The sequence below is a fragment of the Carettochelys insculpta genome, chromosome 14 (assembly GCF_033958435.1).
Source record: "Carettochelys insculpta isolate YL-2023 chromosome 14, ASM3395843v1, whole genome shotgun sequence".
Taxonomy (NCBI): domain Eukaryota; kingdom Metazoa; phylum Chordata; order Testudines; family Carettochelyidae; genus Carettochelys; species Carettochelys insculpta.
The window spans coordinates 18,731,021-19,884,453 of record NC_134150.1 but is presented as its reverse complement, the minus strand read 5'-3'; the positions used below and the strand labels follow the sequence as shown (position 1 = coordinate 19,884,453).

Genomic DNA, 1,153,433 nt, shown 5'->3' with positions numbered 1-1,153,433 from the left:
TCAATATTGATAGCCATAGAAGTTCTGTTCAACGTAAGCAAGTATATGAGACTCTGGTCCTAAACGATAACTTGTGTGTCATTTCTCACATGACCTTATCAGCAAACTAAGGAAATACAAGCTAGATGGAGCTACTACAGGTGGGTGAATAATGGTTGGATAATTCTTCCCATAGAAGGCATATCAAGTGGGTCACGTTGGGATTAGTTCTGCTCACTATCTTCAGCCATGATTTAGAGAATAGCACAGACAGTACACTTAAGAAGTTGGTGGATGATACCATGCTGGGAGGATAGGCTAAAATTCAAAGTGATCTGGACAAACTTGGGAAATGGACTGAAGTAAACAGGATGAAATTCAATAGGGATAAGTGCAAAATACTCCCCTTAGGAAAGAACAAATCAGTTGTACCACGGGTGGTGGATGAACACAGGGCTGGGTGAGGCAAGCCCCCAACCCAGCCACCCAGGACCAATGGTAGCCAAGCAACCTCCCTACTTCAGAAGCAGAACACCTCTACCCCAATAGGCAATACATGGCCCTGACAGACCCATAGGGGGAAGGGATGGAGTGAGCTGGGCTATGCCCCTGCAGAAGCATGGGTGGGGGTAGCCACAGTCTTCCCTGGAGTATGGGAAGGACAGGGAGACGCCCAGCCTGAGACGGCACATAGCATGTGGCCCTCCTGGCCCCAAAGCACAGGAGGTGCACAGCACCAGCCCCAAGAGGGCTGAAGTCCAGATGGGCACAGGAAACTGGGGAAGAAGTGCTGAAGGTGGGGATTGGGGCAGAGCTGGTAGTCTGGGGCAGCACTGACTTCGCCTCTTATCCACACCCCTCATGAGTTGTACGCATATGGAATGGGAAATGACAGCCTAGGAAGGAGCACTGCACAAAGGGCTCTGGGGGTCATAGCGGACCACAAATTAAATAAGTCAAAAGTGCAAAACCGATGCTAAACAAAGCAGCACAGCATTCAGAGAGGTATTAACACGAGTATTGAAAGAAAGACAAAAAAATTATTCCACTATACTCCACCCTCATTCGGGCTCAACTAGAGTACTATGTACATTTCTGGGTGCCACATTTCAAGAAATACGTGGACAGCCTGGAAGAAGTCCAGAGGAGAACACGAAATGATTAAGTAATCTAGAAACATGGTAAATGAGGCAAAATGAGGAGAAGTGGGTTTATTTTGTCTTTTCTCCCAAATGAGAAGAGAACTGTTTGCAAGGACATAAAAGGTTGTTAGGAGGCGGGAGAAAAATTATTCTCCACTCTGAGGGTAAGACACAAAGTATGAGCTTAAATTGCAGCAAAGGTGGTTTATCTTGGACATTAAGACAAACTTTGTCACGATAGTTGAAGTGGAAGAAATTTCCTTGGGAAGCTGTATATATGGCCCCTTTATGTCTCACGAGATGGTGCTTAGCAGCGGCAGTGAAGATCTACGGGCAGTGTTTGAGTCTGCAGCTTCTTTTGTGGGTTATTCATCCAATACTGGATTTACACAGTCGACTGCAGTAACTGCATTTCTATTTCCTAATTCTTGAGTGTGAGAGCTTTTCCTTCCAAGATGAAGTTCTTTTGTGTGGCTTGCATATATACTATCAAAGGATGACATGCCCTTTCATAGCAGGCGTTGCCAGGTATGATCTGATTATGTAGATTTCCAGGATTTTGCTTTGGTCTTCCTCTTGTTCTCGACCCACGTGACAGTTCACTGAAGAGGATTTCTTTGGGGAGATATTCATCACCCCTTCTGCTCACGTGACCTAGCCATTGTAGTCTTCAGCTGTTGAGGATCACTAGGAGGCTGGGTATGCCAGATCTTGACAGGACATCTGCATTTGAAACTTTGCCTTGCCAGTTAATATTCATAATTCTGCAAAGGCAGCGAAGAAGGAAGGTGTTCAATTTTTTCTCCTGGTTTGAGTAGGTGGTCTATGCCTCAGAGCCATATAGCAGGATACTCAATACACTTGCCTGGTAGATTAGTATCTTTGTCTTCACAGTCAGCTTAGGATTGTTCCATGCACGTTTTGTAAGTCTGCCAAAAATACTAGCTGCCTTCCCAATTCTGATGTTCAGTTCTTTGTCTGTGGAGAGGGTTTGTGGTTACAGTAAATCCAAGGTAATAGAATGGGTTGTTATCCAGAATGACATTGGGTTGCTGAGGTATACCTTGAGTGAATACAACAGTTTTCTTCATGCTTATGTCAAGAGAAAACATCTTGCAGGCTCTGGATAGAGAATCCATCTGTGACTGTAGCGTGCCTTCATTATGAGTGATGAGATCTGCATCATCTGTGAAGAGGAGTTCCCTAATGAGGGCTTTCCTGACCTTAGTTTTTGCCTTGAGTCTTGCAAAGTTGTAGAGAGAGCCATCTAATCTTGTGTGGAGAAATACCTCACTGCGTGAGTTTTGAAATGCGCAATTGAGTAGAACTGAAGAATATGCCAAAGAGCGTAGGGGCAAGAATACACCCTTGTTTGACCCTGCTGTTCATTGCGAACACTTCTGATGTAGATCCATCATATTGCACTGTTGCTTTCATGAAAGGATATTATGAGCTTGAGTAGGATTGGTAGGCAGCCAATCTTGGTTAATACTTTGCATAATTGTGATAGCCAAGATTGGCTAGGAGGCTGTGAAATCTCTATTACCAGAGATTTTTAAGAGCAGATTAGACAAAACACTGTCAAGGATGACTGAGATAATACTTAGTCCTGTCATAAGGGCAGGGGACAAGAGTAGATGAGTTCTTGAGGTCCCTTCCAGTCCTACAGTTCTGTAATTCTTTTCATTCGGGTCTTTTTACAGATTAACAGGTGCTTTGGCTGTTGAATTACCTTAAACTGCTATTGGGCAGATTTGAAAGCTCAAGCATCAAGAGTGCAGCTTTGATGTTGATACAGAATGACCATGCAGAACTGTATGACAGAGGGCCAAAGCTCCTGAAATCAGCAATGCTAAAATTTCATCTGAAGAAGGTATAACTAATGACAGCATACATTACCAGGCTTGATTGTATAGGGAACAAAAGTAAAAATATCACTGATTACTTTCAATACACACAGAAAATGCCTTGATGTTTCAATAGTAACAGAGCGATAGCCATGTTAGTCTCTATTCTATCAAAAGAAAAAGGCAGTCCAGTACTTATTTTGTTAGTCTTTAAAGCACTACTGGACTGCCTTCTTCTTTTGATGCTTCAAGTGTGCACATGTTTACAACAGCACTTCATAAATTCATTAAGGATAATTTTTAAGAAACTCCACAGAAGTCAAGAGCGTTACACAAAGGATGAACTAGACTCCCTTTGCTTAACTGCCTTTGGATTTTCTTTGAACATTTGGCTTCTCCAGGGAATTTTATGGTTGTGAATTTAACAGCTTTCACTAACGTTGTGTGTTCCTAGTATAAACATTTCAAAGTCAGGCTGAGGTTTAATCCTGGCAGAGACCATGTATAACCAAAACAAGCCTAGCATATAAAGAAAGGTGGTCTATCTCATTTTGCCTTCCATTTTATTTCTATATTTGTGAGCTGAGTGAGGAGAGTGCAGAGCTTCAAGATTCACAGATTATCAGTCAAGAATCAGTGCAGATGGCATGCTGGCTGGTGAGAGAGAGTGTGGGCTAGCTAGTTTACAGTCTAGCTTCTGCCAGCTGTAAGTTTGGCCTCTGCACACTGGAAACTGCAGCCAAACCACAAGTATGGGGGGACAAGTAGTCTGGCTAAAACTGCAGTGTATAACAGGATGATGACAAGGTATCTTTTTCTACCTTTCCTCTACCCCCTTCTACTGTTTCTTCTTTCTTGAAAATATCTAGGTATACACTTGGGCTACATCTACATAGCTTTCCTCTCATGAGAGGGGAATGCAAATGAAGGAACCTGACGCTACAAATGAAGCATTGATTTACAAACCTCATGCTTAATTTGCATAATCTCACATGATCATGCTGTTGGGAGAGATTACGGTGGGAAAAGAAATAAAAAATAACCCAGCCATGTAGATGGGGTTCTGCCAGCAAAAACCCCCTTCATCAACAGACCCTCATCCCTGGGAAAAAAAATGAGGTATAAGGGTCTGTTGACGAAGGGGGCTTTCACCAACAGAACCCCACCTACAAGGCTGTTCTGGGGGTGGGGGGGTTCACCAAAATCTCTCCCAACAGTGGGATCATGTGAGATTATGCAAATGAATCATGAGATTTGTAAATTATTGCTTCATTTGCAACGTCAGGTTCCCTCATTTGCATTCCTCTCTCGCGACAGGAATGCTGTGTACCTGTAGCCTTGGAAAATAGAGATGTGCAAGCAAAGAAGTTCTCTTTTCAGGTACACTTCCAAAGAGTTTGGGCTCTCTGGCCCTTTCCCTGGCCTTTCCAGAGTTTCCCCTCCCAGTATCATTGGAAACCATCAGCTTAAACTTTGGTCTCATTCTATTCTACTAGCAAAACCCACCGGGGAGAACCAAGAATTGTCCTCCACCTTCTGTATAGTTTTAGATACCATTAGAATAGGCCCATACCCTACCGTACTGCACACCTTTACTTTACACTTACATAGTACTTCACTATTACAGTGAGTACGTATAGCATTTTTCAGCCTTAAAATTATTTTTACATTCAGTAAAACCTTAGAGTTACAAACTGACCAGTCAGCCAGCCACATACCTCATTTGTAACCAGAAATACACAATCAGGCAGCAGCACAGACATGCGAAGAGGGAGGAGGGTATTCTGGAAGCAAGTACAATACAGTACTACTTGACTTACACCCTTGTACTCCAGGGGAAGCACAGGTCATCTACAAGTCTCCTCCACTTCACTCTGTCTTGAGGCAAAACTTCTAGCTGACTCCAGGAGTACCCCAGTTGTCCTTCAGTCTCAGTAGATCTTCCTCAAGTTCTCAGATCTTCCTCTTTTGCATTTTCCTGGCAGATTCCATGTGAGAGCTTGAAGGGCTATGCTGGGTGATGGTTTTCTGAGCGTGTGGCGTAGCCATCCCCACTTTCTTCTCTTGATTTCACATCAATTGGCTCTTGTCCTGCTCCTTATTTGTGACAAAGTCCTGCCATTCGATGTGAAGGATGTACCTCAGGCATCTGTTTATGAATGTCTGTAGTTCGTGTTTTGAAGACTTTTTAGTCTGTCAGGTCTCACATCCATACGAGAGCGCACACTTCACATTTGTGTTGAAGAGCTGCAGTATCATCTTAGCAGACATTATTTGTGAACTTCATATAGAACAAAGATCCTTGAATGAAGCTGTTGCTTTCCCTGTCCTGGCACTGATACCCTTGTCTGTTCCTCCATCTCTGCCCATAATCCTCCAAGTAGGTGAACCTCTTCACATCTTCCAGGTCATCCCCTCCCAATGTGGTGATGGTGGTGTTGTACTGGTTGATCCTTATTGTCTTGGTCTTTCCCTCGTTAATGCTCAGTCCAGTGATTGAGGCAGTTTTGTCTAATGTTGTGACCTCTTCTTCCATGCTTTCATGTTGGTGTGAAAGGAGGGTGACATCTTCAGCAAAACAAATGTCCTCTAGCTGTTTGAAAAGTGTCCACTGAGTGCCCCATCAATGGCCAACTGTTGTCCTGCTCATACCACCATCCATTGTGATCAAGAACAGGAAAGGTGACAACAGGCACTGTTGTCACACTCCACTGTATGCTGAAGGAAACACAGTACTAAGTTGCATGTAAAATTGCTTAAAGAGGGAGGGGAGTTGTCAAAAGTTTTGACAAGGTAAGGAAATGGTTTCTGAACTTGTTTAATTTTAATTAAACTGGTTAAAAGCATCACTTTGTTTCTGCAGAGTGATGTTTCAAACCTGAATTAAGTCTATGTTCACTTGTAAAAGAACCATAATGTTAGGTTCAGAATAAAACATTTTGGAGTAATGAATGTGCATTACCAAAATATTTGCAACTCAGTCTCTACTGTACAGGTTTTAAGAACTCTCTCTGTTATGATTTGTGAACCCTCATGTAAATTCACATAGGGCCTTGATGACAGTTATCACAAAAGCTCATCACCTCATAAATCATTCTGTTAGTCTTTCAAGTGCTATAGGACTGCTTTTTTGTTTTGTGAAGATACAGACTATTGCAGTTGTCTCTCTGTGACTATAGTTAATTAGTATTAGCCATCTCCCAGAGGCCAAATTCCACATTATCACGTAGGCCACATCTGCTCAGGTGAGTGAGGGTTTGCAGGAGCAGGCCCTCAGTTTTCATTGCAGTGGGAGTTTGGCCTAGGTAAGTACTGTAGATTTTGGCTCAAAGGAGGCAGCTAGTACTGATGACAAAGAAAGGTTATAACAGAAAATTAAAACTGTAAAGTCTGTAAAGATCTCATGAATATTCAAGCACTGAAAAAAAGCACCCAGTGTATGCTGCCTGATTGAATTTAAAAAAAAAAAAAACCATGAGTGGTCGCAACAGATGAGACCTAACACCAAGGTTACAGCTGATGTGTCAGATGGGAAAAAAATTCACTGATAAGAGTGAAATGGATGAAATTTGCCATTTCTCCATTTGGCAGTATACAGCCATTCAATGCAAGCTATTAAAAAAATCCATAGCCCTACATACATGAGGAAAGTGTCAGAACTGCAACCAGATCAGATTTAGGGCAGAGCACAGAATGCTATTTTGTCAGCAGATTCTGAATCAGGGACTCGCCTGTTTCTGTGAGTGGATGCAACCCTGGACCAAGGTCACAAAAATCACATGCAGACCAGGATCCTCACTGCCCCACCTGTACCAACCTGGAGCCCTCTCCTGCACTTCGTTTCCTGCCCCCTCCGCAGCCCACACCCACCCCTGCATCCAACCCCATTCCCCATCCCAGTTAAAGCCAGTGACCTTGGGGAAGAGTGAGCCATGGTGGGAAGGGGGCTGGGAGGGGGGCAGTGTCTCAGAGAAGAGGCATGGCATATGCATTCAGTTTGGTGCAATTAAAAAGTTGGCAATACTATTCAAAGGTGGCAATCTGGTGGGAGGAGCATCCCAGTTCCATTTCCTCCACATCTCAAGCATTCCGTCTGCTATGTTTTTTCTTCTCCCTAACATAGTGTGATGTACCCATCACACAGTGATATCATTACTTTGGCCAGGGTGGAGACATGCCAGCTGCTTCATGGGATCTGCAAGGAGTCTGCCAGCCTTGTTGTTCAGTGCTGGTGGCCACAGAGTTAATGGCCCAGTCAATGGAGCTGCCACAATCCCCTTTTGATGGGGGTATTATAGTCAAAAACCAGACACCGAGCTGCTCATGCTGCTTGGTACTCCAAACCCTGGCCCTGGCATTTAGACTAATATATATGCAGAAAAGCGGCTGTTGGGGCAGAGGTGGGCCGTGGAGTTTTTATATCTTCTTGGTGGCGGGGGAGAAGGGTAGAGACTCCTCACAAAGATGAAAGCTAAAAGCCCTGGTCTAGAAGCACCAGGGCAACATGCAGAAGAGCTGAGGCTGTGACAGCTTTTAGAATGCTCCCCTGCAATGTTTTAACTCCAAGAACCAATGTGGGAAAGGTACAGAGCCCAGGTCCCAAACCCTTATGGGAAATACAATATCAGCAGGGAGGAAACCTGTTTATATCCAGTTTACTGACCATCCCCTTTGGAACAAGAAAGTTGTCAATTATGACCTGTGGGGTTTTCCACATCTTACAGCACTCGGTCCAGAGCCATGTCCCTCCCAATTTATCAAAAATCAGCTGAAAAAAAATTCATGCCACACGCACACACCCTTTATCAATCCAAAAGTACTGCAGGTGGCTTCAACTGCAAGTTTCAGATACACCAGTGTTCAAAAGGAACACAGATGCCTTAAGACCCTGGGGTGGGAAAAACTCCCATAAAAAGACCAAAAATGGCTTTCAAGTGTGTCTTCAGAACACAAGACCCATGCTCAGGGTTTTCTGTAACAGCTGTGTTTTAAAAAAACACACACAACCCTTGAAATTCCACAATAATAACCTATTACTAAGTCCCTGGAAGTAATGAAATGTCATCTAAATTTCCAAAACCCAGGAGTGAAGGTGGGCAAAAAAAGACACTGTCAAAAGCAGTTTGTGCTTCATTTGCCCCTCAAGGGATGTGGAGAAAAGAAGATTCTTAGATAAGAAAACAGCACAAAATATATTTGACCCTTTACTGAAGAAGTGATCACAACTGGCAGAGGATCCATCTGTTTTCCACAGACACCAGCGTATTTGCCACTCTGACAGCTCATCACTAGAGACATTATTTATTCATGCTTTCGTGGTTCTCTGCACAGACTATTCGAACATGCCTTTGGTAATTAATGTCACACCACTGACAGAGAATGAGATCTCTCAGTGGAGTGCACCTCACTGTCCTCATACGTGTTACACAGTGTTCCACAAAGTTGGTCATGTAATGAAAACCCAGCAGAGAATGTGTTGCATGACGACAATAGTAGACCTTGCCAAGCAAGCGTCTATAAAACTGTGTTCCCCTCCCTTCCCCCCAAGGTGAAGAATCCAAAGTAATTTCATGTGATTTCTATAGAAGAGTTACAATTCACGAGTTTCTATGTAATCAGTCATTATTGCAGTTTACTGAAAATGGGACTGCTCACAATTGAAGTTTATTCATATAAAATGTAAGAGATTATAAGTGTAAAATCAAAACATTTGTTTTTGCTGGACCCTGGAGTCCAGGATCCAGCAGAAAATAAAAGTTATAATAAAATATTTAGAATTAATGGTCCAACTTAAAAATGCTGCTCATAAACATCATTCCATCTACCGCATTCAGTTAGCTAAAATCTGATGAAAAGTCCATGACATGCAGATCGGGGTGAGGGGTGGAGGAGGGTCTAGTTAGGGTCACCAGATAGCCAGGGTGGAAAATTAGGGTGAGGGTGTGGACACAAAGCCTCAACTATCAGGACTGTCTGTAAAAAAAGAAAAATCAGAATATCTGGTAACCCTAGGTGGAGGAGGAAGTATCTACCTCCCCAAGCAGCTCCTCACAAAGTCAAATAGCAGAAAGACGTTGTTGGAAAGGGCTGCAGAACCCTCAATCACAGTTGAGGGTTGAGGTCCTAGGTTTTAGATGACAATGTTGTGTAGGATTTTTTATTCTCCCTTCACAACTTAGGTTTGGGCAGAGGACGTGGCCTTTTCCCTCTCATGTGGTTCCACAGAATTGCCTTCCTCAAGCGTTCAAAAAGGACAAGTCAGGCCTCCAAAAACTATGATACCAGCATAAAAGAAGACAAAAAATGAAAAAAAAATAGTTGTGTGTTCTTTTGTGTGTCCTGGGTTTTGAGCCTATAGGATGAACTCAGGTCATATTGTCGCCAGGGTCTTTAAAGAAGACATCCAATATTATAGGACAGGCAATAAAATTAAGAGATGGCAATACAAGTCATAAGGCTCAGATGAATGTGGGAAGAGTCATTCATTTCCTCAGCACTGTGAGATAACACTATCACTATTAAACCTTGGTACACAGCTAGAATAAGACTACCTGCCTTTCCTGTGAATGCTTCAGTGCTGTCTCTTCAACAACCAATAGTGGTGTATGTCAGAGAGCTCTCCATAGGATTTATGAAAATATGCTTATGAATATGACAACTGGAATATGTTTTACGCAAAATACTTCTTATAAGGCATCACTAGAAAAGTTATAATCTGCTGAATATGATATTCCCATTTGTATGCATGTATCATTTCTGTATCTGAAGCTAGGAATATCAACTGTAGATTTATCATCAATGTGTTCATGTTGGAAAAAACCTATTACTAGCCCATCAGAAACAATGAAGAGGCCAGACACAGAGCTAATAACCTATTAGCAAGAGATCACTGGAGGAAAATATTCTTCCTGTAGCTGTGCTACACTTCTATTGACTCACGAACTCTGGGGTGCTACAAAGACACGTGAACAAGTCACCTGAACCTGGAATCCATCTTGAATTTTGTACTTTTCCACTGGGTGGTGGGGGGAAGTTAAAGGTTTCCCCCTTTAAGGATATTCTGTGAGGTGTAGGGAAGTAAACAGTGATTGTCTTCAGTTGGCTTTACAGACTGCCTCCCCATCACCAGGAGATACTTGAAAACACTGAGAAACCAATGAATTGTAACAACAGGGATGGGAAAGAACTGCTAGACCCAGGTCAGAAAGGACATCTCTGGCCCGAAAAGGAGTTCACCTAAAAGAACAAAAAACAACAACCAGGGTGAATTATTTGTAACATATTTTTTGGTGTATTAAGTTTTGTTTTTATCTTTTGTTTAATAACTTACATTGCTCTGCCTTCTCTCTCTCACAATCATTTAAATCCTACCTGTTCTACTTAAAACAATCACTTTTGTTTATCAATAAACAAAATGTTAATCATTTTTACCTGGCAAGAGTAAGCAGTTCTGCATCTCTCTTTATCCTGAGAAAGAGGACGAACAATATGAGCTTGCTGTGCATAAAACTTTCCAGAGTATGATAGATTTCTTCTTGCATTCAGGTCCCACTGCAGCTGAGTACGTGGGTACTGAGGCAAATCCCTTTGGCTGAGCAGATCTCAGAGTCTATATTTCACTGAATACATAGAGTTGTGATCCCATTTCTGTGTCAGAGCTTGTTTAGCAAAACAGAGTTAAGGGGCCACCCAAATAGGTCAGGAAAGTGAGATTTCTGCATATCAAGTGGCAGTCACAAGAGAGAGTCTCCGACACTGAACCCATCACAGTGCATACTCAAGAACTGTGTCAGATTTTCCACAGTAAAGCTCTAAACCATGGTTTTAGGTTCCATTATAAATCCAAAGCTCAGACCAGACTCACTGAAAGATTCGTTTGAATTCATGCAGCTTTCAAGCCCAACCTGGGCTGACACAGGGGGACATCAATATTCCATAGATCCAATCTTGTGAGATGCTGAGCAAATGACAAATGAAGATGCACCTGGGTGCCAAGAGCATTCGAGGATGTTTTTGCCAGGAAACTGAGTCAAGTCAAAAGGATGGAAGGTATTTCAAAATGTTTTTGATGCAATCCCATCAATTTAAAAAGAAGTTCATCAGTTTATCTTTCCACTATGAATTCATTCAAACCTGAAACTGAGTAAACGGCAAAAGCCCACATTAACTAGGAATGCTATACTTACAGACTACTAGGTTCCTGTTTTCCCCTCCTAAACTAGGCATGCAGAATAAACATTTTAAGTACACAAGGAGTAACCCCTCGACATGACTCAGTGCAACAGCAAATGTTTTTCATAATTACTAAACAAGATCAGCAAATGCAATGGAAGATAAATCAATCCTTCCCTTTCAGATTTTCTTAAAGCTAAATATTCTCAGGGTTTGAATATCCAGGCCTTTTTACTTTGTGATTCTGAAGCTGCAAAGTTTGCCATGAAATCCACCTTAGCTCACTTCAGAATACACTCTAGACTCCAGTTTGATATCCTCTATTACGCAAGACTAAAGAGCCTTGTAAGAGTAACTTAAAATGCAAACAGTGTAAATTAATGCAGATTGTACTTCCTGAAACATACTCTCCTGGAGGCAGGAGTTGCCCAATTCATTTCATTTCAATAGCTATTAAATCTAAAGCCTAAAGATGACAATTTAAATGTTAACATTAAGTATTTCATTGCTTGTAATTTTAGTACAGCAGGATGATTTATATTTCCCAAACCTAAACTGTGTCTCAAACCTCTCTAGATACCTTCAGCCCCAACAATCTGTTACGCATTAAGGTTCCAATCCAGCAAAGTTTGCAAGATGCACCAATGACTGAATGCAAACACACAGGCAGTTTCTAGATAAGGATTTTAACCAGAATAATTCCTGAAGATCTCTACATGTGACACTGAAGATTTTTCCTAAAAACTTATAGATGAAGTTAACTACTGAACCTCAGGGCTTCTTCCCTGAAGTCTTCTTCCAGGCCTGATTTAGGGGTTTCCTTCTCTAGTTACCTTCTCCCTTCAGGGACACTCCATTTTGCAGGCCCCTCTAATTCCTGGAAGTGACCTCAAGAGGTCATCAAGTTCAGTCACCTGCACTCACAGCAGGACCAAGCACCATCAGGGTGGATCTAGAGGTTTGTCTAACCTGCTCTTAAATATCTCCAATGTTGGAGATTTCACAGCCTCCCTAGGCAATTCCAGTGCTTAACCATCCTGACAGGAATTTTTTCCTAATGTTCAACCTAAACCTCCCTTGCTGCAGTTTAAGTTCTTACACTTCATTTGAGTCTTCCATGCTAGATCTAATCCTTTATTGTGTCTCTTCCCCTTCAGGTGCCACAGAATGGACCAACTGGGCTTTCTAGAACTTACATAAAACTCATCACACCATCTTTATAGTGGCAGAGAGCCTAACACAGCAGGTCCCAACCCCCTAGATATACCCTTCCATTTTGAGTGTGAGCCATTGATAACTACTTGGAGTATGCACTTTCACTCAGTTGTGCACCCCCTAACGGTAACTTCATCTGGATTTCATTTCCAGAGTTTGCTCATGAGCATGTCAAGTGGATCTGTCAAAAGCCTCACTAAAAAGGAAGGAATAATCATATCTACAGCTTCCATCCTAGCAGTTAGGCATGTAAGCTTGTCACAGAAAATTAGGAAAAAATTCATGGCAAACCAACCTGACAAATCCATGTCATCTATACCTTATATTCCCAAGGTCTTTACAAAACTGATAGTTTAATAACTTCTTCCAGTATCTTTTCAGGTATCTAAGTCAGGCTAACTGGTTCGCAATTCCTTGAGTCCTCTCTGTTCACATTTTTAAAGATAGGTATTATGCTTGCCCTTCTCTAGTGAGGTCCCAGAATTCCTGTCCTCTAAGGCCGCGGCCACACTCGAGTGTGATTTCGAAATGGCTTATCCCTATCTGATATTTCAAAATAAGTGGCATGGAAGCTACTACACATGAAATGCAGATCAAAGTTGCGATCTGCAACATCGCAATGACACCGAGTCATTTCTAAATGGAGCGGCTACACTGCCACAGCCTCATTTCGAAACAGGGCAGGAAATGGTGTTGGCAGGGTCAAATGGCCGCCAAGCCCTTCCTGGAGCATGGGCAAGCCAACCCCTTAAAGGGCTCCTCCCAAAAACATCCTCTGTGCACATGCTGAGGACCCTGGCTGCTTGCAGCACGCGACCTCCAGCACAGCACTCGGCAGAGCCTTGGTTAGCCACCACACCACAGCCTGCCATGGACCTGCAGCACTTCACTGACGGGGACACCTTGGACATCGTGGCCAGCCTCATGGCCATCCTGACAGCATGCCATATGAGACTACGTGCTGCCCGACTCGTGGCCAGCTTCCTGCAGGCTCACCCCACGCTGCATCCGGAGCACCCCGTTCCACCCCCGCCGTCGCCTCTGGTGGTACCCCACCAGTGGGGAATGGTGGGATGACATCGTCCTAGGAGAGTGGGACAACGACCAGTGGGTCCGCAACTTCTGGTTGACTCGGGCCACCTTCATGGAGCTGTGCCATTGGCTGGCACCAGCACTTCGCCACCAGGACACCCACATGAGGCCCGCGCTCCCCCTGGAGAAACGAGTGGCCATCACTCTGTGGAAGCTAGCCACCCCGGACAGCAACTGCTTGGTTGGCCACCAATTCAGGGTGGGGAAGGCCACCATCGGGGTCACCCTCCTTGAGGTAAGGCACCCGGGGCCACACACCCACAGTGGGTTCCTGGGGAGGGGGATCCCACGGAGGGGGTTCCCAGGGAGCGGGGCCCCCATATGCTACCACACACTCACAGGCGCCTGTGCCCTCTACCCTACAGGTTGTCGCTGCCATCAACAGGATCCTCCTGTGCCGCCCGATCTGCCTTAGGGAGGTGGACGCTGCCATGGCCAGCTTCCAACAGCTGGGATTCGCCAGCTGCATCGGACAGCACCCACATCGTCATCCAGGCCCCACCACACAGCTGGGGGCAGTACGTCAACCGCAATGGCTACCACTCTGTCGTCCTCCAGGCCCTCATGGATGCCTGAGAACATTTCACCAACGTCTGTGTGGACTGGCCGGGCAGGGCCCACGATGCCTGCATCCTGTGGAACTCGTGGCTCGGCCGCAGGATGGCAGAGGGCTCCTACATCCCCCCATGGAAGCTGCTGGTCGCGGACAAGACCATGCCCCTGTGCATTGTCGCAGTTGCTGCCCACCCACTCCAGCCCTGGCTAATGCGCCCCTACATGGTACACGCCATGAGAACCAGAACCTCTTCAATGCCTGCCTCAATCACTCCAGGAACACCATACAGCGGGCATTCAGCCATTTGAAGGCACGTTTCAGGTGCCTCTTCATGCACCTGGAGGTAGGCCTGCACAGTGTGCCCGTGGTTGTGCGTACCTGCTGTGCACTGCATAACCTCGTGGAGAGCGAGCAGGAGCTCTTTGTGGCACACTGGGCAGCTGAGGCCGTGCCCTCCTCCCAGTTCTCTCACCAGCTCCGCCCTTGCCATCCCCACCCGAGGCAGGGCATATACACCATTAAATAAATTCAAGTGCTATGTTTGGAACAGAAAGAACGTGTGACTATTTACTGGGTGGGGGAACTATTTACATGGGGACAGGGGGGAACTATTTACATGGGGAGGTGGGGGGGGCCTCAGTCCTTTGTCAGAGTGCCTGGTCGGGAGCCACGACGACCCCTGGAGCCATGACCACCCTGGGTCCAGGGACGACGGCGGGGCCGGGATGGGGCAGGTGGAACAGGGAGGTAGGGCTGGACTGGGGTATCTAGGGGCTCAGACTCATGGGGAGGAGTGGGGGGAGCCACAGACGGGCAGGGCTCACCTGGCCACAGCCAGCACACCAGCTCCCGCCGCGTGGCTGGGGTCATGTTGGCTGGGAGCAGAGCTGCAAGGGCTGGGGGGGTGGAAGGGGCACAGGGGGCTGGGGAACAGGGAGGAGCTGAGGAAGACGGGGGTGGCGGGGGGGAGGAGGGCGGCTGGGACAGAAGGGCATGCTGTGGGAAAGGCCATCCACGGAGCGGGCGGCTGGGCCAGGCGGTTGGCGATGGCCTGGGTCAGGGTGTCGAGATACCTGGCCACCCAGTCCTAGGCCGCCCGCTCCATGGAGAGCCATTCCCGCAGCAAGTCGTTCTGCTCCCGCCATGCAGCCGTGTGGGCTGCTGCCAGATCATCTGCCCAGCTGCGGCAGTGGCTCCTCCCACCACGGCGCCCAGTCTGGGGAGGTGTTGCCCTTTCACCCTCCTCTGCTGCTGTGGGGCTCCCAGGCACATCCAGGGGGCTGGGGTGGCTGGCAGATGCCAAGGCTGTGAAGACATAAGGCGAGAGGGTGGTGCCCAATCAGTCATGAGCCCAGGTACCATGGGCCAGCAGCCTTGTCCCCACCGCCATCCCACCCTGCTTGTGGGGAGGGGCTCTGGGGTGGCCTGTCTTCTGTGGAGTCCATCAATGCGGAGTTGTTAGAGTGCTTGCCCCAGCTCTCCCAGGCTTCTGACCCTCATGGCAGCCCATGGCCCTGTGGGGACCCCACCCGGCAGCAATGATGGCCACCCCTGGGTCCCTGGCCCGTGGCCGTGTGCCCAGGCCTGTACTGGCTGCATCAGGGACTGCCCTCTCCTCTGCATGACCAGTGCACCCCACGCCCGGTCCTACCTGAGGGTTCCTTGGGTGGTTCAGGGGAGGCGCAGGTGGAGGTAGCCTGGCTAGGGCCCTGGGAGGGCTCATCCATGCACTGTGGTCCCTAGCTCCCGCTGTCACTGTCCCCGGTGCCAGTAGGTACCTTTGGGGTCTGCAGTGGGGGAGGGGGCATTGAGGATCCTGGCTGGGACTCTTCACCCTGCCCCTCTGGCTCTGCTGTGTCCAGGGTCTCTTCAAGTGGTGCAGCCTCCCTGGGTCCCAGCAGCTGGTGGAGCTCCCTGAAGTAGGGGCAGGTGTCTGGCGCTGCCCTTGACTGTCTGGCTAAGTCCCTTGCTCAGGCATAGCCCTGCCGGAGCTCCTTCATTTTGGAGCGGATCTGGTCGGGAGTTTGGAGGGGGTGGCCCCTTGCAGCGAGGTTGCTGGCGAGGTGGGCGAAGACCTCCGCATTTCTCTTCCACCCCTCCGTCCTGAGCAGGATATCCTTTTCCCCTCAGACAGCCAGCAGGTCCCGGACTTCAGCTTCCAGCCAGAGGGCCCCCCTCCTCTTTGGGGGCTGCCCAGAGCCCTGCCACCTGGACCCCTTGGCTCCACGAGGACCCTGGGGGTCTTGGCTGCTGGCCATCAGTCTGGCCACAGTGGGGTGTTGCTTTCTGGGGGTGCTAGGGAGTGTCATCTGGCCACCTTGTGCTCCTATGGCTGCCAGCACACTCACAGCTTCCTGCACAGGGTTTGTGTGTCCCTGCAGCTTTAAGGCACCCGCAGCTGACAGCCATAGAGCTCTGGCTGCTGGTGGGAGGTGCTGGCTCTGTGGAGGACTTTTCATTTTGAAATGGCAGCCAGGGAGCGGTTGCACACATTTAATTTCGAAATTAACATCAAAATGAGGCGTTATTCCCAAAACGGGAGTGGCATAACCATTACGAAATGAACGCCTTTTAATTTCTAAATTAATTTCAAAATGAGCAGTTGCTGTGTAGCTGCTCTCCTGCTCATTTCAAAATTGCCCCTCATTTTGAAAATTATTTCAAAATGAGCTGCAAGTGTGGCCACAGCCTAGGAGTTGTTTCTACTTTGGTAGAGTACCAAGACATGCTAGATAGGAGCAGTACAAAATAGTTGAATGAAAAGTAGGTTTTAGCATATCGTAATTAAAATAAGCTTTTAGGAAAGTTACTAAATTAAATTATCTTCAGCATTTTTTCCCTCTACAAAATGGGCCTCTTCTTGAGAATTCCCTACAGTGGCAGCCCTATGTCCCCAAAAACAGCACAGCTATTTAAATACCTGTGGCAAGATGTCACCAGTGCTTACATAAGTGTTATTAGCTTTCTAGGTGATCTGTGAAACGTGTTCAACTGAAGAGATTCCGCACCCTCAGGTGCTTGTAGTTTTCTATTTGTTGGCAGCACCGTATTTTAAATAGACAATGTTCAGACACCTAAGTTTGTATATGGAGAGCAAAAAAAAAAAGCTCTGAAGAAAACAAGCAAAAGACTAGCCTACAGGCACAACATGCAAGAAGCAAAGTCTCATACTTAAAACGTCCCTGGAGAACATTACATTTTTATACTTGTTTTTCTTCTGCTGCTATAGAAACATTTGTAGTCCACCTCTATCATGTTAAAGCCTACCCAAGAGAAGTTAAGCTCCAGAAATAAACTTTTATGTATAGGATTTAAAACTATCCATTTTTAAAGTTAGTTCCACACAAAACTTCCAGTTCCTCTCTAGGCCAAAATCCCTGGTGAGACTATACACCTGTTGGGTCACAGTCTCATCTCTCATTGGTGGAGGCAATGCATTATGAGACTTGTATAGCTACCAGTACATAGGGCTCGACAAGCATCTTGCAAAGAACTGTGACAAAGTGATAGTGCAGGGACTGAAATGTAATTCAGGCATATTTGAACACTGCAGCTGGGCACATACACCTAAAACTCAGATGGACAAACAGACATGCACTAACACTGCTCAGACTACAGTGTGGTTTTTGTAATCTGACAACTGGCTTGTGCTATAAACACCTGGGCTACTTATTTGAGCACAGTAGCTCATTGGTCTTCCTGGGCTGGAAGACGGAGACATGCTCCCAAATTTTGTGCGGACATGCAGCACAGGTTACTACACTGAATTTAGAAAGCACTGCAAGTAGGAAGTCAGTTTGTGCAGACATGGTTAAAATCCTAGCTGAAGTTATAGTACCTCTGTAAATATTACTTTTAATAGAGAGCCATTTTAGCTTCAGAAATTGGAGTTCCCAAGTAATTACCCAGTATGAGGTACATGAAACATTTTTTTCCCCCATAATTTTCTCTTGTTCCAAGGAAGAAAATAAGGTTCTCTAACCCTTTTTCCTGGAACAGGGCCCTGCAGCACTGCTTCATCTGTGCTAGCCAGAGGAAAATTTCCAAGAATTCCTGTTCCAACTCATCCTGAAAGGCAACAACGTAATGGCTCTAAGAAAGTTGTTCTCTACCTCTCTTCCCAGGCAGTCTGTACACAGGAGTAAGAGTACATTATCACCCCCTTATTTTCCACATGCAAGACCATACACCAGCCAGAAATGCTCACAATCGTTAGCAAACAGTAAATCTATCTATGGATACGGTAAATTAAAAAAATGGTTTAATCTGAGGGTTTTCAGATGAAGTATCTCAGCAGTTCAGAAAGAGAGTCGCTTAAATTCTTCTGTGTCATCTAAAGTAGCTGAATTAGATGTGAAACTGGAATTACAGCAGGTAGTTTTAGTATTTCAAAGGCAGCATAACTAACTATGTTTAAGTTATGAAGCAATCCGTGCCACTGAATTATTTCAGAACTAGGTAAAGAATAAAAGCAGGTAAGATTTATCACGTAAATTACCATGTATTAGTTACCCTAGCTGACATTTTAATGGTGATGGAAAATGTGAACAAGCTAATGGAGGATTTTCATAAACCCTAGCACATACTTTGCCACATGCAGCTTTGAATGCATAAATTCATGCTTTGGCAATAGTAATGAGACAGAGTGCAGAATCCTGCTGGGCCCTCTTAAACATTTCCTGTGAAAACAATACGCGATTAAAGAATTGCAAACATTCCCCTCCAATTTATTATTGGAGCAGCATTACATACTCCCACTGCATTCTTAAACTCATTCCTGTGAGATGAAATTAAACCTTTACTTGATTAAACACCAGTATCATTTGAAGCCACATGATAGCCAAAATGGCTGCCCCTTGAACATGTTTCATCAAATCTATCAGTCCTTGCAGGAAACCCCACACCTCCACATTACGCTAGTGACTCTGAATACCATAGTAAAATATAATGCATTGGAGCCAGACCATAGGACTATTTTTTTCCAAAAGCAAGAAGTACTGTATAGCCAAAGTTATCAGAAATTAAGGGCCTAAGATTTTGACTCTTAATAAGTGACTATTTCCAAAAGCACTAGACGCCCAGGTATGCAAAAATTAAGTTTAAGGGGGTGGGGGGGTGGTTCAGTCAAAGTTCTACTTCTAGTGTGGTTTGAAGCCAGGACAACAAAATGCTCATTTTTGTTACTTGAAACCCAGCCCTAAAGAGTCTATTAGACCCACCTAGATAAAGACATTGCTCACGTCTACACTAGGAACTAACTTTGAAGAAGTTAACTTTGAAGTTAGGCACAATATCTAAGTAGCCAGCAGAGAATCCACACACATTTCCCCTTACTTCAAAGTAAGGGAGCCCAACTTTGATGTCCTTACTCCATTCCTGGGAATGGAGTAGTGCCCTACTTTGCAGTAGGGTGTGTGTGGACACAACTTTGAAGTTGCTTACTTCAAAGTAAGCAACTTCAAAGTTATTTCTGTAGTGTGGACACAGCCATTCAGTTCTGCAATAAGGAGTTTACTGCCGGATCTGGGCCAAAGGAGTCTAACACTCTTCACTCAGGTTCACAGTAAGATTGGTGGAGGCGGAGAAAAGTAGGACTTTAATCTTTGCTTCATCAGGGGGCGGGGGGGGGGATGGCGGGGCGATGAATTAGTGACCCGCAATAGGCAGGATTGACAAGTAAAACTAAAAGGCTATTTAGAGGATCAAGAGAACCCAAATTAGACAAATCAACGTTAACAGGAGACTTGAGAAATTAAGATGTTGCCCTTCACTGACTTATCTATGATGTTATTACACCTGGTTAAAACCCAGTATTTGAGTCAGACTATTACATCACATCACTGGCCAGGCCTCTCTAAAGGCTGATCTTGACCTTTCCATTTTCCACATCTTTCATTATTGTTTTTAATTGTAGTCATTTTACAGGTCACCTGCAAATTGACAGCAGTAACATCTGCCATACCGAGGACTTGGGAGGTTAGTAATATCTTGCAGGCTGTTTCCATTTGGAGAAGAAATTGATAGTGAAGTCAGGTATTTCTTCGATGGAATCCAGTTTATTTACAGACAATATACAAAGTCCTGTTCCCGTAAACCCTCCACGAATCAAAGGGGAGGCTGCTTCTACCTGATAGACTATGACAACTGGGTTTTTTCTGTGCCAGGTCGAACACTGGACCAAAAAGGATGCAGGATAGACCTCCATCACAGAGCACACTTCACCCATGGACTTCTGAACTATGTTAGAGATGAAGAGATGACTTTCCTTTATGAGCGACACCCCCAAGGACATTTATGAACTGAAATTAATGCCCCCCCACCTACATGCAGGAAGAGGTGGGCTACACCCGTGGCTTTTGAACTTTGCTTGCTTGCCACTTTAACTCACGCTCAACCCCCAAATCAACCATACTTTATCATGTTAAAAAGCACCTTTTGCTTAGGTTTTAAAACATTCTCCATAATACCACTCCTATAAAATTTTTGAAGAGCTGAAACCTTTTAGCAACTTTGCTATTTAGCTGTTTGGTCTGATCCACATATGACACTAAGTTTTTTTCCTTTTGACAAAAAAAAATAAAAGGAATATTGTAGACTTCTGATGGAGCTGGTAGTGATCAAATCTTCCCAGTTCTGGATATTTTCTGCTCAGTTTCAACCTTTCTTCAAATATGTCAAATTGGAACATTATGAACTTGGGGGAGATTTGGAATCAGATGTGAAGCAGGACTTGAACCAGCCTTTGGAAGTGAGTGAAAGAGACAAGCTACAAAATATGGACCGACCTAAGAGATATTCAGATCCAATGTTTGTCTGGATCCATCTCTATTTAGCAGTCAAAAGTCTCTGTCTCTGCCAAGAACACTTCAGTGAACATTTTTGTCAGCTCTCATCTTTTATTTTAAACAGTTTGTTTACTGTGTTCCTTTGCGGTCTACAGCAAGCACTGTTTATGCTAAAGCATTGGTTCTCAAACTACCATCCGCAGACCATTGCTGGTCCCCAGCTGCCTTGCAAGGCTCAGGGCTCTCCGCATTCACCTACAGCAGAGACCTCATGCTGCCACTACAGCTCTATGGCACCCCCTCAGTCCCTTCCTCACCCCCATCAGGTTGTTGCATGAGCACCAGCTTACCACTGCAGACAAGGGAGGCAGCCCCTCACACCACAACCAGACCAGTTTGCATGAGAAAACAAAAGGACTGCTATCATCGACAGTCCCTGCACTCACATCCCTCTCCCATGACCTGGCCAGCTCCTCCAACCCTGGTCAGCTCCCTGCACTCTTAGCCCCCTCCTGCCTAGACCCCCACCAAAGCCTGCTCCTGCACCTCCATCCCTATCCCATTCCTCAGAAGCCCACTCCCCACCACAATGCCTAGAGGGGCCTACAAAATCCAGTAGCCACAGGACCCCAGAAGAGTCAGTCTGGAGTGTGGGAAGCCCTGAACCTTGGTCCTCCCTCTTCCACTCCCTGGGGCAAAAGAGCAAGGGGGAATGAGGTGTCTCAGTCAGGGGCCACATCACTGAAGGTTGTGGAGGGGTTTTTGTTTTTTCTGCTCCCCTTTGTGTCACCTGACCCACAGAAAAATCAGTTGGGAAAGTGACCCCCAACCAAAAAAGTTTTCCCACGCCAGCATAAAGAAAGAAAATGTTGAAATCTTTTGTTTCAGGCATAAAATTCATATTTGACTTTTGAAACAAAGTTTGGTAAACTAACATTATGCAGTTCAAACAGATTAAGTGCTTTATGTTTTATGCTCCAGTAGCCTAAATATGAATAAATTTGTATTTAAGGTATTTAGAGATAAGTAATTACGTTTTGTCATCACGTGTGGTTAGCTAGTGGGCCACAAGCCAAAAGTTTGAGAACCACTGTGCCATAGCCTCATGCTCCAAGTATCCACTTTCTAAAAATTATTTCCCATGACGAGGTGGCTTGTTTGTTATTACACTTTATATTATAGACACATCGTCAATGCCCTAGATGCAGCAAAGACAGTTCCTCTGAAGGGCTCATAACCAAAGCAAAGTAAAATACACCATTTTCCCTCAAGCTGGATCACTAAGAAAATGATCTCTTCTGATTTATTCTATTTAGAGTGTTTACATTTTTTTGTTAATGTTTTGTTGATTCTTGTATCTTCCGGTCTATGGGAAGATCATAATGTAGCAACTGGTCAAGTCAATGTTCTGATAACAATGTTTCTGAAAGTGTAGAAGAAACTGGAAAAATAGTGCTCATAATTTAGAGCTAATCACATACACTTGGGAGAAAGTGAACAAGAAAATGAGAACTACTGCCCAGAGTCCATGGTTATTTCCCTCCTGCAGATCCAAACCTCATGCCTAGACCTCCAGCTCAGAACTCAACCAAAAGAGGAGGCCTTCTTGGCCCTCCATTTCCTCGACCTGATGGTCTATTGGTGATGGATTCTCTTTCCTCCTGCCCCTCAAAACAAAAGTAGCTCTCCAACCTGTGCCAAGGCTACTGTCGAGCTGGCGGCAGCTACTGGCTCAAGTATGCATCTGAAGCAGCACCTGGGTCAAAGCATTGCCATCTCGCTGACAAGGAAGCACCTCAGTAGCCATGATAACGGATTCGTTTTGGACCCAGTGACCTCCCAACAATGTGAGGCCACCCTCACTGGAGTAGTGAAAAGCTAGGCTAGGAGATTTCCCTCTCCAACACCTCCAAAGTTTGCAACTTCAAATCAGCTTGAGGGTTTATAGCATTAAGATACAATCTATAATTACATGATTACCTTCTATTTCTCCATAGGATTGTTGTCCCATTTTGTCCACAGGATGGGCACACCAAGAAAAATTAAGTTTGCCCAGGCAACTGTAGCTCTGGTATTTTTTGTCAAGTGCTTGACTTTTCAAGGATAAAGTGTGCTTTAAATTTCAATTGTATGAGATACATGAAAGAATAAACACATGGGATTCTAATATGGTACTATGGTGCAAATTTTACAATACACACTTTACTTTTATCAAACACACACAAATATACTCATGCACCCACAAAACAACAAGAAAGGCAAGCGGAGATGGAATCATGGGGACAGAATTCAGTGTTCCCTGCAACCTGTGCACTTTAGTCACTCAGGAAAGAATAAAATGCCACCCAGCTAATTAGAGCACCAACTTTCACGCATACCAGGGCATACACAAAAAAATGTATTCTGCACATGGATGGAAAAGATTAGACGGAACATTGACAATGCCTTGAAACTACTCATATATATATGCACTGATGTTGAGCTAGGATGTCTAGGCTGTATCGAAGACCCAGTCAAGAAAGGAAAAGGATGATTTTGTTTAAAAGTGTTCAAGTGTACAAGATTTGTTTACAATATGACATGCACAATTCTGAGAAAAAGCTGCATTGGGAGAGCATTTTGCTTAAAAAGCAGGGAGATGAAAATGGCAAAATGACTGACTCATTGGCTACTTTCAGTGAAGTAAACAGCAACCCTGCTATGCTGTGATTAGCCTCTGCAGAATAGATTGTGAATATTGATGAGTGTCTCATTAGTTAATGAAAACAGAACAATTGCCTGTGGAATTATTTCCCCACTGTTATGAGTGTACAAGTTTATTAAGTATTCATCTGCTGTTATTTGTGCAGCTGATCTCCATTTCTCCTCCTGTGAGTTGAAGTACTCTGAGTACAGCTAGTTCAAATTCCAAAAAGATACTTGCAATGTGTTCAGATACAAAGGCCTACATGAAACCAAAGTTAGGCCAGTACCAGAGAGGGATAACAGTTATTTAATATAGGTAGCACAGTGTTTGTTGATACAATTGTAATACCAACTACACTCACTTCACTACATTCTAATTCTGAAAGGGAGATTCTGATTCAGTCAAAAGAAAGACAGCAGCTCCCACACTATTTCCTTGCATTCCAGAGCTATTAAGAAGCCTCAGCATTTCAACCTCAGTACTTAAAATTTGCCAGAAATACAACTTCGTAATAATATTTTGCCTTTGTTATTTTAAGTTTCACAGGCAACACATTTTTTTTTTAACAGAATTACGAAATTTGACCCTGGATCCTGTGACACAGACAGACACACACACAAACTTTACACATCCTCTTAATAGTCCCTTTGACTCCCATTAGGACTAACAGTTCATAAGGACAAACACCTAGGCTAAGCTTTGCAGTTGTGCCTATGCAATTTTAGGGACCTTAACACCCATTCCATCAGCCCCACCAGCATGACAGACACCCTTAAGATCAAAGTGGACATCCCTAATTCCCTCTGCAGAGTTCTTTGCCAAGGATGACTGTTATTACTCCAACTGGAATTTGGCCAGCACAGCAGAGTCAACATCCAAGTTTCTGCAGAAAGAGCCATGGGCTCTTTAGTGACCATGTTTAAGCAAAGCTGTGCGTTTTCTCTCTCTCACCTGTCATGTATAAACCATCTACACAGGCATTATCGCCCCCATGAGTCAGGGACAGCATGATTTTGGCGGGAATGGGCTGTATGATAAAAATCCCCACAGACACATGAAGCTTTAAATTGTCATTGCTTGCCTATTGGCAGCACTGTAACGGTTCTTTTTGACCTGTAGCTCCCCGGGGAATTTGAATCTGCTCATGAATAATTCATAAGGACTTGCAGTGAGGTCACAGCTACCCGGAATCAAGTGTTGTGATTGGTCATTTTTTGATCCCCCTTGGAATTCTAAATGCAGATAACTTATGCAGATTACCTCATGAATATTTATGAGGGATCTCTATATAAGCAGGGCACGCAGCCCATTCCAGACAGCCCTGGACGGGAAGGCGTGGCTCGCAAGAGTGTCCACCAAGTCCCTAGGCCAGCCCTTCGGGGCAAAGACTGAAGCAGAAGACCCAAGAGAGGCGCAAGACTGTCACCACCCAGAGGGGCGCAAGACTGTCACCAGCCTGTGACATACGTTACTTTCCTTTGAACTGGCCCTTGGCCCAGTTTACCTGAGACCACGTCACAGTCTGGTATTAAAAGTGGTCATCTTCCTGTTGATCCAAGTAAGTGTATACTGATATTAGAATAGGACTGGCAGTAATACTTCCCATTCCTTCCTAGTGTATTAATAAACCACTTGTGTTTTACATATCTCTGTTGCTCTCCTCGACCTCAGTCTTCCCGGGGGGTGCCAGTGTAGGTCCGCATCTTCTGGGGTGCGCCTCAACAAAGGCTGCGGGGGCGGCTTCCGGGACTTAAAAGGTGGTTAGGGTTTGTTTTGTGGCGTCTTCCCACCACCTGTCGGGGGCCCAGCATTGCTGAAGACGCCACGGCATTGCTGGAGAGTCCCTGGGCATCACCCCAGTGAAATAACATTGCAGTGAAGCCTGAATGAAATTCTCAGGCATTTTCCAAGGCATCTCCTCGTGTAACATTGAGACATTTATGTCATAAAAGGCATTGATGGAGCTGCACAGAGTGCAGCTGTGGTACTCCAACGACTTGTCAAGATGCCAGTTTCTTTTAAGCAGTCACTAGCCTGTTTGTACCCTTTATTACAATGTAACATTGTAATACACACTTGGTTCCATTACTTAACTTTCACTTACCACATGGATATTATTTTTAAAGAGTCATTGTAGGTACCAAAAACAGCCCTGAATGGCAAAGATAAGCCATTCAAAAACAGGAGTTTTAGCTCTTAAGGGCACAGTTTGAATAGTGGCCAAAGACATTCTTATAGAAACAGCACAGTGCTGACCAAGAATGTATCACAGTTATTAATTTATTTGCTGCTGTCAGATATATTGTTGATTTTTTTAAAACCTTGTACAGACTGAACTTCTGTAGTCTCGCATCCTGGGTGAACTCACCAACACCATCAAGAGAATTTGCTGGACCACAGAAGGTCAATATTGTCTAGCAGATTACCAACATTTCCATTGCTTACAGGGCTCTTAGAAGACACTTGGGGTAAATTACAGCTAAACAACAGCACAGAACATAAGTGGTTGTCCCACTAACTAAAATCATGACAGATTACGGATGTTGCCAGATGAGAGTTCCAGATTAGAGAGATTCAGCCTGTGCTCATTCCTCCTTACCAGGCTACTTTGGCTGAACAGCAAGATGCCCAGTGACTTTGCACTACAAATAGTTTTAAAGAGTTAAATTTAACTTTGCAACCGTGCACTGAAGTATAACTTTGGTAATATGTGGTTGTTCAGGAATGAGAAGCAAATAGGATCCCATTGAAACACCATGAATAGTAATAGAGAGATAGCCATGCTAGTCTATATACTATGAAAACAAAAAAGCAGTTCAGTAGCACTTTAGACTAACAAAATAATTGATTAGGTGATGAGCTTTCATGGGACAGACCCACTTCTTCAGGTCAGAAGAATTATTTTGTTAATCTTTGAAGTGTGACTGGACTGCTTTTTTTGTTTTCATTGAAACAATATGAATGACTTTCAATTCAGTTATCCAAATGAAGAATTAAAGCTTATATTTGCATGAAAATAAATGGAGTACTACCTCCCCAACTTATCCTCATAAGTCATGAAGGGGTCTAGAACTACACACTGCTTGAAAAATCAGAGGGTTCCAAAATTTGTTCCTTTGTCTTACAGATTATTTAGAATGAATGTAATTGTAACCCTTTTGGATTTACTATCAGTAAAAGCATCAAGTAGGTCATCTCAAGGGCAATTTTTCTGAACTGATATGGATGAAGTCCTTTATACTTTGCTGGCACAATGTTCAAATTCAGTTAAAACTTGGAAGTATATGGGGGAAAAATCACTGAGCTTACCAAACCTAGATAAATGTTTAGCTTTGTTTATCTTTTGTGAAGAACAGGTCACAGGTAAAAATATTCTTAGCTAATGTCTTGACTAGTTTCTGAGGACAAGATGGGGCTAGTGGGTAGGCACTGGACCAGGAAACAAATGTTTTTTACCACCTGTGCTGCTACCCTTTTGTACGACCTTGGGCAAGTCACTTCATTCTCTGCCTTAGCCTGGCCTGTCTATTTAGGAGGTAAACTTCTAGGGATTACTATAATGTAGCTAATCCATTAGATCCTTAGAAGGAAGCGGTAAGAATTGCTTTGGAGGGGAAAAAGAAGATATTGCAGCTGAGGGCTCATATGTTAACACCCGTGCAAACTAAGGTTGTACGGAGTTCCAATGTTATCAATAAGCAAAAGGGAAGATTGCATTATGAAAGGGGGAAATATTCTGTGGCAATAAAAAAAACAGAAATAAAGGCAGCAAACAGGAAATAAGAATCATGGTTCTTCCATTCCACATATTCTTTGTGCTCTTATAATTTTAAATTCTATCTTGAAAAGCTGAAGTAATTAGTTTCCAAAGGGCCAAAAGATAGCATGGATGGTTGCCATAGGTACTTGGGTGAGGAATTGAAATACATATTGTACATAATCTGTGCTATGCTTTTGAGCTTGAGCAGAGTAGTACTAACCTACTAGGGAAACCCAGCAGACACATACTGGTCAGACAGAAATAAATTGCTGTTGTTCTGTGATCTCTAAGTGCCCCCAGCTAGTCCGTTCATGCAAAAGGTCTCTGTTAACTCACAGGCAGAGAACAAGTCTCCTACATCGCACCTCCCTGTCGAAATTCTGAAGAGCCCTGACTTGAGCACACCTTGCACCCAAATCACTCACAAATTCCTGCCCAAGAAAAATCTTACCTTTACTCAGAATCCTTGTAGGCCATTACCAATCCATTACCAGACAGAGACTTGTTTCAGTCATATGAGAAATTTACTCCCCCAAAGAGCTAAACATACTTCTGCAGCACTTGTTACCCCTGGTCTCCTGGGACAGCTGAGAAGCAAGCCCCTGAGGTGTAAGAATTAACAGCCCAATGTTTAAGCAACCAACAGTTACTAGTGCGAGCCTGCTGGATGTTGCAAAGAGCAGCAGCTTGAGGGCACACACCTGACACTGCCAAGCTGCTCCCCTGGCAGCTAGTGAAACAAGCTGACAGCAATTTAGTTGTTATATTGGGGCCAGCTGCAGAAAAAGGAGCTTTAAATCCATGAAAAACAAAAGATGAACTGGGCAGGAAAACTGAGCAGGTGCCTTTTCCAATTGGCTCTAAATGTGAATTCATATACAGCAAAGAGACAAAAATCATCATTTCCTCATTGCAGGTTTGGCTCAAGTAAAAACAATACAAGGTTCAGCCTGAGCCTTCTCCCCAGGCTCCGCAGCTGCTGGGATTCTTATTTGAGAACAGCTCCTCTTTCTCTCCCTTACACCAGGTAGGCCACGGTCACCAACAACTAGAACATGGAGTTCTAACTGGTTTGGGCTGGAGACTATCAAGTGCCAGCATTTTAGCTACCCCACTGTTATGCTTCTCCTGCCCTCTGCCTTGGAGTTACCTGCCAGGAGCCTCCTGCTTATTGTGCCAAGCGGGGGAAGATGGAGTGAGCAGGGTGGAGCCTCAGAAGGGGGACAAGGAAGGAAGAAGGTGGGGAAAGGGTATTTTGTTCAGAGGTCATTAAAGCAAAACCCCTGCTAAAAGCAGGACCAATCCCAACTAAATCATCCCAGCCAGGGTTTTGTCAAGCCAGGACTATAAAATCACTAGGGATGAAGATTCTGCCACCTCCCGAGGTAACGCGTTCCAGTGCTTCACCACCCTTCTGGTGAAATCATTTTCCCTAATATTCTACCTAGACTACCCTCCCATCCCCCACACACTGCAACTTGAGACCATTCATTGCTCTTTTTTCTGTCATCTATAGGTAGATCCTGGGTTGCATGTAAATTCAAAAAGTCATCTTGTGCTTGAAAAGATGGGAGCCCACTGAATTAGGCTAACAAGCCGCGCATGAGCCAGCAGAATCCACACATCCCTTTTGTAGCTGGAACAATACCTGCTTTCAGGAGGCAGCATTTCAGACCAACCCATCTCTTATTACAGACATTCAGACTCTGAAGCTAGGGAAGCCAAGATTAATTTTTTTTTTTTTGGCCCTCTCGTGCATATTTGTGAATTGGAATTGATTCAGACCACAACGACTCTTCTTTCAAGTCATCACTCTCAACATGCCCATCCATTAGCTAAAACACCACGAGAATAAGGGCCTCTCATCTATCAAACCAGCTGCACTACTCTGCTTTAAAAAAACCCTAATACTAGTTTTATTGAAACCAGCATCTATCGTCTTTACTGATGCAGGGTAGAATAATTTAAACTTATTGCAGTGCTATAACCTTTATAGTCTATTGGCTGGAACGTTTTGAAGCTCCTTTTTAAACATAAGAAATCCAATACACTTAAATCATTTTGCAGTCTGAAAGCCCAGAACCCAGATCATTTTCAAACTCAACTATTTCTCAAGGTTAAAAATTAGCTATTGATTTTACAATCTCTATCAAAAACTAGAACAAAAATTCAAAATTCTCCAAAGTTTTTTTAAACAAATGTGTCTGTAGAGTTATTTTTCACCTGTTTCTAGCCATCTAAAACAGAGACAAAGGGAGGGGAGGGGGAACAGAATGAACCTTTTCCTAAGTGAAAGTGTGGCAGGTAGACAGCCCTGACAACTCAAGTGGAGACGTCAAGTAATGCTACTTCTGGCGGGATGATTAAGGCACTAGACTGGAACTTGGAGATCTGGGTTCTATGACTAACTCTGCCACAGACTCACTAGGCAAAAAAATGAATGACAGAGCCAGGATCAATTAACTCAGGCTCATGCTATAGAGCTAAAAATAGTGTCATAGGCCTCTGTGCTCGGGCTGGCCCCAGGCCCAGAGACCCACCTCCTCCACAAGTCTCAAAGCTCACACTCCAGCTGAAGTTGGAACTTCTCCACTGCTATTTTAAACACACACACACAAAATAGCACAAGCCTCATAACTTAGAGCCTGGAAAGCCTGATTCAGGCTGAGACTCTGCTGTGGTAGCTTTTTTGCAGCATAAACCACACCCTCGGTGGCCTCCAGCAAGGTCAGTTAATCTTTGTGTACCTCAGTTCCCCATACATAAAATGGGAATCTATATCATCCATTGTCTTTTGTATTTAGCTTGTAGACAGACCTGGGCAAGAAATGATTTTCTTGCATTTCAAACATATCAACATTTCCCACTCAAATCAGGATGAAAAGTGAAAACCCCAAGATATTTACAACCTGAAAATTTAAAAAAAATAAAAAATCTGGTTTATATTGAAGTATTTTGTTTTGATTCTGACCTGAATTAGTATTTACTACAGGTTGTACCTTCCTCATCTGCACCAGATGACTGCAGGTCAGGTGGGCTGCCTGGGGCAAGGGGGTGCTCCTGCCAGACTTCCCTGCAGAGCTGCTGGGCTCCCATCCCCCACATCCAGCAGGGGTCCCTGTGGCTGGTTTAATATTAATAGTCACAGTTACCAGAAAAAAAGTTTCAAATTCTGCCAAGCCTAATGATCTCATGTGCTTCCTACCATGTTACTCCAGAAAACAAACAGAGAAAAAGTCAACAGGGTCATTAAGGGACATGAATGTACTAATAGTGACAGATGAGGTTGACATTGCTGAAGGCCTGAATAAATTATTGGCCTTAACATTCATGACAGAAGCTGAAGGACATCCCTGACAGACATTCTCCTAGAGGCAGATGGCCTGGCGAGTGAAGTGTTAGAAAGGCTTTGTTTATCTGCCTCATACCACAGTTAGACAATTAGAACTATTAAAAGCTGACATGGTATCAGGCTCAAATGAGACTGCTGAAGGAAGCAACATGGAAAAGAAAAGCTTTCGGCATTGATCTGTGAGAGCTTATTAGCTACATAACCAGGGAGAAAGGGAGATTTCCAGGGCAATTTGTGTGTGCTCCACAGAAATGTCCATGTGCACTTAGAGTGAAAGTTAAAAACCCAGGACCAGATTTAAACTAGCTTACGTCAGGCAGAGGGTAAAGTAAGCAGGTGTGGCTTGGTGTGTAGCAGAGGCAAGAGCTAGCTGAGCTGCACCAAAATCCAGCTGGGAGCCAGTTAAAGAACTGGCAGGGATCCGGTTTGCAATAGAACAGCACCTGAAATAAATTTTAAGTTACTTTCACCCCTGCTGTCAGGAGAAATCCAGGCATGGGCACCTGGGACAGAAAGTCCTTCAGGAGGGATGGCTAAAGAAGACCACTAACACCTCGTCTGTGGAGGAGACCCTCTAGCGGTCAATATATCCCGACCATAACAAAGCAAAACCAAAGCCAGGTGCTGTGTTCATCTAACATATCATCTTAGCTGTTTCCCTCAGCATGACGCTTGCGGAGTCCTGCTTGTCAACTAAAGGTGCTCCTCTCTGCCTCCCCATGGGAAACACTGCCTGCCCTCTGCCGGATCATCCCTGCATCCCAGAGATTTACTTACCAGGGAAAGATGTTGCTTACCTGTCTGTGTACCATCCTATGGTGAATCTCACCTCTTACAACATTGGCAAGTAGACAAAGGAGGCAGAAAGTGCTACCATTAGTTTAAGATCTAGTCCGACAAAAAAACTCCAGCAGGTGAATCCCCAAACCCCATCACCTCAATGGATCTCTGCATGTGCATGAGCCTTTTTGTGTGGAACAGCCTGCAGGATCCAGACCTTAGGAATTAATCAAACTCGGTATCATTCTACAATCATTGTGCTGTGGTCCGTAGTTCAACTGTGGCTGAGGATGGACTGCAATCAAAGGCCCAAGCCAGATCTGAAATCAAACCTTAAATGAAAAACTTTAATGTATTGCACCTAATAATCTCCATTTGGGATTGCTGAATGCATAACTTCTCCTCCACATTAATTTAGTGTAACTCATTAGCCTTTATTGATAAGTAATGTTTAAACATATTTGTTGTTCAACGATAATAGATAAAGCAAGCTATTGATTAGTATTATTCCCACACAACTTCCCTTCATGGGAATGTCAGAGCTGCCTTTCAACTCTGACACTCCAAGTGCAGAGAATGGGGGCCTGCAAAACCTTAAAAATACCTCGCTTCAACAGGTTCTGCTTAAAAAAAGCTCCCAAGGTCACATATTCCCTGAACCGCAGGGAATAATTACCACCACCACCACCAAGTGAAAAAGCCCCCCTGAAAACCCAGGAAGATATATTTAGATATCTCCCTGTAGGGTAACCCGCACACTTCATCCTTTCCTTAGGAGATAGCTTGGAAATAAAGAGCTGTAATCGGATAGCTGACCCTTTGGTCTAGGGATGTACGCAGACACTCCTCTCGGACACAGGAATCAAATCATTACCTTAAAAAGTAATTTATCCACAAAAAATGAAAAAAATACGAAGAACATAAATAAGCATACTTGCTTGCTAGATGTAATTAAAGCAATTAAAGATTATCAGTATTAGAGCACAGAGAATTACTTCCCCAGCATTCAGCTTAGAAGTTACAGAGTACAGCAGAAAAAAAAACCATCAACTAGGCTGAGAAGTCTCACATCAAATCCAAAATAAAAATAACTTGTTTGCATCTAACTAAACATTTCATTTCTACTTACATATCTATGCACCGATTATGAAGCAGCCAGGATATTTACGTGATTTATTTATCCTTTTTAAGGCATCTTGTCCGTGTGTCTCAGCTCCAGCCCAGCACAAAGACCTCCCCTCTGTCAGCAGGCCACTGCTTTAGTTCAAATATCCCTCTTTTCTCCCAGTGGCTTACCTGGCTGCCTCCCAGAGATCCCTTTCTCTGCCTTAAACCTTTACAGGCATTCATTCATGAAAAGGAAGCTGCAGACTCGCTGGTTAATTGGCTTGATCACAGCTCAGAGTCAACACACCAATAATCATGAATTTCACCCGAGTCGTTTTGTTCAGCTATTCAGATAATTTAAATGATCTTTTCTACATATCAGAAATCAATATGGAGACATTTGCAAGAGTACTTATGGTTTAAGAAATACAATGCAAACCACAACAAATGGTTGATATTAGTTTAGTTTATCGGACCCAGCAAACATTTAAAAAAAAATCCCAGGAAAAATAAAAATTTGTTGCCAAGCTGTCATTAATAGAATACCCCACTGTATTCTAGTGGTCCTAATCCTGCGCATTCTTCAGCATACATGCAACTTTACATCCTGGAATGGTCCCATTGGCTTGCACTTGCACATTCATTTCGGTGAAGTTACGCATGTGCATGAGTGTTTGAAGAAACAAGGGAGTTTGGATTATTAGGCATCAATAGAATTTCTTTGTATGAATTTTTGTTTCTGAAATTGACTACTGAACAATGAGCAACACACTCCAGGATGAATTTTCCCTCTGCCTATGATATTGACAAAGCCAATATTGGAATAGAGCATTCAGTTCTGGTGTTCACATTCCAAGAAGTATGGTGAAAAAAAATCAGAACAAATCACAGAAAACAGAAAACATTTTTAAACAGGAGAAAATGCCTGAAAAGACCTCTTTATACTGCAGCTGGGAGCATGCACCCCAGCATGCAGAGACAGGCACACACCAGCTCTTCTTGAGTTAAGAGCTAAAAATAGCTAGGACCAGCACAGGCAGCAGTCTGGGCTAGCTGCCCGAATTCAAAGCCACCCCACCCCTCTGAGCGCATACTTGGGTAGCTAGCCTGAGTTGTGGCCCATGCTACCCCTAGCTATCTTTGGCGTGATAGCTCAAGCAAAGCTAGCACGTGTCTGTCTTTCTCCTGAGCTGAAGAAATACCTTCCCAAATGTAGACATAGAGACAGACTGGGGGCATGTCTTCCCTCTGTAGAAGATCAATGCTAAAGCAGTCGATCCTCTGGGATTCAGTTTAGTGCATCTGGTAGGGAATGGAGCTGGGGGATTCTTTCTGCTCTCTTCTGCCTCACCATCTCCTGTGAGGATGGTGTTTGGTTGCTGAGCGGAGGAGTGAGGTTGGCCTTGCTGGTGTTTGCTCTTCCACAGGAGAAAGGCAAGGGAAAAACATCCATTTCCAGGGGTAGATTTTCCACATTTTTCAGGGACTCTGCTTACAACTAAGCAATTCCCAGGACTTGAGTTCCTGCCTACCAAACACTGAGAACAGGAAAGGGGAAGCTGGTGTAAAGGACACCCACCAACTGGAGAAAAACTGTAAAGTCCCAACTACACAGTTTGCTTTGGTTCCCAAGAGCAAATTCTAGACCAGAATAAATCAGCTCAAGGCACTGGGTAATAAACAGCTGGGGTCTCTTCAGCTCCAGCCACTTAGGAAGGGATAGAACACAGCCTACCCTCCCTTTGTGCCAGGTTATCCTGTCTTTCCAGAACCCGGCCCAGTTGAACCAACTGATAAACATGAATCCATCTCCCACCCAAGGACCTTCACACTGGGTCACACATGCTTACAGTGAGCACCAGAGGAGACTGCTGCACCAACACACACTAGTGAACAAGCTACCATCACTGTGCAATGACACAGCCCACTGACACTGTTACAACATACATCAGTACAGCTGGGCTGCGGCAGTGCTCGATGTGTAGACATACGACCTGTGTGTACAATCTTGAGGGAGATTGAAATAACCATCACAGCTAGCAGGGCTGAGGATAGACTTCACTGGGCATGGTGGGGGAAGGGAGGTGGTTCTAGGGTTACCAGAAGGGGTGGGGCCTTAGGAGGGGTGGGTGGGGCTAGAGGTTAGCTTTGCCCCAGCCAGCCCTTCAGCACTGCTGGGGGTGGGCCACCCAGGGCTGCAGCAGTATTTAAAAGGGGCACAGGGTGCTGGACACTGCCACGTGAGTGGCAGTGGTTGCCAGAGGCCCCGGGGCCTTTAAAACTACTGGACCTGGCGCAACTACCTCCTTTTTACTCCCACTGTTGGCAGCCCTCTCAACTAGCATCACAGAAATTATGGACGACTTCAACTGCCCACTTATAAACTGCCCAAACACTCCAATGGGACAAGGCTTAGTGAAGCAATTCAATGACATTTAAATGGTGCAAGTAGGTCTGCAGCACTAACAGACACCAACGAACAAGTTACCATCCTCATAGAATGGCTAGCGACAGTGGAACATCACAATAACAAAGAACAAGTTTAAGAAAGACCTGCTGGGTTCATAGAAAAGCTAATAAGAAAACACAAGAGGAGAGGGTATTCTCTATTAGTCCTATACAACAGACAGGAAATGGTTCAAGAAGTGACTGTAGTTGAGCCACTGTGTTAGTGAACATAATTACACACAATTTCTGCCAGGAAGGAGTTATGTCAGGTATTATCAAGGTAGCACTAATCAAAACAGTCCTGGACTCAAATGTAAGGAAATTAAATTCTTTACACCTACTGTTGAGGCTACTGAAGCAGCCCTAGCAGAGTCATAAAAGACAAACATCCCTGAACAGAAGGGAAACAAAAAAGGGAGGGGGGGCATAGGAGTCAACAGATATCAAGTTGTTTGACAGAATATGAAAATCCAACCCACGTGAAGCCGATAGATGGGGACTAAAGAAAAGTGAGAACCAGTTGACAAGATTTATTTGGACTTTCAAAAAGCCGTTGACAATTTACCTCAACAAGAGGCTATTGAGGAACTAAGTAACCATGGCTCGAGAGGCAAAATACTGGTGCAAATTGGGAATGGCCTGTGAGACAGAACACAGAGTTGAAGTGAATGGTCAATTTTCAACATGGCAAAGGGTTAACAAGGAAGAGCCACCAGGTGCTCTACTAGGTAGTCCCACCTGTAGGGCCTGGGGTGGCTGCTGTTTGCAGCCCTCTCCCATGCAGCTAAGACTACAGCTGGCGGCTTCCTCAAGAACACCCACAATAGGTCTGTCCTGTCTGCCTCCTTTCAAGCTATCTGGATCCTTTCTAAGCTCCTTCTCCAGCTGGAGCATCAGCTGCCTCCTGGCAGAGCTACTGGGGCCCAGAATTGCACCTAATATTTTAATGTTTTCTGTCTCATTGGGGGTGTTATATACTGTGCCCCTATATTCAGGCAAAGCCAAATGCTGGGATAGTCCCAGTATCGATGCATTAGTACATTTAAAAAGAATGGCTGTGTTCATCATCTCCCTTTATTTTGCAGAGACAGCCCTTACGTTGGAGAACAGAGAATACGAACACCGCAGCTGGCTGGCCATACAGGCCATTGCTTGGGAGCCAAGCGAGCGACAGCTTTGCCATTGAGAAGGCAGAGCAGTTCTCCCTGTGGGGTTCAGGATTATGTTCCTCAGAAGCCCAGGCAGAATCCTGAAAGCAGATTTATAAAGGAGCTGTTTACCAAACCCATTTTGTTCATTTGCATTCCCCACCACCCTGTGGGGCTTTCCCTTTTGCACATTTGTCAGTATTATGTTCTGGAAAAGCAGATTTGCGGGTACGTGCCACCTGTGCTGTATGCTGCCACGCTTTCCTCTTCTGTCCCCTCTAACTGAAACAAGTTGCATACCTCTCTGTACATGAGCAAATTTGATGGGTAGAGCCCTAGATGGGGGAAAAAATGGTATCCACATCTGCAAAAATCAACGGCAGATATCAGCGTCCACATCTGCAAACGTGGACACTGATGGATATAAAATAAAGCAGATTATCTGCAGATTTGCAGAGTTCTAGATAAAAAAAATTTGTATCCGCACCAGTATCCACAAAAACGAGCCAGGGATATCCACATCCTCCCGTGCAGATGTGGATACACACAAATATAAAAACAGATATCTGTGGATTTTCAGCGGTCACAGGAACCTGCGTTTTCAAGTTCCTCTTACTTGTCTGTTATTTTCCTCATACTTGGAACGCTTTCATTATTAATGAATTATTTCCTATGCATATTCCAGGAGGAGTGGAGGGTAAATAAAGTACTAATGCATAAGACACTGTCTTCACAAAATGACTGAGACAACTTACAGAAACCCATACCAAGAAAGCATTATAGCAAAGAAATCGTTGTGGTAAGTAATTTGCAACTGAATGATACAGGCTATATTTCCCAGTAGCCTGATTTATATGAGCTTGATTTGTTTAGGTGTTGAAATGGTACACCAGCATATTTCCCATTCCAGACAAAAAGCAAAAAGCTATGAAGATTCTCCCATGGTGGAATAGCAAATTTAAAACAGCCTCTTTTGGGTGTTGCTATAGTATCCAGCTGCTTTAAGTGCTAATGCTGACACTTCAAGAGCAGACTACATGAAGTATTTGTGCAATCACGTTTTGTCCATAGATAGATCTCATTTTCACCAAAAAAGAGCTTATATCACAGGAGAGACATCTGTTTTATTCACCCCACTGGGAGTGCGAATGTAATTATACATGGCTTTCAACTGCATGAGGCAGGAGACTGAATCTGCACCACGAATTCTTAAAGGCAATGCCTTGTCATTACCCTCTGCTGCACCTGTTCTATGGAGTGAATCAAGAGAGGGTTTCGCTCTTCAGGGCTGTCAGTCCAGCACCAGCGCCTGTGTTAAATTATCTCAGAAAAATCCCAGTTGCTTAAGTATTTGATCATATCAAACATTCATTTAATCTTAGAATTTAGAGCATGTAAATATTGTTAGATGGACATCAAGTCTCCAGCCCAACAGGATGGCTCCAGTCTGATGCTAAACCCTGACATGGCCCCAGGACCACAACTCACTGTCAGTAGAGTGAGTATGCTGGGTCAGTGTTCAGGATCTTCACACAATCTGACCCCTACAGACTCTCATCCATTTTTTTCCGAAATCTATTTCTCAAGGTATTTGTATAAATTCTATGGAGGCTGCTACCGAAACCGTAAAAGGATTTAAAATGGCAAAATGTTGGCTGGTGTAAGTTAGGCCTTGTCTACTCTACCACTTAAGTTGCTAAAACTTGTCACTCGGGTGCAACTATTCCACTAACACAAGTGGCAGTATGTGCAACACCACATAAGCAGGAGAGCTTCTCCCACTAACATAGCTACTGCCACTAATTGGGAGTGGTTTAATTATGCTGAAAAGTGAGCTCGCACCTATTGCCATCAAGCTGCTGCATGCAGCCCTGCCAAGGTGGGGGGGCAAAGCAGACAATTGCCCAGGGATTTAAAGAGTTCTAGGCCAGCAGCAGCTGCTGCTGTCCACACAGCTCTTAGGGCTGCCTAGGGAGTCCCAGGATGACCCAATAGGGCTGGATAGGAGGCACTGTGGTCCGGAAGGTGCTGAGAGCCAGCTGCCCTCAGTCCTATCCTTTCTGGGAGGGTGGGACCACCCACCCACACACCTTTTCTATAGCTCTTGACTCCCCTGGCTATATGAGAGGTCTTACAGGTGTCCAGCTGCATTGGTACAGCTGTGCTGCTCTAAACTCTATAGTGTAGATGTGGCCTTAGTCTATTTGTGACACTGACCCTCTTAATAAGATCAACTCTTGGGGTGGTAACAACTACCTCACAGTACTGATCACTAGCTCATCATGTCAGCTGAAGCTAGGAAAAGGATAGCACCAAAACTCCAGATCCAAACTTCTTGTCAGTCTAATGAGAATAGTCAAATTTTCTGGGTCTGAATCACACCTCCGTTTTGGCAGAGAAAACCTGGATTTACCTAGAATTTCAGTATTTTCAGATTCAGTTAACTATATTAGTAGGTTGGAGCTGCAAGTATTAATTCAAAGGGTAGACCTCAAGTCCTAATCCCAGATTTTGCCAGGGGCCACTCTCTATTCTGCATATATATTTAGTGTGCAATAAAATGTGTAGCTGAGTTTTACCAAAATGATCACTCTGGAATAATAATGTCTTAACACACTGCACAGCAAGAAAGTTATTTATGTCTGAAAATCTATTCAAGTCAGTCTAGGTTTAAAGAGAAATTTTTGGACACAATTGGTTGTCCAAAACTTAACATAAATACTTCCTGAAACACTAAATTATGATCCAATAGTTCTCCACTTCAGAGTTTTCATTCCTACTGAATATTCTGCAGCTGCAATGTACATTTAAAAAAACTCACTCTTTACAAAATAAGGAAATTTTACACCCAGATACTAAAGTCTATCTGTCCATGGACTTGAATTACATTTTCTCTTCTCATTTAAATTTAATAAAGCTAAGTTATTTATAGCACGTTTAAAAAATTATGGAAAACTTGCCCCATCTTTAGCTAGCTCTGTATCGCCACAGTTACACAGTGAAATGCAAGTCAGGCACCACATTAATTCAGGGAGCACAAAAAGGTCATTATAGCTAAATCACAAAGAAGAGGCTTCCCAGTCTATGCTCATCTAACAGGAAAAGCATCTTAGAATGTCATTCAAAAAGTGAATCCTCACTTACGAAAAATAATGGAGACTGGGGAAGAGTGGATAAAAAACAAATAGGCTGTGTCTGAATGGATATGTAGGTATTTTTCCCCACATACACTTGAGACTGAAGTAATAGAGAATAAAAAAAAAATCCATCCCTTTTAGTCTGGTTAAGTTATGTTTTTAGTTCATAAGGTTCCATGGAACATCTTATTGCAGAAACAGGTCAGATCTTAAGCTAGCACAGCCTTCCCACAAATGTTTCTCCTTTGAGCACATTATGGCCTTAGTTTTAATTGTTCATATACTCAATTGCTTAATTTTTCCCCTCTTGCTTTGCCTTTGCATCTGCTTTGTCACTTATTTTCTCCACTTGCCATCACTTTTGCCAGCCAAGTGGCCCACCTACTGTTGATAATTTCATCATGCTAATTAATTGCCTTTTTAAATTTAGATTACTGCCTAGCTCAAGAACTTCTCATGCTGTCTTATCAGAGTTGCTTCATAGTCCACTAGTCTACTCTGAAGATGTTCTCCATCTCATTAGCCAAATCATAGCTCACTTGTGCTAATAAACAAAAGCAACATGCATTGATTAAATACCTCCTTCTTTAAGGAAGCTATTTAGGATGCTTTCTTCTGAGCAAAATGTTCCCCAGCTGTTTGAAGTTCTGGTCTGACTCTTTGGTTTGTCTCTTTAGTGAAGTGATGTGCTTCATTGTAATTAGTTTTCTCTGTTAAAATCTATTTTTCTTGAATGTTAGTAAAAGAATCAGAAATTCTGTTAGCTAATTTAATTCATTAATAAGTAGAACATTGCCAGACAACTGACTTATCTTGTTACATTTGTGCCTGCAAAAAATAGTTACTTGTTTCATCTAGATCTGATGTGGCATATTTTAATCTCCAACTCTAAAAGTTATTTAATTGATGAGTCTCACTTTGACTAAAAAATTCCCTATGTGTATCTGAATATGATTATAATTGACATAAAAGGACAACCAAAATCTCACCTACAATTTGGTGTTTTAAAAATTCTTTTCTGACACAAATGTACAAATTTAATATTTTTCTCTTTAAAAATAGCCTGGACTTTTAAGCTCATGCAACCTTCAAATACTGTAATAAACTATTATGTAAGTGCCAGGCAGGGGAGGGAAAGAAAGCAAACAGATGTTAGGAAACAGATTCCAAATGATTACATTTCTAATTTCCAATGGATTACTGTTATGTACTAGAAGTTGGTGAACAATGGATAGCAAAATATTTTTTCATTTACAAATGTTTATTCATGTATGTCCTAAAACTTTGAATTTGGAACAAATGTGATAGTCCACATAATTTAGTAAGTATTGGGATGACTGGGCATTTTGCAGCAAATTTTGAAATGAGTGTAATTGGTGTACAATTCATAGAATGTTTGTTCTGGTTCCTCAACTGGTTTGGCCTACCCTGTTAGGCATGATACTGACTAGCAAAAGCCATTTTGATTCACTTTCTTAGAGACAATGTTTGCATTTTGTATGTTCTATCCACTAAAAGATTGCCTTTATTTGAACAGTGGTAGAATAACCCTTCATTTCTTGGTCATGACCACGCCAAATGAAAATTGCTGCAAAGCAACGAAAGAGCATTCAGTTGTACCACCATGGAAGAACTTATACATGGTGCCTTCAGAGGTTGGTCTCTCTCATAAGCACTTTCACTTGGTGGGGGGAAAAGGGATAAAAGATTTTGGCATGCAGAACCTAATTCAGATCCCTTTTCCAAACTCCTGACTGTTGTACCCCCACTCGTCTTTTCTCTCTTCCTCAATTCTGAGAGAGGCTATTTCTGTTGCTCAGTCAGCGTCACTCACTGTGAACTTCCTCAAGATAGTTGCCATGGTACTTTGAGAACCTTAGAAGTAAATTTAACCTGTCTGCAGGGGAGAGGGATAATGGGGTTGATTCCTAATATTCTGAGGACATTAAAACTGCACAGAACAAGCAAGTAAGAAGTAGGATGAGCATTTTCTCCAACCTTTTCTAGTCTTATTTATACATTAGAAAAAGGAAAAATTATAGAAAATCCTTGACCAGGGCTTCTTTAACTATGCTCTGTGACAGCTTCCAGGAAAAAGATTTGGTACAATATCTCACAAATAGCAGCTGCTCATAACCAATTACAACTGTCAGTAAATAACTCTGATTATTTGTGAACACAGTGTACACTTCATCTGTAATGCTCATCCTTACAGTTTGTCTGCCCCTAACAATAGCTTTGGAACTGAAGAACGTAGTTCTTTCATATAGCACTTTGCTGAATAGAAAAGATGAAAAAATTTTTTTGAAAAATTATAAGCTAGTCAGGCACTTGTCACATGTTTGAACTGGATTCATCAATCTGATTTCCTTGAGGTTGTGTATCTAGAGCTTTAAGCATCTTTCAGCTAATGTAGAGCAGAGGTTTTCAAGCTACATTGCACCACAACCCACTTCTGAAAATACAAAATTACTTCACAACCTCAGGAGAAAGGACTGACGCTTGAGCACATCCTAACTCTGCTACCCCAGGGCCAAAAACTGGAGCAGCATTACTCTAGGCAGGGGAGCTGCCCTGATGCTACAGGGCTCCAGACTCAGGAAGGGGTCCTGCAACCTGGGCCCCTGCCTCCCACAGCTGAAGCTTTCAGGTTTTCATTTAGGCCTTGGTAGTAGGGCTCAGGCATCTGCCCTGGGCCCCACCAAGTTTAAGCTAGCCATGATGACCCCATTCAAAGCATCCATTCTGGGGTCTCAGCCCACAGTTTGAGAACCACTGATCTTGAGAAAACTACTCGGGGGAGGGGGGGAAGTTTACATTTCTCATCAGTGCTTTGGTGGTATTCATCAAAATCTTAGTTCAAGAACTGACAGTACTTTGTTCCCCTCTTGCCTAATAAAATCAGGCTCCATCATTCAAGAAGCAGTGTCATTCTCTCCTCTAACTCTCTAGAATCAAGTATTGTTCTCCATTCTGAGTCATCTTCAAAGTAAAACTTTTTCCTCCTCCCCTTGGACATAAAAAATCGTCTCTACTTTTCACGTTTGACTTTTTTTGCCTGTCTGCCTCTAAAATAATTCAGTGTGTAACTCAGAATCTCTTCTCTTGGGGTAGGGCTACACAGTAGCCTTAGCTCAAAATGAGTTATGCTATGTGTGTTGCACAAATTGCATAATTTATTTTGACGCAACATGTTTCAAACCTAGTGAAGGCCACACTGCCCCGGGGTTCGAAATAAGTGCTTATATTAAACTTCCTGGTAACTCTGGTCCAACAAGGGTTACCAGGAACAAAATAGCCCTGCTACTTTGCATGCGGTGTTTGAATGTTGAAGCAGAATCAATAGTGTAGCCTTAGCCTTGTGGATTTTTTTTTCCCCTTTATGCTGCTGAATGACGTTATTTGTCCAGTTCCAGATGCTGACAAGCAATACTGAGTTTGTACAACAATCAGTGCTTTGCATCAATGTGCTTTAGTTTAAAGTTCCCTGTAAGCTGAGCACTTGGACAGACACTGACGAGAGAGATTCAAATACCGCCCAACTGATCAGGAGAGCACCCCCTGTGTGCAGTACGTTTCTCTACCGGTGGTACAGATCCATGCATGCCTCAGTGCACAAAGCAAAACTTATTACTCACGTGGATTATCTCTGTTGTACTCACATCACAGCTACAAGTGTCGGGTGCACTTGGATGAGGTAAGATCTTACTCCAATCCCAACAGGGATTGTGCTCCAAAGTCATTAACACCCAGCTGCACAAAGGGGCCTGACCCAGACACAGAAGTGTATGAATTCTGTTTTTAGGGACTACTCCATTTAAAATCCTTGCTTAGCTGCCACATCACCCTGTAAATGCCCAAATTTAGTAACTGTTTGCAGGAGAAGCCCTCTGGATGCCTACATGTCTACCTGTGACCATGCACGCTGTAGCCTCACTCTGGACATGCCTAAGTCCCAGGCCACTCCATGAACCAGAAGACACAAGATTGCAGCCACTTTCTCCAGACCAATTAATATCGACTCTAATAGCAATATTTCAGGCCACGACTGAGGGAATCCCACCATAGACTATCCCCTGTAGTGGGAAGGGCATTAACATGAGAGGTGCGCCATCCGTGGTGCACAGTGCCCACCCACCCACACAACCCAAGGACCCAGAAACCCAGTCAGCATCCTTGCTTAAGACACATTCCTCTTACCAGAATCTCCCATGGGCTGACTCAGGCAGTTCCCTCCCTAGCATTCTGCTGTTATGAATGGGATAGTAAAATGCCTCCCTCTCATTTGCAGACCTAACAGCAAAATCCTTAGCAGCTGCAGCCATCCAGAACATCTTGTGTTAAAATACATGTACTTTAGAAACCTAATGGGGGCGGTGAGGGAAAGAGAAGTTACTCACCATAGTAACGATGGTTCTTCGAGATGTGTGCCCGTGGGTGCTCCACAATAGGTGTCGGGCTCGCCCTGGCGCCGCAGATTGGATCTTTCCAGCAGTTTCTGCCGGACCGCGCATGCGCCGGCGTGTGCCGCTCCCCTGCACGCGATCCAGTCCCCGCCAGTTCCTTGACCAACCGCCTCGGATGCTCCTGAAAAACATCAAACAGAGATCCGAAGTGGGGAGGATAGGCAGGTGGTGGAGCACCCACAGGGACACATCTCGAAGAACCATCGTTACTACGGTGAGTAACTTCTCTTTCTTCCTCGAGTGTCCCCATGGGTGCTCCACGATAGGTGACCACCCAGCAGTAACCCAAGAAAGGAGGTGGGTAATCGGGTTATGTGCAGCTTGCCCCCAAAAGGACCGCTGTCGAGAGGTGGGTATCCTCTTGGAATACCCGGTGTAGGGCATAATGCTTGGCGAAGGTGTCATAGGATGACCAGGTCACAGCTCTGCAGATGTCTTTTAGTGCGATGCCCTTGAAAAAGGCTGTTGATGCCGCCACCGCCCGGGTGGAATGAGCCCTAGGCGGGGCCAGTAAAGGAGTCTTTCGAAGTTCGTAGCACATCTTTATGCAGGACACAATGTGCTTCGAGATTCTCTGTGAAGAGAGACCCTCTCCTTTTGACCTGGGAGCGAGAGAGACTAAGTCTGTCCGTTTTCCGGAAGGACTTAGTTCTGTCTATGTAGAAGGCCAACGCCCTCCTCACGTCCAGGAGGTGCAGGCGTGCCTCCTTGCTGGAGCTATGAGGCTTCGGGTAAAACGAGGGTAAAACTATTGGGTCGTTAAGATGGAACTCTGAAGAAACTTTCAGAACAAAGGCTGGGTGCAGCCATAAGGTTACCGCCTCCTTTGAGAATACCGTGCAGGGCGGCGTTGCCATAACTGCTGCGAGCTCACTCACCTTGCGAGCTGACGTGATTGCAAGAAGGAAGGTTGTCTTGATCATAAGGAGACGGAGGGAAACCATGGCTACGGGTTCAAAGGGTGGTCCCGTTAGCGCGCTGAGCACCAGGTCCAAGCTCCATGATGGTGGAAGCAGTTTCCGAGGTGGGTACAGGTTTACAAGCCCCTTCAGGAACCTGGTAACAATCGGATGGGCAAACACTGTGGGCCCTTCCTCTTCATGCCGAAAAGCCGATATAGCGGCGAGATGGACCTTCAACGAGGAGAGGGAGAGCCCGCCTCTCTTGAGGTCCAGTAAGTATTCTGGAATGACAGGTATAGGCACTTCAAGGGGAGCTAACTGCTTGGTGGAACACCATGCAGTGAATCGAGTCCATTTCTGTTTGTAGGTCTTCCTGGTGGAGATCCTTCGGCTACTTTCCAGGACTTGTTGTACTCCCTCCGTACATGTACTTTCTAGGGAGCTGAGCCATGGATTAACCATGCTTGTAGGCACAGGCATCGGGGGTGTGGATGCACTATGGACCCCTGGGCCTGCGTGAGCAGGTCCAGCGCTACCTGAAGGGGAAGCGGTGGACGATCCGACATGCGGAGAAGCAAGGGGAACCATTGCTGTCGATCCCATGTGGGGACCACTAGGATCATGCAGGCTCTCTCCCTTCTGGCTTTCTGCAGGACCTTGTGGATGAGCACCGTGAGGGGGGAAACACGTAAAGCAGTGGGCCCTTCCACGAAATAGCGAACACGTCCCCCAAGGACCCCTGCCCCAGTCCTGCTCTGGAGCAGTATTGGGGGCACTTCTTGTTGTGCTGAGTGGCAAACAGGTCTATCTGGGGAAACCCCCAGGCATGAAAAATCAGTCGTAGCAGATCGGCCACTCATGTGTGAGTGCGAAGTGCCTGCTCAGCTGGTCTGCCTTCACATTGTGAGCGCCTGGTAAGTACGAGGCTTTCAACGTTATATTGTTGGCGATGCACCAGTTCCACAGCCGGACTGCTTCTGCACATAAGGCACAGGATCGAGCTCCGCCTTGTCGATTTATATAAAACATGGTGGAGATATTGTCTGTATTGATCCCGACTACCTTGCCTTGTATGTGGTCTTGAAAGTGTTTGCAGGCGTTGAATACCGCTCTGAGCTCCAGTATATTTATATGCAGTGACTGTTCCGCAGGGGACCACAGTCCTTGCATCACCTTTTCGCCAATATGTGCTCCCCACCCTATGTGGGAAGCGTCGGTGGTGAGAAAAATAGAGATTTGTGGTTGGTGAAAGGGTACCCCCTGTTAGCATGTTCTTGGGGTTTACCCACCATTGCAGGGATCTGCGCACCTCTGTTGTGGGCGACACCACCTTGAGGACGGTATGGGATGCTGGCTTGTAAACGCTCGCCAGCCAATGTTGTAGATTGCGCATATGCAATCTGGCGTTCTGTACTACGAACGTTGCCGCTGCCATGTGGCCGAGCGGCTGCAAGCACATTAAAACCAGCACCGTGGGGCTGTATGTAATGACTTGTACCAGGGAACCGATTGTGCAAAAGCGAGCGTCGGGTAGATAAACCCTTGCTGTGATAGAATTTATGCATGCCCCTATGAACTCTATTGTCCTGTGTGGGGTCGATCTTTGACTTCGCAAGGTTGATGACCAGGCCCAGCGAAGAAAACGTGTTTGCTGTTACGCGTATCATGTGTAGTACCTCCGCCTTCGAGGCCCCTTTCAGTAGGCAGTCGTCCAGATATGGGAATATAAATACCCCCTGTCTGTGCAGGTAGGCTGACACCACTGCCAGGGTCTTGGTAAAGACTCTGGGGACCGAGGAGAGGCCGAACGGCAGAACCTTGTATTGGAAATGTTCTTTGCCAACCATAAACCGGAGAAAACATCTGTGAGCCAGGTGGATTGTTATATGAAAATATGCATCTTGTAAGTCGAGGGCTGCAAACCAATCTCCATCGTCCAGTGCCGTGAGTATAAAGGTAACTGTGATCATCCGAAAGCGTTGTTTGCGCAAGTACCGGTTGAGGCCTCGAAGATCTAAGATGGACCTCCAGCCTCCTGTTTTCTTCTCTGTGAGGAAGTATCGTGAATAAAACCCTTTCCCCTGGAGTCGCTCCAGCACTCTTTCCACAGCCCCTATAAGCATCAGGTGGTCCACCTCGTGCTTGAGTTTCGCCTTATGGGAGGCATCCCTGAGATGAGGCCTGGGCGGAGGGAGCGACTGAAAGGGGATCACGTAACCCGTGGCTATGATCTCTAGTACCCACTTGTCTGTGGTGATCTTTTGGCATTGTGAGTGGAACAGTCAGAGGCGATGATGGAACATTAATTGAGGATGACATTGCGCGATGGTAGTAATAGTGCAGCCCTCGACCTGTCCGTCAAACTTGTTGCCTTTGGGCCTGCCCCGAGGATGCACGGCCTTGTTGGGAACGTCGCCTAGGAGTTCTATACTGTTGTTGCTGTTGATGCCGCCCTTGGTCGTAGCCCCGTTGGTACTGACCACGCTGAGGTTGGTACAGGTATCGCCTTTGTTGAGGGTAATACTTTTTCTTTCTGTATGGAGGGGTATAAAATACCCAGGGTTCTGAGTGTGGCTCTTGAGTCTTTACTGGAATGAAGGACCGAATCAGTTGACTCTGCAAACAACTTCTGCGTGTCGAAAGGGAGATCGACAATTTTTGCCTGCAGATCCCTCAGGATACCCAATGTCTGGAGCCAGGATTCCCTGCACATGACCGCTGCCATAGCCGTGGAGAGTGCTGCCGTGTTCGCTACGTCCAGGGCGATCTGGACTCCCGTCCTTGAAGCTGCATAGCCCTCTTGCACGATGGCCTTCAGCACTGGCTTCTTATCTTCTGGAAGTGAATCCATGAGAGAAGTAAGCCTGGAGTAATTGTCGAAATTGTGGTTTGCTAGATGTGCTGCATAATTAGCCACTCTCAGCAGCAGGGTGGAGGAGGAGTATACCTTTCTGCCAAATAGCTCTACCTTCTTGGCATCTCTATCCGTTCCCCCCGCTTTGTACTGGGAAGTCTTCGATCTCTGCTGAGACGATTCTACCACCAGAGAATTTGGTTGTGGGTGACTAAACATGAACTCCATGCCCTTCGCCGGCACGAAGTATTTCTTATCCGCCCTCTTGTTTATAGGTGGAGCGGAAGCCGGGGTCTGCCATATGGTAGTAGCAGACTCCATGATTGCTTCGTCGAGCGGGATAGCGATTTTGGACGAGGCCGGAGGCCTCAGGTTTTTGAGGAGCTTGTGGTGCTTCTCCTGCACCTCTGCTGTTTGGATGCCTTGCATGAAAGCCACCCTTTTAAACAGCTCCTGAAACTGTTTGAGGTCATCCGGGGGGGCAACAACCCCGGGGGCCGTAGCCTCGTTGGGGGAGGACAAGGAAGAACCACTAGGGTAGACCTCCCTTGAACTCTCAGGGTCCTGCTGCCAGTGGTACACCCTCTCACTGGAGGCTTGTGAGGGAAAATCTCAGGGGTTCCAAAATCAGCTCCCCTTGAGACAGCTGTGTTTCCATCCCTGTCCGTGAGTGCCTACGGGGGTACTGGGCGGTCGAGGGGGACCTGCCCCTGGGTGTATGCCTGTGGTGTCTATGCCCGGCGTGATAAGGACAACCGTGGCAGCACGGGCATGGTTCCTGGGATGAAGACCTGGACCACTCTCAAGGTGCATACCCCCCGATGTCTGGGGGAGCAAGATCGTCTGGATGACTGAGACAATGGTGAAACTGGTTTGTGGTAGTACTCAAGACGGTCAAATCCCAGAAAAGGTGAGGGTGGCCCAAGCCATGGTGACGCTGGCTGGAGGAACGGAGGAGGCGGCTCTGGGTAGGCTGGGGGAGACCCATGTCTCCTGGTTGGTGTACGCAGCATAAGGGGAGGACTTGTTGAGAGCAGCCCTGCAGCCCTGTCCAGAGAAGGGCTGCGGTGCCGGGTTTTCGCTGCTGCCTTTCCCCTCCCCTGTGGGGATCTCAACCCCACTGTCGGCACCGCGCTCAGCGCGCTCATCTGCGGTGCCGCGCGGGTGGTCTCCTCCTGTGCCTGCAGGCTACGTGCCTGTTGGCCCTGCACCATTGGTGCCGCGGGGGTCTGTGCTGCTTGCGGCGGTGCCACCAGTTCCGGCGCTTGGCTGGCCACCGTTCAATGCGCAGGCCGGCTGCTTAGTAATCGGAGGCTCAGCCTCTGCCACGTGTGCTGCTGCGCTGCCGCTTGCTTGTGACTGCGGCTGGGGGCTGTGTGCCATGCCTGTCCTGCTCACTGTGACCGCCGGCAGGGATCAGGCTGGAGAGAGCTTCCTCCGTTTCTGCACCAAGGGGGTGAGGGACACCGCCTTCCTTTTATGGAGCCCTGGGGGTCCCTCCGGTTGAGGCCTCTCCGGCACGTCTGGCTGGAGGGCCTTATCAAACAGCAGCATTTTCAGCCGCATTTCTCTATCCTTTCTGGCTCTGGCCGTGAGCTTTGCACAGAAGGAGCATTTCTGGGTGGCGTGTGATTCCCCCAGGCACCTAATACATTGACTGTGCCCATCAGAGGCCGGCATAGCTTTGCAGCACAACTCACACTTCTTGAATCCTGAAGAGGACATTGTGGTGAGTCTTTGAGCTGTTAATAGGGTACTTAGCACCTTCTCTGTGCCTGTTCCCCTCTAACCGACTCCAGCCTGCCGCAGCAGGAGGCCTACTGGCCTTCACGTCCCCGGGTTGCCCCGCTCCTCCTTCTCGTTACTAAGACTTTCTACTTATATTATATATATTTTTTTTTTGCAATAAAGAAAAACAATTTAACTAAGAACTCTGAAAAGAAACTCTAAAAGTCTGAAAAACTCTAAATACGCTGACTCTGGCCGCAGCCTGAGCAGATTCCATCTGCAGCCGATGGCGGTAAGAAGGAACTGGCAGGGACCGGATCGCGCATGTGGCCGGGAGCGTGCAGGGGAGCAGCGTATGCCAGCGCATGCATGGTCCGGCAGAAACTGCTGGAAAGATCCAATCTGTGGCATCGGGGCGAGCCCGACACCTATCGTGGAGCACCCACAGGGACACTCGAGGAAGAACCAATGCTCACTCATGCGTTTGAGGGTTTTGGTTTTGTTTGGTTTTGTTTTGCAAAGTCCTTCATTGATTTGGAAGAAAGCACAATTTAAAAAAATCCAAACAGGTTCACTTACGGGATCACTTAAGTACTGTACAGCAAACAGCATGTGCACATCTGTGTATATAACCAAAGCAGCAGAACAAAAATTTAAGTAAAGAAACTAAATCCAGGAATGACAATATGCAAGTAGAAAAAACAAACTACAATTGAAATCTAGCTTGTTTAACGACTCCCTCTGAATTTAAGTATTCTGATTAAAATAATCTAGGATTAAGATTGCATAAATCAATTAAATGGTTTCTTTATATTCAATATGTGTAAGGATGAATTTTAAGAGCATGCAAAGAACAAAAATGCAGTTTAATAAGAAAACATCCAATGAATGTGAATAAAGTGCTTGACAGGTGAAGGATGCTATAAATTTGTGATGCTAATAGGCACTGAAATGCGTGCCATGTTGTTTCAATACTTTTAAGCTTGAAAAGCTGATACAGGGACAGTTCCAAGAACAGAAAATTAACAGAAATACAGGTAAAAAATAAATGGCTGCTGCTGTATTACAAAGCCAAAAGTATCTCGCTCTCTCTCTCATATAAAAATACCATTAATTTTGAAGCTGGTCTAAAATGAAATGTTGTATTTGAGTTTCGTGAAAAGAAACTGGCAATCTACAGTTTGTCTGCAGATTATCCACAGATAATCTTCCTCTATCTGGACTGCTTAATACCAGCACAGAAAACAGAGACCAGACTGCCCCACTTCCTACTTTCTGGAAATTCAGGGCCAAATCCTTAATGCTTGCTCCCACACTACCTGCCTTACCATGCCTCTTATATCACTGTGGTAGTGTAAACCAGTCCTATGCAAGGTAATACAAATCATCTCTTCCATTGGCATTATCCCAAATTGGGAACAAATCCCACAGATTTCGGAGGTATTGTTTTTAATGCAAGCAGTGCCATTGTTAAGGTCTTTGATGTTCTGCCTAACCAGCCACAGAAAAATGTTCTTAATTGATGCCTGTTCTTAAGGATGCATGGTTATAGGCAAATCAAATCCTCCTGGCAGACTGGAATAGTAGGAAAGAGATCTTGGTCAGTAATTCTATACTTTACATAGCTTTATACAATCACTTCAGCATGAAAAATGTTATTCCACTGCTCCTTCAAATTGCAGTTATGGACTTAATTGTACAGATCACTTGTTCTCCAGGCAAACTATATTAGATATTCCTCAAATCAAATTTCTTCTCTATTCAACTGTCAAAAATTGTCATCTGTAGTCCTAGAAATAGTACTTGTAGGGACAACCCCACATCTAATTCAAAAGTCAAAACTGAGGCATACAATCTGGCAGACAAAGCACACGCCGAAGCCAAGCACTAGTCTGCTGAATGTATGGTTACCTTTACACGTGGAAGGGCCGATCGTGTTCACAGCTAAAATGTACATGGTTCGTCATTCAATAAAGCAACAATAATCACCTCTGGATGTTCTCCCACAGCATCAGCAGCTTGCTTTTATGAACAGGAAAGACATCATGCAGAACGCCTGATGCTTAGCCCTGTTGTCCAGTCCATCTCTAAATATAATTCGCCTTCATTTTCTTACAGTACATCTCTTATTACTGGTGTTGAAGTCCGTTTGGGAACTGTATTTTTCAGTCCCCTTATTTCTATTTAAACTCAAGCTCTGCATATGCCTCCCCTGGACTAGAGCGATAAAACAGGAGAAACAGCATCTGAACCAAAGCAAAGAGGACTCAAGAAAAGGATTTCCTGCAGAAATTTTCCAGGGCCACTCATCTGAATGTTTAGATTCACTGGAAGAAGGCAGATGAGGGAGGTAATGTTAATAGATTTTATAGCCCAAAGGGATCACAATCTTTTAGTTTGATTTCCTGCATAAGAGAAACTGTAAAGTTTCACCCAATAAGAATGCTGCCAGGCCCACAAATGTCTTCAGTTCAAAGACAGATCATCAATATGGGTTGGTTGCATCTCCAGTACAGAAAAATAGATTTTTCTCCTCATGATGTGACACCACTATGCATGAGAGAAAGCAAGTGGTGCATATTAGAGGAGTGGAAGCAGGAGAGGATGGAGGCAGTGGCACGCTGATTGAGCAAAGATGTTCCAAACCTGAGGACTGTGTGGGGAAACCATCAGGATGCCACTTAATTAAGGTGCTTGGAAAGAAAGCTGGCCAAAGTGGCAACAAAGGCGATTAAAGCAGGGAGGCAGAGCAGGAGCTTGTTCAATGCCTTTCTGAAATATTGTCACTAATGACATTAACAGACGTGCTCCAGTTTAAAGAGATTTTGCAGGCAAAAAACCTCCGCCATAAAAATTAATGCAAATAAATTCTATTGAACAGAGAGTACAGAAGAGGCTGGTTAGACTACTAGCCTAAGGTTTGTCTGTTTGTTTCCCCAAAGACTTGTGCATTCACTCATGAGGGCTCCAAACCCCAGATTATGGGACAATGTGTTACTCAGCTCTGTCCTGTCCCTTCCATTTTGTATTCAATAATTGTGTGTTCATTGAGCCTGTGAAGGGGTAAGAACAACTCTGAAGTCCAGTGGTCAGGGCATTCACTTGATAGATGGGTCACCACAGCTCAAACCCCTTCTTACCAGGCAAATAGGAGCCTTGAACCAGGCGCCCACATCCTTGGTGAACCACCTAACACAGGGATGGGCAATAATATTTGGTGGGGGGAGGGCATGCCAAGAATTTGGTAAGCAGTCAATGATATTAATGGAGGGGTGGGGTCTGGGATGGAGTTTTGGTGCAGAAGGGAGCATGGGGTAAGAGATTGGGGTACAGGAAGGGACGTGTGACCTGGGAGGGCATTTGGGTGAAGGAAGAGGTGCACGTTACAGATACATCCCAGGAAACTGGAGCTTCTACTGAAATGTAAAGCAGGGAATTTTCCACTATAGGATTCAGTGCGCCTAACGGGGATGCATTCCACAAAGTCCTCTAAGTCACCTATGAGACAGAGTGGGAAACCTTATCCCATAGCAAACAAAGGAATACAGGAGCGTTAGGTTCCTGAACCTCAGAGATGCAATGCTATGGCTCTGAACCCATCCTACTGAGCAACCAAAACAATGACTCAGCATTCTTGATAACAGCACTCCCGGTCATTGGCAATAGTCCAAGATGGTGAGCACTATCAACAGAACTCTCACCTCTTTTAACATGCTTTATAATGGCCGCTTACTTCACTGACTCCACTCATTCTGCTGGCACTGGCATTACGCTTAGAACTGCAGGTTTCCAGCAAAAACAAATTCTGAAGCTTCAAAAGTTGTGAAACAGAACTGGATAGCACAGCTTAGCACAAAAGACTAGCAGGTATTCTACTGATAATTCAGCCAGTGAATCACCATTTGACATTGAACAAGTTATTTAACCTTGTTCTGTTCCTCTATATGAAATTGGGATAATAGGTATATATTTGTGACATGGTTTGAGATCCACAGATGAACAGTACTATACAAACAATATAGTATTAAGCTTTTTATGCTTGGCAAGTGAAAACTGGGAAGGGTTATGCTTATATGTTAGACAAATTTCTCCTCTGACCTAAACACCACATCTGGATCTGGACGGGACAAGACACTCCCAAAGGCAGAAGGTGTTTTGAGATGAGGAACCATTGATCCTGCAACCTATAAGCATGCCATGAATTCAGGGGAACTGCGAAGATGTATTATGTCCCCTCTTCCTTTGCCTAGGAAACAAAGGGTAGGAATAAATGGTTTTCAGAAAGGAAAGTTTTAACTAGTGGTGTCCGCCAAGGCAGGACTGCGTGAAATTTCAAAATTGGCCTCCCTCCCCAGATTACCTCTCCTGTCTGCCCAGCCCCACCGCCTCCTTCCCAGCACTGTGGCAAGGAAGCAGAGCCAGCCATCTGTGTGCCAGTAGCTGCAGCCCCACCTGAAACTTGAGGTCACTGCCTGCAGCCATACCATGCTGCACTACTCAGCTCTTGCTTTGCCCCACCCCACCCCACTGCTGGTCCTCCCCCAGCCAAGGGAGCCTGGAACTTTGCAGCCAACTTTGCCTGGGCTTCTCTGGATGCCCTGGGAGTTGATGCCAGAGAGTGCAAGGTGCAAGCACTGGCCATTGGGGGAGCATGGAAGTGGTGAGTAGAGGTTCAGTCAACAGAGGCAGGGGGTGAGACCCAGTTGTCTGTGAGGAACCCCAGCCAGCTCCTTCCCTATGAAAGGCAGGAGCAGGTATTTGCCCTATGCTTCAGTTAGGCAGAGTGCTGCCCCTCCTGGGAGACTTGCCTGCAGTGTGAGCCCTGCTTAAGGTGATGCTCATAACTTCTTAGAACAGGGATGCACAAAATGGGGAGGCATGAAATTTTATAGGTGGGAGCAGCGCTCTTGGTCTGCCTCCCTTCACCCCCCAGCCACCACGGGAGCACCTCGCGTCACTTCCGGGAGACCTCTGCTTGCCTCTGGAGCTGTTGGGGAGGTGCCACTGCCAATTACAGGGACAACAAGTGGGGCCAGATGCAAAACATTTGCTCGCCTCTGCCCCCAGGCTCCATACTGGGACTAATCCTATTCAAGCTATTTACCCCTTTCTCCAGATCATTTATAAACAGTGATGTGGCAATATTTGCTGATACTAAACTGCTCAAGATAGTTAAGAACAGTACTTTTTCCTGTAAAAAAAACAAAACAAAAACACAAAAACAAAAAACAAAAAACAAAATGAGGAGTCGGTACTCAGCTGGTTTCCCAACCCCACTTCCCAGTCAATCCCACTGCTGGGGCTACTGAAGTGCCAATACTCAGTACCAGCAACTACTGGCAGAAAAAAAGAAAAGCACTGGTTAAAGATCTCACAAAACTAAGTGATTGGGCAACAAAAAGGCAAATTAAATGTGACGTTGATAAATGTAAAGTAAGGCACATTGGAAAAATAATGCCAACTATACATACAAAATGATGAGGACTAATTTAGCTATAACCACTCGAGAGATCTTGGAGTCATTGTGGATAGTTCCCTGAAAACATCCACTCAGTGTGCCACAGTTGTCAAACAAACAAAGAGAATATTAGGAAACATTTAAAAAGGTATAGAGAATAAGAGAATATTTTATTGCCCCTCCATAAATCCATGGTATGCCCACACCTTGAATACTGCATACCAGTCTGGTCGCCTTGTCTCAAAAAAAGATATGTTGGCATTGGCAAAGATTCAGAAAAGTGCAACAAAATGATTAGGGTTTTGACATGAGTGCCATATGAGGAAAGATTAAAAAGAGACTTTTTAGCTTGAAAAGAGAGGAGGAGACTAACAAGGGATATGATAGAGGTCCATAAAATCATGACAGGTATGGAAAAAGTGAATAAGAAAAAGTTATTTGTTCCCAGAACATAAGAACAAGGGGTCGATAAATGAAATTAATGGGTAGCAGGTTTAAAACAAAAGGAAGTTTTCCTCCACACAGCACATGGTAGCCTTGTGGAACTCCTTGCTAGTGGCTATTGCGAAGACCAAGCCTTTAACAAGGTTCAAAAAAGAACTAGATAAATTCATGGAGGTTAGATCCATTAATGGCTATTAGTCAGGATGGGTAGGAATGGTGTCACTAACCTCTGTCAAAGGCTGCAAACGGATGACAGGAAAGGGATCACTTCAAGATTAGCTCTTTTGTTCACTCCCCCTGGGACATCTGGCACCGATACGGTGACCATCTCTCCCGTATTAGGTGGGACGGTCCCATATTTGCAATGCCCAAAAGATGCCCCTACTTATTTTTTTAAAAGGGACTAATTGACCCGTATTTGCCCTCCGGCCTCCCCGTGTCAGCTGACCTTTTCCGTAAGCAGCTATGCAGGTGCAGCTGCTGGCAGGAGTCACTTCCCCGAATCTCAGTGAAGCAGGGGAGCATGGGCAGCTGCCATTTCCCTGGGGACTCCCGGAAGCACCAGCAGCTGCTGCTTCCCCAGGGGCTCGGGGAGTGCCAGCGGCTGCTGCCTCCTTTCTGGATCCCGGGGGCTTCGTTGAGCCAGGAGGAGCCACCTCTCCCCCACATATCTCCCTGTCCTGTATTTGGGAAAGGGAGATATGGTTGCCTCAGGCATTGGCCACTCTCAGAAGACAGGATACTGGATTAAAATGGACCCAATGTGGCTGTTCTTATGCCTACAGTAGAATATGCACTTCTGAGTAAATAAACGGGAGGACAAATTAATTACAGATAGGCCCAAATTGAGAGTAGATTTGAATTCAGAGGAAGATTAAATCCAAATTTTATGCTTGGGCTCATCTCACGTAGGACTGGCTTACACTGCTCTAAGGACACAAGAGCCAAGGTAAAAGGCAGGAAAAGTGGTAGGCAGTCTGTTTGTATTAGACTCTGCAGCCAGGAGGATACTGGATCATGCCCACATCCACCCTCATATAGTTATTTCATTTAGTTATTTACCAAGAATTCCTCTGCGAGCATCTCTATGAGCTGGAAATTCTATGATCATGTATTTGCATGCATGTGGTTAATGACATAAGTGGTGTCACTTTTGCACAGAAATCAGCTGGGATAGTTTCTGGCTTCTCACAGCAGTTCATTAACATGTGATACAACCACTCCCGCAGTTCAGAGTCAAACCCTACATAAATTACTTACAACTGATTTAAATTTGCCAGCCGTTGATATAAAATGCAAAATATTGTAGACAGTACAGCAGTTCCAAACAGTGAAGGGTTCTGCGGGGTTCTGAGTGCGATCACAAACTATAGACTGTATCTTTCCTGTCTCACCACTATGGGCAGTATCAAAACAAAAAGCAGTCAAGTAGCACTTTAAAGACTAGCAAAATGGTTTATTAGGTGAGCTTTCGTGGGACAGACCCACTTCTTCAGACCATAGCCAGACCAGAACACTATGGGCAGTGGTTATGAGAGATAAGGGGAAGCAGCTCAGCTGCTCACCTCTTATCTCTATTTTGACTGTTCCTGACTGCTCCCACAGCAGCTTGTTGCAGCTTGCAGACTGGTGGCTCTTACCCAAAAGTGGATCTGTTAGCTTAACCCTTCCAGATTGCCAGACCTATTAATATAACATTGAACCTTTGAAAAAGCCATTTTAATAGTAACTACACCAAACAGGCATGTGCCAACCCTATTTACTGAGTAAAACAGTAATGCATTACTATCCCTACAGAAGCTTAGTTTAAATTTTGATTTAAATGTGTCATTAGCTGCTGGCTGACAATTATGAAACTACATCTCTCAAAAAATCCTTGCATAGGTATTTAGATACACAATCTGAATATTCAGCTTTAGCCTTAAACACTTAGATCTTAATACATTGTTTTTTAAATAAATTCTTCAAAAGACCACCCTTATCTAAAAACACATTTTAATTTTAATTACTTTAGCACAAAAACTTGCTTCCAAAATCCTCCTGTCCTGTTTGTCTACCCCTACTCTCCTTTCACCCCCTTAAAGTAACAACATTCCTTTTCTTCCAGCTATCTGAACAAATTAGTTTCCCTTTTAAAACTAGTTCAAATAGAATTAAGTGAACCCTTCACCAAAATTAGCACCTTACTAAGATATCAAGTCCTTTGATGTGCTTAAAATCTTTGGAAATGTATTTTAACAAAGTTATAGTTAAATTTAATAAAAATGTCTGGTTATGAAAAAATCTCACAAAATAAATTAGTGTTCCTTCCCCCCCCCCCACAAAAAAAATGAACTTTATGAACATCCTAAACTACTCTGACTAGTTAATTTAAAATAAAGTTTTAGTTTCAATGAGTTTAAAGATGTAATCTGGAATGATTAGTTTATGAAGGCTTAATGGTGTATTTAAAAATAAAATTAGAAATACTGATGGAGAAAATGCAAATCAGAAAAGGGCTGCATCATGTATTCCATAATATTTAATATTGTATTCAGCAGGACAACTGGCTTGTCCTTATTACAAAGTTTTTGCAAATCTCTCTCTGAAAAACTTCAGAGCATATCAAAAAACCGAAGATTGACGTTTTTATTCCCAAATGTAGTGCTTTCAATTCATCAGTGCTGCATGTCCAGTCTTCATAATCTGTCATGCAGTTGAAAACATGCTCCATTTTCTTTAGGAAGAAATTTTAGTGGAGTGTTTCCCCCTCCACTGTACCAATGCAACTATACAACTACGGTACAGAACGTAAAGAAATACTCAATGTACACATGATAGTTGTTGGAGTCTGTGCCAAGTAATAAGAAGAGAGACAGAACTGACTAGTATCAGTCTTCTGTTCCCCTTTTTATTGCAGAGAGCCAAACCCCTGCTCTCTGTATATTAGCATAAGGTAATACAGCAGAAATTTAGCACTTTATAGACTAACAAAATGATTTATTTGGTGATGAGCTTTCATGGGACAGACCCGCTTCATCTGATGCCATAGTCTATCGCACAAAAGCTCATCTCTAAATAAATCATTTTCTTAGTCTTTAAAGTGCTACATTTGTGCTGTTTTGTTTTGTTGGAGTACAGACTACCATGGCTACCCGTCTGTTACTATTTAGCATAAAATAATGTTAGCTAACATAATATTGTGACATCATTGGCTATTGTGATCTGTACCAATTATTCTAAGGTTGCACGGGATGGATGCAGAAGGTCATTGATGAGAAATTATATAGGAAGATACATCCAAAACAGAACCTACTGCAGAAGGTTATACAATGGAAGCCACAGCTATTCGAGCATATCTGCAGAATGAACGGCCAACGAAAAGTCAAGAACCTGGTATTCGGCGTAATGGATTATTTGAATAGGAGAGGCAGACCCCACAGAGAATGGGCAAATGATATATGGTAGACTGGTGTGGAGCTAGTCTACAGAAATTAAGCCACTCCACACTGGACAGGGAAAGATGAAAAGAAATAGTGAGGGATGCATCAGACACCAACAGGAGCTGAACCCATGGTGGTTGATGATGAGGAGGAAGAGGAGGTTGCACAGAAAAGGGAGGCACAAACAGGGAAGATAGCATCTCATATTTGCTAATTCCAAAAATAAAAGTAGATTTGACGCAGACCTACTTATCTGCATCCAAAGAAGATTGCAGATTCTTTCTGTTTCATTCATAACTGATTTTATCAGATGTGTCACAGTTCAGAAAACAGCCCCACTTCTATTCATATATTACTTAAAGTCTCTCAATTTGTATTCAGGGATGAAAATTGCAAGCTTTTTTACCCAACCCTTTCCCCACAGACCTTCCGCTTTAAATGTGAATATTAACACAGTTGTCCCATATATGTATGGGATACAAGCTCACTGTTTTTCTATCATTTGCATTGTGTTCTGATTTTCCAGGTCAGAATGCAGGGCTGGGTTTTCTTCCCTTTAATTTTCCTGTATTGTTTAAGTGTTAGCATGAGGCACTGACTGCTCAATTTCAGTAACTCTGAATACAGTAAAAAAGCTGCAGCTGTCAGGAAGTCACAAAACACAATGATTCATGAACACAAGTTTGTAAACCAACATCAGAACCACAGAACAACTTTAGAAGAATAAATCAGTAAGATTTACACACAGTCACTGCTATGTTCTCTCAGAGATCATGGCTGCCCACATTTTCATGTTATTTTCCTCTGCCCATAAGCAGGTCGTGAATTCAGGTGAACCATGAAGATGTATTATGCATTTCTATCTCTCCTTACAGTAGAATATGCACTGCTGAGTAAACATAGGAGGACAAATTAACTACAGATAAGCCCAAACAGAAAGAGCAGATCTGAACCACCTTGAACTCTGAGGAAGATCAAATTGAAATTTCATGCTTGGGGTCATTTCAAGATAGGCCTGGCACAGAACAACCAAGTCCAAATGACCTCAAGCTTTAGAGCTCAGGCTGATCTTGAATATTAATCATATGAAAAGAAGAACAAATTATGCCCTTCAGCCTTCACAGTAGAAACAAACATCTGGAAACAGAAGAGTACAAGCTTTCTTTTAAAGTAACGAGTTTCGTTTTCAAATGTGCATCCCATGACTGACATGTTCTGTTTCCAGCTACCAATGGAATAGGTATTTGTTCAGTGTTACATAACAGCTTTGAACATAACAACTGAAAAGCACCAGCTTTGAAATAAGTACAATGAAACTACTCAAGCCAGGCACAGCACATCACGGAACGAAAAAGGGATGGGCCCCAAGGTTCCAGATAGCCTGTCTAAATCAGACTCTACAGGCAAAATGGCTACAAGTCCTGGGAATATTCAGTTTTTACAGAGAAATGTGAGGAGAAATTATCGTCTTTTGAGACCATCATTCAGCTATGAACACAGGCCACACTGATGGAAACGTGCCCCAAAAATTTAAAAGCAGAAGGAAGCTGTGCAAACCTAGCACAATAATGAGCCTTTCCTGTGTCTGTCTTAGGGATAAGACACCCTGCCAGCCATATGTAAACCTGACAGCACTAATACCTCTCTCATAGAAACAGAGGGTTGGCAGAGATCTTAGGGGCTCATGGAGTCCAACCCCCACTGCTAAAAGCAGGACCAATCCCAACTAAACCTTCCCAGCCAGGGCTTTATCAAGCTGGGACTTAAACCTCTAGGGAAGAAGATTCTATCACCTGCCTCGGTAACCCATTCCAGAGCTTCACCACTCTCCCAAACTTGCAGAAAACAGCAGGCACATTAGAAAGCTGTATTTATGTAAGAAGTACTGCAGAAGGGCGACTGTCAGGACTAGAAATGTACTAGTCATACATACGTGGGATAAAGATGGCTAATGATATCTTTCAAGCACACCAAAACATGGAGCAGTATTTGAATAAAAGGGCATGTGGTAAAATACTCTTTTGAAGACTAGATCTGAAAAACACCGACACAGCTCAAATCATCCGACACCTGTGTTTTCTATTTTCATTCCTTTCAAGTTTTAATTTTCTGCTGGCAAGTTCAGGCCAGCAACAGCTGGTGAGACGTTCCAGTTGTTCACCTGGAATTACATGAAGATACCATGCCGGCTCACCAGGTGGACTCCTTGGACCATAAAACACAGGTTAGTAGTCTGCAGTCAGGTGGTTAGTCACATGCTGATAGCTCTCCTTGTTTTTAGTTGCTGAAAATAGAAAATAACATCAACTAAGTATTCAAATCATGGGAGGGAAGGGGAGGCATGGATCTGTCTCATCTGAAGTAGGAGGGGAAAAACCATGTGCTAAATGGCTAATTAACTTGAATGAGCAAATCAATCCTTTAAAAAAAAATCTACTTCTTTATCTGATTAAAGTGGGGATGGCTGTTCTCTCGGTTAGTGGAGCCATCCTTCAGCAAGCTAAATCATCCATCGCTGTGCACTGAGATATCCCATTGCTATCAGAATCACTCCTATTCAACCAATATTGAAAGGGATCAGGATTCAAGGTAAGGCATGCAGCACCCTCACGTCTCAAGTCACTTCCTGACAGGGTCAAGCCCAGAATATGTATTTCTCACTATGTCTGAGCTCTCTAGCCTAATGCCTGTAATATAAAACATGCTCAGGGCATGATGTTAGAAGATGAGCTCGAGTGATATATATCATTCTAGAGAGAGGTATAGTAATTTTAATTACATTTCTTTTCTCCATTCCCCCTAGACTTCATTCACTCAAGGGATGATGCAGTGGTAAATGTATGTCACATATTAGCTCTCACACTTACTACTGTAAGAATTACAAACTTTCCATGCATCTCTTATTTTTAATAAAAAAGTAAAACCTTAAGTCAGACAGCAAAGTAGCATCTAACATTAAATTGTTCACTCAGTTTAATCTAATTCTTTGTCATGAGTCGTGTCAGTATAAACGGATCTTAAATCACATTTTATCTGCAGTTCCAGCTGAAACTTTAGCCTTTTATTACAACATCAGAAACAGGGCAAAGAGTTATCCGTCCTGGGAAGAATTTTTAATGAAAAGGGAAAGCTGAAGTCAGAGGGGCACTGGTTGAAGTGCAGCTCCCAGCGACAGAGCACTCCAAAGGTATGGAAACCATTTTTTTTTAGAATTTTCTAGAGCCTTATTTTTATTCCTTTTTAAATCAGTGGGCAAGCTTCCAGCAGGACCAGTGATAAGAGGGACAGCTCCACAGTGAGCAACCTTGGTCCTTACAGTTGTCTTCAGGCACGATTCAATAAGGTTGCCTAAAAACCATAGCTAACTGTGGCAGGGGCTGCCCTGTATGGCTACTGATTCCACATTCTTAGCCCTTGCCTGGGGGTAAAGAACCTTTCTACAGTCCTTTGGGAGGCAGGAATCACTGAAACATAACCACCAGTAACAATCACCTTCATCAACAAACATTTCAAGTGCCCTGCCACAGGAACACCTTCTTGCCAACCAGAAAACCTCTCTTTTGGGGGTCTGAGGGACTCTTTCATGCCATGCCACGCAAAGGTACAGCTCCCATGCAAACCAGCTGTTCCCTGAGCCAATGTTACAACCCCAAACTAAACTTCTGAGGGTGATGTGTCTCTTCAGCAGCCACACTATGGGGAGCAGGCAAAGGCACTACCCAAATCTCCACCACTTCCGTCAGCCAGTGGAGAGCTGACAGCAGGAAGTAGGGTTGGGATTTCCTGTCAGTAAAGAGGCCAGAGGCAGTGCTCCCACTGACCTGTGCACTTCAGCAGCCACTCAGGAGACTCCAATGCTGCCCATGTAATTAGCAGATTACTCAACACTGTTTATTTTTCTCCTGGTGGGGGCCATCATACGTCCCGGTGCACATGAAAAAAATTATTCCACACATGGATGGAAAAGATTAGAGGGAACATTGGCCATGGGGACAGAGGGCTCATTTCACGGTGCTGATATGTGGATTTAACTTTAAAAAGGTGTGTTTTAAGTGGTCAAAAGAGGTAGAAGACAAAAAGCAGAAACCGATAGAACACAAAAACACACAAACTAAGCTAGATTCACTAAAGAAACTGGTTACAGAAAATCTAGGGCAAGGAATTGTTTGTGTAGAGGTCTCTCTCCAGCATGGGTATATAAGTGCTTTCAAGTATTAACTTGGTTGGGTAGGCAGAGGTGAAGCAAACTGAAAACTGTTTTCCTCCCCTGCTGTATATAGATTTTCCATAAAACAGGAATCCTTCATCTGCCTTCCCTACTTCCCAAGGGAACAGTTCAGCAGTGCAAGATGCAGGTTAGTGTCAGTTGACCAGATCACTTAACATTGTAGTATCAACAGGACAGTGACCAACTGCAACTGTGACGGATACCAACCAGGGGTCACAGTCAGGGAGCGCTCTCATTGCTTCCCCTACTCTGCTTTCACGGAGCTTTCCTTGGACTCCCACCAAGAAGGAACACGGTCAGGACTTCTACCACTTTCCCCAACACGGCCTTGCTTCCCTCCTGTCATGCGACAGAGGAGACTGTCACCAGGAGTTCAACTGACTGCAGCTGGACAGAAGGATGTGAGACAGCTGCCAAGGCACATGATGGAGGATGACGAGTGACCATGTCACGGGAAGCTTTGGCTTCCACCGTCTGATGGACTGAGCTAGTTTTTTTTTTGTTTGTTTGTTTGTTTGTTTGAAATCTTAGGACTTATCCCCAAGACAGGCAAATTCCTCCCATTTCTGTATTTACTTATGTTGCCAGATAAAGACCTCTGTGTTATGGGTGTTTGCTCAGGGGCTACATATTGACTAAAGTATAATTTACCCACCACATGTATCTGGTGCAAGGCGGGCTACAATGTATAACTAACCATGTTCAGTGTTTGTTAGTGCTGTAACCCCCCTCTGTGCTGCCAGTGACCTGTGTGTTTTATTTCTTATCCTGTGCAATTTGCTTGCTAATTAATTGTGAATATTCACTCAAATCTCTGCACCCGTCAGTGACGGTACAGAGCACCCACAGGAAGGATACGCCTTTACACAGTCCACTGTCCACACTGATGGGCCATCAGGCCTGTGTGCCTTGTCCACTGTTGTACATGAAGTGTTGGTAGTGGATAACACCCAAGGTAGCATATATGAACACATTTAGATTGGTCAGTATTCCAAACTTCAGATATTTAAAGAACACATGAATACAAATGGGATAATCACATTCAGTAAATCATAAACCTTCCAAATCATGTCTTACATGAGCCATCTTGCATAACGTATATTTAGTTATGTCATAACCATATCACAAGCACATTTTCATCAGACTATGGAATACCAGCTCACAGAAACCCAGAACAGTTACAAAGAATACCCCAAAAACCTCCCAGCGACCTCTACCTAGTTCAATCAGCAACAAAGGGTCCAGTGGCACCTTATAGACTAATAGAAAAGTTTTGAGCATGAGCTTTCGTGAGCAAAGACTCACTTCATCAGATGCTGGTCATGGAAATCTGCAGGGCCAGGTATAAATAAGCCACAGCAAGGCTGGGGATAACAAGGTTAGCTCAGTCAGCAAGGGTGAGGCTTACTACCAACAGTTGATCTGGAGGTGTGAACACCAAGGGAAGGGAAGCTGCTTTTGTATTTAGCCAGCCAATCGCAGTCTTTGTTTAATCCTGAGCTGAGGGTGTCAAATTTGGAGATGAATTGTAACTCAGAAATTTCTCTTTGGAGTCTGGTCTTGAAATTTTTTTGCTGTAGGATAGCCACTTTTAAGTCTGCTACTGTGTGGCCTGGGAAATTGAAGTGCTCTCCTACGGGTTTTTGTATATTGCCATTTCTGATATCTGATGTGTGTGTGTTTATTCTTTTATGTAAAGACTGTCCAGTTTGTCCGATGTATATAGCAGAGGGGCATTGCTGACACATGATGGCATAAATTATATTGGTAGATGTGCAGCTGAATGAACCCACAATGGTGTGGCTGATCTGGTTAGGTCCTGCAATGGTGTTGCTGGTGTAGATATGTGGGTAGAGCTGGCAACAAGGTTTGTTGCATGGATGGGTCCCTGAGTATTTCCATGACCAGCATCTGATGAAGTGAGCCTGTGCTCACGAAAGCTCATGCTCAAAACTTTTCTGTTAGTCTATAAGGTGCCACTGGACCCTTCGTTGCTGTTACAGCTCCAGACTAACACAGCTACCCCTCTGATACTAGTTCAATCAGTGGATAATTGGAGCCAAACTGCAGAAATCAGGTCATATGAAAAATAACTTTCAGCTTCCATTTGGATTGTTTTAGATAGGTTGTTCATTTGATTGGATGCTTTTCCAAGGAGCTGAGCAGCTATCCCCTGTGGCACTGGAGAGTGCCCAACACGTCTGGAAAAATCAGATTGCTATGGTCTCAGAAAGTTTCTGTTAACGTTCCCAATAAAGGACAAAACTCAGCAGCATAGCGATGGGTCTTGAGAAACCACATGACAAAGGGGGTGGAGGACAACTATGGACCTGATTTTTAAAAGTGCAGAGCATCTGCAATGCCAGCTGACGCCCAGGGTGCTCCCTTCTGAAAACCGGGCATGAGCAAACTGCTTGTTACAATCATATCATGAGACCAGCATCATCAAAAGTGATGCTTGAGGTGAGGGTCTTCCATTTTTGGATGTCTAATCTGATTCCCTTTGAGGCCCAGTGATGAAGGGAGAGGCAGGACAGAGCGGGCGGTTACCTCAGTGGCCAGAGCTCCTGGCCACCACCCCCACAACTGCAGCAGCAGCAGCGGTCAGAGCCCCAGGCCCTTTGAATCAGCACCAGAGCCGTAGCCTTGCACAGCACGCTCCAGGCAGCGCTGAGGTAGGCACAACACTGGATGGCATTGCAACTGCCTTAGGGAAGCTGGTCTCAGCCTTCCAGGAGTTCAAAGCAGCCTCCCCACCCCACTGTGCTCAGGATGCCAGTGGGACTGTCAGCCCCACAAGTCACTTTTACAGTAGCCCGAATGTCAAAGGGCTGCTGCATAACTCTTCCTGAATATCAGGCCCCTTTTAAAGTATCTTGAGTTGGGTACCCGACATCACTAGCCACTTTTGTAAAGCTTGGCCACACTAACAGAAGAGCACTACCATGTGCTGAGCAGGCTGCATTTTTTTTGTGGGTGGGGCGCATTTCCTACTTATAAAAATATCAATCTTCAAAAACAACAAGAAACCCAGTGGCACCTCATAGACTAACAGATATTTTGGAGTATAAACTATCATGGGCAAAGACCCACTTCCTCAGATTCCATTTCAAGCCAAAGTCACATTACACATCAGTAAAACACAGCGTGGTCAGCCCTAAAAAAAGGTTTTTATTGGTCTAAAATTTAGGAACTAAGGTTTTAATTGTCTTGCCTTCCCCCAACCTTAGCTGAACCTCTGTCCTCACCATCCCATGCCAGACAATTTCCAAAAGACACCGTCATTTAAGATCAACTTAGTTATTAAACTTTTAACCTGATCTCTTAAACGTAACTGGACAACTGCCTGTCTTCGATTTTACAATTGTAGTTTATTACCCCATGAAATTATGTGGCTGTGAACGTAACACCACATTATCCACAGTAAAACTCCTCAACCGTAACAAAGACAAATCTGAAAGAGCCGACTGTGAAGAGGAAAGTGGTCACTAGGCTCCAGTTACAGAGCCAAATTACACACTAGCTCAGACTGACGAGCAAGGGTTTTTAGCTCCAGTGTCAAGAAAGGTACAATCCACAGTCACTGGAGTTGCACAGTTCTCCTCAAGGGGGCTATTTGTTCTGCTGAATATTTATCACCAGAGGTGACATTCAATTTATTAATAATGGGTAATAATTGATGGCCCTTCTGTGAGTCTACAAAACAGGTGTAGAGGTTTGGCAAGATTTTCCACTACGGTTTCCTTCAAGTCAAGCTGGAGGCATGACAAAAATGTGTTTATTACTGGGGAAGAACGAGGGTCGGGACAGGACAGCGTCCAAGTTAACTCATTTCTGCAGTGGTGATTAGAAAGCAGACAAATTAAAAAATTGAGTCAGGAGATAGGCAACCTACCCAAAATCGTTGAGGTGATCCTGTTATTCCTGTTGCAGAAATTTGGGAGATTGAATGTCATACCTGGTGAAATCAGATCCAAGGGAGAAAATATGATCTCTGATAATTTAGAGCAAAAGACGGTACATATTTTATCCCAGGCTTCTGCATGGTTTTGCTCTTTCACCCTGGGCAAGTCATGTAACTGTTCATTGCCCTAACTCCCATTTGTGAAATGGAAATAATACTCATTCAGCTCTGAGACACCTATAATTGTACTTTGAGATCCTCAGATGAAAGGCAATAAATGAAAGCGCAAATTAACATCACCATCTGCCATCTGCAGATGAAAGCAGCTATAGATCTGCTGCCACGGCTGCTGCTAAATAGAAATGAGAGCAATGGGTTAGAGAAAAGTTCTCTTAATATGCGGTGAATTTCTTTGCCAAAAGCTTCCACCTTTAAATGCTCTCAGAACAAAGTGATGAGGATCCTAGCTCTCCTTACTGTCACACTGCTGAAGTAGAGAAGTATTGTCCTCAAGGTCACAAAGCAACACCAGGGTAAACCCTAAGCTAAAACAAGTAATACTGCTCTTTCCCTGGACGGTATTTTTCCCATTTAAGAGACATTGGAAACTTGATCCTCAAATGGCATAGGCTGGCAAAGCCCCCAAATCTGTGCCATTTTCTCCTCAAATAGGATTTTTTCTGTTCTGTAACACTCATTTAGATGCTGTTCGCTCTCGCTTTGGCCTTCAAGACGGGCAATGAATGTTTTATGAGAAAAAAAGAAGGTGGGTGTCAAGCTGTTGGTTATAACAAAAGTGAGATCAATTTCTCTTTCGCCTGCCATCTGTTCTTTGTCATAAGAAAAAGTTAAGTGAATTTTTTAATTGCCTAAACTGTGAAGTGATATATACCCACTTATTGATTTCACTTAACTTACCTTGTTAATCATTTATTGAGTTTTAAAAAAAGCTCCGGCACTATCGATTGGCTTCAAAAGGCTGTTTAAGCCTTCGGCTCTCAGCTATGGTATTTCCAGGCAGAAGATATTTTACGTCATCTTTATTGGCCTAGATGAAGACACAAATATCAATGGTTAGTTGTGAGCGGCTGTACGGGCGAGGGGTCCTTTGGGAAGAAAGGACTTAAAAACAAGAATATAGATCCAACTGCTATCAGGCTGGAGAAATTAATATAGTTCATCATGCCATAATGGCCATGGTTCAGGACAAGTGAGCATGAGGGAAAGGTACATGTGCTGCATTTTTGCTCTGTGACCTTTGCAGCCTTGTGGAAATCCCAGCATGACTGTATTTGCTCTTTTCAGTGAAGAGATAACTGCAGCCAAAAATCACCCCTGAAGCCTCCATTCCACCAGCAGCATGGTGCCCATTGATGCACCTGTATGGAGACCCCCAACTTACACTTGTATCAGCCATCAGTGCAACTGACTTCAGGTGAGGGGCACATGGCTGAAGAGAACATTCAGTAATACTACTTGGCTCCAGTCATCTAAGAGGTTTTATTGTTTTATATTGTGGCAGTGCCTATGAGCCCACGTCATGGTCAAGGACCCCCATCGTACAACACTTGCACAACCCAAGTAAAAAGGCAGTCCTTGCCCCCACAGGGCTAAGTGTAAGACAACAGGTGAACACAATAGAGAGGGAAGAGATATTTATTAGCTGGAGAGACAATGGTCTCAGCACACCCCAGCCTATAGGATTTGTCCCTTCAAAAACACAGCTGTGGCTCAGGGTAATAACGTCTAAAGTGAGAGGTAGAGGATAAAATTCGTTCAAAAAGAGATTGTTTCATTTTCTGGGCAAACGAGGCAGCCAGTAATATATCTTAAAAATACAACTCCTAAGGATAGTACAGCAGTTGTTTCTTGGCTAGTGTAATTCCCTGGCCTCTCCCATATGACTCCCTCTCTTCATATTTCCTTGTAATGGTTAATTACCTGGCTTGGAAATTGATATCACACCAATTTGTATCAGTTCCTTATAAGGGGAGCCTTTTAGGATACTAGACTCACTAACAGCACATTTTCTTTCTTGGCTTAGAGTGGTGCAACAGAATCATCCCATCCACTGCAAAAGACTGACAAGTTTTGGATGCATACATTTTACATGCATTAAAATCAGACATTCACCCAATTTTACAAATTAGGGAAATCCCTCTGTAATATGGATTTATGGTGTCCATTTTAAAGGAAGTGGGTTATTTCAAGGTAGAGATGACAATTGTCTTTAGATGAACAATCTTTTGAAACACATTAGTCTGGGCACAAAGACCGAGGAGGCAATTCTTTGTTAGTAGTTTCCTACTAATGGATTTTCAAAGAGTAAGGGAAAAGTATGCTGGGCATTTAATAGAGATACTATGATGAATTGCAAAAATGCTCTCACCTTTTGCATCTCAAAACAGGATGTGCTTCACTGACAATTATAGTAAGACACAAGCACAAAGCCAGTAAAAATTTTTCACCAATTTCAAAGTTACTTATGAAAACCAAATTAAAAATATTTTAGCTGTGTTGAAACAAAAATGAAATGTTTAGGAGAGCAAAAATTAAAACCTTATTTCAGAGACAGTTAATGTGACTACAGTCTATTTACCAAGTCTGCAACAGACTGAGTATCCCTCAAGGATAATAGACTTACAGACCAGGATATTACTGAGACACTGCAGTTTACTTACATGCAGAGCCCTACAAGAGTCCAGGACAATAAAGTTAAGCAGGTTCATGCCAAGAAATTTTCACAGACAAAAAATTTTTGTAAGCCAATATCACCTAAAAAGCTGGCTGTGAATTCAAGCTGTGTATTTGTTGGCTGTATATTTTAATAAGTTCATGCAAAGAAATTTTTGTAGACAAAAAATTGTGATAAGCTAAAATATCCCTTATAAAGCTGACTGTGAATTTATTAAGTACACTTGACTTAAGAGAAACATTTACTTATACCTGTAGAGTTTTGTGTGTACCATAAAAAGTGAGGTAGAACTACAATTTGCACGGTTATAATTTATTACAGACTGATTAGATTAAATTTTTTAAAAAATAGTTCTGAAATTCAGCACATTTTTATACGCTAATAAAAGTTCAAAATAGTTTATCAAAGGCTGGATATACAAAGATTCTTGAATAAAAATAAGATTTGCCCCAGACTAAGATGCAGAGGTTTTAAGATACACCTTACTATACTGCAGCTGAGCAGGAATTTTGTACATATTCAAGTTTTCTTGCCAATCTGTACTCTCATTCTCTCCTTTAAAAATGCAATCTATGGCACCATCACCACTCCGCTACAAGCTGCTCACTGAAATGAAATCCAGCTTCAACAGAAGGAAGTGACTTGCTGACAGGTCCTACATGCTTATCCTTTGGATTGGCAGTAGGACACTCTCTCACATGGCCTCCACTTGCACCCTACTGGAGCCTCTCAATGTTTAATGTATTTATCTTCACAACACCCCGTGAGATAAGAAAGTATTATCTTCCTTTACGGGCAGGGAACTGAAGCAGACATTTTGGACTAGCAATCAGATCTAGGCTCAATTCCTGACTTGTACCAGCACTCGCATGCAACTTAAGGCAATAACTTAATCGGTCTCTGCCTCGGGCTCCTGGCTGCATAGGAAAAAAGTTCAGTGTTCCCACAGCCTGTGGGTCTTGAGATCTTAAGTCATCACAACTATTCTTCTGCCAAATTTCTGTGTAAAACTTTGCCCAAAGAGGTTAGGGGCTTCAGGTTACTAATTTCTACCCTGGCCAGATAGGAATGATATTACCAATTCCAGAGAACATTGCTTGTTAAGAGTGGTACAGTGTCCCTAGGTTACATACATATGACCTAGCTGTGCCAGAAAACCCTGTACAAAACCACACTTGGCCTAGTCAAAGCTTGGAAACTGTTTATTGCATTGCAAGTCCCCACCTCAAAAGAGCAAGGCCTAACTAGGCTTAGATTTAAATACAGAGCACAAAAGCCTGTTGAGGTGATATTGTGCACCTGCTCTACCCATTTACATTATTGGTATGACCAGGAGGACAGGGTCAGTCAAGGGTTACTGGAAATGTTTTCTGCCTTAGCTGGGAGACTTGCCAGAGGCACTCCCCTACCCAGCCCAAGGCACACAATGTCATAAAAAGTAGTACATGAAGGCCTTTGGAGCCCATGCTCCTTGTGTGAGAAGAGGCAGAGTCAAGAGAGGGCAGATGTATGCTTGGCGGGTGGTAAGTGAACAAAGCAACTACCATCAAGAAGCTGGAAGCCAAAGCAGAGGTTCCCAGGCGTGTGTTAGACACTGCTACGACATTAACAGTGAGCTAGTTTTTTGAGGGTGCTGTTTACCTAACTCTGCTCCGTTTGAACTCAAAGGGAGTTGGAGTTAACACTGACCTTTGGAAAATGCCACCACAAAGCATCTGAACAGTTCTTGAAACCAAAGCTCTTGGCAACAACATTCATTAGCCTGCTTTTCAGCAGTGTGAACACGAGCACCGGGGAGGCAGGTTCTAAACTGGGGAATATAAAAGACACTCATGCTTTATAGTGTGACTTACATTCACACACCAGGTTGGCAATAATTTTTGCCTTCACAAATGTTGGAAAGGTGTCCTGAGCCACACCTCTCATCACTGAAATTATGGACCATCTAATTCCAAGGGTGGGCAAGATACAGCTTACAATTTATCTCCCACTACAGGGGTAGCCACAGGGTCTGGAAGCCACGAGCCTAGAGCCCTTTAAATGGTTGCTATTTAAAGGGCTTCCAGCCCTCTGCCACTACTGTTTCACCTGGCTGGGTGCCCACAGATATTTTAAAAGCCTGGAGCGCTCACTCCCAATGCTACGCCAGTAGTGGGATATAAATTCTGTGTGGGTCAGATGCAGCCCACGGGCCAGATCCAAGCATTAGGCAGGCTGGATCTGGCCTGTGGGCTGTATCTCGCCCACCCCTAGTCTGATCTCATCTTAGATACCGATGGAGAAGCTAGTTGCAAATTGCATAGCTTGGTGGGTCAACGTGTTCTGACGAAGCTCCTCTTCTAGGTTGGTGGCTCCCATGCTTTTTGATGTATTTGCTTCAAAGGCTCATAGTGTCCCTCCGTTTAGACATCAGTTTGCTCTTTGGTGAGCTTCTCTCATCATTGGCTACCGTAGGGAAGAGAGAGGAGTCCAAGTTCCATAGTGCCTGCTGCCCCTCCCAGTGATTCGTGCAGGGCAAACCCCTTCACCAGTATCAGTCCTCCTCCTGTGCTGGATAAGGAACAGGAGAATGGGAGGAGGCCAGGCTCACCCTGGGTGCCTGCGACAGTAACTGCCTGCAATTTCTCAGGCATCAGCTGCTTGACAGCCACAATGCCTTGGGCCACTTCTCCACAGCAGTCTCTAGCATCTTCCTTGCCCCAGGCTGTTCCTTCTGCTACCTGCTTGGGCTTGCTCCTCTCAGATTCTCCACAGCTCCTTTTCTCATCCACTCCTCACTTGCATTGAGCCAACAGAAAAGGAGCCCTTTTTAGAGCCAGTCGGCACTGATCTTTCATGGACTCCAGATGTCCCAAGTAACCTGGTTCCCTTGAATCTGGAACCCTAATTAGCTCCAGATGTTTTAATTGCCCTTATTGCTCTGATTGATCCTAGCAAGTTCCTGGGGGTTTTGGATTAGCCCTTGGTAGTTTACCCTGGGAATAGGGATCTATTTAATTTAGAGCTAATATAATTTTCCTTCTATCACTCTTCTGTAGCCCTCTAGTCAGACCTTGTCACACCATACATAATTTTGCTGGCCCTTGACAAAAGTTTTTGCCTCATCTTTCTTCAGCATACCTACCCTCCCAACCTCAGAAAGCGATCTGTGAATGGAAGGCTACTAAAGTTAAAGTGAAGAAGCTGTCACATGTCAGACAGCCTGGATCCATGATTTATTTAGTGCTTTGATGTTCATAAGCACTACAAAAGATGCCAAAAGAGCAACCCACTCTTCCACAGTTTTGTCTGTCACATGCAAAAAAGGATAACATTCTAATTCAAATGGCAGTACTCTGCTTTCTCTTTTTCTCTAGCTAGAAATATGGACCTCATTTGAAGGAAAATTCCAACTCTAAAGCAGCAGATCTGAAGAGATAGATGGGGCAAAACCATAGAACTACAGCCCTTTTTTTTTTTTTTTTTTTTTTAATACCTGTTCTTCAATTAGGATCACAGACAGACTAAAATCACACCCGCTATGTGCATAAACCTCCAGAAAGAATAAAATGGTTTGTGTGACATGAATTTAGAGACAGACAGTCTTAGAGGTAAAGTCTTCAAATCAGATATTTAAACAGAGGCCATGACAAAACTTTTGTATATTTGTTGACTACCACAATTACAAGGCACTATGCCTAATAAAATAACTGGATTGAAAAGTGGGATCTCAATTCTCAGCGACAATCAGCGGAAATGAATATTAACTTGCGTGTCTAAGTGGAAAAACATGCAAAAGGTGGTACAGAAAGGCAGGGAACAGCAATAAGTTTTCTATAGTTCTATTGGCAGTGCAAATTACAGTAAGCAAAACAGAACACTGACCAAAAAAAAAGTCTATAAGTTTCTTTTCCCCTTGGCACCAACAACTAACTACATAAAACAGAGGAAGTCACCACTTGACTGAGATTGGGGTGAAGAATGTTAAACAGTCAATTAACCATCAATTTTTAAACAAGCTATGCATTTCATTTCTTGCTTTACTTTGTATTAAGCTACCTTCCAAAGTCTTCTGCGGCTAATATTGTGATTATTTGATCATCCCAACAGCAGCAACTGGTGACATTTTACACCTCATGGGACTTCCAAGTCCTCACTCACAATCTAAGTTACAAGAAAGCACATTTGTAAATCTTAAAAAGTAAAAGGATAAAGAATTACCCCAGAAAGGTTCTATAGTAGTTATTGGACTATATTCTCACTCTGTGCATGGTTTTCCACCCCCCAGGTTAAGGCCAGCTAGGAACTTTAGAGTGGTCACTCTATCTTCCATTAACCTTGTGAAGCATACAAGTGACTGTCTGGCAGGTTTAGATCTATACGTTTTATTGATAAAAACTTCCGTGGGCGAGAGGAAAAAATTCCAAGTGAAAACTACATTTGTTATAATATTTCATTCACTCCTAGAAGCATGACCTGATGCCACAAATATGTTCTCATCCGGCATTGTGTTACACAACTAAATATGTAACGCATACAAACATGTTACTTTTATCCCTTTTCATTGAGAGCAGGGCAACTTTTTTTGGATTGGGGGGAGGGCCCCACAGGAAGCAAAAAAAAAAAAAAAAGAAATCAGTCAAGGACCCCACAGGAAACAGTCAAAAAAACCCTCCCCTTATTCTCTTCATACACCAACCCCAGGCTGGTAGATTTGGTGGGCCCTGCTAGGTTCTGGGGTGGGGCCACAAAGTGAGGGATTCAGTATGTGGGTGGGGGCTACCAGGTAGCCGGCTTGAGGTCAGGCTGGCAACCCAGATGAGGATCCCCAGTGCTGGGGAATGTATTTTCCCCACACCAATTTAGATAGTATGGCAATGCAGAACACTACCATGGCTAAGGAAAAGGCACACTGATATTTTTAGCACTAGGTAGTATAGAAGCTACGTACAGACAGACAGACAGACACAGACACAGACACACATATTGCTTTGAGCAATACCATCTTTTCAGATATTCACTTGGTTTCCTAATAAATCTTGTAACTATATGACTAGTAACCCCCAATGACTTAATAAATGATTGAGAAATATGCTAATTATAAAAAGCCTTTATTAACAGATGAAAAAAGTGCCATGCAAGAATTACATTGAAGTCAGAACCAATTCAGTCACGGTTAAACAAAATGGGGGGAATTGTATTGTTGCAACTGTTGCCCACCTTCCCCACCGGGTGCTTTTTTTTTTTTTAAATTTAAGTGTATAGTTAGATAAATACTATAATAAAAAGATAAGTACAGGGCTAATTAAGAAAGAGCTTGTGGATCAGCAAGGTCCATACAAGGTTTCCATGCTGGAGTTCTGTTTTTCACATCAACTGCAAGGAAGCAACTTCACCTGGCCAACATGCACATGGTTAAAATAGTCTTGAATTTCCTCACATTCAAGCAACATAATGAGAAGCAGATGAGTCAGGCTACCTTCTCTAAGAGTAGCAGTGAACACAGCTTGTGCAAATCATTTACTCTAATGGCATTTCAATTCACGAGAGTCAAAAGAGGAACGTGCCAAAACTTCCTTTCCCATTTCGTTTAAACTGATTGCCCACAATAGAAACAAACATTTCCTGAGACATTAAGTTGTCATCAGCCTGTGTGATTCCCAGTTCACTCAGCCTTTTCTTGAGCATCTGTCTCTTCTTTACAGACCTTGCAGCAAGTTCATTTGCAATTTCATAATTGCCTTCAGTTTGTTCAGAAATCACAGCTTGCCCATGGAGCTCCAATTCATCTGTTGCACATTCACGTAACTCTTCATGTCCCAAGTCGTCTTCATGTTTTGTCTCACTATTTGACTGAATAGTCTGTGTATTTCCTAAATCCAAAAACAGTGATGAAGTTAGACTGTACAGATGTCAGAAGGAGCTGAAATAGTATCAGATTTAAAATTCATGGAAATGTAGGGACTTTAAGTCTTATTAAACTGTTTCAAGTATTATATAATTTCAACTACATTAGCTCTTACCAATAAGAGGCAATTCTTTCAATTCAAATGTGAGGATACAACTCCATGGTTATGTCTACACTAGCCAAAAACTTCGAAATGGCCATGCAAATGGCCATTTCGAAGTTTACTAATGAAGCGCTGACATACATATTCAGCGCTTCATTAGCATGCAGGCAGCCACGGCGCTTCGAAATTGACGTAGCTCACCACCACGTGGCTTGTCCCGACGGGGCTCCTTTTCGAAAGGACACTGCCTACTTTGAAGTCCCCTTATTCCCATCTGCTCATAGGAATAAGGGGACTTCGAAGTAGACGGGGTCCTTTCAAAAAGGAGTCCCATCTGGATGAGCCGTGCAGTGGCGAGCCGTGTCAATTTCGAAGTGCCGCAGCCGCCAGCATGTTAATGAGGCACTGAATATGTATTTCAGCGCTTCATTAGTCAACTTCGAAATGGCCATTTGCATGGCCATTTCGAAGTTTTTGGCTAATGTGGACACGGCCCATGAGTTTTGTAGAAATAAGTTTTTGAACATGAATAGGAGTATGAGCTTTATGCAAAATAGAACAAGTAATCGACCATTCAAGATCCATTGAATGTGTACATTTTATTTATGTGTATGTATCATTCTTTGATGTGAAGTTAGAAATATGAAGTGTAAACCTGCTTATTAGTCTAGATCTTGTAGTGAAGGCCATTAATGGTGCTTAAGGGACTTAATGGCCCAGTGGGCAAGACAATGATCTGTAAATAGTTTTGTTTTTCTTGTAAGTCCAAACTGTGGTTGGCCCTACGAAGACATGTGACCATGCCACCTACTGCTGGAATCCATTCTGAATTTGGTATTTTTCCATTGCAGTGGGGAGAAAATAAAGGATTCTTGACCAAGGGAAATTCTATTTGTGGGAGCAAAAGCAAACTGATTGTCTTCAGCTAGCAACACAAACTGCTCCCCTCCACAAGAAGGCACACAAAGAGGCCTGGAAACAAAGAACACTAATAAGCAGAGAAGCTGTTAAGACTGTTAGAGAAAAGATGAATTCTGGCTTGAAGAATTTTACCTCAAATAAAGACTATGGTAGAAAAAATGTGTTTTGTAACAATTTCTCTTCAGCCACGTCTACACTGGAGAGTTCTGTAGCTGAAACTCAGGGAGCAGCTACAATCATAAAGCCTTCCATCTACAGTGTTGTAGCCAGACAGAGTCTCCCCCTTACAAGCCAGCTTGCTCGTTGCCCCCGCCCACTGAGGAGCACACAGGGCACGGAAATGGCTGCTGACAGCACAGTCTTTGATGCCCTCATTGAGGCCCAGATATGCTGGCTTATCGTGACCCTGAGAAGCAGAAAGTACAGCTAGAAGGCTAACAGGCCAGACTGTCAACATGAGAGGGGGGGTGAACCCTCAAGAAATCACCCCAGCTGGCATTGATCAATATGATGCACACACACAATCACCCAGAAGGGGACGTGCCCCACCCGCACAAAAGAATGTCCTGTACTCCTAAATTGTTTATCTCTTGTCTTACAAGTGCAAACTAAGTAGAAATGCCCTTGTAACAAACTGGAGTCACAAAGACAGACCAGTATGATCTGGCACCATAGATAAGAAAGAGACTACATAACCCAAAAGGGGTATAAAAGATGGGTCCAGCAGAACTCTAACTGAGTGCATTTCAACCAACTTCCTGCTGGTCGGGTCAGGTGATTGCCTCCCGAGGTCCACTACTGGGGACGCCCAACCTCGTATTCGTCTTTCCGCGGAATTGAGTGACCGATCCGGCTTGGCTACGCTGGTATCGAGAGACGCAGAGAGGGTAAGATACACCCATGCTAGGTCTCTGACTTTTTTTTGTGCACAGCTAAAGAATTAGAGCTCTGTAACTAGATGTCATTGTGCCAAGATATCATTGCGTTAGATGATCACAGATATCTTTGTATTGGATTGTAACGTAACTTGTTAACACCTGTACTTTGCTAGCATATAAGAAGTAAACAATAGCCTTTTGTAACCGCACGCTTATAACTGTAGCTTTAATAAACTTGTAACTAGTTAAGATCCAAGCCTAACTATTTTGTTAACCCTTTTGTCACTGCAACACAGCCGGCACAACAAAAGAACTTTAACCGTTTGGTTACTACAGCCTGGCCGTGGGTGAGTGTGCTAGGAGCTGCCTGCTCTAACAGTAAAAAAACTGGGTTACTTAGGACCCAGGGGAGTACCTCACCACACATTACCTGGCCACCGGCTAACAAGTGTTAACAGAACTCGGCTTCTGCCTTGACAGAGTTATCCCTCAAAAATTTCAGGCATAACTGTCGACCGAGTGCTATTGACACAAAGTATGGTGTAGACACTTCTGTTGACAGAGTGGGCTTCCGGTTGCCAGGCAGCCCCCTGCGCAGAGCTGCCATCCCACTTTCTGTCACCAGAAGGCAGTGCAGCCTCGCAGTCCTCTGTCAACACAGCAAGTTTTGTGTAGCAGCAATCTGTAGACAGAGGTTCCATCAAGGTTTCTCTGTCAACAGTAACATCTGTCAACAGATGCTTCTAGTGTAGTAGACCCAGCCTAAGGCTATGTCTACATGGTGCAGCTTTCCTGTGCTAATGTTAATGAGCAGCCTCGAAATTGCAAATGACCACTCATTAGCATGGTCCTGCAGCTCATTAGCATATCCGCACAAGAGCTCAGTCTCGGCAGAGGGGGGTGCCAGCAGGGGCACATCCACAGGGCCTCTTTACTGCCAGCACCCCTCTCTGCCAAGATCGAGCTCTTGCATAGCGATGCTAATGAGCCACAGGACCATGCTAATGAGCAGCCACTTGCAATTTCAAGGCTGCTCATTTCCATGGATCTGTCAGGAAAGCTGCATTGAATAGACCCCAGCCTTAGTGTATGAGGTTTAGCTTGCATGTTTCATTTATTTTAGCTTAGTACAGTACTTTAAGCTGTCTGTCACCTCCTGCAGCTGCTCCCATCCGACTTTTGATATTTAATAAAATCACTTCTCCTTACCAACAAACCCAATGTAAATAATTGTTAACTGTGGGAACAACAGCTGTGCATATATTTCACTGATAGAGAGCAAACTTGATGAGTTTCTTTGAGTAAATCTGTTATATGGCGTAAGACGGCTTTATTGGTGTTTGGGTCCCTATCTGGGGCTGTGTTCCTGGGTGCTGTCAAGTCCCCGTAACTGAGTCCTAGCAGAGCTGAAGAGTTATTAGTGTCTATGTTGCTCTGAGCCTTTGCTGGGAGTGACCAGAGCTTCTGGCCCAGCAGGACAGGGTGGTGGGGCACCTCAGAGTGCAGATAAGCAGGCTCAGTGGTATGATCAGCAATTTGGGTGACAGTCTCAAGGAGACCTCTGTGAGCCAACCCATGAGAGCAAATAAAGGTGCAGTACATATAGCACAGAAACCATTGCCAGTCAGGTGGCAATTGGTATAGCCAATGACAATTTGGTACAAAGTTAAAAACCAAGGTAGAGCTTTCGAGGTGACTGCCAGTGGAAACGGTAAAGTGGCAGTGAATATTTTATGAAAGTTTCAAAAGAAAAATTGACCAGCTTCTCTTTATCACCCTTCAACTAACAGTTTTAATGATAGCTCCATACATTCCAAGCATACAAGTATGATGCTTAAAAAAGAATCTCAGGACTGTTAAATTTAGAGAGAGAGAGAAAGAGAGAGAGAGAGAGAGAGAGAGAAACACACACACACCCCGAGTGGGGATTACGCATTGCAACTGAGAGCTTAGTATCGGTCTTTGAAATAAGATGTGGAAAGTACAGGTTGTCAAGTGTTATTTATGCGGGGGAACCACGACACTGGGAGGAATAAACTAGATCTAACGACTGTCACTTCTGCCATAGGGTGGAAAAGGAGAGCTGAGGATTAATATGGATAGGGGAGGGTTGTGGGAGGAATATGCCCTCTTAAACTCAGACACACAGACCCAGCTACTCATTTAGAGGGGAGACAGATGGAAAAGGCCTCAAGGATAAATGTTGTAACGGCAGAGAATCTCATTTTAAATGGCTAAGTAGTCAGGATCTTCTGAAAGACCATCATACCAGTCACCTGATGCTTATTCTGGGCACTGGAAGCAAGTTTGTACAAATGTTTTAACATCATGGGATTAAAAAAAGTGAAATTGATGTGCACCCTGCAGCTACATCTGAATAGTCCTTTGCAGTAGCTCTGATCTGGGGTCCTCTGATAAAAAAAAAAAAAATAGGGAATTCCTAAGTAGACTCATTTTTCTCCTTATTAGAAAGTTTAAGGCCTGTCTGCCTACTTACACACCATACATTTTCTAACTATTTTACAGAAACAGTAGATTCACCACTATTGTTAGACTCCTATTAAATCAGTAGAATAAATACCTTCTGAAGTTTTGGCTGCAATGTGTTTTACAGCAGAGGAAGCTGTAGGTTTAACCAAGACAACGCCATATCCTTCATTATTATGAATTACATTGTTTACCATGGTTATCTTGGCAATGTCATATTGCTCATCTAAGAAATCCTACAGCAAAACACAAAGGTAAAGAAAGATTTAGGTAGCAAATTCTCATGTGGAATTTCAACGGTGTCTTATCTGAAAAAAATGGTAACAAAAGAATTACATCATTGGTATATTTAAGGGAAATACTGAAATAGACACTATTTTCCTTGTTGCAACCATGAAACGGAGGGACTATTTTGCTATAAAAGACAAAAATGTTAAGTTCGCTATTATCAGTGTTATTGTACCTTCACTTTCAAAGAAATTAAATCAAAGAGTAGTGACATGAGATAACAAAATCAGAATAGTTTCTGGTAGGTATCAGTCCCAACAGGTGCGGTCTTGATAACTGATTAGAACATATTCCATCAGGAACTCACTTTTATGAGGATTCCCTCTTTGCAGTGGTGTATGCCATTGCCCAGCAGGGTGCATGAGCTACCTGGATATATTTCAACACCAGCACCCTGTAAATTCAAGAGACATGTTGTAAGTGAGTCAGCAAGTTTCAAGTACAACGCATTACTCCGAAGCGGGCCTTTGTCTCTACTAAGTGGCTATATGATAAGCATATTTCCTCCAGCTATAGAGCTTAGTAATTTAAGGGGATAGCTGGCAGATGCTGTTCATGGTTCAATCCCCATTGGCAATGTGATTTTGACCAGAACACACACATTCTCCTGAGACAAGATTGCCTGATGCCACATGCTCAGAGATGTATTTGCTCTTTAATACACCTCACAGTCCTGAGAAAGCCAGTGAATTTTCTGTGATGTAAAACTGCTAGATTTTGAGTATCACATTGCAAGAATCCATAAGTAATCTCTTCAAAAAAGGCAGTTCACCTGGAGACAGAATATTAGACAAGAGGCAAGGGAAGGGGAACAGAAGCTGAGACAGCCTGTGCCTTTTAAATGCAAAGGAAACTGCCTGATCTCGGCACTAGCCAAGATAGAGGCTGAGCCAGCCACTTCATATCTACTTGGGGCAGGAGGGTGGAAGGGGCTGCAAGTAACCAGTAATACTAACCGATGCTTATCTGTTAGTTGTGTAAACAGATACTCTGTTACATCCCTACAAGTCATCCCTTTTCCAGGGTCTATGATTCACTATTTGCCCAGAGAAAGCTTCATTTTATGCAAGCTAGAGTTGTGTCTCCAAAAACATTTAAAAGTTTGTCCACACCTTGGCACCATAGAGATCGGAGTTCTTCATTAATAGCTCCGCTGATGTTCGCACTGTAACACCTGTGGTCTCACACTGTAGCACACAGTTCTCCAATGTGGTTTTTCCATGATGAACACCTGCAATCAAAGACACCCAATGTCAATGTTAGACATCAGGCTTAATAAAAAAAAGAAAGAGTACGATGATCTGTAACTACAGGAATTTTCCATTCATCAGACCAGACAGATGCTGTAATGAAGCCATATTAGATTAGTATCTTAAAGAAACATTTTTCAGCCAAGCCTGAGGTACATGCCATGATTCAGCCTTTATAACAAGTACGCCACTCCAAAATGCTTATTTTCTGGATAATAAGGCAACAAAAGTTAAAGGAAAAATTCCACACACATTCAGGAACACACTGCTGCAGTGCAGCCAGTCTGCAACATAGCAACGGCGGCAACAGTAGCACCATCGGAGTCCAAAATTAGGAAGGATCAAGAAAATGTATGTGAGATCCTCCAGTGGCAAATATTCCATTAAAAGACTATTTTGCCTTACACACAGGTGCACCCTGATGCTTGTTTCCACTGGGGAAAGGTGTTCAGCCAAAACAAGTGGGTGCAGTTAGGACTTTTCAGTTTAGAAAAGAGGAGACTGAGGCAGGGATATGACAGAGGTATATAAAATCAAGAGTGGTGTGGAGACTGTGAATAAAGAAAAGTTATTTACTTGTTCCCATAATAAGAACTAGAGGGCGCCAAATGTAATTAATGGGTAGCAAGTTTGAAACTAATAAAAGGAAGTTCTTTTTCACACAGTGCACAGTCAACCTGTGGAATTCCTCACCAGAGGAGGCTGTGAAGGCTAGAACTATAACAGAGTTCAAAGAAGAGCTAGATAAATTCATGGAGGTTAGGTCCATAAAAGGCTATTAGCCAGGTGGTATCCCTGGCCTCTGTTTGTCAGAGGCAGGAGATGGATGACAGCAAATAAGTCACGATCATTGTGTTCAGTCCACCCGGCATCGGCCACTGACAGCAGACTGGATACTGAGCTAATGGACCTTTGTCTGACCAAGTAATGGCCATTCTTAGCTCCTTAGGACAATGCACATCCTCAGTCGCATTTTCAGCCCTCACCCCAAGGCTAATGCAGTCCAACTAAACATCTAAGTAATCAGGCTGCTCAAGCCTGGGATATGGGGACCACTCCCACGCAGAGCTGCAGCAGGATCAGAAATGTAGAGATAATTTTCAGGTTTCAACACCCAGAAAATTAAAGCAAATTTCAGAAGAGTTAGAGCTAGCCAGTCTAAATGTAAACAAAACAATGCAATGAAGAAGTCATAAGTGATTTAGTCTACAGGGGCCTTAGAGACAATGAGTTCACTTTTTACATAACTGTTGCCAAATAACTCCCAAGTATGTGTGATGAGTGCATGTGATGGGCATGTTAATACAATTAGTGGGAAAATCTACAAGCAGGCCAATAGTTTTGGAGGTCACATGCTCAACCTACTGGAGGAGCACCCATCCATTACTGCTCACCGGTGACAGAGCAAAGACATACATTGGAAAAGTTGTGAAAATACAGATTTGGTCATTTAAGGGTCCCATTTATACTGGCTCCTCCTGTGGCTTTAATATCCAGCTACACGATAAAAAGCAGATTGGACTCTCTTATTTCTTTAAGAGTTACTACTACTTCACGTGTTTACTAGCTGCCACCCAAATAGAGTTTTGTCAACTAACAGGATAAACGGAACAGGAGAAAGAAGCGGTCTTACAATAAAATAATCCCTATAATGGTATACCTAAGACCAAAGCAATTATACATATGGATATTTTCATATGCCAGTGCATATGTTGTGATCCTGTGGACATGAGCTGGATTGCACAATTACACTGATGCAAAAACCTAAGATGTGGATGCACAAATGAGTGCACGCAGTACTACTTCCCATTTCTTAATTTCATAAAGTGAGCCCGTTTAAACTCACCTATAATAGTGGTTTGTACTAGTACAACTAAAAACCAAATAGAAAACTTGCACTGGTGTAACTAACATGGTCTAAGCCCTTTATTACAAAGGAACCATTAGAGGGTCAGTAGCCTGAGATCTACTCTTCAAGTTTTGGTTTTTTACTGACTGCAGTAATTTCCCCATATTAACCTCTATTCCCTTCTTTATGAAGATATTTTACCTACATTGATAAAATATGAAATAGCTACATGAAGGTGTTAAGCATTTTAAAGTGATTTATTAATTTAACTCCACTTAATGAAGTGATAATTAGCATCTTCCCGAAAGGCAGAAAGGCAGGACGCAGTAGCTATATCTTCAGACGAAACTGGGAGCTAACTTTTCCTTAGATGATAAAAATTTGCCCGGAGCAACAATATATTCCGAAGTATAAGGAAAATGGCCTGTAATGGAGCCTGGTTTTGCTTACCAAAAAATGCAGATTCAACTGAAGGATTTACAGGCTGAGAAAAATCTTATTACTCTGAGCCCTAGGAAGGCAGCGCTGCTTTCTCAGGAAGCAAAGGGATCAGGCTCTTGATTGCTGGATCAGATCAATAGGAGAGGTAAAGTGACATGAGGCACAATTGCAATAAGCTGCCAGTCAGAGGGTAGGGAACAAAATGAAAAGCTAGACTGCTTAGAGCTACAGAACGGAGCTGCTAATAACAAGGGTGGGGCGTGGGTCTACTCGACAGCCCTGTAAACATTGTCTGAGAGAAAGTGACAAAAGGAGAAGTATCCAACTGAGCAACCTTAGGGCTGAGACTCACTTTGAATGTGCTGCCAGGGAGCAGAGACGTTGTGGTGACTGAGGAGAGGCGAGACTGGGTCAGGAAGAGTCAAATACTTCCAAGGCAATTCTCTTTGCCAGTAAGGCAATGAGGTTTCATTCTCCAGCAGGGGCTACGTAGCCGTTCTTAGAGGCAGGTAGACTTAGCAGACAGGACTATTTGATTAGATTGTTTGTGCTCTTTTAAGCAAGATAAAGCTTGAAAACCAGAGACTATATTCAGATTGTTCAAAGGCTGGGAGATGTTAAATTCCAAACCCCTTGTAATCCATGTCAGTGGTATGCAACCTGTGGATCACGACCCCCTTGGGGGCTGCAGCTCCGGAGGCACAAGCGGCTCTTTAAAGAGCCACTTGCGACTCTGAGCGCTACCACCACTGACTCCTCTTGTGGCTCTGGAGACTGACAGCACTTAAACAAAGCCTGCAGTTAAAACCAGATTTAGGCAGCCTCCAGAGCCACAAGTGGAGTCAATGGCAGCAGGGAGCCCCAGAAGAGGGGGCCGGCTGGGCAGTGAGCTAAGGCTGCAGGAGAGCTGGGGGAAGGGTGGCCGAGCCCGCCTGCCGGAGCTGAGCTAAGGAGGCAGCAAGGGGGAGCAGCAGTGAGAGGCAGCAGCCATGGAGGAGCAACACGTGGAGCTCATCGTTTCAGTCAGGTAAAACCTGGAGGTGGGGAGAGGGGTGAGAGTTTGGGTCTGATGGAGGGTAAAGCCTGGGGATAGATGGGAGGAGGGTTGGGGGCTGGTAGGGGTTAAGCCTGGAAATGGAGTGCTGGGTTTGGGGCTGATGGGGGATAAAGCTTGGGTACAGGAGGGTAGATTTGGGAGCTGAGGTGGGTAAAGCCTGGAGATGGGGTAACAACTTTCCATCTGGTACAAATTATTGCATGAGCACTGTTCTTAAAAAACAAGGGTGACAAAAAGTACAGTTTGACATTATTTATTAATGACTGTCATATTCACGCGAATTGCAGCTCTTGAAGTACTGATTTTGTAACTGAATTTGAAAAAATAGCTCCTCTCACTATTTCGGGGGTCACGACACAAGGGCAATAAAATGAGAGTGGTGGTTGGAAGGGGAAAAAAAAGGTTACACACCATCGATCAAGGTAAAGACATCTTGAAAGCATGACGTTTATAACAATAGGACCCTTTTACTATGCAAGACAATAAGAGTCTACTACCGGAGGCAAACTTACAGACTAGAAAGCTTTAATTACACCAGTAATTATGAAAGCATAGAATTGGACGAATGTTTCCTTACATACTTAAGATCCCCTCTACTCCATCATGCTGAACCAGCTTCAAATTTGAGATTCTGATATTCTCCCCTGTGCAGTCAACAAAGTTGTCTCCTTTACCCCTCTTTTCTATCACAATATCATCTGGCAGGCCATACCCTGAAAGAGAAGTGGAAAAACAAAACAAAAACAAGTTAGTACCTAGGATTCATTGGTGGACACATCTGAAGACATTAAAATTAAAGTTAAGACTATAACTTGAGTTCTGGTTTAAGTTTTATACACATCACTCAGGTAGGTCCAAATGCTCCCTGCTCTGCCAGGCCCCCTGAACTGACAGGGATACCACTTCTGAAGCACACAAGGAAGGTTCAAGTCTCCCAGGTGGCTGCTTCACTCAAACCTCTGCTGCCTCATGACAGAGGTTTGAGATGGAGGGCAACACAGAAACAGCAATGTTCATCCATTGTAATACTGACTTTTATATTGAAGTGAAACAAGTTAAAACACGACTATTGTGATTTCCCAGAGAATTCAAGTAAAACAACTATCTTTAAAGCAGATCACAATACCGATTAACTAAGCCATCCACTGAAAGTTATCAGCAATTAAAACCTTCATTTCTTGCATGGTAAGGATATTCTACTGAAAAAGTTGGCAATAATTTTTAAAGAAGTCAGATATAAAAGAATTAGCTCTCAAGATCTCTGAGGGTGATGAGAAACAGAAATATTTCCCTCACCACTGATGTACATAAAGCCTACTGAGGTACGCTATGCCATCTGATTCACAGTGTGCAGCAAGAATACACAACTGGGGATAGGAAATCAATACTGTATCCGGCTAAAACATAACACCACAGAAACCAAAAGGCAAATTATTGCCCAAATGCAAGGATATCACGATTAACACCCCCTGGAAATGGCATACAGATCTCTAATGACAGGTCAGGTCCGGCCCTTGAAACAGCTTAAGAGCAAGAAAAATCCTAGAGAAAGGTGGGAACTGAAGGAAACCTTTTCCCCATCCCTCTTGCTCCACTGTACAAAGTGTCTGAAGAGTCTCCTCTCTCTATGGGTTTTAGGGAGCATATAATTATTTTAAACTTCCCTCTTTGTTAAGTACAGGACCCAACACTTGCTTTTATCGTGTCTTGTTCCTAATCTATTTATAGAAGCACTTCTCTTACTGACTTATTTCCCTTCCTAGATGTAGCTCATTTTGTGCCTCAGGCCACCATTCTGATTTATCCCTACAGACTTGTATTTTTTGTTCTCCTCCCTGGCAATTTCTCCATGTTTCCACTTGTGGGATTCGTTTGCAGGTCATTAAAGAGCTCCTAATGGAGCTAATGGGCTGTGTCCCATTCTTCTAGTCTTCTGATGGCATTTGGTGGGTTGTTTGTTGAGTCAGGAGTCTGTGAAATAGGCCTGCCTGTGGACTGTGCTTAATTATACAGCAGCTGGAGTTTATGCAATCACTGTACAAAGATGAAACAAACATTTAGTATCTCTGATGCAATGAAGATTATGGAAGGGTAAAATTGCCTGGGTTTGTTCTTTCCCTTGCACCTCTTATTGCAACAAAAGGAAACTTATCTGGATGCCTGAACTGGGGGCTTCATGCTAGCATTTCTTTGACATTTAATGCAAACTCAGTTCCTACTAAGAACTACACCTCCTTAAAAGTTTTATTTACCTGTGAATTGGTCACCCTCCCTCTCATTGTGCCTTAGAATAAACAACAGAAGGCACAATTAAGTGGTATTATTCCTTTGACAAATTTCCCCACCCCCTTGTGCCAAGAAAGCTACCAAAAAGTACTAACGACTCAGGTTACAGCCAGTGAGATTTTACTTGATGCTCCTGTTTGGGTCATTTTCAGCAGCTACTACCACTACAATTTTCCATAGCACAAGCCCATATAGAAAAATTGCCTGACAGTTGCTCATTCAAAGAGTAGTGCCTATTAAAGTGACCTTACTGATATGCATTATTCTTTAAAGCAGAGTTGTGATTTCTATCCCTATCACTATTACTTTACCCCCTGTATTACCCTTTACTCAAAGGCAGGACAATATCTGTCAAATACCACCCACAAGAATTTCAGAACAATAGTATTCTTGCTGATGAATAAAGCAACGTATTGAGGCCCTTTATCCAGAAGATGTATTGCATACAGGCATGTATATCTATATAAATCAAACTCATACAAGAAAGAAAATTATAGTCATAAAACAAAAAATATGCAAGAAAATATAGTAGGGAACAGCAGGAAATTAAATTCCAAGCCTTCTTCCCATTAAGTAGTTTTGACAGATAAAGAATGCAGCTTAAGCAGTTTCTGAACAGTTCATACTGATATATGGGTTATTCTGTAACAAGCTGCATTCATTAAGTTATGTGGTAAACTGGTAACAGGTGGGAATGCCTGTAGCTAAGGCATTATCAAATAACTGAAAGATATCTCCGCTGATTATCGAGAGCGAGACCAATATTTCAAAGGAGGAAGTAAAAAGAGCAGTGAAATGTCTAAAGAACAAAAAGACCCCAGGAAATAAGATCAGGGAGAGATGACTAAAAATGGCAGAGAAAGTACGATTCGGGAAGTACACTGGACTATGAAATTTAGCATAGAAAGAAGGGAAGGCACCTAAGGAATGGACAAGATCTGTGCTAGTGACAATACACAAGAAATGAAGTCTACTGGAGTGCAAGGACCCCAGAACGATTGCCTTAACGAGTCATCTAGGCCGGATGCTGCTGCTGATGGTGATATAAAGACTAAGACCACAGATAGAACATCTAGCAGATGAGCAAGTGGCGTTCAGGAAAAATAGAAGTTCCATATAGCAGATACTGGCACTAAGATTGATAGCACAGAAAGCCCAACGAAAGAACAAGACCATCTACACTTGCTTTGTCAATTTTCAGAAGGCGTTTGACAGTATAGATCAGAAAGTGACTTGAGCAGTGTTGGAGTTGTACCGAGTGGATGGCAGACCAATACGGTTGTTGAAGGACATCAGTGATGAAGTGGAGACAGCGGTGAGAACATGTGGAAAGTTGGGAAGTTGGTTTAGAATGAGGAGAGGTACGAGACAAGAAGATCCAATATCACCGAGTATCTTCATCGCGCATCTAGAGAAAATGATGGACAAGATCAAGGAAGAGGGAAAAGGGATATCTATGCATGGGATAAGAATTAACAGCCTGAGGTCTGTGGATGATGTAGTTACTGAGGAAGATGAGGAGAAGCTAGTGAAAATGGTGCAGATGCTAACCGAGGAAGGGAAGCAGTACGGACTGATTATGAACAGTGATAAAACAAGAACAATGGTATCTGGAGATAAGGAAATCAGAAGGAAGTTCAGCATAGATGGGATTGAACTAGGAAACAGAAGTTCACAAATCTGGGGAGCAAAGTAATGTATGATCTAGACTAAGGAAATAGCGAGAAAAATAGCAAAAGCAAGAGTGAGTTTGAAGGCAATGGGTAAGATCTGAAAAAGCAAAGCGATTAGCTTAGGAACAAAGCTGAGCATCTTGAAAGTGTGCATTCAGCAGCATGCTGTATGGATTAAAACGAAAAAGGAGTCATGTAGCACTTCAAAGACTAGCAAAACAATTTAATAGGTGACGAGCTTTTGTGGGACAGACCCACTTCTTCAGATCATAGCCTTACCAAAACAGACTCTATATATAAAGTACAGAGGTCTAAAAATTGTTATCAAGGTTGACATATCAGAAAAACTGTTAAGATTGGCAAATCAGAAGAGCAGAGGGACAGCAGGGGAGGGGTTAAAAGTTAGATAAAACAAAGTATGTAAAAAAGAGTCCTTATAATGGGTCAGGTAATTGCTGTCCGTGTTGAGACCATGTGTTAATGTGTCGAACTTGATTATGAACGTTAGTTCTGAGAATTCCCACTGTAGTAGGAAGTCTGTCATGTCCAACGATGACATCTTGAGCTTGCACAGGCTCATCGGTTGTGGACTCACATGTGGCTGAGGGAGTCCAAGTTTTGAACGGAATGGGCATTCACAGTGGGGGCAAGGGAATTGTCCTGGTTCTGTTGGTGCAGCTGCTGCTGTTGCTTTCCTCTCATGAGCATCAATGAGGTGTACACGTTGCTGCTTTTCAAAGTTGACATACGCATGTTGTATGAGAGCACACGAGCCTGTTCAGTCTTTTGCATGCTGCTCTAGCTGATCTGGTTTTAAACCAGCATGAGCAATGTTGACCTTCACGCAGCCTCTATACCTCTTGCGAGGCCTACCTGGATTCCTTTTGCCCTGGGAGAGTTCACCATAAAGGAGTTGCTTAGGGATTCTTGACTCCTCCATTTGTATGACGTGCCCTGTCCAGCAAAGCTGGGCTTTCAGAATCATAGCTTCAATGCTAGTGGTTCCTGCTCTGTCCAGGACTTCCAGGTTAGAAACTCTGTCTTGACGTCAAATGTGCAGTATTGGCCTCAGGCTGCGTGTGGGGAAGTGCTCCAGCAGTTGTGTGGGGAAGTGCTCCAGCAGTTGTGTGGGGAAGTGCTCCAGCAGTTGTGTGGGGAAGTGCTCCAGCAGTTGTGTGTTTTCTGTATAAGGTCCAGGTTTCACAGCCATACAGGAGGCTGGCCAGGAATACAGCCTTGTACACTTTCAGTTTAGTGGACTGTCAGATATTGCGCTGATTCAACACTCGTGCTCTCAGACATCCTAGTGCCCGGCTGGCCTGGCAGATTCTGCCATTGATTTCTTTGTCAAGGGAGCCATCATTGGCTATCACACTGCCAAGGTACTTGCACTCCTCCACTGTTTTTAACTCTGTTCCTTCAATAAAGATTGAAGCGGGGAGAGCAGCAGATCCTGGAGCAAGTTGAAACAGTACCTCCGTCTTTCCTAAGCTGATGGTCAAACCAAGGAGGCGAGTGGCATCAGCAAACTTGCTGACGATGAGCTGGAGATCAGATTCCTTGTGTTCCATAAGTACGCAGTCATCAGCAAAAAGGGCTTCCAGGATGAGCCTTTTAAGCCTCTTGGTTTTAGCATTCAGACGACAAAGGTCAAAAAGCAACCCATCAAGTCTGTATTTTATGTAGACTCCATGGCTGAGGACACACGTCAAAAAGAGGCTGAATGACACTGGGGCCAGCACAACCCTTGCTTCACGCCATTAGATATCTCAAATGGATCTGAGGACTCACCATTTGAAAGAACAAAGCCAGTCATGTCACTGTGGAACAGGTGTATGAGGTTAACAAATCTTCTCGGGCAGCCAAGTTTTGACAGGATAATCCACAGGGCTTCTCTGTTGACTGTGTCAAATGCCTTGGTCAGGTCTATAAAGACAGCGTACAGATCCAAGTTCTGCTATATGCACTTTTCCTGGACCTGACAAACAGCAAAGATCATGTCAATGGTGCTGCGGCCTGGGCGAAAACCACACTGTGCCTCTGGTAGATTCTCCTCTTAGATGCTGGTGATCAGACAGTTGAGGATGACTCGAGCCAAGATCTTCCCAGCAGTACAGAGAAGGGAGATACCGTGGTAATTTTCACTGTCAGCTTTGTTGCCCTTGTTCTTGAACAGCGAGCTAATTGTGGCATCCTTAAAGTCTTTGGGCGTATCTTCTTCTTCCCAGATGCTGATTAAGATGTTGTGAAAGGCTTCAAGTGACACTGGTCCTGCCGCTTTGAAAATTTCAGCAGGGATACTGTCCATCCCAGGGGCTTTGCCAGAGCTGGTCTGGCCGATTGCCTTTTTGACCTCATCCATTGTCGGGGGCAGGTCAAGACTGTCTATTGCGGGTTTCTGAGGGATCTAGTCTAGGGCCACAGGGTTGACAATGGAGGGTCTGTTGAATATGTTGCCGAAGTGCGCTCTCCACCTATTGTTGATGCTGTTCTTCTCCCTTATAAGGGTCATGCCATCTGCAGACAGGACAGGTGTACTTGGCTTTGAAGGTCCATATATAGCTTTGATAGCACTGAAGAACATCTTGGGAGTTCTTGGTGTCAGCGTAGTATTGGACATCATCAGCTTTACACTCATCTTGCATTTTGTGAAGTGCCATTTGTGCCTGGCTCTGAAGGTGTTTGAAACGATCACATTTGGAGATAGAGGATTGATCGTTTTGCCATGCAGAAATGTGTTCTAAGACCTTCATGACAGCTTTGTCATTTTCATCAGACCAGTTCTGGTGAACTCTTTTTCAGTCCTAGTGTTGACCTGGCTGACTCTGTCACCAGGGTTTTGAACTGGTCCCACTTTTGTGTAGGGTCTCCAGTCAGAGGTCCATGGGACATCAGCACTTCACCAAGGCAGGCTGCGAATTTCTTGCGATGACCAGTATGGTGCCGCTTCCCAATGCTGAAAGGAGCATCTGACAACCTTGAGCTTCTTGCGGTGCAGGGGTGTGATGTGGAGCATAAGGACTGATCGGACAAGCCTATGATCAGTCCAGCACTCAGCTCCCTGCATGGCCCTAGTGATCTTAACATCTCAAATGTCCCACCTGTGACTGATGACCGTCAATCAGGTGCCACTGTTTTGATGTTGGGTGCATCCATGTGGTCTTGTACTTATCGGCTTGCCTGAAGAGAGCGTTGGTAATTGTCAGGTCATTTTCTGCACACAAGCTCAGCAGGTGGCCATTGGCATTTATGTTACCAACACCATGATGCCCCAGCACCCATTTCCAGGTCCGAAAGTCCTTGCCGACCCTGCCCTTGAAGTCACCCAATAGAAGAAGCTTGTCACTAGGAGGAGTTGATTTCACAAGATGGTGTAGGTCCTTATAGAAACTCTCTTTTGCTTCATCACTGCTAGTCAGTGTGAGGCCATAAGCGCTGATGACTAACAAGGTGATAGGTGTTGAGGGGGAAGCAGAGCTTGGTCAGATGCTCACTGACGTAAGTTGGTAGGTCAGGAAGCTGGTGCAGAAGTGATGTCTTGATGGCAAGTCCTACTCCGTGGATTCTGTCTTCATTTTCTGGCCTGCCTTTCCAGAAGAAGGTGTAACCTCCTTTTGGTCCACAGATGGATCCTTCCTCTGCCAGTCTGGTCTCGCTCAGGGTAGCTACGTCAACATTATAACATGCCAGTTCTCTTGCTATGAGGGCCGATCTTCTCTGAGGCCTCAGAGCATTCTTCCTGTCCAAGAGGGTGCGAACGTTCCATGCCGTAAATATCTTTTCACTGTTTTTCGACCACTGTGAGGGTAAAATTTCCAGCTGTGGCATGCTGGCCATTTTGGTTGGGACAAGCAATTTTTGGGACACGTTTTCTAGTCCCCTCCCTCATTTTGAGGGTGAGCAGTGCTGTTCCTAAAAAGGCCTGCTCAGTCGCCTGGGATGCTGCTGAACTCCTCTGGTGTCCCGGGGTCAGAGTCGAGCAACCAAAGTCCACAGGCCGCCTACATGCAGGTTTGGAGCTACAACTCCCAGTGGTCACCTCCACCTGTCGCTTCAGCCCTCCACCATCACCGTAGGACTTTGAGGTAGACAGAGGTGATGAGCATGTGCAAAGAACCTGTGCGGGAGAATGTTTAAAGTGGAAAAGCTGTTGCACAGGGGCAGTTCCACTCTCTCGACCACAGAAGTCTGGTTCTATTGGTATGAAAAGTCATCGCAGCTGGGACTTCCTAGGCTGCAGTGGATGGCCATGCCATCTTTGGTGCCTTGTCATGCCCTTCTCTCTCCACAGAGCGTTGCAGAACCACCTTCCTGGTCATTGGATCTTGCTTTTGATCTCATCCGCCCAGTCCACCAAGGCCGACTTTGCATTCTGGGATAGGCAATTCCCTATCTCACCGCAGGTTTCAGACCTGCCGGCTGCCCTCACCTGGTTTAGCCCACCTGTCCAAGCAGTTTATCGGGGTGTGGCCGCTGTATGCTACAGCTTCTTGGAGCCACAGGTGAGAGCTGGGTGCCAGGTGGGGACCAAAGGTGCACCAACTGCCCTGAAGAGACACGACAAGTCCCCACACCAGAGGTGCTACCCCATTCCCTCTGCAGATGGCTGTTAAAGTCCCATTTCAGTAGAACACAAACTTTCAGGTCTAACAGATGGCCCATTCCATTAAAGTGCTGTACGACAGGTCTATGTATTTGGAGTTTTTTGATGTCTCTTCTATGTCCGTTCATTCTTTGACAAAGGGTGTTTCCAGTCTGTCCTATATACATGGTGTGTGGGCATTGCTGGCACATGACATATATGATGTTAGTTGAGGAATAGGAGAATGTGCCTGTGATTCTGTAATTAACGTGGTTAGGCCCAGGGATCGTATCTCCAGAACAGACATGGACAAAGTTGGCAACAGGGCTTGTTGCAAGGAAAAATTCCAGGATTAGTATTATTGTGGTATAGCCTGTGGTTGCTAGTGAGAATCCTGATAAGTTTGGGAGGCTGTCTATAGGAAAGTACAGGCCTGTCACCTAGGGCCTTCTGAAGTGTGGCATCATGACTTAGGATAGGTTGTAGGTCTTTAACGATGAGTTGCAGTGGTTTGAGTTGCGGGCTGTAGGTAATGACATGTGTTGTGTCATTGGCTTTTTTTGTGCCTATCTTGGAGAAATTGGTTTCTGGATATTTATCTGGCTCTGTCAATTTGGTTTTTTTTGTTGGTTTTTTTTTTTTTTGTTTTTTTTTTTTTTAAAAACTTCTCCCAGTGGGTAATTCAGGTTTATAAATGTTTGGTAGAGATCTTGGCGTTTTTGGTCTGTCAGTAGGATCCGAGCAGATGCAACTGTATCTCAGGACTCGGCTGTAAACGATGGGTCACATCGTGAGTGCAGGATGGAAGCTAGAAGCACATAGGTAAGTGTAGCGGTCAGTGGGTTTCTGGTAGAGAGTGGTATTGATCAGGCCATCAGTGATTTGTACTGTAGCGTCTGGGAAATGTATCTCTCATGTCAAGCGGTCAAGGCATAAGTCTCAGTGGAATCCTTTCAGAGTGTCTTTACTGTGCACAGGTCCAAATGATAAAGATGTCATCAATGTATCATAAGTAAAGGAGGGGTAATATTCAACATGTTGTACGGATGTGAGAAATGGGTGATAATGAAAGATTCAAAGAGAAGAATATTGGCATTTGAAATGAGTTGTTATAAAAAGATCCTGAGAATTGGATGGATGCAGAAGGTCACTAACGGGGAATTATATTGGAAGATACCGCCGTAAGTGACGGCTATTTGGCTATATTTGAAGAACGAATGACAAACGAAAAATCAAGAACCTGGTATTTGGAATATTGGACTGTTCGAATGGGAGAGGCAGACCCCACAAAGAATGGGTAGATTATATAGTGCATTGGTGCGGCACTAGTCTACAGAAACTAAGCCACTCTGTACTGGACAGGGAAAGATGGAAGGAAATAGTGAGAGAGGCATCAGACACCAACGGGTGCTAAGCCCTTGGTTGTTGATGGGTGGTGGTGATAGTAATCAAGAAGGCATTACTGGGAGAGATACAAAGACACAAAGTATCCTAAGACAAGGCTGGAACATTTGATTTTAAAGCTATTGTGAAAAGCACAGAAACATTTGTTGAAAAGATGCTATAAGCATATATATATTTGCCTATTTGGTTCAGCAACATAAACAAGGATCTGAACCCATAATGAATGACTTCTTTTCTATTCTGCTCTATATGGTATAGCATCATCATGCATGCTTGTAATCTGTCCATTAATCAGCTTCCACTTCTGAATGAATACAGGATGAGCCTCTCTCATCCAGCACCCTCAAGACCTGACCAGTGCCAAACGAGAGAATTTGCCAGACTATGGGAGATCGATATTATCTAGCAGCATTACCAACACTTCTGTTGCTTACCAGGCTCTTGGGAGACTTAGGGGTAAATTATAGATACATAACAGCACAGAACACAGAGTCAGGACTGGTGGCTGGAAACAAACTTTAAGGGACCACAGGAAACTTGGCCACGCCCGTGATAACTGGTCATAAAGCAAACTGAAAGCATGAGAGATTATGGATGCTGCTGGATGACAGATTGCTGGACTAGAGCAGTTCAACTTGTATTTCAATGCAGCATGTTTTAAGGCCTTGACCTGTCCTTTATTTCAGTAAAGTTACCCTCAACCTGAGCAGTACAGTCTTCACAATGTCCTTCTCCAGAAGATTAATAACCCCAATTTTATAAAAGGGGAAAATGAAGCAGAGAAGTGAAGTGGCTTGCTGAAGAGCACACAGGTGGCAAAGAAGAATAGAATTCAGGTATTTGCAACCACCAACCTAATCCACTAGGCCAAATTACCACTTATTTGCAAAAGCAATAAATACAAAATGCAGAATAAGTACTAGCATACAATCATGTATCATACTGTGTTTAATCACATGAGCCAAGTGTATTTTGCAGAACTTTCTCCTGGCATCAAAGGAGAAACTAGCTTCTTTGATGATTCACAAAATTCAATTAATGCGCAGCAAGTCCTCTTCTTAACTCTAAATGAGGATCTACTGTATAGATGAACCACCAAAGGCACAGGTCTACTGTACACTATTTGTATTTTAGAACCAGTGTTTTGCAATTTGATTTAATGAGTATAAAAATCAGCTAAGTCCAGCCTTCTTTATATACTATTGCCTGAGTCTGCCCGCTAGATAAACAAGCGGGCAATGACTAAATGATTTCATCCAAGTAAAAGCATGATAACACTAAATTAGGGATAAATGTATTCGTCTGAAGTCCTATAAATACCCATTTGCAGCTGTAGCGCACACATCCTTCATTAGCACAAACTGCAGCAGACAGTGTTCAGTGTGTTTGAAACATACGCCTGGCACCAAAAGCAAGATTTCCGCAGGAATGGAAAGGCATTGGTGGGGGGGGGGGGGGGGAAAACAGTCAACCAGCAGCCAAGGGTCCCCTCCTGAAGTTATCCAATCCCTTTGCCCAGTTTGGTGTACTTGATCTTCCACACTTACAAGAACCTCCTACTTTATCTTAAATCAATCCAATTGTGCCATAGAATTTGTATGGGTAGATATTCCATGCTTGAACAACAAGAGTACAGAAGTAGAAATATATTGTCAGCCCCCTGACCAGGATGATAGTCATGACTGAAATACTCAGGGAGATGAGAGGCTACAAAGGCAGAACACACAATAATGGGAGTCTTCAGTTAGCCTTATATTGACCAGTTACATCCAGGCAAGGATGCAAAGGTAACATTTCCAGACACCATAAATGACTGCTTCTTGGAGCAGCTTGTACTGGTACCCACAAGGGAAGAGTCGATTCTTGATCTAATCTCAAGTATAACCCAGAATCTGGTCCAAAAAGTGCATGTAGCTGAATTGCTCAGCAATAGCAACTACCATCATCATCAACCACCACCACCACGGGCTCAACGCCCGAAGGTGTCTCATGCCTCCGTCACTATTTCCTTCCATCTTTCCCTGTCCAGCGCGGAGTGGCTTAGTTTTTGTAGATTGGTGCAGAGCTAATCTACTACAGTAGGGTCTCAACATTCATGAGGGTTCTGAGCACAGAACCCTCACCAATGCTGACTTTTGTGAAGCAGCGGGGAGCCCCAGGGAAGCCACAGCAGCTGCTAGCACTCCCTGCCCTACAGAAGTCACAGCAGCTGCTGGTGCTCCCAGCCCCAGAGAAGCAAGGCCACTCGCAAATAATTGAATTTGCGAATGCGGCAATCGCAAATGTCAAGACCTACTGTATATCATCTATCCATTCTCTGCTTCTCCTATTCGAGCCACCCATTATGCCAAATACCACGGTCAATAGCAACTTAGAATTTCATTTAACAAGAAAACCCCCAACTTAACATTTAATTTTGAAAAGGGGAACTACAGAAAAACTAACTTTAAGCAGACATTAAAAGGAACAATTACAAGGGTGAAATACACACAAATTGCATGGAGACTATTTAAAATGTACCATTTTAAATAGAGGTCCAAACTAAATGTACACTTCATATTAAGGAAAAACAGGAGGGTAAAATTATTTCACTCAGAGTAAGAGGCAGAGGCAAAAAAGCAGCATTTAAATATTGGAACTAAAATCCTACTAAAAACAGAAAAGAGCATAAACTGTCAAATATAAAAGTACAGGGTAGGTGAAGAAAGAATTTGAAGAGCAACTAGCTAAAAACAAAAAACAGCAAATATAATCAAATACATCAGAACCAAAACGTCTACCAATCAATTAGTGGGGCCACTGAACAATCAGGTACTAAAGAAGTATTCAAGACAAGGCCTTTGCAGAAAAACTGGATAAATTATTTGTATCAGTCTTCACTGCACAGAGTTAGTCAGGGAGCTCCCCAGGGCCCAGGCATTCTTTTTAGGTGCCAGATCTAAGGAACTGTCCCAGACTGAGATGCAGAGGTGTTTTTGGAACAAACTGATGGACTCAACAGCAATAAAATACCAGGGCCTGATGATATTGACCAAAGAGGTGGGAAGGAATTTAAACATGAAACTGCAGAACAACTAACTTTGGTATGTAACCTATCACTTAAATCAGCTTCTGCAACATATAATTGTAGGGCAGCTAATCCAACACTCATTTTTGGCTCCAGAGGCAATCCTGGCAATTACAGGGCATTGAGCCTACCGTCAACACTAGTCCAAGTGACAAACTAGAATTAATAGACAAAAAACACGGTATGTTGAGGGATAAGTCCACATGGAAAATCGTGCCACCCCAATTTATCAGAATCTTTTGAAGGTGCCAAGAAGCATGTGAACAACTATGATCCAGGTGATATGGTGTACTTGCACTTTCAAAAAGCCTTTGACATGGCTGCTCACAAAGGCTCTTGAGCAAAATACAGAGTTATGGGATAAGAGGGAAAGTCCTTCCATGGATCAGAAGCTGGTTATAAGGCCAGGAAAAGTGTAAGAATAAATGGCAAGTTTTCACAATAGAGGGAGAAAAATAGCAGGAACCTGTGCTCGTAAACAAATTCAATAATGATCTGGCAAATGGCATAAACAGTGAAGTGACAAGATGTACAGATGACACAAAGTGACTCAAGACAGTTGAGTCCCAAGCAGACTGCAAAGAGTTTAAGGAATCTCTAAATTGGCTGATTGGGCAACAAAATGGCAGATTAAATTCAATTTTAAATGAAAAGAAATGGATATTAAAAAATAATTCCAGCTATACTAACAAAATAAAGCTTGAGTTAGCAGTTGTTACCCAGTCAATGAAGACAACGGAGTCACTGCAGATAATTCTCTGAAAATAATCTGCTCAACATGTGATAGTCAGCAAAGCTAAGAGCATGTTCAGAACCATTAGGAGAAGGATAGATAGAAAATACCACACTGCCATTATATAAATCTATGGTATGCCTAGATGTTGAATATTAAGAGCAGTTCTGGTTATCCTACCTCAAGATACATTAGAATTGCAGAAGACACAAAGAACAGCAACAGTCACAATGGGTGGTGAGGGGGTGGAGCAGCTTCAACATAAGATTTAAAAATATGGACTCTTCAGCTAAGATGGGACATAACCTAAGAGAGATATCAAAGAAGTCTCTAAAATGTTGAATCAGATGGAGAAAAGAATAGGGTGTTGTTGTTTACTCCTTCACATAAAACAAGAACAAGGGGCCACCCAAAGAAGTTCACTAGCAGCAGGTTTAAAAACAAACAATAGGAAGTCGGATGGATAAAAATCAATACTTTTTAAAGCTGAAACATCAGTTTGATTTGAGTTGGATTTTTATTTCATTATTTAAATATTCCTTTTAAAAATAAGACTGTTGAAAAAGAAATCTGACTTTACTAAAAAATACATGAAGGATCAAAAATATAATTTCTTAAGACATTTAATCCACAAGCCTCTAATAAAAAACCTGAGGTAAAAGCTGCTTTTCTACATACAAGAAGAATGAGAGGGAAAGAGCTTAGCTTTTCACGTCAACCTGTATAAATATGGCATGATACGTTATGTACTATATTACGGGCTTGTTCTGCTTAATAAAAATATGATAGGCTGTTTTGTATGTTATTTAAATTCCAGTTACGATCCTAATGCAGCTTGACATGTCATGGGGAAAAAGTTAATTATCTAATAAATAAGCAATGTATCTTCCACCATTTAACATATCAAAAACGTGCAAGAGAATCTGAAAATGTTAAGCTATATAATAGCTTAAATAAAAGTAAATTGTTATAATGTAGTCCTAGGGTGTACCACATCCAGTTTAAAGTTTCTAATTAGTTGTGAGTCAACATGCTTTAATGGTTGTATCAACCCATCAGAATGCACCTGTACACTAACTGAAGTACAAATGGAAAAGCTGATTAAAATTGATTTAAATCAAGGCGTTCCACTGATTTAAAAGTATTCCCTGAAAAGAAATACTTTTTCACACAATGCAGTCAACATGTGGGACTCATTGTTCTGGTAGATTTTCAAGACCCAAAGTAAGAAATGAATTAGATGCATTTAGGTCTCAAGATAGGTTCACCAACTGCTTTTAGTCAAGTTAGTCAGTTGGTGCATTACCAGGATGTTGCTGTCTCTAAACTACAGCTCTACACAGGACTGGGATCCCAGTGGACCTGCTGCCATAACAGCCAGAGTGGGTAAAATGTATTTTGTTGTGGATGGACTGCATGGGCAAAAATCCTAAAGTGCTGTAATTCATAGAAAAATATTTTTTAATAAAAAAGTTTTAATTTAAGCATGGACTAGAAAGATTTGATATCTATAATAATGGGAACAAAAGCACTTTTACATGGCGTAAGCAAGGTATGTTTTATTCTTTTGGAGAAATATTTTCTCTGGATTCATTTTATTTTTTTTTTTAAATATTAAAAACTACATTAACAAACGTTAAGCAGTACGGGAGAATCTACTTAAAGGTTTTTATGGGCAGAAGCGGGATAAAAATTCACTAAAAGTAGGAACAGGTAGGAATGGGTATTGTGAGACAAGTTGAACTTCTCTCGTCTGGCACCCTCAGGACCTGACTGTTGCCGAACAAGAGAAGTTGAGGGATCATAGGAGGTCAATATTGTCTAGCACAAACACTTTTCACTGCTCACTGGGCTTTTAGAATAGTTACAGAGAGGTAGCCACTTCAGTCTGTATTCTAACAAAACAAAACAGCAGTCATGTAGCATTTTAAAGACTAACGATGATTAGGTGATAAGCTTTCATGGCACAGACCCACTTCCTCATATCTACAGCACTTCCAGTCCAGACTCAGTTATATAGCACAGACATCCAAAAAATTGCAATAAAAACTGACAAATCGAATCAAATGCATAGAACTGGGGCAGGGGGCTCTTAGAAGGCATTGGGGGTAAATTACAGCTAAATAGCAGCATAGAACATGGACAGCCAGGGCTGGTGGCTGTAAACAAACTTTATGGGGCCATAGGAAACTTGGCCACACCCATAAGTGGTCATCCAGCTAACTAAAATCATGCTGGACTATGTATGTTGCCAGATGAAAGTTCAGGATTAGAGAAGTTCAACCTGTACAGCACAGGAGAAACATTACAGAAACTGTCCCACACAAGGTTCTAGTCTAAACCTCCCACTGCCAGAAGCTAGGGCTGAATGACAGGGCATGGCTCACACAAAGGGCCCTCTTCCCCCTGCACCACTGTCAGAGGTTCAGGTATTAGGCAAGATGTATTGCTCTGGTCCCAGATGCCTGTTCTTACGTACCTTCTAGTGCAATTGAGTCAGTAATGCAGAACATGCCATCTACAATGTAATGACCAGGACAGATGATGACGGTATCTCCTTCATAGCAGGCATTGACAGCTGTCAGTGGATCACTGTGGAACTGTAAGACAAACACTTAAATCAGCTGCAGAAAATGGCATGAGTTTATGCCAACAGAGCCCCTTTTAATTCGAACATTGCTACAGTCAAAACGTTACTGCCTTTGCTTAAAGGATACCCATTTTCGTAGCATTCATAGAATACAATGAACACTTTGTGCTCAGAGTGTTTTGCATGTAAAGGTCTCCAGGTACTTTTAGAACAGCAAATCTGCCTCAGAACAGCCCTGTAAGAAACATCGCTCCATACAGAGGAGAAACTGAGGCAGAGAAGAATTAAGTGCCACATGATAAAGAACCACAGTGCAAACTGAATTTGCCTATAAATGCAGTGTTGGCAGTTCTGCCCACAGTGATCTACCCTCATTCACAAAGAAAACACAAGGCAAAGGGAGAAACAACAAAGCGGGCTAGATGGGAGCTAGTCTAGACACCCTCACTGCTGGAGCTGACCCTGCTAAAAGAAGAATTAAATGATGTTGCTGTGGCACTGTGTAATCTGCCTGGCAGACATTTTGCATTGAACTTAAGACTTCAGTCCCCAAACGGGGGCAGGCTGGCACCTATCACAAGCATTACAATAGGATTCTATTCTGAGCAGTGACTAAAAATGGCATAATGAGTTCCATTCTTATTGCCTCAGTGACTGTTTTGAGGCACACTACAGCAGCAGTTCGGAAAGGCCAAATTAGACTTGCAGGTGCTTGGGCAATTAAATGACCAAGCAATTAATTTAAAAGAAACACTGACATTTTTGGAATTGAATACAGTAAAACCCTGAGTTATGCGGAGGTTGCATTCCTGCAACCCTGCGTAACTCAAATTTTTATGCAAGTCAGGGTGGGGAGCTGGGAACTAGGCTGCCACTTGATTCCCAGCTCCCCACCACTTGTGGGACACAGGAAACCAAACAGACTATCAGGGCTGGTCAATTTCCTGACTGCTTCTCCCTGCCTTCCCCCAGCCATGCTGCTGTCAAGCTGACAGCCACACCACTGTGGGAAGGCAGGGAGAAGGGGCTCTTAGTCTGCCTAGCTGCCCGCAGCTATGGACAGCTAGGCAGGCTGACAGCCGCAGAGCAGCTTCAGCTTGTGCGTAATTTTCCTTAAAGCGACTTACGTGCACCTTGAAGCTGTGTATTTTGAGGGTTTACTGTAAAAATTCTGTTTATTCCCAACTAACAGAATGCAGATAACTCCTAAATGGCTTTGAAGGTATGGGAAACCCAAAGCAGTAAAACCATACATTTTCACAGAATTAAGGCAGCACTCAAACACAGATGGAGCAGCTATGTTGAGGTAAGTTCCTTTCTCCTACCCTCTGTCTATTTACCAGTAGAACCAGATCTCCTCAAAATTTCTAAGAAATACCTTTAAAAATTGGGCACCAGGTACATTAAAACTCAAAGTAACACGTCTTACTCAAAATGCTGCATTATGACATTGCTCCGGGAATGCACAGTAGTATCCCCATTTCCCACCCACAGAAAGGAAAGTGCTTGTAAAGTATTTAGCAGATACAAGTTAGAGGTTTCATCCATCTTTAGTCACTATTTATACTACAGTTGTGGGATTAAGGTCTCCTTATAGTAGGCTTTGTAAATACAGAAGTAAACACTGTGGAAAAAAAATTAATCCAATGGGGAAAATGGAGAATGTGTTTTACCTGTATTTCTAGCTCTTCACCACAGGTCTCAGGACAAAGCTTGTCCCTGAGCAGAGACTGCAACAGATTTGCCATTATAGTAGAAGCTACAACATGAGTGATCTTCGTACCCATTGGACGGGAGCCTTTGGCTTGGAGACCAGTGTGCTTCTGGTAACCAAACACATACCTGAAACAGACAAAAAGCCATCAGTTCAGTCCTGATGGAGACCGTTTTCTATCTGGTTCTCCACCCCCATACACACACAGTACCTCAAGAGGGGATTCTCAATGAGCTTTAGCTTTTGCTTCAGATGCTCCATCTCATCATACAGCTTCAAGCCTTCCACCATGGAAACATTTTCAGCCTCAGAATCAGAGTCACTGCTTGATATGCCACTCCTCACATTTAAGAACTTCCTGTACAGTGCTTCACACTGAGACAGCAGACTGTGGTAATCAGCAATGAGTCCAGAAGGGACACGATCCTCCAGTATGTCATAATGCCTACAATTCAAAGGGTCAGAGATTTAGTGCTCCTCATTTTCCCAAAGCAGAAAGAACCTATCTGAATCCACGAGAATCTTTCCACTGACTAAAATAGGCTTTGAGTCAGAATTCTAAGCTCACTGCGCTATGACACTACAGCTCAAAGGGGCCTGGGTGATAAAGCACATTTGTCTCAATATACCATGTCCCATTGTTACAATGCACACTCGGTTATTGGTGTTTAAAGAGTACTCAGCAAAAAGGAGAGAGAGAGACTTTTTTTAAAATAAAGATGTACTTTTAAAACCACAAAAAAAAAGTGCCAGAAACCTTCAGAGGTAACCACATTTCCAAGAAGTATTTTTAATTCACTATTTAAATATTGACTAGATAGCCTTTTAAAGCAGCATAAATTGGTGGGAACAGCAGCAATAATGCAGCAAATGCTGACTTTGAAATAGCAAAAGCAGAACCTTTTCCAGCACCAACCCTTGGCCCCAATCTCAGGAAAAGTGGGGGAGCCAACAATTCTAAGCGCAAAAGCAGGCTTACAAAATATAATGTACCATCAAATATTTTTTCCACCCAAGAGATGAAAAAACACTCCTGCTAAGTCTAACAGTCTCCTCTCAGCCAGACAGAAGCTGGCTTGTTGAAGATTTCAGAGTGATGGTACCAACCATGGTCACACCAGAAAAAGATCAGACAATGAAAAGATACTGAAAGCAAAATGAGACAAACCCTTCTCTGTTTTTGCCATAGCAGGAGGTGAAACCAAGAGAACATAATGTAAATAATTTTACACCCAGTTACTAAGGGGTGCTGATGGGAAGAAGAAAACATCCAAGGAAACTTAGGGTCAAGACAATTCCCTAAATCAAGTTTCAAACACTCAGATGTTCCGGTAAAGGACAGTCTAAAAATGTATTACAAAAAGAGTCAGAATCATATACATCTATTTGGCTGTAATAACCAGGCAGGAAAAGGTACAAAATCCTTACAGCTAAAACAGGTGTGTGGTGATATTACAAGATGCACATGCCTGGTACTAACACCTGAATATATTTCAAAGCGGAGAGGAACTAGAAAGTTGATTTTTAATGTAATATAGAAAAGTACAATACTTAAAGAAAACAATGGAAACTGTACTCAAGTTGATTCTAAATTTGTCTTAATTTTAGAACTGACCACTCTGTAGACAGATACAGGAGAACTTCAGAGTCACACATACCAGAATTATAAAACCCCTCACTTGGGACTGGAAATATGCATTCAAGCAGCAGAAACCACCCACTAACCCAATCACCCCACCTCAAACACACACCCCCCACGGAAACTATTTGTTTCGTTTAACTGAACATGGTTAAAAAAAAATCAGCATTTTGCTTTATTGTATTAAGTCTATGTTCACTTGTAAACTTTTGAAAGACCAACAAACATTTTGTTTAGACTTACAAACATTTCAGGTTTATGAACCACCTCTATTTCCCCTCGCATTCATAACACTGAGGCTCTTCTATAAAACAGTTATTTTACCAAGCTTCTGTGAGATAATTTACATATTTATCTGTTTTACAAGACCAGAACTTATATTTTAAAAGTAAATAGAGATAAAACTTACAGTACAAGTTTTAAACTAAGCTCACGGGGAAGTTTCTGAATAAGAATGTAAAACACTGCATGTCTACAGACATAGAAGTATGTATATTACTGATATTTTTCAATCATGTCAGTGCTTATATCAGAGCAGAGAACATATAAACTTCTTTGTGGCATAGAATACATGCTTTTCTCAAGCACAGTGTTGGGAATGAGAAAGTAAAATATTTACTCTACATTGCAATACAATGCTGAAGCATTATGGCTCCCCTTAGGTTCCTCTCTAAAAATGCTGTTAATTCCCTTTTCAGCCCATTAGATATCATTAGAAAAAGGTATGTTTGCATGGGATTACACTCCTGTTTCATTAGATGTGAAGTATTTTTCCTCTAAGGAAAAAAGCAACTCCTTCCTTCTGCCTCCCCATCTGCTTGCATCAGACACAAACACATTACAAGTGTTTATTTCCACATGTAATATTTCCAGACCTCAAATGTTTCCTTCTAGTTTGTAGGAGTTCTTCCTAATGTAGGTACAACATGGAACTGAACTGTCATAATGAACTCCATTTCAAAGAATCTCCACTTCAGAGTCACCACAATATGAAAACTGGATAGACATGCAATGTGCTTTCCTGAGTTCCTATTTTCAATAAACTATGCACAGAAAAAAAGAATTGAGGAAAACAGGCATGAAAATTAATGGACCCACATACTGTTAAAGACAAGGAAAAGGTCCCAGTGACTCACTCTCCAGTGATTCATTTCAGGTATTTAAAAAATGAATTTCTAATATTTCCAGAATGTGCCCATGTGGTACTGTTGAAATGCCATATGGCTGGATAGTATTAAAAAGTCACATTCAGTAAAAAAAACCCAGCTGGGAAACGAATGTGCAAGCCTCCTTCAGCATCACTGTTTTTTATATTTTCCTCTATATTCTGTCCCATTTGCGTCCTTTTTCCACACCCAGAGGTGTCTTAATTAGGCTTACATTTCACACTTGAAGTCAAACTACTCATTTAGTAACAGAGGTAGCCTTGTTAATCTGTATTCTAACAAAACAGAACAGAAGTGGGTCTGTCCAACGAAAGCTCATCACCTAATAAATCATTAGGTTAGTCTTTAAAGTGCTACATGAATGCTGTTTTGTTTTATATTTGAAATAGGCTATACTTGGTTTTGGAACGCCATCTAATGGAAGGAAGAGGGTTGTGAAAGACAAGGCTAAAAAATAACTGACAATTAAGTTACTATCCTTGGATCTAGTGCCAAATTATCCTTGGATCTAGTGCCTGACAATTTGAAGACACAACAGCCCTGCTTTGTTAATGAAGAGTTTTGTATGATTTCTGTTTGGTCCGTCATTACTTTCAGACTTTCCCTTCCAGCATTTCTTAACTTAATGTTAATGAAAGTCACTTACAGTCTCAGGCGAGGTTCAACACATCTGACAAAATAATCAAAGTCATCCTCATCTTCTTCATCCCAACTCCTCCATATGTGCTGGTAGAAAAACCTTTTGAAATAAAGCAAAGTCACTTCTCGCCTTCCTTCAAGCTATTCAGTATGCAGACACTTGTTTCATATTCCTCACCTGCTGTAAACGCTGTGGGTTAAGTGTTCAAAAATGTCTTGAATGACTTAAATGCTGAAGTTCCACTCGTTTCAACTAAACATAGGGGAAGCACCTCAGTCACCTTTTGAAAATGGGACTTGTATTCTTAAATGACTTAGGCATTTTTGAAAAGTTTGCCATATATGGCACTATACCTCCTCTGAACTTCCACATTAAGATTGAACGCTTATTCCTCAAATGCTCCTTCTTCTGGGCTTTGAGTTATCAGACATCTAAAGCCATTGCAAGGGGAGGATACAGAAGCAATAATCTAGGGTCTTGGCTTCTCACCAGAACATGGTCCAGGAGAATGAGGCCCCCTCACCTGCATTTAGTCTTTAACCTTGTAGCTCTTACTGATCAGTTATTCTAAATCCTATCAAGTGTGCGTATTGTGGGGGAGAAGAAGAGGGCCAGAGAAAGAAAGGGAAAAAAAGATCATACAGGAAGAGCAAGAAAATAAGCAGGGAATTTAGACTCAGGAATGCATCAAAGCGGCAGCAAATATGGGAGGTGTAGAGCATGCACACAGCAAGAAATGAAAAAGTGAGATCAGGAAGAGAAAAGAAAAGCTTAACAAGTGCAGGGAAAGAAACTGCGATGAATTATGGGGGTGGAAAGGAGGAGATAAGAAGATCTAATAAAATCAAGTAACAGTGTTACATCTTTTAAACTTAGTAGAAAATTACTTAGTAATGAGCTACAAGGAAACCCAGCAGTGTTTTTCTTCAGTGTTTTATACACCTCTGCATCCTTACAGCAATTCATATATCTGTGTGGTGTGAAACAGATATCCTATCATCCGGCATTCCATCATCCCAAACTCTCAAACAACCAACATTTTAACAATAAGTAAATTTTAGTTAGGTTTTCCATAAGTACAGTACAGTGAAAGTGAATAAAAATAAATACAGCAAATACAGCGTAAGTTTACAGTGACTACTACTGGTGTTGGTAAATAAAGTACTCTGCATACATTTGTGTTTCTTAACATCTAATCTTGTTTTTCTTTAGTGTTATGCATTGCTAGGTATACCTCTCTAGCATCCAGAATAGTTGAATATTCAGCAACCTCCTGGTCCCGGGGCTGCTGGATATGGAAGAGTTTAATGTATAATGCCTAAACTGACACTATTAAAGTTAAAGTAGTAACCACTCAGGAGGCAATCAGCCGTTTATGACCTTCACCTACCTGACATGTTCTATGGCCAGGGCTGTCTGGTCAAACTCTCCTGAGTCATCAAACACAACCCACAGCTCCTGCAGTGGTAACCGATGCTCTTTCAGCTGCAAGAGCTCTTGCATACACTCCAAGGTAAAGGTGCTAACATGGGAGTCGCACAGGTAAGGCTCACTGAGCTGAACCACTGCTTTTAGAGCCACATACTCCACATCCGCAACCTGGTATGAACAACACAGTAATTAGGGTGGCTTTGGTGCGTTTGGAAAAACCAAAGCCCCACACAACACATTTACTCTTACTGGAGAAGCCAAACAGAAACTCTGTGAACATGAACTTATTTAAAACATTGTTCATGGCATTTTATAGCAGAGATGTTTGAGCACATATATTTGACTTATAACCCCAAAATAAGCTTCTTGCTTAGCTAATACATTCATATGCATAGAATGCTTCCCACCTTCCAAACACACTGAACAAACACTGCACCTCATAATGAACCAGAAGTCACTACAATTTCTTTTTTTTTTCCCCCCAGCCTTTTCCCTTTACAGAGGCAAGAGTTAAGCGCCCGATTTTTGGATATCCCCAGTCATCACGTGGTAGCTCTCTTGGAGCAGAGGGTGCTCTGAAAAAAAAAAAAAAAAAATCAGGATCCAGGTGTTTTGCAGTAGCCCACACAGCAACTCAGTGGAATTGCCAGAAACAGCAAGAATTCCTGTGCACTAATCCCCTACTTAGACCACAATCTTTGGCCAGAAAGTACTTCAACAGGGGCCGCATGTGGCACTGGGAACCCTAAAAAACAATTTTAGTGACGGGACAAAGCTATTCAAATGCGAGTCTATGTTGATCGGAAAAAACTAACAATTTCCATTCCTCTACAAAGAGGAGCCACTCATATGTTTGCATGCTTCTACTTATTTTAAAAGTGTAACATGCTTTCTGGTATTTAAGTGAGGGATGGAGCTATCACTTTTTTAAAACAAGGGTTAAAAGCTAAAAAAATCGGGTTCATGTAGAGTAGAAGGTTCACACAAAGGCAACATATCTCTGACAGGCCTTATGAGACACAGCCAAGAGGGATCTCCTAGTACAGACTTTAAAACGACCATAAGCAGCAGGAGAGCACGTATGCAGGGCAGATACCAGGCTGCGACAAGGGAATTAGAGAGGGAGGGTTTTATTGACAAAACCTAGGGTCTAAGTCTGATTTCTGAATTCAACGAGACTGAATTCCTACCTCCTGCTCTTAGCCTGCCTCCCTCAGTCCCTGCTTCTGTTCCTCTGTCTGCACTCTCCTGTAACTCCATCACAGAATTGCAGAACTGGGCTGGAAGGGGCCTTGAAAGGTCACTAAATCCATAGCCCTCTGATGAAACAGAGCAAAGAATACCAGGATCATGTCTGACAGGTTTGTCTAACCTGTGCTTCAGACTCTGCTATTTCCCAAGGATGGCATTTCCCAAACTAATTTGGCCACGGAACAATTTTGGCCTTGGAATATACTGATGGAATACACACATGCAGGTTGGTGGACGGAAGGGTTTCATACCAAAAACTGCTACACATAATGCTCAAAAGTTGATTTAAGAGTTCAGGGTTATTTTAGATGTCTTATTTTAGAAGGAACAAAAAGCAAGAGAAAATCACCTGAATGAACAACTTCTGATAGGAGGATGGTTAGCAACCCAATAATCAAGTATAAAAATGAAAAATCAAGTACAAGTCCAAAAGAAAACATTGATATAACAGCCGAAAAAACTGTTTTGTACAAAAATAGAAAGGACAATATTGTTCAAAAAAGAACTGTCCTTCCTTAAATCTTAAAAACATTTTTATGAAAAAGAAATGCAAAACAAATTAGACATGGAAAATATTTTTAAATGCTGTGTTTTTCTAAATGTTATTTTTATTTTTATAGCAAACTACTAGAAAATAAAAATAAGTAGCATTTGTCAGGTTTTTGTAATGGGAAGAGTTTTTCGTATCTTTTGATCACAAACCCGCTTAATTTTTGGAACAATGCTAGAAAGTTGGATCCTCATATCAGGTGCAGCATCATTTGATTTCTCTGACCACAACTCATGCCGAAACAATCTGAACTGACTGACTGTTTTGGCACTAGTCTCATAATTACACTATTATGATCGCTTTGTCAATATTAATATAGCTACAGTCTAAATACTGTTCAAATACCACATCTAACAAAGGTGGTCTGTGCCCATGAAAGCTTACGTTCCAATAAATCTGTTAGTCTGTACGGAGCCACGGGACTTCATTGCTTTTATTCCAATACCTTAGTATTTTCGATGCACATAATTTCCTACTCAATATTTTAGAAGAAAAAATATTGTTGCATCAGTCCCCCGCTCATGGAACACCTATGCAAATCACGTGGAACACCAGTGTTCTATGGAACACAGCTTGGGAAAGGCTGCCCTAGGGAATCTATTTCAGTTCTTAACTATTTTTATAGCTAGAAATTTTACTTAATAGTTAACCTGAATCTCCCTTCTGCAAGATAAGCAGATTATTTGTTGCCGTACCCACAGTGAACTCAGAGCAACTAACCTCTGTCCTCTTTGTAACAAGCTTCTACAGACTCATGAGCCCCCACCCAGCCCTCTCTAATGCAGGCTAAACCTGCCCAGTTATTTCACACTTTCCTCAGAGGTCACATTTTCCAAACCTCTCCTCTGGACTTTCTCCAGTTTGCCCACATCTTTAATGTGTCCAAACTGGACACCGCATTCCAGCTGGCTCCCTGCCAGTGCCAGACAGAGCAGAACAATTACCAGCCATGTCTTAGGCCATGTCCACACTACAGGCATTATAGTTATGGTGGCAAACCTATGCCTGTAACCTCACAGGATTGCCAGGTGTCTGGCTTTTGACTGGAACGCTCAGTTAAAAATGGATCCTGGTGGTTCTGGTCAGGGCTTCTGACAGGCCCATGCAAAGTCCAGTCAGCCATACAGCTGGGCTCTCAGCAACAGCCAGAACATCCAGTTTCTAAGCAGAGAGGAATCTCCACATGCTGGCCCTGTCCTGAGATCTGGGGCCACCACTCCCATGGGCCAGGAACTATAGCAGATGAGAGCTAGGTACGGTGTGGGTAGGGAAGTGCCTGCAGGCACAGAGAGCACACAGAGGCCCCTGGCTGCTCATGTGCCTAGGGGCCGCAGTGACATGCCAGCCAGTTCCTGGGAACCACCAGAGCCAGCATCCCAACCCTCTGCCCCCACCCTTCAGCCTCTTCTTGCACCCCAAAACCCACATCCTCAACCCTACCGCCCCAGTCACAGCCCACTCCCCCAGCCATACCTCAACCTTTGTCCCAGCTCTGAGCCCCCTCCTGCACCCCAAACTCTTCAGCCCAGAGTCCCTCTCATGCCACAAACCCCACATCCCCAGCCCCACCCCAGGGCATGGACCCCAGCTAGAACCCTCACCCCTTCTTGCACCCCATTCCTGGCCCCCAACTAAGGGGTGAATGAGTGTGGGGGAGTGAGCAACAGAGCAAGAGGAGATGGAGCGAGCAGGGACACACTGCGTTCTTTCTACCACTGTACCTCACTGTTCACCTGTTCAGCTCGTGATCCACTGTATCCCTGAGGGGCTTAGGTAGTACTGCTGCCTTGCCAGTTATTCCCCATTTTGTAGCTGTTCATTTCATTTTTCCTTAAGTGTAGCATTTTGCACCTGTCTTTATTAAAATTCACCCATAGGTTGGGAAACCCTGCCTTACAGTATCAGTTTCTCTAGTTCACTTAGAAGAATGCCATGTGGAAATGTGTCAAAGGCCGGAACAAAATCAGGATGCATCACATCTACTGCTTGTGCCCTATCCAGTGGCTCTATCAAAAAAAAAGAAACTAAATGGATTTGGCATGATATGCTCTCAACAGCCATGATGGCTATTTCTTATCCTCCAAGTGAAGAGACTGTATAATAATTTAATAATTTGTTTCAATATTTTTCTGGGCGTCAAAGTTGTGACTGGCTTCCGATTCCTTTTTTGTATTTTTGACAACATGTACAGGCTGAACCTCCAGTCCAGCACCCTCACAACCCGACCAATGCCGAACGAGAATTTGCCAGGCCATGGGAGATCAATACTGCCTAGCAGCATTAGCAGCATTTCCACTTCTTATTGGGCTCATAGAAGACATTTAGGAATAAATTATACCTAAACCACATCACAGAACACAGAGCCAGGACTGGTGACTGTAAACTTTACGGGACCACAGGAAACTTGGCCACAATCATGATAAGTGGTCATCCAGCTAACTAAAAGCATAACGCATTACAGATGTTACCAGATGAAAGTGCGCTGGACTAGAGAGGTTCAACATGTACAATTCTGACTTTCTACAGATTTCTAGCCCTCACCCATTGTCCATGAGTCATCCCTCAAATGTTTCACATCTTCCCTTATTTTTCCTCCTCCAATTTCCAGAACAGCCCCCATTTTTTTATTAAAATCTACAGATTTGTGTCACCCAGTTACAGACCTTCAGTCCCCTGCCTCTTCACACTAAACCCCTCTTCCATGTAACCCAGACAGACTTAAACACTGATATATTCCAAAGGGGACAGCAGCAGTGAGGCATTATTGCCAGTTAGCATAGATGTAGAGAAGGCTACAGTGTCATTTTGGAAGCCTGGTTTTTGCTTTATGCACCTTGGGGGAAAACCCACATCATTAGGCACCTGCTCTCAAAGCCAGGAAAATCCATTTATCAACCAGAAAACATGACATGCAGCATCAGCAAATTCTGAACTACCAAAACTGTGACAGTCAACACACAAAAGCCTGTGCTTTCAAACCCTGGTTTATGCACCTCGGCATCCTTACAGTGATTCAAATATCTGTGTGGTCTGAAACACACATCCCTGAAGAACTGATACTATAACTGAAGCAGATCTAGCTTATTGCAAAAGACTTCAATGCTATGCATTGTTTAAATGAGGAAATACTTAAAACATGTTAAGTATTCACATATACATATACATGCACATATACTGCACACGCACATTTCAGCTCCAGAGATAAGCAATTTCCAGGGCCAAAAAAACAAGAGAAGGAAAATTCCATGTTGACACCATGTTTTCTGGACTTAAAAACCGCAGAGTGCACAGGAGATGAAATCCATTTAAATTCAGGCTTGAGTAGGTTCAGCAGTTCTTTGATTCAACAGACCAAGGTGCAAATGGACAAAAAGAACCAGTGTGCAAATGCTTTTCAAAGGCCCAGCCATCAGAACAAAAATACTATCCCTGTCATCATCCTGCAAATTACCACAATAGTAACCCTCTAACTGCAGCTCTGTACAGCATGAGAGGCAGTCCTATGGATAACCACATAGCAGTAGTACAGCAGCCTAACAGAGCCAACTGGGACACCACTGCGCCAGGCAGTGAACACATAAGACAGTCCTGGCCCCAATTTGTAACATGCTTTGTGCAGATTGTAGGCATGAGGGATAGCAACTAATTGCACCTCATGGGAGTGTCAGTGTTTAAGTTTCTGTATGTTACAAGTATCAGAGAGGTAGCCGTGTTAGTCTGTAGCTTCAAGAACAACAAGAAGTCTTGTGGCACCTTATAGACTAACAGATATTTTGGAGCATAAGCTTTCGTGGGCAAAGACCCGCTTCATCAGATGTATGTTGCAAGTTGCTCTCCTACGTTTTCATGCCCAATAGACACTAGCACTCAAGCCGCTGCAAGCAGTAAAATAGCTTCTTGCCTAATGCTCTGCCCTCCACACTGACAATTAGATGTGAAAAATATGCTATTTTCTATCAGCTCATAAACTTTAATTAAAAAGAAGCGATTTGCCTGTTAGCAGTGAAGTAAAGCGATGTTAATTGAAGACAAATGTCTAGCAACTGAATTACATTTACCTCGACCAGCACCTCAAACACATTAGTGCGCCAGATTGCTTGCCATCCAGATGGTTCAAGGACCTTCTCTAAGTACTCAGCTGTGAATTCTTTTACCTCAGAGGCTTTGCAGTCAGCTAAAATTAAATTAAAATCACTTACAATACATATTTATGCAATAAAAGGACAAAAGCAATCAAGTTCACACATGAGTAATCCAAGGGAAGCTGCAGATGATGGGGTTTTAGTGCTCCTTTATTACATCAAAAGTTGGCTACAACTTTGTTCCACTCAGTCTTTTTATTTATTTGTGTTGCTGTAGGTGGCTCAGATCCCCAGGCACAGACCAGGACCTCATTGTGCTTGAGGAGCAAAAGAAAAGGGTCTGTCCCCAAACATTTAGACCAAAGGCCTGGAGAGCTAGCAGAGGTGCTCTCTCAGCCCCCAAAAAGCTTCGGAAAAAGAACAACTACCCCAACTCCCCAAATGTCTCATATCAGTGGAGGAGGGACATGAACTATTACCAAAAATCCATTTCCCTTTTAATTGTTCAGACTTCAGTCTCATATTAAAATCCCACTAGTTCTAGTCCTCCAGCTAAAAGAATATAATATTTTAAAGTAAGAGTACAAGGATCTTGAGAGTCTCAATGCAATCATTAATTGTCCACTCCTGTACTCTTGCCACTAATTACCATGCTATGAGCGGAGGATGGTGCAATTTAAAAGGACAAATATACACGCCTTAAAACTGAATGACCGGAAAAAGCTGACATTACTGAGATCATGACAATAGGGAATTTTAGAAATAGAAAGGTCACTCACCCAAGATGTAATCCTGATAAGCTTTAAATCGCTCATAAAACAAAAGGTGATTTGTTTGGAAGGTGTCTGGGAAAAGCGCATTCCTGTCTGGCACAATCCTTCCTAAAATGGACCCATATTTGTCATGACTCCCATAATCACTGCAGCTGTCATCATCATCATCTCGGAACAACTCTGAAGGGAAGAAAGTTACAAACTCAACTCAAGCACTGTTCACTCTTTCCTCTGTCCCAGGGATCTAATGCCAAGAGTGAAACCTACACATGCCTCCTCTCTAGGACCACACGTTAATTTACTCTTGCAGGGGAAGGTAAACAGCTAACTTCAGCTTTCCTTTTGTCAGAGGTACATGCACTTGCCAAAATAGCACAACAAATAGTGTCTCCCTATCAGTTGGCTACAGATTTAAAACAGGATTTTTAAAACTGAGATTGAGACCTTTTTCTTTCATTAGGTGTCCCACAGAGAAGGTCTAACAGACTTTCATTAACAGAATGGGTTTCCCCCACTGTAATTTCTAATTTCATTAGAAATACCCAAGACTGGCAAGCCTATGTTGCCAGATGACCTCTTGCACAATCCACTTCTTAACCAAAAGGGGCAGAGATGTTCAATTACATACAAGAGTGTGCAGCCCACACCTCTCCAGCCACAAGCGCCTTAACAAGACATACAAAATCAAGTTTAGCTAAAAATATCTCCCCCTCAATAGTCCAGTTCTCTAGTGTATGTCAGTTTCACGAGCTCAGAGGTCACCTCATGCTCTCTACACTGGAGACCAGCAGGGTTTCTACCTAACAGTTCAATAGTTCAGCGTGTCCCTTCTACCAATGCTGACTTGGGAATCAGTGCTATTTTGTCAAGTCCAGGAGGCCACTGGAAGTCACAGATTCCACAAGTTCCACGACTGCTATGACTAAACTGCAGTCATACGCGTGGATGATACACACAGGGAGCTTATAGGGAACGCTTCATGTGTAGATAACTCGCAGGGAATCATTTCTCAGAGAAACACTTTTCATGTGGCTGCAGACCTCCTGGGCACAGCAACATGGGGAGGGAGGAGAGAAGGGGAAAAGCAAAGCACTGTGCCCTCCCTAGTGCTCCTAAATGCACCACCTTGGACCACACCTCTGGAGACAGGTGGGGCACAATGCTGAAGGAGCAAGATAAGTTCTCAGCCTATACACAGGCAGTGGGACTCTGGGTTGGTGGCTGATGGCAGGCTCAGACAGTGGGAAGTAGGGAGTCTGGCAGCATAGAACAGGGCTCCAGCTGTGGTGTTTCAGGTGCTGACCCCACAGTTCTGGCCATACAACCCTAACTTTCAGCCAAGAGGCAGCAGGTTATGCAGCACCAGACACTGATGGCAGTTACTGGCTTCAGGCACTGACCTGCAGCCACCCTTAGCATTGGCAGCATGGCCTGGGACCTGGGCAACCCTGGGCTCCGGCAGGCAACAGCCCCAGCAGCAGATCCCTGGTCCCAGATGTGGGGATGCAGATTCCCAGTGGCAGGCTCCACCTCCCGGCCCTGGACAATGAGCTTGAGTGCTGGCTATGTGGGCGGGGGGAGAGACCAGCAGTGCAGCCACCAGCATTAAGCCTCCTATAGCTTCACAACTAACCCCTGTAGCACCTTCAAGATTAAGGCATTTTCTGGACAAGTGTCACACTGACAACGATCTGGGTGACTGAAGAGCAAAGCCCAGAGAGGCCATAGAGAGGCATGCCCCAAGCCCCACCCTTGTCCGCGGGAAGCCGAGCCTAGAGGAGCGTTCTCACCTCGGAGGGCCCCGCCGGGCTGGGGATCGGGCACGTTAGCGGCTGCCCCATGGGAAGAGGAAGGCTATTCCCATAGGGCCGCATGGCGGATTGCGGACTAGGCGGGGGACTGAAGGGCGGGCTGCAGGGAACCCGACCCGGGGGCGCGGATGACCGAAGCACAGGGCGCTATCCCCGGGGGTGCAAGGGAGGGTGAGCGCGAGGGCACGTTCCCGGGGAGCATAGGGGGACGATACCTGGCTTCCGGCCCTGCACGTTCTCCTGCAGCCCCCCACTGCCAGCGGCCAGCGCCAGCTCCTGCGCCTGTCCCGGCTCCCGCTGCGCCATTACCGCCCGGCGCTCCCCCAGCCGGCCTCGCAAATTTCAAACTTTGCCGGCAGCGAAGCCGCCCACACACGCAAGCACGACGGAGGATTCTGATTGGTCGCGAGGCGCGCAGCGGGCGTCGTGGGAGCCAATGGGCAGCGGGCAGATAGCCCCGTGGAACGTCGACCTTCGGAAGCTTCGGGGGCTTGCCGGGCGGGGGGCGGGCGCTGAAGGGGGTCACGTGGTGAGATCAGAAGGTCGGCTGCGGCTGGGGCTCGCCACATGGGGGTAGACGGGGCTGCGCGGGCAGCTGGGGTGAGCTGCGGAGCGCTGCAGCCAGGCTGGATGGGCTGGCAGCGCGGTAGCTGCCCGTCTGTGCACCCACCCAGGCCAGCCAGCAATCGGAGCTGAATCAAAATTGTGACACCGGCTTCGTTTTACTGTAAGGCCTTAAAGACGAACGATTTTATTTATTATGTAATGAGCTTCCGTGGGTAGTGCCCACTTCATCATACCCAAGAAAGCTCAGTACCTAATAAATAAAAGTGCTAGTCTTTCAGGTGCTACAGGACTGCTTGTTTTGTGTGACCCGACAGACTAACACGGCTACTCCCAGAGATTAGTCCAATTTAAGCACAGAGCCTATTGTGCAATTTTTTATTACTGTGAAAGACCTTCATGGTCAGGGCTCCTCATGCAGCTCTTTCATGACTTCGTTAAGGCTCCGGATGTTAGAGTTGCAAAGCTGAAAACAAACACCTCCTGGTTATTTTTCATAAAGGGTAAAGGTCTAAAATCCCAAAAATGAACAACTCGTATCTAAATAGCAAACTGTGTGATCTCAAAACATTGGGTAACTCACCCGAGCGTCTTCCAGAGAAAGAGAACAAACAGGAGCGAAAGTCAGTGAGAGAATGGTACAAACATACTCATGTTAAGTGTGAGTAAATAGAACACGTTCCAAGTTTGTGAATGTCCTGCAGTAAATATATATCACATTACAAATCAAATGTGTGCTCTGTTCTTAAAATAGGGGATTACAAAAAGTATGGTTTGGCGTTATTTATTAAGGACCATCTTGTACTCGCACGCATTGTGGCTCTTGCATTACCGATTTGGAAAAAATGTGTCTTCTTGCTATTTTGGTTGCTGACCTCTGAGCTAGGGATACCATTTATGCACATCCCAGCTAGCAGCCACTGATGGACCTAGACTCCATGGCTGGGTCTACATGTTCCCCTTCCTTTTGAAAGGGGCATGTTAATGAGCAGGTTCAAAATATGCTAATGAGGTGCTGCAATGAATATACAGCATCTCATTAGTGTAATGGGAGCCACAGCAATTCAAAAGTGCGGCTTTTCGAATTGCGCACCGCCCATGGACACAGAACCTTCCAAAAGGACCCCCCCCCAGTTTTCAAAAGCCCTTCTTCCAATCACCAAATAGCCCCCAGCCCATAAATTTATCTAGGTCATTTTTTAAACCAGTTTTGGCTGCTAGCTTAGAGTTCCATAGGCTGGCTCTGCGTTGTATGAAGAAATACTTCCTTTAAAAAAAAAAATGTTGCCTGTTGATTTCATTTGGTGGCCCCTACCTGTGGTGTTATGCGAAAAAAAACAACATTACTTTCTTGACACAAGTCATGTTTTTATAGATCACTATCATATTCCCCCCTTTAGTCAGCTCTGAAAAGTCAGTCTTATTACACTAAGAAAATATGGTAGGCACCCAAAAAAATACTATCTGATATTATCATAAGCGGCATTAAAGGCAACAAAAATTAAAGTATCTGTGTCCAGTGGATCATATCATTGAGCACACAGAAAGTTGGTGTCACAGCACAGTTTAATACCAGATAGGATAATTTTGCTTAGACTAGTTTTGTAATGGTGCTACAGCTGTTTGTAGGACCGTTTTCCAAATCAGTCTATTTGTGTGGACAGCTGGATTCCAGAAGATCTGCTTCTGACAGTGAAGGCATCTTAAGTCAGTTACAAACTATGTAATAAAGGACCCAAAACAAATCTTTGTAGCAACAACAAAGGTTAGGTGATTGGAGTTATTTTTAGATGAATGGAGATCTAATATTAATAACTGCATTGTTTTGTCAGTGCCTCCTTGAAAAACGATTTTAACATGATGTGCTCTGGTTATTTGCAGACCGGAGCCTAAATTTCTATTGCCTTGCACTCTGCAACATCCTTTACATTAGTGCAAAATGAAAGTGGTGGTATGAAATGCTACTAAATCAAAAAGGAAACGTAACCAGGAATGTCAAAGACATACTAGCTGGGTCTACACATAAGCGTCCTTTTGAAAGGGCAAAAATCTAAGTTCAGAGGTTGAAATAGCAGTTTGGGGTGGGCAAAGCCACCGTTGGGGCTGTACTTATGGAGGTAAGGTGGGGGTGGGGCTGGGGCAAAGGGAACCCTCCGCTGCAAGGGACCAGATGGGGCAGGGGCTGGATGGGTGAGGGGCAAGGGGCTAGAAGTGGTGGGGGCTGGACAGGAGGGGGGCAGAATGGGCCCAAGTTGGGGAGGGAGATGGCCACCACATCCCCACTGGAGCACATGCCCCCTGCAGGTCGTCAGGGCCATCGATGAGATGCTGCTCCCTAGGGGCGTCCGCCTGGGGGATCTGGACAACACCATCGCCAGCTTCCAGGACCTGGGCTTTCCGAACTGCATCAGCACTTTGGATAGCACACACATCCCCATCTGCGCCCCACCACACCGCGCTGGTCAGTACATCAACCAGAAGGGCTACCATTCGGTGGTGCTCCAAGCCCTGGTGGACGCGAGGGGCCGGTTCACCGACATCTGCGTGGGCTGAGCTGGCTGCACCCACGATGCCTGGGTCTTCTGGAACTGCGGCCTCTGCCGGTGCATGGGGGCTGACACCTTCATCCCCTAGCAGGAGATCCGGTGGCAGAGGACATCACCATGCCACTCTGCATGGTGGCAGATGTGGCATACCCCCTTCAGCCATGGCTCATGAGGCCATACACAGGACACCTTGACCTCACGTGGGAGGCATTCAATCAGTGCCTCAACCACGTGGTGGAGCGGGCCTTCAGGTGCCTAAAGGGGCGGTGGCGGTGCCTCCTCATGCAGCTGGAGGTCAGGGTCCTCAACGTGCCCCAGGTGGTGGGTGCCTGTTGCATCCTCCACAATGTCGTGGAGGGAAAGGGGGATGCCTATGTCCCCGGAGTGGGCCCTCCGGCTGGCACCGACTATGAGCAGCTGGGCATTGCCCCCATCCACCAGGCCCAACAAGATGGCCACCGCATCCGGGAGGCCCTCAGGCAGGCCTTAGCCAATGGCCACCTCTGACCCACCTGCACATCCACATCCCACACACATCCACCACCCACACCAGCACCGCAGGCACACATCCACCACCCACTGTCCCCCTGAGGAGCACAACACGGAATGGTGAACAATAAAAGAAACAATTATCTATACTATTTTCATTGTTAACTTTATACAGGGTGCAGGGGGAATCTAACTTGGAGGGGGGGCGGGGCAGGAGTGGTGGGCCACAAGCCCCGTCGGCCCCTGGAGCCCCTGCCTCCCCAGATGCAGGGTCTCCAGCGGGGAGGAGAGGGTGCGGGTAGCACCAGCAGATATTGCTGGCGAGTGGGCCTGGTGGGGGCAGAGGGGCCAGGCTCAGTGGGGGGAGCTGCCAGGGGGCGGGCAACAGCAGCTGTATGGTCCCGGAGGATGTGGCCAATGTCCGCCAAGGTGGTCAGCAGCCTCTCCCAGGCTGCCCTCCTCCACTCCATGTCGGCCTGGGTGAGCCTCAGGTGTTGCTCGGCCACCTCGGCCTGGCGCTGGCTGGCTGGGTCCTCCTCGGCCTGGTGGGGGGCCCTCTGGCCACAGCCCTGCCGGCGCACTGCCTGGGGTGGCATCTGGGCACCTCCAACGGCTGCGGGGGGGCTCTTGGGTACGAGGGATGGCACAGGGCTCTCCCGGCCCACAGATGGTGTGGCTGTGTGGAGAGGAGGAGAGCATGTCAGTAATATGCCCCCGATGGAGGGGACCTGGCTGTGGCCCACCCGCCCGAGCCCACTCCATGGGACACCCCCCCCACAGGCTGGGCCTCCTGACCTGGGGTTGCGTCCAGGGGTCTCTCATGCAGGTGGCCCTTCCTGGCCTGTGGTGTGAAAGCCCCAGGCGCTGTCTGGCACTGACCGGCCGCCACTCCATGTGGTTTGCGGCACCGTCCACTGAGGGCGGGAGCTGGGCATCGCTGGTGTACCACTGCGGGGTGCCACATCAGGGGCCTGTGTGTGGCCCGGGACCACCGGTCCTGTGTGCGGGCGACTAGCTGTTGCATCACCCCCACCCTGTGGATCAAGTGTGCGCCCCCTCCCTGTACATACCGGAGGGTCCCTCGATGACATCCAGGGATGTCCAGCTCCCAGTCGCCCAGCGGGAGGAGCAGGAGGAGATGAGGATGGTGAGGTCCCCCTCCTCACTCAACCACTCGGTGGTCCCCTCACCCTCCTGGGTCCCTGGCCCAGCCTGCTCCTCCTCCTCCTCCTCCAGCTGCAGCTCCTCGCTGGATGTGTCCAGGAATGCCAGGGGTGGGGGGCATATGGCTGGAGCTGCCCCGGAGTGGCTGGCCTGGTCCCTGGCCTGGGCATAGCCCTGCCGCAGCTCCTTGACCTTGGAGTGTACCTGCTCTGCAGTATGCTCCAGGTAGCCCCTGGTGTGGAGGCCCTGCGCCAGTAAGCAAAGGCAATAGCATTGCGCCACTTCACCCCCATGTGGTGCAGGACCTCCTCATCCTTCCACAGGCCGAGGAGGTCCTGCAGCTCCCGCTCCATCCAGGAGGAGGCCCATTTTCTTTTCTTTCCCTAGGAGCCCAGCAGGGGCTCGGAGGGGAGGCTGTGTGGCTCACGGCAGGGCTGGCTGTTGGCCATGCTGTGGCGCTGGAGCACGTGGGGAGGCAGCTCCTAGCACACTCTCAGCTTTCTGCTACGGGTTTCCTGACTGCGTGTGGCTTTAAGGCAGACGAACGCAGGGACCATAGAGCCCCGCTGCGGCTCCAGCTGACCAGTGCCATGGCTGACCCATATTGTGAAAAAGTGGATTGTGGACCATCTACATGTGTACTCTTTTGATTTAGTGTTTCGAAAGGGAGCGATCTTCCTGATACGGGATCGGGGTTCGGATTTCAAAGTCTGTGCCCCGTTCTTTCGATTTGCTTTCGAAAGATGGGTTTACGTGTCGAAGTTCCTCCCGCTCTTTCGAAAAAGGGCCACTTATTTCAATTTTTTGTGCACGTGTGGACACAGCTACCTAGACTTCAGCAAGGCTTTTGACACAGTCCCATGTGATATTCTGATAAGTAAGCTGAAGACATGCAGGCTGGACAGAACTACCATTAAGTGGATACATAACTGGGTAAACAACTGCAAACAAAAAGTTACTGCTAATGGAATGCTGTTGAATTGGAGAGAGAGCTCGTGTGGGGCTCTACAGGGATCTGTGCTGGGTCCGGTATTGTTTGACATCTTTATTAACGACCTATGCGTAGGTACAGAAAGCATTGTGATAAAGTCTGCAGATGACACAAAGCTGGAGTGTGACACAATTGCAAAAACTTTGGGGACTAGAGCTAAAATTCAGAGAGGACTTTATAAATTGAAGAACAGGGACATAACAAAATGACATTTATCAAAGACATATGGAACATGCTGCACTTAGGGAGGAAAAAACAAATGCACAAATACAAAATGGAGAACTGGCTTGAGAGCAAACGCCGATGACAAGGGTCCAACCCTAACAGGAGTCAGCAATGCAATGCTGTTGCCAAAAAAACAATATGCACAGTGCTCTAAGATTCTGTCCCCAAACCATACATATGTGGTTTTAGGTTGCACTAACAGAGACCTAAGATGCAAGGCACAGGAGCTAATAGTACTGCTGTACTCCACACTGGTTAGCCCTCAGCTGGAGTACTGTGTCCAGTTTTGTTCATCAGTGGATAGGATGGAAAGGATCCAAAGGCAAGTGACAAAGATGAACAAAGGGTTGGAATGCAAGCCAGATGAACAAAGGCTGAAGAAACTGGGTATATTTGACTTGGAAAAGAGTAGACAACTCATGTGCTCCATGGACCATCCACCCAGAGCAGAGGGTGAGAAGCAGCTGGTTCCACCATCTCCAGTGCCTACTCAGATGCAGCTATTAGGCATAGGGGGAGTCCAAGGCCACAGTAAATTAAGACTAAAACTGCAATACCTATTTATTGTAATCCTGTAATGAAATAAATATTAAATAAAAATATTAAGAGAACTAAACATATCGGGCTCTGACCCTGCAAAGACAAGTGTGTGAATAATCCTAGTCCTGATTTCAATGGGACTAATCAGATGTGAAATGTCACTAATATGTGCTTAATTTTTTGTAGTGTTGGGACCTTATAAACTAAATTCACCATACATTCATCATTTTCAAATAATTCCCTGTTGTAGTATAAAGGAGTACGTTTTAAAAAATGAGTAATACTTTATTCAAATATTTTCCAACATGACCTCATTGTCTTTAACAATACAAACATCAACATCTTGTTAAAAAGCAATGGACCTTTCGAAATGATTTTACAAAGTTCAGGGTTTGTTTGGGGAAGGAGGGTTTGCTTTAATTTAAATGGCCACAAGGGGGCCACCTCACATTTCTAATAGTATTTCAAAATGTATTTAGCTACTAGTTTTTTTCACATTCACCATGGGTGCATCTACACCACAGTTCTGTTTCAAAAGAACATCTTTTGAAAGAGAACATTGAAAGATGCTTTTTCAAAACGAAGCATCCACACACACCAGCGGGGACCAAAGGTTCAGACCTTCCTTTCGAAAGGCCCCCAGTGCAATTTCGAAAGAGAGCGTCCACACATACCAGGGCGCTCTTTTGAGAGAGCAGGGGCAAGAATGCCATGGGCAGGGTTGCATGGTGGATGAGCCCTTCTGGTTATCGGTCTTCACACAGGCCTCAGTCTGCACACACAGAGGGCCAACAACCCTGTCCCCAGGCAGAGAGAGAGAGAGAGAGAGAGAGAGAGAGAGAGAGATCAGAGGAGGCATCCCAGGCCCCCATGGACCCCGAGCAGAAGCACCCCAGCATTGAGGTTGTGGCCAGCACACTGGCTGCAGTCCTGGCTGCTGTGCTGTAGCAGCTCCGAGTGGCCATTCTACAAGCCGCCCTCCCAGAGACCGTCCTCAGGGCGCGATGTCCCCAGCCGGTCCCCCACGTCACCCACTGCTTGTGGAGCTTCCCCACAAGCAGCGACTGGTAGGACCAGCTGATGCTGGAGGACTGGGGTGAAGACCAGTGGCTACAGAACTTCCAGATGACCAAGGGGACATTTGTGAAACTGTGCCACTGGCTCACCCCAGTCCTCCAGCACCGGGACACCCACATGAGGCTGGTGCTCCCCCTACAGAAAAGGATGGCCATCGCCCTTGGGAAGCTGTCCATCCCAGACAGTTACTGATCCATCAGCCACCAGTTCAGGGTGGGCAAGGCCACCATCGGGGCAGTCTTCATCGAGGTAAGCCATGGCCGGGTCACACCCATACTGCAAGCGTGGAGCAGCGGGCAGCGGGCACACCAGCAAGGGGCACTATCGGGGAGTGGTGGGACAGGGGTGGGGAGCAGTGGGTGTGCAAGTTGCAGTCAGGCCACACTCATGAGCATGCCCCCTCACCGCCCTGCAGGTCGTCCGTGCCATCAACAAGGTGCTCCTGCGGCAGCTGATCCACATCAGTGACCTGGATGACGCCACATGTGGCTTCCCCAACCGCTTTGGGGCCTTGGACGGCACCCACATTGCCATCAGGGCCCCGGAACACAGTCACAGGGCCTATGTGAATTGAAAGGGCTACCACTCTGTGGTCCTGCAGGTGCTCATCGATGCCAATGGCCGGTTCCAGGACATCTGCGTGGGCTGGTCTGACTTTGCCCATGATGCAAGGGTTTTCAGGAACTTGGGACTGAGAGGCCGCATGGCTGAGGGGACCTTCCTCTCCCAGTAGGAGCTGCCCATCGGGGACACGACAATACCACCATGTATTGTGGCGGATGTGGCCTACCCCCTGCAGGCCTGGCTCATGAGGTCATACACGGGGCACATCAAGCCAAGCCAGGACCGTTTTAATGAGCGGCTGAACTGGGCCCACAATACCATGGAGCAGGCATTCAGCCGCCACAAGGGGCGCGTCAGGTGCCTCCACACGAGGCTGGAGGTGGGCCTGGCCAACGTCCCAGCTGTGGTCAGGCCCTGCTGCACCCTGCATAACCTCGTTGAGGCCAAGAACGAGCCCTACATGCAGGCACAGGCCGCCAAGCCGGGGCATGGGTACGAGCAGCCCCCTACCGCCCTGTGCCACCCGCCCCAGCAGAAAGGGGGTGCGGATCCGGGAGGTCCTGGCCAGGCCTTTAAGCAGGGGGCATGGTGAGCCCCCCCCCCCCCCCCCGGCCGCCCTGCACACACACACCACCATCCTGCACGCTCACACAGGCACACACGCACACACACCACCACACTGTACACTCCCCTTCCCACCACCACCACCACAACCACCACACATGCACAGGGGACATGGGGTAGAAAACAAAAATAAACATTTTAATATAAATAACAAAGTGTGAGTCTTTTTTAGGCAACTATTTACGGGGGGGCATGGAATGGGTGATGGGGTGGGGGGTAACTACGGGGGGTGGAACAGGTAACGGGGGTAGGGAGTAACTATTTAGTGTAGCGGCACCGGGTGGGCTCCCAGGGAGGAGGGCAGCATTAGAGGTGGAGGGGCGGGTGGGTAATGGGCAGATGGGGGATGGTGGGGTAAGGGTGGGAGGAGCAGCTGTAGGAGTGGGTGGCGATGGGGTGTCAGGTGGGGCCCAGCAGCCAGCCACAGCCTGGGTCAGGGTGTTAAGGCTGCCCACCACCCAGTCCCAGGCCTGCTGCTCCATGTGCAGCCACTCCTGCAGTAAGCTGGAAAGGTCCCGCAGTGCTGCAGTGTGGGCAGCCTCCCCCGTGTCCTCCTCCACACCCAGGTGTCGCAGGCGTACGGCCCGTGCAGGAACGACACAGGGTCCGTGTTGCTCTCCCTCACCCTCTGTGGTGGGGCTGGTCCAGCCACTGACTACAGGAGCTGTGGAGACAAAAGGAGAGAGCAGAGGGGCCATGAGTCCCAAGCACAGAACCTTGTGACCCCCCCAGCCGGGTGCCCTGTGATGCCCATGTCCTGAAGTTCCCTGTGTGGGTGCCAAGGGCATGGGCTGCCCCACGCTGCCCCCCTCGGTCCCTCCACAGCCATACGGCCTCTGATGCTGACCTGCCCATGTGGCTGAGCACCACGTGTCGGCCCCTCCTCCAGGCCAGGGGAACGCAGCTGTCTGGAATCCATAGGCCCCGGGCTGGCGAGCATGTGGGGGGCTGCAGCAACCCTGGGCAGGACCGAATGCCCCCTCCCCAGTGCCAGGGTGGCTGGTGTGCCAGCCACCTACCTGTGGGTCCCTCCAGGAAGTTGGGTGAGGTACGGGTAGTTGGAGCCCGGCTGGACAGCCCAGATAGGATGTCGATGATGAGGGCCCCCTCACTTTAGCCCTCTTCTTCACTGGTGGCGTCCACCCTCCGTGCGTGCCTGGTGCTGAGCGTGGGTCCGGGACGGTCTTCCCCATCTGTCCCTGTCTTGGGCTCCTGCTCCAATGCCAGGACCATCATGTCCAGTAGCACGGCTGGGGATCCTGTCTCCTTGGGCCCAAGGAGGCAGTCCAGGTCTTTATAGTAGGGGCAGCTGATGGGCACTGCCCTGACCGCCCAGCTGTGTCCCAGGCCCTGCAGTATCCCTGGCACAGCTCCTTCACCTTGGACCTCATCTGGTCCAGGGTCTGGGTGGGGTGACCCCAGCTGGTGAAGCCTGTGGCGAGGCGCTGGAAAGCCACCACGTTCCTGCACCGTATCCCTGTCTAGTAAAGAACCTCCTCATCTGCCCAGAGGGCAAGGAGGTCCCACACCTCTGCATCAGTCCAGGAGGGGGCTTGGCACTTGGGGGGCTTTCTACCCTCCTGGGAGGGCTCCCTGGTTCCTTTGGGGGGCCCCTGTAGTGGGCGGGGGTCGGGGGTGCTAGCCACGGTGCTGAGGAGGGCGTTTGCTTGGCTGCAGCGTCATTGCAAGGAGCTGGCTGTGCAGCAGCATAGGGTCCCTGCTGCCTGCACACTCTCAGCTTCCTGCCTGAAGGTTTCTGGGAGCCTGCATCCTGAAACGCAGCCGGACACTGGAGCCATAGAGCTCCGCTTGTGCTGGGAGCAGCGCTGCCAGCTGATTGCAGTCATGGAGGACTGCCTCTTCTGAAAGAGCGGGCGACGGAGCATCTCCACTTGCTATCTTTCGAAGGAGGGCGCTCTTCTCATCCCGGGAACAGAGGACCGACTTTGAAAGAACGGGGGAGTTATTTCGAAGTTAATTTCGAAAGGGCACCATGTGTGTAGATGCTCTGCAGGTTCTTTCGAAAGAACTCGGTCTTCCGATCTGGATTTTGAATGTAGTTGCTAGTGCAGATGCACCCTTTCAGAATGTCAGTTATTTGTGCAACACCAGCACAACCTTACTAGGAATTTTCATGTTCAGAACAGGATGACAGCCTGATTCATCACTGCAATGTAACACTTTTATACTAAAGCAGATCCACTGCAATCAAGTGTTGCACCAGTGTCAGAACAGAAGAAAATAATAGTGGTTCAAAATATGAGTCTTTTCTATAGTCTTTAACCCTTTTACTGCATTCTTGATTTTAATCATGAAATGTTGCTCTCTCATAAAGGAGTCTAAAATTAAAATTAACATATTTAAGTCCTCAAAAGATGATGAATAAAACAAGGAGTCCAAGAGTGAAATCCCGGGCTCTAAAGTCAATTTTAAAACTCCCAATGACATCATTTGGATTAGGATTTCACTCCAAATTTCAGACACAGGCTCCATAACAAGGCAGCCTGAACTTGAATGATCAAATGACTGAAGAAGCTGTGCAGTACTGTTTAACCCATCCGGTAGCAGCAGCTCCATCTGGGTTGAACATCTCTAAACCTTTGAAATAAGCAACAAACTGCACAGTCAAGTTCAAGGGTATTTATTATTAGGATCATCAATGGTTAATATGCTATAACCACCACAATCTTCCCCTTTGGTCTTAGAATTAGGAAAGAGATTTTGCACGGTAATTTAAGTAAAAGAATCTTTTTGAGAGAAAAGACAGTTTAGCTATCGTCAACTGATGCTCCATTGAAATTAAGTAGTGGCAGATCGCTGAAATGTAACTTCGAAAATACTACAAGAAGGAGAAGATGGAGCAAAGGATGGGGTCAGGATGTGCTGGCAGCATTCCCCAGTCACTGTTCCCTTTAGGCTCCTGGCTGGCTGGAAAGCTCAGAAACATGGTTAGAACAAAGTATTTCAAATAGCTGCTTAACACAACGTATTTAAAATTGTTTAACTGCCTTCAGACCGAACATCTGAAATTCCTCGTGTGTTTTCCTTAGGGCATCTCCATGTTAGCGCTTTCAGAGGTGATTAATCCTGACATAGTTCTTTCACCTTTGAGCGAGCCTGGGCCAAGGTCCATGCAGGATGTGCTCAGGTGCAAAGGCCAGTGGGCAGCCAGCCATAGGCGGGGACGTTCCACCTCTTCCCCGTCGTGTTCCTGAGGACATCCTCCTCGTACCAGAGGCCCAGCAGGTCTCTCAGTTCTGGCTCTGTCCAGGATGGACCCCTCTTCTTTGTGCCTGGGGAGCTCCTTGGGACTGCGGGGCAGCTGGCTCTGTGCCATGGGTTTCTAGTCACTGCCTGATATAGCTGTGAGGGCATGGGACTGTGAGGTTTTTCTCCTTGCTGCCTCCATGCTCGGGTCTCTGGGGTTCCCTGCACCTTTAAGGCAGACGGACACAGGGAGCATAGACTAGAGCATCTAGCGCTTCATAGCATCTCCGTGATTCAGCTGGCCAGAGCCATGAAGGACTCCTCTGTTGAAAGAAGGGCTCACACAGTGTCTACACACACTTTTTTTGAAAGATTCTTCCTGATCTGGGAGCAGGAGACTGCCGCCGTAGGAAGAGCTGCATTCTTTCCATTTCCCATCAAAAGAGCACGTTTTGTGTGTAGACGCTCCATGGATTCTTTCAAAAAGGCCCGGCTCTTTTGAAAGAGCTCACTAGTGTAGACATAGCCCTAGTGGGGTGCAATTTGAAACATATAAGCCGCATCTACACATGCACGCTACTTCGAAGTAGCGGCACCAACTTCGAAATAGCGCCCGTCACGGCTACACGTGTTGGGCGCTATTTCGAAGTTAACATCGACGTTAGGTGGTGAGACGTCGAAGCCGCTAACACCATGAGGGGATGGGAATAGCACCCTACTTCGACGTTCAACGTCGAAGTAGGGAACGTGTAGTCGTTGTGCGTCCCGCAACATCAAAATTGCGGGGTCCTCCATGGCGGCCATCAGCTGAGGGGTTGAGAGACGCTCTCTCCAGCCCCTGAGCTCAATGGTGGCCGCGTGGAGCGGCCCCTTAAAGCTCCCCGCCCCCTCCCTTCCTGTGCATGAAGCTGAGAGAGCATGCAGGCAGCAGCAGTAATGCGGCTAGATTGCACGCTCCTCCGCAGCCACCCACACCCCCACCCAACACGATGGCTGCCCAGCAGTCCCCCCAGCGCCCCCAGGGGACACCCCCCAAGGGGAGCCAGGGGTCCCAGCCCAGCAGCCAGCCAGGGAAGCGGCAGCAGGGCCCCTCCTGGACGGAGGCCGAGCTTCGGGACCTGCTGGGGCTCTGGAGAGAGGAGGAGGTGCTCCAGGTAATGGGGAGCAAGAGGTGCAACGTGGATGTGTTTGCTCGGCTGGCCGAGGGCCTGGCCACCTGGGGTCACCCTGCCCGCACTCCGGATCATGTCCGGAGTAAAGTGAAGGAGCTGCGGCAGGGTTACACCCGGGCCGGGGATGCAGCCGGCCGATCTGGGGCCGCCCCCATCACTTGCCCCTTTTACAGGAAGCTCAGGGACATCCTGGGCCCCTGGCACACCTCCTCCCCTCCGGCCACTCTTGATACCTCGGCCGAGGAGCCCCAGCAAGCCCCGGAGGCGGAGTCCGCCCCGGAGGCAAGCCCCGCACTCTGGGGGCCCCCCCAAGAGCCCACCCCCGGGGCACCGGAGGAGGGGGAGTCCTCCTCGAGTGACGGGGGGCTGCACATCATCATGGCCTCGAGGAGCTCCAGCTGGGCGTCTGCCCCCCAGGTGTCCCCCAACCGTGGGAGTGGACCATCAGGTATGTACCCCCCCGGTGCACACCCCCGGGGTTGAGGGGCAGGGGTAATAGATATCACCAGGGCCCTCCACATGCCCAGATGACCATGGCCCAAAGGACAGCAGTGGCATGTCCCTCACAGGAGTGCATCAGCCCCTGGCCCCCCCAGCACGACAGTGCCATGCCCCATCCCCGGGGCTGGGGGGAGCGGAACCTCTAGGGTCCCCCGGGGGGAGGGGGTGGGACACCCAGCAGCAGCAGCAGCAGCATGTGATGGAGTGGGGGGAGTGCAAATGCGAGACTCAGGCTACCTATGAGAAACAAGCAGAATAGCTCCCAGTGGCTCAGGATGATGCTGGGGCTACAACTGGCAGGTTACACCTCTGCCCTGAACAAAGAGGAGGAGCCGAGATGGGTTTGAATCGGGGGCGGCAGTTAGAGGCTAGGGGAAGGGAGCGCTAGAAGGCAGCCAGCCTGAGGAGGGGGAAAGCTACACCCCAGAGGGGCACCCCTCGTGGTCTTCTCCCCAGGACGGGTTGGAAGGACCGTCTCAGACTGCTGTACTGTCGCTTCTGGGAGAAACTGGGCATCTGTTGCCTAGTAAACCTCCTGTCGTACCTGCTGAGTTGAGAGTCACTCCTGCCAGCGGACGGGGTGCAGTGCAGGGGGACCCCTGAACCCCATCACAGCAGCATCTCCTGGGGACGGGGATGGGGAACCTGCAGCAGCGGGGTGGGGGGACAAGGGCCATGGCTCGGGGCCCACACTAACGGCTGTCTCCACTCTTCTTCCCCCCTCCTGTGTTCCGCAGCTGCACCATCGGAAGGACCGGTGAGCGCCGGTGAGGCGTCAGTGGTCCCGGAGAGCCCTCCGAGGCCATCACTCCAGGCCAGCCCCTCGGCGGAGCAATGACCGGCCCCACAGCAGGGAAGATGGCGGACGCAGCACCACCAGCCGCCGGCGACGGACCCCCAGCTGCTGGCCCTCCACCGTCGGCAGCTGGAGGTCGCCGAGAAGCGGCTGCGGGTGGAGGAACGCCGCCTCCACCTCCAGGAGCGGGCCCTGGCCTGGCGCCAGGAGGCATGGGGGGCCTACATGTGGATCCTCAACTGCATCGCGGACTCCCTGGCCCCCCAGGCCATGCCAGCCGCCGCAGCACCCGCCCTGCCTGCTCCACCCGCTGCGCCATCCGCCGTCACACCGCCACCCGGGGCCATTCCGCCGAGGGGGACTTGGGGCCAGCTGACATTCGCCAGCCGTATCTCCCGGTCCGCCTGGCCCCCAGCCAGCCCCGGCCAGGGCTGCAGCCGAGGCGGGGATCCCAGCTGCCCACCCCCAGCGCTGGACTGTAGGGGCATGGGGCCCAGGAAGTGGCCCCCCCTGTATATATTCCCCCCAGTTTATTGTTCTTTTCTTGTAAATAGTTTGTATTTGTGACCCATTACTTTGCTGATCCTTACCCCCCATGTAAATAGTTCTCCCCTTCCTTGTCTTCCCCTTTCATGTTATCCCGATTTTTATAATGTATATATATTTATCAGTTTGATTTCCCCTGTACATAGTTTGTCTTGTTCAGAATATTTATAATAATAATAATAATAATAGGATAAGAGTTGTAGTAAAGAAAATGTTTGAGTTGACAACTGTCTGCTTTTATTTTTACAAGAAAAGTGGCGGGGTGCTCTTGGGTGCTCTGTGGTGTGGGCGTAGGGGCAGGGAGTGTTGTGGAGGGTGAGGGGGGGTGTAGTGAGGGTCCTGCCAGCGTTCACCCCGCGGCCTCATCGAACTGGGCCCGCAGGGCCTCCCAGACCCGGGTCCATTCGGGGTCCACCTGGCGACTGGGGGCAGCGGGTCGCTGCACATCAGCCCTGCCGGCCTCCACAGCCCAGCCCTGAAAGAAGGCCTCCCCCTTGCTCTCCACCAGGTTGTGGAGGGCGCTGCACGCGCCCACAATCTGGGGGATGTTGGTGGGGCCCGCATCAAGGCGGGTGAGGAGACACCTCCAGCACCCTTTGAGGCACCCAAATGTGTGTTCCACCACCTGGCACGTGTGCTTCAGGCGCTGGTTGAAGCGCTCCTGGCTGGCAGACAGATGGCCCATGTACGGGTGCATGAGCCAGGGCCGGAGGGGGTATGCCGCATCTGCAATGACGCAGAGGGGCATGGTGGTGTCCCCCACAGGGATCTCTCACTGGGGGATGTAGGTCCCCGACTCCAGCCGGCGGCACAGGCCCGAGTTCCGGAATACCCAGGCGTCATGGGTGCTGCCAGGCCAGCCCACATAAATGTCCAGGAAACGGCCCCGGCTGTCCACCAAGGCCTGGAGGACCACTGAATGGTAGCCCTTCCTGTTTATGTAGCATCCTCTACTGTGTTCCGGGGCGCGGATGGGGATGTGGGTCCCATCCAGAGCCCCGAAGCAATTGGGAAAGCCCAGGGTGGCAAAGCCCGCGATGGTGGCATCCGGGTCCCCCAGCCTCACGAGCCTGTGGAGGAGCAGGGAGTTGATGGCATGGACGACCTGCAGGTGAAGCACATGGGAGAGCACCAATGAGGGGTGTGCAGGGTGTGTGTGGCCCTCCCCTGCCAGGGCCCCCCTCCCCTCCCCTGCCAGGGCTGCCTCCCCCTCCCCCCCGTGGGTCCTCTTACCTGCATGAGGACAGCCCCGACGGTGGCCTTGCCAATGCCAATCTGCTGGCCCATGGATCGGTAGCTGTCTGGAGTGGCCAGCTTCCAGACAGCGATGCCGACCCCTTTCTCCACGCTGAGGGCACGCCGCATGAAGGTGTCCTGGTGTCTCAGTGCGGGGGTGAGCCACTGGCATAGCTCCAGAAATGTCTGCCGGCTCATGCGAAAGTTCCTGACCCAGCGGTCATCGTCCCACTCGCCGAGCACCAGCCGCTCCCACCAGTCGGTGCTTGTGGGGTAGCTCCACAGCCGGCGGCGTGTGCGGTGGGGGCGGGTTGCTGCAGGGTTGGGGGTTGAGTCCTCCTCCCCTGCGGGCAGCTCCTCCTCTGTGGCAAGGAGGTGCTCAGCTGCCTCCTGCATGGCATGGAGCAGGGCGAGCACTGCTCCTACAGGGGCGGCTGTGTGGACCTCTGGCTGCTGCTGCTGCTGCTGCTGGGGGTCCATGACTGCGTCGCTCGAGGTGTGCGTGCCTATGGCTCTGCAGACCGCGTGCTGTGCAGGGTGCATGTGTCTGGGAGGGGCCCTTTAAGGGAGCGGCTAGCTGTTGCCCCGGAAGCGCTAGTCCGCCCTGTGACCCTGTCTGCAGCTGTTCCTGGCACCCTTATTTCGATGTGTGCTACTTTGGCGTGTAGACGTTCCCTCACAGCGCCTATTTCGATGCGATGCTGCGCAACGTCGATGTTGAACATCGACGTTGCCAGCCCTGGAGGACGTGTAGACGTTATTCATCGAAATAGGCTATTTCGATGTCTCTACATCGAAATAAGCTACTTCGATGTAGCGTTCACACGTAGACGTAGCTATATAGGGCTAAAGTCTACCCTCAAGTACACAAATCACTTACATCGAATCAATAGCAGCAGTGTGTGACTCTAAGAGCAGAATTTCACCCTTCACAAAATCAGCCTTCAAAAGGAACTGTATTTGCAAATTATGTATCTGAGCCTTAATTATGATTTAGGAGTTTGTGCATCTATTTATAACACAATTTCTGCACATGATGTGAGATTTGATATGATATTTCCCTTGTTTAAATAGTAAAGTGACTGTTATTCACATAATTCCTTTACTATAAATCAGCTGCATTAAAATGCTGACACTTGTGTCCTGTTTCACAAATAATAATGTCTCTTCTGGGAAGGAATCTTTACTGACTAAATGGAGGTTTTGAACTCAATCTCCACTGTACATACTGAGCAAAATTGTATTCATGTTGTACACAGAATGAGATGGGGGAGTGAAGTAAGGGACAGAAAGAAAACAAGGAAGGATCTTGGAAAAATCAAATGAAAGTGAGAGGAGAAATGGACTGTAAGGCTACGTCTACACGTGAACGCTACATCAAAATAGCTTATTTCGATGAATAACGTCTACACGTCCTCCAGGGCTGGTGCCATCGACGTTCAACGTTGACGTTGGGCAGCACCACATCGAAATAGGCACTGCGAGGGAACGTCTACACGCCAAAGTAGCACACATCGAAATAAGAGTGCCAGGAACAGCTACAGACAGGGTCACAGGGCGGACTAGCGCTTCCGGGGCAACAGCTAGCCGCTCCCTTAAAGGGCCCCTCCCAGACACATGCAGCCTGCACAGCACACGGTCTGCAGAGCCATAGGCACACACACCTCGAGCGACGCAGTCATGGACCCCCAGCAGCAGCAGCAGCAGCAGCAGCAGCCAGAGGTCCACACAGCTGTCCCTGCAGGAGCAGTGCTCGCCCTGCTCCATGCCATGCAGGAGGCAGCTGAGCACCTCCTTGCCACAGAGGAGGAGCTGCCCGCAGGGGAGGAGGACTCAACCTCCAACCCTGCAGCAACCCCCCACCCCACCGCACACGCCACCGGCTGTGGAGCTACCCCATGAGCACCGACTGGTGGGAGTGGCTGGTGCTCGGAGAGTGGAACAACGACTGCTGGCTCCAGAACTTTCGCATGAGCCAGCAGACATTTCTGGAGCTATGCCAGTGGCTCATCCCCGCACTGAGGCACCAGGACACCTTCATGCGGCGTGCCCTCAGCGTGGAGAAAGGGGTCGGCATCGCTGTCTGGAAGCTGGCCACTCCAGACAGCTACCAATCCATGGGCCAGCAGTTTGGCGTCGGCAAGGCCACCATCGGGGCTGTCCTCATGGAGGTAAGAGGACCCATGGGGGGAGGGGAAGGCAGCCCTGGCAGGGGATGGGGGCCCTGGCAGGGGAGGGCCACACACACCCTGCACACCCCTCATTGGTGCTCTCCCATGTGCTTCCCCTGCAGGTCATCCACGCCATCAACGCCCTGCTCCTCCACAGGCTCATGAGGCTTGGGGACCCGGATGCTGTCATCGCGGGCTTTGCCACCCTGGGCTTCCCCAGTTGCTTCGGGGCTCTGGATGGGACCCACATCCCCATCCACGCCCCAGAACATAGTGGAGGACGCTACTTAAACAGGAAGGGCTACCACTCAGTGGTCCTCCAGGCCTTGGTGAACAGCCAGGGCCGTTTCCTGGACATTTATGTGGGCTGGCCTGGCAGCACCCATGTATTCCGGAACTCGGGCCTGTGCCGCCGGCTGGAGTCGGGGACCTACATCCCCCAGTGGGAGATCCCTGTGGGGGACACCACCATGCCCCTCTGCGTCATCGCAGACGCGGCATATCCCCTCCGGCCCTGGCTCATGCACCCGTACATGGGCCATCTGTCTGCCAGCCAGGAGCGCTTCAACCAGCGCCTGAAGCACGCGCGCCAGGTGGTGGAGCGCACATTTGGGCGCCTCAAAGGGCGCTGGAAGTGTCTCCTCACCCACCTTGATGCGGGCCCCACCAACATCCCCCAGATTGTGGGCGCGTGCAGCGCCCTCCACAACCTGGTGGAGAGCAAGGGGGAGGCCTTCTTTCAGGGCTGGGCTGTGGAGGCCGGCAGGGCTGATGTGCAGCCACCCACTGCCCCCAGTCACCAGGTGGACCCCGAAGGGACCCGGGTCCAGGAGGCCCTGCGGGCCCAGTTCGATGAGGCCGCAGGGTGAACTCTGGCAGGCCCCCCACTGCACTCCCCCCATCCTCCACAACACCCCCTGCCCCTACGCCCACACCACAGAGCACCCAATAGCACCCCCCACACACTTTTCTTGTAAATAAAAGCAGACAGTTGTTCGTCAACTCAAATATCTGTAGAACTCTTATTATTATTATTATTATTATTATTATTATTATTAACAAGACTAACTATTTACAGGCAAAATGTAACTTATATATATATATATATATGTATTATAAATAGGGATAAGATGAAAGGGGAAGACAAGGAAGGGGAGAACTATTTACATGGGGGGGTAAGGATCAGCATAGTAACAGGGGTCAAATATACAAACTATTTACAAAATAACATTAAACTGGGGGGAATATATACAAAGGGGGAGGGGGGAGGCCACGTCCTGGGCCCCACACCCCCTAATGTCCAGCGCCGGGGGTTGGCGGCCGGGATCTCCACCTCGGCCTCAGCCCTGGTCGGGGCTGGCTGGGGGCCGGGCGGACCTGGAGATATGGCCGGCGGGTGTCAGCTGGCCCCAGGTCCCCCTCGGGGGAAGGGCCCTCGGTGGCGGGTGGTGGTGCGACAGCGGATGGAGCAGCAGCTGGAGCAGCGGGTGGAGCAGCAGGTGGAGCAGGCAGGGCGGGCGCAGCGGCGGCCGGCGTGGCATGGGGGGGCCAGGTAGTCCGCGATATGGTTGAAGGTCCGCATGAATGCCCCCCCATGCCTCCTGGCGCCAGGCCAGCGCCCGCTCTTGCAGCTGGAGGCGGCACTCCTCCACCCACAGCCACTGCTCGGCGACCTCCAGCTGCCGACGGTGGAGGGCCAGCAGCTGGGGGTCCGTCGCCGTCGGGTGGTGGTGCTGGGTCCGCCATCTTCCCTGCCGTGGGGCTGGTTGGTCCTCCGCCGAGGGGCTGGCCTGGAGTGATGGCCCCGGAGGGCTCTCCAGGACCACTGACGCCTCGCCGGGGCTCTCCGGTCCTTCCGATGGTGCAGCTGCGGAACACAGGAGGGGGGAAGAAGAGTGGAGACAGCCGTTAGTGTGGGCCCCGAGCCATGGCCCTTGTCCCCCCACCCCTCTGCTGCAGGTTCCCCATCCCCGTCCCCAGGAGATGCTGCTGTGATGGGGTTCAGGGGTCCCCCTGCACTGCACCCCGTCCGCTGGCAGGAGTGACTCTCACTCAGCGGGTACGACAGGAGGTTTATTAGGCAACAGATGCCCAGTTTCTCCCAGAAGCGACAGTACAGCAGTCAGAGACGGTCCTTCCAACCCGTCCTGGGGAGAAGACCACGAGGGGTGCCCCTTTGGGGTGTAGCTTTCCCCCTCCTCAGGCTGGCTGCCTTCTAGCTCTCCCTTCCCCTAGCCTCTAACTGCCACCCCCGATTCAAACCCATCTCGGCTCCTCCCTCCTCTTTGTTCAGGGCAGAGGTGTAACCTGCCAATTGTAGCCCCAGCATCATCCTGAGCCACTGGGAGCTATTCTGCTTGTTTCTCATATGTAGCCTGAGTCTCACATTTGCACTCCCCCGACTCCATCACATGCTGCTGCTGCTGCTGCTGCTGCTGCTGCTGCTGCTGGCTATCCCACCCCCTTCCCCTGGGGGACCCTAGAGGTTCCGCTCCCCCCAGCCCCGGGGATGGGGCATGGCACTGTCTTGCTGCGGGGAGGGTCAGGGGCTGACGCACTCTTCTGAGGGACATGCCACTGCTGTCCTTGGGGCCATGGTCATCTGGGCATGTGGAGGGCCCTGGTCATATCTCTTACCCCTGCCCCTAAACCCCGGAGGTGTGCACCGGGCGGGGGGGTACATACCTGACGGTCCACTCCCATGGTCGGGGGACACCCGGGGGGCGGACGCCCGGCTGGAGCTCCTGGATGGCAGGACGATCCTCAGGCCGGCGTCACTGGAGGAGGACTCCCCCTCCTCCTCCTCCTCCTCCTCCTCCTCCTCCAGTGCCCCGGGGTGGGCTCCTGGGGGGACCCTCGGGGTGCGGGGCTTGCCTCCGGGGTGGACTCCGTCTCTGGGACCTGCTGGGGCTCCTCAGCTGAGGTATCAAGAGTGGCCGGAGGGGAGGAGGTGTGCCGGGGGCCCAGGATGTCCCTGAGCTCCCTGTAAAAGGGGCAAGTGACGGGGGCGGCCCCAGATCGGCTGGCCGCATCCTGGGCCCGGGCGTAACCCTGATGCAGCTCCTTCACTTTACTCTGGACATGATCCGGAGTGCGGGCTGGGTGACCCCGGGCGGCCAGGTCCTCGGCCAGCCGAGCGAACGCATCCACATTCCGCCTCTTGCTCCCCATTACCTGGAGCACCTCCTCCTCACCCCAGAGCCCCAGCAGGTCCCAAAGCTTGGCCTCCATCCAGGAGGGGCCCCGCTGCCGCTTCCCCGGCTGGCTGCTGGGCTGGGACCCCCGGCTCCCCTTGGGGCGCTTGGGGGGCTGGCGGGTGGCCATTGCGTCGGGTGTGGGTGTCTGTGGCTGCGGAGGAGTGTGCAGGCTAGCTGTGTGTTACTGCTGCTGCCTGCACGCTCTCTCAGCTTCCTGCACAGGAAGGCAGGGGGCAGGGAGCTTTAAGGGGCTGCTCCATGTGGCCACCATCGAGCTCAGGGGCTGGAGAGAGCGCCTCTCAACCCCTCAGCTGATGGCTGCCATGGAGGACCCCGCAATTTCGATGTTGCGGGACGCACAACGACTACACGTTCCCTACTTCTACGTTGAACATCGAAGTAGGGCGCTATTCCCATCCCCTCATGGTGTTAGCGACTTCAACGTCTCGCCACCTAAATTCAATGTTAACTTCGAATTAGCGCCCAACACGTGTAGCCGTGACGGGCGCTATTTCGAAGTTGGCGCCGCTACTTCGAAAGAGGCGGCACATGTAGACGCAGCTTAAGACTGAATACATTGGAGGAGGAACAAAGATGGAAAAATTCTTGCAAAACAGAGACGTGAAGGAAGATGGTATTAAGAGAGGAAAGTGGAAGAACGGAGATGGAGAAGGTTTAATCACAAGAATGAGAAGAGATAAACAACATTTGTCTGAAAAAAAAAATTTCGAAAGAGGAAACAAACCTAGCTTGGTCTAAAATAATAAAATCAGAAAATCCTTTCCTAGTAAAAGGATGTACTAAAGGAAAAGCTCGTACACAGAAAAATACATGATCTACAGCCATGTCTCTCAATCTTTTCCAACTACTGCATACCTCTCAGGAGTCTCATTTGTCCTTCCTTCCCCCCTCCTCCCCCAGGTTTCACTGCACTTAAAAACTACTTGCTTACAAAATCATATGTAAAAATTCAAAATCGTCAGAGTACATAACTATTGAAAAATTTCTTACTTTCTCATTTGTACCATATAATTGTAAATGAAGTAGAATATAAATATTGTTTTTATATTTCAGTGTATAGTATCTACAGCAGTATAAACATGTCATTAGCTGTATGAAATTTTCATTTGTACTGACTTCACTCATGCTTGTTATGCAGCCTTTTGAAAAACTATGAAAATATCTAGATGACTTGATGTGTCCCCAGAAGACAGAAAGTAACAGAAATACTTCCCTGACAGATCATATTTTCTAATGGACAATACATCGTAACTTCTAAATTACTTAGCAAAATCTTCACTCATTCATGTATTAGCTTGCCACAAACAACTTTCTATATAACTCTTCTCATGAATGAAGTATCCAAACACTTGAATGCTAATACCTAAATTGTATTGTTAAATTTATTAATCTTATTTGTTTTATTGCTGATTCTGTATTGTAAGTATTATATTACAAGTTGAAGCTCTCTAATCTGGAACTCTCTCATCCAGCCCCTGTAATCCAGTATGATTTTTAGTTAGCCAGATGACCACTTATCATGGATGTGGCCAACTTTGCCATGCTTCCATAAAGTTTGTTTACAACCACCAGCCCTGGCTGTCAGTGTTCTATGCTGTTATTTAGCTGTATTTATTCCTGCCTTGTAAGAGCCCAGTAAGCAGTGGAAGTGTTGGTAACATGCTAGAAGATATTGACCTCCTGTGGTCTGGCAAATTCTGTCATCCGACACCCATCAGGTCCTGAGGGTGCTGGACTAGAGAGATTCAACCTGTACTTTTTAACCAACCTTTGTACTTTGGGATAATTTATGCATTGTACCCAGATATGCAGACACTCTTGTTAAACTATGTATTATATATATTTAACATTATCTTTAAATCTATTCAGAGAGGAGAAGAAACAATACAAATGCAGGAAAGACAAAGAGATAACTAAGAAGAGAATGGACTTGGGGCCTAAGCATGAGACATGCAGTAATTCAATTGTTCTATTTCTGGCTTTGCCACCAACTACAGTTATGACCCTTGGCCAAATCACTTAACTGCTTCCTGCCTCAGTTTCCCCATCTCTAAAATGGGGATAATAATACTTAACCTACCGCATGTGCCATTAATTTGTTTGCAGACAACTTTAATGTGTGTGAATGAAAGGTTTCATATAACTTCAGATTATGGTTAATTGATGTGTTAAACATAACCAACATTTCTCATGGCTGACCTTTCAACTGTCTTTTGCAGCTGTACAAAATGTAAGTCATCATAAGCCAAAGTAAATTGAATTTAGTGAAGAAACCCAATTAAACCCTTTTGAACCAATATAATTTCATTCTCTCTAAAAGGTCAAAGTAAATTATTTTTAATGAAACATTTTGGCAATTCACATCTCTGACTTTTCTAGCTCAGATCCTCCTTATCCAAATGTGCACACACACATGTGCATGTCAAAAACAGAATCATGCTCCTGGGCAGCACACAATGGAGGCTGGGAGGGGCTAAAACTCCACAAACTTTAAGATGCCAGGAGACAGGGCAGGGTGGATTTAGTACCCCTGGAAAAAACTCTCTCTGCCATGGGCCTCAGGCTGGAGAAAGAGGGGTGGGGCCATAACAAATTTCTTTTCTCAGGACTGCAACCCAGGGAGGGGAGGGAAGGAAGTGGGAACAGCAACCGGGGGCAGAGCCATGGGCTCAGGTGCAACCAGTGCTGAGAGCTCTGCCACAGTCTCTCTCCCTGCTGTGATCTAGGTCACTCACTCATGCTAAACACTCTTAAGCCTATGGCCTAGTATGGCTAAGCTAAAATCTGACAGGTCTTGGCCTGTAGGCCTTGCACTACAGCCATGCCTACTATGCTCATTGCTTCAAAACAGTTATCAATCCTGTGGTTCAGGATGGAGGTGCCCCAGTCCGGTGTCTGCATTCAGACCCCAAAGCTCAAGGCTCCCCTTTGCAGTGGGCGACCAGGTTCAAACTGATGCTCTGACCAACAGAGCCCTGGCCCATGGACCCCAGCAAAGAGCAATGGCAGCTGCAATGAGCCCATGGCAGGGTGGAGTATTTGAAGCCCTGAGCCTCACAGGCCAGATTAGGCAAGCCACAGGCCAGATCCAGCCCATGGGCTCTTCTGGGATCTGAGCGGGGCAGAGAGTGGCTCTGGGCTCTGCTGCCGCTCGCTGCTGTTCCCCCAGCTGGAGGAAGGAAAGCGGAGCAGCAGCAGCTGTTTTGGCAGCTCTGCCTGGAAGCTTCATTGTGGCCAATCAGAGCAGCAGAGGTGGTGCCTGACAGCAAAGCGAGGGGGTGCAGAGCCAGGTGTGTCTGGGGAGTGAGCAGGTAAGTAAACCCCCCGTGCCCAGACCCTGCGTCCCTTATCACCTCCCAGCCCTGCTTCTGCTCCTCCCTCCCAGACCTCCTACCCCCTACCTGACCCCTCTCCAAACCCACACTCCAAACTCTCCTCCCCTCTTCTCTTGCACCCTCCTCCTACACAGCCCCTAAAGCCCTGGTGCCCTATAGTCAAGCACCACATGAGTGAGTCAGTGAGGAGGTTTTTTGTTTTGTTTTGTGTTGTTTTGTTTTGTTTATGTGCTTCTCTGGCTGATTTGTCTACGGGTCAGTGGATCTGGACCCAAAAAGTTTCCCCCCTAGCTATACTTCTATAATCCTACAATTTAAATGTATTTAGCATACATTGATTACATATGAAATAGCGCATAAATTGACCATAATATCACCTCATACAATGATAAAAAGTAAGGAAAAAAAATGAACGCATTGGCTACAATTGGAGCCACACATTTCATTGAACTGGAAGGGACCTTGGGAGGTCATTCAGTCCAGTCCCCTGCCCTCTTAGCAGAGCTAAGCACCATCCTTTTTTTTTAAATCTATTTGCCTCAGATCCCTAAATGGCCCCTTCAAGGGCTGAGCTCACAGCCAATGCTCAAACCACTGAACTCTCGCTCCCCCATCCCACATCTTTCTTGGCACCCTGAAGAGCTTCAAAGATTCCTACTCCTTCACTTGCTGGGGGTTTAATTCCCACACATCACTATTGCCAAACCCCTTTATTCTCAAACATACAGGTTTCATTTTATCAGTCTTTGTAGGCAGCCCTCAAGCATGTGACAAGTTCTTGTCTTTGTGCTCACAAAAGTTGCCACTTAGGATTACATTTCCAGTCTCTTGTCCACACGTTTTGCGTTCCAACCTAACAAGCCCTGTCCTTTGCCCAGTAAAAACAGTGTTTACGTGGAAGCAGGATCAGGCCCAATACATGGATTTTTTTTTTTTTTTTACTTCATGATTTATTGTTATACATATATTGGGTCAAATTCTCCTCTGAGCCAGGTTTTATCTTGGGTTAATAGGAACTATTTATTATGCTGAGACTCAATAGTGAGGTACATAACTGCATGAAATTCACTCCTGTGCTAGGTCCATGAACTTCATAAGTCTTATTTTGAAATCTGAAATCTTACGCACAAGATCTGTGAATCCCATAAGTGCCCTCAAAAATAATATCCCTCCCAACTATTAAACCAGGGGTAAAACCTAAGAAGGGTTATCTGGGGGCAGTCTCTTCTTTGGATGCTCTGAAGTCCTGGTCAGAAATCGGGGTAGGGGAGGGAGGCGCCATACACCGCTGATATTACACAGGAAAACCTGACGGTTTCAGTTCTATTGTAGCACTATAATTGAGAGCATAACATTTGATCTGTGTCAAGAAAAGCAGTGTAACAGACAGATTTTCAAACAGCGATTACAATTTACATTGGATATGTACCACACACGGATTGAAATAAAACCAAAAAAGCAGTTAAGTTGCACTTTAAAGACTAACTAAATATTTTATTTATTAGGTGATGAGCTTTCGTGGGACAGACTCACTTCTTCAAGCTCATCACCTAATAAATTATATTGCTAGTCTTTAAAGTGCTACTTGACTGCTTTTTTGTTTTGATCAAATACAGACTAACACAACTAGCTCTCTGTCACTATGGATTGAAATAAGTAGACTTTGCACAAGTATGAAAGTTACACAGAGTCCAGCTTTCAAATGAACACCAAGGTTTACTTAATAGAGGCATGCTATTGTATTGTGTATTGAGCACTGCATGATCACATGTTGCCCCTTTCAGAATTATCACTGCCCTTGATGGCCACATCTACACTAGCAAGTTCTTTTGAAACATTTTTTGAAAGAATAGTAGCAGAGAGAAAGCCATGCTAGTGTATATACTATCAAAACAAAAAGCAGTCAAGTAGCACTTTAAAGACTAGCAAAATAATTTATTAGGTGAGCTCTCGTGGGACAGACCCACTTCTTCAGACCATAGCCATACCAGAACATACTCAATTTATTAGCTGAGCAATATTAGGTGAGTAATACTGAGTCTGTTCTGGTATGGCGATGATCTGACGAAGTGGGTCTGTCCCATGAAAGCTCATCACCCCTAATTAATTATTGTGTTAGTCTTTAAAGTGCTACTTGACTGCTTTTTTTTTTTTTCCAAAAGAAGAGGGCTCTCTTTCAAAAGATCCTGTGGCCCGTCTACATGCAAAAATCTTACTTTCAAAAGTAAATTGAAAGAACGCAGTGCCTCTTTCAACAGCACTCTACCCCTTCCAGATCAGGAAGAAGATTTTTTCAAAAGGAAGTGTGTGTAGATGCTCCGTGGGGCCCTTCTTTTGAAAGATTTTTTGATCCCTGGCCCGTTCTTTCGAAAGAACAGGGGATGCATGGACACTCTTTATCGAAAGAGCAGATCAATCATTCAATCTGCTTTTTTGTGTGTGGATACACTCTTATGAAAGGAGTTTTTTTGGAAGAGATCTTCTAGAAGAACTTCTTTAGAAGGATATCTGTCGTGTGGATGTGGCCAATGTGAGTAGCCATTATTGCAGCCACTGCCACCCTGTCCCTCTGGAGCCATTGACCATCCCTTCAAAAAATATCAGAAATGGCTTGGTTCACAATGATTAAAGACAAGGATGAAGTCATGATTACTGCAGAGGCAGAACACAGCAATTCATTAGATATCATTATGTGAGGAAGAAGGCCTTTGTGGAGAGAAAGAAAATTGTTTATGTTGATGATTTTGAATGATAATGGCACCTATTTACACACTGCAAACAAGACCAAATTAAATTTCTTAATGATGCGGATGAATGCAGTGGTGGGTGGTGGGGTATGTTGCTTTGTTTCAGCTACAATTTTGGACATGGTGTCTAAAAGTGATTCCTGCTATAACTGTGTGATAGCTCAAGTGCTCCAAGGTTCCTTTTCAAAGCTCTGACGTACTGTGATCTTGAGGACCACAGAGGTGGAATTAGCAGTGCTGACTCCAAAAACGTAGCTGCTAAAGACTCACAAAAAGAGATCAATTAGCATGATGTGATTTCTAACAAGCCCTTGTCAAAACAGCGTCTGACAGCATGTAACACGCTGTAAATGATGGGAAGGGTTTGAAGCATCTGAACCCTGCCGCGTGGATTAAGAACGGTGTGTAACAGTTAATCAGTTCATTTTGGATATTGTGGGCCGGATAGCAGGTTATGCCAATTTGCATCATCCAAGGCTCTGCCTCTTGCTGAAATATAGATTTATGCCACTGCCGTGGATGAACTGGTTAATAAAATCTACTGAAAATCCTGATTTGTGTAATAATCTGGTGATTAATTTACACATAATTTAAAAAGATATATTTGAAAACACTCACACAAACCCAAACTAGGAATAAGAGACGCTAGGGCAATTAACCATTACAGCCAACTAGCAACAGAAATTATGGATTTTTCATCTCTTGAAGTCTTCACATGTAGACTTAATTCCTATCTGACAGAAAATTCCCCACTGCCCTGTGGGTAGGTTTGGGAGACCCAAAACTATGGAAGTAAACCCAGACAGAAAATCTGGAGTGGAGACACTAAGGCGGTTAACAGGGAGGATTCATCAAACCTGCTTTCCGGCATCTCTTTGCAGTCACCCCAGTTCCAAACATACCGACTTCTGTTTTTCCTTTCAATTCAACTGGGGCGACCGAGAGGGGGACAGTGCCACTCGGACAACACACTTGCTCCAAACACAAGCCCAGGCAATGCAGCATGTAAGAGGATGCCAATGGAGAGGACACGCCACCCTTGTTGATAGAATGAAAACAACATGGGAAGTGGCAGTTATGGGTTCTAAGCCCTCCTCAACTAGCAAAGAGGAGGATGCCATAGGTCACTGTCATCAGTGGGAGGAGTCATTGGGCTCCACTGGTCAGCCACCACATGCCTCAATCTGAGCAGCCCCCTGGTCAATAAGGTGCTGACCCACCACATCTGCCTCCCTCTTTGGGTGCACAGGGAAAAACCAAAAATTGAAAAGTAGATGTAAATGACATACCCGCCAAAAACTGAAATAATGAATCAACAGGCAGGGGCTGGACTGGATGACCTTCCAGCCCTAGGATTCTGTGATTCTATGAAAGTAAATACAAATAAACATAGCAAACGCAGTATAAGTTTACAGCGTACAGTACTACTATTGTTGGTAAATAAAGTACTCTGCGTACATTTGTGTTTGTTTCTTAATATCTAATCTTGTTTCTCTTTAGTGTTATGCATTGCCAAGTACACCTCTCTAGTATCCAGCATATTTGAATATCCAGCAACCTCCCAGTCCCAGGGCTGTCGGATATGAAAGAGTCTACTGTACTTACCGCTGAGTAGAGTGCCTGACCCAACTCCCATTGAAATTAAGTAGAGACTATTAATTTTATTTAGTGGGAGTTGACTCAGGCCCTTAATACTTCAAGAACAGTTCTGCTGTCTTCAGCGTACCTTCTCAAGTCAGTAAGCACTACCTCCAAGTGTCTGTAAAATCCCACTCCAGTTACGTGGGTTTTATGTAAATGGCTACAGTTAATTTAAAAATCAAACCACTGATGCATATGAATAGATCCATTTTTTCTTTCATTTCTTCACATTTGTCAACAATGTATTTCACCCTGCCACTGTGCTTGCATTCACATTGGGGCCCAAGCATATGAGCTGTTATCCTTTGTTTCACTGTTTAAATCAGTGGGTCTCAATCAGGGATAAGTGTACCCCTGGGGTATGCAGGGTACATTAACTCAGTGTTTCTCAACCTTTTTATGAATAAACATTTGGACTTATTTTCTGTTCATCTAATTTTTATTTATCTTTTTTGCATAATCAGAAGAATGATGGCAAATTTATTGCCTGTGAGCAGTTTTTTCCAACCAAGCAGTTACAATTAAGTTGTTTAAACAAATTTGTTGCAATGGTAGAAAAAAATTTGTGTGTCTGAAAACTGTGGTACTGGGGATACTTATAATTTTTTTTTTTAAAGAAAGAAGAAACTTTATAAAAAAAGTTTGAGAAACACTGGTTTAAATTATACTTCATAAGAGCAAATAAGACAGACAATCTACTCAGTCACTGGATTTTTAGAACATTGTGTACTCATCAAGTAACAAAAGTCATGCACTTTGTACTTTTAAAGCTTCCCTAGACAAACTGCTAATCCCCAGAAATACCTGTCATCACAGACTATCTAGCTTTTAAAATTTATTCCAAACCCTTTATAACAAAGCAACTGAAAAATTCACCATCCAAAACCATATTCTTCAGTAATTTCTAAAACATCTTTAATCAGTGCCTTTTTTAGCTAGTACTCAGCCAGCTCCCCACCTCCTACCCCCAGCCAATCCCATGGCTGGGGTTGCCGAGGTGCCAATACTCAGTACTGGCAAGTACTGGTACAAGAAAAGCATTGTATTTAATTCTGAAATGAAGTATCTTTGTAACATTTCCTATAACTATATAATGATGCATATAAAACAATATTTATCATTTTAGTCAAATACAATTTTACTTCTCCCTGGCTTTAGAAATGTCTACACTCTTCACATTGTTTGTAAGCATTTATGTGGCACAGCTCATCATTTTGTAGCAATGCAGAACACTGTGTGCTTGCTTAGATACTGTTGCTATTTCTGTACAGTCAGGGGGCACAAATGCAGAATGTACATGAAGCTCTTATTTCCAGACCATCAGTACTGGCTTCATGAAAAACTAGCCAAAGATTATCCTTTAAGAAATAACATTACTAATAAACTACCCACTTTGTTAACTTTATTTCTGAATATTAAAACAAAACAAAAACCCTGAAGACCCTACATTCATCACACATAACCATTATAGTTCATTAAAACAGCCATCAACAAAGCAATCACTGCAGCTAGACATGCATGAAAAACTTTCCCTGCTGACAAACCAAGGAAAAAACTGGGGTGATGTCAAATTTGTTCAAAATCAAACATCTGGCACATTTTCCTAAAAGGCTGTGTATTTTTTCATAATGTTGAGAGCTTGGCTTTTCACAGCTTATAGTCAACAAGCACAATACAAACCCCAGCCCCTTTTCTAAAATATTTGTATGGCTCCTATCACTGTATCTCAGTGCCCTGGCCCCAGATTTTAATGTGTTTAGCTTCACAACAGCCCTGTGAGGTAGGGTAGTGCTGTTATCCCATTATACAGATGAGGACTGAAGCGCAAAGAGGTAAGTGACCTGTCCATGGTCAGACAGGAAATCCATTGCAGAGCAGGGAATCAGACTCCTGTCTCCAAGACCAAACTAGTGACCCAACCACTGGTGCAGCCTTCCTCTGTGGAGGGTTGTACTTCCAAAAGTGGGGTCAGAAAAAAAAATGCTTAAAAAATAAAGGGGACTAAAGCTTTATTCTTCACTGTGGGGCACCATTTTTAGTCATCTGCAACCACAAAAAGTGAACACATGATCAGAGTCTAGGTTCAGGTGGGCACTAAGTGGCCTGCAGGTTGGATATGGTTCACAAGCATTAGCCCCTGGTGGACCACCAGGTGCTTGGTTTATCTGCATTTGACAGGTATGGCCTCTTGCAACTCCTATTGGCCGTGATTCATCATTTCCCACCAGTCTTAGCCCATGCCTCTTCCCACAACTCCCACTGGCTAGGAATGGCAAACCACAGCCAATGGGAGCTGCCAGCAGCCGTACGTGTGGCTGCACAGGTTTTAAAAAAAACATGCGTCGGCCCACCAAGGGCTAACCCTGTCAAACACTATCTGACCCTCGGGCCATTTATTGCCCACAGCTCATCTAGGTACATCAGAATTTTACCACTGAAGTCAATGAACTTTGGATCAGGCCCTACTTGATTACCAACTGCAATGGCAGATGAAAAGCACTGTTGACACGTGAGGAGATACACTCTGGAAGGAAAAAACCAAGCCAGCATTGCACATGAATAGATCATGATTTTTAAATGAGGCCACTCGGAAGCGTGCCCTAAATGGCACTGGACACAGCTCGGTGGGTATCAGCAGGTACAAACGCACACAATATTAAAGTATGTTAGAAATGGGATAAAAACCCACCAAACCTGATATTAAGTCATCAAACAAATGAGGGGACACTCTCACCTGAAATACGGTGTTTCAGTCTGGTCACTCTTTCAATGAAGGACAGAGCAGAAATGGAAGGGGACTCAGAGATAGGTGTGATGAGGATCTGAGGTCTGGAAAGATTTTGCACCTTGTAAAAAGGGCCCCGGGGTGTCTACACATGCTTTTTTTTAAAGAAGATTTTGAAAGGAGGTGCTCTTCCTGCTCTAGGAGCAGAAGAGACCTTCTGGACGAAGAGCTGCATTCTTTCAATTTCAGATTGAAAGAGCGCATGTTGTGTGTTGATGCTCCATGTTGTCTTTCAAAAAGGGGCCAGATTTTCCAAAAGTACTTGCTGGTGTAGACATAGCCCCAGAGTTTACTTAAATAAATTTTAATCCTACTAAGGGATACAAACTTTCAAGCGTTACGTTAGAAAAACCCAACCACTAACTAACATGACTAGAAAGAAACTTCCCCTATGAACAGATGGTTCATAATTGTTATCTATGGCAGTGGCTCCCAACAGGGTATATGCCAGTGTTCCCTCTAATTTCTTCCATCCGGGGTGGAATACATTTTGGTATGTGCACTAATACATGTGCGGATGTGCACCACCAACAGAAATACATGCTGCCAGCTGTGGGCTCTTGGCTAATCAGCTGGGTGGCACCTGGATCTCTCGGGGGCAGCTGCCCAAGTGCTCAGGTTACAGGAAACACTGATACACACAGAGGTCTGCCTGGGGGTACATCCAGACATCTAGGCATTTGTCTAGTTTTACAGCCAGCTCCATTTTAAAAGTACTAGCAAAGCCAGTATGAACTAAAATTTCACATAATTACAAATTTCACATAATTATTGCACTAAATTGTAGGCACAATATTTATATTCCAACTGATTTGCAATTATATGGTTAAAAACAAGAAAGTAAGCAATTTTTCAGTAACTGTGTGCTGTGACACTTCTCTATTATGTCTGGTTTTGTAAGCAAGTAAATTTTAAGTGCAGTGAAAGCTGGATATGCAAGACAAATTAGACTGCTGACAGAGGTCTGGGAAGGCTGAGAGAGCTGCTGCTCTACAAGTTATATTACAGCTTCCTCTGAAGCATTTGGAAGCTGCTGAGCCTGTCAGAGACAAGATAGTGTATTGCAGGGGTAAGTAACCTTTGTGGGGTCAGAGGCCACTGACCTGTAGGTGGAATACTGATCTAAGCTGGTATGCCAGTGTCTATGTTCCTATATATAAGTAGCCTATTGGGTGTAGCCACAGGCTTCTGATTCCTTACAGGGAATTTTTTTTTTTTGGACCCCATTTAGGCTTCATTTGTTTTACAACCAGAAGGCTATATCAAAGAAACAATTTCACAAGTAACAAAAGAAAAGCAAAGAGGTTGATTGTACCCATTTGGTTGCTCAGGATGTGTTGTTTCTTCTTTCAGGAGATAAAGTTGCTTAGAAAAATACAAAAGGTGAAATGTGTAGTGCCTGACACTCCTTTCCTTTACACCAGTGCTATGTTTGTGTAAATCTGTTGATTTCAGCTGAGTTTCTCCAGATTCACAAGGACTAAAATAAGATTTGAGGCCATCCTTTCCAGAACATGTCATGTCGACTTTAAAATTAACTTTTTCATCTGTAAATTGTTTTCATGGTTTTATTACATCTCTAAGTTAAGCTGTGATTCACCACACCAGCTACTGGAAAGGAACTATAATTTCTTAAGAGTTTAAGGGCCATTTTAAACTCCATCTAGGCTTACACAGACTACTTGAACTCACAAGGACAAATTCAGAGATGATTTAGGGCCCCCTTATATTAATTCAGGCTCCCATATACCAACTTTACCAAAGTCAAAGGAAGCTAATACCGTATTACGCCAATTTTGAGTCTTTTCACCCTCAGTCTTGTGGCTATGAGTGGGATTAAATGAGTGCAATGAAAATCCAATTTACTGTAAGTGGTTGTTGGACATCACTTTTGAATTTGGTCTTTCATCTCTTGGTAAAGCAACCTTTTTCAGACACAAGTTATTGTGAAGATGATATTTTTTCAGATGAACATAAACTATTAATTGTGTTTAAAACATCTTCTGTAGTTATAGTGAGATACTAATGATTGAGAAATCAGTATTCTCCAGTAATTGTACTCAAGTTTATTATGTGAATAGTGTATTATGGTCTATTTACAAGGTAAGATCTTTGGGGCAGGGATCTGGTCTCTTCCATGACTGTAAACCACATAGCAGAATATTGGCACACAAAAAAATAAATTAATAGAAAAATATTGAAATGGTCCCACTATAGTGTGCTTTTTAAAATACCATATGCAAACAAATATTTTTAATTGTGCAGTACGATTTTGATCTAAATCACATTGGATTCTGTCTTCTCTATTTGTACGTTTCCAAGCTCAAAGATCTTTTCTGTGTACATTAAAGAGGTGATGGTCTGGCACCTGATTGTTAAGGGCCTGATCATCTTTGCTGGGAGTTTTGCCATTGGCTTTAACAAGAACAGTATCAGACACAGCTACATCTGTGATGTGGTAAGAGGGCTGACCTCAAATGAACTGACAGTCTGCTAGTCATCTACAGACTTACTTTATTGATATCCTATTAAAAAGGGCTCATATTCCCATGAATTTTAGTACTATTTTCATTCTATTTAGTAAGAGAAATGTGCCAGTAACAAGTTGTGGATAACCCCTTTATATGCATAAAGGTCAATTAACTGGCACCCATAGGCAAATATTTGTTTTGATATATTTCTATAGAAAGTACTTGTGTTTTTCTCCTGATATAGTGAGCAGTATATGCACTGGGTTATTTTACTCTAACCTAGTGTTTCCCAGTTTTATTTGGCCATGGATCCCTTTTAAACTTGAAAGAATTTTGCAGAACTCCTTTCCCAGGCTCCACCTCCCTCTGCCGCCAAACCAGCTCCCCATCTCCAGGCTTTACACGCCTCAGACCCCAAATCTGCCCCCATTCCCAAACTTTTGCCCCCCCCCCACAAATCTACCTCCCCATCCCCAGGCTTAACCCCTCTCAGCCCCAAACCTGCCCTCCACCCCCAGGATTAACCCACCTCAGCCCCAACTGGCCCCTGGGACTAACCCATCTGTAGCGCTGGCTGGGGAGCCTACACCAGGTGTACACATGCACCCAGAAGAAGGAAAGCTGGAATGGAGGTGTGCCACTGGTGGGCAGTGAGCTCAGCCATGCCCACCAAAGTGGTGTGGCTGCTCGGGTGGTGGGGTGAGTGAGGGGCGCTCTGTGGCTCCCTGCCCTGCCACCACTGAATTAGTGGAACTAAATTCAGTTGGTTTAATGGTCAGAACCCTCCTGCCGCCCCGCTGACCGTTAAACCAATTAAATTTAGTTCTACTGTTTCAGTGGCAGCAAGGCAGGGAGCTGCAGAGGAGTCACCTATTGTAATGGAATTCACCTCACAGAACTCTTATTTTCACTTTGTGGAACCCCGGGGTTCCATGGAACACCATTTGGGAAACACTGCTCTAACCTGAGACTATTGAATGTTCTAACGATGGCCAGGTTGATCATGGCTGCTGTGCTTGCTGTATGCACATGGTACATCACAGCAGCCCATTAAGTTGAAGGGTGTGTTAATGAACACTTGCAGCATGGAAGGTGCAATGCAAGGCTAGCATCAAATGTGGGTGAAGTCATATCATACCATAAGCTAACACAACCTATTACATTAGAAATCATTTCACAGGCCAAAGGACAACCAGACAAAGGATAAGAAAGAAAATAGTCACAAAGAGGTAAAGTTCGCACAGCAGTTCAGTGGCAGCAGAACACAGAATAGCACCTGAGTCTCAGTCCATTGCCTTATTTACTGGCCCAGGCAGAAAAGGTAAACAAGGGTTTCATACTTAGAGTGTTACAGCCTTGAGTCAAAGCTGACTGTTTCATTTGTATCTAGGCATAGTTTACTGTAAATGGGCTTTATTCATCTTCCCACCCACTCTAGAGAGCAGATGGAAGCTGTGACTCCATCCTCTTTCCAGTCATCTGAACCCTATGACTACATCGAGAGTGAGCTGTCAGCAGAAGTTGCTGTCAGAAGTTTCCAACAAAACTTCTGTCTACAAATCGCAGCCACACACGAGAGTGGATTGCTCTGTCGATCGGCGCTGTTGACAGAGAGCAGTCACAGTGTCCGGCTCCACAGAACAGCCAACCGGAAACACAGAAGGGCCCCCAGAGCATCCACACAGATTTTTTTGTTGACAGATTCTGTCAAGTAAGGCATTCTGCCTCTTGGGGGTGAGGTAGAAGGCTGTTGACAAAAAGTGCTGAGTTCTGTTGCCAGTATGCATTTTTAGTGTGAATGCTCCACGCGCTTTGTCAACAAAACACTAGTTTTTGTCAACAAAACCCTCTAGTACAGATAGAGCCTATTGTGCACTGAAACTAGTTCCCCTCAGAACCACTCCATGTTCTCCAGCAGGTTTTCTGCTGATGGGGATCCAGACCCATTAGTTGACAGTCTCACAACCTCTCCCCATTGAGGTGAAGTGACAGAACCACTAGCTGAGTCAGTGTGAGAGCTAGGTCCATCCCTCACCTTTATGTATTTCTGCAGACTTTCAGACTGGCATTTGGTGGACGTGTACTACCATCTGCAAGATGTTTAATTCATTATTAGCTTTTGACAGTCCTTGATCTTGGTCCTTTTAAGCTGTTAGTCAGGGGTTGAGGAGAGAGAAACAGGCCTTTTGCATTACTCAGTGCAGATTCACTGGCATTCTCAAATTAGTAGTTCTCACACTAGTATATTGGCCAAGCTTCATGGGTGTTCAAATGTGTCAAGCTAGCAAACAGCCAGCATTAATCTTTGGAGAACATTCCACACAACAGACACGTTGGCAATGCAGTGGCCAGACAAACATTCCCAAATTGATTTAATCCTTCAAATGCTGAGGAGTGAATAGAAGATTTAGGCTATATCTACACTACAGCAATCCGTTGACAGAAATTACTGTCTGAAGGAGATCGTCCGGCAAAACTTCTGTCAACAGATCACATCCACACACATAAGCAGATTGAAAGAGCAATCCACTCTGTCGACAGAGAGCAGCTAGAATGCCCGGATGCTCTCAACAGAATGGTCAATCATAAGCTCAGCAAACAGGGCTACCCAGTGACTTGGAAGCCCTGTTTGTCAACCGAGGGCCCCCCAGAGCATTGACACGGCTTTATTGTTGACAGAAACTGTAGACAAAGGTGTTATTCCTCATCATGGAGGGACAGAACGTTGTTGGAGATGCTGAGTTTTGTCAACACAGTGTCAATGGTGAATCCTTGGACTTTAGAGTCCCTCAGCGAGCGGGACTCATTAAGCAAACTTTCTGTACTTTGGGTGTGGTATATCAATGCCAAACCAGCCCCTTATTAAAATGGAAAAATTGTGCTTTGATTCGTGGTTTGGCCATGGTCAGCCGGGAATGGAGCTTCCAAGTGGGTCAACTGAAAGCTCAAATGGAAGAAGCTGTGAGAGAAAAGTGGGAGCTGGAAGCAAAACTCCAGCAGCAGGCAGTGGAAAATAAGACAAGGGTCTACAATGGTAACCAGCTTAATGCTGCAAGTGTCACAGCTCGAACAACAGCTGAGAGACTTGCACTTCCAGGTATCAGAAGCTGCGAAAGAAGTCAGTTTAAAAGAATATCAGTTAGCTGAACCTCAAGCTGCTGTGAGGCAGCTAGTGAGGGAGGTTGGTACCCCATGGGCAGAAGCAAATCATATTTCCAGTCAATTACAAATCAGTAAGTTAAAGCAGCAGCTTCAGACAAATAAGGGAATGGAAGCTGCTGTCCAAACCAATCCTTTGGCAGTGTTTAACACTAGGAATTTGGGATGGATTTTGGGGAAGATCCATTGCCTCCTTAATCAGAGAAATACCCCGTGGAGCCGTCTGCTCCTGAAAGCGATGAAGGCAGGGTGGCAGGGAGTTGCAATGGCCCAGTCGTCACCACTGTAACCTCTTATGGGGGTAACCACCCTCCAATAGTTAAACAGGAAAGGAAAACATTGACTCCAGAACAAACTAGGGTGATGGGGACGCAGGTGGGCCAATGCACAACGGAAACAGCACTTAATTGGACGGCTAGACTGTGTGTCACCCCTAGTCTAAGTCAAGAGGATGTAATACCCTTTTCAGAGAGTGTATGTCAGCAGACGATTTTAATGAGCTGCCTTATCATATTTTGACTAATGCTCGAACTAGTCAATTTAACTTGTAAAAATGCATGTTTAAAATGTATTTTCCGCATGAGAATATTGTTGGCAAAACATACACTGAAAGGCAAAGAGATACTGAATAGCCAGAGACATATTTCATAAGAAAAAAATTGTTATTTGGCTAATGAGATTTGTTGAGCTAAGGAATGATGTAATTCATTATGATACCCCCGAACTGAGAGAATATTATTTTCAATGTTTGTCTCCTGGAATAAAACTAGGATTAGGGCCGGTAGACCTGAGAAACACTCCCCTAGTGTCATTAGAAACTCAGGTTAGAGAAGTATATGATTTACAACAGCTAACCAGTCCTGGGTTACATGCAAAAAGAGTAAAATAGATGCGTTTTATTCTGAAGACAAAACTAAGGGTAAAGAGATACATGGAAAGTCACCATCTGGATTTAAACAAAGTAATCATCTATTTGTGGGAAAATCAGAGAAGACTAAAATTATGAAAAAGCTAATTTCTAGAAGACTATCAAAATACAAAACGGGATCAAATTAAACATCTGAATGTAGATGAACTGTTTTAGCAGCTAGCAAGGTATGAGATTACAATGCAAATAGTGTGCAAGGAAACAGGTCAAGGTGCCTCAACTAACAACGCCTTCTGAGGAGGCCAAGCTTCTCAGACCCAAGAAATTGTCATCCCTATTTTACAAGGTCAGTGGGGCAGACCAATCATCAATGTAGTATATCAAGGGAAGTTTGGTGTATTACAACAAAAGGCATTGGTGGATACTGGGGCATCTGCTAGCCTGATCTGCACAGAAGCCTGCCCTGAAGCAAAAAGACTACCAGTTAGTGAAATTAAAGCTCTTCAATCTCATAATGGAAAAGATAGCACAACACCTTTGGTAAGTAATGTTAGTTATTCAATTGGGCATTTGACCATGCGGGTTACGTTAGGAATGCAAGATCTAGATGGAACGGGTATCTTAGGAAATGATTTATTAAAAAAAAATTAAATAGTGGCTCTACCTAATTATGTAATCCATGAGGGTGATGAAAAGGAAGAAGGAGTTATTGTCCCTGCTGCTCACAGAATTAGTGCAGTAAAGGCCCTTCAGAAATTGCATATGCCTGAATGGGAAGAGGATGTTAAGCTCATTGCTGCTAAACATCTGTCTGTGTTTGCTACTACCACTCGTGGATAAGTGCAAGCTTTAATAAAGGTGGAGGGTCCAGATCCAAGACCACAAAGACAATACACGTTTCCAGCAGAGGCGAAAGAAGGAATCAGATCTACAATAAAAGCATTGCTAGACCAGGAGGTGCTTGTTCCTTGTGAGAGCCCATGCAATTCACCAGTTTGGCCAGGGAGGAAGGCAGATCAGCAAACATGGAGACTCACCATGGACCACAGAAGCCCAAACCATGTGACACCAAGGATGGCACCTGCAGCGGTGAAGTTTCCAGAAGTGATGGCAGCTATTGCAGCTGGAATGTGCCAGTTTTCAGTCTTGGACATTTCTAACACTTTCTTTTCAATTCCTGTACATCCTGCTTCCTGGTATAAGTTTGCCTTCACTTATGAAGACGTCACTTTCACATGTGTGCCATAAGGTTTTCACAATGCTCCTACCATATGTCATTGGCTAGTGGCACAGTAGTGGAAGAGCTTGAAGCATGCTGGTGTTATAATGAGCTATGTGGATGATATTCTGATTGCCACTATTGATAGGGAAAGCAACCCAGCAGCATTAGAAGGAGTATTAACCATGTTGAAAAAGGCTGGATTTCTGATTAATCCTGTGAAGGCCCAATTAGTACAAGAAGAAGTAACCTATCTAGGAGTGCATCTGGGACTGACAGGCAGGAAACCTGATCAAGGTCGAATAGAGCTAATTTCACAAATACCAGCCCCTAAGGATGTCAGCAGTCTGAGATCGTTCCTAGGACTGGTGGGCTTCTGCGGGGATTACAAAACAAAAGATTTCAGGAAACTATCCACAATGATTTCAAGATTTCTTTCTTGAGTGGTAGTATCTTAGACCCTGTCATTTTGTATGCATAGCTGGGATTATATTTTGTTATGTGGCTTTCTTTGTATTTATCAACAGTGAATTCCATCTGTCATTATGTTGCTAAATCACAAAGGAATCTCACAAAACTGTGCAACACTTTGCAGTCTGCTTTGGACTTAACTATTTTGAATAACTTTATATCATCTGCCAATCTGAATAAGCAGAACAGGAGAGGTCCCAGTGCAGGCCCCTGGAGCACACTGCTATTTATTCCTACTCTTTGTTTCCAGTCTTTAAATGGATTATGGGGCAATGTTTTCATGATCATCCAATTACCCAGGAAAACTCACGACCTACTGAATTTGTCAGTCTCTAAGGTGCTACAGGACTGCTTATTATTTGTGAAGCCTTTTGTTTTCTTGATCACCTTGCATCCCTCTGTGTGTAAATAAACTCCCTGCTCCAAAGGCAAAACTGGAAGCAGCACAAGCTCTGTTGCAGTTAAGAGCTGCCTCTGGGGCTAGGGCATGCCCTTTAAGCAGGCCTCAGGTATGAAATACTGGTGTTCAAACTTCAGAGAGGGCTACAACCCCTATCACCCCAAATGGTGCCTCTGCAGGCGATGCAAGTGGCAGCATCAGCAACCACAGTGGCCCAAGCTTGTCCAGAGCACAACTAAAGATGAGCCAGTAGAAGCCACAGGACTGGAAAATTTATGAGACAGTGAAGAATCTGGCATTGATCTGGCTTGTCTGTGGATGCTGATCTCAGTGGCGGCCCACAACCTGTCCCCAGACCCCAGTTTCTACACTGCTCTTGGCCTGGTCCCAACTCCACAGCCAGCTATGTCCCTTGGTAACTGTTCCCAACTATATCTTTAACTACCAGGCCTGACCACCTAGAACTCTAAGCCTGACAGTGTCCACTGCATCTTTGTCTTGAACCTGCAAACTATGCAGCTTCCTATAAGACAGCCAAGAGATATAGAACTCCAGAGCCTTGTCTACACTAGACTCCTTCTAAAATTTTCCACTGTTGATACCACCAATTCAATACTACTGACAATTGCAGTGATGGGAGCACTAACAAGCACTGTTCACTGACATTTTGATCATCCCCTATCCAGTGTTCCCTGGGCAGAATACATTTTGTTATGTGCACCAAGCCATGTGGGGATGTGCACCACCAGGAGAAACACATGCTGCCAGCTGTGGGAAGCTGTGGGCACTCTGCTAATCAGCTGGGTGGCACCTGAATCTCTCCTGGGGTGGTCATCCAAGTGCTCAGCTTACAGAGAACACTGCCACAGGAGGGGCCTGTTTCTTCCCTGCAGTCCCCGCAATGGCATGCTAGGTATATTACGTTCAGGATGCACTGTTCCTAGTGACGTTCTGCACACTTTCTGGGATAAGAGGGACGTACCTTCCCAATGTCACACAATAGAACACTTCTAATAAGTCTGACAATGATCAATACTTCTGACACTGCTGGAACTAGAATTCTTGCCAAGGTTTCCAAGAAATCACACCCCTAGACCACATATGGCCCTATTTATCATCAGAAGACCTCAAAATGTTTTATTTTCCAAAGCAGAACAACAAGGATCTATTTCACCTCTGAGAAGGTTTATTACAGAGGGAAAAATTGTTGCTGGTCAGAGCCATCAAATACTGACAGTAAGAAGGTATTTGATTCACTGCATCAAAAGACAGGACTTCTATTTCCTAGCCTCAGGTGAACCTGGCACATAACTTAAGAATATCCAGTATTTACAGACATTTACTGTCTTCAAACCACAATTCAGTGCATGAGAGGCAACTTCTGTAAGCCAATCAAATACTGAAAAATATGATGCTCTGCATAATATCATGTTACAACAAAGGACCTAAAGGGTTTCAAAAAGATTGTAGTAAAATGAAACAGTCCACACATGCCTACCTACCTCGAGAATTTATGTAAATATACTTTAGTGAGAGCTCATATGGCGAGAGTAAATGTTGAAGTGGCTTTGCCATTAATAACCAGAGGCTAACACCTACAGGGGTCAGCAACCCCACACATGTGCTACTGTTGACACATGAGCCAATTTTAAATGGCACGCAGCCCTGCCCCTCCTCCCTCAAAGCACTCAGGAGCGGGTTGGAACCCTCACCAGAGCACAGGCACTGGGAAGTTTGTGTTCAAAGGCAAATTAATGTGGGGTGGTTTTCTGTTATTGTTATTTTAATTTAAAAAATAAGTGGTTTACAAAGAAATGAAATATTTGTGGTTTTGTAGAAAGGCATTCATGATGAAAGACAGCCTGAAGCTCTCAGTGAAAGACTCCTTTCTTTACTTTGTCCCTCAGAAATAAATTTACATTTCCACTAACAAAACTGAATTAATTAGACCTCATTCTTCTAAAGCCCTAATTATAATTGTGTATTCTTACAGCCTTATTCATAAGAATTATAGAGCAAACTGCCAGGTGTGTCATTGATGGGCTTTATTTAATGCAACTGTTGTAAGTAGGACTTTCAGCGACTTTAAAAAGTATCGCTGGCACTCGGGCCATACATAGAGGTCGAAAGGTCAAACTCTGACACTCTGCTTGGAAATGTTGATTGCTTCAGAAGTTCATGCAGCTGAATAAACATAAAATGAGGTGGGACCCTGACCTTGGGAACTGCCAGGTACAATACAAAGAATTTAAGGATGAGTGTAACCAGTGGCACTGAGAGCTGCAGCAGGCCCAGAGGCAAGGTGGGAGGGGATCTGCCCCAGAAGGGAGGGGCCAAGAGTGGAAGGGGCAGGGTTTAGGGCATATATGCCATGGTGATGGTGGGTAAGTGGGAACCCTCTATGCATCCCTCTACCGTAGTCTCTAACTCCTATAGGAATTCAAAGTTGGCTAGCCCCTGTACACACGCTATGCGCCTTGGAAACCTCCAGGAATCAACCCATTTTAATAATCTGTGGCATAAATCTAGCTCCAAACTAACCATTATAAATAATATGCAGCTAATGTACTTAAATTAGAATTAATCCTTTACTTAACAAATTAAAGATACAGACTTTTCAAGGACTAAGATTCAATATTACCTCTAAATTAAATCCACAGGGTGCGGTTTGGCAAAATCAAGTAACAAAGTATACAGCAATAAATGAAACGTAACTAGTTGGCATCTACCTCATTTACCGGCCCAGAGCGTACACGTCTCTGAATTTCAAAGTCCCAGGCACTTGCATGGGTGCGCTCGAAGATTGGCAGCTTGAGTGGAGACAGCACTGTGTAGGTTCTGTGAATCAGTTCAGCCAAGGCAGCAAGCTGTGCAACCCACTGAAACTGGAGCTGGGCCCACCAAGTACCAGCAGCTCTGGGTCCTGGTTCAATGGGCAGATCACTCTGCCTCTCTTGAGACTCAGAGTAGGTCTCTCTGCTGTGCCCCTGCTTTGTGAGCACTTTCCCAATCAAGAGTCAGTTACTCACAGTTCCTTCCCTGCAGACCCTGCTCAGCCAGCTGCAGGCACAAGAAGAGTCTCTCCTCCGCAGGGAAAATCACCAGGAGTGAAGCTCCTTGCTGGATCAAAGCCCCAAAAGGGCATACCAGCAACAGCTCCTGGTATGGACACAACTCCACACCAGCCATCTGGCTCCTCTCCAAAATGGAGCCCACCAACCACCATTCCTGGGTGAAAACAGTTTGTCCCCTTTTTCCCAAAGCATCATGGGTCTTGTAGTGTCTAGGGCTAAATTGCAGGACACAGGATCTTCCCAGTAAATCTCAAGGGCTCCTATAGTAAAGGGCCCTATATGAGGAATGAGGGTGAAAGCCCAAAGGAAGGATAGGCAATAGCAGTAAGTATAAAAAAGAGAGAGTGGAAGATGGATATAGACAAGGTGCTTTGCACCTGGGCAGACAGAAATTGTTCCAAATGCAGGAACCTTAGTGAAAAAAGGCAGGAAGCGGAGATTGTCCAGAGCAGGAGTGTGAAAGTGGAGACAGGTGGTCAAACCACATTTTGTGTGTATCAGAAAGGACTGGATAGCAGTATGCACCAGTGCTTGGGCATAGAGTGCTCTGGAAAAATCAGATTAGCACCCCCATTCAAAGTATGTGTTATAGTTTTATAATCTTAATCTGATATTATTTATCTAATCCTCCTGTGGCAGATTACTTCACAGTTAAAAATCTGACAGAAGTAATATGATAAAATGGGTACCTCTCTCACCCCTCTACCCTACAAATACATTTATCTTGATAGCAGTTACTATGGTTTCTAAGTGCTAAAGATAGCACCTCCATTTTATGCCCAGTGCTATTTCAGAGCCACTTCTAATTTTTCATATCACTAATGACTTGGAAGTGCAAATAGCATGCACTAGCACAGGAAACCAGTAACAAAATTATTGCATTGTGTAGATCCGGCTATCTAAACTCTTTCTAACTTCTGTGATACTTTGCCTATCATTCAGAAATTTTCAATCAATTTAATACCTACCTAGTACTTGCTCATAGGTTTGATTTTGGGTGATATATCATTATATTTTAAAACTATATTAATAACCTGCCAACTTGCTATTATCAAGTATGCCTGATGTCTGTCATTAGACTAGCTGTGTTCAGTGTGTTGCCATGTTGGTCCCTGGATGTTAGAGAGATAAGGTGGGTGGCATAATACATTTTATTGAAGCAACTTCTGTGGGTGAGAGAGGTCTTCATGCCATACAGAGCTCTTCTTTGGGTCTGTGACCCACTGCACCCCTCTTTTTGCTCCAAGACTATAGAAGTTTTACTAGGCCACTCGCTTGAATGGTGCCTTACAACCTGCTTACACTGCAATGACCTGTTGCACCTTGCATTCTGCTGAGATGCTGGGAGTTCCTTTTGCAGATCTGAAGAAGAGCTCTGTGTGGCTCAAAATCTCATCTCTCTCACCAACCAAAGTTGGTCCAATAAAAAGCTATTATATCACTCAACTTGCCAGACTAGGTGTACATTAAGGTCAAAGACTGCATCAATTCTTTTCTAAATGAAACAAGGGAATTAATGTTGCCATAACTATATACCCTGCCCTATTTCTGTCTTGTGAGCCAAAATTGCTCTCATAACTGCTCCACACATTACATCATAGTCAGCAATTCCTGAATTACTAGAGGAAACTGCATTTCTTCAATGCTAATTCAGGGTGATGTTTAATTAATCACAAGACATTAAATACCAGAACTTTTAAGTTCCCCAATATATCATATAATTAATGATCAGACTAAACAATTAATTGTAATAGTTTTCAAGTGCCATATTAAAACATTATAGCTAGAGCTATGGTGCATAGGTAGTGACTGCCTCACTGACCTATGGATGTTCAATGTATGTATTACAAATTAGCACATACATGGTTCTATGTTGGCACCTTCTATAAATTACAATTTACAAGCAATGCTCACAAACTATTGTAGTGAGATTTTCTTTGAGTTCTTGTTTATCTAAAAGGGTAGATTTTACCCTGAAAGTAAAACACTTCCCTCTGGAATTTTCGGTTTACATTTTATACACACTTCATGTATTATAACACAATGTTTGGGAGTCAAGAATTTTGTTGTGAAAAACAAATTGTTGTGACAAACACCCTCTCTTGCCCACTATGAAATAAGCCCTAAGACATGACAAAACAAACATGAAATTCCTTTTTCTCATGCACGCTCCCAAAGACTTTCCCAAGTGTCAGATACGCTAAGCATTATTTTTAGAATTGATCTGAAAAAGAAGTTTGGGGTTTGAGGTTTGTTTTGTTTTGTTTGAAGTCTACACTTTAACACTTCATCTTCATTTACAGTGCTTTGGCTGGATCTCTCTCTCCATCACTGCCTCCCTCACGTATTGCTAATCTTGTTACACTGAATAAGAGACAATACAATCACCTCTGATTGCTGGTGCATATGAAGGAAAGACAGAGACTTTCCAAAATACAAGGAAGAGTTCATAGGGCAAAGTACTTTAATGAGGATGGGGCTTTTACCACATTTAGGGAAAGATTTTTCCATTAGCCTAATTTCCACTCCCATAAAGTCAGGGGCATTTTAGCACTGACTTCAGTGGGAGCAGAGTGGCTAATCCTGAACATTTATGAAAAATCTCATCCATAATGAGATGAGACAGGATGTCTGTCTCTGCCTGGTATTTTTCCCTTTCTCCAGCTAGAAATACCAAGTAGCCTGGCTGGACATAGGTGAGTTACTGATCACACCCTATGTGGAAATATTTGCTAAGTAACACTGAGGTGCTTATTTCTTCTAGAAATGGGACTAGGGGCATGTATTCACTACAGGAAAGATCAACCCTGCTGTGCTCGATCTTCTGGAGTTCAATTTAGCATGCCTAGTAGGGATGCCCTAACTCGAACTTACAGAACACAGTATGCCTGCTCCTCCTTAGGAGTAAACGAAGTCAACGGGAGCATTTGCTCCCATTGACTTCCCTTAGTGGAGACGGTGCAGAAGCCCAAATTACAGTATATCAACTCCAGCTATGTAATTAACATAGCTGGAATTATGTACGTTAATTCAACTTTCTGCTGGAGTGTAGTCCTGCCCTCAGTCTCTGCACCAGAGGTAAGTCTCTCCTCTGCCCCAGGCTTTGGAGAATTTAAAATCTGAATCTGAACACCACAACTTAGTCCCATCTTCCAACTAAAGAATGCCCTATCGTTTAAAAATATTGAAAATATTTTGTGTCTGATGCTGTACAGACTGAACAGTGGGTATCACTGGACATCAGCCAAAGGCAGCTGAACCAGAGAGGAGCGTGGCTAAGGAGTGAGAGCCAGTACCCACATCCCTTGGTTTTGCAGCTAGCTATCCTTGAAGATGGTTTGCTTTATAAGTAACACCCATACCAGCTCTGAACTGAAAAACATCCCGCTAAACAGTGGCACAAACTATTTTTTTGCTATTGGTGATACCACAACAAGTCAAGAATATTGAGGGCTGTGAGAATTGATTACTGTCCTAGGCAGTTGCATGAGCTGTGGGACGAGACTGAAATAAAGCATACAGCTGATGTAGCACAGTAGAATGGTGGAAGGATGCCCCTGTAATATATTGTAGGTTCTGTTTTTCAAACCTTCTTGCTTGTGTGTCAAACACAGTACGAAAAGATGTGAACTGAGTGGATTCCTCCAGCCATGTCCTCAGTGAGATCAAGGTCTTTTTAAAATAACCTGATGACTTGTAACAGTACCACACAGCCTCTTGACCAGGAGACTTGGTATAATATTTTTATAGGAGATTCCAGCAGGGCTGTATCTGTGCTGGCATCTCATGCAGAATGCACAACATGCCTGATTACTTGTAATTATTTGATACCTACCCTGTCATCTTTATTCATTCTGCTGGCTTCCCATGAATTGGTGTGTTGACTTTTAGCTGGTCTCAATGATTTGCATTCCTTTTAAAACCTCACATCATTTGATCCTCCTGGTAGAGATTTGCATTCTCACACCAAACACCTATTTGCGGTGCCCTCATGGCACCATAGGTTATCTTGTGACTGAGTCATTATTGTGTTGAACAAGTTCTGGTTCTGCAAATTGCACTGCAGAGTGCTAGGGTTCACCCATAGGGTTTAATTTGCAGGATTGGAGTATTTACATATTTATTGGAAAAAACTCTTCTCTTCCAGGAGTCTATGTTTGAAATCATTCTCCATCCTTCTGACAACTCCTATGTAATAATATCACCATACCTTTTACATATCGGGTGTGATTTTTAACTTATAGGCCAGATTCTGAACCCAGTTTTTATAAACATAACCCTCAGGCAGAGGACTGTGCATTCAGACTGGTGTAAGACAGGTCAGAATCTAGGCTCATGTATTTTCCAAAGTTTTATTTTGCTAATCATATTTTCTTCCATTTGATTAGAGCCTAATGGCAGAGGCTTGTATCTTCAGAAATTAGAATTTCACTATACCTGTTATATGTATAGTATAGTTTAAACAGATACCCGTCAGGGTCTAGTTCTTACGCTGGCTTCAGGTAAAGACAGACTTTGATCCTGTTATCACTGCTGGATAGCACCTTACTTCACAATTTGTCCTATTGACTTCAGTAGGACTATTCACAAACTAAGGTGCTGTTGGAATTATTAATGTCAGATACTACTAGACATTAATTTAACCCTACAATCTTCCTTTATACAACTGCAGTAAAGCTGCCTAAAAAAAAAAAAAACTAAACAAGCAATTTACTACATCCAAACAGTGGTACAGCATTCTAGGTAAGGCCCCACTTAACTCACAGTATTGCAAAAACTGCAGAATCTGCCTTACCAGGCTTCCACCTCAGTTTTGACAATGGGAGCACTGGCCACTCTGTTGCTGAGGGCCAGAGCCTCCACACTCAGCTCCAGGCAGACACTGTCAGTCTGGGGCCCGCACTCCCAGACCCAGGCGGTCAACAGCAGGAGAGCCCAGAAAGTTACTAATGGACTTTATTATGGCAAACAAAAAGGTCCTTTATTACTTTTCTGCAGTTGTTCATGGCTTGCGTGCAACTCAGCTGCAATTTTTGACAATCATTTCAACGTTCTAGTAGGGTCTTAACAGTGAGGTGGTGTGGCTTTCCCCCACCCCAGAACCAGAGTAAGCCTCCCAGAGGCTTTGCTGGGTGGAGCCAGAGCACCCCCCACCCAAAAGTGACACAGCAGGCGGGAAGTGCCAAATGCAGGGCACAAGGTTCATTGAAAGGGTGGCCTGTGATCCGAGCATAGGGCGCTGGCTGGGCCAGGAGCCGAAAATCCAGATGAGTTCACCAGCCACCCTGGCCAGACCCCAGAGGCGCATCTGGCCTGCCACTTGCCTACTACCCAGAGGCCCCAGATCTACCTGGGTCCCTTGACTTGCTGCATCCACCCTACTTAGAAGGTACTGATATGCCCAAGCTTACCAACCTGCTGGCTTCCTGCTCCCCAGAGGTTCCCAACCTGCCTGAGCCTACAAACCTGCCACCAGCTGCCTACTCTGAGGATGTGGACATGCCTGAGTCTCCAGACCTGCCATCGATCACTCACCCTGAGGACATGGACTTGTCCAATCTCCCAGATGACCCCAAGCGGGACTCCCTGCTGATGGAACTGAACCTGATAACTGACTGCGGCCTCACCCTGCCCCAGGGAAGGCTCCTTCTGTCCTGCTTGCCTGCAGCCCCAGTTAAAGGGGAACTGAGCCCCCCACTTCCCCTGAGGGGGCAAACTATCCCATCCAACACCTCTACAGACTTATTTATAAGCACTGATCAAAATACTTACACAGACTAAACACAGGAGTTGTTAGACCTATGTTGGGCAGCTCCAACTCGGTCAGGCAGTTACGAGCAATGAGTCCCTCATGAGTTTACACTCTATACCAGAGGCGGTGAACCTACAGCCCACAGGCCAGACCTGTCCCCAGTTTAATTTGACCCCGCCCACAGGTAGTCTTCATTCCCTGGACTGGAAGTCCCAAACATCTGGAGCATAAGCACCCACTCACCCTACTGCTGGGGGAAGCCCTGGACCTTGACGCTTAGGGAGTACAAGTGATGCTGGAGGGGGAAGCTCTGAGTTTCAGCAGCCCCCTGCAGGGCTGGAACACGAGCACCAGCTCACCCCACTGCTGAAGGATTGGGTGGCGGGGGGCAAGCTTGGGGCTGCCTGAGGCACTGCACTTGTCCAGCCACTGGATTCGTGGGTTAGTGGGGAACCATGTTGCCTGACCAGCCAGGCACTGGAGCAACTGGGATTGCTCTTCCCAGCCACTTGAGCACCACCGCTGCAGCCTGGATACACCCAGGGTGCTGGCAACATCCAGAGCCCTGCCCGCAGTCAGCCAGTCTGCTAATCTCTTACCAGTGCACTGTACCTGGGTTCACTGGCTTATTTCTACCTTTGCATTAAGCCATATTTATTCAAGGCTTTCCTGTGACTTTTAACAAAACCAGCCCTTTACATGCCCTGTGACTTTTAACAAAACCAGCGCTTTTTTTCATTAAATTACACTAAGTAAACCCTTTTCTACCCTATACGTGCAATTCAGCATGAGGCAAGGCATCAGACTCCAGGCCTAATGTCCTGCTTAGCAACAATTATAGGATAGGTAGGGTTTCTGTGCCCAAGAGAAAGCCAATTTCTGCTTAGACTAATCCATTTCTAAGAAATGGGGAAGCCTTTTCAAACTCACAAAGAAAGTAACAAAGGGCTACAAGTAAGTGTACATAAGTATAATACTGTATAGCCTTTGTACTCCAGATCACACAAGGCAGGGAAGTAGTAGGGTGTGGGAAAGGACAAGAACCCAACAGTGAATCGGCAAACAATTACATGACACTTGTGTTCTTTAGTTACAAGATTTAGTCATTGGCTTTTAATATGAAGTGTTGTCTTGTGTCCTTGAGCGATATTAATCACTGAGCAAGGACAGTACAGGTTTAAAAAAAAAAAAAAGCGAAGGGCCTGATCCTGCTTCCTTTTAAATCAATAGGAATTATCCCATTAGTTTGTGACAGAAGGATAGCAGTGTTAGTCTGTATTCTATCAAAACAAAAAAGCAGTCAAGGAGCACCTTAAGGACTAACAAAATGATTTATTAAGTGATGAACTTTCCTGGGACAGAATTGGGTCTGTCCCACGAAAGCTCTTCACCTAATAATCATTTTGTTAGCCTTTAAAGTGCTACTTGACTGCTTTTTTGTTCCCATTAGTTTTGTGTGAGCAGGAGCAGGCTCCTACCCTGTCTTGGTTCCTCCATCACATAGGGCATTTGCTACAGGTGTGAAAAGGCAGGGATGGCTGGTCCCATAGCTTCTTGCTGCCTAGCATAGGGTTTGTACACCATCACACCCTGCCAGGGAACAACAAGCTGCTGCTAATATATTTCATGCTATATTTGTCTGACAGAATGTTCTTCCCGGAGACAATCCATTAACCTGTGAGTCACAGGGATGACACATGTATTGCATGGCCCAAACTTCAGCTTCTCCAATCCTATCTATACACACACACAGAAATCTGAACTTTCTTCTGAGGGAGCCATGGTATGTTCCTGGTCAGCATACTGGGTTTGCTCCATAGGAGAGATGAGTCCCGTCTCCTCATTTTAAAAAAAGGCGATGGGATCAGAGAAAATGAAGGAGACAGAAGCTGGTTGATTCAGGGGTTTTCAGTATGAAGACGATCGGAAAGGAACCATACAAATTTACATAATTGTAAGTACAAATTCAATAGGACCTCATTCAGGACAATATTTGAGCACATGCCTAATGGTAAGTGTCGAAGTGGTGTTGTCGGCTGTTGTTGCTCTAATATCCTGGGAACATTGTAGGTGAGGTAATTTTGATTGGTCCAATTTCTGTTGGCTGGGAAAGAGACACAGAGCCAGAGGTGAGAGTAAGCGGGGGGCAGTGTGGTGCACAGCCCCAGCAAGAGCTGGCTGAGCTGCAGCAAAAGCCAGCCAGGAGATATTTAAAGAGCTGGCAGGGACCCACGCTGCAATAGGATGGAACCTGTAAGAAGTTATTTTAAGTTATTTCCACCCCTGCATACAATCATATTAAAATCAATGGAAGTACTCATATGCTCAACGTTAAGGACGTGTTTTGGTATTTTTTCTGACTCGGGCCCCAAAATCAATTTGGTGAACTGGGATCTAAAAGTGAATATGAAAAGTTTGGACAGACTTTCACTCTAATCATTTCTAGGCACCTGTCCCATCCAGTAAATAAGATATAGAAAATACTACACTGTTTAGAGACATGACTAAATCAGTATTACGTACAGACATGGCATACTTTTCATGGTCCAGTGGATAAACTAACACATAAAGACATGGGGGAAATTAAAGTGACAGGCACACACAGTGGGTCTCATGTGCTAAGTCACCAGCAAGTGAAAAAGAAATTAACGGAAGCCACCTGTATCCACAGAGCTCTTTCCAGTTGTTAGAAAATGATGAGTAGAATATGACATTCACTGTCAGCTTTTCTTCCAGGCTTGAGGGAAAGAGCTGCTGATTTCAGAAGCAAATCTGTAGCCACTCTCTCTCGCAACCATGAAATGCAGAGAAAGGTGGGGAAAAAAAGGAAGATTTAAAAAGAAATCACTGGGGAAAGAGAAGAAGAAAAGTATTGTAAAAAGGAGGGAAGAACAACAGAAGAATGTAGAAAGAGCTGGAAAAGGTAGGGGAAAAAAAGATAAAAGAAGTAGGGAAAGACAGAAGGAAAAGCATATCAAGGAAAGACAGAAAACAATTATGTGTTTGTGTCACCAAAATCCCCAGAGATCCAGACTTCATGGTTATACCCACTGTACACATCATTGAAAAACTTGTCATACCTATTCAGAGTGCAAGTTCTTTGGGGAAAGGACTGATGCAGGGGATGGAGTGCAACATATAAGCGGAATCATTGAGACCAGTGCAGGGGTCTGCAACCAAAACAGCGAGAAGAGCCATTTTTTCCAATTCAGTTACAAAAACAATACATCAAGAGCCGCAATGCATGTGAATATGAGACAGTCCCTACTAAATAACATCAAACCGTGCTTTTTTGTAGCCCCTGTTTCAGGAACAGCGCACTCACAATGATTTGTACCAGTTAGAAATTTTAAGTTACTTTCACCCCTGGATTGGAAAGCAAATGAGGACAAGGAAAACGCTGTGCCTTGGGACAGGCTCTTAAGCCTGGAGGAGCAATGTTTGCATCAACCCTTCATGCTGAGGAGGAGGAACTGGGCAGCAAGTTCCCTTCAGGTGGCGCTCAGTGTCACACCTGCTTTCCCAGCCACAGCCGAAGCACCGGCCTTGCTTAGCATCCTACGAACTGACGCTGCTGCCAGTTTGGGGCAGCCTGAGCTCCCATACTCCCAGGGGCAGGGGCGTGTGGACACAGCAGCTGGCCTGTGCGAGACCTGGTGCCAGTCCCTGCCCATCCATCAGGCCAAAGCAGTGTGTCCTGCCTCCTCCCTGCCCTGTGCGCTGTCGGTGGAGTGGGGAGCCCACCTGAGGTGAGTTCTGCAGCCAGGCCTTGCCTGGGGAGTCCTTGTCACCCATGGCAGAGACAGATGGAAGGGTCAATTCCCCCACCAGCCCCCCACACCCATTCCGGCTTCTCCTCCCCTTTGAGCCTCCCAGATCTACTGACCTGCACTGGGCAGAGGGAGGAAGGGAGCTGGCTGGAACCAGCCAATGTGGAAGACACCAGTGGGCAGGGGAGGGAGGATGTAGAGTTGCCCCCTCTGGGGCCAGACAACTCTCTTCTGGGGCCCGATGGAATCATTGCATCTACAGGTGCTGCCGCCGTTGGCTCATGTCGATCCCTGCCCTGCCGCCACTGAAATAATAGAACTAAATTCAGTTGGTTTAATGTCCAGATCCCTCCCACCCCCATGCCAGCCGTTAAACCTACTGAGTTGAGTTCTACTGTTTAAGCAGCAGCAGCATCCAAAGCTGCAAATGACTCCTCAAAAGGGCCTCATGCAGCTCCAGAGCCATAGGTTGCCAACCCGTGGACCAGTGGTTCTCAACCAAGAGGGTACATACAGAGGTCTTCTCATCTAGATAATTGCCTTGCTTTAAAATAGGTGACATAAGAAGCACTAGCAGAATCAATACGTACTCAAATTTCATACGACTTCTCTACACTGCTCTAAACACAGAGTACAATGTTTATATTTCAAATGATTCTATAGTTACATGGCAAAATGAGAAAGCAAGCAATTTTTCATCAACAATGTGTGGTGGCCCTTGTATTTTCATGTCTGCTTTTGTAAGCAAATGGTTTAAGGGAGGTGAAACTTGGGAACACAAGACAAAAATCACATTCCTGAAAGGAGAGCAGTACTCCGGAAAACTTTAGAGCCAATGTTACAGAGCATCAGCTCTGAGGCAGGGACAGTCATTTACTGTTGGCACCAGACCCAGCACAACGGGAGCCTAAGCTGGCTGGCCCACAGTTCCATTGATAGATAAATGTTAATCAGTAGGAGTGATTGCTGAGGTCACATTAGTTCAGATGGAGGCAATTACATTTCCTTATTTTATTTTTTGCACCTATAAAAGGGAAACAATGGAGGAAATGAGTTAAGGAACCTGGACATATGGAAAAGGAAGGAAGGAAAGAAGGCCGGGGCAATATTGAATGGGAAGAGAAAATTGGGGGAGAAGGACAGGGAGAGGAGAGATGAGGAGGATGCTGAGGGCAAGAGGAGAGAGGGCATTTTTGCATGTTTAATTATCAAGTTTTGTGTTACATAGTTTTCACAGCAAAGATGTTTGTCTCTACACAATTTGTGTTAACTTCAATAGGGCCTGGGTTTTACCCGTAAGGTTTGGGTGTCAAGGGCCGCAGAACTTGCCTCTATGGGAAGAAAGACCAAAACCTGCTAATTCCCACCTCTACCATTCTCTGTACCAGTATTCTAACCACTCAATTTAAATGAACATTACTGATTTGGATGGGTAACCATGTTAGTCTGTAGCGTCACAAAAAACAAGCAGTCCTGTAGCACCTTAAAGACTAACACATTGATTTATTAGGTAATGAGTTTTTGTGGGTAAGACCCACTTCTTCAGATTTAGAATTCTGAAGAAGTGGGTTACCCATGAAAGCTCATTACCTAATAAATCAATAGGTTAGTCTTTAAGGTGCTACAGAACTGCTTGTTTGTTGCTGATTTGATCTTTCTTCACAACGAAAGGAGCATTTAAAATTATTTTGAGCAGACAAGATCTTTGTTCAGAGCACTGATATCTGTTTTCATCTGTGAAGATTAAAACTATTTTTGCTTAGGAAATGTGAATTACAATTCCTGTCCTAGAGAAAATGAGGTATATGGATATCTATTGCTAAAAATCATGGTTTTCAAATGTCATAAGTATGTGTGTTTACACATATCTCTGTAAACAGATATAATTTAACTTAGCTTAAGAAATATTTTATACAGTTTGAGAAGATCAGGAAATTAAAATGCCTCTTCTCACTTCTATTTGTATTTATTTAGTTTGCAAGTGTGTATTTCACAGTGAAATTAGAATGTTATCCCATGAGATTTCATAACCAGCAAAGAAATTGTATTCACAAGCTCAATGTAAAACTTCATCTGAATGAGTGAGATACTCGTAAATTCCCCTTTGCCCTGTGCTGATAATATGCTACCGTACTTCCTGCTTCTTGTCATTATCAAGATGGATGACACTTAAAAAAAGAAAAAACAGCTTAGACTTAGCATCCCTGTAGCTTTGGAGATAAAAAAATTCTTTCCTGATCCTACAATTAGAGCGCCATTGAAGTCAAACCCCCAGCTCCAAAGAGCTTACAGTCTAAACCAGAGGTGAGAAAACTTTTTATATTGGGCCCCACTTTTCATTCCTGCAATTAGCAGCCCCCCGCCAGCCTCCAACCTGTCTAATGTAATCCAACTTTGGTTATGTTCATATGAAAAAAAAAAAAAAAAGAAAAAGGAAAAAAAAACCTTGGCACATTTGAGAAAATAGGTCTGCAGAATGTAAAACCTATAGTAACGGGTATATAAATGTGCATGCACACACATAAAAACAGTATCAAGTATAATAAAAGGATTACAGTACAATTGCAACATTTTTAATGAGCTGGATGAGCCTGAGACCCAGCAGCCGATCGTGCTGTGCCCCCTTTCTGAAGTTGCAAACACTCCCCAGGCAACCTGCCCCCCACTTTGCACACCACTGGTCTCAACCAGTGACTTTCAACCTTCCCGGACTACTGTCTCCATTTCAGCAAAGTTGGTTTTGTCTTTTGTGCCTCAAGTTTCCTCTTTAAAACTATTTGCTAACAAAAAAATCAGACACTCGCTGCACACTATGGCTATAAAGTGCTGACTTTTGCATTTTTACCTTTCACTTTTAAAATAAATCAAGTGGAATATAAATATGGAACTTACATTTCAGTTAGGGTGACCAGAGAATAAAATCATGACTGGCCTGATATTTAATTCTTTGTCCCATGTCCTGACCGACATAAAATCAGGACACCGTTTGTCCCAATAGTCAGGTGGGGAGGTGAGTGGCAGGCAGGGAGGATATGGTGGTGAGAAGAACAGCAGGAACGGGTGAGGAGACAAGTGGTGGGCAAGCAGGAAGGTAGGAGGGCAAGGAAGCAAGTGGTGGGTGAGGGGCAGTGGGGGAAGAGGCTCAGAGGGGAGTGGGTGGCAGGGGGTGAGAGGAGGCAAGCACCATTAGGGGCCTAAGGATAGCCATAACAAGCTAGCGTTGGGGCAGGAGGAGGATGAGGAGGGCTGTGCTGATGAGGGGAGTTGAGTATAGAGGGCTGGGCGCTTGGACAGAGTGGAGGCAGAGCCAACAAGGCCCCAATATTTTACTGTAAAGACCTCATCACCCTAATTTCAGTATATAGAGCAGTATAAAACTAGTTTGTACTGACTGCTAGTGCTTTTTATGTAGCCATTGGAAACACAAAAAATCCAGATAGGCTGATGTGTCCCCAGGAAGACTTCTTCATAGTCCTAGGGATCTGTGGACCTCTGGCTGAGAAGCTCTGGTCCAAATAAGACTGTACAAACTCAGGCCTCAGTCTTGCAGCTGGATTTTCTTGGGCAGAACCTGGCACCTGTGTCAAACCCCACTGGTTTCCGTGAAATATCTCCCATGCAGCGTTCAAGAGTAGGCTAGGCAAATATCTGTCAGGAATGAGCTAGATGGTGCTTGGCCCTGTTGTGAGAGCTGGGGATTTGACTTGACGACCTCTCAAGATCCCTTCCAGCTGCAGTATTTTATGGACAGAAGCATCTGCCCGCTTGGAGACAATTGCAGGGTTGAAGTTCCTCAAACCAGTTCCTGCTCTGACCAAAGTTATTGTCATACCTGGGGGAGGAGGGGGAGGCAAATTACATGTTCTGTAATTTGTATTGCATAGTGCACATATTGTACATGTCACAAAAGTAGATGGAATTCATTTGAACAATTACCACAATGTCATCTGTCTTCATGTGTTCAGCTTGAAAGCCATTAACCTTAGCACTACTGTCCCCTTTGTGCATGATTCAACTAGAATTTGCACTGAGGTAGTAAGATACATTGTTCTTATAGTCATTCATCTAAATTTTAGCACTAAAAGGTGTGAAACTGTGGTCTGCAGACCATCAAGATGCACAGAGCCTGCCTTGGAGGACTGCAAAATGAAATGGTTTGAGAGCAAAGCCAAGTATTGGTGGGGGGGGCCCTTCACAGGATCTCTTAGGAAGTCCTCCACTGAAGAAAAAGTTGAAGCACCATGGCCTCAGTACCAAATGCAGTGATCCAACTCATTAATAGTGCTAGACAAAAACTATTCTTAATTAAAGAGAATCAGAGTAAAGAAGAGAAGACTCAGAGGATGCCAGTGACTGGTAGATATTCAAGTACATCTGAGGAGAGAACTGATTTCCTAGATGACTCAGTCGTAGAGTTAGAGGTGTCAGGGTCTAATTCTAAGCTGGAATGGACCCCGCTGTCATCCACCACTTCCTCAGCAGCACACTCTTTAGCATACTCCCCACAACCACAGGTATTTATGCCACTTCTGGGGGAAGAGTTGTGTCTGTCGCCAGAATAGCATCATAATGTCAGTATTTCTGGGGAGATGCCCCAGACCAACCATTGGCTGTCTTGCATTTCTGGTAGTTCTGCCACAGCTCCTTGATCTTCACATGGCACTTCTGAGTGTGCCTGTTGTAACCTCTCTCTATCATGCCTCGCACTATTTTTGCATAAATATCAGCATTCCTTTAGCTGGATTTGAGCTGGATTACAATGGCTTCTTTGCCCCATGCTGAAAAGAGATTCAGGATCTCCTAATGCCTTCTGCTGGGGCTCTTAGGCAATCCTGGGAACCATGGCTACAACGTGTGCTAGGTGTGCTGCTGGGATCTGATCCACACATCTGTTCACCATGCTGGCCAGAGAGGCAAGGAAATTTCATCAAAATTCCCAGGCTGATGACCACCACCTCCTGACACCTATTTCCAGCTCCCCTGGAGAGCAGCAAGGACAGAGCAATGACTAGAAAGGGCACCTTGAGGGGCATTGTGGGACAGTTTCAGGGGCTAATAAAATCAATTTTAACCATGGTTAATCTACACTGTTTTAACTCGACACTGCAAATCAATTGTTTGAGTAACTTCATTGGGAAGTCACCAGTAAAGAAGTCAGCATTACAGCCACTTAGAATCAACTTACTGAGCGCTGGCGTGTAGATAGACAATTTTTAAAAATCGACCATAGAGCCTTAAATTTATCTCCTAGTGTAGACTCAGCCTTAGTCCATCTGTGTGCCATTGCAGGACTATTGGTGGCCTATTCCAGACCAATCCAGTTTCAACTATCTCATATAACAAGATTACCCCATACTTTTGGGAGGTTATTTCACATTCAGTTCAATTTAGGACATTTTCCTGATATTTCGTCTAAATTTTCTTTTGCCTAATATGATTTAATTACTACCAAGATGAAACGAAACTAAAAACAGCTTTGGTGAATGATTCCTGCAGGACTGGTTTTTCCAAGATAGAGCATTTTCCAGCTGCTGAACTACTAGATGGTAGAGTTAAGCCATCAGTTAGCTCCTCTGAAAAATCCTACTTGTGGATTGGGTGGACAGTGGGCCTTTGTCCTCTACAGGCCAGAAGAAGGATGCATGCTAAACAATTCCCAAGTATCCAGGAGAAGTCCAGGATAAAATGTACCTGGTCTTCTGTGTGATGGCTCCCCCACTTCCCCATGCTTTATGAAAATAGGAATAGTAATATACGTAACTGGGAGATACTTTGGACAAAATACATCATCAATTTTAATGCTACAATTTGCTGGATCTGTATATTCTATTTTGGTGCATGTGTCATTCTTCAATGTGAAGTTACAAATGTGATATGCAAGTCCGTTTACAGTTTTAGAAGTGCTGATGAGAGCTATTACTCATGCACCAGAACCCTAACAACTGGGTGATTAACTTAACAACTTGTAAACAGCCTTGTTTGTCCTGTAAGTCTAGAAGGTGGTTGGCGCCAGAAGGACATGTGACCATACCACCTAGTATTGAAAGCCATTTTGATCCAATGGTTTTCCATGGGAAAAGGGTTGTAAAACACAGATTTTCTGCACTGAGAAAAAGACAATTTAAGCAATGGGAAGCTATTGGTTTTTGTCTTCATCCTGCCTTGGGAACATCCTTACATGCCCTATAAGGAAACAAAGAACTATGAAAGGCTGTTGACCCAAATCAGAGAAAAAGAACAGATTAGGTTTGAAGATTTTATCTGAAATAAGAACAGCTATTTACAGTAAGAATCTGTATGTATTAGGTTTCTCAGGGAAGTTAAAACTAGTTATTTGTTTTCATTTCAATTTAGTAGCTTACTTATAACCACTTAAATTCCACTTTTATGTTTAAAAAAACTCTTGTTTATGATCAAGCCGACTGTAAATAATTGTTTACGCTGGAAGCATGACTGTGCGTAATCAGCCTCTCTTTGATAAAGAGTGCTTGCCTGAAATGTGCACAGAAAGAGACAAATTGATTTGCGGTTTTGATCTCTTTTGGGGGCTTGGTTTCCTGGACATTGCCCCATAGAACAGCATCCTCCCAGAGCTGAAGTGGATCAGTGTCTGCGTTGCTCAGTGGCAGTAACCCCAACTCAGTGCCTTGTCTGCGGGGTTCAGGAGGAGACCAGAGGATCTGGCCCAGCTAGACAGTGTGGTGGTGTTCCCCAGAGAGCAAAAAGGTAGTTGTCAGTGGCATGATCAGCACACTGAGGAACAATCCCAAAGGGTCTTCTGTGATCAAGCCCCATCATACTCTGCATCTTTGAAGACTGCAAAAGTGAAGGAATGAGTGTAAGGCCCTCACTTTGGGCTGTGGGACATGAAGTAAGTAGGGCTTGGGGACTGACTACTTTAAGTTTTACATAATCTTCTATCCCATATTTGTGCAAGCCACGGAAAGTTTAGTTTTGGGGACAGTTTCAGGCTTTTGGGGAGGAGGTGAATAAAAAGAAATTAAAAAAAAACATTCAAAATTTCACTGAAATTTGAAAAAAAATTATAGAACTTTGAACAATTCCAACCAGCTCTACCCAAAATATTTAAATAGTAGTTCTGTCTTTGCTCCCTGAGCCATATTTTCATTGCCTCCTTTGTGCCTTACATTTTTCGAGTTCTTGTAGAGAGGTTTTTGGTTTTGATTTCTCCAGTTAGCAAGAAATTTATTTGACAAGACATTTGACATGGAGGATATTGGGAGGTTACAGATGCTCAGCACCTTATGATTTAGCTGAAACTCTTTGTTCAAGAGACCAAAAACTTGCAAACTCTTCATTTGCAATTGGAAAAAAAGCCAGTTCAAGTATAGGAGTGCTATTAAACATAAAGCCATGCCCAAGCAGTAGCACATATGAGTATTCTCAGTAGTTATCTTTTAGCTTGTTTGCACCAAAGCTGGCTTGTGGAAAGATATAGTTACTTGCTTGGAAGTGTTCAAAGTAATGTTGCCAAATCCCATGCTATAGTACCAGGTGTGACCCAAGTACCCCAGTGCCAATTGGAAAAGGGCATGGGAGATGCACAAAGTTTTACAGGGGTCTCCTGGGTCATATCTATGCATAATTCATTATGTAGTACCCAGAGGTACTAAGACTCATCTGGGGTGAGTGAAGTCTCTGCTCTACAGCCTCAGGTGAGAGCCAGCTGGCCTTTAGCTCATGTGGTAGAGTGCAGGGCGTCTCAGTGCCTCTGCGTACTACAGATGAATGACTGAAGCTTTCGCATAAGTAATTTAGAAGTTAGGTCTAAAAGGGAGTGCTTGTGTAGCCCGTGGTCACTAGTATCATGGAGCTGGCCTTCAGCAGGCACAGACAGGGGTTCCTAATGCTAAGGGCAGATGATGCCTCACATTACTGGGTACACCCAGAAAGTATCATCACAGGTGAGATAGCATGGCAAATCTTGCACCACCACCCTTGTATGGAGGGAAATCCAATGGAGAAAGCAAACCATATACACCTTCTTGAGCACTCTTGCTTTCCAATAGGCTTAAGCCCTTTTACATTCCACCCTTTCAAATTTAAAAGTTTATCTCAAATCAAGAGGAGAGCAGGGATATTTCAGCCATTCATTTTTGCCTGAGGATAAACACATAAACAGAACACACCATATAGACATAATCATGTCAATTGCACAGTACTCAAGAAAAAGGAGACACGGGATGACATTGCCATGGAGACACATAAGTAATAAATCTCCATCAGTTCTAATGATATTCAAGAGGACAAAGCGCTGTTGTAGAAGCCACTAAAGCAGTTTTAATAGATTCACAAATATAAGGATAGAGTTGTTGTAATTACATCTACATTTTACTGAGAAATTTCAATTGACCAGTTGTAAATCTGATGACTGAAAAAAAATGAACTCTATATCCCCATCTACTTCGCATCTTTTTTGAAAAAGGTTTAGGGAAAATGTTACATAACTTAGTCTAATTTTTGGTACGGAAACATTTGTCAGTGGCAATGCACACCACCTAGAATGCTGTTCTCCTATGGCCTTTTACAAGAAATCCTATGGAAGTAATTTGGGGTATTCCTATCCTGATCCAGGAGATGTGAGGTTTCAGATTTTAGGACACCCATCATTTCACCATACCTTAAATTAATTTTACATAAGTTTAAAAGCTCAGCATGGTGAAAAGATGCAATGCAGATGGTTGTATTAGCAATCAAAACAAAGGATTAGAGAGAGAAAATGATGTGTAGGGGAGAGAGAAAGAAAGAAAGAGAGGTATGACTAATTTTCTAATGACCTTCAAGTTAGGTCCCCAATGCAGGCTTTGTAATTTCAGGAGATATCTGATGATTGGTATACATATAAAGAGCTTTGTGCATACCGACAGTGGCACACTCAAAACTTGAAGATGTAATTCAGATATCATATTTTATAATGCGATCCTGAAGTTCTACAATCCTGAAAAATATCACTAGCAACTTGTCATTTACAAGCTATGCACAATCGGGCCCTATCCAGGGGAAAGGGAAGAGGCATGGGCAGGATGACCCTTTGGCCCAGGCCTCAGGAGACAGAGGGACCTCAAATTTTGACATATTTCTAGCAAGTTATTTTATTACGCAACTTCCAGTTATGACAGGGACAACAAAATAAAATACTTGCAAAAATTGATTTAAATCGTTGTGGGACCTTGACCCTTCATCAATTTTTCACCCATTTATGAGTCTTCATCTGTTTCATTGGAAACTGGAGTAGCTTCTGTGATTAGTGATTCTGCGTTATGAAATGCTGTTTAAAGTCTTTGCACAGTTTAGAGTTTTTAAAGTTGTAATTAATTCTGTTATTGTCAAGTGATTTTGCTTGGTTTGAGGAGGAGTTTAATCTGTAAATTAGATGTTTATCTCTGCATGGGAGATTTTCGTATGCCTGTTTTTTCTCATATCTCTTTGTATACAATACCTATATCAGACTTAGCTGGAAGCTACCTCTTCAGCCAGTTATAAATTCATTTTTAAAGGCTTTTTTGTGACAATACACTTCGAATACCAGTTGTTTAATAAACTTTATATCTAATTTGGCAATCACCCCATGTTCATATTCCTAATAACACACCAGTTATTAGGGGAATTTAATAATGGGACTATGTTAGCAGATGAAATTTCAAGACTTTTAAATAAGGCTATAAGTGCTGCTGTAAATAACACCCCCAAACCATTATTATATAATATTCATTGCAAAGTATATACATTTAAAACTCTATATAGCCAATAGCCTATAGAAAAGGTGTTTATTATGTGTTACTGTGTTTGAAAAGAATCCCTTTTTAAAAATAAAGTGAAGATTTGAAAGTGGTAAAAGTAAGTCAGCAAAAGCAACAGAATAAAACAGCAGCTAAGAGTTTAAAATCATAACATCATTTCCTCACTTCTGTCATTAGAAGGTGGCCATACTGACAGTGACACTTCCAGTGCTGATGATGAAAACTTTGAACCCACAAATGACATCTCAGTGCCACTGCTTCAAAACGAGGAGGTCATCATCGATCAAGGCACAGAAATACCAACAGAAGCAACAGAAATAGAATCTATGCTTGATTTAAAGATTGTGCAGGCAGCAAATGAGGATGTTGGAGTTGCTGTGCAACAAGAGCAAAATCTTATGACTAGCACAGTGTCACAACCCTGGCATCAAAACCTGATATTGGAATTCTTGATAAGAATGATGTTGCTCGAATGCAGTCATTTCTCAAAGCTAGTTGTTTTCAGGCTCCAAATAATATACTAAAAGATGCTGAAAAATCATGTTTGTTCCCCACTCATCTGCTGACAAAAACTCTTTCAAATGGAGAGATCTACACAAGAGACTGGCTCTGTACCCTGTTTCATTTTTGACAGTAATACTCCAAATGCATCAGTATTGTCTGATTAATTTGGCTGGAGCATCAGTAGAGGTTGGAGGAAACTGAAAGATCAAATATTTGTACATGAAACTTCAGTATCACATAAAGATATCTATGTTACATGGAAATCAGTGAGTAAAGCAGCACTCACTGACAGGTCAATTGAAAACTTACTCCTGAGTGAAATAAACAAAGAAATTGATAATGGGAAAAAGCTCTTTGAGTGCATATTGCATGTCATTTCTTTTCTTTTGAATGGGGATTGGCTTTGTTTGGTTCCAGGCAATATATCAGTGACTCTACAATGGATAACTTTCCTGGTATACTTGAGCTTTTATCAGGCCATATTAAGCATGTTCATGAATCACAAGCAAGTGGAAAAATCATACAAGTCCATTTTCTGTCTACCAGAATAAAAGATGAGTTTATTGAGCTGTGTGGGACATTTGTGCAAACAATTCTTGAAGAGATATGACATGCAAAGTACTTTTCAATTATTATTGATGCAACTCCAGATTGTTCTCAAAAGAACAGATGACCTTGTTTGTTTGATATGTTAAAATTGCAGGAAGTTCAAAGGGTTCAATTGCAGAACAATTCATTTTCTTCAATAATGTCACAAAAAATGGAAAAGAAATTGATGCTCGTGTATTAGAAATTCTGGAAGACTTAAAATTAAATTTTCTAGCCTGCATTCGCCTAGCCTATGATTATGGATCCAATATGGCTGCAAAGTACAATGGTGTACCAGCAGTCCTTCTTGAGCAAAATCCAAACTGTATATTCTCCAGTGGTGGCAACCAAACACTAAGGCTATGTCTACATTGTAGGGTTTTTTTTTCCAATGTTATTTACCTCGACATTCTAATGTCTAAATAAGTAATGTTGGAAAATTGCATTCACTCTGCCACAGTACTGCAAAAGGGAACATTATCATTCACATAAGCCGATAATCACTGTGCTTTGTTCACACACACTGCTTTTCAACCTTGAAAGGGAGGGATCGGCAAAAGTCATCTGCAGCGCTGTAGAAATTGTTTCGAGGGGAAAGCCCTCTTAACTAGAATTATCCTGCTTGGCTGTGTGAATGATTTGTCAGGGGAGGGCGTTTCCAGCAAAAAGGTTGTTGGTTTTTTTTCCCCTAAAACAAAACAAACAGTGTAGACAAGCCCTAAATCTTGTCAGCATTGTTTGCACTGAATCATGCCGGGAAGCAATCACATACTTCGGAACAATCCAGCAGTTGTACAACCTCTCCAGTAGCAGTGGGAAAACGTAGGAAATTGTGAAGCAGCAAATGCCTGTTTCCCTTCATGTCAGGCTGACAATGAGATGGTCAGCACAAATTGACGGCATTAAACCAGTTGCACAGCATTTGGACTCTGTGATTAAGAATATCACCACAGAGAAGGACCTAGAGAAGAGAGTCATAGGGATAGCCATTGCTGTAGAAGAGGCAATTGAGCAGACTGTTCCAGAAGAAAAGATCAGTAAGAAGTGGATTACCCAGGAGACACTGAATTTGGTTCAAGAGAAGAGAGCGTTGAAGATCAGAAGAGATGGTTCCGAGATGGCAGAACAGCAATATAGGGTGAAATGCAATGGGGTAAGGAAAGCAACCAGAAAGGATAAGTGTGAAGATATAGAGAGGTATTATGGTGAATGTAAGACCAGGGAGGTGTATAAGACAATTAGGAATATTAACAGGAAATGGCAACTGAAACAGATGGTGATCAAAGATGAGAACGAAGAAGTGCTCATGAACAGGGAGAAGATTGTGCAGCGATGGACGAGATATTGCACCGATCTATACAAAGCACAGTTGGACCTGAGTGTCTTAGAGAGACTGACTGAAGAACTGAAAGAGAGATCTCCACCCAGCATCAAGAGCGAGACTGATATTTCGAAGGAGAAAGTAGAAAAAGCAGTGAAACAGCTAAGAAAGAAGAGCCCTGGAAATAATAAGCTCACAGGAGAGATGATCAAATACAGCAGAGAAAGCATGATTCAGGAAATACACTGACTATGTAATATAGCATGGAAAGAAGGGAAGGCACCTAAGGAACAGACAAGATCTCTGCTAGTGACAATACCCAACAAAGGAAGTACATCAGAGTGCAAGAACTACAGAACGATTGCCCTAACGAGTCATCTAGGCAAAGTGCTGACGATGATACTGACGGAAGGACTAAGAACACAGATAGAAGAACATATAGCAGATGAGAAAGCAGAGTTCAGAAAAGATAGTGCCCATATCTGATGTATGGTACTTCTAAGACTGATAGCAGAAAAAGCTCAATTAAAGAACAAGAACATATACACTTGCTTCATCAATTTTCAAAAGGCATTTGACAGTATAGATCAGAAAGTGACTTGGGCGGTGTTGGAGTCATATGGAGTGGATAGAACACTGATACAAATGTTTGAAGGATATCAGGGACAATGTGGAGGCAGCAGCAAGAACATGCAGGGAGTTGGGAAGTTGGTTTAAAACAAGTAGAGGTACCAGACAAGGAGATCCAATATCACCAAGTATCTTCATCACACATTTGGAGAGAGCAACGGACAAGACCAAGGAAGAGGTAGAAGGGATATCTGTGCATGGGAAAAGAATTAACTTGAGGTTCACGGATGATATACTTACCATTGAGGAAGATGAGGAGAAGCTAGCGAAAATGGTGCAGGTGTTAAATATAGAAGGGAAGCTTTATGGACTGATTATGAACATCGATAAAACAAAAACAATGGTATTTGGAGATAAGGAAACAGGAAGGAAGATCAGTGTGGATGGTATTGAACTCGAAAATGTAGAGAAGTTCACATACCTGGGGAGCACCATAACGTATAATCTAGACTGTAAGAAGGAAATAGCAATTAGAATAGCAAAAGCAAGAGCGAGTTTAAAGGTTATGGGTAAGATCTGGAAAAGCAAAGCAATTAGCTTAAGAAAGAAGCTGAGTGTCTTGAAAATGTGTATTCAGCAGCATGTTGTACGGATGTGAGACATGGGTGATAATGAAAGATTCGAAGAGAAGAATGTTGGTGTTCGAAAGGAGTTGTTACAGAAAGATTCTGAGAATAGGATGGATGCAGAAGGTCACCAATGAGGAATTATATAGAAAGATGCAGCCAAAAGAGAACCTGCTGCAGAAGGTTATAAAAATGGAAGCAACAACTATTTGGGCACATTTGCAGAATGAACGACAAAACAAAAAAAATCAAGATCCTGGTATTTGGCATAATGGATGGTTCAAATAGGAGAGGCAGACCCCACAGTGAATGGATAGATGATATAGTATATTGGTGCAGAGCTAGTCCAGAGAAACTAAGCCACTCTGCACTGGACAGGGAAAGATGGAAGGAAATAATGAGAGAGGCATCAGACACCAACAAGCGCTGAGCTCATGGTTATTGATGATGATGATGATGATGATGAGAAAGGCTTTAAATGAGCTTGAATCTTCTCCTTTCACAGCACAGGCTCACACTGAGCTTAAGCCAGTTCAGAAGTATACATCCAAATTTGAATGCATTTTAATGTTGTCCATGTGGATGAAGCAGCTAGAAATGATCTGAAAAACTAATCTTGTAATTGAAGCACACAATGCTACATTAGATATTGAGAGGGATAACACTGAATGGCTGTGCCTACACTAGCCAAAAACTTCAAAATGGCCACGCAAATGGCCATTTCAAAGTTTACTAATGAAGCACTGAAATACATATTCAGCGTCTCATTAGCATGCAGGCAGCCACAGCACTTCGAAATTGATGCGGCTCACTGCCACACAGCTCATCCAGACAGGGTTCCTTTTCGAAAGGACCCCGCCTACTTCAAAGTCCCCTTATTCCCATCTGCTCATAGGAATAAGGGGACTTCGAAATTGACTTGGCTCGCAGCCATGTGGCTCATCCAGACAGGGCTCCTTTTTGAAAGGACCTGCCTACTTCGAAGTGCTGCGGCCGCCCGCACGCTAATTAGGTGCTGAATATGTATTTCAGCGCTTCATTAGTAAACTTTGAAATGGCCATTTGCATGGCCATTTCGAAGTTTTTGGCTAATGTAGACGTAGCCAATGGCTTCTTAAAAGATCTTCAAAAGTCATAGTCTTTTCTGAGTCCAAATCAGTAGCACTGCATGTTGACATTTCATCTGAGTTTTCCATCAATCACAGCTTAAACTCTCAATCTGATACAGAAAAGCACTATCAACCAATGGGATTTTTTTTGTTGTTGTTATTGACTCCGTCAAATCTAGCCTTGCATGTCAATTTGAGTCACTGAGAAAAATTTGTACCCTTTCTTGGATGCCTTTGGGAGTTCAGAGAACTAAGTGATCAAGATCTATATTCAGCAGCCGAACAGTTTCAAAAAAGGTATAACCAGTGCCTTTTTTTGTGCCAGTACATGCCATTACTGAGTACCAGCACCTAGGCAGTCCCAGCCACAGGATTCCCAGCTGGGTGGCAGGGGGTCCCCACCAGCTCAGCAGCTGGGAGCTGGCTGGGCCGCAGAGGCCTGCCAGTGGCCCCACCTCGGGAACTCCTTCTAGGACATGGGAGGGGCCAAAGACAGCACTGGGTACAACAACAAAATTTCAAGAGCTCTCTGTGACAAGATTGTCTTCCTAAATGTATACATTCCACCAACTTTAAATCAGACTGTAAGCCAGAAGAACTGCTTCAAGAAATATCCAATCTCAAATTGTTGACTATTTCCTAATATCACGGTTTCAATATGTCTTTTTGTCAGTCTCCCTGCATCAGCAGCTTTGGGTGAATGCACATTCAATGTCTTAAAACAAGTGAAGAACTATCATCGTTCTACAATGCGACAAGAGTGTTTGAAAAGGTTTGCAATGCTTAATATTAAAAGTGATGTTTCATGTAAATTAAATTTTTCTTCAATTACAAATGGAATTTGCATACAACAAACCCAGAAAAACATCCCTAAAATGGAGAGTTTTGTTTGCATTGGAAACTCTCAATTAAAGTTACGTTTTGAATATACATGCTATTGGCATAATCACTTAATTGTTAATAAATACATGTCTCGTGTTCATTTTCGTATATTCTTTTGGTTGTAATATGACACTGTGGATAAGACGTTAAATACACCAGGACCTCAGGATCTGGCTGGGCTGCGGCTTCTAAACACAAAGTGACCTGGACCTCTGTCATTCTCTGAGATGGCCTGCGCACAATACTACAAACAGGCAGGACAAGGGTCCTTAGGAAGTTTTCTACTTCTAACCTTAAAGGTGCTTTAAACAGCAGGTATGCTATATGTTATATTAAGTACCTTAGGTGACACAATGACTGAGGAAAAGAAACACTCAACTCTAGGAGATGATACCTTCACACAAAGTTAGAAATGCAAGGATCTAGAGTTAGATACTTGTTGTCTTTGAAGTCAATGGAAAGATTCCTACTGACTTCTATGGGTTTTAGATTAGTCCCTTTGTTCACTCATCTCTTCACAAATATGCAGCTGCCAACTTTAGCAAAACTTTCTGCTCAGATCTGGATTGTTACTCCCATAGATTGTGCAGATGTGTTAGGAGGATGACCATTAGAATGCTGTAGATGTAAATAATTTACAAACCAGGAAGACAAACCACTAATCTGAGGTGTTTATAATCTGAGTCAGGTAAATAAAAATCTAGACAATAAATGATCAACAGAAAACTGAACTGGGAGTTGGAAAGTTGAGAGAAAGCAGTGGATAAGGAAGGGTGATTTGAATAAAAGAGCAAGGAGTGGAGGCATATTTGGCACACAAGAAGGGAGTTTGTGTCAAACCTAGGTAAAGAAGGCTGTGTCCACACATGGGCCCCTCCTTTCAGAGGGGGCATGTTAATGAGGCAGTTTGGAAAATGCTAATAAGGCACTGACATGAATATGCAGTACCTTATTAGCATAAGAATAACCACATGTGATTCAAAACTGCCACTTTTAGAACACATGCCGCCAATGTAGACAGGGGCTTTACGAAAGGACCCTCTGACTTTAAAAACCCCTTGTTCCTATTTGGTTTTAGTTAGAAGGGGCTTTTGAAGTCAGGAGAGTCCTTTTGAAAAGTCCATCTACATGGGCAGTGTGCTTTCCGAAAGCATCACTTTCGAATCATGCACAGATGCTATTATGCTAATGAGGTGCTGCATATTCATGTCAGTGCCGCATTAGCATCTTCCAAACTGCCTCATTAAAAAGAGTGGATGCTCACCTGAGCATGATGAGATGCTTTCCTGGAGGCCAATTAAATTGTAATTAGCACTGGTAAGTAGACACTTACTCCATTATGCAATTGAAAGGGGCGAAATCAGCAAAGGTCGCTTGTTTTGGTGGAGTTACTATTCCAAGGTAAGTGCCCTTTTATTCCAGAATACAGTAGCAACCCCTGCATAAGTCAAATTTCAGGCAACTGGGGAGAGACAGGAAATTCCTGCCCTGGTCACTTTCCTGGCTCCAGGGAGCAGAGGAGAGCAGAACCAGGTGGCAGCCTGGCTCCCAGCTCCCCTCCACTCCCAGAAGCCAGAAAACTGCCCAAGGCTGGTGTGCTGGTCAGTTTTCTGACTCCTGCAAGTCCAGGGGAGCTGGGAGCCAGGCTGCCACCTGGTTCCTGGCTCCCCTGGGCTTTTAGGAGATGGGAAACTGACCACTACACAAGTGCTGGTCAGTTTCCTGGCTCTCAGAGTGGTGGGGAACCAGATGCAGCTTTGCCCTGGCTTCCCTGGCTCAGGAAAGCTGGGCAGGCAGACAGCTATGGTGGTATGGCTTCCCCCAGGTGGGAAAGCTGGGGAGAAGCCACGTCACTGAGGCTGTCTGTCCACCCAACCTTCCCCAGCTGAGCAAAGCCTGGGAGCAGCCATCCCACCACAGCTGTCTGTCCACCCAGTTTCCCCCAGCTGGAAGCAGTGTGTCTTCCCCCAGGTGGGGAAGCCGGGGACTGGAGAGGGGATTTCGACTTGTGCTTAACTCACAAAATTGCAAGTCGAAATCGAGCATGTTGGGCTTTTACTGTAACAGGCTCGGTTGTGTGCATGCAAGTGGTTTTCTTACAGAAAAAAGGTGTTTTCATGGAAAAAAAGCTCCAGTGTAGACAAGCCTTGAGACTGGTTCTCTGAATGACTGCAGTGTGGCTCAGAGCACCATTTTTCCCCAATGAGAGCAATTACAGGGTCAGGTTAGTTACAAAAAAAAAAAAAGTTATTTCCCACCATTGTACAGGTGCTTGCATATCAGGAATTGTATTATTCATTTGTGTTTTGTGCTTCTCTTTCCATTCTCCTGTCAATTATCCACGGTTAGTGATGTTCCCACCACTTGACAACTCTCTCCTTCTTAGTTCCCAATTCATTGTCAGGATATGAACATGCTGTCCTGCATTATCCCTTTGTGATGTAATACTTGTCCCATAAGTAGTCTCAGCAGGGTAGCTGTGTTAGTCTGTAGCTTCACAAAGTGACCCTAGGTGACACTCGGCTTCAGAGAGCCTATGCTTCTGAGGCTGCTTTGCAGGATGATGAATTACACTGAGAGTTCTATCATTGAAAGAGTTTCCTTGTTAGATTTTTTTTTATTATATTTGATATTATAGTTCACCAGCTCTTAAGGGACATGTCAAATCTCATGTATTTGACATTATGCCTTGTCTCTATTATCTTATCACTCATTTATTGTCTATTTTCTATCTCATCCATCATTAGCTGTTACTACTATTCCCTATAGCTCAGACCTGTAGCACAACCTACTTTTTCCATTGCAGAAATTGTGACATCTTTCGGGCTTAATTATTGCCATCATTAAGGGCATACTTATACTCCATGGAAGTCTTAGCTATTTCTTATGCATGGATTATTAAAGGGTTTAATTGAGACTCAACAATGGATACTGAACAATAAAGGACTCAAATTCCACACACACACACTTTGTTATTAGCTCTTCGTTTTATGAAATAATCCAAGTTAGTTCATTTCAAGATGTCTATTAGAAAGGGTTTAAATAAACTTTTGGTATACATTTTACTACCACTTCATATTGCATGCTAATTATTAAATTGCAAAATATACTTTTCCCACCAGAATGTGTGACTAAAGCTGCATTCCTCTGAAACCAGATTACCACTAAACTTCTCATTCATTCCTTTATTTCATCCATTTGTTTATTATTCACGTAAACGTACATGGTCTTTGAAGAGTTCATCTACACTATAAGATATGTAACAGCAACGAAGGGTCCTGTGGCACCTTATAGACTAACAGAAAAGTTTTGAGCATGAGCTTTCGTGAGCACAGACTCACTTCTGCAGATTTCCAAGACCATCATCTGATGAAGTGAGTCTGTGCTCACGAAAGCTCATGCTCAAAACTTTTCTGTTAGTCTATAAGGTGCCACAGGACCCTTCGTTGTTGTTACAGATCCAGACTAACATGGCTAGCCCTTCGATACTATAAGATATGGGTGTTAGTAGGGGAGGGTTGGTGGGAATGGGGCCTAAAAAAACAGTGATATGGTGCAGCCATGCCCGGAGATGGAGCCAGATTCAGGAACCAAATACCACAGTTAAGGATCAGAACTGGAGTCACAAACTGGATCCAAGGTTCAGAGCCCAGGACAGGAACAAGTTACCTGGAATGTGACGTGGCACGGGCAAAGGCAGCAGTAGGGCTGGAAACAAGCAGTCTTAGGTGCTATCACAGGCAAATGCTTGGCGCAACCACTCAATTGCTGCTGGGCTTAAAAGCTGATCCGTTGCCTCTTCCAGTCATTCGGGCATCCTACTATAATAGGTTGGTTGCACTCATTAGGTTGCTGGGACACTGGGTTTGCCCATTCCTTACAGTGTCAAGAACTTTCAATAGCTTTCAGATTCTTACATTTTTAACTATGTAGGACTGTACCTCAAAGGCATGCTAATCACAGAATCACTGAATCACAGGGCTGGAAGAGATCTCAGGAGGTCATCTAGTCCAGCCCCCTGCTTCAAGCAGGATCAACCCCCACTAAGTCATCCCAGCCAGGACCTTGTCCAGCTGGGACTTAAAAACCTCAAGGGATGGAGAATCCACCACCTTTCTAGGCAACGCATTCCAATGCGTCACCACCCGCCTGGTGAAGTAGTTTTTCCTAATAGCTAACCTACACCTCTCCTTCTTCAACTTCAGACCATTACTCCTTGTTCTGCCATCTGACACCACTGAGAACAGTTTCTCACCCTCCTTTTTAGAGCTCCCCTTCAGGAAGTTGAAGGCTGCTATTAAATCACCTCTAAGTCTTCTCTTCTGTAAACTAAACAAGCCCAAATCCCTCAGCCTATCCTCATAGGTCTTGTGCTCCAGACCCTTCATCATTTTTGTTGCCCTTCGCTGAACCTGCTCCAGCAAATCCACATCCTTTTTATACTGGGGGGCCCAAAACTGGACACAATATTCCAGATGTGGCCGCACCAGTGCCAAATAATTACTTCTCTAGATCTGCTCAAAATGCTCCTCCTAATGCACCCTCATATGCCGTTAGCCTTCTTGGCTACAAGGGCACACTGTTTACTCATGTGTGTATGGGAGACGTGAAATTAGTAAAGGGGATTATTGTAACACATATCCTGTCAGAGAAAGACTAAAGGCCACAGACATAACCCTACAAGCTAAATCCTTTAAATTCCCATTGAACTTAGAGGAAGGTTTACCAAAATGGAGGACTAAGCATGGGCCGCAGGATCCATTCCAGCAAAAAAAAAAAAAAAACACCTCAGAAAAGGATTTCATATATAATGATTTAAGAGTTTCCTATTTTCCTCTAAGAGAAACATGGAAAGTTGTTTAGCACCTCAAGTCAAGGTATATTTTATTCTAAATAAATGGTATATAACTGAACTTTCCACTAAAATCATATCTGAGCCAAAATTAAAGAACAACGATCTTCATTAGCAAGATGGATTTTTTCTTTTTTAAACAAGCAAGGCTGGGCTTTGACATTTTCTTCATGGTAAGGGGTAAGCTTTGAGGAACAATGAAAGAGTTTTTAGACACCTACACTTTCAGTCTGCAACACAAACTCACTGAGGTTCCCACAGTCAAGAAACTTAAAAACACCTTCTCGCATACCTATTAAAATGCTGCTATTTTGTCTTCCATTTCTCCTCCCTTCCTCAAATCAGTGCGAGAGTTGGGCACAAATCAGAACATCAAATCTCAGTACTGCCACATTTCAGGGGTTGTTAATTCAAGTAACATCAGGTACCACAGTTTCCATTTTCTTATGTTAGTTCTGTGTTAGCTCCAAAACAGGAAGACACCGACCTCTTTTTCCAACATCTAATTCAGATGCTGGTCCAAGTGATGCAAGTCTAAATAAAAACAACTCACTATGCATAGTTTCTGCTATTTGATGCCAATGGCTTAAGAGAAAATTTTCAAGATTTCAGTGCCATCAATACTAAACACCAGATTCTCGTGCTATGCTGTGCTGAACTATGATACTAACAGACAATGCTTTTTTTTTTTTTGCTTAAAAAAAAAAAAGAGGAGCCAGTAGTCGGCCAATTCCCATTACCCCACCCCCAGCCAATCCCACAGCTGGGGCTGCCAAGGTGCCAGTACTGAGTACTAGCACAAAAATGTTCTGCTAACAGAACCTCGATGTGGATGAAGATTTGCACAATGCATCTTTGACCAATCTGTGGCTAATTCTGACAAGCTTTTCTTTATTATTGAAAATCCATTTATTACAACTCTTTACTTCTAACATCCACAGGTGCCTGGAAACTCTATTTATGAGCATTAATTTAAGATGTTCCTACAGGTTGAACTTCTCTAGTCCAACACCCTCAGAACCTGAGCTCATAGGAATAAGGGGATTTTGATGTTGGTGGGATCCTTTGAAAAGGCCCCAGGCGTAGATGAGCAGCACGGGAGCAAACTGCAGCACTTTTGAAGTGCCACAGCCACCAGCATGCTAATGAGGCACTGAACAAGCATTTCAGTGCCTCATTAATATTCTACAATTTGGCCATTAGCATGTCCATTTCTAAATTTTTACTAAGTGTGGACATAGCCAATTTGTTGGACCATGGGAAGTCAATATTGTCTAGCAGCATTACCAACATGCCCATGCCTTTCTGGGGTCTTAGAAAACATTTAGGGGTTAATTATATCTAAATTACATCACAGAACACAGAGAGAAAGGACTGGTGGCTGTAAACAAACTTTATGGAACCACAGGAAACTTGGCAACACCCATGATGAGTGGTCATCCGGCTAACTAAAATCATGCCAGGTTATGAATGTTGCCAGATGAGATAATGCCGGACAGCAGAAGTTCAACCTGTATTTTAAAAAAAAAAATCCTCTGTTGTTATGCTGCCCGATATAACAAACCACATCCCCATCATTTCTGGGAAAGAAAAAAAAAGCAATTTTTATTTCTATGGGAACCATAGATTTCAGAGTACTGTGATGTAATCATAGTCTGCACATTTGTAACTCAGCAGCCCACTCTTTACGTAGAGTTACCATATTATATAACAGTGTGTTACTTCTTTGCATTTCAGATACTCTGTCTACAGCTATTGAACTCTGCCAAGCAATGCACATGTAGCACACAGGCGCTAAAGTGAATAGTTTTAATATATACAAGTAGAGTTCTTTGAATTGTACAATTAGGGTGTTTTTATCAACCTGACTTCTTCGGAAAATGGAGAGGTTTAATCTCTCAGAATACATCTAATAAGAGGGCAGAGATGTCTGTAACTTTGCTCAGAGTACACTTTGCACTCACAGCACAGGAATATTTATCAGTCACTCATTCAGTTAAGCTCTTTATTCTGGAGAAGAAAGAGTGCAGAACTCCCTACCACCACCACCCACCCACACCTTACATTGGTATGGGAATTTCTTCTCTTCTCTTCCTTATGAAACTGGATCAGCCATAAGCATGCAAGTAAGGAGCTGATTCAGTCTCAGAAGCCATTCCCAACCTAAATAGGTATAAAGAGTACTGGAGGGTTTTCACCCCCTAGAACTGCCCACCTGGCTGCATTCCACATGTCCTGCATTCACAGTAAGGATAGATATTTTTCCCACCACTTATATTGAGGACACACATTGTTAAAAGCCTCACAGCTGTCATAGCTACTGTCATACGACACCTTTACCTATATTCAAAACAAAAAGCAGTCAAGTAGCACTTTAAAGACTAGCAAAATAGTTTATTAGGTGAGCTTTCGTGGGACAGACCCACTTCTTCAGACCATAGCCAGACCAGAACAGACTCAATATTTAAGACACAGAGAAGAAGTGGGTCTGTCCCACGAAAGCTCCCCTAATAAACTATTTTGCTAGTCTTTGAAGTGCTACTTGACTGCTTTTTGTTTTGATAGTGTATAGACTAGCACGGCTTCCTCTCTGTTACCTATATTCAGTGCATGTTATTAAATCTATAGAGTCTGTGTTAACACATTTCATCCAGGAATTTTGCAGGGATACCAATCTCTCATGAGATACAAATATCTGCCCTAGCTGTTGAGGCTACATAAGCACCACCAGACATAACAGCAATGCACGTGATTCATGTGGGGATAGTTGTTCTTTAAAGGTCCGATATGAAACTCATTTAATTCAGTGTAAAAATGTCCATTAACTTCAGAGCAGCCAGGGGCCTAGGCCAGACCAGTATTCTCAAAAGCAAGCCCAGCCCTATCAGCGTTTGAGCCCAGCTACAATCAGAATTTTGCTAGTGATGGGGGCCCAGGCTAAATTGGAGGAGTGTTTTAACCTGGCATATGGGATTGCAATACGACTCCAGTTTGGACCAAGTCAAGACATTCAAAAACGGGAGCCTAAAATGAGGCATTTAAGTCCATATTTAGGGTCCTAAAAGGTATTTGTAGTAATGAGAAGGCCTGATAATCAGCCTTGGGGTAAGCATATAGGCCCACAACCTGAACAAGACCTGAACAATAAAGCTACTACCACCTCAGGCCTAAGCAGCACAAGGAGTTAACCATGCTGACATAAAGTGAAAAGACAAACACAGGTCCTGCTCACAGGAATTTGGCAGAGACAGGGCTGATAAGAACCATATTCTAAATACCAGGAGGTAAGTGATACACGTAAACATTCCAGAAAGATAACAGGACATTTTGCATGGTACCAGTATATTCCCCTCAGTTGAAGAGGTACATTCTGACCCAGGTTCAGTACAGGGTCAGGATGACAGCATGATGAATAGCATTGTTTTGGTTGTACCACCATCTACAAGGTAATGGCGATATCTGGTTACGTCAAGGGGTGTTACTCTCATAGGTTTAAGGGGTTGCACCTAGAATACATGATGTACACAATTTATTTGTACCTGTGTATTGAAATGTCACCTTTTGGGGTTGCATTGTCCAGCCTGGGGACAGGTGGGGCACTCCTGCCCATCGGATTGTGCCAAGTCCATTGTCACAGCATATGTATGCAGTAGTGTAAACTGTAGATGCCTAATCTAGGCACCCAGGAGCCCATGGACCATACATCAATGACAATAAACCTGGTTTCAGTGTCTTCGTACCTTAATGATCTGTGGGTTTTGGGCACTCTCAGAAGACTAGTGTCAGCTAACTGCAGGGCCTACACTGCATTCCAACGAAAACACACGCATGCAGCCAAAGGTTATCAACACAAAAGGGAGCGGAACAGACGTCCAGACAACGCACCAGTAACAGAGTCTGACTACAGTATTCTGTTCTAAAGACCCATAAACTAGTCTGAAATAGCAAGCTGCACCTTTTTACATAGGCTGGGTCTACACAACAGAGTTTTGTTGACAGAAGTTACTGTCAGGACATATTTCCTGACAGAACACGTCCACACCTAATAGAGGCTCCCCCTGTTGATGCCCTTTGTCAGAGAATGGCCAGACTGCCCAGCCCCCTGTCAAAAGAACAGCCAAGCAGAAGCTCTGCAAACAGGGTTGTCCGGTGAACCGGAAGCCCCCACTGTCAACAGAGGGCCTCTCTGCTCTCTTCAAGCATCTGCACTATTTTTTTGTTGACAGAATCTGTCGACAGAGGTGTTTTGCCTCGTACGGGAGCAACTTAACTCTCCCAACAAAACTGCTGCATTCTGTTGACAGCTTCTCGACAGAATGCATTTGTAGTGTGGCTGCTCCATGAGTCTTGCGGACAAATCCCAGTTTTGTCAGCAAAACTCTGTAGTGTAGACACAGCCGTAGGGAGGGAACTTTATGTTTTTCAAAGCTACCATTTTATGGGTTGTATTCTCATGATGCTGTGTATATATCTGTAAGGGAGGTACTTTGATAGGTCAGTCAGTGTTCCAGATCTTCCAGCTGAAGAGCTAGAAGTAGGGACAGTTATTAGACAGGCTGGAGCATTTTCCTACAAGCTGCCCATACACCTTTTAAAACATAAGCGATAGGCCCTGTAAGAAAGCAGAACAGTAGGCTCAGTCTATCCTGTATGCTGTGTAAAAGAAATGAACTGCCAGCAGTTTTTATTTCAAGCAATACTAGATTATCCTCTGTAATGAAACACAGAACTGAATATGCTCATGTTGGAAAAATAGCACTTATTTTAGTGATAGGAAATGTATTAGACCTACAAATCAATTCCTTATGTGATGGAGGACCTGCACAAACAGCTCCTTAGATGTTAACAGCAATCAATACATCGTTTTGTAACCACGAGTCAAGCCAGCTGAAGCTTCTACGTACCTTGCATTCCATCCTCATTAAAATGCAATTACCTAAAACGTAAAAGATTGTGCAATATGGTAGATTATTGAGGGACCAATTAGAAAGCATATCATATACAAACCTATTTCCTTCTAACGTAGCAAAATGCCTTTTTAAACCATTTAGCTCCTTGGAAATTTATGGCAGTCTAGCCTGGTCACCTCCTATGGAGGCATAACATTGTCAGGATCTCTTCAGGCACAAGGAGAAGCCACTGCAATGTTGGCTTTTGAGAAGTAAGTGGGAATCCTATCCTTTCATAAAATATATGGTGACTTATTATAACATTTTGAGATAGCCCCACCACAACAAAACAATTGGCATACATGTCATACTGAGAAAATATTTAGTAAGGAAACTAATTTTGGTTGCAAATTTCCAAGCAATTATAATAAGTAAGTAAAACCATCTATTCTAAAATTATTGAAAGCAGACCTTGGCTGCTAATGAGAGGGCCCCCTCAGCTGCACTCAAGGGTGGGTCTGGATTCCCCTACCAGCCACTGGGGAAGTGGCATGAGGCAAACAGCAGAAAGCAGACTTCCAGGACCACCAGCCTTGGAACACTTTGATAGCTCAGAAGGGGAGGATGAGAATGACCCGCCCACAGAGCCAAGTCACAAAAAAGAGAAAGCTGCAGATCTTGTAGTAAGATAGTCTGCAGAGTGAGAGAAGACAGCTAGAGACACCCCCAGAGTAAGGTACACAACCTGGTCAGAGCTAATCCCCAGAACAACCAGGAGGTAACTTTTTTTTCCCTGGTGTGCTCATAAGGGGGCCCTCATTAGCAGCCAAGGTCTGTGCTACCTCGTACTTTCTTGCTCTCTCCCCTTCTCTGGGTTTCCCAGCAAAAACTCCCATCTCCCAAGGAGAAATTACAGGCTACTTATTTCTATAGCCCCCAAAATGCCTTCTTTTACCACTCAGCTTTGGGCTCCCTGGGGTGGGCCCACCTCTCCCTGCTTCTTTGTGTGGTCTATGAAAGCAGCAGGCTGGGAAGATGGCGATCACCCTGCAGGAAAGCCTCCTTCTCTGCGAGCACCAGGGCCAGGTAAAGTGGGTGGGTCTCTGGGGGATGGAGCCACTCTGCTCCTGAGCTTCCACTGCTCTGCCCCCTCGGAAGGCAGAATCCCTGCTCTGAACTGGCTCAGTGTTTGGAAGTAGGCTGTGGAGGAGTTCTGGGGGATGTGCTGGGATGGGATGAGTCAGGCAGTTTTGGTGCGACTGAAAGGGGCGGTGCTGGGCAGGGGTGGTGTTGTTCAAGGCACTGTGCATTTTTAGGGGGTGGGTGCTGAGCATAGCAGTTCCCGGGGTGCTAGGTGGGCAGGCTGTTTGATGCAGGATGGGCCCACCCCACAGGAAAGGGATACACAGGCAGCACAGAACTGGGCAGGCCCGGGTGCAAGTGCTGGTTTGTATATTATGCCCTTACAATGCATGGAGCAGGGCCGCCCCTGCTGTTCCATTCCTCATTGCCCCGGCCTGCCTCCTTGTGCCACAGTCCATTGCCCCCACAGAGGCCCACAAATGTGTGTGGAACCAGGCCCACAAAAAGTTAATCCAGTTCTGCCTTCTACCACTCCCCTGCCAACCCTGAAATATTCATTAGTTTCAACCACGTAGGGATTAGGGCTCCATACCAGCTGTGAAGTGCAATCAGGCCTGCTGAGACTGAATGGCCAAGAACTCAAATGGCTGCCAAGCAAATCTTCATAGGAGCTTTAAGAGAGTGATTCTGCCCAGCAAGAGAATGTTTCCAGCTCTGAGGCCCAGGAGCAGGACATGTCAAAAGCACTGTTGAAACTTCTGGCAAGGACCCACTTCCCCCCGCCATAGAACAGAACACTTGATCAAAGGTGTGCAAACAAGTGAAAGCAGAAACACTGAATTATGACCCCCGTTCAGCCACCACCCTCCAGAGAACAAAACCAACCCAAAGGTGATAACCCACTGGAACAGCCGTGTTATGATTGTCTTTAATGTGTTCAGTGTCACAGAAATGAACAACAAATGACCTGTAGGTCAGCATGGAGGAGACAAAACTTATGTCAATTGCAAGACAAGGATGAGGTAAAGATGAAACTCAAAGACAAAGAATTAGAACAAATGGAAAAAAAGTGTACATCTTTGGAGGACTGGTATCAAAGAACTGGAAATTTTGAAGACAATATTGAAAGAAGAATCTAACTAGCACCTGTTGCACACAGAAAACTCCATAAGATCCAGAAGGCTGAAAATATTTAGAGAAAAACATAGGAGACAATTGTCATTTCAATGCTACTGTAAAGGTCACAGTGCTGGAATATGAAGAAAGATAATAAAGAAAATAGATTGAATTCAGAAAGGAACAAGCTTGGAGAAAAGCTGAGAATTTCAAGACTGCAGAAAATAAAAATGAATTGATAAGAAAATTGCTAGTGCAAGAAATGTTGCTGTCACAGAAGATCCAGTCAAGGTGATTGTGATGGCTTGAACATGCGTCAAGAACAGGCACAGAAACAATACCATAAATTGCAATGCATACCAGATTGCAAGGAGCTAGAAAGAGAGGAAGGCGGAGGATGCCTTGCATAGACACAAGGAAGAGTGACAGAACAAAAAGGTTCAAAAATTCACTAAGCCATGAAAATGGCATAAGCGGGAACGTAGGGAAAAAGATAATTCAGACTCATCTTCCTTGCTGAGATGATAGATGGGAATCAAAGAAGAAAGAGAAGAGAAGTTACTACATAATTTTATTTCTGCGGCTTTCTGAAAGTAGATAAAGAATAAAAAGTGCCAGCAGCAGCAGGACAATAGTGTCCAAATTATTTCTTCTCCATTAAATCACAACATGTCCCCATGTAATTTCCTTTTTTATGCTAATATTTTCTGTAGCAATATAAGGGCAAGAAAAACAGATAGACTGTCAGTATTAAAATACCAGTTCCTAGAAGGGCCTGATTTGTTGATGTCTTGTACCCTGTGTAGTCATCTATACAAAGCGAGTGTAGAAGCTGTTATTCTGAGAGGGCACAGTTTTTACACACGCACAAATCAGTCTCAGTGTGTTTAGCCATGCTGTGTTAAAACTAAAACATTTTTGCTTATTTCTAGTTACTGGAGTCAAAACACTGCTTTGCAGTTTTTTCTGTATCTCCTTCTGCCAGAGTATCTAAACTCTAAAACTGAGCAAATTCTGAATGCAGACAGACAGAATCTGGACCCAGTTGAAGCTGCTCTGTGCCATTCTGATTGTGCAGAGCTGGTCCTGGAAATTCTCCAGGCCTGTGGGAATCCCTAGGCTTTAGTCCTGCTTATTTCCTTTTGCTGGGGTGTGTCAGAGGCATGTCTGGAGAAAGGAGGCACGGCCAGACAGCCACCTTCAATCCTTTTGCACACACAGCCCCCTCAGATCCACACTGTGCATAGTATGACGCTCCTGAAAATCTAACTTCTCAGCTAAAAAAAAACCTGCAGGAAAAGAACATGATCGTTTGCAATAGATATCAAAAATAACAAGTTCTACACATTCCAAGGATGACACACTGGCAACACCTGAATCTTATGTTTGAAACAGATTATTTTATATGGCTTTCTAAGAATGTCTCTTAGCAAAGCCAAGTTCTTAGCAGGAAAATCATATTCCCAGCAAGTGAAAAAAGGCTTTAGATTTTTCTTTTTTCCTGATTCCCAAGCGAGCTGACCTAGTAAGAAAACCTCACATAACAGGACTCTGTTGTGGAGTTCATTAACACGAAGGTGGAGAAATACAGGCCTTTGGCTCTGTCTTCCTAATCAGAAACTGGAAAACGTTCTGCTTGATTACATATACTCTGGGATGGTTCGGAAAAGACGTGCACTCCGATCAAATCAGGCTCATCCAAATGGCGAGTGCTGAGCTCCCTTACTTTAGAAGCCACACAAAACAAAAGAGCCAAAGTTGTTGACCTGCTTGTGTGACATGAGAGTCTGTGAGAGAGATAATTGATCATGCATGGCATGCTGAACCACATGCACTGTCGCATCACATTACATCAAAGAGGAAGGTACAGCCAAAATTGCCACAAACTATACTCAGGGGCTTGTTGTACACAGCAACCTCCAAGGGCTCCATCCTCTAGCAATGGCCGTGAAACGGGTGAGTGCATTAGTAATTCCAGGTGTGAATACTATTTCTTAGAGGAAGTGAAGATCAGGTGCTTATTTTTTTATGTGATAAAGCCCCTACTATAAAAATGCCTGTTCCAGCACCTTTTTACCAAATGAGTGACTTACATCCAGCTCATAGGGAAGAATGATAACCATGGAAATACTCCACTACGCTATTAGCACTGAATTTACGTTGAATAGACCCTGACTGTATAACAATTGCTTTGCATCCCAGATTTTCATGAAATTCCAGAAGTAACAAAAGGCAGCAAACACTATGTTCTCAGAGTGGCAGCTGTGTTAGTCTGCAGCTTCACACACACACAGGCTACATCTACATGTGAAGCCTACATCAAAATAGCTTATTTCGATGTAGCAACATCGAAATAGGATATTGCGATGAATAATGTCTACACGTCCTCCAGGGCTGGCAACGTGGATGTTCAACATCGACGTTGCGCAGCACCACATCGAAATAGGCGCTGCGAGGGAACATCTACACGCCCAAGTAGCACACATCGAAATAGGGATGCCAGGCACAGCTGCAGACAGGGTCACAGGGCGGACTAGCGCTTCCGGGGCAACAGCTAGCCACTCCCTTAAAGGGCCCCTCCCAGACACACTCAGCCTGCACAGCACGCGGTCTGAGGAGCCATAGGCACACAGACCCCGGGCGACGCAGGCATGGACCCCCAGCAGCAGCCAGAGGTCCACCCAGCCCTCCCAGCAGGAGCAGGGCTTGCCCTGATCCATGCCATGCGGGAGGCAGCTGAGCACCTCCTTGCTACACAGGAGGAGGAGCTGCCCCCAGGCCAGCAGGGCTCAACCCCCAACCCTGCAGCACCCCGCCCCCACCCCCGCCTCACACGCCGGCGGCTGTGGAGCTACCCCACCAGCACCGACTGGTGGGAGCGGCTGGTGCTTGAGGAGTGGGATGACGACCGCTGGCTCAGGAACTTCAGGATGAGCCAGCAGACATTTATGGAGCTGTGCCAGTGGCTCACCCCTGCACTCAGGCACCAGGACACCACCATGCAGTGTGCCCTCACAGTGGAGAAACGGGTCAGCATCACTGTCTGGAAGCTGGCCACTCCAGACAGCTACCGATCCGTGGGACAGCAGTTTGGTGTCGGCAAGGCCACCGTCGGGGCTGTCCTCATGGAGGTAAGAGAACCCACGGGGAGAGGGCAGGGCAGGGGAGGGGGGCCCGGGCAGAGGACAGCAGGGGAGGGGAGGGGAGGAGAAGGGAGGGCAAGGCCAGGCCACGCACACCCTGCTCACCCCTCATTGGTGCTCTCCCATGTGCTTTCCCTGCAGGTTGTGCGTGCCATCAATGCCATGCTCCTGCACAGGCTCGTGAGGCTGGGGGACCCAGATGCCACCATCGTGGCCTTTGCCACCCTGGGCTTCTCCAATTGCTTCGGGGCTCTGGATGGGACTCACATCCCCATCCGCGCCCCGCATCACAGTGGAGGACGCTACATCAATCGCAAGGGCTACCATTCTGTGGTCCTCCAGGCCTTGGTGGACAGCCGGGGCCGTTTCCAGGACCTTTATGTGGGCTGGCCTGGCAGCACCCACGACGCCCGGGTTTTCCGGAACTTGGGCCTGTGCCGCCAGCTGGAGGCAGGGACCTACATCCCCCAGCAGGAGATCCCTGTGGGGGACACCACCATGCCCCTCTGCGTCATCGCAGATGCGGCATACCCTTTCCGGCCCTGGCTCATGCACCCGTACACGGGCCATCTCTCTGCTAGCCAGGAGCGCTTCAACCAGCGCCTGAACCACGCGCGCCAGGTGGTGGAGCGCTCATTTGGCCGCCTGAAAGGATGCTGGAGATGTCTCCTGACCTGCCTGGATGAGGGCCCCAACAACATCCCCCTGATTGTGGGTGCCTGCTGCGCCCTGCACAATTTGGTGGAGAGCAAGGGGGAGGCCTTTTTCCAGGGCTGGGCTGTGGAGGCCGACAGGGCCGACGTGCAGCCACCCGCTGCCCCCAGTCGGCAGGTGGACCCCGAAGGGACCCGGGTCCGGGAGGCCCTGCGGGACCACTTCGATGATGAGGCTGCAGGGTGAACTCTGCCAGGCCCCCCACTGCCCACCCCTTCCTCCACAACACTCCCTGCCCCAACGCCCACACCATATAGCACCCAACCGCACCCCCCTCCCACTTTTCCTGGACAAATGACAGCACGCACTTGTGGCTGAACTTAAACTGCTTTTTCTTTTAGAACTTTTTCTTTAACTATAAATAAAACAAGAACAAACTATAAACAACATGTGTGGAACAAAAGTAATGTGTACAAATAAAACAATAGTAATAAAAAAGTTTGTTCACTAATAAAAAGAAAACCAGGGATGATAAAGGGGAGAACTATTTACATGGGGGGGACGGGGCAAACGGGGGGCACAAATTAATAAGTCACAACTATATACAAGGGGGGGCCACGTCCCGGGCCCCTCGCCCCTAAAGTCCGGCACTGGGCGTGGGCGGCTGGGAGCCCCGCCGCAGCCGCAGCCCTGTCCGGGGCTGGCTGGGGGCGGCGCGGACCGGAAGATATGCCCGGCGAGTCTCAGCTGGCTCCAGGGGTCCCTCAGCGCTCCGGCCCTCAGTGGTGGGTGGCGGGGCGATGGCAGACGGGACGGTGACGTGCGGAGCAGCTGGTGGTGCGGCGGGTGGAGCAGGCAGGGCAGGCGCTGCGGCGGCCGGCGCGGCATGGGGGGCCAGGTAGTCCACCAGGCGGTTGAAAGTCTCCATGTAGGCCCCCCATGCCTCTTGGCACCAGGCCAGCGCCCACTCCTGCAGTTCGACGCGGCGTTGCTCCACCCGCAGGCACTGCTCTGCCACCTCCAGCTGCCGATGGTGGATGGCCAGCAGCTGGGGGTCCGTCGCCGTCGGCTGGTGGTGGCGCGGGGTCCGCCATCTAGCCCGCCGTGGGGCCGGTCGGTCCTCAGCCGAGGGGCTTGCCTGGAGCGATGGCCCCGGAGGGGTCTCCAGGACCACTGATGCCTCACCGGCGCTCTCTTCCGGCCCTTCCAATGGTGCAGCTGCGGGACACAGGAGAGGAGGAGGGAAAGAAGAATGAAGACAGGCGTTAGTGTGGGCCCCAAGCCGTGGCCTTTGTCCCCCCAGCCCTGTGCTGCAGGTTCCCTATCCCCGTCCCCAGGAGATGCTGCTGTGATGGATGGGGTTCAGGGGTCCCCCTGCACTGCACCCCGTCCCCTGGTGGGAGCGACTCTCACTTCACTCCGCAGGGTCTGACAGGAAAGGTTTCTTAGGCCACAGATGCCCAGTTTCTCCCAGGAGTGACAGCACCAGCTGTCAGAAGAGACAGTCCTTCCAACCCGTCCTGGGGAGAAGACCCCAAGGGGTGCCCCTCTGGGATGCAGCTTTCCCCCTCCTCAGGCTGGCTGCCTTCCAGCTCTCCCTTCCCCTAGCCTCTACCTGTGGCTCCCACCCTCCCCCCCCAATTCCAAGCCAGCTCGGCTCCTCCCTCCTCTTTGTTCAGGGCAGAGGTGTCACCTGCCAGCTGTAGCCCCACAATCATCCTTTGCCCCTGGGGGCTATTTGGCTCTTGTTGCTCATATCTAGCCTGAGTCTCCCTTTTGCACTCTCCCCACTCCATCACATGCTGCTGCTGCTGCTGTTGCTGCTGCTGCTGCTGTGGGCTTTCCCACCCCCTCCTCCCGGGGGCCCCTCGAGGTTCCGCTCCCCCCTGCCCCGGGGATGGGGCATGGCACTGTCGTGCGGGGTGGGGCGGGGCAAGGGCTGATGCACTGCTGTGAGGGACATGGCCCTGCTGTCCTTGGGGCCATGGCCATGTGAGCATGTGGGGGGGCCCTGGACACATATCTATTACCCCCCACCCCTCAAGCCCAGGGGTGTACACCAGAGCGGGGTACATACCTGTCGGTCCACTCCCACAGTCCGGAGATCCCCGGGGGGCGGAGGCCCTGCTGCTGCTCCGGGATGGCAGGAGGATCTGCAGCCCGGATTCTGCGGAGGAGGAGCCCCCCTCCTCCTCCTCCTCCTCCTTCTCCTCCTGCCGCGATGGCCCGGGGGTGGGCTCCGGGGGGGGCCCCCGGGGTGCGGGGCTTACCTCCGGGGCGGACTCCGGCTGAAGGGCCTGCTGGGGCTCATCGGCCGAAGTATCAAGGGTGGCCGGAGGGGAGGAGGTGTGCTGGGGGCCCAGCATGTCCCTGAGCTCCCTGTAAAAGGGGCAAGTGACGGGGGCGGCCCCAGATCGGCCGGCCGCATCCCGGGCCCAGGCATAACCCTGCCGCTGCTCCTTCACCTTACTCCTGACGTGATCAGGAGTGCGGGCAGGGTGACCCCGGGCAGCCAGGCCGTCGGCCAGCCAAGCGAACGCATCCGCGTTCCGCCTCTTGCTCCCCATTACCTGGAGCACCTCCTCCTCGCTCCAGAGCCCCAGCAGGTCCCGCAGCTCGGCCTCTGTCCAGGAGGGGCCCCGCTGCCACTTGCCAGCCTGGCTGCCCGCCTGGCTGGGCTGGCTGCGCTGGATCCCCTTGGGGGGGGTCCCCTGGGGGTGCTGGGGGGGCTGCCGGGCGGCCATTGATGGTCCTGTGGCTGCTGAGGGACGTGCAGGCTGGCCACGTGTCTGGGCTGCTGCCTGCACGTTCCCTCAGCTTCCTGCACAGGAAGGGAGGGGGAGGGGACCTTTAAGGGGCCGCTCCACGTGGCCACCATTGAGCTGAGGGGCTGCAGAGAGCGCCTCTCAACCCCTCAGCTGATGGCCGCCATGGAGGACCCCGCAATTTCGAAGTTGCGGGACGCGCAATGACTACATGGTCCCTACTTCGACGTTGAACGTCGAAGTAGGGCGCTATCCCCATCTCCTGATGAGGATAGCGAATTCGACGTCTCGCCGCCTAACGTCGAAGTTAACTTCGAAATAGCGCCCGACGCCTGTAGCTGTGACGGGCGCTATTTCAAAATTAGTGCCGCTACTTCGAAGTAACGTGCACGTGTAGACACGGCTACACACATACACACACACACACACACACACACACACACACACACACACACACACAGAGCAAGCTGTCCTATAACATCTTAAAGATTAACAATTTTGTTTATTAGGCAATGGAAGCACATTACCTAATAAATAAAATTGTTAGTCTTTAAGGTCTACAGGACTGCTGGTGTTTTACATTAAGTTCTAAGGTCATTTGTAATCAAATATTTTACAAGAAACAACAATACTTAGTGAATGAAATGCACATCTATAGGACCAATGGCAAGATGCAAAGCTGAACAACAGAACCAGCTGGCAATATGAGCTGAGGATCACACTATTTGCACTTTCCTAGAAAAAAGATAAACGCGGATGACTGCTTTTGTCTTTCTTTCATTTCATTGTTTGAAAGCTGCGTGTTCCTGTTTGTGTACACACTCACACAAATACCACTGCCTATCTTGCGGCTCAATATTATCCCTGTTTGTTTGTGTTCCTGATCAGTCTGTTTGTATCCATCTGTTGCCTCATTTTATATTTAGGCTGTAAGCTCTTTGGTGTAGGGACAATTTTTGTTCTGTAGTAGTATAGTCCATAGCACAATAGGGTCATGGACCATGACTGGATTCCTAGGTGCTATAAAAATACAAATAAATAGTAAATAAGGCATATTTAAACATGTATTTCTACCTAGGTATACACATTCAGGTATGTATCCTGCCCTGTAAGGTACTGAGCAACTTCCATTCTTACTGGATTGAATGGGAAAGGGGAGGACTCAGTACCATACACAATCAAGCCAAAAGCATACACTGGGGAAGTAGCTTAAATCTATTCTGGAAAGCACACATCCTGACTCCACATCCTCTGAAATGACCCCCATAGAGCCATAAGATGGTAACAACTAGAACAGACCCAGTGTATTGGCTAAATACAACATTTAACTAATTTCCCAGGTATCTGTGGACTAGCAGGTTCACTGAATCATGTTCAATGCACTATGGAACTGGTCAAATAACAGAAAAGATTATTCATAAATAAATTACTTGACACAAACTGATCTTCATTGAATAAGGTATTTTCTAAATACTATTTAAACCGGTGCAGAAACAACTTGCGGTCTCTGCCAAACTGACCTGTACTTCAATTTTGAGCTGGTGATTTATTGAGAAGGGTTTTACATTTCATTAACCTATGCCTGAGTCACTGAATGCCCCATTTATTTTCCTCTGTCATTTAAGTAAGTGAGCCTCTCAGGTCATCTCTCCTACCCCAACCTTAGCTAAGAATTAGTGTAAATACATGAAACATCAGAGTGTGACACAGAGGAATAACTCAGGCAGCGCACATGGCAGATTGCTAATATACGTACTAGTCATCTGACAATTCAAAGCCTTGACAGCATTAATCTTGCATTCAAAATCCCATTCAATGGAAACAGAAAGAAATATTAAAGTAATGAAAATAATAGGAAGAGTTGTGGGGTGAAGATGGTACAATAGGTAAATATGAATCAATACAGAAATTGAGAAAACAAATTATAATGTGGATCTACTCACGTCCTATCACGCTTGTAAGTCTTCCAGTGAACACTAAATAAATCATGAGTGAAATCTCTCACGTACATCCCAGCTGAGCAGTTACGGCATTAGGCTGCGTTCCTGTAAACTGTTCCTGTGTCAGGAAGATGAAGCTCCCTTGACATCCATTTGTGTTTTAGGTAGACATAGGAATCTGAGTTTGTGGAACAGATTACCAGAGCAGGATGTTAATGTGAAATCAAAGTGCAATAAGTAATGCAGCATAAGGCTAAAAACCACTAACCCAGCAGAGCATCAATAGAAGTGGCTCATACAATATATGAGCCCTCCCAATTTATTTGCTGTCATATTGGATCCAAGAGAGAGGCATGTGGTACATAAGAGATGTTCATAGACTAACAAGAGGTGGGGCCAAGGTGGTATTATTTGGAATTTGAACTGAGCTTAGGATATGATCTGGATTCAAGATCAAATTAGGGACAGTGTTTGCATCTGATTGCACCAAAAACATATGATCCAATCTTGCAAAAACAGTAAGACTACAAAACAACAGAAATCTCATGATCATGTGAGATTTCTGCTACTTAAAGTTTTCTATTTTTTCTCTCTTTTTATTTAAACTGTAATTATTTTGGTTTCTGTCACTCTTCTAGCTTTTCCCATTTTCACAGATAAATTTTGATTCTGGCCTCCATACATCCATACCACTTTTGTACAGTCAGTTTCCAGTACATTACTGAATTCCAGCCAGGTTCCTTTAATTAGAGCTGTCATTTCCTGCAGTACCTAGACAAAACTAAACAAGTGAAGAATGGAATGGCAATTTTAACTTTGCATTTTCTTATGTTTGCCACCTGAAATTTAATTGGTGACAGATAATTCAGCTAAAATGCTTGAGAATGACAATAATCAATGCTTCTCTCTGAATTAGCTAAGATGAATAAACATTGATTGCTATATAACGCTAGATCACACAACTTCAATGGTCACTGCACAAAACAAGGCTTTTGTCCATAGTCATTGGAACAAAATTAGTAGTTTTATTAAGGACCCAAGGGACTCCAGATACCAACTGATTTCATATGTTCCTTAATGAGCCTCACACTGCACATCTCATATGTTAGATTTTACTTCCTTGGTTTTTACCAATATTGTTTTCAGTTATCATGGTGCTGGAACTGATTCTGTCTTCAGCAATTATTAAAGTGAAGACTGGATTAAGCAGTTCAAGCAGGTGATAACCCTACTAGCCCATGGATTTAAAGATAAGAGGCCAAATCCAAAAGCACTCAGGGGTAGCCTATCTCTACTCTCACTGAAACCAATGATAAAACTCCATTCAATTGTCAATAAGAGCAGAGTTATGTCAAGAGTCATTTGTAGACCCTATTCACGCTGAAGAAAGGAACAGACCTGACAAGGAGTTGCAAAATTTGGCCCAATGCAGTCAAATATTGGGGAGGAGGAGGTAAAATATAGCATAAGATAGCAAGTATAGAGTTTAGTATGGCCACTGTTCCAACTGCTAGATTTCCATGAGAACCAACTATTTTTGCATTGAACCTAAATGCTCCCTTTATGGAGGAAGCGCAACTGCATTAATAATGTAGGAATGGCAAGCAGGGCAAAACACAAGAAAAGGAAAGAAGGGAAAGAAGAATATTTCCTCCTACTCTGTATTTACTTCCTTTGGCTTTAAACAAGATTTTTAAGAGGCATCCTGCAAGCACTTTTTCACTGGAAATACCAGAGGTGAACTTTGAAATAAATGGAACAGATTATGTTAAAAAAATTATATTTTGTACACACACACAAAATACAGCACAGAGGGATGCACTTTAGTGATCTACATTGTTGTTCTCTTATCTGGGGACTGAATCTCTTCCCAGCTCTTTACTCATTCCTTCTAAGGAATTGTTGTTTATCTGTAAGTGTGGAATGAAAGCAGGATATGACACACCAATCCTCCTGGTGGCTCTGAGAGGTGAATTTTATGTTCATTTTTATAAAGGCTGGAGATTTTCATCAAGTACTGTCAGGTGCTCTATTCAAATAAATTGTAGCAATCAAATAGAGATAGAAACATTTTCAGGATGTTGTAAGAGATGGGGCAGAGCTGGCCAATCTTATGGCATTGAACAGGGAACCATAACCAACAGCTATAGCTCATACATCACCCAGAAAAAAAAAAAAGATGCCAGCAATAAAAGGACATGCAGCAAAGGAAATGTCCCAACAATTCCAGCTAATCAAAGACACGATTGTTAGCTTGCAAAAGAAAAACTATATGAAATCAACTTGACTCAATATTTTGCCTATGAAGTTATTTATGAAACATCATGAGATAAGCCTTATTATTTTCAAATATTCTCCCCCTCTATAACCTGACTCTAAATCCAGTGAAGCCAATAGGAATCTTTCCATTGACCTCAATGGGATATGGAGCAGGTCCTAAATAGTGCACCTCTTCCATTCCTACATCTTACAGAATAGGTCATTGATGACCATTTGCCAGAATCACCTGCCCAGGGTGATCTTTTCCAATTCTGACCAGGTGTACCCCATCTTTTTAGTGTCTGCCTTCAGGTCCCTATGTTTTCTAAATATATCAGTAAGAAACTTTTTCTGCCTAAAAAAGGAAACAGGACCACTTGTGAACACATATTTGCAGTGAAGAGCCCTTTCAGGTATTTCAGGGGTACCCTCTTTTCCTTGTGGGTTCCAGCTTAAGGCTTGCCTTGTGATGGTGGTTGGTTTTCTGAGGGTATGTCCAATCCATCGCCATCTTCTCTTCCCGATTTCTTCTTTGACAGGAAGTTGGTGAGTCAGTTGCCACAGGTCTTGGCTGTTGACGGTGAATGGCCAGTGAATCTGAAGGTTTTTACAGAGGCGGTTATTGATGAATGTCTGGGTTTTTTTAAAGTCATCTTCATTGTTTTCCAAGCTTCTGCTTCATATAGTAGTACTGATTTGACAAGCAGGTCCTAAACTAGCTATAATTTAATCTAGTGGTGTGTGTGATTTTAGGGACTAGTTTTAGTCTGTCAGGTGCTTTAATCTGAAGAGGCTCCCATATGCATTGAGTGCTGGGTGCTGTCAGAACTCCGATACATATTGGTGATCTTTTCAGAAATCAATTTCTTATGCTTACTGGCTTGCACAATCCAGAAGGTGTATTTTCTCAGTATAAATTTGCTTGCCTTGGCTTTCTGCTTGCCATTTTATTGCCCATTTTATTCAGCTGTGAAAGTAATGATAGACATCATCAGGGAAGCAGTAGATCTGCCCGTATAGAAACTGTTCTGACCCTTCTTTCTATGCTTTTGTGCCAATAGTCAGTTACTGTAAAAGTAAAGGGTAATTTCATCTGCCTCCTACACAGGCTGTTATGGTTTTTAGAAAATGTGAAGGAAGTTTTTCGATTAAAAAGGACTAACTGTGAAAGTACAAAGAAAATAAAGAAATAAAAAAAATAAAAACCTCAGAAGCAGACCTTTTTCTTTCGCCTTTCCATGCAGCCATCACTAAGCTCTAGTCGTGAAAGAAAAAAACATTTATTTGCTTTTTAAATCAGGGATCTCTCTGTAAAAGTTCTCTGACTACAATATCATAACACAGCAAAAAAAAAGAGATCAATTCACATTTCAAGTGGGAAAGCTAAAAAAAAATCAAATATGCTTTTGCAGCGTATAGTAGTATTGCTTGTAACTAGGTCACACTTTCAGTGTCACTTCTCTTTTCATAGACTTTCACTTCTTGATTCCTCAACTCCTCAAAGGGCCCTTTACTGCAAATATGTATTCACAAGTGGCTCTGTTTACTTTTTTAGGCAGAAAAAGTTACTACTGATCTATTTAGAAAACATGTCTGATCCCTTATGTATTATAGAGAGGAGAATATTATAGCTATCGTGAAGATATAATGCCTAGCTTCCATTAATCTTAATGGGACCTGGACATCCAAAACACTCATTCTCAACAATGTACAAGATAATGCATAGATGACAGCAGGCTCTCTTTTCAAAATGACTAATAGAAATTAATGGATCCAAGTAGCCAATATAATCACTGTCTGAAGAATCAGAAAAATTGTAGAAGATATTAATTGTGCTATCACTCTCTATATTCCACAGAAGGTAAATTATGTGTTTTCCATGCAAGACAGAATTTGTTATTCATCTTACACAGACTGAAAACTGATTTTAGTAGCTGAACTATGATAGGTATAAAGATGTATTATTATTACTAATAAAGTAGTAATATGAAGTTGCTTAATCTCTCCTTCTTTCCCCTTCCTCTGCATGGATAATTTAGGTACTTATGCAAAGTATGGGATTATCTAATGGGCTGGATTTAAGTTATTGTCCCTTTTATCCAGCGGAGAAATCATGATTGTGAGTCTGGGTACATCCAACATGTAATTTGCAAGGAGGCGGCCAAACACCACACATACCAATTCCTTCTTTCAGAATCTGAGCCCAGGACTAGTGTCCACTTCCAGGGGAACCACTCTGCCCCATGAGTGTATGCTAATCAGGAATCAAAGAAGAGAGATTATATTGCACCTCTCAGAATTTCCTATCTCCCCCAGCTGCCTCTACATCAAACTTTGTATAACCCAAAACTAACAACACCACAGTGGCTGTGGCTGCACTTTGCCAAAAATCTCGAAAGGGCCATGCTTATGGCCAAATCGAGAATACTAATGAGGCCCAACGGGGCCTGAAAGACCCTGCTACACAGGATACAGCTAATAAGAATAAGGGGATTTTGATGTTTGTGGGGTCCTTTTGAAAAGGACCCTGTGTAGATGAGCTGCGCTCCGTCAAAATGCGGCACATATGAAGTGTCGCGGCTGGCAGCATGCTAATGAGGTGCTGAATATTCATTTCAGCACCTCATTAGTATTCTCTGATTTGGCCATTAGCATGGCCCTTTCAAAATTTTGGCCAAGTGTGGCCACAGCCAGCATGTATTCCCATGAGTCAAAATTTGCCTGTGGGCTAAAAAAAGGAATTTGGAAGACAATGAATAACAGCATTACGTGATGACACCTGCCATAACAATACATTTAAAAACTTTACTCACTCTTAATGGGGCTATCACTTTAAATGCATATAGTTTTACAATATTGCCTGTTTTCATAGTGTTGGGATCAATAAATGTCTATTATAGCTTCTGAAATGTAAGTTAAAGCACACTGGATATTGAAGCAATACTGTTGAAATAAATGTATCATGTGTAGCAGGGTTTCTCAGGCCCCTGGGCCCCAGACCCTCTTGTTCTGCCCACAAACTAGGTAGAGACTACTCCAGTTGCAGGCACTTTTACGTGTAACAAGTCTTACCACCTTCTGTGTTACAATTCTTGGTTACAGTAACCCCTCCAGTTACCCAATTTAGCTTCTCCCCTTTCTGGACTCTGGGGCTGTGAGCCTGTAAAGGCAAACCTCCAGCTACAGGGGAAGCAGAGCCTCCCACGTCCTGATTCCTCCCCTTTCCCTCTCTACCATTCATGCACTCCCTTCTTTTCAGTACCAGCTTTCTTATATAACCCTCTGCTCAGGGAGCTCACAGCTGCCCACCATCAGGCCTGGGTTTGCTCAGTCAACTCCCGCTACCCTTTTTGGGTGGGGCCACCATAACAGAGCTCTGGCTCAGACTCTCTGGCCAGTAGTCTGTCACACATGTTATTTGGAATGTGTTTTCTTAGTTGCATCTCTAATAAACCCATCAGAAATAATTGTGCTAATGTGCAATGACATTTGCCTGGTTTGAGGTTTTGTTACAAGTTTAAACATCAGACTAGACTTGCTCACACTCACAAATCTTATATTCAAAAACAGCAATATTAATATATGTAACCTAGAGCTCAGGACAAGAATGGTGGTAATGGACCCAATAAAACACATGTGTGTGTAGAACTTTGAGTAGTCCCACTGGCTTTTAAAAAAAAAAAGATTTTTTTAAAAGTAAGATTGCATATAGTTTCATTACATACTTTCACATTAAAGTAGCATTAATTGTCTCTCTGCCATTGATGCTAATGGGAACTACATGCTTCGATTAATTCACGTTAATCTGGTATATCCCAGACTGTGGTGGAAAGAAGCTGGCTGGACTATTGTGTTTACTACAGACAGAGCACACATCTGAACTTTACAGTTTAGCTAGTATTATTTTTATGAACCTCTCTAATGCAAATCACTTTTAACAATACTTCAGAAGAAAGCATTTTGCAGAAGCTGAGAGTCTCCAAATGCCCATCAAGTGCAAACACCCTACCAAATAATTGGAAAAAGGTTTGAAAGGCTGCATGACTTGCCCACAATTCCTGGTCTATGGCAGAGTCAAGAACTGAGCAGAAGTCTCCTGGGTGTCTAATCTATGCTTTAATATTTCCTCTGGAATTAGTTAAACCTGTGTTTTTTGGGCATTGCAAAAAATGTTTGAAATTAGGGTCTGATTCAAAATACATTGAAGTCAGTGGAAATCTTCAGGTTATAAAACGTCATAAATTGTAGATTTATAGCTTTGAATGCTACCTTGTAAATTTTATTACCAGGTATGATGGTAAGTATACTGCTGATCTTTTGTTTTGCTGTACAATGGACTAATTATATTTCCTTGTGTGAAAAAAGCCATTCCTCATTATACCTGTTGATAGCTCTGTATGGAAGAAAACCTGTAGGTAATTTAAATTGGGAGGGATAACTCTAATCTGAATTTGTCAGTAACTAGAGTCTGAAAGACAGTTTCCAGCCCTGAGAGGTTCAAAGTGAACTGTCACTGGGAATTCATAGTCAGACACATAGTAGTTTCATTCTGACAGGACCATAAATACCTTATCATTATGAGACACACTTGGGATTTGATGTGAGAGGAATTGATGTCAGAGTTTGCATTTGCAGTGTACATCTTCTGCTGCAATGAATATATTTTTCCCAAGTGGATGTTATGTCCCTTCACTTGTTGCCATCTGTGCTTTTTACTTTTAGTGTCTCATATTTGTATAAATCTGATATCTATGTTAAAAATAGTGGGCTCAGGCAGTATCTTGTTTTCCCCTTAGTCAGATCCAACTTTAACGTTCATCTCATATTTTGACACTTGTCAGTGTTTCTACAACAAAATCCAGTCAAGCTGTCCTAGCCCTGAAACTTCTTCAGACACAAACCACATCTCTCTCACCTAAGCACAGCTTTCTGACTGTTCTTTATCATTGTAATTTATTCTGCATAGCTATGTTACGCTACAGATATCTATCAAAAGAAGCCCTTCTGGAAGATCTCTTCAGAAAGAATTTCTTTCGAAAGAGTGCGTCCACACACAAGAAAAGCAGTTCAAAAGAGTTATTTGCTCATTTGAAAGAGAGCATCCATACAGCCCCCACTCTTTTGAAAGAACGAGCAAGTGATTGAAAAATTAGGCCCCATAAGGACTTCACTTTTGAAAAAAAGGGCCTGAGGAGCATCTACACGTTTTCTTTCAAAAGAAGCTTTCGAAAGGGGGAGCTCTTCCTGAAATGGGAAAATAAGAGCAATTTCAAAAGGAGCACCCCATTCTTTCAATTTACTTTTGAAACAGCACTTTGTGTGTGTAGACACTCCATGAACTCCTTCAAAAGAGCCCACTTCTTTCAAAAAATCTTTCAAAAGAACTTGCTAGTGTAGACACAGCCAATGTGTGTGACTCCCTGTGGAACATAATATTGTCTGAGTTCAAAGGGTGTCCTGCTTTTTCCAATATTTCCTATCTTTCCCCCTTTGCTAATGCAATAAATGGATTTTTCTCAGCTCTATTAAGCTGAGGCTGGGGCTCAACTCTTTGCCTACTATCCTGGCACCTCACTTTCCTCCCTGGTTTCATGTAAAGGCGAAAACATGAAAGCCCAGACCATAAATCCTTGAGCCTTCCAGCTGCAAACAAAGGTAATAAAGCTTGATGGAAGCGGCATGCTGTCTTGTGTTACAAAGTGGCACAGGGAATTCTAAGGCATTAGATAATGCAAGAAAGCACCATGCCAAGTGAAGTTGAATTGCATTTAATAAAATCATGGATTGTATAGACAAAGTAAATAAGGAAATGTTATTTACTCCTTCTCATAATACCAAAACTAAGGGTTTCTAAATGAAATTAATAGGCAGCAGGTTTAAAACAAACACCCAATCACTGTACACCTGTGGCATTGCTTGTCAGAGGATGTTGGGAAGGCCAAGACTAGAACAGGGTTCAAAAAAGAAGTAAATATGTTCATGGAGGATAGGTCCACAATAGCCAGGATGAGCAGGGGTAGTATCCCTATAGCCTCTGTTTCTCAGAGCTGGTAAAAGATGACAGGAGAGTAACTAACGACCCATCCCTGTGCACAGATGGACAAATTTGGGTGGGGTTTAATTCCTTCTGGGGGTTGATTTCCTAAGTGCTGTGCCCTAGAACTGCATCCACCCTACAGCTGTGGTTAAACAGTGTCTGCACTGCTCTCGGGGGGGGGGTGGGGGGGAAGAGGGGGAGTAATGCCACCTCTGACCTTGGCTGGGAGAAACCAGCGGCTCTGGCTCAACAGGACTGGGGAACCTCAGAGCGCAAGAAGGTAGGTATCAGTGACATAATCAGCATCCAGGGAACATCCCACGTCATCTTCTGTGACTGCAGCCCATCAAAACATGGGCCCGTACCACAGCTGTGCCCACTGCAGCTGCAGCTGCAGCAGCCATGGATGGGTGCTTCTCACCTGGCCCCAAGCAGTTGTAGTGAGAGAGAACCAGGGTTGTCCTCTCTCCCAAGGGGCATAGTGAACCCCGCATCCCCAGAACAACGATTTAAATGAAGAAAAACAAAACTCATTTGCTTTAAGGACCTGAACAACACCAGGTAAATCTTCTAGGAGTATAATAGTTATGAATCAGCCTGGCAAGGCAGCATGGATAAAGCTAATTGAACAACTGGTTGCCAACCAAAGGTTCTCATTTCAGAGTAGAGCAGCACTCCACAAGTTCTTTCTCTAATTCCTCTAAGTCCATCTTGTACTGGCAATATGGCTGTACTCCTTTGAAACTAGCGTACTGCCATTCTAACATATGGACATATGCATTAACATGAAGAAAAGCAGCAAATGTTAGCAATCAGTGCTGCGAGTCACAGTTCTAGTAAACAATATACTTAAGCAACTTTGGAACATACAAATCTGAAGGGAAAGATCATCTCCCATTCCTTCTTAGAACTGGAAAGGCTATGAAAATTCAACTCTTGGTGCTAAAGACAGAGAAAGTACATTTTCAGTGAAGTTAGCAGGTGAGAGCATATTAAAATATCTGTTCAGGAGGAGTTCTCTGTGGAAAAACTTGCTAGTTTGGGGAAAATAAGATGCGGAAACCAGAATGAATTTCTAGGTCATATCCAGAGAATATCAATTACAGCATGAAAGGAGATGTTTCAGAATTACAAATGAATATTGGATTTCCTGGTTGCATTGAATTGTTGATTCTGCTATTTAGAATATTTAGACTCACAGAATCATAAAATTAGAAGGAAGTGCTAGGGTCGTCTAGTTCAGGGGTCAACAACAGAAATAGCAAGAAGTACCATTTTTTTCAATTTCAGTTACAAAAATCAAAACTTCAAGAGCGACAATGCAATATGAGACAGCTCCAGATCCACAGGTTGCCAGCCTCCAAGAAGGATTTGTACCTAAACCACCCAAAACAGATGGCTATCCAGTCTCCTTTTGAAAGCCTCCAGTGAAGAAGCTTCCACGACATCTTGAGGCATTCTGTTCCATTGTCCTGCTATTCTTAGTTACAAAGCTTTTCCCCAGAGATTTATTCTAAAACTTCTGTGCTGTTGTTCGAACCCACTGTCTTTTGTCCTGCCTTTTGTGGCAAAAGAGAACAACTTTTCTCCATCCTTTTTTTTTTAGCAGCCTTTCAAGTATCTGAAGCCTCTACCACATCCTCCTTTTAATCTCCTCTTTTCCAAACTAAGCATATCCAGTTCCCTCAGCCTTTGCTCATATGGCTTGCATTCCATCCCTTTCACCATCTTTATTTCTTGCCTCTGGATCCTTTCCTGTTTCTCTATGTCCTTTCTATAAATTGCTGAATAAAAATGGACACCGTATTTCAGTTGAGGCCTAACTAGTGCCGACTTGAGTGATGCAATCATCTCCCATGATCTGCATGCTAGGTCTCTGTTAATGCAAGCTAAAATTGCATTTTTTGGCTACTCTGTCTCTTTGCTGACTCCTGTTGAGGTTGTCATCCACCATAACTCCAAGAGCCCTTTCAGCAATGCTACTGCTAAGCCATTTTCCCTCCATTCTGTATTTGTGCATTTGGGATTTTTTCAAACTGAACATTTTATACATTGCTCTAGTAGCTTTGCAGGTATTGTAGTTAGATGGACAGATCTTTATTTTCCCAGCTCTCCTTTTCCCCCTTCTTTTAAGATCAGCACCATGTTAGCTCTTCTCCAGTCTTTTGGGACGTCTCCAGTCACACATGAGTTTATTACCCTCAGCTGAATTGCATACAGCACCCTGATTTGAATTCATTCAGATTGGTCAGAAGAGCTCTGATGTCTTCTTTACTTACCAGATGCCAACCGTGATAATTTCACTAGTCATCCAGGCACATGATTCTATTATTCTTTATTCTTAAAGCAGACTAGGTCAGTGGTTCTCAACCAATGATTTCCAAACCTTGCAGGAAAGCAAAGGTATTCCTAGGGATACGTCACCTCATCTGGGCCATGTTTAGACTGTGTCACTATTTCAAAATAATGTGCAACACCTGGGCAACACAAATGGCATAAATTATTTTGAAATACCTTATTCCAAACTTAGCACCATCCAAAAGGTGCTGAAGTTTGGAAAAAGGGGTTATTTCAAAAGTTCCATTACCCCTCTCGTGACGACTGCACCTGCAGTCTAAACATAGACCTAGATATTTGCCTAGTTTTACAAAAGCACTAGGCGAGGCAGTACAAAGTAATGTTTCATGCAAATAATGACTTGTTTATTGAGCTCTAGATACTATGCACTGAAATCTAAGTACAATATTCCAATTTAAGATCCCTCCTGAGTAGGGGCTTGGGACTGACATCCAGAGAGATGCCTCTTTCCCATCACAGACCTGCTACGGCAGACAGAAATGCCTTTTCCCACCAGCCCAACCCAGCCCTGCCATTGACAAGTGTGAGGTTCCCCTCCCCTGGCACAGACCTGCCACAGAGAGGGGACAGGTGCCACCTCCTCCACCCCTCATCCAGACTAGCCTGGACCCATTGTGGTCATGGAATGGTGCTCCTCCCCTGACTCTGCCCCATTGAAGGTGCTGCAGCTGTTGAGAAGCACCTCTCATCTAATACCAAACTGCTGCAGTGAAGGAGAGTTGGGGGTATTCCCCTCCAAGGGCAGCCTGTACTCAGGCTCACCAATAGATGAAGGCAAAGGGGCCAGTCTTTTAGGGGTCAGTGAGCTTAAGAGAGCCCAGGTTGCCACTGCCACAGCCCTGCCTGTGCCTTTTAAATAGCACTGTTGTAACAGTATGGTAGGACTGCAGGGTGACTGGGACCATAGATCCATAGTGCTAACTGGATCCATAGAGCTGCAGGGCAGAAGGGGGACCTGCAGGTTGTAATCATGTGAGTAGGGAAGGGAGAGGTGGGCTGGGAACGGAGGTGGAGCTGGCTGGGAAGAGAAGAAGGGGGCCGAGCTCTGGGGTAAAGTTGAGCATGGGGCTATGGGGAGAGAGGGCTGAGTGGGGCAGAGGAATTGGGCTGAGAAAGGAAAAGACGGGAGGTAATGGGAGAAGAGGTAGGCAGGGACAGTGGGGAGAAAGGAACCAAGTGGAGAAGCCACAGGACCACTGGGGACAAAGGTGGGTTGGAGGGCAGAGAAGTCAGGGACAGAGCTGGGCAGCAGGTTGCTGGGATGGCAGAGAGGAGAAGGAGCAGAGCTGGGCACAGGACAGCTGGGGGTTAGAGCTGTGCAGGTGGATGACTGGGGTGGCAGAGAGGGGAAGGACTGTGGGAGGAGCACATCCAGGCAAGGAGGGGGATAGGGTTGTGGCCAGCCAGGGGGCTCTGTGATTGAGGGGTGTGCTCAGGGTTTCCCTTGGCCAGAGGTGGCTCTGTCTAAGAGGTGGGACAGGGGACCCATAGATTGTGCTGCCCCAGAGTCCAGAATTCCTGTCAGTGGAACTGCCTGCACTCCAAACCTCCCAGAACCTGCATTCCCAGTCAGAGACCTCATGCCCCCACATCCCAACCAGCCCTGAGCCTCTCCCTCATCCCTGGTCCTGTCCCAAAACATGCACTCCAGCTGGAGCCCTCACTCTCCCCAAAGCCCCCTTCCAGACTCCAAACCTTTCAGCCTCACCCCCACTACATACTGCCCACGTGAGGAATGAATTATGTTATGTACACTTAAATGGATGTGATGTGTCACACTTCACCTCCATATTGATGCATATAACAAAATTGATTCTTCAGATGGACATAAAAATTAGAGGGAACAGTGATTCTAATAGATGGATTTTATAATTGTAAGATCAAAATGGGAAACTAAGCAGTTAATCAATAATGGTGTGGTGTGACACTTTTGTATTTTTATGTCTGATTTTATAAGCGAGAAGTTTTTAAATTTCATGAAACTTGGAGGTATTTAAGACAAAAATCAGATTCCTGAAAGGGATACAGTAGTCTGGAAAGGTTGAGAGCCATGGGTACAGATGAACTGAAGAGAACAGACTACAAAAGATGAGAGAAGATGGAGGTATATTAAGGAGACAGGAAAAAAGAGGAAATGGGTTACAGTTTGGGACCCTATGGTTTGTGTAATACTTTCATTGGTAATGGAGAATAAATAGATCTTTGTCTGGGACTCTGTCCTGCATGCACTGGTTGCAATAACAGGTGTTCAGACCTTCCTAAGTGTCATACTATCCAGAAATTAGTTAATGATTACACCTTTTGATGTTGGCAACATCAGCAAAACCGCTACAGTGAAATATTAATTCAGGAAGCAGCTTCAATGGGACAAATGGAAATGGCAATAATGGTTGCAGTGAATGGATAACATAAATGTCCAATAATTAAAAGGATAAATTCCTGAAAATACACAATAGAAGAGAAGAGCTGTTTTGCTTACGTTGGCCTTCCTTTTAAAATATTTAGCATGGTTAATGGGGGTAACTGCTTGGTAATCATGTGAAAATCATATCAGTACCACAAGATAATGGTCACCTCAGACATTTTACCTGCAAGCTGGTTTTCTAAACGTTTTGGTTGAATTATACTCCTGCTCTTTGAAAAAATATCAAATCAAAGTAGTGTTTAAGAAAATTCACAAGTTTTCTAGAGGAAGGGATTAGGGATAGACAGCCATTAAAACAACCAAACCAAAACACACAGGGAACTGCGGGAGCATGGAACTGGGTAATTCTCCCCATCTCAACTTGTAACATAAGAATCTTGGGGCAACTGTAAATGTGGTGCTGGATTACTGACATTTTAACTTGTGCTCTGCCTCCTTAGCTGCACACAGTTGGATTTCTGTTCCATTGTGTGCAAAATAGAACCTTGCCAAATCATGAAACTGAACGGAAAATGGATCAGAGGGCAGGCAGTTTACAGATGCCAAGATTATGCTGCTGTGGGTATGCCAGGAGCTCAGCCAGCATGGGTGATGTCATACTCCCCGAAAGCATGTGAAGCAGTACTAGTGCTTTTTTTCTAGAAAGAAGGTACCAGAACTCAAGTCTGATGATTCCTTATAGGGGTTAAGATGTTAAATTTTAATGCCCTGGTCCCTTCATTGCTGCGGGACCAGCGGGGCTCCTGTCTGGTCCCCACACTGCTGCAGAACTGGTACTGAAAATTTTTCTGGTGTTCTAACCGAAAAAAAGGTGCTGGAACTCTGTTCCAGTGTGTTCTGCCAGAAATAAAGCCCTGAGAAGCACCATGTTACCACTCCACCACACCCTGGCTTTAGTAATGCTGTTTAACAGGGCTAGGAAGATACTAGTAACTACCTAGTGGTGCTCATATTACTGTCCACTCCCAACTCTGAGTGATCTATAAATCTCACCACTTTGCAGCTTATCGAGATTCTACTGCACATTTGTTCAATACAGAATTTTTTTAAAAAGTTGTGTGCATCTGCATGCTCATTAAGCCATAAGATTCAGTAAGCTATATTGGGTCCCTTTGCTTGTAGCACAGATCAGAGGGGTGCTACTGTACTTCTTTACACATGTGAGAGAGTGGGAACAATAATATTAAATTGAAAGGAATCATGCTATTTGTCTAGAGATAATGGGGGAACATCAAACAAAAACATATGAATATATGTGGAAATGAAACACTGATTTATCAAAGTGGAAGAAAAAAAGTAGGAAATGAGTATGATAGAATTCAATTTCCCCCCACTTATTTAATTAGAACCAGATCTATCTAATAAAAGATTTTCATTTATTTAGTTGATAAATCTATGAGTTGTCTTTTCAAGCAGCCCAAAAATCTGCTCTCTTTGCCACTGACAGTGAAACTACTTTCTCTATCAAATACTGAAATTTTGTTATTCTGTGCTACTAGCAGATAGAAGAAGAAAGATGTCACCTACCTGAACAATCTGAAATGGCATGATTAATAAGTAAACCATTCTTTCAATAATATGCTACAACTGAAAAGTTTCCTTTTATAAGAAAAGCCCTTCTGTACTGTGGCTATATCTATTCTAAAGAATTTTACAAAAAACACTCTCAGTTACCTGTTAGTGCTATCACCAACAGGAGACCGTGGGTAAGCAAGGCTGTGGTCACATCCAGAGTTCTGAGCACCATATCAATTAATTCCAATTAAAGATGTTTTGCATTTGCACTGTTTCGGATACCTGTATTTGAATCACTTGACTAGACAGAATAATCAATGAGGTTTGTAGCACATTTTGTTCCTTCAGATACCCATCTTCAGAAGTGACATGACATCACTGAATTAGTAGTGGACACAAAACTTGCATTAATAATTTGACAGATGTCACCTTTTCTCTTTTTTGCTAGTTGCTTATGAACAGATTGTGATTCTCAAAAGTACATTACTCAAAATTAGTTGATGAATAATTTCTGCAAATTATTCTTGGGTGTTGCTCATTTGCAAAGAGATTGTTGTGGGAACTACTTGAAATTCAAGATGGCTTGATTGGCTACGTGACTCACATGGCAAGTCTCTCACTAAGTGGTGATCAGATTAAATATAAGCATTTGTGATTACAAATTCAGAATTCCTGTAGTGCAAATAGTCCACAATATTCACACAAAATGTGCTTATATCAGCGAATGACCCATCTGATGAAGCTGGTTTTACCCATGAAAGTTCATGACCTAATAAATTTGTTAGTCTCTAAGGTGCCACAAGTCTGCTTGTTGCTTCCCCAGCTTCATTCACTAAAATGTGCACAGAAAACAAACAAAAGGACCACAAACTCCATCAAAGTGAACCTATTTAAAAGTTCAAATGATTAATAATGTGGACTTTGCAGTTTTCACCCAGTGATAAAAATCAACCAACATAAACTGGCCACAGCTGTAACATCAATACCATATGGGATGCATTTAGGGGCAATAATTTCCCAAACAGAATCATGAAGTGGCTTCATAAAGAATATGCAAGAGAAAAGTCAGAAGAACCCTCCATTTTAGGATTTATTCTCTAATTAATCCAAAATAATCTAGATTTTTTTAAAACTTGGAACTCTGGAGGTTTTTGAGATAATCCAAATTTAACAATTTTCAGGGTATACTGCAAATAATAATACCACCATCTTAATAGGCTCAGATTCCGTTTCCTAGATGACATGATGGGTAGATAGCTAGCTATCAAGTTCCACAAGTAGAACTGGTCTTAATGCTATTGAAGTTTAACTGTGTTTATTGTATGATTAATTCACATTAAGGCATAGGTGTCCTTGGTGTTCATTTTAAAATGAAATAAATATATTCACAGCATATGGCTAAGTGCATCTATTCCCTGGCTTTCTCCTTTATTATTTGTTTGTTTCATTTCCAATGATGTACTTACTCTTTTTAACGTGTTAGTTATGCTTAGAGGGCCTAATCTTCAAAAAAAAATTCAGCAACCACAAGCTCTAATTGAGAACAGTGGGAACAATGGTAGCCTCTGGGTGCTGAGCACTTTTGAAAATCCAGATTTGAGTTGATTGTGCATGGTTAGTTATATTGCTCTATGTTAGTATGAAGACTATATTCTATTGTATGCTGTCTGAAAGCCTTCACCTCTGAATTTCAACTAAGTTAAAAGATATTTATACTTGGATTTAAATTTTACATAGTGCCAAGGGCTTGAGAGTACCTATGTTAAAAGAAAGACGCATTACTCATAGTTAAATAGTTTAATATTTCAGTACTCACCCATATCTAATACTGTAATTTGGTAAATAGAGAAACAATCGCTGTACAGGTTGAACCTTTCTAGTCTGGCATCCTAGGGACCTGACCAATGCTGGATGAACGAATTTGACAGACAACAGGAGGTCAATGTTGTCTAGCCCATTACCAACACTTCCGTTGCTTACTGGGCTCTCAGAAGACATTCAGGAAAAAATTACAGCTAAATTACAGCACAGAATACTGATAGCCAGGACTGGTGGCTGCAAACAAAAATCTAGGGGACCAAGGGAAACTTGCCCACACCCATGATAAGTGGTCATCCAGCTAGCTAAAATCTGTAATCTAGCATGCTGGTTTACAGATGTTGCCGGATGAGAACATTCTGGATTAAAGAGGTTCAACCTGTACTTTTAGAAGAATAATCTACAATAAAACAGCATAACCAGAAAAATGTTTTTACAGTGTACACATGAAGTAATTAAAAGAAAATTAATATAACTTTTCCATTTGTCCCAAAAGACCCTAAGGCTCTTGCCATTCAGATGCCTGTGAGAATTCATATGTCACTAAAAGCTATTTTTATTTCCAAGCAGACAGAAACACAAGAAATGAAGAATAAGCAGAAAAAGTGAAAAGTAAAGTGCATTAAAAAATGGTTCAGGTTTAATAAGACTTGTGAACAAAGTTATGGGCAAGAACAGTTCTGCATGTAGACACTATTCCAGAGTAAGAAACGACATGCTGAACCCCTCTGGTCCAGCACTGTCTCATCTGGAAAATTCTGTAATCCAGCATGAATTTAGCTAGCCAGATGAACACTTATCATGGAAGTGGCCAAGTGTCCCTTAGGCCCATAAAGGTTATTTCCAGCCACCAGTCCTGGCTCTTAGTGTTCTGTTCTGTTATTTAGCTGTAATTTACCCTAAATGCCTTCTAAGAGCCCAGTAACGAGTGGAAGCGCTGGTAACGCTGCTAGACAATACTGACCTCTTGTCATCTCGCAAATTCTCTCATTTGTTTTAATGAAAATCAGAGCCATGCAAACCCAGTATCAGGTAGTAATTTCTATTAAAACTACCTAATTTATAGATTCATTGACATCAGAGGTCACCATTAGCTCATCTTGTACATCACAAGTGATTGTCACTCTGTTATCCCTGTATTGAACCCATTAACTCATATTTCAAGTATAAACTTGTGTTTAGCTAAAGTATACCTTCAAAGAAAGTCATTGTCTTGATTTGAAAATAAAGTAATGAGGAACCCACCATTGCCTTGGTAATTTGTTCCAATGGTCAGTCATCCTCACCATTAAAGTGTATACCTTATTTCTAAAGTGAATTTGTCTGTCTTCAGCTTGGTTCTTAACACTTTTCATGCTAGATTAAAGATCCCCTTGATAACTGTTTTTTCTCCCCATGGAGGTATTCATATGTGTAATCAAGATCTTGGTCTTATTTTTGATTGAGCTTTTCCAAATATTTATTGTAAGGCATTTTTTTCCAGCCCTTTAATCATTGTTGTGACTCTCTTGTTCACCTTCTCCAATATTTCCGACAACCTTTTAAACCATTTATTTCCCTCCCTTTTTTTTCATTATGTGGTTTTATTTCTTTGATTTAGGAAGACAAAGATATAGGAGCATCTCAACAGCTAGTACATATTACCCTTCGACCTCATTAGCGGCATAAACGTGGGGCGAGATGTAGAAAGGTGATAGGAATAGAAATAAATCCATTGAAGAGTTATGCTGATTTACACCAGTTGAGGAATTGTCATGGAGTTTTTACTCTCAATGATGACAAAAGCTAGCTTTTGGGATATGCTCTCTGCGAAAAGGGGGCCAGTTTGTGTTATTGAGCACATGTACAAGCATTCACATGAAGAATAACCAATTTATTAAAAGAGCTTTTTCTTTTCTTCCCCCAATATCGATATGAATAGCTTGTTCTCCGTGTCAGTGCAATTGGTTTTGAAATTTGTTATGGCAAACTGTAGATTTATGCAAATCCTCTTTTATATAGAAGAGATATTATCCAATGTGAAACGGTGGTTGAATTGTATAAGGAATAAATGCCTCTAATAGTTCCCTTGGACCAAACACCACCTTCCTTAATTACAGAGATTGGCCCACTGAAGTCAAAGGGACAAAAGCTGACCTTCGAAGAGTGTGTAACTCTCACTGACAGAAAGCAGAGTTGTGTGCCCCTATCTTAGGGCAGAACATAGCTTAGTTGTGTCTGCTCTGGATTTTTTTTTCCTTTTTGTCTGGTTCATTTTCTCTTTGTGTACAAATAAATCATTTTTGCACATTTTTCCTTTACCCTGTCTGGGTTATTTGAAGGGTTTTCGCAAAGCCTACTGTGTGGGAAAATGACTGAAAGTGTTAGTTCAATGTTATTTCTAAATACCTGCTCAAGTCCCTAGCTCTATATTACGCAGTTGCTGGTTATTCAATAGCTCTTGAAAAGATTGTTTATGTTGCTGTTTCACACTGTATTAAAGAGCAACCTAAGATTTCCATCCTTAGCATTGAGAATGAGGTAAGGCAGGAGAGAGAGTCACCAGCTTTTTTCTGGGCAACATGAGCCACTCACGGAGGTAAGGTGTTTACTGACTCCCTAACTTCGAAGGCAGCCGTTAGATATGTTACCTGGCTGGACTTTGTTCCAGGCGATGACCAATCGAGAGGGCAAGGTGTGGAGGTGGTGGAAACTGCATCCCTGGAGGTTTTCAAGTCTGGGCTTGACAAAGTCCTGGCTGGGATGATTTAGTTGGGGTTGATCCTGCTTTGGGCAGGGGGCTGGACACGATGACCTCCTAAGGTCCCTTCCAGCCCTAGGATTCCATGATTCTAATTCAACTAATTCTTTGGCATCTGCCCGCCCTCCCCGCCCCCCGTCCCCATCAACTCGGGGGCAGCTTTGGCAGACTGTGAGGAGAGGCTGAAGGGAACCCAGCGGGGCAGCGGCTGGCCAGGCGCAGTAGCTCAGGGGGCGGGTGCCCCAGGCCAGACCCATTAAAGGCCCCTGAGCACCTGCCCTCTAAAATCCCCCTCAGGTGCCTCAGGCTGGCAGCTGGTGACTCCCAAGAACCGGGCCGGCCCTTGGCTACCCCAGGGCGCGGCAGAGCCGCAGAAGGGGCCGGGACGCGAGGCGGGAAACACTTGTCCGCCGCCTCAGGCCGAGCGCCCCAGTGAGGGCGGGCGGGAACTGCGCTCACCGCCTAGCGGCTGGGCTGCCGCGCGGAGCCCCTCCTCGGTGGCCCGCTCGAAGCGCCCCCCCTCCCCCGCGCCAGTCCCCGCCTCCCCCGCCGGCCCGCCGCTGCCCCGCGAGTGGGAGGAAGAAGAGGAGGAGGGACCGGAGCGGAGGACGCAGCCCGCAGCGAAGTTACTCCAGCGCCTCAGGCTCCGCTCGCAGGCAGAGCGCGACTCGCCCTCTGAGCCGGCGGCTGCCCGCTGGACGGGCCGGGATGGCGCGTCCCTGAGCCCTGCGCCCAGCGCCGCGGCCATGGCCGGGCTCAACCTCTCCAGCCGCCACGAGGCGCTGGGCGAGGCGGGCGCGGGGCAGCAGCCGCTGCAGCCCCCGGGCCAGTTCTCCGCCGGCCTGGCGGCGCTGCTGGCCGCGCTCATGGGGCTGCTGGTGCTGGCCACCGTGCTGGGCAACGCCCTCGTCATCCTGGCCTTCGGCGTGGACCGCAGCCTCCGCACGCGGGGCAACTTCTTCTTCCTCAACCTGGCGCTCGCCGACCTGCTGGTGGGTGAGTGCTGCATCCGCGGCGCCGGGGGACGGGGCGGGGCGGGGCGGGGCAGGGGGTCCGCCCGGGGATGGGACGGGCTCATTCCCTCGGCTCGGCTCCGGCCGGCGGCTGCAGGGGGGGCCCGACCCGCCTTCGCCGGGGCGCTATGAGCCCCGGCGGCGCTGAACTCTCGCTCCGCAGGTGGCTTCTGCATCCCGCTCTACATCCCGTACGTGCTGACGGGCGAGTGGAAGTTCGGGCGCGGCTTGTGCAAGCTGTGGCTGGTGGTGGATTACCTGGTGTGCACCGCCTCGGTCTTCAACATCGTCCTCATCAGCTTCGACAGGTTCATTTCCGTTACCCAAGCGGTAAGGGACCGGGCTCCGCCGGGCGGGCCGGCTGCTTACCGGGCGATAGGAGCCGCTAGCGACGTGGGGCGAAGGAGGGAGGGTGTCGCTGCCCCCGGCGGTCGGCGCGGTTCGCAGCACCACGGCCGACCCCGCTCCAGCCCAGGGCTGAGCAAACTCTTTACACTGTCCCGGCAATTAGCACCGCTCCCCGCACCTGTCCAGTGTAACCCAAGCAAGGGAAATTTCGGTTATGTTCACTTTCTTTGTGCACAGGTCAGAAAATGAGCCTGCAGAATGTAAAATGTTCGCTAATGGGTATATAAATGTGAATACACACATATGCAAACAGGCAGAGTTCAACATTTTTAATGAGATGGATGAGCCTGAGACCGAGCAGCCCTTTCAAAATTTCCCTCCAGGGGGCCCACCCCCCAGTTTGCACACCCCTGCTCTAGCAACCTCCCAGGACCAGAGAGCTCCACAAAACGTAGCAAAGGGGAGACTAGTTTGGGTGTGGTGGAGAGAGACAGTAGACCCCGGATTTAGGTGAGGGTTCTGTTCCCACACACCCTCGTGTAACCCAAATGTCACGTAAGTCCGGGGTAGAATGCATGTTTTGCAGCTGGGAAGCAGCAGGAGCACCTGGAGCTCCTTTTTAAAGGTAAGTCCTGGGGTGGGAAGGGCAGTTGGAGAGGCTGAATGGAGGGATAGGGTGGGGGTTGAACTGGGACTGCACAAGGCCAGGGGTTTGAACTGGGGCTGGGGGAGCAGGATTTTGAGTTGCACTTAACTCACGCCAATGTGAGTTAAGCGCAACTTGAAATTGCATATTTCAACGGTTTATTGTACTTGGAGACCAACTCAGTCTGGTTTGGTACACAAACTGTGGGTGGGCAGAGCAAGGGGAGAGAGGCATGGGCACAGTCACAAAAAAGCTGTTGAGCTTGTCAGTGAAAGGCAATCACAAATACCCATTAACTTGCACAGGGGACATTTCCCTCATTTTACAGCAAGTCATCCCTACTTCTCTTAATAGTTAGGCACTCCATGAAATGACCTGTTTGTATGGAGAGAGGGCCACGCATATAGGTGCATGCTGAGTTTTCCCTTTATGCATCATGGCACTGCTGTTGGTTCTGATTTTGTTTGGAAAGCAGTCAGCTTTCCCAAAATATTGATTTTAATATCTATTACTAGTCACAGACCACAGAATAATAAACCTGGAAGGTATATGGCATGCAATAATTTTGGTGACCATAGCCTGTCATCCCAAATTAAACATTACAGCCTTTCCATACACCTCAATAAATATTTGCGGAGGTGTCATATAAGTTCAGTTCCTCAGGTGTAAACATAATTTACTTAACTAATCCCAGCAGATAAAATATTACAACCAAGACACACAGTTCACTCCCACTGTATCCTCCAAGAAGGCAGTGCTGCTACAACAACACACGTGCAACCTCTGGCAAGGAGAACTGGGACTAGAATAGGGCTGGGCAAAAGACACTGTGGGCCGGATGCAGCCCAAGTAATCCAACTGGCCTGCAGAGCCTCTGCCGGCTCCCTGCATGTGCTCCCTTGCACCACCCCCACCTGGAGAACAGCTGGCAGAATGCTAGGCAGGAAAGGTGTCTTCTCAAACTACCTTTGCCTGCCCCTAGCAGCTCCCATTGGTCACTTTCTGTCCAAGAGGAGCCTCCTGTTTGCAGGACAGGCAGCATGTTAAGTATCCCCCCCTCACCTTCAGGTCAGAGCAGCACACCAGGCCCCAGCAGCTGCTCTGAGCATGTGGGGAGCCCGGAAAACAGGGAGCCTAATTAAGGCACCTGTTGGGCCTACTGGCCAGGAACTGTCCAAGTAAGTATCTCCTGGCCATAGCCTGCTTTTGGCACCCCCTATACCCATACCCTATGTAATCCAAATGCTCTGCACTTCTGCTTCTGCACCCATACCCTTTCCAGAACCTGTGCTCCCTTCCACACCTCTCCATGTCAAAACCCACGTCCAGACCTTGTACCTCACAATCAAAATCCCTGCATCCCCTCCTATACCCTTCTCCAGGCAGAATCTTTTCCTGCATCCATACTCCCTCCTCACACCCTACACCCTCTCCTTCACCCAAACTCTCTCCCAGATCCCATACCCCTTCCTAAACCCCAGTCCCTTACCCCAAGCTCCCTTCTGCACCCAACATCCATCCCAGACCCTGCACATTCTCTGTTACTATCATGGAAGACTGCAGCGCTTGACCACCTACTAAATTCTTGGTGTGCCCCCCCGCATCAAAAATTATTGCCCACTACTGAGCCAGAACAAAGAATATTCTTTGTCAAGTATCATTTTCTCCCAAACTTGTGTTCCGCACAATTCACAAATGTCTGAAGCATTGGTGTGAGTACAATTCTTTGTCCACAGAACATGGACAATCAAGCATCTGGTAGGCTGTTTGTTTTATTAAATGGTGGGTATTAGAAAATAAGTGGCTAGGGTGGTTTTAGTTTTAGTGTGTTTCGCATGAAAGGTTTCTCATTTTTGATAAGTGTGCTCCACTGGTACAACACAAATAAAAAGAAAACAAAGGAGTCTTTAGTGTAGCTATTGGTTATTGGATTGTTCTGGAGAGCACAAGCATAATTTGTTACTTTTCTTACTGCTTAGGTGAGCTACAGAGCTCAGAAGGGGATGACAAGAAATGCCATATTAAAAATGATAATCGTATGGATTGCAGCTTTTCTTCTCTATGGACCAGCCATCATCAGCTGGGAGTATATAGCTCAAAAAAGTATAGTCCCAGAAAGAGAGTGCTACGCTGAATTCTTCTACAATTGGTATTTCCTAATGATTGCTTCTACTATTGAATTCTTTACACCTTTCATTAGTGTTACATACTTCAACTTAAGCATCTACATCAACATCAGGAAGCGCACACCCCTGCGAAACGAAAACCTAGCACCTGGTCAAGAGGACTGTGAAACAAATTTTCAAGGGAAAAAAAGAGAGCATGTAATATTTTTCATAAAACCTACCAACAGCCAGAAAGATAAGAAAAAGAAAGCAAGTAGCCTTTCACCCACTAGACCCTGTGGCTCCAGACTCAGCCTACATAAACTTGATAGCCAGTCCTTAGATTTTAAGGTCGGTCAAGAGTTACCACCCTTACACGTGGCTCTTGAGACTAAACCACCACGGGGCAATTTTTACAAAGCTATAGAGAATGTTTGCAACACCACAAGGAGAACAGATATTACCAGCAGCATGGCAAACAGAGTTAGACTTTCCCGGGACAAACGCATAGCTAAGTCTTTAGCAATCATTGTGTGTGTGTTTGGTTTGTGCTGGGCTCCTTATACGCTTCTGATGATCATTAGAGCTGCTTGTCATGGGCAATGTGTGCATCATTCTCTCTATGAAATTTCCTTTTGGCTTCTGTGGCTGAACTCAGCCATTAACCCTGTTTTATACCCTCTGTGCCATATGAGCTTTAGAAAAGCTTTTATAAAACTGCTGTGTCCTGGTAAGGCTAAAATTCATCCCCATGTGTTTATGTAAAAACGTCAAGGAAACAAGCATGTTATAGCAGAAACACTATTTCTAAAAGGAACGTAGTGGTGCTGGGTCAGCATAGGACCATGAAGGAGGGCTACCCCTGGCTTCTTTAAATTAGTGTAGGATTAAGAAAATTTTAAGGTCAAAAATACAAATCAGAGAACCACAACCAGGAAGTGACTAAGGTTTTTTTATTCAAAGCAGAATGACATGCAAAAAAGTCTAACAGCACTCCTTTGAAAAATAAAGTAAAATGTTTTCAAAGCCTTTAACCTTTAATACTTTCAGGTGTTATCAGGTTAGGGTTTTTTCCTTAAAATATGTAATATCATATATGACATAGAATTCCCTACAGTACCTTTGCAGTGATAAAGCGTAGATGACTTCTGCAGGCCACAAAAATAGAGAGTACATAAAGTAAAAATAGTGCAAGAGTTAGTTTATATATACAGTCTAGTTTGCAAATGACTCGATTTACAGTATTTTTATTCCTCCATCAAATCAAAATTTCAGAAAGTTTAACAAGTTGTGTGGATTTATCAATATGTAAGCAGTATTGCAAATTACTGTATAAGCATTTATCAACCAACAATGCTGCACTGAGGACCTAAGCCTAAATTCACTAAATTTAATCACAATGTCCCTTGGTTTGCGAGTTTCATGTAGGAGCCCAAATGCGCATTTTCATGTAGAATCACACCATCATGCTCTTACTTGTATTAAATGCCATAGCTAAACAGCAGCTTACCTCTTTGATACTTGTGTGTCTATAAGAGTTAAAACTGTAAGTGAATATATATCAAATGAATAAAATACATTGGGTAAGTAACTAGAAGGTTTAACAGTTACTAACACTGGAGGGATATGGAAATGTGTATTACTCCAAATATGAGCATTGCTAATGTGTCTCATTATTCTGATATTGAAAGACAAGACCAATAGAATGACAAAAAATAGGGGCTAGTAAGAGTCTAACTTTGGGGTTTTTTTGTATCATGTTAGCAGTCTTAGTAGAGTAAGGCATATCATCAATGGGTATTAGGATCAAAGTTGCAGAGAGATACAAAAACACATGCCTCAATGACGTGTGGTAGCACAGCAGCGTTTACCCACAAGCATCTTTTTAATCTATAGACAATACTTAATATTTTTCTGCATCTTGCCATGCACAATTATTGTTTGAACTAAAACTTTGTATTGGACTACAGCTGATTTCCTGCTACTGCAAAGTTAAGTCAATGAAAATTTGTGAACAGACATTGGTTTAAATTCATTTTTAAAAACACTCAAATCTTTCAAGTCTAAAGTTACATGAAGTTAGATCAGACATATTCAATGAAAGAATCCAGGGCAATGCCCCAAAATAAAAAATACAAAGCATCCTTCTGCAGACAAAAATGGTTTCTTTAAGTGCAGTGGCCCATCAGAAAGTTACCAATGTTAAGTGAACGCATTGATACATTAAGCCCAATACAAAACTAGACTCAGGTTCCCTTCCCATGTCATTCTATCAAGAATGTTAAACAGCAGAGTCCCTACCCTTGCAGGGATTAAGACAGGGCAGTGGTGGGGGAGGATGAAGCACCAGGGAAAGATTTAAGATTTTTTTTGTTTTTAAATAATCAAATATCCGTAAGGGATTTGCCACCAAATACTTGTTTGAAACAAATCCTGTCCTTAGCAAACAGCTGTGCACCAAAGCAAGGTAGGGGACAGAGACTGACCAGCAATGGAATGTCAGTGGCATGGCCATTCCATAACCAAAGAGATAGTTGTGTAGGTAGTCTAAATAGTACTTTGTCCTGCCATAAGTGCAGGGGACACCCTTCAAACCTTATGAGTCTATGAAATACCAAAACTTATTAATGCAGTGAAATTCACTAAGTACCCACAGAAGACACAGTTCCACTGCATGCTCCTCAGTCCTACAAAAGTACTGCAATGGTTCTTCTGTGTTCTGGTGTATATAGTTCTCATCTCCCCTATGGGGAAAACATCAAATCTCACTGAATGCCAAAAACAACATCTACGCTTTAACCATGCTGTTCTGAGCACTGAAACTCACAAAAGGTGTAGTTTCTCAGATTCCAGGAGAACATTTCCCCCATGATCTTCCTCTGCATTGTTATCCAACTACTTATTGACAAACTGGAGAAGGAAAAAAACCACACTCAGTTGAATAACAGTACTCATATTTGTCCACTACCATAGCAGACAGATCAGAAGACCATCTTATATTATATGCAGCCTGTGAATCAGTTTTTAAATGTTACTTTCTAAAGTGTCTATTAAAATATGTTTAAAAGAATTGTGTAAGCATCATTAAATAGTTGACATAATACTTATACCAACTTCCTGGCTCCAGTATACATAGTTTGGAGTGAGAAGTGAATGTGGTAAAATGGATCTTCCTCCAAGACTTGGACAATTGTGTTCTCACTGGATCATACATAAGAACAGCCATACTAGGTCAGGCCAAAATGTCCATCTAACGCAGTGTCTCATTTCCAGTAATGGCCAATGCCAGCTGTTCCAGAGGGAATGAACAGAAAGCGAAGTTACTCACCTGTAATAATGATGCTTCTTCGAGATGTGTCCCCGTGGGTGCTCCACAATAGGTGTCGGGCTCGCCCGGCGCAGCAGATCAGAAATCTTCCAGCAGTTTCTCCTGGATCACGCATGCGCCGGCGCGTACCGCACCCCCGGCCGCGTGCACGATACAGTCCCCACCAGTTCCTTGACCAACCGCCTCAGATGCTCCTGAAAAACACTAGACAGAGATCCGAAGCGGGGAGGATGGGCAGGTGGTGGAGCACCCACGGGGACACATCTCAAAGAACCATCGTTACTACAGGTGAGTAACTTCTCTTTCTTCTTCGAGTGGTCCCCGTGGGTGCTCCACAATAGGTGACTACCCAGCACTAACCCAAGTAAGGAGGTGGGTAATCAGTTTATGTGCAGCTTGCCCCCGAGAGGACTGCTGTCGACAGACGGGTATCCTCTCAGAATACCCAAGGCAGGGCATAATGCTTGGCGAAGGTGTCATAGGATGACCAGGTCGCCGCTCTACAGATGTCTGTTAACGCGATGCCCTTGAATAAGGCTGTTGACTCCCGCCACCGCCCTGGTGGAGTGAGCCCTGGGTGGGGCCAGCAAAGGAGTCTTTCGAAGTTCAAAGCACATTGTTATACAGGGCACAATGTGCTTTGAGATTCTCCGGGAAGAGAGACCTTCTCCTTTTGACCCAGGAACGAGAGAGACTAGAAGCCTGTCCGTTTTACAGAAGGACTTAGTTCTGTCTGTGTAGAAGGCCAACGCCCTCCTCACATTTAGGAGATGCAGGCGTGCCTCCTTGCCGGAGCTGTGAGGCTTCGGGTAAAACGAGGGTAAAACTATTGGCTCGTTAAGATTGGACTCCGGAGAGACTTTTTGGAACAAAGGCTGGGTGCAACCTTAAGGTTACCGCCTCCTTTAAGAATACTGTGCAGTGCGGCATTGCCATCACTGCCACGAGCTCACTCACCCTGCTGGCTGACGTAGTTGCAAGGAGGAAGGTTGTTTTTATCGTAAGGAGATGTATGGGAACTGTGGCTAATGGTTCAAAAGGTGGACCTGATAGCATGCTGAGCACCAAGCCCAAATTCCACGATGGTGGAAGCGGTTTCCGAGGGGGGTACAGGTTTACCAGCCCCTTCAAGAACCTGGTAACGATAGGATGGGCAAATACCATGGGCCCTTCCTCTGTATGCCGAAAAGGCTGATATAGCAGTGAGGTGGACCTTTAGCGAGGATAGAGAAAGCCCGCCTCTCTTGAGGTCCAATAAGTATTCTAATATTACAGGTATAGGAACGTCAAGGGGAGCTAACTGCTTGGCGGAACACCAGGCTGTGAAACGAGTCCATTTGTGCTTGTAAGTCCTCCTGGTGGAGGTCCTTTGGCTACATTCCAGGACTTGTTGTGCTCCCTCCATACATGTGCTCTTTAAGGAGCTGAGCCATGGATTAGCCATGCTTGTACGTGCAGACCTTAAGGGTGCGGGTGCACTATGGACCCTTGAGCCCGCGGGAGAAAGTCCGGCGCCACCGGTAGAGGGAGCAGTGGGCGGTCCGACATGCGCAGAAACAAGGGAAACCATTGCTGCCGATCCCAAGCGGGACTATGAGTATCGTGCGAGCTCTCTCCCTTCTGGCTTTGTGCAAGACCTTGCGGATAAGCACTGCGGGGGAAACGCATAAAGTAGGGAGCCCTTCCATGAAAAACATGAATGCGTCCCCCAGGGACCCCCGCCCCACTCCTGCTCTGGAGCAGTGCTGGGGACACTTTTTTTTTTTTGTTGTACTGAGTGGCAAACAGATCGATCTGGGGAAACCCCCATGTACGAAAAATGCGCTGTAGCAGATCGGAGCGGATCTGCCATTCGTGCATGATTGCAAAGCGCCTGCTCAGCTGGTCTGCATTCACGTTGTGCGTGCCCGGCAAGTACGAGGCTTTCAACGTTATGTTGCTGGCGATGCACCGATTCCACAATCGGAGTGCTTCCGCACATAGGGCACGGGATCGTGCTCCTCCTTATCGATTGATGTAGACCATAGTGGAGGTATTGTCGGTATTGAATCCCGACTACTCTGCCATGCAGGTAATCTCGAAAATGTTTGCAGGCGTTGAACACTGCTCTGAGCTCCAGTATGGATATGTGCAGTGTCTGTTCTGCAGGGGACCATAGCCCTTGTGTTACCTTGTTGCCGATGTGCACTCCCCATCCCATGTGGGAGGCATCGGTAGTAAGAAAAATAGAAATTTGTGGTTGGTGAAAAGGCACCCCCACTCGCAGATTCTTGGGGTTTTCCCACCACGCCAGGGATCTGCGCACCTCTGTTGCGGGCGACACCACCCTGTGGACAGTGTGGGATGCCGGTTTGTAAACGCTCGCCAGCCAATGCTACGGGCTTGACATGTGCAACCTGGCATTCTGTACCACAAACGACGCTGCCGCCATATGGCCCCGCAGCTGTAGGCATGGTAAGATCAGCACCGTGGGGCTGTATGTAATGACTCACACCAGCGAACTGATTACGCAGAAGTGGGCGTCGGGTAGGTACACCCTTGCTGTGATAAAGTTTATGCATGCCCCTATGAACTCTATATGTTGTGTGGGTTCGGACTTTGACTTTGCGAGGTTGATGACTAGGCCCAGCGAAGAAACGTGTCTGCTGTGACGCGTATAATGCGTGAGACCTCTGCCTTCAAGGTCCCTTTTAGCAGGCAGTCGCCCAGATATGGGAAAAATAAACACCCCTTGTCTGTGCAGGTAGGCTGACACCACTGCCAGGGTTTTGGTAAGACTCTGGGGGCCGAGGAGAGGCCAAACGGAAGAACCCTGTGCTGGAAGCGCTCCTGGCCGACCGTGAAGCGGAGGAAGCGTCTGTGTGCCGGGTGGATTGTTGTTATATGAAAGTAAGCATCTCGTAAGTCGAGTGCTGCAACCCAGTCTCCATCGTCCAGTGCCATGAGTATCAAGGCAACTGACCATCTGAAACCGTTGCTTGCACAAGTAACGGTTGAGGCCTCGCAGATCTAAGATGGGCCTCCGGTGTCCCGTTTTCTTTTCCGATAGGAAGTAGCGTGAATAAAAACCTTCCCCTGGAAGTATTCCGGCACTCTTTCCACCGCACTTGTGAACATAAGATGGGTCACCTTCTGCTTGAGCCTCGCCTCGTGGCAGAGCCCCTGAGGTGAGGCCTGGTGGGAGGCTTCGTCGGTGAAAGCGACTGGGAGGGGATCGCGTAACCATGGCTATGATCTCCAGCACCCATATGTCTGTGGTGATCTTTTGCCATTGGGAGTGGAACGGTCTGAGGCGATGATGGAACATGAGATGAGAGTGGCATTGAGCGAGGGTATTGATAGTGCAGCCCCCGACATACCCATCAAACTTGTTGCCTTTAAGGCCTGACCCGAGGGCGTACAGCTTTGTTGAGAACATCGCCTAGGGGTTCTGTACTGTTGCCGCTATTGATAACGCCCGTGGCCGTAGCCCCGTTGATATTGAGCATGCTGTGTTTGTAAGCATAGTGTCTTTGCTGAGGATAAAATTTTCCCCTCCTGTATGGGGGAGTATAAATGCCCGAGCTTCTAAGTGTAGCTCTCAAGTCCTTACTGGAGTGAGGGACCGAGTCTGTTGAGTCTGCAAAACAGCTTTTGTGTATCAAAGGGAAGGTCCACGATCTTCGCCTGTAGGTCCCTCGAGATACCCGACATCTAGGGCCAGGATTCTCTGTGCATGACCACTGCTGTAGCCGTTAAGCGTGCCGCCGTGTCCAGGGCAATCTGGACTCCCGTCTGCGATGCTGCGTAGCCCTCTTGAACCATCGCCTTTAACACCGGCTTTTTGTCTTCCGGGAGTGAATCCATGAGGGGAGTAAACCCGGAGTAATTATCAAAATTATGGTTTGCTAGGTGTGCCCATAATTTGCCACTCTCAATAGCAGGATAGGAGAGGAATATACCTTCCTGCCCAACAGCTCTAGCTTCTTATCTTTGTCTGATCCCCCGATTTGTACTGAGAAGCCTTTGACCTCTGCTGGGACGACCCGACCACCAAAGAATTTGGTTGTGGGTGACTGAAGAGGAACTTCATGCCCTCTGCCGGGACGAAATTTCTTATCCGCTCTCTTGTTTGTAGGTGGAATAGAGGCTGGGGTCTGCCATATAGTAATGGCTGACTCCAGAATGGCTTCGTCCAGCGGAATAGCAATTTTGGATGAAGCCGGGGGTCTCAGATTTTTCAGGAGTTTGTGATGTTTCTCCTGCACCTCTGCCGTTTAAATGTCATGCGTGAAAGCTACCCTTTAAAACAGCTCCTGAAACTGTTTAAAGTCATCCTGGGGAGAGACATCCCCAGAGGCCATAGCCTCATCTGGGGAGGATGAGGAGGAACCCCTAAGGTAAACCTCCCTCGAACCCTCGGGTTCCTGCGGGCGATGATACACTTGCTCGCTGGAGGATTGTGAAGGAAAGTCTCGGGGTTCTAAATTTAACTCCCCTTGAGACAACTGTTTCCGTCCCCGATCGGGAGCGCCCACGGGGGTATTGAGCAGCCGGGGTGGGGACCTGCCCCTGGGTGCAGGCCTGTGGTTTATCTGTGTCCAGACTGATAGGGACGACCATGACAGCACAGCAAGGGTCTGGAGATGGAGACCTGGACCACTCATGGGGTGTGTACCCCTGATGTCTGGGAGAGCAAGAACTCTGCGGCAACACCGATAGAGGTGAAACTGGCTTGTGACAGTACTCCAGGGGGATCCAATCCCAGAAAATGGTGAAGGTGGCCCAAGCCGCGGTGACATCGGTTGGAGGAACGGAGGAGGCGGTTTTGTTTTTTTTTTCCTCCTCCTCTTGATGGGCCGGTGGAGACACAGGCCTTCAGTGCGGCGTGTGTATCGCAGGGGGAGGGCTTGGTGTTAACAGCAGTGCAGCCCTGTTCAGAGATGGACTGCGGTGCCGGGTTTTTGATGTTGCCTTGCCCCTCCGCTGCGGGGCCAGCACCGCCCCCTCCCCTGCCGGGAATCTTGGCCCCGCTGTTAGCACCGCGCTTGGCCCCGTCAGCTGCGGTGCTGCGCGGGTATCCCCCTCCGGTGCCTGCAGGCTCTGTGCCTGGCACCCCTGGTGCCGCCTATGATGGTGCCGCCGCCTGAGTATGCGGCCGGTAGCTGTGTGCTCCGCTCGTCCTGCTCGCTGCAGATGCCTGGCAAGGATCGAGCCAGGGAGAGTTCCCTCCATTTCTGCACTTGAGTGGGAGGGGTCAGAGCACAGTGAGAACGCGGCCAGGTAGCCTGCAATTCCCGCAGGCGTCGGATGCCTTCGCTATGCCCCACGGAGGCCGGCATAGCTTCACAGCATGACTCACGCTGTTTAAAATCTGAAGAGGCCATTGTGGTGAGTCCTTTATTGTTAAGAGGGTACTTAGCACTTAATCCGTGCCTTTCCTCCTCAAAGAGTGATCACCAGCCTGCAGCAGCGGGAGGCCTAATGGCCTTTCACCTCCGCTCCATTCTTCTCCGCTCCTCTCTTTTTTTTTTTTTTGCCGGTATTCTTTGTCTTTGCTTTCTCTCTCTCTCTCTTTTTTTTTTTTTAATAACCGAAAAACAAATTACACGTGGGAAAAAAACCACTAAGTAATCTGACTCTGGCCTTAGCCTGAGTGGATTCCGTCTGCAGCTAATGGCGGTTGAGAAGGAACTGGCGGGGACCGGATCGTGCACAGGGCCGGGGGCGCGCAGGGAGGCGGCGCGCGCGATCCAGGAGAAACTGCTGGAGGATTTCCAATCTGTTGCACCGGGCGAGCCCGACACCTATTGTGGAGCACCCATGGGGACCACTCGAAGAAGAACAGGTAATTAAGTGATCCATCCTGTTACCCCTTCCCAGTTTCTGACAAGAGGCTAAGGACACCATTCCTGCCCATCCTTGCTAATAACCATTGATGGACCTATCCTCCATGAGTTTATCTAGCTTTTTTTGAACACTGTTAAAGGCCTGGCCTTCACAACAGCCTCTGCCAAGGAGTTTCACATGCTTACTGTGCACTGTGGGAATACTTCCTTTTGTTTTAAACTTACTGCTTATTAGTTTTATTTGGTGACCCCCAGTTCTCTTGTTGTGAGAACAAGCAAATAACTTTTCGTTATTCACTTTCTCCACACCAGTCATGACTTTAGAGAGATCTATCATATCCCCCGTAGTCTTCTTTTCTAAACTGGTGAGTCTTTAATCTGTCCTGATATGACAGCTGTTCCAAACCCTTCATAATTTTTGTTGCCCCTTTTCTGAACTTTTTCCAATTCTAAGATATCTTTTTGAGAGGAGACCATGCCTGCATACAGTATTCAAGATGTGAGCATACCATGGACTGATAGAGGCATAAAGCTACTTATTCTCTATTCCTTTTAAGGATTTCTTAGGGTTTGCTTTTTTGACTGCTACTTCATACTGAGTGGATGTTTTCAGATAATTATCCCAAACTACTCCAAGATCTGAGTGGTAATAACCAATTTAGTTGCTATCATTTTATATGTATATGCTTAGTTAAGCTCTACCAGATAGGCCTTTAGAATTCCTATCCTGCTTGTGGAGCTCTATTGTTTACAAAGGGGGAAAATGGGTTATTCTTATTTCTTAGCTCCCCCACAACCTACCAACTCTTACTATAAAGATAACTCACTAAACTTTGAGTGGAGATTGATTATAGACCAGAATTTACAGAGTTATAGACTAGTAGCATAATAGCAGTCTGTATAGACTGTACTTGGAAGACCAAAAATGCCAATGCTAAACTTTTCAAATTAGGGACCCTGGCTAAGGATACTGCTGGGCTTCTGGCTGGGAGCTGCCCACGTAAATGCCTTCTGGCAAGAGCCTACCACAGCTTCTACCTCCCCTCCCTGAACCCTATCCCACATCCTCTGCACTCCCTTTCCCAAACCCTGCCCCCTCCTATGCCCATTTCTCTAGGTCACACCCTCTCCCCTCAGACCTTGCACCCCAATCCCTCTGCACACTTTCTGCAGGTCACAACCCTTTCCGAGACCCCACACTCCCTCCTACACCCCTTTTCCAGGTTAGAATCCTTTCCTGCACCCATACCCACTCCTGTACCCTGAAAGTCCCCTGCCCCAGGTCACAACCTGCTCCTTCACTCAAACTGTCTCCGAGATCCCACACCCCCTTCTGCACTCCACTCCCTTACCTCAAGCTCACTTCTGTACCCAACCTCCATCCCAGACCCCACACCTCTTCCATTAATATCATGGAGAAGTGTGGGCCATGACCTCTTACCAAATTCTTGGAGTGCCCCCCGATCAAAAATTGCTGCTTACTGCTCATAAGTGAACATGAGCATTTATCTAACATCAGAATTCAATTAGCCATTTCATAATCCTGCTGTCTTCATTCATTGAAACAGCAGCACACACTCTCCTCATTAATTTGCACTTTAAATTTCTTGAATCGCAGGCGGCATCATAGAATTTCTTTTATTTGAACATTAAATGAAACCAACATTAGACATACAACCAGAGTTAATAGCAACTTTATTGTTCCAATGGTGCAAAATCATGATACTCAATAAACTTGTGTAATGCATTTTCCCCTAAATTTACAATAATGGTTATACATATACTCTATAGATCACAATTTCTCTATTTTAATACTATTTGGAACAAAATTATCTTGATAAATACGCCCTGTGCACAGTACTGGCCCTCAGTGAATATCAGAGCCCTAATATGCAAAATATAATTTTATTTCTGAGCATGGTGTTTTAAAACTCTCCAAACATGCATTAATATATTCTAGTTTTTAGGGAAAATATCACACAGACTTGACTTGCACTAAAAGAAAAGCTCAAGCATAATCCAACCAACATCAGCCCCCAAAATCAAATACTCTATTAAAGGGGGGAGAGAAAAGAAAAAGAAAAAGAAAAAAAAAACAAAAACAGATCACTTTGAGATGGATAGCCACTGCCAGGTTAGAGTTCCATAATGCTACAGAAGCAACCATGAACATGGACCAAAAAGATAGGTTAGAACTGGGAATAAAAAGAGCCCTAACATGTCACATGAATTTTAAAGAAACAGGTCCAGTCATGCTAATTCATGATCCAATCGATAGCTGCTGGTCCAATCTGAACACCTTTCAAATTTGTTAACATAGTGAATGCAAGTGTCTGGAAGTGCTGAACTGACCATATCACATTTAAATGCATTGTAACCTAACTTGGCATTTCTGAAAGGCACAGTCTATTAAATCTATCATAATAAAAAGACATACTGTGTGTAAATGGAAGGACAGAAATAAGTACAGCATGTGCATGTCTGTGCAAGTGTCTTCTTTAAAGGACAAGACCTTCATAAATTGGCCCTTCAGATTCTGGTGATTCCCGCCTCAAACGCAGGTGCTCCAGTGTGTTATGAAAATGTTTATTAATTTGTTCTGTTTCTTCAGTAGATTCAAGGTTTGGAAGGTCTTCTCGTATCTTTTGTATGAGCTGATTCAAAACTTGAACTGTCACCTACAATAAATATTTTTATATATACATATATAGAGAGAGAGCGAGCGCGAGTGTGCACATGCTAAATCCTAGTAGTAAACGACAAGGGTAGACATTTAACAGAGATCTTAATTATTTCACCCATATAGACTTGTCCTCTGACTGCAAAATTTGAGGCAAGTGTGGTAGAGCAGCAAGAACTATTGCAGACTTATGTGACAGTGCCTCCACTAACCCATCATTAACATAATTAACAATGCTTCTTACCTCACGAGTCTGCCAAAACTAACTTGGCAACATTAAAACAGTTCAAAATCCTTTGGTGTCATAATTTTTTTTACAAGTTTATTAATTTCCATTAGGTTTTCTAATAATCTTGGATTTAGAGCAGCTTCCATTATAAATACACACTTCTGGGACTGCTTTTTCCCCTCTATCAGCATTATTTGGCAAGTGTAAAAGAGAACTAATTGTCACAACAAGGTCTACTGTGGGTTCATCTACACTACGTTTTGGGAGTAAGGGAATTTCAAAGTTGCACAGGTACTTCAAAGTGCCTGCAGCTAGACTGCTTGCCAACACTTCAAAGTTAGCAACTTTGAAGGTCATGTGGTGAGAATTATGCTAATGAGGTGCTGCATATGCAGCGTACCACCTCATTGCTATTCACAGATCTGGCTCATTTACATGTTCCCTTCGAAGGAGGGGCTAGCGTAGACAATCCCTGTGCGTGTCAATTCAGGTTTGAGAATCCAGGGGAAAATGTGTCAAAATAAAAATCACAGGGAAAAAAAAAAGGGGTCCTTGGAAATTAAAAGTTTTGAAACTGTGCATCTTGGAAGGGCTTATTAAGTTCAAAGCAGCCTGTGTAGCATCTTAGCCACTGGAAACTAATTAGGCAGTAAACTCCTGCCACCTTAGTTCACAGCAACATCATCATGAAACAAAAAAATTGTAAAAGTTACCCCACACTTCTTCCCCAAATCACATACCATACTGCATCTGAAATCCATTTAAGTCTGTACAATACCAAAAGCCCTACTGATGAGAAAATAAAAGTTTACATTTGAAAAATATTAGAACCAGTTCTATCACTGGGTAGAAACATTCTCCTCTGACAGAATTTTTTTTCCCTTTCACATACAAGCAAGATGTACAAAATTAAACATGCCACCTACAACAAAATTAAACTTAAATGTTAGGATTGGAGTGCTAATAACGTGATTACCCAGCCTTAGCTCCTGATTCATCTTCACTTACAGTGGGCTCATGAGTATGTGAAGAACTTTTACTGAGCATCTACATTTTAGATGCCTTGTCTGCACCTTGAAATTAGGCTGACCTAGCCATAATCACCCCGTGTTGTGAAATTTTCAGAAAGATGTAGTTAGGTCAATCTATTTTCTAGGGTAGAATTCTTGCACTGGCCTAGCTGCTCAGGGAGGTCTATTACCTACATTGACCAAAGGAATGCCCCCTCTGTCAATGTAGAAAGGTCTATACAACAGCAGCACAACCCCCCTCCCCACCCGAAAAAAACTAGAGACAAATGGCAATTGCAATAACAAGGCCTGGTTTATACTAGGAGAGAAAAATGATTTAAGATATGCAAATATAGCTACGAGAATTGCACAGTTGAATCTACTTAGCTAAAGTCTATTTTGGCCACAGTGCCACAGCAGAAGCTCAAATGGGAGAAACTCTCTGGTCTATTTCCCTTACTCCCTATGACTGCCTGAAGTACCAGGATTGATGTTGGCACCACCACAGTTCAATTTAGCACATTCCCACTCGGTGTGCTAAATCAAACCCTGGGAGATCGACTGCCAGCATGTCCATCTTCTCATAAGCGTGGACATAACTTTAGAAAAGAGGGGATCTTTTTCACATATATAAAAAACGGTTTCACTACTTTGACAAGATGACAAAACAAAAGGCAATATCCAATAAGAGGTGCTGTGGGATGCATATAAAATCATCTAGAAGAGCTGGGTCTAAAGTCTAACGTAAGGAATAAACTTCAGATTAGGACTCTAAGATAAGACTTATGGTTCTATATTAGTTCTTCACTTACCGCATCATTTTCCTTTTCATAAAAATAGATATATCTGTTCAGAATTTCTATAAAAAGCTGAACTTGAAGTGAAGGATCCATGCACTGATTTGCTATCTTTAGAGCCTTTTTCAAGCATTCCATTACTCTCTTTCCTCCATGAAGCTAAAGACAGAGAAAACAAGATTTTACACGTATGGCCCCAACACCATTCCAACCAACACAGGAGCAGCCAACACACACCCATGTGCCAAGCACCTTGCTTAGCTTGAGCAAAAAGGACATTCAAAACCCCTACATAATTTCACTCACTCAGGCTGCTGCTACACTACCACTCTCCCTTAGGAAGTTCCGTGGTAATGAGGTGCTAACGTGCATATGCAGCACCTCATTAGCATAATGGCAGCTAAGTGAACAGACTTCGGATTGCAGATTGACAGTGAAGATGGGGGCAGCTTCAAAATAAGCACCCCACTTCAATATCCCCTTACTCCCACAAAACTAGATCTGAGTAAGGGAATGTTGAAGAGGGAAGCTTATTTCGAAGCTGCCCCCTTCTCCTCTGTCAATCTGCAATTCAAAGTCTGCTTGGGTGGTGCTGTTATGCTAATGAAGCAGTGAATATGCACGTTAGCACCTCATTAGCCTGCTTCAAATTGCCTCATTACCATGGCACCTCCGAGAGGAGAATGGTAGTGTAGCAGCAGCCTTAGTAAGACCATTCAAGCACTCAGCACTTTATCAGGTGGCAAAAGCTTTCATTATTAACCCTATTTAAATTTCTGAACAAGTCAATCTGGCAGAAGTTTGTTGCTTGATCTTTGCAGAAAGGGGCCTTTAAAATTTAATTTGAGGAAAATCCTTTCAGATACAGGAGATTAAAGGATTAAATTTTTCCTTTTTTTAAAAATCAGATCACAATTTTTTCTACCTATGACACAGAACTATATTAAAGTCAGACATACCAAATTTGGTTATGTTTTCATCAAGGATTGCTGCTTTCAGTTTGAAAATTTATTTTGGGAATCCACTTGGTCATTTTGGAAAAAAAAGTTACCTGCCCAGCGTGCATAACAAAAATCTTCCGAATCTTCAGTAAACATTAAACACATCAATATGTAATGTGGCTTATTTACTATTCATTTCCACTTCCACTCAAGTCAATATTTTTCTATTGGTCCGTTCTTAAAAGCATGCTTTTCAAAATTTGTATTATTCAGCGGTTCATAACTTTTCATTACAGAGATTATTTTACTCACTTTGTAGTTCCATCAAGCCAAGTTTTAGGTAAGTCAAATTTAGTAGTTTTGTAATATATAACATAAAACAGACTTTACAGGATCATCACTTAAAAAGATTCTCACAGACAGGAGAAAAATATGATCACACAAAACTACCTGAATGCAAATGTGAAAGTAAAAATTAATGTTGCGTTCATTCAACTTCGACTTGAGTATTTCTTTTAACAGTGCAAGCTTAGTACTGCATCAGTTGTTTGTGTGTGCTATTTTACACACTGGCATCTAGCATCATACACTGATTACAGAAGGTATCAGAGGTATTTCAGTTGCTATGATTCTGAAAACCTGTTGCAGGAATGCCAGTAAGTAGTAATACAGCTTCATAAGATTTTTATTTTAATTTTACTTCTATCTTTCTATACAGTTTTTTGTACTGCATTTTAAGAGTTTCTTCTAATAGCTGAAGGACAACTTTCAATTCCCATTAGACTTTTTAAAAAAAAATATCTATGAAACCAAAACCACTCTTTTGGGGGGGGGGGGGGGGGGGGAAAGGAGCCAGACACTCAAATTATGGGAAAATACCTTAAATTTTTGTGAATATGCCCTCCTACCTCCTCTCCATTTTTGTCAGTGTTTCGGCCAGACCAAAAGAGATGGGCACAAGTGCTTACAGCCCGGCACTGGTCCGGCTTCTTAAGCAGTTTTGAAGCTGCCAGTGCACACTGAGTCCTCAAAGGCTCATGGTTCTCCTCACTGAAGCATTTCATCCTTTCAAATGTTCCAATTATCAAGGTGATTGCAGCCAGCTGTGCTTTTGAATCACTGATTTCATCTTCATACAGAGAGAATGCCTAATACAGCCAAAGGAGATTAAACAAATCCACAATTACTGTTCTTTACAGCAACATTAGCAATGGGAATGTAAATGTGCTCTAAAAGCTCTCTGCAGCTTTGTGGGTAGAATTCCATATATAGTTTTAGGCTGAACACATTGTAAACAGGCCAGATGAATTCCGGCATGATTAGAAACAAGCTAGAAGCTGGGCAGCGGCAGCGCCGGGGTGGGGGTGGGGGGGCGGGTGCAACGACAACGACATCACAAAACAAACATGCAAAAGCCTATCACACACAGGCAAAACAAATATGCAAATCTGTCTTAAGCATCTGTCCACCCACACAAACAAAATAAACAAACAAAAAGCCAGTAGCCAACTATAAATCTTTAAAATCCTCTCAGAGCTTTAGTAAAGCTTTGCTGAGCCTTCAGTTAAAACGGCTCTCTGTTACTACTTAAAACAAGGTACTTATTACAGATGGCCCTTGGTGTAAGCTCCACAGTGTGGCCAGAAAATGTTAAATTGTACAGGGGAAGATAAAGCCAAACAAGGGTAAATTAATGACCCAGGGTTGTGACTCTCACTGGTATCTGTAAAACAGTAATTCAAGTGTCTCATGAGGAAAAAAAATCTCCTATTTAAAAAACCCTGCTTACATACACCCCCTTCCCCCCCACCCCAACACTCAACCTCACTGTCATGGAACAAGATCAGTACATGGACTTCTCAAAAGTCCCACACCATGCACAATTATGAAGTTGAACATAGCACATGCTGCACATCCCCACTATCCAGACCTTGCTTTGGAGGGCAGGGGAGAGGAGGTCATCTTTCAAAAGGTAATCAGGTAAGAGAGCAGGAGGTGATAAGGGGAAACCACAAGTTGGCCTCCCTCAAACATTCATTGTTTTCCAGTAATCTGATTGATGTGAAGTGAAATTAGCCCAAGGAATTACTCAGCATGAAGCTATGAAATAAATGAAGTTACTTTTCAGATAAAAGGCCTGTTTAATGCAAGTTTTGTGAATTTTAGCAGCAAGACCCAGTATGAAAGCTCAGCACTAGCTTCTGACGCTTACTGTAAAATGTCTTGAGGTTGGCTCCACACCTACAGAGAAGCAGCTGGAGTTCTGGACTAAGCCTAGAAATTTTGCTGAAGCAATGGTGTATCATCACCTGTTTTCAGAGATGGGAGCCAGAGCCCTCATTGCAGCATGGGGCTGGGAGCCAGAGCCCCTGCAACAGTGCAGAGGCAGAAGGATGCTGTGGGGCTGGAAGACAGAGCCCCCGCTGCCCCAGCTGCAGGAACCTGGCCAGGTGGAAGGGGGTGGGGAAAGCAAGGAACCAAAAAAAATATTGTGAAGCAACATATATGGCTTCTTCTGACCTTATTCTCCAATAAGATGAGTGCTGCTGTAGCAAGTAGCACTGCAGTGCTCCAAGAGTTGCAACACTGAAGCACTGGTTTAGGCAGGGAGAAGCAAGACTTAAAATTTGGCTAAGAACAAAAACAAGAGAGTCAGAAGTTCCTTTTTGAAGAGGACCAGCTGCTACAAACATGCCTTCAGTGATCTTTGCAGTTAAATTTCAGATTTAATTTCACAGCCAACAAAGAGAGACTAGCCAAGCCAAGGTGTTTAGAGTAATGCAGGTGCAGGGAAAAAAAAAAAAAAATATCAGTAACCTCCTTGTTAGCTGGTAACAGAGAGGTAGCCATGTTAATATGTATCAAAACAAACAAAAAAATCTTTGTTACCTGGGACATAAATTCATAGGCCACTGTTTCATGATTTTCAAAACCAATTTCCCCAGCAGCCAGAGCTCCTTGTAGAAAAAGCCGCAGAGGCAGTTCTGCCAATTCTGCCTTGATCAGCGCACTGATGGTCTGATGTGCAAATGAGAAGATCTTCTGGCATTTCTTTTCCCACTTGTCATCCTAAAGAAATAAGGTTAAGTCAAAGCTTGGACTAAGCCCCTGCAATGGCAAAAAGAGTACAACTCACGAGAGCAAAATAATCAAGACATGATTATCTCATCCTTTGTCAACTGATCTTGTTCACCTTTGCACACTAATTAAGAAAGCAGAAGGTTCAGTCACATGAGAACAGGTAACCCTACAAAAATCTGTCTGCACTACAATGAAAGACCACTGAGAATTCTAGAGCAGGATACAGAAAACCTTCCATTTATGACATCTCAAAAACAGCCCTAAATTTCACCCTCCCCACCAACATTTTGGAGCTTCACTTCAGAAAATGTACACCCAATTTTTGGATGCAACTACCGTGATTATGCTTAAGCAAACCAGCCCAACCACAAAACAGTGTATGTGTACATGATGTTGTGAACAAGGATTACTATAAAATATAATCTTAAATTACATAAGAGATTCTGATGCTCATCCTGTAAATATTTTGATAAGGAATGTTCTTACATGTCCAGTACCAATTAATGTCATACAAAGTGTGGAACAAATGTTTCACTGCAACAAGAAGGTCTTCAGATAAAGTGGGATTGCTAGTTTTCAAGGGGCCAGAATGGAATGAACTCTGCAGAATTTTCTCCACGTGTGCAATTTATTAACCACCACTTAATAATTAATCTGAGAGAATTACCTGCCTCAAAAAGGGCTAACATTTTAAAGATTATTTTAAATTTTATGTACTTTTAGAGTTACAAATATCTAGCTTGATTTTAAGTAACAATTTCATTGATGTCACCCGAGGTATGCTCCCTTAATTATTCACTGCATGATACTGTCAGCCACCTTCAATATCAGAACATAATGCAGAGCTATCCAAGGTTATATCCAATTTTTGTTCCATAAAATGTTGGGCAGAGTGGATTAAAAACTATGCACTCTCAAGGGCTTTGAGAAGATGAAGAAATCAGATTTTAAATACCTTACACCAAATTTTTAAACTAAACAGTAACTTTAGCCAAAAAGAGAAGGCATTTTTAGGAGAGTAGGGCTAGAAGCACATACACAAAATGTGCATAACTCACCACTTTGGAATTCTCCTTGTAGCGAAAGGCAAGCTGATAAGCAGCAAAAACCAAAGGTGCCAATGTGAAACGAATACGTTGGTTCCCACCTGCACCAAAGTGTTTCCGGGCAGTGTTTAAAATCTTTAAAAAAAAAAAAAAAAAAAAAAAGACAAATTATTTTCATAACCCTGAAGGCATTTTCACGTTTGTCTTCTGTACCATATAATAGCTTGTGCCTTTAAGGGTTAGGGAATTCTTGTCAATGAATCACTGTATGCTGGCTTTAGAGCTCTCCGATAAAAATCTACTAACAAAAATCCGACAAAGGTCTATGTGAAGAGATTCCTAAGAGCAATTTAAAACTTTATTTTAGAAAACATGAACATACATGCACACGTGTACAGCACGTGCACAATCCCTTCTGGCAAGACTGTTGCTTAGAAGGAGTATTAAGAGTTGAGAACCCAGGGTTGGGAGCATGTTTTATGCACACACATTCATAGGTTGAAAGATCAGAGAACAGCTTGCATATGCATAGAGAAACCTGTTTTGACTGTATATAACAAGCTACTTCAATGTCTCTTGTATGTCTTTTTGTTTAGGATTGGAGTTCTATACATCTATAGGTTATTTTCCATTCCTTCAAGTGCTGATAAGTGCTTAAGATATCAATCTTTGCACAACACACCAATAAACACTAAAGCTAAGTCTCCATGGCAGGACCTATTTCAGGATACTGCAGCATCCTAAACACCTGCCCCATGTCTATGGCAACATGCCCATCATTTTAAAATTATAGGTGCTCTATTTCAGCATTCCAGTACACCTCACTGCAGGAGAAGTATGGGATGCTTTGAAACAGTACTTTAATTCGACATGTGGTGCCGTTTAGACAGACTGACTATTTCGTCACGTGGTGCTATTTCAAGTTCAGGCTGTCATGTAGACATAGCCTACGTGACACTGTCAGTCTCAGAACCTGACCCAAAAATGGCTCCTGAATTGTGCAACATCATTTTGTGGGCTTATCTTCAATGCAACAGTTTGATTTGAGGCTAGTATCTCACGCTAGCAGAGAGCCCAATGCACACAACCCTCAGCATTGAGAGTTATTGGATAAGCAGCTAATGAGATACGCTAACTGAGCTGTGTCCTGGAACTGCATCCCCACTGCATTATAGTTCAAGCATCAGCCGCAAATGAACTTCAATCCATGCACAAACTGGCCTGCAAGTTAAGGGTAAATCACCACTAAAAACTCTAGCATTGTGTGCTTATACACATTATATACAGGAATCAGATTAAAGACAACTTATATCTTGAGCTAACACTGTCGTGAAGACAAACGTCAACTTGGTACTATTAACCTGTCAGAAAGACAGGATAACCACTTAAATAATATTTCCCTTTAATAACTATAAAAATAGCTTTTTCCTTTTGTTATCCCTTTCTTTTATATTGTGTTGTATTTCTGATACACTCATGGCATTGAGTCATTAAATGGATCATGCTTCTTAGAAACATAAAAAGTGTTTCCAACTGTGTGCATTAAAAGGACCTCCCTGTGAAGTGCACCCTATCCCTTTCCTACACCCCATCCCTAGAGCCTGAACTCTAGCCCATGCCCAAAATGGCTACACCACAGAAACAACTCTTTAGCCTGGAGAAGCTGACTTGGGCTCTGGCTAACTGCAGTGCAGACATATCTTTAATCTTTGTGTGACTCTCCTCACACTGTGCCCAGCAGAAAAACAAACCATACTGGCATAAGAAAACAGAATTTGCTCAAGCTCAAGACTGTCATGTCAATATGTTTCAATTTACCTCATCAGGAAGAGCAATGGAAGTGTAGAGCAAAGTGGAAAGAAGAATTAAAATAAAAGCTGAGTAGTGACAGGTGACTTTGGTTAATATCCATAGAGGAGAAGGCTTATACTTCTGACATTTCCAGAGCTTTTGGAAGAAAAAACTTCCCCACCCCGCAAATCACCCAGACCTTCCCCCACAACCCGCTCCTAGGCCCTACTCCTCACCAGCCCCTTCTCCTCCCCAACTCGCTCCTGCGCTCTTCCTTTCCACCCAGACCCACATCTCAAGCCTGCTTCCTGACAGTCCCCTCCACATTGAACCCCTCATGTTGGTCCCCACCCCAGAGCCTAGAGGGTTTCACAAAATCTACTAGCCCTGACCCCCACCAGACTCTGGGTCTAGTGTGCCAGGGGAGTGTCTTGTTTTTCAATCAGTGAGTTTTTAATTTATTTTGCTTTTCACTTGTTTGGTCGCTGACTGATTTTTCTGTGGGTTAGTGCTCCCAACTCAAAAAATTTCCCCACCCTGATATAGAGCTAGGTGTCTTCACATGCAAAGAACTCATTTTCAAGGGCTGCTACATTGTGTCACAGGTGCATTCTTAACCTGTCCACAGGTCAACTGGACCCCAGAACTTGCAAAGAAGTTCACGTATCAGTGAAAATATAGCCCTTTTCAGTAAATCTTGGTGGTTACCAGGACAGAAGTTAAGCATCCATTATCTTTAAATTTATTATGATACCTAAGATGTGTTTCTGCCACTTCCTCTTTTCAATAAAGAGAGTTTCACTTACAAGTTTAATTAGGCCACAAACTTCTAGTTCTCTCTTCCACATACACGCCTCCCCAGAAGTTGGTTGCATCTGCCCATGAATTAACCCTTTTCATAGTTCTACCACACGCTAGCTCTAAAGCCAGTTTATCAAAAAAGAACTCTGCTCGGTGCTGTGAAATGTCCATAAGCAGGATGAAAAGCCTGGGCTAAAGTAGTTATGGTTTTTCTATTATAATAAAAAAAACACTCCATAAAGAATTGTCAGGAGTCTAGGCATTCTTCCAAGAATGAAAAGAGAACTGAATATATCATAATACAGTAAACCCTCAAGTTACACTGGGATTGCGTTCCTGCAACCTCCACATAACTCAAATTTTTGTGCAACTGGGGTGGGGGGAGGAGAACAGGCAGTAGCCTGGTTCCCAGCTCCCTGGGCTTGCAGGAGCCAGGAAACTGAGCAGCCAGCCCATCAAAGCTGGTCAGTTTCCTGGCTCCCAGAGGAGCAGGGAGCCTGGACCCAGGGAGCAGCCTGGTTCCCACTTCTCCCCTACTCTAGGGACCCAAGAAACTGACCAGCCCGCATGGCTGGGGGAAGGATGTGGGCAGCTAGGCAGGCTTACAGCTGCAGAGCAGCTTCAAGTTGCACTTAACTCACAATAAAGTGAGTTACACGCAACTTGAAGCCCCGTATTTTGAGTGTTTACTGTAGATAAAAAAAATTGACCAAATCATTATTATGGAAATTAAAAGCACAAATCTTTGTTTTAAGAAAGCCATGAAGTCAGATAATTATCAGCCTATTTGCTTTGCAGACTCACAGCCAAAAGAAAATGTACACTGCCCAGTAAGACTGCCAGAGAATGGCAAGTTCCTAAACAAATTCTATTATAATTGGAAACTGAAGTGACCTTGTAGCAATGCATTTTTTTTTAAAAAATGAAAAGTATAGATAATCTACATTAAGGGCTCAGAACTAAATGTCACAGTTCCTATAGTCACGGGAGCTTTTTCAGTATACCAAATTCCTAGTACGATTTAAGAGTTTGATATACAACAAGCTGATGAGCAATCTGACTTCCACATACAAAGAGTCGCTTCCTTCATGGCTCCATACATAAAGTCTATACGTAAATGCAGAGAAGTGGGTGAATTAATATTGTTTATTCGACTAATATGTTAGCTAGAGACATCAACTCTTATGCCACAGAGAACTCTTTTTCAGAGCTGACAAAGATACTTAGAGCACCACCGCTAAATTCAAAATGGAACAGATTATTTTGCACATACTGTAAGGGACCATTCAAGGGAATGGCCTGGTAAAAACCTTGAGGGTTAGTGAGTTGCTCAAAAATTTGTCTCTCTCACCAACAGAAGTTGGTTCAATAAAGAAAATATTACCTCCTGCACTGTCTCCCCCTCATATCCTGGCATCAACAGTGCTACAACTACACTGCATATATAACTAAAAAGCAGAGTACATAGTAGACCATTTATTCATCTCATCAATTATTCACTCCTTGAGCTCTGAATGCATCCCAGGTGTTGGTCTCATTTGCATTCAACTTACACTGCTTTCTGTACAAGAGACAAATTTCAAGTCCTATATTACATGCAGAAAACTGTCAGCATCCCTCAGTATCTGAGACAATGGGCTTTTTTCCTGAAATTTAAGAAAATGCTGATTATGCAAGTCTCTTGATGCTCATCAATAAGCCATTAACTTTTCTTTCCCCTTACTTCCCTGTATTTTGACAGCTTTTAAAAAAGCAATTTGCAGAACTCTACCCAAAAATCTATTTTAAAGAAATGCTTCAAGGACTACTTTCTTGGTCTGTGTGATTGATCATGACCAATTTTTAATGGAGGAAGAACGTAAGTAAACCTTTTTAAAGACAACTACAGCTTCAGTTCAAGCATACTAAGTAGTATTTACGCAAATCATTCAATAATGAAACTTGAGGAAAATTCAATGCAGTTGTAAAAACCATTTCCATTAAGATGATAATCATTATCTTATTTTCAGTTACCAACGGGGCTCATACAGCTTCTCTTAATGGCATAAAAATTATCTTTAGACTCAGAACCAAGGCAACTTCAGACCATTTATGAAACACCTACCCAGCTCACATTAAGACAAAGAATGAGTGAAGAGAAAGGTAGATTTTAATGCTACATGTAGGTAGAAACACTATTTCCCATACTACAAAGAGAATGCTCTCCCCATGGAAATTTAGAAATCTGCCTCAAAACTTTAGCAGCTAGGATGGCCTGACACCATAAGAGAGGAGGCCTCCTAAAAAGAAGGGTTTTCACATATATAAATAACCACCAGACAAGGTCAATCAATATGGGTTGCAATAGCTCCCTACTGGTCTATAAGCACTACGTGCAGTCATTGCTAGCATATGTTTTTAAAGTCTCTCACTGGAAAAAGTTTGCGCTAAAACTGAAAACTAAATGAGCATCACACCAGTGTCCTAAAAATACCAACCCATCATCTAAGGATATTTTCTGCTTCTCTCCGAGAGCACGGATATTGAGTCCTTCAAGTTGACTATTCAATCAATATTAAATAGACTGTTCTTCAGAAAGAGTAGCCAATACACAAGAACGCTCTATTCCTAGACTGGACTGGCTTCTGCTATTCACACTTTAAGTGGAATCCTTTTCTCTAAAAGGTTATAGGGAACTTAGACCAAGACTTTGTGATCTGGGCATGATGATTACTTCATTTTCCATGACCACCCTCCATCCATCTACAGGGATATAAGTCACTAGTAGGCTTGTGCATGAAGACTGGATTTAAAACTCTTTAGGAAAAGGAGGCCAAGTACCGTTATCTCCATTTTACTAACAAGGAAACTGAGGCACATCCTGCAATACTTCAAATAAAGTGAAGGGTCATGGAATTCTCTATGCCTCCTTTTGGAAAAGTTCTCTCGATCATGAATATTCATTCATGTTGTTTTGACACCTTATGTTAAATTTAGAGGTATAGCGGATCAGACTCAGTACACTGACCCAAGTCTCCCAACCAGTCCTCCCTCTAACTTTTTCCAATCAGTGGGCAAAATAAATTTTGTTATGTGCACCAACAACAAACACATGCTAGCCACTGTTGATGGCTGAGCACTCTACTAATCTGGTGGACAGCATCTGAATCTCTCCTGGGTGATAACCCAAGCACTGAGCTTACAAGGAACACTTCTCCCAACCCTTTCAATTTGTACATTCTGCTGTGATTCCACATGAAGTAACTAAATTTGTAGTGGGGCTGGGCAGAGGTGGAGGGTAAAGTAACTTTGTGATGCTAGTCTTTCTTCGGCTGGGATAGCAATCTCATGGTTTTACGGAATACCATCAAATTGCTTTCTGGACACTCAGTTATTAAATTGTAAATTGGTCTGAAGAAGGGGTCTGTCCCACGAAAGCTCACCTAATAAGTTATTTTGTTAGTCTTTAAAGTGCTACTTTACTGCTTTTTCATTTTGATAGTATATAGACTAGCACAGCTATCTCTGTTACTTACTAAATCGTAATAACACATGCGCTTTACTTTCAACATTTAGTTGAAACTAAATTAAAGGTCAAAAATATTTAAGTATTTATAGTGACAAGTGTTCAGAGTTCTAATAAGAAGATGGAATTTGAAAAGATGAAGGGTAAATAACTCAAGAGGATAATGTACTTCACATCAGGGTATGTCTACACTATAAAATTAAGTCGAAATGAGCAAAGTCGAATTTGTAACACTGGCTTTTATAAAGTTGGAGTTCCGCACCTGCCCACAAAGTCAACTTAGTGCATCCCCACTAATTGCCAAAGTTCGACTGCTGCAGCAGTGCATTGTAGTAACCTATCCCACTGTCTCCTAAGCCCCGTTGCAATCTGGGTTTTTTCACTGCTGCATTATGGGGAAAAAATTCCCCACAAATTGTGGGAGTGTGATGCCATCTTCCCACACCACATTGCCCACAAAACAAACAGCTGTTTTTCAGAAGTCTCCTTCCCCAATGAGATACTTTTTGAGTTGTCTGCATCAAGGAACTTGTAACCAAATGTGCCCTGAAGCACCCACTGTCATCTTCCCTGACTGCATTGCCATCATCCCCCTCACTTTGAACCCAAACGGCTAATTTTCAGAAGGAAATTAGGAAAAGTGGGGAATCTAAGAGGGCATCTGTGTCCAGAGGTTAACATCACTCAGAAAAAGAAGGAGGAAAGAGTGCCTTGCTTTCTAGTGGTTAGGCTCTCTTCTCCCATTGAAAATCATGTGAACAGGCACTTGGAATACATGCAGCAAGGTAAGGAGGGAATTCCAAAGGGCTTAGTTGTGTACTAAAAGTAACTGCCTGTGTGTGTGAGGGAAGGAAGGGAGAGCACACAAGCTCCATTCACAGTGCAGCAAGCCAGGGAGCTGTCAATCCCACATACGAGGGTGCCTGGTCTCCTCAGTGGTCCCTTCTGGGGAAAGAACACCTGTACATTTTCTGCATTCAGTATGGCTGTGCACCTCTGTTCTCCCCTCAAGAAATATTTTGCCTGCAAATAGCAATGGTGCCTTTCCCTGTTCTGTGCCATAAAAACAGGAACCTCGCTGGTCCCCTGTGGAAAGAACACCAAAGTGCTGTGATATGTTGAACTGATACCTTGAATTCAGGTCAGCACCCAAGAGGACCGGCAAACATGCTCAGGCTACAATTATCTACGAGCCTTTCCCAGGTCTGGTTGTGCCATGCTAACAGGTATGTCAGTTCTCTTGGGGGAAGAACACATTTCACAGGGCAGGGAGTTGTTTTCCCCCCTGTGAAAATATAGCAAACAGGACACTGCAGAGATCATATGGCTCCTCCTTTGAGGCTCCTGTTAACATGGTGCAGGCATGTTCTACTCACACGCTATCTGCAAGGAGAGACACTCTACAATTGCCTCAATGTGCCTTACAGCCAGCATACACATGCGTATGCAAGATGGCTCATAATGCTTCTTCATTCCCCAACAAAACTGAAAGTCACTTCAGACAAGTTGGTCTTTATGATAGAAATATCAATAGCCATAAATCACTCTTGCGCTTCTGCAGCATAAAGTTTCACAAGCGTCAGTCTGTGCATAGGCAAGTTTAAGTGCTCTGCCCCTACTCAATAAGATCTAAAAATTACTACCCATGTCTCCAGCTGCATTAAAATGCACCTTATGAACAAACGATATTCTAAATTATTACATAGGTGACATTCTGAAGTGCTTAGAATGCATCACAAAGTATTAAAATCATACCAGATACTGTTGATCAGGGTCATCTGAACGTAGAAGATGAATGAACCTTCCCACAAGGCTCTGCTCATCAGCAAAGTCTTCAGGGTCAGGATCTTCAGCAGGCTGATCTGGTTGATCCTGGATCAGCGTTGATACCAGATTCATAATTGCATCAACCTGTAAGGAAGTCAACAAAACATACCCAACCATCTTAGAGTGGTATCAAGCAAGTAATAAACCACTAATCTGAGAGGAGGCCATTCATCGAACCCTGCCAGAGCAAACCAGAGTTACTGTCAGGAATGCACAATTACTATTACTATTTCAAAGAACAATTAGCAGCACCCAAAGCACAATGGGAAATAAGACCATTATTACATTATATTAAAGATTCCTTAGTTTATCCTACTTGGAAGGGTGCCCCCTCATAACAGCATCCACTCTACTTGAACTGATTTCATTTCTGCCAATATGTGTAAGGCACTTGAAACTTTTTTTTTTTTTTTTTTTTTTTTTTAAAAACACCTTAGGTTAAAATAAAAATCAATGGTAAATTTACTTTTAGCTAGACACATTACATCATCTCCTCCCCCCACTCAGCTCTCCTCCATTATTAGCTGATTTCCTCTGATCACAACTTAGAGGTTAAGGCAAAGTGCACCAGGGTGATGTGTGACGATGACCTAAAATTTTTTTTTTTTTGGGGTGGGGGGAAAGGAGGGACACTATAACTCTACCAAGTATAGTAAAGAAAACCCATGTACTAATTAAGCTGTGGGTAGAGCACCCTTTTGAGAAGGGAGGAAAAAAAACTCAACCCACAAAGTCAGTGTTTGTCTCCTACACATCACAAAGAAAAAATCATTAAAAACACTAAAGTTTGTGAGAGTTAATATTTAGCTGTACCCTTTCATACCTGTTCTTGGGACACGATTTCTGTGTTATAATCCAGTACATTGCTAAGCACATAACAACTCATGCTCTTCCTGGACTCATAATCAAAGTATTCGAAGAGTGGGTGGAAATGCTTTAGTTTCAGAACTGTCAGGATATTGTTGTATGTATCAACTGGAATCTTCAGAAGTCTAGTTAGCTCTTTTGAAACAGCACTGCTTGTTGCTATACTAGAATATAAACAGCAACACACAAAATTAGAAATTTCATATGTTGACTGATATTAAAAAAAGTACTGGCAGCTCCAAGTGGGAATGTGCGTTTCACAAGAATATAGTTTCAACGTTCAAATGTATGTTCAATCACTTGCCTGGAGTGGGACAGAAAAATCCCTCTACACAGGCAATCTTTGATGGCAATTAACCTGGAAGTTAGGCACAAAACCTGTCTCCAGTATATATTCCAAGAAGTGGGTCTACACACTAGAGCTAGCCTCACAGATCAGAGTGGTCATAGCACTGCATTAACAGATACCATTCCAACTGGAGGACCAGAATAGTTGTACCTACGCCATCCCACCTCTCCATCCTCTTTATAGGGAATGCATAGTAGCGTGTTCTCCCATCACTAGATCACTGTGAACCTCAACAAAAAGAACTCGGCTACATGCAGGCCACATAAACCCTGGTGAGTCTCCAAACCCTCCTCTCCTGCAACCAACCCCAAAATGGGATCAATTGTACTGCATTAAGGTCCTCTATGCCTCCACATGGGAACTAAGGTTTGCCCATAAAGTGACGCATTTGCAAGTGGGGGTGAGGGGACTGTGGAAGAAGTATTTGATACCAGAACACCGTGAACTGAACTGACCTAGCAGAAGCATCATCTGCCAGTTAGATCCCATCATAAATAGTGATACAAAAATACTAAAACATGCAATTTTTAGAGATAAAGATTTGTTGATGTCACTTTAATACTGCAGTGTGAAGTGTTCCTCAACTCTAGAGATCACTGATTTTCCTTAGAAACTTACTGGAAAACGTTGAAGATCATATATCATAGCCTTCCAGAAATAATCCAGTATTACTGCTATATAACTTGAACGCTGCCCACCCACCAGGATATCTTATAAAAAGACCTGTGTATCTGCGATAAAGGTTAGCACCAATTACCAACCTACTTTATTCAGGGTCCCTTCATCAGTAACTTCAGGGCATGTCTACACTGCATTGAGACACCCCCAGCTGACATATATCAACACACTTGGGCTAAGGGGCTCTTGAATTGTGGTGCAACCATTCAGACTCTGAGACCTCAACACAGTAGGATACCACAGCCTAGGCTACAGCCCAAACTCAGTGTCTACCCCTACAGTTCAACAGCCCACTCAGCCCCATAAGCTGAAGTCAGCTGGCACAGGCAAACCCTGGGTGTCTAACTGCAGACATACCTTTAGAGGTCAACCATTATCATCTTTGAAGAGTGAAGTTATCATTAAGCCTTCAAACACTGCATTTTACAGTAGCAAATAAACGAATACTTAAGGTAGCATGCCAGTTTCCTCTAGATTGGCTAAGGAGTAAGGGTTTGGAGAACGATATTTTAGAAACACAGACTATACACAGCTGCTCCCAGGAAAAATGTCAGTGTCACAAGAAAATGAGTATTCACTTACTGCTCCAGATTAAGTTTATTAAAGATTTCCACAGTTGTCTCCAACACTTTATCAACATAGTCAACACGATCTGGATAGCATTTCATAGCTAGGTTAATAAGCGATACTTGTAATGACACCACATCCTCTGAAGGCATGTCTTGTCTAGACTGAAATTTGAGACAACACAAGTTAGATTTGAGGGGAACAGCTTGTTCCTTGTCAAAGGCCAGCTTTGCTTCTTATATTCATAACACACCTGTATAACAGTGGCCACCTGCTGTGAAAAGATGTCAAAAAGCTTAATGTCTGCTGGGATCCCTGGTCCATCTTCACGGTGAGCAAATAAAGCTAACCTGAGAACAGAGAAAAGAAAGATGTTCATTCAGCTTAGAGTCTCCTTACTTTACTGTGACAAAGAATTAAACGCACACAAAGAAAAGAGGGATAGGGATAGTGTCACATTCATTGACTCAGTGTCTTAATACCTACTGGACGTGAGTGGGAAGTTTGCGGTAAAGGTCAGAAGGCATAGCGGTCTTCATAAAAGTAAACTAGCACAGCCAGGGAAATAGTGGCCCCAAGAAGAGAGACTGAGAATGAATGTTGACATAAACAGGGAGGAAAGAAAATAATGGAAGAGAATGGGAAGTTTCAGTACCATACACCCTCAATTTGCGCAAGAGTTACATTCCTGGAAAACCAGGCGTAACTCAAAATTTGCGCAAGTCGAAGGGGCAAGAGGGCAGACCTACCATCTCAGCACCAGCTGCTGCAGTTGGGAGCAGGGGATCTGCCTGTGAAGGGGGAAGAGAGCTGGCAGAGCACTTTGCTCAGCCAACTCTGCGCTGGAGTACCACCACTGGGGAGGTGGGGGCGGGGATCCCCTTGTCGACAGGGAACCCATGTTAAAAGTCTGGTGACTGCCTGGCTGTGAGCAAGCTCAGCTGCAGCAATCGCAGTTGCCAGGTCTGTGGGGGGGTGCAGCCAGACAGAACCCCCCCCTTTTGCTCTACTCCACTTTGCCTTCCCTAGGTGCTTCAGAGCACAAAAGGGTTAAAAGGAATAGCCCAGCCCTGGAATGCCCAACAGCACAGATCCACTGTCTCTGAAGCTCAGGAGCAAAGCTGATAACAATGGGCTAATTAACAGCCGGGCCTTGGACTGCCCTTGGCTCATCACCATCAGTTGATTGGCCTGCACTGCTTGGTCCCAGACAGGAGGAAAATCTCCGGCCCATTAAGAAACAAATGCCCTCAATTGTCTACCTCGCAGGTGTGAACTAAGCCCTTGAACTCCCTGTGAGAACTAGCATCAGACAGGTTAATTCAATTGAAACAAGGAAGAAGCCTACGTGACCCAATGGGTATAAAAGAGGAGTCCAGCAGACCCCCTGTTTGAGCTCCAATCATCTTTCCTGCAGGACAGGAGGGTGGGGTCTCCCCAGGTCCCCAGGGACGCCTGACTCCTGGAGGGAAAAAAGGGACAAAGGACTTCTTCCCAAGTGATTGAGAGAAACTGGCCAAGCCACATTGGTAACACAGCGGTGAGAATAACACCTACTAGGTATTTTATCTTTTTTTTCCTTTTGCGCGCATTTAACAAGTACAGATATATAAATTAGAGTGTATGCTAGCTATTTGTAATCAAAGTATAAACCTTGTAACAATTGTAACCACAAGAGCTTAACTCGCTAGGTAAACAAACAAAGCAACATTGTGACCATAAGAGATTAACTTGTTAGATAAATAAACAAAGTAATTGATTAAGTGGTAACCTGACTCCTCCCGTTACTGTGCAAACCGAACACAAAACAAAGAACCCAACTGCTTTCAGCTGCTCTAAGCCTGGTCACTCGTGGGCTCTGCCCTAGCAGTCGAAATCTCATATTAATACAAGGGCATAAGTGGCATCTCACCTGACCATCGGCTAACAGAGGGAGGCAATCCCCCTGTGAAAAGGAACCACACCTGGCCTGGGGTACCCTCAGTGCTGTTGCAGGGGGGCTCAGAGGTGGCCCCTTGTTAACAGGGATCCCCTCATTAAAAGGATGATGTCTGGTGGAGCAAAGCTCTACCAGAAGCAGCAGCTGCCACCACACAGGCAAGTGGAGGAGATCCCCTTGTCAAAAGGGAACAGATCTTCCCAAGTCCCGTCACCAGGACAGGGGGTGGGTGGGGGAGCACCTTGTTAACAGGGATCCCCGTGAAAAGGCTGCTGGCTGGTGGAGCTCAGCCAGAGGCAGCAGCTGCCACCGCACAGATGAGCGGGGAGGAGATCCCCCACCAAAAGGGAACAGAGCTAGCATGGCACTCGGGACGGTGACAGCACTCAGGAAGATTTGTTTGTGTTTGACAGGGGGATGGCCTTCCCCCTCACCTGTGCAGCAGCAGCTGCTGCCTCTGGCTGAGCTGCGGGAGCTTTGCTGCACCAGCCAGTAGCCTTTTAACAGGCAGATTCCTGTTAACAAGGGGATCCCCTGACCCTCCTCTCCCAGCAACTGCACTCAGAGGAGCTGGCTGTGCTAGCAGTTCCCTTTAAACAGGGGGATCTCCTCCCCCACCACACCTCTGCAGCAGCAGCTGCTGCCTCTGGCTGGAGCTTCCGGGGTCCCCCTCCAAAGGCGCTAATGTGCGATACACATGTGTCAAATGTGCGTATCTCGAGATTTTATGGAATGTCTTTGAATTCATATTTCTAAATATGGAGCATATATCTACGTCCTGCAGGAGAGGACAGTCACACAATGGTCGTGTCCTGATGCAGCCACAACTAATTTTATGTTATTGCTGAGAAAACATTATTTCATCTCCATACTGGCCTCAAAGAGAGAAAGGTGCATTAAAGATAAATATTGACAGCTACCTGTATGCTCATGAAAACAAAAAATTTAGATCAGCAAGTACAGGACATCTACTGCTTGTATAGGGCAAAAACATGAAGCAAAATTATGACTGAAAGCAGTGATTAGTTTTTTTTCCAGTGTTAGAGAGAATGAACATCCGCTATGAATGTGAGCAAGACGAGGGGAAATTTATCTGTTTTGTATGACTCAGTCAGCTAGAATTATGCACAGTAGTTACAATTATAATAAACCATTCATGCTCATAGCACTGTCTCAATATTTAAAAAGTTAGATGGGAAAACAGGATGTGTTAGCAATGAGGGACAACACACACACTTTGAAAGAACAGGAAGCCAGTAACGTTTGCTTTGCTGTGTGCTAACAATACAGAGATTCTGCCAAGCTCAAAGCAATGCCACTTCATTACTTTCTAGCTACTGTGCTGTAAGTTTTCTTTCCACTGCCTCATAAAAAGGAGTCATTATGGGTGGGGGGGGAACAAAAACAAACAAAAAAAAACCCATCACACTACCCTCACTGAGTGGAATCCACTTTAAACAAGTTAATCATCTGCACTACTTGTGATGTCTGAAACTGGATTTCAAAAAGTCTCTCTCTTATAAATACCAGCAGAGGCAGGTGAGAAAAGTGAACCTCCCTCTCTCTGTTTCCCAACCTAGGGAATAATTTAATTTAGAGGCTGCAAGGTGACATGAGTCAGGATCAACCCATCCTCACACAGCTGTGGTAGCACGTTTGCAGAGGAGCAGGCAGCTTCCTAAAAGCCAAAACATCATCTCTTCCTGCTCCTGCAGTGGCCATAAGACAGCTGGCCATGACGGCAGTAAATATATCAAGAGCTGCAGAGTTGGGGCAGAGAAAGTCTGACAGCACAGGTCACAGTATCCTGGCCAGCAGCACAACAAGAGGCAGCATTTCTGCATGCTGTGGACAGAGGTAAGTCAAGGAGGACTCCTAAACTACAAACCAATGTGACCGTTTACAGAAAGACAACAAGAAGTTTTTTCTAAAGTGTGGTAGTTAGATTTAAAAACTTAAAAAAACAAACAAAAAACAAACAAACAAACATAACAGGAGTTTAGAAAAGCCCTTTGGGGAACAGATGTAAAAAACTCTACTGGTTAACTGTGAAATTAAGAACAAATTACTTTTACCTTTGCAAACTAATTACTACTTCCCTACACAACACTGAAGACATAAATAAATGGTTGGAGCTCACAAAGGCTCAAAAACAAAAAAGACTGCACACATGACAGTTTCTGATATTTAACCACCTGTTTCATGTGTCCACATAAAATCTCTTACTTATTGGGTGCGTCTACACTAGCCAGCTACTTCGAAGTATCCAGCACAACGTCGAAATAGCACACGTCGCGTCTACACATGCTGTGTGCTATTTTGACGTTGAAATTGACGTTAGGCGGTGAGATGTCGAAATCGCTATTCCCATCCGAAGATGGCAATAGCGCCCTACTTCAACATTCAGTATCGAAGTAGGACATGTGTAGACGATCAGCTTCCTGCTACTTCAAATAGCGGGGTCCTCCATGGTGGCCATCAGTTGAGGGGTTGAGAGACGCTCTGTCCAGCCCCTGCTGGGCTCTGTGCTCACCACGTGCAGCAGCCCTTAGCCCAAGCTTCTGGCTGCTGCTGGGGATCCATGCTGCGTGCACAGGGTCTGCAACCGGTTGTCAGCTCTGTGGATCTCGTGCTGTGCAGGCCAAGTGTGTCTGGGAGGGGCCCTTTAAGGGAGCGGTTTGGGGCTTTGCTGGCCCCTTATTTCGATGGGGAGCACTTGTGTGTGTGGACGTTCTGCATTTCCTCTAGGGCGGCTCCTTTCGACGTTCTCCGTCGCTACTTCAACGCTGAACGTCAATGGCACCAGCCCTGGAGAACATGTAGACCATACGCGAAGTAGCCTATTTCAATGTTCTTACTTCGAAATAGGCTACTTCGACATACTGTGCTAGTGTAGATGTAGCCATTGTGATTAAGTTCATTCATTCATTTCCTGGAGATGGCCAGGAAAAAACCATCAACCAGGACTCACAAGTCACCAGTTGTCCTGGATGGAAAGTTTAAAAAAAAGCACGCACAATTAGTTTTTTAAATACTGGTTGAACCTCTCTACTCTAGCACTCTTGGGACCTGACCGGTGCCAAGCCAGAGATTTTGCTGAATCATAGCAGGTCAATATAGTCTAGCAGCACTACTAACACTTCCATTGCTTAATGGGTACTGAGAAGACATTTAGGAGTAAATCAGAACACCGAGAGCCAGGACAGGATGCTACATACTGATTTTATGGGATTACAGGAAACTTGGCCACACCCGTGATAAGTGGACACCCAGCTTTCTCAAATCATGCTGCACTATGAATGTTACTGCTCCAGAGAGGTTCAACCTGTACTGTATCTATGATGAAAGAAATTAATACATAAGCAATATAAGGTAAGCATGTGCTTATCTAGTAAAATGAAATCATTAAAGACCAGCTATTCATGAACTGAAATTGAAATTTGGAAGATACAGAAACAGTTAAATCGAACAGTAGGAGAAATCAAAGAAACAAGACTAGCAGACCCTCATCTGTTTGTGTTCAAATACTGTAAATTCTATTTAGTCAGTATTTATTACAAGTAAATCCTTCCTCATACTCACCTGTCAATTAAAGCAATAATAATGTTTTTCACATTCACATTTTGGTGCAATTCTGCACAGGCTCGGAGAAAAGGATTCAAGGTCTGGAGATGAAATTCGTCTGGGAAAACCTAAAAACACACATCAAGAATCATCATACTTCACAGCAAGACACACCTCTATTCACTCACATCTCAGGACACTATTTAGAATTTGAAGAAAATAGCTGCCTGATGATAACACTTCACACTATGAAAGAGACAAGTCTTGAAGTCACTTCAGGGCTCCATGCAAAAAGCAAAGCAGAAATGAACTGAGCACAAAATGAAGCAGATGAGGACCGCACAGGTCTCACAGCACACAAGCAAAATTGTTACCATCAATCATTTGTACTACGGACATGCCTGCCCTAAAAAAAACACGTAAGCTTCCTTAACAGACAATAGAGAGGAAAGAAGAGCAAATGGGATACACTAGCTGCAGCTTTGAGTGTTACTCCTCCAGCTTTCCCCACCAGCTGCAGTCTGCAAGGGAAGCACTGTGCTGGTAACAGGAGACTGGCAGGGCAGCAGAGGTCAAGGCAGGGACAAGATCGCCCCAGAACCCCAAACAAAAACTGTTTAATCCTTCCTGAGGAAGGAGTGACAGCAGCTGTGGCCATATAAAGAATAAGAAGGAAATGAGAAGAGGAAAATTAAGCGGCCTAATGCTCACAAAGCAGCATGCAGCTTTAGCCAATAGACTGAGATTAACATTTTGGCAGCTCTTACAAAAAAAAAAAAAAGTATATTAAAAAACAACAGTAGGAAAAAATGCTTCCCAGAAGCAATCATATGGACCAACAAACAGAAATGCAAGTAAATATTAATATTTTTTTTACACAGGTCAACTGCTTAGCGCCTACCCCTCACCTCCCAACAAAACAAATACCAGATACACCACACTACAATACTTCCATGCACTTTACAAGCCATTTATTTTAAAAACTTTGGAGACCCCAACTATCAAGTGAAGCTAGTTTTGCACCTTTCCGCAGCTTACCTGAATAATACATTCCATGAGATACTCCTGTGCTAGAGCATCCCTGCAGTTCACTACTTGCTCCAATATTCCAGGCAAAACAATCTATAGAGGAAGAAAAAGGTTGCAATATTTTTCTTCCCATTGAGTGCCTCAGTTTACACAAATCCTTTTTAAACAGTGCAGACTTTAGAGTTCTAGTCAGATCTTCTCTCACCAGGCAAGTATTGAGCTATAAATCACACGTGTATAGGGACACTAAAATTGTAATGAGGAATTTAATGCCTGTTCTTAGTGAAAACATCCAGTGACATTTTTTAAAAATGGGCTCATGCATGTGCTCACTCCCTCTTACCCAGCGGGTCAGCAATGGGTAAGTCCTCTTATAGAAATTGCATGGTTTACAATGCATTTCTCTATTACTTTAGACCAGTTATTCTCAGAACTTTTGTACTGGTGAGGCCTTTCACACAAGAAGCATCTGAATGTGACCCCCTTCAAATTAAAAGCAGTAACATATTTAAAAGTTATAAACACTGAAGGTGATGTGAGGTTAGTGGGTGGAGCTATTTATTTGAAGATGTAATAACTTTCATAGACAATGGTACTCTTGATTCCTGTTTCAATCATCTGGTGAATACGGACACAATTAAGTGTTAGATGAAAGAAATCTCACCTGTTTATACCTCTCCACATTAACGCCTTCCAACTGACTAAGGCGTACCAAGTTTGTTCCCACCAGAATTCTCAGTTCCTGCCTTTCCCGCTCCCTTTTCTCTCGATCTCGACTGTGTCCTTGGTGTTGCATCCGCACCCAGAGTTTGTTCATCTCAGCAAAGTTCAGCAACACAAAATCCATGGAATCACTGATGTCCCCAGTGGTTTCTTCACTAAAATCAGGTCAGTCATTAAAAATATAAATATTTTGACTTCTACTGAAGGGTTTGGGGGTTTTTTTGGTTGTGGGGAAGCAGTGGGGTTCAAATCAAAGATGTGTTACAACCTCCCATTCGAAACAGAAAGAAAGACATTCCCACCATGAGCTTTAAAGTGAGATCAGTTATAGGACAACGTATTTGTACAGTAAACTCTTTCTTATCTGGCAGCCCTAGGACTGGGAGGTTGATGGATATTCAAATATTCTGGATTATGGAGAGGCATACCGAGCAATGCATGAAAACACTAAAGAAAAACAAGATTAGATATTAAGAAAAAACAAAAATGCAGGCAGAGTACTTTGTTTACCAACAGTAGTATTGTACACTGTAAACTTATACTGTATTTATTTGTATTTACTTTCACTATACTGTAGTTATGGAAAATGTAACTAAAATTTACTTATGGTTCAAATGTCGGTTATTTGATTGTTCCCAATGATAGAATGCTGGATACGAGAGAGTTTACTGTAGATCCTTCTTTTAAGCAGCCAACAGACTCAACCTACATTATCATTTGAACCATGTTAGAAAAAACTGGGATGGACAAGGGCAATAGGAGATTATCGTAAAATATTTATATGCTTACTTTGCCCCCATCCACAAAAACCAGAAAACATTTTGCAAACCAGAGATATGTTTAAAACATGAAATATTCTCTACTGTAGAAAGACTCAGAGGTATAGCCATATTAGTCTATAGCTTCATACACAACAAGAACTCCTGTAGCACCTTAAAGACTAACAATTTTATTTATTAAGTAACGAGCTTTTGTGGGTAAGACCCACTTCCTCAAATTTGGAATAGACAAGGAGAAACCAGGGTTTACAAGGATGGGGAGAGGAAGGAGGCAAAGAGAGGGTTTACCTGTCACTAACAGACCCAGTAGAAACAGCAAGTTAAGTGGGATGTGTGCCAGTCCAGCAAATATCAAAGGGTGGGAAAATATCCCTTGTAATGCCTAAGATAATGGCAATCCCTTTTAAGGCCTAGTTTAAAAACGCATCAAATTTGCAAATAAATGCTAATTCAGATGTCTCCCTCTGTAACCATGCTGTGAAATCCTTTTGCAGAAGAATGGATACTTTTAAATCCTTTACTGAATGTTCAGGGAGGTTAAAGTGATCCCCTATAGATTTAGGTGTATTCCAATTCTTGATATCAGATTTACGTCCATTCATACTTTGGCACAAAGACTGTCCAGTTCGTCTGATGTACATGGCAGAGGGGCACTGGTGATAGCACATACCACTTTAGTCAATGTGCAGGTGCATGAGTCCCTGATCGTGTGGCTGCTGCGGCTAGCTCCAGTGATAGCATCACTAGTATTGACATAGGGACAGAACTGGCAATGGGGCTTGTAGAAAGTCACTGTAGAAAGTTTACAGCTTACACCTAGAAGATGAGAGTCCACTTTATCTTGAATACTCCTTTTCACAGTAAGAAAAACAAACAAGGGTACAAGCCAATATAAAGGCCAATAAAATCAGCTGTTACTGACCAAGTTCTCCAGTCATTTTTGGGAAGTATGGAGGAGACTGAACACAGGATTACTTTTATGCAAAATGAGGATATGCTGTTTTGACCAATGGACCTTTTTAAAGCTATTATTATTTCAAGCAAAATACCGGGGGAGGGTTTGCCCAAGCATACCTAGCATCTTTTAAGCTCACATGCCAGGAATTAATCCATCAGATCATCACTAGAGTCTGGACTTGCAGAGTCTGCCCAAAATACATTAAAAACTTTATCCCATATATGCACCTATTTCAAGCCCTACAAGATCACAGAGAATAAACATTTATGTATTCCTAGCATAAAAGTGCTCATCTGCATTTGCATCACATTCCACTTACTCTGTCTGTTCCCCTTCATCTGGTAAAATATTCCTGGTGCACTGAAGAAGGTAGTTTCGAAGAAACAAGCCTCTTAGAGGATGCTGGACACCACGGCACATTTCCACCAGATCTTTCAGGATATCTTTTCTGGACTGAGGAAAGGACTTGACATAGACAACTCCTACTGTTATCAGTAGATAGCTAGGAGGGGGAAAAACAAAGAAATTCTTATTAAAATGAAGGATTAAGTATAATACTGGAAAAAAGTTGCACTGATATTTCAGTAAAATAGTTTGACCAGAGGCAAGTCTATCCCTCTCATCTTCACAAGATACTTGGAAAGGATGAGAAGGAATTGTCTAAGCAATGTGCTGAGCACGGCCTTAAGAGCGGGTGGGGAAAGAAAATTTTCCACCTAAATCTGGGTCATATCAAACAAACACTTGGTTCTATTATAATGCTTTATGTATTCAAAAGGATTGTACAGACTTTGATTAGTGCTCACAATGCACACCATTTCACTAGTAGGTAAGAATTATCTCCCATTCATAGACAGCGAAAATAAAAAAGTGACATGAGGCACTCAAGGACACAAAATAACCTAGGTGCATACTAGGACTGGAATTTAGACCCTTTCAACACCTCAGCCCCCTACTCACTCCAAGCAGCACTGCCTTCCTCACACACAGCTGCTTGCAGGACTGAAAGCTAAATGAACAAGAGTTTAAGGAAGGCTACATATTCAGGACAATTAGTAAAGCTAAAACTTTGCTGTAGTCTCAAGTACAGGTTGAACCTCTCTAATCCAGAACTCATGTCCGGCAATACCCATAATCCAACATGATTTTTTGTTAGCCAGACGACCACTTATCCTGGGTCTGACAGAGTATCCTGTGAGCCCATAAAATCTGCTTAAAGCCACCAGTCCTGGCTTTCAGTGTTCTGTGTGGTGTTATTTAGCTGTAATTTACCCATAAATGTATTCTAAGAGCCAGTAAACAATGGAAGTGTTGGCAATGCTAGACAATATTGACCTCCTGTGGTCCAGCAAATTCTCTCATTCAGCACCAGTCAGGTCCCATGAGTGCTAGATGAGAGAGGTCCAACCTGCATGTGAATTCAGTTATTTCATCATTGTATGCATTGACCTTCTTTCTAATCTTAAACTCTCTTAAGAGAAGCAAGGGCCTGAAAAAGAAATTTGAAGTTAGTTCCTTTTCCAAATAACAAAAAAAGGGAAGTGAAATTTTTAAATGTATGATCTTCTACTCTCACGTGATGTGTTTTTTTAAAACAAGCTTTTCAATACTGAGTTTGCTGTGGACTGATTTAAAAGCTTTTATTAAAAAGATGTTAAAGATATACAAAGGCATGCCACAATCCTCTTTTTAAAAGAGCATAAGTTATGGGACTATAGAATATATTTTCAGTGGTATTTTTTTCCCCTGTACCCTATGCCAACAACTGAACATAAGGAATTGGAGAAAGAAGCCACCCATTTATCTTTATGCATTCAGCTGTGTACAAAAAAAAAAAAAAAATCAATCAATTTAGGCCAGCTAAGATTTGGCACTTAAAATGTCAGTTATGCTGACGAAGATGAAAGGTATTTTTAAAATGAGGTAAATACGAATACATGTTTCTAAAAGATGATTAACAATTAAGACTCTGGACAAAACTATATATATATATATATATTTTTTTTTACTCCACTTCACTTAGCTGCTAATAAAACAAAGTACCTGACTGGAAGAATTCAACTACAGGTTAAACACTGCGTTAGCCCAGCACACGCTCATCCCCAAGCCAGAAGTTTTAATAAACATCATTCACTAGTTAAAGTTTCTTAGCACTCATTTACTTACAGTCTTGGGATTATATTTCCAGCATACTGTACTAGTTCATAAAGATCTGCCACTTTTCTTCCCTTGGCAAATTCATCCGTCAGATATACCTCCAGATAATGTAGTTCATCAGAAATAGCCATATCTTTGCTCTTATGGTTAAGGATTAAACATGATAATTACAATAAGAGTAAATGCCCATGCATATCAGAACAATACCAAGAGTAAGATAAATGCTCCAAAAAGCTTACAATCAGAACCAGACAGTCATGCACAAATAGCTGTAAATTTTTCACAGGGCATCACTGCTGAAAGTCTGAATTTACAAGCAGAAATATTTGAAGGAGAAAGGAGGGGAGTCAGAATTTATTGGGGGGGACAGAGTACTGCTATTGAAGGTGCAAGCAAAGGCATGCAGAGCAAAGGAAAGAGGGGCAGGAGAGGCAGAAGGTGGTCATGGCTTTCACAGAGCAATATCCCCAACTTAAGAAGTATGTAGTGGGAAAGTCTCTGCATGTCAACAGCATGTCTGCTGCATAAAAAGTTACTAGATGTTCTCTAATTTGACATAGAGCATCAAAGGGAAGTAAACGCACTGCTCTCTCAACTTTTAGAAAGGAAAAACTAAATGTCTTCAGCAGTTCTTGTGGGGTACACAAGACTGTTGTACTGACTCTAAAAAGCCTCCTAGTTTTGCCCTGAAAAAAAAAGGGAGCCCCCACACTTCTGATGCCCAATCCAGCTCTCACACACACTGTAGTTTTTGTTAATTCCATGCAGGATCTTCAAGAGATCCAGTCTATGGAGTCCTGAAGTGATTATGGCTTAAAAGACACGTAATTACATGGATTTTACTTCATAATACCTCAGATATTTTCCCCATCAACCATTCAAAAGATACAGAGTTCATAATAGCTCTTTGGAGACAGCATAGAAGTCCGCAGCTCACCAAGCATGTTGGAGGCATGTTTCAGAGCATCCATAAGCTTATTTTTGTCCTGAACAGTGAGCAAGAACATACATAAGCAATGCTTGTCATTCCCTAGCCTAGCAAGTTCAGTTTGATTTCTGAAGCAAGTTATTTTTCTAAAATACATTATAAACAGTGTGGGAAAAACAGAGTAAAAATGAAAAAAGTAACCCTCTCGACAGAGAAACTGAGTGTTTAACAAGAAAAGGAGTTTTGTTCTGTGGCTTTTGCTATGGTAATATCGTATATCTGTGGGCTGCTACAAGAAACATTGGAAAAACAGCTTTTTTTTTTTTTTTTTTTTTTTTTTTTTTTTTTTACACACTAGTGTGGCAACCCTTGCCTGTCTACTCCCCAAAACACACAAGCTATCCCACCCTGGAGACCAAAGCAAGACAGTTTTATAACTCTTTAAAGTACTACAGACCAAAGTCTGCCTTCCAGCTCAGTCTAATGATAACCTGTGTGTTTGTCTGGGCTTTAACTCACATGATTTCTGGAAAATTCTGCAAGAATTCAGGTAAAATTCCCCAGCCTGTCTCCCACAACATAAAATTCTGCAATTGTGTGGGTTTTTTTTTAAATGGTAAGTTTTATTTGATTCTCAAGAACAAGAGGTATATTGAGAGTTCCAGATAGTTATCTGGACCATGACACAGCACACTCTTTTTGTACGACTCCTTATCAAAAAACAGTCCACTAGGCTGGTGGGGATTAAGTTTTACATCTAAAGATTCTGTGGGACGCTATTTAAAGACCTTTCAAAGTCAAGTGCCCATAGTTTTCCTTTCAGTAAAAATGGTGATAAATTTAGTTGTGGTTTCTCTGAGGGTTAGAGCTATTATTCCATCCACTTTGGATGCAAGCACATGGACAACGGTTAGAAGAAAATCATTATACGGTTTCAGACTCAAAGCTTCTCACATTCATTTTAAAAATTCAGCTCTAAGTTTTATTCCTTCTTGTAGGGATACAGCCAAATTCCTCACATAGGCTAAGTGGCCTGCTGTTGATGCTCCTCATCTTCCCTGTCTCTTCAAGTTTCCTTCACCAGAGGTAAATAAATGAAAGAAGCTCTCTCAATGCAAGGCCATTGCTTACTGTTTTGCATCACAGCACAATCCACCTAATGCAAGCAACTGAAGCCTTCGGAAGGTCCCCAGTGTACTCTACAGGAGTATTACTCCTGTACAGGAGCACACAGAGGACTCTCCTGTTGAGAAAACATTCAGCAAAATTCTGAAGCTTCACAGAAGGGAAGAAACTTCAGAAAAGCACAGTGGAGGAACACTCAACATTCTGAAAACAAGTGAAACGCATGTTCTTACCATGTCATGGACTACTTACTTTCACATAAAAGGAATGACTACACTGCACACTTCTGTGAAGCTTAAATCTAAAGGGCTGCAGGCTTGAAGGCAACTGCAGATTTCCACAAGAGAATAACATATTCCCTCACTTGTTGCCTGGAATTGCAAGCAGACTGACACTTACTTCCTTGGTTTCTCTCAGCAAAATGTGAAAACTTTGGCCTAGAAAAAAATCAGAAAAATCTCTCTTCCATTTATTTCAGCAAGCAGTGACACTATAAAAAAAGTGCTGCTGTTTCACCCTTTGCTGAAGGTGTTACTTGTATTGGATACGAGGGGTTTGCCACCAATGTTCACCGTGTGCTGGGTTTCGTCATAACAAAACAGTCAAAGAAAGTTTGTATGTACTCAAAGCAGCTAAATTAATTACCTGATTGTATCCAATAAATCAGTCTGCAGCTCATGACAAAGAAAAGAAAGTTCTTCCCAGCTTCCGAAAAAAAAAATAATTCCATTCTACCACTTTGGGGAACGGGAGAAAGAAAAAGCATTTCTTACCAAGCATCGCTTCATCTGGAAAGACTGGACCTTTACAACCTGAATGGCTTCATCCAGGAGTTTTTCCTGCTCATCTTGAGGAGACTGCTGCGTTGTTGGCTGAGAGAAGAAAAAAAAAGACAAGGAGAAAATGACTCAAGTCTATTTATTTATAGTTTGTTCATGTCGGAGTCGGATTCCTATTCTGGACATGAAACATCGTCTGGGCTTCTACAACCTGGCAAACCCCAGATTTACAATTCAGAGTTATTTATTACAGTCCCTCACCAAGGGTACTGTCTATACTTCCGAGACTATGCTGGCACATATGGTAGGATAGTCCACTGAACTCAAACTGAAACAAGTAAAGAGAAAGGCTAATAAGGTAACCAGCAGAAAGGTGGGGTGGGGAGTGGGAAGCTACCTGAAGAGCAGTGCCTTATCAAATTCATGACCATGAAAATCATGTAATGAACTGTGAAAACTGACCTCAATCACAGAACACTAGAACTGGAAGGGACCTTGAGAGGTCATCGAGTCCAGTCCTCTGCCCTGATGGCAGGACCAAGCACCATCTAGACTATCCCAATAGATGTGTCTCTCACTTGCTCGTAAATATCTCCAGTAACAGCGATTCCACAACCTCCCTTGGCAATTTAGTCCAGTGTGTAACCACCTGGACAGTTAAGAAGTTTTTCCCAATGCCAACCTAAACTTCCCTTGCTGTGGTTTATGACCATTGCTCCTTATCCTACCCTCAGAGGCCAAGAAGAACAGTTTTTCTCCCTCCTCCTTGCAACCATCTTTTAGGTACTTGGGTCTTCTCTGTGAAATCTGTTCTTTGGAGTGCTTTTACCTTATACCATACAGATTTCATGGTGGAAGCTAATGTTTCTCAAAATTGGATGGATCCTGGTCCAAAACAGTGCTCAGGGTCACAAAATTATTGTAGGAGATAGTGTTGCTGCCACCTTACTTTTGCGCCGCCTTCAGAGCTGGCTGATTGGAAAGCAGAGGCCACCCAGCTCTGAAGGTAGTGTCCTGCCAGTCACAGTGCAGAAGGGTGGCAACATCATACTAGCCACCCTTAAACTTTTACACAACTGCCTTGAAAGCAGACAGCATCCACAAAGGGTCCCAGCTCTTCAGACATAAGCATAGAGGTAAGAGTGGTCATACCATACCATCTTTACTTATGCACAGCTCCTGGCAGCTCTACCTTGAGAGCTCCTGGCCAGCGGCTGCTGCTCTCCAGTTGGCCAGCTCTAAAGGCAGGGCTACCACCAGCAGTAGCGCAGAAGTAAGGGTAGCTGTGCTGCAACCCTCTCTCCTTTCAGCTCCTTTGAGAGCCAGGAATGTTATGAAATTTCATATTTAAATAGCTGAAATCGTAAAATTTGTTATTTTTAAAAACCTATGATCAAAATGGATTGTAAATTTGGTCAGGGCCAACTCATGAGAAGATCTGTGTTGTGTTGTTCAGCCTAACACAAAAGCAAAATGAAAGGAGATAGGATTGTTCTCTATAAACAGATCAGAGGAACGGATACTATGGAGGGAACAGAGTTATTTAAGGTTAGTACCACTGCTAATACAAGAAGAAACCTGGTCATCAAATTTAGGCTTGAAATTAAACAAAAGGCTTCTTGCCATCAGAACAGTGAAGAACTGGAACAGACTTCCAAATGAGTTGGGGCGGGAGGGGGGGAGCATCTAATGCCATCAAAACATAGGCTATGTCTACACTAGAGCATAAAGTCAATTTTAAAACACTTAATTTGATTTTACAATGTGACTGTCTTCATTGCACAGCCACCACCACCACCACCCGCTGCTGCCATGTGGAAGTTACATTTTTAAGTGGTCACTGCTGGGACTGTGCTTCATGCTCTCCCTTTTTAAAGAATAGTGACTTTAAAAATAAATCTTGTTACCATGTGTATTTCACTGCCTTTGGGCAGTACTGGGAGCACCCTACTGTTGCCATACAGGCAGTCATACAGCCTGGCTCAAGAATCATTTGGGAGGGCAGCAGAATGCGACTGGGGGCTGACTGAGCTAACCTTGTTATCCCCACCCTTGCTCTGGCTTATTTATACCTGGCCCTGCAGACTTCCCAGACCAGCATCTGATGAAGTGAGTCTGTGCTCACGAAAGCTCATGCTCAAAACTTTTCTGTTAGTCTATAAGGTGCCACAGGACCCTTCATTGCTGTTACGGAGTAGATGTGGCTCGGGGGAGGATTTCATAGGAAGGAATGAAGCCTGCTTTTTTAAGAACAATAACCTTGTTACCTAACGAGTTCTGGGAGCATTCGGCCAACTGAACCATTTCAACAGGTTGCTCAACTCGTTTTCTGCACTTCACATTCGTATGGGGTAGCTCCCCACCCCAAGGCTCCATGTGCCTGGTGAGCTAGCCTCCACAGACCATGCATGCAGACAGTGCCATGTCCTGTCCTGTGTGGCGCTTCACTGCTTGAAAGGGCTTACCTTCATTGGGACAGACACAGAAAGTGCTGGGGGGGGACCATATGGAGTGCTCTCCCTTCCCAAATCATGGCTCAAGGCAGGATTTTCTACAAAGGAATGGAACTTGTGGGTTCGCTCTGTCCCTTCCCTCTCATGCACAGGCTAGGGCTTCTTTACCAGAAGAAATAAGGGAATCCCTTCATTCTTTCCTCAACTTTTCTATCTTCTAATGCTGCCTTAACTTTTTTCTTCTCTTCTGAAGCCGCTACTACTTCTGACGGGCTAATGGCTCCTGCCAGAAACTACTAGACACCAACACCCTTTGAGATTCTTTCATTCTCTTCTAGTCTTAGGGATTCATAATGCGTCTGGAGCTACTACTTCGAAAGGCATTCTCACATCACGTCGGAGACATCAGTACAAGGGCCTCCCTAGAGCATTCTTCACTTCTATGTAGTGACAACTCACAAATTTCTCGCTTTCTCTCTCTCTTTACTTCAGACCTGGCTCCTTCATCCAGATACAATGAAAACGTGGTAGTTTCTCTCGTCTTGCAAACAATATGAAGTCTTATTAGTTTTTAATAGTTGCACAGATTCCTGTCTGGTGTATTTTCACTGAGGAAGGGATGCTAACCTCTAGAAACCAATGCCCTCTGTCTTTCCTTCACTACTTCTGAGTCATGCTAACCACTAGACACTAAAGACCTCTGGGAGTCCATCATTTTCCTTCTTTTCTTTTGAATAATATGAACGCTTTCACTAGTTGCACAGACACACTATATTCCACTTGGGTATCATGGGCTTCAGCTACTGAAGCCATAGGTTTGGTGTACTTTCACTGGGGAGAAGACACTTCTGAAAAATGGCTGTTCCTCACTTCTGTGTGGTGATGGCTCACAAATCTCTCTCTCTAGCTCAAACCTTGCTCTTTCAGCCTCTCTCTTCACTTGTATTTAATGTCAATTTGAAATCTCTTTTGTAAAAGCTGCCTTTCTGTAAAGATGATTTTCCACGGTGGCGGAGGGGGAGAAGCTGCCTCTTTCCATACTGCAGACAATTCAAAACAATTTCTCTCACTGGGGAAAGAGACTTCTGTAAAAACGTCTGTTTTCAATGGCGGGGGGGAAAATGAGGCCAATAAACTTATTGGAAATATCTGACATCACATACCCACAACCACTTGCGGGGCAGTTTTTTTCCCCATAACAGACCGGGACTAAAATCCAGAATACAATGGGCTGAAGAAACTGTGAGACAGGGGCCCACAATGAACTACTGCAACTGGCAAACTTCGGTGATTTAGTGGGGATGCACTAAGTCAACTTTGTGGGCAGGTAAAAATCTAGTGTTACGAAGTCAACTTTATTTCGTAGTGTAGACGTAGCCTTAGCTTCATAAATTTATACATGGGATGGTGCAGGACTGTCTAATGACATGTAGCTGATCTGCAACTGATAGCAGCAGATATTTCCAATAACTGAAAATGGGACACCAGATGAGGACATCTCTGTTACTATAGAGAATTCAACACAGAAGAAGTCAGACACCTGGGAAGTTATACACAAACTCAAGAGCCAAGTGAACACCATAGTTGGGTTATGAAAGAATTTTCAAGCCAGAGATGAAGGATCTATTATGTGTGGTGGGGATGGTAAGGATCTCTGGCCTGCAATGTCAGGGAGATAAGAGTCCATGATGGCTCCTTCTGACATTCAAGTCTATGAATCTGTATGCAGGTGGCAGCCTATTCCAACAGAAAGGGATTTTCTTTTTATGGAGAAACACTACCTTCATGAGCAAAAGTTAACTATGCTGATGGAATCACAGCTCTATTGGTCACTGGTGTGTTTCCCCCCAACCCCCCCTCCCCCCGCCAACATAACTATGCAAATTCAGTGCAACTTCTCCTAGTTGAATAGACCTTACACATTGACCTTCAAATGAACCCCTGGAAGTCTTACGTTCTTTAGATGTCCACATATCTGAGAGGCAGTGATTAGAGAGAGGAAGGTAGTAATACAGAGCTCTATGGCTAAATGGCACCAGCTCATAGCCAAGTTACCCTCCAAAAAGGAACATGTGGTTTTGCCCACTTTCTGTAGGCTCACATCTGAATTGTGATGTCCATTCTGCTCAGCCATAGGCTTTTTTGCAGGTGGAAGATACGTGATCAACTTTCATGAATGATAGGAGTGACTTCCAGCTCTGCATATCTTCTCCCACTGCTGTGAAAGAGTGATTTTTGCCTCAAGGATGATCAGAGGAATACAAGCGTCTATTGACTAGGGGATTCCTTTAGAAGCGAAGCCATCTTTAGAGAGATGCACCTGTACCCTCTACCACAGACCTGATGAATGTACAAATTAGTAGTGCTTCTGAAGAGGAAAGTAGGGATCACAAAATGTGTGTTGCCACATTAATATAGGTATTCACCATAATCTTGCAAATATAGGAACACATCTTCACCTTCTTCAAACCTGGACCCACTTTTACAGAGAGAGAGCGAGCAAGAGTTAGATTATGTAGGTCCATTTTTGTAGGCATTACAATAAAGATGAGCACAATAGGAAAACATCCAATCAAATTTGTTTCTCCACAGCAAGGCCACTGAATATGAAGGAATCAAGTCTAATGGTCACTTAGGATCAGCTGGTGCAGGACCTCGTGAGAAACATTTTTGTCAGAATGAAGCACGGAGAAGCTATTGGCTGTACTACTAGTGCTATACAGTGCACATTTAAAAACAGAATATACAACTGCTCCCCTCAGCAGAGCATTACGAGTAAAGTCCCACAAAACCAGTTCAAACCCATTAACATTTATCTGTGCACAGACTTACAAGTTGTTACTTGAATAGCAAAGTTTGCCCAGGAAAGACTGACAGATTACAAGTGCAGTACACTCTGACAGGTAACAAACACATCATTAGAATGTTCAGCTCCCTCAGTAAATGACCCTAAAATACGACTTTCCTGTGTTCTCTGATTTTTATTTCCCTACTTCATAGCTCTTTTCCCCAAGGAATCCAGCAAGCTTCAGCTCTGAAATAATCTGGGTCCTTCTCATTGAGTTAGATGTCAGACAGCTTTTGGAGCCTGTCACCATTTCAACAGAGAACAAATGATCTTTTCACTCATACCAAGGCTAATGGGATCGTGACATATCCATGGAGACACTAGAAATCACTGAATCAGTAACATGCAGTCAAGAGGACACATTACACATTAGGTACAATATCACAAGCACATCCATACCAAAGAAACAAGCGCAAAATACTCCCTGACTCTACCCAAAATAACACCTCCCTTGTTATTTGCCAACCTAATAGTTTTAATTGTATTACCTCCTCTGCTCACATACTAAGCAGAAAAAGATTTAACGGTATTATACAATGTTTTGAGACTTTGCACATTAACTCATCTTATTTATTGCTACTTTTATATTAGTATCAACTCCAGACTCATTTCTGAAATCACACATCTGTTTCACTAGTTAAAACACCACCTTCCAAAATCCCTTGCACAGCAAGCATCTTCCTATGCTACATGCACTTTGAAGAAATATAGTAAGCTTAGGTTGTGCAACAGCAAGTTTGAAAGTGAAGCAAAAAAATATGCGTCAGGCTGCAATACCTGAAGTGCAAGACAAGGCATCAGTTTGTATTATTCAAATTTCTAACAAGTTATCTCCTGCCCCATTTTCTGGCAAAAGGAAATAACTGTTCTACTGAAGAAACCTCATCTTTGAAAGCCTACTCACTTTTTTGTTCTGGAAAGGGAATATCAGAGGGCTACACTTACCACAAAGCAAACATGAGGTACGGAGGAGGAGATGTTTACTACAATTTAGGAATAAATTACTAATTCAGAAGACTGTGAAGCAGAACCACAAAGGTACTGTTTTTATCATGACTAAACAAGTACAAGCAATTTTTGTGTTGTGTTATTTGTGTAACTATGAACCATATTTTTACAGTGAAGACTTAGTTACAATTATGTAAAATTTCTAACCAAGTTCTGTACCCTATAGATAGTCCAAAAAAGGCATGGTTCTCTCTAAGTCCAGGGTGCACAACGGTGCAACATCTACCCATAGCCTGGTCCTACCCAGCCCTTCAACAAAGCAATATGACATACGTGCCTCTGAAACAAGTCAATCTGTCTCAGGAACAACAGACATACATAATTGCAAGAACTCATTCTCTTTTTGAACTATTAATTCAAACTATTTTCCTCCATCCCTAATTTTTTGAGATTTAAACACACAATTTGGCTTTTCTTTTTCCTGAAAGAGGTGAAATTAATTATATTCCTGTTGTAAAAATTTAGGCCTCAAGTAGATAATGCTAAAGCAACATTTGCAGAGGCATATGGCTGCTTACCCAAAACATATAAAAGAGTAACCACCGTGAATTCAAATAATCACATTGAAAAGTAAACATTTGATGTCATCACAACTTATTGCTATTATAATTTCATTATTTCTTTCAGTACAAACACATCTGAGTTAATATTTTTATTTTAAAAGACAGATGTGGTACACGTTACTCCCCAACACAGTCAAGTCACTACAGGTTGAACCTCTCTCATCCAGCACCTGACCAGTGCTGGCTGGACGATGGGAGGTCAATATTGTCTAGCACATTACCAACACTTCCACTTGTTACTGGGCTGGTAGAAGACATTTAGGGGTAAATAACAACTAAGGGTGCGTCTACACTAGCTGGCTACTTCGAAGTAGCTGGCACAACATCGAAATAGCATGCGTCACATCTACACACGCCGTGCGCTATTTCAACGTTGAAATCAATGTTAGGTGGCAAGACGTTGAAATCGCTATACCTATCCGAAGAGGGGAATAGCGCCCTACTTCAACATTCAACATTGAAGTAGGGCGTGTGTAGACAATCCGCATCCCGCTGCATCGAAATAGCGGGGTCCTCCATGGCGGAAATCAGATGAGGGGTTGAAAGACACTCAGTCCAGCCCCCGCAGGGCTCTATGGCTGCTGCATACAGCAGCCCTTAGCCCAGGGCTTCTGGCTGCTGCTGCAGCTGGGGGTTCATACTGTGTGCACGGGGTCTGCAACCGACTGTTGGCTCGGCGGACCTCGTGCTGTGCAGGCCAAGTGTGTCTGGGAGGGGCCCTCTGAGGGAGTGGCTTGCTGTTCCCCCAAAAGGGCTACTCCAGCCTGCGACCCTGTCCACAGGCTTTGCTGGCCCCTTATTTTGACAGGGAGCGCTTGTGTGTGTGGATGCTCCACATTTCCTTCCGGGGCAGCTCCTTTCGACGTTCTCCACAGCTACTTCAACACTGAACGTCAACGGCACCAGCCTTGGAGGATGTATAGATGATACGTGTCGAAGTAGCCTATTTCAACGTTCTTACTTCAAAATAGATTACTTAGGCTACGTGTACACTAGTACACTACATCAAAGTAACAGCACAGAACACAGAGATCCAGGACTGGTGGCTGCAAACAAACTTTAGGTATCATAGGAAACCTGGCCACCACACCCATGGTAAGTAGTCATCTGGCTAACTAAAATCATGCCAGATGAGTTCCGGATTAGAAAGGTTCAACCTGTACTGCTATTCAGCCTACAGTACCAAAGTTAACAAAGAGCCAGGGATTCACATCCCATTTCCAATTAAGTCTCCAAAGGACAGAGATCACTCCCCAAGCATAGTGCAGTCTCCAATGCTTTAAAAAAAAAAAAAAAAAAAAAATGATAAAGCAGGTGTTCTAAAGAAAGACACTTTATTAGTGTGATTAATACACAGGCCCCATCCATGCTAGGAGAAAAAACTGTACTAGTAATCAGTTCAAATGTGGGACATGACAGTGGTATATAGTGAGGTAGAAGGTTCATGTTAGCAGGTCATATAAATGCAAGGCTAGACGGAACCCAGAGAAGTCATCCATTTCCAAGATGTATTTACAGGTTGGTCAGGGACTTGGTGCAGTCTTGGGAAATTTTGTCAAGATAAGGTTCTGTTAAAAATGACACTACCACCTCAGAGAGACAGGATGTGAAGGACCTGACAGATATCAGTAGTGCTAAATTGCTCACTAGATGAGGGAGGAGTATCAGAGAAATCCAGGGACAACATCCTGACTGGAGCCCTTTCATGTGGCTCATAGGATATCCAGATTGGGCAGAATCTAGAGTAGGAATATTAACATTTAACCAGTTTTAGTCCTCGGCACATCACAACCAGGGATGAGCCACCCTCACTGCATTTAATTGGTTAACCGGTTAAACCTGATGTTTAACTGGTTAACTGACTAAGCAGGATTTTACACCCCAAAACCTAAGCTTGCAGTCTTTGCTCTTCTCTTTAAAGAAAAAAAAAAATTTAGTCTTCATACCTACATAGAAACCTTTCCAAATATGAACCAAGCGTAACCAACAACATGATGTCTACCTCATCTAAGTACCAAACTGTGAAAATCAGTGACACTACAACATGAAATACTCCACTATTAATCATCTTTACGGCTAAAGCAAGTTTTCAGCTCTTCATGTCTGAAAAGGAACTTTGTGCAAGCTCACAAGCTTCTCTAACAAAACTGCAAATTATTAGAAAGGACTCACACTCATCTTAAATAGAAAACCAGTTTGTTTTAGTTTTTGCAACATCAAAAATAAGCTGAAAAATTCTTCCATACAAAAAACTTTTTCATATGAAGAGGAAGAACAGAATATTGATGAGAATTTGATGATCCAGAAGTAACATTTTCCAACATCAAAGTCCAGTTCCAGTAAGTTCCTGGCCCAAGATACCCAGCAACAGGTACCCAGGGTGAAAAAGGAAAGTATGTCACTGTCAGCAGTGCCAGAAAAAGATGTGGGGCCCAGATGCAAGAATAAACCACCATACAGAAAACCGTTTATTGAGAGGCATTTATGTGGCTGAAAAGGTGCATATGGCTGAACAACAATCTGGATCAACTGGTTAGTAATTCAAATAATTCACTTTGCAATGCATCATTCTTCAAGACTCTGTCTTTTAGAATAAGTGTGATTTAATGAATCACCAAGTTGTTTGCTTGCTATGCTGAATGTTGCTAGGAAAAAAAAGTTTAGTTTAAACAAGCAATAAAGATTAGATTCTAAATCTAATTATCTATCTCCAATGTACATGATACAGAAAGCTGCAGTAAGAGAAATCTGAGTGTCATTTTATATTACATAATACATGACCCTTATTTTGTAACATCATGGCCACAAACCATGATTGCGATGCCATAGTCTATTCCGGATTTCACTTCCGCATACTTCAGTTTTTCCAAAGGAAATGCCCATTATTTGCTTGTATTTTTTGATGAAAAAATGTCAGTGAGCTCAATGGGTCTTACTCCAAAATTAATGCTAAATGCAACCTTAGATTTTTTGATAACTTGGAATTGGATCTGCATTCTTGCTGAAAAAAAATGTAAAATTATTAACTCAACAACAGAATGAGAACAACTATGCAAAGTCATTTTTGAATTTTGTTTCAGAATCCCATTTAAACATAAGAGACTGTCTATCCTCAACAATTTCAGATTTATTTCCAAAGTACTTTTAGTAGCAGTGCTGCAACTAAACGTATTTCAGACAACAAAATATCAGTTGCAAGCAAAAAATTGTAATCATCTAGTAAAACCACCACCCTAGATGAGCTGGTAGTAAGGACCAGCAAATACCAACAAGACACCATAGACTAAAAGACTGCTCAGTTCACCTATGCCAAATATTCTCCCTGCTAACAACAAAACACTTCTGTTGACATGATTAGTTGTAAGGACTAAACTTAACATTCCACCTGACAGAGCAGACATTGAAGGAAGGTTGACAGAGTATATAGGAAGGAACTTGAACAGTGTGCAAGAAATAATGAAGGGAAATATGCCACTTCAAGCCTTGATGGGCAGAACAATGTACACAACGATACAGTTAGACATGCCTGTGTCACAACAGAAGATATGGGATGCTATCTTTCAGAAACAAACACAAACAAATGGGTAACCACCAAAATATTTAAAAGGAAGTGGCACTGGAAGCTGTAATAAACTGTCCTGGTATGGCTATGGTCTGAAGAAAGGGGTCTGTCCCACGAAAGCTCACCACCTAATAAATTATTTTGTTAGTCTTTAAAGTGCTACTGGACTGCTTTTTTGCTTTAAACTGAACCAACTGTCGCATGCTCAATTTTTGCCACAGACAATGCTGAAAAGATGAGAAAGATATTGGAAGAAGAAATGGAAGGCTGATCCTTAATATATGGCTGCCATGACCATTTAACACATCTTTTAGCCAAAACCTTAAGCACATCTTTTTCAAGAATTAACAAAAGCAGTCACAAAGTAATTCTATAAGTCATTTTACTTAAGCTTTGCTGAAGAGAGCAGAAAAATCAAACACTAATTCCGCCTCATTTTCTTGTGAGCATTCTTAACTTCCTACAATGATGCTGCTTCCACAACAAGAGCATCTCAAAAATCACTCTTCAGTTGTGGCAGTCATAACATATTTCGGGGCTAGAGCAAAACTATTTAACGAAAACATCTGTGCTGATGATGTTTGGAACAAAGTCACTCCCACAAACTGGTGGAAACCATTAGCCAGGCACCTTGAAAAAGGGTTCCGTCAGTTGCTAAGCCAACTTTTCACAGCTGTAGCTTTCTCTGCAGAAACAGAGAATATTTTCACTGTTTGGTATTATCCACTCAAAAACTAAGAAAGTGACTGGGAGTTGAAAAAACAAAATCAGAAAACTCGTATTTCTGTTTCAATCTATGAATCAAAATGACAGTGGGAGTGAGGAAGATGACAGCTAATTGTAGAAGTTATAAGAACTCCATGAGATTTAGTGTTCTGAGGACTGTCTGTTAGAGTTAATGCAGTCTGAAAATTAAAAAGTAGTTTAAGGTGAGCCATCAGCCAGCAACTCAGGAGACTGCTGCAATTGCAAATGTAATATTTAAGATTTAGTTTAATAAAACATAAATGCTGTGTGTTTGTGTGCGTGGTTTTGTTCCTACCATTCCTAGTGTACTATAGCCACATGTGCAGCTTGACACAGGCAATACGTATTGTGTTTTTCTAAATTAATAAAAACAATCAAACAATTACAGAAAGGATATCATCTTAGATGTTGTCAAATGCTATAGTGAACTGTAAATTAATATGTTTTAGTGATCACATTTGCACCATTATTTAAGAAAAATATGAAGTAGTATCAGTGGCATAACTATTTAAATCTATGATTTTTTTCTTGATGATTTAAAATCACCTTGATTTAAAAAAAATCAATACATCCTGGTAAATAAAGTCCACCAGGAAATTATTTTCTCAACCAAGCTTCATGTTCCAACTCAGCCCTATTAGCATGGTTGATGTCCAGTGATGTGCATCAAGTCCCTCAACCCACTGAAGGCATCTGATACCTTAAGTTGTTGCATCAACCAAGCGTAGCATTGACCAATTTCACCTTTGGTCAACACTCCCTTGTTACTTGGGTCCCATATGCTCAGTGCTCTGATGTTCAATGCATGAGCATGAACCTCCTAGTCCCTAGTGCTCAAGGTGTCAGCCAAAGGGGGATACTTCTCTAACTTTCAAGATCGGGCATCATGGAAGGATGGTGTCCTGTTCTTAAAAGACATGGTGACATTCACCACGATGATTTTCTTCCGGGCCTTGTGGGAGACGATGATGTCTGGTTGCAGTTGGTTGTCCATTCCAGCAACGATAAAGTCCATGGGTGGCAGGATAGCTCTAATAAATTGATCTTGGATAGCATTATATCAGAACCACCAGGCTCTGGAATGAAGCTTGCAGCTACACAAGATAGGGCGTAGCATCTTATTTGCACAGTCACACATCCCACATCATTTGCCCCAATTCCTGTTGCAGATGGCTCCATTCAGTAGGATGTAGTTCAGCCAGACGTGGCGGATGAGCCTCTGATCAGCAAATCAGGTGAAGCTGCCTCCAGAGAGAAAGTAGTTGCTGGTGTCCCACTTACACATTATCTCAAAAGCCCTGCCCTAGTCTAGCTTCTGTCTTAGGTTTTCCAAGTAGTGGTACCAGATGTCATCCTTCAGGGTTCTCTCCAGCTTGATTCTGCTTCCTGGAGCGAAATGCTGCACTCCCTGCTCTTCACTTGCGGCAATGGGACTCTCAGTTCCTCGCATTCTTCACACCACATCGAGAGGCAGTGTAGCATTGTGGGCACAAGTCCACAGCAAAGCAAGGTTGCCTTACCCTTCTAAATCAACCCCTTCTGTCACTATAACAAGCATCTATACTAAAACAGCATAGCTCTGCAGCCGTAATACCTATGGTCAGTGTTCCCTGTAAGCTGTGCACTTGGGCAGCCACCCAGGAGAGATTCAAATGCTGCCCAGCTGTTTAGCAGAGCACCCACAGCAGGCATTTCTATTGGTGGTGCACATCTGCACATCCCTTGGCTCACAGAACACAATTTATTCCACAGATGGGAAAAAATTAGAGGGAACATAGGATATGTCCGCTTCATTATCAAACCGTGTATTCTGAGCTAGCCTCCAGACAATCTGGCACTTTACCAAGTACAATACACATGTTTTGTCACCTGACTAGGTAGAATTCCTTTTTAGCTTTCATGTTCACATGACTGTCATAATGGTGACTATGAATTTATAAAAAGGAGATATGCGTGTTTCCTTCTCACTTCCTAAAACACTGGAATGTATTTTAATTAATTTTGTCACTGAGCTTGTACTATACAATCACATTTCAACCTGTATCTATTCTACGTGATATTCCAGGTATAGATTAGCTTGGGTAGCGAATGGTATATATCGTTATAAAAGTGTTAGACCTCAGCTGTAGTGTGGTGTAAGAAGTTACTAAGTACTTGATCTCCAGCAGACCGACTGGCATAAATGGACAGTCTAATGAATATGTGACTAGTCCAGAAAAGGTAAAAGGCGAATTTAAGCTCTCTCAGAACCCAAGAGTAGTGGAATGTACACTGGGAAAGGAGTGCGATTCAAAAACAGCATAAGGCAATACATTTTTCAAACATGTAATTGAACTATGGCATTAACTGCCACAGAAAGTCAATGAGGCCAAGAAATTAACAAGATTTAAAATGTGATTTAACACAATTCTGTTGAAGGGGTCTTAAACCACAGGCTTCAAGGTTTAAGACAAAGAGCAAATTATTCCATATCTGCCCACTACAGAATTATTATACTTTCCTCTGAAGCCTCTGATGCCAGCTGGCTACCTTTAAAGATAGTATAGTAAACTCTTTCATGTCCAGTCCCAGCATCAGGAGGTTGCTGGGTATAAAAATATTCTGGATAATAGAGAGGTATACCTAGCAATACATAACACGAAAGAAAAACAAGATCAGATATTAAGAAACAAGAATGTATGCACAGGATTTTTTGATCAACAGTAGCACTGTACAATGTAAACTTGCGTTTGTTGCATTTATTTGTATGTACTTTCATTACACTGTACTTATGGAACATGTAGCTAAAATTTACTTATGGTTCAAATGGCAGTTATTGGAGCATTCCAAATAATAGTGTGCCAGATATGAAAAAGTTTACTGTACACCTGACTGGATAAAAACCAAACCTGATCTAACAGGACACTTCCTAGGTATAACGTACATAGTAAAGATTGTTAACCAACTAACCACAATGCATTTATATGATAGAAATAAGTTACACATTGAACTTTATCTCATCATTGCCTGACTTGAATGCTTAGCCACACAAGTCCTTCCAGCATATTTCAGATGAAATTTCCCTGCCCCCACAATAGCATTCCTTACCCAGGAGAGATTCTGGAAATCTTTTTTTTTTTGTCCTTCCTCAAAAAATTCAAATCTACGCAGCTGTTAGTTTATAAGATGCGCCACAAGTAAAACAAGACTTTTGTCTCATTCATTGCATACCATCACTAACTTTTCCATAACTTCGTTTGTCGACACCTGAATGCAATGCTGCTTCTCTTAGTTGTACATGTTACAAGTCATCAATAATATTCAACGTAAAACATACCATTAAAAGTTATGACCTGCTTAAAATTGTAAGTCAAAACTTATTTTCAGTAGAATACCTAATAGAGGGTACCCATCGAGTGCTCTCAGAGAGACTCAGAGAGATCTATAAATATAAATTAAGCCCATTACACAGACAAGTAAAGAAATTATGGGCAGATTTTCCTCTCACACTTTATCATGAAAGCCAATCACTGTATTTTCAGTCAATTCCCTACAGATCCAAGGCAACATCACCAAGAGCTGAACTGGACTGAACCCAGTAGCAGTCAGCTAAAGGAATTTCAGCCTTAACAAATAAAAATAAATATGATTTTTTTAACTGCACTGAAAACATAAACAAGGTCTCAGGCTCTATGCTACAGACAATGCAGAACAAAACGCTTAATGCAACAGTGACATTACCGCAAAAGTGAGCCAGTTTTAATGCTAGCTCTTGCTAGGCCTGCCAGGCACCAGTGGCCTGAGCCAGGATAACGTTTTACCGCACTTACTCATGCCCAGGGCACGCTGGCACCGGCCTCCCGTAGACAGGAGCCACCCTACCTCGCTCCCCAAGGCGCAGACCCCTCTGGGGCAAGTGTGCACCGCAGAGAGGGGGACATGGACGAACCTGACCCCTCCCACTTGGGGGCCTGGGCCCTGCACGAGACGACGCCTGCCTCTCACCCCCGCGCAGACAGGCCAACCGCCTCCCCGGGCCCGACCCCACGCAGTGCTGCCGCCGCAAGCTGAAGCAGCTCCCAACCAGCCTGAGACACGAGCGGCCGCCGGCCCTAGACCGCAGCCGGGCCCCGCTCTACTCACCATGATCGCCAGGAGCCCGCAGCCACCACCAGCCCCCGCAGCAACACCAGCCCAGACAGCGTCTCTCTGTCATGTGACTCCGCAGCCCCCTGGAAGCCCCGCCTCGCCGCAACAGCGACCCCTCTTCATTGGTCTACTCCGATGAAGTCAAGGTGTCCGGGCTGATTGGTTCACAAAAGCCGCGATTGACACGACGGACACCCAATCCGTTTTACGAACGCTCCCCGCCAAGGTGGCCGCTCACCTCTCGCGCCGAGAGCGTGCGCCAAGTTCTCGGGAGTGGAGCTGGCGCGCAGCAAGGCGGGACCAGCTGTGGCGAGGGGCGCGCGCGGATGCGGCCCATGGAGCCCGGAGTGATCCAGCGGCTGGCGCCCAGGCTGGGCATCGCGGAGCCCGGAGTTCTCAGGTAGCGGGCGTCAGACACGCGCCCCCAGGGCCCGCCCCGGGCCCAGCTCCTTGCGGGGCCTTCCTGGGTGTCCTAGGCTGGGGTGGAAGGTCGGGGCCCAGGGCTATGGCCGCTTCCCGCCGCCCTCAGTGGGGGGTGGGCTAGCGCTGCGCCCCAGCGGAGCCGGTAACAGGATCTCCGTGTGAGGGACCGAGGGGAGCCGGGCTACGAAACAGTAGCGGGAATGGCAGTCTGGTGTGTTTACACTATGATTCGGTTGGTAGTTACCGCTTCAGCAAGCGACGGCCTGGTTTTAAGCTTGGTAAAAACGCTTCGATTGTGGCACTGGCCCAAAATTATGGCGCTTAAGATTTCACGGGTGCAGGAGAGTCTCGTGCGTGGTCAGACAGTCGCTTAATGACAAGGAGCAGCTGCTTCAGAAAGAGAAAGCTTTGTAACCATTGGAGCACGCATCGGCAGCGTCGCGGGCCGAAAAGCACAAAGTAAACGTCCTTCCATGAAGCTTAAGTTTTCAAGCCGAATTTGTCATACGCCCATCTGTTAATGTTGATGCCTGGTGGAAATTTGTGTAGTCAGCAAAAGCGAAGTGGGATTTTACTTTGTAAAAAGGTGTTTACATTTTAAAATTCAATTAAAATATTTTGTTTTAAAATTGATTTTATCTGCCCTGAGTGAAATAAGTGTTTACCAGTAAAACTGTAATCCTTTCAAAAGCAATTTTAACACCTAGCTTTTAAATAGTACTTTTCATTGTAAAGTAGACCCCCATTATGCCAGGGTTCTGCTCCTGCACACCTTCGCATAACTCAAATTTTGCACAAGTTGTGGGGAGCCAGGAACCAGGTGGCAGCCTGGCTCCTGGCTCCCCTGGACTTGGGGGAGATGGGAAACTGGTGCATGCACTAGCACTGGTCAATTTCTTGGTTTCTGCAAGCCCAGAGAGCAGGTATGGCTTCTCTTGGCTTCCCTCAGGTGGGTAGACAGCCGCAGCAGCATGGCTTCCAGGGAGAAACCATGCTGCTGCAGCTTTCTGCCCAGCTTCCCCAGCTGGGGGGGGCTGGGCAGGCAGACAGCTGATACAGAACGACTTGTCCCCAGTTTTGGGAGCCAGGGGCTGGAGCAGGGAGCTGACAGAGAAGTTGTGCTCCAGCCAGCCCCTGAGAACGCCAGGATTTTGATTTGCGTTTAACTAACGTTAACACAAGTTAAGTGCAAGTCAAGATTGCGTATATCATGGTTTACTATATGATGCCTGGTCCTGCCATGGGTGCAGGGGGCTTAACTTGGTGACCTCTCAAGGTCCCTTCCAGTCTTACGATACTATGATTAGTAGATCTCAAAGCACTTTATAAAGGTCAATATCTCCATTTTACAGATAAGGGAACTAAGAGTAATTCACATAAGTTCACAGGAATGCTAAGCTGGAATAGCATCCAGGTACTCTGAGTCCCATTCCAGGCCCCTGTCCTGTAGGCCATTCCCAGAAAACTCCTTATGTAGACACACCTTTCCTGGATACCTCACTTTATTCCAGAATAATATGCTCAAAGTGCACAGAATATTCTGGAATAATGTGCCCACACTGGAGCTATTCTGGTCAATTTCCCCATGCAGAGAAGTCATAGACCCCTTAATGTTATGTTTGCAAAGAACACAAGACCTAGCTCTAACTATTTAGTGCACAACATAAATAATACTGTCTGAGTCTATGGAGAGTCTGGCCTTTATAGCTTTTGGCATGTCAGTTGCCCTATTTATTTCAGTGGGTGCTAACCCAAATATGGATCATGAACAGTGCTGAAATTTAAAATACCTCACTGCTCAGAACATGTAAGAATGAGAAGGAAATATGTTACTGTAACAATAAACTTAGGTTATGTCTTAACAGCCACAAAACCTCACTCTCACTCACTCTTGTAATAAACTTGTAACATTTCACTAAGTTATGTTAGTCCTCAAAAAAAAAAAAGAAAAAAAAAAAGGGGGGGGCGGGGACAAAGCATGGTCTTTACCAATCTGACCTGGGGGAAAATTCCTTCCTGACAACCTAATGTGATGATGTGCACCCTTGGCTACTGAGACAACACATGAGTGGCCCTCCTTCATCTTGGTTGCTGCAAGGTTGTTGTAACCAAGATGATCTCACTGGATACGGTAGTTATGCCAACTGCACTTGTATCCCTAGAATTTGTGCAGCGTGCCAGTAGAACCAAAGCAGCGCTTTGATTGGATGTAGAGGAGGTGCACAGCTCTTATGGTCAATGTTGTGTGCTATCAGCATGCACCTCATTTCATGAGTCCTTGCTTTACGCGTGTGTCACTTTAGTAATATCAGTAGGAAAAAAATAACGTGTAATAAAACCAGTGGAATCCGGCAACCCTACCACATAGGTAACAGTAAACAAAACGTCTCATGGGCCACACAGTAAACCGCCAGGGGCCACATGCAGCCTTTGGGCATTAGGTTGTCCAACAGTGAATTAGTCCTTGACCATGTAAGCAAGACCCACCAGCTAGATACCTGGGAAAGAATGGTTGCTGCAAAGTTTTTAAGAAAGTAATACTGCTGACCTGATGGAAGTCACTGGCTAAGCACATGGAATGGGAGTTTAATTGAAGTGCTAACCCAACTTTTGACCTCTGGGGTCTCTGTTTTCTTCATTTTAGTTTATTGAACTAGTTCAATTCAATGATGAGTTCATTTTAAAGCTAAGAAACCACTTGGTAATTGAATAAGCAGAAAAGCTTATTTTGCTTTTCCAATCTATAAATGAAAACAAGGTGATAGTTTCTGGTCACCGTGTTCTTCAAAATTTTAGAACGAGATCTGATCCTATCAGTAAAATTAACTACAGCAAATATTTCCTTTGTTCAGTAAAAAAGTTTTCCATGCAAAATAGTGTTGATAAATTTCTTTCTTGTGGCTGGAATATTTTAGTTTTATTTAATAAAATATTTTAAATGCTAATTTTGTACATTTTCAAATATTTTGAATTTCCATCCACCTATAACTTGATACATTTTTGCTTGTGATTGTGTTCTCTGGTAAATAAGAAATACAACATTAACCATTTTTAACATAATAAATATAAAAAATTAGAACCCAAATAAATGTAAATTAAATAAAATTAAGCTATATAATTGCTTGAATAACTGTATAAAATATAGTTGAATCTTCCTGGTTAGAAAAGAAAGTACCACCAAATTTAATGCGAAGCCTGTTTTTAGTTGCAAAGCAATATATTATAATGGCTACCAACCAATAAGAATCAACTTTCTTTAAGAAAATAACTAAAGTACAAATGCAAATATGTTATTTTAAAATTGGTGATTTAAATGAATCCATTGTCACAGGGCTCTGTGTTAGGGCAGGAAGGAATATGGTAATGGTAAGCCAGGTGTAGGTTTGGGACAGCGTCACTTAAAATACTGGCAAACAGATCTATGCAAGGATTCCTACCATTTTTAAGTTTCCTTGTAATAGCAATGGCAGAACACCTTCATGGGGGAAAAAAAGCCAAATTTTGTGTAGATAAGGTTCTTGGCCTAAATGATTCTTCTCGTTATCCACTTCAAATCTGCTGCCTTTATAAAATCTCTTATAGGGATGCACTTGTGTCTTCTAGTCACAAGCCTGAACTGAATACAGTAATTAAATAGGTTTTAATTCACACATTAAATAAAATTAATTTGAAATGAGTTCATGTATGAACTGGCTTTGAAGTAACTAGAGGTGTGAATTATAACAGATTTAGTTACTTCAGTTCCAGTTTGTGAATAAGTAGTCCCTCCATGCCTGCACTGACCTCCCAAGAAACACAATGTTGTCTTCCTTAAATTGCAGCTAACTACCAGAGTTAGAATAAAGATGAGTTGTTGCTTTCACCTTAATTATCCTGAGGGGGCTCAGCATTCTGTATGTGTGTCATGGTTGTTGTTGTTAAATCCAAATAAATATATATGGGCATTCCTCTATAATATTTCAGCCTCACTAAGGCCTGTAACTAAATTCAATCTCTTAACTTCCCTCCAGTGCATAATGTAGGGAAAAGGGTAAATTACTTTGAGTGCTCCTCTAAATTACTTTGAATTTAACTAATATTTTACCGACATTTCCATAGGCTACAGTTTGGTACAGCACATAAACAGTTATGCAAACCAGGCTGCCAGTGCCTCCAGACATATTTAACTGATGTCTCATTTATTTTTATCTTGATTTAAAGCAGACAGTCCTGGATGTGTGTGTTTTAATTCTTGAAAATGTAAATGCCACAAATTTGTAACCTCAGTGTTATTAAGGAATGGCATTTTGTGTGCTTGTGTGGGGATGTTTTGCAGAAAAGCGGAAGAATATTTGCGACTGTCGCAGGTGAAGTGCTTGGGATTACTGGCTCAGATGACAGCAACAAGCAATGCAGTGATGTGCCTGGACCTAGCAGCTGGCTATATGCAACACCCAGTGGACAAAGTAGGATATAACACATGACATGTTTGGTCTTCCCAGTCCTTACCAATGCTGTTAAAATTTGTATTGTGTTTGTGCATATGATGAGGCAGCAAGGAAAGACTATTCCCATTTCTCTACAAAATGGACCAGTCTACGGCTGAGTTCTTCCAATGCTGTTCCAGTTTTCATCAGAGGTTAACAATGAATCTCCCTTAAATTCCTGCGTGAATTCACTTTTTACCCCTTTCTAAGGGTTACATATGGGTGCTAAACCTGTGTGCTCATTTATTGTGAAATGTGATACAAGGCGGCTAAGAAAAGAGAGCAATGGTTTTGTGGATGTCCAACTACCCCTGTGAGCCTGTGAATTTCCAGGTAAGGCAGCTGTCCCCACCATCACAAAAAAAAAAAAAAAGGTAGGTTGGGGACAAGACATAGCTGATTTTCCATATAATCTTTTGTAGATTCCTCCTCCATAAATGGGTGAGTTTTCCACAGCTAGATTCTGGTGCATGGTACTTGACCCTTCATACAAATGCTCAATCATCCCGGTGTCTTTGCTCTCTAAAAGACAGTTAAAAGGGCCAAATCATTTTCCAAACTTGAGCACCAGTGTCACTATCTGAAGATAACTTTGTGTTGAAACACGTGAAATTCCTTTGGCAGTGTGCTATTTTTCCTCTCTACCTTATGTGTGTAACAGATTAAACCAAAAGCAATAATAATAATTTAAAACATAAATAGAAGTTGGCTTACTACCAAATCTATTCTAGTTAGATGGATAAAGTAACAGAAGGGAAGTTCTGCTCACACACATGGTTTTTGTTTTGTTTTGCAAAGAACTACTTAGTTAAACTCTCCGGTTTGAACAAGAGGACTTACCAGAGCTGTATGAAGTCTTTTGAGTGTTTCCTAGGTTTGAACTGCAATCTGGGAATCCGAGATCTGGCGGTACAGTTCTGCTGCATGGAGGCAGTAAATACTGCTTCAAAAATATTACAAAGGTAGGGCATGCAGCCTTTTATTGACATCACTTTATTTGTATTTGTCATGGATACAGCAACTGCTGGAATACTTTGTTCAGTTTTGATGGCCACAATTCAAAGACATTGAAAAGTTGGAGAGAGAACAAAGAAGAGTTATGAGAATGATTAAAAGATTAGAACGCCTGTCTTCTAGTGGCGAGCACATGGACTCAATCTATTTGATGTCATAAAAGAAAGTTAAAGGGTAGCTTGGCTACAGTCTTTTAGTACCCATCCAGGACATAGATATTCAGCAGAGAATATAATAGCACAATCCGCTGTCTGGAAGTTAAAACTAAGCACATTTAGTCTGGAAATAAAGCATAAGTTTTTAACTGTGATAAATAATTATGCACACAATCGGGGATCATGGAAACTTTATTAAAGCAAGATTGGATAATTTGCTAAGAATTATTTTGGGAATGCTTTATGCGCTATATAACTGACGGTCAGACTAGATGGACATAATGGGTCTGGCAGGCCTTGAAATCTGTGAATTCTGGGCTACAAAGAACAGCCTTCACTTAAGTAACTGGTACTCTTCATGGCTGCATTATATTTAAGATTAAAGCTATTGGAAGTTATTTATAGATATTTCCTTGTATAAACAATACAACTGTCGATCTGACAACCATAGATTAAAATAAATGATTTGTCAGCAGTTTCATAATACTCAGAGAATGACATTCTGCCACACCTAAGCCCTATATTAAAGGGTGAGTGGGAATGAAGTGATTAAAAAAACTAGGGGTAGGCCATCGGCACTGAGATCAACTGAATCCAGAGTGGCTTATCACATTTCACAGATGTCATGTACTTGATGTTCTTGAGCATGGTGAGTAGGTGGAATAGAGATTCTTCTGACTCCATCTTCTCCCTTCTATCTGATTTCTTGATTTAAAATAAATATTATCCTGTCTCTGTAAGTTAGGATGCGCTGCCTACCCTCCCACTCCCATCTTTGCCTCTTTCTTCTGTTCTCTGCTTGATTGTTTTGTCTCAACTCCTGGCTGTTTTGTACAAGGTCTTTATACAACACCAAAGTAATCAGCTTTGCCAACTTTCTTTTGAAGCAAACTAAACATGCTGCTTTCCTTTAGGTATGAATCCAGTCTCTCTGAAGTACAACAGAGGGATCTTGATTTATCAAAACCCCTGTTCACAACAGCTGCATTGTTCACAGCCTGCAGGTATGTTCTTCATATTGTTACATGCTACATGAGATTTCCCATTAGTCTAACAACAAGAGCACAAAACCACATTCTTGGATTTCCCCCTAATTCATGCTTTGTTTACATGGTGAAGTTTTCACAAGTGTGAAATGACTGTTACAGTGCAAACAGCTGCTCCAGTCTCCAGAATTCCTTAATACCCCAAAGCCCTGCTAGGTGGTTAAATGTGTCTTGTAGCATTATTCTCAAAACCCGAGATAATCCTGGCAGTGGGCTGAGGCTAATGTCTTCCTTGTCATTAAGTATTCTTCTTAGATGGTGTTTTGCCTTGTAGAAAGAAAATGTTGCAAACGCCTGAACTAGTAGCCATGAGGCAAATCACACAGTTTTAAGTGAATACTTGTTGCCAATGGTATTTAAAGTTTTATGGACGGATGTTTCTATTATGTCACAATCACGTGAAGATTGTCTGTTGGATGTGTTTAACCTTCCATCAGACCTTTCTCCCAAACCAACATAAGAATGTTGCTAGAGGTTTCACCTCCTTCATCTGGCACCCTCTGGACCTGATTGGTCCCAGACGAGGGAATTTGCTGGACAAAGGGTGGTCTTCTGCCCAGTCCTCTTCCCCCACCCCACGTCCAGCCCTGGGGCCCCCTCACCTTCTACTGGACTTTGGCCCCTGCTGGGCTGACCCTGACACACCTCTAGCCAGCTGCAGAGGCTGGTTCCAGCCCCATACTGGACATAGCTCCAACCCTGGCTGTGGCCCTGGCCACGTGGGCATCCACTCCACCCCGACTGGGCTCCCACCATGGCCCCAGAGATACAGACACAGCCCGGGCTGGGCCAGATCCAGCTCTAGGTGGGATGCCAGACGCTGCCCTAGCCCTGCAGGTGCCATCCCTGACCCCAGCTCTGGACTGGCCAGGTAGCCACCATAGTCCTCACCTTGCGGGTGCTTGGTGCAGCCTCAGCTGGGCTGTTAGTGCGATCCAGTACTGTGGGTGCCTGGTCTGGCCCCATAGGTGTCTATGCAGCCACGGTCAGGTTGCCTGCACGGTACTGGATGTGCAGGTGCCAGGTGCAGCCCTGGCCACGCAGAGGCCGTCTCTGGCCGGCTGTGCCTTTGGCCAGGATACATGCCCTGCTGACCTCCCCTGTCTGAGGCAACCAAGCTCCCCTTACTAATCTCCAAACCCAGGGGTCTCATCCAGTAACATCTGTGATCCTTCTGTACAATGAATGTTGCTAGATGAGAGAATTCTGGTTTTGGGAGGTTTAACCTGTAGTTAATATCTTGCATGTGATGGGGAGGCTGACTGCGTTGCTAAGATGGACTAGGTTCATTTGAGTGGGTCATATAGCAGACACATGCCTATGGGATGTGCAGTGATGGTGAGATGATGCCTTGTTTGAACGGGGAACCATTGCAGAAAGTCTAAAGATGAACAAGCTCCAAATAGTCACGTGTTTCTCCGTTCCCCCACTGCACCACGCAGTCTTGCCTTGGAGATGTGGAGCCCCTAAACACCGCGTTTCAGCAGCTTTCAACTTAATATTCATCAGACAATGACAACAGAACCAACATGGATTTTTGCTGTGTATGAACCAGTCTGGGATTACAGGGTACTGTATAGTTCACCAGACAAGCTTTCAAAATGAGAACCTGTCTACTGGGATGAAAGTCCCATTTGGCTCATTGCAGAAGTAGGATTTTTTTGTCAAGAGTCCTGGCCAACTTTCTTCCTATTTAGGTTTCACCCTTAAATTTCAACACGGTGTGACATATTTTTCAGTTTTATATTGCTAAGTATTGTTAGGATTAATTGATCATCATCACAGCTCCCGTGTAAGGCAGATGGGTATAACTTATCTCCCTTTCTACAGAAGTTAAAACTGAGGCAGGGAGGAAGTCCCTTGAGCAAGATCACATAGCGAGTCAGTAGTCAAGTTGGATTACAATTCTGGAATTCTAGGCCACAGCCTTCTGCTTATTCTCCTGCCAGGCAGCGCTACCTATAAATGCATTGATTGACCAGAATTGTGTGTGTTTGAAGATAGTTTAGTTTATTTTCTGAAGGATGCAAACTTCTGTTTTTAAGGTGCTTGAACCTAAAGGTGAATAAGAAGAAAATGATGGATGCCTCTGGGGTGAAGAAGGCAATATTCGATCGACTCTGTGGCCAGCTGGAGGCCATCAGCCAGCAGATCAGCAGTAAGTGTTCAGCCCTCACGGTCTCCTGCTCTGGAATGCAGGTGAGGTAGCCACACTGTTGGGTCTCACAGGGTAACATCCTTCTCTGCACCCTTTCTGGGGATGATCTCCTATGCACATATAATTTCATCTGTTCTCTTTGTGCTGGCTCCTCTGTTCACTCGTGTGTTTTTTCAGTCCATTCTCTGATCACGGCCCTTCTCAGTCTGCAGGGCTATCATGTCAGTCTGTCACCTAGGTCCCCATCTCTTACTCCTGCCTTGTGCTTTCCCCACACATTGAAGCAATTCAAAACTGATGGTTCTTCCTCTATAACATATCAGGTGCTGGCCTTTTCGCCTGCCTTGAATAGTGCAGCTGCTATCTCTGACTGAATCTCCTGTGGTCCCATTCCATTCTATGCATGAGGCAGCTGCCAGAATCATCTTCCTTGCATGTCAGAGCCCTTTTGAGAATTCCAGTCTCATCCTTCTCCAATCAGCAAGTCTGACCTCACTTTCCTTACACAACACTGCCCCATCCCCATTTGTGCACTCTTTCCTCATTGTGTGCCACTGACACTTTGAAACCTGTCACGGCATCTCCTTCCACATTTGGCTGCATTGATTGACGTGCTGGGGAGATGAGAAGCAAGGGGTAGTCCTGCCAGAGTTATCAACGAGAGTAGAGTGAAGGTTCACAGGGACATAATTAAGGCATGAATGTGACCTGTTAAGTGCCCAATTATCCCCAATGACTGTCCATAATTAAATAAATAAAACAGCTCTCTCTTTTTTAACAGGAGACTGTGTTTCATTGGCTCCTCAGCCAGACCAAAGCCAGACGACCTTGTTGGAACTCACTGAAAAGGAAGAAGGTAAGTTATATCTTAATTGTGAAATTAAGATTTGTTGCCTAATAAAGCTTTAGCCAGATAACTGTGGTATAGTGCAGCATGGTTTGAGGCTCTGTTCTCAACATCCCAATGCTTCCACATGTGATCAGATGGTGAAAATGCTGGGAGAATCTAGTGCAGTGGTCCACAAATTATCACGACTTCTAGGGGGCCTGAAGGAACATTCAGGGTGGCGCACAGCAGGACGCATGCCAGACCTCATGGGGAGGGGTAGTGGGGAACGAAGGACATCCAGTTGCACTCTGCCCCTAGTCATGGCTCTAGCCCAGCCACAACTCCTTTACATCCTCCTCTCTGAGCCCACCCTCAGTTCCACTCTGCCCCGAGCCACCACTCCATTCCACCTCTGCTCTGCCCCCAGCCACAGTTCCATTCCATCCTCTGCCCCCCTCCCAGCCACAGCTCTGCTCCACTGCTCTCTGCTCAGCCCCCAGATGTAGCTCCTCTTTACCCTGTGTTCTGCCCCAGCCCAGTTTCTCCCCCATCTCCAGGTCTGTATTAAACCTAAGCTCCTCTGCTGAGGAAGCCGTGGCTGGGGAGCAATGGAGGCAGGGGCGTGGATGGACAGATTCCATTACTGGTAATGGAGGGGGCATGAGAGGAGAAATTTGGGCATCGCTGCCCTAGTGGAAGCACCAAGTTCATGGGGCAAGTCTGTTGGAAAGACGGAGGCCTTTGCCACGCAAACAAAAATAAATGGGTGAGGATGATAGAGTTAAACAAAACTAGAGCTTTATTTAAAAAAACAAAAAATTGGTCATCTGTGTGCATGAAATACACTGGTATGTGCATATTGCAGGGGTCTGAGACTTAGCATTAAGCAAAATACTGCACATGTTAGAGAGCCTTTCCTGAAAGCTTTTCTTCCTGCCTCCTAGAAGATGAAGTTGAGACCCCTCGCAAGCGGCGGAAAAGTGAATCTGAAGCAAAACAAGATTACGAAGAATGGAAAAAGAGAATCCTGGAAAATGCTGCTAAGGTGAAAGCGGACAATGTCTGACTTCAATCTGAGTGCCACTATGCAACCTCACTGTCTCTGGTTTGTAATTTTAAATCCACCTTCACACTAGCACACCTCAGCATGTGAATTAATGGATGGTAACCAGCCACTCTTATTTATTGGAGTGGCAAAGTTTTAAATTGTGAAGCCTGTCATTTTACTACATGGGACCAACATTATGGTGACACACTATTAGTACAGAGTTGGCTGAAGTTTGAAAGGTGGCCCTGTGATGACTTTCTCTCCACCAGTGCAAACCTCAGCTGTAAGTCATGGAGTAGCTGCACTACTTTTCATGAGACAACAGGCCAAATAACTGTGCAGTATTAAGTGACCTCTCAGAAGGCCACATACCCTTGAATTCCAAACTGAAGCTTATGTCATGGTTACCAAGATATAGGGATGAGTCTGTCCGTGAGAAGAAAACTTGTGTCATTGACAAAATGAAACAGAGTCAGATTGTTAATCAGATACGGCTATAGAAAAGTTTAAATAAAGTTTTGCTGTTTTGTGGAACCTAAATGTTTTTAAAGAGTAATAAAGATGCTTTTTCTACATCTGGATATTTAAGAATTTTCCTGTGGTTGGAGGGTTGTTTCTATTACCTGCTTATCACTTTTACTGCATAAATACTATTGGGATCAAAATCTAAATGGGTTAAAAGAAACTTCCTGTACTTACTTAAAATGTTTACTTTCATCAGGTACTAAGGTCTATGCACCTGAGACAAGAGATACTTCAGTCTGCTTGCAGTTTGGGAACAGACTCAAAGCTGCCAGTTACTGGCAACAAATGAATGCCTACTCCCCTGACACTGTCTTCACTTGACACCACATCTGCAGCCAGCCTAATTCAAGTTTTTTTTTCCTCCTGCATTAGATTGCTTTCCTGCCAAAACGTAATCTAAGTTTCTCTCTGGCAAAGCAAGGGTTTAACGTCTACCAAAACAAACCTGACTTTTGGGGTGTCACTTTCCATCTCTGCTCTGGATGATTTGTCTGTCTTCAGAGTAAGCTGGAACTGACTAGACTCTATTTGAAAGAAAAGAATCTTTCAGGTAAGCACAGAACTTTTCCTAGTCGTTGGGCTAAAATGCAGTTGGATTTTCTCAGCTGTGTACCTCCACTGTTGGAAATCAGTTCAGTCATGGAATATTTCTATTGAAGTTTATAAGAATCAGTGCTATGAAAATTGTGAGGACTCCTTGTCTACCATAAAAGCACTATTCTGAGGCTCAGATGTGAACATTAACTGCATAAACTAACCTGCACAGAGATGGTAATTAGAGTTCCTGTTCCTTCACATGGCCAAGTGTGCTGTACCGAGCAGAAAGAGGCTCTTACACTTTACTCTCTACACTTCCAAGGCTGGACTCACTGTAGTTGCCTTAAGGAAGCCTGGAATGTCAGGGGTTGTACAAAGCTGCATTGTGTGTAAATGCACAGAGGACTATAACACGTGGGTGGTATTGCATGTCAGGGGGTTGGGCGTTCTTTGCTTCCATTAGCTGAGAGGTGTGGTTCTGCATTCAGGCCAAAATAACCATTGGAACAGAGCTGTGGAAATTAGTACAACAAAGTGAACTTCCCTTTGTCTCCCTTTCCTGCCCCACATTTCCACACCACACTCTATCAAAAAGCATGACTAGCCTGTTCCAAGCTAATGGGTGCCAGCAGATGTACCTGCTGTTGCTTGGGTCCTTGTGAGGGTTCAGCGCAGGAGTTGGAGGGTGCAGGGGTCACTGCGAGAGGTTAGGAGACCAAGGGCCCTCTGGAGAGACTTGAGGCTGGCCAGGGATGCACTGTCTGACCACTGGTTGGAATCTGGGGGGAACTGTGGCAATGGGGCCTGTGCTGCCCAGCCCTGGCTGGCAGCTCCTCTTCAGAGGCTGGGCAGCACATCCTCAGAGGGCTGGGGCTGGGGCTGCACTGCCCTACCAATGGCTCCTTTTCAAGAAGGAGATGGGGGGGGGGGGAGGACTACAGTGGCAGCCACTCCCTGGTGGGACCACAGGACCCAAGGGTGTGGGGGGAATGGTTTGGGTTGAGGTGCTGGAGTCGGGGGGGGGGGCGGGGTACTTACCTGTGGCTGTTGGCCTGCAACTTGCAGAGACCCAGCCTGCCACTCTCTTACTGGTGCAGCTGCCTCCCTGTGGGCACACTGTAGCCTACCTGTCTTCCCTGGGACTCCCTGCCCTCCCTGTAGTCATTGTGGTGCATAGCTGTTCCTGCTGGCAGCCCTCTCCCTGAGAGACTTTGATTCCAGGCACATCTCATTTCCCTGGCACAGCCAACCACAACCTTGCTTTAAGATAGGATAAAACTAAGCTGCATACCAACTGCGATGGTCCAAGTCCTTACCCTTAAGGAGAGTTCTTGGACAAATGGCTTCGTGGACAGACAGACATGTCTAAAATGCATAGTAGGTCTGCAATGAAAGTGAGAAGCTTGTTCCCAAGGTTAACAAGCTGAGATCCAGCAGAGAATCCCACTCTTCAGCTACGTCCACACTGGGATGCTACATCGACACAGCTTATTTCGATGTAGTGGAATCAAAATAAGCTATTTCAACGAATAGCATCCACACATCCTCCAGGACTGGTGCCGTCGATGTTCAACGTCAATGTTGGACAGCACTACATTGAAATAGGCGCTGCAGGGGAGTGTCTCCACACCAAAGCAGCCCAAATCGAAATAAGGGTGCCAGGAACAGCTGCAGACAGGTCACAGGGTGGACTAGCACTTCTGGGTCAACAGCAAGCCGCTCCCTTAAAGGGCCCCTCCCAGACACACTCAGCCTGCACAGCAAGCGGTCTGCAGAGCCACAGGCACGCACACCCCATGAAGCACCATGGACCCCCCAGCAGCAGCAGCCAGAGGCCCACACACCTGCCCCTGGAGGACCAGTGGCTGCCCTGTTCAGTGCCATGCAGCAGACAGCTGACCATCTTTTATTTTGAGGAAGATGAGCTGTCCTCGGGGGATGAGGAAGCAGCCCCAGACCTTGTTGCCCTCCCCGGCTGCACACGCCGCCAGCTGTGGAGATACCCCACAAGCATGGCCTGGTGGGAGCGGCTGGTGCTCGGTGAGTGAGACAACGACCGCTGGCTCCAGAACTTCAGAATGAGCCGACAGACATTCCTTGAGCTCTGCCAGTGGCTCACCCCTGCCTTATGGCACCAGGACACCCCCATGCAACGTGCCCTCACTGTAGAGAAACGGGTCGGCATTGCTGTCTGGAAGCTGGCCACTCCAAACAGCTTACCAATCTGTGGGGCAGCAGTTCGGCATGGGCAAGGCCACGGTCGGGGCTGGCCTCATGTAGGTAAGAGGACCCGGGGCCAGGGGAGCCCTGGGGGCAGAGGACCAGACACCCTGCACACCCCTCACCCATGCTCTCTCATGGCCTTCCCCTGCAGGTTGGCCATGCAATCAATGCCCTGCTCCTCCACAGGCTCGTGTGGCTTGGGGACCCAGATGCTGCCAGTGCGGGGTTTGCCAGCCTGGGCTTCCCGAATTGCTTTGGGGCTCTGGATGGGACCTATATCCCCATCCGTGCCCGGGAGCACAGCAGAGGACGCTTCCTCAATAGGAAGGGATACCAGTCCGTGGTCCTCCAGGCCTTGGTGGACAGCCGGGGCCGCCTCTTGGACATTTATTTTGGCTGGCCTGGCAGCATCCACGATGCCCAGGTGTTCAGAAATTCAGGCCTGTGCTGCGGGCTGGAGGTGGGGACCTACACTCCCCCAGTGGGAGATTCCCTGTGGGGGACACCACCATGCCCCTCTGCCTCGTCAAAGATGCGGCGTACCCCCTCTGGCCCTGGCTCATGCACCCTTACACGGGCCACGTCACAGCCAGCCAGGAGCAGTTCAACACGCGCTTGAACCATGCGCGCCAGGTGGTCGAGCGCACTTTCAGCCACCTCAAAGGGCGCTGGAGGTGTCTCCTCACCCACCTGGATGCAGGCCTCACCAACACCCCCCTGGTTGTGGGCGCGTGCAGCGCACTCCACAACCTGGTGGAGAGCAAGGGAGAGGCCTTCTTCCAGGGCTGGGCTGTGGAGGCCGGCAGGGCCGATGTCCAGCCACCTGCTGCCCCCAGTTGCCAGGTTGACCCTGAGGGGCTCCGGGTCCGGGAAGCCCTGCGGGCCCATTTTGACCCAGCTGCGGGGTGAATGCTGGCAGGACCACCTTTGGATAAGCCACCCAATACACCCCCCCCATCCTCCACAACACTCCCTGCCCCCACGCCCACACCACAGAGAACCCGAGAGCGTGCGCACACACACACACCCCACTTCTGTGCAATAAATGGAATTTTTTTAAACAAAACCATGCAACCTGTATTAATTATTAACAGGAGAAGGGGGGAACTATGTACATGGGGGGGGCAGGTATAAAACAGAGGTAGAATAAAAACTATTTACACAGATGTGGGGGGAATATGTCCAAAGGAGTGGGCTGGAGGGGGCCTTGGGGGGCAATGTCCTCGGCCACGCACCCCCCTATTGTCCTGCGCCTGGTGCTGGGGGGCGCGACCCATGTCTTGGCCGGAGGCCCAGTCGAGGCTGCGTGGGGGCCGGGAGAACCGGCAGATAGGGCCGGGCGGAGTCCAGAGGCCCATGGTCCCCCTCGGTGGCAGGCCCCAGGATGGCTGATGGTGGAGGGACGGCAGGCAGAGCGGTGGGCAGAGTGGCGGGGGGGGGGCCAAGTGCCACGCACCACGCGATGTCCTCGAAGGTGCACATGAAGGTCCCCCCCTGCCCCCACGCCTCCTGGCGCCAGGCCAGCGCTCGGTCCTGGAGATGGAGCTGCCACTCCTCCACCTGCAGGCGCCACTCGAACACCTCCAGCTGACGCCAGAGGGTGGCAAGCAGCTGGAGGAAGGGGGGGTCCGGGGACACCTGCAGATGGCGCTGCCGCTGTCGGGCTCGTCCTGGGCCTGGTCCGTGCTCTGCAGAGGGGCTGGCCTGCTGGCATGGCCCCGGTGGGCTGTCCAGGACCACACACGCCGCGCCAGTTCTCTCCGGGCCCTCCAATGGTGCAGCTGCAGAACAGAGAGGGGGAAGAGCGGAGACAGCTGTTAGTCTGGGCCCTGACCCATGGCCCTTGCCCCTCCACCCCTCTGCTGCTGGTTCCCCATCCCTGTCCCCCAGAGATGCTGATGATGGGTGTCCAGCTCCCCCCCAGCCCGGGGGACCCTAGGTTCCGCTCCCCCCCCCGCCCCCCGATCCCCAGGGATGGGGCATGGCACTGTCCTGCTTGGGGGGGAGGGGGAGGGGCTGATGGCCTCTTCTGAGGGACGTGCCACTGATGTCCTCGGGGACATGGTCATGTCTCTTGTCGCCGCCCCTTAACCCCGGGGGGGTGGGGGTGTGCACCAGGGGGTACATACCTGACAGTCCGCTCCCACGGTCGGGGGACACCCATCCGGCGGATGCCCTGCTGGAGCCGCGGGAGGGGAGGTTGATTTGGAGCGTGCACGCGCACACACACACACACCCGTCACTGGAGGCCTCCTCCTCCTTCTCCTCCTCCGGTGTCCCGGGGTGGGCTCCTGGGGGGGGGGGCCCTGGGGTGCAGGGCTGGCCTCCGGGGCGGACTCCGTCTCTGGGGCCTGCTGGGGCTCATCAGCCAATGTGTCAAGGGTGGCTTGGGGGTGGGGGAGGTGTACCAGGGGCCCAGGATGGCCCTGAGCTCCCTGTAAAAGGGGCAAGCGGCGGGGGGGGGGGGGGCAGCCCCAAAGCGGCTGGCCATGTCCCGGGCCCGGGCGTAACCCTGCCGCAGCTCCTTTACCTTACTCCTGACATGGTCAGGAGTGCGGGCAGGGTGACCCTGGGCAGCCAGGCCCTCGGCCAGCTGAGCGACCGCATCTGCGTTCCGCCTCTTGCTCCCCATTACCTGGAGCACCTCCTCCTCACCCCAGAGCCCCAGCAGGTCCCGGATCTCGGCCTCCGTCCAGGAGGGGCCCCGCTGCCTCTTCCCCACTGGCTGGCAGTCTGGGAGCCCTGGGTCCCGGGGGGGGGCGGTGCCCTGTGGGCGCTTGGGGCAGCTGGGGGGGGGGGGGTCTGGCTGGATGCCATGGGGTGCAGGGTGGTGGGTTGGGGCTGCTGAGGGACGTGCAAGCTGGGCACATGGCTGTGCTGCTGCCTGCATGAGCGCTCAGCTTCCTGCACAGGAAATAAGGGGGCAGGGAGCTTTAAGGGGCTGCTGCACACGGCGACCATAGAGCTCAGGGGCTGGAGAGAGCGTCTCTCAACCCCTCAGCTGATGGCCGCCATGGAGGCCCCCGCTATTTCGATGTTGCGGGACGCGGATCGTCTACATGTGCCCTACTTCAATGTTCAACGTCGAAGTAGGGCGCTATTCCCATCTCCTGATGAGGATAGCGACTTCGATGTCTCGCCGCCTTACATCGAGTTCAACGTCGAAATAGCACTCAGCATGTGTAGATGCGGCGGGCGCTATTTCGAACTTGGCACGGCTATTCCGAAATAGTCAGCTCCTGTGGACACGGCTTTCTGCATCAAAGCAGGGCATTTAAAGAGGCAGGAAGGTTAGCCTGATTTAAGCTACTTTTGGGTCCTTGCATTGCAAGACTGTGCTAGGCCAACCACATAGTAAGAGCTCAGTTCACCATGTGAGGTACAGCACCTTCACTCCCACTTCCTTACAGGCTGCAGCACAGGCCGGAGGGCGCAAGGCTGCAGCCCCACCCCAACACTGCTGGTGCACTGACACTTGTGGAGCAGTCATCAGGCTGGCCTCCTCAGAGCTTGCACCATGGGAGTCCTCCCATGACTGGGAATTGGGGCTTTTAAGGCTATGGAATGGAGCAAAACTGCCACCCTGAGTGTCTTTTAATCCATCATTCATCTGTATGGGGCTGAGGAACAAAAGGCCTTCGATGTAACAAGGATGCAAGCAAAAGTGTTCTGTAGCGGCTATGTGGAAATAAAGAAATCTGCAGAGAGGTTAATGCCAGGGAAGGGAAGGGAGAAGGAAAACAAGGCAAAGGTGTGAAAGTCTGTCCTCTGCCATCTGCTGGAAGGATATTCTGAAGGGCCTTTCATGGTCAGACTCAAGGTCTGATCCTGAGCTGTGCATCTGGGGCGGGGGAACTAAACTAAACATCCAGGAACTGGGTGCAGACTGCCAGTAGCCTAAAACATAGCATATGACTGAGTGCATACATTCATTCAGCTCCAAGGACAACCTAATGAAGAAACAATGTTGCTATGGCAAGTGATGCATTAAAATTAACCAGTTTCTTAAACGTTTTTCTTTTTCCACCTCACCCACCTGGCTCCACCTCATTTTAAAAAAATTAAGCAGGAAAGTGGACGCATGACTCTTATGTCAACATGGTGCAAGTTAAAATTTTAATAAGTTGATTCAGGAAGAAACCAGAACAGGGCATCCACCAAGCAGTCTCAACTTAGTAAGAAAAGCTGGTAAATGAGATTCCAGAACTTTTCTAAAACAGATTTCATAAAATGGTAGGAGGGGGTCTCACTCTGGGAGACTGAGATGTAGCAGACTAGAGTCACGTCATTAAGGGCTCATGAATGCTGCCTTTGCACTAGACCAATTATTGTATTTCAGACTCAAGAAATAGGTGAGTTTACATTTTTTACTGAGCTTTATTAGTGAATTTCAAAACTATGCATACTAACAAAGTAACTATTTACCTATGTACCATGCAGTATCACTTGGGAGGGGAAATGTGAACAAACTTGGGCCTTCACAGAAGGTGATCCAGCATCAGGATTCTTTCATATAATTTTTGTTGCACTCTCATATAAATGCCAAAAGTGCTGCACAAGTTGTCCAAACTCAAGCCGCTATGGTTAGTGATAAATTAGTTTAATCAGCTCTCAGAGGGGTGTGTCCTCTAGGTAACAACAAAGGAAACACTGTGCCAGCCACCTCAACAAAAATATCTGATAAAACACTAGGGCTGTGGTGTCCAACCAGTTCTGAAGCCGTAGCCACTGTAGTGACTATTGCTATAGTAAACTAGCTACATTATTCTGAAAATATATTTATTGTTCAAGCCACCTAGCCACACTCAACTGGCTAAATAGTCACATGTGGCTAGGGGCTAGAGTGTTGGATACTAAAGAAATACAGTTGGTATTGGGCGTGCATTATATTGGGTGATTGCAGCTTGACAAGCATCAGGACAAAAAAATCTTTGGTTCTCAAACATTAACCATTTTTTTTCCACAACATTAACTTGTTTTTAAAAAAACAGTCAGAAAAGGGTAACAGCTCCCATGTGATCAAAGCAAAGTCAAAGGCTGGCAATTCACTGATCCTCCCTTGCGTCTGCCGAACAGAAACAAAAACCAGTCCGTGTGTTACAAAGCAATAGCTTTTCTATGACACTTCATGACATTCGGCAAAAGTGCTGAACTAAAATATCAGCTTAGAAAACTAAGTGTTCAGGTCCCAGCTATGGAGAAGCATTGACATGTTTAAAATGTACACCCTGAAACTCACACCTGGAGGAGAAACTAAAAGAAACTTGGTTCCTGGAGAGCCAGCGACAGCCAGCTGCACAAGTTTGCACCTCCCAGATCATCGTCCCAGTTGTGCCTCATATGTGGCAGTTGAGCCTAGATTCATACCAATGCAAAGAGCTATTTAAGCAGTTTGACCCTTATAAAAATGTAGCAGTAGGGGATAGTCTGGCCCAACTTGCCCCAGTTTTAAATACTTCTGTAAGCAGTAGGCTGTTTTACAGACTAAGGAGAAAGATACTTCATCTTTCTACTCTGACTAGTGATCATGCATTGTTGTGATGCGCTGGTGCCAAAAAAAAAAAAAAAAAGGGGCAGGGGGGGAGGGACAGAAGACGTTGACTAACTGCATTTCCCAACCCCAGTTTTGTGTCTGGCTATTTTGCTTTGAGTAACAATTATCTCTGCAGAAGATAGAGTACTATTATCCCTCCAAATCTATCACCACTGCCCTAGTGCAATGGTCCAGCACCTCATTAATATAGTCTTAAGGTATCTACAGTGCTGCTGACTTGGCACTTGCTTCTATCATCTACCCTTTGAAGTTATATGAATAACCAAAGATGTCAAAAAGAAATGGGCCTACTCAAGGAACTCGGCTGCTAATTATGAACATATCACAAGGTTATAAATGGCATTAATCACGAACCTTGAGGTATCACTATGTCCAGTTGCTTAGCTCGTGTAAAACGAAACTATGGAAACCCTTGTTTTTTAAAGATCAGTAACACTCATTCTATGTTGGTGTGCTCTGAGGCAGTTCTGATACCTAAGCACACTCATGATACACAACATGAGGATGGCAGGAGTGATGGGAAAAGAGAAATACAGCCAGTCCTTTTCTCTCTGCTGCATCTCTATCTCTAAGGCCTACCGCTCTGCCACAGCAGCTTATGCAAGGTTGACGGACACACTTGGAAACCTCCTCAGCCGATTGGCAGCAGCAACCACATAGAAATGTTTCTGTGAATGAAGAAGAAAACCTACATGTGAGCATAACCACGCCAAAGCATGCTTTGTGATTTATACTGATTCTTTTTCAATCAGGGGCTCCAAACAGTAAATGCAGGGGGTTTTGCTGTTGTTGTTTAGTTTGTTTTTTTGGGCGGGGGTCCCGATTATTTTCCTTGCTCCCAGACCTCTGCGCTCCATACAGCATAGCCTTGTGATGTTCATTCCACTAGTTACTACAGGTTGCACCTCCCTTATCCAACATGCACAGGAAATGACAGGTCCCAAACAAGTGTACTTACCAGATGAGGATAGGGGTCCAGAGCTTCTGCAGCCAGACAGCCCTGCGCTCCACGGCTGCTGCAGCCCCAGCCTCCCACCACCCTCCTCTGGGATTCTGGCTCCAGCCCAGGCTCCCAGGGGCTGCCACAGGGCTCCAGCCAGGCCCTGCCACCACTGCCCCCAACCGCTGTGGGACAGGCAGGGGCTCCAGCTCCCAGCCCCACTGCAGCTCCTGCACAGCCTGCTACTCTCTCATCTGACAACATCCATGGTTCTGCTGGACCATGGATGCTCAGGGACAAGAGATTACTGGATTTGAAAGTTACATCCTGTACACAGTAAAAATAGCATAATGCAACTGTGCCAGCTGAAAAGTAGTGGAGTTGAAGGTTCATGAAGTTTTCATAATACATTTGTAGCCTTAATGAAATTCAGGGATTAATCAGCACCAGTTCTCACATTTTCTTTCACACTTGTCAGCCTTGGGGAAATCAGCTGGCTCTAAGTTCACCTTCATTCTTCTGCAGCTGCTAATTAAGTCAGGGTTATACCTACTACAACACAGTCCCCTTCCTCACAGGGGAGTCATAAATACACTGTCATAGGGGAAGCTATAATGGATAAAATAGGTTAAGCTCCTGTCACTGAATAGTAGCCAGCGTGTTGCAACTCCCATACAACAGACATTAATTACAGCACTTTACGGCCTCAAGATGTCACATGATCGAAGGAAAAGCAGCTATCTATGATTAGAGTCATGAAAATAGTGCTGGAAGAGTGACACTTGACTCCTCTCCATTGGGAACCATGACATACTTTGTACTTGCTCCAGCATACTCTCTGGGGCTATAAAACAGCATTTGTATAATGAACAAAAGTCTGTACACCTCTGTTAGCAAATGTGTAATAAAATAGCTTGGGATGAATACATTTTTAAAAAGCAAATACCTCGAGCAATTCTGGAGCCTGGGAAAGTAAGGAAGGGCTAACTCACTGGGGAACTTTTTCTTATTCTCACTAGTGAGTAAAGTCTGGGTTGGATTTCATCCTCTTCCTTTTGGTTAAATGTTCCAGAGTTGTTGTGTCCCTCCTTTGCAGAATATAATTATCGATCACCTTTCGTAGAAATTCCTACATATCTATTGAGAATGGCTCCAAAACTAGAAATACGCCATCTTCCATCTGGCTGGATTGTAACTCAAGAATGCTAAGTAATTTTCCCAAGGTTGTACAGCGAATGAGGGACTCAGAAGGAATTAGAACCCAGATTTTGCCTTTGCAATGAGTACTACACAAAAAAGCCTTCTGTTGTGTTATTCCAATACAGTATACCCTCGTTTAATGGGCTAGTGGCGGGGAGGGGTGTCCATTAATGCCAAATGTCCGTTAAATCCAGATTTGCAGGTCTGAAGGCACTAGGGAACACTCCTTCTGAGACCTGTGAGGAATGCAGCAGGCTTGAGAGACAGTGAGCTCAGCAGCAGGCTTTTTGCGCTGTTTACAGAGCAGAGCCTCTGGGCTCGCCTGCCACAAACTGCTCAACACTCACCCAATGCTGGGCGGGCACTTCCACAGAAAATAAGTTTCCGTGGGGTGGGCGTGCCTCTACCCAGGGCTCTGGCTGGCAGGATGCCCACCAGCTGTATGGTCTGGGCACCCATCCTGCTGGGAGGAGGTGGCTGGCTCATCTGGCTCTGGTCACTGCAGTGGCTCTGGTGAGTCATCGACATTTATTGTGGTGGGTGGGAGGCCTCTGGCAGACAGTGTTCGTTATTTCCAAAGTCTGTTAAACCAGGGTCCATTAGAATCAAGGGTTTACTGTACTTCGTATTCATTGAAGACAGGCTACTGCAAGTATGCCAATTGAAAAGTAATTGCTTTCGCTTGGAAGGTTACACATTTAACATCAAATAATGTCTGAACCCCTGACTCTTTGGAATTTTACACTATAAAAATTTAGGAACAAAGTATCTACACTCAGAGACGCTGTGAGTTCAAAGGGGAAATGAACATTCAAATCTACAACTGCAAATATAATTCCCAACTTCATATTGCCAGGAGGAGCTCAATGTTTGGAAGAGAATTATGACAAAGGAGGAAAAAGGGCCCTGCCTGCATTGAACTGCAGGTTGAATCTCTCTCGTCTGGCATCCTCAGGACCTGACAGGTGCTGAATGAGAGAATTTGCCAGATGACAGGAAAACAATATTGTCTAGCAGCATCACTAACACTTCCAGTGCATACTGGGCAGTTAGAAGACATTTAAGGATAAATTACAGCTAAATAGTAAGCACAGAACACTGAGAGCACTAGTGGCTGTAAACAAACTTTATGGGACCACAGGAAACTTGTCCGCACCCAAGACACGAGATTGTTCTGCTAGCTAAAAATCACGCCGGATTATGGATGTTGCTGGACCAGAGGGTTCCAGATTAGAGAGGTTCAGTCACTCCTCTTTGGAAATAAAGATGACAGACTTTGTCTGTTTACCTTCCATTTTCTATGAGCCATGTAACGCTGTAGCAGCAACTGGGACTTCAGGCGCAGCTTGGATTTCTGGGCTTTGCCAGGCAGATCCTTTAACCACTCGTGTTTCAGACACTGTGCTGCACTCATCCTGCAACTGGAAAATAATATTTGTGAAGTGCGGTGACGTAAATGTTGCTACCGCTATTACAGTTTACACAGAATCTCCTTGTCTGCTTGTGGTGGGATGCTCCAGCTGCTCTTCTCTACACATTAAAGGCTTTTTTTAAAAATGAAAATAAAACATACACACAAAAGAGATGGAAGAAAGACCCTTTAAAACTGCTAGTCATCTCCGTGCAGAGAAGCAATATGCAGATCAGTTCTCACTCCTATCATCCAGGTGGTACTTAAGAGGTGTGTCAGGTTCTTCTGCACTTGGGTTTTGGCCTGAGTATTGTGCAGTCTTGTTGCTCCATTTTTTTACATGTGATTTTGGAGTATCAGTGGTAGAATACATGCCATTTAAGTAGGACTGTGGCAAGAGCAGTCACACAGAGATATTAACATGTGGTGCTATGTAGTCCGTGTCCCCTGACAATACAACAGCATTCCTTCCTATGTATTTAAGGGTGCTCACCAGTGCCTACAGAAATCAATTAAAACTAATGAGACCATTCATGTGTAAACCAAAGATATGGCTTAAAAGTCTTCTCCTTCAGCTGGCTGGAAACTTCAACCAGCTGCACTCAGCTTGTATTTGTGTTCAGTATTTTGAAGATGTAACAGCTAAATAGCTGATTTTTTAATTTAATTTAGTATGATTAACTACAACATGTAGATGTTCAACAAGGTGCTCAACAGGGACCTCTGAAAACACGAAGTGTAAGAAAATCCTGAACCTTGCCTTTTTTTGGGAGGGGTGGAGGTGGGAAGGAAGGTGCTGCTCTCCCCTGCCCCACAGACTTTGAACTTGCCTTTGAACTTAAGATAGGACTAAGTCCTGCTTTGGCTCAGCTACCACTCAAGGGAAAACATGCCAGCAAAACTGATGGCTCACAGCCTTGTGCATAACATGAGTGGCCACCAGGGGGAGTGATAGCTTGGTGGCTTGAGCCATTAGCCTGCTATATCCCAGGTTGCAAGTTCAATCCTGGAGGGGGCCCTTTAGGGATCTGGGACGAAGAGTTTAAAAAAAAAAAACGTGGGAGAGGCAGGGAGATGATGCTTGACCCTACCAAAATGGCAGGGGACTGGGCTTGATGACCTCCTACTTCCACCTCTATGAGAGATGTGTGTCTCCATTTACTACTATCATCCCTCCTTGTGACCAGCACTGTGTTAGCCGATAGAACAAGCTGTAGCATCAGGTTAGCCCCAGCTGTCTCAGGAGGGCAGGGTTTGCTGTGGACTGTCACTCCGGTCTTCCAGAGAGTGAGAGACCAGCAGCTTGCTACTATACCTAATGAGCAGCTGTCAGATCCAACAGTGCAGCTTGCTTCTAACCATAAAAATCATTAATAATCTGCCCATAATTGTCATTTTTATCCCCAGATCTCCAAGTTCCCTGCACAACCTTAAAACATGATTAATTCCTTTATACTGGTGCGCATCTCTCAGGTTAGGACCCCACAGCAAGTCAGTGGCTGTCAGAAGCAGACTCCCAGCCCTCTGCTCCAGTCCACTAGAGGACAATTACACTTCCCATTTACTGCCCTTCTTCACTTCCCCTGACAAGTCAGTATGAAATCCTATTTGCCTCATTTATCTGACAGTCTGAAAAAAGCCAGTGATCTAAGGGTTCCTTGTTGGCAATTTTCTCCTAGAACCAGGTCAATCGTTCCCATTATCGGTCGGAGGAGTTACAGAATACATGTTCAGCAAGGGAAGATCCTCATTCGGCATCAGCAGTGGACAAGCTGGGCCACATTCTGTCCTGCAAAGCAATGTATACAGCTCCCTTTGACATCAGTGGGAGCTCGGGCTTAAGACTCCAAGAGCACAATTAGGCCCCAGGTGGTTCTGTCCAGTACTTGAACTGGCACTTGTGTAGCTTTCCCACCCACAGCTGCTACTTGTTGCTTTGTGTATTTTGAGGAACATTTCTGCAGTTTGTATCAATGCTTATGAAGAAGTGAAAGCGAGGCCAGAACTAGCCGTGCACGTGAAAGGTTAACAGTACAACTGGTTTCGCATTTCCTCCACTTCACCTCTCCTGCCACAGGCGCAGTCAGTGGGGGAGCCTTGACTGGAAAACACTGACATTTTTATTTGAAAAATGACATTTGTGTCACCGCTGAACTGCCTGGTAGAGCCGAACACGACAAAAGAAAAGTGCTGGCACTAACTTTCAGTCATGGGCTGCCACACATCAGGCCTGCCATCAGGGGGCGGCAAGGGGGTGCAACTGCAAAGGGGCCCGTCATTTCAGAGGTCCCAGCTGCCACTGCTGCTGCAGCAACAGCTTCGGCAGCCAGAAGCTCCAGGCCCCTTTGAAATGCCACAGGAGCATCACTCTACCACTCCCCACAGCTTCTGAGGTCTGAGGGGGCCCAGTGTCACGCTCTGGACAACACTAAGGGCCAAATGCCCTTGTCCCTGCCCCTACTGCCCAAGGCTGTGCCCCTTCCGGAGTGTGTGCAGCCACCCCCGATACCTTGCCCCCAAACCTCTGGGCTGTTGGCTCTGCTGTCATACATACATGGAGGCAGGAAGGACTTATTCTAAGTGGCTGGACAGCTGTGGCGGACACAGAAGAAAATACCTCTTCTCCTTCACAAGCAGCCTGGAAATAAAATCTTTCGCCTCTTCTGAGAGTTGTTCAAATGCTTCGGCATCAAAATCCCAGCTACAGTTCACTATGTAATTCATTGTCTCTGCATCCGTTTCTCCTAGGAATGGTGACAAGCCACTGAGCCTGTAAAAGAGAAATGGGCAGCTGATAATAGGAAGTGTGTGTTTGTCCCCTGTATTCTCACAGTCCCAAAGGCCAATGCAACATCTGCCATGGTAGGGCTTGGGTACTGGTTCAGACTACAGGCTTGTCTACACTTACTGGAAGATTGATGCACTAGTGGTTGATCTTCTGGAGTTCAATTTTGTGCATCTGGTGAAGAAGGGGCAAAATTGACCTCTCTGGGCTCAGCTTCAATCACTGTACTCCCATGCTAGTGCACGCAATAAGAGACAACGACACAATACTAGAGGGGCTCAGTCTTTACTGGGGAAGTAAGTCGATTCTGATATATCAATTCTAGCTATGCAAATGCCCTACCTAGAATTGCGTACCTGAAACCGACTTATATAGACAAACCCCACGTCTTCACTTCTGGGAAGATCAAGGCTGTTGCAGTCGATCTTCTGGGGTTTGATTTTGCAAATCTGGTAGAGATGCACTAGACTGAACTCATAAGGCATCTGCATCAGAACCTGTACTCCAGCTCCTCATTAGGATAAGGGAACCTGATCAGAGCGAAGGCTCCTGTTCACTTCTCACACTGGAGACTGAACAGAAGCCTGACTTAAGGCACATCAACCGCAGCTACATAATTAACATAGTTGGAATTGTGTGCCTTAATTCAGCCATCCCTTTAGTGTAGAACTGCCCTCAGTGTGTAACTCCTCAGGCCAACGGAGTTAGGAGTGTGATGGAGCAATTAAGCTCAGTCACAGGGAAGGGATGCTTCACATTACCCGTTTGCAGCTAATACTGGGGGTCAGAGTTAATGGACACCCCAGGAATTGAATTCAATGGGATGTGAGCACATGCAGCTTTCTCAGACAGGAACAGGACTGTTCACCTGCCTGAGGCTAAGCATGTACACAAGCGCTTTGCTGAACTGGAGCCTAAATCCAGATCTACTCTGGATTAAAATACTGAGCCCAGAATTGTTTCTTCAATAATTTATGACTGGACTCAATTTTTTTTTTTTTGACTTCTATATAAACGTAAATACAAAATGTCCCAGTCCATGGAAACCACCTACAAAAAGCATTGTGATGCTAAGTAGGTAGAGAGCCCATAGAGATGAGCCATCCAGAGCCCACCACCTGAATTCCAGGGAAGAATTTTAATCCCATGTGTGGCTGTGATGTGAATTTTTCAGGCCCAGGAAGTAATTCCACACAAGGCAGGAATAACACCCCTGGATGTGTTGTTGGGTGCAACAGTTAGGGTGGATCAGGTTCCCAAGAGCCTGATTTAAATGCAAAAGTAAGTTCTGGGATCTCAATAGTTCACTGAAATCAGAAATTCTGTTATGTTTCGGGCAAGTGAAACCAGCTTCTCTGAGTAAATGAAACTCGATTTGTTCTGTTTTTATTAACAAACTAGACTGCAAGAAGGCCAAGAGAAAACAGAAGGTTTAAGTATTTAGAATGAAAAGATTGATTGTGTTTCAGGTGTTTAAAGTTGTGTGGCACTGATGTTCCCTTTCATTGGCTCATTTTTTGGGGTAATGAAATGAGTCCAACTGGGAAGACACACTCCTTAGATGGGAATCTCTGAGTCGGCTGCATTCCAGCTCTGCAAATACCTTCCACTGGCCTTTCTTACAGAGCATAGGATGCCACGGGCATGACCCACACAGAAGCTTACTCACAGCATGTACGTGATGACGCCTACACTCCACATGTCAGTTGGGAACGAAACAAAGTCATAGTTCACCACTTCGGGAGCCAAGAATTCAGGAGTGCCAAAATTAACTTTCAGCTTCTCACGAGGTTTGTACCTTCATCAGAGACAAGAAGGGGCATCAGCACTGACAGCAAACTAAGTACACACACTGCACACTTGCAAAAAGAACCGTCACATTGTCCACACGGTAGCAAAGCCATGCAGGCAAATTCTCTACCTAAGACTTTAAAGATTCAGAACATCAGCATGTGCGTCCCCACAGAGAGGTTTTTGTTTTGGTTTGGTTTGGTTTGGTTTTTCAATTCACAGCACTTCCAATCAGTTTGACCAAATGTTTAAGTGAATCAGCCATTTAAATCCGAACAAAATCAAAGAAAGTAAACCATTTCTATTAATTTTTTGCCTTCAGTGAATCACTCTCGTGATACATATTCTAACTGTGGCTCTCTATCCTCAGTACAGGAAATCATAATTATAAACTGCTCATTAACCATCATTTAATTTTATTAATTCAGACACGTATGTCATGGCAAAGAAAGAGCCAGAAACTAATGACAAGAAAAATATGGTTGCGCCTAACAGTTGCATGATTACAAATCAGACATCAAGAATGGTAACATAAAAAAACCAGTAGGAAAGTACTTTAACCTCCCTGGACACCCAACTACAGACTTGTGAAGCTACAGACGATCACGGCTACCCCTCTGAGACTAGTTACAGACTTGAAAGTTACCATACTTTAGCAAAAAATCTTCAGAAACAGACTGCAGCATGAAGCTACTGAGCTGGAATTTATACGCAAATTTGACACCATCAGAAAGGGTCTGAATAGGGACTGGGAATACCTAGCTCCTTACAATGAATTTTCCCCTTTAGGTATTCTCACCTGCCTATGACTAGTGTGAGTGAACCACATCTACCCTAACTGAATTAGCCTCATTAGCATTGATGTAGAACTGTATGTATGTACACTTTCCAGCCAGAAGAAGCTTTCACATCAAACATCTGATGAAGTGAGCTGCAAACCATGACAGCTTATGTCCTAATAAATTTGTTAATCTATAAAGGTGTCACAGGACTCCTCGTTGTTTTTGCTGAAACAAACTAACATGGCTACCCCTCTGACACTTGTCATTAGAATCGCTGCCATTTCTTCTGCAAGCTGCTGTACACCTGCTTGGGGTGATTTAGCTAATAAGATCAATCCAAATGACAGGAACAGTGGGGAATGAAACAACAGGCTGAGGGCACTACAGTTGGTTTCCTGTGTTATTGAAGAAAAAAAAAATCAAATTGGACTAGCAAACATTCCAGGCACATGTAACCAGTTTCTGTCACTGTTCTTACTCAAAAATAATCCCAGTGAATGTCTGGCACACTTTCTAAACAAATCATCCTCAAACTGGAGAGACAAGGTAGGTGAGGTACTATCTTTTATTGGACCAATTTCTATTGGTGAGGGGAATGCTCCATCCCCAGTCCTCAAATTGGCAGATGCAGGGCTTAATTCATGTTGCAGCTACATGCCAGTGTAACTTGCATTTCTCCCTGTGGCAATATGCTCTCCACAAAGTGAGGACAGCTTTAAATTCTGCTAGGCTCCAGAAGAGACTCATGAGCAGACATTGTCCAGAAGATGCACTGAATCAACTTCAATTTTTAGGCAAGTTTGTAGCTATTTTGCTCAGCAGTATCCCAAACCATAATTCACTATGTAAAAAATGTTCCAATCACAGACTTCTGAGCACAGTATAAATGCCCAGATGTAATCCGGAGCTTTGATTATTATTTTTTTTCAGTAACCAGGAGCAGGTTTTACTAGAAGTGAAAGAAATTAATAATTTACTACTTAATATAAGGAAGGGCACAGTCTTGTGGCTGTCTCTTAGGAATAATTCCAGTTAAAATTAATGGAAGTTTTGCTCATGTAACGAGTAAGATCAGGCCATAAATGGGGCTTGTTCAAAATATAAAGGAAAAAACAAACCACTATGTCTAGCAAGGCCATGTTTCCAAACTGTCTTTAAACTTTTATATTGGGCACCTTTTCTCCTCAAGCTGTAACTTTGTTTGTGTATATTTATTTCCACTTTTATACAATCCTTTTAATGAAAAAAGCTCCTTGAGCTGAAATACATGGGTTTAGAAAATAATGTTTAGGTAAATATGATTATTATACTACCACATGACACTCCTTTTCAGCTCTGGAAGGACTAACACATTGGGCTCATACCCCAACATCTCTTGCTTTCATTCAAATATCCTCCTTGACTTTTCCATGAGGCAAGAGGATCAAGCTTCACATCTGCTTACGCTTTGCCCCACCCCCCATATTCTTATTTTTTTTCTGTCTATAAAACTGCATGTCCTCTTTGCTGGTCATTGCAAATATGTAACAATAGCCAAAGTCATAATGAAGAGGGCAAAGATTAATTGTTGACATAACCAACTGCAATGAAAACATTTTCTATACCACTGAGCTGCTACTAGAAAACTGTGGAAGTTTGAAAAGAAATCAAAACCCGTGAAAAATAAAAGAACAGCATATGGATGAAGATTTAATTTTTACACAAAATTTCCCTTAGCAAAACAGCTACACGCCTTCTGGTCAAAGCAGAGCTAATGCGGGTGATGTTTCATAAGGTGAACTGTAAAGGATCAAAAACTTATAACTGTTCAGTAAAATCCTGTTTTCATGGAAACCAGTGGAAAATTTGGCATTAATTACAACAAAGCCAAGGTTTTACCGTCTGACTTTCCTCTAGTTCAGTGAAAGTAAGGGTGAAATATAGCTGCGATAGTAATAACAAGGTCTGTCGAGCCCTTGAAGACCTGGGAAGAAGGTTTGAGTTCTTATTTAAGCTAGAATAATTAGAATACAAGCAATCCTTCAAGAGAATGGGATCAGCATAAAGTTGATGTAGACCATCATTCTTCCACTGTACTCAGTGTTCCTTAGGCCTCGAGTGGAATATTGTATTAAGTTCTGGGTACCACATTTCAAGAAGGATGTGGAGAAAGTCCAGACAAGAGCAACAAGAGTAATTAAAGGTCTAGAGAACATGAGCAATGAGGGAAGACTGAAAAAACTGGGCTTGTTTAGTTTAGAAAAGAGACGACGTAGAGGGGACATGATAGCGGTTTTCAACTACCTCAAAGAGGGTTACAAGGAGGAGGGAGAAAAATTGTTCTCCTTGGCCTCTGAGGATAGGACAAGGAGCAGTGGGCTTAAACTGCAGCAACTGTCAAAGTTGTTAAATACTGGAATAAGTTACCTTGGGAGGTTTTGGAATCTCCATCGCTGGAGATATTTAAGAGCAGGTTAGTTAGACACCTATTGGGGATGGTCTAGGTTGTGTTTGGGCCTGCCAAGACGGCAGGGAACTGGACTTGATGACCTCTTGAGGTCTCTTCCAGTTCTAATATTCTATGATTCAATTATTAATCTTTTTTTGCCTTTCTTCTCAAGTTTAGCTCTCTGATCATTTTTATTGCTCCACTTTGAGTTCTCACTAACTGAGCTATATCTTTGTGATAATGTGGTTCCTAATAGTGAAAACAATCTTCCAGGTACAATCACACCCATGCCAAAGAGGGAATCATTACTGCCCTGTCCTGTGATTTCTTTGTGCATAAAAGCCAAAACTGCATCCTCCATATTGTGGCCATTTCAGAGTGAAAGCTCAGGGTTCAATTCCTACACATGCTCATCTGTTACCCTCATCTGTGAGAAATAGATATTGTGTTAGATAAGGGATAGTGGACTGATCCTCTGTATTTTTCTTTCAAATGGTATAGGCTAGTCATGCATTTTCTTTGTGGACAACTATTTCTCTCAGGGGTTTCATATTGAGGCTCAGCACTGTAGAATCTGAGCACTTTTGATATAAAATTGATAGCAAAGATGACGAGAAGTCCTGCGGTACCTTGTAGACTAAGAGATTTTTTGAAGCATAAACTTTCATGGGCAAAGACCTGTTTCATCAGATGCATGAGTGGGTGGGTTTCAGAGGAGGATTTACACAGGGAGTCTCAGACTAGGGGAGGGGTGATCCTCTGTACTTCTCTTTCAAATGGTATAGTCTAGACATTCAGTACTCTGGCCATCCCCTTGACTGAGACTCCCTCTTTAAATCCTCCTCTGAAACCACCCCGCTCGTGGATCTGACAAAGCAGGTCTTTGCCCATGAAAGCTTATGCTCCAAAATATGTTAATCTATCAGGTGCCACAGGACTTCTTGTGGTGTTTGAAGATACAGACTAACTCGTCTACCTCTCTGATAGCAAAGATGATGTCCCCAGTGAATTTCATGGAGTCGCTGAAGTATAAACTCTCTCTGAAGTATTACTGTGTGTAAATTTGAATACCAGTACAGCACTAGCCTGCAAAAACATCACTGGAAAAGAAAACATAACAGTCAGTGTGCTAAGGTGTAAATTATTGCCTGCAGGAGCATTATGCTTTGCTCATTCATAGTTCAAAATCACTTTAGAGTCACCGAAATGTGTGAACAAACACATCACAAGAATGAAAGAAAAGAAAATATCAATTAATTTTGAGCGGCTCATAACTGAGCTGTCTTACCTCCTCGCTAAACCAAAGTCAATAATTTTAATCTGGTTTCCAGTGTGATTTATGCATAATATGTTTTCAGGCTAGAAAAAGAAAAGAGTATATTTTTAGTTAAATAAATGACTGTGAAATTGCACATGAAACACACGAACAAGAAGATTAGCCAGAAATATTATTTAAAGTGCAAAAAATACAGAACAGTTTCTGTGAAAGAGTTTTAAAATAATGCCAGTTCACATCTTTGTTGGTTCACAGCAGTGAACCCATCAATCACATACATCACATCAGTCTCATCTTCCTGTGATTTACGATAACGGTGGTTGTATTTTTTCCATTTATTTCCTAAGGCTTTGTTCTATCCGTGCACCATTTGCAGAATTCCATTAGACTGATGTTCCTATGTATTTGAGCCTGATTGTGGAGAAAGACAGCATTGGTCCATGGGATGGTTACATTAATGGGACAGAGGAGTGCCTGGAGGCAAGGAAGACACACGGATTTTTGGTACCTTAGGCAAATTATAACTTTGGTGCACCCCTCATTCCATTTAGAGAAACATGAGAAGTCTGGAATGAAACTGTACCTTTTTTTACCTGACATTTGAAACAAGCAATATAAAAATAAATATTTTATTTTTTTTCTACTTTTCATTAATCCTACCAGAGAGGGTAAACGTCCCAGTAGCTTCGAGGACAAGAAGTCCTGTGGCACCTTATAGACTAACAGATATTTTGGAGCATAAGCTTTTGTGGGCAAAGACCTGCTTCACCAGTAGCTGACACTTTAAACTTTTAACCAGTTTGAGTTGTATGCAGGGTTTCTGACTAAAGCTATAAAAAGCTGCATTTCAAGGTGCAACTCTCCTCCTTCCAAAGGAGCTGATTTTGGGGAAGTTATGACAATTTTTGCTCCTTCCTGAATGAAATCTGGTTTTGAGTTGTAGCCCTCTGCACTGGCCATTGGTTTGTGTAAACCTTAGAACTTAACTTTTCATGCTTTTGCTTTCACAGACTGGGCAGTAAATTGTTTGGGACAAAGTTCTGAAGCTACTTTCTGTTCTACTGAATAGTTCCAGCTGAGTTAGAGGCCAGTCCAACAAATCTCTCTTCCAGCATGGAAGAACAAAGGCATGTGTTTATTAATTTCAGCTTTTGAAAAGCTAGATCCACACTATACACATTCTTTGTGGGCACTGCTTCTTTGGGATCTCACCTCAAAACACAGCAGAACAGCACTTGCAGGTCCCTGATGGGCCTTCACTAAGTGAAGAGCAATGTGGACTCAACTGTATGACTGGCCAACACCGAGCTTTTGAGAATGACTGACCTGCCACACCCTGCCCCAGGCAGCAGACCCAGGCAGCACTGTTTAGAAGCTATGCTGTGACATTATAACTGCATTTACATACACAGCTGCGCTCCACTATATGAAATAAATAAAATGACATGACGTTGATGCCGTGTTTTACAAGTACAATATTTGGTATTTTTGTTTATGATAGACAGAATATTTTTATAAATAGAGAAATATTCACTCCTGTCTAACTTGGCCTCCACTTAAACCCTGGCACGGTAGTGGACAGCCTAGTTCACCCATATGGTCTGGCCGGCCCTGCCTACAGCTCTACACTACAAGTTTAGCTGGGAATGTTACCCACAGATCACTGGTTGAAATACTCCATTTCTCCCTTTTAAAAGGAGAGACTCAGTGATGTAGCGAAAGAAGCAGGGAAAACATTCACGGGTTTATACAGATCAGCTCTTCCCCTTGGTTTGTTATTACTCTGGGAGGGTGAGTTCATGGCTCCATCCTCCTCCTAAATGGCTCAGTAAAATGTGTGGGCTTGGCTCTCCTCGGCAGGGATTCCATTCCTTACCACTGCCCTGGGGTGGGGGGGTAGCTATTTTTCCCAGATTTAGCCATAGCAGAGGTATCACATCATGTAATTTAAAGGACTCCTTTTTAAGGGAAGACTGAATGCTCATCTTTGTGTGGAATGGTTTAGCAAGCTAAGTGGCATACACTGTAACACTGGGTTTATTCAAGAATTGCAGTACCTTGAGAGACCAGGAGGCAAATAACGAATGAGCCTATTACAGCTAAACAGCATTTGCTTTTCCACCAAAATTAAATTCCTGTGGGTTTTTTTTTTCATCTCACTTGTCAGGCTGTTAAAGGGGAGTTTATTTAACATGTGTATTGTAGTTGGAGCATTTGAAAATTTTCCACTGTGACAGCTTTTGAAAAGAAAATTGGATTTACAACTAAACAAAATTCTCAGCAGGGAATGACTCCCTTCTACAAAAATGTTCAGCCCTTCACTGAAAAATCAAAAGCTATTTAAAAGATTTTCAAGTTTTCAACAAAAAAACAAATTGTCCACAAACCAAAACACCCACAACTCTTTCCAACCAGCTATAATTACAGTAGCTACTGCACACCAGCCACATTGGGCTACCATTGTGCAAGACACGCTACAAACACATAAAAAATGACAGTCCTTCTGCACAAAGAACTAGTGGAGAATTGCCAACAAAACATATTAGTTTACAGTGGCTCAGCTCCAAGCTGTCAGTGGGAAACACACACACGGATGAACATCAGAAGACACTAAAGAGAGGACAAAAAAAGCAGTCCAGTAGCACTTTAAAGACTAGCAAAATAATTTATTCGGTGGTGAGCTTTCGTGGGACAGACCCACTTCTTCAGACCACACCCACACCAGAACAGACTCAATATTTAAGGCACAGAGAACCAAAAATAGTAATCAAGGCTGACAAATCAGAAGAATATTATCAAGGTGAGCAAATCAGAGAGTAGAGGGGCAGAAGGGCAGGGGAAGTCAAGAATTAGATTAAGCCAAGTATGCAAAAGAGCCCCTATGACGACCCAGAAAATTCACCTCGGTTCAACCCACATGTTAATGTGTCAAATTTGAATATAAAAGAGAATTCAGAAGCCTCTCTTTGCAGACTGTTGTGAAAATTCCTCTTCATTAAAACGCGAACTTTTAAGTCATTAACAGAATGGCCCACTCCATTAAAATGGCACTCCCCCCACACCGCTTCTGCCTCTCTACTCTCTGACTTGCTCACCTTGATAATTTTTTTCTGATTTGTCAACAGTAATTACTTTTTTGGTTCTCTGTGCCTGAAATATTGAGTCTGTTCTGGTCTGGCTATGGTCTGAAGAAGTGGGTCTGTCCCACAAAAGCTCACCTAATAAATTATTTTGTAGTCTTTAAAGTGCTAGTGACTGCTTTTTTTGTTTTGACAGTATACAGACTAGCACAGCTTTCTCTCTGTTACTAAAGAGAGGACAGGTCTTATAATACACACATAGAGGGGCTACTACACCCTCTATTCTTCCAGCTGACAAACCAAGGCACTGTGTAATTCTACACAGTCATGAACTGAAGGCTGTAAAGGAAAAGGAACCTGCTGTTTTTTTCATCAGCTTTAAGATAAGCTATCAAATTAATGTTTAAACATTAAAGAAAAATGAATTTTCAAGCATTACTTCACTGTGGCCAGTGAGCTAAATTAGTTTACCGCATTACAAGAAAAAAATAAGAGGAAGAGAAATTACCCTTTATTTGCTGATCACATACAGCACAAAGTACAGTTTAGCCAAAGACCTGAGCTTACCTACCTTCAGGTCTAAATGGAGAATATACTGCTGATGTATGTAGTGGACTCCTTCACATATCTGTTTTGTAAAAAGGATTGCATCCAGCTCAGTTAGATGATAGTTTTCATCTGTGATTCGGTCGAATAATTCACCACCATCGACACTAAAATATTGATAAGGAAATGTGAACAAACTTTGCATACTCCTCATTAGATTGGGAGTTAGGTACCTAGCTCACTGGAAAATCCCACCAGGCTGCTATCTCCATCTTTGGAAATCTGTCTCTTTCTGTCTCTCCTGGTACTCTTTTCTGCACTCTGTCTGTCTTTCATTCTGGCTGCTTCCAAACACTCCCACTGCTAGAGGTGCAAAGACAGCTCCGGACTTTCTGAACAGCGTTTATGAACCTCTTAATCAAAATCATTCCTCCCTTTCGTTTCTAACTTATCCAAAAAACACACTGTTCTCTCTCTCTCTCGCTTTCTCTATTTTTTTTTTTTTTTTTTTTTTTTTTTTGAGTCTTGTACCCTTATATCATTTACTAGGTTCAGTTCATACAGAATGTATGGGCCAAATCCTCACTAATGAAAAATAAAACATACTGACATTCTTCTCTTAATAACAGATGGGGTATAAAATCCTTCTATGCTCTCTGGGATACAGCTAGTATTCTTACCTTTGGTCTACGTTCTGCAATTGTCAAATATTTCATTTTCTCTTAAAGACTTTGTTTCTAAAGTGCACATTTTTCATTAGAAAATGACAGAAGCTTTCACCGAGGTTACAAAACACTCATAGTATGCCCCACTGCTCTCTTCCCCAACCTTCAACCTATTTTTCTTTAGTTTTACTGCTGACTTGAGCAACCGCTGAGCTCAGAAAAACTGTTGATTCCCCATATCATTTTAACTTACTATTCCATAATCAAGATGAAGTTCTTCTTGCATTCAAATGCATCATAAAGCTGGATCAGATTCACATGGTTTAACTGATTCATGATGTTGATTTCATTTTTCACTTCCTCCTTAAATGTTACAAACCGGAAGATAACCAAGAGTAAATAGCAGCCAGCAAATGCTCCTGTTGGAGCTTGATCAGGAATGCTTTCATGCACATTCAAATACAAACCCTCACACAAAAGCTAGCCATTTCCCCATTCATGCCAAAAGATGTTAGTGCTAGTGTTAGCAAACACCAAATAGATTCACTTGTGTTAGCGAACGCCAAATAGCAGAAACTCACAAATATGGTAAGATCAAACAATCATATAGGATAATAGCAAATATTTGCTCAGGCTGGTTTTGTTATATTTGATACAATGTTCAATGGTAAAGTATTTTAACAAGGAAAGTGATGTGCAGCTGGATTTAGCTGGATTTACACTGTCTGCCCTGGCGGTTCACAAAACCATAGTTACCCTTTCCTTTGCTCCTTTCACTTTTATTATTTTGGCTGCCAGATTAAGACCTGTTGACAACTCCGTGCACTTGTGAACTTGACCAAAACGCCCCCTGTTGATACAGCAAAATACACAGTAAAATGGCTTAGAGTAACTTGCTGCAGAAGACTTTCAAACAGCTATTCTTATCATTGAATAAAAATAGCCTGGTACAAAGTGAACAGAATCAGGTGGTCAGTAGCATGAATCTCCTCTTTCTCTCAGCTTATAAAGGATTAGTTTTATCTTTCCAGCCAGTTGTTCAATTCTTACATTAAAATATTAGGCCCCATTTATATTACTACATTACACAATGACGTGGTAACCTGCGGATATTCTTTTTCGGTCCTGTAATTGTACACGCCTAGTGTCCTTCAGTGACACATTAGTGGATTATATTAACAAGGATATTTCTGGTCTGATCTCATAACTTTTTAAATAACATTAAAGCCAATAACTACAGGACATGCCATTTATTACATGATGGAATTGCCTCCGGCCTCACCCACATATGCTGAGATCCCTAGAAATGATTTTTAAGCACCATCTTTTCTGCCATTGCATCACCATCATGCCTGGGCCTGTTATTTAACTCCATCTGGAAATCAGACTCTCCCCAGTAACAAATAAGTGCAGAAAGGTGAAAAGACTGAAGGGAAATGCTGAACTCGTGTGAAATCCAAGTGCAAGGTCAAAATAATGGTAGTTTCAAACTCAGCCATTAGTGCCCTGAAAGGTGCTGTTCAGCTCTGAAAAATGATTCTAGAAACAGCCTGATGGGGTTCCACATTCTGTGGTTCAGTGACTTCTGTAGAATCATCGAATAATAGAACTAGAAGGTAGCTCACTAGGTCATCAAGTTCAGTCCCCTGCCTGCATGGCAGGACCATGCACCATCTATATCATCCCTGTTAGATATTTATCCAACCAGTTCTTAAATATCTCCAATGATGGAGATTCTACAACCATCCTAGGCAATTTATTTCAGTAATTAACCACCCTGAGAGTTAGGAAATTTTTCTAAATGTCCAATCTAAACCTTCCTTGCTGCAATTTAAGCCCATTGCTTCTTGTCCTATTATCAGAGGCTAAGGAGAACAACTTTTCTCCCTCTTCCTTGTAGCACCCTTTTAGGTACTTGAAAGCTGCTATCATGTCCCCTCTCAGCCGTCTCTTTTCCAAACTAAACAAACCCAATTCTTTTAATCCTCTCTTATAGGTCATATTTTCTAGATCCTTAATCCTTTTAGTTGCTCTTCAATTGCTATGTCAAATCTAATAATTTTTTCAATAGATGCTTTTTCCTCAACTCCAGCAGTGCAAAATCAGAGTGGAATCTGAAAGACAAGTTAGGTTCACGTGTCACTAGCAATGAAGATTGCAGCAAGAACACGGCTGACAACTCTGCTGATGATGCACAAGCCAGAAAAAAATCCAGCTCATTTGCTCCTAGCTGAAGTGTTCTGTAGGGCTAACAGGAACAGAAAGTAAAACTCATTTAATCAATATGCAAATGTACATACATGCAAACCCATGAAGTTACAGTGTACTGTGACTTTACTACATTTCTCACCCCCAACTGCACTTCACAAAATACAAGGAAAATGAACTCTTGTTGGTAACTGTTAAAGTTCATAATGCCACAGGGTGATTTTTATTCAGTGATATAAAAAACAGCATTTGGAATGCTAGCCAGCCAGGGATTCTCAAACATCCCATGGAAGTTTTCTCCATTGGTCAAACTGCAAGAATGAACAGGATTATCAAGGTATCTCGCAGGTCTGCAACGGTGACAATACACATTTGGTAGAACTATTTCAATTACAGAAGACTTCAGGGATCATGAAAGGAAGCTGATTTAAAAAGCGCTCAAGTGATTTTCTTTGAAAACCTTTTGGTCCCACAAGGGAAGGAAGCAAAAAGTACTGAAGGTAAACTGTTGTCTGTGTGCCTGGTAGGAAGCTAAGCAGCAGAAATGTAGCACTTTAAAGACCAACAAAATGATTTATTCTGTGATGAGTTTTTGTCTGAAGAAGTGGGTCTCTCCCACGAAAGCTCATCACAGAATAAATCATTGTGTTGGTCTTTAAAGTGCTACAGTTCTGCTGCAGTACAGACTAACACTGCTACCTCTCTGTTACTGTTCAACATGGTGGGAAGCTGACAGTTTTGTTTTGGTTAAACATTCCACAGGGAGAGGGGCTGGATGACTGGGGACGTCCTGCATCTCCCAGGGAGATGGCTAATCTTCAAGGATGGAGACTAGCTGGAGCATCTAGACAGGTGTTAAACACCACAATGGGAAGGAGCTGTCGTGGCAAATACATGACAAATTTAAACACAGTGAGTCGTGAATAACTGAACCAATGTGGCAAGGCAAATGAAGAGATGAACATTCTCAAGTGTTTAGATACCACTGCTGGAGTCTGGATACTAAGCAAGAGGGATGGGAAATTCTCAGTGGTGTGGAGAAATGTGATATAATTGGCCTTCCTGAAGTCTGGTGGGATAATTTGCATGGCTGGAGGGTTAAATAACATTAGTTGCAACCCGTATAGGAAGGACAGAGTGGGTAAGAGAGGTTGGGGGCTGAAGACCCCTATTATCTGTTATAGAGGTATTGATAACGCAGAAGCACAGGGCCTTGTATGCATGTAGATCAATGTGCTAACTAACAAAGCCCAGGAAGAAGAGCTGGTGGAGGTCTGTTGCAGACAGGCCCATCCCTGGGGTGTTGAGGACTGTCAGGGCAATTGCCCTGAGGCCCAGTGAGTGTCAGCAACCAGAGCCGCAGACCCTATAAATAGCCATGGCATGCTGCAGAGCTCTGGGCAGCACACTCTGGATGGCTCTTGGGAGGGGAGGCATGGTCCAGGTGGCGCCCTGGCTCCGCCCCTTCTGGGAGCATTGAGTCGGCCTCCCCACAACTTGCCTAGGCAACCAGACATGTTGTCAGCTCACCTGGTTGCAGACCCCCAAACCAAACCAGAGAATGGATAAGTTGCTGCTTGAGTAATTGTCCACAATGTATAGAAAGAAAAAAATCTGTTGTTACAAAGGACTTCAATTTGGGAGACATATGCTCAGGTACCTAGAAGCAGGGGCTCTTGAACAGTTTTTATAGTGGGGTTGCTGACAGCCACCAAACCAAACAGCAAGCCCCTTATGTAATGGAAACCACTTCAAGACCTGCAGCCCTGCACCCCCATCCCCACCCTGCCAGCACACACACTCCTGGTTCCAGCACCTATGCATAGAAGTAAAAAAAATACTCATTAGAAATTCTAAAATTCATAGATGATTATCCCACCCAACATAAGGTAATTCTATCTTCAACATCATTATGATAGATGCATTTTAAGCTGATGGCTGACTAGGAGCCAGTGATCATGACCTGGTTCTATTCATTAAGGTAAATGTAAGGACAGTTTGGTGCTCCAAAAGGGATAACCTCCCAAATCTGAGAAAATGATGAATGACATTGACCAGGAGGAAAAATGTAGACCCACAAACGGGAATGAAAACTGGGAATACTTTAGGAAGAGTGTACAGTAGAACCCCAATTATCTGATCCCTGGTTATCCAACATTCTGTTTGATCTGATACCATCCAGGGATAATGTTGGATAATCAGGGCTTGGATAATCTCCCACAGCCCCGTGTCAGTCAGGAGCTGGCTCTGCAGGAATCAGCAGACCATCCCAGGAAGCTGGCTCCATAGCAGCTAGACTGCAGCAGCCAGCAGCCAGCAACCAGTCCTGGGGAGCTGGCTCCATGGAAACTGGCAGCCACCCTGGGGAGCCAACCCCGGGCAGCCAGACTCATGCAGCCCACCCCCACAGCCACTTTTCCCCTCACCCCCGATTATCTGACTTTTTGGGTTACCCTACAATTCATCAGTCCCATTTATGTTGGATAATCCGGGTTTTTCTATATTAGGTGGCCAAAAATCTATGATTCCACAATCAAGAAAGAGGACAACTTTGGCTAAAAGGGATAAATAAGACAGCAATATAAAACAAGTGTAAAGAGGAGCAACAGAGAGCACTCAACATAAATTATAAATTATGAAACACACAAAATTAATAAAAGAAGCCACAAACACAAGGAAAGATCCATGGCTGGCAGGGGTAAGGAAAGAAAGCAGCATTTTTTAGGAATATAAGAAACCCTAGCAATAGTATAGACTCAGTGGAGATGATAAACTTAATAAGCATGCAGAAAAGATAGAAATAGGTATTAAATATTTCTGTTGTGTTTGGAAAGAAGCAAAATGATATATTCATTTCACATGAGGATAATAAAGTATCTTTCAGTCCACTGGTAAGTGAACAGCAGTGTCTAGAGACAGACAGTTTTAAATCTGCAGATCTGTAAAACTTACACACAAGAGTCCTAACATAGATGGCACAGGACTTCTCCAGCCCCTCGCATTAAAGTTTAATAAACCTTGGAATAGCAGGGAAATTCCTGGAGTCTGAAAGGTGCTAATAGTTGTACCAGTCTTCAAAAAATGGCAAGCAAAGTGACTCAGGTAATTACAGGCAGGTTAACCTGATATCAGTTTTCAGCAAAATAATCCAAAAGCTGGTACATGATTCAATTAATAACGAATTAATGGATAAGAATATAATTAATGCCATATAATTAACGGAAACTTGCCACTCCAAAAAATCTTTATTTCATTCTTTGAGACGATAAATTTGGTGGATAAAGGTAACTTCACATATGTCTTCTGTAAGGCAATTGACTTAGCACTGCATGACATTCTGATTAAAAAAATCAGCACAGTACAATATCAATAGTGCACACTTTCAGTGCATTTAGACCTAGCTAACTCCTGAGCATTTCAAGTGGAGTTCAGCAGTAGGCCAAAACTGTTCAATATTTTCATCAATCATCTGAAAGCAAATATAAAATCACTGCTCATAATGTGTGTGTACTGTAATGATTGTTGTGGTGGTAAATAACAATGAAGACAAGGCCCTCATACAGACATACTGTCTGGATCACTTCTATCCATTCAAAACAAATGCATTTTAATACAATCAAATGCGAAGTTATCCAGGAACATCTAAGAACAAGGAATGCAACCAAATGCATTAATACAACCAAACACAAAGTTATACATCTAGGAACCAGGAACAAGTTATACATCTAGGAACAAGGCCATGCCCACAGACTGGGGGACTGTATATTGGAGAGCAGTGAATGAAAAGAATTTAAAGGTCATAGTGCACAGGCAACTCAACACGAGCTTCTAATGAGACTCAATGTCAAAAAGGGCTCATGTGATCCTTGGGTGGATAAATTGGACAAATGAGATAAAACTGGACAAATTCCAATTAAAAAGAGGCATACGTTTTTAACACTGAGGGTGATTAATCACTGAAACAGAATATCCAGGGAAGTGATGGATTCTCCATCTCTTGATATCTTCAGATCATGGCTGGATCTGTCTCTGGAAGATATCTTTAGTTTAAAAAAAAATTACTGGACTCCATATATGAGTAAGTAGGTGAAATTTAATGTCCTGCGATATACCAATTAGAGTAGATGTTCTCACAGTCCCTCCTGGACTTAAACTTTATGACTCTGTGCATTTACATGGTCCTCTGAGAGCTGCAGGCTACATATGATGCCAAGAGCAGCCAATGAAAACTATGTATTTGTAGATACTCTGTGGGCAATGCAAACCTGTAATCACTCTAATCGCTCCTTTTCTGTGTCTTTCAGCTAACGCAGAGATGTTGCAAACTGCATCACTCACAGCACAGCATTACAGAGTGACAGACTTACCCTCCTAACACTTCATGCCGACAGACCGAATAGCATGTTGTCACCTCTGCTTGTTTGACACTCACTATGCGATGTTCAAAGGGAGCAGGAGGAGGAGGGCTGTCATCTACACAGGAGACAGTTCATTCATTGATTTGTTTTCCACCAGTCATTGCACTTTACTTTCATCATCCTCCCCCATCATTTCACTTCCCAGGATACGGCTGTATCAAGATGTCAATCAAAGGCAACCTGATAGGTTAGCTAACTACAAACAGACCTGTTGCGCCTTGATAGCGAGTGTGCTTCTTTTGGCATGTCACTTACTCTACACCTTGACAAAGGTAACGGTCATCATATGCCCACCTTCTTGAGTATCCCTATCCCTCACAAAGTCTCCCCAGAGCCCATCTGATCACTGAGATCACAGAACCAGTCTGCGTTCTGATGCAGATGCAAACACAAAGAGGGTTCTCCCCACATCAGAGTGCTGCTCAACACTGCCATGGGTGAGCAGCGTGTATGGAGGAATATTAGAGGGCAGCACAAGGACTCAGGATATCTTAGGTCCATCCAGGCATTTGTTAACAATTTGGTTTTAACAATACTGCCAAGAAAACCCTTGAAACGAAATAAGGCTCCCATCTTTCTTCCGCCTTTTCTCTTTATTAGAGCCCCATTCAGCAAAGCACTTAAGCAGATGGGTAGCCCCATGGTCTCCAGAATGGTAGGAGTAAAATGTCATGAGAAAGGCATCTAGCTAATACCTAATGACTCAGAGCCGTGTGCTCACTTAGAATCAGGGAGAATGCCTCTCCAAGTAACAGCCTTCACTGCCATCATCAATAGATAAAATCATTTCCTGGAGAGATGTGCCAATAAAGGAGCTCATCCAACTTAGCCTGACCCACAAAGTCAATCTGGCTGTGTCTACACGTGCACGCTACTTCGAAGTAGCGGCACTAACTTCGAAATAGCACCCGTCGCGGCTACACGCGTCGGGCGCTATTTCGAAGTTAACTTCGACGTTAGGCGGCGAGACGTCGAAGTCGCTAACCTCATGAGGGGATCGGAATAGCGCCCTACTTCGACGTTCAACGTCGAAGTAGGGACCGTGTAGACAATCCGCGTCCCGCAACGTCGAAATTGTGGGGTCCTCCATGGCAGCCATCAGCTGGGGGGTTGAGAGATGCTGTCTCTCCAGCCCGTGCGGGGCTCTATGGTCACCGTGGGCAGCAGCCTTTAGCCCAGGGCTTCTGGCTGCTGCTGCTGCAGCGGGGGATTCATGCTGCAGGCACAGGGTCTGCAACTCGTTGTCGGCTCTGTGTATCTTGTGCTGTTTAGTGCAAGTGTGTCTGGGAGGGGCCCTTTAAGGGAGCGGCTGGCTGTTGAGTCCGCCCTGTGACCCTGTCTGCAGCTGTGCCTGGCACCCTTATTTCGATGTGTGCTACTGTGGCGTGTAGACGTTCCCTCGCAGCGCCTATTTCGATGTGGTGCTGCGCAACGTCGATGTTGAACATCGACGTTGCCAGCCCTGGAGGACGTGTAGACGTTATTCATCGAAATAGCCTATTTCGATGTCGCCACATCGAAATAGGCTACTTCGATGTAGGCTTCAAGTGTAGACGTAGCCTCTATGTGCAGGACTCCCTTTGACGTTGCTGCGAGTTCTTTGTGCAAAGCCAGGGAAAATATGGGCAATAGATGACACTGACTAATTTAATACATGCTACATTGTAAGACAGTTGCACACTCCATCTTACACCTTAACCTTCTGATTATTCGTACACATTTGCACCCACCAGCCATTGCTGTAGATCTCAGATCTTGATCAGCACACCTGTTTGGGCAACACTGTTTCTGGCAAAGAGTTCTCCTGTTCCTGTAGCAGCCAGAGATGTGGGGCCAGCAGGTATAGTGAGGGACAAAATGAGTCCTTTCCTGAAAGGTTTTACACTCTCCTTGCCTGCTTATATGAATGCCTGGTTTGCACACCCCCTTACCTTACATGATCATTAATGCATAAATACATACATTTCCTCTCATCTTATCTTCAAAGGATTATTATTCCAAAACTACCTTTAAATTGAATCCATAAGAGCATTTATTCTGAGACTGCAACTGAACAGGAACATTAAAATAAAAAGTCCCATGAATGTGAATTCAGTTGCTGTCTGATGCAGCCAAGTGTGTATACTTGGTGCCTGAATCAATGCTCTCAAACTACAATAAAAAGAGCACTAGTGAGCAGGATTTCATCCATTCAGGGTATAAAATATGCAGGTACCTTAGAATGCCCAGTGTAACAATCTCCAGGTATGACTGTAAGCCACTTACCAAGGATTACTTCATCCTGACTCCCAAACGCTTTGCTGGCTGCTCCTGATGCAGCATTTTCTGGGGCCTCCCCTGCACACTGATTTGCAGGATCTTCTTCCCGTCCTGCACATGCGCTTTCTAACGCTCTACATTCAAAGTCAGATTGAGCATCCTTTGTGCATTCTTTCATTGCCTTTGTTGTTTCTCTGTGGCTTTTCATAGTGGCCCCATGATCTTTTCTTGTAGAATCTTGTTCCACTGTGCTTTCAGAGGATATGGACTTGCAGTTTGGCTCTGACTTCTCCAGGGGCTTTTCCCCTGTCAAGGCTTTGTTCAATAGCATCTGTGGCTTCCCTAATTTGGGTGCCTGTTCATTGTGTTTATTAGCAAGCTTCATCCCTTCTACTTCTTGAATTGAGTCAGTGCTGCTGTTTGGGGGGCATAGATTACGTTTGAATTTGTCAGTCTGATGTTTAACTCCTTCAGCTTCCGAAGATGAGGAGAGAGAGGATTTTACTTTGGAACTTGTACTTCTGTGATCAGCTAGGCTTCCTTCCTTGGCTACTGGAGTCATTTCTTGGGTGTCAGTCATCTGTGCAGTGATGGAAATCCTGCAAAGCAAACATTTCCTTTTTATGCAGATGAACAGTCTTGCTAAATTACCAAAAATGTATTTTTCACATTTTGTTAAAACCCCAGTTCTGTAATAATTTCCCTTCTAAAAATATCAGATACTGGCATTGCTAAGAATACTAAGCAAATGCAATACTTCAGCAACACTTTCAGGATAACATATTGAAAAGACTCAAGTTCCAGAAAAATCTTATTTAAATAATTATTTTAACATGTTAACTTGTACAGATGTCTGCCTTCTCCTGGACATAACATATTTCATACCCAAGGTTCAGATTTTTGTCAAGGATGTTTTTGTCAAAATCATGGACTGGTCTTGGGCAATGAACAAAAATTCACAGAAGCCTGTCTAACCAGTCCATGATTTTTACTAAAAATATCCCTGACAAATTGGGGAGGAAAGAGGGTCCAACACCCACAGCAGCTGGGCTCCCCTCACTACCTGCTATGCAAGGCCATCAATAGGTTTCATAGAGCCCCATGCAGCACTCTTAAACTTCTGCCTCTATTTCCAAAAGCAGCTCGGGAGGGTGTAGATTTTTATTCATGTGATTTTATCATCTTCAGCAATAAACTAATGAAATATTTTTACAGCAAATTTTAAACTAAGGTCCTGTTGACTCACGCAGTAAATTCAGAAACTGACAGTTTATACCTGGATTGGCAAATGCCTTTTTCATATCCGGCATTCTATCATCTGGAACTAGATGTGGCATACCTAGACTTTAGTAAAGTATTTGATACAGTCTCACATGATCTTCTTAACAATAAAGTAGGGAAATACAATGTAAATGCTACTACTCTATAGTGAATGCACAACCGGTTGGATAAGTGTTCTGAGAGAGTAGTTATCAATGGTTCAGAGTTATAACAAGTGGGGTTCCCCAGGGAAAAGTTTGGGGACTGGTTCTATTCAATATCATCATAAAAACAATGAGAATACCTATGGCAACTTTTAGACTAACAGATATATTGCAGCATAAGCTTTTGCCCATGAAAGCTTATGCTTCAATATATCTGTTAGTCTATAACGTGCCACAGGACTTCTCGTTGTTTTTGCAGATACAGACTAACACAACTACCCCTCTGATAAATATTATCCTGAACTATAATGCTTATATACTTATAAAGTTTGCAGATGTTACCAAGATGGGAGGGGTTGCGGGTGTTTTGGAGAAGAAGGTTGTAATTTAAAATGATCTGGGCAAACTGGAGAAATAGCCTGAGGCATGAGATATACTGTTGTATCTTACCTGTATTTCTTTCAGTAAAAGGATGTGTTAATATGAGAAACAAGTATCTCGGAAATAAATAATTTGGCCAGGTATAATGATGTGGGATTGTGGGGGGAGCAAAGGGGGCAATCAGGCCCACCAATATCAAGGTTAAATGGAGCAGTTGCCTGAGCTCCTGGTATTTGAAAGGAGACCAGAGCTCCAGTGCTGCTGTTGATACTTAGGCAGCAGCAGCAGCTGAAGCTCCGGGCCCTTTTGAAGGGCCACATCAGCATTGCTCCAATGCACCATGTGGCTCCAAAGGGGAGAGAGGGGTTCTCAGCGCCATGGTCCAGGTGGTGCTAAGGACTGACTGCCCTAGACCCCTCCCCCTCCCCCTTTTAGGCTGGGACCCACCAGTTCTGGGCACGGAGTTGCACCACCCTCCCACCTTATCCCAGAGCACACAGTAGCTGTTGGCCCCACTAAGGCAGTTGCCCCAGGGCCCAGTATTTCAAAAAGGCCCAGGGCTCCCAGACACCCCTGCAACTACTGTGGCAGTGGCAGACCCGGAGCCTTGGTCCCTCTAAATCACCACAGGAACACCACACAGCATTCTCCAGGCAGTGCTGTGGGCTGAGGAGGGGGCATGACATGGTCAAACCAAGAAGGCCGATGCAGAAATGCCTAAGATAATGCATGCTAGGGGGAAGGGGGTAGGTTTAGCGGATTAAAAAAAAGAAAAAAAGAAAAAGTTAAAAATTACTTAGAAAAATTCACCAGGGCCTGATGAAATGCATCCTAGAATATTTAAAGAACTGATAGAGGAGGTTTCTGAGCCTTTAGCTATCATCTTTCAAAAGTTCTGAAAGTCAAGAGAGATTCCACAAGACTGGAAAAGGGCATATATAGTGGCCATCTATAAAAAGGGGAAAAAGAACAACCCAGGAAACTACAGACCAGTCAGTTTAACTTCTGTGCTAGGAAAGATAATGGAGCAAATAATTAAGGAATTCTTATGGAAACATCTGGAAGATAATAGGGTGATAGGTGACAGCCAGCATGGATTTGTAAAGAACAAATCATGCCAGACCAATCTGTTAGCTTTTTTTTGACAGGATAACAAGTCTTGTGGATAAGGGAGAAGTGGTAGATGTGTTATACCTAGACTTTAGTAAGGCATTTGACATAGTCTTGTATGACCTTCTTATCAATAAACTAAGCTGATACAACTTAGATGGGGCCACTATGGGGGAGGGGGGTTATAACTGGCTGGATAACCGTTCTCAAAGAGTACTTATTAATGGTTTGCAGTCACGCTGGAAGGGCATAACAAGTGCGGTTACGCCGGGATCTGTTTTGGGACAGATACTCCTAGAGAGTATGCTTATTAAATATGCAGATGATACCAAGCTGGGAGGGGTTGCAACTGCTTTGAAGGATAGGGTCATAATGCAAAGTGATCTACACAAACTGGAGAAATGGTCTGAGGTGTACATGATGAAGTTTAATAAGGACAAATGTGAAGTATTCCACTTAGGAAGGAACAATTAGCTTCATACATGTAGAATGAGAAACAACTGTCTGGGAAGGAGTACTGCAGAGAGGGATTTAGGGGTCGTAGTGGACCACAAGCTGAGTATGAGTCAGCAGTATGATGCTGTTGCAAAAACAGCAAACAAGAGTCTGGGATGTATTAACAGGAGTGTAGTGAGCAAGACACGAGAGGTCATTCTTCCACTCTACTCTGTACTGATTAGGCCCAGTTCTGGGCACATTTCAAGAAAGATGTGGAGAAAGTGGAGAAGGTCCAGAGAAGAGCAACAAGAACGATTAAAGGTCCAGAGAACATGAACTATGAGGAAAGACTGAAAGAACTGGGCTTGTTTAGTTTCCGAACGGGAAGACTTAGACGGGACATGACAGCGGTTTCCAAGTATTTAAAAGAGGGTTACAAGGAGGAGGGAGAAAAATTGTTCTCCTTGGCCTCTGAGGATAGGACAAGGAGCAATGGGCTTAAGCTGCAGCAAGGGAGGTTTAGGTTGGACATTAGGAAAAGCTTCCTGTCAGGGTGGTTAAATACCGGAATAAATTGCCAAGAAAGATTGTGCAATCACCATCACTGGGGATATTTAAGAGCAGGTTAGATGGACATTTATCAGGGATCGTCTAGACAGAGTATCATCCTGCCATGAGGGAGAGAACTGGACTGCATGCTCTCTAGAGGTCCCTTCCAGTTCTAATGTTCTATGATTCTATGACATGGATGGAGCACGGGAGGGACATGGACAAGGAGAGAGTTGGGCAGGGGCACAGGCAGGGATGGGGGTGGGGCTGGGGCACTTGTTTACATGTTCTCCCTAGAATCCCCGCACTGGTCACCTGTGATAAAACCGTAAGCAGAGAACATCTCTGCTATCTAGAAAAGGAAACACCTATCACCTATCACAAGTATTGTATCTTCTGTAATAAAGATGTTGAAAAAAAACCTTTTCTACCTTTTGCATAACAAGTTTGTAGTTTTGTTTTCATGGTCATTAGAATCATGATTTCTTTATACTATACTGAGACTCTGTAATTCAGTGGTATTGAGATAAGTCAGCTGGTGTCACTTTTGAGCAAACTGCTCTGACTATCTAGACAAGTGTAAACTTGGCTGGGAACCATGGGCATTTCTCTAACAATTCCAAGCTTTGGAACCGTGTTTTTTATGTTCATGTTCAGGCCTATTGACTTCAATGAGAGCTGGACCCATGTAACTGAGCAAAGAATTTGGCCCGTTTACTCAGACTTCACATGCAAAAATACCTATATGATCACTCTGACTATGAACTCTTCCATAAACAAACTGGAGGAAGATTATTGTTCTTTACATGTTGTTATTTAAAAATAAAAACAAAGTGTCAAGTTTAAGACTGATTAAAATAATTTTTTTGTGAAGTTGAACCTGATATTAAACTAATACGCTTCCTTTGCAGCCCTTGTGTTTGGGGGCTGGAGGGGTTCTGCACGGCCCTCATGTGAACTTGGTGTATGTGAAACGTGCTGCAATAAAATCTTTGGACTCTCCCTTTACTTAGCCACACAACTGGTTGTGGCAATGCAAGCTTCCCGGCTGCACCCTTCCTCTGCACCTCTTCCAGTCTCCAAGCCCTCCCACAGATCAGCCTTCCTTCTAAGACTGTTAACCAGGGTGCCAATTACTGCCACTTGCAGTGATGGTTTTTCCCATGTGGATCTGTGTGTACTGAGAAGCAGACCAAGATCACGTGCATCCAGTTTATTTATTAGGTTCTTCCATCTCCATATGATTGTACAGGTTTAATCTCTCTAGTCTGGCACCTTTGGGACTTGACTGGTGCCGACCCAGACAATTTTCCAAACCATGGAAGATCAATATTTGCTAGTAGCACTACCCATGCCTTTTTGGTTTTAAAAAAAAAAAAAAAAAAGGATGCTGGTACTTATCCAACCCTTCTCCCGCAAACCCCACCAATCCCATGGCTGGGGCTGCTGCTGTAATGCTGGTACTCAGTACCGGCAAGTACTGGCACAAAAAAGCACTGGGTATTACCACATTTCCACTGCTTAATGGGCTCTTAGATGACATTTAGGAATAAATTACAGATAAACAATAAACTGAACACTGAGAACCAGAACTGGTGGCAATAAACAAAGTTTATGCAACTGTGGGAAACTTGGCCACACCCGTGATAAGTGGACATCTGGCTAACTAAAATCATACCAAACCACAGTTGTTGCTGGACCAGAGAATGCCAGACTAGAGAGGTTCAACTTGTATTATGTTCATTTGGGAATACTCCAGTACCTGAAAATACCTCTGAATTGCATAAATAACTAAGGACTACCTAGAGATTAAAGTGCCCATCTTTTATTTAAGGCGCTAGAACGCATTCAAATCCTTTAAGTTAAAAGAAACATTTTCAAATGCACACATACAAAACAGCAGGCATTTTTTTCAGTCTGTGTTCAAATATTGACTTGTATACCTGCATATTGGGATAACTGTATACACAAAAATACATAGGGACCTAAACTGAACATGCACAGATATGTTTTAAAAATGGACCTCTTTTTTCTTTATTTTTCCAACATGCAATTGCAGATTAAATTACAGAACTTTTCTATATCCCTATCCATAAAAAGGGTCAAACAATTGTTTGATACTAAATATGTCATATTCTAAGAAGAAGAAAAAAAATACATTAAATAGGAATGTCTGCTTATAACTTTGGATGGCCAATTTTTAAAATGAGCTGGGCCATGTGATTACAAAGCTAACCAAAAATATTGACTTCTCTGAGGTAGGCAACAGAACTGAACAAGCTTCCCTAAGCCCTGAAATTTTATTAGTTCTATCCTCAGCCAACTGTAGACTCTTCAATTGCAAGACTTTTCTTGCAGACCTATTAAATCCTATATGTGATGTTTATAGAAATAGCCATGGTAGAAAGAAGTCAGCCATTTACAAGGTTCAGTGAAACCAGACACAATTAGAGCAAACCTGTTTCAAATCTCTCTGACTCAGATATGTAATATTAATGATTAGCACTTGCACAGCACTTTCCATCTATAAATATTATCTTTGCATAAATTACTAAGACATCAAGCAGGCTCTCATTCTTCTGCTGTCTGTTTACATAGTTCCCTAGGCTCCGTTTCTAACAAGGCTTTTTCTCCTATGCTATCACATAAGAGCAAAACTGAATAGCCTCGTTAATAATTTGCCTATTTTTAACACATGAAATGTTTCAGATTATACACACAATTACTGACTAGATCATTACCTTGCACATATCACTTCACGCCCCACTCCGGATACAGACTTTGATGTTGATGGCACGGCTTCCATGGATATAGCGGTGAGTGCAGAGGGTTTGTTTTCAGTGTCCTGTGATTTCTGATTAATAGGTTTTCTATGATGTTCTTCCTGTCCTGGGGCTCTGTCCCTATCAGTTGCTTCAGCAGTAACATTCTTGTTTCCCATAGGACCATGGTTTATGAAGAAAAGGCCATCATTCGGAATCAAACGTTTAATTCCAGTCTCTTTCGGTGATTGACAATTCTTAGGGCTATTTGTTTTGCCAGAACCTGCCATTGTTTGCAGCTGTCTTGTCCTTTCCTTACCTTGTGGACCGAGGTCAACTTTGGAGACTACAGTATCGAAAGAGTTTACCGTTTCACATACTCTGTTTTTTTCATCCAGCTTTTCTTCTTGTTTGGGCTCTAAATAAGAGATAGTATTATTCATAATGCTGCAGCCTCCCTCTGACACAAGAAAAAAATATTACATAGTGGTATAGGTTTTAAAAAAATAGGGAGGTACCCAGAGACGTTGGATATCAAAAACCTACCACCATAGTAAAACTAGGGAATGATGCCCCAGTGAAAGGATTAAAAACACACACCAAAACAACTTATGCTTATTAGAAGCATGTTTGACATTTCTGACACTGACACATGCAGGTTAATAAATTACATACTGTCCTTGCATTGCTAGCTTTTCAGCAATGGTAACAGTAAAAATAGAAATGGGATTCCTGAATAAATAAAAACAAATTGATTAAAGAGAGACAAGGTGGAGGAGGTAATATATTTTATTGGCCTAACTTCTGTTGATGGCAAAGATGAACTTTGGAGCTTTACAGGGCCCTTCCCCAGCTCTGGGAAAAATAACCAGCATGTCCAAGCTGAATAGAAGGTAGGACAGGTTGCTAAGCATCCACATGTTGTACGAGATTCCTGAAAATGAAGTAGGCATTTGCCACCTTTGCAGCCATAGGAGAAAAGAAAGTAGTCAGACCTGACTGGACTGAGGAAAAGCTCTGCAAGGATCACAAGGTTTCCCCTCCCACCAACACCTTTTCTCTCCCAGGCCCTGGTACCAAGAGAATTACAACACTACTACAAACAGAAAATTAGCAAGGACTTTCAAAACTAAAAGGACTATATAGGTCAAGATGTGACATGTGATTTGGACTCTGTAATCTCACAAGGCACACCCATCCCAATGTCCCTAGCAGTAGCACTGACAGTGCAAAATGGGCTCTGGGGTTGGGAGACACTAAGACGCAGGTTTCTTGGACCCATTGGAGCTATTCCAATAATTGAAACTGTTTTTAATTATTACTGATGGTGCACGCAAAGAAAAGGCAGCATAAAGATTAAATGACTTCCATTTCCCCCAGATTTCTACTTGTGCAGGCCCTGGAAATCCACGTGATGTTTGTTCACTTTTTAGCCTACATAACACCTCAGCCCAAGTATATGGGGGTGGGGGCGCGGGGAGGGCACTTTTGAGTCAGAGTTCAGACCAGCAGAGTCTTCAGTCATGATTTTTTGGTATTGCTTAAAAGAAGCCACTGGTGACATGTGGGGATGGGATTGTACCTGGGCACTGTTCCCTGTTACAATCACCACTTGTATAGCTCCATTGATGGCAATGGATACAATGGACGACACAAAGGTCTGAATCCAGTTCCTAATGCCACCCCTTGGGCCTTGTTCATAACATTTTCCCTGGACACATGAGATATTCCCAGTTTAAAAACAAATCTCTATTTTTGCCTCTTCATGTGCCTTTTCCCTCTAGGAATTTGCAGATTTTCTATGTATTCTTGCAGTTGTATCCCTGGTGTCTTCCAGACAGACATTGCGCTCTTTTAATTCGCTAAATACAATGGCCAAAGCAAAGAAATACAGCATTAACCCAACAAAGATAATGGCTGCTACTCATTTTAACGAAGCACTGTTGTTGGATTTCGTTTTGGGGTGGAGCGGGACGAAAACTGGGGGAAAAGGGATTTTTGTTGCTTTTGTGGTGGTATCAAACATCCAACACACACTTCTCTGAGTACTTGATAGATCCCGGTACTTAGTTACACCTAGCTAATTCAGTAAAATGCACAGATACAGTGAAATAATTCATCTTTTCTTCCCAACCAATCTCGGATTCCACAGCAGATCTGTTTATCATACATACAGGCGTACATATACCTTCCAAAGACTTCTTGCTTTCCGCCTCGACTCCGCTGTTGCTAGATGCATGCTTTGGTGTTGCACCCTTCTCCTCAGGTTTATCTTTCGCCTAAAAATACAATTGAATGCATAATTAATTGTCAAGGTTAAAGACGTTCATTTGCCACTGGGTCCCTCTAATTCTCTACCTGTGGAGGCAGTTACATGCTGTGAAACTGGTGATAACAACTTAGCTTCATTGCATTCTCAGTTTGCTGCTCCTTCCTTATCTCCCCACCTACAAGGCTTTCTAGCACTTCCAGGGTTGTGAGGCACCTCTAAAACATCTGCCCTTAGCATGAGGAAGCCTCATCTGTGCTTGCTTGGATCCGCTCTCCAGTCCCATGGCACTCCACTCTATTCCTCACAGACCAGTGTTCCCTGGAAATGGAGCACGTGGGCAGCCACCCAGGAGAGATTCAGGTGCTGCCCAGCTGATTGGCAGAGTGCCCACAGTGAGCAGCATGTGTTTCTATTGGTGGTGCACATCCACACATTGCAAAATTTATTCCGCCCGTGGATGGAGAAACTGGAGCACTGCTCACAGGCCCCACTCTCAGGCTACTGATTAGCGGCTGGTACATTCCAACTCTCAAGCTCTTTGAGTGTCTCCTTTGAGCATCCAGCTCCAGCCCACCGGACATTCACCATATTCAGATTTCCTGCGTCCAAAGAAACAGCGCAGCCCAGCTTATCAAGGCCACTTCAGATCACCGCTCTGTGTGACACACAGCGTTCAGATATAATAAATACATTGCAAAATTAATCAATCAATTAATAACCTAATCTATTATATTGTTAGTCCTTAATGTGCTACAGGGCTGCTTTTTGGTTTTTTAGCATTTAGATAGGTTTATAGTGAAATCAAGCAGATGCTCAACTAATGAGGCATGGAGATTTAACAGCACGACTGTAAACAAATGACAAACGTGACATAAAATTGTAACATGCATTCCATAGCCGGATTTAATTAACTGGATATTTGTGTCTCAGGCTGCCATGTTCACACTGAATCTTTGCAGCTTTCTACAACCTCTTTGTCTGTGACTCTCCGTTCATGAGACAGACATGCTGTGAGCTTGCCTTCTAGGGAAAGGATTCAGTGTAATTCCTGGCAATCAGAGATCTAACACAACAATCCTGTCTCTTTTTTCCACAAACAGGGCACCCTCCTGCTGTTGGTTTCATCTAGCAGATTTTACAATCTCTTATTTTGTCCGTGGCTCAGTATATGAGTAGGCCTACATTGTGATGCGTTCCGTATCAGTACATGTACAGCCAGACAGGTAGATAGGCGTCCATTACCTCCTGCCTGAAAGGAAAATTTCCAAAATAGTCTCAGAGGGACAGTCTTTCTAGTCTGTAGCATCGCAAAAAATACAAGCCGTCCTTTAGCAGTTTAAAAAATAACACTTTTATTTATTAGGTAATGAGCTTTCCAAAAAATTTCCCAAAATATGTCACTTCCTGGAGATCTACCTAAATTCAAGACTCTCAGGCTACATCTACACTACTTTTGCCTTTGAAAAGGACAATGCAAATGAGGGAGATCAAAAATGCAAATGAAGAGCTGATTTACAAATCTCACCCTCCATTTGCATAAACTCATGTGAATCACATTTTCAGAAGTGACTCTTTCTAAAGCAAAAGCAGCCATGTAGACAGGGTTCCTTTGAACTTAAACCCCATATTTTGAAAGAACCCCTCTTCCTCAAGCAAAACAGAAAGAAGGGTGCTTTCAAAAACAGGGTTTATTTCAAAGGAACCCTATGTACTTGGAACCCCCTTGTTCTTGCTTTCGGAAAAGACTCTTCCAAAAATGTGATCACACAAGATTATGCAAATGAAGAATGAAATTTGTAAATCAGTACTTCATTTGCATTTTCAATCCCCCTCATTTACATTCCCTATTTGAAAGTGGAATGTAGTCTAGATGTAGCCTCAGAGCATGAATTTTAGTGAGAACAAATAATTATTTAATATTAGCCATACATGCATCACCAATAATTAGGCAACCTGTGGGCCACTTGCTTTTGGTAGATGCCACCAATCAGTGAACTATTGTGAATATTTCTGACCCAGAGGATTCTTGTAAAACACTACCATGTATTCCCCGTGCCCTCTGCCTGTTGGCATTAAGGGTTCCCTGGGTCACCTCCACCAATTTTTTAATAATCCTTTTCCTAAAGCAAAATCTTGTGGAATAATAAATTAACTCTTAGGACTCAAAGCATGTTACTTCCAAAGACTACACCTAGGGAGATTTTTCTTCAAAATACTGTTCTGTCACATAGTTTTAAATCTAAGTCACAAGAGGCACTAGATGAAGAAAATGTTGGTTCCATCTGTCCTGGCTGCTCAGTAGAGATAAACAGCACAGCTTTATATTTAATGTTATTTTACCTTCCAACATGTGAAAGGACCTGCCATTCACTGAGACACAGTGAACTGCTATGGACAGGTGGCTATCCTCTTGGGTGCCAGTCCTGCTAAATACTCTCCCATGTGCTCCATCCCATTGACCTGAAGTTTGGTGTACTCAAAAAAAACTGGATCCTTTTTTGATTTGGCTTAAGTTCATCTCTTTCTCTGGTTGACGACAGATCAGATGGGGAGTGTGGGTTAAACGCTGAATGATGCCCAATCCTTGTTCTAATAAATGACTCATTGAATTCATATCCACTGTTCATCCTCCCTGTACTAGTTAGAAAATGGTAATGAAGACCATAGGAAAAAAAACTACAAAAAGCAGTGAAATCCAGGTGTTAAATATCTGAGCCAGAGAAAATATAATTTACAGCAGAGAACTGATCTCTTCTCTTACTCTACTCAATTACTGAATGTAGCAACAAGCAAGAGTTTCTGAATCTCCAGTATATTTGAACACAAAATTCCAGACACATGCCTTCTGAATATCAGGTCCCATTTAGTTATTTTATGAATGTGAGGCCAACCCTAGAGTCTCACACATACACAATCCTGCAGAAGCCACTGAATCCTATTGTGTCATCAAGCAACTTACAAAAATAAAAACATATGGCATACCTACCCCTTTGCTGATTCATACATTTGATAGGCAGAAGGGACCGTTGTGATTATCTATTCTGATCTTCCACACAACACACGCCATACAACTTTACCAAAATAATTCCACCTTTTAGAAATATATCCGATACTGGCTTTAAAAAGTGTCAGTGATCAAGAATCCACTATGTCACCTTGTAAATTGTTCCAAAGGTTAATTACCATCAATGTTAAAAATGTATATTTTACTTCCAGTCTGAATTTGTCTAGCTTCAAATTCCAGTCTTTGGATCATCACACACCTTTCTCTCCCAGACTTTGGAGACAGTTATCAAACATTTGTTTCCCCTGGAAGAGCTACTACAGGAATCCCTCCATTTATGCAGAAGTTGAGTCCTGGGCAACTGCCAAGTAAATCAAATTTCACGTAAATTGGTGGGGGAAAGTGTTGGGGCAATGCCCAGAATTCCCCTGGCTGGGGGAGCAGGCAGCTGGAGCCTCTGCAGAGCTTTGCTGTCCCCCCCCTCCTCCTGGGAAAGCCAGGGAGCAGCAGCTCTCTGACACTGTTCCAGCCACCTGCTTCCCCTTGCTGGGAGAAGCAGTGTGGCCTCTGGCTCCAGCTGCCAGCTCCCCCAGCGGAGGAAAGCTGGGGGAGCCACATGGCCTGCAGTTTCTCCCAGCCGGGAGGTACCATGCTGCAAGCAGCCATGTGCCCCCAGTCTCCCTCACTGGGGGAGCCGGAGGTTGGAAGTGGGGAGTGGGGTTGGGTGCGGTTTCCATGTACACTTAACTTGCGTTAATGAGAGTTAAGCACAAATCGAAATCGTGCTTCTCAAGGGTTTGCTGTACACGTAATCCTTAACCTTCTGTTTCTTACACTAAATAGGTCGAGCTCATGGAATTAATCACTAGAAGACACATTTTCTAATCTTTTAATCATTCTTCTGGCTCTTCTCTGAGCCTTCTCCAATTTTTCAACCTCTCTCCTGAATATGTAGTGAGGCTGGATAAAGTCACTGCTCTGGTATATGTGCACTATTATAAACAGATGGCTAGGAAGCAGGAACAAGCAAGTACCGTCCACAGGCAGACTCAAACATGGATCCTCTGTGCAGGAGCCTCTACAGTTTGAGCCCAAAGCCAGATGGCTTTCAGTTAAGACTGAAGAGGAGACTCCTCCTTTCTTTCTGTAAGTGGTCTAGGTGCCACTACATGGGACAGTGACCCACACCCCTAGGTGTGTGGGTTACAACTGTGTTCTTTTTATTTGAAACTATAATGTAATACAGTCTCCTGGAGCCTGTTAGGTTTTAAATTCAGTTCTTTATCTTCCAGTTTTATAATGTTTGCAGCAACAAATAAATGAAGGGATGTTGAGGTTCAATATGTATTTGCTTTCCAATAATACATTATAACCATGTCAGCTCTCTCCTGTGCACCACACAGACATACTGCTGTTGTCAAATCTCTCCTAAAAACCTCTGTCTTCCAGCAAGTCTTTCAGTGAACCTAGATGCAAAGGAAGAAATTTAAAAACTAGTTTAATGCTGAAGCTGTTTTTACATGGTCATGTCTACAGTAAGAGGGTTTTGTCGACAAAAGCTGGGGACCATCCAGATTCCCTAGGACTTCTGTCGACGGTAAATTGACAGAACGTAACTCTTTTGTTGACAGCTGTATCCCACTCCCCATGAGGCAGAACACCTCTGTCGACAGAAAGCCAGTCTAGAGGTTCCAGGGGCCCTTCTGTTGACACAGCCCTCTGCTGTGCTTCCGATTGGCTGTTTTGCCGTTAGAGTGGTCGGGCAGTCCAGCTGCTCTCTGTCAACAGAATGGACCATTCTTGCAATCTGCTTTGCAGTTTGGCCGTGATCTATCAATAGAAGTTTTGTCGGAAGATATCTTCCGGCAAAAACTTCTGTTGACAAATCGCTGTAATCTAGATATAGCCCTAGTGTACTATGTACCTGCCTCTCCAATGCGGAGCATGAGCCCTATGAGGCAGGATCCCAGCTGTGTCCAGGTTTCACATGGTGCCAAACATTGCAGGTGCTGGTAATAATCCTGCCTTTGAATCTGGAACACATCAATATTTACAAGCTTTTTCTATGTCTCTTACTATTGTAACACACTTAGGTTGGAACAGATTGCAACACTGGTCCCATATAAATGTCTGACAGGGTTTTTCAATGATCGCAACCCAGTTTCCAACTAGAAATTTCACACACACAAACAAAAATCTCACAGTCTGGTTCAATTCTCAGCCTCTGCATATCTGTACAGAAATGGACTATTGGAACTCTATCTGAAAAACTGCGCAACACCCTCCTGATCTACGCTGAGATCTATTGCTGTCTTGTTTTTTGTAAGAGGTGCAATTAACACTCCACCCAGATATTTTAGTTGCTTTGTCAAGTTATTTTGATTTGTACACCAACATTTATTCAGCTGGGAGCGTTCATAGATTAGTCCCTTGGAACTAAAGTTGTTCCTCAAGCAATAATGTTTTACAGTCTTCCCTATTCCCCTCCCAGGAATGGGAACATGTCCCATATATATCTCATTGTGCAACTTATTCTTTGTGTCTCTTGATGACAAACAAGACTCCACATTAAAAGAGCAGATATTCGCTACAGGTGCCAGTTCATTTGTTAAAAATGAAAGCCATTGAATTCCTAACTGTCCTACTGACATTACAAACCAAATACCACTCATTACCCTTCATAGTTAAGAAATGGTTCTGAGCTGGGGTCCTGTACTCCCTGCCTGATTGAGCGATGGCTGGATAAAATCAATAGAGTTGCACAGATTTAACTGGAAAGCATTAGGCCCACATTCCATTAAAGTCATTGAGGACAGAGTTTGGCTAAATTGTCTTTGTCACCCATAAAACAGAATCCCAGTCAGCCACTCCTCAGCATGTTAATTATTTTTATTCTGCATCTACAGTGGGATTCTGCAAGCAATTTGAAAGTCATTGACCAGAGTAACTGTGGGCAGATTTTATTCCTTACACTGTCAGCTCCACAGTGCAGAGACCTAGCTTTACACGTATTTGAAACCTTCCCAGTATGTCTTCAGTGCAATACCATTCATTCTTCCACCTAATACTAAGAGCATAAAGCCTGAACATACAGACACATCATGTAAGAAATTAACAGGTCAGCCTGGAGCCCATCTTCTTAACAAGAAAAGAATCACGAACAGTAAAATAAAACCAACCTCCACTAGAATTTCAACCAGACTCCCTTTCTTCCAGGGTACAATGCCTCTGAGAATGAAATCCACTACTTGAGAATTTTTTAAGGTCTTTCCCATAAATGCCATCACTTTCTCCATAGTATCAAACATTTTTTCTATCTTTTCCAGCTTCTCCCTGTGCTTCAAGGCCTCTTGCTGTGCAGCTCTCATCAGCTTCAACATCTCTGAGCAGGCACTTTGGGTCTCAGATGGGTGATTGCTGTCCCCAGGTTTTAGGCCTCTCATCACTGTCTCAGCTTTAGATGCTTGGGATGCTGTTAGTCTATCTATGGTCTTTCCTATGTCATCAATGCCGCGGTCCACTTTTTGTAGTTTGCCATTCAGGTCTTCTTGGAAACTCAATAATTTATCTACCTTGTCATTCAAAAGATTCAATTTTTTGTCCATCATGCTTAAGTTGTTCCTTCTTGCAGGCTGCAACCTAGTCACCACATTTCCAGGACCCTCTGCAGGCTCCATGCTGCCCTCAGACATTCTGCCCAGACAAGGAGTCAATGGCAGGGTGATTTGGCTGGCTCCTCATTACGGGTTTAAATCAGACAGGGATTCTCTGAAAACTCATCTTCCTTAGTCACTTCCTTACCCTACAACCAAAGATAAATTCTTTGCCTTATTAGAGATGCTAGGAGTGTGTCGTTGGCCAGTGATCGTGTGAAAAGGTTTCATTTTTGCATTATCTGTGCCTTACTGTGTGCTTTCAATGAAGGAGCTAGTTTGGCAATGGGCTGTTTTTCCTTGGGCCCCCTTGACGTCACAAAACCATTTAAAATTCTTTCTTGAGAGGCTGTTGATAAGCAAGCATTTTAACAATTGATGACGCCCATGGCAAACATCTCTTGGTAGGGGTGGGGAAGGAGGAAGCAAGGATTTTACAACAAACTTTGTTTTCTGCTCTTGAAAAATGCCATTTAAAATATTTCTCTTTTGCTACAGCAAAGACGTATGAGCTTGAATTCAGCTAGGTCGTGTTAAGGGTGAAAAGATTTCAGCCTGGTAGTACTTATGCAAAACACCCTGCACAGATGCACGTTGTGCTCTTTGGGTTGGCTGGCACTTGGTCTTAAAAATAGAGCACAATGACAATGATCTGAAATACGTATCTGGCACCAGCACGTCTCTGTCAACTGAAACAGCTAAAATTAAATTCTTTCTATAGCGTCATGGAAGTGCACAATGTAAAAACAAACCCTACAGCAAGGCATGTCTCAATTGCTTTCATAATTGGCAGCGAAAAAATTAGTCTGGCGTTGTTTATAAAGCATTTGCTACTGATGCGCTTTTGCATCTGAAGTGCAGGAGTGCTGACACCACCACCACAACAATTGCTCTTTGGAGAAAAGAGAAACCTCTGTTTAGATTCACGGATATTCCCCCCTCCTCCCACCCTCCCTCACCACGGCAGTGCTGAGCGTCTCACAAATAACGAGTTTTACCTCACAGCAGCCCTGTGAGAAATGGCACGACAATTATTCCAGTGTGATTGATGAGAAACTGAGGCACAGACACCTTAAGTAACTTGTCTAAGGTCACAGAGGAAGTCTGCGGGGAAAGCATAAACCAAACAGAGATCTCAAACTTAGTTCAAAAACAACGAGAAGTCCTGTGGCATCTTATAGACTAACAGATTTTTGGAGCGTAAGCTTTCGTGGGCAAAGTCCCGCTTCGTCAGATGCAATTTAAAAAAAAAAAGTCTGTTTACACTTGGAGACAAGATGATATCCATCTTTATCTGTGCAAGTTTTTTCATGGATTTCCACCCCATATGGCTAAATACTATGCCTTGCATGGTGACAAGTATCAGAGGGGTAGCCGTGTTAGTCTGTATCTGCAAAAACAACGAGAAGTCCTGTGACACCTTATAGACTAACAGATTTTTTCACCATAAGCTTTCATGGGCAAAGACCCGCTTTGTCAGGACTCCTGGTTGTTTCTGCAGATAAAGCCTAACATGGCTACCCCTCTGACACAATCTCAGTTCAGTGTCTCAGAGTGACCTTTCCTCTCTCCATACACAACAAGCTAAACAAGTTCTGGTCTTTCACACCAATCGATGTTTGTGCCTGACTCCAAGGATGACAAAGCATCCTAAGTCCATTGACGGCAATGGGGCATGAAGTGCTTAGCACTAGTTTAGATCTGCCTTTCTGGGGGTAGGTGGGAATAATAATTTAGGTGAATTTAATTTTTCATGAGAAGACCTTCTGGAAAATAAAATCCTCTGTTTACTCACTGGAAACATCTACAGGGCAACAACAACAGACACACCCCCAACTATCTTAACAACACACCATAACCTATGCTTTGGAGGGACCACCTGTCCAAATAAAGTACACTTTCCTCTGCGCCCACTATTCCTTTTGGTCTGTTTGTTGGGGCTCCAAGTAATTCCATTTGATGTGGTAGGTTCATGATGTCCACTAGGGGCTGGTTACAGAAGTCGGTAACTTGTTCCACAAAAGGCACTGAGCAGGCATCATATAAGAATTTTCTGCCAGCCAGCCTGGGCTGGACTGAACACTGCAACAAGACGTGAAATCCTGTCCCTCTGAAGCCTATGGGAGTTTTAACATTGGCTTCAACAGAGTCAGGATTTTACCTTTGATTTCCACTGCTGGTCAAACTCTCCTCCACTGTGCCTGACTCCAAGTAATGATGTCAATGCCTCACTTGCAAGAGGGCACCTACAATTTAAAATAAGGGTAATAACTGGAGTGAAATACTGCCAAGGAAGTCAAAAGTGTAGTGAATGTGCTACATTTTTCTATGAACAATGAGCTAGGTGTTGGAGTCGCCAACTTTCCAATCAAGGTCACACTTTGAATTCGTTTTCGATATTTATGACGTGACAGTTTCTTCTACCCAGCTTTCAAGAGTAATAAAAATGGACGTTTAAAATGGTATGCTATAAAGCATCTAAAATCTAACTATGAGACTATTTTAATTTAGTGAAATTTCAAGAAAATTTTATTCTATGGCAGAAAAAAATAAGCAATAGGATTTACAGCCATATACTCCATTTACTTCCAATGCCTGTAACTGAAGTTACTCAACAAAGCAGTTTGCAAGTCTATTTGTTAGTGTAAAAATGATGTTCAAGCAGCAGTGCCTCTGAAAATCAAAGCCTAAATTGTAAATTAATCACCACATTTAAATGTTGTCCTATTGATGTTCGTGTATTTAATTTGTTTTTTTTTTAAATGATCCAAAGACCAGAAAAAGAACATAGTGATTAATGAACAAGGTTCTTCTGTTCACAGGTCCAAGTAAAAAGCAACTTAGTCCAATATCATACTCCTAGCAAACACATTTCCACTATAACAAGATAAAAACACACACAGAAGGAGAAATACTTCCTTTTTTGTCAACATAAGGGGTTGCTATAGCTCCCTTAATGGGTGATCTTGAAGTTAACTACAGAAGTAGGATTTAGCTCCTGTATGAAGTAAATACTTTAACAAAGCACCTTCTCTGCCTTGGTGGGTACCACACTTTCAGGTGGACTGCTCACCTTACAGGCTCTTGGCAGCCCTTGGTTTAGATACCTGGAGCACAAACTTGCTGTGTACCATAGACCTCCAGCTATGGGTTTCTTGTAACAACCCAAGTCAAAACCATGAGTGGTGGGAAGCTGGGAACCAGGCAGCAGCCTGGCTGCCAGCTCCCCACTACTTGCAGAAGCCAGGAAACTGACCAGTACTACTGCACTGGTCAGTTTTCCAGCTGCCAGGAATGGCAGAGGCCAGGAATGGCAGAGACCAGGAACCAGGAGGCAGTACTTGTCAGTTTCCCAGCTCCTAGGAGTGGCTAGGAGTCAGGAATCAGGTGAGAACCTGGCCTGGCTCACAGATCACCCTTTGCTTGCCAGAGTCAGGAAACTGACCAGTGCTGCCATGCTCCCCACCACTTGGAAACTGACTGGTGCAGCAGTGCTGGTCAGTTTCCTGGTTCATGCAAGCAGAGGGGAGCTGGGAGACAGGCTGCTGCCTGGTTCCTGGCTTCCCACAGCTCACAGCAGGAAGCCAGGCACAACCAGAACCGGGAGACCCAAAGACAGCAGGGCCCCACTCCCACCTGGTCCTGACTTGCATAGAATTTGACATACGTATGGTTGCCCAGGGCTGCTGTATTCAGCCCACCCTCCTCATTTGGCCAGCATGGGGAAAAAAAGAGGAGACCAAATCCCACAATCTCTGCTGCCCCTCTGAGTAGTTTGGGGACAGGACAGACCCTTTTCCAAATTAGTCCTTCTCCTAGAGATCAGCTCTCTACGGTCAATAGGAGTTGGGGCATCGTTCCCTGTAAGATGAGCCACCCAGGAGAGATTCAGATGCCACCCACCGGATTAGAAGAGTGTCCACAGCCACCCACAGTAGGCAGCATGTGCTTCCACTGGCGGTGCACGTCTACACATCTTGGTGCACACAACAAAATTTATACCGCCCATGGATGGAAAAAACTATAGGGCACAACAGTCGGCCGGGGCCAGGGGTGGTGGGGGGAGGGAGCACCAATCCTGCTCTCTACTCTGAGTTCCAGCTCAGAGACACTGTGATAGCAGCTGTTTGTAATGTCTCCAGTTTCACCCACATGACAGGTACAATTCCCTGGGCCACTTCGCATGGCCCTCTCTAACACCTTCCTTACCACAGAACCTTCCTCCTGGTACCAGACAGTGTTTGTACCTTCCAGACCTTCCACAGCCCCTTCTCACCACACCACCCCTTCCTGCCAGCTCCTTGCACACAGTGAACTAACAGAAGGGGATCTTTTTTAAACCAGTACGAACTGGTTCTTAAATGGCTCCAAGTGTCCTGATCAGCCTGTCTTAAAATGGTTCCAGAAAGTTCCTGATTGCCTTCAGGGCCGCATCTACATGTGCACGCTACTTCGAAGTAGCGGCGCCAACTTCGAAATAGCGCCCGTCATGGCTACACGTGTTGGGCGCTATTGCGAAGTTGAAATTGACAGGTGGTGAGACGTCGAAGTCGCTAACCCCATGAGGGGATGGGCTCTATGGTCACCGTGTGCAGCAGCCCTTAGCCCAGGGCTTCTGGCTGCTGCTGCGGCAGCTGGGGATCCATGCTGCATGCACAGGGTCTGCAACCAGTTGTTGGCTCTGTGGATCTTGTGTTGTTTAGTGCAACTGTGTCTGGGACGGGCCCTTTAAGGGAGCGGCTTGCTGTTGAATCCACCCTGTGACCCTGTCTGCAGCTGTTCCTGGCACCCTTATTTCGATGTGTGCTACTTTGGCGTGTAGACATTCCCTCGCAGCGCCTATTTTGATGTGGTGCTGCCCAACGTTGAAGTTGAACGTCGACGTTGCCAGCCCTGGAGGACGTGTAGACGTTTTCGATGTAGCGTGCACGTGTAGATGTAGCCAATTGTGACAGCTTGCGTATACAAAACAGGAGCACACCGGCATGCATCTGTGTTTGGAGGTGCGGTTCTACCCAATAGAAGATGTGGTTCTTATTAAACTTGTTCGAATGTTTCACAAACCAAATTCCTTTGTTTTGGCCTGGCAAAGAAACACGTGTTTTAGTAATGTCCCAGAATCATTTCTGAATGATTAGTGTGATGTTTATCAGAAGATTGCTGCTTGGAAGGCAGTATTCAATTACTTCTTATGATCACTAATCAGGGAAATACATATCAGGAAAGTTAAAAAGCACAAGGTCACAGAAGTATGATCCTGAGAGCCTCTTGAATGGGGTAGCATCTCCAAGGCACTAGCAATAGCTGGGGCAGGCTGTGGAGCCTACTCCAAGTCCCACTTTGTATTAGGTCAGTGGAAGTGGCCTTACGCTGCCCCATGTTCAGGCTGGGGAGAGAGGGTCAGGCCCATTGCACTAAGCATTACAGGGGATTGTGGGATATGGAATGTAGGTAGAACATAGGATAGGCTGGTAGATTAGATGGGGTTCCTGGGGCTACTTCACTTACAACAGGGCAGGGATGCAGGAGGATGAGTGGGCTGCTCGGGCTGCCAGCAGAGGCAGAATACAGACAGCTCAACCACGGCAGAAAGTTACATTTGTCTGTCTCCCTCTGGGCTGTGCCTTCAGATGTCCCATTGCACTTACCAGAAAGCTTTAGTCTCTTTTGGGTGCTAGAAAGCAGCACAATACAGAGGGTGTCTAGCTCCATGTAACATGCCCTCCCTGACAGTGCTGTCTCAGGCACAGAAAGGTGAAACATGACCACAGTCTTGTCCCATCCAAACCTGCCCTTTTAACTAACGCTCATGCTACTTAACGCCCATCTCTTGCCTAACCATGTGCAGTCAGACAAATTATGGTCTCCTGCTGTTTGGGAGCTGGACAACATAGGGGTGGAGTGGATTTTGCTGTCTGACACAGAGGCAAAAAGCAGAATTTCTGGCCAATAGTCTCAGAGGGCATCTGTGTTAGTCTGTAGCTTCACAAATAACAAGCAGTCCTGTGGCACTTTGGAAACTAACAAATGCATTAAGTCATGAGCTTTTGTGGGTAAAACCCATTTCTTCAGATTTCAACTGCCTGTCATGTCAGTGCTATTACGATTTGCTGGGTCAATCAATATAAGCGCAAAGTATGTGCAGTAGATCTACTAGATCATGGGTGTCCAACCTTTTGGCTTGCCTGGGCCGCATTGAGTGAAGAGGAATTGTCTTGGGCCGCATATAAAATATATAATATAGTTAATGTATATAAATCACATAATAATGTTAAAAGTTTACAATCTTGTGGGGCCGCAATACTAGCTGTCCAGGGCCGCAGGTTGGACATGCCTGCACTAGATAAAAGCACATTCAGTTGTGCGAGGTTGTTTTTGTTTAAAAAATAAAAATAAAAATAAACCTATACGCACTAACAACTAAAAATTTATCAGAAAAGGAAATTAATTGAATCAATGGATTTTGTTGGCTATTTTGCCTTCAGGCCTTGATAGGACTCCTTCATTCAGTTCAATCCTGACGACAACAGCATGTATCTGTGATTCAGGAATTTGGTTCAGTGCTGCATTTTGCTTCAGGTGAGCTGGGAAGGCACCCACATTGGCTAAGGCCATGTCTATACTACTTCTTTTGTTGACATACCTTATGTTGCTTGGGCTGTGAAAACACACACCCCTGCCTGACGTAAGTTACACTGACGGAAGCGCCAGTGGGGAGAGTGCTGTGTCGGCAGGAATGCTTCTCCTGCTGACATGGCTATCGTCACTGCTGGAAGTGGTTTAATCATGTCAGTGGGTGAGCTCTCTCCTGCTACCCTACAGCAGCTACACAAGCAATCTGGTGGAGGTGCATCTGGGCCACAGCCAGCTCACTAGTGTAGACATTACAAAACCTTTCAACACAATTTTTAAATAAAATTAAGTCACTGGACTTCCTATTGCAAAGTATGCTGTGACAATTTTTGGATACCCTAGAAAATGCAATTACCAAAGGCTGAGTTACAGTTAATTAAAAACATCAGTTTGCCATTATATGGTAACAGCACCTTCCTCTCCCTGCCCCTATGACTCTACTTAAAGTGACAAACTAATAATTAACAATGTTGAAAAGTCCAGGACTTGTGTATTTTATTTCCTTGCTTATCTGCAAGCCAGAGGATATGGTCAGCAGTGAGCCAAGCTGCTCACCTAGGCTACATCTACACAGCAGCCCTATTTTGAAATAAAATATTCTGGAATAGCTATTCTGATATAACTATTTTGAAACAACACTGCTATACACAGAAATGTATTTCGAAAGAGCGCCCACCACAAAATGGGTGATGGCCATCTGGGCTTTTGCTCAGTCTTTTGTCCTGGCTGGGGTGGAGCCCCAGCTCTCATTGGCTACGTCTACACGTGCAGCCAACATCGAAATAGGCTATTTCGATGAATAACGTCTACACGTCCTCCAGGGCCGGCAACGTCGATGTTCAACTTCGACGTTGCTCATCCCAACATCGAAATAGGCACAGCGAGGGAACGTCTACACTTCAAAGTAGCACACATCGAAATAGGGATGCCAGGCACAGCTGCAGACAGGGTCACAGGGCGGACTCAACAGCCAGCCGCTCCCTTAAAGGGCCCCTCCCAGACACAGTTGCACTAAACAACACAAGATACACAGAGCTGACAACTGGTTGCAGACCCTGTGCCTGCAGCATAGATCCCCAGCTGCCGCAGAAGCAGCCAGAAGCCCTGGGCTAAGGGCTGCTGCCCACAGTGACCATAGAGCCCCGCAGGGGCTGGAGAGAGAGCATCTCTCAACCCCCCAGCTGATGGCCGCCATGGAGGACCCAGCAATTTCGACGTTGCGGGACGCGGATCGTCTACACTGTCCCTACTTCGACGTTGAACGTCGAAGTAGGGCGCTATTCCTATCTCCTCATGAGGTTAGCGGCTTTGACGTCTCGCCGCCTAACGTCGAAGTTAACTTCAAAATAGCGCCCGACGCGTGTAGACGTGACGGGCGCTATTTCGAAGTTGGTGCCGCTACTTCGAAGTAGCGTGCACGTGTAGACGCAGCCATTGTGAACCTGAGCACTGAAACATTTCTCACACAGCCACGGAGCTAAAAACCTATAACTTTACATACGCACATACATGATACAGACACACAAGTAGCAAACATAGATTCAGGGCATCATCAGCTTTCATTTGATACTTCACGTGGCACCCCTAGCACAATACTTTGGGCATATAAAATGGTTTCCAGACCCAATATAAAAGTCCAGCCATGTGACACCTCTATAGAAGCGGAACTGAAAACACCTTTACAGTACTTTCTTAAGATTTCAAAGCCAAAATAATGTTCTTGGAAGTGGCAGATAGGTAGAACAACTGGAATGCTGGAGAACAAGAAGTGAAAGAAACAAAGTTTGAGGAAACCAAAGATATTTCTGTTCTCTGTGGGGGGAAATCAGAACTTGTACCATTTTGGCTTTGGCCATATACTAATTTAGCCTCCCAATAAGGAATGAACAAGGTCAAATGTTGACAGAGGAAAAAGCGAGCCCCAACAGAGATCAAACAAGCAGCCATCAGATTGCTTTAACTATCAATTCCTTACTCACAGCCTAGCAATAAAAAGATTTTTTATGACATTACTTATCACGAGAGTCATCCTGGTATGAGACACAAGTGTTTTGTAATACACTTATACATAAAGTGAAGTATGACTTATTCTAGTTATATCTCTTTAATCCACGTGGAACAAAAGACCTTCACAACTGGCACCCATCTTTGGAGTCTTAGCTTTGTCATTTTAATAGCTTACAACATGCCTTACGGGAAGGTTGGGATTTGTGCAGGAGGGGCCTGAGGAGACAAAGGGACCTCAAATTTTGACATTTTTCTACCAAGTCATTTCCATTTATTGTTCACCTTGCAATTACAACAGAGACAACAAACCTATATACACTTGCAAAAAGATTATTTAAATCATTGCAGGACCTCGGCCCTTTGTCAGTTTTTCAGTCTCATCTGCATGACTAGAGACTGGGGCAGCTTCTATGATTACTGATTCTGCATTATGAAATGCTATTTGCAGTCCTAGCATATTTAAGAGGTTTTGAAAGTTGTAATTAAGTCTATTACTATCAAGTGATTTTGCTTGGTCTGAGAGTGAGTTCAGCCTTTAAATTAGATGTTTATCTCTGCATAGGAGATTTTCATATTCCTGTTTTTTCTTGTCTTTGTATACAATAACCAGATCAAGCTCAGATGAAATCTATTTCTTCCTCCAGTTCTAGATTCACCTTTAAAGACTTTTTTGTGATAATAAACTTTGGCTTCTAGTTGTTTAATACATTTAATATCTAACCTGGCAACCACCGTATGTTCATATTCATAACACTGCATGAGTTAGAGAAATTTAATAAAGAGAACATGTTATCAGACAAAATTTCAAGACTGAAATAAGATGATATATATCATATGATATCATGTGATATGATATATGACATGATGTGTGATATATGATGTATGGCCCCTTTTCATCTCAAGAGATGGTGGTTAGCAGCAGTGGTGAGGATTTTTTTGACAGTGTTCGAGTCTGCAGCTTCTCTCATGGCTTATCTGTCCAATAATAAGGCTATAAGAGCTACAGTAAATAACCTCCCCACCCAACCATTATTATATTAATTGTGAAGTTCATACAACTAAAACTTTGTATAACCTATAGCCTTTAGCAAATTAATATATTGCATATTACTATGTTTTAAAAAAGACACCTTCACAAACACGAAGCCAAGATTTGAAAGTGCGGCAATTAAGAGATGGTGAAAGCCCCAGAGCGAAGCAGCAGTTAAGAGTTTAAAGCTAATAATATCATTTCTCATAGAAAAGACACCTCAGACATTAGACAGTGACTCTATTGATAGTGACACTTCCCATTTTGGTGATGAAAACTTTCTATTCACAAATGACATTTCAATGCCAGTGCCTCAAAATGAGGAGGTCCATTGGTCAAGGCACAGAAATGCTAATAGCAGTGATAGATGCAGAACCTATGCTTGATTTAGAGACTGTGCAGGCAGATAATGAGGATCTTGGAGATGCTGCAAAAGAAGAGCAAGAATTTATGTATAGCACAGGACACAGTATAACAGTGGCGTTGGAATCTGATATTGGACTGCTTGATAGGAACACTGCTGCTCAAATGCAGTCAGTTCACAAAGTTAGTTGTTTTCAGATTCCAAGTAATATACCAGAAGATGCTGGAAAAAAAAATCATGCTTTGCCCACTCGTCTGCTGACAAATACTCTTCCAAATGGAGAGATCTACACAAGAGACTGGCTCTCTCGGAGGGTGGAAAAGCAGGCTCTGTACTGTGTGCCATGTTGCATTTTTGACAGTAATACTTCAAATGCATCAGGACTGTCTGCTCCATCTGGTTGGAGCATCAGTAGAGGTTGAAAGACCAAATACCTGTATATGAAACGTCAATAACACATGGCTATCAGTGAGTAGAGCAGCACTAGCTCACAGCTCAATTGAAAACCTACTCCTGAGTGAAATAAACACAGAAACCACTAACTGGAAAAAACTCCTTGAACACATATTGTTCTGTTTCACACCAGTCAACATGTGAGTGATCCTACAAATGGAAATTTCTTGGTATACTTGAGCTTCTTAGTAAGAATGACCCACTTTTATCAGGCCACGTTAAGCATCTTCATGAAACACAAGAGAGTGCAAAATGCATGCACATCCATTATGTATCTACCAGAATAGAAAATGGGTTTATTGAAGTGTGTGGGACATTTGTGCAAACAACAGTTCTCCAAGAGATAAGACAAAAGCTGTACTTTTAAATTATTACTGATGCAACTCCAGATTGTTCTTATAAAGAACCAATGATCTTGATTGTTTGACATGTTAAAATTGAAGAAAGTTCAAAGGTTTCAACTGAACAACAATTCATTTTGATCAATAATTTCACAGAAAACTGGAAAAGATAGCACTGCTCATGTATTAGAAATCTTCAAAGGCTTCCAATTAAATTTTTAAGTCTGCGTTGGCCAAGCCTATGATGATGGATCCAGTGTGGCTGGGAAGTACAACAGTACAAACAGTCCTTCTTGAGCAAAATCCAAACTGTATTTTCTCCTATTGTAGCCACCACACATTATATCTTGTTGGGGTTGATTGCGCTGAAGCATGCAAGGAAGCAATCACATACTTTGGAACAATCCAGCAATTGTACAACCTCTCCAGTAGGAGTGGGAAAAAGTGGGGAATTCTGAAGCAGTGACTGCCCGCTTCACGTCACGGCATGTCGACAACAAGATGGTCAGCACAAATTGATGGTGTTAAACTAGTTGTACCGCATTTGGACTGTGAGAAAGGCTTTACATGAGCTCGAATCTCTTACTCTCACAGCACAGACTCACATTGAGCTTAAGTCATTCAAAGTATACATCCAATTTTGAATGCATTTTAATGTCAGCCATGTAGATGAAGATGCTAAAAATCATCCATTAAACCAATCTTGTAATTCAAATATATTATGCTAACATTAGGTGTTGAGAGGAATAAAACTGAATGACTTCTTAAAGATATTCAAAACATTTGTGATCAACGGGATACAGTCCTGTCTGAGTCCAAATCAGTAGCTCAGGATATTGACATTTCATCTGAGTTTTCCTAACATCTTAATATGACACAGAAAAGCACTATTGAGTCTTGCTGTTGTTGTTGTTATTGACTTCTACTGTTTTTTTGTCAGTCTCCCTGCATCAGTGGCTTCAGATGAATGCACGTTCAGTGTGTTAAAACAAAGAACTATCATCATTCTACAATAGAACAAGACAGTTCGAATGGTCTCAAAATGTTAATATTAAACATTGATGTTGCACGAAAATAAGATTTTTCTTCAATTATAAATGAGTTTGCATGTAACAAAGCCAGAAAAGCACTTTAAAATGAAGAATTTTGCTCACAGTAGAAACTCACAATTAAAGTTACACTCTTAATATACATGCTATGGGTATAACGACTTAATTCTTAATAAATAAATGTTTCAACTGTTCATTTCCATGTATTCTTTTGGTTTTATTACGACTCTGGATGAGACATCAAACACGTTGGGGGCCTGAGGATGGGGGTCTCTAAACTCAAAGTATAGGGCCACAGTACAGAGGTTTTTTGAAATAAGATATTTCAAAATATCGTATTTTGAAATAACACTGCTACACACAAAATGCATCTCAAAATAGTACCCAGCTATCTTGAAATAGTATTTGCAGACACATAGAGCTATTTTGAAATAGTGCTATGGGACAGCATTACGCCTTATTTCAAAATAGCGCTATTTCATGTCTTAATAGCACCAGTTTAGAAATATCTATTTTGAAATAGGCATTATTCCTTCTGCAATGAGGGTTACCAATTTCAAAATAACTCACCTACTATTCTGAATTTATTTCAAAATAGTGTGTGCATAGTGTAGTCGCTAGCAAAGTTATTAAGAAATAACAGCTGTTATCTAGAAATAACTCTGTAGAGTAGATGTAGCCAAAGCGGCCTGGGCCTTTGCCATTCTTTGAGAGGGCCTGGCTTTCAGTTCTATTTCTGTTGCGTATTTCCATGCTGTCCTTGTTCTACCTCATCTTCTGTTGCCCATGAGATTCCAATACACAGCTTGGATCATTAGGGTCTTTCCACATGTCCTAGCCTCCTCCATGATTGTATCATCATTTCCTATCCTAACAGTTTGTTTCATTCTCTAAAAGTCTTCATTTGTGGCCAGTTTTCCTGACTATCTGATGTTGAGGATTTCTCTTAAGCAGTTGTTTATAAAAGCTTGGAGTTTAGCTAATAAGATCTAAATAAGTCTTTATAAGTGTCAATGCCTTACATTAAAAAAGACTTTACATTGATGTTAAACATTTGCAGTTTAGTTAGGCGGTCACAGTTTATTTCTGCAGTGTTGCAATAGTGTACTTCAATCTAATTCACAGATCTAATTAATTGTAACAAATCAGGAAAACTTAAGATTTCCTAGATATTCTTGATGTTTTTATTACATTACCTTGCCATAAAATACTGGTCCCACCACGTACATATACGGTCTCAGAATTATTAGCAATGTTTTAAGGGAAATGTACATTTGGAAGCTCCTGAAAGTTAAGTATCTGAGAGGTAGCCGTGTTAGTCTGGATCTGTAACAGCAACAAAGGGTCCTCTGGCACCTTATAATTAAACTTTTCTGTTAGTCTATAAGGTGCCACAGGACCCTTCATTCTGAAAGTTAAGATTATCTTAACAAATGAGTTACATGACAATCAACAGGAGTTGATCAGGTATTTCTAAATAACACTGTTTAACGTTTTCAGGTACAAACCTTCTATTGATGGCAGATGACCTCCAGAAGGGCCCAGTTCAGCTTTTAGGGGAGTCCCTCAGTAATGCTACCTAACCAGCTCGAGCCCCCACCCCATAACCTGTGACAATCTCACCCCCGCCTGCTGGGTGCCCGTAAAGAAAGCTCTTCCCCTCTTGCAAGCAGAGAGTCTGTGATAGAAACAGCTTGTTTAGTAACAGTAGCCTAACAAATTTACACAGTGGCAGATGCAATATGCCTAAACAGAGGAGAGGTATGCCCCCTTTAAGCAAGGCACTGTCCCCAGAGTCTGTTGAGCCAAATATTTATCTACACCCCTCCACCTCTACAGTGTACTTCCACCTCAGCTGTCGACTCACAGTACAGTCTATACCAACCCAGAGTTCATGAGTATGTCAACATGGAGATGCTGCACTGAGGCAGGATCACTAGCCGGCCACTTGCTGCTCCTGCTGGCCACTTGCCTGCTGAACCCACTGGCCATGCCCTGCCAGCTGCTTGCCCGCTGTACTCCACTGGCCACGCCCTGCCAGCCACTTGTCCACTGTATTCTGCCATCCACCCATTGTCCACTGTGCTCTGCCGGCCACCTCGTGCCAGCCACCTCTTGCTGGTGGCTTGTGCACTGTGCTCCACCAGCCATCCTGTCCTGGCGGTTTGTCCGCTGTGCTCCACCAGCCACTTGCCTGATACATTGTGGGTTTGGCTGTAGGCAAAACCTTGTGATTTCAGCTCTCAATGGCTTCAGCTCTGGGCCTAGCCACAAGTGATTTCTGCTCTCAGACTAGCCACAAGAATCTCAGTATCCACCAAGGTGGATTCTCACAGAATAACTACAGAGCACAGCATTCGTCTGGGCTTTAGTTCTGTCTTTGAACAGTGGGGAGAAGCAGTAGTCAAACCAAACTTATAGCTGCAGGGCCCAAAGGCTCCCAACTGGTTCAACTAGTACCCCCTCCCCACTTCTGCTCCACAAGGCTCTGCTAAGGGGAGCACTGTGCGAGCCACATCTTACACAGAGATGACTGCCCGCCCTGCCCTGCCCACCTTAATTTCAAGGATTGGTGATATTCCACAGGTCTTACACTGGGTGATAACATAAGTTGTGACTTTACAACAACAAGTTGCTTACAATAAGCAAAACACCCTGCTGCATGTGCTACCCAGCAGGTCTTGCAAAGAAAACAACTATTTATTTGAACAGACACACCCTGAAGCTCTTCCCCTTCCATGTAAGTGATCTCTAAAGAACACATTCCTCAAATTCCTGCTTCTACTTTCCTTACACATGCATGACTGAAAAATACATTCTAATGCTTCCCTCTAGATTATTTTGTACCTCTGAAGGCAGATTTACCAACAGAACACCTGTTCCTAATTCATATTCACTGACTTTGCTCCAGAGGTTATTCTCACACAGGAGTCCAATATCAATAGCAAGCCAGAGGATTAATGTATCTTTCATTTTCAGCCTTTTCATTTTTTTTCCAGACAGCTGCACTAATATTCACTGAAAAATTTCAAGACAGCATGCAATGTTCTTCTTCTATGAAGTGCATGCAGGGTCTCCCATGTTTCCACATTTCAGTTACATCTTCGTTCAAGTCAATCTCCTCTGGAAAGTGAATACAAAAAAATGGCACTGCTGGGTTCCTGCATTTGTTATTTCCCAGCAACTCCATCTTAGATGTGGTCAGTTTACAGTTTATATCAAACCTCTATCTAATCAAACTGGCAGCATGCAAATTCAGTCAGGGATTTGGAAGGTGGTCTGGGTTCCTTTCTCTCTCATAACAAACAGGAAGTCTCCCCACCACATTAAGGCCTCTGTCACCCACTAGGAAGACCTGTTGTGCTTTTGTGGGTTTGCACAGAGCAGAAGCCATTAAACACTGCTACTAGTGATACACAAGAAGAAATATGATACTTCTCACTCCACTAGCTGTGTAGGCGCTGCAGTAAGATCAACAGGAGTAAAAAAGCAGTGAAAGCTAAAGGTCTTGCATACACAGGGAGCAGGCCTATTGAGTAAGAATAAAGTAGCACTAAAATATTTATGTCTCACTCCAAACCCCATGGAAGTCAATGCAAAGACTCTCGAAGACTTCAGAGGGCTTTAAATCATACCCCCGAGAAAGGTTTCCAAATTGCCAGCGAAATGTTCATCACTTAACTGGCTGGAGACCACCAGCTTTATGTTGCAATTTGGTATTAAGCTCTATTTATCTTCTAATTTGGAGACCACAACAAGGTATTTGCATTTCATCCTGTATGCACATTTGAATTCAGAAATTCTAAAATCAAGCTCTTTTAAAGTGTTCAAATGTAATACATGAGAGCTTCACAACAGGATGTATGCAACAACAGTAGCCCATTCTATACAATCTTCTATTAATCCGTTTGTGGCTGAATGGTCCTTTTTATCTTCCCAGTATCCACTACAACATCCAGCCACAATCATCTTTTTGCTGTCTCATGTTCTGCCATGAATTTCCTTCCCAGTGCTCATAAACATATACCACCCATTGAACCCCTGAAAATGTGACCTGCAAATCAAATCTTTCATTCCATAAATTCTGTTATCTAGTGTTTGCTGACTTTCAATCATCTCTAGTAACAAAGATTATACTGATCATTACATCAAAATGCTCTAAAACAACTCATTTTTACAACCCTCAACAGTATCTTGATAGTTTTCAAAATCACTGAAAAACACACATAGCAATGCTGTAACTTTACAATATTTACCAAACTCTACAGCTACAGGCAGACTTCATTGGTACCAAGACATCAGTTGACATGTTACTGTGGGAATAGGCTACCTGCATGACAAACGCCTCTACAGTTGCTCATTAATTCAAATGTGAAACACCTTACATCAATGAATATATGGGATGCATGACTTCAGGTTACCAGTGGTCCTGAGTGATGTAGCCACAAACAAAAAAATCAAGTTACTTTGATTCTTGGTTCAATTTAGGACTCATGAATACCTAGCTCCAATATTAGCTTTTTCATCTGCAGAATTCAATGAATTTTAAAACGGATCTCAATATTATTATGCCAGTTCTAGAGATGGGGAAACTAAGGCACAGAGGGAGTGAAGGTGACACAAGCAGGTCAGTGCTACAGCTGGGGGTAGAATGCATGTCTCCTGAGTCCCAGTCTACTACTCTAGCCCCTACACCACAATGCCTCCGAACAACAAAAATCCCAGCGACTAAAATCTCAGGAAAGCGTGTAACTGTAGCTCTGGAATTTAATTTTTACTCAGTACAACATTAAGTGCAATTTCCTTCAATGCATGAAAGCCTAGATTATAGCAGCCCTTACCAATGTGTTTTGCATTATACATTAACTTCAAAAACATAAAAATTAATTCCTGAGAAACCTGGCTTAATTTAATTGCATTTCTTTTTGAGAGAAGTCATAGAATCATAGAAGAGTAGGACTGGAAGGGACCTCAAGAGGCCATCGAGTCCAGCCCCCTGCCCTCATGGCAGGACCAAGCACTTTCTAGACCATCCTGAAAGCCATCTATCTAACCTCTTCTTAAATAGCTCCAGTGATGGAGATTCTACCACCTCCCTTGGCAATTCGTTCCAGCGTTTGATCACCCTGACAGTTAGGAACTTTTTCCTAATGTCCAACCTGAACCTCCCCTGCTGCAATTTAAGTCCATTGCCTCTTGTTCTATCCTCAGAGGCAAGAACGAACAAGTTCCCTCCCTCTGCCTTATGACACCCTTTTAGATACATTTTACAAAACACTTATGTTTAATGTAATATTACTGTTCAACATGGGTTTTCCTGAAGGAGAAATCAAAATAAGAATATGAACAGAAAATTATCTCAAATTTTACTGCAGGCAACAAAGAAAAAATGTCATTCCTCAAGAAAATGCAGTTGGGTGGTATATGCCATTAAAATGATGGGACCGATTACACTTTCAGTTACACCAGAGTAACTCTGCTGGCTCTTTAGCAATCAAAAACACTCAGTCTCCTTGGTCACTCTTTGATTAAGTGATCCAACGATAAAAATACTTTACAGTAGTTCTGACTATATTAAAAACATTGCATTATGTGCAGTCAATGTGTTCCCTTAAGATTGCCATGAAAAATCTTGGCTCCATTACAGTTTGTAAAAGTTTTGCTATTGACTTGAACAGGGTCAGAATTTGACCTTTGGTATTAAACATGTTTATGCTATTTGTTATATTTACTATACTTAAAGTAGGGTATTTTCTCAAATGTCATAGGACTTGATAAAACAGTTAAATGAGATAAAAGCATATTTTTAAAAGTGCCTTCTATAGGAAGTTATTTGCGCAAAATTGATTACTTCTTCCAAACAGTCTGAAAAAATGTCCAAAACAATTCTAAGTACTGTTAGACTCTCATAAAAACAGTATGTCCTGCAACTTTTTAAAAAGTTTCTTTTTAAAAAATCTATAATCATTTCATTCTGAGGTTGATACGGATATTTTCAGTGAATGAGACACTGACTGACTCTGCAGAGAGATAGCACTTTCAGTATAATCAGTTTTACTCTCAAATGTGTCAAGGAAAAAAAATCACAGAGAAAAATATTATTTCTCCACTAACTTCCTTCCATTATAACAATCGAAGTGGGACTTCAATGGCAGAGCTAGTATTGAGAGGAAGCATAGCCCAACGGAGAAGTCACTGGACAAGGTGTCAGAAAACCTGTGTTCTACTTCCAGCTCTACCACCCACCACCTGTGTAACTCCGCAAGTCATTTCATTGTTCTGTGCCTACTTCTCCTCTCACCCTTGGTCTGCCCTACCCACATTGAATAAAAGGTATTTGGGGCAATAACTGTTGTTCGCTATAGCATTTCTATGGTACCTAACACCACTGTGTTAATCTCAGATGTTACCACAATATAAGTGATAAGAGATGCACATTTTGCAGATGTTCAATATACCATGTTCAAGTTAACCATGTATCTTTAAGAGCATGCCCAACAAACAGATACAATTTGGCTGAGATTAATATACCTTCTCCCTCATAAAGATTATATCAAGCTCTTGTAACTTTTTGCAAATTTGTTTAACTTTTATGAGCAACTTTATTCTAACATCTCAGACAGTTACAACATCCATTCTAAAGCAACGAGCTGCAATAATGCAAACAAGTCACATCCACATAAATCCACAGCTGCTCAGCATACTAGTCAACATGTCTGTTACTTACAACTTAGCAAAATATGCAATGTTTGTTTCCTCATGTCAAGCACTATTCCCGCTGACTTTAGTAGTCTGAGAAACAATCGTTGTATTTAGAAGATAGTGTCAAAATTACACAGTACTTAAGAAAATGACAGTCCCTGAAGTGACTAACATTACTTCAAAACTAAATTTAAAAATTCTTAAAAGTCCCTTACCGTAAATCTTTTTATGTAATCCGAGACACAAAATCCTCCCATGCTCAAACGAAGGGATCTGTGCAGTGACGATTCCTGATACAAAGTTCCCATTTTTTTAGCTTGTATGGCAGTAACCCAGGAAGCCTGAAACCTTTTACTGAATTAAGCAAAGCCTTGTTGGATCCTACTAGAATTGTGTGTGTGATAAACTAAGCATTTCATCTTATCTGACACTATATGAGGCATTTCAATCATTTCACTTCCTTATCTGTAGTACGAGGTTCTATCTGTAGCCTTACAGCTCATTTCCTGCATCACCGATAAGAACGGAAACAAACTCAGCTGCAGACAATGGCCAAATCACTTGAAGTCAATCAAGAGACCTCTCTAGACTTTTCTGTCTATGCTATTTGTCTCTCTTATTTTTGCCCAGTTTAATTTTTTGTTTGTATATTTAAGAAATATAATTTTGGTTCCAGCTGTCATTCACTGGTGTTGTTCCCACGTTCAGTGATGGACACTAATTCAGTGTTCGCATCAGTGTGATTGTATGTGAACATTTTGCTCTCAGATTTTAGAGGACAACAATGTCATAGGACTTGAGACGAAAAGAGTAAACTGTCAGCCTCCATTTTCACACTCACAGAGTTACTCAGATAGGTACATGCACCTGTATACAAGCTTTTCATAACTTAACACCTGCTGAGACAGGTATTTGAACCTGCAAAATCCCCCACCATCAATGGATTTTATGGGTATAAATTGACATTGAAGTACACACAGGTGAATGATTTCAAGTGCATTACAACCATAAAAGTATTGTGTCAAGCAATTTCGTGCACACATAGCTGGTGGCCGATAAAAACTCATTTAAATGTTTTCCCCAGAACTGAAGTGACAAATCCATTTAAGCCAATATGCACACAAAATGAACCCCGTATTAGGGTCCCCATAAATGACTGCACCTATATTTTGTTTTAGTAAGAATTTACTAAGATTTTAGATGGTAAGTTCTTTGGAGAAGGGACTGTGTCTGTTCATGTTTTCGCACAGTGCTCAGCACAATGATCCTGACAGGGCCCATGGGTATTACTATTCTGTAAATGTTTTCACACCAAAATTTCACATAAAGAAAAAAAGACGTTGGAAAATCTGAGAAGAGAGGTAAGCCCTTATCTCCATTTATCGGGAGATCAGTGCTGCAAACATTGATCTCTCAGTATTTGATTTAGCAGGCCTAGTAAAGATCCACTAAATCAATTGCTGATCACCTCCCCCTCCCCCTCCACCCCATACACCACTGGATTGTGAAAACTAAGGGAAGTTGATGGGAGAGGTTATCCCATCAACCTCCAGCAGCATGGATGCCACAGAAATTCCAACTAAGATATATTGACTCCAGCCACAGGCACTGGAACAATTTGTATAGGGGGGGTACTGAGCACCACTCAACCAAACCGTAAATCCTGTATGTAATGGAAATGTCTTCAAGTCCAGGCTGATGAGTGTCCCCCACATCTCTAGTTCTAGTACAGGGGTCAGCAACCTTTCCAAGGCAGAGTGCCAAAATTTGACCTTTTGACCTCTATGTATGGTCCAAGTGCCCGAGATACTTTTTAAAGTCAATAATAGTCCTACTTACAACAGCTTCATTAATAAATAAACAAAGATGCAGAGCTTTACTGTTTAGGCGATGGTTGGTAGCATTCGCTGGTCTTTTGTTAATCCACAGGTGGCATAGCTTTGAGCAAGCTCCCAGCTGCATGGGAAAGGAGGGGCAGGGCTGAGCTCCCACCTTGCTTGTCGATGAAAATCGGCTCACATGCTGCTCTTGGGTTGCTGACCCCTGTTATCACATCTATGACTCCAGCTATGCTATTTACAGAAGTGGAGGGGAGTATCTTAGCTCAACCTTGTTCCCTAGTGTGGGCCTGGCCCAAGTTCTACAGAAGTAATGACTGAATTCTACTTGCCATTCTCTTCCATGATGCCATTTTCTTTTCCCCATTAATGCAATAATGATAGTAAATAATAGTTTTAGCTCTTTGCAAACAATTAGCTCTGCTTGGAGGAGTGCACTGTAAGAAACTACTTAACTCAGATTACACTGGAAAAGAGTAAAACAGGATCCTGACACAGTAACTGTTTTTCACTTAAGGAAAGTGACTCCCAGGGATATGTCTGAGGCTCCCTGAAGGAACTTTTTGGAATTAGAACTGGCTATGACTTCGCCAACAGAAAAGATGTGTGTTACTGTGGGATAATTAGTGAGTATTAGCTATTCAGCCTTAAAAACATAGTGGCGATAAGACACTGTAAGTCTAGCATGAGGTCAACTGGGATGGTGGGAATAACTTAAGTATCTTGTGGTAAAATCCACAAGTGCCTTGTCTTTATTTGAGATCTTCCAGTGAGACAATTATTGTGCAATAGTTATCTCACTATTAAAAAAAAAAAAAGATGGCATCACTTAAAGAAGTTGGGGGACAGGGCTGAGGCTCTTAATGTCTTGTTCAGAGATGAGACACCTTTTTCTTGCCCCACTAGCCCTCATGTTAATAAGGGGCAGTGGATCCCAGAAATGGGCTAGAAACAAGCTGTAGTAAGGTGGGGGACAGGGGCTGATGGCAGACTTCTTCCATGCAGAAATAACTATGGAAGGAATAACAACAGGCATTGTATGAGCTATATTGGGTAGCTCCCAGGTGAGTTAAGTTAATAAAGTTGCATCCTAGTTAAACCTCATCCCTTGAAATCTTGCTTTTCTTCCTCTATGCCCAGGACAAATGCATCATGTTTTGTTCTTGAGGCACTCCCCACGTCAAAGGACAGGAAAAGGTTTTTATTCATGCTAGGCAGGATGTGTTCTACGGCATCACAAATGATACAGAATGAAAATTAAAATGCAATTAATTTTGAGAGGGTGCAAACAATTGCATGGCTATTCCGTATTTTACAAAGAGATTTTATTACTTAATGTGGCACCAAAAACATGTGGAGCATGTAAGTGTCAAGCCAACTGGGCAAGCTTGCACAACAAAGGGAATCCATTAGGAAATTTGGCAGGGAGGCTGGAACAAGCAGTGTTCAGTCTGCAACCTTCCGTTGGCAGATCTAAATACAGAACGCTAGTGTAAAATGACACCTTACTGCAGTATTTATTAATAATTAAGAATATAATTACGATGATCAGAGCCACCAGCTTTTCCATTTTCTCCTTTTTAACATTTGTAAAAAAACACACAAAGCTTACTTTTCACCTTGTTTGGCTCCTATGGTTCAGACTGTGGAATACTTTACAGAAAGATGTTAAAAGCAACTAACAAAAGCAGTGATTTAACAATGATACTCAGTTTGCAACAGAAGAAAATTAAATGACCCAGTTTCACCAGGAAAACAATGTTTCCTTTTAATATGTTGTATTAGATCAGCAAATAGGAGGCCAATTTTTCCTCTCAGTTGGACTTAAATCTGAAGTGACTTGTCCTCATTTACACCAGCATAAATGAGAACAAAATTTAGTCCTGAGCCTTCAAATGTAGATATTATGAGTTAATTGTAAAAGGCCTTTATTTTAAATCAATTGTTCAACACACAGTCAGACAGTATGTCCGGAATAAAGGCAAAGCTATTGTAAAAACAGGGGACTGAAACCTTGATGTGTTGCATGGAAGCTTCTATTATTGTATGAAATATGAAAACAAAAGTGACAAAAAACCCAGAAGTTACTGCTCTTAATGTATTTGGCTTTCATCTCTCCAAGATGCACATTGAGTTTGAAATTTTGAAATGTATTTATTTCATACAAGATATCTGATATTTCCATCAGTCACTGAACTGTGCAGACATCAGTTAATCGGATTACAACTTGCAGAGCAAAGATTAATACAGTACAGGACAAAAAATAGATTAGGACAGATGGGTTCTTGTTTTCTTGTTTCTTCCATTTTTAAGAACCAATGCAGTGAGGTACTTAACAAGCAACTCCCATTGAAGACAATGGGAAATGAGAGAAAATTCAGTATGTGTAGGTGACTTTGCTCACCTTTCAGCACTTTATCGAGTGCTGACAATGTGGTCAATGTTCTGTAAAACTATGGTCCCCACCTCAAGGAATTTATAATTATCATTCTTTATCTACAGCAGGTTTAAATTAAGTGTAGTTTGGAGCAAATGTAACTTACTTGCTTGAAAAGAAATATCCAAGTAGAAGCTTCAGTTCTTTTGCCCACTGCTTACAATTCAAACTACAGACCATAGGCAGGTTAGCACTCCCCCAGCCCAAAAACTCAAGTACTGATAAAGTCTCTGAAGTATGTACCAAATCCTACTACCACTTACCCTTTCATTCTGCTTCAATCCATGCAGACTAGTACCGGATACCAGCATATAGCAGTGTTCCCAGGACGGACCCAAGGAAACGCAAATGAATGCAACAAACAAAGCACTGTGTATGAGAAAACAGAGCAGAATACCAGTATCTGATCAGAGCAAGTACTCAGGAGGTTGTGAAAAGTGTTTGCAGATGAGACATCCTCTAAGAGCGAATGATTCCTGCATGTCAGAGTCTCACGAGGAGCATATTTCTATAGCTGCTTCACTGAGTATGGATTAATGTTAAAGGTCAGCTCTGAAATCTTCACCAACAAATTAATATTTATTTTACATTGTGGATCCCCTTACATAAGGAAATCTTCCCCCAGGCCAGAAGATTCACATATTTTATTCCATTTTTAAACCTGCAGTATCCTGCTCCCACTATTTGCTTCACAAAGGAAATGGTGAAGCTGCTTCCGTTTAAACAACTGAGACTCGTGCAGATTACTCCCAGTGTAGATATTCTGAGTTAATTGCTCAAGCAACTTTACACCAGAGACAAATTTGTCCTGTAGCCTAATAGTTATAATTGCTGGCAGTTTTCTCATTCTTGAATTACTCTGCCGGTGCTCTGTATGCCAAAATGGGTGGGCATTATGTCTGCAGCTCAGTAAATTAGGGATCACCCACCCAGATAGTAAACACTTTAAAAATAACTCCAGGCATACAAGCCATAAAAGTAGACCAAAAGCATCATTTAGGCCATGTTTATTTTCACACCTACCTCACTCTCGTTAAACATGTGCAGCTAATTATATATGATGCAAAGCAGACTTTACAAAGTAATTCCTGCCCTTATGGCCAGGGGCAGACTTCCAGAAGCAGATCTGGTGCAATTTCACTGAGCAAGGATGGAGGGCAGAATTCGGGAAAGCATGCTGCAGGTCTGTACCACCTAATGGCACACAGCCCTACTCCATGGGGGCAGAACTCACAGCTGCAGGCAGAAGACTAAAGGCAAATGAGATCAGGGCAGGCCAGGGAAGCAGAAGCAGCTGGGTAAGGCCAGATATGCCACTGCATGTCTCTTGTCCTCACTCTACAGCAGAAGCATTGATATAATCAACTCAGGTTCTTTAGGGAGTGGAGAGGATTTTGTTCGTTTGTTTTTTAGATCAGGTCATGTTTTGCAATTGCTTTAAAAAAATTAAACAAATTAAAGTCTTTTCCCAATTCTGTGAGTGCTGTTCCTCCATTTCAGAGAAATGGCTTCATCAGAGCAAGAAGTGTAAATGCAGACTAGTTCTATATACTGTGGCTATGTCTACACTACAGAGATCTTTCAAAAGAAGCCCTTCCAAAAGAACTTCTTTCAAAAGAGCACACCCACACACACAAAAAAAAAAGAGGATCAAAAGGGTGATCTGCTCTTCTGAGAGCATCCACACAGCCCCTGCTTTTTTGAAAGAATGGTCCAGGGATCAAAAAAAAATCAGGCTCCATGAGGACTGCTCTTTTGGGGAAAAAAGGCCTGAAGAGTGTCTATACAAGTTTTCTTTCTAAGGAAGCTTTCAAAAGGGGGAGCTCTTCCTGAAACAGGAAAGGAGGAGTGATTGCAAAAGGCGCACCGCATTCTTTCAATTTACTTTAGAAAGAATGCTTTCTGTGTGTAGACACTCTGCTGGATCTTTCGAAAGAGCCCCCTTCTCTCACAAAATCTTTCAAAAGATCTTGATTGTGTAGATGCAGCCTGTGGGTTTCATTGATTGTAATGTAACTGGTTGGACCCATGTGCATTCTGGGATCTGTACCTTAGTAGGTGACCTGCTGCTTGTCTTCTGTCATCAAATCACAACATTTACTGTACGTATTTTGTTCCTGTTGCTCCAGGTGAAATCACAGAGGACAGTATACTCTGACCACACTGATGCACCTGATGAAGCAGATCTTTGCCCATGAAAGCTTATGCTCCAAAATATCTGTTAGTCCATAAGGTGCCACAGGACTTCTTGTTGTTCTGACCACACTGCGATCAGGACTTGGGTATGGCTGGCAGGCCAGATAGCTGCTTCCAGAACTGGATCTACTGTCTCCTGTACTAAGGTGTAAAGTACAGCCAAAAGCTCTTCTGATGTGGTGAGCAGAGCACACTACTGTCTGTGTAAACAGGGGCAGGGACCCCATAGATGGGGTAAGGGTTAGTGGAAAAGGTTCAGTGCATTGTGGTAATGGGGGTGGAGGACTACTGAAACTTAAGACTTGGCACATGTCCCATAACCCCCATCCACACTGCAAATTGGCAGAGAGCTGGAGCTGTGCCATAACCTAATTCAATTACAACACAGCATACAATGTGTTGATTACAAATATTTGCAATTTTAAAAATGATGACTATTTATTTTTCAATTCACCCCATATAAGCACTGAAGACCAGTCACTTTATCATGAAAATACAACTCACAAATTTAATTCAGTTCTATTTCTTGTTCAGTCAATTGCTAAAACCCAAACAAGTTAGTTGAGATTTACAGGAAAGAATGCAGCTCACTTATTTACAATGGCTCCTGATAGTGAGGTCAGGTGTATGGATGGCACTTTTATAGCCGGCATCGCAAAGTATTTATATGCCATATGTGCTGAACATTTGCTTGCCCTTTCATGCTTTGGCCGTCATTCCAGAGGACGTGCTTCCATGCTCATGATATTTGTTTAAAAAAAACAGCATCAATTAAACTTTTGACTGAACACTTTGGTGGAGAACAGCAAGTTTCCAGCTCTGTTTTATCTACATTCTGCCCTATATTTCAGGTGATAGCACTTTTTCAGTGGTGGCCATTTTAAGAACAATTTTACTGCAGATTTAAAAAAAAAAAAAAAAAACCAACAAAGCAGAGAAGATGTGAGATTTCCAAAGATAGTTATAGGACTCAATCCAAGGTTTAAGAATCAGAAATGTCTTCCAAAATCTGAGAGGGACAAGGTGCGAAGCATGCTACAGAATCTGAATCACCAAAAAAATCAGCTCTCTGCTGGTGGCATCTGACTCAGGTGATCCAAATGAATGTGCATTGGTCTACGCTACTTTGGATCACTATCAGGCAGAACCTGTCGTTGGCATTGATGCACATGGTTGAAGCAAAAAGGGACAGATGACTCTTTAGAATATATGCAACGTAAATATCTTGCAATACCCACTTGCAGAGTGCCCTGAAAATGCATGTTCTCACTTGTAGGTGACATTATCAATAAGAAGGGGGAAGCATTATCTCCCGCAAATGTGAACAAAGTTGTTTGAGTGATTGGCTGCACAAGAAGTAGGACTGAATGGCCTTTTAGGCTTTCAAGTTTTACATTGTTTTGTTTTTGAATGTAGTTATTTTTGCAAATAATTCTATATTTGTATGATCAACTTTCATGATAAAGACTTTGCACTACAGTACTGGTATTTGGTGAACTGAAAAATACTTTGTTTTTTTACTGTGCAAATATTTGTAATAAAAATAAATATGTGAGCACTGTCTGCTTTATATTGTGTTGTAATCAAAATCAATATAAATAAAAGTTCAAAGATATCAAAAAAATAAATGGTATTCTATTACAGGTTGAACCTCTCTAATCTGGAACTCTCTTGTCCAGCAAACTCCATAATCTGACACGATTTTAGCTAGCTGGACAACCACTTATGGGTGTGGCCAAGTTTCCCATGGTCCCATAAAATTTGTTTATAGCCACCAGTCCTACTGTCAATGTTCTGTGCTATTATTTAGCTGTAATTTATCCCCGATGTCTTCTAAAAGGCCAGTAAGCAGGCGATGTGTTGGTAATATGCTAGAAAATACTGACCTTCCATCATCTGGCAAATTCTCATCTGACACCGGTCAGGTCCTGAAGGTGCCAGATGAGAGAAATTCAACCTGTATTTATCATCACAATTTTTAATGATTATCTTTTAAGTGCTTGACTGCCCTAGTCATTTCCTTAAATCCTTGTAACCTGGCTAAGTTATTCAATAGCTTATTATTTTTGACTGGGGAATTTCACTAGCTGTAGAAACTTCGTTTGCCCCTGTAAAAGTCTGAAACTAAACAAAATCTGTAATATTCCAAAAATAAAATAACCCACCATGAAAGGATAGAGATTGGCCTCTTCACATGCTCTGATATTTTAGCTCAACGTACAGTAGCTCTTCTTGGCCTTGTAACCAGTTTTTCCCATGAGTTTAAAATGAGGGAACTAAACTAGCTGTCGTTGATGTATAATACACTTTCTCAGACTCACAGTTCTCACTTGGACTCCTCATTAGGTATTTATTTCATTTACACAATTTTCTCTGACACTGGCCAGAACAGCAGCCACAGCAACATACATAGTAATGAGTTCCTCTATCTCAAAAGGTCGATTAACCCTCCAGGAGAACTTGTAGTTCTGTGCACCTCATTCGCAAAAACCACACATGAAATGCAAAAGCTATCTCTAGGTGTTGGTGGAATTAGCTTCGTCAATCTCTTTACATTTGAAGGTGCATTTTGCATGAATACATACAAGAAGGCGCATGCCTTCTTATTTCCTTGACTACCACTTACAAGATATTTAAACAAGTGAGAGGATGTGTGGTTTAGGAGAGTGCAGAAAACATTAATGGGGAAAGCTGGCGGTCTTTCCTGTCACATTACACTCTCCTCACCATTCTAGCACCCACACAATTGCTGCCTGGCTTTTTCTAAGGCTGAGTTGCTGAAATGAGAAATCCTATCTGTTCAGCATGGAACAAGGCAGCAGAAGAGGTGACATCTAATTTTTCTGGCTCTGCATCCACAGTAGGAGGTGTAAACTCCATTTCCTTTGCAGGGAGAGCCATAGGAAAAAGGTGTGATACCCAGTATTGTGGCTCAGGATAGTGCATGTAATTGATTTTGGTATTGTAGGGTTGATGGATATCTATTCAGGGAGAACATCACTAACTTTGTCCAGTCTAGCCCTTGGAAATATTCCAAGCAAGTTGTGTTTTTTCACTCTGAATAAACTGTGAGAAGTATCTGAGGATATATTTAATTAAGATGAGCACTTCTGAGCCCCTCATTGCTGGTAAGTGGTCATCCTGACAATCCATAGGATGCTGAGACTGCATTAACTTATTTGTAGCCACTTCCACAGAGGGGAAGTCCCTTTTTGGAGGCAGAGGATGCCCAAAAGATAATGATACTCAGGTGCAGCCAACATTGTTCAGTGGCCAAGAACCAGCAAATAAGGGAAGGCCCAGAGATATCAGGAAGACATAATATCTCCATCTACGTGGCCTGTGGCTCACTAAGAGCATACAGGTTAGGGGAAGCAACTGCTGCCCATTCTACAGGGGAGAACCCTCCGCTTCCTTTCAATCCATTTTATTCTGCCTGGCCCCAGTTATCTCTTCCCAAATCCCCCAGGATTCCCTTTCTCCCCAAATATTCCCCTTCTATTTGTCCTTCCAGTTCCCTCTGACCGCACCTCCACCATCCCACAAACATACTTCTGCCCCAGAGATCTCTGAAATGTACATGTTCTGTCTCCCCTCTACTTTACCCTACCCAAAATCTCCACTTGTCTGTCTTTTTCATCCCACCACTGCTTCCCTCTTATGTTCGCCTGTTCTCCTCCCGGCCTGACTCCACACTGCAAGTTCACCCTAGCTCGGCTGTCTACCCTCTCCAAATCATCTCTCATAAACCTCCGACTGGCTCTCCCTGCTCTCCACACCAATGCATCCTTGATCTCCCTGGTCTCTGCCGCCTGTTTGGTTTCCTCTTCAAGCCCCAGCTCTCCCAGCCAAGACTTGTAAGCTAAACATTTTGGATATGGCACCTTTGAGATCTTTTTAAAACAAATGGGAGTGACAATGACAGACCAACACATTGGTTAGTGACCAAATGTCTGGATAATCCTTCAACTCCCTGGGGCACACTTCTTCCATAGGAAGAGTGTGACTGAGCATTGCAGTAGATTAACATATCCCTGAGTGTTTATATTTAATTGCATTTACTGCATTTCCCCTAATTTTCACGTTCCAATCTAGCTCCCTTGCATTACTTTGTAGCTACCAATTTTAGATACTTCTATCCATTTAAATTGTAGGGTATATCATAGCATGAAAAAATAGTTATGTGGTCAAGTGTCAATGTACTTTTTAAAAAATTAAAAAATAAACTTATCAGTATCTAAGATCATCTGTCCATCCTTTTGTCCCCAACAAACCAGAAAATGTATTTCCCTGCCAATTTTGGGCGATATATTTTTACAGCTAGTTTTCAACACATGAAAATTCACCCTAAGTAAAACTACAGAACCAATCCCTAGATCAATCCCTGGCACAGACTAAATCCTTTATACAAGCTAAAAGAGGGCTTAATGACACCTCTAAGAAGGGAAGCTGCAGTTTGTAGATACAATCAAAAGCAACTCCACCACTCAGTCGGAAACTAGTTTGGAATCAATACACTGATGTGATCAAAGTTAAAGAAACTAAGGTTACTCTCATCCAAAACATCACAGGCAGATGTTCTGGTTAAATAAGAGTCTGGGACACCAAAATGACGGATTTTGTTTTTTAATTAATTTCTGTTTGACATGTAGCTGTGTGTGTGTTCCTGCAAGGATCAGGAGTAGTTTCCTGGGAAGGCCGAGAGTACTCGTATATGCAGGATTTTCACTTCACTATGGCATACAGACACTAAAATACCCACTGTTTAGTTTCACTGATTTTTGTTGTTGCCTTTCAGTCTGCCTAAGTTGGTTAGCGGATTTTTAAAAACAAGCTTAGCATTTCAAACTTCATTCCTTTCGGAAGGTTAACTGTAGATCCTCAGTAATTTTAACAAAAGCCCCAGCTGTCACTAAACTATGCACATTAGACAGCTGTTCTTTCTTTCAACAGTTTCTTATGTTCATGTGTTATAAATTTCAGTCACCCCTTGTGTGTTAAAGAAACAGACTACTGACATTATGAGGATGACACATGGTGCAGCTGCTCAACACAGATTAGCATTCTCCTGTACCCAGTGTATCTTCAGTGACAAAGCTATAGCTGTAATTCATGAAAATGCCATAAGCAAGAATAAAATCAACTTCTCTCCCTAGAAATCTTGATTGTTAATAGAAATATATTTAGCACTTCAAAATTTTTCATTTTTCCAGAAAACTAAACAACTAACAAAGAAGTTACCATTAAGTTTAGTGTAACCATAGTAAAGTGCTGCTAGGGCCACAAGTGGCAGCCATGGACCTACCAACAGCACAGTACCATTTGTCTTACGGAATGATGGTACCAGATGGCCCAAAGAAATAAATGTGTATTTCCACAGCATGAGAGAGACAAGAATCACAGAATCACAGGGCTGGAAGGGACTTCAGGAGGTCATCTAATCCAGCCCCCTGCTTCAAGCAGGATCAGCCCCTACTAAGTTTTACCTGCATGCACTAAATGCACAAGGTAGGCATCTCCCTTGCCTTGTCTCAAAGAAATAGATGTAATTGAGAATGAACACTTTTCTTGCTCCTTGGACTGGAGAAGCATGGAGAGAGCTTACACAATCTTTCTCCACCCATGCTGTAGCTCAGGGGTCAGCAAATTTTCTGAGGAGGAGTGCTGAAATTTGACTTTTTCACCTCTATGTACGGTCCAAGTGCTGGTGATACTTTTTAAAGTCACTAATAGTCCTACTTACAACAGCTTCAATAATGAATAATGATGTAGAGCTTCACCGTTCAGATGGCGGTTGGTAGCATTAGCAGCTCTTTTGTTAATCCAAAGGCTTTGAGCAAGCTCCTGGCTGCATGGGAGGAGGAAAGGCAGGGCTTGGCTCCCATGCCAGAGGTTACTGGCCCCTGCTGTAGCTTTCCACAGAGGCAAAGTGGCTTTGAGGATGTTTTCACTAGGCAGGTTGAGTATGCTCACCTGGAATGTGAGAGACCCAGGTTTGAGACCCTGCTATGCTTGGTTTAGTGACCCCCTAATGAGAAATTCTTCTCAAAAATCAGTTAACCAAGCAGGGGGTTAAACCTGGATCTCCAACATCCGAGGCCAATGCTCTAACACACAATACCCACACAAGTACAAAAACATGCATGTTCCTTTCCTCCCTGAATTGAAAAGCTCAGATTTTTTTTAAAAGACAGTGACAATTCGTTTGCAAAAACACCCCATAAATATTCTTTTTGTTCCACTGCAGAACACCACCACATTTAAAACCATCAACAATTGCTATAAAATGGAATAATCATCCACTGGTCTGCTCTCACGCTGAGCGCAGGGAACGGTCATTGTTCTCAAAGAGGTGGGTGTTCAGCACTTTCCAGGATTAGGCCCAATAGGAAAATTCTCAACCCACATCAAAAATAAATTTAAAATATTTGAAAATGAGATTTACCTGGTGTTCCTCATGTCCTTAACTCAATTCTTTTTTGGCAAATAAAATGAAAATGTACATGTTCAATTTGAATTATTGCTCTGGGGTGGGGCTTTGGATGTGGGATTCAATGTGCAGGCTGTACCAGTGAGTGAGGACCACCCCAGCCCTCTCTCATTGGAGAAGCACCTCTCCATGGTCACTGCAGCTCCAGTGAGCACACCTGGAGGAGGGGTGTAGAGGCCCCAGCTGATGCAGGTCCAGGTTCATCTGCTCCTCTGCTCCCCAGGCAGAGTCAGGAATGCAGCAAACTGTCCTCTTTCCCCTCACTCCCTGAAGAAGAACAGCCAGTAATGTTCTCAAATGAATCCAGTGGAGGGGTAGAGGAGCTTCAGCCCCTCCCCTCCCTAAAGGGCACCTGGGGACATGAGAGGCTCAGGGCTGGGGCCATCCCAGGTGGGGAGAGGGACATGCTCCCAGCCAGCCCCTTTCATCTGCCTGAGCCTGTCTCTTTTCTGTATGTTTTTTATGAGAACAATCCCATTCCAGGCACATCCCCTTTTTCTGGAACAACCAAACAACTATTATCTTTATTTAAAATATAACAGGAAGCTGAACACTGAATTTGTAATCCTAGCTCTTATCACGTAGGAGGAGCTCATGAACAGACTCTCTCTCTCTCACACGTATATAGGGCATGTCTACACTTGTGGGAAGATTGACCTACTCATGGTTGATCTTCACAGGTTCCCTTTAGTGTGCCTAGTGGGGACACACTAAATTGAACTGTCATGATGCCATTGTCAACCCTGCTACTCCGGGCAGTCAAGAAGAGCAATGGAAGTTGATTGAAGAGTTTCTCCTGTTGAACACCCACTGTGTGGATAGTGGCAAAAACTGATCTTAGATAAATCAACTATATAATCAGCTATACAATTTGCAACTTGCTTTAAAATTCTGCATACTAAATTCAGTGAAAGGAATCTTTCTCAATGTGATGAAAGAAATGACTAAGTGAATTAGGGAATGTGAAATAACCAGCCATATAAGTTCATCAGCCTCTGGGAGGGATCATAGGAAAAAATTAGTACTGCTCTGCCAACTTGGAAAAGAAGAGGGTTTTTTTTTCATGTTTGTTTTTTAAAAGAAGAAGTTAGTCTAAAAACCCATTGTTCAAAGAGAGGAAGTTAAAACCCTCAGACTTAGTGCACAGAATATGAACCACAAGTGATTCACAGAATGCAAATCACAACAAAACAGGTAGGCAAGAGAAAGAAGCATTGTTAACTTGTAAAGCGATAAAACATTTAGACCAGTGTTTCCTGAAGTATGGTACATGTACCACCAGTGGCACACAAAAGAATTTCCAGGGGCACGTGACAGAAAAATTACTAAAAATCAGGAGACAAGCACTGGGACAGCACTAGGAGAGGGGGTACACCAATAAGACCAAAGCCCCAAAAGGGTATGCTACTCTTAAGTTTGGGAAGCACTAATTTAGTCTAAAAAGGACAATGAGGAACTTCAGAGGGACATAGTAAAAATAGGAGATGCACAGCAATACAGATGAAATTCAGTCTTGACAAAAGTGAGATATTACTTGAAAGAAATAGTTTGAACTACTTAAGATTCCTGAACTCTGAGTTATTTGAAACTACAGCAATGCCTGTGTCTTTTTCCTGAGTGGACATTAAAAGTTTCTGCTCAAAGTAGAATACTAGTCATAATCTGGTTTATATTTTAGTGCAGACAATGGGATAAAAAAATATACCATTGTAAAAGATATGTCAATTTCCTACAATATTTTGGGAGCTATTCTGTAAGAAGTTTGTGTATCACTACGGACCTGGGACTATATGTAATTCCATGGAGGTGGATGACCACAGATGCTTAAAAAACAAAGAATAGTGGAAAGGTAATGAGACAAATTCACCCTAGTGATAACTAACACCTCCAGAGATGTACCACCTTCAAATACAGTTGTTCAAATTGGATTCAAGAGGTCAACAGACAAAGAAAGAACGTTGAGATAAATAATCCAAGTTTAAAAAAAAAAAAAAAAAAAAAAGATCTGATCTAACAAGTTAACAGGACCATCTGTCCAAGGAGAGTCTAAATCCTTCCTGGGAAGAGCTGGAAGGAACTGCACCTATTGTGGTTCCTTTTTCATGGGTGACCTCTGGTAAACTTTTAGCATGCTTGCAGAAACGTATTTTTATATAGTACGTTTTCTCTATAATGCTTTTATCATAAGAATTAAGGTTAAAGGCAGAGCAGTAACGTAACTGCCGGCATTTACATTGTTCATAACAGTCATGATAGACGACAGAGAGGACACAGGTGAAAAACACAAGACAAACCGGTTAAATTGTTTTCTTTGGGGCCTGAACCAAGTCTGTGACAAAACCACAGAACCCACGTTTCCTGATTGTAAATTTTATGCCCTCACCATTATACCACCCTAGCATGTCAAATATTTTCTTCTTCCCCCCAGCCCCCACCTCAGGACCTATCCTATATTCAACTCCTTTCCTATTATAACACAAAATGAGTAGATGTTTGTAAGAATAAAGCAAACTCATTCTTAAGTATTTGTAAGTCATTGTTGAATGCCAGAAATGCACTCCTTTTATGTGTGATATTAATGGACAGACATAAGAAATGAGCAATGATTGTCTATTCAGGCATGTGTACATTGCAATAAAACACCAGTGGCTGGCCCATGTCAGCTAACATGGGTTCAAAGCTTCAGGGCGATAAAATTGCAGAATAGATGTCTAGGTTTGGGCTGGGAGTCACACAGCAGGTTCCCTGAGCCCAGGCTCCAACCAGAACCCAAATAGCTACTATGTAATTTTAGAGCCCCATGAGCCTGAGTCAGCAGACATAGGCTGGCTGAAGTTTTATTGCAGTGTAGACAGCTCCTCTTTGATACAACATCACAGAAACCTTTTATGACTGTCACTCTTTTCCAGTTTGCAAAGCCACTAATAACTCCCATCAGGAGTATTTTCAGCTCTAAACTTACAGCTAAGATAAATAAGTTTTATTTTAAAAAAACATGAAAAGCAAGCAAACTAAAATGATTGTTTCTAGTTGCAGTAGCAAGTATCCCTGTATTCGCATTACTTTTCCAGAATTATGCTGCCATCTAGCAACAGAACAGGGCATATGCAAAGAAACCATAAACTAGAATTTGAACTGTGGAATTTGAATTTCCATTTGATGTTATAACCCACTAATGTCTTGCAATAATCAGGCACCAAAGGGCCAGATTTCTAAAAGGTATTTAGGCATTCTTCCGATTAGTACTACAATGTCTAACTGATTTAAGAGCCTGAACCGCAGCTGAAAAAATGGCACAGCAGTGCAATGCCTTCCTTAATACCGTCAAAATTTAAGTCAAAATGTCTTATTTTAAAGCACATGAAGGTGTAATGGTGGGTTTGGATTTCAGGGCATGGCATAACTTTTCAATGTATACTGTAATAGTTTGGAACAGAAAAAGATCAATTACTGAGCAATAGTAAGGTAAGTAAAGGAATTAAAGCAGATATTAAAGCAATGTTTTTCATGAGAAGTTTGGCTATGCCTATAGCTACAATATTTAAATTAGCTCCGTTAAGTAACTCAGCAAAAGGGAGAATCAATGGGAATATGCTAAGCCAATAATATTAGTTTAATAATAGCATAGTATGCTAGTATTAATTTTTTTCTCCATTCCTTTTAAAGAATACCTCTTAGCAAAGGAATACTTCCCTATGTAACACTACAAGCAAAGGCTGGTGTTACAACAATATTGTCATTGTTGTTTATATGCCCACTTTGCTACAATATGTATTTATTATCTTCTGTAAATGTAACAGCATTGAAGTTCAAAAAAGAATTCTAAGATGAAAAAGAAGTATTCATTTTAAAGGAAAAAAAGAAAGGAATTTCACTGAATAATGCTAGACTACTATAAGAAAATAAATATTTGTTTTATTCTCAGTGGGGAATTAGGACCATGGTAAGCATGAGGGAGAATTAATTCAAACTGGGCCCAAAATGTGGATATTATAAAAATAAACTGAAGTCCAACAGAAATGCTTCCACTTTTTAATGAGTATTAAAACTTTTCTGTAGCAATTGCAGCTTAAGTATAGACCTGAAAGTGAAATGCACTGTAATCAAAAGTGAAAGTGACTTCACTGAAATGAGCTCTGCAAACTAGGACAAAAAGTTAAGTGGTGAAAAAATAAACTGAGAATATAAAATTCAAGATTTAGTAAACTGTTAAACTAATTCTTGACAATTAACTGCTATGTGGCCTTGTGAAAATCAGTTAGTCTTTGTGCTTGTTTACTCATTTATGAAGTTGTCCTATCTACTGCACAGGGGTTCTAAGGATTAATTTGCATTCTCTAATGTGTTTTGCCTATGAATAACATTATTTTCATCCTTAGTGTGAAATAAATACAAGTTCATGGATTAACTGTTGGCTTAAAAAAAAAACTGTCTGAAAGATGCTCAGTGCAAACAGAGAAAAAAATTAGATTAGTGCCGTCACCATTAACCTGTCCTGAGGATGGCTTTATTTTGAAATTTATGATTTAAATTCCAGATTAGATTCTTTGCTAAATAACACCCACCATTGTAGCGAGGTTTGAACCTTTAGTAACTGCAGATAAGAAACAAAACAGTACAAAATGGAAAGTGTCTTCGATTTCCAACGTAACATTAAAAGTCAGGAAAGATGGGATGGTTCTTTATTTACTCTGATTACTGATATGATCAATACTACCAATATCAAGATAGGAATATATAGTCATGCTATACTATAACAGGAGAATTAGGCTGACTAATCTGAAACAACAATGATTCAAAGGCCTCATACAATCACATGCAGAGATACGCCTTTGTATCAAAATAATCTAAATTTAACAAAGAGGTAGGTTAAAAACAAAGCAAATGGAGTATTTCCTGCTTTCTGTCCCTGCCTACAATACACAATAATTTTAACTCCTGGGCAACAGAATGATGTCATCACCCAAGCCATGTCTGTCTGCTGTCATGGGGGTGGAGGCAGGGAAAGGTGCCAGGGCCAGTGGGAAGGTCCCAGGAAGGCTGGGGATGGCCGCACAGCTCCCTCCCCTAGCCCTCGCCCCTCTTCTTGCCCCCCACCCTGGCCCAGGCACTCGCCTAGAAGGGGATTTGCAGGGGGCAGTGGTGGCTGTCAGGCCACAGCAGAGCCTCTCAGAGCTGAGCTCTGTCTGCCACTATTGACTCCCCTGCCCCTGGGCCAGACAGCAGGTTGCTAGTCTCCCATCAGTAGCAGCACTCAGAGCTCAGCTCTGAGTGGCACCTTCTTTCCCTGCCATGGCCTGGGGGCAGCAGCTGGTCCCAGCTCCTTCCCTCGCCCACGGCCAAAGGCGGCCCAGCTCTGCCACATCATCTCCCTTACCAGCACACCAGAGCCACCCACAGCAACCTCCCTCTAGTCTTCCCAGGAGGCAGACAGACGGGGGGGGGGGGGGGGGAGGTGCAGAGAGATGGGCCAGGCCAGGGCAGCTCCCCAAGCCCCATCCCCCCCCAAAGAAAGGGAGGTTAACTAGCACAGGAGCGTCCCTGAGTTGTATTGTATCTTTTGAAGTAGATACAGAAATACCAGTCACCAGTATCACATTTAAAGAGTCAAATCAACTCAACTCGTTAAATGAGCCGCAATAAAGGAGAATGAAGAAAATTGTTGAATCATCACTTGATGATTACTTGCTCTGTTCATTTCACTGGGACACCTGGCAATGGTCACTGTTGAGGACAGGATACTGGGCTAGATGCACCTTTGGTCTGACCCAGTATGGCTGTTCTTATGTAAAATTTCTTGCCAGTCAGAGCCTTAGACATCAGCCAAATGACTTGCCCACAGTCCAACGATAAAACCACATGAACAGATTAAAAAAAAGGGATAAAGGGTGTGAATTTCTGCTTTCAGATTACACCCCAAAAGGCCCACATAATCTGTTTCTTAATAATTTTGTTCATTACAATGTAACAAACCCACATCAGAAGCAATCATAAAAAGACAGCCTCAGTAAACAATTCAAGTTCTTAGACATTCAAAAACAAAGAGAGGAGTCCTGTGGCATCTTAAAAACTAACAACTTTGTTTAGGCATAAGCTTTCTTGGGCAACAATCCACTTCATCGCTGAATTTTTATCCATACAGCCTTATGCCCAAATAAATATGTTAGTTTTAATGGTACCACAGACATCTTATTGTTTCTGCAGATACAAACTAACCCAGCCACCCCTGACACATTCAAACAATTTTCCAGAATGAAAAAATAATGTGTATGAAACACAACTGTAACTGAGCTTTTATACGAAGCTGTTCAAACTATTGACTTAGCTGTCCTAGATGTAGTGAGATTTCATGAATAAATTCATTATCCATAATTTAACAGACTAGCTTCCTCTACTTTGTAATTGAACAGTTTTATTTTTGATTTCTTAATTATGAATGGTTTTATGAGCTTCTTATGTACACTACATATAATGTCGGTTAGTCTGACCAGGTATTATTTTTACAGCTTTTTGGGTAGATGAGTTTACAACCACTGATGGCATGAACACACAAAAATATTTGTGTATGAGGTTAAGAATTGCTTCCTCCAAAATTACACCAATAAAACTCCACTGTGCAAACCTGTGAGAAGGGAGCACAAACAAGGCTAATGCATTTAAATACCAACAAATATTCATGGCAATTTGTCTCCAGTATTTGCTTAGCTGCAGCTAAAAGAGACATTCACAGTAAAAACAGAAAAGAGAGCAACCAAGCAGCTTGGAATGAAAAGAGATAGCTAAACAAACAACTCATATGCTAACACAGAAACCCCATGTGGTCTATTGTAAAATACTTCTTTGCGTCATTTAATCTTACTCGTCATTGTGTTCTAAAAAGGACTTTAAAAATGCAACAATTTGACTCAGACTGAATTGAGTACAGACACTCCCACAGAGAGGCACATCAGAATAAATATTAATGAAAGACAATTTCACTTTATCTAGGAAAAGTAATTCACCATTCAGCATCAGCTGTTAGAAAAAGCAATGCCCCCCACAACAGAGAAGCCACTCTTACAATATTGGGCAAACTGATTTTTATGTCAATAGCAAAATATGTTTTGTTCATTATTTGTATTGCTGTCCATTCTTCCTGTGGTGTAATCACATCAAGTATACCACTGTAACCTGGCAGTAATACTAGTACATTTCTTTAGAATTAAGCCACAGAACAGTCTCATTGGCCATGATGCAAGCAAGCTACAAAAATATTTTACTAGTGCAGAATCCGTTTCCACAAACTTATTCTTTCAGAGTGTTGGGATTACAGAGTACATCATCATCAGTAAGATCGACCCTGCACTGGGCTAACTTTCACCATTTCCGGCAAACAGACAGGTAAGTGCAACTGCACTGCAAAGCCTTTCCTCAGGGCTTTATTAATTGCTCAGGCTTTTACGAATTTAGAAACTGATTTTAAACATAAAGCAACAAACAGACTAACTGTCCTTCAGGGTACTGTCACAGGCCTCTGGGTGTGAGAGTGAGAATGAACTTTGTTTTCCATTCAGGACTCTCAAGTTGTGAAGAGGCATCATTACCTTTTTTTTAAAAACAGAATTTCCCTTTAAGAGGCAGGAAGCCTTGTGTGTTTATCTGTAAGGCACATGATTAGGGAAACAAGGGTGAGGAGTTCTCTGTCACTGAACCAAATTCTGTTGGTGAGAGACAGAAAAACTTCCAAGCTACACATATCAGAGAGGTGGCCGTGTTAGTCTGTAGCTTCAAGAACAACAAGAAATCTTGTGGCACCTTATAGACTAACAGCTATTTTGGAGCATACGCTGTCATGGGCAAAGACCTGCTTCATCAGATGCATGAGTCATCTGATGAAGCGGGTCTTTGCCCATGAAAGCTTGTGCTCCAAAATAGCTGTTAGTCCACAAGGTGCCACAAGACTTGCTGTTTTCCAAGCTACATGAAGCTCTTCTGAAGACATGAAGAGCTCAGAGTAAGCTTAAATGCTTGTTTGTCTCGCCACCAGAAGCTGGTCCAATAAAAAAGATATTACTTCACACAGCTTGCGTCTCTAATATCCTGGGACTAACACAGCTACAATCACACTACATACATGACTAGGAAAGAATATGGGACCTGCCACTGTGTCTCTCAATTTTAAAGAGTTCCAGAGGCCCAAAGGAATCCACGCACATGTGAACTAGTACTTCATGTCATCCTATTATCAGGATAGAAGTCAGAAGTGAGATTAATCCTGTAGAATTAAACACTTCATTATTAACTTAACCTGTGGGGGAAGAGGCCTATTTTACCTACTAATAAGCTTGATTCCTTTTAGAATACTAGTATGTTTCCAGAGATGATAGCTACCCTACAGTAGCTTTGTTTGAATATAGGGGACAGATTGCACTTTTGTTCAATTGAATGGAAAGATTCCAGGAGACTTCAGCGGGAGCTGTGGCAGAGCACAGAGCTTTAGCTCCTAAGATTGCAGGTTCAATGATTCCTGCTGACAGCCCAGGTCTGCTGGTCTTACACAAATGATATGATCATACAGCCAATTGGATATGTTGAGCAGTTCCCATAGTTAGCTTTAGAACATAGGCATGAGCATCCACAACCTGACAGGAAACCACAGAATGATTATTGATGACAAGTAATCAATCAAGACCTCAGTTTCATATCTCATCTGAAAAGAACAGACTATACGAGACAGTCCCTTTACCCATTCTCAAGATGCTACTAATGCAACACAAACCAGATGAATGATTCTGTCCTCAAGATTTCCTTTTTACTGAGCAAACTAATATATCAATATATTAGACAGTATTAAATGAGTGAATAATATCTTAACTGCCTTGAATCAACTGAAAGGAGAATTCACTTTGTTTTACAAGTTGCCATTTACCTCTCTCTCTCTGTATACATATAAGTTTTCTTTCCAGGCAAAAGAATGATGTCATCACATAAATGTGTCTATCGGACACATGGGGGGGTGGAGATGGGGAGAGGACTGCTAGACTAATCCTGAGAGTTCTGCTCCAGAACTTTATTGTTTCTCTCATTGTTTTAGGAAACAATTGTGACCTAATGCTTCCATCTGAAAAAAATCTCTTTTATGCAGATGGAAGCTAAAATATCCAGCTAAAAGAACACAAGAAATACAGATCTGGGTATGAAGTATTTTCTGAAGATTAAGGGAAAGGGCCTAAAACACTGCACTGAAATAAAAGGCATGCAAAAGACAAGAGCTGCATCTGGAAAATTTTACATATTGCAGTCTTGATTCTCAGAAAGTAATTTTTTCCATTGCTGTCAGTTATTTTAAACAAGCACAGCTACATTTAAAAGACATTACACTTCCACCCCTTTCTTCTCTCATTATTTAGCAATCATTGGCTTTAGGTTATTACTGTGATGATTTCTACAAGGATTACTTGAGTGCACTCATTTAGGTTTTATTTACAGTATTTATAACGATTTGCTTCAGCTACCAACCCTAACAGTCATCATACAGAACTTCATTCAGCTGGTCTTTGTCTCGCCTTACTACTTACCATTTGTGACAAAACATTCAGGTTTAGAAAGCAGAAAAACTGTAAGTAAAGGTGAAGAAGACTGTCCTGTTTGTAATTTCTGTACAGATCAGCAGATTGTGTTTTTTTCCACACCCTCTTTTAAAAGGAACACCATCCTTTTTATAATCAACGGTTACTATTAACTTTGTGTTTTACTTTTCCAACTGACAAATTTCCATTTCATCGCCTCTAATTAGTTCAATGGAATGGATGTTAACATACCCTTTGTCTTTCAATCATGTACTGGTATAAAAACATCAGCAGGGTTTGGAAATTTTTTTTTTTGGCCGGAAATCTGTGCTCCTCTCCACCTTCTTATTTCACAGTAAGGCCTCATTAGCTATTCACCATAAAAGAACTGTGTAATCTTATAAAGAGCATTTTGATAACACTTTCTTCAAGACTTACAATATTAATGGAGGTCTAACTTAGATCAAGATATTTGACTGTATCCCTGGAAACAGTCTCATCTTCAATAACGTTGAGTGAAACACACAAAATATTTGAAGTGCCATTCAATGTTTCACAAAGACTTTACCCCAGCAAGACAGTCAAGTTAGTAGATAGGTTATTCCTGTGGGAATTCAGCACAAAAAAAACCTGCAATAAAAAAATTAAACTTCTGCGCATCATATTATCAAATTCTGCAAAATTCTACATTTTATTGTCAAAATAGCACATTATAATCACACCAGTTTCAATTATTTTTGGTCATTTATTTCAAAATACCTGTCAGCAAGTATGTCTGTAACAATACAGACAACAAAAGAGACTCAGGATTTTTTTTTTTTTTTTAAAACAAATAGATTCCTTAGTAGGAACATTAATGGAGAATTTGAGTAATTATTCATTTAAACAATATAATCCCATATTTCCTTCACCCCTTGATCAACACAAAGGCTTGGGGAAATCAAGAGAAATAAAGAAGCTGAAAAAGGGAAGTGGGTGTGAACTTGGGCATGTGGTTGTGTATAGGTGTGAAAAGTATGGAACAAGGTTGCTCTTTTGAAAGTGGTGGGGAGAATTGTTGGGGAGATTTACCATGTAGATCCTGTGATCAGACACCTCTGCCCCATCCCCATGTCCCTCCACCCCACTCAAATACCCCCATTTCCATCCGTATGGCATCCTGCACTGCTTCCCCATCTGTCTCCCCTAACTCAGCCATGCTCCTATCCCTAGGTGGCCCAGCACTCCCTCCCACCATCACCATGTGACTCTGCACCTTCACTCCCATTCAGCCCCTTCTCGTCCTCCACTAACCCTTATAAGCCCATCTCTAATCCCACACAGCTCCATGCCATCTGTCCCCCTCTACCCCAACCCCTGACCTGGCCTGACATGAGCTGTAAAGAAGGTATACTCTTGCTTTCCCACCTGGCCAGGAGTTTGCTGTTCTGCTGGGCAATAAGACAGGCCTGCAAGAACTTTCCAGCAAAAATATTTTTCTGCTAAAAAAATTGAAAGTATATGCTGCTCATTAATTATGCATATGTGCAAAGTAGAAGCTGGAGCTCTACTGTAATATTTCAGTGAAACAGTCTGTACTCTCTTTAACAAATGAGCATAAATACAGGTTGAACCTCCCTCATCCAGCAACCTCAGGACCTGAATGGTGCCAAATGAGAGAATTTGCCTGACCAAGGAAGGTCAATAGTGTCTAGCATATTACCAATACTTCCACTGCTTACAGGTGTAAATTACCACTAAATAACAGCACACAACACTGAAAGTCAGGACTGGCAGTTGCAAACAAGTGTGTTACCACGAGAAACTTGGTCATACCCAAGACAAGTGGTTGTCTGGTTAACTACAATCATGCTGGATTAGAGAGACTGCCGAATAAGCATTCCAGATTGGAGAGGTTCAACCTGTAGAATACAAATAGGATGTTTTTCCAAAACCTATTTTTGACTTACAAGTTCATAGACTTAAAAGGCAAGAATGGACCTGTAGTAGACCCCCTAGCCTCTGGCTGAGTTATTGAGGTCCTCAAAGACTTGCAGAGAATCCACCATTTACACTAGTTTAAATCTGCAAGTCGCCCAGACCACACGCTACTGAGGAAAACAAAAACAAACAGGGCAACGTGACCCAGGACCAAATTCCTTCCCAAACACAGATATGGCAATCAGACCCTGAACATACGTGCAAGACCCTGCTCCCTGACACCTTGGAAAGAATACACTGTAGTAATTAGCAGTCCTCCCATCTCCTATCCAACTCCAGCCATGGGGGATATTGCTGCTAGCAGTCGCAGACTGGCTACATGCCATTGTAGGCGGTCTCATCCCACCCATAAACTTATGAAGCTCAGCTCAAAACCAGTTAGCTTTTTTGCTCCACCCTTGAAATCTACTCCAGAGCTTCAACTCCTCTGACAGCATTAAACCTTTGACTAATATGAAACCTAATCTTATTGGTAGCTAGTTTATATCCATTTGTTTTTGTGTCAATGGCGGTACTAACCTTGATACATTTCTATAGACTCATGTTGATTAACACTCAGATGTGAAAGTCACTGCTAGAAACTGAACACTCAAATGACTGACTACACATATATAATTTAAACTCAGGTAAAAGACACCAGCTAACGTTAACAGAGTGATTCTGTTCATTCTAGAATGCAGAGTTGTGGTAGTCGTGTTGGTTCCAGGATATCAGACACAGAAGGCAGACGAAACTGGTCCAACAGAAGTTATTACCTCATCCACCTTGTCTCTGTTCTTTCTAGAAATACAAATGAAAGAGAATCTAAGGGTTTACCTGCACCACACAATACTTATGATCTCTCCTTAGCAATGAGAAGAAAGGAGAAAGGGTGTAAGAGATCCATACCGTGGTATCAGGACGAGGAAGAGAATGGGACCACATCTCTCACGCTGTTTAGAAGTGGACAGGCCTACCTTCTCCCCACTCACCCTGAGGCCTCACCGAGACCAGCAACTGACAGACCCTGTCTGCTTTTGGCTCCACCTGACTTTGGGCAGAGGGAGCTTCCCTTGCCCCATCAGAACCCCTGAGAAAAGGCGTGGCACTTTGGGGGAAGAGGAGGGGCAAAGCCTCAGGGACACCTGGACCCTTGCCCCCCACCTCCCTGAACACCAATTAAAAGGAGATGCAGCTGGCAGTTACCTCATGCAAGTGATTTCTTTAGGACTTCAGCTGCTTGATTCCACTAAATTTAAGGAGTCAAGTGCAGAAAAGTATCCAGGATTTAAAAAAAAAAAAAAAAGCTATAGAAAACGAATCCTGTACTAAGGAGAGTTCATATGGAACACAATCCCTATGCAAGGTGTTCCCAAGAGAGGAAGTGCTTTGTTTCCGTGCTTACCCCCACTGCGTGACCTTTATAAATGAAGAATCAGAAATACTGATCAAACTGTTTAGAACCATCTTCAAAATGCATAGTTCTTAAACCAAACAAAAAATAAGACCAAGACACCTTAAACAAGCCCTGTAAAAAAGTACTTTCCAATTAATAAAATATCAGAATATCAATTTATTAAAAGTTTAGATGATCTATACATATGTAAACTGTAATATAGTTGAAAAATCTGAAATATTTAATTTTGAAAAGAAAATCTTTCTTTCTGAAAATATTTTAAATATTGCATTTATCGGCAGCAAATCTAACGAAGTGCTCTGGAAATGGTGCATTCTCTCTGTGCATTTATCAAGCATTAGTCTCCAGGGCAGAAAGAACTCAAATGTTGACAATATTGCTTCTTGCTGATGTGCAGACACACAAAAGTCTGTGAGCTCCAAACCAGCAGCACAGATTTAACAGGGAAAAGCTATGGTCCTGGTTGATGAAGACAATATGCCTCTTGGGAGTCCATGACACCTTGGAAATATATTAATTGTACTGCATACAATCACATCACATTGTGCTGATCAGTTAGAGAATAAGCCTTTGATTGATAATTTTTCTGTTTATTTCCGCCAAGGCCACTGAAAACACAAAAGCCTTTTCATCTGAAAGGTTAGCATACATGTCAACTTCTTTCTCTTGTTTCTCTGTAGAAGAAGAAAAAGAAAAATAATCACTATGAAACAACAGCTTTTCTCCAGCTCCTGTATCAGAAGTTTATATATTGGCAACAAATGTTAAATTATTAAAATATGAGACAACATATTAGTAATGAAAAGTGGTATTTCAAGACCAATCAGTTCCCATCAGGAAAAAAGAAGTCACTGAATCAACAGTCTGAAAATAAGTAAGTCTATGCTGCCACTTCACTGTGAAAACACACACATCCCTCAGGGCTCACCCAACTGCAGCAAGTTAAAGCACCAGTGTAAATGTGCTCCCATCACTGTTGGCTACTCCCCTTACGGGGGGTGGTTTGCCTAGTGTGCTCCTACTGTGGTCACACTGTCAGATTAAAGCACTGCCATGGCTGAATTTTAAACTTTTAAGTGTAGACACAGCCTTTGACTCAAAAACCTTGTCTTGAGTGACAAGAAAGATGACTTAGCCTAACGTCACATGGATGATTCCAAACACACAATTAGGAGTCATTAATGATGCCTAATGCTTCCTCCTCTAGGCGAAAGACAACTCTACATTTTGTACCGCAATAACACCTTTCATCAGAGGACATAATATATTACAAAATGAAGGCTCTTGTAAGTAGGAGGACAATCCTTTATAGCATAGGTGAAAGAATGAGATGCTGAAAGGTTAAGTAAGTTATCCAAGATCACTGAGCAGGTTAGGGGCAGAGCCAAGAGAGGAAACCAGGACTCATGACTCAAAGCCCCATGAGGAGTTTCAGACTTCCTGCATTTCAGGAACACGAGGCTTTTCCTGACCTGGGACACGATACCCTCGGGAGCCCGCTTCATACAGATAAACCAACTGTGAGAGCAGGAGGCTGCAGGGGGGTCAACGAAGTGCAAGAGTGAGCCATCAGGGAGCTCACCTGCTGCAGCGCTCCAGCCCTGCAAGGATCCTGTGGTATACATAAGGTGCATAAAACAGTTAAGTAGCTCTGTCACAGCTACCTCTTTTAATTCAGCAACCACCAACGCCGTTGACTCCTGCCCCCAGTTCCTTCCCTGCTCATTGCCCAACATTATGGAAACTCGTTCATCAGTCTCTTAAAGTACACTAACCAGAGAGGGTTAAGAGAGGCTGAGCAGGGACTAGCATGCACTGCAGGAAAGAAATGGAGCATAAATTAGTAGTCTAGCTTTTGGATCTCATGAGGAAATCTGCACCAAATCCCAATTTTCACCCCCTCAGAGAGCTCCTGTATTTTAGCTTACCAGTGTCCCTGCAAGTATATCACGGCATTCAGACAGATTCAGCATTTAGATTTCAGTCTGGGGCCATTTGCTGATTAAAGTTCACAGTGGAAATAACACTGTGGGCAAATACTTAAACACCAAGATTAAAGATTTGGCCTTTCTAGTTCCCCTCCCCTCCCCTCCCCGCACCTCACTACTCAGTGGCTGGATATTATAAAGTCTGTTCAAAGCTATATAGGGCCTTCCAGACACCTACGAAATTACACTTCTCAGGTTCACTGCACAGCAGCACACTTAGGGGGGTACTTGGAGTTGTAGAAGCCAGCACAGATCTCCTAATGCAAAGTTATGCGGAGGTTATTTTAGTTTCAGTACTGGAATTAAAAACACATTCAATCTTGGGAATTCCAGACACTTCAGCTGGATCCCCTGTGAGCTGAGAGGCAGTACTGTCTGCTGTATTCAGGCTGAAGTCAGGCGCAAAGAACCACAGCTATCTCAGCAGCTCTCCCCCCCATAAGTCCACTTTATGGACCAAGTGGGTCTTTGCCCACGAAAGCTTATACTTCAAAATATCTGTTAGACTTTAAGGTGCCACAGGACGACTGCTCATTCTTTACTGCACTCTACCTTCTTCCTTGCTTATTCACTCACCACATTTATAAAGTAACGGATGGCAGGAAAACCCCAAGGAGTTATGTACAGGAAACTCTTCTTTATCCAGCGTTTGAGTAACCGGCACGCTTCAATAACCAGCATAATTCACAACTGAAGCTCTGGGCAGTGGACACCAGGTGGGAGTGCAGAGAAGTGGTATCATGGCTGGGACTTGTGAATTACAGAGCAATGCCCGGCCCCTCAGGGACAGCCCACTCAGCATCCGCCCTGTGTCCCTCTCTGCTGCAGGTGAGTGCAGCCAACAGGCTCCTCTGTTCTCCTGCTCGGTGTCTGCTGCCCAGAGCAGATCCCCACATGGTGCAGTGAGCCCCCGCCCATCGTTAAGCAGCTCCACGCTGTCTCCATCAACAAGGTAAGGGCAGCAGTTGAGCAGAAACCGGTGCAGGAGCAAGGGGTGGGGAGGGGACAGAAGAGCTGAATTTTATTACTGGGGGTGCTACTGACCCTCACCTATGCCCCTCTGTTAACCAGAATGTTTGCACATCTGGCAACCTGCTGGTTCCGGGGCTGCAAGATATGAAAGAGTTTACTGTACAATGTTCCAGCAAAAAAGCATTGTAAGTGATTATTATTCTGTATGAAACATTTGGCAGATTTCAGGCTCAAAAGCTTTCTTTTCCTCCCCAACCTTCCTGTTTCACGTTACTCTAGGCCAAACAAGCTCAGCCATCCAAAACGGTCAGCATTTTCAGAGAAGCTTTTCTAAGTTTCCTCTGCCTCCTTTTTACTGAGCATGGCAGGAGATCTGAAGTACTAGAAGTACTGACGTATACTATCTGAAGTACACCCTTTTCCTCATGCGTGTTCACTTGGAATTCAAGCTCTTTTAGAAAATTAATTTTGCTAAATTACTGTCATATAATTACAGTCTTCTTAACCAAGTAAGCATATACCTTCCAAGATTTTTTCAAATTAATGGCTGTTCCCATGGAAAGACAGTGTTGAAGAACTTACTGAAAAATATAGCTAAATGATGCTACTATGCAGCGGTATCAATCATTAAGGCAGAACTAGTAAGCTACAGCTAGTCTTACTGCAGTTTCACCCTTTTCAGTAGTAACTATTGCACATTTTTAGAACTGGTTGACCTTTTTCAACATGCTATGCATAGCCTCTGATTTGAAAAAAGCTATTAAAACTCTCCTCTCATCTGAAGAGTCTGACTCAGTTCTCTATTATTCACATTTGAGACTTCTCTGAAGGCACGCACAACTATTTTTTGTAAGACACCACAAATGAGAAGTCTTTTGCTGCCAAAACAGAAAATTACACATATCAGTATTTCAGCCCAACAAAATAAAGAGAACTCCATTCTAGCTAAAAGTTTCCCTTTGGTGCGGGGTCTGATCTGTGTAGGCTTAAAACACCACCTTAGTAGCAACCAGAAAAGATTTTTAAAATGCTGAGGAAACCTATCAATCACAATTAGCAGGGTCTAGCAAACAAAAAACAAAAAGCAACAGCCTGCCATTTCTAGAACCAAATTCCACTGACTTTTGGATAGGGAAGTAACAACAACAATAAAAATCCCTCTGAAAAAGAATTTTTTGTTTTCACAGTGAGGACAAAACATTTTATTTGAAAAGAACTAAAAGGGCCTGATGCTTACGATGGATGAACGTCCACTATGTTTCCCCCAACCCCTCAGAAACTCAGACAAAAGGGCTTTGAACTTACAACAGCACAGGGAAAAAAAACCCCAGGGTGGTTAACTTCCAAAAGGTCTTTAACATTCCATTAATTTTAAATGTAAGTTACAGATGTTCTAAAATATGTATGAGAAAATTTGCTCTTTCTTCCCCGTGTCCTCAAAATTGTATATTAAGCTTCAGGATGAATTTTTTTATGACCCAATAAAGTCCTCTAAAAAATTAAATGAACAGGCTCTTGGTACCTAGCCACACAACCACAAAACTGCACAATGAAGGGCTATGAACCATTTAGGCTATGGCTACACTGTCTCCCCAACTCAACTTGCATAAGTTATTTCCAGTTAATTTATTTTGAAGTTGGTACCATCCAAATGGCACTAAAGTTTGAAATAAGCAGCTATTTCAAGGTTTCTGCTACTCCTCTCACGATGAGGGGTAGCAAAACAATACTGCACTAGAAATAGCTTTTTCAACTGCGGCGGGTATCCAGAGTTGTTATTTTGGGAAACATTTGTATCCTGAAATAGCAATAATAGGCTAGGCATAGCCTTAGAGATGTCCATATTTAATGTTGTATGCTGTTGTAAGCATCTAAATGAGGACAGATCCATCAGCAGATAAGTCGATGGTGGGTTTTTCCAAAGTTGCATAAGTCACTTAGGAGTTCTTTTAATTCAAGACAAAAGAGTGCGTGCACCTAAGTGGCCACTTTTGAAAAACCCACCCTGTCTTATTATTACCTGAAAGTACGATATAATTAGATAGGTGACAATAGCAACAGCTTCTTGACAAACTCTCTCCGTCCAACTGCTCCTTAGACATTCTGACTATGTTAATTATTTTCTTTAACAATTAATCAGACTGGTCACTGAGGAATATAAGGAGCTGGTATGTGTTTTCCTCAAACATAAATACTATAAAACCAATTCATTTGGCACCTTCATTTGGAGCTCTCTTGTCTTGTCTGAAGTACTATGTGAAACAAGAGAATTAGTTGTGAGATGCTCTACAGTCTATACTTTCAGGATTAAGGTGAGCATGAATCTCTGACGTAGTCCAGGATCCTACTTCTAGCAGTGACTTACACCTGCTGCATCAGAGAAAAATGAAACTGAATCCATGTGGTCACCTGTATAAAGGTTGATCAAAGAGAAAGCAGGAAGATGGACCTCTCTGACCCTGGCAAACAATTGGCTTACTCCTAGAAACCTAAGAGGGACTGGATCTTATCAAAAGCAGATGTTTGAAACTGTCCTTGCTTCCCCCCAAGAAAGTGAATTAGTTTTCCCATACATAACATCATTGGGTCTAGTCACGAAAAGTTACAGTCACTATGGCACGAAACTTTTTTTCTTCCTCCTCAGACTCTCAGACATTGAGGTCAGAAGGAACTATTACAATCATATGCTAGTCTGACTGCCCACACACTGCAGTCCGCAGAACCTCACCCACCCACATCTGTAATTGACCCCAATCTCTAGCTCAGTTACTGAAGTCCTCAAACCATGATTTACGTACTTCACTTTATAGGGAATCCACTAGTTACTCTAGTTGAACTAATGCTATGTCTTCAATGTGCCCCTTACAAGAGCACAGTTCTGCAACTGCAGCCACCCCACTGGCAACGTAGCTGCTCTCTGTCACTCAGTCCTCCGGGCAACAAACAAAAGCTCCCCAAACGAAGAGTGGTAGCTTTGTCACTGGGAGAGTATCCCCCACCACTGAAGTGCTGTCCCCATGTGTGCATTTCATCACTATTACTTTTGTCATTTGGAGCAGGAGGAGGGACTTTCACACACCTGAGCAACAAAAATTTTAACAATGCAAGAGCAATTCAAAGCCTAAAACTCATCACCAGTTGGGTTAATGCCAGCAAACAATTAAAAAATAAAGAACAAACATAACTTCCTCACATAAGCTTTCTAAGTCTCATACCTCTTTCTTCCTCGTGCTTTTTGGCTGAAGCACTCTTAGGTCTTCCTCTTCCCCGTCTGCTATTATCTGAATGGCTGTTAGATCTGGACCTTCTTCTGTTTTCTAAGTCTTTATTTACCGCAGAATTTATCTTCTCTCGCTTAACTCTTTCTGTTCGTCTTCTTTTGACTTCACTCTTGTTTTCTGTAAACATGAACAGAGAAAGTGTTTTAGGATCACTTTTGTGTCTTTGGAGTCGCTCAGTTTTAGTTCTTAACCCGCCCCCCACCTTAGATCTCTAAACAAGAACGCACAGCCGCCACTTCTCAAGTGGTTCACAACATTTGACTGTGTGTGCACAGCATTCTTTGACAGAGAGCTGAGCAAGCTGTTTGAGGGAAAAACACAGGTCTACCCCTTTGTTAATAACAAAGATTAAGTCTTAGTTGTGATGACTCATATAGCATTTTACAACAAATAAGCAACATCTATCAGCTATACAATGCATAGGAAATACTGAGTTCTTTAAGCCAGTAAAACTAACTACACAGATCAGTTTTCAAATATTCCTGCTGTATCACTTCTGGTGTACTGAAAATCACTGCTCCCATTCCAAGTTTTCTAAATTGTTATTAAGAGATGGATGAAGGAGGCAAACACTAAGGCTGTGTCTACACAGGCACAAATCTTCGAAACAGCCATATTTCAAAGATTGCTAATGAGGCGCTGAATACTCAATTCAGCGCCTCATTAGTAATCTTCAAAATAGCCATGCTAATGGCCATTTCGAAGATTTGTGCCTGTGTAGACACAGCCTAAATCTTGATTTTTTGTTTTTGTTTTGCCATCACTCCTGAAACCATGCTCATATTATACAGAATATATCAGCACAAGACACCAATTCAACTGTACACTTAGTATTTACAACTGGAGCTCCTAAGCTCCAGCTACCATAAGGAACCATTCTATTATGTGGCTGTACCATCCCTGTGGAGCTGTTAGTAGAGTACATACTCTAAGCCTGGGGTAAGCAAACTTTTTACACTGTGTCCCACTTTACCTCCCTGCAATCAGCAGGGTACCCCAAACCTGTCTAATGTAATCCATACCAATGGAAATTTTGGTTATGTTAATATGAAAAAAACTCCTTTCAGCAAGTGTAAGAAAATAGAGAATGCAAAACCTTTATTAATTGGTATATAAATGTGAATACACACACATAAAAACAGTAACATAGTCCAACATTTCTAATTTCACACATAGCCAGTCATGCTGTGCCCACTGAAATTTCACACACGCACCCACCCCCCAACCTCTCTCAGCCCTGCTCTAAGCCAACACGAAAGAGCTCGCCTGTCAAAATAGTTACTTCAGGGGAGAAATGCCTATGTTAGCATAATTTACGTCACTCAGCATGGTATTTCTACACTGCCCCCCCGCCCATGACAGAACTTATACTGACTTAAGCTGTAATGCATACACAGCCTTTGTCAAGTAGCCTTCCCACTTTTCACAGGATAGTTTGGAGGAAAAGCTTTCAAATTTTGCACCTAAGAATTTTTGGTAGCCACCTTTGGACCTGGTTCTACTACTTGCCTTTTGTCCCCATCTCCCAATTTACTATAGACTGGACATATGCCACATCTAGATGGCAGGAGATAGCTAGTGACTATACTACATATTAGAGCCACGTGTATTCACTTTCACTCTGGAAATACACAAGAGCCTTGCATAATAATAATAATAATAAAGTCTTTAACATGCAGATCTGGACTGGTAACTAGTTCCGTTTATCAACTATTAGCTAAACAATGAAAGACGATTGGTGTTTTTTCTAAAACAAAGTCCATAGTTACTTCCCCACAGACTTTGCATTGCAACTCAACATGGTCTGACATCACCATTTTATTTTTTTCCTACAGCTGACAATTGGAATATTTTTCTCATCAGATTAAATTCATATACTCGCTAACCTGATTCTGTGAATCTTCTAAGTCAAGAACATCTACAAACCTAAATCAGATTCCTTTGGGATTCTCCCTGAGTAATGTCCTATTAGTGGCAGACAAATCATTAACAAAGATGTAAAGGAGAAAATGAATCATGCTAGAAAGCATGTCCAACTGATTCCTTGCACATATGTCAACAAAAAGACTTGAATTTAAAACAATTCTTTGATCACGTACTTTAAAGAGGAAAAACATCTTTAATAACTTTTAAGTTCTTCCAAAATATCATTTGTTACAAAGTATTACATGACAGTCTGCTATTTCAGGATTAAGTAAATCAATTCAGTTTAGTTCATTAAAAAAATACAATTTTTTTTTAAATAAAAAAGCTTCAGTCACCAAGTGCTATGAAACCTGGCTTCTCTAGTCATTTATCTTCAAAGAAGAATCAACAGAAAGCTTTCTGTAGGCGTTATATTTGCATGGTGATTAAGCAAGCAGTTATAAGATAAACAATGGATAAAATGTCCGCAACCATCCCTACACAGGAAACGAAAACACCACTTCTTGTCTTTAACTTTGTGGAACAGTAATTTACATTAAAAGTCTGCCTTGCCCCACAGTGTAAAGGAAGAAAATGACAAAAGTTTGTGATACAAGAGGCCACATGGTTTTCCCGCCGCAAAGCAAAAATGTGAATAGGAAAGCCCCTCTATAATATTTACCTGCAGTAGGTGGTGATTTCTCAGCACGTTTGGCATGCAAGAGCTTTCGACTGATAAATATGTAGCCACACGGACATGATTTGCATGCAACAGGAACCTGAAAGAAATGGGGAAAAATATGATTTTGAAATACCACAAGATTTCCTCTGTTAAGAAAAAGTCCCAATTACGAGGCATGTGTGTGCTCCAAGACACTCCTCACATTTTGTTTATACCCCAACATTATTCTGCATTTAAGTTTCATAAGTTATAAACACAATTCCAAGAACCCTCATCCAATTCATCCCTCGGCCCTGACATTTATTAGCAATAAGTGTAAAAGTGTGAAGGGTCCATTCTAGAAGTACACTTTAGGCCAGGGGTACGGAACCCCTGGCCTGCTGCCTCAATCCAGACCCTGAGTCTCAGGGCTCTCCTTCCCAGCATCCAGCACAGTGGGGAGCCCCAAGCCTCACAGGCTTTGTCTGGCAAGCTGGGTCCAGCTCTGGCCCACAGGCTCTGCCAAGGGGCGGAAAGAGCAGGAAGCAGCTCCATGGGGGCCCTAGCTGACGAAGCAGAGGGGTAAAAGCAGCAACAGCTTCAGAGTTTCCTGGAAGCTTTATCCTGCCTGCTCTGATTGGCCGGAATTTCAGGTAAGCTGCGCTCCCATCGTCCAGACCCTATGGCCCTTAACTGCTACTGCTCCTCCTCCCATCAAGACCCGCATCCCACCCTCTCCGGCCCACACCCCCACTCACACTTCCTTCCTACCACCACCTCCCTCCAGGACCCCCCACCTTAACAGACTAAATACCCCAAACCTTCCTGCACCCTTTGTCCCACCCAGACCCCCACCAGCTACCCCTCATTTTTGGCCCCACCCTAAAATGTACTAGCCCTGGCCTACCCCAGCCTCTGGGTCTCGTGTGTGAGGGGAATGAGAGGGGAGTCTCTTTTTGTTGTTGTTTTTCAGGTGAGGACCTCACCAGTGAGGTTTTGTTTAGTTTTTTTTTTTTTCCACTTGTGTGGCCCCCCATCCTGAAAAAGGTTCCCTAACCCTGGCTTTAGGCTGTCACAGATGTTTTGTATCAGTGCTCTGCACCCAAACTCATTCCCTTCAGACACTCAGAGAAAAAGACATGGTGCTCAGTAATGCCAACTTAAAGCAAGCTGGGTAAATTCTAGAGGAAATCCCCACTAAGCCTTTAAAAGGCAACAGGGAATGCATTGTGCTGCTGTTAAGTCTGGATCAAGAAAGAGTTATGTAAATGACTAAAAAACAGAAAAAAAATAAAAAGATGGGGGGGGGGAACAGTGTTAATGCAGGACAATACACAGGAAAAGAACCACGGAAGCCACGGCCATTAAAAAAAACATTGAGACAAATATCTTCCAAGTTTGCTGCTGTTTGCTAAGACCATATAATAGTGAAAGTACAGCTCAAGGTTATAGTTTACACTATCAGATGCACAGGAAACCAATTTCATTGTACTTTTAGCAGAAGAAACACCATAACCAAACCGGTATTTTCAAAGGAAAAAGTTTTTGCTGTACAAACCATGCAAACCATTTTATGCTTTATGTAGCATGACTGCATTTTCTGCACTTTGTGTCACAAGTTTATAAGCACATCACATTTAAGAAAAGTATTTTTTCATAACCAGTCTGGAAACACGAAGTGCAATTCCACATATGGTTCACTTAACTAATAAGCAACGCAGTTCACTAGAAACATGGTTATGTTTTTAATTTGAAAGTGTGGAACTGTGGAATACCTCAAAATGAATGACTTGCATTATGTTCACATTCAATTTTTACCTTTTTCTGAGTGAAGCTGGCAATTAATTTAAATTTCTTATTCTTTGAAAGAAACACTATCCTAGCAGTTACATTACTTTTATTTAACTACTTCCATGCTTTTAGAATCCTGTTTTAGGGGGCTGGGAGCGCCTGACTTATGATAAAACAGCTGATGTACCTGGGTTTATGTAAGTTTTCAGAATAGAAGAATGAGGTGGAATTTGATAGCAGCCTCCAGCTGCTTGAATGGAGGTTCGAAAGTGGATGAAGCTACGCTGTTCTCAGTGGTAGATCAAAAACAAGCATCAACAGTCTAAAGGTGCTGTGTGCAAGGTCTAGTTTGGATACTGGAAAATCCTACTTCACTAGGAGGGTGGTGAAACACTGGAATGGGTTGCCTAGAGTAAGGGTGAGGACGGTCCAAGTCCAGTCCACCACTTGCCTGAGTCTGGACCCTGAGACTCAGGGCTTCTCTCCCCAACATCCAATCCACAGTGGGGTGGAGAGTGGGAGTCCCCGAATCTTGTGGACTGGATCAGGGCACAGGCTCTGCCTGGCGAGAACAGGAAAAAGCAGCAGCGCCACTGCCCCGCAGCTGGGGGAATGGAAGCTCACGACTGCCTACAGACCGTTTGCTCTCCTTCTCTCCCAGGTGTTGTGCACCACCCCCACCCCACCCCACCCCACCCCCACCCCCTGCTGCTCTGACTGGCTGGAATTCTGGCCAAGCAAAGCCATGGGAGGGCAGCACCCTGGGAGAGACAGGGAGGAAAGTCTCTCCACGATGTTGTGCTCCCAGCTGGGGGAGGGGACAGCAGTGGTGACGCAGGAAGATAAGTGCCCCTCACCCAGACTCCTCCACTCTGCTCTTATTCTCCTCTGCCTTTTGCCCAGAGACCCCCACCCTCAGCCTGTTCCTGTACCCTCTCTGCCAGACCTCCCAACCCCCATCCTCTTCCTGCAACCTCTCACCCAGACCCCACACCTGCTCCTTGGCAGCCCCCTCTCACACACTGACTCCTGGACCCACCCTGGGCCCCTAGAAGAATTAATCTGGCCTAGGGGAAGCCCTGAACCTCAGTCCTCCTCCTACACCATCCTCCTGCCTGTGGTGCTGAACTGTGAGGTGTCTAGGTCAGGGTTTTTGTTTTGCATCTCAGTTTTATCTGGCCACCAACAGATTTTTCTGTGAGTCAGTGGCCCCTGACCCAACAAAAGTTCCCCATCCACTCCTGACCTAGGAAGATGATGCAATCTCCATCTTTAGGGCATTTTAAGGCCAGGTTTGACAAAGACCTGGAAAGTTCAGTCCCACTCTGGAGAAGAGAGTTGGACTAGAGGATCTCTTGAGGTTTCTTTCAACACTAAGCTTCTATGATTCTATTTAAAGCTGCCTCACAGTTTGCAAATACATTTGCAAAATTTTAATCTTTTTCCATTGGGCAGCATCTGATCTCAGCCAGACCACCTGTAAGGTACTTCTGTTAAAAGTGAAATTCAGCAAATCCTTGTTTTGCTTACTTGCTCATGCGCCATGGCAAATGGGGAATATATCCATTGTAATTAGGTGCAAATGCTGCAGAACCAGTACAGGAAGCATATCATCTTTTTGTAGAGCCTACACACATAGCTATTTTCAAACAACTCTTTTAGTCTAAGACAGTTGTAGGCCAAGTGGTCACTTATCTCTTTTACTGTATTCTTACACATCATCCTCATGTAATTTAAGCTTCATAATTGAGCACTTCTGTTTATACCTCATACTCTGATCAGGAGGAATTCCATGTGACATTTTAAAAACGTAAATTCAAATTGTTCAAAAATACTTTCCTTCTAGAGACAACTGGGCCTATGTTATTCCACCAGCCCAAAAATAATTCTCAAAACTTGCTTTAATGCACTCTCTGGTATTACAATCTACATAGTTATAATTGCTGTTTTCCTCATTTAACAAGTTTTGAGGCAGTAGCATCAGTTAGCGAAAATTTGATTTTTTATCTGTTGTATCTCCAGAGTGTGGTAAAATGGACAACTTGAAGCAAAATTTCAGAAGAATTAAGCAGTCTTAGTTGCTGCTTTTACCATGAGTACCTCTTTCAATCATTCTTCCAAACATGTCTCTTCCCCAATTACCAGATAAAAGATCCACACAAATGAAAACAGATCACACAAGAGGTATACCAACCACATTGGAAACAGTGTCAAATGCATAACATTTCAAAAACAGTGATTTCTATAATTGTTCAGTTACAGAAATCACAAGTATTATAATTAAGAAAAATAGGCAAAAAATTCAGAGCAAGTGTGATTTTTGCATTATTTACCTTGAACAGTAATACTTTTTGTACACGGTTTGGCCTACCACAAAATGCGACCAATTTACCAAAGAAGGGACTGGATTTGCATTTAATAAACTGAAATGTCTGACAAATGAGCTGCAATCAAAACTAATATTTATTTTTAGATATAGCTTAATGACTGGTATCTGAAATTATAATTAAGGTAGCATAGAATTTCCATTCTACCCTGTTTTTGATTACTCTGTCCAAAGGACTACCTGGGAACTTGGGGAAGAAGGAGAGCTTAAAAGGGAAAACAATACCAGATAATTTTGAATACAAGTACAGGTTGAATTTTGACATAGTCACTTCTCAGAGAAATGCAGGGCTCCAGTATCTTTGAAAGGAAAATGCTATAGAAGTGTAAAGTATGGGTTAAAATGCTGTGACTAGCACTGACAGGCAGTCATCTACCACAAAGTAATAGTTTGCACCAGTGTTCCTGCTACTTTATTCCATTCTTGGACAGAATATATTTTATTGTGTCCACCAAGCCTTGTGCAGATGTGCACCATCAACAGAACTCTTACTGCTGACTGTGGGCAGCTGTGGGTGCTCTGCTAATCAGTTGGGCTGCACCAGAATCTCTCCTAGGTAGCTATTCAAGTGCTCAGCTTACAGGGAACACCAATACCCTTCTATTATTCTATGCAAACTTTGCACTAATTCATTTGCATAACCCATATTAAAAATTAATCTGCTCTTTATTTCATCTCATTAACATTATTTGCCTTGGACTCCTGGATTTACTTCATTAAATGGTTTCGTTTTCTTTGAACACCACATCTGGTGAGTGATTCTAAGAGAGCTCTTTTTTCATGAAAGTTCTGCACGCTTATTACTGGTAGCACAAAAGTCTGAGCGTTTTCCCCAACACCCCTATTCTGAGAGTAGTTGAGAACTGGTAGCACAGGCTGCTTGCCTGTCAACGTCCCAACATAATGTCCTCTACGGAAGGACTGACAGATAACCCCGGTGACTCTTCAGAGAAATATACAACCTGGCCACTTACATATAAAGCTATGGGTTCCACTGGCAGTAAGGTGAGAATTTAGCTTCCTCTACCACATGCCAGGATTTTGCACAAGAGTTTGAGGGCAAAATAATCAGGACACACTGGCAGCCTTTGTGCTAGAACAGCATATATGCATATAATTCTATGCTAGCAGCACGAAGAGCTGCTAGCACAGAAATTCTGTTCAGACACGTGCATACCATTTATTTGAAATAAGCTGAAATAAAACCAGAATGAAATTAGATCATTAGCACCTTTAAAAGAAGAAACTTATATTGCAAGCAAGTATCATAAGCTCCCAACAATATTATTTAGACTGCAAAAATATCACACACTGAAATATCTTTATTCATTTTTATTTCTTTTTATCACCCAGGATGAGAACTGAGCATGGTATTTTTTTTTCCTGGGCGGAGGTAGGAGAGAAGCACAATCATGTCAAGTTGAACATGTCAGCATGTGTAACGGCTAATATTTAAAGCAATTTATAAACACTCATATTAAAATTATATAATACAATAGCTGAGGAAAGAGGGTCTGTACACCCGGCTTCTGTGCTTAATTTATCCAAAAATACAAGATGTGGTTTAAAAATGATAAAACCTGCAGTAACCATATTTAGGTGAACACATTTAACTATATAGTTTAGACATCAGACTCCCAATACTTAGTTACATGACTCATGAACAGTTGTCTAGAGATAGCTGTAGAAAGCAAATACAGGAATCAGTGTATATTCGTTAGTAATTGAGCATTTGGGACAGGCTGCCCTTTCAGCCATCAGATAAGTGTTTCAGTTACTTTCCGATATTGCCTCTTCTGAAGGCACGCCCCAAAAAGCACAGCCTTCCAAACAAGTCTCTAGGATGAACAGAAATGTCTTAAAACAACAATATAGGTTTATTTTAATTAGAAGCCAGGCAAGAATAAGCAAATCAGCAGTTAATGTCAAACAGAACATATCTGATAATATAGGGCTAAAAATGATTAGGTTTATATCTAATACAGAAAATTCTTCAGTAAGTCAAAAATATTTCAGTGTGAACATTCTATTGTAGTGCTATACCATTGTTCCTGTGAATTATGAAAGAGTAAAAATGACTGCTGATTTTCATTGTTTCAAATTAGTGATATGTAAATGGTAACTAGCATAAAGACAAGTTAGGTAGAAATAAAAATGGTAATCATTCAATTTGATTATTTTTGCTATGCAATTTTAATGCTGTTGCAATAGTCCAGCCACATGGCAATAAACCAGTTACAGCTGTTCAACACCTGGAGCAGCAGCTCACAGAACTCCCTAGAGGTTTGACTCAAGACTACATTAGAAATGGGGAGTCCTGTGGCACCATAAAGATTAGCAAATTTATTAGAGTATAAGCTTTCATGGGCTGCAGCTCACTTGGTCAAATGTATCATCCCAAGAAAGCTTATGCCCTGATAAATTTGTTAGTCTTTAAGGTGCCACAGAATTCCTTTTTGTTTTTTTGCTGGAACAGACTAACATGGATACCTATCTGATACAACACTAGCAAACCTTCTAATTAAGCTCCCAACCTGGTCAACTGCAGCAAAGCGAGAGAGAACTACTCAACCAGTAACACACATCTGAGAGTAAGGATCATTCAATGGTAAAAATTGTATTTGTACCATTAATAAACAGTTTAAAATAAGTAGTATGTTAAGTGTAAATAAATAATTCTACATTTTTCACAAAAGCTTTCTGTATAATTCTATGGTGCTAAGAAATGGTTCAAAACATTTAAATTGGATTCCAAACAAAGACTGGACAGAAACAGGCCATACTACACTTGAACAATGGCTCAGAATTAAGCAGTGTATAATTTAAATTCAGGAAACTAGCTCATCTGTTTTTATAACTGAATGCATGTAATCCATGGAGAGCCTTCCTCAATTAACTCTGCAAAAGTTCAACATCCAGTCAGTGCTGTAACGTAAAGTCAAGAACTGACCACTCAAGCTATCCAGAACTGGAGAGGGAAGAGAAGCAACAGAGGGCATCAAAAACATTATGCTCCGTTAGGCAGTCCTGTAGTGGAACACACCACAGTCTTAAGGAAAGGAGAAGCAGCCTCTGGAAGAGAGCTCACCTTCTGAACCCAGTCCAGCTAGGTATGAGATCAGGATAAACACATGGAACATGCCTGGTGTGCCATGCAAAGAGAGAGCAAAGCAGACGGTCAGTGGGATTTCTGTGATGATGAATTAGGAAGTTAGAAGCCATTACTCAATAATACATAAAATGCGCGTTAGGAAAGCTGAAACACGAGGTCCTTGTGGTATCAGAACCTTTGCCCCCCACCATCTACAGTCCGGTGCCTAGCGTTTTCCCACAGTGTCTCGCACCTTCTGAAAAATACCACTGATTCTGTAACAGTGCAGAAATGGGGTGTTTTAAAAACCCTGCTCCCCTGCCTCACGCTGAGAAGAGGCGAGACACACAAAGCCACTTCTCACAGAGCACAACACGACAGATAGCTAGCACAGCAATGGCATAACCCAAACACCCACCAAGCTCCACAGTGCTGCGGTGATGAACGCATATACCCCGAACTGGGGTTGCAAAGATGAGTCTCTCCTCCCTTCATGTGCACTGTGCTGCAGATGTTTGGGATGGGGAAAGCAGCACTATCCAGGCTTGCCCCTCCCAGTGAGACGGGGCAGGGTCGGTGTCCCTTGCCAAAGGGGTCTCACCTGCTGGTCGCACTCCGGGCAGGACTTCGTGGCCATCTTCACTTTCTTGGCCCTACTCGAGGACATGCTCTTGGCTGCCGCTGCTGCTCTTGCGGGGAAGGGGAGCGACTGTCTACGGGCAGCCCCGCCCCCGAGGGACGGGATAGAACGCGGGGCTGGGCGGCCCTCGCGCGCCTCCCACCTCCCGCGGCCGCCCAGAGCAAGTACACGCCTCACTCTCGCCCCCACCCGCGCGACTTCAAGACCCGGCTCGCGCCCGAGCCCGCGCCCACTGCCGCAAACTCAGCCTCAGAGCGCAGCCGCGTTACTCTCCCTGACGTCAGCAAGCTCGGCGGCGAGGCGGGATTTTGCTGGACACCGCCCTGCCAACGGATTGGGCGGTAACCTTAGGCAAGCGGCTCCGTGGGGGTGGGGCGGCGATGGCGTCTTTGGCGCTGAGGGGAGACGGAAGGCGGAGCCCGGGCCGGTTCCGGGTTTACATCTCGGCCGTTCGTGCCGTCGCGTTTCCGCGCGGGGCCCGGGGGATGCAGGTGCTGGAGGCTGCCGGCGGCTCTGGTGCCGGGGAGAAGGGTGCATGCTTAGCCGCCCGTCCCCCTCGCTCAGCACCCGCTGTCGCCCATTGAGAGTCTCGCCGGGGAGGCGGTTGTAACCCCCGCGCGCTCTGGACGGACAGCTGTGTCTGTTGGCGCGGGGGCGCTGCCAGCCCGGCTTGCCACCCTCCCCCCGAAGCCTGGTCCTACCCCGTCCTCCGCGACTGGCTGCTGGTGGTGGGGGGGCTCGCGCGTGGGGGTGCATGTTTAAGTGCCTGGTGGTAACAATTGGGGGTGCGCTGCGTCCCCGTGCTTGGCCAAAAATTGAATTGGTAAATGGGGTGCCCCATGCCTTCTCCTGCCCCTCTGGGTGGTCCTTCCCGCGCCCGCTTTGCTTGCAGGCACCAGTCCCCCTGGGTGCAGCCACTGGGGAAGGTGACCGGAGGTTTCGTTTTTAAAGGGAGAGTCCCAAATTTAAGCTCTTTTGCAGGTATCACTACTTTTTTTTTTTTTTAAAGGGAAGTTGTCCCTTATTTTCTGTGTCTCATCTCCTATCAGTACTGGTGGGTCCTGCTGCTGGCTGGATCCTTCCTCAGTGGCTGCCCCCCACCAGGGGTGAGTGTTAGGGTGCAGTGGCTGATGATGGGAGTGAGTGTGCAAGGCAGGTGGTCAAGCAAAACTAGTTTGTGAAGCTGGTTTATCAGTGCAGTTCCTGCTGTGTGCCAGCTCTTGGCCATGCTGCCTACCCCGACAGCCTTCTCCAGCCAATGCTGGCTTCTGACTGTGATGGCTGGTGAGTGCCCTTATGTCTCCTCTCTGCTGCCCAGCTATCAATGCTTCTCTCTCACTGACTTCTCCTGGCTCTTCCCTTTAACCCCCTCCCTGCTGTTCCCCCTTGATGCAGTGCAACCTGCTCCCTGTGCTGAATGAAGAGTCATCCCAGCTTGGTTAGCAGGCTCCTTCCATTGCCTCTGGCTGGGCTGGCACCTAGGGAAAGCTCAAGCCCTCTGACCTAAGGCCCTGGCCAGGAGGAGCCAAACCCTGCATGTATTAAATCCCCACACAGAACTGTTACAGGGAAGCTTCGCCCCTCAGCTAAGCTCTGGAGTACAAGGGAGGAAGCTATTTCCAGCCTGTTTACATTCTGACCCTGCAGGTTCCCAGGTAGGAGTGCTTAACGCTCTCTTCACAAGTTACCCATACTGTAGTTGTGTCCCTAGGAAGTGTAGGGCTCATCTGTCCCCTAGGTCCCCTCCTATGTTGAGCCACTAATCTGGAAGGCAAGTATCAGAGAGATGGCTGTGTTAGTCTGTATCTTCAAAAACAAGAAATTCTGTGGCACCTTATAGGCTAACAGCTATTTTGGAGCATAACCTTTCATGGACAAAGACCCGCTTCTATCTGGAAGGGTTTGCTGAAGCTGTTAGAGTCAGGCTTCCTGGTGCTGAGTGCATCCTGGGGGCTTAACCCCTTCCTGCCTGCACTTTATCCACGGAACAGGAGGTGGCTGGTTTATGTTGATGGCAAGCAGCAACTTGGAGGTGTCATCTGCCTTGCTACATTGTTTGGGCAGGAAGGGACAAGCTGCTTCTAGCCATAGGAGAGCACGGTGAGGTTGGGTTGGAGGGAAGAGTTGAGCTCTTGAAAAGCAGGCCACATCATCCCTTCCTCACCCCATCCACCTTTGGCTGGAAGCAGCTCCCATCCTTTTCCTTCTGCAAAGTGTGGAAAGGCTGCTGCTTGCCACTTTCTGGTGTGAACCTTGACAGAAATCTGTGGAGGAGGGGACTGTGATTCTGTGTGCTCCCCACATATTGACTTGAGAAGACATGGTGCTAGGAGAGGTTATTCCTTTGCAGAGGTTGGGGGCAGGCAAGGAGGATGGAGAGTGTAGTTTGGCAGATATACTAACATTGTGTCCTCCCAGGTCTTTGGCTCCATCGATTATGATAACCAGAAGGCTGCGTGTGTGTATATGTTCAATTATGTGAGCCTAATGATCACAGCAGACCCCATGAGGTTTCCCAAAGACCACAGACCAGATAAGGATTGAAGATACCCATCCAGGTTTTATTGCCAAGCAAAAGATAACAATAGGCGTTAAGTAAATGCTACTGAACCACTGTGTATAGGTATCTGTCACAATGGACTTATGCAGTCAGTGGGAGTTCCACTGTCCACTGGGTCAGACAAAGACAGTCCCCCACCCGACACCATGTTACATACAGGTGCAAACCAAGCACACCTCACTGCCGATATGTCAGCATACCACCCTCTGATGCTATGTACGTACCACCCACCTCCCTGTACCTCATGGGTTGGTTAGATCATCTCTTATCTATTATACTGTCATTTTAGACCCTTTCTTGAACCTGCATCTGTTCGGTGAGGAGTAGTTATCAAGGTCTTCTAATGAGCTGGTTGTACCATGAGATTTCAGTTTGTACCAATTATTGTTCTGCACCTGGACCAAATACCAATTAGTGTTTTGTACTCTCAACCCTGTTTGTGCCAAGTTTTGTCAGAAGAGGCCTGCCTCTTGCTCACAGGTTAGCTTTGCTTTTAGTCATGTTTTGTCCATTGTTGCTAGGCTTTAAGCCTCAGACCAGGCCTGTGCTGTATGGGCTTAGGCCATCATCTTACAACAGAGAGCACTGCACAGGGAGGTTTGGAGCAGGTTGGTCTGTCATCCCCGTTTCCTTTGGAGAGAGCTATTATGAGAGTGTGTGTGTGTCTTCTCTCCCTGTGCAAATCTTAAAGATAAGAAGGTCAGTCTCTAGCTACATAGTATTTTTTAACAGCAGTTCAGTCAACTTAATGTTTATTTGAATGTTTGAACTACATAATTCTTTGTAATTTCCATTGAACTGGCTTGAATACAAAGAATTTTACTAGGTGTCCCATATTCATCATAGGGCAATATGGTCACCTGGCCCTGGGGATAAGGGTATTGGGGTATAAGAAGCGGGTATGGGCTCAGATGGGCCTGGGCATAAAGGAGTTTGCATGTGGGACGCTAATGCTGGGTGGGGACAGTGGGTTGAGGTGCAGGGTCGTGGTGATGTTTACTCTGTCTTTCTGGCGGTCACTCGATAACTAGGTAGGACATATTCTTGTCATCCTCCTATTTGTAAGTCTGTTGGTGGCTGATCAGTTCAATTCTGGAGCCGCAGATCTTCTCAAAAGGGGCAGGTGTTGGTAGCTGTTGGAGGGGTGTGGAGCAGTTTTTGATGCTCTTTTCCTCTTTTCTGCCTCTTGTGCACTACAGCGTGATCTCTCAAATTGTGCCATCTCCTCATGGATTTGATGTGGCCTGTGTTTTTCAAGAGTTCATCTCTTCCTTCCAGCCCCCATCATGGATTACCGTTCCCCCAAGTATCAACATTGAGGCTGCATTTTTTCATGCTACAGGTAGCTGTATTAGTCTGTAGCTTTGAGAACAACAAGAAGTCTTGTGGCACCTTTTTGCCTCAGTCAGGTGTTCAATTTCCACATTGTTTTCATCAAACCAGTCCTGATGTTTCCTGGACTGGTAGCCAATAGTTGCTCTGCAAGTTCCAATTATGGCATTTTTTAAATTGACACCATTGTTCTTCCATGTCTTCAAGGTGTACTGACCACAGCTTCCTTTGAAGCACTATCTGAAAGTCACTTCATCTGGTGGGGGTCCTTCAAACCTTGTACATTGATCTTTATCGGATTTGTTTCCTATGACCTCTCCGTTAGGTGACAGTCCTAATCACTATTGTGGCTCGAATATGGTGATCTGTTCAGCAGTCATCAGCACTAGTCATTGCATGTGTGAGAAGGCCATCATGCTGATCCCAAGCATGGACGATGACATAGTTTACAAAGTGCCAGTACTTTGATCGAGGATGTTGCCGTAAGGTCTTAAATTTGTTTTTCTGGCAGAAGAGGGTGATCAAAATGATGAGCTTGCATTCCTCACATTTCTGAAGGAGGAGCACTCCATTGGAGTTGCTGTTGTCAACTCCTTCTTTCCCAATAGTAGTCTGCCAGAGGTCTGCCTCTCTTCCAACCCTAACATTGAAATCCATCAAGAGAATAATCTTGTCTTATTTGGGGATATCTTTCAGAACTTCATCCAATTGCGTGTATAACTTCTTCACATCATTCTCAGTGTTTAGAGTTGGTGCATAAGCCTTGATGACTGTTGGTTTTTGGCAAGCTTCAAGCGTCATGAGATGCTTATTGATGCTAACAGGGACTTTCGATAGGATATTTCTCAGTTCATTCTTGATGGCAAATACTACTCCATGAATTCATTTTTCTTCCTTAGAGGTTCTTTTCAGAAAAAGATGTACCGTGTGCCGCCTTCTGTTAGCTGTCTTTCTTCTGGTCTATGCGTTTCTGCCAGGGCAACTATATTGATATTGAATTGTTGCAGCTCATGAGTGATAATTGCTGTGCATCTTTCGGGTTGCTCACTGTCTGGGTTCTCCATTGGAGTCCGAATATTCCATGTTACAAAGTTTACTGTTTGATTTCTACCACATAGATGTGAACCCATTGGACGCAGTTATCCAGTTGAGGGGTGGAGGTGGACTATGTTTATGGCACCTTTTCTAGTTCCCTCCCCAAGTGGGATGAGTGGAGATGATCCTAAATAGGGCTGCTCAGTCGTGGATGCAGCAGCCAGACCTTCCTGACACCTCAGTTTTCAAAACGGAATGAGTGATACATACATCCACTACCTCCATGCTGGCTCATGACTGAAAGCTTCCAGATTTCATAATCCTGCTCTCATGGCCAGTTGCCATAGGCTTAAGTTTAGGAGACTAGTATGCAGAGGAAGATACCTGTGTGTGACTTCTGTACTGCAGCCACCACACAGTCCTTGATGGATAGAAGTCTCAGGTCCAATAGCATGGGAGCCATGATGACTGGGATTTTTCTGTCTGTTGCAGCATATAGCCATTGTAGCATTACCGTTGCTATCCTCTGCCTCTTCTGCTGCTGAGGACCTTTAGTATCATTCTTCGTCTGGACCCTCCCCCTTGACCTTGCTGCCATGGGTGAGCCTGCTGGGAATACAAGACTCCCTATGGCATTGCTCTTGGGTTCACCGGAACACATAAACCCACTCACTACAAGAAGATGATGATCTGGAGAGTGAGGATGCTTACTCCAGCTCCTAGGAAGCACACGCCCCATCCCAGTTGCCTGTAGGCATGTAGGAAGGTATGCAAGGGTGTTGCCACATGCCACACTTATGCCCACAGGATTTCTTCTTGTTCTCAAAGATACAGACTAACACGGCTATCTCTCTGATACTTGCCTTCCAGATAGGCGGCTCACCATAGGGTGGACAAACTGGACTTTTATTGGCTCCGTTGGCAGTCCTGAACAGAACTGCCAGGGTCTCTTTTCAGCCTGGTGTTCCAGTTGAAAACTGGACATCTGGCAACTCTGCTCATGGCCCCAAAATCATTAGGCTGTAACATGTCTAGCAGAAACTCAGGGAGAGAGACCAGAGCAGTGGGGCCAAAGAGGAGAAATTTAGGGCTGACAAAAAGGGTCCATAACAAGGGAGAACAAAGGAATGGCAGCTTGCAACAACCATTGCATTGAAGCAGGTTTAATCTTGTCTCGTAAGTATCATTGCAAAATTCCTTTTTTCACGTAGCCAGCTTCTGTATTAGCAGCAGGAAGGTGTGGAACTGAGAATAGGAAATGGGGTCACCAAGAAGAATGTTTTCTAAAGTGGTTGAAATTAGAAAATCACTGTACTGTTTTTATGAAACCCATAGGTTAAAAAGGTTATCTATCCGATCTTTCAATATAAATGTAACAAATAATAATATTCAAGGATGGTCACATTAGGTATCTTCCTTTCCCAGCTGAGTGCCCCATAAATATAAACATCAATCCTAAAATGAGACAAATTAAACACAAGCTTATTATTTCCAGTATTTTAAAGTAAGGGCTAAATGTGAGTAACAAATACTGGGGAAATATAACAAGATTGGTATTACATACACATTTTAGTGAATTAAAATATGCTCAGCAAAAACATTTTTAAAGTGAGATTTTATAACACATACTATATAAATTATTTGCATCAAAAAATCCAGAGCAAGAAAATTCAGGGGGTGAGAGGTGACTTTTTCTTTTGCTCTGCTTTTCTTTGTTCTTTTTTATAATTGAGTGCCTAGCACTTCAACCTCAGTCATGCTACTGTAAATTTGCAAGTTCAAAATATTTTTTCTAATCCATTTCCATCTTTTTTCCAACTATTGTGCCTGTTATCTGTAGCAAAAAAATCAGCAAATTTGATGTTGAATTATTATTGTTTGTTTTTATTTTTTATTATATTTTGTTCTCTCTTTGTTCTGGGGGGACAGGAGAAATATAATAAGTGTTTATACTATAATATAAACTTATTTGTGACTAAATTTCTCTTTGAATAAGCTTTTTAAAACAATTTGATATAATTTAAATGTTTATTTCGTGTTTGAAAATTGTTTCGAGAAATAGCTTTTAGTGTGAATCTCTTGACTTGTAAAGGTCATTTTTTTCCCTAAAAATGGTTTATAGATGAGATCAGCCTTTGGAGACAAAAACAAAAGGGTGATGAGTGACAAACATTTAATTTTAGCTTTTAATGAATTCTCTTTTGTAAAGAGTGTAATGAAGAAATGGGAGGGAAGGTCTCAATGTAGATTTCACTTTGAAGACTATTGCTTAAGACACACTGAAGTAAGAGCTGACAACAGCATTATAGAGCTGTACTGGGACTGCAGTGTTTCCATGTGGACGGCAATCCATGTACTGTAAGCCTGGCTTTGCACACTATGAAACACGGGACATTTGCAATTACATATCTGTTTTGGTTTTTAATTCACTTTGTGATATCTGGATGAAGGTATTGAAGAAAGTCTTCTGATAAAGTTAATTTTATTGAGGCTCTTATCTGTACAGGTTGAACCTCTCTCATCTGGCAATATTGATAATCCATCATGATTTTAGCTAGTGGCAGATGGCCAATTATCATGGGCATGGCTAAGTTTCCTGTAGTCCCATAAAGTGTGTTGACAGCCACCAGTCCTGGCTCTCAGTGTTCTGTGCTGTTGTTTACCTCTAATTTATTCCCAAAGGTCTTGTAAGAGCCTAGTAAGCAGTGGAAGTGTTGGTCAGGCTACCAGACAATATTGACCTGTGGGTTGGCAGTTTCCCTTGTTTGGCACTTGTCAGGTCCCAAGGGTGCCAGAGGAGAGAAATTCAACCTGTATTTAATCATTTACCACCACAGTTTTTTCCACTGGTCAGATTAAAAAGACAGCATTCTTTTTTTCAGTCAAATCCAAACAAAAGGGTTAGCTCTTTTAATAACTTCTTATTGTAGGCTAGATCTTTCTACAGTTCATAGGTTGAGAATCCTATCTCTTTGTTGCCAGTTTATGCACAAACTAGTGCAAGGAGTCAAAAGATGCCTGGTGCAGTTAAGTTAGTATGCCATTCTGCATAGATTCCTGTTAATTCCCTATGCCTCATTGCTGAATTTTGGGCCCCAGCTTCAGGGTTTCCTTTTTGGGGGGATCAGGAGGAGAAAGTAAAAACAAACAGCTATCTACCCTACATTGATCACCGTAACTTTCAGACTAAAAAGAACCAAATGTAATGATCTTCCCCTGGAAGCTCATGGATTCAATCAAGTTCCAAAAAGTCGTTTTTGGATGTTAAAATGGAGAGAGCAGGTATAATGAAGGGCAGGTCTTCTGTAGAAGAGAGCTGTGTCCAGAGCTCAAAACCAAGAGTCTCCTGAGTTCTGATGCTAGCAGGATATTACTCCCTTTATCGCCTTGGGTAAATCATGGGAAGCTCCCTGCCTCTGTTTACCCATCTATAATGGTGATGATACTCAGAAGAGAGGTTTGAATATTAATGTTTATAAGGTACTTTAAATATGAACAGTGTTAAGAATTATTCTATTAAAAAATGAAAGGATAGCAACGCAATAGTTGGACGCAGGAATGCTAATTAAAATTGGAACGTACTCAAATATATATGCACTGTGCATCAGCAGCATGTTCTTTATTATGCATTTCTGCTCAGTGACAGACTTTAGATGGCTGTGCTTACTTTTCAAGGCAGACTCTGAAAATTTACTATATATCCTATGAACAACTACTAGAATACCAAAACACATAATACTCCCATAAGCAGTTTATAAGTATCAGAGGAGTAGCCGAGTTAGTTTGTATCTTCAAAAACAAAAAGAAGTTCTGTGGCCCCTTATAGACTACCAGATATATACATGTGCATCTGACAAAGTGGGTTTTTGTCCACAAAAGTTTATGCTCCGATATAACTGTTAGTCTACAAGGTGCCACAAGACTTCCCATTGTATAAGCAGTTTACTACTCTTCTTTTCCTGAGGGGGTTCCACATATTGATTAGTTAGTGCAAAGAACCCATAAGACGATATTCAAGCTACGGCTCTGGAAGTAGAGGGCTATTCCTCTCCTCAGCAATTATTTGAACTACGGGCACAAATAACCTCTTCCTGTGACATTGTCTACAGAAGGAATCTGGAACATATCTGTGGGGATCTCCTTGGGGAGAGTCTCTGTTCTCCCAGCCACACACATACTGCTGAGGGAAGACATTGCCTGGGTGAGGGAAAGCTGCTATAACGCCCCAAAACATAGTGGATCCATATTCACTTAAGACCCAGCATGCCAGTCCCTGCTTGTCAAATGCATGACTCCAATGGAGCTACATAGCTTGGGGCTGATGACAAATTTCCAGCCTGAGGGCTCTTAAGAAAAGAAAATACGGTCTCCGGAGTGTGCTGTCTTTTCCAAGTGTGCTGTATGAGACTGGGTAGGGATGGTGACTTCTATGACTCTGGATTTGTTACTTGCCTGCCTCACCTCATAACACCCCCTTTGCTCCATACCCTTTCCCACTATACAGTCCCTAAATGATGGAGAGCCTTTTATATTATCTAGACAAAAGGAGCACAGAGTGCCATAGAGACAGCTGAGCCCCTTTTGCACATGGGAGGGGAGAGAGTTCTATGGAGTGGAAATCTATTGTCATGTTCCTTCAGTGTTTAAAGGGGTCTGTCATAATCTATGAACAGTCAAAAGTAATGTACTCAATGTCAAATTGACTATTTGAGGGTTATGATTAGTGACACAATAATGACAAACTGATGAATCTGTTTGGATTTTGTAATACATGTAGTATAAGGTAAAATAACATAAAAAAGGAAAATTTAAAACCCTAAATATTAAAATATTCAGGACCAGAATTGACAGATCTCTAGGATTAAAACATACTGTAAGAAAAACACAGCTTGAGATAGTAACAGAGAGGTAGCGGTGTTAGTCTGCACTCCAACAAAACAAAGCAACATTATTGACAGATTAAGATGTCGGGGTGAGCAAAGTGGGGAGTGGGCCCCCTCGTAAGAGGGTGTAATTTCGTAAGTGGGGGCAGCATGATCAGCTGCTGTGTCTCAGGCTCATCCATCTCATTAAAAATGTTGAAATATGTTACTGTTTTTATGTGTGTATTCACTTTTTATATATCGATTAATGAAGTTTTTACATTCTACATGCGTATTTTCTTACACATGCTGAAAGGGTTTTTTTTTTTCATATAGAGATAACCAAAATTTACATTGGTTTGGATTACATTAGGTAGGTTGGAGGGGGCTCTGCAGGGATGAAGAATGGGGACCAATGTAAAAAGTTTGCTCACCCCTGTTCTAGAAAGCTTTCTTTCCTGCTCTTGCACCCGGTGAAGTAACATAGTCTAATTTTAATGAAAATAGGAATGGATCCCCCAAAAGAAGAAAATAATATTGCCCTTTCTATCAGCTAGGAAGAATAAGGAGAAAGAGTCCTACATATTACATTGCTAGTGTTTCCTTAAGCACCTATTGTAATTTAATGTTTGTTTAACCTATGAGCTGGCTAACCATCATCAGCACCTAAGATATGTAGTTGAAACAAAGAAATAAATTAGAAAGTCAAGTTACAACTGAAATTCCAAGGAGATAGGAAGCAAGGGCAGGAGAGAGAGGATCTGTTTTAACCAAATGGGTGGGGACAAACAACAAAGGTTCCTTAACATTTCTGAGAGGTATCAGAGCCATAGCCGTGTTACTCTGTATCATTTTATAGACTAACATATTTTGGAACTCCAAAATATCACTCTCTAAGGTGCCACAGGACTTCTCATTATTCCTGAGCAGCTAAAACAACAGAATAAAAAAAAATAAACAAAATGAATGTAATCTAATAAGTAGGCACTGGGAGCCAAGGTGTGAGAGCTATTTCAGCTTTGCCAGACTAGCTTTGTAACCCCAGGAAAAGCATTTTTATCTCTATCTCCGTCTCCATGTCCGTGAACGGAGAATAATACTATTTACTCCAATGTCTGAGTAGTTTAATGAACACCTTTAACGGGCTTTGAAACTGTTAGATGACGACAAATGCAAATGAATGGTGTTTCTAATGTGTCCTTTTATACTGCTTCCTTACTCGGTCCTAGGTGCTGGATGATGCAGCAAAGCCTAGCAGCCATCCTTCAAAACTCCTGTACCACCTCTCACGGAGGATACCGGATATCAGTGCCTTTTTCACCAAGAAACAGCTCCATTATTTACTCGGCAGCCAGCACGTTTACTTAACAGGCGTCTCAAACATGTAGTGTTCGCCGCCCCTCGATTCTTTTGCAGCACCAGTGGAGACAATGAAACACGATGCACTGGGCTGTGCTTTGACGGAATTCTGGGTAGGGTAGTTTTCTGGTGTACCACATAGTGCTGTAGGCAGGCATTGTGGAGAGTTCCTAAGAACTACAAAGCCCACGAACCCGTGCGTCTGCGCAGTGGCTGGTGCAAGCTCTCTCAGTTTTGCATGGTGAGAAAGCGGGCTAATAGCAGAGGTTTGAGCGTCCGTCGGCTCGCATTTCTCAGACGAATGGCTTTCCCCGCGACCCTACCAATGTACTGATACAGATATCTCTTATTTTTATTTTATTTTTCTAACAGTTGTTGCAAAATGGGGGGACTCACTGATAATCTGGCAGCACCGCAGCCTTGGAAGATCAGTTCTGTCAATTGCAATTAAGTTTCCTGAATCTGGATGTGGGAGACAACTGAGCATGCACTTGTAGCTGTGCCTGTACCCCGGCCTCTCTTCTGGTTGCACCTTTTATTCGTCTGTACAGATCTTAATATTTCAAATTTGTAAACATAATTTCGTATTTCGAAGCGGCTACTCGCCAACAGCATGCATCGGTTTGCAGTGCTTGCCAAGCAAACTGCGGCAAGCCCGAGCTGTATGGGGCCAGGGTCCTGCAGGAATGGAAAGAGAGACTTGGCTTTACGGTCCATTACCTCCATGGTGGAGGGGAAACACCACCAACAGCGCTTTACCCAGCTTTCTCGCCCGGGGAGGCGATTCGTGCGCTGGAACAGCGCTGCCAAGGCCTCTGCAGTGAAAATCAAGGAGAAGACGAGCAGGGAGAAAATCCTGACGCTGGAGTCCATGAACCCGCAGGTGAAAGCGGTGGAATACGCGGTGAGGGGCCCCATTGTCCTGAAAGCTAGCGAGATCGAGAAGGAGCTGCGCAAGGTGAGGCGGGGTGGGGGCTCGGGCTGATTCCTTGCCAGCCCCCATAGGATCCAGTCCTGGGCGCCCAGCAACAGGGTAGGGGGGCGGTCCCCCCGTTCTACCGGCCACTAGCGCCGTGTTGTTCCTTCCCTCCCTGCTGGGCCGTGCTGGACTGGGCCAGCCCCTGGCACTCCCCCGCTGTAGCGGCTCCTGATTGGGGCTGGGGAACCCAGCGGGGATCACATGTTCCCGCCGGGCCCTCACGCCCCGCACGTTCCTCGGCGGCGGAAATCGTGGCCCACGGGGGAGGTGGCCTTCGAAGCGGCTCGAGCGCCCACTACTCCGATGCCCGCTGCTCTTCGCCTCGGGGGACGTGAGGTTGTAGCCACGTCTAGCTAAACATTGGCCGCGTGACGTGGGGTGCAGTGAGGCTCTGTATGAAGTGGGCGGTCAGGTGGCAGATCGGTGCTTGAAACGTTTCTCTGACCTTTTGTTAGACTGTGACTCAAAAACGCAACTCATTGGCACCAGTCTGGTTTCTGCGCTTGAGTGGGGAGGGGGAGTGAAAGCAGGTTTTTTTGTCCTAACCCATTTGTGTTCATGGATGTAGAGGGAAAATGACTTGTCATTCTATGTAACTTCTGATTGTCTGGCTGAATGTAGCCCACAGCCTGACATGGGTGCTAGGATCGTAATGGAAATAAATAATATCAATATTTTCCACTCAAATTCAATTGTCCATGTCCTTTTAAAATCTGTGTAGTTTTGTACATATAACATGTAAATATTGCTAATGGTTGCAAAACTAGTCAGGCCTCTTTGGGGCTGGAGGGGGAAAAAGACAACAAACAAATGTTCGCTCCAGCAACTTTTGTTATCATCTCTTGTGTTGTTGTATAAGTCATCTGACACACACACTGCAACAATAGTACAGTAATCCTTCGATTTTACGGACCCCGATTTAGCGGACTTTGGGAACAATGGATATCCGCCAGCCCCTCCCCCAACCTCCATTTCTGAAGTCCGCTTAATTGGCACCCTTAAAATCCTAAATCCCGCCCCCTTCAAAAAGTGAGGAGACTTACTGCAGCCGCCACTTCCAGCTGCCGAACCCTCCACTGCGACCTGGAGTGCCACCTCCAGAGCCACCACGCACTCCTCCCGCCAGAGGCGGAATGCATATGCAGACAGATGGCACTCACATATGCGCCCCATCCTTGGTGGGAGGAGTGCATGGCTGTGGTGGCATCTCCACTCTGGGCAGCTCCAGCCATGCAGCAGGGACCCTCTAGCCACAGGGTGGGTTGAGCAGTTACAGCTGTGGTGGTGGGTTTCACTGGCTCCTCCAGTGGCGGCAGTTCCCGTGAGTCATGGACATTGGGGGAGGGAGCTGGAGAAGCCTGGGGGGGCAGTACACCCACATATTGAACGGACTTTTGGATTTAAAGACACTGCTCACCTCCATTAGTCTGTTAAATCGAGGGTTTACTGTATTTACACTTTTTTCCCTGCTTCTACCACTCCTTGGTTTAGTCCAGTGCTCCTTTATGTTTGCTCAAAAATGGAAATGATCAGTTTTCACTATACCATGGGTGCATTTCAAATATTCACTCTAATTTTAGAGCTGCTGTGCATTCGTGGTGTTCCCTCTTTTAAATAAAGTTAATATCTCTGAAACACATATTATCCCGAGAACTGGAAATGTCTTACTCACATCATCTGTACCTCTCAGAGTTTTGCATACGTCATTCTGCTCTCTGCTATTCTTTCTTTTTTCCCCAAGATGAAATCATTAAGGCAATATCTACACTACATTTTATGTCATCATAATTGGTCATGCAGGGTGGGAGTAAGCCAACCCCCTGAGTAACATAAGTGGTGGTGTGACATTACCATGTCAGTGGGAGAGCTTCAGCTACCTCTGCGGGGTGAGGTGGAGGGGTTGAAGTGGTTAAGTCAACTGGAGGGCTCTCTAGTGTGTGACTCTAATGCAGGGGTGTGCAAAGTGGGGAGGGCCTCCCCTTGAGGGGGCATGAAATTTTGTAAGGCAGGCGCAGCACGATTGCTTTACCAGTCATGGAGGCAGAAGATATATTGCCTCTCTTGCACATGTTGCCTTCCTGCTTTAAAGAGGTAGGTGAAGGCATTGCTGGCGGCAGCAGCAGCAGCAGCAGCAGCTACTTCTCCAACGTCTTCCCTCCTGTTAAGCTGGGAGCATGTCAACAGTGCGGCTTCCCCCTTCCCCCACAGCTTTCAGTTGTTGCAGCTTAGCTGGTGGGGGATGTTTCATCCACCCTTTCCTGTCCAGTCTCTGCCTTGGAAATAGTCTGCATCCCGGCTGTGTAGCCTGTGCACAGAGAAACTCCACTCCCAAGCTCGCCCATCTGCTCTGGGCCCCACATGCCTCTTGCTCAGTGCCACAGTCCTGCTTTCAGTGAGAGCAGCCTGGCTCGCCTGTGCTGGGCCAGGCAGTGACTGGGCTGCGTGAGGGGCTTGTACATATCTTGCCACAGGGCTTCTGCCTGGCCACTAACTGCCGGGAGCCCGTGAACTACAGGCGTGGCTGTGTCTGTTGGCTTCAGGACCCTTGTGCCCTGAGCACTCTGACCAACACTCCCTGGCAGGCAGGCAGGCAGGCATGGTAACAAACACAGCAGGTTTTTCTCTGCAATCTGCGGGAGTGAAAGTGACTTTCATTAGCAAAAAGGACATTGACCCTCTGATGCTTTGACACTGGGGCTTGAGGAGAAAGCCCTGGCAGACTGATAGGCAGTGGGGAACAGCTGGCCTTCTGCCCTCTGCCTAGAACAGGGGTGTGCAAAGTGGGGTCATGTCCCCTTGAGGGGTATGAAATTTCATAAGTGGGGGCAGTGCAATTGCCTGCCTGTCACAGCCTCTGCTGGGTCTCCCCACCCCATCCAGCTAATTGCAGGGATGAAAAAGGGGGGCCCAATGTAAAAATTTTGCTCACCCCTGCTCTAGTGTAGCCCTGGCCTTAGGACTCACAATTTTTAAAGTGATCACTGAGGTGTGTGTCTGTTTTCAGGTATTTCATTTAATCTTTCACATGTGCCCGATGTAAGACTTTGGGCTTGTTGTTTGGAATAATGCACACTTACATTTGGGAGTCATGGATATTTAGTGTGCCTGAAGTCTGGGCCCAGAGTGCTCCAAGTTAGGTAGCAAAATCAGTCTTTGCTTTTGAAAATTTTGGCCTTGACACTTTTTGGTTTCAGATTGCTCATCTGTATAAACAATGGCTGTGTCTACACTTGCCCCCTTCTTTGAAGGGGGCATGGTAATCAGCGTGATTGGAGAATACTAATGAAGTGCTATGATGAATAAGCAGCACTTCATAAGGATAATTCTCCCCATGGCAAATTTTTGGGGAGTAAAGGAACTTTGAAGTAGCGTGGGTACTTTGAAGTGTGCGCGGCTACGAGGCCTACCGGCACTTCGAAGTTGCCACAGGGAGAATTAGCCTAATGACTTGCTGCAATGAATATGCAGCACTTCATTAGTATTCCCTAATCAGACTGATTACCATGCCCCCTTTGAAGAAGGGGGCAAGTGTAGACATAGCCACTGAGAAGTCCTGTGACACCTTATAGGCTAACATTTATTGGAGCTTGAGCTGTTGTGGACAAAGACCCACTTTGTCAGACGCATGGAGTGGAAATTCCAGAGGCAGGTATAAATATACAGGCACATGAAAAGAAGTAAATTACCAATCCAGAGGAAGGCCAGAGTCAATGAGGTCAATTAATTCGGGGAAGACGTGGCCCACTTCCAGCAGCTGATGTGGACGTGTGAACACCAAGGGCAGAGAAATGGCTTTTGTAGTTGGCAAGCCATTCCCAGTCTTTGTTCAGTCCTAAACTGATAGTATGAAATTTGCAAATGAATTGTAGCTCTGCAGTTTCTCTTTGAAGTCTGTTTTTGAAGTTTTTTTGTTGCAGGATGACCACTTTTAAATCTGCTACTGAGTTTAGAGGGAGATTGAAGTGTTCTCCTGCAGGTTTTTGTATGTTACCATTCCTGATATCTGATTTGTGTCCATTTATTCTTTTATGTAGAGACTGCCCAGTTTGGCCAATGTATATGGCAGAGGGGCCTTGCTGGCACATGATGGTGTATATTAGTAGATATGCAGGTGAATGAGCACCTGATGGTGTGGCTGATGTGGTTAGATCCTGTGATGGTGTCACTGGTGTAGGTATGTGGGCAGAGCGGGCACCAGGGTTTGTTCCTGAGTTAGTTACTGTGGTGTGGTGTGGTGTATAGTTGCTGGTGAGACTTTGCTTCAGGTTGGCGGGCTGTCTGTAGTTGAGGACTGGCTTGCCTCCATAGGCCTGTGAGAGCAAGGGATCATTGTCCAGGATGAGTTGCAGATCACTGATGTTGCTCTGGAGAGGTATTAGCTGGGGGCTGTATGTGATGACCACTGGTGTTCTGTTATCTTCCTAGTTGAGCCTGTCTTGTAGCAGCTGGCTTCTGGGTACACATCGGGCTCTGTCAATCAGTTTCCTCACTTCCTCAGGTGGATGTTGTAGTTTTAAGAAAGCTTGGTAAAGGTCTTGTAGGTGTCTCTCTCTGTCTGAGGGATTGGAGCAAATGCGGTTGTACCTTAGTGGTTGGTTGTAGACAGTGGATCATGTGGTGTGCTCTAGATGGAAGCTGGAGGCATGTACATAAGCATAGTGGTCAGTAGATTTCCAGTATAGGGTGGTGTTTATGTGGCCATCACTTATTTACGCTGTTGTATCCAGGAAGTGTATCTCTTGTGGTGACTGGTCCAGGCTGTGGTTGATGGTGAGGGTGGAAACTGTTGAAATCGTGGTGGAATTCTTCAAGAGCCTCCTTCCCATGGATCCAGATAATGAGGATGTGAACAATGCAGCACAAGTACAGGAGGGGCGTTAGAGGATGAGAGTTGAGGAAGCATTGTTCCAGGTCAGCCATAAAAAGGTTGGCATGATGTGAGGCCATGTGGGTGCCCATAGCAGAGCCACTGATTTGAAGGTATAAATTGTCCCCAAATCTGAAGTAATTGTGGGTGAGGACAAAGTCACAAAGCTCCACCACTAGTTGTGCTGTAGCATCACCCGTGATACTGTTCCTTACATCTTGTAGTCCATCTTCATGTGGGATATTGTTGAAGAGCACCTCTACATCCAGGACAGCCAGGATGGCGTTTTCAGGAAGATAACCAATGCACTGTAGTTTCCTTAGGAAGTCAGTGGTGTCTTGAAGATAGGTAGGAGTACTGGTAGTGTAGGGTCTGAGGAGAGAGTCCATATGCAGATAATCCTTCAGTGAGATTGCCAACGCCTGAGAAGATGGGGCATCAGGATTCCCAGGTTTGTGGATCTTGGGTAGCAGACAGAATAACTCTGGCGGGGGCTCTTGGAGTGTGTCTGTGTAGATTTGTTCTTGTGCTTTTGTAGGGAGTATCTTGAGCAGATGATGTAGTTTCTTTAGGTACATCTCAGGGGGCCAAAGGACAGTGGCTTGTAGAATGCGGTATTGGAGAGTTGCCTGGCAGCCTCCTTGTAGTAGTCTGACCTATTCATGATGACAACAGCACCTCTTGTGTCAGCCTCTTTGAGTATAATGTCAGAGTTGTTTCTGAGGCTGTGGATGGCATTGTGTTCTGCGTGGCTGAGGTTAGGGGGCAAGTGATTCCACTTTTCCACAGTTTCTGCCTGTGCACGTCAGTGGAAGCACTCTATGTATAGGTCCAGTCAATTGTTTCAACCATCAGGAGGAGTCCATGCAGAATTCTTCTTCTTGTACTGTTGGTAGGAGGATATCTGGGGGTCAGGGCACTGTTCAGAGTTGTGTTGAAAGTGTTCCTTGAGTCGAAGATGGCAAAAGTAGGCTTCCAGATCACTGCAGAACTTTATTATGTGGGGTGGTCATGGGGCAAAAGGAGAGTCCCCGGGATAGGACAGTCTCTTCTGCTGAGCTAAGCATGAAATTGCATAGATTGACAATATTGCTGGGTGAGTTAATGGTTCCACTGTTGTGGCCTCATGTGGCAAGTAGGAGTTTAGATAGTTTACAGTTTTTTTTTTTCTTTTGTAGAGAAGTGAAGGGTGCATTGTAAATCTCCTGTCTTGTTTTAGTAATGTCCAGCCATGGGGAAGGTTGTTCTTTATGAGAGTCTCCAGTTCTGAAATCTGTTTTGTGATGTTTTGCTGATTGCTGTACAGGATGCTGATCAGGTGGTTCCTCAGTTTCTTTGAGAGTAGATGGCATAATCTCTCACCATAGTCTGTGTGGTGTGTCAATTGGATTTTGTTCCCTCTGTGAGTGTTTTATTTTTCCCATACATTACATTTCAAAAGATTTCTTGGACGTTGCTCTCCAAAACTCACTTGTAGGGTTGTCACTGTCACTCTGTCATACTCTGAAACTTTGTGCTAGCTATGGTTTTAGGAACAAAATGTAAACACTTCCAGCATATTCAGTGACAGTTAACTAGTGTTGCCTTCTGCCTTGATTATGGTTGGAGAAAGCCTTTTTGTGTAACCAGGAAAGCAAACAAATAGATTGCATCCCGTGATACACAAGCTACCTCATTGTCTAAAGAGGGTAATCTTTTGAGAGTCCCTTGTTAACATAAAGTTACTGTTAATGATTTTATTAAAATGATATTTTTAGCTGTTTGGTTTCTGCTTATGTAGCAGAATTTTCTGTATAAAAAGCCTTGGGTTTTCTTTCCCGAAACAGCATGTTATCAATGGCCATCTGCATTTAGGTTCACATGACTATGAACTGTCTGAAGACAAATAGAGCTAACATAGTTTACTGAGCCGGCCAGTGGGAGGAGGAGATGTGAGAAAGCTGAGTAAGTGTATCTGCAAAGAACGTTGTGATCCATCTAAATATGCAAAAGCAGCTGCAATCAACGTTTTCCTTGCTGGCTGTTCTGTTCAAATTGTTCGCTCCTTCTTGCCTTGAATCTTTAATAGCTTTCCTGAGGGGCACAATTATACTTGTAACGTCAGTTCTTTAAACAAAACCCCAACAAGGAGAATGCTGCTGTATACAAGAAGTGGCATTATGTGAACAGAAATTATACAGTCTGAGTACCATAATTTATAGCTGAAATATCTCATGTCGGGTGCCTACTTTAAGTCTCTTTTGGGCTGCAGTGTCACCAGAATGTGGATGGATGACAGTCCTTTTTCCTTCTCACAAAAATCAGACTGTGCATGCTCTGGCCAACTTTAGAGGCATGGCTAAGAAGATGATTGGCTGATCCCCACTGCAAACAGAAGTGAAGCTGATGTGTGAGAAGAAAAAGTTTGTAGGATGTGACAGATGGAGTGTCTTCCCTCTTTGTTGAGAAGGGTTACTAACCCCTTGTCAGTGAAGTTCATGCCCCACAGAAGTTTGAAGAAGCAAGTTGTAGATATTAAAGGCTCTCCCGGAAAGCTTACTGTCTCCAGCCCTTCTGAAATTCGACCTACCATAGAGACTGCTACCAAAAGGCGTGCAGTTAATCTCAGCTGTCCCAGTGGTGCTCAATTAGGGAATGGGTTTACAAAGTAGCAAGGACCCAAAGTATGGAAATTTTATTTTGCAGCTGGTCAAAAAGTGAGGTTTTTCCCTGTGGAAAATTTTGGTCACACTGAAAAATTTCTATTTGAAGACACTATTGCAATGTCTCGAGAATTAAATTTCATGGGCCTTATGAATCAGTTCTTCTCTATGGCTCTGTCCTCCTAGATGGACCATGTTTGCTATGATGCAAGTCATTCTTCTTCTGCTTGCGAAGTCAGCATAGTGCATCATGGGAGACATAGCTCAATTGGGGAACCCAGACCACAGAGAACTGGGGAATAAGGCACCCAGACTTAACACCCCTAAGACACCATGGTGGAATCTCCTGAATGAGAATTCAGTTTTCAGCCAACGATTTCCAGGGCATAGGCACTGACTTCCCTCTAACTGCAGGGCATGGGTGTGCTTGACCTGCCCTCTGCCCCTGCCCTGTTCCCATTCCAGCTCTTGCCTCAAGCCCTGGCTTGTCTTTTCCCCATCCCTCTTCCACGCCCCCCCCCCCCACCCGTATTCCCTCCACTGTAGAGTCTGCAGTTACTCATCTTTAAAGAGGCTCATCTCTAACTTACATCTTATGCTGAGCACCCAATGCAATGTGCTCCATTTGACTATTTTATTGCCACCTCCAAGCAATTGCCAATATGCTTTCCAGAGTCTCAAATACATTCCCCTTAGACTCCTTTGTATACTTTTTTAATATTCATTAAAAATGTTACTCTTGTTCATGAATTAAGTACCAACTTCCCTCCCCAGCTCATGTCATGCATTGGTTCTTTCTCATGAATTCACCCTCTTGCTATTTGTTAAAACCCATCTTCTCTCCTATTGTAGCTACTGAAATGTGAGTTACTGAACCTAAGCCTATATACATTGGTTTTCAGACCACTAAATCAAGTGATCTTCTAACACTAAATCAAGATCACTCGTATTCTGTTAATTGTGGGAAAGCAGTAACATTTCAGTGTCCAACCAATTAAAAACATTTCAAGTCATAATCTCTTGAGTCCATAATTCTGAGTTATAATTTTAAAGAGCAATTATGAAAAAACTCCAAGTTTCATCTTATTGTACCTCAGTGGTGCCAAAGGGGCTGAAGAAAATATTCTTTTTAATGGTTGAATAGGCATCACTTTCTACTTTTTTCTTCCCCTCTCTTATTCCAAGATCGTTGTTGATCAAAACTAAAGCTTTGGGATAGAGACCACATGGCTCAAGAGACTGGTAATGGGTCCTAAAGATTTTTCTCTGTGGGATGCTGATTTGGGTTGATAGCAACTGCAAGTGGCTGTCCTCTGTTGAGTGTTCATTGGCTAATCTGTTATATGCTGGAGAAGGCAAGTCCAGATCCCAGTAAACATGTGTCCTCATCACAAGAAACACCAATCTCTTTGGCACTAACTGGTAGGCAAAATACCGAATGGGCCTGGAGTTTGAAGTATATTGCAGGGGTAAGATCTGCAAATCAGAATTTCAACATATAAAGTGACAATAATATCATCTAACGTGACACTGACAGATTAAGTTGCACATTGTATACAAACGACTTTCTTTACTCATGTGGTCAGTAACAATGTATGTTGGTTCAAGTAAAAATTTATCTTTATTTTACTTTTCATTTTTTTAAGCCACTGGTTCACTTTTTGCACTTGCCCCTGTTTGGACAATGTCAGTAATTAAATCATTTTCACTTTAACAATCTTAAATTCAAGTTTCACGTGCTGTAGTGTTTGGCTTAAAATACTGGTTGGAATATTTGTTTGGTCACTCCTTTTTATCATTTGAGGTTTTTAAGTTGCATGAAAACATTTCTTCTGACTTGCTAGCCAATTTTAAGGATAAATCTCAGTTGACACTCTCCTGGAGCTGTGGAATGGTACAACAAACAGTTTAGATACTGACATGCAGAAATGTGCTTTAACAGTCAAGAAGAAACACAGATGACACTTGATTTATTGATCGCACCCAAACGCAGGATGGCTAGCCTAATACATCCTGAGCAGGGGTAGAAAGAGATGGAAATACATTTCCTGAGAGATAGCTGTTAACTTATCTGAACCATCAGAGCTGTTCTTCCACATTTGCCTGCACATATTATGTAATAGGAAGATACACTAGTGAAATCTTGTTTTCTGTTCTCATTGTGGAAACTCATGTAGATAAGGAGGAAAAAGTTGAATCGTTTTGTTTTTGGCAAATATGACTTCTTTGATGATTTTCCTGCATAAAATGACATTGTTAGTGAGGAGAATGTTGTTATATGCCATGTGCAGTTAGTTTAAAAGTTTGCATGGATAACTTATTTCCTCTGCTTTGATAGGGAAGTGGAAGAACATTCTTCAGAAACAGATTCCACTTTTAGAAAAATCCCCCAAACTTCTAATTTATTTTCAAGGGTAGTTATAACATGCCCGATAAACACTGCCATGTAAGTTCAGCAGAATGCATTCTGCAAGACACATAATTCAGTCCTCTTGTGTGAAATATAATGGCAAAATCTTTTCCAAGTTATTCCACTATAATTTAGAAGTTTCTTTAAGAGGAGACCTAATCACAGGCACTGAGTATTATATAATTCCTTTATTTAAAAAGGTTAAAATAAATGTTATGTATTTTTTTTTAATTTTCATGAACATTCCTTTGAGGAGAATTCCACTGGTTAATTTAAATGAAAATAACAGGAGTATTTTGCAAAATACTATTGTTTGTTTAGTATAGCCACTGGCATTTTGTACCACCAATTACCTCATCCTAGTCCAGGGTACATTAAGGCTCATCCCAGCCATTTCAAGTTAGAATCCAAACTTCTCATTCTCCTTCGCCCTCAGTTATAGTTCTTGTCAGTTTGAATTAGACATGCCTAATACAGACTCAAAGCTGTGGTCTGTGGTAATCAGGTCAATTTTTTTCCTGCCCTACAGATAGTTTAATAAGAAAAGATTATAATGCTAATTCAGGCCTTGAAGTTCTATTACGTGCCAGAGGGTGGTGCTTTTTAGGTCACTTTTTTTTTTTTTTTTTTTAAGTACTTGGCCTCTGGAGTACCCACCTCAATTGTGGTGAATTTTTATTTTCTCGTCCCCATGCAACTTACAACATAGACAAGCTTTGTTTATGTAAGGAATTAAGAAAAGAAGTATTTCCTTAATGCATGCGTAGCTAGAGAGCTGAGACCAGGGAGAGGAAGAGATGGAGATGAAGGTGAAACAGTGACAGTCAAGATATGGCAAAGACTGAAAATAAATATCAGTCCCTGATCAGGTTTCTTAAAGTGTTAGTGGGCCATTTTCAATGAAATAAGGAGAGGGTAGAAGAGGCAGACTGAACATATTTCAAGGGAGATGACACACGCAGTGGAAAAAGAGAGTATTTAATGGGGAAGATGTTTGCAGGTTGTCAGTTGCATCCAGTCCAAGAAGGTAGCAACTGAAAATAATAACTACCTGTAATAACTTCAGTCCAGTTCTAGTAAAAACCTGCCATCCTAGCAACTATCCCTCTTGTTGACAATCTCAGCTGAAGGACCAGAGTGGGTCTTTCATTCCCAGATTTCAGATGAAGCACTTGAGATGAAGGACAGTAAACACAGTTTACTGTGTTCACTAGTTCTTAATCTTCCCCTGGACCCTTGGCCTCTCCTCCCACCTCAAAAGACCACTTCAATACACAGAGGTGTCATGTAGCATCTCTATTTCAAGACCTAAAGTTACACAGCTTCTGTACTTCCTTCATTTACAAAAAAAGGGAATGGGAAACCTTGAAGGAGATATGGAATAGATAAGTTGTTTTGTATAAATTCATTCCTATTTCCTGCATTCCTCTGAAAAGTTTCCACGGCTCTATTAACTCCAGAGTGAAGAAAGGTGAGGGCATATCTGGCAGCTGAGTTCCAGCAATTTGATGATGTTTTTTTTCGCTGGCTAGCTAACTAGAGCTGCACTGCAAGCAATGTATCCAGGCAGCCAGCAGCTCTGCATTCCTGGTCTCCAGTTCTTCAATATCATCGTCCAAATCAACCTCATCCATCTCATCCTCCCTTTGGTTTTGTCTAATAAAACACTGCATGACACTTCAGGAAGTGGCCATGACACATGGGCCATGTCTACACTAGCCCAAAACTTCAAAATGGCCATGCAAATGGCCATTTCGAAGTTTACTAATGAAGCGCTGAAATACATATTCAGCGCCTCATTAAAATGCCGGCAGCCGCCGCACTTTGAAATTGATGCGGCTCGCTGCCATGCAGCTCGTCCAGATGGGGGTCCTTTTCGAAAGGACCCTGGCAACTTCGAAGTCCCCTTATTCCTATCTGCTGTTAGGAATAAGGGGATTTCGAAGTTGCCAGGATCCTTTCGAAAAGCAGCCCCGTCTGGATGAGCCGTGTCAATTTCAAAGTGCCGCAGCTGCCAGCATTCTAATGAGGTGCTGAATGTGTATTTCAGTGCTTCATTAGTAAACTTCGAAATGGCCCTTTGCATGGCCATTTCAAAGTTTTGGGCTAGTGTAGACATAGCCATTGTGTAATGACAATAAGCTATTCAGTATCCATGCTACCCCTGTGCAGTGGTGCGCGCCCGGGTCAGACTTTGGGCAAATGGCCTGAAAAATGGCACGAAATTCCTTGAGACAGCCGTTTGTTTTCCAGCAGCAGGGGGTGGGGGCATTGCACTCTGGGATGATGACAGAAACCCACAAGCACTTGCAGCCCATTTTTTCCCATAACACTGTGACACAAAACCCCAGAATGCAACAGGACTGCAGGCACTGTGCAGTAGATACCCACAGTGCAATGCTGATGCAGTTAAGCCTAGCTAAGGCAGTGGAGACACACTATGTCCACGTTCTGGACATTTGCAGACTCTCATCTTAAACTTTATAAAATCTAGCAGCAAAAATTCAACTTCAGTAAATTCAACTTCATTAAGTAGTGTAGACGTAGCCTAAGGCAAAATTCTGTTCTCCTGCACGGTGCACCAAATCCAACCTTGTAAGCAACAGCAGCTGCCACCATTTTCAGTAGGAGTTTTGACTACATTGCCCAGAACTGATTTTGGCCATTTCTTTTTGTCTTTATTTCATTTTAAATTTAAAATTACCAGTGGGCTTTCTGTTGTCAGTGGACCACCATCTGATTTGAAGAGAACAATATATCCCCCATCCATTATGTCATTAGCCAGAAATGATGCTCGAAGCCAAGGAACAGGAATCCTGATCCAATAAAACTACTGAACACTAAAAATCAAATTTTAATTATGAGGGATCTGTAATTCATTCCAAGCACTTCTCCCGTAATCATTCATGAACCCAGAAGTCTCTGTCTTAACAAGCAAAAAGGGTGTGTGTTTTTAAAATGATTTTGGCTTAAAAGTTTGAAAAACACATTCTTTGAGTTTATTGCTTGAGGGTAAGGTAAGATCTTTCAACACTGTCTTGCCTGTACCCGCTCCATTTCAAAGGAAGCTTGAATGTTACTGTTTGCCTGTTTCTGAATGGCATCATCTGCAGTAACAGAAGTCAACCAAGATCTTGAGAGTTCACGCCCATGGCGATCATTTATTTTTACCATCTAGTCTTTCTGCTACAATCCGCTGATTTCCTAAGAAATGTAACAATAATGTGAGTCCTGTTCATAACACTGGGTGCAGACAAAAGAGGACAGTCTCATTGCTAGGTCCTACAAACCAGTGCACTTAAAGCTCTTTTTCCTTATTTTTTTTTCTCTTTTAAAAAGAGCTCTGCGTACAAGCTAGTGTTCAAGTGCTTTCTCTCTGTTCTCATAATGGATTCAATTCCTCACAGGAGATGTGTGGCTAGAAGAAACAACCAGCTATTTTAGTTTGAGAGATCAAGCATTTTAAGTGCTTGTGGTGTTACTATTAACATTTACATTAGCCAGCATCTCAAAGCCCCTGCCAGGGCCACACTGTCCTATTATCTTTGCACTCATGTAATAGAATATGACACATTTTCTAGCTATAGAGCTTGCAGTCTAACTAGATGAGACACAGTCATTAATAGGCAGACAGTGCAGAAACAAATTGTCCAAAGAACTAGATTTAAAAAAAATTTTATCTTCATTTTTTTTTTCCTGAAGTCATCCTGCTTCACTTCCCTTCCCTCTCTCCTGTTCAGGTACCTCAGCCAACTTGTTCCACCACTGTTGACCCCAAGTGCCTTCCTTTCATTCTGCCCACCTCACTGGGTCAGTTTCATATCCAGTTTGGAGAGAAAGAAGGAGGTGGGAAATAATCTTCAGAATGGGAAGAAATGTATAAAGGGCTCATTGTCGGGGATTTCTGAGTAGATAGGGGGCATTAGGGTCTCCATTGCATCATCCGGCTTCTCTTTCCTCATGGCCCGCCAACAGATTCCATAACTATTTGTTTACCTCAGATTATATTAAGGGGTAGATGTGTAAGACTTTTGTCGCCTTTGGGCAGGGTGAGAAGTGCTTATGATTGTCTGTGCAATTTAATATTTTCATTATCTTACTATGAAATTCTTGCATACTGCACTACAGGTTGTACCTCTCCGGTTTGGCACAGATGGGACCAGTCCTGAACAAGAGAATTTGCTGGACATGGGGAAGTTCCCTATCATGGGTCCCCAAACCTGCAGCAGGCACCCTGCCTCACTCCCCCTACAAAACACACACAGGGCTGCTCGCCCAGCTGCTGCAGGGGATGGCTGGACTCCAGCCCCTGCCTGCACTACTGCGGAGGCAGGGAGGAGAGTTGCAAGAGGGATTCCAGTTCTGGCCATGAGCTGCCCCCTGTGGGGTTGCTGGGGGAGCCAGGCCTCAGCCTCAGGCTGTCTCCCATGGGACTGCCAGGGGAGGCCAGCACTAGTCCGAGCGCTGGGGGATTGTTGGTCCTGTACTGTCCCCAGCTCAGCTACCTGGCTGACCTTCCTGCCCAGGCTCTCTGGTCCAGGAGAGGACCATGGATGTTGATGGACCAGAGAGTGCTGCTTTTAGGAGGTGCAGCTTGTATTTTTCTTTGGTCATTTGCAGTATTCCATAGAATCAAAACTTTCTAAACCCAAAGGGTCAGTGGGGGGTTTCACCTGAGTTTTAGCGGAGATTTATGAGACTTATTTAAAAGCTATCTGTGGCTGAGTTAGATTTTGACTATGATCCAAGGCTTCACTGGTTACTAGGCAAAACTGTTAGCGTAAGAAGTGTGAGGTTAGGATCGTGATTGAGCTGGCCAGTGTGAGTGGGTCAGGTAGAAGTGAAATCCATTTAAAAAGTGTATTGTAGCCTTGATGTCTACCAAGGTCACCGTTTAAACTTGATTTCACTTTAGTTTAGCCCCTCTATAGAGGCTGGATCAAATCTTATCTAAAACCCAATTAATTGGGTCATAATAGCATCTAGAAACTATTGCTAAATTCTGTTTGTTTCATAGTGTAGAAAAGGTTCTCCATAACTTCCAACTAGGAGCAAGGTTCTTTAGATATTCCTAAATTCCTCCTAAACTGGTATGAACTGACTTTAAATATCTGCTTCAAGTCTATTTCTTTTGCTAGAGTTTGTTACTCATTGTGCAAGTGCAGCACTAGGGGGCTCACTCAAGTCAGTAAGGGGCTGTGTATGACATATGATTCTGGGTGCTTGTGTGTTTCCAGTGTTGGTTCAGAGCCCTGGTACCATGCTCACGGCATTGTGGCCTCACTGTAGCTTCCACCAATCAGGTTACTTCTTGTAAGATGAGACCAACAGTCTTCCCAGTTCTGAGTCTCCCAAAAACCCTCTCCCTGACAGCATGCAGTCTCTTTCTCTGAATGTTTAAGTTAAGTTTGCTGCCTCCACAGAGACAGATCACTCAACCTGTTCATTTAGTTGAGGACCTCACCCTTCAGTTTAAGGCAAAGAACTGAGGTAGTTTTGTAATAAAATAAGTATATGTTTATTAACGAAGAACAGCTATGTGTGCAGTGAGCAGGGATCCCAATTTTCTGCGTGTGATGGTGCATTTCACATTCTTTACGGAAGTATGCTTATGCATATAACTGGAAATACTCCATGCAAGATATCTTTTGAAAAGTTATAATCTGCTGAATGTGAATATTCTGTTTGTATATATGTACTGTTTGTCTATTTGAAACTAGGAATAGTGACTTCGTATGAATGCACTCTTCTTGGGAGGAGCCTATTACCAGCCAGTGTTCCCACTAATCTTTTTCATCCATGTTCCAAATACATTTTTTATGTGCACCACCAGGAGAAGCATAAACCTAACTGTGGGTGCTCTGCTAATCAGCTGGGAGGCATTTAAATCTCTCCAAAGCAGTTGCACAAGTGTACAGCTTATGGGGAACACTTCTACCAGCCCATCAGAAGCAACAATGAAGAAGCCCGAAATAGAGCTAATAGCCCAATAGCAAGAGAGAAATGAGTGGGGGAAAACTGTCTTACCCATGAAAGTTCATGACCTAATAAATTTGTTAGCTTCTAAGGTGCTACAGGACTGCTTCTTATTTATGAAGCTTCAGACTAACATGGCTACCCCTCTGAGAATGTCTTCTAGGAAACAAATGACTGTATTAAGAGTAGCTTGCATGTTTTGTTCTATTTTCTTTAATAATCTACATTGTTCTGTCCGCTATCTCTTAATGACCACTTAAATCCTACTTTTTATACTTAATAAATTACTTTTGTTTATTAATAAACCCAGGATGATTATCTCTTTTTATGTAAGAAAGAAGGTGGACAATTTGAACTTGCTCTGTATAAAACTTTATACCGAGTAAGACAGCTTTATCTGGGGTTCCCTTCCCACTAGGGCTGTGCATCTGGGTGCTGTGGCAGATCTCTTTGATTGAACCTTCCCAGAGCTGAGCTGACCTCAGAGTCTGTATTAGTCTGCTGTGGGCTGTGACCCCAACTCTGTGCCAATGCTGGACGGGACTAAACGGTCTGACTCAGTACTATAGGCTGATGGTGTCTGTCAAAAGCATGTATGTGGGCTCAGTGGTATTTCAGTACATCATGTTTCATTATAATAAATAATATGAAATAAATAAACTATACGGATGTTGGTACCTGTACAGCAGTATAAATGCCACCACTCTGCAGTTGTATGCCTTTAATTAATAGCATTTGTTATAACAATACAATTAAGTGGTAAAAGAAGCAAGAGTGTAGAAAAACTCTGTTTCCTTTAGAACTAATAGTGCATTGTGAATTGTCTCACTTCAGGGAATCAAAAAGCCTTTTACTGAGGTCATTAAGGCCAACATTGGTGATGCACATGCAATGGGACAGCAGCCCATCACTTTCCTTCGTCAGGTAATAATTTTGTAAAACAATATTGTTTCTATTTCTATATCATATACAGAATATCACAAAATTTCAGACTCAGTGATTTGCTGGAGGAATTTGTTGTAACTAGGCACTTGATTGCCCCTAATATTACTAACACACAACTACTCGATTGTTTCATTGCTGTTGCCAGTTGTGCTTTATAGCTTGTTTGATTGGATGTTATGTTATACACAGGATGTGACACACGATGCTACCAGTTCAACTTTTCCAGTATTGCCTCTACCATCAAAATGCCAGTAGTTTGTCTCCTAGTAATCCCCACTGTGGCCATCTTTTGCAAGTGAACCTCTACGGTATTGTCCCCATTTTATGCCCCCTGAAATGTCCCGGTATGCCTTCTTCTGCCACTTTGCTCACATCCTCAGCCAGTTATCAGTTATTGGTAATATAGGTAAGGAAAGACTGATCATTTTTTAAACCATCAGTGTCTTTTTAGGGCCTGACTTTTCAAAGGTGTGTACAGGCAGTTGTACTCACCCAATGCATGTTCCTGATTTATGTGTTCAAAAAGCTTCTCAGCCTGCTGACCTATTTTTGCATATGCCTATACAGAATTAAATACATAACAGATCTCAATTCACAAATAGTCAATCTGAGTGTGCACAGTAGGTTTTTGCATGCACAGATTGGTTGCACGCCTCCTTTAAGGACTTTAATATCTTAATATATCAGGCTAGTTTTTAAGAGTGCTTGGATGCTAAACACATGGGTTCTAGTGTAGGAACTGTACAAAAGCAAAAAAAAGTTAATGACTTGTCACTACAAGTACATTTCTAAATGAGCATCTTATGCGTTTACATATGTAAAATCCTCAAATTGCATTGTATTTATTAATATTATGGCATCACTCAAAGGTCCCATTGGGCTCCCATTGTACTGGGAGTTGTACAAACACAGAGGATAAAAACAGTGTGGGCTCACCATTTTCTAAATGTGTATCAGTTTTTAAAAATCATCTAGCAACCTCCATTATCGTTTCTAAAGATAGTAAATGGCCACAACTCATTATAGCAAATTAACACTGATCAGCTAAAGTATCAAATACAGTATACCCTTGCTTTACATGTATTCAGGTTGTACAAAACTTGCCTTAATGTGAATTTCACACAACTTGAAGGCACGTGGCTGTCAGCCTGCCTAGCTTCCCGCAGCTGTGGGCAGCTAGGCAGGGTAAGAGCCCCTTCCCCTGCCTTCTCAGTGCGGTGCTCAGCAGCACTCTGGGAAGGTAGGGGGAAGGCTTTTATCTTGCCTAACTGCCTGGTGCGGCGGGCAGCCAGGTGGGCTAAAACCCCCTTCCCAGAGCAGCACTCCTGTCGAGCTGAGAGTGGCCGCGCTCTGGGAAGGTAGGGAAAAGGGTTTTAGCCCCCCTACATAGGCAGCCCCACCGTGGTCCCAGCTGAGTCCCAACTTGCACAGGGGGCTCCCAGTTTCTGGTACACTATAGCCCCACATAGGGCTTGGGCTCCAGCCCCCAGCACAGCACAGCACACAGGGCTCAGGCTCCAGCCCCATGCCTAACACCTCCATGGACCCTGCCCCAACCTCCACAGACCTGGCTCCGACCCCTGCACACCCCAGCTCAACTCCACCCTCCTGTCCTCCCCACAGCCCTAACCCATCCCAGACTTAACCCCTTGGCCCCAACCCACCGCCCAAGCCTCCCCTCCCCCGACTTGTCCAAAAATTGGGATATGTGAGGATTACATGGAATGCAACCCTCACAGACCCCGAGGGACCACTGTAACTTGCCTGTGATACCCATTCATGCATTAATTCTACTACTATCGCTGCCCAGCAAGGATACTATGGCCCAGCCATGTCATCTTGGTGAATGCACGCAAATTAGAGAGATTAAGACAAATGGAAGCTGCTCTCAGTAGGGACCTCTGGATTTCCCTCACTGTGTGATCTAAATTTCTTCATTATACTTTATTTCCTTTAGCTCAGGGCTCTACTTCTGCCTTCTGCTCACCCTTCTTTTTCTAGTTACATATCTCTAGCAATTACAAATTAGTAAAATAGAGACAAAAATGTTATTTCAGAAAAGTATGATTAGGGTTGGGACTCAGGAGACTGGGATTTATTTCCCACATCTTCCCCAGATTTCCTGTGTGACTATGGGCATGTTATCTTGTGTTCCGATCCTTATCTGTATAACGGCACTAGAAATAAACGCTACCTTTAGCCCATTTTCTGTTAACCATTTTTCAGGGCAGGACTGATCTCTTGCTCTATGGTTGCAGAATGCTTAGCCCAGTGTGGCCTCAATTGCAAAAATCTGTAATGCAATAAGAAAAAAAAAGGCATGTGCTGCTCTCAGCATTATTAATTAGGTTCCAAACTCTGATGACAAATAATACCAGAGCTTTTTTTGTGCCAGTACATGCTGGTACCGAGTACCGGCTCCTCAGCAGCCCCAGGGGAGACTGCTGAGTACGAGCATCTCTTTTTTTTTAAAGGCACTGAATAATAATTTTTATCTTGTTTTTGGGGGGAAGGGGAATATTTTTTTAAAGAACAAGAGTTTGAAACTAAATCTATTGACATTCTTCATCTCAAAGGAGCTAACTTTCACATAAACAACTTAAAAATAACCAGGTCTTTGCCCACAAAACTTATGCTCCAAAATATATATTAATCTTTAAGGTACCACAGGCCTTCTTATTGTTCTTGCAAATGCAGACTAATACAGCTACGCCTCTGATACTTAAAAATAACCAATGGCATTGAACAACCGATAGCAAGAATCACTTTACCAAGTTTTTCTTGTTACTGTAGGTGGTTGCACTTTGTACATACCCAAACCTCTTGGATAGCCCAAGTTTCCCTGAGGACTCTAAGAAGAGAGCCAGACGGATTTTGCAGGGGTGTGGAGGGAATAGCTTAGGTAAGAATTTTATCTAGCATCATTTGTTTTTAAAGTAGGTCTCTTTATTTTCTGTTTTAATATCTTAAACTTGTGTGATAGCATGCAAAGGATGTAATTATATGAACGTGGGCAGGGAGGACTCGTGACTGTGAAGGTGTTTACAAGAGTATCTACTAACAAGATAGGGTTGACGCTGAAAATGGTAGGCAATCATTGGTGCTTGTTCTTGAGACATCAGACAGTAAGCAGATTTATCAGCAAGATGCTTATTATGTACACATTTCTGTAGGGTTCCATATTTGACTTTTCAGAAGGAGGACACCCCTGAGAGGGAGTGTATCTGTATCAGTATCTACCAGCTGACATTGTATTAATGTATTATATGTGCTATGAGAACAGCCATACTGGGTTAGACCATAGGCCTGTCAAGCTCAGTATCCTGTCTTCCGACAGTGGCCAATGCCAGGTGCCCCAGAGGGAATGAACAGAACAGGTAATCATCAAGTGATCAATTCCCTGTCACCCATTTCCAGCCTCTTGGAAACAGAGGTTAGGGATACCGTCCATGCCCATCCTGGCTAATAGCCATTGATGGACATATCCCCCATGAATATATGTAGTTCTTTTTTAAACTTTACTATAGTCTTGGCCTTCACAACATTCTCCAGCAAGGAGTTCCACAGGTTAACTACGTGTTGTGTGAAAAAATATTTCCTATTGTTTGTTTTAAACCTGCCGCCTGTTGATTTCATTTGGTGACCCCTTGTCATTGTGGAGAACTATCCACAATGACACCAAGATCTCTTTCTTGAATGGTAGCAGCTAAATCAGACCCCATCATTTTATATGTATAGTTGGGATTATATTTTCCAAAATGCATTACTTTGCATTTATCAATAGTGAATTTCATTTTCCATTTTGTTGCTCAGTCACCCAATTTATTGAGATCCTTTTGTAGCTCTTTGCAGTCTGCTTGGGACTTAACTATTTGGAGTAGTTTTGTGTCATCTGCAAATTTTGCCACCTCGCTGTTTATCCCTTTTTCCAGATCATTTATGAATATGTTGAATAGGAACAGTCCCAGCACAGACCTCTGGGGGACACCACTATTTACTTCTCTCCATTCTGAAAACCACCTATTTATTCCTACCCTTTGTTTCTGATCTTTTAGCCAGTTACCAATACAAGAGAGGACCTTCCCTCTTATCCATGACAGTTAACTTTGCTTGAGAGCCTTTGGTGAGGGACCTTGTCAAAGGCTTTCAGAAAATCTAAGTGCAATACACCCACAGGATCCCCCCTGTCCACATGCTTGTCGACCCTTTCAAAAAATTCTAATAGATTGGTGAGGCACGACTTCCCTTTACAAAAGCCATGTTGACTCTTCCCAACAAATTATGTTCGTCAATGTGTCTGACAATTCTGTTCTTTACTGGAGTTTCAACCAGTTTGCCAGGTACTGAAGTCAGACTGACTGGGCTGTAGTTGCCAGGATCACTTCTGGAGCCCTTTTAAAGATTGGCATCACATTAGCTATCCTCCAGTCATCTGAAACAGACACTGATTTAAATGACAGGTTACAAACTACAGTTAGTAGTTCTGCAATTTCACTTTTGAGTTCCTTCAGAACTCTTGGGTGAATACCATCTGGCCCTGGTGACTTATTACTGTTTGGTTTATCAATTTGTTCCAATACCTCCTCTAATGACACCTCAATTTGAGGCAGTTTATCAGATTTGTTACCTGAAAAGAATTGTTCAGGTTTGGGAATCTCCCTCACATCCTTAGCCATGAATACTGATGCAAAGAAATCATTTAGTTTCTCTGCAATTGCCTTTTTGTCCTAGAGTACTCCTTTAGCATCTCGATCATCCAGTGGCCTTACTGGTTGTTTAGGAAGCTTCCTGTTTCTGATGTACTTAAAATTTTTTTTTGCTATTACTTTTTAACTCTCTAGCTAGCTGTTCTTCAGATTCCTTTTTGGCCTTCTTAATTATATTTTTATACCTCACTTGGCAGAGTTTGTGCTCCTTTCTGTTTTCCTCACTAGGATGTAACTTCCCTTTTTTAACACATTAGTACAACATGAGTTCATAGATACTGATAGAGAGACACTCTCTCTCAGGGGTGTCCTCTTATTTTATGGTAATCCTAATTTCTGGATAGCTTGTTATGGTAGTATATGGGCACTTCGAAAAATGCTCATTTTTGTAAAGTAGAGGTTTCCAAATTATGGGCTGTGGTCCAAAGGTGGGACACTGATACAGCTGCAGTCTCCAATCAAACTGTTTAGTTTCAGAGATCTTGAAGCATTTAATTGAGTGCACGTTGCCAATGCTTTCTATCATTGCTATTGTTTACATTAAAATGAAAAAGAAACATACATTTTTATTTACAAGGTTATATAGTTTGTATGCATATAATTCAAATTAATAATTTTTCTTCAAGTGGTGTAAATAGAAGGGTGTTGTACCTATTGGAAAAAAGTTTGAGAGCCTGTGATCTAAGGGATATAAATTGCAGGTGCACATGGCTATAAAATATATTTTACCATTGTCCATGTAGTCCTCTTTGTGACAGCTGAAGTCAGCAATGTTTACAGGACAAAGTAGCCCTAAATGAACGTATTCAGGCTCCAAAACAGTTGTGTAAAGCCTCCTGTCCCTCCCAAAGACCCACGTGTATATTTGCATTATAAACATAAATACAGACAACCTTTACCTGCTCAGTGGAGGGTTGAAGGGCAGTTCATTTTTGTCTGTCCAGCAATTCACCCACTGCTTGTATGTGGGAAGTCATGTTTGTTACTCCTTTGAAAACAGTGTTTGAGCCACAGTGTAGTATTGCACAGAATCTGAAGAATCTGATGCACCTGATAAACATCTTTCTCATATGAAAAGAGACTAAGGGCTTGTCTACACTTGCCTCCAGTTTCAAAGGGGGCATGGTAATGAGGATGATGGGAGATTAGTAATGAAGTGCTGTAGTGAATACGCAGCACTTCATTAGGCTAATCCTCCCACATGGCAAATTCAAAGTGTCAGACTTCAAAGTGCTGGCATATGTTTAGCTGCAGGCACTTCAAAGTGCCCATTCTACTTCAAAGTGCCTTTACTCCCCAAAATTACTAATCTCCCATCACCTTGATTACCATGTCCCCTTCAAAGTTGCGGGCAAGTGTAGACCCAGCCTAAGGGTGACATTTCAAAGTATATATTAGGGTAAATGATGCATCTCTTAATTTTTGTGATTGCAGCGCCTCTCTGCTTTGGTTGTCGGTGCTCTAAATAATAAAACAGAATATAATTAATGAGTTGGTTAGCAGTCAGACACACTCAAACAATGACAAACAATTCATCCAGTGTCAGTTCAGCTTTCATTTTTGTCTTTTTGTTTACATGTAGTTCATGATTTTGCATTTTTGTGTTGGTTTTTGTGTGGTCTTCCTAACTCCTCTCCCAGTTTAATTTAGCAGATTTTTTTTGCTTACTGTTCATAATTTTATGACATTTGTTATAAGCCAATATACCAAGCTCCAGACCCCGACCCTGCTCTGTTGAGCACTTCCTGGTGGTTCGTGGAGAAGAGCTTAGATACAAGCTGATGGCTCTCCTCACTTGAACTGCTAAATTGCATTAAAAATGAAAATACTTGAATCCTTTTCTATTAGGGGTCTCTTGATCTCTGCTAAACAGTGAGCAGAGAAATATGAAAAATAACAGTGAACCCATGGATTAAACTGACCTTTTTGTGCAACATGCCTATGCCAAGACCACAAGCTGAAGAAACAATTGTTCTCTTCTGTTGCTGACAGGTGGTTAGTCATGGCCGTGACTTCCGGAGACCTCTGTGACTTCAACCTGTGGTGGTAATGACCTGAAGGGTTCCCTGGCAGGGAACCTCCTCCCCCAGCTCCTGGCTGCTGCAGACAGCAGTGGCATCCCAAAATCCCTGGCTCACACTGGCAGTGTTGAAACCTAGCAGCTTCTAGCCACCTTGGTCTGCAGCTGAACCCCCCAGTCTCCTGCCTGCTCTGGGTCTCTGGAGCTGCAGGCAGTGAGGGTGCCACACAACTTCCACCTGCAGCTTGTAGCAGGGGTCCCTGCAGTTCCCAGCTGTGGGCAGCAAGGGACCCTAGAACTCTGACATCCAGTCCACAGAGGAGTCCCCAGGAAATACAGACAGTGTGGGGAGCCACAGATCTTTTTAGTAAAAGTCACTGGCAGGTTCCATGAATTTGTATTTATTGTTTATGACCAGTTCATGACTTTTACCAAGAATATCTGTGACACAATCTTAGCCCTACTCAAAGGTAACAAGTCTAGTTCAGCTCTAGTGTATACTACAGGGGCAACTGATGCCGCTCAGAGATAATGCTTAGCATGCATAACACTTCACATGTTTAGATGTGTGTTGCAGTATTACATCCTCTAAAACCCTTTGTATTCTGCCTTCCCTTCAAGGTCTCTCTATTATGGAGTGGCCTGCCCAAAATCACATCAGTGGTAGCGCCAAGATTAGAATTCATTGGCTCCTGACATCAGTCCCATGTTGGCTCTAGCCTGGGCAGCCTGAATGTGAAATTCCTTGTGTTTCACACAGTAGGGATGATCTCTGTGATGGAATTTTTTTTCCAGAAAAAAGTGTATTTTAAATCACTTGCAGCTGGTCAGTATAAGTGGGGTTCTGATTGCTTTCAGAAGTCTAAATCTTCAGATAATATGATCATTCTGAACACTAACATTTTAAAAAATATAAATGACTGCTTGTAAAACTTACACAAATGTCCCTGGATAAACAGACACGCTCTACTTTACTGATTGGAATGCAGTTCTGTTGTATGGTGTTTAAAAACTGGCCATGCACATTGAGAAATTCGTGTGACCGCCACGAGTCTCAGGTAGCTGACTAGCCCCCAGACTAGTAAATATTTGTCTAAGATGAGGTGTGTAAATATTTCTGACTGGGAGTTGCTTCTGTCATAGTGCTAAGCATTCGTCATTTCATGTATTGCTGTTTTTTGTCTTGTTATTTTGTAAACATGGTCCTTCATCCTTCTAGACACATCTTTGTGGTCTAAGGAACTTTGATCAAATTACAGCTACAATAAAATTGGTTTCTTGAGCTGGTTTGGCAGTCCAAGATGGGAATGGCCAAACTATCTCAAAATCAGCTATGTCTGGGCCAACCATTCTAATTCCCTTACCGCTTTCTACTGTTGCTACAATTGAAGAGAAGCATTAGGGTTGCTGGTATTTTAACTGCTGTTGACTTAACCTGCTCAGAGCAAATGTAAATGACGTAGTAGTTTAAAGTGTAGTTTGCAGCATATAGAGTGAATCCAGATAATTGCTACAGTCTTTCAATAAAATGACTCGGTGATGGTCAAAGGGAAGAATTCGGTTATGGATCTTATGGCCAGCCAAACTTTTAGAAAATATGTGTTGGCAATCAAATATCTTCTTATTTCATATGTCTTTCAGAAATGTTTATTTCAGGTTTTTAATCTTGACTGTGTTTCTCTCACAATACGGTGAATGTATTACTTCATTTTCTGCTTTAGAAAATTTCTGTAGCCAGGAAATAATAAAACTCATGCGTCCAGATTACCTCATATATCACTAACTTTGGAATTTTACTGCCCCAAACATGGGAATTGAAGTTTTGAAGATTGTGTACCCTAGAATACCTGCTCAGGTTCTCCGTTTTTCACAGGATCTTACAGTGCCAGTCAAGGTGTAAACTGCATCCGTGAAGATGTTGCAGCGTACATTGAACAACGAGATGGAGGAGTTCCTGCAGATCCAGATAACATATATCTTACCACCGGGGCTAGTGATGGAATTTTTGTAAGTGTTAGAGATTTATACGTACACGTATATTGTTACCTTGCTTCCACTAAGGACAACTGCAGGGTTACACTCATATGTATTTTATTAAATGCCACTTTTGGATTAAGAGAAAAGGGGGAATGAGCCTTCACGCACACAACCACACGCTCATACTCTTCTGCATTCATACACTTACACAGGCAAACGCATGCAGGTGAAAAGTTGCAGAGGGAAAGAGGAGGGAGCCAAAGCATAGTGAATCTACTGTGTCTGGCTGCAGTCATGCATCTGGCATAGCCAGCTGGTTGTATGCCCCCTTCCCTTGTCAGCTTGATCTCTTTCTTGTTGGTGTAGTACTCAGGGGCAGTCAGTACCATCCATCCTGGGGAATGGGGGAAGGGCCCAGAATCGGGGCTCTGGGCCACCTCCTGCCTCCCCAGCCAGCTGAGACTAACTCCAGCAGAATGGTGATGACAAGAAAAGAATTCCTATAGCTTTGCACCCATATTTTTGTGTTTCAGTCCATAGCTCTTGACTTGTCCCACTGCCCCAGGATACTGTATGACCATGAGTCATCAGCCAACAGCAGGTGGGACTGTGATTTTCTCTTCATGGGGCCTTTCTCTTTCTTGGGTGGATTCTTTTGCAGGGCTCAGCTCCTGTTATTCTCTGGCCATCAAGGTGCTGCTAGCAGCTGCTAATCCAGGAAGTCTGGCTTCAGGAACTGATTTCATTGCACATCCACCCACTTTCATGCTTTCCTCACTCACACAAAAGAAAGTTCACTTCAGAGACAGCAATTTCTTTTACAAAGGAATGGCCAGGATTTCTCTGACTTATGGTATCTAAAACAATTTCATACTAACTTATAATACTTAATATAGACCTAGCAGCTGCTACAAAACAAAGCTTCTGAAACAAAATATAACTAGGAACAAAGCTAAATCTATGAAATGAAGCTACTGTTGCAAAGCTTAAGGATTGTACAGGCACTGTTGCAAAGTTTACAGAAAGTTATAGGATTTACATCTGCATTGTACTGGACTAAGCAGAGGCTTTATACAACATATATATCCTGTGCATAAACTGTATGTGGTACGTTAGATGTATCCTTCAAGAAATATAGACCTATAGAATATGATTCTGATCTTTGTACAATTGTATGTCTGGTCTCTCTCACACTGCAGTGTTTCTAATTTGATTTATATTGGTCAGTCAATTTATGCGTGAGTAAAAGTGGCAGGAGTTCTGAAACAGACCCATGGACGCTAAAATCTTCATAGGGATAGCTAAAGCTTTTTAACATCTTGAATATGGATTGAGGAGATTAGCATTAGCCATCATGGCTAGAAGATTTTGCTGCACATGACTAAGGGCTTGGCTATACTGGAAAAGCGGTGCTATAGTGCTTCACTGAAGACACTACTACTTCTGAGTGTGCTGTGTCAGCATATTTAACCCACTCCCCCAAGGGGTTGCTAGTAGCTGTACACACTGGGTGCTAGATCAACTTAAGTGTGTCACTTAGGGGTATGGATTTTTTACACTCCTGAGCAATGTAGCTAAACCAACTTAATTTTCCAGTGTAAACTAGGCTTAAAATGTATAGACACTAGAGCTGAGAAGATGATGTTCACTGGAGAAACCAGACCACACAGACAGAAAATTCTTGGAAAACCACTGATCTTATTGAATACTTTAAGAAAACTGTTATTATATAGATTCAGCGGAACCTGCACTCATGGCCAGCCTCCTTATATTAAGCAATTCACTTTAAAGTATTCCCAAAGTTTCCAAAGTACTTACTGGTTGTTCTTTAGCTGAATATCATCTCTGATGGATAGCTAATATATGTTGATCTTTTGCATGATTGCCGAAGATGACTTTAGTTGTATTTGCTTTACTGTAGCTCTATATTTATTTTTGTATCTAGTTTGCAAAACATTTTTAAAATGACATCTTGTGGCACAGTTTGGTATTTCAGTGCTCTGATTTACATCAGTTTCATAGACTCACCCTGAAAAAAGGGTAATGAGTACTGGGTTTGCAATTCCAACGGCTCTGTTGCCAAAGGGACAAGATGTGAGCATCCCATGGTTTTTCATAAAACTTTCTCAGGTATAATGTGTGTAACTATATGTGGTTATAGCAGTACTACCTTTGTTGCTTGTTTTGAATTTGCCACTGATAAGCCTGTAGTTAATGAGTTTCAGCTTCAGCTGACAGTTACAGCTGTTGGTTGTTTATAAAGAACTCTCACTATTGTGTTTGGTCATTATGTGTTATGTAAGATTTGTTATAAAAGACTTTTAACATTCTCTCGCTAAAAGTTGGTGTGAAATGTAGAACCAGCAGCTTTTTTGTCACGAACGCAAGTGATTTTATGCCTCTGTAACTGAGATTTGCCAAGGGCTTTGGGTCCCATTGAGCAGGAGAAAGTCACACAGCAAGCTGTTCCAGAATATACTGTGAATTGTACTATCTGTTTTTTTTTTCTTCTTTTCTTTAAATTCCTAAATTTTTCCAGACTATTCTAAAGATCCTGGTCTCTGGAGGAGGGAAATCCCGAACTGGAGTGATGATCCCAATCCCTCAGTACCCGTTGTATTCAGCAGCCATATCTGAACTAGATGCCATCCAGGTGAACTATTACCTGGATGAAGAGAACTGCTGGGCATTAGATGTGAATGAACTTCGTCGTTCCTTGAATGAAGCCAAAGCATACTGTAATCCAAAGGTCCTTTGTATCATCAACCCAGGAAATCCCACTGGTATGTAATGGTTTCATTTAAATGTTTCAAAGTTTATTTTGTTAACCTCTTTTTCTATGCTGTACATATTTAGGACTTGCTTGTGACTTAGCATTGCATATACATAGCTAGGCTTCAATAATAAAATCAGACTTCTACCATATAACCAGTTTGTCACCCTGAAGTTTAGTTACACGTTTTGATTTACTGAGATAATTTACCAGCTAAACAAGCAAACCTGGGTTCAAAGAACTTATAACCCAGATTTAAATATTTTGTGTATGCATGCTAGAGAGATTTGGGCTTACCCATGTAAAAGCATGTGGGAACTGCAGTGCAAAACATGTCAAAAGAATACTAGTCTTATTCTCAGCTGATTTATTGACAGGTCTGAGAATTAACGTCTCATAAATTCACTGTTATCTCCTATAAGTTAGACTATATGAGGCAGTTGCGACTGGAGACTCTCTAGCCCTGTGCACATTGTGTAGAGTTTCATGTCCGAACTCCCATAGTTTCTTTTTAATGGGAAAAGGGATAAACGTATTAAAAAGGCAGCAGTTTTCCAGGTTCTAGAATGAAAGACTATACATATTCTCTACTAATTGAATTGAATTGCAATTTTTCTTCTCTCATTTTAAATTACAGGTCAGGTTCAAAGCAGAAAGTGCATTGAAGATGTTATACATTTTGCTTGGGAGGAACAACTCTTTCTTCTGGCTGATGAGGTAGTAGAGCATTAGGACTACATACCTTTCTGTGATGAACATACCTCCAGTGCAGCAGAACCACTAGGGACTCAGTTCTCGTCCTTTGTTCCCAAGAAGTGTGATGGTTGATTTTTAACATGGGCATAGAGTATCCCGGTGTTACGTTAAAAGTAGTGAATGAAGGAACCAGCTTTTTAGTCTTGAAGAATTAATTTGAAAAATGTGTGTGCTGGACTTGATCGCAAGGTAAAAAGGGTAGTCCAAGAAGGAAGCAATGCCAGAAGGAAATTGGAGCAACGCCTTAGTCTTGACCTAAAAACTACAGGGTGATATTAACTGTTGGTTTAGATAATTACAAGGAGAGAAACTGGAGCAGGGGTGGGGTGTAGATTGGAAATTAAGTACAATGATGGAAAAACATTAAAATTGGGAAATGACGTACAAAATACTCAAGGGCTACTCAATTAAGTACAATATAAGTTACATTACGCATTTGTTACGCTGGAAGTAACTATCTTATTTCTGTCCTGTAAAGTCTTTTAAGCATTAGTACATTGCAAACTTTCTTCAGAGACTTATGTTCTGTCATTTATTCATATTTGCACAATGTGTAATGTTTCCTCTTATTATGTAGGTTTATCAAGATAATGTTTACTCAGAAGAATGTGAGTTTCATTCTTTCAAAAAGGTTCTGTATGAGATGGGCCCAGAGTACTACAGCAATGTAGAGCTAGCATCCTTCCATTCCACCTCCAAGGGATACATGGGCGAGTATGTTCATCTTTGTTTCTTTATTGTATCACCCTTGAATAGTATTTAGTAGAATTACCTCTTCTCGTTAAGCAGGATCATTTTTTTCACATATGGAGCTGAGTGTTATCCTGTGTCTTCTGTTACTTAACAACTAGTAAACTAGGAAAATGCAGGAGTTTATATGGAATGTTGTATAACTTCTCGGCTAGCCCAATGGTTTTTTGAAAACTTCATAGTTAGTAGAGTACTTTTTAAAAGAGAAACCACCTATCACTGACCTGCCTCCCATACCAGCACGCCAGGCTTATACTAATAAATTCCCAAAATAGATAGTGCAGCCTACTAGGGATGACACAGTGGACTTCTGGTCTACTGACCAGTTCAGGGTTTATTGAATCAGCCTGATTTTATAGAGGGGGTATATGTGTGTGTTTTGTTTCTTATTTGGAGGGGCCTACAGTCAAGAGTAGAGTAGAGAAATGCCAAACTCCTGATCAGGTGGCCTCTGCTTCTGCTGTATTCTTGTGCTCTGAGGAATAACCATCCATGTTAATAGCTAGATTGGGGTGAGCAAAGTCAGGGGCGGGCCCCCTGGGGATGGGGTAAATTTCGTAAGGGGGACACAGCACAGTTGGCTGCTGGGTCTCAGGCTCATCCATCTTATTAAAAATGTTGAAATATGTTACTGTTTTTATGTGTGTGTATTCATATTTATATACCAATTAATAAAGTTTTGACATTCTACTTACTTATTTTCTTACACATGCCAAAGTTTTGGTTTTTTTTTCATATGAACATAATTGAAATTTCTTTTGGTTTGGATTACGTTATACAGGTTGGGGATTGCGGGGGCGGGGGGGCGCTGCTACTTGCAGGAATGAAAAGTGGGGCTCAGCATAAAAAGTTTGCTTACCCCTGGGCTAGACTACCCTCATACTGAAGCTGCATATGTTAATGTCTACACATCATACTCAGTACTTTCTTTGATGGCACTTAGTTTGCCTAATACAGACTGATTTATTTACTTAAACCCTTGTACTCTTAGTGGATCATAGGTTATCTACAAGTCTTTTCCACTTCACTCTGTTTTGGGACAAAACTTCTAGCTGACTCCAGGAGTACTCCAGTTGTTGTTCTTCAGTCTCAGTAGATCTTCTCCATGTTGTCTGAGGTCTTCCTCTTTTGCGTTTTCCATGCGGGTTCCATTTAAGAGCTTGACGGACTATGCTGGTTGATGGTTTTCTGAGACTGTGACCTAGCTATTGCCTCTTTCTTCTTTTGATTTGAACATCTAGTGGTTCTTGTCCTGCTCTGTTCCAAATCTCATTTGTGACCAAGTCTTGCCATTTGATGTGAAAGATGTACCTCAGGTATCTGTTTATGAATGTCTGTAGCTTGTGATTTGAAGACTTTGTAGTATGCCAGGTCTCGCATCCACACAAGAGCACACTCTTCACATTTGTGTTGAAGACCCGCAGTTTTGTCTTCACAGATATTATTTGTGAACTCCATATAGGACGAAGTGTCTTGAATACAGCTGTTAATTTCCTTATCATGGCACTGATATCCTTGTCTGTACCACTGTCATTGCCCTTATTAATCCCCAAGTAGACAAACTGCTCCACATCTTCCAGGTCATCCCTTTCCAGTGTGATGATGGTGTTGTTGAACTGGTTGATCCTCATTGTCTTGGCCTTTCCCTTGTTAGTGCTCAGTCCAGTCATTGAGGCAGTTTTGTCTAGTGTTGCAACCTTTTCTTCCATTCTCCTAATACAGAAAGCAGTTTAAAAATACAGGTTACATATATTGGAGCTAAGCAAGATACTGAAGAGTAATATAAAGTTGAGCTGATGCTCTCTCTTTTTCCTCTCTTGAGGTTGTTTTCAGTAATTAATGTTCCAGCTTATATTCATGGTTTTTTCCCTTCTTTCTCTTTCTTTTTCTCTCTCTGTCTGTCCACTGTATTTTCAGGTGCGGCTATCGAGGGGGTTATATGGAGGTGATTAACTTGCATCCAGAGATAAAAGGACAGCTTGTTAAACTACTCTCTGTTCGCCTCTGTCCTCCAGTCTCTGGACAGGCAGCTATGGATATTGTAGTGAATCCTCCAGTACCTGGAGAAGAATCTTATGCACAGTTCATCAAGGTCAGCTCTAATCCTATTCATGTATTTCTTATTCTGTCCCATTGAAATTACCTTGGTGTGATGAAAACACAAAGAAAGATATCTTTTCAGCCTTCTGTATGGTGGAGCCCTGTAATAACAATGGCCAACACACAACAGCAGGGGTCAGTAATCCCCAGCATGGGTGTCAAAAGTGGTGTGACAGCCAGTTTTCACTGGCACATGAGGCAGGAGCTCAGCCTCACGCCTCCTCCCCCATCCAGCCAGGAACGTGCTCAAAGCCTGTGGATTAACAAAAGACCATCTAATGCTGCCAACCACCACCCAAACAGTAAATGTCTACATCTTAATTTGTTTATTAATTAAGCTGTTGTAAGTAGGACTATTAGCAACTTTAAAGTATCACCAGCATTCAGACCATACATGGAGGTCAACAGGTCAGATTTCGGCACTCTGCCTTGGAAAGGTTGCTTACCCCTGGACTACAGAATAATTGCGAGTACTTATGTACTAGTAGATTAAAATTCTTTGTCAAGGAGCCACAGCACTTCCATCACATGCTTGTGGCTTTTTCATTGAGGTCACCCATTTTTTGAATATAATTTTCTTTCCCCTGTGACTTCTGTGATAAGTGAGGACTTCTACTCAATGAAGAATTACTCAAATAAATGGAGATACTAAATGAGGGTGATTTTGTAAGTGAAAATATATGGTATTCTTATAAACTGAATGCTTACTTGAACAAAGAATAGTATCTTCTCATTTGCACAAATACTGTATCAAATTCAGTTCTTGAAGTTAAAAAATGGATAAAAATGGCCTATTATTTTTAAACAAGAAGTGTTTTCACACAACATGCGAAATCAATCCTCTTGTGAGGAATGTATTAGAGATCTTTCAAACAGAACATGTACTAGCTGTTTTTGGTTGTATGAGTGTGTCTATTTTTTAAAAAAAAAATACAGCTCTTTTCAGGTCATAACTAGAGCCTGATAGGTGGAATTGATAGCTCAAGATATTGTTAATTAGACCTAATTATTGTTCATTAGATCCTGTTTTGCCTCATGATCACCAGCCCAGATCGATGGTGACCAAAAACTTTTGAAAGGAGTTTCTGAGAACTATTCCAAATGGACAAGTGTTCCTCTCACAAAAGCCCACAGTCGATACCCTTGAACATAGTCTCTGCAGAAATCCCACAAACTAAAGGAGTATGGAGGCCGAACGGCTCTCTAATCCTTGGAAATTGGTCTTTCCAGATCAAGCCTGAGGAAGCTGAATGTCCAATTTGAGAAGGCTGACCTGCTGTACTTATTCTGTGTATAAATAAAGAACTCCAGGAATGCCCTCCAGACCTGCTGTTCCAGAAGTCTTCACAAATGCTAAATTCACAGCTACAATTCTTTAAAAATAATATTCCCTCCTTTCCACCCACCTCTTGTGGACTAGCACTCACACCTGAATTCTGGGCCTTTCAAAGCTGGTGTCAACAGCGTGACTTGGCATCTGCTTTGCTATACGTGTGGAATTTCCTATTGGCAATAGAACCCTAGAAGTTCCATTCTAGGGTTTTGGGGTGCTTTGATTGCACATATCTGCAAAAACGGCACTAAAATTATAATGGTTTTAGTCAGTGGGGGGAAAAAGTTACAAATCACAAAAACTTGCCCACACTAGAACACTATTAAACCTTTTGGTTTGCATCCAGTGTTGCACCACAGTTACAGGAAATACATATCCTTTTGTAATTTTCCAGCAGCAGGTATTTAAGACAGAAAATACTAGATTTGACAAGTGCAGTGTTTCTCAAAGTGCACCGTGGGCCTGCTTTGGGAAGGCCACTACTGAGCCTCTGCCACTTTGTTTACCTGCCCTAAAGGGTCTGTATCCACAGGACCTCGCAGTGCCTATTGGCTCCAGTTTTCCATTTCTAGCCAAGGGGAGCTCTGGGAAGTGGCTGCCCAGGCAACACCACTTCCTGCAGCTCCCCTTGGTTGGAAACAGTGAACCGGGGCTAGTGGTTTGTGGCTACATGTCCTTTAAGAAAATGAAGTGATGCAGCCCTCTAGCAGCTTTCCCAAAGTGGGTCAGGGCCCACACTGGCTGTGTCTACACTTGCATTCCTCTTTCAAAAAAGGTGTGCAAATGTGGGAAATCAAAAATGCAAGTGAGGTGCAGATTTCCATATGTGGAGCCTCATTTTTCATATTCTTATTTCGAAAGAAGAAGAGCAGTGTAGACACTGCTCTTTCGAAAGTAAACCCCATCTTCAAAAGAATCCTTCTTCCCGTAAGAAAAGGGAAGAAGGGTTTTTTTGGAGATGGGGTTTAGTTTCAAAAAAGCAGTGTCTACATTGCTTTTCTTCTTTCAAAAGAATATGCAAATGAGACTCCAGATATGGAAATCTGCACCTTATTTGCATGCCTCTTTCGAAAGAGGAATGCAAATGTAGACACAGCCATTGAGAATCACTGGATTAGTGTTTGACTGCTCCATTGTGATTGACATCACTTGGTCCATTTAGTTTGTCGTGAGTATTTGTTATTGCTAATCTTGAATCTATTCTATGTAACTCTTATTTGGTAAACATGGGTTTAAGAAAACATTTTGTTTTTCCAAACTGCAAAACTGTTGAACCAACTTACTATCATAGTTAATCAGCTAAGGACCCATTCAACTCTGTTTTTATTTCCCCCCCCCCCCACACCTCCCCCCTTTTTTTTTTAACAGGAAAAGGAGTCTGTTTTGAACAATCTTGCTCAAAAAGCCAAGCTAACAGAAGACATGTTTAATAAAGTGCCAGGAATTCACTGCAATCCACTTCAAGGAGCTATGTATGCCTTCCCAAGGATATTTATCCCTTCTAAAGCCATTGAGGCAGCAAAGGTCAATCAGCCATTGTCTTCTTATTCTGTGTACACTCCGCACATTTTTACTGGTTGCTCATAATGAGGAATTTTATATCCTGGAATAAAATGAGTGCTTTTCATCTACAAAGAGTGGCTATAGCCAAGAGATTATATCGGTAATAAACATGTGGCAGGCAGTCCTTTCTTCTTCATTTTCTAATTTATTTCTCTTAGAGGCTCAGGTCTGCTCTCAGTTAATCATGCAAATTTTAATTGATTTTCATAGGAGGTATACCTGTGTTAATAAGACGAAAAGTGAGACCCTTTGTGAGATTTCTGATCTGAAATAATGTTTCTGAATCATGCATATAGCTTGGGCATGTTGATTTGAGTACTTTAAAATATAAGAACTTTCTCCAAATTATTATTGAGATGATTTACTGCTCAGCAGATATTTTGGGAAAATCCAATGTGAATGTCTATTTATCTGTGTTCTGGGCAATATTGTGAGGATGGGGGTGTGTGAGTCAATTCATCAAATATTATAACAACTTTAATCTATTAGATGCTTCTGTGAAATTAGATTTAGAATGCCAAAGACCTCTGTTGTTAAAAATCTCAAGGTCTCAGCCAAAGAATGGAGTAGCTATGTAAAAACACAGTGACTGGCTAATTCTGTTCTGTTAAATTGGACTGAGAACCTACATTGTGGAGTGATCCATTTCACCACCCATGGGACATGCTGGCCATCCATTTAGGGAAGAAAATAAAAGAGGTCATAAAGTGCAAGAGAAATATCTGGAAAGAAAAATTAACATAAAAGTGTATTTTGTGCAGTATGATTTTATGTTATAATATTGAGATGAAAAGGTACACCAAAATTTCAATCTGTTTTCTCAGGCTCATAAAATGGCCCCTGACTTATTCTACTGCATGAAACTTTTGGAAGCAACTGGAATCTGTGTTGTACCTGGCAGTGGGTTTGGCCAAAGACAAGGAAGTTACCACTTCAGGTGCAGTATCTGTTGAATAGCAAATTACAGTATTTTGTGAACAACAAGAAGTCTTATGGCACCTTATAGACTAACAGATATTTTGGAGCATAAGCTTATTTTATTTTCTTCACTAATAAGCTCATGCTCCAAAACATCTGTTAGTCTATAAGGTGCCACAAGACTTCTTGTTGTTCTCGAAGCTACAGACTAACACGGCTACCTCTCTGATACTTGTCCCTAGTGTTTTGTGAGAATCTACTTGTTAAAGTTTTTTGCTTTATTAAATAAACTGTTAAGTCTTTTATGGCATGACCTGTATAAAAGCAGGCTTAGATTAATCTAATTTTTTGCAGTACGAACTTCTTATTTTCTTAGGCATACTCTGTGTAGCTAATGATTATATGTAGAGCAGCAGGACTGGTTTTCATTGTATCATTTGAGTTCATGTGGTATTTCCTGACATTGCTGACACTCATTTCAAATTTACAAAACAGAGCACAGTGAGGCATCTAAGGCTACACCTACCCAGCAGCATTATTTCAAAATAATCCATTCTAGAATAGATATTCTGAACTACCTTATTTTGAAATAACACAGCTCCACACAAGAATGCATTTTGAAATAGCATCCAGCTATTTCGAAAGAGCATGTCCATTGGATGCCATTATGGCTTATTTCGAAATAGTGCTATTTCGTGTCTTAACAGTGCCTATTTCAACATAGCTGTTTTGAAATAGGCGTTATTCCTCCTGCAGTGAGATTTATGAAATTTGAAATAAAGCTGTGAGAAGAACTTGGGGATAAGTAGTAACTTATTAGAGAAAAGGAGAAGTTGTTAGGTGAGTTTAAGGTTTAATATTTGGATTCTTTGTTTTGTATGTAACCCTTTGTTTCTAATATTTCTATTTTACTATATTATGAATCTCCATTTGGTAAATACATAAACTTGCTTTCTTTGTAAACAAATTTCAGTGCTGTGAATTAAGTAGTTTTGTGCTGTGAGGAGTAACTAGTAAACTGTGGTGTATTGGAAGGAACCAGTTCTACTTGCCAATAGCTAAGAGAGTTTGCATAGCTGGCTGTTAGAAAAACCACATTTTTACATGTAAAATGAACAAGCTTGATACCGAAGTGTTAAAATAATAAACCTAATAGCCCCCAATGTAATTTTTGTTGTCTTTCCAAAAGTAAGAATCAAAAATGAAAAGCAGACTGTGTTGTAGGGGGACACAAGGAGGTTTTACTCTATTTAAAAAATTAGATGATAAGCCTCTGAATTTTAATGCACAGGTCAGCCAGAACCACAATGTGGCATTTACACTATGTGCACTACTGTAGCTGTAACCAATTCAGAAAACAGCAATCTGTGGAAAATATAGTAAACCCTCAACATGCGCAATTTCAAGTTGTGCTTAACTCCTATTAACGTGAATTAGGTGCAGCTCAAAGTCCCACTCCCCCTGGCCACAGTTCAACCCCTGCCAATCCCATGTGGCCCCCTGTTAACCCCTTTCCCCCAACCCCGCTGACCACCCAAGCACAGCTCCGGCTCAACCCTCCCCACCTTGGTTCTAACCCCAGCTTGTGGTCCCGGTTCAACCTCCCACCCCCTTGCCCAGCTCACCACCTGAGCATGGCTCTAGCTCAAACCCTCCCCACCCCTCCCCGTGCGTGACTCTAGCTCAAACCCCCTGCCCCGGTTCAACCGCTAACCCATGCATGCGGTCCCATTTCAACTCCACCTCCTGCAGCCCTACCCCAGCCCAGGCTTAACCCTCCCCAGTCCCAGGACTTACCTTTCAAAAGGAGCTCCAAGTGCTTCCCCAGCTGCAGAACCTGTGTTCCACCAGAGAAAAAACTGCTTGCAACTCATGCGAAATTCAAGTTACGTGAGGGTGCGTGGGAACATAACCCTTGCGTAAATCGAGGCACTACTGGATATCTTTGGGGGAGGTGTCTTTCAGGTTTCCATTTCTTAAATTAATGATGTTTATTATAGTGTATTTTATCAAATGTTTTACAATACAGTATTTCTCCTCTTTCCCAGAATGACCATTCTCCCGCCAGTAGAGAAGTTGAAGATTGTACTAGAGAAAGTGAAAGACTTCCACATACAGTTTCTTGAAGAATATGCATGAAAGATATGCAGACTCCACCCTCCCACCAAACCAAATGCAAAAAACGATGAAGTATGCACTGAGAATGGCCTGTTAATCGATCTTACAATCCTTCCTGAACAATTAAACCTAATGTTTGGTGTGGGGAGATATTGTTACCTTTTACTGATTTTGAGAGGTGGGTGGGAGGGGGAACTTGAAGTGGGAATGTGAAAAGAGAGTCTAGCAGACTATTTTGTGCCTTGATTGGAAGTTATAATCTTCTACTTCTGGCCTAGTGGGTTGAGGAGGACAGTCACATAGCAAAACTATTCATGATACCGCCTTCTACAGAGCAGAAATGCAAATCGGAGATATTTGCTCAGAAATATTAATTTCCTGTTTGATATTTTCCCCCCAAAATCCTAAAGTCTACTTTCTGGGCAGGGTTGGATTATTGTTGCTGGCTATGAGTATGCAGTAAAGTTGTTACCCAGATCTGATCAAACTGGCAGTTGTTAGAATGTTCATAAAAATCTTTTGCAAGATCATTTTGTGTGACTATTGCATTTGAATTTTACATTATTTCTAAATAAAATCTGAATGGACCATGTTCTGAGGGCAGGGATAGTGCATATGATATATTGTGCTTTGAGTCTTTGATTATGAAACTGAAACTGAAGTGTGGCCATGAGTTAGTTTATCCACACGCAATTCAAACTGGAGTGGATGAGCATGAGAGAACAATAGTATTGAGCATTTCAATCTCAGAACCACTTTGGACAGAGAATAATGAAGTTGAGGAGTCTGTTCACATATGCCATTTGTGGATATTGACTATTGCAAGCAATCAACTTCAAATCACATGTGAACTTTAAGTCTTAAAAATGAGATCCAGCACAAAAATTGTTAAAATTACAGTACCTCTTGATCTTCGGAGAATGATTCTTTGGAAGTGGATGATTAGCTATGGGAGAATGAGCCGTTCACTTTTCTGGTTGTTGGTTTGAATCTAGCCCAATTCTGTAACAACTGAAGTATGCTTCCATCAGACAAATGTTTGCTTGTAGCTTAAAGGAAATGAATTGTTAATTTTAGTCTTGTTCCAAGTGAAAGTGTCCATAGCACACAAACTTCTGTTTATGATGTCCTCAGGAGAGAGGGTAATGGCTGAATGAACATAGAGGCTTGAGCACTCTGAACTCCAGCAAAGGCTCTTCCAGAACAGAATTAGGCATGACAGCATAGCACTATGGAGATACTTGTACTGCCTGCACCACTTATTTTGTGGAGGACCCCTCCCCCCCCCAGAAAAAAAAAAGATGTAGGCTGTTTTGCACTTTTGCCAGTACACACACAAAACTGAAACCTCCCGCTACCAATCATGGAGGCACTAAGTAACTTGGGCTAGTTTTGTCTGAGCAGTTTGTACAAATCACACTTTAGCAACAGCATCTCATTTAATCTCATAATTTAGATCTTATTCTTTATGAGTAAATTAGAAATCTTATTAGTTTCTAACATTGGGTCAAACACTGGAATAAATTGCCTAGGGAGGTTGTGGAATCTCCATCTCTGGAGACATTTAAGAGCAAGTTAGATAAATGTACATAAATCCATGGGCCTGGACCTAATTCATCCAAGGGTTCTGAGGGAGTTGGCGTATGTCATTGACGAGCCCTTGGCCGTTATCTTTGAAAAGTCGTGGAGATTGGGAGAGATCCTGGATGATTGGAAAAAGGTAAATGTAGTGCCCATCTTTAAAAAAGGGAAGAAGGATGATCCAGGGAACTATAGGGCAGTCAGTCTTACATCAGTCCCTGGAAAAATCATGGAGGGGCTCCTCAAGGAAGTCATTTTGAGGCACTTGGAGGAGGGGAAAGTGATCAGGAATAGTCAGCATGGATTCGTGAAGGGCAAGTCATGCCTGACCAATCTGATTAGTTTCTATGATGAGAGAACTGGCTCTGTGGATAGGGGAAAATCAATGGATGTGCTTTGTCTTGACTTCAGCAAAGCTTTTGATACTGTCTCCCACAATATTCTTGTCAGCAAGTTAAAGGAATGTGGATTAGAGAAATGGACGGTAAGATGGATAGAAAGCTGGCTAGAAGGTTGGGCCCAGCAGGTAGTGATCAACAGCTCGATGTCGGGATGGCAGTCGGTTTCTAGTGGGGTGCCCCAAGGTTCGGTTCTGGGTCCTGTTCTGTTTAACATATATATCAATGACCTGGATGAGGGGTTGGATTGTACCCTCAGCAAGTTTGCAGATGACACTAAACTAGGGGGAGGGGTAGATATGCTGGAGGGTAGGGATAGGGTCCAGAGTGACTTAGACAAATTGGAAGACTGGGCTGCAAGAAATCAGATGAGATTCAATAAGGACAAGTGCAGACTCCTGCACTTGGGCCAGAAGAATCCCAAGCATTGTTACAGGCTGGGGTCCAACTGGCTCAGTAGTAGTTCTGCAGAAAAGGACCTAGGAGTTGTAGTGGACGAGAAGCTGGACATGAATCAACAGTGTACCATTGTAGCCAAGAAGGCTAATGGCATATTAGGTTGCATCAAAAGGCGCATTGCCAGTAGATCCAGAGAAGTGATTATTCCTCTTTATTTGGCTTTGGTGAGGCCGCATCTGGAATAGTGTGTCCAGTTGTGGGCCCCCAATTATAGGAAAGATGTGGATACACTGGAGAGGGTCCAGAGGAGGATGACCAAAATAATTAGCAACGAAGGGTCCTGTGGCACCTTATAGACTAACAGAAAACTTTTGAGCATGAGCTTTCGTGAGCACAGACTCACTTCATCAGATGCTGGTCTTGGAAATCTCCAAGAAATTTGCTTGGAAATTTGCTTGGAAATTTCCAAGACCAGCATCGGATGAAGTGAGTCTGTACTCATGAAAGCTCATGCTCAAAACTTTTCTGTTAGTCTATAAGATGCCACAGGACCCTTTGTTGCTGTTACAGATCCAGACTAACACAGCTACCCCTCTGATACAAAATAATTAGGGCGCTGGAACATATGACCTATGAAGAAAGGTTGAGGGAATTGGGACTGTTTAGTCTGCAGAAGAGAAGATTCAGGGGGGACTTGATAACTGCCTTCAACTTACTGAAGGGAGGTTGCAAAGAGGCTGGAGAGAGGCTGTTCACAGTGGTCACGGATGGCAGAACACGGAACAATGGTCTCAAGTTGCAGTTGGGAAGGTCCAGGTTGAACATTAGGAAAAACTTTTTCACTAGGAGGGTGATGAAGCATTGGAATGGTCTACCCAGGGAAGTAGTGGAGTCTCCATCCCAGGGCGTGTTTAAGTCTTGCCTTCACAAAGCTCTGGCTGGGCTGATCTGATGGGTTTGGTCCTGCCTAGGGCAGGGGGCTGGACTTGATGGCTTTTTTAGGTCTCTTCCAGCTCTATTGTTCTATGAATCTATGAAATGTCTACCAGGGATGGTCTAGACAGTACTTGGTCCTGCCATGAGGGCAGGAGACTGGACTCGATGACCTCTCAAGGTCCCTTCCAGTCCCAGTATTCTAGGATTGTATGATTCTATGATTATTTTGCAAGGGTTTTTGTTTTGTTTTTGTTTTAAATACCTGGCTCAGCATGTGGTGCTAAATAAAGAAGTTACAATTCTTAGGAACTAGGAAAATATCAAAAGCATGCCCTGTGTTGTGGGTGGGCAATCATATTTGACAGAGAGGGGCACTCCAAGATTTTGGTAAGAGGTCAAGGGCAGCACTTTTCTGTGTTGGGGTTTGGGATGGAGATTGGGTGCAGAAGGAAGCTAAAGGTAGGTGATTGGGGTGCAGGAGAGGGTGTGGGGTTTAGGTGAAGGAGGGGATTGTGAGCTAGGGCAGGGGATTGGATAGCAGGGGGTGCAGGGTTTGGGATGGAGTTGTCATCTGGAGGAGGAGGAGTAGTGCAAAAGGGATTCGGGTGCAGGGTATGGGAAGGGTATGGATGCAGGAGTGGATTCTGCTCTGGGGGAAGGGTGCAGGGTCTGGGAGGGAGTTGTGAGCTGGCACAGAGGGTAAAGAGGGGTGCAGAGGGTTTAGGTGGTGACCTGAAGCAGGAGAAGTGGTGACCTTGGGCAAGGAGTTGGTGGTCGGGAAGCAGGGATGAGGGGTGCCAGAGACAGGCTGTGGCTGAGAGGTGCTTACCTTTCAGCTAGCAGTCCAGCAGGATCCCAAGGCAGGCTTCCATCCTGCTGCAGCCTCCGGCTCCTCAAAACAGCTGGCTGGAGCTGCAATGATTGGGCTGGGGGCAGCATGCAAAGTCTCTTCTCTCCTCCCACGGCAAAGAGCGTGCAGCACCTAGAAGCAGCTGCCAGCCAATTGTGAGCAGCCTCAGGCTGCAGCAGTTAGAGAGCTTGCCTCAGGGTCGCAGAAGGGCAGGATGGGAGTCAAGATCCAGCCGCAGGCTGCATCTTGCCTGCCTGTGCCCTTTATGGAGTGGATCAGTAGCTTCCTTTCAATTCCTAATGGACAGATGCCCACAACGCAACCACAATTGAAAATGGTATGCTCGTGGGCAGTGTTTCAGAAGCTACATCTACACTATAAAGTTTTGTTGACCAAACAGTTTTCATTAAGAAAATTCATAGAGCATCCGCACTAAAAATGTATTTTGTTGACACACTGTTAACAGAACTCAGCACTTTTGTTTGACAGCCTTTTGCTTCTCCTCCATGAGGCAGAATGCCTTTCTCAACCCAATCAGTCGACAAAAAAAGCTGTGTCCAGGTAGCCCTGAGTCACCGGGTAGCCCTGTCTACCGTGCTTCCAGTTGGCCATTCTGTCAAGAGCGTGGCCAGGCAGTCCAGACAGAGTGATCCGCTTCTGTACGTGGCTGCGATCTGTCAGCCGTAGTTTTGTTGGAAGATATCTTCCAACAGTAACTTCCGTTGACGGACCACTGTGATGTAGATGTAGCCATAGAGTCCTGGAGGTCGAACTAAACTTTTGCTTTTGGAGAGATGTTCTCATTACGTCAGTTGTATTTCAACGGGGAGAGTAGTCTGGGAAAGCTCATGTTGCTTTTACTCGTGAATGAACAGAACGCTTCATTGACTGGCTCTCTGGCACCTTTCAGAAGTACTGATGTAACAACAGATATTTAAAAGTAAATATAGTAAGAGGTCAAAGCATTCAAATTTAAAGAAAAAAGTACTAAAATTGTCAAAGAAATTACATTTTTTTGCTGTTGGAATTTGTCCTCGTGAAATCTTATTTGGGGCTAACGGCCCGTAAGTGGCTGCCGTAACAAGCAAATGGAGTCTGAAAATTCTACAGTCTAAAAAAGGGAAGCTAGTAGATTTTTTTACACTTTTTTAACAGCAGCTTTTTTCATGGAGTAGAATTTGTAGTCTAACAAGCCAAAAGATTTTGTATTTACCTTGCGTTTACACCAAATATTCCTGAAACAATCCAAGGTTTACAATAAACTGGAGACATTCTATATGGGTGTTCAAAGCTGTTTTTTTTAACTCCAGTCAGAGAAACAGTTGTTCTAGGTAACTTTTAGATCTAATGTGAGTTTTCTAAATATTATAGCTGCATCTACATGGCCCCTCCCTTTCTGAAGGGGTATGCAAATGTGGCCAATCAGAAATGCAAATGAGGCATGGATTTAAATATCTTGTGCTTTATTTGAATATCCCATCATGATCTGGCTTCCAGATAAGCCATTTCCAGAAGCCAAGGCAGCTGTGTGGATGGGATTCCTTTGAAAGGGAGAATATGCAAATGAGGTGCAAGATATTTAAATATGCCCCTCATTTGCATTTATGATCAGCTACATTTGCATGCTCCTTCTGAAAGGGAGGGGTTGTGTAGACACAACCTATATGGTGGGTGCCTTTTGTGTTTCTGACACTACAAGGGAGAACATATGTTTTCATGCCTCTCCTCCAGAAGGGTGTATGATTTCTACTGTTCATCCACAATATTAGAATGTACTGTGGCAACTAAAAGTTTTCAGGTATGTTTTTGTAGGACATAACTGAAAAACTAAGAAGGAAAGGCTTATATTTTCTTTATCTTCAATATCTAATTGATAGATAATCTCTACTTTTTAATGCATGTTTCTAAAATTGGTTTACCTACAGGTGCTCCTTAAATTACTGTACTAAGGTTACCTTAGCTGTATCCAAGGCTTCAGGACAATAAAATAGATGTGAAAGTTGTGGTAGTATTTAATCTTATGGGTCATTTGAAAACAACTCTCCAGTTTGTATGATGAAGTATTATCTCCATAGTCTTTCTATAATACAACAAATATTTTTATCAGTATAATGTATGATTGATTTCATACTTCCTCATATCCATCATTCAGTGGACTTGTCATAAACTGCAATTAGTAGAGTTCCCTTTTTCCCATGCACATACAGCAGCATTGCATTCCTTTAGATTGCCTTAATTAAGAATTCATTAAACACTAAAGGGGGCTGGTGTCAGAGGATGGTACTGAAGTCAACTGGCAGCATGCAAAATGGGTTCGCTTATAGGCAAAAAGAAATCTATACAAGAATTAATTATAAAAGAGCCTGTTCAGTACCTTTTTGAAATACAAGGCCTAGGCAGTATTTTACTACATATAAAACTGAAAGGAGCAATTAATCTCAAGTCCTGTTCCTGGAGCCAGAGAAGGAAAGGGGGCTAGATTCTTGCGAGTTGGTAGGGGGATCCAAAGGCCTGGCCTTAGGACAACGTGAGCAAGGCATTTACCTTGGACCCTGTGCCTTCGGGGCTCCGTGTTCCGCCAGGCCAGGCCCCGCTGTCAGCATGCCACCTTGGACCTTGCAAACTCTTTGGCCAGGCCTGGGGGACCAATCCTGCTTTTGTATTATTTAGACACAAAACCAGCCTTTATTTCCCTTATTATTTGCATGAGAGTCAGCAAGCTAAAAAGTCGTTGCCTAACATCTATAGAACCTCTTTAGGGAAATTAGGTAAGGGCTTCTGAATCAAGAATTGTTTATCGTTTATTTGTAGTGGATTTCACATAAGATCACCCTAATTCTGAATAACTGAATAAGTAATTGAAACCACCAATTAGAGATGGGACACCATGTAGGTATGTGCTGATGCAATAAAAGGAAAAATTCTCTGCCTTCATCATGCAGTATGGGATAGGCCCTGGACAAGAGAAGGAAATCTATGTTGGATCCTTCATAAGGATTCCTTTCCAAATCTTTGCTCTAAAGAGGTTAAAACCATGCTGTAAACAATATGGTATATTCCAGCATGCTAAAATAAAATACTTACCTTTCTTCTATTCACTTATTTTTTCTGTATAAAGAGGAAGCTGCCTTTATATCTGCAGTTTAATTGTAAACTCATGTTAAGTACCTGAGGCGTAGCTATACTCATCTGTAATTTCACAAACAATAAGCAGTCCTGTGGCACCTTAGAGACTGAAGGGCATGGGAGAAGTCAGCCTGTCAAAAGAACGTGGTTAACAACTGTATTAATGGACTGCTGGCCTGGGCCCCACATTTAGAATAGTAAATGAACAGGTGTCCAATTACACACTCTCCTTTATGTTATGCTTTCAGATTAAAATATAAGAGAGAGATTTCTTCCTGGTCTGGGGATGGTGGATTGAATCCCAGTGTTACCCATCCTCTTACCCCAGCTGATGGGGAGAGTGCAGGAGCTCCCTGGTCTGACCCCCCTTCTCAGACTATGCTGGTGGGGATCTCTGGTGTGACTTCTCAGCCCAGGCCAGGGGGCTCCCTGCTGTGACCTCTCCTCTCAGCCCAGGCCAGGGGGCTCCCTGCTGTGACCTCTCCTCTCAGCCCAGGCATGGGTCTCCCCAGTGTGACCTTTCCACTGAGCCCAAGCAGGGAGTTTCACCAGTGCAACCTTTCCACTTAGACCAGGCCAGGGGTGCTCCCCAGTGTGACCCCTCTTCTCAGCCCAGGTGAAGGGGGATTTCTTGGTGTGACCCTACCTCTCAGTCCAGGCAGGGAGGGCACCCTGGTATGACCCCCAACTCTCAGCCCAGGTGGGCGGGGAGTCCCTGCTGTGACCCCGCCTCTCGGCCCAGCAGGGGGCGCTGCGCCGTGCCGGGGGACTCGGCGCCGCGCGGCGGCTATAAGCGCTGCGGGCTGCGTGGCGCGGGCTGGGCTGGGCTAAGCTAAGTCGAGTCATGCCGCCGAAGAGGTGCGGGGCCGCGGGCAACAAGCGCAGCGGCGACTCCGGGGTGGAGACGGGCCGGGTCGCGCTGAGCCAGGAGCAGAAGGACCAGCGGATCAGCCTCTTTCTCCGGGGCTTCAACCAGCAGGGTGAGGCGCTGCCCTTCCCTTCCCTTCCCTCCCCTCCCCGGCCCGGCCCGGCCCGGCCCGGACTGGGTAGCGTGGGGGTGTCACTTGGGCTGCGGCCGAGCTGGTCTGTCTGTCTGTCTGGCGGGGTCAGTCCGTTGCCCGCCCGGGCGGCAGGCTGGAGGTAGCCCGGCGCTGCACCCTCTCTCCTACCCCGCCCCCGACGTGCCGCCGCCGGCCCGTGGCTCTGGGCGGGAGTTTGGCTGGCGGGGGGGGCTCTCAGTTCAGGTGGGAGTTTGGGGCAAGAGGGAGCCTGGGGCGGCGTTTGAGTGCGGGCCCTGGGCGGGGGCTGGATGAAGGCGGGGTGGGGGTGGGGCTCAGGAAGGGAGTTCTGGGTGCAGGCCCAAGGCTGGGTATGGGGGTGTGACAGTGGGGAGAGGTCTGAGTCGGGGGTGGGAGGTGCAGGCTGTGAGGAGGGGGTAGGTTAGAGGCTCTGGGAGGGGTGTGAGTGGGGGGTGGGAGGTGTAGGCTATGAGGAGGGGGTAGGGTGCAGGCTCTGGGAGAGAACTTAGGAGCTGGAGGGGCAGCAGAAGGAAGCTGGGGGGTAAGGGTGAAGCACAGGCTCTGGGAGAGGGTGTGGGGGAAAAGTGATGGGGCATGACACTTACCTGGGACACACTTCTCTGGCAGCAGCTCTTAGGTGAGAAGGGGAAAGGGTCTCTGTGCACTGCTGCTTGCAGGCACCACCTCTGCAGCTTCTCATTGGCCCCAGGAGTGCTCAGGGCAGGGCCTCTTGTAGAGACACCACAGTACCCTCCCTTCCCCCCTAGGACTGAGGAGCTGCAGCAGTGACCCCTAGGCCTTTTTAAATCACCTGGGGCAGCAGGTGGGCGGAGGGATGCATGGTGGGGGGAGGTGGAATATATGAGGGTGCAAGGCAAGCAGGGTCTGGCTCCAGCATATGCTTGGTGTCCAGACACCGTGGACCCATAGACCTCCTTACCCTTGGTCCCTGGAGCTTCAGCAGGGGACAGTCTACAGGTCAGTTTCTGTGTGCAGATGTATCTCCTGCCAGGGAACTTTGGGGGAGATCACTCTCCAGGGAAGAGCTGATGGTTTGGGGCTAAAACTGCTGGATAGGTGATTCAGCTTCTTGGGTATCTGATCAAATTGGACCTATCTGGATCAGGACCAGACCAGAGCAAGTGGCCTTCCCTCTGCAGCATTACTTTGGAGGAAAGGTACTCTGCCGCATTATGAGGCGGTTGTTGTCAGGCAGTCTTTGGGGATGGGTGAACACTCAGTTGCTGAGGCAATTAATTGGTAATGTGAAGAAGGGTAATTATCATTCACCAAGAGAGTCGTTGATCTTGTGGGGGTGGGATGCTGCCACTTCCTTCATTCCTTAGAAATGGGATACTGTACATGGCAAAGAAAAGCACAACTTCTAGTAAGAAAATGCTATGTATGTTTGGCTGTCTCTCTTCCTTTGATGTTCGTAATGATCTCGGACAAGATGCTTAACTTCCCTCACCCCACTCCTTCAGTCCTAGGTATTTGATTTATCAGTTTTTATTGCAATTTTTGTAACCTCTCTGTTCTATAAGTGAATTGGGACTGGAAATGCTATAGATCTGAAGAAGTGGATCTGTCCTATGAAAGCTCATCACCTAATAAATTATGTAGTTCGTCTTTTAAAGTGCTACATGACTGCTGTTTTGTTAGAATACAGACTAACACGGCTACCTCTCTGTCCCCTAAAAGGGGAAAAGGAGAAATGCTTGCCAGAAACTCAGTGACAAATGGAAACACAGATAAAGGTTGGATTTGTACAAACCGATTGTGGGTAACGGGGGTGGCATCTTGATAGAATTCCTGTGTCCATATGTATTCTTAATGTAGAAACTTTCAGTTTGCATTTTAAACCGAACCATTGGGGCACAGAATTACCATATGCAACTTCAAATGCGATGATTATTGTCTGTAGAACGAATGAATGCATATTTACATTTAATTTCTAACCACCTAAATTATAATCAGTGTTTAGTTCAAAAAGAGAACTTCATGTGACATTGACATCAATAGGAAGTTTAAATATCTGGACCAGCGGCAACAAGCTGGCTTACTGTGGTCCAAGAATTTCTAATGAAGTTTAATTGAATTAGACATCTTAGAAGTATTCCATTAAAAATCAACAAAATCCTTCAATATTCACTGACCAGCTTCCTGAAACTGATGAAGAAGTGGCTGCTGAACACTACATTAGATCATATCAATCTGGCAGTTCAAATAGCTTGCAATACAACAATAAAGACAGTTTATGTCTGTGTAATTAATGTTAAGTCTGATATTGTAAACTGCCTGACAAATTACCTCATGAATAACCACTATTGTGTAATATTTATCAAAAGATGCTAAATAACTAGTTGATGTTGCTGAAGAGCCATAGATTTGTTCAGCCCCTTAAGTTTTAGATTAATTTATTTGACACTACAAATTGGCTTGCTGGCTTAATTAAGGTAATGATGGCTTTATATCTGTGGGATGCAGATATCCGTAGCTCATTTTTTGTCGATACGGCTGCAGATACCCATTTTGTATCCATGCAGGCCTCTATCATCTCCCTTTAAATAAAAGGAATACCTTTGAACAATATTTCAGGTCAATAAGCTTAATTTTATGCATTTTTTCCCCCTTTCCTCCATTTAATAGCTAGTCTAGGACTTTGCTGTCTGGGGAAGATGTTTTTTGTAGCCAAAGCCCTGGGCTGGGACTTAGGTTCCAAAGAAACAGAAGACGGATCTTCTTAGGCAAGCCTGGTAATCTCTTCTTCTGTCATCAAAATATAGAAATGGGATGCTATTACTGCACCTAAAAGAGGTGGCCTGAGGCTCACTAATAGCAGTGACACTACTAAAGTGACTATTAATTGTCTATTAAGGTGATGAGGGCATAGAAGTATCTAAATAAAGATAATGTTGGTTTTAAAGCATCAAATTGTTGACCGGTTTGAAGGCAGCCAGATTTAAAGAACATGTGTCACTGTGTAGTTTAAAATCTATTTGGGATTAATCTGAATTTCCAGTCCGATTGACTAGTTTCTGTAAATACATGATCTTAACTCTGTGACTGGAACGAACATGCCATCCAACAGGTAAACGATTTAATGTACTTTCAAGTGCATTGTATGCTTAGTAATAGGTGTCTTTTTTTTTTTCTTTCAAGCCAAAGAAAATCTTCAAGAAATGAAAAAAGAAATTGATTCGCTTATGCAAACAGCAGAGAAAGCATTTAGAGTGGAGTTATTGAAGATGCCAGTTGCTGTCAGAAAAATGAAAAGAAAAGACTTGCTTAGTAAGTGTGGGTTTTCTTGGAATGCACATATGTAGACAGCATGGATCCATTATCTACTTTAATGATTTAAGTGTAGCTTTAAATCTTCTTGTAGACTGTTATTTATCTGTCTTTTTGATAAAATACTTCCTAGATTAGCTGCAATTATTAAATTTTAAAATGTGATGCGATCATAGATTAAGATTAGAAATTATCAGTTGGTTTGACCTGCATACCACTTCACTCAATAATTCCTGCATCCTACTCCGAACTCATTCACCCCCCAGCCTGGTTGCCCATCACTGCTGTACAATCAAATACCCTATAAAATAAGAGCAGCAATTCAATCTGTGGTAGACAATAGTAGTTATTTGATGCTATGGGAATATTGGGTTCAGAAGTTTTTCTTCCCAAGTGAAATTCGTATGGCACCAAATAAAGGCCCAAATGGGAAATATTTATGGAATCTAGCATTAATCAAAGTGAATTTAGTTTGGGGTGGTCAATAATTTCTTGATGGAAGGCAACTCTAAGATTTTGGTAAGTTGTTAAGGGCCACACTTTTTTCTTTGAAGGGGATGTGGCATCTGGGATGGAGGTTTGGTGCGGAAGGGAGCTCATGATAGAGGACTGGGGGTGCAGGATAAGGTGGGGTGTCTGAGAGGGGGTTTGGGTAAAGGAAGGTGCTGTGACCTGGGGCACAGTATTGGAGTCCAGGGTCAAGGAGGGCATGTGGGTGCAGCAAAGGTTTCTGGGTTGGGGGAGGCATGTAGGAGCAGGATCTGGGAGGGAGTTGGGGTGGGGTGCCAGAAGCAGGCTCTGGCAAGCAGGTGCTTATTTAAGCAGCTCCTGGCCAACAGCACACTTGGACTGGCATCACTGACTGCCAGCAGCTGCAGCCCACTGGCTATTGCATGTGGCTCTCTGTGTGAGTTGGGAGGGATCTGGGTGCTGTCCCCACTCTGAACAAAACCTTTCAGCTCCTATTGGCTGGAAATTAGCCAATGTGAACTGAGAAATTGTGCTGCAGTGCCCTGAGCCCCAGCAAAATCTCTCAGCTCCTATTGGTCAGAAACTGGCCAACAGGAGCTGAGAGATTTTGCTGGGGGGCCAGGGGCAGCACCACAAAGCTCTCCTGCTTCCATCTTTCCCACCCCTGTTTTAGATGCTTAGCTTCCACTAAAATCCTAGTCTAAAGTAATTACAACTATGACAAGCGCCTTTAAATGTTAATTTCTTTCCTTCCTTTTTTTTATAAATCATGTTTTGTGGGACTATATTTAGCTCCCCTAGAGATACTAGCACTCTAAAGTTTTTAGAGAAAGCTGGTATCTGAGCTGTTGGCCTTCCAGATTCAATGAATCATGATCCATTATGAACTTGGGGAAACTTTTGGGAAAGGGAGAGCCTATACAGGAAAGATGGGCTGTAGCTAAACTAAAATGGAGCCAGATTGCTGGCACTTAAACTTAGGAAGGTCATAAAGCAGCTTTTAAACTAAAGGCTGGGGGGAAGCTGACAGGTGCAGAGGAGCACATACATTGGACAGTGACATGCCTTTGGCAGGGGTGGCCTATTAATAATAGAGATTATCTGTGTCCTTGTAAAGAGGAAGGGATGGAAGATGATGATATGGGTGAGATCAGATGAGGAAAAACTCAAATGAAAGAGTCTTATTCAATCACATCAGGAAATGGCAGACAGCTAAATAGTGACCAGTTTTTAAAGGTCTTTTATATACAAACTCTAGAAGCCCAAATAAGATCATAGAACAATAGAGCTGGAAGAGACCTAGGAAAAGCCATCAAGTCCAGCCCCCTGCTCTAAGCAGGGCCAAACCCGTCAAATCAGCCCAGCCAGGGCTTAGTCGAGGCAAGACTCAAACAGCTCCAGGGATGGAGACTCCACTACTTCTCTGGGTAGACCATTCCAATGCTTCACCACCCTCCTAGTGAAACAGTTTTTCCTAATGTTCAACCTGGACCTTCCCAACTGCAACTTGAGACTATTGTTCTGTGTTCTGCCATCCATGACCACTGTGAACAGCCTCTTCTCAACCTCCCTTCAGTAAGTTGAAGGCTGTTATCAAGTCCCCCATCAGTCTCTTTACTGTTGCAGACTAAACAGTCCTAATTCCCTCAACCTTTCTTCATAGGTCATATGCTCCAGCCCCCTAATTATTTTGGTCACCCTCCGCTGTACCTTCTCCAGTGTATTCACGTCCTTCCTATAATTAAGGGCCCAGAACTGGGCACAGTACTCCAGATGCGGCCTCACCAAAGCCAAATAAAGAAGAATAATTACTCCTTTGGATCTACTGACAGTGCTCCTCTTGATGCAACCTAACATGCTATTAGCCTTCTTGGCTACAACGGCACACTGTTGACTCATGTCCAGCTTCTCGTCCACTACAACTCCCAGGTCCTTTTCTGCAGAACTGCTACCGAGCCAGTCGGACCCCAGCCTGTAAGATGGGTGAACTAGAGTGCCTCACATTGAATGAGGCTATTGATCTGATAGACATCACTAACAGAAACTTAGTGGGATGAGGATAATCACTAGGGCACAGTCATACCAGGATACAAAATGCATTGGAAGGACAGAACAGATCATGGAGGGGATATGATAGAGAGGAATAAAATCATGACTGGTGTTGACAGAGTAAATAAAAAGTTATTTACTTGTTCCCATAACACAAGAACTGGAGGACACCGAATGAAATTAATAGGTAAAAGGTTTAAAACAACTGGAAGAATTTCTTCAGACAACACACATTCAACCTGTGGGACTCCTTGCCAGAGGATGTTGTGAAGAGCAGGACTTTAACAGAGTTCAAAAAAGAGCTAAATAAATGAATGGAGAATAGGTTCGTCAATGCCTGTTAGATGCTGAGCATATCTGACATCAAGGAACTTTAAAAGGGACATTTCTTTCCTACTGGCTTCTGTCAGAAGCTGGGAATGGAAGGGATCACTCAATTACCTGGTGTGTTGATTTCTCTAGAACTCAGTGCATTGGCCAGTCAGAAGACATAATGGGCTAGATGGAGCTCTGGTCTGACCCAGTATGGCTGTCCTTATGCTAAAACTACAATGTACAAGTTTTCTCTATGCTCATGGTTCGTGTGGACCCTTTTGCTGAACACTCAGAGCTTCCTAGTGCATTATGACTTACTCCCATGGAGCAGCAGAATCCATGTGGAGGGTGAACGCATGGCATTCTGGTGTTTTGGAGGTTCACACTCCAACTTGCTGTGCATTCGTTGCATTGAGACGAGCTTTTATAAACGCTTATAAGACTTGAAATTGTACAAAAGACATGCTAACCCAATCCAGGTCAATTTCTTGCATCATTTATGCATCACAGCTTTATCCTCTGCTGTATCACTTGTTCTTTTCCAGGCTGTCTTGTTCATCTAGAACAGTGGTTCTCAGACTGTTTGTGTTGGGACATGAGAGTAGGTCATACCCCATGTTAATGGTATTTCCAGGTCTGACTTGTTGGAGCTCAAGGCTGAAGACCTAGGCAGCAGGGCTTAGGTTACAGGTGTCTTACCTGTGTCTGAAGCCTCCTTACTCAGGGCAGTGGGGCTCAGGCATCAGTGTCCATTTGTGGGATCATGTAGTAATTTTTGTCAAAGGGTGTTGCGGTGCATTGAAGTTTGAGAGCCCTGATCTAGAAGTACATGGACCGTAGATAAGTAAATAATAGTTGTTATAAACAGGGTACTTTTCTTTTTTTTCCTTCTTTAACAGACCTTCAAGGAGAAGATGAAGCTGCTGTTGTAGCTGCCGCTGTTGTAGCAGTAAGTGTTTGTAAATTGTAGAAGAACTTTAAATACAGAAAATACTTCCTTGGTGTCATAGATAACAATTAACTTTAAAAGGGACATTTCTTTCCTACTAGCTTAATTTAAGCGAAAAAAGACAAATGTATGGCAGGACACAATGGCCATGTCTACACTAGCCCAAAACTTTGAAATGGCCATGCAAATGGCCATTTCGAAGTTTGCTAATGAAGCACTGAAAACATATTCAGCGCCTTATTAGCATGCGGGCGGCCGCAGCACTTTGAAATTGCCGCGGCTCGTCCAGACGGGGCTCCTCTTCAAAAGGACCCCGGCGACTTCGAAATGCCATTATTCCTAACAGCAGATAGGAATAAGGGGATTTCGAAGTTGCTGGGGTCCTTTCAAAAAGGAGCCCTGTCTGGACGAGCTGTGCGGTGGCAGGCTGTGGCAATTTTGAAGTGCCAAGGCTGCCAGCATGGTAATGAGGTGCTGAATATGTATTTCAGTGCTTCATTAGTAAACTTTGAAATGGTGATTTGCATGGCCATTTCGAAGTTTTGGGCTAGTGTAGACATAGCCAATGGGTTATAATGTGAAAGTACCTGACTCTCTTTTAGGATAACTTACAGATGATGTTGCCATAACTTTGTTTAGTTATTTATTCTCATTCTGTCTTGTGCATGTGGCTGAAAATGGACTTGCTAAAGGTAATTTTTACTTCAGGCTGGGGAAAAAAAATTCTGAAAGAAATGTATCATTTTACTTTGCAAGATGAGTCACCCTCTCCCTTAGGTTAACATAAATATACATTATGGGGACGTTTACTGATTGTATAGATCTCACTTTGTTAAATCTCTTCTAGAATGACTGCTCTGTAGAGGAAATTCCAAATACCAGACTGGTGAGGAATTGCAGCAAAAAAGGTGAATGATGTCATTGCAGTCCCTTCCAATATCTAATACATTATTATTGTTTGAATTTAGAGACTACAAAAGAAGCATTGCTCTAAAGATTTTCTTTATTACTCTGGCTGTGTCTACACTAAAAATTTTTGGGAGTAAGGGCACTTTAAAGTTGCACGGGTATTTTGAAGTGCCTGCGGCTACACGGCATGCTGGTGCTTCAAAGTTTGCAACTTCAAAGTTGCTGCATAAAGAATTAGCTTAATGAGGTGCTGCATGTTCATCACATCACTTCATTGGTATTCTCTGCTCAGACTGATTACCATGCCCCCTTTGAAGAAGGGGGCTAGTGTAGACATAGCTTCTAAGTAAAACTTAAAAACAGCCATATAAGGTCAGACTGAAGGTCCATCTAGTCCAATATCCTTTCTTTCAACGGTGACCAATGCCAGGTGCCCCAGAGGAAAAGATCGGAACTTGTAATCATCCGGTGATCCATTCCCCGCTTCAGGCATACAGAGGCTAGAGCCTCCATTCTGGCTAATAACCATTGAGGGACCTATCCCCCTGTAACTTACCTAGTTCTCTTATAGAACTAGTTAGCTCATTAGCTGCTGGAAGTGGGCCACATCCTCCCTGACTGAATTGACCTGGTCAGCTCTGGCCTTCCTCTTGGTTGACTCCTTCTTTTTCATGAGCCTGTATAATCTCCACTACGCTGCGTCTGACAAAGTGGGTCTTTGCCCACGAAAGCTTATGTTCCAAAATGTCTGTTACTCTGTAAGGTGCCACAGGACTTCTTGTTTGTTTTTGCTAGTACCCTTCTAAACCCTGTTAGCCTTGGCCTTCACAACATCCTCTGACATAGAGTTCCACAGATTGTGTTGTGTAAAGAAATACTTAATTTTGTTTTAATCCTGCTGCCTGTTAGTTTCATTTGGTAACCACTAGTTCTTGTGACAGAAAGGAGTAAATTACACTTTCTTATTTACTGTTTCTGCACCAGCCATGATTTTATAGAACTCTGTCTCTTTTCCAGGCTAAAAAGCCTCAATCTTAGAGGTTCCAAAATATATTTGGGTGTGGAGGATGAGGGAGGTGGAGTGGTAGAGCATTGCATTGGACACTGTAAAAATATCTACTAATTTTGCAATCCAAAAAAAGAGGGGAAGAGAACACAGAAGTGAAGAGTTTCCTGAGGTTACACAAGTCTGGCAGAGCTGACAGTAGAAGGCAAATCTCCTGGAGAGTTCCATTCCAGTCTCCTATCTGATAGAAAACTCTGTAAAAGAATAAGTTAATCACTGGCAGTCCTCATCCTCAAAGGAGCCCACTTCCAAGTGAGGAGTAGGAGTTTAAATTCATAACTTCATTAAATCCATGATTTGTAACATTTAGCGAAGAGACTGGATTTATGACTTAACTACAGCAATCTTCTCCCCCCGGCCACCCTGCACTAACTCCTCTTTGCCCTTGGACTCTATGGGTGTGAATGGTACCTTAATGTTTCCTAACTTACTTACGTTAAACTGTCTGTCTGATCTTGTATTTTGTTATGACACTCTCTTATTACCTTTTCCAGACCTGCGCTTTGTGTAAATTTCAAATTACATGTCTCTCCCAACACGTTGGCCCAATAAAAGCTACGTTCTCACCCATCTTGTCTCTGCAAAATAGTTTTTCCTTTAAATCTCAAGTAAGGTGCAATAGAAAGAGTGCATCTCTATCGCCACACTCTGAACCTATTCTGGAGGAGGTAACCTCAGAAGGACACTTGATATCCTTAGTATCCCAGAGTGTCTGCGAAAGTGGTGATCAATATATAGTATGGTGGTGGGTTTTGTTGCAATCCACATAAGCATTGAACTGTGTGCCAGATGTCCATCAAATAGTGGAATAAATTGCTACTTGTCTAATAGTAAAGAGCTCCATGGGTTTGTTGTGGTGCCCATCACTGGAGCTATTAATATACCTTGTGTTTCTAATCCACTGTGAATTGTCTTTTTATTTTATTTTTTTTTAGTTAAGGTAACTACAATTGTAGAATACGAAGATGAGGAGAAGGTGCCTGCCAAGAAAGCATCTCAAAAGGTAAGTTTTTCGGAGATAATAACCAGGGATGGTCTGTCCTGAAACATGAGGCTACCTCAGTAGATCTCCTCCACCCATTAGTTTCCTGGTTGTCATCCTAAAATAACCCCTTTAATTGTTTTTATAGAACTTATGAACTATTATTTTTAATTCAGAATTGGCTGCAGTCCAACACACTTATATTAATTAATTTAGTTGAATATGAAATCCTTTTGTGAACTAGTTTAGTAGTAAATAGATAATGAATTAATAGAAGCATGTACAACAATCATTGGTTGTAAATTTAGCACTATTTTTTGTCTTTTTGATGTTGAGTAATTCTGGTGTTAGCCCGTCTGGATGAAACACAAGGAGGTACTGTGGGACATCAGCTTACCCAGTCTTAACTTACTTTTGCTAGATGACTTGCAAGTTTCAACTGGGTATGTGTCTTCACCCCATCATCTATCTAAAAAACTTGATCAAGTGATCCAAGCATGTAGGTAGATATGCCAAAACAGCTCTTTCAAAAACAGAGTTGTGTGGTGTACTGCAATTGCAGAACAAGCAAGACGGTAAACAGGTCTGTACAATGAAGACATGGCATAGGGGTTTCATGTGTCTCAGTTTACTCATCTGAAAAGTGGGTATAATTCCTTATTCAACAAGGGTATTGAAGGTTTTAAGACCTCTTCGTCTGAAAGTCTGTCCTATTACATTTAATGTCTTTTATTTATTTATTTATTTAATTCTAACTGCTTAACATTTTGATTTATTTTAAGGCATCTAAAACAAAATCACTTGTTTCATTAACTTCTGGCATGCATCTCAAAGACAACTGTGGTCTTTCTAGGTAAGACTATAGTCTTCAGTATCTTTTGTAATTTGTTTGGACTGAGTGGCTTCATAACTGGAACTCTCCGAACTAAATCCCCACTACTAATACCAGTAGAAGAATTCTGTGTGGACTCCCATGATGGTCATAAAGCACAAGATGTCTCTAAACTAAGAGCTCTGCACTGTGTAAAGGCAAATGCTGTTTTTATCTGGCAGATCTGTATGCTCTACTCCAAATGTGAGGCATATTAAGGCTCTTGCATGTGATCGCACTGCTACAAACGCTAAATCTGCTCCACAGGTTTCTAAAAGGTAAGATTTTCAGGTTCTAGCACATCTTCTTTTTTTTTATTTTTAAACTCTTACTGCCATACCTATCTGGATATCCAATAAGGAATGTTGCTTTGAATGAGACTGTGTAATTACAATATCTGCCACTGCAGGATATTAGGGAAGGAAGGTTACCTCTGCCTATAAAAGGGCTCATATTCCTTGAGGGAGTCAGTGACAAAAGTGGATATAGTTTCCACTTGCAGTGAAATTCTGTAGATACTGTCTATGCTTTCATAGTTAAGGCTGCTTTATGAAGCCAGCTGAATGTGGGACAAAGTAATACTTTTCTGTACACATGTTGACTATAGCTTACAGAAACAATGCAGTTTGGAAATGAGCTTTCAAGGCTGTAATTTAGCTGAAATTATCTCTTATTTAAAAATACCTGGGACGCTTAGTGTGAAGTCATACAAATACACAAAAATACACTATCTGTTAGAAGTCTGGGCTGGAAAGGTTCCTAAAACTGGTAATTTGAAAACTTGCTTCTGGCATAAAGAACCTGCTTTAAGTGAAATTATTTACGGTAAGATGCCTTCAGAAGGGAAGATGGAGGCTGAAGCTGAACCCCAAAGGGGCTGTGGGCTGGAGCCCTGTGGCAGCATGGGCCAACCCAGAGCTCCCTTGGAACCCTTCTAGGGCTGCAGGTGGAGCCCTTCTGCAACCCTGAAGGGTATGAGCTGTGACTGGAGCTCTGCACATGGGGCAGACCAGAATCTGGGGCAGCAGTCCAGGGACTGAGGCTGGCGCTCTGAGGGGTAGGGCCAGAGCCCTCCAGCAGCATGGGGCTAGAGCTCTTTGACAGCACTGTGGCTGCATGGGCGAGGACAACAGGGAGCCACAGCAAGCCTTGGTCACCCAAGACAGAGCTGGTGGGCAAGGAGGTGGGGCACTGGGGAGCTGAAGGGGGTCTGTGCCAGGGGACCTCCCCTGGTCTGGCAAATTCTCATTTGGGACCTGTCAGGTCCTGACCATGACTGACCATGGAGGTGAAACATGTAGATCAAAGTAGAAAACCAAGCCCTTCCCATTAAGTGCATACACCCCAAAGCCAGCTGTTACTAAATCACACTGACTCCAGTCGCTCTTCTGCACATGAAAAGGCAATTTATTAGCAGTGAAACTCTGTTCTTATATTCTACTTCTAGAGTAGGCCAAATGGCTGTCTCAAGAACTGTTCCTATGAGAGAGAAAGTCCAAACCATGACACTAAGAAGTAACTCAGTGCCTCGGGAAAAAGCGGTTCCATTTGTTAACATACCTCTGGCTGATGGAAAGGTAGTAAAACATAACCTCTCAGTTTCACTTGCTTTAGGTGACTCTGTCTTTTGCAGATACATAAATAAAGGGGAACCTGGAAAATATCTTATGTGTATTTGCCAGCAGTAGCAGTTGCTCTGGTTAAGTGAGCAGTCTGTTAACACAATGGCATTTTGAAATGATCACTTTCTGAAGAGAACATTTTTGTTAACTTTCTATATTGCATTAGTGTCATTCTACTAAATGACTTAGGACAAGATTCTAACATTTGGACCTATGATAGTCTCAAGATACCATACCAATGAGTGAACTGGCTGTATTAGTGATTTGAAATAAGCATTTGATGCATTTCCACTATGCCTTCACTGAGCTGTACAGTCTGAAATAACTGAACTAAAGAAACGTCATAAAATATTTGTTTTAGTCTGTACTACTGCTAACTTAGAAAGATGGAATTCTGGCTGTGACAGATGATGGATATTGATTAGCTGATTAAGACTGACACCTCACTGTGGCCTGGGTGTTCTGAGAACTCTCTTTTTTTCTTGATTTACTTCCACTTAGATTTGGTTCCTTGACTAGCAACAACATTAGTTTAGTGGGCCATTTACTTGTGTTCATAATGTCAGTCATACCTAAAAGCAGGGATAATCTGGAAAAAGACATGTACAGACTTCAGCGCTTTTTGGGCAGAATGTTCCTTAAGCCAATAAAGCCGTTAGAGATGTTTCCACTCACCATAAAAATTGGTATGGTGTCTGACATAAATCATGTTGAATAGTTTTATCTCAATTAGTAACTTTTCAATTATGTTCAGACTCTCTGTTCTGCTGGTGAAGATCTCCGTAACATCAATATTGAGTTGCTTAATGATGACACAGTTCAACATATTCATAATTTAGTGGTAAGTTACAGAACTAGTAACTTGCAAATATTCTATAGTCTAAGATTGCACAGAAGTCCTTGCACTTAGTCTTCAAATCACGTAAGCAAGGAGCAAACAATTTCTGATAAGGAGAAATAGTGTTTCAAGTTTACTTGAAACATTTTTCCCCTGACTGTATATAGACAGGCTTTGTATAGCCCTAATTTCATTCAGTCCTATCAGTGTAATTTATTTTAAAGAAAGGGCAGAAGTTCCTTTTCCCATGTTTGCCTTGCTGTGTGAAGAAACATCCTGCTTTTCTGACTAATATCACTGTCCATCTGCAAATCAGAATGAAGACAGTTGAATTTCACATCGCATAGACTGGAGGGACCATACATCACTCCGAATAAGAGCTATAGCAGTTCCATCAAATCTGTTCTAAGTTTGGATTGTAACTTCTCCCAAATGTGCTTATATATCTCACTAAAGGAGAGAAATTGTACTCTGCTGCTGAATACAATTACTAATTATGTGCCAACTAATGGCCCTCCAAGAGGTTATTGTAATGGAGCCCGAGACCTGCTAATATGTAATAGAAACAGTTAAAATATCTGTAGGTATGAATAGGTAGCAAATATTGTGTGGAAAAGTGACCAGCTTTATAGGAGGTGGGACCTTGCTTTAAGTTACATGAACTATAGCAGACTGAAGATTTTATAGCTTTAACATATCACTTCTGCCTCTGTTGCAAATAGAGTGTCGGGAGGCGTCTTCCTAAAAAGCTAAGTATTGGGCAGCTGATGGATTGCTCTGCCCTCTCTGCTAATCTGCACCATATCCTACTGCTGAAGATTTGCTTCTCAATTTAGCTTTTTTCCCCGAAATGAAACAACTCTATTTCTAATGTTTGGCAATAAAGTTGGTCTAAAATGGCTTTTTTTCCCCTCCTAGAGCCAGTTGACTGTTTTATGTGGAAAAGCAACAGTTAAACCAAGTTAATGAGGTCTACGTGAAAAATCTCCTGTTCTCTCAATTGCACAGAATATGTATATAATATATAATTACTACTTGTCTGTTTTAAAATGTTTACAAAGAAGTTAATATATTTTAATAAAGCTTTATATTGCATATTAAAATTTGTGTATAGAAAGATTTACTCATTTTACAGCAATGTGATTGTTATGTTTTTACAAGCTCAAAGCCATGTTATCAGTTACTTCCTTAACTGAAAGATAAGACTTTTTCCTATTCATAGAATCATAGAACAATAGAGCTGGAAGAGACCTAAAAAGCCATCAAGTCCAGCCCCCTGCTCTAAGCAGGACCAAACCCATCGGATCAGTCCAGCCAGGGTTTTGTTGAGGCGAGACTTAAACAGCTCCAGGTATGGAGACTCCACTACTTCCCTGGGTAGACCATTCCAGTGCTTCATCACCCTCCTAGTGAAAAAGTTTTTCCTAATGTTCAACCTGGACCTTCCCAAATGCAACTTGAGACCATTGTTCCGTGTTCTGCCATCCGTGACCACTGTGAACAGCCTCTTTGCAACCTCCCTTCAGTAAGTTGAAGGCTGTTATCAAGTCCCCCCTCAGTCTTCTCTTCTGCAGACTAAACAGTCTCAATTCCCTCAACCTTTCTTCATAGGTCGTATGCTCAGCCCTCTAATTATTTTGGTCACCCTCCTCTGGACCCTCTCCAGTGTATCTACATCCTTCCTATAATTGGGGGCCCAGAACTGGACACAGTATTCCAGATGCGGCCTCACCAAAGCCAAACAAAGAGGAACAATCACTTCTTTGGATCAACTAGCAGTGCTCCTCTTGATGCAGCCTAATATGCTATTAGCCTTCTTGGCTACAACGGCACACTGTTGACTCATGCCCAGCTTCTCATCCACTACAACTCCCAGGGCCTTTTCTGTAGAACTACTACCGAGACAGTCGGACCCCAGCCTATGACAATGCTTGGGATTCTTCTGGCCCAAGTGCAGGACTCAGAAGCTTTGCTGAAGTCAAGATAAATCCACATCCATTGATTGATTTTCCCCCCCCCCCCCCGACCCCCATCCACAGAGCCAGTTATCTCATAACAGAAACTAATCAGATTGGTCAGGCATGACTTGCCCTTCATGAATCCATGCTGACTATTCCTGATCACTTTCCCCTCCTCCAAGTGCCTCAAAATGACTTCCTTGAGGAGCCCCTCCATGATTTTTCCAGGGACTGATGTAAGACTGACCGGCCTATAGTTTCCTGGATCATCCTTCTTCCCTTTTTTAATGATGGGCACTACATTTGCCTTTTTCCAATCATCCGGGATCTCTCCCAATGTCCACGACTTTTCAAAGATAACAGCCAAGGGCTCATCAACAACATATGCCAACTCCCTCAGAACCCTTGGATGAATTAGGTCTGGGCCCATGGATTTATGTATGTTTAGCTTTTTTAGATAGCTCCTAACCTGTTCTTTCCCCACCAAAGGCTGTCCATCTTCATCCCACAATGCATCATTTTTTGCATTAGTCCAGGAGCGGTCCTTGTCCGTAAAGACAGAGGCAAAGAAAGCATTAAGTACTTCAGCTTTCCCTGCATCATCTGTCACTGGGTTACCTCCCTCATCCAGTAGGGGCCTCACGCCCTCTTTGATCACCTTCTTCTTGCTAACATGCCTGTAGAAACTTTTGTTATCCTTCACATTCCTTGCAATTCCAGTTGCGCTTTTGCCTTCCTGATAACTCCCTACATTCTTGAGCTATACCTTTATATCCCTCCCTAGACATCTGTCCCAGTTTCCACTTGTTGTGAGCTTTTTTTTTTTTGTGCCTAAGTTTTCCAAGGATTTCCCCAGTAAGCCAGTCTGGTCTCCTACCATATTTACTTCTCTTGCTGCGCATCGGGATGGTTTCTTTTTGCGCCTTCAATGGGGCTTCCTTAAAATACTGCCAGTTCTCCTGGACTCCTTTTCCCTTCATGGTAGTATCCCAGGGGATTCTGCCCATCAGGTTCCTGAAGGAGTCAGTCTGCTTTTCTGAAATCCAAGTTGTGTAATTTGCTGCTTTCTTTCCTTCTTTTGGTCAGGATCCTGAAGTCTAGCATCTCATGATCACTGCTTCCCAGGTTGTCGCCCACTTCTACCTTCCCTATTTAGTTCCTCCCTGTTTGTAAGCAGCAGATTGAGCTGTGCACGACTTCTGGTCGGGTCCTTCAGCACTTGTACCATGTTAGCGTAAGGAAAGGACCGCATTGTAGCCTTTCCAGTTTCCTCATCTTTATATCTCTTGTGCTCAGTAACTTGTCCACAGGAATATGAAGTAAAGACCTCTGTTACGTCAGAAGCTATTTCCCATCATTCTGAAGTTCTGCAGCATCAGTGCTAAGTAAAACCTTAAATGCAGACCATTCAAGTTCAGCTGTATCAGATGAATGTCTCACTAGGCTTCCCTAAATTTATCTCTGCAACTATCCGAACGGTTTCAGTTTCTAAACCTTTTGGTGAAGCTTTAGTTGTGTGGAATAGGTTGATATGAGCTGCTTGTACTTTCCCTAGTAACCCTTATATGGAGGAGCCTGGCTAGATTATGATCAATCGGTTGTCATTAAGCATTTCAGGTTTCCTGTTTGAACCAAAGAACAGTAGTCCCTAGCAATCTTAGATTCTTTTTTTCCTTGAAAAGAAACCTCCATATTCAAGGAAGCTCTTCTGGTTTATAGGGTTGTTTCTTGTTTCTTTGTTTTTCTGACACGAAGCTAGTGGATAACCAAAGGTCAATAGCATAAAACTAGCACTAGGCTGTTTGGCGTCTGATGAAGAGGGTCTTTGCCCATGAGAGCTTATGCTCCAAAATATGTTAACTTTCTGAACAGTTATTTAGACAATCTGTATGTGTTAAAGCCTTATGTTACACTTCTGTTGACTTTCAATCCATCTTTTTTCTATGGTAGGCTGTTCCATCATTCCCATCCAAGTTTGGAGCACAACATTCAGAAGCATGTTACACTAAACTGTAGTGTGGCTTCTGCCAGTAACCTAAGGTATTGAGCTCAGGTTGGGTGCAAATACAAATTGTGGCTCACCGTATGGGTTTGTGTTGTATTAAGAGAAGGACTGCAGCCTGGTCAGCATTTAGAACTCCAACGGCTCATTTATGTCTCCCTTTACTTTTAACAGCCTTGTGACTTTTTACCTGTTTCCCTTAAATGTACATTTATTTTGCCTGTTTCCCAGAGTAATTCCCAAAGTGCAGTAGACAAAGCTGTTCTTCTGGTGCAGCTTTTTAAAACAAGAGGAATTTACTAGTATTCTGCTGTTGTGCAGCTCCAGTATTGCTTCCAGCAATCTCTATCTTGTGATAGAGGATTAGTGGAAATACTGAGCAAATTTCTCTAACTTCAGGACCTATTATCATTTTATTTCTTCCAAAGGCATGGGAAACTTTTTTTTGTTTTTGGTCTCCTTCATAGTGCAGCTTTTGACAATTCTCACTAGTTCTCCTTGTCTGCAGTAAGGTGAAGAGGAAGATGGAGTTGGGAAAAAAAATCCTTCTCTTCATAGAAGGCTGGGAAAGTTGTTAAAGGGAACAGCTACACTTGTTCATTTTTCATCAGTCTTAGTAACCTATAGGTTAGGCATGTCAAACTCAAAGCCTCCTGAGGGGTGCACAAATGAAAACTGATAGCTTTCAGGGCCACCAAAGAATATAGAGTATTGAAGTCCTAATTATTTATTATAGATTAGGTGTTAGGTATATATTTTCAGGTTTTAATTAAAATTAAAATTATTGTATTCAATTGAGAATTTAACACAGTATGAATTTAGAGTGGTTTTTAGGATTGGAGCCAAAATATGCATTTTTCTTAGTCAAACATATGTAACAAAGGTTTGTCTAGAATGAATGTCTCTGAAGCCTCTTGCTTTCAGTGACTGGCGCTGTAGAAATGTGTGAGAAGTGCTAGGTCTTACCAGTTTAAAATAAAACATGCATTTTAACTGTGTCCAGAACACCTTGGTTCTTAAGTGTCTGATAGTCTTTTCTGGAGTTTGGTTTGAGACAACACTTCAACTTCAGCAGAAGACAAACTGAGCAAAAGTGTCACCACCGTCAGTCTCACCTGTTGCTGATTTGTAGGGTGGCTGGGTCCAGCAGCCAGGGGCCCCCTGTACCTGCCTGGCACCCAGAAGAGGATGCAGCATCCCAAGGGGTGGGGGTAGGGGGCTGGACTCATGCCATGTGCAGCCTAGAACTGCTGGGGTGGAGGGGATTGTGCTGGCACAGCAGACATGCAGCTGCTCAGACCCTGCTCTAGGTAGCCCAGGTGCTTCAGCCATGGCATTGTGCCCCCACCAGGGCTATCTGAGGGAGGGGTAGGCCCACACCTGTCTGGCTGCTCCAGTGTGGGGCAGGTGGGTGACTGTGCCAGCTAAGGAGCTGCAGTAGCACAGCCTCTATGTCCACCTAGAACTGGTCATCTCTTTGCTGCTCAGCTGTTACCAACTGCCACTGCCTCTGTCCTCTTGAGAATCACCTGGGCTTGACTGCTCTTGTGAGAGCTGTTAAGTGTTTACTTGCTGAGCTGTGGTGACTGATGCCATCAGTCTGCACCAGATGTGCACGAGCTGTGCAGGGATGGTTGGTAGTGGTGAAGCAAATGACTGAGCAACTGGACAGGTGTAGGTGGATCATGCCCCTGCGAGGAGCTCCTGTGGGGGGCTTCCTGAGACCATGTAGTCGTGGGTTATAAAATTTAATTGGGCTGCATGTTTGACATGCTTGTACTAGATATTCAAATATGGCAGTAACACAGTATACCTGAATTGTGAAATAACTGCCCCATTTCCCAGAGTATTGAAAATGTTTCTTTAGGGGCAAAAGGTTTTAATACTCTTATTTGTTAGCAACACCCTAAGCCTTGGTTGTCCTTGGACCATTGAGCAGTATCACTTTTTAATTTCAGGTGTATTTAAAATCCACATTCCTGAGCCACAGCTGAGGTAAAGGGCTAGTGCAGACAGTAGATGAAGAAAATAATTCTTGTCAGCCTAAGTGCCTATTGGAAAGGTGGATTACCTGTACTTGATGGGAGAACCTCTTGTCATGTAAGTAATGTGTAGGCTGAAGTGTTGTCATGATCCAGTTGAAGCATTTTTTTAAGTACTGATATACATGGAGTCTGCACTTACTGATAGTAATTAAGTGATGCTGAGCACATTGAATAACTGAGCATTAGTTGTCATGAGGTAAATTAAACTCAGTTAACTTATTGTCTGTGCTGTTTAATCAGTGGAGTCCAATAAATAATTCAGAAGAACCAAACTGTTGAAGTGACATCATCAAGCTTTTGGGGACAAAAGCACTAATTGTTGTAGAAGACTATTTTTAGCTTGTTTCTTTTGCATATTACCCAAGCCCCTAAAACTAAAATGCTGTATGACTGTTGCTAGGGAAGTAAATTTACATGTTTAAACTTGATGTAGTCAAACAAGTCTGTGCATGTATTACAAACAAGCACAGAGGTGAGGAAAGCTGGGGGGGAGGAGTTAAGTGCAGCTGGTGCATTTCAAATAGACTGCTGATTTAAACATGACTATCATGAGTACTACTTATACTTCTCTACCATAGCAACCAGAACTGATTAAGCCTATTTAATTGCAGAGGTGGCAATTAGACTCTTGAATACCAAGCATGTTCTATTTCCCTCTGATTACTTAGAACTGTTGCATTATCTTAACAGTAAGCACAATGTCACCACTATGAAACAAACAGCATGACCAATGTTTTTAGAAAAAGGAAGATGGGTATTACACCTCAATACAAATAGCTTGATGGCCATCCACGATTTCACTGGGGACTGAAAACTAGTTGGTCTTGCCCTAGTTCTCTTATCACTCCAGTATGTTCTCTGCAGGATCCTTTCCATCCTTCCCAGAGATGCTTTTGGAAGCGTTTATACAAGGCTGTGATTTATCCCTCTCTTGTCCCTCTCCAAGTTCTCTCCAAGTAATCATTCAGAAATACCAATTCACCCACCCTTTCTGCTCCAGATATGTCCAGCAAAATCTGTCTAACATAGTCACTGTCACTTTTCTTTATCCAGGAGAGGATGTCATGAACTTGTCTGCTTGTTCTCAAAGTTAAAAGTGGAACTCAATTTTCTTAATCACTGTATGCCACCCTATCACATAAGATATATTTTGCTTGAACCACATGAGCTCCTTCGATCAAGGCTGTCTTGCTATTTCTTTCTACACAAGCTGTCTTGTCTTATTCATTCACACAGCTAAAACACTTAAACTCTGATCTCACAGCTTAATTATTGCAACCTCCTCTCCAGTCTTGCCAAATAAAGTCTAGCTCTGTTCATATCCATTGAGAATGATGCAAAGAATTTTCATAAACTGACACTTTGACCATGTCCCACCTCTACAGAGCTCCACTGGTTCCTCCATCAGTTGCATAAAACAAACTGCTTGTCTTTACTTTAAAGGTGCACTTGACCTATAATCTTGCCTTTGCCACTGAGGTGTTGACATCTGCTACTGGCATCCTATGTCAGCCTCCATTATATTTTCTAATAAGCACTTTCATATTCTTTGCCTAGTTTTTGAAGAGCTCCCTGTAAACATCTACAAAACTAATTATTGTGCTGTCACTTCTGTGATGGTTACAACTGAGCTTGCTGCTGTCCATCAGTCATACCAGCTTGTTTAATACATCACTGTCTCCTTTTGAAACTAGTTTCTTCTCCAAGGAATATAAACACTGGTTTTTCCAGTAGCCAAGCACAGTTCAGCCGTGGTCTTTTTGTAGGACTTCTACTATGGTAATAAACAGATCTAGCATAAGCTTTGATTTATTCTACTGTATTTAAGCATTTTCAGATAGCTTAAAGTAAATTTAAAGGATCATGGATTACCTCTGCCACTATGAAGTCTGTTCCATGAATTACTTTCAATTTTCATTGCATTTATGTTAGACAAGGAATTGTCCTAATTCCCAGCTAGCGATGAGAAGATACTGCTTTCCCCTTCAGCACAGGCTTACAAAAATGAGGACTAGTGTTGATGTAGCTGCAGCAGTGAAAGGATATTAAGAGTCCAAGTGAGTAAGGCGATATCTTTTATTGAACCACCTTCTGTTAGTAAGGCAGACAAGGTTTGGAACTCCAAAAAACTTAGTCTTGGAAAGGTATGTTGTATTTAGCTGTATTTTGTATTGCTATTACAGCACTATCTCCAAATCTGAAGTGGGTCTGTCCCATGAAAACTCATCACCTAATAAACTGTTCATTTTTAAAGTGCTACATGACTTTGTGCGTTTAGCTATGACACTGAGGGCAGAACTAGTACTTTAGCAGACATGTAGAATGTCGTCTCAGGAGGAGTTTGACAGCTGTTAGACTACATGACCATAAAGTCTTTTTGGGTCTTGGATAACTTCAAGAATAAGCCCAATATCAATTTTGGAAGGAGATCAAAAGTCTTTTTACTAATGTAATGACAGTGGCTCAAAGACAAAGACTTGTCTTTCAGTGCTCCTATGATATAAAGCAAGAGCTGTGAAACTTTAAGAACAAAATTCATAATTTTGCAAATAAGCAGGATTTTTTTGGTTGCCAAAGCTAGTTTCTGGTATCTCCCTATTGAGGCAAAGTCTTTTCACATTAAAGTTTAGAAGACAGGAACTTCTAATATAAGATTGGTCTGCACACATTAAGTTCAAAATACTTGTATGAATAGCTGCATATAGCCTTCCTTAAATCAGTTTTCACTGGATTTAATGCTGAGACAGGGACAAAGATTATACAGCACTTAGTCAAATACAGGGGAGCTGTTTTAGTAGTACTTATAGGTGCTACACTAAAACAAGTACAAAGGAACTAGTGAGGCAGAATCAAGTTTTGGTGTATCTCTTTAGATAAATAAGTGTGACAAGGGGAAGGGAGTATATTATACACCAACCGCTTTTATTTACTTCCAGAAACCTCACAAGATGGTAAAAAGACTTTTACAACCACTTCTAATTTAACCTGCTTTTGTTCCCAATCAGCTCTAATCCCATTATCTGTAAATCGTTTATTTACCATGCATCTAAAAATGATAGATACAGGCTATGAAATTCTTTATTCTATTTGTAGCAGCTTACGCAGGTGCAGCCAAATATCAAGCCTCGGGACAAGTTGTACACAAACTTTACAATGTAGAATTTGAATTTAAAATATGAAACTTAAAATCTACACAACTGGTAAAAATCAAGCACAAATACAAGGACAAACTTAAAACCCATGTGAAAAGGAGTCTCGTCTTCCTTTCAAGTGCTTTATTCTGCTACAGAACAGTCAAAATGAAGATGTAAGCTTTGTGGTTAGTTTAAATTATACACTCTGTAGATACTATAGACCAATTTAAAAGTTACACATACAGCAATACATGTCCATTGGTTCATCTGGATTGTTTATACAATCCCACTGGATTGCTGAAAATAAGTCAGGCAAAACTTGAAAGAAAATCCTTGTGCAACTTTTTAGACAAATGTTTACTGATGGGCACACTGTACCCCAGGTCCATGATGAGTGCTTTCTTCATCAGAACTATCATTGTAGGCTTCGCGCCTCTGGCCACCAGCTGATCCACGAGTAGTATCAAATTCCTGAAGATCTACTTCTTCTGTGTCACCAATTATAGTGGGAACTTCTGGTCTAGCTGGGAGAAGATCTTCAAGTTCCTACCAATAAAAGGAATAGTCAGTGTCATCAGAAGGCAGAGCTGTTAGTGTTTGGCCTATATCTCTACTTCATTCTTAGGGCATATCTGCATAATTAAGTTGCACCGGTTTAACTATAGGTGTGTCTTTAAAATGAGTTAGGAATATCAAAGTTATCTAAAATAAGTTTGCACCAATTTGCCTTGGTTAAAATTAGTACTTTAGCGGTCCAACTTTCTCATAGTCAAGGCTACAAAGAAGCAAGAACTGACCATCAGAAATCAAAACAGCCACTTTTTCCTTTGTCCTTGTGATAGAGCAGCTATTACTAGAGCAGTTTTCAAGACTTGGTATTCCCCCTTTCCAGAATCTCACAGGAAGGTTGATGTTCTAGGAGGGTTTTCATGGAAACTGACCGATTTCAAAGGAAGGTTTTTAAAATCACTTGTGCACTGTAACCTATAGTAAAATGGAACTACTGGAAAGTGCGTGCATGGGGTACAATACAGTAAGCCCATAAGACACCACATCTCAAAACATGTTTGATCAAAATGAAGGAGTACTTACTGAGAGTTTGTCTGGGCTAATCCAGTTATTTTCAGGAAACTGCACATCAAATTTAATGTAAAGATCCCCCTTTTCAAAGGGATTACGATATTGTGGCATTCCTTCACCTCTAACTACACGAACACAACCTATAATACAGCAAAAGACTTAGTTTAAGAAAGCCTTTAATGTACCAGTTTTCTGTCTGATGAAGTAATTTTTCTGTCTTTCTGCAAGAAAGGCTGCAAGTTACAAGAGTATGAGAAAAATTTGACATATTTCAAATGTATCCAAATAAGTACTCATAAAATTAAGGCTTACCTGGTTCAATTACTTTGCCAGGAGGGTATTTTACCACAATCTGACGTCCATCCAGATGTTTAAATGTGAACTGAAATCCACACAGTGCTTCAACAAGTCCTATCTTGTGTGTCATGTGCAAGTCATTTCCATCCCTCTGGAACACCTAAGAATCAGACATCAATCATTGTCATCTGCATTCTTATACTAATTGCTGCCGGATAGCACCTGCCCATGGTCTGGTTTCCCCCAACAATTCAATCTGGTTATATACCCAAAAGCAAAGATCCTCCATGTAGTTCTACTTACAAAAGTCCTTGTGTACAATGAAGTGTTTCTTAATACAATCCTGCAGTAATAAAATCCATATGTTATAAAACTGTAGCCTTTAAAGTTAGCACTCATGTAAGGATAAAACTCCACACCTACACCAGTCATTGCTTTCCACAATTAAGCAGGGCCCCAGAGCTGAATATTGTGTGACATGTAATATACAGATGTTTACTTTTGTGACTCTGGTTCCATATTCACTGGAAAAAAGTTAGAGCTGTGAAGTGTTACTGACTTTACAACAGACTGAGTTAGATTAGAAGATCCTTCAAAGACAAAAATCACAACAGTGCAGACCAGGAAATAAAATTATATATTTAAAGACATTCACTTAGTCTCAAAGTTTTCATATTAAAGCTACGTCCCTATTTTCCGATTAAACAAAGGGCGGGGTGGTTTGTGAAGACAGTCTGCTTACAATTAAAAATTAAGATTTTTCACTCCACTACAGTAATATTTCAAACTTACTGCTAAAGTGTTGCAACCATTATAAGCATTCAGTTATCTTTAGCATGAAGTTTTCCATAACTATCTTCAGTGCATTTAAAAAACTGGAAGTATCTTATTATATATGAAACAGAAGTGTTTTTCCAAGTCCTCGGGACTGAGCCCAAACTAGCTGTTAATAGTTGCTTTAATTGCAATCTAGATAGTCAAGCAAGATCACAGCTGCTTTAAATGAATAGAGGAATCAATGTCTGATTGTTAGCCCACACAAGAGACCAGAAAGGCTGTTATTCTTCCCCCTTTTTACATATACCTGAAGCTTTTCTCTGTTTTCAAAGACTATACTCTAAATATCTGTAACAGCATATAAAACTTGGTTGATGGTTTCATTCTCACAATTGCCCTTTCTTGCACAACAAGAAAAGGCTTGCAGGAAAGCTTTTCTTCAGCATTGATGTCTGTGTTTAAAAATAAAATATATGGGAACTGTTATATACTGATGCTTGGGAGAAGAGAGTTTTTCCCTAAGAGCACGTAGTTTTTGGAACCAGGAGTTCATTTTAGTCTCAACTATAGTATATCAACTATTAAAATTCTTGTTGTGGTTTCATGCTGCCTGCAGACCCAAACACATTCAGGTAAAAGTCATCTTTTCTCCTGTTAAACCCAAATTTAAGAATCTGTCAATGCCTTAGTTCTCCCATCATTGAAGAAGTCATCCAGATGACAAGCATTTTCAGAACTATTCAGGCCTTCAGCTCCAAATGCAGTGAGCTGCAAAGATTTTACTGAGATTTAAGTGGCAACAGCAGACCTATACTTACCTTTCCTCAAGTTTTTCAGTACGCTAAAGTTTCGATACCAAAATTATTTAATGCTTCAGGGTCCTCTCCAACTCCTGTAACAAACACCTTTCAAAGTCACCATTTCTCCCCCACCCCAATAAGTATATTAGCAATCTTATCCACATACTCATGAACTGCAACATGCTTATTAAAAAGCAACAGAGGACTGACCTGTAGAGTTACTGGTTGACATGGTCATAGCAAAAAAAAAGAGATACCCATAATTTGTTTTTTTCCATATGACTGTATAATAGCAGATATATAGTTAGATCAAAAGAGACCAAGACTGAGAAGGTGTATTTCAAATCCTAGAATTTCTGATCTGTCATTAGCACGAGTAGTACCTGACTCAAAGTCACACTACTTATCCTTCTAGCCTTCCTTTCCCTTCAGCCAAAAGACAGCCAAGAAGTTGGGAGAAGCAAAGAGTAGGTAGGGATACCACACAGAGGTTGGGTCAAGTGCTTTGATGTTGGAATTCAAATCAGCATTAATCATTGTACAGATTTTTTCAGACAAGTAACAGTCACTATAGGGGCTTGTCTGCATACTTGGCTTAATCTAATTCTTGACCTCCCCACCCCACCCCTCCACACTCTGATTTGCTCACCTTGATTATCTTTTTCTGATTTGTCCTCCTTGCTTACTGTTTTTGGTTCTGTGTGCCTTAAATATTGAGTCTGTTCTGGTCTGGCTATGGTCTGAAGAAGTGCGTCTGTCCCACGAAAGCTCACCTAATAAACTATTTTGCTAGTTTTTAAAGTGCTGCTTGACTGCTTTCTGTTTTTTCAGACAAATATTACTTTAGGTTTTTATTCAGTGTTTTCCTACTGCCCAATGACTAAATTAATACATATTTCAGTAATGAAAATCAGCAATGTATGCAGGAATTTCAGGGAGGGTGCTTTTTTGTAAACATGGACCCCCCCTCCACCCCCACAGCAGCTATCCCAGCTGGCCCTGGCCCCTCCAGCCCCCCCCCCCCCCCCCCCGGTCTTCCCTCCAATCGGCCACTGTTTGGCCTCCCCAGCCCAGCTGTCCAAGAGCCCTCTCCTCTGCCAGGCTGCAACATCCCCCCAGCCCAAACACCCCCAACCCCTACTTGACCTAAGCCCCACCCCCCCAATGTCCCAACCTCATTCCCTCCCCCAGCCCAAAAACCCCCTCCCCTACTTGACCCAAGGACACCCCCCACCCCAAACCCATCGTGAAAATTCTCCCCACCCTTCACTTGGCCTGGGAAGGGCAGGAGTACCTGGGATAATAGCCAGCAGCAACTGCAGGGGATCACCTCCTCACAGTCTCCCTTCCCTCCGCCCCAGCATTCATCATGTAGAGCTCTGTCTTGGCCCCCTGACCTGCTGAACCCTGCCGGTGAGTGGTGGGGATAAGGAAGCAGGCAATCCCCTGTGGCAGTTGTTGCTGCCATCTACCTGCCCTGGTAATCCCTGGCCAAGCTAGTTGGGGAGGGGCGGTACATTAGCATCCCTTCCGCCCCTTTGTACAAGCCTGAAATTCTAAATTCACAACGCTGCAATGTGTGTCTGGAACACCAGTAAAGAAACAGTTTACATGCTAGAGTTTCACATGATGTTTTCATAATACTCAACCATCACCTGTATCACTTTTCACCTAATGCTCTGAACTTTGCCAAGAGTAATTACCATGTTAAAGCATAGACACATTCCTGTGGATTTTGCTGCATACTGCAGCTTAATGCATATGCTCCAGTAGTTTAGCAGAGTGTAGCCTCAGAATAAGTTTCTGATACAGTACACTCTGCTTAACTACTGAAATATGTACTTGTTCAAATAAATAAAAACCCAATACTCTCCAAGGTACTTATTATGTAGAAACAGCAGTGTGCCAAGACAGAATAAAAATGCAGATAGCCAAATGCAAAGGTTTACAGCTTGGGTAGAAAAAGAGGAGCAGTTCTAGTATTACTGCACCATCAACACGTCCATGCTACTTATCTGGGTTAATATATCCAAACCCACGTGTCACCCTTCTAGGTCAAACAGAAGCGGATAGCACAGTTTCCCCTTTTTCATCTGCAAGCCACTGAAAAATTCAGGTAGGTTTATGCTCAGCTTTACTTATTGCATGCCAGGGTTGGAGGGACACAACAGGAATGGCTATTCATAGCAGTCAGTCTCCAAAGGGTCAACCTGCTTCAGTTAGAATAACTTTTTATGACCACATTGACAAAAGTGGGATTTGTGGTATGCTCCTCTCCATGTTGAAAGAAACTCTTCAAACCCATCATTTCTTAAACTAGAGTCCAGGGGTCTGTGGGCCCCACTTATGCACTCATCTCCCTCCCCACTAAGTCCTAGCCATCCTTGGGCTAAGGTAGGTGTCCTACCTGCCCCGTTCAGTTCCTGGAAGCATCCACAAGGTCCCTGAAGCCACTAGCTCCACAGGTTGCCAGGGGAGCTCCATGTGCTGCCCCAGCCTGTGTGCCAACTTTGCAGCTTCCACTGGCCAGGAGCTGTGCCTGAAAGCACAAGGCAGCATGCAAAGCCTCCCTGGCTGCCCAGCTCTTAAGGGTTGGAGGGACCTAGCAGCTGCTTACTGGGACCTGCAATAAGTGCCCTCAGGATCCTGTATTCCAACCCCTTCCTGCACCCCAAATCCCTACTCCTGCTTGGAATCTCCTACTGCATCCCATATATCTCATCCCTAGCTCTCCCATAAAGGGTATTCCTCAATTGGCAAAGCCCTCATTCCCCCAGCAAACTCCAACCCCCAAAGTTCCTCCCACCCTAATTGTCAGAGCCATGCATTCCCCCCATACCTCAATCCTTGCCTCAGCCCGGAGCACCTTCTGCACTCCACATCCCTGACTCCATCCTCCAGCCAGAGCACCCACTCCAGAGTCCCCTCCCACACTCCAAGCCCCTCACCCTCAACTCCACCCCAGAGCCTAGGAGCAAGCCGTGCATGCTTAAATTTCTCTTAGTTGTTTATTGAAAATAATCTAGGTAACTGTCTGTACACTATCCTCCAATCAGAAATATGAATACAAAAAACCCACCAACTTTACTTCACCTATGAAGTCACAAGTTACCTCATTCTCCTTTTCTTGGAGCAGGAGCACAATGTCTCCTGGTTCCACTCCTGGGGCCTGATCCGCTTCTCCAGTAAATGTAATCCTCTGCCCGTGTTTCATGCCTTTATCTACATGGACTTCAAGAATCTTTACTTCTTTGATCACCTTCTTCCCCTCACATTTTTTACAGCGGTCTTTTTCATTAATAACTTCACCTAGAGAAAGAACGAGTTTTAGTTTTTCAATGCTTTTCTTCCTTATTTTACCTTACATTGTGGCATGTGTGCAAGAGAACCAACCTCAGGTCATTTTGGGGAAAAAAGCTGCATGAAGTGTTGTGTCCTCCCACAAAGGGGAAGCCAATCTAGTACTAGCCTGAAGAGAAGTACCATCAAAAAGGCATTGAGACATGAGATTCTCTGAAATCCCACAAAACGATCTTGAAGTTAGAATTCAGATTGTAAACCCAATGGAACAAGAACCATTACTTCCAGTGCAATTCCAAGCAACATGAGCACTTAAAAAAGCCCTGCAAAGCAAAGCAGGCTTTGTCTGTGGCTTTTAGTGCTCTTTCATGTATAAAAAAGGCCCCCCTCCATACTTAAAAAAAAAACCCAGCAAGTTACAAGCAGTCCGGTTCTTCTTTTCCTCATTTTGCTAGGGGAAATCATGAAAAATTTGAGAAACCTGAATGGTAATGGGACATAACTAAAACCAAGGAGCAGTTCTTTTCAGAGATGGGGAGGCCCAATTTCATACTTTAGGGATAAGGCTCTACCAGGAGGAAATTACACTGCTCAAAATAGCAGCGTAAGTGTGGGAGGCACAGCTTGGATGTGTAGAGAACCGCATAGGATGTTCATCTGTAGCAGTTCAGGTATGTAGGGCTCTTTACTCACCTGAGCCATCTGACCCATTTACACTGCTATTAACATTGGTTTAGATGGTGAGCAAGATCACTCTAAGTGTGGATGTAATCATGGAGCAGATACAGTAAACAAGGGAGAGGAAACATGTAAAGCAGTAGATCAAGTTAAAGCTTAGCATGACCATCACCATTCAAATTCTCCTGCAAGGACGCCCCAACATTCTTAGCATGTATGTTCACTTTTAAAGCATTTTTACACTTCGACAATTAGTAAAGAGCAAACATTTGTGCTTTGCCTTTCACCTTTAACAGTATAATTGCTTTCTAGAAGACTGCAGGGTGGTTATCTAAAAATATCCAATACTTTAAGAGACTTTCCTAGTGCATTTGGGTATATTCTTAGAAGACAGGTATTTAATAAGGGTTTGCTTCGATTATACTAGATCAGAATAACCAGAAAGTACAAGGTAACTATCCTGCACAATCTCATTACTTCAGTTGTTAGTACAGCGTATATCACATCTTTTATTTAAGTATTGCAAACAGAAGCAATTGTTCTGGACAGGTATTCAGTTACTCTGAAACTGAAGCCATACTCTGATGAAAAACAAGCGTACAGAACACTAGAATGCAGCAGATGTGTCCAGTCCTACTGGAACTATGCATATACATTAAATCAGGCAAAGTTAACTAGCTCAAAACAGGAAGCCACAAAATTTTTCAGTTATTAGGTAAAAAGTTTGACTGGTTATAGGATAAAATCATATTGCCAAAAGCCACGACTATTAAAAGCTCAACATTCAGAATTTTCAGCTAATTGTATCACGCACAAGCACAAGATCTCAAAAAAAAAAAAAATTCGTGCTGCATAAATTAAGAAAGATCCAGGAAATATATTTAAGACAGAGGATGTTTAATTCACTATCACAGATGTACCCAAATCAACAAAACTACTGTAGGCTGTAACACTATTATTGCCATCTTTCAGAACATGAAAAACTGTTTAAGATGCATATGGATTTTAACATGTTTTTCTGAAAGAGAAACTGATAATATTTAGGAAATCCAAGAAGACTGATTAAATTTGAGATGACATAAATTTACTATGATCATTTCAAATAAATTAAAGAATGCATATTTGATGCCTAGTTTGAAGGAAAGCTTCCTCTTGGAAAGTGTCTCTCTTCCAAACGATGAAGAAAAGTGAGTGAAAGGATGAGATCTACTAGTTCAAAAATTCTGAAGGACATGACTCCAGAAATAATCAATTAAGTGCACACATTTCCTTTGTTTAATAAATAAATAATTTTAAATGGAAAACTGCTTCCATAAATTGTGCGTTATATTTCCAGGACACGAATGTAATTTCATTTAAGAAAGCCATTTAAATTCAAACATTCATCCAAAGATTAACAAAAATACAAGTAAAAATCGTAAATAAATGGATCATTCACCATTTTCTATCATAAAACTTACACATTTAAATGTCAGTTTAACTTCCTAATTGCTTCAGTGTATAGATACAGTGCATCACAGCTAACAAGAATCAACACCCAATTTAATGTAAAGCCTATACACAGTTGCCATATCAACATATTTCATTGGTTACAAATAAAAGGACAATCACCCTCTCTTCAGGAAAAAAATGACTCAAAAGAACAAATACTGATTGAAGTCAGTGCTCTGAAATGCTTTGATTTAAAATGGGGATATGCTGATTACTTAATTTATCCCATCAGAATAAATGCATTTTATAGTGCTAGCACCACATACCAAGAGACTGAAGCAAGCGTATCTAAACGTTTCCAAGCACTAGTACTTGCTGTTCAGGTTCCAATCCTCCCTTAAGCAGACTGCAAACTGCAAAATTGTGTTCCTGTTCTGATACATGAATAAGTACCCTTTACAGCTTAGGATCAAATTTCACTAAATTACAAAAAAAAAAACCTCATTCTCCAGATGAGATGTGACAATTTACTATTGAACACTAGATATCTAACCACTTCCAACATTTTCAAAAACATAGGAAAGAGCTGGCCTACCTTCTCCATTGCAATCAGAGCATACAGACTGCATCTGCTGCACCATTCCAGGAGCCAGCTGTCTGATCATGATACGCACACCTCTACCTCGGCAAGCACTACACTTCTGAACAGCTCCGGACTTCCCACCCTGACTAAATTGGAAAAGTTGCCAGTTAGATTACAATTAGAATTATTTTGAGAATTACATGAAAAATACCCAAGTTGTTTTTACACCTCCAATGACACTGACACATTGTCAGTTGCAATTAGGCTAATCACTAAGATAAAGAGGATGTCTTTTCAAGGTTTCACAGAGAGACAAACTGCATTAGAGGTTAGATTTTGGTAGTTTCCTTTTTAATTTTGGTGTTAACTTCCATGCTTCAACATGTTCTTACCTGACATGTGAAGAAGTATTACACATCCTGCTAGATACCAATTTAAATGACAGTGTAACATTTAAGAATAAGAAAGCAGCCAACAAGTTTCACCAATGTAAATGAAAAATATAAACTTACCCATTACATGAACTACAAAGGACATTCTTGCTAAGCTGTAGTTTAGTTGTCTTTCCATTATACAGATCTTCTAAAGACACTCTAGAAAATAAAGTTCTTCAGTATTAGTATTCCAATAATCATATTGGGAAAAATTCATTTTAATAGTCTAGCTCAGGTCCAAGCTACTTTCTAGACAGTTCTCAACAAAAATTAAGATTGCAGCAAACTTCACTCTTCTCTACAAATACTTCTTTAAAAAAAACCTAGCCATAGGCAGAAGAGATATTAAAATAGGAAGTTTTGTGCAAGTAAAATTCTATATACTAACAATGTAACAAAGGCTACATTAAAATAAGCAGTTATTAAAAACAAAGGGCCCTTTTTTTTTAGGATTTTAAGTCAGACTTCGCAGAACAGTTGCAGATTTGGTGTATTCCCATTAAGAACTATGCAACTGAAAATGCACATACCTCAGGGAAAAGCTCTACATTAGTCAGAAGCCAGGGCTAAGGTAGAGCTCAACCACAAATGTACATTTAGTCTAGTCTTCTGAAGAATTAAGAAGAGTTTACAAGGGATCTAAAACAGGTCTCAGATGGGAGCAAGACAATTCCCAACAGTTTTGACTAATAGTTATCATTTACTATTTACCATAAGAATTCATACTAGGAGTTGAATTTTACCTTTTTTCCATTGGAAAAGTGTTGTGTTGATATAGTGTGGTATATTTCCACGACCACTTCAGCAGTCAGATTTGCTAACTATTTTGTTTTTATCAGTACAGTTATAAAGTTGATATATACATAGTAGTTTTATCAGTACTAGCGGAGTGCTCACAGCTGGCAGCATGTGTGTTTCTAGGGGTAATGCACATTTGCACTTTCCTTATTGCAAAATTTATTCTGCTCATGAATGGAAAAAAAATTAGAGGGAACATTGGTCATGAGACTACAAAGGGTTAATGTATAGTATGCTTGTACCATACTAGTTACTAGACAAAGAGCTGGCATGCAAAACCAGGTATTACCAAGCACTTAATTTGAGGAGTGGCCAAGGCTACAGTGCAAGAAGTCAAAGAAGCTGCTTAGCTTGCAGAAGAACAGCAGCAAAAGTAAGTTGCAGGCTTATGAAAATGAACAGGGATCCCTGAAAATCCATTAACTTTGGAAAATGGCACGAATTGCATATTTTTAAAAGGGAATTTTTATTTTTATATTTTGTGAGAAATAAAAACATTAACTAAATTACACTGAAATATCAGTGTCACTTATTCCATTGCTGCCCAAACTTATTACCTAGGAGATCCACATAAATCTAACAACAATCTTACGTGCACCAAACTGATTCTACATATTATAACATTTCAGCTGACAGAAACCTTTTTGGGTATTTAAAGTGTTTTGAAAATATATACTACCAAATACCTCTGTCCGTATATGTAAGAAACGCATATTGTAATTCTGTAAGTTGTATTGCTGTGATTGATGGCACTACCTGACTTTGAACTTCTTTAAAAACTGTGTGTTGAGCTTTTTTTTAAACACACACACAATATTTCATATATACACATATAAAAAATACACACAGGCATGTGGGCATATATATTTGTGGGTAACAAAACTAAAGTTCAGCATTGCATTTTGATCACAGAAAAATATAGGGTTTTATTTATTTTTTTAAACATGGACAACTAGGATACCCAAAGATCAGTATCTGCAACTCATTTGCCAAAAGCAATTTCTGCTTTGCATTAATAGAGAAATCAGAAATCTGTATTTGTTTTCACACTGGTCCCAGGATAAAAGTATAAAATGGTAACCCAAAAATGCACTATGAGCTCTATCTCCCAGAACGATTCAGCTAGTGACTATTAAGTAGCTCTATTTATTCTGAAGGTCAGAACACTTGACTATTTATGTTAAGGATACAACTTGTTAATAAGAGGTTACAATTATTTTCCGATGGTAATGAATAGAGCTTCAAAATTTCCTATCAGAATATCCCAGCAAAACAACATGCCTGTAGGCACCCAGTGAAATGAAGAACAGTCATTTTCAAATCTAAGGGAATTAATTTTCCAAGGACCAAATTTCTAGGTTCAAATAAAATATTCAGGTTAGGTACTGATCTCACATAGCACCAAACTACCTGTAGGTTGGAAGGCTAGTGTCTCTCATTGAACAACTTTTGGCCATTTATGATCAAACAATTTAGACAGTTATATGGGTAAATCACTCAAGAATAGACAAGATTTAAATGTTTATAAAAATAAGCAGTGTTTACACACTAATAAAATATAGACCCTCTGACTTGAAATTACAACCATGTATATTATTCTTTTAAAACTTTATTACCCAAGGCAAACTTTCAGTGCAGAAAGTATGGAAATGTAGAAGTTATATTTTCAATTAATTTGAGTATGCTTGTTTGTTGTGGACATACACAGGAACAATAGAGACCTTCTGAATGAACTGGCAATGGATGAACATACACACTAACACAGCTACCTCCCCAAGACCGCTTGCTAACACAGGTGTTATGAACCTTTTCTGGGTCAGGAGCCAACTGATTTTTTTTTTCTGTGGGTCAGTGGAGGCACACTGCTTGCTGACCTGGCCTCCAAGTGAGAAAGAAAAAACACCCTCACAGATGTAGTCCCCCGCTGTGAAGCGGGGCAGGGAAAAACACTCCCCCCACCCCCATCAAAACAAGACTCCTCTCACTCCTACTCATGTTCCTGCCCTAGCAGAAGGTTGGAATGCTGAGACTTAGGGCTTAACCCCAAGGCCAGAGTAATTCTTCTGGGGGACCATGGCTAGTAGCTTCTGTGGGTTAGGCTCTAGGCTAGGGCCACAAATAAGGAGGCCATTTTGTGTAATGGGGGTGGTGGGGAGCTAGGTCTGTGTAGGAGGTAGAGTGCAGGTTGGGGTGGCAGTGGGAAAGGGGTCTGAGTGGGAAGCTGGGTGCAGGAGTGGCTGGGAGTAGGGTCTGGGCAGAAGTTGAGTGCAGCAAGAGGCTAGGACGGGGAAGACCTATTTGGAACAGCTCTCAGGGCAGGCACATACGGTGCCACTGTCCCCCACTGTCTGGGGGAATTATACGGATGGAGCCTACAAACAAGCACAGGGAAAAAGTTTCCCTGAGTTGCCATTGCCCCAGCCATGGGGAGGGAGAAGAGCAACACAAAGAACCGCTTCCTACCTCATCAAGCAGAGCCTGTGGGTTAAATGCATCATGAACTGCAGGTTCCCTATCCCCCTCCATCAATAAATTATCAGACCAAGTTCACCTTATACAGTATCAAGACACTTACTTAAGTGGATGCATCATATCTTCTCCTCTTCTTCTACCATTGCGACTTCTATTCTGACTACCCATGAAACTGAACAATCCACCACCAAAAATATGGGAGAAAATATCGTCCATTCCACTACTTCCACTGCTGCCTTCTCGAAGGCCCTGTTCACCATACCGATCATATAACTCACGTTTCTCGGGATTTGACAGAACTTCATAGGCAAAGCTTATTTCTTTGAACTGAAAAAGCAGTGAGGGAAAAGTCCATCAGTTACTTTTACATAAACAGAAACAAATTTACTTGGAAGGTATTCACAAAGGAAGTGCTAGCATCTAATTTATAGCTCCACTTCACCCTTTTATGCATGAGGAAGTGCACCATCCGAAATACTCTTCCACATTCCAATGCAGTCTATATTTTGACCTTTAGAACAGGCAGACTTACCTGTGTTTTTATGCATCCCTGTTTTTTCGTTGTTTTATCATGAAAGATTCATATCATCTTTACATATCTATTGGTTTCCCCTTCATTACCCTAGCACAGGCTTCTTATTTTTACCTCCAAGGCCTTGTCAGGACTGGGATTTAAGCATGTTGTTACTACATGAACATTAGCTAAGTATTAACATTCTTAAAGCTGTAATCTAGATGACGTCTAAGGTTCTATCTCAGTAGTCCAAAAGGACGTTTTCATCACGTTAGCTGAACAACATGAGAGCCCTCCACAGTGGTTCAAGCAACACTCACCTACTGTAGTCCACAAAGCCAACTAACCCGGCTTCAGAAGTGTTAATTTTCCTAAGTGTTAGAGGGCTTTTCTAGCACATTAACCCTCATTTAAATATTTTTTCACTCAAGACATGTCACTTAACTGGGCCCTGCTTTAATCTATTTGACCTTGAAGGTGACCCCCTGAATTCATTGTTTGCACCTCTTTCAAACACTTGCATCTCTTGTGAGTGGAAAACACTTCCAGGAAAGATCTGCAGAACTGCTTCCTCCATCTTCACAAACATCCCAAACACTCACCTCTTCCACACTGCGTCAAAGGACAGCTAGCTAACCCCAGCAAGGCAGGTGGTGATTGGAGGCTTTTGCTAACTATACAGTAACTCATTTTGATGGACTAAGCTCTTGGTACCATTTGTCCCACCTACTTCAAAGACTTTTTGAATGTAAGAGCAACCCAGGATCTCCCTTCCGGCCCACCTTCCCCAAGTCTTCTGTATTGTGCCCCTCAATACAATGGCAATGCAAATACATGTTTCAGAAAGGGAGAAAAATATCTTACTTTGTCTCCTGCATTTGGATTTTTATCAGGGTGGTATTCCTTGGCCAGTTTTCTGTATGCCTAAAGGACCAAAAAAAAGGAGTTGTTAAGTCTATGATGGATTCCAGGTATCAAAATACATCAAATTGATTAACTGACCCTGTACTTGTTAGGGAAAGATACAAATGTCTCCCTTAAGTGTGCAACCACCTACTTAAGTCAATAATCAAGTAAACAATACTCAGTCAGAATTTGGCTATAAAGCAAAAAAGTCCATTAGAACAAAAACCAAATAAATTAGTTTGGTCCATTTACACCTCAAAAAAAGTACCTGATATTTTGTTTTACTGACTCACATTAACTACCCATTTATGGATTTGACAGATCTACACAGTGCATAGGGTAATTCAGGTATTACAAAAACTAGCCATTTACCTGCTGATTTTCTGTATTACACTGAAAATGAGCTCAACCAACTGTTTGTACAGAATTCATTACTATTATAAAACTAATTTCCAAATGTGAACAAAGGCTGAGGATTATCATTAGCTAGAGAGTATGAATTTAAATACCATAGTAACTAAACCATGATTAAATTCCTGATTTGTCATGTCCCTCAGGAGTCCATCAATATATTCACAACAAAATGGCTGCCTCAGGTTCTTACCCAACCCAATCAATCCATTCACATTGACAGTTTATTCATGCTCTTCCCTACTCACTTCAAGGAAGATTTAGCCCCACTCTGAATAAAGTACATGGACAAAATTATGAGGACTAATATTTTAACTCAAATGTTTTGGAATAGTAGCACAAGGAAGTAAAGCAGAATCTGTACGAAATGGTTTTCAAATGGCTACTTTCCTTTAGAACATTTCTCGCTGTACCTAAGCAACCATATTTAGCATACAAGTTAGAATAACCTACTTTCCTGCTACCACTATTTAATTTGGGAACTTTTTACTAGGATGTCTCAAAATCAGCTTCATCTGTTACTTGTTATGAAGAGCCAAAACTCTACTAATATAGAAATTTTGAAAAAAAAGTTAACTGCTCAGAGAGTAGAGACCTAAACTTCTCAAGATCAAGAAAAAGCAGAGTACTGAGAAGGGTTTACATGTGTTTTTTCCTTTCTGCAGTATGGTTTTACATAAACTCTCCACATCATTTTCAACTGACCTATTTACCTAGAATGTTGCATTTGAATTATATTTGTGTTATTTTCATTGAAACTAAAAGTTCTCTCTAGAGAATGTAGCTCCCTCTTTTGTGCAGGGATGACTGGAATGATACTGCTTTATAAGTATAAACCCCCTTTCATTGCATAATTATGATATCTGCATTCATGCATGTAAACAAGGGGCATGAATTATTGTAAAACTTAGCCAGAGTTAACAAATGGAACCTTGATTACAACCCAGTGTATTCTAGAATGCACTGAAAGAGTCAACTGCAAAGTCCCCAGACCTTGTCAACATTGAGTATTCCGGTATAACTCATTGTGTGGACACTTACTCTGGCATATGTGATTAAGCAGAATCAGAAAAGCACTTTTATAATACCCTATAAAAAAAGCTGTCCTGTAGCATCTCAAAGACTAACAATTTTATTATCTTCCATGAGGTTAAAACCCATTTCATCAGATGTCATAAAAACTGACAAAGTGGGTCTTACCCACAAAAGCTCATTACCAAAAAATAGGTATGTTAAGTCTGTAGCTTCAGAAAAGCACCAACATGGTTACCCCTTTGAGACTATAAGGATGTCGATGTAAAGGGTTATGCTAGTAGTTATCAGTTTTCTGTTTTTTTTTTTTTAAATTGTACTTTAGCTTTAACATTCTTGTTCTCACAGACCTTTAGCAGATCATTATGGACTTGTCTATGCAGGAGCCAGGAGCATGCCTCCCAGTCTGGGGAGATAACTCAAAGTAGCATGCTAAAGACAGCAGTGTGGACATAGCTACTGGACACTTGAACCCACCCAGTTTCCTGGGGCTGAGCTCAGGTGGCTAGCCTGAGTTTCTGCTGGAGCCACAACCACCAGAGTGCTATTTTAGCATGTCAATTTGAGCCTCACCATCATGAGACTTGCTACCCAGCCACCAGCTGCACTGCAGACATACACTAGGGCCCAAATCCTGCAAGTAAACATGCACCTCAACAGTCCATATTTTGCTGAATGGAATTTGTCAAGTGCACAGATACTCATAACTAATTTCAGGATAAGAGCCTATAGGGTTGTTCTACTGCAGCCCTAGAAGGTACAATATCGTACTTAGTGCAAATTACCATCATATTTGGCTGTCATTATTTCAAAGCTTCCTTTTTTCAAGACATCTTTGACATATGATTTCATAAGGATCAATGCGCACACCATATAAACTTGGCTCTCACTTACAGATGCATTGTTTAGAAGAGCACCACTACCCATCATTCCAGATGATCACAAGCAGTGAATAGTAAATACAGAAGCAACACTATGATGTACTTTTTAAGTGCTAAGTGGTGCAGTTCAGAGGGAAGCAAGTTGTATGACAACATTAAATAAAACCAATGCATGTTTAGATGTCCATGCTGAATACAGCATAATGGAGCTCCCCATACTTTAGGCTCTTTTCTTCAACTTATTTTCCTTACATGCTTTTAGGCTGGGAAAGATCGGTTTACACAGGAATGGGAGAAGACGACCCCAAGGGAGCCTATGCTGCTGCTGAAGTAGGTCACATCAGAGAGTGGTACTAGCTAAAACGCCATTTCAGCAGCAGCAGGTTTCACAGCTAAACCCCTTTACTCACTATAGGGCTGGCCAACAAAGCACCCCGGAGAGCCCGCCGGACCGGGCACAGAGATAAGGCTCACGCACCATCCTGGGCACCAAGCAAGACGACGAACAAGCGACTCTTGGGTGGGAAACCCTGGCGCCCCCTCCCGTACAACGGGGCCCACTGAACGCCTGGCCATGGTCCCCTCCTGCCACACACCGCCTGTGCCCCGGCTCTGTCCAGCAAGATTCTTCCCTAGCCTCCCTGCGGCCTAGTCGCCTCCCTCAGCACTGGCCGGCCGGGCGGCCAGGCCCCGACCAGCTTCACGGCGCGGCCTAGGCCGGAGGCCCGGACGCTACCACACCGTCCCCTCGGTCTGAACCCGACCCAAACCTGCAGCTGCCCAAGCCCAGGCCCTCCCGGCCTCCTCGTGACCTGCCGGTTGCCCCTCTCTGGCCTGCCCGGCCCGGTACCTTCTTCAGCTCGTTGTCGGTGGCCCCGGGCGGCACGCCCAGGATGTCGTAGAGCTTCGTGTCGGCCACGTTAGCCATGGCGGAGGGACGCAACGGGTCGAGAGACGCAGACAGAACAGGCCGCGGAGCACCAGGGCCGGCACCGAGGACGAGACCGGGAGCAGAATGAGAGAGGCCGCTAGCACGTCACCCACGCACGCACAACGTCACCACGCCACGCGACGTCGCCAATCACCTGCCCGCGGCAGAGCCCCGCCTCTGCACCTCTCTCGAGCGCACGCCCCCTAGCGGTGGGCCGCACGTGCACTTCCAGGCCACGCCTCCTCCCCAGCTGCAGGGCTGGGCGCCAGAGCGAGGCGGGCGCTGGTCCTGCGAGTGTCCGACCGCGGGCGCTATGGGAGGAGACAGAGAGTGTGTGGAGGGGGGAGGATGCATCGTCGACGACCCTTCCTAGACGGACAGGCACCTGGAAGGCATGTAGCAAAGCCTGGGGAGGGTGGGGCTCCTTCAGCAGGGCCAGGGGCGGACTGTTACTCTACACCCTCAACGACTAACCATTTTGTTATGGAGTGAGCTTCTCTGGGTGAAGGTACCTCAAGGGTAGGGCCCCACCTCAGGGTCCTTCTTCTGGGGTTCGATTTTGTGTGCCTTGTGGGGATGCACGAAATCGAACTATTAAGGCCTGCTGGTTGACCCTGGTACTCTTCATTATTGCAAGGAGTAAGGGAGGTCAATGGGAGAGTTTCTCCTGTGGGCTATCCTCGGGCTGGGTCTACACTCGTTGCGGAAGATCAAATGTTCCAGGGTGAATGTGGACCCCAGAACGTCTTTTGAGCAGCATGGTATTAAGGAAGGTTGACTGGAGGAGTGGTCCCATCGACCTTCTGCCATGATGACAGGCAAGGAAGCTGACGGCTGCAAAGTCGATTTTTGGTTCGCAATTGGCATACCGAAAATTGTGTAGCAGTTGTTGACCTTCCAGGTAAGTGTAGATGCAGCCTCTGTGAGGATGATCTGATTAGTAGCTCTTAGGTAGGTCTAGTCCACCCGCACAATTGTAGCTGCAATTGTGTATCTGTGATCAACTTTCAGGTCTAATTTGGACCTGGCATTACAAATCACTTCGTGAGAATAAAAAACAGAACTTACACCTGGAGTTATACCTTTCTATTGCAAAGGGGCTGGTTGAGTTCTAAATGCATTTTTTAAGATTTTACCATCACGGGAAAATTTTCCACATCTGACCAGCCTTGTTTGCTTCCGTCCACAGTTTCAGGACCTTTGCATTTCCCCAGAGATGTGTTTAGCTTTACCTCTTCCCCACATAGGCTGGTTGTTCAATTACAGGGAAGAACCAACCTGAAAAATGCTGAGTCACGGAACAGAGACTCTAGGAACATCTCTGTGGTACTTAAAAATGAAACCAGTATCACTAATGCATTTTTTTAAAATCTTCAGTATTTAGGTTGTATTCCCTTCTTTTGTGTCTTGTGGTTGCATTTTAATGGAAGGGGTCATGTGTTAGGGTTTTAATGAATTGAAAGCTATAGTTCCTGTGTTATGTGTGAATAAGTGCTAAACAATGCCTGCTATTCTAAGGGAGTTTTTCTGAGTTAGGTAGCTTATTGTGGCACATGAGGAACAATTTAGAAAGGAGTTTAACCAGGATATTTGAAACCATATCTAAGCTTTTCTGGCATAAAGAGGGTTTGGATAGGATGTTGATACATGTGCATTTTATGAAGATAGGTTAGTCTGTGCTGCAAAAACTGGGTCTAGCTATGATTTAGTATTTTTCAAAATACAAGTGGTTCATATACATCACTGCAAACATGTTATATAGATGATTATAATAGATTATTATTTGGTCCCGTGGATTTGTTTTGCGGGGGTGGGGAGCTCTAGCATTGTGCGGACTGCTTCAGAAACATCTTCCTCATATTTTGGGAGTTACAGTAACATTTGTTTTGACTACTGGTGGAAACAATACACATTATGCCAGGTTGCACTGGCCCACATTATGATTATTATAGTTGCACCTGCTGCTCTGCTCAGTTTCACCAGCTCTGCAAGGAGAGGGGAGGTGCACTGCCCCTGTGCCTCTGCCAAAACTGTAGTTGCTAAATGGAGCACCTGACATGCCTCCCCTCTGTATGGCCCTCCCTGTAACCCCACTCCCAAAGGCATCAGTTGCATCTGCCACCATCCCTCCTAGTGCTCAAGATATTGGGGGAGGTAGTTGGTTAAAACCTTGAGTTCCCACGGTGTGAAGAGTGAGGTTAAAATGTTCCCTGTGGTACCTCCACTGTTGTCTAGGGAGGAAATGGATAGAGGCCAAGCCCTCAGAAAGATATGAAGAGCTGAAAACCAGGAAGTTTGGTGTGACATGGCCTTGAGAAGACCATAAATAGGTAAGTTGAATGATTTATTGCTCTGGGGTGGGGATATTTAAATTGATTGGTCTGGTGAGACAAGTGGGTTTGAATAACCTGTATAACTGTCTGCCCTGTGGCTCCTCCACATGCACACACAATAAGTAGCAGGGGAAGTGCTGGAAGAGGTCTCCTGCCTCTTTGTCCTAGCTTTGGAGGAGGAGGAGGGAATTTCTGGCACTTGCGTAATGGATCCATCTTATAGGCATAAATGCTGTCGTAATTTGTTTATTATGGTGTTTTTCATATAAGCCACCACATTTTAAAGTGAGGCAAAAAGTACAGTGGGGCCTGTTTGTACACATGTGAAAGAGACATACCTCTCACCAGAGGTATTTTCCCTTGTCCACCTGTATGTCAGCCCACTGTTCTGCACACAAGTTGGTACATGTGTCATCTTTCCTGTCTTGTTGCTTCCATCCAGTCCTGCATTATGCTGTGCATGACTAAAAATGTCAAAATGCCACATAATCCAACAGCAAATACAAAGAATAAAAAAATAATCTGGAGAGATGAAAGTATTTTGAGTCTACTTTTAAAAAGTATGAGTTAAGTTTTAGAAAACTGAAATAACGTAAGATTTCTTTCTGCTTGTATCATTGCCAGTATGTGTCCATCAAGTATGTAGGTTAAACATAAGTCGTGCTAAATGAGAATATACTATTTATATACCCCATGTTTTATTATCTTTGTTCTGGTTTTGTATCCATTGCTTCTCTCATCCCTTGACCTTCTATCTTCCCCTTCTCCTCTACCCCAAAAAAATTGATAGTAAACAAATAAAATAAAATACAGGAAGCAAAATGCTTTTAAAACTACAGCAGCTGCTACATCAAACAGCTGAAGAACTTCCTTAGTATTTCGGACCTTTAAAAGAAATGATACAGCCTTTACCATTACCAAATAGGTTGTGTACGGCAGGACTCAGTTGAAGTGAATGGTAAAGTGCACATTTTTTTCAGCTGTGTTTTCAGGCTATCTGCAGACTTACGAAAGGAGATAAAAGCATTTTTTTAAATTAAAGTTAAGATTTCTATTTCATCATGTGACTCCAGAAGTTGCTTATGCTTTAATCTGACCCTGGTCTGTACCCTGATGATCCTGCACAGATTTTTGACCGAGCCCATTGACTGGGAGAAAATTTTGTGAGTTTGAAGGCTCAAGCACTGTGAACATGATGATCAGTAAGAGTTTCATTTGCAATTATATATTGCACTGTTGAGTCTAAGTGCTGCAGTTTGAGAAGCTCTCTGTAGCCAGGGTTCAGCACACATTGCACTTTGCAGGAGGTATCTAGCATCTTAGAGAGTCACTAAGTGGCAGCGTGATAATGGCCTAACCAAAAAAAAAAAGGGGGGTAATAAATAATTTTAAAAAAATTTAAATTTTCAGATATATAAGGCCTATTCATTTAAACACTTATGCACATGCTCATCATTTATGATGTGAGTAATCACATTGAAGCCAGCTGACTAAAGTTAAATGACCCTGTCCTTAAGTGTTTGTGGGTGGAGACCAAAGTCTCAAATTTCAAAGAAACTGTAGTTAGAATTCTCAGGGGAGGTAGCAGTACATGTAAGATTACAAAAGACCTGATTCTGTTTTGCATTCATGATAAACAACAAGCTCCCATTTGACTGGAGAGGATTTTGTTTGAGAAGACTTTTAGATTTATCTTTTTTTGAAGGTATTGCAGAATTAAAAAAAAAAGGCGTGGTAAGTGATTGAGCAAAAAATCTACTAGGACTATGAGTGGTTTTATGAATTTTTAAAAGGAATATTTGCATGAGAACAAGATTTATTTCCTTTTCAAATTTTAAGCATTCCCCTTTGGCACAAGAAGTTCAGCCTTAACAGTAAGGCACTGGAGACTCTGAAAGTGAAACTGATCCATCTTATTTCACTGACAAAGAAATGTTAAATTCCTAAAATCAATAGACTGCAAAAATTGTCAAATATTTTTAAAAATCTTGTGATTTTTAGCAGTTTTGAATGTTACTAGTAACACATAGTACTGCTCCATCCTTTCTCTCCCCCTCAAAAGAGAGCTGATGAAGTACTGCAAGGACCTTATGGGCCTTTTCTCTGTACCTTGTGTAAACATCCTATTACTTTACATATATTAACAGTGTGAAGTGAGTGTAAAATGCTACCAAATTAGAATGTTAGCATTTCACAGCCACATTTGAATCATTTTGCATTGGTGTAAATAATGGAATAAGGTGCATTTGGTTCTAAATCTTATACCTATCAATAACCTTTGCAATGGAAGAAGAAAGTTTCTCTGCAGTTCTGCAGTAGTATTACAAATATTAAGGCCATGCCTGCTCTATGGGCACTATAGTGTAAATGCTTTCTATGGTAACAAAAGAATTATTTTTTCCCCTGCTTTGTAAATAATCATCTCCCAGACTGGGAAGGAAAAAAAACCAAAACCCTTTCCTTCCCTAGCTGTGACCAACCAACTTTGGCCAGGTCTACACAAGGGATCAAAGCTGATCCCAGAGATGCAATTCTAGCCACACCATTTATGTAGGTAGAATTGAAGTGTCAGGATTGACTTTCTTTCCTGGTGTAGACTGAGTCTCAGTGGGCTTACTCTGATGTCCCTTACTCTATGTGGCAGTGTGAAGTACCAGGGTTGACAGCTGAGCCCAGAGAGATCAATTTTGCAGCATCTTCACATGTGGCAAAACTGATCTTTGGATGATGGATTGTAGCATGTCGACGGCCCCAGTAGGCATAGATATACCATTAGCCACATCCGTATCAGCTGTTTGGCAATAGCTAGAGTGCTCAGGGTATAAATTCGTCATGACTCTGAGTGTTTTAGTAATGTGTACTAACTTATAGGTGTAGGTGTGGCCTAAGTCTTCTGGGCAGCTTTCCATGTAACAAACTAATCAATGCATGAAAGAAACTAAATATATTGATAAAAGACAACATATTTTCTCAATTCCTTATTGTTTTTAGTGAACAACTAACAGGATAGCAAAACCAAAATAATTTCTAGAAAGATTATTGGAAAAATAATTCTGTTTCTAAGGGTCACTACAGGCCTAAAGGTAATTATGTATTTTCTTAATTAGAAAAAGACAATAAGGCAACATTAGCAAATAATGACTAGTAATGGGAAGGTGGGGATTCTGGCTGTATTGTTTAGATGGGCTAAAACCAGATGAGAGTCCATTGCTGCTTCTTTCTCATTCAGGACTTTGTGTTTAGTGAGAGTTAGAGGGCATATGACCCAGGTGAAAATGTACAGTACACTAGCCTGCTGTGTGGTAGCTTTCATGATGATTCTGTCATTGTGCACTAAAAGTTCTAGAACGGACTTTGATGTAATATAAACAGCCATACATTGAGGTGCATTGCCCTGGAGGGCTGCAAGCAGGTTTCTGGGATCCACCAAGCATGTCCAGTGTTAGACTTGCTGGGGTCCAGAGTCAAAAACTAAAGGCCCACAACATGGCTCTTTATCCTAGTGCCCTGAGTCCCACCACCCAGGCTGGAAGTCCAAGTCTGAGAAAAGGCAACTGTCCTGCTAGCTATCCTCCAACACCAGCCCTAGCTTTTATTTGCAGACGAAAAAGTTATTGTGGTGTGGGTGGGCTGTGGAATTTTTATAGTATATGGGGTTGAGGGACAGGCTCAGAAAGAAAAAGATTGTACTAAAATTTGTGTAATACAGAGTTTCTCAGGTTGAATCTCTCTAATCCGGAAATTTTTTCTGGCAACATCCATAATCCGGCATGATTTTAGTTAGCTGGATGACCACTTATTATGGGTGTGGCCAAGTTGTCTGTGGTCCCATAAAATTTGTTTACAGCCACCAATCCTGGTTCTCTGTGTTATTATTTAGCTGCAATTTACCCCTAAATGTCTTCTGAGAGCCCAGTAAGCAGTGGAAGTTTTGGTAATACGCTAGACAATATTGACCGCCTGTGTGTGGCAAGCTGGTTTGCTGAAGACTTACATCCCTGCTTCCCCTGCATACAAGTCTGGTCTACACCAAATACTAGATAAAATCTAGTTAAGTCATTTATGACTGAAAAATGATATGCCCTGTGTGTTATGGTTGGGTTGACTGAACTCCTATGATAGACCCAAGTAAACTGAAAAATTCCTTCTGCCAATGCAGGAAGTGTCTGCTACAGTGGCGCAGTTGATGGGGCTATAGCTGGGCCTCAGTAGTCTTTTATATGGCTATTGGCCCCGTGCTTATGTAGACACACCCTCAGCTATGATGGAGGTTTTATGGAGTTTAACCTTCGGAAGGAGTTTAACCTTTGGCTAGCCTCAGCTCCTGAGGATGCCGGATTTGAGAGGTTCAAATTTATGATAGATCTAACACAAGACTCAAAGTTATCCATGCAAAAATTTTGTAATTTTTTAAAATGATCACCTTTAGCAGCTTAAGTGAGTTTTTCCTCCATCATTTTTCTGTATAAATTTATCTTTTCATAGTTTGCAGCAACAGAGTTTCTTTTGGTAAGGAAATTGCCTAGCATTCCCACACAGACAAACGTTTGAATATTAAGTATCCAGTCTTTTAAGGTTTTCGGAAGTTTTCGAAGTTTTGGGATTACACTTGTCTGCACCCTTAGAACACTCATTTTAACTTAGGGTTCTGCAAATACTGTTGTAACTCTTTCTGTAACAGTGTGGCACTGACCTTCCATAAGCCCCCTTATCTGGTCAAGCGTATGTGCCCACACTACCTTACTTTTCAGCCTTTTCATCTACTCAGCCCTCAGGCCGAGTCACACGTCGTGTGCTAATCAAACTCAAATACTTTCCGGGTACGTGTTCACCAGGGGCCCATCCTGCCCCCTATGTATTCTCTCTCTATAGGTTTCACTCTGTTTGAGAGTGGTGCCTCCAGTGCTTCTCCTCTTAGAAGCAGCATCTGGGTCATCTGAAGGCCCTTCTGCTCCAGTTCTTTGACTGGGGATCTCTATAGTTAAATTCCCTCACCCCCACTCAGGATTCCAACATCCACGCCACTTCTTCCCAGGTGCTAATGGAGGGCTTGAGGGGGCGGGCAGTCCCACCCTGGACTCCAAGTCTGTGCCCAGGGACCCTGTAGATAGCAACTAACTGTCTGCTAAGTCCATTTTAATGCTGCTTGAATTCCCTGGGCCACTTCCCTATGGGTCTGTAGTGTCCTCGCCCTTACCTCAGGGTTCTGTCACAGTACACTAGAATCTGCTTATAATCCATAGTCTTTCAGCAGCTTTCCATTCAGAGCTCTCTATGGGTGTTGCCTCTCCCTTAGGCAGCCTGTCACCATCAGTCTTCTCTGCTTGGGATCTCCAGCAGCACTGAGCTGACTGTGGTACTGCAGGTCCTTTTATAGGGTCTTCCTGGCCCCTGACTGGCTGCTTCCTCCTGCAGTCTCTAGCCTGCCGGTGCATGGAAGACCTGTCTGTGACTTTTCTGGGGCAGAGTGTGACAAGACCACAAGCCTCAAGTAGGGGGCATCAGGGCCTGGTCCATCCGTTCACACTTTCCCTTTAATTTTAAGTAGGCGTGACATTGTTTCCATTCCTGGAATCATCGGACACTAGAACTGGAAGGAACCTCAAGAGGTCATTGAGTCCAGTCCCTTGCCCTCACGGCAGGATTACATACCATTTAGACCATCCTGATAGGTGTCTGTCTAACCTGTTTTTAAATATATCCACACTCCAGAAGGCCTTAGGTGACAGGCCTGTTCTCTCCTACAGACAACCTCCCAACCTTATGGGGATTCTCACCAACAGTCACAGTCTGTACCGCAGGAACACCAGTCCTGGGACTTTTCCTTGCAACAAAGCCTGCTGCCAGTTTTGTCCACATATCTGTTCTGGAGATACCATTACTGGACCTAACCAGGTTAGTCACAGAATCATGGGCACATTCTCATGTTCCTCAACTAACATCATATATGCCATCATGTACCAACAGTGCCCAGACGCTTTGTATGTTGGACAGACTTCAAACTCTCTCAGACAAAGAGTTAGTGGGCACAAAACAGACATCAAAACACTCCTGATCCACAAACCAGTTAGTCTACATTTTAATGGAGTGGGCCATTCTGTTAATGAATTAAGAGTTTGCATCTTATTGAAGAAGAATTTTCACACTACTTTGGAAAGAGAGGTTGCTGAACTCTCTTTCATATTAAAATTCGACAAATTAACACGTAGTTTGAACCGGGATGCAAATTTTCTGGGACAGTATAGGGGCTCTTTTGCATACGTGGCTTAATCTATTTCTTGACCTCCCCGCCCGGCACCTCTGCTCTCTGATTTGCTCACCTTGATGATCATATTTCTGATTTGTCAACGTTGATTACTGTTTTTGGTTCTCTATGCCTTAAATATTTGAGTCTGTTCTTGTATGGCTATGGTCTGAAGAAGTGGATCTGTCCTATGAAAGCTTACCTCATAAACTATTTTGTTAGTCTTTAAAGTGCTACTTTGCTGCTTTTTTGTTTAAATATCTCCAGTGATGGAGATTCTACAACCTCCATTGGCAATTTATTTCAATATTTAACCACCCTGACAGTTAGGAAGGTTTTCCTAATGTCCAACCTAAACCTCCCTTGCTGCAGTTTAAGCCCATTGCTCCTTTTCCCATCCTCAGAGGCTAAAAAGAACCATTTTTCTCTCTCCTTGCTGCACTTTTTAGGCACTTGTAAACTGCTATGATGTCCCCTTTCAATCTTCTCTTTTCTAAAGTGAACAAGCTCAATTCCTGCTGTATTTCGTCATAGCTCATGTTCTTTAGACCTTTAATCATTCTTGTTGCTCTTCTCTGGACCTTCTCCAATTTCTGCACATCCCTCTTGACATGTGTTGCCCAAAACTGGACACAATACTCTAGCTGAGGTCTAATCAGTGCAGAGTAGAACTGAAGAATGAATTCTTGGGTCTTGCTCACAACATTCCTGTTAATGCTTCCCAGAATCATGTTTGCTTTTTCTGGAACAGCATCACACTGTTGACTCATATTTAGTTTGTGGTCCACTATGACCCCTAGATCTCTTTCTGCAGTACTCCTTCCTAGACTGTTGTTTCCCATTCTGTATGTGTGAAACTGATTATTCCTTCCTAAGTGGAGAACTTTGCATTTGTCCTTATTGAACTTCATCCTGTTTACCTCAGACCATTTCTCTAGTTTGCCCAGATCATTTTGAATGATGACCCTATCTTCCAAAGTAGTTACAACCACTCCCAGCATGGTGTAATCTGCAGATTTACTAAGTATACGCTCTATGCCAAAATCTAAGTAGTTGATGAAGATATTGAACAGAACTGGTCAGAAAACAGACCCCTGCGTAACCCCTCTTGTTATGCTCTTGCAGCATAATTGTGAACCATTAATTACTACCCTCTGAGAATGGTTAGCCAGCCAGTTATGCACCCACCTTATAGTAGCCCCATCTAAACTGTATTTGCCCAGTTTACTGATAAGAAGATAACAGGAGACCATATCAAATGCCTTACTAAAGTCGATGTACGCCAAATCCACCACTTCTCCCTTATCCAAAAGACTTGGTATCCTGTCAAAGAAAACAATCAGATTAGTTTGGCATGATTTGTTCTTTACAAATCCTTGCTGGCGGTTGCCTATCACCTTATTTTCTTCCAGATGTTTGCAGGTGAATTCCTTAATTACTTGCTCCATTATCTTTTGTATCACAGAAGTTAAACTGACTGGTCTGTAATACCCCAGGTTGCTGTTATTCCCTTTTTTTATTGTAGATGGGCACTATATTTGCCCTTTTCCAATTTTCTGGACTCTCCCTGGACTTCTGGGACTTTTCAAAGGTGATAGCTAAAGGCTCAGATACCTTGTCTATCAGCTCCTTGAGTATTCTAGGATGCATTTCATCAGGCCCTGGTGACTTGCAGACATCTGTTTTCTAAAGTGATTTCTAGCTTGTTCTTTTTATTTTATCTCCTAAGCCTTCCCTCTTCCCACTTGCTTTCGCTATGTTAGGCATTCCTTCACCAGACTTCTTGGTGAAGACCAAAACAAAGAAATCATTAAGCACCTCTGCCATTTCAAGTTTCCTGATATTGTTTCTCCCTCATCACTGAGTAGAGGGCCAACCTCGTCCTTGGTGTTCCTCTTGCTTCTAATAGATTTATAGAATGAATTCTTGTTACACTTTGTCTCTAGCTAGTTTAAGCTTGTTTTGTGCCTTGGCCTTTCTAATTTTGCCCCTGCAGACATCTATTGTTGGTTTATATTCATCTTTTGTCATTTCTCCTGATTTCCACTTTTGATATAACTCCTTTTTGATTTTGAGATCCTGCAAGATCTCCTGGCTAAGCCAAGGTGGTCTTTTACCATACTTTCTACTTTTCCTATACAGCTGTGTAGATTAAGGGCCCAAAAGCAATAGTATCCCTTTGAAAAACTGCCAGCTCTCTTCAGTTATTTTTTCTTTCAGTCTTGCTTCATCTGGGACCTTACCTACAAGCTCTCTGAGTTTGCCAGAACCTGTCTTCCTGAAATCCGTTGTCTCTATTTTGCTGCTCTTCCTTCTACTACTCCTTAGAACAGTGGTTCCCAAAGTTTTTGGCATCATGACCCGCTTTTGATTTTTGAGAAACCCTCACTCCCCACCTCTTCTTTACCATCATCCAACCCCAGCCGCCTGCCCACATGAGACCTGCATTGCCAGAGCCTCCTGCCCCAGCCCCGCGCTGCTGGGGTCAGCTATTCACCTGCCCATGAGCCGCCACGGCCAGCCACCCACCCACCCCCTGGCCACCCAAGCCCTGCAGCGCCAGGACCAGCAACTCACCCGCCTGCTGGCCACCACAGCCAGCTGCCCACCTGCCCACTGGCCACCCAAGCCCCGAGTTGCCAGCACTAGCTGCCCACCCACCAGCTTCCCACCGCAGCCACAGGCCAGCTGCCTGAGCTGCCTGCCTAAGCCCCACATGGCCAGAGCCAGCTGCCCGCCCACCAGTCCAAGCCACCTGAGCCCCACGCTGCTGGGGCCAGCCACCCACCTGGCAGCCCAAGCCACCCACATGCCTGCCTGAGCCCCGCAATGCCAGGGCCAACTGCCCAAGCCCTGTGAGTGCCACAAGACCCAGGAGCCACCCACCTGAGCCCCTCACCTCCCACAAAGCCAGGCACCACCAGCCCCGCATTCTCACCTCATCCCCATCCCCCTCACCCAAACCAGGCACCCCCAGCACCCCATCCTCCTCCTCCTCCCCCTCAGCCCACACTCACTCACCTTTCTACATGGGTCTTCACCAGCTGCCTGCTTTTTATAGCGGCTGTGCCAGGTCACCCACATAAAATGGCAGGGGCTGAGAACTGGAAGCAAACACTGGCTCTTTCTTCAGGTGGGGGAGTAATGGGGGGCTGGGTTGCCTTGCACTCCCCATCCCCTGGAATTTTTTTTCATGCCCCCCAGTTTGGGAAACCCTGCCTTAGAATCATGAACTCTTTGATTTCATAGTAACAGAGGTAGCTGTGTTAGTCTGTATTCCAACAAAACAAAGCAGCAGAAATGTAGCACTTTAAAAGACTAACAAAATGATCTACTCTGTGATGAGCTTTTGTGGGACAGACCTACTTCTTCAGATCAATTTCAAAGTCTGTATTGGAAATTAAATTGATCTGAAGAAGTGGGTCTGTCCCATGAAAGCTCATCACCGAATAAATCATTCTGTTAGTCTTTAAAGTGTTACATTTCTGCTGCTTTATCTTTTGATTTCATGGTCAGTTTCTCCCAAGCTGCCTTCCACTTTCAAATGCTCAACCAGTTCCTCCCTATTTGTTAAAATAAAATCTGGAACAGCTTCTCCCCTATTGATTTTTTCCACTTTCTGAAATAAAAAAATTGTCATCCATTTAGTCCAAGAACTTTTTGGATAGTCTGTGCCTCGTTGTTAGTTTTCCAACATATATCTGGATAGCTGAAGTCTCCCATTAACACCAAATCCTGCGCTTTGGATAATTTTGTTAGTTGCTTAGAAAAAGCCTTATCCACGTCTTCTACCTGCATAGATGGTCTGTAGTAGACCCCTAATATAACATCACCCTTGTTTTTTACCCTTTTTAACCTAACCCGAAGACTCTCAAGGCTTCCATCTCCTATGTCCATCTCCACTTCAGTCTGTGAGTGTACATTTTTAATATATGACACCTTTCCTTGTTTATTCTGCCTGTCCTTCCTGAGTAAGCTGTACTCTCCTATACCAATATTCCAATTGTGTATGTTTTCCCACCAAGTCTCTGGGATGCTGGCTATGTCATAGTTGTGTTTAGTTATTATAACTTTGAATTCTTCCTGCTTATTACCCATACTTCCTGCATTTGTATATAGGTATCTAAGACACTAACTTGATTTTTGCCTCCCGGCTCTGCCTATTCTCTCTTTCTTCTCTGTCATTATAGCCCATGTTCCCTGTCATTTCTGGCCCAACTCCCAGGTCTCCTTTTTTTTTTCCTCTTACCCACGGACTTTGGTCACCTGCCCCCATCAAACCTCGTTCAATGTCTTCCTCGCTAAGTTAACCAGTCTGTGTCCTAAAATGGTCTTCCCCTACCTCCTAAAGGTGAACGCTATCTGTGCCTAGCAGTCGTTCCTGCAAAAGCATCCTGTAGTCTAAGAACAAGAATTTGAGATTGTCATCAGGTGTTCAGTTTTGAAGTGTAGAGAAACTGAGTGCAAATATACAGCCCTTGATTTGCATGCTAGGTTTATGTAAATATTGGAGTTTGCATGCTCAGAAGTCAGGAGTGCACAATAATGTTTGAAGTTTGTTAGTTATTTTTGATTGCACACTTAAAAATCGGTCTCATTAGATACTGTATTCTGCAGACCAAAGAAACTGGTTAAACTAGGAAGGGAAATATTTCCAGTGTTTACTTCTGATATTTATTTAGTCGACTATTTAAATCTAGCTAAATCATATTCGGAACAATTTTCTGTGTTCCAGAGAAGCAAAGCAAGGATATTTTCCAGCGATACAAGAGAGTATTATAGTACAATAAAATTTCACAATGATCTAGCCCCATTCTTCCCAAATTATTTCAAAGCTATGTAATTCTGTAATATTTGCAGTGTTGTAGCTGTGTGGATCCCAGCGTATTAGATCAACAGGTATGTGAGGTAATTGCTTTTATTGCCAATAACTGTCAGTGTAAAAGACAAGCTTGCACACAGGTCTCTTTCATATCCAAGAAAGGTACTTTTAGGGCTGATCTAAATTAAAATGTTAGGTTGTCCTAGTTATGTTGCTTATGGATGAGAAAAATTCATTCCCCTGAGCAATGCAGTTAAGCCAACCTAACACTTGTGTAGACAGAGCTAGGTTGCCAGAAGACTTTGTCCATTGACCTCTTGGGAAGGTTGATTACTCCTGGAAGTGCTGCAGCTGTGCCTCTCCAGAGTCTGAAGGTTAGACAAGCCCAATGTCACAACTGAGTATAAAGTTAGAACAGATAATGAGCTAACACTTGTTGCAAGAAGACATTCAAGGTGGAGTTGGCAGTTAACATCTCTGCAGTCATAGGACAAAGGAGGTTTGTTAGGTTACATATCTTTATAACCCTCAATAAATCCAGTATCTTTATTTACACTCACGGATTTTTGGTTTCTAGCAGCTTCATGAATTTAAGCTCCTAGGTTGGTCTTTTGAAATTGTTTCAGAGGTTTCTTTTGTGGAAACCTGTGTGGGCCCTCCACGTGCCTGTCACAGCATGTGGCGTACCTCATCTAGTAGGCTAAATGCTTCAGCAGCCTCTGTGTAGGTAGAAAGACAACTACTACACTCACATAAATTCACAACAAAAAATGTTAAGACACTCACTCCATCTCACCCCCCATGTGAATACTTTTTACAAAATGGTCATTCCACATTTGACCTCTGTCCTCATCCTCAAACATGAATATCATAGGACATATTTTTCCTAACGTGATAATGCTGCTGTGTACTCCGGAAACCATTCTCACCTTTGTGCAGTGAGAATACCTGTACATCAAGCAGAAGCAAATTGTGCCAGGAGGACTTGGTATGCACCGATGCATGCAGCTATGACAGTGATGGGTATAGCAACTACGTGTTAAAGACATCAGATACAGACTGTGAGGTAGAGTTGAAAAGTTTCAACTATCTGTGAACTACTCTGACTATTTCTGGAAGCAAATATATCTTGAGGGGGTGTATGCATGTTGCAGGTAGGGGTTACATAAGAGTACACAGTAATACTTTATTCCTACATTCTGGTCCTACAAGACAATCTGCAGCCCTTCTTCTAAAAGTCATTACTGTTATACGAGTAGTTTACGTGCACCATCATACTCAGTAATTATTATTAGAGTTGCTTTGTGTATTCTAAGACTTACTCTCCAGCAGAGCAGATACTCTCTAATTATAAAACATTCATTTTTTATGTTAAGTCCTTATCTGGATATCTTCATAACCATAGCAGAGAGACTTTTCTTCAAGCCTCTACAAGTGACAAATATTTTGATGTATTACATGGTACAAATATGCTCATAGTGTCTTGTGACAGCAGGCTTTTGCTTTAATCTCAGGCACAGAAGTATGGGATAATGCATAAAGTAGGTCACCTGAGGCTAAATATTTCCCAAACCGGTACCATTTTGAGACTACAGTTGCGTTACCAATTGTATTTCGAGACATCTAATTTTGGTCAAAATTAATTTTTTCTGTGAATTATAGGGCTTTTGTGACTTCAATAGTTTGACTGTCCAATGATGTTTAAACATTTATGTGATATAGAAGAACTGTACCACTTTCAGCATCTCCATCCACCCTGGTGTTGACCTCAAGATATGCACCTCTTGCAGTAGCAATAACATTTCCTAGCTGATGGTTACCCCTTAGTGCCAAAATGGGTTCAGGCTGGTAGATTAAAATAATAAGCAGGGAACTGGATAGATTCTGATTGGTGATAATAGGGTATTGTGCCTATAAACATCAGTGGGGATGGAGATGCAGAAAGTGTCAAATTACATCTTCATAACTATAGCAGAGAGACTTTTCTTCAATCAGTCCGGTCTACAAGTGATAAATATTGTATTAATTAATTAATGTCGTATATGGTTACAGTGTAAGATGGTCCCACTCTGGAAAACTCAATGCCAGGGGCAGCATTTCTCTAACCAGTTAACAAGTAGTGTTTCACAGCTGTACCCTAAAGAGCAAGTGAAGGCTCAGACATGAATTCTTTATAAGCTTATTGAACCACCACTACCCTCGCTAGCCTTCACTCCCACACTTCATTGGCATTATTTGTTTTCACTCTAAGGCTACGTCTACACGTGCACCCAACTTCGAAATAGCTTATTTCGATGTTGCGACATCGAAATAGGCTATTTCGATGAATAACGTCTACACGTCCTCCAGGGCTGGCAACGTCGATGTTCAACTTCGACGTTGCTCAGCCCAACATCGAAATAGGCACAGCGAGGGAACGTCTACACGCCAAAGTAGCACACATCGAAATAAGGGAGCCAGGCACAGCTGCAGACAGGGTCACGGGGCGGACTCAACAGCAAGTCGCTCCCTTAAAGGGCCCCTCCCAGACACACTTTCATTAAACAGTGCAAGATACACAGAGCCAACAACTAGTTGCAGACCCTGTATATGCAGCACGGACCCCCAGCTGCAGCAGCAGCAGCCAGAAGCCCTGGGCTAAGGGCTGCTGCCCACGGTGACCACAGAGCCCCGCAAGGGCTGGAGAGAGAGTATCTCTCAACCCCCCAGCTGACGGCCGCCATGGAGGACCCCGCTATTTCGATGTTGCGGGACGCGGATCGTCTACACGTCCCTACTTCGATGTTGAACGTCGAAGTAGGGCGCTATTCCCATCCCCTCATGAGGTTAGCGACTTCGACGTCTCGCCGCCTAACGTCGAAGTTGGTGCCGCTACTTCGAAGTAGCGTGCACGTGTAGACGCAGCTCAAAGGTTACATTGTGACTTGAGCTTGATCAGGAGCAAGACTCTTTCACGTGCCAATTTTGTTACTAACCCCAACAGCAGCAGAAGCTAGCTCTTCAGCGGGTCTCAGTTTCAGAAGTACTTTTCAATAACTAACATTAGAATGAGAATAAATTGTATCTGCCATTTATTTAATAGTCTGGGCCATGTATCTAAAGCATTAAAATTCCCCCTTGCTCTTAACTGTCCCCAAACTCATCGCTTTTTTGAGCAATACATGTCTTATTTAAAAAATCCTTACTGTTAGCCTTCCAAGTAAAACTAAATACGCCTGCTGGTATTCTTTATCATCAAAAAAATGGACTGGCTCACGCATCTATTCCCTTTGTGTTTTCTCAGAAAACATGAAAAATAATGGAGTTAACTTTTGTGTAAATCCTCACATTTTGCCTTGACTAATGAAAGTCATTTTTTGACCTATACTGTATAAAAAAAGTCAGCACATAGTCTGTTTTCTACCTTAATGACCTTCTCTGCAGTTCCAGAGGGAAAAAGGCCTGCTGTAGACATAAAGTAAAATCCTTTTCCCCCACCACCACACAACACAATAAACTTTAATAAGGTCAGGCAGCTATCTTTTCAAATAGTAGCACAGCTTGGTTTTCATACACACAGTTTGTTGCATTCTTCCTTTCAATGGATGGCAAAAGATGACTGAGGGGAAGCAATCAGATGGCTCTTTCAAAAGGTCAGGGATTTAGGAGATTTTTCTCTCTGTCTGTGAAAGGCTGGTTTCATTCATGAACAATGCTGCCAGCAATGAGTTTCTAAGACTTCTCTTCTAAGGCTGTTGTGGTCTGTAATCCATGATATTTCTAGGACCATATAGGTGTCAGGTAGGGCTTTAGAGAATTTCTCCCAATCGCTGCCTTTTGCTGGATGCTGGAAGTGTTAATTTTAAAACATGAAAAAGATGCACCTTTTCACTGCAGTATTATAGTGGTTGCAGCCTAGGCTACCCCACAAGGTGTGGAGGAATGGCCGATGGGCCCAAAAGGAAAATGAAGACAAAGGTATCCTCTTCTTGCTAGCAAGCATCAAAGAACGCTTCTCCTTCATAGTCAACCTGCAGCCAGGTACGTTGGTAGTGTCTCAAGCCAATCTCTTTGTTTGAGCCATTGTTGGACAGGTAAAGAAGTTACCTTTTCCCTTTGCTTCACAAGTCTTAAAACTGCCCAGGGCCATTTTGGCAACCAGTGTTCCTGATTACAGGCCTTGTCTCCCACTTTTGCCTCCAAGGCCACAGGACAGTGATTCCAACCAAAGCTGAGGCCCTGCCCAGAAAACTGACAACTCCCACCAACCTCCCTGCCCAGTGTCCTCTAAACTTAGTAGATTTTTTAGGTTGAACTACTACCAGCTGTCAGTTTTTGCTTGAGAGCCTGCTAAATTGGAAATTAGTTCTTGCAGAGCCCACTCAGAGTTCCTTGTGTCTACTGAATTCCCAAGGCCTGAGCTTGGTGGTTGTCTGCATGAGCTCCCTTTGTGGGCCAGGAGATCCTCTGAATGCCCCAGCTAAGGTTCTCAGGCCAACAGAAATGAGTGTCTGGGGACAGGCACCCTAAGGAAAAGCTGTGCCTCAGCCACTAGGATAGCTGCAGACAAATCCCTAAGCTCCCAGCCATTCGTTTCATTAGAAGAAGAAAAGAGATCTCAAAGGATAAGACATATTAATAGCAAAAATATTAGCCCTCCTAAAGAGTGAGTGGGTGGTGTATCTCCTTTCCCCTTCCCCTAAGCCCTTTTCCAAGTCTAAGCCGGAGAACTCAGCTTGAGGAAAAGCTGCCCACTATCAATTAGGAAATGGTACACATAAGTGTGAGGGTGTTTTTTTCCCTATGGATTTCTGCAGCAGGTGGTATGACACTGTTTATAGTGAGTGATTAATATAAACCATATCTCTGTGCTTGTGCTTTGGAACATTTATTCACACTGACCCTTATTAGAGCAATTTGAATTCCATTGCCTCATGGTGGTAGGCTCTTATCTCACCTTTACTAGCATAAACAACAAGAAGTCCTGTGGGACCTTATAGACTAACAGATGTGCTGGAGCATAAGCTTTCGGGGCAAAGGCCCGCTGCATCAGATGAAGTGGGTCTTTGCCCACAAAGGCTACGTCTACACGTGCCCCAAACTTCAAAATGGCCATGCAAATGGCCATTTCGAAGTTTACTAATGAAGCGCTGAAATGCATATTCAGCGCTTCATTAGCATGCGGGCGGCAGCGGCGCTTCGAAATTGATGCGCCTTGCCGCCGCGCGGCGCGTCCAGACGGGGCTCCTTTTCGAAAGGGCCCCGCCTACTTCGAAGTCCCATGAGCTCATGGGAATAAGGGGACTTCGAAGTAGGCGGGGCCCTTTCGAAAAGGAGCCCCGTCTGGACGCGCCGCGCGGCGGCAAGGCGCATCAATTTCGAAGCGCCGCTGCCGCCCGCATGCTAATGAAGCGCTGAATATGCATTTCAGCGCTTCATTAGTAAACTTCGAAATGGCCATTTGCATGGTCATTTCGAAGTTTGGGGCACGTGTAGACACGGACAAAAGCTTATGCTGCAGCACATCTGTTAGTCTATAAGGTGCCTCAGGACTTCTTGTTGTTTTTGAAGATACAAACTAACATGGCTACCTCTCTGCTACTTTACTAGCATGTTTTTCTTTTCTTCATAACTTTTGTCTCCTCTTGTCACAAAAGGAGTAACTGTCTCTCTGTCTGTAGTCTTGAATTTGACGTGTGGATAAACTCAATCAGAAAGTACATAGATTTGCTCTTTGATTTTGATGTAAATAGTTGTTGTCTCTTGATCTTGCCACTAGAGGGAGCTTTTGCTTGCTAGATAACTTTAAACGCACACGTGCACAGGTGTGCGCGCACACATACACGCTCTCTCCCCCCAATGTCAAAAAAGAGGTCAGCAGTTATTTATCTTTGGATTCAGCAGTCTGGTATTTTTGGCATGGCTGTAAATTGTCTTCACAATAATTTTAAACCTCCTTTCTCCACCCCACATACACCTAAAAACAAAATCTCCTCTGTTACATGAAATTAACGTGGGGGTAATTCTACTGAAAACAGTGGGATTTCTCTTTATTTAGTTAAGTGAATCTAGTGCAAGTCGGCCGGCCAAGTGTTTCTGGCAGTACCTTCCACTGTACTGTGCAGAAAGCCTGTGTTTGGATGCAATGCATCAGTCCCGCTTTTGGGCTGGCATGGAAATAGCAGCAAGAAGAATAAGGTCAGAACTCCAAAGAAATGTAAAGAATCCAAGATAGAACTTCTAGATCAGACCTGGGAGGAGAAGATTTCTTTAATGAATTTGAAAAGATTTGAGATTGACTGACTGACCTCAAGTATATATTTTGCAATAGAACAAATTCAGAAATGTGCAAGTGCAATAACATACAGTGCAAGGGTGCCCACATTTTGGGTGCTATTAGTTGAGTAAGCTGCTGATGCTTTTTAAATGTTGTTTTAGTGTAAAATGTAATTAGCGATGGTGTTTCATGAGTGTAGCCAGAGTGGGTAACATCCCATCCCCGTATAGCTTTGTTAGCCTTTGAAGCTATACACATATAAACTTGGCTTCTCTTCAATTTCAGTTCAATCGCTTATGGAACAGAAGGAAGACTTGCCATTTGCTGACACAGGATTGGGGAAACTAAGGTTTAGGGCATGGTTGTGCAATAATTTTTGATACAGGGACACACCAAGGTTTTGGTAAGTGGTCAAGGCCCATGTTTTTCTGTGGAGAAAGTGTGAGGTCTGTGATGGAGGTTGGGTTCAGAAAGGTGCTTGAGGTAGGTGATGGGCATGTGGTATCTGGAAGGGAATTTGGGTGAAGGAGCAGGTTGTGACCTGGGAAAGGGGATTGTGGTGTAGGTGAGGGTGTGGAGTCTGAGCGGGAATTTGGGTACAGGAGTGGATTCTGACCTGGGCAAGGGATGTAGCAGGGGTACAGGTTCTGGGAAAGAGGTGCAGGAGGGATGCAGAGATTTTTGGGTTCTGACTTGGGACAGGTAGTTGGTGGGTTGAGGAAGGTGTGGGGTGCCGGGTGCAAGCTCTGGTCAGGAAGTGCTTACCCTAGGTGGCTTCTGGCCAGCAGCTCAGTGGGTCCCTCGGGTAGGCTCCTTGCCTGCTGCATGTCTCAAAGCGGCCAGCTGCTGTGGCCATGTGCATCTCTGTGTGGTGTTCCAAGTGGAGTACAGTGGGGAGGAGGCTTATGGTTTGCTCATGCCTGCAAGCACAGTCCAGGCAGCTTCCATGGAGCTGTGAGGATTGTTCTGGGGGCGGAGGCAGTGCTGGGCGCTTTGAGAGAGATGTGGGGCGTGGCAGGCAGGGAATCTGCTCCAAGGTCTTGCTGGGCTGTGGGAACTGGCAGTCCAGGCAATCTTGGTGGGCCGGGTCTGAAGTTTTGTCAGCCCATACTTAATCCCCAGGCAGTATTTTGCCCATACCCTGATCTAGGGGATAAGGAAGGCCCCGGAGAAGAGGAGTTGAGGCCTTTGTTACCTAAAGGGTCACACTGAGCTCAGTATTTCCAGGGGCACTATTCCAAAACACAAGCCCATCCGTCAGAACATAGTAAATCACTCCATAATCCATCTCATCCCACCTTCCCTTGCAGAAATCCCAGATTTCCACCCTGCTTGGCAAGCTGGTCTGTTGCTCTGTTGTTTTTTTTTTGGTTCGTGGAAGCAGGAGGTTGTCAGAATTTGAGGAGATTCTCAAAGTAAGGCTGGAAAAACCATAGACGAGACAGTCAGGAAGTAGGCAGCCCAAGGAGCTGGGAAGTCCTGGATCGAGAAGAGAGAAGCCCTGAATATTTTACTTTGCATAAGATTAGCTCTTGCAAAGGAGGCAGACTTCTTGAGGATTCTGTCACTTTATTTTCCCTTGATAGTGAACCTGAACCTTTCTGTAAGCCTCATTCCAATGTCAGTCTATACACTGAATAGTTCAGCCTCATGGAGCTTTAGCAATTTTAACTGCTCTTAACATTTTTAAGGAAGATTAAATTAGTCTGGATGGTTATTATATGTGGGGGAGGATTATGGCAGCTAACATGTGAGAATCACATTGTAATTCCATTTTCTTCTTGTGGTGTTTTGAGGTTTTTTTCCCCCTGGTTGAAAACCCTAGAGGCACATTAAAAATTAAGGAAAGAAATAGCCGTTCTCAAAATAGGAGAAAGATTTATCCGTGTTTTCATTACAAGGTGGATGCCAGCAACCATCTGCTGGCTAGTTGTAAAAACATCCTCCACCAGCTGGTTGAGCAATTGAGAATGGAGCTTGTTCTGTTCTGCCATTATGAAATGTCTGGGGAAATAACTTTTGAAGAGCCACTGATTTTAAATAAATAAGGGGGAGAGCTATGGGTCTGGTGAATGGAAGGCTGGGGTAGAATGTACATTACACACTGAGAACTAAAAACTTTGACACGAGGGACCCAAGCTCAGAAATGATCCCAGAGATTCTGTTTATTAGACCATGAACAGAATCTGATCTCTGAGCTGCTGAGAGAAGTATAAGTATCTCACCTTTTTTGTATAGCATCCTAGACTCATAGGGCAGAACAAAGTTCCCTTTTGTAGAAATAGGCACAATAATTATAACCTGATGTGAGTGTGAGATATGGGAAAGAAATGGAATGAGAAGCTCCAGAAAGAAACAACTTGGAGTGGGGTAGGCTCAGGGGAAGGAGAAGAGGCGAGAATGCCACTCTCTGGAAGGTCAAGTTCAGGATCTTAGAATTTAAACAGCTACTAAGTTCTGATCCTGCAATTAGGATGTTGAGCACCCAGCTTGAAAATGACCTTTTTTCAAGTGTTGCTTCTGAAATTGTTATTAAAACAAATACATCTTAATAAGCTATTAAATTTTATCACATCAAGAGTGATGATAAAAAAACAGTTTGAAACATGATAAATGTAATATAATAGCCCTTTGCTCTTCTCTCTGTATTCAACTATAGGATATAAATATCTTCTGTTGCTAAGAAAAAAAACAGCATAATACTGTAATTGTTGATATCAGTCTCATTTGTTGCTGTCTTTTTTGGCTTTTGAGTGCTAATTCACTTCGTAGTTTTTTTAAAAATGGACAAATTATCTTTTTTGTAATGTAGTTTTCATTTTTATGTGCAAATCTTCAGCATTCAGATACTTTAAATTAGCCTACCCACATATTTTTGTTGGTATTTTGGCTTTATAATTTTCTCTGGTTCTGCTACAAGATCAGCAGATCATCAAGGATTCATCTTTCATGTCTAGTCATTTGTCAGCTAAAACATGATTGAGGTGAATTTTTTTTATCAAACTTTAGCTTTGATGACCTTTTTAAAATATCCTGAACCACATAAAATTTGTCAGTTGTTTTAAATTCTAAGCAGGAGAAGTCTATAAATAGTATAGTGCAGTGGTTCTCAACCTTTCCAGACTACTGTTCCCCTTTTCAGGAATCTGATTTATCATGAATACCCCAAATTTCACGTCACTTAAGAACTACTTGCTTATAAAATCAGAAATAAAAATACAAGTGTCACAGCATGCTATCATTGAAAAATTGCTACTTTTCATTTCTACCATTGTGAAGGGGTGGACTGAGCCCAAAAGCCCCCCGCTGGAGACTTCAGGGCTCTGTTACACCCATCCCGGAAGGGAGCAGTGGAAAGGTCCTCCAGGCAGGTTAGAGTGGGTGCATGGGACGCAACCAGTCAGAGCTGAGAGAGGTCATATGAAAAGAAGTGACAGACCCGAGCATGGGAGTGCTGTCAAGAGTTGTTGGGCTGATACGCTATTAAGAGCTGTGAGGAGGTGGACTGGAGGCCCAGTTGCCTGAAGGAACTGCAGCAAAACAGCAGCTAATGGGGGTAGGGAGCAGGGGACTGGGAGGCTTCTGGCTGGCTGCTTGGACTGGGTGACGTGTGAGCCTGAGGACCCCCCATTAACATAGCTGTAGTTATTTAAAGACAGAACCACAGGTGGGGTTAGAAAAGCCACCTGAGAACCGCTAAAAGTAGGTCACCAGAAGATACAGAATGCAGACACACACAAACAGATGTGATGTTCATGAGGTGTATTTTGGCCCTGTCACAATTATAAATTACTTGGAATGTAAATATTGTACTTACATTTCAGTATAAGGCACATGGACCAGTAGAAATAAGTCATTGTCTGAATGAATTGTTTGATTGTACTGGCTTGACAACAGGTTGAACCTCTCTAATCCAGAATTCTTCCTCGAGTGTCCCCGTGGGTGCTCCACGATAGGTGTCGGGTTCGCCCCAGCGCCGCAGATCGGATCTTTCCAGCAGTTTCTGCCAGACCACGCATGCGCTGGTGCGCGCCGCTCCCTTGCGCGCTCCCGGCCACGTGCGCAATCCGGTCCCCGCCAGTCCCTTCTTAACCGCCATCGGCTGCAGACGGAATCCGCTCAGGCTGCGGCCAGAGTCAGCGTATTTAATGTTTTAAGTGTTTCTTTTCAGTCTTTCAGTCTTTAAGTTAGCTTGTTATTTTTCTTATTGCAAAAAAAAAAAAAAGTATATAAAAGCCTTAGTAACAAGAGGAGCAGTGGAGGCCTGGGGACGTAAGGCCATTAGGCCTCCTGCCGCGGCAGGCTGGGTCCGAGAGGGGAACAAGCACAGAGAAGGTGCTAAGTACCCTATTAACAACTCAGAGACTCACTGCAGTGTCCTCTTCAGGATTCAAGAAGTGTGAGTCATGCCGCGAAGCTATGCCGGCCTCCGATGGGCACAGTCAGTGTATTAGGTGCCTGGGGGAATCTCCCGTCACCCAAAAATGCTCCTTCTGCGCAAAGCTCACGGCTAGAGCAAGGAAGGACAGAGAAATGCAGCTAAAAATGCTGCTCTTTGAGAAGGCCCTCCAGCCAGACGTGCCAGAGCGGCCCCAACAAGAGGGACCCGCAGGGGCCCATAAAAGGAAGGCGGCTTCCCTCACCCCATCAGTGCAAAAACGGAGGAAGCTCTCGCCAACCTGATCCCTGCTGGCAGCCACAGTGAGCGGGACGGGTGCAGCACATAGCCCCCAGCCGCAATCACAGATGAGCAGCGGCGGCGCGGAAGCGCACATGGCAGAGGCTGAGCCTCCAATAATCGAACAGCCGGCCCGCACTGCGGGCAGAGCAGCGGCCAGGCAAGCACTGGAACCGGCGGCACCGCAGCTAGCGGCACAAACCCCCGGGCGCTGACGGTGCAGAGCTTGCAGGCACGCGGCCTGCAGGTGCCGAGGGAGACCACCCGCGCGGCACCGCAGCTAAGCGTGCCGAGCGCGGCGCCGACAGCGGGGCTGAGATCCCTGGCACAGAAAGGGGCGGAGTCAGCCCCACAGGGGAGGGGAAAGGCAGGAGAGAAAACCCGGCACGGCAGCCCTTCTCCAGACAGGGCTGCAGGGCTGCTATCTCTAAGCCCTCCCCTTATGCTGCGAACTCCAACAAGGAGGCAGGGGTTTCCCCCAGTCTACCCTGAGACTCCCTCCCCATTCCTCCAGCCAGCGTCACCATGGCTCGGGCCACCCTCGCCTTTTCTGGGATTTGACCCCCTGGAGTACTATCACAAATCAGTCTCACCATTGTCTCAATCACCCAGACGATCTCGCTCCCCCAGATGCCGGGGGTATGCGCCGCCAGAGTGGTCCAGGTCTCCATCCCAGGAACCGTGCCCATGTTGCCATGGTCGCCCCTATCATGCAGGGCACAGACACCATAGGCATACCCCCAGGGACAGGTCCCCTCAGACGGTTCACTATCCTCGAGGGCAATCGCAGATGGGGACGGAAATGCAAATATCTCAGGGGGAGTTGATTCTGGAACCCCGAGATTTCCCCTTGCAAGCCTCCAGCGAGGAGATGTATCACCGTCAACAGGACCCAGAGGGATCCAGAGAGGCTTACCCTAGTGGTTCCTCTCTATTCTCCCCCGACGAGGCTACGGCCCCCGGGGATGTCCACCCCCCGGACGATCTCAAACAGTTCCAAGAGCTGTTTAAAAGGGTGGCCTTTACGCAAGGCATCCAAACAGCAGAGGTGCAGGAGAAGCACCATAAGCTCCTCAAAAACCTGAGACCTCCGGCCTCTTCCAAAATAGCTATTCCGCTTGACGAAGCAATTATGGAGTCCGCTACCACGATATGGCCGACCCCTGCATCTGCTCCGCCTATAAACAAGAGAGCGGATAAGAAATACTTCGTGCCGGCGAAGGGCATGGAGTTCCTGTTCAGTCACCCACAACCAAATTCTCTGGTGGTGGAATCGTCTCAACAGAGGTCGAAAACTTCTCAGTACAAGACAGGGGGAACGGACAAAGATGCCAAGAAGCTAGAGTTATTTGGCAGAAAGGTCTACTCTTCCTCTACCCTACTGTTGAGAATGGCAAATAATGCAGCACACCTAGCGAACCATAACTTTGACAATTACTCCAGGCTGACTTCCCTCATGGACTCGCTTCCAGAGGATAAGAAGCCGGTGCTGAAGGCCATCATGCAGGAAGGCTACGCAGTCTCGAGGACAGGAGTTCAGATTGCCCTGGACGTAGCAGATACGGCGGCACACTCAATGGCTACGGCAGTGGTCATGCACAGGGAATCCTGGCTTCAGACATCAGGTATCCCGAGGGATCTGCAGGCGAAGATCGTTGATCTCCCCTTTGACACACAGAAGTTGTTTGCTGAATCAACTGATTCGGTCCTTCATTCCAGTAAGGACTCAAGGGCTACTCTCAGAACCTTGGGGATTTATACCCCTCCATACAGGAAGAAAAAGTATTACCCTCAGCAAAGACGACACCTGTATCAACCCCAGCGTGCTCACTACCAAAGGGACTATGAGCAAGGGCGGCATCAACAGCACCAACAGTACAGAACTCCCAGGCGACGTTCCCAACAGAGCCGTGCATCCTCGGGGCAGGGCCAAAGGCAACAAGTTTGATGGACAGATCGAGGGCTGCACTATCACTACCATGGCGCAATGTCATCCAAAGCTAATGTTCCATCATCGCCTCCGACCATTCTACGCCCAGTGGCAAAAGATCACCACAGACAAATGTGTACTGGAGATCATAGCCACGGGTTACGCGATCCCTTTCCAGTCGCTCCCACCGCCACGACCTCCAACCAGGCCCCATCTAAAGGACGCCTCCCACGAAGCGAGACTCAAGCAGGAGGTGGACCATCTTATGCTTATAGGGGCAGTGGAAAGAGTGCCGGAGCAACTCCAAGGGAAAGGGTTCTATTCAAGATACTTCCTTACAGAGAAAAAAACAGGAGGCTGGAGGCCCATCCTAGATCTTCGAGGCCTCAATCGGTACTTGCGCAAACAGCGCTTTCGGATGATCACAGTCGCCTCTATACTTACGGCACTGGACGATGGAGATTGGTTCGCAGCCCTCGACTTACAAGACGTGTATTTCCATATAACAATCCACCCGGCTCACAGACGTTTTCTCCGGTTTATGGTCGGCAAAGAACATTTCCAATACAAGGTTCTGCCGTTCGGCCTCTCCTCGGCCCCCAGGGTATTTACCAAGACCCTGGCAGTGGTGTCAGCCTACCTGCACAGACAGGGGGTGTTTATATTCCCATATCTGGACGACTGCCTACTGAAAGGGGCCTCGAAGGAAGAGGTACTACGCACGATACGCGTTACAGCAGGCATGTTCTCTTCGCTGGGCCTGGTCATCAACCTTGCGAAGTCAAAGATCGACCCCACACAGGACATAGAGTTCATAGGGGCATGCATAAACTCCATCACAGCAAGGGTTTATCTACCAGATGCCTGCTTTCGCGCCATTGGTTCCCTCGTACAAGTCATCACCTTCAGCCCCACAGTGCCGGTTCTAACGTGCTTACAGCTGCTAGGCCATATGGCAGCAGCAACGTTCGTAGTACAGAACGCCAGATTGCATATGCGCAGCATGCAGCACTGGCTGGCGAGCGTCTACAAACCGGCAGCACACACCGTCCGCAGGGTGGTGTTGCCCATGACAGAGGTGCGCAGATCCCTGCAATGGTGGGTGAACCCCAAGAACATGCTAATGGGTACCCTTTCATCAACCACAAATATCTATTTTTCTCACCACCGACGCCTCCCACATAGGGTGGGGAGCACACATGGGCGAAAAGGTGACGCAGGGACTGTGGTCCCCTACGGAACAGTCGCTGCACATAAATATACTGAAGCTCAGAGCAGTGTTCAACGCCTGCAAACACTTTCGAGACCATATACAAGGCAAAGTAGTCGGGATCAATAGAGACAATACCTCCACCATGTTTTATATAAATCGACAAGGAGGAGCTCAGTCCCATGCCTTATGTACGGAAGCAGTCTGCCTGTGGAACTGGTGCATCGCCAACAATATAACTTTGAAAGCCTCATATTTACCAGGCGCTCACAATGTGCAGGCAGACCAGTTGAGCAGGCACTTCGCACTCACACACGAGTGGCAGATCCGTTCCGATCTGCTACGACCAATTTTTCATGCATGGGGGTTTCCCCAGATAGACCTGTTTGCCACTCATCGCAACAAGAAGTGCCCACAATACTGCTCCAGGGCAGGACTGGGACGGCGGTCCCTAGGGGACGCATTCGCGATCTCGTGGAAGGGCCCCCTGCTCTACGCATTTCCTCCCACAGTGCTCATCCACAAGGTCTTGCAGAAAGCCAGGAGAGAGAGAGCCCGCATGATCCTAGTAGTCCCAACTTGGGATCGACAGCAACGGTTCCCCTTACTCCTGCGCATGTCGGACCGCCCACCGATGCCCCTTCCGGTGGCGCCGGACCTGCTCACACAAGCCCAGGGGTCTATAGTGCACCCAGACCCCCGAGGCCTGCGACTGCAAGCATGGTTAATCCATGGCTGAGCTCCCTAGAGAGCACACGTATGGAGGGAGTGCAACAAGTCCTAGAAAGTAGCAGGAGGACTTCCACCAGGAAGACCTACAAGCAGAAATGGACTCGATTCACTGCATGGTGTTTTACCAAGCAATTAGCCCCCCTTGCTGTGCCTATACCTGTAATATTAGAATACTTACTGGACCTCAAGAGAGGCGGACTCTCCCTATCCTCATTGAAGGTCCCCCTTGCCGCTATATCGGCTTTCCGACACGAAGAGGAAGGGCCCACGGTGTTCGCCCATCCCATGGTTACCAGGTTCCTGAAGGGGCTGGTAAACCTGTACTCCCCTCGGAAACCGCTTCCACCTTCGTGGAGCTTGGACTTGGTGCTTAACGCGCTAACGGGACCACCGTTTGAACCCTTAGCCACAGTTTCCCTCCGTCTCTTTACGATAAGGACGACCTTCCTTCTTGCAATCACGTCAGCTCGCAGGGTGAGCAAGCTCGCGGCAGTTATGGCAACGCCACCCTGCACAGTATTTTCAAAGGAGGCGGTAACCTTACGGCTGCATCCAGCCTATGTTCTGAAAGTTTCTTCAGAGTTTCATATTAACGAACCTATAGTCTTACCCTCGCTTTATCCAAAGCCTCATAACTCCAACAAAGAGGCGCGCCTACACCTCCTGGACGTGAGGAGGGCCCTGGCTTTTTATATAGACAGGACTAAGTCCTTCCAAAAAACGGATAGACTCCTATTCTCTCTCGCTCCCAGATCAAAAGGAGAAGGTCTCTCTTCACAGAGAATCTCGAAGCACATCGTATCCTGTATAAAAATGTGCTACGAACTTAGAAAGACTCCTTTACTGGCCCCGCCTAGGGCTCACTCCACCAGGGCGGTGGCGGCATCAACAGCCTTTTTCAAGGGCATTGCGCTAAAAGACATCTGCAGAGTGGCGACACGGTCATCCTATGACACCTTCGGCAAGCATTATGCCCTACACAGGATATTGCAAGAGGATACCCGTCTCTTGACAGCGGTCCTTTCGGGGGCAAGCTGCACATAACCCGATTACCCACCTCCTTTCTTGGGTTACTGCTGGGTAGTCACCTATCGTGGAGCACCCACGGGGACACTCGAGGAAGAAAGAGAAGTTACTCCCCATAGTAACGATCGTTCTTCGAGATGTGTCCCTGTGGGTGCTCCACCACCCGCCCATCCTCCCCGCTTTGGATCTCTGTTTAGTGTTTTTCAGGAGCATCCGAGGCGGTTGGTCAAGGAACTGGCGGGGACCGGATTGCGCACGTGGCCGGGAGCGCGCAAGGGAGCGGTGTGCGCCGGTGCATGCGCGGTCCGGCAGAAAGTGCCGGAAAGATCCGATCTGCGGCGCCGGGGCGAGCCCGACACCTATCGTGGAGCACCCACGGGGACACATCTCGAAGAACCATCGTTACTATGGTGAGTAACTTCTCTTTCTCTCATCTGGCAATTTCAGTAATCTGGCATGATTTTAGTTAGCTGGACGACCACTTATCATGGATATGGCCAAGTTTCCTGTGGTCCCATAAAGTTTGTTTACAGATACCAGTTTTGGTTCTCAGTGTGTTGTGCTGTTATTTAACTGTAATTTGCATCAAGATGTATTCTGAAAGCTCAATAAGCAGTGGAAGTGTTGGTGATATGCTAGACAATATTAACCTCCCGTGATCCAGCAATTTCTGAGGGTGCCAGATGAGAGAGGTTCAACCTGTAGTGCTTTTTAGGTAGCCTGTTGTAAAATTAGGCACATACCTAGAAGAGTTGATGTACCCTCTGGAAGACCTTGATCTACTGCCAAGGGTACACATATCCCTGGTTGAGAACCGCTGGTATAGCAGACAGTTTACAGATCAGTCCTTATCTATGCTTGTAGAACTGTGAGGAAGGATTCCAGTGAGCCCACAGATTATTATTTCTATGTGCATTAATATTAATTTATTACCTTATTAAATTTTAAAACAGGTTGGCTGCTTCAGTAAAAACAACAGAATGCTGATTGGCCTCTAATTCATTCAGTTTTATTAGTTAAAACCAAAACCAATCACATTTAATCAACAAGCTGATTTTGCTCAGTCAGTGCAATTACAGTACAAGGGTTTGGCACACAGTCAATTAATAGAGCAGCTGGGCTTACAATGACTGTACTGATAACCTCTCAGATAAGAAGCCCTGGCAGAGGTAAGGCCTCATAACAATAATTATACTGCTTCCAGATGATGAAATGAGTAATGAGCCCATATTGCCCTCCAGCACTGCTGAAGACCGTGAATGCTCTATCTTAAGCATTGAGTGTTTGTCTACTGTGTGAACCCGTGGACAGCGTTAGCCACGTTCTCCCAAAAGGAAGTATCTAAGCTAATAATGTGTGACACTGAAAGGTTATAGGCAGACCCTGGGTAAGAGCCTAACTGCAGTGGAGCATCAAAATAAGCAAAATCAACTGATAATTTAGCCTCTTCTGACAAAAGAAGTGTGACGTGACTAAGGGCGGTCAGGGAAGAAGGAACTGTCCCTGATGAAATCCTTTAATATTACTTTGGCAAGGAAATGTGTAATGTCAGAGAAATGAGCATTACAATAAAAATGATTGCCTACAAATAAAAGAGGATGTTTTTCTGATAAATGGTTGCTCACCTTCAGTGCTCGCTATAAGTAGAGATCTGGAAAGTTGGTGGAGGTGCTGGTCCAAGCTTCCCTACACATACACTTGTCCATACTCCTTTGATGGCCAGTGATGCCTTTGCTTTTCTAGTTCTGTGCCTCTGCTGAGCAGGGACAGCCTATACAGCCAACTTCCAGTGGTTCTGGTTGTGGACCAGATTTTATTTATGGGTTCTAGTCTAAGTTACCTTACATCTCCAGAGTTAATATCCTAATGCATTCACTGTTCCAAGAGTACTCATTAAAATGGATTTAAAGTAATTAGGAGTAAGGAGACTTGAGGCTTTTTAACGTGTGAACAAACACCTCCCCATCAGATCTTTGGGTATACTAGAAAGGAAAGAGTATAATAGGGAGACTGTTACATTTGTGCAATATATCCATCTTATTAAAGCCAGGAGGGATAAAAACTAATGATACTTAAAAGGATTTTAAACATTTAAATTAGATACAGGTTTATTTTTAAATGCCCATTTTAAATTTGAAATTGACAACCTATGTTAAGCCCTACATTTAGGATAAAGTATTTAAAACCATTTAAATTAAACAAAAATTAATACTGAGCAATAGATGTTTGCTACCAAGTTTTAAAGAGAGGCAAACTACTGAGCTGGTGGAAATCATTGACTGAGCACCTGGAACCAGAGTTTGTTGAAGTGCTAAAACAGTTTTTGACAGCAGTAACTTTTGCAGACAAAATATTTTTTTCATTTCAATTTATTTAAGTAGTTCAGTTCAATAGCTAGTACATTCCAAGTCAAGAAATCAAATGAGAGCGGAAAAATCCAGAAAGTTTGTTTTCATTCTTCCAGGAATAAAAATTAGATGTGAGAGGTTAATCTCTGTTAGCTCTAAAATTCTGAAGGACATAGTGATAGGAAAAAATTAATTCAGTTCACTAGTTACAGTTAATATTTCATTTTAAATATAAAACATAAAACATAAATTAGTAAACTTATTTTTCTTGTGTTATCAAGAATATTTAAGTATCAGAGGGATAGCCGTGTTAGTCTGGATCTGCAAAAGCAACGAGGGATCCTGTGGCGCCTTCTAGACTAACAGAATTTTGCCCACGAAAGCTTATGCTCATACATTTCTGTTAGTCTAGAAGGTGCCACAGGACCCCTCATTGCTTTTGAAGAATATTTAAGGTAGTTTAATTTGATGAAATATTTAAATTCACATTTTGTGCATTTTTAATTTAATTTGAATTTCCATTCAAACACCTTGATACAAATTACATTTTTATATGTCATCTAGTAAAAGGTAATGTATCATTCACCACTTCATAACACACTAAAAATATAAAAATCAAGAATCTGAGTACATGTAGGCTATACAGTTGTTTAAATAAACATACATAGTACAGTATATCCTTCAAGTGTGAGCAAAAAACAAAAAAGCACCATATTTGGTGTAAAGCTATATTTAGCTGCAAATCAACATATTTTAGTGGTTACCAAGAGATGAGAAGCAACTTTTCTTTGGGAAAACAAAGTACAGTAAAAATACAAAGCATGATTAAAATCAGTTCAGATCAAGGGTTTCTTGCTTGTGGTTTTAATCGTGACTAAAATCCGTAATTTAACTCAGTTAAATATAAATCCAGTCTTTACCCTGATTAGAGCAATCAGCTGTGAAATGACTTTCAGTGTAATAGTCAGAGAGTTCAAGGCCAGAAGGGTGGATCGAAAAGCATTAACTCTGACCTCCTATATATCACAGCCACCAAGACCCAGCACCCACCCACTAAATCCAGCAACCAGTATGATGATATTTGGGAGAAACCTTTAAGTCCTAAATCCTCTGACTTGTCCAGAGCTTTCCTTTTAGTAGACCCATTGTACTGAATAGGCAATGTACAGTCTATGCCCATTGGGGCATAAAAGCTCACTTTCTTATGCTTGCAGTGGTTTAAATATATGTTTAAATCACTAGTAAAAATTCACTGCACAAACTCTACCAAAACAAAATAAAATGAATTGATAACAGATGGCTCTAAAATGTGCCAACCATCTTGCATTAGCCATTTTCATATCACATAGGTGCCATACTGACACACCCTGGCTTTTTCTAGGATACTCTGGGACACCAGTCAAGAATCCCATTCATGGGAAAAGCCAGAAATGTACCTTTGATGAACTCTATTACTACTGAAAATTTTAACTAAAATATGGTTAAAACTGTGAAATAACTAAATTTCACATTGCATAAATGAAGGCATTTAATCTATATCATCAGATGAATCACTAAAATTAAAAAGCTGTGTCCTCCATAGCAGTAAGTTGTTTTCTCTCATAAATTATTCTATGTATTAAATGTTTATGACATTCACGGCAGAAGGAATCTGTGTTTACAATATACACCACTTTAAGGCTTGTTAATAGTTTTAAATATAGTGTGCTTTCCCCTCATAAAAGAGACAGACTTAATTATAGGGCCAGATTGTGAAAAGTGATATAACCAACTCTCTAATTTTCTCATAAATGTTTTCAGCATGCTGTTTTTTTCACTTATAAATAGGCCCTATTAGTTCAGTCTATAAGTAATTCATCTTTTGTTTAAGTATAAAATAGTTTTGGATGGATATATGTATATTCAACATACTATGGTATGCTCATATTCTGAAAAATCTTCCACACCAAAGCAGGGAACATTTCAGGAGGCTTAGTGACTTGATAATTGTCATATTAGTCTTCAAAAATTAAGGAACTCTGTAAACCGGAAAATGCAAGCCACGATACTTTGTCTGTTCACAGAAATAAAATGGAAACTAATCATCATACATACAACTAAGTCATGGAGAAAATTTACTAACAGATGAGACTGTATGTAATTTGTAATAGGATGTTAGCAAATTGAGTCTTTCCGATGCCCTGTTATATTGACATATGGGTAATTATTGCAAAAGGTTCATACATAGCTGCTGGCTACTGCTGGCACTTGGGGAGCCTGCTCTCCTCTCTTAAAAGGAAGTCTTAGAACAAAACTGAGCGTGAATTGTTTCTTTTGTAAATGAAACAGTTTTCTGGGGGAAGGGCACTTGCCCAGCACTACATTGTGTTCTTTCTGCTCTTGTGCTAAGGGAAACAGAATAGTTATTGAATTTAACATTTTGTTCTGTATTTATAAATTGGACAATAGAGAGTGGAAATTGCAATGATGATTCTGTTGTTAATATTTGTAAACTTTGCTTTGCTTGTCTGTGTTTAAAAACTCTTATCTAGCAAGCTTAGCTCTGTCAGATGGGACAGAAGAAACTGTCACCTCCAGCAGTAAAGTATTTAGGGCTTAAAATTATTGTTTAATTGCATATTAAAAACAAGTATGTAACTCCATGCCTAATTTATATATATTATTGCTGGAATTGCTCCTTCAAACCTGATGTTTTCATGTGAATGACCAGTCACACTAATTATCAGGTTAAAATATTTAAATTAATGAAGATTGAAACTGTAATTATCATATTTAGTTTTCCCTGAATGCCACATTTTTTCTTCAAATACTATGGAATAATCATTCATTCTTATTTGTTGTGCTTTACATCCTTAAGGTGAAACAAATTTCTAAACAAAAGTTGGCTCAAAATGAACGCACCACTTAAATCCAATACAAGCCCTGTGCTACATGGGCCTTATTCTGGAAACATACAAAGAGGTGAATTTTGATGTAATGACCTTTTTGTGCCAACCTGAATTTGAAGTCAGTCAGCTCTTGAGCTATGTCTACACTAGAGAGATTTGTTGACAAAACTGACATTTTGTCAACATAACTTGCAGAGTATCCACATTACAAAGGTGTGGCACTTCTGTCAGCAACATTCTGCCTTTGCCCCAAGAGGCAGAATGCCTCTCTTGACAGATGTCTGTTGACAGAAAGCCAGCATGGATGTTCTGGAGGGGCCGTCTGTCAACAGAAATCTCCATGGTGCTGGTCAGCTGCCCTGGGGATGTCCAGTCCACAGCAGTCAGAGCTCTCTGGTCCCTGCCTCCGAACATTCTTAAAGTTGCAGGGAGCCCCAGAAACCCTGTGACAGGAAGCTGAGAGCCTGGCAGCAGCAGCAGAAGCACCATTGCTGCTCCCCCATGCCTTCGTAGCCACTCCTGATGATGGAACCTGCATAGGTGGCTGAAAGCCAGCCACCCCACAACCCAGCGGGGCCCTCTGGGACCAGTTTGAGGGGTCCCAGGACCCTCCCAGGGATACAAAATACTGGGCTGCCTCCTGGACCAGGCACAAGATACGGGCCCTCCTGGCCATGTGGGCCAAGGAACATACCCTCTGGGACCACTTGGCAAAGTGGAGGAATGCCCCTGCCTATGCCTGGCTGGCCACTGCCCTGGCAGCATGGGGCCACCTTGCCTGCGGCATGGAGCAGGAGTGGGTGAAGGTGAAGGAGCTGTGCCAGTGGTATGCATGAGCCATGATGCATGGAGCAGATCAGGAGCTGGACCAGCCACCTGCCTCTACTATGGGGAGCTTCACCACCTCCTGCGGGGGGGAGTGACAAAACCTTCCCTGTGACTGTCACCATGGACATTACGGAGCAGTTGACCTCACAGCTGGAGCTCGAGGAGAAGCACCCTGGCGACCTCCAACCAAGCCACCTCCAGGGCATCTCTGGACTGTTTTGAGGGACCCTCGAATAAGTACGCTGTGCGTTGCACATCACAGGGTGTGGGGGCCAGTGCAGATGGGGCACGCTACAAGCCTTGCCAGGGAGGCTTGGATGGGACCACACACCGCAATTCTTGCACATGGAACCATGTTGAAGGCAGCATGTTCCACCCAGGCCCAGCAGGCAGCCCACTGCCAGCCTCATGGGAGCCCGGATAAGCCCCAGCCCCTGGGGGAAAGGGGGCTGCCAGCACTTGCCATGGCTGGAAGTGGGCCAGCCACATGGGCACCGGCCTGACCCCAGAAACACCTAGGAGTGCAGCTCCTGTCATGTGGGTATGCCCACAGGCAACAGTCAGCACTTGCTTCCGTGGACTGTGTCACGAGACACACTTTCATGTACTGGCTCCCCCCGGGGAGGGCCAGGCTGTGTCCAGCTATGAGGGACTCCTCTGTGGCTGGACGCCCTCCTTAAGTGCTTGTCCATCAAACGGGAGGGAAGGGGGTGCAATGGTCAGCCTGGTCCCAGAGGCACTGTGCAGTCCCTGTGTGGCAGGGCCCACTGTGCAGGCCACACATGCCAGTTTTCCATGGACATCCCTGTCCTGTGGCCTGGTGGGTATTGGTTGGTGCTCATGGTGAGGGGCCAGGGGGGCCAGGGTATCAGGGGCTGTGTTGCATGAATGGCTCACCGACTTCCCTCCTTGTCTTCCTTACAGCTGGACCCACACCAAGTGAGGGTAGATCCAGCCTCAACTTCCTACCAGGGCAGCACACATGGCTGCTGCTCCTGCTCCCCCTGCCACCAAACTCCCCCCACCACCCTGCCCTCACCAACTATCCTGCATGCCCTCCTGGACCTGCTCCAATGGTTGATGGCCAGGGCTGCCACCCCTGCTCCCCAGGCCCCCCACCATTCTCCCCAGCCAGCCCAGACCCAACCACAGCCTCACCACCTCCATACCTCCTGGCCTTAGCCATGCCAGAGGAGAACCCCAAACCTGTGGTGGTGGGGGGAATCCCGAGTCTGATGCCACTCAGGTTCCCACTCCCCTGTGGGGTCGTGGCCCCCCATCACCCTCCTTGTAGTGATGCCCCCAGATTAGTAGGCATCCTTCAGTTTATGTAGACTATGACACCAACCTGTGTCCCAAGTACCCTCACTGTATATAGTTAACCTTTATTGTACTCTGTACATAGTTATTTATGACGATGTTTATTTTACATTAATTTATCTTTGGGTCAGTAAAAAGGTTGTTTGTTTACCACTCCCACATCCTTCTTTATTGGAGAAGGGTCAGGGAGGGGCAAGGGGGTGAAGGGAGGGGTCATAGTGGGGATGGGGTAGGGCTGTGGTCCCAAGGCCCCCACTTGGGGTGCCCTGGGGAGAGTCATTGGGGGCCATGGGAGGTCTCTCTTAGGACCTCTTGGATGTGCAGCCCATCCCAATGAGCATTGCAGACCGGAGCTGTGCGTGCTGTTCATAGCCTCATCCAGCATCCACCCCACCCTGGGAGGAAGACCTCCCCCCTCCCCATTCACAATGTTGTAGAAGGCACAGCATGCTGTCACAACTTGGGGGACGTGCTGCTTCTCCATGTCCAGCTGGGTGAGGAGGCACCTGAAGCATGCCTTCAGGCAGCTGAAGGCGCGCTTGGCCTACATCCATGACCGGTTGAGCCAAGCATTGAACATCCTGGCTCGGGTCCAGATATGTGGTGTATTGTTTCATGAGCCAGGGCATGAGGGAGTAGGCGGCATCCCCCCAGTGCAGAGTGGCATGTTCGCATCCCTGACCGCCACTCCCAGCAAGACACAAAGGTCCCTGCCTCCTTCCTTTGGCACAGGCTGGAATTGCAGAACACATACGTGTCATGTGGCCAGGTTGACCACCTGATGTACACGTTAAGGAACTGTCTCCGGTGGTCAACCAGGGCCTGCAGCATGATAGAGTAAAATCCTTTTCCTCTGATGAGCTTGGTTGTGCTCTGGGCCGGGGCATGGATGGGGATGTGGGTCCCATCGATCACCCTGAAGCAGTTGGGAATCCCAGAGCAGCGAATCTGGCCACCACTGTGTCGACGTCTGTGACATGGATGACACTCTACAGCAGGGTGGTATCAATGGCCATCATGACCTGCAAGGGGAGGAGACCTAACATACACATCAGACTGAGGGAGGGAGCTACTGGACCCTGGTGGGCTCCCCTGCCTCCTCCAATCCCCTCCCTCCCAAGCTCTCCAGAGACTCCCTCAATGTGAGGCTGCCCCCTGGCACCAGGACTGCGTGCAAGTGGGATGGCATGGACCCCGAGGGATGGGGCTTTTCCCCCTCTACCTTTTGCACCCCGACCCCACTTGTGAGTAGAAGTTGTCAAATAGCCGCACGCTTTTGTGAAGTATGTCATTTGGTCAATTTTGTATCTTTTGTCATTTTATCATTTGAATAGTGCTCAGACAGCTCTAATTTTGAGTTTAAATCTACTTAACAGTTTCTCTTACATATTAAAACCTGAAAAGGGGAAAAAAAAAAAACCTTTGTGACTTTTAATGGTCACTGGCAGTGTTTTGTGTTCTGTAAGGCTCCAGGAAGGCAAGCCCAGGACAAGAGATTGGTTGTGTAGTAGGGAGGTTGCCTGAGCAGGGTTTGTGTCCACGGACACAGAGGTCTGTGGAGTGGATGTTTCAGGGAGTCCTATGACAGGACATTTGAGATGGGTCCAGGGATGAAGAATTGTGGGGGAAAAAAGTGAGTCTGCGGACTTTCAAGTAGATGACCTGGAGAGCTGGGTCCTGGGACAGGAGTACAGAGACTGGGAACCGACTGGAGACACTTGACAGTGGGAGCTGGAATTGTCTCTGTAAAAAACAAGGAAAAACTTCTGTCATTCTGTTGTATCCCATAACATTGATTCTGTTGTATTTTATCACACTGATTCTGCAGATTGTGTCATGGGTACATGAATAATTTTAGCCTAAAGGTGGGACTTAGAATGAACACCAAGAAAGGCTGCGCTCCGTTTTATGGAGGGCCAGCAGGACTGAAAGCCTCACTGGGCCCCTGGGCAAGGTGGGGAGGGCTGGCTAGGTGCTTGCAGAGGGTGGAGTTTCAGGCAGAAGAGGTGGGGCTGGCTCAGCCAGCCATCAGTGCCAGCCAGAGTGTACTGCGCCATGGTCTCCAGGCAGCTCTCAGAGCCACCCTGAGTGCACTGCGGTAGCAATTTAAAGGTCCCAGCCCTCTTTGACTCATTTGGTCCCTCTTGGCAGGACTTTGGCAGGCAAGTGAAGGGGAAACTGAGGTATGCTGGTTGTGCCAAGTCCTGACACAATGAGGTGCTTGAGGTGGGAGCACCATTTCCTGCAGAATGTATGCATGAAATGTATGAAAGAGCAGCTATGTGATAAGGGACACCTAGGTTTGTGTAGGTCCTGTGCACAGGGTGAACCTCATCCATTGTACGTAAACAGGATAGCTGAAGAATCTAATTATCCTTCTTTTGTGCTTTATACTGATATCAACCTGAGAGTGAAGTTGCAGAGGAAAAAGGTGGAGATCATACATTTTCACTAACGAATAAGCTTGTATCTTCTCTGGTAGTAAGAAATGTTTTCATCATTCAGCTATTCTTCTCCCTTAACTTGTAATTTACAGAAGAGGTTTCAGAAAACTGAAAGGCAACTAAGAAAGCATGAACATAAGGTAAAAGAACAAACTATGTCTGAAAGATCCTAGGGTCAGAAGTTCAAATGTGATCTCATGCATTTTGTAAATACCCAGTGACTTTGTGCATGAAAGTGGGATAATTTACATGAACAAACCTTATTTGCATATTCTGCTCAGCATTTCTGCAGATTGTTTATGCTTCTGTTACCTATGTGCAGGTGAAAGCAAAGACTACTGCATGTGTGTACTAATGTGTGCTAACAAGTAATAGCCTCATTTTGAAAAATTGGTCTTTAAGTCAGTAGCTCTGAAACTGTAGGTTGGAACCCCAAAATGGGTCCTGAGTTGCAACCCTGTTTTAATGGGATTGCTAGGTCTGGTGTTAGACTTGCTGAGGCCTTCGACCCTGAGTGGAGGAGTGGTGGAGTTTGGGTGTAGGGTCTCAGGCTTTGGTTCCTGTTCCCGGGGTGAGGTAGTAACTTTTTTTGTCGGGAGGAGGTGTCAGTATAATGAAGTTTCAGAATTTGTGCTCCAAGTGAATGGAGTAGCAGAGCCCACGATGTTCATTCTTTTGGCAGTACAGTCCCTGAAATGGTGCCGTGATTGTTAAGACTCTGAGATCTCCTCCTGCTATTGTGTTGGGTAAATTCAGGCTGGATTTGTCTTTAATCTGTGGTTTCAGTTCTGAATGCACAGGCCCAGATCCTGGGCCTCATCATGACCCCTTTATAGAGCTGCTTACCCAGTTAGTGGTGGATCCACCCCAGCCGGCAAGTGGGAATCTTGGGGTGATATAGAGCTTTCTGTGCTGGCTCTTGTCACCTTCCTCACAGTCTTGAACGTAGGAAATGTCTCAGGGCTTTCTACTGAAATCCAGTAATCCTCAGTTCACCCAGTGGTGGCATGAGTGTCTGCCATAACTTGGTCTGCACTGTGGGAAGATCAGACCTGCCAATGGGGAGGGCAAGAGAGGCATATGCCCCAGGACCTGGCAATTGAAAGGGGCTTGGAGCTCACAGCCACTGCTGCTGAGGCAGGAGCATGACTGGAGCCCAAGGCCTTTTAAATTGCCACCGGAGCACCACTCCGCACAGCTCTGAGGGCAGGGCTGGAGGGCAGGCACTGCGATGTGTGGGGGCTGGCTGCCCAGCCTTCTGGGGGTTGCAGAACCGCCCCTTCTATACATCTTTCCTAAAGGGCCACAGGAGCTGTCAAGTCCCTTGCAGAGGTTATAAAAATACCATAATGCCCTTTGCATCCATTCCTACTTTTGGATGAGTGACTTAGAGGAGTGTGTCTGGAGCTGAGGATCAAACTCACAAATGTATTTGAAAAGCATAAAAGTAAACTCTAGTGTGCTGGCACACAGTGCCCATTGTGCCCATTGGCACCAATTCTTGAGACGGTTCCTGAGTCACAGTTCACCAGCAAGGTACATTGCAAATCTGTTCTAAATTCAGCTGCTTGTTCTATAACAAGTACAAATACTTCTAATTCACAAGCTCCTCCTTTTAAAAAAAAAAAAAAAAAAAAAAAAGTTCAGATACCTGTGTGAGTATTTGGCACCTGCTGTTGCTGTCTTTAAAATGATTTCTTGGATGCCCATTAATCAGCCATTATAATCACAAGATTATCTGGAATCCTTCAGTGTTGGTGATGCCATTAGCAGTTACCCTTTTGTCACATTTATCCCAAGTGTTGTCATGTTGTTATAATTGCTGGGTTCTGTAAACCCCTGTGGAGGAGCAGACAGCAAAACAGTTAATATCAGTAAAGTCTCAACATGGCTCAATTCAAATAGTGATAACATTGGCACTCACCTGCACTGGGAGGCACAGAAAAAAACAAAACAGTTAGGCTATGTCTACACTACAGCGATCTGTCAACAGAAGTTACTGTCAGAAGATATCTGCTGACAAAACTTCTGTTGACAGATTGTGGCCAGACAGCAAAGTGGATCTAAAAGCAATCCGCTCTGTCGACAGAGAGCAGCCAGCCACTCTCTACAGAACAGCCAAAGGGAAGCACAGCAGGCAGGGCTGCCTGGTTACCTGGAAGCCCCATTGGTCATCAGATGGCCCCCCTAAGCATCCACATGGCTTTTTTGTCAACAGATTCTATCAAGAAAGGCGTTCTGCTTTGTGGGGGCGGGGGGGGAGGCCAAAGGCTGTCGACTAAAGTGTCACATTCTGTCAATTCACTGTCGACAGAAGACATTTTTAGTGTGGCTGCTTCATGAGTTTTGTCAACAAAACTCTCGAGTGTAGATGTAGCTTAACTGTGGGCAAAAACGCCCTAGAATACCAGGAGTGGAAATAAGGGTCCCACAGGATTCTTCCCTTTGTTTTCAGAGCCTGGTGAAGCCCCTCCATGCCCAAGCTGCAGGCGAGAGAGTGATGCCATCTGCAGGAGCAGATATATATGTCAAGCAGCATCTTTCCCTACAATACCCCTGCTCTCTTCTGAGGTCTTCTTCCCCCAGTCTCCTTGCAGAAGGAGAGGAGTTGTGGAGATTGTATCAGAAAGATTGGTCCAGGCACAAGGCACTGGAGTGCACATTTACATTGCAGTCAGTAGGAGCTTTATCTGCCAAAGGTAGGACCCAAAGAGATGCTATGGGCCGGACAGAAAGGAATGTAATGACTGATTTTAAATGCATACTGCTTCAGTCAAATACCAATTATTCGAATATTGTATATGTGTGTAATCCAGAGGCACTGAGACCAGGGTTCCCGCTAATTTTTTTTGCATCCTGTGTGGAGTAAATTTTGTCATGTGCACTGCAAAGCTTGTGCAGATATGCACCACTATTAGAAACACATGCTGCCTGCTGTGCGTGCTGTGGGCAGTCTCCTATTCAGCTGGAGGGCACCTGACTCTCCTAGGGCAGGTGTCCAAGTGCTCAGCTTACAGGAAATGCTGACTGAAAACACTGGCAAGGCAGAGTGAAGTCTGCTCTACAGCTTCAGCTGAGAAGCAGTTGCCTTTTAGCTCATGCAGTAGAGGCACATAGCTTTAGCCCCTAAGGTCTCAGGTTCAGTCCCAGGTCATCAGCTTTACGTATGCAAGAATGTAGATGAGGACATTTCCACTTTGGCCTTTTAACACCAAAACATTGGGGAACATGCAGAAGTGCCCAAGAGACTTAGGAGCTCAATGGCAACATGTTAAAAAGTGACAGAATCCCATTTTTATGAGATGTAGGTTCCTAAGTGCCTCAGTAGCCATGTCTACACGTGCACGCTACTTCGAAGTAGCGGCACTAACTTCGAAATAGCGCCCGTCACGGCTACACGCGTCGGGTGCTATTTCGAAGTTAACTTTGACGTTAGGCGGCGAGACGTCGAAGTCGCTAACCCCATGAGGGGATAGGAATAGCGCCCTACTTCGACATTCAACGTCGAAGTAGGGACCGTGTAGTCGTTGCGCGTCCCACAACGTCGAAATTGCGGGGTCCTCCATGGCGGCCATCAGCTGAGGGGTTGAGAGACGCTCTCTCCAGCCCCTCAGCTCAATGGTGGCCGCATGGAGCGGCCCCTTAAAGGTCCCCTCCCCCTCCCTTCCTGTGCAGGAAGCTGAGGGAACGTGCAGGCGGCAGCCCAGACACGTGGCCAGCCTGCACGTCCCTCAGCCATCCAAACCAGCCACCCCATCTGCGATGGCTGCCTGGCAGCCCCCCCCAGGGGACCCCCCCCAAGGGGAGCCAGGGCAGCCAGCGCAGCCAGGTGGGCAGCCAGGCTGGCAAGTGGCAGCGGGGCCCCTCCTGGACGGAGGCCGAGCTGCGGGACCTGCTGGGGCTCTGGAGCGAGGAGGAGGAGCTCCAGGTAATGGGGAGCAAGAGGTGGAACGCGGATGCATTCGCTCGGCTGGCCGACGGCCTGGCTGCCCGGGGTCACCCTGCCCGCACTCCTGATCACGTCAGGAGTAAGGTGAAGGAGCTGCGGCAGGGTTACTCCCAGGCCCGGGATGCGGCCGGCCAATCTGGGGCCGCCCCCGTCACTTGCCCCTTTTACAGGGAGGTCAGGGACATGCTGGGCCCCCGGCACACCTCCTCCCCTCCGGCCACCCTTGATACTTCGGCCGACGAGCCCCAGCAGGCCCTGCAGCCGGAGTCCGCCCCGGAGGTAAGCCCCGCACCCCGGGGGCTCACCCCCGGGCCATCGCGGCAGGAGGAGGAGGAGGAGGAGGAGGAGGAGGAGGGGGGCTCCTCCTCCGCAGAATCCGGGCTGCAGATCCTCCTCCTGCCATCCTGGAGCAGCAGCAGGGCCTCCGCCCCCCGGGGATCTCCGGACCGTGGGAGTGGACTGACAGGTATGTACCCCCCTCTGGTGTACACCCCTGGGTTTGAGGGGCGGGGGGTAATAGATATGTGTCCAGGGCCCCTCACATGGCCATGGCCCCAAGGACAGCAGGGCCATGTCCCTCACAGCAGTGCATCAGCCCCTGGCCCCCCTCCACCCTGCACGACAGTGCCATGCCCCATCCCCAGGGCAGGGGGGAGCGGAACCTCGAGGGGCCCCCGGGAGGAGGGGGTGGGACAGCCCGCAGCAGCAGCAGCAGCAACAGCAGCAGCAGCAGCATGTGATGGAGTGGGGGGAGTGCAAAAGGGAGACTCAGGCTAGATATGAGCAACAAGAGCCGAATAGCTCCCAGGGGCAAAGGATGATCGTGGGGCTACAGCTGGCAGGTGACACCTCTGCCCTGAACAAAGAGGAGGGAGGAGCCGAGCTGGCTTTGAATTGGGGGGGGAGGGCGGGGGCCACAGGTAGAGGCTAGGGGAAGGGAGAGCTGGAAGGCAGCCAGCCTGAGGAGGGGGAAAGCTGCATCCCAGAGGGGCACCCCTTGGGGTCTTCTCCCCAGGACGGGTTGGAAGGACTGTCTCTTCCGACAGCTGGTGCTGTCACTCCTGGGAGAAACTGGGCATCTGTGGCCTAAGAAACCTCTCCTGTCAGACCCTGCGGAGTGAAGTGAGAGTCGCTCCCACCAGGGGACGGGGTGCAGTGCAGGGGGACCCCTGAACCCCATCCATCACAGCAGCATCTCCTGGGGACAGGGGTGGGGAACCTGCAGCACAGGGCTGGGGGGACAAAGGCCACGGCTCGGGGCCCACACTAACGCCTGTCTCCATTCTTCTTCCTCCCCTCCTCTCCTGTGTCCCGCACCTGCACCATCAGAAGGACCAGAAGAGAGCGCCGGCGAGGCATCAGTGGTCCTGGAGAGCCCTCTGGGGCCATCGCTCCAGGCAAGCCCCTCGGCCGAGGACCGACCAGCCCCACGGCGGGCTAGACGGCGGACCCCGCGCCACCACCAGCCGACGGCGACGGACCCCCAGCTGCTGGCCATCCACCGTCGGCAGCTGGAGGTCGCGGAGCAGCACCTGCAGGTGCAGGAGCGGGCGCTGGCCTGGCGCCAAGAGGCATGAGGGGCCTACATGGAGACTTTCAACCGCCTGGTGGATTACCTGGCCCCCCATGCCGTGCCGGCCGCCGCAGCGCCCGACATGCCTGCTCTACCCGCCGCACCACCAGCTGCTCCGCCCATCGCCGTCCCGTCCGCCGTCGCCCCGCCACCCACCACCGAGGGCCGGAGCGCCGAGGGACCCCTGGAGCCAGCTGAGACTCACCGGGCATATCTTCCGGTCCGGCCCGCCCCCAGCCAGCCCCGGACAGGGCTGGGGCCGCGGTGGGGCTCCCGGCCGCCCACGCCCAGTGCCGGACTTTAGGGGCGAGGGGCCTGGGATGTGGCCCCCCCCCCTTGTATATAGTTTGAACTTATTATTTTGTGCCCCCCATTTGCCCCGTCCCCCCCATGTAAATAGTTCTCCCCTTTATCCTCCCTGGTTTTCTTTTTATTACTGAGCACACTTTTTTCTTACTATTGTTTTATTTGTACATATTACTTTGGTTCCACACGTTGTATATAATTTGTTCTTGTTTTATATATTTATAGTTAAAAAAAAGAGTTCTCAAAGAAAAAACAGTTTAAGTTCAGCCAGAAGTGCGTGCTGTCATTTGTCCAGGAAAAGTGGGAGGGGGGTGCGGTTGGGTGCTCCATGGTGTGGGCGTTGGGGCAGGAGTGTGGTGGAGGAAGGGGCGGGCAGTGGGGGGCCTGGCAGAGTTCACCCTGCGGCCTCATCATCGAAGTGGGCCCGCAGGGCCTCCCGGACCCGGGTCCCTTCGGGGTCCACCTGCCGACTGGGGGCAGCGGGTGGCTGCACGTCGGCCCTGCCGGCCTCCACAGCCCAGCCCTGGAAAAAGGCCTCCCCCTTGCTCTCCACCAAATTGTGCAGGGCGCAGCAGGCACCCACAATCGGGGATGTTGTTGGGGCCCTCATCCAGGCGGGTCAGGAGACATTTCCAGCATCCTTTCAGGCGGCCAAATGAGCGCTCCACCACCTGGCGCGCGTGGTTCAGGCACTGGTTGAAGCGCTCCTGGCTAGCGGAGAGATGGCCCGTGTACGGGTGCATGAGCCAGGGCCGGAGGGGGTATGCCGCATCTGTGATGACGCAGAGGGTCATGGTGGTGTCCCCCAGAGGGATCTCCTACTGGGGGATGTAGGTCCCCGCCTCCAGCCAGCGGCACAGGCCCAAGTTCTGGAAAACCCGGGCGTCGTGGGTGCTGCCAGGCCAGCCCACATAAATGTCCTGGAAACGTCCCCGGCTGTCCACCAAGGCCTGGAGGACCACAGAATGGTAGCCCTTGCGATTCATGTGTCGTCCTCCACTGTGATGCGGGACGCGGATGGGGATGTGAGTCCCATCCAGAGCCCCGAAGCAGTTGGGGAAGCCCAGGGTGGCAAAGGCTGCGATGGTGGCATCTGGGTCCCCCAGCTTCACGAGCCCGTGCAGGAGCATGGCGTTGATGGCACGCACAACCTGCAGGGAAAGCACATGGGAGAGCACCAATGAGGGGTGAGCAGGGTGTGCGTGGCCCTGCCCTGCCCTCCCCCGCCCTTCCCTCCCCTCCTCTGCCCGGGCCCCCCTCCCCTGCCCTGTCCTCCCCCCGTGGGTTCTCGTACCTCCATGAGGACAGCCCCGACGGTGGCCTTGCCGACACCAAACTGCTGCCCCACGGATCGGTAGCTGTCTGGAGTGGCCAGCTTCCAGACAGCGATGCCGACCCGTTTCTCCACTGTGAGGGCACGCCGCATGGCGGTGTCCTGGTGCCTGAGTGAGGGGGTGAGCCACTGGCACAGCTCCATAAATGTCTGCCGGCTCATCCTGAAGTTCCTGAGCCAGCAGTCGTCGTCCCACTCCCCAAGCACCAGCCTCTCCCTCCAGTCGGTGCTGGTGGGGTAGCTCCACAGCCGCCGGCGTGTGAGGCGGGGGTGGGGGCGGGGTGCTGCAGGGTTGGGGGTTGAGCCCTGCTGGCCTGGGGGCAGCTCCTCCTCCGGTGTAGCAAGGAGGTGCTCAGCTGCCTCCCGCATGGCATGGAGCAGGGCAAGCCCTGCTCCTGCCGGGAGGGCTGGGTGGACCTCTGGCGGCTGCTGCTGCTGCTGCTGCTGGGGGTCCATGCCTGCGTCGCCCGGGGTCTGTGTGCCTATGGCTCCTCAGACCATGTGCTGTGCAGGCTGTGTGTGTCTGGGAGGGGCCCTTTAAGGGGGCGGCTAGCTGTTGCCCCGGAAGCGCTAGTCCGCCCTGTGACCCTGTCTGCAGATGTGCCTGGCATCCCTATTTCGATGTGTGCTACTTGGGCGTGTAGACGTTCCCTCGCTGCGCCTATTTCGATGTTGGGCTGCGCAACGTCGAAGTTGAATATCGACGTTGCCAGCCCTGGAGGACGTGTAGACGTTATTCATCGAAATAGCCTATTTCGATGTAGGCTTCACATGTAGACGTAGCCAGTGACTCGAAAAATGGGACTTGTGGTCCTAAATAATTCAGACACGTTTGATGCTTTTACCCTTCATTTCTGCTCTTGGGATTTATGGTATGAACTGAATCTTTGAATGAATTTGGGGTCTCTTGTTTCCTGTTAGCCTATCCGTTCTTATAGTAATAATTTTTACTTCTGTAGTCCCTTACACCAAATTTAACAAAATATAAGCCTTGTTTGTGAGGTAGTATTGTTATCCTCATTTTACAGATGAGTAAATTAAGAGCTTTGTCCAAGGCTGTGCTGTGAACTAGGATATGTTTAGTCTAGGAAAAGAGGTTGTTTTTTTTAAATCCTAGTGAAGACAAAACAAATTGCTTCAATTAAGTTACAGAGGCTATAATACAGTTTGACTATCAACATTGTGGTTTTAAGATGTGTTAGGTAACAGGTTCTTTTAAAATTCCTTTTTTTAAATTTTAGCATAGACATACTCCCAGGCCTGCAATTGTGGATAGAACCAGGGTTCCTGGCTCCCAGTTCTGCACTCCATCTGGGACACAACACTTACTCCCAGATTTCTAACCTCCTGGTATGATTGTCCTAGTTACTAGATGTACTGTGTTTCAGACCACTCTTAGTTTCTCTAGACCATGGTGGGCAAAATATGTCCTGGGAGGTAGATCCTGTCCACCCAGCATTTTTATACAGCTTGATTAGCAGAGCCTGGCAGCAGCCCACCTTGCTACATCCTGCAGACAACCTGTTCCCAAGACTCTTCTTCTAGCTGTCCAAAGTGGCAGCTTGGGGGACAGGCAGGGAGAGGGGTGTGCTGAAGTCAGGGTGTCCCCTTTCCCAGTCTCCCATTTCTGCAGAGCTTGGGTCAGGGAAGGGGATACACATAATGGAGCTGCTCCAGTGTGAGGTATGGTGAGTGCCTCTCTTAAGAGGCAGTTCACTATCTCTAAGATTTCTCTAGCAGCCAAGTGCTTGCTTGTGCTCTCTCTGCCACCCAATCTCTGCAAAGCCGAGGAGCAGGGAGGCAATGGGACCGGACAGCTTTCCCTGAAAAGAAAAAGCACATGGCTTCCCTCAGAAACGTACTCAGCAGCAGCCAGCACACACACATCTGTCACATACACTCATCCCTCATTAAACGAGTACTTTATTTACGAGTACACACTTAAATGAGGGGCACATATACCTCCCTTAGTTCACTCTGAGCGTGCTCCCCACCACTAATGTGAGCGTAACCCCCTCCCCACAGCTCCACACCTCTGTAGTCTGACCCCCCACTGCCAGCCCCGCAGCCCTAACCTGCTGCAGCCTGACCCCCCGCCAGCCCCGCAGCGAGATCCTCCTGCCGGCCCCGTGGCCCCAACCCACTGCACCCAGACCCACCTGCCAGCCCCGTGGCCCCAAACCATGGCAGCCTGACCGGCCCCATGGCCAGACCCCCCTGTTGGCTCTGTGGCCCCAAACTGCGGCAGCCTAACCTGCCCTGCTGCCAGCCCCCCCTGCCAGCCCCGTGGCCCTATACCGTGTCAGCCTGATGCCCCTGCCGGCCCCACAATCCTGTACCGCGGCAGCCTGAAAGTTCCATGGCCCCGCAGCCCCGAACAGTGGCAGCCAGACCCCCTTGCCAGCCCCGCAGCCGGACACCCCCCGCCGCCTGTACCCCCCACGACCCTGCAGCCTGACCCCCTATGGACCCAACCTGCCACCAGATTTTATCCATCCCTCCCACTCACAGCCCAAAACTGCCCACAGGCTTTAATCCTCCTCAACCCAAGGTTCACTTACCTTTCAAAAGCAGCACCACCTGCTGCCCCTCCTTCCCCGAGTTAGGAGTCTTAGGAACCAATCAGAGACTTTTACATATATTTTAATAGGAATTTAATGTCCCTCTTACGAGTTTTGGCCTATGAACAGAAAGTTGGGAACCGATTGTGCTTGTATAGCGAGGGATGAGTGTACCTAGTCTGTGCCACACACATACGGTCTCGTCATAAAGTCTCTCTCTCACACACAGTCTCCCTTTCACTCTCTCTCTTCCTAGCCGAAGGCCCCACTCCTTTTAGGGGCCTGGCTTTGGCCAGTAATGAAATTGGCTGAGTGCCCCCTTACAAAAAGTTATTGCCCACTCCTGGTCTAGCAACAGCCCCTGTGAGGACAGGCCTCATGATCTTGATCCCCTCTCGGGCAGAACCCTGGAGTTGAACCAATCTGGGATAGGATTTCTCGGTGTCAGCACCCCTCTTTCCTAACTGTGTTAATGTGATAGATCCAACAGGTAAAGAGGCCCAAAAACAGCAGCAAAGAAAAGTGATTCAAAATAAATAATTATTTACACACAGAGCAGGGGGTGAAACAGCAAAAGTCCTTCCACAGAACCTACTTACTCTTTAATCTTCCCTTTCTGTCATTTGTAAGTGCCCCTAATCCCACCAACTCTCAACTGTCGCGAGAAGTGTGCTGTCCTGCTTGCAGCCTGTTTGTCTGTGTTCCTGTTTGCTCCCTCCTTCTTGAGGTCAATATCTTTGGTTTAGGATCCCCTTGTGTCTTGGCTTTTAGCTTTAAGAAGAGTAAACCACACTAGTCTGGGGGAAGCCAAGGAGAGACATTCCCCAATTAATAACTCCCCCAACTGCCATTGTTCCTTTACTGGCAAAAATAAATCTCCAATTGTTTCCAGTTCGCTCACCCCTTAACAGCCTATTTTGATTTGGCTCCTGGCAGTCAGGCAGGTTACTATCACTTATAACATGGGAAAAAATTATTTATATTAACATAAACTACTCCTAACTTCCTCCTCCTCCACAGTGATTAAAATGGGAAACTGCTGGTCCTGGTCTCTTGCACTCAGGGCTGGCACTGCAGAGGCTGGAGGTACTGTAGAAGCCATCCAGTTAGCCACAGAGGCTGGGTGTAATCATGCAGGAGAGCCAGTTTTTACCTTTAACAATTTTTGACTGATTAAAAACTAGCACTGAGAAAGGGAACCCCATCTGAGTAATCATGAGCTGGAATTTTGGTTACTATGGGAAAGATCTTCAGGAAGAACATCTAAATGAAGTGCTACTTGACTGCTTGTTATCTAAATAAAGCTGGGGGGAAAAAGGGGAGGTCATTCAGGCAACAGGAAGAATGTTTGGTAGCCTGTGGATCACAGGGACAAAACTGGGATTGCTAAAGGAATTTGGCATATGTGATCTTGAAATTACAGGATAAATGGCTATTCATGAGCAGTGAGAGAGAAGTTCTCCATTTCTGTGATAGAAAGATAATTTATATATGCGTGATCTCTCATATAATGCCCCTGATGTTATGTCAGGAATGATTTTGGCCAATTAAATGAATTTACTTCCTCTGCAGATGGGATTTCTGTGAATGTATGGGTTGATGTAGCATATCGAAAAAAGCACTTTGGGGAAAAAAATCCTGTTAAAAAAACTATTAATGATTTTGCTTTCTGTCAGGTATTTTAAATGGAAGATTTAAATGTCATATGTGATAGATGTTGGCTCTCTGCATAAATAACTGCTGCTTTCATCTAAAAAGATGTGTAGGCATTTGTCCCGTTTGATTGACAAATTCCTTAACAGATACTGAGTAGGGTTTTGACTGTGAGCAGTGAAATTACATTGGGATTGAATTTTGCGCTCTGTCTATCAAATGAAATGTCTGTAAGCAAATTAAGGTCTAGTCTATGAAGAGAACAGGTTGCAAAGAAGCACAGCTAGCTGAATGTCTGACTTAATCATTCTAAAATAAGTACTGAATTCAAGAGAAGAAAACTAGACAGATTCCAGCTCCAATAGAGGAAAAGGACCTATTTTTCCGATGATTGGGATAGAAATATTCTGTATTTTGAAGGCATTTACTTAGCAAATAAGCTTTGTTCGACAAGATCCCCACAAATGTAGCCTATTAGTTTATGGAAGTTTAGAAATAACATGGCTAGCCAAGGACTTTGACTGCTGAGAAACAATAGAAGTTCAGCTCAGCTCTTTACCAATTAGCTAATTAAAATAAGATCTATGACACTGCAATTTTTTCTGAGCTAGTTTCTCACTTTTAGTGAATTTGGCTTGAGAAGCACTTAAGGACAGCTAATTAGCTGTATAATCATCTGGACATAGATAGACAAGAACTTCCTGTCAGTTTTCCTTTCTCCTATAACATAAACAATGCTGCTAAATTTAGTGGGTCTTATTTTCACCCACAGTGACTTTTTTATTGGGTTTTCAGGTTATGCAGATAATATATATGTGAAATCCAAGAAGCTGTAAAACAGTATTAAAGCAATATAATTAAACACATTAGGCTTCGTAGTACATAGGGTGATTAAAGATAATTATAATAAATCACATGATTAATCACTCTGTTAAATTATAATAAAATACCATTCATTTAAATATTTTCAGTGTTTTCTGTATTTTCAAGTACAGGTTTAACCTCTTAAATCTGGTACTCTCTCATCCAGCAACATCTGTGGTCCGGCAGAGTCCTGGGACTGGGGACACACCTGCATCAGTGAGGTAGGGGCTGGGACCAGAGCAGTGACCAGCAGCTTGGCTGGGGCCAGAGCTGGAGCCTGTGCTCGTACTGCTGTGGTAGAGCAGGGGGGACAGGGAGGATGGAGGCAGAGCCCCTGCTGGAGCATTGGGCTGGGGCCAGAGTCCCTGTTGGAGACCCTGCTAAGTGCCTGCAGGAGGAGAAAGAGAAGTCAGCCAGCCCTCGTGGCTGGAGAGCCAGCGATGAGCAGCAGGGCCCTGAAGGCTGGGGAAGTGGGTGGGGAGCAGTGGGGCTGGGAAGCCACAGGGCCAGGGAGCTGCAGGGCTGGGTTGGGGCAAGGGAGCCAGCCAGGAAGCAAGCCAGGGAAATGCAGGCTGGGAAGCCACAGTGGCTGGATAGTGGGGGACACCCAAGGGCAGGGGTCAGCAACCAAAATAGCAAGAAGAGCCATTTTTTTTAATTCAGTAAAAAACTCAAGAAATAAAGAGCTGCAATGTGCATGCGTACGAGATGGTCCTTGATAAGTAATGTCAAACCATACTTTTTGTAACCCCTATTTTAAGAACAGTGCATACACAATGATTTGTAATGCACTACGTGTCTACTGCAGGACATTCACTGTTTATGAAAAATAATCAAGGAGGTTTTTTTTTTACTTTGTAATTATAGCGTCAGGAGCCACAAAGAAGTCCATAAAGAGCCTCATGCAGCTCTGGAGCCATAAGTTGCAGACCCCTGCCCAAGGTCATTGACCTCCCCGGAGTCCAGCAAAATCCCTTGGGTGCTGGACCAGGGAGATGCAATGTCTGTTTTGATTTCAGTTCCAACACAGGATACACAGACTGAACAGTGCTCACTTTATATTTATTTTGATTACAAGTATTTGCACTGGAAAAACAAAATAATATTTTTCAGTTCCCCCATTACAAGCACTATTGTGCAATCTCTTTATCGTGAAAGTTGAACTGACAAATATTAGAATTATGACCAAAGATCCCTACTTTCAGATATAGAACACTGTAAAACTTTAGAGCCTCCAAATCCACTCAGTCCTACTACTTATTCAGCTAATTGTTCAAACACAAAAGTTTGTTTACGTTTGTGGAACATAATGCTGCCTTCTTCTTGTTTACATTGTTACCTTAAAGTTAGAACAGATATTTGCATGGAACTATTGTAGCTGGCTTCACAAAGTATGTGCGGGCCAGGTGTACAAAAGATTCATATATCTCTTCATACTTCAGTCACCCTTGCAGAGGACCTGCGTCCATGGTGGTGAAGGTTTCTGCTCAATTAACAGTCCACACCGGTGTGGTCTGATGTTCATTTTCATCATCTAAGGCAGGTGCTACCAGTATATGGTTGATTTTCTTCTTTGGTGATTCGGGTTTTGTATTTTCTGTAACAGAGTGTTGCTCTTTTAAGACTTCTGAGAGCAGGTGCCCCATGTCATCCTTCTCAAAATTTGGAAGGCATTTCAGGTTCTTAAACAATAGGTCAAGTGCTGTACTTATCTTTAAAAAATTCATGTTGGTATGGTCCTTGTGTTTTGCTACAACTATAATTAAAGTCTTCTTTAAAAGAACATCATCTAGTTGGTCATCATCCAAGACTGCTATCATATGAAATAAATAACGGAATATGAGTAAAAGAGACCAGGAGACATACAGTTCTCCCCCAAGGATTTTAGTCACAGATTTAATTCATCTATTATTTTAGTTTAACAAGCATCATGTGCATAGAAGCATGTCCTCTGGAATGGTGGCTGAAAGGGCATAGCAGTTTTTAGCATATTTGGTTGCATAATTTGTCCTTGCAGTTGGCTAAACAAGAATTAGAACTGAGTGGATTTGCAGACTTTAACATTTTATACTGCTTTGTTTTTGAGTTTTTTTAACAAAAATATCTCCATTTGTTGGTTACACTTTCACAATAAAGAGATTGCACTAAAGTTCATATGGGAGGTGAATGGGAAAATATTATTTCATTTATCATTTTCACAGTGAAAATACTTTTACTCAAATATAATAATATAAAAGTGAGCACCAAATGATTTGTGTTCTGTGACCATATGATGAAGATACCATCAATGTAACATAAGTAGATGATGGGTGCTAGAGGATGGGAGCTGAGGAAATGTTGTAGGTGAGCTATAAATAAGTTAGAATATTGTGGGGCCATGTGGGTGTCCCCATCAGTGCTGCTGTCTTGAAGGTATACATTGTCCCCAAATTGAGATAGTTGTGGGTGAGGACAAAGTCACATGTCTCAGCTACCAGATGTTCCTGAGGCATAATCAGGGATGTGTTTCTGGCGGCTTGTGGTTGAGCCTTGTGGAATATTGGTGTAGAGAGTTTTTCTACATCTGTGGTGACAAGGATGGTGTTTTCAGGAAGACTACGAACGTTCTGTAGCTTCCACAGGAAGCGAGTGGTATCTTGATGATAGGAGTACTGTTAGCATAGGATTTGAGGAGAATCAACATAGTAGGATAATCCTGTTGGAATGGTGCCAATACCTGAGATGATAGCATGTCCGAGGCTTCCAGGTTTATGGATCATGGGTAGCAGATTCCTGGTTGGGACTCTGTTGGTGTGTCTGAGTGTATTTGGTCCCAAGCTGAAGCGGGAAGTTTCTTGAGCAGATGGTATTGTTTCATTTGGTATTCCTCAGTGGGATCAGAGGAAAGAGGCCTGTAGGATGTGGTGTTAATGAGTTGCCTGGGAGCCTCCTGTTCATAGTGTGACTTATTCATGACGAAAGCACCCCCTTTGTCAGTCTCTTTGATTGTAATGTCAGACTTGTTTTTGAGGCTGTGGATAGCATTGTGTTCTGCATGGCTGAGGTTATGTGTCACAGGGTGTTGTTGTTTGTTCACAATGTCAGCTTGTGCACATTTGCAGAAGCACTGGTGAGATAATTAATTTGAGGTTAGGCATGTTGGCAGCCAGAAAGAAATCTGTATATTTGCTTTGTATGTGGGTCTGAAATGCTTGATATGCAAACATATAGGCTGTGGCCACATTAGCCCCTCCTTTCAGAGGGCTATGGTAATGTGGCGCTTTGGAATATGCTAATGAGGTGCTGGCAGGTATATGCAGCATCTCATTAGCAAAATGGTAGCCACGCAGGCTTCAAAACCGGCAGTTTCGAAGCCTGCGTGGCTGCCATTATGCTAAAGAGATGCTGCATATTCATGGCAGCACCTCATTAGCATATTCCAAAGTGCCATATTCCCATAGCCCTTCCGAAAGGAGGGGCTAGTGTGGCCACAGCCAAAGAAAGCGTACAGTAGGGTTGCGACATTTGCGAGGGCTTGGTGTTGAGAACCCTCACGAATGTTTAATTTTTGCGAATATTGACCTGCTGGGGCTCAGAAGGAAACTCCCTGGGCCCACTGCAGCTCCCCACCCCAGAGGTCCCCAGCTCCCAGAGCTGCTCCCAGCACTGCCCAGCATCACTTTTTCCCTGTAGGCATGGGTGGCTGGGGGAGCGGAACTTGGTGGGCTCCTGGGCTCTGGCCCTGAAGGCAGCTCTGGCCAGCAGCTTGGGGAGGTGGAGCCTGGCGGTGGGGCCGTGGGGAGCCGATCAGTGGCTGGGCCGTGCCCCTGGCTGACGGCGAGGCTGGGCGCCCTGCCCTACGTAGGCCAGGCCAACTTTCAGCACAGGTACCGCAGCCCCGTGCCCCAGCCTTGTCCCTTCCCGCCCCCCCGGCTCCGTTCCGCCCACAGTCTCAGGGGGTGCAGGGTACCCAGCAAGTGTGTGTGTGGGGAGATCCTCTGTTTCCACCACCCCTGCCATGCCAGTGTCCCCATGTGGGTCCCTGCAAGTGATAACCATGGCTGGCAGACTGGTAGAAGAGCTGTTTGGATGCTCACTCCACCTGCTGAGCCCATCATGGGAAGGTGAAACTGACTCCCCAGCTGTTCGTGAATAACTGAATTTGCAACTGTTGAATTTGTGAATGTTGTGACCTTCCTGTACTTATACAAGGCAAGAACATTACAAGGTACTACAGACATCAAGGGGTTCTAGTGACATGGTTATTGTGCTCCGCATTTGCCCTTACTCCTATCTTGTTCTCTTCTCTGGCATTCTCTTGCTTCTTTTGGTTACTTGCAGGCAATGCTGTATCTTAGAACAAAAACCACTAAATCAATCTGCTCTTCTGTTTTGAAGTGCTCCATCATATTGTGGATTTCAGTAGTTCTTGGTAATGATGTACATTGCTATTAACTTGTATTGATAATTCTTCCACCTTCAGGGTAGCCAATTCAAATCCAGCCCAGGTCAGTGGAATTTTTACCATCTGATGGGTGTTCAGTATGTGTATGAGATGAGTTGGGGGTTGCCATGGATCGATAAGTTCAGTGCTAGGCCCCCAGCTTCTAGGAGGAACCCCTTTACCATGTCATTTTTCCTCCAGGGTGAGCCAAGTAGGTTTTTTGACTCCTTTTACTGGATTTCTGGGTGTTCAGCATTCCTGATTCACATGGTGAGCTCTGTTCAGTGAGTTCATCTGATGTAGGCTCTCAGTAGAGTCCTGTATGCGCCTCTGGGATTAATGTTTCTCAGTAAGCATTTGCAGTGACTCTCTAAGAGCATTGCCAAAACAGTGTGGGTTATGAGTCACCAGAATGCAGCATAGACAACTAGGATAGGGAGCTGAAAATCAAAGAACAGACCATTCTGGTAGGCCAGAAGCCAGCCAAGCTGTGGGGAACCCCACTGTACAAGCTCTGTTTGTCTCTCCATGTAACTTCCTGGGTCAGGCTCCAGGTGAGAGCCTTGACTCTTCCCAGTGTCTAACTCTTATTCTCCACCTCATGCCTCTCCAGTCCCTTTTAAAATGACCCATTCAAGCTTCAGAGGCCGTTTCTACACATGCCACTTAAGAAAGTGTCATGCTAATAAACAGCCCAAAATATGCTAATGAGGCACAGATGCAAATTCCCCACATCTCATTAGTATAAGGTCACATGATTTGGAGTCAGGAAGGCGTTCTTCCAGACTCCAAAACACCCTTTAGAAGCGTGGCCCCTGGGGGGGTCTTCTGGAAGGAAGTCCTTCTTCCAGAGGCCCCTTCTTCCTGAAAATTTTTGGGAAGAAGGGGCCTCGGGAAGAAGGAGTTCATTCTGGAAGACCTCCCTGGGGCCGCGCTTCTAAACGGCATTTTGGAGTCCGGAAGAATGTCTTCCAGATTCCAGATCCCATGACCTTATGCTAATGAGGTGTGGGGAATTTGCATTTGTGTCTCATTAGCATATTTTGGGCTGTTTATTGTGGCATGTGTAGAAACGGACAGACAGTGAGATGACGTTTCATAGCTATGTCTCTTAGCGGCCGTGTCTTTGCTTACCATCTTTGCTTACCAAAGCGTCTCTTTGCTTACCATGCAAATGGCCATTTCGAAGTTTGGGGCACGTGTAGATGTAGCCAGCCTGACCTGAGAGCATGCTGTCCTTTCCCAACCATGAGTGACAATGGAACCTAACGGGGAAACTAAGATAACCTCAAGTGTGATACAAGTATTACACGCAATTCCCATTTCATCAGAGGGCCATTCATTGTGGCTCGTAGTGGACGCATGTCCATCTCACAAAGGCACCACTGCAGGTGATGCAAAAGCCTTTTTCATGCTAGATATTCATTCTCAAAATGTCCACATTGTTGCTATGGGTACAGTGCTCCTATTTATTTTACTTTACCTGTAAGACAATCCCATATATGCAGTTCTTTTTTTAAATAACAAGGCTTTCTCAAAATATTGTATCTCTTTTGCATTATAAAAATGTTTTGTATATTAAAATGGTTCAGATTAATGCAGGAAATAATAGAAATCCTTCAAGGCTCATTCGATGTGATTACTGTCATGAGCAGTTATCTGATAGCTGAACTGTGGATAAGAAGCTCTGCAGTTTTAATCAGTATTGGAAGAAGTGGATATATTTTATCCTAAATCATAATAGGATTTACAGTGTTTCAAAAGGGCAGATTAATGATTAGCAGATTAGTGGTTAACTCTGCCATGAAGCCTCTACGAGCTCCGTGCCAGTCCCAAGCCTGGATGAAGGAGGAGGGTTGGTCAGATGAGTGTCAATGCGCTGACTGTCAAACAACAATATGAATGAAATCTGATGTCAGTACAACTAAATGATAAAAGATGCTGGCTCAGACATTGCCCAGTGTAGCCAGACAGCCAGCCCCCTCTCAGACCAGCATTGCTGGGAACACAAGGGAGCCAAAACAACAGGGCACTTAACATAAATTCCAGCACAGCCTTTGAAGCTGTGAGAAAGCACAGGTGTGCTGCTACAAGGTGCCTCTGGGAACATATACAACGATTAGGCTCACAGCAGACAGAGAAGCTGTGACAGACATGGCTCTTAGCCCCTACTAAATAACGTGATGCACACACACCAACATCCTAGGTGGGAAAATATTTACCCTAATAAAAGAATGTCCAGTAGTCGAAACTTATTGTTTCTCTCCCTTGCAAGTGTAAACTACTCTTGCGAGAGCTGCCGTCGCCCAGACAGACCAGCCCCAATTTGGCATAAGAAAGGAGAAAGAGAATAAAGGAGTACAGAGGTATAAGTATGGGACCTACAGCACCATGATTTTTGAGTGCTTTTCACTATCTATCTGCTGGTCAGATAAGTGACAGCCTCCCAAGGCTTCTGCAGCTAAAGGGGTCCCTAAGCCTTGTCCCTTATTCGTCTTTCCGCGGAATTGAGTGACCGATCCTGGCTTGGCACCGCTGGAATTGAGAGATGCAAGGAGGGTAAGAAGCACCCACACCTGATCTCCTATCTTTAGTGTACACATGTTTTGAAATAGAGCTCTATACTTTGTTTTCTTTCTTTGGGATCGTGGCTTCAGTTTTGTATCCTGTTTGTGTGTGTAACATTATACATTTGAATAAGTAGGCACTAGCAATTTTGTAACCACATGATTAGAATCTAGTTTAATAAATTTTGGTAACCGTTTGTGCATAAGCCTGACTTGTTTTCTCTGGGTTACTGTAAAGCAGCCAACACAATTAAAGAACCTCAGCCGTTTTGGCAATAAAGCCTGGCCATTAGGTGAGAGTACTAAGAGCCTAGCGTTGAGTTGTGCTGCCTCCACGGGGCAAACTCTTGGGGCGCCTGTCAGTCAATCCTGACTGCCCACTGCGAAGGGGCTCTGAGCTCTAGCAGTTAAAGTCACGGGTGTGGAAAGGCTCTTAGTGCTGCCATTGGGGCACCTGTCAGTCAGTGTTGACTGCCCACTGCGAAGGGGCTCTGAGCTCTAGCAGTTAAAGTCACGGGTGTTTAGGACCTTGGGGCATCCGTCAGCCTGGCCCGGGCTGCCCACCGCGAAGGGACAGTGCGTCCTAGAGGTTAAAGTCACGGATGGTATAAAACGGGCATAGCTGGCACCTCACCAAACATCCTTGGCCGTCGGCTGACACCCAGATAAACAAGGTCTGAGATACCAATCAAGCCATCGGGGTTGGGTCGATAAGTTGGCTACCGAAAAAAAATTACAACTAACACATGCTATCCATTGGAACATGGAATGTCTGAACACTGTGGGCACCTGGAAAATTAGAGCCGCTTCAGAAAGAGATGGAGAGATACCGATACGATATACTTGGACTGGCAGAGATGCGTTGGATGGCATCAGGAGAGATATGAGGTTGCGAAGTCATTTGGTCAGGAAGTGAAATGAAGCATGAAGCAGGAGTTGGATTCCTTCTTAGCAACACAGCAAGAAGAGCATTATCAGGATACAAACTGGTGAGTGCAAGAATGATGGTACTGAGATTCGAAGCAAAACTGTTCAACGTCTCAGTCATTCAGGTGTATGCACCCACGTTGCACAGTACAGAGGAAGAGATTGGGCTATTCTATAAAACCTTGACAAAGACGTTAGAGGACATATCAAAGAAAGATGTTTTGATCATTGGAGGAGATTGAAATGCAGAGGTTGGAACAGATCACGAAAGTTAGGAGAGAGTCATGGGAGGTTTGGATATGGGGAAAGAAATGAACAAGGTGAGAAACTACTAGCGTTTGCTACAGAGCACGAGATGGTGGTCTGCAACACGAGATTCCAACAAAAGAACTGTAAAAAGTGGACATGGCGATCGAATGATGGGAAGTCCAAGAACATGATAGATATGATTTTGATAAGAAGAAGATGGAAAACAGTACAGCAGTGCCAAACTTTCTAAGGAGCAGATATAGACTCAGACCACAGTCTAGTGATTGCAAACATCAAGATAAAACTCAAAAGAAAATGTAACAGCAACGAAGGGTCCTGTGGCACCTTATAGACTAACAGAAAAGTTTTGAGCGTGAGCTTTCGTGAGCACAGACTCACTTCATCAGATGCTGGTCTTGGAAATCTGCAGGGCCAGGTATAAATAAGCCACAGCAAGGGTGGGGATAACAAGGTTAGCTCAGTCAACAAGGGTGAGGCTTACTACCAGCAGTTGATCTGGAGGTGTGAACACCAAGGGAGGGGAAGCTGCTTCTGTATGTAGCCAGCCATTTGCAGTCTTTGTTTAAGCCAGAGCTGAGGGCGTCGAATTTGCAGATGAATTGTAGCTCAGAAATTTCTCTTTGGAGTCTGGTCCTGAAATTTCTTTGCTGTAGGATAGCTACTTGGTGTCCAGGAAGTGGATCTCCTCTGTGGACTGTTCCAGGCTGAGGTTGATGTTGGGGTGAAAGTTGTTGATGTCCCGGTGGAATTCCTCCAGAGTCTCCTTCCCATGGGTTCAGATGATGAAGATGTCATCAATGTAGCGTAAGTAGAGACGGGGTGTTAGTGGACGAGAGCTAAGGAAGTGCTGTTCCAGGACAGCCATGAAAATATTGGCATATTGAGGGGGCATGCGGGTACCCATAGCTGTGCCGCTGATTTGAAGGTATATATCGTCGCCAAATCTGAAATAGTTGTGTGTGAGGATAAAGTTACAGAGCTCAGCCATCAGATGTGCTGTAGCATCATCAGGGATACTGTTCCGGACAGCATTTATTCCATCTTTGTGTGGGATGTTGGTATGGAGACCCTCTACATCCATGGTGGCTAGGATAGTGTTTTCTGGTAGGTCATCAATGTCTTGCAGTTTTCTCAGGAAGTCAGTGGTGTTTCAGAGATAGCTCGGAGTGCTGGTGGCATAGGGTCTGAGGACAGAGTCCACATAACCAGACAGTCCTTCAGTGAGAGAGCCAATGCCCGAGATGATGGGGCATCCAGGATTTCCAGGTTTGTGGATCTTGAGTAGTAGGTAGAATAGCCCCGGAGGGCTGAGCTCTGTAACTTTATCCTCACACACAACTATTTCAGATTTGGCGACGATATATACCTTCAAATCAGCGGCACAGCTATGGGTACCCGCATGCCCCCTCAATATGCCAATATTTTCATGGCTGACCTGGAACAGCGCTTCCTTAGCTCTCGTCCACTAACACCCCGTCTCTACTTAGGCTACGTTGATGACATCTTCATCATCTGGACCCATGGGAAGGAGACTCTGGAGGAATTCCACCGGAAAGTCAACAACTTTCACCCCAACATCAACCTCAGCCTGGAACAGTCCACAGAGGAGATCCACTTCCTGGACACCACGGTGCTAATACATGATGGCCACATCAATACCACCCTGTACCGTAAACCTACTGACTGCTACACCTACCTTCATGCCTCCAGCTTCCATCCCAGACACACCACACGATCCATTGTCTATAGCCAAGCACTAAGATATAACCGCATTTGCTCCAACCCCTCCGACAGAGACAAACACCTACAGGATCTCTACCAAGCATTCTTGAAACTGCAATATCCACCTGAGGAAGTGAAAAAAACAGATCAACAGAGCCAGACGTGTGCCACGAAGCCCCTTACTACAGGACAAGCCCAAGAGGGAAACCAGCAGAACACCACTAGCCATCACCTACAGTCCTCAGCTAAAACCTCTACAGCGCATCATCAGGGATTTACAACCCATCCTGGACAATGATCCCCCACTTTCACAGGCCTTGGGAGGCAGACCAGTCCTTGCCCACAGACAACCTGCCAACCTGAAGCAAATCCTAACCAGCAACTATACACCGCACCACAGTCACTCTAACTCAGGGACCCATCCATGCAGCAAACCTCGCTGCCAGCTCTGCCCACATATCTACACCAGCAACACCATTACAGGACCTAACCAGATCAGCCACACCATTGTGGGTTCATTCAGCTGCACATCTACCAATATAATTTATGCCATCATGTGCCAGCAATGCCCTTCTGCTATATGCATCGGACAGACTGGACAGTCTCTACGTAAAAGAATAAACGCACACAAATCAGATATCAGAAATGGCAATATACAAAAACCCGTAGGAGAGCACTTCAATCTCCCAGGCCACACAGTAGCAGACTTAAAAGTAGCTATCCTACAGCAAAGAAATTTCAGGACCAGACTCCAAAGAGAAATTTCTGAGCTACAATTCATCTGCAAATTCGACGCCCTCAGCTCTGGCTTAAACAAAGACTGCAAATGGCTGGCTACATACAGAAGCAGCTTCCCCTCCCTTGGTGTTCACACCTCCAGATCAACTGCTGGTAGTAAGCCTCACCCTTGTTGACTGAGCTACCCTTGTTATCCCCACCCTTGCTGTGGCTTATTTATACCTGGCCCTGCAGATTTCCAAGACCAGCATCTGATGAAGTGAGTCTGTGCTCACAAAAGCTCACGCTCACAACTTTTCTGTTAGTCTATAAGGTGCCACAGGACCCTTTGTTGCTGTTACAGATCCAGACTAACACGGCTACCCCTCCGATACAAGAAAATGTAAGACACAGTTTAAGGAAAGAAGAGACGTGGCAAGGCTATGTGAGGAAGAAACAGGGAATGCATACAGAGCAGTGCTCGAAGAGAAGATTAAGAATATCACCACAGAGAAAGACCTAGATAAGAGAGTCGCAGGGATAGCCACCGCTATAGAAGAGGCAATTGAGCAGACTGTTCCAGAAGAAGAGAAGAGAAGATAAGAAGTGGATAACTCAGGAGACACTGAAGTTGGTTCAAGAGAAGAGAGCTTTGAAGATCAGAAGAGATGTTTCCGAGATGGAAGAAAAGCGATATAGGGTGACCAAGCAATGAGGTAAGAAAAGCAGCCAGAAAGGATAAGGAGAAATGGTTAGAGAAGCAATGTGACTCTACAGAGAGGTATTATGGGGAATGTAAGACCAGGGAGGTGTATAAGACTATTAGGAAAATTAATAGGAGATGGCAACCAAAGTAGATGGCGATCAAAGATGAGAACGAAGACATGCTCATGAACAGGAAGAAGACTGTGCAGCGATGGATGAAATACTGCACTGATCTATACAAAGCACAGTTGGACCCTAGTGTCTCAGAGAGACTGATTGAAGAACTGAAAGATATCTCCACTGAGCATTGAGAGCGATATTTTGGAGGAAGTAGAAAAAGCAGTGAAAAGACTAAAGAACAACAAGAGCCCTGAAAATAAGATCACAGTAGAGATGATCAAATACAGCAGAGAAAGCATGATTCAGGAAATACACCAGCTATGTAATATAGCGTGGAAAGAAGGGAAGGCACCTAAGAAATGGACAAGATCCATGCTGGTGACAATACACAAGAAAGGAAGTACATTGGAGTGCAAGAACTACAGAATGATTGCCCTAATGAGTGATCTAGGCAAAGTGCTGATGATGATACTGACGGAGGGACTAAGATTGCAGGAAGAAGAACATATAGCAGACGAGCAAATGGGGTTCAGAAAGATAGAAGTACCGTACAGCAGATACTGGCACTAAGACTGATAGCAGAGAAAACTCAACAAAAGAACAAGAACGTGTACACTTGCTTCATCTATTTTTCAGAAGGAATTTGACACTATAGATCAGAAAGTGACTTGGGTGGTGTTGGTGTCATACGGAGTTTATGGCAGACTGATACGGTTGTTGAAGGATATCAATGATAATGCGGAGGCAGCAGTGAGAACATGCGGGGAGTTGGGAAATTGGTTTAAAACAAGCAGGGGTATGAGACAAGGAGATCCAATATTGCCAGGTATCTTCATTGCACATCTGGAAAGAGTGATGGACAAGATCAAGGAAGAGGTAGAAGGGAGATCTGTATGCAGGGAAAGAATTAACAACTTGAGGTTCGTGGATGACATTGTTATCATTGAGGAAGATGAAGAGAAGCTAGCGAAAACGGTGCAGGTGCTAAACGAAGAAGGGAAGCTGTATGGCCTGATAATGAAGATCAATAAAACAAAAACAATGGTATTTGGAGATAAGAAAATAGGAAGGAAGATCAGTGTAGGTGGTATTGAATTAGAAAATATAGAGAAGTTCACATATCTGGGGAGCAGCATAACATATGACCTAGACTGTAAGAAGGGAATAGTGAAAGAAAGAGCGAGTTTGAAGGCGATGGATAAGATCTGGAAAAGCAAAGCAGTTAGCTTAGGAACAAAGCTGAGTGTCTTGAAAATGTGTGTGTTCAGCAGCATGTTGTATGGATGTGAAACATGGGTGATAATGAAAGATTCGGAAAGAAGAATATTGGTGTTTGAAAGGAGTTGTTATAGAAAGATTCTGAGAATAGAATGGATGCAGAAGGTCACCAATGAGGAATTATGTAGAAAGATACAACTGAAAGAGAACCTGCTGCAGAATGTTACAAAATGGAAGCCACAACCATTTGGGCGTATTTGCAGAACGAACAAAGAATGAAAAATCAAGGCCCTGATATTCGGCATAATGGACGGTTCGAATAGGAGAGGCAGACTCCACAGAGAATCGATAGACAATATAGTAGATTGGTGCTGAGCTAGTCTACAGAAACTAACGCACTCCATACTGGACAGGGAAAGATTGAAGGAAATAGTGAGAGAGGCATCAGACACTAATGGGCGCTGAGCCCACGGTTATTGATGATGATGAGATTAGTGGTTAAGATCATATTTCTACTTTTAAAATATATGCACATCTTTCTTCCACTTGAGTTTTTATGAAGAATTCACACAGACTTCCAGGTTCATGCCTCTGCAGTCACACTCCTTGCAAAAGGATCTTCCGAAAACCAGCATTAGTTTGACTGTATTAAAACTGAAAGGGAATTTTACCCAAGGAAATCAGAACTGTGTGAACACTGAATAAAGACAGCAGGATTGGCAAAAAATTTGGAGATCTAGTACTTTTGTTATGTGTTTATTACTTACAAATTTTTTATTTAAAATTACTTTATTTCATTTAGTGTTGTAGTTTTAAGGCTGTTGGAAGCAAGGATTACAATATATTCGGCAATCCATCCCTACTGTTCACTATGAATATTTGCTTTTATCAGCAAAGAATATGAATCGTATGATTTCAAAATTAAAATTTTCCTGGACACAACTCCTGTAGTCTACATCTTTGTCCTGCTAGAAAAAAATGTAATTAATACTTAATTAATAAGAAATCTCTCTATTAATTAGATAAATGAACTGTGAACTCCATTGTGATTGTCCACATTTATGCATGCATGTTGAACTGGTAGCCTCCTGTTAATATCGCTTGAATTTAGTAGCCTTGTCTGCTTCCAAGTGAGTCCTCTGCAAGAAAGTTATTTTAAAATACAAAGAGCTGTTTTCCTTTTCATTAATTATTTAACTCTCTTCATGCTTTTGTAATCATATTGTGGTTTACAGAGGTAATAGAAGCATATATGCTTAATATATCTGTATTATATTAGGATTTTGTATCCCAATAACTGGGTCCTTTGAGAGACTGGATTATTACGATTTTCAAAAACTAGAAAATGTCCCTTTTCAAAACTTTCAGCTGCATCAGGAACGTGGTTTTGCACATTTTTTTCCAGAAGAAAAAATCTGGAGAAAAACATGGTTGAATAGTTTGTAAATTTTATTGGATGCCTTCTTTCTTCTGTTAATATTTTTGATGTTCCATGTCCAACGATGTCTGTTGTATTTGTTGATGTTTTCATTATCTGTATAAAATATTTTAAAAAAGCCTATCAAAATTTTACCCTCTCCATGGCAATAAGTTCTACATGTTGTGTTAAAACTTATTTATGTGTATCAGTTTTAAATTTTTTACCTTTTAGTTTCATTCAGTTTCTTCTAATTTTAGTATTGGAAGAGTGAGCATTCATTGGATTCCATTGTCTGCCATTCATTATTTTGTGTGTTTTTATCCAGACTTTTCTGTCTCCTCTTTAAATTGTCCTAATTGTTACAGTATTTCACATCATCTTGCTTCTTGTTTTTTAGTTTTGAAGCCTGTTCTCATATTTTTCCTGATCCCTGCCTATGATATATTGTTCTTTCTGTGCCTTCACTGCTTGTAGCACTAAGATTATAATGCATAATGCATCCTTCTTCAACTCAATTTTTTGTCATCAATCTACCTTTATTAAGAAAATAACACAGATATTTAAAGCTCTTGCCTTAAGTATTCTTTTTTTTCTTTAGATGTGCATGTATAACAGAAACAAAAAGAAATGTGGTGATTAAAAACATAAGGTTCTGTTACAGAATTACTTTTCAGGAATGACACAGCCACTATGACCCTGCCTCACCCTTGTCCCTAAACCACTTTACACTGACTGTCAGAGCATAAATTAGCTGTGAAGCTACCATAAAGTTTCCTTTTGGGAAGTCTCCTGACATGCGGGGAGTGTCTGACAGACACGGAGTCAGTGCAAGCGGCATGTTGAGAGAAAAAAGGGTTTGAGGCAAAGGTGTTTGTATACCTGTGGTTATTCCTGGTTGCTGAAGTATTGTTTATGCAGGTGTCCTTTCCTAATAGGAGAACTGAGACTAACTGGATCTAATCCCAGGATTACCACTGACTGGCTGTGGGATCTTGCAAAGGTCACTTAACTTTTTTGTGCTCCAGTTCTCCAGCTATACATAAGACAGTCAGCGAAACAGGCACTTAAGTTTTTTAAGTATTAATGTTCATATTATACATGGTGTAAGATGGGCAGGGCTGTTCAGTATGGTGTGTTTATTGTAGGTATCAGTGAGAGTGCCACCTAACGAGGTAGGTTAGAAAATTACCTTTAGTGTTGATGTGTCAGTTCGTCCGTCTCTGGAAGAGATAATGTTGGGTGACACCTTGTGCAAACAGCTACAGTCCTGAGTAGTTTCTTCCACATAGGCTATGTCTACACTAGGGGAAAACTTCGAAATGGCCATGCTAATAGCCAAATTGGAGAATACTGATGAGGTGCTGAAATGAATATTCAGTGCCTCATTAGCATGCTGCAGGCAACAGCACGTCAGAAGTGCCATGTTTTGCTCACACGTGGCTTGTCTACCTGGGGCCCTTTTCAAAAGGACCCCGCAAACATCAAAATTCCCTTATACCTATGACCTGTTGTAAATATGTTGTAAATATATGATTTTCCTCTTAGGGACTTCTGCTTACAAAGTATTATTTGCTTTCCATTTGTAACAATCAGATGTTTTATATGCTTTCCCCCATAGTTGGATTGCTGTATGAGTGTGCCTCAGGCATTTGCTGTTTGTGGAGAAACCCTGCTAGAATGTTCCATGGGGCCAGGATCAGTGAGCATATTACTGTAATCTGGGAGAACTCCAGAGGCATCTTGCACTGCAGCAGCACAGTTGTATTCCTTGTTTTATGCTACTCATAGGCTACGTCTACACTAGCCCCAAACTTTGAAATGGCCACGCAAATGGCCATTTCGAAGTTTATTAATGAAGCGCTGAAATGCATATTCAGCGCGTCATTAGCATGCGGCTGGCCGCGGTGCTTCGAAATTGACGCGGCTCGTCCCGACGGGGCTCCTTTTCGAAAGGACCCTGCCTACTTCGAAGTCCCCTTATTCCCAGGGTCCTTTCGAAAAGGAGCTCCGTCGGGATGAGCTGCGCGGTGGCAAGCCGCGTCAATTTCGAAGCGCCGCGGCCACCCGCATGCTAATGAAGCGCTGAATATGCATTTCAGCTCTTCATTAGTAAACTTCGAAATGGCCATTTGCGTGGCCATTTCGAAGTTTGGGGCTAGTGTAGACACGGCCATACAGCATAAGATGGTGGCAGGCCCCAAAACTCCCCTTGAAGGAGCTTGTGACCTTGACACGAAGGACTTTTCAACTGTCTAGTCAGGGTAAGGTTGTGGATAGCGCTTAGGCAAGTGAACAAAGTAGGGGAGAAAGTCAGAGAAGCTTTCTTTGCTAACATGTCTGCAGTCTCTCTTGCCTCAAAGAAGCATAATGTCTCCTGGAGCTCCTACCAGCTCAGCTCTGCACTGTCCCCACTCTGAGACAGTGCCTTAAAGACACAAATCTTCTCTCAGCTAAATAAAATGAGTAAAAGTCATCCATTCTGTAGCTCTGCTGAAACCAGTGAGTTACACCAGGGGGAACATGGCCCACTATGATTTGCTTCTTGAGCACCTTATCTTTTGGTGGATGTTCCTGTGAAGCTTCAGATCAGGAGGCCGAAAACTGCTCTGATCTTCATCCCATGCCATACCAGTTACATATGTCAGTGTAGTCAGAAAGGTGTGAGTGAAGAGAGAAGTTATCCCAGTTGACTGGCTTGTTAATTTTACATCCAATCTAAAAGCTCAGGTGTCAGATGTTGAAATTATTAAATTATTAATCCAGTTATTATTTGATTAGGCAAAATTTCCATTGAAGCCAATGGGAATTTTGCTGAGTAAAAATTGAAGCAAGACCTCTGGATTTAGAATTGCTGATACAATATATGCTTTAAAACATTCCTCTTACTCTGTTCAAAGTGCTGCCCTCAAGTGTTCATGTAACTGCCCCAGACAGACTCAAACCTTGGTCGTCTGGAGCTTAGTGCAGGCACTTCTAAAACTTGAACTTAAGGCTGGCTGCCTCTCAGCTTAGGCTGTAGAGGACACTTTTTTTGTGAAGTGGTCTAGGTGCAACTACATGCGACAGTTAACCACATGTAGATGTGTGGGATACATTCACATGAAAAGCACCATAGAAATGGGAGTGTGGTCTGGTGCCAGAAACATTGTCACGTTTGCTTTTCTTAAACTGGCTCCTTTATCCCTCTCCCAGATGTTACTTAGATGATGCTCAGAATAAATGGTAAGAGGAGCAGATCTTTAGGAAGTGGAGAGCACTGAATAGGAAAAATCATATTATTGCATATAATCAATATTGATCGATATTTTAGTGTTTGTTTATATGACTTAATAACATTTAACATAGTAATTAAAATATAAATCCACTAGAATCTCTTTAATCTGGTAGCCCTGGTAAATAAAATATACAAGATTAAAGATTTTGCCAGGCCAAGGAGGACACTGTGGGATCTGGGTTTGCGGGGCTGGGTCATTTACCTGCTGCCCTGCTTCTAGGGGAACACCTGAATCCACGTGCTCCACTGCTCCTGGGCATAGCTCCCAGGCCCCCTCCCCTGCTGCTATAGGAAGTGGCTCTGAGCACTGCCATTCCCCCAGCTGAGGGGGGGTGGCAGCGGTAGTGCGCAGAGTCACTTCCTCCTCTGTACCACAGTTGTTCCCAGATTAAGGATACCTGGAGTACACAGGTTCAAATGTAGTACATTTTCCTGCACATCCATCTCATCTTCATTAAAAATTTAATGATGAGCTAATAACATTTTGGGCGTTAGGCATATTACCATGGACATGGGTCCACTACATCTAGATTCTAGAATGACAGTCGATTTATTGCTTACTGCACACCTAGGCTATTTATAGATGCTTCTCACAGTTTATAGACACATCGTTGGAGTATGTTGATTCCCTTTGTTGCTGAGCTGGTTAGGGTAGGTTTAGACTTCACAATGCCCAGCTACATGGGCATCGGTAGTGAAATCAATAAGTTAAGAAGGATAAGTTGTTTTCTTATTGCTCATGATGGTCTCAGGGTGAGATTCTCAGCCCATTCACACTGATGTACACTGGTTGGAAAGCTGCCTTAACAGGGCATCTAGGGAGTCATCTTACACAGGGGATTTTCCAGATGCCCTAGCTAAGTCTGTGCTAGTTATTTCTAGCATTCCCAAGTTCAAGTGGCGTTCTGGGAGCAAGCTTGGTGGTTAAGGAGACAAGGCAGAAGTGTGCTATCCTAGGTTACCGGAGCATACAGGAGGCTGTGCTCGCCCATGGTTGACACTAAGACTGGGTGAGCCAAAAGCCATCAACGTTTCCACAGCTAAAGATCAAATCAGTAAAGTTCTGTGCTCTTAGGTCAGTGCCAGAGAATCAATTCTGTTGGTGTAATGTATATTAAAAGACTAATAACTGGGTCAGTTGTTAACTTGGAACATATGAACTGGTGCATCAGTGTCTGTAATGGCAGCTCCATAAACAATGTACAAGTGAAAATGATAACAATATTGAGGGCATCTTCAGTTTAGATCTGGATTATAGGACGACATGTGCAACACCATCTACTCTATCAGTAGTTATTGCAAATAGAGGCCACTGACTATCTTTGAGATCTCGGCTCTAAAGTGTAAAATCCTGAAGTATGCATTTGGGAGGGTTTGAAGAAGACATAGAGGAGAGAGGGGAGCTCACTTGTCTTGTTTCTACTTTTTGGTGTCCTGGCTGCCAAGTTAGGTTTTTTTGAGACTGTGTCAAAGATGTGTCAGATTTTTAGGTGCAAGTATGAATCCAGAAAGAGTAAATTAACAGATGTTTGTCTGCTAATCCCCTTTCTTAATATTATCATCCTCCAATCCTATGTTAAAATGTGCTATTCTGAATATTCAGGTATTCAGTGAGAATTCTGCCTCTTTGCCAATGTTGTCAGTAGCTCTTTATTTCATATTTCCAGAGCGATCCTTTAATAGGCTCTTATGTGATCTCCTGAGGGAGCAAATTGTTTTTCACAACAAATCAGCGTGGAAAGAATAAAAATAGATCAACAAACAGTATCCTCTTTCTCTCCTTTCTCCTGCAGAACTTTGGTTTTGAGTGTCTATGAAATCTTACTATTTCCAAACCTCAGGAAGTAATGTGCAGTCTCTTTCTATGCCATATAAAATTGCAAATAGCCCATCTAGTTTTCCTGCCTATTTGGTATAAAACCACTACTGAGAAGATTTGCAGGAAGAACAACATAAAAGAAACCATACTAAATTGTATCAAGTCAACTCAGGCACACTTAAGTAACAATAAGAAATTCTCCTTTGAAGGCCTTGATGTAAGGTTATTAAAAGCACTTGCAGATTTAGTAATGCCAGAATGGATAAAAATCCATGAGTTTAAACTATCTGATTTAAACACAGTTACATAAATTATTCTTTTAAAAATAAATTGAAAACTAAAAACATATGCTAATGAGCCAGATTTACTCTGTTAATCGAAATAATTTAAATATTTAAAAAAAATTAGCACCAGTAAGCCCTCCAAATGGTAATAACTTAAAAGTTGCTGCTTTCTAAATTATGTACAGAATTGTCTTATCTTCTGATGGCAGCTCAAGCTATATAAATAGGCCACAATGTCATATACCGCCTTAAGTCTTTGCAACAGAGCCAGCACTGGTATTTATATTTTGCCACATGTAAGTACTTTCAGTTTGGCTTGTAAAAAAATATTTTGCTATAACTATTTTGGGTTTCAGTTTAGTTAGCAGGTGCAGAGACAATATTTTCATTAGGACTAGTTTGTTCACAATTGATACCTCAATTAGAAGGTGTAAAAGCAGAAAAGCTTTTTTTGCTCTCCGATGTGGAATTAAAATTAATCAGTTGGAAGGGGATGAGACCTACTAAATCTAAAATCCTGAGGGATATGTCGTCAGGTTTCTAAAGCTATTTAGGCACCTGAAAAGGCAGATGGGCATCTGGTGAGGCTTTCAAAAACACCTAAGCAGGTTAGGTGGAAGAGAAATTAGACATGTAACCTCATTAGGTGCTTCTGAAAATCCTGTAGGCACCTGCTTGTATCTTTAAGCACCTAAATATCTTTGAAAATCTGTACTATAGTGATCAGAAATAATAATTCACTAATTATAATTAGTACTGCCTTTAGTTTAAGAAATCAGTTAGTTTTAAATGTAAGTTATAGTTTGATAAGGTTGGGTTTTTTTATGTAGCCAATACAATTAAGGTCGTTTTAGTTACATAATAAAACAATATGAAAATTCTGTTTTTATGCATTTTAATTGAATTAATTCCAGTTTCCTTCTAAATGTCGCTTGACACAAATTGTTTGGAGGGGGGAGATGACTTACTAGTAAATCAGAAAAATTCACTGACTGTTTTTTAATAGTTAGGAAGATTAGGTGGCTGTCTTACAAGCATTTCTTTGATCTATGGGCAATCACATTATCTCTCTGAAGCAGTTGAGCTTGAGAGCCACCTTCCCTTCAGGCTCAATGAGGGAGCAGTGAAATGTGTCTTTGTTGAATGATAGCTCAAATGGTGGAGGCTACCTCCCACAGACTAGACCAGAAGTGGCCAGCATGTGGCCTATGAGCTGAAGCCTCTTCATCTGACCTGCAAAGCCTTTTCCTGCAACAGTGGCACCATTTTACCCAAGCAGGCTAAAGTGAGTGTGGGGCACGGGTGTAGTCAGGATGCAGCTACAGAACTGCATGCAGCTCTTCAAGGAGTCACTTGTGGCTCTCTGCCTTGCCGCTGCTGAAATAGTGGAAATAAATTTAATTGGTTGAAGAGGTGACAAGGAGGTGGGAGGGAAAAGGACATTAAACCAATTACGTTTAGTTCCATTATTTCAGTGTGGCAGGGCAGGGGGACGCCTGTCTTGCAGGTGGGGGAAGTGAGAGGGAAGGGTGGCCGCCTCTCCCCTGCTGGAGCTGTACAGCCATGCTGAGAAGGCGGGGAGGTGGCAGCTGCAGAAGAACAGCAGCAGCATTCAGAGCTAGTCATCTGAGTCAGGTTGATCCTGGGGATGCGGAGATAATCCTGGGATTGGGGGCGGGTTTGGGGCTAATTTTTGTTGGGCCCCTGGAACATGTAAACAATTTCCATATGACCCTGCCCCCCATGCAGAAACATTGACCACCCTTGGCCTAGACCATATGGAAGATTTGGGCAGTGGATGAGCCAGGTGATCCAAGGAGTTTCCCTGCAAGACCAACTGCTAATGCAGCTTCGTGTCTATATTTGTGGGAGCTGGAAACAATTGCAGAGCACACAGAGAAGCAGAAAGCCAAGGCAACAACAAGAAAAGCTTTTTTAGTGTAACCCTGAGAAAGAGATTTTTGATCAGAATGCTGGCTAGAAAGAAGCTTAGAATCAGGAGCAAGAAAGTGTCTCCTGTTGTTGGAGTCCCACTGTGTTCAAGGAATCATGATCTTTTATTACAAAGAATGTATACACAGGGTTGTATCAAGGAAACAGCTGAGGCTTATCAGTATGTCCTCCTGAAAGAAGCCAATAGCTCGGTGATTTGAGCATTAGACTGCTAAACTCAGGGTTATGAGTTCAGCCCTTGAGTGGGCCATTTAGGGAATCTAGGACAAATAGATTTAAAAAAAAAAAAAAAAAGGGAGGTGGATTATGCTGGTCCTGCCATGAGGGTGGCTGACTGGCCTCAGTGACCTCTCAAGGTCCCTTCCAGCTCTGTGAGGTGTGTGTGTATCTCCATATTAAACCAAGGCCCAGAATAATGGCTGACCTGTCGGGCTAAGAAAGGGATAACAATAAAAAAACAAAACAAAACCAAAACCAAGAATTTGAATAAATGTGTCTTAAACTAATTGCATAAATAAGAGTGTATAGATATCATGTATTCTCCTAATTGGCAAAAGTACCAAATTTAGTATAAAGATTGGGTAAGCTGCAAATTAACATGTCTTGATGGGTTATACCACTCAGAATGAACTTTCCTCGGGAATTTAAAAAAGGACAAACAAACCACGATTAAAACTGATGATTTAAAAAAATTATGTATACTTTAATATGATTCATAGTTAAAATAGGTACAGTAGTGCCTTGATTTGTGTGAGGGGAGCAGCAGGGACCATGGATGTGGCAGCCTGGGCCACCCAAGCCTCCAGTACCTCCAGCTGCTGGTCTGAGGCCCGCTTCCACTGGCACTCCTCTTCCTGCCGTAACCATTGCTCTGCAATGTCGTTTTGTTGCCCTAGGGTGGCTGTGTTAGCCCGAAGGCTGTCCCCATCCGGATGGTGATGGCCCCTCCAACCATGGGCATGTCCTGATGGTGGTGGGGTGCCATCTCTTGGGAGTGTGTCCCTCATTTGTGCCAGCTCTGGCTCCTCCCTGGGGTTGCCCGGCTGCACTCAGAGCCAGGGAACCTGGCCTAGCCTGGCCTGGCCTGGCCCTCAGATGATGCAGCTGTAAGGAGATGGGGGGAGACAGAGAGTCCTTCCCATAGCACAGCCCCTCGAGGCCCTGCCTCTTGCCCCCTACAGGCAGCAGCCCTCACAGCCAGGCTGTGAGACAGGGTGTCCTGGCTTCACCTGCCCATGCCCCCTTGCATGGACCAGCCTGACCACAGGTCAACCCTCCGGTTCTATGGGCTAGTGGCCTGGGGGTGGGGCCAGCCACTGATGGGTCCCTGCATGGGTGGTGGGTGAGCCAGGCACAGCCTGGCTCTTCCACACACATGTGACTCGCAGTGCTGTCCAAGGGGGCAGCTGCTGCCTGCTGTGTGTGGGCATGCCCATGAGCAGAGAGCTGTACTTGTTGATAAGTGTGGGGTTGACCTGTAGCCTTCCCGGCTCCCACTGGGACCTTGGGGCTCATGCAGCTCCCTGTGGTGCAGGCAGTGGGACAACACCCGTGCCCACGGGCTGCCTGCTGTGTCTGGGTGGGACGCACTGCCATGTTCATTTCAGCACATCTCCTGTGCCTGCGGCATGAGTTCCTGTCTGAGCTGTCCTGGTGGGGCCCATGGCACAGCTGATCTGTCCACCCCACCCCAGTCCAGGGTGTGTGACCCTGGAGGTAGTCACTGGATGGTCCCATGAACAAGTCTAGAGATGCCTGTGCCAGTGTCATGCTGCTGGAGGGTTCTGAATCCAGGGTGATTGTTAGGGTCCCCATAGTGGGCTCGAGGACTGAGGGTGGGTCCTGGGAAGGCTCTGTCAGGGTTTCCAGGTCCTGGGTCACTGTCTGCGTGGGAAGGGGGCCTTCTCCCCAGTGTCCACTGTTTTGTGGCTGAGTGTGCCGTCTTTGCCCCGGTGAGGTGGTCCAGATGCTCATAATTGGGGCAGGTGGTGGATGCGTCCTGGGCTCTCATGTAGCCCTGGCAGAGCTCTTTCAACTTAGACTGCATCTGCGCCAGGGTGTGGGCAGGTTGACTGTGGTCTGCCAGGGCTCAGAAGAGGTGGGCATAGCCTGGGGCATTGCGGTGCTTTGCGGTGGGGTCCAGCAGGACCAGCTCATCGCCCCAGAGGGACAGCAGGCCCCAGAGCTTGGTGCTGGACCATGAGGGGGCCTGCTTTTTGGTGACCTGGGGTGGGGTCCTGAGACTCCTCTCCAGTATTCTGTGAGGGGCAGTGGGGTCTCAGGCAGCCTGGGACATTTTTTCCAAGGCAGGGTGTGGCTGCTATGGTGGGGTGCTGGCAGCGTGCTGCCAGTCTGCAGATACACCTCCAGCTGCCTGCACAGGGTTTCTAGGGCTCCCAGTACCTTTAAAAGTGGCCAGAAGTACAGACCATAGAGCCATGCTAGTGGTGGGGATAGTGCCTCCCAGCTCTGGCAGGCGGGTGCCATGGAGGACCCCTCTGTTGAAAAAAGGGGCGCTGGAGCGTCTACATAGCTGTTTTCTTGACAGAACACTGTAGGGAGAGGTGTTATACCTGAACTGGGAGAGGTATAACGTTATCGGTAGATGTGCTGGGTTTTGTCGACAAGCGGTATAGATTTTGCATGTAGGAGGTCTGCCTTTTTTTTCCGACAAAAGCCCGGTTTTGCCAGAAGAAGCCTCTCGTGTAGCCGTAGCTGTAGATGGGTGAGTTTGGATACCATAGACGGCAGAGTTATCTTCAGAAAGGATTCCATGGGGCATTCAGAACATTATTTCTGTGGTGTAATTATTGGGTATTAACAAAAACTATTGCATGAAAGACAGGTCTTAAAATAATTTAGCTTGAGTTTATTGCCATTGCTTAGAAGGTGTACTGCATTATACGATATGACCTCTCAAGTCAAATCTCCTAGTTTTTTGTTTAGTGCTCTGTGATTTTGCTTTCTTATTGAACCTTTTTTTCTTTCGTGACAGAAGAGCACAGCTACAAAAGTGATTCATCCTTCTGCACCTCCATCTGCAGACTTTTTTTTTTCAGTGTGATCTTGCCCATATTGTGTATCTTTGTACATATGATTCTTGAGCTAATTTTTTTGTGCAGGATTTTCTTTTGTGTAGCTACATTAAACTGACAGTCCACTGAGTGACCCCTTTATTGGGATCGCTGAGAATAGGAGGGACAGGCTTGCCTGGATCACATCCCCTTCACAAACCTAGGAAAAACAGAGAATGATTTGTGCAGAATGTTGAGTGCCTCTTAAGAGGCTCTAAACAGTCTTCAGCTTCCATTGACATTAGCGGAAACTGAGAGGTTATGTCTGCACTACACCGATCTGTGGGCAGAAGTTGCTGTTGCAAGGTATCTGCTGACAAAACATCTGTGGACAGATTGTGGCCACATACGAAAGTCTTGCAACAGAATGGCCAGTCAGAAGCACCACAGACAGGGCTGCCTGGTGACCCGGAAGCTCTGTCTGTTGATGGAGGGCCCCTCCGAAGTGTCCACGTGGTGTTTTTTATTATTAGATTTTGATGAGAAAGTTGTTACATCTCAATGGGTAGAGGCAGAAGGCTGTTGACAAGTGTCAAGTTGTGTTGTCAGTATGTCACCAGAACACATTTTTAGTGTGGACGCTCCACAGGTTTTTTGTGGGGAGAGAGAGCTCAGTGGTTTGAGAATTAACGTGCTAAACACAGGGTTGTGAGTTCAATCCTTCAGGAGGCCATTTAGGGGTCTGGGGCAAATGGATTTAAAAAAAAATTTGTCAGGGCTGGTGCTTGGTCCTGCTAAGAGGGCGGGGGACAGGACTGGACTGAATGACCTCCTGAGGTCCCTTCCAGGTCCATGAGATGTGTAGATCCATATATTTAAAAATAAAAAGACAAAAACCCTCTAGTGTAGACATAGCCAGTGTTCAACGCTTACCAGAGTCAAGCCCCCAGGTAGGAAGAATAATACCTTAATAACTAAACCTAAGGGAAGTTTCTTCTTTATTGCACATTTGTTCTTTATTTACTCCTCAATCCAGGTTTTTAATTCATCTTGACACAGAGCCTTTGGTCACTGTAATCTGAGAGGAGCCCTAATCCATACTGGTGTCTTGCTATTTATTTATTCATCTTCTCACAATTCTCCTTCAATCTGGTGTAGCTCTTAATTTAGCCAAGTGGTAGGATATGGATTCAAAGTGTAATCTGTTGAGCTATGTTGGTGTGTTTCCCAGGGTTTGCTATGAGAGCAATTCTTGGACTTGCAGTATTTTCTGTTTTAGGTAAATTCAATACATGAGATCACCTAAAAGTTTTTCAATTTTCTGTTTTGCTGCTAAAATAAAAAGCTTAATTTTATGTAGCATTTAATTACATAGGGAGGGTTTTTTTCAGACTCCTGTGGGAGTTCTATACACATCTGAAGGCAGAATTTGGACCTGCCTATCTAAGGGACTTACATAATGTCTCCACCATTCCTGGAGCATCTCAGTGCCTCCCCATATGACTGGGAGGTAGGGAATGATACTCATTTTTCGTGGAGGAATTGAGGCACAGAGCAGGTGATTTGCCAAAGGTCATGCAGAAAGGCTGTGATGGATCAGGGAATTTGATCTGCGTCTCTTAAATCGCAGTCAAGTGTTCTGTACAATGTACCATCTGCGCATTGATTGCATTGGAACTTAGCTGCACCTTGGTGAAACCCATAACCTTTTTCACTTGCTGTTTTCTTTATACAAGTTGGTGCAGCAGTGTGATATTATGAAAAGAAACCTGGATTCTGACTCCAGAGCTGCCATGGACTTACTTTGTGACATTTGAAAATCCTATTCCTCGGTGTCCCTGCCTATAAAAGTACTAGTCATACTTTAAAGGGGGATTGCAATTGCCAGGCCCCTGGGTGAGGGGAGGGGCTTGCTTCATGCTTCTAAAAGGGGTGGGGCCTTGGGCAGAAAAGCTGGGGATAATCTCCCACCACCAGGCCTCTAGCAGTGATTTAAAGGGCCCAGGGCTCTGGCTGCCACTTCTGGTGCAGTAGCAACCAGGAGCTCCAGGCCCTCTTGAATTGTCAGGCCCTGGGGCAATTGCCCCCCTTACCCCCATTGATGATTATGAAGCTTTAATCAGTTAGTGATCACTTACTGGTGTGGTCTTACTGAAAGCAGCTGGGGGACAACTTGTGCGCATCTGCTCAACTGTACATGAGAGTCACAGTAAGGCCCTTAGGGTTTGTGAAGTGTGTTGTGATCTTCAGCTGGAAGGTGCTACAGAAATATTAACTATTGTGATCATGTAGGCCCCATTTGAACATTTTAGTCCCCTTTCATGATTAGTTCTTCCAGCAATAGCAATGAATGGAGCAGACTGCTTGGAGAATTAAACATTTCACACTACCTTTGATATAATGCTGCATGAATTGCTTTCTTTTTTTAATACCCAGTTCCTCAAGTGTACATAGTATGTGGGGGACCATTAGAAATCCTTCATATACTAACATGCACTCTTCCGTAGAGCTCTGTAAATCCATGGGTATCCGCTTTATATCTGTAGATATCCACATTTATGGCTCAGTTTTGCATACAATCATAGACTCCTAGGGCTGGAAGGGATCTCAAGAGGTCATCAAGTCCAGCCCCCTGCCCAAAGCAAGATCACCCCCAACTAAATCATCCCAGTCAGGACTTTGTCAAGCCAGACTTAAAAACCTCTATGGATGGAGATTCCACCACCTCTCTTAGTAACACATTCCAGTGTTTCACCACCCTCCTGGTGAAATAGTTTTTCCCAATGTCCAACCTACACCTCCCACTCTGTAACTTGAGACCGTTGTTCCTCGTGCTGCCCATCCATCACTACTGAGAATAGCTTCTCTCCATCCTGTTTAGGGCCCCCTTCAGGAAGCTGAAGGTGGATATTTTGCAGATACAGATGGGGCGACATATTTTGTACCTAGAACCCTGCAATTTTGTGGATGTTGACTTTATATCTGTGAGGCTGTGGATATGGAAATCCATGGTTTTTTTTTTGGTTTTTTTTTTGCAGCTGCTGATAGACATTCTGTCTCTGTGCAGGGCTCTATTCATCTGTCATCTTATTAAAGTAAGTCTGTTGTCAAACACACTGCTGAAAGGATTGGGGGAACGTATTTATATTTTTAGAACTTCTAGTCTCTCTTTTCCTCTGTCTTACATTCAGAGTAAAAATGCTTGTATAACCTTTTGAGCTCCCCATCCTGTTATGGCTCAGGATGATCAAAAATGGATCTTGCAGCCTTTGATCTCTCTTTCTCTTTCTCCCATCCTGCCTCCCAATTCTATATCCACCAGGTATAAATGAAGGCTCTGTTTCCATTTTCTGTAATTTTCTGCCTAGTTTTCATCAAAGCAGACATTTCCTAGAGGCTTTAAACAAGTTATTATTTTGGTAATGTTTTATCTAAAAACATGCCATAGGTTTTGTTTCATCAAGAAAGGGACTGTGCATTTATCTTGTATAGCTCAGTAACTTGGGGCTTGCAAATTGCCTTCTTGCTGGCATTGTTCCTTTCACTTTCCACTCTGTAGATTAGTCACTGTTCACAGACGGATAACAGTTTTCAAGTCCATAATACATAATTCCCAGTCAGCAGTGGTTGGCACCTCATGCTTTTGTGACAGTTGCTCAAAGCTTCATTTCTTGTCTGGGGCTTTCTTAAGAGACCCTCCCTTTTCTCAACTGGGTACTGCCTCTTTCAGTATAGAACTTGGGTTGCTCCAAATTCCAACTTTACAAACACAAGCTTGAGGGTTGCAATAACTCAGCTTCCATTATGGAATAGAGCTTTCTTATTTAAATGGGAGTTGAGCACCAGCTATTAAAGCTTGGGACATTACCTCTTATAAGCCATTGCTGTTGCCTAGAAAAGCTTGGAACCACTGCTTAATATACAGTAAACAACAGAGATTGTACTGAACCAAAACTTTAAACTTAAACATCTTCGGTCTGGGGGAAATACTGATCCAGATCAGAAATTTCCAGCTGGGAGCCTTTTCTGGTGATTATTAGAGCAAGTTTAAGGTCAAACACACATTTCCTTAGTGTTGCTGCACACTGTCATCAGACTTTGGTTATTGCTCTAAAGTTCCAATGACCTATACGGGGGTCACCAACCCTCCATCACAAGTGTCAAGAGTGGCACACAAGCCCATTTTCATTGGCATGTGAGGTGGGAGCTCAGCCCTGCTCCTCTTCCTTCCCCCATCCAGCGAGGAGCTTGCTCAAAGCCTGTGGATTAACAATGCTACCAACCACCACTTAAATGGTAAAGTTCTGTATCTTAATTTATTTAGGAATGAAGCTGTTCTAAGTAGGACTGTTGGTGACTTTAAGAAGTATCACCCGCACTCAGACCATACATAGAGGACAAAAGGTCAAATTTTGGCACTCCACCTTGGAAAGGTTTCTGACCCTGATCTATACAGTAGATGCAGGTTTCACTCTGTAAACTGCAGATAAGCTAAAAGGCATAAAGTAACTTGTATAAAAATAATGTCTTCAGTGCTTGTTAGGTACTGACCTGGGTTTTATGTTTTGTGTTTGTATCAGCTTCAGTAAAACCCACAGTTGATACAAACCCATGCTCATGCCATACAGGTGTTTTATTTGCCTTCCTCTTTTTTTCCCCCGTTATTATATCTGTCCACAATTCCTGCTGCCTACAGAACTCTCAGTCCTTCCCTCCCTGGAGCCAGTGTGCCTGTCCTTCCTTCTCTTTAGAAAGCAAAGGAAATTCACTTACCTTTTAATAAGCTACTGGTCCATTCCAGGGCACATTTCCTGCTTCTCCTTTTTTCTGTTAAAAAAAAAAAAGGGGGGGGGCAGTAAAGTAGCACTTTAAAGACTAACAAAATAATTTATTAGGTGAGCTTTCATGGGACAGACCCACTTCTTCAGACCATAGCCAGACCAAAACAGACTCAATATTTAAGGCATAGAGAACCAAAAATAGTAAACTGGGTTGACAAATCAGAAAAAAAATTATCACGGTGAGCAAATCAGAGAGTAGAGGGGTGGGGGCAGGGGAGAGTCAAGAATTAGCTTAAACCAAGTATGCAAAAGAGCCCCTATAATGACCCAGAAAATTTGCATCCCTGTTCAAACCACATGTTAATGTGTCAACAGCAACAATTACAACAACTACTTAGGAACTCCCTGCTGCTACTCGGGACCTTATTCACTCAGACATACCATCTGAGACCCATCCTGGATTATTCTGTTTACTTCCCAAAATCCACAAACCTGGGAAACCCGGACAACCTATCATTTTGGGTATTGGCACCCTTACCACCGGACTATCCAGTTACGTGGACTGTATCTTCAAACCTTATGCCACCAACACTTCCAGCTATTTCTGAGATACCACTGACTTCTTGAGGAAATTACAAAATGTCGGAAAAGCTCCTGACAACACCATTCTTGCCACCATGGATGTAGAGGCTCTGTATGCTAATATTCCACACGAAGATGGATTACAAGCGATCAGGAATACCATCCCTGATATCTCCACAGCCAATCTTGTGTCTAGCCTCTGTAACTTTGTTCTCACCCACACTTATTTCCGATTTGGGGACAATTTATACCTCCAGATTAGTGGAACTGCTATGGGCACCCACATGGCCCCACAATATGCTAATATATTTATGGCTGACCTGGAACAACGATTCCTCAGCTCTTGTCCCCTATTACCCCTCCTCTACTTAAGATACATTGATGACATCTTTATGATTTTGACCCATGGTATAGAGACTCTAGAAGAATTCCACAGAGACTTTAGCAGTCTGCATCCCACCATCAACTTATACCTCAGTTACTCCATGCGAGAGAGATATTTCCTGGACACTACAGTACAAATGAAGGATAGCCGGATCGGTACGACACTGTACCGGAAAACCACTGATAGCTATGCTTATCTACACCCTTCTAGCTTCCATCCTGCACACATAACTAGATCCATTGTTTACAGTCAAGCCCTTAGGTACAATTGCATTTGCTCTGATCCTAGTGACAGAGACCAAAAAGTACAAGATCTTTATCAAATATTTATAAACCTGAACTACCCGCCAGGAGAAATAACAAAACAAATCGACAGGGCTGGATGAATACCCAGAGACCAGCTACTCCAAGATAGGCCCAAAAAAGCCAAGAACAGGACACCACTGGTCATCACCTACAGCCCCCAAGTCAAACCACTGCAGTGCATTATTGAAGACCTACAACCTATCCTTAATCAGGATGCCACACTCCAGAAGGCCCTAGGTGACAGGCCTGTTCTCTCCTACAGACAGCCTCCCAACCTTATGATGATTCTCACCAACAGCCACAGTCTATACTGCAGGAACACCAGTTCTGGGACTTTTCCTTGCAACAAAGCCCACTGCCAGCTTTGTCCACATATCTATTCTGGGGATGCCATCACTGGACTTAACCAGGTTATTCACAGAATCACAGGCACATTCTCACGTTCCTCAGCAAACGTCATATATGCCATCATGTGCCAACAATGCCCACATGCTTTGTATATTGGACAGACTTCAAACTCTCTTAGACAAAGAGTTAATGGGCACAAAACAGACATAAAAACACTCCTGATCCACAAACTGGTCAGCTGACATTTTAATGGAGTGGGCCATTCTGTTAATGACTTTAGAGTTTGCATCTTACTGAAGAGGAATTTTCACACTACTTTGAGAAGAGAGGCTGCTGAACTCTTTTATACTCAAATTCGACACATTAACACGTGGTTTGAACAGGGATGCAAATTTTCTGGGTCATTATAGGGGCTCTTTTGCGTACTTGGCTTAATCTAATTCTTGACTCTCCCCCCTCTGCCCCTCTAATCTCTGATTTGCTCACCTTGATAATTTTTTTTCTGATTTGTCAACCTTGATTACTATTTTTGGTTCTCTATGCCTTAAATATTGAGTCTGTTCTGGTATGGCTATGGTCTGAAGAAGTGGGTCTGTTCCACGAAAGCTCACATAACAAATTATTTTGTTAGTCTTTAATGTGCTACTTTACTGCTTTTTTGTTTTGATAGTATATAGACTAGCACAGCTTTCTCTCTGTTACTAATCTCCTTTTTTCTGTGTGAAGATAGTTCATCTGGTTTCTGTGGCCCCACCAAAGCATTATTCCCATCAGGGGCAATGGGGTATGCTCACACCTATCCATGTGAGGAGTGGTGCCTCAAGGAGCTCATCACAGATGTCTTTCTGCCAGGAAAGAGTAGCTTAAACTTGTGATCTGAATGCCATAAGACACCCATCTAAAGAAGGTGCTGATAAATATGCTGAATCAGCACCACCTCCCACCCCAGGCCGCTCAGAAGACAAGTCTGTCCTGGTTTATACCTCCAGCCTTGGGACACTTGGTGGGCTGTGAGTTTAGGACATTGAAACTTCACTCTGGGCAGGCTTTTTCCCTGTGCATGTGTAGTTCCTTTTACTATTGGTTCTAAACTTAATCAAGTATCCTCTTACTTTTCATATTGTGAGATGTGGGCAAAGAAAGAGAAACAGCTTAGGCAGGGTTGAAGGCCTTTGTGTTTGTGTTTATACCTCAGGATCCCTCTAGCATTTTCTGTTTCCCAGCTCACTTACTCTAGCCTTGGTTGTAAAGGAATCCCAGCATCCTGCTCACCATTTTGTTTGTCTTTGTCTGAACCAGTTCAGTCTAATGGAAAGAACTGGTGTGGATTGAATACTGCATTTTTGAGTCTCTCAGTTGTGACCTTTCATCTGAGTTGGCAGCATGTTGCAGGCTCCCCTCAGAGTATCAGTAAAGGTGTGTGTAGTAAAGGCTCTTTTCCACTTTCTTACACCCTCACCTTTCTGCAAGGTGAAAGCTTTTTGTAGCAGTAAGGGGCAGCAGTTGTCCCCGTGACACAAGCAAGTGTTCAGCAGTTGAAAAAGGATATGTTACCAGAAAAGAACTGGTTTATACATGTGGAGAAGTATATTTTTTCCCACTTTTCCTGTAGTTTCAGAGAGGCAAGGACAATTTCCACACCTTTGGTAGTTGCAGGAATGGAACACATCCTGCTTTATGTGCTTCATCAATTGGACCAACTAGTGACAGGTAATTTTTTATTTCCTTCCCTCCCTTCTATACATAAACCCTGGATTGTATTTTATTTTTCTACTCCAATCATCAGAATTAGGTCTTACCCACAAAAGCTCATGACCTAATACATTAGTCTCTAAGGTGCTACAGGACTGCTTGTTGCTTGTTGCTTTCCCTTATGTGTCAGTAAAGGTGGGACAGTTATTTTGCATGTGGTCCCAAATTCACCATTTTGCCCCTCGTGTTTGTCTGTGCTACAGAAGTAGTTCTGGCTAGTCAAGATCAGTGTGTTTCTGTGAATTGCAGGGGCAAATTTTCTTTTTCTTTTTTTTAATAGTTTGAATTCTCTCTCTAGAAACATGATATGTACTAAAACCGGAGAGAACAAGTAGGATCCTTTTCAGTTTGGAATGTAATGTGTGAACAGAGGACAGCATCGCTCACGAAATGTCAAGTGCTGTCAAACATTTGTAAAGTACAGGGTATGTACACAGTGAGAGTTAACATTTTAATGCTGCGTCTTTAAAACATAATTATGGCTAACATCTGCTTTAAATGTCAGAATAACAATAAATCTAGCACTTTGAGATTAGGTTTAAAATATGAATCAAAGCTGTAAACACAATGGCTTTAAAATGTTCTGTATGAGAATTTTGCAACTAAATGCTTCATTGTACTAAGTTGTTTACTGGTGCTGTTTATAAAGTGTGTCATTACACATGGAGAGAATGAAAATAACAGTGAAATGTAAGATGAGCAATGCGTTTGTTATTATTAATAATGCAGTAAGTATGAAGAACATAACCAAATGTACAAAAACAAATGAGATAATTTTGCATTTCCTCTAGAAATATTGTCATTACTAGCCCAAAGTCACACGGTGAGTCAATGGCAGAATGGGCTGTAATACCTAGGTCTCTGTACAGCAAGTCTGGTGCTCTTATCTAATGGATCTTGGCTGCCTCCATGCAGCAGTATTCAGTCAGAGCTAACTTGTGACTTGAGGGCCGTGCAGCTTTGATAGATGAATTCCGTTGTGCGTATTGAGCTGAACTGAAACAGTTGCACCCTCTGATCTAAAAAAAAAAGTGCACTCACATGCTGGGCCTCTAGAGGCATAGGTGCTGGAACTAGGCATGTGTGGAGGGGATGCTGGAGCACCCTTGGCTTGAAGATGTTTCCATTATATACAGGGTTTCCAGTTGTGTTCAAAAGCTCTCAGCACCCCCACTATAAAAAGTGTTCCACTCCCCCTTAAAGAGGTGAATTTCTAGAATTCACTGATGTTACAAAATCTCTGGTGGGTCATCCTCACTGTCCACTGACTTGGTGCTGTGTGGATGTGTGCCAGAAATTCCTTGAGCTTCATAGTGTTTCACAATGTCAGTCCCTGTCTAGCCCCTCTCGGTGCCTGTGATGCTTCGCAGGAGAGCCCAGAGTTGAGAGGTAAATCACTTCTTCCCACCTTCAGATCCTGAAATCCACCAACCATGGGCAATGCAAGCACTCCCCTCCAGGCCTATGCAGGCTGTGATCTCTCTGCAGGTTAGCGATAAACCTGCAGCCTTCCCAGAATCTCCCTGCATTGTCCATCCCCGGTTCTACTGGACACTGCCACTATTCACAGATTTGCTGCTCCCAAAGAAGCAGTGTGCTCAAGTTTGCCAGTTACATGTGAGATCATGGCTCTGCTTACCATACAGCACTTGACGTGTTTGTAGGGAAAACAAGGAAAAGTTTATTCAAAAAAGTATAGCGATACAAGGGATAGCAAGTAGATATGATGCTATCATGAATGAATGCCTGTAGATATGCCTGTATGTATGATGCTATCATGAATGAATGCCTGTAAAGCGTTAACCCTTAGCAGAGGGCAGTCAAGTAAGCCATTCAGAGGAAGAGAAACTTTATTGAACTGAAAAAACAAAAAAGCAATCAAGGAGCACTTTAAAGACTAACAAAATAATTTGTTTTTTGAACTGAGAACAATTGCAGTCTGAGAGGACTTTCTCTGTGGGGCTGATGCAGAGGAGACACACAGGGAAATGATTGCTCCTAAGCAGCTGGAATGAATCCAGTAAATATCCTGGCCATCTCATTGTCAGCCATAGATATGTAAGTAGAAAGGAAATGTTTAGTTAGACGCAATCAGGTTATTTGGTATTTTGAACTGGTGTAGACTTCTCCAGTGGCACTGATAAATGATTTTTTCCCCTTTACTCTTTCTTGTAGATTTCCCTGTCTCTGAATCAGCCTCTGGCTCAGCATTTAATTAGTCTTCACATCTATGAGAGCTCAGAGCAGGGCATGGGGGTGGCCAGTGTTGCTCCTTGGGAACCGCCTGGGTCAGCACTTCATAAGAAAAAAAATCACATTCCAGGCACATCCCATGGTTCTGGCGCAACCAAACCCTGACCTGGCTTTAAGTTATAAGAGGAAGCTGCATACCCACTTTGGTGGTCCTAACTCTTACCATTCAGGAGGGTTTCTTGAACAAATGGACAGACTAACTCATGGACAGATGGACAAACTCTCTCAAATATATAGTAGCTTATGTGTAAGTGTACAGGTTCTGAAAGTAAGGTCAGAACCAGGCATAGTGGGCCCCCTTGCTCTATAATGCCTCACTCCAGTTTGTAGCAGGAATGCATCATGTGCAGTAAATATACAGAATTTTCACCTTTCAGGTGGGAACCTAATGAGTGTGACTGGAGAGTGGATGTAATGTGCCTTTCTCCAAGATCAGGACTATTTTCTGTTCTGCCCCTCTCACCAGAGCCTAAGAACTCAGTGGATCTGGGAATTGATCAGGCTTGCCACAACACTCTCCAAAGGGCTGTAGTTCTCAAAGGGCATGTTTATTTGAGGCATGGCTCCCTTGTCTCTTACTCCTGCCTCCAGGACAATTCTGTCAGCATCTCTGCTCTAATCAGATTTGACACATTTTCCAGTATGTTTGAAATGATGGGTTATCCACAGCGGCCTGTTGAATTATTAATTTCCTGGAAGTCCAAATATGTCAGTCTTGAATTCAGACAATAGACTGTTTACAAAACATTGCCATTTCCTTCAGGAAGGTATTTGTAACTCTTGTGGCAGATTTTAAACTGTTAGGAAAATGTTTTTTCTGACTTCCCACAGCAGTAGCTTGTGGCTATGGATTTTAGGCTCTTCAAAGATCCCTGCTTTGAAACCTACTTCACTTCCTATTAGAAAATACATGAAAAGTGTTTGTTTGGAAATGTCTCTTTAAAAAATCACACGATAGAACAGATAGTCCAAGGACCACATTTTTGAAAGCATCCCTCCTTACTTGCATGTGGAAATTTCCTCTGGAGGTCTATAGACACACTTTTAACAGAGTGTGTCTCCTTATTTGTTACACAAATCCAGATTTTTGCATGCAGAATTACACAAGCCTTCTTTGGAAAATTTGATGCTGATTTGGTGGGTTTAAACTTGCACTTCTTCCATGAGCTGCAAGAGCAAATGGAAACAGTGATGTCTGCTGCCAGGTTGTTTTTCCTTCCAGTTAGTTAAAGAGATCATCTTTCTATTCCTCAGTACATAATGCATAATTCTGCAGACACAACTTAGTAGCATTTCTTTTAAAACATATCCATAATATTTATGGAGTTTCATCATAATAATTACTCCTCTTCTACTGGTGGGCAGGACCAGGCATTATCGGAATAAAAGCTAGCAGCTGTATGGGATCTGCAAGATAGCCCTATCACCTCCTCTGGCTGGGTGGTGTGGGAGACTGCTAACGGCCTGATCCTTCCTTACAGCTGTATGAGCTTGTTAAGGATGCCAAGATCCAGGACAAGTGATGGTGTTGGCCTCTGTTCAAATAAAGCAAGGTGCAGAGACAGGAAAACCATGTTACATGTAGCAGAGACATCAGACCTGTTCTCAGAGACAGCAGGAACCTAAGGCTATGTCTATACTAGACATAGCAGTCGACTGCTGATGTGAAATTTTAGCTACACAAGTTTCAGAGCTAAAATTGACTTATCAGCGCTTGACTCCCTGTCTGTCTAAATGGAAGACAGTTGACGGGAGCGTTTTTCCCCTTGTCCTTTCTTAATCCTCACTGTTTTGTGAGGTGTTACGAGGTCAACTTTGACCCCAGAAGCGCTGTGTCACACATACATGAAACAAAACCCCAGAAGATCGACCCTGAGCAGGTCAATCTTCTGCGGTAGTCTGGCTCTAGCCTAAGAGCAACCAGGCGTGGGTAGAATGCTGAATCTGAGGTTTATATCCTCTTCTGTTGTTTTTTTTTTAGTTATCTTTAAAGTCAAACTCTATGCAGAGAAAAGTTTAGTCATGTACAACGTGTTGAGTTCATTGGAAGCAGTTTCTAATGTGTTCACATGGACTTCTTATTTATTTATTTATTTATTTAAATCTCTGCTGAAGAACAGACAGTCAAAGGATGTCATAGATGTATGCAAGCAGACTTGCTTATGACTGCAGTGACTAGATGGCCCTATTTTATAGGGACAGTCCTGGTATTTGGGGCTTTGTCTTACATAGGCTCCTATTTCTTCCCCACTAGTTTGTCATGCTTGCTATCTCCATCTCTGGTAACTCCATCTCTGATGGCCAGGAAAATACTTTTCAAAATAAATGTGCTTCTGATCTCTCATTCCTTCATGTCTTCTAAACAACATCAGAATCCCAAGTGATCTCAATTCTTTGTTCTTGTGTTACAGAATAAAACATTTCTATGGCATCAATATAAGAAAATTAGATCGTTAGATGGGTGATAAACTCCACTGGTAACAAATCTGGCAAACATTGCTGTAAAACAGTGCAGTATTTCAATGACACTAAAGTAATTTGAGCTATAGCAAAAGAAGTCTGTTATTTCCAATTTTCAGCCTTATATGGGATGCTAGTAAGACTCAAAGGCATATTGCCTTAGGTTATAACTACAATTGAATTTTTCACCCCTTTCATAGTTTCATTGTGTATCTATCTGTTCAGCCAGTTGTGAATTTAAAGTTCTCTCTCATATCCAGCTGTGCTCTCTCTGAAAGGGTTGTACACAAGAGAAGTAAACCTTAAGATTAGAAGTGGCATTTTGGTCAGAGAGCCTTCCTGTGGCTGCTGGGAAGAAGAGAACCTTGTTTAATTTGATTTGCTGAAGGCTCCTTTAGAGAGGAATGCTGCGTGCTGGGCGATAGCTATTAATAGTGAGACAAGGTCTTCCCTTAAGAAATCAATAAACACATCTCACCTTATTAACTGGGTCTGCTTTGTAATCAATACAGTCACTTACCTAATATATTATTGTCCATGACAGCACTGCAGATGGTTAAACTTGTCTGGAACTCGAAAAGTGTGGGCATGGAGGATTTTTTGTAATGCCCTGTGCAGCTATTTTCTGACTCTAATACTTACAAAAGGCCAAATTCTTCTCTTGAAGTCAATAAAAGGTTTGACAGTGATTTCAGCTGGAACAGGAACTATGTGCATGTGTTATGAGTGTAATACACAGGACAGTAAATACTAAATAAAATGACCATAAAAAGAACATAACCATTTTAGAATAAGAGGAAAAGAGAGAGGACAGAATTAGAAGGAAGATACACATGTGACATTATCCTCCCGTATTTTTATGGAAATATGTTTTTGAATATGCATAGCTCAAGTATGCTTTATGCAAAATGGGACAAGTGATCTACAATTCAAGTGCTGGTAATTCTCTGAAGGTGTACGTTCTGTTTGTGTGCCTGTGGCTTCTTGCATGTGAAGTTAGAAATACGTAGTGTAAACATGTCTATTAATCTAAGTCTTCTAGTGAAAGCTGTTAGTAGTACTTAAGGAACTTAATGGCCCAGTGCTCATGGCAGTAATCTGTGAATGGCTTTGTTTTTCCTGTAAAGGTGTAATGTGGTTTTGACCATGTCACCTGGTGCTGAAATCCATCTTGAATTTATTTTTCCGCTGAGGTGGTGACAATGGAACAAAGACTTCCTGTCCTGCAGAAGTTCTATTTAAGGGAGGGGAAGCAAACAGTTGTCGTCAGCTGGCTTCACAGACTGCTTCCATCTCAAGAGGAAATATGCAAAAAACCTGGAAACAAAGAACTCTAGGAAAGTGGGGGAGAGAAGCAGTGGGGTCCAGGTCAGAAAAGATCAACTCTGGGCAGAATGACTTTTCCTGAATAAGGACTAGAGTGAGAAATTATGATTTGCTACAGTTTCTTTTTGTGTGTTAGACTTAGCTGGTGTGTGTTGTTTATTTTAGCATAGCTTACTTTGATTGGTTTGTCATCACTTTCAGCCACATCAGTTCTCCTTTTTATACTTAATAAAGTCACCTGAGTTGAAAATCAAACCTGGTGTAAATAATTGTTCCTTGGGGCATGGGGGAATAACAGCCATGCGTATGTCTTTTCATAAAGGGTGTGAACTCTAAGAGCTTTCTCTGTGTAAAACGTTTATACAGAGTAAGCTGGATTCATTTGGGGTTTTGATACCTTTGGGAGACTGTGCTCATGGGTACTGTCAACTGAGCCCTCCCAGAGCTGATGTGTTAACAGTGTCTGTGTTACCCTCTTGGTGGGTTGTTACCCCAACTCTGTGCCTTTGCTAGGAGGATTAGAGCTTCTGGCCCAGCAGGACAAGGTGGTGGGGTGCCCCAGAGGGCAGCTATGCAAGTTCAGTGGTATGATTGGTACTTGGGGTGCCAATCTCAAGGGGATCTTTGTGACCCAACCCATCACAGCAGAGATCAGTTCCTCCTAAAGCTTTAGGAAATACCAATTGTAGCTATTTATTATTTTGTACGGCATGGGCTTCCTTCAGTAGCAGTGACTGCTCTCTTTCATCGCTGCTGTGTCACACGGTAGCCTCTTTCAAACTTGTTCTCCTCACGAATATCCATGAGAAAACCAGATAGATGTTTAAATGTCTGAAAAACTACCAGGGAGGAAAAATACCAACATGCATACAAATACCCCATGGGTCTTGGGGTGAATGCCTGAAGCTCAGAACTTTCACTTTCCTGTGCAGTTTCTTGTCGCATTTCCACTTCCCTCCCATTTTGTTTCCAGATGAGATCTATCCCACTGACATTCTTCTATCATCCACACTTTGTAAGGTTATGATAGCACTGAAAATTCATTAAAAAGCTGATGGCAGGATTTGTACGTTCCTCCTAGTTGAAAGGCAGCATGCTGCACATTCTCCTCTGTACTAGCACGCTCCGTTCGCATACACTTCATCCATTAATGAGTCCACAATGGCACTGGACTAACCAAACCAATTTCTGCTCTCACTTACTGGAGTTAGGGAAGGGGTTAGTTCAGAATAAGGGTACATCGACACTTACTGAAAGACTGACATGGTGGTGGTCCATCTTCTGAGGTTTGATTTAGCGCACTAGTGTGGTTGTGCTAAATTGAACAATCAAGGCTCCAACATTGACCCTGGTACTCCTCGCAAGCACAAGGAGTAAGGGAAATCAGTGCAAGAGTTTTTCCTATTTACCTCTCACTGTGGCTGGAAAAATTGATTTAGGATATATTGACTCCAGCTATGCAGTTTATGTGGCTGGAGTTGTGTATCTTAAATCCATTATTTTTTTCCCCCGTAGTGCAGATCTGGCCTAACATTGGTCTGAATGAGGTCAAAGACAGGCTTATTACCTTCACCTCTACTGGAAAAACAGAGTGCCTCATGGGCATATATTTTTTCTTAGTACTACACCACAACCATTACTATTTCTTATAAAGTCTTCTTTATTACTCCTTATTTTAGCTCCGTTGCTAAAAATGTATGAATATTGATCTGCTGTAGAGCTTATTTTTCCATATCCTCTCACTTTACTTGTCTGTCAGGATTCTAATGCTTTGAAGTTCCACAGTGCTGCTGCCCGAAGCTATTGCCAAAATGCTGCACATACAAGCATTATCCTCTTGGAGTTGCCAGTGATGTAAATTAGCTGAGATAGTGATAGCTTCAAAAAGCCCTTGTGCACAACAGGGCATTTCCTGCCCTGGAAAAGTGTCATTTCTTAAGCCACCAAAGATTGCCTTCTGTGATATAATTCACTTGCATCATTGCATTATCCCAGTATGACACACACAGTCTGCTGTGTCCTGTTGTTTCTGTCGGCAGTTATGATGATAAAGAGTTCATTCTGTGACTCTGCTTAACAAAAGTAGTCTGTATTTTCTGGTTATTGCAGTCTAAAAAAGTGTAGAAAATTTGTAACTCAGTTTCCTTAACGATTGATTTATGCATGCATAAATTAACAAAGTCTTTGTTATTCAAATAGTTCAATTTTAATAGCTCTGAGGAAGAATGACAAAAGTGCTATTTTATTTAGGTTATTTTCAATCTTGTTTTTTACATTTCATTTCTGTCCCTTTGTCTGCAAAATATAACACCAGATCTTTGTTCTGACTGACCTACAAAAGGCTCTATGTGGAGAGTAAGGTCATTTTAAATCACTTTGTGACCTCTGAATCTGGAGGCCAGTCTGTGCTGGTCCATATCATGTTACAAATTAGAGCAGGCTCAGGGCTTCTCTAATAAATGGTACCTACTCTCAGTCCCATGGGGGATTTCTCAGCTGCCTGGGATCACCAAGGTTAGTGATGTCCTGTTCTACTGACTCACCTTCTTCATTGAGGGTGGTGTAGAACAACTGTTTGCTGTGTGCAACGAGCAGAACAAAGCAAGCAGTCCTGTAGCACCTTGAAGACTACCAATTTTATTTATTAGGTAATTAGCTTTTGTGAGTAAGACCCACTTCAGATTTGGAGCAAAAATGATAGTACAGGGCATATATATAGCTGGGGGAGGGGAGAGAGGGAAGAAAGAAGAAAAAATGTGGGGGAAAGAGCAAGGTGGAGGAAGAGTCATTAATCATAAATAGGTCCTGTGGAAGGAGTAAATTAAGTGGGATGTGTGCCATTCCTGTGAATATCAAAGGTGGGGAAATTGTCCTTGTAATATGTAAGATAATTGAGATCTCTGTTGAATCCATGTCGATTCCCTCCTCAAACCCTATGCTATCAGCACTCCTAGCTGTCTTCAAGACACCACTGATTTCCTGAGGAAACTACAGAACATCCAAAATGTTCCTGAAAATACCATCCTTGCCACTGTGGGTGTGGATGTTCTTTACAACAATATTACACATGACTGGACTACAAGCTATCAGGTGCACCATCCCAGATGATGTCATGGCACATCTAGTGGCTGAGCTATGCTACTGTGTTCTCACCCACAACGATTTCTGATTTGGGAACAGTTTATACCTCCTAATCAGCAGCACTGCTATGGGCATTCACATAGCCCCACAGTGTGCCAGCATTTTTATGTCTGACTTATGGCTTTTCCTCAGCTCCCGTCCTCTATCACTCCTCCTTTACTTACGCTACATTGATGATATCTTCATCATATAGACCCATGGTAAGGAGACCCCTGAAGAATTCTACAGGAATTTCAACAATTTGCACCCCACTGTTAATCTCAGCCTTTACCATTCCACACGAGAGAACCATTTCCTGGACACTACAGGACAAATCACTGATGGTCAAATTAATACCACTCTATACTGGAAACCTGCTGACCGCTACTCTTACCTACATGCTTCCAGCTTGCATCCAGGACACATCACATGATCTGTTGTTTATAGTCAAGCCCTTAGACACAACTGCATTTGCTCCAGTTCTACTGACAGAGACAAGAAACAGCAAGATCTCTGCCACACATTCATAAAACTTAAATACCCATCAGGAGAAGTAGAGAAACAGATTGACAGAGCCAGATGAGTACCCTGAAGCCAGCTACTTCCAGATTGGCCCAAGAGGGTGAACAAGAGAACACCACTTGTCGTTATCTATAGTCCTAAACTTAAAACTCTCCAGCACGTTACTGACAATCTACAACCTATACTGGAACATGATCCCTCACTCTAACATGCCTTGAGTGACACGTCAGGCCAGTTCTTTCCTACAGATATCCACCCACACTCAAGAGAATATACGCTAGCAGCCATACATCATACCACAGGAACACTAACCCAGCAACCTTTCTTTGCGACAAACCCCATTGCCCGCTCAGTCTACATATCTACACTAGTGACACCATCACTGGACCTAACCACATTAGCCACACCATCAGGGGTCATACTCCTGCACCTGCACTAATGTGATATATGCCATCATGTGCCAGCAGTGCCCCTTTGCCAGGTACACTGGACAAACTGGACAGTCAGTGCACCAAAGAATGAATGGACACAAATCAGACACCAGGAATTTGAATACACATAAACCATCAGGTGAGCACTTTAATATCGCTGGACACACTATAATGGATCTGAAGTTAAGTGTATTATTGCAAAGAGATTTTAACACCAGATTAGAAAGGGAGACATCTGAATTGGAATTAATTTGCAAGTTTGATGCAGGACAGAGGGAATTCTGAAGGGGCCAGCTCAGCTCAATTTAGTGCTTCCTTGTGCCATCCTAGCACCATAAAGCAGTTGGAGTGAAGCAAAGAATCAAGGGTAATTTTGAAAAAGCACCTAAGGCTGTGTCTACACTACAAAAATAACTTCAAAGTTGCTTACTTCAAAGTACAACTTCCAAGTAAGCAACTTCAAAGTTGAGTGTCTACACACACACTACTTCAAAGTTAAACTTCGAAGTAGGTCACTACTTCATTCCCAGGAATGGAGTAAGGACTTCGAAGTTGGGCTCCCTACTTCGAAGTTAACTTCAAAGTAAAGGCAAGGGTGTGTAGACTTTCTGCTGGCTACTTCGATGTAGTGCTTAACCTCAAAGTTAGTTCCCAGTGTAGACGCACCTTTCATGACATAGAAGCATAAGTCCTATTGACTTTCAACAAAACTTAGGCTTCCAAATGCCTAAATCTATTTTGGAAAGGGACTTTAAACTCCAAGGTCATGTAGTAGCTTTTGAAACATTCTACTTACAACAATAAAGAGCAAAAGAAGGAAGGGGAAATGGGAGTATTATGAAAACGGCATTGATGATATTTCTGATATTCAGCTTTTATTTTATGGGTCTTATTTTGAAATAAAAACATCTTCAGAGAGAAAAATAACTTTCATTAAGCTGCACTGAATCTTGGTAAACTCTAGTAGGACTTAGCACTTATATAAAGCCTTCTAATCTGATGATCTCAGGAACAGGACAAATATTTACTACATTAATCATCACACATCCCCTGAAGGAGGGAGGCAGGCAGGGAGAGGGGTATGATTAGTGAAATAGAACTCAAAGTGTATTTATGAATTTGCGTTTTAGTTTACACCGGGAGAAACAGACATACAGAGGTGGGGACTCACAGGGGCCTGATGGAGTTAAGAACCAAAATACCAATGAAAATGAATGAGACTATCGTAAGCGTAGTGATTAAGTGACATGGGCAAGGTCATATGAGAAATGTGTGAGAGAGGACATTAGCAGTTCAGATTGCCTGACTCCTCATTCTGTGTCTTCACCACAGGCCCACACTTCCTCCCAGATAATTCTGTTGGAATTTACAGGCCAATGACAATCAATTGAGGGCATTTCTGGATATGTGCTTGCTGTGTGTTAAGGTTTCCCAGGTATGGGCCATCATCTAAACGGCAAAATAGAGTATCCGTGAACATTGCATGACTGTGGTACAGATTCTTATCACTCGAATGATGCAAAATGATGAGGTCTGTGTCCCGCATTCCTGTCTTGCACCATGTTTCCTCTATCTGCCCCTTATTACTGTTTTCCTACTGTATTTATTCATGTATTATGGACCCGATGAACAATTATTTGTCTTAACTGGACGATGCTTCAAAGTTTGAAAGATTGTATGCCTCATTTACAGACACCCCCTGTGGGAGCCCTCAGTGCAGAAGGTTGGGGAAGTGTTGTGACAGTACGTGTAAAAAATTTAAGGCAGTGGGTTGTGTGTCGAGGTGTGCGGGGCTCAGTGCTGACAGTGTGAGGGGTGCAGGAGTCAGGGTTAGGGGATGTGAGGAGGACCTCAGGGAAGAGGATTGGGGTGTGTGTTTGTGGGGATACAGGGGGCAGGGGTGGGAGTGGGAGGAGGGGCTCTGGGCAGGGGGTTGGGTGTATGTGTAGGGGTGGTGGAGAGGGAGGACTAAAGCCCCCTGAGATTCATACCAAGACATTGCTTGGTCTTCCCCTTCCTGTCCCTGTCAGGGAGTGAGGGGAAAGGGCACAGCTCATCTGCCCCCCTCCCATCCACAGCCAGAGTGAGAGGAATGCAGCAAACTCTGCACTTTCCCCTCGCTTCCTGATAGGAGGGCGAACAGTAAGCAGTGCCCCCTATGAATCTCAGAGTCAGGGGTTTTTGGCCCCTCCTGCCCTCTCTAAGTGGTGCCTGGGGGTGGGGGGCCCTCAGGATTGGGGCAGTCCCAGACAGCTGTGGAAATGTGACTCTCTTTAACCTGGCTGGCTGCGGGAGAGCTGTGGGAGCACGCACCTTCTCCTGCAGCAGAGCACCTCAGCCTGCTGGCTCCTTCTTGTTGAAGTAGCGTGCCAGGGCACACCACTTTACCTTTGCCTCTGTTCCCACTTGGTTTTGCATCAGCCAAATAACTTTACCATGAGGAAAAGAATATTTTGAATATGAATTAACAGACCGTTCTGCCTGGTCTTCCATTTACCAGGCACGTCAGCTGCTTAATTCTCCATCTGTTCCTGCAGAAGTGTGAATGACATTCAGTTCATGAGCATAGAACAGTGTACACATAAGCCATTGCAAGATGGCAAAAGGCAGCCTATTATGGAACTCACGCTGTCACAGTCCTCAAATAAAATGTAGCAAATATCTACGTTCTTCTTCGAGTGTCCCCGTGCGTGCTCCACAATAGGTGTCGGGCTCACCCGGCGCCGCAGATTGGAAATCTTCCAGCAGTTTCTCCTGGATCGCGCATGTGCCGGCGTGCACCGCTCCCCTGCGCGTCCCCGGCCACGTGCACGATCCAGTCCCCGCCAGTTCCTTCTCAACCGCCATCGGCTGCAGACAGAATCGGCTCAGGCTACGGCCAGAGTCAGATTAGATAATGTTTTCTACGTGTAAATTGTTGTTTTTTTCCGGTTAAAAAAAAAAAAAAGAGGACAAAGAGAATATCAAAAAAAAAATATATATATATATATATAATATAACGAGAGAGAGAAGCGGAGAAGAGGTGTGGACGTAAGGCCAGTAGGCCGCCCGCTGCCCCGCAGGCCGGTGACCGCGATTCGGGTAAACAGGCACGGACTAAGTGCTAAGTACCCTATTAACAGTAAAAGACTCACCGCGATGGCCTCTTCAGGTTTTAAAAAGTGTGAGTCCTGCCGTGATTGCACATGCGAAGCCTGCAGCATTGGCTGGCGAGCATCTACAAACCGGCATCCCACACTGTCCACAGGGTGGGGTCGCCCATGACAGAGGTGCGCAGATCCCTGGCGTGGTGGGAAAACCCCAAGAACCTGCTAGGAGGGGTGCCCTTTCACCAACCACAAATTTCTATCTTTCTTACTACCGGCGCCTCCCACATAGGGCGGGGAGCGCCCATCGGCGACAAGGTGACGCAAGGGCTATGGTCCCCCACGGAACAGGCACTGCACATAAACATACTGGAGCTCAGAGCAGTGTTCAACACCTGCAAACATTTTCGAGACCGCATACAAGGCAAAGTAGTTGGAATCGATACCGACAATACCTCCACTATGTTTTACATAAATCCACAAGGAGGAGCCCGATCCCATGCCCTATGTGCGGAAGCAGTCCGACTGTGGAAGTGGTGCATCGCCAACAGTATAGCGTTGAAAGCCTCGTACTTGCCGGCCGCTCACAACGTGAAAGCAGATCAGCTGAGCAGGCGCTTCGCACTCACGCACGAATGGCAGATCCGCTCCAATCTGCTTCGGCCTATTTTTCATACATGGGGGTTTCCCCAGATCGATCTGTTTGCCACCCAGCACAACAAGAAGTGTCCCCAGTACTGCTCCAGGGCAGGAGTGGGGCGGGGGTCCCTGGGGAATGCATTCATGATTTCATGGAGGGGCCCCCTACTTTACGCGTTCCCCCCCCCACAGCGCTCATCCACAAGGTCTTGCAGAAAGCCAGAAGGGAGAGAGCCCGCATGATACTCGTAGTCCCAACGTGGGATCGGCAGCAATGATTTCCCTTGCTTCCGCGCATGTCGGACCGCCCGCCGCTCCCTCTACCAGTGGCGCCCGACCTACTCACGCAGGCTCAGGGGTCCATAGTGCACCCGCACCCTCAGGGTCTGCGCCTACAAGCATGGCTAATCCATGGCTCAGCTCCTTAGAGAGCACATGTACGGAGGGGGTACAACAAGTCCTGGAATGTAGCCGAAGGACCTCCACCAGGAAGACTTACGAGCAGAAATGGACTCTATTCACAGCCTGGTGTTCTGCCAAGCAGTTAGCTCGCCTTGACGTTCCTATACCAATAATACTAGAATACTTATTGGACCTTAAGAGGGGTGGGCTTTCTTTATCCTTGCTAAAAGTCCACCTTGCCGCTATATCAGCCTTTTGGCATAGAGAGGAAGGGCCCACAGTATTCACCCATCCTATCGTTACCAGGTTCTTGAAGGGGCTGGTAAACCTGTACCCCCCTCGGAAACCGCTTCCACCATCGTGGAACTTGGACTTGGTGCTCAGCACGCTAACGGGTCCACCTTTCGAACCATTAGCCACAGTTCCCCTACGTCTCCTTACAATAAAAACAACCTTCCTCCTTGCAATTACATCAGCTCGCAGGGTGAGTGAGCTCGCAGCAGTGATGGCAACGCCGCCCTGCACAGTATTCTCAAAGGAGGCGGTAACCTTAAGGCTGCACCCAGCCTTTGTTCCAAAAGTTTCTTCAGAGTTCCATCTTAACGAACCAATAGTTTTACCCTCGTTTTACCCAAAGCCTCACAGCTCCAGCAAGGAGGCACGCCTGCATCTCCTGGATGTGAGGAGGGCGTTGGCCTTCTACACAGACAGAACTAAGTCCTTCCGGAAAACAGACAGGCTTCTAGTGTCTCTCGCTCCCAGGTCAAAAGGGGAAGGCCTCTCTTCACAGAGAATTTCAAAGCACATTGTGTCCTGTATAAAAATGTGCTATGAGCTTCGAAAGACTCCTTTGCTGGCCCCGCCTAGGGCTCACTCCACCAGGGCGGTGGCGGCGTCAACAGCCTTCTTCAAGGGCATCGCGTTGAAAGACATCTGTAGAGCGGCGACCTGGTTATCCTACGACACCTTCGCCAAGCATTATGCCCTACATTGGGTATTCCAAGAGGATACCCGTCTGTCGCCAGCAGTCCTCTCGGGGGCAAGCTGCACATAAACCAATTACCCACCTCCTTTCTTGGGTTACTGCTGGGTAGTCACCTATTGTGGAGCACCCACGGGGACACTCGAAGAAGAAAGAGAAGTTACTCACCGTAGTAACAGTGGTTCTTCGAGATGTGTCCCCGTGTGTGCTCCACCACCCGCCTATCCTCCCCGCTTTGGATCTCTGTCTAGTGTTTTTCAGGAGCATTCGAGGCGGTTGGTCAAGGAACTGGTGGGGACCGGATCGTGCACGTGGCCAGGGACGTGCAGGGGAGTGGCGCACGCCGGCGCATGCGCGATCTAGGAGAAAGTGCTGGAAGATTTCCGATCTGCGGCGCCGGGCGAGCCTGACACCTATTGTGGAGCACCCACGGGGACACATCTCAAAGAACCACTGTTACTACGGTGAGTAACTTCTCTTTCTGTCAGTGGTAAAGGTCCAGCTTTTAATAAAAAAAAAAAAAAAACAGCTCTGCTTAGTAAATACTCTTCTTTCTTTCAAAAGTTCAGGCCTCCATCTCTTTCGAGGGGAGAGCAAGCCTTTGTTTTGGGCCTTTTTGACCTTCTTTTACTTCATTACACCTGAATAGATGGCACATGGTTTCAGATGGAAAACATCCAGTCTCTTAACAATGTGGCAGACCTGGCCAATGTTTGTTTTCTTTAGTATGTACTTGACCCTCTTAAAAAGCACTATACAAGTGAAAAATCATCATCGTTGTCGTCCTTTATGCCTATTGGTGAAGGTTCTCCACTTCTTTCACTGGCCAGCCTCTCAATATTACCCAAAGTGTGATTCATGCTGTTCATTTCTACTTCAACACTCTGGCACTATCAAAACAAAAAGCAGTCAAGTAGCACTTTAAAAACTAGCAAAATGGTTTATTAGGTGAGCTTTCGTGGGACAGAGCCATTTCTTCAGACCATAGCCAGACCAGAACAGACTCAATATTTAAGGCACAGAGAACCAAAAACAGTAAGCAAGGAGAACAAATCAGAAAAAGATAATCAAGGTGAGCAAATCAGAGAGTGGAGGGGTGGGGGGGAAGGTCAAGAATTAGATTGAGCCAAGTATGCAGACAAGCCGCTATAGTGACTCAGAAAGTTCCCATCACGATTTAAACCATGTGTTAATGTGCGAGTTTGAATATAAAAGTCAGCTCAGCTGTTTCTCTTTCCAGAACGGTGCGATAATTCCTTTTCAGTAACACACATACCTTTAGGTCATTGACAGAATGCCCCATTCCATTAAAATGTTGACTAACTGATTTGTGGATCTGGAGTGTTTTGATGTCTGTTTTGTCCCCATTGACCCTTTGTCTAAGGGAGTTGGAAGTTTGTCCAATATACATTTTAATGGAATGGGGCATTCTGTCAATGACGTAAAGGTATGTGTGTTACTGAAAAGGAATTATCGCACCGTTTTGGAAAGAGAAACAGCCGAGCTGGCTTTTATATTCAAATTCGGCACATTAACACATGGTTTAAATCGTGATGGGAACTTTCTGAGTCACTATAGGGGCTTGTCTGCATACTTGGCTCAATCTAATTCTTGACCTTCCCCCTCCACTCTCTGATTTGCTCACCTTGATTATCTTTTTCTGATTTGTCCTCCTTGTTTACTGTTTTTGGTTCTCTGTGCCTTAAATATTGAGTCTGTTCTAGTCTGGCTATGGTCTGAAGAAGTGGGTCTGTCCCACGAAAGCTCACCTAATAAACCATTTTGCTAGTATTTAAAGTGCTACTTGCCTCGTTTTTGTTTTGGTAGTGTATAGACTAGCATGGCTTCCTCTTTGTTACTGTTCAACTCTGGCACTATGTTGTCTTGGGTCATCCTCATTTCCACTTCCTTTCAGGAGTCCAGTGCACAGCAGTCTTTGTGGTGGAGCTTCCATCTTTCCTGAGCACGTGCCCAGTCCATCTCCAGCATCTTTTCATAATGGTGGTGGCCATGTCATCTTGCTTGCAATGTGCAAGCAGGTCCTGATTTGAAATGATTCTTGGCCAAAAAATACTGAGGATGTATTATTTTAGAAGAGAGTAGCAGTCTGGAGCAATTAGAGAAGAGGCAAGAAATTGGGAATTTTATTCTGTTGATGTACTGTGAGATCTTGGACCCGGCGTAATCTTTCATTTGTCTCATTTTGCGTAGCTATAAAATGGAGATGACAATTTGTCCCTGATTGGTTAGTTTTTAAGAGTTACGAATAAGGTCCTGTAATCTTTTTGAAGGCTTTTCTAGTCACACAAAAATCAAAGACCCCTGCCCTGCCCCTTCCCTATGACCCCATCTCCCGCTTGCTCTATCTTCCTCCTCCTGCTGCACACTCTCCCCCACCCTTACTCACTTTCACCAGGCTGGGGCAGGAGGTTGGAGTGTGTGGGCAGGGTGGGAGAGGAGTGAGGTCTCCAGCTGTGGAGGAGGATTCTGGGTAGGGCCAGGGGTTCAGGGTTCGGTGTGCAGATGGGGGTCTGGGCTGAGGCAGGAGAGGATGTGGAGTATTGCTGGGGCTTGCCATGGCTCCGAGGAAGCAGCCACCAGGTCTCTGTGACTCCTACTTGCATAGGCAGCCACTGAAGTTCTGTAAACCGGCCTCATGCCTGCTGGCACCTTCCCTGCAGCTCCCATTGGCGATGGTCCAGCCAATGGGAACAGTGGGGACAGTGCTTCAAGGCATGAGGGCAGCACATGGAACCACCCTGACCACCTAGGGGCCACAGGGACCCGCCAGCTGCTTCCAGGAGACACACAGACCCAGAGCAGGTGGGGAGCCTGCCTTAGCCACAGACTGGATGTCCGGTCAGAAACCAGACACCTGGAAAGCCTATGTGAACAGCAGTGCCAAGTTGTCTGCAGGGGGTATTGGGAAACACTCTGCCTCGCAGAAGTAAAATGCAGAAAAGGAGCTTTCTGGCTTCACTATGGGGAGAATAGCTTGGGACCGTTCTTTTAAAGAGTGCAGAATATGCCTCCCTGTGTGGCTGGCCTGTTCTGCTCACTGATTCTTGTGAGGCAGAAAGGAAACTGAGTCAGGGTTGCATGCCACCCACTCCTTGCTACATTTTGGTCAATTGCTGGGGAGCAATTTGGTAGCAGTCCTTATGCAAACCCTAGCACAAAGGCTGCCATTTTGGGCAATCCCTATGTTAGCTGCACAACAGCGTACCCTTCCTCTGACTGTGTGGACACGTTTGCATCCCTCTGTGTTCCTTCTGGACTCTGCCCTAGGATTTCAAATTCACTAGATTTTCCTTGAGGGACATGTCTGGAACTTAACTGCATACAAATAATTGGCTCGTTTCTGCTTTCAGATACACCAGGCTAAATCCTTACATCGGTTTATCTGAGAGTCGAATTTGGCCCAATGTCCTTCTGAAAACATCTTGTCTTCACATTTTCAAACAGTTCAGCTTAAAGAAACTTCACCTGTTCTTCAGGGAATACTATTTTTATGGCCAAAATAGTATCTCTTGAGGTTTCATTTTTCAGTCCCATGACAATGACCTAGTTAACACTTTTGGGAGAGAGTCTGGAATGACCACTAGAACTTCAGCTGATAATTGTGATGCTTGTTATAAGTGCTGTACTGAATATTTTAAAACTTCATTTTGGTCTGGTCTGGTCTGGCAATCTAGCTACATCATTCAGGGCCATGAAAAATGTTATGCCCTTTGGGGCATGACTAGGTGAATTTACCCCCCACTGTAAATGACCCTATCTATGTTGATGGAGAAACCTCTTCTATCAGTGTAGGAAGCATCTGCGCTACAGTACTGTGTTTCACAGCTGCAGTTCCATAGCTGTAGCCACTTTTTTGTTTACAAATTATGGTCTTTTATGGGCTGAACAAGCTGCCTGTGATGCTCCCACAGTGAACGTTGCAGGACCTGAACACCTGTTCAACATGTTTAAAATATTAAGAATGTACGGCAGTTTATATCTTCAAAGCACTGTACAGACATTTTAAATAGTAAAACAGCATCACGCTCTTAATGGGTAGTTGGGTTATTATCTCTGTTTTGTAGATAGAGGAATTGATACAGAGAGCTGCCCAAGCTCACACAGTATGTCAGTGGGAGTATTGGGATTTGAACACTCAGCCACGTGACCATTCCTGCCTCTCTTTTACAGTTAAAGAGTGCTAGAGACTATAAGAGGAGAGGAAAATAGCATGAGAGAAAAGTTGATTAAGGTATCAGTGGAATAAAAATTGCTCCAGGGACTACAAGCTGCCTTTGGCCAAGGGAACACATTTTTTAATCTATAGTGTTTGGCTAAAAAGTGTTTGTGGGGTTTGATTTCTTTTAATAATGTGAAGTTGTAATGCAGGGATTGGTGTAGGGAAAAGAGTGCAAGGAGAAGAGACTGGAGAACCTTAAAGCTGACAATCAAAGTGTAAATGGTGATAAACATATTTATTCTCAGCAATTAGAGCAACATTTAATTGGGGATGGAGATATGTTTCTCATGAAGCTGTGGGAGAGGAAAGGTGCAAGGAGTGGGGAGCTGGGCCCCATGCAGCCATGCCGGTGCACAGAGGGAACCGGGTAGCAGCTGCTCCCCCTGCAAATATAGGGCAATTAGCCCCATTTTGAAAATAAATCGGGCACCTTCCTGCTGCTCAAAATACAGGACTGTCCCTCCAGAAACAGGATGGATGGTCACCGTAGGGGACAGCCGCGATCAGCAGTGGAACCCCGAGCTGCTGCCGGCTCCCCAGCCCCTGGCAAATCCCGGTGTCTGGATCTAGACTGCAGCTTGTCTGATCTGGCACACGAGGCTCGGGGCTCTACACTCTTCACCTGCCACAGGCTGGGACTCTATGGAAGGGAGCCCTGAGCCTCGGGATCTGGATCCAGATGAGAATACATGCTGCCCATCCCTGCATTAGCAATCTGTGGAGCCTGAATAAGGAATGAATGAAAATTGGGTTAAGGACCATAAGGTTTGTCCAGTGAAAATAAAAGCAAGTGCCAAGTATAACTGTATTGTATTACTGCCTATTTTTATAGCACACATACTTTAAAATCCACTTGGAATTAAGTGAAAAGGAAAGATGCAATTTTCTTATTTTGGGGGGTCTCTGTTCCTGTCTTTCCACACACCTTTTCCTGTCCTTATCTCTGCCCTCTCTGCCCTCAGACCTCTTGGGAACTACATGGTTGTGGCCTTCAAAAATGTTTTCCAACAACTGTGACATCATTTAAATGTGTGACTCAAAGCCCCCTGTTTTAGGAAATGGTGTGACATGTCCATGGCTGCCATGTTAGGCTCTCTTCAGAGTGCCTGGTAAGAAGGCAGTGTGGTCCCTTTGTGATGCCAGAACATTGCAAAGGGCGTTCTATTCCCAGCCTTGCTGTTGGCATGCAGTAGGGTAAGCCACTGCAACTCTCTGAGCTTCAGTTTTCCCAGCTGTAAAATAGATATCATGATACTTATCCTCAGGGAGTTGTGGATGAAAAACACCATGCAGGTGTTAAATATTATTCTTATTATATATTAACTTACACTGCTGGTTATTAAAGAGAGGGGGGGGAAAACCTTTCCAACTAATGCAGAGAGCTTGGCTCAGATAAGAGGGGAAATCATGGTGCTGATGAAGTTGTGGTTTTCAGTAACTAGTCTACTTTTGTTCAGGTCTGAACTATTCCTGGCAATTTTTTTACACACTCCAGATTTGTTGGTTCGATATTAATAGACTGTTGTTCTGATTAACAAAAGCAACCTGGAGGATTTTGAATGTGACACAATCTGCCAGGGAAACGTTGCTGGAACCATCTTGCCATTTAAATATTTGAATAGTTTTCTGTATGTTGGGATGAAAGCTTTTATTAGTGTTGACTGGCCACGCCAATACTATAATATCCTAATATTTGTTAAAACTGGTTTGTGGCTCTTTGCTAAATTAATGCTTTTCTTTTAGTAGTTTATTTTTTAAATTATTTTTCAGCAAGCATGTAGCATTGTTGGGTAGACATGATGTGAGCATAATTGTGTATGTTACAGTAACTGTTCCAATTTTAAAAAAAGGAGTGCTAAAATATTTCAACAGTACATGGTTTTGTGGAGAAGTGATGACAGCTTGTACTTCTGAAAAGAAATTGGCTGTATTCCCTTGGTAGAGAATGTCTTAGAGCATCACTTTGATTTCTTCATGGTTCTTCATCACAGTTCTCCACTCTGCAGGTGGTGTGCACACCTGGGTGGGAAAGAATTGAACTTGCCATTTGCCTGAATGTCCCAGTTATGCTCTTTAAGGAGTCATTTGCAGCTCCATGTGCTGCGGCCGCTGTCTCTTCTTATGGCTCTCTGCCCTTCTGCAGCTGAAATAATGGAACTAAGTTTAATTGGTTTCACGGTGGGCAGGGCGGCAGGAGGGATCCAGCCCTTAAACTAATTAAATTTGGTTCCATTATTTCAGCGCAGCAGGGCAGGGATCCACGCACACTGCAGGTGGGGGAAGTGAGCCAGGAGAGCTGGGGGGAGGGGTGGCATAGTCTGCCTCTGCTGGAGCAGCGCAGCCCTGCTGAGAAGGAGGCAGATGGGAGGAGCAGCGGGGAGGGGGGGAAGGTGGTGGCCGTGGAGGAGCAGCAGCAGTGCACATGTTGCTGGAGGAGCTTGTTGGCTGAGGCAGCTTAATCATCGGGATGGTGGGGGTGGATTTGGGGGCTGAGGTGGGTAAAGCCTCGAGATGCAGGGCAGGGTTGGGGCTGAGAGAAAGGTTAAACCTGGGGATGGCAGTGGCTCGGTTTGTGGCTCAGAGGAGTTAATCCTGGAGTTAGGGTCGGTCTGGGGCTCAGAAAGGTTAAGCCTGGGGATGTGGGGGGAGTGGTTTGGGGCTGAGAAAGGTTAAGCCTGGAGTGGGAGTAACCTCCTTCTATCTGGTACAAATCATTGTGTGTGTGCTGGCCTTAAAATAGGGGTGACATAAAGCATGGTTTGACGTTATTTAGTAGGAACTGTCTCGTATTCACATGCATGGTGGCTCTTGAAGTATCGACTTTGGAACTGAATTTGAAAAAAATGGCTCTTCTCACTATTTTGGTTGCAGACCGCTGCCCTAGCACATGGAGCCAGTCATGGACCAGGAGCTCGGTTTCCTAGGAGCTGTATGCACAGAGAACAAAACTCAGTTCTTTATCTACCAGACAAGGATTAAGATTGTATTCTTGTGCTCTGGACTCCACTGGATCAGTGAGGCAGAAAGAGGCAACATGGCCCTCACTATTTGCTGCCAGCGAAGGTCCCAGGAAGGAGGCAGAATACACTGGTTCCTTAGCATCACTTTCATTCTCTCCAGTTGTGTCATGATATGACCAAGCAAAGGGGAGGTGGTAAGCCAGACAGGACACCTGGCAGGTCAGCGTTTTGGCAAATCCAACTTTATTATAATCAGAATTAATTAATGGCTTTACCAAGGTGCCACTTGGGTCGCCTTTCCCTGGTTCTCATTAATCATCCCATTTCTGGCACTAGGTCAGGGTTTTCCCAAAGTTAGGTGTCTAAGACACAAGCAGGGGATAGATTTTCAAAGTGCTTCATTGTCCTGCAGGTCCCTCTGACATCAGTGGGAGTTACTCATGCCCCTTCAGTAAGAAAGTAAGGCTCCTGGATATTTTAATTAACACATTAATCTGCCTTGTCTAATGGGCTCTTCATTTTGGTATCAAGTGCCAACAAAATTACAGAAAGCAACAATGTTTAAGGACTCTCTTCTCCCTCCTCTCTGGTATGAGGCAGTTGGTGAATATAAGGCTGTTAACACTATCAGATGGTTGTGCTATTTTTCAGTTGTGCATTAGTTACTCTCTTCTGGGCAGCAGTATTGCCAGGTCAGTTGAAAATGTTCAAAGGTGACTGCATTTTCTGAGGCAAAAATAGAAAATTAATGTTGCCAGTCTGAATAGAGGGTTCTTGAGCTCACCTGTGTTTTAAGGGGGAAAGGAAGAGACAAATCCTCCCCAGAGGTCACAAGGGCGGTAACTTACTGGTAAACGTACAATGCGTTAGGTTGCACAGAATTGTTTAGTCCTAGGTGTTTCCACTGTGCTACGTTTGGGCTATGTAGAAAAATCTCTGAAGTAAACTATGCAGGAGCTTAGGCATTAGGTGCATCTCATTCTGCTGACCCAAGTGAATGCCTGAGAAATAACAGAACAGGATTTACATGCCCCAAACAGATTATTCATGCATGACCTCAACAGATCAAGCTAGCTGCTGTAATCTGTCCATCTTTCTTGTGACTGACATGCTGATGTCAGTGGTTGACAAACTTACCATCCTTGGCTGGCATTCAGGATAGGGTTGCTCTGAAAGTGATTGTTGTAAAGTGGTGTTCCTTTAGTGCAGGTTTGACCTGCTTTCTGAAAAGCTATAGGTGTGTAGTAACAGAGAAATAGCCGTGCTAGTCTATATGCTATGAAAAACAAAAAAGCAGTCCAATAGCACTTTAAAGACTAACAAAATAATTTATTAGGTGGTGAGCTTTTGTGGGATAGACCCACTTCTTCAGATCATAGCCACACCAGAACAGACTCAATATTTATAGGTGTGTGTGGCTTGCAGCATGTAGTTCTGGGTACCTTTGGCTGAATGCTGCAACCAACCATCTATTCCTGCTATGCCGAAGAGGCATGAGGAAAAAATAATACAGGGGCCAAAGGAAAGAAGTTGGAAGAAAGCTCTTGAGAGGAAGTGTTTTTTAATTAACTTGGTCAGTACTTCAGTAGTGAAGCTTTAATGGCATTTTATGCTGTGATCCTGGTTGGTAATTTTTATGCTAAGTTTCTTTAAGGCCTGATATTTTTATCTAAATCTTTGAGATTAAAACAAATAATTTAAGAACAGGTGTCAAAGGACATAGCTGAGAGCAATGCCTGTGGTAGCGTATAGAGAGAACAAGCCTAGTCTGCCTCTACTGGCGCTGTGCAGCCCTGCTGAGAAGGAGGTGGGGAAGAAGGTGCAGTGGCGGGAGAAGTGGCAGCTGCAGAGGTTAAGGAGGTTTAAGCCCCCAGAGTCACATTAAGATTTTAAAAAAATGTGTTAGATCACAATCACTGTAAACCGTGTCCACAGCAGCAGGTCAGTGAAGGCTGTTATTCAGTTATTTCCCAGGCCAAGTCTACACTAAAGGGGAAGGCTGAATTAAAATACACAGCTCCAGCTATGTTAATTAAGTACTTGGAGTCAATGCATTTTAATTGGCGTTTCCGCACTGTCTCCACTGTGGGAGGTTGACAGGAGTGTTCCCTTACTCCTCACGAGAGGCAGGAGTACTGGCATTGACATGGGTGGCCTGTGAGTTCGATTTAGCATGTCCCTACCAAGCGCACTAAATCAAACTCCGGAAGATCAACTGCAGCAGCGTCAACCTTCTCCGGAGTGAAGACATGCTCAGCTTTAATCTCTGATTTGAGCTACAATTCATTGTTTCAGAGGTATACTTCAGCAGCTAACATTTTTCACCAAGGAGAACCTGCTTCTTTTTTCTTAGCTGCCTCTGCTACTGACAGCTCTTTTCAAACTTGCTTAGTCCACAGACTAGCTAAGGGTTGATCTTCTGGTTGGGTGCTGAGGGTGTCGGGGAAGCCACTTTCCCCTGGGGTACAGTGTCCACAAAGGTCCAAGGCTGGAGGTCAAAGCAGTGAGGCAAGAGTGAGATCTAAAAGGAAAATTTATTTGCATGCATGCAGGCTACCAGCTTCCAAAGAAGTGGGAGCCCTGAGAATCAGTTCTCAGGACTCTTTATACAGTTTCAGGTATAAATAAGCCAGAGCAAGGGTGGGGATAACAAGGTTAGCTCAGTCAGCAAGGGTGAGGCTTACTACCAGCAGTTGATCTGGAGGTGTGAACACCAAGGGAGGGGAAGCTGCTTCTGTATTTAGCCAGCCATTCGCAGTCTTTGTTTAAGCCAGAGCTGAGGGCGTCGAATTTGCAGATGAATTGTAGCTCAGAAATTTCTCTTTGGAGTCTGGTCCTGAAATTTCTTTGCTGTAGGATAGCTACTTTTAAGTCTGCTACCACACAGTAGACAAACTACAAACTGCTACCACACAGTTTGTTTAGACAGTCTAGTCATTAATTGTCCTCTTTAACATATGAAAGTCTCAGCAGAATTGTCCTGAGATGTGTCTGCAAACACCAGCTGTGCTTGAGGCCAGTTTACACAACAAAGGTGCATGATAACACAGACAGAGGAGCCTACAGGATAAATTGTCTCTAGGGGACACGGTAGGGACATCAAAGAGGTGCAGATGACCCCCTAGTATCCTCTTACAGAGTGGGGTCTGTTATTGTGGAAAAGAAAAATTTTAACCCTTACAGCAGTTTTTCCCCCACAAGGGTGCCCCGTATTGGGTGCTGAGGGTGTCCTGTATCTCACTGGAGATTGTGCACACCTCACAGGGCTAGGCATTCTCTTTGTATCTACAAGTCTTCCCCCACCTTACGAAGGTAATTTGTTCCTGAAAAACCCTTCTTAGGGTGAATTCTCGTAAGTTGAAAATGTAATTACCGTTAATTTCAATGGGAAAAAATGTTATGCGTTCCTGAGCCCCAAAACGTACACCCATTTATGCTAAAACACCACCAAATCCCATTAAATCCGGTGTAAGGGGGCGGGCAGGGCAGAGCAAGGCACAGGGAGGCAGCCTGGCCTGAGCGCAACTTAGGTTAAGTGGAGAGGGGGCGCTGCCAGGGGCTGGCTACGTGGGGAGCTAGGCAGGCACAGGGAGCCCCTGGCTGGCGAGGGACGATGCCTCTCTCGTGTGGGGCTGTGTGGCAGATAGGCCCCACCGGCGGCAGCGGCAGGCGAGTCAGGTACTAAATGGGAGGGAGCGCCATAGATGGTGAGTGGCGCCCGAGGCACAGCTGCGCAGGGCAGGCGGTGGCGGCTCCCTAGCCACCCGGGGGGGGCGTGAGCGGCAGCAGCGGGGCCGGGATGGGCTGCGCAGCCAGCATCCACATCTCGCAGAGCGGTGTGATCTACTGCCGGGACTCGGACGAGTCTACCTCCCCGCACCAGACTGCTGCCCTCTTGCAGGACGCCGACGCCCCCCTGCACGGCCTCTTCGTCAAGACCAATGCAGATGACTCCATCTCCTCGGTGCTTGCCTAGCAGAGCCGCCTGCCTCCAAATCGGTCCTCATAAATGTGAAGAAATGTCTCCTAAGCTGAAGCAGTGGTATTAAGTGAAACTCCTCATAAAGTTGAATTCTCATAACTCAAATGCTTGTATCTCGGGGTATGACTGTATTCTGCTGTGGTGTCAGAGATCTCTATACAATGTTCTAAGTAACTGGATCCACTTAAGTGTTCTGGTAAATATGTCACAAATGATCAGCAGCTAGTCAGACTTTTTTAAAAAATCATGAGGCAATATTAGTAATAATTAATAAATTATACACCCTTTCCACCCTTCAGCTTTCCAAGTACTTGAAATGTGGATCAGCCTTAGACGTTTTGAAGACAGAGCCTCTTGCTGATAAAATAACACCATAAGAGCTTTGTGTGTCTTTCCCTTTAAAGACTCCAGGGTACATAAACATAGCATGCAAACCATGAAGCAGCCCTAACATACCACACTGTTCAGAAGAAAAACCCAGAAAAAGTGGGGGGAAGAAAGGAAGAAAACCAGTTCTTCTTCGAGTGTCCCCGTGGGTGCTCCACAATAGGTGACGGGCTTGCCTGGCGCCGCAGATCGGATCTTCCAAGCAGTTTCTGCCGGACCGCGCATGCGCTGGCGCGCGCCGCTCCCTTGCGCGCTCCTGGCCATGTGCGCGATCCGGTCCCCGCCAGTTCCTCTTAACCGCCGTCGGCTGCAGACGAAATCCGACTAGGCTAAGGCCAAATAGCGTGTTCAACGACTTTATCTGTTTTTCTTTAAAAGTTTTTCAGATACTTAGGCTACTACGAGTTAGCCGGTTGTTATTTTGCAAAAAAAAAAACAAAAAACCAACAACAAACAAACTACCAGCGGGACAGCTTCAGCCAGTCCCAGTAACAAGCGCCGGAGGCCAGGAGCTACGGCCATCAGCCCTCCTGCTGAGGCAGGCCGTCGGACGGGGAAAACAGCACAAAGAAGGTGCTAAGTACCCGCTTAAAAACTCAAAGACTCACCAACAATGTCCTCTTCAGGCTTTAAAAAATGTGAGTCCTGCCGAGAGGCAATGCCAGTGTCCGATGGGCACAGTCTATGCATAAGGTGCCTGGGGGAGTCCCATGTGGCACAGAAATGCGCCTTCTGTGCTAAATTAACAACCAGAGCACGGAGAGACAGGGAGATGCGCATTAAAATGCTGCTTCTTGATAAGGCCCTCCAGCCAGACGTGCCGGAGCGGCCGCAGCAGGAGGGACCCTCCGGGGCCCTTAAAAGGAAAGCTGCCTCCCTCACTCCATCAGCGCAAAAACGGAGGAAAGTCTCTCCAGCCCGATCCCTGCCGGCAGCAACAGTGAGCGGGACGGGAGGAGCACGCAGCCCCCAGCCGCAGCAACAGCTGATCGGCGGCGGCACGGAGAGCGACGTGGAAGTGGCTCAGCCTCCGATAACCAGCCAGCCGCCCCGCACCGCAGGCAGGGCGGCGGCTAAACAAGCGCCGGTACCGGCGGCACCGCAGGCGGGGGCACCGACCCCGACGGAACCGGCGGTGCAGAGCGCGCAGGCACGTAGCCTGCAGGCGCAGAAGGACACCGCACGTGCGGCACCGCCTTCGAGCGTGCCTAGCACGGTGCCGACGGGGCCGGGATCCCCCGCGCGTCAGGGGGTGGAGTCACCTCCTCCAGGGAGGGGGAAGGCTGCACACAAGAGGAGGCATTGCAGCCCCTCTCCGGACAGGGCTGTGGAGCTGCTTTCTCACAGCCCTCCGCTTATGTTGCAGACTCCAACCAGAAGGCAGGGGTCTCCCCTAGCCTACCCGGAGCCCCCTTCTCCATTTTTACAACCAGCCTCGCCATGGCTGGCACCACCTTCACCCTTCCTGGGGTTTGAACCACTGGACTATTATACGAAATCGCTCTCTCCAGTGTCTCGACGATCTCCCTCCCCCAGACGCAGAGGGTACGCACCAAGGGAGTGGTCTAGGTCACCTTCCCAAGAACAGTGCCTATACTGCCATGGTCGCCCCTACCACGCGGGGCATACACACCATCGGCAATCTACTAGGGAAAGATCCCCACAAACTATCTCGTACCCCCGAGGGCAATCGCGACCGGGGACAGAGACTCAAGCATCTCAAGGGGGACTGGTCATGGAACCCCGAGATTTTCCCTCTCAAACCTCCAGCGAGAGGGTGTACCATCACCAGCAGGAACCGGAAGGGTCCAGAGAGATGTACCCCAGCGGTTCCTCGCTCTCCTCCCCGGACGAGGCTACGGCCCTGGGGGATGTCCATCCTACGGACGATCTCAAACAGTTTCAGGAGCTGTTTAAGAGGGTGGCCTTCACGCAAGGCATCCAGACAGCAGAGGTGCAAGAGAAACACCATAAGCTCCTCAAAAATCTGAGACCTCCGGCCTCTTCCAGAGTAGCAATACCGCTTGATGAAGCGATCTTAGAGTCCGCCACTAGGATATGGCAGACCCCTGCAACTATTCCGCCTGTCCAAAAGAGAGCGGATAAGAAATACTTCATGCCGGCGAAGGGCATGGAGTTTCTGTTTAGCCACCCACAGCCAAACTCCCTGGTGGTAGAGTCTTCGCAACAAAGATCAAAAACATCTCAATTTAAAATAGGGGGAACGGACAAAGATGCCAAGAAGCTAGAGCTGTTCGGCAGAAAGGTCTACTCCTCCTCCACTTTAACGTTGCGAATGGCAAATTACGCAGTGCACTTAGCGAACCATAATTTTGACAACTATTCCAGGTTAACTTCCCTCATGGACTCGCTTCCAGAGGACAAAAAGCCGGTCCTCAAGGCCATAGTGCAAGAAGGCTACGCGGCTGCGAGGATGGGAGTTCAGATTGCTTTGGACGTTGCGGACACAGCAGCACGTTCCACAGCAACCGCAGTGGTGATGCGCAGGGAGTCCTGGCTCCAGACCTCGGGTATACCGAGGGATCTGCAGGCGAAGATAGTTGACCTTCCCTTCAACTCGCAGAAGCTGTTTGCTGAATCAACTGACTCGGTCCTTCATTCCAGTAAAGATTCAAGAGCCTCACTCAGGACCCTGGGGATTTACACCCCTCCATACACAAAGAAAAGGTACTACCCTCAGCAAAGGCGGTACCAGTACCAGCAACAGCGCCCCCAGCATCACAGGGGTTACGAGCAAGGGCGACATCAACAGCACCAGCAGTACAGAACTCCCAGGCGACGCTCACAACAGAGCCGTGCGTCCTCGGGGCGGGGCCAAAGGCCACAAGTTTGACATACAGATCCAGGGCTGCGCCATCACTACCATCGCACAAGGTCATCCGAAGCAGCTGTTCCACCATCGCCTCCGACCATTCTACGACCAGTGGCAAAGGATCACCACAGACAAATGGGTGCTGGAGATCATAGCCACGGGGTACGCCATCCCCTTCCAGTCGCTCCCACCGTCACGACCTCCACCCAAGCCCCACCTCCCGGAGGCCTCCCAGGTAGCGAGGCTCAGGCAGGAGGTGGACCATCTCATGCTCATAGGGGCGGTGGAAAGAGTGCCGGAGCAACTGCACGGGAAAGTGTTCTACTCCAGGTATTTCCTCACGGAGGAAAAGACAGGAGGCTGGAGGCCCATCTTAGACCTTCGCGGCCTCAACAGGTACCTGCGCAAGCAACGTTTTCGGATGACCACGATCGCCTCCATCCTTACAGCTCTGGACGATGGAGACTGGTTCGCAGCCCTCGATTTACAAGACGCGTACTTCCACATAACCATCCATCCGGCTCACCGGCGATTCCTCCGGTTCATGGTAGGCAACGAACACTTCCAATACAAGGTCCTACCGTTTGGCCTCTCCTCGGCCCCCAGAGTCTTCACCAAGACCTTGGCAGTGGTGTCAGCCTACCTGCACAGACAGGGGGTATTTATTTTCCCGTATCTGGACGACTGCCTGCTCAAAGGGGCCTCGAAAGGGGAGGTTCTGCGCATGATATGCGTCACAGCAAACACGTTCTCCTCACTTGGCCTGGTTATCAATCTGGCAAAATCACAAATAGACCGCACACAGGACATAGAGTTCATAGGGGCTCGCATAAACTCGGTTACAGCGAGAGTATACCTACCAGAGGCTCACTTTCGAGCCATCGGTTCCCTCGTGCAAGTCATCACCTTCAGCCCTACGGTGCCGGTCCTGACGTGCTTGCAGCTGCTGGGCCACATGGCAGCGGCGACGTTTGTAGTGCAGAACGCCAGGTTACACATGCGCAGCATGCAGCACTGGCTGGCGAGTGTATACAAACCGGCAGTACACACCGTTCACAGGGTGGTGTCGCCCACAGCCGGGGTGCGCAGATCCCTGCAATGGTGGGTAAACCCCAGGAACTTGCTAACAGGGGTACCCTTCCACCAGCCGCAAATATCGGTTTTTCTCACTACAGATGGCTCCCTCATAGGGTGGGGAGCGCACATGGGCGAAGAGGTGACTGAAGGACTGTGGTCACCCACGGAACAGTCACTACACATCAACGTACTGGAGCTCAGAGCAGTGTTCAATGCCTGCAAACACTTTCGAGACCACATACAAGGCAAAGTCGTTGGGATCAGTACAGACAATACCTCCACCATGTTTTATATAAACAGGCAAGGAGGAGCTCGATCCCGTGCCTTATGCGCGGAAGCAATCCGCTTATGGAACTGGTGCATCGCCCACGATATAATCTTGAAAGCCTCATACTTGCCGGGTGCGCACAACGTGAAGGCAGACCAGCTGAGCAGGCGTTTTGCGCTCACACACGAGTGGCAGATCCGTCCCGATCTGCTACGGCCGATTTTCCACGCATGGGGTTTTCCCCAAATAGATCTGTTTGCCACTCAGCACAACAAGCAGTGCCCACGATTCTGCTCCAGGGCAGGACTGGGATGGGGGTCCCTGGGGGACGCGTTCGCGATCCCGTGGGGGGGCCCCCTGCTTTATGCGTTTCCTCCCACAGTGCTGATGCACAAAGTTTTGCAAAAAGCCAGGAGGGAAAGGGCCCGGATGATCCTGATAGTCCCAACGTGGGATCGCCAACAATGGTTCCCCCTACTCCTGCGCATGTCGGACCGTCCACCGATGCCTCTTCCGGTGGCGCCGGATCTGCTCACGCAAGCCCAGGGGTCCATAGTGCATCCGCACCCCCAAAGCCTGCGACTGCAAGCGTGGTTAATCCATGGCTCAGCTCCCTAGAGAGCACATGCACAGTGGCAGTACAACAAGTCCTAGAAAGTAGCAGGAGGACTTCCACTAGGAAGACCTACAAACAAAAATGGACTCGCTTCACGGCTTGGTGTTCTACCAAGCAGCTGGCCCCCCTTTCGGTGCCTATACCTACAATTCTAGAGTATTTACTGGACCTCAAGAGAGGAGGACTCTCGCTATCCTCGTTAAAGGTCCACCTTGCCGCCATCTCGGCGTTCAGACATGAGGAGGAAGGGCACACGGTGTTCGCCCACCCTATGGTTACCAGGTTCCTCAAAGGGTTGGTAAACCTCTACCCCCCTCGGAAACCGATTCCACCTTCGTGGAACTTGGACCTGGTGCTTACCACACTGATGGCACCACCGTTCGAGCCCTTGGCCACGGTTCCCCTCCGCCTCCTTACGATTAAGACGACCTTTCTTCTCGCAATTACGTCAGCTCGTAGGGTGAGCGAGCTCGCGGCAGTCATGGCAACGCCACCCTGCACTGTTTTTTCCAAGGAGGCGGTAACCATACGGCTGCATCCAGCCTTTGTTCCCAAAGTTTCTTCCGAGTTTCACATCAACGAACCTATTGTTCTACCCTCGTTTTATCCAAAACCTCATAACTCCAACGAAGAGGCGCGCCTACACCTCCTGGACGTGAGGAGAGCGCTAGCCTTCTACATAGACAGGACCAAGTCCTTCCGGAAAACGGATAGACTCCTAGTCTCCCTCGCTCCCAAATCGAAAGGAGAGGGTCTCTCCTCGCAGAGAATCTCAAAGCACATTGTATGCTGCATAAAAATGTGCTACGAGCTCAAAAAGACTCCTTTATCGGCCACTCCCAGGGCTCATTCCACCAGGGCGGTGGCGGCATCAACTGCCTTTTTCAAGGGCGTTGCGTTAAAAGACATTTGCAGAGCGGCGACCTGGTCATCCTACGACACCTTCGCCAAACATTACGCCCTTCACAGGGTATTCCAAGAGGATACCCGTCTCTCTGCAGCAGTCCTCTCGGGGACAAGCTGCACATAATCCGATTACCCACCTCCTATCTTGGGTTACTGCTGGGTAGTCACCTATTGTGGAGCACCCAAGGGGACACTTGAAGAAGAAAGAGAAGTTACTCACCGTAGTAACGGTGGTTCTTCGAGATGTGTCCCCGTGGGTGCTCCACTACCCGCCCATCCTCCCCGCTTCGGATCTCTGTTAGTGTTTTGCAGGGGCACCCGAGGCGGTTGGTCGAGGAACTGGCGGGGACCGGATCGCGCACATGGCCAGGAGCGCGCAAGGGAGCGGCGCGCGCCGGCGCATGCGCGGTCCGGCAGAAACTGCTTGGAAGATCCGATCTGCGGCGCCGGGCAAGCCCGTCACCTATTGTGGAGCACCCACGGGGACACATCTCGAAGAACCACCATTACTACGGTGAGTAACTTCTCTATACTAGGTTTTGTGTGGCATTCTGATGCAATCTCCCATCCTAGATGGATTTGATGGCCACAGTAAGAGGCGCAGGGAGTATGGATTTCTAATTGCGTGGAGCCCAAAGAATCTCTGAGGGATCCTGACTTCAAGCGTGTGGACTATGGGAACTGCAAAGGCCTGGTCTACATGAAAAAATTATTGGTTGGTGTAACAAGATTGGTCTGGGGTGTGAAAAATCCACACCCTGAACAGGGTAGTTAAGATGACTTAAGTCCCCAAGTAGAGATTGGAAGAACTTGTCTTTCAACTAGCAACTGCCTGTTGAAGTGGTTAGTTACTTGGGCATACAGAAGAATCCCTCCCATTGGCATAAGGAAGTGCTAATTTTGATGCTGTCATGATTTAAGTGTAGACAAGCCCATAGACCAGGTACAGGCAACCGCAGATAGAGGGTGGCTGCATGAGTGGCCCTCTATTTCAGAGGCCCATTACAGCCTGCGGCCCACACAGCCCCTCCACCTCACTTCACCTGCTTTGCCCCCTCCCTCCCAGCACTTTCAGAGTATGTAAATTATCTGATCTGAACTCCATCACTGCTCCCCATCCCCCCTCCCAGAGCTGGAACACCACAAATCAGCTGTTTGCAGCGTTCCGCTCTGGGAGGGGGAGAGAGGAGTGGCGACTGAGTGTGATTTGCATGCTCCCAAAGTGCTGGGAGGGAGTGGACTGGTGTAGGACTTGTGGGGCTCCGGTGCCATGGTGTGTGAGAGGTGCGTGGAGAGTGAGAGAAGCCATAAGGTCTGCAGACTGCAGGTGGAGCCCAGTGGGCCACCTGAAGTTTGCCCACTACAGCTATACAGTTTACTGCTTTGCCCTTCTCTGCTATTATAGTTGACTCAATTTACAGGGGGCTGCTGGTCTATGACTACTCACCACTGACTTTAGTGGGCTCTGTGGGGCAAGAGAAAGGAGTAGAATCCATGCTTTTGTTTAATAGAATTGTGGCTTCAGTTACTTCTGCCGTGGCTGCCCCAGGCCTATAGGCAATGCTGTCAATCAGTTAACTGACTTCAGTGAAGACCTTTTTTGTAATCCAGCCCACTAAATAATTCCTATTTTTAGACATACAAGGATGGGGCTGGGGTTCTTAGTCAAGGGAAAATCTCTGTTGACTTCAGTGAGGAATTTTCCCTGAGTGAAGCCTGCACTGCCTGGCTCTGGGTCTGAATTCATAGATGCAGCTTTTTAGGAAGAAGACAATTAATCTGGAAATACTTTTAAAGAAAATTTACTCATTAATTCTTCACAAAAGAAGACGGTAAAACTTGCAGGCTGCTCTTTAAGTTCAGCATCTGTATCTCCTTAGTTAGCTGCCTTTAGCTGTGTTCCTTAAGGGGGGAAAATGTTATTGAAAATGAAGTGTTTTTGTGTTGTTTCTCTTGTTCTTGGGCATTAGCATTCACCTACTGTACAACACTGGCTCTGCTGAAATGTGGTCATTAATTCCTCCTGGTGCTATGCATCTGGTATTCTGCCTAAATGCAGCCATGTGTGGAAGTCCAGACTTCAGTGACAGACCAGCTATATAAATCAGCATTCAAAACCAGGGCTTATATAAATACAATCCTAAACAGTGCATGGCATTTTAAATCAACCTGTCCTTTTTGTTTAGAGGCTTTGTGACTGAGAAATGTGTACATTTGCTTTCACAAAAGGCTTTCCCTTGTTATTTAAGCTGATGTCGAGACCTTAAGCAAAGTCATTTTAGATGTCAGCATGCAGAATGAATGCTTGTATGTGTTTAAAAAACTCTGGAATTTTCACTTTACTAGTTTCCTAAAAGGCTGTAGTTCCTACACATATCTGTCTGTCTCCATTACCATTGTGATGAGCGAAACTGTGCAGGCTTGCAAAGCTTGCAGCATTGATCGCTGCTCCTAAGCCTTTCAAGAAAGAGTATAACTCATGTTTTCATTATTATTACATTTATTCTAAACAGTTTAAAGTCTTGATAGTTAGCACACAAAGGCTACATCTACACTAGCCCCCACCTTTTGAAAGGGAGATGCTAATGAAACACTTTGGGATATGCTAAAAAGGTGTTTCCATGAATATGCAGTGTATCATTAGCATAATGGCAACCACAGTGATTCGAAAGTGCCTCGTTCAAATCACACGCCACCTGCATCGATGGGGGCCTTTCGAAAGGACCCCCACCAGTCTTTGAAAGCCTCCTATTCCTAAAGCCAAATAGGAAGAAGGGGCTTTCAAAGACTGAGGGGTCCTTTCAAAAGGCCCCCGTCTACACAGGTGGCGCGCGAATTGAATGCAGCACTTTTGAATCTCTGCAGCTGCCATTATACAAATGAAGCACTGCATATTCATGGCAGCGTCTCATTAGTATCTTTCAACCTCACTCATTACCGTGTCACTCTCGAAAGAAAGAGGCTAGTGTAGATGCAGCTAAAGTGTGACAGCCTGACCTAAATGGAGAAGTGGCTGGGAGAAAGTCATAACCTCTGGGACAGAAACTGGATTTTTTAAAGCCCTACCCAAAAATATTTCAAGTATGAGCTACTTTTTAATTAATTTATGATACGTCTGATATTTACCTAGACCTCCTGTCTTGTCACTGTAGCTTGCAGAGTTCCAGTCACAATCAGCAGCAAATGTTAAGGACTAGAGATGATTAAAAAATAGCCCATATAGCTTCTGTTCACTATAGTTAAAGGAAAAGGAACAGAATATCTTTGCTGTACCAAATTAATTTGTTTTCCATCACAACAGGAAACATAAAAATGATTTGGCATCACCGTCAGTCCCTGATTTAGCCTATTGGCTTATTAAACATACAACAGACCCAAATAGCAAATGCTATTGGGCATATACCCTGTCTTCACTCTAACTACATATTTCACTGTCATGAGACCTGATATTTATTCATTTTTCATTTTATTTTTAAGAACCTCTTTTATCCAGCAAAATGTTTTCATGAGTCTTCTCCCACAAATGAGTCTTTGAATCATCTTTTCAGGCATTAATCTGGCAGTAATTGAGACTCTCTTTCAGTAACTTCAGTAGTAACAGCTGGCACCCTCAACATTACTGTATGTTTTCAAGGTATTTAATGAAGTGAGGGAACCTAACATATTGCTTAAATAGAATTGCATGCTTTATTACCTTCAAACAACATCATGAGATTCAAGGGATAATTGGCCATCACATGAGACAGGACAAAATTCAGTGGTTATGAGTTGTCACCTACTTCACATTTAGAATGAAGCACAATTCAGTTTCACCCCACCCTCCCCCCATGGACTTTAACCTTCTTCAAGGTTCAGGCTGATGGCTGGCTTTGCCAAGAGACCTGAAAAAACAATTAATACTTTGGATTGTTGTATTCCATTTCTACAACACTAGACTTTGGGAACTAGAGGTCGAACCTCTCTTGCCTGGCACCCTCAGGACCCGACCAGTGCTGGATGAGAGAACTTGCTGGATGACAGGTCAATATTTACTTGCATATTACCAACACTTCCACTGCTTCCTGGGCTCTTAGAAGACATTTAGGGATAGATTACAGCACAGAACACAAGGAGCCAGGACTGGCAGCTGTATGCAAACTTTATGGGGCCGTGGGAAACTTGGTGACACCGCTGACATGAGGTCATCTGGTTAAGTAAAATCATGCTGGATTACAAAGTTTGCTGGACAAGAGAGTTCCATGTTAAATAGGTTCAACCTGCACAAGTATTTATGAACTAATTATCAACTGTTTTTGACTTGTTCTGATGAACAGATGAGCCTGGTAGCACAGAACATGGGTGTAGTTTGCTCCAAAGTTAAAACACATGCAAATATACTTAAATTATTTCCTCATAATATGATGCCAGACTGACTAATTTCACTAGATTCATTTTAGTTTGAATCTCAGCTTTCCTTTCTTTAAGAAAGCAACACATTTTAATAGCCATTCAATCTGGGACCTGGGAAATATGGGGGAGTTTTCAGCTGCTCTTTAGCTGACACCTGCAGTGGGAAGGTGTTCTGAAACCAGAATTTTAGCATTGTGCTTTTAAACACTGTCAAATGCCTGAAAAAACTGTGCCTGTCGTGCATAGGGGAAGGATACGTACAGGCTGAAATTCCAAAATCTGTGATTCTCTTGTCTGGCAACATCCATGGTCCTGAGACTGGGAGGAAGTGGAGGGGCCAGCTAGACCAGTGACAGCAGCGCAGGGCAGGGCAGCCACAGTTGGGCTGGCAGCAACGTGGGCGGGGGGGCAACAGTGACCAGGGAACTCAGGTGCAGTGGCCAGACCTGGGACACTGGCAGCCTACGCTGGGGAGTGGCAGCTTATGGCTGGGACTTGGGGGGTGGGAGCTGCAGCTGGGGGGTGGATGCATGGGGCCTGGCAGCCAGGAGGCCATGGCTAGGTACAGGAAATGGTGGCTGGCACCTGAGCCGTGGCGGGGGACCCTGCAGGGCAGGGTCAGGAAGCCGTGGGTGACAGCTTGGAGGAAAGCCCAGCAACAGGGGGTATTAACCCCCTCCCCCCAGCCAGTCTGGCAAAAACCCAGGACTGGGATCTCTTGGGTGCCAAACCAGGGAGGGCCAACATGTAGTGGGATGGGGTTTGGGGGCCTATGAGTGCCATCCAGGACTTATTAGTATTCATATCCTGAGATGTCTTCAACCCTGTCCCATCCTTCCAGGTCAGAGTAATGAGTAATTTGTAGGGGGAGATGGGGATGGGGGACTGCGGTTATGTAGCTGCCGCTGGCCTGGCCAGAATGAGGATACAGTCTAATATTTCAGGCTTCTAGCAATCATCAGACTCTGTTTTTTGAGGCAGTAGAAAGGAAATGCAGAGAGCTTGCTTGTTGCTCATTATCTTTATAGCTGCTGGCAGCATTGTTGGCCTCAAGCATTCAAACTTAATGTCAGACTCCAAAATTAAATATTGATTTAAAATTATGAGTATAAAGATGACTTATTTTTGTATTAGCGCTAGGTTTTTCAGTCTTTTAAGGTGAGGCTGCCTGCCATCAAGTGGTACATGAGCATTTCAGAGTCTACCAAAATAACATACACAAGTATGAAGGCCTGCTGCATGGGGGGAGTCATTAACCCTCTCTTAATCATGGGGTGGGGGTGGAGGTAGGGGGGAGGGCTGCCATTGTATGCCTTTCCTTCCCTTCTCACTTATCATGTGGCTCTCCCCTTTCAAGGTCCCCCTGAGCTTGTCCTTTTTCCACCCTCTACAGCCACCTGCTTCCAGATTGGTTTTTTTTCTTTTACCTTTCCCTGTATAATACCCCTCACATTTCTCTCTGCTCCCTTGGTTCCCTCTGCTGTGCGTCTTTCTTGCTTTGTTGCAGTGTGGCGCACAAGCCTATTCTCAATCTTTTTGACACCTGACCCAGCTAGGACACATCAATTCTAAAGCTGAAGTGAAACCTGAGAGGATGGCTCCTGTGACCCAATCTAAGTGCGTTTCAGAAACAAATCTTTTGGGCTAGACCAGGGGGTCAGTAACCCACACACACCCACTCTCAGCATAGATGTCAGCAGTGGCACATGAGCCAATTTTCATCAGCATGCGAAGCGGGAGGTCAGTCCTGCCCTGCCCCTCCTCCCCCATGCAGCCAGGCGCTTGCTCAAAGCCATGCTGCGTTTGGATTACCAAAAGGCCAGCTAATGCTATCAACCAGCACTTAAATGATGATGCTCTGCCACTTAATTTAGTAATGAAGCTGTTGTAATTAGGACTAGTAATGACTTGAAAAAGTATCACCAGCACTTGGACTGTACAAAGCGGTTGAAAGTCAAATTTTGGCACTCTGCTTCAGAAAGGTTGCTGACCCTTGGGCTAGACAGTGTTCAGGAGGTGAGCTCAAGTAATCTGTGCTATAACAATGGAGAGAGAGATTCCCCGTGTCTACTATTTGCTCTCTTCAAATTGGCGCAGGGCTCCAGCCCCTCGGAACTGGTATTCCAAAAGGAGGGGTACAGGGGGTAGTGCTTGCTGCTCACTTCTCCTTTTGTGCAGTGCAAAGGAATTGAAACAAAAGTGAATCTCAGCATCATCATCAATGACCATGGGCTCAGCGCCTGTTGGTGTCTGATGCCTTTCTCACTATTCCTTTCCATCATTCCCTGTCCACTGCGGAGTGGCTTAGGTTCTGTAGACTAGCTCTGCAACAATCTACGGTATCATCTATCCATTCTCTGTGGGGTAAAAATGAATCTTGCCTCCTGCATTTATGTAGCTATTATAGCCAGCAATCAGCTGCAGCTTCTAGACCTAGCCCCACCTCAGTTATGGAAGAGGAGGCAGAAGCAGTAGCTGACTGGGTCTGGGACAGCTGCCACTCAAGAACCCAGCACCTGTTAACATTTCTCTCGCCCTGTGTATGTGCTTATTTGTTGGTTTGTCACAGCCCTTCTCTGCCCCGGGCAGATGTGACCCATAAACAACATGCATTTCTTTGATTAAAATCCACTAGTAGAAATAACACATTGGTCATAAAAAGATATACAGAGACATCAGGGTCTTTGCTTTGTTTGTGTCCAGGCTTGTGTGTATAGGATCAAATAGGCTTTTGGAAATTAAGCTGTCTTATCTGCTGTATTTTGGATTAGCAACAATGGCTGGATAAGGGAGAACAAGTTGAGACTTCAGAAATGATTGTTGTTAGTGGCAATATGAAGCAGATGGAAAACAGATTTAGTTAAGCTGATTCTGCAAAATGTAGTGTAGCAAAAGAAACAGAATGAAAATAACCTTTCACTTTCACGACTACACTGGTCTTGTATTAGCAACAAACTACATGGTGTACTGGAGTCCATTTTTATTAGCATTTAGCATCCACTGTGACCGTTAGGCATGAGAGAGAAGATCACAAAAGCAAAATTCTGTAGCTCTCATTCTTTGTATCACACAGCTCACAAGCTGATGACAAATAATCACGTTCAAAGCAGGCATAGATAGGGTGAACTAGATTTCTATAGATAAATGTATATAGTATTAGCACATGGAAATGACTTAACTGCACCAATGGGTTACAATTAGAACATTCATAAATGTGTCCCTGTGTGATTCTAAACCATGTAAAACTTGTATAGTTAGCTTTGTTAGAGATTGGAACCTTTCATTTGGTGAAAAGAGCAAGCTCAGTGGTGAAACATGGATCACAGTTGAATAAAATATTTGCATGAGGCCTTCTGAATTGAAGTCTCAATTTCATACTGCTCTAGATCCAACTTCATTCCAGCTTTTCAGGTACCATAGAGAAGTGCTACTTGGAGATTGTTGGTGGAGCATAAAGGCAATAGAGCCTATGATGGCGATAGCACTTTTCCATCTGAAGTCAAATAATTCACCACTGATGTGCTGTATGACTTATTGAAAGAATAACATGTTTGAGAACACAGTGTCTTCTAGAGTGAGGAGCAGCTGTACTGTTGATATAGCGTAGTCCTTTTAGCTGGATAAAAGGTGCTTCTTGGTGCAAGGAATTATGTGCATTTTGGCAGGCGTTCTCAAAGAATATTTTGGTATGCACATGATAGCTTTTCCATCACTTGGGTTTGTGTGTATTGAATGCATTTGACGATGTACATGGGTCCCTTGTTCATAGCATACAGTATGAAAACCACAGTCTTCCTTGTAAAGCAAGAAAATATCACAATTTTCTTTTCTTGCATAAAGAAAAATTCATGTGACCTTTGAAATTCTGCAGCATTTCAGAGCCAATTAGCGTGTCAAATTTGAGTTAACCCTATGGCACTTTAGCATAGTGCCATGTTGCATCATAGCTCTGTATCTTGTACCACAAGAGTTCTGGATTGTCCTGCTAAATCTTCTATATATTTATTAAAAGGTAAATAAAATTGTATGACTGGTTAGCTACTTAATTCATGCTACTGGCTGTGGCAAGGGGATGTTTACAGTGGGGTGGCTACACTGTGGCTTTTATAGTCAAAGTGAAGCTTATGGAGCTCCCTGCCCACTCTCCACTTAGCAGGCCAGGGGCATGTGGTGCAGGAGCCTGCGACCTCAGCCTTGCAGCAGCGGGGAGGGGTAGTGGTTTCTGAGAGAGAGAGAGAGAGAGAGGTGGGGTAGGTGTGGGGAATGTTTGGGGCTCCAGTCCTGTGGAGTGCACCTACTAGCGCTCAGAGCTTCAGTGGGAATAGGGCTTGAAGGGACAAGCCCTATGAGATGCCTCGCAGTGAGCAGAAGTTCTGAGCCCCAGCAGATGTGTACCAGCTCTCAAACTTCTGAAGATTGGCAGATGCAGCTTGGGGGGGGGGTCAGTAAGTTTGACCACCCCGGCATAGATGGCACTATTACAACTACCAGTGTTCAGCAACGGTTGTTGGCTTTTTAGTGATGACTGTTGATTATCTGGTCCAATTCTGATCCTGCTTGTAAGCACCCAACACATTCACTGAGGAGAAAATACTGCAGTCATTGGTGGATGGCAGAAAAGGTGGAAATAATTACAGGCTCTTAGAATTTTGAAGCATCCGAAAGGGTGGATTTTTCTACTAAACCTAAATGTAGCATTTAATATGCTTATCAGCAAAGATGTCAGAGTCTAAAATCCTAACCCAAGATGGTGGACTCTCTTTCCCAAGGGCTCTTCTCAGCAGTCTGAAGGATATCACCCAATCTACCCACATAGAATTTTTCTTTGGTGGCAGTGTTTTGTTTCATGGGAAATGGAATTCAGGCTGAGATAATTACTGTTATTTTCTTAAGACAGCTGAAAATCATACAGATAGCGTTTCATTGATTATCTGCACACTTTCATTTACTGTAAATCTGTATTAAGTAAATTAAGCCTGATTTCATTGCTTTGATAGCTTGACAAACACCATTTCTAACAGATGTTCTGATTCTTGGGTTCAGTATCAACTTTGACCTATTTGTAACAAAGCAAATAGAGAATTAGTGTTCCAAATGGAATAAACCACCCATTGCTATAAAGGGACAGAAATAATAGTCTTAATTCCCTACCATCAAATTGTATCTGATTAGGATTCAAAGATAATACTGTTGTTATTACCATAGGGTTTGATCGTGTTTGCATTGAAATCAGGCCTAGTTTCTCCATTAACTGTAGATGGAAGCAGGAGGGGCTCTCAGGCCCAGATTCTCCTGTTCAGTTGAGCTGTGTTTAGATGCAAGACCAGAGATGGGGATGAATAGGGACATAATGTGTCTTTGTCACCTTGGCAGCTCCTTGATTCAGGACCCAGTTCATCCCTGGTTTGGAAAGTTTACAGCAGGGTTCCCATAGACACAAGGGGCTGGAATGGGAGGACATTATCACTGAAGCAGTGGTGCACAACCTGTGGGGTCATGACTCCCTTAGGAGTTGAGGATGTCTTCCAGGGGTTGTAGCTCTGCAGCCACATGGGACTTTGCTCAGAGCCACAAGTGGCTCTTTAAAATGCCACTGGTGACTCTTCTTGGGGCTCTGGAGGCTGCTGCTGCTTAAATGGAATTTTGTTTAAGCACTGGCAGCCTACAGAGCTGCTGAGCAGTCGGCTGCAGCAGGGAGCCGTGCAGAAGTCAGCCAGCAGGGAAGGGGCCCCAGAGGAGAAAGCTGGCAGAGAAGGGAGCCGCCCACTGTGCAGGTGGGGCAAGCCTGTGGGAGAACTGGGGGAAGGGACGGCTGAGCCTGCTGGAGCCATGCAGAGAAGCAGGCGGCCCGGGAAACAGCATGGAGGAGGCAGTGGTCGTGGAGGAGAGCTACACTCATGCTCTCAGGCAGGTTAAATCTTGAGCTAGTGAGAGCAGGTAGGGGTTAAACCTGTTGTTGGAGGGGGTGGGTGTGGGGTGATACGTCTTATGGGGCTGAACTCAGGGTTGTGGTTGAAAAAAGTTTGTATGCCGCTGCACTGGAGGATAACTTTTAGAAAAAGTCACATTCCTCCCCCCACACCTCTGGGGATTTTGTAGATCAATTACTTTATGCTGCCACAGTGGTACAAAGCTACAGGACTGTAGGGAAGACTCCATCCTGCAGCCAAAGTGATCCTTTTTTACCTGAACAAGCCTTAACCATGTAATTAATTCTCATTTAAAATCAACAGATTTACTTGGTGATGGATTGGGTCCTAAATGCCCCTATCATGCCATAGATCACTGCAAGGAATTTCTCACCTGTTGAAAAATGGGGAGTGAAGCCAGTCAGTCAATTTGGTCAGTTTTAAGAAAAAAGCTCAGAAAAAAAATCTGCATATTTCAAGGAATTTTTTTTGGTGTGGAAAAGACATGGATTTTGGCACAGGTTTATAACTGATGGTTAAGATCTTGCAAGGGACCAAGTAACCTTAATCTCTACAGTCAACACGAAGTGAAGACACAATTCTTTTGAATATTTTACACATTATGTTCTAAGAATGACAGTAGCATTTTGCTTCTCCCTTAACTAATACTAGCAATTAAAACTACAGTTTTTTTAATCTTAAAGAAAAGTCAATTTTACATACATTCCCAGCAACTTATGTCCTTTTAGTGCAGAACCCTCCAGAAACTGAATTAAATTTCATTGCAGGCAGTACAACAACAAAATCGTATGATAATGTGTCTTTATGTATATTTCGTAATACAGGCTATGTCCAATAACAGAGCTGAAAGGGCACAGTTAGTGAAATAGTAATGGTTCCTGTAAACAAACAAAAAACAAAAAGTAACCCCAAACAAATCAAGGAGTAAAAAGGCTAAATGTACATCATTAAGTCTTCTTTACAAGTTACAATGTAAACACCAATCACTGAGTTATTATTGGATGCTGCTAACAAGGACACTGAAAGAGGCTAACTGTACAGGTGTTAAATCTTGATTTAACAAACAGTTTGTGTAGTATCAAATTATATCAAAAGTCTAAAAAAAACCATGATAATTGTAATTTTACAGGCTGGCTTGTGCTGTTAAAAAAACCAAACACATGAAGTCTAACCTGAAGTTTTTTAAAAAAAAAAAAGTACAAAAATGTGCAATTTTGCAGCATGGAAATAAGTAGCAGAAAAATGTAATAATCTCAAGTAAGAAGCCCTAAAAGGCTCATTCCATTATTTTCAGATTTCTCTTTGTCCCCCAGCCAATTCATACACCCCACTTACAACATAGATCTCAAAATGTAACATATAACAGGCTTCATTCTGTACTTGTCGTGCAATTAAGACACCAATTGATAGTATCAGACATGGATTTCAATAGGGAAAATATGGGACTAGGATCACTACAGGAGACAGAAATACACAAGACAGTCAATAATGGAGTGTCTTTATAGAAGCTGTAGGGGAAAAAACCCCCAAAGGTTAGATTTACAGATCTATGAAATCAGTGGAGTTGCATGGCTGTAATGTATGGCAGAAATTGACCTACCCTATACTTTTGAAAATCTACAATCTTCCTGAAAGAAGCCACTGTGTAAAGTCAGTGTCTAAAGTCTGAAAGACACTTGTGGATTGGGTTAAATTTTATCCACAGGCTGAAAAGGTCTTATATTCCCAAAGATACTAAAATGAATATAGCTAAGATAAAATACTGTTAAAAGGCAATAGACCATTTCACTCATTTCTCACAGAACACAGTGACTAAGGAGCCAATAATTAAAGGTTGCAATATAAAAACCTCGTCAAGATGTAACAGATGGATGCAACATTACTAGTCTTAATTGGCACTTGCCACAGTAACTCTAGCTGCAGTTTGATAAGTATGATAGGACATCTTTATCAAAATATGTGCTACCTAAATCACTTTTATTTACTTAAGCTAATTAAAATTGTTGGTCTGAAAACTAAAGGGAAACAAAATATGAAAACGAGGACAGAAAAAATCTAAGTATTTTCACATTTGGAAAAAATATTTTTAACTAATAGTTCCATGCAAAACCTTCTGTTTTGTTGCTCATCCAAAGTGGCCACTGCAACAATTATTGTTTATGAAGGTCTTTTTAAAAAATGAATTGGATACAATAAGCTAAAAAGTGTGTATACCTATACACACTACATATATTTTTATATACACACACATTGTGTGTCTGATATACACATACCAATTTCATCTTTAGCAGGCAATTAAAAGTCAATGGATAATGAGCCTTGTGCAGCATCCTCTCGTCCTCTCACATAAATTTCACAAGGAATCTCCTCCATCACCCTGTCTTCTATGACCTGCTCAGGGCAGTCATGGGCCTGTTTAAATGTGTAACTACTTTTCTTGAAGGTGCTATTAAATGTTTTCATTGGCTGAGGTTGTGCAAAATCATTGCGGAAAGGAAGTTCCATAGAACTGAGGTTGGTCCTACTTTGTTTTATACAGGAGGCTTGAGAGCCACAGTGATGGTCATGAATACATCTCGAAGCAGTAGAGGATCGTCTCATTTTTTGATAGTTCTCAAGTTCTTCAGATAAGTCAGCCAAGTCTGTAGAAATCTCTTTATCCCTCAAGGAGAACAATTCATAATGTGGAGGATCAAATACTTCTTGAAAGCCAGTTTTATTAAAAGCAGTTTTGCAAGCCATAACCTTTTTGCGTGGCTGCTTTACTTGCACCAGAATTGAAATTATGAGAAGAACCAAAACTATCCCTGAAGTAATTCCAATGATGGTTCCATGAGTTTTGGTGATTTGTTCAAACAGCCCAGTTTTCTTCTTCTCTGGGGGGGAAAAAAAAAAGTGGGCTTTTGAGCCTAAAACAACTGATCAGAAATAATTTGGTAGTAATTGAGGTTCAACTTTGTATGCAAACATTTAAGATAATGAAAAGTGCAAGTGACAGAGCAGCTGATGTCACACATACGGGCACAAATATCAATTAATTAAGCAGAGACTCCACTAATGGGCACTGAATCCTTAGGAGTCATAGAACATACAGGGCCAAATTCTGCTAAGTATTATTTTCCACTCAGATGATACTCATAATTTAGAATGGAGTTGTGGCTCTTAAGAGCTGGGCAAAGACTGCAGGACTGAGCCCATTTCACGGGTTGCTATTTCTGGCAAGTTTGCTGTGCATAGAACCATGCTTTGTCCTCAGATAAGTGTGTACTATTTTCCCCTAAGGTTCACACAAACATCGAAGAGCAGAATATTGTTTAGTTTTTTGGGAAACTTAAATTAGAACAACCTTAGAAATGTAATTAACTTACCTTTTTTCTGGGATTTGCCATACTGAATTAGTGCAATGTTTCAGGAAATCCAATACCCTGCTCTCAGCAATAGCAAACACTTGATACTTCAGAGGCTGGTGGGAGCACCCCTATACAGCTACATACTTACTCAGTTGGGGTGTGGGTTCTTTTCTGACCCTGTTGGTAATCATTTTACATTCTGAAATCTAAAATTTAACTAAACTGCATATCATTACTTCATCTTGCCTAGCTACAACTGCTCACTCACAAGGGCCCAGTTGGTCTTCCATTGGTGCAGACAGCAAAACTCCTATTGATTTGAATAGAGGAAAATTTAGGTCCCAAACTTAACTAGTCCTTTGCAAAACAGCAATAATATAAAAAAAAATCCAAGCATGGCTTCACGACAGGACTGAACTGTACCTACATAATGCAGTGCAAGTTATTTAACAGGCCATTTCAGAAGATGTTTACGTAAAATGACTTGATAGCAGTTCCTGTGAAAGTACAGACGATGGCAGCATCTCATTACAGCAGCTTTCCCACAGAGACAAATTTCTAGCAACTGTTTGCCCTGGAAAAAGTATGTGCCTTGGATGACTAAAAAATACATGTATAAATAGAACATAATATTCATTAGCAAAGTGTAAAAATATTTACTGCTTTCCATTTTTTTTTGGGGGGGGGGCAGGAGAGCATTGATGTTAGGTACTAAGATTTCTGTTCATGTCTAAAGTTAAAATATAATGTGTAATTTAGTTCAGCACACACTTAAATGCTGGGCAGGGTAGTATTTTGTTGCTATATATTTCATAAGCAACTCTCACCCATTGCAGTGGGTTTATGAAAGATTTATGAAATAATGTTCTTTTCCTAGAAAGAACACTTAGTCAAAGCAAACCTCTTAGAAACCCATTTCTCTTAGGAATGTGTAAGATACTAGCACAGGTAACGCTTCTGGTGGAGCAGATTTTTATGATGGAAACTTGGAGCACCTTGGGAGCTTTGTTAACTGGGATAAATAAAACAAAGATCCTGTGACAAGATACATTTTAGCTTAGTAATTGCATTTATATTATTTTCACACTAACAGAGTACTCCCTCAAAAAACAAGGATTTTCCTCACAAAGGCCTCAAGGTTTAAGAATAGACAGTAGCAGTAAAAGCCGGCTAAATACAGTAGGTCAGTGTTCTGTTTGCAGTTTGTGAAAGACATGAGATGTTTAAGTTATAGGGCAGGTACATTCTAGAACCCTGCTCCCAGTCCTTTGGAATCTCTCCGAGTCTAATAGCAAAGCCATCTTCAGCACATTTGCAAGAAAACATTTCATGAATCTTTTCTTAAATAAAAGGCAGACTATTTAGTCGTCATGGTTATGCTTTGCACTATATTCACCTTTGCAGTGATTTTCATCCCAAGGGTATGCACAATTTTGAATGCCATTGCAGACCAAAGAATTATTGATGCACATGTTGCTATGGCAAAAGTACGTGTTGCCTGAGCATGGAGCTGCAGGAGAAAAGAAAAACAAAACAAGTTAAGAGTTGCCAAGCTCCCAAAGTGCATGAAATGTGTGAACAAATGCATCTTTATTCTTCCACTAACTGTAGATTTCAAATGAAACGAGTCTTCCTGCATGCCTCTTATTAATATATCTATTGGGGTTGCAGCTAGATGCCTGATAGACCCTTAAAAAAAAAAGTCCTGATCAAACTGGTTAACAGTAGAGTCATATATTGGTTGGCCACCACATGCATGTAACAGCAAAAGCTACTGTAGTTTTGAGTGGCTGTTTTACAACTTTGTATTTCATTCTGAATTATCTGTTGATTACTTAGATGCAGTGGTGACCAAAATGTGTCAAATGTATTTTCAAACACAAAGGAAGTCAATTTCTTCAATGAAGAGAGTATTTCCTTTCTGTATAGGATACCATGACTGCATCAGGCTTTACAGATAAATGCCACATGACAAATTCCTGCTTGGAAACACTAAAAATCTCAGGGAGATGCTGAGCAGGTCAGAGGCAGCTTAGGTTATTATCCATCTTCCAGCACTTCCAGAACCTAGACTGTTAAGTGAAGGTCAAATTTCAGTTCCTGCAGACTTGGAGGAAATGAGTTCCCCAGTAGAGAACCTTCTCTAAGAACACCTTTCTCTCTCTTCTCCTCAGGAATTGAGATCTTGGCATTTCGCACAGACTATCACTGCTGATATCAGCCGCTGAGACAGTCCATTGGAAGAGTGATGTAGTTTGGCCTCAAAGCCCTGTAAGGCTTTGTAGATTAAAGGAGACACTATGAATGGAATCCAAAATCAACCAGGAAGCTGGGACAAAAAAACTACGCAGCTAAAGTGGAGATCCATTGGTAGCAATAATATAGCAGCATTCAGAACTTCTAGAGTGCCTTCTCGCTGAGCTCAAAGTGCTTTACAAACATTTAGAAATGTCTGTCATGTGTTATAGTACTTACACTATTGGTGTCCACATCTGCCAACTGTGGCTTCATTGTTGCTGCTATATGGTACACAAAGGCTATTTAGACCTTCATGGTGAAAGAAGTGAACTCCTGCTCATGAATAGGCCCATTTTGTTAGTGGTAACAGAAAATAAGGGAGACCAGCCTTTAGTGAGCAGCTGTTTGTATATGGAAATTTGAAAAAATAACTATCTGCTCTAAAGAGGATTTCAAGTTTTTTTCGTATTATGTACCCTTCATATTAGAACAATGTCAGAGCATCCATTTTCAAATGTATATGTATAACATTCTTTCTGCTTCAGGACTTTGCTTTTGATTGTCTACCCAATATACAGTAGTGTTCCGTTTCTCTATATCAATAATGTAGTATTTACACATGAGAGATTTCTGTATTGCTCAAAAGTCGGTTACAAATCACTGATTTGCCTAATGTAAGGATAGTGTTGTACAGCTGACAAGTACTTATTCTGTCCAAGGGAAGGTAATAGCTCATGCTCAGTGGTTCTGAGCTTCTCTATATTCAAGTTATCACACCAGTTCCTCTATATTGGTAAGAAATATATCCATAGGGCATTCTCTGTAGTCTCACCTCTTTGGCTCATAAAGCATTTGTCCTATATAATTTAGGAACCTCTCTGATGCATGTGTTATCCATTTTTACTTTAGTAATTTTGATATTTCCAAATATTATTGCAATACTTTCACATGCCTTCCTTGCTTGGGTGTTGCAAAAATTAAAATATGTGGAAACTGCTTTGAGATCATTTGAAGAACAATACTTTATAGTGTTACTAATTCATCAGAAGTTGAAGAAGAGGCATTGTATGAATTAACAAAACAGTTAAGGCAGTAAAGGAGGAAGTAAACTTTTAAGGCATTGCCTTTTTGAAGTAACTTCAACTTATACATTTAAATTTCTTTTCACTGTTCAGTTTGAAGCTAGAAATGCAAACGAGCTGAGCTATCAACAGGTGTGCAGATAGTGGCCAAATTTTCAAAAAAGCTCTGCTCCCATTAGGTATGTAAATAAAGGCCAGTTTGTTCTCAGTGGGAAATGCTCTTACGAACACCAGAGTTGTGAATGAACTGGCCAGTTAACCACACACTTCCTCATGTGGAACCAGAAGAATGCAATCAAGCAGCAGCAGAGATGATCCCTCCCCCCACACTGCCAAAAACCCTTAGTATAGTACTGAACTGTGTTAAACTGGAGCCATTAAAAATAAAGGAAATTTTTTTAAATTGAAAGCTTTGTGCTTGTTTCATTTACATTAAGAATGTTAAAAAGCAGCATTTGTCTTCTGCATAATTAAGTTTCAGAGCTTACATCAGAAATAAATTTTGTAAACTTTTAAAGGAAAAAAAACCATAACATTTTGTTCAAAATTATGAACAAGCCACATCCTTATGTGCCCTTCATCCTGAAGGACAGATGAGAAATCTCATACACCTATAGTCTTTCTGAACAGGGAACTGGATTAGATACCATTCTGGCTGGAAACATGGAGGTTTTACTGGATAGTACCAAACAATGAGTTGCACAAACAAAAAAGAATCTCAAGTGATTCAGACTGAGAAACAGGGGTTTACCGAGCATTTCTGTACCTATATAAAGAAAAGAATATGCCAATTGGAATGGAAATGATGAGATCAAAACTAACATGATGAAACGCTAATTGAAGGATGGAACTGAATGCTTTTTGGGGGACCAACTATGGGCCACAAGATCATATCAAGAATTTGATGAAAGTTGGAGGGGGGGCATGTTGGGCAGTACTTTCCCTTTAGCCATGTCATTTTGAGGTTCACTGTAAAATATAAAATTGACTGCTTGAAATTAAAATGCTTTGTGTTCCTTTAAAACAAAACAAAACAAAACAAAAACTATTTAGTTCCCAAGAGCTTGGATGGCTGTATACCATCCCCATCACAATCTGGGCCTGAAGGCATTATGTTCCAGAAAACACATTCCCTCACTTAACTTCCTGATGTTAGGGAGAATTTTTCCTGCACCCATCCAGCTTTATGGAGAAGGAGTAAGGCTTTGACATCTCTCAGTTATCTTTCCATTCCAAGAGGAGATGGTTTGTGAATATCATATCTATCTGGATGGAAGATGTACGTGTATGTACACTCCCCCCATCACTCAGATTGGAAAACACTTACCAAGAAGGGCAAGGAAGGGAGCAAGAACTGAGAGGCTCCTTGAAACCTTCCTTTCCTGCCCAAGGAGAAAGGGCCAAACTGACCCCATCAATATTTTCTAATAAACACATATTACACATGGTGCTGGTAGCAACCCTGTTCACACTGCCCAATGTTTCCCATTGTAGGGCTTGGTTTTCTGTATCATCTAACTATGAAAACCAGACCATCTGGTCTGAAGATTTCTGTGCTGGGTGTCTGCCTCTGAATTTTTGAAATGTCAGCCAGAATGGTTCAGCTGTTTCTAGAACAAGACTAGGTAAAATGTTTAATTTGTTAGTTAAGTTTCTGAGACTTTTTTTTCCCTTTGAAATGCTCCAGCATCCCCGTGCCTTGGAATGGATTCTTGAATGTTTTTTTTGGTGCTGGCCTTGTGCCAGGGGTATAACTTTTGCCACCCATGAAAAATGGGCTTACTGACAAGTCTGTGAAAAACAATAAAAGAGGAAACCCCGTTTGTACATGCTCACTAGAAAAGACGTTACTCATTGGTGTAGTAATGATGGTTCTTCGACATGTGTCCCTGTGGGTGGCTCCACAGTCTCCGTCGGGTCCTTCATGCGCTTTTGGTCATGTGCGCGATCCAGTCCCCACCAGTTCCTTGACCAACCGCCCCGGATGCTCCTGAAAAACACCAAACAGAGCTCCGAAGTGGGGAGGAACGGGTGGGTAGTGGAGCACCTACGGGGCCACATCTCAAAGACCCATCATTACTACACAAGTGAGTAACTTCTTTCTTCTTCCAGTGGTCCCCGTGGGTGCTCCACAGTAGGTGACTACCCAGCAGTGACCCCAAATAAGGAGGAAGGTATCCAATTTATGTGCAGCTTGCCCTTGAAAGGACTGCTGTCAATAGGCGTGTATCCTCATCGAACACCCGGTGCACGGCATAATGCTTGGCGAAGGTGTCGTAAGATGACCAAGTCACCGCTCTGCAAATGTCTTTTAACGCAATTCCTTTGAAGAACGCCATCAATGCCGCCATCGCTCTGGTGGAGTGAGCCCTGGGTGGAACTAGCAGAGGGGTCTTACGGAGCTCATAACACAGTCTTATGCAGGATACAATGTGATGTGAAATTCTTTGTGAGGATAGGCCTTCCCCTTTCGACCTGGGTGGGTGTAATCGTAAGATCACCGCTTCCTTTAAGAATACCGTGCAGGGCGGCGTTGCCATTATTGCTGCAAGTTCGTTCACCCTGCAGGCTGACGTAATCGCGAGAAGGAAGGTTGTCTTCATGGTAAGTAACCGGATGGGTACCGTGGCCAGTGGTTCAAAGGGTGGTCCTGACAGTGTGTGGAGGCCGAAGTCCAAACTCCATGATGGCGATAGCAGTTTCCGAGGGGGATACAGGTTTGCCAGCCCCTTTAGGAACCGTGTGACAATAGGATGGGCAAATATGGTTGGCCCTTCCTCTTTGTGTTGAAACGCTGATATAGCTGCGAGATGGACCTTTAGTGAGGATAGGGAGAGTCCGTCTCGTTTTAGCTCCAGCAGGTATTCTAGAGTTACAGTTGTAGGGACGTCCAGAGGAGCTAACTGCTTGGAAGAGCACCGGGAGATAAATCGTTTCCACTTCTGCGTAAGTCCTTCTGGTGGAAGTCCTTCGACTGCACTCCAAGACTTGTTTTACTCCCTCCGAACACGTGCTCTCTAAGGCGCTGAGCCATGGATTAGCCACACCTGTAGGCGGAGTCCTTGAGGATGTGGGTGCGCTATGGACCCCTGAGCCTGCGTGAGAAGGTATGGCACTACCAGTAGGGGGAGTGGCGGGCGGCATGACATGCGCAGAAGCAAAGGAAACCATTGCTGTCGGTCCCAGGTTGGGACTATAAGTATTTCGCGTACTCTCACCCTTCTGGCTTTCTCTAGAACCTTGTGGATGAGTGTTGTGGGAGGGAACGCATAGAGTAGAGGGCCCTTCCATGGAACCATGAAGGCGTCCCCCAAGGATCCCTGTCCTCTGCCTGCTCTGGAGCAGTACTGAGGGCATTTCTTGTTGTTGTGAGTGGCAAACAAATCAATTTGGGGAAGCCCGCATTTGTGAAATACTTGTCAGAGCAGATAGGAATGGATCTGCCACTCATGCGTGAGCACAAAGCGTCTGCTTAGTTGGTCTGCCTTCACATTGTGGACACTGGGTAAGTATGAGGCTTTTAGTGTTATATGGTTGACAGTGCACCAGTTCCACAACTGGACTGCCTCTGCGCATAGTGCATGGGATCTGGCCCCTCCTTGTCGATTGATATAAAACATGGTGGAGGTGTTGTCGGTACTGATTCCGACTACTTTGCCATGCAGGTATTTTCGAAAGTGTCTGCACGCACTGAACACTGCTCTGAGTTCTAATATGTTTATGTGCAATATCTTTTCCGCGGAGACCATAACCCCTGAGTTACTGTGTTGCCGATGTTCGCTCCCCATCCTATGTGGGATGCATCTGTTGTAAGAAACATCGCAATTTGTGGTTGGTGGAAGGGCACCCCTACTAGTAAGTTCTTGGGATCTGCCCACCATGCCAGCGATCTTCGCACCTCCATTGTGGGCCTTACTGCCCTGTGGATGGTATGGACTATTGGTCTGTAAACGCTCGCCAACCAATGCTGCAGGCTTCGCATATGTAGCTTGGCATTTGTACCACAAACATGGTGGTCGCCATGTGCCCCAACAGTTGTAGATATGTTAGGATTGGCACTGTGGGGCTGTATGTCCTTACTTGCACCAGGGATTTGATGGTGTGGAAACGGGCATCGGGCAGGTATACTCTTGATGTAATAGAGTCTATGCGTGCCCCTATGAACTCTATATTTTGCGTGGGCTCGGTCTTTGATTGCGAGAGGTTGATAACTAGACCCAACGAGGCCAGTGTGTTTGTAGTGATGTGTATCATGCGTAGGACCTCTGCCTTTGAGACCCCTTTCAGTAGGCAGTCGTCCAGGTATGGAAAAATGAACACACCCTGCCTGTGTAGGTAAGCTGATACTACCGCCAGTGTTTTGGTAAAAACTCTGGGCACCAAAGAGAGACCAAATGGAAGAACTCTGTATTGAAAATGCTCCCTGCCTACCTTGAAGCAGAGAAAACGTCTGTGTGCCGGGTGGATTGTTATATGAAAGTACGCATCCTGTAAGTCGAGGGCTGCAAACTAGTCTCCATCGTCCAGTGCTGTGATTATGGAGGCAATTGTAGTCATCCTGAAACACTGTTCGCGCAAATGTCGGTTGAGGGCCTGTAAGTCCAGGATTGGCCTCCAGCCTCCTGTCTTCTTCTCTGTTAGGAAATATCGTGAGTAGAAACCTTTCCCTTGGAATGGTTCTGGTACTCTCTCCACCACCCCTATAAACATGAGATGGTCTACCTCCTGCTTTAACCTTGTCTCATGAGAGGGGTCCTTGAGGAAGGACTGGGTGGGAGAGTTCGGTGGCGGTAGTGATTGTAAGGGAATCGTGTATCCCGTGGCTATAATTTCCAGTTCCCATTTATCTGTCGTGATGTTTTGCCATTGAGAATAGAACGGTTTGAGCCGATGGTGGAACATGTGCTGAGATTGGCATTGAGAGATGGTCTTGATATTGCAGTCCTCAACATACCCGTCAAACTTGATGTCTCAGGGCTTGCCCCGAGGGTGCGCAACCCTGCTGGGGACGTCGTCTGGGGGCCCTATACTGTTGCTGCTGTTGGTGGTGCCCTTGGTCATAGCTCCGTTGATATTGTGCACGCTGTGGTTGATAAGCGTAGCGCCTTTGTTGGGGGTAAAACGTCTTCCTCCTGTACCGGGGGGGGGGGCGGGGCGGGTATATATACCCAGGGTCCTAAGCGTGGCTCTCGAGTCCTTGCTGGAGTGTAGGACCGAGTCGGTTCAATCTGCGAATAACTTTTGTTTATCATATGGAAGATCTACGATTTTTGTTTTCAGATCTCTTGGAATACCGGACGTCTGGAGCCACGATTCCATACGCATTACCACTGCTGTGGCTGTGGAACGTGCTGCCGTGTCCGCCACATCCAGGGCAATCTGAACTCCTGTTCGTGAGGCCGTGTCGCCCTCCTGGAAGATTGCCTTCAGCACCGGTTTCTTGTCCTCTGGAAGGAAATCCATGAGGGAGGTAAGTCTGGAGTAATTGTCGAAGTTGTGGTTGGACAGGTGTGCCGCATAGTTTGCCATTCTCAGTAATAAGGTAGAGGAGGAGTGGACCTTCCTGCCGAACAGATCTAATTTCCTTGCATCTTTATCTGACCCTCCTGATTTATATTGGGGTGTCTTGGATCTATGCTATGATGATTTGACCACCAAGGAATTTGGCTGGGGGTGGCTAAACAGGAATTCCATGCCCTTGGCTGGAACAAAGTATTTTTTTTCCGCCCTCTTATTTGTAGGTGGGATGGAGGCCGGAGTCTGCCATATGTTGGTGGCTGATTCCATAATCACTTCATCTAGTGGGATGGTGATCTTGGATGAAGCCGGGGGTCTCAAATTTTTCAGGAGTTTATGATGTTTCTCCTGCACCTCTGATATTTGAATGTCCTGTGTGTGTACTACCCTCTTGAACAGCTCTTGGAATTGCTTAAGGTCATCCGGGGGCGGGAAGATATCCCCGGGGACAACCGCCTCATCGGGGGAGGACGAAGAGGCGTTGCTATGATATACCTCCTCTAATTCCTCTGGTTCCTGAGTTTGTTCATATGCTTGCTCTTTTAAGGGTTCTGAAGGAAGGTCCAGGGACTCTGGACCAATTTCCACCTGGGAAGGCTGTGTTCTTCTCACAGAGTGAGACTGTATGAAAGGGTGTTGGTGAGGTGTGGATGGGGATCTACCCCTGGATCTGGACCCCCTGTGCCGGTGTTCAGTATGGTAAGGACAGCCATGACAACAGGAGCAAGGGCCCGGTGATGGAGATCTGGACCACGATTGGAATGTGTACATATGGTGCCTAGAAGAGCGTGACCTCCGTGATGACGTTGACAAATGGCGGAGATAGACAGGTTACTAACCGTAGTAACGGTGGTTCTTCGAGATGTGTCCCCGTGGGTGCTCCACAATAGGTGTCGGGCTCGCCCGGCGCCGCAGATCGGATCTTCCAAGCAGTTTCTGCCGGACCGCGCATGCGCCGGCGTGCGCCGCTCCCTTGCGCGCTCCTGGCCACGTGCGCGATCCGGTCCCCGCCAGTTCCTTGACCAACCGCCTCGGATGCTCCTGCAAAACACTAAACAGAGATCCGAAGCGGGGAGGATGGGCGGGTGGTGGAGCACCCACGGGGACACATCTCGAAGAACCACCGTTACTACGGTGAGTAACCTGTCTTTCTTCTTCGAGTGTCCCCGTGGGTGCTCCACAATAGGTGACTACCCAGCAGTAACCCAAGATAGGAGGTGGGTAATCGGATTATGTGCAGCTTGTCCCCGAGAGGACCGCTGTCGAGAGACGGGTATCCTCTTGGAATACCCTGTGAAGGGCGTAATGTTTGGCAAAGGTGTCATAGGATGACCAGGTCGCCGCTCTGCAAATGTCTTTTAGCACAACGCCCTTGAAAAAGGCTGTTGATGCCGCCACCGCCCTAGTGGAATGAGCCCTAGGAGTGGCCAGTAAAGGAGTCTTTTTGAGTTTGTAGCACATTTTTATGCAGGATACAATGTGCTTTGAGATTCTCTGCGAGGAGAGACCCTCTCCTTTCGATTTGGGAGCAAGAGAGACAAGGAGTCTATCCGTTTTCCGGAAGGACTTGGTCCTGTCTATATAGAAGGCTAGCACCCTCCTCACGTCCAGGAGGTGTAGGCGCGCCTCTTTGTTAGAGTTATGAGGCTTTGGATAAAACGAGGGTAAAACAATAGGTTCGTTAATGTGAAACTCAGAAGAAACTTTGGGAACAAAGGCTGGATGCAGCCGTATGGTTACCGCCTCCTTGGAAAAAACAGTGCAGGGTGGCGTTGCCATGACTGCCGCAAGCTCACTCACCCTGTGAGCTGATGTGATTGTGAGAAGAAAGGTCATCTTTACCGTAAGGAGGCGGAGGGAAACCATGGCCAAGGGCTCGAATGGTGGTCCCGTTAGCACATTAAGCACCAGGTCCAAGTTCCACGAAGGTGGAAGCGGTTTCCGAGGGGGGTTTAGGTTTACCAACCCTTTGAGGAACCTGGTAACCATGGGATGGGCGAACATCGTGTGCCCTTCCTCTTCGTGTCTGAACGCCGAAATGGCGGCAAGGTGGACCTTTAACGAGGATAGTGAGAGTCCTCCTCTCTTGAGGTCCAGTAAATACTCTAATATCACAGGTATAGGCACCGAAAGGTGGGCTAGCCGTTTGGTAGAACACCATGCCGTGAAGCGAGTCCATTTCTGCTTGTAGGTCTTCCTGGTGGAAGTCCTCCTGCTACTTTCTAGGACTTGCTGCACTTCCTCTGTACATGTGCTCTCTAGGGAGCTGAGCCATGGATTAACCACGCTTGTAGTCGCAGGCCTTGTGGGTGCGGATGCACTATGGACCCCTGGGCTTGCGTGAGCAGATCCGGCGCCACCGGAAGGGGCATCGGTAGACGGTCCGACATGCGCAGGAGTAGGGGGAACCATTGCTGTTAATCCCACGTTGGGACTATCAGGATCATTCAGGCTCCTTCCCTCCTGGCTTTCTGCAAGACTTTGTGGATCAGCATTGTGGGAGGAAAAGCGTAAAGCAGGGGGCCCCTCCACGAGATCGCAAACGCGTCCCCCAGGGACCCCTGTCCCAGTCCTGCCCTGGAGCAGAATCGTGGGCACTTCTTGTTGCATTGAGTGGCAAACAGGTCTATCTGGGGAAAACCCCATGCATGGAAAATCGGTCGTAGCAGATCGGGACGGATCTGCCACTTGTGCGTGAGTGCAAAGCGCCTGCTCAGCTGGTCTGCCTTCACATTGTGAGCGCCTGGTCAGTACGAGGCTTTCAAGATTATATTGTTGGCGATGCACCAGTTCCATAACCGGACTGCTTCCGCACATAAGGCACGGGACCGAGCTCCTCCTTGCCGATTTATATAAAACATGGTGGAGGTATTGTCTGTACTGATCCCGACGACTTTGCCTTGTATATGGTGTCGAAAGTGTCTGCAGGCGTTGAACACTGCTCTGAGCTCCAGTATATTTATGTGCAGTGACTGCTCCGTGGAGGACCACAGCCCTTGAGTCACCTCTTCGCCCATGTGTGCTTCCCACCCTGAGGGAGGCATCTGTAGTAAGAAAAACCGATATTTGTGGTTGGTGGAAGGGTACCCCGGTTAGCAAGTTCTTGGGGTTTACCCACCATTGCAGGGATTTGTGCACCTCTGCTGTGGGCAACACCACCCTGCGAACGGTGTGTGCTGCCGGTTTGTTTACGCTCGCCAGCCAGTGCTGCATGCTGCGCATGTGTAACCTGGCGTTCTGTACTACGAACGTCGTCGCTGCCGTGTGGCCCAGCAGCTGTAAGCACGTCAGGACTGGCGCCGTAGGGCTGAAGGTGATGACCTGCACGAGGGAGCCGATGGCCCGAAAGCGAGTCTCTGGTAGATACACTCTCGCTGTAATAGAATTTATGCGTGCCCCTATGAACTCTATGTCCTGTGTGGGGTCTATCTTTGATTTTGCCAGATTGATAACCAGGCCGAGCGAAGAGAACATGCCTGCTGTGACGCGTATCATGCGTAGTACCTCCTCCTTCGAGGCCCCTTTGAGTAGGCAGTCGTCCAGATATGGGAATATAAATACCCCGTCTGTGCAGGTAGGCTGACACCACTGCCAAGGTCCTGGTGAAGACTCTGGGGGCCGAGGAAAGGCCAAACGGTAGGACCTTGTATTGAAAATGTTCTTTGAACCAGAGGAATCGCCGGTGAGCCGGATGGATAGTTAAGTGAAAATACGCATCTTGTAAATCGAGGGCTGCGAACCAATCTCCATCGTCCAGTGCCGTAAGGATGGAGGCGATTGTGATCATCCGAAAGTGTTGCTTGCGCAGGTACTGGTTGAGGCCTTGAAGATCTAAGATGGGCCTCCAGTCTCCTGTCTTTTTCTCCATGAGGAAGTACCTCGAGTAGAACCCTTTTCCTTCCAGTTGCTCCGGCACTCTTTCCACTGCCCCTATGAGCATGAGATGGTCTACCTCCTGCTTGAGCCTCGCTACGTGGGAGGCCTCCTGGAGGTGGGGCCTGGGTGGAGGTCGTGGCGGTGGGAGCGACTGGAAGAGGATGGCGTACCCCGTGGCTATGATCTCCAGCACCCATTTGTCTGTGGTGATCCTTTGCCACTGGTCGTAGAATGGTTGGAGGCGATGGTGGAATAGCCACTTCGGATGACCTTGTGCGATGGTAGTGATGGCGCAGCCCTGGATCTGTGTGTCAAACTTGTGGCCTTTGGCCCCGCCCCGAGGACGCATGGCTCTGTTGGGAACGTCGCCTGGGAGTTCTGTACTGCTGGTGCTGTTGATGTCGCCCTTGCTCGTAACCCCTGTGGTACTGGGGACGCTGGTACTGGTACCATCTTTGTTGAGAGTAGTACTTTTTCTTTCTGTATGGAGGAGTGTAAATCCCCAGGGTCCTAAGTGTGGCTCTTGAATCTTTACTGGAATGAAGGACCGAGTCAGTTGATTCAGCAAACAGCTTCTGCGAGTCGAAGGGAAGATCGACTATCTTTGCCTGCAGATCCCTCGGTATACCCGAAGTCTGGAGCCAGGACTCCCTTCGCATCACCACTGCCATAGCTGTGGAACGTGCTGCTGTGTCCGCAACATCCAGGGCGATCTGAACTCCCGTCCTTGAGGCCGCGTAGCCTTCCTGCACGATGGCCTTGAGCACCGGTTTCTTGTCCTCTGGAAGCGAGTCCATGAGGGAGGTTAACCTAGTGTAGTTGTCGCAATTATGGTTCGCTAAATGCGCTGTGTAATTTGCCATTCGCAACAGTAGAGTGGAGGAGGAGTAGACCTTTCTGCCGAACAGCTCTAGCTTCTTGGCATCTTTGTCTGTTCCCCCTGTCCTGAATTGAGATGTCTGATCTTTGTTGCAACAACTCCACCACCAAGGAATTTGGTTGTGGGTGGCTGAACAGGAACTCCATGCCCTTCGCCGGCACGAAGTATTTCTTATCCGCTCTCTTGTGGACAGGCGGAATAGTCGCAGGGGTCTGCCATATCATAGTGGCGGACTCCAAGATTGCTTCATCAAGCGGTATTGCTATTTTGGAGGAGGCCGGAGGTCTCAGATTTTTTAGGAGCTTATGGTGTTTCTCTTGCACCTCTGCTGTCTGGATGCCTTGCGTGAAGGCCCCCTCGTAAACAGCTCTTGAAACTGTTTGAGATTGTCCGGAGGATGGACGTCCCCCGGGGCCGTAGCCTCGTCCGGGGAGGAGAGCGAGGAACCACTAGGGTACGCCTCTCTGACCCTTCCGGTTCCTGTTGGTGATGGTACATCCTCTCACTGGAAGCTTGCAAGGGAAAATCTCGGGGTTGCATAAGCAGTTCCCCCTGAGATACTTGAGTCTCTGTCCCAGTTCGCAATTGCCCTCGGGGATACGGGACCGTCTGTGGGGATCTTTCCCTGGTAGATTGCCGGTGGTGTCTATGCCCCGCGTGATAGGGGCGACCATGGCAGTATAGACACTGTTCTTGGGAAGGTGACCTAGACCACTCCCTTGGTGCATACCCTCTGTGTCTGGGGGAGCGAGATCGTCGAGAGATCTGGGACACTGGAGAGAGCGATTTGTGATAGTATTCCAGCGGCTCAAACCCCAGGAAGGGTGAAGGTGGTCCCAGCCAGGGCGAGGCTGGTTGTAAAAATGGAGACGGGGGCTCTGGGTAGGCTAGGGGGGACCCCTGCCTTCTGGTTGGAGTCTGCAGCATAAGCGGAGGGCTGAGAGAAAGCAACTCTGCAGCCCTGTCTGGAGAGGGGCTGCGGTGCCTCGTTTTGTGTGCAGCCTTCCCCCTCCCTTGAGGGGGTAACTCCGCCCCCTGATGTGTAGGGGATCTCGGCCCTGTCCGCACCGTGCTTGGCACGCTCATGGGCGGTGCCGCACGGGCGGTGTCCTCCAGTGCCTGCAGGCTGCGTGCCTGCGTGCTCTGCACCGCCGGTTCCCCGGGGGTCGGTGCCGCTGCTTGCGGTGCCCCCGGTACCGGTGCTTGTTTAGCCGCCGCCCTGCCTGCGGTGCGGGGCAGCTGTTTGGTTATCGGAGGCTGAGCCGCCTCCACGTGGCTCTCCGTGCCGCTGCCGATCAGCTGTTGCTGCGGCTGGGGGCTGCGCTCTCCTCCCGTCCCGCTAGCTGTTGCTGCCGGCAGGGATCGGGCTGGGGAGGCTTTCCTCCGTTTTTGCGCTGATGGGGTGAGGGAGGCAGCTTTCCTTTTATGGGCCCCGGAGGGTCCCTCCTGCTGTGGCCGCTCCGGCACGTCTGGCTGGAGGGCCTTGTCGAACAGCAGCATTTTAAGCCGCATCTCCCCGTCCTTCCTTGCTCTGGCTGTTAATTTTGCACAGAAGGAGCATTTCTGCGTGACATGGGACTCCCCCAGGCACCTTATGCAGAGACTGTGCCCATCAGACGCTGGCATTGCCTCTCGGCAGGACTCACATTTCTTAAATCCTGAAGAGGACATTGTTGGTGAGTCTTTCAGTTGTTAATGGGTACTTAGCACCTTCTCTGTGCTGTTTTTCCCCTTGTCCGATGGCCTGCCCTAATGGCCTCCGGTGTTCCGCTTGTTACTAGGACTGGACTGAATGCCGTCCCACTTGTTTTTTTTTTTTTTTGAAAGTAACAACTGGCTAACTTAACAGTAGCCTAAGAACTTGAAAACTTTAAAGAAAACAGTTAAAACCATTGAATACGCTAACTTGGCCGTAGCCTAGTCGGATTCCGTCTGCAGCCGACAGCGGTTAAGAGGAACTGGCAGGGAGCGGTGCGCGCTGGCGCATGCGCGGTCCAGCAGAAACTGCGTGGAAGATCCAATCTGCGGCGCCGGGCGAGCCCGACACCTATTGTGGAGCACCCACGGGGACACTCGAAGAAGTAGTTCTGTGATAGCATTCATAGGGATCCGTACTGGAGGTTGGTGAAGGTTGCTTGAGCCAGGGGATGGTGGTTGAAGGAACGGGGATGGAGGTCTGAAGCAGGCTGTTGGAGTTGCTGCCCGGTGTGCTGTGTCTATCTTGGGTGGGGGAGGGGGAAGCTAGGCAATAACGGCAACGCGATGACGTCCGGAGATGGGCTATGGTGCCGGGTTTTGGCTTTTGCTTTGCTCCATCCCTGAGGAGCAGGTGCCGCCCCCTCTGGTGCTGGGGACCTCGGCACCGTTGTCGGTGCCGTGCTTGGTGCCGCTATGCACGGTGCCACGCGGGTAGCTTCCTGCAGCACCGTTGGGTCCCGTGCCGGGTACCCTTGCTCCGATGCCGTTGGTGCTCCAAGGCTCGGTGCTGTGCAAGTCAGTGCCACCGATTCCAGCGCCTGCGGAGCCCTCGGTGCCAACTGCGCTTAATGGTTGGAGGCCCCTGCACAGCTATGTGCGCTGCGGTCTTCCTGCTATGAGCAGCCAGCGGGTCAGGGCCCTGTGCTCTGCTCATCCTGCTCGCGGATGTTACCGGCAAGGATCGAGCTGGGGAGAGCTTCTTCTTCTTTTGCACAGAGGAAGTTAGGGAAGCCGCCTTCCTCTTGTGTGACCCTGAGGGCCCCTCTTTATGGGGCTTCTCCAATGGTTCAGGTTGGAGGGCCTTATCAAATAAAATCATCTTCAGCCTCATTTCCCTGTCCTTTCTGGCTCTGGCTGTAAGCTTAGAGCAGTGAGGACACTTTTGTGGAACGTGGGTCTCCCCGAGGCAACGAATGCACTTGCTATGCCCATCTGAGGCAGGCATGGCCTCGCGGCATGACTCACATTTCTTAAACCCCAGCGAAGACATCTCTGCCCAGGCGTTTAAGTCTTTGAATGTTAATAGGGCACTTAGTAGCTAATCAGTTCTGGAACAGGTAACGTTCGTGGCCTTTAGGATAGCGGACCGCCTAAGGTGGCCACATCTGTCCTCTCTTCTCCCCCTTTCCTTCTTCTCTCTTGCTTTTTTTTTTTTTAAACTATATATTCATCTAACACGGAACAGCTTCAACAGTGTTAAATAAACTATCAACTAGTAACTATTAACAGTAATAAACAGTTTTATCTGTCTCAGGCATTGGAGCCGGAGCCGATTCCGTCTGCAGCTGTTGGCAGTTGAGAAGGAACTGGCGGGGACCGGATCACGCACGTGACTGAAAGTACGCGAAGGACCAGCGCGCATCAGCGCATGCGCGACCTGACGGAGACTGCTGGAAATTTTCCAATCTGTGGCGCCGGGGCGAGCCTGACACCTACTGTGGAGCACCCACGGGGACCACTCGAAGAACAGACTTTTAGCAGTTGAAATGTCTAAAGGGTCTATCCTTACTGAGCATGCTCACAACTCCCAGCTCACAGTAGCTGAGTGGACACTGCATGTACATCATCCACAAACAGTGACTTTGGATGCTTCAGTCCACAACTGTAGGGGTAAAACTAACTTTCCTGGTAATTGCTCTTCCAGGCTTTGAACCAGTGCACCACTAGAACTTAGAACAGAGAGCCATGAGAACACTCCTACACACACTACATTGAAAGAATGCTATTAAAAGTAAGCAAAAGATAAGAAATTCCATACCTAAGGTTTCCTGTGCAAAATATTGTTTTTTATTACAATGATCATACTATTTTTTCCCATAGGGCACGTGCTCTGGGTTTCAGCACTGTGCCTTAAAAAAAACAAACAAACAAACAAACAAAAATTTTCCTGTAAGACCCTCTTCCTCACTTGTTGGAAAAATTGGAAGGTGTGTAGTAGGAATGGGAGGGGGAACTGTAAGAAAAGAAAGAAGGGTCTCCTACTGAAGGCAGCAGAATGCCACACTGGAGGACTGAATGGGATCTCTTCGTGTGAGATACTTTTAACCTTAATCTCGGTGCCTCAGTTCTCTATCTGCAGAGCATGAATCATGCTATGCCTTATCTTTGGACCAGCTCTGGGAAGAGAAGCACTTGTGAATTACTCAGATGCTATAGCGAAAAGCGCCATGGAAAAGTTCATGATGAAATAAAGTGAAGTAACAAGGCTTAGGGCCACAAATTGAACACTGAACACACAATACTGAAATATGATATTTAAGAGAGCACCATTCATTCAGTGCACTGAGTAAGTCAGGGCACCTGTGGAAAACACAATATGTAACCAATTAAGATTGTGCACATGTACAAAGAGGATAAATTCAGGAAATCTTAATTCTGGAGTTTTTTTTTTTTTGTGTTTGACTTTGCAGACTTAAAGTTCTTTTAATATAAGTAGTTGGGTTCATTACACCAGGGACGAAACCAAAACACATTCTATTTAAGCTCATCCCTTTATCTGAGTTACACTATTTCAGTCACATCTGCAATGGGTAGGTGTGAACTGAATGCGTCATATAGAATTAGTTCATTTATCTAAACCTCTTCAGAAATATTGATTGTTTCCATAGCTGGATTCATACAATTACAAAGCAGAAGGGGGGAAAATGCTCAATGAAAAAATAATTATCTCAGAAAAAATAAGAACATAATTTCCCTATTTTGAGGACTAAAGTTTGCCTACAGCAAAGACATTTCAAAAACGAAAAAAGGGTTTAAAATTAATGCTCTGTTTCCTGGCCCCCTTCCTTTTTTTTTGAAAAAATAAATTGACTCCTATTTTTCCCTTTCCTGTGGTAGGAAATCTGGGAGATATATGTACAGTTCTTGCCTCTTCATAGATTTGCTTTGGCATGATTTTTTATTAGATTCCTTTCTTTGAAAAAGCAGATGATATATTTATACCTGTTCATCATTTCAGCTTGCTGGATAAGCAAGAATGAAAAAAAAATCAATACCCTCAGCAGTACTACCATTATTATTCATCATCTGAGTGAAGAAAGTAGTAAACTGAAGAAAGGAGAAAAAAGCTTTTGTAATTCTGATTAGCAACCAGTACTCCAAAGTGGTAGATACAGAAAAGGCATGTTAAAGTGTGAGAAGCATATTAAAACCTTAGAGTTTTGGAAATATCAGTAATTGTTTCTTAATGTCATATCCATGAAATAGCAATATCATATTTCTCTTAAAATCAAAGCTAATTTTGCTGCTACTGAATTTTTGAATACACCGAACTCTGTTTTATGAATCAAGGATAAAAATTTTAAACTTGAAAAAAGTGTCATCCTGCAAAGGTGTGGAGCAGGATCACTTCCAGGATGAGATGAAAATGGTTGCATTGCTACAGGCTGAATCTCTCCAATCCAGCACTCGTCTGGCAACATCTGTAGTCTAGCATGATTGGGTTAGCTGGATATCCACTTACCATGGATGCAGCCAACTTTCCTGGGCTCTCATAAAGTTTGTTTACAGCCACCAGTCCTGTGTTCTGTGCTATTTATCTCCAGTTGAACCCCTAAATGTCTTTTTAAGTGGCCAGTAAGCAGCTGATGTGTTGGTAGTGCTGCTAGACAATACCAACCTCCTGTGTTTCGGCAAATTCTCTTGTTCAGCACCATCCAGGTCCTGAGGGTGTTGGACTAGAGGGGTTCAACCTGTAATTAGTTTTGCTTTCTTTACACCAAAACCTGTACAATTTCCATTATTAAGATAACATTTTTTGGAAATGTAACATGAAGTGCAAGAAGATTACATTAGAATCATATGTGCGATATACAGACTCCACACTAGCTTTCCTGTACTGGTTTTCCACTATACCTCACGTTTGCGCTGTAGTTCCATGCTCAGGCCTCTATCTTAGTGAGCCTGCCAACTGTTTCAAATATGTGATGTGATATGGATATGCATCCACATGGAAATAGATTGAGGCTATGAAACTCAAACCATCTTAAAGGTAAAGTATGCAGAAGAAGCAGCATATTAGCCTATTAAAAACAGTCCCATCTAAAATACCCTTTTAACTCATAAGCTTTGTGAGCATCATTATTAACCTTTTATACAGAAGCCATACAAAAATCTCACAGTAGAATTCACAGTTCTGGTCTGAACCTATGAAGTCCTTAACAGATTGGGACTGAACTCATTTAAAGCTTGCCTCACCATGCACAGCATGGGAAATCTAGATTATCTGGTGCTGGAGCAGAGAATTCTCAGTAGCAGTACCCTGACTATGGAACTCTTTGCCCGAAAAGCCTTCATGTGAGAGACTGGCTATTGCTAGGTTCAGATGCAAGGTAGGCCTTTATAAGAGAATCTTTCCCTAAGAAGAGTGCCCATGGACAACAGCAAAATGAGTACTTTCTTCCCTCTGAATGGGGGTGTATCATTTGAGAAGCAACATTTTTTGTTATACTTGGTGCTTATAACACAAAGCTGATGTTTTTTCTTAAATACATGCAGCACTTGGATACGAAGATAACAGAGAATGTACTTACGATCAACAAATGAAGTGAAAAGCATTCTGAATCTGCTGAGTCTGCTACCCTCATCTGCCCACATCCGTATTACTCCTGTTCCAGTCTGCAGCATCACATCGTTTGCTACTGTGCTGCAAAACTTTGCCTTCAGGTTTTCAATGGAACTGCTTCCATCATACACAGCTACAAAGTTTCTCTTGCATTCATTTGAGTGCTCCATTTGGTAGTCCAGGAATCTCAAATAAATCTATTTAAAACAAAACCACACAGCCGTTAAGAAAATTAAAGCAGACTGCATTGGTAATAAAAAAGAATTTTTCTTAGCCTCCAAGTGGACTCTGATTACTGTACTTTGTCCTCCTTTACATACAGGCATGGAACAACCAGTTCACAAAATCCTGTTGTATGCTTACAGCTACATAACCAACCAATCCCTCACCAAGAATGACATGGCATTAGGGAATATTATTTGCAATTTTTTTACCCTAAGTACGAACAACTTTCCAATGAAAATTGACTAACTGGTTTTCTTTCCATAAGCGTACAGGAAAGCCAAGTTTAAATTACAAAATGGTGCAGGCTGAAGAGTGCTGCTTTCAAGCATGTTCTAGAATGCATGCAAGTAATACACAAAGTATGCAAGGATTTCGGGAAAGGCTTTTTTTTTTTTTTTAAATCTCTATTTACTGAAAAGAGAAATCTAGTTGAAAAGACCCTAAAGTAAAAAAATAAAGAAACAAAGGCTGTGTCTACGCTAGCAAGTTCTTTTGAAAGAAGGGGGCTCTTTCAAAAGATCCCATGAAGCATCTACATACAAAAAGTGTTCTTTCCAAAGTAAATCAAAAGAATGCAGTGCTCCTTTTGAAAATCGCTCTTCCTTTCCTGTGTCAGTAAGAGCTTCCCCCTTTGGAAGCCAAGATGTGTGTAGATGCTCCACAGACCCTTTTTCTTCTGAAAGAGCAGTCCTCATGGGGCCTGATTTTTCAATCCCTGGCCTGTTGTTTCAAAAGCTCAGGGGCTGTGTTGACACTCTCTTTCTAAAGAGCAGACTGCTTTTTTGATCTGCTTTTTTGTGTGTGGATTCACTCTTTCAAAAGAAGTGCTTTGGGAAGAGATCTTCTGGAAGAGCTTCTTTCAGAAGAGCTCTGTAGTGTAGACTTAGCCAAAAAGTACTTAGACTTAGCTTGGAAGTTAAATGATTCAGAGTCACAGAAGGCAGAAGCAACTTGAATAGAAGTAGGACCACCAAAAAAAAAAAAAAAAAAAAAAAAAAGAGTTACAGGGCAAGATTCAAGAGGTTATGTGAGTCAAACTGGTATCCCTTAGACGTGGAGGCCGGAATGGAATCCAACCCAAAACAGACAAAAGTGAAGCCCATACACAATAATGAATTTAGGAAGAGTAAGGTGGAATATGAACTGCAAACAAACAAACAGAGCTATTTGCTTTTAGATTCAAGGGAAAAATGAAGAGCTTAAACTAAACTCTACTTGATTAGGGCCACGGGGTAGAAATATTCTTCCCAGACAGGCAAGCTATTCCAGAATTGCCCACTCCTGGTTGCTACCTTTCCCTTGAGTCTTCTGACACTGGCTACTGTAACAGACAATTACTGGACTCAGATGATGCTCTGATCAGGTAGAATTCTCTCTTTTCCTGAAATTAGTTTGATATGATTTGAGATAAATAAATAAATAAATAAATAAAAAACCTTACATTCTCTTATAACTACTACTAAATTGGATTTTATTTCTGCTATGGGACTATAAAGGAAGGAATAAAAACATTAATACACAATCTAGAACTCATATTGTACCCTTGCTGTGCACACAAATCAAAGGCACAATTTTGCCAAAAATTTCAAATGAGTGAAAAATAGTATCCTTTTTCTGTGCCTACTGAAAAGAATGTTAAGGATTTCTGCTACTTACAAGAAAGTAATAGTATCAGGGCTTCCTCTTTACAATACTGATTAATATATTATAGAAGTTTTCTATATCCTTGAAAGCTGTCTCCAGCATTTCAGCAATGCACAAATTTTGTTAGTCTTCCATTACTGTCTATTTTTAATCACAAAAAAATCAAATTTAGGAAATTAAAAAAAAACAAAAAAACAAACCTTAATTTTTCCTCATAAAAAGGATAAATGCCCATGGCTGCACCAGGCAACCATTGAACTTCATTCAAAATCGTAATCCTATCAAAAGCAGAACTCTGGAGACTAATTATAGCATGAGAGTTTTAAAAAGACCCTTTAAACCTCCATCATTCAGGAAGATAATCTAATCTCAAGAACCACCCACCTACAGAACTTGCTTCAAGCAACATTCAATAATATTTATAAAAAAAATTTAGACATCAAACACTCCAAACACCTGATGCACTCCAAAGAGCTAACAATTTTTTGTAAGAACTACTGCTATAGCTTAGTCTAGGATAGAGCTCTTGGGAGTTCAGGGTCACTTTCTCAAAACAAGCAAAACATGTATTCTGCTACAGTTAGATCCATTGCTCACCTTACTCTTTGATCCTGGTTCTTATTATGGCTTAGGTAGTTATTTTGAGGTACTATTTGGATTGCTGGAGAACCTGTGCTTTGAGAATGAGTTTTGGGGAATTTCTTAGCACCATTTCTTTCTGAAAAGTGGAGGTGGGCGGCATCTAGCCATAAGCTCACTTACTCTGCCAGCTGAAGCAATAGCTAGGACCGGCCTTAGAGCAAGGTGCCCTTTGGGCCCCATGTCTTCAGAGCCTCTTGCTCCCACCAGCCAGTCCCCACCATCAATGTGCCACCTTGGGGCCTGCCATCAGTGTCGCACATTGGGCCTTGCAAACTCTTTGGCCAGACCTGGCAATAGCCAAAAGAAAGACAATGTGCATACTGTCAGCTCAAAGTGACCCTTGTGGGCTGATCTAACAACTGCACTTGAGCCAAATGTACCTGGATTTATAAGCCCTGGAAGAAAAGGGCCAGCATTGAAAATGTCTGTCTGAGATGGGGATTACCTCTATGCAAACAACAGGCATCAGCCTTAATGGAGATCAGCCAGTCCCACGATGGGCAGGGTTTGAAGTTCATCGTAGGGCATGGCAGTTGTCCCACTGCTTAGTATTTACTTCCACATTTTGGGAGCTTGAAGATAAGATTTCCTTATCAATTTGGTGGAGGAAAAACTTCTTAGATCAGGGAAAAGTAACTATATCACCAGGGCCTTTCAGTTAAATTTATTTCAGAAACAAAGTATCTATCGTAATTTCCTCAACTGCCAATAGGTAATTAATTTAAATCAAAGTGAAACCTTTTGTAATTATTAATGAAGATGCATAATTACTAAATTTACTGGAAGCCCATTATATACTGAATCATGTACACAGACTTGCCTTAGCATTTGGAGTAGCCTTAATTGTCCATATGCAGTCAATTGCTTGTCCAGGTTTTGTTTTCTCTTCTTGTTCTACTTGACTGGAACGCACTATTCCATCAGCTCCTGAAAGCTCAAACTGGCAGTCTAGAAAGAACATACAACTTGCTGTCAAATACAAGATAAGACCGATTAAAAATTGCATGTACAAATAAATTGTTTTTGTAATACTAGACCTGGGATGGGATTTAAAATACCTCCTAGGTAAGTGAAGTCTGGATCTGCAACAGAAGAAGTCACAAATCACTGGGGCTAGCAAGCAGCTGAGAGTCACTTCAAGGTTCAACACAAGTTAGAAACAATTATTTTCTAACATGCCACAAAATAACTAAGTGCTACAACAGATATTTAATCAATGGGCGGCAAATGATCCTCATTATGTGATGTTGGATTCCACAGAAGTGACTATACCTCACTAAGATGGCTGAATATTTGTAATGCACCTGAGGTGGTAATCACCACACTAGAATTTCCTTCGAGATTTTATTCCCACTTATTCAATCCTGTAATTTGATCTTCACTAATGGATCTCTGTAATGGTTAGCACTGAAATCAGCACAGGTCCACAAAGGCTGAAGGCGCTACCCGCACACATCAGACTGCACGATCAAGGTGCACATAAGTAACTCTGTATAGCCTCAGATGGAAAAGGTTTACTGGTGCAATTTGAAGTAGTAAGATCCATATTTTGGAATTACTAGTGTTCTCAGGCACATTATACAAGCAACAAGGACCAAAACTTTCCCTTGGATATAAACATGCTTTCCACTGATGTCAGTGCTAGCTACAGACATGTATTTAAGTAGAGCCTTGCACAGATATACAGTAAGCATCCAAACCCCCATTTATCTCCAGAAATGATCTGTGGATATTTGCCTTCCCAGATGCCTGCAAATTTCCAAAGTTCTAGATCCAAATGCAGATTTGAGCTGTGGATATAAACCAGATATAGCCACAGATTTGCAGAGCTCTAAATCTAAGGCCGTAATTTAGCTCTAGTTTTCTTTTGAACAGTGTTGTATATATCCATGTCTGGAAAATGTACTGCTAATGAGTTCAGAGCACATTTTTCCTAAGAGGTCCATAGCGGAGGAGCAACAGAAAACTCCCAGCATTTGGCTCTTCAATTCAGTGGTAGCAGGATTTGGCCCAAAACAAGCACGGAGCATTGCATCTGCAAGCACTCACATTTCCATGAGTGGCTTAGCATTTTTACGCACATACATACACACACATCCGCCCCTCAATAGGTGAGCCTTGCAAGCTACATTTCCTGCCCAGGCAAAATCTGAATGTTTGTATGCCAGTACTCCAGTACACCAAGATTTACACAAAAGATGAGGGCAAATGCCAATCTCCCTATCATCATGCAAATGGAAAAGTTTGCTCATGCAATGGCTGCATGTTCATTATGGACCAAATCCTAATCCCACTGAGCTCAATATATGGTTAAAAAAATCAGAAATTCTGAGTAGATTTAAATACTCAAGACAGTTCAGAAAATTTCCATTCTTTGCCTTCTCATTTAGCTACATAGTCTGACACCTATGTTCATTATCTGGAAATCTGCAAATCGGCGTTTCAACTGTCTGAGTTTGCTCTCCCTTGTTAATTTAAGTCAAGTTCTTAGTGTCACTTAAGATTTTTGTGAGGCTTAATTTCTTTTTCTGTTTTTTATTTGTAACTGGCACTTAAAATATGTTAAGCATCTTGTGAAAATGTAAGAGAATGAAAACAAAATGCAACTTATTTCACAGCCATTACAGTCCACTACAAAAATAAATACACATATTCCGAATCCACCACACAAGCCTGAGCCCTTGCTAGCACTAAGCTAATTTGGTTCTGAAAATGACATATTGGTTAAATTGCTTTGGAAACTAGCTTGGCACACACATCTATACAAACCCCGCAGGAACATTTTAGCACATTCCTCATGGTTCCCAAAGGGTTAGTCACCCATGCTAATCCAAACAGCATGAGAAACTAAATCCATAGCAGAGTGCAAATATTTCTGTTGAATGCTTGTATTAATGTAATAATATTATTTTCCTGTGATTCTGGAGGTGGAGGGCATGTCTAGGAAAGAAAAGGAACATATAGCAGTTACACTTGAGCATACAACATTTGCAGTAATAGGTGACATTTATAGATTGCTTTATATCCCAAAGGATCCTAAAATGCTTATAACTGTATATGTACAGTAGCTAAAATACAGCCAGCTGGAGAACAACATTCTGCACAAGGACACTGGGTCAAATCCTCTCTCACAAGAAGTGCCACAGGAGATTCAAAATTCTCACAAAACAAACTCATTAAAACAAAAACTAAAAAAGGAAAAATAAAATATAAGGAAAAAAGAAAACCTGAGGCTGCAACCCAGATGTTCTTCCAGCCACACAAACAACCTGTTCAGCATCAGTCTGCCTCAGCGGAGCGAAGAGCTTAGTTAACAATCTTAGGATTTGACTTCATGGTTCCAAATAATCTAGATAGCGTGAAAGCTGATGCTTTGTCCATTAAGCCATTTCCATCAGCTTTGCATGCCTGAGACTATACCCCAACTAGTACATTCAGAACCAGATTCTGTCTCTAGTCAGGGGCGCACAGCTCAGGATCAAAAAGGGTATAGGGAAGATGCACTGGCAGAAGGAAGTGGCAGAATCCATATGCTTGAGCTTCAATGCAAGCTGCACTAATTCAGTCACTTAACAGAAGTGGAGCTACTGGTCTGAGGTCTGTATTGAGGGTACATAGGCTACACATTAAAGGATGCAACAAGTAGGAGCATGTGTCTCCTAGCACCTTCAGAGACAAATTCGTCTGCCTCATCAACAGGGTCTTAGTATTTGTCTAATATGATGAGTGTTGGATAATGTAGTACAATTTAAATGCAAACCTTGCTACCCTTTTTTAAGCTATTTTAAATTGCTTTATCGTGTTCAGTTTCTTAAACCAGGTTTGAGAGGCTATTCTCAAGACTGGGTTAATTTAGTGCTTGAATGAAAAACTACTGTGCGGTAAACAGAACTCCGACCATTCTTAGAGTTGTTAGTATAGGGTGTATACACAAGCTGTGAACCAGTAAATAAGCTCTTTTGTTTCCAATTTCTTTACATAACCAATTATATATAAATCATGTTCACAGGGCAACAGACTAATATCTTCCTCAGGCATGTTGTCCTCTTTGGGGAAAAAAATATACATTTACGCTAGTTTACACATATGTTCTTTGTAGTTCACAAATTAAAAAGGCTCTGAAAAAGAACTGTGAATGGACCAACTTAGGCACCTTATAAATGTGGATTTTTGACCAAGTTTTAAGCACTCTTTACTCAATAGGAAAAGGTGTCTTTATTACAAAGCTCTGAAATCATGTGAAATCATAAGATGGCTACCAATTTTAAATGTATTTAAGAAGAGTTACCACAGTCTCTCAGTAACCACTTCTCAAAACAATAGCAGTTCAGTGAATTCAGTATTTCTTTTTTTAAAAGAAGACATAAAGCAGGCAAAGGCCCCCCATCATAGACTAATGGTCCTAAATCTTTCATGTGCTACACATCCACTATGATGTGTTGAGCACCCTCCACACCCAAACCAGCTATGCTCAGAACTAGGGCATTCCTTCAGTGCTCGTCTAGCAGCTATGCTAAAAACATTGGAATGGCAGCATAGACTAGCTGCTAATGTTTTTGACACATCATACTAACAGAGATAATACAATGGTGAAAATTGCCAGCAGCTAACTTACACAAAAAAGATTCCTACTGCTACAGCACCCATACAGCTGTATTGGTTGTGGAGCAACTGTGGAAGAATTGCGTAAAATCCTCAGCATTGACCTACAATTTGCCACCAGTTTAGCTCCCCCAGCTTTAGCAATAGAAGAAGTTGTAGGGTTGACAGTACTCAGATTTTTTAGTCTCCATGTTATCTAATCCTGCTCCCAGCTATGCCAATCATGAAATACAGCTCTAAATTGCCAGCACAGACACAGCTACTGAGTTCTTGGGAGCAGAAGGAACTGTACCCCAGAAGCATCTCACCAGGACTGAACCCTAACTGTTTACAAATTGATATTTTAAAATTTTGAATTTGTACCTTTATTATTAGGTTGAAATTCAGAGCAAAAATGACAACTAGACAAAGGATGAAGCTATTTAAGAAGGTATCTTTACCTGGTATAAATGAGTATTTTGCTTGAAATCCCTCTCCTTCTAGCTCCTCATCTGAAGTAAATTTTATCCACATAAACCTCCCTGTTGATCTAATTACTGCAGGACTTTTCTGACCACAATAACGATCGATGAGAGGAGAAAAACCAAAAGGCCCATCTCGAACTTCAAGATGATCAAATCGACATTCAAATGAGGGTTCTATGTAATAAGGTTCATCAAAGGTCAACTCAATTCTTTGGCGTGGAGCAGCTACAACACAAAAGTTTCAATACAGTATTAATAGATCTGTAAAACACAGTGATGGGATCCCCAAAGTGGAACCTGGGACCATGGGACTGCAGTGCCCCCATAACTCTATAACCTGGGCTGGCTGTCAAAATGCTTTGCTAGTGACAAGTAGCAAACCTCTCCAGGAGCTGTTATCACTTAGCACAACTTTGTATATGAAACCCCACACCCAGCCAGACTGCATGAATGCTCTTAGAACCACTCATGAATCAAATCACACAGAGGTAGGTACCAGTCAAATTCTTCCACCCTTGTACATCAGAGAATAAGCCATCTGGTGCTGCTCAAGCTGGGCAATGCAAGTTTATTACTTGGTTCACCACTTAATTAATGGAAAGTAGATATACACCACCCTTTGTAAACTTGAGCAGAGTTATCAAACACTTAGGGGAAACTCAGTGACAAGATGAAAATCTAGTTTTTGTAGTCAATAAATTAATTTTACTGTTTCAGTGCTTGTACGTGATAGGAACAAAGACAGTGGTTACCAAAAGAAAATATAAGCATGAAATCTAAACACTCAACCATATTAGATGGGGAAACTTCTAGATTAGTCAGTTTTCTGTCCCACCACAGAATACTGCAGTTTGTAGCACACATATTTCACTCTCAAAGTCTGGGCCAGTCTTCCCTATTGGAATCTTCAGTTTTCTTGTTGCTTGCAGTGCAGGTGTGGGTGGGGGGAGAGAAAAGGCAAAACGTTGGGCCACTATGTTGTTTTACAACTTTAGTCCACATATTTGGAGGACAAGTCTAGGCATGTTTGGTGGACATCGCATCCCCTGTGAGTGAGTCATTGACCTGTAATTCCTCTGCTGGACAATGGCTGGTGATTTCTATTTAGCACTCACCCAAGCACTGGTTACCTCTCTTGTCCTTGTGTGAAGAGTTAGTATCTGGGCACTTTCCAAGCCCACAGGATATTTTAATGAAAGTGATACAAACACAAGTCTTCCTAACTTCATATGCATAATATATATATTTAAATGGAACGGTAGATTTCAATGGTTCTTAACCTTTCCCACAATACCTCACATGGCATGTTCTATATGCAATATCACAATTATATACAAATAAGGAACATGGGGTTACAGAGTATTCCCTTAAGGTATGGACTGTCACACACAGACATTAAGCAGGAAATAATGAAGTGAGACAACCCAAGAAATGGAAAAATCAGAGGCATGTGACATTTCTCCCAATAACGCTAGTAAGCTGACAGCAATAACTCTGACACTATATAATTAGAATACCTTCTGCATAATCATGTAACTTCTGCATTTTTTCAGTAGGCTGTAAGATTTTTATTAATTTACTTCTAATACAGAAATCTCTACCTTCCAAAGGCATGAAAATTACCACCTCTAACATACAGCATGCTGTTAACATACATATGCAAAAACATTTTAACAACCTGCAAAAGTCAAATATGTCAGTACTTCAAACTAAGGGGGAGATAGAGACAAGGCAGGAATGGGAAGGGAAGAGGGGAAAAGGAGATCTTGACTGACTGCTGTGTTCTTGGTGTTCAAAGGTTTCTAAAAATGAAGCCCAAACTTCTTCAGACTCTGTTTTCCAAACTCTTCAATTACATAAGTGGAAGGTGACTCTCCGAAAGTTCTTTGTAACTGAATCTTTACTGAGTGTATTAAGTAGCATTTACAATACACACCCAAATACATGCTACACATTCGTTATTCAAATATAGGAGTCTGCTACGGTAGCTTAAAAGTAGCTATCCTACAGCAAAGAAATTTCAGGACCAGACTCCAAAGAGAAATTTCTGAGCTACAATTCATCTGCAAATTCGATGCCCTCAGCTCTGGCTTAAACAAAGACTGCGAATGGCTGGCTAAGTACAGAAGCAGCTTCCCCTCCCTTGGTGTTCACACCTCCAGATCAACTGCTGGTAGTAAGCCTCACCCTTGCTGACTGAGCTAACCTTGTTATCCCCACCCTTGCTCTGGCTTATTTATACCTGGCCCTGCAGATTTCCAAGACCAGCATCTGATGAAGTGAGCCTGTGCTCACGAAAGCTCATGCTCAAAACTTTTCTGTTAGTCTATAAGGTGCCACAGGACCGTTCGTTGCTGTTACAGATCCAGACTAACACGGCTACTCCTCCGATAACTTGCTAATAATGTGAGCCTCTTTAATCCTGGGAAACAGAGTATGCTAGATTAAAGATACAGTAGGGCCACAACATTCGCAGGGTTCAGTGTTCAGAACCCTCATGATTGTTGATTTTCACAAATACAAGGGGGAAGAGGGTGGTGGCTCAGAGCCCCAGGGAAGTGACGGCTGCTGGCGCTTGCCGCCCATAACCCTGAGGAAGCGGGGGCTGCTTGCGCTCGCCACCCGGAGCCCCAGTGAAGCAGCATTTGCAAATAATTGAATTTGCGAATGTCACACTCATGGATGTTGTGACCTTCTTGTACTGCCAGGCAAGGAAGGGCGCTGTGGGATCTGGGCATGAGGGGGATGGGGGCTGAGGAATTTACCCGGTGTCCTGCTCCTGGGGGCATTTGTGGCTGCATGCGTCCATGTACAAATCCTCCCCTGACCACTCTATTGGAGTGACAGAGAAAAGTCTTAAGAGAAGCACATTCGCTGCATGCTGCTGTTCCCCCAGCTAGTGGGGTGGAGCAGTGGCAGCACCCAGAGCCGCTTCCTTGTCCACCTGCCAGGGTCTAAACTACAGGTGTTCCTGAAATAGGGACACCCAGAGTACAGAGATTACAGTGTGTCTAGGTCAGCAGTTCCCAAACTGCGTTTCAGCAGAACACTGGTGTTCCGTGAGCTATGGCAAAATGTTCTGCCATTGAAATTAAGTAATGGCCGTCTCCTCCCAATTTTCAGGGGAAAAAAATAAACGTGGGATGAAGTTCTCTATTTTACAGCTTTCTTGAAATGATTCTACAGTAACCAATTTTTCTTAACATTGCTGCTTGTTAACAGGCAACAAGTGCTTGCTTTGTTAAGTTATCGCTTGTGTCTGTTAATAGCTTAGAAGCCTTAGACCAGCGGTGAGTAACTTTTTTTGATACAATTTAAACTATCGTTACTATCCAAAAGGCTTTGAGGGCCACAGCAACATGAAAATAAATTTTTATTAAACAATGTTTTTAAAGTAAAACACATGTAAACGTAAAACAAAGGAAAGGTAAACAAATAGTTTAATAGGAAAAATAATCATAGAATCATAGAAGAGTAGGACTGGAAGGGACCTCGAGAGGCCATCGAGTCCAGCCCCCTGCCCTCATGGCAGGACCAAGCATTTTCTAGACCATCCCTGAAAGCCATCTATCTAACCTCTTCTTAAATATCTCCAGTGATGGAGATTCTACCACCTCCCTTGGCAATTCGTTCCAGTGTTTGATCACCCTGACAGTTAGGAACTTTTTCCTAATGTCCAACCTGAACCTCCCCTGCTGCAATTTCAGTCCATTGCCTCTTGTTCTATCCTCAGAGGCAAGGAAGAACAAGTTCCCTCCCTCTGCCTTGTGACACCCTTTTAAATACCTGAAAACTGCTATCATGTCCCCCCTCAATCTTCTCTTTTCCAAACTAAACAAGCCCAATTCTTTCAGCCTTTCTTCATAGGTCATGTTCTCTAGACCTTTGATCATTCTCGTTGCTCTCCTCTGGACCCTCTCCAATTTCTCCACATCCTTCCTGAACTGCGGTGCCCACAACTAGACACAATACTCCAGCTGAGGCCTAACCAGCGCAGAGCAGAGCGGGAGAATGACTTCTCGTGTCTTGTTCACAACACACCTGTTGATGCATCCTAGAATCATGTTCACCTTTTTCACAACAGCATCACACTGTTGACTCATATTTAGCTTGTGGTCTACTATAACCCCCAGATCCCTTTCTGCTGTACTCATTCCTAGGCAGTCCTTTCCCATTCTGTGTGTGTGACACTGATTGTTTCTTCCTAAGTGGAGCACTTTGCATTTGTCCTTATTAAACTTCATCCTGTTTACCTCAGACCATTTCTCCAGTTTATCCAGATCCTTTTGAATTATGACCCTATCCTCCAAAGAAGTTGCAACCCCTCCCAGCTTGGTATCATCTGCAAACTTAATAAGTGTACTTTCTATGTCAATATCTAAATCGTTAATGAAGATATTGAACAGAACTGGTCCTGAAACAGACCCCTGCGGAACCCCACTAGTTATACTTTTCCAGCCGGATTGAAAACCATTAATAACTACTCTCTGGGTACGGTTATCCAGCCAGTTGTTCACCCACCTTATAGTAGCCCCATCTAAGCTGCATTTGCATAGTTTATTGATAAGTATATTATGTGAGACCGTGTCAAATGCTTTACTGAAGTCTAGGTATACCACATCCACCGCTTCTCCCTTATCCACAAGGCTCGTTATTCTATCAAAGAAAGCTATTAGATTGGTTTGACATGATCTGTTTTTAACAAAGCCATGCTGGCTATTCCCTAGCACCTTACCACCTTCCAAATGCTTGCAGATGATTTCTTTAATTACCTGCTCCATTATCTTTCCTGGCACAGAAGTTAAGCTGACTGGCCTGTAGTTTCCCGGGTTATTCTTGTTCCGCTTTTTATAAATGGGTACTATATTTGCCCTTTTCCAGTCTTCTGGAATCTCTCCTGTCTCCCATGATTTACCAAAAATGATTGCTAAAGGCTCAGATACCTCTTCTATCATCTCCTTGAGGATTCTAGGGTGCATTTCATCAGGCCCTGGTGATTTGCAGACATCTAATTTTTCTAAGTAAATTTTAATTTGTTCTTTTCTTATTTCAACTTCTAAGCCTACCCCTTTTTCACTAGCATTCTCTATGTCAGGCATTCCTTCAGATTTCTCAGTGAAGACAGAAACAAAGAAATCATTAAACATTTCTGCCATTTCCAAATTCCCTGTTGCTGTTCCTCCCTCCTCACTGACCAATGGCCCTACCCTCTCCTTAGTCTTCCTCTTGTTACCAATGTATTTGTAAAAAGCCTTCTTGTTTCCCTTTATGCTTGTAGCTAGTTTCAGCTCATTTTGTGCCTTAGCCTTTCTAATCTTGCTCCTGCACGCTCGTGTTGTTTGCCTATATTCATCCTTTGTAATTTGTCCTAGTTTCCATTTCTTATAAGATTCCTTTTTTATTTTGAGATCATGCAAGATCTCCTGGTTAAGCCAAGGCAGTTTTTTGCTATGTTTTCTGTCTTTCCTACACAGTGGGATAGCTTGCTTTTGGGCCCTTAATAATGTCCCTTTGAAAAACTGCCAACTCTCCTCAGCTGTTTTTCCCCTCCGTTTAGCTTCCCATGGGACCTTACCTACCAGCTGTCTGAGTTTACCAAAATCTGCCTTCCTGAAATCCACTCTCTCTATTGTACTGTTCTCCCTTCTACCCTTCCTTAGAATTGTGAACTGTATGATTTCATGATCACTTTCACCCAAGCATCCTTCCACTTTCAAATTCTCAATAATTTCCTCCCTATTTGTTAAAATTAAATCTAGAACAGGTTCCCCTCTGGTAGCTTTTTCAACCTTTTGGAATAAAAAGTTGTCTGCAATGCAATCCAAGAATTTATTGGACAGTCTGTCCCCTGCTGTATTAGTTTCCCAACATATACCTGGATAGTTGAAGTCCCCCATCACCACCAAATTCTGGGCCCTGGATGATTTTGTTAGCTGTTTAAAGAAAGGCTCATCCACCTCTTCCACCTGGCTAGGGGGCCTGTAGTAGACTCCTAGCAGGACCTCATCCTTGTTTTTTACTCCTCTGAGTCTAACCCAGAGACTTTCAACCAGTCCATCTCCTTTGTCCATCTCCACCTCTGTCCAAGTGTGTACATTTTTAATATACAAGGCAACACCTCCTCCCTTCTTTCCCTGTCTGTCCTTCCTAAGCAGGCTGTACCCTTCAATACCAACATTCCAGTCATGACTATTATCCCGCCAAGTTTCTGTGATGCCAACGATATTATAGTTGTATTCATTTATTAGTACTTCCAATTCTTCTTGCTTATTTCCCATACTTCTTGCATTTGTATATAGGCATCTCAGACATTGATTTGGTCTTGCCTCCCAGTTTTGCCCTGGCCCTCTTTTTACCCTCCCAGTGTAGCCCATACTCCCTCCCATTTCAAATTCACCTCCCATGTATGATTCATTATGATTCATAAAGGTAGCACTAATTTTTGACATGCATGTAATGCAGTAAAAGAAGATATAATGCTCAGCATCCAAGGACTCCAAATTACTTTTCATGAGTATTTTCCTCCTGAAACTGAGGAGTGTGACTGGATTGGCAATCCATTAAACAGCCTAACACCTTACTTCAGTAGTAAAGACATGGAGCAATATATTGATCTCATGTGTATTGGAGGTTGAAAGTTGGAATTTTCCAGTTACAATCTTAGCAAATGCTGGCTAAAAGTGCAGTGTAAGTTCCCATATATCACTCAGCAAGCACTCCTGAAAATCCTGCCTTTCACTGCAGCCTATTTTTGTGAAACCAGATTCTTCAGGTACATTGCCACAAAAACAAAGCACAGAAATAAACTGGATGCAGAGGATGAACTGTGGATTCAGTTGCCAGGTATCACACCTGATATCAGACGTCTTTTCATCCTGTCAGGCTCATCCATTACATTAAATTTATTAAGTAAGTATGCTAATTTGATTTACGTTTTCTCTGCTGTCCCTGATATATTTGTATTGTTAATGTCTGGTTTCATTATTATTTGTTGAGTTGCATTTATTGTACCATAATTTATATATTTTCTATTAGTAATGTTCCTCATAGTATGATGATGTAAAAACGATGAAGTGTTCCACAGAGAGTGCCATGCTGTCCAAGTGTTTCATGACTGGAAAAAGTTTGGGAACCGCTGGTCTAGGTGAACATGAGGCCAGCTCTGAGGCTGTGTGCAACGCTGAATCGGATGAAGATGAGCATACTATATATGCTACATTTTTCATGTGTTGAAGATCACAGTGAATCCCTTTTGGAGTGCATTAGTGCCATAAATGATGCAACAGTGGCAAGGAAAGCTGAAGACTTCTCCTTAAAACTTTTTATTCTGTACTTTCAAGTATTGGGGCAGGACCAGATACACCCCATCATGAAATAAGGGATGGGGTTTAGTGTTATTTTATAAATGTTTAAATATTCCAGGAATTTTTAGTAACTGTTTGGCAGGCTGAAAGTGTCCCCTCCTTACTCAGCCTAATATTTGCAGAAGTGAATCAATATTGCCCAAGTGACTTTACTTAAATAGCAGAGCAGAACAGTTCCACTTCCTACACTTTCAAACAGTAAGAATGCAACATACCAAGGGAGGAAGAGGGATGTTCGTACCTTCTAAAATGTAGATACACTCCTGGTTTGGTGGGTACAAGTTAGGATAGTTTGGTGAAGCAAAATGGCCTCCATTGCTCGTCCGAACCCAGTTGTCACACTGCGTATATATGTGGTTCACTCCAATATTCTGCCCACCTTTATAAAGAAAAATCACATTTGTGTACAACAAAAGTAAAAAAAGCATTTAATAATAAAGCCAGCCACTTGGAACAGTATTTCTTAAACTTTTTCTTAAAAAAAACTGTCAGACCATCCTCAAAACAGCAACATATAATGTAATTTTATCAGGTATCACAGCAATGAAGTAGTATCTGGTTTTAATAACAGAAAATACATATTTTGAATTATTTTTTCCAAACGCTCATGGCATACCTGTGAGTTGTTTACAGAACACCGTTTAAGAAACACTGCTTTAAGGTGCGGCACTGTCAGAGGGAAGAGACAGATTGTGCTATCTGCACATCCTCTTATCATATTAGCCAAGGGTCCCTATTTAAGAAAGGCATTTATTTCTGTAAAAAGCACATGACATATCTGGTCTATTATTTTGGAATATCGAGTCTGCAAAGTTACTACTGTGAAGTGACAGGGAATCTGGAATGAGAGTTAGAATCTTGAGTGCATTCTTCTCACTGACTATGGCATGCAATGCTGTTGTACTCCTTTACAATGAACTAAAAATGCTACAGGAAAAGAAAAAAACCACTCTCAATATTACCATCCATTATTTTCCCCACTTGCTTGCAAAACTGACCCAGTTAATTTAAAGGGAAAGGCTTATCAGGACTAGCTCCACTGATTTCTTTATTCATATTACTGCTCTTGGCCTGATTAGGGAAAGCGCTTGAACACAAGCTCAGCAATGTAGACCTTCATGTATACTGTGTGATTCATTACAACATTTACCATGTTTAAAATAGTTATTGCTAAAAGGACATTGTAAATAAAACAAATAATATTGCACTAGTGTCCAGCTGTCCTAGTCAGGAACCTGTACAGACATACAGAAAACTGGGATTCATGTCCAAAGGTTAATTGGTTTGATAAATTAAGATACCACACTAGATCACTTCCTGGAGCTATGAATACAGAGGGAGACCACCAGACACAGATTTCCTTACTATCTCAGCACCATTGACATCCTTTGCAATTATGACATGCAGTTTGGGAAAGTGCAGGGCAGTACAACTGGTTTCTGCTAAGATTCTCCCATTCTCACGGGAGAAGCAGCCATAATACACTTAAGCAACTTTTCCTTATGCCCTAGAGAACTGGGTCCTTGAGAGGGGTCCCATAACAAAAGGAGCTCCTAGCAGCCTCTTGCAAGTCCCTCCAAAATATACAAGAATTTTGAGTCTCTTCTGTAGAAGAAGAAATGCTGCAAGTGTCAACTCAAGTGAGCGTTCTGTCTCTTGTATAGGTTATTCCAACGTGTGTGTGAAAGAGAGATAGGGAGTGTGCGTGTGGCTTGTCTCATTTGTCTCTTTCCCCACATCCAAAAGGGGTCAATCTCCTGACATTTTTGGTGGGGAGGAGAGTGCAGACATGAAAAATTCGGACAAACTTTCTGACATGCAAAAAACGGAGGGCTCTATGCTGTTTTGTTCTTCCTGTAAGGGCTAAAGTGATCTGGATATGAAAAAGAAAACCATTTCATTATTTGCAATAAAAGTTATATTTTTCCAATAAATAAGGAAATTTTTATACATACATATAGATATGTATAACCTGAAGTAAGTCTTACTAAATACTATCAATGACAATGAAGAAAGCATATTTCCTGCATCTGACTTTATTTAAAATTACAAAGCTGTTAAATTTATTTTAAAGAAAATAAACTTTTCAGTACTGTACCTGGTGTCTTCTGTGCCACAGCAATCCCTTCCACTACAAGTATCGTTATTAACAGCACTGGTGAGAGAAGCAGAACAGGTAAGACCTCAATAACAGAATCAGAAAACCGGTTTTTCTGAAGTCCTTTTTTCTCAGGCAATATCCAAATTACCATAGTCAAAACTTACATATATATTAAAAGCAAATCAGTGATTTTAATTTTTAGGAAACTCAGTGCTTCAGAAAAAAGTGCTGGATTTACAGTACTGAAAATTGAAGTCCTCTAGCTATTGAATAGCATTGTCCCTTTTCGATCTGAAAAAACCTCAAAATTCGGAGCCCTAGATAATTATCCTCCAGACAAGTAGAAACTGAGGGTACCTGGTATTTGCTTTTGCAACATCTTGTTTACAAGGAAGAAGAATTCTTTATAAAATCCTACTCCTTTGAATGCAGTCAGAGCCAAGTATAATAAAAAAAAAAAAATCTTAGTTCACAAACCCTGAGCCTCTGTTGCCAATATGAGATGTAAGGTGCGCTGTCCAGCTTTGTTGGGGTCATCATTTGTGTATACAAGCTATTGCTTAGCCCTCCTGTCTCACTCCGATTGTCTGTTCACTGTATGTATGTTTTCTATACCACCAGCCTACCTTCCACACACACCCATTTCACAATACCCAGAGGCTATGGACTAGTTTTGGGGCAGATTCTAAGGATGTGTCTATATTGCAAAGAAAAACACGAAGCATCAACTCTCAGAGCCCAACTCAGCTGACTTGGGCTTTGCAGTTCTTAGCTTCACAGCCACGCAGATGTTCTCACTCCAGGTGGTACCTCGATCCAGATGCCCATCACCCTCAGCAGATTTTCTAGCCCAGGCTCCAACCAGAGTGCGAATAGCTACATAGGTATTTAACCTCTGCAGTCCTTGAGCCTAACTCATTTGACCCAGGCTCCAAGAATCAGTTCCCCAGTTTTTCTTTGACATGTTATACACATAGTTTAATAGGCCTTGTTCCAGGTATGCCATCCTCTTACGGTTTTCTTAAATTAAGTGCTTGCTTGCTCATTCACACAGTTTGAGCAATGCTTTAACTCACCTCTGAACAAGGCTTCCCTCACAATGGCTACGTCTACACGTGCACGCTACATCGAAATAGCTTATTTCGATGTAGCAACATCGAAATAGTCTATTTCGATGAATAACGTCTACACGTCCTCCAGGGCTGGCAACGTCGACGTTCAACTTCGACGTTGGGCAGCACCACATCGAAATAGGCGCTGCGAGGGAATGTCTACATGCCAAAGTAGCACACATTGAAATAAGGGTGCCAGGAACAGCTGCAGACAGGGTCACAGGGCGGACTCAACAGCAAGCCGCTCCCTTAAAGGGTGCCAGGAACAGCTACAGACAGGGTCACAGGGCGGACTCAACAGCAAGCTGCTCCCTTAAAGGGCCCCTCCACAGTTGTATTAAACAACACAAGATCCACAGAGCCGACAACTGGTTGCAGACCCTGTGCATGCAGCATGGATCCCCAGCTGCCGCAGCAGCAGCCAGAAGCCCTGGGCTAAGGGCTGCTGCACACGGTGACCATAGAGCCCCGCAGGGGCTGGAGAGAGAGCGTCTCTCAACCCCTCAGCTGATGGCCGCCATGGCAGACCCCGCTATTTCGGTGTTGCGGGACGCGGATCGTCTACACGTGCCCTACTTCGACGTTCAACTTCGAAGTAGGGCGCTATTCCCATCCCCTCATGGGGTTAGTGACTTCGACGTCTCACCACCTAACGTCGATTTCAATTTCGAAATAGCGCCCAACACGTGTAGCCGTGACGGGCGCTATTTCGAAGTTGGCACCGCTACTTCGAAGTAGTGTGCACGTGTAGACACGGCCAATAGGTCCAGCCCTACTAGCAGCAGTTCAGGTTTCCCACATGTGGCTCTGTCAAGGTCTCTTATTACTAAGCTAGACCCACTTTAAGAACGAGGAGGTAGCTTTGGATATGTCTACATGATGCCACTTGTGTTGATACAGTCTTGTTGCTCGAAGTTGGTGCGCGTGAATGCTTTTTGTCAGCACTTTCACAGACAACATTACTCCCATGCCCAACAAGAGTGTTTTGCTTTGTCTGCAGGAGCAATTTCCTGCTGACAAAGCAGCATTCAAACTTACCACAGGAAAACCTTGTTTTTCACCGGGAAGTGTGTGTGTAAGCACCTATGAATGATGATAATTTTGTCAAGCAAGTGAAAGTGTAGACACAGCCTGAGTTCCTATGTCCATTCATGACATTCTGTGTTGGAGGCTTCCACTGAAGGTATCAGTTGTAGTGGCAGATCCATGAATGCTTTAGGAATTGTACAAAGCTTATTATACCTCCTGATTACATTACCCATTTGTACTTTTACAAGGAATTATTGTAACTTGCAGCAGTGACTCAGATACATGCTTGCTGACCTAGTTCACATAAACCCATTTAACAGGGTCCACACATATTTCTATCTCCAGTCACTGCAGTACTATTGCATTGGTGGTACTAATACCATGGGTTCTTGAACTTGTCTGTATGGGAGCAATCACACAAGGAGAAGTGTTATATCAACTTTTCTGAAAATGGTATGTATTTTTATGTACAAAATATTTTTCTTTACATTTAAATGATACTTGTATTGCAGGAAATTTTTATTTCTGAAACAAGGGCCTTACTATTTCAGCACTGTACTTTGTACACCCAGGAAACAATGTATGGACAGTTAAAAGAGTGAGCAATAGTTCCAAGAAAATCATCTGCAATGTGCAAGACATTGTACACAAACTGGTAACTGAAGTGATTGAAGAAGCACTATGGAATTGTACTTGGAAGTCTGATTGCAAGGACACAACTATAAGGGCAGCCATTTCTGTCTAAACTAGCATTAAAGATGCACTATCCTTATTCTGAATTGCTGCAACTGCTAGGACTTGCAAACTTTGCGCACCCTTCAAGTACAGATGTATGTTAGTAAGTTTTGTTACCAGTTTGAGAGATTCTTCTACCATCAGCCTTTTCAAGTGCAGACATGCCTGTTGTTCTCTATTCGCACCTTAAACCACTTGTCTCTGGTCTTTAGACTTTTCCCCTACATCATGTAAGTTGCAATATGAGCAACAGAAGCACTTACGGAGAAAGGATTCTATTCTAGGCCTCTGATGCCTGAATGGGAGATTGGCCTCAGAGTTGGAGGGAGGTCTGGAACTTCAGGATCATTTGCCTCACATGAGGCAACTCAGTGAAATATTCCTAAACATATTCATTAGCCACAACAACCTTAAATACAACCAAATGTATTAGAAAAAGGGAGGGGGGAAAATTCCTACCAATTAAACATGTTAAATAATGTAATCTTCAGGCACGCATACACTAGAAATTGTTGCCACTGCAAGTTACTTTAGTGTAAAGTAGCTGCAGCTAGTATACCACTTGTGTATACCTGACTCCTTGTGTCAATGCTATATGCACTCACCAGGAGTGTTTGTATCAATGCACAATGCAATGCACAGTTATGTATCCAAACATGCAGTTCGGTACCATTCAGCACAGTGTCTTTTAGCAATGCAAGTGTGACAGGGATCCAGGGATCAATTTCCATGCATGCAATGTTCACCATCCCAAAATGATAAGCAGTAGCTGCAAAACTTTCTGATGTGTAAAAGCCACATTCCTATATTCACATGTGAAGCTCACTCTAGCCTTCCTGTACAGGTACACCACACTAAGAGCAGCACCAATGTTGGAGAAGTAACTGGAAATCCCACCGTAGAAACTCACAATGCTGGATTTCTACCTGTCGGGGGAAATCATTTTAGAATTGGAAAATCCACAAAAGTGCTACTGTCATGAAGGCGTGTAGGGCCAGTATCTGTCTCAAGCTACACAGGACTGTGGTTTTTGGCAACATGCAGGACATGGTGAACTGATTTGCAGCAGTGGAGTTCCTGAATTGCAATACATGGCACTCATATCATTATTTTGGCACCAGACCTCCATGCTACAGAGTACCACCAACAGAAAGGGCAACTTTTCTATGGTTATGCAAGCATTGGTGGATCACCAGTGATGTTTCATCAGCATCAACACTGGTAGGTTTGGGATGGCGCATGAGGCTCACATGTTTAAGAACACAGGATGTTCAGAAAGCTACAAGGAGGGACTTGCTTTCCTGCCCAGTGGATTACCATTTTTCTACTGAAATCCAATGCTTATAGGTGCCTGCTGTGCCCTGCATCCACAGAGATTTAGCAGACACCTTACTTGAGAGAGTGACAATGGGACACAGAACACAGCTGCTAGTAGCATCTAGAAGACACTGTGGCCTATATGTTGCTATCCTGCTTATTGCAATGGTGCACACCAAAGTTATCACCAACCAGCATGGGAAAATGTCCTACCATAGAGGAGAATAAATATGTCATTCTTAGACGCCTAAGGGAAAGGACTGTAGAGTACCTCCATGGAAACTTTCATCAAGATCTCTCACACGATCACAGGATTCAAGAGCTGTCCCTGTGTATGTAAACTGCTCTGCATGCTCCTCTCTTCACAGGATGCAAGACACGTCCCTGCATACGTAAACTGCTCTGCATGCTCTTCTCCTCTAAGTGCCCGGGAGAATTGAGAAGTAGATAAAATCTCCCCACCCTTTGTTGTGCTAACTCTTCCAAGTAGAATTAAATTAGTGAAAAAAGTAAGTAGCGGCATCCTGTTAAGTTGGAGGTGCCAGCAGTATGTATTTCTTATTACAATTACATTTACCCACATCAAGTTCACCCATGCTCAACTGCTGGGCTTGACTGGATGTCAGTGAACTCTCAAACAGATCTTTGCTTGCAGAACAGTTGGACCCCACCCCATTCACATGCTCCATTTTTATGCTCACTGTTCACAGCAAGGCCTTGTGATTCTGGCTCTTCAGAGGTATCCAGAGTGGTTGTGGGGTGTAGATGAGATCTCTGCTGAATATGGCATGTATATCTTTGTAAAAAAAGTGGCAAGTCAGCTGCTCAACACCATGTCAACTTCGCAGCTCTGACTTTCCGACGTGCCTGCCACTGTTCTTTCACTTCCATGAGGCAATCCTGCTGATCCCTGCTACACCATTCCTCGTTATTCCCTATGCAATCTGCTCATAGATGTTGACATTTCCGTTCCTGGCCAGTAGCTGTGTCTGCTCAGCCCCTTTTCCCCACAGACCCAGGAGACCCATTATTTACTCCAGGCCAGAGCACATCTTGTGCATGTAGCCTGCCTGGTCAGGGCACTTTCATGCTACAGTGGAGGGCCACCATACCTACCCTCCAAGCTGACCAATCTGACCAAGGCATTCAAAAAATTCACTGGGTTTTAAAGAGTGGAGGGTAGCGTTCTCTTTAATTTTTTCTCATTGCTGGGCAGAATAAATTTTGTTGTGTGCACCAAGGCATGTGCAGCTGCACACCATCAAAAGAAATACATGCTGCTGGTTGTGGGCACTCTGCCAATCAGCTAGATGGCAGCTGAATCTCTCCTGGGTGGCTGCCCAAGCACTCAGCTTACTGGGAATACTGATGGAGGGGCAGGCTTCCATTATTTACAACCCCTTGGCAACAGAAGTCACAATTGTTAGCACAGCAGTCAGATTCAAGCATTGTGGGACTGCTGCTATAGGACTGTTAGGGTCAACACAAGTAATGAGTTACCCTTGTGCTGTATCAGCTTCAGGACATTAACCATAGATCAGTGCTGCATGAAGTGGCGGTGTTACTGTAAAAGGGCACTAACATCAGCGGATGACAAATTTAATCTTAGACATGTGCACAACTAGGTCAACACAAGGCAACCTATTTCTAACTTCGTAGCATAGACCAGGCCTCAGTCCTAACTATGTGTAGCAGCTCTGCCTGCCAAGGTACAATTTCACAATTTCAGAACAGTGAATTGCATTTTCTCAGAAGTTTGTCTTCTTTCATGAGACTCTCCCCACCATCTTCATGTCAGCCTACAAGTAGCTCAGTGGCTCCCATTGAATCAGCGTCCCCCACCGCCACACCATTGTTTTCTGCCAGGCTCACAGTTATAAGCCTTGAGTTTTTAAACATGGTCAGGGTGGGCTTGCATTGGCATGTAAGCTATGGGGTACTAGACCATATTCCCACAAATACCACCTTAAAGTTTGCACAGATGCACTATCATGAGCCTCACTGTATTCTGTCCCAAATAAACTCAGAAACTATAACAAGGCTTTTATGTGCACCTCTGTGCTTAGAGATATCTGAGAACAAAGGCAGGTAACAGTTTCTCCTCTTGGTCTAGATCATTACTCTGAGTAGCCTTTTGTGTCCCAACTGATTCATGTATCTTTCAAACAAGGGTAACATTGCTAGTGGCCTCTATGCCTCCCGCCACCCCCATATTAATTCACACAATATGACAGACTCGTTCATAGCCTTCAAATCCCCATGTGTACAGTGATTCCATATTTTAATTAATATTAATCTATAACAAATATAATTTCCCAGCAGACGGTATCCCATCTGTTACAGTTAACGCCCTCGATCACAAATGATCTGCCTTGGACTTGGAAAAAGGCAATGGAGAGAAGAGAGTCAAGAGCCCATTAGTGATCTCCAGGGCCACGCTTTTCCACTCAATTATTTTAAAAGAAATAAAATTCTCTCTCACACACACAAAAGCTATACTTCTGACATCTTAGTTCTCAAGAGTTGGAGTTGTCGATTTAATGGTATTACTATCTCTTGCACAGGACAAATTCCATTCTCTATTCATATAGTTTGAGATTTTTGTTGTACCTTTTTAAATTGTGAAATTCAAGGACATGTAAGTGCTCTAGACTCTAGAGACACTAAGGACAATGCATTTTTTCCAGAGATATATTTGAACCCTGATCTATTACAATTTTTCTCCCCAAAAAGAACCTTGCTAGCTACTATAAAAATTCTCTTGATTTCGAGCTGTTCTTGCCTCTTGTCTTTCAAAGCAGGAATACTAAACTTAATTAGGCCTATCTCTGCGTTTAGTGTAGTTCCTGGATTCCATATTAATAACGTATTCCCTTTGTGCTACTGAATTTATGGTTTCCTCTAAAAGATGCAGCATGCCTGAGCTTCTGCTCCGTAAGGATGCAACAATCTCAGAGAAACCCATTTACTCCAGCTTTTACAGCTTTATGCTGTTTCCTACTATGCAAAACTTGACAGTTTTTTCAAACAGAATGATATCACATATAAATTAGAAAAACAGACTTCTTGTGACACTGGAATTCAGTATTTCAGAGAGCTAGTTTCTCTCTTTTTAGGTACAGAGAATACTATGGTTGTCACTTTTATAATACACTTCCCCCAACCTTTAAAAAAGAATCGGGGAGTGTCAGTTTATTTCATTGGTACTGAAATGAAAAAAAAAACAAAAAAAAACCCAAACAAAAATACCCAAGCTCTGTATTTCACAGTGCCACTATTCAGTGAGTTCCTTTATTTAAAGGGTGCTCTTACAGAAACAACCCTCCTGGAGGATTTAAAATATCTGATTGGTTTTCCCTACAGCTCATGCTGATTCTATAAATAGTTGACAGCTCGGTGTGCATGTGCATATAAGAGAACAGGGCACGTATCCTGCAGTACAGCATGAATAAGTAGCACATAAGCAGGCAATTACAGCAGAAAAGTGGGTTAGCCCAGCAGTTTTCAAACTTTTTGAGCTGAGCTCTCCTTTCGAGTTACAATTTTTGGTTGCAATATCCTCCCACCGCTAGACAAAACAGTTACACAGCCTGGGTGGCCCACAAACATGAGTAGAGAATTTACATGGCACTCCCTCTCTGAGCCCCACAGATTTATCCTCTGTGCCTCTCCCATCTTTCCCTGCTTTACAGGGTGCATCCCACTGTTGAGAAAACTGATCTACACACACTTCCAACATCCATTAATTCTTTAGTCGTCCTTTTCCCTTTCTTCCTTTGTACTCCTATTCCTTTCATATCCTGCTATCATGGACTCTCAATCCTTGCAGAGGTTTATTACGCGCCCTTTCACCATTCTTCCCATCTCTGGTAATAATATAAGGGAGAAGGAGCCTCAGAGACAGGACCAAATAAGCAGTTTAGAAGACCCAGTTCTTTATGGCAGCAATTCTCAACCAAGGGGGTCCGCAAGCTGGTTTTGGGTGGGGAGAAGTGTAAAGCAAGGTCAGTTCCTGATTACCTCGGAGCCAGGTCAGAAGTCCTAAGGCCCCTCCGCCAGTAGGGAGGAACTCCCCTCTCCCAATCTCCAGTGAACTCTGGAATTTATGTAACATATTGGAGTGGCCTTAGAAAAGTTTTGCGAACCCCTGGTCTATAGTATGGCTACCACAGTAGTGAAGCTATTAAGAGTAGATGTATTGCTAGGAGTTGACTGAGTCAATGGGTACAGAAGAGTTGAAAAACAAAATCATTCAGGAAACAGTTCAACCCTCTGTAGTTTGCAATGTTACCTTTTGTGCACAGTTGATGTGTTTTTAAGACAACATAAGAATCATATTTCTAAAACCTCAACACCTTCTGACAGTCTTGTAAGGAGCCAAGTGCTAATCAGGACTGTGCTGATTAGCAGATGAAGGGCAGGCTGGAAGAGTGTTTCCATTAGAGAAAATCCAAGATGCTGTTGGAAAGGGCATTGGTTAGCTAGGTAGCCCTGAACTAACCTCCCAGGATGACATTCCGGGACACAAACATTTGGAGGAGATCTAAAGAAGTACTGACTACTTCCCTTAAAAATCACATGGCATCTTCCTAAAACAAAGGAGTTATTGGGTGAGGGTTGCCAGAACAATTTTCATAGTGGCGGTATGAAGAACCATTGAACATAGCTGTACATCCTGTAGATAATGGAAATCCTTTCAAGACAGGTGGTGCTACAGCACACCCTCAGTACCCATGACTCTGGTAATCTTTGATAAAATGGGATTTAAATCAAGACATTATAGCTGACTAAATTGCCCTGCTTCTATAACATTACAAAATATCCTTTGCTTTCTTATTTAACCTGTTATTATTGAGATATACTGTGCACCAGTAATGACTGCATTTCAGTGCTAGGGCAAAATGAATTAGTTATAATATACTGTAATCCCAAATTCCACTTGAAAGCACATAGTAGAAGGGACTATCTGTTTACAAATACTGGCTGTATATGTCGTGTATATGATTTGTCAAAAAAAATCCTGGAGATCTGTACAGAGGGTCAAACTTGGTGATGAAGACCTATTATAAGTTGGAAGATTGGAGGCAGATGTTTTGAGGCATGCTTTTCTCACAATTCTTCAAACCTTTAGTCAGTAAAAATCAGGAAAATTAATGCTAATTTGGAACAGCATCAGTGCTGCTCCATGAGCCGTAGATCCCCAAAGAGATTGCTGTTGTATTAATGGCATCATAGGCACTGAGCCAGTCACACTTTCCAGTGGGGAAGAAATGCTTCCGTTGCCACTGTACATGTATCTGGCATTTACTGCAAATCTCACTTATGTGGTTGTGAAAAGCATGCTGTCTGCTTATGCTGCAACAGGAGTCACACTATTACCAAAGAAAAAGACAGGTATTTTTGCACTTACAAAAAGAGAGACCTGGATGTGAGCTTTTGTTTTCCTAACATCACCATTTTTGCTTCTCTCTCCTTGACTTTGAATGGAATAATGTAGACACTATAGCTTTGGGATTCTTCAGCCAAGAAGGCATTATGACATTCTTAACCATTACTACTCAGGTTGTTTTTTTCTTTTTTTCTTTTTTTTTTTTAAAAACAGGCCTGTGTTGTGTTAAAATATTCATCAGGAAATGAAAAATGCATTGGTTGTGTGTGTAGGGGGAGGGGTGTTACATGGCTTCTTTGCCAGCCCAGAATTGCTTTACAGAACATATAAGAGATGAAAAATAAAATATTAGTTTCTTTATTTGAAGTAGAAAGAGTTATGTCACAAGCATCTTGCTTCTTTGTATATTAAAAGAATAAAAAAGCTAAGTAACTCAGATTTATTCTAAAATAAATTGCAAGACCAAAGTGAGCACTGAAGTACTGTGCTTAAAGAGATATGAATGCTTTGGGCACCTGTTTTGATATATGCCTGTACCTATTCGGTGAAAAACATCCCCACGATTCTGCAGGCATAGCTCCATTTTCACATCTGCATGGCATATGTCACCTCAGCTCTCTGCATGCTCTGGGGGTGTGCATACAGAGCCAGCAAAGAGCACAAATGAGACTTCCTTGTGGTGCACAGATGAATATAGTATCAGTGATGTGAACGTGGGATCTGCACATGCAGGGAAAACAATCTCAAACTTGAGAACAGCTATGCAGACCAGAGAAATAGTATGGAAAAATTCTATTTAAAGAAGAATATTATACATAGATAGTCGCAGTCAGGATCCTAGGGATAAGGGTGATGCTAACTTCTGAGTTCACCATTTTATTTCCACACTAGATCTTCTATGTTAGGAAGTATCAGATACACATATAGCCCAGAAAAATTGGTGACACAGCGGTCATACATATTTTGGAGAGCATCAGACATCCTGGCAAGGCTCTCTGTCAGATAGCACAAATAGTAGCATATGCCTGATCCTAACAGAAATTACTTCTCTCCCTTTGTGAGCAAATTCTTTTGCATATGCATAGATCTATGTAATTTGTTCTGTGAAACTAACATTAACCCTAGCATGCTGTAATTGTAAATACTACCATAGCACCCATATCCACTGATTTCCTTATCTATGTCAAACATTAATTTTAACTATTAAAGTACTGGGGACATTTGCTGCACTTTACCCTGTCTCTGTCCCATCTCCTTGTAATAGTTTCTAGAAGCCCTAACTACCCTCCATCCATCCCATGGTGCTATGCACTGTATAGATGCTCAGTAAGACAGTCCCTAACCTGGAAAGCAAACAGTCTAAGTAGACAAGAACCCAGAAGTCAAATAGACACACTGTGGAAATTAATGAACAGACATCTTAAACGGGGTAATCTCTCTTTCTTTCAGAAAGTTGGTCAGTCCACAAACGGCCTGCTTCAGGCTATGCCTAGCTTATGAAATGGATATAAATGGTAACATCTGGCGCAGAGCAAGTTCTCACTACACTGCTGTCTATTACTGGCATTCAGTGTTAGTGATCAGTGGATGAAAAAAATGAATTAACACTGTTGCTGTTTCATCAGTATCTCAAAGCTACTGGTTGCAATGAAAATCACAGCAATTTATCAGTTATCCCTCCTTACGATTACATTGATTCTTGTGGTTAACAATGTGCAGTTTTCTCACTTTTGTGGTCTCAGTGTATTCCAGTGTTGAATGAGTGTTGAAAGAGTAGGTATCTGAGCTGATGGCTAGAGATTACTTCATGAGTAGGTAGCTCCAATGGTTTTTATAGTTTTTTGCTTAATGGTGCACAGCTCTATATGGGCAAAGGAATGATAAAATACAGTAGTTGAGCAGGTGTGAACCAGGGGAAGATAAGTCTTAGGTGGCTTGTCAGTCATCTCTGCTGATAGCATGTTAATCAAGAGAATATCAAAAAATGAGCTTCAGCAGCTTAGAAAGCTGCTAGCATATTTCTAAAATGCAAACTTCAGTGAGAGTAAGAAGTACCAGAGAGATGTATAGATTCACCCAATGTGCCTACTCATGTTGAAGATGCATGTCACTCCAACTGCTTCCAGGATGGATTTCTCTGAAGAATGCTAGAGAAGCAAGTGGGTACTCAAAGATCTGCAATGAAAGCAAGTTAACTGGTTCAGGGAGTACTGTACACATATTTCTCCCAAACACCTTTACTCAAAACCAGTGGCAGTTTGAGCTGTGCCTGAATGAATAGACTAATCCACATTTCTAATCATCACCCCCAGTCCCCCTGCTCTCCAAGAAGGGCAGAAACATGTCTGACTCCTTTCTCTCCCAGAAATACATTCGCAATTGTAGTGTGCCTTATTTGTTAATCCAAGTCTTGTTTACCCTTGACACATCCCTGGGTTCATCTGCAAGCATATCCTCCACCGGAAGGAATAAAACATTCAGCTTCCAAACATGGTCTCTCCTTTGTGAATGCATTTTTGTTCATTGTTGCTTCAGGCTGCCTGTGGCAGTAGGCTGCTGGGTAAGGCTGCATGTACATGATGTTCTGACAAAGGGCCTCCAGAAAATTACTTGTTAAAATTCTGTTGTCAGATTAAAAAGATGTTGAGGTGGTTTCCTTGCTGTTGACAGAGTCTACCAGCTGTCTGGTTATTGCTAGAGAAGAGAGTTATTCCTGGGATTCTTAAAAATGCTTTGGAAGAGCATGTGCTTGATTTACTGGAGCAGATTGTACCAAATGACAGGTGTTTAAAGACTAACAATGGCCATTTCCATCCTGACTTTTTCTTTACTATCAGTATAGTCAGTGTATTTTCAGGGGAGAAAACACCCCGACACTTTTCCAGCAAAATCCATGTGAACTCATTTGTTTGGCAAGTGCTGTTGCCTCCCACCTTTGAGATTACAAGTTTGTCCTTATGGAAAAAAATGATTTTTCCCAATCCCCAACTCCTCCTCTCCTTATGAGCAGGCACTGGTACCAATTTGTGGATTTCATCATGAGCAAAGGAGGACATTTGTGATAGGACTTATTAAAAAACCAAAAACAGACAGAAACAAAATGTTGGTAGCCCCTCTCTGCCACATATCAGAGCAGGGACACATATTATGGGGTCTGTCTTGTAATAACCAGGAAATGGAGCGAAGTATAGAACTGGTTCAATAAATGGGAAAAATCTTCACTTAAAAAAAAAAAAAAAAAAGCAGATTTTTGTTGAAAATTTCATTTTAATTGTTATCTTACCAGTTCTAATTAAGCTAATCTTCAAATAGCAGGATACGAGTAGACATCAAGACAGACTTCTTACATGGTAGTCTACCTCACTCTGCAGGTACTTAGAGAAGAGCAAATTGGTGGGAAGTTACACTCCTTCATACAGAGCAACAGTCAATTTATAAGGCTCCCATCCCCATAGTATTTATGGCACCATGCATAAAGAGAGCATGTTTTGTTCTAAGATAACCATATCCTGAATTGTACATGTCATTTCCTTAAAGATTATTCTGTAAATAAGATTTTATGATTTTAAGAATAATTATACAATTTTCAGTAATAACTGCCAAAAAATTCACTCTATAGTCATTGTACTGAGCCACGCAATTGTGATAGGTGACTACAAACAGGATGAGAGGGTGTAATTTTTAATCCTTCCATAAAATAGAGGAAAAGAGAAATAGAAAAGACAGGGATTTTTCCATTAATTAATTATTTTGATTGCATATTTTACAATCTCTGTTAGCATCAACTCTAAGTCATTCTGGGTTCTCAAGACAATTGTGGGGGCATGGATCAGCAATCACATCACACTATGCAATACCCAGCCTGGGCCAGGTTGGAAGCTAATAATTGAAAGAGTGGCCCAAATTTAGTTATGAATGCTAGTCATGCACCACTTGAGGCACATTGTGCCTATGCTAAAAAGACTACAGTTGTGCAACTGATCATACACTGACCTATCTATAAAGATAAACATTTTCTCAAAAGTTTTGCTATAAATTTTTTAAAAAGTGCCTGTATAATCTTAGGGAAATTACTAAATCAAAAAAATTTTGATTCAGCTGAACTACTTTGAGAGCAATATCCTCCACCTACTTTTCAGTTTGTAAAATGTGTGAACAACAAGAGTGCAAATGAACATTACCAGGCAGATGCTGGCACAAATAAAGCTGCTTTTGGGACCCAATTCTGAAATTAATTCACATGTTTAATCTCCTGCTGAACTCAATGGAAGCTGCTTGGTACTCAGCATTTTCAAGTGTTCCTGCTGAGATCATACACAGTTCCCATTTTTAAATTAAAAATAAAATTATTGTAGCCTCTTGACAGCCCTTATTCTGTAATGTCCTTTATTTAACATTATGGGGCTTTGTAGTTTTACTTTAGTTTATAATTGGACAAATAACAGCCTCTGTATTTCTAAATATATTTTCTACTTAACTTCAACTTCACTGGCTTATTATAGCACCTTTTGAATCTACATACAGTAAGGTAAGTTTACCAATCTTAAAATAAAACAAAGCATTCAATCTCTGTTTATCAGAAATTAAGTACTAACAATTATGCCAGAATACAAATGATGGGCTGGAGGGAATGGTAACGGTAATCATACGGATGAGATTTTAAGGTCCATGTTCTTGCAGTCTACCAAAGAGATGCATGTTAAATACTGTGTATCACTGGAAAGCTGGGAATGCTGCCTATCAAGGGATACAAATATTTACTTCTAGCTCTGCTGTTTGGGAAGTATCAGATCAGGAAAATTCCACTGATTCCTCTAGTTTGCATGTTCCCCACCCGCCACTATTCCATCATTTAAGTTTTTCCACGTGCATGATCAATCCCTAATTTTCTCAGTAATTATTTTTTCCCATTTCATTTTTTTAAACACTTAATGGTTTTGTTTGCAGTGTGTGTGGGGCAGAGATGCATAGACTGCACAAGGAAACAAACCATCCTGAATCTTCTGCCATTCAGGCCAAAAATAAGATGCCCTAAAGACAGAGATATAGTCAGTTACAAGTTTGAAAGCATGACCTTAATTACTAAAAAAGCCTACTTCTCCCTCCTGAGAAATTCAAAAAGGAGCTGTCATATGCCATTTTAAAAAGTTTCCTGTGCTTGGCTAGCTATGTTCCATGTACTGCATGGAAGTCAAAACATCTATAGCAGAGTATTTGAAGATCTCACTAAGATATGGGGAGGGGAACTTTCTCAGGCTAAGGAATATACAGATTCTCGGAAAAAATCCCATTGGGAACCATTGCCTGTTTATACAGAACTAGTGTGCATCACTAAGAAAACAGGTCAACATTGGCTGGCTCCACTTCAGCAAAGCCTGCACTGCCCAAAATATCAGCACTGTACTGCTCCATCATTTTTTCCAATAAGTACTGGTTATCACTTTAATACCAGCTGTGCCCAACATGAATAAGAAGAATTTTCAAATCTTTCACTCAGTATTGTGTACAAATGGCATTAAAATCAGATTTTTGGGGTTTACTTAAGTCATAATCTGCAGCTGTGCTTTACTTATAGTGAAGAAAGTCCATACAGTTGATCTGAAATAGCAGAATAAAATAAAAACTAAAAACTGAATGATGGCCCTGATTCTACCCTCAGATTTGCAACCCAAAATACATTCCTCATGGCTGGAAGCAGAATATTTGTATGTTTTACAACATCAAGCACAGAAAAGCAAAATGTCCCTTAATATTAGAATGAATGGTTTGCCAGAGCAATACACTAAGGTCTGATGGACAATACTAGTAATTAATATATGATCAAAGAAGGACTCTACCTCAATCAACAGCCCGGGACTCTTAGCAATGCAAGTAGAGATCTTGCAGGCTTCTAAATTCCCTTAGAACATGCAATATTAAAGATTCATTTGAAAAAAAGTTCATTTTAAAATTAAATATATGTGTGTCCATTTATAGGAACCTCATTTTACTTTGTATTATTAGATATTATAATCTGTGCACAAGCATATGACGTCAAGTAATCAGAAGCTACGTCTGGAGTTCAGGATGAATGGTGTATTTAGAATTAAGGAGCTCACTAACATTAAACTTCTTTACACAGATCATATATTTGAACCGAGCACATTCAAGTCACAGATACCAAATAACGACTTCTCACCTTCCCTACCACCACCCCAAAATAACAACCCTGAAAAACATCATAAGAAAATCTTCACACAGATTATGGAGATTATGTAGAGTGGTTATAGAAGTCTATACATATAAAGACATTTCTTAGCAGACAGTTTACACTCACACTTACAAATATACAGAAAGCACATCTACACATGCATGGTTAACTACACTTAGGGACTGTAATTCAAGAAGTGTTTACCCCAACTTTATAGTATGAATACAATTGCCTCCTAGAGAGAAATAAAAAACAAAATATCACAGAAACATTTTGGACTAAGCACGCCTTACCCTCCTTTGCTGTCCAGCAACAACAGCAGGTTAATGTAATTAAAACACAAAATACATTATATTCAGAACAAAACATGATATTTGCAATAATATTTATTTTAATGTAGAAGGAAGTAAATGAAAAATAATTTAAACTTTAGTTTGTCAAAACAACTCTGTAGCATACGAAATGTGCTATGGGCACATTTTGGGTTTAAAATAAACTTATTTGCAACTTTGACATCATAGGCAATCACTACAATAGATACTGCTTTCCACTAGCAACATATGCCTCTGTGTTTAGTGCTGTTTCAAACGAGCAAATAGCCCTAAATAGTATTTCGCAACATAATGTTCTATCATTAAAATAAAGGATCAAAGGCTCCCCGATGGTTCATATGAGCGACTGCTACAAAGGATACAGAATGCAGCACATTATTTGTGAGGCACAGAGTTAATGGTCAAGTCTGTCTTCTTATAAAATAAACCTTCCCCCGCGCCCCGTGGAGGTGTGTAAGTCAAGCTATTACAAACAATGAAATGCTCAGATTAGGAGTCTGGTCCTAAACCTTCACCTCTGAACATAGACTATTTAATGTGAGGAGAAAGCCAAAACAAAGGTGGAGCATGAGACAGGCAGCACTGGATTGTTTGTGACACTCTATTAATTGTGTGTTATTTTGCTAAAATTAGATGTTACTCTATCCAACAAGAATGAGCATTGTCTGACCATAGCTGTATTCTGTTATGGGTGTTAGCAGAGTAGCAGGAATACTTTAGTTGGAAAAAGAGACATGGAGGATTTGAATTTCCTCAGAGCTCTACTGTGCATTTGAATAGTCAGTTACCTTGTCACCCCCTTCACCCTCTTCCTCAGCAGAATAAAAGTAGTTAGCACCTGGAAGGGCATCTAAATGTGTCCAGGGAGGGCCCTTTGACTCCCACAACGCACTCCTGGTTTCATATACCCCCATATTCCAAAGCGGTCACCCCTTTAGGCTTTGGGGCACAGACGACTGGTGCCTGCAGGGGAAGGAATGCAGGCAGGGCCACCCAGAGGGCCAGAGAAGGGGCAGGAGGAGGCACCCCGTTTAGCAATTAAAATTTTGGAGGGCGGTACGCGAAGAGTCACCTGCGCTGTGGGGCAAACAGGCTCCCCCAGCGGGGCCGATTTTCAGGACTGCTGACCACAGCCAGCTGCCTCTTGCTTCCCCCAGCACTGCACGCGCTCAGCACCCTGAAAAGCCGGGCTCCGGGGTCTCCCTCCGGCCCGGGCACCCAACATCAACAGCCGCCGGGTGCACGGCGCTCAGCGGCCGCCTGCCTGGCTCAGTCCCGCTTCACTGCCCCGCTGCGAGGACAGGCAGCGGAACAAGGGCGTAACCACACGCGGGCACCGAGCCGCGCCCGGAGCAGGACGGCGCTGGAGCAGCCGCCCCAACCCAGAGCCCGCTCACGGGGCCAGGGAGAAGCGCAGCCCGGAGAACCGAGGAGGCGGCGGCGCCGTCCGGTCCCCCGTCCCCTGCCCCGCGAGGCTCCTACCTTCCAGCACCGAGCAGAGTCTGTCCAAGGCCATCCTCTCGCGCGCGCAGCGGCGCGGCACCTCCCAGCCGCTCCTGGCCCAGGACCGCGCACCCGGGCGGCCGCGAGTCAGAGGCGCGGCATAGCCACGGCCGCGCAGAGCCGGGGGCGCCCGCTGCCGTCCGGCGGGGGAGCGGCCCGCGCGTTGGTGCTGCTGGGCGGGTTCAGGTCTCCGCCCTGGCCCTGCCCAGCGCCCCGGGCTCAGGGGAGCCGCCGCTGCATCGCCCGGGGGAGCGACGGGCAGCGCCCCGCTAGCAGCGAGCTCAGCCGAAGCCCTCGGAGCCCGGAGCCTTCGCTTCCGTCGCGCTCAGTCCCATCTAGCAGGGGGCGTGCGAAGGGAACGGCCGGGCGGTGGGGAGCTGCCGCGGCCGGCGCCCGAGGTGCCGGGCAGCGCTGCTCCGCTGCGGGGCCGGTGTAACCTCCCGGGTCGGCTGCCGCTCACTGAAGCTCGTTTAAGAGGAGTGGGGCGTTTGGCGGAATGAGCCGCTTGTACGCATGTGCCCTCCCCCCGCCGCGGCAGGGGGCGCCTCAGGCAGGGCTGAGGAGAGGAGAGCGGCGGGCGCGCGGGGCGGGAGCTGAGGCTGAGGCGAGAATCCCTCCCCCAGTCCCCGCCGCGGCTCGTCCCAGCCCAGTGGCGCGCGCAGGTGCCGCGGTAACGGCACGACACTGGCAGCCCCTGTCCCTGGGCGTGGGGACCCCGCTCTTTAGGCGAAGCGCCCGGCAGCAGGCTGAGGGGCCGCGCTCTGCCCGCTCCCGCCCCGCTCCCCCGTTCCTCCCCGCCCCATGGCCGGGTCCGTTCAGGGCGGACCAGCAGCAGCTCCTCGGGAGCGGCCGAAAAGCCGCGTTAGCGGTTGGGGTAGGGGGAAGGGCGGGAAGAGCCCCCCGCGCGCGCGCGCGCGACAGCCCAAATGGCGCGACCGCTTCCCACGAAGTGACTAAACGCGCGTGTCCGACGGGCCCCGGCTCCGCTCTGCCGGGTCCAGCGCCTCGGTCAGCCCGCGGCGAAAGGCGAGTCTCTTCCGGCGACCAGGGAGAGGCGGGGAGGCAGGCGGTGGTTACACGGCTCTTCGCCGAGCGGGGCAGGGCGGGCCGCAGACCCGCACCTCGGCGAGTCCAGCGACCCGCTGGGCGGCTACGGACTTGGCTCGTTTCGGGACGGGAGTGAGCGCAGGAGGCGCCCGTTCCAGGTGTGTAGCGCTCCGCGCGTTTGCACTGAGGCTGGAGCCCGGAAGGGGCACGTCGTGTTTCCCCCCTCGGGGCGTGGGCAGCGCGGTGTGGGGTCAGCTGGCAACTGCTCCTACTCCAGGCCCGGCCGTTCTCTCGGGGGCAGCTGGGCAGCACAAGGCCATTCCTTTAGGCTCCGTCCCCACTTCTTCAGACATCACACGTGCAATGAACGGGGAGTTCTCAGCCTAGTGCATAGGGGACATTTGCCTTGGTAGGGTGATCCCCAAGGAGCAGAGTAACAGGACTCTGTGAGGGCACAGGGATATGGCGAATCTTGCCTCAAAACAGTTACTAGTTACTGCAAGTTTTCTTTTGTCTTTGTGAAGGGTATCTTCCCTTTATACCAGAATGTCGATTCTAATCTCACAGGTTCACCTCTACTGCTATTTGTCTTTGCCAATTTTCTACTTTATTTTGTGCCATATGAGACAAAAGGGAATATGTACATCATGTTTTAGCTTAATATCTAGATCCCTTTAATAAGAACCTCCATAAAGCATTTTCAATTTCTACAGACTGTTTAGTTCAGTATTTGCATCCTTTTTTTCCCCAGCGGCAGCCTATTCTGTACTTTAATGCTGTAATTCTAAACTTCAAAGTAGACAGTAGTACTCCACCATTGGTCTCTTCCTGCCTTTCATCTGTCAGTGCTCCAGTACATTATGCAGCAATTAGGAGCTGACTTCAGAGCTAATAAATTTAGTGAACTGCTTGTAAAGTAGATGGGCACTTACAAATGTATTTTACATTTTTTTATCCATATTCACTAGATACAGTCAAACAACAGATTTAAATTTTACAAGATGTTCTTTTGTTTTCCCCGTGTTTTGATTGTTTTATTAGAAAATCAGCAGCCTATGTTACGAAAGGTGAGAGCTTCATTGAGATTATTAGATACATATTTTCAATATTTTACTCAAACTGATTCTATCAGTTATAGCTAAGAGAAAAAAAGGCTGGAATAGTAATCGAGTAGTAGACAAGTCAGGAAGAATACAGAAGTTGTCACAATGTGGTGGCAGTACAGTTGGTGGCACTCTTCCCTCTGAGCAGTATTGCTCTCTCATTCTGTATAGAAGTGAGGGACTATCTGGTGAGAATGTTATGGGAATAGGTTTGTTAAACTAATCAAATTTAAAAATCGCATACTTTACTTACATTTTCCTTGCAATTTCAAAGTGATATTAATTTCAGTACATGATAAACAGTGGTACCAGTTTGGTGGGTTTAGGGGAATAGCCCATCCCTCCTGGTTTTTTCACTTACTCAAAGTTCCTTATGGGCAGGAGTCAGCAACCAAAATAGCAAGAAGAGCTGTTTTTTCCAATTGGATAAAAAACTCAATAATTCAAGAGCCACAATACCTCTGAATACAAGATGGTCTTTAATAAATAAGGTCAAACCATACTTTTTGTAACCCTTATTTTAGGAACAGTGCACACACAATTTGTAAATGCAATATATGTTTAGTGCAGGACATTTACAAACTTTTTACATATTCTGTTTCCTCACACTTTACGTGTGTGTTTGTACCACTGTCTTCCTGACTTTCACCCCGAACCTTCTCTCTCTCTGGAGGAGGTTAGCGGGAGTTATCCAGCATTTTGAGTTCACATAGTGTTTGCTATTGTTTTTCATTTTGGAGCTTTTCAACATTAACTGTTTATTGAAAATAATCATGAGGTTTTTTTTTAACTTTGCAATTATAGCATTGGGAGCCACAAAGAACTCCTTAAAGAGTCGCATGCAGCTCCGGAGCCGCAGGTTGCAGACCACTTTAAAGAAATGGCTTCTTACTAAATCAGTACAGCTATTGCTGGAGTGGGCAGGAGCATTGCTCTGACTGCATAGGTACAATATCACTGCAGCTTGATCTGGTTGCCTTTCATCCACACAGAAAGGTGGCATTGTGACTTAGTGTAGGGAGTCATAACACCAATCACATTTACCTGCCACCTCTCTGTCCAGACCTAGGGGCAGCTGAGCCAAACTGTGTTGCGAGCTACTGTGCAGTCTGTTTCTGTAAGGTGCAGTCCAGGAGTGGACAGTAATTTTTGATGGGAGACCATGCCAAGAATTTGGTAAGTGGTCAAGGACTGCACTAGTCCATGACATTAATGGAGGTGGTGCGAGGTGTGGGGTGGAGACTGAGTGCAGAAAAGAGCTTGGGTAAGGGATTGGGGTGCAGGAGGGGAAGTGGCATCTGGAAGGGAGTTGGATGAAGGATGTGGTGTGACCTGAGACATGGAACTGTGGTGGAGGAGGTGCTGCAGGGTCTGTGAGAGGGTTGTGACCTGGGGCAGGAGTGCAGGGGGTAGGGGTGCAAGGTCTGGTAAGACTTATGTGTGCAGAAGCTGGGGTGCAGAGGGGTAAGGGGGCAGGAGGAGGGGCAGAAGGTTGGGGGCAGGGAGGGGCTGGGGTGCCAGCAGGAGGCTCTGTCCTAGAGACACTTACTTGGGTGGCTCCTGGCTAGCAGCCCACATAATTCCTCAGCTAGGGTCCCTGCCTTCCATGCTCTGACACTGAACACTGTGAGCTCAGGGAGTAGGGGAAGGGTACTTCCTATGTTGCCTATCTTGCAAACAGGTGGCTCCCATTGGACAGTTTCTGTGGGGAGCTGCAACATTTTGCTGTGGTGCTTGCAAGAGTAGGGAGGGATGAGTGAGGATCAGAACGGAGTTTTGGATGGGAGGGAGGCAGGGAATACTCACCCTCCCAGGAAATATCTGAATTGGCACCATATGTCAATATTGGCATGCAGTTTTTGTATTCATTGTTTAATAGCTGTTGGATTTCAGCAGTAAGTGAACTGATTCCTACATATCCAATTTATACACATATTTTACAGTGACAGTGTGAGACTAAATTCTACAATGCAAAGTCACTGTAAAAATGGCCCTGTCTTATTTAGCACATCTGCTGAATTTACTGACAAAAAGTATTTACGGGGTTAATCTTGCAGAGCTTGCACAGCTACAAGACACTCTGGATTCTATTCCTCTTTGAACATGAATACGATTTTTATGCCAGCGTTTCAACCCCCCTGCTTTTTTTTTTTTATGAAGTACCCCTTTTAAAATATATGTAGATGTACTCCTAGACTTCTCTTGTGTACTCCTACGGGTACACATACCACCCATTGAGAAACATGGTCCTACAGTAATCTGAGGTCTTGAAATAAGTGCCGTTCAACCTTTCTAGATTACTGTAGCCTTTTCAGGAATCAGATTTGATTTGCATACTGTCACGTTACACCTCAGATAAAAACTACTTATGTAAGCTTGCAAAAATATCATAGACTACTTACTGAAAACTTGCTGTTTTTCTGCTGTCTTATCAAATAAATGAATTGGAATAGAAATATTGTACTTCTGTTTCAGCGTAAAGCATGCGAAACAGTAGAAACAAGGCATTGTCTGAATGAACTTTTATTTTGTACTGATTTTACTGGTTTTTTATGTAGCATGTAAATCTAGGCAACTCTCTAGGGCTGCATCTACACTAGCAAGTCCTTTTGAAATATTTTTGAAAGAAGGGGATTTTTTGAAACATCCTGCGGAGCATCTACACACAAAATGCGTTCTTTCTACAGTAATTGATCTCTCTGATGACCTGCAGGTGATGGAGGGCATACATGCTCATGACTGTGTGGTAGGGGACTCCAGGGCCCCCTCTCCTCTCTCCAAGGCTCACCCTTGCCCAGGAGCCCTCTCCCATGTCAGGTTTCTGCCCAAATATGCCTTATCTCCATGAGGACAGCCCTGATGGTTGCCTTGCCCACCCCACACAGGTGCCCCACAGACTGGTGGTGCCTGTCTGGGATGGCCAGCTTCCATATCACAATGGTGACCTGCTTCTCCAGGGGAGCACTGGCTGCATGCATATGTCCTGCTGCTGGAGGGTTGGTGCCAGCCAGTGACACAGCTCCAGAAATGTCCGCTTGGTCACGTGGAAGTTCTAGAGCCAGTGGTCATTGTTCTACTCCATCACGATCCGGTCATACCACTTGGAGCTCACAGGATAGCTCCACAGGCACCAGACTGACTGAAGGAGTGGATGTGGATAGTGCCCTGCGGAGGAAGCCTGCAGAATTGTGGGTGGCCCCCCCAGAGGTGCTGGAGGATGGTGAGGAGTATTGTGGCCAACAGCTGGACCATGGCCTCTACAAATTCCCCAATGGAGAGCTGCTGGGGATCCATGGGGGTCTCCAGCATGAGTTTGGTCTGTGCATGGTGTCTGCTGTGCTGTGGACAGCTTGGCCAGGCCCCCAGTAGGGCTTGTCAGCCATGCAACCCCATCCATGGCATTTCCAGCTCGTTCTTTAGAAAGAGCAGGCAGGGCTGCGTGGATTCTGACTTTTGAAAGAGCGGATCAAAATCTCAATACACTTTTTTCCCGTGTCTACACGTGCCCCAAACTTCGAAATGGCCATGCAAATGGCCATTTTGAAGTTTACTAATGAAGCGCTGAAATGCATATTCAGCGCTTCATTAGCATGCGGGCGGCAGCCGCGCTTCGAAATTGACGCTTCTTGCTGCCGCGCGGCGCGTCCAGACGGGACTCCTTTTCGAAAGGATGCTGCCTACTTCGAAGTCCCCTTATTCCCATGAGCTCATGGGAATAAGGGGACTTCGAAGTAGGTGGCGTCCTTTCGAAAAGGAGCCCCGTCTGGACGCGCCGTGCGGCGGCAAGGAGCGTCAATTTCGAAGCGCGGCTGCCGCCCGCATGCTAATGAAGCGCTGAATATGCATTTCAGCGCTTCATTAGTAAACTTCAAAATGGCCATTTGCATGGCCATTTCGAAGTTTGGGGCACGTGTAGACGTAGCCTTTGTGTATAATGTGCTATTTTGAAAGGTGATCTTCTGAAAGAATGCTCTAGTGTTGGTATAGCCTTGATGAATTGACGTATTCCCTGGAAGACCTAGGTGTAACCCCAAGGGTACATGTACCCCTGGCTTGGAAACAGTTTTATGCAATTTACAACCACAGATCTAAAATCTGACTAGTTCACTGAACAGGTCTAAGCCAGAATTTTGTGGGATTGTAGTGATGTAACTATTTCAGCAATGGATAGTAGATATAACAAAGTGAAATTTGGCCAGCAACATCTTCATGGCTGGTGATGATGCACAAGACACAAAGAAACTAGCCTTCATTCTGAGTCGCAGGTTGAGTGTGCACTTAGGAAAGCATCTATTTGTCAACTGTCTTGCCATAGCTAGTGATGGAAAAAAAATACCCTATGCTTTAAGTAGACAAACTAGAACTGTGAAACACTGACTCTACTGTGGCCAACTACCTGCATAGCTGGTTGTGTTTGCCACTACAGCGATAGATAGTATAGGAGTATCCAAATTACAGTAAATTTAAGCAGGAAATCAGAGTGACAAACACAACTCAGCGTGATGCGGATTCTAGAATTACCACAGCAGAGGGTATACTTTGATAGCGACTGTATTGAACTTCTCATCCGTAATTAAGGTGCTATACAAGTGCAATGTATTACAGCTGAATTCTGCAAGCAAATTACAATTACGAAAATGCGTAAGAGTCTGCCAGCAGGGGTAGGGATAGCCAAATGTTTAGCGCATTGGCCTTATAAACCAAGGACTGTGAGCTCAATCCATGAGGGGGTCTTTCAAGGTTCTGGGACAGGTTAGATTAAAAAAAACATTGTGAGGGATGGTGATAAATCCTGCTGTGTGTGCAAGGGAGTAGCTCTGTGACCTCTTGAGGTCCCTTTCAGCTGTATGAGATACATCTATCTCCATGTTATTAGGAAATCTTTTGCTTGTAAACAGTACCAGTGAAACAAGTGGGACTGCTCATGTTTGTAAGTTAAGCATGAGCAGAAGCATTTGCAGAATCTGGAGACTTAATGGAACAGTTGCAGCAGCTGCGGAGCTATAATAATACTAATAATGCAGACCTTTCTTTCCATTGTAACTCATTTTGTGCCTTCTTTCTTTCAAATGCCCATGCCCTAAAATCACCAGGAAAAGTCCTGTGTTTCAAATTTGGGTGGGGGTGGAGTTCCGCTTTGTTTTTGTTGTTGTAGTGTTTGAAATGTCAGAGGCATGCTGGGTAGCAGATGAGAATCTCTTGGCTATAAATCACCAATATTCTGTAGACAAGAGGACAATTTTTAACCACATTTGAGGTGTTTAGGATATTATCTTTTTAATGGTAAGCACATACAAACACAGATGTTAATCATGGAGGGTTGGAAAGTGTGTGTGAACTTTAGTGAAGGAGAACTATAGTTGTCCTGGCTTGTCTGACAGACTTAAGTGGCTTCTTTGAAATTTTAGTGAGATACAGACCCCATGAGAGCTGTTGGAAAACACAGGGGTCGCTATCATAATGTAAACATTTAATTTTGTTGAAAAAGTTATTCGGTACACAGTTAGATACATCACAACTTAGCCAACTTTCTGACGATCCCTAGAAAGCTCATCACGCAGCTGGCTGAGCTGCAGTGCCCCAACATGCCCACATGAATGCTGTCTCTCACACAAACACAAAGCTTTATATAGAATCATTGCTCCTTTCCTACCTATACATAGCCAGAACTGCACCTGAGAACAGACAGACATGGGGACTTCTAGTTGATCTCATTAGAGACCAAGAACCCCTTGCTTTTCATTTTACAGTAGTTGAGCTGAGTCAATCCTTCTTTGTGGGTTAAATGTAGTGTACAGAAAAATGCATGCTTTTCCACAGCTGAAGGAGATCACTCCCCCTCAGTAAAATTGTGTGTGTCACTGATTACACATGTGCCTTGGGCACAGAATGAGCCCAACTCCTTCTAGGCCTATCTCATGAACGTGGACAGTAATCTGGAAACAAAGGTTAGTATATGCGGTCATGTATACTCTGCATCATACATTTTACTGGAGACAGGTATTTATAAATGCACATATAAAACTAATATTTGTGGTTAATGTCTTTGAACTGATACATGAAAATTGTACTAGTCTCTAAATTTATAGCCTTAACAATTTATACCCAAAGATAACACTTCTCGAAGGGAAAGTGGGGCAACAGGCTCAATTAGTTGTTGGGGAGAAATTAACTGTTCAGTTGCATTCTGGGAGACAGAACAATGAAGACTGATTTATTTTAACCACCACTTGTCATCTGGCTAGTTGACAGTGTTTGTATAGGCGACATTTCACATTGAAGCAGCCTCCAACTAACCCTGCTCACCACAACTGTGTACTGTAGATATATTCTGAAAGTTTATATAGTTAGAATATGTTCTCACCACCCCATTACAGTGAGGAGTACTTGGAAATAAATACAAGCTCTAATTATAGTTGCACCCTTGAGCCTACTGTTAGTGATTGCAATCTTGCTGAAGAATTTTTGTTTTTGACACCTGCCAAATGGAACGCCTAAGTAAGATACTAATTGTATTTTGTAGCATTTAATGCTTATGATATGTAATGCTTACATTGTATTTTTCCTTACTTTTATAGGCAACACTTATATTGCAATTAGAACCTGTTGAATAGTTAAGCTTTTATTAGAAAAGTGTCTCATCTGTTTGCAAAGAAAATAGTAAAAACAATCTGAGTAGTCTCAGACAGGTAGTTGTGTTAGGCTGTATCTTCACAAAACAAAAAAGCAATTCTGATCTGAAGTAGTGGGCCTGTCCCGTGAAAGCTCATCACATAATAAATAATATAGCTAGTCTTTAAGGTGCAACAGGACTTCTTTTTTTGTTTTGATAATCTCAGTATAAAGTGATGCAGTGCTAGATTACTAGTGTGCAGTGAAAGCCTCACTGATTGGTAGACGTGTATCATGGACAGTTCTCCTCCTCTTGAAAGAGCAGCTAATTTTTAAGTGTCATGACATGGCAGAATTAACTTATTTCAACCATGATTTATGATGGCTGTAACTAGTTTAACTTGCCATCCCTCTTTTCCTCTTCAGGTCCTCTACCACCATCTCAATGTTCACAGGTGAATATACTGTCAGAGGTTAAGAGTGATGACAGGTTGCGGGGCGGTGACCGCTCACACAGACTAGTGAGGCTATAATGTAAACACAGCACCAACAATGTCAAACAGTTTGCACTAAAGCAACAAATATGCTTAATTTAATATACATTTATTATGAATGCATATTAACAGATATAAACATAGTGAATCATGTAAATGCAAATTTTATGAATAAACAAAAACTAGTACATAACACAAAACCGTGATTGTTTTTAGGGAACACCTATTACGATTGCTGCAGTCTAATCTAGATGATGTAAAGTTACCAAAGTTTTGAATATAAAGAGCTGAGCTCCTTGTCAGACAATCATCACACTCTTCTATGGAATCTAGGCACAGTAGCATGACATGAGCTCATGTAAGATTTTAATGTCGAGAACTTGATATGAATCACAGAATACCTCAGCCCTTAATCATGAATGGGCTTTGGGGGTGGAAACTGGCAGGTCAACTGGAATGTCAAACATAGGACTCAAACCCAGTCTCTCTTGCAGGCTTTTCTTCAACCTTCGCCCCTCAAGAACGTCACATTCAATTCCTAATCTTGATAGCCACTCGTTTTCATAATTAAATTTAAGTATAGTAACACATGTGAATCAATAAGAAAATTCTTCTGATCACATTCATTCTAGGAAAGCAGAGAGTGTTAGTCTTTATCTTTACAAAACAAAAAAGCAGTTGTGTAGCACTTTAAAACTAATAAAATAATTTATTAGGTGATGAGCTTTTGTGGGGCAGACCCATTTCAAATATGAAGAAGCAGGTCTGCCCCACGAAAGCTCATTACCTAATAAATTATTTTGTTAGTCTTTCAAGTGCTACATAACTGCTTTTTGTTTTATTCTAGGAAAGTGTAAATTTTACATATTTTGGATCATTATTGTGTGTGTATTTTTTTAAAACTGGAATGCTTCATGCCCAGAACAAATATACATCAACAATACTGATGTCCGATGTTTAGTTATTTGTTATTAGCTTTGTAGCTTTAGTTTAGTCCTCCACAAAATAAATTCTCATTTAACTATTGCACATAAGGACTAAAATTAAGGAAAAAATATCCAGACACTTTAGATCAAATACCCCAAGAGTTCAGCCACTGTAACTGATGTAGAATTTTTCATCTAAATCTGCTTGAGGTTCCTTTGCAGAAATGTAATTTATATTTCAGAAATATGTAAATGACCAGATCAAATCAACTGGCACTAAAGAATTCTGCTTACTGAAATACTAACTTTATTTACATGTGACTTCTTTTCCATCAGACATTATACTAGAAGAAATGGCAGTATGTAAACATTGGAACACATGCAATATGATCCCTTATTAAAAAAAAATGACAGTGTTGTTAAATAAAAAACAGTAACTGCCAGTATATACAAATTGCTTACTGTGAAAGCTCATATGAGACATTCAGGTCTGACTTTAGTGGCTTTTCAAATAAATACCAAAGAATGCAACATTTACAAATAATACATTAACAATACCCCGCCACCCCTGATTTCTTCTTACAATTTGGAATTTCGTGTTTTGATTAAATAAATAGCAGTTCATTTGTGAATCTTCAGGCATGTCACATAGCATCAAAATGGAACCGATGGGCTTCTTGTCGTTTCTCTCTGTCATCTGCTTTCTGAAAAATAAGCCATAACACTTTATAGAATATGAGAGAGAGTGCAGCACATACTTTACATTCTAATTGAAAATCAGTTGTCAAACGCCACAGAATCACTGGTGTTTCAACTCTGTCATTGAACAAAAGACAAAAAGCTAACTTACTCAAGAATTAACACTTAATAGGTGACAGTTTGTGTTAACAATAATTGGCGCAAAACTGGCTGCTGCAGTTAATGATGAGCTGTTTTAGTATTAATGACCCTGCACTTCGGGCTACACTTTTTAATGAATTTTTTTTCAAGGATTACTTGCTTAAATTGTTAAATGAAAATTTTTTTACTTCCCTTTTATGTAATTTGCATTGTAAATGAGTATAAACACAGTGATGAATGGTGAATTGGCTCTGAAACAAACTATGAGTGGTCCCAGCTTTGTTGTAACTTAAGATTCTCTTAAAATTGTTGTTAGCAAAACCAAAATAGATAAATTTGGCAAAGGCGTAAAATTGTAACAATTGAACCATTAACAGCATTAAGAACTAAGGATACTCCATGTTATCTGTGGGCATACGCATGTGTATAAAAAAGAACAATTGGGAACAAATACACTTCTTTCCTTAGTTGCGTGCTATACATGCAGATCTGTCAAAATAACTGTGTGACTGGCATGTGTGTGTTTGGATACATGAGAAAAATCAGCTTGGACCTATATTTTTATGTTGTAATCTTATGTGTGTTTTATTCCCTCTCTCCAGTTCAGAATATTTTGCCAATGAACTTCTTTCTAGAGTTTACTAATGTTGGATGAACTTTATTGGGAACTGATATTAACCTTACGTGAGAAATTATATCAAACTGCAGTCTTAACAGCATTTCTAACATGCATGGGCATGCAACTAATTGCTCTGTCAATTTATATGATTTGAAAAAATCTTCCTGGCTGTTACTCGAGGCTAATATTTTTTAAGAGACAATAAAATTTTGTTAATTGTTTGTTACTATCATGGCATACAGATGTGCCTAAATTGATACTCTTTCACAACAATTTTACTAAGTATCTATACCATATCTACCCCATTTCTATAATGAAAATTAAGTTGTGGGAAACACGATATCACCAGCTGGGGCTTCATTCATAAGATTTCCTTAGCACAGACCACAGCAATACAACATGGGGCACACTTTGGACTACGTTCTACTGATTTTGCTGTTTCACTCTTCTATGCAGGCTTATAAGTTCTCAATGTAGTTAATCCCCCCTCCCCGCCCCTGTGTTTTAAAACCAATTTCTTCAGTTGTGTTTTCTCTTTCATGCATTCTGCAAGTGTTAAAGACTATCTCTGACTTGACAATAATAATACTTATTAAAAGTTAACAAAGTGTTGTATATTGATTTAATTTCATATGGTATCATGTTCACTATAATGATGGGGAAACCAAAGCAGCATGTCTGAGTGATTTGCTCAAAGGTCACACAGCCGGGCAAAGAGATCATCAGAATTTCAGGGGTTTTTGGTCATCTGACATCCACCTCAATGTTTAATTGGACCTTTACTTCACAAACACTGTCAGCCACACGAAATCAAAAATGCAGTAATTTTATCTGACAGCAGTGATTATGGCATGGTATCCAGCAGCACTTATTGGTTATCTGCCAGTTGAATATTATTGTGAATTGAGAGTAGTTAAGAAAAATGGGAACACTCTTCTTTTGTGACATGAAAGAACTCTCACAAAATGCTTCTTCGGATCAATGAATTTCTATACACTGTAGTGTATTTCAGCTAAACCCCGCAAAACAGCCAATATGTCCATGATAAAAGCTCACACTGGCTTAAATGTTAATGTCAGAACAGTCAGTCAATGAGGATACAGAAAGATAAGGGATGCTTGCTGTCTCTCTTACCTACCAGCAGAACAGAAGAAGAGTAACCTGCGTGTTTATATTTAATTTTTATTTTCAGGCTCATTATTTCTTTAAACTCTGACCAAAGGCTGAGAGAGCAAGATGACCAAGATACTCATCCTGGCTATGAAATGAAAATTGTTCATTTAGTTATGAATTGTGGTTTGCCCTGAACTACTAACACTTGTCTATGTTACTGCTAAATTTCCATTTTTATAATTCAGAATTAATACTATATACCAAATACTTGTTTAGGATTTCAATAAAACCTAAATTGTCCTATATTTGTGGATAACAATACAATCTGATACCTGTCAGGCATATGAGTATCACAGATTATTTTAGTTAACACCCCCCCAAAATCACTGTTCAAAGCAACAGAGTGTAGGACATACTTTAAAATATTAGGTGGTTTAATCTGTGCTAAAGATGCATGTAAGCAGGTCATTTCCATATAATTAAGCTTACCTTTTCTTGCCAGTGCAATATACCTATTATTGCTAAGATAAAAACGCAGACACCAATTAGGGCTATAGCTGTGAGCAGCACTATATTACTTGGGGTCAGGTACAACTTGGCACTCCAGCTATGGAGAAGAGAAGCAAAAGAAACATCAGTAACTCGTTAGGAAAAAATGAAGATTCAATAGGGATCATGTTTACAAAACTATGAAGGTAAGATGATCCATTACTTGGTCTGCAAAAGCCAGGGGCTTTATTGAAAGACCTCCCATAATATTTACTTATAAATAGAGGGTTTAATATCATTGCTGTTTGCTGAATTTAGTGTCTCTTGAACTGCTCATAAAAGTGCTATGGTTAGCCCCAAGGACTGATTTTTTGAGGCACTCCTTTTGCAGTGGACATGGAAAGGAACAAAATAAAATGCACAGGATAAATCTCCAATAAACTGAGACGTGTAGAACGAAAAGAACAGCAAAACAGTCCACCTGGCGTGCTGCATCTTCTGCCAAGAAAGCCTGTTTGTGGCGACACAGCATGGCAGAAGTCATAAAGAGCAGTCACTATACATTTCCATCAGTTACCTGTGTATCTTCACTGTTCAGAAATCAATGCTGCATTAAGTTGCTCTCTGTGCCAGCATAAGCCAGAGAGAAGAACCCACTGTACAGGCATGGCCAAGACAGCCAGTAACAGCTGGGCTTCCAGGGAAAAAGAGGCCAGTATGTAGTGGGGGGTGGAGGGAGAGAATGAGTGCAACACACAATAGAGTAGTGCTTCATTTCCTTGCAGAGAAATGGGGGTTCCATAGGGCAGTGTTTCTCAATCCTTTTTCTTTTTATAAAATACCCCCTTTTTAAAAAAAATATTACCCCCAGACTTCTCTCCTGTACATCTGAGAGTTGGCATACCACTGGCTGAGAAACATGGCCCTAAGGTAATCTGAGGTGTTGGAACAAGTGCCATTCAACCTTTCCAGATTACTACACCCTTTTCAGGAGTCAGATTTGATTTACATGCCACCAAGTTACACCTCACTTAAAAACTACTTACAAAAACATGCAAAACTACCACAGAAGACTACTACTGAAAACTGGTTGACTTTCTACGATCGTATTATATAAGGAATGAATTGGAACAGAAAACATTGTACTTACATTTCAGTGTAAGGCATACGAAGCAGTAGAAACAAGTCATTGTGTGAATGAACTTTTAGCTTGTGTTAACTTTACTAGTGTTTTCAGTGTAGCCTGTTGTAAAACTAGGCAAATATCTAGATGCATTGATGTATCCCCTGGAAGACCTCAGCGTACCTCCAAGGGTACACAGACCTCTGGTTGAGAAACACTGCCATAGATGACTTGCTTCCTATCTCCTGTGCAAACACCCTGCATTTGGAGGGGAAATGTATACAGTAGTCTGCCTGACAAAGTTCTCTTTCAGCTGTATCTTCCTATATAATTCTTCACTGGTGATCTTCTGCATCCATCCTATTCTCAGGATCCCTCTATAACAACTCCTCTCTAATGCTAATATTCTTCTCTTCCTATCTTTCGTTATCACCCCGGTCTCACATCCATTCAACATGCTGCTGAATACACATTTTCAAGACGCTCAGCTCTGTTCCTAACCTAATCACTTTGCTTTTCCTGATCTTATCCATTGCCTTCAAACTTGCTCTTGCTTTCGGTATTCTAGTTGCTATTTCCTTCTTACAATCTGGATCATATGTCATATTGCTCCCCAGATATGTGAGCTTCTCTGTATTCTCTAGTTCAAACCCATCTAGATTGATCTTCCTTATCTCTAAATACCATTGTCTTCATTTTATCAATGTTCATAATCAGTCCTTACCACCTCCTTTGCTCGTTTACCACCTGCACCGTTTTTGCTAGCTTCTCTTCATCTTCCTCAATGATAACTAAACCATCCACAAACCTCAAGTTGTTAATTCTCATCCTGTGTACCGATATGCCTTCTACCTCTTCCTTGATCTTGTTCATCGCTCTCTCTAGGTGCTTGATGAAGATACTCGGAAGTACCGGACTCCTTGTCTTGTACCTCTACTCGTTCTAAACCAACTTCCCAACTCTCTGCATGTTCTCACTGCTGTGGCCGCATTGTCACTGATATGCTTCAACAACCGTATCAGTTTGCTACCCACTCCATACAACTCCAACAATGCCCAAGCCACTTTCTGATCTATACTGTCAAGTATCTTCTGAAAATCAATGAAGCAATGATAGATGTTCTTGTTCTTTCATCTAGCTTTCTCCACTATCAGTCTTAGTGTCAATATCTGCTGTATGGTACTTCTATCTTTCCTGAATCCCTCTTGCTCATCTCCTAGATGTTCTTCTATCTGCAATCTCAGTCCCTCCATCGGTATCATTATCAGTACCTTGCCTAGATGACCCGTTAGGGCAATCATTCTGTAGTTCTTCCACTCCCACGCACTTCCTGTCTTGTGTATTGTCACTAACACAGATCTTGTCCATTCCCTTAGGTGCCTTCCCTTCTTCGCACGCTATATTACATAATAGGTATATTTCCTGTATCATACTTCGTCCGTAGTTTTTGATCTTCTCTCCTGTGATCTTATTTCCAGGGCTCTTGTTCTTTAGTCATTTCACTGCTCTTTCTACTTCCTCCTTCAAAATATCAGTCTCGCTCTTGATGCTTGGCAGTGATATCTTTCATTTCTTCCATCAGTCTCTCTGAAACATTCGGATCCAACTGTGCTTTGTACACAACGGTGCAATATCTCATCCATCACTACACAACCTTCTCGTCATGAGCATCTTGTTGTTCTCGTCTTTGATCACCATCTGCTTCAGCTGCCACCTCCTATTAATATTCCAGATCATCTTATATAGCTCCCTGGTCTAACGGCTATAATACCTCTCTATATCTTCACACTGCTTCCCTAATCATTCGCCTTATCCATTCTGGCTTCTTTCCTGCATTTCACTCTGTACTGCTGTTCTGCCTTCCTGGAAACATCTCTTCTGGTCTTCAGTGCTCTCTTCTCTTGGACCAACTTCAATGTCTCCTGAATAATCCACTTCTTACTGATTTTTTTTTTCTTCCGGAACGGTCTGCTCAATTGCCTCCGATATCTCCATGGCTATCCCTTCGACTCTCTTATCTAGGTCTTTCTCTGTGCTCGCAGTCCTCATCTTCTTTTTGAGCGCTGTTCTGTATGCATTCCCTATTTCTTCCTCACCTAGCCTTGCCACTTGCCAGTGTGATATACTCTTTTATTAAAAACAAGCCTATTAATCACAGGAAGATGCTGAAACAGTTGCAAAGACAAGTATAGCCAATCAAATGTCATCTAATTCTTTCCTTTAACTACTAATGGTTTGATATTGATTTTACTTAAGTATTTCAGCAAAATTAGCAGCAACTGCCTCATTTGTGGTAATGGGATATAATGCTTTCAGACTGCAAATATAAAAACACTAGGATTTTAGAGAACTGACTTACTAGGCACACTCTACAGCATCTCTGTAAAAACAAAGAAAGTCACAAGGAACTGCATCTCTCCCTCTATCTTGCTGCTCTCGGCACCTTTTTCTAGGGCAGCGTTTCCCAAAGTGTGGTACACGTACCACCAGTGGTACTCGAAAGGATTTCAAGGGGTATGTGACAGAAAATAAATGACTAAAACACAGGAAATAAGCACAGGGACAGCACTGACATAAGGGGTACGCTAATAGGGCAGAACTCCTGAAAGGGTACATAAATGTTTAAAGTTTGGGAAACACCCTTCTGGGGGACAATTTATCAGCCTCCCTGATGCCCTCTTCTGACTTTGATCTCCTCTCACATAGGCAAAGTCCAGGTTTGCAGTATGTTTAGCTTAAGTAGTTAGCTTAAGCCATTGATTTAGCCTCAGACATTTTTTCTGATAAGCTGGCACAGATTTGTTAAGTTTTTGTAATTTTAATGAAGACTTAGATCTTTTAAAATATTTGTTATTTTGAAGAAAGATAGATGCAAGCCGATCACAAGTTTATCATATTCTCCAATAGGAATAAGGCATATTTAAAGCTCATCATTTCAAACATTCAGGTCAAACTTTATCACTAAAAAAGACCATGCCACTCAGGCCTCAGCTTCCAGTCTGTGCTTCAGACTCCAGTGGCACACACTTGTAATGTATGTATTAATGATCACATCTTATTACATATGCTTAGAAATACAGAGTTTTTGTGTTTACATTATTATGGGATCACTTCATGTAGTAGTTTTGTCCATATCTTATTTTAAGTAACTTTCTCAAAGGAATATATTTAGTCAGTGCCAAAACTGGGACTATAATCCAGGAGTCCTGACTCCTAATGCCCAGCTTTCACTTAGTCTCTGTACAACAAATAAAAAATTTTAAGACGCAAAGGCAGCTTTCTCTCTCTCTCTCATTTTTAGAGAACTATTGTGTGGTCATTTAAAAATTTAAAGCTAAGATCCTACTAACAAACAAATTAAATGTATATTAGCTGTTTGGATCAACATGTATTGTCCAATGAGGGCAAATGCAGTACTCAATAAATCTTTAAGTAGACTGAAAAATAAACTTAATGGGCTTGTCTACACTGCCTCCCAGCTTCGAAGGGAGGATGGTAAGTAGTAAATGTGTATTTTATTTATAAATGGATTGGGAGACAAAATTTCTTAGAAACACAAAGAGGCAAATACAAGTGCCTAAAAGGTTGGTTGTAGCTGAAAGCGATACAACAATATAACCCATAAGAATATCAAATCCATGAGAATGCCAAAAGAAAATTACTTATTGCTAATTTGAAGAGCAGTGCCCTTGTACTACTGCAAAGTACACTTTATCCAATGTTGTTCTTAAACAGGCTTTCTAATATGGTTATAATTTTTGTACTTGAATCATTGTTTTTGGGTTCCATGAAAGTAAGTGCTGAGGATGGCCCCAAGTGAGAAACATACTTACAAATGTGTCAAGTTTTAAGTCTGTCAGTATTCCCACTGATTTAAATAGATTAATATATTTTAAGACTGGAAAAGCCTATCATCATCTAGTCTGACTGTGTGTGTAGCAGAGTCCATAGCATTTCACCCAGTAATTCCTGTCTCAGCCTCAATTCTGTTTGCACAAGAGCACAACCTGTAAGGCAGGCTATCTTTCTAAAGAGATGATCTGTCTCACTCACTAGTTAGAAGGCTTTAGGTAGAAATCAGTGGGGAAGTTCTATCACCTCTATTGTACAGGCTGCAATGGCCTTTTCTGTCTTAAAATCTATGAATCTTTCCAGACCTTCTACTGCAGGACTACCCACATGCTTAAACTTAGATAAATGCTTAAGTACCTTGCTGAACTGAGGACTATTTGCATCAATTGCTCAATTTTCTCCCATTTACAGTACAGTACAAGCTTTATTATTTGGCAGCCAGCCCTGTTTTATATTAAAATAGGCACTTGTGAATTGAGTTGCCCAGAGGCACCAGCAGGCCAATGTCAGAGCTGGTAATGATATACTAGGAAAAACTGCACTGAAGCAAGTCTAGAGATGCTTATCAAATTAAGGAGCCGGCCAAATAGGTCACAGGGTTATCCTTGAGGAAATCCCATGGTACAAACACTTTTTTTAAAAAATGGCAAAAGTGTCTTTCATACACTTTTATAATAGATTGTGTTGCCTGATCACACCATTAAAATATAATTTTGTCAAACCTGCTGATATACAATGCATATTTAATATCCTACAGATAATATTATATTGCACAGAAGTGTAGGTAAAAAAAAAAAAAGACCTTTTATACCAGAAGTACAAATAGGCTTAATCCTACGCTCACCAGACAAACACCCAGTACTAAAGGGATGTTTAGATCCATACCTGAATATATGGCTGTGGCCACATTTGGCCAAAACTTCAAAATGGCCATGCTAATGACCAACGTGAAGAATACTAATAAGCGCTGAATTGACTATTCAGCACCTCCTTAGCACTTGCATGCTTCTGGCTGCGGCACTCCGAAAGCGCCGCTTTCAAACGCACACAGCTTGGCGCAGTTACACAGGAGTCCTTTTCGAAAGGGCCCCGCACATTTTGAAATCCCCCTATTCCTCTCAGCTGAGGGGAATAAGGAGATTTCAAAATGTGCGGGGTCCTTTTGAAAAAGACCGCTGTGTAGCTGTGCCAAGCCATGTGCGTTCGAAAGCAGAGCTTTTGAAGCGCCATGGCTGGAAGCATGCAAATGCTAATGAGGTACTGAATATTCAGTTCAGCACCTCATTAATATTCTTTGATTTGGCCATTAGCGTGGCTATTTCAAAGTTTTGGCCACGTGTTGCCACAGCCTCTGTCTCTCATTCGAGATCTGAATTCTTAGAGTGAGGGACTATAGACAGACACACAATTCCTGCACCTGCAGTGGGGCTATTCATGGTGCACATATGGGGTTTTGCAGGTGTGCAGATTTAACGTTGAAACTTTAGGAGGGGGATTACATATCAATCAGCATTCTTATATATTTCACTGCTGACCCATGCAGCTACTCTGGAAATGGGTGTGACTCCTGAACAACATCCTTTTGCTCCTGGATTTAACCTCTGTTTTTTTCCTCAGCCCATTGGGCTCAGCTTTGCAATTGTGGGCCTAGGAGTCTGGGTGTTGTCCACGCTGGGTTAAAAACGTTTTGGCTTTAAGAGACAAGGAAGGGAGTTTTTCTTATGCTGAAGGATTAGGGAGAAGAGTCTGATGAAATGGGACAAATTTGTCAGAAAAGGGGGATGTTGAGTTGCAATTGCAGAATAGCTGGATGGTTCAGCTAAAATGATCATCAGTGCAATAGTAAAGCGTAAACCTACACATTTTCATTAGAATCCAAAGTTAAAACCCCACTGAGATGAATTAAGCAGTTCTCTCTAAAGTGGTTCTGTTCACTTTGAATAGCTGCAGACTTGAGAGAATGGACCATTTTGCCCTGATGATTTGTATAATTTGAAAGAATAGAGGAATTATTTGTTATGCAACTTCTTCCTATTTTATGATGTTACCAGAGGGGAAAAATCAATTCTGTCAATGGAAGAATGGATTAATATACTTAGGGCCTGTTTAGCAGTGGACAAAGCTACTCACAGAGAAAAAGGATTCACTGGGATTTTGAGACAATGTGGAAGTACAGCTTGGAAATTTAAGAAATTGGCAAAGGACATAAATACAAAGTGGCACTGTACCCCATCTACTTCCCTAATGTGTAGAAAGAAGAGCTGTTTTTCAGAGGGGCTGCTTTCCAGGTTACGAATAACAGGTGTGCCAAGACTGGTCCTCCCTTATTTTTGTGGATGACAAGCTTAATATGTCAGAATCAGTTGTATTGTGAGCACTCCCGCTTACCTGAAGGCACAAGTAAAGGGATGCACTTGAATCTGTGTTTTTGAAGCTGTAATAAATACTTCCTTTCTCCAAAATGTCAGTCACTAAAGATTTTTTTATCAGAAAGTTTCAAAACAGCCTGACTAAAAGAACATAAGAACATAAGAACATAAGAATGGCCATACTGGGTCAGACCAAAGGTCCATCAAGCCCAGCATCCCATCTGCCGACGGTGGCCAATGCCAGGTGCCCCAGAGAAGGAGAACAGAAGACAAGTGATTTATCTCCTGCCATCCATCTCCTGCCCTTGTTATGAAGGCTAGGGCACCATACTTTATCCCTGGCTAATAGCCATTTATGGACCTGACCTGCAAAAATTTATCAAGCTCTTTTTTAAACCCTAATAGAGTCCTGGCCTTCACAGCCTCCTCGGGCAAGGAGTTCCACAGGTTGACTGTGCGCTGTGTGAAGAAAAATTTCCTTTTATTAGTTTTGAACCTACTACCCATCAATTTCATTTGGTGTCCCCTAGTTCTTGTATTATGGGAAAAGGTAAATAATTTTTCTATATTCACTTTCTCCACACCATTCATGATTTTATATACCTCTATCATATCGCCCCTCAATCGCCTCTTTTCCAAACTGAAAAGTCCCAGTCTCTCTAGCCTCTCCCCATATGGGACCCTTTCCAAGCCCCTAATCATCTTAGTCGCCCTTTTCTGAACCTTTTCTAATGCCAATATATCTTTTTTGAGGTGAGGAGACCACATCTGCACGCAGTACTCGAGATGTGGGCGTACCATAGTTTTATATAGGGGAAGTATGATATCTTTTGTCTTATTATCGATCCCTTTTTTAATAATTCCTAACATCCTATTTGCCTTACTAACTGCCGCTGCACACTGCGTGGATGTCTTCAGAGAACTATCCACTATAACTCCAAGATCCCTTTCCTGATCTGTCGTAGCTAAATTTGACCCCATCATGTAGTACGTGTAATTTGGGTTATTTTTTCCAACATGCATTACCTTACACTTACCCACATTAAATTTCATTTGCCATTTTGCTGCCCAATCACTCAGTTTGCTGAGATCTCCTTGTAGTTCTTCACAATCCCTTTTGCTTTTGACTGTCCTGAACAACTTGGTGTCATCTGCAAACTTTGCCACCTCACTGCTTACCTCATTTTCTAGATCATTGATGAACAAGTTGAACAGGATCGGTCCCAGGACTGAGCCCTGGGGAACACCACTAGTTACCCCCCTCCATTGTGAAAATTTACCATTTATTCCAACCCTTTGTTTTCTGTCTTTTAACCAATTTCCGATCCATGAAAGGACCTTTCCTCCTATCCCATGACCACCTAATTTACATAAAAGCCTTTGGTGTGGGACCGTGTCAAAGGCTTTCTGGAAATCTAGGTATATTATGTCCACTGGGTGCCCCTTGTCCGCATGTTTATTAACCCCTTCAAAGAATTCTAATAGATTAGACAGACACGACTTCCCTCTGCAGAAACCATGCTGACTTTTGCCCAACAATTCGTGCTCTTCTATGTGCCTTGCAATTTTACTCTTTACTAGTGTTTCTACTAATTTACCTGGTACTGATGTTAAACTTATCGGTCTATAATTGCCAGGATCTCCTCTAGAGCCTTTTTTAAATATTGGTGTTATATTGGCCGTCTTCCAGTCATTTGGTACCAAAGTGGATTTAAAGGATAGGTTACAAACCACTGTTAATAACTCCGCAATTTCACATTTGAGTTCTTTCAGAACCCTTGGGTGAATGCCATCTGGTCCTGGAGACTTGTTACTATTCAGCTTATCAATTAATTCCAAAACCTCCTCTAATGTCACTTCAATCTGAGTGAGTTCCTCAGATTTGTCGCCTAAAAGCTTCTTCCTCAACTCATCTTATCCTCTCTTGACTCATGATATCCTTCCACTTGTTTTCCCCATTATCAAACCCTTGTATACACTAAGAAAAATTCCATATCGGTAACAAGTATCAACATCATGTGCTGAATACAACTTTTTTTTTTTTAAAATCACGCTTTCAGGAACTGGGATTAAAGGATACAGAATATTCCTAGTGCTTAATAGGTAAGGAAATATGTGCAAGGGCATAACTGATTTAGCAAGCTCAGAGGTCTCAAGGCTATGAACTACGAAGTCCAGAGACACCAAAGGAGCTCAGCCCTGGCATAAATTAAACACTGGATATTCTTTTAGAACACAGATCTACATTTCTAATGTACCCCCCAAAGTCTAAGAGATACCCTGGACCCACTGCCCTGACTACTCCAGCTACAGTGCTGACATAAAGTAAATTTTCAAGACACTTTTTTCTAGCATCTGCATAAAAACTCTCTCTACCCCACTCCTCTTTTTCTTTTTGAAGGTATAGAAGCCTGGCTTTATGACAGGCTGGGTGCTCCTGGCTTCCAATAGAAGTGATGAAATTGTGGGTGGCTGTTATCTTGCTGGATTGGTTCAACATGTAATGACAAGTATTAATTATGAGGGTGTAGCAGAATTTAGCATTAAAAAGAACAAAATATTTTAAAGGTAATTTTCTTAGGGTATATTTAGCTTATATTCACTGGGTGTGACTGGAACTTGACTCAACATTCCCAAGCTGTCTTTACACTGTCTACCTTGGACCCAAAGCACTTAAGCCCACACACAGTCCTGCCAGGGGGTTGGGGGGAGAAGGGAGTAAGCGGGCAGTTGCCCTGGGCCCAGTGCTTCAAAAGGCCTGGGCCTCCAAGCTGCTGCCCAGGCCCTGTAATCACTACTAGAGTGCAGGGTGGTGTACTCAAGGCTTTAAGGACTGGCAAAGGCTGTAGCAGTGCAGTCTGGAAAGTGCTGAGGACTGGCTGTCCACAGCCCCACCCCTTCTGGGAGTGCAGGGCTGAGCCCCCTCACCTTGCCCAAAGGCCCAGCAAGTCCATCACATCCCCACCCTCACAATTCAGGTACTTACATGTAGCGCCAGCCTGACCTAAAGCACATGCTGGTGTCACTTCAGTGCTTTTGGGACCTCAGGTAGCTAGATTAAAGCTAGTTCAGGTATGTCAACTTGAGCTGCAATCACACCCTCTAAATGCAAATTAGGCATAACCATATACTGCAACCCCCAATCGGCTTGTGACTCCTTGGATAGGCACACTCCTATCATGCATTTTTCACACATTGTTTAGGGTATAAATGTGCAAAAAAAGGTGTGATACCATCGTTATTTAGGTAGACCAATCATTATGGCAAATGTATTCAATACAAGAGCAAAGAGCACAGAAAACCTCCGGCCAAATCAATCTTTTTGCTATAAATGTTCTTATTATAAATTGATTTTTGCATTGAAGTCATTCTTCAATGAACCCTGTGACCCCTAGTTGCAGTAAAATACACATATCCATGGGAACACACAACTTGTGTTGAACAGAGACCTTCATACTTAAGTGGACACACCGAAGCTACTTCTAGACTAGACGTCTCTTTCGAAAAGCTGAAAATCTTGTTTTTTCCATTCAATCCTTTTCGAAAGGCAGTCTTTTGAAAGAGATTGTGCATGCACAAAAAAATTCTTCTAAAGACAGGTCAACTCTTTCGAAAAAGGAAGTGTCCACACATGCACATGCAGTCTTGTGAAAGAGCTGAGTGGGAAACAGTACAGATAGGGTCACGTGGCTGACAAGCCCTTCTGGGGCTCAGAGCCAGCTGCTCCCTTAAAAGGCCCCTCCCAGAGTATCACGCCCTGCAATCATTCTGGCACACAGAGGTTTCTCAAGCGCTGCAGATCCTCTGCATGGACCTCACAGTGATTGGTAGCCTCTCCCTGATGGATCCTCAGCAGCAGCTCCTTCTGTTGCAACGGGACATCCTGCATGCCTTGGTTGCCCACTTGGTCCATGCTGGTCACTGCCGCCCTCCAGCTCCTTCTGTGGTTGACCCCTAATGCCAGGGGCCTGGAGCTGCTGAACCCAGGATGGTGCTGGTGTCCCCTCGAGTGCCCGGGAACTTTTGGAGACACCAAAGCAGCAGCGACTGGTGGGAGCAGCTGGTGCTGGGGGACTGGGATGATGCTCGCTGGCTGCAGAATTTCCGAATGAGCAAGCAGACTTTCCAGGAGCTCTGCCACTAGCTCACCCCTCACTTGGCTCATGAGGACACCTGCATGAGGCTTGCCCCCATTGAAAAACAGGTAGCAATAGCTATCTGGAAGCTGGCCACCCCGGACAGCTACCTGTCTATGGGTCACCAGTTTGGAGTGGGCAAGGCCACCGTCGTGGCTGCCATCATGGAGGTTAGTCATGCTCAGCTCACAGTCACCACTGGGAGTGTGGAGTAGTAATCCAGGAAAGGGTGAACCTTAGCAGAAGGCAGCAGGGGCACAGTGAATGCTCCCTGAAGCCCTCATCATACCATGCACCTTTCTTCCCATGCAGGTTGTGTGCAGGATCACCTGCATGGGGGATGTGGATGCAGGTGTCATGGGATTCGCAGTGCTCTGCTTTCCAAACTGCTTTGGTGCCCTGGATGGGACGCACATCCCCATCTGCACCCTGGAATGCAGCACAGGAACGTACATCGATAGAAAAGGCTACCACTCGGTAGTGCTGCAGGCATTGGTGCACAGCAAGAGAACCTTCATGGATGTTTATCTGGACTGGGTAGGACGGACACATGACGCCCGTGTGTTCCGTATTTCTGGGCTCTGCTGCCACATGGAGGCTGGGATAGTTCTCCCACATAGGGTCGAGGATGTGAATATGCACCTCTGGATGGTGGTGGATGCTGCCTACCCCCTGCTGCCTTGGCTGATGCGGCCCTACACTGGCAACCCTGACTCCTTTCAGGACGCATTTAACATTTGCCTCAACCAGGCCCAAAATGTGGTGGAGAGGGCCTTTGGGTGCCTGAAGGGCCAATGTTGGTGCCTCCTAATGCACCTGGAGGTGGGGCCACAGAACATCTCCCAGATGGTGGATGCCTGTTGTGTCCTTCACAACCTCGTGGAAGGCAAGGGTGAGGTGTTCCCACACCCCCCTCCCCCCCGTGGCTGCAAAGTATGGCAGTAAAGTATGGTCCTGGCCTCGAACAGCTGGTCCCTGCTCCAAGCCAACAGGCTCAATGTGAGGGTGTCCAGATTCAGGCTGCTCTTTGGGAGATCTTTGCCCATGAGCCTCAGTGACCCTCACTTATGGTCAGCCTATACAGCCCTCCCCATGTATTCAACACTCTCCATCCCCCCACAATGACCGCACCACACACCCACATCCACCCCTGCACCATCCCCACCAACAATAAGGGACAATGTGGAGTCTGAAGAATAACAATTTACGTCTCAATAAAAACTTTGATTTACAATTGTACGCACTTTTTTTTTTTTTTTTTTTTTTTTTTAAATAAAATGGGAATAACTATACACAAGGTTGACCTGAGTAGGCAGGGTTGGTGGAAAGTCGGGAGGGGGAAAAAAATCAAGCCATAGAGGAGAGTGGGGAACCAAAACTTGGAGGGGCGCTGAGGGGGAAACATCAACTGGGACAGGGGAGGGGGAATTTGGGACCTTAACCAGGAGGGTGGAAGAGGGAACATTGTGTGTGGAGTGGCAGCAACTTAACTGGGAGGGGCGAATGGGGGAATGTGATGTGTGGGTGAAGGGGACCTTAACCAGGAGGGGGGAGGGTGCGCTTCTCTAAAGCTGGGGTGGATAGCTGTGAGCCACATCGACCTCGTGTAACCCTCCCACCTCTGGTACAGGGTCCATGGTGGGGTTCTGAAGGGGTGGGATGCACAGGGTTGTAAGGCCTGGGAGTGGGTCTGGTGGCATGGGGCTGTGCAGGGTGGTTGTCGGCAGGGGAGAAGAGGGTGCCTGCTCAGGTGGGCGAGCATTGTGGGGTCCCTGGGTGGGTGCAGGTGCGGCAGGGGACAGTGTTTGTCTGAGGTGCCCAGGGTGCACCGCATGCTGGCGTGGCCTGCTGGCAGCTGGGGTGTCAGCGCCCAATACAACTCAGGTGTGTGCCCTATTGGGTACTTATCAGAGGAGGATCCACTGACACACAGCTGGCCATTGCCTGGCCGGAGGGGCGTGATGGGATGTCTATAATGAGGTCCCCCTCGTCCCTGGAGATCTTGGTGGCTGGTTCAGTCCCAGGCTCCATCAGGCGGCTGTGTGCTCCAGACTCCTCCTCTACGCTGGATGCAGCTCTTCACATGCTGTATCCAGGAGGGCTGCTGGGCGGGAACTTTCCCACGGCTTCATGAGGCAGCGTATCTCCCTATAACAGGGACAGCTCGTGGGACCTGCACCCGATCGCCTAGTGGCATCCCTTGCCTTGGCATACCCCTGATGTAGCTCTTTTACTTTGCTTTGCACCTGATTGGGTGTGGGCAGGGAGGCCTCTGGTGGCCAGTTGTTTAGACAGGCAGGCAAATGCAGCTGTTTTCCAACGCTTGCCCCACATTTCTTTTAGTGCCTCCTCCTCCTTCCAGAGACGGAGAGGTCCCATAGCTTGGGATCCGTCCATGAGGGCGCTCTTTTCTTTGGGGGGATGGCTGGAGTCCTGGGAGCCTTGATATGGGTCATAGGCAGGGGCCCTTGTTTCTCCGGAGGCTGGCTGCTGACCATTGTTTTTTTGTTGTTTTTTTTAAACTTTGGAGGGCGCATCAGTGTGTGCAGCTGGAGCTCAGGCTTAAGCTGCTGCAAGCACATACTCAGCTTCCTGCAAAGGGCTTTCTGGGAGCGTGGTGCTGTAAGCTCAGCTGGATGCAAACACCACAGTGCCCCACCATGGAGAACTCTTCTTTTGAAAGAGCAGAATGTGGAACATCCGCCCATGTTCTCTTTCAAAAGAGCATGTTGGAACAGGGCTTTTTTCCTATTATAGGAATGGAGGAGCAAAATTGAAATCTGGCCTACATTCTTCCGATTTAACTTTGAAAGAGCGCATTGTGTGTGTGGACAACCCACGGCTCTTTCAAGTGAGTGCCAATGATTTCAATTTTCAATGCTAGTGTAGATGTATCTTTAATGTACACCTGATGAAACCAAACAAGCCTAGTTTTTGCATGATCATGTGGCTGCTTGGTGAAAAAGATAGTGGGCAAGTACGTTTTCATTTTTATTATTCATTGGAAATGTATAAAAATGTTTATGTGAATATCTGTATGTTCAATAATTTAAAGAAAAATTACCAATATTATCATAATGTGAAGTGCACAATGTATTTTACATTTGACTCTTAAGATCCATAGAAACAAATACAGCCGTATGGCTTTTAAAAGACTCTCTCACACAGGTTCTTGGGGTATGTTAGAGTTAAATAAAAGTCTGGGTAATAGTTACTACAGTAATAGGGGAACAGCATACGCAGACACTGTCCTTTTTATTTGGTAGATATGGTTTGCTACCCTTTCCCTCTTCCTTGAAAGATTAGAGCCAGAGCTGCACCAAGAATGTAACTTCTAATGAACACCCCTGTGAAGAATTGTGTTATCGTCCTTCTAAAGGACTGTATTTAGGGTCATAACACCTCTTCCACACAGTGAACTGCTGATTCAGAGAGCCTGTGCAGTAAAAACATCATGCTTCAGCTAAAAGTGCTGTCAACAGGGGTAGGTATACTAATATTCATCATACAGCTATTACTATTCATAGTATGGGCATTTATATTACTAAGGGTTTAGAGTATGGGTGGGGAGCCACCCATAGTGAGTTTGCCACATGACTGGCTCTTCTTCACCTCAGTGTGTCACAGCAATTCACGACCCACTGGAGTTCATCTGCGGCCCCATGGCCCCATCCCATCCCACGTTCCTCTTGTACACTGGGAAACCAGAGCCTTGCACTTACCTTCTCCTCCCCTGCCATCCTAGTACTGTCAGAGCACCCAAATCTCCTGCTCCAGTGCTGGGAGGGAGGGCACATGCAATTTGCAGCTCCTTCAAAAGTACTGGAACGGAGGCAGGAGGTGTAGGAGGTTCAGGCTCTGGTGCCCCAATGCACAAGAAGCACATGGAGGAAAGGGCAGTCAAGCATGAGGGAGCCCCAGTGGGATGCACGTAGCCTGCGACTTTCAGGATGCCCACCACTGGTTTAGGGGGAGCTGTAACGCACAACTGCATTTACATACTAACTTGGATGAAGAATGTACCTGCCATTAATCTGTTGCTCACTTGGACAGGTTTGGGGACCAAGGTAGTATGAGTATATTCAATAAAGAAGCTTGTCCACTCTATCTGCCTTTTGGTCTCCCTGCTCTTTTCTTTCCAACACCGATTATATAGCTACACATCTTCAATGTAATCATGTACATATTCTCTTTCCATCAGGCACCTACAACTTAGCAATGGTCACAGATGAGCACATGTATACTTTACTGAGGGTGACACATTGACAATATCCTGAACAAACTTTACAGAATTATGATAAAGTTTCTTAAGTTAAACCTGACTGAATTAGAGGGATGACACTGTGTAAAAATGTAACCATGTATTCCTTTGGCACTGTATGTACCTTCTCTAGTAGGGAAAGAGAGATGCTAATGTACTTCATCCTTTATCAACCCTTCCAAGCTACTCACTGGGGCAGGTTTGCATATACTACTTCAAACTGGATTCTCCAGGAATCAGACACACAAAAGGGTTTTGGACAAAGCCTGATTTTAAACTGTCTCAGGGTCTTCTACTTGATACTGCAAATGAACAGGATCCCTGGTTCAAGGAGGGCCCCAATCCTTTTGGAAGAGTTGGAAGACAGGACGTCCTGAAGCCTCATAAGACTGACTTCTTGTTCTGGGCGGAAGCTGTGATACCCTGTACCAGCGGAGCCAACAGCCTTGTTGGGCCCCCGGGCAAGGCAGGGTGAGGGAGGTGGGGGAAATAGGGGAGATCCCTGCTCCATGTTCTGGAAGGGCTGGGGCCTTAGGCAGAAGGGACAGGGCAGGGGGCAGCCAGCTTTCAGCAGTGCCTGGACTGTGCCCCTTTACAATGCTCCAGGCCCTTTTGTATTGCTGGGCCCTGGGGCAGTTGTCACCCTCTTCTGGTGGGCCTGGCTTGTACCCACACATACCCTCTTAGATGGGGGTTTGAAGGACTGCTCCTGCCAGAGTCCTTGTTAGGATTGGTGTTATCGCTGGTAAACTTATTAATGTGTGTAGGTTCTTTTATCATTTACAGTGCGTTCTCTCTGGAATGCTTTTTATCTCAAGAATAAAGTACACACTTTACACATTGTACACTTGCACAGAAAGTCTCTGAGGAGAAAGCAGACAGGTATGACAGGAAAGCCACCTTTGCTGGGAATGACACAGTGGAAGCAGGGAACCGTGCAGCCTGGAAATAACACAGTTAAAAAGGAGAGAGAGAGAGAAACAAGTCTCCACCAAGAACGGTGACAGCTGAAAACCTAGTGTGGCTGCCCTTGATGGACAATAGAGGGGGATACAGATGCAGTTGTCCTGAACAGACACACCAAATGCTGAATATGCTACTCTGGTCTCAAGATGAGCAAATGTAACTGGCAGAAAAACAAAGCCATTTTTTGTTAGCACACTTAAAGTTTGTCAACAATCATTCCACCATCATTCATTCATATTTTATGACACACTATTGCAGTTCTGCATCCATAGTATCATTTGCAAAATCTACTTCAGGCAATGATATTACCTTCGTGGAACGTTGTGTGGATATGGAATGACTATAAGTTGGGAGTTCGGGATGATAGCTGTCCATTCCTGTTTTCTTACAGACTGAAAGAAGAAATGAAGGTATGTCCACTTCTTACATGTGAAATAAAAATTTAAAATACACTGAACTTTTCTGAGTAACATTAGACAAAGCTCCCCTCAAAGGTGAAACTATTAATTTTCCAAGAGGCGTAAAAGAATAGTGATAATTCTCTAATACAAATATAAAGCTTTTTTTTAAATACTGAAAGATTCCAAAGCAATGTACAAACTGAATAAAAATGACAGATAAGGATAATTTCATCCACCACTGAAATACCATCACCTCTGCAGGAAAACATGGCTGTGTTTAAAAAGCACAGAGCACTGCAAACACTGCATATCACTGATCTGGTGTGGAAATTTTCTACAGGCAGACTAATTTTCCAAATATAGTCAGCACACTGGAGTAAACAATCCTCTATTCATCCAAAGTAAGGTTCCACCTGCAGAACTGCTCTGCTTGTACCATGCTGGTAAAATTCAGTACCAACTTCCAGGGAAGAAGGTGATTCATCAGGTGACAGACATTATTTTCCTTTGCTATGCTGGAAGTCTTTGATGTTTCTCAACCAAATACTGAGCCATGTGAGCCTCATCTACTTGGGGAGACCTGATGAGATTACAGTATAAATGTGATGTGACTGCTGGTGTAACTGGATTCTCAGAACAAAATGAAATGTTTCTATTACAAACCAGCTCCATATTCCTATGCAAAGAGCGCACAAACACACTCCTCTGTGTTTTCCCTCATGAGTGATATTTTTATGGTTTACTTCACAAGTTCATGATGGATATAATGTGTTGGTCACCTACTAGTCTTCAGCAAACCATTTTCAGTACTAATGTAAAATGTTTCTTTATAATTTTGTCTTCTGAAAGAGAGCAGTCCTCAGAACAGTAACCAAAGGGTCATGGGCAAGGAAAATGCAAGAAAAAAATATTTACGCATGCTAAATTTCAACTTACCTTCTCTCCAACAGGACGAGGAATGCCAACACACAAGTGATCAAGGAAATTAGCACTGCGTCCCAAACCTAGCACATTGTAAGGCAGCTGGAGAGAGAAATGTGCTGACTGGCTGAGCTGTCCAGCTAGAATTTAATTAAAAAAAAAAAGCTGAAGTGAATGTAGAGATAAGATGTTCATCGCAACAACATGTTTCACCGGCAGTAACAATGTTTTAAAATTATAAGTAAATAATCCAATTATCTGTTAATAAGTGACAGAGTCTGAATTTCTAAATAATTAAAAAGGAGAATAAATAAAAATGAGCTGTAATTCTGGAAATACTTTCCTTGTGGAATTGCAACTTCTGGATTTTTTTTTTTTTTGAGTGAGTTCAGAACTGATTAGCTATATACACTGAGAGCAATCCTGCTATGCCGGAGCACTTTTTCATTCCCAGTGACTTCAACGACTGCATATCACCTGCCAGGTCCTCAGTGTGCTTCAGCATTAGCTGTAATAAAAACTGATTCCACTAACAGTTTCGGAATTAGTTATCAAATCCACACCATGAGCCAATCATTTTCCTGCTTTAAACCAGAGTTAAATTAATTGCAAGCCAGGGAAGAAACTGACTCCACTGATCATAGATATTTATAAACAACTGAAAACAAGAGCTGTTGTTTGTTAATTAACAGCAGGAAAAGGATACATATTTTCCTTCACTACCTTCAGGTTCATTAACACCGCATGATCTCCAGATACATTACTTAGTGAATTTAAATACAATCTCACACAATCTTTTCTTCTTCTGCAACACATACTAACTTTGATCAAAGCTGGATCCTTTGTTTTCTAAAACACTTCCTATTACAGGATTTGTTTATTGTTGCAGGAAAAAGATAAACATTAAAAACACTTCAGCCCTGCTCCAAAATAAAAGAAATAATTTCAACGTAGAGAATGGCTGTAGACAATATAAGGCAAGTTTTCAAAGTGGTAAGAAGTAGTTGTTTTCACAATTTTTTTCAAACAGGCCTTTGGGTGTCAAATTCTTGCACAGCTTCGATGTGCTGTGATAGGTTGTGTTTTAAATGAAAAAGCTCAAATTAAGCAATAAGACATGACAGGATGTGAACTGTGGGTGGAATAATTCACAGTTTGTGCGTTAGAGTAGGAGACCACAGGCTGACTTCTGTCTATGCAACTAGGCATGAATTATTATAACACAATTCCATCCCTACAGTCCTTTCTTAGATAAAAATAAACATACTTTGCTGCCAAAGGAAGAAATTATTGGCAAGGAAGGCAAAACTCAACAGCAAAGATATCAAGATATTCTGATGTATTTTCTATTTTCATTTTATGGATTCTGAAGTAGTATTGACTTTATGGCCCTAGAATGTGCAAAGCCATTGAACATTTTCATTTCATTTTTAGTTTGTATTGGCCTGTCAATCTACCCTGGTCTCTACCGAAGAAATTACTCCCTGTTTAGCCACATCCCCTGTTGACATGAGTTGTCAGAAATACGTATTTTTACTAGAATGGACAAAGCCTCCATTGCTTATACTCTGATGGGGTAATGCCATACACCCTAAACTTTTATGCGCATGGTCCTGTTGACCTCAACATTATTACAAAAAAAATAACTCAGTTATAGTTACAAGCTTAAAGCTAAACACACGGATACATTGTTTGTGGAAGTGAGGGCTTAAGAAGGAACCGGACTGTTTTTGAAGAATATGTTTTCAAATAAGCAACTACTTTTGTTTCTGATTTTAGCTCAAAATACAGCTCAGTTCAGGGGGAAAAAGACTGGATGAAAATCTGATTTAAATGACCTTGGCTTCAAATCCAAGATGTGGAAATTTCACAGGAGCTGTCAGCAGTGTTAGAACTTCTCCAATTAAAGGCAGACGGGAAGCACAGACCAAGTCAACATATTGAAAACACAACATAATTTGTATACAAGCGCAGAGAAATGAAAAGCCAATCTAAGATACCCCAGCCACATTTTTTGCACTTAGGGAAACCAGATTTGTGGGGACTCAGCTGAAGGGCCGCCCCTCTTTATAAGTGTGCTCCTTGTGGTGCCATGACGACATATCTGTTAGTTTTACTATTACTTAGGCAATATTGACTTTTACAGCCACTTCTGAGCTTGGGTGAACATGATCTTGCCTTTGGGATTTTAGTAAGCGCGAGAAAGCTTTACTAATTTAAGCTACCTCATAAATAAATACATAATCTGTTATGATTTAGATAATGTATTTAACACTACAAACATTAATTGGGTCACTGTATTCATGCAGTAAACTTCTTCTCATCCAGCATTTGTTAAACTGGAACTCTCAATTAACTGGCACCAGCCCCTGCTGGCTCTGCTCCCAGGTTCTCCAGCTGGGGCTGCCCTCAGCTCGGGGCTGGGGCTGGAGCTGTCAGTGGGGCTCTACCTCCTACCAGCTCTGGGGTTCTCCTGGCTCTGGGCCTGCTGGGGTTAACCCATCCAGTCCTGCGGCTGGAACTGCCAGCTCGCAGCCCTGGGGCTTCTGAGGTTCCCCAGGCTCCAGCGGAACTCTGCTCTCCATGCATTGGCCAAGCCCTGTACTCCCCCAGAGTTCTTCCAGTCCTGGGGCTGCCAGAGTTCCCCATAACCCAGTGCCCCAGCTGGGTCCCTGGGGCTGGAGCTGGAGCTGCCAGCAGGGCAGACTATTTCAGCAGCTGAAAATTTATTTTTTCTCTTATGACTAACATGCTATAGACATGGATGTTGAAAGAAAGGTGTTAATTGAGACCATCCACAATGCTCTGCAACACCAAATGCAGGGTTAGACTCTTTCGATACTTTGAATCACAGCTATTTATCTGAACAACAAGAAGTCGTGTGGCACCTTATAGACTAACAGATATTTTGGAGAATAAGCTTTCGTGAGCAAAGACCCGCTTCATCAGATGCATGAATGGGGGGGGGTGGTTTCAGAGGGGTATTTAAAGAGGATATAACAGAATATAACAGAGGTGTTTGTATGTAGGTACTATACCCCTATAGTATACTATACTATACTGTTGTCTCCACAATATGTTTATATTACATATCTCAGCAGTATGTGATATTTCCATGGCATATCAAAAGACAGTCTTGGAGAAAACTGATTTGCCATTTCTTTTCTAGTTTCATCAGAACCCCCGACATCTCCTTATTTTCCATTTTACACTACCTCTCAGTCCTTTGCCATCTGACAGAGAAGGGGTTGGTGCTCTTCTGACTGCCACCTGGCACTGTTGCTCCTAAATCAGTTGAAGATGTACACTTTGTTGTGGAACACCATCAATGATCTCATCATAGTAGAGACTCATACAACAAACTGGGGCCCTGTCCCCAGAAGGTTACAGTACCTACATACAAACATACCTTTTTTATACTATACTATATCTCTTTAAATACCCCTCTGAAACCACCCCATCCACTCATACATCTGATGAAGCAGGTCTTTGCCCACAAAAGCTTATGCTCCAAAATATCTGTTAGTCTACAAGGTGCCACAAGACTTCTTGTTGTTCTCGAAGCTACAGACTAACACGGCTACCTCTCTGACACAGATATTTATCTGTGACTTCAGTAAGTCCACAAACTTGGCAGAAATGCATACCAATACCTTCTTTTTAAAGCAGTGATCTTAATTAGTGGAGATGGGCATGAATTACCAGCAACTAGAGATAAGGCAGTAATGTATATAATACATATTGACATTCCTAGGAACAAATTTCAACCAATAGCCAATTTTTCACTGCTAACCAAAAAGGTGGTATAGACGCTCTGGGGGCCCTTTTGTTGACAACGGATCGAAAGATCCATCCGCTTTTATGTGTACGCAGGATCTGTTGACAGAAGTTTTGTTGGAACATCTCTTCCAACAGTAACAGTAACTTCTGTAAGGCAGATGCTTCTGGTGTAGACGTAGCCCATGTGTGTTCTCACTCTTTGGCTATGTCTACACTTGCCAAAAACTTTGAAATGGCCAAGCAAATGGCCATTTTGAAGTTTACTAATGAAGCGCTGAAATACATATTCAGCGCTTCATTAGCATGCGGGCAGCCGCGGCACTTCGAAATTGACGTGGCTCACTGCAGCGCGGCTCGTCCAAACAGGGCTCCTTTTCGAAAGGACCCCGGCGACTTCGAAGTGCCACGGCCACCCGCATGCTAATAAAACGCTGAATATGTATTTCAGCACTTCATTAGTAAACTTTGAAATGGCCATTTGCGTGGCCATTTCGAAGTTTTTGGCTAGTGTAGACACGGCCTTTGTGTAAAACATGGAGATGGAATGGAGGCAATCTCTTCTCACCTTCAAATTCTGTTTTTTTTTTTTTTTTTTTTGGTTCTCACTCCTACTCAACTTCTAGGCTTCTCTTGTTTCTTTTGCGTAAATGAGGGTTGATGCCAGGCCTGAACGGTACACTTCTCTTAAAATTTAACCTGACTTTTCATGAGAATTGTCAGCCTCTTTAAATGGAATTTTCTGTAGTGAAATATAGCTATGAAAATGCGGAGTGGCCCCAACCTGTTTTCAATACACATTTAAGTCACTGCACAGAGGTACTCTGGACCAGCTAAAGAACTAAGGTTATGACTATACTAGACATAGAGTCGACTGCTGATACGTAATTTTAGATACGCAAATGCATAGCTAAAATCAACTTATCAGTGGTCGACTTTAATGTCTGTTTACATGGAAGAAGGTTGAAAGGGATGCTTCTCCCATTGACCTGCCTTAATCTTCACCAGTCATGAAAGGTTCCAGGGTCAACTTTGACCCTGGAAAGTGCTTTATCGCCAAGCGGGTCAATCTTCCACAGCAGTGTAGACCTAGACTAAAGGAATAAGATTAAAGCTCTTTCAAAGAATAGGTGAATGATCAAAGATACAACAGCCACAAAAACAAACCAATCAACCTCAAGTCACCATGTATGATGTGTAGTGGATTTTAAGCTGGGAATCCTTGTGGAAAGATTTCAGAGGCATTTGGCTATGGTGCAGCAGAAGTGAGGACTGGTCTGCACATAGTTTCAAATCAGATTTAATTAAATTGGTACACATTGATTTAGTTATCACTGTGCTGATACCCTTATTTCAGGTAAGAGGACCCCATATTCATTTATGTCAAATACACTCCTGCATTCTTGAACTCTGAAGATTTTGGGAATCTAACACCCAGTGTTACCTTATCACCAGGTAGGTGTCAGCTAGGGAGCCTAAGCACCTTTCATCTTAGGTAGAAAGGCTGGGTCTGAGTGGAGAAATTTCAGTTCAAGTCCCTTCTCTGCCAGAGGCTTCTTGTATGATTTGGGGCGGTTATTTAGAGAACTGAAGCACAGAGACCATCTACGATGGAATTAGTTCTCTACTTCAGAGGCATGCAGGAAGGATGAATACATTACAGATTATACAGCACTCATACTATGGTAACGGGTGCCATATAAGCACCTAAAATCAATTTAGCTTAATTAGTTTAAAAAACACTGTAAACTCAATTGATTTAAAGTATTAAGTCCATAAAAGGAGTGTTCACTGATACAACTAACCATTCTATAGGGTTTAACAGTAACTTCTTTAAAACCCGATTTAGTTTCACCACTATTAAATTCTGCAGGACTTCTCAGAAAGGAAATTGAAATATGGCAATACTATGGTATTTAGCATTCAAAAGGAGAACTGTAATAGGGACAAGTGATTGGGATTATTTAGAATTGTGAGCAAAGAGGAACTGAACAGGTCCTCCTTTTTAACTCTGTTCCATCACATAAAAATGAAATTAATGTCAGTTAAAATTAATAAAATACTGCACACAATGTGTAGTCAGCCTTAAGATAGCTAGAGAAGCATATACGGTAGCTAGATTTTGAAAAATGCTGGACAATTTAATGGATAACAACATTTGTCTTTATGCATGCTAAAATTAACGTAGTCACATTTTTTGCTTCAGGGTGTAAATTGATCACTTGAAAAGGTCAGGAAGGAATACTTTCCTCTGCACAGCACTGAGGAAGTGGCTAGGTGCATTATGATTTAATTTATTTTGCCCTCCCCTAAGAGCATTAGACATTAACCACTACTGAAATCAGGATATAGGACTTAATGGATTAATGGCCTGATACAGCTTGGCATGTCCTTATTTTTAAGCCACTGACAACTCTCCTGATTTAAAAAGTATTTTATACAAGTGTGCAGGTTTCAGATATTTGATGTATTGCATTTAAATCCTCTGTAGGATTTATATATTAGATTCAAAGGATTTTGTAGTCACTTGTTGCATTTTATTGGTTATTCTTGTTCTTTGTGCTTAGAATCACAAACTATTTGTTTAAAAGGATAAATGTGTGAAACTGACTGTTATAGATGGAAGAACCTGGATCAACAAACAGCAAAAAGTAAATAAATAACGGGAAATTATTGAAAGTACTGATGTAATTAGCTATTATGGCTTTTTACACTTTTGAGTCATTCACCATAGGTGTTGCTTGTCCAATTAAAATATGTGAAATTTTAATAAGATCTAAAACCTATTTTTTAAAATAAGTATGAAATACTCCCCCAATATGTTCATATATACTTCTGTGGTTCCACTTGCCCTATGCTAAATTTAGGCCACTTTCCATTCCAAAAAGTTATGACCATGATACTCATCCTTGAGGCGGGAAGTTAGGAGTTAACAATCTCTTTTGAGATATAAATTTCTGATTCTTTATGAATGAGCAAATAAGATGTAGAAAATACATATCCTATCCTCAGAACTTTAGAGTGACTTCACCATACTTTGGTGATTTTGTTCAACTTTATCGTGTAGGTCACTAGCACTTCTGCCAAAGATACCAACCTGGCTATTTTTCATTTACATTAGAAATTCTGTGATTATGTAAGCAGCAGGGTGAAATCTATGTGATTTATTAAATTTCCATAATAGTGAAAATTTTCTTTATGGATTAAAGATCAAGTGTCAGATATAAAATCAACTAGCTAACCTACTGATATAAAACATACAAATAATAAAAAAATATTCATTCTAAGTTTACAGTGTTACAGAAAGGAGCTGAAAATGTTAGTCCCCAGATCCTTGGGCAAGAATAGTTCTTGGTACAACTAAATTACTCTAAAATTACAGGCCGCCTGTAAGACTGAAACAAATTCACAGACTAGCAAAGAACAGTAAGGCAGAGTACACAAGAAGCAATACAAATCTGTTATGGTTGCACAATATCATTTATAAAAAAATATGTTTAAGTAACCTTCAGTATTAAGTGTGAGCACTATGTATTAATGATATATAAAGGGGTGGCCAAGCAATTAGGGATTAAGAGCCATGGATAGAGTGCAAAGAACTACACATTATGTATTTATTTTTTGTAGCTAGATAAAAATGTATAGTAGGGTTGCAACATTCATGCACCTCCTTGAACTGGAAGGGACCTCAGGAAATCATCTAGTCTAGTCCCCTGCCCTCTCAGCAGGACCAAGCACCATCCCTGATGTCTATTTGCCCCAATCCCTTGGTGCCTCCTCAAAGATTGAACTCGCAACCCTGGGTTTAGCAGGCCAATGCTCAAACCACTGAGCTATCCCTCCCGCTAGTTAGCATAAATATATGGAGATACACATCTCATAGAACTGGAAGGGACATTGGGAAGTCATTGAGTCCAGTCCCCTGCCCTCTTAGCAGGCCCAAGCACCACCTCCGCCTTTTTTATTTTAAATTCAATCTATTTGTCCCAGATCCCTAAATGGTCCCCTCAAAGACTGAGCTCACAATTCTGGGTCTAGAAGGCCAGTGCTCAAACCACTGAGCTATCCCTCAACTTCCATGTTCAGAACCCTCACAAATGCTGATTTTCGCAAATACAGGGACCGTAGAGAAATGGTGGCTGCTGGCACTCCAGCCTCAGAGACCCAGGGAAGCAGCAGCTGCCAGCACTCCCTGCCTGGAGCCCCAGAGAAGCAGTGGCTGCCAGCAGTCTAGCTCCAGGGAAGCAGCAGCTGCCAGTGCTCTGGGCCCCAGAGCCCTGAGGAAGTGGCATCTCCCAGTGCTCTCCGCTCCGAGCCCTGTGGAAGTGGCGGCTGCCGGTGCTCCCCCTCCCCCAGCCCCAGGGAAGCAACATTTGCGAATAACTGAATTCACAAATGTTACACTTGCAAATGTCGAGATCTTACTGTATGATATGTAGCTTAATGCCTCCCCTAGAGCCAAGCTCTCCCAGTCCCGCACTCAAACTCGATGCTGCGGCTCACTGGAGTCACTGCTGCTGCCATGTGCTTGTGTGGGTGCGCAGAGTGGCAGATGGCACTCCTGGTGTGCAGCTCCAAGCAGGAGCCACATTTAATTGCTTAAAAAGATGCATGCAGCTCGAGAGCCATGAGTTGGCCACCTGGATATAGTATCTTCTCCTCTAGTATCTGTTTTAAGGGGTCAGTTACTTTTCTTAAACTGAGCATTCAACAACCCTGAGTCAGACCCTCCAAAATCAAATGGAAGATGTAAGACTAATCAAGTTTTTGATTTTGCTTTAATTTGCTTTTTGAAAGGTCTTTCCGGTGAAGAGCATAGCAGGTATGTATGCAGGTGGAGACCCACTTGGACAACCATTGAGAGAAAACAGGATGGTCTCGCATCACTCCATGAAGGAGAGAAAGAGCTTAGGACACTTGAGCCAAGGCTTCGTGAAATTGATGTAGAAGGCCAACGCCCAACGGAAGTCCAAGGTATGGCACAATGAATGTGTGGGATCAGAGTACAGCTTCAGGAATAATGCAGGTAAGTGGACAGGTTCATTGATATAAAACAGAAAGGGAACCTTAGGGAGGAACTCAGGATGAGGTAAACACTGTATAAAGAAGTTCAGCCATCAAAGCGGCAAGCTCCCCGACCCTCCTGGCTGACGTGATGGTGACTAAAAATGAGACTTTCACTGACGGTTGTAGCCACGAACACATTGCCGGGGTTCAAAGGGTGGCTCCATTAGGCAGCTGAGAACATGGATAAAGTCCCCAGTAGGGACTGACTGAAAAGCGTTTTGCAGACCTGTCATAAAGCGTTGCATGATAGCATGGGCAAGGAAGGAGATCCCACCCGCCACCCAGTAGAATGCTGCCAACGCTGTGGTAGGCACCCTGATAGCACTGAGGGCTAAGCACAACTCACACAGGTGCAGCAGGTAGTCGAGGACAAGAAGGGGCATGGCGTCAGGAGGCATAGGGTGATTCGTGCCCAACCACAGAGAACCGAGTCCATTTGTAGGACTTGTGGGTGGACTCCCCTCTGCTGCTAACAAGAGCCCCTTTCACCTCCTCAGAGCATGTGATTTCGGCATTCTGGAACCATGAAGGAGCCATGCATGAAGGCACAGCCTGAGTGGAGCGGAGAGAAGGGTTCAGCCGAAGTCCTGGGACAGAAGGTTGAGGAAAGGGATATGGAGTCACCACTGACAGCTGGAACAGGCAAGGATACCAAGTGTGTCTGGGCCACATCAGGGCTATCAGGGTGAGGTGAGCTTGATCCAGTCTGACCTTGACCAGAAGCTTCTGAATCAAGGGAAGGGGAGGAAATGCATGAGGAGGGGCATGTCCTGTTCGACAGAGAAAGCATACCCAATGGAGTGCCTCCCCAGACCCTCTCTGGAGCAGTACTGATGGCACTTTGTTGACTTGGCTGACACACAGGTCTGTGTAAGTCTGGTCCCAAAGCTGGAACACATGGATGAGGGCCACCATGCTGATCTCCCACTTGTGATGATTGCTGAATGAGCGACTGAGGGCATCTGCAGTGACGATCAGTACCCTGGGAGATATGTAGTCTTGGGAGTGATGTGGTGCTGAAAGCATCAGTTCCACAGTTTTATGGCTTCTGCGCATAGGGAAGGTGACCAAACCTCGCCTCGACAGTTGATATAATACATACAAGTAGTATTGTCTGTCAGGATGTTGAGAGTTCTGCATATGAAGTGCCACCTGAAATGCTGGCAACTGCAGCACACTGCCCTGACCTTCAGCAGATTTATGTGGAGCACTTGCTCGGTGAAGGACTTTTGCCCTGAACCATAAGGTAATCCAAATGGCCTCTCATCCTATAAGGAAGTCATAGGTAGTAAGGTTAATAGACAGGACAGCTGGTGGAATGGTACCCTGGTGACAATGTTGCCCGGATGTCTACCACTAAAAAGAGGCAAGACGACATGGCGGGATGGCTTTTTTTTGTCGAGGACTAGTGGTTAGTGGGAATTTTTGCAAAGGTAAGTCTTGAACCTATTGATTTAGTCCCTCCTGGCCCTCGCCATGAGGCTGGAGCAGTGGGTGTAGGACTGGGTTTGGTGACCCTCTCCCAGGCACTTAATGCAGGACACGTGGCCATTGGAGGCCAGCATGGCTTCCCTACATGTTGCACATCACTTGAAACCCACAGAACCTGGCGTGGCAATGATGCAGCAACTAAAGTAGCACCTAAACTATCTAAATTTTGTTGTTGTTGTTAAACTTGTATAAGAAATGGCTAAGGATAGAACAATAACTAATTAACTATTCTTTGTTTTTCAGCGAGAGAGAGAGAGAGAACGAAACTCTGTCTCCTGCCAAGGAGGGTAGAGAAGGAACTGAGTGTATCCCAGATAGCATGAGGAGTCGCTACTGTGCATGCACAGCTTGGGAAATCACGGCTATAGAAAAATCGCTGCGCCAGCAGGAGGACACACCGACACCCAGAGGAGAGCACCCATGGGGACGCTACTCGAAGTGGTGACTGGTTCTCTTGTTCACCTACTCTATAGCACACCCCTTTCACAGATCCAAGCAATTTTGGAGGCCATTTCTTTTTCCCATCCTGTTAAGAGTGAGCCCATTTCACTTAGGCTGGCAGAGCAGAACAATTTTGGGGCAGCTAAGACATGTGGGGGAGGAACACAAATAAATGTTTGTATACATTCAACATACAAATCTAACATTTGCAGTACTGCAAACCATCTGACATTTGGTGTTTTTCTTACAGCTTTGTTTTTAATTCGAAAAGTATTTAGGTCACATGATTGCTGAGAAAAACTGAAAACTATATCCACTAAAGGCTTATAACTGTAAAACCAAACAGAATTTAAAAAAAAGTATGTATTTTACAACCTTATGACTTTTTCAGTCATAGCTTTTATGATTTCTTCGTGTTTTAGGATGGCAATATTGTATTTGATTTTAGAAATTAGAATAATTTTTCTAATCAAAGTATAACACAAAATTCTCTCTCTAGAAACGCAGAAAAAAAACTTATAAATAAGTAACCAACCAAAGGACTAGTAAGAATTATTATCTAGTAGACACAGAGATTTAACAAGCAATTTGCACATGCTCCTTACATTGTAGCTGCATAACTAGGGATAAGACAGGTATCACGTCACTTAAAAACAAAGGTTAATTAAGAAAAAGCCACACAAAATCAGGCATAATATGAACACGTGATTCTCTATATTCCCAAAATTAATATTCAGTTATAAATTCATCTTTTTTCTATCTTCAACCTCGATCCTCTACTTTTAACCCAGCCATGTCAGATATGAAATTTGTATCTACTTCCAATCCATGATCTGCAAAAATGATTTGTGGATATCCACAGGTTTGCAGGGCTTCAGATAGAAAATTTTTCTGCAGCTATCTGCAGAGATAAAGTGGATATCCATGGAATTGCAGGGCTCTATCTAAGATACAGTGCACAATAGAGGAACAACTTTAGGATCTTTTTACCCTTCATGAATGTACACATTGAAGCTCTTTAATTTAGAATTTGATAGTCTGGCAACACCCATTGTCTGGAGTGATTTTAGTTAGGTGAATGTCCACTTGTTATGTCTGTGATCAAGTTTCCTGTGGTCCCTTAAAGTTTGTTTACAGCCACTAGTCCTGGCTCTCAGAGTTCTCTGCTGTTCTTTAGCCCTAATTTACCCTTGTTTCTTCTAAGAGCTGTGACAGGGTGAGGCTAAGGTAGCGAGCACAAGAGGGAAAAGCAGGGCTGTGTTGAACTGGCAAACAAATGGAGTGGGAGCAGCTGGGGAGGAGGCTTCCCTGAATCAATTGGGGCCAGCTGGTCCCACTTAGGACTACCTTTAAAAATGCTTTGCTTGAGGGGGGCGGTGGCATGTGGGTGGGTGGGTGTGTGTGTGATTGAGGAGAGTGTAGCCGTGTCTACACGTGCACGCTACTTCGAAGTAGCGGCACTAACTTTGAAATAGCGCCCGTCACGGCTACACGTGTTGGGCGCTATTTCGACATTAACATCGACATTACGCGGCAAGACGTCGAAGCCGCTAACCCCATGAGGGGATGGGAATAGCGCTCTACTTCGAAGTTGAATGTCAAAGTAGGGCACGTGCAGACGATCCGCGTCCCGCAACATCGAAATAGCGGGGTCCGCCATGGTGGCCATCAGCTGAGGGGTTGAGAGACGCTCTTCTCTCCAGCCCCTGCAGGGCTCTATGGTCACCGTGTGCAGCAGCCCTTAGCCCAGGGCTTCTGGCTGCTGCTGCAGCTGGGGATCCATGCTGCATGCACATGGTCTGCAACCAGTTGTCGGCTCTGTGGATCTTGTGTTGTTTAGTGCAAGCGTGTCTGGGAGGGGCCCTTTAAGGAAGCGGCTTGCTGTTGAGTCCGCCCTGTGACCCTGTCTGCAGCTGTGCCTGGCACCCTTATTTCGATGTGTGCTACTTTGGCGTGTAGACGTTCCCTCGCAGCGCCTATTTTGATGTGGTGCTGTGCAACGTCGATGTTGTAGACATCGTGTAGGACATGTAGACGTTATTCATCGAAATAGCCTATTTCGATGTCGCTACATCGAAATAAGCTACTTTGATGTAGGCTTCACGTGTAGACGTAGCCTATATGAGGCAAGTGGAGAGAAGCAAGAGGAGTTTTTCTAGGAACAGCAGAGACGGGGAGGAGTTTTCAGCAGCAAGGGGATAGGGCCCCTGTCCAGGTAGCCCTGAGATTCGAAGTGAGGCCAGAAAGAACTGATGGTTTGGGGGTGCCGATCGAGGAGGGGGAACATGGTGCTGCTGCCACGCCCTGGAGGAGATACGGGGGGGGGTGGGATTGTCTGGGGAAGTGGCCCAGGGAGAAGAGCCGTGGTGTCCAAAGTGAGAGGAGCCTTTCCTAACCAGTAGCAGCCACAGGGCTCCTGAGCCGGAACCCAGAACAAGTGGGCAGGGCCCAGGTTCCCCCCAGACCACCCATCCCCCTCCCACCTTCCTTCCCAAGAAGGGCAATGGCATCCTTGCCGTGGGGCCAGTGGACTGAATAGAGGCTTGGAGCCCAGGAACGACGTTAACCATACTACAGAGCTTAGTAAGCAGTGGAAGTGCTCGTAATGCTACTAGACAACATTGACCTCCTGTGGTTTGACAAATTCTCTCATTCGGCACTAGTCAGGTCCCCAGGGTTCAACCTATATTTGTTCTGGTTCATCCATACCTGTTGATTCTTAATTTATAAAGGACCTGAATTTATTCATGCCATTTTAAAAACATATGAACACCTGTTTTGGAGAAGATCACTTCAAATAACTCACTGATAATTAAATCAAATGCTTTAAAGAATCATATTCCTCTGTACAGAAGGCCAAACGGATGAATATTGGGGTTTCTACTTTTTACATCTTGCATTGAAATCAGGCCAACATTTTAATCAGGAGCAGAATTGTTAAATATGCTGATGACACCTACGCAAAAGTAGTAGAGTACAAGAATAATTTTTAGCAATACTGGTTCCATCACCTTATCTGCTTTGTCTAATTAAATCAGCGACCAAACATTTATTTAAAAACAAAAACTTCGGGGAAAGGGAGCTGTTTCATTCAGGTCAAACATTTTCTGAAATGCCAAAGCTGACAGTTTAGCTTATTAGTTAGAGGGCAACTTGTTAAATTATCCATCTATTTAAAAACAGTGGGTAAAACATATAAACTAAAAAAAAAATCTTCCTTTCTCACTCAAAAATAAAATTTTAAAGAGATGCCATTTCATATTAACTACCTTTAATATGTCATGTATCATCTGAGGTAGACTGTGCACTCCCTGGAGCAGCAGCCTAGTCTGAATTACTCTGTAGACCCCAGTGCAAGCCAAGGTACAAATAAGACAATGCTTACTTATTAGAACTATGACAATTATCAATAAGAACAATGTCACTAAAAGTGCAGCATCTGGTTTTAGTCTTAGAAACCTATTATTGATAATAATTTTAATATGTCTAACAATGGAAACAATCTGTGTGATCCAACCCAGGCCAGGGCTGTCCCTACACAGAGTCAGAATACACAGTTGCATACAACACCCAAAAATTTGGGGCACATTTGGGTCTTAACTCTGACCTATCTGCCTTTTCCTATTCCTGTTCTGTGTATCTGCTTTCTCCAGAGAGGATCTAGTTAACTCAAAAGTGAATAAGCCTATCAGACCTATTAACAGAATACTGAACTTGTGAAATAGCCATTCAAGTGTAGCCTTTTAACAAGCATTTGCTAAACCCAGGTACATATTATCAGTTTCCGAATTTACTTGTCAGTCTACAGGACCTTAGTTTAAAATTTGCTTTAAAAATATTTCATTAATATGTCACTGAAGATTATAAAAATCACATCTCTAAAAAAATTGCAAACCCCTTCCCCCAGCTGCTATTGGGCAGGGGGGCATCGGTTTAACAGCACTCCACAGGCCCCATAAAGCCTAAGAATGGCCCTGACTCAGACCCCTTAAAAATGATAGCACATTTTTATGAGGAACATATCAGATCCACTTTTAAAATACCCCGGAACACCTCAAAACCCCCACCCTCTCAAAAATCCTATATCGGGGCAATTTGAAAATTGGAGTTTTCTTTAATTTCCTGACATGTAATTATAATGTTATTTTTAAAGAATAGGGCTTAAAAGTTTTAATGTGTCAAATAATTGAACTACCCACTCAATCATTTAACTTTCCTATATAGAGAGAGATCATCACTGATTTTACTTCAATTTTAGTGCCTAAGTAACAATGTATTGAATGAACACATTAAATGTAAATGGCTAATCAATGTTATCATATCATGTTCCATCTATGAGTAAAGCAGACATAAACCAAAATTCCTTGATTAGTTATATGTAATCACATGATAACTGTTGAAAAGTGGGTGCTGAACATCAGAATCTCTTGCTCAGGTTTAGCCTATGCAATGCTTACATGTAGGAAAACAAAAAAGCAGTCCAGTAGCACTTGAAAGACTAACAAAATAATTTATTGGGTGATGCACTTTTATGGGACAGACCCACTTCTTCAGATCATAGCCATACCAGAACAGACTCAATATTTAAGGCACAGAGAATCAAAAATAGTAATGGTTCTCTGTGCCTTAAATATTGAGTCTGTTCTGGTATGGCTATGATCTGAAGAAATGGATCTGTCCCACAAAAGCGCATCACCTAATAAATTATTTTGTTAGTCTTTAAAGTGCTACTGGATTGCTTTTTTGTTTTGATAGTATATACACTAGCATGGCTATCTCTCTGTTACTATCTTACATGTAGTAGTTCTTTTAGACTACATACAAAAGTGTTAAAAGCTTTTTACTGCTAGATAATCCTTTCACTGAAGATTTCTGCCCAAGACAAAGTTAAAAGCAAGCAAAACCACTTCTTATACAAAAACATTAATAATAAAAATCCTCCTCTTTCTCCAGTTGCTTAGCTTTACTGAATGCATCTTCTTTTTTTTCACGACAGTTTCAATTTACTTTGTGCTCAGCTTCCTACAGTACACTGACTGATTACTTGCATTGTCACTTACAATTCCATTCGTCAGCTACAAGACATTATTATAATTGTGTTAAGCACTTGCTACAAATGCTAAAAGCATGGAAATTCAGAGTTAAGGCTGAAAATCCAAAGCAACATACATTCATAAACTACAGCACATTGAAAGTCTAAAATATTTACAAAACCTATTTCTGAAAATGATTCAAATTGTCTGGCTGAAGTCTCATTTGTTTCAAATTTAAGATGGACTCTGGGCAGATCCTGGGCATAAAGCAAATCTTAGGACCAGGGTGCAAGCTTTACGTCATTTTTGTGCTTTCTCAGAAGAGAACTAATGGGCACCCTGCTGGGCTATATGCACAATTTAGAGCAGCCTAAAGACTGGTATAAATCGTGCCGTGCCAGAGGTTGTACTGGCAACAGGAAATTGTTTATTAATGCTAGCACTGAGAAGAGGATTTATCAGGTTTCATATCTAGTGACAGTCTGAGTATACGGCAATACAGCAGTATAAGTTGGCATAGGGAAATAGTGATTTTATTTTACGAAGCACTGGCAACTAAGACTTTATTTGGGCTGTGTGTAATTCTTCGTACCCATATTGGAGTGATCAACTCAGAATGGAGCAGGTCCAGAGACGAGTGCCTAGCCTGACCAAGGGAACAGAGAACTAATCTTATCAGAAGACTAAAATATCTTAGCTAAGCAAAACAAAGGCTGAAAGGTGATATGATTACCCTCTGCAAAGATATCAAGGCGAGTGAAGAGCTATTTAAGTGTAAAGAGAATGTCGGCACAAGAACAAATGAGCATATACTGGCCATGAACAAATTTAGGCTAGAAATTAGAAGATTTCCAATTGCCAGAAGAGTGAGGTTCTAGAATAATTTTCCAATGGAACTGTAGGGAAAACAACATAATTAAATTTAAGATAAAGCTTGATAAATTTATGAGTGAGATTGTACGAAGTTTGTCTGAAATGGTGAAGCAGGAGTTTGGCAGCCCTGGGAGGTTTCATTTTATTTTATATTTCATTATAAATATATTTTATATTTTATTTTATAGCTCTTAAAATTTGACACTTCAGGACTTCAGACGCCCTCTTGATGTATTTTATTTTTGTCTCCTTCCTCTAAATGATCAGATATGGCCATGGCTGGAGATGGGCATTGTGATGGGGCAGTAGTAAAAAGTATTTTTTTTCCTTGAAAACTCAAATTTTTTACAGAAAAAAAATCAGAGTGAACTTCTGCAGTACTGGACTGGTCAGAATAGTGACGCACCATTGCCTTGTTGGTACTGAGGTATATGCAGTTCTGGATAGTTCATTCTGGTTTAAATAGATGGTACTGACAAGAGTGCCTTGGGGGATGACAAGCCTGCAGGAGAGGCACTGTGTTTTCCCAGAACCAAAACCATCCTAGTGGCCAACTTCAAGGTAGATGGTACAGAAATATTTGTGGATATTGCGCTCTTAAGAAGGAATGCTTTGATGCTGCAGTATCCTCCTTCCATGGCTTCAAAGGTTTCAGCACTGGGCCATGCTTGCTGCCCTTGTTTCAGCTGAGTTGAGAGCCCAAGCACAGGATAGGTGTTGAGAGAGTATGAGCACTGGCCTGCTAAACCCAGGGTTGTGAGTTCAATCCCTCAGGGGGTCATATAGAGATCTGGGGTAAACAGATTAAAACAGGGATGGTGTTTGGTCCTGCCAAAAGGGCAGGAAACTGGACTCGATGACCTCCCAAGGTCCCTTCCAGTTCTGAAAGAGGTGTATCTCCATAACCTCATCCATAACTCACTGTGGGATGGGAAGTTCCCGCTAGTCTTGTTTCATAAGGACCAAGATCTTTTTGAGGTGCATTCTTTGTGTGCAGAAAAACTTAATTTGCTCAGGATCTTGTCTGTGAATTTCCTTGGCGAAGACCCAGCTGAACATGCTCAAATTGATACAGCAGTGTGTTCACTCAATGATCAGCCTCTGGAGGTATCTCTTGACCTGGATCTGAGTTGGAAGAATACTACATCACTAAGAGTCTCAGCTTTAGCTGATATTTTTTTTCTCGACCCACACTTCAAAGCTGAGCACTTGGAGCACTTTTGTGGGATCAGATTTTCACAAGAAGTGGATATCTCAGGAATGCCTGTTGCTGACTGGGATGGTCTCCCAGCAAGAGATACATTACTTGTAACATGAGGAGCCTGGTATATCCTGGGAAAATTGAATCTAAACAGGTGAAACTCCCCCTCCCCAAAGGGGAAGGAAATTGAGAGACAGTCCCCCCAAATAAAAAGTAAATAAAATAACTATTGAAAAAAAACAATTAAAGAGGGGTAACTAAACTACGTGCCTTCAAAAGAAAGGCATGCTAATGTTCTATGTCAGGATTAAGCAGTTAAAGGGAATCTGAGAATAGCTCCCCTGACAGCCTTATATATCCTCAGAGCAGGTCACAAGGAAGAGGCATGGACAGGCTCAATGGGCACTAATACCAAAAATCTCTAATTAAATGTGAAAAAGATATTGGCACACCTGAAGTAGAGCACTGAGAGGGATGATACCCAAGCAACAAGAATGTCTTTGACATTCTTTAATGAAAGCAACATGGTTCAAATACATTCTGGATGATAATCTGCATGCCAAGCTTTTAGTCTACTGCAATTTTAAATACTATAACCTAAGATACAAGATATTTATTATAATGCTGTTCAAATATATAAACTGTGTTAGCCATTCCTCAGTAATATATACATTTATAGTATTATCTCACTTGCAATGCTAGATTGATTAGCCTGAGTTTGCCCTGACTGTATTATTATCCACAAGAGTGACAAAGCCATGACTGAATAAACAACTGACCCCAATGAGTATAATTAAGTCTAAACAGTGGCTTTTTTTGAAAGTACCGGCAAAAAAAAAAAAAACACGGAATCTAAAGTAGTATTATGTTGTGGTATATTTATAGCACACTTCACCCTCCCAAATGAGACAAAGACACTCAGTTGGTGGCTTTTATTAATCTGTTTTTCGCCTGAGGAAATACATAACTGTTTGCTAAGGTTGCTAAGGAAGAGTAAGTTACTCATGTCGTGCAGTAACAATGGTTCTTCAAGATGTGTGTCCCCGTGGGTGCTCCACTCTGGGTGTTGGTGTGTGCAGTGAAGACCTGTCCTCTTCCTCTGATAGGGAGTCCTCCACTTTAGAATGCTTGGACAGGAGATAAGTTGCTGACGTTGTGGGTTACGTCAACACAGGGCGGTCCCTGGACGTGGTGGACAGTGCCAGCAAAGCATGGGAGTGGTGTGATCTTGACTTCCAGGGTAAGCAGTGAGGATCAGGCTCTCTTGGGTCTAGGCAATGATGTGTGAACCACGGCAGGGGTGGTAGTGCGTAAGTCATTGTTGGTGGCATATCCTCCCAGTTGGACTGCCTGGGACTGGAGTGCTGCAAGGAGAAGATACCCCATTGATCAGAACCACTGCCTCCCGGGGTGAGTGGTCTAGCCCCTGAGCCAAGCATGGGACTGGAGACGGCACTGGGGATGTATGGTGTGGTGAATGGGCAGTGCCAGGCTGGTGCCATGTGCGCTTTTGGTGGCGAGTCTTTGCAGCACCATCTGGACATTGTGCCATGCTCCGGTGCCATAGGCTTAGGTGAAGTGGTTTCCCAGCGTCACTTTGGTGTCTTCTCTGGTTCCGTGTGAGAGTGGGCTGGTGCGTCAGCCCTGGACTTGAGGAGTGCGACGTTTAGTGCCTAATACAAGCAGCGTAGAAAGTTGGAGCGGTGCTGCTTGTGCTCCATCTCTGGCACTGAGGTTTGGGTCTTAGTTTTTGAAGACCTGTTATGCCCCAGAATAGAGGAAGCTCAAGCTGGTCGTGCATACTGTGCTGATGGTGTTGGATGCACCAAATGCTAGCTGCTCAGCTCCTAAAGCACCCAATTGAGTGGTGCTGACTTGGATGGTGGCAGGGGGCATTGAGGTGACCATTTCTACTGACGCGGCCCTTGAAGATGGTGCCAGAGGCTAAGAACATGCCAGAGAAATGCCCAACTTAGCGGCTGTGGTGCCAACCAAGGTAGAGGGACAGGCAGATCCATACCCTTGGTCTCCTGTGCCAGTTTTGTGGTGGAGGGCTGCTCCTGGGCTGGTGGTTGGAGGGACTTTTTGTCAAGATAAGTCTTAAGTCTATTGATTCAGTCCCTCCTGGCCCTCGCCATGAGGCTAGAACAGTGGGTGCAGGATTGGGTTTGGTGACCCTCACCTAGGCACTTAATGTACAATGTGTGACTGTTGGAGGCAGGCATGACTTTCCTGAATGCTGGGCACCACCTGAAGCCCAGGGAGCCCAGCATGGCGATGACGCAGTAATTAAGTTCTAATGCTAAACTTAACTTTTTTTTTTTAAAGCTTTAATGGGAAACGTAACTCAGATAAGAATGGCTAAAACCATAACTAACCAAACTAAGTCTTCTTTGTTTCAGCAAGAGAGGGCACAAAGCTCCATCTGCTGCCAAGAATGGTAGAGAAGAAACTGAGGGACTCATGCCACACAGGCACCAGATAGCATGAGGAGTTGCTATTGTGCATGCACAGAAAACCATAGCTATAGAAGAATCTTTGAGAGCTGGTATGAGGATGCACTGACATCCAGAGCAAAGCACCCACTGGATACTACTACAGGAAGAAAGGACAGTTACTTATCTTCAATCTTTGGGTATGTGTACACTGTAGCGTTATTTCCAAATAACACTGCTACACACAAAAATGCATTTCAAAACAGCTGCTTAGGTACAGCGTCTACTCACATACAGCTTATTTTGAAACAGAGCCATTGGATGCACTATGGCTCATTTCAAAACAGGTTCTATTCACTGTCTTACAGCATCTATTTCAAAATAGCTATTTTGAAATTGACACTATTCCTCATAGAATAAGTTTTACCAATTTTGATATAAGCCAACTGCTATAATTTCAAAATAGCAGTTGCATTGTGCAGACGCTAGGATAGTTATTTTGAAATAGTGGGTGTTATTTCAAAATAACTTTGCTGTGTAGACCTACCCTGAGTTTTCTGAAAAAAGTATTATGGTTACACAAAAAAAAAAAAAAGTTATCCAGCATATTGGGAGAAGGGAGGTCCCAGTAAGTCAAAAATTCCAGTTAATGGAAGCTACATCTACACAAGGCAACGTAAGTCTACCACAGATACACAATTGCCATAATGAGAATTGTGTATCTAGAATTGACGTATGTGAGCCGTCTAACTTGACCGTACCTTCTGGGAAAGGTCGACGACAGTTTCTCCTGTCAACCTCCTTCACTCCTTGCATCTTGCAAGGAGTACAGGGGTTGACTGCAACTCCTGAGAAGTCGACTTCATGCTTCCATACTAGATGTGCAAAATTGAACCCCGGAAGTTCAACACTGAGCAGGTCGATCTTGCGATGTAGTGTTGATATAACCTAAGAGAGAGGGAGTTTGGGTATAGGAGGGGGCTCAGGGCTGGGGTATGGGGGGCAGGAGCAGGTACGGACTCTGCTAGTGAGTTTGGGCATGGATGGAGGCTGAAGGCAGGAGGCTGGAGCTCAGAAGGGGTTTTGGAGTGCTGGATCTAGGTGGTGCTCAGCTTGGGTGGCTTCCTGCATACAACTACATGTCTCTGCTGTTCCTAGATGGAAGCTTCACTCGGCAGCTCTGTGCACTGCCTCTACCTGCAACTCTAATTGGTTGTCGTTCTTGGTTAATGGGAGTTGTGAAATCAGTGCTCAGGGTGGGCCAGTGGCAGTGCATGCATCCCCTATGGCCATTCGTCCACTTGAGAGCTGCAGGAACACGTTGTTGCTTCCAGCAGCCACACAGAGCCAGGTAGGGAGCCTGCTGGCCCACACCAACCAGGGTATGAACTGGAGTGTCAAAAAGATTAGAAATGTCATTTTATAGAGCTCTCGGGTTGGTAAAGTGCCAGAGAATATTTATTTTACTGTATATTCCTCATTTGTGTTCCCTCGGCCACTTAAGAAGTTGATTTAGTAAGTACAGACCTTTTATTTCAGTGCACCAAAACAGACCTATGTCTGCAGTCAGCCTCAATGTATGTCAAGAAGCAAGTGTAGTACACTTCAACAGATGTTAATTTCTTTTTTTGACTTGGGTTCTGGCCTCACCAATGAAGTGACCTAAGTTTTATGATATAATCCAGAAATAATATTTTCAAAGATCTCAGCTGGAAATTAATTCTCAAAAGAGAAGTGTTTTCAATAGGTCAAGATTACCGGAGTCTAAAACGCAAGACTCACATAGTAAAACAGGTATCTTGGACCACAATAATTATTTTAGTAACAACTGCAGGAGGTGGCTAATAGTGGACTCCACTCCTTCAATTTCCTTCACTTCCATGTTTCTGTGCAACAGATGCTCACGCAAGAATAAGGCCAGTAAAACATATGGACAGATGTAAGCACTTCAACGTGTTTTCAGAAAAGATAAAAAGTTTTTGTTTTTGTTTTTTGGAGACAGAAAGGAAGCAAATTTTAATAAAGTACACAAGACCAAAAATGCTTGCTGGCAACAAAACACAGTGAAACTGCCAATCATTAAAAATATAGATCTCTACACTATCTTAACAACAGAAAGCATAACATCCCCAACTTCCACATCCAACGTTTGCTTCTGAGTAATGCAAGCACAGAAGATACACCAACAAGACAAAGAACAAGGTAGTCTGGTATCAAAAAAAGTAACACAGACAATGCAGCATTCAATCCCCTTAAAAAAAATGCTGAGCCAAAATGGGTTTAAAGAAAAGCAAGGGAACTCGCCATTTAAGATTTACCAACATCTTCAAGTGTAAATTATAAGAAGTGGGCTAGAACTATAAGAGCTTTGACAAGCCTCTGAAGTTTTAAGCATGATAGAGGACAACAATGACAGACGCAAGTTGTTATTCGATTAGAAATTATCCCCTTAGGGCATTGTCTGATTTTAAATGTGTGTGAGTGTAAAATGAAACAAAAAAGTGTTTAAATTCATCACAGAATTCTGAATGCTTCTAGCAGACTACAAAGCTTTTTTTTTTTTTTTTTTTACATTCAGGTCGTGAAACTTAGTTTGCAGTGAAGAAGATGGGAAATGAAAAACACTGGCAGAACAATTTACTAGTTATGATGAATTCCTACAATGTAAAAGGATGGAATTTTGGATTAGCATGAAATATTATTTCATCTAATTATAAATGAAGGCTAACATTCTTAAATATAATTTGCCTAAACACATATTTAAGCATGTAAGAAAACAGAACCTGCTATAGTGTATCAGACTAGTGGTCCATTTAGTCCAGGATACTGTCTGTGTTTCAGAGCAAAGGAAAAAAAAATCACATAACAGAACACTATAGAATAACCTGCCCATAGGAAAATTTCTTCCTCTATACAGTTTTTGACACATGCTCTTCAGCATGAAGATTTATACAGATCATATTTTTTAAATTCTATCTAATGAAATACTGGATGTTTTCTTGAGCTATATTAATGTCTATATCCTTTTAAAATTTTTACCGTGCTCTTCATCACAATGGGTTAATAATGTGTTATATAAGCAAGTAATTATGTGTTACATAAGCAAGTATTTCTTTTTATCAGCATTAAACTTCTCTTTCTTATGTATGTCTCCTTGCTCTTATACTCAATTAAAGGGTAAATACAAGTACTAATTTACTTTTTCTTTTTTACATAAATTACCATCATCTGGTTTTACTCAGAGCCACCTCCTCTCCTCTAAATAGTGCCTATTTTATAAATCTTTTTTCATGCAGAAGTTTTTGATACTCATCTCTAGACCCCTTCGATCTCTCCTATATTGTTTCTGAGTTAAGATAACCAGAACTGAACACAGAATTCCAGGTGAGGGCATACTATTATTTGTATAATGGCATAATAACACTTGTAGCATTACCACCTATTCCTTTTATGTCATAATATTTTGTGTAATTTCAACTGCTACTCAGTTTTTCAATGATGTCTCCATAATGACATCTATGTCTTTTTTCCTATGTGGTTACACTTAATTTGGAGCCTGGCAATATGACTGAAATGACACTAATACTTGGCCCCCGGAGAAAAATCAAACCCCTTATTTAGTTGTCTAGACAGGGATTTATATGCTTAACTTTAGGCATCCAACGTTGTAAATTTGACTTTAGCAGACAGTACCATCAATCACCAATACTAAAACTCAATCATTCTCAAAGACACGATTTTGTTGAAAAAACCTGGGGAGTGTCCGCATTCTCGAGGCATGCTGACAGTAAATCCACAGAATGTGGTACTTCTGTTGACAGCATTCTGCCACTCCCCCCAAGGCAGAACATCTCTGCAGACAGAAAGCCAGTCTGGATGTTCTGGGGGCCTTCTGTCAACAGACAAGGCTTCCAGAATACTGGGCAGCCCTATTTGCTGCGCTTCTGGTTGACTGTTTTGCCAAGAGAGCAGCCAGGCAGTCCAGCAACTCTGTCGACAAAGTGGATTGCTCTTTAGATTTGCTTTGCAGTCTGCCCACCATCCGGCAACACAAGCTTTGTTGGAAGATATTTTCTGACAGTAACTTCTAACAGATTGCTCTGTAGACATAGCCAAAATGGAAGCTATTCAAACTCTATTTTTACAGGACAAATGAAAGGGTATAATTACAATGGTCACAATATATATGCAAGATGAAAAAAACTGAACGGAAAACATACTATTCCTGTTCCTTGTATACTGGAAGAATGGCTTAGGAACAAACTGACCCATTTAATTTTTTAGCATATTATTTCATAATGTCCTGTAGGTTACTGATGATTATGTTCAGAAAAATCGTAATTACATGTATTAAGAGATTACATGTATTAAGAATACTGGTCCTACCTGAACCATTTTTCAGATAGCCATTTGCATCTACGGTTGTATACATGATGTAAGGTCCAGGCTGATTCACACCAAAGGGCTGCAGTACAAAAAGAGACAAAACCAAGCAACCCAACTTTGATTCAACTTTATTCAAGTCTACGAATTACTGCAGCTAAAATAACAAAATAAAACTAATGACAAACATCTGTTCTTTTGTTTAGATCATACCTGAGATACGGATAACTGTGTAACTCTTCAATTATTTTACTGTTAATACAAGTCACATCTCCTAAAACGGGCACTCTCGAGTCCTGGACAGAGGGCTGGGGCATGAGGACAAGCCAAGCTGACCTCCTGGCAACCCCATGGAGGGCAGCAGGGCTAGGTCTGGAGGTGGCATTCTGTTTCAGCCCTGCAGGGGGCCAGGGCACCGGTGTCCCCCAGCAGCCATGCAGCACCAGACTGGGAAGCCAGAATACCCCCGTCAACTCCACAGGGGGCCACAGAGCCGCTGCCCTTTGGCAGCACTGCAGGGAGGTGGGGCGGGGAGCCACTGCAGTGGCAAGAAGCATCTTCAGGGCCAGGGAGCTGTGTCCGCTCAGTGGCGGTGGCCAGGGACTGCTCCCCAGGTCTGGCAAAATCCCTCATTTGGGACCACTGAGGTCCTAAGGGTGCCAGACCAGGGAGGAGCAACCTGTACTACATCAGAGTAGAAGATAATTAATTTTAAAAATGATAATTACTTTGTAACAGAGAGTAAGCCGTGCTAGTCTATGCACTATCAAAACAAAAAGCAGTTAAGTAGCACTTTAAAGACTAGCAAAATAGTTCATTAGGTGAGCTTTCGTGGGACAGACCCACTTCTTCAGACCATAGCCAGACCAGAACAGACTCAATATTTAAGACACAGAGAACCAAAACCGGTAAGCAAGGAGGACAAATCAGAAAAAGATAAGGTGAGCAAATCAGAGAGTGGAGAGGTGGGGGGGAAGATCAAGAATTAGATTGAGCCAAGCATGCAGACGAGCCCCTATAGTGACTCAGAAAGTTCCCATCACGATTTAAACCATGTGTTAATGTGCCGAATTTGAATATAAAAGTCAGCTCGTCCACTTCTCTCTCTAAAACGGTGCGATCATGTCTCGTGAGTAACACACGTACCTTGAGGTCATTGACAGAATGCCCCATTCCATTAAAATGTTGACTAACTGGTTTGTGGATCTGGAGTGTTTTGATGTCTGTTTTGTGCCCGTTGACCCTTTGTCTAAGGGAGTTAGAAGTCTGTCCAATATACAAAGCATCTGGGCATTGTTGGCACATGATGGCATATATGATGTTAACACATGTTGCCATCATGTGCCAACAATGCTCAGATGCTTTGTATATTGGACAGACTTCTAACTCCCTTAGACAAAGGGTCAACGGGCACAAAACAGACATCAAAACACTCCAGAACCACAAACCAGTTAGTCAACATTTTAATGGAATGGGGCATTCTGTCAATGACCTCAAGGTACGTGTGTTACTCACGAGACATGATCGCACCGTTTTAGAGAGAGAAGTGGACGAGCTGACTTTTATATTCAAATTCGGCACATTAACACATGGTTTAAATCGTGATGGGAACTTTCTGAGTCACTATAGGGGCTCGTCTGCATACTTGGCTCAATCTAATTCTTGATCTTCCCCCCCACCTCTCCACTCTCTGATTTGCTCACCTTGATTATCTTTTTCTGATTTGTCCTCCTTGCTTACTGTTTTTGGTTTTCTGTGCCTTAAATATTGAGTCTGTTCTGGTCTGGCTATGGTCTGAAGAAGTGGGTCTGTAACACGAAAGCTCACCTAATAAACTATTTTGCTAGTCTTTAAAGTGCTACTTGACTGCTTTTTGTTTTGATAATTACTTTGGTATTTATAAGTAAGTGATACTGCTTTCACTGCTTTACTGTAAAATACTTTTATTATATGCTTGATGAGAAGTAATGTGTAAGTGTTGACTCTGTCAAATGCTCACTTCATCACCGCACTTTTAGATGTGGTTAATTTGACTAAATGCAATGACAGGAAACAATGAGTCCATTCAGTTGCATGGAAAAGCAAAGTTTGGAATATTCTGCATCACTTTTGGGTGCTTTTAGTCAATGATGCAGAAAACATTAAGTGTTTCTAGTACTGATGTTCTTTCATCAACTACTGCAAATGTAAAGTGGATGGTTGACTGCCACCTGACAATTTGATGGAACTCCAGAAACTAGTGAAAACTTAAATGAGCTGATCATTTAGGATTTGAAGCCGCAGACTGTGCATTCAGATTAGAATCTATCTTACATTCTTTCTCCAAAATTAAACCAAATAGGTTGACCTTTTTCTTGTGAAGGATGTGATTTTGAGCTATGAGGTCATTAGCTAAAATGACATGTTAGTAATCAGTATGTAAGGTCTTACAGTTCAAAAATTCCATTTTTTCTATCATTTGTAAGGGAAAAGAAATAATTAGTTTACTGAAGATCTCTGGTTGAATTCCTGAGCAAAAGGACTCTCAAGCCGTGTCTACACATGCACGCTACTTCGAAGTAGCAGCACTAACTTCGAAATAGCGCCCGTCACGGCTACACGTGTTGGGCGCTATTTCGATGTTAACATCGCAGTTAGGCGGCGAGACGTCGAAGCCGCTAACCCCATGAGGGGATGGGAATAGCACCCTACTTCGAAGTTGAACGTCGAAGTAGGGCACATGTAGACGATCCGTGTCCCGCAACATCGAAATAGTGGGGTCCGCCATGGTGGCCATCAGCTGAGGGGTTGAGAGATGCTCTCTCCAGCCCCTGCAGGGCTCTATGGTCACCATGTGCACCAGCCCTTAGCCCAGGGCTTCTGGCTGCTGCTGCTGCAGCTGGGGATCCATGCTGCATGCACAGGGTCTGCAACCAGTTGTCGGCTCTGTGGATCTTGTGTTGTTTAGTGCAAGCGTGTCTGGGAGGGGCCCTTTAAGGGAGCGGCTTGCTGTTGAGTCCGCCCTGTGACCCTGTCTGCAGCTGTGCCTGGCACCCTTATTTCGATGTGTGCTACTTTGGTGTGTAGACGTTCCCTCGCAGCGCCTATTTCGATGTGGTGCTGCGCAACGTCGATGTTGAACATCGACGTTGCCAGCCCTGGAGGACGTGTAGACGTTATTCATCGAAATAGCCTATTTCGATGTCGCTACATCGAAATAAGCTATTCAATGTAGGCTTCACGTGTAGATGTAGCTACAATTAGTTTGATTAAACTCCAATTAAAAAAATATGTAAATAGTAATATCAGAATGGTATATTGGCTTACACAAGCCAAAAATAAGTCTTATGACTGCTGGAAAGACAATTACTTATACTGTATGGCTGTGGCCACACTTGGCTGAAACTTTGAAATGGCCATGTTAATGGCCAAATTGAAGCACTGAACATTCAGTGCCTCATTAGCATTCGCATGCTTCCAGCTGCAGCGCTTCGAAAGCACTGCTTTCACATGTGTGCGCCTACACGGCGGTCCTTTTCAAAAGGACCCCGCATGTTTCGAAATCTCCTTGAAATGTGCAGCATCCTTTTGAAAAGGACCCCTGTGTAGCCGCACCGAGCCACAAACATTTGAAAGCGTGTGAATGCTCATGAGTCGCTGAATATTCAATTCAGCACCTCATTAGTATGCTTCGATTTGGCAATTAGCATGGCCATTTCGAAGTTTTGCCAAGTGAGACCACAGCCTATGGCTATGTCTACACTAGCATTCCTCTTTCCAAAGAGGCATGCAAATAAGGGAATTGAAAATGCAAATGAGGTGCAAATTTATGTATCTGGCACCTCATCTACATATTCTTTCAAAAGAAGAAAAGCAGCGTAGATGCAGCTCTTTTGAAAGTAATCCCCATCTTTGAAAGCACCCTTCTTCCTTTTTTTTTTTTAGGAAGAAGGGCTCTTTTGAAGATGGGGTTTACTTTCAAAAGAGCCATATCTACATTGCTTTTCTTCTCTCAAATGAAGATCTTTCGAAAGAAGAATATCTAAATTAGGTGCCAGATATGTAAATCTGCACCTCACTTGCACGACTCTTTCAAAAGAGGAATGCTAGCGTAGACACAGCCTAACTGTTGATCTTCAAGATGTGAATGAAGACATGTATTCCACTCAATATTTAATGTACTGAAATCAAAACAATTTGCCTAGCAGTACCCACAGGTATGGTGCTTACACCACTTAACTTTAGCTTCTCCCCCTGCTATTTAATGGTAGTGCTGTCCTGATTCCCCTTTCATTCTTCTGAATGTCAAGAGTAGAATGAGACTAGGCTGTGGAGAGGATGGATCATGGAATACACATCTGCATCAACATTCCAAAGAATACCACTTACAGATGCATAAGCCGTCTTTCTTTCTTCAAGTGGTTGCAAAGATGGATACCACTCTGACCATCCACAAATAATATTTGGAGGAGGTGTGGTTCAGAATCTACTGAAAGAATGGTTGCAGGACTTCCTAAAGTTAACAGTTAACATAGAGGCAATGAAAATTACATAGTGTCTGATAAAAGTGTGTGTAGAAGAGCAGACAGCTGCCTTGAAATTGTCCAATGCTGAAAAATCAGAAAGGAATACTATGTATGAAGCTTGGGCTTTCATTGAATGAGCCTGCAAACTCTGTGGAGACATGGGCTGGTGACACATGATATGCTGATGAAATGCAAGAAGTTATCCACCAGCAGACTGTTCACACAGAGACTGCCTGACCTCCATTTGATCAACACAGGAGACAAACAGATGATGTGATGCCCCAAAAGGCTCAGTTCTATCTAGGCAAAATGCCAATCATCATCTTGAATTCAACACATGAAATTACTGTCAATATCTGCACTGCAGTGTGGTTTAGGAAAGAACACAAGTAAATATATCATTTGGTTAAAATGAAAACACGAAACCACTTTTTGACAATAATTTTAATTTCAGCAGTAGAACCGCTTTCTCCTTGAACAAACTGGATCTACAGAGGCTCTGGCCTTGAGACCTGTAGCTTGTATGCATTCCTTGAATACATGTTAGTTACAAGGAAGGGCATTTACTGTTAGACAAGTGACAGAGAACAAGCTGCCAGGGGCTTGAATGAAGGTCTCCTAAGGGTAACCAGGGCAGTATTAACCAGCTGTTTCTTAGGCAAGTGGAGAATAATGACTCCCCTGAGAAATCTCATTGCCATGGGGTTTGAGAAAACTGACTTCCCTCGGATAGGTAGATGAATGTCTGAGATCATGGCAGTGATCCCTCTATGAACTGACAGAGAGACTTGAAGACTGAAGGCATAATAAGTCCTCCAAAATATTCTGCATGCAAGTTAGCATCATCTGAATCTTCCGAGCAAGTGACCAAATGAGAAGCATTTCCTGTAGTAGGGTGGCTGCCCCATTCCTGCAGGAAAGGAATTAATGCAAGCTAGAGGGCATCTACACAGCACCCCAGCCAATTAGGAAAGGATTCTTAGGGAGCCAATCAGAGGGCAACTTGCTGCAGCAGTTCTATATTTAAAGGAGTTGCTCAGCAGAGCAGAGCAGAATCATTTTGGCCAAGACCAGGGAGAATCCAGGACTGGTTCATAACAGGGGAGAAGCTCCTGAAGACAGAAGTGCTAGCCAGGCTCAGGAGAAAGGCTCCAGACACCTGCCAGACTGCTGTGCCTGATACCAAGGTCAGTAATGTGCAAGGGGTCACAGGGAAGTAGCCCAGGTAATAAGAGGCAGTGGGATGGGATGGGGTGGGGGCAGGATGAGGCTGCTGCCAGAAGGTCCTTGAGGGTCAAGAGTAGTCCTGGGTGTATGGAGTCCCACTCCCCAGCACTGCACCTAGGCACACTAAAGAGTGGCCTTTATAGACTATGGCTTGTCCCTGAGGTGAGGGGCTAGACTGAGGCTGCAGTAGGCCACAGTGGTGGGTGTAAGGAGGCAGGACTGCTGATACCCCTGGAAAGTCTGCAGCAGGCACTGCTGGACAGCAGCATCCTGAAGAGAACCCTGTGATCCTGGGGGGTGATGAGAGTCCAGACTGGACTGTGGACAGGTAACAGGTAACAGTGAGCAAGACACTGCCAAGAGAAGGCACTCTACATTGAGCGAATTCCCAAGGAGACCAAGCAGGAGGCACCATAGTGGCGAGTCATGCCCAGTTACACTTCCGCTTGGCCAAATATGCCACCTGAGTAGAGGCCTCCCTCCGCCAAACACCTGTTGAACAGCTTCCAAACATTGCTCCTTTTTGTCAAACAGCCATGCAGAATCCATGCCATCACATGGACAGTGATCATTTCTCAATGTAAAACTCAGAGGCACTAAGTCAATAAGTCATGATGAAAAGGAAGAAATATGAGAGGACGAATCAACAGAGAAAAGATCAGAAAACCAGCATAATTGTGGAGCAATTAAAGTCAACTGGGAATGATCTACTTTCAGCTTAAGTGGGATGACCGAAATAGAGAGAAAGACATACCTCAGAATCAATTCCCAGCTGAGCTGAAAGGCATTAGTTATGCAGCCTGGCGTGAGACTGGCTTGAGAGGAAAACTGATGACGTTTCTTGCCTCTCCTTGCAAACAGGCCAATAATTGGAATATCCCACTCTGCAAAGACTGACCTCAGCACCTTGGACTTCCAAGATCACTAGGGATCCTGAGACAAATTCTGTTGAAATGATCTGCCAATTTTTTCTGGATCTCCAATAAGTGGGCAGCTTATTTTGTGGGAATTATGTTCTCCTTGATACAGAACTGCCATAATTTCATTGCGTCTTGACACAGCTGGTAGAGAGCACTCCACACTGATATAGAGGGAAGGTTCTAATTCCGACCGCATAATTTAAAATCTTCAAGGTCCCCAGCCTACTGGGGAAGAATATTACAGGCCAGGTCAGAGAAAGACAAATAAACAGAACACATTGGCATACAAGGTCCTGAACTGTATGCCCCTGTAAAGAATGCAGGATTGACCCAGGCAATCTGTTGAATGCTGGACTCTACTGGTGCATGCAGCCATATGGCTTAGTACACTGAAAAAGACCAGTGACTTTAGTTGAGGGTTCAAACTGCAACTGAGAAATTGCTAGAAACTGTTCATTCAGTAGAAACGCTCTCTTTTAAAATATAGTGGGGTCCCAAATAATTAATTTTTTGAGTTAGTTTTAATGTCAACTTCCCTTTGTTCAAGATGAGGCACAGACCACTGAAGAGACATAACATGAACTGGATATGAGAGGACTTGCTCTCAGAACTTGCCATCCATTAACCAAATGGCCAGGTATGAGAATATATTAATCTATTTTGGAGATAAACTGTTGCTACAACCACACATTTGAGAACATTCCAGCACTTTCCATATCTGAAGTACTTGATGAAGGCCTCATCCCTCCCTTGGATTTGGGGACTAAGAAATACTGGGAATAAGATCCTTTCCCTTGAAGCTGTATAGGAATCTCCTCTATAACATGAGAAAAGTCTGGACCTGCTGAAGGAGCAGTGGCTCATGAGAAGGATTCTCAAAGGGTGTTAGGGCAGGAATGGAGAGGAGCGATGCACAGAAATTAAATGGCATAACCTGCTCTTATGGTGCTTAAGATCTATTTGCCCAATTAAGGATAACAGTACCTCCTGATTTCTAATGCACATCTGTAAAGAAGGCATGTAAATTGGCAGGCTACATGAAAGCTTCATTTACTAGAAAGTCCATCCTCAGTGAGCTGATGACTGGAGAATAAACAATAATGTATGCGTTTACTCTTACACAAATGCAAGCTGAATACCCAAGGCGTATACGACATGCCTGAGAAGATCCTGGTATTACTTGAAATCTGCAGGCACAGGTGATGAAGGTATTACCACGGTACTATGGTGTTATCTGGTGAAAAGGAGAAAGGAGGACACAGATCCAATGGAGGCAATGCTTCCTGTGCAACAGAGTAAGGTTGACTCTGTCTAAGGAGGAACGGCATCAAACTGTGCCTCCAAAAGAGGTGGTTCAGGAAGAGAAACGGCAGAAAGGACAGGTGATTTTGCTGTGGTCTAGGATGAAAAAGGGGGACCTTGAAGACAGAGAAACATCCCAAGGGTTCCAAGGAAGCCACTGGGAATAAAGGAAAGACATTAGTGGTCAGTAGATACTGGGCTGGTAGTCCTTATCCCCTTATCTGAAAGTAGACTGTAAAATTAGTGTATTATATGAAATTAGTTTTTATAACGTCAAAAATGAAAAACCCAGAAGAATTAATTAGAAGGAATATTCTTGTTTGGAACTATGCAGTACTCAGTCAAGTCTCCCAAAGAATAAAATACATATGCTATGGTTTGAAGAACAGCTGTTTAAAATGTATGTGTATAAGATATACGTACGCCTACTGACATTGTTTTTCAGTGCTATCTGTGGTACCAGCCAAAAGCAAAGACAGTCTTTACTATTAGGAAAATATTTTGAAGTAGAAATCAATATGACAAACATATTTCTAGGGTTTTAAAATAACTTTAAAAGGTGAATGTCAGACATAAAGGATAAAGGACAAGCAAAGTGCACTTTTTATATCTATGTTTTTTTTCATGTTTGAATATATTCATGTTATCTGCTAAATTTTGGATGGGGAGGAGAAGATAAAGAATACAAATAACTATTCAAATTGTGTGATTCACAAGAAAAAAACAAAGGGATAAATGGGACACAAATGTTTCAACTGCAACAGAGCCTTAGGGACTGAATTAGTCAGGCAAATCTATCTAAAAGCAGCTTCATAAATTGGACCTGACAATTTTCAAATTGATTTCTTAAAAAGCGACTTCAGGTTTATTTTGAGGCTGTAACTGACAATATAGCTTATTTTTGAAACAGGGCTTGGGGAGTTCAGTAAACCCTCAAACTATCCTACCTGAATTAAGACTTCTTCAATGTTTGTTCACATGGGAAGGATGACATGAAGGTACTGATGTGGTTTCATCACCCCATAACTTTATTCACTTACAATATCTGGGAGCACATAGCAACTAACTATACACAGCAGAAAGGAGGTGGTTGACTCCTGGCTGTTCAAGATGCAGGAACCTCCCTCTCTTCCTCAGCCCCCTTAAAATGTGTCAGGATACAGCAGCCGCTTGGCTTCCTGCTGACAAGATGTAGGAACCTCAACCCCACCACCTCCGTCAATGACTCAAATCCCTCCTCATTCAAGCTTCCTTAAGAGCTGCTTTCCTTCCAATCCCTTTGCAATCAGTTTTATCTGATAACCATATCCCTTCCATGCTGAGCACCTGCACAGAGCATTTGTCATAAGTTTTACAAGTTAAGTTGCCATGTTATAAACTAGGAGTGGCCAAACTGTGGCTTGCAAGCCATAAGTGGCTTTTCTGCCTTGAAATGATGGCTCACGGAGCCCACCTTTCTTCACCCACCAGACTGGGGATAAAGAAGCTCAGGCCCTTTGCCTTGTGTGGTGTGGTAGGAACTTCAGCCAAGTGGGGATGGGGGGCGGGGGTCTTGCAGCTTCTGCTCCATGGGACACACCTGCCCCAACTCAAGGTTTCAGCAGGAGCAGGTCTGAAGCGCCAAACTCCAGAAAGACATTGGTTTAAGTCGGTGCAATTTATGTTGCTCAGATATGTGGGTTTTTTCACACTCCTGAGCCACGCAAGTTGCATCAGCTTAAGTGGTAATATAGACTAAACCCAGAGACATTAGCTGAAATCAAGGAAGTAAGGCAGAGAAGGACGTGACCAAAACCTGAGGAAAACTTATGGACAGTATGGGTGTGAGAAGTAGCAGCCACATTAAGGAAAATCTTGACACAGATGAGAGATGAATGTATAAGGAGAGTTTCATGTTGATATTTCATAAAAGGTTACTTACACTGTAGCAAACACTGTCTTTTGTACATTATATAAACCTGAATTATTATTTTTATGTATCTTCCAGACCCACTTGTATTATGAATATTGAAAAATGCCATGTAACAATCGTTAGCTGGATGGCTATTAGTTATTAGTACTATGAATTGTTTACTCTCCTTGCTTAAAAGTTAGCAGATTTTGGATGAAGTCAGTTGTTGGATCCAGAAGTAGTTGTTACCAATATTCCTACTTTTATGTTTACATTCACTCAGTCAGTTACATTTTATTGTTCTATGTCTTCAGCTAGCAGTATTTTCTTCCATTCAGACTGAGGCCCTCTGAATACTAATTTTATTTACAAAGTTAAAAATTATACTTACTGTTACTTTACTAGGACAATCATTAGAACAGAGGCCACTAAGAACTGTGGAAAAACAGAAAATAGGTTTATAGTTATTGTCAAATAATTTCACAATAAGCATTAAGCATTACCTCTCTCTGAAATCTATTAGTGTATGACATCAGTTCAAGTCCCTCAACATAAGTACATTTAGCTTGTCTCTCTGGTAAAACAGTCAATGATGAGAATAAACTGCTGTTGTATAACTTACATTAACATTTAAAAAACTATTGATCCATTTAAATTGTTCTTCTTTGCACAAGTTAATTAACTAATCACTGCTCTATTGCACTTACTACCTGATTGGTTAGTGTGATTCCAAAGATAGATTTGCCACTTAAGAAAAATGCAAACAAATTAAAATGTATGCTAAAAAGCTGCAGTGTATACTTTGCTCATTATAGCTTATTTCAAGTGTACGACTACTCTTACCGTTTACTTTTTCATAATCAGATAAAAAAGGAATCAGTAAATGTTATGGTAGTAAAAATACTGTTTATATTTATTCTGAAAAATTATATCCTGACAAAAATGAGGGATAAGGGGCTGTCAACTGGGGGGGGGTGGGGTTTGAGGGGGTTGGTCAACAGAACCCCATCTACACAGCTTGTTTTGTGGTAACAAAAGTAGCCTCTGCCAGGACAGCGATCACGAGTATGCAAATGAGGTTCACAATTTGTAAATTAGTGCCCCATTTGCATGACCCTGCCAGCAGCAGCATGCCATCTAGACGTGGCCTAAAAGGGTGCAGTTGTTTGGTTAAGCTTCCGAAGCAACATGCAGTAAACTGGCGGGGGGAAAGGCGGTGGGGGGTGCATTCTAATACCAGAATAAAAGTCTCCATAGAAGATTATACTTGTATAAATATTGGTTTAATTTCACAACATAGGTTATATCAAATACACTTTTCAGTGCCAACAAGACCTAAACACCTTTTTTTTTCAATCTTGCCAGTCCTGGTCTGCTTTATGGTTCCCAGTGTATTTCAATCAGCCTTGGGTGGCCTAAGTTACAGAACTGCATACGGTGAGGCTTCGCCCCTGACTGTTTTTCCTGTTTCCAGATGCACAATCAAGACTAGGGCTTGTGACAGTTTGTATGATGGGGGAATCCTTCCCAAACTGCATATGGAGCCTTAGAGCCCTTTTCTGTCTCACTCTATGCTTTATCTGGTGTAAAGGCTCTAACACAGAAGAAAAGCACAGAGTCCCCGGGGTGTTTTAAAGTTACCATTCCATTAAACTTAGCTACTATAGTGCTTGCCGTTTTTTTGATATTTTCCCCTTTATTATCACTGTACTGTGCAACCATAAATAAAATATTCACTCCTAAGAATATATATTCAGAATAGTGAAACACACACACACCTCTTGTTTAATTGTTATTTGATTAACCAGCATGACTCACAGCCAGGTAGATCTGGTTAGCGGACACTGGGCGGGAACACGGTGAAATGGTGTCAGGGCAGGGGCTTGTACACAGAGAGGGAGAGCAATGCCTTTCCCCCCAGGGGCAGTGAGTCAGCCCTCTCAGTGCTGCCCCGCATCCCTGCAGCAGGCAGGATCCTCTGCTCTCCCACCCAGCATAAGTACTCTCAATTATCCAGAATATTTAATTATCTGGCAACTACCCTGTCCTGTGGATGCAAAATATCAAACAGTTAACTGTATCTCCCTTGGACCTTACGTTCCAAACTAGTCTTGCATCCTGCCTTCACTTCCTTTTAAACACTTTCCAAATTGAAACAAAATTAATCATCCTACCAAAAACACTACAATATTTAAACACAACACTGTTGACCAGTTTCTGCCTTAACTTTACATTTCCTTCCCTCAGTTCATTTTAAGTAAAACTACATTAGTTTTTGATATGTGGTGTTCAAAATGACCAGTCCTTGCCTTGCATTAGTGCCAAACAGTGTCATCAGATTACGCTCAGTAATTTTCTTTTTAAAAAACTGCCAACTTTAAATGAACTCAATTAAAAAACCCAAGTTAACAGAAGCCTGATAATAAAACCATTTCTGACATCCTGCCAGTTTTTGTGGTTTTACACTTATGCTGTCCCTTAAGATGTTCCTTTCTTTTCTGATGTTGAGTGACAGACTTAAACAAACAGGAGGAACTAACTAACCCCTTGCAATGCCCTGTCCGTGGACCCAGATTGGGGACCACTGCCTACACTGTGGGCTAGCATTCAAAAAAAAAAAAAAAAAGACTTCCGAGGCCCTGCACTAAGAATTTATACTATCTTGATCAAATTGTTTTTGGATTACACTGCCATCTCTGAAATCCATCACTAGCTGTTAACAACCAACAGAGGAGCTGACAGAGTTGCCAGGCCTCACGCCAAGTTCAGGGGGATGGCTCCGTGCTCCCAGAAGGGGCAAGGCCTTGGGCAGAAGGCGAGGGCTGAGGGCACTGTGTCCTCCACCCACTAACCTTCAGCGCTGCCCAGAGCATGCCATCCAGGGCTCTGGCAGCAACTTACAGAGGTGGCAGATGGAGATTTGGGCCACTTCGTATCACCAGGCTCCCCAGGCAGCCTCCCTCTTTACCCCCCTGCCTCCTCCCCCCCACACTTTCCTGTTGGCAGGCCTGACGTTTAAGATCCAAGTGCAGGGGTCTGTCCAAGATCCAAACTGTCTGACACAGAGGGGTCAGAGAGCGACTTCTCTTACTCATGAATTCAGACTCAGATTCTTCAATGTCAGACAATCTGATCCAATCTCAGAAGATCACGACATATCCAATTTTTTTACACTATTATTTACATATTTTGTCAGAAATGAGGAACTTTAGAACAGAGCAGAACAAGAACCAATTGACATTCAAATCAAGAAAAGAAAGTGGGAATATCTAGGCCACAGTCTCAGAAAACCAGCATCTGGCATAGTCCATCAAGCTCTCACATGGAACCCACAAGGAAAACGCAAAAGAGGAAGGCCTCAGACAACATGGAGAAGATCTACTGAGACTGAAGGACAACAACTGGGGTACTTCTGGAGTCAGCTACAAGTTTTGTGCCAAGATAGAGGGAAGCGGAAGAGACTCGTAGATGACCCATGGTCCACTCGGAGTACAAGGGTTAAGTAGTAGTATTTACTTGCTAATCATTACACTGTTTTAGATGTTAAGAAAATTAATTGTGCTTGGGGAAAAACTCCAACTTATGCTTTTGTATATAAGATAAGAAAAGGTTCAGAAAAGGGCAACAAAAAGTATTAGGGGGTTAGAATGGGTGCCATATGAGGAGAGATTAAAAAGATGGGGGTTCTCAGCTTATTAAAGAGGAGGCTAAAGGGGGACACGATAGAGGTCTAAAAAATCATGACAGGTAAGGAGAAAGTGAATAAGAAAAAATTATTTACTTGTTCCCACAACACAATACTAGGGTTCACCAAAGGAAATTAATAGGTAGCAGGTTTAAAACAAAAAAAAAGCAAGTTTTTCTTCATGCAGAACTGTGGAATTGCTTCCCAGGGGATGTTGTAAAGAACAGGACTTTAACAGAGTTCAAAAAAGAATGAGATAAATTCATAGAGTATAGGCCATCAATACGTATCAGCCAGGATGGGTAGGAATGCTGTCCTTAGCTTCTGTTTATCAGAGCCTGGAAACGGGTGACGGGAGGGATCACCTGACAATTACTTGTTCTGTTCACTCCCTCTGGGGCACCTGGCATTGGCCACTCTTGGAAGAAAGGCTACTGGGCTAACTGGACCTTTGGTCTGACCCAGTATGGCCATTCTTATGTTCTTAAATAATTTGTTGTAATATGTTTACTATATTTGTAAACTTTCAGTCTAGAGTCTGGTAACGAGTTCAGATTTTTATTTATTTATTTATTTATTTCTTGGTTACCCTTTAAGAAACTTTCTATAAGCACCATGGATTTTATTCTTAAGAAACTGAGATCAATATTTCTCATCTTCACATATGAAAATCCTGACTGTGTGTTCAGAAGCAGCAAATTTTATTGATGCATTACTCGAAAACAATGCCACGCTCAGCAGCAAAGACAGCAAAGCTGTCTGTGTGAAGATCTCGGAAGGCAGCACTTGTATCAGTAGCCCATGATTCATATTTGTGTAAGAAAATTAACTTGATAATGAACACAGCATTGTTTGAGAGGAACACAGCTGTGGGAATTGCTGCTTCTCAGAAGACAACTTATGTGAACTGCACCAATGCACATTTAGTTAATAAAGTAGAGGGAGCACGCACGCACACACCTAAGAAAGCGATAAGCACTCAGAGGACATTCACGGATGTCTATGTATTACTTAAGGCTTAGATGTTGGTCTTACAAGGGGGACACATCAGGGCAAAGTCAGTTGTAGCAAAGGACATCCTAGTATTTTTACTGGCTAAAGTCTGGAAAGAGAAATCAGCCAATGCAGCACATTAAACTGTGAGAAACTAACAAGACTACCACACTTGTCAGTCCTGCGGAAAGATTTTTGTGTCATAATCTTGAACTGTTCTCTACAAATTCTAATAAAACTCCATGTCTGCTGCAGGCAGGGTGCTGCTCCAGCCCCGTGGGGCCTGCCATGGGCAAGGGTGCTCAAGCGTAGCTGGAGCATCCCTCGTCTGCAGTGGGTCGTGGAGTGCCATGGGCTAGGGAGTTCCAGCCTGGCTAGAGCAGCCACATCCATGTTTAGTGGGAGGAGTACTCTAGTCCTGTGTTTAATTGGTTAACTGGTTAAATTTAACATTTAGCCACTTACCTAACTGAATGGGATTTTGCAGCAGGGTACCACTGGGATGGCCAGGCATGCGGCCTCTGACCAGTCTGGGAACCTATCTGTAGTACTGGAGGCACTGGATGAGGTGCTTGAGCTGATGACACTGAGACTTGAGCGTGCAGTGCCAGGGCACCAGGAACGAGGGCTGGTATTGGTGACATATCATGCACTGGCCACTAATACCAATGCCTGAGACACAGAGATACTAATACCAATCTCTGCAGTCCTCAGGAGAGCATTAGCCGCGGGGGGACCTGTGGTATGGACATTGGTGGTCACCTGGCTCATAACAAGCTTGAAAGTGGCTGCAGGATTAGTGTCAGTGGCCAAAGAGTGGTGCCATGAAGCCGAGTGAGTCTGCCAACCCTGCGCTCCTCACAGACACACTGCTGGGAATCATGAGCTGGGGAATGGCTCCAAAGCAGTGAACAGTCCTGCCGCAGGGAGCTGTCCATCAAATGATGCTTGGACCACAGAAAGTACTGGTCCTGAGCACACCGTCCACACTGGCAGGCACATAAGATCTCTGCTGAAGCGCTGGGGAGTGCCACCTGACATCCTCTGTGATCTTAATCCCCTTTGGGGACAAGAGTAGGCTGTGGTCTCTCCAGCTCTCACTGCAAAGAGGTAAGGCCTGAGAAGTAACACCTGAGAGCAGGGTGGCGCCATGGCCAGCTTTTCACTATAGCATAGTCCCACAACTACTGGAGTGGCAGCACAGGCACTATAAGGCCTCCCATGTTGATGGCACCCAGAGCTGTTCAATGCCACTCTGAGAAACGGCTGGGAAGAGAGATGGGTGGTGTGCTTCAAAGGGGCCAGACACGTCTACTGTACCTCAGAAGAATCTACCAGCACCACAATCTTAGACCTATCCTTCTTAGGCCCCAGTGATTTGTCCCACCTTGCCCAGACTTGCGCTGTGTTGATGGGGCTCTGTGCACCAATGCACTGGTGCGCCGTTCTGAATCGGAGTGTTTGTGCACTAGAGCTAATGCAGATTCTATTAGGAGAGCCTTGAGACCAACCTCCATCTCCTTTTCGGTACAAGGCTTGAAAGACTTGCAAATGCTGCAATCGCTTATGTGTGCCTCTCCTAAGCACTGCAAAGGGCCACAGTGGGAGATACTCACTGGCATGAGTTGACTGCAACTGTGACACAACCTGAAGTCCAGTGAATTGGACGTGCCTTAACCTGAGGCTAAGTCCATATGGGACCTACACTATCGACTTAGTTCAGCTTGGGAAACGTGCAAGAGATAACACTGAGATGAGCAGGTTTCAAGCACCATCCCTGGTGGCAAAAAGGAACTGAGGGAGGCTTCCTATATAACGCACCATGTGCACACCACTCCAGGGGCACCTGAGCTGACTCCCCTGTAGGTAATGCTAAGGGAAAGTCGTCTGACACCAGTGCATGTGGCCAGTGTTGAAAGGAAATGCAACAGCCCTCCCAGTTTTAAGACTTGCTTTTGGTATACTTAGTATAACAGTTCAAGTATTCATAGTGTTCATAGTGCTGTCACAAGTCCCATTTTTATATGATTTATTGGTGATAACTTACCAATAACTTTAACAAAATAAGCATCTGCTTCAAAGTTATTCTTCAATGTATGGATAGCAAAGTCCTTGTTGAAATAGCCTTTGCTTAGTATAATGATATCCAAAATTCCCTGTGATGAAAAGATCTAAAGATTAGAATAAACTAACAAATTAATAACATTTAAGCAGAACAAACATATCCTCTGAAAGATTGATCAATTTAGATGCTTAACGAGATTTATAAGACCCCAAACAACTTGAATTTCATATTAAGATATTAAATAATCCAGATCAATTACTTGTAATAAAACAGATTCAGTTTTCTTCTCCAACCTCTCACCCCAAGTCACACAGAATCACAGGGCTGGAAGGGACCTCAGGAGGTCACCTAGGCCAGCCCCCTACTTCAAGCAGGATCAACCCCCACTAAGTCATCCCAGCCAGGACCTTGTCCAGTCGGGACTTAAAAACCTCGAGGGATGGAGACTCCACCACCTCTCGGCAACGCATTCCAATGCTTCACCATTCTCCTGGTGAAGTAGTTTTTCCTAATATCTAACCTACACCTCTCCCTCTTCAACTTCTGACCATTACTCCTTGTTCTGCCCTCTGACACCACTGAGAACAGTTTCTCACCCTCCTCTTTAGAGCTCTCTATCAGTAAGTTGAAGGCTGCTACTAAAACCCCTAAGTCTTCTCTTCTGTAAACTAAACAAACCAAAATCTCTCAGCTTATCCTCATAGGTCTTGTGCTCCAGCCCCTTAATCATTTTTGTTGCCCTTCGCTGAACCTGCTCCAGCAAATCCACATCCTTTTTATACTGGGGCGCCCAAAACTGGACACAATATTCCAGATGTGGCCTCACCAGTGCTGAATAGAGGAGAACAACTACTTCTCTATATCTGCTCGAAATGCTCCTCCTAATGCACCCTAGTATGCCGTTAGCCTTCTTGGCTACAAGGGTGCACTGTTCACTCACATCCAGCCTTTTATCCACCATAACCCCTGGGTCCCTTTCCATCGTACTGCTGCTGAGCCAGTCGGTCCCCAGCCTATAACAATGCTTGTGATTCTTTCACCCCAGGTGCAGGACACTACACTTCTCCTTGTTGAACCTCATCAGATTTCTTTTGACCCAGTCCTCCAATTTATCCAGGTCACTCTGGATTCTCTCTCTACCCTCCAACGTATCTACCTCTCCCCCCAGTTTTGTGTCATCCGCAAACTTGCTGAGGGTGCAAGTCAGAGCAGACATTAAGCCCCCTTTTAGAATTCTGAACAACTTCTCCCCCGCCCTTGAAATTCCCATCCTCAAACTATGTGCACCTTGGACAGCTGGAGAGGACCTCCTTTGGAGCCCAATGATTGTACAACACTGAAAGGAAGTTCTTTTAAATGCTGATTATGACTAAAGTCTGTTCTCAGTTTGCATTCCTACTGTAGTATGTGGTCAGATAAACAAAAGGCTAAGCCCAGCTGAGGTGTTTTAACTACAGACTGAATGAACCTCTATAATCTGGCTTTCTCAAGACCCTACTGGCACTGGCGGAGAGAATTTGCCAGACTACAGGAGGCCAATATTGTCAAGCAGCATTACCAACACTTGCACTGCTTACTGGGCTCTTCAAAGACTTTTTGGCTAAATTACAGCAAAATAGCAGCACAGAACACGAAAGCCAGTACTGGTGGCTGTAAATAAACTTTACGGGACCACAGGAAACTTAGCCACACCCATAATAAGTGGTCGCCCAGGTAGCTAAAAACATGCTGGATTATGGATTTTGCCAAACAAGAAAACTCCAGTTTAGAGAAGTTCAACCTGTATTTGCATATAAAGTGGTTCTATTAAAAATATCCAAAATTCCTAGAATAAACTGTACAGTAAAATCTTGTTTAGCGGTATTTGAGTAACAGGGACTCTCAAACAACTGGCATAACTCCTGTATTCTCTTTGCCACCCAGTCCCCTTGCAGCGGCTACAAGATACATTGTAGTAAGCTGGCAGCAATAAAATCCCATTGGTTTAGGTGAAAGTGGCTCTCCTTGAGGGACGTTTAGATGGCAACTGACACACCTCATAGGTCTTGGCATCCTGTTCCCGCAAGAAAAATACATGTATCAGAGGGGTAGCCGTGTTAGTCTGGATCTGTAACAGCAACGAAGGGTCCTGTGGCACCTTACAGACTAACAGAAAAGTTTTGAGCATGAGCATTCGTGAGCACAGACCCACTTCATCAGATGCTGGTCTTGGAAATCTGCAGGGCCAGGTATAAATAAGCCAGAGCAAGGGTGGGGATAACCCATCCTGGACAATGATCCCCCACTTTCACAGGCCTTGGGAGGCAGACCAGTCCTTGCCCGCAGACAACCTGACAACCTGAAGCAAATCCTAACCAGCAACTATACACCAGACCACAGTCACTCTAACTCAGGGACCCATCCATGCAACAAACCTCGTTGCCAGCTCTGCCCACATATCTACACCAGCAACACCATTGCAGGACCTAACCAGATCAGCCACACCATCGTGGGTTCATTCAGCTGCACATCTACCAATATAATTTATGCCATCGTGTGCCAGCAATGCCCCTCTGCTATACACATCGGACAAACTGGACAGTCTCTACGTAAAAGAATAAATGCACACAAATCAGATATCAGAAATGGCAATATACAAAAACCCGTAGGAGAGCACTTCAATCTCCCAGGCCACACAGTAGCAGACTTAAAAGTAGCTATCCTACAGCAAAGAAATTTCAGGACCAGACTCCAAAGAGAAATTTCTGAGTTACAATTCAGCTGCAAATTTGACACCCTCAGCTCTGGCTTAAATAAAGACTGTGAATGGCTGGCTAAACACAAAAGCAGCTTCCCCTCCCTTGATGTTCACACCTCCAGATCAACTGTTGGTAGTAAGCCTCACCCTTGCTGACTGAGCTAACCTTGTTATCCCCACCCTTGCTCTGGCTTATTTATACCTGGCCCTGCAGATTTCCAAGACCAGCATCTGATGAAGTGAGTCTGTGCTCACGAAAGCTCATGCTGAAAACTTTTCTGTTAGTCTATAAGGTGCCACAGGACCCTTCACTGCTGTTAAAAATATATGCTTAATCGATCCCCATTAATCATGTAGTTAGTTAACAATTTAAACAGATAACAGGTACTACCTCTCTCCTCTGAACCTAACACCTGCTTGCTGCCAGTGCTGGCTCTGCAGGGAGTTGCCTGCTCTTAAAGGAGAAAGCTGGCAGCTGGGGGGGGCACTCCAGAGCCAGCTGCAGCTCCCCCCGTGGTGCCACCCCGTTTCCTCCCTGCTGTGGGGCTCCACCCTGAAGGGCTTTGCAGAGCCCAGGGTTGGGATATGGCAGCTGCAAATCTGCCTCCTCCTGCTGGTGCCCATGGCCATCCTACAACAGAGCAGAGAGCCAGAAAGAAAAGTACAGGGGGCTGGAGTTGTGGCTTGTGTACAGCAGTGCCCCTGGGGTGGGGGGTGGGTGAGGCAAAGAGATGGGGGCAGGAGAGAGGATACCACTCAGAGCTGCCCTGCATCCTTCTGTGCTGCACGTGAATGCGAATGGCAGGCTCCTCTGCACTCCCATCCAGCATGAGTACTGAACGCTCTCTGATCCAGAATATTCGATTATCCGGCAACCTCCTGGTCCTGTGGACGCTGGATATCAAAGAGTTTACTGTATATAGTTATAATACTGACATTCTTGTTTCCACATGTGCCAACTGATACTGTAGTTATTCCAGGAATTGTGGATATTTTTGGATATGTCAGCTATCAGTGCATCAGTTTATCTTGTAAAGCACAGCAGCCTTAAGAAGTTATCATTCTAGTAATGATTTTCTTAACCTATCTTTACAAGGACATAAAAAATTCATGAAAAAATAAAAGGAACATTGTGAATGGGAATTAATTTAATTGGTTTATTACCTAGGCAACTATCAAAGCATGGGTGGTGCTTTACTTGTATTAAGTCAGATACTCATGAAACTGCTCAAACCCTATATCATCCCTGCAGAGCTCAGTTTTACTTTTGATTTGAGAGCCTGGTGAGTGAATTACCAACAGCTGACACTTGCCTTCAGCTCAAAGATCTCTAAGGAGTGAAACTGTAAATTAGAATAATTCAAAAGTAGCATATCTTGTCTGAACGATTCAGTGTATTGGCTCAGTGACTACACGGAAGCCAAATTAGCAGAGATCCCAATAGTTCTGAGAAAATGATTTTCAAAGGTAGCAAAATTAACTCCTCTGAGCTTTTGCTTTGGTTTTCTTCCATGATTTTCCTGCATAATGTTTTTGTTATTTTTCCCCCATTTTTGTACATATTAAATTAACTAAATAGCCCCAAGTGAGTTATTTAAAAAGGAAACATGCAAAAACCATTTTAGTCTATGTTTGGGACACATCAAAGAGTAACAGTTGGGAATCAGAGAGAACTGTCTGGCAGAGATAAAATGCCCTGCAAACAATTATGTGGACTTACTTAGAAATTGTCAAGACTTATTTATGAATGTAGGTTTTTCAGAAAAATTTCAATTAAAAATTATGTCCTTTGAAAGCATGAATTTAAGACTCATACGTCAGTTCTGAAGTAGTCTAATTTTAGGTACAATAAGAATGAAAATGTCACCTGATTTTTTTAAATCAGTTACAGAAAATGATTTACACACAAGTATCTCTGACTGAAACCAGTTTTGTTTTTTAAGAGCTAGACTGCCTCCCAGGCTCAGCCCTATGTAAGGTGCATCTCCCCAGGAGAAAACCAGGTAAGAAATTTTACAGTTACTTAGATGTCCCCTGTGAACAACCTTCATCTGGGGGCATATGGGTAGGGAAAGGGGGAAGTAACTTATTGCAGCCCTGAAACTTACTGCCCTGCTGACAAGCAGATGGAGGTGGAAGAGAGATCTATGCTCTGCCTACTCCCTGGAGAGAGTATCTGGCACAGAGCTCTGCATTCTGAGCCACAGTGTGGGCAAACCTAACAGAGCCACATGGGACAAATGTTTTACTCCATCTTACTACTCTAGCCACCAAATAAAGGTAAATTAAACATTATCTTGTTTAGGGCAGATGGTGATGTTTATCTCAGAAACCTCGATTTTCTAAAATGAGTTTTCATAAAGCACAAAAATGTGTACTTTCACTGCATATGCAAATCATATATAAATGGCCAGTGATGCACCTGACTGGCTACTCCCCAAGTAATTAGGGACATAACTTTTAAAAAAATCAGTTTTTTTTTAACTACGAGTTTAATACCAAAATTGCTAAGTGAAATGGCTGGATTTTCAATGATTTTCAATCAAAACCAAACATGCCTCCCATGTATCTGAAATTGTGCTCAGGCTGCTACTTCTGAGGTTGGCAAAACTGAATTCAAGTTTCAGGTTTGACTTAACTTTTTGTCAAGTGTGTGGATCGCTTGTCTAATTTTGCATGACTTTAGTCAGCAGGCAACATTACGCACAGTGAGCCTCTTAGACAAGCCTGAACTGCCTAAAAGCTTTGCTACACTGTATATTTTATGTAGGGGTCATTTAATGAGATGGTTCAGGTCACTGTATTGTGAGCTGGTCCAAGGTAATGGTCCTGGGAAGGAAAAAGTCCCTGCAAGACATGAGTGAAATGCACACAGAAGACTTAAGCCAACAGTCATTGGGACTTGCTTAGAGTAATTCTGGTACTTGTTTGTGGGGTGCAATCCTGCAATGATTTTACATCGGGGTGGACAGAATATGGACAGCTAAACATTCACATCTTGCCCATCACGATCCTCTGGGCCACCAAAGTCCCATGGACCCTCCGGTAGGCTCCCTGCTTGCCACAACCCTGCATGCTGCTCAAAGCAGCCAGTTGCTAGGGCCATGTGAGTCTCGGGGCCATGCACCTGGGGAGCAAGGGGCCTCCACATGTTGTCCCCACCTGCAGAACAATTTCACAGCTTTCACTGGTGGGAAACTGGACCATGGGAGCCGCCTGGGCCTTGTTTGCTGCCACATGGAGCGTGTGAAATTCCCCTCCACAAGAAGTGCATGGAGTAGAAACACACATGGTCCCAGCAGCTGGTCACTTTGCCTGTGGGTCCCACCGGGCTCCTGTCCAAAAACTGTCCAGAGTAAGTGCCTCCTGGCCAGAGCCTACACGTGGCACTCCACCACTGCCATCCTCCGCCCCTGCCAGGTCACAACTGAGACCATCTGAACCCCCTCCTAGACACCTGTGCTCCAGGTTACTACTCCTTTCTAGCCCCTTCACCTCCTCCACAAACACAGAGGAGTGCAGCCCTTGACCACTTGTGAAATATATGGAGTGGCCCAGCATTAAAAATTATTGCCCACCCCTGGTTTACATGCTCTAAGATTTAATATTAGTTGCAAAACTCTCTTAAGGTATCAATACATTATTTTTTAATCAACAAAGTTGTAACTCTTTGGGTATTATGGTTAAATGGTCATAGAATAAGTAGCCTTTTTTTAATCTATTGATCCTAATATCAAAAGGCAGCTAACTCCTTTTTTAATATAACTGTAAGAAGAGTACACAAAAATTATCAACATAAATCTGATCAAGGTAGTTGTATCAAACATGCATTTTTTTCATAAATTTCTAATGCTTACTCTTCAGTTTTAAAGGACTTGTTTTAATTAACTCATTAGCTTTCCTTAGATTCTGAGATTTTTCTAGTCAAATACTAAGTGGTAATTTAGAATAAAAGCTCAAATAGAAGTGGGGAGACAGCAATAAAAAGCAGGAACACAGTAAAGTATGCTGAACTCACATCTTCATAAATGTCAAAGAAGGTTGCGACCACAGCATCTTTGATTTGATTTAGATCGTACAGCTCCCAATAGACTTTAAACATACGATGTATACTTCTGCAGCTTGCATTGTTGCATGGGACATTCTCTAATAAAAATGCCTGCTGATTGCTGTAAAATGAAAAAAAAAGACATTCAAGAGTTAATCCCATATAAAGAAAGAGTTTGTATATCATATTTTATCAGTAATCTCTGATACTTAAATATCTATAACTTCATACCTCTTGAAGAGTGAGTATAATAAAAAAGCTAACAACTGGTGGATACTTTACTTTTACATATAACAAATACTGTACGTAATAGCCAAAATCACAATAATCATGCAACTCTTGTCTAACCCGGTGAATTAAAGTAGACAAAAAGATGACACAATCAGTGGGAATTATTTTACTAACCAACCCCCTAAAAGACAATTTGTTTCATTTTATCCCTAGAGCAGAAGTCATTTGTACTAATGTGATTTAAGGATTAAAGGGAAAGAGAAGAAGCCTGGCCCAGGAACGGAAATTATTGATATTTTTCAAGCCAGTTAATAAACAAAACCCTGTAATGATCAGTAATGTCCAGCTCAACTTAAAGTATGTCCTTTAATAAAAATGTAACTGAAATAATACATAAATGAAAAAATGAGCCTCTACCCTTACATCAATATATCAATGACTTTCTGAATACAATGACTCTCTTAACATTCAGGACATTTTTGTTTAAATTTAAGAGTGCACTGATTTCCTAATTAATACATTTTTTCATGAGTGTTTTAAAACTATAACTTCAATAAATCAGTGGTGCAATTTTGTTCTTAAAAACATTGTCACAAGAATATTTTTGTATTTATATCTATCACGAATCATCACCGTTTTATCACCTCAGCAACTTTTCTGACATTGTAGAGTTTAAACCTAATACCATAGCTCATTTTCATAAAACCATAGCACATTATAATTTCTTTATGTATTATATTAGCACCTTGTCAGGCAAAGCTAATAGATGATATGAGGGTACACCTCAAGCATAACTTATTTTGATTTATCTTTTTCATTGTCTTGGGATATACTGATTCATAAATAAATGTTTGTTACTTTGTAACAAATTTTACTGACACTTCCTCCAAGTTTAGTTTCCAACATAATAGTCTGCCATTTAATGTAAAATATTAGATACAAATGTTTAAGACAGATGGTTTTTCAGATGTGAACTGCATCATGTATTCAAGACTATTTACCCTATACATGCTGGAAACACCAATAAACTTATTTACTACTTTATCCTACATTTTCCTTCCTAGGTTATCTGAATGCAAGAAGTATGGTCTCAGGACAAAAGAATATATCAAAAACTCACAGTATGAATACTCAATAATGGAAATTACACTGAGAAAAAAAACCCTAGGAAAATTATTAGTAAAAAATAGGGGGTTGCACATTTCAAAGTTGCCGTGGGAGAGATTTAGCCTAAATGTGTTTTCAAGTAACAGTGATGCAGTAGATCATACAGGATATTGCAAATATATTATTTTCTACCACATAGAAAACATGATGAAGAGAAGGTCCTTAAACATATAGTGTTTTGTATTTTCATCTACTTATTGACGGTGTTCAATTTCCTAGGTGTAAACTATGGCAGTCACTGTTCTTAGACTGTTGTTCATGACTAAGTTCTAAAAATATGTACGTACAATGAAATGAAAATAAAACACTAATGCAAATGCTTAAGTCACTGCATCTGAACAAAGAAAGTATCCTTGGAATATAATTTGTTAGGTTTTATGTTTACAGTTTAATAGCCATTTTCCACACTTTTGGGTATGTTGCATGAAAAGCTATGTTGAAAATAACTGCTTGCCATTAATTTTATTACAGCCAAGAGAAAACTTCTAATTAGAAGGTTGAATTGTAGCAAATAAAATTTAAAGATGCATACAGACTACTAAAATAAATTTTGAACATTAGAATCTCTGAAGACAGAGCACAAAACAGCTCAAATAAATTAAAGCAAAACGGAAGAGATTAACTTTTATATATTAACTGGTTTTAAATCCTTTTACCTATTTATTATAATTTGAATAGGAGAAACTCCAAGAATTTAAATACAAACCTACTTAAAAGGGAGAAGACACATGCATACATGTATATTAAACAGAAAAACAGAGAGCAACACACTCCAAATTAAATCTCTTCAAGTACAGAAGTTTTGCGTTTAAAGAAACACTTGGGACCAACAAAATGAGTTTATTTAAATATATTCGTGCTGCCAATGTCAAAAAGACTATATTCAAAATCAATAGGATGTGGCCAGAGATGAAACAACATGCTCTTATTTCAGAAATAAAAATCTTAAGGCTATTCGTTTTTCACTTCTTATGCACTTAGACAAAAAGTGAACCAAAGCCATTCCTGATGATGTCAAAACATCTTATTTCTATGCCACTGTTTTACAGAGAACTTCAAAAACCTGCTTTGAACCAATTTTTCAAAGGATGTTAGATGCACATAATCAGTTTTGTCTTTATTACTCCATGTCAGAAGGCTATTCTTGTAAATTGGCCTGCTCTCAGATGAATAAAATTCTGCAGACCCCTTATAATTCCACTATGTCTAGATTACAGAGATTTGTCGGCAGTGTGTGTCAGACAGTATCTTGCAACAAAACTTCTGTTGACAGATCACATCCAGACCCAAAAGTGGCTCGGAAGAGCGATCCACTCTGTCAGCAGAGAGCAGCCAGACTGTTCAGCTGCTCTATCAGCAAAATGGCTACAGAGAACCACAGTGGACAGGGCTGCAGGTCGCCAGTTCCTTCGAGGAGCTCCAGTGAGATGTGCCCTTAAAGAGGCCACCCCCCAAAACCTGCTTCCTTGCTCTGCTGTGGGTGTGCATACCGCCCCAAGGGACAGCACAGCTAGCGCAGGATTTAGTGCGCAACACAGCTGGTTCCAGGGAACCAGGCTGCTGTAGCTGCCTCTGGGCTTGTGGTGGCCTCACACAGAGATGTTGCAACAGTTGCTCAACTTCCTGACACCTGTCCTCCTCTTTCTCATGAAGGGCAAGTCTGAGATCACCTGCAAAGACCTCGCTCTGGCTGCAGGATGTTCACACCTGTACCTGCCCCTCCCAGTGCACAGGAGGTTCTGGAGGCACCACACCAGTTCTGATTGGTGCCATTGGTCATGGGGCAGTGGGACAACCAGCAGTGGCTCCAGAGCTTCTGAATGCCAAAGGCCACCCTCTTGGAGCTCTGTGCCTGGCTCACCCTAGCCCCACGGAGACAGGACACATGGCTGTGGCCCACCATCCCTGTGGAGAAGCAGGTCACAATCACCCTCTGGAAGCTCGCCACCCCGACAGCTACCACTCGGCAGGCAATCAGTTCAGCATGGGGCCCTCCTCACAGAGGTAACACACTCTTAGGCTACAGTCCCTGTAAGTGGGGGTGGGGGGACACAGTGTCCAGCCAAGGGGGGATCCTCCGGAAGTGGGGTTTCGGGGGGGTGAGGGGTGGAGTTGGCTGTGCTGTCCCACTCTTGCACAGACCTGCTGCTAGGGGGGCAGCCTCTTGGGGGACTCCTGGAGAGCTCAGGGGGAGTGGGTTGGAGCATTCTGGGGACCCTCCCAAGGCCCAGGAACTCCCTCCCTCAGTCCCTGATGTGTGCGTTCAGTTGCCTTCCTCTGCAGGTCATGACAGCCACCAACATGATCTTGCTGAGGAGGGCCATCCATCTCTGAGACGTTGATGAAGTTGTGGCCAGATTCACCACTCTGGGGTTCCTAAACTGCCTCAGGGCCATTGATCAGACCCATATCCCATTACGTGCCCCAAAGCATAGCGTAGCCAAGTACATAAACCACAGTGGTGCTGCAGGCCCTGGTCAACCACCAGGGACAGTTCATGGACATTTATGTTGGTCGGGAGGGCCAGGCATATGATGCCCATGTGTTCTGCAAGTCTGGTCTGTGCCTAAGGCTGGAGGCAGGTACATTTGTCCCCCACCATAAGCTGGTAGTCGGGGATGTTCAGATCCCACTCTGCATCATGGGGGACATGGCCTACCCCCTTGTGCGTGGCTGATGAGACTCTCCGCCAGCCAGCTGGACCCCAGCTGGGAACTGACCAATGCTCGCCTCAACCAGGTGGGGAGGAGGCTGAGAATGCCTTCAGACTCCTCAAGGCATACTTCAGGTGCCTGCTAATCCACTTGGATGTGAGAGAGAGCACAGTGTCCACCAAGTTGTGGTAGCATGTTGTGCCCTGACAACATCGTGGAGAGGAAGGGGCAGGGCTTCCTCCCAGAATGGGATGTAGCCACTGGCCACAAGGGGCATGCTTATGTGCAGCCGGGCACAGCTACCATCTGCCAGGCCCGTCAGGATGGGCTGTGGATTCGCGAGGCCTTCAGGGAAAGCTTCTCCCATGGCCCCCAGCAACCCTCCCTAGGGCACCTCCAGCAGGGGTCTTGGGCCTACAGCCCTAGCCCATACCCACCATGACACCTTCCTTCGCCCCTCCCTGGCCCCTGCACAATAACCATGGACAGGTGTGAGGTAAACACTTAAGCGACTTTTACTCAACAAAATAAATACTTGCACAAAACAAAAACCATGCCGCTCCAAACCAGTTACAGGTAAGACGCGTATAACTATTCACAGTGGGGGGAGGGGAGCATAGGACAGGGGGTTCGGGGCCCACAAACCCAAAGGGGAGCAAGACCCCAAGCGGCTTCAACTTCAGGATCTCCACCCGCCGTGGGTTTGGAGCCCCCATCAGGGTTGGGCTGGGTCTGGGACCAGGGTAAGGTACAGGAAGGGAGGGGTTGTAGTGGGGTGCGGGTGGGCAGGGGGAACAGTGGAAACCTGGGGAGGTGGCCATGGCTATTGCCCCTTGGAGCGAGAAGGGTTCTAGGATGCTCTGCAGGAGGGACAGCAGGAACTTTGTGGCAGGGGTGGGGGGCAGCGACTGTGGACAGCTGGGCCATCATGTCCCGCCAGATGCTCTTGACAGCATCAAAGCGAGACATGAACTGGTCCCAGACCTACGATCACCACTCCATATCATCCCTGAGTCACCACTCAGTTGTGTCCTGCATGGCCCACAGGGCAGGACTGTGATCCTGATGGAGGTTCTCATACACTCGCCAATGGCTCCAGTGGCTGTGGGCTTGGTCTGGTGGCGATATGGGGCTGGAATGATCTGATGGGGGTGGCTTGGCCCTCTGTCAGTGCATGTCCAGCTGTAAGGAAGACAAGGAGGAGAGATAGTGAGTCTACCAGGCAATGCAGCCCCTGAGTCTGTGACCCCCCACCAGCAACACCGACCAACACCCCATGGGGCAAAGAACAGGAATGTCCCGGGAGCAGAGCCATATGTGGCCTGCAGAGTAGGCCCTGCCACATGGGGACTCCACAGTACCTCTGGGACTATGCTGACCACTGCACCCAACCGAGGCGATGGGCAAGTGACCAAGAGGGGTGTCTGGCCACAAAGGGGTCCCCTTATGTGTGGTGGGTAAGCTGGGAGCAGCCTCACCCTCCCCGGGGCCCACACACTCTCCTGTGGCTCGTGGCACTGTCCATGGGAGTGGGTACTGCCTCCCACCTGCAGGGATGCCCATATACTTGGTGCTCCCTGCCCCCCGCCATGGCATGGGGTGACATGCAGGATACTCACCAGAGCGACCCTCACCCAGCTCCGAAGACGCCTGGGACATGGCCTGGGTGCTGGGGACCAGGTCCAGGATGAGGATGAGACTGCTGCCCTCTGAGTCCGGCTCCAGTGTGGGTTGTGACTAGGCTGCCTCCTCCTCCTGCAGGGGGCTGCTGCTGCTGCTGCACTGGGGGGAGCCCTCCAGCACCCTATCTATGCTTCTGGATGGTGGGGATGTGTCCCTCCAATCCCCTGGAGGCTGTGTAAGCTCCCAGTAATAGGGGCAGGTGGCAGGTCCTACCCCACAACATTTGACAGCATTCCAGGCCCAGACGTAGCCCTGCCTCAGCTCCCTCACATTGACCCAGATGTGCTCCATGCTGCAGGAGGAGTGGCCACATCTGGCCAGGGCAGTGGCCATCCTAGTGTAGATTGGTGCATTCTGCCACTTGGCCTTGGGTCCTGCAAGGTCTCCTCCTCCTCACAAAGGTCCAAAAGGGCGTGGACCTCAGACCAACTCCAGAAGGGGGCCTGTCTCTTGGAGCCACAGGGTGGGTCCTGGGACCACTCAGTCTGGTCCCCTGAGGGCCCAGGGAGGTGGGTCTCAAGAGGCCTCTGCCATTGTAGCATGCCGCACGTGTGTTGCTCTGCTGCTCACACACTCTCAGCTTTCTGCATGGGGCTCCCTGGGCTCCCTGCAGCTTTAAGAATGGCCAGAGGCAGGAACCATAGAGTGCTGATTGCTGTGGACAGGATGTCCGCTGGGGCACCTGTGCGGTGTCCCAGAGGCCTTTTCTGTTTACAGAAGGCCCCCTGGAACGTCCAGACCCGTGTTTTGTTGACATATCTCTATCGAGGGAGGTGTTCTTCCACATGGCAGCAAGCAGGGTACAGCTGTAGACAAAAGCGCTGCCTTCTGTTGACTTACTGTCAACAGAACGCACTTTGCAATCTGGATGCTCCGTGGGTTTTGTTGACAAAACCCTGTAGTTTAGCTGTAGCCTAAGTTACAATACCATAACAATTAAGAGAGGTCTTCCAGGACTCTAGGCCAGACTCAAGTCAAAAGTTTACAAAAAGCTCTTATCACTTAATCATAATAATCAAATCACTGAAATTAGACCTGCAGAAGCAGTACTGAAGTTGGAGGGAAATACTTACATAGCTTGATCCATGCCAAGGTTTCCATTTTTGTTTTATTTCAAGTGGAGTTTTAAAATTTAATTCTTATAGTCTATGTGAATTCCATGTGTCCTATGAACCAATGCTGCATTTGTTTAAATCTGTCTAACACCATGAATTAATAACTTGGCTAAAAGTAAAATGTGACAGCGCTTCTGGGCCCGCAGAAAAACATTTTATGAAAGGTTATTCCATTTGAAAGTATTAGGACACTGTTTCTGTGATTCTTATGTGTACTGGTAAATAAGCTGCATTTTTCCTAGTATTATATTTCTCATGCCTTAATTTCACATTGGTGCTGTCTCAGATAAATCTGTGCTCTTCTCAAGCCTTTTTTTTTCCTGCCAAGTCTGACAGAACCCCACCCTGCTCCCTAAGTTCCTATGATCTCTCCTCAGAGCCTGTCAGTCAGTGTCCGCATCTCCAATTTTAATGCCTAGGTCAGCATGTGCCACACAGTTTGATGGATTCAAGTCCGCAAAGATCTTTTATATGATTCAACCAATATTAATATCTGACATTTGTGATGCTGCATGTGAAAATTATATATAGGAGATGAATGGGAATTACCAGTAATACATGGTAATGAAATGTAGGTCACTTCCATTCTTCTATTTTGAAATATTTTTAAACCATCCAAAGCTTGTAGATATTATTGTAAATTCTATAGTTACTACAAAGCTCAGGAAGCATCCTGAAAATGTCAAAGTGAAATCTAAAATATCTATCTATGTCTGAGGGGGAAAAAAAGTTGAATATGAAAGCCAATTTTCCATTCAAAAAACTTTAAGTGATTATATTGTGTTTGTATTATTTTAAACTGTGTATTGAAAATAAACTTTGAGTTGTGTTTTCATCTACTTTTCTTCAGATGCTTTATGCAAAAGAAAAATCAAAGAAAAAGATGGGAGACGGTGAGTGTTCAAACACATATACACAAGAGTATTACAGGCAACACACACAAACCACCATTACAAGTGGGTGGCTACTGATCAGATATACACAAGCAGCCTTATTTTTCCTCACCAGCTTTGCAGCAGATGTGAACAACAGATTGTGGCAGAGCACATTGCTGAGAGGAGATATGTGGAGAAAGGATGCTAGAGGACAAGGGAAGAAGGAAGGCATTGCACAACAGAGTAATGGGATAGAAAAGAACCCCCTTGCTTTTCTTTTCTCCCCTCCTCCAGAGTTGGATACATTATCGCCACCAAACAAAACTTCCTCTGAGCCCAGCAAGCCAGCAGGTCACAATCTTGGTTTTTCAGTTCAAAAATCTAGTCTGCATCAAGGAGCAGTAAGCAAAAGTGAGGCTTAGCTGCATGTTAAGGATGATTTTTTGTGATGCACATCAAACCGTGTATAACACTAGCCCTTCTCCTGTACGCTAGGAAAACCAAAGATCCTTGCATTCTAAAACCAATCATCAGAACGGGTTTATCGTATAACTCAGGAGATAAATTGATTTCTTGAAACCATGAACATCACCTGCAAAGCTCCTGCCACCTCTATAAACAACTCAAATCTATTAACTCGGCTACTAACATTTATGAATCATGTCCCAGTTCACTCAGTTCTATGATTAGTACTTACTAATTGGGCACATTTCTACATATTCTATTATCCTTGAATATATAAACTGACTTTCCATATGAAATCAGAGGCCTGAAAGTGAAATATTTAGACATCTATAAGAGTGATGGGACATTTTGGGACATTAACAGAGAACTCTTTGTATCCTTTTGCCTTCCAGGTTTGAACATCTCACACCATAATATTTTATATGTCACATTGCTTTTGAAAGTTGACTCTTAAAAAACGACTAAATATTATGTTAATTAACTTGTTTATATGATCTGGAAATGAGTTTTCCAACTTCTAAGCAAGTATAAAACAGTTAGATCGCCCATTATCAGACTAAGGGATATTCACTCAAGTTTATATATTCTGAGTACTGTCTTCAAATCCTCATGATCATATTTTAAAGGTTCACTATCAACATTTCTGGTTGTGAGTAGCACAGAGTACATCTTACTAAGGCAGAACAATAAAATAATTTACACAAGAAAAAAATACAGCCAACAAAAGGATCAGAGTGGCAGGCCCATGGCTTCTTAGAATACCTACTCTGTTTGAACATTTGCTATCATGAGAAAGCATATGAGCAGCTCAAACGATCAATGCTTTCAAGAAAGCTTTGGTAAAGATGCGGAGTATGTAGGCACATATAGAAGTTAGAGCTTAAAAGACAATACTTAAAGAATAATTACTGGTTTGGTTATTTCATCCTGCTTTTAAATTGGTTTTGTTTGAAGCACAGACCCCATCTGCATTCTAGCTTTTATTGCCTTCCTGAATCTTTTTTCTTCACTTCCTGCATTTTAAACAGGTTGACAACTCTAAAATTATCTTTAATTAAGCAGCTGTGTACAATTTTGTCTTAAAAGTCAGAACAATTTGTTTCCCTGAAAAGTCACCTAATTTCTTAAGATTTTCAGTTACCACTGAAAATATGGTCTGAATTAATAAAAGGACTAATTTTGTCGCAGGACAACCTTAATATCCAATACAAATAATAGCAACACTACTTCTTTCTCTTGGCTCGTACAGTTAATGTTTTCCTTGATTTGGGGGTTGTCTTTGATTACAGTGTTTTGTGACTTTGTCCTTCTTTTATTTTCTTAAGAGCATTCTGATGATACAGTTAAAGCATCAAGAAGCACACATTATATTTGAAAGAATAATTAGATTTACACCACAACTGAAACACAGAGCCAAGGAGCACAGATTTACACACTCAAGATGAATGTGTCCAAGAAGAAAACTCACCAATAAAAAAAGGTGTTTGACTTTCAAACAACAGAAACTCCCACAATTTATCCATTGAATGGGGGTTGTTTGGGGGTAGCAATTAATCCCATCACAGTAGTTGATCAATGAGACTCTTCCCTTCAAAATATTCCAAGCAAAATATCTATACCATATATTACAAATGTCTTCTGAGCTGCATGTTAAATTAAAGAAACATACACACAACTTAATATACTCCTGCATCATCTTTAACACCAGAGGTGAAATTCTAATCCCACACATAGATGGGGTTTTTGCCATTGACTTCAATGAGGTCAGAATTTCACCCAAGGTATTTGCAGAATCTTTTCCCCCTTGTCAGTATTAATGTTTACTCACTTCTTGAAAAGCAAACTATAATCCAGTATTTTAAAATCTACTGGACTCTGATTTACCACTGCTCATAGCAAATGAATATACTGTGTGTGTGCGCGCACGCGTGTGCGTGTGTAAGTAAAGTAGCACTTCATATTTGATATCAGACCTAAGTGCTTTTTAGAGCACCACTGAAATGCAGCTCTCTCTAACAGTACAAGATTGAAAGCAAACACTGAGCACTTGGGAGTAAAACAGAGGACGGGAGGCTACCAAAGTTTACTGATACGTATTGGAAATAGTTTGGTGGTATCACTTAATATTCACATAAAAACTAACACCATCCAGCTTTTTAAGTAGTGGCAACCACATACAGTGAACTGTATCGAATTTAACTCATTTAGATCACTATTCTTTCAGAAGTGGTTCCACAAGCCCTGATTTAGACAAGCACTTAAGGACATTCTTAAAGTTAGGCATCTGGATAATGAAGCTGGACTTTGCTGAATCACGACCAAGAAACGGAAGGCATTCCAAATGTAGCACATGGATGTCTACGCTACGTATAGAAAAAATACTAAATATTTAAAAAGTCAAGAACTAATACTTCTAATGTAGCTTCATCCAAAGATCTGCAGTATCCTGCTAGGATAAACTTAAAACAAAGCAGTTGGTCTAACTGGCAGATCATACTGAGAAAGGGTAAGTTGCAAAACTAGGGCGAACCTACCGTACAGATTAAAAACTTTCAGGGAATGCACCTGTTTTATTATGATTGTGTACAGCACCTGGAACAACAGGCTCATGATCTCTCACTGGTTCCATAGACACTACATTAAAACATTCCTCCTCTCACGTGGAGAAAGGCATCATCAAATAATGCCATATTAACTTACTGTGAGTTGACACAGATGCCAATAGATTATATATACACCGCGGCACTGAAATAATAGGGTAAAGAGATGCACTGGACATTAAGATTCTGTATAATATATTATAGGTGTCTTTTTATTTACACAACTACAGGTTGAACCTCTTTAGTCCAGCATCCACAGGACCTCACTGGTGCTGAATGAGAGAATTTGTTGACGCAAAGGTCAATATTTTCTAGCAGCATTACGAACACTTCCACTGCTTATTGGTCTCTTAGAAGAGATGTAGGAGTAATTTACAGCTAAATAACAGCATAGTACACTGACAGCCAGGACTGGGTGGCTGTAAACAAACTTTATGGAATCATGGGAATCTTGGTCATCTGGCTAACTAAAATCATGCGGAACTACAGATATTGCCAGACGAGACTGTTCCAGACTAGAGAGATTCAACCTGTGCATCACTTACAAAAGCAGTTACTGCACCTAACACGACATACCCTTAGAAAAACATCTTAGGCACTTCTCCTACAAAGACTCAGTTGATCAGAGGATGCAGAATGTTGGAATTTTAACTTGATGTACTAAAATCAGCTTTGATTTTACCTGAAGCAAAGCAGTGCTTTCAAATGTTTGTCTTCTGAAGCAACCAGCTGATCATCAGAACCAGATATGTGCAAATGATAAATATGTGAGGCAATATCAAAAGTATCGTCTTTTCTGAGAATTTAGACTATCTGGAAGACACCTTGTGTGTGTATGCACATGCATAGATATCTTTGCATGCATTTTAAAGAGGAGTCAGAAGAGCTTTACTGAGGTGTACTGCTTTTGTAGCTTGCTGTCCTTGATAATGTGGTTAGGCAAACTGAAAGGTGAGCACTTCCACAGTATAGTGACTTTTACATAAGAATATCAGAAAGTTTTAAAACACTTAACCCTGACAATCAGACTGCGTAAAATGGACATGCCTCATATATCTGAGCCTATGCAGTAGGTAACACGCATATCTGACAAATGAGGAAACTGATAACTGAATTCACAGAGAAAATCTGTGGCAGATTTGGCAGCAGAATCCAGCTCTCTCAACTTCCAGTCTTTTGTTTTATCCACAATATCATCTCCATAACTGATATTTGCCAGACTGTATAATTCTGCCATCCCAGCCACCCTCTGTCATGGACATCATCTAGGTTTAAGATGTTTCTGGGGCAAGCATTTTCACCACTACTATCCAGATTAGGATACCCCTTTTCTCCAGTAATCTGCAATAATGAGAACTCCATCCTGGACAAGAAAAATTAAATTGCTGAATATCAACAGTGACAACTGCTGATCTGATGTATTTGCACTTCTAAATTTTGGAATGGACCAGGCAAATATTGTATCCAACTGGAAATGCATATCAAAACTGGCATTATGCCTCAATTTCTTTGTAAACATTACCTAATAGCAAAAGTGAGTGAGTCGGCCACGTGACCAGATATTTTGCTGAAATCCCTCACTGCACTGGTGACATATTTATGCTATTTTGAGAACAATAACCATAGTTCAGTCATGCATGTATTCGCTCAAGTATCTGTGAACCACAACTGCAGTTATTAAGGTAGGAAGTCAAGTTTTCATTTTCAGCTTCTGGCTGCGGGCACCATTTACTGAATACAACCAGTATCATTGAGTCCAAATGAGATCACAGGTATGTCCTTGGGGAAGTGACAGCTCATGAGCTCACCCACACAAGCAGCCTACATTTAAAAACAAAATGTAGGCTATCAAAAAAATTCAGACAAACACAATTTGCAGTACAAATTGCCTTTGGGACAATGAAATTTAAGAAAATTCTCATTTCCCGGCTATTCCATTTCACTTCAAACATTTACAATAGTTACCTTTACGATCTAATCAAAACTTGACTGAAAAATTATTTACTAAGTCAGTATAAAATGATACACAGTAACTTTATGATAACCACACAGCAAATACACATCAGTTTTCCAGAAAACCATGACAGTTATAGAGCAACTTCTCTACCCATCTGTGTCTGAAAACCCCAAAGTGTTGGGGCTAAAAATACCGACGGCAGCATTTATTCAAAACATGTCACAGATTTTCATCTCCCTATTTGTTTTCTGACACATGATTTTTAAAAATGATGACTATAACTGGAATAAAAATTCATAGCTGTTTAATTCACCTTCCCCATGAATGACAAAGTTTTGCCACAACAAGTGGCCCACTGATGGAGCAGAGGCCTGAGGACTCCGCTGCACTCATCCTGGGAAAGTAGGGAGGGAGAGATTCTCCAAGCAAATTAAAGTGACTTCAGGGGAAGCAGCCAATCAGGACCAAGGGAACTGTATAAAAGGGTCTGCAGAAGAGACCAGCAGGCAGTTGCGGCTGGAACCTGGAGCAGAAAGGACGGCATGCCTTACTGGTTGAGTGAACCGCCGCACAAAAGACATCAAAGTCAGAGCAGGACCCAGAGAAGTCAGAGGCTTCTAGCTTGCTGCCAGGACTGAGCCCAAAACAGTTTGCTAGCAGGGCCTGAGGAGAGCAATGAAGAAGATCCTGGATGGCTTTGGGGACTGTGTGGACTGAGCCTGGGGAGGGCCACAAGAAAATAGTGTGTCCAGGGAGCAAGCCCTGGGAATATGGCAACCTACCAGGGTTGGACTGGTTTAAAGATCTCTGAAACACCCAACCAGAGGGGGCACTTGTCAGAGGGGGGTACTGACACTCTTACAGACAATTATAAAGGTGTCTTGAGAAAAAGGTCTGTTGAAACAAATTATAGGTGGCCAAAAAGTGATCTAACTGCATGGACCCATGAGAGCAGGAAACAAATCCTCCCTCTGGTGTCTTCAAAACAAAAAGCAGTCAAGTAGCACTTTAAAGACTAGCAAAGTAGTTTATTAGGTGAACTTTCGTGGGACAGACCCACTTCCTCTGGTGTCTTGTTTTTTTAAAGCTAGCAAGAAGCAAATTAAAATATTTTCAGTAGTTCATGGGGTGACTAAATTCCTATCAAATATTTTAAAAATAATCAATTGCTGCACTTTCATCAAAATATCTACTTCTTAGAGTCTCCTTGCACGAAAATTTTTTTTTGATACACGCTATTGTCCCCTCACACTCAAAGCAACAGCAGATGCATGCCTTGGTTCTAACAACAGTTGCTATGCAATGTTCTGTAACAGAAGGACTTACTTGTCTGGAGACAACAACACCCAAACTTAAATATACTGTAATATTTTTACTCTGTCTTGAAGGAAGAAGTTGTAAACTATATGAGCAGTATCCAGGTGACCCACCACTTCCACCTAGAAACTCATTCAGCTGCTAATGTCCATCTAGCATTTGCTATGGCTTACTGAGACCAGGTACCTTCATAATCTACGGAGTGACATCCTATGAAGAGGAAAATCAATCCACGTTGTGCTGTGCATTCTGGACCAGTCTTTTGTTTAGAAGCAACACAGATGCAATGTCAGGTATGATATGCCCTTCTCTCTAGAATGGTTTGATAACAATTAAACCACCACTATCCTACACAAAAGGTTTGAGATGTATTAAAAATTTGTTCAATATTTTATTTAAGTTTTGGAAGACAAAATGCTCACAGGCAGAAGGTCTGCCTGGCATACAGAATGTTTTCGAGAGGTTTTCACTTAGTCTTTTTACTTAAAAGTCCTGTGTGAAGAGAGAGCAGAAGAGAGAGTAGAGCATCATCAAGCCCTAATGCAGAGCTAGATCCTGAGTATTACGCTATGAGAAATATGGGCACAAGATGAAGCAAGATTTTAAATTTAAATCACCATTTCCTCTTAAGGAGAAGCTCTACTCTTGACTGTCTGCTACAAAGTCTTATTTATTTTGGGGTCTAATTCACAGGTGTTCTTCCTTTATTGCTTATCTTTTCCGGACTATGGGAAGTGAAACATGTCTTCAGTTCAAAATTGGATAAATATATGAATTTTAAAAAAAGCTTAAGTTGAATAACTCTTCCATAGTGTGTGATTTTGTTTCAGGGACCAAGTGACATTTGAAAGAAAACAGCTTCTTTCTTGGGTGGTACAACAGGGTTAACAGAAAAGTATCACTGATTGGCAAGACAGAAGTGGGAGCCTGTGAGTTTCCCATTTGTTTCAAAATTAGATTTGTCAGTACGTTATATTATAATGGAGTGTTTGACCATTCTGTGAGCAGCTCTGCCATATTATACAACTGAGCCTTTAAAAAACAGCAACTTGATATTAAATCTTGGTTAGAGTATGTCATCTACTTCACCACACAAACATTTGTGGGCTGAGGCCCCTTTGACAGATGGCATGGGATATTACTTGGCTCCCAAAAGGAGGCAAAGTGACAGAATGCTACAATAGGGAACGCAAGATTGTTCACTCGCAGTTGTTTTAAAGTAGACTTTGGCCTCTATGTGCACTGCTGCGATACTGAAATGTTGGCACTATACAATGATTCACTCCTGACTCGCACTGCAGAAAACTCATTAGACCAATTTATATTTCTTTAGATGTGAAATAAATCTTTAGAACTAAGGATGAAGGAGGCATATACAAACAATAATAAAATGAAGTTTTATATTTAAAACAATACCTAGTATCTTATAAACTACTTTTCAAGGAATAGTTCATTTATAACTAATATATTTATTCTCAATTTCTATTGAAGGTGCAAAGTAAAATGCTTAGTATGCAATAATGATTTTATGACATTTAATTATAAATTCTGTATTACAGACTGATTCAATAATCATTTTTCAGGGAAAGCTATTGGACTGCAAAATTCTTTTCTGGGCAACAACTTCAAAGAAAAAAGACTTGCCTCAGGATGGACTGAAGACAGAACAGACTTCAGTAAATTGCAAATGTAAATTACTTTGGTTGCTAAGGGCCTTCATCCATTAAAAAAGCATTTTATATGTTAAGTTAAATATGCAGGATTTCGCCAATTCATACAGAAAACTTGAATAAAAAGTTATTTATATTTAGGCAAGTAGTAAGATATTCACATAACAATAAATGGTGGTCAGGATTCTTTCTGATATCTGAAATACTTTTTCTCTGAACTATTCAGGGGAATCTAGCATTTTACTAAAAATATGTGCATCACTGTGTCACACGAGTATTACAGAAAACTAATCTTAATAGTGAATGAGTTATTTACCAAATAACTCAGAGTGTCTTCTTTGCATTCACTTGTGTGAGGTTGTGCGTCCTGGTGTCAAGCTGCAGAACTGATTTAAAACACTCTTGCTTGGGGAGTGCACAACTGATTTCATGTGCTGTGACACTGCCCTAATGTATGTCAGGAGATGCACTTCCAACAATCTCAGGCTATGTCTACACTACAAGATAAATTCAAATGCATTAATATTGATTTTGTAATGCTGGATTTTATAAATTTGAATTTGATTATCCTCACCTCCTCACATGCACCTTACAAAGTCGACTTATGGCTCACTGAAGGGACAAACATGGACTGTTGCAGCAGTGCATTGTGGGAACATATCCCAAAGTTCCGTCATCCCCATAGCATTCTGAGTATTTTCACTGGTATTTGACATCATCTTCCCACTTTGCATTGTCCTCATTCGCCTCTCATGGTAAGCAAACATTTATTTTTCCTAATCAGAAGGAAGGAAAAGTAGAGCACCAACAAAGAGTGCCAAATGAACAGAAATCTCTTTCTTCCGTAACTGAATTGCTTTTTAAAACTCAAGTTGTAACTGAATTATCAAGGGTTTTATAAAAATTAGCAGGCGTGTCTCTTCTCAACTGGCCCTCCACTGACTGTCCCACCTCTCCTGTGATTTCATCCAATCCCTGAAAATAACACAGGGACAATGAAAATCTTGAAGAAAAAGTTGACAGTAAAGTTTTTGGAAAAAAAAAAAAAGAGTTGCTGAGAGGAAGGTATTTGGCTTCTCGGTCCACTGTACAGCTTCTGCGCACAGGCTGTTCTCAGCTGGCCCTCCGCCCACTCTTCCCTGCGTGAAGGGGTGGCAAAGTTAGAAGAAAGAGGATAGGCAAAGCTAGGAAATAAGATTTTTGTCCTCCCTCTGCACTATACAGAAATTGCCATCATGGGGGATGGGACTCGCCAAATTTCATTGCTAGTGTAGTGTGGTTTGATATTTAGGAGGTTGAATGGCGAGTTGACATCATCCTTGGAAATCTTTTTTGGCATCGGGGTGTGGGGTCTGTGGCTTGAGCGCCTCCTGAACTGTTCCCCCTGGGCAACAGTCAGGCCTTGCAATTCGTAGCCACCAGGGGAGACTTCTCAACCCCGGTGGCAGCTAGCCCCCTGGGTTCTTGTTGGGGCAGGTGGTGGGGGTTCAGTGGTGGGCCAGTTGAGGTAGTAGCCCCCCTGTTGGCAGAAAGGCCCTGAAAATCTCAGCCTTCTGGGGAGACCTCCCCCCCAGCAGCAGGTAGCCCCCACCAGGTCCTTGTTGGGATGTGAGGGGTTTCAGCGGGGGGGGGGGGGGTAGTTGCAGTCATCTCCCCCATGGCTGCAAGCCCCTGCAATTCATAGCTGCCAAGGGAGACTTCCCCCCTGTGGCACCCAGCCCCCAGGTCCTTCTTGGGGCGGGGATGTGTGTGTGGGTTCACTGGGGGCCAGTTAAAGTAGTGCACCCAGGAGGCTGTAAGCCCCACAATATCTTTCTGGCCCTTGGAGCCCTAACTGCACACAAGCCAGGACCAGGACATGGTGTTGCCTGGCAGCATGCTCAGCACCAAGCAGCAGGCACATCCTTTTATTGGGGGGCTGGGGCTAGCCACGTGCTGTGGTAGAGTGCGGGAAAGACCCTGACTGAGTGGCACCTGTGCTGAGGGGTGGGGGGTGTGCACAAATGTAAACAGCTGAGAAGAAGTTTCTCATTCTCTCATACAAGCACAACCCCACAACAGCCTTGCTGCCAAGTGCTGCGTCGGGGCAGCGGCTGGCACCAAGCAGCACAGAAAAAAATACCAAGTACTCAGCTGGCAGAGGTAGAGACAGAACAACAAACTCTCTGCTGGGGCTATTTGTAATCCGTAGCTGTGCTCACACTGCTGATAGCAAAGAAAGACAGACACTTTGCAGGCTGCCACAGAAACACAAGCCCACAGCCACAGGCTTCCTGGTCCCGATTTGAAATTCACGGTCTTCCTGTTACCTAACTCCTGTGCACCTGGAGAGCAGCGGCCAGAGCGGAGCGCTGAGGGACACTGTGGGTTACATACAGGACAGCTCTGGAGGCTATACATTTGGTTTTTAAGATGTGGTGCCTCCACACTGGCCTTTATTGGAACTTTTAAACTCAAACTTGATGCTACACCCAAGCAGGTTCCGACAATATTATAATCTCAATATTAGTGCTCCCTAAATAGAGCTAATGGTATTCACAGTGAAGACAGTCATGTGGTAATATCAAGTTAACTGCCTTAAATTCAAATTTATCTCGTGGTGTAGACGTAGCCTCAGTTTCTCTTCCCTAACCAGGGATTCCTGAGGTTCATACAAAACACTGAGACAGAGGGGGATGATGGACAGGTAGCATATGTCCACAGATGCTATTCTTGAAGAGGAACTGACAAATAACTTCTATTCTTTGAAGGCCTCCAGGCGTTTCTGCTTGTAGGAGATGTATTGCAATGTATCTGGTGGAGCGCTGCTTGCACTCTCCTGAACAAGGGCATTGCAGCACAATGCTAAAGCCAAGCTGCTGCTTTATATCTCTGACATTCAGAGGTGAAAATAACTTACATCTCTTACAGGTTACTGTTGCATTACCCCTCCCCTCTGGGGTGGGGTGCTCAGGGCAGGGGTTGGGGACCCAATAAGACAAGACCTGTAAGAAACGTAAGTGTGGGGTGGAGATTGGGGGTTTGGGTGTGAGGGGGACTCAGGGTAAGGGGTTGGGGAGCTCCAGAGTCAGGGCAGAGGGTGAAAGGAGGGGCTCAGGCTCAGGGTTTGGGATGTGTGAAGTGGTACATGCATCAGGCCCAGGGGAATAGGGTAACTCAGAGCAAGGGACTGGTGTGTGTAGGAGGGTATGGTGAGGGTAAGGGCACCCTGTAGAGATGGTGGGGAGCTTTAGCCCTCCTCCTCCCCTGGGTTCCTACCATTGCTGCTTGCTCCTTGCTCCTCCTCTTCCCGCAGGGAGTGAGAAGAAAGCACAGGGTGGGTCACTCACTCCTCTGCCCACACCCCCTGAGCAGACAGGCAGAGAAAAAGAGAAGGGGGAAGCAGGAAAGCTGTGTGCTTTCCTGATGCTCCCTGACAGTGACAGAAGGAAAGGAGAAAACAACAAACAGCTCTGGTAGGAATGTGAGGGGGTTGGGTGCCCAGCTCTCTGACCTCCCTAATAGTACCCTTGAGGTGGGGCTTAAGCAGTCCCAGATTGGTGTCAGGGAGACCCACTGCCAGCTCCTTTCACCTGCCTTCTGCTTAGCATGGCACCCTGCAGAAGAGCCCCAGGAGCCCACTGGAACTACACAGCCTCCTCCTGCAGCCGAGTACCACAGCCAGCTCTTACCAGAGCAGTCTAGGTGGGTGTACCAGCTTACCATTGCCTCTGCTGACACAGGAACCAGCATAAGGCTTGCCACTGATGCTGTGACAGTTCTTGGGGAGTGGATCTTGAAGCCACAGGACACTGGCTTCTTAGCTTAGATGTCGCCTTGTCCTAAACATTCTTCTAACACAATACGAAAGTTTCTGGTAAACACATTCTCTTTTGCATCTCTCCTCTTAGGCTAAACATCATCTGCTATTTTTTCCGAAGAGCTTGGGTCTTTTCTGGGCAAAAAGAAAGTACCTTCTTTACACCTAGGGTACAAAAATGCATTTCCCCTCTATGAGTGGGACGTGAAGAAGACCACGTGGAGGCAATACACTGCAACTGGTAAAAATATCAAACCATCTTCAGCAGGAACCTAGGATGAGGCCTTCATGGTGACTGTCGTTATGGGGAAAGAAGATGGGTTTGTCCTCAGCATAAGTATGACGAGAAAATATTTTTGATACACAAACCGTTAGGAAAGGTAAGTGCTGAAATGTAAGGTGTACAGTATGGGAGCTAATCTAGGATGGTAACCTATGTCGAGCCTGCAGCCTTTTGTCAACAGAAGTTTGCATTGGAAGATATCTTGCAACAAAACTGCTGTCGACAGTGTGTCCATATACCAAGGCACATCAAAAGAGAGATGTGCCCTCCCGACAGAGAGTGGCTAGACAGCCCAGCCCGTCTCTCAGCAAAACAGCCACCTGGAACAATGTCAGCCCTGGTTTCAGGTTACCAGTTCCTTCCGAGAGTCAATGTGGAGGTGCACTTCAAGAGACCACTCCAGACGGCTGTTCCCTGCCCCTGCTGCAGGCTTGCCTACCCCTGGCAAAAGACAACAATGAGCTCTGTGCATGCCCTGCATTTGCGGGTGACACGGTGGGTCTCTGGGTGACATACTGCCGGAGCTGCCCCTGGGATTGTGATGCCCTCACACAGACATGCTGCAGCTTGTGCTGAACTTTCTGGCAGCTACCTTCTTATTCCTCCACGAAGTTGACCCCAATATCATCCTTGGAACCATCATCCTGGCTGCAGGAGCTACACTGGCAAACACATGCCAAGGTGCACAGGCAGCTCTGGAGGCACCACACCAGATCAGACCGTTGGGGCACTGAGATATGACCAGCAGTGGCTCCAAACGCTCTGCATGAAGAAGATCATGTTCTTGGAGCTCTGTGCCTGGCTCGTGCCTGGCTCATGCCTGCCTTCTGGAGACGTTACCCTCAGCTGCAGCCTACCGTCCCCAGGGAGAAGTGGGTCACGATAGCCCTGTGGAAGCTCAACACCCCGACTGTTACAGGTTGGTGGGCAATCGGTTTGGCTTGGGGAAGTCCACCATTGGGGGCATGGAGGTAACTCACTCTCAGGCTGCAGTCCCTGCTGATGGGGTGGGGAGGAGGGACATCCTGCTGAAGCATGGCCCTCAGGAAGTGAGTTTGGGGGGATGTGAGTGGTGGAGGGGGGCAGGGGGAAGCCCCATCCCTGGGGGAGCGGAAGGGAGGGGGCGGGGGCTGCCCAGTGGCCCAGAACCCCCCTGGCAGCCCAGTACTACCTCCCTCATTCCCTGTCACGTGTGTTTGGTTGCCTCCCTCTGCAGGTCGTTAGAGCAGTCAGCTCTAACCTGCTGCAGAGGGTCATCCATCTGCGAAACCCTGACCAGGCTGTTGGCAGATTTGCCGCCCCGGGGTTCACAAACTGTGTCAGGACCATCATCCTGATCTGTGCCCTGAAATACTGCACAGCCAAGTTCATCAACAGAAAGGCTACTTCTCCATGGTGCTGCAGGCCCATCGTCAACCACTGTGGACAGTTCACGGACATTTACGTTGGGTGGTCAAGCAGAGTGCACATTCTGCAATTCCAGCTTGTGCCAGAAGCTAGACTCGGGCACACTGGTCCCCCTGCTGTGAGCTGGCTGTTGGGTATGTGGAGATGTCAGTCTGCATTGCAGGGGACCCGGCCTAGCCCCTCATGTTGTGGGTGGCTCTGGGGTCCTGCAGGGCTTCCGCCTCTGCACACAAGTCCAGCAAGGCCTGGATCTCTGCCTCACTTCAGGATGGGGCTTCTTGGAGCCTGGGGGGGCCACGGAGCTACTTGCCATGGGGTTCTCTGGGCTGCCTGCAGCTTTAAGAAGGCCTGGAGGCAGGAACCATAGAATGCGGATTGCTTTGGACAGCATGTCCACTGGGGCACCTGTGTGGCATCCTGGAGACCTCCTCTATCAATAGAAGGCCCCTGGGAACACCCACACCTGCTTTTTGTTGACAGATCTCTCTCAACAGAGGCATTCTTCCTTGTGGCGAGCAGGGTACAGCTGTCAACAAAACCCCTCCATTCTGTTAACTTGCTGTCTACAGAACATGCTTTGCAATCTCGACGCCCCCCAGGTTTTGCTGACAAAATAGCCCATTTTGTCGATAGAACCCTGCAGTCTAGAGACAGCCATAGAGATCACAGCTTAAGACAGAGTGAGCCCTTCACTACCTTCCCAGATAATAAACAGTTAACATTTTTGTTTATAGTATTTTAGGGTGGACTCATTCCTGATTTTTAACAGGAAGGCTTATGCTGGCTCCATTAGCAGGAAAATCTACTTTTATGCTGCAAGGTGGAGACCCTCCGAGTTGGAATGCAGGCTTTTCTTTCCTTCCACTGGGGCTATCGGTAATGTGTTTGCTCCATACATTGTAATCTTCCTCATGACTCTGAGTAGCAGGGGAATGGGCAGGAAGGTATGTCTGGTAGCTCTGGTCCAGCAGTACTGCACCTGTGAAAGACCATTTGGTCTTCTTGCACAGTACTCTTGGCATTTGGTGTTTGTTCAGCTATGAAGAAACCTATTACTGGGTTGGCTCCATCGTGCAATGACTAATGATACTAACACTAACCTGGCTCTACCAGAAGTATCTTGCTTGATGTATCTTATGACTGCATTAGTCTTTTCTACAGCCAGATCACATGGTTGTCTCACAGTCAACCTATGATCAACCAATACACACAGGCCTTTTGCCTCCTCTTTCACTTCTGATACACCCCCAACTTAGAGAAAAAGTTTTTGCTAGGGCCTAAATACATGACCTGGTACTTGCCTCTATTATATTTCAACTCCTTTGTATCACTTCAGTTTTCAAGGATATCCCGGTTGGCTTGTATAATATTCTGCTCCTCCTCTGCACTGGCAAACCCTTTCAACTTAGTGTCATCTACAAATTTTATTAGCACATGTCCACTTTTTGTGCCAAGGTCAGTAATTAAAATGTTAAGTAAGATTGGCCCCAAAACAGTTTCTTGAAGAATTCCATGGGTAACCTCCTTCCGGCCTAACAGTTCACCTTACAGGTATTTTGGAATAAGGGATCACTATTAATACTAAATTACCAGACACTACTGTATTTACAAGAAATTATTAAGCTAGAAAAAGGGAAGTTCCAGCATAAGGGCATGAGAGTATGTTGTGTCATTGCAGCATTTGGGAGAGCTGCTGCTGAGGGTGAGCTCTTTTTTGCATGACAATAGAAACAGCTTTTCAAGAGCTGCTCAGTCTCAGAGGTTCCGTATATTATAAGTAGGATTGCACAGAGACCATCAAAAAACAATCTTTGATTAAATATATTGCAATACAGAAGAAATATGGTTACTATGAAGACTTAAACATGCTCATGAGAAATAAAAAAAATGAATTTTTTCCACACATTCAGATTCATTCTCGTATATACTGAAAATAAAAAGCCTAATAAAAGAGAAAATGTCTTTTCTGCAGGTCTGTTGCCATTGGAGATCGAGTATCAGTACTACCTTTTCAACAGAGCTGCAGGGGACCTGTGGTAAAGAAATTGTATTATCTTTCCTCCACAGGAAAATGGTGTTGCTATATTTTAACTAATTGCACCTCCCGATTTGAATTCTACAGTAACAAACTGTATATTACACAACAGCATTCTACACTATGACATTAAGGAAAAATTCATTGTGGCTTACTGTTTCCAAATAGTACATGCAAATGTCCTCATAATACTTCAGCTGCTCTATGCTTATAAAATATACCTTAAAATTGAATTGCACATAGGTTTATAGCATCAGAGAGGTAGCTGTGTTAGTCTGTAGCTTCACAGAATCATAGAAGAGTAGGACTGGAAGGGACCTCGAGAGGCCATCGAGTCCAGCCCCCTGCCCTCATGGCAGGACCAAGCACTTTCTAGACCATCCCTGAAAGCCATCTATCTAACCTCTTCTTAAATATCTCCAGTGATGGAGATTCTACCACCTCCCTTGGCAATTCGTTCCAGTGTTTGATCACCCTGACAGTTAGGAACTTTTTCCTAATGTCCAACCTGAACCTCCCCTGCTGCAATTTCAGTCCATTGCCTCTTGTTCTATCCTCAGAGGCAAGGAAGAACAAGTTCCCTGCCTCTGCCTTATGACACCCTTTTAAATACCTGAAAACTGCTATCATGTCCCCCCTCCATCTTCTCTTTTCCAAACTAAACAAGCCCAATTCTTTCAGCCTTTCTTCATAGGTCATGTTCTCTAGACCTTTGATCATTCTCGTTGCTCTCCTCTGGACCCTCTCCAATTTCTCCACATCCTTCCTGAACTGCGGTGCCCACAACTAGACACAATACTCCAGCTGAGGCCTAACCAGCGCAGAGCAGAGCGGGAGAATGACTTCTCGTGTCTTGTTCACAACACACCTGTTGATGCATCCTAGAATCATGTTCACCTTTTTCACAACAGCATCACACTGTTGACTCATATTTAGCTTGTGGTCTACTATAACCCCCAGATCCCTTTCTGCTGTACTCATTCCTAGGCAGTCCTTTCCCATTCTGTATGTGAGACACTGATTGTTTCTTCCTAAGTGGAGCACTTTGCATTTGTCCTTATTAAACTTCATCCTGTTTACCTCAGACCATTTCTCCAGTTTATCCAGATCCTTTTGAATTATGACCCTATCCTCCAAAGAAGTTGCAACCCCTCCCAGCTTGGTATCATCTGCAAACTTAATAAGTGTACTTTCTATGTCAATATCTAAATCGTTAATGAAGATATTGAACAGAACCGGTCCTGAAACAGACCCCTGCGGAACCCCACTAGTTATACTTTTCCAGCCAGATTGAAAACCATTAATAACTACTCTCTGGGTACGGTTATCCAGCCAGTTGTTCACCCACCTTATAGTAGCCCCATCTAAGTTGTATTTGCACAGTTTATTGATAAGTATATTATGTGAGACCGTGTCAAATGCTTTACTGAAGTCTAGGTATACCACATCCACCGCTTCTCCCTTATCCACAAGACTTGTTATTCTATCAAAGAAAGCTATTAGATTGGTTTGACATGATCTGTTTTTAACAAAACCATGAGAACAACAAAAATTCTTGTGGCCCCTTATAGACTGACTGATATTTTGGAGCATAAGCTTTCGTGAGTAAAGACCCACTTCATCAGATGCATGAATGCATGAATGGGGGGTGGTTTCAGAGGGATATGTAAAGTGTGGGCTCCCAGTAAAAGGGAGGGCCAGAGCTGACAAGGTAGAAATGGCCCAGTATCAATAGTACTTATCAAAAGAGGAAAAGATAAGTCAGATCAGACAGGTCATCAACGTAATAATTGAAAAATGGACCTCAATGAATTTTTCTCAAGTGAAGTCCTTTTGGACCAAAAATAATTAAAAAAAATAAAAAAAAGGTATATTTGGGTCTACCAAAAAAAACATTAAGCCAATCAATACCCAATTCACTGAACTGATTTAATAAAATAAATACACTTAATCTGAAAAAAAAATTGCAATGTGTTCTGACATGTTTTAAATTAAAAGTTTACTTTTATATAAAATGAGTTCTCATTTTGAAACATACTTAGTTTTATTATTTTAATAAAAAGTAAACCTGAAAAAAGCCCAAATGTTTCATTTCTGGTGAACCAAACTATTTTTTTTGATCAGAAATCAATTCCCAACGCCTACCCCCAGCCTTTTGGTAAGGATCGCAAACGAAAAAATTTAATTATTCACATAGCTGTACTTAGAACAAAGTCTTAAAATGGAGGCACCAGGTTGGCTAAAATCCACCTGTAATTATTATAAAGACAGAGTACCCATCTGAAATTGCTAATGGTGGGCATTATGTTTGAATATGGTAGACAATAAAATGGGTGGGTTTTTAAAATTTGCATTACTTGCAAATACTAGTATCCTACTCATCCTTATAGCAGACTGACACGATACTAAATATAGTTTTACATGAGATATTCAATCATATGCATTTTAAAATTCCTTCTAATATAGATTAGATTTCATGACTTTCTCAGTAATCTGAGTTTATGGAGCTTTTAAAATGTGGTTTGTAGGGATTTTTCAAAGTATTACAGGGATTTTGAGATACTTTTCTCTTGTCTGGTACTTTGATCGTACAGAGAACTAAGCAAATAAGCGTGTGTGAGATACTACAGACATTTTAGAAAGTGATGACAGTAAATGTATCAGCAAAGTAGTTTGGGAAGGAAGGAAGGATTTTTTTTGTCACTTTTTTGAAGTGTTTTAAGAGATAGTTCCCATTATCCTCCTCTAGTCTAACAGTTGCCTGTGTGCATGCAGTGCCTGGAGGTCTCTGTCGTTGTATACTTGAATCTATTTTATGGTGTAAAGAGCTCTGAGTGTTTGGAAATTATTCTTGCTTCCTCTTTCTCTTTTTGTTGTATGACTATACACAGTAATTTGTAAAATGTGTTTTAAGTATTAAAACTTACTATCAAAACCTGAAATGCATATATGCAAGAAATACGTATGAAGTACAATACATGCAGTAGAAGATAAGCAACTGGGCATAATGTCTTCTGGAGTACTGTGTGCCAGCTCTGACTTTTGCGCTGATGCAAGCAATAAAAATCCAGTGATCTGGGCTCATCTATACAGTACGACAACATCATGCTACTATGACTGTGTAGGTCTTACTGACACAGTATAACTATAATAAATAAATGGACACACTGATCAGAGAAGTGTGTGATAACCTCAATACAACGCATTTACCGTTTTTGGCATTAAAATAAATGCCTCAATGACTGCTTCAGAGTGTACGAACTGCCTAAGGGGGAGGGGCAGACCAACTGCCTGAACAGAAGAGGGCTTTACCAATTTGTTATTAGCATCATCAAAAAGAAGAGAGAGAGAAGATTTGAAACACAGATCTAAGGAGAACCAGAAGAAATATTTTCCAGCCCAAAGGCCAGTTCATTTCTCAGAACTCCAAGCAGATGAAGATATGAAAGGGAAATGCGACTTGTTTGAGGAAGCAAACAGTGAAGTGGGCTCAAAGGCCTTCAGACAAACTTCAGTTGATATGTACTGAAATCTACCAGTATGGAATAGTGCGATGGGTTCCCTTTGATCACAATATGGATGAAATATCCACATGAACAAATATATACGAGCAGCTTGTCTAATACTAGTATGGATTTTAAGAATATGGGGCGATATTTTGTTACAGCACTACAATCCATGCGGCCAACATAAACAGGGCTGGTGTACAGCAAGGAAAGCCATGTAGGACAGTCCCCTCCACTCCCCCAGTATGGAGGCTCAGAGGTATGTGTTGACATCAGAAAAAACCACCAACCGACCCACCAACCAACCCCAATAACTTCTCCATCAGGGTGCCTATGGCACTCCATTGGGGAAAAATAAATGGAGAAATAAGGTAGTGGGGAAGAGGAGAGCTACCATACTTGGAATTAAAGAACAAATATGAGGCACAGATTAAAAAAAAAAAGAAAAATGAGAAATGACATTGAGTGAGGAACAGAGAAGGGAATGAAAGAAAACAAGGAGGAAGGGTAGATGGGGGAAGGTCGTTAAGATACAGACACAATTAAGAAAGGCAGAAAGTGCCTTAGGGCTTATCTACACTACCAGGGAATATCAATCTGCATACGATCAATCAATCTGGGGTTTAATTTCATGCGCCTAGTCTGGATGCACGAATCTGAGCTCTCAGGGGTCCCAGTTGACCCCTGTACTACTCGCAAGATGTAAGGAGTAAGTGAGGGTGAAGGAAGAAACTCTCCTGTTTACCTTCCCCTGTACCAACAGGCAAGTTAGCTGACCGTAACTTCCAGCTGAACATAGCTGGCGCAGCTAAAATTGCGTATCTGCAGTTGACTTTCTTGATCTAGTATAGAGGTAGCATTAGAGAAAGAAAAGGTGAAAGAAGGGGAAATTACTACCTGAAATGGATTGAATGAATAGAACGAGGACAAATCCTCAGCATCAACAGAAACAAATGACAGAAACAAACTAGCCTGCTAAACTTTCAGACACCAGAAGAAGAGCTGAAGTCTACACAAGCTGCAACAGAAAGTGACACAAATTTAAGCCACTATTTGGCGCTTGCTGAGAATTGAACAGAGGATGGAAACTGCACTGTGAACAATTCACCAGATGAAAGTGGTGCAAGTTCAAGAAAAACTTGTAGGTGGTCAAAAAATAAATTTGCATCCAAAGAGTTTCCAACTTCTCAGATCCACCCCGTTGTATTCTTCCTGTTGTTGAACAAAAATAATTGTATTTCATTTATTTGAGGGTGAGTCTGTTACCTTTAAGCTTGGAAAATACACAACTCCTGTCAATATAACAGATGCCTTTGAATGAACTGTTTATCTAGAAGGTACAAGATTTCGTGGTCATCCAGAATGCTAGAGCAAAAAGGCTCTTTACTGCTCTTAACTTTTCTGCACAGTTTTACATTTTGAGACACGATCTAGCCCTACGGTGTTATGTATTTTACAATTTCTGTGCAAAATGTAAACCTTTAAAAAGGAAAATACTTAGTAAATATAAATAACTATGCATTTTTATAAACAAGAGTGAGACGATCTAAGATTAAAACAATATCCAATACAATTTTTTAAACAATGCTGTAATTCTTAAAACTGCATGATCTGATACTTGGATATATGTTTTGACAATATTTTTACTTTTAGCTTCATAAATGCTGTACCTTCCAGAAGTATTCCTTAGTATGGCAAGAGCATCTGGGTAGCCATCCATATTGTAATCTCCAATATGAAGAGTAATTGGAATAGAAAGTTCAGTTGAGGATTGATTGCTTTTATATGGCACAAAACCCCAGAGTGTGTCCTTACTTCTGAAATCCTGCAACACTGGTATCCACTGAAAAAGCAACAATAATTGTGGTTAGAAGTGTGTATTTATCTGATGAAGTATCTAATGCTATTAAAACAGCTCAATTCCCATCTATTACAGTTCTGCTATCCTATAGCTCTTTACACCAAGAAAACTTAAAGCTCTTTGAACATTCCTGTGAGAGAGAGAATTAATATGTAAGGATAACTTCACCTGAATCCCATTCTGTGAGATGTTAAAGACCCCTCACAATATCCACCGAAGTCAAAGGGAATGGAAGAGAGTGAGCCCCTTTGACTCAGGACCTGAAAAGCACACAGCAGCACACTACACTAAATTTAGGCAGGAAAGTGAGGATTATTCTTTTTGCACCTATCATAAGCATTTGAAGGATTGTAAATATTTTGGAACAGGGTATATGACTTCTCTGTTATGGTCTGTATTGCATAAATGAAGTGTAATTGCTCTATCCGGTACGAAGTCAAGTCACCATGGTTAACAACCATACCTTAGTGAAAAGTTCCATGGGATTTTTAATGTCCAAGAATCATTTTACACTTCATTTGAAAGAGCGCTTCCAGCAGAGCAGAGTAACACCTCACTAATGAAGCAAATGGGTGTTTCTTAAAGGTCTCTCATCCTGTCTTTTCTAATTTGTTGAGTCCTAAGGAGATGAATGCACAACAGCTGCAGACCATAAATTAGATTGTTGCTCTTAAAATGTAAAGCCAGAACCTTCACAACTTTTTACAACATGCCAGAAATGCAAAGAGCCTGGTCTTATACATTAAAAATTCCCATGATACTGGGGAATCCCAGGAACTGTATAGCTTGCACAGTATAACAGACTCAACATGCTGTTTGCTTGTATGGGAAATGTGGCTGAAAGAAGGAAGGGAACAAGAGTTTTCTGTTGCATGCCAGTTATCCCTGGATGCTGAAATGATCCCAGGGGGCTGTAGTCAGACACACATTTCAGCAGTCCTGAAGTTATTCAAATTTGCAATGGAGACAAAGGAGTTCTGAGACTGGAACAAAAAATAGAAAGGGACAGATGTCTTGTCACCAGCACAGCTAAGTACAGACCAAGGATTAGACTTTAGATTTTGTTCTTTTGTTATTGTTTCTGAATAGAAAATGTTTGCACAGACTACTATGATGCTATACTAAAATATTTATGATTGCTATATAGAAAGCTGAAAGAATAAAATGGAAATCAATAAACAGATTCCTCTGTTTTGTTTTTCAAAACCTGTTTCGCTTCCATATCCCATTTTGTTTTGATAAACAAATCTTTGCTTATTGTAAGCAGCTACACTTTTTGAAGCATCTAGGACAATGAATCTGAAAATGAGAAACAAACTATGTTAATCTTAAGGGAATTACATGTGTATACCAAGGGAATAACAGAATTTATACTCGTAACACCTCATTGAAAAGAAACAATGAGGAGGAAATATGAATTACTCTGTTTTAACCCACCAAGGAATATTACTTTAAAAACAGTAGGTTTGTAACTGCAGGCTCTACTTCTGCTGGGTGCATATATTCTGAATTACAGAACACAAAAACTGCAAATACTTTTATGCAAGTCAATACAATGAGCCTACTGCTTTCTTCTGCAAAAAGCTGACACAGCAGATTATTATTAGTGTCATTATTTGCTATTGTTAGCAGAAAACAGGCTAAGCATTTTTAGCAATTTATATTATTCTTGTAAGAATGATGCCCAGATTGATGGATGTAATGAGGCCATTACAATGTTACTGAAAAATCTTACAACTGATTTCCATTCAAAATGTAGGAAAAAAACCCAGTAGCCCTCAAAAAGAAATAAGTATGCCTTAAAAAACAAAACAAAAAATCTAATGAGGCAGATAAAAAAGAGACTTATTTCTTCAATTCCTTTGTTAATTTCCACCATATGGCATCATTGGCACCATATTGTCCTAAAACTACACACACACATTTTCAGTCCATCTTATACAATGTATTTACATTTAACGTTTTAAAAATTTAATTCATTCTAGACAGTGCACAAAATTTAACTCTCAATGTCAGAGTACATATATTTTAAACAAGCAAACAAAACACTGGTTTATTCCAAGAAATAAAAAGAATTTCCTTATAAACGATAAGTTTTCCTATGTACTATCACAGTGGTAAAATGTATATGCTCTGACACTGATCTGAATAGAAAAATCTGAAAACAATAAAGATGTTGACATTTTTTGTTATCTTTTTTCATGACCTCTTTATGGAATTAAAAAATAAAATAGCCTGTGGTAGAAATTTAAAAGGTGTTTTTGTGACTTTAAAGCTGAGCTAGCTAACACACGGGATTTCCAGTTTGTCAGAAAGTTCAGCTTGCTTGATTGTACTGATTTGGAACACAAATACTACCCCCCACACCCCATCCCCCAGCTGGAATCTCTCCAAAAATTATTTTGGAAACAGTGTTTCTGGAACAAACTATGTCTCATGGGCTAGGAGCTGATACCTGAAATTGATGTCAGTTTCATCACTGCTATTGGCTACCCAGGAAAGCAACAGAGGGAGCCAGATGGTGAAGAAGACTGGAAGCCTTGGTTCCCTGGCCCTGGAAACTGGTCTCAAAACCTCCAGCTTCCCATCTCCACGGACTCAGAGTCCCTCAAGTTGCTGCTGGACTCTCTACTTCCAGGCAACACAAAGAAAGGCATCTAGGTTCTGAGAGCCAGGTTTCCTGGGATTTCTGGCATTATCAGCATCCCGCTAATCAGAAGTCCTGGCATTGGGGAGGAGGGTCAGGAGGAACTAAACCACAACTGCAGACAATAAAGGCCAGGGCCTGTGACTCCTAAGCAGCTCACATGACAAGGCATGCCCCTGTTGAGCTGCCAAGGAACCACGAGGGTTTCCAATCAGAACGTGACCTGTGATTCAGTTTATAGAACGCAACTGGCTTCTGCAAGAAATTTCAGGTTCAACAAATGCGTATTTTCCAAGATGCTCTTCTTTAACACCTAAATCCCATTTTCAAAAGTGACTTAGGATCCAAATCCCATTTACTTTCAATAAGACTTGGTCATCCCTTCTCAAAAAGACTACTGCAGAATTGAAAGAGATCTATCACTAAAAAACACTCATCTTTGATTAAAAGCCATTGTTCAGATGCGTAAATGATGCAAAAACGTGGAAAATTTAGCCCCAAATATTTGCAACTTGTGATAAAGGTAAAATTTGACATATTCTACAGATTACTTAAACAGATACTTCTCTTTTCTATGAGCTCTATGCTAAGTAACAGTTTACACTAAAATTCATTTACTCAATGGGTACAGGAGATTACTGATTTGATTAATTCATCACGAATTTTCCAATTTTTCAACCCCAAACTGGCCTCTAAATACCACCTATGCTACCACACTGCTCTGTTCAGAGATCATTCTGGGTTGGTGCCATGGCACTGGAAAATCAAGTGCTACCTCTGGCCAAGGCTGAAAGCATTAGATAAGAACTGACTAACTCATAGCTGGAAACCAAATCAGTTCACCTGCATCTGGGCTGACAGCCTCATCTGGTCCCTGGGAAAGGGACAGGACCTTAGCTGGAAGGGGCAGGCCTGGGACCAGCCAGCACTCAGCACCATCCAAACCGTAGCACATTTCCCGCCCCAGCTTTCAGTGCCGCTCAGAGCACACTGCATGGGGCTCCAGCCGTGATTTAAAGGGCTTGGGAGCCCCAGGCCCTTATGTACTGCTGGGACCCAAGACAGTTGCCCCCATAGCTGCCTCCCATTGGCATGCTTGCTCACCAGTTAGTTTTGTTCACAATAGGCATTAGTGATTTAGTGTTTAGAGTATGAAGCTTTGTAAGCTCCTGACTGCACTGATTTCATTTGCAATGTCTCTATTCCATGCTATAATGAAATGAATTTTCCTTTAAACTTAGAAGATGATTGCTCCGAAACAGTGAACCCAGGCACAGGAATCATTTTCCTCCCCCCACCTTCCATCCAGGATTATAATAAATGAAATGGACCAAAATAAGACAAATGCTTTGTTAATTACACTTTCCACCCATATAGAAGTACATAATAACAGCCTCAAGATTTTCCCAAAGATATCCAAAACATTTTTTTAAAGATTTTTTTTCTTTTCACTGAAAAACAAAGATGTGTGTGGTAAATAGTTCTCCTCCCTTTAAAGATCTATAGATGGTATTTTATTAAGAACACGACTTCTATCTAATCATTAAAGAAAACATTTTTCCATTCATTACAAGCTCATGCGACAAGAAGTTTGTTTTGGATTTTTCTAGGCTGTTTTTCTTACTCCCTACATTAAATATGGTACTCAGTTTTGTCCCTACAAATGGAAGTTCAAGATACCTGATTGAGTCCTGGTTTAGATAAGTAGATGGCACTTTTTTGACAAGCTGCATCGGCGCAGGCTGGCAGTAAATGCTCAGTTTGCCCATCTCCATCTGCCAAAAAAGACAAAAAAAAACTTCATCAGCTTGTTACTATTTGCAAAGTCAAATATTCTCCCAGCAGAAGATTAAATCTCCTGTGCATATATTACAGCCTGTAGAAATGTTGATAAAATATAAAAGTAAGACAAGTGTCAAGAAAAAAATTAGAATTTTTGTAATACTTAATCTTGTCAACATGTCACCCAGTTTGACTTTTGTTTGAAAGTGAAAATGCATTTTTCTTTGTTAGAGAAATTAATTTTGATCCATTATGTAGAGAAGTTCCAATGTCACATTTTAAATGTAAAAATAGACTTCAACAGAATGCAAAAAGAGGTATTTGACATTGTCCTCATAGTTTGCCTTTGTGCATGGTTAGTTTTTACACACACACACACACACACACACACACACTCTCTCTCTCTCTCTCTCTCTCTCTCTTCCCCCCCCCGCCAGTGTAGGGCACACATTATAAGACAGTACTTAGGTTACCTAGTTACAACAGATAGCTGCTCTTGGCCTCTTGCGCAGAGTCTGAAATTCCATAGTTAATAATTTTTCGAGACACTTACTTCAGCACATTTGACCCATGCACTTAAAAATAAAATTATACATCTCCAAGCACATAAAAATAAAATTATCCCTATTGTACATATTTAAATGAAGATTATAACTGCCCCATGAAAGTTAACGTGAGATCTAGATGCTAAATTGAATGAATATTTCAGCATGGAAATGCGTGTACAGAACTCCCAGGTAGCAGACTTTTAAGAGAGAAACATTATAAAGGCATATCACTTGCACTTTCTAGGCCCTAGCAGAATGAGTTTTAAGACAATGGCACATTAATATACAACTAACAGAATGCATCTCAACGCACAGCCTAATTCACTAAGACAAATGTTTTTTGACGATGCTCAAAGAATTCCTGACTTCCACATATCTTAGCTCTAACCAAAAAAAAGAAAGAAAGCACACGGCAAAATACCTGTGAAATATGAAAAGATTATGTACAAACTGACAAAACTTGAAACAGAATTTATCTATTTCACTGACCATAAATCAGTACCAGTTGAACCTCTTTAATCTGGAACTCTCTCATCCGGCAACATCTGAAATTCAGCATGATTTTACAAAGCCAGATGACCACTTACCATGTGGCCAAGATTCCCACAGTCCTGTACAGTTTGTTTACAGCCACCAGTTCAGGCTCTCAGTGTTCTGTGCTGTTATTTAGCTGTAAATTTACCCCTAAATGTCTTTTAAGAGCCCAATACGCAGTTCAAGTGTTGGTAATGTGCTAGACAATATTGACCTTGTATACTGTTGTAAATTCTCTCATCCGCCACCGGTTGGGACTCGATGGTGCTGGACTAGAGGTTTAACCTGTATTACTGTAGAAGTAATTTAACAGGCATGAAAATAAGAATTACAATAATTTAACTACATCTCTTTTATTCTGTGTTTAAAACTTAAAAGATTAATAGATACAAATGGTAGACACTACTGGTGCCTTACCATTACGTAATTAAGATTTTTAGCTGGAAAATTTATTTTATTAAGAAAACATTTAATAGAATGGCAGTGTGTGGTGGATTTATTTTGATAAACCTGTATTTTAGTCATGCATGAAAAGTTTATGTTTTCAATTAAGTAAAATAGGGATTTGCATACCATCAAAAAAGGGTTGCTTCGGTTCCAAGTTTTATGACAAAGGTTTATGCCAGTGCTGGATGACTGTCATTTGCAACAGCACTGAGGGGGAAAGAATAAACAAAACTTCTGCAGCAATTTCTTTTCTACTTCATTTCAAATCAAACAGATCCTAGTGTCATCATTATAATTGAGCTGACAAGAGAAGATGTGTAACGTACTGAGATGCTCGACTCCAGCAGAGCAGCTTACCTTGAAGTGACTACGAAGTCTCTTCAGGAAATCATATACTGTTTGTTTGCATTTTATGTAGTAGATTATAACTTTACTTTTGTAATATAAATTTTACAACTTAACTTCAGACATCATTTTCTCTTCAAGTTTAACTTTAAGATAAATTGGAAAGATCTGACCTGCTTAAGTGACACCGTGAACATTTATAATGAATTAGACAATTTCATCTCCAAGTAATTTTTCTGATAGAACTGTTGTTGTTACAATGCTGTGTGTTCCCAATGAGTATTTGCCAACAGTGCACTGAGTTACACTGCTAAGAGATGAGATTGCTAAGATTTAATAAATTTGCCTGCTATTTGAAGAGATGGGCAGTGTATTAAGGATATTTTTGTCACAGATGAAGTTTATCTTTGGAAATGGTGTGCATAAAAGCTAGTAATTTTTTTTTTTTTATTTTTCACTCAAACTATCCCTGGTTTTAATAAAGTCTGTCTAATGCGTTTTTATAAAAATTTAGATAAATATTTACAACTTGTATGTATGTATGTGTTGCCATTCTTTTTTGTAAAATTTTATCTGGATTGGTGTTTTGATCTCAATACAAAGGGTTAAAAACTGTATTCTGGATCAGGGAAAGGTGCTGGGAAAGACTAAGACTGATCTGTCTCATGCATGTTAATATGTCAGCCATGTTAGAAGTGGACATGGGCTTCAGTGTAGCACGTTTCAAGCCCAGAAAATGAGCACAATAAGGTCAGGACTACAAACTGAATTAAGGCTACAACTCAGATAAGGTGAGATTTTCCCAATTTTGGGCTGAAATCTCATTGGATGAAATTTTGGCTATACAGTAAATCCTCCATTTAATGGACTAATGGGGGAAAGGGCTGTCCTTTCTTCCCCACAGTCTGTTAAATGCAAGGGTTTACTCACCCACCCCACAAGCTCTCCCAGTCCCAGTCCTACCCCAACTTCCCCCCCAAAAAAAAAAATCCCTCTCCAAAACTACCCAAACCCCTGCCACACATCAGCTCTGGTGGAGGAGCCCCCGGAGCCTGCTGGCTGGAGGCCATGGGCACCTGTGGGGTGGGCACCTGCCCATGGGTGCCTGGAGCCGCCTGGCCATGGGGCACCTGGCCTCCCAGCAAGAGACTTCTGGTCCTGCGTGGCTGGAGCCATCTCAGTGCAGGCACCTGGCTGCGGAGCTGGAGCCACCTGGCCTTGCATAGCAGGAGCCACCCAGGTATGTGGTGCCTGGCCTCACAGCAAGAACCACCTGACCCTGCACAGGCTGCAGCAGGTAAGTCCCTTAATTTTTGGATGGGAATGGGGGGGGGGACTTTAAAGATTTTACAGACCCCTATTAAGTGGACTTGAGGAACATCGGGGGACATCTGGTGTTTCTGAAGTCTGCTAAATCGGGGTCCATAAAATTCAGGTTTTACTGTACCAAAATGGGAACCAAAAAAATAGAACCTTCACATTTTATTCTGACATAGAACGAAAATGTATCAGCAGGTGGTTCCCAGTCCCCAAAACCAAAAAACTAGCAGAGATTCTGATCTGAGGTTCTAGTTTTAGCTAGTGTCTAGAAAAAAACTTAATGGTGTGTGCTCTGACAGTTAAAAACCAGCATTCTTCTGGTTTCCTTTTTTCCATTAATTATTTTAATTCACAGAATATGTATGAGATGAAGAGGGCTGGATTTATTTTGTTTTGGGATGGGCTTTTTGTATTGCATACATTTTGTATTTTAGTACATGATTTCCTGAAGAGACTTCCTAGTTACTTTCTGAGATGTACCGCTGTGCTAGTGTCTAGCATCTCAGTAAGTTACACATCTTCTCTTGTCAGAAGAATTATAATGGTGATACTAGGATCTGGGTGATTTCATATGCAGTAGCAAAGAAATTGCTGCAGTAGTTTTGTTAATTCTTTCCCCCGCAATGCTGTTGCAAATGATAATCATCCAAAACTGTCATAAACCCGTGTTATAAAACTGGTAGCCTGTCAGCTTCATCTGGTAACAGCTTCCATGTCTCATGAACATGATGATTGCAATACACGTTGCAATACAATTTTATGCCTGGATGAGAGTATGTGCAGCAGGCTTTGTAAAAATAACCCCAAGTTAGAAAGCCACTCTGTCTTTTATTCATAACCAATTCCAAACTTAATATGTCAGCGTCTGAGATGAGATTATACTCGCTTTCTGTATTTTACTGATTACAGTACAAAAACTAATGTTTATGTGATCATTTAATTGAAGTTTATGTCTTAAAGATCAACTTCAATTATAATGGACTAGAGTTGAGCTTCAGAGGAACACAGGTCTTCCATGGGAACTTTTGGTGCACTTATCACAATACTTGTACTTTCAGTGGGCACATGGTGGAGGAGCCCCCGGACTTGCCTCAATCCCACTTTTGCCTCTTTCAGGATCAGAATTCATTTCACACCTTTCTGAAATAACTGATAGTAATTACTGCTCACAATCTTCTCCAAATATGTTAGGTGAAAGCACGTGCAAGACAATTGCAGCTGCAATCTTAAATGCTGCAAAACCGTCTTTCCAAAAGCATCTTCTGTTCCTTTGTCCTTACGGATATAGATTCTAAAAAAACGCTTCTGTGTGTGCTGCCTAGGTCACATATCACAAATAGCAAAGACTATTACTGTACTCTTCTTTTATTTCTTTTCAGAGAGGTAAGAGAAGGAAAACTTCCCCCAAGTACCAGAGGAAAGCTCGTTGGTCCCAGTAAAATACAGGAAGTGAGTATATTCTCATGGCAAATGCTGCAAGAAAGATTATGCAAGAAACATTTGGTTCTGAAAGTCATAAGTACGGACATGCTATTATTTGCATTTAATTGCAGTTATTTTTAATGCATTTTCATATATATTGGTTCAGATCTGTTGCGCTCAGTATATGGTTCATTCTTGTTTTTCTAAACCCTGACACTTGCTACCTAGTTCTAACTTCCTTCACCTTGAACCTGCCTTCTAAAATTCTAAGAACCTTAATCAAGGAAGGAGGAGAAAATCCTGTTGTGACATGGCTCAAAACACCAAAAAGGGAGAGAACTCACAGTAATGAGATTTATATTCAGACAAAATACAGGTTAGCTTTGTGGCTGCTGATCTTAAATCTTTCTTATAAGTACATGTGATATGAATCTCAACATCTTAAGCAGATGTGAAGAGCTTTTATGTCTGAGTCAAGGATCTTCAGGAATTACCTAACTCCACAGCTTTCTTGTCTACAGCAGAATGTCATATCTGCTTCTCTAAAGTCCCTGACTACATCTTTTTCCAAGGAAACTGTACAAGCATCTCAATAGCAGGAACAGCATTTAACCACTGCTCAACTGAGAGCTGAAAACAAGAGTTTCCTAGACAGCAAGGACAAGGCCTAATAGACATCATGCCATCGTTAAAATGATGAGACTTTAAAGTAGCAGAGAATTAACTGGAACTTAAAGATGAGAAGGATGCATAAAGAGACAGATGTAGGACATGAATTTTTGATAAGGTTTGCGCTGAAACAGTCCAGATGGTTTGACCGTTGTTGAAACAGACAGCACAGGCCTGGTTGTCTAACATGAAACCAGCCAATGTTTTACAGACAGTTGACTCACGATTAGCAAGTGTATGATTTTTGACTGGAAAACTCAGTGAAAAAGGGATCCTGGAAGCTCTGATCCGCATCACCAACTGGGCCATTGAAAGTCTGGCTTGGCAGCACTGCACATCAAGGCTTTCTTCTAGTTATAATGTAGCATGGCTTCCAGGAAGCAGCCAGCATGTACTGCTAGGCTTGAGGCTTAGAAAGGATGACGTAAGTGACCAGAAAATAACTCAATCCCTCAAGATTACGGGGAAAAAAAGCACCAAGTGATAACATTGTGCAAAACTGCCAAGAAAGTTTATATTAGATCATTAAAAATATGGTAATGGCACATTTATTTCAGAAATGGTGCGTCCATGCTAAATAAAGAGCGTACAGAGACCTTATCCAGCCTACAGAAAATTGGGGTCCCTTAAGTTTCCAGGGGACAGAGTCCCCAAAAGAAAACTGGGTAGGCACTTTTATGGACATATGCTGAACACATATGTAGATGGAACCACAGTATAAAAAACGGATGCCTAGAGTGGGAAAATGGTGCTCCCTCTTGGAGACTCCAGCAAGAACATCTCGTTTTGACAATCAATCCATGTGAAGACCAACAGACTAACAGCACCCAAGGCAAGGTTGGGCAGCAATGGATGATGGGGAGGCCACTCCAAAATTTTGGTAAATGGTCAAGTGGTGCACTTTTCTATGGTGGGGGTGTGGGGGTCTAACAGGGAGTTTGGGTGAAAGGGAGGGTTGTGACCTGGCCGTCACATTGGGGTGCAGGGTCCAGGAGGGCGTATGGGTGCAGGAGAGGATTCTGGCCTGAGAGAAGGGAATAGGAGGGGGTGCAAGGTCTGGGAGGGAGAAGGGCTTCAGGGGGAAGTGGGCTGCCAGAGGCAGGTTCTGCCCAGGCAGTGGGAGGCAGGCTGACCTGAGCAGTTCCTGGCCAGCAGTACTCTCAGGCAAGCTTTCCTGCCTCCCAGCAGCCCCAGACCACCAAAGCAAATGTATCTCAGCTCCTTTTGGCTGGAAACCAAAAATTGTGAGAAAGGGTGCTGAACTTCCTCGCCCCCAACAAACTCACTCAAGCGCCCCTTGGCCACTTTCCAGCCAACAGGAGATGACAGATTTTGCTGGGAGCAGGGGTAGCGCACAAAACACCCCCCACCCCCTGGAGTGCAGAGAGCTACAGTACTAGTAGTAGTTGGCATCCTTCAGTCTGCATAGACTGTGGATCGTGCCCTTTAAAGTTTCAATTGAGGACTTCATTTACAGCGTCTATTGTGACTATAAAGACCCACACGAGAGTGACAGTCCCTGCTGCATCTCTTGCAGATGTAGTGGGTGTCTGGCAAGTCCTTTTTGTGCGCTCGCTTCTCCTCTGCTAGCCGTCTGATCTTCATCTTGCCCTTCTGAAGGCCCTTGTGTAACCCCTGCCTCCATCTGCTGCGGTTGTCTGCTAGTTCTTCCCAGTTGTCCAGCTCGATGTCTACCTCTCTGAGGTCTCTTTTGCAGACATCTTTGTAGAGCAACTGCGGGCGTCCGGGAGGTCTTTTGCCAGAGGCTAGCTCACCATACAGGATGTCTTTTGGAATCCTTTCATCATTCATCCTGTGGACGTGGCCAAGCCAGCGGAGTCGACGCTGCCTGAGGAGGGTGTGCATGGTTGGGATTCCAGCTTGCTCGAGGATGGCGGTGTTGGTCACGCTGTCCTTCCATGATATTCCAAGGATGCGCCTGAGGCAGCGCAAGTGGAAGACGTTCAGCCTCTTTTCCTGACAGGCATACAGGGTCCAAGTCTCGCTGCCATAAAGGAGGGTGCTGAGGATGCAGGCTCTGTAGACTTGCATTTTGGTGTGAGTGTACAGCTTGTTGTTATTCTGCACTCTCTTGCTGAGTCTGGACAGAGTTGTGGCCGCTTTTCCGATCCTCCTATTTAGCTCAGTGTCCAATGACAGGGTGTCAGTGATGGTGGACCCAAGGTAAACGAACTCGTGGATGACCTCTAACGTATAGTTGTCAGTGCTGATTGATGGGGATTCAGCAACATCCTGACCAAGTACGTTTAAACGTACTCAGTCAGAGAGCTACAGGGAGCAGCTAAATGCTTTATGCTGCTTCATGCTGCAGGGGTGGACCACAGGCCCGATTAAAAAGGCTAGGTGGGACAGATCCAGCTCACGGGCTATACCTTGCCCGCCCTAGCCCTAGGAGGATGTGATTATGTCTATACTTACAATGTATACATGGTATATACTTTTTTTAAATTATATACGATGCTATTTCTATTAGTTTGTCAGCAATTCTCAATAGAACTACTAAAGATTGACGCTCTTGTAACTGTACGTGATATTTTCCTACAATTCTTGTGTTTCTAGGTTATCCAGATCTAGGACTAACACAGACAATTTTGTTGAACTTGAGACTGCAGTTGCCAGAGCAGAACCCAGAGAAGGAAGATTAACTATAAACAGAATAAAAGGCTGCAGTTTGTATATGCATAAGAGACAGTGTGTCTTTGTGAATTAAATGCCAAGCAAGCAGCTGTCAACAGTCAGCTACACAAGTGTTGTGGCATCCACAGCTGACTATTTTATTTACTAACTAAACTATTCTGTAATCACACTAATGTGTGATTAAATAGAGGAACCAGAAAAGACAAAGATTTGAAGGCTGTGCTCTTTTAAAGATGAGTGGTTGTAACTCCCAGAGTACAGTAGACCCCCCAAGTTACGTGGAATTTGTGGTTCTAAGCAACCTCAAGTAATTCAAATTTTGTGCAAGTCGGGAGGAGCTGGGAACCAGGGAGCAGCCTTGCTCCCAGCTCCCCCGTGCTTGTGGGACCCAGGAAACTGACCAGCGCTGGTGCACTGGTCCGTTTCCTGGTGCCCAGAGTAGGGTGGAGCTGGGAAAGGCTTCAGCCCAGACTCCCTGGCTCCCAGAACCCCTCCACTGGCAGGAGCCAGGAAACGGACCAGCACATAGCTGGTCATTTTCCCAGCTCCTGCCAGTGAAGGAGAGTCGAGAGCCAGGCTGCCGCCTGGTTCCCAGATCCCCGACACTCCCGGGAACCGGGAAGCTGACCAGTGCAGCTGCTGCTCGCAGTCAGGCGCCAGCTCCCCACCACTTAAAGTTGCATAAATCTGAGTTATGCATAAGCTGAGTGTATGTATCTTGGGGTTTTACTGCTTTGGAATTGGCTTACAAAGGCAAGGGAAGATTCAGGATATTGTTTTAGATGTTGCGTTCAATTCATGGGTAAGTTTGATTCTGTAAAAGCTATCAAGCATCTGGAAGAGAAAGGACACAAAAACCAAAGTATGACAACAAGTGCAGTCCGATACTACAGGCTGCACCTATCTTGTCTGGCATGCTTGTAACCTGACAGGTCCCAAACAAAAGACTTTGCTGGACCGGGGAGGTCCAGGGCTTCTGCACCTAGATAGCCCTGTGCTCCAGGGCTGCCGCAGCCCCAGCCTCCCTCCCTCAGGACTCTGGCCTCAGCCCAGACTCGCAGGGGCTGCCACAGGGCTTCAACACTGGGCTGGGACAGGAGTGCCCTGTCAGCCCCAGGGAAGCACGGGGACCTGGCCATGGCAGCCCCCCAGGGTGTGGGGCCTGGGTTGGGGGCTTTGGCAGGGAACCTCCCCTGGTCCAGCAAAATCTCTTGTTTGGATTGTGAAGCGTACAACATGCACCTCCTTGTCACAGTATGCACACACTTCTTAATTGGTGCAATTGCATGAAGGGACAAGTAAGTTGTAAAACGGCACAGGAGCCTAACACTATATATGTTGTCAGAAACCTCTTAAAGGAAAGAACAAAAATAAAGATAGCTATGAGGTGAAAAAGAAATCATGCCTGTAATATAGACATGTAAACACAAAATTGAAGCTAACTTCATAACTCTTCAATGCCAGAAGTCTTGAATCAAGGGGTGCACCTCCTTGAAGAGCACAGAGTAACATGGGGAAGGCGTGGCTGGGGCCTATATCAGCCCTACAGGGGGCAAGGAGGGAGCATTACACAGCTTTACTCCTGTCACAGAGATTGGCCCCATGCCAAGGGTCCTGGCAGCTGGCCTTGCACTGCATATGGAGTCACACACTGAACTGCAGGTGCAACTCTCAGCCCCAGCCTCAACTTCCCTGTCTGCATCACCTCTCCTCTCTGAAGATGAAGCCCCATACTGGGCTCTGTGAGGGGGCACATCTACAGAAGTAAGTGGGGGCATGTGATAAAAACTCTTGGGACCCTACCTTCGGCAGACTAAACAAATTTCGTGGAATTCTGATTTTTCACGGTTATGGGCTTATTCGAATCTGTTTTAATTAAAAATCCTTTGTCAAATTACATTTACCTTTCCTGCAAGGTGCAATGGTACATTGGGTTAAGGGCAGAGGTAAGGTTATTTAGGACACCTCACATGTGCATTTTCATGCTTCATAATTTGTTTACAATTAAGCATAATTAACTTTGAATGTCCACACTAGATTTTTTTTTAAATTTCTCCCAAAACCTTCCCTTCAATGTTTCCTCCTTTAAGCAGCTTATATTTTTATAGTTTTATTGTTATGGCAATTATTGTGGGGCAGGAGAGAGGGAATTGCCTGAAAGTCATATTGCTGCTGGAAAACTGGTTTTTACATCAGAAAAATCTAACTATTCTTAATTTTCTTAAGAAGGCACCAAAGCAGTTTAAATATAACATCCCCAGTCCTGCCATTGAGGGAAAAAATGTGGGATTAGCAAGAATGAATATGAGTTTACGCTATTCAGTGGGAGATTACACAGATCAAGCAACCCTGATAGAAATAAAGAAAACAACAAATGTGAATCATATTGAAGGAAGAATGGGGAAAACACAAAACAAACAAACCAACAAGGAGGAGGCTGGCACATGCTGCCCTCAGAAAATCGTCAGAATCTTGTCATGCATATAGCACTGGAATTGTGCCAACACAGCATGAGACAGATAGTGTTAAGTTAAGTGACCTAATGAAACTGAGTCAGCCGTATAAATAGCAGCTCTCAAAGCCTAAAATAAAGCAGAATTACTGATTTATGTGAGCACAAACACTTAAAATCATTGATTGCATATTCGTGATGAAACCAGATTTCTAAATCTCTGCTAAACAGATCTACTGAATGAACACTAGGACACTTGTTAATCCATGCAAATCAGTTTTTAGTCACTTCATTTAAGATTGACACTTGGTTAATCTAAACTCACTGACCATTAAAAAAGCCCAATTATACAGAGACTACATGACCATTATTATTACAAATGTTTCCACTGTAGTATACTAACACAATGGAGTCACAGCTAGCTTTGCATTCTAATACTGACAAGCAATTATATAGGGCTGTTTATCCAAAGAACTGAAAAGCACTTCACAAAAGCAAGGTACGCATCATTATTTACAGATGCAGACACCAGGCTTTAGTGATGTGAAATGAGTTGCCTAAAGACATAGAATAACAATTGGGAAGAGAACATCCAAACTACCAGTACTGTGCCCTATCCATTCCACTGGCTACTCCCTAATGAATTGGTTTCAGGTTGAATAAAAGTAATTAACACTTATAAGTTGAAGTTATATAAGCAAGAAAGTGTCTTGCTTACATCTATGAAGACCACAGGTCTTCTACAAACTGCAAAACCTAAGAGTGATTTGTGAAGATAATAAAACTCACAGGTCATTTCCAACTGTAAATTTAGAAAAAAAAAACTGGTTACTCACCTTTTAGCTATTGGTTCTTTGAAACAGATATGAGCAACATCTCTCAATCAGGTATGGGTGCATTGCATGCATGGCTGCTGCAAAGTTTTTACCTAGCTGCTATCCACTGGGTTGACTGTGGAGCTCTCCAGAGTGGCACTGGTGCAACATCTGATATATAACCTTGCCAACCCAACCACCCCTTAGTTGCTTCTTGTTGGCTACTCTGACAGCAGGCAAAGAGGGTAAGTATGGAGTAGATGTGAGCAACACATCTTGAAGAACAACTGTTTTTTTTCCTTCCTGAAGTGGTTGCTCATGTCTGGTGAGGCTTAGGGCAAAATGAAGAATAGCCTGCCCAGTGTGGAAGCTGGAGACCACTCTTGGAAGAGAAGCTAAGTGAGGGCAAAGCTGAACCATGTCCTTGTGGAAGACAATATGTGGAGATTATGATATCAGTAAGCAAAGTTCTGACACTTGCTGAGCAAAGTTGAAAGCTGGTTTTTCATGTTATCATGACAGATAAAGCAGGGAACATATGGCCAGGAGCTTAAAGCCAGGGACCCAGGAGCACTGAAAAGACCAGGTTGAGATCTCAAGTAGGAGTAGGATCCTAGCCTGGAAGGGCGGAGGGTGTCCATGCCCTTGAGGAAGTGCCCAAGAGGGGGCTTGCGAAGATGGAGTGGCCACCTTGCCCCAGCTGTAAAGGGCTACGTCTACACGTGCACCCAACTTCGAAATAGCTTATTTCGATGTTGCGACATCGAAATAGACTATTTCGATGAATAACGTCTACACGTCCTCCAGGGCTGGCAACGTCGATGTTCAACTTCGACGTTGCTCAGCCCAACATCGAAATAGGCACAGCGAAAGAACGTCTACACGCCAAAGTAGCACACATCGAAATAAGGGAGCCAGGCACAGCTGCAGACAGGGTCACGGGGCGGACTCAACAGCAAGTCGCTCCCTTAAAGGGCCCCTCCCAGACACACTTTCATTAAACAGTGCAAGATACACAGAGCCAACAACTAGTTGCAGACCCTGTATATGCAGCACGGACCCCCAGCTGCAGCAGCAGCAGCCAGAAGCCCTGGGCTAAGGGCTGCTGCCCACGGTGACCACAGAGCCCCGCAAGGGCTGGAGAGAGAGTATCTCTCAACCCCCCAGCTGATGGCCGCCATGGAGGACCCCGCTATTTCGATGTTGCGGGACGCGGATCGTCTACACGTCCCTACTTCGATGTTGAACGTCGAAGTAGGGCGCTATTCCCATCCCCTCATGGGGTTAGCGACTTCGACGTCTCGCCGCCTAACGTCGAAGTTGGTGCCGCTACTTCGAAGTAGCGTGCACGTGTAGACGCAGCCAAGCAGAGATGGCTGCCAGGAGCACCTTCAGCAAAGAAGTTGCTAATCCTCATTGCTTTAGAGAAACCAGGTAATCCAGCACCTTACGAATAGAGGTAGACAGAGTAAAGGTAATGCTGCAGGGATCAACACAAGAACCACTTTCATTTCACTAAGTAAGTGAGGCTAGTAGGTGGCTTTGTGTTACTAAGAAGCACATATTGGACCTGTTTGGAGCAAGCCTGCTCAGCCTGATTCAGCTACCAACCCACCGCGTGATGAGGTGAAGGGAGTGAAGGTGCAGATGGTAAAAATCCATGATGATGTCTTGCACGAGGTGGTCTAGGAGCAGAGGAAGAGGGATGGGTAGTTGAACCAGCAGCCCCAGGAGTGTGGGGTAACAGTTCCGATGGCCCAAGCTGGGTCTACGAGGACAACATTTGCCCTGTCTCTGCAAAGCTTTAGGAGCTCTTTGTGTCCCAGCAAGAATGTGGGGGAAAGCACACAGCAGGCTGGTCTGCCATGAGATCAAGAATGTGTCTGCTATGGATCCTGGGCTGAGACTCCAGAACAAACAGAAGCACAGGCATTTCCAGTTCTCCCAAGTGGCAAAAAGATCTAACTGGAGAAATGCCCACTTCTGGAAAATGGTGTGGAGGACATCCACCCACATCAACCACTTGTGAGCTCACGTGATCTGCCAACTGGTTCTGAACCCATGGGAGTTATAACACCTGAAGATGAATGGAGTAGGCTATATAGAACTCCAACAGATGGAGGGCTTCCAAGAAGAATGGGGGATGACTGAGCTCTGCCTTGTTTGCTGATATAGCACATGGCAATCATATTGTCCTATGACCACCACACACCACCCCTGACTGAGAAGTGAAAAAAGCAAAGCAAGCAAGGCAGACGGCCCAGAGGTCGCTGATGCAGAGTGACAACTCTTCTGTCATCCACACTGCTTGGATGGTGATATCCCCACGGCAAGCTCCTCCAGCCCAAAGTGGACATGTCTGTAACCTGACATATCATGCATTGTGAAGCATGAAACGCAATGCTGACCATCACCAACCAGGGGTACAGTCACCACTAGAGGACGTGGTGCATGTGGTGAGGAACCATGACTGTCATATCAATACTGTTACATGCTGGACGATAAGTCAATGCTAGCCAAGAGTGGACAGAGTGCAGGAGGAGCCCGCCCAACTACATACATACCTACATACATACATGTTGCCATGTGTCCCATAAATTTGAGGCATGTCCTGGTCATGGTGAATGGGCACTTAGCAAGTGATCACAACGTGTGAGTGAACTCCACAAATCGTTGCTCTGGAAGAAAAACCTGAACTCTGGTAGCACTGAGCACCACCCAGCTGAATTTGATCCTCTGAATGTGCAAATGTGTCAATTTTCCAGGGTTGAGTCACACTCCAAGTCTGGGCAGAGTGGTCTGGAAGAAGATGACATGCATCTCAATCTGTTGGCATAAATGACCCCACAAGAGCCAGTCATCCAAGCAGGGGTACACTTGGACTCCATGGTCCCTGAGGAAAGCCACGACCACTGCCATACATTTGATAAACACTCAGGATCCTGTAGAATGATTCAAAGTGAAGGCCATAAACTGAAAATGGGCACTGCCCCACAGAAAGCAGTGGTACCACTTGTGAGAAGCCTACTTCCACATTGTGGTCAAACCATCTTTTAAGTCAAAGGTAGCATACCAATCTCCCAGATCAAGGAGTTGGAGGATGTAGTTCTATGAAACCAACCGAAACTTGTGGGGAATAACAAACTTGTTGAGCTCCCTGAGATTCACGATGGGCCAGAGACCCTCCTTCCCCTTGGGGATGAGGGAAAAGCGGGAGTAGAAATCCCTGTCCCTGAGTTCCTGAAGGACCTCCTCCACCACCCCAAGAAGACTTCCTGAAGGAAAAGTCTGTGAGAAGAATCCCTGAAGGATGGGTGGGAGGAAGAGGAATGGGACAGTGTCTATCTCCACTGTCCAAAAGACCCACCCGTCCGATGTAATGCCAGACCAAACTTCGTGAAAATGGGATAATCGGCTGAGGAAGGACAAATAAGGATCTGGTGACATTAGAACTCTGTCCTTGGGTCTTCAAAACAACTGCTGAGACCCTGACAAGGACTTGGACTGTCTGTGGTTTTATGAGATTAGGGCCTGGATGACTTGCAATGGGGATACGAAGAAAGCCAGTGTGAGAAATCAGTTCTGGAACAAGGATGGAAAGACTACTGTGAGGACTGTGGTTCAAAGATCTCACATTGCATGGACAGCATATGCATAACTTAGGACTTCATGATGTTGTTAGAGTCCCTGAGGCTATGCAGCCTTGTATTTGTCTGTGTACACGTCTGGCATGGGAGAAGGGCGAACTGGTATTCCTTACCCCCTTGGTGTGTACAAGATGACAGGTCTCTGAACACGAGAGGAGCTCAGCACCTCTGTGCCTTGGGGCCAAAGACTATTGGGGCCTGTAGGATGGAGGTGCTGTCAATATCCATGAAGCAGACTTGGCTGCTCTGGAGGACTGCAGCAAAGAATGAGATGCATCATTCCTGGTGGAGGTCTTCAAGAAGCACCGGTGCTGAGTCCTTCTTCAGCACCAGTCCTGGGACTGAAGGTGGTGCGTGCGCTGTGCACCAAGGCACTTAGTGTCAGGTCCTGCCTCTGCAGCCTCAGGATGGTCACCATAAGGAAAAGTCCCACTCCTTCTGGGTACATGGTTTGAAGGCCTTGCAGATCTTACATTTGTCTGCCTGGTGGGCTTCCCCCAGGCCCCAAAGACACAAGATGTGAAGGGCACTTGTAGATACAGACTTTAGGCAAGAACTGAAGGGTCTGAAGCTCTGGGACTCTGGCATGCCCCAGGCCCTAGAGGAGACATGGGCAAGAAAGGGAACTCCACCTCCCACATTGCTACAACGCTAAGTAACTGCTAACTATTCATAAACAAATGAACTGCAGATGCTAGGGACATGTGACATTTGTGATGCAAGAGAGCCACAGTTCCAATAGCCATCACTGGCAGTAAGAAGGAGCAGTGGGGTTGACAGGGCCATGTACAGGTTGTCACACCAGTGTCGCTCCAGGGGGCTCCACAGCTGACCCACCCAGTAGCAGCTAGGGAAAACCTTTCTAGAATCCATTCAGGTGGTGCACACGCCTTTGAATGAAATAGATATGAACAAGCACTTGAAAAACCACCACCTTGATGCTCATATATTGCAATTTAATTCAATTTATTCTTGGACAAGTATCAATCACCTAATAATGTCAATCTTTAGTACTCTGGTGCATTGTGTAAATTTCTCATAATTTTGTTTTATTTGTATATTATACAAGAGGAGGAAAAATATACTCTATTAAACAGAAGAGGTACAAGTTTACAACCGGGTTGCTAAAGAGTGGGCTCTAAAATCCACACTGAGGTATTTAAATAGAAATTGCTGAATTTTCAGAGGTGCTTTGAAAATATCAAACACCAAAGCCACTTTTTAGCAACCAATTATAAAAGAATGTCTGATATCTACGAGTCATACTAAAGAGAGCATGGGTATTTTGTGAAAGCCTCTGCCAACATAACTGAGAGCAACAACTGAAGGATTAATCATTTTTGCTATAGCAACCAGTGCACTGCAATTACCATAGTGACATGGGGAGAACAGAAAAAAATAACGAAGAGCTCTTATTTGGCTGACAACGTGCTCCAAAGAAGAGTAGAATTCTCCAGTGCACAGCTCTTCTCACCTTAATCACTTTAGATGCCAGTTATCGTGAATTTATGTCTCAAAGCATTTCTGATTTATATTTTTAAAGGATAATACAGCATTGTCACTTGTTTTTCTATCTATTTGGTCAAGTTAATGTATAAAACCATCATCATGTACCAGAACAAAGAACAGTTTTTTAGACAATTTGGTTCTCATAAAGTGCAACCCCCCAAGGTCTAGTAAAAATGTGGGGAACCAACAGCCCACAGCCTGGATCTGGCCAGTGGCTTACCTGGATCCAGCCCAAGGTTCAGGACTTCCCCACACCATCCAGACTGCTGTGGGATATGGAGCCCTGAACCTCACAGGTATCCAGCACACAGGCTCTGCCTGGTGGAGGAGGAAGGAGCTTTTTGCGCTGCTGCACCTTCCCCCTCTGCAGCTGGGGGAAAGGCAGCACAGTGCTGTCCATAGGTTTTCATTCCACTTCTCTGACTGCAGAAATCAGAGCACTGGGGCTGTGAGAGGGGCAGTGCACGAGAATGGCAGGGGACACAGAGCCACATGTCCTCCTGGGGAGCTGTGCCAGGTAAGTGCCCCATCATCGACCAGCCCACTCCTTCATCCCCTTTCTGCTTAGACCTCCAGCCAACTCCTGCACCCCACTCCCACCCACATTGCCCAAGTTGGCTTCCTGACAGTGCTCTCCCACACTGAAGCCCTCATTTTTGGCCCCACCCCAGAGCCTGGGGGGGCCCACAGAATCTACTAGCTCTGGTCCCTTAGCAGGTTTTGGGGCTGATGTGTGAGGGGAATACTTTTTTTTCTAGTCTTTTTTCAGTGAGGTTACTTGCCTTTTTAAAAAAAAGGCATCTCATTTGTGTGGATTCTGCTTGATTTTTCTGTTGATCAGTGGATCTGGACCCCAAAAAGGTTCCTCACCCTGGTCTCATATCTTTCTGAATACGCATTTACATACCTGCATCTGCAGGTGTTTTGCATGCACATCATCAATAATCTTTATTACCTGATTGAGCTGTTTTAAGAATTTAACCTCAGAAATACTGTTACAACAGTATACAGATGCTGTTCTTAAGGTTAGATGTCACTGATTTTTCCAACAAGAGAATTTTGCAAGGTATGAAAATTTGCCAAGTTTGAAACTCTGTATTCAGTAACAATAAATCAAATAATAAAATTATGCTGTAAAACAATTTCCATTTCAGTACAACAAATTAGAGGTGGTAGTGGTAATAAGTTGCCACCTTTGCTACTTGATAATAGAGACAGCAGAAAGGGTTGTGCCAGGGATTTTTTCACCCCTTGGGCATTTTCGTCCCCGTGGGTCAGGAGAAACAAGCCTTTGGCCATTAAACATCATTACAGGTACAGGTAGAATCTAAAGTCACATAGGCTGCCATTCAGCAGCCCCCTGCAACGGTCACTCTGTGTCAGTTCGTTTCCCCGGTAACCTGAACTCTTAAATAATTCATGACCTGAGATTCAAAATCCAGGCCTCTGATTGGGCACAAGTGGAGAGTTGCTAGAAACTTCCACTGCCTGGAGGACCTGGTTGAAAACCATGGACAAGATCATGAATATTAAAATCAAATAATGAATTATGTATGAAATCAAGGGATAAAAGCAGGTGCAGCACAGCGCCCAGGTTTCAGTCAGTCTGGGCAGCCGCTCCAGCGGTGAAGTCTTTGTGAAGAGCTCCTGACTTTGGAAGAGCTGAAATCACAGAGGCAGCTGCCCTTTAGGGGGCGCCGCCTAGAGCTGAAATCACTGCAGCACCTGTCTCTGTGGCTGAAGCTGTGCTGAATCACTGGAGCTGCAGCTCGCCTCAGGGACAGCTGAGCTCTGAAGCGGCGCTGTCGTTCAAGCGCCTCCCCGAGCCCCAGCACCACGCTTGCATCTAGGAGCGGCAAGAGGGCCTTCAGGTGTACTCACTGGGTAGCGAACTGGCCCGTGGCCTCTGCCATGGGTACTGCGTACCCAGTGAGGAAACCGGAGGCCCACAAACGTCATCTTATCGACGCCGCTCCTACGGCCATAACATCGCCTGGCAGTGCCTACCTCGATCATCTTATCTGCGGTAACACCACCTCCGCCATTCTAACTAACCTATCTGACCACCGGCCACTTCTTCACTAATTATTCCAAACACCAGACTTGACTATTCACTTAAATATGACTACTGGACTTGACCACTAACTCTAGATAAAGACTACCGGACATGTCACCTTTAATTTAACTGTGTATAGGCCGGGCCTAAAGGCCCAGGCCAGACTTTCCCATGTAACATAAATGTAAATACCAATGTGATGTTAAGTATGTTAGTATTGTTAGTATTAGGATAGATAATTAGTATAGCCAATTAATATACAGATAAGTAAGATATTGATTACCCTATCCTACCCCTATTGTTTAAATTCGCAAGCTATCGCAGTACCGGGTGGGGAGTAGCGCCCCCACCCGGACTCTCTTCGGAGATAGGCTGGTAACCACCAGGAACTCTGGGTACCAGCCAAGGCTGGTGACCACCGGGAACTCCGGGCACCAGCCGCGGTAGCCTGAGAATCTAAATATACATTTCCATTTACCCACTCTCTTTAATTAATGTATATTTGTATATAGGGGTACAGTACAATAGGTTAAAGTCTAGTTAATATAGTATAGTATAATACAATATAAATGAACACATAAGTTTCATTAACAGATATACTTAATAAACATAGTAAGTTTGTTTGCCCTAACATCCCCTGTCTCGAATTCTTCCATTTACTTTTGCTCTCTCTCCATCTCCGTCAGTTCCTTCCCCCTGGGTGGCCCTTGGGCGGGGTCCAGTGCATCCCCCCAGGTCGGCGCTCTCGTCTAACATCGCACGTGGGGTCGCGGCTGGGTCTGGCCGGGTCCTCGAACCCCTTTGGAAGGGTGGGGTCTCACCTTCCCATCAGCTATTCAGGACTGGTCAGGAGCCTCCCAGAGCGGGCGGAGAGGCACCTAATCCCGACAGGTTGTCTTCTCAGTGCTCAGGTTTCATTTGGGCAACGTATACTACTCCAAACTTATAAGGGATCCAAATATTTGTGTGCACAACAGGACACTTCTCAAATTTCAATCTGATATAAAATAAATAAAAATTGCATAGTCTAGAACAGATCTTCATAATGGTATAACCTGTATATGTAAACATATACCCAATGTATCTGTTACGTTTGTTAGTTTCACTGCTTGTAAAAATATAGTCTAGGCTAATGCTCTACTTTTTCTACGGCTGAACAGAAATTGAATGTGTTTTACAAAATTAAACCAAACTTCACTTCCTTAAAAAATATCATCAAAACCCACAAATTTCTTCTATTTGAATTATATTTTATCCCATCCACACTGAACAAACAGCTGTGAGGTTTAAGATGACATTTTTGAATTTTAGTATCTAAAGAATTCCTTTAATTTATGCAACTTAAATTATAAACATTCTTATCACCATAATACTGCACCATCACTTCTAATAAGAAAAATGAAAATATACAATGTTTTACTTTGAACAGGAAAGAACTACTATGCACATACAATAACTGTTTCTAATACTAATTTTTATGACATGGCTTCATAATCACGGTTCAAATAATGAGAAGCTGAAGCTATCCCCACCCCCCAGCTTCTTCTGGGACTATAGTAACTGAAAAGTATCTTCCATTTCTCTTTACAACAAAGAGAATATGAAAAATCATAAAAGCTTTTGACAGTAATTAGAACCAAATTTTGCACTTATAATGTGCTTTAGTATCTAACATCTAAATTGTGGTTCTTCACTCAGGAAGTTAGATGGACACGTTTATTATAAGCCCTTAATGAAAAATCTCCTCAAAAAAAAAACCAGGAAGATTTAAGAAAGTTCAAAATACCTTAGATCCCAGGATATCCAGTAACTTCACTGTCCATCAAATATGATAACCCTTCTAAAATTATAATGCGTCCTTTGACCATATTATGTCACTTCTGTTTAGTATAGCACGAGGTGAGGAGAAATCCTATTTTAGATTGCTCCTTAAGAATTACATCTTTCAAAAAAAATCTATCACGCCCTTTGTGCTTATTAATATTCAGGGCATTAATCAAAACCTGCTTAATTAATCTGCTTTTTGGAATCTTTAATCACCATGTCCATCAAGGCAAATTTAAAACTGAAATCATGGATAAAATACATTTCAGAGTATTCTGATGTTTTGTTCTTTCTTTCATATTACATACAATATGCATGTGTTTGTAAATGGCCTAATTTTTAAATAAAACTTTAATTTTAATGACTTTTGCACAATAAATTACATAACATTTCTTATAATCTGTAATTAATCATTAAACTCTACTTTACTGTTATACTACATGTAAATCCTGTCTCCAGCAGCTACCTTACTGAACAGCAAAGTTCAGTCACCCAGGAGAGGAGCTCTTTAAAGGTCAAACGAAAATGTGCTAAAATTTTGAGGTTAATTTTAAGTATCAGCATAAGACAGAAGAATCTTCTGGCTTTAGTACTGGCTCTCTTCTTATTCCCTCGTGAGCCTCACTATATTTAAAGCAAAACAACGTTACAACACATAAGTAAGGGCCCAATCTTGTGAATACTCATTAATGAGGGTCAAGCTTACCTATGACAAGTAGATCAAATAATGTGCAGCATTTGCAGAATTAGGCCCAGAAACCTGCTAGTTATTCTGAAGGGCAAAGCACATCTGAAGAAATCACCTAGTTCCAGATACTAATTCATGAGTTTATCCTATTTAATAGGGGCATTACCTGAATTACTGATTAAAAATTGATAGCCTTGGCACTGTAGTATTTAAGGCTATAACAGAAAATAAGCAACATTTTAGCATACAGTCAAAAGACCAGGAGGTGTTGAAATAAACACATTCTAAACGTATGCTTGTTGAGTATGAAAATTGGTATCAAATGATTGCTACTTGAAATGCCCCAGCATATTCAACATCAACAACACGTGAGATTTTGTATGATTACAGTTACATTAGGCCTTGAATTAGAAGATTTAAAGTTAAATTAGGTAAAATTTTAGAAGGGAGTCTTCAAGGAAACTTTTGATTAACACAACAAAATCAAGTGTAACATAATTTCCTCTTAGCTGTTAAAATATACAGACAAAAATCCATGTATATGCAAGGAGATTAAAAATACATCATTAGTGAATGGAAAAATCTGAATTAATTGTTTCCAAAAGTAAACAACAATTATAAACAAATTACTTTTCCTTTCTTTTAACTACAGCTTTCTCAAACAAATGTTGATTAAAAATACTGACCTTTTAATAATCTTTACAGAAGTAATTTTAATTCAGTTACATTTTGCTCACAGTTTCTTCTGCATACGAACACTTTATGAACACCTATGCAGACAATGTCTGAACAAATTTCTTTTCAAGAAAACTGTATGCCAAATACAGTGATGCTTTTTAAATGAAGAGCAACATGCATATTTCTATTTGGTTATTACTAAGAGTGGCATTCAGGCCTACACAGTAGACAAAACTAACATTCCCTGTCCGTAAGAGCTTACATGCTTCAAAGCGAGACACACAGGAAACACTGGCAGATCCAAAGCTGGGCTAGATACGTTGAATTTTTTAAAAGTTATTTATCAACTCATGTCTTGTGATTATTGCAGGAAAAACTGGCTATTAAGAGGGTCATGAAATTAAAGGGCAGTGGCTTGATGAAACAGGACAGTAAGAGCATTCCACAATGTAACAAAATGCCCAGAGAAGAGGAATAGGAATAAGAAAGATAATGACGTATTGTAAATGTCAGAATAAAGGTGCAAATCCAGAAGGCAGGTAGGGCAGAATTGCGTAGTGCTTTAAAGGAAAGGAATGAGAAATTTAGCAGTCAATAACTTCTAATTAGGAATTATGGAAATTGCCAGATGTGGAGTGTGACAGTCTATATTTTGGGGCAGAACCTGAGGGATATGTAATTGTGATATTGCATATAAAGCATGCCATGTGAGGCATTAGAGAAAAAAGATTATGATTAACTGAAAGTCACCATTCTAAACATGTATATCTTCAGGGCATATGAAGTTCAGCGATTGTGTTGTACAGCTGTTACTAAAACAGGGGTGGACAAACTTTTTAGCCTGAGAGTCACATCAGGGTTCTGAAATTGTATGGAGGGGTGAGTAGGGAAGCCTATGCTTCCCCAAACAGTCAGACACGGCCCAGTTCCCACCCTCTATCTGACCTTCCACTTCCTGACACCTGCCAACCCCCAAAATTCTCCATCCGCTATCCAATCGCCCCCTGCCCACACCTGACCCTGAGGACAATCTCTGTTTCTCATCCCCTACAGACACACTGCCCAGAATATAGGGGTTGATACAGCTATGCCACCTCACCAGAGCTCAAGCCTATAGCATGGTGGTGAGGCACAGCCTACATATTGTGGGATCTGAGGTTGCAGGGGTAAGTGAAACAGAAAGGGAGGGGCCGGAGGCTATTCTTACAGGTCACAAGCTTGGCAGTGTGTGTATGGGGGCAGAGAGGGGGACTGGCAGGGGGAGCAGACAGAAGGGCTTGATGGACTGAATGCAGGCTGTGGTCTGTACTTTGTCCCCCTCTAAACTAATCAGTATTTTAGATGTCTGTACACAAATGCAAGAAGCATGGTGTATAAGCAGGAAGAATGTGAAATGCTAGTAAATAAACACATCTATGACACAGCTGGTATCACAGAGACTTGGGATAATACAGTTGACTGAAATATCGGTATAGCAGAGTACAGCTTGTTCAGGAAGGAGAGGCAGAGAAAAAGGTGTTGCCTTACACATTAAAAACATATGTAATGAGGTTGATATGGACATAAGAAACAGACTTGTTGTGAGTCCCTGGTTAAGGTTCAAAGAGGTAAAAAACAAGAGAGAGATGCCATGGTAGGGGTCTGGGCAGATCTACACAAGGCAACACAGTCAATTTTAGATACACAATTGCAGCTATGACAACTGCATAGTTAGAACTGACGTATCTGAAATCAACTTACTTGGCTGTCTTGACTAAAGAATGTTGACAGGAGCATTTCTCCCTTTGACTGCCCTTACTCCTTGTGATAGCGAGGAACACAGGGGTCAACTGCTGACCCCCAACAGACTAATTTCACGCATCTGATTCCAACTCTGGAAGATCAACCCTGACCAGTTCAATCTTCCCAGAAGTGTAGATGTTCCCTAATACAGACAGTATATTCCTGAGGTACAGTGCTGGGAGGGATTTGACAATTGCCTCTCTCTGTGTTATTCATGAGTCATTCTGAAAGCATTCATTCAGCCTCGCTGGATGTGGAGATTCACGTTATGTTGAGTGATCAGTGCACCAGGATGGGTTTGTTGTTTGTCATTAGCAAAGCACTTTGAGAGAGAGCCTAGAGTAAAGGGACACAGCAGTCCCTCATCCCCAGGCTGCACTCTTGGGATTCCATCACATGGAGAAATTCAGAAAACTTGCTACTTTATTTAGGTGCCTAAGGGGAAGCAAAACTTTATGAAAATCTGACCAAAAATGTAATAAAGAAAGAGATGGTTATGAAGGCATGTTATGTGCAAGCTTACATTGCCTTGAGCCATTTTATTTTTTTCAATAAAATATTTATGAATATATGAATATAATCTTAGTCCCAATAAACTGTAAAAATATACATTGAAAAGAAAAATAAAATGAAAATATGGTATTAGTTCATAATATGTTCCATAACTTTATTTTAAAAAGCAGTAATTATATTCAAGTTTAGACTCACTATAAAATATGTCCAAATATATTTTAAAATATAGTCTTAAAAACCAATGGGAAGTCTTGTAGCACATTATAGACTAACAGATAAGGTGCCACAGTATTACTCGCTGTTTTTGCAAATACAGACCAACATGGCTACCCCTCTGATAGGCTACGTCTACACTAGAAAGTTTTGTTGACAAAACTCATGGAGCATCCACACACAAAATACATTTTGTCAACAGAAACTGTTGACAAAAAAGCCATATGGATGCTCCCGGGGTCCTTTTGTTGACAGAGGGGGTCCAAAGATGACCCTCTTTTATGTATAACTTGATCTGTCAACAGAGGTTTTGTCCGAACATCTCTTCTGACAGAACTTCCAGTGTGGACATAACCACATAGTCTTAAGAGGATTTAAGACTCAATCCTGCACACAGTTTACATGTGCTTAACCATAAGCATATCAGTAGTCTCAACGATGTCAAGGATTATGGTTGTACAGCAGTTAGTAGGCACAGGTCTGACATGAACTAAAACAGTCATTTAGAAATTATCAAATCCTTTTGCATACACAATACTGACTTCAACAGCTATCTACACCTAGATGGAAAAGAGTGAAGGAATATAGTCTGTATGAATATTTACATAACAATGATGCCTACAAAGGAACCACTGCAATCTGTTGAGTAAAAACTTAACATGCTTAAAAAAAAAACCTAGAAAAAAAATAACTAATGAATAATAAAACAAATTCAAGTGTCAAGTAATTTTAGAGGAAGGAAGTAAACAGCAATCTCACCAAAATCTGCAAACACTGATTGTCCAACAACCATCACGTCTTCAGGTTTTTGCTTTATGTCTCCGACTTGGGAGAAATTCCCATCCTATCAAATACAATAAATGTACAACATAAATATTACATTAATGAACTAAACAAACCACTGAAAATTTAAATTTAAAGACTAAAATAACTCTTAAAGAGGATTAATGCATGAAGAAAGTCTTAAGTTGGAAAATTTATGCTGTCTGCTATACTAGAGCCTGATTGTCAAAATAAATCTGATGTGCAAACCCTTAATCCTGCATGGAACCTCATGGAAGTCAACAAGACACCATGAGTTAGTACGGATATCCACATTTAGATCTGCTTGTAGGACAATATTTAGTTACTTCATTGCCATAGCCATGTTATAAAGATGACTAAATATTCACAACAATGTAATCGAATAAGAGTTACAACTTTTTATTCTACTAAACCTAAAAAGTACCTTCCAAATTATTCTGATTACACTAGAGTGAAGCAGGGCTTTTTTCAACATCATGTGATAATATGAAATAAAACCTGATCCTGCAAAAGTGCAGAACATCTTTCCAGTCCCACTGAAGTAAACAGGAGTGGAGGACACCAAGTCCAGTTCAGGCTCAGGCCCCAGCTGCTCAACGTAAATGGTATTTTTAAACTAAATAATAAAAGAGTTGATGCCAACTGCTCCAATCAGTTTACCAATCAGTTCTCCACACATGAGCCCTTGTAACATGCAAAATGGCAATATACTTTAGACCCCTGACTTATGTGGAGGTTGTGTTCTTGCACGACCCCGCATAAATGAATTTTCATGTAACACGGGGAGCCAGAAAATTGACCGGTGCAGGAGAGCTGGTCAGTTTCCCCGCTCCTGTAAGTGGAGGGCAGTTGAGAGTCTGGCTCTGGAAACCTCTCCTGCCATTGTCTTCTCTCCTGTCTCCTCTCTGAAAATCTTTCCTGTCAGGGGCAGAACTTGGCTGCCCCCGACACAAGGCAGGAGACCGACCAGTGCAGAACCACTGGTCAGTTTCACCGCTCCCCTGAGTGGCAGAGAACTTGCACCAGGCTCCAGGCTGCTGCCATGTGCAGGAGCCAGGAAACTCATCACTCAGAGTCACGTTAACCCAAGATATATTCAACTCAAGTACGCGTATCTCACACTTTTATTGTATCAAGAAGTATCTTGAGTCAAAATGTAACAGGCATGATATCTCAGAAAATAACTACAAAATCATCATGAAATATTTAATATTTCATCAAATTTGAAAAATGTATTTTGGAAACTTGGCAATAACAAAATTAAGAGCTTTACCTATTGATATAGAGTTTTGCCAGTTATGTTCAAATGGGATCATAACTTTTTGGACAATTTTTGGGTTTGAGTTTCTTGTGTACTTTTGTTCTGTTAACATTTTTTTTTTTAATAAGAGAAAGGTTACTGATAAAAATGCCCTATGTCGTATTTCATACTTGACCCACACTTTATATATTACTATAATTTTACAATTCCTTCAGTGTGATGTAGCAACAAAAGCATGTGTTATGTACAATTAGAAGATCAGATGAGAACACTTATGTGCTCTCAATGGTGACACTGAGTGTTGCAAACATTTTCAATACAGAGTGCCTTTATGTCAAATTGTAAATTGTAAAATTATTTGTACACGCTTCTGATCAAGGCTAACAAAACTAGAATGAGACCAGAGAATACATAAACATATTTTATAAATTCATATGGCATATAAAACTACTGCGGCATAAGTACAAACCAATGACATACATTTTCTTGGCTTGTGCACTCTGCCATCGCAGTGGCCAAATTAGTTCTTCACCCAATCAAATCAATATGGCAGTCTATGAATCTCCCATAATTCAACTATTTTATTCAAACATCACCTGGAGAGCTATCTTAAGACATACTCTCCTCTTCTTCCTCTCTCCAACCTCCTTCAATAACCCAAGAACACACTTTCCCTCTTTTCCCACAATTGTTAGGTCCTTGGAACTTCCTAGAATCATTCTCTACAAAAAAGCTGCTGTTGTCTGACCCGTCTAAAGGCATCAATTCCTCTGTCCTTGATTGATAGCATGAACACTTCTGTGAGATTTTAAATATTTTCATGGTACTTTAAGAAACATGTAGAATGCCAACTATCAGAGGGGTAGCTGTGTTAGTCTGTATCCACAAAAACAACAAGGCATCCTGTGGAACCTTATAGACTAACAAATTTTTTTTGGAGCATAGGCTTTTGTGGGCAAAGACCTGACAAAGCGGGTCATTGCCCATGAAAGCTTATACTCTAAAAAAATATGTTAGCCTATAATGTAAAATGCCTTATCACTGCCTGTTTTAGGTTGACCTCTGTTATACTCAAGCACTGTAACAGACTGATCTCCCGTTTAATAACTAGTTATCTGTTTGGGAGTTAAATCCACAGAAGTAGTTTTACAGGATTAAAGCTCAGTCAGACCTCTATTGTTACATTGCAGACTAATCATATTTTGAAGATTATCCATAATTTTCTAAACCATACAGTATTTAGGTTTATAGATTTAGCTCCCTAGATCAAGTTTCTTCGGGGATACTTCTCCCTTGACATTTGATTAGTTATTTTTTTTTCACCGTGAATTGTACTTTGTAAAGCAAAGCAAGCAATCCGTAGCACCTTAAAGACTGTCAATGTTATTCATTAGGCAATCAGCACTCATGGGAAAGCCATGAAAAACCCCTGTCAACCAAGTGTGATATATGCCATAATCCATGTTCACTTAACTGACACTTTGCAGAAGTTTTATTTTTCTCCCTCTCCTTCTTCCTTCCCCCCATTTAGCTGATTACTCCGTTTTCTCTCAGTACTGCTCCAAATCTGAAGAAGTGGGACTTTCTTATGAAAGTTCATTAGCTAATAAATAATACTGTTTGTTTTTAAGGTGCTCCAGACTGCTTGATTTCTTTTGTGAAGATACAGACTAACATGGCTACCCCTTTGAAACTATGATCTGCAAGACTACGTCTACACTATCATGATCCTTTGAAAGAAGTTCTTCCAGAAGATCTCTTCCAAAAAAACCTTTTCGATAGAGTACCTCCCCATACAAAAAAGCAGATTGGGGGGGTGGAAAAAAACCACACAATCTGCTCTTTTGACAAGAGAGTGTCCACACAGCGCCCACTCTTTTGAAGCAATGAGTCAGGGATTGAAAACTCCAGTGCCATGAGGACCGCTCTTGAAAAAAGGCACTCTTCCTCATCCTGGAGAGGGAGAGGACAGTTGGAAAAAGTGCTGCATTCTTCTAATTTAATATCAAAAAAACCCATTTTGTGTGTAGATGCTCCATGGGATTTTTCAAAAGAGCCCTGGCTTTTTTGAAAAGACTCACCAGTGTAGACATCGCCTCAGGGATAGCAGCTCAGAGAGCAAATTAATTGATATGAATGCAAAACCAGAATGATTGCCCGAGAACTCTTAAGGTCATATTGTTATCTATAAGTAGCTCCATCAGAATTACCGTACTGCAGCACTGACCTTTTAAGATTACAGATGCTAATCATCTCATTGCAGTAAAGTGGACTGGGCCTTACATCAAATGACCAGGAAAGACAGACAGAGCAAGGAAACAACATACTTTGTATCACAGGAAGTTTCAGTTCTGAACACTTATCTTGATTCAGAAACATGTATTATGTCTTAAAAAGTCACTGAATGATCCAATATTCAAATTGTTCTACTTTATGTACTTGAGTAAAATTTAGATTTTATATTTGAGATCCCTATAAATGCTGCATCTGCTATTTATGTGGTAGTTAAATTGCAGACATTTCCACTGAGAACATGAAATAAAGCTTTCCCAACAATGAATTCTTATGTCACCTTTGATCCTGACAAAGACAAATTTATTTCAGATTAAAAAGAAAAAAAACCACACAGGTCCTGAACCAGTAAAATTTATGTTTCTGGATTACTCTTATTTTACTCAGAATTGAGTTATTGAACCGAGGTTTTCAGTAATCTTGATGCTAAAAGATAAAGTTTATCTAATAAATCTCAGAAAGCAACTTGTGTGTGTGTGTGTGTGTGTGTGTGTGTGGGAATGAACTCAGTTTATGAAAACATTTTAAATTATCTGTATTTTTCTTATAAATCCTTATTCCCAATTTTTCCCATTCTAGAAAAAAAGCCTATCAATATATGTAATAATAGCTTAACTACAAATATTTATTTACATGGACAACATCGAAGCATTATTCTCACTTTTGAATAATCTCAGAGCCACACAGCTGTTTATTCCAGCTAGAGACTCTAGCACTTAACAGAGGTGTTATGCATTTTATCTCACTAGCCAGTGGATGCTGGTTTTCAGGAAGGAGGGAAAGATGTTCCTCTTTCTGTAAAGTAACTTGTAAATAGCATTTCTTGTCAAAAACTTGGTAGTCTGCAGCGTTCTAAAATCCATAAATAAAACAGAGCTGATCCACAATACAATCATTAAGAACCACTCTCTCACTGGACTGGATGATCCCATCAAAGCACAGACACTTGCTTAAAAATTTTAAAAAGGATGTTTATTAAATATGTTATAAAGCTCTGTATGCAGAGATGGCAAACTAAATCCTGAGTCTATAAATCCGCTTCAGAAGTCTGGCGACATCATAAAATGTGAGAGCAAAGCTCAACTGAAACCTTGATGTGGAATTATAGCCCTGAAATTGCTTATCTCATCATCTTTGGGGATGTGATTTCTCAAGTGCACAAATGTGTTGCACATTAATTGGTCAGTATAGAGATTACAAGTCTTCCTTGGTGTCCTTTCAGATAATGCTGTTTCAAGCAGCTCTGTATTAAACCACACTAACAGACTAATATGTTGCACATTAACTGGTCTGTGTAGATTCTGGTGGTGTGGTTCAAGATAGTGCTGCTTCAAACAGCATTATGTTAAAGAACACCAAGAAACTTAATACCAGACTAGTCTGCTTTACACCGACCAAACAATGTGCAATATATTACTGTGCTTTAGAAATCCCACTCTTAAAGCCCCAACACTCTGACAAAGTGGTAAAGTTATAACTGATATCTGCTTCTACTTGTCACCTCTATTTAAAAAAAAAAAAAAAAAAAAGTTAATACAGACCTTACAGGATTGTCGTACAGTTTAGCTCACTAATTTGGAAAGCACTTTGCAACAATTTGTTTTGACATACTCTGAATTTAAGATTTTAATTAATGATGAGCAGACTAGTTGAAAAAAATCATTATTAAAATATTAAAAGAGGAATTAGACATACAATAAAGGAATTAGAACAGATGTGCATGCACAAGTTAGAATATAGTAAACCTGCATATTATCAATTAGCGATTTTTTTTATTTTACTTGTTTTACTAGTTCATTGCTCTTGATCTTTGCTGGAAAAAGTTATTTTAATACATGCAGTATTAAAATCATTCTATTTTTCTTAACTATTTGATTCTTGTCTGCCTATTTTCTACAGCTGACATTTATGTTTGCACTCAGAAAGGCAAGTAATTCACTGGTTGAAGCTACAAAATTTTCTCTTCTCCTTCTGCCCAGATACCACAGCAAGGATACGTCTACACGGCTTTCTGCTTTTGGAAGCAGAATGCAAATGAGTGAGATCAAAAATGCAAATGAAGCACGGATTTAAATATGTTGCACCTCATTTGTGTATTGTCACCGACTGTGCTTCCAGAAGAGGCTTTTCCAGAAGCAAGAACAGCCGATTTTGTTTCCAGAAGAAGGGTTCTTGCTAGAACAGGGCTTGTTTTTGAAGGAATCTTGTCCACATGGCTGTTTATATGCTTTAGGAAAAGCCTCTTCCAGAAGTGCAATTGCATGAAAATATGCAAATGAGGCACGAGATATGTAATCCATGCTCTGTTTGCATTTTGATCTTGCTCATTTACATGCTACTTCTGAAAGCAGAATGCAGTGTAGACATAGCCATAGAGAAGAGGTTTACCCCTGCCCCCAAACATATAGTTGAAACAAGAGACTGTATGCTGTTTCATTGTACTACAAAATATATTTGGCAAAGTCTTATGAAAGCTTGTGATGTTCTAAACTTGACGGTCATTATGGGAGACATATGTGGATCATGGTTATAAATTTATGTATTGGTATATAGAGAAAACTGCTCAAAGTTCAGCTCCGTTGCACAGGGAGGGTGGGAGCAGTCACTCAAGGAAGGATATCTTCTGCCAGTCATTTACATGAAACCAATTTAAATACCCATCCATTATCTAACTCAGGAAAAGACAATTATGCTGTATGAGTTAATGGGTAGACACTGACACTTTTCTAAAATGTTGCTACTTTGAATTATTACCAGTCACCATAACACAGGGGGGAGGTGGCTGAGAGGGGGGAGACACTAAACAAAAAGTAAAATACCAAGGAAACAGATATCACTTCCAAGCCTGATTTGAGAAGGCTGACATGAACCATAGAGGGAAAGCCTCTAGGTGAGAAGCTGTCTACGAATGTCATATCACCCCATTACATGTGGTGTGTGCCAAGAAACTGTTCAAAGGAAACAGGTAACTTGCATTGGAAAAGGGATTTTACCTACTATGACAGTAAAGCCTGAAGTTGCATATGTTCACTTTTCCTTATTATTTCACCATTAAATCTGTAGTTTCTTTCATTATATACACTTTTTGTTAGTCTTTTATCATAAGTAGGTCTGATGTGCCAACTATATGGGGTGAAGTGTGTGCGCAAAGGAAAAGGATAACAGGGAGACTGGCTTCACATCTTTAAGGGAATAGCTCGAGTATTTAGTATTTAACAACTCAGGAAGTCTCAGGAGAGACTTGGGACTGGAAGAGCTATTGGTGTTACCTTGCCAAGAGTAAGCAGGCTGGTGCCAGTGATCTAAAGCACAGCTGCGCAGCACCAAAGCATCCTGAAGTTACAGGGCAGGCAGTGAAAGAGCTCCTTACCATGGTGTCTGGGTATTCCCCAAAATGTCATAGTGCCTGGTATTTAATTTCAGGACCTTTTCCTAACACCATAGTGATAGCAGCTAGCAGCTGCAATGATAACAATAGCCTTGAGACAGCTCTTCCATCAACACTCTATAACAGTGGTTTTCAAACTTTAGAACACGTATCCCCAAAGGTATGCTAGAAAATATCCTGTACTGGGAAACACCACATTTTATTTTCAAACTGTGGGACATGGAAGAACATTTGGGTGGGGGTGGGGTGAGTTATCAATTTCATTATTTTTTTTAAAGCTGAGTCCCTACTTTGAGTTACAATTGTTGATCGCACCCCTCACCTCAAACGAGAGGCTGCGTAGCCTACTGAAGTGAGTCAGACATGGAAGTAGAGGTCCCTCCCAGAGCCTGGCTGGGCTGACCCAAGCCATCTGCGATCACTGCTCCCCCTCAAATGTTCCTCTGTGCTCCCCTTAGGTTGTGAGAGCCTCACAGTCTAGAAACCTTCAGAAGCTGTTGCTCAATGGAACACAGAAATCTGAAAGGTCACTGATCCTGTGTACCCCTGTCATCTGTCACCTCTGCCTTTCCTCAAGACAAGGAACAGTAGGTTCACAGAACAGTGTACGTATAATACATGCATTCTATATAAAAATCTGCATTAGAATATATGCAAAGTTCATAAATGTGCATATTTCTATACTTCCCATTAGTGACTTAAAAGGGCATGTACTGTTCTCCATAAAATTATTCAACATGCAAGGCACTACAATTAGCTATTTGGAATGGAGATCCAGCCACGACATCAAAAAACTAGCCCAGATCCAGACAGACATCATCTTTCTCTCCAAATGGAGGAAAATGGACATTGTACCCAAGGGAATGACAGGGAAAAACCCATAACAATCAATGTACTACACCAACTACAGCGAGCATCTACACCACACGCTCTCAAAGAAACTGAGGAACCACTTGATCAAAATCCCTTACAACAAACAAAAGATGATTAAAAATAAACTCTCTGAACTTGAAATTCTCATCAACGATCAGGCATCCATGCAAGACCCCACAGAACGAGGCTTTACTTGTACTAGACAAGAAATTTATAAAACATACTTCCACTTCCAACAACAAAGAAAAGAGAATAAATTTTTTAAATTACTTCATACCTCAGGATACTACAACTACAATAACGACAGCGCAACTAACATCATCATTAACTTTTCCAGCTACCAACTCAGCCTAGCAGAAGAGTCTCTGTTACCTGAGGTCTTTCCTTCTGCCCCCACTTCTCCACGAACTTAATACAATTCTGGGGTGACCCTGAAGCCTTCTTTCGTTGCCTCAGTCTAAAGGAATTCTTCCAACACACCTATGAACAACAGTTTGACTCTCAATGCCCCCCTACTAACACCAAAAGAAGAACTCTATGTGGACTCCCCCGACGGTCGTAGTGAAAAGAGAAGTTACTCACCTGTAGTAACGATGGTTGTTCGAGATGTGTCCCCGTGGGTGCTCCACAATAGGTGTCGGGCTCGCCCGGCGCTGCAGATTGGAATTCTTCTAGCAGTTTCTATTGGATCGCGCATGCGCCGACGCGCACCGCTCCCTTGCGCGCCCCCGGCCATGTGCGCGATCCGGTCCCCGCCAGTTCCTTGACCAACCGCCTCGGATGCTCCTGAAAAAACACCAGACAGAATCCGAAGCGGGGAGGATGGGCAGGTGGTGGAGCACCCACGGGGACACATCTCAAAGAACCATCGTTACTACAGGTGAGTAACTTCTCTTTCTTCTTCAAGTGGTCCCCGTGGGTGCTCCACAATAGGTGACTACCCAGCAGTAACCCAAGTAAGGAGGTGGGTAATCGATTCATGTGCAGCTTGCCCCTGAGAGGACTGCTGTCAACAGACGGGTATCCTCCTCGAATACCCGATGTAGGGCATAATGCTTGGCAAAGGTGTCATAGGATGACCAGCTTGCCGCTCTACAGAGGTCTTTTAACGCGATGCCCTTGAAGAAGGCTGTTGAAGCCGCCACCGCCCTGGTGGAGTGAGCTCTAGGCGGGGCCAGCAAAGGGGTCTTTCGAAGCTCGTAGCACATTTTTATACAGGACACAATGTGCTTTGAAATTCTCTGTGAAGAGAGGCCTTCCCCTTTTGACCAGGGAGCGAGAGACACTAGAAGCCTGTCCGTTTTCCGGAAGGACTTACTTCTGTCTATGTAAAAGGCCAACGCCCTTCTCACGTCTAGGAGATGTAGGCGCGCCTCCTTGCTGGAGCTGTGAGGCTTCAGGTAAAAAGAGGGTAAAACTATTGGTTTGTTAAGATGGAACTCCAAGGAAACTTTTGGAACGAAGGCTGGGTCTAACCATAAGGTTACCGCCTCCTTTGAAAATACTGTGCAGGGCGGCGTTGCCATCACTGCTGCGAGCTCGCACACCCTGCGGACTGAAGTAATCTCAAGAAGGAAGGTTGTTTTCATTGTAAGGAGTCGGAGGGGTACCGTGGCTAAAGGTTCGAAGGGTGGTCCCAATAGCGTGCTGAGCACCAAGTCCAACCTCCACGACGGCGGAAGTGGTTTTCGAGGGGAGTAAAGGTTTACCAGCCCCTTCAAGAACCTTGTGACAATAGGGTGGGCGAATACAGTGGGCCCTTCCTCTGTATGCGAAAGCTGATATAGCAGCAAGGTGGACCTTTAGCGAGGATAGAGAAAGCCCGTCTCATTTGAGGTCCAATAGGTGTTGTAGTATTACGGTTATAGGAACGTCAAGGGGAGCTAACTGCTTGGCAGAACACCAGGCTGTAAATCGAGTCCATTTCTGTTCATAAGTCCTCCTGGTGGAGGTCCTTTGGCTACACTCCAGGACTTGTTGTACTCCCTCCGTACACATGCTCTCTAAGGTGCTGAGCCATGAATTAACCATGCTTGTAGGCGCAGACCCTGAGGGTGCGGGTGCACTATGGACCCCTGAGCCTGCATGAGTAAGTCCAGCGCCAACGGTAGGGGAAGTGGTGGACGATCCGACATGCGCAGAAGCAAGGGAAACCATTGTTGCTGGTCCCAAGTTGGGGCTATGAGTATCATGCGAGCTCTCTCCCTTCTGGCTTTCTGCAGAACCTTGTGGATAAGCGTTGTGGGGGGAAACGCGTAGAGTAGAGGGCCCTTCCATGAAATCATGAATGTGTCCCCCAGGGAGCCCCGCCCTATTCCTGCTCTGGAGCACTACTGGGGACACTTCTTGTTGTACTGGGTGGCAAACAAACCAACTTGGGGAAACCCCCATGCACGAAATATGCACTGTAGCAGGTAGGAGCGGATCTGCCATTCATGCGTGAGTGTGAAGCGCCTGCTCAGCTGATCTGCCTTCACGTTGTGAGCGCCCGGCAAGTACGAGGCTTTCAACATTATGTTGTTGGCAATGCACCAGTTCCACAATCGGACTGCTTCCGCACATAACGCACGGGATCGTGCCCCTCCTTGTCGACTGATGTAGGACATAGTGGAGGTATTGTCGGTATTGATCCCAACTACTTTGCCATGCAGGTAATCTCGAAAATGTCTGTACGCGTTGAACACTGTTCTGAGCTCCAGTATGTTTATGTGCAGTGTTTGTTCCCCAGGGGACCATAGCCCTTGCGTCACCTTGCTGCCAATGTTCGCTCCCCATCCTATGTGGGAGGCGTCGGTAGTAAGAAAGATAGAAATTTGTGGTTGGTGAAAAGGCACCCCCACTAACAGATTCTTGGGATTTTCCCACCACGCTAGGGATCTGCACACCTCCGTCGTGGGCGACACTACCCTGTGGACAGTGTGGGATGCCGGTTTGTAAATGCTCGCCAGCCAATGCTGCAGGCTTCGCATGTGTAACCTGGCATTCTGTACCACAAATGTCGCTGCTGCCATGTGCCTCAACAGCTGCAGGCAAGTAAGGACCAGCACCGTGGGGCTGTACGTCATGACTTGCACCAGGGAGTTGATGGTGCGGAAGCGGGTGTCGGGCAGGTATACTCTTGCTGTGATAGAGTTTGAGTGTGCACCTAGGAACTCTGTATCTTGTGTGGGTTCGGTCTTTGACTTTGCGAGGTTGATAACTAGGCCTAGCAAAGTAAACATGTTCACGGTGATGCGTATCATGCATAAGACCTCTGCCTTTGAGGCCCCTTTCAGCAGACAGTCGTCCAGATATGGGAAAATAAACACCCCCTGTCTGTGCAGGTAGGCTGGTACCACTGCCAGGGTTTTGGTAAAGACTCTGGGGGCCGAGAATAGGCCGAACGGAAGAACCCTGTACTGGAAATGTTCCCTGCCGACCGTGAAGCAGAGGAAGCGTCTGTGTGCCAGGTGGATTGTTATACGAAAGTAAGCGTCTTGTAAGTCGAGGGCTGCAAACCAGTCTCCATCGTCCAGTGCCGTAAGTATGGAGGCAACTGTGATAATCCGAAAGCGTTGCTTGCGCAAGTAACGGTTGAGGCCCCGTAGATCCAAGATCGGCCTCCAGCCTCCTGTTTTCTTCTCTGTTAGGAAGTAGCGTGAATAAAAACCTTTCCCTTGGAATTGTTCCGGCACTCTTTCCACCGCCCCTATGAACATGAGGTGATCTACCTCCTGCTTCAACCTCGCCTCATGGGCAGCGTCCCTGAGATGAGGCCTGGCGGGAGGCTTCGTCGGTGGAAGTGACTGGAAAGGGATTGTGTAACCCGTGGCTATAATTTCTAGCACCCATTTGTCTCTGGTGATCTTTTGCCATTGGGAGTGGAACGGTTTGAGGTAATGATGGAACATGAGATGAGAGTGGCATTGAGTGATGGTGTTGATAGTGCAGTCCTCGACATACCCGTCAAACTTGCTGTCTCTGGGCCTGCCCCGAGGGTGTACGACTTTGCTGAGAATGTCGCCTGGGAGTCCTGTATTGCTGCTGCTGTTGATGGCACCCTTGGTCGTAGCCTCGCCGATATTGAGCACGCTGTGGTTGGTAAGCATAGCGTCTTTGCTGAGGATAAAATTTCTTCTTCTTCTATGGGGGTGTATAAATACCCAACGTTCTACGTGTGGCCCTCGAGTCTTTGCTGGAGTGGAGGACCGAGTTGGTTGAGTCCGCAAACAGCTTTTGCTTATCAAAGGGAAGATCCACTATCTTCGCCTGCAGGTACCTGGGGATACCAGATGTCTGGAGCCAGGATTTCCTATGCATGACCACTGCTGCAGCTGTTGAACGTGCCACTGTGTCCGCCACGTCCCGGGCAATCTGGACTCCCGTCCGTGACGCCGCATAGCCCTCTTGGACAATCGTCTTTAACACCGGCTTCTTGTCCTCCAGGAGTGAATCCATGAGGGGAGTGAGTCTAGAGTAATTGTCAAAGTTGTGGTTTGATAGATGTGCTGCGTAATTTGCCATTCTCAGTAATAGGGTAGAGGAGGAATACACCTTCCTGCCAAACAGCTCTAGCTTCTTAGCATCTTTATCTGACCCCCCCCGACTTGTACTGAGACATCTTCGACCTCTGCTGGGATGATTCGACCACCAAAGAATTGGGCTGCGGGTGACTAAAGAGGAACTCCATGCCCTTGGCTGGGACAAAGTACTTGTTATCCGCTCTCTTGTTTGTAGGTGGAATAGAGGCCGGGGTCTGCCATATGTTAGTGGCTGACTCCATAATGGCTTCGTCCAGCGGGATAGCTATTTTAGATGAAGCCGGGGGTCTCAAATTTTTCAGGAGTTTATGATGCTTCTCCTGCACCTCTGCTATTTGAATGTCCTGCGTGAAAGCTACTCTTTTGAACAGCTCCTGCAATTGTTTAAGGTCATCCGGGGGGGAAACATCCCCGGGGGCCATGGTCTCATCTGAGGAGGATGAGGAGGAACCACTGAGGTACACCTTCCTCAAATCCTCTGGCTCCCGAGTTCGGTGATATACTTGCTCCCTGGAGGACTGTGAAGGGAAGTCTCGGGATTCTGGACCTAATTCCCCCTGAGACAACTGTGTTCCCATCCCAGAGCAAGAGTGTACACGGGAGTATTGACGAGTAGCAGGTGAGGACCTGCCCTTGGATCTAGACCTGTGTTCAGCATGATGAGGATGACCATAGCAGCATGGGCAAGGGCCCGGTGATGGAGACCTGGACTACGATCGGGGAGTGTACCCATGATGTCTAGGAGAGCGGGACCTCCGCGACGACATAGATGGTGGTAAAGCTGGTTTGTGATAGTACTCAAGGGGATCCATGCCCAGAAATGATGAAGGTGGCCCAAGCCACAGCGAAATTGGTTGGAGGAACAGAGAGGGAGGCCCTAAATAAGCCGGTGGAGTTACAGCCCATCAGTGCGGCGTGTGTATCTTGGGGGCGGGGGGGGGGGGGCGCGTGAGGAGATAAGGGCAGCGCGTCCCTGCTTGGAGATGGACTGAGGTGCCAAGTTTTTGTTTTTGCCTTGCCCCTCCCCTGCGGGCTGGGCGCTGCCCCTTCCCGTGCCGGGGATCTCGGCCCCGTTGTCAGCACCGCGCTCAGCACAGTCAGGGGCGGTGCCGCGCGGGTAGCTTCCTCCGGTGCCGATAGGCTCCGTGCCGGGTGTCCCTGCACTGTCGGCACCATGGGGGCCGGTCCTGCATGCGTCGGCGCCGCCAATTCCGGCGCTTGCCTCGCTGGCGCTTGTGGCGCCTTCCGTGCCGCCTGTTGTGTAATTGGAGGCTCAGCCTCTGCCACGTGCGCTGCTGCGCTGCCGCTTTCATGAGCTTGCGGCTGGGGGCTCTGCATTCTGCTCGTCCTGCCCGCTGGGCCCGCCGGCAAGGATCAAGCCGGGGAGAGTTTCCTCCTCTTCTGCACCAAGGGGGTCAAAGAGGCTGCCTTTCTTTTATGCAACCCAGAGGGCCCTTCTGCGTGAGGCTTCTCCGGTGGTTCCGGCTGGAGAGCCTTATCAAACAAGATCATTTTGAGCCTCATCTCTCTGTCTTTCCTGGCCCTGGCTGTAAGCTTAGCGCAGTGGGAACACTTCTGGGTAACGTGTGACTCTCCCAGGCAGCGAATGCATTCACTATGCCCATCGGAGGCTGGCATAGCCTCGCGGCATGACTCACACTTCTTAAACCCCGAGGAGGCCATCGCGGTGAGTCTTTTCTGTTAATAGGGTACTTAGCCACTAATCAGTGCTTTCTAACCCAAAATAACATTCACCGGCCTGCTGGGCAGCGGACGGCTTAACTAGCCTTCTTGTCCGCCCCTCTCTCCTTCGTTCCTCTTCTTTCTGCTGTCTAATATTCTCTTTCTTTCTCTTCTTTTTTTTTTTTTTTTTTTGATAGTGACAAAAACAAACAAACTACATGTAAAAACAACTATCTTATCTGTTTCTGGCTTTAGCCGGAGCGGATTCTGTCTGCAGCCGATGGCGGTTGAGAAGGAACTGGCGGGGACCGGATCGCGCACATGGCCGGGGGCACGCAAAGGAGCAGCGCGCGTCAGCGCATGCGCGATCCAATAGAAACTGCTAGAAGACTTCCGATCTGCGGCGCCGGGCGAGCCCGACACCTATTGTGGAGCACCCACAGGGACCACTCGAAGAAGAAGTCCGGATTTCTACGTACAATGCTTCCGCAACTGTGCTCAGACTAACATTATACGCAAACAATACCAAATGAGACACAATCTCAACTATGCAGAACACTATGCTGTCCGGAGTCTCAAAAATAACCCAGACATTATCATCAAACCAGCTAACAAAGGGGGTGCGCTGCTGTCATCATGAATAACTCAGACTATGAACAGGAGGCATTCAGACTAGCACCAAATTTTACAGACCTCTCTATGCTGATCCCACTTTGGAATTCCAAAAGAAAGTACAACAATTACAATTTAAGGAACTCCCTGCTGCTACTTGGGACCTTATTCACTCAGACACACCATCTGAGCCCCAACCTGGATTATTCTATTTACTTCCCAAAATCCACCAACATGGAAGTGCCGGATGCCCTATAATTTCAGGTATTGGCACCCTCACTACTGGACGATCCAGTTACATGGATTACAAGTGATCAGGAATACCATCCCTGATGTCACCACAGCCAATCTGGTGTCTGACCTCGGTAATTTTGTTCTCACCCTCAATTATTTACGATTTGGGGACAACTTATGCCTCCAGATTAGTGGAGCTGCTATGGGCGCCCACATGGTCCCACAATATGCTAACATATTTATGGCTGACCTGGAACAACGGTTCCTCAGCTTTCGTCCCCTATTATCCCTCCTCTATTTACAATAAATTGATGACATCTTTATGATTTGGACCCATGGTATAGAGACTCTAGAAGAATTTCACAGAGACTTTAACAATCTGCACCCTACCATCAACTTATGCCTCGACTACTCCACGCGAGAGATACATTTCCTGGACACTACAGTACAAATCAAGGATGACCCGATCCGTACCACACTCTACCGGAAACCCACTGATCACTATATATACACCCTTCTAGCTTCCATCCTGCACACACAACTAGATCCACTGTTTACAGGCAAGCCCTTAGGTACAATCGCATTTGCTCTCATCCTACTAGCAGAGACCGAAAACTACAAGATCTTTACCAAATATTCATAAACCTGAATTACCCACCAGGAGAAATAAAAAAACAAATTGACAGGGCCAGACGAATACCCAGAGACCAGCTACTCCAAGATAGGCCCAAAAATGCCAAGAACAGAACACCACTGGTCATTACCTACAGCCCCCAACTCAAACCACTGCAACGCATTATTAAAGACCTACAACCTATCCTTAATCAGGATGCCACACTCCAGAAGGCCCTAGGTGACAGGCCTGTTCTCTCCTACAGACAACCTCACAACCTTATGAGGTTTCTCACCAACAATCACAGTCTACACCGCAGGAACACCAGTCCTGGAACTTTTCCTTGCAACAAAGCCCGTTGCCAGCTTTGTCCACATATCTATTCTGGAGATACCACCACTGGACCTAACCAGGTTATTCACAGAATCACGGGCACTTTCTCATGTTCCTCAACTACCATCACAGAGGCCATCATGTGCCAACAATGCCCAGACATTTTGTATATTGGACAAACTTCAAACTCTCTTAGACAAAAAATTAATGGGCACAACACAGACATAAAAACACTCCTGATCCACAAACCGGTCAGCCAGCATTTTAATGGAGTGGGCCATTCTGTTAATGACCTGAAGGTCTACATCTTACTGAAGAGGAATTTTCACAACAGATTGGAAAGAGAGGCTGCTGAACTCTCTTTTATATTCAAATTCGACACATTAACACGTGGTTTGAACAGGGATGGGAATTTTTTAGGTCATTATAGGGGCTCTTTTCCATATTTGGTTTAATCCAATTCTTGATCCCCACTCCACCCCTTCTGCCCCCTACTCTCGGATTTGCTCACGTTGGTAATATTTTTCTGATTATCAACCTTGATTACTATTTTTGGTTCTCTGTGCCTTAAATATTGAGTCTGTTCTGGTATGGCTATGATCTGAAGAAGTGGGTCTGTCCCACGAAAGCTCATCACCTAATAAATTATTTTGTTAGTCTGTGAAGTGCTACCGGCCTGCTTTTTTGTTTTCATAAAATTATTGGTACTTTAGGAAAATATTATAAATAATATGAACTCATGTTGAAGATACAGTCTTGATTGACCACTGAAGATCTATTTTACTGCTCTTTGACAAAGCAAAGGCAATTATGGTCAGATGAAAAAGGTGCATGTATTTATTCTCAGTTGTGATGCAAAGCCGTGTTAAAAAATTACTACACAATAAATTTAAGTGATAGCATATTAAGGTCCCCTCCCATTCTAATGCACACGTTAAGCAAGAGATCCATTAAAAAGTCTTGTAAGAAAATTCAATGTAATATATAATGTACTTAAGACTCTATAGATTTTTTTTTTTTACTCAGATTCTATTACAGCCTTAGTTTACAATATAAGCTATAAAAAGTGACCTCTGATTGATCTGGGGCATGGCTGTAGCATGTTGCTGTACAGAAAGATAAGATTTTTAGTTTTAACGCCAATAATTATCCTGAATCTGCATTCTCATGTTCACTAATACTCCTTCATGATCTTCTGGCAGAGTAAAGGAGCTAGAAACAGTCTCCTGAGAGAGCTCTGTACAAAGGGCTTTCCTGGTTTAAAAAGAAATCTACACCAAAACAAAATTTTTGTTCGCATCCACAAAAATTATCTGTGGATATCCACATTCCCCACTTCAGATTCCGACAGCTGTGGCTATCGGCAAATTTGCATTGTTCTAGATACATTTATACAGTAAACCCTCGACTTACACAGAGGTTGCATTCCCGGGCAATCACACGAAAGGCAAATTTTGCGCAAGACGGGGGAGCCAGGAAACTGAGCAGCCCTGCTGGGCTCATCAGTTTCCGGGCTCCAGCAAGCCATGGGGATCCCTGGTTCCCATCTCCCCCGATGCGTGGAACTTGAATTACGCGAGTTGCGAGGAATGTAACCCCCACCTATCTCGGGGGGTCTACTGTACCTGCAAAAATGAGCTGCAAATAGCTGCAGATGTAACTACAATGTCTGCCAGTTTTCACAGCTCTACACATCCAGGCTCTACAGTGGCACTGTTTCAAGTTTTGGTTGTAATTCAGTTCGATGGCACAGTATTGCAGTTATTTTATGTTTTTTAAGGTTTATGGAGGGACACAGGAAGCAGAACGCATTGTCAGATCAGTCATGAAGCTGCTCTAATTTACACTGAAGGGAATGGAGTACTGGAGAACTCCAGAATACTGAGCTTTATTGGCATCAGAGAGAACATGATTAGTTTCAACAACTCTTCTGAGACAAAGGACGATGACCAAGATATTGTTTGATCCATTGCGGCCCCAATCAAAGAATATCTTTTAAGTAATAATAGCTTAACATTTGCAGATACTCAGACAACTTGTAACAATGGTAAAAAGTAAAAGGAGAGGTATAGCTACAGCTGTTTTAAATGTTATCAATAAATTCTTATTTCAAAATTAACAAGAGGAATAAAATTTAGAGATATCAAAACAAACGAAAACACCTTCATGGCTGAAATCTGTACGACAGCATCATCATCTTCTCAAAACCCGTTTCTACCCAATAAGCACCTCCCCCCTCACATTTTTATGTTTATATGTTTTCACATAATTTTAGAAGTCTGTCTTTACCAGATTGATTCCCAATTGAATTTTCTCCATATTCATTCCCTCCAAGCCGAGCAGAGTGTTTTAATTGTGCAGCATTTTCCACAAGATGTCTGCCATTTTATGCACAAAGCTATGGTAACAGCATTATCCAATCATATTTAACGTATTTTAATGTAAAGGCTGTCTACTCAAAACTTTTGTTTTTATCTCTAGTTACCTAAAGTATTTCACTTAATTGTTAGATGTCAACTGAACCATGGTTTTTAATATACTGACATCTTGAAAAGAAGAAAGTCGAAGAATGGCCTTCCTGCCCAAAAAAAATTAATGCCTTTTGATTGTTTTTCTACTTTTTCCCAAAATACTCTGAACTGTGCTGTGATACCTACTTGGGAGTTTCCTATCTAAAATGTAGACATGTTTCGCAGAGAAAAGTACTTCAACTAATATGTCACCCACAGAAGTCGTTTATTCCTGCCCCCAATTAAATCAAACTAAAAATATCCAAGCCTGGAGGCAATAAAGAAAATTTACTTCTTTCAAAAGCTTTTTCTTCATAAACCATCATGCTGACAAATTAAATGACAGTAACCTCTTACAACAGCTGACACCACCACAGGTGCCCTGTTAACATGCACATTAGGGCAGACTGATTGGTTTAATTGGCAATCATGCTAAAATCCTGAAGAGGAACTGATGCTGAGTGAATCATCTCCTCCAGCAATATTCAGCAGTTTGAATGCAGCTGTGCTCTCCTATTGTCAGCTCTGTTTATTCTTGAAATCTGTATAAGGTGATCTTTTTCTTTTACATTTCTTAAAGCTATATGATTTGCATAAGAGGTTTGCTTTATTTTACTCCTTACCTTATTTACCCACGTTTCAAACTGAATTTGTTGGGAACTTGATAATGTAGTAAGGAACAAATCTGTAAAGACAAATGCAACAGAATACAAGATTTAACATTTTATTATACTCATGCACTTTTAATTCTACGTATTATATGCATTTTAGTTTATTTAGTAACCTAGTGTTTTTGAATGCATAAATAAATGATTCAAAACAATATAAAGAACTTGTTTTCAGTTTTGAGCCTCCATTTGTACAAATGCATGAAAATATATACTTTTGGTACATTAATGCCTGTGTATGTATACATGTACAGAACCCAAAAACAAACAAAATGTACACATAGGAATAAGTTCTAGAAAAATCACGTGTACAAGTGAAGAGTTATGAAATTACTACTTAGAGAAAAGAACACCACAAGTCTCAAAATGAAAGAAAACATCATACAGAAACTTTTTCTGGCAGCAAAATTCCCGTGGAGAGTTAAAAAAACAAAACAAAAAAAACAACAAGAAACACATTACTGCTTACAAAAGAATCTGTATTTTTGATTGGGAGATATTTTGCAAAGATTTCCAGAGAAAAGAAATGGGAGGAAGGAAGAGGAAATGAGGCAGGGAAAAGGTCTGGGAAGAATGATAACAGACCAATTATTGTATGGTTTAAAACTTTTTAAACCCAGTCACCTTTCTGCAATCTGCTGAACTACTTCTGTAACGTTCTGTTACTGTGCTTAAATATTGTCACTATTTAGGCTAGGATACAGTTTTTACTTTGTAAACAGCAAGAACTGTCCAAGTCATACTGTTGTTATAATGTACTTCCTCAATATCATCCAGAAGAAGCACATGGAATGTGTTACATTAAAATTAAGGATAAGTGTCTTGTTCTATTAAAGAATATGCTTTTAAACCTGAAAGCCATGCCATTTTACTCTACAGAAGACCCCTGACTTATGGGGGGTAGTGTTCTTGCAACCCCCACGTAAGTCAAATTTCCTGCACAACATGGGGGTGTGAGGAAACGGACAACGGCACCAGCCCTGGTCACTTTCCTAGCTCCAGCAAGTGGAGGAGAGCCGGGGACCAGTGGCAACCTGGCTCCTGGCTGCCCACTGCTGGTGAGAGCTAGGAAACTGACCAGCACATCACTGATCAGCTTCTTAGCTCCCAACAGCAGTGGGGAGCCAGGCACGGCTGTCTGCTCAGCTTCCCCAAAATGGGAGAAGCTGTGGTGGGCAAACAGTTGCAGTGGCATGGATCTTCCTGGCTGGGGGAAGCCAGGTGAAAGCTGCACCACTGTGGCTGCCAGCCTGGCTTCCCCCAGCTGGAAGAAGCCATGCCAGGCAGACAGCTGTGGTGGGGTGGCTTCCCCCAACTGGGAGAAGCCGCGCCAGGCAGACAGCTGTGGCAGTGCAGCTTCTCCTCCAGCTGGGAATTAGCTACACTGCTGCAGCTGCCCAAATGGCTTTCCCCAGTTGGGGGAAGCCAGGGGACACAAGGCCATGGCAGTGTGGCTGTCTGTCCGCCTGGCTTCCCCCACCTGGGAGAGCTGGGCAAGCAGAGAGCTGCAGAGCAGCTTTGAGTTGCACTTAACTCATGTTAACACAAGTTAAGCGCAACTCAAACTCATGTACTTTGGAGGTTTACTGTATATTCCTAGAACCTTAAAAACGTCTATCAAGACGAACACTTGTGAATGGATGATCTTCTGAAAATGTTGCTCATAAAAAGATAGTCTATGGTTAACTTTTAATAATCAATGGTTCTTCATAATTAGAACTTTTAAAATATTTAAAAGTATCAGCAAAGATGACAATCTAATTCAACATTTCAGTTAAAGTAAGATGCATTCTAGCTCTAAAGCCATTCTAGTAACTTCATTTACGATCTTAGCCTAATGATAACAATGACAATTTTACTCAGTGCATGTAAATAGAAAGCCTAAAATGGTAATTTGCCTGATTTGAATTTTGAAGCTGTTTTAATCTTTATGCATTTTAAATTGAAATAATCAGGACTCATGCATAAAAAGATATGTCATAAGAACTTTCCCCCCCTTTTCTTTACATTTACTTATTGTACTTCAGTAAATAGAATTTCAACTTCACAATGTTTAATTTTTTGTCTGTGGAAAATTGTGGGTTTATACGTAGTCACTGAACATGCTTGGATAAATACATTAAAATATTAAGAACCTAACCTACAGAAACAAGGAATCATTTAAGTGATTTTTTTTTCTTTAAAGACATATTTTCTTCCCTTCTGCTGTATGTGGCAGTCGCACTGATTATGGGGCCCAAAGGAATTCCCATTGAAAAGTCAATGAAAGACTCTGGAATTCCCAAAAGTAAGAACATCTTTAAAGTTCCAAACACTAATATCTATTGCAGATGTGCTTAAACATTGTAGTATCAATGAATAATTGTCACAGCTGGCTCTCAACTTTTCATGTATCTGCATATCACACACAGACTACTTGGTTAACAACCACAGCAAGTAACAAGAGTTCCTTCATTAGCAGAGACCTTGGCTGGCACTGAATCAGTCTTCATATAGCCTGTTTAGTTCATTTTTGCATAGTATATACAAGGCTTTTGAAGTGTAACTGATTAACCAGTCCTCCTTGCCATCAGCTCTCAGGGCAGCAGGACATTTCTGACAACACTATCTCATTAGTGCTGGTGATACATTGTATACGCCCATTTTCCACGACCAACACTCTACCTAGCCAAAATGGGAGGGCTGCTCCTGCACACAAATAGGGTTCACCATTAATAGGGTTGCCAACTCTCCTGGTTTTGTCAAGAGTCTCCCAGATCAGGCCCTATCTCCCAAGGATTACTGCAGCAAAACTGGGAGATTCTGAGGGCTATCAATCTGACAGTGTAGCGGGGCTAAGGCAGGTTCCCTCCCTGCCCTTGCCCCATTCCACTCACAGAAATATCTGGCACTGTTCCTGAGGCACCGGGGTTGTCTCAACCCACTGCCTCTGTTTCATGCACTAACTGCTCACCTCCCATTGACAAGCAACTGCAGCCAATGGGGACTGCGGGGCGATGTTAAGGAAAGGGGCAGAGTGTGCAGATTTCCCCTCTCCCATTAGAAGTTGCTACCAGAAGGACGTGCTGGGTGATTCCATGAGCCACCCAAGCTAAGTTCTGCACACCTTACCCTTTCCTACGCTACAGCTGCAGCCAGACACGCACCCAAACAGTATCCCAGCCTCTTCCTGAACCTAAACTTCCTCCCAGAGCCTGCATCTCCTGCACTCTAATCCCAGATTCAGCCTGCAGTCCCCCTTCCACAACCCAAATGCCCTCTCCAAGTTCTTCTACACGGGTTATGAAATAGTTTGACATTTTAAAGCACCAATCATAATGCGGGTAAACTTATGATAAATTCTTGTCCACTGCATATGAAAACATGCTAACTGTACAGAGACATAAGTCAAATAGTTTGCCTTTTTTTGCCTCAAGTAGACCAAGTTCACGAGGATGAAGCATGTTTACCAAAATTCCGAGATATTAAATTAATGTTACTGATAATATATGTTGTAAATAGTTCATTTAAACTCTTTAAAGCTTTGCGAATAAATATCTGTATACTCCTTTTTGTGATAATACCCCTTTTTTTCCCTCGCACACCATTCTATTTTATGCAGTTGTGTTCAGAAGCAATATATTTGCAAGTTATGAACTAGTAACACCTACAATCATAATGGCAGTTATTTTAAAAGACACACCATAATATAGTCTATTTTTGGTTTATGCCTATGAAGGGGCGTTAAATATTGGACTATCCCCTTACCATGCTCAAAACATCCTATCTGCAAATAATTTTCAGAACAAAATGTCCCCCACCCTTTTATATTTTCATGCAATTAATCCAAGACAAATCAAACAATGACAAGTGATAGGAAATGGTGCTTGAATAATATGTCAAGTGAAAGTGCTGGAAGCCACTAAAACAAACTGGAAATGCTGCCTAGGAAGGAAGCTACTCCAAAGCAGTCGATGCTGCCGTAACCCGACTTCCAGCAGCTATGGTAGAAGGATGCATGACATATTTGATTTTACTTCTGGAAATCTGGATTCAACTCTAGTAAAGGTTATAAGCAAAAAAAATGATATGAGAGGCCTCATCTGAATCTTATAAGCACAACACACAATTCGAAATAACTCGTGGATTTTGGTCAAGTGAGGAGTAAATCTAGAAGAAAGAAAAGCCAGTAATACGATATATAGACAAACTGGTGAACCAAGTTTCCCATGCATCTTCTTGACATTAATTTTGGACCCTGTCAATACCCATAAGCAATTCCTTTTCACATCAGTACCATTATTTAAAATTTAAACAATCTTCCCAGCCTGAAGCTTTCCTTGCAGATTCCTGTAAAAAATAAAATGTTCTATAGAGTAATCCATTAAAAAAGGACCACTTTTGCTTATAGTAATCCTGGAGAAATTATGTTTATAGGCTTGAAGCCATAGGTTAATATGCATGATGCAAGTCTGCTAGTAAAACCAGCAAGGGAACTATAAGCATATTATCTACCATGAGAAAGTTAAAAGCCCTAGTCATCAAATAATATGTCAAAGATTCTCTTGTTAAAAATATTTTCTGTTCTTGAGTTCCAAATACCAAGTTATTTTAACCCTAAATCAGAAAACACATTAAACCAACTAAAACTGATATTTTTAGGCATGATTCCTTTCATCCTGCAGAAACTCTCATCCAAAGGAGTCAATAGGAGCCTTCTCTGTCTTCCTTGAGGACTGTTGTATAATACTATAGGTCAGTGTTTTTTAAACTTTTTGAGAACACGGAACACCAAACAAAAACATTTTTTTAGGTGGAACGCATAGAAAGTTTCTTCAAAAAATTGTTGTCAAACCAAAACAAAAACAAACACACACCACAGCAATATATACAGCAAAAGCAAAATGAAGTAATGTAATCAGGTATCATAGAAATTAAGGAGTAACATTGTATCTGGTTTTAAAAACACTAAATATATGCCATTAATGGCTACGTCTACACATGTAGCCAACATCGAAATAGCTTATTTCGATGTTGCGACATCGAAATAGTCTATTTCGATGATTAGCGTCTACACGTCCTCCAGGGCCGGCAACGTCGATGTTCAACTTCGACGTTGCTCAGCCCAACATCGAAATAGGCGCAGCGAGGGAACGTCTACACGTCAAAGTAGCACACATCGAAATAGGGATGCCAGGCACAGCTGCAGACAGGGTCACAGGGTGGACTCAACAGCCAGCCGCTCCCTTAAAGGGCCCCTCCCAGACACAGTTGCACTAAACAACACAAGATACACAGAGCTGACAACTGGTTGCAGACCCTGTGCCTGCAGCATAGATCCCCAGCTGCCGCAGAAGCAGCCAGAAGCCCTGGGCTAAGGGCTGCTGCCCACGGTGACCATAGAGCCCCGCAGGGGCTGGAGAGAGAGCATCTCTCAACCCAGCTGATGGCCGCCATGGAGGACCCAGCAATTTCGACGTTGCGGGACGCAGATCGTCTACACGGTCCCTACTTCGACGTTGAACGTCGAAGTAGGGCGCTATTCCTATCTCCTCATGAGGTTAGCGACTTCGACGTCTCGCCGCCTAACATCGAAGTTAACTTCGAAATAGCACCCAATGCGTGTAGACGCGACGGGCGCTATTTCGAAGTTGGTGCCGCTACTTCGAAGTAGCGTGCACGTGTAGACGCAGCCAATGTATGATATCACAGAAGTGCCACATGCTCACAGCACACCTGCAAATTGTTCATGGAACACCAGTGTTCTATGAAACATAGCTGGTGTATATCTTTTGAAACTCCTCGATAGTAAGACAAGTTTTGGCAGTGGTTCTTAAACTAATGTCACAAGTGGCTCATCCTCATTTTTATAAAATTATTTTGGATTAAATAGGTCTTGAACACTGCCATTTCAGTCTGTATTATTTTCTCTACTATTTGTAGTTTAGAATGCATATTTTGAACCTTAATATTTTTAAATGCTTGTTGTTAACGGAAAAATGTGAATGGATTTTTTTTAACATAAAATCCATGAAGACTTTAAGAAGTTTCATCCTGATGCAGATTAAATTAGTCAAGTTATACACTACTCAAATATAATTTCATAATGGGAACAGACGCATATTACTGTTATGGGAAACTACTGTAACACTAGTTGGCAAATTAAGACTAAAAAAAATCTGCATATAAAATTCACAACGATAGGACCAGAATGAAAAATTGCTTTGAAGTGAATTAACTACTGGGGAAAAAACAAAAACTAGAAAGAATACAATGGCTGGGATGTCATTTAGCTTAATAAAGAAAACCAAGCACACTTTTCAGCTAGCTGGTGTGTAGGAGGAATAAATCTGGGGATTAAATTTCAAACAAACTACAAAAAGCTAATGCAAAGAGCATTTCAAATACCTGAATTGTTTATATTAAATCAAAGTGTGGAGATGAGTACAGTTAGTCTTTTTTTCAGATCCACCTGGGAAGGCTAGTCTTCCATTTTGAAAGTTTCAAGAATCTTCGAGCAAGGTGGCAGCCTAAATTACAAACGCAAGTCATGCACACCCATATGGCCTGCACAGAGATCATGAGTAGCTCGTGGCCTTGGGTAATAACTAAATAACTGATTTATTCAGAATGTATCAATTCATTACCAGTCAGAAAAAAAAATCCCTGCAGTTAAGCACAGTACTACTTCTACCTTTTATTCCCCTTCTGTATTTTCTCATTCTTCCTGATCTTTTAAGACTTCATTATCTCTGCATTTCCTCGCACATAGTAAACACTTAGTCTCCCTCTCAAACTCTTTTTCTGATAAAATAAGGAAAGAAACAGTGCGACGTGCCAGGGTACGAAACAGAGGAATGGGTAGCTCTACCACTGCTGCCCTCTAAGGTGCTATTTACAATGGTTTGACACTCTGGCCTCCAGTCTGGACTACTAAGAAACAAGGTACAATTCAAGTCACTCCAAGCTATGTCTCTGTGTTTACTACTACCAGCCACATCTTACCTTTTACCATCCTTTGTTAAACTCCAGACTGAGACCAACTACTCACCACCAGTTTTGTACTTTCTCCCAGAAACACATCTGTACTGTCTAACCCCCTCCTGGACAATACACATTTAAATACAAATAATATGAGTATATTTTGTTGCCTCAAAAAAGAGTTTCCCCAACTTGTCAATTTAAACACACTGGATTAGATAAAACAATAGAAGATTATTAGCTACAAAGTGGTTTGAGTTTTTTTTAGTGAGTAAAATAAATGGCATATAAAAGTCAGAAAGGTGCCAGATGAGTTTTATCTTTACTTTCTTTTAACCATTTCTATATAGATACCATTTCTTGCACTCATTAAAAAAAAATTTAATTCAAAACAAAAGTCTCCCATCATCTCCTCTGAGCAGTGTTATTTAACAAACTTCTTTAGTCAAGGCCCCGCTTCTTCATTCAGTTCAGTAGCTGCTTCCTTTGTCCTGTTTGACGCAGTGAATCAATGGATGGGAGGATGTCCTCCTTTTTATTCTTCTTGGAAAACATTGCCAGCTGAGCTTCAGAAACAGAGTTTACAGGGAATCCTGCTACTTTTTAACTTCCACTCATTAGAGCTTCTTTTGCCTCCCTGCCATCAGTGAGTAGACTGTTATAACTTCACATATAATGTTGTCACAGACATTTTATCAGGACAACAATGACCAATTTTCAAATATCTCACAAAGCATACTTTGTACAAAGACGACCATCATGTGCAGAGAGGGAGTGTATTTTGCCTCAAATAGCTAAAACTTTGAAGCTACTTAAAAGTCTCCTAAGCTGCGTCTACACATGCTGGCTACTTCGAAGTAGCCGCGCCAACTTCGAAATAGCGCCCGCCACGGCTACACGTGGCGGGCGCTATTTCGAAGTTGACTTCGACGTAAGGCAGCGAGACATCGAAGTCGCTAAGCTCATGAGGAGATGGGAATAGCGCCCTACTTCGACGTTGAACGTCGAAGTAGGGCACGTGTAGCCGTTGCGCGTCCCGCAACATCGAAATAGCGGGGTCCGCCATGGTGGCCATCAGCTGAGGGGTTGAGAGACGCTCTCTCCAGCCCCTGAGCTCCATGGTCACCGTGTGCAGCGGCCCCTTAAAGGTCCCCGCCCCCTGCCTTCCTGTGCAGGAAGCTGAGAGAGCGTGCAGGCGGCAGCCCAGCCACGCGGCCAGCCTGCACACCCCTCTGCAGCCACAGACACCCCCCCCCCACTGCCACAGACACCCCCCCCGCTGCGATGGCCGCCCACAACCCCCCAAGTGCCCCAGGGCACCCCCCCCCCCAAGGGGAGCCAGGGCTCCCAGCCTGGCAGCCAGCCTGGCAAAAGGCAGCGGGGCCCCTCCTGGACGGAGGCCGAGCTTCGGGACCTGCTGGGGCTCTGGAGTGAGGAGGAGATGCTCCAGGTAACGGGGAGCAAGAGGCGGAACGCAGATGCGTTCGCTTGGCTGGCCAAGGGCCTGGCCGCCCAGGGTCACCCTGCCCGCACTCCTGACCACGTCAGGAGTAAGGTCAAGGAGCTGTGGCAGGGTTACGCCCGGGCCCGGGATGTGGCTGGCCGATCTGGGGCCGCCCCCATCGCTTGCCCCTTTTACAGGGAGCTCAGGTCCATCCTGGGCCCCCAGCACACCTCCTCCCCTCCGGCCACTCTTGATACCTTGGCCGACGAGCCCCAGCAGGCCCCGGAGGCGGAGTCTGCCCCAGAGGTAAGCCCCGCACCCCAGGGGGCCCCCCAGGAGCCCACCCCTGGGGCACCGGAGGGGGGGGGGGGGGGATCCTCCTCCAGTGATGGGGGGCTCCAAAGCGACATCCCATCCCGGAGCTCCAGCAGGGCATCCGCCCACCGGGTGTCCCCCGACCGTGGGACCAGACCATCAGGTATGTACCCCCCCCCGGTGCACACCCCTGGGGTTGAGGGGCGGAGGTAACAGACATGACCAGGGCCCTTCACATGCCCAGATGACCATGGCCCCAAGGACAGCAGCGGCATGCCCCTCAGAAGAGTGCATCAAACCCTACCCCCTCAGCACGACAGTGCCATGCCCCATCCCTGGGGATGGGGGGAGTGGAACCTAGGGTCCCCTGGGGGGAGGGGGTGGGACACCCATCAGCAGCAGCAGCATCTCCCAGGGACGGGGATGGGGAACCAGCAGCAGAGGGGTGGGGGAACAAGGGCCACGGCTTGGGGCCCATACTAACAGCTGTCTCCACTCTTCTCCCCTTGTGCTCCGCAGCTGCACCATCGGAGGGACCGGAGAGTGCCGGCGAGGTGTCAGTGGTCCCGGAGAGCCCACGGGGGCCATCAGTCCAGGCCAGCCCCTCGGCGGAGCACCGACCAGCCCCAGGGCGGGGACGACGGCAGAGCCAGCACTCCTGGAGGTCTCCGAGCAGCGCCTGCGGGTGGAGGAGCGGCGCCTCGAACTGCAGAAGCGGGCGCTGGCCTGGCGCCAGGAGGCATGGGGGGCCTTTATGCGCATGTTCGAGCGCATCGCAGACTACCTGGCTCCCCATGCCACGCTGGCCGCCGCTCTGCCCGCCCTGCCTGCTCCACCCGCCGTTTCACCCACCGTCGCACCACCATCCGCCACCGAGGGGGACCTGGGGCCTGCTGACACCCGCCGGCCTTCTCTCCCGGTCCGCCTGGCCCCCAGCCAGCGCCGGCCAGGGCTGAGGCCAAGGCGTGGGTCGCGGCTGCCCACCCCCAGCGCTGGACCTTAGGGGGTGCAGGGCCCAGGACGTGGCCCCCCCCCCTTGTACATATCCCCTTCACTTGTCTTTTGTAAACAGTTTGTATTAGACCCCTGTTATGTTATGATGATACCTGCCCCCCCCACGTAAATATTTCTTCCCTTCCTTGTCTTCCCCTTTTTTTTCCTTTCATCTTATAATACATTATATATATATATATATATATATATATATTATATTTATTTGGCTGTAAACAGTATGATTATAATAAGAGTTCAACATATTCTGGTTTGACGAACAACATGTCTGTTTTTATTTACGAGAAAAGTTGGGGGGGGGAATGTGCTCTTGGGTGCTCTGTGGTGTGGGCGTAGGGGCAGGGAGTGTTGTGGAGGATGGCGGGGGTGCAGTGGGGGGCCTGCCAGCATTCACCCCGTGGCCTCGTCGAACTGGGCCCGCAGGGCCTCCCAGACCCGGGTCCCTTCAGGGTCCACCTGGCGACTGGGGGCAGCGGGTGGCTGCACAATCGGCCCTGCCGGCCTCCACAGCCCAGCCCTGAAAGAATGCCTCCCCCTTGCTCTTGACGAGGTTGTGGAGGGCGCTGCATGCGCCCACAATCTGGGGGATGTTGGTGGGGCCCGCATCAAGGCGGGTGAGGAGACACCTCCAGCGCCCTTTGAGGCGGCCAAACGTGCGCTCCACCACCTGGCGCGCGTGGTTCAGGCACATGTTGAAGCGCTCCTGGCTGGCTGACAGGTGGCCCGTGTAAGGGTGCATGAGCCAGGGCCGGAGGGGGTATGCCACGTCTGCGATGACACAGAGGGGCATGGTGGTGTCCCCCACAGGGATCTCCCACTGGGGGATGTAGGTCCCCGCCTCCAGCCGGCGGCATAGGCCCGAATTCTGGAATACCCAGGCATCGTGGGTGCTGCCAGGCCAGCCCACATGTATGTCCAGGAAGCAGCCCCGGCTGTCCACCAAGGCCTGGAGGACCACTGAGTGGTAGCCCTTCCTGTTTAAGTAGCGTCCTCCACTGTGCTCCAGGGCACGGATGGGGATGTGGGTCCCATCCCGAGCCCCGAAACAATTGGGGAAGCCCAGGATGGCAAACTCCGCGATGGTGGCATCCGGGTCCCCAAGCCGCACGAGCCTGTGGAGGAGCAGGGCATTGATGGCGCGGACGACCTGCAGGGGAAGCACATGGGAGACCACCAATGAGGGGTGTGCAGGGTGTGTGTGGCCCTCCCCTGCCAGGGCCCCCCTCCCCTCCCCTCCCCTCCCCTTCCCTGCCAGGGCTCCCCCCACCCCGTGGGTCCTCTTACCTCCATGAGGACAGCCCCAACGGTGGCCTTGCCCACGCCAAACTGCTGGCCCACAGATTGGTAGCTGTCTGGAGCGGCCAGCTTCCAGACAGCGATGCCGACCCGTTTCTCCACACTGAGGGCATGCCGCATGGCGGTGTCCTGGTGCCTCAGTACGGGGGTGAGCCACTGGCATAGCTCCAGAAATGTCTGCTGGCTCATCCGAAAGGTCTGGAGCCTGCAGTTGTCGTCCCACTCTCCGAGCACCAGCCGCTCCCACCAGTCGGTGCTCGTGGGGTAGCTCCACAGCCAGCGGCGTGTGCAGCTGGAGGGGGGCGGGGGGGGCTGCAGGGTTTGGGGTTGCTTCCTCCTCCCCTGAGGGCAGCTCCTCCTCTGTGGCTAGGATGTGATCAGCTGCCTCCTGCATGGCATCGAGCAGGGCGAGCACTGCTCCTACAGGGGCGGCTGGGTGGACCTCTGGCTGCTGCTGCTGCTGCTGGGGGTCCATGACTGCGTCACCCAAGGTGGGCGTGCCTATGGCTCTGCAAACCGCGTGCTGTGCAGGCTGTGTGTGTCTGGGAGGGGCCCTTTAAGGGAGTGGCTAGCTGTTGCCCCGGAAGTGCTAGTCCGCCCTGTGACCCTGTCTGCAGCTGTTCCTGGCACCCTTATTTCGATGTTTGCTACTTTGGCATGTAGACTTTCCCCTGCAGCGCCTACTTCCATGTGGTGCTGCCCAACATTGACACTGAACGTCGACGGCACCAGCCCCGGAGAATGTGTAGACATTATTCATCGAAACAGCCTATTTTGATGTCGCTACATCGAAATAGCTTATTTCGATGTAGCGTTCACGTGTAGACCTAGTCCTAATGAGTTAAAGTTAAAACTCCCAAAATACTTCAAGACCAAAAAAGAATTTGACACCCGAGTCATATTTTTAGGCTTTATGCAAAGACAGCACTGGTTTCATCATCAACATCAATAACTATGGGCTCAGCGCCCGTTGGTGTCTGATGCCCCTCTCATTATTTCCTTCCATCTTTCCCTATCCAGTGCAGAGTGGCTTAGTTTCCGTAGGCTAGCTCCACACCAAATCTACTACATCATCCATCCATTCTCTGTGGGGTCTGCCTCTCCTATTCGAACCATCCATTATGCCAAATACTAGAGTCTTGATTTTTCGTTCGTTGTTCACTCTGCAAATATGTCCAAATAGTTGTAGCTTCTGTTTTATAACCTTGTGCAGCACGTTCTCTTTCGGCTATATCTTTCTATAGTAATTCCTCATTGGTGACCTGCTGCATCCATCCCATTCTCAGAATCTTTCTATAACTCCTTTTGAACGCCAATATTCTTCTTTTCAAATCTTTCGTTACCACCCATGTCTCACATACATACAACATGCTGCTGAATACACTCGTTTTCAAGACATCCAGCTTTGTTCTTAAGCTAATTGCTTTGCTTTTCCAGATCTTATCCACTGCCTTCGAACTCGCTCTTGCTGTCGCTATTCTAGTTGCTATTTCCTTCTTACAGTCTAGATCATACGTTGTGTTGCTCCCCAGATATGTGAACTTCTCTACATTTTCTAGTTCAATACCATCCACCCTGCTCTTCCTTCCTATTTCCTTATCTCCAAATACCATTGTTTTTGTTTTATCGATGTTCATAATCAGTCTGTACCGCTTCCCTTCGTCATTTAAACACCCACACCGTTTTCACTAACTTCTCCTCATCTTCCTCAATTATAAGTATATCATCCGCGAACCTCAAGTTGTTAATTCTTTTCCCATGCACAGATATCCCTTCTACCTCTTCCTTGATCTTGCCCATTGCTCTCTCCAGATGTGTGATGAAGATACTTGGCGATATTGGATCTCCTTGTCTCGTAAGCACTGGTTTACATGCCATTTATTTATGGAGGGTTATTTTCTGCAAAGACAAAGGCTATAATTTTCCTCAGGTTCTTGACTTTTCCACATGGGCATTAAAAAAATTAACTGAGTGAGCTGCATTTAGCCCACAGAATAGTATTTCACATCGCTAGGGTAGGCAATGCACAAAGATAATGAACTGAATTCTTAGAGACCTAAAACTCAACCTGAAGGTCCAAACCAAGTGAAAAGGTACAAAACTGAAAAGGAATTTATCTTACTGTCTGTGCCAACCACAATAATAAGATTTTATTGTCTGAAGTATGAGAATTCAATGGAAGATAATGACTTGGAATGCCAATTTAGATAAAAAAATGTTGATTTGCTCAGAATTGCAGCGGTTTCTCTGTTTTTAGACGAGACAAAAAGCCTGCAGAGTAAAACTGCCATAGGTTCAAACAGTCATCTTGAGACCACCTGTACTAAGTATGCTTGAAACAGAGTATTAACAGGAAGTTGACGAAAAAGACTTTGGATTCAGTACAGAATCAACAATCTCAACTGGATACATGACTTTCATCCTCTTACTCTCTCTCTGACTCCTCTATTTTAAGGCTACATGTACGCTACAGTTTAGGTTGGTAGAACTAATGTTGCTCATCAATTTGAATAAACCACCCCTCTGAGCAATATAAGTGCCAATGTGGACAGCACTATGTTGGCAGGAGAGCTTCTGCTGCTTGGGGAGGTGGTTTTATTATGTTAATAGAAGTGTCTTCTTCACCAAATGTCCCACAGCAGTTCTATGTGTAGACATGGGCTTAACATTAGCAGCAAGGTCAGCAAGCTCTCCCACTTCTGGACCCTCATTATCACACTGGAATCTTGCATGCTTCTGGTTCTTCTTTAGGTACAGAAACACAATTGAAGGGGTAGCCTCACACATGTATTATTTAATAATTTTTGGGCACCGTTAAGGTCTCTAACATTGTTGATGAAATCTGCTGGAGGGAAAGAGAAGTCAATATGAACAGCTAACATTTCGGCTTCAGAATTCTGAAGAGCTACTAATACACACATCCAAAGATTTAAACTGGGGCGATCATACTTAAAACTGAAAATTTTGCCTCATTATTTGCAATGTCAACTAAACATCAAATCTACTTACATGCCTGGCATAGAACAAATCCAAAAGACTAATTCATTATCAGCTGATGTGTTTTAAGGGTGCCTCTTCATATCTTATGTGGGAGTTTTGCTAAAAATACTAGCATTTACATATACACCTTTAAATCTGAAAAGCACAGAAAATTAAATATTTGGCACTGGTTAAAATACTCTATTCAAATGCTGATGGGTTTAATGACTGTAGACATACTGGGAATATTTATAGGCTAAGACTGGATAATCAACAAATGAAAGTGCATATATATTAAATATCTGAATTGTACAGAAATTGCATTCAGCTATTACACTACGTAGAAATGAAATCCTGGGATGCTCCGAAAATAAATCTCAAGCCAGATGCAGGCAGATTTGCTGTAATACATGTTTTCCACATCTTAATCTAATGGTTCGAATTAAGGAAAGCATTACACTCTGAAAAAGAGACTTACCAAACAAACACATGTAAAGAAGAGGGTAAATGGTCGAGCCTATGTTTTAATTTTATGTTATTGGTTTAACAAGCAGATTCAATATAGTCACAAAACTGATGGAAAAATTATCTTTAATTCAAAAGGTTGGGAATAAACCAAACAAAGCACTGACAGAAGTATAGGATTGCAGGCTGTCATCATAAACAAACCAATTAACACAGTCAAAACAAAAAAGCAGTCAAACACAGTTTTATCACACATTGAGGTTGTGGTAGTCTCCGCCAACAGAAAAATATGTAGTCTTGAGTAATGTCCTACATGGATAAAATATTGTGGCTCTGTATCCACCAGAATCAGCTCTGGATCTGACCAGCAATCTGCAGGTTATCTGTCACCTGCATTTGCAGCAATAAGCAGTTTCACAAGGGCCAACAAATATTTGTGGAGAGATGAAGTGCAGATAAGTGAGGCAGAGATGTCGTCTTGCAGGGAAGTGGCAGTATAAGAGCAGGGACTCGGACAAGTAGCAATATGGGCAAGGTCTTGAGAAAGAGGAGGGAAAGTGATGCTATATTGTGCTGCTGCCCAGGGCACAGGAGCAATGACACCCAAGAGCAGCAGTGCATTTTGCATCACAGTAAGCAGAGAGGAAGGGTGTGGATCCCAAGCACCTCCAATCCCAGTGGCAACACTCGCTGCCCACAAACCAAGAGCAGGGCCAAAGGCACAGGGACAAGCCAAGATGAAGACACTGGCACTGCTCAAGGGGCCTGAGCTGCTGGATAGGAAAGCAGAGTGGTGAGCGGATACTGGATAGTGCTGAGTTTGAGCCACTGCTCAGCCACTGGCTCCTGGCCACTAGCCCTCAGCAGAATGCCACAGGCCAGATGCTACTGGTGAGTAAAGCCCAGTGCCACTGCACTCACAACCACCCTACTGTCCACAAAAAAATGCTCTGCAGATATGAAGTGGATAATTGATCGTGTACAGAGCTCTAGTTGAGTCTTATTATTCAACAACCTCATTTGTACAAAAACAAGGGTCGTGAGTAAGTGATTAGTCTTGCTCAGATTTTCTATTTAAATATGGTTATATTGCTCAATGGCGAAAAGACTAGAAGCCAGCCTCTACTTGTTCACGCTCTCAGTACCAGTGGCAAAAGAGAACATTTCCAAGAATGGCCAGTCTAAGTGCAGCTTAGGAGTTCTGCCAGAACTCTGAGGCTAGGATCCATACAAGTTCCCATGATGTTACATACAAGGGTATTTGAAGTTTAAAAATTACTAATCATTTCAATATTAGTTTGAAGTTAACAGATACAAGTTGCACAAAGATTACCACAAATTTCACTAATTTTCACAAGTCAATGAAGTGAATTAAAACATCGCAGTACAGTAATTGCCTGGTTTACGTTAATATTGCATTAAAGCACAATGTTCAACTGACTAAAACGGCAACAGATAGCATTAAAAGGTATCTGAGTCTGTTGGCTTCCGAGAATTTAAAACTACATTGCAATCTACAAATTAAAACCTATCATCTGGACAAGGCCCATAAAACTCTGGCTATTTCTACTGGGAGCCACAGGGTGGACAAGGTGGATGGGATCTGCAGAACACACCAAAGTATTGCTCTGTAACTGCCCTCAGAGGACACTGTTAACACCAGCTAAAAGTTACCTATTTCGTAAGAACTAATTAACATGAACTAGGTATTTTTCAGTTGGAAGCAGGAGCATCCACACAGTGCAGTTAGAGTGCAACATTGATGTATTCTAAAATTCACACCCCTACAGTCTACACAGAAGTGTAATACAGGCAAACCTTCTGTGTGTCAAGCCAGACCCAAATTCCATGGCAAGATGCCTTTTTTCTGTGGTACTCTAGAGGCAGCTTCATTTAAAAATCAACCCATGTTTAATAACACCAATCCATTCACAAACTCACCCAACTGTCCTCTACCAGAATGGCTCCTACTCCCAGAAATAGCAGTTAGGTATACAGCAAACCTTAGATTTAACAGACTAACAGTAGGGAAGGGGTGTCCATTAATGCCAAAAGTCCATTATATCCAAATGGCTATACAGTATAATGACGCACTGACCTTCCCAGCCCATCACTCACTCCTGTCCTCTGCCCCCACTCCTGATCCATTTTTCACTTCAGACCTCCATCTCCCATCATCAGGGGAGGAGCTGCGCACGGGCCTGGCTCCTTCTACCTCCTGTAATTCTCAGCACTATGGCTCCTCCAGCCCTTGGCTCCAAGCCACCTGTGCAAAAGTAGAGCATGACCACCCCCAGCCTGCTAGTGGTCAGCAGCCTCAAACCATGGCTGCTGCTCAGCACCATTGCAGACAATGGCAGCCGGATGTCAACATGCTCCATACACACAGGGTTCAGGAAAGAGAGCTCCTGCACTCCACCACAGTCTCCCCTCCACCTGCTCCTCCAGCCCCAGCGTCCCCAGTCGCTCTGGCAGCTCCTCCAGCCCCGACAGTAGCTTGGGTGAATTTCCTGCATTTATTTGAGGGGTGGGGGAAAGAGGGTAGGCAAACAGTGTTTTTCCCCCTGAAGTCCATTATATCAGGGTCCGTTAAATTGAAGTTCACTGTACTACAGCTAAAATGTCTGCTAAAATCACCTCCCACAAAAGCATTAAAGTTTGTTGTACTTAAAAGTCAATGAAGCTGCAGATTTAACACCCTCAATGAGATAAAGGGAACAGTATACACTTGGCCAAACTATCATTTCAAGTTGCCCAAGCGAAGGCAGAGGAAGACTACTGCAATGGTCTACATTCAGTTCACACTGCCTGCACAAGCTTTTGAATTTATTAAACAGATAATAAACATTTTTATTGCTACGATGTTAGAATTACGCAAAGTACAACACAACTAAAGATTTGTTCACAGTACCACAAGGTTCTCTTCAGTTTTATTCCTTTCAGCTGTCTCAAGTTCAACATATTAGCACATGATCCAATGCCACTTTTGGACAATCTATAGTCACACATAGGAGGGTGCTTCCTATTGGACAATTTATAGTACCTACAAAAAGCAGCAGGATGTGTCATGGTCAATAATCAAGTGCTCTGCAGGGAGGAAAAAAGCCCTTTTCCATTTTCCCGCTGCAATTCCTCAGGGAGTAAACTTTTATCTGCATAGAACACTTATCTCCAAAATGGGTACACACATCTCCCTCCTTTTACTGTTTCTTGCAGAAATATAAGTATGAGTTCAGAGCGCCTTTTATTTTTCAGAACTGCTAGAATGGGGAAAACTGAAATTTCATAGCCTAATACAGATTTTGAAAAATTGGATTTTGGACTTATTTGATGTGTTTTAGAATGAGTGTTATTTATTTCACCATGGCTTGTAAATGTGCAAATTTGATGAATTTAGACATTACATGCATACAGATACATAAACTAATTTTGGGGTTCAATGGGCTATTTAATCATTTATTATTTATGGCATAGAAGGATATTAATCAATGTATCAAGGATTTGCAGCCCACTGTGACTGGCACTTTACACACAAGTAATAAAGACAGTCCCTGCCCCAAAGAACTTCGGTGTATGATGAGACACAATAGATGGAAATTTTATTTTTACACACACACACACACACACACAGAGTAGACCACCAGCTTACGCTGAGGTTGCGTTCCTGTGCAACCCCACGAGTTAAAAATTTGTGTTACTCGAGGGAGTCAGGAAAATGACCAGTGCAGCAGTGCTGGACAGTTTCCTGCCTCCTGTGAGCAGCAGGGAGCTGGCAGCCCAGGCTCCAGCTCTCACTCAAGCACAGGAGCAGGGAAACTGATTAGCGCTGCCATGCTGGTCAGTTTCCTGTCTCCTGTGAGCATGGGGAGCTGGAGTCTGAGGGTGGCAGCCTGATTCTCACTGCCCCTGACAGTAGAGGGGACAGTGGTTTCACGGCTCCTGTCAGGGGTGGCAGCCTGACTCTTACAGCCCCTGACAGGTGTGTGGAAAACACTCCTGTCAGGGGCTGCAGCCTGACTCTTGCTGCCCCTAACAGGAGTGGAGAAATGCCCCCCATTAGAGATGGCGAGAGTCAGGCTGCTGCTCCTGTCAGTGGTGGCAGCCAAGAGTCAGGCTTCCAGGTGCCTGCTACTTGCAGCAGTTAGGAAACTGACCAGCACTGCTGCACTGGTCATGTTCCCGGCTCCTTTGAGTGGTGGGCAACCCAGAGCCAGGCGCCAGCTCCCCACCATTCAGAGTCACATTAGCCTGAGATTTGGTGACTTGCATGCCTGTATCTCAGGGTTCTACTGTGTAAATAAGTGAAGTAGGGAGCAGAAGAGGGAGAAGACATTGCAACAGTGAAATTATTAGAGTTAAAGTAATTACCAGCAGGCTCAGCATTGCCTACCTCTTCTCAAATGTTTTGTAGCTCCCATGTCACAGGACAGTTTTAGTTGCAGTTTTACAAAAATGTTTCTCTACAAAAAAAACTGATGAGGTCTGAAGCCTGACATCACTGACAAAGCGGAAACACGTATCAATGGCTTGAAAATATTTTAGAACCAAGAGGTGAAGTGGAGCTTAAGTGTCAACTACTGATTGAAGTTCCTTTTTATTCGGCCATCTTCTCTTTTTATACTTATTTTGAAATTGCATGCACAGTACTATGTTAAAATAACTAATTAATATTACAAAATGTACTACTCAAAAGTTCAGAAAAGACAAAATTAAGGTTGCCTGTACAACCTTAATTCAGTACCCAGAAGCAAATGAATTATGGCAGATTCTTTAATTATATGACGACAGACTACCTTTTGTCACAGGGCACCTGAATCACTCAGTGTCCTAAACACACCTACACTGGGGGTGAATCTGTCCTATGTAATGGAGATGATCATCTGTAGAATTCTTGCTTCATTTAATGTGTAAATTGGAAGGTGTGTAGTGAATGATGCAGGGGGTTATTTTATGATTAAGGCAGATTAAGGCCACCCTAGAGAATCTACCACACTTCTGCCCCAGTAAATATACAATGCAAGGCAGCGCCTGTTAAGTAACCTTTTCACAGGAGGACATTAACAGTTCCTCATGTTCTTCGTGTCCAGCTGGGTGTGCCAAGATCCCATCTGCAGAAGTGCTGAGCACTCTGAGCTGTAAATGAAGTCAATGGAACCTATGGCATAAACAGAATATAGAGCCATGCAAAGTTAAAGATGTTTGCTGCCTCAAATTGGGGACCCAAAATTCGTGGTTATTTCTGACAAGCTATGTCTCTCACTTCACATTCACAAAATGAGGTAACACTAGTCACTCATCTCACAGGGCTGTTAAGAAAATTATTTTATTAATATTTCTGTATCACTCAAAGTGCAGCGATGAGCATAATGGAAAGACAATGAGGATATTAAAAATTCTATATTCAGGTATAATCTGAACAGCATGTTATTAACAAAAGCAAGGACCACACAATGTACTAGTAAAAAGCGAGGTATTTAATAGGTTCTCTTAGGTGAGTATTGAATGAGACAGAGGCCCGAAGGGAAAAATAGTACGTGACAAGTCTCACTTCTCTATGCACAAGGGGGCTGAGTTAAGGTATAGTAGGTAAGCTTAATTCTAGTACTGTTGATACTGGACCATTTCCACCTTGCTGAACAGACCTTGTCAGCTCTGGCCCTCCCTCTTACTGGGACCCCACTCTTTAAATACCCCTCTGAAACCACCCCCCAACTCACGCATCTGATGAAGCGGGTCTTTGCCCATGAAAGCTTATGCTTCAAAACATCTGTTAGTCTATAAGGTGCCACAAGGCTTCTTGTTGTTCTCGAAGCTACAGACTAACACGGCTACCTCTCTGATACTTTAATGCAGCTATTGCTTTCCCTATTCTGGCATGGACTTCCTTGTCTGCTCCTCCGTCTCTGCCCATAATACTCCCCAAGTAAGTGAACTGCTCCACATCTGAGAAATCCTACTCAGCCCCAGGATGGAGCATGGCGAATGTGGATGAAATTTTCTGAGACTATAGCTGCAAAAGTCTAAGAAGTCTCTACTGAGTATCGGCAACATGTTCTTTCAAAGGCTCATACCTTGGCCGGGTTTTTGACTTAGTGTAACAGCACGGCACTCACCCCCACAAGTGCTGGTTCTGGTCAAGTAGACGTATGGCCTTTAAATTGTCTAGGCCTGATATTAAGTGATATCCCCCAGGACTTCCTCCCAAGGGTTCTGGCAGCCATTGATGGCTACGGACAGGCAACCTAGGCTAGCGACTGGGTGAATGGGTAGCCCTCCATCATCTCAGTGGGCCACACAATAGTCATAACCAAGATGTTCTCTTAGGAAAGAGTAGTTCTGTTAACTCTATTTGTGTACCTAAAATCTGTGGGATGTGCCAAATGAACCATAGCAGTGCTTTGATTGGATGCAGACGGAGTGCATGACACCCACAAGCAATGTTGTGTACAATCAGTATGCACCTCACTTCATGTTCTCTTACTTTATACACACACATCACTTTAGTAATACCGCAGGGTGAAAAACCCTACATGGATTGAAACCAGTGGAATCTGGCAACTCTGTTTTGGCAACAAGAAACAAAATGTCTCACAGGCCACACAAAGAAACTTGTTAGATTGCAGGTTGCTGACCCTCAGTTTAGTCCGGCCCCAACTGGGCCACTGAATAGTGCCCTTTCTGGGAGTTTCTCACTAATTGTAGCCCAGTTCATCAGTGGTCTATAGAGGGAGACTCAGGTATTCAGACTCCAGGTCTCAGAGCAGGGACCCTAAAAACAGGAGCCACATACTGCCATGTTGCTTCAAATGGAACACTTTCAGCTTGCTGGGCCACTTCCCCATATCTCCAGACTTTGCCAAAGCTTCACTTTTACTTCAGGGCTCATCTAAATTCAGGCTAAACAGCCAGATTGCTACCTTCCTTGCTACCCTGGTCCCTGTTGCGCTGCAGTTCCCTTTGGCCAGGAATGAGCACCATCTTCACTCCTCTAGCTCCAGAAACCAACTGCCTCTGGAGCTGCACCTCTTTGTATACAGCCTTTGTGAGTGTAGATGTGCTTCTCTGTGTAGCCTTCTGACTGGCTGCAGGGGAAGCAGCCAATCTAGACTGCATGGAAGACTCCTCTATTGCGTCTCTCCTGGATCAAGTGAGGCAGTACAGGGCCTCTGGACTTCATCCATCTTGCCACAGACAGCTAAGGACTGCCTTTTTCTGAGAAGACCTTCCTGTCAAATTTCAATTTCCTGTTCAAAAGAACAGGCCGATAAGGCTTTAAAAATTCTGATGACCTTTTCTTTATCAGAGACAAAACAAAATGACTGGGAAAAAAAATCAGCCTGAGGCAAACAGACACATGTAAAATGTCACCCCAAGCATTTAGAATTTTGCAAGGCTATATGCAGCTGACAACAGGACGTTATAATGGGAAATGTCAGAAAATCTCAATAATAAGCAGTGCTACCACTCCCAGCTACAATATTCTTTTTCCAGTAGAAAAAGACAGGCATGGAGAAAAGGACAAGATTTACTTGCTAGTTCCAGTTACAGTCTAATTGTCCTTATTATTTTTCCCAGTCTTTTTTTTTGCATGTTACAAAAGCACAATGCTATTTATAGGTTAAGATGAGTATTCATTTCACTAATGAGAGACTTGACCTTTCTTTTTAATGTCAAAGGGCTTAATAACAGAAATGAAACTTTCAGCATTTCAAGACCTTTACCTTCCCAAAAAAAAAAACTATCCAGGGTACCAAGTGAGCAACGATTTGTTATATGCAAAGTTTTTAAAACAGATTGCCTCAGAGATCCTTAACAGCTTTAGGCTGATGATTTCAAAGACAGAAGATCTAATTACGCAGACTGTTCAAAAATACAGCAGAATTAAAATCTTGCTCAGTGTTACTTTTAAGATTAAGCTCATGCCACTGAGTGCACACATTTGTACACAACACATACATTTATTTTGTGTGCACAAATCAGATAAACTACATATTTGTATTTAATTATACATTGTATCCAACCAGCTATGTGTTGATGTACTTCAAGTTTATGAATGCATATTGAGAAAACAAACATATGCACATAGTACCATGCACCCAATGAAAAATCTAGCCCTCAAGTTATTGTTTTGCACCTGTTAAATACACAGGTAGATCCTATTCCCAAATTGTAAAATTCAGATTTCATAATGGTGAAAACTAGGTAACAAAATTATTTCCTGATGAAAACTTCCACTTAAGTGTGCCATATTAGAGAAACTAGTAAAGCAGTGAGATTTAGGAACACATTTTCTGCTTTAAGTAATCCTGAATTATGTCGCAAAAGTTTTTCTTTGCAGAAACATCATTTTACATTAATAACTCTGTGAGTTATTAAAAATATTAAGGTTATCTATGCAACTCTTCTGCATCATACAAATGATAAGATGTGGGCACATTTTGGAATAAAATTTGTCTCTAAAATATTTCTGTTCTGAACATAAGTTTTCCATAAGACGACTAGCTTTCTTTTACTTGCTATTCAGACTACATGCTGGATGGTGGATTGATTTAAATCAAGTTAAATCATGATTTATCACCAACAAGAAGCTAACCATGATTTAAATCTGATTTTGTACTTTTAAAATGTTTTAGTTATTTTCCTCAGGAAAGATTCCGTCTCCTTAGTTGGCAACCACTGAAACAAGCTGATTTATATGTGGTAATAAACTTCAAAGAAAATTTAGTACTTTTTGCTGACACTCTGTATCTATCAACGTTTATTCAATCAGATTGTTTAAAATATATTAATTTGCATTTTTCCAACCAATAAACAATTATAAAGATTTAAAATGGTAATTTTTCTTAATTATGTCAAGCTACATTTGGACTGAAATTGGAATTCATTAAAATGTACATGAGCAGCATTTTAAAGTTAGCTTTATTTAGCTAATAAAATGTCTTAAAAATGAATACATGTAAAAAATTAAACTGATTCATTAAGCAAAGACGTATTACTTATAGTAAGTGAATTTAATTGATGTTTCTCATCAACATTTCTTTTAAGACTTTAGAACTAATAGGGCTCCTTCTCTCACATGTGGTTTTTATTAAGAGATTAGGAAATAAGCTTTTCTGTGTTTCCAACTCCCAATCATTTACTCAACTCTGTAAAAAACCTTCATTTTTTCCAGTTGAAATGAAGAAAATAACACTGGGCAGCTTCAATCAAGGCCATCATTGTCCAAAAACTGGCTTGTCACTTCTACTAACTGTTTCCAGGTGCTTAGTCAGTAAATTCCATCAAGTGACTTTCTTTAAACTTCAAACTTCAGCAGCAAACATGCATTGCTTAAATAATAGTATTTATATTTAAATTATATATATTATAGAAAGTTCAGGCCTTACCATAGCTCACCATAATTTCAAATGAACTTTTAAGGAGACTTTTTAAATATAGTTAATTTAAATTTGATTTTTTATTTAAAAAACCTTTTTAACCCACACTAACTTGATAAATACCACCTGAAAGTTAAGTTTTGGCTTGTGAGTCCTTTGCTGAAACTGCATAAATTACTCCAAGGTACCTTATTTCAGACCTGATGCAGGCTACTCCAAGGTTCTTATTTCAAACTTCCCAGTAAACCTTGTATGACCAGGTACCAAACACAGTGCTTCAAACAGTGATGCCATTTCGAGCACAGAGTTTGGCCATGCAGTTTCTACTTTGGGATATAAATGTATCCCAAAATAGAAACGATAGCACAGACTTAGCCTCAGGACACATCTTCACTATAGGAAAGACTGATGGTGCCATATTTGATGTTCCCGAGTTCCATTCAGTGCATCTAGTAGGGATGCACTAAATCGAACACACTGGGTGCCTGTGCTAGTGCCAATACTTCTGCCCCTTTACGAATGACCAAGTAATGTTTCTCTAGAGCCCACCTAATTCATTTTACTTTCATGCCTTGATATCAAGCTGATTACATGAACACTTAAAAGCAGGTGTTCAGCTATGCAAAACCTCACAACATTGTTCAATTTTTATCCATCATATCAACCCATTCCTTAAAAAAAGCAGAAAGTATGTGCCTGTCCAATCAAAGACTTTGGACAGACAATTTCCTTTGTCCACAAGTGCACCAGTGTTATCTACAAACATCTTGATGCTTTCCTAAAAACCTTATATCTGGAGACAAGGAATTTACTCCCCAGACCCACCCATTTTCTCCATTTGTCATCAACAACTATTCAGTGTTCCTCTGCACGACACCAAGTGGCTCATGAAAGAAGATATTCCTCAATTAATAATTAGCTAGAATGGCATATTTGAATATTGCAAAAAAATGAAATTTGGTAGGCCAATTCTAGCCTTTTCTTCACTAACCTAATATTTTTACAACCAGACAATCACTACTAAGCTACATCTACACGGGGATGCCACAACGAAATAGCTTATTTCGATGTAGCGAAATCGAAATGAGCTATTTTGACGAATAGCGTCTACACATCCTCCAGGGCTGGTGCCGTCGACGTTCAACATCAACGTTGGACAGCACTACATCGAAACAGGCGCTGCAGGGGAGCATCTACACACCAAAGCGGCCCACATCGAAATAAGGGTGTCAGGAACAGCTGCAGACAGGGTCACAGAGCGGACTAGCACTTCCGGGGCAACAGCAAGCCGCTCCCTTAAAGGGTCCCTCCCAGACACACACAGCCTGCACAGCATGCGGTCTGCAGAGCCACAAGCATGCACACCCTGTGAAGCACCATGGACCCCCAGCAGCAGCAGCAGCAGCAGCCGCCGCCGCCAGAGGCCCACACACCCGCCCCTGGAGGACTAGTGGCTGCCCTGATCAGTGCCATGCAGGAGGCAGCTGACCATCTTTTATTTGAGGAAGATGAGCTGCCCCCAGGGGATGAGGAAGCAGGCCCAGACCTTGCTGCTCTCCCAGCCCCCCCACCCCACTGCACACGCCACTGGCTGTGGAGACACCCAACGAGTGGGACAACGACCGCTGGCTCCGGAACTTCCAAATGACCCAGCAGACATTCCTGGAGCTCTGCCAGTGGCTCACCCCTGCCTTATGGCACCAGGATACCCCCATGCGATGTGCCCTCACTGTAGAGAAACGGGTCGGCATCGCTGTCTGGAAGCCAGCCACTCCAGACAGCTACCGATCCGTAGGGCAGCAGTTTGACGTGGGCAAGGCCACCGTCGGGGCTGTCCTCATGGAGGTAAGAGGACCGGGGGGTGGGGGGGAGCCCGGGGGCGAGGGCCAGACACTCCCTGCACACCCCTCACCGGTGCTCTCTCATGTCCTTCCCCTGCAGGTTGTCCACGCAATCAATGCCCTGCTCCTCCACAGGCTCGTGCGGCTTGGGGACCCGGATGCTGCCATCATGGGGTGTGCCAGCCTGGGCTTCCCAAATTGCTTTGGGGCTCTAGATGGGACCCATATCCCCATCTGTGCCCCGGAGCACAGAGGAGGACACTTCCTCAATAGGAAGGGATACCAGTCCGTGGTCCTCCAGGCCTTGGTGGACAGCCGGGGCTGCTTCCTGGACATTTATGTTGGTTGGCCCAGCAGCACCCACGACGCCCGGGTGTTCAGAAATTCAGGCCTGTGCCGCCAGCTGGAGGCGGGGACCTACATCTGCCAGTGGGAGATCCCTGTGGGGGACACCACCATGTGCCTCTGCCTCATCACAGACGCGGCGTACCCCCTCCGGCCCTGGCTCATGCACCCCTACACGGGCCATGTCACAGCCAGCCAGGAGCGGTTCAACACGCGCTTGAACCATGCGTGCCAGGTGGTCAAGCGCACTTTCAGCCACCTCAAAGGGCGCTGGAGGTGTCTCCTCACCCGCCTGGATGCAGGCCTCACCAACACCCCCCAGGTTGTGGGCACACGCAGCGCACTCCACAACCTGGTGGAGAGCAAGGGAGAGGCCTTCTTCCAGGGCTGGGCTGTGGAGGCTGGCAGGGCGGACGTCCAGCCAGCTGCTGCCCCCAGTCACCAGGTCGACCCTGAGGGGATCCGGGTCCGGAAGGCCCTGCGGGCCCATTTTGACCAGGCTGCGGGGTGAACGCTGGCAAGGCCAGCTGCAGGTGAGCCACCCACTGCACCCTCGCATCCTCCACAACGCTCCCTGCCCCCACGCCCACACCACAGAAAAACCGAGAGCACATCTCCCCCCCACTTCTGTGCAATAAATAGAATTTTTTTTAAACAAAACTGTGCAATCTGTATTAATTATTAAAAGAAGAAGGGGGAAACTATATACATGGGGGGACAGGTACTAAACGGGGTAAAACAAAAACTATTTCAAGGGTGGGGGGAATATGTCCAAAGGAGGGTGGCCTTGGTGGGCAACGTCCTCGGCCACGCACCCCCTATTGTCCTGTGCCTGGTGTGGGGGGACATGACCCACGTCTGGGCTGGAGGCCCCGTCGAGGCTGGGTGGGGTCTGGGAGAACTGGCAGATAGGGCCAGGCGGTGTCCGGAGGCCCATGGTCCCCCTCAGCCGCAGGCCCCAGGATGGCTGATGGTGGAGGGACGGCAGGCAGAGCGGTGGGTGGAGCGGCAGGGGGGGCCAAGTGCCATGTGACGTCCTGGAAGGTGCGCATGAAGGGCCCCCAAGCCTCCTGGCGCCAGGCCAGCGCTCGCTCCTGGAGATGGAGCCGCCGCTCCTCCACCTGCAGGCGCTGCTCGGACACCTCCAGCTGACGCTGGAGGGTGGAGAGCAGCTGGGGGTCCATGGACGCCCGCAGATGGCTCCGACACTGTTGGGCTCGTCCTGCGGCTGGTCCATGCTCCTCTGAGGGGCTGGCCTGCTGCGATGGCCCCGGTGGGCTGTCCAGGACCACAGACACCGTGCCGGTGCTCTCCGGGCCCTCCGATGGTGCAGCTGCGGAACACAGGGGGGAAGAAGAGTGGAGACAGCCGTTACTGTGGGCCCTGACCCATGGCCCTTGTCCCCCCACCCCTCTGCTGCTGGTTCCCCATCCCCATCCCCTGGAGATGCTGATGATGGGTGTCCAACCCCCCCCCGTGGGGCCCTAGGTTCTGCTCCCCCCATCCCCAGGGATGGGGCATGGTGCTCTCCTGCTGGGGGATAGGGGCTGATAGACTCTTCTGAGGGACATGCCACTGCTGTCCTCGGGGCCATGGTCATCTGGGTATGTGGAGGGCCCTGGTCATGTCTTTTGTCCCCGCCCCTTAACCGCGGGGGTGTGCACTGGGGGGGTACATACCTGACGGTCCGCTCCCACGGTCAGGGGACACCCATCAGGCGGACGCCCTGCTGGAGCTGCGGGAGGGGAGGTTGATTTGGAGCCCCCTGTCGCTGGAGGACTCCTCCTCCTCCTCTGATGTCCCAGGGGTGGGCTCCTGGGGCGGCCCCTGGGGTGCAGGGCTGGCCTCCGGGGCGGACTCCGTCTCCGGGGCCTGCTGGGGCTCGTTGGCCGAGGTATCAAGGGTGGCCGGGGCCCAGGATTTCCCTGAGCTCCCTGTAAAAGGGGCAAGTGGCAGGAGCGGCCCCAGATCGGCTGGCCGTGTCCCGGGCCCGGGCGTAACCCTGCCGCAGCTCCTTTACCTTACTCCTGACGTGGTCAGGAGTGCAGACAGGGTGACCCCGGGCGGCCAGGCCCTCGGCCAGCCGAGCGGACGCATCCACGTTCCGCCTCTTGCTCCCCATTACCTGGAGCACCTCCTCCTTGCTCCAGAGCCCCAGCAGGTCCCGGATCTCGGCCTCCATCCAGGAGGGGCCCCGCTGCCTCTTCCCCCGCTGGCTGGCAGGCTGGGAGTCCTGGGTCCCCTTGGGGGGGGTGCCCTGTGGACGCTTGGGGGGCTGGCTGGCTGCCATGGGTGCTGGGTGTTGGGTTGGGGCTGGTGAGGATGTGCAGGCTGGGCATGTGGCTGTGCTGCTGCCTGCACGCGCTCTCAGCTTCCTGCACCGGAACTCAGGGGACGGGGAGCTATAAGGAGCTGCTGCACGCGGTGACCATAGAGCTCAGGGGCTGGAAAGAGCATCTCTCAACCCCTCAGCTGATGGCCACCATGGAGGACCCCGTTATTTCCATGTTGCAGGACGCGGATCGTCTACGCTTGCCCTACTTCGATGGGGATAGCGACTTCGACGTCTTGCCCCCTTATGTCGATTTCAACTTCGAAATAGCGCTCGGCACGTGTAGACGTGGCAGGCGCTATTTCTAAGGTGGCACGGCTATTTCGAAATAGCTGGCTAGTGTAGACGCGGCTCTAATGATACAGAGATCTTGATTTGTTCTTTCTGCAGCTGTCTTAAGATCCTATTTGTCTCACTCCACTCAGCAGTTACTTTGCATAATTACGTCAGCTGACTGAAGTCTTCAATATTCCTAGTGTATGTATCTTCTTGGTTTTGGGAAAACGTTCATCTGACTCAGAATATTCTTGTTTATGTTTAGAGTCTGACTGCAAGATTATTAAATTAATACACTCGAAGTCAAGATTTTCAACAGTCTTGTTTTGCACAAACAGCAGAATACATTGGTTAACTACTGGACAGCTAGTCAATTTATTGTTGAAATAAAAGAACCTTTTCTTAAACCTACAGCATGAAAATCTGTTTCATAGGCAATAGCACCAAAGGCATCTTGAATTTTTCAGCCTATATGCAATTAAGCAAAAGCTGCCTTACTTTCCCAAACACAGGGCCAGCTTTTCTAAGAAAGAAACCTAACTTAATTGTATATGTGCCTGCTGCACCTTCAAACTAATACCTATACACAGGAATCCCACTAATTATGTGCAAATTATTGTATGTGGAATTATGAAATATATATGAAAGAAGTGGATTGTGGCTACTTCCCTGTGAAAGTATGGACTCTTGGAATTCAGGAGTTATAGTAAACGTCACTCAGCCAAAACACAGAATTTGAACAAAAGTAAATATGCTTCCTGTGCAAAGATAGATAAATCTTTAGGGCTACGTTTAGATTGCCGAGAAATGGCAGAAAAAGATAAGTAAATTGTGCAATGCATTTGCATACGTTTTGCCAACAGTTCTGTTGGAAGAGGCTTTTCTGACATTGATCCAGCCACACAGGATCAAATGTTAGAAAAACCCCTCCATCTAGACATCCTTGCTTCCTTTGGAAACAAGGTGTACAGGGATGTTGACAGAATGCTCCCGACTGGCAGATCTCTGTAGTGTGGACACACACTTTGTGAACATAACCTCTGTCAACAGAAGCCTGAAGTCTAGACATAACCTAGGAAGATTAACTGGCTCAAAACCAAAACTGTGGGAAAGTAAATTCACTTTATACAAACAACATAACATTTATATCACTATATAAGGCCTACAGTAGGGATTCAGAAGTTATTGACAGAGCTGAGACAAGGATTCATAGAAGACTTTCACAAGTGTTTAAAATTTTCAAATTAAGTAATATAGCAGAACCTCAAAGATACGACCACAAGAGTTAGACTGACCAGTCAGCTGGATACCACGTGAATCCAGAAGTAACCAGAAAGCAACAGAGGAAGGGTGTACAAGTACAGTACTATGTGTGTATTGTGTCCTAAAGGTAAGTACAATATCTGGATTTCCTGTCCTCACTCCACAATCACCACCACATTTGGGACAGCCACTGGGAGGAAAATACTGAGTCTGCCACCCCAAGGCAGCTGGAACCAGAAGAGTAGGAAGAGCACTGGGGTCTGCACCACTGTCACACCTTCCATCCCACCAGGAAGAAGACATTCTATTTTCTCTCTCTCTTTCACACCCCCACCCTTATGCTAGGATGGGGGCGAGCTCACAAACTCAGGCCAGCTCTGAGTAGGGAGCTCTGCTACTGCTGAAACCTGGCCTGGAGTCAGATGCTAGTCTGGAGTCTGAACTGTGCTTTTTTCGCAGTTATGGACAACCTCCTTTTCTAAGATACAACAGAACCTCAGAGATATGTCTAACAGCATTGAAAGTCCTCACATTGATTCCCAAATCGAAGGTCTGATATCAAAAGTGTAGTAACTCCATGTCTACAATACAGAGGTAACTCAATTTAAAGTTTTGTATCTTACTGTAAGTTGCTTTAATGCCATCCATACAATGTTCCTTGTGTCAGCAGAGTGTGTTCATTGCTCTTGCATCAGAGAGCGTGGATTATAGCATGGATTGTTATCTCATTGTGCAACTCACAACCCTCTGTTATCCTCTGCCCCAGAAGCTCTGGGAACAGATCACTGTGCATCATGGGAATATGCCTGCCACCCTACAATGCATTTCTTTTCAGCTCATCATTCCCTTGGTTTTCTACTTCTTTTGGAGCCATTTTTTCCAACAGGCCTTGCAAACTGTGTGCTTGTCATCTCTGCATGAGAGCATGACGCCTAAGCTGCTGACCACTCTTGTGATGCATATTATAAACACAATATGACTGCTCCTGCTCTGTTTTGTGAGCTGCAAAACAGAGTGAAACAGTAATGCCTGCCCTGCTGTCTACTATGGAAACAAACTCAAGATTGTGTCTGGTATTCATGGACCAGATTGCCACAGTGGAACACCAGTACTCCGCATGGGAGAACTTGGATATGGGAAGATAAATAGGAACAGATGTGGTCAACAAAGAGACTATAGGGGCATCTGCTACCAAAGAGTTCACGAACCTAGAGATTTTAACAGAATTTCACTACCTGTGTAGCATAAACTTTATCATAAAAATGTGGAAAGGCGCTATCAGATTCCATCACGAGCCAATACTACAAATACTCTGAAACTACCTACATTGATGTAAAACTAAGTCCTCAAGGAAAGCAAAGCATGTTTACAAAATGAACAAGACCCAGTCCTCAGCTCTCACAACAAGAACTGACTGGTATCAGTTTTCTAGCACAGAGGTACAGTAACAGCTTAATCATTGAAGGGAACAGGGACTGCCAGATAATCAAGTTTGCCAGTTAATCGGCCCCACTAGGCTGATGCAGGTGCGGGGGGGATGCAGGAGGGAGGGCACACCGCTCTTGAGGGCTAGAGGGGGCCCCCCTGCTGCTGTCAACTTCAGAAATGCAGCCAGACCCACTCAGGTGTTTCCAACCAGGGGAGCCATCCTGTGGCAGCCTGCCCCACAACAAGCGTCCAAGACTGGGAGAGCTGGATCCAGCCAGGAGGAGCCACCCCATGGCAGCCAGCCCTGGCTGGCAAGCCAGACACGCTCAGCTGGCATCAGCTAGGAGGGTGGCTCCATGGCAGCTGGTCCTGGCAGGGCAGCTGCCCTGACAGACGTTTAATACAATGTTAGTTTTCCAGATAAAATATAGTTATAGTAAAAGCCATGTTATCTACTTTGTTAAATTTCCCATAGTAAATAAAGAAAAATATATACAGTGTGTTTACTGGGATACTAGGTCTTTAAAGAGCCTCCTGCAAAACGTGTGTGTGTGAGGGGAACCCTACCCAGCAGATATCCCTTACAAGGTTAAGTGTGGTTAACAGTTTATAGTAAGCTGTTCCTGATAGCTTCTCCATTTTACTCTTCCTGAGTTTTAATCTAGATTTGTGTTGTTTTTTCCTTCTTTGTTTTTAAACAGCATTAAGTAGTTCTGGTACCATACACCTAACATATTAGTGTTGAAGCAGTATTTCCAAGTCAAGTAATGCTGTAAAATGCAAAGACAAGTGTGCTCAAGCCATTTTTTTGTATCGCTTTAGCCTCTCAAAATCAAATAAGGGAAGACTAGTTATTTCTATGTTGCTCAAAAATGTATCACATGCTTGGCCGCGCAGAAAATGTTGGGGGCGGGAGGGGGGCAGGAGAGTTATCCACAATCTCAAGTACTTTACCCCCATGCAACTACTCGCCTTGTTTGAAGTTAAATGCATCATTCAGTGCTTCCAGGATCACAGCCTAACTTTTTAGAGAGACTGTATAAGAAGAAAATCGGAAGTGTGTTCAAACCAGACATTTGGGCTGTGCAACTTTGTATACGTAATAAGGGCTCTTCTCCTAAACTAAAAGTTAATTTTTTTCTGGCACACAAATACTTTTGGGCTTGGAAAACAAATAAAGCTTGCAGTAAGTTTAGCCCTAAATTAAGGTAAGAACATTTGCTATTTTGCTCAAGATATTTTGATTAAACATAACGAAGTTACATCTACAATAAAGAAAATACAGCTCAAGCACAAGGATGTCCAGTTTATTAAAAATCCCAACACCCTTAAACCAAGATGCAGAGCTTCAGGTACATCCCATTTGAATAAAACAGCGAACCTGACTGATAGTGGAGGTGCAGTTTCCCCATCACTACTCTTTGGGTTCATCCTTCCACAAGGAGTAAAATCCTTTTAGCAAATTACCCTGGACTCCTGCCAACTCTCAGGCAAGCCAACAGTCTCTCCTGGATAATGTCCTATGTTACAGAGAAATCCAAGTGGATAAGAATGTCTGTCTGTCCTTCATCCATTGATGAGAGCTCATTCATCAGTTTCAGTTCTGTGTTCCCACTCTGATTCCAGGTTGTGCAGAGTTGACAATGTTGACTGGGCATGCTGGATGTGCTTGTAGATAGTCTTTTGGTGGAACTGTGGTAGAACTTCTGCTTGCTGAGGAAAAGGAGAACTTTGATACAGAGTGACACTTGGCTAGATATGAAATATTCCATGTGGGTTTCTTGGATGATGATGTGTTTGAAGGAAGAAGGAAAGATTTCCTTTTCTGAACGCTGGCTACTTCAGTCAGGAGTGGGACCTGTTATTCATGACTTTTAGAAGTCAGAAAGGTAATGATTCAAAATTTTGAGTTATAGCTTCTTTAAAAAGAGTCCAGAACTTCATGATGGATAAATATACTATACTCTGGGACAGCAGAAGGGCTGTTAGCTGGTCAGGAGAGCATGGTCTATTTCAGGGAAGTAAGATGATACTTCTTTGCAGCACTTGATGCTTGGCTCTGATAAAGCATATAGACAATTAGGATTAATGAAGAGGTTTACCACTTTGAATAGCTCCCTAAAGCAGGATCTGGTAGTGACGTGAAGATTTTCTTGGCCTGTAATACAGCTTCAGCAGAGACTTCAAGGCAATTGTTATCTTTCATCATGTCTGAAACAGCCTTAGTTTTCCTGAAATAAACTCTTAAGTTTCCACCCCTCTCTACAAGAAGTGCTAGATATCAGAAAACCAAGGAAAACTGCATGAATGATGGGGTTATTTGAGGGCAAGCTTATCAATGAAAAGCAGTAGATTTACCAGGTCCTTGAGTTCTTCTGCTGTTTGCGAAGTACCGTTGTCCTTCAGCAAGCTTTAGAATTTGGTTTAGTATCTATGAATCTTCGTGGTTGAAGCAGGATGACTAGCTCTTGTTGCCTGAATGTTGAAATGTCTCTGATCCAGTGCCTTAATGAGATGGTGTGCCCAAAGCAGTAGCTGGGTTGTAAATATCCTGTCTTGATATCTACAATGAACATTAGGTCAAAGTGTGACCAGCTGTGTGGCCTACACCAGAGATGACAGCAAAAGTCCGAGTGAAGAAAGTGAGAATAAGTTTTTGGGGTTATCGTGTACTAAAGTGCCTGGACAGGAAGACAGAGAAAAACAGAAATAGGACTTCCCTTTTTTGGCTTGTCTGAGCAAGAGCAAGAGCTGAAGGGACCTCTAAACCATCAAGAGGAGATAGGTCTGGAGGAACAGGGCTGAAGCGCCCTCCTTGTAAGGATTAACATCCTGAAGCAGCCTCGTTCTGGGTGGTGGTTCATGAGCTGACATGGGACAGAGAGAGAGAACTCAAAGCATCATTTTCATGTTTTGAAAACGGAAAGCAATTTTCTGAAAAGTAAAAAGTAACTGAAGGTACACCCCTCCTGTTTCTTCTGGTGCTAGCCAGGTGCAGGGCCATCTGGAGTTGGAGCTCACTGTTCCTTCTGGAGTGTTGTCTGTGCAAGGAGGAGGGAGGTGAGTCATGCACAATCATAATTTACATAAGGAGAAAGGCAATTTATTTTAAAGGTTTTTGTCTAGACTAGAACTCTGAAGACCTGCATTTGATTTTCAGATTTGTCATAGAATTCCAGTGTAACCCCGGGCAAGTTACACTACCTCTCTCTGTCTTGGTTCTCATCTGTTGTATGGAGTTACTTCATTTTTTTCCACTCCTCTCATTTGATTTGATTCCAAGATCTTGTGGGCAGGGACTATTTTCCAAGTGTTATAGTCCCTAGTGCAAAAGGAGCTGCAGTCTCACTTGTGGTTTATCTTACTGAAAAACAATTAATGCACATTAGCTTAAGTGAAAGATTGCATTTCTACTCATTTTAACTGAAGGGAAGAATGCAAAAAGAGTTATATTCCTCCACCCAATTACAACAGTTAAATTCTATTAGTGTGTTTATGCTGTTAGTGCATGGGATGGAAACCTCTAGGACTCTATGGCATATCATTTTTATTACATGACGATCACTTACAGAACTTCCTTTCTCAAAAGTTTCAACAGAATTCAGTGGGGTCTTCAAAAACACAGCGTAAGGTTAACCAGTTCAGGCAAACTCTTAAAGACTGACCTCACAAAGGCAACCACTGGGCAAACCTATAGTTAAGAGTGGTCACTAGCACTTGTTTCAATAGCATACTTTTAATAAGTGAACATGTGGCACCCACAGTTTACCAACTGTCAACACATTTTCATATATTTAGAGCGTGTGTCTGGTGGGTATACAAACATATATCTTGACCAATGGGATTCCAATTAAAATTGTCTGGGTTCCAAGTAGGTGGGATTAGAGAAGTTGGAGAAATGGAAGGTTTAAAAAGAGTCTTGTATCAGAATTCCAGCTGGGAGGGCAGAGAGACATTAAACGTGAAATGTCAGCCTTTAAAAGAAACTAACAGTCTTCTTACCAACATAAATTGGTGCAATAAAAGATATTAGCTCATTCACTTTAGTCTATCTAATGCCCTGAGAAGGACCCGGTTATAACAATGATGCATTCAATTTTTTTCTGGCCACTGTTGGCTTGTATCATTCATCTGAATTCATCTACCACTGCATTGTATTTTATACAAGAATTTAAAACACAAGAGCGAAATTTCAGTCTTCAGAGCAAGCATAACTATGTTATTGTGTGTGCTATAGCTTTTGCTGGAAACAAGTATCAAGACTGAAATTTTGAAGCTTGAGTTCTGTTTCTTTTGTATATTAAATTATATTCCACTCTTCAAACTTCTAAGCACGAAAGCAAAGAATAAAAAAAATTCTACAGGATCACTTCATACAACTCAGCAATAAGTCAAATATAACATGCAAAAGAAAAGATTAGACACACCGCACTACGTCTAATGTTCAATGGTGCATTTATGGATTTCTCTTTCTAGTAGATGTGAAATAATCATTAGTGGAGATAAAACAACTGTGAAGATAACAAGGCATATTGGATTACACTAAATAAGATTATATAACAAGCCTCAGCAATTTTAAACACCAGCTTGTGTCCTATAAAAAAAAGTACCATACTATTTTCCTCTTCTGATTTCAGTAGTGAGCTCTCTTAAAATATTTCAAGTTACTTATTAACTATTTCCATACTAACAAAACAAAACAGTAGTAATGCAGGTCTTTAAAGACTAACAAAAATGATTTATTCGGTGATGAGCTTTCGTGGGACAGATCCACTTCATCAGAGCAAGGGGTCTGTCCCACGAAAGCTCATCACCAAATAAATCATTTTGTTAGTCTTTAAAGTGCTACATTACTGCTGGATTTTTTTGTTAGAATACAGACTAATACAGCTACCTCTCTATTACTGTTTCCATACAAGAGTACATACATTAACAATTGCTACTTTCATCTGTACACATGGACATTTACTTTAGAAAAAATGTATAACAATTTCATTTTGTATATACCGATACTATTTGGTAATCAGAGGCTCTCATTTCCTTGCAGCTTAAAGCATGTCAAAGAATAATAATAAAGTGATGAAAAGTTGTCATCAAAACACAATTACATGTGACTTTTAGAAAGATGCCTTAAGTAAGGGAGAACCATGAGAAGTTGTACACAGGACTGTTGCCATGTGAGCAAAGAGGACTCAAAATAAAGTTAGCAAACATACCACTATTAAATATAAAAATCAGTGATACTCTAAAATTATGCCAAATCTTGCAATTTTTCCTTGATTCTCTCAAGGTTTCAGCCATGGAGTATTCATACCATGAGGTGGAAAGGATGGAATGCTGTAAATTGATCACGTTTCTGGGTGAGAAGGTTGGGATAAAGCAGCAAAGTTAGAGGTACATCTACCAAGAGGCTGAGTGGCATTGTGGACCAATGTTGCAGGGTTTATGAGAACATGTCTGTAGAATTTTGAGAAGGACTGGGCACCAGTGGGAAGGGAGATAATGCACACAGTAAGCAGTCCAACAACAGAATGTAGAACATGTCCACATTGCAGCTGGTTCTGTGGCTCCAAAAGGAGCTGCACCTGTGGCACTTCATCTTGCTCCTTGTGGCAAATGGGTTGATCTGAGGATGACTTCACCTCTGGTAGACAGCGAGGACAACATCCACCCTGAGGGACCAATTGTGGGTCTTAAAAGAGTACCTGAGTTGGTCAGCTACTATGTTCTGGGCCCCCAACAACAGGGAAGCTTGCAAGTGATTCAGCGCTTGATGCAAAGGTCCCACAGGCTGAGGGTTTCACAATGGAAAGAAGAGAACTGAGCACCACTATGCTATTTGTTAATATAGGACATCATAGCCATGTTGTCTGGCAGCACAACAATACGCTGGCCCGGTTGATGTGGCATTAAAGTGAGGCAAACCACCCAGAGTTCCCTGACTCTGGTAAGGCAACAAGAACACTGTCTGTGACCAAAGCACCCCCGCAGTACTGAGTTTGCCCAGGTGCACCTCCTAACCCATCTCCAAACACATCCATGACGAGAGAAAGGGAGGACTGGGGGCTGGCAAAGGAGATCCTTGCATGAACTTCTGCGGTCCGCAGCCACCAATTCTGGGAGTGGAAGACTGACAAAGTCAGGGTGACCAGACTGTCTGAAGAATGCCTGTTGGGTTTGTGGACTCTATCAAACCAGCTCTTGAAGGGTGGGATATGGAGTCTGCAATGTCATACTACCAATGTGCAGGCTGCCACGTGGCCCAGAAACCTCATGTAATTTCTGGCCTTCATAGTAGCATCTAAAACTGGGAGTCGAGCAGAAAATCACTCACATAAGTGGAATCTCGAAGGGCCCTAATGAACTCTATTTGCTAAACCAGGGGCATCTGAGACTTGGAAACATTCAGAATGAGACCCAACGCAGCAAAGATCGCTCGCGTCACGTACATGTGCTGGTGGACTTACTCCTGAGACCAGCCCTTGATCAACCACTCGCTGAGGCATAGGAATACCTGTTGCCAACATCTGCATAGAAAGGCTGCAAACACTGCTATGAATTTTGTCATCACTCTCAGTGCCATGGAGAGACTGAATAGAAGGAGCATGCACCGGCAGTAACAGAAACCTCCTGTGCACGGGGAAGATGGAGGTATGGAAGTACACATCCTCCATGTCAAGGACAGTGTAGCATTCCCTACATACCTATGGAGATGATGATAGGGGCCATAGAAACCATACAGAACTTGAATTTTTTTAATGAACATATTCAGATTTCAGAGATTCATAATGGGCCTGGCAATAAGGAACTAAGGGCCATGGATATTGCCAGAACAGAGAGTTCCAAATTTGAGAGGTTCAACCTGTACATTCTTCACATTACATGAAGCTCTTTTGGTCAGCTGGCCTCTGACAAGTGCGGAAGCATCCATTGCTGAGTTTGCTATTTGCTCCCGCAATGACTTGATGGCAATCTAAGGATGAGAGTGATGCTTTGATGGACATGGTGAGATGATGGGTATCATGTATCTTTCCCTACGTATGAGGTGTTTTTCTAGACTAAGAGTGAACAAGTACCTCTTTGTCTTGTTTTGAGCAAGATATCAAGCAGGATTTTTGCTCACTCAAACAAGGGAACAACCATTGATCATCTACTTATTTTATACTAGCAGGAGTGCATTCTTGCAAGATGGCCCACATTATCAACAACTCTCAATGACATCATAGTTGTCTTTCATTTTTTCTCCTTTTATAACCCTGCCATGATGCCTCATTACCACTACCTTTTCCTTCTTTGGCAGGCAGGAAACTAGGCTAAGTAGCCCAGAAAACCCAAACATTGATGACACTTGTGGATGCAACTCATTGGGTATATCTTGATTATCTCATCAAACTGTTCCAAAATAGATCAAATTTTTATTAAGCAAATTTTCAGCAAGCTGAATTCCGATGAACTAGTTCTTCCCAACTATGCTTTCTTCTTGTTTTATACCAGGCCTGAGCATGAGCTTTCAGCATCTCAAGATGAGCTTGATGAACAAATCAACAAAAACATGGTGTTCCTTCACAGAGCATAGATCTCAACATGATCTGTAAAGCATCATGATTTTGCAGTGTCCAACTTGGGATTTTGATATTAAGAGGGTTCCTGACTCATGATTTTGATTTCTTAAATTTGACTTCTACAGTACTCTCAAGTTCATGTTACCACACATCCATGCCACGTCTACTATCACATACACATTATTATTATTATTATTATTATTATTATTATTAGTTTCTTAAAAAAAACTCAATTACATTCAAAAGCTACGTTAAAAGACTAGCAATAAGGTTGCAAAGTACAAAAAAAATTAAGAAGTGCCAGGAGTAAGACTGTGCAATTTTTTATGGAACTGTTTGTATGCATTATGATAAAATCTTAAATTATACTACCCTATGTTGCATCTGTTTCTGTGTGGTTTTGAGCAAACATAATAATAGTTGAAATAGGTTTTCATCTTCTACCACAGAAACTGCACTGCTACACACTGTTCTGCCTAGCTGCTCCATGCCAGTGGGAGAGAACTCTCCTGCCAGCATAAGTAAGCCATTTCTAATGAGCAGTTGTAACTATGTCAGCCATAGAGAATCTCCCACTGACACAGCACTCTCAACACTGACATTTGTCAGGAATTTTTTTTTTTTCCCACATCCTGATGGACCAAAGTACTAATGTTGACAAAGCCTGGTTCTCTTTTTCTTTCCTACAGTCAACCTCTTCCAGCTGTTCATCTGATGACAATCTTAACTGACTCCTCAATCCCAAGTGTGCCCGCTGTGGACTGAACCTTCAGGGAATTTGGCTGCCAGTACCAAACTTTCTAACGAACAGGTATGAACTGCTATTTTCCAAAGGTATATTACTTTGTTAGATGATGGTGGATTTTTACAGGACAGCAAAAGGCACATCTGATATGAACTCCAGTCCCTCCTTTGAAATTTCAAGTCCCCACCCCAAAGCATAGAGGTATTAGATCTTTTCAGAGAAAAGGTAGCCATGATTTCTCAGAAACAGCTGAACTATTTCGGCCAAGTCTTCCAAAAAACTGCCCACTGAAGCATTGGAAATTTCAATCCAAACAGCTGAAGTTAGGAGTACCCGAAAACAACCTCTTCCAGTGGAATTATCAGGGAACCTTAGTAAGTAATCGGTGGCATTTGTAGCAACAGCTACGCTACCGCAGATAGAGAGAAACTTACATCTTCTATACTCTGCCACCAAACAAAGACAATCTCTAAAGGTACTTCCATTGGTTACCTTTTCTCTTTATACGATTCTGAATACTGCTACAAACTGATCCTACCATTTGACTACTCTAGACTGGCCTCTATACTAGTATGCACAAACAACAGAGAGAAACTGAAAAATAAAACCATATACTGTGTGTAGATTTTAAAAACCTCCCTGAAAATAATCACATACAAGTTAACAGTTTATAGCCATGACCACTAATGACAAAAATTGCAGAAGATCTGTAGACTATGTTAATATACATGGCCATTGTTACAACATAATGCACATTCACTATCCTAACTCAATGTATTTAATACTTGCAGTCTAAGTGTAACACAGAAGACTCAGACCACCACACTTTCCTATTTTTTTCTAAAGCTGTATTCCACGCATTTATGAAGGGTACTTATTAACAGAAGACTGGCATCTACAAAGAGGACCCATCAATTACAGTACTCATTTGGTATGTGTGGGGGGCGGGGAGGGGAGGCAAGACTGAATATGAGAGTGTATTTGAACAGGTGTAAGTCACATATATATGTGTGAATATATCCATTACGGTGACCTAAAGCTAAATTAATGGTTTAAACTCGTACAAAACACTGTATGTAATTTGTAAAGTTAAGCTAAGTTATGGAGAATGTGTGTATCTATAATATACTAAAATTTATGTTGATTATAGAAGAGGAAATATGGAGGTAACAAATGAGAGTTTCACATGTAATCTCCCATGCATCAGTAGTAGAGTGTACTTCTATACAGGTTACAAAACATAATGGATAAAAAGATAATAGTGGAACCTTCGTGCACCAAGTCACATACAAATCCAATACCCTATCCATTTTTGATTATGAATAAGCTCAAGAATAAAAGAAAATAAGTACTTTTTTAATTAAAGCATCAATATAACAAGATAAGGGAAAGCGCATGGAGGTCGTTAACCATACAAGATTTTAGACATGGTAATTCATAACACACTTGAGGCTACAGTCTTATTCACAAATGGCAGACCTTGTTCTGTCTATATTAAAATTAATGTAGGTTTACGTGTTCCAATCTCATGGGAGATATTATATTAAAGTTTCCCCTTTTTAAAACATAATATATACTTTTTTTTTCTTTTTTGTCAAAGATGGGGACAATGAAGATGGTGGCTATGGGATCAAACATATCAGGTATGTGCAGAAAACCAACAAGAGACACTGTTTCCCTCTAACTTCCTATTACAGTGGGCAACTTTAACCAAGTATTCACAGTTAAAAGACACACCTATAATACCACTGCAAAACAACGATGGTTTTAACAGTGGCCACTATGCTATCTAGGGTTAGCAGGAGTTGCAATATTTTTCGAAAGGAAAGTTGGTGTGTTGGTGGAGAAACATCTTTTTAAAAGATTTACTACCCTTGTTCAAGTTGACACTCATTTTGAAAGAAACAGAACCATTTAATATACAGAAGTCAGTGATATATATAACCTATATAAAATGGTTTTTGAATGAACACCAGTTTCTGGAATGTCTTTAGAACAAACAAACCAAGCAATGTATTTAAACTTGCTATCAATAATGTAACAGTTGTAAATAAAATTAAAAAGAAAATTACAAGTAACAGATTACTTTAAAAACATCAAATATTAATAAGACACCCGTTAAACTGAATACAGTCTATTACTTTCCTGTTATCATGTAATCCTTTTTTCCTGTATGGCAGCTCAGAAATCTAGTGTTCATTATTATTGAATATGCTGTGTTTTAAACACAACATTGAATTAACTAAAACACTGCAACATTTGGGACTCACCTGCAGTGAAGTCACTATTCAAATCTATGAATGCGTGAGAGTGTGGTATGTACATTTTACTCTTTGTATCGACTGCAGGATGCCATGATAAATTCCTGCAAGACAAAGAAAACAAAGCTATTTCTATATGTTTTATTATAGGTTTCATGATATAGTGAGTAATTCTTGATGTACTTAATGTAACACACTGCTCATGCCATGGCTAACCTTGGATATATAAGTAAGTTTAAATAGTCAGGTATTACAAGAAAAGCTGAATTCAGACTAAACAAATATGAGAAAATATCCGTCATAAATGGAGCATAGTTTCAGAAGTCTTACCACATTTAAAAAAAGAAAAATACACTTATTGCTTTCACAATCTGTTTTAATCAAAATATTTTGTGAAGTCTTCATCTTAGGAGCATTTCTAAAGATCAACTAAAATAGAAATATGCATCTGACAATGGGGGTCTTTGCCCATGAAAGTTTAAGCTCCAAAAAATCTGCTAGTCTATAACGTAGCACAAGACTTCTTGTTTCCTCTCAAAATAGAAATAGACACGCAGTTAAATTTGACTAAACATAAAAGGCATAAAATACTTTTGTTTCACTGAAAAGCTGAGTTTCCACTGACAGACTATTACAACTGAATTAAGCAAACACCAGACAGATACTATAGTATCTATGTAGTAAAATATTAGAACTATTCGGAGGTTGGCAAGAGTATCCCGCATAAGAATCCACAACAATAAGTGGATTGGGGTTTACTGCACTACTAAGAAGCCATCAGCAGAAACGAAGGGTCACTAAATTTCAGAATGAGTAGATTTGAAAATTAACGAACACTAAAATTTGTGAAATTCTCAGGCTGACTTGTGGCTACCTTAAAATAATACCAATTCAATGTTTCACAAAACAGACAGCGATAAGTGACAAAAGCACACTGAAAAGGGAGATCTGTATTTTGCTCCAAGATCTGTCCAGTTTCCTGGGTGATCTTAATCAAGTCACCACCTTTATATTAGGCAGTTTCATTTGTAAAATAGAGATAATTAACTAGTTGCCTGTCAGTGTTGACAGGTTTAATTAACCAATCCTTATCAACCACTTTTGGAGTCTCATGAGAAAGGGGGCTGTAAAAGCAATGTATAATTAATTATACTACAAATATTATCAGACTACAGTGTTCTTATTTGAAATCTACTCAATTTGCTGCTGAGAAAATACCTATTTTTTCATATTAAATTTGAAAGCCTCATTTAGTCTATCACAGTTAGATAAAAAAGGCAAAAATGTAATGCAATTAAAAAGCCATGTTTAGTTGGTAATTCTAGACAGAACAGTGACATATATCAAAGGTGTATAACATTTTTCATCACGACATCCTTTTATAATTACTTATAAATGACACTAACTGTTCATGCTGATGTTTTCCATGAGCCACCTCTGCCTCAGGCTATTAATTTTAAAATTTGAGCAAAAAAGTTTCGGAAAATATTGTTTGAAAGCAAGGCTAGTGAAAAACAGGTAGCATAAGCTACAGAAACTCATTCCTGCACAGCAGTACTTGTTAGTAGCTGTCAGCTTTGATTAACAGCTGCTCCAACTGCACTGCATTCTCTTTTACTCTGGTTCCCTAATCTTACCTGATTCTTCAACATGGGGAACTCAGGTCTCATTCACTTAGGCTATGTCTAGATGTCAGGGTTTTGTCAGCAGAAGTTTCTCTCAGAAGATATCTTGCAACAAAGCTTCTGCAGATGGAGTGCATCCAGACACCAAGGCACATCAAAAGACCAATCCCTTCTGTTGGCAGAAAGCAGCCAGACTGCTTGGCCGCTTTACTGGCAAAATGGCCACCTAGAACCAGGTCAGCCAGGGTTGCAGGTCACCAATTCATTCTGGGAGCCCCACCAAGATGCATGCTGAAAGGGACACCCCAGACACTTATTTCCTACTTCTGCCGCATTTCCCCGTTTCCTACCTCCTCAAGGGACAGCACACCTAGTGCAGGGATTTGTGTCTTTGTGGGTGACACAGCTGGTCCCTGGGAGCCATGCCAGCGGAGCTGCCCCGGGTTTGCAGTGGCCACACCCCAACATGTTGTAGCAGCTGCTGATCTGTATCTCTTCCTCCAAGACAGAGCCCAAGACCAATTTCAGGGATGGCGCCAAAGCTGTAGGACTCTCACACCAGCACCGTCCCCACAGCCAAAGTGGAGATAAGTTTAACCCCCCAAAAAACACTCACATTTATTTTTATAGCCTCTCTCATCTCCCTGAATATTTCACAGTCACTATCGCCATCCTGCACTGGTCTAGACACATGCAAGCAACAAGATTTAGATGGTCTAGACACATGCAAACAACAAGAACTGAGTTGCAAGAAGCAACATACACTTAAGTCAGATAATGCAACAACCTTATTTCAAGTGAATATGGAACACAGGCAGCTTTAGCTTTTAAATCTCTTCTTCCATTGCTTTCTTCATGGCTATTTCCCACAGGTATAGCTTTTAAGTTATCTGAAAGCATCTACTTTTGAATGAGAGGCACACTTGTTTCAAATAATTTCCTAGATTCACCTATCTTCTTCAATCTATAAAGATGACCTTGTATAGCTTCCCTGTAGGGTAAGAGTTATAAATCAGAGCAAGGGTGACTTGCACTCCTTCAAACTCACATTAGTGTAGCAAAAAAAAAAAAAAAAAGGTGGGGGGAGGGAGAATACATAAGTATTTTGATGAAAATGTAGTGCTCATGTCAATCTTTTGAAAACTTTCTACCCATGGATCACACATCTTTCAAGTGGAAACTACAAAGAAATAAGTTAATAGAACTAGAGAAAATGCATCATGCATATATGATTATACGAATTAAATTCAATAGGGAAATGTCAGAAAACCATACTGTAGGTGATCATAGAAAATAGATGCCTTAATTCACCATGAATAGCTGCTTTTTGCTACATTTCTGCTCTTTCATGATGAAATTTGTTTAATTAGGCAGGCTTATTTCCAAGCATTAAAAATGTCCACATCATCATTCTGGTTCATGTTTTCATCAAATAAATATCTGCAAATATTTCCATGCTTTCAGGTTCCAGCATAGCAAGCCTTCCAAAGGATTCTGTTCATATACAGAAGACAACTATTATACTTGATAAAAATCCAGCTGCATGTTTATCAGATGCTACAGGATGGGTTTTAGTAGGGAGTTATTTCAAATGTAGCTCTAATTAGGTTTCTCCTAACACCCAATATTGTTCTAATTCTGTAGAATTATAAAGCTTGAGATCAGCAAATATCAGTATTCAAAGTCACTAAGAAATCCTGCGGCACCTTATAAACTGACACATATTTTGGAGCATAAGCTTTCATGGGCAAAGACCCACTTCGTCAGATGCATGAGTATCCAAAGTGTAACTTCCAAAGATTTCAGATTTAATTATGAATTGGAAAAAAAAATCCTGTCCAATTAAACATGGATCTATTGAAATTATATTCCCAAACATTTACTTCTAGAGAACTACAAAATCATTAAGAAAATGAAGAACTGTTGAAACCTGGACTATAAGCTTCCTCATTTTCCATTTAAGAACTGAACACTGGGTTAGTAGGAATATAAAGCTATATTTTCCAAACAAACATTCTCAGACATGTATTCTATTCCAACCTATAACATGTAACCTTATTTCTCTGTGCCAATAAACTGTCACAAATATTTCTTCACAGAATATTAACTGTACTGTTCTCCTAGAAAGCTGATAAAATATTTCTGTATAATCAGCGCAAGATTACACTATTGTCATGACTATCCTTGGAGGCTTTGCAGGTATTGTTCCATAAAACACAGATTTAAATAAAAGTCATTTTGATAAAATTCAAGGAGAGATTAAAGGCCACAGACATCGCTCTTAGAAAGGCCTAAGAACTTACAATTGTATATTTGCAGGATTTAAAATAATTAAAATATTCTTCCCCGTACCATATTGCAGTTATTTGTTTATTCTCTGTTTATTAAAAAAATGTATAACTCTTCAAATAACTCTAGTAAAGGAAATATTCTTCTTGTGGGCAGTAATGAAACAATGCTACTAGTAAAACTGGTTACAGGTTTGCTGAAACCTTTCACTGTCTCTGACAACAATGAATCAGATTAATATCAAGAATAAAAATATCTTTAATTAAACATTGCTCAAGGTCCGGGAAGATGGAAACTATAAAAGCTGATACCCCTGTTTCCATAGGAACAGTGTATAATCTGATGGACTGCTCTAGTTCCAATGCATTTCTCTTGACACAACAGCTAAACAATGCCCCAGGGCAATTCCATATACTTCACAACAAACCATTTCTTTTGAAGTGATGAATATCAGTGCTGATTACACACACTCTCTCTCTCTCTCTCCCTCTCCCTCTCTTTCTCTCTCTCTCCCCCTCTCTCTCTCCCTCCCTCCCTCCCACCAAAAGTCTGTCAGCAACTAGCTTCATTTGGATTTACTGTGTAGGAAATGCCAGTGCACATTTTCATATTAAAATAGAAGACTAAATAGACGATCAGATGTTAGGAAATACAACAGTCCAGTTAAAAACAAAAACATTGCATTGTGAAACTCAAAAATGGTATATTTTACATGTGATTTAGTTTAAGCGGATGTTACTAAAAAACCGGTTGTGAGCAGGAAAAGGTGGCTGTACTAGTGAAATGATCTAACAGTAATGCCCAATTCACCTGACAGTCCATTCCCATGAGGCAATATTCTACAGACATCACAAAATGGAGAGGAATTTGAAGAACTCAGTATTTGAGAGGATTAGACTAAAAGATACACATACTAGTACATGGACTCCTAAATCAAATAACTCACAAATGATATTTGTGAATGCATCCAAATTTTAAATTTTTGTTTGTGTCTTCAGCCATTTCTTTTTTAAAGTTTTTGAACTGCTTTCATAGTCAACATAGCTGTGAAACAGTGAAAGGTATTAAATTTCTACTTTCATGAACCAAGTTCCAATCTATTCAAGCCTATCGTTTAGCAGTTATTTATTTTCTCGACCGATAACGAGTTAGGTGTACAGGGTAGCAATTTAACATGCAGAAAATACAGCTTGATTTTTCCAAATAGATGAAGACTTACAATTCAACAGCTATTCCCCATAGCCTATGAAGAAGCAATGCGTTAAAATTTCCATCTTATTGAGTTGAAGTGCGAACATGTTTAATAAGAAGTACACCTAAATGAAATGAATTTTATATATAATCATACAGCAGATGTCAGCAACCCCTGGCACAGGTGCCAAAAGTGGCATGAGTCGATTTTTATCGGCATGCGAGGCAGGAAGCGAGCCCTGCCCCTCCGTGCAGCCAGAGCTTCCTCAAAACCATGCTGCCTGTGGACTAACAAAAGATCAGCTATAGTAACAGAGAGGAAGCCGTGCTAGTCTAAATACTATCAAAACAAAAAGCAGTCAAGTAGCACTTTAAAGACTAGCAAAATAGTTTATTAGGTGAGCTTTCGTGGGACAGACCCACTTCTTCAGACCATAGCCATACCAGAACAGACTTGGCTATGGTCTGAAGAAGTGGGTCTGTCCCACGAAAGCTCACCTAATAAACTATTTTGCTAGTCTTTAAATTGCTACTTGACTGCTTTTTGTTTTAAAAGATCAGCTAATGTTACTAACCACTGACTAAACAGTAAATCTCTGCATCTTAATTTATTTAATAATGAAACTGTTGTAAATAGGATCAATGCCCCCCCTTCCTTTTTTTTTTTTTTTAAAAAGGAAAAAGGAGGAGCCAGCCACTACTCAGCTGGTTCTCCCTGACCGCATAGCCTCATGGCTGGGGCTGCAGAGGTGCTGGTACTCAGTACTGGAAAGTACCAGCACACACAAAGCAGGACTATTACTGAATTTAAAAGCATCACCAGCACTCGAACTGTACGTAGAGCTCACGAAGTCAAATTTCGGCATTCCCCATCTGGGAAAAGTTGCTCACCCCTGTCATACTGTATCATCATCATCAATAACCGTGGGCTCAGCGCATCTGATGCCTCTCTCACTATTTCCTTCCATCTTTCCCCGTCCAGTGCAGAGTGGCTTAATTTCCATAGACTAGCGCTGCACCAACCTACTACATCATCTATCCATTCTCTGTGGGGTCTGCCTCTTCTATTCAAACCATCCATTATGCCAAATACTAGGGTCTTGATTTTCGTTCGTTGTTCATTCTGCAAATATGTCCAAATAGTTGTAGCTTCCGTTTTATAACCTTCTGCAGCAGGTTCTCTTTCGGCTGTATCTTCCAAAATAATTCCTCATTGGTGACCTTTTGCATCCATCCTATTCTCAGAATCTTTCTATAACAACTCCTTTCGTATGCCAATATTCTTCTTTTTGAACCTTTCGTTATCACCCATGTCTCACATCCGTACAACATGCTGCCGAATACACATATTTTCAAGACACCCAGCTTCGTTCTTAAGCTAATTGCTTTCCTTTTCCAGATCTTATCCATCACCTTCAAATTTGCTCTTGCTTTCACTACTCTAGTCGCTATTTCCTTCTTACAGTCTAGATCATACGTTATGTTGCTTCCTGTATATGTGAACTTCTCTACATTTTCTAGATCAATACCATCCACACTGATCTTCCTTCCCACCTCCAAATACCATTGTTTTTGTTTTATCGATCGCGGACCTTGTTTAGCCGGGCGATGTCCGAGCCAGCATCTTTTAACATTTAGTTGTACTGGCATCAGATTTCATTCGTATTGTTGCTTGACAGTCAGCACATCAACACGCATCTGACCAACTCTCCTCCTTCATCGAGGCTTGGGACTGGCATGGAGCTCTCAGTGACTTCATGGCAGAGTTCATACTGTATCAATTGCACAGTTATCAAATTGGACAGACTTCAAACTCTCTTAGACAAAGAATTAGTGCGCATAAAACAGACAAAGACACTCCTGATTCACAAGCTTGTCAGTCAGCACTTTAATGGAGTGGGCCATTCTGTTAATGACCTGAAAGTTTGCGTCTTACTGAAGAGGAATTTTCACAACAGTTTGGAAAGAGAGGCTGTTGAACTATCTTTTATACTCAAATTTGACACATTAACACGTGGTTTGAACTGGGATGGGAATTTTCTAGGTCATTGTAAGGGCTCTTATGCATACTTGGCTTTATCTAATTCTTGACACCCACCCCCACCCTTCTGTCCCTCTACTTTCTGATTTGTCAACCTTGATTACTATTTTTGGTTCTAGAGAGTAAGCCGTGCTAGTCTATACACTATCAAAACAAAAAGCAGTCAAATAGCACTTTAAAGATTAGCAAAATAGTCTATTAGGTGAACTTTCGTGGGACAGACTCACTTCTTCAGACCATAGCCAGACCAGAACAGACTCAATATTTAAGACACAGAGAACCAAAAACAGTAAGCAAGGAGGACAAATCAGAAAAAGATAATCAAGGTGAGCAAATCAGAGAGTGGAGGCGTGGGGTGGGGGGAGATCAAGAATTAGATTGAGTTAAGTATGCAGACGAGCCCCTATAGTGACTCAGAAAGTTCACATCCCGATTTAAACCATGTGTTGATGTTCCGAATTTGAATATAAATGTCAATTCGTCCGCTTCCCTTTCTACAAAAGAGCGATAATTTCTTTTTAATAAAGAAAATTGAAAACAGAAAAGAAATTATCACCCTTTTGTAGAAAGGGAAGCGGACGAATTGACATTTATATTCAAATTCGGAACATCAACACATGGTTTAAATCGGGATGTGAACTTTCTGAGTCACTATAGGGGCTCGTCTGCATACTTAACTCAATCTAATTCTTGATCTTCCCCCCCCCACGCCTCCACTCTCTGATTTGCTCACCTTGATTATCTTTTTCTGATTTGTCCTCCTTGCTTACTGTTTTTGGTTCTCTGTGTCTTAAATATTGAGTCTGTTCTGGTACGGCTGTGATCTGAAGACGTGGGTATGTCCCATGAAAGCTCATCACCTAATAAATTATTTTGTTAGTCTTTAAAGTGCTACTGGACTGCTTTTTTGTTTTGACAGTATATAGACTAGCACAGCTACCTCTCTGTTACAGTTATCAAAGTGCTCTAGAAAATTAAATCTTAAAAAATGAATTGTAGTGTACAAACTAATCTTTTCTTATTTAAAATGTTCTAGAATGTTTATACAAATCACTTCAAGCTGGTCATTTCCACATTTTTGTGTGGCTGTTGTGTTACTGTAATCTGCTCTGTAAGTTAAGACAGCTCACAAAATTTTAACAAAATTGAAGAGAAAAAAAATTTAAAATGGGTTGGGGTTTTCTTATGCTTAAGTCTGGTAATGATTCACATAGAAAAAAATCATGTGGTGAGTTCAAAGGACTTCATAAAGAAAACCGTGATGGGTTCATGTCCACAGGGGAAAACAAAAACACAGCATATATAACTTTCGCCTGAGGAAATTTGAGCCCCACAACAGCGGGCTGTCTGTGCTGCAAAACTTTTGATACTCCTCCAGCTTCTGCAGAGCTCAGGAATTCTGCAGAACAGAATTAGAATTAACAAGCAGTGCTCATCTCAGTAATTCAGGAGAATAAGGGCTTTGCAAGTTACAAGGAACAGTATGGACCATGAAAGACGTACATTAGCTTAGATCGCCAGCCAGGTTGATACTTCAGTACTTGAACTTTGGTACACATAAAACTTTTGATGAACTTAACACAGAGATTAAATGCAGGATTGCTCGGAGATTTAAATGTACATATTCTTAATTTTAAAATTTGCGACATCCATTTCCCACTATGTTGTACATAATAAACTAAGTAATTATGGATTTTAAAAACTAAGTACAAAATTAATCTGATCTGACCATGAATGAGTACTACAATATGATATATGAACTTGATGTTACTATTATTTCACATTACTCAAGGTTGCGTCATGTGCCATCTCCTCCCTTATAGTTCTCCAGTTATAATGGAAAGTCGTATGGTTCAGACAACTCTAACCCCTCCTTTCGTTCACTTCTCTTTCTGCTTCCAATTTAAAAACTTGGTCCTACCTTCTAAGCGCTACACAAAGTTGGTCTGTGACGATCTCGCCGTTTTCCTGATCTTGACCTAAACTCATCTGCTTTTAATCTTCACAGTTCCTTCATATTCACCTTGCTCCCTATGCATGCTGTTGCCTAAACCCAGAACAAACTTCCTGAACACAAAAGGAAGGTGGAGAAAAGAGCCCCTGCCTATTTTCAATACACCCACAAGCAAGCAGAAAAGCGGAAAAGAAAACAAGACAATTATATACAATCCAACAGCAATCACTGTAACCAAAACAGTAACAGCATTCGCCTGGTTAAAATTTGCTTTAAAAGCTTCAGGAAACACAATATCAGGAATTAATTTCACCTGTAGGGAATATTTTACCATTAGTTGCTCAATCCAATGTATATGTCTAATCTATCCACTCTTGACACCTCAACTTAAGCACATGAAAAGCAGTGCATAATTTTTTTATATCTGCTTCCTCTTGAATTGTGGAGACACCATTACTATTTGCAGACTTACTTTTGCATTTTATCAATGGAATGGAATATATGTTATGGGTTTCAGTATGCACATTGATGACTATCTTTTGTTGTATGTTTGTACATAGCTCAACAAAAAGACACTCTGCCATCTATGTTCTACCATAATAAAAAGAAATGAAATTCAGTTAATTAACGAACACTGTAATACCTGCAAGAAACCATCACATACATTCTCATATCAGCTATCACTGTTATTCAAGAGTTAAGTTCTTGAAACCCACCCTGACTTACTAGTTTATTACACAGAAGTGCAGAAAAATTAGATCCTGTGCACACAGAGTATAGTGAACATTTCTCCTACAGATAGCAAGAGGAGAGGGTCAAAACAAGAGCTCCATGTCCATATACCAACCACTGAATGTGAAGATTTCATGCACACAGGCAGCAGAATTTGGTGTGTCAATGATTTACATATATATCAATATTGCTTGTTATAAATAAGTACATTAAAAAAATCTGATCTTACCTGCCTATCAGTATCTGAGGCCCATCTGAATCATTCGTGACACCAAAAATATCAGGAATTAAATCACCGTTAAAGCTGCAAACATAAAAACACGTTATGTCAGCTAACACTTTATTATGTTTCATTCTGACGACTATAAAAATCAGCGCTTTGTATTTGGGATTCCAAGAACTTAATTCTGTGCATTTTCCTCTGAACATTCAATTTTAGCCTGGACTACAATATAACTTCAGAGTTATGAAGGTTAAAGTCACTAAACGACAAGTCAGAGACACACCTCATTGGAACCAGAAATATGCAATCAGGCAGCAGGAGAGACAAAAAAAGGAAATGCAGTTCAGTACTGTTTGTTTTTTTGATAGTTTAACACAAACAAACAAAAAACAAAAGGAAAGTTTCAAAAAATAAAATTTGACAAGGCGTCAGTTCACAGGGCCAAGGACAGGCAGGAGTATGCGATTCACTTCAACACTTAGTTGATTAGGGATAGCTTACTACTGACTGCTACTAGAGCGGTAATGCTGTTGAATGGTTGTTATACAGTGCACATTTTAGCAAGCAAACACTACCAAGCAATGCATATAAGGAGCTGGAATGCATCTAACAAATTCCTTTGCATTCACAGCAACAATTATTTATATTAAATTGTTTCTTTGCCTGGATTCTTTACAGACATTCCTACGGAAAAAGGGCCAATCCTGCTTTTATAGTTGAAACGTTTCTTTCTATGCACTTAGGTTTTTATATTACTACCAATATAGCAAGGAGGGTGGGCTCCTTATTTAGCCCCACATATCTCTGCATACCTTTTCTTGAGTAAGTCTCAAATTTATTCTTGCAGCTAGCTGATCGTGCAGAATACCTTGTTACAGACCCATACTGCAGCAGTATGTCCTTCGTATCCAGTCTCCAACCGCTCCTGCCCCACCTCAGCCAGGCAGCAGCACTACAGCTGGTGTGGAGGGTGAGCTTTATTCTGGGCACACCAAATGCAATTGCTTATCCAGGTTTTAGCTGCATCTTCCATACCTTTCCCTTTAATTTGCCTGATAAAGTACATTTCCAGGAAGCTGCAGTAACCACCTATTTGGCCGACAAATATCATACAGACTGGGGCTGGCTGTTCCTCAGCCTCTAAGAAGCACTTACAGAAAAAGCAGAGGATGCAGATAAAACTTGTAACCTGTTACAAAATTATATGAAGGAACTTCATTATGACCCTGAGTTTGTCTCAGCACCACTACTCTGTGAGGGACCTTTGGCTGGATTGAAACAGAATCTGATCCCATTTCATTCCCTGCCCCTCTGATCAGCAGGTGGGTGCAAGCAAGAGGTTGGTAAAACTGAACAGCAACTGATAGGACTCTGTGGGCACATCTACAAGGAGCTGCTCTCCCAGCAGCTCCATGCTAATGAGCAACCTTGCAATTGCAAGTGACTGCTCATTAGCATAACTGTGCAGCTAATTAGCATAGGTGCGTGAGACCTTGCTGCCAGCAGAAGCCGCTGCAGACAGGATAGGGCTCTGTGGACATGCCTCTGTGGGCTACCCCCTGCGCCCCTGTCATCAATCCCTTATGCCAGAAAAAACATGGCCTGTTAACAGCTGGCAATGACATGTCGTATGGCTATGCTAATTAGCCATGCAGTTATGCTAATGAGCAGCCCTTTGCAATTGTGAGTCTGCTCTTTAGCACAGTGCTGCCAGGAGAACAGCTCTGTGTAGACATGCCCTCCGTGTGGCGGGGTGCTTTGTTTTACAAAGCATGTGATAGCTGCTTTTACATATTATTCTGAATAAATGCAACATTTTTGCCTTACCCCCTCTGAAAAAATCTCTCTTATCCCTCCCTCACAATGAGGGGCAAGTTGGAAAAATATTCTTTCCTAAAGATATATACCCATCAGTCACAGTATGACTTAAATCAGAAAGAGGTTTAGCATCCAGCTCTCCAACTTACTGGGTGCGTCTACACTTGCATTCCTCTTTTGAAAGAGGTACACAAATGAGGTAAATCAAAAATGCAAATGAAGCATAAGTTTGCCTACTTGGCACCTCGTTTGCATATGCTAATTTTGAAAGAGCCTCTTTCGAAAGAAGAAAGCCAGTGTAGACTCCGCTTTTTGGAAAGTAAATCCATCTTCGAAAGAATCCTTCTTCCTTTTATTTAATGGGAAGAAGGATTCTTTCAAAGATGGGGTTTACTTTTGAAAGAGGAGTGCCTACACTGGCTTTCTACCTTCGAAAGAAGCTCTTTCGAAATCAGAATATGCAAATGATGTGCCAAATATGCAAATTTTATACCTCATTTGCATACCTCTTTCAAAAGAGGAATGCAAGTGTAGATGCACCCATTGTGTGTGTGTGTGTGGGGGGGGGAATTAAGATTATATATACCCTCATGAACAGCAAAATGGAGCCTGAAAGGATAACGCTTATAGTTTCTGTCTGTCCTGCCCTGGTACTTGGTGTGGAGTTTAGAGCGGATAACACAGAACACGAAGAAATTAGTTTTTAAGTTGTGAGCTAACACAAGGTAAGGAAATATTTTTGTGCTTGCATAATTTAAATTAGTATGGTTTCTATGCAGAAGAAAATGCTTTTCTGATGTTTCAAAGTGGTATTAGGTCACTGTTTAATTGTAAACTTTTGAAAGAACAGCCGTTTCCAAGATGTTCACAACTTTGAAGTTTAACTGTACTTGGTTGTAGGTTTCACAGAAACAACAGCCGAACGTTAAATCATGACAAGTATCAGACAAAGCAGTTTATTTAACAAAAAACGTGTGTAGCTATTTCTTTATGTCAAATTTGAGAATAGAACATGCTCACAATTGCTCTTCTAACAAGATCAATTAGAATGATTATTTCCCAGCAACCACCCTATCCTTCTAGATTTTGCCATTTTTCTCCTCAACCCTGATACCTTGACAATCTCCTCACAGACTATCAGTTTAGTAGCCTCCCTGACCTCCTAAATCAAAGCTGACTTCTAACCTTGCTTTCAGCTTATTCTAAAGTAAATAGCCACAGCAAATGTGACATTTGGTACATTCAATCACTAAGGCTGTGCAGAACGGCTGCTTATTTCAAGTTGCAAAGAAGATGTAAACAATAAGACAGGCACATGGAATATCCAAAGACTAGAGCATCTAATTTATACATGTCATCTATTATGTTTGTTCTAAGGATTACATTCTAGCTCCACTGAGGGAGGTACAGGAATTTTCCTGCAGGAATGGGTGTAATTAATGCAAATCAGTAGGCCTCTAATAAGGCTACAGAAGCCTCCATCCTGGGGAAAATTATAGAAACTGATATGACCTTGTTTAAGACACCTGGACAAACAGAGAAGTGAAAACAGTATAGAGTGAGTATCTGGAGAGATCACTCTAACTACACCCAAGAACACACGAGACTGTGACAAGGGACACAGACTTTGAGAGAGGACATGGAGTGCTACGAAATCTCTGAAGAGTCCTACCTAGTAGACAAGCATTATCTGGTAAAAGCACACACGTAAACTCTGTTATTTAAGAGGTTTTTCTGCAATGCTTTTGTTCTGAATAAATACTTGATTTTATGAATACTGGTTGCCCATTTGTTAACCCTGTCATCATCCCTGAGAAAACAGGACTGCAGATGGAGAATTAAAGATAGATTTATTAAGTTGATCAGAGTAAACTGCTACCTAAATTCCACTGCATAGAGGCAGTGAGACATGAGAATCTAGTCAGAAGAAAGGTGATAACATGAAGTTACCCAGGCTGCAGTTATGTTTTTAGTATACAACACATTTCAGACTTAAGGTATTTGGTGTTTTAACTGAACATAGTTAAATACTTAAATGTTAAATATTTAAAATATTTAATGTTTACATGCCAATTAATTTCTGCAAGTTTTGTTCAAGGTAAGATACCACATACTTACTCCATAACTAGAGGCTCATCATGAAAAGTTTTATTTAAGACAGTCTTACGATTAGAATCTGAAAACAGAGAAAGTAGTCACTTAAATTTCATGTATTTTAGGACTTTAATACATGCAGTCATCTTTACTATAATGTATTATTTTGCAACTGTAGGTCTTCCAAAGCTATTTAATGATTTTATTTGTTGCCTATCACCTATATGGCCAAAAAAACAGCTCATCTTCAGAGCAAAGAACATAACTGATGTGATCTCCATGTATTTTCTAATGGCCAGGCCAAAGAAGAAAGGCAATTCACAGATCCACTCTGCAATGTTCTCTTCCATAGCCATGCGGTGATTCAACAAAATTATAAACAAAAACCCATTACCACCTAGATTAGTAATCTTTTAAAATTAACACTAAATCATAGAATGAAGCATGTGAAAATGTGGTTAACGAACATTTTCTGAACCTGTTGGGACAAAAGCATGCTCAGTTTTATTTGCCCAAAATGCACGTGAAAGCACTCTTTTGCTTCATTTAAGACTGTAGCACTATGTAAAATGGGAGGAATAACTATCAACAAGGAGACTGTGTGGAAGACTTAACTGTTCAGATACACTGCACTGTTCCCTCCATGCATCTCTCAAACCCTACATCCATCTGTCCCTTGGTGTGTTTCCCTCCATCCCTGCTGAAAGCAGTCAGTTATATTGTTTCCTTTCACCCCTCACTTCTATTTTCTCCTAGCTTCTGTTCTTCACTTTTTGAGTATGCACTAATACCCCACACTTACATCTTACAAACTCTTCATTACTGTTCGCTATAGATGTAGAATATCTTCACTAACACCATTCAGTGCCTCTCATTCTCCAAGCTCACAAGGTCCCCTGAAAGCCCTTTCCAGCTACTTAGGCCTCCTAGCCACATCTTCCTACTTGTGCCTCACTCCATTTCAACCCTTCGTATTCCTCCCAACTCCATGTCATCTCAGTCTGCCTCCTGGACATGCTACTTCAAAATCCATTCATCCCATATCTTACTCAGCCAGGCAGCAATAGTAGTAGCAGCAGCAGTGTGACTGATACCTCACAAATATTTCATTATAGACTGTTAAAACATTGCTTTTAAACACACAGACTCGTTAGCCTTTCTGTCCCTCCTAAACCTCCCCCACCCCAAAAACTGCTTCTCAGCAAGATTAACAAAAACAGAATAAAACTTGGAATTTCTAAATCAAGCCATTTTATTAAATGTCATGAGCCCAAAAATGTTAGAATAATGTTGACAACTGAAGGAAAGGTGAATTCTCCTAACACTATAGCCACTTTCTTTCCTATCCTCCACAGAAAAGTTTTGCCCAGAATTGAGTCTGACTTTTTTTTTTTTTTTTTTTTAAACTGTTCTGCCCAGTATAGCTCTACTACAAAATTTTATACATATATGAAACTGTACATCTGTTACAGATGCTTGATCCATTATCAGTTAAGTTATAACTCACTGAATACACTCTGGTTAAGTATTATTATTATTATTATGATTTAACAGTAACACCCACTTACCTAATGTTTGATTGCGTCCCCAGAAAATAATAACTGACAGTTCATCAGTGACATGATTTTGTGGTTGTGTAGTTAGGAGGACATCCATTTGTGAATCACCATCATAATCTCCAGGAACCACGCTCGTTATGACTTCATAACTTCTACAATTACACATTTTAAAGGTGCAAATACATGATTAACGCTTATGGGTCCCTAAAATATCATACAATTATATACTAATAATTATGTATTTCTACAAGAAACATTACATGAAAATTTGTTACGATGAAAGTTTTAACATTAAGCCTTGACAGACTTTTTCCAACCCCATTCTATACACTCTTCTCATACTGTCCAGTATTTGCAAAACTGTATTAGTCCCATACCACAGTAACTTATCACTGCTGAACCTTAAAAGGTCTATTTTAGACACAAGGAAAACCTTCCACTTTGATTTTAGTATGTTGATCACAAAACAGTGGTGGACAATCTGTGGCCTTAGGGCCACATGCAGGCCATTGGGACCTTAATGTGTGACCTACAAGACATCATTTACCATTGGCCATGCTCAGGGTTACCAAATTCTCCCAGGTTTTGTGCACGTAGTTCCCCCCACCCCCAAATCAGTATTACAAAAGTGACATGCACTTAAAGCAAGGGCACATGAAGTGAGCTACATGCGGACTGTACACAACTTTGTGAGAGCCATGAACTCCCTCAGCACCCAATCCAAGCGCTGTTCTGGTTCAATCTGCACATCCCACAAATTGTAGCTACGTAAGCGCAGTAAGCAAAACTACCCTATCTCAGGAGACTGTCTTGGTTGTGACAATCTAGCAGTCCACTGATATGAAGGAAGGCCACTCCTGCAGCCCGCTCATTAGCCTAGGTTGCCCCTCACTGTCAGAGCATGATGTCCAAGCACTAGGTACCAGCACTTAAGACTGGGGCTTCAAAAAGCCCAATGTTTTCTCCTTTTCAGCGCCCTTTCCTATATTACCTTTTGTTTTCTGCTCTCCTTATTTTGGTCTGCACACATTGTTCATTCAACATCTGGTATTTGTTTCTATCACTGAATGTTGATGCACCTGTATAGTAAAGCCCAGATTTACATGCAGGTTGCATTCCTGGGCAACTATGTGCAAGTCCAATTTTGCACAAGTTGATGTCCACATGGGGATGGGGGAGGGGCAAAGTGCTACCCCAGATGGCAGGGCGCCCTACCATCGTTGGGTCCCTGCTGGGTCAGGGCTGCAAGTGGTAGAAGAGTTTGGCAGCCGTGGGGAGGATGGTAGCGGCTCTGTGTGCCTGTCAGTGGTCACCCTGCTTTCTAGTTCCCAGGTTCCTGCAGACTGGGGGAGCCGGGAAACTGACCAGTGCTCCTGCGCCTGGCTCTGGGCTTCCCATCACTTGTAGGAGCTGGGTGCAGCTGGGAGCCAGGGGCTGCAGTAACAGTCAGTTTCCTGGCTCCTTGCTGCTTGTGGGAGCTGGGAAACTGACCAGTGCTTCTGTGCTGGGCTCTGGGCTCCTTCATCGCTCATGGGAGCAGGGTGCAGGTGGGAGCCAGGTGTAGCAGGGCCAGTCAGTTTCCCATCTCCCTGCCACTTGTGGGAGCCAGGAAACCGATAAGTGCTGCTGCACCTGGCTCTGGGCTCCATGCCACTCCTGGGAGCAAGAAGCCAGGAACAGCAGTGCTGGTCAGTTTCCTGGCTCCCCCCAAGCTGGAGGACCCATGAACTCGGCAGCAGGATGAGCACTGCTAGCTGTGCCGCCACAGCTGCTGGCTGGCACACAGAGCTGCCGCCATCTTCGCCACAGCTACTAAGCCCCTGAAGTTTTGAGAAGGGCAGCAGAGAGCAGTGGGAGGCTGGCAGGAGGGGTGCACTGCGGGTGATGAGGGGTGCAGCAGGGCCCAGTGTGACGGCACAGCAGCCAGGCAGTAATTGATGATTTTGACTCACGTTATTCCAAGAAACATGCAAGTTGAAATCATGTAAGTTGGGGGTCTACTGTACTCATGTGTTTGCATAAACAAATGGGTGCATGAGTTTTCAGTTTGTTCAGACTTGCACACAGTCAGGCATATATGAAAGATGCATGTAAGGATATTCAGTTTTCTGTGCATATAGTAGATGGGCATTTGCACAAGAACTGAAAACCAGGCCCTAATTATGTGAGTCCAAGATTGTTCCATCCATCTTACAAGAAAAGCCAAAAACAAAGAAAAAACAAAAACAAAAAGATTTATCTAACTAAATATAAATCCTATGGATTACAGAGTTCTTATTTCTCCAACTTCTCTCAGAAGATGCTTAAAATGTAGGCAAGTGCAAAAAGTACCAAATGGCCTTTCATGACATGATTCAACAGGTTCCTTTTTCAAGTTTAAGTTTGAATTCAATGGACTATAGGAACCATGCAATTAAACAGTCAAAAAAACAACCCAGAAAGGATCCCAGTCATGACACCACTGGATCTTGTTTCCAGATGAGTCTTAACCAAAATTAATACTTCCATACATTAATATGAAAACATTATATATCAATACTTACTTCATTGACAAATTGACTTTGGGTTTGAAATATGGCTCCTTTTGGTCTGCCAGAAAGATAAGTAATTCATTACCTGAAAAGAAAGTGAATATATTGCATTAAATTAATGAGTCAACTCTATTAGGCATTGGTTTTATGATAATGAACACAATATTTAACAAGCTATGATTAAGATGGTTTGCACTTCGAATTATAATTGGTCCTCACAGACAAGAAAAAAGAAATACTCAATGGGTCCATCATGACCAAGTCTCATTTCCTTTTGCTTCAAAAGTGGTAAAAGTAGGATAACATTTTCAATGAGGGCTTTATGAGCTGCTTTTCAAACTGAAGTGAACTTAAAAACACACATACACAATGACAACACATTTTTGCTCTGGTCAAATCAGATGCTTGTTCAGATTTTTGAAGCAGAATCAGAATAGCTATCTTGGGCTTTTTATTTAGTCAGTGGAAATGAAAAGGTGAAAAATGCCTAGGCTCAGCTGCATGTTCTGGCTTTTTGTGATACTGCTATATTACGGTTTGGATTTATTTAACATACATAGTGCGGTTTTGAGATGCTGTGCCTGATAATTGGCTACATACAAGAGCAAAATTTTCCAGTGCTGTTGCATTAGTATAATTTTGGGTCTAAATAATCTTGATGCACTAGGAACAGCTAAACTTGTTCTCTGATGATATAACTTGAAGGCTTGAGTGCAAAAAACCTAAAGATGCAGGTATTGCCAGTTTTTTGAGTTAGTTCTGGTGTAAGATTGATCATTCTTCTTCTAGGTAACTAAGAGAATGGGAAACAAGTTACCATGGAATCACTGTTGTCTGAAGCTAATTAAGAAACAGACTTTCAATCAGGAGCAACATGTGTCTACCAAAATTAACCTGAGAAAGATTAGAGCAAAGAACTTTTTATTCAGGCACTGCTCCTAGAGCTCTAATCTCATGTACTTCCAACATATATCAGCCTGCCCACCAACCCATTTTGTACTTGTCTTCAAACAACAGGCCTATTGTTGCTAATATTTGTTAGTTTTCACAAGCCTTCTGTGAATGAAATCTAATGTTGAGATAATGCAAATAATCCCTCTGGAAAGAACAATACTTATTTATTTTAGATGGACTTTTCCAGATGCCAAACCAAAAAAAGTACAATATGTGTTTGTAATTCAGCCATGCAGAAGCAACAATACGTTCATCATTGGATGTAAAAAACTGATGTTTACACAAACACACACCCTGAAAATCAGCTAAATATAAAATACTTTTAATATAATCATAAAATTAGCAGTATTCCTTAACTCTAAAAATTAAATCTATTCACTCCATATTACAGTTGAGCATTTCCATATAACCTTACTTAGGACTGCTAGCATTTAAACAACCCAAGTAGATTCCAAAATTAATTCATATCTTTGTTTTCTCGTGCTTATTTGATATCCATTTCCTGAAAAGCTGAATGAGCAGAACATGAAAAAAATCTTATAGCCGAGTTTTGTTTTGTTTTTTAAATCGCAGTTGGGCATCTGCAAAAAATGAAATTTGGTTAGAGAATTATGTGGCTTGCCATTTTTATGTACCCATTGCCAATGCCCTCTTTTAGCATGGAAAGAGGTCTTTAATCTCAACATCAGTAGTTTGGTTCACATATACATACACAATAGAGATTACAGATTGTTACAATTTGGCAGCTGTTGTGCTGCCTACATGAAACTTAACCCCAGCAGGTGGACTGTCCAATCAAACTATATAATTTGAGTCCAAGAGCTCATTTAGACTAGACTCCCAGAGAACTCTCTAAAGGCCAGAGCTAAATGGGAAATGATTTACCACATGATGCACTTTTTCCCCCACAATCGGCTGACATATTAGCAAGACAAATAAGAAAGTTTGCCCTATCACAACCCTTATTTACATTTTCTGTCTTTGCAGTAAGATATTTATAGTTCAATTCATAACCATTAAGTTTATTTAAAAGTAAAAATGATCTTCCAGTATTTAATAATATTTTAAAATTCTTAAGCATGTAGGTTGAAAGAATTCTTTAAACAAAGTTACTATAAAGGGTTTCAAGCCTCAAAGGAGCAAGTCAAAAATGATCACCACTTGAGATCTGTCCTGCAGCTTAGAAAGTCACAGAATCACAGGGACTGGAAGGGAACTTGAGAGATCATCTAGTCCAGTCCCCTGATACAGATCATCCCATATAGCTGTTTTATCTAACCTTCGCTTCAAAATCTCCAGTAATGAAGATTCTATCATTTTACCGGGCAATTTATTCCAGTACTCCATCACCTGACTTAAGAAGTGTTTCCCTATTGTGCAACTTGCCTCTCTGGCTGCAATTAAAGCCTACTGTTTCTTGCCCTAGCCACAGAATTTAAAGAAAACAATCTTTCTCGTGACTCCTTATAACCATTTTTATGCATTTGAAAAACTTATATTTCCCTCCACTCTTCTCTTCTCTAGACTAAACCCTTTTCCTCCCTCCTATCTTCCCCATGGGTTATATTTTCTAGACCATTTTTGATTATCTTCTCTGGACTTGGCCCAATTTGTTTACATATTTCCTGAAAGGTAGCATCCAAAACTGGGCATAATACTCCAGTTGAGGACTAATCAGCATGAAGTAAAATCGAAGAATTTCTTTTTACAATGCACTTACACAACTCCTAATATATTCCAGAGTGACATTCCAGCATCCAATTTCCTGCAGCAGTGTTAAACTGTTGACTCATATTTAGCTTGCCATCCACTATGTCCCACAGGTCCCTTTCCACAGTACTCCTTTCTAAGTAGTCATTTCCCATTTTGTATGGGTGACACTGATTATTCCATCCTAACTGGGGTACTTTGCATTTGCCTTTACTGAATTTCATCCTAGTTATTTTAGACCATTTCTCTAGTTTATCCAGATCATTTTGAATTTTGATTCTATCCTCCATAGTATTTGAAGCTACTCCCAGCCATTTATCATCTGCAAACTTGATAAGTACACTCTCTATGCCATTACTTAAATCACAGATGAAGATACTAAACAGAACCCAAAACTGGATGTGTGTGGGATCCCACTAAACATGCCCTTCCCTTTGACTGTGAACCACTGATAACTGAAAGACCTGAAATTACTTCAGTCTTTGTTATGCCCATCTTCAGTATAACGCTGATTGTAGGGTAAAGACACAACTATTAAATGACATTTTAGAGACTACAAGACGCTGACAGTACAATATTGCCCTTAAGTCTCCTATTGACAAATGTCAATATTATTTCACAGAGATGAGAAAGCCTTGGTGACCCGGCTTGTAAACACTTACATCCTATCATGCGACCCCCACTGGAATTAGGAATTAACTTGGGTTAGTCTCAAGAACATTAATATGCACGAGTGACCACCACTACTCAGTCCCCTACTAAATAATAGATATAAATAATGGGCCGGCGCGTATGGTGTACTGTACACCATCCCCCAGCGAGGTGCATCAGAGACGTTTCAGTGACCTGTAGAGGGGGAGCAGCCCATTACCTTGAGCGGCTACGAGCGCCCCCCTCTTCTCCCCCATCCCCGCTCTCCAGCCCCACACTTACCCCCTCTCACCACGAACAGGTCCGTCTGCTTATCCGCGTTAAAGTCCCCGAAGGCCGCCAAGGTCCCGAAGGCCTCGGCCCCGAAGAGCTGGGCGGTGACGTTCTGCAGCCCCTGGCCAGCCCTCAGCAGCCCCAGGAGCAAGAAGAGCCCAAACAGGTAGCAGCGACCCATCCTCTAGTCCCAGCTACCCACACCCTGCGAGCCGTCGCCGCCACCGCCAGCATCACTTACGGCAGTGAGGGAGGGGGTCGTCACAATCCCCTCTTCACTTCCGTGAGTGGACGAGCATCTTTACGACAGTGTCGCGAGTCTGTTTACGGCCGGCCGGAGTAGCCGGGAAGGGGCCGTGCTGTCTCGGCTCCTTGCGCTGGACTCAGCGCGCGGGGACTGGGAGGGGAGGAGCGGTGGCTCGTCCGCGCGATGGCGGCGCATCTGGCAGACGTGAGCTGGAGGATGTTGGAGCTGCGAGCCCGGTGCAAGCGCTCAGGTCTGACCCCTCGGCCTGGACGGGGTGGGGGCTGCGGGGGCTGTTTGCTTGCGCCTTGTCCCTTTCTCCTCCTAGTAGCCAGTGGCCTAACGCCTCTCCAACCGTCTCCGCTCTGTCGCCGGCGCCTCAGCTGTGGCTGTCACTATTCCTGGCTTGCCTGGGCCTCCGCAGCTGCGCAAGTCACTCAGCGGCGCGCTGGCTCTGAAGTCACAAGTGCTGCTGCTGTTGCTCCTGCACGGTTTTCTCCTCACCTCCGTACCGCACGCTGGTTACATCTGAGAGAAAGTTTGAGGCTTGTTATGATTCCTCGCATTTTTTAGCTCCGTGGTGCGCTGCCCCGTTAAACTAGCTTCTTCCCTACTGTCATAATCACCGCCCGGGATGTAGGACCCCGCGCTTGTAGAGTAAACTTAGTTACCTTTCTAAAGCCGAAGTTTTAACTTTTGCAGACTTGTTTTGTGTTTGTTTAATCCTCACGCCTTACACAATAAAAACAAAAACCATAGCCGAGCTCATTCGTTAGGAAATACATTGTTATGGGTTAAAATTAAGGTAATTGAAAAGATCTGCTACTCTGCTGATGCATAAGTTTACTGAGACACTTGAAAGTCATGAGTTTAATGAGACATTTAAATTTGAATGTTCAGCTCCAGTGCATGTGGTAAATGAAAATGTTGTGTATCCCACATTGTGTTAGACAAGCTGCTGAACAATAATATATTCTGAAATCACTACTGTTTTCTTACAACAAAAACATGAGCTTTTTTTCTAATTTTGGTGAGAACAGATCACACTTGCGTCCCGCTTCCCTGAGATGAATAAAAAACCTTATTGCTTTTGAAAACCAGTTTGAAGTTACTTGTTGCAATCTAAAATTGCTTCCTTAAAGTTCAGCGTGACACAAAAAGTTAGGTCTGTATTCATAGAAATCATTCGGATAGTTACTAGAAGAATTCAGAATTCTGATTTCACTGTACTAGTAAAACATATAAAATGGTCAACACACTTTATGACCAAGCATAGTTTTGAAATGTTGCTATTTAAAAGGAAAAGCATACTTACCATATAACCATATACTGGAGTGTGACATAAATGCAGTCATTTTTGCTTGTTTAAAAGGAAATTACAAATTATTTACACACGTTACATATTTTAATGGAACGTTCAGCAAAACTTAAGTGTGACTCAAGCTTAGTCATAAGAGTTAGACTCACATTTTAGAATATACCCTAGAAAATGAAATAACATTGAGTCCCCAGTCCTGCAAACTGCTTTCATACTTTCTCCAGTTAATTGTTACAAGTATGAAAGGGAATTTTTGCCAATAAAAACTTAAGTACGGATGAATTAAATAAGTGATTGTATTAATAGTGGTATGGTACTAGGTAATTCCCATAGTTTGACCTGTATAGGGTGTCCTTGACTCCAACAGGATTCCATATATATGTAAGAGGGAAGACTGCACAGATTCATCTGCAGGATCAGTTCGTAGTTTTCAGCATCAGTTATGTGAAAACTCTAGCTTGTTTCTGTTTGGTGAGTAAACACACGAACAAGATACTAATTCAAATAATTACTGCTCTCAGCATTGTAATCATGGTATAGTAGTGCAGAAGCAAATCAACCTGTAGATCACTTGTAGCCAAAAGATTACAGGATTGTAATAGCTGTTTAACTATAGTAGACCCCTGACTTACACGAGGGTTGCCTTCTTGCAACCCCTGCATAAGTCAAATTTCTCACACAATGTGGGGAGCCAGTAAACAGAGGAGGGCACCAGCCCTGCTTAGTTTTGTGGCTCTAAGGAGTGGAGGGGAGCTGGGGTGAAGGCATCAACCTGGCTCCCGGCTTCCCTCTGCTTGCGGGAGCCAGAAAACTGACCAGCACACTGCAGTTCAGTTTCCTGACTCTTACACAGAGGCCGGGAGCCAGGAACAAGGTGGCAGCCTGGTTCCAAGCTCCCCTCTGCTGGTGGGAGCCAGGAAACTGAGCATGCTGCTGGCATGACTTCTCACCAGCTTCTCTCAACAAGGGGAAGTTGGAGAGAAGCTGAAGGGGCATGGGTGTCCCCCAGCTGGGAGAAGCTGCGCCTGGCAGACGCTGCTGAGGCATGCCACAGCCATGTCTGTCTTTCTCTCCTACTTCCCCCAGCTGAGAGGAGCCGAGCCAGACAGCTGCAGCATGGCTTTTCCCAGCTGGGGGAAGCCAGGGAGAAGCCATGCAACTGTGCCCGCCTCCCGGCTTCCCCCAACTGCGGTGCTGTCTTTCCACCCTGCTTCCCCCTGTTGGGGGAGCCAGGCAGGCAGACAACTGCAGAGTGGCTTTGAGTTGCACTTAACTTGGGTTAATCCAAGTTAAGCGCAACTCAAAGTTGTGCATTTCAGGGGTTTACTGTATTTATCACTTGTTTTGTGTTCGTGTAAAAATTGAATATTTACTATTAATGGAAGAAGGAATGCTTTTCTTCTGCATCAAGGAGTGGGCAGTAGCTATTACAGGCCAGGAAAGGTTAAGCTTCCCCAAAGAGCCTGTGTGGCCCCACCAATGCTCTACCACCAGCCCTGCCCCTTCTGCTTCTTATCCAAGCTCTTTGCCTCCTCCCCTGTAGTCAGGCCCCAAGCCAGGGCCGAATGTGGCTCCATCAGCTCCAGCTACCCAGTGGTAGGGGTGGGGAAGGGCCTGACAGTTTCAGGGGGGTTCTGGACCCTGGTGGGGGAAAGGGACAGTCAGGGCCTCTGGCAGAAGGGACAGATCAGGGGACATCCTTCCAAAGCCAGTGGTTCAGTGCCATTATTGATTTGGGATTTATTTAATTATGAAGTAGAATATGCTATGGGGTTTAGCCTGCACATATTGATGCTGACTACACTTGTGCAGGATAAGGTCCTAGAAAGAGTAAATATCTGAAACAATGTTATGAAGTAATCGGAAAATTTACTGCAAAATAAAGTATTAGTTTTCTGTAATATTCAATGTGGAAAGATTGTGTAAATCTGGATTGTGTTTCTTTATTAGATGTTTATTAAAGTTAAGGCACAAGAAAATCAAATTTACAGTATAAAAGGGAAAACAAATAATTAAGCTTAATTGTCCCTTTGTGCAGTGCATCATGTTAATAACTCTGCTAACACTGCTTTCACTTAATTTAATGCTGATTGCTTCTAACCCTCACTGGACAGTTTTGAGAATTGCTGTAGTTTAGCCTGAGACGTTTGTGATTAGCTGCATCGTTTCGAAATGGCCAGTTTGGACAATGACAGAGCCAGCTCTGCACGTACTTTCTCAAGGTTTGGTAAGTGTGTTGTCTTTCCTTTTTCATGTTTTTGTGCCTTCTGTTTTGAAAAGTGTGATTGCTTGTTGCTGCTTTCTTGCAATGTTAACATAAAAATGATATATCCGTTTTATATTTATTTTGTACTCACAGTTCTCTTATTTATAATGTTTGAAGCAAAATTTAGGCCTAAGGTTTGTGCTTGTTGTGGGAAAAGCATTCTACTTTTGGAATGCCCACTTTTCAGAACGGGAAAAATATCCTTAGTTGTGCTCGTTTTTATGTCTTTTTGTTGTGCATCATGTATTTTATGGCGACAGTCTTGGATATGAATTTTAATGAAAGTTGAGTCAGAAGTTATTGTTAGAACATGGTTTAGATTCTATTTTATAGTATTAAACAACGAAGAGTATCCTTTTTTTAAGAATATCTCCTGTAGTTAGCTACAGTCTTAAGGTTTGTCTACGATTGAAAGACAAATTGGATTACAATACAATGCGAATTTAAAGCACAGTATCTCTTTACAAACAGTTCCTTGAATGGATATTCTTATTCTGGAAAAAAAGAGAGTATTTTCCTAGTTTAGCTTAATCTCCTAGATAATGTAGTAGCACCACATATTTTCAGTGGTGATTTTTAGCTGCACCTGAAAGATTTTCTCCTGCCCACTGCACAGATCCCAACAGAGGATCCACTTCAGTTTAACTTCAGTTGTACTTTTTCTTTCTTCCACCTTTCTTTGTTAAAGGAGCTGCTTCAACTCTTAGCACTATCTTCCTATCTGTGTTGTAGCAAGTTCGAGACTTGTTGGAAAATGCTTGTGTTAGAATCATAGACTACTAGAACCGGAAGGGACCTGAAGATGTCATCAAGTTCAGTTCCCTGCCTTCATGGCAGTACGAAGAATCATCTACGTTAATGGGTTTCTAGAATAAACTCCTGAATGTTTACTTTATTGTTCTGCAGTTCTAGTGTCATTAGTTACCGAAATTTCTGAAATACAATGATGATATCCAAGTACAGTGGATTACATAAACTTTTATTTATTTCAGAAGATGCCGAGTGTATAAAATGTAACACAAGAAACATGTTTGGAATTGGTTTCTCTGTCTTGCAAGGCAGTAATAGAGGTCTCAAAAGATTTTAACATGAATGAAACAAGGGTCCATTGACAGAAGTTAGTTTAATTTCTTAAAATAGTAAAATGGACATTTTTCATTTGAACAATATTGCAAGTCTTGCAAACTCCAAAAATCTTAACTGTTTTCAAAGGCAATTCTGTTTCTCTTACAATGGCATACTTTGAGGAATAGACTAGCAGAATATATTGTATATTTTCCTCCTCAATATGTAATTACAAACACACTATATGTATAGACATGTACAAAATTCTTTATTACAAAAGTCAATTTAAGATTTTGGTCCCTTTGAAACAAAATTTTTAGATTTTATTTTGAACTGGTTCCTGTAACTAAACTCTGAAATGAATTAAAATAATTCAGTGGTTTTTTTTCCGCCCTCCGGGCTAAAGATAATTATGAGTTTTCCTGAGTTAGTAATTCTGATTTGTATTCTCCTATACTAATAGTTGAATTTGGTTTTCAATTTTACTTGATAAATTGCTACATCTCATTTCTGAAGTATTTATTTTGGAAATGGTGAAAAGTTAATTCAAATAGCTTTACAAAGAAGAATTCTTTGCAGTATAGGCCCATATCATTACCTTTATATGTTAAACATATAGGCTGTGTCTACCCAGGCACAAATCTTCGAAAAAGCCATATTTCGAAGATTACTAATGAGGTGCTGAATTGAATATTCAGCACCTCATTAGCATTAGGACGCTTCCAGCCACGGAGCTTAGAAAGCGCTGCTTTAGAAAGCGTGTGGCTACACAGGGGTCCTTTTCGAAAGGACCCGCACCTTTTGAAATCCCCTTATTCCGATTAGTGATCAGGATAAGGGGATTTCGAAAGGTGCAGGGTCCTTTCGAAAAGGACCCCCGTGTAGCCGCGCCGAGCTGCGCGCTTTTGAAAGCAGCGCTTTCAAAGCGGCGCGGCCGGAAGCATCCCAATGCTAATGAGGCGCTGAATATTCAGTTCAGCGCCTCATTAGTAATCTTCGAAATGGCCATTAGCATGGCTGTTTCAAAGATTTGTGCCTGTGTAGACACAGCCACACAGTAAATCCCTGATTATCCGACATAAATAGGACTAATGGATGGTTGGATAACCTGAAATGTTACATAGTTGGGGGCAGGTTGCCAGGTGGTTGGGGCCTGCTCCTTAGGATGGGCTGCCATGGGGTCAGCTCACTGGGGTTAGCTTTCCACTGCCTGGGGTTGGCTCCCTGGGCAGGCTGCCACAGGGGTGCTGCTGGCTATGATTATCTGACCACCGGTTAGCCAACATTCCATTTTATCTGACACTGCCCATGGTGGTGTTGGGTACAACAATGTTGGATAACCAGGGATCTGATGATTGGGGTTCTACTGTATTTACAATTCCTGTGAAAACTGGGCTGTTTGGCTTACAACTTTGATCTCAAGTTTCGGGTATCAGAGCTAGTCAGGCATTGTAGGATATTATAGCTGTCTGTTTTAGGGCTTTTTACTGCTTCCTAGCAGAGTAGTATTGGAGTGCCTTTTGACTAAACTCAACAGCAATCCTGAAGTTTATGACAGACTTCCTGAAGTCTCTGTCATTTCTCCTTTTTTGGGGATGAGACTCTGCTTGTGGTCATGTTTGTGAGTTGTTTGAGATTTAGAAAAAAAAGAGTGTTTATATTGTGTCACTTAAAGTGGAAAATTGTCACTTGAATGGGATGTAGGCGGTCATCCTTAGGGATTAAAGCAGGAGTCAGGCAAGAATTGGAGCTGCTGGTCACAAGTGGTGGAATTCTTTGCCACTGCATATGCAAGATACAGGTCCCCTGCAGATTTGCTTCCCTGCAGAAAAATGACTTTCTGACAAGGAAGTAAAGAGAAATCGTGAGAAGTCATGTCCTTTCCGAGCAGCACAGAAGCTTAATGTTGAGTGCCTGGAACAGCTGATGGAGAGGTAAACTGTAGGGCTGAGGATTGTCTGGACAATGCTGGACCCCAGCCTCCATATCCACATCCTGCTACCTGTATCCAGAATCTCTGCAGGCAAAATCCTACTCCACTAAGCCTCACCCCTTGCATACAGAATTGCCCCTGCACCAAGACGCGCGCCCCCCACTCCGAATCCCACCCTCATACAGATGTACCTTCGCCAACCTCCTCCTCCCTCTACCCAGACCACTCCCTGCTATGCCCCCTGCATTTGAATCCCCACTCTTGCTCCCAGACCAATGCAGTGAGCACTCTGACAAGGTCCACCTCCTATGTATCTGGACCACCTTGACAAGCCTGACATACCTAGGAGGTGATCTCACTGAGCCTCAATTAGCTGCATCAGACTTCCACCCAACCAAGACCTAGTCCAAAATTTGTACATGCCTGCTGAGTCCCCTAAACCTAGACTCCTTTGATGGAGCCCTAGTCGCCTTCCCCGACCCACCTATATAATCGCGTTGACCTTGCAGTTAAATCCCATCATCAATGAGCTCCTGTGCATCCAGATCCCACTGAGCCATATGCAATGAGATTGCACCCCACACTTTGCTCTTACCTCATATCTAGATCCCCCGTATTGAGGCCCTCCACATTTTGAGCCTTTCTGTCTGTAGCTGAGTTATGCTGAACTAAAATAGGGTAATTAGCTTATGACATGATCATTATGGTCTGTGGCTATGATGTTCCAAAATAAGGGCCATGTATTGTTTAATTTAAAATAAGAAAATAACGCTCAGTGACAACTAGAAACTCTCTAGATTTTTCTTACTGTAGCTTTCTGTATTGTGTGTGTGAATGATCGAGTCAAAACCTAGTTAACTAATTAAACAAGCCATAAGGACTAAACTTTTCTTCTAGCAACATCCGACAGGGTAAGCAGCTTGGGAATTTACTTGTCAAATTGTAGTTATGCTAAAAGACATAGAGAAGGTCTTGAAGAATGATGTACAGGTTAGGCCTCTGTAATCCAGCACCCTTGGGACCTCACTGGTGCTAGAAGAAAGATTTTTGCCCGACCATGGGAGGTCAATATTGTCTAGCAGCATTACCAACACTTCCACTGCTTACTGGACTCTTAGAAGACATGTAGGTTAAATACAGCTAAATAACAGCACAAAACACTTTGAGCCGGGACTGGTGGCTAGAAACAAACTCTATGGGACCATGGGAAACTTGGCCATACCCGTGATAAGAGGTCATCCCGTTAACTAAAATCATGCCAGATTACGGATGTTGCCTGACAAGAGAGTTCCGAATTTCAACCTGTATTGTAAAGTGAATTATTTATTTCAGTAACTAGTTCATCCACTCAGCCATATCCACAAAATTTTCTCCAAATAAGCAGTTTTCCTTATGATGTTTCATTCTTGCAGCTAGGTCCTACGTCTTTTCTTTTTCCTCTCCCCACTGCTTACACTTGACACATTTTCCTTTTTTTAGTCAGGGAACAAATTTCTTCGAAATATTCCCGGATAGGTTCTCTTTTACAGTCCAGAAGCCAGGGCAGTTTTTCTGTGGCAAAAGCATGGGGGAATATAGGAGGGGGAGTGTGTCTGCATGCGTAGAATAACTTCTCCTCTTCTTTCAGTCCACTCTACTCTTGCTTTACATGCTGCCTCCATCCTTTTCTGTATATTGTTTTTGTTTTTAAGACAATATCTTAACTAACTCTGTTTCTGTGCTTGGCCAAGGTCTACAACCACATGAGCACAGAACAAAAACTTCCTGTCCAGCTTGTGTATTTTTTGCATGTTACTTTTTAGTTTACCTAGCAATAGAAATTGAAAGCCCAGAGCTTTAAAGAAGCAAAAGTCAGTAGTTAGAGGGAACAGACTAGAGCCATTAATTCATTTTTTGAGACTTTAAGTGAATGTGTGGCGTGTTTGTGATGAGATTTAATCCTGTTATTTTTAAGTAAGAAATTTAGTATTTTATTGGTGATATAAAAATAAAAAAGTCCAATTTAAATAAAAAAATCCGATTTTCTTTTTTTATATGTAATTGATTTTTATCCACTCTGGTTGGGGGGTGCCAGGTGATCTCCTGCCTCCATGAAGTTGGAGGCCTGTGCTCCCTGCCAGCATGCTGAAGTTTCCAGGTTTGTATTTTGACATTCTCAAAATTTTAAAATATGGCGTGCAGAATTGTTTGAGAGGCCAGATGTGAGAGCTGAATGTCAGTGCTGACCTAAGGAGTTGGAATAAAGGTCAGAAATGGAGTCAGAAGCCGGGTGTCAGAACCAAGGGTCAGAGCCTAAGTCAAAAGTCTGGAACTGTGAATCTTAGCTGCACTATCTGGGCTGAAAAAAGGCTGGGGAAAAAACAGGCACAGGAATTGTTGCAGCCATGTTCAAATGCTTTGAACATCCAGCATCCTGTTGCTAGTTGTAAGACCAGGTCTTCTGATCCCCCTCGTTTGGACAGTTTGGCCAATCAGGTGGCTCAGTTGGGCCCAACTATACCCCTTACAATGCCTGTGTTTTAAACTAGCAGGTAAGCAGGATATCTGCAAGTTCTTATTCATGACAAAAGGCTTTTCTGAAGAGGAATATTTTCAACAGAGTAATTTAAAAAGAGAAGCCTAACTTCGTAAGTTACAGGACAATTTATGAAGAGTTGCTGGAAGGTTGAAAGCATCCTTGATGTATGCTAACGCAGGAGCCAAGGTTATTGTTAAAAGCAATAATCCATCCAACTTTAAAGTGGAAATAAGAGCAGATACAGATATAACTGGTTCTCACTGAAATAGTTTGGTTCCTCTATTAGATAACAGATGTATTGGAAACCACAAGGACAAGATTTAAAAGACCCATTAAAATGTCTTGCTTTACGCCATGGGTGTCCAGCCTTTTGGCTTGCCTGGGCCACATTAAGTGAAGAGGAATTGTCTTGGGCCGCATATAAAATATGTAATATAGTTAATGTATATAAATAACATAATAATGTTAAAAGTTTACGATCTTGTGGGGCTGCATTACTAGCTGTCCAGGGCCGCATGTGGCCCGTGGGTTGGACACGCCTGCTTTAAGCCTTTTCTAGGAGAGCGTGGTGAACAAGATATCAGTTATCTTTACAGGATACAGTGCTGGTCAACCCTGACTGTTTTAGATTATTTCAAAAGGCATGTGTGAAAGTTCACCAGCAAGACGCATCAAGAAGATGCCAATGCCTCTACTTGTTAAAGAAAATGAATGATTGCAGTGTTTGGAGTTTGGTACACAGCTTTTAGGCAGTTACCTAAATCCAGAGTGATCTTCTATCAGTTATGTGCTTTTGACTTAAACAACAGGTGCTTAAATTAGCAAACTCTTCGTATACATTCATGTAGCATTTTTCACTGGAGTGATTGATTTGAAATATGTGTGAGTTGAAAAGTCTAGAATTTTATCTTCCCAGTCCCAATTATTGAAATATGGTTTTGTTCTTTTCAATAATTCATAATTAGCATGTATAATACAGATATGTGTGCTCACTGAGGATGAATATGGAGGTAAATAGTCGTTCATCACTTGAATTGATTTTAAGTCCAGTTTATTCCCATAGTTTTTGATTCAGTAAACATCCATTGAGGGTAAAAGTTTGACTTTTTGATGGAGGGTAAAGATAGAAGATTATAGTGTCGTGGGATAAATTAGGAGTTGCACAGATGATACAGATTAAATTACGGAAACATGAGAGAGGGCTACTACACAGTTTAATCACAGGTTTAGTCTGGCGTTCCATATTCTGCATGAAATATGCTGATATGAACATGACATAACTGAGAGATACATTATGCCAAATGCCTAAATCTAAGATATGAAAGGTTGTGATTTACTGAATATGATTATCCTATTTGTATGCATCTATCATTTCTGTATCTGGAGTTAGGAATGAGGATTGTGGATTTATATTACCAATGTACTTCTGCTGGGTAAAGCCTACTACTGGCTGTTTAGGTACAACATTAGGGAAAAAAGAAAACAAAAATAAAAATTTAAAAAAAAACCCTGACAGTGCTGATAGCCCATCAGCAAGAGATAATAGACTGTGAAAGAATTTAGTCTTTCAGTGAGCATGTGGGTCAGCCTATGAAGAATGGCTACAGGGACCCTATACTGATGTGACCATGTCACCAAATACCAGAACCCTTCTTGAGTTCTATACCTTTCCAGCAGAAGTGGTGAGGAGGTAGGGAGAGATTAAACTCGAAAACAAAGGGCTCTCACCTTATGCAAATCCCATTAAGAGTGGGGAATGAGGTAATCAAGGTCATCCAGCAGGGATCTATGCTCTGAGATGATCAGTCCACCAGCAGTCTATTTAGTGGGTCTAGTGAAGACCCAGCAATTCGACCCCAGATCGCTAGCTGGAGTTGCATACCTTAGATCAACTTTCTGTGACAGTGTAGACACAGGCTAAGGGTGAACTGTGGGAAGGAACTGGGCCCAGGCTGGAAGGGTGTATGGTCTATGAAGAAGATTTAGACCCATATTTAGGGTGAGAACTCGCAAGTAATTAGTTTCTTTGTTGTTTCTACATTAGGTTTCATGCTTTATATTATTTTCTTGGCAAACAGAATAAAGCAGATGAATACTTTTTTGACCACTTCAGTACACCTTTTTATAGTCAGTAAACTTATTTTTGGTGAAAATGTAACCCAATTTATGTATCAGAGGGGTAGCCGTGTTAGTCTGGATCTGTAGCAGCAACGAAGGGTCCTGTGGCACCTTATAGACTAACAGACTCTAAACTTTTCTGTTAGTCTATAACCCAATTTATGTAATTTCTAGTGGCGTGTGAAGGGCAAGAGTCTTCTCCCTTCACACTGAGGAAAAGCAAACTTTGTGTGAATTTGGGTTTGTAGCCCAATAGGGATGGACGTGTGGGTGCTGGGGCAAATCCCTAAAATTATTTTTTTCAGAGCTTATCTTGGTGTCTGTGCTCCTGCGTCTCAGGGTAGCCCTTCCTGTGAACTTTGATGAAGAAGGCATTAGTATCTGGTTCAGCAAGCCTGGATATAAGGGAGGCCCAGGCTGGCAGAAGAGGCTGACTCAGTGATAAATAAGCATCTCAGTAGTCATCACAGTGCTCACGAACCATCACAGAGTAGAGAATAAGTATTGGACTGGAGATGTGATTAAAGGAGTGAAGGTGATAGAGAAAATATGGGATGGAATCAGATTTTCTTTCTTAAAGAAAAATCAGCAAAAAAAAAACAAAAAAAAACACAGTAGGGGCAAGTGTCCTGAAAACAGATGAGATCTTACAGGTGCCCCCCATCTGAATACCAAGTTGAATGCATTAGGCTACTATTTGTATTATCAGATGACAGCAGGTGTATATAAGGTGTGTGCGGGTCTGGGAGATGGTGGAAGAGGAGAGAGAAGTTTTGTTGTTTTGTTTTTTTGTTTTTTTTTTTAAAACAGAGAACCCATAAAATAATGGACTCATCTGCTTTGTTGAGTCAATCTGCTGATAAGTTTGCATACTTTCCCCATGTCATCTGCTTTTTTTGTCTGCTAATAAGGTTATGTTTACACATTATTATGTGTACGTGGTCCTCAACAAACATCTGAGTAATGGACAAGTGCAAAAACACCCTATTTGGGGTGGGCGGGGTGGGCGGAAAATCACTTGGGAATCTCTTTTCTGAGGGTATCCTAAACTCCTTTCACCCAGCAGTGGGTAAGCAAACAATGATATTTGATAGCTAGTTGGCTGAGCTGAGCATTCAGGCTTTAGACCTCTCCATTCCTCCCACCATTCCACACGTGTGCATTACACAAAAGCTCACCTAATAAATTATTTTGTTAGTCTTTAAAGTGCTACTTTACTGCTCTTTTGTTTTCATAGTGTATAGATTACCACAGCTTTCTCTCTGTTACCATTACACCAGAGTGTTTAACAAGGAATGGTACTTTATTAAACAGAACAAAAGACGTTTGTAAGCATCATTAATGGATTGGTGTTAGAGTACCCTAACAGCCAGGTACGTCACAGAGATTGTAATCCCTGCATGAAGAGACTTAAAATGTTTGAAAAGTAAAAGATATTGAAAGTCAATTCTCAACCCATAAAAATAAATAAATAAACTCTCTCTCAAACAAATCTAGCTGAACACTTTTCCCTCCTTAGATCATTTTGGTGATCTTGGGGGAATTTTTCTCAGGGGATTTCATGCACATCCCCTCCACTCCCCCCTTCCGCGTAACTCTTACACAAAAGGGGCCTGCCAGCTCTGACATTTTCAGGTTTGAATCTCTTTAACTGCATCCCATTGGCTCTTGCACATTCAGAGGCCTAACACCTCCCCCCCCCCACACATTAAAACCACTTAACCCTTTTCTTGCTCTCATTTATGACACAGTAATTTTGTGGGTTTTTTTAATTTACCAACTATTGTAGAAGTAAATCAGGCTTTCAGTCTCTAAAGTAAAATTGTAGTCTTTACGGTTGTCTCCTTATTCTCCTATGCTGTCTACCTCCATTTTGGGGTTGGAGTTTAGAGAGGAGGGATAAGTTACCTCACCCCAAGCAATTGTATTTGTTCCTGTCCAGGTTGAAAAGGTATATTTGTGTAGAGAGAGGCAAGTGGCTCTGTGCTGTAATGAGTTGGGCCGAACCAGCACACACCAAGTGATTTTTCTTGCACCTCTTGTAGAGCTGATACTTCCTTTGCTTTTGTTCCTCCAGTAGCAGAGTTACGGTCTGTTTCCTGGATTCATCCTCACCCATAACCTTCTCCCTACACAGGTTAAGAAATATCTGAAGTCCAGAAGATACATGGGAGGGATGTGGAAAGTGTGATTAGTTATGTGTTTTTAGAAACCACTGCAAGTTCTATAAGCAGCTGTACTCACAAGACAGAAAATTGGTAGATGAGCATTTTTATGGATTGGTCACTGCTGCCATAAAAACAAAACACAGTACAAGTAACAATACAGGCATCTGCCATTGCCCAGTGATTAAACAACCATTTTTCCCTCCTTCACCCCCACACCCTTGACCTGCTTCAACCTTATGATTAGTTTCTATAGCAGTTGCTAAGTGCAGTTTGCACTGCTGACAGCAAGGTTAAAAAAAGAATGGGTGCATACGCTCTCAAAAGCAAATGCTGATAAGGGAGATTGAGAGCTCTCAGTAACAGAGGTTTGTAAACAAGCATGAACAGCTGAGAGAAAAGAATTGCCCAATGACCCTTTAATCACATATAGCCAGTCACCCTTCACAGTAGCATCCAACTCTAAAATGATAACTGGTGGAGAAGCCCTGTTAAAATTATCTGTTATGTGAATTGTCACAGGGATGAACATCTAGATGCACAGGCATATGTCATCCTGTGTATTCAAGAACAACAAAAAGTCTTGTGGCACCTTATAGACTAACAGATATTTTGGAGCATAAGCTTTTGTGGGCAAAGACCCGCTTCATCAGATGAATGAATGTCCGGGGGCGGTGGGCGGGTTTGTTCAGAAGGGTATTTAAAGAGTGGGGGCCCAGTAAGGGGGGAGGGCCAGACCTGATAAAACTCAGCTCTGGCCCTCGCCCTTTACTGGTACCCCACTCTTTAAATATCCCTCTGAAACCACCCCCCCATGCATCTGATGAAGAGGGTCTTTGCCCACGAAAGCTTATGCTCCAAAATATCTGTTAGTCTATAAGGCGCCACAAGACTTTTTGTTGTTCTCGAAGCTACAGACTAACGCGGCTACCTCTCTGATCCTGTGTATTGTTGCTGTTCCAAGATAAGTGTATGTATGGCAGCCCTGATTTCACTTGTGGTCACACTCAGCCCAGCCTCAGTGCCCTCTCCTGGTTGTGTTTCGCCCTCTACTACCCTTTTTGTCAGTTCTCCACTACTGACACCTGATGTAAAGTGTATATATATTTTTTCCTTGTCAATAACTAAATGTTTCTAATGTAAATGATCTTGCTAGAATAAAGCAAAATTAACCATTCTGGTTCTAAAATACTGGAATCATTCTGGCTAGCTTGCATTAGACTGAGCTAAAAATATATGCAGCATTCTGCTGGAGCCTTGTTTTTGTGCATTTTGAGTTTTAAGGAATATTTTATCATCTGTAATTTGAAATAGGTATATTTGACAATGTATATGAAATTGATTTTCACTGAAGAGCAATAATAGTGGGATAGTTTGAAAGCAAAAAACACTTATTAGAAAAATGTACCTGCATTATTTAAGAGATTGTATTTTCCAAAAAACAGTGTTATTTTTATGAAGTTAACTTTTATTTTGGATTTCTTAAAAATGGATTGTTAAAAAATTTAGTACTTTTTTTTTTAAATGGGAATTCCAACCTGTGTGTGTGGGGGGTTCTTCCCCATAAGCTCTTATTAGTTACTGTGCATGTCTACACAGAGAGTCTACACACATTTTCCTTTGCTTTGTAGTTAACTTCGAAGTAGGGAGCCCAACTTTGAAGTCCTTATTCCATTCCCAGGAATGTAGTAGCGCCCTACTTCGAAGTTTAACATCCAAGTAGGGTGTGTGTAGATGCTCAACTTCCAAGTTATTTACTTTGAAGTTATTTTTGTAGCGTAGACACAGCCGCTGTTTTTTAACAAAAAGATGAGAATCAATTTGGTTTTCAATAACATTTTCTTCTAGTTTTCAAATCTTAAGCATTGATTTTGTTGTGCCAAAAGAGAGCACTATTCCGCATTTCTCTGTTTTATGTCTTCTCTGTGAGGTTTATTGAGAAACAATTCTATTCCAGGTTCATCCCATTTTTCTGGTTCACGTTGGTTCAGTGTTGGCTCAGTTATGTCAATTTTGAGGACTTGTACCTGATTTGGTGATTCCCTTTTTTTCTGTTTGCTTTTATGGGAGGCAATCCCTTCCCTGGCATGACCAAACTCTTCACATTGTTTTTAAGTTATGATAAAAGGAAGCTATATACTAAATTTAGTAGTCCTAGCACTTACTTTTAAGGCAATGTTCTTGATCAAACAGACAGACTCTCTAAAATATATACAGCAAACCCTCAATTTAACAGAGGGGGGTCCGTTAAACCTGAAAGTCCATTAAATTGGAGGGTTTACTGTTTTCCCCCCCCCATCAGTCCTTCCCTCGAACCCTCCAAAATGCCTATGACTCACTGCAGCTGAACCCAGAACTGTTGCCGTGGCTGGAGACTCTGTCATGGCTGGGGGGCCCTACCACAGAGACGCTGCTGTAGCAGTAGGAAGCATCGCTGCTGGAAACTCCACTGGGGCCTGGAGTAGCTTCCTCTGCAGCTACCACATGCTCCTCTCACCAGTGGTGGGGCATGTACGCAAGCACCATCTGCCTGCTTACGCACCCCATACCGGGGGAGGAGAGCATGGTGGTTCCAGTGGGTGGAAGTGACAGCCTCTCCAGCCACCGCAGTGGTCAATTACCATATGTACTTTTTTGGCCGGGGGGGCGGGCGGTGTTCAGGATTTTGCGGGCCCCAGTTAAGTGAACTTGGGAACAATGGGAGGGGAGGGGGCTGGTGAACATCCATCATTCCTGAAGTCTGCTAAATTGGGGTCCATAAAATCAAGGTTTTACTGTATTAGATTATCATCTATTTTCTCTTTGTATAATAAAGATATTTATTTAGATCTGTTACAACTTAGATTTTCTTTGTGCTTGATTTTGCAATGGGATCATTATGCTAAATTTTATTATTCCAGCCTGTTGCCTTGGAATAGATTGAGATTCTGTTAAAGGATAATTTTACTTCAGGATTTGTTTGGCAGACTGCTCTAGTAGAGAGAGAGAGAGCGCTCTGATGTCTTTAACATTGAACGAAGTCTGAATAAGAAAACTATGTGAAAATGTAATGGATTATTGTTTGTTGTACAAATACATTATTTCTCTCATATCAGTACTTTTTAAGAGTAAGACTGTTACGCTGTAGTCGTTCATGTGTCCTTTTTATCATTTGTCTTGAACATTCAGTTGACATGGTTTTCTATTGTACATTATTAAAAGCTGTCAAATGTCAAATACTTAAATTTAACACTATTGTTTGCCTGTAGGATTCTGATACTTTCATGCTTTTTGTTCCATTTTTATATGTTCAATTCTTAAAATAAACACACTATTATACTTTGTGATGGTAACCTTGTTTTGTTTCTTTGCTGGCCACAGGGAATCACCGATTGCTTGGTGAGTGCAACAGTTAGAACACAGTTTGATCTTTTGGAACTTGAACATTCTTGCAATATGTGTTGTGTGAAGTAAAAGTTCTTCAGTAGGTTTTAAAATAGGCCTTGTGCCAGTCAAATGAGTTGACATATCATTTATAATAGGACATTCTATGGTGAGCATTTGAAAAGTTACATAAAAAGCTAAGTTACACTATATATCTAAATAGATATATAAGGGGAGAGAATGAAGACCGAAGACTGAATATACCATGTGGCAGACACCATTGGGTTAATTGTCTTCAAACTTCAAAAAGATAGCAAAATACTGAGCTATATTGTTTTATTTCCACATTGTAAGAAAACTGCTGTTTCAATTCATGGCTCTTCTCTTGTGTTTTTGCAAGAATCTTGCAAGAATCGCACACAGCTGTGCTTTGAAATTAATACATGTTAACTCCATATTATTTTGACCTTTGATAGACAGGCTAACTGCTACGCCATTTTTTTGGCCTTTATTTAATGTCAAGTGATCTTTCAGGACCTTTTTGTATGTGTACAGGACCAGGAGAAAGCTGAGAGAAGGAAAAACAGATGCAAGCACTTGGGTGGGTAGAGGAGAAGGAGAAAAGATGGAGCAAACAAAGACTCGATTCTGTTCCTGTTTCAAGTTACTGGAATTTTGCCATTTCAGTGGAAACCAAATTTGGCTTATAATGATAGCACACGTGGGTAAACTCATGCTCTCTGTGATATTGATATACAAATAGTTTTATTTGTAAATAAATTCTGTCAGTGTAACAGTGAGGTTACCATCTTTGAAATGGAAAAATAACCAAACAAACTGACACTCTCACTGTACAAAGCAAACCCACTATTAAAGGCAAACACAAAGCAGCTGTACAATGCCCCGCTCCCCGGTTGCCACTTGTGTTATCTTTCTAGATACTACCATATAGCTAAGATTGATAACTTAATGACAAGTGTGTGGTTTAGCAGCGCATTTAGCCAGGCTCTTTGTATCCTGCATTGTTTAGCCAGTTGTCATTGAATGTACAATTTGTGATGTGAGCTTATTTCCCCCCCTACCCCCCCCCCGGGCATATAGTAGGATCACTTGTCCCATCACTCTAATTTTCCATTGTTTAATATGCTTCTTATTTCTCACATGACTCTCTCTCGCTCTCTCTTTCTGAGGCCAGTCAGATACTGGACAGGAGTTAATCCTGTGTACAGTAAGTCCCCACCTTACGTGGATCTGTAGATACACGGATACAGTCAGGTCTCAGAGTTCGTGATTCCAGAGTACGCAGCCCTGCTTGTACGTGGCTGACCCCCAATTCGTACAGTAATCCCCCCACTTTATGGCTTCACGTTGCGAGAAACTCACTTTTACAGAAGTTTCACAGAATGTGAAGCGCTGAGCTCTCAGCCTGCCTTGCTTCCCACAGCTGCAGCAGCTGGGCAGGCTAAGAGCCCCTTCCCCCTCTTCCCAGAGGGTGCCATGTGACGGCTGGGCCAGTTCACCCCCGTTAAACCCCATGCTGGCTCAACCTCCCCCCATCTCCCCCTCCCCATGGCCTCAACTCACCCCCCAACTCTCCCCCACGTGCCCTAGCTTACCTCCCCGGGAGGGGGCTCCAGCCACACGTCTGGGGCTCCCCTCCAGCCCCTGTGGACCAGGGTCCAGCACCTGTGCCCCAACCCCCATGCAACTGGCTCAGCATGTGTGGGGCTCCAAACCCCTGCACTCAGGCACTCTGCCCCGGTGCACCCTGTTCAACCCCTCCCCCACCTGACTCAGCTTCCCCCGCCATGCGTGGGGCTCTGGCTTGAACCCACTTGTGGGGCTCCGGTTCCCAGCCCCTGGTGCACTGCATGGGACCCCAACCCACCCGCCACACTCAACCATGCCGTTCCAGTGCACCCCCCCCATTTCAACCTCCCTGCCTGGCTCAACCCCTTCCCCCATGGCCCCAGCTCACCCCCCTGTGCTTGGGGCTCTTGTTGTCAGCCGCCGCCGGCATGCGCAGGGGCTCTGACTCCCCTGCCAGCTCAATGCACCCATGCCCTGATTCACCCACGTTCAATCCCCCCTGCCTAGCTCACTCCCTGACATGCACTGGACTGTCAGCCACCAGCACGCATGAGCAGGGTCCAGCTGTCAGCCACTGCAGATGCAAGAGGCTCTACCCCCCCAGTTTATCCACCCCATCCCAGTTCAACCCCCACCCACCCCAGCTTACACCCCCGGCACGCAGGGCTCCAGCTTCAACCTGCGCATGGGGCTCCCAACCCCAGGTGTGCGCACGTGCAGGGTTCCAGCTCCAAGCCCCCTACCCACCATCCTCGCATCCCTGGCTCCAGCCCCTTAGCCAGGCTCAACCTCTGCCCCAATCCCCTGCTGCCTGGGTCCAATCCCCTGCGTGCCCCAGCTCAGTTGCACCCTCCCACCCCTCCTGCAGCCCCAACCCACCTCAGATTTGCCATGATAACATCAGGTATGGTGTTTCTGATTGCTTGTAGTCCATCTTTACGTGGCATATTGATGTAGAGAGCTTCTGCATCCAGGGTGGCAAGGATGGCGCTGTCAGGAAAGTTTTTGATATATTGTAATTTCCTCAGGAGGTCAGTGTTATCTCGGAGCTCTCTGGGAGTGCTGGTGGAGTAGGGTTTGAGGAGGATGTCTATATAGCTGGATAGTCCAGTAGTAAGGGTGCCAGTACCCAAAATGATGGGATGTCTGGGGTTTCCAGGTTTATGGATTTTTAGGAAGCAAATACACTCATCCCTCGTTTAACAAGTACTTTACTAATGAGTACTCACTAAAATAAGGAACATATATACCTAACTTTATTCACTATTTGAGTGAACTTCCCCCACTCATATGAGCAGGGTCCCTGGCCAGGGGCAGAAAGACCCACAGTCCTGTAGCTGGAGCTTTCTGCCTCCCTTCCCTCAGACATGCAGCTGTCTGACGGCCCTTAGGCTGAGGGAACAGAGGAAGAAGGCTTTTAGCCTGGTTCCCTCCCCTGCAATGGCAGGAATGTGAAACTGACCAGCCGTGAGCTAGTTTCCCTCCCAAGCCCTTGGGAGACTGGAACCAGCCTGCCCCTAGTTCCCAGCTCCTGTCACTCTGGGAGCCAGGAAACTGACCAGTCTTGGTTGTTCCTGGCTCCCGTCCCCTTGCAGGAAAATTTAAGTTCTTCTTCGAGTGTCCCCGTGGGTGCTCCACATTAGGTGTCGGGCTCGCCCGGCGCCGCAGATCGGATCTTCCAAGCAGTTTCTGCCGGACCGCGCATGCGCCGGTGCGCGCCGCTCCCCCGCGCGCTCCCGGCCATGTGCGCGATCCGGTCCCCGCCAGTTCCTCTTAACCGCCGTCGGCTGCAGACGGAATCCAACTAGGCTAAGGCCAAGTAGTGTATTCAACGGCTTTATCTGTTTTTTCTTAAAGTTTTTTCAGGCACTTAGGCTACTATAAGCTAGCCGTTTGTTATTTTGTAAAAAAAAAAAAAAAAAAACAACAACGAACAAGCTAGGAGAGGGACAGCTCAGCCAGTCCCAGTAACAAGCGCCGGAGGCCAGGAGCTAGGGCTATCAGCCCTCCGGCTAAGGCAGACCATCGGACGGGGAAAACGGCACAAAGAAGGTGCTAAGTACCCACTTAAAAACACAAAGACTCACCAACAATGTCCTCTTCAGGCTTTTAAAAAAAAAAAAAAAAAAATGCTGCTTCTTGACAAGGCCCTCCAGCCAGAAGTGCCGGAGCGGCCGCAGCAGGAGGGACCCTCCGGGGCCCTTAAAAGGAAAGCTGCCTCCCTCACCCCATCAGCGCAGAAACGGAGGAAAGTATCTCCAGCCCGATCCCTGCCGGCAGCAACAGCGAGCGGGACGGGAGGAGCAAGCAGCCCCCAGCCGCAGCAACAGCTGATCGGCGGCGGCACGGAGAGCCACGTGGAAGCGGCTCAGCCTCCAATACTCAGCCAGCCGCCCCGCACCGCAGGCAGGGCGGCGGCTAAGCAAACGCCGGTACTGGCGGCACCGCAGGCAGCGGCACCGACCCCCGGGGAACCGGCGGTGCAGAGCGCGCAGGCACGCAGCCTGCCGGCACCGGAGGACACCGCACATGCGGCATCGCCCTCGAGCGTGCCGAGCTCGGTGCAGACGGGGCCGGAATCCCCTGTATGCTCCCCAGCCCGATCCCTGCCGGCAGCAACAGCGAGCGGGACGGGAGGAGCGAGCAGCCCCCAGCCGCAGCAACAGCTGATCGGCGGCGGCACGGAGAGCCACGTGGAAGCAGCTCAGCCTCCGATAATCAGCCAGCCGCCCCGCACCGCAGGCAGGGCGGCGGCTAAACAAGCGCTGGTACCAGCGGCACCGCAGGCAGCGGCAGCGGCACCGACCCCTGGGGAACCGGCGGTGCAGAGCGCGCAGGCACGTAGCCTGCCGGCACTGGAGGACACCGCACGTGCGGCACCGCCCTTGAGCGTGCCGAGCTCGGTGCGGACGCCGGAATGCCCTGTATGCCCCCCAGCCCGATCCCTGCCGGCAGCAACAACGAGCGGGACGGGAGGAGCGAGCAGCCCCCAGCCGCAGCAACAGCTGATCGGCGGCGGCACGGAGAGCCACGTGCAAGCGGCTCACCCTTCGATAATCAGCCAGCCGCCCCGCACCGCAGGCAGGGCGGCGGCTAAACAAGCGCCGGTACCACCTACCCCCGGAAAACCGGCGGTGCAGAGCGCGCAGGCACGCAGCCTGCCGGCACCGAAGGACACCGCACATGCGGCACCGACTTCGAGTGTGCCGAGCTCGGTGCGGACGTGGCCGGGATCCCCTGTATGTCAGGGGCGGAGTTACCTCCTCAAGGGAGGGGGAAGACTGCACACAAGAGGAGGCATTGCAGCCCCTCTCCGCACAGGGCTGTGTAGTTGCTTTCTCACAGCCCTCCGCTATGTTGCAGACTCCAACTAGAAGGCAGGGGTCCCCCCCCTCCTTGGCCTACCCGGAGCCCCCTTCTCCATTTCTGCAACCAGCCTCACCCTGGCTGGGACCACCTCCACCCTTCCTGGGATTTGAACCGCTGGACTATTAGGCAAAGTCGCTCTCTCCAGGGTCTCGACGGTCTCCCTCCCCCAGACGCAAAGGGTATGCACCAAGGGAGTGGTCTAGGTCACCTTCCCAAGACCAGTGCTTATACTGCCGTGGTCGCCCCTACCACGCAGGGCATAGACACCATCGGCAATCTACTAGGGAAAGATCCCTACGAACGATCTCGTACCCCCAAGGGCAATTGTGACCGGGGACAGAGACTTAAGCATCTCAGGGGGGACTGGTTATGGAACCCCGAGATTTTTTCCTCGCACACCTCTAGTGAGAGGGTGTACCATCATCAGCAGGAACCGGAAGGGTCCAGAAAGACGTACCCCAGCGGTTCCTCGCTTTCCTCCCCGGATGAGGCTACGGCCCCGGGGGGCGTCCATCCTCCGGACGATCTCAAACAGTTCCAAGAGCTGTTTTACGAGGGTGGCCTTCACGCAAGGCTTCCAGACAGCAAAGGTGCAAGAGCAACACCATAAGCTCCTCAAAAATCTGAGACCTCCGGCCTCCTCCAAAATAGCAATACCGCTGATGACGCAATCTTGGAGCCTGCCACTATGATATGGCAGACTCCTGCGACTATTCCGCCTGTCCACAAAAGAGCGAAAAAAAAAAAAAAAAAAAATACTTCGTGCCCACGAAGGGCATGGAGTTCCTGTTCAGCCACCCACAACCAAATTCTTTGGTGGCGGAGTCGTCGCAACGTGGGGGAATAAACAAACATGCCAAAAAGCTAGAGCTGTTGGGCAGAAAGGTCTACTCCTCCTCCACGCTACTGTTGCCAATGGCAAATTACGCAGCGCATCTAGCGAACCATAATTTCAACAACCACATTAGGTTGACCTCCCTCATGGACTCGCTTCCAGAGGGCACGAAACCAGTGCTCAAGGCCATCATCCGACCATTTTATAACCAGTGGCAAAGGATCACCGCAGACACATGGGTGCTGGAGATCATAGCCACGGGGTACGCCATCCCCTCCCAGTTGCTCCCACCGCCATGACCTCCACCCGGGGCCCCACCTCCAGGAGACCTCCCATGTAGCGAGGCTCAAGCAGGAGGTAGACCATCTCATGCTCGTAGGGGCAGTGGAAAGAGTGCCGGAGCAACTGCAAGGGAGAGGGTTCTACTCGAGGTACTTCCTCACGGGGAGGTCCATCTTAGATTTTCGAGGCCTCACCGGTACCTGCGCAAGCAACGTTTTCGGATGATCACAAACGCCTCCATCCTTACGGCACTAGACGATGGAGATTGGTTCGCAGCCCTCGACTTACAAGGTCCTACCGTTTGGGCTCTCCTCAGCCCCCAGAGTCTTCACCAAGACCTTGGCAGTGGTGTCAGCCTACCTGCACAGACAGGGGGTATTTATATTCCAGTATCTGAATGACTGCCTACTCAAAGGGGCCTCAAAGGAGGAGGTACTACGCATAATATGTGTCACAGCAGGCACGTTCTCTTCGCTCGGCCTGCTTATCAATCTGACAAAATCAAAGACAGACCCCACACAGGACATAGAGTTCGTAGGGGCACGCATAAATTCTATTACAGCGAGGGCGTATCTACCAGAGACTCGCTTTCGGGCCATCGGCTCCCTCGCGCAAGGCTTCACCTTCAGCCCTATGGTGCCGGTTCTGACGTGCTTACAGCCGCTGGGCCACATGGCAGCAGCAACGTTTCGTACAACAGAACGCCAGGTTACACATGCGCAGCATGCAGCATTGGCTGGCGAGCGTATACAAACCGGCAGCACACACTGTTCACAGGATGGCGTCGCCCACAACGGAGGTGCGCAAATCCCTGCAATGGTGGGTAAACCCAGAGAACCTGCTAACAAGGGTACCCTTCCACCAACCACACGTATTGGTTTTTCTTACTACAGATGCCCCCCTCATAGGGTGGGGAGCACACATGGGCGAAGAGGTGACGCAAGGGCTGTGGTCCTCTATGGAGCAGTCACTGCACACAAATATACTGGAGCTCAAAGCAGTGTTCAACGCCTGCAGACACTTTCGAGACCAACTGAAAGGCAAGGTAGTCGGGATCAGTACAGACGATACCTCCACCATGTTTTTATATAAATCGGCAAGGAGGAGCTCGGTCCCGTGCCTTATGTGTAGAAGCAGTCCGGTTGTGGAACTGCTGCATCGCCAACAATGTAACCTTGAAAGCCTCGTACTTACCAGGCGCTCGCAATGTGAAGGCAGACCAGCTGAGCAGGCGTTTCGCACTCACGCACGAGTGGCAGATCCGTCCCGATCTGCTGCAACCGATTTTTCCACGCGTGGGGTTTTTTCCCCAGATAGACCCTGTTTGCTACTCAGCACAACAAGAAGTGCCCACGATTCTGCTCCAGGGCAGGACTGGGACGGGGGTCCCTGAGGGATGCCTTCGCGATCTCATGGAGGGGCCCCCTGCTTTACGCTTTCCCTCCCACAGTGCTCATCCACAAAGTGTTGCAGAAAGCCAGGAGGGAAGGAACCTGAATGATCCCGATAGTCCCAACGTGGGACCGACAGCAATGGTTCCCCCTATTCCTGCGCATGTCGGACCGGCCACTGAGGTCCCCTCCGGTGGCGCGGGATCTGCTCACGCAAGCCCAGGGGTCCATAGTGCATCCGCACCCCCAAAGCCTGCGACTACAAACGTGGTTAATCCATGGCTCAGCTCCCTAGAGAGCACATGTACGGAGGAAGTGCAGCAAGTCCTAGAAAGTAGCAGGAGGACTTCCACCAGGAAGACCTTCAAGCAGAAATGGACTCGCTTTACGGCATGGTGTTCTACCAAACAGCTAGCCCCCTTTCGGTGCCTATGGCTGTGATATTAGAGTATTTACTGGACCTCAAGAGAGGAGGACTCTCGCTATCCTCGTTTCAGGTCCACCTGGCCGCTATTTTGGTGTTCAGACACGAAGAGGAAGGGCACACGGTGTTCGCCCATCCCATGGTTACCAGGTTCTTCAAAGGGCTGGTAAGCCTATACCCCCCTCAGAAACCGCTTCCACCTCTGTGGAACTCGGACCTGGTGCTTAATGCGAAAAGGGGACCACCGTTTGAGCCTTTGGCCACGGTTTCCCTCCGCCTCCTTATGATGAAGACGACCTTTCTTCTCGCAATCACGTCAGCTCGCAGGGTGAGCGAGCTTGAGGCAGTTATGGCAACGCCGCCCTGCGCTGTTTTTCCAAGGAGGCGGTAACCATACGGCTGCATCCAGCCTTTGTTCCTAAAGTTTCTTTCTGAGTTTCATACTAACGAACCTATTGTTTACCCTTGTTTATCCAAAGCCTCATAACTCTAACAAAGAGGTGCGCCTACACCTCCTGGACGTGAGCAGGCGCTAGCTTTCTATATGGACAGGACCAAGTCCTTCCGGAGAACGGATAGGCTCCTAGTCTCTATCGCTCCCAAATCAAAAGGAGAATGTCTCTCTTCGCAGAGAATCTCTAAGCACATCGTATCTTGCATAAAAATGTGCTACAAACTCAAAAAGACTCCTTTACTGGCCACGCCCAGGGCTCATTCCACTAGGGCGGTGGCAGCATCAACAGTCTTTTTTCAAGGGCGTTGCGCTAAAAGACATTTGCAGAGTGGCGACCTGGTCATCCTGTGACACCTTCGCCAAACATTACGCCCTTCACAGGGTATTCCAAGAGGATACCCGTCTCTTGGCAGCGGTCCTCTCGGGGACAAGCTGCACATAATCCGATTACCCACCTCCTATCTTGGGTTACTGCTGGGTAGTCACCTAATGTGGAGCACCCACGGGGACACTCGAAGAAGAAAGAAAGGTTACTCACCGTAGTAACGGTGGTTCTTCGAGATGTGTCCCCGTGGGTGCTCCACTACCCGCCCATCCTCCCCGCTCCGGATCTCTGTTTAGTGTTTTGCAGGAGCATCCGAGGCGGTTGGTCAAGGAACTGGCGGGGACCGGATCGCGCACATGGCCGGGAGCGCGCGGGGGAGCGGCGCGCACCGGCGCATGCGCGGTCCGGCAGAAACTGCTTGGAAGATCCGATCTGCGGCGCCGGGCGAGCCCGACACCTAATGTGGAGCACCCACGGGGACACATCTCGAAGAACCACCGTTACTACGGTGAGTAACCTTTCTTTATGCAGGGGTTGCAGGAACAACCCCTGGGTAACTCAAGTGTTTACTGTATTAGATCCCTCCCCCACCCACCCTGCAGACCTCACCCTTGGCCAAGTTTTAAATCCCCCACCCCCCCAAGGCCCCAAACTGCCCCAAGGCTTACAACCTCCCCCCTGCAGCCCTAGACTTCCCTCAGTCTTAGACCCTGCCCCCCGCATCCCTAAACAGCCTCAGCCTTAGACACTCCTCCTCCTCCCACAGCCTCTTCACCAGGCTGCTAGGTGGGGTGGATCCCCCAGCCCTCCTGCTCCCAGCAATTAACTCAAGTGTAAAGGTGCCAGCACCTAGGTATAACTTAATTGCTATCCCTAGTGACAGGGAGAGTGGCCATCTCCAGCAGCTATTTCTATTGACAGATATCTGCCTGAGGCAGCAGCATTAAGAAACTGCAAATGGCTGTGACAGCCACATGCACCTGGGAACTGCCCAGCTGGCGACATTTAGCAAATCTAATGGGACCCATAGGTTGGGAATCCCTGCTCTACATACATAAACTACATCCTATTTATGGTGCCAAACTATTTAAATACATCAGAAAAGTGTCTAAACTCAACTGGTTTATGTCAAGTTACAAGCACTTGGAACAAATTGGAAACTTTTATATGTATTTTAATGGGAATTTAGTGTTGCTTTTATGAGTTTTTGCCTACGAGCAGAAATTTGGGAACCAATTGTGCTCGTATAGCAAGGGATGAGTGTAGAATAATTTGGGTCCAGGCTCAGATGGCATGTCTGAGTGAATATAGTCCTGAGTAGATTCAGGGAGCTCTGATCTGATCTGATCAGATCTGAAGAAGTGGGTCTGTCCCATGAAATCTCATCACCTAATAAATAATTTTGTTAGTCTTTATAGTGCTACATGACTGCTGGTTTGTTTTGTTAGAATACAGACTAACATGGCAACCTCTCTGTAATAATCAAAGTGTTAAGTAAAAGGGAATGTGCCAGTTTTTCTCTCGAGCTCAACTCCTGTAATAGGGAATAGAAATCTATGTGGGATAGAACCTACGTTGTTTTGGTATGTTTGTTGCTCTGTAACTGTAGTTCAGAAAGCTGGTGGTCTAAACACCAACTTCCTTTGTCAGTCTTTTGAATTAAAGCAGATGTTAATTTTAACTCTGCATGTATTGCAACAAGATACATATGGTAAAATATAAAGCAGATAATACTGTGCAACTTGTGTCTGTAAGAGAATCCTTAGGGACTTTAATTTGCATATAACATCTTTAGGCTTATAAATGTCAGTAGAAAAAGTCTCATAACTTTTTATTAATTTTTTTTAAGAATTGACCCAGAGTTTAGTCTTTCCAAATCTTGTTTATCATGGTGCACAGCATATATTAGTCTGATTTTCTAACAACTTAAGCTAGGGATTTTGATTTGTAATTTCCAAACTAATCACTGATTAAAGTAATTCATAGATGTTTAAAATTAGTATGTCTCTTCTCACATGCAGGTTTTAAGTGTATATTTTCTAGTTAGTGTTATGTTTCACTGTTGGCCTTTTTTTTTTTTTTTTTTTTTTTTTTTTTTTTTTTTCCTATTTCACAGTTGAGTCAAACTTAAGGTGATGGTTGGCAGATAGTTGTCCACATTTTTTATATATTTTCTTTAAGCATTCTCGACACTTGGTTTTTGGATTGTCTTGAAACCTCCCGCACCCCAATGGTTATGTTTTCTATGAACTTATTCATATGTTTATACTTCTATTTCACATTCTCTTTGTACAGGGTGGTGGGGATGGCAGGTGGGGCAGTATATGCAAATTCCATGGATCTATACAGACCTCAGGGCTACATTTGAATATACATGTTAAATATGGGCTCTTAATACTGAGTGGTAACAATGCAGTGAACAAACATTAAAAAGTAAAACCTCCCTCCATCATATAGGTTAGAGAAAAACAATCTGGTTTCACAGCAAAGTACAGAAATGTGCCATGTGACTTTGTACTAAAAATGCCATTCCTGTTGTCAGAAAATACTAGATATCTGCATTTCAGTTTACCTTATTTCCAGCATGATGTTTGTTTAGAGATGAGGCTAAGAGGAGAATGTTGCTTGCTGAATCATCAGTACCATTTTATGCAGCCCTTTGGGGTTTCTTTGTGCCTGAGGCATTCCAATTTACATATTGATCAGGCTGAGCCTTCCTTATCTTGTGAGACGTATATGAAGAGTTATGTTCTAGATCGAGAGATAGAAGGACTTTTCATGTTCAAGTCTGAGACGTTCTTCCTTTAATTTGTTTTTGATTTTAAACTGTTATTTAAAATAAACTAAAAATTTATATGATAGAGTACCCTTCATAGTATCTCTTATCAGGAAATTGACTGCTAGATAATGGCAAATAGCAGTTGTAGCTGAACTTCATTTTATACATTACTTCTCACAGTAGACAGGTGTAAGCACTCCTTACTGTTTGAACTTTGAAATTGTTTGCCTGGTCATAATAGGTGAACTATACTTCTTCATGCCACTTTTGCCTTGTTTGTTACAGTGACCAAAATTTATCTTTTTTGCTGCAACTGTGTATGTTTCCAAATTACTGATTAAAGTTGTGAGACTAATTGTGAAACAGAAATATCAGCATTACTGATTAAAAACCTAATTAATTAAGAAACTGAATTGGCTAGTCATGTGTTAAAATAATATTTTCTTGAAACAATGTATCCATAATGCATTCATGTTGGTGGTAAAGACTGAAGAATCTAAATTCAGTTTGTTACTTTGTCTTCATTTTGTATCTCAATTTGTCACAAGTATACTGTCCTTTTGAGTAAAACTTGAACAGTACAAATCACTTCAAATAATAGCTCTAGATATTGTGAAATACAAAACTCATCTGTGGTAATATGGTCTCTATTGTGCATCCATGTAAAGAAAGGTGTCATGGAAAATTTGAGTACTGCTTTCAGAAGATGCAGCTCCTACTGTTATTTAGAGACTATAGGAAAGGAAAATGTTCGCTTCAGTGGTAACAGCTATCAAGGCTTTCCCATAATTTTAGCAAAATAGATAAAGAAACCTGGAATCCTGAGTGTAGGAAGGAAAAATGAATGCCCTTTGAGGAGAAAGGGACAGAAAATCCTTCTGAATGGCATACAAAATTAGGTCAATCTCAGTTTTGTAGATATGGATGTCAATATGAATTATGCTGATTCCAATCAGATTTGGTGAATATATTTTCTGGCACAACATCTTCATATGGTGGTATCAGTGTGTCTTTTCTGAATAGCTGGTGGTATGAATGTGTTCTTTTTGAGTAGAGGATCTTGCATTTTCTTTAAAGCTACCATACGCCTCCAATTCCATAAGTTTATAATATTTAATATAATTAAATCATCAGTGCTCTACTAAATGGAGAACATGCCACATACAGATTTTATTGGTGATGAGGTTAAAACCAGCATGTGTACACAGAAGCTTCCCTGAAAAACTTAAAATTAAATGGAAGCATAATGAAGTTACATAGTCTTTTAGCTGTTCATAGTCTAATGCTATTTTACCATATGGTGTTCCTTACCATAATAAGAATGTATTACTTGCAGGTCTCTCGTTTGAAGAAAATCACTTCAGTGCCTCTGACCTTATGAAGTGCCTACTCTCTTGCTGTAGAGCTATTTGGAAAGTGGCTGTCGTTGGTTAAGAACTGGTGTGCGAGTTTGTTGTTAGAACCTGTGAGCTTCATCATGCTATTGAGTCCAATAGTGAAGCATCATGTGAAATCAAGTGAAATACAGAAGTAAAATTATATTTTTAAGTGAATTGAAACTAAACAGAGTAGTATAGACTAGCACGGCTTACTCTCTGTTACTATTCAACATGCAAGGCACTACATTTAGCTGAACAGAGTAGTGTGTGTGTGTGTGTGTGTGTGTGTGTCTTAAATATTTATGGTGGAAGACGCATGTCAAGAGCATTTTGAAACAATGTTCATATGATAATTTATGGAAATAATTTTGATGTTGATGACTATTTTTAATTAATATTCTGTGATTTCTTTCTTTAGGCTCTGTTTATGAACCACTTAAAAGTATTAACCTTCCTAGGCCAGAGGGGGAGAGTCTGTGGGATAAATTGGATCATTATTACAGAATTGGTAAGTAGAGGAGAACTTCTTGTCTTAACCAAGATTTTTTGAAATGCATCTTGTTAAAATTCTTCAACTGAAACAACTTTCTTATCTGTATGAAAGCCAATTGAAAAAGAAAAGTACCGTGAATTAGCTGGGGTAGCCTATATGTTCCTCAAACTTTTTTCTAAATCGATCTGCTGCTGATCAGTTTCTGTATAATTTGCATCATGTAAATGTCTTCCGATCTATTCTAAAAACAACTGCATAAAAAGAGAAACTTCTTATTCAGCAGCGTGGTTTTATATGTATATCTGCTTTCACACAGAGAGAGAATATTTCTTTTTTACTCCTATTAGCTGCAATAGTTCTGCAAGACTATGAGAGAGGCAGCTGAATTCCGTTATGTATATTTAGTAAAGAATTGTCTCACTCCATTGCTATTAGCTCATGGGCTAGTCTTTTAGCTTAATGAAGGGGCCATTATATATCTATAACTTCTATTGAAGCAGATTCTGTTACCTGTGTAATAAATCAGTGCATTAAAAAAGTGTATAATTTGGACGGTTGAACATCTGTGTCTTCTCAGTTCTTCAACCTGGTTTGCCTTTTACACTACTTTGCTGGGAGAGCAACAACTCCTGGCCTGCTATACATGGCTTCCAGCCTATATATTACACCTGGATATGCTGCCACACATCCTTGAATGCAGAGCAATACAATCAGATTCCCAGACTTCCCCCGGAAATATGCGTCTTGCAAGGCTCAGCCCTCTTGTGGACAATCCAAGGTCACCTAAATAGAAAATCCTGTGATCTCAAATGGAGTGTCACAATTCACTCCAACTACACTGGTTTAAATTAAACAAATTTATTAACTACAGAAAGATTTTAAGTGATTACAAGTTATCAGGTACAAAAGTCAGAATTGGTTATAAAGAACTAAAAGAAATAACACCTAGATTAACAAGGCAAGCAATTTCAAAGCAAAAGTCTCTCACCACATATTTTAGCAGTCTTACTGGCTGAATTCATTTCTGCCAGGATCTCTCCTCATCAGTGTTCCCTGTAATCTGTGTACTTGTGCAGCCACTCGGGAGAGATTTAGATGCTACCCAACCAATTAGCAGAGTTCCCACACCTAGTCTTTTTTCCTTCCTGCTGCGTGGTGCACATTATACATGCCTCAGTGCACACACAAATTTCATTCTGCATTTTGATGAAAAAGATTAAAGGGAACATTGCTCCCCAGTCCACTGATGCTTCTGTTGTTTTTTAAGTGTTGTGATACCATGAAAGAGATGAAGAGGGAGATCTTTTGAGGCATTTGTTCCCCTTTCTTATAGTTCTGTGTTGCTTAGAAAATCATCTCCGAGTGAGATTCTGTGGTGGGCAGGAACCTTCAGCTGTTTCTCTGCCAAAATGTAGATTTCTCAGTACATTTATCTCTCAGAAACTGGTTTGTGTCTGCTTTTATAAACTTGGACCATTTTCCAGCAATGTGACGCAATATAATTTTATAACTTGACAGAAAATGTTGCCACACATTGGGAACTGGGACAATAATGATTAGCAAATTATGAGTCTTCAAATTATACCCCACAAGGCATTCTTTACACAATATTTATCATAGGCTTGTAAAAAAGGTGAACATAGAGGTGCAGTCTGTCACAGTTATATGTAAGTACCAGAAAACAAAGTATGTTTTATTTTTCAGATGTTGCTCAGTTTTCTATAAAAAGATCAAATATTTTTAATGCAGTAGAAGTTTAAAGTTTGGGCTAACAATAAACAATAATTAAAAATAAAAATAAACAATAATTAAACTAAATCCATCTAGCATTCTGAATTAGTTTTTTGTGTCTTATTTTATTCTCTTACTCTGAGCTAACTGTAAAAATTGGTTGCAAAATTTGATAATGCCTAAAGAGTTCATTAAAAATAACTCCTTATTTTTTGGAGACGAAATTAGTACTTATAGCAGAAGTCACAGCTGTGGTCTGATCAGTGGAGCACAGGTCATTGTTTCTTCTTTGTGGCCTGTATAATATTTGCTGTTTTGTTTATTTTAAAAAAAATTGTTTGATAGTTATTTTAAATTGAATCAGCCTGTAATAGAGAAACACTGGAGATGCCTTTCAATATAGAATCATGTCACTTCTGTAATTTTCCTTGGTTGTAATTAGTGGTTTTTGGTTTTGGTTTTGGACTGAATGAAAATCCAAATGATATATTAAGCAATGGTGAAAATTATGGGCCATTTTGAAAGGTTATTGTCTTTAAGTCAGGAGGGAGTGGGTGTATGAAATAGAGAAAAAGTTGTGAAGCAATATTTAAGGACCTTGTGACAGGCCCCAGGATACATAAAGCTTAACAGAAACTGAGATAACAAGTTAGGTATAGGCAGTCGTCTTTGAGAAATCTGGGATGGTTTTTTTAATAGATTTTCAGTGGCCAAAATAAAACTGCCAAATTCCCAAGCCATTCCGCTTTAGGAACGGAATTATACAAGCAGGGCAGCTGCCACTAAGGTGCAACTAACATTATAAGGCCTTCCTCCACTTTTCGTCAATAAAAGGAGGCACTTCCGTGAACTTACAAATTGCAATCATAAACCCCTTTTGAGACTGAACATATAAACATTCACACTATTTTGTTCTTTTGCGTGTCACTCCACTCAGGACAGGATGGAATACGATACGAAAAAGATTTGGTCATATCACCACAGTGGATAAAAATACAGGTTTATTTTTAAAACTACATTTTGTTTAACATTAAATTTGAGATTAACAATATAGTTTGAGTCCTAAGTTTACTATATTCTGTTAAAATAATTAAACAGTACAAGTGTGCAGAATTTTGAAGAAAGTCAGTACACTGAATTAAATAACATGTTACTACTTGGAACTAGAGTTTGTTGAAGCCAATTTGACAGCAGTAACTACTTCTGTGCATGCAGAGAGAATGTTTTATTCTTTTCAGTTTATTCAACTGGCTCAGTTCAATGACTAGTTAATACAGAAATAAGCAACCAAGTTTAGAGTTCAAAGCTTGTTTTCCTTGTCAATCTACAAATAAAAATGGATGTGCTCATTTTAAAATCTTAAAGGACATGTTCTTCCAAAACAATCACTTCATTTCACTAAACAGATGATAGTTCCTTTGTTCAATGAATCAGTTTCAAAAGCAAAACATGCTTTGATAAACTTCTTGATATTTATCCAGCACACTTAATGGTAGCTTTACTTAACTGACAAAAATATTAAATTCTATTTTTCACATTTTAATTTCATTTGAATACTCATCCAAATTGAGTTTCAGACAAATCAGAAGTGAAAAATGTTAATCGTCATACAGTAAATGAGAAATGAATCACTCACCATAAAAAAGAAAAAAATAAAATTCTGAATAAAGGTAAATTAAGCTTTATAGTTGCATGAAAAAGGGTATAGCTGTAGCTTATCGTCTTGGCTAGCAAAAAGATATTTGGTGTAAAGGCCATCTTAACTTACAAATCAACATGCTTTAATAGTTTCCAACCAGTGAGAAATCAGCTTTCTTTAGGAAAATAATCAAATGTACAAATGCGGAATAAATTAAAATGGATGACTTCAATCAAGTTTTCCTGCTTGCTGATTTAAATCATGATTATAATTGGTGATTTACATTGCTCTGATTTAAATCAGTCCACTCTGCATATCACATTGCTGAACTTGTGTTTGTGAAATCAATAATATTACAGCTTTTTCTTAACTATTGGATACATTTTGAATAAATATCTGTTCTAAGAATTTAAAATAGTTTCTTAAATCTGCTATTTTAATGTAAATATGGCTGGATCTACACTAGCCCCCTTCTTCGAAGGGGGCATGGTAATCAGCCCATGTGGGGAATAGCAATGAGGTGCTGTGATGCATGTGCAACACCTGATTAGGCTAATTTTCAATGCGCAAACTTCGAAGTTCATAACTTTTGGGAATAAGGGCACTTCAAAGTTGCACAGGTACTTTGAAGTGCCCATGGCGACATGGCTTGCTGGAGCTTTGAAGTTATCAACTTCAAAGTTCGCGCAGCAAAAATTAGCCTAATGAGGTGCTGCATATACATCACAGCACCAAATCACTGTTCCCCGCTCAGGCTGATTACCGTGCCCCCTTCAAAGAAGGGGGCTAGTGTAGACAAGCGCTATGAAACCTTAGCCACATACTCAGGGCAACTAGCCCATTGTGCTGCACACAAAGCTGTGGTTGCATTCCAGTTTTTGTGAGCTAACTCACTGAGGACAATGGCAGGTATATCTCCTTGATTTAGAAATCAGATCTTGGTCTACTACAGTAATACTATAAACCTAGCTGTTTTGTACTACTCAGTGTAATGGTGCCATTAGTTACTAATATGAATGGTATTGCTTTATTTTCATTATATAGGTGACATAGCTCAGTTTACTTATATGTTAAAATACTTACAGACAGCTAAACGAGCTTCTTGTAAATTTAATTATTCATCACTTTCTTCTAAATAGATGTCATCAACTGAAGAAAGGTGTAATGATATCAAGAAATAGCTATCAAATACCTGTAGTGATTTGGTTTGGGTTTAAGCTAGTCGTGCTGAAATTTTATATTTAATTGTTGATTGGTAAAGCATACTAGAAAAGACAAAAGATATCGACAGTATGAAAAGGAGGGGTGATGTCCTATTACAGCTTGTGAAACGCCTTGAAACAAAATTTCTGGTTCAGGCTTGATCTGTCCAAGTGTTACTATTTTCTAGGTTCATTGCATTTTGTCTTCCCAGTGGAGAGGATGACAGTTCAATTTACTTTTAGCAGTTGGCAATGGCAAATCTGTGCTGCTATTTACCATTCATCTACTTCAGGCTCTACGTATGCTGAAGCCAATCTTCTGTTTCAGCTGAAAATGTATTATTGAATTAATTAATTCTAGCTCAAGGTAATCATTTCTTAAATAATATTAAGTCAGTGAAGGATATTATAGTGTGCTGTTAATTTTTAAATGTAAAATTAAAATCTAAAGTTTGGGTAATTTCTGACAGAGTAATTTATAGAGACTGGTTTACATTGCAAAACATGACAGCACTTTCTGGAAAAGTAATTTTGTGTTTTGTGAAGTAATGTTTTATTTTGTTAAGGTTTTTTGATTAAGAGCCATGATCAGAGAAATTAGGCCAAATTTTGAATGTTTTAATTATTGTTAAGATTTTTTGAATCTTCCTAATTCAGTGTTATTAAACATTAAAACACACTCAATATGACTTTTTTTTTCCTCAATCCCTTGTTGAAACTTGAAAATAATATTTACATGTTTACCCAGAAATGTTTAAATGAGGTCACTATTTGCAAACATTCTTTAATTTTACTTTTATAGATATAAGTGTAACATTTTAAAAATTTTAACTTCAAATATTGATGAGCTTTTTTTTGTATGAAGTGGAAGTTTTACACTTCATATGCATAATTTTCAAATGTTGAATTTTTCCTTTTTATTTACTAAAATGTGTTGCTGTAGCTGATTTCCCAGCTCCTTCCTGGTGGTAGTTACTGAGCTCTGTGACAATGGAAAGAATTTGGAAAGTGGTCAAATCGCCACTCACTCCCTTTTATGAGCATTCTTTCTAAGTTAATACTCTTCCTGGTGAATTGTGGAGTGTTTATGTGTCTGTCTGTGTAATATATAGGGGAAAGAAGCATTGTTGATAATGAAAGGGTTAACAATATCTGCAAGTAAGCTACCTGTATAATTCAGAAATATAGGGAGCTTTTTCAACTTTGTCTGTCCTTGAAATGTTTTGGGAATTCATCAAAATACTGTAGACTTTTTATTTAAATTATCCTTTTTAAAAATGCAGTACCAATGCAAGCAAACGTGGACTATTGGAGTGGCCTCAAGTTGACATACTTCATCTCAGCTTCTGTTTCTGGCTAAGCTACAGACTTGTAGTGAGATCTTGAACACTGCATGCTTCAATTCCCATCCCTAATATAAATATGTTGAGATAAAGCCACAAGCTAATTTTAACAGATTCTGCTTTGAATATTGGTTTTGAAGAGATATTGGTGTAGGAGAGATTGGTAAAAGCCATGACACACATGCCTGGAGGGAAAATTGACCTGCTTTTTGGATCTCTGATTTGTTCATGGTTTATTTGTTTGGGTTTTTTTTAGCTTGTTTATTTCAATTGTGTAGTTCTTTTATAGGTTTTGTGGATTTCATTCATGACTTTTACACCTTCATGCCCCCTCCCCCAGCTTAATTTAGGCTTGGAGGAGAATTAAATTTTAAAAAAGATTTGTTTTTCTTTGCAGTCAAGTCAACAGTGTTGCTCTATCAAAGTCCAACAACTGGTCTCTTTCCCACAAAAACATTTGGTGACAACCAGAAAGCAAAGGTACAAGACAGTCTTTACTGTGCTGCATGTGCTTGGGCGTTAGCACTTGCATACAGGTAACTTGTTCTTGTTTTGATTGGAAAGTCTGTTAATAATTATCCCATCTTTGGATTATAAGATGTTGAATACCATAGATGCATCTAAGTGAAAGAGCCTTTATCAAAAAGAGCTTTGTAAACCCATAGAAATGCAACTTTTATATTGAACATGGTATAAATGTGCACATTGCCACTTCAATAAGAGTGTCACTTGACTTTCATCATTTAGAAAACTGATTTTTTTCCTTGTACCTTAACCTTATGTAATATTTTGTCTATGCGTAAGCACCTCATAAATTTTCACTTTCACCATTGTTCTGAGACAGTATGATTATGGCATGTTGTCAAAAAATATTATGGTAACCAACACTATTCAAGGAAGTACTAATCCTTGAATGAAAAGAAAATATGATCATAAATAAAGATAGCAAGAGACTTGAGACTGGTGGCAGCTGGAAACAATTACTGGATATACTCATTCATAAACTGAATTTTTTGGGTGAAAAAAGTGAATCATCGAAGACTGGGGGAAGGCAAAACTTTGGCTGCCAGGCTGTCAGGGTAAGTCACCGGTATGCCCAAATGTATTGTGTACCTTGACTGTTGGCAGGCAGGGAACGGCAGAAGTGGCAGCCAGCGTGTCCCATAAGCCATGCTGCTTTCCACCGCTCCCATTTGCCGGGAGCAGCAAACCATAGCCCCTGGGAGCTCAAGGGCTCTGTGCATGCTGACACTGTGGATATGCAAACAAGCCAGTGGCTTACGTTGAAAGGCTGGAAGCCCAAGTTTACTGACCGAGTTATATTTTTAAATTTGGAATCACAAGAAACAAGCAAAAGTTTTGGTAGATTTGTTTTAATGTAATGTAATAAAAAATGTAGAGGGAATCATTTTTTTTTGTGTGGTCTCTACCCACAGACCTGTCCTGCTTGGGTGACCCTACCAGGAGCACTATGCTCCCGTCGGCATATCTCTGATGGTCCCTGAGGCATACAAGCCTCCTACCACATCAAGGTAGTGATCCCATTGGGCACCATACAGGGGCCAAAAGTTAGTGTAATTCCCTAAATCTGGAGATCTCACTTTTTGAAAAGTGGAGGGGGATCACCCTCATGTCCATCCCATATAAAGTACTAACCAGAATCATCCTGGAACGAATGAAAGGTGCCATAGACTGCAAATTACGAAAAGAACAGGCAGGTTTTAGAAGAGGATTTAGGATTATTGTAGAACAATGTATAAAATGGCAAGCACCACTCTACATCAGCTTCATAGACTTCATGAAAGCCTTCAGTAGTGTGGACAAGCAGTCCATCTGGACCATCATGCAACATTACAGAGTCCCAGGCAAACTGATTACCATTGTCAAGAAACTGTATGATGAATACTCCTGCCAAGTCATCCATGATGGAAAATAGTCAGAAAATTCCAGGTTATAACAGGTGTATGCCAAGGCTGCCGCCTTTCTGTATTACTCTTCCTGATTGTCCTAAACTCGGCCACAAAAACAGCATATGCTGACTCAGAAAGGGGACTCCAATGGTTCCATACTAGGAAACTTGAAGGTCTAGAGTTTGCAAACAAATTAGCCCAGCTTGCAGACAAATTAGAGCATATGCCAGAGGAGATGGCTGCCCTACTGGAAACTGCTGAGCGAGTTGGCCTCAAGCAAGTTGATGTGCATTAATAATAGACAAGAAAGTGAAATTACAATTGCAGGAAAAGAAGTGCGAGATAGTGACCAGTTTGTATACTTGGGGGTTGTTATCAGCAAGAATGGAGGCACTGAAGACAACATCAGTGTGAGAATACGAAAGGCGCAACAAACCTTTGCCATATTACGACCAGTCAGGTATACAAGAGCCATTTCAACAAGAACCAAACTGTATTTTCACTTCCAGTGTGAAATCAATGCTGCTGTATAGCTCGGAGACATGGTGCATTGTCCAGAGTTACACTAAGAAAATTCAGACATTTGTCAGTAAATATCTTAGACATATTCTCTAGCTAAAGTGATACAATAGAATGCCAAATGAAACCTTGTGGACCAAAGCAAACTAGAAGTCAGTGGGGGTCCATATCAAGAAGAGAAAATGGTGATGTCCAGGCCATACCCTCCCTAAGGACTGCTAGGAATATATCATGAAACAAGCATTAGAATGGAATCCAAAGGAAAAGAGGAAAAGGACATGTCCCTAACAAACACGATGACAAAGTTTCCTGGACAAAGTAGAAGGAACTGTCTTAACATGCGATCAAATCAAGACTGATAGCCAACATTCACAAGAAATGGAGAATGACTGTGGAGGCCCTATGCTCCAGTAGGAGCCTAGAGGAGTAATCATCATCAATAAACAACCTTTTATGATATGTGAATAAAAGATATTCACATACCTTCAAAATTAGTCAGTGTTTTATATATCCATTTACTGATTTTCAAGTCTCATAACATTTTAATATACTTATTTAATTTAAAACGTCTTAAAATTCTTCAGAGTCCAAATCAGTCTCCAGTTCACCAGTTATTTAAGCTTGGTTTCAGTCACAGCTGCTCCTGCATTGTCATTTTAGATGTCAGCATTGTTGTCTTCAAACTCAGATTCCTTATCAACCTCCAGTGTGTCATCAACAGATGTAGTGTCGTTTTCTGTCCTGTCATGTGCATTGCTGATACAGCATTTCCAAAACAATTTTTCTATCATTTCTCATGGAATGGACTCCCACATGTTCTTGATCCATGGGTGACCAGATAGATTTCAGGCTTTATACGATTCCTGCCTTTTGTTATTTTTGCCTTGCCTGAACACATCCAGTCCAACCACATTTTGTATAACCTTTAAAGGGCTTGTTCAGGCACACATTGACTGGCTGTAGAACAGAAGTTAAGCCTCTTAGTAGGGTGGTTGTTGTTGTTGGTTATGTTTTGTTTTTTTTGGGGTGGGGGAGCACGTGTTTCACCTCATTCTTCTTGTGTGCCCTGAACATGTCCCAGATGAGCATAGCAGGTTTCTGGAGAAGTGCTCTTGGTCTCTTATTCCATATTTTTTCCAACCATTCAGTAGTCCCACTTTCATCCATCCCTTTTTTATGAGTGTGTACAAAGGGCACACACACACATAAATTTCATGCTTTTAGACAAGTGTGTTGGGGTGGACCAGACCCTGAAGCTCCGTGCTGGAGTTTTGTGGCCTTTCCCCACAGCACACAAGAAGAGAAGCAGGAAAGAAGTTCTTCAGGCAGGCTAGAGAAGCTGTAGGAGAAACTAGCCAATCAGGAGCCAGGAAGGACTAGAGAAAGACCAGTATCAGCTCAGTGCCACTGGAGGTTTCAGGGTGAGAAATTTTCAGGGGTGACTAGCTAGCAGAGGAGGTGATGGCGTGACAGAGAACTCAGTGTCGAGGCCTTGTTTCAGACCAGGCCAAACCCCTTCATCAGCTAGTAAGGATCAGGAGTGACTGGTAGGAAAAGGTGCTGAATTTTTGGTAGGATTCTGCTGGGACTTGAAAACGAAGCCCAGAGTTAAGAGCAAGGATTGTGTAGGCCCGTGGATAAGTGGCCTGGGCATTCAAGCAGCATTAAAACAGATCCAGCAGATAGTCTGGGGCCTGGCGTCAAGAGTGGGGATCCCCCACCCATTAGCATCTACGAAGAAGTGTCCTGGATTTTGCTTCATAAGGTGGGGTAGAAGGAGGGAAAAAATGGATTATAGTGACCCAGGCAAAGGGCCTTGAGATGATCCAGATGCTGTCTGCAAGAGGGGAACCCTTGTTGGCACCACTGTTGAGCTGAGTATCATACTGAGGGAGTAAACTCAGATACTACATAGAGTGGCCATTTGCATTTTCGAGACTGCTCCTTTGCATACTGCTGCTGGTGGTTCGGGTCAGTGTAACAATAGCCCTGGAGTTTTAATGTCTTTGCCATTCCATCTTGGCAGCAGGGGAGTCAACTTATTAAAAAATGGCTTTCTGTTGTCATGAGCCTTCACTTCATTGTTCCATGTGGCGTTTGTGATCTCAAAATTTTTGAAGATATTGTAAAAGGAATTCTGTAGATAAAGTATGTGGCATTCTACAGACTGAAGACAAGCTGCCAGTGGGCTTGTTCTTATAAAATCAAGACATTTGATTGAAAATGCTGGGCACAGAACTTGGTGTAGGCCAGGGCTCTGCAACCTGTGGCTCCAGAGCCTCACGTGGCTCATTAAGGACTTCTTTGTGGCTCCCAATGCTATAATTGCAAAGTAAACAACCCAACAAACAAACAACCCCTCCTGATTATTTTTGATAGACAGTGAGAATTTAAAAGCCCAACAACAAACAACGCATGTCTAAATAGTAGTGATACATGATCTCGAAATGTTGCATAGTGTCCTCCAGTGAGAGAGAAGGTTTGGGAGCAAAAGTCAAGAAGATGGTGGTTATTTAATGTTGAGAGTCAGTATTAGCTAGGAAGAGGCTATAATCAATGCCTAAATGAACTGCTTTCCAAATTTTCACATATCTAAAGGTCTTCACTTCCTTATACTTTTCCTTCCCACATATAACTTGTTTGAATAGTAGCCAAGGAAAATTAGCAACAGAATAAACTAGAGTTAATTTATAATATGATTTGAAGAATTATGGCATTAATTTCTACTGCATTTAGTGCTCCATATTATTTTTAAGGCAGTGTTGGCAAGATGGTGGTATTAGTTCAACTGCAATGTATTTATTAGATGGGAAAAATGAAATGAGAAAAATTTACTCTCCCTTAACAACCAGCCTCAAACATAAAGAAGATAATCATTTTTGCCAGCACAGTTCTGTTATGTTTTCAGTTGAAGTGCTAATTATATTTCATTATCATACAGGAAATTTTTGTTCAAGTGCAGGGAGTCTACTATGTAGATTAAAAAGTGTGGGTTAGATTTTATCCTTCCTTAATGTATATTATTTATTGGTCAAAATTGTACAGCTCAATCTCTGTGGCTTTACTTGAAAGATTTATTTAAATTTGTTTGATTCCTCAAACTGCTTTTTGGCCTTTTGTAACAGTTGGTGTTACAGATGAACCTTTGTATATCCTATGTATTATGATTTACTCCCTAATTATCATGGTGGCTGCAAATCAAAATTAAATATTCTTGACCAGCCTAGCACTACTGCAGGAGTTGATTTTAATTAGCATCTGAAATAGCTGCCCTGAAAAATTTGTATGTTTAATTTCACTCTTACGTTTTAAATATATGAAAGGCCAGCAGTAAAGGTGGTAATTGAGAGTATTTAAATATTAAAAGGGATTCAGGATTTGAAAAACATGATTGTTGCTGCTATTATCTATTTGTATTTAATGAATTCCTTCACATTTACGGTCAGTGAGAAACAAACAGCAGGGGCTGGTGAGAAAAGGAGTGTTGTCAATACCAGATATACAGTGGTGCCAGGGTCACACTCAGCAAGAGTCCTACCTGCCAACCCAGCGCTCCACTTGATTTGTGGTGCATCCAAAAGGCTGCAGCACACTAGCTCCTCTCCTCTTTGGCCTCTTCCCTGCACTCCTCTCTGCCTAGTACCTGGCTATGCTATGTCTTCTCCCTACTCCTGCCTCCATGGCTCCTCCACTCCACCTGTTTGCTCCTGAGGCGGCTGGGTCGGGCAAGTTCTTGGTGGTGAGGGTGTCACATTCTGTGGGGGTTGACCTACATTATTCCCCAGCATGGCCGTGCTTCTGGGCAGGGGTCTGCTGCCCACCACCTGTGGAGCCCTGCCTGCCTCCCAGGGCTGAGCAGCCAGGGACAGGTGCAGGGACTGGATCATTTTAAGCCAGCATGGGAGTAAACATGAGGGAATCAATTGGCCCCATGTTAGATGGTCCCCAGAGAACCCACACAGGGTCCTCCCACTCTGACTGTACTAATTCCAGGGGTCTGGTGGAATCCCCAAGCAGCTCCAGGTGTGCTGCTGGCTCAGCCTCAGCACAGAAAATAGTCACTGCTCAGTGAGGAGCCAGTGAGTGTGGCTGAGGGCAGGCAGGCAGGCCAGAGGGTGGGTGGTGGGGGTGGGGGCAGTCTGGACAGCAGGGTTCTATATGGGGTACTCTTGGGCCCAAAGCAGTGGAAGTAAGTCTCCTCCAGCTCTTGTGAAGGTTTCTTTGCGTCTCTGCAGAAAGTGAAGGAGAAGGGAAGGGAGGCAGTGGGCAAGGGGAGCTGCTGGTGATGCTCTGGGGTGTGGTTTGGGGGCACAACTACGCAAATAGTCAGAGTTGGGGGACACACCAGGTGTGAGGTCACGTATTGCTGCCCCCCTCATTTCTGCAAACGCAAAGCTGCCCAGATGTAAAAAGAGTGTGCTGCTCAGCTCCACTGACTTTGCAACTGCATCTTCTGGGTTCTAGTGCCAGTCATGTTCCCCTTCAGTGTGCTGGGAGCTGTGTTTCATACAACAGTGAGTGACAATGCAGGGAACAGTCTAGTGCCTGGAGAAAAAAGTACTGGGAAAGAAAAGGGGTGTAATGTAGAGAAGGTGGAGCTGTGGGAAAGGGACCAAGGATGGGAAAATAAAGGCAGGGCTAAACAGGAGCTCAGCATGCAGTGTCCTCTTGGCAGCAGCTGAAGCTCCCCTGTTAAGCAGGCGCACTGAACCCTCACCCTGACAATCCTCACCTCCCCTGCAGCTTCCTGATGAATCCCCAGAGACCTTCCCAGCTGAACTCCACCACTTGTGCCTGGAGCCCACCCCAGAGCTTCCCTCACCTGGGTAGTCCCTGCTGAGTCCCCCAACCATCTTCACATGGTGCCCCTGCAGTCCCATTGCTCCTGTACCTGGAACCTCCCCATGAAACCCTGTACACCCAGATCTCCCTCTGAGACACCTTTATGCAGACTGCCCTATACTGAGACCTCTTACCTCCACCTGGACCCCCCCACCTCCACCCACGCACACTGAGTTCCTCTATACTTGCATTCTGCTGCAAGGTGAACTTGTTGCCTTTCCATGTGTGGTGTTCCCAACACAGAGGGGCAGAGCCTCAGGGTGTTGCTGGGGCAGATCTGGCCCTTGCACTGTGTCAGTATTGGGTGCTGCCTCACTTCTGAGTTCTTGCCCCAGGGTGGGATGAGGGGAGGCTGCAGGAGAAGCTTCTACCTTCATGGCCTGTAGTCACCACTGCTAGGCTGGAGCTTCCCCGTTTATTTATTACAGGGGTGGCGAACCTCCAGTGCACTGTACACACACAGTTTGTCAGGGTTAGCCTCTGCCTGGGCTGCCAGACGGTTCGTTTACTTGGACCTCTGCAGCTCGGATCCCCACAGTTCCTACGGGCCGTGGTTTGCCGTTCCTGCCCAATCGAAGCTGCAGAAATTGGCTGTAGCCAGACCACCACTTCCTGCAGCTCTCTTTTCTCTTTGGCTGGGAGTGGTGAACCATGGCCACTGGAAGCTGTGGGGTTCCATGCCTGCAGGTATTCATGTAAACAAATCATCTGACAGTCCACCAGCAGCTAATCCTGACAAACCTTGCCCAGCCCATGGGCCGGACAGCCTCTGACAGATAACATTTAAAGACTTTTAAAATATTGTGCATAGAATTTTAAGTTGATACAGAATTCCCTCAGGATTTTGGGGGACTATGCAGCTGTAATGGCGGGATTCTGAGGGGAGGTGCTGGGCTGGGGTGGGGTCTGTGGGTGGCGACACTGGATGTGGAGGCTGGGTGGTATGCTGGGTAGTTGTGGTGAGAGTTCGGGGGCTTGTCTCATGGCAGGAGCTGCAGGGCATAGGGACCAGTGAGGGACTACTGGACATCAGGGCAGGGCACTGGATGGGGGGATGGTGTGGCTTAGGCCTTCCCCCAGGAGAAAGGGGCATGCTGGCAGCGCAGGGCTGTGTGGGCCAATGTGCATCTGGTGGTCGTAGGTCTGTAAAGTGTGCCCCTGTGCTGGGCTGAATGGGGCCACTCCCATCACATTGTGTCTTGTTGCCCCCAACTGGCCCCTTACTCTGGGGATTTCCTTCCTATGCTGTGCCCTGTTACCCCAGTGGAGGCCCACAGATAAGTTTGGCACTGGACCCACAAAAAGTTCATCTGACCTTGGGTGGCACAGATCTTGCTGTCGTGGTTTAAAATCCTTTTTGCTTGATATCTGGAGGCATCCAGCATGATATATGGGGTTTATTTTGTATTGTGTGAGTAGAAGAGATGGCAAAAATACTGGTGGAATGTTGTGTTCCCTTAGTGCAATTATATGTCTTCTGTCAGAACAGAATCTCAGCCCTTTTACTGCTCAACTGCGACTGAGCATTTTTAGCTTTCCAGCTCTGGGACTCTTGAATGAAATAGGTGCTATAAGCCAGAACTGAGTTGCTGTGTGAGGGAGATGACACAGTTCTTGCCTTGAGGTTCTCCAAAATGCTACTGTTCGCTTACATTTCTTTAGAATATTTAGGAAAAAATAAGAAACAATAATTTGGAGAAAAAAAAAATCAAGGACTTGAGTTAAGAAACCCAGTCGTGCTCATCACTCATCCATTTAGTCTTTAAGGTTCTACAGGACTGCTTGTTGTTTGTGTTATACATAGTTTTTAGATAAATGTCTTTTGCAAGCTAAACAATTAAAACAGTGGAAATTTGATGTGTATGATATTTTGTAATATATCATTTAAACCTTTTGAATTCACAGCATAGCCATGTTAAGAAGATTTCTTGACATAAGTAGCAACTGGTTGGCAAACCATTATAATACACTATTATATGACTCTTCAAAACTAGACATAATTTAACTGTTTGATTATATCAGTGATAAGAATTTTGCAAAATTTAAAAAAAAAAAAAAGAAAAGTTGCTGAATTGAAAGGTCCCAGAGAGCTCAAAGACAGAATATATTTTGCTCCTGTAAAATAATTGGAGAAATTTTTTCTTTACATTTTATTTTATTCGAAAGAGGGAAAAGAAAATCCTGAACTTAAAAGTATGCAGGCAAATTTGTAGCTCACAATTCTTGTTGCTAAGGAACAGCTTAAACTGAAGATATGGACTGTGTCATGGAAAATCTGTGACAGGGCTCTAAATATATTAATAATAATGGATGTTGCTGTAATGTAGAATTTAAATATGTAGTTAAATAATCATCAAAAGCACTATTAGATTTTTTTTTCCCTAATGCATTTCCTATTTGTTTCTTGGGTTATCTCACACAGGCGCATTGATGATGACAAGGGAAGGACACATGAGTTGGAACATTCTGCTATAAAATGTATGCGAGGAATTCTCTACTGCTATATGCGTCAGGCTGATAAGGTAAAAACACTGCTGTGTGGGCAGAAGTGCTCACAATTCTAAAGTAGGGGTCAGCAATCCCAGGTCAGAGCCCCACTGTGGACCCTGTAGTGGAGTGGGAGGGTTACACTGCCATCCACTCCCGCCTTGGAGTAGTGCACCCTCCCCACCCCAGGTTAAGGTCACGTTACCCACCAGTCATATTCCCCCACTCCCAGTTAAGTTGACCCCACCCCACACCCAATCTTCCCTCTTCCATCACCATGGTTAAGGTCCCCATTACATAACCATCATAATCCCCCACTTCCTGCTCCTGGTGAAGTTCACTCCACCCCACACACAATGTTCCTTCCTCCACTATCCTGGTTAAGCCCATGAATTCACCCCCGTCCCAGTTGATATTTCCCCCTCAATGCTACCGTAGATGTTGCCTCAACTCCAAGTTTTGGTTCACCACTGTCATGTATGGCTTTATTTCCCCCTCCCACTTTGCTACAAACCCTGACTACTTGGTCTACCTTGTACATAATTATTCCCCTGTTGTTTTGTCATGAAAGGTTGTACATTTGTGAATTACACCATTTTTATTAACACATAAATCGTAATTTTTCAAACAATGCATTGTCCCTTATTGTTGTTTGGGTGGGTGGTTGGGGCGGGGGTGGATGTGAACATGTAGTGCGGTCCTTGTGGGGGGATGGAAGGTGTAGCAGGCACAGGGAAGCCTGCGTGGGTAGACCGTAGGCGAGGGTCACTGAGGCTTAATGATCAGATATATCCTGAATAGCAGCTTGAACGCAGACACCCTCACACTGAGCCTGTTGGCTTGGGGTCGTGACCAGCTGTTCAAGGCCAGGACCGTACTCTGCTGCCCACCCCCAGGGGAACACCTCACTCTTGCCCTCCACAATGTTGTGAAGAACACAACAGACACCACCACCTGGAGGATGTTCTGTAGCCCCACCTCCAGGTGCATTAGGAGGTACTGCCATTGGCCCATCAGGCACCCAAAGGCCAAGTCCAGAACATTTCGGGCCCGGTTGATGCAAATGTTAAATGCCTTCTGGGGGTGGGGTCTGGGTGGCTGGAGTAAGGCCACATCAGCCACGGAGCAGGGAGTAGGCAGCATCCGGCCACCATTCAGAAGGGCGTGCTTACATCCCTGACCCTGATCTCCCTACGTGGTACAAATGTCCGGGCCTCCATGCAGCAGCACAGCCCAGAATTATGGAACACATGGGCGTCATGTGTCCGTCCTGCCCAGACCATGTAAATGTTCACGAAGCATCCCTTGCTGTCCACCAATGCCTGTATCACTACTGAGTGGGTAGCCTTTTCTGTTCAGTGTATTCCTGCGCAGTATTTTGGGGCGCAGATGGGGATGTGTGTGCTGTCCAAGGCACCAAAGCTGTTTGGAAAGCTGAGCACTGCGAATCCCATGGATGATCCTGCGCAGCAGTATTGCATTGATGGCACACACAACCTGCATGGGAGGAGAGGTGCACCGTGTGATGAAGGCTTCAGAAGGTGTCCACTGTATCCCCCCACCATATGCCTCCAGCCCTCTTCCCCCTTCTGCCAAGGTTCATTCTTTCCTGAGTTAAGACTCCATGTTTCCGGTGGCGACTGCGTGAGCAGAGCATGGCTAACCTCCATGATGACAGCCCCAATAGTGGCCTTGCCCACTCCAAACTGGTGATCCACGGGACCGGTAGCTGTCTGGGGTGGCCAGCTTCCGGATGGCAATTGCTACCCATTTTTCAAGGGGGAGGGCAGAACTCAAGTGGGTATCCTCGTGAGCCAAGCTAGGGGTGAGCCAGTTGCAGAGCTCCTGGAAAGTTTGCTTGCTCATTCAAAAATTGTGCAGCCAGCGAGCAGTTAGTGCTGCTTCAGTGGCTCCAGAGTCACCAGGGCACTCAGGAGGCGGGAGCAGGAGGGCAGCACCATCCCGGATCAAGCAGCTCGAGACCCCTAGCATTGGGGGTTAGCCACAGAAGGAGTTGAAGGGCGGCAGTGACCAGCATGGACAGGTGGCCAACCAAGGCATGTAGAATGTCCAGCTGCAGCAGAAGGAGCTGCTCCTGAGGATCCATCAGGGATGGGCTGCAGAGTACTGTGAGGTCTGTGGAGCTTCTGAAACCTCTCTGAGCCAGAGTGACTGCAAGGCGTGGGAATTTGGGAGGCACCTTTCAAGGGAGTGGCTGTCCGTGAGCCCTGGAAGGGCTTGTCAGGCATGCCACTGCATCTGTGCTGTTTCACACACCTCTTTTGAAAAAGCTGACCTGTCTTTTGAAAACCCTTTCTGTGTGTGGATGATCCCTTTCGAAAGAGATCCTTTCAAAAGGGATCAAATGAAAAAAATCAATTTTTAAGTTTTTGAAAGAGACATCTAGTGTAGTGTAACCGTAGCTTTAAAGTTAAAACCTGCTGCTTTAAGGTTTTTTGTTGTTTTAATTCTGCATATTTCTCATCTTCACATGCAGAAGTTTGTTGTGGAGAAGGAATCAGAGGCAGATATGAATAATAAACAATATATAAGCATTGATTTAATATTATGTATATACTGACTATCACTTATCACCTTGGTTACTATACATGTTACTCTGTTCATGCAGTGGAGTAACAAACTATGTGAGATACCGTTAGAGATGTAATTGCAATTACTAGTATCTACTAAACATACACTATACATTTACAGTTGATAGATTTATACTAGGAAATTCATGAATATGTACGCTAAAATTATTGCACTATAATTCATTGTATAATACTGCTTGTGGGTCCTTAATTTCACTGATTTGTCTTATACTGCAGTCAAAAAAGAAAAATATAATCTAAAGTATATCTGTAGTATACTGATATACTAACTGTTGTCTAAACGCCTGCATATACATAGTAAATAAATTTTATGTTGCAGTCATTTAGCACATGAATTCCAGTCCTCATTCACAGGTTGTTTTCCATTTGTCTTATGTATGGTGATAAATATGGCTTGTTGACTGAACAAGAGGTGTAAGGCTATGTCTATACTACCATGGAAGATCAACCCACTCAGAGTCAATCTTCCAGGATTTTGTTTCGTCCATGTGCGCAACGGTGCTTTCTGGAATCAAAGTAGACCCTGGAGCTCCTCACAAGTGGTGAGGATTAAGAAAGTTCGACAGGAGAAATGTTCCCATTCACCTTCTTCCGTATAGACAGACATTGAAATCGACTGCTGCTAAGTCGATTTTAGCTACTCAATTAGCATAGGCAGTAATTGTGCTTATGACATCAATTGTTTTTGTACTGTATACTGTACAGTTTTTGTGTTGGATATTCTGCATTGGATATGGCAATGCTCCTCACTTATCTTTTCCTGTGAGGTTTTTTTTAGTTTTATTTTCCTGGAATGTTGTGTTTTCCTCACAGTTACTTGGCAGTCAAAATTAAGGTAGTTGTTTTTATGACATAATGGAGTTTGAGTGTCACAATGAAAAGAGAAGCAATTGGGAGTTAGGTGGCACTACCATATTTCTTACTGACTCTTCTGGTGTCCTCCTGTTGTATTTAACAAATCTTTCTGGCTGAGATTTTCCAAGGAGCCTAAGTGGCTTGCTTAGGTGCCCAACTCTCATTGAAATTTAATGGGGGCTGAGGGCCTAAATCTCTTAAACTGAGATTTTCAAAGCAGACATGTAAATTTCTTCCTCCTCCTTGTGCTGCTCTCATTTTCCCTTCACAGTTTGTCTGTACTTAGATTTTAAAGCCTTTGTCTTTTGTCTCCTTTTCTTTACTTCCTTCTGTTTTTTCTTTTTCTTCTCTTGATTCTTAATGTAGATCAGAAGTACCCACTTTCTAATGAAGATACATCACCCGACATAGCTTCACTGAAGCCAAAATATATCGCCCGAGCTTCCATTCCTTAATTTATACCCATTCACTTAAGTAGTATTTTTTTAGAATCATTTCTCTGTTAGTTTGTTAACACTAATGGGAAAGAAAATATATTCTTTGCCAACTCTTTAGGCCCTTTCCATTCCATTCTGTCTTTTTGTTCTGTTCTTTCCTCTTCAATCTTCTAGCTTTTTAATAATCCCATACACTCCATGTCAAGTTAACCACATCCTAGCTGCTAGAAAATACTTATCTTTCCCTTGAGGGAAAAATAAAAAAAAGTAGGTACGTGGTATTGGGAGTGAAAGTTAAGGCACTTTCTGTTTAGTTCAAAGTTGTATGTAAGAGGCATTGATGCTTGTGACATTTTGAGGATCACCCAGGCCAGTAAGGGCTTCTGTCACTATCTCTCTTGTAACTTTTGATGCCTTAATGCTGCTGTTTGTGGCTCAGACTGACACTAGGAGCCAGGTCACATTCCCACATACTAATTGCTTCTTGCAGAGTGATCGCAAAAGTTCTTCCAGTCATCAGTCTCCCAGAGACCATCCAAATTCAGTTTTCTAAATACAAGCCACCTCAAAACTGTTTCCCAGGGCTCCCTGTCCAATAATGAAGGATCCAGTATTTCATGGAGGCTGTCCTTCAGTTAACTAGATAAAAGGCTTCAAATACAAGTCTGCTTTTGAAAGGCTTTTTTCTTTCCTGACATTCAAAATGGAGGAAAATCCTTACTCCCTCATGGTCTTTCCATTAATGCTAATGATCCATCGTTGTCTTTTCCTGGTTTGGACATTGGATGGGTTCTTGAATCTGGGTTCGTATGGGAGATGACTTCCCCGTATGTTTGCTTTCTCACCGTCTTGTAAGGTGATGCTGTAGTTGTATCAGTTACATTTACAGTTGTCTACCTTGATACCCATAGCTTAAACTCATATCTCATAATGGCTATCAAGTTCAGTATGTTACAAGTTTTCATAAAAGGCTTTATTAGCATAGTTTACACATAATATTGTATACGTTAGTTTGTTCTAACTGCACACCCTTCCAAAAAAAGCACATCAGCAATTAAATCTTTATGTAATTACTTTCTTTAAGAAAGAAATTAATAAAATTTTAGGCATATTAGAAGTAAGAGCAAACTTCAGTAATAAAGAAAAAAAGCGTGAAGACATCAAAAATGAAAATTAAGAAGGATGCAGTAATAATCATCATCATCATAATAAACCATATGGTGAAATCCATGGCATTAGGTACTTAAGCAGGGAAGGGAAAATGTGCATAAAGAAAACTTTTTTTTTTTTACACTACAGAACAACCAGACAAATGGAATGTAGCAGAAACCATCATCTGAAGTGTTGTCCTAATAATTGATATCATATGAATTCTTATAAAATAGGAGCACTAGAAAGGAGATGGAAATTATGGAATCTTTATATGGTATTCTCTTTGCAGTCACCATGGAGAAACTCCTTGATTATGAAACCAGAGAGTACAGAATGAAATTACATGAAGAAAAAAGCCACTATTGTTGTATTAAACTGAACAACTCAATCATTTAAAAGCAAAGAATTAACATAAACGGGAGTCAAATGTTACTCAGAGATCATTCACAGACACTATTATTCATTATTAATTCAGCAATAGATTGACATATGACACTTGAAAATATCTATCGTAAATGATGAATTTGTTTGGAGGGAGGTGCATTTATAATCAGTTTTTCATTTTTTTAAAAATCTGCCTCTAGGTTCAGCAATTTAAGCAAGACCCTAGACCATCCAAATGCCTTCATTCTGTCTTCAGTGCATATACAGGAGATGAAGTCTTCTCCCATGAGCAATATGGCCACCTTCAGGTAAACAAAAACAAACAAACAAACAAACAAAAAACCAGTTCACTTGAAATGTGATTGCAAGACTGCATGCCTTTATATAGTTGTTACTCTTGCATCTAATGCTCCTTCAAGATGGATGTTTGTTTATACTCTGACAAGACTTTAAGAATTTCATAAATTGATTTGTCTGCTGTAACTTGTATTGAAACGACCAAACTATTTTGAAATTCTATTCCAAAGCTCCATGTATCTTTTTCAGAAATATCAGAACTGTAAATAAAATTTATCATCGTGGGGCAAATGATTTTCAATAAATAAACCTGTCTTTAAAAAATAGTTTCTGCACATACTGTATTATCAATACATTGAAGGACTGCAATAGCCTGATGTGTAGATACTACATTTTTTATTAATGTTTCAGAAAGCTGCGAAGTTTTAATTAATAATAAAGATTTAAAAGGGCGCTGCAAAGCATTTTTGTTCTTTTTTAATTTGTTGTTCTCCGTTCTCTGTGATGCTTTAAGATTCAGAAATGTGTGACCTTTTCCATTTGACATATTCCACTATATGCCCATGATATTTCTGATGTAACTGACACCAAATTAATTTTGTTTATGCCTGTTTATAACTGAAAAGGCTTCAGAGCTCTAAGAACAGTACTGCTGCTTCCCAAACAGCAGAACCTGAACCAAAACACAACATATTGTCTAGTTAATTAAGAGAAGTGGTTATGCTGGGAATTATTTCATGTTTTGATGCCAATATGTGCAAATTATTTGCTTAATAAAGTATACATTTTTTGTAGTCAAACAGCTCTGTAAAAGATAAATCATTACATGGATTGAGTATTATGACCAGTCTACTACTGGATGAAACATGCTGAACATGCACTTATCTAAAAATCATGAGAAAAATTACGTGGCTCTTGGAAAACCTGAATAACTTTGGGGAAATTGCAGTGGCCTGGTATTCTCAACATCTCCATCACAGCTGGTGTTTGCGGACTTGTGCTGTTGCACCTTCTCTAGCCATTGGACGATAAAGACATAAAAGGAGCGATCAAGGAAGACAGTGCCATTGCGGAGCGATTAAATGATTTCTTTACTTCAGTCTTCACGGCTGAGGATGTTACAGAGGTTCCTAAATCTGAGCCAGCCTTTTTAGGTGACAAATCTGAGGAACTCACTCAGATTGAAGTGACATTAGAGGAGGTTTTGGAGTTAATTGATAAGCTGAGTAGTAACAAGTCTCCAGGACTAGACGGCATTCACCCAAGGGTTCTGAAAGAACTCAAATGTGAAATTGCGGAGTTATTAACAGTGGTTTGTAACCTATCCTTTAAATCCACTTTGGTACCAAATGACTGGAAGACGGCCAATATAACGCCAATATTTAAAAAAGGCTCTAGAGGAGACCCTGGCAATTATAGACCGATAAGTTTAACATCAGTACCAGGCAAATTAGTAGAAACACTAGTAAAGAATAAAATTGCAAGGCACGTAGAAGAGCACGAATTGTTGGGCAAAAGTCAGCATGGTTTCTGCAGAGGGAAGTCGTGTCTAACTAATCTATTAGAATTCTTTGAAGGGGTTCATAAACATGCAGACAAGGGGCACCCAGTGGACATAATATACCTAGATTTCCAGAAAGTCTTTGACACGGTCCCACACCAAAGGCTTTTATGTAAATTAGGTGGTCATGGGCTAGGAGGAAAGATCCTTTCATGGATCGGGAATTGGTTAAAAGACAGAAAACAAAGGGTGGGAATAAATGGTAAATTTTCACAATGGAGGAGGGTAACTAGTGGTGTTCCCCAGGGGTCAGTCCTGGGACTGATCCTGTTCAACTTGTTCATCAATGATCTAGAAAAGGAGGTAAGCAGTGAGGTGGCCAAGTTTGCAGATGACACCAAGTTGTTCAGGACAGTCAAAACCAGAAGGGATTGTGAAGAACTACAAAAAGATCTCAGCAAACTGAGTGATTGGGCAGTAAAATGGCAAATGAAATTTAATGTGGGTAAGTGTAAGGTAATGCATGTTGGAAAAAATAACCCAAATTACACGTACTACATGATGGGGTCAAATTTAGCTACGATAGATCAGGAAAGGGATCTTGGAGTTATAGTGGATAGTTCTCTGAAGACATCCACGCAGTGTGCAGCGGCAGTTAGTAAAGCAAATAGGATGTTAGGAATTATTAAAAAAGGGATCGATGATAAGACAAAAGATATCATACTTCCCCTATATAAAACTATGGTACGCCCACATCTTGAGTACTGCGTGCAGATGTGGTCTCCTCACCTCAAAAAAGATATATTGGCATTAGAAAAGGTTCAAAAAAGGGCGACTAAGATGATTAGGGGCTTGGAACGGGTCCCATATGGGGAGAGGCTAGAGAGACTGGGACTTTTCAGTTTGGAAAAAAGGCGATTGAGGGGCGATATGATAGAGGTATATAAAATCATGAATGGTGTGGAGAAAGTGAATATAGAAAAATTATTTACCTTTTCCCATAATACAAGAACTAGGGGACACCAAATGAAATTGATGGGTAGTAGGTTCAAAACTAATAAAAGGAAATTTTTCTTCACACAGCGCACAGTCAACCTGTGGAACTCCTTGCCCGAGGAGGCTGTGAAGGCCAGGACTCTATTAGGGTTTAAAAAAGAGCTTGATAAATTTTTGCAGGTTAAGTCCATAAATGGCTATTAGCCAGGGATAAAGTATGGTGCCCTAGCCTTCATAACAAGGGCAGGAGATGGATGGCAGGAGATAAATCACTTGATCATTGTCTTCTGTTCTCCTTCTCTGGGGCACCTGGCATTGGCCACCGTCAGCAGATGGGATGCTGGGCTGGATGGACCTTTGGTCTGACCCAGTATGGCCATTCTTATGTTCTTATGTTCATTAAAACGGTACACAACAAAATAGGGACATAGGATATAATCCTGACTAGAACAGCTTAATTCTTTGTAACAAAATTCTTGTCAATTTACAAGGGAACAATACCATGGAGAGAGAGCAGCCATCCCTCCTACACCCAGCAAGTTTCTTCCACAGTGTGAAACTTCAGCAACATAGAATGGAAGTATAGGGGCTTCTGTAAGGACACATCTACAATAGAAAAGAAATATGACCTAAGATACACATCTCCAGCTACAAGAATTGCATAGCCCAAGTCAATGTACTTGAAGTCGAATTTCTTACATGGCCCCATTGTGAGAATCTCCTTTCAGTTTTCCTTACACCCCAAGACAGCAAGGGGTACACCATGGTCAATCAGGGTCCCCCCAGGATTCAATTTAGCGCACTTCTACTAGGCTTGCTAAATCAAACCCTGGAAAATCAACTGCAGCAGTGTCAATCTTCTGCTTAGTGTAGGTAAGTCTTAAGACTGAGGGATGGAAAGGTGGGAAGGGGTATGTTGCAAAATCACCATGGTCTCCTTGTCCTCATCCTCTCTCCCAGTCTGGGTTTGGTTCCCCTTTAAATTCTATTGGAACCTAGGAGCAATAGAGTGCAATAGAAACTTAAAATATAAGTGAGAATAAACACAAATTAATATATCTACAAAGAATGTAGTTCATAGTATCCGGTATAAATCTTTTGGAAATATCTGAGAACAGTAAGAGAGTGGGTCCTATCAGACTTCTCTGATTTATACTTTAGTTCTATTATCCTTTTCTGTCAGCACTGTCAGTGGCCCGAAAACAATTGAATCTTGAAAGTTGTAGAATTTGGGGAATATTCTTTAAGTATGTTTAAAAAAAAATCAAGGAAGGTTGTAGTCTGGATCCAGACTATTTCTCTAAATGCCACAAATGAAGTTAAAGCTTGTATTAATTTCATAAAGCATGTTACTGATTCATATGAGCACTTTTATAAGTCACTAATTTAGTGCCTGAATCACAAAATTATACAAGAATCATGTATCATATTACTGATTTTGCTTTACTCATGTTTCTTCAAATAATCTGGTGTAATGACACTTACATGAATGTTAAGGCAATGGATAATCTAATAGCTTATAAGTGATTGGTAACAAGAAGATAACTCATGGTTTTATAAATGTAAATTAGTTTTATGCTGGAACAGTTCATTAAAATTAATATTTCTTTCCAGGTGATTTAATTAATGCACTGTTTGTTAGGACTCCACTGTTTTTCAGTTAAGATGCTACTTGCTTCTTCCAGTGGTTCGCTTTCCAGTAACTTTGTCATTTACATTTGATATGGCTTGTCACAGGTGATTATGAAATTGTGAAATAATTGGCTATGGGTCAAAATAATACTCTCAAGCCATAGTTTTCAAGGAAAAATATAAAAAACAAATATTGCAGAAGCAGTTGTTTACAACACTGTTTACTGCAGTTCTGATCAAGTGTTCTACATCAGTGCACTTACATTGCATCTAAAGTACTACAAAGGATGAAATTTCTTAAAAAAATAACTATGTCATAGCAAAAAAAGTTTTCCTTTTTGTATCTAACATCACATTTTTCTTTTGCAGTTCAGTAGGTCTACTATGACCCCATATAAATAAAGTATACTTTTTAATCCTTTTCTTCACTACAGATAAATGCTGTGTCACTGTTCCTGCTCTACCTGGTTGAGATGATATGCTCAGGACTGCAAATTATCTACAATACAGATGAGGTATTTATTAAATTCTGACAATCTGTTATGCATGTTGAAGACTACCAGTTTATTAATTATAAAAAATGAGTGAATTACTTCTTGCATTTACATAATCGGTCATCTAGAGATGTAACAATAATTAACGTTTTTCTGCCTACGTTCTTCCCAAAACCACATGGCTCTTCTAGAGAGCAGGTCTTTCATTTCCTAGATGTCAGGCATGCCCTAGTCTTCTACATTGAATTCACCAAGCTGTTTTGCAAATAACCACAACTTCTTATTGCAGTAGTGGAACATACAAGTGGACTGCAAATCTCATCCTAGTGTTTTTCTTCCTGGATCACATCCTGCGTTGGGACCCGCTGTGACCTGGCTAAGGTCCCAGATCTGGCCCTGACAGCTTACTCAATGATGGCACAGGCTTCCTCAGAGGTATTCCTCATGCAATGGAAGTTCCCAGTCAGGACATTTGTTTTTACATCCATATGTTTGCAGTGCACTCACCATAACCCAGCAGACCTGGGATGATGCAGTGTTTGGTAGAGCAGTTCTCCACAAGACAGCACATTGATCTCCGATGACTCCTCCAAGTAAACTGCTTTCATGTCACATATTGGAATACACATGAGCAATCACTCTAAGAAAAAAAGATTACTTAGGTTTGGAACTGTTGTTCTTCGAGATGTATAACTCATGTCCATTCCAAATCCTACCAAACTCCCCTCTGTCAGAAAGCTGGCAAGAAGAAACTGTGAGGTTGGAGGGTCTGCAGAGCCATATATGCCATGCAGGTGCAACTCCAGGGGGCTCCACCGCTGACCTGATGGGTATTGCTATGGGAAAAAACCTTCCACCAATCATACATGCGGCATGTATGCCTCTGTTAGAATGGACATGAGCAAAACATCTCAGAGACCAGTCACAAAAGCATTACTGAAACATGGCAGTTATAGTTAAAAGATGCTGACAGATGCTTGATGTTCACTAAACTGTCATCTTAGGAAATGTTTGCATGCGAGTTTCTTCACAAGGAGAAAATAAAGTGTTCAACAGACTTATAGTCAGTAGTAGCATTAAATGACACCTATTCATCCCCAGATTACATCTTTTTGAGCAATGCCAATTGGAAAAATAATTATTAATCTTCGTATCTTGGAATTCATAGCAGAGAAAGCAACAATGTAACTATTTGGTAGACAGTTTTCAAGGAAATGAATGAACTTGATCACAGGAGCTACACATAAGGCTGAAATAACAGTGGTCGTGTTTTTCATTCATTCATGCCACATGCATACCTGTTATTATTGCTTGTTCTGTACATGATTGATTTTTGAATATGTCAGGTTACCGCAAACCATTTCTAATTTTTGTATGAGCGTTTTGGTACTGACTTTATTATAGCATCGTGTTTGAGATGCGTACTCCATGAACATGTAAGTTGACAGCAATACTTTTTTCTGGTTAGCTACTCGGTTTGTCCTAATGTTCTAAACACAAGGATGTAAAAAGTTCCGTAACTTCATGTAATATTTGTCTTTCACCATTCTTTCACACTACTGGCCATTATGGTTATGAAACTGTTTATTCACTGCAGACAAAGTACGCTGCTTCTTCATGGAAGATGCACCTTAATGAACGTATCTATGTCACCACATTATAGGTTTCTATAGCTGGAGAAGGGAAGGCTTTACTACAGGTTGGACAGCTATGGTCCACCACCCTCAGGATCTGACAAGTCCCAAACCAGGGAGTTTGCTAGACCAGGGGAGGTCATTACGTACCCTTCTGCTGCAGCCTTCCTGGCTGTGTTCCTGGCTTCTTGCCCAAGCCTCCAGGCTCCTGCCCACTGCCCCAGGTGCCAGCCCTGGGCATCTGCTCTCTACCAGCAGACTGTGCTGCGGTACCTGGCCACTGGCCTCCAGCTCCCTGTCAGGCTCTGCACCATGGTGAGCTCTATTCTTCGCCACCAGCCCCAGCTGTGCTTTGCTCCTGGCTGTCTGCTCTGTACTGCCCCTGGTCCCAGCCGGACTCTGCTGCTAGTCGCCAGCTCCCTGCTTCCAATTCTGACCAGGCTCTGCTCCTAGCAACTGGCCCTGAGCCCTAGGACTCCAGTCCTAGCTGCTGACCCTCCTTCGTCCAGCAACATATGTGGTCTTGCTGTGCCATTTTTTTTCCTGTGAGTTCTACAGCCACACAGCACCTATGAGGTTCCTGCTGATGCTGGACCAAGAATGTTGCCAGACCAGAGAGTCCAGTGCTGGAAGGGTCACACAGTTACAGACTTGATAGTTCCCATTCTTAAGCAAAATCAAAAACAAGCAAAATACCCTTCAAAACCATAATGCAATGCTTAAAAAAAAACAAGCAATCATGTAGTACCTTAAAGACTAACAATTTTATTTATTAGGTAATGAACTTCCCACAGTTAGGCCCACTTCTTCATGTTCTGGAGTCGAAAGTGTTCATGACTGGCGTGAAGAAAGTGAGGAAGGAAGAGTTATTTACTCCTTCTCATAACATAAGAACCTAGGAGATCATCAAATGAAATTAATAGGCGACAGGTATAAAACAAACAAAAGGAAGTCTTTTTTTGCACGACACAGAGTCAAACTGTGGAACTCGTTGCCAGAGAAAGCTGTGAAGGCCAAAACTGTAACCCAGACTGTAACTGAGTTCAAAAGAGAACTGGATATATTCATAGAGGTTAGGTACATTGATTGCTATTAGCCAGAAGGGCAAGGATGGTATCCCAAGCCTCTGTTTGCTAGAACCTGCGGATGAGTGAAAGGGTATGGGTCACCTGATCATTGCTTGTTCCGTTCATTCCTTTTGGGGAATTGACCGCTGTTGGAACACAGGATTTTGGATTAGATGGACCTTTGGTTTTATCCAATATGGGTGTTCTTATGTTCTTAGTACATTCAGCATGGGCAAACAGAGGACGTTCCCAGCCAGTAGTGTGTATACTTTGTGCTTCAGAAAGGCTGTATTCTCAAAAATTAGGAAAATTATGAGTGAAAATGACTGGAAGTATCAGAGGACTAGCCATATTAGTCTGTATCCACAAAAACAATGCAAAGTCCTGTGGCACCGTATAGACTAAAAGATATTTAGAGCATAAGCTTTCGTGGGCAAAGACCCACACAAACTTCCACATGGCTGGACGTTACTAAACAAGACAAAAGATTTTCAATGCACAATTCTCTAGAGAGGAAAAAGGACTGTAAACTCTCTAACCTCCCACTTGCCACATGGGGGCCACAATAGTGGTACCGTTAACTCACCCAGCAATATTGTCAATCTATCCAACTACACACTCAGCCCAGCAGAAGAGTCAGCCCTGTCCCAAGTACTCTTTTTGGCCTACCACCCTCACAAACATGTTACAGTTCTGCAGGGATCTGGAAGCCTACTTAAACCGTCTCCAACTCAAGGAATACTTTCAATGTGACACTGAACAGTGCACTGATCCACAGACACCCTCCCACCTACAGTATAAGAGGAAGAATTCTGTCTGCATGGACTTCCGCTGACCGTCGAAATGACAGACTGGACCTACACATAAAGTGCTTCTGCCAGTGTTGACAGGAGGCTTCTGAAGAGTTCCACCATGATTTCAACAGTTTCTGCCCCACCATCAACCTCAGCCTGGACCAGTCAGCACAAGAGGTCTGCTTCCTGAACACTATGGTGCAAATAAGTGATGGTCATATAAACACTACCCTATCCCAGAAACCCACTGACTGTTATGCTTACCTACGTGCCTCCAGTTTCCATCCAGGGCACACTACACGATGCATTGTCTACAGCCAAGCACTAAGGTACAACTGCATTTGCTCTAATTCCTCAGAGACAAACACAAGATCTTTTCCAAGCTTTCCTAAAACTATAATGCTCACCTGAGAAAATGAGGAAACAGATTGACAGAGCCAAACATGTATCCGGAAGCCACCTGCTACAAGACAGCCCTAACAAGGAAAAATAACAGAATACCATTGGCCATCACCTACAACCCACAGCTAAAACCTCTCCAGTGCATCATCAGTGATCTACAACCCATCCTGGACAACAATCCTTCACTCTCACAGACTTTGGGAGGTAGGCCACTCCTCGCCTACAGACCACCCGCCAACCTGAAACAAATTCTCACCAGGAATATATATCACACCACAGTAACTCTAAACTACAAACCAATCCCTGCAACAAACCTCAGTGCCAACTCTGCCCACATATCTACACCAGTGACACTGTCGCAGGACCTAACCACATCCACCACACCACCAGGGGCTCATACGCCTGCCACATCTAGTAATGTAATATATACCTTCGTGCCAGCAATGCCCCTCTGCCATAAACATTGGCCAAACTGAACAGTCTCTACGTAAAAGAATAAATGGACGTATGTCAGATATCAGGAACGGTAAAGTACAAAAACCTGTAGGGGAACACTTCAGTCTCCCTAGACACTCAGTAGCAGATGTAAAAGTAGCCATCCTGCAACAAAAACCATCAAAAACAGACTCCAAAGAGAAAATGCAGAGTTAAAATTCGTTGGCAAATTTGGCACCATCAGTCAAGGATTGAACAAAGACTGTGAATGGCTGGCCAACTACAAAAGCAGTTTGTCCTGTCTTGGTGTTCACACCTCCACATCAGCTGCTGGAAGAAGGCCACATCCACCCTGACTGAAATGACCTCCTCCACTCTGGCCTTCTTCTTGATTGGTACCCCCTTCTTTTCATTAGCCTGTAGAATTAGACTGCCTCTGGAATCTCCATTCCAATGAATTTGACAAAGTGGGTCTTTGCCCACAAAATCTTATGCCCTAAAAATTCTGTTAGTCTAATAAGGTGCCCCAGGACTTCTCATTGTTTTTGCAGATACCAACCAACATGGCTACCTCTCTGATACTTATCACCATGCAAAGCACAGTATTTAGCTGTATGGAGTGAAAGGTCATCAACCTCATGAAAAAAACTTGCTTAGATACAGACAGACATCAATTGGTTAAGTTTAATATGTCCATATATATTTAAACATATCTAGATAGGTGGACTTGCCTTGTTAATGCAATATATGTACACTGGAAGGTGGGATAAACTTATTTCCAAGTTACCTTTATTGCTAAAATAAATAATACAACATAATCCTCAACCCACTTTTCTTCTCAGCTTGGCTTTTCTTTTTCTTTTCCTTTTCCTTTTCCTTCTGTGTTATGGAACAAGACAAATTGTTTTATGCTCCTGGTGTGGTAGGAGCCATCTGGTCTGACCTCAGGCTGTTGTGAGTAGTAAGTGCATTAATCTGGGGAGTGCTAATATTTGATATCAATATAGAAGCAGAAAAGCTTTGCTTTTCCATATATGATCTTAGAATATGACACCCTGTTATAACATACTTTACTAAGTATGTTATAACTATAAAAGAATAGTACAGGACAAATAGGTAACATAAGTATTGTTGCAATGTTGTCTTACAAGCTAAGTATACTAACATTGTGTAAAATGGATAAGGATGTGATTAGTCTCCTAAATATGCCATCTCCAACATAAGTGTGTTCCCTCTTTAGGTTATTGCAAACAGCTCAGCTCTGATGTTTGTTTCTGACACACCAAGCCAAAAGTGATAAGCACTGCCCAAATTTGTTTGCAAAGTTCATTTTGATGATGATTGACATCTGGATGAATTCATTGATGTTTGGCTGTTGTCTCATTACAACCCGTTTTGTGAGCGAAAAAAAGTACCACTAGGAGCATAAGTCTCTCTTTTCACATTCAGCAGCATATGCTATTCAACTAAATAGTGAGATTCTATAGCATTAAGAGTAGCAACTGAATTATAGAACGCCATTATTTTCTCCAATTCAATCTTCTTTTGCTTGCCTTGCTCCCAACATTCTCTCTAGCATCAAATCTTCAGCCCTTCTTGGACCTCACAAAAAGTAGTCTGATACTTCTCTTTTTCTGTGAGCCCTGGTCTCTGCTTCTATCTTTCACTGCCATTTCTTCCTCCATTATTAGCAGCATTAGCCATTTGATGATCTCTCCCAATTCTCAACCAGCATCATAGGGAATGTTCCCTGCATCCGCTAAAACCCACCCACAAAATAGTTGTCTTGCTTCAGTCCCTAACTCCTCACAGGAGGGTGCCTGGTGGAGTTCTGGGGGGGATCAGGGGAGTGAGTAGGTGGAACTTGGCCCAAAGCAGAACTGTGAAATTTGGAAGAGGAGTGCACTGAACTTTCCCTTCAGGAAAGGCTCTGGTGCTGCCACTGGTGACTAATAGCCCTGGCTCTAGTGCCTTGGAACAGCTCATTCGTTCAGCACAAATGCTGAACCTTTTAGTCTTTTTGAGGTTGTCATGAAGCTTGGATGGACATGACTTTTTGGAAATTGTGATACTTTTGTAATAAAACATGAGGAAAAGTGTTAAACTAAGATGTTTAATATTAAATTTTTAAACAGTTAATGTTGGGTTTTTTAAACTCTTCCTTTGTGTCCTGATTCTAGGCAGATGGATTAGGGGATGCTAGCAGAGCGGCAAAATTTTGTTCCTGTGGCTTGTCACTAAGGAGTTAGCAGAGGGGAAACTGTCATTTGTACCATTCTTAATTGACATTAGTGGCAACATCCTCCATAAATGGTTGAGAATTAAGGAAACCAGCAGGATTGCAGTCTGCCCCCACTACTAAGAAAAAATGAGCAAAGTTTTAATTCTGACTGTTCTGCGTATTGGAATACATAGGCTTCATCTTTATTCCCTTCCATTTCTTTTACTTCCCTTTTAGGCTATGTTTACATTAGAGAGTTTTGTCCACCAGACTAGTGTTTTGTTGACAAAACTTGTAGAGCATCCACATTTCCACTGCCTTCTGTTGACAGAAAATTGACAGAGTCCGGCACTTACGTTGACAGCATTCTTCCACTCCCTCATGAGGCAGAATGCCTCTGCCAACAGAATCTGTCGACAGAAAGCCGGTGTGGATGTTCCGGGAGAGACCTCTGTCAACAGACAGAGCTTCTGGGACACTGGGCAGCCCTGTCTGCTGTGCTTCTGGTTGGCCATTTTGTCGAGAGAGCGGCCAGGCAGCCTGGCTGCTCTCCGTCAATAGAGCAACTCACTCTTTTGATCCGCTTGGCAGTCTGTCCACGATCTGTCGACAGAAGTTTTGTCGGAAGATATCTTCCAACTGAAACTTTTGTCAACAGATTGTCCTATTGTAGACATAGTCCTAATGATGCTCCACCATCCAACCATGGGACTGGAACGTCTATTCCTCCTCCTCTTTGCTATCATGAAGACTCCTATCAGCTGTTCTCTTGGCAAAGGGCAGAAAAAGGAATTGTCAGCTCCCAAGAGATATGACCTGCACATATAATGCTGAGACAAGAAGCCAACAAGCTGGTAACTGCTCCTCCTAAAATCCAGTGGCGTTAATAATTGCAAAATTAGATTGTGTGATGTGGAAGTTAGATAATAGAGAACAGCAGAGATATTTTCCTTTCTGAAACCATGGGCATCTTTAGGAAGAGTTAAGTGTGAGCACAATGGTTACTATAGTATCTTTGGGATGAAATATAAGACTCATCTCTTCACCCTAGCTTTCCTAGGATCATAAAAACTTATTCTATAGAACATGCAAGTGCAAAGAGAGATTTTTTTTTTTAATTTCTTGGTTTTAGTTAATATCATGAGAATCAGATATCACAGTGATAAAGGTACAGTCAAAACCTAAATAGAGCAAACCAATGATAACAATTTGTCACCTACATCTTTGAACCATTTCTTATTTTCTAATATATTTTTGTAATCTGAATAAATGGTGTCATCCTTTTATTTTCTAGAAAGGATATGTTGCATATTTTTATGTTGAGGTAACATTACAGGTTACTTTGTCAGAGCTTTATTAGAATGAATAGTTAGGGACAATACCAGTGTTTCCACACCTCAAGTTTTAAGTGTTACTTATATTACTTATAACTGTGCCTGCTCCTTAACAGTTATTTATGAAATAGTTCTTATCAAAGTCAATATGTTTGATTTCTTTTGTCACTGATGTTTTAGCACATCACTTTAAATACGCAATAATTTGTATTCCTAGTTTCGTCAGTGGATTCTGTAAATTAAGTCACCAGGGTTTTGCAAAGTGGTGTTTTTAACATATTTAATGAAAACTGGTTTTATAAAGTGAAGAACCTTCAACTTGGAAACATCATATTCTACAAGAAAATAAGACATAATAGGGTAGTAAGAAAGATTATGCAGGCTATAAACCATAACATTTTCCTTTTTTAAAAATATAAAATTTTGGCATATTTGAGTTTCCCTGAAGTTTTTTTTCTTTTCCTCATAGGTGTCCTTCATACAAAACCTGGTGTTTTGTGTGGAAAGAGCATACCGAGTGCCTGACTTTGGTGTCTGGGAAAGAGGAAGTAAATATAACAATGGCAGCACAGAACTGCATTCAAGGTATTTGGAAAACTCTCAGTGATTTTTGTTTTTTGTTTTGTTTTGTTTTATGTAAATACCTATAACATGAATGTAGTGCATTCAGGAAATATATCAAAATGGAAATAACCAATGTTCCAACTTCTAAAAATGTTTTCTCCCTCTGCTGAAAGAGATGGAATCTGCAACATATTGAGCATTACTATTCTAGTAAAACACTCAAAAGTTAAGTGTGTTCTTGAGTATGTAAGTTAGCCCAATGACTTAAATGGAATCACTCACAAGCTTAAGTTAAGCGTTTGTGTTTTGCTTGATAGAAACCAGAGTGTCCAGCCGTTTGCAGGCTCAAGCCCATAAAATTAACAGAATAACTCTAAAGCTGACACTATACTCCTAATTTCTAGCACCTATCTCTTCATAATGTGTTGCTGACATTTGAAAACTGTTACCTATTGTGTTATGTGCTTTTTGGTTTTGTAGTTTGATTGCATTGTGAGAAACACTAAATGGCTATGGTTACGCTGACCCGAACTGCCGGCGGAAGAATGCAAATGGACAGCTGACAAAGGTGGGGGGTTCCCACCGGCAAAACCTCATGTACACAGCAGTCTTTATGCTGTTGCCATTGTCTGCCAGTGAGCGTATATGCAAATAAGTGGCTATTTGCATTTTTGAGACTGCTCATTTGCATACTGCTGCCAGAAGTTTGGGTCAGTGTAACCACAGCCAATGGGTATTGTTGAACACCTAAGTAATATCTGTTCTATTTTAGTTACTAAAATCTTCATTGTTCTCCTGTGATGGTTTTTTAGCATTTGTCCCTGTTACTTTTATGTCCTTTTTATTTCATGTGGATGTGGAACTTACACAACTAACCCTCATCTTTACCAGTCTCCTGTTGCAGTCTTAGCTTCTTCCTATATTATTTTAATAACTGTCAGTTATGCTTTTATTGTGTATTTTCATGTTATCCTTAGTCTGTATTGTCACCTTTTGTCCAGGACTTAACCATTTTAAAGCCTGTTTTGTTGGGTTACTCCAATGTTTTCTCCATGTATGTCTATGTGTGTTGATTCCATAATCTCCTGTCTTATTCATTTCTGTTTTGTCCTCCTCCAGACTTCTTTTGTAATATTTTCTGGCCATTTGATATCAAGGATTTGTCTAAGGGAGATGTTTATTAAAATTTTGAGATTAAATATTAAAGATTTAAGTGTGCAAGTTACTGCACATGTCGTTAAGACTGACTTGACAATTAAGCTAAATAGCCAAAGGTTACTGTGGAATGCAAGATTTCTGTTTCTTTGGATTAGCTTTAGAGTTACAAAGGCACGTCTGTCTTTAGCTATTCTAAATTCAATGTCCGTGTGTGTTCCTCTTTCAGTATTTAAAGTACTGTCAAGATGCGTAAAATATTGGACCTCTTTTATGTCAATTCAGGTCCAAGTTGTATTTTTGTGGAGGGTTTATTTATCATGGTTTTTGGGTTTTCTCTGTTGATTTTCACTCGTACTAACTGTGCGTAGGTCTGAAGATCATTTTAATTTGGCTTGGATAGGTCTTCATGATGCAGGATAGCAAGTTGTCATATGCCAAGTCATGGTCCCATAACTTCTGTGAGAAAATTAATTTGTATGATACTTGATTGCTCCTCTTGAAATGTTTGCACATGTCTATTCCACATTAGGTGTGTGTGTTCACCACATGCCCTAGTGCCAGAAGTTTTTCCCTTAGCAGTTTCAGTGGGGGAGCGGCTCTGGCATCCCCCAGAGTGGCACCCCCATGGTGCAACCTAAGAGATGCTGCCAGCTCCCCCCGGTTTCAGTTCCTTTTTGACTGCAGTGATGGGTGCTAGAAATTTCTGCTGCCTTAGGCAAAATGACTAACCAAGGTAGCACAACAGCCTCTTTCCTTGAAAAACAGTTGGTAGTTCATAGTATGACGGACTATTGGTCAGGGAGCCTGAGCCAGAGCTGTGTCACAGCAGCCCTACCTAAAACGGTAAGTGGAGCTGGCTGAGAAAGCTCAGGCTTGATGGCTAGCTACTGTGAGCCCCAGAGCAGAGGGGTTATATAAGGCAGCTGGGAGTTCAAGAAAGGAGAAAATAGAGAGAGAGGGGAATGGGAGGAGCCAGGGCAACAAAGTCTCTATCCCCCTGTACTTCGGTAACCAGAGGGGTTGCTGTGGTCAACTGTATAAAGTAGGTGGTGAGACTTTACACAGAATAAAAAACCACAGTTGCCTAGAACTAGAGAGTTCTCTGCTTCATGTGTGGACGGAACAAGGACCTGGGATTCAAAAGCATGAGAGGGCCAATTGCAGTAGTTTTATAGTTATCCTTTAGTGCTTTACAGTTAGATTTAGTTAGCTTGTCCCAACTGGGACTTGCCTCAGGATGGGACATGCCCTGATCCCCAGGCTTCAAGCCATTTGACCACTATAAGTGCAAAACAGGTCATGACCATCAGCAATCCCCGTAGCAGCTGCCTGAGATGTCTGGGAGAAGGACACATAAGCAATAAGCGTGGCATTTATCCTTTAAACTCAGGGTGAAGAGGGAGAGGGACATTTTATCTCTGAGCACTCCTGATGAAGTAGCACTGACTCCGGCACCAGGGCAGACAAATTATTTGGCCCCAACCACTGTGGCATCACAGAGCACCCCATTGGCACCCTCTTCTAGCTGGCAGTGATCTGCTTTCTCAGACCCCTTCAAGAAGACCAAGAAACTTGCTAGGTGAAATTCTCCCAATTCCCATAAGGGAAAGGAGGGGCTGGAGGAGAGCCAAGAGCTGATTGGGCAGCTCAACTCCTCCATCACAGAGCTGTGCACCTGCTCAAGTTGAATGTTTTAGCTTGCTTTGAACCAGGTCTGCTACACTGGACAGCATCAGATACATGTCCTGTGAACACCTGACGCCGTGCAGGCAGTGCAAAATATCCTGGTTGCTACCAGCACTACTGACATTATCCTTAGGAGGTTCTGCCAAGATCCCCATCTCAGCAGCTCCATACTACGTCCCTGGGAATGTCCCACCAGTGCTTTCCCCCACAAAGTGTACCTGCCTTGCAGACAGGCAGAACATAAGAACACCCATACTAGGTTACACCAAAGATCCATCTAGCCCTGTATTGTCTTCTGACGGTGGCCAATGCCAGGTGCCCCAGAAGCAATGAACAAAATGGGTAATTATCATGATTCATCCTGTCACCCATTTCAGCTTCTGACAAACAAGGGCTAAGGACACCATCCCTGCTCATCCTGACTAACAGCCATTGGTGGACCTATCCTTAATGAATGTATTTGCTCTTTTCTGAAATCTGTTATAGTCTTGTTCTTCACAACAGCCTCTGGCAAGGAGTTGCATAGGTTGACAGCACGCTGTATGAAGTACTTCCTTTTGTTTTAAACCTGCTACCTGTTAATTTTATTTGGTGACCCCCTTAGTTCTTGTGATAGGGGAAGGAGTCTGTAACTCTTCTTTATTCATGTTCTCCGCAACAGTCATAATTTTATAGACCCCTGCCATACCCCCGCCTTAACTGTCTCTTTTCCAACGTGAAAAGTTCTGGTTTTACTAATCTGTCCTTACAGCAGCCATTCCATATCCCTAATCTCTCACACCCCATGAAAGTACTTGGTTCCAACTAGAGGTGATGTGTACCTTTATAACCATCCAGCTCCAAATTCCCTGATTATGGAGGCCATCAAAAAAGAGTCAGATCCAACCCAGAGCTAACCACAAGAATGAAGACACCAAAGAAGCGGGATTTATTTGAGCAAAAAGTTTGTTTTTCAGGTCACAACTCACAGTGGCTAACCACCAACCTCTCCTTGGCTGCTGTGAGTACTGTATGTAGTATATCTTGTCCACGTTTGAGGTATTGTTTCCCAAGGGGTCCTGGACGGAGTTTCATGGCATAATTAGGGCACAACAACTGTGATATCAGCTCTCTAGTAAGCTTTGAATATGGCCTTGTCCCTTTCCATAAGATGAGCATCCTGGCTGCTTCTCTCCAGACTTCTGACTGAAGCTCAGCAATCAGTACAGGGCCTCCATTTCAAAGGACAAGCACTGTTTGTGAAGCAACCTGACAGTAAATGCCACTGCTTAAAGGACTCCCATATGACCTATAAAATGTTGGGGTTATAAGTTCCTGCACTTATCCATAAGCCATTTAAACCTTCACTTTTGCAAGGTCAAGCAAGCCACCCATGACATGAATGGCCGTTGATGGAAATTAAGGGCAATAGATGATGTTCAGGCCACCCTCGATCTTATGCCCAGTTGGTCTTGAACCACACCAAAGGCTACTAGACTTTTTTCCCATGATCCATTTTCCCTGTTTTTTTCCTACTGCCTTTCTCATGTCTTCAAATCAAAGAGTCTTGGGACAGTGGCATAGAGATACGCTCTCCAACTTGTCTTGATCACTCCCTTTGCTGCCCTTTTTCAGGGAATCCTTTCATAAGAACCTCCTGTTGCAGGAAGCAGAAGGGTTGCTGCAGCTGGGGTTAGTGGAGAAAATTCCTCCTAAATATTGGGACGAGGGGGTCTATTCCTGATAATTTTTTATCTGAAAGTCAAAGACAGGGTGCAGCCCATTCTGGTCCTGCGAGAACTTGACAGATACTTCCATAAGTTGAGTGTTCCACGTGGTCTCCCTGTCCTCTGTCATTCCTTCCCAGTAAAATGGTATCCTGCCTTCAGTTTGAAGGGCATGTATTTCTGTATAGCAAACATCCCAGGACATATATGCTTCCTTTGGTTTACAGGGGGCCCTGGCCACTACCCATTTGTTGGCCTCCCATTTGCTTTGGCAGCTGCACTGACAATATTGACCAAGTGCATGTCAGGGGGTCAGTGTTTCTTCTTTGAGAGATTGCTCATGTGCATTCCAATGTATGTGTGCATGCACGCATGTGTCCAGTGGCTGGAAGTCTTTTTCCCCTAGCTGGGAGCCATCAGGTTGGTGTGGCGTCCCCTGGAATGGTGCTGATAGGGAAACTAATATATACACCACCCAACCTGCTCCCCACTCAGTTGTTTCTCACCTTGGTGATGGTTGTTGAAATGCCCTGCTGCTCGTGTGAGCAGACCTTTCTTCCCTGGTAGCTTCTTATCTGTAGATAGTTAATCATTATTTATGATTCATTATTTAGATAGTTGTTGTTAATAGCTCATTGTTATACACAGTTGTTGGCTGAGTTGGGAGGCTGATTCCCCCCTCTCGTGGCCCTGCCAGCAGGGCATGCTGAAATCTCCAAGCTTCAAGGCCTGTAGAGAGTGTGGCAAGTGCAGCCTGTTTAAAATCATTCAGTGGGAGCCATCAGAGGGATTGCTGCTCCATTTGTAGAACTTTTAATCAAGTTCTCTCATTCATTGTACCCTGTCCTTTAACGTCCTCCTGATGAAGGCAGCTCTCCAGCCAGAGAAATCACCATTGGCAGGAGTGAGTATGGCATCCTCATTGTGGAGCGCGCTGGCACAAGACAGAGGGCACTGACACTGGGGTGATGGGCCAGCATCGCACTCTTCTAGGAGATGCAAGTCTCTGTCTCTGGAGCTGCATAAGCTGAAAAAGCACAACAAGGACTGGGCCCATGTGGTGCCGAGAAGGAGAAACAAGCCCAAGGCATTTTTGGTTGAGTTGCAGCAGGGGCGTGCTTCAGAACGTTGAGCATTGATGCTGGTTCAAAGATCCAGCCCTTGTTCACCAGAGATGCCATTGACAATGGAAGCGTTCCAAGTGGCGCAGAGTCTGCTGCTCATTACAGCACCCTTTTCGCCACCAAGGACTTCTGTGCCATCACTACACATATGGAGCCAGCCTCCATCATGAAGCAAGCCAGCTGTGCTGGTGCCCTCTTCAACTGCCTCTGCCCAGACAATGACTGTGGTGCCAGTGCAGGCTCCAGCCCAGTCTGTGCTGATGCGGGGGCTTGTGGGTCAGGTGCCTTCCTGGTCCTCGGTGTCATAAGTGTCAGAATCAGAGTTGGACTCTTATTTCTTGGGATTGGACAGGAGGAGGAGTGGCTGTACCTCATCCCGCCAAATTTGATACTTGCTGCATGGACACAGTCAGCAAAATTGGCAAGTGCCACCACAAAGGCCCTGTTGGACTCTGTGGGCATTCCACAAGTCCCAAGGGAAGTTCCTTTGACCACACTCTGGAGCCTCGTCACTGCTGGCGATGTTAGGGGCTCCCCCAATACCACGCACAGTACCATTGGCTGCACTGTGAGTGCCACTGCTGGACCCTACTCCTGCAGGGGAGAGACCAGCCCTGGTGCTGTCCCCTGCCACAGTGGTGTGCCATTGATGGCTTTGTCAGTGCTGGTGCTCCCCCGCCTCAGTGCTGTACATGTGGGTTCAACTGGAGCCAGCAACCTTGACGGTCCTGGTGCCTCCCGCAGGAGCATCTTCCTTGGTACCACCTCCAGCAGGCACCACGGTGTTGGTGCCTCAACTGTTTCACCTGCTCTTGACGGCTGTTGCAGACCCTACAGGGACTATGGATCCAGGTTGTTTGGGGTAGGCTGGCACCTCTTCATTATCCTCTCTGGATGAAGCAGTGGGTGTTTCCTCTGCTTTTTCGGTGTTAGAGGATGGTTGAGCTCTGCATTAGCTCCTCCGCAGAGTTGCCCAGAACTTGGGCATCCAGGTGGAGGTGATTACAGATGAGGCAGACCCATTGACAGACATTTTATCATATATTGGACCCACTAGAGTGGCCTTGCCCATTATAAAGACAGTTGACCAAATGGCTAAATCTGCGTGGCAGACGCCAGGGTCTGCCCAGCTGACTGCCAGGAAAAATGAGAGGCAATATTTTGTCTCCTTTTGAGGGTAATGAACACCTGTTTACCCACCCCCTTCTTAACTCCCTTGTTGTTGATGCAGCCAACCATAGTGCTGACAAGGCTTTCAAGGGCCCTCACCCAAAAATAGAGAAGTCAAAAAATTTCACTTGTATGGGAGGAAGGTTTATTTCACAAGGAGCCTGCAATTACATATAGCAAACCAGGAGGCTCTGATGCGCAGGTACTCTTTTAATAGTGTTTTCACTGTCTAAATTTACAGAACTCGTTCCTCTGGATGCTAAACAAGAATTTGCAGCAGTAGTGGAGGAAAATAAGTTAATTTCCCGTGCAGCCCTCAAAGCCTCTCTGGGTGCTGCCAATGTGATGACATGGATTCTGTCATCAGGGTTGGCTATGAGGTGTGGGGCTTGGCTGCAAGTTTCCAGCCTGCCGCAGGAGGTGCAGCAGATTATACATTATCTGCCCTTTGAGAGACCTACTTTGTTTTTTGAAAAGATAAATAAGAGGCTGCACAGTCTCAAGAACTTGAGAGCTACCCTAAGATCTTTGGGGCTTCACAGGCCTGTTACCCAGGGCAGGCACTTCAATCCTTGCCCTACTCCTAGGCATTTCCAACATGAACAGCATAGGGACCATAATAGGAGGAGGGGTTGCAGTGGCAGGAGGCGGTCCAGCCAGCCTGACAAGGGTCAGGGACAACAGAAGCTCCTTGCCTGGCCAAAGTTGAACTTATGAAGGTGCATTCGGGAGCACCAAACCATTCCCCACCAGGGATCCAGCACTTCATTTATTTTTGTTTTATCTATCCTCTTCCTACCCTGCTTGGTGCTGTATAACATGAGACCAGTGGTCCTGTGCATGGTGGGAAGGGCATATGCTATCCAATTCCATTCTTACCCTCCTTCCCCCCCTCTGCCCCTTTCCCATTACTCTTAGGGATCCCTCTCTTGAGAGCCTTCTCATCCAGGAGGTCCTCGAGCGAAGAGCAATAGAAGAGGTTCCCCCACAATTCACAGGTCAGGGGGTTTTGTCCCACTATTTCCTAATTCTGAAATCCAAAGCGGGTCTGAGAACCATCATGGACCTGCAAGGCCTGCACTAGTTTGTAAAAAAAAGATCAGGTTTTGCATAGTCTCCCTGGGACTCATCATTTTGTTGCTGGATCAAGGTTTGCTGCTCTCGACTTACAGGACACATGCTTTCACATTGCAATCTATCCTCCTCACAAGAGGTTCCCGAGGTTTGTAGTGAACAGAGCAAATTATCAGTTAACGGTCTTTCCTTTTGGCCTGTTGACGGCTCCAAGGGTTTTCACCAAGTGCATGGCAGTGGTGGCAGCCTTCGTTCTAACCATGGGGTCCGGTTGTTCCCATACCTGGACAACTGGCTGGTCAAAGGGAGCTCACGTACCCAGGTTCAACAGTATTTAAGGTTCATCCATTGAACTTTCAACAGCCTGTTGTTTGATAAATGAGGCAAAGTAAACTCTGGGTCCTACGCAAACAATACAGTTCATGGGGGCTCTTCAGGACTCGGTGCTCACCAGGGCTTCCTTGCCAGAGAGCAGGTTTCAGGCTATGGCCAGCATCATAAATGGCTTGATCAAGTTTCCCATCGCAACAGCCAGGTGCTGTATGAGGTTCCTCAGACCCATGGTGGTGTGCACATTCATGGTGCAACATGCCACACTTTGGCTTCACCCTCTCCAGTTGTGGCTTGCTTCAGTGTACCACCCTCTCCACTTATTAGAACTCATTCTAGGAGGATGCAGGCATCCTCAATAGCATGTTTAGCAAATGTCCCAATTCAGGAGATCTGTAGGTCGGCCAGCTGGTCTTCCATACACATGCGCTACCCGTTACGCAATTACACAGTACACTAGGGAGGACGCTGCAGTGGGCAGGCCTGTACTGCAGTCATTCTGGGGCTCCGACCCCACCTAACGTCAGCTTGCGTTCACCTACATAGGAATGCACATGAGCAATCACTTGAAGAAGAAGAGACAGTTACCTGTTTCCGTAACTTGGGTTCTTCGAGATGTGTTGCTCAAGTCCATTCCAAAACCCACCCAGCTTTCCCCACCGTTGGAGTAGATGGCAAGAAAGAACTAAGTGAGGATCAGGTCAGTCAGTATGTATATTGGTCGCCATCTCGGCACTACTCCGGGGGCACCGCTCCAACCCAATGGCTACCAGCTAGGGGAAAAAGACTTCCAGTAACTGGGTATGTATGCGTGCACACACCTGTATTGGAATGGACATGAGCAACACATCTTGAAGAATGCCAGTTGCAGAAACAGGTGACTGTCTTCTCCTGAGTCACAGAGGCGTGTGTGTACCTCAATGACTGCCTTGTCTGCTCCAGGTGCCAAGTCCAGAGGGATGTTGAGGTGCTACTTACCACTTGTGGGGTTCTTGGCCTGTTCAGGAATGCAGAATCCACATTCATAACATTACAAAGCGTATAATTTGTTGGAGTGGAACTGAACTCGGTCCATGGAAGGGCTTTCCTGCCATTGGATAAGTCTTAGGCCATATCAAGCCTTGTCATGGAAGCGTTTGAATTTCCCTTGCAATGGCCAAAGTCAGCCTATACTGTACCCGCAGGGCCACATGGTAGCATGTGTATATTGAGTATGCCATACCAGTCTCCTCATGTGGCTTTTCCAGCATAGGCTGGCTTCAGCCTACACCCACTCCAGGGATCACCTAGACAAGGTCATCACTGTTCTCTTAGGAATTCTCGCTTCGTTAGTGTGGTGGATCAGGCACAAAAACATCCTGGAAGGAGTCCCATTTGACAACCTATCTCCCTCTGTCAATGTGGTGTCAGATGCCTCAGATCTTGGTTGGGTTTCTCACCTCGGAGGTCTCCAGATTTAAGGGATGTGATGCCTCAATAACGTGATATTACACATAAGCATCAGAGAGCTCAGGGCAGTCCAGTTGTTGTGCAGAGGCTTCCTGCCTCACCCGTAAGGCAAACTGGAGACAGTACATCAACAGGCAAGGGGGAGAGCATTTATCAGTCCTCTGCCAAAAAGCCCTCCGCCTCTGGGATTTGTGCATCACCCACAACATCCATCTGGACATTGGTGTCCTGGTGTCAGGAATGCCCTGGCAAATGACTTCAGCAGAGACTTTGCATGCTATTCCACAGATGGGTGTTTCCACATCTCAGTCTGTTCACTGCCAGGCAAAACAGGAAGTTCCATCAGATTTGCACTTATCAAGAGGTGAGCAAGGGTTCCTTCTCTGATGCTTTTGTCCTGTCATGTGCCCAGGGGTCTTATGTACGCATTTCTGCCAATACCTCTCATCATCTGTATTTTGGTAAAGATCAAGAGAGAAAAAGCACAGATTATCGTGATTGCCCCAGCATGGCCTCGGCAGCATTGATTTGGTATGCTCACAAGCATAGCAGTGCCCACTACCTGGCTTCTTTCTATCCATCAGACCTGCTGTAATAAGACCAGGGCTGGCTCCTGCACCCTAACTTACACTGTGTTTTAAACTTGGAGGAACGTAGCTGCTTGAAGGAGGTCCAGCATGTTGTTCTGGGAAAAAGGAAGGCATGCATGAGACAAACACACCTAGCCAAGTGGGCAAGTTTTTCCTACTGGGTGTCAGAGCATGGCCTGTCTCTTTTACTCTCTTCAGTGCAGGCCATCTTAGACTACTTTCTGCAGTTGAGGAACCCAGATCTGTTCCACTCATCCATCAGGGTGCTCCTCACAACTGTCTTCACATTCCTTCAGCCAATTCAAAGTCAGACTGTCTTTGCAAATGCCATGACAGTCAAGTTCCTGAGAGGCTTCAAGGGGCTTCTGCCCACAGGTATGGGACCCCGTCGGACCTTAATCATGTCTTCTGTAGGCTCATTGGCTTGGAGCCACTAGAGTCTTGCCTCCTTTACCACTTGTCCTTGAAGGTCGCTTTTCTGATGATGGTGAGATAGGTACTGGAAATTAATATCTTGCGCTTTTGAGCTTCGATCTTTCTTACATGTGGCTATGTGTTTTTGTTTTTGTTTTTTTTTTTAAATTAAGGACAGGGTCCAGCTACAGTTTCACCAAGCACACCCGTCAAAGCTGGAGTCCTCCTCCTGTGTGAATCAGGACACACTGCTGCCTCTTTCTGTCCCAAGCCCCATAAGATGGCAGAGGAGAGGCATCTGCACACTCGGATGTCTGGAGGACCCTGGCTGTCCACTTGGAATATACTAAGCCCTTCTGACAATGAGTTTTTTTCTCTAAAACTGAAAGATTAAGGGCCTTCTGCTGTCATCTCTGAGGATTTACAGCCTTTTATATAAAGATCTGTAATGAGTGGCAGAGGTCCTGCCATCATCCATTAGCCAAGCCCATTGGATCAGAGTGCAGGCACTATCAGGAACTTTACTGATGCATGTCCCAATTCAGGACATCTATAAACCTGTAACATGGTCCTCGGTCCACGTCTCACTGTGCCATAACTCAGCAAGCTAGAGACAGCGCTAGGTTTGGCAGAACTGTGCTTCAGTCTACATGGCTCTGAACTCCTAGATGCCTCTATGGGTGCTACTTGGGGGCATGTAATGTGGAATGGACATGAGCAAGCACTTGAAGAAAAACAGGCAGTTAACTCTTCCATAATTGGTGTTCGTGATGTGTTGCTCATATCCATTCTACAGCCTGCCCTCCTTCCCAACTGTTGGAAATTCCAGCAAGAAGGAACTGAGTGTGAGGGAAATGTGCAGCCCTCTTTATACCATGCCTTGAGGGCACCACTCCAGCGGTCATCAGAGCCACTCCCCTGCTGCTAAGAGGAAAACTTCCATCATTGGTGCATGTGGCAAACACGCAAACCTAATGTAGAATGGATATGAGCAACATGTCTAAAAGCACACCAGTCACAGAAACTGGTTGTCCTTTCTATGGTCTTTGCCATTAACCAGGGCACTACCAGTAGCAAGATAATGGGTGGTGTAAGATGTCCTTGTTTGATGCCTGGAGTAGTCAGTTTGTGGTTCTGTAATGATTTTGTTCTATTACTTGGTATGTCATAGTTTCACAGAACCTCTGAATGATGCTCACAATGCTCTGAGGGATTTCAAAAAAGCGCATAGTAGACTCAATAAGACTACTCTGTCCTCTGTTACAAAGGCTATTTGAAATCTAGAAATTCATATCAATGTCTGCCATTCATTCGTAGTTGTGGTGAGAGGTCTTAGTTTGACTTTCATATCTTCTCCTGCCTCAAATCTAACATGACTCTATTTTCCTAAACTCTGTTTTGGACTCTGCTTTACAGTGTATTCTTCCTGTACTCATTGAGTCTCTGATCTTGCTCTTGCTTGATTTAGTTCCAGTTTGTCCACATCTTTTCTGAAATGTGGTGCCCAGAACTGGACACAGTACACCAGCTGAGGCCTAATCAACACAGATTAGAGTGGAAGAATTCTTCTCATCTCTTGCTTATGACATTCCTGTTAATGCATCCCAGAATGATGTTTGCCCTTTTTTGAAATCATGTCACACTGTTGATTCATATTTAGCTTGCGAAGACCCCTGTGACTCCTAGATCCCTTCGTTCAGTACTCCTTCCTAGATAGTCACTGCTGATTTTGTATTTGTGAAACTGATTGTTCCTCCCTAAGTGGAGTACTTTGCATTTGACCTGATTGACCTTCATGCTAGTTACCTCAGATCATTTCTTCAGTTTGTTTAGATAATTTTGAATTATAACCCTGTCCTCCAAAGCACTGACCACTTCTCCCAGCTTGGGATCCTCCACAGACTTTATAAGCATGCTCTCAATACCATTATCTAAATCAGTGGTGTCCAAGAGTGGCATGTCTAATTGCCACAGTGTCCTCCCCTGCTCCCCTCTGCCAGGTGCTGTCCCCCCAATCAGGCCCTGCTCCCTGCCAGGAGCAGTCATCCTCCCCGTCACCCTCCCAATTATTTACTGGAGGAGCATGGCACTGCTCAAGCTGCTGTGCCGCATCAGCCCGCCAAGACCAGAGGAGTCTCCTCCACTGTTGCGCTTGCCTCCACGTGGTGGGGTGCATGTGTGGAGTGGCTGGATGGGTGCTCCAACGTGCAGCCCAGAGCCACATTTGCCACAGTTTTCTTTCTTTGTCACCGTATGTGGTGAAGGAGGAGTGTATTGGACACCGCAGATGTACATTGATGAAGATATTGAACAGAACTGGTCCCAAAACAGATCCCTGCAGAACTCCACTCATGCTTTTCCAGTATGAATGTGAAACATTGATAACTACCGTCTGAAAGAGGTTATCCAACCAGGTGTGCACCCGCCTTATAGTAGCCCCATTTACATTCTATTTCTCTTGTTTATTGATTGAAAAGGTCCTGCGAGACTGTGTCAAATGCTTTGCTAATGTGTAGGTATACCATGACTATCGCTTCCCCTTAACCACAAGGCTTGTTGCCTTGTCAGAGAGCTATCAGTTCAGTTTTATATCATTTGTTCTTGACAAATCCAAACTGACTGTTTCCCATCATCTTCATCTTCAAGCACCTGGTATCTGTCAGCTTAATTCTAAACAATTACTGTGTTGTCTTCTCTTTTAATTTGATGATTTTATAACAAGTGCCTCTCTTGTTCAGATCTTTTATTTACTCTTATTTTTTATTCTCAGTTTAGCTACTGTGTGTGGGTGGTCTGCTCTTTTTACGTTCACCTTCTAATGGAAGAAGCAATGGTTGTGCTGAAAGGTCAATCAAAACTTTTAATTCTTGTGTAAGTAAATAGATTCAAATCTGAAGCATCTTCTCTTCCTATTTATTACCTAAACTGTACTTCCTTAAAGCTTTGCTGCATTGATTTTTATAAGTTGTCTTGGTGGGGTTTTTTTAATGTTTGTCAAGATGTACACAGCCTCGGAACATCTGGGCTCTTACCCATCCACTGCTGCGCTTGTGATAAAGTGTCAGAAATCAGGACTATAACATATTAAACCATAGGCTGAAGGTACGAAAATCTGAAGGAAATCATTGTGTTTTCACCTGCCCATACATTCAGAAGAATAACTTTCTGCATTCCTCCTACTACATCTACTTTCATCATCTTCTCTAGAAACACAAAATCAACACTTTGGGTAGCTCTCATCCACTTCTAGTCTGATTTGGTTTCCAAAGTAGCAATATGTTAAAGGGGTTGTGAACCTACCTCAGTTCAAGCATGTCTTGGAATATCAGACTGAGCTGTTGAATTCAAGAGCATTTCAAGGATTGTGCTCTTATATCTTAACTTTCATGTGCGCACATCATTGCAGCCTGCTAGACCTCTGTGGTCTAATTGCTTTATTATGAGAAAATCAGTATACTTATTATCGGTAATCTCTTTGTTATCCATGTCCTCTTGAAATAAAAAACTCTGAAATCAGATACAAGCACTATTTGTGCTCTAATAGCTATAAAGTCAATAGAGCTGTGGCTTTTTAGTGACAATTATAGTAATTTTCTAGAGGAAATGGGTTTACAAATGTAGACTAAAAAAGTGACGATAGTCTGACACAAACGACATCCATATGTAGGATTTGTCATGATGGATCAGTGCACTTATTTCAGTGTGCACTATTTTTATGTTATTCAGTTGCATGATGTGGAACTTTATGCATTGTAATTTTCATTTAATTAAAAGCTGCTGTTTATAGCTTGTCCTTCCTATACTTTCATAAAGTTCCCCTTATTGCGTATGAAGTCTACAAACAAAACAACAACAAAAATCCTCCCATTGAAAAATCGGTGTTCCAAGTTATATCCTTCCTTTATCTCTTCCAGTGTTTTCAGTGTCTCTTTTTATGTTCTCTGCTTATTTAGGCTGCAAATGCCTTGAGCTGAGGATCAGGGGGTTCTTCTTCAAGTGATTGCTCTTGCCCATTCCAAGTTGGGTGTGCACCAGTGCACACCCAGTCACTGGAAGTTTTTGCCCTAGCCAATAGCCTTTGATGCAGCATCCCCTGGAGTGGCACCGATATGGTAACCAATATATGCACTGCCTGAGCCCACCCCTCAGTTCCTTCTCGCCGCACTGCCAGTTGTTGGGTCTCTTGCTTTTTCTGTTCAGAACATTAGCTGGTAGCCAATTGTAATGTACGTAGTTCTTGAAGTGTAAAATATTTTTACGATTTTTTTAGTTAGTCTTAGACTGGGTCTACATGACATTTTGTCGACAGAACTCTGCATTTTCCTTAACAGTATTATCCCTCAAAAATTTGAAACAAAAAAGCAGTCCAGTAGCACTTTAACAAAATAATTAATTGGGTGATGAGCTTTTGTTGTATAGACCCACTTGTTAGTCTTTGAAGTGCTACTGGACTGCTTTTTTGTTTTGATAGTATATAGACTAGCATGGCTCTCTCTCTGTTACTATTCAAAAATTTGAGGCATAACAATGTCTGGACAGAGTACTGCTGACAAAAGTGCAGTGTCGACAGAGAGGACTTCTGGTTGCTGGGCAGCCCTCTTTGCAGAGCTGCCATTCTGCTTTGTGGCACCAGAGTGCAGTGCAGTCTGGCAATTCCCTGTCGACAGAGCAAGTTGTGTGTAGATACAATCTGCTGACAGAGGTGCTGTCGAGTTCACCCTGTTGGCAGATGCTTCTAACGTAGGCATAGCCTTGGTGTGTTAACTAATTATGACCAAATCTGTATACTTTAAAGAACATAGTTTATATTATTAATTAATAGGTTGTGTTATGTAAAAATGACCCAAGAGAAATTAACATAACATGCCTACTAATGGAAGCTATGTTCTGTTTTTGTCCTGACTCCTCCAACAAGATGTACTTAATAATTAAATCTTCAACAAACTGTCTGAAATTTAATAGCATTCTTAATGTGCATAACTTTATACTGCTTACTGTTTTGAATAGCTTTTTGTTATCTTAAGACATATTTGCTATTTGAATTGTGAAAATATATTAGCTTTTTTCCTCTTTACTTCACTGCTGCAAAAATCTTCCTTACATATTTGCCATCTGAAGAAGACAGCATTTATAGTAGTCCCTAGTATACAATGGAGGAACTATCTGATAGACTGTTAACATGAAGAAATATTTATTATGTGATGGGAAAATGACATCAGCATTTTAATTTTAATTTTAAGGTACTAGTATGTTCATTTTCAAGCACTGTTTGTGCAAGTACTGAAATCTCCAGAGTAATGTATAAGTAAAGATAGAAAAATACTGATGAGCTGCAATCAGTACTGATAGCCTACGCAGAAATATAGAGTTAGCAAGTAAAAGTAAAATAAGGTAAAGTTTGCTTTGGAAGAATCCATATTTTTCTATACTCTCCATCAGCCCCGTCTCTTTATCAAGGTAAAAATAAGATAACTTCACCTGAGTGTCATTGCTCTTTCCTTCCATTCAACTACAGGTTCAACCTCCTAAAACTAGAATTCTCTCATCTGACAACATCTGTTGTCCAGCATGACCACAGATGTTACTGGACCGAAGACCCAGGGGAGGGCCAGCTGGGGCCCAGTGATAGGGGAGCCCAGCCATCCTAGGCAGAGGAGCCCGGCAGGACTTGTGTCTCCAGCCAGAGCCTACCCTGGCATCTGCTGGGGCATGGCTGTGCTGACAATCCAGCTGGGGCTACAGCTAGCCCCAGTGGCCAGGCTGGAGCTGGAGCAGGTGCCCCAGCCCAGCCTGAAGCTGGCCTCCACAGTGCTGGGGCTGAACCAGCAGCGCCCATGGTGCTGGGGCTTGAGCCAGCTCCCATGGGGCTATGGCCATGTCCAGCATCCCCATGGGTGGGGCCACAGCCTGGCCAGCGTCAGAGAAAGGCTCCAGTTCCAGAGCTAGCACTCGCAGGGCAGGGAAGCCCAGCAATTCTTGTATCCCAAGCTTGAACCAGCCTCCGTGGAGCTGGGGCCACGCTAGCAGCCTGGCAGGTGCTGACCCTGATGCCTGCTGGGCTGGGGCTATGTCAGCAGTCCAGCTGAGATCACAGCCAACTCCAGTGGCTGGGCTGGGGGCAGCGGAGCCAGTGACCTGGGTGTCCAGGCCTGTATCTGGTATTAGTGGGGCCATGGCTGAAGCTGTCAGCAGTGCCCACAGGTCCATGTCCACAGATGGGCTGGAGTCGGCCTCCAAGGCTGGCAGCACGAGCATGGGTGGCCAGTGATAGCCCAAGTTCTGGGCAGGAGATAAGGGGGCCACGGGGCTGGAGATGGGAGAAGGAGGGCAAAAGTGGAACTGGCAGCAGGGAAAAATAGCAGACTGGGTGGCCGGAGACAGGGGACCACCTTTCATCCAGCAAATTCCCTCATCTGGGACCAGTCAGAGCCCAAGGGTGCCGGATAAGGGAGGTGCAACCTGTAGTACTTCTGGGTATTTCTTTCCAGTCAGGTCATGTTGCCCTCATTTTCCAAAAATACCTGCTTGTGTATATTGAAGAAATTCTTAGGGAAATAGAAATAGGGACTTCATTCATATATAATCCAGTTATCAAAGCAGTTGATTGATCTTATGCTGATAGAGCATGCCTAGTTTTTTTGCAATATAACTGTAATACCCAAGAAACAATGTAAGTAAGTTGCTTTGTCAATTTCAGTTAAATCAGTGGCTGTTTCATAACTTTACTAGATAAAATTATATTACTAGAATGAAGTTAAAAATGTTTTAGAAATGGGACACTAAGGAAATGGTTAGTAACCATTACATCAGTGAATTCATAAGAACACAAGAACATAAGAATGGCCATATTGGGTCAGACCAAAGGTCCATCCAGCCCAGTATCCCGTCTGCCGACAATGGCCAATGCCAGGTGCCCCAGAGAAGGAGAACAGAAGACAATGATCAAGTGATTTATCTCCTGCCATCCATCTCCTGCCCTTGTACTGAAGGCTAGGGCACCATACTTGACCCCTGGCTAATAGCCATTTATGGACCTAACCTGCAAAAATTTATCGAGCTCTTTTTTAAACCCTAATAGAGTCCTGGCCTTCACAGCCTCCTCCGGCAAGGAGTTCCACAGGTTGACTGTGCGCTGTGTGAAGAAAAATTTCCTTTTGTTAGTTTTGAACCTACTACCCATCAATTTTATTTGGTGTCCTCTAGTTCTTGTGTTATGGGAAAAGGTAAATAATTTTTCTATATTCACTTTCTCCACACCATTCATGATTTTATATACCTCTATCATATCGCCCCTCAATCGCCTCTTTTCCAGACTGAAAAGTCCCAGTCTCTCTAGCCTCTCCCCGGTTTGGAATGGGACCCGTTCCAAACCCCTAATCATCTTAGTTGCCCTTTTTTGAACCTTTTGTAATGCCAATATATCTTTTTTTGAGGTGAGGAGACCACATCTGCATGCGGTACTCAAGATGTGGGTGTACCATAGTTTTATATAGGGGAAGTATGATATCTTTTGTCTTATTATCGATCCCTTTTTTAATAATTCCTAACATCCTATTTGCTTTACTAACTGCCGCTGCACACTGCGTGGATGTCTTCAGAGAACTATCCACTATAACTCCAAGATCCCTTTCCTGATCTGTCGTAGCTAAATTTGACCCCATCATGTTGTATGTGTAATTTGGGTTATTTTTTCCAATGTGCATTACCTTACACTTACCCACATTAAATTTCATTTGCCATTTTGCTGCCCAATCACTCAGTTTGCTGAGATCTTTTTGTAGTTCTTCACAATCCCTTCTGGTTTTGACTGTCCTGAACAACTTGGTGTCATCTGCAAACTTTGCCACCTCACTGCTTACCTCATTTTCTAGATCATTGATGAACAAGTTGAACAGGATCGGTCCCAGGACTGACCCCTGGGGAACACCACTAGTTACCCTCCTCCATTGTGAAAATTTACCATTTATTCCCACCCTTTGTTTTCTGTCTTCTAACCAATTCCCGCTCCATGAAAGGATCTTTCCTCCTATCCCATGACCGCCTAATTTACATAAAAGCCTTTGGTGTGGGACTGTGTCAAAGGCTTTCTGGAAATCTAGGTATATTATGTCTACTGGGTGCCCCTTGTCCGCATGTTTATTAACCCCTTCAAAGAATTCTAATAGATTAGTTAGACACGACTTCCCTCTGCAGAAACCATGCTGACTTTTGCCCAACAATTCGTGCTCTTCTACGTGCCTTGCAATTTTATTCTTAACTATGGTTTCTACTAATTTGCCTGGTACTGATGTTAGACTTATCGGTCTATAATTGCCAGGGTCTCCTCTGGAGCCTTTTTTAAATATTGGCGTTATATTGGCCGTCTTCCAGTCATTGGGTACTGAAGCGGATTTAAAGGATAGGTTACAAACCACCGTTAATAACTCCACAATTTCACATTTGAGTTCTTTCAGAACCCTTGGGTGAATACCGTCTGGTCCTGGAGACTTGTTACTATTCAGCTTATCAATTAACTCCAAAACCACCTCTAATGTCACTTCAATCTGGGAGAGTTCCTCAGATTTGTCACCTAAAAAGGCTGGCTCAGATTTAGGAACCTCTGTAACATCCTCAGCTGTGAAGACTGAAGCAAAGAAATCATTTAATCACTCCGCAATGGCACTGTCTTCCTTGATCGCTCCTTTTATATCTTTATCGTCCAAGGGCCCCACTGCTTTTTTAGCGGGCTTCCTGCTTCTAATGTATTTAAAAAACATTTTACTATCATTCTTTGAATTTTTGGCTAGCTGTTCCTCAAAATCTTTTTTGGCTTTTCCTACTACATTATGACACTTAATTTGGAAGTGTTTGTATTCCTTTCTATTTTCCTCACTGGGATTTGACTTCCACTTTTTAAAAGCTGCCCTTTTCTCTCTCACTGCCTTTTTAACATGGCTGTTAAGCTATGGTGGTTCTTTGTTAGGTCTCTTACTGTGTTTTTTTATTTGGGGTGTACATTTAAGTTGGGCCTCTAATATGGTGTCTTTAAACAGTTTCCATGCAGCTTCCAGGGATTTTAGTTTAGTTACTCTACCTTTTAGTTTCTGTTTAATTAGCTTCCTCATTTTAGTGTAATTCCCCTTTTTGAAATTAAATGCCGGAGTGTTTGACCGCTGCGGTGTTCTTCCCAACACAGGAATATTAAACATTATTATATTGTGGTCACTATTTCCAAGCGGTCCAGTAACAGTTACCTCTTGGACCAGATCCTGCATTCCAGTCAGGACTAGATCGAGAATTGACTCTCCCCTTGTGGGTTCCTGTACTAGCTGCTCCAAGAAGCAGTCATTTAAGGCATCAAGAAATTTAATCTCTGAATCCTGTCCTGAGGTGACATGTACCCAATCAATATGGGGATAATTGAAATCTCCTATTATTACTGTATTTTTTATTTTGATAGCCTCTCTAATCTCCCTTAACATTTCAGCATCACTATCACTGTCCTGGTTAGGTGGTCGGTAATATATTCCTAATGCCATATTCATATAAGAGGAATGAATTGTTATCCATAATGATTCTATGGAACATTTTGATTCCTTTAGGATTTTTGCTTCATTTGATTCTATATTATCCTTCACATATAGTACCACTCCGCCATCCGCACGACCTGTTCTGTCTTTCCGATATAATTTATATCCCTGTATGATAGTGTCCCACTGATTGTCCTCATTCCACCATGTTTCTGTGATGCCTATTATGTCAACTTCCTCCTTTGATATGAGGTACTCCAGTTCACCCATCTTATTAGACAGACTCCTAGCATTTGTGTAAAAGCACTTTAAAAAACTACCACTATTTATTTATTTCAGCTTACTACTTCATTGCATTCTCTGGATAACTAACTTTTTAATCATCAGAAGGTTTAAAAACCAAGGGAATTTACCAGCCCTTCGTGGCAGCTGCTCCAAGAAGAAATTTTTAGCTCACATAATCAGGTTTCCCTTGTTTCTGAAGGGAAGACCGAGGTTTTATAAACCTATTGGTGACAGTTTTAAAAAAAGATATAGCCTGAAATCAATTTTTCATGGCATTGCTGGTAATGAAAACATTCTAACAGAAATCATGTGTGCTGAATATAGTACAAGCAGTTCTGCAGCTGGACATGTTTTCCCTTTGATTCTGTTGAAAATATTTTCTGCATAGTTATAACAAGCTCCCTTGACAGGGGTCTGACTTTATTTTTTAAATATTATATTGAATTTCCATAAATAATAGCAATATATTTACAAAGAAAAGCCTGAACCTGTGTAAATTCCATCCACTGTTCTCTAATAAAATGCTTTGACACTGTACAAGTAAGGTTCAATATTTCGCTTATCCATATTTTTGTCTATTTTGGAATATTGAACATAATTACATAATTTATTACCTTTAGCTGATGTAACCATTTTAAATAACATCTGTTTAAAATCAGAGAAAGGGGGATAATCATTGATTCATCTTCTGAAGTAATATTTTTCATCTTAGCCAAATGTTCCTTTTAAATTGCTCTAATAAAAAAATCTAATGTCAAAATTATACAATATAAATCTCTAGTAGTGATTAATTCCACTTTATCTACAGGAGGGACTGAAGCCAAAATATCTCTAGAGACCAATATATTCCTCAAAGTAATGAATTTCTTTGAGTCAAGGTCACTCTCATGGAATCCATGTGTATGTGAGAGAGGGTTTGTGTGTGCTCTGATACAAACTAACAGTTTAATGTCTTTAAATTGGCTTAATCCTTATCCCAAACTGAATGTGACAAAAAGTCTTTCCAAAAATAATTTAAAGTAATTGGCCCTCTTTCCACAAGTTTTGTTGTCAATAAAGAAACTACAATATCCCATCAATTAATACTTTCCAGATCCTTCATACTTTCCCAATAATAGAATAGTACCTCATTTATGGCATTTTTCAACCATCTTGATCTTAATAATGTAACTCATTACCCGTGATAGGAGCTGCTTCCTTGAAATGATGTCTCTTGCACAATGGTGATGACATCAGTTTCATATGGAAGGCAGACTTTACTCTGAGGAGAGGGTTGAGGCTGAGTGTCTTAGGAGTAGCAAAGAGTTCATGTGTTAAGAGCTTTTTTCCTCTGTCTCCTTTCCCTGGATGCTATTTGTGGAAATGAAAATGAGCTGATTGTGATTCAACAGTTTTGTGGGAAAGTAAGTGTTTTACTACTACTTTGTGCTGCTGTCATCTTCTTCGGCATAGAAACTGTTTTCCAGAACATTCTTGGATCTTTCTCCCCATCCCTGTGTCTTACCACTTTCATCTTCCCTTGATGGCTTCTTTTTGTTTTGCTTCTCACAAGCATGCTTGTGCTTTCACCAGTATCAGCATTTTTGTCTGGTGCATGCTGACTCTTGCACACAATCACTTCGTGACTTAATACACGTCTTTCAGTCTCCTTCTCATCACTGACCTAAACTGGTTCCTCTGTGCCACATTCCTTCAATTTCAGCAACACTTTCAAACAAACCAACAGGATGCCTTTTTTTTTAAACCATCTTGCAATTGCTCTTGTAATTCTCATCTCCTATATCACCTCTCCTATTCCTTATTCATCTTCCTTTTTTAATATTAATGTCATCATATGCTTAAACAGAGGGCGCTTTCATTTTTGTAATGAAATCTGAAAATACTATGCGTTCTTATGATGTGTAAATATATAAATCAATAAATACACAAATGATTATGATGTAGAGCTGGGAGGAGACTTGAACCTGTAAACAAAACAGTTGGATTAAGATGCTAGAGAAGGCAAGAGGAAACCAGAGGAGACATTCAGTGGGAGGATATGATTAGAATATTAGCAGGATCATGTCAGCAATTTATTTTGGAGTCAGTATACAGTAGACCCCCCACAAGTTACACAAGGGTTGCGTTCCTATGCACCCTGGCTAGCTCTAATTTCAGGCAAGTCGGGGAGGAACCAGGAACAAGGCTGCCACATGGTTGCCAGCTCCCCTGGGCTTGCAGGAGCTGCAGAGCTTGCAGTTTCCTGGTTCCCAGATTGGCGGGGAGCAAAGAATCAAGTGTCAGCTGCTGTGGAGTGTCTTCTCCCATCTGGGAGAAGCTGGGGAGAAGCCACGCTGCTGCAGCTGTCCGTCTGCCTGGCTTCTCCCAACCAGGGGAGCTGGGCCAGCAAACATCCGTGGTAAAGCGGCTTTTCCCCATCTCCTATGAGCTGGGGGCTGGAGCAGGGAGCTGGGGAGGGGATTTCAACTTGCGCTTAACTCACGTTAACACAAGTTAAGTGCAAGTTAAAATTGTGCAAATCAGGGGTTTACGGTATTAGATTTCTTTGGATGTAGCAATAGATAAGGAAAAAGATGAGACACAAATCTGTGCTAAAGTCAAAAGATGCCCAAATATAGTGGTGAAAGGACCACTCAGTGTCATTTTGATTGGCATTTTAAACATATACGAGCAGTCACGCATTGAAAATACGAGTGTTTCATTTTATTAATCAGGCAGCTGCAGTTAATCTAGGTTCACTTACTTTCCCTTCGACAACAGATGTGATTTGTAAGCAGTCTGTCTAAAGTGATCTTCCTGGTTTTTGTAGTGTCTGTTTATAGTCTGCCATAAAACTGTCATTAATCAACCAGCTTAATATTTCACTTTTTAGAAGCTCTGTGAATTTTAAAATGCTGAAATGTGACTGGGGTGCTTGTACTAATGCAAGATAATTTGTCATCTATATTAACGTTTTAACTCATTCTAATATAGTGGACCCATTTGAAGTTCTGGTCCATGCTTTTTGTGCACCTGTAAGTGCTGGTACAGAGCACTGGCACCTAAGCAGCCCCAGACACAAATTGCCAGCCATAGAGCTGGGGGGCCCAGCCAGCTGGGGAGCAGAGTCCAGCTGGCAGCCCCAGCTATGGGAGCCCTGGCCAGGGAGCGGAGGTGGGACCCTGGCAGCCCTTTGTCGGGGAGCCAGCTGAGTACAAGCTCCTTTTTTTGTCTTTAATCAAAAAAAACACTCGTCATCTTGAAGAAAATGCTGATGATGATTCTACTACTGCTTTTGTGCTGTATCAATGATCCTTGAAAGCATAAGATTATAGATTATTAAAATGAAACATTTGAAACTACAAGCTATTTGACTTTACAATGTATGATTTGTGAATAATGCTTTGTATATTTTAAATCAAAGTTTTGCTAATTTAGAAAGGTTTATATATATATATAGATATATTAATTTGGTTTGCAGTCTGCTTTTAGAAGATTGTAGAATTATATAAATATGTGGTTCCTTTTTAGTTCTCCAAAAATAAAATGTTTACTTTCACACCATACTGTAAAAACGTCTCAAAAGTTGATTAACAGTTTTTAATATTTTATATATTATAATTATATTTATTTATATATTTTTATATATTTATATTTATATATGCCGCCCGCATGCTAATGAAGTGCTGAATATGCAGTTAGTATGCAGTTAGTATGCGCTGAATATGCAATTAGTAAACTTCGAAATGGCCATTTGCATGGCCATTTCGAAGTTTGGGGCACGTGTAGACATAGCCTCAGTGTGCACAGAAGCAAGAGAAAACAGTTATAAAACTTTGCTGAGCTATGTTTAGTATGTAGTGGGAAACACAAAATATAAAAACTTCTGTGCTAATTATTGTATCTAAATGGTGATATATATTGGACGTGAACATCCAAAATTAGGTTGACACTTAATAACAAAAGCACCATCTTTTAATTCCAGAACAAGGTTTGCTGGCTGTGTTACTTACATGAAAGGTAATTCAGGTTAGGTGTTAATCTAATGGACATTGCCACCTGGTGCTACTGAGACTGGCCTTCATGTATGTTTCAGTGGCTTTTCAGTTATAAGGATCAAGCCTGAAGGCACTCCATTGATATTTTTGTAAATTTAGAAAGGAATTTGAAATTTTTTAACTATAAATGAGTCTCCAGTAAAGAATTGTTCTAGAACATAGCCAGATATGCTGATGAACACTGTATCTTCAGGCAGAAGATCATATTGAAAATTTCGGTTATAGTTAATGCGTGATTTGGGCAAGAACATTTCTGACACAAATGGATCTTTCACTGCAATTCCCACTTTTTTTATTAAGTGGATAGACATTGTTTAAGAAATGTCAGGCTCTTTAATGTATAAGGCTGGGGATCCGTGCCTGGGGCTGCTGTGGTACTGGTACAAGTATTAAAAAGAAAAAAGGTGGGGGGTAGTGGTAATAGAGGCCAATATAAGACAAAGCCACAAATATTGGGATTGACCCTATAAAATGGGGACATTCAGTTACCCTAATGACAGAAGATAGTAACTTGGAGAAAAAATGTGGTAGGACTATGGAGTAAGTTTAGGATGATGGGCTACATTTCAGTGCTCGTTTATGGGTGAGGAATGTTTACCCAGAAGAGGCAATTAGTTGCCACCTGCTTTTCATTTCTGGGTGGGCTTTCAGCCAGCTAATACAAGTCCATAGCCTAAAATTAAGCAGTTTTACCTTACAGCATCACCAGTAGAAGACTAGGATGCCACCATCCTTTTTTTAGAGGCAAACCTCTTTGAGTTTTGCAGCCCCAGGAAGGTCAGAGGAGGTATTTGTGCCTTGTTGCATTAGCAGATGAACACAGCCCCAAATGCATGTGTTTAAAAACAAAAATAAAACATCACAGTCAATGCACAGTAATTTCTAGATTTACGTAATTTAAATCAGGAAAAACAATATTAGTTTAGGGTGAAATTCAATTCTTTCTGCATAGAGCCTGAAAAACATCCTTTATGCAGTGAACTATGTCATGGTTGATCTAAATAGGCAGAACGTGAGGTCTCCAAATCAAGTAGCCTATTTTTCAGCCTGCCTCAGTAGATTGTTGCACCAGTGCCCGTTCAGCACTACAAGTGGTTCTCTGCAGGGTTTCACAGTTGGGCATAGGTGACACAGAGCATCTTTTAAATATGAGTGAATTTCCATCTCTGAGAAAAATTCATAATGATAACTAAAGCACAGTTAGATTTTTGATTCTATGGATGGTGTATGAAACATATCAAATAGATGAGATCTCACTGGTATACAAATACTCTAGATAACTTACTAAATGTGTCATCTTGAAAATAAAACAAAAAGATGGAATATTTGTCCCTATTTTTTATTTTAAAAAATGAAGTTAGAATTTTTCCTAGAGGCGTTATTCTTCATCATGCTGCTCCCGTTGTTCTTTTTCAAAGCTACTGGCTTCTGAGCACTTCCAGAAATCTGATCACTTCATGTAGGTGCTCTACTGAGAATGAGCTCTTCTGAAAATCAGGCCATGTAAAACTCATTTTCATATATGGTAGGATAACTATACCCTGTACATAAACATCTGCCGAGAGTCGAGAGGCTAAAGGGAGTAGTTAATTCAGAAGGCCCCGGGGTCGCTGCTTCTGCAGGAGCAGCAGCAGCCAGAGCCCCAGGCCCTTTAAATCACCACTGGAGCACCATGCTGCACACCCCCTCTCTGTGCCTAGGGCTGGCTGGGGATGGGTAGGTGGTGCAGTGCACTCTGGGTGGCACTGAGGGCTGGCTGCTCCCAGCCCTACTTCTGCTGTCCAAGGCTCTACCTCTTCCAGGAATGCAGAGCTGGCCCCTTGCTCCTTGCCTGGGGACCCAGCAAGTCTGTCCTCATTCCTTCATAAACAAAAAAGTGTTTAAAATGGATAATCATTTATCCAAACTAATATTAAATACCATTAAAAAGTAGTAGTAACATTGATGTGGGAAATCATGGAGAAAACCATTTCAGATAATAAGTTAATAGCATTGATATAGCTGACTTTTGTTTAATGGCAAAAGCCTATTACAGAGTATACTTCAATATTCATCCACTAGTTGAATGAATGAGTTGAAGATAACTATAGCTGGATGGCTGACATCAGAAGTGTGCCCTTCCTTGTATCTAAAACTAATGTGTAGTATTAACTTTGCATCCAGATTATTTCATCAGAGGTTTCTTATGTCAGATTAAGTGTCTGAGTGTCTAATATTCAATAAATGTACAGAAAATAAACCTGCAGTCCTACTAGCACGGCACTGAAGTACAGAATGCGAGATATCCAAAAGCAAAAGGAAACTAAGTGAATTTTTTTCCAGATGATGATCACTAACCTTTAAAAACAAAGTGAAAACTGAAAAGAAAATTTCTGGAAAATAAGCACAACCTGCTGCATCTTTGTTCATTAGCTTATGATTTTATTGAAAAATACTGATCAAGAAGAGATCCTACTTCTGAAAGAAACATCAAGTATTGATTTGTTAATTCCAGTTTTGTAAGCATAACAAATGTGTTTTTCTTTTTGTCCCCTTCAGCTCTGTCGGGTTAGCAAAAGCAGCTCTGGAAGCTATTAATGGATTCAACCTCTTTGGCAATCAGGTAATAAGAACATTTGTTCATGGGTTCGGTACTTTACCCTAGATTAAAGGATGTGTTAAAGTCCATGTAACAAAGTCAGTTCAATCACCAGACTGGTAAATTTAATTTGTGACTTTTCAGGTACAGAATTCTGGAAAGAGAATATTGATAGATGGAATGTTTTAGTTTTACAAATTCCCTTTTAGTTTTGAAAATAATCCAAAGCTTGATTTTTAAAATACTATATTTTTCCTTCTTCATCTGCTAAATTGCAACTGCTGCTGTTAAACAGGAATTCATTAAAAGTGATCGTTGGAGGGTTAAATAATTTTATAATGGGACCACATGTACTGGAAGTAGCGCTGATCTAATTTAAAAGTCAGAGGCTGGAGAAATATATCCATATATGATGAGAGGATTGTCCCAGCTGTACATTGAATGGAAATATCAGAAGCTTTAGGACTGACCTGAACCCTGGGAACTTATTCAAAAACATTATTCTTGATGTTTTCAAAGAGTGGAGCTTTTAGGTACTAGTACTTTTTTGTTGCCTCAAAAGTGAGAGATAGAGCTGGCTTGTAGAGCGGCAATCCAATCCTATTTCAAAGCTTGCAATCCTACATTAAGACATAGCTAAATTTGCTTCTCATAGGGAATCTGATGTGTAGGGTTTGGGGACAGATTTTGTACAGTTACCAAACAAAAGCTTTGGTCTTCAAAGTTTATTTTTAATTTTGTCTTAACTGGAGATGATGGAGAATTGAGCATTTTTTATAAGTCACATTTATTTACACTTGCAAACCCAATGCTGAGCAAGTGTATTGACATGGGGCAAGTGATCTGATGATTATATATTTCCTATTGCTACTATTTCCCTATTTTTACTACTGTAATGCCTAGGAGCCTAAGTTATAGAATAGGATTCCATTTCTGGGTGCTGTACAAACACCAAACAGGATAATAGTCCCTCCACCAAACCGTTTATAATCTAATTATAAGATTAGAAAACAAGTGGATATAGACAGGTGGGAGGAGTACATGAAAACAATGACAATATTGTCAATAATAGACCAGGCAGATGGAGGATGGGAAGGAGGCAGGCATGGAAATGAAGGACTATAACCCGGGAGTCAGGTGAAACATGATCACAATAAATGTGTTAGTTCCACAATTTTGTGATAGAGGGATGGGGTTAGTTGGAAGAAAAGAAGAGGGAAGTGAGGCAGAGCAGGGGAGGAGAGGCAGGTGTGGAATAAAGCTGAGCTGAAAGGACCAAGCAGGGAATGGGAAAGTTGGCACAAACAGCTGATTGGCACAGGGCACAGAAAGTCTCTGGGTATTCTATAGTATCTTCAGAGTGCATGTGGATTTTACATGTACAATTTCATGTCTGGGGTAGGAGGTGGTCGCAGATGGGCCCCATATTATGGTTCTCCTACCCCCATCTCTGCTTTGACTTTTCTACTTATTACTGACTGGAGTTACAGTACAGTTAGTTTGACACCAGAAGCCAGGATTCCTAATCTAAATTTTATACCTTACTAGCTGTATGAATTTTTTTTTGTGTGTAAACCCTGTGAATTATTTGTTCCCCACTTCCCCAGCTGTAAAATTAGGGATTGTAATACCTACCAGTCAGGGGTATTAGGAGTTCTAATTAATATCTGTAAAGAATTTTCAGGTCACTGGGTGCAATGTAAGTGCCTAGCAGTATTATTCTTCTTTCTAGCAGTACTTTAACTAGATAAAGTTTATATTTAAAACTGTACAATTTTCTTTTTATTTTGCTGACACACTATATAGTATAAAGTGTACATTATAGAGAGAAGAATGCATGTGGCAAACCTAAACATTCATATTTGTGTTTTTTAAATTTCATGCAGTCAGTTTCAAAAGAATGATACCGTTTCCTTTCTGTACTATAAGATTTTGTAATTCTGTTTACAGCATAAAGAGTAACTGTAGGCTTTTGTAAGTAAGTAGGCTTCTGAGGCTCTATTTTGCACTGATAACAGGAATGCAGGTTTTGCCACTGACACCAATTGTACACATACAGACACTTAATTTTACCTGTGGCAATTCACTCTCAAGTGTTACCTTACAAAAAAATCAGTGTTTGTGAATTTCCATATTTTCAATTAAACTAGTCAGTCTGTAACTCTTTCCTCCATCCTCAAGACATCCATTTTCTTTGTAATCTCACCACTCATTCCCTTCGTTCTTTTTCTAGTTAAATATGTTTTTTTTTATCGGACATCTTCTAAAACTTATGATAAATTCACAATTAGTGGCTTAAATTATTGAACAATCACCGTATTTGTACAGCTTACAGGTGAATATCAGAAATGCTTGGTACAGAATATTGCTTTATCAATGGTAAATCTCTGCTGTAAATGTGCTAGGTCTGTATTCCGTACTTCAGTCAGTAGTTAGTATGTGCAGTTTTTGAGCTCAATCTTGCATGGTGCTGAACATGCAGGCTACGTCTACACTTAGTAAAAATTTGAAATGGACATGCTAATGGCCAGATGGAAGAATACTAATGAGGTGCTGAAATGCATATTCAGCACCTCATTAGCATGTCAGCAGCCACGGTGCTTCGAAAGTGCCATGTTTTGGTGCCGTGCAGCTTGTCTACACAGGGTTCCTTTTCGAAAGGGGACACGGGTAGAACACATAAACAAGCACTTTAATATAAATAACAGTGTGTAAGTCTTTTTTAGACAGTTGTTTATGGGTGGTGTGGAAGGGGTGATGGGACAGGGGGTAACTATTTACAGGGGTAGAGCAGCCCCAGGTGGGCTCCCAGGGAGGGGGACAGCATTAGTCCTCCAGGGGCTCGACTGGCATGATCCCCGTTGCCCACATCCTGCCCATTTCCCCCCCCCCCCGTGTCCAGGGGCCCATCCTGGGCTGGTGGCATAGGCAGGTAAGGGTGCACCTGGGTCGAGTCCTCTGTGGGCTGTGTGGGGTCGGCGCAGGGGGCGGGAGCCGTGGCCTCCCTCTGCCCGGCCCTCACCAGCAGCATGTGGGCCAGACCAGCTGGGGGCAGATGGGTCGGGACCAGGGCAGCGAGGTCCCGCATTTGGGGGTGGTTCACTGTGGGTGGTAGGTTTGGAGGGCAAACCGGGGAGTGGGGGGAGGTTGGAAGGGGGGAGGCTGAGCAGGGGACAGGGGAAGTCAGAGCAGGGAAGGTGGGTGGGGCAGATGGGTGGACGGGAGATGGTGGGGTGGGGACTGGAAGGGCAGCTGCAGGAGTGGGTGGCAATGGGGTGGCAGTTGGGGCCTGGTGGCCGGCCACAGCCTGGGTCAGGGTGTCAAGGCTGGCCACCACCTGGTCCCATGCCTGCTGTTTCATGTCCAGCTACTCTCACAGCAAGCTGGAAAGGTCCTGCAGTGCTGCGGTGTGTGCAGCTTCCCCCGTGTTGTCCTCCCCGTACAGGTGGACAGCCCGCGCAGGGGTGACGTGGAGTCCGGGTTGCTCCCCCTCGCCCTCTGTGGTGGGGCTGATCCAGCCGCAGACTACAGGAGCTGTGGAGACAAAAGGGGAGAGCAGTGGGGGCCATGAGTCCCAAGCACAGAACCTTCTGCCCCCGACCCTCCGGGTGCCCTGTGATGCCCATGTCCCGAGGTTCCCTGCGTGGATGCCAAGGGCATGCACTGCCCCACGCTGCCCCCTTGGTCCCCCACAGCCAGCCGGCCTGTGGTGCTGTCCCTCCCACGTGGTGCTGAACACCACGTGTCAGCCCCTTGTCCGGGCCTGGGGAATGCAGCTGTCTGGACTCCACAGGCCCTGGGGTAGCAGGCATGGGACAGGCTGTGGCAACCCTGGGTGGGACCGGATGCCTCCTCCCCAGTCGTGGGGTGGCTGGTGTGCAGGCCACCTACCTGTGGGTCCCTCCAGGAAGTTGGGCAAGTTACGTGTGGTTGGGGCCCTGCTGAACGGCCCGGGCATGATGTTGATGATGAGGGCCCCCTCACTTGATCCCATGTCATCCCTGGTGGTGTCCAGCCTTCGTGGGCGGCTGGTGCTGGCCGTGGGTCTGGGACGGTCCTCGCCCTCTGTCCCTGTCTCAGGCTCCTGCTCCATCTCCTGGACCATCATATCCAGCAGCACGGCCGGGGGTCCCACCTCCTGGGGCCCAAGGAGGTGGTCCTGCCCTTTATAGTAGGGGCAGCTGGTGGGCGCTGCTCCTGACGGCCTGGCAGTATCCCTGGCACAACTCCTTCAGTTTGGACTTCACCTGGTCCAGGCTCTGGGTGGGGTGACCCCAACCGGTGAGGTCCATGGCGAGGTGCTGGAATGCTGCTCCAACCCCACTCCCCGGGCACAGTGACTGGTAGCAGAGCAGTGCGCGCATCTTTAGGATGCTCCCCCACCCACACAGGTGCTCCTCCTGAGATCACATCACGGTAAGACTGCTTGCTATTGTTTTCCTTGTATGCATTACCCAGAGGCAAACCCTTAAGAGTCTTTTGACACATTCATTGGAGGTCTGTACACGCCATATGCAGGCTGTAGAGGGCTTGTCAGAGATGCCCAGGCCCTCTGAGAGGGGCAGGGGCAAAGCAGGCATATGCCCCTGAGATCCTTTGAATTGCTGCAGTAGTGCTGCTCTGGCTGCCTGTGGCTGTAAGGGAGTTGGGGGTGGGGGACAGCACTGCAGTCTGGGTAGTGCTGAGGGCTGATGGCCCTTGGCCCCCTCTTCTGCTCTAGGCCCCTCACCTTCTGGAGCTGGAGCCCTCTCTGCTCTTGCCCCATGGCTTGTAGCAGCTGTTGGCACCACTGGAGTTGCATGCTTGAGAAGTGAACTTTATGTCTACCTGGGGAAGATAGGTTGGGAGTACACTTAATTTCCTAAAGATCCAGGGGGTTGGGAAGATGCTGATTAGGCCTTCATTGTGGCCCTTAAAGAGGAGGCAGATGGGGTCTTCTTCAAGCGTAACCCTCACAATTGAGCTTTGTGAGACACACAACAAACCTCTTTTCATCTCCCCACAAATAGAGTTGGTAGTCACCTGGCAAGTGTAGATACCTAAAATCAGTTATCAATTGTCAGCCTAAAAAGGAGGAGTGCGTGTCTGACTGCTGTATAATGTTGTAGAGCTTAAATGGACTAATACTCTTCTAGGGATAGAAGAAATCAAATTAGTTTTTTTTTGCCTTTGCTAAAAGAATATATTTTTTCCAGTGTTGAATGAGTTTTTGTATTACACAGTTGAATCTGATCTTCTACCATGAGCTTTCTTTGAATAATTAAGGTCAAAGAATGTTTAAACAAGCATAAACTTTTCAAATAAAAACAGCTAAATCTAGAAGTAGTGAAGGGCAAGGAATTTCTTATAATCAGACATCATGCCGTTTTTTTAATTGTTGTGTTTAGTGTTCAGATATAATGGTGATGAATGTGTTATATACTTGGAGATGCAATATAAAGCACCTTTTTGCTTTCGTTTTTTTAACCAAGTAGATAAACGTATTTTATGTTAGACATTTTTATCATCTCACAAGATTTGTTTTAATCTTTTAAAGTTCATCAAATAATGTCATACCCAACAACTGATAACTATACTTCTTTCTGTATAAATCTTCTTTCTGTGTGTATATATATATATATGCAAACTTCTCCATCCACTGATCTTTTTAAAATTAAAATATTTATCTTTAATTCTCTGAAGTCTTTCATACCTTCTACAGCTTAAATGCAGAATCTTTCTGGAAGTACTAGATGGCTTCATATTTCCAGGCATCCTTCATTCTGATGGTGTTAGTACAGATGCAAGTATAGGCAGGTTCCTCTTGGGAAGCCCAGCAGGATTTCACAAACTGACAGGAACACAGCTGGAAATGAAATACAGAAGCTGTCCGTTCTTGTACTTGACTTGATGTAAGAAATATATGCAAAGACATGTGGGTCATTTCCCAGATGAAAATAATTATATATAAACCCAAAACATCGATTTTTCTAAAGAACATTATCCTATTATCCAAGCATATGAAATATTTTCTCCATTTTAAATAGTCTGTCGTAGCTTTTGGTTTCTAAAAACCAAAATGGATGGTTTTGAAACCAGTTTCTCCTTCAGCAGCTCTCTACTCCCTTCTGTTCAGCTTGTCCTGCTTATAGTTATTAAAGGGACAGGGTAAAAATTACGGTGATATTTTTCAGGTTCTATTTATCAATAAATTTAGTTTTCCTTTTAACACTGATGTTTCAATTTAGGTTCAGTTTCCTGCTAACAGAGTGCTTTAGCTACATAACAAAGTTGTCATCATGGTGCTCTGGTGTTTCTTATGCCACAATCAAATTGTTGTTTCATAAGCTTTATTTATGCTAGAGAGTTTAGTCAACACTGGAGATGCATTCTGTCTACATATTGTTGACAAAACTCAGCACTTTTGTCTACAGCCTTTTGCCTCTCCCCCATGAGCAAAATTCCTTTCTCAGTAGAATCTGTTGACAGAAAGACCATGTGCTGTGCTTCCAGTTGGCCATTCTGTCAAGAGAGTCGCTGAGCAGTCCGGCCACACACTGTCAACAGAAGTTTTGTCAGAAGATATCTTCCAACAGTAACTTCTGTTGACAGATCACTGTAGTGTAGATGTAGCCGTAGAGAATAACAGCTGCTACCTGTGTTCTAAGATCATGAGCCAAAGCTCCAACTGGCTATATACATTGATTTAAATTATTTTGTACTGACTGAGATCAGTAGAGCTACACTGATTTACACTTGCTGAGGATCTGGACCATGAGGCACATCTATTCTGGTTTTCTTTTGTGTTTTGTTTTTTTTAATACAGGGGGTATTCAATATAAATCCAGGTTACGTTCTTAAATAATGCAACTTGTAGTGAAATGACTTACAACAAGGAATTAATATCCATAAGGAATAATGTAATTAGCTTGAGTTATGTTCCCAGCACATACAGTTCACACGTGTGGTACATATAATGTACCTATAACCCACAAAAAACAATAGATAGAAATAGGTAAGATGAGTATGTTTTTATTTTTACTTTGTAAATGGATTTGATGTGCTTGATGGTAGAAGTAGAGATACTGAAACAGAGTTAGGCAGAGGAGAAGGGAGATGGGATGGGGAGTCATCTGCCACCATCTCTTCCTCATCCAAGATGTCAATTTCTTCATCCTCCTCAACACCTAAATACTGTGCAACAGCTATTGGTCCCACTTCTTGCATGTCTTGAAGCCCTGACAGGCCAGCTTCTTCCGTGACTGATTCAGGTTCCTTTGCTTTTGTAAAGGGAGTCTCTAGTGTCATCTGGTTACCACCACGAATTTTTGCACCCCACATCTCTCACTAGTATGACAATCTGTCATGTAGGAGATGTGTAACCTTGGAGGAGCGATCAGTCAGATGATAACGAGTCTTGATTGTGTTGATGATTTCATCATTAAAGTTAAAAATATGATGAAGAGACTTCACTGAAAGTCCTTCATCTTCCTCCTTCATCGTCCTGCTTTTCCTCTTCAAATGCTTGATTAATTAGCTCTTCTGAGTCTTCATTACTTACAGGCTGAGTGGGGGGCATGGCCACGGGGGGGGGCACAATTTTTTTATGGAGGAACAACGAAGTCCTGCCCCTTGCAGTTGCAGTGTTACTAATGGGGGGAAAGAGCTCCCACCTTGCCCTGGGTCCTGTGGCAATTGTCAGCACCACTGGAGACAGATAAATATTTACAAATCTCTTTTTAAAAAGGAAACTAAACATGGGGATTAAAAATCTGGATGTTTTCTGTTTAATATTTTCAAAATATTGTCATCAAAAAGCATTTTCATCTCCCTTATGGAAATCATTCTAGTGATCGTGTGTCTATTTATGTAAAGTATGCTATGGCTTTTATTTCATTTGTCCAAGATAGCAGATAATAATGTTTCACTGCAATATGTAGGAAACCATGTGAAAGTTATTTTAAAAGCTAAACTGTCAGCCTGTATCACACTACTAATCTAGTGCAATGATAAACTGGTATAGTACTACTATAGCTAATAGATTAATAGATTTTTTATAATAACATAAATCAAATAATTGTCTTTCCATTCATTTATCAAATGGCAAAAATTTTTGAAACGTTGTTTGGAAGCAATGTAAAGGAAGAGGATTTTGCTTATTCTACAACAACCTCTCTTTCAGAGAGCTGCTGCATATTCTAACAGTCTTTTAGCAGCCATCTGCAGAAGGATGACCATGAATTGATTAACAGTGCTGATACCCAAAAATGCTTTAAAATTTACAGCGGATGCTAAATAATCTGTGCTTAGCATTTTGATATTATCTGTTGAAATATCTGATTTGTGCAATATACATTTGTAGTTAACAGTTGCAGAATGTTGTACTATGTGAGTCGTTAGCATTGACACCATGTTTTATATGACAGGCAGGCATGTAGCCTTTCATGTATTGAAAACAGCTGAAAAGTCGTCTAACATAAACCAGCTGTGACAGTAGTGGGTAGATAAACTGATTTTAAAAAATTGATCTTGGGAAAATTAATTTAACACAGTCCTTTTGACTTCTGGTCCTTTGAGTTTTAATTCTAGTGTCTCAGATAAGGAAATCTGATAATATAAACACTAAGGGTGAATCCTGACTTTTTTGAAGTCAAGGTGAGTTCCGCCATTGACATCACAGGGGCCTAAAATTATCCCTTGAGGGATAATCCATGCTCAAGCTCAGTCCTAAGTGGCCATGCTGTTTGACACTAAACTCCATTTCATGAAGTTGTCAAAAATGGTAAATTAGTGAAATTATATTTTAGTGTAAACATTATATTTAACAACTTAATATTCAAAAGATCCAGATCTGACCATTGTGCTGGAATATATGGGGCAAGTAAAAGGAATGTTTTGCTTGAGGGTCTTTGTTTCAAGTGAAAGGGGTTGTTTGTCAAAATGGATTACTCTCATCAGTTTTGGCTGAGCTTTGTGAGAGCCTCTGCCTTTTAATTTTAGTGATTAAAACTGCTGCTTTTGCCAGTCCTTTTAATCAAATTGTTTTTGTTTAAGAAGTTATAGAAAATGTAATTAATTTTATGTGTGCCATCATAATTGGGTAATCCAAACACTAGTCACTAGGAATGGAGATCCAAGGTTTTAGTAATCTCAGTATCCGCTCTTGCTATTCAGTTTCTATAAATTGCATTTAGTTCCTTTATAAATATTATGTTTCATATTCTGTTGACAGGGCTGCTCTTGGTCTGTTATATTTGTGGATCTTGATGCCCATAATCGAAACAGACAAACTCTCTGCTCATTGCTACCCCGAGAATCAAGATCTCATGTAAGTAGTTTGATGGAATTCGGTTTAACAAAATACAGAGAAAATAAATTAGTAGGTGTTCTTAGCTTTATTACCATTTTAATATCCTATTTAATAAAGGACATGACCTAGTTGGTTGGGAAGATATTAGATTCTGCTGTTAAAATATTATTGTAGAATAGTAGTCATCTCTGCAGTAGAATTATTATGGCCAGCCTCTCTCTAATTTAATAATAATCAGAGCAAGATGAAAACAGTAATCTAAATAATTTAAAACTGAACTGTTGTTCTAAGAATAAGATAGCTCACTATACAGTGGCAGGAATATCTTCAGTTTTATAAGATTCTTGGTTTTATAGTAAACCCAGTGTCTAATGTATTAGGATATAATCTGTAACAGAAGTTATAAGAGATTTGGCATTTTACACAGGACTCCTTGCTATTTGTTGGTACCTTGTGTAACACGATACACTGCTCACTGCTGGTGTGTTGCTTCATGACTTATCTGGGGATTATCTCACCACTGGCTGGACACCCAGTCCTGTGGTTGCTCAGCCTGTTGTCTCAATTTCAGTTCCCAGAACTCTGGGTTGATTTCTTCATTAGGACTCAGCTGCTCCCTTGGTAACTTTTTCAGGGTCTGTCAAAGTCTCTCTGGTCAAATTGTGTCTCTGATTTGCTGGGCAGTACTCTGTTCTACATGCAAGGCTGTGTCACTTCTCCAGTGGCTGTCAGGGGAACCTGGGCCCACTCTCTACCTCAGGTTCCAGTCCAGGGACCTTATGTTCCATAACTGTGGTCAACTCACTCCCATACCTGTTTGCAGTTTCTCTGGGCTTTGTCCTACTCCCTTCTTCTCTCCTCTGGCATCTCTAGGTTTACCACTTGATCAAACTTCCTCTGTTCCCTGTAGCTTCTTCCCCTTTTGCTTCTTGCCAGATCTTATGATCTCCAGCACACCTACACTCTGTCAGGAAGTGAATGGCAGTCTACATTCTCCTTCTGTACTCAGCTTCTTAGCTTTATCGAAGCCCTTCCCATTCCAGCCGAGGAGAGCATCCTCCTTAAAAAAGTTATATTTAAGGTGGAGCAGATGCAGTTGTTTCTTCCTTTGCTCCTGTTCTTAGGCAAGTTCATTTTTATTCTAGTTGAAGGAAGCAGATTCCATACAAAACTTCTAAGAAGTTTTGGTTAACAGTATTTGTTCATTAATCTTGCTAGTCTAGTTAATAAAGTTGGTTGGTTTTGAACTTGGAATTATATGTTCACTGGGCAAGCTTGAAAAGGTACTACTTCCCCCCACAAACCCCAGAAATAGAGATTTAGTTTAGCTTCAGTATACCCCGGGCAGGTTATCAGCTTAGAAGTAGATCAGATTTTTGGTCAAATAAGTGATATGTGTGTGCTATTCTTAATATCCATTTAGCAACAAATATTTTAGCTAATTAACTAAACACAATTTGTCTACTTTTATGCCTTTTTATTATTGCAGTTTTAAAATCTGTTATTTTTAAAATCATCTTGTATTTTCCAAACTAATTATGAGTATATCAATACAATAATCTAAGTGCACAATTTTTGCTTACATTCTTGTTTCATATTTCATTAAAGCTGCATCTACACGAGCTGGCTACTTCGAAGTAGCCGTGCCAACTTCGAAATAGCGCCCGCCACGTCTACATGTGGCGAGCTCTATTTTGAAGTTGAAATCAATGTAAGGCGGTGAGACGTTGAAGTCGCTATCCCCAACAGGAGATGAGAATAGCGCCCTACTTCAACGTTGAACGTCGAAGTAGGGCACGTGTAGACAATCCGCATCCCACAACATCGCAATAGCGGGGTCTGCCATGGCGGCCATCAGCTGAGGGGTTGAGAGACGCTCTCTCCAGCCTCTGCGGGGCTCTATGGTCACTGTGTGCAGCAGCCCTTAGCCCAGGGCTTCTGGCTGCTGCTGCTGCAGCTGGGGATCCATGCTGCATGCACAGAGTCTGCAACCAGTTGTGGGCTCTGTGGATCTTGTGCTGTTTAGTGGAAGTGTGTCTGGGAGGGGCCCTTTAAGGGAGCGGCTTGCTGTTGCCGGGGAAGTGCTAGTCCACCCTGTGACCCTGTCTGCAGCTGTTCCTGGCACCCTTATTTCGATGTGGGCTGCTTTGGTGTGTAGACGCTCCCCTGCAGCGCCTACTGCAATGTAGCGCTGCCCAACATCGACGTTGAACATCGATGGCACCAGCCCTGGAGGACGTGTAGACGCTATTCATCGAAATAGCTTATTTCGATTTCGCTACATCGAAATAAGCTATTTCGATGTAGCATCCCGGTGTAGACGTAGCTTAAATGAGTCAAGCTTTCTTTGATTTATTTATGACATAGTTTTTATATATATGAGAGGGGTAGCTGAGTTAGTATGTATCTTCAAAATCAACAAGACCATCTGTGGCACCTCATAGACTAACAGATATTTTGGAGCATAAGCTGTTGTGGGCCAAGACCCACTTCATCAGAGAGATTAAGAGATTTTATAAGAGATTAAGAGAAATTAATTATTTTTTCTCTAGAACACCGATGCAGCACTTCTACCCTGCATTAGTTATCCTGCATTCGCTGTGGATGATGATGCTTTGTACAGCCAAACACTTGATAAAATTGTTAGAAAACTAAAAGGAAAATATGGGTTCAAACGATTTTTGAGAGATGGTTATAGAACATCACTGGAGGACAAAAATCGGCGTTATTATAAACCAGCAGAAATAAAGGTAATGGAATACATTACTGGAAAATCCAACATGCTGAAGGAGACATACCGCTCTTTGACATTATGGAGATATGGAATTTTAACTATTAATATACAGAACCTAATTTGGTATGTTTTTGCTGCTGCTTGTAATGGGTTTTGGTTAATACGAATTTCTACTTCTGTTCACTGTTAATTCCTCCAGGTAGTAGAACTTGTATCATCAGGAAGAGCTGTAGCCATTCTACCATTTAAGTGTGTTTAAAAAGATGCGTTCACTCCACTATGGATATATTTCTCAGTTCTTCCTATGTAGTTTTCTCTTTTAAAACATTTTAGTCAGCTTTCTAAGAGCATCTTCGATATTGACGCTGGTCGTACATAATCTGATTCTGGTGTTTGTTTTAACTAAACTATTAAATGTTAATTTGGTGATTATGGACCCAACTGTTTTCCAAAAGGAGACCTGTTCTTATTGACACAGCTACATTTGTCCTGCTTGTTGCTCTCTGTCTGTGATGGATTCTTCTAGGCAACTGCCACCTGTCAGCGAGTTAATAGTTTTATTATGTGTTTTTATTTTTTCCAGTGATGTACCTATGTATTGGAGAATCAGGCCTGTCCAATAAGACACAAAATCAAGCTTCCAGTGAGAGTCTAAAGAGTCCATGTTACCAAGCCAATTTTTTTTTAAAATATCATTGTTTTCTCCTGGCTACCTTTTCCCTAGTTAGGGGGTGGAGTATGAGTGTGCATGCATGCACATTCATCCATACATAGGTATGCAGTTTAAAGGGTGACAGTATTATCTCATTTTTATATACTATGCAACCTAGTTGTGCTGTACTTAAAACTGTTGTATCATCTCTCTAGAAATATAATGCTTAAATGCATCTGTTCTTTTAACTGACAAAGACAGTTTTAAACTAAGTCTGTCATTCTGTCTTTGTAAAACAGAAGCAAAACAATAAGGTGATATACTTGTACTGACACTCATCCCCTTAACTTTGAATAACCCTTGGCCTTTTTGTTCTAATGCTGGCTTTCCTTAAACTTCTATGGCTTATTTGATGTAGAGCAAGAGCATTATATTAGTTGCTCTAGATCCAGGGGTCAGCAACCAAAGTAGGAAGAAGAGACTTTTTTTTTTTTCAAATTCTGTTAAAAAAAAAACCACACACCTCAATAATTCAACAGTTGCAAGGCATGTGACTATGAGACAGTCCTTAATAAATAACATGAAACCATACTTTTAGTAACCCATATTTTAAGAACAAATGATTTGTAATGAGCTATATGTGTACTGTAGGATGCTTACAAACTTTTTATATATTCTGGTTTCTCACACTTTACATGTGTGTGTTTGTACTATTATTTTCTTTCTCAGTCGTGTCCTGTGGGTGCTCCTCTCTGGTTGTCAGTGTGTCCTTGCGCCAGCATTCAGAGATTCTTCCATTGCCATAGTTTTCCACGCCATGCATGCACAGTACCACTTCCTCATGCTATCTGGAGCGCAGGCGGCACTGGCTTCTCAGTTCCTTCTTTACCGTTCTCAGCTGCAGATGGAGCTTCGTGTCTCTCTACAGAACAAGTTAGTTAGTTTACCGTTAGTTTAGCCATTTACCCAGTCCAAGTTCTTTTCCCTAGTTCTTTACTGTTCTAAAACAAACAAAAAAAGTTGTTTGTTAGCGTTAGTTTTAGCTGCTGCATCACCACTATGCCAGGCTCCCCAGGCTTCAAGCAGTGTGAATCCAGCAAGGATGTCACGCCAGTTTCTGACAGCCATGTGTCCTGTATTAAGTTTCTGAACAAGGGTCACCAGACGTAAGCATGTGTTCACTGCTCCAGCCTCACAGCAAGAGCCCACAGGGATCAACCCAATTGCTCAAAACTTTTCTCTACAAAATTCCCTACAACCAGCAACCCCTGACAAGCCACCCGCTAGAGAGCCAGCATTTAAATTTAAGGGTCTGGACTCTAAGCACTGCTCCCCAATCCCCCAGCTTCTTTAAGATCTGCTGCTGCTATGTTCAACCCATCCCCATTCCATTCCTGGCCTCTGGCTCCATCTGCACATTTGCACACCCAGTCAGCACTGTCTAGGGCATCAGAACCTCGCCCACCAGTGCTGCAACTGTCCATCTTGGCACCATACCAGCCACACTTGGACCCTGGTACCAAAGGCTTTCTTTCTGAAGGTGAAAAGAAACCCCCCCCGCATCCTTCTTCCTCTTCACTGGACGACGTGCTCACCCAGTTGCCCGCTCCTTCTTAGACCTCTTCCACTGGGTGGCAAAGGCACAGGACAATGACATGCAGGAGGTGCCTGTTAAGCAATATTGGCTCTGCCGCACCAGCAACCTCCTTCCTCCTGCAGGGTGGCACTACCTATGGACAAGGCTAAAATGGACCTGGCCACAGTGCTCTGGCAAATCCCAGTGTCCCTTGCGCCTACTAGCAAATGGGAGGACACGAAGTACTTTGTGGCTTCTAAGGATGCCGAATTTGTATTCATGCACCTGCATCTCAACTCCGTTGTCGTGGATGTAGTCCACAACAAAACTAGGTCATTTTGTTCAAACCCTGCTCCCCCCATGACAAAGCCAGTAAAAATGGGCTATCATAGGCTGAAAGCATTACCTAAACTACTCTGCAATGGACGTCACGGATACGGCGGCTCAAGTTAGTTTCAGTGGTCATGCATCATACATCCTGGCTCGAACCCTTGGGGGCGCCAAAGGAGCTACAGCAAAAGATTGAGGACCTCTGTTCAATATCCAGCACCTTTTTGCTGAGAAGATCGATGAGGTCCTGCATTCTATGAAGGACTCCTAGTCTAACTTGTGCACTCGGCATGTATACGCCCCCAATCAGACAGGCCTGCTACTTGCTGTACCAAAGGCCTCGGAAGTAGTTTCAACAACCCCAGCAGCAGTACCATTTCAAGCCCCACCTCAGCACAGACAATTGGGCAGGCAGCATCAGAGCCAGCAGTCCTCGATGCCTCACCCTCAGCCACCTAAACAACAATTTTGGTGGCATGATTGAGAGTCATTCTCAACTAGGCATCATGCAATTAAACCATTTCATCATTGCCTCCACCCCTTCCTTCCTCAGTGGAGAGCCATCACCACAGACAAGTGAGTTCTAGAAATGGTGACACAAGGATACTCCATCCACTTCATTTCTGCACCCCCTACCCACCTCCTTAGCTCATTTCTCTTCAGGGACCCTTCTCATGAACATATGCTGGGCGAGGAGGTCCAGCATCTCCTCAGCTTTGGGGGCGGGATCTCAAACTGGTTCCCACAGAATTCCAGGGCAAGAGATTCCACTCCACTTCTTTCCTCATTCAGAATAAAAGTGGGGGATGGTAACCAATCTTAGATCTCAGGAGGCTCGACAAATATATCCTCTACACAAGTTTCAGGATGGTGACTCTCACTCCCATTATTCCAGCCCTGAACAAGAATGATTGGCTGTCAGCTCTCGGTCTACAGGATGCATATTTCCACATCACCATCCATTGAGTTCACAGACACTTGTTCCACTTCGCTGTGGGAAACTGTAATTATCAGTATGGGGTCCTCCCGTTCTTTCTTTCCATGGCACCAGTAGTGTTTTCCAAAGCTCTGGCGGTGGTGGCTGCCCATCTTCAGCATCAATGGGTCATTATCTTCTGCTACCTAGATGACTGCCTCCTAAAGGCCCTGTCGTTTCATGAAGTCCAGCACATAGTAGATACCACCTTGTGGCTCCTACTCAGTTTGGGTTTCCATATCAGCTGTGAGAAGTCTACGCTTCAACCTGCCCAGTCCCTGGAGTTCATAGGAGTGCACATGAACACTGTTACCACCATGGCCACTCTACTCCTCTGGTGGTTTCACACTATGTGCCAACTCATTCAAGTAGTGTGTCTATCACCAACTACTACAGTGCATGCCTGCCTCATGCTAGTGGGACGTATGGCCACTACCACCCGGGTAGTCAGGCAGACCAGGCTCCATATACCCTGGCTTCAGTCATAGCTGGCCTCTTGCTATGCCCTGGCCAGGGATCCACTCTCCAAGGCAGTGGCCATCGCACCAACTGTTCTTGTGTCTCTTCAATGGTGGATGTGCCTGAGCAATGTTCTCTCTGGTGTGTCCTTTCACCAACCACCACTGTCCATCACTTTCACCACAGATCCCACCCTGCTGGGTTGGGGGGGTCACATCTAGGTCCCCCATGGTATAGGGCAAGTGGTCATTCATGGAACAAATGCTCCACAGTGTTCTCCACTACTGCTTTTCTCAAGAACATACCCCTCATGGACACTTGCAAAGAGGCTACGTCGTCTTCAAGTAACATCTGCTCGGCAATACACTGTCTCGTTTACCATTGCTTCTTCTATCCACCTGGGCCAAGCTGTGTTGTCTACTGTACTAGTAACTGAGCTCCAAACACACCTCCATTCTGCAACTACAGCTTGCTAGTCACCCAGAGTGGAGCACCCACGGGGACCCTACTCGAAGAAGTAGTTACTCACCTTGTGCAGTAACAATGGTTCTTCAAGATGTGTGTCCCTGTGGGTGCTCCACTTCCCTCCATCCTTCCTCTGCTTTGGAGCATCCTGCACTAATTGTCAGGTAGAGAAGGAACAGAGGAACCCACACTGCACACATACCAGATAGCACAAGGAGGTTCTACTGCACATGGGCAGTGCAGGAAACTATGTCTATGGAAGAATCTTTGAGCGTTGGCACAAAGACACACCGACACCCAGAGTGGAGCACCCATTGAGATACACATGTCCAAGAACTGTAATTACTGCACAATGTGAGTAACTTCCTCTTCTTTACTTTCACTCTCGAGTCTATTTTAATTACACCAATTTTACTTCACTTTTAATTTCAGTTTTCTTTCTTAAAATGCATTACCCTTCACAGCAGTAGTGCTGCAAGCTTCCTGTTCACAATTAAGACTTCATGAGCAACACGATCAAGACAGATACACTATCATATCCCACAATGCACTGCACACATTAAAGCAGGAGCTAAGCAAGGTTTTGAGCTCACATATTGTTTGCTATGTAGATACGAGTTGTTCATTGTTGGGCTTTTAGACATTCGTCATTTATCAAAAACAATCAGGTGGGATTTTTTTTTTATTTTGCAATTATAGCATTGGAAGTCACAAAGAAGTCCTTAAAGAGCCACAGGTTGCAGACCCTTACTCTAGATCATATTCTTCTCACATGGTGGCAGTGAAAATGTGAGCTTTCATGATTGAGCAAGTTTACGAACTATTCTTTAGGAGGAAAAGGAAAGATTCAAAAACTTCTGAGTTACTGTATTGGGCAGAATTGTGCAGTTCATTAGATTGAAAATGTTGTATCATTGCACGTACTAGTCTGAGAAAATGCTAAGTCCGCTGTTTAACCATTGATTGATTTATTCAATGATAAGTGTTCTCTGAATTCAACGAACAGTTGGTTTCACTCACCAAATAGGTAAGTTATTTATCATTTAATTTAATTTCACAGTTGGCTACAGTCTGAGTATATTGAAAACAGTTTCACTGTGTGGTTTTTGAGTATTAATATATCAGTAAGATTTTCTGAATTAAGTTTCCATTTTTCCTTCAAATACTTTCAAATGTGTCTTAGTAAATAAAAAAATTACAATATAATATTCTAAGAATGTAACTTAGTCTGTATAATTTTATTACTTGAAAAATATGCTTTAACATGTCAAAAGCACAAGGGCCTTCAGAAGGGCGAGATGAAGATCAGACAGCTAGCAGAGGAGAAGCAAGCGCACAGAAAGCACAATAAGGACTTGCCAGACACCCACTACATCTGCAAGAGATGCAGCAAGGACTGTCACTCTCGTGTGGGTCTTCATAGTCACAATAGACGCTGTAAATGAAGTCCTCAATTGAAACTTTAAAGGGCGCAATCCATAGTCTATGCAGACTGAAGGATGCCTACTACTACTACTCCATGAAATAAGATTTTAAAATGAAGAGCTAGTGTATTAAAAAGATTAAGTGTGTGTTCATTTTTATTCTCGGAGTTAAAAGTATATTTGAATGCATTTTTAAATCAAAATGTTGAAGTATTTTTTGTTCTTTTTAGCTATTTGATGGGATTGAGTGTGAATTTCCACTGTTTTTCATTTTCATGATGATTGATGGTAAGTATGTCCTAATATCAGAGGCTGGTTCTTAAAATACACAAGTGAAATTATTTTCTTTTTCTGCAAGAGTAAACTGTCATACAAATGTCTCATTGGTAGTCTGCCTCATGAATCAAATACAGTGAATTATTTCAGATATTGAGGGTGAACTATTTCTTTGAATAAAGTCAAAGATAGAAATAACAATCACTTAATGAGGATGCATGCTTCAGAGACACAGTATGCAATTATAAAATTTCAGGTATTTCTTCAGTTTTTAATTAATCCTGTGGGAGCTGCTTAGTCTTTCCCTTTCCAGCAATCTCCGTTAATCCATGAGTCTGAAGATGCTTCCCATTAACCTTCTTCCTTACTCCTGTCATCCATCATTTCTCCCCTCCATACGTTATCATGGAATCCACAGTCACTTTTGATTAACTGCAGCTCCTGGCTTTGTGTGTTAGCATTACTTCACATTTTCTCTCTGTGCACCAGAGATGCACTGTGTGACAGAAGTGAAACTGTAGCTGCTGAATAGCAACAGAGAGGGAGCCGTGCTAGTCTATATACTATCAAAACAAAAAAGCAGTCAAGTAGCACTTTGAAGACTAACAAAATAATTTATTCGGTGAGCTCTCATGGGACAGACCCACTTCTTCAGACCACAGCCATACCAGAACAGACTCAAATATTGAGTCTGTTCTGGTATGGCTATGGTCTGAAGAAGTGGGTCTGTCCCACAAAAGCTCACCAAATAAAATATTTTGTTAGTCTTTAAAGTGCTAATTGACTGCCTTTTTTTTTTTTTTGTAGCTGCTGAAGAACAGTGTAGAGTCAAGCTGGATTTTTCAGCATATCTTTAAAAGGATGGGTGTACTGTGGTAAATCAAACAGAATGCAACAGAGAAGATGCAGGAAACCCAGAGATGTCTTGGTGGCAGGGGACTGCTAACACTAACTGTTCTTTTTTTTAACCAGATATCTGTAAATTTTTAGTAGACAAGGCAGAGAGGTTATTGGAGTTGTTGAAGGTGTGAAGGAAATGAATGAAAGGAAATGGAAGCTCTCATGGAGGTAGCCAGTGAAGTTTTGGAAAAAGTGTTGAGTAAAGGAGATTTCAGTAGAATAGATCAGAATCGTCTAAAATATTTGAGTTCAGTTTTGGTTAAAGGACATAGATTAAATAATGTTTTATAACCTTCCCTTTACAGAACTTCCAAATGAAAGAGTTCAGTTCATACATAGCTCCTATTCTTTGCTGTCATTCTGGACTTATCATAAAATGTCTTGTTTCCAATAAATACCCTTTATTATCTGTTCAGGGAATAAGATTGTTATTTTGGGTAGGTAGACGAGATTGTGAGGAGTGGCAAGGATGCCAATGCACAAAGGAATATTTCCTTTAGAAACAGACATATGCAAATGTCACAAGGAAGTGTGCCAGGTATGCTGCAGCAAAGGCTCTGGGTTCTCCTCACGTGGAGCTTAAGAAAAATGGAAAAGGTTTACTGTTCTGTTAACTATGGGTGGGAATGAGTAAGGGACTGTTTTCTCTCTCACTTCTGTAAACTGAGTGGGGAAAACTACAAATTTCATAGTTAACAGTTCTAGCTTTTCTTTTCTGATATCTTCATTTTATTGAATAAAACGCTTTTGAATTTAGCTGTCTCTGTGCATGTGTGCTTTCAGAGTAGTAAAATCTGCTGCTTTCTTTTTTCTGATACTTTTGTCATCCAGCTTAGGCTTTAAAAGCCTCTGCTGTAAAAAGCAATTAGGATGATTGGTGTTCTCATCATAGTTTCACTCTAAAAATAAGTTCTCTATTTGCTGTTTCCAAAGTGTTTTTTGGTCTGTAATACTAAACTAATGTAGTGATGAAACCACATGTGGGTTAATAATGAAAAGAGAAGGTCCATGGCAGGTCAGAGCAGTCTTCGTCCAGTTGAGGAAAGTATATAGTACTTTGTACTGTGGTGGAAAAATAAACGAATGAAGAAAATCAATGATCTGAAGAGGCAATGAGCTAAAATATGTGAAGTAAACAAGTATATCACATTTTTTAATCAAAACTTATTACACTATACCATGATACAATTAATAAGCAATCCTTTGTCACCTTAGAGACTAAAACCCTCTTTATGAGGTGGCAGTGGAGTGAAAAAACAATCCAGGGTTTATATAGAGCGGAGGGGAGAAAGTTACCTGTCTCTTGTAGGATGAGTTAATGAAGTAAATAAGCTGAATGTGTCTCATTCTTGCGAATATCAGTGGTGGGGAAATTGCCATCGTACTGCATAAGCCAGTTAAGATCTCTTTTAAGGCCAAGGATAAAAGTGTTAAATTGGCAAATAAATTCCAATTCAGATGTCCCCTTCTGGAATCTTGTGGTAAAAGGCTTTTGTAGAAGAATGGCTACTTTTAAATGCAGTATGGAATGTCCAGGGACGTTCACATGATCGCTTAGAGGGAGGGGGGTGTGTGTGTGTGTGTGTGTGTGTGTGTGTGTGTGTGTGTGTGTGTGTGTGTGTGTGTGTGTGTGTGAGAGAGAGAGAGAGAGAGAGAGAGAGAGAGAGAGAGAGACCATGCCTGATGCCACATGTATGCCCCTTTATCCGTTGGTGCAGAGACGATCCGCTTTGGCCAATAAATGTAGCAGAGGGGCACATGATTGCTGGCACATGATGGCATATATCACATTAGTGCATGTGCAGGTGTTTGAGCCCCTGATGGCATGGCTGATGTGGTTAGGTGAGGGTGTCATTTACGTAGATACAGGGACAGAGTTCGCAACACAGTTTGTTGCAGAAATAGGTTTCTGGCTTGGTGTTCCTGATGTGTTATGTGTGGTTGCTGATAAGTATGTTCTTGAGTTTGGGCAGCTGTTTGGAGGCAAGGACTGGTCTGTCACCCAAGATCTGAGAAAGTAAGGGTTCTTTTTCCATGCTAGGTTATAACTGCTAGTGACAGGTAACTTTCTTCCTTGCCCCTCCCTGCTATATAAACCCTGGATTCTCTTTTCCTACTCCATTTCCATGTGATGAAGTGAATAAATTTGTTAGTCTCTCAGGTGCCAAAGGATTGCTTGTTGTTTGTGAAGCTACAGATTAACAGGGCCACCCCTTGGAGACTTTATATCCTGATACAGTGATAGAAGCCATTGTGCAATAAACTATTGGCCAGAATAACTATCAACCAAGAAAGAAATTATAAGTTTCACATTAGTGCGAGGAAAAAAAAATTGGAGTCTCCAAATCCCCACCCCTAAAGTTAATACAAAATTGGAAATATGTACAGTGAGGCTAATAATGTTGGAAAGAAGTGAAATTGCTGAAGGTGGAATGAATTACCCCACGATACTGACTCTGTTGAAGCAGTTTGTCACCACACATCCCTACCCCACCTTATGTGCAGAGAAAACGATTTAAGCAGAGGTTTGCATGGAAAAGTGAAATACATTCAAAGGTAAGAGATTTTTGCAATAATTTGCTGATAATTTTAAAAAATCACAGCAATTAAATTCCTCTGTGCCCTTCTAAAATAAGTGACACATTTTCCAACAAATACACATTATACAGCTCTACAATAGTTAATTTTGGCTTTAAATTATTTTGTTGTTTTTTACCTTGAGATGACACAGTTTTTCCACTATTTTGCTTATATACATGTCAGATTTTCTGTTGTCTGTGAAGTGACAACTTTCTCATTTTTGAAACTGGGAGGAGAGAGTGAGTGTAGGGTGCGAGAAGACATTGTAACAGTCGAGAGTGCAGTCCAACCCCTCTGTGAACCCTCAGAGGAATCCTAAACAGACCAGGCTGTGTCAGGTGAAAAGGTGCAAAACAACTAACCCTGCCATGCCAACACCTGCAGAACAAAGCACACTTGCCAAAACTTCAAGGCTACGCTGGCAGTAGGCCACAAGAGATAGTGATAGGAATGCATAGGCAATTTTAGGCAATCTTATGTTAATGAGTTAAGCTTTATCAGTTAGTGCTAGGAGGCCTGTTACAGAGTCTCTCCCCGAGCGAAGCTCCTACTCATCAGGTTTTCCCCTACTGGTGACTGCGGCGTTTCCGGGGCTCCCGTCGCAGGTGTCACGTGCTTTCAGTAAACCAAATATAGCACTCGCCTTCTGGGTGCAGCCTCGTTTCTGGGGAACCCGAGCCTTATTGGTTACAGTGAGATTCTGAAAATGATATATTCTGGAATTAGTTTGACATTTTCTATTAATATTAACAGGAACTCACTCGTTAATTTCCCATGTGTCACACTCATTTATTTACCCTTTCCCAGATGCTGTTTGGTATAAATAGAACCTGTATTTTCACCTGCAACTTGTGAGGGTTTTTTCCTCACAGTCTAGCAATAGAAATAATTTGCAAATAAATGCTGTGAAGATATTCCATTTCTTTGTCATGTCAGTATAGTGCTCAAAAGTATGTTGACAAGGTCACTTTTGCATAGTTTCAACATGTTTTTAAAACATCCTTTTTCCTTGCACAAACCTTTACCTGTCAAGATTTGCAGGTTTGTTTTATGTTGCATTTATTTCTTAGGTATTCTGTGTATGTGGGAATACGGCAAATTACATGGAAATATATTTTCTAAAATGGTGTCTTGCCTTTTGGTGTGTTAAAATGGCGTGAAAAGGAAAAAAAACCTTTCTAAATAGTGTGCTCCAAGAACTTCCTATCAACATTCCCTTGTGAAGATTGTGTTCTTTACAAAGCCCTGGTTTAACTGGATTGGCCACTTTATTGCACATTGATATGCTTAAAATACCTTATGACAAGAAATTTTTGAGTTTAGGAACATATGAATTCAAAATTTAATGTGTCTAATGAAAATGTATTTGTTTACATTTTTCCAAGCATCTTATGATTTTTTTTTCCAGTTTGTATTTTTTTTAGTGTACTACTTTTTCAGGGGTTTTAGGCTATGTCTACATGGCAGCACTATACTGAAATAAGATATTCAAAAATGGCTATTTCAAAATATCTTAAATAAATAACACAATTTATTTATCTTAAATAAATCACACAACCATGCACAAAATGCATTTTGAAATAGCACCCAACTATTTCAAAATAGCTTTTCTGGGTCTATAGCACTATTTCAAACTAGTGCCATTGGAGCCCATTATGGCTTATTTCAAAATTCCACTATTCCGTGTCTTAACAGCTCCTGTTTTGAAATAGTGGTTTTGAAATAAGTGTTATTCCCTGTGGCATGAGATGAACTGGAATCAAAATACCACACCCGCTATTTTGAATTTATTTCGAAATGGCAAGTGCATCATTTAGACGCTGCCAAATTATTTTGAAAAAATTACTGTTATTTCAAGATAGCTTGGCCATGTAGACACAGTCCCAGTGTCACACACACACATACAGTTCTTCTACATTCAATACCAGGGTACTTTTCCTTGAGTGGCCTTTGTCAGGAGAAGGTCATTTAGTAATTTTAAACTTTCATAGAAAAAACATAGCGGAGAAAATGGTTGGGCAAGGCAAACCAGTTCCATTATTGGGAACTGATATGGCTGTTTTCTGCTGTTTCACTGTGATTTTTCGAAACCACAGAAATCCCTCACAGTGGGGGAGGGTATGAGGAGAAACTGGTGGCAGAATGGAGGAGAATATATAAGATGTGATGGCAGTTACAAAATTGCCTCTTAATGTCAGTCAGAAGAGAATCACCTTTAGAGCTCCAGACTAGCACTGTTATATAGTAAAGAAGTTTAGCACATCCTAAATTCCCACTGCCTTTTCTACTTGGTAAACCGTGCCCAAGCCCTTTCAGGACACAATTTTTCCCCTTCCAGGTCAAGGTTAGTTGATTCCGTGATGAGTTTGGTCATAGAGAGCCTCTTGGGACTGTCACCTGATGGTTGGATCATACCACTGAGCCTGCCTACCTGCCCTCTGGGGTGCCTCACCACCCTGTCCTGCTGAGCCGCAACCTCTGGTTACCCAGCAAAGGCACAGAGTTGGGGTTACAGGCCACCACAGAGCAATACAGACACTGAGATCTGCTCTGGGAAGACTCAGGGAAAAGTCTTAGTGGGACCAGAGATCCACAAAAATTAATCTGTAAACTAAATTGAAAAAAATGGCACTTATACTGAAATGGGTGCCTGTTTGTGTAGGTTATGTGGTAGTCAGAAGTCTGGGTCACCAATGTAGTTTTTCAGAGTCACCAGTGTGGTGTTCTGACAGGTCTTTTGCTTTATCAGCAATGATAATCTGTTAGCTGCATACCTAGCTCCCCCTGCCTGTCATGTGAGGTTGGAGCAGGGGGGCATCTAATTGCAGAGCCAAAAAGGGGGGCCCAATGTAACAAGTTTGCTCAGTTCTGAGATAAGGTATGTAGGTACCCAAGCCATGTTTATTGTTGAAGGAGGTACAGTTATGGTTGTCAGCAGACTCTGGTGAACCACTACACATATATAACCACTAACAATGGCTCAGTCAGTGCCAGGATTGTGACACTGCCTGGTAGGCCAGACAAAGAGTTTAAGTTGAGGAATCCCAACATTTGTAGACTGAGACAAGCAGTCTATGATACACACCTTACATATGTTATGCATTAATGACACCTTTGTTACATCCCCTTGTACTTTCCTTCTGACATTTCAGACAAAATACTCCTATTCACCATCTGTTGTTGCTTTAGCTCCTGATGTTTCAGACAAAATATCACTGTTCATCTCTTTTGTCAAACTATTTTATTGTGTGCTAGGTTGGGTTGTCCTTGCACTGTCCTGGTGGAATGCATTTACGTGCACCATGTGTTTTATCAGTGCAAGCAGTACTGGTGTTGGACACTAACTTGCAGGTAAACTGCTTTTGACAGGGCTTGCCTGTTGCTCACAATATAACTTCTGCTTACTTTAGTTCAGGCCCCAGTCTTTACACCAGGTCCATGCTTCAGGCTGTCTCATACTTTCAGGCTCTCTGTTGAATGAAATTCACAAATTTAGTTGTACGGAAAAAAACTTTCCTTCATAGAAGAGGCCTTAAAGTGCTCCCTCCAAGTCAGGATGGAGACGTTAACAGAGCATTATAGGGACACTTGCTTTGTCACTTGCCTTTATTGCATCAATTTTCTAGAAAACTCATTAGGGTCCACGCATCAGAGGTGTTAGTATAGATGTGAATCTGATGATCAAAAAGTCTTTTAATTGAAATTTTAATTGGTTATTTGCAGGAGTTTTTAGAGGAAACTCTGAACAAGTAAAGGAGTATCAAGAGCTTCTGGATCCTTTGCTTCAACAGTCCATGGAAGGTATAGTGCGATAATAGTTTCCAGGCTACAAGATTCCTTTCAGTTACCTGTAGTTTTAAAAAGTGTAGTTACGTTTTATAAATTTTATTGCAAATATTTTAGCAGCAGAAGATCAGAGCAACATGGAGATGATATGTTATGAGAGGAGTTCTTTGTACAAATTATTAATATAAAACCTAATTCATTTTTTCTATAAAAACACCTCTAATCAGAAAAAGTGTTCAGTGTGTGGTAATAGAAATGACAATGGTTTAAATGAGGTGTTTACTTAAACACTATTTTTAAAATTATTTCATTTCTTAAGATTACATGACTACATTTGGAAGCTTTACTTACTGATATTCCCAGTATCAGAATATTTCACTTTGATATGACTATAAGTGGAGCCTTTAATCATTCACTGGTTCTCAGCTTCAACAGCACAAGGGTTTAGGAATAGTTCAGTAGTTGGCTATGACACAGGTTGTAGTTTGGACCAAGACTGCTTTGAAAATAGCAGTATTTTAGAATTAATATGAATGTGGTGTATTTTAAATCACTTGTATTTTAGTATAGTGGAACTGTACACTAGGAAGTGCACAAATGTACCAAGTAGGTGGCTGTCCATAATAGAAGACCACAGATTAGATGAAAATTACAAAAATGTCTGAATAGGGATCAAGTTTAAAATGTTGACCTTTCAAGACTTGAAATTTTGAGTTTTGTAGAATAATAAAATTGTTCATAATATTCAGATGTTCATTTTTGTCTGTAGAAATAATAATATGCAATAATCATCTCATTTGTTTGTCATTCCTGCATCTTATCATTTTAATTAAACTGAGTCAGTTGCTCACAGAAATTTAATAATTGTTATCTCATTAGACCACAATGCAAATGTTGTCACCTCATTGGTTACCTTCCTTTCCAGATCACTAATTCATACATTCAGCAACACAATCCTGAGGGAGAATCTTACAGTGCTGAACTGGTAACCTTTGTTGTCACCATTCATGAGGAGGCAAAATTTGCAGATGGTACAAAACTACTGAAGATAGTTAAGTCCCAGGCAAACTTCAAAAAACTATAGAAGGATCTTTCAAAACTGGGTTGACTGGGCAACTAAATGGCAGATGAAAGTCATTGTTGATAAATGCAAAGTAATGCACACAGGAAAACATAACCCAGCATTCATATCAAGCTATAGGTTCTAAATTAGTAGTTACCTTTCCGGAATGAGATCCTGGAGTCACTGTGGATGGTTCTTTGAAAACATCTTCTCAATTTGTAGTGGCAGTCAAAAAAGCAAATCAAAGGTTGGGACTCCTTAAGAAAGGGATAGATAACAAGACAGAAAATATCATATTGCCTTTGTATAAATCCATGGTACAACTATATTTTGAATACTGTGTGAAGATGTGGTTGTCCTATCTGAGAGATGTATTGGAATTGGGAAGGAATCACAAAATGGCAACAAAAATTACTAACACAAGCACGAATCTCAACTAGACACCCCCGCCCACCTCAGGGTTTCTGACAGCAGATATTAGCAAAAAGATTTTTATAATGGAAATATGAAACCCAGAAGGTGTCTGCAATGGACAGCAAGCCCCTTAGTTACCGAGGGAGACTTCTCCTTGGTGGCAGCAAGCCCCACTATGGGCATGGGGGGCTTCAGTTGGGGGCCAGTTGAGGTGGCAAAATGTTGAAGTAGCTGAAAAGGAGACAAGACTGTCATATTAGGCCCACTGGCAAAATGCTTATATAAGAGAGAAAATAATAGGAGAACAATTTAAGTAATGTATGTTCTATAAAAGATGTTCCTGGAAGAACTTCTGTTAGGTAGTTTTGGAACAAAACAGAACAGCACAGAAACAATGTCACTGTAGGTATGATGATGATGTGATGGTGGATGCACCAAATCTCAATGACTGGGGTGGGGGAGGCAGCTCTTATTTCCAGGGATTTGGGGGGGCAAGCGCTGAGGGCCCAGTTGACATGGTCCCTTCATGGGGAATCAGCCCCCCACAGCTCATGAGACTTCCCCCTGACAGCAACAAGCCCTGGTATGGGTGTGGCAGGGGTTCAGTGGGGGGCCAGTTGAGGTGGTCCTCCGTGAATATCTCAGCTGCTGGGGGTGACTTCCCCCAGGCGGAGGCAAGCCCCGTGCATCTTAGCCACCAGGGGAGACTTCCCCCGCTTCCCCCCGGCGGCAGCAAGCCCCAGTATGGGTGTAGCGAGAGTTCAGTGGGGGGCCAGTTGAACTGGAACTCCCTGAGCCAGAGGAGACTTTCCCTGCATCAACAGCAAGCCACACTAAGGGTGTAGGGAGGTTCAGTGAGGGGCCAGTTGAGGTGGTCCTTTCTGAGTATCTTAGCCACTGGGAGAGACTTCTCCATGGCAGCAGCAAGCTCCCAAATATCTTAGCCATGGGGGAGACTTCCCCATGGCAGCAGCAAGCCCCAGTATGTGTGGGGGGGGTTCAGTGGGGGGCCAGTTAAGGTAGTCCTCCCCGAGTATCTTAGCTGCCAGAAGAGAAGCCCCCAAAATCTTAGCCATGGGGGAGACTTCCCCACAGCAGCAGCAGACCCCCCAGTATTTTTACCACTGGTGGAGATTTCCCCATGGCGGAGGCAAGCCCCCGAATATCTTTCCCGCCCTTGGAGCCCAAAACACACACAATCTATGACAGGGTGCTGCCTGGCAGCATAGTCAGCACCAAACAGCAGGCACGGTTTTTTTTTATTGGGTTGGAGGCTACCCAGTTGATATGGCAGAGTGCAGGAAAGACCCAGATTGCGTGGTACCTGTGGGGGAGGGAAGGGGATTCGCACACAAATGTAAACTGCTGAGAAGAAGTTTCTTGACATCTTATGCAAGCACGACCCCCACCACAGCCTTGTTGCCATGTGGTGTGGTGGGGCAGTGGCTGGTGCCAGGCAGCGCAGGAGAAAAATAAGAAGTGTTGAGACAGGGCCACAAACTCCCTGCAGGGACTATATGTAATGGGTAGACATGCTCACAGCGCTAATAGCCAAGAAAGAAGGAAAATCACCTGGTTGATGGCTGTCATGACCTGCAGGGAACAGAGAGCAAACGTGTTCATGTGTGTGAACAGGTGTGCCCCTACGTCACCCCCCCGGGCCCTCTGTCCCCTCCCCCTATGAGGCCATGGTTCCCCAGGGTGGGGCTTCTCTGCCCCCCTGCCCCAGCCCCTCACATCCCTGAGCTTGGTCTCCAAGGGTTCCCCTTACTGTGGAAGGTGGAGAAATGCCTGAAGCAGGATGGTGGGTCTGTGGATGTCAGAGGTGAGGGTTAGAACTGGGCACAGTCTCAGCTTCACTGTGAACAGCTCGGCAGACCTCAGCCGCATGTACGGGGGCAGTATTTGAAATGATCCCTTTAAGGGGGTGCATGGTCAGCGGTCCCAGAACGGCTTTCTGGCCACCCCACCCCACCCATTCTGTGGCGTTTCCTGGCTCATCCTTTTGAAAGAGTGCCCAGGGGATCTTCTTTTGAAGAGTCACAGTAGTCTAGATTCAGCCTACATGATTTATTATGATACTAGTGCTTACTTACCTAAATGATTTTTCCTCTGCAAACATGGGTCTGATTTTGACTTTGTAAAGAAAGACAAAAAAGCAGCTTTATTTTCAAGTAGTTTCGATTTCCTGTGCATATTTAGCTCACTTCTAGACAGCATGCATTTTTCTGCTATCTATAAATAAATGCCCTCAATAAACTATTAAGACAGTACATTGTTCCGTAGAGAAATCATATAAAAACGTCTGGGCATAAATAAAACACTGTTTAATTCCACCCTCAGTCTTCACTGATTGTAACTTGGAAGAATAACAATGCTGGCAACCTTTCAGCTCAAACAGATCATTATCAGTGTATATTTTATCCACTTTTAACTCACTTCAGTTTAGTAATGTAAATAGTTCAATTTATGTACTTAATGTATTTATTTTAAAATTCCACAGGATATCCTGTTTTGCCCAAATATTATTATGTGCCGGCTGACTTTGTTGAATTAGAAAAGAAAAGTCCTGGTAGTCAGAAACGATTTCCTAGTAACAGTGGACGTGATGGAAAGCTTTTCTTGTGGGGACAGGCACTGTACATCATTGCAAAACTTTTGGGTAAGTGGAACTGGATAAAACTAGATTCGCATCATATTTATCATACATCTGACTGCTACTAATAAAACCTGTGTTTCTTGTCACCATTTTTCTTAAACCAATACACATATCCAGATTTAAGTTTTGAATGGGTTCTACATATTTATTTAGAGTGTGTGTGTGTGTGTGTGTGAGAGAGAGAGAGAGAGAGAGAGATCTAAAAAAATAAAAATCACTACACCTACTTTATTAAATATGTGGAATTAAATTCTGGAACAGTCGTCTTCCAAGGGGAGTAATGGAGCAAAAAAACTAACTGGCGTCAACACTAAGCTTGATAGGTTTTATGGAGGAAATGGTATGATGGGACTCTATACAACTGCAGTGCACCTGTGTGTTTTCCTGTGTTACTTCATGTATGAAAGAAGATTGGCTTCTAAAGTTTCAATCTTTCTTCTTCCCCCACCACACTTTCTATTCTTCAGTCACTAACCTTTGCTTTCACTCCCCTGCCAGTACTATGAAATATCATACTCTCCTCTAATACATTAAAGTTATATTCTATACCAAGAGCACCTTTAGTAAAATGTGAAGGTTGTGCAATTAATTGCTCAAGCCGTGAAATGCCAGCGTTAAGGTTTAATGTGCCAGTGGCTGGCCTAACCTCTAATCTGCTGAGAAGGTTAGGTTACCACTTAGAATTTCATAATGATTAAACTAATCATTCATTTTCAGTGAGATTGAGGAAGTTATCGTTGTTGGTAAATCACCTGGAATACAAAGTTAAGGATTCCACAAGAGAATGCAGTTTGGCAATAAAGAAAAGAAGTGGGATTATTCATAAGAATGAAATCCTTGTTTTTCCAACACTTTTCAGTTTTTGACTGTGATTTAATAAAGATAATGCTTATGCACAAAGTCAACATATTCATAGAGGATTGGTCTTATAGACATATTTCCTTACAACTTGCCACTTATCAGCCTGTTTGTGATCATGCATCATCTTTCTGACCAGAGCTGAAAAATGTATGATTCCTCCTTGTGAAGCAATTAATCTGCTAGTCATAGTGAGACAATACTTGTACCACCGCCACCCTTCTACCCACCAAGCCAGGTTTGCTGCAAATTAAGTGACTAAAGGAGCTATATATTGTTGAGAGAGAGTGTGTGTGTAATATTTCACAAGCTTTGTAGCTGCAAATTAAGTGATTAAAGGAGCTCTATACTGTTTTGTGTGCGTGTGGCTGGAAATTAAATGATTAAAGGAGCTCTGTACTGTTTTGTGTGTGTGTGTGGGTAATATTTAACCAGCTCTGTAGAGGATGAATGTTGGTAAAATAAATGAAATTAATAATTTGCCACATGCTATTGGACTATCTCTACTTACTGCATCCCCTTGCTTTTGTTTTATCATCTCTCCCTTCCTGTTGTTACTTTCCTTATCCCATAATTAATCATAGAATCATTTCCTGAGTTGTCATTGGTGTCTTTCCTCTTATTTTTTTTTAACTCTTTTCCATGTTGTATTCACTGTCTCTTCTTGTACATTTTCTTCTTCTTGTCCTATTTGTAGCAGAATGAAACTGGCCTGATTTTTTGCAGGTTTCACTTGTGCCCAGAGAGATTTGAAAAAATATCAGTAAATACAAACAAAATTCTGGTCATGTTTTTTTTCTGTTGCAACTGTCGGGAAGCTTTGAGCACTAAAGGCTTTGGAGCCTTAGGAATGAATCATAGATTTAAGCTAGGGGCACATTTGCAGTTTGTCTGTCCTACTGAAAGATCCTAAAACTTTTTTTAAAAGTTTATAAAGCTTGCTGAAGGTGATTTAGCTTTCTGGAAAAAAATTATTTGCTCAAATAAGTATGTAGTTTTTTTTCAACCCCTGCTAACAGTTACAGTCCATTTGATATCTCTGTTTTATCTGTTCTGGACCTCTCCACATGATTCTTGTATCCTCCTTTTTGGATAACCAGTGGTTCATAGGCTGCAGGTTGAAAATCATGAAGTAAAGAGCCATGTATCTCTTTATTAGAGCTTTGAAAATCAGTTTTTATTAATAGAAATAATATTTGCAAGAAAGGTGCTGCTGCTATGGATCCAAATGGATCCAAAATATGTATTTGTGATGATGCTGATGCACATTTACTGAGTTCCATGTTTTAAGTCTAATGATGATTATTTGATATTGAAGTAATTTCTGGTAGCAATTCTAGGAAGTCTAACAATTGTGCATTTATATGTAAGTAACTTTGTGTAGAAATGATTTTGACCTCATGTAGTCTAAAGTGCTTTAAGTCACTATCAGTTTAAATACAAATGTAAGCTAAATGGAAAATAGCATAGAGCAATGCTTTAATATGGTTTTTGCTTTTATAAAATATCAAACAAAAAGATTAATTTCAGAGTTGTTTAGTTTGTGGCTTCAGCATGACTATAAGTGATTCTGTTCAGCATTAAAGATATGTGTGTACATGTTGTATAGCCCTCGTTCTCCTGTTCTATGCATCAGTATTCAAATTGTTTGTACATATCTAACTCATTGTATATTACTGTATTGTAGAGTGTTTTCATTTCACAGTTGGTGTCCATTTCTTGATCCTGCAGAAGTTTTTGGTGTTAGCTGATGTAGCGAGCAGATCTGTTTGCTTTTTTTTGACCACAAGTTAATTTCCTGATACTCAAACTGCCATTATATTTTTCAAGACCCTGTACAAATTATATTGACTTGTTCAAGAATAATGTGAGGGTATAAATTAGTTTCATAGTAAAAGCTTCTTTAAATTTATAATGAAATGATAAATGCTTCCTACACTTCACCTGAAAAGTGTTACAAATTCCATACCTGTTGAAAATAAGGTACTATATTTTGTCTTTCTGTAAAACAAATGAATATTTTTTCTACAAAAAAAGACTCCATAATGAAAAATAGTAAATGAGAGGGTATGATCATTATAGATGGCACCTTCTGGAATTGCTGTAATGCAAGGGCAGCTTCATTATGTTTAGTTACAGTTTTGTCCTTTTAGAAACCCAGGCACAAGATCACATGGTGCTCATTGCTCTGCTTCAAAGCTAAGGCAAATGCTGTGTTGATATTAAATGAAGGGATTATAGCCAGAAGCTCAAAATTACTCCACTGTTTATCTCTATACTGGTGTCTATCTCTTAAATATGTGCTTTGTGCAAGTTTCCTTGAAGAAATGGATTTATTTGGTTTGTGTGACTATAAATGCAATAGTGTGTTAATTATTCATGCTAAGCAGTAGTTGGTACACTTGAACTTCTTTAATCTGGCAACCCTAGGAACAGGGTATGCCAGATTTCAGAATTTTCTGGGCTGGGAGAGGAAGCTGTTGGATCTGGGTGTGAGGAGGATGGGGATGACATACTTACCCTGCACCTCCCGCTACTCCAAGGTACTGCGCCCACCACTATGGGAGTGGCATGGAAAAGCTTCAGAAGAAGCCATCACTGTGCAGCCATTCCTGCAGCTGGGGTGCAGAGCCGCTTCCTTCTCCCGCTGCCAGGATCCATACTACAGGCATTTTTGCATCAGGGGCATGCAGAGTATTAAGGCCATTTTTATTTTTTTTTTTACATATTTAATATTTTCTTTTCAGTTCCTACATCATTTAATATGAACAAGTGTTTCCAGTTTTGTAGTCAAAGTGAATGGCTAACACACACATACCCTTTCACAGAAGTCACACACAATCACTATTACATTAAACACATTAATGCAGGCATATATGCAATGACACATACACCATAGCATAATTAGAAGTGTAGAAATACAACTTTATTAACCATTGTGGAACTGTGTCCCTAACTACCTGGATAAGTCTGTTCTAGTGCAGATTTCAGTTGGTCACAGTGACCACAGCTCGGCACCAAAATCACAACCCTTTCTTTTACTCAAACAAAGAAAGTAGGAGAGATGTGATGAGGAAAGACAAACAGTGCATAACGCGTGGTGGGTACTACACAATGGCGTCCTCAGAGCCTGCCCAGGCATATCATTAACCCGAAAGACCATAGAGGGATTCTGTAACCTTAACAATCTCAGAGAAACCCACCGAAGGTGTGGTAAGTGCAATTTAAACCACCAAACTGGATCTTTAGGCTGGCAGATGGGAGGTGGGATAATCCAGATAGCAGCTTTGCCAATTTTGCCACACAAGAGAAATCCCTTCCAAGCCCAGGAGCTCAGACTCCCTAAACATGGTAACAAAGCTTGAATTCACTTTTTGCTGCAGTGAGAGTAAGCAGCAGCAATTTGCATACACACCTCCCACAGATGTGAAATGATCACCTGACCCATCATAACTCCTCTCTGTATAGTGGCAGCAGGAGCAGATGAGGCAGGCTTCCAGAGGGCATTCCACAGCCCAGGAAAAGCTGGAGAAGTAAAAATGAGAAAAATAGGACATTCCCCATCTCCAAGGTACACACACGGTGTAATTGTCAGAAAGAAACACAGTTTTGTCCCAGCAGTTCCTGGGTGAGATGTCTTTGAGGTGTGCTTGTTTACTCTCAGATCCCTCAAAGACACACCTAAACTATTTAGGTGAACTCTGATTTCCATTTCCTGTTTCCTGCACAGTCCAGAAACTCACAAGGTTACATTTCACCTTTAACTTTTCAAATCTTTGTTCATAAATCCATACTTAGTAGTGTTCGGCAGTGTAACGAAATCATTTGGTTAGGGCATAGTTTGTGAAGTTAAATTAGTGATTTATAGAAACAGCTAAAAAAACAAAATGTAAACGTTAGGGCAACTCCTCCCCTTGATTCTCAGTTGAGCCAGAGACTTAAGAGCATAGCAGAGGTTATCCATCCCTGATTGGGAGAAATGAAAAGGAAATTTATGCTCTGTCCATCCTTGCTTTAGAAGTTGTCTACTGCTCTGCTCCACCGGAAAATGTGGCTCTTTCTATTTTTACTGATGAAAGGTAAAGAGTAAATTGGCTGTTAGAAGTGTCAGTGAAGAGATGTAGAACTCCCATAAACAAAAATACAGGTATTGAGGGGGAAAAAAACCACAGTGCACCCAGTAAAGAGAGAGAACAAATTAGGACTGGAGGAACATACCAGATTAAGAGCAGTGTAGCTGACCCACCCAAGTGAAAGTGTCAGATTTTGAAACCAGTCAGTATACCAGAACCATGATACAGTAACATCAGATTTCTGTGGTCAGTGATATCACATTTCTCTGTGCTTGTTCAGTCTTCAACAGTTCCTTGTGACATTGCCAATATGTGTGCTGATTATGACAATATCTGTAATAAATACTTATTTACTTGGAAATGGGTAAGGGCTTGACACATTTTACAAAAGATGTAACAGAATTCCTAAGAAGCAAAAATTACCACTGTAGGTTGGATTCAGGCCATTGAGCTACAGATGAAAATCACATTATTCACAGTGCCATTTTCAGAAGTTCACCAATTTTGGGTGATTGGACTTTTTAATGGGTCTTGAGTAATCATAACATTACCAACACTTCTGGAAAGTGATATGGTAAATTTCCATATCACTTCTTTTCAGGTAGGTAAAGGAAAATATAAGCAACCTATTTAAAATATTTAGATATCGATGACTGGTGATTTTGGTAATATATTACTATAAAAACTAGAATATGAGAAGAAAACAAACTTTTTTGAATATTTCTTCTTATTTTTATAATGAAAATTAGTTTTATTATTTTCCAGTCCAAGATGGCATGCTTAGAATATCACAACTTTTAAAAATACATAGAATCATTCCGGCAGAGGGAGAATGATTTGGGTGGGATGAGAGCAGGGGAAAGGAAGGCCTTGAGAAGTTTGTGTAAGCTCAGAACTAAAGTAGATATGCAAGTCTTTGAAGAAGTGGTAGGCAACCTGCAGCCCATTGAGGTGGTGTGTGTGGTCCATGAGATATTTTGTTTACGATTGCCCATGCACGGGGTTGCCAACCAGATTCTGCTGGTTTTCATCCACATAGTGGTTTTGTTTTTTTTTTGGCCTACCAGTATTCTAGCAGTCACAGTCACTTAGGATAAAGGCACATTAAGTGAGGTGCATGTTGATTGCTCGCATTGTGATAGCCATATGCTCCCTCTGCATCAAATCAGAATGCTGCCATGGGTCATTTGATATGCCATGACTATTCTAGGTACTCAAGCGCAATTAGAAAAACTCCCTATCACAGGCGACTGTCTTGGTTATGACAATCTTGTGTCCCATTGAGATGAAGGAGGGCCACTTACCCGGCTTCCTCACTAACATACGTTGCCCATCATTGCTTTGAAGGCTGACTATCACTATTAGTGTTGCACTGAATTTCCATCCTTGTGCTCTCCCTCTCCTATAGTGGTTCTTCCCAGGTGCTTGCTGTCTTTTTTTCTGCCTGTTTAATCAAGTATCCCTTTCACTGAGGTAGAGGAGGAGAGAGCATTACTATCAAAGTTGCTGTTTTCTTCTCAAAAGATTTATTCATTTTATCTACTTTATAGTAGCTTCTGTGTTAACATCCGATAAAATAATGCATCATAAAATCACAATGTTCTGATAATATTTTGAGGTACAGATTTGAAGGTCAAATTAGAACTGCTCAAGGCTTGTCATTGAAGGACAGCAGTGCATTCACAGAGAAGTGACTCTTGCTCTTTAAGGAACCCAGATTTCCATTGCATTATGCATATCTTCTTAGCTGATGCCATGAGTGGGTATGAGTAGAATTCAGACTGAACGCTATGTGATTGATGGAGAGCATTAAGGGTGAGGTAGATTACTCTGGGGTTGGCATTAGAAACAAGAGGAGACTAGTACAGTAATTGTAGCTGAGTAAACCATTTTAATAGTACTTTGAATACTTCAACTTCTTTTTTTGCTCAGAGAATATCCATGGAGAGAGTTCTTCAGATGTTTTTTGTTAAAAAGCTATTTGACACATGTTATCAAAATTATTTGATCACTTAACAGTTATATGCAAGTGTTCAGTATGAATCATCAGCGTTTGATAGGGCATGTGAGTAACATGTTACTAGATGAATGCTGATATTTTCTGCACAATAGCTCTTTTCGGAAACATATTCCACATCTTCAGCTACTCTACTCATAGTTTTTAATCCCACTGACTTGTTGGTGTCTTGCTTTTCCTATAGGGTAATAAAAGGTTCAGCTCCAAGAAGTAAGAGCGTAATTACCATTTATCATTAATAAAATTGCTTCACTTACTCCATCGCCATTACTTTTTACTGACCTGCAGGTCTACGTTCGTACCAGTTATATACACCTATATTGCTAAACATTGTTATATAGTTGGTTTATTAGTAGTGTGTGTATGGGGTAGGGATGGGGGTTGGGGTCCTTTCCATTGTGCTTAGGACTGTAGATAATTGCCAGGTTTGAGATCAGAAACAAGTTATTCTTTTAGTGCCGATTTGGATTTTTGTGTTTCTAGAGGAACTTCACTTACTTTTGTCTCAACCATTAGCACCTGATGATTTCCTTGTTACGATGGGTATGATTTGCTGCACAAAACTATGCGTGGCTGTTGGGCTTTAGTTTGTACCTTGGTGGATGTTTGCTGTTCTGGTCACAATTTTAATTGTGGCAGGAGCCTTGCTTGTTGGTGGCACAGTATGGCTTATCGTTTACCTCAATCATGAGCAAAGATCCAGGAATAAATGCAGCAATAGGATGCTTTGGAAAACTGAGACATGGAAAGAGATTTTGTTTTTTGAAGTTATTTAAGACACCACTTAGTCACTTTGCATAATAAACGGTTTATTTCAGTTTGGTATATTATAGCCTTTTATTAAGAGATTGTAGTGGTCCTTTCAAAATAGGACATAAAGATAATATTTCTGTGTTATGTCTCTATTAATAAAAGTAATATAACTGGATTACATAATATTGGTAATAGAATACCTGTTACCTTGAAAGTGCTCAGACTTTCTAACAAAGTTTCAATTACGGTTTACTTTCAGTTGATGGATTAGTGAATCCCAAAGACATTGATCCGGTAGGGCGTTACATACATCCACAAGATCAGAGGAATGTTAGCATGAGATACTCAAATCAGGTAAGCCTGTGCTTAATTTGACTTGTGAGATGATGTATAAACAAAAATTAGTTCAAAGCAACACTACTGTGTCAGAATTCTGGTTGTTTTCAAACTTAAATGCACGTTCTGTGCTTTTAAATTTATTTTTAAATCAATTTTCAGTTAAAATCAGTGGATCCTTCTGAGTGGTGCATTATTGGTTTTCTTTCAGATTTTTGTGTGTTCTCTTTGAAAGAATCTGGTACTATGTACTAATATGAAATGTAAACCTGAGGAAATCTTGAGTAGTACTTTCTACATGAAGCCTTATGTGTGGAAGCAGTGCTGGTACTTGCTAGTACTGAGTACCAGCACTTCAGCAGCCCCAGTTAACAGATTGGCTCCTCTTTTTTTTTTTTTTTTTTAATTAAAAAAAAAGGCAATGTGTACAAGTATAATGACTTCGGTTATGTGTATAGGAACTATGATTGTATCACATGCAATATCTGTTTCTGGACACAAGTTGTGATATAAGCAGGATTCTTATGACCTAGGAAGCACATTAGACCTGAATTATATAGCAATCATAGATGTCTGCACACTGAGAGAAGTGCACAGGGAGACAGGCAGAGACCTGCATTCCTCTCTACCTCCAGATAAATTAGCAGGTGTATAAAGGATTTTCTACGTTGAGTTCCTAAGACATGCAGGAATTGGGCTCTCTTTGCTGCATACAAACTCTCTTATCTCATTTTTACCTGTTCGTCATACAGGACATGGCCCTTCTTAAGTCTGCAAAAGATAAAGCTGATGCTGGAGGATCTTAGGATCAAGGTTTCTAGTTTCTAGACCACTCATTGTAGCAAATTTTAACAAATGAAACCTTTGCTATCTGATAGGGAAGGAGCGCCAGCTAATTTTTTGCTTTGTTTTGCAGTTTTTGTTTTTTTACATCTTTACTTGTTTTCAAAGGGCTTGATGCATAAGTAAAAATTAGGATACCTGATAGCAAAAGTTCAGTATTTAAATCCTTGCTCAGCTGCAAAGATACTTGTAACATTTATATCCTCTCGTGATATAACTGTGAGTAACTGTGATGTTGTCTAGGAAAGAAGACAGAATAATGGGGAGGAGGGTGTGTGCACATGTGTGTAAAATACACACACCCACCTCACATATTTCCAGATAGTTTAAAAATCACTCATTCCCAAAATATAAAATTGTTCCTGCTTAATAGAATCTAACTGTTCTTTTTTGTTGTGTTTCATGTCAACTTCAGGTTAATTAAATACAATACATATTGTTTTCTTTTTTTCTATGATGACACAATTTTCTCCCCCATTCTCAGTTTAAAATAAGGAAGATAGCGCTCTCAGAGATACATTCAGGGCCAGGTCTACGCTACAGAGTTATGCTTCCTTGTGAGAAGCTGTGTCAGCCTAGCTGTGTAAACATCTATGCTACAAACAGGCTAGGTTGTCATTGTCTGGCAGTGGGGCTCACAGCTCAGTTAGGCTGGTGCAAATGTTCCTGGTGAGGGTGCACATCATTGGCAGGAGGAGCATAGTGTAGACTGGATTAATTACTGTGATGGCTGTATCTTGGCCTAAGGTAGGTCAGCCTGATTGTGTAGAGTAGGTAAGGTTGCAGCTCGAGCAGCAGTTAATTCAGGGAGGTTCTATGGCCTCTTGTATGTAGGGGATGAGATTTAGATCATTGCAAAGGTCTCTGCTGAAATTATATTAAAGAATAAAATGGTCAGACACAGAAACAGACATAACTTGTTGGGGAAAAGTCAACATGGTTTCTGTAAAGGGAAATCACGCCTTATTAATCCACTAGAGCTCTTTTGTGGGGAGGGTGGTCAGTAACTATGTGGACAAGGGAGATCCACTATCTGTACTTAGATTTCCAGAAAGTCTTTCATAAGATCCCTCACCAAAGGCTGTTAAGTAAAATAAGTTGTCATGGGACGAGAGAGAGTCCACTGATGGACTAAAAACTGCTTAAAAGGCAGGAAACAAAGGGTAGGAATAAGTGGTAAGTTTTAGGAATGTAATGAGGTAACTAGTGATGCTACCCAAGGGTCTCTATTGTACCCAATCCTATTGAACCTATTTATAAATTATTTGGAAAAAGGGGTTATCAAGGAGGTGGCAGAATGTGCTGTTGATACTAAACAGCTCAAGATAGTTAAAAACAAAGCAGATTGTGAAGAGTTTCAAAAGGATCTCCCAAATCTAGGTGATTGGGCAACAAAATGGCAAATTTTAATGTTGATAAATGTAAAGTAATGGTGATTGGAAAAAATAATCCCAACTATACATACAGAATGATGAGGACTAAGTTAGCTATAGCCACTCAAGAGAGAGATCTTGGTGTCATTGTAGATAGTTCTCTGAAAACATCCACTCAGTGTGCTGTACCAGTCAAAGTAGCAAACAGAATGCTACAAATCATTAAAAAGACTAGAGAATAAGATACTGCCTCTATATAAATGCATGCTGTGCCCACATCTTGAATATTACATACGGATGTGGATGCCTCATCTCAGAAAAGTTACATTGGCATTGGAAGAGGTTCGGAAAAGGGCAACAGAATGATTAGAGTTATGGAACAAGTGCCAGATGAAGAAAGACTGGGGCTTTTCATCTTAGAAAAAAAGGAGACTAGGGGGTATGATAGAGGTATATAAAATCATGACTGCTGTGTAGAAGTTATTTACTTGTTTCCATAACAAAAGAACTAGGGATCACCAAGTGAAATTCATGCGTAGCAGCTTTAAAATGAACAAAAGGAAGTTTTTCTTCACCCAGTACAAAGCAGGCATGTAGAACTTCTTGCCAGAGAGTTTGTGAAGACCAATACTTTAACAGGGTTTTAAAAAGAATCAGATAAATCATGGAGGTCCATCAGTGGACATTAGCCAGGATAGCTAGGAATGGTGTCCCAGTCTGTTTGTCAAAGGTTGGAAATGGATGTCAGGAGAAGGATAATTTTCCTGATTACCTGTTGTGTTTATTCCCTCTGGAGCATCAGGCTTTGACCTCTGGCAAAAGACAGGATACTGGGCTAGATGGACCTTTGGTCTGACCCAATATGGCTGTTCTTATTTTCTTTTGAACTTAAAGTCTGTGAAAGTGGTAATGTTTCTGAAATTGATCAAACAGTTACTTTATTAGACATGCTTATTATTTTTCCAATTTAGGCAGTATTTGTCACATTTGATGAACAATATAGGATTGAGAATTGTGTATTTCTTTCCTCAGTCAGTTAATTGTTTTCACATGAGTTCTTCATAATTAAGTGCTGGTATTTTTAGACAAAATCCAGTGAACACTTTTTAAAAATCTTTATTTTTAGGAGTCATTATTAGGAAATGCTCAATAAATGAAACAAAAATAACACTTGCAGCTGGGGCACTGGTTCAATAAACACTTATTGTCTGTACTGTACCGTGTAATGTCAAATGAATACATATTTATGGATTTTAAAATGGGGTGCCTCAGTTTTTGCACATCTGAGTTTAATCCTTTCAACTTGACAGCAGCCTTTTTTAAACCCTGTTAAAGATAGCATGTAATTTGAGTATAAATTTATTAGTTTTACTTAAATCAAATGAAGACAACTGTAATATTAGGGTGCATTTATACACTTGCATGTGAGCAAATATTTCTTGATTACACAGCAATATAAACATATTACATGAGTTAATCAGCTTAGCCCCATCCCTCTAGCTGTAGATACCTGCAACAATGCATCAGCAGAATAGAATCCCAGGAGAACAAAAGAAATTAATTTTCTAATTTCCTATAGTGACAATGCAGGTTCTAAAATGTCAGCATTTTTTAAATTAAGAATTTATCTGCATACAAAAATTCTACTGGTTTTAATTAACTGGGTTTTCAAGCAGTTCAAACTTCTGTGGCCTTGTCATTAGTAGGAAAAAAGGCAGTGTGACAGGTCAGGACTCCTGGGATGTCACCTGAGGTGCTGAGATACCACTGTCAGCCTATTCTGCCAGCTAGCTCCCCCCAACCCCCCCCACCCCGTCCTGAAAGCCTGTCTTGCTGAGCCAGGCATTATGGCCTCTTAGCAAAGCTCACAGTCAAGGCCACCCACAGCTGCAGAAGTACAGACACTGAGAACAGTTCTGGGAGAACATAGCATAAGGGATTTACTACAGCACCCACACCCATTTGGGTGCATCCCCAAATCATACATGGAACAGGTAGTTTCTTAATATATTAACTGAAGATAAAATCTTGGGGAGGTCTATAAGTTTGTAGTTCTGGCACAAGATAGCAGTTGCAGTATACCTTAGGGTCTGACTCGACTTGCTAGGTCTTGAGGAAATTTCAGAGAATTGTCTGTCTTGTCTTAGGATTTTACCTTAAGTTAGTTAACTCCATTTAAGAACAAACTTTTGTTCCCAGTGAAGACACAGACTGGATACTGTTAGGGCTAATATATACTTCAAAGTTTACAATATAGCTATACCAGCAAAATCCTTTTGATTTTCAAACACCGCTTATTTCAGAAAAAAATGTGCTTTTCATGGTATAGTTTACACTGGTTCAGCAAATAAAATACGCTATAATGGCAAAAACATCTTTTGTGGGTACCAACTATTTGTGTCTACACTGGGGCTTTTGCTGGCCTAGAAATGTCACAAACTCACCCCCAATTCAGCGTTCTTATGCCAACAAAAGTTTCCATTATAGATGTGCCTTGTTTCAATTTATGATACATATGTTTGAATTTAATGTATTGTTATTCTACTTCAGCTATACCAAAAGTACTCGTAAATCAAAATGAGCTCCTACGGGAGATTGCACTGGTTAAATAACGTCAGTTTAAATTCACATTTTAGGTTGTCAGTGCAACTGTCTCATTTAGACAAACCCCACAATAAAATGTATTTTTTGTGAGTGTGTACAAAAATTCCTGCTGCTCAACCTAAATTATACAAGCAAGTCTTTGTATAATAGTTTTAAGTTTAAAAACTATAAAAATAGAGCCTGGGATAATTGAATAAAAGAATTAATTTAATCATTGAAACATAATGTAAGTCTGCTATAGTGTACTGCTATGAGGAGAAAAGCTAAACTGATATGATCTGTATGAGAGTGTATTTATAGAAGTTGTGTTATTTATATTTATATTAAACTATGGTGGGGTCTCCAGCCCCACCTTGCTCCTGAGGGCTCCTGCAATGCCCACAGAGCTCTCCAGCTCCGTCAGGTCTCACTGGCCTGGTCCCAGTTCGTGGGCCTCACTGCCCCAATCAGGCCTCAGAGGCCTAGTCAGGCCCTTGCATCCTAGTCCCAGTTGACAGGCCTCTGCAGCTTAATGCCCGTTTACAGGCCTTATGGCACAGTCAGGCCTCTGCGGCCTAATCCCTCCCTGCCTTAGGCTCACAGGGGGTGGGAGTAGGGGAGCTTGGGGCCCCTTGCTCCACCAAGCTCCCATCTAGGGCCCTGTTGGTGGTGGGTGTGGGATTCCAGCCACCAGCTCAGCGGGGATCCTCACTGCAACACACTGAGGTCACTGGGTAGCATCCTGGTTCCCCCACCCTGGACTACTTCCTACCCTGTTCCTGGTGTGGTCCGCCATCTCAGCTCTGGCGGTGCTCTCTCCCATCGCTCCCATTGTAGGCTGCTTCTCTGGCAGTGGCCTTCACCACTATTGCTGCTGCTATGCTCAGTTTGCTCTCACTGCTCCTTGGGCAGCTGTGGATGCTGCTGCTGCTGCCGCTGCTGCCGCCACCACCACCACCACCACCGCTTGGGCGGCTGCTGTGGCTGCTCCTTGGGCAACTGTAGTTCCCAGGCTCCACTAGGAGCTTGTTCCTCCCCTGCTGGCCAGCCCCAACTGCCAGGCTTCCCCAGCCTTTACTCCAGGACTACAGCTGGGCCATGCCCAGCAGGGCCTCAGGGGCAGGGTCTTTTCTATCCAGTACGCCTGGCTCTCATACCCCTGCTCGATGCAGGATTGGTATCCTCCGTGACCCCGCTGCTTAGTGCGGGTTTGGTACACCCTGTCACATAGAACCAATTTAAGTTACAAAGAGATGGATGAGAAACCATATTTTAGTTGGACCTTTTTTAAGATTTCAGAAACATTTTTCATCCAGTGTCCAGAAGAAAAACAGACACTCAGAAATCATCATTGGACAAAAAACCTTTTTTTCTCCCTTAAAACACTGAAATTTGGTGTTTCCAAACAAAATGTGCCACCCAGAATCCTTAGCTGCCTTCCAGCTCGGCTGCAGCTGAACCAGGAACTCTGGAAGCCCTGGCAACTACAGACTGAAATTGACATAATTCCTGTTAATTTAATGACTGCTATTCAGCTGTGGGCTGAAGACTGACAAGAATAAAGAATTATGTCAATTTCAGTCCGCAGCTTTATGACAGCTAGCTTGATAGGCTGTCAGGGAAACTCAAAGCTCTGGAAATATTGGCTGTCAAGTTCAAAGGCTTCCAACACGACCTTGCAGGAAAACAGGCAGGTTTCCAGCAGTAATGTGTCAAAAGTAAACTGTTCCTGCCAAATATTTAGATTTTGACAAATAAGAAAATTCAAATGGAAATTTGTTTTTTAAGAATTTTTCGAATCTGCTGTATTTGTGAAATTTATGTGTTGATGAATCTTTTGTAATGGAGGCAAGAAACTCACTCATGTAAAAATGTCAAGCAGGTAATGAAAAGCACATGTTAAAACTGTACATTCTTGCAAAGAGACATTCCCTTAATCCAGAGTAATTTTATTTTTTTTATTGTGTGTTGAGTGATTCAGAAGGAAATTGTGAAACATGTATCAGATATTGACACAAGCTATTCTGGTGAGGATAAAAGCTACTATGTCTTGTGCTTCCAAAGCATTACTTTTTTCTTTATTTGTCCAAATACTACTTACAGCCACCCAGTATCATACCATTTCCTGTTGCCTAGGCAATCCCACTGCCTGGGTACTAGCTAATTATCCATGAGTGAGACTTTCATTGTTCACACTGCAGCACATATACTATGTTAATGTGAGATAATGGAAACTCAAAGACTTGATTTATTCACAGCTTCACCTGTTTGTTCATACTTCATGGTGTTCTAAAAAAATGTGAACTGCTGAATGCATTTTTGTATGTATGTAACTGGCATATGTGTTTTATCCAGCACTGCTACTCCTGCCACGAGTATTTACACTGTTCACCGCTAAAGTTGTGTTGGCATAAGAACTGCCTCTTGCTTTATAAATATTGTCAGTTTGCATAAATTCTCTACTGCCTTGATCCTCCCTGGTATTCTTCTTGATAGCCATTCTTCTGTTCATTTCCCTTGGAAACTTGTCAACTTGGTTCTTGAGTCAGTTTCTTTGGATAATCATAGATGAACAGTATTTAAAGGATCTATTGTAGAAAGGATTTATTCTACGAATCAGTGGAATATATTTCATGACTCAGCAGAAAATCTGTGTTAGTATTCCAGGTTTGTAGGAAGGAACTGATTCTACTTTGGGGACACTTGATAATTAGAGATGTCAGACTGTATTGCAGCGTCTACAATACAGCAGTCTTCCAAAAGGTGATCTTCCAGAACATCTCTTCTGGTAGATCTTCTTTCAAAAGAAAGTGGTTCCTAAACTAGACTGCCAAGCAGAGGAATTGGGAGAGCCTTCTGATACTCTTCTTGGATTGCTGGGTCAGGTCACCTCAGCTAGGGCGACTCTACTGCTGCATGATGGAATTGCCAAGATGGCAGGGCACTGCAGCAAACTCCTTCCTTATACCCCCCCACCTCAGTTCTGGAGAGGGTTGAGTGAAAATACCTTATCTTTGTGAAGGGACATGAGAATTTGTTTACTCACCCAGCGCCCACTGCCCTCATGGTGGAAGAGAGAAACCACTGAGAGAGGTAGGGCCAGCCCACTGCCACGTTAAGGAATAAAGTCTCAAAACACCTAGATCAGAGGTCTGCAACCAGAATAGCGAGAAGAGCAATTTTGAAATTCAGTTACAAAAGCAATACTTCAAGAGCTGCAATGCATGTGAATAGGAGAGGAGGAGGAGGAGGAGGAGGAGGAGGAGGAGGAGTAGTAGTAGTAGCATCCTTCAGTCTACGTAGACTGTGGATCGTGCCCTTCGTAGTTCCATTCAGCATCCTCATTTGCAGCGTGGGCTGTGACTGTGAAGACCCACACGAGAGTGGCAGTCCTTGCTGCATCTGTTGCATAAGTAATGGGTGTCTGGCAGGTCCTTGCTGTGCTTTCTGTGGGCTCACTTCTCCTTTGTTAGCTGTCTGATCCTCAACTCGCCCTTCTGAAGGCCCTTGTATAGTTCCTGCCTCCATCTGCTGCTATCTTCTGCCAGCTCCTCCCAGCTGTCTGGCTTGATGTCTACTTCCCTGAGGCCTCTCTTGCAAACATCTTTGTAGCGCAACTGGGGGCGTCCGGGAGGTCTTTTGCCAGAGGCTAGCTCGCCATACAGAATGTCTTTTGGGATCCTTCCATCATTCATCCTGTGGACGTGGCCAAGCCAGCGGAGCCGCCACTGCCTGAGGAGGGTGTGCACAGTTGGGATTCCAGCTTGCTCAAGGACGGTAGTTGTAGCCAACCAGGCTCGGGTTCCCCAGAGACGAGGCTGCACCCAGAAGGCGAGTGCTATATTTGGTTTATTGAAAGCGCGTGACACCCGCGGCGGGAGCCCCGGAGACACTGCAGTCACCCATGGGGGAAGACCCGACACGCCAGAGCTTCGCTTGGGGAGAGGCTCTGTAACAGGCCTCTTAACACTAGCTGATAAAGCTGAGCTCATTAACATAAGATTGCCTAAAATTGCCTATGCATTTCTTATCACTATCTCTTGTGGCCTACTGCCAGCATAGCCTTGAAATCTTGGCAAGCGCGGCTTGTTCTGCAGCTGTTCCCATGGCAGTTTGCAGCTTTCACCTTGCACAGACTGGTCTGTTTAGATTCTCCTGAGGATTCACAGAGGGGTCGATCTGCTCTCATGAGACCATTACAAACTCTTCTCGCACCCTACAGTAGTGTTGGACACTCTGTCCTTCCACGATATTCCAAGGATGCGCCTGAGGTAGCGCAAGTGGAAGATGTTCAGCCTCTTTTCCTTGCGGGTGTACAGGGTCCAAGTCTCGCTGCCGTAAAGGAGGGTGCTGAGGATGCAGGCTCTGTAGACTTGCATTTTGGTGTGAGTGTACAGCTTGTTGATTTTCCACACTCTCTCGCTGAGTCTGGACACAGTTGTGGCGGCTTTACCAATCCTCCTATTTAGCTCAGTCTCCAAGGACAGGGTGTCAGTGATGGTGGACCAAAGGTAAACGAACTCGTGGACTACCTCTAACATATAGTTGTCAATGCTGATTGATGGAGAATCAGCAACATCCTGAGCAAGTACACTGGTCTTCTTTAGGCTGATGGAGAGCCCAAAGTGCTTGCAGGCTTTGGAGAACCGATCCAGCAGCTTCTGAAGCTGGTCTTCTGTGTGTGACACGACAGCAGCATCAGCTGCGAACAGCATCTCTCTGATGAGGACTTCCTGCACCTTAGATTTAGCTTTCAGCCTTGCAAGATTAAACAGTTTCCCATCATATCTTGTGTGCAAAAAGATGCCCTCTGTTGAAGATCCAAAGGCGTGTTTAAGGAGGAGTGCAAAGAAGATCCTGAACAATGTCAGAGCAAGGACACATCCTTGTTTGACGCTGCTCCTGATGTGGAAAGCATCCGATAATGTGCCATCGTATTGGACGGTTCCTCTCATGTCTTCATGGAAAGACTGGATCATCTTGAGTAACCGTGGCGGACAACCTATCTTGTGGAGCAGTTTGAACAGTCCATCCCTGCTGACCAAGTCGAAGGCCTTGGGTAGGTCGATGAAGGCAATATAGAGTGGCTTCCTCTGCTCCCTGCATTTCTCCTGCAGCTGCCTCAGAGAGAAGACCATGTCGACGGTAGATCTCTCTGTGCAGAATTCGCACTGTGATTCACGATACATCCTCTCAGCCATCTTCTGGAGTCTGCCGAGAATGACACGAGCGAACAGTTTACCAGTGATGCTTAGGAGGGAGATTCCACGGTAGTTGTTGCAGTCGCTTCTGTCTCCTTTCTTCTTATACAAGGTTACGATGTTAGTGTCGTGCATGTCCTGTGGAACCTCTCCCTCTCTCCAGCACAGGCACAATAGCTCATGTAGGGGTTCCAGGAGAGTGTCTGCGGCACACTTGATAACCTCTGGTGGTATACCATCCTGGCCCGGGGCCTTTCCTGCTGCAATGTTGTCAATGGCTTTCTTTAGTTCATCCACCGTTGGTTCCTGATCCAGTTCGTCCATCACTGGTAGGATTTCAACGGCATCGAGGGCTGAGTTGACCGCAATGTTCTCGCGTGAGTACAGCTCAGAGTAGTTCTCGACCCAGCACTCCATCTGTTTGGCTTTGTCAGTGATGACTTCACCAGATTTGGATTTCAGAGGTACCATCTTGTTCTGGGTGGGTCCTAATGCCTTCTTGATGCCCTCGTACATTCCCCTGAGGTTACCAGAGTCAGCACTAGTCTGGATGCTGCTGCATAGCTCGAGCCAGTAGTTGTTGGCACAGCTCCTGGCCATGGGCTGTACTGTTTGTCTGGCTGCTCTGAGCGCTTGCAGGGTATTCTGGCTTGGCGAACGTTTGTACTTCATGAGCGCAGCATGCTTTTTTTCGATGGCTGGAGTCATCTCATTGGAGTTAGCTTCGAACCAGTCATTTGTGTTTCTAGCCCTTCTTCCAAACACCGACAAGGCTGTGTTGTACATTGTATCCCTCAGATGCTGCCATCTGGATGTCACATCGGCACCCCCAGGGTTGCTGTGCAGATTCTCCTTGAGGGTTACTCTGTACTTTTCAGCTCTCTCTGAGTTAGCCATCTTTCTGGCATCAATGTGGGGCCTTCCAGTTGGTTTAGAGCAGTGCAGCTTCTTGGGAATCACCTTGAGTTTGGAGCAAACTAATGAGTGATCTGTATCGCAGTCAGCACTATGATAGCTGCGTGTCAGAAGGACGTTTTTGAGATTATCACGTCTAGCGATGACCACGTCTAGTTGATGCCAGTATTTTGAGCATGGGTGTCTCCGTGATACTCTGTGCAGTGGCTTGGTTTGGAAAAATGTGTTTTTGATGCACAGATTGTGGTAAGTGCAAAGTTTGAGAAGACACTGACCATTTTCATTCATTTTTCCCACACTGAAGTGGCCTAAGCAGGAAGGCCACGAGTCATGATCGGCTCCAACTTTCACATTGAAGTCACACAGAATGTACAGTTGCTCACGAGCAGGTGTTTGCACTATGGCAGCACTAAGCACGTCATAAAACTTGTCTTTTACTTCCGGTGCGGCGTACAAGGTTGGGGTGTAAGCGCTGATCAAGTGGACAGGACTGGCGTGAGTTTGAAGTATGACCTGGAGGAGTCTTTCTGATCCACCCATGACTAATTCCACCATTTGTGGAAGGGTGTTTCTGGTGGCAAAGCCAGCACCATGTTCCCTGGGTTCTTCTCGTGCTTTACCCTGCCAGAAAAAGGTGTAGTCCTTATTGAGGAGATAGTCCTCAATAAATAATGTCAAACAGTACTTTTTTGTCTCACCTATTTTAAGAACAGTGCACATCCAACAATTTGTATCAGTTAAAAAGTTGTTACCCCCATCTCCAGGCTCTACCCGCCACCACTCCTCCACTCCCAAGCTTTGCCCCATATCCTCAAACCCATCACCCCTTCCTCAGGTTTAACCCCTCTCAGCACCAAACTGCTCCCAACCCCAGGTTTAACCGCTTCAGCCCCAAATCCACCCTCCACCAATCCTCAGGACTTACCTGCCTCAGCTGAGGAGCTCCATGTGCTGTGCTGCTCCTCCACAGCCACTGCTGCCTCCCGCTGGCTGTCCCCCCACCACGCTTCCTTCTCCACATAGCTGTGCAGCTCTAGCAGAGGCAGACTCGGCTTCCCCTCCTCCCAGCTCTCCTGCAGACTGGCTTCCCACACATGGAGCAGCTCCCTTCCCTGTCAGCTTTTTCTTCTGAGACTCCCTGCCCTGCCAGCTTCCCCCTTGCTGCAGCTGACTACTTGGCAACTCTGGAGGGTGCCACTGCTTAAACAATACTTGCAGTTAAAATGGAGTTGAGGGTTTTTTTTGTTTTGTTTTGGTTTTTGTTTTTTTTGGTTTAAGCAGCGGCAGCCTTCAGAGCTGCGAGTGGAGTGAGCTACGGCAGCACTTGGAGCTGCAAGCAGCTCCTTAAAGAACTGCCCAGTTTGCTGACCCCTAACCTAGATCTCTTTGGTTGTAAACATTATTCTTCTACATATTTCCAACTCCATTTGGCAAACCATAAGCACTCCATTGCCCGACATGACTTGAACATGTGGCAGGCAATGTCCAAGTTTGAGTCAGTGCTACCAGAAGCCCCCAGGAAGGAGTTCCAGAAGCTTGCTGATGAAGGGGCCTCGCAAGACTGGGCAGCATAGCAATTGGCTTCTGATGCAGCGGATTTGGCGGTGCAGTCCCTGGCATCTGCTGTGTTCATGTATAGGGTGATATGGTTACTCCTTTCAGGGTTGTCTGCTTATGGTTAGCAATCCATTCAGAACTTCCTGTTTGATTCAGCCGCCATGTTTACAGAGCACATGGCCATAACATTACGTGGACTTAAAAACTCCCAAGCTAAAGACCTTGGGATTGTGTGTCCTAGGACCAGAGAGAATGAAATTTAAATACTATCTGTCCCAGTCCTGAAGGTCCTAATCCCTAACAGGATCCAGCTGCTGAGCAGTTTAAGCCCTTCACAAGGAGGCTGAGTAGGCAGTTTCAACTCTTCTCCTAGACCACCTTAATCCTCTCTAAGCTTCCAGCTAGTGCCCCTGTTGAAAGTACACCCAGGTATAATGTATCTTTCAAACTACTGGATCTTCACTTTTATTGTCATCCCACCTTTACTCCTTCCTGCAAGCCTGATTTTGCTGTCAGGATGGACCACTGGCTGCTAGCTGCAGTGCATCATGACTATACCTGCCAGCTCTCCTCTATCCCCTCCCTTTTCACCCTCTCTCCCTGTCCATCTCACAACAAACATCTCCTGCAGGAGTTAAGGTAGTTGTGCCATATAGGAGTGGTGAAGGGGGTCTGGGTTCTATCCTTATCGTGATGAATTGGCACATCAGGGGCATGAGGGTGCTGTACCAGTATTGGTGTCAGCACAATGGCATGATGAGGATTACTTGCGCTACATCTTATCTGATTTTCTGTAAGACCTTATTGATCAGATGGCATGGTGGGAATTTGTACAAGAGACCTTCTGTCCAAAGAAGGAGGAAAGCATCCGCAAGGAAACTTTGCTTTAGACCTAGTCTGGAGGAGAATTTGAGGTACTTTACATTCTTCCTGGTCCTGAACAAATCCACTTGAGGAAAGCCTCACTGTTAGAGAGAGGGAAGGCCATCTTCAGTGAAGAGCCCACTTGTGGTGAGATTAAAACTGCCTGCTCAGGTGGCCTGCAATGATCTTCCTGGTCCCAAGAGATGCCTATCCTCTAGGGAAACGTGATGAGCACAGAAGTCCCGGAGCTGGATCATCTCTTGAAAGAGGGCTGTGGAATGCTCCCCCATCTATTGATGTTAAAAAAAAATGGGTTATCAAACCATGGCACGGGTGCCAAAAGTGGCACGCAAGCCAATTTTCATCAGCTCAAGAGGTGGGAGCTCAGTGCCATTCCACCTTCCCTATACAGCTGGGAGCTTGCACAAAGCCATGCCACATGTGGATTAATGAAAGACCCACTAATGCTGCCAAACACCACCTAAATGGTAAGACTCTGCTTCTTAATTTAGATGTTAATGAAGCTTTGGTAAGTAGGAATATTAGTGACTTTAAAAAGTATCACCAGCACTCAGACCATACATAGAGGTCGAAAGATCAAATTTCAGCACTCCACCTCAGAAAGGTTGCTGACCCCTGATGTAGAACATCATGGCCATGAAGACTTGGACCACTCTGCCCAACATGTGACCACTCTGCCCAACATCACATGGCCTACATACTGCTCTGAGCTCTCTGATATTTATTTGGAGGTTCTCTTCAAATGAGGTCACTCTCTTGGCATCTGGAGTGCCAAGATGAGGATTGCTTGGCCTCTCTCTCAAGCAGTCAGTGCCAACTAGGGAGTGGAATAGGCAGGATGAAACCACTTTTCGCCATGTGTGAGGGTGGCTGTTCAGAATCACTGTTTATGTGCAGAGCAGTGATTATTTGTGAGAGAGGCCAGCTGGAGAGGCAGCAATAACCTGCTCTCTTTGCTCCTCCTCAGTCCCAGCTGGCAGGGGCTGAGGGAGCCAGAAAGCCCCCCTTCCGCCTCCCTTCCTCCACATAGTTTTCACCTCACCTGGCCTCTTTCCTTGTCAGCCATTCTTGAGCTGCCACTGCCTCCCCAGCCAGGTTGAACCGTGAGTCGAGTCAGCATGAGAAGTGACCTTGTCCTGTCCCTTCATCTCTCCTCCTGGGCCCAGTTGCTGGGGGAGAAGGTCAAGGAAGCTGGAAGTGCCAGGGTGTGGGAACACAGCAGGAGAAGCAGAGGTCCTCCCTCCCTCACCAGCAGATATAGCAAAGAAAACTCTTGCTGAAATTGAGGTTGGGGTGAGGCATTTAATCCCACATCTTGTTGGGTTGCCTTTTTTTCCTGAATTGGTTTCTTTTTTTTGTTTGCTGTTCTGTTCTGTATTTCACATGTGCTTGAACAGTTAATATTTGATTATGCTATTTTTATCTAATTTAGCTCAATTAGTGAAAAATCAGCATGTTTCTCTTGTGTTCGTATTTGTGATAAAATGGAATATGAAACTAGAATATAACATTTCACTTAATGTCTTCAAAAATAAAAAGCAGTTTCTTTCTTTATAATGCCTTGTTGGTTTCCCCACAATTGAAGGATATTCTGTAAATAATTTCATTCTCCTTCTTTTTAAAAAAATTGCTTATTTCAGAATATTTGGCAACTTGTAGAGTTACTGAAAGAAAATCAAACAACCCAACTTCAGTTTTATTTTTAAAGAAAGACAGGTTGTATTCACCAATTATTATTCCATTAGCAATAAAAACAACTTAATCAAACCAAAGATTTAGATAGAAAACTGTAATTGCTGTTTATATGAACTTTCTCTCTGTATGGTATATTGGAAGCTGTCATTCACTTAACCTTCTGAATGCTACGTAATAATTTGAAAAAAACATTCCACCTTGAACAAACATACAAACAGCATTATTTTGCCTTTCTGGATAATTTTCCTTCATCAAATAAGTGATACATACAGTATTTGTCACAGAGGATCTGGCTATTGTATTTAAGGTGTCATCTGTACTCCAAAACCAAATACTCTTGACTCCCTGCATTTTTTGGTCCTGGCTCTACTGTATATCTTTGTTGTAGTGCAAGATTTGCAGAAACCTTGTCATACAGGTTGAAACTCTATACTCGAACACCCTCAAGTCCTGACCACTGCCAAATGAGAAACTTTGCTGGACTGTGGGAGGTCAGTATTGTCTAGAAGCATTACCAACACTTCCACCACTTACTGGGCTTTTAGAAGACATTTAGGGGTAAATTACAGCTAAGTAACAGCACAGAACACTGAGAGCCAGGGCTGGTGGCTGCAAATGAACTTTATGAGACTTGGCCATACCCATGATAAGTAGCTGTCTGGCTACCATAAACCACTTAACCACATAGTTCTCAACAGTGAATTATTTTTGATGAAAGAATAAAACAGATTGATTTAACTACAAGAAGATTGGTTTTAAGTGAACACACATATGAGGCATTACATTCAGAAAAGGTTATAAGAGAAATAAAGTTAATGTGCTCCCTAGTACTAAAACTTAAGAAACTATACTTGGTTCAAGCTGAAATTTCTTACCACTTTTTTCCAGTCACATTACTGATAAAATTTTGTAGCCATAATCTGCTCCCAAAGAGCTGTTTCTTTTTTCATCTTAAGAAAGAAGGATGATATGGAAAGGTAACATGGGGCATTTTTGACCCTCATTTAGGTTTTTATAGTTATTCTTTTCCATGTATTTCTTGAGAGTTACCTTTTAAATAAAATTCATTCCTGTTGTGAGAATGAAGACCAGAACCATGGTGGCAAAAGAAGTTACATGTTGTTTAAGATGCAGAAGTTTGTTTCTGCCACCTTCCTGGCCAAAGAGTGGCCACTTAATAGGCAATTGTCCATCAACTTCGATGTACCTCTTTAGAGGCATCAGCTTGTGTCTTTGTCTTTGATAATCTGGTTTATTGGACTGGTAAACACATTTTAGACCTAATTTCAGTTTATATTCATAACCTTGCATAATTTCTACATATGTTGCACCATTAAATTATTGACCAGCAACTTACTTGTTTTCAAATGGTACTTCACAAGGTATATATTGTGCAAAGATTATTGCACTGTGAAATAGGATATGAATGTAGGATCATGCTGATATCCACTTGATTTGACTTTGATCCAATATGAGTACTTAATGGTACAGTGCAATACAAATTATTGAGGGGGACTGGTAAATGGCTTTATTTCATTAATCTTCGAACTGAGTATTCTGTTTACAGTATGATGTGACACATTCTAGATCTTTAACTTGATATTGTCTTCCAGATCTTCACATACTGAAAAGCAAAGGCATTTGCTTTCTGCTTAATATCTTGCAATATGTTAATTAAATGCACTATATTGAATTTCTAATCATATTTTTCAAAGTCTATTTAAATTTCACACATCTAGGTCCTCTAAAATAAAAATGACTGAAGCAGTAAGTTACTTAGAAAAAGATTGCTGCACCTACCTTTTGATAAAGTACTCAATCAAGTGCAATAACCCATGAAAATCCTGCATGCCAATATAGATTTACATGAGAAACGGAGGATCAGCAGTTTATTTTTAATAAACTCCCTTTTATATCCCAGATATAATTTTTTAGAGTTCTATACTAAAAATTTATATCTGTTTCTTGGGGTGTCATGAATTTGATTACTTAGCTAACTTATATACTTTATCATGTGGAAATAGGGAATTCTAGTTAAAACCTGTTTTCTTCCTTCTGTCTGCTGTGCACAAATCTAAACATTTATTTGGCATAGAACTCTCATCCAAATATCTTTCTCCAGACCTTCATTTCAAATAGTCTCAGTCTCCATAGTCGATCAACCTGACTCTTACATGATATTATTGATAGAAATAGAGCAGCAATAACCTCCATAAAACAAAACAAAAAGTAGTCAAGTAGCACTTTAAAGACTAGCAAAATGGTTTATTAGATGAGCTTTCGTGGGACAGACCCACTTCTTCAGATCATAGCCAGACCAGAACTGACTCAATATTTAAGGCACAGAGAACCAAAAACAGTGAGCAAGGAGGACAAATCAGAAAAAGATAATCAAGGTGAGCAAATCAGAGAGTGGAGGGGGGGAAGGTCAAGAATTAGCTTGAGCCAAGTATGCAGACAAGCCCCTATAGTGACTCAGAAAGTTCCCATCACGATGTAAACCATGTGTTAATGTGCCAAATTTGAATATAAAAGCCAGCTCAGATGTTTCTCTTTCCAAAACGGTGCGATAATTCCTTTTCAGTAACACACATACCTTTAGGTCATTGACAGAATGCCCCATTCTGGTTCCAGGACTGGTATTCCTGGGGTATAGACTGTGGCTGTTAGTGAGGATCCTCATGAGGTTGGGAAGTTGTCTGTAGGAAAGTCTATACCCCAGGAATACCAGTCCTGGAACCTTTCCGTGCAACAAAGCCTGCTGCCAGCTTTGTCCACATATCTTCTCTGGAAATAGCATCACTGGACCTAACCAGGTTACTCACAGAATCACGGGCACTTTCTCATGCTCCTCTACTAACATCATATATGCCATCATGTGCCAACAATGCCCAGATGCTTTGTATATTGGACAGACTTCTATAAAAATAAGACTGTGTTGTTGTAGAGGACCATCTTGGAAATAACACAATATTTGCTTCTGCTAACTATACCATAGAACTTCTCCTACTCTTCTCTGCTCTCCCCCCACAGAGAGTCAGAAGGTATGTTGTGTGGAAAATATAGAACACCGTCAAGGAAATGAACGAGAGTAATGCAGACATGTTATATCTTAGCCAGTGAAGCATGTTGCAGGTTAGAAAGGAGTGTGAAATCCTAGTCCCAGTCACTGATTTTAGTGGCATCATAGTTCTACACAAACTGCTTCGGTACAATTGGCATTTTTCTTACCAAAATGTTGTCATTCATTTTATTAAAAATAATTTTATGAATCATATTTTTAGAAAAATTGTGAAAATTAGAAGGTAAATATTTATTTCCTACAACGTTACAGTTAGTAACTATCCAGTTTTAACTATCTGTTTAAAAAAAGTATTATCAATCAGCTTGCATGTGATTGGGTAGGAGTGTGCACATGCATATGTTTTGGTTTTGGCTGTAGTTATATGAAGACCGTATCAGTTATACAGTCAGTTGGATGATTAATTCTTTACAAATCTATACAGCATATCAACATAATACTAGGATATAATAGAAATAAGGAGAAAATACCAGACACATCAATAGCATACCTTAGGTTTTTTTCTGAGCAATTTTCTGAGGAATTTTTACCACATATGGCAATTTTTAAATATATCACTTAGATGGATGTCTCTGTTAGATAATAGAAAATGTAAATGTTGGCGAAAGAAGATTGTCTCTATTTCCCCAACATGAATCATTCAAAATACCATTACCATTGCTGCCCCTCATTTACTTGTGAGATTTGTTATTTAGTTATGTGGTGACAATGTTTTATTATCCTGTGTACACAAATCCATTAGCAGGCAGTTGAGAGAAGGCAGGGTGTGAATTCTGATTATGACTATGAACTATTTAAATACTGTTAATATTGTCCTTGTTTCTTCTTGATGTAATAAACAATTCTCAGTTAACTATGCTACTATAAATATTTTTTTGCTCTTATTCCTTTTAGGGGCCCCTAGAAAATGATTTGGTGGTCCATGTGGCCCTGATAGCAGAAAGTCAGCGGTAAGACATTTAGTTTTATTAAAAATTTCTATTTCAAGGAAGAGTGAAATGTAACTAACATCTACAGTATGGCACAGGTTTTCAAAGACTTAAATTGGAATGATATTGATGGTTTTGCCTCATCAGTGATTGCTACCGATGAGGTCACAAAATCAGACCATAGTTAAGCTGTGATTATATCCCTGCATTTATTTTGTTTTATAGCCTGCAAGTTTTTCTGAATACATATGGAATCCAGACTCAGACTCCACAGCAGGTGGAACCTATTCAGATATGGGCTCAACAGGAACTTGTCAAAGTAAGATATTTTGAATTAATGACTTATCTATGCATTCCTTCTTTTTTTTTAAATACAGTTCCCTATTTGCTAACAGACTCATGCCTACTCATGTTGCAGTGAATTATCTAGCTGTTTCATTTTAATGAAACCGTAAGGTACTTCAAAGGGTACATTTACTGATTCCTAATTCATGCCCAATGGCAGCACATTAGCAAATACATTTGAACATCTTTAATCCGACAATCTTAGAAAACAGTGTATGCTGGATTAAAGATTTTGTCAGGGGGATGGAGCACTGCAGGGTCTGCGTATGAGGGAAATGGTGGTAGGGTGCTTACCTGACACCTCTCTTCCAGGGGTGTACATGGGTGTGTGCCACCTCCACTCCCAGGCATCACACACTGCCCCTATGGGAGCAGCAGGAAAAAGCCACAGGGAAAGCAGCTCTGCAGGCTGTTGTTACCTCACCTCAGGGGGAAGGGGAGTGGCAGCACACAGAGCCCCATCCTTTGCCATACTGCAGGTGTTCCAGGATCAGGGACACCCAGATTTTAGAGGCTCTGGTGTAATTGAAGCCTTTGTTCTGTATGTGCACTTTAAATATGTCTTTATCCATAACCGAAATGTAATTTGACATGATCCGTTACCCATTCTAGGTTGTACCTAATCACATTCCAAATAATAAAGCAAGTACAGTAAGTCAATGGACTTAAGTCAAGGTTGATTTGGACACAGTGAATCAGAGACAGATTCAGAGATGGATTTAAGTAACAGGCTACGAGTTTATTAATTTAATTTTCTGCATAGTCATTACTCTAATCGAATCCACATCCCTCTGAATCCTAATCCTCAAATTTTGTCTGGTGCAAGTCTCGAGATGATTTTTGACAAGGTGAATAATCAAGATATGTGATGGCTGTACCTCAGCCACCAGTGAGTGCAGCAGAGCCATAGGCTGATTATGCAACATAGCTGTTCTGTCTTATCACTGAAGGCAGACAGTTTTAGCTTTGAAACTCAATTGTGATCCATCTGCTGACCTCACTGTGGGTTTGTGAGACCCATTCACAATTGCATGCTTTTAGCTCAAGCTCTTAACACTCTTCCCATTGTCTCCTGCAATCACACACAACAAAGTTACATCAGACCTGTGATGTGCACCAGCAGGGTGAAAGCACACCCTGTTACCGTCTGATCTCTAGTGCTTGATTGCTTGGAAAGTTGAGAAGTTGAAATCCTCTGATCTAACAGAGGTCTTTACCCCCAAACCTAGGGGAATGCATGCCAAAATTTGCCAGATTGAGTTGTGAATAAGCTAGTATCTTCTTCATGTCCACAGCAATCTGATAGCTGGTTAGTTAGCTGCCATCCCCACGTATACATAGTGGATCTGATTCCCAGTTCTGTATGTTTAAAGTAGGCTTTGACGTCATTCATGGGTTTACCTGTTCATCTGTATTTTCCTTAGCTCTGCTGTGTTCTTCTTTGGAGTTCTTTCCAGCTTGATCAGTTTCTGAATGCTTCAATTTCAGTGACATTGTTCTGATGTAAACTGTACATCCCATAGTTCTGATGTACACCTAGAGCTATCTCCGGATGTTTGCAGGACTAGTTTAGTAAAAGCACCAAAAATAAAAAGGTTGTGAGAAATGCTGATTTAAGTAAAACTGCTTCCACCCTACAGCTGTTAATCCTCTGGTTAAAGCTTCTAATCAATACAGGTATGGGGAGCCTGTCTTTCTCCCTGTACCTTCATCTCTGGAACATCTTGCTAAAACCATCCATAAAAACATCCCCTAAGTACACCAGCAAGTCCTGCTTGCCTCCAGCAAAACAAGATGACCCAATATTGTGGGGGAATGCCAATCAACAGTGCACCACAGACAGTACATTGCGTACCAGCTGAAATTTGGGGATGAGGCAGAAAAAAATGGAGTCCTACCTTAAATCTGAATTATATAGTTGCCACCAAATTGACCTTATACATTGTGACAAACTGAAGCAGGAAGAGGGGCGGTGAAATTTGCCAAGTCTAATGCTATGAGGAGCTATGCCTTGACAACTTAGTAAGTCATCACCTGCTGCCTGCGGAGGGCTAGTGAATGATGTAAATCCATCCGCAGTGGGAGAGCTTCTCCTGTTGGTTTAGTATTGTCTTTGCTGAAATGCTACGGTGGCACAACTGCATTGTAAGTGTAGACTTGCCTTCACATAGAGTGATCCACTATTTGCTACAAAGTTCTTTTTTTACATCCAAGTGATTTCACTGTTTGTAGTGTATCTTTAATGATTTTGTGTTGACATTTTTGTGTTGTTACAATGGTGGATAATTAAATACGTTATATAATCCCAGCTGCTTAAATGGGCCATCATTTAGACACATGGTTCCCTGGTCACTCACTTTCACTCCAAAACCATGTGGGCATAATTTTCAACATAGCTGTATTATTCCTTAAATGTTACCTATGCACACATCTTGTATTCATTATCAGTACTAGTAAGTTAAAAGTTTTCAGTACAGAATGCACATGCCATGAACGTGGTGTTTTAGGTGTAGTGGGTTTACAAGCAGTTCCTCTCCTAACACTATAAAGAACAGTGAAACTTTTGCCTGCAATGATCCATGGGCCACTGTGTCACACCTGCCTCCCACCCCCCCTTTTTTTTTTAAAAATAGACCGTTCCAAGGGGAATAGCTGGCATTGGTAGGCTCACAAAAGCCAAGGTACTCTTTAATCTGCTACCTTTGCCTATATTTTAATCTGAGCTATTTATTCGAAATGTTTAATTCTGTTCAAGTTTAGCCCATACATAAAAACTTTCTCCATCATTGACAATGTGAAAATCTATTCCAAAAATTAAATAATCCCATTTGTGTCCTTTCCACTCTCAAATTTAAGTGGGGCTGAGGCATTTTCCAGTCCTCCTCCTACTTCTACCATTCTAAGTAAACTACCATTGATAATTGTCCCTCTGTCCACTGTATTGGGCCTTTCCTCTGCTCCAGTTACAAGAAGTGGAGGTCGGGGGAGTCACTGTGTTGACCTCCACATCTCTTACATGCATGCTTGTGTTTGCAATAGAAACAAACACACTTAATTTCATTAATGAGAAAACAAACATTAGAACTGTTGTTTCCTTTTGAGGCCTATGTTTTTGGTACTGGTAACTCACTGTGTATGTAAGCATGCTGGGCTGCATGCCATGAGGTCATCCATTCCATCCACAGTCCTTGGACATTTTACCCCCAGGGGATATATGGCTCTCCTAATACTGTATGTCTGAATTCCTTATCATGTCTCATCTATACCTCATTCCTGCGTGTCATGGCCCTTTATATGACGTCCAGGAGTTTGAAAGGGTCTTGATTCCTTTTGTGTAGTCTACTTGCATATATGCAAAAGGCTGGAGTCTAATTATCCAGCATCCTAGCTACTTGGGTTTGCTGATGGTTTTATTTTCCTTCTCAGTTTTTTCGCCAGCCAAGTCCCTCCCCAGGATTGCTTGCAGTAGGAGGGTGCATGCATTCACATAGTTCTATTTTTTTCTTATCAGCTTTTTATAAATGGGCTCCCAGTGGCCTACCAACTCATGCATACAGTCCCTTGCTTCAACATCTGTGGCCCCTTCATCCTTCTCAGTAAAGAGGTGTGCAGTGTCTGATAGCACGCCGTTAGCTGCTGAGCATTCAGTTGTCTTGGGAACACCGATACTTAATGTAGAGGTTCAAAGCATAATCTAGTAAATCCCCCTTACCAGCTTCTGTAGTTCAGGGATCTGCTGGGAAACACCATCTCCACCCTATACCTGTTCCAACAGTGTCTTCATCTCAAGAAGGAGCTATACCCATATCAGGAAGGTGCCCTAGCCTTTCACACAGGAGATGAACCAATGAGTCCGCTCATGCTAGCTGCCCCTCACTAGGTTGCTTGTCAGCTTTCTTGGACCTGGGCATGTCTGCACCTACCTGCAGCATGACGCCAAAAACAGAGCTGCTGTGCATCTGCTTTGCTGGCCCAACCCTGTAGTTTACAGGTTCCAGCTGGATTATTTGCATGTTTTTACATAGAGTCTCTAACCAGTTCACCTTTTTGTTATCCCTTTTTAAGACTTCAGCCTCCATGCCTGGCTCACATTGTTTCCTGATATAGAGACCATGGGTCCTGCCCCTCCCTCTGCTCTTTGTGATTAAAATTCACTTGCATGCATCAAAGGCTAGAGGCACTGGTGAGGCCACATCTGGGAAATGTGTCCAGCTTTTGCTGCCACCTTCCCCACCCCAAAAAAAAAAAGTGGACAAATTAGAGAGAGAGTCCAACACAAGGAAATAAAAATGGTTCGGGGGCTGGGCACACACAACTTATGAAGAGAGGCTGAGGAAACTAGGCTTATTTATTCTGCAAAGAAAAGAGTTGTGGGGGTGGGGGATTGGAAAGTAGCTTTTGACTGTGAAGGTGGGTTCCAAAGAGAATCAGCCAGGATATACTTAGTGGTGGCAGATGACAGAACAAGGAGCAATGGTCTTAAGTTGCACTGGGGGAGGTCTAGGGGGAAGTTGAAGCATTGAAATGGACCACTTATAGAGGTGGTGGAGTCACCATCATGAGGGGTTTATAAGGCCCAGCCTGACAGAGCCCTGGCTGGAGTGATTTAGCTGGGGTTGGTCCTCCTCTGAGAGGGGGCTGGACTAGATGACCTGTGGTCTCTTACATCCCCAGTCATCTTGTGATTCTGTGAATTCATTCCTCCCTTTTGAAACCTGCTGAATGGATGTAACTGACTCACCACTTGCTGCCTCTGTCCATGAGCAGACCTTTTCTCGCTGGTGGTGGTTTCTTGCTTCTGTTCCTTGATCTTTCCTCTGCCTAAGAACCTGTGCACAGCCAGCAGTCCTCACCCTGGCAGAATGTTCACTGCCCCATTCTGCTACTTTTCACTTATACCAGTTCTGTTTCACTGGGGTGGGGGGGTCAGTGTTGGAAATTGTTTGTTGAGCTTTGCTTACAGGAGGAAATAGTTGTGTCTCACCAGCTTGGTGGGACTGACCCTGTTACCTGCTCCAGGCTGCACTGGCCGTCTCTGACCCAGTGAGGTGGAAGACAACATTCTCATTTCTGCCTCTTTGGCCACTGCACCCTCACAGCACCCAACTACTGCTTTATCCCTTGATGCCAGCTTCCATAGCCCACCGTTACTGTCACCTAGAACCCTCTTTTTCCTAAAGGGGCAGTCCCAGACTCAGCCATATTTCTCCCACTTCCCCCCCGCCCCACCCCTGAGCGTGGGACAAGGCAGTCATTATCCACACATTGCCACTTGTCCCTTGCCTCTTCCAGGAGCAGGGAGAGTAGGCTCCACCTGCTTTCTTCACCGCTGTCCACAGTGAAGGAGGTTATCTTGGCTGCAGCTAACAGGGCAAGAGGCTTTAGAAGAACCCAGGAACAGTTTAAATAAATTGGAGGAGAGAACTGTGGGGCAGCTTGAGAGCCCATTAACCCAGCCACTGGGTGGATCTGAGCAGGAGGAGGGGGCTCACTTACGTCCCGTCAGATATCCACTCTTGCCTTTCCCCACTTCCTTCTAGGCACTTGCCAGCCAATCAGTAATCCCTCCTGCTGATTCATGGCTGTGTGACAAAATATTTCATAAAATACTAGAACAGGAATTTGCAACAAGGAAGGTTTAGATTTGGCGTTAGGAAAATTTTCCTAACAGTCGGGGTGGTTAATTAGTGGAATAAATTACTTAGAGTGGTTGTAGACTCTCCATCACTGCAGATATTTAAGAACAGGTTAGATAACTATCTAACAGGGATGATCTAGATCATGCTTGGTCCTGCTGTAAGGCCAGGAAACTGGACTTGATGAGCTCTTGAGGTCCCAAACAGCTCTAGCATTCTGCCATTCTAAGTTCACTCCTCTGCACTCATCTCAGGACCAATCACCATCTAGGCCATCCCCGAGAAATGTTTTTTCTAATCTGTTCTTGAAAATCTCCAGTAATGGAGATGGCACAGCCTCCATAGGCAGTTTATCCCAGTGCTTAACCACCATAACGGTAACACAGTTTTTCCTAATGTCTAGCCTAACCCTCCCTTGCTGCAATTTCAGCCCATTGCTCCTTGTCCTATCAGCAGAAGTTAGAGAATAATTTTTCACTTTCTTTCTTTCCTTGTAACTACCTTTTAGGTATTTCAAAGATGCTAGCATGTCCCATCTCAGTCTTCTCTTTTCCAGACTAAACAAACCCAGTTCTTTAAATCTTCCCTCATCAGTCGTGTTTTCTAGACCATTATTGATTTTTGTTGTTCTTCTCTGGACTTTCTCTAATTTGTCAACATCTTTCTTGAAATGTGGCTCTCAGAACTGGACACTGTACTCCACTGGAGGCCTAATCAGCACAGAGTACAACAGAAGAATTATTTCTTCTGTCTTGCTTAAAGCACGCCTATTAATACATGGCAGAATGATGATTACCATTCCCCCCGTGCCTCTCCAACAGTGTCACATTGTGGTCTAGCATGATTCCTAGATCCCTTTCTGCATTACTCCTTCTTAGGGAGTCCCTTCCGTTTTACATGTGTGCAGTTGGTTTTTCCTTCCTGAGTGGAGTACTTTTTGTTTGTCTGTGTTGTAGTTTATCCTATTTACCCCAAACCATTTATCTAGTTGATTCAGATCATTTCCTTCCTCCAACCCCTGTGGCAATCAAAGCTGCAAGATTTTATCTTTACTTTTCTTTTACTCTTCTAATATTGTCTCTTCTCCTTTTAAGATTTCTCATCTTTCTCCCTTCTTGTCTTCATTTCTTTTCCTGCTTTTTCTTTCTTCTTTGATCATATTTGCTCTATTTTGTTACTTTATAACTTGTAAATTTTGTACCATTTTAAATGTAATTTAAATCCATGTATTTTATATAGTAAGGGACTTTTTGTTGTATTTGAACATGTTATGCTAAAAGCAATCATAAAAAGTATTTTCAAATCCAATTTAATCCCACTATAGATATCTTTATTTTTCAAATTATTCTGCTTGGTGATTAATATAATTCAAAATACTCAATTACAAAATTACAAACTAGCCTAGCAACTGGTGATAACATATTAAAGCTAAAGACTGTTAAACCTGGGGCTGTGTCCAAAGAAGTAGTATGTATGATAAGGAAAGGAGGGAGCTATGAATATAGAAATGTAAGAAAAGAAAAAAGAGGGTAGGGAAGGTCAGAAAGAAAACAAACAGCAAATAAGAAGAAGATGAGGTAAATGAAATAAATGCTAGGGTTAGGGAAATTCAGGCAAGTAGAATAAGAAAACAGATGGTACAAGAGAGCATCAGGAGAGGAGAATAGATTAAGTGGTAGCAAAATCAAAGAGAAAAACAGATGGCATAGGAGTCCTCTTTGGCTTTTTGTGAAAGACTATAGAATCTGGATACCCATTTTTACTCCAGGCTTTTAAAGCAACCTCCAACTATTATTATCTCTTAATGCACTGCATTGATCCCATCTGATAGGAAGGTTAACTTGAAAAACTTCCTTTAGTGAGTTGTACTTTAAATATTTCTTGGAGGTGCAACTAGTGTTCTGATCTTTTTGAGTGGGGGGACAGGTATGTGGTTAGAAGCTTAAACATTGACTAGTTTAAGGGCACATTTCCAAAAATAAAGATATGAGACTTAGTCTGAATTGATGCAGTTATTTCGTGTGTTTGTTTTTGTTTTAACTGTAGTGGATGAAGCAGGAAACCTATTAGTGGAAGATGCAGAGTAGAGTGTAGAGCACAGCATATTACTACAATTTTACAGAAGAATCACCAAAAGAAAGATTTGACTTCATAGGATCATAAGAATGGTATTTTTATTAGTAGAGGCAATTTTTATATTAAACTATTGGATTGGGCTCAGGAAGTAGAGCTCAATCTACTGTTGTTATAATGTGCTTATTACTTGTCATTCACATGGTCACCATACTGTATAAGAATAAGCAGCTTTTGATTTATGTTATGTACAGACCAGTGCTCCCTGTAAGCCATGCACTTGGGCGGCCTCCCAGGAGAGATTTGGGTGCTGCCCAGTGGATGACCAGAGTGCCGACTGCTAGCAGCATGTGTTCCTACTCATGCACATCAGCACGCGCTTCTGTGTTCGTAACAAAATTTATTTTGCATATGCATGGAAAAAATTGGAAACATTGATGCATGCACAATATTAAATTAATATTTTGACATTGTCATCTTCCGTCTTACCCAATTTGAATATAATTATTCATATTGGATAATTGTGGTGATAAGGGACATTATATTCGTTGCACTGTAGCAATGTGGTTGATAGTTCTGTCTCACTGTGTACAGCTTTGTAATGAGTGAAAATAGCCTTTGTGCGACACACATAATTTTTTTAAAATGGTAAAGCCAAAGAAACTGATTGCAAGACCAACTTACATTGTACTTAACATGCAGAACATGGATACGCAGGTCAGAAAAGTGGAATTTTTTTTCCCCTAGTAAGAAGGAAAAGCTCCTCCCCTTAGTTTGATAGACAGCAAGAGACCCATGCTGCTCTCCCATCAACCTTCATTCCATTCACTAGAAGTAAGCCCTCAAAACAGGCTCTGTGACTTTTTCCGTATTTTGCATCAACGCTCCTTTCTGCCTTGGTAGTTGTACAATACTTGATTGGATAGAATTTTTATGTTGCTACTTGTTGCACCAAGTAGACTTTTTATTTTTTGGTAAGATCATCCTGCTATAGAACCAGTAACCACAGCCTTTAGCAGTTTGAGAGGCTCAAAAAAATGCAGGTAATGTAGACTGGGTAGAACTGTGTTCAGTGAAATTTCATTGCTTTAAAATGTGGGTTTTAAACCCTAAAACTGTGGTACACCCACATCTTGAGTACTGCGTGCAGATGTCATCTCCTCACCTGAAAAAAGATATATTGACATTAGAAAAGGTTCAGAAAAGGGCAACTAAAATGATTAAGAGTTTGGAATGTGTCCCATGTGAGGAGAGGCTAGAAAGACTGGGACTTTTCAGTCTAGAAAAGAGGAGACTGAGGGGCAATATGATAGAGGTGCATAGAATCATGAATGGTGTGGAGAAAGTGAATACAGAAAAGTTATTTACTTGTTCCCATAATATAAGAACTAGAGGACACCAAATGAAATTAATGGGTAGCAGGTTCAAAACTAATAAAAGGAAATTTTTCTTCACACAGCACACAGTCAACCTGTGGAACTCCTTACTAGAGGACTCTGTAAAGGCCAGGACTCTAACAGAGTTTAAAAAATTGCTCCATAAATATTTGGAGGTTAGGTCCATAGATGGCTATTAGCAAGGGGTAAGGTCTGGTGCCTCGCCTTTTGTCGAAGGCGGGAGATGGATGGCAGGAGACAAATCACTTGATCATTGTCTTTGGTTCACCTCCTCTGGGCACCTGGGATTGGCTACTGTCGGCAGACAGGATACTGGCCTAGATGGACCTTTGGTCTGACCCAGTATGGCCGTTCTTATGGGTGCAAGGGAATGAGACTATGTCCTGCAGGACCCTTCCACCCGAGGAGGACAGCCTGCAGCCCCTTCCCTTCTGTTCCCCCTCTTCCGCAGCCCCCAGCTCTCCCAGTGCCTGGCCCAATGATCCAGGTGACATTGCTGGGCAGTGCAGCTGTAGTGCCTCCAGCCCTGGTGCTTGGGACAAGGCAGTCGGGGTGGGGAGCAGTGAGAGTCTAGGGAGTGGTCAGTGGTGGGAAGCTGGGGAGGTCCTTGGGACAGTCAGGGATTGGGGAACAGGGGTTGGATAGTGGCAGGGGTTTGAATAGGGGGTGACTGTTTGGGAAGGCGGAGCCTTTCCCACCTAGCCCTTCAAACAATTTGTGAACCCAAATGTGGCCCTCAGGCCAAAAGTTTGCTCCTGCCCCCTTGCTTTACAAGATTCTGAATAGTGCTATTTTTGCTATTCCATCTCATTTACAGCTGCTGATGGCTTATCATTTTTTCTCAATGCTGCAAAGTTAGTCTGGCTAATGAGCACATGGGTTAACCTAGTCTGGTGTAAGTAGCCATGCCACAAAACCTTCCTGAGCTCCCACAGATGTGTCTTTAGGATTTCTGGAGGCATAGTTCATGGTTCTTTATGATGGCAAAATATTTGTCTTTATAGCAGGAAGGGGGAATTTTGGGAAGGCTTAGGACTATCAGCGGTCTCATGATTTATCCTGCATCCACAATGCAAAGTGGACGGATTACCAGCCTGAGTGAAAGAAGAATCCAGGTTCTAGGCAACTTACCCTTTACATGCAGGTTGAAAGCACCACTTAATGGCAGTGTGAGGTTTTTGTGTGTGGAACTGAGAAAAGTTATTAGCTGATAATTAAGAGCCCACATTAACTCTCTGGTGAAGACATATTGTAGGAGTGTGAGAGGGAGGCCAGGCAAGGCAGGGGTTAAACAAGGCCTGTTAGCCCAATCAGCCCTGCCTCAGTTCACCTGTGGCCAGTGTCAGGCCTGGAGGGGTATAAAGGGAGGGAAGCCAGCTCAGTTTGAGGCTGACCAGAGAAGAGGCAGGAGCTGGCTCTGAGGCAGGAGGCCCCAGGCCAGAGCTGCCACCTGGTTAGCCACCAGAGGATGCAGCCCAGGACCCTACGCCGGGTACTGAGGGGAGCGGGGAGTCCCTCTCCTGCCAAAGAGGGGAACTAGATTCTTGGGGCCATGCCTCAAACTCAACCCATAGATGCTTGGGTGGGGGCTGCGGACTCACCCAACAGGCCCTGGCCAGGGGGCCTATCCACTAGGCCACCCGGGCCTAGGTGCAAACCACTCACACGTATCGTATGAGATCATAAGTAGGTAGTCATCTTTGTCTCAGACTTCATCTTCATTTATCCCCAAGAAATCTTACTGCCTATATTCAGAGAGAATGTGCCCAGATAAATTATCCAGATGTCATTTATAAAATTACAGAAAACTTAATTCCATTTCAAAAACAGTGAGTTGGTAATCTAAAATCACCCAAACAGCATGGGAGCTGCAGATATTTTGTTCAAAGAAATGTGCATGCCTACTGTTGTTTACCTACATCTCAATAGTTGGGGCCAGTTTTCATTATATGTTGACTAATCTGATACAGGACAGTGGTGTAAACCTCACTTATTAATTAATACTTCGCCATAGGTCACAGTATCAGCTGAAATGCTGTATGTACATAAATACAATTAAGCGAAGAACAGTGTTTCATTTTATGTAAACCATGTTAATTGTTCATTAATTTTGCCTGCTCTCAGAATGAAATATGTAAATCATAAAAGGATTTTTCACTGCTGTTCCGTTTAGTATTTATCCTTAAGGATATTTCACTGTTCTGACGGTGAGCATAAATAAAATTGAATAATGGTGCCTTGTGATCATAAAATAAGTTGCTTATATTTTTAAATTTAAATTTAAATTAAAATTTAAATGAAATTTTGGAAACCATTAAACCATTTCATTTACAATTGCATGTCTTGTAATATTCTAGAGTGGAAAAGGTCTGTGTCCACATGCACTCTTGTAGCATGGTACAGAGCAGAGACTCTCTTTAATTCCTTCCTGGCCTTCAGCTGATCTTGCCAGGCTCCCGCACCTTCCAGGCTGAAATGACTTAGCCCTCCAGTTAGATTACATAAAGTTCCATCCCTTTGGGATACCCCAAGTCCAAAATAAATACAAAGTAGTGTGAACTCTTCAGACCTCCCCCCCTCACCAGGGCTCATGCCAGCCTAAGTTGATCATTGGCAACGAGAGAAGGTAATCATCTCCTACCAGACTTACATTCTTCCAGGAGGAAGCTCTGACGTGCAGCAGTCTTTCCCAGTTGTGGGTCCTAGCCAACCTTTTCTCACACAATGGCCGCATCTACACGTGCACGCTACTTCGAAGTAGCGGCGCCAACTTCGAAATAGCGCCCGTCATGGCTACACGTGTTGGGCGCTATTTTGAAGTTGAAATCGACCTTAGGCAGCGAGACGTCGAAGTCGCTAACCCCATGATGGGATGGGAATAGCGCCCTACTTCGAAGTTGAACGTCGAAGTAGGGACCGTGTAGACGATCCGCGTCCCGCAACATCAAAATAGTGGGGGCCACCATGGCGGCCATCAGCTGAGGGGTTGAGAGACGCTCTCTCTCCAGCCCCTGCGGGGCTCTGTGGTCACCGTGTGCAGCAGCCCTTAGCCCAGGGCTTCTGGCTGCTGCTGCTGCAGCTGGGGATCTGTGCTGCATGCACAGGGTCTGCAACCAGTTGTCGGCTCTGTGGATCTTGTGTTGTTTAGTGCAACTGTGTCTGGGAGGGGCCCTTTAAGGGAGCAGCTTGCTGTTGAGTCCGCCGTGTGACCCTGTCTGCAGCTGTTCCTGGCACCCTTATTTCGATGTGTTCTACTTTGGCATGTAGACGTTCCCTCGCAGCGCCTATTTCGATGTGGTGCTGCTCAACGTCGAAGTTGAACGTCGACGTTGCCAGCCCTGGAGGACGTGTAGACGTTATTCATCGAAATAGACTATTTCGATGTAGCGTGCACGTGTAGACGTAGCCATAGAGGCCTGAAATTCGATTATCTGTCTATGCCAGGGAGCAGCTAAGCTAAGCTTTCCATTTCTAGTTCTTCCTTAAATGTCTGAAAACAGCTCCAGGTGTTTTGGGGCAGTACTTATTCAACCCCTCAGCTGCTCATTAACCCTTTCCTGACTTGTATGGAGTTTACATACCCCATCACAAGTACACCGGATATTTAAATTAAAAATTCTCTCTTGGTAACATGGTATAAGCCAAAAATTAAGTCCTAAATCAGCTAACATCAACATTTGCTGTAATAGTCACTCTACAATAGATACTTTGTTTAAGTTGGGGAAATTTTGAGATTTCTGAGTAGGAATTTGGAATGAGTCAACCTAATCAACAGAATGTAAATTCCCACTATAACATAAGTCTAACTCTGAAACTTGCTGCACATAGGGAGGAGTCAGTGGTGATGTGCACAGGTTCAGGCATGTGCAACAAATAAAGGATCAGGTCTTAGTTCAGCACTGTGAGGCATGCTCTCCTGAAGAGACCCAGTACTATAATTGTTGTGATGTTCAGGGCCATCACTGAGATGCGAGTAAAGAGGATCTTTCAGACACTTAAATATAGCTCCTACCCCCCACCTGATGCTCATACTAGCAACAGTTATCCAGCCTTTTGCTTTCATAGGCAAAAAAATATTTTTAAAATGTGGGATGGAGGACTACAAAGACCACAGGTACACAGTGGAGGTATAATAAATTTCAGTGCTGGGTATCTGTCAGGGATGACGTGGCTTTGATTGTATTTAACATAGCGTGGCAATGAAGAGATTACTAAAAGTTAAGATGTACATAAGATATATGTTTCATATTTCAACTTAAATAACTTTTTGCCTCCTTCCTTACTGGGTCAAAGTCAGTCCTTGTTCTGCACATTTAGACAAATGTTCTCTTTTTTTCCAGTTCTTTTACTGAGTCCATCAGTATGATATCAGTGTATGTCAGAAAAACCAATAGAAAAAAGAGCTGTAATGGCTTTATATTTATGCTCCTGCCCCATGCCCCCCCCCCCCAAAAAAAAAAATGAAACAGCTGGATTTATGTTTCTGGGGTGGTTAAGTGGTAGAGGAAAAACCAGGAAGGACCTGAACTTGTGTAACTAAATGCCTTTACAATGTCACAATTCTTATTTCTTTCAGGCTTACTTTCATTTGGGAATTAATGACAAACTGGGATTATCTGGAAGACCAGACCGGCCTATTGGATGCCTTGGAACATCAAAGGTTTGTATTACTGTTATTAGCATATAACCAGACAAATTTTGGATCATTCTGTGAAGGCAAAATACTATTTAAATTTGTTGAATTTACTGAATGTAATCTTATTTTCAGAATGTAAATTTTGATTATTATATTTTAATACATATAAAAATCCATTAAGGACAAAGCATAATGTATCTCATTATTCAACTATTTCACAGCTTACCTAAGCCACTAATTGCAGCAATACTCACTCACCCAAGACAAACTTTATTATGATAGGGTGAGCTACTTTGATTTAAAAATAATGCGGCTTTGCTCACAATGTAAGAACAAGGATTCTTAAGATCAGGTTTTCAGTTGTACTTTTTATAGATCATGATTACATTCACAATTCTGCAATACTATACCTGTATTGTCACTTTCTAAACTATATTGTTAGGTTCATCTGTTTTTAAGAAATGAGTAATGTTAGTGTGCTCTCTCTCTCCCTACAGATTTACCGAATACTAGGAAAAACTGTTGTTTGCTACCCAATCATTTTTGATCTAAGTGACTTTTACATGTCTCAGGATGTTATGCTGTTGATTGATGACATTAAGGTATTATCTGTATTTTATCATATGTGACCTGATGAAATAAGTCCTATAGAGAATAAACTGAATCATTGTAAAGATTTTAGGAAATGTAGGATTAAACAGGAGATATGAAAAAATACATAGTTTAGCTGTGAGATGGGAATTAAGTGCAAATATTGACATTAACATATTGTCAGACCACCACAGACCTTAGTGGATGCTTTATGGTGGCAAAAAGCTAACTCCAGGAGGAGGTGAGAATATGGTGGCACAATATGTGTAAACCCCTGTTTTCCCAGGCAACTGGCTAAGCACACTCCCAAAGGCAGACTTCACTTAAGGGATGCTTTGACTGAAAGACTCATCTGGTGGCACTTTTCTGGAGCCCTGCATGCAAATTAAAACTTGCCTTCCCAGCTAAGGGCAGCAGTTTAGATTAAGGCTATGGGAATAACTGATTGTTCAGTTGGCAACAAGGACCAGCATCTGGCTGTTCCCCCTCCCAAAACTGATGGCCTGGGCTCCAGACTTTAAGATCATTCCTCTCTGTCTCTGGTCTGTTGAATATTTAATTATTTATGTAAAGCGGAACAGCATCAACAGGGGAAACCCTAGAATACCTTATAGCCCTTTGGACAGGGCCTTCACCTGCAAGTTCAAGGCTACGTCTACACGTGAAGCCTACATCGAAGTAGCCTATTTCGATGTGGCGACATTGAAATAGGCTATTTCGATGAATAACGTCTACACGTCCTCCAGGGCTGGCAACGTCGATGTTCAACATCGACGTTGCGCAGCACCACATCGAAATAGGCGCAGCGAGGGAACGTCTACACGCCACAGTAGCACACATCGAAATAAGGGTGCCAGGCACAGCTGCAGACAGGGTCACACGGCGGACTCAACAGCCAGCTACTCCCTTAAAGGGACCCTCCCAGACACACTTGCACTAAACACCACAAGATCCACAGAGCCGACAACGAGTTGCAGACCCTGTGCATGCAGCATGAATCCCCTGCTGCAGCAGCAGCAGCCAGAAGCCCTGGGCTAAGGGCTGCTGCACACGGTGACCATAGAGCCCCGCACGGGCTGGAGAGACAGCGTCTCTCAACCCCCCAGCTGATGGCTGCCATGGAGGACCCCACAATTTCTACGTTGCGGGACGCGGATCGTCTACACGGTCCCTACTTCGACGTTGAACGTCGAAGTAGGGCGCTATTCCGATCCCCTCATGAGGTTAGCGACTTCGACGTCTCGCCGCCTAACGTCGAAGTTAACTTCGAAATAGCGCCCGACGCGTGTAGCCACGACGGGCGCTATTTCGAAGTTAGTGCCGCTACTTCGAAGTAGCATGCATGTGTAGACACAGCTCAAGTCAGGCAAAGTTGTGGGCATGAATCTAGGTTTTCCATATTCCATGTACATACTCTAACTATGGTGCTGTCAGGTGTCAGACCCACCACCACCTCCTCAGCTTTGAAAATAGCATCTAAGGTCCCTCATGAATTTATTCTGAATTTTTCCTATGATGAAACTATGATGTCAAATAGGTGAAGAGTTTCAGTTTATATGAAACACCATGTTTTGGCAAATAATCTATTTCTATGAAAAAAAATTCAAGCAGTTGTAGTGATAACATCATATTCGTCCAGCCACACAGGGAAAGGACCTGGGCTGCAGTAGCTATTTCTGGCATGTGAAAGGTGCCAGTTATCTCCCCTCTGCTTTCATTCGTGATTCACATCAGAATCCCATTTATACAGATCAGTAGGTGTAACCCAATATTTCATTCTGCTCAGACTGGTGAATTGGTTGGTTTGTGACTAACCTGAAAATACAGCACTATTATAAAACTGTGACTATTAAGTAGCATCTGAAAATTGTTTATGTGATTCAGAAAAAATACCTAACCTAAAAAATTGATTAAAGGTTTGAGATTTGTAACCTGATGGGTGTAAAACAGGGCCCTTCATTTTAGATTGTTTGTTATTGTTACAGTATTTTGTACTGTATCTTTTCTGGCATGAATCTCATATACTCTTACATCTACTTAGAATGCATTGCAGTTCATTAAGCAATATTGGAAAATGCATGGTCGTCCCCTGTTCCTTGTGCTTATTCGTGAGGATAACATAAGGTATGGAATACTTATGAAACTCATTATTTGTAATGTGTTTTTTTCATATTTTAATATTAATGTGCTTGTTTTTAATATTATAGGGGAAGTCGATTCAATCCGATATTGGATATGCTGGCAGCTTTCAAAAAGGGAATTGTTGGAGGAGTGAAGGTTCATGTTGATAGAGTGCAGGTATTTTTTTCCTAAATGTTGTATTCACACTCTGGCAGTAGTTTATATTAGTCCATGAATTTAAGTTATTTCTATAAACATTTTATTCCATCACTATTCTTTGGTTTCTCATGTGACTTTTCAGTACCTCAGTGAGTGTAATACAAGTAAAGATAATATGAAGTTAAGAGTTGTGCTTTTTTATAAAATCCCTTTGTTCCCTTTCTGTGCAATATAAATCATTCTCTCTCTAAACAGAAGCAAAGGGCTTTGGTATTTTCTACAAAGGTCCATTTAATATAGCAGGGAATCTATTTTATTTTTTTCTCACAGCCATCAGTCTGATGGAATTTATCACCAAGGGCAAGCTCTTGATATCAAGGATTAGGGGATTCTGTTTGGGGCAGGGGAAGTATGTGTTTCATGTGTTAACGAAAGTTAAAATGCTAGTCAGCTTTAATACAAATCTTAAGGGAGAGATTAAGGTTTACCCCAGCCAGCAAACATGTTAAAATTACAAAGGGAGCATTTCTGTCTCTAAAGGTAGAATAAATGCTGTTGCTACTATGTAAATAAACATTTTGAAATTTCACGATTTCATCTAGTTCACACAATCTCTGGCTGTCATAAGCTAGGGTTCCTGATGCAAATGTCATTGCCATCCATTCAAAGAGTTGCCTACAACCTCCAAGGGGATTTTGATATTTATTTCCTTTTTTATTATTTTGTATTTTTATTAAATTGTTAAATTGTCACAAGAAGCATTTCTCAAAAAATATCTACACAGCATGCTCTTATAGTATTTTACACATTGTACTACAATAGACCACTGGGTTACGCGAGGGTTCTGTTACATGCATCCTCGTGTAACCTGGATTTCACATAAGTGAGGGTCAAGCTTTTTCCCTGGTATAACACACATTCTGCAGCTGGGGAAGCAGCAGAAAGGTAAATCCTGGGGTGGGGTGGCAGCTGGGGAGGGTTAAGCCTGGCGGGGAGGTGGGCGGGGGGGGCCTAAGCCTGGGGTGGGTTAGGGCTGCAGGGGGGGGCAGGGGTGGAGTTGAGCCAGAGCTGCATGCGGGGGTGGTGAGCCAGGCCACAGGGAGTTTGAACCAGGGCTGGGGGTGGGTGAGCCAGAGATGGTGTGAGGGATGGTGAGATGGAGCCAGAGCCAGGTGCGGGGATGGGGGGTGAGCTGGAGCCGCACGTGGGTGGTGAGTGGACCTGAGGGGAGGGGGGGCTGAGCTGGGGCCATGTGGAGCCAGGGAGGTGGGGGGGTTAAGCTAGGGCCAGGAGGGAGTGAGATAAGCGCAACTGCAAGTCGTGCATTTCCAGGGTTTACTGTAGGAACTGGGAGACAGCCGTGTAAGAAGGGGGTCACATACTCTAGGTTTGCGTACTCTGAGACCATGCTGTATTTCAAAATCCTCAGCAAACTCCTGTTCCTCTCCACATCCTTTTGCTTTCCTTGAAGATTCTTTAAATAATTAATAAGCCTTTTAGAACTATTTTCTCTATTTGTCAACCACTGCTGTTTATGTTAGCGGTCTTAGTCATAAAGGGTGCAAAACCATGTCAATAATCTTTTTAACTGGCTGGTCTCAAGGATGGTTTTCATCAAGGTTGCGTTGGGCTTCATACAGGGGATATCCCCTTTGTCAGGCATTTTACATATCTATTGCTCCATGGATGTAAAAAAAATTAGAGGGAACATTACAGCGGGACACTCCTCCCCCTTCTCCAAAACCCCTTTATTCTGGGTACTCTGGACGTCCACCGTGAGCATTGTTAACCGCCTCATCCACCATTTTAAATATGGTTACATACCTGCCCCACGTCCCTGAGTATTTTTTTGAAAACCTACTGAGATTTTTTCCAGGAATACATTGTTAAAACAGTTGTGAAGTAATAATTTCCCCAGGATTATACTATAAATTAGGTTAGCTTTATACTAAATTATATGATCAGTGCTTTATTTGTGCTGGTGCTTGCTGGTATAGAGTATTGGCAGCCCTATGCATGGGATGAGTTCCCCTTTTTTCGTTTAAAAAAATGCACTGACTACAATACAGAGAGGTTGTGTCTACACTTGTATTCCTCTTTCAAAAAAATTGGAAGAAGGGTTTTTTCGAAGATGGGGTTTACTTTCAAAAGAGCTGCATCTACACCACTTTTCTTCTTTTGAAAGAATATGCAAATGAGTTGCCAGAGATGTAAATCTGCACCTCAACTGCATTTTCAATTTCCCTCTTTGGCATGCCTCTTTCAAAAGAAGCATGCAAGTGTAAACACAGCCTGAATGTTTGCTACTTACTATAATTTTAAAGTAAGGGTGTGGAAAGTGATGTGGGTGTAACAGGAATCATCTCTGAATCTAAACTTTTATTTGAGGTTTTGTAAAGTTTTAAGTCTTTTCAAACCCTCTTCCAAAAATTGTAGACATTGCTGACCAGCTGAGAATTATTTGTTAAACAGAAAATAGTGTGTATGTTCCTTTAGTCTAATTACCTTGAATTTTGGTCAGCAGATACATTATGCCAAACATGGAGAAATGCAAGAATTTCCACTATATGATGTGCGAAAGCTCAATCAGTTAATTTCCTAAATATATTTTTGTATTTTGGAAACTATCTATTTCATTAAAGAGGAAAAAGGTCCTGAAAAGTGGCTGAGATTGCAAAGAAGTGGCAATGCATAATCTATTAAAACAGTAATGACTGCTTTTTTATAATTTGTGTTGTTTGTACATTTCTGTGCACATGCCTGTACATGAACTGTTAGTCTTTCATATTTTATTGCACAAAAGGGGACTGCACAATCCTTGCTTTTGAAATGCATGTGCAAATATATTCATCCTGTCAGGCAGCATATAATTAGGCTTGCATAATTAAATTTTTATTTTTTTTATCATCTTCACAGTATCTGACAAAGTAGATGTTGAGATTCTAAAAGCTAAAGCTTTCATGACCATTAAATCTTACATTGTCCACATCACTTGGGAAAATGTGCAAACCAAATATTCTTAAATCAAATTCTAACGATTCTCAAGTAGCATTTTTCTTTTTCGCCTAAGTGTAAATTTCACTTATCTATTGAGATATGTTATTTGTACATGTCTAGTAAAAAATAACAATTACAGGTTGAATCTCTCTTATCCTGCAACATCTGTAATCTGGCATGATTTTAATTAGCTGGACAACTGCTTATTATGGGTATGGCCAAGATTCCTGTGGTGCCATAAAGTTTATAGCCACAAGTCCTGCTCTCTGTGTTCTGTGCTGTTGTTTAGCTGTAATTTATCCCTAAATGTCTTTTAAGAGCTCAATAAGCAGAGGAAGTATTAATAATGCTGCTAGACAATATTGACCTCCTGTGGTCTGTCAAATTCTCTTTTGGCACCAATCAGGTCCTGAGAGTACTGGACTAGAGAGGTTCATCCTCTACTAATTAAAAGCTTAATCCTTCTAAGACTACAAATAATTTGTGTGATTTCTGCCATTGTTCTTAATTTTTGCTTTCATTGTGTGTAACTGCTTCCATCATCAGTTGGGTTCCAGAGGATTATGTATGTCAGAAAAATTACTGGAAGTTTTCGTCAAACAAACAAACAAACAAACAAAGCAATCAGTTTTCTGTAATTGTAGAAGAAAAGTCTGCCTAATCTGTTGTGGCTGGTGGTGATAACTTATGATACTTGCCACTGATGAATAGGAAAAGTTGGATGAAAAATGGAGGGAAATTGTTACTTTAAAATACAGCAGTTTCTTATCAGTCTAACTCAAATGTTCCTGTTCAATATTCTTCATTGTATTATGATGATCTCAGAATTGATATGTGCAGTGTACAAACTGATACTGTCTTGCTGAGTGCTTCTTTTTTCCCCCCCCAGACATTAATATCTGGAGCAGTCGTTGAACAACTTGACTTTCTAAGAATCAGTGAAACAGAAGCGTAAGGAAATGTGGGCGATCTAATTAGGGTGTTTTTTTCCCCCCCACCATTAAAGTATCTTCTGAGCTTCAGATAAATAATTATTTTTCAGGCCTCCTGAATTTAAGAGTTTTGAGGAGCTGGAACTGCCAAAACATTCAAAAGTCAAAAGACAAACTAGTACTCCAAATGTTTCTGAACTCGAACAGCAACCAGAAATAAATATTAATGACTGGAAAAACAGATCAACTTATGAGATTCTTCAGAAACTGAATGTAAGAAAATTGGAGAAATCGTTCTATAAGATATTGTTCTGTGAATTCACAACCATGAAGAATAGTTCCGAGACCCTAAAATTGGCCTTTTGTCTGTTTTTACCCTATGCGATACAGGTTTCATAGGGGAGACCAACATTTGTTAAACTGGAAGTCCTGATTCAAAAGAGAGTTTCAGGTGGCTCATAAGATTATTTTAGAAAGGTCTTGGTATTTCTACCTTTACTTCTGTGCTGCCCTTCAGAGCTGGTCTACTGGAGAGGGGCAGTGGTTGACCAGGTGCTGAGCTCTGAAGGCAGCACTACCTGCAGCAGTGCAGAAGTTAGTGTACAAATCCCTTATCATGGTGCCCTTATTCATCCACTGCTGCCTTCAGAAACCAAGGAGTAGCAGCTGCTGACTAAGGGCCCAGCTCTGTAGCTGGCAGTGAAGAAGTAAGGGTGGCAATACCCTGTCATGGCATTCTTTTTTAATGCACTGCTGCCTTCAGAGCTGAACAATGAGAGTAGCAGTGGCTTATTAAGGGGCCAGCTCTGCAGGCATCAATACAGAAGTAAGAATGGCAATATCAAACTAACAACTTTGTATAGTCCTTTTAATAAAGGCCATATTATTTTTTTCTTGCAACACCTGCAATGTTCTAATGGAGGAGAGATGGTTGTGTCCCATGTGAATAAATATCTACAAGCTAGACTCTACTGAAAAAAAAAATTGAACGGTTGAAATTCTCTAAGGCTATGTCTAGACTGCAGGCTTTTGGCAACAAAATGACTGTTTTGTTGACAAAACCCATGGAGCATCCAGATCACAAAGCACGTTCTGTTGATAGTGAGTTGACAGAATGGAGCGGTTTTGTCAACAGGCATACCCAGCTCACCACGAGGAAGAACGCCTCTGTGGAGAGAGAGCTGTAGACAAAAGGCAGGTCTGGACATTCTGAGGGGCCTTCAGTCAACAGAAAAGGATCCAGAGGACATTGGTGTTTAGTGGCTTCTGGAAGGAGCCACTACCCCATCAGAAATAGTAGAGGCTCAAGAAGGGAAGGAAAAGTTAAGGAAGCATTAGGAAAAAAAAGTTGAGAAAAGAATGAAGGAATTCCCTTGCTTATTCTGGTAGAGAGGCCCTAGCCCTAGCAACTGACTATTCATGAGGGGAAAGGCAGATGAGAGAGAGCTCACAATCTCCATTCCATCGGAGGAAATCCTCCCCCAAACCACATGAAATGGGAAGGGAGAGTGCTTCGTATGCCCCTCTGTCACATTCTTCTTCCATTCCAGTGATGGTAAGCCCTCTCAAGCAGTGAAGACCCACACAGGAGAGGACATGGTGTTGCCTGCAGGCATGGTCCGCACTGCCGAGCCACCACAGGGTGGAGTGAGTGGGCTTGCCCACCAGCTGCATGGCGCTTTGGGGGAGGGGCTTCCCTGTACAAATGTGAAGCACAGAAAACAAGATGAGCGATCTGTTGAAATGGTTCAGTCAGCTGGGTGCTCCCAGAACTCATTTTGTAACAAAGTTACTGCTCTTTAAAAAGCAGGTTCTGTTCCTTCCTATGAAATCCTCCCCCCAGCCACTCATACTCCGTATGTCTCCCAGTCACATTCTGCTGCCCTCCCAATGATTCTTGAGCCAGGCTCAAAACATTATTTTTAAAAATGACTGTTCTTTAAAAAGGGACAGAATGAAGCACCATCCCAGCAGTGACCATTTAAAAATGTAACTGCTGCATGGTGACTTGGAGTGTGGGCAGCCCTGTAAAATGTGAAGTGGAGAAAACAAGTTTCTTGGCCTTTCCTGCTAAATCCTGCACAGGGAAGAACCCTCTCAAGCACTGAAATCCTGTGTAGGACAGGGCATGCCTCTGTCTTCAGGCATGGTCCACACAGCCCGGCAGCCATGTGGCTGTGTGGGGGAGCTTGATTTTTGCCTATCACTGCTGTCTGTCCCTGGTGTTTACTTAGCACAGATTCATCCGCCCACACAGAAATGAGGTACTGGGTCTCCATGCTAGGGCTCTTTTGCAACACTGGGAAATCATGGCTAGATGTTATCACCATGCTGTCCAGAAAAATAAAATGAGTTTAAAGTGCAAGGCTTCCTGTTTTGTACTTCCTGCACACTTGGAGAGCAATGGAGGTGAGAGCAGCCGGAACGGACACATATGGAGCGTTGTGGGATACTTCTGGAGGCCAATAAAATCTATTTAAAGTAGCGCTATTTCCACACTAGCATTAGTTTAACCTAGAGAAATTGAACTTGGTGTTAATCGCCTGCGAGGGGAAAGCTGAAATAGGCGAAAAGTCCTTAGCACCCCTGATAATCGACTTAATGGTATTTTCAGTGGAGACAGTCACATTGTAAAATTGTGCTAAATGCCTTAAATTGACTTTATGCTCTAGTGTAGACATAGCCTGAGTAGAAAGTTGGAATGCTATCATGCCAATGTGCCATCTAATCGCAAGCCTTTGTTTTGCAAATGGTAGAGGCCAAGGGCACAGAGACTGGAATGGTCTTTCTGAGCCAAGTGGTGCAACTTCGTTGAACATTGATATATCTCCTAAAAGCAGTCATTCTAAAGCAGCAGTGCAAAGAGAGTTAGCAAACTCTGTATGAGTGTTTCCATGCCACTTTGTCCTTTGGAAGAAATAGAAAATAAAGATAGTGATTTATAAAACTGGGTAAGGTCCTGTTCTGGTAAAATTGGCTACACTAGACCCCGACTTAAACGGAGATTGCATTCTTGGCAACCCCTCATAAGCTGAATTTTCAGGTAACTCAGGGAGTTACCCTTGAGCCACAGGGATCTGGGCTCTCCTCCACTGGTGGGATCCGGGAAACACATAGCTGGTCAGTTTCCTGGGTCCCACAAGTGGCGGTGAGCCGGGAAGCAGGCTACTACCCTGACAGGAGCAGTTTCCTGTCAGGTGCGGCAGTCACAGTCGCGTTACCCCGAGACAAGTGCAACCCAGTCACGCGTGTCTCAGGGGTTTACTGTACTTGGGTACCATTGTAGGGGGACCAAATGAAGATTAAGTATTTGAAGGGAGGGGAGATGTCTCTTTGAAGTGTGCATTGCATTGTTCTGTTCAAACAATTGTCTTCTGTTTTTTGTGTGCAATTTGTAATAACAATGGTACTTCTTACTCGTCATTTAAATCTGAAAGTTGTTCTTTATGTAGGACTGCAGTTGCCTAGCAAGTCAAGCAATCCTACTGAGTATTTTGCTCAAAAGAGAAGGACCGAATTTCATTACCAAGGAAGGTAGGTTACCCTTTCATGTGACTATTCTAAATATTACCAGAGGCGGTTTTCTGTGTAGTTTTGACAAACATGAATAATGGACATTGATACAAAAAGTTGTGTAGCTATTTTCTTCTATGGTAAAGCAGTTTCTGCTCTAAATGAAAAATGCACATTGATGTACTGTAGAGTGGAATGAACTGTTAAATCTATTAACTCTTCTAAATTATTTGCATGCAGCATGTTGCCTATTCATAATCCTGGGCAAACAGTTTTTGTCAGAAAGGATTTGATTTTTGTATAATAAAATGAAGCTAAAGGCAGGCTGTGTGTTGCTGTGCCTCATAGTCTGAGATGTATCAAGGGTCTTATGTTGATGACTTAGTTTTGTTTTCGTTATTGTGTGAAATAAGATTTTATATTAAAATATTATCTATAGAGGTTTCTCTGCTTCCATTTTACATCACAATTTTGTATTAAAATTCAGGCATGAAATACACACAAGATATTACAAAAGTAAGCTAATAATAATCCAGTAATGCCAGCCTAGATAGTGCCAAACTGGGACCAGCTCTGTTTCCCTCAGGAACCAAATGGATGGAGAAAATAAGGATTGAGGCATGACTGTAACTATAGTTCTTTCCAGCCAGTGGTGTGAGCTTTACGCTTTCAAGGACTGCTCAGATGTGTTTTCCACCTCTCAACCCTACACACATGTCCCAAAGAAAGAGGCAATCAGAGCTGGAATTAGGTCTGTGCTTCACATTTTTCTCCCTAGATAATCTTAGGGCATTGTAGCTTATCCAAGCCCTTCATTTCATAGGGCTCTACCTGAGGATGGTTTTGGCACTTTTGTAGACTATATATGCAGTATTACTGTATAAAACACATCCTGGAAAGTACTAAAAACCACAATGAGCCTCACTGTATTTTACTTGTAACAACTTTTTTTTATTTTATATAAAATATAAACATAAAACCAAACATGCATATGAATATATGTGCAAGATGGAAATATATAAATAACAAAATCAATGTTTTCTATGAAGTCTGGAAAAACTGAACAAAGACAAACAAAACACCCTAACCCACAGAGACCACACAGGGTATCCATTACAAAAATGACTGAATAGATAAGTAAGTGAGAATATAAATTAGGCGCATCAGAGGCCAATATATAGTAAACTGCAAAAGTTGGCAATAGTTTCATGTGTGACCAGACAACTTCATATTTATTGCAAGTGTTACTATCAGTACTTTTTTTTCCCCAGTAATGGAGTAGCAGAGCTAGTCAATATATGAGGGAGGAATTTCAGATTTCCATTTTCTCAGAGTAGTACTTTTGGCCACTAAAACAATTAATGTGATCAATTTGTTAATGTTAATCAGTAGTACCAACAGATGCAGAACCTCTAAAATACACAATCTTGAAGCAGGAAAGATACCAAGTCCTAAGTTTTTGAGAGAGCATTGAGTATATTGTTCCAGAACACATGCATTTTTGACAGGTGCAAAGGAAGTGTGAAAGGTTGATTCACTATAGTGTCAAAACATGTTTCAGTGTAATACTAGAATTCCCCATGGTCTATTTCTGAACATCAGGGATATGTGCAACTTTTCACCCATACTTTATGGGCTTAGACACCTCCGTAGCTTTCTGTGGTCATTACTTTGAATATGTCATTTTCTTGCTGTAATGGAAAATGATCATAGGGAACCTTGTGCATAGTTGTAACCAAAACAACTATCTCATCTCATCTCATCTTGGATTCTCAGCTCATAATTGCCGAAGCACCCATCTGGGGCCTCTGGGCTTAATTAAATTCCTGCATTGCCCTCTGCTCAGGTGATACTGCAGTGAACTCATATCTGGCAGCCCCTAGATCAAGAGGTTGCTGGCTATTTGGGAGGTTCCAATATGCTCTGTGTGAGGCAGCTTGCACATGGCTACTGCTCTAGACAACTTATGCATCACCATGTGGGGAGCTGCTCTGGGCAGGGTGGGGTAGGGTGCCATGCGGGGATCTGCTCTGGGCAGCTAGTGCATCGTTGTGCTGCCAGGTGCTCTGGGCAGGGCACCACACAGGGAGCCAATCTGGGTGGCTCACACATGGCTGTGCCATGTGGGGAGGTGCTTTGGGTGGCAGGGGTGGGCACCATGTGGCAAGCTGCTCTAGACGGCTTGTGCATTGCCACGCTGCAAGCACTCTGGCAGCTTGCACATGGCTGTGTCATATGGGCTGTGTCTACACATGCCCCAAACTTCGAAATGGCCATGCAAATGGCCATTTCGAAGTTTACTAATGAAGCGCTGAAATGCATATTCAGCGCTTCATTAGCATGCGGGCGGCAGCGGCGCTTCGAAATTGACGAGCCTTGCCGCTGAGCGGCGCGTCCAGACGGGGCTCCTTTTCGAAAGGGCCCCGCCTACTTCGAAGTCCCCTTATTCCCATGAGCTCGTGGGAATAAGGGGACTTCGAAGAAGGTGGCATCCTTTCGAAAAGGAGCCCCGTCTGGACGCGCCGTGCAGCGGCAAGGCTCGTCAATTTCGAAGCGCCGCTGCCGCCCTCATGCTAATGAAGCGCTGAATATGCATTTCAGCGCTTCATTAGTAAACTTCGAAATGGCCATTTGCATGGCCATTTCGAAGTTTGGGGCACGTGTAGACATAGCCATGGAGAGCCACTCTGAGTGGCAGGAGAATGGAGGAGCCATTGGCCACACACAGAAACAGGACAGAATGCCGGTTAATTGAGAAGTCCTGTTGTTTGAATACTGGTTTAAACAGAGTTTACTGTAATTATGTGCAAATCAGAGAACTCCTCCAAAATGAAGTAGTGAATGATTATAACTATTAACAACTAAACTTTCATTAAACAGTACAAATAATTGATTAGAGTCCCTGTCAGCCAATTTCTTACACCATCCCACACAAGCAGTGAGACTGACATTAAACACTGAGGCCATGTCTACACTAGCCCAAGTCTTCGAAATGGCCATGGCCATTTCAAAGATTACTAATGATGCACTGAAATGCATATTCAGCACCTCATTAGCATGCCGCCGGTCAGGGCTCTTCGAAAGTGCCACTTTTTGCTGCCACCGAGCTTGTCTAGAGGGGGGTCCTTTTCAAAAGGACCCCACCAACTTCGAAATCCCCTTATTCCTATCAGCAGAATTTTGAAAGTTGGGGGTTTTGAAGTTGGCGGGGTCCTTTTGAAAAGGACCCCCATCTGGACGAGCCGCGCGGCAGCGAAAAGCAGCAATTTTGAAGAGCCGTGGCTGGCAGCATGCTAATGAGGTGCTGCATATGCATTTCAGCACCTCATTAGTAATCTTCGGAGTGGCCATTTGCATGTTGTAGACATAGCCTGAAGGTGCATTCTACCTAATAAGTAAATAAATAAATAAAATGTTCTCTTCCTAACAAGCCTTAACTTCCTACCACATAATGGTTTGAAGGACCTAAGTCCTTCCAGCTGATAGGCCCAGTTCTTTCAGATCTACATATCCACAAATTATGTTCTTGCAGTTCAGCTCTCTCCTGCATCCCACATTAACTTTTGAAGGGATGTTGCTTGTACACCTGGAGTGTACAAATAGGTGCATCTTAGCTATGAATTTTCTATCTGATGGGTATTTCAAGATTAAGAAGTTGAATAGTTGTCAGCACCCACTGTGACATCTCATCTTGTGGTCCCCCGGCGTAACTTTTGGATCCCAATCCTTTTCCATTGAGGGTAAATTAGTGCAGCAGGGCTAGTGGAGTTGGGTAAACAGGGTGTAGGAAACAGTGCAATATTGAATAATCATACATACTTAGAGTAGTAAAGCAAAAGCAGTTTCACTGGTTATTTGTCAAACCTCATTTTCTTTATGGTCTTACCGATGCCCATTTTTTGGTCTGTTTAACGTTCAGAGATCCTTTAAGGTGATCACCAAAAAGAAACCAACTGTTGGTCTTCTTATGTTGCAATTATTTTATGTGTTTTTATATGGACATTATAAAATGTGATAGAACATTTGATTTTTTTTCTTTGGGTTTTCTTATGTTCTTCCAACAAGTTTGAGTAAAATTAGTCAGGGTCATTTGAGTGGTGTCGCAGGACACAGGTGATCATAAAGTAGCAGGTTAAATTAATTTTTTAAACATGTACTTCAGCATTTTCCTGATTCTGGTCCAAAACTAATGTCACTTTCAAACTTTATTGTTGCTGAATAAAAGTGATAGCAGCTTTTTTTTTTCTTGTGTTTAGGTACTGTTTCTGACCAGATTGAGAGAATCTATAGACGAGCTGGGAGCAGAAAACTCTGGTTTGTATATCAGATCTCTGTGTATCATTTTGTTCGTCAGATAAGTATTGTTAAGTCTGTTTTTCCTTTGAGTTGTCCCTGCAGGTGTTCGACTCAGGTGTCAGTGCTTCCCAGCACCACAGATCGGAAAGCTTTTCAGATAAGTGACCATCTCCCACCCCTGCACCGCACATGCGTACTCAGAGTTTCGAGGTGCTGCCACTCTGTGGAGTGCTTGCACAGCACAACTTTCATCAGTGCCTACGCAACTGTCCCAGGCTGAAGATAGACTTCAGAGCAGCTCTTTTTCTGACTGAAAAAAAAAATAGAAATTTATCATTAGCTGTAATCTTTTACATCATATTTTTAATAGTTTTACCTTTTTAATGCTAACTATGACAAAAGCTGTGACTGCCATGGCACCACAACAGCACCTTTTTTTTCTTTTTTCAACATTCTGGGTTCCCCCAGAGTAAAGTGTGATTCATGCAGAGACTCAGTGCTCATCGTGTAAAACACCTTGGAGGGTCTGAGTCAATGAATAAGTGCTCTCACTGCCTGAACTTGTCAGCAAGGTCAAGAAAAGACCATGCAGCATGGCTCAGGGCTGTACTCTGGGAAAGTCTCTGCTACCAAGGGACAACCAGAGGAGATGCTGGTGCAGCAAAAACCGTCGCATAAGGCAGCTTTATCACCCCGCAAAGGCTCTCAAGCCACAAGGGCTTCACCGGCATGCTCTCTATCAGCGTTGCCCAGAGCCTGGCGTTCCCCAGTGCCATCAGTATCTGGTGCCGTGGAGAAACACAAGTTCATCTCAGCTAGAAGAACTAAGGCAGAGACCAAGCAAGGCATGTCAGTTGGCACTACAGAGGCATCAGCTTTGGAAAAGCTGTATATGCCTCTATGGGCTGCTTCTACCAGTGCTGCCTCTGCCAGAACAACTGTCACCACAACACTGAAAAGTGCTGCATAAGATGCAGTGCCTACGAAAATCATCAGCCTAACACAGGAGCATTAGCTTCTTCACCGTGCTCCATAATGCAAGGGCACATTAATATCCCACAAGGTGCCCCACACTCTCCTACACCACTATCCCCAAGATATGATTATGGTAGTGGGCATAGGAGCAGGTGTTCGTCAGGCTGCTCATCTCTTTCCCCATCACAGACTTCCTGGCACTCATACAGGGACCATTCCTTTCAGCCACATCCTGTTTTGGCCAACCAACTGTGGATGTATCCCCAACATCTGTTCCCACCTCAATGGGGCCCCTGGGATGCATGGCAGGGCTACCAACGTTCCTCTGATAGCTACTGTTCAAGATGTACTATCTCTACACCTCAGCATCAGCACACCTCCAGGCGCTCACCTGCAATTTCTGTGCACTCCTCACCTGCCAACCCATCTTCAGTAGTGTCCCAGCCAGTTTCCAATGAGCTCAATGACTTACCTCACTCAGACTCAGAGAGCTTCTCGCAAGGGCCTAGATCTAGCCAGGATGAAGCAGTGTTCTAGATCTCACCCTCTCCACCAGCAGGTGATATGAAACAATTTCAGCAGTTATTTAAATGAGTAGCCCAATCACAAGACATCACATTGCAAGAGGTTCAAGATAACAGTATAGGTTGCTTACTATATTACAATCCACAATGTCCTTGAAGATAGTACTATCTAATAACAAGGCTACCCTCGAGCCTTCAGATGCTCTGGAAAAATCCAGCATCTATTTTGCCCACAAAACGCAAAGCAAATAGGAAATATGTTGTCCCTCAAAAGACGTAGAATTTATTTTTCCCCATCCACACCTGAACTCAACAGTAGTGGACTCTTTAAATCGGAAGGCTAAGAACCCACGATTTAAATCTATGCCCACTGACAGAGAGCATAAATTGCTAGACACTTTTGGCTGTAAAGTGTACTCTTCCACTATGCTCCAGTTTCATATATCGAACTGTACAGCTCTTCTAGCTAATTATGCCAAATTACAGGACGTCCCTGACAACAAGCAACCTCTTCTCTAGTCTGTCATTGAGGAGGGTTTGTCAATAGCCAAAACAGTTCCACAGGCCACTATGGATGTTGGCTCCATGCATCTCACAGAAGATTCCTCAGATTCATTGTGGGTTCTATGGCCCCTTGAGTGTTTTCAAAGATGGTTACCGTAGTCACGACCTTTCTCAGAAGACAAAACATTGTTTTCCTTTTCTACCATACAACCTGCGCAAAAGCTAGAATTCATTGAAGACAGTGCTAAACTTGGGCGAACTCACTCACCCAGTCAGGCAGGCCTCTTTCTCCACAGCCCAGACATGCCTCCAATTATTGGGGCACATGGCTGCCATAATATTTGTAGTCCTGTTTGTGAGGCTACACGTTCACTGCCTACAACATTGGCTCACAAACAGTTACATACCAATCCAGCACAGTTTCTTGAAGCGTCTCGTGCTTCCACCACTTGTGCAGCACTCTCTCGAATGCTGGATGTCCTCAGCCAATCTTCTCATCAGTATACCTTTCCACTGACCAGACCCTACAGTGACTGTAATGACAGATGCATCGCTCGTGGGCTGGGGAGCTCAATGTGGTACAACCTCAATACAGGGAACATGGCCCCAGCACAAGAGACACTTTCATATCAATCTCCTAGAGCTCAGGACCATTTGCAGGGCTTGTATTCATTTCCTTCCTCTGATAAGAGGCAAAACTATCTGTGTCCTCATGGACAACACACCCACTCTGTGTTCCACGTCAGTCAGCAAGGGGGTGCCTGGTCTCATTTTTTATATGTCGAAGCACTCAGATTCTGGAACTTATGCATCAAAAATCAAATAATGCCAGCAGCAGTGTACGTATCGGTCCAACAGAATGTGAGGGCCAACAGACTAAGCAGACGAACTTTCTCAGACCAACATGAATGAGAGATCATCACCAATATACTCTTTATGATCTTCCACAAATGGAATTTCCCAGCAATAGACCTCTTTGCAACTGCTCACAACCACAAACGTCACAGAGTCTGCTCGTGAGCCGGGCTAGGCAAGAGATCACAGGAGGATGCCTTCACCATTCACGGGACAGCTCCCCTACCTGGTGTTTTCTCCAATACCCCTCATTGCCAGAGTGATCGAGATCTGAGACAATTGGTCGACTCTAATATTAATAGCGCCACCCTGGCCCAGCCAACTTTGGTTCCTTTGTTTACATTGTCTATTGATAGGTCAGCTGATCCTTTTTCCAGTGGTGCTACATCTCCTGACAAAGTACTGCCTCAACATCAAAACTTTGAAACTCATGGCATGGCTTCTCCATGGTTCCGCAATGAAGAACTTACCTGGGTCAAACATGTTCTTCTAAACAGCCATTGTCCCTCCACCAGAAGCACCTACCAAAATAAATGGACACATGTTCAACGATGGTGCACAATGTTCAGTTTACATCCCAATACTGTCCCCATTCCTACCTTGCTTGCCTACCATATGGACCTTAGTGTCATGGGGCTCTCTATCAGCTCCACCAGAGTGCACCTGGTGGCAGTCACGGGCTTCCATGAGTCAGCAGATGATTCCTCTTTCTTTGCACACCCTATGGTGAAGCATTTGCTCACCGGCTTACAGAAAATGTATCCAAATCTGCACCTTTTGGTAGTACCATAGGACCTGCAACTTTTTCTTGATGTGCTCACCTGACCAGCCTTTGAACCGTTAGCCACTACATCTACACAATACCTATCTATGAAGGTGGCTTTCAAGTGACAATAACATCCACTCATAGGATAGGAGAAATTGCAGCCCTGATGGTGGGACCCTCCTTTTAGCACTTTCACCAAGGACAGGGTGATACTCAGGGCTCATCCAAAGTTCCTCCCGAAAGTCATATCCAACTTACACGTAAACGAACGCATTTACTTATCTGCTTACATCCCTAAACCCCAAACCTTCTCCAAACAGGTGATATTACACATGCTTGATGCAAGGCAGACAGTTGCATTCTACCTTGAGAGAGCTAGAGCTACCAGAACATTTGACATTTGTGGAGTGCTTGAGGCCTCATGCAGGAACAGCTGTTTCGACACAGCACCTATCCAAGGAGATGGCAGGTTCCATGCGCACTGCATACCAACTCAGAGGCAAACAGATGATCAGGGCTCACTCCACATGGGCAATGGCTGCTATGATGGCCTTCCTGAATAGTGTACCATTAGTGGACATCTATAGGGTAGTCACGTGGTCTTCACAGCACTACACTTTACAAAAGGGGCCGATACCTGCCACAGATTTGGCAGATGCAGTCCTGCCTCCATCCACATAAAAGACTCCAATACCCATCTCCACCAAATGGGTACTGCTACGGAGTCAACTGAGTAGAGCACCCCCAGGGACCACTCGAAGAAGAGAAAGTTACTCATTTTGTGCAGTAATGATGTTCTCCATGATGGGTCCCTGTGGGTGCTCCACTACCCTCCTGTCCTCCCCTCTTCTCGGAGTCTGCAGGGACAATGGAACAAAGACTACGCTGCATGCATAATCTAACGAGCAGCAGCAGCTCGAGATGCTGAGTGCAAAGGGGCAGTGGAGTGGGGGAGGAGTCACTGCTCTGAAAAACTTTCCAATCTGTGGCACCAGGTCACGCCAACACCTGAGTGGAGCACCCACGGGGACACAGCTCAGAGAACCATCCTCACTGCAAAAGGTGAGTAACTTTCTCCTACAAAGTATAAGGACAGATTGTTAAGTATTGTAAAGAAGCGTATGTTGGCTGATTTCAGTTCAGCAACACCAGCTAAAATCCAGCCTATGTCTATTAATATAGAGAAACAAATAGCAATTAATTTATATGTGATGTATGTGTTCCTGTCATAAGTATATCACAAAGCAAATGTGTCAGTGGTCAGAGTGGTAAATGTTCTTGGCAAATTGGTCTGTAGCCATCTGAAGACACATTAATGTCAACTACAATTGTCAGCATTGTCCCTTTAAATCTGGGTGACTGGTATTACATGGTGCTGTAGATTGGTGTTAAAACATGTTAGTGTAACAACATTAATTTCAAACATACAAGCCTAGTAAAATAAAATTTTAGAATTAGTAGGGTAATTGATATGATCATTTTTTGGAGAAAATGTTACAACAGTATAAAATAATGACTTTCAGTAGCTAGATAGTGTTCAAATGAAAGCAATTTCTTACATATTGTTCCTAAAGGCATTTAGGTTAAAGATGACTTTAGCAAAATAATTTACAAAGGTCTGGAACAGTAAAGTATAGTATTTACATGTAAGTGAGTAGTCTTGTGGCACTTTAAAGGCTAACAGATTTATTTGGGCATAAGCTTTTGTGGATTAAAAACTACTTCATCAGATGCATAGGGTCATTGCATGATGAAGTGGTTTTTACCTACAAAAGCTTATTACCCAAAAAAATCTGTTAGTCTTTAAGGTGGCACAGGACTCCTCATTGTTTTCACAGGTACAGACTAACAAGGCTCTGAGAATATTTCTATGTAATCTGAGTAATTGCTTTAAGCCTATTCTGACTGAAAGTTGAATAGAAATTTCATTTTTCAGTGTGGAAAACAAGATTTGAGCCTAAGATGAAGCCCACTCTCACCTTGTAATTATTGTCAGGTGTTTTTTTAAAAATATATTAACCATGTAAATATCAGACTTGATTTCAGTTTTTTTTAATTGTAGTCTGTTTAATAAATTGAAAAGGACCTGTATCCACTTATATCCTAAATACTTTCATGGTTTGTATTTTAATGCTTAGAAAACTAAGGCATTTTGTAAAAACTAAAATATGCAAAGTCTTATTTTTCATTTCTCTTTTGTGATTGTCATATAACTTACCTAGGTTGATGGTACGCTACAGTGCTGCATTTACACAGAGATTTGCCTCCTCTATAGCCCCACATATTACTACTTTGCTGGTACATGGGAAGCAGGTAAAGTGCACAGAGGTCTTAAATGGTGCTGCTTGAGATCTGTTAGCTTAATTGCATTTTGATGGATCAGCTAATGCATTTTTGAAATGCTTTGCTCTTGATTTTTAGAGTGCACAATCATTTTCACAGAGGACACTAGCAATTTGGTTGATGGATTTTGTACTAACTTTATTGAATATTGCAAGTTGTTCATTAACTCTCTTAATAAATGATCCTTTGCAGCTACAAACCCCATGCAAGAAAAGCTTAAGCTTGTTTTGTACTTCAGTTTCCATTATGTCATGAAATTGATTTATAATGTTAAATATTACTTTTTAATAGGAAAAGTACCTTGTAAATATAGTTACTCTTGAAATTTGCAGCCAGTTTTAAACCCAGCACTTTACATGATTCCCCTTTTTTTTTCATCGCTTACATATAAAATATTGCCTGGAGGCAAAAATTGTCAAAATGTGATTTAAATGTGTTGCATGTGCTTTCCTTACTCTTACAACAAAAATATTTGCTTGCTCTTTCAGTATAAGTTTCTGAGAAATTAAATGCTTTATATTCTTTTGCAAAGATTAATATAGTATGCTTGAAAATTTCTAAATCTTTTCAAAGCAAACCAAAACATCTACCACAGAGAAATTTTCCACTAATTGAAAATTTGTGGCAGACAATAAGACATTATTTAATAAAAATAATTAAACATTATTTTTACCATGTTGTGAGAGAAAAGAAAGCCAGCTTATTATTTGCTGTCCATAGTTTAATGAGTTCTAATTGTTCCTAACACAGCCATTATTCTATACTTCAGTGATTAATAAAAATCCTGTATGTATGCCAAAAGAACTTTATGAAGTGATATTTCAGAAACAAATAATATATGTATTTTCATGGTTAATCTTTTGGGGCTCATCAAATGTGATGACAGATTTCAAGTACGTATTTGAATTCATTAAACTAGCTTCTAATATCCAGTGGGATTGCTCTGTTTTCTACCCTCAGGTCTGTTGTGCGCTTCGCAGCAAGCCTTTTAGGTAAACTAGTGGACAGCCTTGCGCCATCTATTACTAATGTTTTAGTTCAGGGCAAACAGGTAAGCCTGCACTTTTCAGAATTGCATTCAGCAATGATAATCAAAAAAAAAATCTATACAGGCTCTTTGATTTTGTAGGTCTTATATATTTTAAAATGTACAAGAATCAAAAATGCTCATTTAGTAAATATCGAAAGAACTGAGTAAAATAAATTGCTAAATTTAATATTCTGCATATACTTCTGCTGAGAAACACATGAATAACTAATGGAATTGAGAGTAACGCAGAATATATAGGTGAGCAAACCAAAAATAAATGGGAAAAGTGGAAAAGATATGCTGCAATTAAAGCTAAGGGGGAGATATAGGAGAGAAATTTTAAGGAGATATTTGTGCACAAAAGGAAATTGAAGCAAATAGTAAAAAACCGTTATTTTAAAAAGGTGCATATATAGATCTTAATAAGCTATTAATAAATTTTGCACTGAGAGTCTCCAGTTAGTGAGGAGTTTTAGGCTGCTTCTACACTCACCCCCTCCTGTCAGAGGGGCATGGTAATGAGGTAATTCTAAGCAGGCTAATGAGGCACTAACATGCATATTCAGCACTTTATTAGCATTAGAGCAACCACGCGAATTTTCAAGTGCAGACTTTGAATTGAAGATTGACAATATAGATGGGGGCAGCTTCAAAATAAGCACCCCACTTTGACATTCCCTTACTCCCACCAAGTTTTGTGGAAGTAAAGGAATATTGAAGTGGGGCATTTATTTTGAAGCTGCCAGCATCTATGCTGTCCATCTGCACTTAGAAATTTTGCACGGCTGCCATTATGCTAATGAGGCACTGAATATGCACATTAGTGCCTCGTTAGCCTGCTTCAAATTGCCTCATTACCATGCCCCTCTGATGGGAGGGGGCAAGTGTAAAAGCAGCCTTTCACCATTCACATTTTTGTCTCTCTACGCCTCTGTCTAGTTCTCACTTGGACTGTTGTTTGTCCTCCTGGCACAAAAAGTTTAAAGTAATTATAATATGAATATTAAAAAAAAAAGTCTTTCAATTAGAAAAAATATATATTGGTCAATTGTGGCACTTACTTCATCAAATCATTGTGAACATGAAGGGCTGGAAGCATGCTATGTAAGAAAGTCAATGTGCATGTTGAATGATTTGTAGTTGTTTACTTTTGCCTTATTTCATTAACCTGTCCTGGTCAAAACATAATGTGGGGTAGTTGTTTTTGTTAAATGTCAGGAAAAGTGTTGTGTGTTGCTCTGTTTCACTTATTGTAGATGAGAAATTTAAAATTTCATAATTCAAACATCTTTTGCTTTTGGATAACTAGTCTAATAGCTTGATTGCATTATAATTTAAAAGCCTAAAACAAATTTTTGGGGAAAAAACATTAAAATTTTAAGAAAATAGTGACAAGAACCATGATTCTTAATTTTAAGGAAGGCTTGATAGAAAGCTGTGACATGGGGAAAGAAAGACTTATAGAGTAAATCAAATAGTCAAGGATGCTTGTTATCCAAAATAAAGTGATGGCCTAGCAAGGTCAGCTTCTGATGGACCAGATATTCTTACACTACATTTTACGCTGAATTCAGGTTTACTAGTACGAGGAAAAGCTTCAAATATGAAATCTAACTTATAATTGCCATTTGTTGTTCTTGTTTTTCCCCTACATTGTTATTAATGCGTTCTTAGGTAACCCTTGGAGCTTTTGGCCATGAAGAAGAAGTTATTTCTAATCCCTTGTCTCCAGGAGTGATTAAGAACATCATCTACAACAAATGTAATTTACAGGATGAGAGGGAAGCTGTAATTCAGCAAGAACTTGTCATTCATATTGGCTGGATCATCTCAAACTCACCTGAACTATTTAGTGGCATGTTAAAAATACGAGTTGGGTCAGTAAGATGTCTATTTCTGATTTTTTTTTATTATTGATTTATAGTGTGGTAGTAATGAAATACCTCAGCTAAGATAAGGGTGCTCGTGTGTATCTAGTGTATATTTGAAAGATTCCATCAGTCTGTTCAAGAATTCTCCTAAATTGTAAGAACTGGGATACCAAATTCGGTATACAGCTTCCTCTTATAATAAACTTAAAGCAGTATAAGAGTTTGGTTGAACCAGGAAATGAGATGTGCCTGGTATGGGATTGCATCTCATAAAACCATAAAGAAACAGGATCACCAGGCAGGAGAAAGGGGCTGGCAGTTCCCCCTCCCCACCCTGGGACTGCCCCAGCCCTGAGCCTCCCACATCCCAGGTACCTGAACCTTCCCTCCTTTCCCTCCCCCCAATTCATATAGAAACATTGCTGGCTGTTGCCCTTCATCAGGGAGTGAGGAGAAAGTGCACAGTTTGGTATGTTCCTCTCAGGGGACAGACTAACCTAGACTTGCACCATCCAGAGGTCAGGCAGCCTTCCCTCAGCTGTGCCATCAGGAGGCACTTCTCACCTCTCCCCAAGATGCTGCAGTGATGGATGGGTGGCGTTGTTCTCTCTCCCTAGGGCCATCTGCATACAGAATCCCTCATCTGCAGCCCCAACCCAGAATAGTTATTTAAAGGATGCATGTACATTTTTACTTTATTTTCCCAAAAAAAACAAAAAAAATTGCATTACGGACCCAAGCAATGCCATGTAAACGTCTAGTGATTTATATAAACAAATACACTGAAGATTGTATTTATTTATTTTTACATTTTCCACTTAATTTTAGTTTATTTTCCACTTGGTTTAATGTAACATGCATTCTTCTATATTACTATTTACAGCTAAATTAGGATGACTAATGCTGGTTAATCTCATGCACACCTTCTTTTTCCGAGAGTAAGTCTTTTCAGCCTAAATCTCAGATCTTCCAGCAGGATGTAGTTCTGCTGCGCCAGGGCTATTAAAACGTTTTTATCTCACAAGTTGTAAGATTCACATTACTGTGCCAAGCAGTATACACTGAGCAGTATAACGGGTATTACTTTTGTGCAGTGTAATATGATGGATGTAAACAAAGATTATAAATTGAAGGCTGTTTTCCAAATTTTTATGATGCTGTCTTTTCTTCTTCACATAGCTTCTGCTTTATTGCTGATTTAACTTTCTGAGGTGTAATTTATATTCCTTTTGTTGGACAACATCCTCATCTTCTGAATTACTAATTTTGTCCTGAAGCTTCTCAGATTTCATGTGAATGATCTATGGTGTATTTATCCTGAAATAAGTCCTATGCTATTTTATTTCTGCTGTACAGGAGTCTGTACAAACCTGGCCAATCAGAGGGTGGGAGAAGTCTGCCAAATGGGCCAGGCAAGGCCCTGTAATACACTGCAGGGTGCAGAGAAGGTCACTCTCACTCTGATTAGGAAGGATGGATAGCTCTCCTGTGACAGAGGACTACACCTAGGACAAAGCAGTGCTGGGAAGGGGTAACAGAACAGTGAGAGCTCTGGCTAAACACTGCCAGATTGCACAATTTAAGATAAGGGCTGAGTAGATGCAAGGGTCATGGGGAAGTAGCCCAGGCAGTGCAAGCAGTAGAGGGAAGAGGAGGAGGCCTGCTCACCAGATGGTCCCTGGGTCAAGACCCAGACTGGTGAGAATACCTGTCTCCCCACTACCACCCCCGCCAACTGCACCTTGTCATGGAGGAGCATGGCTCAATATAGACCCTGAGTTAAGGCGCTATATTTTAGGGCCACAGTTGGCCACAGCAGTAGGCTCATGGACTGAGGACCACAGTACCCCAGAACATGAGAGAATGGAGTGATGGGCACTGCCAGAGGCCAATGTCCTGAAGTGGATGCCAAAGACCAAGAGAACTTTGCATGTCCAGAGCCTGAGGGTGGGCACAAGAGAGTGAACAACCACTGAGACACTGACCAGAAGACAGCATACTCCATAAACTGAACTCCAGCCAGACATTTGTGATATACATCAATAATAGGATGAGGAGATCATCTAGGCCATCTTGAGAACAGGACCTCTGGTATCCCTAGATGGTGAACCTTCCAATAAATATCCTAGATTTGAGAGCTATTCAGTAGGCCATGCAAAACTTTTTTCCCATCATTTTTGAGGTGTCGCAGCATAAGTATTCACAGACTACACCACAGGAATGTACATGAACAAGCAGAGAAGAGCTTACTTGTTGCTGCTTTGCCATGAGGTCATCCACAATTAAGGGAATGGTATCTCAGACACCACCTTGCATCAGTGACTCTGCACCTTCCCCTCCTATGACATACCCTATTGGACCATCACAGTAATCAGTACTGAGAAGATTATGAATGGTCACACAGGAACTCCATTTTTGTCCGGATGGAAGTACTTAAACTTAGATCTGTTTGCATCTGAATAGAAAAATAAACAATGAAGTTTCTTCTCCAAAGCAGGAATCAGTCTTGGCTTTCTGATTCCATGGTCACTGAGATGCACGTACAGGCAGTCCTTGGACTTAGGATGCCGGATTTATTTTGGACATCACTTATAATGCTTTTCAATTCACTGCTTGTTTCACCGTTATGAACCTTGATTTGCATAAAGTCAGTTTGAAAGGACTTCCTGGTTGTTTTATACTGGTATGGAGCTGGAAGGTGTCACTTCCAATTTGCTTTGAGGCAGCATTGTAGTTTGTTGCCAGGTAGCATTACCACTTGTTTCCGATTGGTTAGTGACCCTAGGCTCAGGCAGGATGCCTCAGTAGAGATTGATTGAAGATCAGCATGTTTGCCCTTCTGCCTGGCTTTCTGAGCCTGTGCTGCCAGCATTCTGAGCAAAACATATGTGAATGTATGTATTTATTTGAATACTGTTTACAAAACAAAGTGTACAGCAAACACATTGATCTTACAACATGATTCATCTGTAATTCATTTAATATAAAAATCTGAGTTATTGTGGGGACTACAACGTATCAAGCCCAGGTCCAGGAACCAAGCCCCCCTTTAATACCATTAATTCCTGTGGGAAAAGCAGTTTCAAGTTAATAACACAATTCTGAGGAAAAAATTGTATTGTAAGTCTGAGGACTCCCTGTACTCGTACTTTCCAATTCCTTTGATTCCAGTAGCCCACATGCAGATCAAAAATGAACACAAGAGTAGCCCTACTAGACCAGACCAAAGGTCTGTTTAGGCCAGTATTCTGTCTTTTGACAGTGGCCAATGCCAGCTGCTCCAGAGAGAGTGAAGAAGACGCAAACCTAACAACAGGAGTCCCACCAAGGCCCAAACAGTTTTGATATTCCAACCTTATGATCTTGTCAGTATGACTTCCACATTGTATTCCTGAAACAACCAGATGTGATCACACAATTGGAGAAACAAATCTACACCTGACTGCAACATCTCTGCATCTCACAGCCTTGATTCTGGTCAACTGACATCCACTGAGGAATTTTACTCTCTGGCTATTGAAAACCTTCTGCCTTACAGCAGGGATGGCTCTGCTAGCCTTGCCTGTCCTACTAAATGGAAGATTTCTCCTTCAGGACGTTACATAATTACCTGTCTTCCTTCTGAAGTGCTGCCATCCTGAACTACTTGTTCTTCTTAAAGCATCTGGACCTCTCCATCAGCTTCATAAAAGCGTACCTGGTGGCTATCTCTGCTTCTCATTCTGTAGTAGGAGTCCATGATGTGTTTTCTCCTCTAATATTTGGTAGATTTTACAAAGCTCTCATTCATCTCTTCCTACCAGGTACTTTATTGTGCTTAAGACCTCAACATTGTTTTAACAGATTTGGCAAGAATTTCCTTTGATGCCTTAGTAATGTGCTTGTATCACCTCTCCATGAAGATTGCCTTCCTAGTTGCTGTAACACCAAACAGAAGTACGGGAGAGTTTCATGCCTTTGTGAAAGTATTACCTTATTTGGTATTCAACCCGGGCAAAATGACATGAAGACATCACTGGCAGCTTTTACCTAAAGTCATTTCAGACTTTCATGCTGTCAGGTCTCTTTCTTACAATTTGGAAAAAACAAAGCTGTTTTTAGAAACTCTCCCAAATTATTCATAGTGTTTCTTCATGGCATGAAATTGCCAACAAGTCTTCACTCAAAGGCTGTGGCCACACTAGAGAGTGACATCGAAATGGCTTATCCCTATCCGTTATTTTGAAATAAGCTATTTAGAAATAAGTTTCATGGAAGCGACTATACACAAAATGCGGATCGACGTTGCGATCTGCAACATCAAAAAGACTCCCATGCACAGCAGTCCCTTGCTCCTGCTGTTGCTGTCCCCGGTGCCAGCAGGTACTTCGGGGCCTGCTGTAGGTGTGGCCATCTAGGGTCCTGGCTGGGGCTCCTCGCCCTTCCCCTCTGGCTCCGCTGTGTCCAGGGTCTCCTCGAGTGGTACAGCCTCCCTGGGTCCCAGCAGCTGGCAGAGCTCCCTGTGGAGGCAGATGGCTGGCGCTGCCCCTGACTGCCTCCTCGAGTCCCTTGCTTGGGTATAGCCCTGCCACAGCTCCTTGACTTTGGAGCGGACTTGGTCGGGGATCCAGAGGGGGTGGCCCCTTGCGGCAAGGTTTCTGGTGAGGTGGGCAAAGGCATCTGTGTTTCTCTTCTGCCTCTCCATCCTGAGCAGGATGTCCTTCTCCCCTCAGACAGCCAGCAGGTCCTGGACTTCAGCTTCTAGCCAGAGGGTCCCCCTCCTCTTTGGGAGCTGTCCAGAGCCCTTCCACCTAGACCCCTTGGCTCCACAGGGATCCTGGCGGTCTTGGCTGCTGGCCATCAGTCCAGCCACAATGGGGTGTCATTTTCTGGGGGTGCCTAGGGAGTGTCGTCTGGCCACCTCATGCTCTTACATCTACCAGCACACTCTCAGCTTCCTGCATGTGGTTTCTGTGTCCCTGCAGCTTTAAGGCACTTACAGCTGACAGCCATAGAGCTCTGGCTGGTGGTGGGAGGGACCGGCTCTATGGAGGACTTTTCATTTCGAAATGGCAGCCAGGGAGCAGCTATACACATTTAATTTCGAAATTAACATAGAAAGGAGGTGTTATTCCCAAAACGGGAGTGGAATAACCATTTCAAAATGAACACCTTTTAATGTTGAAGTTAATTTTGAAATGAGCAATTGCTGTGTAGTCGCTCTCCTGCTCATTTCGAAATTGCCCCTTATTTTGAAATAATTTTCGAAATGAGCTGCTAGTGTGGCCACATCCAAAGACTGTTAAAATGGAGACATGCTACCTGTTGGCCCTCCTAGAGCCATCTAGAAAGTTTAGGATTTATTCCACTGGAGCCTTTGCTGCATCATTATAAGGTATCCTTATTTTGGAGATACGAAAAGCAACTACCTGGAATACAGTTCACATCATCACTCTTCACTATTCCTGGGTGTAGAGGTCCATTATGATACCTACTTTGGCACAGGTGTCCTGCAGTCACTGGTTCAGTAAACTCTCAGTATCCATTGTCATGAGGAGATACTGCTTTTGAATCACCCAAAGTGGAAGATACCTACAGTCATTCAAGAAATAATGGTTGGTTACCCTGCAATAACTGTGGTTCTTAGAGATCATTTTCCATGTGTATTCTGCAACACAGCCTCTTCACCCACTATGGCAGACTTCCTAACAATCTAAATTCTTTTTTTAGCAAAGGAACTGGTGAAGAATTGCAGATGCCTTGCAAAAACCCTCTATTACCTTGGCCACAGGACATCAAAGGTGGTGCAGGTTGCAGATACAGCCCCCAAAGGACACTATTACTGAAGAGTTTACAACTTTGTGTACATGGAGCACATGAACACCAGAAGAGGCATACATGTCAACAACACACCTTGAAGACCACATTTATAGTAGGGTAGTTAACTGTTCTTTGGCAGACATTCTATCAGGAGTGTAACTGAAAGTATATATAATTTGTAAGGTACTTGTGGGCAGTAGCAATGTTTTCAAGTCAACTTATCTTAAGTCATACTAAAATATTGGTTTTATTAACAGTACTTATTTCATAGTCAGTCATAAGTGCAACAGTATTTTTCCCATTGTAAAACACTTTCTGCATTGTTTGCTTGTTCACATTACTCACCCTCGACTCTAAACTAATCCCAGTTCAATCCCGTTTGAGTTTTCATCCTCTAGATTCCATTTCATTTCACTGTTATCACCCATCTCAATAAGTAAAATTAACCTTCTCACACGAATTGTATTTTAGTCTGATAATGATTTGATCTGGTGTCTCATTATTGATTTCTAGTCTAGCTTTCATGTTGAGAAACATCAAGTTCCTGACAGACCCATTTCTGTAAAGACCTGCAATCACTTGCTTTCTACCCAAACTCTGTCATTCAGGTTTTAATAGGCGATAGCTCTAAAGGCTTATCAGCCATTTTCATCTCCACTTTTTATACTGTCAGAACACCTCACATAAGCAATTACAAACAGAAAATACCCTGTCAGTGAATGAACTATTGATGCCTAAACTGCATCTTTGTGTCAACTAACTGATTCTGAAGATAATAATGTATTGTAACAACAGGACAATGACATTGCTTTGTCCAGGCAAAGCAAATAAATATAATTGATGCTCCCAGCTTATAGTTCACCAAAAGCAGCAATGACTACAGGTTTACTTCTGACTTTTGATATGAAAATCCAGGTAATGATAGCTACCTGCATGGCAAAATCTATCTTACTATCCATTAATCATCAATTTGTGTTGCTCTCTGAATCGTTATCCAAGTGCAGTACACAGACTTTTAAATTACTATGTTTTCATTGTTCATGCAGATTCCTTTCATGTTGGTGACACCTCTGTCTTTCACCACATTCTGAGAAATGGGGAAGATCTCTCTCATTGACTCAAAACATCAAGCTCTTGCTTGCATAGTGATTTGTACAGATAAGCTTCAAATGTTTATTCAGAAACTCCGTTGAACATTCATAGTCACCAGCAGACATGTATTTGTTATTTAAAAGTCGATATATTTCTCATACTTGAAAATCACTTATGCCATATGTCCTGGCTTTGAGTCCCATGCCATATTTGACGACATAACTAGCACAAAAGTGAAACGATGTTCTTGGCCCTGACTTAAGTCTTACTGCTATCTGTGGTTTCAGGGTGCTATGTGGGATTGGCGGAAAGTCAAGGAGGAATGAATATATATTCTGAGCAAAATATCTGAAAGTGAATTTGTGTTTATGAAGTTACTGTTTCGTGTAAAATGATGCAGATACTGCTTCAGAATTGTTTTAAAAAAATCTCAGAATTCAGTTGTTCAAAAAGTCTGTAGTTGTGGTTGTGGTTGTAGAGAGAACTTTCAGAAGAGTAAGTGAGTGTAAGTGATGCAGTGCATCTATATTTGCATTAGTTTGGATTGGCTGAAATAAGAGCTTTGAGATGCAAATTGTCATTGCAATAGACTATAGCTTAAGAGCCAATGATGAAATTTCAGTCTCAGCTATATCATGGCTCATCAAAGCATGTAAGAAAGACAGTTCATACCATACTTGGGTGGAGGGATGAGAGGCAATAAGGACTATTGTGGAGAGGGGAGTTGGATGAAACAGATGCCTTGACTTTCAGCAGCACATGATGGAGTTGCAGAATTGCGGGGGTATAAATGGTTTCATTTTGCTGAATTGGAGGCTCAGCATTCATAAGTTTCGTAAGTAGTGATTCAGACTACGTGCATATGGTTTAACTGTTAATGGTTTTGGATCTTAGGTGGAGACTACAAAGCTTTTCAAGTATCACTGTTTAATCACTGTTAAAACAGAGGCAAACTTGAGTTTATGTGACTTAATAATATAGGTTTGACTACTGTGAGTGGGGAGGAGTTTGAATTTTGCACGCTTTACGAGGGAGTCTGCGTACCAGTCTGCAAATCATTTGCTGAAGATGGTAACATACAGTGCATGGAGTATGAACCTGTCTTTGCCCAATGTGTGAATAGACATTAAGTACAAATCCTCAATCTTTTCTGCCTTTTTCCCCCCACTGTTTAGGGAATGTAAAGGGGAGTAAAACCAGTTGCAATTTCCAAACTAGTGTTCCCTCCCATGTAGAAGGATCTCCAGGATCCCTGCAGATATGCCTTATGTTGCTTCCTGCTTCACGCCCAGCATAAGGCTTATGATTGCTGCGGGGAATGGACCTGGTCGGAATGCCCTGCACACTTAGCAAGTGGTCCCTTGGGAATAATTGTCAGATAGTGGAGTGCTCTATAGCTTACTGCTAGCACAGAACCAGCCAGAGAGTTGGGAAATTATAGACAGTGTCCTTTCCACTACCTGGCTATACTACGTGAAAGTCTGTAGGGAGAACTGAAACGATGTTTCTCTTTGAATGATATTTAGGATTATTAAATGAAACAATACAAAGGCGTGAGTGCACTAATGAAGCATCAGAGCTACATACAAAAAGGCATTAATAATACATCTTTTTGCTTCACATTCAGTTTTTGGCTGGAATAAACAACATCTGTTTCAGCCAGACTGAATTCATGAGCATAAGAAAAATGAGATTTTCTTAAATTTCTCTGTAATAAAACCCTTCTTATTTACTAGGATTTTTAGCTTATATCCAAATTAGGTGTCAAGATCATAGATCAGTTAAGATGGGTTGCGTCATACCAGGCTGTCAAGCTTTAAGAAGCATGACAGTTGTTAAATCTTTCTGTAGTAATAGGTTGTCAGCTGTGTGCCAAAGATCCTTTTGTGAGATTTGACAATAAAAGACATTACTTCTAGTATAGAAAAAAATCTTTTTAAAAAAATTTATTTTAAGAGACATTCCACTAAGTGCCAACTCGAGGACACGTGTTTCATATATTATCCTGTTTATGTATATAGTTATGGATACCAGAACTGGTTTGAAGGAGATTGCTCTATTATTATTTTATCCATAAGATCTTTATATTATATTCTGAAGGGCATTGCTAAAGTTTTTAATCTTTTATAGAAAATGTTTTAAAATTAAAATAGCATATGACACAGGAATTTCAAGTGTTTCATTTGTGCTACACCCAAATATAGTTTCAGAGTTTCTGTGTAGTCTTAACATTGTTTCTTATAGAGAGGAAAAAAAAATGATAGTCACCCAAATTTAATAAAATCTGAGTACCACATTATATAATTTTTTTTAAATAGTTAAGTTTCAAAAAGTAGGGCTTTTAAGTAATCACAGTTAACTCATATGATTGACTCAAATTAATCAATATTAAAAATTAATTTGCAATTAATCAGTTTTAATTGCACTGTTAAAAGAATGCCTAATGAAATTTAATACACATTTATTGGATGTTTTTCTACATTTTCAAATATCTTGATTTCAGTTACATCATAGAATGCGAAGTGTTCAGTGCTCAGTAATGACTGTATTTATTACAAATATTTGTAGTGTAAAAATGAACAAAGTAATAATTTTCATTCATCTCATACAAGTCCTGTAGCGCGGTCTGATTATTGTGGAAGTGTGTTACCCAAATGTAGATTTGTTAGATAAATGAACTTAAAAACAAAACAATGTAAAACTTTAGAGATTGTAAATCCATTCAGTCCGACTTCTTGTTCAGCCAGCTGTTAAGACAAAAAAGTTTGTTTCCATATGCAGGAGACAATACTTCTCACTTATTACCAATGTCTTCTGAAAGTGAGAAGAGACATTTGCATGGCACTTTTTTAGCTGGCATTGCAAGGTATTTTTGTGCCGGATATTCTAAACATGTGTATGCCCCTTCATGCTTTGGCCATCATTCCAGAGGACATGTTTCCCTGCTGATGACACCAGTTAAAAATGTGTTTATTTAAATTTGTGATTGAACTTTCTGGGGGAGAATTGTATGTCATCATCCAAGACTTCCAGGTGACATTTATAAAGAGGAAGCAGACAACAGTATCTCTTGCAAATGTTAACAACTTGTATGAATGGCTGAACAAGACGTAGGACTGAGTGGAGTTGTAGACTGTGTGTTAACTGCTTATCAGTGAGATTCAGGAGGTATATCTGAGCAAAGTAGGCTAGTTCTGGGTTTCCTGATATAACTTTTTACTCTCTTGTCAATTTTGTTCTCCTTTACTTTTGTGAATTCTTTTCCAAGTAGACACTTAGTAGCTTGTTTTTTCATACATGGCCTGTTGACTTCTTTTATTCTCCCCATTCTGCAACACTCCTTGAGGCCTAATCAAGCTCTGCACTGCCAAGCACTGTAGAATGTATGTCCAGCTATACGAGTCTTGCCGGCATCAGAGAAATACTAGATACTCTTACCTGTGAAATTATACAGGTTTAAGACTTTTGAATGTATTTGTATAGAGTGGTTACCATTAAATAATTTTCTTTGGGGCTGTGTTGCATTTTAAACAAAGTAATATGAAAGTTGCGTTCAGTGGTGAAAAATGACTCTCTAAGAAACATTGCTATAAGTAGACTTATGTGTATCTTATCCTTTCTTCATTCCTTTGCCATGAAAATTGTACAGAGACAGAGTGTAAACCCTATACTTTTATTGAGTATAACAGTGTATTAATTGACTTTTTAATATCAGAGGACAGGTAATGATTTTTTTTCAGTGCTTCTCAGTAGTACAAGAGGCAATTAATGAGGCAAGCATGTGTTTCATGGAAATGGCACACGTACATCAATATTATTTTACAACCCGTCTTCTAAGACTATTTATACAATACCAGCATTGCTTAGGTCTTTCAAGGTGGGGCTCCAAATTTGGGGGATGCAGGAGTTACGGCAGGGGTGGAGGTGCAAGAGTAAGGCACAGGATGAGGGCATGGGGCAGGGGTGCAGGAGTCACAATGGGGATGGGAGACAGGATGGGGCTGGGCTCAGGACATGGAAGGTGCAGGATTCAAGGCAGGGAGGCTCAGCCCAGGGGACTGGGAGTTGTGGGGGGCTTGTGGCTGCCCTTTGGCAGTGAGAGTGGCACTGCTGGTATGATGGTTGCTCTCGGAGGTGGGGGCGCACTGTTCTGTTGGCCCCTCATAGAGGGGCTGCCCTGCTTATCTCCCCAAGGGAAATGTCCAGGGGTGCTGACAGCAAGGCTCCCCCCTATGTGGTGCTGCAGCCAAGGGCCGGGGGAAGAGGTTTGGGGGCACTTACCTGGGCAAGTAGCCAGCAATATGGAGAGTCCCAACCCCAGCTGGCCACTCTCTTCCTGATGCAGTCACCCTCTCTTTGGCCACTCAGTAACGTAACTGACCCTTGTGCTTGCTGCCCCCAGTGGTCATTGCAGAGCATAACTGTCCCTGCTCTCAGACCCCTTCCTGTCAAGAGTCACATTCCAGGCCCTTCCCACTTTCCTGACATGACTGAACCTTGACCTCGCTTTAAGTTAGGATAAGAGGAAGCTGCACACCAAATTCAGTACTCCTCACTCCAGTGGCACCAGCAGCCGTTGGGAGCAAGGTGGGAGGGACGCCTGGCTCCCCACCTGTGGATGGGGTGGGGCCATGAGTAGATGAGTGGGAGCTTAGGGCAGTCAGCCCTGCCTACCTCACACCCACTCCCTTGGAGCTGCGTGGGGAGCAGTAGCACAGTGCTCCATGGCATTTCAAAGCAGCCTAGAGCTCCAGCTGCCACTGCTGCTACTTTGGCAGCATCCAAAGCTCAAGGTCCCTTTTAAACACCGGCCCCAGGGGCAACTGCAGCTTTTGCGACCCCCCCCCCCACCCTTCACTTTTGGCAGGCCTGCCTAGCTATTACCGTTTAGGAGGAGATCTTGAACAAAGAGACTCAGATGGATGAGCTCATGGACAGAAGGACAGATGCACACACACTCTAAAAAGGACAGGTAGATAGATTACTTTCAGTTTGCATCACATGGAAAATGGGAATTTGAACAAACAGCATTACAAAGTAAAACTGGTGTAATAGCTTTTTTCTGTTGACCTAGTTATGGATGCATCTCTTGGTAACCCAAGTTACAGAGAAAAGATCGTTCTGGTTTCTGTTGGGATATTGTAGCAGAATGTTTTGTTTTAGGAATTTGCACTCTTCTTGTCTTCTAGTAAAAAGCACTTGTTGTGGAATCCAGAACCTTATATTTACACACACAAGCTGTGGCCACACTAGTCCCTGCTTTTGGTGGGGGCATGGCTCTGAGCGATTTCAGCAGATGCTAATGAGGCACTGCTATGAATATGCAGTACCTCATTAGCATAATTGCAGCCGTGCATGCTTCAAAAGTGCTGCTTACGAACTGCACACTGCCAGTGTAGCTGGGGGCCTTTCAAAATAACCCCGATTTCAAAAGTCCCTTCTCCCCATTTGGTTTTGGGAAGAAGGGGCTTTCAAAATCGGGGTCATTTTGAAAGGCCCCTGGCTACAATGGCACAGTGCATTTCGAAAGCGGCACTTTCGAAGCGTACGTGGCTGCAACTATGCTGATAAGGCGCTGAATATTCATGGCAGTGCCTCATTAGCATCGGCCAAAATCCCTTATTACTGTGTCCCATCCAAAAGGAGGGACTAGTGTAGCCACAGCCATGCAGTTAAACTCAGTCAAACTTGATCTTTTTCCAGCTGTCTGTGTGGCTAGGGTAAATATATGTTGTTAAAAAGTTCCGTCTCTGAGATTTCAAAAGGTATATGTGTCTGTAATAGTCTATGAATAAATATTTTCCTTCTTATATTTCAGATGGATTATTCATGCTATGAAATATGAATTAAAAATACGTGCAGGGGATATGCCACCCGTGGATTTATACCAGCTGTCACCTAGTGAAGTGAAGCAGCTTCTCTTGGATATTCTTCAGCCACAGCAGCAAGGGAGGTAATGAGATTTGTGTTTGCATCTCCGCTGCTATTCCTAATAGATTGATTGCATAATCTGTGTGTTTCTGAAATAATTGGTATGCCTCTTAAATCACCAGGTGTCTGCAATCAATAATGTTTCAGTCATGCATTATGCATACAGAAGTAGTGAAGACACACATTGATTTGTTTGTTCTTCTAGTTGTCTGCAACTTTTCTGATTTTCTTTTACATGTCTAAAAACCTTCCCTATTGCCCCACAATCCTTACGTGAAACTTTACAATAAAGTAATATCTGATACTGTAAACATCTGATGTGCGGGATTTCTCTTACCTGTCCTTCCACAAGGAGCCAAACATCATCCCAGGGCTGGTTACTTAAAGCGTGTGCACCAGACAAGGTTTATGTGCTATTCACTGACCGTGAAAATTAGATTACCTACACGAATTGGTGTGGTTAATAATTCATAACATTTAGTTTTCTGACTTCTCTGTCACCAGTGTCTGGTGATGCATGCGGTAGTGCTCGCCTAAAAATACTTGGCATTTTTAAATCAAACAGCTGTATGATTGAGCTGAGAGAAAAAGTATGAAATGAAATACCTGGTTCATAAGTAATTTTCTTCTATACTCTTTTTCAGTAATGTTAAAACAGCTGAGGAAAGCAGCAGTTTATCCTAACTGTTTAGACTGGTTTCCCAGGAAAGCCTTCTCAGTGTAGTATAGAAAATTTGAACACACTCCTGCTCCCTGGAAAAAAGATTTTCTCCTTCAAATAGAAGAGCCCAAAGGGTGCAGGAAAGACTTTTTTTTTCCAGTTAAAGAGAAGTATTTTAAACTAAGAGAGATTGCTGTAATAGAATGTAATATGCAGACTGAATTTACTACTTTATAACCATTATTACCCTTACTAACATAACCGGTATTACCAGTTTTGTTGCTAGTCTTTCAATAGTTGTCAATCTTAAAGTCCCAGGTCTGGGAGTCTGGTTTCTGGGTATGAATCTTAGCTTACTTTTTTTAAAAAACATAAGTTTGTTATCCTGCTATTTGCAGTTTGAAGATGTGATCCACTAAAGGTTCAAAAACTGGATGACAGAATCCAAAATTTATTATAATTTAAAATCGGATGATTAAGCTGGTCTCATAATTATCATGATTTTTCAGTGCTTCTAGCTGGTAATATTGTATTACACTAGTCTTGTAAACCCTTATGATTTTTGGTTAAGTTGACAGTAGAATCAAGTTTAGATATATTAATTTTTTTAAAACAATACATGCTAGAAAATATGGACATTTGGGATGAAGCACCTTCAAAATTTCAGTTTACCAACTTGAAAAAAATTGCAACTTTAAGATGCAAAAATGCTTTTGCAACTTAGTACACTTTTTGCACTGTTAGGCTGCATCTAAACTATGAGATAAATTCTAATTTATTTATATCAAATTTCTAATTCTAGAATTTATACATTTGAATTTGACCATCCTCGCTCCCCATGTGCTCCCCACAAATTGCGTCATTGCTGCCACACACAAATTGACTAATATTGACTGTTGTGGTAGTTCATTGTGGGAAGCTATCCTACAGTTCTCTCATCCCTGTAGCATTCTGGGTATAATAGCTGGTCTTAATGTCAACTTCCCACATTCCATTTTTTTCATTCCCCTCCCGATCCTTGAAAATATGCCGATCCCTGGAAATAATGCAGGGACCCTAAAAGTTAGAAGAAAGAGGATAGAAAAGTCTAGGAAAAAAAGAATTTTTGTTTTCCCTCCGCATTACATTGGCAACACAAGTGCAGCGACTGTGTTTCAATTGGCCATCCACTTGTCCCATGTCCCATCATTGCATCCATGTGATCCCTGAAAATAATGCAGGGACCCAGACTGTTTTTTAAAGTGAGAAGAAAGAGAATAGGAAAGTATAGAAAGAAAACAATATTTGGTTTCCCCCTTCATTTCGTTGGTATTGGAAAGGGTCATTGGCTTTCCGGTGCACTAGAAGGCTTCTGTGCTATGGTTGTGTTCCCAATTGGCCATCCCCTTGTCCCACGTCCCATCATTTCATGCATGTGATCCCTGAAAATAATGTAGGGGCCTGGACTGTATTTGAAAGCAGGAAGAAAAAGAGGTTAGAACAGTCTAGGAAGAAAGAATTTTTGGTTTCTCCCCCATATTATATTGCCCACATGGGTGCAACATCTGTGTTCTCAACTGGCGATCCACTGAGTATCTCACCTCCCATCATTGCATGCATGTGACCCATGAAAATAATGGAGGTGCCCAGACGGTTTTTTAAAGTGAGAAGGAGGAGGATAGGAAAGGATAGTAAGAGAGAATTTTTGGTTTCCTTGTTCATTATCTTGGTATTGGAAAGGGTCTGTGGCTTTCTGGTGCACTATAAGGCTTCTGTGCAATGACAGTGTTCTCAGCTGGCCATCCCTTGAATATCCCACCTCCCATCAGTGCATGTGACCCCTGCTAATAATGTATGGACCTGAACTATTTTATAAAGTGAGAAGAAAGATGATAGGAAAGTATAGGAAAAAAGAATTTTGGGTTTCCCATGCCATTGCATTGCCCACACAGATGCTACAACTGTGTTCTCAACTGGCCATCCACTGAGTGTCCCATCTCCCGTCCTTCCGTGTGTGTGATCCCAGAAAATATTGCAGGGGCCCAGACTGGTTTTTAAAGTGAGAAGAAACAGGATAGAAAAGTGCAGGAAAAAATAATTTTTGGTTTCCCCTTGGCATCAGCAAGCCCTGATATGGGTGAAGGAGGGGGAGGGTGCTGAGGGGGGGCCAGTTGAAGAGGTCCTTCCCTGCAGCAGCAGCCAAACTCGGAATTTGTTAGCTGCTGGGGGGGACTTTTCCCCAGTGGCAGCAAGCCCCTTAGCCGCCAGGGGAGACCTTTTCCCCAGCAGCAGCGTCAAGTCCTTTAAACACTTGGTGGAGGCTTTGCCCCAGTACAGGTGCTAAGGGGAGGAGGGGTTTCAGTGGAGGACCAGTTGAGGTGGTCCTTCCCCAATGGCAGCAAGCCCCTTAGCTGCTGGGGGAGACTTACCCACAGCAGCAGCAAAGCCTCCGGTATCTTCACCGTTGGGGGAGACTTCCTCACAGCAGCAACAAAGCCCATATCTTTCCTGCCCTTGAATCCCTAAACATGCATGGTAGCATTGTCAACACCAAACAGTAGGCACATCCTTTTATTGGATTGGGTTGGGGCTACCCATGTGATGTGGCTGAGCACATGAAAGACCCAGACTTTGTGGTGCCTGTGGGGGAGGAAAGGGGGTTCACAGAAAAATGTAAACCTCTGAGAAGTTTCTTCACATGTTATGCAGGCACAACCCCCCCAGCACAGCCTTATTGACACACAGTACTGCAGGGCATGGGCTGGCATCAGGCAGTGCAGTAAAAAATAGCAAGTGTACAGACAGAGCCGCAAGCTCCCTGCAGAGGCTGTTTGAATGGGTAGATGCATTCGGAGCACTAATAGCATAGAAAGAAGCCATTTCTCAGGCTGTCATACCAACATGAGACCATAGCTGAAGGCTTACTGCTACCGCTTGGAAATTCATGGTCTTCCTGTTACTGGAGATCAGCGCCCAGCATGGAGCACTGAGAGGGGCATTATAGGCTACATATGGGACACCTCTGGAGGCTAATACATTTGCTTTTAAGATGTGGCGCTTCCACACTGCCCTTTACCTGGACTTCAGAATTCAAGCTTGATGCTATACCTGTCAGGTAACTGCAATTTTTGTAATTTTGAGGTTAGAGCACCCAAAATCGAGCTAATGGTCTTTACAGTGAAGACAGTGATGTGGTAGAATCGAGCTAACCGAATTACATTCAAATTTGTCTCATAGCGTAGACACAGCCTTATTTGGAATTGCAGGATTCAATATGGAAGCTGTATTAGCACCATAAACGCATTACATACAGAAGCAGGGATAATAAAGAAAATATTTATACTGTAGTAGTACTAGCATGGCTCGTGGTTTCTTCTTTATGCAACATACATATTTTTGGTGCCTTGCATATGTGCCCCAAAAATTATGTCTCAGATAAATTAAATGGCAATTTGCTTTCCTTAAACATGTATATGTTTTCATGTATATGGTAAGTGTTCTGTCAAATTCTTCCAGTTAGTAGATTTACAGCACAGTTTAATTTGGCCTGTATACCGTTCAAATTTTGAGTCAAATCAATTTGTGTTGTTAGGTGGTTTAATAAGATGCTATTCAATGTTTAAGTATAATGTTCCATCTTAATCCTAGTTATTATCTTGCTTTTTGTTCTCTTTAGGGTCTGTTTTTATTTCTATATGAAATATTTATTAGGAAATGCAACACATAGGCTGTTTCTACACTAGCACCCCGCTTTCGAAAGGGGGATGCTAATGAAACACTTTGGAATATGCTAATGATGCACTGCAATGAGTATGCAGCGCCTCATGGCAGCTGCAGCACTTCGAAAGTGCTGCTATCGATCGTGTGTGGCTCATCTACACAGGGTCCTTTTCAAAAGGACCCCACACGTTTCGAAATCCCCTTATTCCTATTTTGTTTTAGGAATAAGGGGATTTCAAAGTGCGCGGGGTCCTTTCGAAAAGGACCCCGTGTAGATGAGCTGCGCACGATCGAAAGCGACGCTTTCAAATTGCCGTGGCTGCCATTATGCTACTGAGGCGCTGCGTATTCTTTGCAGTGTCTCATTAGCATATCCTGAAGTGTCTCATTAGCATCCTGCTTTCAAAAGGGGAGTGCTAGTATAAACATAGCCATACTGTATGTGCATCATTGGTGGGTATTTACTGTTATTGCTTACCCTAATGGCTTAATTAATCCTCAGAGAAAGCTTTGTTTTTTTTAGCCCTTCAGTTATGTTGTTTTGTCCACAGATGTTGGCTTAACAGACGTCAAATAGATGGTTCTCTGAATCGAACTCCCCCAGGTTTCTATGACAGGGTGTGGCAAATCTTGGAGAGAACCCCCAATGGTGTAATAGTAGCAGAAAAATATTTACCACAGGTAAAAAGAAGATATTAAAGATCTGCACATTGGTTTTAAAACGTTTGAATGCACTGCCATTGTATTTTTTACTCTTTTTATGGAACGTTTTCTACGGATAACAAAGGATTCCAAGTGCAAAATAACATATTGGACATAGGGTGCTGGAAGACTTTATATACAAGAATTCTGTAGCTTACCATTTCCTTGTAACCGCAATGAAAATGTCTTAATATTGGGTGTGGGATGAAAAATCTCAGAAAAAAATAAGAGTGCTGTTGTCATTGACTAGAAATTTGCTTCTCCTTTGATCTAATGGATCCAAGATTGTTCATGTTGGATAAATAATCCACAACAAATAATCCAGAGCCATTTCTGTTTAAAAAGTTTTTGATTGAAATCAGGTGGCTACAAATAATAAAATTTTATGTATATTATTTCTTTTTCAGCAACCAACACTGTCTGATATGACTATGTATGAGATGAATTTTTCCCTTCTTGTTGAAGACATGTTGCAAAATATTGACCAGCCTGAATACAGACAAATTATTGTAGAGGTCAGTACCATATGATTGACTGAACTTTTATATACATTATTTGTTTGTAACAATTTCATGAAAGAGTAACTGAACCCCATAAGGATTGAATTAACAGCTGTAGTTTACACATTACCAAAAAGCACTCAGAACTACTACAACAGCTTTTTGGGCAGACACTGGTTCAATAGATTTGTTTGTTTTTATTAAGCAGTTTCACATTAGTGTGCTTGGATAATGCATTTTAAGATGTTGGGGTCCTCACACAGCACCAGACAAAACAAACAATAACCATAGAATAAATAGTGCTGGGCCAACGGAGTGGCTGTGAGTGTAGGGGGCTGGACTCGAGGTCCCTTCTAGCTCTGTGAGATAATATATGTATCTCCATGTTTCACATACATGTGCTGAATTTACTCTTGTAGGTGAGAGGCATAGCTCAGTGGCTACAAGCATTGGCCTTGTAAACTGAGGTCTGTAAGCTCAGTCCTTGAGGGGGCTTTCCTAGGGTCTGGGTCAGGTTAGATTTAAAAAAAAAAATCTGTCAGGGATGGTGATAGGTCCTGCTGTGAATGCAGGAAACTGGATTTGATGACCTCTCAAGGCTGTTGTTTAATGTGTCTCATTCTTGTCCTTGCTTATAGCTGAGACTTATCTATTTTCAGGTGTTAGTTATGTACTGAGATTGCTATAATGAACTTTTGCCTGTTCCACCTACTTCATCAACTTTCAAACTTGTATTTCACATAAAATTCTGCTTTTTCAATTTAACAAAATTCAGAAATTACCTTTTTACACTGCTTTAATGACATTTCTTCAGATATCTCTCCATGGCTTGAATCAACCAAAACCTTGTGTGTAGAGTCTCATCTTTTACATAACCTTATTTTAAACTGACATAAAATTCATGGTGTTTGTTGTTGTTTTTTTTTTTCCTGTTCTAGTTGTTAATGGTTATATCTGTTATTTTGGAGAGAAATCCTGAATTAGAGTTTCAGGATAAAGTGGATTTGGACAAACTGGTGGAGGAAGCATTTCATTATTTTCAGAAAGATGAGACCAGGCTAAAGGGAACTGAAAAGCAAGTGAGTAAAATATTCAATTCATGTAAATTTACACCTCTCAATCAGACAAAATTTAGTAATCAGTATGAAATGTGTGAGGCTGAAACTAAAACAGACCTACAGAACATCCAAATGGAATCGATGAAGTTCAATTCTACTTATGTACTATATAATATGATAGGTTTCTGGATGGATCTTCTAGCACCTGTAAGCAGCAGAGATTTTTAAATACTTTTAAACTCAAAGCTACATGACCAGCCACAAAAATGCTTGACAAAAGTGTGTCCTGTCTTACTGAATGTTAGTACACAGACATTTATGGAAGGGAATGTGTGTGCTATATTGTAAATGTGGACTACAACTTCTGTACATATATAGAAGTTCAAAATAGTTATGCAATAAGAGAGAATAATGAAAAAAATTGAGTGGAAGTAGTGAATGGTAAAATGATTTTGTTATATCATATTAAAATGTATACAGTAATAAAGGTTGTATAGAAATTACATTCTGGGGTCTTGTTGCAATATCTTAAGTGAAAAACAATATCCGAGGGAAATACAGTCCCTTTCCTGCTCCAGGACCTGCTCCTGCCACATCCAGGCCTGAAATGACTTAGGTACAGCTGGAATAACCTGAGTAGTCTTAGAAAAAGTTGGTGTCTTCCAATGAAATGTTTTCTCTTTGATAGGACAACAAAGTAAGCTGTGATGGTATCTATATAGATACAGGGTCTGATCTTAAAAAACAGCCTGAAGTTAAAAGATCCTAAATCCATGCCTAGACACCTAAATAAGTGCCCAGATCTTCAGAATGCTGAGTACTCAGCAACTTCCACTGACCTCAACAAGAATGTTAACACAAATTCGGTTTTGCAAGTAAAGTGTCTACCCATTGGTTACTGATTCTAGTAGTGGTGGCCGTAATCTCTTGAGCTGTTTGTTCATCAGTAATTTAGTAAGCAGCACTGGTGTTTAATTAACCAGTAGTTACTAAATAGTTTCAGAGAAGATATTCCAAAATGATATAAAAGTGTTTCTTCTGTAAAGGCCTCTGTGTATTTCCACTTACAGAATTTAGTGTCTCTAGCACTGACCTGTAGAATTGAAGATGAAAGTTCTGTCTATTTGGAAAGGGGAGTAATATGCTCATTTTAGGATGAAACCATTGGCTCCATCTATATAAGATAGAGTAACCCTGGCCATCTCAATTCCTTCACCACCACTGTACAGAGCTACACTGAACTACCTCTCATGTGCATGAGTCAGTTCTTAGTTATTTACTTATCGTATAGTTGTTGAAGCTGCTTGTTAGTTAAGAAGATGCAAGTGTTCTGACTTGAAAAATTCTGTTCAGTATAAGAGCTGACCTGAAAAGAATACACTGTTTAAAACTACAGTAGACCCCCGAAGTATGTGAGGGTTGTGTTCTCGCAACCCCCACATAAGTGAAATTTCCCATGCAACTCGGAGGAGCCAGGAAACTGATAAGGTGTTAGCCGGTGGCCGGGTAATGTGCGGTGAGGTACCAACTATGCCCTTGTTATCATCCGAGTTTAAAACTGCGAGAGCAGGGAGCTCGTCGCTGCAAGCAGCCAAGACAGGCTGACGGATTCCCCTGCGTCCTAAGCAACCCAGTTTTTTACTGTTAGAGCAGGGAGCTGCTAGCACTTTCATCTACGGCCAGGCTGTGGTAACCAAACGGTTAAAGTTCTTTTTGTTGTGCTGGCTGTGTTGCAGTGACAAAAGGGTTAACAGCAGTCAGGCTTAGATCTTAACTGGTTATAAGTTTATTAAGCTACAGTTATAAGCGTGTGGTTACAAAAGGCTATTGTCTACTTCTTATATGCTAGCAAAGTACAGGTGTTAACAGGTTACGTTACAATCCAATACAAAGATATCTGTTACCATCTAACACAATGATATCTTGATACAACGACATCTAGTTACAGAGCTCTAATTCTTTAGCTGTGCACAAAAAGAAAGGAGACCTAGCATGGGTATATCTTACCCTCTCTGCGTCTCTCGATACCAGCGTAGACAAGCCGGATCGGTCACTCAGTTCCGCGGAAAGACGAATACGAGGTTGGGCGTCCCCAGTTGTGGACCTCGGGAGGCAATCACCTGACCCGACCAGCAGATAGTTGGTGGAATGCACTCAAAGTTAGAGTTCTGCTGGGCCCACCTTTCATACCCCCTTTAGGTTACGTATTCTCTTTCTTATCTATGGTGCCAGGTCGTACTGGTCTGTCTTTTGTGATGCCAGTTTGTTACAAGGGCATTTCTTACTTAATTTGCACTTGTAAGACAGGAGATAAGCAATTTGAGAGTACAGGACATTCTTTTTGTGTGGGTGGGGACTTCCTCTTCTGGGATGGTATGTGTGTGTGCATCAAATCCATCAATGCCAGCTGGGGTGATTTCCTGAGGTCCCCACCCTTCTTGTTGACAGTTTGGCCTGTTAGCCTTTTATCTGTACTTTCTGCTTCTCAGGGTCACGATGAGCTAGCACATCTGGGCCTCAATGAGGGCATCAAAGACTGTGCTGTCAGCAGCTGTTTCCGTGCCCTGTGTGCTCCTCAGTGGGGGGTGGGCAGCGAGCAAGCTGGCTTGTAAGGGAGAGACTTTGTCTGGCTACATGAGGGCACCAGCCCTGGTCAGTTTCCTGGATCCAGCAAGTGGAGGGGAGCTCAGGACCAGGCAGCAGCCTGGCTCCCAGCTCCCCTGTGGTTGCAGGAGTTGGGAAACTGACCAGTGTACTTAGCACTGGTTAGTTTCCTTGCTCTCAGAGTGGCGGGAAGCTGGGAACTAGGCAGCAGCCTGGCTCCCGGCTCCCCTCCACTGGTGGGAGCCAGGACACTGACCTGTGGTGACATGCTGGTCAGTTTCCTGGTTCTTGCAAGCCCAGGGGAGCCAGGAGCCAGACTGCCACCTGGTTCCCAGCTCCCTGCCACTCTGGGAGTCAGATGCAGCTTCTCCCCAGCTTCCCCAAGCTGGGGAGAATCTGCGCTGCTGTGGCTGCTCACCCAGCTTCCTCCAACTGGGGGAAGCCAGATGGGCAGGTACACGCGGCGGTGCACCTTCTCCCCCTGAAGCTGGGCAGAAGCTGCGCTTACACAGCTGTCTGTGTCCCAGCTTCACCTACCTAGGGGGAGCTGGGGGATGGAGCAGGGAGCTGGCGGAGCAGGGAGCTGGCAGAGCAGCTGCACACCCCAGCCCCTGGGAGCCCCACAATTTTGACTTGCACTTAACTTGTGTTAATGCAAGTTAAGTGCAGGTTGAAATCGCGCATATTGGGGGTTTACTGTACTCCCCTGATTTTCTTTAAAAATTGGTTATGTTATTACATACCATTACATATTAGCTATAAATGTAATCCAGTTGTCAAACCAAGGCTATGTCTAGATTGCCAAGAACTGTTGGCACATAGCATTTGCATATCTCTTGCTGACAGTTTTGTTGGTGGAACGAGGAAGACAGGGATATTGGTGAAACACTCCTGATGTGGCAAACATCTGCTGGGAGACCTCCGGTCTCCTGACAGAAGCCTGCAGTCTAGACATAGTCCAACTTGTTTAGAATTCAGCATAAGAATGGCCATTTTGGATCAGACCAAAGGTCCGTCTAGTACAGCATCTTGTGTTCTGATAGTGGCCAATTCCCAGGCAGTTCAGAAGAAGTGATCAGAACAGGTAATTGCCAAGTGATCATCAGCTTCTGGTAAACAAAGGCTAGGCACACCACCTTTAAAATCTTAACTGGCATCTCAGTAAAGTTCATAAATTGTTCCAGTTCCTGCTTCAGAAAATCTAATAGATTATGTGATGCCAGTGAGAAAGCTGTAAGAAGCAGCTTATTGGTAAACAGCCTTTTCATTGAATTAAAAAGTTTACTGAGCATTGTTTTATATGTTGGCCAGAGAACCAGTACCTCTGGGTTTAAAGATGCACTATGTAGGAGTCTATGTAACTTGTCAGAGACATGTCTCGATTGCATGAAGTCTTGATCACACAATTCACTAGGCACCACTAATTGGGTATGGCACAGTGATCCAGTGCTTTGCTTAGTAGGGTGGTACTACTGTTGTTTTTTCCTAGAACAACTTGTCCTCCATTGTCTGTGGTGGGAGTGGGGGCAAATTTGCTAATCTCCCATACACAGGAATGCACAGAGATCCTTAAAGAAGTAAGAATGGTTACTTACTAATCATTCTTAAAGCGCTATCTCTGTATTCATCCTATCACCTTTCCCTCTGCCTCAAGATTCTGCAGGCTACAGCAAAAGAACTGAGATGGTCCAGTGAGGAGTGGGTTCCTCCTGATATAGAGGGAGCCAGTGATGTCATCCTAGCAGGAGAGCACTACAGTATCTCACAATGGGAAGTGATTTGTTATATCATTCCACAGCTCAAGACTAGAGTTGCCAAATCCCTAAATTTCAGATGCATGCAAGCAAGTCTCAGATAACTGATGAACTGTTTTCCCACCCATGAAAATGTTGAAGATTTTAAAAATGTTCATGTTCCACAGCACAATAAACACTTCAATGACATGACACCCACCCCAGGTTCTCTAATAGCCTATAGCCTAGGACATTCACCCAAGTGAGAGACCCAAAATCAAATGTTCACATCCCACATCCTGAGTTCCTGCCCTAGACACCAGGCTGGTAGCTAGGCTAGGGTGAGTATCTCTTTCAGACTAAAAATATGCTTGGTTAAAAAGATTCCAGTGTTGATGAATTGACATTTCCCAATGAGAAGCCCTTCTGTTTTTATTAAAAAAAAAAAAAAAAATCTGGCCAGCTCTTCTTCTTACTACTATTACGATCCCTATTACTATCTTGCACAAGATGCTTTTCACAGCGTTAGGGTGACTTTCATGCATTCCCAACACATACACTCAAAACACAAGAAATCTTTAGTTCAGTTTTTTTTTCCCCCCTGCACAAACACTGGCCTTAATTCAGCAAAGTAATTAGAACTTGCCTAACTGCTAGATCAAGACCTTTAAACATCGCATCTTCCTTCATGTATAATCCTCCTAGATAAAACCTGGTTTACACCAAAACAAAGGTCAAGTGTGTGAACAATCCCTTGAGTTTTGTAGTTATGCTGAACAAACCTCCAGTTTAGGCAAAGCCAAGTTAACAGAAGCCTTCTGTCAACCTAGCTGCCATCAATCTGGTTGGTAGTGTTCCTGGAGTGATGGGAATACCTCTTCTATCTCTGAAGGCTGTGTCTGCATTGAGGGATGACACTGGCATAGCTACTGTGTAGCTGTAGTACTATAACCTCAGCTGTATAAACAAGATCTAAATATGAGTGAAAAGTCAAATTTCTCATAGCATCCCTAGCTGAGCTTTTAAAATACATGGAGTCTTTTATATGATACTAGTCTAGAGTGAAAATATTTGTTTTTTCTTATTAGGTTAATGGAATAAGTCCCACACTTTATCTGAATTTTAAACACAAACTTAGTCATTCAATTGAAACCAGCCCCACCATGATGTTGGAAGAGAGATTACTTTGCAAATATGTTTTGCAAACAGTGAGGACAAAAATATGTAATATGTTCTTTCACAAAACTATGCCCCAGTGTACACGCACTAAGCTTTCTAAAAGTCTTCAAGCAATTGAACACCTTTATATGTAAGTGCATTATTTAGAAAAAAATCTTAGATATTAAAATTTCTCTTTGACAACTAATTGAACAAATGTGTATTATACAAAATGACTGACAATGTTGTTAATGGGAATTGCACTTTTCACTTATAAAATGGCTTCAGTTAATTTACTCTTCACTACTGCTTAAACTTAATTCTTCTGAACCCACTCTTTGATTAAAAAATACATTTTTTGTGTTTGTTTTTATAGGATGGCATGACTTCATTTTACAACACTCCCCCAATGGGAAAAAGAGGAACATGCAGTTATTTGACTAAAGCTGTGATGAATTTATTGTTGGAAGGGGAAGTGAAGTCAAGCAGTGATGATCCTTGTACTATTAGCTGAAGTTCAGAAAGAAATATAGGAACTATTGCTTATTTAAGTTTTAGTGTAGTTTTGCATGTGATGTTTAACTCCTACTTTGAAGAGCAGCCATGGACAGTACTATAAATCTTCATCATGCTTCACTGTGATAAGCAGAACTGCTCAGGGTAGTAAATGCCACAAGTGATTATTTGGCAGTAAAAATAAATCTACTTAATCAAGAAAAAAATCTCAACAGCAATCAGCAATCTTCACCTAAATGTCAGAACAGTGTGCTGACTGAAAATTATGCATGAAGCATCATATATGTAGTTCATGTTAAATGAGCTTTAGGACATCTAAATAAAGTTGGCTGGGCCTGTATTTTTGGTTATGCAACTGTTTAAAGGCAAATAATTCACTTAGATATTTATGTAATTACAAACTTACAGTTTGTGCAAGATTTATTACCTCGTTCTTCCATTTGTACCGTAACTCACTATAAAATGTTTATTCTAAATGCTGAGTGAAATAAAGTCAGAATTTTTAAAAAACAGAGTACAATTGATCTAGTGGTCAGCACACGAAATAGATTATGAAACTTAACGTAAAAGATAGAGCTGTTTGATACTTGTAATCTTAGTCAAAATGGACATAAAAAACTGCACAAAATATTCTCTTCACAATTCAATTTAATTGGTATAGTGGTATGGAGAATTGTTTAGGGTTTTAATGGCTTAGTTATAACCTGGTTACAGATTGAAATGTGCCAGAAAAAATACAAAATATGTAGAATTGCTTTTTATATTTTCAAAAAATTTAATTGCAACCAGCCACTTGTTCAAAAATTTGTATGGGATTTCTAAATTAATTGTGGAAACATTAGTAAATATGGACTGGAATTTTTTAAAAAAGTATTAATTGAAATTAATATTGGGAATATAATTGGAGAGAGGGTTTCTTTAAATATAAGCATTTGACAAGTTATTGATTGATTTGTCTCTATGCCTGAAGATTACTGTAGAATCTACAGACTCTAGATAACAAAGCTTGAATACTTTTGAAGATAATACTGCAATAGCATATATCATCAGAACAGCCATTGTGATTGAACAAATTTTGTTTAACTGATAGATTTTTGTATAGCATTGGTAAAGTTAATAAATGGTGTTCCACAACAAATACGTTTACAATATATCGATATTCTTTAAATCTATATTGAATACATTGTCATAAAATATAGCCACATATATATAGTGAACAGATGTGAAAGTGATGAAACAATGATCAATTAAGTTTAAGAACCTATACAGAAATGAATTTAGGATAGATGTTCTTTAATGATGATCATGGGCCTACAGTAATCTACATAGTTTTTGTTGGACTTCTGTGGTGCAACCAGAATGTTGCAACCATCAGTCCCTGAGCATCACAAGGCCAGTGGCTTCCAAGCAAGAAACTGGGGCAGTTGCATCCACCAAAGCCTAGAGGAGCACCTTTGCCACTAAGCACCACTAAGCATCATCTATGAAGGCTTGAAACTTAGCCTGGTCATCTGTAGAGAGTTTGTCCTTGAACTCTGCTAGCTTGTTGTATGTGTTAAAATCATACTTGGCTAGTAGATTCTGAAAGTCCATGATACAGACCTGTAAGTCCATTGAAGAGAAGGCCTTTCTGCACTGAAGGGCCACTCACTTGAAGGACTCTTCAGGTGTGACAGAATTCGGTGGTTGTTTTTAAGCCCTTTGTGTGACCACGTGGACAGCCAATGAACTGGGGGCCGGATGCATGAATGAAAAATCAGCCCCTTTAGTCAGCACTGAATAACATCTCTTGGACTCTCCTTGCAGTGGGGGTACATAAGTCTGGCATGATCTGCACTGTTCAGGCCAATTCCAAGATAGCCTTGCTTATCAGGAGACCGACTCTGAAGAGTACCTGTGACTGGAAAATGCCCTGGAGATGATTATGGGAGTCCTGAGCTCCTTCCAATGAAATCTGCAGATCTGCAGTCACCTCCTGTAGCAGTTCCTGACACTGCCAGGGATCATCGGGGGAAAGAGTGTGAGAAATAATTGCCTGACTGGGGATGAGGAAGTCTGTTCTGGAAGTACCAACACTATGACTTCAGAGAACAAGAACACTTAAATCTCCTTGGACACTGAGTAACAGATTTAAAAGTAGCAGTCCTACAACAAAAAAACTTCAAAAACAGACTCTGCAGAGCTACAAATCATTTGCAAGTTTGACACCATCAGTCCAGGATTGAACAGAGACTGGGAGTGGCTGGCCAACTATAAAAGCAGTTTTTCCTTTTGGTGTTCACACCTCCACCTCAGCTGATGGAAGAGGGCCGCATCCTCCCTGATTGAACTGGCCTCATCAACTCTAGCCTTTCTTTTGATTGGCATTCCCTTCTTTTCATGAGCCTGTATATTTAAGAGCTAAATCTCCACTACATGTATCTGATGAAGCAGGTCTTTGCCTACAAAAGCTTATGCTCCAAAAAAATCTGTTAGTCTATAAGGTGCCACAGGATGTCTCTGTGCGGCAACAGACTAACACAGCCTCTGATACTTGACGACTTTTTGTGTCCACATATGGTGCATAGTGGAAGAGCAGTGCCATTAATCTTATCTAATATTTCTGTGTAGCAACAGAAAAGGTGTCTGCTGCCAGAAATGGCTTCTTGTTACAGAGTGCTTCACCATGCTATAGATAGGTTTTTAAGTACTCTGGCAATTGAATTATGGTTTTAAAGATATCACCATAAGCAACTGGAGAAGCAACTAAACTGAAAAACCTTCTCTTCTGTCTTTTCAATGGGAATATTTTAGTACTTTATAAAATTAAGTGGACTGAAAGCCCTAAAGGCTTAAATCCTCTATTTACCCACAAACTAGCTAAAGCAAGGATCTTTTAGTTCAAGTTTTCCTACAAGGTGCTGTCAATGTACCTCATCCTTCACACAATGACTACCTCCAGTGATGAGATATTAGATGTAACACTATTGTCAGTCCTTCCGCCCCACCCCTGCTGAAAATACCAACAAGACTGCCAATAGTGATTATGTAATTTAGGGTGTGGGCATTAATCAGCAGGAGCCAGCTTGTGAATCTTTTACTCGTTATACAAGCCAGTGAACAGCTGCTAATTAGTAACAAATGGCCTAATCTTAAAAGGTTTGGAAGCATAGGTCAGTTAAACTAATATACATTTTTGTAGGTTTGTCTATCTTTTCGTGAATGTCTTTGGCGTAAAAAATCAGCTCTCATCTTTTCAGATGAGTTGAAAACTCAGCGAGAACAGATTCTTCTTCTGGTTTTTGTGTTACCACTTTCACTTCCAGAAAAAGATAAAAAATACTTTTACCAATTTTTAAGAAGCTTCCAAGATTGGTGTCATTTTAAACTTGAGCTAAAGGTTCAGGTTTGTTCTTATTTTATCTGAATTGCTTTGCTACTCATAGTAATGAACTTCTTGACAAAAAATTAAATAATGAAAGGCTCATCATCCATTTTCCAACTCTTAACCTATCTAGTTCCTTTTCAAAGTACTATAAAATATTAAGCCAGTCTTTTGCCCTTGCTTCATGCGTGCAACTTGAATTAATACCAGTGAGCGTTGCGGGCATAGATTGAGGGCACAATTATGCCTATCTGCCCAATTATAGGGTATAGTTTTATCCTGTAAGAAATCACAATAAAATGAACCTTTGTGATTCAGAGCATCTTGAGGTGCCAAAGATTTTTCAAGTCGAATCTGCCTTTTCAGTAAGGCAGCAGCACTCAAAGAATGTTACAAAGGTTCATTTCTAGCCCATGTATCTAAATCAGCTGCATACCATTAACTAAGTCTCCTGAGGAAGAAAAGGAGTTCTCATTCAATCTGGTGACCAGATACAATCGTGATCACTGAATGGCTATTAGCCCTTAGCCACTGTAGCCTATAAGATGGCTTTGTTTAAGAAATTACTAAAGGTTAAGCTAACTTAGGCACAAGACCTAAGTATAGAGGAGTGCGGGGGTAAAATGGTACCTAACCTTCCATAACTGTTGTTCTTTGAGATGTTTTGCACATGTCCATCCCACTCCATGCCTGCTTGTCCCGAGCACAGTTGCCAAAAATTTTTGCTTCAGTGGTACCTGTTGGGGTGGCTCGAGCAGTCTCTTAACACTGCATGCTCATAGCAGAGGCAACCCAGCCAACCCCAGCCCCCCATCAGTTCCTTCTCTCCAGAGGGGTAGAAGAGCACTTTGTGGGATAGACATGTGCCAGTGTTTCCCAATTTTATTGGGCCAGAGAACCCTTTTAAATGTGCAAGAATTTTGCAGAACCCCTTTCCCAGGCTCAGTGCCCCACAGCCCCCCAAACCGCCCCCCATCTAGAGCCAAAAATGACTCCTTAAAGAGCCAAAATGGAATTTTCTCACAGAACCCTAGTTTTAACTTTGCAGAACTTTGGGGTTCGTGGACGTCCATTTGGGAAACACTGACATATGCAACACATCTTGAACAGTTAACCATGTTTTCTCCTTTGAGTGATTGCACACGTGCATTCCCCTCCAGCTGACTCTCATGCAGATGAATATGTGGAGCAATCAGAGCTCCTGGGCACACAGACTACAGGACAGCTTGAACAAATCTGGCATCATCTCTCAACTGCTAAGTGATGGCATAATGGGGGGAATGTGCGCATTGATGACCTGGTTGCTGCTATACAAATGTCTTGGGTAGAGATCTGTGCTACAAATGTTGTTGAGGATGCTTGTTATCTTGTAAAGTGAGCCAGGAGCAGAACACATACCTACCATAAAAAAAAACAAATACATGCTTTAATCCAGGATAAAACTATCATCAAAGAGACCAAGAGTGCCTGTCCCTCACCACAAGGAGCAGTTGGGTGGACTTTCTGAATGGCTTATTCAGTTCTATGTGGAAAGCTAGCACGCACCTCATATCCAATTATTGAAATTATTGTTCCTTCATATTTGCTTGTGGCTTTGATTATAAAACAGGAAGGTAGATTCACTGATTGTTATGAAATTGTATTTCTGCCTACGCTAGGAAACTGAGTTGAGGACATAACTGCAACTTATCTTTAAAGAGCACTGTGTAAGGAAAGGCTGATGTGAGGGCTTGAGGTCTGAGAACCTCCACCCCAAAGTGATGGCCACTTATGAAATGACTGTCTTGGAGAGGTAAAATAGAAGTTCTGAGGCTTTGAAATTGATTGACTGGACTATGCAAAATCCCACAGTTGAATCTCTTCCTGACAAAATCAGGAAGCATGAGCTCCTTGCACGCAGAGATAGAATATAGCAGAAGTGTTGTCCATAAGAACAAACAAATATCTGCTTGTAATGTGCAGCAGGAAAACCTGACAGGCCAGGTGAATTGCACTGAGTTTTCTGACATTGACTTAGAGAGAGCACTCCTAGAAATACAAAAATCCTTGGTTCTGGGTGGCCCCAGGTGGGCTCCTTATCTTAATGACAATGCATCTGAGACCAGAATAATTGACGGTTGAGTCCTATGAAGTAACCAATGCACAAATATTCGTGGGGTCCACTCACCAAATGGGGGAGATGAGGACCACAGGCACTATAAGTACAGAAACCTAATATTATGGTGATTTGTTGAGTGGACTAAGGCCACAATGCATGGTCCACTATGAATCTGATGAACTTTCTGTGAAAATAGTCTTTTCTCTTGAATTCCAATCTCGAGGATACAGAGAATGGATAATGGATGCCAGGGTGATGTATGCAAATGTTTGGTTTTTTGATATAGTTGAGCTGGCACAGGTATAGAATTGGTCTCAGACCTTTCTTGGCTTTTGGGATTAGGAAACGATGGGAGTAGAACCACTTCCTTCTTGAAGTCTGTGAACTCTCTTCCATGGCAACCACCTCTTGGGCCAGAAGTTAGAGTGGTCCCTGAAGAGGAACAGCTAAGAGGAGTCAGCGATAAACTGAAGGGTACATCCCACTTCCACTGTGTTCAACACCCAACACTCCATGGTGATAGAGGCCCGTGCACTGAAGAAGTGTGAGAGATGGTTTGAAAACAAGGGAGAAATAGGGTCTGGCATCATGGGAACTGTTATGACATACTTTGCGCAGCCAGTCTAAAGGATCTGCTTAGTGCCTGTCTGAGTGGGGCAAGTACTGTTGCTGAGGTATACTGAGATATATGGTCTTTGCCTACACCACCTTGTTTCTTTGTAGATCCTGACTGACAGATGTGAGCATAGAACCAAAAGGGGTCTTGCGGACCTGCAGTGCTTCCTTCACTGTTGTGTGCAAACCAAGGGACTTAAAATCACCCTAGAGTCTTTTAATCCATGAAGCTTTGCATCAATATGTTATGAGATAAGTAAAGCTCCTTCAATGGGTAGGTTCTGAATAGTCTGCTGGACCTTCTGTGGGAGGCCTGAGGACTGCAGTCAGGAGCTCCTGTGTATGGCTGTGACTGAAGTGGTGGACTTGCTACTGAATCAGCTGCAGCCACCCCATCTTGCAATGCAGTACTTACCACTGATTTCTCTCTGCCACTAGCAAGGAGAACACTTACCTGGCCTTTTAAGGGAGCAAGTCCTTGAACTTCAACATGGAGTCCCACATGCTGAAATTATATCTGCCTCGTTAGGGAGAGAAGGGAAAACCAACAGTGACTGAGAACATTTCCTCTTTTTATGCCTTGCCAGAATCCCACTGGGCCAACTTTTGAACTTCTGTGCTGGACCTGTTACTGGAGTCTGGATTGGCTATAGCCAAAAGGGGCCTTGGCATCCTCTTTCTGAGGCCACTGAACATGAAGAGCCTAGGCCAGGGGGTCAGCAATTTTTCCCAGGCGGAGTACCAAAATTTGACCTATTGACCTCTATATATGGTCCAAGTGCTGGGGATACTTTTTAAAGTCAGTAATAGTCCTAATTACAACAGCTACAGTAATAAACAAATTAAGATGCAGAGCTTCACCATTTAGATGATGGGTGGTAGCATTAGCTGGTCTTTTGTTAATCCACAGGCAGCCTGGCTTTGAGGAAACTCTTGGCTGCATGATGTAGGAGGGCCAGGGCCTGAGCTCCTGCCTCATGTGCTGATGAAAATTGACTCAAGTGCCACTCTTGGCACTTGCACCAGAGGTTGCTGACCCCTTGCCAAGACTAAGCTCCTGAAACTGGTAGAAACCTCCATAGTTTCCAGAAGGGTCAGGGAACAGGCATAGGTCCCCAGGGGTGACCAGACTTCACATTCAGTGGTGTGTCTGGGTCCAGGTAAGGGTAGCAATGTCTTATGGAGTGGTGGGAATGACTCTGTGGGCAAGAGAAGTAAGAGTTGATCTCTAACTCTGATTATGTTGAGCCTCTGGTGACTAGAGAGGTATGGTTCACACCAGTGCTGAGGCAAAAATATCTTCACTGATGCCTCGTAGCCATTGGTTTCTTTTGATGGTACCAAAGGGCCTGATGACAAAAGATGGTCTGAAGTAATAGGTTCCATCCAGCTTGACAACACTAATACCTCTGACTCCTTTATCACTGGGGATAGTTGTACAGGAGACTTATTGCTGAAGGCACAGGGCTTGAAGCCCGGTGACTGAGGCATGCCGTGGCAGCGGGTAATGGGTGAAAATTTATGAGCTCTCTAAGCAAAAAACTTTCACTAAAACTGAGTAAACTGACTAGAATTATTTACAGCTAATTATGTAGAATTATTTAAAAGGGAAGACCACTGAGACCTTACCAAAGCAAAAGTAGCAGTTCAAGTACTGTCATGCGTGGCAAGAAGGAACTGAGGTGTACAGGGGTCAGCTGGGCCCTTTACATCAGTGTTGTGTTCCCACAGAGCAAAATGGTGCTTGAGCCATCTTCACAAGTACAACTGAGGGAAAATTTCCAGCAATTATAACAAGGACGTGCAAACAGCAGGAGTGGAATATACATGTGCAATTGAAGAAGAAATTGAAGTTGCTAGTGTGTGAAAAGTTAAAGGTAAGTTGGAGATAGACTGCTACAGTAAAGTAAGAGTCTCAGGACATGACTCAGGGTTATGTTGCCATTATGTTTGAATTATAACTAGTTTGAACAAGATTCCTAATGTATTTTTGAGAATTGTGAATGTTTTATTTAAATCATATCTGTACTGATAGTGTGGAAAGGACATTGGTGTTAATTCAAATGCGTAACATAAAGAGCCAATGAGAAGGTGGTAGAAATGTAATTATGATAAAGTGCAGTTTAATGTGAATCAGTATTATAATGGAGCATAAAGGAGTAGTTTTGCTAAATTGTGGAAGAGCTTCAATTAATATTAAAAAGAGTTCCAGGATTATACGGTCGTACTTCACTCTCTCAGTGGACAGATCAGCAATTGAGACATCCTTTCATCTCTGAATGTGAGTATAATAGTAGTGTTTTTACAAGTAGTAATTACACATCTGTTTGCTTCACTAATCATATTTTTTTTCTTTTTAAAAAGTTTAGCTCATTGAAAATGTTGCCTACAGGTTGTGTATTAAATAAATGTCCTGAAACCAACCTTGAGGTTCAATTCTGAAAGCTAAACTGGGTTTTACTGCACCCTTCTCTTTAATAACTTAATATTAATGGGAAACATTTCAACATAAAGGTTGCACCTTTCAGTCTAACCATGCCTACTATGCTCTGCAACAATCAGCCTCTGTTCCCAATCAACAATTTTCAAGGAATCCGGCAATGGGAAGGGTTTTGTGTGTGGCTGCTATGTACCCTAATCCCTTTATTAAAATGCTTAATTTTTTCCAATCTTAACTGTAGCTATAGTATGGAAAGAAACTTATTTAAGTCAAGCTTGTTTACTGTTTAGCTTTTGAAGTAGTCTGTTGATTTGTTCTATCAGTCAGTAGGGCATGAGTTGTGTTTCAAGGTTTTTTGTTTTTTTTTCAGTATGTGACTGGGAACCATGAATCTCCTACAAATCCTCTGTAAGCAGAATAGAAAAAAGGCAAACTATCTTTCACCCACTTTTTTCCACTGCAGATTTTCTGAAATGATTGTCTCTAAGTAAAATCCATTCCAATTCTAACCATAGAGTTTAAGGCCATCAGGGACAAGTTGATTATCTATTCTGACCACCTATATATCACAAGCCACTAAATTTCACTGTTGCCTCTGTTGAGCCTAGTAACTTGTATCTGATTAAAGTATATCCTCCAGAAAGCATCCAATCTTGATTTGTAAATATCAAGAGATGAAGAATGCACCACTTCCCTTGGTAGCTTGTTTGACTGATTAATCTCATTCACTGTTGTCCACTGAGTGCATTAGACATCCCTTAAAAAGTTTTGAGCTGAGACCGCTCATGGATCATGTGCACAAGTTGCAAGGAGTATCCCTGTAGAGCAGCTATTCTTCACATAAAAATCTTTGCAACTGATCTGAAGAGCTTTTCTGCCTGATAAAGAATAACATATTTGTGTGCATTTATTGCACTTTTGTCTAAAAGGAGTATTCCACTTCTCATCTCTCCTAGCAAACATCATATTGGAGGCATCGTTCATTCTACATGTTTTATTCATATGCAGTGGTAAGTGACTGAGCATATTTTCTAATACGTTTCTCAGCCACAGCATTTGATCATTTGTCACATTTTCAGTTTGTCATCTGTACAGGGTTTTTCCGTGTCCCCCCAATGCTACAGCACTTTAGAAATTTCCCTTTTCTTATTCGCTTCTCTAACAAAAGAAAGGATCTCTCCAAATGGTCCCACATGGGAGAAGGAAAGAGATTGGAATGCATTTGCTATGTGTGTGTAGAAGGAGAGGGTCCATATGCAGTGTGAAGTATACAGTGTAGCTTCCTGCCTTTTCTGCAGTACATGGATTGGAAAGGGAGAAAGGCTGCTTGAAAATGCACCTGGATGGGGTGACACTGGTCTATATAGAAATGTGGGTGCATGGATGGAGAGACTGGAATCATTTTTGATTCAGCATGCATATGATAAAAGCAAGACAAAGTCCCATGCATTTCTTACTTAAAGAGCCTCTGTCATGCAATGATCTTTGGTTGGAAATAATGCTCAGCAATGCGAAAATAGACTATGTTCTAACAAGAGTTATGTTCCATGTTCTAAAATAGATAATGCTCTATGCCAAGAGTTAAACGGAACTCATACTTAGAGCCCTGCAAATCCGTGAATATCAGCATCTGCAAATGTCAGTGCGGCTATCCACAGTTCATATTTGCAGATATGGATGTAAATTCAGATGGAACTGTTGTATCTGGAACCCTGCAAATTGGAGATATCCACTTTATATCTGCAGGTATCCACATCTGCAGATGTCAGTGCGGATATCCACGGCTCATTTTTTGCAGCTATAGATGTGGATGAAGATACAAGTTTCATATCCATGCAGGACTTATATTGTACATCTCAATAATTTCTAGTCCTATCATAAATCAAGGTCCACCAGTTTTGAGACAGTTCTCAACGTGGTACCATGTGACTCTGTTTGAGAAGCAGAATACTTACTGAAGCCTGTCTGGATTTACTTATTCTGAATCATGCTGACAGATACAAGTTTGTAGTTAACAAGCTTGAATTGCTAAATGACAGTCGTAATCCAGCCACTATGAAAAAATATTTGTTGTTTTATTATTGTGTAGTTACAATGGGCTGCTCTTTGGAAAACACATGGGTAAGAACTGCCCTCTGGACTATCACTGTCTTCAAGTGTAAAATGGAAATAAATGGTACTTGAGTGCTGAGAGCTTCAATATCTTAAGGTTACAAACTTTTTAAAATCCTTCTGAGAGATGGTACCTGCTTGTTGCATTTTATTAAGGAAGATTTCGTGCAGATAGAGCAGCTTAGAGGAATAAGGGGATTTCAAAAAGGACCCCTGCACGCGTTCAAAAGCAGTACTTTCGAAGTGCCACAGCCAGAAGTATCCTAATGCTAATGAGGTGCTGAATATTCAATTCATTAGTATTCTTCAATTTGGCCGTTAGCATAACCATTTTGAAGTTTTGGCCAAGTGTGGCCACAGCCCAAGAGAATAATCTTGTCTTCTTGTGGGATGTCTTTCAGGACTTTGTCCAGTTGGATGTAGAACTTCTCCTTCACATCATCTTGAGCTTCTTGAGCTGGTGCATAAGCACTGATGACAGATGCCTATTGGATTTTGGCAAGCTTCAAGTGGATAGTCATGAGACGCTCATTGATACCAACAGGGACTTCAGATAGGATCTTTGTCCATTTTCCACCCCCACCCCCCCATGGCAAATCCTACTCCATTAATTTGTTTCTCTTCCTGTGGGGTTCCTTTCCAGAAAAATGTGTACCCTCCAACTTCTTCTGTTAGCTGTCCTTCTTCTGGTCTATGCATTTCTGCCAGAGCAGCCATATTGAAGTTGAATCATTGACGTTTGCGGGCGATAATTGCCATGCATTTCGGGTCACCCACTCTCTGGATTGTCCATTAGAGTCCAGATATTCCATGTTCCAAAAATTACTGCATAGAGGTGAACCCACTGGATGTGGTTATCTAGTCAGGGGAAGGGAGGGGGTTGAGAGGGACTATGTTTAGGTACCTTTTCTATCCCCCTCCCCAGGTTAAGCAGAGCAGATCCTAAGTAGGGCTACTCAGTTTTGGGTGCAGCAACTGAATCATTCTGCCATCTCAGTCCTCAAAACAGCATGACTGATACATATATCCACTGCCTGCATGCTGGCCCATGACAAAAAGCTTCCAGATTTCATGGTCCTGCTCCCTTCACTACTCACTGTAGGGCTTAAGTTTAGGAGAGTAGTAGACAGAGGAAGAAGCCGTGCATGACTCTTTTTTAACATGAGGGGACTGTTGCACTGCAGCCACCACAAGGTTCTTGACAGATAGAAGGCTCAGATCCAATGGCATGGGATTCACAATGACTCGAAGTTTCTTCTCCAGTGCAGCCCTCATCTGCCTTCACTGCCATTGTAGCATCTCCCTTGCTATCCTCTGCCTGTTCTGCCATTGAGGACTTTTAGGAACGTTTGTCAGCCGGACCCTCTCCCTTGACCTTGCTGCCATGGGTGACCCTGCTTGGAGTACAAGAATCCCTACGGCATTGCTCTCGAGTTCATGGGAACATACAAGCCCACTCATTGCGATAAGGTAATGATCCAGAGAGTGAGACTGAGATCGTACACCTGAATTTATTGTATATTTTTTTATGACCTCTGATTTCTTCTTCCTGTAATTTTGTGACTGGGGGTAGTGGTAGCTTGAATCAGAGTCCTCTCAAGCTCAGCATGTAGCAGCATCAGTTGAAAGGTCTAATAGGTATGATCCAACAATAAATATATTACAACTTCAGGGACTAATGTCTTGGCTTAACAGCTTCTTTTTATTGTTGCAGTTTTTGATTGCATGTTCAGCAGAGTTCAAGAAGCAGCCTGCCTGACAGAAGAGTTAGTGTTCTTGGTTTCACAGAAGCAGAAACAATGTTCTTCAACTCTGGGTTACGTTTTGTCTAAATTACCACATACCCAAGACAGTTTGGACACAAAATGTTGGTTTGTATCTTCGCTAGTTGTGTGCGGTGCTTAATTACGGGTTCACTGGACATTTTTTTTGGCAGATCAGAGAATAGATATTGTAAATAAATAATTTGGAGACTGGTAAAAAGCCAGCTTTAGATCTGTTTAAAACACAAATATAAAATTAATACACATTCCATTGGCCTTTTTTAACTTGTAAAATGCAATTTAACATACAGCTCAATACCAGGTGAGTCCAAATATTATTAAGCTTCCATGCAATCCTGCAATCCATTAATTTATACTACAGAAGATATTTTATTTGAAAATAATATATTAAATCGTAGGGTTGCAAAGGGTGGTTGGTGAGCTTATCAGGAGAGCAGAATGATGTGATGTGAAGTGAAACATTCCTGCGTCTCTGCTGTTTACCGAGGAGCAGGAGCCAGCAGAGGCAGTAGCTGATCACAGTCAGGAGCATTGGCAGCAGATGGTCCACAAGAGCCCTCGGAGAGGTTGGAGAATGAGCCTGCCCCTGCAGTCTTAGTACCCCTCCCCCATGTGCCAGTGGTGCTGGAACAATTTGTAAAGTGTAGGTGCTGACAGCCTTTGACACCAACCCTAAGCCCTGTATCTATGATGCAAACCACCTCAAGCCAGCTCGTACAGCAGCACCCCTACTTCCAGCAGCTATGGCAGGCAGCAGCAGGATGGAGGGAAGTGCCTGGAGCCAACAGTGGCATTAATAGTTTCAGCCAGGCAGGGATTGCAGCCAAGCTCTTGTGGGAGAGGGCCTGGCTAGTGTTGCAGGAGGGAGGTGCTGGCTAGGAGAGCAAAGGGACTGGAGGGGGTGGCGAGGGGCGGGTGTCGTGAAGGGGAAAATTGATCATGTGTCTGCGAAGATGGGTGCAGACAACAAAGTTTTGTGTCCTCTGCACTAAAAACAACTTATATACATTTGAGTGGTTTTCCCTTTATTCTAAAGCAGGTTACATCAGACAGGTACATACTTCATGCCCATTGCTAGAGAACCGTGCTACATATTTTGATAATGTCACATTTCACAAGTTAAGCTGGTTTGGGCCAGATCAGAAATGTGTGTGGTTGTTGCAGTTTAATTGTCCCAGCACTGTATTCTGGTTTCAGGTTCTTACAGTGACTTTTCTTGGTCATTGCAGAGGTTATTTATTGATGAAAAATAGGGCCCTATATGGGGAATATTCCCCCTCAAACTGAACACCATGTATTTACCATTCTTTACCTAGATTGAAGGCCTGATGCCTTTCTGATCCAAATCTTGCACAGTTTAGTCGTATGGTACTAGAGAGGCTCCCCTTCTGTTGTTCCCAACGCAACCAGGTCTGTCTCACATCTTTATGATGATAAATGTTTTGTGGCTCTCATACAGGTTGCTGGACCTGAAGATCCAGCTGCTACCCCATTTGTCCAAGTAGAATTTTACTGGCCTTTCCTGCTCTATTTACTTTTACTTTTTTTCATTTAACAGACTCATCATTTGATTTGTTTTATTTTACAAAGACCTGAAAATGTTGTTTGGAAAGATGGCACGTGTAGAAGTGTTATTTTCCCCTCAAATCCTCTGTGAGTGAACTGGAATGAAATATGTTTCAGACAAGCCTTGAAATCTCCAAACATTAATAATTTAAAGCCTACCAGAGTTTTTAGTTTTAGAGTGGGGAGAAGGATTTCTTAAAATAGTTTGTCTTTAAATTTACATGGCACCAGGGAGAAGATCTCATCTAGATACTTCCCCTTGTCCCAATCTGCCAAACAAATGAACCAACTGTCACCTGCCTTCTTTTTCCTAGAAATATCATCACCATGGTAAAGTGAAATCTGCCATGTGACTAATGTATATAAGAGTAACTCAGCCAATTCAAGCATATTGGAGATACTGAAGGTCTATAGCAATATGTATTTGACAACTGAGTCGTACAGTTAGAAGGAGAGGAATAGTATTGTATCTACAAGTCTGATTGCCAGGCAATATTCAAATAGATGCAGTGATGATGCCAAGAGGTCCCGATCAGGGATCAGTCCCCTGTGGTAGGTGCCATACACACAATAAAATGTGACTCCCCAAAGAACTTGGATCTGTGATGTTTCAATTACTTTAAGTGAGCTTCCTAACAGTTCAGAGAAATTCTCATGTTTCTTATTTTGATTTATGTAAGGAGTTTATCCACCTTTGTTTTGTTTTAAATCCAACTTGTATCTGATTCTATTGAACTCTGGTACCTCTTCTACAACTGCTTTGTCTTTGTTTTCACTCTTGTTAAGCTGAGGGTTACTGATCAGGGAATGTCACAGCATAACTGGCACATCTAGGTTAAAAAAAGATTTTAAGAACCCTCCTTGCCAGCAGTAAGGTCTGGAATGTTTTTCTTAGCAAATGCTTGGAGAAATGGAAGTACAGATTTATGCAGGAATTTTTGGGCAATGCATTTCAAATCCAACACTTTACAGTCAGAAAACAGCTCTCCGGCTTTAAAATGTGAAACAGAGTGTTCCAAAAGCACCCTGGTTGGCCCCGCATGTATGTATGTTTAGATTATCAAAAAACACCATAGTGCATCTTGTTTACTATTTGGACTCTGTATGGAATTTGCCCAGGCTATAATTCATTACGACTTTGAAGCAGTCCCTAGACCACAAGATAAAATCCCTTTCAGGTTTTCTTGAGATGGGATAAAGCTTGAATAGACATTTATTAATAATAAAATATTTCTCTATGTCTTTTAGTTTAAACACATTATTCTCTGCTATTTTTGTATCTCCTCTCCCAGGCTTCTTTATACTCCTCTTATTCACTAGATTAAAATCCTTTAGGCTGATTATATGCTATGTTTATTAAAAGCTCTTTTTACTGCTAAAATCTGAGAACAACTAGAAGCATCGGGATTAGTCTGCATAGACTCAAAAGGCTGCCTTTATCTCCTCTTTGCTTTTGCTTTTCCTAACGTATAAATCCCTTTAGGGTGGCAGAGTTATTAAGGGCTCTGGAAGACACTCAAATCTGCCTTCACCACACAAGGATGCTCCACCATAGAAATAGATCACCTTATGGAATGAACCACCCAAATACCCTCCAACTTCCCCTCTCTCCAGCGGTCACACTCACCAGCAGTGGGAAAAGTGAAGCAAAGTGACACCAGCTTGCTCTGCTCTTCCTGCCAAGTCTCTTGGAGGAGGGGATGGACTGCCCCCATACTCACCAGTGGGTAGCAGATCTCTCCACTGGTGGTGCCAAGACCCATGGCCCTGCTAGTCCCCTGGGTTGTATTGCTCAAGGGAAGAGAATGGGGGAAGAGGCAGGATGGAGATGAAGCAAGGGCAAGGAAGAAGTGGGGAGGGGCAGAACAGGAGTGAGGAGAATCAGGGCCTGGTGCAGACGGCGTTGTCCCAGCCCTTCCTCAGGCTGGTGAGGTAGTCATGTGGCCAGCTGCCCCTGTATGATCATACACTCAATGCTGGAATCCATCTTTAATTTTGTATTTTCTGCAGGGGTGGAGAGAACTGAACATAGACATCCCACCATGGGGAAAATTCAAGGTAAGGAATGGGAAGCAAACAATGATGGCCTTCCGCTAGTTTCACAGACAGCTCCCCACCCTAAGAGGATATATGAAAAAGAGCAGGAAACAAAATAAAACTGGTAAGGTGGAGATGAACTGCTGGACATGGGACAGAAAGAACAGTTCTGACCTGAAAAAGACTTTGCCTGAAGTAAGACCAGGGTGAGGAAATTATGATTTGTAACAACTTCTCTTAGTTGTATTAAGCTTACCTGGCATGTTTTGTTTTATTTATCTTAGTAACTTATTTGGATCTGTCTGTTATCATTTACAACCACCTAAATCCTACTTTTTAGACTTAATAAAATCACTTTTTATTATTAAACCAGGTTAAAATTATTACTGGGGCGGGGTGGAGGGGGACAACAGGTGTTCACGTCTCTTTAATTGATAAAGGGGCAAACTTTATGAGCTTGCTCTGTGTAACCTTTTGTAAACTGAGAAAGATTTATCCCATTGAGGCTTATCCCATTGAAGCTGTCTACAAAGGTTCTGTGTCAAGTCTCTGATTGGCTCTCAGTGTTTGTGGTTCTCTGCTGGGGAGTTGTAACCCCAATGATATACCTGTGCTGGAGAGACAGGTGTTTCAGAGGGAAGGTAGACCGGCTCTGTGATATGATCAGCCCACGCGGTGACAGGTTCAAGGGAACCTGTCACAGTCCCCTCATTTCTTTTTCTTGTGAATGGAAGACATGATTGCCTGAACCCAAGTTTAAATCAATCTTGCCCACGTCCTTCCCTCATTCCTTCACTCATTTATTTCCTCTGCAAAAAACTTACTCTCTTACCTCATTCATTCAGCACACCAGTTCCACCATCTCTAACCCTCAGTATCTCACCCACTTATTCTTATGATCCACAAAACCCATCCTAACTTTTGCTCTTTGGACAGGGGAAGCCATTTTCCATTTCCCTTTACTGCTAATCCTAATGTTAAACTATACTTTTGTGGTAACCCCTATTTTAATGTGCACACACATCCCACAATGCATGGCACGTATTAAAGTGGGGAGTTAGCCAAGGTTTTGAGATCCCATTTTGTTTGCTATTCAGATATCACAGAATCATAGAACGCTAGGAGTGGAAGGGACCTTGAGAGGTTATTGAGAGGTTATTGAGTTCAGCCCCCTGCCTTCATGGCAGGGCCAAGTACTGTCTAGGCCATCCCTGTTAGACATTTATCTAACCTGTTCTTAAATATCTCTCGAGATGGAGATTCCACAACCTCCCCAGGCAATCCATTCCAGTGTTTGGCCACCCTGACAGTTAGGAACTTTTTTCTAACATCCAACCTAAATCTCCCTTGCTGCAGTTTAAGCCCATTGCTTCTAGTTCTGTCCTCAGAGGCCAAGAACAACAAGTTTTCTCCTTCCTCCTAATGACACCCTTTTAGATACTTGAAAACCGCTGTCATGTCCTGCTTTAATCTTCTTTTTTCCGAACTAAACAAGCCCAATTCTTTCAGCCTTTCTTCGTAGGTCATGTTCTCTAGACCTTTGATCACTCTTGTTGTTTTTTGTTGGACCCTTCCCAATTTCTCCACATCTTTCTTGAAATGTGGAGCCCAGAACTGTACACAATACTCCAGCTGAGGCCTAACCAGCACAGAGTAGAGCAGAAGAATGACTTCTCATGTCTTGTTCACAACACACCTGTTAATGCATCCCAGAATCACGTTTGCTTGTTTTGCAACAGCATCACACTGTTGACTTATATTTAACCTGTGGTCCACTATAACCCCTAGATCTCTTTCTGCCATACTTCTTCCTAGGCAGTCGCTTCCCATTCTGTATGTGTGAAACTGATTGTTCCTTCCTAAGTGGAGCACTTTGCATTTGTCTTTATTAAACTTTATCCTGTTTACTTCAGACCATTTCTCCAATTTGTCCAGAAATATGAGGAGTTCATTGTTGGACTTTTAAGCATTCACTGAAATATCGAAAATTATCAGGAGGGTATGTTTTTTTAACTTTGCAATTATAGCATTGGGACCCACAAGTGAATGTGGCTCTGGAGCTGCTGGTTGCAGACCCCTGAGCAAGTCTGTGAAACAGTGCTGGAGCTGGAGCATGCTGGTGCTATGGGAATTGTATGTTTTATCCCTGAGGGATTCCCTGTGGATGAGGTGTGTGGGAGGGAGAGAGTAAAGGAACCTGCCCCTTATCTGAGAGAGCCCGGGCCATGTCCCTGATATAAGTAGAAATCCCCACTGTCAGAAAACAGCTTCCTGGATATTTGGCTGGAGACACCACTTGTGATGACTAATGAAGGACCTGCTTAGCTAGTCTGCTAGCCCATTTTGTGGGCCCTGAAGATAAGTGGCCTCCAGATGAATGGAGTGAGATAACCAGTAGTCCCACAGTTTCACAGGGGAAAGGATCAGGCTCTTCCTTGGTTGTTTGTGTAGCACATTGCCTTGTTGTTATCCATGAGAACTGATACATATTCAGAAGAGACAAAGGACTCACCAGGCCCCAGAAAGGCGGGGAGGCAGCTCTATGCTTCCAAAAGAGGGTGGGGCCTTGGACGAAATGGGCAGAATGTGGCAGACAGCCCTCATTCTGCTCAGACTTGTGCTGTGCCCCCCACTCTCCCTCCAGTGCAAGTCAGGAACACACCACCAGGGGGTTCTGGAGTCCCCTGCCTAGTGCTTGGGTGGCTTCAGTTGCTGCTGCAGTGGCTTCCAGGAACCCTGAACCCCCTTGATTTGCTGCTGCTCCCTGCCCCACCTGTCCCATCAGTGAGTCTGCAAGCCTCAGAGCTTTTTGCAGAATACTTGGCAGGCAAGGGTCCCTGCTCTCAGTTCTCTGCGATAGATATGCAAAGACAAATCCTCTGGCCCCCAATGACCCTTCATCCTGAAAGAGTCCAGCTGTCTCCATCCCATATCTGAGGCATCTGTGACCAGTTCTGCTGAAGGTGTGGATCTTGCAAAGGGAACACTACCCACTGTGCCTTGATTAACCACCACTGAATTGCTTTGAGAGTCATCGACCCACAGTTTGAGAGAGCAGAGTCTGAAACTTTCGTGCTGCACCATGTGAGTACAAGAGGCCATATGCCCTAGGGCCATTACACAATATCTTGCTGTAGTGGTGGGACAAGCTTTCAGGCTTTGTATAAGAGTGGGGCTGACCCGGAAGGATCTCTCTGGAGAAGAGCTCTTTGTCCAGTTAATATCAAGAATCATTCCTGTGAGGTCTACCCTCTGGATGGGCAAGATGGTGTACTTCTGTTCATTGATAAGAAGTCCCAGGCTCTTGAAAGTGCACAGAATGATGTCCATGTGTTCTTCCACTAATATCTTTTACTGGCCAGTCTTATCTAGATAAGTCATCTGCATCCCTCCCCTCTGGAAGAAAGCTGCCTATTTTCTGGAGCATCTCAGAGTAGATGATAGGTCAAAGTGTAAAATCATGACCTGATGGTGCTTCTGGTTTACCACAAACCAGTGTTATCCTTTGTGCCCTCATACCAGCCCCCTCGATCTAGTGAGGGACTATCGACACCAAGGGGACCATATGGAACTCCAGCTTCTTTAAGGACTTATGGTTTTGAGATCTAGGGTAGGCCTGAGGTCTCCACTGGACTTTGGGATGAGGAAGTAGCAGAAGTACACCCCCCCTGCTTCTTAGCTCCATGTGAAACTTCGCTAGTGCCCCCATTCTTAGATGCCTCCTTGGCCAGGAGATTCTTCATGAGAAGGGTCCCTGAAATGGGATGGGAGGGGTAGCAAATGAGGGGAAGAAATAATCTGCATGATGTAGCCCACTTCTACCATGAAGTGCACCTATAGGTCAGACATGATGTTGGCCCATGTCCAGTAAAAGGGGGACAGTCCATCCATGAACATACAGGTAAGACCCAGATTCTGGGCTGGTCCACAGTCCTTATGTACACCTTCATTTCCCATCACCTGTGTCAGGGTTGCAAATATCAAGGCTGTTGAGGAATGAGGTGCCTGTTTTCCCTCTGACTGAAGTTTTGCCTCTGGTGAAATTGTTTTAAAAAGGCCAATGAGCTGCAATTTATAATGTTTCAAAGATGAACATAAGAATGCCCACACTGGGTCAGACCAAAGGTCCATTTAGCTCGGTATTCTGTCTTCTGACAGCGGCCAATGCCAAGTACCCCAGAGGGAATGAACAGAACAGATAATCATCAAGTGATCCATTCCCGACACCCATTCCCAGCTTCTAACAAACAACAGCTAGGGACACCACACCTGCCTGTCCTGGCTAATAGCCATTGATGGCTCCCTATCCCCCAGGAATTTATCTAGTTCTTTTTTGAACTATGTTATAGTCTTGGACTTCACAAAATCCTTTAGCAAGAAGTTACACAGGTCAACTGTCTGTTGCATGAAGGTGTACTTCCTTTTGTTTGTTTTAAAACTGCTACCTATCAATTTCATTTGGTGACCTCTCATTCCTGTGTCATGGGAAGGTGTAAGTAATTATTTTATTCGCTTTTTCTGTACCAGTAATTTTATAGACCTCCCCTTAGTAGTCTCTTTTTCAAGCTGAAAAGTCCCAGTCTTATTAATGTCTCCTTGTATGACAGCCATTCCATACCCTTAATAATTTTGAGTACCCTTTTCTGAACTTTTTCCAGTGCCACGATGTCTTTTTTGAGATGAGATGACCACATCTGCACACAGTATTCAGGATGTGGGCATACCTTGGATTTATATAGAGGCAATGAGATATTCTCTGCCTTGTCCTCTATCCTTTTCTTAATGATTCCTGACATTCTGCTTGCTTTTTTGACTGCTGAGTGGATGTTTTCAGAGACATATCCACACTGATTTCAAGATCTCTCTCTTAAGCAGTGTGACAAAGTCCCTTGTCAACCACTGTGGGTTCCTGCACTTCTTGGCAGTTTTCTTGGTAGTGCCTCAGAGACTCGCGGAAACCCTTTATCTGTCCAGGCCTTCCCAGAGGCAGGAGTCTCCACTTAGTGAGCCATCCTCATCATAGGCAAGCCCCAAGTAGGGACAGAATAAAGCCAGTCCCCTTGCAGGCCTGTGTCCGTTCTAGTGGAATAGCCCTCAGGGAAGGGTTGGGGGGAGTCCAGACCCACCCTCTACCCTGGACTCTGGCCCAGCGTCCCTACAAGGTCAGATGGCTGCTGGCAGGGCCTTCTCCCTGCCCCAATGTAGCAACCTACCCCTGGGCCACTTCACCCACCACTTCCCTGTTTTACCTCTTGCTCTTGCTGTGCACCTTCCAAAACCTTCCCCCCTGCAACCAGCTAGGGGGGAACCTTTTATAGGGAGTGCAGGGCCCTAGCTGACCAATGAGGGCTGATATCTAATAGGGCCCCAGCTGCCTGTCCTAATTGGGCCTATTCAGGGAACAAGAGTGCATTAGCCCACCAGCTGGCATATCTTCCTTCTAGAAGGCTCCTGCAGCTACCAGGCAGCGGTCTGCCACAGCAGTAACAGCTAATTTAGTCCACATTTTATAAGTATAGGTGGGATTATGTTTTCCAGTAAGTACTACTTTGCATTTATCAACATTTAAATTAATCTGCCATTGTGTTGCCAAGTCATCTAGTTCTGTGTGATTCTTTTGAAGCTGGTCACAGACTGTTTGGACATAACTATTTTAAGCAGTGTTGTATCATCTGCAACTTTTGCCATCTTGCTGTTGACCCCTTTTTCCGCATCATCAATGAATATGTTGAATAGGACTGGTCCCAGTAGGGAACCTTGGTGGATGCCACTAGTTACCTCTGTCCATTCTGAAAACTAACCATTTATTCCTACCATTGTTTCCTATCTTTTAACCAATTATCAATCCATAAGAGCACCTTTCCTCCTATCCCATGACATCTTACTTTTTTAAGAGCCTTTGGCACAGGACCTTCTCAAAGGCTTTCTGGAATCTAAGTAAACTATATCCACTGGACTCTCCTTGTCCACATTCTTGTTGACCCGTTCAAAGAATTCTAGTAAATTAGTGAGGCATGATTTCTCTTTACAGAAACCATGTTGACTTTTCACCAACTAATTATATTCATCTACATGTCTGACAATTCTGTCCTTTTAACCAATTTGCCATATACTGGAGTTAGACTTACAGAAATAGAAATTTATAGAAATGCCAGGATAAGTCTAGAGCCTTATTTAAAATTTGGCATCACATTAGCTACCTTCCAGTCATTTGGTACAGATGACTGAAAAGTTAGGTTAAAAATCAAGGTTAGTATTTCTGCACATTCACATTTGAGTTCTTTCAAATAAATCCTGGTGACTTTTTTCTGTTTAGTTTATCAATTTGTTCCAACCCCCCCACCTCCAATGACACCTCAATCTGGGATAGTTCCTCAGATCTGTCACCTAAAAAGAATTCCTCAGATCTGGGAATCTCCCTAACATCCTCATCCAATACAAAGAATTAATTTAGCTTCTCTGCAATGACCTCAGTGTCCTTGAGTGCTCTTTTAGCATCTCAGTCATCCAGTGGTCCCCATGGTTATTTAGCAGAATTCCTGATTGAGGTACTATTGTTGACTAGCTGTTCTTCAGATTCCTCTTCAGCCTTCCTAAATATATTTTTACATCTCATATAACAGAGTTTATGCTCCTTTCTATTTCCTCACTAGGATTTAACTTCCACTTTTTAACTGATGCCTTTTTATCTCTCACTGCTTCTTTTACTTGGTTGCAAGACACAGTGGCACTTTTTTGATTCTTTTACTATGTAATTTTGGGTATACATTTAAGTTTAGTTTCTATTATAATGTCTTTGAAAAGTTTCCATTCAGCTTACAGGAATTTCACTTTTGGCAGATTCTATGGAACAATTTGATTTTTATTTTACTTTACTTGATTCTGTGCTTTCTTTCACATATATTTCCAATTCCCTTCCAGCATGGCCTTTTCTGTCCTTCCAATGTATTTTGTAGGCTGGTATTACTGCATCCATAGATTATCCTCATTCCACTAAGTTTCTGTGAGCAGCCTATTACAGTCATACCCCAAGATACGCCCATTCAGGCTACGAGAATTCAAGTTTACGAGCAGCTTGATTAAGGACCACTACTTTGCCTTACAAGGCATTTACTCGAGTTTATGAGTGCCTCAGCGGGATGCAGACACCCTGCAGCTGGAGAAAGTCAGCCCATCCTGGCCCCGCCCCTACCGCTCGCTCCTTGGGTGGCTAGGGGGCCGCCTCCATCCGCCCTGCACAGCTGTGCCTTGGGCACCGCTCGCTGCCTGGCAGCGGTTTCCCGGAACCCCCAGCCCAGCCTTTGCCTGGGGCTGGTCTCGTGTCCGCCTTGGTGCTGCAGCAGCCAGCAGCCGCTCCCAGGGACTCCTGGGAGACATGGCTGCTGGGCACACTATCCATCCTGGCCCCACCCCTGCCGCTTGCTCCCCGTGTGGCTAGGGGGCCGCCACCACCTGCTCTGCGCAGCTGTGCCCTCTGCCAGGTAAGTGTAAGTGGGCGTTAATTTTGGGGCTCAGGAATGCATAACATTTTTTCCGATTGAAATTAATGTTAATTACATTTTCGACTTACAAGAATTCACCCTAAGAGGAGTTTTTCAGGAACAAATTACCCTCGTAAGGCGGGGGAAGACTGTATATCAATATTCTCATTCAATACAGGGCACTCTAGTTCACCCATCTTAATATTTAGATCTCTAGTGTTTGTATATAAGCACTTTAAAAATGTGTCACTATTTAGCAGTCTGCCATTACATGATGCAATTGAATGGGACTCTTTGCAGATCATTAGTGACTTTTTGAGTGTTTCTCTGCAGATCTTACCCATATTTTATCCTCTTCCATGCTCTCCTCTTTACTAGGACAAAGAGAATCTCTATTAATAGAACCCCCACCTCAAGAGATGTCTCTGTCTGAGCCATGTGATCCTTTGCACCTGTCAGCTTTCCTCTAGCTCTTAGTTTAAAAAATGCTCTATGACCTTTTTAATCTGAAGTGGCCCTTTCCTGGGCTTTGCAAACATCTCTCTTAGGGGTCACTAACTGGCAAGTTCTGGTAGCATGCTTCACACTGTTTGAAGCCCTGAGACCAAGGCATATCCCAAGGCCTAGATAAGACTGCCCCGCGGGGCCGGTGCTATCTGGAAAACTACTTCGGTTATGCTAACCATTTACAGTTATCAACAACATTTGTACAGGGAAAAGGCCATTAAGTGTATCACTTGCTGAGCAAAAGGTAAGTGTATACCAGCAACTGCCACAGATGGAAAGAAGGAACTGAAGAGGTAGTGGCTTGTCAGATGTCTATATACTCTGCCATGGTGGTGCCGCTCCAGAGAGCACCAGAGCTCACCCAACAGATAACACTGGGGAAGAAAAGTCTCCCATGTTCACTGAGTGGCACTGGTGAAGGTACACTTATATTGGAACAGACACACACAAGCACTCCAAGAAGAACTGTAACTAACAGAAGCTAACCTGGGTGGAGGAAAGGACACATGGATTCACACTGCTGTAGTTCTCCTAATATAAACCTTTGCAATTCTTCAAATTTGGAAGTCTCTTCTGATTCATAGTTGAAGTCAGGTCTTTCAAACAATGAGTAGACAATGAGGGGAACAGTTTAAACTAAAGCTGGTCAGAAAACTGGATTTTTTAAAAATTCATTTTTATTGAGTTTTTGTTTTGATAGAAATTGTTCAACCAGCTCTAATTTTAGATTACAAACTATTTCCCTCTGCTATCTTGGGAAAGGGAGTGCGAATCTCAGCTTCTCAGACGCAGCTCCCAAAATAAGTAAAGATTACTTTCCCAGGCAAACTCCCTCAGACAGTGGATGCTACTCAGTGGGGGATATCAGCACAGAACCATCACCTTCAAATTCTGAATTACAGTGGCAGTACAAGGTGTCATGTTTATAGTCCATCAGTCATTTCAAATAGCTCAATTCTTCAAGTTCAATTCAGAAGCCGTGAAATTAACTCAATGCAAAACTGACTCCAATTATGACATTTTCACTAAATTTACTTCATTTTAATCTGTTTCCTTAACATGAATCATCACTCTCTCCATCCACTCCTATGCAACCTTTTTGCCATAGTGCTTTTGCCTGTAAATAATGTTGCACAAAATTTTTTATTAAAAAAACAAAAAAATTGCAAGAGTAATGTGTCTTAAGGAGTTTTTCCATTGTTATTGTGTTAACAAACTGGGCTGAGTGAAGTAGCAAAAGACCCTTTTTTAGAGGCTGAGATTGACATAAGGTGTCTGAATACTTTGTATATTATCATTGGGGGTATTTCAAATTTAACATAATGAACTTAAGATCCCTGTGGTGATATCATTGGAAATCTGTCATCTGTTTTAGAAATGTGTGTCTTATGTCTCATATCGTCAACTTTAATATCTTGCACCTCCTTGATTTTCCTGTCCGTGTACCTGAGGTTAAGGTTTAAGGCCTGATACAAAGCCCATTAAAATCAACAAAAACACATCTATTTGCATCAATGGATTCTGAAGCAGGCCCTGAGGTAAGCCTGGATTCTTCAAACACTGACACACAAGGTTTCCAGGCATCTGATTTTTGCACAGAATGCCTGGTCGAAAAGGGACCCTGAAAGCTCCAGTAAGCACTTCTCATCAGGCGGTTACAAGTATGGTTAGTGGTGAAGTGGAGTAAGGCAGGCTCCCGGGCTGCCCTGGCTCCATGCTGCTCCCAGAAGCATCCAGCATGTCCATGTGGCTCTTAGGCACAGGGTTGACCAGAGAAGCTCCAAGGGCACCTCCTTCGCCAAATCCCAGTTCCACAGCTCTCTTTGGCCAGGAACTGCAGCCAGTGGGAGCTCTGAGGTTTGCGCCTGTGAGTGAAGGCAGCACACAGAACTTCCCTGTCCATCTCTGTGCCTAGAGGCAACTCTATAGGGACATGCTGGCCAGTTCTGGGAGTTGTCTGAGGTAAGTGTCACCCAGAGTCTGCACCTCGGCTCCCTGCCCCCTCCCCAGCCCTCTGCCCCTAATGGGTGAAAATGAAGCAGTGAATAAGCATGGTGAGAGCAAGCAGGGGATGGGTACATGGGAAGCAGAGTCTTGGAGAAGGCTCAAGGCCTTAGTGAAGGGTAGGTGGAAGGGCCTGGGTAAGTGGCTCAGATTTCTGCAACTAAAAGTTGAAAACACTACTTAAAAACATTCCATTTATTTCATTGGGATGGTTCGTGGTGGCAAACTTAAGCGTGAAGCATCAGGGCCAGACGTTCAGTCATCAGTACAGCAGAGCGGAAACGAGAATTCGTATCCCCTGGGAAATTCTCATATTTTGACTTCTTTTTCATACCAAATATTCCATGAACCAACGTTCTGAAAAATTTGATTACAAAATGCTGAAATGTAAGTTTAGTTTGTTAAACTGAAATGTTTCATTATTAGTCAGTTCCACAACAAACTACAATCTTCTTTTGTGCCACACTGGCTCATGGGACTTGTCATTCTGGGTGCATCATAACTCATCATTTCCTGAAACTGGGCTCCTTGGTCAAATTACATTATCATATGGTGACCGTACATACATGACTTCCATAATGCACTATGCAGATCATAGAGGACATTGTGTGGTGTAACAAAGGGTTGCTCTGTGGGGACATCCATTCAGGGTAACTTGCTTAGAAACCAGGCTGCTTACAGCCCAATACTGAGGTCTTCTGCTGTAAGGAACACCAAGAGAATATTTGTTTCACCACACACACACAATTTCCCTCAGACACTCCCATTATCCTGTATTACTGCTAGTAGCACTCATACAGATGAGTGATTATGAAAATTAATCTCATCAGCTTCTGATTCCAAAGGACCAGCCACATGCCCAGGTCAATTTATAATTGAGATCATACTGCAAAAGCACACTGTGCTAATCCTTAAGTATTTAAACTCTAAAGTTTTATTCATAGAAAGAAAGGGTCAGAGTTTAAATTGTTAAAGGCATCAAATACATACCACAGTTGCAAAGTTATTGTTTAGGCTTGTGGTAGTGATGGAATAGACTCCTAGCAAATTAGGTCTCTCGAGTACATACACAGCTTGGAGAGGTTATTCAGTCTTTCAGTTAGAAGTTCAGTCAGTAGTAAAGAAATTCCAGAGGTAAGAAGTGAGACTGAAGACAAAATGGAGACATTTCCAGGGCCTTTTATATCTTTTGCTATGTGGAGGAAAGCCCATTGTTCTTGTTGCAGAAAGTTACAGCATAAAGGTGAATATTGGGAGTCACATGGGCGAGTCACATGGGCAAGTCACATGTCCATGCATGATTCAGTTCTTTATAGGTAGAAGTCATTGCTTTCATGCTAGTCTAAACATTTGCAGGAAACCTCATCAGCTGTTGGCTGGCACTTCTCAATGCCCGTTGTCAATCAAATACTAATATTCAACTTAAATAGTCCCTTCAGAATATATTGACCAAACCCTCTGTTGGTGTCTCCCAGAAACAAATATTAGAAATACAAGTACAGTAAACTCTTTCACATCTAGCTTCCTACTGTCCAGAACTCTCAAATAACTGGCATTTTAACCATAGGTAAATTTTAGTTATATTTTTCATAAGTGAGAGTAAATATATTTTCTTCAGTGAAAGTAGCTAAAAATAAATACACTACAGCAATTACAGTAGAAGTTTACAGGGTACAATACTACTGTAGTTGGTAAATAAAGTACTCTGCATACATTTGTGTTTGTTACTTAATATCTAATCTTGTTTTTCTTTCATGTTATGCATTGTAGCTATACCTCTTCATTATTCAGAGTATTTGAATATGTGGCAACTTCCCAGTCCCGGGGCTGCCAGATGTGAAAGAATTTACAGTACGTAGCCAATATGCATAACTTCAATACAAAAATGACACATGCATACAAATGGCATAATCATAACTGACGAATTATAAGCTTCTCATAGAAACCTCACTTGGCACATATTGTACAAAATTTGTTGAAAACATAACCGTGATTGCAGCAATGATCTGGATGTTCACATTTCAATAAAATACATACAGCATGATACATCCTGGAAGATGTAGTCTGGTCAGGAAAACAAGACGCTTGTGTCAATTTTCTGTTGCAGCGATCAAATTTTTCACAGAAGCCAAAAATTTCACAAAGTATCTTAATGAGGACAAAGGTTTGCAACTCCTTATACAAACAATGTTAAACTAACTGAAACTAGGATGTCCTTTGTGGCATGATTGTTAATGTGAAGAATTGTTACTGCTTCACTCAGCAAGACTTATAGCCCAGCATCTTTGTGTACTTTTCTAGCATACTGAATATTTCAGAACTCCCCACTCAATGAACACAGTGTCCTCAGCATTATGTTCAAGTGTTCTCAGGAGGTGGAGGGGGCTACGTCTTCAGAAAGAACGGAGGTAGCATTGTTGTTTCATCAGTGCAGGGAAATGAAGGAAACAATCCTACAGCAAACAGGGAAATGGAAGGAAGGATACACATTCAGTCAGTGCAGATCTCGTTCCTCTCCCTGAAACTGGTTCCCGCAAGCTGCTCTTGTAGGAGTTTGGTCAGCCTGCAATTATGTTTTATTCAGGATTATTCTGTTACATCTTGGCAACAGTGAAGATAAATACAATTGAGTCACAGCTGCTCTTGAACACCAAGTTGGGAAAAGGAGAGAGTGGTTTATGCTCTCTAGTTGGAGTCCTTAGGTTGATAAATGCCTCATGCATAATGCCAGGCAGGCAATGCTTAATTATGTGCCCCCTCCTCCTGTGCTGAACATTTGCTAGGACTATGATACACATGAGTAGCTTTGCTGAACTAGGTCTGTGCCTTAAAACCCCCCAAAGTGTTGTAAGTGACCTTGTCTTGCTACCCATAGTAGCTGGGCATATGGGATTTTGAACATGAGAGGCTGAAATGTTCTCTCATGGGCTACGTCTACACGTGTATGCTACATCGAAATAAGCTATTTCGATGATTAACGTCAACATGTCCTCCAGGGCTGGTGCCATTGACGTTCAACATCGACATTGGGCAGCACCACATCGAAGTAGGCGCTGCGGGGGAGCATCTATATGCCAAAGCGGCACACACTGAAATAAGGGTGCCAGGAACAGCTGCAGACAGGGTCACAGGGCGGACTAGCACTTCCGGGGCAACATCAAGCCACTCACTTAACGGGCCCCTCCCAGACACAGTCAGCCTGCACAGCACGCGGTCTGCAGAGCCCTAGGCACGCACACCTCGGCGAAGCAGTTATGGACCTCCAGCAGCAGCAGCAGCAGCAGCAGCAGCAGCAGCCAGAGGTCCACCCAGCCGCCCCTGCAGGAGCAGTGCTTGCCCTGCTCAATGCTATGCAGGAGGCAGCTGATCACCTTTTCTTCGTGGAAGAGGAGCTGCCCCCAGGGCAGGAGGAAGCAACCCCAGACCCTGCTGCCCCCCGCCCCCCCCGCCGCACACGCTGCTGGCTGTGGAGCTACCCCACGAGCACCGACTGGTGGGAGCGGCTGGTTCTCAGAGAGTGGGATGACAACCGCTGGCTCCAGAACTTTCGTATGAGCTGGCAGACATTTCTGGAGCTCTGCCAGTGGCTCACCCTCGCACTGAGGCACCAGGACACC

The 1,153,433-nt window shown here is 43.3% G+C and overlaps 12 protein-coding genes and 2 long non-coding RNA genes across 27 annotated transcripts; 7 read left to right on the top strand and 7 right to left on the bottom strand.

Annotated features, from left to right (window-relative positions):
- Positions 1–74,488: 74,488 nt before the first annotated feature.
- On the bottom strand, positions 74,489–116,166 carry SHCBP1 (SHC binding and spindle associated 1). The gene is made up of 13 exons (XM_075009129.1): positions 116,076–116,166; positions 114,056–114,229; positions 113,253–113,368; positions 107,353–107,561; positions 105,969–106,061; positions 102,729–102,962; positions 102,477–102,645; positions 100,693–100,813; positions 85,050–85,181; positions 80,984–81,102; positions 80,179–80,265; positions 79,678–79,819; positions 74,489–75,159 (listed from the first exon to the last, which is right to left on the bottom strand). The coding sequence occupies exons 1-13, from the start codon at positions 116,164–116,166 to the stop codon at positions 74,837–74,839; spliced, it is 2,010 nt and encodes a 669-aa protein (XP_074865230.1). The 3' UTR covers positions 74,489–74,836.
- Positions 116,167–224,764: 108,598 nt separating this feature from the next.
- Positions 224,765–229,069, top strand: LOC142020474 (histamine H3 receptor-like). The gene is made up of 3 exons (XM_075008306.1): positions 224,765–225,134; positions 225,315–225,481; positions 228,125–229,069. Exons 1-3 carry the CDS (start codon positions 224,885–224,887, stop codon positions 229,013–229,015), a joined length of 1,308 nt encoding a protein of 435 aa, XP_074864407.1. The 5' UTR covers positions 224,765–224,884; the 3' UTR covers positions 229,016–229,069.
- A 10,015-nt stretch (positions 229,070–239,084) lies between these two features.
- On the bottom strand, positions 239,085–286,913 carry VPS35 (VPS35 retromer complex component). Its single transcript, XM_075008305.1, has 17 exons — positions 286,860–286,913; positions 271,551–271,649; positions 269,614–269,710; positions 268,734–268,857; positions 266,887–267,069; positions 264,772–264,985; positions 264,117–264,200; positions 263,097–263,206; positions 257,829–257,925; positions 257,591–257,739; positions 255,938–256,145; positions 255,043–255,198; positions 247,203–247,325; positions 245,953–246,132; positions 243,972–244,211; positions 242,138–242,281; positions 239,085–240,084 (listed from the first exon to the last, which is right to left on the bottom strand). Exons 1-17 carry the CDS (start codon positions 286,860–286,862, stop codon positions 239,905–239,907), a joined length of 2,391 nt encoding a protein of 796 aa, XP_074864406.1. The 5' UTR covers positions 286,863–286,913; the 3' UTR covers positions 239,085–239,904.
- A 172-nt stretch (positions 286,914–287,085) lies between these two features.
- On the top strand, positions 287,086–298,579 carry ORC6 (origin recognition complex subunit 6). Its single transcript, XM_075009029.1, has 7 exons — positions 287,086–287,265; positions 291,604–291,733; positions 292,553–292,716; positions 293,838–293,927; positions 296,015–296,127; positions 296,909–296,983; positions 297,901–298,579. Exons 1-7 carry the CDS (start codon positions 287,192–287,194, stop codon positions 298,020–298,022), a joined length of 768 nt encoding a protein of 255 aa, XP_074865130.1. The 5' UTR covers positions 287,086–287,191; the 3' UTR covers positions 298,023–298,579.
- Positions 298,580–305,638: 7,059 nt separating this feature from the next.
- Positions 305,639–371,473, bottom strand: MYLK3 (myosin light chain kinase 3). Of its 3 annotated transcripts, none has more exons than XM_075008543.1 (13): positions 371,343–371,473; positions 341,485–341,575; positions 339,276–339,714; positions 332,639–333,231; positions 330,323–330,428; positions 324,504–324,597; positions 324,001–324,110; positions 323,108–323,249; positions 319,469–319,539; positions 314,849–314,977; positions 313,012–313,164; positions 310,272–310,404; positions 305,639–307,511 (listed from the first exon to the last, which is right to left on the bottom strand). In XM_075008543.1, exons 1-13 carry the CDS (start codon positions 371,388–371,390, stop codon positions 307,440–307,442), a joined length of 2,181 nt encoding a protein of 726 aa, XP_074864644.1. In that variant the 5' UTR covers positions 371,391–371,473; the 3' UTR covers positions 305,639–307,439. The 3 variants fall into 3 exon arrangements, with proteins under 3 accessions (XP_074864644.1, XP_074864643.1, XP_074864642.1); XM_075008542.1 differs by lacking the exon at positions 371,343–371,473 and adding an exon at positions 367,020–367,202; XM_075008541.1 differs by lacking the exon at positions 371,343–371,473 and adding an exon at positions 347,752–348,466.
- Positions 371,474–392,804: 21,331 nt separating this feature from the next.
- Positions 392,805–409,571, bottom strand: C14H16orf87 (chromosome 14 C16orf87 homolog). The gene is made up of 4 exons (XM_075008916.1): positions 409,366–409,571; positions 401,518–401,614; positions 398,865–399,047; positions 392,805–393,363 (listed from the first exon to the last, which is right to left on the bottom strand). The coding sequence occupies exons 1-4, from the start codon at positions 409,429–409,431 to the stop codon at positions 393,245–393,247; spliced, it is 465 nt and encodes a 154-aa protein (XP_074865017.1). The 5' UTR covers positions 409,432–409,571; the 3' UTR covers positions 392,805–393,244.
- Positions 409,572–409,812: 241 nt separating this feature from the next.
- Positions 409,813–460,021, top strand: GPT2 (glutamic--pyruvic transaminase 2). 7 transcript variants are annotated; one of them, XM_075009066.1, is made up of 13 exons: positions 409,827–409,895; positions 410,454–410,688; positions 420,423–421,510; positions 438,261–438,350; positions 441,165–441,273; positions 446,971–447,104; positions 449,614–449,857; positions 450,485–450,564; positions 451,181–451,317; positions 453,271–453,445; positions 456,155–456,310; positions 457,174–457,286; positions 459,316–460,021. In XM_075009066.1, exons 3-13 carry the CDS (start codon positions 421,166–421,168, stop codon positions 459,404–459,406), a joined length of 1,674 nt encoding a protein of 557 aa, XP_074865167.1. In that variant the 5' UTR covers positions 409,827–409,895; positions 410,454–410,688; positions 420,423–421,165; the 3' UTR covers positions 459,407–460,021. The 7 variants fall into 7 exon arrangements, with proteins under 7 accessions (XP_074865172.1, XP_074865168.1, XP_074865167.1 ...); XM_075009071.1 differs by lacking the exon at positions 410,454–410,688 and having other exon boundaries at positions 409,813–409,895; positions 420,925–421,510; XM_075009067.1 differs by lacking the exon at positions 410,454–410,688 and having other exon boundaries at positions 409,824–409,895.
- Positions 460,022–467,519: 7,498 nt separating this feature from the next.
- On the top strand, positions 467,520–482,043 carry LOC142020820 (borealin-2-like). Its single transcript, XM_075009032.1, has 10 exons — positions 467,520–467,655; positions 470,857–470,985; positions 474,720–474,769; positions 475,617–475,677; positions 477,680–477,747; positions 478,509–478,579; positions 478,780–478,875; positions 480,045–480,174; positions 480,974–481,060; positions 481,976–482,043. Exons 1-10 carry the CDS (start codon positions 467,520–467,522, stop codon positions 482,021–482,023), a joined length of 876 nt encoding a protein of 291 aa, XP_074865133.1. The 3' UTR covers positions 482,024–482,043.
- A 7,920-nt stretch (positions 482,044–489,963) lies between these two features.
- On the bottom strand, positions 489,964–507,640 carry DNAJA2 (DnaJ heat shock protein family (Hsp40) member A2). Its single transcript, XM_075008792.1, has 9 exons — positions 507,441–507,640; positions 504,225–504,284; positions 502,950–503,173; positions 499,655–499,735; positions 499,155–499,288; positions 496,263–496,459; positions 491,589–491,733; positions 491,289–491,416; positions 489,964–490,742 (listed from the first exon to the last, which is right to left on the bottom strand). Exons 1-9 carry the CDS (start codon positions 507,516–507,518, stop codon positions 490,554–490,556), a joined length of 1,236 nt encoding a protein of 411 aa, XP_074864893.1. The 5' UTR covers positions 507,519–507,640; the 3' UTR covers positions 489,964–490,553.
- Positions 507,641–507,797: 157 nt separating this feature from the next.
- Positions 507,798–654,561, top strand: LOC142020765 (uncharacterized). Its single transcript, XR_012647494.1, has 4 exons — positions 507,798–507,913; positions 509,757–509,851; positions 646,165–646,354; positions 654,390–654,561. It is a non-coding gene; the product is annotated as an uncharacterized LOC142020765 (long non-coding RNA).
- Positions 634,755–692,852, bottom strand: NETO2 (neuropilin and tolloid like 2). Of its 3 annotated transcripts, none has more exons than XM_075008918.1 (9): positions 692,327–692,852; positions 674,738–674,794; positions 672,881–673,018; positions 665,252–665,500; positions 661,247–661,291; positions 661,030–661,157; positions 657,667–657,895; positions 638,961–639,074; positions 634,755–637,090 (listed from the first exon to the last, which is right to left on the bottom strand). In XM_075008918.1, exons 1-9 carry the CDS (start codon positions 692,358–692,360, stop codon positions 636,510–636,512), a joined length of 1,575 nt encoding a protein of 524 aa, XP_074865019.1. In that variant the 5' UTR covers positions 692,361–692,852; the 3' UTR covers positions 634,755–636,509. The 3 variants fall into 3 exon arrangements, with proteins under 3 accessions (XP_074865019.1, XP_074865020.1, XP_074865021.1); XM_075008919.1 differs by having other exon boundaries at positions 661,268–661,291; XM_075008920.1 differs by lacking the exon at positions 661,247–661,291.
- A 140-nt stretch (positions 692,853–692,992) lies between these two features.
- LOC142020867 (uncharacterized) lies at positions 692,993–733,116 on the top strand. The gene is made up of 3 exons (XR_012647528.1): positions 692,993–693,552; positions 732,194–732,370; positions 732,961–733,116. It is a non-coding gene; the product is annotated as an uncharacterized LOC142020867 (long non-coding RNA).
- On the bottom strand, positions 702,383–912,439 carry ITFG1 (integrin alpha FG-GAP repeat containing 1). Its single transcript, XM_075009108.1, has 18 exons — positions 912,213–912,439; positions 908,628–908,700; positions 906,094–906,236; positions 904,550–904,607; positions 900,620–900,694; positions 890,568–890,662; positions 848,614–848,675; positions 829,627–829,711; positions 804,646–804,740; positions 800,128–800,300; positions 771,664–771,814; positions 764,891–764,999; positions 758,557–758,600; positions 748,324–748,402; positions 723,635–723,759; positions 722,607–722,689; positions 705,591–705,708; positions 702,383–703,233 (listed from the first exon to the last, which is right to left on the bottom strand). Exons 1-18 carry the CDS (start codon positions 912,382–912,384, stop codon positions 703,174–703,176), a joined length of 1,800 nt encoding a protein of 599 aa, XP_074865209.1. The 5' UTR covers positions 912,385–912,439; the 3' UTR covers positions 702,383–703,173.
- Positions 912,440–912,528: 89 nt separating this feature from the next.
- Positions 912,529–1,124,940, top strand: PHKB (phosphorylase kinase regulatory subunit beta). 4 transcript variants are annotated; one of them, XM_075009105.1, is made up of 32 exons: positions 912,569–912,700; positions 915,880–915,992; positions 942,440–942,529; positions 948,827–948,965; positions 958,123–958,222; positions 963,828–963,935; positions 968,488–968,568; positions 976,904–977,019; positions 1,004,069–1,004,132; positions 1,013,320–1,013,415; positions 1,015,950–1,016,147; positions 1,022,244–1,022,301; positions 1,029,493–1,029,570; positions 1,033,536–1,033,694; positions 1,041,652–1,041,746; positions 1,060,757–1,060,812; positions 1,061,017–1,061,110; positions 1,074,819–1,074,902; positions 1,075,376–1,075,480; positions 1,077,511–1,077,593; positions 1,077,677–1,077,767; positions 1,081,636–1,081,697; positions 1,081,789–1,081,951; positions 1,085,131–1,085,212; positions 1,089,448–1,089,505; positions 1,095,334–1,095,424; positions 1,098,159–1,098,361; positions 1,111,065–1,111,199; positions 1,116,089–1,116,218; positions 1,116,647–1,116,754; positions 1,117,678–1,117,818; positions 1,123,669–1,124,940. In XM_075009105.1, the coding sequence occupies exons 2-32, from the start codon at positions 915,938–915,940 to the stop codon at positions 1,123,804–1,123,806; spliced, it is 3,261 nt and encodes a 1,086-aa protein (XP_074865206.1). In that variant the 5' UTR covers positions 912,569–912,700; positions 915,880–915,937; the 3' UTR covers positions 1,123,807–1,124,940. The 4 variants fall into 4 exon arrangements, with proteins under 4 accessions (XP_074865205.1, XP_074865204.1, XP_074865206.1 ...); XM_075009104.1 differs by lacking the exons at positions 915,880–915,992; positions 1,095,334–1,095,424 and adding an exon at positions 1,096,415–1,096,505 and having other exon boundaries at positions 912,529–912,700; XM_075009103.1 differs by lacking the exon at positions 915,880–915,992 and having other exon boundaries at positions 912,530–912,700.
- The last annotated feature ends 28,493 nt before the right edge of the window (positions 1,124,941–1,153,433 follow it).

Bases quoted from the DNA above. Each gene is read 5' to 3' on its own strand.
- SHCBP1 (XM_075009129.1), bottom strand. From the start codon at position 116,166: ATGGCGCAGCGGGAGCCGGGACAGGCGCAGGAGCTGGCGCTGGCCGCT. The intron at 107,562-113,252 runs GTAAATGTAATT...TGTTCATACCAG, and splicing joins TGTTTGAGGTGCTGGTCGAG to GTTGCGGATGTGGAGTATGT. The intron at 106,062-107,352 runs GTAGGTGAAGGT...TTATTTCAAAAG, and splicing joins CTGGCCATAGAACATGTCAG to GTTTTTCTACCAGCACATAT.
- LOC142020474 (XM_075008306.1), top strand. From the start codon at position 224,885: ATGGCCGGGCTCAACCTCTCCAGCCGCCACGAGGCGCTGGGCGAGGCG. The intron at 225,135-225,314 runs GTGAGTGCTGCA...CTCGCTCCGCAG, and splicing joins GCTCGCCGACCTGCTGGTGG to GTGGCTTCTGCATCCCGCTC. The intron at 225,482-228,124 runs GTAAGGGACCGG...CTTACTGCTTAG, and splicing joins TCATTTCCGTTACCCAAGCG to GTGAGCTACAGAGCTCAGAA.
- VPS35 (XM_075008305.1), bottom strand. The intron at 257,926-263,096 runs GTGAGTATGAGG...CTCTGTTCTCAG, and splicing joins ATTATTGCTTTAATTGACAG to GTTAGCTTTATTTGCTCACC. The intron at 256,146-257,590 runs GTAAGTGAATAC...TTTATATTCTAG, and splicing joins AATAAACTTAATCTGGAGCA to TATAGCAACAAGCAGTGCTG.
- ORC6 (XM_075009029.1), top strand. From the start codon at position 287,192: ATGCGGCCCATGGAGCCCGGAGTGATCCAGCGGCTGGCGCCCAGGCTG. The intron at 296,128-296,908 runs GTAAGTGTTCAG...CTTTTTTAACAG, and splicing joins CATCAGCCAGCAGATCAGCA to GAGACTGTGTTTCATTGGCT. The intron at 296,984-297,900 runs GTAAGTTATATC...CCTGCCTCCTAG, and splicing joins ACTCACTGAAAAGGAAGAAG to AAGATGAAGTTGAGACCCCT.
- MYLK3 (XM_075008541.1), bottom strand. From the start codon at position 348,264: ATGTCTGAGGGCAGCATGGAGCCTGCAGAGGGTCCTGGAAATGTGGTG. The intron at 324,111-324,503 runs GTAACTATGGTT...GTAACATTTAAG, and splicing joins TGAAAGGAGCAAAGGAAAGG to GAGGAAGTGAAAAATGAAAT. The intron at 323,250-324,000 runs GTAAGTTAAAAT...TCAATATTTTAG, and splicing joins TTCATCTTGATTATGGAATA to TGTCGATGGTGGTGAATTAT.
- C14H16orf87 (XM_075008916.1), bottom strand. From the start codon at position 409,431: ATGTCCTCGAGTAGGGCCAAGAAAGTGAAGATGGCCACGAAGTCCTGC. The intron at 401,615-409,365 runs GTGAGACCCCTT...CATTTCTTTCAG, and splicing joins GCCCGGAGTGCGACCAGCAG to GTTCCTGTTGCATGCAAATC. The intron at 399,048-401,517 runs GTAAATATTATA...TCATGTTTACAG, and splicing joins GAAATCACCACCTACTGCAG to AAAACAAGAGTGAAGTCAAA.
- GPT2 (XM_075009071.1), top strand. From the start codon at position 421,166: ATGCATCGGTTTGCAGTGCTTGCCAAGCAAACTGCGGCAAGCCCGAGC. The intron at 421,511-438,260 runs GTGAGGCGGGGT...GTCTCACTTCAG, and splicing joins TCGAGAAGGAGCTGCGCAAG to GGAATCAAAAAGCCTTTTAC. The intron at 449,858-450,484 runs GTATGTAATGGT...TTTAAATTACAG, and splicing joins CAACCCAGGAAATCCCACTG to GTCAGGTTCAAAGCAGAAAG.
- LOC142020820 (XM_075009032.1), top strand. From the start codon at position 467,520: ATGCCGCCGAAGAGGTGCGGGGCCGCGGGCAACAAGCGCAGCGGCGAC. The intron at 474,770-475,616 runs GTAAGTGTTTGT...AATCTCTTCTAG, and splicing joins TAGCTGCCGCTGTTGTAGCA to AATGACTGCTCTGTAGAGGA. The intron at 478,580-478,779 runs GTAAGACTATAG...TTTATCTGGCAG, and splicing joins GACAACTGTGGTCTTTCTAG to ATCTGTATGCTCTACTCCAA.
- DNAJA2 (XM_075008792.1), bottom strand. From the start codon at position 507,518: ATGGCTAACGTGGCCGACACGAAGCTCTACGACATCCTGGGCGTGCCG. The intron at 496,460-499,154 runs GTAGGCCAGCTC...TTCTTTCTCTAG, and splicing joins CTCTGATTGCAATGGAGAAG to GTGAAGTTATTAATGAAAAA. The intron at 491,734-496,262 runs GTAACTTGTGAC...TCTGATTCTTAG, and splicing joins TCCAAGAAAAGGAGAATGAG to GTGTTCCAGAGGGATGGAAA.
- NETO2 (XM_075008918.1), bottom strand. From the start codon at position 692,360: ATGGCCTTGGACAGACTCTGCTCGGTGCTGGAAG. The intron at 674,795-692,326 runs GTAGGAGCCTCG...TTCTCTCACCAG, and splicing joins ACTCTGCTCGGTGCTGGAAG to TGCTGTTAATAACGATACTT. The intron at 637,091-638,960 runs GTGAATATAGTG...TTTCCCCCCCAG, and splicing joins GGATGAAAATCACTGCAAAG to AGAAGAAGAAAACTGGGCTG.
- ITFG1 (XM_075009108.1), bottom strand. From the start codon at position 912,384: ATGGGTCGCTGCTACCTGTTTGGGCTCTTCTTGCTCCTGGGGCTGCTG. The intron at 848,676-890,567 runs GTGAGTCCCAAA...TTGTCTTTACAG, and splicing joins GAATAGTGACTTCACTGCAG to ATTTGTTCCTTACTACATTA. The intron at 748,403-758,556 runs GTAAGTATAATT...TTTGTACTGCAG, and splicing joins ATTGTCCTAGTAAAGTAACA to CCCTTTGGTGTGAATCAGCC.
- PHKB (XM_075009104.1), top strand. From the start codon at position 912,634: ATGGCGGCGCATCTGGCAGACGTGAGCTGGAGGATGTTGGAGCTGCGA. The intron at 963,936-968,487 runs GTAAACAAAAAC...TCTTCACTACAG, and splicing joins AGCAATATGGCCACCTTCAG to ATAAATGCTGTGTCACTGTT. The intron at 1,096,506-1,098,158 runs GTAAGCCTGCAC...ATGCGTTCTTAG, and splicing joins TTTTAGTTCAGGGCAAACAG to GTAACCCTTGGAGCTTTTGG.